The following is a 1,153,433-nucleotide window of genomic DNA, read 5'->3' on the forward strand; positions in this document are numbered from 1 at the left end:
CATATGAACTGGGCACGAATTCTAGGCAGTAATTTATTAGCTTGGAGAGAGGCTCGACAATTTTTTGAAAATTGTATAAATATGTCTGTGTTTAGATGTCCAGAACTCTCACCCCTCACTGTGTCTGCTGGTACACACTTATAATAATCAAAAAAATCAGGATGTGAGATCAGGAACCCACGGCTCTCCCAGTGCATTCCCTGCACCTACCATCCAACATTTACCCTTGGATTATTCTGTACAGCATCACCACAGCTCACACAGCAGCAGACAAAACGGACTACACCACTTTTGGTGCTCATCCTGAAGAAGGCCAACACCATCCAGGCAACAATTCTGCCTTCCTGGCTGAAACACATCCATGTCGATCCTCAGTGACACAACTGCAAATACCCTTTTTCGTGTATGTCTTGTAGATTATGTTGTGTACACCCCGTGTTTACGGTACCCTGGACCATCCTATGTCCTGGGTGCACTATTGTATAAGTACATGTTCCTCTAACTGTTGTATACAACTGTGTCTTTAGGTGGAACTCTGTAACTCAACAAAAAAGAGGTAAATACTCAATCTGTATTTCCACCACACTCAATCACTATTGTCCGTTCCTCTTGAGCCTTTCGTGCTTATCAAAAGCTATGTAAACTAATTGAACTATAACATTTGTGGTTTTCTGAAATAAACTTTTCTGTTCAGAACCATAGCCTATTGATTTGTAGGATCTCACATCCTGATATTTTTTATTATTATATATGTGCCCCCCTGGGTATATCAGGACTCCGCCAGGTGACCTTATTTTTACTTGCTGGTACACACTGCAAGGTGTTGGGAGCCAGATAGCTATCTGTGTTGCTTTGATACTGTACAGTAATAAAAGATACTTGTATCTTTTAAAACCGTGATTGACATATTTAATTTCTGGTACTAAGCCTCGATATGTCTTTGGTCCTTCAGATGGCGCCCGAATAGAGTCCCTCAAGATTGATGTCACTTCGCTGAAGGGAAGATGAGGCTATCACACCAGGATCGGAGAGTGAGAAAAAGAGGGCCTCTTTGTATGAGACGCGAGATCTCAACAGTACTGCACCTTCTGATCCCTGAACGGTGAGCACGCGGTTTGAGAGGGCATCTTGACGAGGGTCCCCATATCGAGGTGGGTCTGTTTTGCCGAAATCTCTAAGCACGAGGATCCTTTGTAATCCGATCGGACTTCCTTAGTCCTTTGTAATCAGGTTAGTCGTGACCCGATTCCTAAGTATCCTGATATTTGGTTGCAGATTGGTACTCGCGAGTTCCAACAACACCAGGTAACACCAGTGATCTGATATGCCTGGGAAATTGTCTACCTGTTTCAGGGGTTTGTTCCGCAGAGACAGACAATCTTTGGAATTTGGCCGACCAACGCCACCGGAGGGGTCGCCGGCATGTAGTATGTACTGTAAGTACAGCATTGGTAGTATAGTATTCAACAATATTTGGCACAGATAAACTAGACATGCTTCTGAATTTCAGTGGCCAGTTCATGGTAGTTTTGAGATTGCTCGTATAGAGTATTTGGAGTCTATTTTGTTAAAGAAAAAGGCTAGGCCTGCAGCATTTGATGTAATTCAGAATTGGAAAAAGGAAGCTATGCAGCAACTTAAGAGTAAAGAGAAACATGCACCTTGTCACATGTCTAACTCAGAGAAAGCATTATTGTATGATGAACAGAAACAGTCAGAGACTGTTAGAAATATGTATAGGGCTTTCCAACTTGGAGTACAGAAAATATATCCGTCTAAGGACTTCATGCCTCAGACGAACTAATTGCTAAGCTTTTAAATGACCGTAGGACTGTAGCTACTGTACCTCCTCCCTATGTGCCTCTTCCAGCTGTTTTACCTCTTCCCACTGCTGCACCTCATCCCGCTGTTATTCCTGTTCCTCCTGTTGTAGCTCCTCTTCCAGTTGTTGCTCCTCTTCCTGCTGTTGCTCCTCCTTCTGCATCTCTGCCCCTATTGCCAGTTGTTGTTCCCTTAACTCTGTCTTTACCTCCAGCGATAGTGTCTCCACTACCTGTTGAACAAGATTTGTCTGAACTCTCTTTTCCAAGTGGCTCTGCTCCACTTGTAGCAATTGAAGGGGTGAGGGCCTAGTCAAAAGTCATGCTCGAAGTAAAGTTTCAAAAGCTAGAAAAAGAGAATTGTATGCATGGGCTAAGACATGTATAGAAAGAGGTGAAAAATCAGCTGTCTTAACTGACATTTTTGACCAAGAAAGTATTCCCGAACAGAATATTTATAGAGGCGATGAGAATGCACTTGGCTGAAATGTGTGATAATTTCACGGACATGGATGTCCCACAAGGTTTTAGGGATTTGAATGTCTTAGCCTACTCAAGAGACACTAGGGGAAAGTACATGAGCATGTTGAGAGGGTTTTTGAGTTTAAGAGGGAGTTAGATCGGTGACAGAATGATGAAGCAGATAGTGATAGATTGGACGCTCTGTATGTGCAGAAACGGTTCTTCCTTCTTGTAAATCAACGAGTGAAAAGACGCGAATTTGCACAAGGGATGCACTTAGATGGATTTCAGATGTTTTGATATCTCCCATGGAAGTATATGATACGTTTAGTCAGTATACTCCAGAAATGCAAAAGAAAGTATTACAGGTAATGGTAGAGTACCTGCAGGATGAGTGTATGAAGAAAAGGATTTGTTGTCCCACAGATTTGATGATAAATTATAAGAGAGCATTTTCACCTCACACTGCTTTGACTACTTAAATTCCAGTTTATGCCGCAGCAGGCACACAAGCTGCCACTATTGACGCTCATTATGTTTCACAATTTGTTCATGTCCCGTTCTCTAGACAGGAAGTGAATACTATTAGACAGTCGATTCCAGATATTAGGATAATCCAACAGGGTTTTAAAAAGAAATAGAATCTGTCTTGCTTTCGTCAGTTTTTAATCTGGGTGATATAGACTTGTTGTTCCCTGTGATCCTACCTGCTGATTTATGGAAACAGATTAGAACTGTAGATGATCAGGCAGGGCTGGGTGACACATGGGTTAACTTGGTACGGATAGATGGGGAAAGGAAAGCTTGTGAGAGACCGCCACAGGTGATACTAACACTGCCAGACAGAATAGTAACTAAATTAAATAATCTAGCTCCAGAGAGAAGGATAGTTTGGGACAAGCTTACTGCTTGCACCCAGGGAAAATCTGAAGGTGCTACCAAATTTTTTAATCAGTTCAAACAAGTATTTTTGGATTTTAGCGGCCAGGATTTAAGTACTGAGTCAGGGAAGAGTTTGTTTGTGGAAAGATTTGTGCGTGGATTGTTGCCTGGTATCCAATCACAAATTATGTCTTCCGAAAGCGCTCGGCAAGCTAAATCACAGTCTGACGTATTGCATATGGCTCAGTATTACGAAAACAGAGTCAATAATGAAAAAGAGAGGATAGAAAAGAAGAAGGGACACTGAAAACTGAAGTATTGTTGCAACAGACAGTTAGAGGAACCAGAGGTGGGAGTACACAGTTTAGAGGTCAGTTTGCTCCAAAGAGTAATGCGCATATGGTTCCTGTACACATGAACCAATGTGCTTATTTTGGACAAGAAGATCATTGGCGAGCACAATGCCCGATCCTTCAGCAGAGATCGAATAACACATATGGGACCATGGGTAGACGATCCAGCGGCCTCCCTGGGATAGGGGTTCCTGGTAGAAGTCAGTTCATTCAGAATCCACAGTCATTTTCACAAGATAGTCAGCAACATAGTGTTGATAATAGGAATATTTTTGATAAACCTTCGACTGCCTATCTTTCTGAGGATCTCGTATTTGATGATATATTGTTCCGTTAGGACAGCCCAAAGCAGAGTCTGGAACCAGTGCCTATTCCCATCAATCAGAAAGGGCCCTATGTAGAAATGAAGGTGGGGAATAGGAAGCATCTATTTTTGATAGATACAGGAGCACAGAAGTGTTCCATAGATCATTCACAGGTTCCAGATATTACACTGTGAGGGCAGAATAATATTTCTGTAGGATTTTCTGGCACACCAGTGGTTAGTCCGGTCTCTCAGCCGGTACTGATTTCACTGCGGTCATTCACGGATCAATGTCCATTTCTTTTGATGGCAAATTGTGGTGAGAATTTGCTGGGGTTGAATTTGTTAAAAGAATTAAATGTGGTAATTCATTGTTCTCCGGATGGAGTACTTTTAACAATTTCACCTCAGCAATTTTCTGCTTCACAATTTCTGACTAAGCCTTTACCGATTGAATTGGATAAAGTTCCGGCATGGTTATGGGCAGTTGCTGATAATGATGTTGTCATTTTGCAAATTGAACCTGTTAAGATTGTCTTGAAACCAGGTGTTAAGTTGCCACGTATTGCACAATATAAGATTTCAGTTGACAGTGAGCAAGCTTTAAAAAGTATAGTCTCTGATTTTGTACATCGAGGAGTGATTGAGGAAATTGCAGGAAGTTTGTGCAATAGCCTGATTACACCGGTGTATAAGAAAGGGGATAATGCGATTCCTTTCCGTTTCATTGTTGATTTACGTGCCATCAATAAGATTGTTGGTCCACAATTTCCAATTGTGCCTGATGTGACTACAATATTAACGTTGATTCCAGCTTCTACTACTCACTTCTGTGTTGTGGATCTTAACAATGCCTTCTTTAGTATTCCTGTACACGTTGACAGTAGATACTTGTTTGGGTTCACCCTAAGGGAACACTCATTTACATTCACTCGTGTGCCCCAAGGGTACACTGAGAGTCAGCGTATTTACAGTAGAGATCTGAAGAAGCAGCTTGATACACTTGTGTTGCCTCCCACTTATACATTGTTGCAGTATGTTGATGATCTTCTTTTAGCTGCAGACTCAGAAGTTGCTTGCAAGGTGGGCACAGTGTTGCTGCTTATCCACCTAGCAGAGCATGGGCATAAGGCTTCATTGAAGAAGTTTCAATATTGTCAACAGGAGTTCGCCTATTTAGGCTATCTCTTGTCAAAGGAGCGAAGAAGATTGACACCTGAACGGATAAAAAGCACCTCTAGCATGTCTGCCCCAAATACACAGAAAGAGGCCAGAACCTTGATAGGCATGGCTTCATACTGTAGACAGTGTATCCCTAACTTCTCATTAATGATAAAAAACTAATGTTGGCATTGACAAAGAAGGGCATTTCTTTGCCATTACCATGGAACTTGGATTGCCAGATAGCTTTTGATCTGCTCAAGGCTGCGTTGTGTTCAGCACCGGTTTTGGGCATACCAAATTATGACAAAGCCTTTGTTTTATATGTGCATGAATGTGATGGATGTGCTTTGGTTGTGTTGAAGCAGGAACATGGGGGGAAGAATAGACCGTGCGGTTATTTTTCCTCCATGCTTGATCCTGTTGCATGCGCTTTGCCAAGATGTCTGAGAGCTGTTGCTGCTGCCGCTGCATCCATAAAGCAAAGTGAGGGTATGGCTTTAGGTCACTCTTTAACCATGATGCTACCCCACTCTGTAGACGTTCTATTTAACAGAACGCAAATGCTGCATCTTACCTCAGCACGATTAACAAGATACGAGCTGACTCTATTTGCACCACATATCCAAATTAAGAGATGTTGCGCATTAAATCCGGCCGAACTATTGCCTCTCCGCAAGACATTGCTTGCAGTGACAAGATGTCACATGACTGCCTCTATACCACAAAGCAAGAAACCAAAGGCAGAATCAATTTAAATGACCCACCATTGAAAAATCGACAAGGGGAGCTGTTTTGCGATGGCTCCTGCTTCAAACTCCCAGATGGTACTGCCACTGCTGCTTATGCCATCCCTACATTAAGAACTATTGTGGAAACCAAGAGAATTTCGCATAACTCTGCACAGGCCGCAGAGATTATCCCATTGACTCAAGCTTGTGAACGTTCCGAATGGCTTACTGTAAATATATTTACAGATAGCCACTATGCCTTTGGGGTGGTTCACAACTTAAGAAGATTATGGGCAGACAGAGGTTTCTTGACATCATATGGAACCTAGATTCAACACAGCACTTTGATAGTTCGGCTACTCTCAGCACTTGTGCTTACTACTCAACTAGCAATAATGAAGTGCGCCGCACACCAGAAAGTAACAGATGATGTGGGGAGAAGAAACATTTTTGCTGACAGGATAGCCAAACAGATAGCAACTAATTTGTATTCTGAAATGTATGTAACAAAAGAAGCCACCAATATTTGCATAATAGATGAAGGAATTGATTCTATAAAAAACATTCAAACTGATGCTACTCCAGAAGAGCTTAAGCAATGGGCTGAGGGTTTAGCAAGCTTAGATTATGAAGGTTGTTCGATAGAAAATTTCAAGAAAAGATGGATGCTACCCGATGCTTATGTCACTGCTATGGTTACAATGGCTCATGGTCCCACTCATATATGTGCTAGAAAAATGTGTAAACTGCTAGAACCTGACTGGGTAAATGTAAACTTCTCAAAGACTGTTGAGTGTTTGGTCCAAAATTGCATGGTATGCTACCGCATAATGTGAGCAAAGGTACATCGACATCGAGGGGTAGTTTTGGTCCCCCCCCCTGTGCCCTTTGAGGTAATACATTTCGACTTCATCAAAATGGAGCACTGCCGGAACCACAAATATGTTCTGGTAGTCATTGGTGCCTTTAGCAAATGGGTCGAAGCATTCCCTGCAAAAGATGCCACAGCAATAACGATGGCGAAAACCATGCTTAAGGAATATTTTCCTAGGTTTGGGTTGCCAAGGGTCATTTGGCCGGACAATGGTCAGAGTGCCAGACTTGTAGAATGTCACAATTGTATATTGAAGAACAAATTGGCTAAGGTTTGCACTAGTAGTAATTTGAAATGACCAGATGCCTTACCGATAGCTCTATTATCTATGCGGACGACCTGACAAACAAAAACTGGGCTCTCCCCCTACGAGATAGTGATGGGGAGGCCAGCCAATATTTGAAACATGCCCAAACCCAAGCTAATGAAAGATGTGGAGCATTTGCTCCTTTCTGAATACTGTGACCAGTTAACTCAAAACTTGTATTTGATTTATCAACAGGTGCGAGAAGGCCTCCCAGTAAAAGACGAGGGGCCAGGTCATTGACTTCGAGCCAGCAATTGGGTGCCCACCAAGGTTTTTGAAAGAGCATCCTGTCTCGCACCGCGTTGGAGAGGACCGTTCCAAATCCTGTTGACCACACAGACCACTGTATGAGTAGACGGAAAGAAACATTGGATACACGTGACACACGTTAAGAAGATACCCTTTCCTCTGCCGCACGACGAAGGAGAAGAGAAAGAAATTGTTCACTTTGTTCCTCATCACAAGCCCATTCTGACTGACACCAAGGGTGTCCCGGAAACCCTTCCTGAGCCCATGGGACATGGGGAGATTGCTGCTTTGCTTTTGAATTCTTCTTCGGATCTTTCTGCATCATTGAGCAATCTTGCTTCTGTTTCACCACTTCCATCAGGAAGCGACAACACTTTGTTCGCAGATCACGCCGTACCTGGAGTCTTGAGGTTTCTTGTGCCCACAAGAAACCACTGTTGAGCTAGTCCCTTGCCATGCTCTCACTGAAACAGAAATAAGTGGCAGGGACCAGCAAAGTTACCTTCAAGCAAGAAAAGCCACGTGAACTAAAAGAGCCTGGCAGAGAGGCTTCTGAACGGACTCTGAGAAACAATGCCCTTTTCTAACTCTACTCGTACAGAGAAAGCTATTGGTCTTGTGGCTGACAAATAATCTGATTTTCAAAGATAATGGTCCTTGAGGACTCATTGTTTTCTTATCACAATGTTAATCAGTCTGATAGTTGGATTCTCGCTTGGGTTTTGGTATTTAGAAAGGATGCGTCCAATTGAGACTTTGTTATCTACTGAAATTGTTCCCACTATGTCTTCACCTTTCGTGCATCTGCACACTCTACCTCCTAGGGATTCACAACACAGACAGAGTTATCACAGTAACACTCTCCTATTAATCATGAATGCCACCCATGCGATTCTAAAAAGAACAAATTGCTGGGTGTGTTCACATTTGCCACAACATAGGGAAAAAGGGTTGGGTTGTTATCTTCATCCTCTTCCTTTGACTACTGCATGTTACGCCTCACTGAGGGCACTATTCTTTGGTTGTTGGAATGACAGTATTTGTGGGAACTTCGATGGGACTAATCGGAATGAATTCGAAAAATGATTCATGACACCTTTGGGATGTTCTCTTTTTGCGAATCGGAGCAAGCTCAATGTTGCTTCTATTAGGCCTTCCGATAGACTTTTTAGACCTTTCCAATGGCTAATTTCTTTCAAGATGGCTCCCGTAGGCAACCGGGATGCCATGCCTCCTTCCTAAACTATCAATCATAGCCCAAATTCTGTTTCCTTCTGTATAAAAAGGGATGGTTCTCAGCCAATGGGTACATTCAGGGTTGTACCAACATTGCAAACCTAACTAGTGAGGACGGACCTTTGTATGTAGGTGATCCCATTTATTTGGTATGTGACAATGAAGCTTATCCTTGCCTACCCAGAGATTGGCAGGGTACTTGTTACTTGGTGGGACGAGAATGGTGATACTCCTTCGCAGGTTATAGGTGATGCAGCAAAATCCTTTGTACGATTTTGGGGACAGATAATGAACTGTGAGGATATTAGGAGACTAGCAAGAGCATTGGATAAAACCATCAACAGAACCACTGATATATTATACAACATGACGCTGGAACAAAAAGCAATCAGATTAGTGGCCCTTCAGAATAGGATGGTGTGTGATCCTAGTCGAGCGTGGTGGGGTGTGTAAATTGGTGGGATCTGCTTGCTGTGTTTTCATACCTGACTCCTCCCCTACTATATTCAAGGCAATGCAAAATCTGCATACCTTGAGTACGGAAGTACATGCCCCTGAGGGAAACTGGGATCTTATTGCTTGGTTTTGGGACTTTCTACATTCATAGGGCTGGAAGCTCTTTTCAGTCTTAGTGATAGTTCTTGGTGTTCTATTGTTCTGTTGTTGTTGTGTACAATGTCTTTCTGCCATATGTTCGATGTTAGGAGGTTGTGCGCAAACTATAGGTACATTAGGACCTAAGGTACATGTTCCCAAGGAAACTGCTAACGCTTTCATAATGAAAGATATCACTATCAAGGAACTCATGGCGATTGATATTTCTGAAGAATGTGATTCAGGATGTACGGACATTGAGGTGTGGGGTTTTGAGTAAAATGAATGTTTGAGTGATGCTCTTGGCTTAGGCCAAAATGAGGGTTTGTTAAACCATATTCACATATTACTGCCTTATTATGAATATTGGCCTTATTCGCGTTACACAGAAAACCGCATCAGGAATGTTCCACTTTTTCCGATCAATGTTGCCACCATTTTAAGAATCGTTCGCCATTTTAAGAATCATCCACCATTTTGATTTCAACTCTTGTTTCTGTGTTGTAAAATGGTGGACCGTGTTTTCAACTTGCAGCTGAGCCGAACGACCTTTGAGTTCTGTTAATGTTTAGGCTGACCGAGAGCAGACTGTTTGACCTATGTAAAGAAAGCTTGTGACTCAAATGAACTGCCATCCAAGTGTTGTCTGCGCTCACATACCTCATCCTCATGTAAACAATGAGACAATGGAAAACAAACTCAGATCGTGTGTTCTGGCTGAACTGCATTGTAGCGATTCTTGGAACAAGGCTTACCGGGGATCAGAGAACCAACAAGCATCATTGTAACTTCATTGACATGCAAACTTGTTTAATCCCTTTTACAATATTGTAATATTTGTCATATGAACTGGGAACTAGCCAGTAACTTATTAGCTTGGAGAGAGGTTGGACAATGTTTCAAAAATGGTATAAATATGCCTGTGTTTAGATGTCCAGCCTCTCACCCCTCACTGTGTCAGCTGGTACACACTGCGAGGTGTTGGGAGCCAGATAGCTATCTGTTTTGCTTTGACACTGTACAGTAATAAAAGATACTTGTATCTTTTCAACCCGTAATTGGCGTATTTCATTTGTGGTACTAAGCCTCGATATTTCTTTGGTCTTTCAACCTGGGGTACCAGCTTAATTGCTGCTAGAGCATCGGATGTTCCAAAAGGGTACACGCATGACAACCAATTATAGGGCACCATATAATGAATAGCCTTATGGTTTAAGAGCCAAAGATGTGTTGTGTTTCTAAGTCTTCCCATCCCCTCTCAAGCACTCCCTTGTGCACCCCCTTCTTAAGAAACCCTCTTCCGACCCGTCCTGCCCAGCTAATTATCGCCCTATCTCTATCACTCCTTTCCTGGGCAAGCACCTGGAGAAACTTGCCATCTCCCAGCTTAATCTACATGCTGAATCTGTCGGTAGCCTTCATGACCATCAGTCTGGCTTCAGAGCTGCCAGAAGCACGGAAACTGCTCTCCTGAACATCCGTGAGGACCTGCTCTCGAACCTTGACTCTAACATTCCATGTGTTCTCATTTTGCTTGATCTCTCTTCTGCCTTTGATACTGTCAACCATACCATCCTGCTTAACCGTCTCCGTGATAACCTCGGTATCACTGGTCAGGCTCTGGCTTGGCTGACCTCTTTCCTCTCAAATCGACCCTCTAAGGTCCAACTGGGGTCTTTCCTGTCTGACATCTTTTTCTCTACCTGTGGTGTCCCCCAGGGTTCTAACCTCTCTCCCTGGCTGTTCAACCAGTATCTGGCACTTCTCGCCCGCCGCATCGCTGCTCTCTGCCCCAACTTTCAGTGCTATGCGGATGATACCCAGCTCATTTTCAGGCTACCCTCGGCCTCCTCTTCTCCTTCCCTCATCTCTGACTGTCTTTCTGCTATCCAGGAATGGTGTGCCGCCAACGACCTCTGCCTTAATGCCAGTAAGACTGAGATTCTACTCATCGGCACACCCACTCCCTCCTTCCCTGCAGCTCTCTGGCCAGCCTCTCTTGGCCCTCTTCCTGCTCCTACCTGCAAGGCAAAAAACCTCGGGGTCATCTTCGACTCCACACTCTCCTTCTCTCCTCACATCTCTGACGTTTCTAAGAAGTCACACTACCAGCTGCACCTCCTCAGAGGTATCCTTCCTTTCCTCTCCTTCCCCCAGAAGCTCACTTTCTCCAGAGCCCTGGTTCTTTCAAAGCTGGACTACTGTAACAGCCTCTATCTAAATATGCCTGCCTCTACTCTCCGCCCTCTGCAACTCATCCAGAACAGGACTGCGAGACTTGTCCTTGGCCTCAAGCCCAGAGACTGTATCTCTCCAGGACTGAAATCGCTTCACTGGCTCCCTGTGTCTGCAAGGATTAAGTTCAAAACCCTCTGCATTGTCCACAAGGCCTTCTGGGGCCTGTGGCCGAATTACCTTCAACTCTCCCTTCCTAAATATCTTCCTTCTCGAGCACTTCGCTCTTCCGCCTCCAACTCCCTCACGGTCAGCCACTTCTCCAAGCAACGAGTTGGGGGGAGATCTCTCTCCGCGGCAGGGGCCTACCTCTGGAACAGCCTTCCTGCCTCCCTGAAACTTGAGGAGAACCATCTCTGGTTCCGGAAGCACCTCAAAACCTTCCTCTTTGCTTCTGCTTTCTCTCTCCCTCTCCCCTGCTAAATCACTGAAACTGTACTGAATCAGCAACTTGGCCACTCACCAATCTCGGTCCTTGGCCCAGCCACTCTTCCCTGCACTGCCTTCCTGGCAACCCCTGCACTGCAGGACTGTCTCTTTATCCCTACAGCCCCCCTTCCCAGCACTTGTCTGCACTTATCTTGCACTTGCCACCAGCTGGCCATCATTATTTATCTTGTTCATTACTAACCCTGTACTGCACTTTCCCCTCTCCCTTTCCCCCTTGCACTTTTCCCGTCCCCCCTACCCATGCACTTGCGCGATCTGAATGACACCTGGCCTAGTAGGATCGTTGTCTGTCTCCCCTTGTTCCCCCCTCCCTGCCTCGTCGCGCCTTGAAACACTTGTGTATAGGCGCGTTACAAATGCCATATCATATCATATCATATCAAGATGACTTGCACGAAGGGAGGGCGTGAAGAGCCCACCCAACTATAGAAGCCCAATCACAGTCCCAGCCCTTATAGAAGTATACTGAGATGTTTCCCTTGAGCCAACCAAAATCCCATGTAGGTTTTCTTAATTTGCCACGTAGTATGACATCATGAATTATGAGTTTTTGCTATAAAGGTGTGATTTTTTTCTAAGTTTTGTTGAGATCATGCTTTGTGACATCCATTGATGTCTGTACTCCCTGTTTTAGATAATTGTTAATAAAACAGTGTTATTTGCCAACTTCCTGATTCCGTCTTTTTGCATAGTTTGAGAAGTTATTCTCTGTCCCATCCATAGTACGACATATTACCTTGAGTAAAAGGGCCTAAGTGTTGTTACTGTGTAGCAATGTATGCATCTTTGGGTATTTTGCATAACTTTAGGGGGATTCCTGTTCCCTGGTAGAACCTCACACAATGTTGCAAAGTACAATTCAATACACATGACGTGTTTTAGGGGTGAGCACATGTTATCATGCGTGAGATGTGTGATGTTTTGGATCATTTGTTGGTTCTGTACAAACCTGTGGTGCAGGCATATTTAATACTGTTTTGTGATGGTGTGCATTCGTGAGCACAATGGGTGTGATGTTTTTAATGAGTGTTTTTTATGTGTGATAGTTTTAATGTGGTGAATGTGTGATGTAAGGTAGGCATAGTCCTGTATAGTTGTTACATTGTGCTTGTGTGCATGTATGGCGTGGAGCCTTCTCTTGCCTTCACCTGCTGTTAAGCAAATTCCCTCAATTGTCACTCTATAAATTGGTATGGTTATGCAGGGGTATGGTTACGCTGGGGCGTGTCTGTGTGATTAAGTGTTGTATGTTGTTTTATTTCTTCCTAGTGTAGTATTCTTTGTAAATATTTATATTCAGCAAATTATTCTTTTTCATATGGTAGTAGTGACATGGTCATGGGTTTCACCCCATTAGGGGGAAGAGGGACACCTCCCACCCTCAGGGTCTTTTCTAGAGCCAGTCCTGCCCCAGAGTTGGGTTGGCGGAGTTGGAAGGGCCCCAGTTGAATGGGGAATATCAAGATTTTTAATGTGAAAGACCACCTCATGGGGAAGTTACTACCGTAGATTGCTCTATAGGGTCAGGTGAGGCACTGGACAAATGAAGGGGAGATGAGAGAATATAAACAGGAAGGGAGGAGTATAAAATACCAGCCCACGTAAAGCAGAGTGAACTGTTTCCAGTTGTGGTCAGGAGTGGAGGAGGTCTACCAAGAGACCAGCTGGAGGACGGGTGGTGGCACAGACAGTTGAGAAGATTTAGGCAGAGATTGCTACAGATGAAGAGTTGATAGTAAGAGGGAGTGGTACCAGATAATGAGAGTGAGGCTCTGAGCAAGTGAGTGAATGTTTGGTTGGATGAGTGAGTAAGAGATGGTTGAATTTGAGGAGAGAAACGTGAGGGAGAGTGAAAGGGGGAGGAGAGAGGCGTCAAGTGAGAGGGGAGAGTAGAAAGGGGAGATGAGAGAGGAAAAAGCAGCAGGGGAGAGAGAAGAAGTGAGTGTAGAAGGGAGACATGGGGTAGGACGATAGTGTGCGAACATTATAGGGACAGACGAGGGGAGTGGGTGGAGACAGGAAAATGAGATGTGGAGAGAGGGAGGGAAACAGGCAAAGAGTAGAGCAGAGTAGAGAATAGGAATAGGAAAAACAGGTGAAGGAATGGGAGGGAGCATGTGAAGAGTGATAAAATATCTGGCTATCTGTTAAAGCACAATAATGAGAAAACATCACCCAATAATCTGGCTTGGGGAGTGTTGAAACAGGTAAGCCTCGAGAAGAACCCCAGAAAGAGCCAGCTAGATATGGCTGTGGCCTTCAGCCCCTCACTTTAGCTAGTTATTAGATAGTACGTGGGTTACCTATCACCAGTTACCACTCTGGGGTTAAGGGTCGCATGGGGTAGGTAGGTGGGCACCAACAGGAGATGAAAGAGGGGCGCCCACTAGTGTGCCCTGCCCCTGGCTCTATTTGTTACAAGTATGAACAACTTATTTATTTATTTATTTTTTTAAACACTTGAACCACTATTTGGAGTCTGAGAATTTGTAAGACCTTCTGTGACATAGCGTTGATCCCTTGGCATGTGAGGCCGGATGGGTGCGTGTGGATTTGTGTTGTTGTATGGTTCATAGTTGGGTGTGACATACTTTTTTGTGTCCTCCTAATGTTTTTACAATGATTGTCCATGTGTATTATATTGGTGCAGTGTATTTTTGAATGTGTTTTTATAATTTTTTGATAGGTCCCATAACCTGTGGATAGTTGGGGACTCTTGGATCCACTGGTTTCAATGCTTCCTGTTGAACATGGTATTGGTGAATCTTCTTAGCTGCAAAGTCATGTGGCATGTTGGAGCTAAATGGGCTGATGTAACAGCCTATTTGCAGTCCAGTAATGTTGAACATATTGGCGTGCCTGATGTTCTGCTACATGTAGGTGGGAATGGTCCGTGGCATTCCCAGGACACCAGCCTTCTCGCTGAAATCGGGGCTGACCTGGGGTTTTTCTTCAGCAAGTGTTCTACCTTGTCTTTTGTGCATGTTTTACATAATGTAGGGTGTGAAGCACAGTGGTGCATTGCAAGGTTTACAAAGCTTGGCGAAATGCATGTGTGCCTTTATGCATGATTGTGGGATGTCCCACATCTGTCACTTTGACATTCGCAGTAAAGCTCCCCATGTTTCGCATGGAACCAGTGTTCATTTATCCAAACATGGACACTTGATCTTTTACCGCAACCAATTTGATGTTCTGACAATTGTGCTGTTGTAAACCCTTGTTTCTGGTTCACTTTGGGCTCTTTTATGTTACTGTATCATGTATAATCCCTGTTCAGTGCCTTATAGAACATTCTGCCATGGTGCTCATTACGAGTTTGGACATACCGCAAAGAGCTAAACATAACACAATCATTTACAGTTTTTTCACTCCTCCAGATTATGTGTTGCAATCGCAACGGGAGTTAAACCTCCAACGTTTGCATGTTGGTATTGCCTCCATGTCCCACTGAAGTCCTAATGACGAGAGAGTGTGGACTGACCACAACTCATAATCAGCTGGAAATTCGACAGTTGCCCCAGGTGGTAACTGTATTTCCGAATGGATAAATTAGCCCTGTTAATACCACCAACATGATACTGAGGCTCAATGTATATTATTTACTCCCATTCTTTTTATCTGTTGCTTTTATCCATGGATGTGTGTGTGTGTGTGTTGTATTGCCTGTTGCAGATGCTGGTGTGTCTAGCACAGTATATCCTTTATTTTGTTTTGCCCCTCTGACTCTACTGCACATACCTATAATCTTGGTAGATATGCGTGTATGCTGGGTGTTGTATAAATTATATCGTCGGTCCGTCTGCACCTGCTGCAAATGTGAAGAAACGCAGATTACTTTTTTTTGGTTTAAAACGTGTATATCTGAAGTTTGGCCCATTGTATTTTCGAAATATGTTTGTTGTGCAATGATTCTTCCAATGGCCTAAGCCTATTTCAAAATTCACAAAAATCGAAATGCAAAAGGGGGTTGAAAGCATGAGTTTTTAGCGTCCTATGGGAAATTAAATGTGAAAACACTGTTTTTCCAGGAATCATTTTGGGCATGAAATCTTTGCAATGATTGCTCGGATGTTTCTCGATCAATTGCTACTCACATTTCAGAACTCGGGAAGAAGACAAGTGTTACTAAGAGACACATTTTTTCAATTTGCCTGCATACAGTGTGACTTAGCCCAGGGGTGAATCCCTAAAAATAAATTGGGGGGACACATTAATATACCAATTGAATCTGGCATCACTAGAAATTAGCATACCTAGGTGCCGCCTGAAAGAAGTCGGGGGACTGCGTCCACCCGCGTGTACCCTCGACTTGAACTCTGCCTTATTACAGAACATGACTCTAATATATGTTAAACCAAAATAATAGCAGTCTTTAGAGAATACATCAAAACTGCCCATTGGAGAAAAAAAGAAAGCATGTTTTTTGTTCGCACACATTAATTGGAAATATTGTTAAGCACATGTTAAAAATCTTTAGTGGGTAAATGGCTATTAAACCTGCTCTGTTAACGCCCAGAACATAATCTGAGTTTCTGATAAATTAGAAATGCAATCTGTGATGCCAAAATGAGAAGTAGTGCTCGGGCGCCAAGGGCTTTAAAACACGTTTACCCTGATGACACGTTTAATTACATGAGCTTTTATTGTTAGGAGAAAAACAAAATACAATACAACAATTAAATGGTATATACATTCAAGTATCTTCTTACATGCCCTAAGCCTTGATTACAAAAATAATAAAACATGTCTAGGCTGTGTGCCAGCTAATAGAGTGCTTGTGTGATGTATTTAAATACGGAAGTTGAGGCACCAACTCCCATAATGTGTAATCATTACTGGAGCTTGGGGCTTTTGGGGCCATGCCACCAATATACTTTGTTTACCTTTTAATGACCACAGAACTGGAGATCGGCGTCTCATATTCTCTGGGAACCCTACTCTGTGTGAACTTTTCTGCTGATATAGCAACACTTGATAAACGAAGAAATGACTGGAAGTGGCACCTGAAATGCCCAAAGAGAAACCATCAAGCATGGCAGCTGTGCAGTGACAAGTCTATTGTATGTGAGGGAAGCCACGAACTGCACTGATAAACGCATTAGATTAGTCAGCGAACTGTGCAAAACATCTAGGGTAAGCCGTGTTCCCAGTTGAAATGAAAACCCTGCGACGTGCGAACATGTCAGAAAGGGTTTCATTTAATTTGTGAGCACTGCTCAACGTGCAAGCATGGCCGGCGGCCCTCACAAACAAAAGAAAACGTTAGTTGGCATGTCGGCAGGCAGTATTTACTCACTTTGCACTGTGTAGTGCAAATTTGAAGGGCAAAAGGCAATGTGCACGCTTCTATGCCACCTTTGCCCTTTACATTTGCACCCCGCAGTGCAAATGATAAAAATGTGTAGATGGTCGCCATTTACGTTACAGTGTAAATGTAATGGCTCCCCATCATCAAATTACTCATTTATTGAAAATGACTCCCTCTTGTTGAAATATGTGACTTCCCTGCTGAGGAGGGACATGTGGCTCATGGCATGGATGGCCCAAGACTTTGTTGCGCTGGTTAAACCTCAGCAGTCTAATAGGGTGGTGTGAGAAGGAACATCATGGCTCTGAGGTAATGCCTTTTCACGTTGTCACTTTTACCTAGTTGGGGAACTGACCTTTCCCTGATGAGAGGACACCTGAGATGCAAATACTGATTTGCATCTTGAAAGTCCTTAAGGGTCAAAACACAACATCTAACATGTTTTTCCTGTGCGTGTAACTGACACTGAGCGCTCCAAGGGTGTCGGCAGGATTCTATCAATTTCCATGAGTTCAGCATTGATCTACTCCAGAGATGAGCATACAATACTAAGAGAGGCACAGCTTCACCTTAGTGATTATGCCCAACAGGGGTGAGACACGTGTACGGGGTTGCTGATGGTACTCTTGTTCAGAGGAGAATTGTCTAGCATTTCAGCACTGAACTGTCCTTGTGTGCAGGACCAAACCGATAAGCAAATGGACATTTCACCTCTGTTAAAGATAAAGTGAGCTAAAACATAGCTATAAACTCACCTGAGTGGAAACCAATCCATAGAACAGGACATTTGAACATATTAATTCTTAGTCGAAGGGCTGCCACATATTTATATATTTTCAAAAACTCCGGGTTTCACCATAGGTTATTGAAGGTAATCCAGACATGGTCCTCTTGCCCACTGTGCTTAGAGAGGTACAGCTTCATCTCACTGACGAGGTCCAGTAAGGCTGAAACACATCTCTGGGCTTACTGTTGGTACTCTTGTTCAGAGGAGACTAGCCCTGGATTTCAGTGCTGGACTATCCTTGTAGGCTGGACCAAATTGATATGTAAATGGAAATCTCTCTTCCGTGAAAAGTACACTATGTTACTAGGCCCTGCTGAGCGGGAACCAAACTATAGAACAGATTATTTGGCTGTGATTGTTTTCAGACGATAGGCACCCATATTTTTGTGCATAAAGCATAGTGAACTCAGCCCATCAACGTACAACCTTTGCACAACAGATGAGATGTGAGATGCAAACATTAAAAGTGCTTTGGCCCAGTGAAGGTCACAAAGTGAAGCGTACCAGATGTGAGTGCACAATATTCTGGACAGTGGGAAAACAGCATTGTTTTGTGGTGGTGCAAGTTCTGGCACAACACCTTTCACTGCGGAGTACAGTACATACTAGTTGAGGACACCGAAGCTGTTTGTTTTCCAATGTATTATTGCAAACTTGCACATGACATGAGTAAAATACTATAATTCTGGCCCAGATGATAACTTGTGGGGCCCAAATCAAAAGGGGATCTGGTTAAAACTCTCCTTTGTACATATGCGCCAGATTTTATCATTTGGTGAGTCCAAAACTATAGTTTATTTTCCCATATAGTTCTGAAATGATCTTTTCTGTTTGCTGCCCTTTTAGGTAACACGTGTTTTGGCAAAATAAAAATGCCTTTCTCAAACCAGGGCTATATATTACATAAATTAATAAAACACAAATTTATAATCACACATTGTGAAACAAACATCAAAGAAAAACATAATGAGGAAAACATGTAATTCATCGTTCAAAAATGACAAATATAATGAGTTAAATGTGAGACAGAGATGAGAAGGGATGGGTGAAGGGGAAGAAATTTGAGGGAAAAGAGACAAAATGAAAATAAACATAAATGAATACAAATGAGTTCAAATGTCTCGTGCCAAGAATTACAGTTTTAGTATCTGCACATTGTTATTCTCAGACTGGAAGTAACTAACATAAAAATGTTTGTTCAAAATTGCTCTTCCTTTTATATTCTGAACCATTTGTACTTTGATAGTGACTAATTCGAAATTACTTGTTTCAACATTGCCTACATATTTATTTTTAGAAAAAACCCAACACCCTTTGCCCATTGTTAATTACTATGATGCTTGCACATTTGAATTTAGTTGTGAAGTTACCTGTTTACTTGAAACAAATATATTTATATGCTGCGGTAATAACCGGGTTAGATCCCTAAAGTGAGAGATGACTCAAGTTAACTATTGTTGCTATGAGATTCGACCGTCCACATAAGTGTAATTACTGTTCAAAATGTGTTCCTTTTGAAACCTTTACAGCAGTACATGAAACGCACTTGGTAACTATGCGGATTGTGTTCCAATACGCGTATACGGACCTCTTCTTATGCGCAAGCTCATACGGCATTATGAAAGTGCACAATGGCACATTCCAATGTTATGTGCGCTGCCTTTTCTCAAAACAAAACTGAACGCATGCACATGTTTGTTTTCAATTCGCGGCTGCATTATTGTGAATGTATTGTCGGCTACCATGCATTTGATGATTTGGAAGTTAACGCAACACAGTTACATCTAAACTTTGGGTTGCTTACCATACGTGCTTGGTTCATGGGCAGCGTCTGTTAAACCGCATCCTCTGCAGATCGCTGCTATTAAGTGAGCATGGAGCTTGTGTTGTCGAGCAGTGCCATGACAACATGTAGTCCTTTCTTTGTTGCCATGCACCTGTCTGCCATCTCTTTGGAGGGATGACATACAAAGGAATGGTGGACCATATTATGGTCCTGTACTAATATTTTGTGAGTTCATGAAAACATAATATAACACATTATTTTGGCCATTTGAGATACTATATCTAACTTACCCTATTAATGGGTTATTTAAACCGGGTAAAACCAGCCGTTAAGGTCGGGTCCCGCAAAGGGACCTCGTAATCAGGCGTTAAGGGTTTAACGGCGCCAACACCTTTTACGGCGCCGTTAAACCCTTAACGCCAGGGTCGTAATGAGGCCCATTGACTCTTTAATAAATGAAGATTGCCAAGAGTTTTGCACCTGTCCGATCTAGGCGCAATCAAAGTAAACTGGTGAGGCTGACTCTGCTTTGATAAAACAATAGGCCTTCTCACTATACCAGATGCTGTGGTGCACACAAGCTGCCTCCCTGTCCTAAAACCACATTAATTGTCATCACCTCTGCCTGCTCCTCCTATCCCCAATCACAGAACATTCCTGACATGGCTACCCCCTTATCTCCTTCAACCCCAGGTGCACAGTAATGTTATTGACTGGTACACATTCTTTAGTCTGAATTTCAGGGATGTATCTGCTTCGGTTGTGTGTCTACTTGTAATTCCTATGGGATGATCACTCTTGGGTGAGGGCAGTAGTGTTCTAAATCTTCTCCTTGCCCATTGGCACCACAAGACCTTATGCCCTTTCTCATGAAATTGTTTTTCAAAGGGTGCATCCCTTCCTGCTTCTCCCTATCCTCACATTCCATTCCCACCACGTTCAGTCCTTGCAGCTGGATGCAATTAGCATTTATCTGTGCACCGCGGGTGCCTCTGACCTCGGCTTCTCTTGTGTGGAAAGGGAAAGGGGATTTGTTTTTGGAGCTAAGCTAAACAGAGCCGCAGCTCCACACATCAGGGCCTGTGTTCTATTCTGTTCCTGATATACTAGTCCTTAATATACAATATGGCAACGCTTCTGCCATGTTTACACACTGACCTCGCTTCTACCGCAGTACCTGTCTGACTCCATCTTCTACCTGTTTCAGCTCATCCTGCACACCTCACTACAAACCATAACTGGGAGGACGACAACTACACACAGGGCCTTTAATACTGCCCTATCTATAACCACTGCAACCGCAACATTAATATATCTGTTGTTCTTTCTGTGTTGCCAAATGTGAATATCCAATATGTGTCAAACCAAACTAAAACAGTCCATGCACCTTCTGCTGTGCAAACCTCTGTCTGTTCCCATGATGGTACGTGCTAATAGGTTTTCCTCACCCTGTAGCTTTTTGCCTTGCTGAGATGCTGTACGCGCATCCCAACAATGCATAGAACTCAATACATTAGAGGTTTACTATAGGAGTCTCTCATGTACAGTATCTGTCTGTGCCTCTGACTCTCTTCCATCTTCTGCCTTCTCACTCTATCTCTCCTTCCCTCATCTTCTCCTTCTCCTTCTTTGTCTCTCACACTGCCCTGGGAAATCTAACATGCTAAAGCCCCCCCTTAAATCTAAAAACCCTCGCAGGACAAGGCTGTGGTGTTGTGTGATGCAGGTGCGCAGGAGACGCTGCCCATTGGTATGCAACACCTTGTGCCTATGTCCACGTATCCAAACCTTTAAGAACCAAGGTTTGGACCCTCTGCGACAAAGCTCTTGCATGACAAGGCTGCAGTGTTGTGCAATGCAGTTGTGAAGGAAACGCTTCCCATCAGCACGTAATATGTTGCGCCTACGTCCACGCATCCAAACCTTTATGAACTGAGGATCAGACCCTTTGCGGCAAAGCCCTTGCAGGACAGGGCTGTGGTGTGTGTGATGCAGGTGTTTGCAGATGAAGGGGTAGTGGAGCAGAGTGGGAGCACACAGTGCAGCCATCGACCATCAGCAACTAAAGGTTAAGAAAGGTGCAGGAAGTGGAAGCAGCCGCTAATGCTCTCTATTAAACTTCCCTGCCTTTTCACATACTTCCACCTAACCACCTGACAAAATGTACTTTGTCCCTGTGTAACCCTCGGCTCTTCCCTCTAGCGGGTAGCTGGTACTGTGTTTTGTGTGCCTTCTCTAGGTTCCATACAATTGCGGATACTGTTGTTTTGTATACTGTATCACATTAGACTCTCCCCGCTCTCTAGGCTCCCTTCCAGTGTGATTGCTTTTGTTCTGCAAACTGTGTCCCATTAGGACCTCTCCCACTCTCTAGGTCCCCATTCATCTTTGGTTACTGTGGTGCTGTGAACTGTGTCCCATAAGGCTCTCTCCCACTCTCTAGGCCTCTATTCATCTGTGGTTACTGTTGTTCTGTGAACTGTGCCCCAATAAGCTCTCTCCCAACATCTAGGTCCCCGCCCCACTGGGGATAATGTTTTTCTGTTTTGTGTCTCCTGTCTACTCCTCCTATGTGTTCCCTACTGTGTGGTCCCTCCTCTGTGGATCCTACGTTGTGTGGCACTGGGCTGTGCATCTCTCCGTCCTCTCTCTTAGTCCCTCCTCCTCCTACTTTCCTCCTCGCACCCTCTATGGTGCTTTCCATCTCTCCCATATTCTCTAACTGCTACTCTATCTCCAATCCTATCCCTCTCACTAAGTCTGGAAGGAAGAAAATTCAAGAAGGACATCCTGGTCTCCAACCCAAGCCACCCTATCGCTGATACCTTCACCAGTGCTTCCTAGAGAGAGATATAGAGAGAGAGAGAGATTCTCACGAACATCCTCTTTGTAGTTTCCTCACCAGACCTATGGACCCCCCTTATCATCTTGGCTCGCTCTCCTATCTCTTCCTCTTCCATTGATGGTGGCACTTGGTGGGAGGTCCTCTTGGCCTCCTTCAAATCCTCCAAGACCATCATTAATGTCTATCTGAATGGCACCATCTTGGTCAAGGGCCCTCAATTCCTTCCTTCTCCTGCTACTCCTAACAGCACCTCTCGGGCACCTCTGGCACCTCCTTCTTCCACCACCTCCCTGGCACCTCGCTCCTCCTCTCTGGTGTCTATGCCACCTACTCCCTCCACCTGTGCCCACTCTCAGGCCTTCTTACCATATCCGATGGGTGCCTCAAGCCTGTAGTCCACCCTGGAAGTCTTTCAAATGTGGCAACCTGCTACACATCGCACTCTCAACTCTTGCTCTGCTGTCACACACTCCTCTGAGATCTGCTACCTCCTCAAAGAACTTGACCTGGATGTCCTCACTCTCACTGAGAATTGGTTCATGGCCAGCTCTGTCACAAGTTTTGACACTCTCCTCCCTGATGGATACAATATCCTCTCCAAACCCAGAACCAACCGTCCCAGAGGTGGAGTAGCTCTGATCTTTCCAGAGTGAGTCCCTGCTTCTGTCATCCCTACGCAGGCTTACTCCTCCTTTGAACGCATCTCTATCTCTCCCGGCCTCTCTCTGACTGTGGCCACATCTACAGGCCAACTGGGCAGGTTGCCCTCTTCCTCTCTGAGTGGTCTGACCTCTCCTCTTCTCTCTTTGCCTCTACCTCTCAATGTCTCCTCCTGGAAGACCTCAACATCCACCTGGATGCTTCTAGTCCTTCCTCTGGGATCTTCTGCAACCTCTACGACACTCTCTCTCTTTTTCCATTCTACCCTCTGGTCTGACACACTTTGCCCTTGGATGTTCTCATCTCCTCAGACATCACCCTCTGTAACCCTGTCACCACTCCTCTCTATTTTACGGACCATTTTCTGCTCTCATCTCACCTGAAACTCTCTGTCCCTCAGGATAAGCCCTTGCCAGCATTGCAACCTGCCTTCTCAGTTATTCGGCCCATGAAGCATGTGTCAGTGGATGCATTTGCTGCTACTCTCTCTCTACTCCTCCTACACCTGTGGCTGACTCACACTCTACACAGCCCTCTTTACCCTGCATCTTTCTGTCTCCAAAACTTTGGACGTCCTTGCCCGTGTGGGGAGAATCCACCTGAAGCCTACCTCCAAGTGCAACTCTAGGTATGACTCCGACCTCACTGCCCTGAAACATAAGTGTAGGGTGGCTGAGAGGAAGTGGAGGGCTTCGGGAGCATCCTATGCTCCAAAGGCAATACAGACTCTCTGTCCTGTCCAAGAAGAGAGTCCACATCCAAGCCTGTGTCTCTGCAACCTCTAAGAACTAAAATCTGCAAGAAGCTGGCAAATCCTTCTGCAGTCTCCACACTTGCTGTTCCCTCCCAGGCCCTATGTACAGCTCTGTCTTCTCACTTCACCACTAAATCACAGGACATCCGCCACCCCCCACATCACCCTATCTTATCCTATACCCCTACCGAACCCATCTATGTTTTAAAATTTAACCAACCAAATTTGAAGAAAACAACTTTGATGATTTCACATTCGGGGAAATGGTATTCTAAAAAACTTTGGTGTTTAGCAGAGACCTGCAAGGACTGCTTTTTTGTAAAATGAACGTTTGCCTACTTACAGCCTGTTCCACAGCACTGCGCGCCACAGGAGGCTCTTGCTGGGTCACGCTCGCCTCCAGGAGGAGGAGGAGCTCATTGGCGTCCACGTGACTGATCACATGATCCTTCCACGGCTTCTTAACTCAGCCCTAAGCGCCTGAGCTGCATGTTTAGCAGAGACCTGCAAGGACTGCTTTATTGTAAAACAAACGTTTGCCTACTTACAGCCTGTTCCACAGCACTGCGCGCCACAGGAGGCTCTTGCTGGGTCACGCTCGCCTCCAGGAGGAGGAGGAGCTCATTGGCGTCCACGTGACTGATCACAGCTTCTTAACTCAGCCCTTCTTAACTCAGCCCCAAGAACCCTCGCAGCGTTAAGCCCGGCGGGGTAAAGGGCTCTGGCTGTTGTGCGGCTGTTTGGCGCTGGTGGAGCTAACTCTGAAGCTAGCAGAACACAGGAGGCGCGACCTGATACTCGTAAGGACTGTTTGCTGAGAGCCTGTGATTCGGTATCATAGTGTCACCAGATGCATTTGTAAAGACAGTAATTGAGAACCTGTTCGTAAATTGAACTTCTTTGATATCCATAACACTTCTACTGGCGTTCTTGTTGTGCTTATAAATAAGAGCGGTGGGAGACTGTGGGGCTAGTCCCTTTGATCCCAGTCGCATATATATAAAAAAAAATTATTGTTCTTTTCTTTTTAAAAATAAATTCTGGTGGAATCATGACATCGAAGGGCATCTACCATCTGACAACAGCGATGCCTGTGAACATTCGGCACCGAATAATGTCAGAGTCTCAGCCAATACATGAAGATCAACCAGCAGTCAAGATGGCTGCTAAAACCTGCTCAACACCAATTTTGCGAACACCCCGATCTAAAACCAAAATGAGCAACAAGAAAAAAGGGGTAGCTCCAGACAACATAGACATTCGCACATATGGTTTCGGTGAGAGCGTGTCGGCCACTAAAAACTCTACAACAGCTCCTCCACCTTCGTCTATTAATGGCCCTGGCAACACAAACTCCAACGCAGGAACGTGTAGTCATGCGCCTTCATCCTCCCCGGACAGAACACATGTGGAAGTAGTCCCTAAATCTGATGGTATTAACAGCTCCGTCCCATGCAATCCTTAATATACCCAATCCTAGCCAAGAGGCTGTGATTGAACTGGACTCAACAGATTCCTGTTTCTCGGCTGGAGTGGAGGATTCTAATCTTTCACAATCCCCTGATATGTTTCGGCAATCTGGCTGTAACATCTCAGCCATAGATGTATCTTACATTGCTTCTACAACCCGTAGAGCAACTGAAGAAACACACATTTTGACCTGTCAAAAACCTCGCAATTGACTCTAGAAGTAATGAATATTGTTATTTGAATCTGTTGACAGTACTCTCAAAGATCTAACCGAAAATGTCAACACTATGAGATATAATCAATTAATTATGACTACAGCCTTTAATCACCTACAGAATAGTCTCAATGGGGAAACTTGATAATGTAATCAAATTATCTAAAGATTGTTCCCAAACTCTAGCTCAGACACAAAAGGACTCTTTGAAAAACATTAAAGCTTATGCTGATGTTGACACACAAACAATTAAAATCACTGAATGTCAAACTGTAGTAATTGTACCGGATTCCATTGCACGTGAAAATACTATGCCCACGGGTCAACCTGTGGTCATAAAAACATCTGTGCCTCTTGCCAAAGGAATAATTACGGAAAAACTTGTAGCATCAGTTTCGTTATCTCCTCCACATTTGAGTCACTCTGAAAAACCGACGAGTTGCCCTCATGATCTGAAGTCTATATACCCGTTTTTTGATGTAAGAGCTACCAACATACCGATCCCAAAGGAAATAAATCGTAAGAAAGCTCAAGCCCAAAAAAAAAAAAAATGTGAAGACTGCAAAACTAGTTGCAACCTCTGCAACAAAACAGTTTATTAACAACCTAACACGTGCAAATAGCAGAGCCCTGGCTGTATCCAGTAATATAACAAAAAAAATATGCAGCACTGGTGAATCTGAAGAAAACTAAGTATCTTGAGTCTAGTGAATCCCCTAGAGTAATTGTTGACCACCCCCCACTAGATGAACTGATCAAATTAGTAGCAAGCCAGCAGACACCTCAATCAATTTTCTTTGAGAACTACTCCCCTTCCCTCCAAACAGTTCATGCTGGTAATATTTCAAAGGAACAAATTGAGCCTTGCAAAAATTCTGCAGATGCTAGAACAGCACTGAAATTGACTTGTATTTAGAACAGCGCAAATTTGGACCTTCTTCCATGCCCATTATAACAAATGGGCCTGCAAAATGTACCTCAGTATCCTCAATACCAGTCACGTCGTTAGTGATCTCTAATGAGAAGAAGAGTCTTCCATCTAAAAAAGTATCATTTGTAGAATCGAAGCCTTTGTCGTCAGAGAGCGCCTCTTCCAAGAATGCTCACCATGACAACTACTCCCAATGTGATCTTCAAGAAATAAGAGACTCTATTGCTCGATTGTGGCAGATGAATGCGAGACAAGCTTTAACGTCTCAAGCTGTAATACTTACAGAAATTAAAACACAAAGCCCTCAAACCATGGATAGACAGGACTCTGTCTATATGCCTCTGATTCTTCCAAAGCGGTCTTCACTTTCTATTAAAAAGACAAGTCCCAAGCCAGAAACGAGATACTCTATGCTGCTCTCATGTCAATCTGAAATTACTCCTATGTATATCATGAATCGTCAGAGTATCTTAAAAATCTTTTCTGACACCTTTGAGCTGCAGGAAATTCGATCTGATGATTTAGATCAGATTGAATTCCCTAATCAAAATAATTTGGGCTCAGGTCGAATATGGACTCGTTCCCTAATAATACATAACATTATTTGCGCTGCAAGGGATGCCCTGTTCAACCTGGGATTCTTGATTGTATCTAATCTTGATAAGAAAAGTCCTCTAAAATGGGAGAGGAGCAGCGCCGCCAGGCAAAGACGCTTCATGGCGAAGGCCTGTGGAAAAGGCCTTCACCACTCTCTGCAGCTCTCCTCTGCTCAACGACGCTGGACGGAGCCCCCAGCCACCATCAACAAGGTAAGCCGTCGAGCTGGCTCCTGAAATACCCACTCTGCTCCGCCCGCAATACTCGCCTCAGCACACGCACTTTGCCATCCCAACGTACCTACTCCCTAAGCACAAACTTCCATAACAAGCGCTTAGGCAGTAGGTGCTGGACTGATACCGCCAATACTACCCGCTGCTCACCCGGAGTTGCCTACGACGATCCCAACCCTCTACCACCATTCACTCGAACGCCCACTGCTCAACACTGGCCTGGGTCTGTTGCCCCAACTATTCTGAAACTGCCTGTGTTGCCCATTCCACTGAACCTGCCTACTGAGCCAGGTGCTCCCATGCTATTGACTGCTGCACCCATTGTTTTGAATTTGCCTGTGGTGCCTGCTGCACCCATTGTTTTGAATTTGCCTGTGGTGCCTGCTGCACCCACTGTTTTCAATTTGCCTGTGGTGCTTGCTGCACCCACTGTTTTGAATTTGCCTGTGGTGCTTGCTGCACCCACTGTTTCGAATTTGCCTGTGGTGCCTGCTGCACCCATTTTACCGAATTTACCTGCGCTGCCTACTGCACCCACTGTTTTGAATTTGCCTGTGGTGCCTGCTGCACCCACTGTTTTAAATTTGCCTGTGCCGGATGCCCATGACAAAAGCATCATACCTATGCATGACCCCATGGCCTCCTCATCCACGGCCCAACTGACCTCCACCCTTAAATGTGCCCTAATAAACGCCCGCTCAGTTCCTGCTCATGCCCTAGACATTCACGACCTTATTCTTAAAAACAGCACTGACCTCCTCATTATCACTGAATCCTGGCTGAATGACTCATCGGGCCCTGCCCTCTCCCTGGCTATCCCAGATGAATACACCATATATAGGCAAGATCGACCCTTTCGCAGAGGCGGGGGAGTAGCCCTCATCGCCAAAGACAACCTCAACATTAGAAGGATTGAAGGTGAACTTGGCCACAACTGTGACTACCTTCCCCTCAGAATCTATCTCTCTCCTAACCTTACCTTGACCCTTCATATTGTTTACCGACCTCCGGGTCCTATTGCCGAATTCCAGGAATCCCTCATCCATGCACTCTCAGCGAACCTAAAGAGAAAATCCAAAGTCCTTCTCACAGGTGACCTCAACCTAGGCCTCAACGATCCCAATGACACCCACGCAATCGCTCTAAACAAAGCCCTCTCCACTCTCAGATTCGCACAAACCATTTCGAATCCTACCCACATCAAAGGACGTTCCTTAGACTGGGTTGCCCACCATAACTGCCCAGTCCTCATCACCAGAAACTCTCCTGTCCCATGGACAGACCACCACCACATGCAATTTGACCTGGACACATCTAAAGGGCCCCCTAAACCTACCATCCCTCTTCCCGCAGCTCTCGCCAGAAGCTCCAGCCGACTAACTGTAGATAAGATCACTCCCTTCCTTGAGATTCCGAATCTTCAAGCCCCCTTCTCAACAGACCCTGACACCCTTGCCAACGTTTTCAAACTGGCAATCACCAACGCAGTTGACGCCATCCCCCCTCTCACTCTCAGGAAAGCTAAGAAAGCCAAGCATACCAATGCATGGTTCTCCCAAGAGCTTCTTGAGCTTCGGTCTAAAAAGCAAGCTGCCCTCTCAGCCTCGATAAACAAACCTAATGACAATACTAAGTCCACCTTTAAGACTATCTCTAAGAACTACAAATCAGCTATTATCCTTGCTAAAGCGAACTCATTCAACAATAGGATTGCCAATGCTAAATCTAGCACCAAAGAAATCTTCACCATCTTTAGGGAACTTGAAACTCCATCCACCCCACCATCCACCATCTTGAAAGATCAAAACTGGTGCAATGACATCCAATCAGCCATGCTTAATAAACCAAAATTCAGGCGCACCAAAAAAGCTCTTACCTTTCTAATTGCTAACCAGAATATCAACACCAACAAAGAGACCAATACCCACTCCTGCCCGCCTTTCGACTTCAAGGACATCACCGAATCTGAAGTCATCACGCTCCTGAAAACCATCAAACCATCTAACTGTAAAGGTGACGTTTGCCCTGCACAGTTAGTCAAAGACTGTGGCCCTACCCTTGCCCCCTTCCTCGCAGCCTTCATAAATGCATCCTTTCACTCTGGACATGTTCCGTCTGATCTTAAGGAAGCTTGGGTCCGTCCGCTCCTCAAAAAACCTTCACTTGACCCATCAGTACCGGGGAACTACAGGCCCATCACCACCGTCCCCTTTCTACTGAAAATTCTGGACAAAGCAGCCTACCAGCAAGTCCAAAAATTCCTCGAAGAGCACCGCCTTCTGGGCCTTCGGCAGTCTGGTTTCAGACCTCGACATGGGACCGAAACCGCTCTACTTGACCTAAAAAATCAAATGGACAACATTTGTGACGCCGGCAAACCAGCGCTCCTGCTCCTCCTCGATCTATCGGCGGCATTCGACCTCGTCAACCACAACACTCTATGCCGCCATCTCTCTATAGCAGCTAACTTCTCCCCAAAAGCATGCGCACAGACCACCTCCTTCCTACAGGAAAGGGCCATGAAAGTTTTCTCGGACTCAGCATGCACCTCTCCTAGTCACATCAAATGTGGGGTGCCCCAGGGCTCCTGCATAGCGCCCACTCTTTACAACCTGTTTACCCGGCCTCTCTTCAACCTCCTCGATGCCATGGGCATCTCATACACCAACTATGCGGATGACACCCAAGTGCTCATCCCGCTCACAGGTGACTATGAGTTGGACAAGAACACCCTCAATTCCATCTATGCCACCATCCAAGCCTGGATGGCAGACAATTGGCTATGTCTTAACAGCGAGAAGACCAAGCTTCTACTCATCAGGTCACCAACAATTCTAGGCAACCTCGACAAGCAATACTCATCCTTTACCATCGACAACATCACGATTGCGGTATACCAAACAGTCAAGACTCTAGGAGTCTACCTTGACTCCAACCTCACCATGGACAGGCATGTCAATGCCATTGCCTCCTCATCTGCATACTACTCCAAACTCATCTACGCAGCAAGACCCTTCATCTCTTCTCAAAATGGCCTCACTATTGCCAGGGCCATGATAGGATCCAGGCTGGACTACTGCAATGCGCTCCTTGGTGGAACCTCCGGCAAAAACATTGCTAAGCTCCAACTTGCCCAGAACAACGCCCTCAGGGCCGCCACAGGTTTCTCCAGGAAAGACCACATCTCGGACTTCAGAAGGCAGGTCCACTGGCTACCCATTAGGCAGAGGATCACCTTTAAAATACTCTCCCTCACCCATAAATGCCTCCACGACCTTGCTCCCCCTTACCTTGCCCAGAGGATCTCACGACCCACCTCTGCCAGGCCCGCGCGATCTGCCTACACTAACCTGATCTCTACACCCAAGTCCTGCAGATTACGTGCAGGTGGCTCGAGCTTCCCAACCCTAGCAGCTTCACACTGGAACGCCCTACCTACGCACCTCAGGGGGATTGACTCTCACCTAGCCTTCCGAAAAGCCTTAAAAACCAGGCTGTTTGTCTAAACCCTCCTGCCATGATCGCTTCAGACACACGAATGTCATATGTAACCACCCTCCGCTTTCTATCCATGTAACTAAGTACCTATGTTTTCTATGTTTACATAATCTAGCTTGCATACACCTTCCTGTAACAGCGCCTCGATGTCTATGGGCTGCAGTGCGCTTTACAAATGTAAAAAAAAAAAAAAAAAACTTGTCTTAAGAATAATCAGAATCCCGTCTCTTACATTGCCAGACAAAATGCTCCTGAACACAAAGAATATAGTCACATCACTAGAGTGTAACTAGAACCTGTGAATGTTAAAGTGACTTTATCAGTAATCAGTTGGAACATCTGTGGCTTTAGCCATTTTATTAACAACCCTTGGAGTATCTTGGGAGATTATGATCTCATCTTTCTCCAAGAAACCTGGTTATCCAGCCCCCCAGTTTGGAATAACTTTGATATTTATCTGGAACCTGCAATACCAAGGGCAGACCAATGTCAGGCTCGTTAAACGCCACTAATATCACAACTATCATGCATTTGCATACTCTGCCTGCTGTTAATCCTTTTATACAATGTTCTTATTTTTCTGTTAACTCCATTAAAATAGCATGCATCAACATATACTGGAACCCTGTGGGCATTTCAACTCACCTGTTTTTCAAAAATTTGACAACTTCCATGGAGCATATCATCCTGGAAAATGGCATCAATTATGTCATCATTGCAGGTGATTTGAACGTACATTTGTAAATAAGAATCTATCTAGAAAGTAGGACTGAGCAAAATGGTGGTACAATTTTGCCAAAACATGGAATTTGGTGATGTTGAATGGAACAAGTATGGTTGATTCTCCCCATAATCCAACTTGGTCCAGACGCAACCAAAGCGCAATCATTGACTACATCTTTGTTACTAGAAATCTATTTGATCACATATCAGAATTTGCAGTGATAACATCTGAATATAGCGATCATAGACCGCTAACTTTCAAACTGACCATGTCATCCTCCCCTTGTCCACAGAGACAATGGTTGCAAGGCTCAGTGAAAACAAATAACTCCTTGAACTGATTAAAATGGTCAGAAAAATCACTTGTTAAATACATAAATCATATAAAAAGCTTTGATCAAACAGGTACGAGTCTCATAGCTGCAGACAATGTAGCGTCTTATGACCTAATGCAGCTGTATGCCACATGTCAGAATTCCAAACCAAGAATCCATCTTGATGCTGATAACACTGTTCGTCTTAAAAAAATATTGTTCAGGAAGCAGAAACGACAAGCTCGTACTGTACCATTGGCTTCCAGAGATGCAGCGTTGAAATCTATTAAAACAGCGTATAGAAATTGGATGAAGGAATATAGAATATTCGTTCAACAAAAAGAGATGGCGAGAGCATGCTAATGCATATTCAAAATAAGAACACCGCACAAATTTGGCAGCTGCTCAATAACACCAATAAGGTCCCTCAATTAACATCACAGCTAAAAGGTGTAAAGGAAAATGATTGGATAAATCATTTTGCGGCCATTTATGCTGCGCCTTCGCAACAAGATGCCCCATGTCTTGAGCAAATTACTTTTGATCTAAAATTTGACGAAGATGACATTCGTCACTATATTAACAAGGCTTGCATGTCTAGAGCCCCTGGTCCGGATGGGTTTTCGAATGCAACATTGAAAAACAATGTTGATCTATGGATCTCAATCTTGTATACTTTATTTAAATTGATCATCCGTAATCAAGAGTTGCCTAAATCCTGGACCCACTCAATCATTGTGTCGATCTACAAAAAAGGAGATCGACAAAACCCTTTCAGCTATCGGCCCATTGCACTTTTAGATGTGCCAGGGAAAGATTTTTGTAGATTGGTTCTTCGTGATTTGAATGCTTGGTCTCTGGCATCTCATTGTAGAGATCCTTTTCAAACGGGTTTTGTTTCTGGTTTGGGCACATCAATCAACTTAACTCTACTTAACACCATGAAATCATCATGCATTATATGGAAACAACCCATATATATGGCCTTTGTGGATTTCAGCACGGCATTTGATTCAGTTGACCGAAACCTTCTTATGAAAAAGCTGCTAAAATATAAATGTCCAGATTCATTGATAAAGATGGTGAGCCTTTTGCATACAAACACGTCTATACAAATAAAACTGAACATAGAAGGCCTCTTATCTAACATCATTGCCACCGCTAGAGGCCTGAAGCAAGGCTGTATCCTTGCTTCGACACTGTTCAATCTTTTTCTTTTGGATATTGCAGACGACCTGGCCTCAGCCCCATCAGACTCACTCAAGATAGAAAATCAAACTATATCTTGGCTGCAGATGATTTGGTTCTAATATCACAAACTCCAGCGGGGTTACAAACTCTTCTTGATGTACTTGATCGTTACGTATGTGCAAACAATTTAACGGTCAACGAAGACAAAACCCAAATAATGATATTGAATAAACCAAAATCTTCCTTCTCAAATAAGCACCAGTGGTCAATTACCGGTCATAATCTACAGATAGTTTCAGAATACAAATACCTGGGGATAATGTTTAATAATCTGAAATCGGACAAATCGGTTGAAATAGCTATTCTAACAAAACTTCCCATGTTAACATCTCAAGCAAAAATAATTTTGGCTAAATTTTGTAAGTTTTCATGCACCCCAATTATGTCCTTTTATCAACAAAATGTTCTACCCGTAATTACCTATGGCATGGAATCTGTGTTACCTAGAACCCAGTTATTCTGGAATCAAAATGAGGCAACATTTTGGAAATCCATACTCAATTTACCAAAAAGCACTCCTACTATGGAATTATGATTTGAATTTGGGCTTTTATCCATACGTTCCCAAGTTACTTGGAAAATGTGCACGTTGCTTAGAAAATGTCTGTTGGGTGTGTCTAGCCAAAATAGTTTAGCCATCCTAGCAAATCACCTCTTGACCTCAAACCAGATATTTCCATCTAACTGGTGAAATCATGTGATGAATGCTCTTATCAATGCAGAAATCTCAATTGAGCTATTACTCACAAATCCATCTAGAGCTAAGATCAAATTATACCAGCTTGATTTGATATCCACTCAAGAGAAATGCATGAAGTTAAAAGATTTTGATAGAAATCTCTTCGGTCATAAGAGATTCCGTACAATGGCTGATTACCTCGTGGAATGTCCATCTTCTGCTTTAAGACAGAAATTTCTGAGATTTCGGTTGAATTTATGGCCGGTAAATGAGATTTTGTTCAGAAGAGGTATAGTGAAAAAAGATTTAATGTATTGTCGATTGTGTAAGGATGTATCCCACATAGAAACTCTTTGCCATATTGTTACACAATGTGAGGCATTTGTGGCAAACCGCTCGAAACTGGCCAAATGCATGAAGTATAAGCTCAACACTAGATCTGCTAATGAAATTTGGGCTGAAATCTTCAGCACAAAAAAGATTTCAGTTAGAATTGCAACTATTAACATCCTTGATGCTGCATTTCCATATGAACGAAAAAGCAATATAACTGTCAAGTGGAAATGAAAATGTAATTATGTCGCTGTTACCCGACGATCTTTGCAAGATAACATGTTCTTTTTAAACTCCTTATTCAGACTTAAGTCTACTTATCATGTTTCTAGATGTAAAGAATGCAAAAAGATGGATTGTATTATAACAATGATGATTTGTCCTTTTTAATATTTGTAAAGTTGATTTTCAACTAAACCAAATAAAGGTATTTAATAATAGAAAAACTTTGATGATTTCACATTCGGGGAAATGGTATTCTGTGGAATGTAAGCATTTGTTCTGGGCCTGCACTACATCCAACTCTCTCTTCCAAAATTCCTTCTTCTCGAGGTCTCCGTTCAACTAACTCAAACTCTCTGAGGGTCATACGCTTCTCAAGGCAGAGAGTGGGGGTAGATCTCTCTCCCCTACAGGTGTCTCCCTCTGGAATGGCCTCCCTGCCCCTCTCAAACTTGAGCCGGACAACCTTAAGTTCCAGAAGCAGCTCAAGACCTTACTTTTCGCCTCTGCTTTCTCTCTCTCTTTCTCTCTCTCTCTCTCTCTCACACCCCTGCTGTCCTACCCTTCTGTTGCACCGACTGGTTGCTTGGCTACCCTCATAGTTTGACTGGTACCATGCTCCTCCATGATTAGTCTCCCCTGCACTGCCTCCTTGCCTACCACACACTTAAGGGCTGTAACTGTAAGCCTACAGTCCCCTGTCTCCTTAAACGTACCCAAAGCCAATTCTGCCATGATTGCACTTATCCCTTCCCTCTCCTTGGCACTTCCCCCTTTCACTTTCGCCTGCACTTTGCATCATCACACATGCACGATCTGAATGACTCAAGGTCTAGATTGTTTTTCTTGTCCTGCCTCTGCCTTCCCTCCCTGTCTTGTCACACCTAGAAACACTTGAGTACAGGCATGTTATAAATGACAAATACCATATTATATCATGCTTGTTATTTCATTTTGAAGAAACAACTGCTTACTTGCTGGTTTGGTCACCTGCACCATCAGAGAAGGAAGTACTTACGAGTTTGCCGGTCCGAAAACAAGGGTGCCAGTCAGCTCACCAGCACCCTTGTTTCTGGACCAGCGACCTGCGAGTTTGCGTGCCGGGGCCGCTGCGTCCTATAGGACTGAACCCTTCCAGGTGCATAGGCCATGCTAGGCAGACTCTTCTCAGAAGCGCCGTCAACGTTAGCAACAGTACCGGTGCACCCGAGTCCCCCCTCCTGTGGAGTCCTACGGGAATGGGGACTGACATTTTACCGGCACCTAACTTCCTGGGCCGCCGGACTTGTAATGTCCCATCGGGAAGTCAGGCACCAGTAAACTGTTACGAGTCTGGCTGCAACTCGCCGGAAGCACCGACAGGGATACCGACGGACTCGCAATGAGACCCCTTGGATTCAGCCCGTAAGTGGGATTTTGAGGTAATATGGTCATCCAGGCTATTGTGCAAAGGGGATTTGGAACCCTTCCCATGATGGGTGACCTGGGGGTGCTGATAATGTAGGTGCTGACACTGAGCTATCGTCTAAACTACTGTGCACCACAGTGAACACATATGCATTTCATGATTAATTGATGAGAATGGCATGAGAAAGCATGCTCAGAGCTTAAAGCCTCAGGTGCACAATATGCAATATGGTTACATTGTGTTAAGTTTAGTAAGAAACTGTCCCTGACTCGTTTGAATCAGGCTGCTGTGTTGCCGCCCCATAAAGTGGGGTCTCGGGATACATGCCCCTTTTGCCCTTCCAAAAAGACATCTCTGGTACCAGCAGTTGCACAAGCTATTGCACTTTCCTGTATAATGTGTTTCACTGTACCTTATCTTTCTTCTAGAACTCCTCAAGTTCCCCCAGACAGCACCATGCAATGGGAGTGCGCCAGATGCTGAATGAAGAAAGAGGGCTCACTCTGGGCATGGTGTGTAGGATGAACACATCAGGGATTCTCTAAAGGTACAGTGTAGTGCTGTTGGGTACTTCAAACCAGTTTTTCTGAGGCCACAAAGAGTGGTGAAAATGGGTCTCGTTTCCTGTGTGTGAGAATTGATGATGATGTACATGGAGTGATGTAAAAAGTGAAGGGCGGCAGAGGAAAACATACTATATCCAGATTGGTGATGAACATTTAAACAACTGGTAATGGCCAAAGGGTTAGTGATTTTATGAATAGGGGATTCAGTTGCAACTGGGTGAGGGCCATCTCGCACAAGGGCTACTGTATTTGCCATTTACAGTTTCTCTGAAATGTCTCAACACACTGTACATTAGGCTTACATTCTCCTTATCTTTGATTTCATTTAGAACATGGCAATAGACCAAAGCCCTTCCTTCGCTGACTCAGAAGCCTGCATGCCTGGGACCACCATCGGCAGCAGATGGCTTCAGAATTGGTGGAGCTCAGAAGGATGTTAGGAATTCTGAGACATTAAGGACACCCCATAAATAACCATCTAGTTTGTTAAGTGGAATTCTCATAAATGTACTAATTTCCCTTACCTTTTGAGACCGCCAGCCAATTTGCTGGATTTTTAGGACTTTAATTTTTACCTGGAAAGAGTGTGAGCCTTTTTTCCCCACTGTTTCGTGTATTTTGATGTGTGTTTTACTTTTGTGTTATTTGGATATGGAGTTTTAGACAACTCCATAGGCATCATCTTTTCTTGTGTGTCACACAGTACCCTCAGTGCAGAGGCACAGCGATGTCTTTCAGACTTCCCAAGGTTTAAATACCTTCTCTGGGACTGACTACTGTCTCCCAGTGAATGTAAAGTTAAATTGACTTTGCTAGTCTTTTTAAATTGCTAGACCAAGCGCTCACTGCCTTACAGCAGAGTGCTGGAGGGAATATCAAGTATTCCCTATGCCTAGAAAACTCATGTAGCACTCAAATGCTACTCTTTCCTCTCAGAATGGCTGGTGGCGGTGGTATTACCATGATTTTCCCGACCACAACCTATTTAAATGCTCCGGTAGCTAAAATCCACCGGAGCCATGTTTTTCAAGATGGCGTCTGAGCCCCCTTTGTTAAAATTTCTGGAAAGGTCCTTCTAGTGTTTGTCTCTACGTGACAAACCAGGTTTGGTCCCTTTGTTCATTTGCCTTTGGCGGGCTTCAGTACTGAAGACCGGCTCTGGTGCCTGAGTGTCTGGGGTGGACAGGAATTGAGGGAGGTGCCCAAAACTCCCTGTGCTTAGTCTTCTTGGAGATCTGAATGCACTTTGGCATGATTGGCTGGCTGACTGTTCGACAAGGTCAGCCACCCTGCTGGGTGAGTGGCAGCTAGGCGTATCCAGTCATTTTACCGAACGTAAAAGTTTCTAACGGCAAACTTTCAATTTATTTTGCCAAAATGCCATTCTTTCGAATGACAATTTTGTTGAAAAAAATTCCAAAGTTCCGTCGACATGGGTTAGGGTTGGGGCTTGGTTTAGGGTTGGGGGTGGGAGGGTGGCATGGGGTTTGGGGGCTAGGGGGAACCCCTCCAATATACACTAAAACTTTGAAACGTTACATGGAGCTGTCCTGTGCTGAAACTACAGCACTGGACAGCTCCATGTAACGTTTCAAAGTTACAAAAAAGCATTGCAATGCCAATATACACTAAAACCTTGAAACGTTACATGGAGCTGTCCAGTGCTGTAATTTCAGGAAGGAGTAGTAATCGGTGTAAAGCGACACCGCCAATGTTGTAGGCAGCTAAACCTGTGGGGGCAGTTACAACAGCTGACAGTTTGTTGTTCGTCAATTGTTGAAGGAACTTGCTGATGATTTTGATTAAAAATGTTTTGCCTGGACGGCCACCAGCGGGCGCAGGCAAGATGGCTGCCTGAACCTCAAGCTCCCCATAGAGCCCTGAGAAATAAGATTAAAATCATGCCTTAAATGCCTATTAACCTCATTTGCCAGCATAATCTATGAAGGGGAACCGATGAGGTACACTTGAGAGTTGAAGGGGAACCAATGAGGTACACTTGAGAGTTGGTCCGGACTTTGGGGACGCCTTAGTTCTGCAGACGGCCTGTGAACAGCGGCCCTCCCCCAAACATCCTTGCAGAAGCTGCGCGCTGGGAGCTCTGTGTCTCCAGACCGCGCGGAGGGAGGAGAGATCAGGCCCCCTGCCAGTGCCTGCCCGCATAACACACAGCACAGTGCACGCTACCAAGGAGGAGATGGGCGGTTACGGCCGCTGCCATCGGGGGCTCACAGCAGAGGGACCTTGCAGAGCACACCTCAGGGCACTCGGCGGCCCCGCTCTGCCGCCAGCGGTCTGGGATTCGCAGCCTTCCACCTCCCCCTGGTACCTCGGGGGAGGTTCTGAGCCAGGAGCTCTGCACCGCGTAGCCCCGCTGAAGGAGGAGAAGCCGGACCCCCTGCCCACGCCCGCCGGAGCACCAATCAGCGCCTGATGCACCATCGCGGGCTTGGGCGGGCCCCGGGCGGTACCCCCGGTCGCGGATGTCCTGCCTCCCCGCCACACGGAAGGAGCAGTGTGTGATCGCCATTGTGGGGAACACTGTGTAAGCAGTAGCGAGCGGGACGCAGCTCCGGGCTCCTGAGGTGTCGCGCCCCCCCCACCGGATCCCCCACTGAAGAAATGACCCGGTCTGGGCCGATGCGGGAGCGCGCCCGGGCCCTACTCCAGTGGCCCATACCCTTGCATCCCACCATTGCCACGAGGCCGCCGGGGGCACTTCCTGTGCAACCCCCCTGGGGGCGCCGGCACCCACCGGGTGCAGCCCACGAAAACATCGGAGGCCGACGCGGGAGCGCACCTGGGCCCCTCCATCTCCCAGCCCGCTCGCCTGCCATTGCTGAACCCTCGGGAAGGGGGTCCCCCAGCCTCAGACCTAAGCAGCGCAGCGTACAGGCCGCATCCTGACTCATACCGCGGGCGCAGCCCCATCCAGCTGTTGAGCAGAAACCGCCTCTGATGACCAACAGGTGAGAAAGGGCACCATCCCCCAGGTGGCTCCCTTTAGGCTCCCAGTATCTACCCACAATCAAGGCACAGACACTAAGGTCCCGCCACACCGAAAGGGCATAGGGCGCCACACCACGCCCGACCCACCCCTGGAAGCAAAATTGCCGTCCAAGGCCTCCCCGGATCACCCGGGAAGACTACCAGTGTGGGCCAGAGAACCTGGGTGGCCTAGGATCGAATAGAGGGAGACTGCATTCCTGGCAACACTAAAGGGGTGCCCCACAAACCGAACCCGGACACGCCTATACGGTCCCACCGCCTGGAAAAAGCCCCAAGGACTTGGCACATGCAGCGGGCCTAGCGACTCAAGACCCCAGGACCCTTCCAGAAGATACCCCATGAGGTCCCCGCAGCTTGAGGCGATCGACACCCCATGAGCTGGAGAGAAACTCTTGCAAAATATCAGTTTACCCCAGGACACCGCAAAATGGAGACTGGCCCTCCCACTGCACAGCCCCCGGACATGAACGCCATGCAGTGCAATATCCAAATGATTCTTGAGGAGATCAGAGGCATGAGGACGGACATGGGGGCTAAACTGGCTGACCTCATGCCCAAGGTCTCTATGCTAGAGGACAGAATGGAGGGGGTCGAGTGCAATCAGGCGTCAACGGAACTCCTGGAAGCTCAAATGGAAACCAGATTCCAGGAACTTCACTGCCGCGAAGAAGATCTCCATCTAAAGGTTGATGATATGGAAAATCGGGAGAGGAGGAACAACTTGCACATTTTTGGCCTTGAGGAGGCGGAGGGAGAGACCCCGGTGGGTTTGGAAAGTAAAGTTCAGGAAATCATCAGAATTGTCCTGGGGTCAGACTCAGTTAAAACCCTCCTGCTCGACAGGGTCTATCGGGCCGGTGGTGGGGCAGGGGCCCGCGCTCGGTCCTGGCGAGGTTTCACTATTACAAGGACAAAGCTAGGGTGCTGGAGAGGGCAAGAACCCTACATGACATTCAACATGGCAACTCCAGGGTGACGATATACCAGGACCTCTCTGCCCTCACACTCCAGATGAGGAAAAAGTGTGGTTCCATCACCAGATGGCTACAGGAGAAGGGGATACGTTACCGTTGGGGGCACCCATTCTACCTGGTGTTCGAATGGCAGAATCAGAGATACCAGCTGGTCATGGAGGCGGACATTCGCAGAGCCACGGAGGACCTCACGGGCAACATTGCGGGATCATTGGGAGATCAGACTGCAACCGGCGTAGACCACAGCCATGCCCCTCGAGGCCCGACCCTTTCCCAAGGGAAGTTAAAGGTCAAGGGCTCACGCATGTTCCGGAAAACCAGACACCCCTCCACAGACCGGGGGGACCCCACATAATCACATAAATGGCAATCAAGGCTTATTTTTCATGGCAAGGCCCAATTCACGTCCTTTTGGAGCCCGCAGCGTCCTGACGGACCCCGCTGAACGCTATGTGTTTTTCCCACACCCTATGGGGAGTTCATTGTTCAACTGGCTTAGGTCAGAGTTGAGATGTTGTTTATACAGAGGTTGTTTCTTTGGTTCCATGGAAGTGTTGTTTGACAACCCACTACCGTGAAGGTATAGGGGCCTATGGCCTCGCGCGATGGCATGCCCCGCGACGGGCAAAGGGTGCCGACCATGTGCTAAGGTTTGGGGGGACATTGAATGGGGGGCACCACCGTGGGCTTTCTGCCACTAATCAGAAAGGGCACTATTAAATGGAGAAAGGCATGACGGAAGGCGTCAAACCGAGAATACCTTTTTCCCGGGGCAGCGACCCTGGTAGTTCGTTGCCAGTTACAACCCCACCTGGGGAGTCGGCGGCAAACGCCCTACACAATGGGTAAGGGGGAGGGAGGGGGCAGGGGTGGAGGGGGGATGGAGTTCTTTACAGGTTTAAAGGGGTGGGGGAAAACCAGCTCAAGTCACGGACACTTGTTTTGCAGCGGGCTCTGAACAGTGGACACTCTGAGGTGTTTAAAGTGCACGAACTAGAAGACGATAATGATTGAGGGGAGGATAGGCACGCTGAATGTCAAGGGCCTCAACTCTCAAAATAAGAGGTCCCTTACGAGCAATATGTTCTGCAAGCAACGTCTAACGGTCCTTTTGCTACAGGAAACGCATTATAGGCAGGGCAGAGAATCGAGAATTAAGGGGAAAGAGATTGGTTGCAACTACTGGGCCTCACACAGGAGCTCCAAGAAGGAGGGGGTGGGTATTCTCCTGGGCAGGGCGTTCCATCTCACGTGAGTAGAAACCAAGAGGGGTTTTGGGGGTTGATTCTTAGGTGTCAAGGGATTCTGCGAGGGAGAGCGCGTCACCTTGGACACCCTATACGCACCCAACTCAGGTCAAGTGCAGTTTCCTACTCAGATCTTTAATGTCATGGACAAATGGGCAGAGGGGGCCATGATACTAGGCGGGGACTTCAACCTCATAATGGACCCCCGTCTAGACTGGTGGTCCACGAAAGGGGGGCACCCAGGGGAACTTCCAAAGACAATCTGGCCCTGCAGACCCTCCTGAGGGACCATTACTGGGTGGACGTCTGGCGCAAAGCGCATCCGGGCCAGGGCGGATACACCTTCTTCTCTCCCTCGCATTACACATACACCAGAATTGACCTCCTGCTAATCTCGGAAGAGGGGAATGGGGTGGTTCAACAGCCAAAGGTAGATGCCATAAAATGGTCGGACCATGAATTACTCGTAGCCAACTGGTCATTGCCTATCGCCCCAAGATCTCCACGATGGGGATGCAACGATACACTTCTCAGGGACCCCGTATTTCGGGATTTCATGAGGCAAGAAATGATGGCCTACTTTGAGACGAATGACAATGGTGAGACTGACATGTCCATGGTATGGGAGGCCGCAAAAGCTACTTTTAGGGGTCTCCTCATAGCAGAGGGCTCGAGACGTAAGCGGGAAAGGGGCCTGATTGAGGGCAAGCTCTGCACGGAATTGGGTGCTCTGCGAGCCAGACTGGGCCTCCCAGGGGTAGACCGAGGGGCTCTCCTGGAGGAGATGCAGGGCAAAAGACAAGAGCTCCACCCAGTCCTCATAGGAGAAGTCATTAAGAAAATGCGCTATACCAAGCAAAGATACTACGAATGGGGAGACAGGGTGGGGACTCTTCTGGCACAAAGATCCCGGGGTTGTAGGGTTGAAAGGGGGGTCGCCCAGCTCAGGGACGGGGAGGGCGGTGTACATGGGGGCCAGGAGGAAATAGCAGAGTGTTTTGCTGATTGTTACAGCAAACTCTATTCCAGACAGGCAGGCGAATCATTGGAAGATATTCACTCCTATCTGGCGGAACATCCTCTGCCTAAGCTGTCTGACGAGAAGCTAGGGGCTCTCGAGGGGGGGAGATATCAGAGGAGGAGGTGGAGGGCGCTATCAAGTTACTGAAGGCAGGAAAGGCACCTGGGGGGGACGGCTACACGGCTGACTTCTATAAACAGACCCAATCGGTCCTGCTGAAACCCCTGGCCAAATTGTTTAATCAGATAAGGAACCGAGATTCAATTCCACCGACGTGCCTGCAAGCCCTTATCACCGTCATGCCCAAACCCGGTAAAGACCAGACAGAATGCGGGTCCTATAGACCCATCTCTCTCCTAAACCTGGATGCCAAGATTTTCGCCAGAATCTTGGCCTCCAGACTCGAGGGCTGCTTTCCTCGCCTGATACACCCTGACCAGGCGGGATTCGTCCTAAACAGACAGGGGTCTGACAACTTGCGGAAGACACTTCATGTGCTTGCCTCAAGGGGGGTCCGTGACGAGGGCGCACTCCTACTGGCCCTCGATGCGGAGAAAGCCTTCGACAGGGTCAGTTGGGCTTTCATGGGGGAGGTTTTCACATCTCTGGGGATGGGTCCAAAATGGCTTGGGTGGATGTCCGCGCTCTACTCCTCCCCCTCTGCTAGAGTGGTGGCAAACGGGACAGAGTCGAGAGTGTTCCCCCTCGAGCGCGGCACACGACAGGTATGCCCTCTGTCCCCGCTAATTTATGCATTGGTGATGGAACCATGGGCGATCTCGGTCCGCAACGATGCGGCCATCAGGGGAGTACAGATGGGAGACATGCAATGCAAATTCTGCCTCTTCGCGGACGATGCACTACTCTATGTCACCAGACCGTCCCAAACAGTCCCCTGGTTGTTACAGGGCCTCTCGCGCTACAGAGAGCCATCAGGGTACAAAGTCAACCTTGATAAATCGGTGGCATTTATAGGGGGGAACCTGTCGGACCCGGAGATGACCTTGGTGAATGGGCTCCCCTTTAGGTGGGGGTAGGAGGGATTCCGGTACTTGGGTGTACAGGTCACACGTGACCTTGAGGGGCTATATGCGGCCAACTTCCCCACCTTTGGTCTGCAATTAGAAGAGACATAGGGAGGTGGGCGGGGTTGGGTCTCTCTTGGATGGCACGCCTCAATCTTATAAAAATGGTTCTCCTCCCCAAGTTCTTATTTCTCTTCCAAATGCTCCCGGTACTGATCCCCAACACATTCTTTGCAGAAACGAAGCAAGTCCTTCTCAACTTCCTCTGGTCGGGCAAAAAGCATGGGATCTCCTACGAGGTGTTGACCAGGCCGAAGGAGGATGGGGGGGTGGGATACCCCGACTTGGAGACATATCACAGAGCATCCCAGTTGAGGTTCTTGGTCAATCACTTCACCCCAGGTACGACAAAACAATGGGTGGCCATGGATAACGGGCCCCTTGCGCCTGTCACAATAGAGGAATGGCTCTGAGTCCCAAGAAAGAAGATCCCCAGAAGTGTCCTGAACCACCCAATCTTAAAAGTGCTGTTGTCCTTGTGGAGGGAAGGAGGTTACTACCGTTGGCTTACAACCTGGCCCTCTCCGCTGAGTTGTATCTGGGCCCTCCCTTTCCTTGCCAAAATAGCAGAGACAGCGGCATACCAGAAATGGTTTGAGGCAGGCCTTAGCAGGACGGGCCACCTCTAGGTGGGTGGTTCTTTTCTACCCTTGAAAGACCTGGAGGAGGCCCTGTGAATAGGTACCCTGTCCCCCTTTCGCTACTTCCAGCTTAAGGGAGTCCTTACCGAGCCATCTTGGGGTGACACCCTCAGGAGAGATCTCACAGATTTCGAAAGGCTCCTCCTTTCCGCGAGGGGCTCTAAGGGGGGATAATATCTCACCTTTATAAGCTTTTCCTGTTCTCTGTCCCCAGAGATCCTCCACCGGCACACACACAATGGGGAAGGGACCTAAGGGAGGTAATTGATGATGAAAGGTGGGTGGAAATGTGCAGGCGGGCCAATCGCTCCATGGCTTCCCTCCAATATCGCCATCAAGCCCTTAAGGTATTACATCGATGGCACTACCCACGCAGAGGATTGCTAGAATGAAGCCAGGATACCACCCACACTGCTGGAAGTGCAGGACTGAGAGGGGGGATTATATCCACATGTGTTGGGGGTGCCCAGTGGTCCAAAATTACTGGGAAAGGGTACTGGCCTGGATCAAGGGGGTGGAAGGCGTTGAGCGGTCTTCCTGCCCTTGGCTCCTCCTTTTTGGAATTGATATTGGGGATGGCCAGGAAAGCACTCAAGATCATATGCTGCAGGTCATGCTGGTGGCGGCCAGATGCTGCTTGGCGCAAAAATGGAAGAACCCCAGAATGCCGGGGGAAAAAGCGTGGGTGACCAAGGTGCGGGCCATCTACGACATGGAATTTCTCACACATCTACTTGACGAGTCCAAGTCCAATATCGAGGAAATATGGCTCCCCATATGGCCGACCAGTTTAATGTTTTGTACCTAAGCCGGGGGATTTCCCCCAAGGGCGCTTGGCCTTGCCCACTGACCCAATTGCGAATCTCTCCCAGTTTGACCCATGACTTTGGTGTGCCAAGTGCACTTCGTGAAGACACTGTTATGCTCTCTAAGAACCCATCAAACAAGCAACAAGCAACTAGTGAGAACTAGAACTAGAGGGGGTGGGGGAGTGATGGAAGGAGGGGGGTGTGGTGTGTTATGATTGGTTTTTCGTTAATCTATGTTTAAACATGCTCTGTACTGTTGTAATACATGCACGAAACTTAATAAAAGTTTATTTTCAAATAAAAAATGTTTTGCCTGAACCAGCTTGACCACTGACGTATAGTAGTATAGGTTTGTAATTTTGGCAGGTTGTACACCATGTGCAATATCTTTTATTACTTCTTGAAAAATGCTATGCTGCTCATTGTTCAGTTTTGATTGCAGTACATTTAAGTCTTCTGTATCTTCTTCATAGTGACACATGGTGTTTTCTACTTCTGTGATAGCTAATTCACCCTCATTTGCTATTGGTGGCTGTCCCAGTGGTTCATGGCTTCCTGTTACAGAAGGTTGATTACTGTCGGGAGTGTCCTTATCTAGTTGGGCCTGGAGTTCTTCTTCGTGTTGCTGTTCATTGTGCAACATTGTTTTGTACTGTGCACAGTTTACATCAGTTATAGTTCTTTCATTTGCTTTGAAAGCGTCTTCATAGGAGTCTTAAATATCTAGTAACTCTTCTTCTTTTCTCCATGTTTTAAAATGGTATAACAGGGACATGTAATATAACTGTTCATGTTGAGGAGTTTTTAATGACAATTTGATATGATTAATTAAGCTTTGTTTGGTAAGTTTCACTAAACTGCCTTCACAATTTATCACTGTGTATCTACCTTTGTTTTCATCTGGTTTTATATTATTTTTGTATGTGAAGTTTTGGGCTATGTGGTATAAACACATGCAGGGTAATTCATAGAAAATCGCACAAAAGTGGCGCACGCGACTGGCGCACAGCATGCCCGTGCGAATGTCTGCGCCAGCCGCGTTCGCTAAAATCGATTTCCGCGCACAGCATATTCATGGATTTTTCGCATCCAAAACCAGCCGTGGCGCAGCGTGGCGCAGCGACCCTGCAGCAGCGCCAGTTACGCCCTCAAGAACGCCCTCGCGCAAGGAAAAGCCCTCAAAATCCCCAAATAATCGCAAAGGGCTGCGCCAACCCTGGACCAGTTCACAGGGCTGGCAAACAGCAAACGCCAAGCGGGGACCATGTATTTTAGTGGTTCGCAGGAAGTTCTACACGCGATTGTCCTGTGTACGTGTGCATCAGGGTTGCGCGGGAAGTATCACACGCAAATTCAGCTGGGTACGTGTATTTCAGGGGTGCGCAGGAAGTTCTACACGCGATTGGCCCCGTGCGAGCAGGGTACGTGCATTCCAGGGGTGCGCGGGAAGTTCCACACGCGATTCCATCAGGGTATGTGTATTTCAGGGGTGCGCGGGAAGTTCCACACGTGATTTCAGCAGGGTACGTGTATTGCAGGGGTGCGCAGAAAGTTCCACACACGATTTCGGCAGGGTACGTGTATTGCAGGGGTGCGCGGGAAGTTCCACACGCGATTTCAGCAGGGTACGTGTATTTCAGGGGTTCTGGGGAGTACTACATGTGAATTGGCTGTGTGAGTCCTCCCAGGTGTACGCTCCACAACCTCCACGGCCCCTGCAGGCAGCCCATACCACGGGGGACTACCCTGCACCCCTGCCCATGTCCCGCAGGCAGCCCATCCACCATGGGCATGCCCCCCAGCCAACCCACATGTCACCTTGCACCACTGATCAACAATGCATGTCTCCCACCACCCCCACCCCCCAGCCACCAGGGGCAGCCTCCACCAGGCCCCCACCCATGTCCCCCTGCACCCCCAGCCCCCCAGCCACCAGGGGCAGCCTCCACCAAGCCCCCACTCATGTCCCCCTGCACCCCCACCCCCCAGTAGTGCAGGGGCAGCCTCCACCAGGCCCCCACTCATGTCTCCCACCACCCCCATCCCACAGCCACCAGGGGCACCCTCCACCAGGCCCCCACCCACATCTCCCACCACCCCCACCCCCCAGCAGTCAGGGGCAGCCTCCACCAAGCCCCCACTCATGTTCCCTATCACCCCCACCCCCCGCAGTGCAGGGGCAGCCTCCACCAGGCCCCCACTCATGTCTCCCACCACCCCCACCCCCCAGGGGCAGCCTCCACCAAGCCCCCACTCATGTCCCCTATTACCCCCACCCCCGCAGTGCAGGGGCACCCTCCACCAGGCCCCACTCATGTCTCCCACCACCCCCTACCCCCCAGCAGTCAGGGGCACCCTCCACCAGGCCCCCACCCATGTCTCCCACCACCCCCACCCCCCAGCAGTCAGGGGCAGCCTCCACCAGGCCCCCACTCATGTCCCCCTGCACCCCCACGCCCCAGCAGTCAGGGGCAGCCTCCACCAAGCCCCCACTCATGTCCCCTACCACCCCCACCCCCCAGCAGTGCAGGGGCAGCCTCTACCAGGCTCCCACTCATGTCTCCCACCACCCCCACCCCCCAGCCACCAGGGGCAGCCTCCACCAGGCCCCCACTCATGTCTCCTACCACCCCCATCCCACAGCCACCAGGGGCAGCCTCCACCAGGCCCCCACCCATGTCCCCCTGCACCCCCACCCCCCCAGCCACCAGGGGCAGCCTCCACCAAGCCCCCACCCATGTCCCCTATTACCCCCACCCCCCGCAGTGCAGGGGCACCCTCCACCAGGCCCCCACTCATGTCTCCCACCACCCCCTACCCCCTAGCAGTCAGGGGCACCCTCCACCAGGCCCCCACTCATGTCCCCCTGCACCCCCACCCCCCCAGCCACCAGGAGCAGCCTCCACCAGCCCTCCACTCATGTCCCCCTGCACCCCCACCCCCCAGCAGTGCAGGGGCAGCCTCCACCAGGCCCCCACTCATGTCTCCCACCACCCCCACCCCCCAGCAGTGCAGGGGCAGCCTCCACCAGGCCCCCACTCATGTCTCCCACCACCCCCCAGCCACCAGGGGCAGCCTCCACCAGGCCCCCACTCATGTCCCCTATCACCCCCACACCCCCGCAGTGCAGGGGCACCCTCCATCAGGCCCCCACTCATGTCCCCCTGCACCCCCACCCCCCAGCAGTGCAGGGGCAGCCTCCACCAGGCCCCCACTCATGTCCCCCTGCACCCCCACCCCCCAGCCACCAGGTGCAGCCTCCACCAGGCCCCCACACATGTCCCCCTGCACCCCCACCCCCCCAGCCACCAGGGGCAGCCTCCACCAAGCCCCCACCCATGTTCCCTATTACCCCCACCCCCCGCAGTGCAGGGGCACCCTCCACCAGGCCCCCACTCATGTCTCCCAACACCCCCTACCCCCCAGCAGTCAGGGGCAGCCTCCACCAAGCCCCCACCCATGTCCCCCTGCACCCCCACCCCCCAGCACTGCGGGGCACCTGCCAGCAGGCCCCCACCATGTCCAACTCATGTACCCCTGCATCCCCACCCCCCAGCTCTGTGGAGCACCTGCCAGCAGGCCCCCACCATGTCCAACTCATGTATCCCTGCACCCCCACCCCCAGCACTGTGGGGCACCTGCCATCAGGCCCCCACTCATGTCCAACTCATGTACCCCTGCACCCCCACCCCCCAGCACTGTGGGGCACCTGCCAGCAGGCCCCCACCATGTCCAACTCATGTACCCCTGCACCCCCACCCCCCAGCACTGTGGGGCACCTGCCAGCAGGCCCCCCACCATGTCCAACCCATGAACCCCTGCACCCCCACCCCCCAGCACTGTGGGACACCTGCCAGCAGGCCCCCACCATGTCCAACTCATGTACCCCTGCACCCCCACCCCCCAGCACTGTGGGGCACCTGCCAGCAGGCCCCCACCATGTCCAACTCATGTACCCCTGCACCCCCACCCCCCCAGCACTGTGGGGCACCTGCCAGCAGGCCCCCACTCATGTCCAACTCATGTTCCCCAGCCAACATGTCATCACAATCTAGATCCCTGGTCCCTATGGTCAGCCTCCAAATGCAAAACACCCACCCGAGTATTGCATCCACCCACTCATAATTGGCAATTACATGACAGAACACCAATTGCAAGTTCCGAAACAAACACATTTCCCTCACATACACCCAATGGGTGTCAGTGAATCTCAAAAGCCATATCATGATATGCATTAAACCAATGAGATGATACTACACATTGAAGTGTGATAAAAAAATATGTATTGAAGGAAACATAAATAGAATCAAAAATAAAGAAACAGAAATGTAAATGTACAAAAATGTAAAGAAGCATGTCCGTGAAAAAAAACAAAACCATAAATAAAAATCCAAAGTAATGGTTTCCAAAGTCACTGTCCAGAAAACAAAATCCAATGGGAAAAAAAATAGAAAGCCATTGCTCCATGGTGAAAATGCTAAAGAAAAATACAATCCAACAGTGAACTATGTACATATGAACAAGCCAGGGTCCATTATCCCAACAAAAGAAAGGAAACCTATCTAACTACACTGACTAATAAAATAAACTATATACAAAAATGTGGCCAATGTCCGAAAAGTCCAAAATAAATCCCAAAAAAAATGAAACCTAACACTACCTACATAATTATGTACAAGGGCAGCGGGCTAGTTCGACGGCTCACTTGTGGATGTCCCGGGCCAGGGCATCATCGAACTCCTGCTCAATGTCCCGGAGGCGGTCCTCCTCCATGGCCCAGATGGTCCGCAGGGCCGTCGACATGTCCACCTCCAAACCCCTGCAGATTGCCTCGAGGCACTCGGCCAGCCTCAGGGCCCTCCGCATGGAGTTCTCCGCCCTGACCATTGTGAGCCGTGCCTCTTCTGCCCGCTGCCGCTCCGCATCTATGGCGTGGCCCAACCGCTGCCACACGGAAGACACTCTCTGTCCTGGGTCCTCCTGCACTCCGGCCGATGCCTGCCCCTCCGATGTTGAAGGCCCCGAGCCTTCATGACTCCCACCACGTTGCTGCTGCTGCCGTACCTCTGCCTGTGCACTGCCTCCTGCTGCCTGCACATCCTCCGCCGGCTGGGGTGCAGTCGTTGACGTGGCCACCCCTGCTGGATGTCCGACTCCCGACTGTGGCAGGGATGCCTCCTCCACCAGCCTGGCCGCACCGTCAGAGGCAGCTCCACAGGGTACCCAGGTGACTGATGGGTGGGAAGATGGCACGGAGGACGACTGGCGCGTAGGGGGTTCAGTTGAGGAGGGGGTCGTAGCAAGCCCAATCATACTGAGGAATCCGGCCTGGGTGACCTGTCCCAGCAGGCTGACATGGTCAACGAGCCATTCGAGATGACGTGCAGTCTCCTCATGAAAAGACTCAGGTCACCTTGCATGGCCCGTTGACGCAACGCCACACCACTCAGAACAGGCTCAACCCGGACCCGGATAGCCACGTCCGCAGGCAGAGGAAGGCCAGTTGTCGTGAGCTCATCCCCTGCCTGAAAACGGGTCTGAACGTAGGCATCCCTGCTGGTGCAAGATGATGCAGGTGACAGGATCAGGGACAGGATTGCACACAGGCACCTCCGCGGCGGCCTGTGCTGCATCCTGTCCCTGGTCCTGCACTGCACCACTAGCACCAGTGGGATCCCCACCTCCAGACCACCTCTCTGTTGCTTGTACGGCCTCCTCCTCCACCAAACCCCCCACCAACCTGGATGACTCCGTGCCATCTTCCCCCGTTGGGCCCTGTGGGGTCCCAGCTGCCCCTTCTGCTGCCGAGGAGCCCAACTCCAACCTCCGCCTCTTGGACCTCCCCCCGGCAGCTGCGGCCTGGGACGCGGCACCGGACTCCTCACTCCCCGACGAGATGACAACATGGGAGGCGAGCCAGGTCTTGCGTCTCCGGCTGGCGGTGGGATCCCCGCCGCTGTGCTCCACAGCACCTTCTCCGCCCTCTTCATCAGTTGACGCTGCAGACAGGGAGAAATAAAACACAGGCATCAGGGCACTGTACAATGGACACATACACACATGACAGTTTTACATGAGTGGCATTGGCAAACCTCAGACATGTCATCACAATCCCCAACACACATGTCATTTCAACTCGCACACATGAGCCATACCACAGCCATATCGCAACTGCCAGCACCATCCATACACATACAACAGCATGAGCAGGCAAAGGTGAGCCAGACATCACATGCAACACAGGAAGTGCACCACACATGTACACACACCACCACACTTGCATGCATGTGTACACCTCTGCCAAGTGTCGCAGTGTTCAGATGGGCATCCATGTCACATCTGCCCATCAGGCTTCCACATACCGCTGTCACATGCATCCATGTTGCATCACTCTTGCACCCTTGTCAAATACACACACATGCACATGTACACAGTGCTGATACATGCAGCTGAAAACAACATACATGCGTGACATCACGGACATGTCTACTTACATACACATTCATCCAAACATGTGTGCCCACACAACTGCATTTGGCATGCAAGCCTACACACACAAGCACCATCCATGTCTCACACATTCCAGCCCTCGCGTGTGATATCCCCATGGCCCTGTACACCCCCACCCATACTCGACCCCATACAAACAGATGTGCAACCTGCACACTACTGAAAAATCACCACACGCACAGCTCACAATCAGGATGCATGTACACTTACCGCTCGACTCCAGACGGGTCAGCCTCTCAAGGACCTGGACGTGGAGCGCTGGGGATATGCGTTCCAGGACCCTCATCTGTTCTTCCGAAAAGTGGCCCCGGCGCCCCTTGGCATCCGCTGCCTTCAAGAGGCGCCGGGCCTTGTTCAGGTTCCTGGACCTGAAGTCCTCCCAGCGCTTCTTGACATGTTGGAAGTCGCGGACTGCCACCCCCTCCGCGTTGATGGCAGTCACGATGTCAGTCCAGATCCGAGTCCGTCCTTCCTTGTCGGCGTGGGAACTTCCAAAGAGGGCATCATACTGCCCCAGGACTTGCTACACCAGGACACCAACTTCGGTGGCACTGAAGCTGGTGCCCCTCTGCCTCTCTGGCCGGGGTCTCAGATAGTGTTTGCCCCGACATGACAACCCCAGAGGCAGGAGTGGGTGGGCAACTGGGTCCTGGGGCTGGGCTGTGGAGCGATGTAATCCCAGTCGGGAGTCTTCAGTTCCAGCAGGGGTGGTCACAGCAACAGCACCGCCTGCCGATGTGCAGGCAGCAAATGGCAGGGCACGTGGGCAGCAGGCAGTCAGGCAGCAGCAGATGGCAGGTGGGAGCGTGCTCGGGGCTCTGGGGGGCAGTAATTCAGCCTTCTGGGCAGGAGCGTGGTCTTCCGTGTGCTTACGCGTGGCCAGCTTGATACGGAGTGATTTGGCACGTGAAAATCCTGCACGTCTGCGTGTAAATCGAGGAAAGGCCCTAAGCGCGTATGCACATCAGCACGCATATGCGATTTCATTGGACCAAAGGCCCTTAGCGCGTGAGCGCGTCTGTGACGTGAGGTGCGGGGGTGTTCCCCTCATTACACGTGATGACAGAGCACACGTGGATTTCCACCAATCGCGTGTGGAACTTCCTGCGCACCCCCAGTAATACACGTACCCAGGCCAATCGCGTGTACGCTCACTTCCCTCCGAATACACGCGATGGCACTCGGACGTGCAGTTTTACCACGTGTGTTCGCATTTGCGATTTCATTGGCCTAAAGGCCACCATGCGCAGCTGTGACGTCACGCGCATGGCCGTAGAGAATGGCGCGTGTAAAAATGAAGAGATACACGTCTGAGTGTCAAAGCACGTAGTTGGTGGAAATGGCCTCATTGCGTATATGCGTCTGTGACGTGTGTATAAAAGGTACGTGTAGGACGCCATTTCCTTGTACGTGCTTTTCGTGGAGAGCGAGTGGGTGAAATCTGTACTTCTTGTCGGTTCACACGCGATTTACTTCCCGGCGTTTCCAGTTCGTACTCCCTGTTACCTCTGACAGTTTTTTCTCTTTTCCTCTTTTTTCTGGGCCTGTTTCCTCAAACAGCTTCCCTACCTCTGTTGTCCTGTCTCCTCAGACAGCGTACAATTCTTCTTTTGGCGGGGGTGTTGCCAACGCGCACACGCGCATATTTTTCACGCTTTTGTTCCTGGCAGACGGTGAGTCGCGCACGTATCGAACATCTGTGCTTGCCCCGTGTGTCGCGTACCCCTTCAGAGGTCATTCTAGGCTGCGTGTGACACGCATACGTTCATTCTTGTGTTCCTGGGTGCCACAGCGTAGTGCATGTTTTTTTTTCCACGCACGTGGTCTAGGAGGGGTTGCGTGCACCTTACTTCCCTTTTTTGGGGTGCCTGTGCATTGCGTGACCCCTCATCTTTCCCCAGGGGTGACATACAGCCTTGCTAGAGCACTAGGGTACGATTACCATCTGGTACCCAAGCCCTTTGACCCCCAATTGCCCAGGACAATAGTTCACATCAACTCCCATACGCACAATAACATCAGTGCCATGGCTGGGAGGCGAACAAGCCGTAAGGGTGGCAAAGGTGGCTGAGTCCCAAGTGGTGGCCGTGGTGGATCCGGTAGGGGACGTGGCCGTGACTTGCAGGGTGCCCCTAGCCCCCCATGTGTGGAGGAGCAGTCAGGGACACCCATGCCCCCACCCCCGGTTGAGGTTACCGTGGCTGACACCATCCATGCTCAGCCCTTGTTGGACCAGCCCACTGTGGAACCAGACCTGGCACAGGGTGACTCCATGGCTGACTTCCAGGTCAGCAGGTCTAGGCCATGTGCGCCGGTGAACGTTGGTGTCATCAGGCCACGTGGATCAGGGGCAGCTAGGTCATCTGCTGCCCTACGTAGGCAGGCTGGGGAGGCTGCAGGGGCAGCTGCGGCTCCATCCACCCCACCTCTCACACACCCAGCCAGGACAGTGTCGGTCCAAGTCCATCATGCTGACATTCCCCCTGACACCATCACACTTGAGATAATGCCTGCACCAACTCCCATGCTGAGTGTGCAATCCCACGCTCCTGCCCCTAGTGTCCAGAGCGGCACAGGACACTCCGGATCCCCACCACCTTCCAAGCGGAAGAGGAAGAGTGCTCGTCCAGTAGAGGCTGATGCCCCAGACACGGCTACACAGTCCGGCCCGTCAAGGAAGCCCAGCTTCAATGAGGCCAAACTGAATGCACTTGTAGAGTATGTGCCGCACATGACCGCGAAATGGTGATTGTTGCAGGATCCAAGACCACACCCGCACAACGTCAGGCACACTGGCAGACCATTGCGGACATCATAAGTGCCCTTGGAATTGTGAGGCGCACAGCTAATGATTGCTACGAGCGCTGGAATGACCTAAAGCGCAGGGCAAAGAATAAGCTGGCCTCAAGTCATGCCGCAACTCTAGTGACTGGAGGTGGGTCTCCAGCAGACGACATAGAACTCACTCCACATGAGCAGGTTGCTGGGACCTACGTCATGGAGAAACAGATCCAAGGCATGGGAGTAGTGGCAGATTATGAGGCATTGTCCAGTGAGTGCACATGCATGTGTGTGTCATCCATGTGCATGTTGTGTGTGGGAGGGCTTCTGTTTGTGTGCGAGGGGAGGGTGTGTGTGCCTGAGTAGTTCGGCTCATACATGTGCCTCTTCCTAAACATTCTTGGCACCAGCATTTGGGTATAGCAGCATCCCTTCGGCCAACATTAGACATCCAGCCCAACACCACGCCAGTTGCCCTTGGAGTGTCATCTTGCCACTACCCTGTTGCTTATTTACCTCTGTTTATTCAGGCAGATTGTTTGCATACCACCACTTTTACTCGGGATTTCTCAGTCCTATTGTCACATGTCTGACATGGCTATGGTACAGTGGACTGGCTCGGTTTCGTGGACATGATTAGTTTGGACATGTCCCTGTGCTAAAGGACCATTTTTGACTGGCAGCTGCATGTTAAACATTAGAACCATTACAATGAAAATAATCAATCATATGAACAAACTGGACTGAATCAACAATTGGTGACCTCCTCTCCCTCTTCACTTCATGGCTAGGGTACATGCCATCTGTGTGATGGCATGTGTATTTGACCTGCCAATCACTGGCCAATGTGTGATGGCACTGCTAGGCAGCATGCAGCAAATGTGTTCATCTTCCATCTTGATGTCATCAATGTGTGGCATCTGCCTCCCCATCACACACAGTGACGGTGCATGCATGGGAGTGTTTTAGTCATGTGGGACATGTGTCAATCAAGTACTGTTTCTGTAGCCTCTCAGCCCTCATTGTGTGCCATGGTGCTAATGCCTGTTTCCATTTGTTTTCTTTTATGTCTTTGCAGGGGAAGACGCACCTGATACTGCTGGGGTTGTGGAGATGGTGCAGACCCAGGAGGGGTCTGAGGGCCGACCGACCACCAGTGGGGGACGTGGTGTGGTGGTGGGTGAGAACCCACAACTGCTGCAGGTCGTGCTCTCAAGGGGTGTCTCTGGCTGCACCTCCCCCGAGCTGTACTCAGGTGTTGATTCGGATGATGAGACCTACGTGCCGTCGCAGGTGAGTGTTCCTGGGAGGGATTCTGTTCTGTCCGACCCACCTGCACCAGGGTTAGAACCCTCAATGGGGATGTCAGTGTTGACAGGTACGCCTTTGGTGGTTACGGATGCAAGGTCACACTCCGCGACATCTGATCTTGTTCCTGGGCCAGCAGATCAGAGGGGGAATGCAGTCCTGCAGCCTCAGGCAGTGCCGGCACAGCAAGGCGCAGTTCGCCTTGCCCCAGACAGGTGTGGTGCCCGCCGACATGGTGGCCGTACGCCACCTGGCAATACCGCATGGGAGCAATCCATTTAAGGTATGGCAACCCAACAGGCAGCATCATCAGAGATGATGGCTCAGGCCATGGATAGGGTGGCCACTTCCATTGTCCCCCCCCGAAAGGCTGATGGAGGGACTACAGCAGGCAACCGACTCCATCTGCCAGTCACACAGGGAGGACATGTTGGCATCCAACAGGGACAGGCGGGCGGCACTGGCGACTCTGCAGGAAGCCATCTCCATAGAGTCCCAGGGCCACAGGGAAGCCCTGAGGCTGGAATTCCTTCACCTCAGGACGACTCTTGTTGAGCTTGAGGCTTCAACAAACCAAAGGACAGAACAGCAGCTGGAGCGTCTCACCCGTACGCTCTCAGCTGAGATGCAGGCAACTAGGGCGGAGGTCCGGGCATCCCGTGAGTTGTTGCATGGGGACCTCCGCACACTCATCCTCCAGAACGAGACCTACCACACCCGCATGCTTGCAGCCATGGAGGAACAGACTAGGGCCTTGCGTGGGCTGCCTCCCATAGTGCCACCACCTCCGGATGCAGCGACACAGGGTGAGAATAGCGACAGCAGTGATACTCCCACGATAGGGTAGCCGTGTGGGCCATGAGCCCATGGAGGTGTTTTTTTTTTTGCAAGATCCACACAGGTGGGTTTTGGTGTGCACCCTGTCCTCGGACCTCCTGGGTGGCCTCCCCGACCCCCCCGGGCCCATTAATGGTCATTTTTGATTTTTTTTTTTTACATTTTTTTTTTGGGACAGTGTGTTGCCTTGTGTGGCTCCCGTGGGCATACGCTGCATTGTGGCTGGGCACATGCAGGCTTGTCATGGATTTGGTTCAGGTGCTTGGGTTTTTGTCACACACACCCCTCCTGCTTCCCGTTTCCATGGGCTTGCAAAGGGTGTGCCCAAGTGACATTGACGTACATGGTGACATTGGACTCCCATGAGCTGTGTGGGCAGTCTGTAGTCAATACTGTGTATACATTCATAGTGCATATTGTTGTTGTATTGTACACTGCGTGGTGTATTGATATGTGCCTCTGCATCCATCTCATCCTCCATATTTGCAGGTCCATTCCTCATGTCTTCACAATGCAGTCCACCTTGGAACTGGAGTCCATGTTGTAAGCAGTGCACCTACACTCTTGCGTGGCGGTAACACTGTATACTTGCAAGTGTTCGGAGGGCTGTCATCATCAGGTGGTGAGGCTAGCAAATTTTTAAGTCTGTAATGTCATGTTTAAGGTGGGTTGGAGGTTGTGTAGGTGATTGGTATTATTGGTAAGTATTTGGTAATGTGGGCTGTAGGTCCTGCATTACTGTGAGCATTTCACGTGTGGACAGGTTTCGATTAGGGACACTGTAGCTGCTGACACTTGGGGCATGTTGTGGGGATTCATTTCTTTCCTCTCACATTGCATGACATGCATGGTGTGTTGTGTGGCCGTGCCGTGGAGGGGGTTGGTGACATGGCACTGTTTTCATGTAGTATTTTGCAAGTGGGTATTCATTTCCGCAGCATGGAAGTGTCTTTTCATGACACTGCATTGGTGGTGTTTGTGTAGGTAGGGATGCACACATTGTGACACTTCCACATGAACAATCTCAGGCTGCTATGGTTCTGACAGTTGACAGTCCCTTTTTTCGTCTTAATTGTCAGGTCGAGTCATCATTGCTTATCAGATGGTATGTGCCAGGCCTGTGTGCACTCCACTGGGGTGTGATTTCTATGTGAAGTAATTAGCCACCAGCTGCGTACGGGCTGCCTCACCCCGTGCCCTCTCCCCTCCCATGCGCAGCGGGCGTGCATGTGGTTGAGGATGTGGGGGCACCACCATGTCCACGGCCAGGCCCCGGCATGTTGCAACATTGTGCAGGACACATGCTGCCACTATGATCCTGCACACTACTGGGGGCGCATATAACAGCTGCCCGCCAGACCGGTCAAGGGAGCGAAAGCGTGACTTGAGCATTCCGAATGTGCGCTCCACTATGCCACGGGTTGCAATATGGGCTGTGTTGTATCTTACCTCTGGAGGCGTGATGGGGTTCGGAATTGGCGTCATCATGTGGGTGCTCAGAGGGTAGGCACTGTCCCCTGGTGAGGAGTTGATGGGTATCATTAGTGGGGTAGTGACATAACTCTGCATCTGACATGCATGCATGTGCAGTGGCATTCAAACTCACCAAGCAGCCATGTATCACCATGCCGCCCAGCTTCTAGGTCCCGGCTTAGGGTAGACATTCGGTAAATGAAGCTGTCGTGGGTGGACCCTGTATAGTTGGCATATACTGAGGTGATGATTCCCTTAGCATTACATACTACCTGCACGTTGATGGAATGCCAGTGCTTGCGGTTCCTATAGATGTGCTCAGATGCCCTGGGGGGACGTAGTGCCACATGGGTGCAGTCAATGGCACCTAGCACTTTTGGAAATTGTGCCACACCATAGAAATTGAGGGTGGCAGCCTGCCTTTCTGCAGGTGTCCTGGGCAGGTATATGTGCCTACGGACTGATGGGCGTGCAGTGATGATGTTCAAGACCTGGTGTAGGCAGCGTGACTGGTGGCCTGTGACACCCCACCCACTATGGCACTTGTCCGCTGAAATGATCCTGTGGCCAAGAAGTGCAGTACATTGAGGACCTTCTCCAGGGGGCTGAGTGCTTGGGAGCACAGGGTGGGTGATGTGAGGTCATCCTCCCACACACTGACCAGGTCCAGTATTATGTGTGGGGGAAACCTGTACCTCCCATACACCTAGTCATCAGGCATCCCAAAAAGGCTGGTTCTGGGAGTGAAAATTCGGGCCCTCACTATCCTCCTCCTCCTCCTTTGGTAACCCACGGCCACTGCTGCTAGGAATGGTATATTCATCCTGGCGTATGAGCTTGTTTGTGGTTTGCGCGCACCTTTATGCTGCGCGGGTCGACGTACGCCAGCTTCATGCTGGCGTACGTGTGTCAGGATTGGGATTGGACCCTTTTTCGGCACGTCGTAGGCGAACGTGTGAATCTTCCTGCCCACACCAGGAATACACGTCGCACGCTCTCACAGGCACAGTCGCGGGTAAATATTCCCGCCCACCCCTGGAATACATGTGACCCACTCTCACAGGCCCAATCGCGTGTGGAAGTTCACGCGCACCCCGAAGTACACGTACCCAGGCAAATCGCGTGTGGAAGTTCGCGCGCACCCCCAGTAATACACGTACCCAGGCAAATCACGTGTGGAATTTCACGCGCACCCCGAAGTACACGTACATTCGCGTGTGGAACTTCACGCGCACCACGAAGTACACGTACCCAGGCAAATTGCACGGCTGGGGTGTGGGGGTGGTGGGAGACATGGGTGGGGGCCTGGTGGAGGGTGCCCCTGGTGGCTGGGGAGTGGGGGTGGTGGGAGACATGAGTGGGGGCCTGGTGGAGGCTGCCCCTGGTGGCTGGGGGGTGGGGGTGGTGGGAGACATGGGTGGGGACCTGGTGGAGGGTGCCCCGGGTGGCTGGGGGGTGGGGGTGGTGGGAGACATGAGTGGGGGCCTGGTGGAGGCTGCCCCTGACTGCTGGGGGCTAGGGGGTGGTGGGAGACATGGGTGGGGGCCTGGTGGAGGCTGCCCCTGGTGGCTGGGGGGTAGGGGGTGGTGGGAGACATGAGTGGGGCCCTGGTGGAGGGTGCCCCTGGTGGCTGGGGGGTGGGGGTGGTGGGAGACATGAGTGGAGGCCTGGTGGAGGCTGCCCCTGGTGGCGGGGGGTGGTGGGAGACATGAGTGGGGGCCTGGTGGAGGCTGCCCCTGGTGGCTGGGGGGTGGGGGTGGTCGGAGACATGAGTGGGGGCCAGGTGGAGGGTGCCCCTGCACTGCGGGGGGGTGGTGGTAATAGGGGACATGAGTGGGGGCCTGGTGGAGGCTGCCCCTGGTGGCTGGGGGGTGGGGGTGGTGGGAGACATGAGTGGGGGCCTGGTGGAGGGTGCCCCTGCACTGCAGGGGGGTGGGGGTAATAGGGGACATGAGTGGGGGCCTGGTGGAGGCTGCCCTGGTTGCTGGGGGGTGGGGGTGGTGGGAGACATGAGTGGGGGCCTGGTGGAGGCTGCCCCTGACTGCTGGGGGGTAGGGGGTGGTGGGAGACATGGGTGGGGGCCTGGTGGAGTGTGCCCCTGGTGGCTGGGGGGTGGGGTGGTGGGAAACATGAGTGGGGGCCTGGTGGAGGCTGCCCCTGGTGGCTGGGGGGTGGGGGTGGTGGGAGACATGAGTGGGGGCCTGGTGGACGGTGCCCCTGGTGGCTGGGGGGTGGGGGTGGTGGGAGACATGAGTGGGGGCCTGGTGGAGGCTGCCCCTGGTGGCTGGGGGGTGGGGGTGGTGGGAGACATGGGTGGGGGCCTGGTGGAGGGTGCCCTTGGTGGCGGGGGGTGGTGGGAGACATGGGTGGGGGCCTGGTGGAGGCTGCCCCTGGTGGCTGGGGGGTGGGGGTGGTGGGAGACGAGTGGGGGCCTGGTGGAGGCTGCCCCTGGTGGCTGGGGGGTGGGGGTGGTCGGAGACATGAGTGGGGGCCTGGTGGAGGGGGCCCCTGCACTGCGGGGGGGTGGGGGTAATAGGGGACATGAGTGGGGGCCTGGTGGAGGCTGCCCCTGGTGGCTGGGGGGTGGGGGTGGTGGGAGACATGAGTGGGGGCCTGGTGGAGGGTGCCCCTGCACTGCGGGGGGTGGGGGTAATAGGGGACATGAGTGGGGGCCTGGTGGAGGCTGCCCTGGTGGCTGGGGGGTGGGGTTGGTGGGAGACATGAGTGGGGGCCTGGTGGAGGCTGCCCCTGACTGCTGGGGGGTAGGGGGTGGTGGGAGACATGGGTGGGGGCCTGGTGGAGTGTGCCCCTGGTGGCTGGGGGGTGGGGTGGTGGGAGACATGAGTGGGGGCCTGGTGGAGGCAGCCCCTGGTGGCTGGGGGTGGGGGTGGTGGGAGACATGGGTGGGGGCCTGGTGGAGGGTGCCCCTGGTGGCTGGGGGGTGGGGGTGGTGGGAGACATGAGTGGGGGCCTGGTGGAGGCTGCCCCTGCACTGCGGGGGGTGGGGGTAATAGGGGACATGAGTAGGGGCCTGGTGGAGGCTGCCCCTGGTGGCTGGGGGGTAGGGGTGGTGGGAGACATGAGTGGGGGCCTGGTGGAGGGTGCCCCTGCACTGCGGGGGGTGGGGATAATCGCGGACATTAGTGGGGGCCTGGTGGAGGCTGCCCCTGGTGGCTGGGGAATGGGGGTGGTGGGAGACATGAGTGGGGGCCTGGTGGAGGCTGCCCCTGACTGCTGGGGGGTAGGGGGTGGTGGGAGACATGGGTGGGGGTCTGGTGGAGGCTGCCCCTGGTGGCTGGGGGGTGGGGGTGGTGGGAGACAAGAGTGGGAGCCTGGTGGAGGCTGTCCCTGGTAGCCTGGGGGGTAGGGGGTGGTGGGAGACATGAGTGGGGGCCTGGTGGAGGCTGCCCCTGACTGCTGGGGGGTAGGGGGTGGTGGGAGACATGGGTGGGGGCCTGGTGGAGGCTGCCCCTGGTGGCTGAGGGGTGGGGGTGGTGGGAGACATGAGTGGGGGCCTGGTGGAGGCTGCCCCTGGTGGCTGGGGGGTGGGGGTGGTGGGAGACATGGGTGGGGGCCTGGTGGAGGCTGCCCCTGACTGCTGGGGGCTAGGGGGTGGTCGGAGACATGGGTGGGGGCCTGGTGGAGGATGCCCCTGGTGGCTGGGGGGTAGGGGGTGGTGGGAGACATGAGAGGGGGCCTGGTGGAGGGTGCCCCTGATGGCTGGGGGTGGGGGTGGTGGGAGACATGGGTGGGGGCCTGGTGGAGGGTGCCCCTGGTGGCTGGGTTGTGGGGGCGGGGGGGTGGTGGGAGACATGAGTGGGGGCCTGGTGGAGGGTGCCCCTGCACTGAGTGGGGTTGGGGGTAATAGGGGACATGAGTGGGGGCCTGGTGGAGGCTGCCCCTGGAGGCTGGGGGGTGGGGGTGGTGGGAGACATGAGTGGGGGCCTGGTGGAGGCTGCCCCTGGTGGCTGGGGGGTGGGCGTGGTGGGAGACATGAGTGGGGGCCTGGTGGAGGCTGCCCCTCGTGGTTGGGGGGTGGGGTTGGTGGGAGACATGGGTGGGGGCCTGGTGGAGGGTGCCCCTTGTGGCTGTGGGGTGGGGGTGGTGGGAGACATGAGTGGGGGCCTGTTGGAGGGTGCCCCTGCACTGCGGGGGGCTAGGGGGTGGTGGGAGACATGAGTGGGGGCCTGGTGGAGGCTGCCCCTGGTGGCTGGGGGGTAGGGGGTGGTGGGAGACATGAGTGGGGGCCTGGTGGAGGGTGCCCCTGGTGGCTGGGGGGGTAGGCGGTGGTGGGAGACATGAGTGGGGGCCTGGTGGAGGGTGCCCCTGCACTGCGGGGGGTGGGGGTAATAGGGGACATGAGTGGGGGCCTGGTGGAGGCTGCCCCTGGTGGCTGGGGGGTGGGGGTGGTGGGAGACATGAGTGGGGGCCTGGTGGAGGCTGCCCCTGACTGCTGGGGGTAGGGGGTGATGGGAGACATGGGTGGGGGCCTGGTGGAGGCTGCCCCTGGTGTCTGGGGGGTGGGGGTGGTGGGAGACATGAGTGGGGGCCTGGTGGAGGCTGCCCCTGGTGGCTGGGGGGTAGGGGGTGGTGGGAGACATGAGTGGGGGCCTGGTGGAGGCTGCCCCTGACTGCTGGGGGCTAGGTGGTGGTGGGAGACATGGGTGGGGGCCTGGTGGAGGCTGCCCATGGTGGCTGGGGGGTGGAGGTGGTGGGAGACATGAGTGGGGGCCAAGTGGAGGGTGCCCCTGGTGGCTGGGGGGTGGGGTTGGTGGTAGACATGGGTGGGGGCCTGGTGGAGGGTGCCCCTGGTGGCTGGGGGGTGGGGGTGGTGGGAGACATGAGTGGGGGCCTGGTGGAGGGTGCCCCTGCACTGCGGGGGGTCAGGGTAATAGGGGACATGAGTGGGGGCCTGGTGGAGGCTGCCCCTGGAGGCTGGGGGGTGGGGGTGGTGGGAGACATGAGTGGGGGCCTGGTGGAGGCTGCCCCTGGTGGCTGGGGGGTGGGCGTGGTGGGAGACATGAGTGGGGGCCTGGTGGAGGCTGCCCCTCGTGGTTGGGGGGTGGGGTTGGTGGGAGACATGGGTGGGGGCCTGGTGGAGGGTGCCCCTTGTGGCTGTGGGGTGGGGGTGGTGGGAGACATGAGTGGGGGCCTGGTGGAGGGTGCCCCTGCACTGCGGGGGGTTGGGGGTAATAGGGGACATGAGTGGGGGCCTGGTGGAGGGTGCCCCTGCACTGAGTGGGGTTGGGGGTAATAGGGGACATGAGTGGGGGCCTGGTGGAGGCTGCCCCTGGAGGCTGGGGGGTGGGGGTGGTGGGAGACATGAGTGGGGGCCTGGTGGAGGCTGCCCCTGGTGGCTGGGGGGTGGGCGTGGTGGGAGACATGAGTGGGGGCCTGGTGGAGGCTGCCCCTCGTGGTTGGGGGGTGGGGTTGGTGGGAGACATGGGTGGGGGCCTGGTGGAGGGTGCCCCTTGTGGCTGTGGGGTGGGGGTGGTGGGAGACATGAGTGGGGGCCTGTTGGAGGGTGCCCCTGCACTGCGGGGGGCTAGGGGGTGGTGGGAGACATGAGTGGGGGCCTGGTGGAGGCTGCCCCTGGTGGCTGGGGGGTAGGGGGTGGTGGGAGACATGAGTGGGGGCCTGGTGGAGGGTGCCCCTGGTGGCTGGGGGGGTAGGCGGTGGTGGGAGACATGAGTGGGGGCCTGGTGGAGGGTGCCCCTGCACTGCGGGGGGTGGGGGTAATAGGGGACATGAGTGGGGGCCTGGTGGAGGCTGCCCCTGGTGGCTGGGGGGTGGGGGTGGTGGGAGACATGAGTGGGGGCCTGGTGGAGGCTGCCCCTGACTGCTGGGGGTAGGGGGTGATGGGAGACATGGGTGGGGGCCTGGTGGAGGCTGCCCCTGGTGTCTGGGGGGTGGGGGTGGTGGGAGACATGAGTGGGGGCCTGGTGGAGGCTGCCCCTGGTGGCTGGGGGGTAGGGGGTGGTGGGAGACATGAGTGGGGGCCTGGTGGAGGCTGCCCCTGACTGCTGGGGGCTAGGTGGTGGTGGGAGACATGGGTGGGGGCCTGGTGGAGGCTGCCCATGGTGGCTGGGGGGTGGAGGTGGTGGGAGACATGAGTGGGGGCCAAGTGGAGGGTGCCCCTGGTGGCTGGGGGGTGGGGTGGTGGGAAACATGAGTGGGGGCCTGGTGGAGGCTGCCCCTGGTGGCTGGGGGGTGGGGGTGGTGGGAGACATGAGTGGGGGCCTGGTGGACGGTGCCCCTGGTGGCTGGGGGGTGGGGGTGGTGGGAGACATGAGTGGGGGCCTGGTGGAGGCTGCCCCTGGTGGCTGGGGGGTGGGGGTGGTGGGAGACATGGGTGGGGGCCTGGTGGAGGGTGCCCTTGGTGGCGGGGGGTGGTGGGAGACATGGGTGGGGGCCTGGTGGAGGCTGCCCCTGGTGGCTGGGGGGTGGGGGTGGTGGGAGACGAGTGGGGGCCTGGTGGAGGCTGCCCCTGGTGGCTGGGGGGTGGGGGTGGTCGGAGACATGAGTGGGGGCCTGGTGGAGGGTGCCCCTGGTGGCTGGGGGGGTAGGCGGTGGTGGGAGACATGAGTGGGGGCCTGGTGGAGGGTGCCCCTGCACTGCGGGGGGTGGGGGTAATAGGGGACATGAGTGGGGGCCTGGTGGAGGCTGCCCCTGGTGGCTGGGGGGTGGGGGTGGTGGGAGACATGAGTGGGGGCCTGGTGGAGGCTGCCCCTGACTGCTGGGGGTAGGGGGTGATGGGAGACATGGGTGGGGGCCTGGTGGAGGCTGCCCCTGGTGTCTGGGGGGTGGGGGTGGTGGGAGACATGAGTGGGGGCCTGGTGGAGGCTGCCCCTGGTGGCTGGGGGGTAGGGGGTGGTGGGAGACATGAGTGGGGGCCTGGTGGAGGCTGCCCCTGACTGCTGGGGGCTAGGTGGTGGTGGGAGACATGGGTGGGGGCCTGGTGGAGGGTGGGGGTGGTGGGAGACATGTGTTGGTGATCAGTGGTGCAAGGTGACATGTGGGTTGGCTGGTGGGCATTGCCATGGTGGATGGGTTGCCTGTGGGACATGAGCAGGGGTGCAGGGTAGTACCCTGTGGTGTGGGCTGCCTGCAGGGGCCGTGGAGGGTGTAGAGGGAACACCTGGGGGCACCCACATGGCCATATTACGTGTAGCATTCCCCCGTAACACTGAAATACACGTACCCAGCCAAATCGCGTGTGAAACTTCCCGCGCACCCCTGGAATCCACGTAACCAGCCAAATCACGTGTGAAACTTCGTGCGCACCCCTGAAATCCACGTACCCAGCCAAATCGCGTGTTGAACTTCCCGCGCACCCCTGAAATCCACGTACCCGGCCAAATCGCGTGTGGAACTTCCCGCGCACCCCTGAAATCCACGTACCCAGCCAAATCGCGTGTTGAACTTCCCGCGCACCCCTGAAATCCACGTACCCGGCCAAATCGCATGTGGAACTTCCCGCGCACCCCTGAAATCCACGTACCCAGCCAAATCGCGTGTGGAACTTCCCGCGCACCCCTGAAATCCACGTACCCAGCCAATTCGCGTGTGAAACTTCCTGCGCACCCCGAAATACACACACACGTTATTTTTCAGTCAGCGGGTGTCCGTGTTTGTGGGTACCCCTTTGCACGTCATTTGTCCTGGAGGGCCACAGTATAGGACATTCATCATAGCTGTATATAGGTGCTATTTGTTGGCGCACCTTTTGGCGCACATTTTTTACAGGCGCAGTGACGCTACCGCCTGCTTTCTTGTGGCGGTCGTGTTTGTGCCTGTGCGCTGGTTTTACAGTGCGCTGTTTTGCCCTATTCGATTCCATGAATACGTGTTGTAGGCGAGCGTGTGGGCATTCCGCGCACTTGCACCCTGTACTTCCCCCGTGATGCCCACATTTTGGCAAGTTGTTCCCCATTCCGAGTGTTACGCCCCGTGTTCCGCCTACTTTTGTTGCGTGCACCGCGCTATGTGCGATTTTCGCTGTGGCCTGTGCGATTTTCGCTGTGACCTGGCGCATGGCGTTATATGGCCTGTGCGCCAACGTGCGCCATGCACTTTTTTAGCGCTTTTCGTCGATTTTCGCACTTGCACTGCGATTCGCACCTTTTTGCCCACTTGCGCCGCGCTAATTATTCCATGAATCGGCCTGATGGTTTCCAAAGTGGTTCTCCTGTTTGGCTAGTATGTGTCTAGTAAATTGTTTTTGAAATGTCTTGGCTGTTGGGATCATTTTTGGCTATTGTTTATTTGTTGTCGTATGATTTTAGAACTCTTTTTCTAGATTTAGCAGGACCAAGACTTAGCCATACTATATTTTCAGATTTTCCTTTCCATACAAAGCAGTCCTCGTTAAACGGTCTGCAGCTTCATAGGAGCCACATTCTCTAGGACAGAGCATTTTTATGCCTAAGCTGTTCAATTTCTGAGATAGTGTTTTGTCTGATGATAGGTCATCCCAGAGGTCTTGAAGCTCTGTTTTTTCTGCTTTGGTTAAGTAGGCTGTAACATATTGTGCAACTGCAGTGGAATTGTCTGAGATGTACTGCACATCTTTGTTTGCATTCCATAAGAAGGCAATGATTGCATTGTAATCATTGATATATTTTCCTTCTTCGGTTCTTTTTATGTAATATGTGTTCTTATGTGATTTACCTTTAACACTATGTCTAACTGAAGACATGAAGTTGTATACTTGACCTGTTGCTGTAACTGATCTTGGGAAACCAAAGTGGCATTTGGTGTAATATGTCCCTTTGTTTTTGTATTTGCAACAACAATATTTCCCACATTTGTGTCTTTGAAATTGTAAGATTTGTGCATGAAGATCACTATTTGTTGCTTCTGAAGAAATTTTACAAGTGACATATTTTTCGATAAAATGTAAAACAGTGGAATGGAATCACTGTCTTGACCAAATTTAGGAGCATCTTTAATCCATAAAAGCATGTGGATATGTGGTGCTCCTCTGGCTTGGCATTATTTTCTCCAAAAGAAGTGTTGCACATTTCCGAGGGGAGAAACAGTTTTATTACAAATAAAGTGTAGCATAGCAATGAAGCGATGATGGAAATATCTTGAAATATTAACAGGATCTAGAGAGCAAAGTTCTCCAGGTGTTAGTATATCTATGTTTGTTTTGTTTTTGTTTGATATGCGTAGGAAGTCATGTAATCTTCCCATGCATATTCTGCACAACTTAATGTAACAAACCAAGTGGGTGGGCCAAGGTTTCTTATCATACAACGTACATCTCTGTGACGTCAGAACCAGTACTCTTTAGTACCACGCACGTTTGCTAACAGATTTGTAATGCTTGCGTAGCTGACATATTTTGGAAATGGGTACGTGATTTCAATGTGTGTGCATCTCCGTAGCATAGATTTGCTAATTCACTTTCAAAGAGTAGATGGAATATGTATTCCACATTTTGTCTAAATCTGGGATCTTCAGAATACATTCATAATGAGCTGTATTCTGATGCTGATATCTGAGTGGGTCTATCATCATACCTTCCTCCTTTCCCAGTTGGAAAGAGTAGAACAAAAGCATGTGCTTCTATACTTTTTTCCCATATGCTGATTGGTGATCCTTTGATTTGTTGTATTTGGTACGTTTCAATTGCATCATCTATGGCGTCTTTAGAGTTTAATGGATGAATTGTATAATGGTGTAAAATATTGGATACTGTAGCAGGATCTAGAATTTCAAATTGACCAGTTTCTGGTGACTCTTGAGTTATTTCAGTGGTTTCCCTCAGGTTTTCTTCAATATTAATTTCTTTGTAGTATTCATTATTGTCTTTTAGATATTGTAAGGAGTTTGTTTGTTGTCAAGTTTTGCAGTGCAGTAACTGCAAAGTATTAAGGGGTCATTTATTTCGTATTTGTTTTCTGCTATAAGGTAGATAGCTAATTCAAACCATTTGGAATCTTCATTGTCTTCTATTTTGTATGTTATGTCTACAGTTTTTGTTTTTATAAAAAGTCCATTGCAACACGCACACACATTGTTTGGTACTTCAGCGGATGTACTTTTAAATTTTAGTATTTCTTTTTTGTATATGTGTAATTGAAGGTTGCCATTTGTAGAATTGTTCCTAGTCTGTTGTAAAGCTATTGCATTTTGTAAGTGGCTTTCACTTCCAAAATATTTTCTCTGGATATGCTCTATTTCTTCGACTAGGTCTTTGGCTGTACCATGTAGAAGATTGTTATTTAAATTGTCTAATGCTAAAGCTGGACTTTCAGCATACTACAGTTTATGGACTAGATTTCTTATAGTTGAATGATGTGTTGATATCATTTTGATCTGATGGAAGTTGCTTTTGCAATTAGGTCCTGAAATACAGGCTAATGAATGTCCTTGTCTTCCTGTGTGTTTACGCACTAGACAGGTCTCCATATTTTGTAGAAATTTCTTTTTGAATTTGTCTTTGCCTTTTACATATTGATTGAGGAACTGGCGTAAAGATTTGAAAGATTATTTGTCAATGTTACACATTGACGTGCACGGCCATTTGTACACTGGACGTTTTGGTTCAGTCTGATGGAGAGCTGATACTGATTTTTTTGGGGATATTTTTGTGAGCAGCGTTTCTTGTTCCATAATGCTATTATTAAGTTTTTCATACCTTTGTACGCTGCTATGTATGGAAATTGCATTTGTTTGCTTTTGTTTGTATGCTTCAGCATTGAAATAAGGTTCTGTGCTCGTGGTGTGACTCCATTCACCTCCACAGATATTTAAGAAGTTATTTTTGTTGACATCTTGTTTATTGTGTAATTCAGTAATTAGTTTTGTTAGTGGTTTCATTCTGTTTAACACTAAAATAAATAACTTCCTTTTGAGAAGGATTGCACTGTCTATGAGTCCTTCTAAGATACATTTTCTATTGTAGGTTTTAAGGGTTGTGCATGATTTCTCTCCTGTTTTTATAAGATTGTGAAGGACTCTGTGGCGGAACATTTTTTGTAAAATACTTTTTTTGGTATGGTTACTTGTCACTACATCAAGATTTATATGAGCAGTCTTAGAAGTAGTGGTAGCTGAATTCTTGTTAATCACTTTCTGTTTTGTTTTACATTTTGAAAGAGGAGGCAAAGTTTCTGTGCTGGAAGCTTATTTTGTTTCGCTTAATGACTCAATTAGATCTTTTGTTTGAACTTTTTGTACAAATTCTGCTTGAGATGTACGCTTATTTTGGACACTTTTATTTTTATTTGCTCTACTTCTGCATTGCTTTCTACGGACTTGCTTTTTGGTAGGCATTCTTTGGGGTGTGTTGAAAAAAAAAGAAGGTATGGGTTGGGCTGTTCTGCAATGTATGTGTGCTGTGTGCATGAGTGTCTGAGTATGATGGTAAGGATGTATGCGGTGGTGTGCAATTGTGCATTGGGCAGTTACAACTAGTTGGAAAGGCTACTCTTGTATTTGTGTGTTACTATACTGCAGTTCAGATGACAGTACAAAGTAAGCTAGTGGTGAGGAGAAGCACTAATACTAAATCTAATGGTATAGAATTAAAACAGTTCTTTGTTCTGCAATATTAACATTCTAGGGGCTGATGTATCGAATTTGTGTGCTGAAAAACACGGATTTGTGTGCCAATCTGCCTGCAAATCCTTGTTTAACAAATGGGGATTTGTGGGCAGAATGGTGCACAAATCCCCGTTTTTCTGTGCACAAATTCCATGAATCAACCCCATAATGTGTTTCAGTAACAGTAAGAATATTATGGTAGCATTGCACTTACTTTTTATGTTTGGAATGAGCAGGTTTCTTCTGAGTTGTTGTTTGTACTTCAGATGCTGTTGCTTTTCAGGAGAGTGGTGTTCACTGCAATTGTAAAAGAAAGAAGTTAGTAATTTTGTGTGTTTATAGCACTGATGTTAATTTAGACGTTGATTTTTATGTTTTTGTAGTAGTATTGTTGTTTGATAACTGAACATAGTGTGTGCATGCAGTTTCATTTGCCTATGTGCAGCCTTTATATTTTACTTAGAATATGTTAGTTCAACATGCTGTGAAAATGAGTAGAATACTAAGTATATAAAACTCACTTGGTCTCTTAGGGCTGCATTATTGCATGTTAGGAGACAGAAGAAATAATGATGTACTTGTTTTGCAATTTTTTTAAGGTAAATGGCAGAAACTGTATAGAAAAGCATAAAATGAATGCGTTTGTGAAGGTGTGGGTAATAATGCAGAAGGATGTGATGTACAGGCAGTGGTGTTATTTCAGCTGGAAGCTTTTCAGTGATAGTGTCTATCTGTGTGAGTGTATAAAGATGAATGAACTTATCCTGGTTGTGTGTAATTTTTTAATACACTACTAAGTGTTTTTCTAAGATTATACTGCTATTTCTCCCATCTTTTAATATTATATATTTTTAGATAGTTGTGTGTGTAAAAAAAAATATTCAGATAACAGACAGGTTTGGAAGTGACAGTTGATTATAGCAGATTGGAAAAATAATAGTAAGTTAATTTGATAGGTTGTACAGGTTAAGTGGCAGTTACTCTGTTTATAAGCATTTATAAGAGTTGTACATGTACTCTGCATAAAATATGCACACCTGTGGTTTGTATTCATGCATGTGGATATGCATGCAGCTGCAAGTAGAAATCTTGGAGACTTGTACTGTAGTTTTTGTAGTAGGTGCTTTCCAATGATATGAGACTTCTGTCAGAGTAATCAACAGTACATTGGAAGTGCTGTACTCTGATGATGGAGTTAGATGTAGGGGTCTTAGATGTGATTGGTGGATTGTTATAGAAGGGCTGTCTAAGAGTTACACAGTCCATGGACACCACGGCTGTCTGCGGACAGGGCGTGCCACAAGCTGGTTTTCCAGCAAATCCAGCATGGCAAGGGGACTGTAGGGAATACCCAATCAGGTGTTGAGGTTGTGGATTTGTGTTGAATGAGGCTGTGTGTTGTGAAGATGGCAGAGGTGGAGACATTCTGGGTGTTGGTGCTTGGAGATATGTTTGTGCATGGTTTACAGCAGTATGCTCAATGCAGCCATGTGGCAAACCCTTTTGTTGTTAGAGAAGTGGAGGTGGTGTGGAGCACTGTGCCTGATTGTAATGTACAGGGAATTGTACATGTTTGTGAAGATATGGGCCGGATGGACAGTCCCCATGTGGTAGTTTTGCACTGTGGTACTTTCCATTTGGGCTATGTCAGTACCCCTACTTTGTTGGCAGATTTGGAACACTTGGTTCAAGCAGTAATGAACATCTTTCCAAATACCAAACTTATTTTTTCTGGATTAGTACCTAGGGCAATATTGGACAATAGTTCTGTTTTTAGTCCTCAGCAAAAACATTGCTAGGTGTGCAATCAACCGAGGCATGTGTGCTTTCATGCTTAGAGCTGGTATGTTCTTCTTTAATAATGAGAATATTGATTCCAGTAATGCTGTTCATTTTAAAGAAGATGGCATTTCTTTATCGTTTATGGGAAATGCCATGCTTTTCTGAAATGTAAGGGTTGCTTTGGAGAAGGTTATGTGAAGATTTTAGGAGTAAAGTATGAAAAAAAAATACAAAATAACAGGTGTCTATCAAGCATCTGCAAAAAAAAAAGTCTCTTTTCTGAACCAACCTCAAAGGAGAAATGGGGCACACTATTTCAATTTAAATTCATCACGCTCAGATTTTCAATATGTCCGCGGACATGGCGGTTGTCCGCGGACACCGCGTATTACATACAGGGATTTTGGGGTGGAGTGGCAAGCAAATGAGAATGAGTAGAGCAAGGGATTGGTCAATAAATTTTACTGGGTGTATTGTGTAAGGAGAGAGCTTGTCAGAAAGTCTTTTTTCTGAGAGAAGAACAGATAGCTATGGCTGTGTGTTTCAGAAAACAGATTCTCTGGATTTTGGGAGACTCATGGATACATTGGTTGGAGGTGCATGCAGAACGCTGTGGAGTAGCTGCAGATCTTGGATTCCCTCATGTGGAAGTGCATTGGCATGCAGTGCGTGGAATGGAGTGGCTGGACTTGGTACCTCTCTGTGCTACTTTGGAGACACAGCATCATCCAGACATAATTATAACTCATTGTAGAGGGAACAGTTTAGGACATGTGTCTGGAATTTCTTTGCGATTTGCAATGAAATAAGGACTTGGAAAGGTCATGGACATGTTTCTAAATTCTCAAGTAATTTTTTCTCGTATTGCGCAGAGACAAATGTGGCTGTGTTCTTCTTCATTTGGTCCACATATGGAGATAGCGAGGCGCAATGTCAATAAGGCTGTTTGTGCCTTTTTAAGAGATGTTGGCATGTCCTGTTTTCACAATGAAAATATTGTTTTGTAGCACATACATTTTTCGCAGAGATGGAGTCCATCTTATTTATGCTGCCAATCAGATTTTTCTAGGAAATGTACAAAATGCATTGCGAAATTTTTTGGAATTACAGCAAACCATTTTGCAGTAGGTGTTCACCATTTGAAGTTTTTCAAACACAAAAAACCACCACCAAAAGCTCTTTTCATATCCACCACTTCCTCCCAGAGAAAAGTGCAATGATTATGATAGGGCAGCACCCCAAAAAATAAATGTCCGCGAACTGTCCGCAGACTTCTAAAAAATGCACAGGGCCCTGTACTATTTATTTGTCACTTCTATTTTTAAACTGTGAAAGGCGGATATGAAAAGAGCCTTTTTTTGGGGTTTTGGTTGTTTTATATTTTTTTGTTTTTTTTTCACACGACACACAAGGGAAGGAGGGGGAAGGAGGGTAAGGAAGGGGCACCAAGCACAGGGATAAGAAAGGGCAGGTGGAGAGAGGATGTTGTAGGGTGGGCCTTATTTAGGTAGGTAGCAGACCTGCTCATGCTCTGTGCCGCAGTCTCGAAAGCACTCAGAAGACTCTACCCCCTGCAGAGTACTGCGTCACAGTACATACACAATATTGTGACCCTTGAAAGGTAAGGGTCAACAGCATTATGGATGGCCTGTGAGGTAGCTGGAGGGATGCGCTGTCCCACAGGAGTGTCTCTTGTGGTGACAGGAGCAGAAATGGAGGATGTTTTAGAGGAACTCAACCTACTACGTTTATCACAAGGTACAACCTTGCGAATAGCCCCACCGTGGAACGACCTTAGGTGTTGCTTCATGCATGAATGTTGTACCAAAGCTGTATGAACCAGGCCTCCTACGACTCAGCACCATTTTGCACTGGTTGCAGTTGACCTTGTTCGCACGTGCTTTTGGTACTCCACCCTGAATGGTACACCGCCACACCCAAGACTCACGGCGAGTGCTGGTAGTAGGGACTTCCACTACCTCATCCTCTTCATCCTCTTCATCCTCTTCATCCTCCTCCTCTACATCCTCACACCTGTTCCCCTCTGCAGGCCCTTGGGGAGGTTGTGGTGGTGGAGGTGGTGGGGGTGGTGCTACGGCACAAGTAGCACCAGCTGGAGCAGAAGCAACCATAGATGCCATCAGGTTTGATGATGGGAAGCAGCAAGAGCAGCAAGATCAGCAAAAGCCAAAATAGACAATGCTCTGTCAGGTAGCCAGAAGCACAATGAGGATGAGCTCTGGGTTGTGGCCTTTTATAGGGGTGCATGTTCATGCTCCGCGGACAGCCACGCTGTCCGCAGACAGATCGAACACCCCAAAAAGGCTCAAAAAGTTCCAAAAAGTATGTAGAAAGCCAGGGTCATTGTCTGGCACATGTGCAATGGTGAATTTGTACTGTAAAATACTTTGGATTGTCCCAAAAAGTACTTTTAAAATGTTTGGGGGCCCGACAGTGTCCGCAAATCAGGACACATGCTCAGCGTGGGTGTGGTCACATGATAATGTCACAAACACGTCTGCGAATGGGATGGGTGTCCGCAGGACACCAAATGTGTGGGAACGGTCGTGCGCATGCGCATGGATGTTCTATGGACAGCGTTCGGGTCCTCAAACTAATTAAAAGTGCGACACACGTGAGACAGACAGTTACGGACAGGCGTGATGTTCGTAGGACTTATAGGTGTGGTGTGCATGTGCGTAGATGTTCTACGGAGAGTACAGACAGGTATGGTGTCCTTAGGACACCTACATTATGGTTAATTGCAGACATTCCAGACACCGAGTGTGTTCTAAGAACAGTTCCATCTTGCTTACGGTCAGTACGGAAGGTATTGTGTCCTTAGGACACCTCCATTTTGGTTAATTGCGGACATTCCGAGCACCGAGTGTGTTCTAAGAACAGTTCCATCTTGCTTGTGGACAGTACGGACAGGTATAGTGTCCTTAGGACACTGCCATTTTGGTTAATTGCAGACATTCTGGACACCAAGTGTGTTCTAAGAACAGTTCCACCTTGCTTGTGGACAGTACGGACAGGTATAGTGTCCTAGGACACCACCATTTTGGTTAATTGCGGGTTCTGCACATTGAGTGTGTTCTAAGAACAGTTCCATCTTGCTTGCGGACAGTACGGACAGGTATAGTGTCCTTAGGACACCGCCATTTTGGTTAATTGTGGACATTCTGGACACCGAATGTGTTCTAAAAACAGTTCCATCTTGCTTGCGGACAGTACAGACAGGTATAATGTCCTTGGGACACCTCCATTTTGGTTAGTTGTGGACATCCCGGACACCTGCGCTGTCCACGGACACCATAACTTCCTTTTTTAAAAAAAAGACACAAAGGACTGAATTAAAACACACATATTTTTTTTATTATATACAGATATAAAATTTATCAAAGAGACGGGGAAGCAGAAACTGACACAAATACAGGGGAATTAGGGTTTTGAAGAGGATGGATGAGAGGGGATGAAGGGATGGAAGTCTCATCATAACATTTTTTTTGATGGTGAGGGTTTGGGGTTAGTTGACTGGGACATGGAGAGGGGGAACAGATGCATGTGGGACAATGATATTTATTTTTTCTTTTATGTGGTCCTCCACAAAATGTTTTCAAAGATTGAAATTTTCCATAAGCATATCCATTTTTTGTTGAATGCGCTGCAGAGTATTTTATAATGTCTCTTTTGGTATATGATTTTCAATGTTTGTATGGTCTGTTAAAAAAATATGTATGTTAAGTACATATAAAGTAATGATTATTAATTTGCTTATATAAAGAAGTGTCTACGATTAGTATCACTGTCTTCACTCATTTCCTCACGTGCGAAATTTTCTTCAAGCCATTCCAAAGTACTGGACATTTCTGTGTAAAAAAAATATTACTTTTAGTGTACCTAATACAGAAAGATTAGAAATTTATAAGAACAATGAAGTTTACTTACTAGTTTCTGATAAGTTTTGTTGTTACTGTTGTGTAGGTCTGCTGTTGCTTCTTGCTGTGCAGTTTCTGTGAGGTAATTATGTTGGAGGCATATTTGTTTTGTTTTGGTATATTCCATTTTAGTACATATGCTATTTAAATGGATGGTTGATGTGTTACATATATAGGTTCCACTTCTTATTTATTATTACATATAATGTGTTTATGTGCTGCTTTTTTAACTTGTTCAGTGTTTATATGGCATCATTGAACAATTTAAGATACCCCCTGAGTTTTTGGGAGTGTTGATGTTGTCCACGTCCATCCGCGGACATATGCACAGTCCGTGGACATCAAAATCACTAGCTGGGGGTTCAGTATGTTCTATGTTACATGTATATAAAGTAAGGGAATCCTAGTAAACATGTATAAAATTCACACTATGAATATGTATAAATACAAGTATCACATATTGTGGCTGGACTCTAAGGAAAATAGTGTGAATACAATGTATACAAATATGAGCATATCCAGGAAAAGTACAGTAATAAAAAAAACAGCAGAACTATAAAAAAAAAGTGATGATAACCTTACTGATCATCTTCATACATACAAAGCATTTCTGTCTTCAAAGTCTGTGTTTTCCCCTAAGTATATGTTTCATATGATGTGAGTGAACCCCAAGTGAATTACTGTAAGAACATATTTGAAGTATAAGTATACAAATATAGTACTGTTTGAATTTTTAGTTTCTGACTGTTACTGACCTACATATGTCAGTAAAGGAAAAAAGAGGGAACCAGACAAGTGATGTCATCAGTGATGTCATTATTGACATTTGTGATGTCATCTTTTATGTCCTGGGTGTTAGTCTTAGCAATGCACGGTGGTGGCGCGAGTTATGGTTCCTTAGCTTACCATAACTTGCGAATTTCAGGGGTTTTTCGGTTTTACTTCGAACCATAATGTCCTTTTAACAACGTTTTTTTACTGAATTTCATAGGTTTTTAGTAGCGCAACTTAACCATAACGTCCCTTTAACAACGTTTTTTTTTTTTACTGAATATATATATATTTGAAATGCAATGGGGATGGGGGTGGGGGGCCATTAGGCACTAGGGATTTATTTTTCCCGCCGAAAGGGTGGTGGCCCTCACCCTCCCACACCAACTAGAAAGGAGGGCCACCCCTTGTAGCCCTCCCTGGGGGGAGATTTTTCCCTTTTATCCACCCCCAGGGGGGTCTGATTGAGATGCCCCCCTTTCATTTGGTGTGGGTGGGGGAGGGCCACCCCCTTTACATTAGAACATTTCCCGGAGTTTTAGGGTGCCCCTCGGCCTGCCCTAAAGTGTAGTGTACCATTTCCAATTTTTTTCTTTGTTTACCAAACTTTCCTTGGTGCAGATGGGCACATTAGTATGCCAATCTGCCCCCAGGGTGCCCAAACCTTACTGTCCCACCCACTGTGGGGCCTGTCCCACATTTTTTGGTGGCCTCCTCCCCCCACCCCAAATGGAGGGGGATGTACCTCACGCAGCCATTCGTAGGAGGCCCAGGGAGGCCTGCATGAGGTGCCCCCCCACCCATTTGGGGTGGGAGGGGAGAGGGCCAGCACAAAATATTTGACAGGACCCCAATGGGTGGGGCAGTATCTTTTGGGCACCCTGAGGACAGAATGGCACACTATTGTGCCCATTTGCGCCAAGGGGAATGGGGTAAACAAAGGAAAATAGTTAAAATGTTAGACAGAATTTTAGGGGAGGCTGGGGGGCACCCCAAACCGACAGGGAATTTTCTGATGGGAAGGGGTAGTGGCCCCCTCAACCCTAACCCACAATGAAGTGGGGGCCATGTCATGCAGCCCTCCCTGGGGGCAGATATCTTCTCCTAGGAAGCGACACCTGACCCCAGGGAGGAGTGCAAGACAGCCCCCCCTTAACTGCCCCCAGGGAGGGCTACATGAGATGCGCCACCCCTCCAATTGGGGTGGGGATGGAGAGGTGCACCCCCTTCACATAACAAAATTCCCCGGCGGTGTACGGTGCCCCTCAGCCCCCCTAAAGTACAGCCTGCCATTTTCAATTTTTTTCTTTGTTTACCAAACTTGCCTTGGAGCAGAGGGGCACATGGTGTGCCGATCTGGCCCCAGGGTGCCCAAACATTACTGCCCCACCCACTGGGGGGCCTGTCCCTCAATTTTTGGTGGCCCCCCTACCCCAAATGGAGGGGGGTGTACCTCACGCAGCCGTTTGTAGGAGGCCAAGGGAGGCCTGCATGAGGTGCCCCTGCCACCCATTTGGGGTGAGGGGGGAGATGGCCACCACAAAATGTCAGACAGGCCCCTCAATGGGTGGGGCAGTAGGTTTTGGGCACCCTGGGGCAGAATGGCACACTATTGGGCCCACCCCCCCCTTTTGACAAACCACAGCTCAGCCTTGTCCACCAAGATAACCTCCACTTGTATGAAATCAATCCACACATCAAGGTGGCCCGCTGCCATACCTTTTTAGGGACCCTTGTATTCAGTACCTGTGTAATGCCTACTCCTGATTGCCCCAGAACCCAAATGGTCTCAACGGAAGAAGGCTGTTGGTCCTGCATTGACAGATATCTCATTGAAAATCATTTCATCAAAGGATGAAAGCACACTTATTGATAGGTGCAACCACTGCACAGGTTGTATGGCTTGGATAGTGTTGAAACATTTGGTGACCTTTCAGCAGTATCATCAGTGGTACAAGTGGGTCAACTTTAATGATACTGATAACAATTCCGATTTACCTCTTCTACTGAGGATGACTATCCCCATCTTTGTGTATGCATGATTTGAAGTGATGATGTGCAGCTGTGTAAGAACTAAAGCACTGAACACTTGTGTATGCAAAGCCAAAATCGTTCACCCATACTCCTCCAAAATCAATGCACCCTTGCCCCTTTACACCGAGTGGTCCCCCCTTAACATCATTCCAGTTCTCCCTGCATTGACACCCAACCCCTCACTCACACCTGTCCCTCCATCATTACCTTCTTATACCCACAGTATCAGCCATGCACCTCTCCCACCTGCATACCATGCACAATGACTCCCAGTCCCTTCCTCCCCCCCAGCAGAATTGGCATAAACTCTAGTGAGCCATGGCCCTCTCCCTGCAAACCGTGAAATAAATAATGATTATATTGTATTACCACACTTCTTATACTATGCCCAACAAGGTTGCAACCCCAAATACAATTAAAAAAGTTCATGGCTCGTTAGGGCCTCCTCTTGATTTCTGATCCCACTTAAACCACTTTGTTGAATGTGTACAGTAACACTGATCTGCAATGTCTTCAGTGCTTCACGTTTGTTGATGCAAACACATTTTGGAAATAAAGTACCGGTGTCTGTTTTTTGTTACTTTACGCATTATTTTATTTGGGAGAGCAGCAGCAGAACATGAAATAAGTCAACACTACAGGTACATTTACAGTACTTCAGATTCACACCCGCATGGCACATCAACCAAAAACACTACTCCAGTTATATGTGTGTTGCTTTGTTGCTCCACCATTCCACTAAAGCACAACAGAGAGATCTTTCTTGATGTGGTGCATAGTCCACAGACAGGCGTCAGATGTCATTACCTTGAACCAAAAGTAATTGAACATATCAATCAGTTCTGCCTGGGTGGGCATATGGACACAACCATTCCTACTGTAATAGACCAGGCACAAAACAGAAAACACAAACATATCACCACATTAAAACACAAAACTCTGTTAAATGTCAATTGTCTTTTGCAATGCACTAAGAATCCATTTGTGTTAGAGCTCTAGACAGTGAGAAGATGGTAAAATATAGCAAAGTGGTGTATTGCAGTTTGTGCCATGAGTAAAACGCAGATAACAGCATAGCGAGGACTTTAAATGCTTTATAGAAAATGAATGAATCAGAATTAGAAGGATGAGGGTAGGCAAGTAACTACACGTCCCTGCACGTACTGTGTTAAGTGCACGAAACTCACTGTTGGTGCATATTTGACAGAGGCTACGTGTCCCAGCATAATATGTTATCTTATCTATACTTTCTACAGCACTAAGGATCCCCGAGTATTAGAGTGCTAGAGAGTGAGCAGATGTTACTGTAAAACATTGAGGAGTGTTACAGTACGTGCATGAGAAACTGCTTTGCCATAGGACCATGTGCACCATCTGAGGGTCCTGCATACAAAATGAAGCTCCCTGTGCCAGTAACACAGAGAACTCTGCCTGCAAATATGGAAGCCATCTGGTTCCCTGTGAATGGCTCCCAGAGAAACATATGACTGTCTGGAGATTTGTTTTTAACAATGTGGTTTTCTTCTTATTGCCCACATCCTGCTTTGCCAGAAGGCCCTCCCTGCGCAATGAACCTCTCTTGGCCTACAACATCTAGGACTCTGCCAGCAAGTGTGGATGTCATCTTACGTACTTTGATTGGCTCCCAGAGGGACATATTACACACTGCCTCCCTTATTAAGTCTCCCCTTGGCATACAGCGTGGGCATCTTCTACTGAGGAACAACAGCAGCAAATGGCAGCTCCCTGTTCTGGCTGGAAAGGTCCTAGAAAGGTCCTGTCACTTCATGGAGTCCACCCTTTAACCGACTTCTACTTCCACGCATAGAGATCCTTCCAACCAGTGACTATCTATTCACTCCAGAGCTTCTGTTATCTCACAGGAGCAGAATGACAATTGCAGGTTTGGGACTGTTAACTCTCTTTTGGTTTCCTATAGCCCCATTGTAGCCAAACTGAGAATTTACACCTGTTTCTTCTCCACAATCACCCAACACTTTCGTTTCCGCTTGCCCATCTACCCTCTCTTCCTTGGGCTGCACCCCCTTTTCATTGTCTTCACTTTCCTATTTCTTCTACCCTTCATTTTGCATCTTGACTTCACTTCATTCCTGTTCTACTCGTTCCCCTCCTTCCCTTATCTAGTCTTCAGCCTTTAGACTCAACTTGGTGTAGCTTCTGCCTCATTGTTTGTCCTCCTCATTTTCCTCTGTAACTCCTGCATGCATACCCCTGATCAAGGTTGCTCAGGTGCTACTATGCTCTCCAATCTCATGTGCCCCTTTGTCTACTGCACAACACATGCTCCCTATTCTTTCTCTCTGAAACCTTTAGCCTCTCTCCGTTTTAAAATGCGACCGAAACCCTGCAGTGGGTTCTTCATGTAGAGGTCGATGAGATGATGAGGAGGAGGAACAATAAAAGTTGAATATCTAGAAGTTCCCCACAAGGCATGATTCACCACCTCTTGGACTAAAGGGGTGCTGTTTCATCTGGAAGGTGAGGGGAGAAGCATGCTGACAGCGAAAGAAAGAGGGTTAAAGAGGGGGAGGCTAGAATGGGGAATACATCAGTAATGCAATGTTGCATTGTGAACGAGGAAGTTGGCGATGTGGGTAGGGGCAGCTTCATTGGAACAGACTGCTAAAAACCCTTATTTGAGTGGGTCAGAGAGATTGTTGAATTAGAGCTAGTGGTTAATTCTATTGCATACAATACATTATAGAGCTACATTGTTGAGAGAATGGAGAGGTTGATAGTTATCAGGACTATCTAGGTGAACATAGAACTTCTTAAGGTATGTAGGATAGTGGGGATTTTAAAGCAAGTAAGATTGATTTGAGAGGAGAGTGAAAGGTTGGAGGAGAGGTAGAATATGAGAGACGCTACTTTAATGACTTGTGCACTGAAGGGATCTACAAAATCACTAGCTAAATTAGCTTTGCAGAGAATATTTATAATTTCAGTGGGCGAAGTAGTGGAAAAGAAGGGAAAGGCAGATTGTGACGATGGCTGCCTAGGGGAGAGCTGCATATTGAGAGCGCTTTCACGCACCGGGGACTAATACAATAAAGAAACAATATTAGCCCCATCTCTGGGCAGGAATAATAAGCAGAGTGTGGTGAAGGTGCAGCAGAGCAAGCGGGACAGTTGAGTCGGATAGCGGGTGACCAATGGTGCCGGCTGAACTGGCCCCATATTGAGTGGAGAGGCGGTTAGCGCAGTACGGGTGGTGAAGTACATCCACCTGAAGTGGCACATTTGGGGCTTCTGGAGCAGTAGAGGGACCAGCAGTGGCGGAACAGGGGAAATCGGTTAGTGTCGGTCCATTGATCCCCGAGGCACAGCCCAGCGGCGGAAGGGGCTGGGGGCACTGATCACACTCATACAGAGGCAGATACATGGTGTGGCTGGGTTTGAAGAGTGAGACAGAGCAGAGGAAAGCCCTGAAAGCTCAATGAGGAGCTGCACCGGTGGAGCAGCAGTGCATCAGGTGATCTAGGCAGTGCCCCCATTGAGTGGAGACCGGGGAGATGGTGCTGTGGTGGTGCTGGGCCCCCTTCAGAGCATGATTCCCACATGAGGGGTGATGTCCCTGAGCCCACCCCCTTCCATTTCCCCAGTCCTGAGAACAGGAGCTCAAGGAGCAGAGGTGCCATCTGGAGCCCTTGGCCAAGGTGAGGAGCAGGGATGGTGAGCTGGGATGCCCATCCAACCACACCACATGGAGGGGCAAGCATGATGAAATAAAGAAAACCTGGGCCACAAAAGGAGGACAAAGGAGCACCACAGAATACGGCCCCCACCAGAAGAGAAGCTACAGGGGGAAACGGAAGTGGGTGAAGCCGAATCAGGCAAAGTGCTGGAGGTGAGGAGCAGAGGGTGATCTGGTCTGATGGATCCATGGGGCACCTAGAGGGTTGGAGGGAGACTCTGTGGGCCCATTCAAAAGCACAGGGGTGCTGTATAGTAGGAAGGCACCCCTCCCATAGTGCTAACATTAAAGTGGAGCACAAGCAGGAGTGGGGAATAGGAGGAGCAAGATCTGGGGACTAGAAGAGGAGCGCTCCAAGTGGACTGCAGGTCGAGAAGTGGAGAGAGCAATAAAGCGAGGCCCCCAGCGAATGTGGGACTATCTGTGAGGTGAGGCAAGGGGGGTCCCCATGGCCTTGGGTCAGTGGCTGGGAGAACCTAAGAGTAAGACAGAAAGGCTGGAAGAGAGGAGGGCCGAGTCTCACCCTCAGCCCGTCTAGACTGCACAAATGTCCAATAACAAGGGGAAGGACTCGCAGATAGCCCCCAATTGGTTAAAAAATGCATGAGGGCAATTTACAAAGACTATGGTAGGATACCCCGATGTGGGAGAGCCAGGGGACCTTCAGCCAGGGGGAGCCTGGTGAAGGCATGGGAAGAATGAAAGATCAAATGGTAACTCAGGAGGTCCTCGCCAGTACTTTGAGAACTTTGGAGACAAGATTTCCAAAACTATTCAATCCCAATTGAGCTTGAAGCGGGCAGACATTTCACACTCTCTGTAGGAAGTGAAAGGAGACATATCAAAATTGGAAGAAAGGGTGGATGCGGCGGAAAACGCAGTACAAGAAGTAGCAGAGGACACCGAAAGATCAATGAGTTTGTGGACCAGCTGGCAAGGGTCACGCACAATCTGGAGATACAGAGTGAAGACCTAGCAAACCGATCGAGGAGCTCCAGCATTAGAATCAAAGGCCTAAGTGAGGCAGTGACCGATAAGGACATGGAAGTAATGGCGCAACAGATGCTTCCAGGCATGCTGGAAGAGGAAGACTGGTCTACTATTGAGTGGGACCGTATACATAGAGTGGGGCCTAAAGGGGGAGAGCCAGGGGCCAGACCCAGAGATGTAGTGGTGGCCCTGCATCGATACGGGCAAAATGTGGGGGTGCTAGCGGCTGCCAAGAAGGCCTATCCAATCAAATACAATGGATCAGAGCTCCAACTATTCCAGGACTTAGCCCAAGTCACCATGGTGAAGTGGAGACAGATGGGGCCTGTGGTGCTAGCATTAACACGAATGAAAGTACGATATAAAGGGACTTTCCCCTTTGGATTACTGTTCCAATGGGATGGAAAACAACACTGAGTTACCAGATGCGAGGAAGGGCTGAGGGTCCTGCATATAGAGGAAGACGGGTACCCACAGCGCCTACAGAGATCATAGAGTGAAACACTCAAGAGGAAAAGCTAAGAGTGGTCAACGTTTTCTAAAAAAAGAACAAAAAAATGGCCCCCTAGTGACACGAGCAAACCCCTCGAGCAGGGAGAAGGAGGGGATAACTCTCATCAGGAGACGGTGGAGGCTGCACCTCGCTTAGGGACAAGGGGGTGACCGTATAACCTGTATGTACTGCCCAGGGAATGGGGATAAGGGGTGAACCAGGGGAGGGAGGATGTTTGCGTCTTGGTTCAACTATGGGGTTGGGGAGACACACACAAAATCACTCTTGGGTTTTAGGAGGGTTCAGCTCCTGGAATGGAAGACCCAGGGGGCTAGAGGCCAGCTGAGTCTGACCAGAGAAGGAGGGGACGAGGGGGGAGTGGGGCGGAGGGGAGGCAGATAGCTGAATGGAAAGTGGAACCAAATCCCAGAACCTCGCAGCTATCATGCCAAGCTTCAAGGTTATCACTCTCATTGTCAGGGGGCTTAATTCCCTGGTAAAGAGGAGGAAAGTGGAGCAATTTTTGGGAAGGGAAAGGCCGGACTGGGTTGCACTCTAGGATACACATATTCAGAAATCAGAAAGGCGCAAACTTCAGTTCCAAGGGTACGCTCAGCTGATTCAGGCTTATGACAAGGGTAAACATAGCGGAGTGATCCTGGCCTTCCAAAGGGGATTCAGGGGGCAGGTATGTCATGGTTAATGTTAAATCGGGTGGAGAGGGCTACACCCTGAAGATAATATATGCTCCCATCTCTGGACAGGACGGGTTCCTGAGGACTGTCTCAGCTTAATTAGAACAGTTTACAAAGGGTAAGATAGTGCTGATGGGGGATTTTAATATTGCGTGGGACCCAGACAAAGACTGAAGCATGAGGATATATCATAATCAGATCGCCCTGACAAAGAAATCGAAGGAGGGTATGGGGAGGCTGAGTCTAGTTGACGTCTAGAGAGAATTGAAAGGGGAGGACAGGGGATACACCTTCTGCTCCCAATTCCACAGGTCCTTTTCGAGGACTGATTACTTGTGGCTATATCATACCCTCTTGGTATAGGTGAGAGAGATAGATCTGGGGGCAATAGCGATATCAAACCATGTGCCCATTGATCTTCCTTTGCACAGGAGGAGGGGATGCCCGGGACTTTGGAAGTTGAGATGCCAAGAACATCTCTTTAAAGAACCAGTGATCTGAGAGGAACTAAGGGATTGGATTAAGGAATTCTTTGAGACAAATGGTTCAGAGGGAACAGAAGGGAATATGGTGTCCGATGCGTTTAACGTCACCATGAGATGGCAATAGACAGAGAGAAATTCAAAGAGAGATAGGCAGCGAGACCAGATGCAGAAGGAACTTGAGGACCAGCTTAAGCTATTAATGACGAAGATGGAGAAGGACGCATGTAAATTAGGAAAGAATATAGGATGATCAAGGGTCAATTGGAGGCCCTCCTGACTAGGAAGGCAGAGCATGCCCTCCTCTACCTGCAGCATAAATATAATATTAAAGCCAACATACGGATAGACTCCTGACTAGACAGGTGAGGAAGAAGGCGGCATCCAGGACCATATTAAAGATTAGAGCTGGAAATAAAGGAAAGTGCACATTGAATAAAGACATCATGGGCTTCTTTAGGGAATTCTATTCAAGCCTGTATGCAATGGAAATGCCGGAGCCAGGCGTCCAATGATAATATTTAATGAGATCTCTGTTACAGAAGATTACAATAGAGGAGAGGGAAGAGTTGGATATGCACATTACCCCTGAGGAAATGAGGGCCGCGAACCGGTCACTACCGGCCGGTAAATCCTAGGGGCTGGATGGCTATCTGTTTAGTTTCTCCAAAACACTCAGGGAAGTTCTGATTTTGATTCTGGTGCCCTTGTTTAACTCTTTTGGTAGGTCTGGAAAACTTGCCCCATTGACGGAGGAAGCTAAGGTGGTCTTGCTCCTGAAGCCTAATAAATACCCAGCGCTGTGTGGGTCTTCCCGTCCCATAGGTCTAATTAATTTAGATGCAAAATTATACACTAAGATCTTGGTGACATAGCGGGATAAGTTTCTCCCAAGCTGATTGGACTAGATCAGTCCGAGTTAATTAAAAATAGGCAGACCTCACATAACATGCCACCTCATAGAGAAAGCCATCTTGGCCAATACTACGGCAGCGGTCCTGGCCTTGGATGTGAAAATGTCCTTCGACCGGGTGGAGTGGATTTTCTTCTTCCGCATGATGGAGGCCATGGGCATGGGGGGGAAGTTCATGTGCATAGTGAGAGCTAACTATAAGCACCAGAACCATCGTCTGGCTATTAACGGCCAGCTTTCAGAGGTGATAAGGGTGTCCAGTGGGCACGAAACAAAGGTGCCCACTTTCGGCGCTTTTATATGTCATCCACTTAGAACCCTTTCTTTCCTGTATGAGAAAGGAACCAGACATTAAGGGGATGACATTTGGTTGTGAGAATCATAAGGTGATCACGTTTGCAGATGATTTGCTACTTGCGATTATTGCCCCAGAGAGTACACTGCTGGAGACAGGGAGGGAACTGGAGGAATTTGGCAGGGTGGCAGTCCCAAAGATCAATGAACACAAATCAGTGCTGCTCGATCTGACCATGTCAGAGGAAATTATGATGAAGTTGAAGAATGATTGTCCATATATGTGGGCCGATCTGAGCATCGCTACCTGGGGGTACAGCTCATAGGGTCGATGGGAGAGATGTACAGGGCCAACTATCGACCCCTCTTGGAGAGGGTTAAACAGCTGTTTAGAGAATGGGGGCATATACCGATATCATGGCTGGGAGGAATAAACACTCTGAAGATGATGATCCTTCCCAAGATCCTTTATTAATTTCAGGCACTCCTCGTGAAGGTTGCAACATGTCTTTTTATAGAACTTCAAAGACACGTGAGTAGGTTTACTTGGAACCATAAAAAAGCTTGACTATCTCTGAGGCTGCTAATGGCACTTACCTGCAAAGGTGGCTTGGGAGTCCCAAACCTTTTCTTTATTACTTTGCACCTCTGACTAGAGTGGTATGGGAATGGTTCAGAACAGATCAGGACAAGGTTTGGAAAAGCATGGACAGGCCAGTAGTGGGAAGACCCTTAAATTAAGTACTTTGGTGTTCTAAGACAGATGGGGCCGAGAATATGGATATGAGTCAGATCCCGGCTCTTTGGTTAGGCAGCTGGGATTGACGTTTTTCCATCCCCGTTGACGCCAATATTTAGAAACCCACAATTGACCCGAGGACAGGAGGTGGAAGCCTCTGGGAAGTGGGAAAAGGTGGGTTGCCTGGTATTGCGGGACATGATAGGGGGAAAAGAGGTTAAAACATATGATTAATGCAAACTGGACTTCAATTTGGGGAAAGCGAGAGATTCCGATACTCCCAAATCAGCCATTAGGTAAAGAACCGAGGGGTCTTGGGAGGGGCAACAAAGGATCTCACCCTGTAACAAGTAACTTAGGGAGGCGTATATAATTGCAGACGTCTACAAGATATTCTCTACCCTCGAGGAAACAATGGCAATATAGGAAATTATGGGTGGGCATTTGGGGGCGAGAAATAGAAAGAGAGCAGTGGGAGTACCTGTGGGAGGAAATTCCCTGATTAACAGGGGCGGTGCACATCATGGAATTGTGGATCAAGATCATGGTCCAATGGCACCTTACCCCGGTACAATTACATACATACCACCTAGTGATCACAGACAGATGTTGGCGAGGGTGTGATATCACAGGCACCTGGGAACAAATATGGTGGTCATGTGGGTGGATATGTCAATTTTGCGACTATGTCCGAATGGCTATGTCGAAGATCTTTGCAGTACAGGCTCACAATGATATTAATGAGGCTATGCTTGAAATGGGGGCATTTTAGAGACTCTGAAAGCAAGGGCCCTGAAGAAGGCCTTTATGATTCATAGCATAGCGGCTCTATTATTGGTGGCCCAAAAATGGAAGAACGCAACAGTACCCAATGTACAAGATTGATTGTCCGAAGTTTGGAACTTGAGCGAGTGACTTATTCTCTGTAGAGGGGTTGCACAAAGATTTGAATCAGACTGGGACGTTGTTTTATATTTTCTTCACAGTGACTCAAGGAAAGCTCTCTGTCCACGTAAATGGTGGGTGTTGGAGTTGGTGTGAAGTTGGGGGAGATGATGTGTCAAGGGGGAATTCAGCTGTCAATTGGGGGTTAAGGGGTTTGAGGAGGGGGAAGGAGAGGGGATTGTTACACATGTTTAGAAATGCCAATAAAAACACTATAACAAAGGCCAATAAAACGCTATAAAAAAGAAGGGAGGCGGGTGAGAGGAGGGCTAACAGGAGGTAAAGAGAAGTGGGAGTGCTGGGAGAGTGTGACATTACTAGAACTTTCTGAGGAAATAAAAAAAAAACAAAGTAAATGGCAAATGCATAGACTGAGATGGAGGACTAAATATAACGAGCATAGGTTTGGAGACTGGAGTAGAATTTCCTGTGGTGAGCATGGTGAAAATATGATGTTGGTAAAGAAGTGGGACTTGGCATAAGTGAGGTACAGGAGAGCAGTTTTATGGTTGGTGTAAAGGGAGGATTTGCATCCGAGACATACGTGGAAGCTCGTGTTAGTTTTAAGAAGCTGGATACCAGGTGTGATCGAGTGATCCATGATTTGGGGAGGGATCACTATAGTTGGAGTATTCGAAAGGGGAACTAACAGATAGATTGAAAGGGTTAAGTGCTTGACTTATGGATGATACTTGTGGAGGGGAGATAACACGTATTACTGATTGAAGTTCTGACAGGAAGGGGGCCATTAACTTTGACTTGAATTTGTATTTAGAGATGCATGAGGTGTAAGAAGTGAGTAATGTGGAGGCAAAGAAAAAGAAAAGACCCGGAAAGTTGCCTTGAGCGCGAACAGAGTAGAGAGAATGTGGTCAGAAAGGAAAGTGTCTAGATACAGTTGGGTGATTCTCGAATGACTGACATCACCCCTTAGAATTATTAGAGCACTGATTTGGAGACAGATAATCGGTCCTGGTCAGCAAAGAAGCTGGGGACCTGTCTGTCAAAAAGTAGAACAATGGTGATTGGAGAGGTTGGGAGGAGCTGAGTACTGGTATGTTAGAAGGAGGAAGGGAAAAACTCAGACGGGGTAGTGAGACAAGGGAGGTGGCTCTTTTCATTAGTCCAACCCATTCATCTTGTGCAGGGCGTGGGTAGGAAGGAAGCAGAGTATGCTATCAAGCTGCATGGAACCTTTCAAATGTCTTAGCTCTCATGCTGGAATTATTAGATACAATCTTGTGGTGAAATATGTATTACAGATAGGTTTCTATTTTATGAAGTACAAACTGAAATTCCAAATGCGTCATAGAATATGATTTGCATTGGACAGACTCTTGCTCTTCTGGGAGATCGGTGCGCGCCCTAAAAGGCCTATTTATGATGTGCGTCAGATATCTTGCATAACATTACTATTCATTTGGTGATATAGAATACCTATAGCTAAAGGTATGCAACTTCACCAGAAACGTCGACTCTAATAAGGTTACACTCTGATGAAATGCAAGCTGGAAAGAGTTTTAATGTGCCCTTTCCATTCTTTCAATTATATTGCTGCAGAAAAGCTCATAAAATGATAGCATTGTATCATTATTTTTTCTTCTTGAAAGCGTTGGCGAGCAAACACATCTTTTATACGCTCTTTTTATGTGCTCATTAAAACACGGCGCTGCCTCTGTACAGCGTGCCCATTTAAAATCAATGTTACGTATCCCCTTACCACAGAGGAGTACCTGGCAGGCGGCGACAGCAAAAGCTTTCAAACAGGAAGAACCGCAAAAAAGTTGCATTTTATGGCTCTTTCAAATTCATGGAATAACTTTTTGGTCTTTTTTAATTGCCTAGCATTAATCTAACACGGGTTTGACTTTTGACTTTATAAAAGGTCTTTCTCCCATTTGGTGTCATATAACTTTTTTTTCTAAATTGAAAACTATTTAACATTAATATATGCTTTTCGACGCTTCATTTTTAAGCAGCTTCGTTAGGTCAAGACTACAGCACCCCATTTTGAATGGCTAATAGATTAGTGGTCTCCATTGGTGCAAACTTCATTCAAACTCAAATAAAATGGTCCTTTTTTTAAACTGGAACTGGCGAATCCAGGTGGTAGAAAACAATAAGTAATGATCCATTGCCTGAACGCAAAGGGGCATATTCTCAAAAATGTTCTTTTTGGGGCAAATGATGAGAACTTGCACCAAAGAAGTGCACCCAAATTCACAAAGGGCATCTGAATGTGTGCTTCTTACATGTGCACATGTAAAGGGCTTCATACAGTGGTGGGGGACAAAATAGCGGGAAATGTAGTTGTAACTCTGTTACTACGGCATTACCCCCGTAATACCTCATTGCCATACTATAACTTTGGTGGTGAGGCGGAGAAAAAACCTCCAGCAGTGCTTCAGGTAATTCAGCTGCCTTACTGCCAAAAAAAGACCAAATTGCCAGAATTACCACCAGTGGAAAAATCCCCATGGAGTCCTGTGGGACTCATACCGGCTTACCATCACTTGCAATCCAGGGCTAATTCTGCCTGACCAATAGAAAATCGGTTTGGTGGTATTCCAGCAGATTTACCACCGGAATACTGGCAAACTTGTAATGAGTACCAATGTGCTTTTTAGCTCACTTTACACATTTGCACAAATAAGATGGCATTTTTGTGCATTTCAATATGCATCCCATTCGCATATGCAATGAACACTGAAGTGCATACAAATCAAATACCGAAACATGCAGCCTGTTTGTACTAATTGGACTAAGCGCAGGGGAAGGTGCAATGCATGAGGCATTCATTTCGGAACATTTCTTACATTATCTATGAAGTGGGAGAATCAGTGCTCTCCCTCTTGGAGTTCTTTCCTTCAAACAAGGATAGAAATGTTTTTTTTTCTCAATTTTATACCATTTTTGTACAGCCTGTAACCGTGAAATGTGCTCCCTTCACCCATATGGGTTCTGGGAGCATGTAATACTTTAGGGTCAGCAGTGTTCACCCCAGTCTAACATCATGCAGGGATGAACAGCAGGACACCTTTACAGGACAACTCACATATGCATCAACCCAAATTAGAAGAAAACAAAACTCCCTTCCTATAGCATCAATAAGGAAGTCAGACCTCAGAGGTCTGCAACATTTGGCTCTCCAAATGTTTTGGACTACAAATCCCATCAACCCTGGTCACCAAAGTTAATGGCAAAGGATCATGGTATTCAAAACATCTGTAGAGCCACGGGATTCAAACCCCTAACCTAAAGCACACACATAAAAAACCTCCCTACAGTACAGACAATTAAGAGCAATAGATGAGGGAATAGATAAGGTAGAGACAATTATGTGTACCATCACACACAGTCAATCACACCTGCAGTTACAAACACACCAGAGAGAGAGGCTTTGTGGGATGTATTAACCCACTTATGCTTTGCCCTGCGGCATCACTGTGTGCTGATGGTGCCAGAATGATCAAAATGGCCGCAAAACCCCTATGCACACCAAAACCTATGGAAATCGCACCTTACAACACAAAAAGATGGCTGCCAAATCTACCATGCATGTTGTCAGTGGTGGAACGGAGACCTCACTGCTGAAACATGTCACTGGGCTTCACAACAAGTACAAATGGAGACTTCATAAAAAGCAGTGTTTTGCTGAAAGGAATCCAGAATCTTGTTTTCAAATCTCTTCCTTGGTTGCTGAAAATACAAAATGCCGGTTCAAAACACCATCAAACATCCAAAAGTCTTGCTCGGTGTTACTGGTCACTTCATTCAAGAAATCATTATGAACATGCCATGTCATGAAAAGAGGAATTTGTCATCAAAACATTCACAGCAAATGTGCCTGCCTGTGAAATCTGTCAAAATCTGGGCGCAGTACCAGCGGCCGCCTGTATGACAGCTGTCAGTAGATCGCATCATAAGGATTTAAACTTGTACCATTGAAATCTAATGTCTGAAAACTAAGTGACCTGTTATTGAGAGTAACCTAGGTTGTAACTATTTAAATCCCAGGGTTTAGAAGCTGGAATAAGTGTTCTAGCTGCTTGTTTGAAAATTGCAAGTTTGTCTTAAACCAAGGAAAAAAAATGTAACAAAATGACATTGAATTTAAGCTTCCTCAAAGCCACCCAACCAGTATGATAGCTTCCCCCCATGAAGGCCAGGAGATCACACCTCTGTGAGGATCAGGGGAGGAGATCTTGGGCTGCAGGGGAAGATGACAATGGACTTCCTCTGGCTGAAAGGATATGCAGAGTGTGAAGAGTCATAAAAGGCCTCTCCCAGAAGGAAGGGGATGGAGATTGCTTCTGAGCTTCCAGAAGGAGAAGGAGGCGGGGACAAACCACCATTTGCTGTTTAACAAAGGCAAAAGTACATTTTTTAAAAGACTGATAAATTACTGTGTAAAATTGTGAAAAATATGTCAACAACAGATTTGTTAATGTGATTTCTGGATGCACGGTTTAAGAGATGCCAGAATTCTGTGAGATGTTCTGGGAGGTAGTGGCAGAAAATATCGTTTTACACCAATTGTATTTATGCCAAAAGCACGAAACTTCATACTCTTATGCCCATATGCAATGCGCGCAATTGTACACATTTTTGGATAAACTAGATGTTGTTTTCCGGCCAAAAAGCGCAGAATTCTGTCAAAAGCAAACACAAGGTCCGAGAGCGACGAGGTTTGGAAGAGTATCTGCCACACAAAATATGTGATTTATATATGTTATTGTTATAAAGATTGCACACATGTAAATATGTATTATACCAAAAGTAGATTTTATGTTCAAAGGGACAAGGGGAGGATTCTGTGGCTCACAAACTCACATCATGATGGTGACACCCTGGTTTCTCCTCCAATCAAGGGAGAGAAGAGAATCTAGCCACTCACCTGCCTAAGGGGCGCACTTAGGATAATCCAGCACACACCCCTTTATCACAAGCATAAAAAGAGACATCTGAGGACTTAGAAGGACACACAGATTCACCCACTAACCAATTGCTGGCGGAGCACCCTGCGAGAGAACCATCTATTTTCCTTGCTCCTGACTCCAGAAACCTGGCAAGCAAAAAGGCCCATTCCATTAGTTGAACCATTTTCAAGTAGGCCTTGAAATTCCAGAACCCCAGAAATCTAAGGGGAAAAAAAGAAACAGTCTAGCTGTGCTGTAACTGCTTTCCTGCTAAAAGAATTATTACCAGAACCAAAAGATCCCATTCAGTTGTGCTGTGCTGTGACCAGAGAACCATTGTAGACCCGATCCAGTCCTGTGCCGAGCTGTGACCAGAACCATTGAGAATCTATAGATAGGACTGTGTCACTAGCATATGTACTGTCCATAGTAATCCCGCTTCCAAATCCATCCTATCTTGTCTTCAGAACCTGCATTGTTAGAATTTTTTTTGAATTGCCTGAACTCTCTATCTTATCCATACTATATTCCTTCTGTACTAGTATTGTTAAAAATAGCTTTTCACTGATATATTTCATCTGAAGAAGGCAAGCTCCTTGGTAGGCAGTCGCCCTGATCCAGTGGCTGTGCTCCCATGTGGTATTTGCTTCTTCATAGTCATCCGCTAGTGCAAAGAAATCCCGTTTGTGTTTTAAAAGCGTTTCCCTGTTTTCCCTTTGTTGCGCCTATCTCCGAAAAACGGCCTCCACTAAAACGTTCATAACTTTCTCAATTTTCATGCTAGAAATGGAATATCAACTTCTGCTTATAGCTCACATCCACAGCTTTCAAGAGAACCAAGAACTCATCTCAAATCCATATAGTTTTCCCTAAATCACGATTATCGGGCACAGAAAAAATTTTGTTTTAGGAAATTATCATAACGTGTAAAACAGCTTTTGATTGCACCCGACCTCAATTTTAAGTTTTCACATTGCTTATTAGTGTCAAGTCATTGCTAGTATTTGTCTGCAACTATCTAAAGCGGCTCCCATTAGAATTTAAACAATTTCAGTCATTTAAACCATATTTAGGGTTTTACCCAATCCATTCCGAGATAACTTTAAAACCATTTTGACAGTTTGCCAATCAATTCTGTTTCTCTCTCTCGTGTTGCTGGGGGGAAATTGGGATTGATATTTTGTTGGAATTCTGCATTCCTGAATACCTGCTCTCTCTCCTTCTACCTCTTTATATTGCATATTGGGGGGTTGAGGGGTGCGCAGGGGGAAATAGTAACCACATTACCATTTGATTGAACACACACACGCAAAAGTATTAATTCTGTGCAGCATTGTTTTTGCGCATTATTACTCTTTGTGATTAAAGAGATTGCTTAGTGTGACCTCACCCCATTGGTGATTATTGTATAACCATTAAACATAGTGTGATTATATTGTGAACTACATAAATAAATATTTAACTTTGCAGACCAGCCTGATTCCTGGTTCAGTGTGACCGGGGGGGGTCCAAGAGAGGGGCTTGATATTAGTGGTACATCATTCAGAATAAAATAACTTTTAGACACACATAAATAAGGATTTCAGTTGTGCATTACACACTAGCCGTTGACTTAGGTGAAGTGCAGGATGAATAGAGAGCACACCACAATAATTGCTGATGTTCCATTGGTCAAAAACACAAGGCTGTGAACAAACCCACATACACAGGAACAACAGATGACAGATACTAGAAGATAACAAGTTAAGATGTGCAGCCAACAGCATAAAGAACAAAACACCTACATCCTGCAGAGGAATTTGCATTGGAGAAATAGGGACTTACTCAATCCTATTAAGAGAAACCTCCTGCAGTACTTGGTTGCTCAACAGAGGAAGCTGACATGTAGAAAGTGAAGGCCATACTTCTATAAATAAACCACTTTAGCCCCAAAAGAGCCACTGGAGAAAGTCATGCTTTGGAGAAGAGGCAGGCCAACATCTCAAACCAAACACAACCACAGCTATGTCCACAAATCATGTGCTACATGGAGGAAGATGTCTTGGAGAAGTGGATGCCTTCCAGACCAACACAAAGAGTGGAAAAACATACCCTAATATGTTGTCCATGAGTGGAGGCCACCTTTGACCAAGGCAGACCTTCAATTTCCATAAGCACAACACACAAAAAAGTTTCAGCAAGAGGCATGGACTGGAGAAAGTGCACCCTACAAATGCAGTAGGAAAGTCTTGTAAAACACGCAGACATAAGAAATTTCACTCAAGATCAGAATGCAATTCATTCAGAATGAGAAGGAAGGGACACTTTGGTTTTTGCATCCTTCACAAATAGACTCAGGACACAGCAATGATGTTAACGTATGTGTAAATATATGTTTCTATTAAAATGTGCAGACACACATGCTTTTCCTGTGAGCTTCTGTTGCAGCGTTCTTCTCCCAACACTGCGCTCTCTCCTCTGGTGCTCTCCCCAGATCAAGTGGCACAAATGCTGTGATGCGGCCTGCACTCAGATCACTACATTATCCCTTTTTGTAAACAAAATAAATCTTAGTCCATTATAAAGTCTTTGTATCTTTCAGGTGGTCTTCTTTCTCTGCATGTCCTCGGGGAGACCCTCTTTTCTACCTCTGTTCTTGCTCTCTCTGATGTCTTCAAGCCCTCTCTTTGTTCCAAGTCATCTGCTTCACGGTTCTCTTTCCTCTATTCTTGTGGTAGTGTGTTTTCCTGTTCTTGCATTTCCCTTATTCTCCTCTCTTTGTACCAGGTCCTCTGCTTCATGGTCTTCTTTCGTCTATTCTTGTGTTGGTATACGTTGTGTGTTTTCCTGTTCTTGCATTTCCCCTAGTCTCCTCTCTTTGTTCCTGGTCCTCTGCTTCACAATCATCTTTTCTCTATTCTTGTGGTGGTATAGGTTGTGTGCTTTCCTATTCTTATATTTCCCTTAGTCTCCTCTCTTTGTTCCAGGTCCTCTGCTTCATCATCCTGTTTCCTCTATTCCTGTGGTGGTATAGGTTGTGTGTTGTCCTGTTCTTGCATTCCCTTAGTCTCCTCTCTTTGTTCAAGGTCCACTGCTTCACAATTCTCATTCCTCTATTCTTGTGGTGGAATAGATTGTGTGTTTTCCTGTTCTTGCATTTCCCTTTGTCTCCTCTCTTTGTCCCAGCTCCTCTGCATAACAATCCTCTTTCCTCAATTCTTGTCGTGGTATAGGTTGTGTGTTTTCCTGTTCTTGCATTTCCCTTTGTCTCCTCTCTTTGTTCCTGGTCCTCTGCTTAACGATACTCTTTCCTTTCTTCTTGTCATGGTATAGGTTGTGTGTTTTCCTGTACTTGCATTCCCTTAGTCTCCCCTCTTTGTTCCAGGTCCTCTGCTTCACAGTTCTCTTTCTTCTATTCTTGTGGTGGAATAGATTGTGTGTTTTCCTGTTCTTGCATTTCCCTTCGTCTCCTCTCTTTGTTCCAGGTCCTCTGCTTAACGATCCTCTTTCCTCGATTCTTGTCGTGGTATAGGTTGTGGGTTTTCCTGTTCTTGAATTTCCCTTAGTCTGCTCTCTTTGTTCCAGGTCCTCTGCTTCATGATCAGTATTTTGTTGAAGAACACTGCTTACTTCATCCTTTAAAGTCTGGTTTCCGTCCATTACATGGGATAGAGACTGCACTAATGGCGGTCTGGGATGATATGTTGCAGGCGGGGGATGCAGGGAAACTTTCCCTGCTTGTAATGCTTGATCTTTCAGCCGCATTTGATACAGTGGACTACAGCATTTTGTTAGATCGCTTAAATAATTTGGTTAATGTGGGCCCTAGGGCACTTCAATGGTTTACATCTTTTCTCACTGATCGTCAGCAAAGTGTCTGAGCCGGTGGATTCCTTTCAGAAATTCTCTCTCAGTGTTGTGGTGTGCCAGAGGGATTGGCTGTCTCCCCACTTTTGTTTAATATTTATCTCTGTGCCCTGATGAATATCCTTGAAAAATATAATTTCAGGTTTCATTCTTATGCTGATGATACTCAACTGTACATCAGGCTTAATGATGTAGAGGATGCTCCTGCTCTGGTTACCAGATGTCTAGAGGAGATAGGTACATGGATGGAAGAAAATTGGCTGCAATTGAACCCAGAGAAAACGGAGGTGATTCTGTTTGGACCTAAACATCTTCTTGATGGAGGCAAATGTCCCCCTCCTCCTCAGTTTTTGAAAGCTAGTCTCAAATACTCCACCAAGGTTAAGAATTTGGGCTGTATTTGGCAGAGTGACCTGGGATGTAATGCCCAGGTCTGAGCCAAGGTGCAGTCCGTATTCTATAACATTCACCTTTATGCCTAATGCAGATCGGGCGGTAGTGGTGGGGGCACTGGTCAATTTAAATCTTGATTATTGTATCAGACTTCTGACTGGAGCACCGAGTAATCAAATCCGTCGTCTTCAGAAAGCACAAAATGCTGGAGTGAGATTGGTTTTTGACGTAGCCGAAAATACTCACATATCTGGTCTCCACCGATCACTACATTGGCTGACGGTCGAAGATCGGATTACATTTAAGACTGGTTGCCTGGCTTACAGACGCCTGCATGAGATGGCACTAGTATATTTAATAAACAAACTGAAACAATACCAACCCACCCGTACACTTATGTCGGAGTATTAACTGCTCCTTGTAAATCCTAGGGTGAAGTACAGTTCTAGAGGATACCGGTGTTTCTCAGTGACCGGACCCAGACTGTGGAATAGTCTCCCATTATACCTGAAACAAGCTAACTCCTTGATGAGTTTGAGAGCAGGTCTCAAAACCTATCTTTTTAAATAAATCTACGATCTTGGATTACTTTTTGTCTGTGTTGTATTCAATAGTTTAGTTGGTCCTTTTGGCCCTCTGTTTCTTACTGTTTTGTTCCATCTGCACCAGGATACAATTTAGTTCATTGTGTGCGCGTTTACAAGTCCTTCCAATTTCAAAATTCAAAATTCATCCTCTTTCCTCTATTCCTGTGGTGGTATAGGCTGTGTGTTGTCCTGTAATTGCATTCCCTTGGTCTCCTCTCTTTGTTCAGGTCCTCTGCTTCACAATTCTCTCTCCTCTATTCCTGTGGTGGTATAGGTTGTGTGTTGTCCTGTACTTGCATTGCCTTAGTCTCTTCTCTTTGTTCTAGGTCCTCTACTTCACAATTATTTTTCCTCTATTCTTGTGGTGGTATAGGTTGTGTGTTGTCCTGTCCTTGCATTGCCTTAGTCTCTTCCCTTTGTTCCAGGTGCTCTGCTTCACAATTATTTTTCCTCTATTCTTGAGGTGGTATAGGTTGTGTGTTTTCCTGTTCTTGCAGTTCTCATATTCTCCTCTCTTTTCTTGGTTCTTGTACTCCCTCATCTGCTCTGTCTTTTGCTTCTTTGCAACTGTACAGTGCTAGTCGGTCACAATCCCACTTTTTCCATCTGTTGTTTGAATGTAGTACAAGTGCGCTCTCATATTTGGATAGGCGTGTTGTATCTTGATATTGTACATCTGTCTTTGTGACCCATGTAGATGTTAACCCATTCTCCTTGACGTATATCTCCTCTTTTTACTGCTTTCCTCGCATCACATATTTCTTTTCTTTTCTTTTGTGTTTCTTTCACTCTTGCTTCAGCTTCCCTCTGTTTCCACTGGCCCTTCCTGTTTATTTATCAATGGTGGGGCATGTCATGTATTGGCTAGTCACTTTCTCATCTGTAACACTATTAGGAGTCATACCTGTGTGCTGCTATGCTCTTGCTCACTTCTTCATGGCAGTCTAACTCCTCCACGGAAGGCTGCTTTGATGATTCCCTTTATATATATATATATATATATATATATATATATATATATATATATATATATATATATATATATGAATTCTCTCCTCTTGTCCATTCCCTTTTGTGTGGCACAGCGTGGACTTCTAATGATGTACATTGTTTCTTGTTAGACATGCTCTAATTTCTTCAGACACAAATTGAATTCCCTTGTCAGTGCACTTTGGGTATCCTTCTCTTCCGAACACTTCCTCAAAGCACATTATGGCAGATCTCGTTGTGATCTCAAGCATGAAGTGTCCTTCCGATCATTTCAATGCATAATCTGCTATGACTGTGGCATACTGGTGTTCACCCAGGAGATGTTCCATCGTTCCTTTGCAATGTACTCCGAGTTGTTCCCAATATTTTCCGACCATTCTACATTTACTAGTGGTGCTGCTCGGGTCATCATTCGCTTGTCTCCTTCTTTGCATAAGGTGCAGTTTATCAGTGTCCTTTCTATCTCACTGTCCATTTGAGACCACCAGTATTGTTCTCTTATACTCCTTATTGTGAGTGTCATCCCTGTGTGCCCTTCCTGGCCTAAATATATCATTTGCTTTCTACAGCTTGTTGGGGGGTATTAGCATGTCTCCTCTCTCGTGAATGGCTTCATGTTTGCCTAATTATGTTTGAATTTTGACAGTGTTGTAAATGTTGTGCCTGCGTTCTCTCTCCTGGCCAGCCTTTCCTTGTATATTTCATAGCTCTCTGTATGGTTTCATCATCTTTTTCTATTCTGTCCAATATTATCGCTTGACTTCCTTGTTCCGTGTGTTACATTACAGATGCATCTATGGGTATCCTACCAAAACATTGAATCCATTTTTTTTTTTAAATCCCATAACATGGGATTTTTAAAAATGCATTTCACTGTAATATAGATGGGCGGGTTCGGTTAGGGTAATAATTAAGGTGCAGGTATGTGAGGGGGAGGGCTGCAGGGGCTGTCACCCTGCAGTAAATTGAAGTGAAATGTGTTACAAAGAATGTTTTGGGATTTGAAAAGAAATCACTGTAATCCCGTAGATCCCAACTATGACCTTTTCCTTGATGTATGTCTCTTCTTTATCTCTAGTTGGGGTAGTCTTGCTTGTCTGTTCTCCGATCCTGGTATATTACATTTTGAAATTGTGGTCCTGCATTTTCGATGCTAACCTTGCAAGACTCGGAGTCTCGTTCTCTGAATTTCAGGGTCCTAGTATGTTCACTAAAGACATATGGTCTGTCCATAACCTGAATCTTCTACCCAATAACTGCGTCTTAAAGTGATTTACTGCCCTGTAATTGGTAGTGCTTTCGAACCAAAAGCTATGTACTTTTCTTTTGGAGTATGTTGCATTACCATCGCCCCTAATTCATATGCGCTTGCATCCACTGCTATTATAGTTTTGTTCATAGTTCATAGTATTGAACGGTTTCAGGATTGGGGCTTCTGTTATATCTCTTTTTATCTCCTTAAATACTTTCTGACATGGATCTGTCCAATCTTATTTCTCACCTTTACTCAACAATATTGTTAAGTCTTGGGTTTTGTGGGAAAAGTCCCTCACAAACCTTGCATAGTATAGCACCATTACCATGAAGGATTTCAACTGTTCCTTATTCTGTGGTGCTGGTAGTTGAGTTATTTCTTGCAATATACTCTCCTTGGGTTCCATTCCTGCTGATGAGACAGTGAAGCCTAAAAAAAAACATTATATCTCTGCAGTTAGCATTGTCCTCTTTTTATCTGAACCTTTGTCTTTCAGCCTTCTCTAAGGCCCCGTCATATTCCTTTTTTGTGGTGCCAATGTCGTCTTGAAAGAATTTTGCATTTCCAATATTTTAGAGTGTTTCAGTCATGATTCTTTGAAACACTGACACCACTGAGCACAATCCAAAAAGCATGCATTTGTATTAATACGTGCCATATAGCATTAGGAAACAGCCAATTTGTTCGACCTCGGGTGTAATTTCACCTGATGGTATGCACTAATTTCTAATTTTGAGAATGCTGCTGCTACTTGTAGTGATTGTGTCATCTCTGATATATTCAGCAACAGAAAACTATCACTCACTACTTCTTGGTTCAGTGCTCTAAGATCTATGCACAATCTTAGATTGCCCGTTTTGCTTAGTGATTACTACAGGGGCTAAGCCATTCTATCGCTTCCACGAATTCTATTATATTTTCTTCTACTAGCAACTTTAGTAGTCCCTGTAGGTCTTTTCTTGCAGTGACTGGTATTGGCCTCACCTTTTGTTTGATTGCCATTGCTCCTTCTAGTGGTTTGAGTCTGTGCAGCTACCCTTTGAGCATTCTTATTGTCCTTTCAAATACTTCAGCATATTTGTCCATTATGTGTCGGTTCTTCATGCTCGATCCCGCCATGGCTTGGTCTGTTGCATTGGGATCTAATTTTATGTCTAGTTTGGCTTGGTGGGGTCAGCTTAATAGTGCATCCCCTATGTCAGTGACATATACCCTTCCTGTGTTTTTTCTGTCTTTGAAATTTATTTCAGCCTTGAAGTATCCTAATATCTTGATTTCTTTTCCCACATAGACTCCTCATCTTGACTTCGATTTTCTCAATTCTGCTACTTCTTTTTCCACTTCTGTACATACTTTTCTTTGGATATGATTTTGAGGTCTGACCCTAAGTCAGCCATCATTCGTGTGTGTTTACCTCCCAATCGTACTTCGCAGTGTCTTTTTTCTATCTTCCCTTTCTTTGTGAGAGCATTGATACTCATTGTCCTTACTGGTCTCTCTTTGTGTTCTTCCTCTGATTCTTCGCTGTTGCTGCCTTCTCTTCCCGCCTGCTTTACTGACTTGTTTTTGCAGACTCTTGCAAAGTGGCCTATTATTTTGGCATTTTGCACAATTTCTCCCTCTGGCGGGGCATTCGCTATCATGTGTTGCATGTCTGTGCATTCCACCCCTCTAGTATTCCTTTTTATACCTTGTCTCTTCCAGTTTGTGGTATTCATTTCTGGTCTTTTTGTTCTGTTAGTTTTCCACCATACTTCATTCACTTCTATGACTTTCATTTCTTGCTTCTGCTTGTGTTCCTTCTTTCGTGAATCATACTTTCCTCTACACTATCTGATGTATTTACTAAGAGTTTGAAAGTAATGCTGACCTTCTATTCCCAGCTCATTTGTCAATGTACCTGTTTTCCTTTTTTTCACTTAATTCCTGTACAGCTGACGCTTCCAAATAAACATACACATTCTGAAGCCATTGTTGCCAAGGTATTACTGGCCTAATTGGGTTTTGTTTTCCCAGCTTATCTTTTATTCTTTTTTCTTATGTCTCTGGTTTGCCGATTCCTCCTTTGGTCTTCACTGCACCAATGTGGTTTTCTTCATCCCACCTTCGTCGCCATTGTGGTGTTTATACCCTTCACAAAAAGACTCAGGCCACAGGAATGATGGTGACATATATTTATTTCACCATAACTATATGTTTCTATTATAAGGCCAGACACGCACGCTTTTTCTGAGTGCTCTAGTCGAAGCGTCTCTCTGCCCACTCTTTGCGCTCTGCTCTCGTGCTCTGCTCTCGTGCTCTTCACGCCTCCCCAGACCACGTGGTGCATGCGTGCCGCGGTGCACACTCACATCACTACAGACACATTGTCACAACCTTATGGCCTCTCATATCCAAATCTGCCACCACATACTGCACATACAACGCACAGGAATAGCCAAATATTCAGAGAACACATATCCGTGACTGTAAAGGGTGTGCAAAATAGGCAAACATTACAAGACACATCAGGTAATCAATTGCACACAGGACCAACTGCCTGTACACAAACAAGCATGAGTCACTCCCATGCTACATCCACTGAGTAAATAACCAAACATATGCCACACTTTCAGCAACAACAGAAACACATATATTACCCGACAATGTGGGACGAATGATGTTGACACAGAGTGCTTTTCCTGACCTTTGTGGCGTTTCCTCCTCATCTCTGCATATATATATATATATATATATATATATATATATATATATATATATATATATATATATATATATATATATATATATATATATTACACAGCCACGGCAGTGGTTGTGTAGTTATGGTTAAATTGCTAATCCCATAGGAAGAGCACTTTTTTGGCGGCTTATAACTTCGGTCCCCCTGGACGAATCCTCACCAAACTTTGCAAAACAAGTATATGGCCTACTCTGAATTGCAAAGGTTTGTGAGGTTTGGTCTGGGGGGGGGTGGTGAGTTATAGGGGGGGCTCCCAAAATTTATTTTTTTCCCATAGACTGAATGGGGAAAACACTTTGCTCATGCCTAGAGACCAAACCACTGGACGGATTTTCAACAAATTTGCAGCAGGAGCAGCGGCTTGGTCCAGAAAGCGTGCTTTTGTACATTTGGTGAAAATCCGTCCAGTAGTTTATCTTAACAAAATAGGTCACAAAAAATGTGTGATATCTATGTCCGCTCCGCGGGCGCACTTCCCTGTTCGCTCCGCGGATGGGATACCGATTGGCTAATCAGCTTGCGTCATGTCCGCGGACATGTGACGTGTCTACTGATTGGATGGTGAAGAGCGTGAAATGCGTCAGATTGTTAGATGCGCCCGCCATCTTGGATCTGTGTTTGGTGTCTGCGGACATCGCAGTAAAAACATATTAAAAAACACAACATTGCATTTGTCAAACTTATCAAATAATGTCTGGGGAGTTGAGGGGTAATGAGGATGGGATATGGCTGCAAGAAGCAAAAAACAGGTGTTTTTTGTCGCAAAAGTCACATGGTACATTTGGAGGTGTTCCACAATATGTGCGTAAAGTACAGGCGAAAGACATTGCGTTTTGGCATTCAAGGGATGGAGATGTATAATCATGGAATTGTGGACTTGTACATGTAGATTGTTGCTTCTGCAGTCTGCAATCCCAACCTTACCTTGTGGTTTTACAGAGTAATACTACATTCCGAACCCCCGTTCCTCTATATTGTTGATATTGGTTGCCCAATATTTATTAATATTAAACAGAAGCAATTTCGGGTTATTTTACACTCTTAAGTAAAACGCTTGATGTTTATAAATTGATGTGATGGTGGTACTCCCAGAGCACGGCAAATAAAGGGCTAATGTGTCTGTGTTAAAATGTAATTAAAATAATAATGGAGTCAGAGTGGTGCCCCTAGAGACTGGTACATCAGGCAGCCTCCTGCAGTGTCTGATTGACGCGGATGAGAATAACACTTCTCATGTATGCGGTGAGGCAAGTTGTTGTGAAGTAGGAATGTATTTTGATTCTGAGTCAAGGTCACCAGCTTTGAATTTTTGGTTGCGAGCTAAGGAAGCCCACGCATCGGACACATAGTATAAGGTTCAATTGTTTTTGACCTTGAGAGAAAGGGACTATTCCCACAGGAATTCAATGAAAGGAGGTTTGTAATTATGTGTAACGCTCACCTGATTCCCGTAGAGGCGCCGGTCTTGACTGGGCGTATACCGTATCTTCAAAGGTGATGTGTAACACACGGCTGGCTCTTTGGGCTGGACCTCTGTGCACTGTATGTCTGGCTCGAAGGGTAAGATGTCTGCAGATAGAAAATGTGGGATTAATGAACTGGGTTATTGAATGTCTCTCTCTTCTTCCCTTTCTCTTCTCCTGTAGAACCCCAAAGGTTAACGCTCTCACCTTAGGTAAGTGAACGCCGTGCTCTCCATCTGCCTCGAGGCAGGGTGCTGTAACCAGTTTCTTCACTGGATAAGGGGAGCAGGCCTCTTGACTTCAGAGGACTGCTGTCCGTCGTTTACTGCACGAACGGTAAGTTTCGAGTAATTCTAATGTCTTTAAAGTCTTTAGTAATGATGTCTCTTGTTTTGCAGGGTTCCGGCGATGGCGGATGGCGGGCTGAAGTGAGTTGAAGATGGAGCCCGTGTGATGAATAGAAGCGCCTGGAAGCACGTAAGTAAGCGCTTGTTGCCTGCTTCACAATGCGCTCTAACTGTCTTTTTATTTTGCAGGTACAAGTTCGGGGCGGCTGCAGGGTGCTGGAATACCCACTGGGTTAGATGTGGAAAGGAGTAATGGCACGTGAGTTTTAAAGTTCCCCAATGTCTTTAAACGCACCTTGTTTTGTCTTTCAGATGCGGGATGCAGCGCCGAAGGCCTCCGGAGCGTGCGAAGAGTTGGTAAGCTTTTGTCTTTCAGATGCCGGAATGCAGTGTGAAGACCTCCGGAGCGCACGAAGAGTAGGTAAGCCTTTGTCTTTCAGATGCCGGAATGCAGCGCAAGGCGTTGGTGACAGCCGATGGACCAGGTAAGTGAAGAGCTGTCACTGAAGACCGTAATGCTAACCTGTTCTTTCTTGTCTTTATAGGTGTTGCTGAAGACTGGATTCAGAATGGTAAGCCTTTTTCCTTAGGCCCAGGATCAGATGCAGAAGACACGATGAGCGTTCTGCTGCTGAGGATGCAGAATAACGCAAAGCAAGATTCATCCATCGGGTGTGGTTTAAATAGCCTCCTGTAGTGCTTAGGTATCTCCTTCCACAGCCACGCCTAGGTAAGAAAAGAGTTCCTGCTTTCCAGAAGAGTTCCAGTGTTCTGAATCTAGGGAGTGGCTCCTGCCCCACCCAACAGGAAAAGTAGTTCCAAACAGAAGAGGATCAGAGACTCAACTGGCAGGCAAGTAAGCAGCATGGTCTGCTGCAGGTAAGTCCACCCAAGCATTATGAGCCCGGCGCTTCCAGCGCCGGGACTGGGCATATTTATGAGCCTGGTGCCACTGGCGCCAGGACTGGGTCCAAAAGGTCCCAATTGGGACTGGTTGGCACTCGGAACCTGGGTTATGGATCTGCTTCCAAGGGAGTTGGGAAAACCCTGACCTTTTGGAAGCAGAGATCATGACAGTACCCCCCCTCAAGGCCCCTCCCAAACCGGGCTTCTCCAGGGGTTTTGGCTTGTCAGGAAATGTTCGGTGAAATCTTTTGATTAGGCGAGGAGCGTGGACATATTCAGCAGGTTCCCACGATCTCTCTTGGGGGCCGTAGCCTTTCCAGTCAATTAGGTAGAATAGTTTAGATTTGGAGATCTTGGAGTCCAGAATGCTTTTGACTTCAAACTCGAGTTCTCCATCAACTAGGATAGGTTTTGGAGATTTGGTTAGTCGGGTTTGAGGTTGCACGGGTTTTAATAGAGAGACGTGGAAGACCGGATGTATCTTCATGTGCGGGGGCAAGTCCAACTTGACCGCTACTGGGTTTACTATGGTAGTGATGGAATAGGGACCAAGGTATCTTGGGTTGAATGTGCGTGGCCCTTTTAGAGGTAGATATTTGGTGGATAACCAGACTTGATCCCCTACTTGATATTGAGGGGCTTCCTTCCGATGTTGATCTGCTCCTTTCTTGTATTGTTCTTTAGCCCTTTGAAGGTGAGAAACAGCTTCCTTAAAGGCTTGGGTGATTGTAGAATGCAGGTAGTCTACTGCTGGTGTTTCAAGATCTTGGAGGGGATCCAACTCCGAGGTTCGAGGGTGACTGCCGTACAAAAGAAAAAACGGGGTTTTCCCAGTTCCCGAATGGACAGAGTTATTGTAGGCATATTCGGCTATCCAAAGGATGTCTTTCCAAGTTTTTTCAGTTTGTTGCAGCATGCAGCGTAAATATTGTTCCAGAGTTTGATTGGTCCTCTCGGTTTGTCCGTCGGTCTGAGGGTGGTGACTGGTCGATAGTCTCACATCAATTTGAGCCGACCGACAGCAACTTTGCCAAAAATGAGAAATAAATTGACTACCCCGATCCGAAATTAGAACCGAAGGAAAACCGTGCAGTCGGACGATGTTTTCGAGAAATTCTCGGGCCAGAGTTGCTGCTGTTGGCAAGCCTTTGAGTGGAATGAAATGCGCCATCTTGGAGAATAAGTCCACGATTACTAGAATCGTATTGTATCCGGAGCATGGAGGTAGAGCGGTAATGAAGTCCATAGAAAGCGTATGCCAAGGGCGAGGTGGGATGTCAATAGGGCGTAAGAGGCCTGCTGGTCTTTCCTTTTGACTCTTGTTTTGGGCGCATACTCCACAGGACATTATAAAGTCTCTGATATCTTTTTTCCAAGACGGCCACCAGAAGTAGCGCTTGATCTTTTCTGAGGTCTTGGCCATACCGGGATGTCCTTCCATTAAAGAATCGTGATAACAAGAGATTACTTTTTTCTGTAAATCTGTGCTGGGTAGGTATAATCGTTCTTGGAAATACAATAAGTTGTCCTTTAGTGCAAAGTCCTTTCCCTGCAGATGCCAATTCTGTATGTCTGCTGGAGTTACAAGTTGCCTGGTTTTATCCTTAACTTCCTCTATGGATTCTGTGGCGATTACACCCAGCATTCTTTGTTCGGGAATGATTGGTACAGGTTTAGGGTTGATCAAGTGTTCTTCCACTCCCATCCGAGAAAGGGCATCAGCTTTACCGTTTTTTGTACCAGGTCGATAGGTAATTATGAAGTCAAACTCTGCAAAGAATAATGCCCAACGGAGTTGTCTAGAGGATTGGGCTTTTGCGGTTTTCAAATATTGCAGGTTTCGGTGATCCGTAATCACAGTAACGGTGTGTCGGGCCCCCAGCAGATAATGCCGCCAAGCCTTAAAGGCAGACTTGATAGCCAGAAGTTCCTCGTCAGTAATCGTGTAATTGATTTCAGGAGGCGAGAATTTGCGGGACCAAAATGCCACGGGATGCAACTGATTGGTTACCGGGTCCTTTTGTGATAGAACTGCCCCCATAGCAAGGCTTGAAGCATCAGTTTCCACGATGTAGGGGAGTTCGGGGCGAGGGTGTTTTAAGATTGGTGCAGAGATAAATTTAGTCTTCAAATCCTGGAAAGCTTGTTCCGCCTCGGTAGACCATTCAAAACGTTTGTTTTTCTTTAACAAGGCAGTGATGGGCTGGACTATTCGAGAGAATTCGGGGATAGACCTGCGGTAAAAGTTAGCGAAGCCTAACATGCTTTTCACACCTTTTACGGAGGATGGTGATGGCCATTTGAGAACTGCATCGACCTTCTTTGAATCCATTCGCACTCCGCCAGGTGATAATATGAATCCCAAGAATTCAACTTCAGTCACGTTGAAAACACATTTTTCCAACTTAGCGAAAAGTTTGTGTTGACGTAATCTTTCGAGGACCATTTTCACGTGTTTCCGATGTTCAGATTCCGATGAAGAATAAACGAGGATCTTGTCAATGTAAACAACAACACACACATCTATGAGCTCTCTGAGGACATCGTTCATAAAATATTGAAAGGCGGCCGGGGCATTACAAAGTCCGAAGGGCATGACCTGATATTCAAATAGCCCATACTTGGTGCGGAAGGCCGTCTTCCATTCATTGCCCTCTTTTACTCGTACCAAGTGGTAAGCTCCTCTAAGATCCAGTTTTGTATATATGCATGCTTTTCTGACTTGGTCCAGGAGTTCAGGGATCAAAGGTAATGGATATCTATTCTTAACGGTGATCTGGTTCAGGGAGCGATAATCTATACAAGTTCTAAGGTCTCCTTCCTTTTTTGGAACGAAGAACAAAGCTGAAGAAGCAGGGGACTTGGAAGGACGAATAAACCCATTTGCCAGGTATTGATCCAGGTATTGTCGAAGGTGAAGGTTCTCAGGCTCGGTGAGGGCATAAATTCTACTACAAAGAGGAGTAGATCCAGGTATCAGGTCGATCTGGCAGTCATAAGACCTATGAGGAGGTAGAGAGTTAGCCTGATCCTTCCGGAAAACATCTTGGTATTCTAGGTATTCGGGAGGTAACTGGGGAGTCTCTGAAGAAATTGCTGCCAGTGCAACACCAGGTGGAGGGTGACAAGTAGAGACACATTCTGGAAACTGGACCGTTCTTGCTCGCCAATCGATCAGAGGATTGTGTTTCTCTAACCAAGGTATTCCTAGAATAATCTGAAACTGAGGGGCCTTGATCACATCGAACACGATCTTCTCATGGTGTCCATCTTGACTTACTAGCGTCACTTCTTGAGTGGTATGCGTTACTGGCCCGGAGGCTATCTCCGTACCATCCACCGTAGTAATGACGTCCTTTACAGCCTTGGGACAAAGAGTTAGATTCATCCTCAAAACCATTTCATGATCCACATAATTGCCGATGGCACCGCTGTCGACGTAAGCTTCAATTGCATGTAATCGATCCGGATTATCAGGGCTAATGAGGACCATAGGTATCACGAAATGCGAGGTCACGGAACTGGTTTTCACGCTCGGCAAGAGGACCTCTATTCTTGTCGGGCGAGGTCGTTTCCCTGCTCAGAGTTTGTAACTTTGGTAACTGCAGCTCCTACTGCCTTCTTGGCAGGTTTCACTGGACAGTCTCGAAGAAAGTGCCCTGAGTTTCCGCAATAGAGGCATAATTGCAACTGTTTTCTCCTTTCCCGCTCCTTTTGTGTTAGAGGACCTTTCAGACCCCCTATTTGCATGGGTTCCCCGGAGTCTACTCCTTTGGAAGGAGTTGGCGGTTTGGAAAAATACTCGAGCATCAAATTTGGAACGATCGGCCTTCCTGTTCTGCAGTCTGTGATCTATTTGAACGACTAAGTCTATATAGTCCGAACAATCTTGTGGGGGATTCACTACTTGGGCTAACACATCTTCGAGCTCTCCGCGTAGACCTCTATAAAACAGCGTAATCCTTTTGTCCTCAGGCCAGTGAGTTTCCACTACCAGTCTGTTGAAAGACGCAATATAAGCCAAAAGGTCTTGATTACCTTGTCGCAACGAAAGAAGCTCATTGTCCAAGGCCTGCCCCTGTGAATGTTGTGCGAACAGTTTTTCCATACTGAGCTGAAAAGCTTGAAAATCATGGAGGACCGGATCATCTTGATTTACTAGAGGGATCGACCAGTCTGCCGCATTGCCACTAAGGTACGAAAGCACGAAAACTACTTTAGCTTGATCAGTTGGAAAGGCTGCTGGCCGGCATAAGAAATGCAACCGGCACTGATTGATAAATACTGCAAACCTCTTTGGGTCACCAGAAAATCGTTCGGGCGGAGCCAGAGGTACATTCCCAGGTAGGTTGATCTGCACTGGATTCATAGAGGATGTAGAAGGAAGGTTTCCCCCAGATGCGGGTAACGGGGTCTGTCCGGCTTGTGACTGTAGCAATTGTCTAGCGAGGTCATCTGTTCGCTCCTTGGAAATAATCAGTTCCCTTCTTAGAGCGTTCGTTTCCTGACGGGCTGCATGCACTTCTGCCCTTAGTTCCCCAAGTAACTGGGCTAGCTGGTCGGTATCCGAGGTTTCCATAGCGCCTGGACGGGAGTTTTGTGGTAGGCTTTGCGTTCTGTAACGCTCACCTGATTCCCGTAGAGGCGCCGGTCTTGACTGGGCGTATACCGTATCTTCAAAGGTGATGTGTAACACACGGCTGGCTCTTTGGGCTGGACCTCTGTGCACTGTATGTCTGGCTCGAAGGGTAAGATGTCTGCAGATAGAAAATGTGGGATTAATGAACTGGGTTATTGAATGTCTCTCTCTTCTTCCCTTTCTCTTCTCCTGTAGAACCCCAAAGGTTAATGCTCTCACCTTAGGTAAGTGAACGCCGTGCTCTCCATCTACCTCGAGGCAGGGTGCTGTAACCAGTTTCTTCACTGGATAAGGGGAGCAGGCCTCTTGACTTCAGAGGACTGCTGTCCGTCGTTTACTGCACGAACGGTAAGTTTCGAGTAATTCTAATGTCTTTAAAGTCTTTAGTAATGATGTCTCTTGTTTTGCAGGGTTCCGGCGATGGCGGATGGCGGGCTGAAGTGAGTTGAAGATGGAGCCCGTGTGATGAATAGAAGCGCCTGGAAGCACGTAAGTAAGCGCTTGTTGCCTGCTTCACGATGCGCTCTAACTGTCTTTTTATTTTGCAGGTACAAGTTCGGGGCGGCTGCAGGGTGCCGGAATACCCACTGGGTTAGATGTGGAAAGGAGTAATGGCACGTGAGTTTTAAAGTTCCCCAATGTCTTTAAACGCACCTTGTTTTGTCTTTCAGATGTGGGATGCAGCGCCGACGGCCTCCGGAGCGTGCGAAGAGTTGGTAAGCTTTTGTCTTTCAGATGCCGGAATGCAGTGTGAAGACCTCCGGAGCGCACGAAGAGTAGGTAAGCCTTTGTCTTTCAGATGCCGGAATGCAGCGCAAGGCGTTGGTGACAGCCGATGGACCAGGTAAATGAAGAGCTGTCACTGAAGACCGTAATGCTAACCTGTTCTTTCTTGTCTATATAGGTGTTGCTGAAGACTGGATTCAGAATGGTAAGCCTTTTTCCTTACGCCCAGGATCAGATGCAGAAGACACGATGAGCGTTCTGCTGCTGAGGATGCAGAATAACGCAAAGCAAGATTCATCCATCGGGTGTGGTTTAAATAGCCTCCTGTAGTGCTTAGGTGTCTCCTTCCACAGCCACGCCTAGGTAAGAAAAGAGTTCCTGCTTTCCAGAAGAGTTCCAGTGTTCTGAATCTAGGGAGTGGCTCCTGCCCCACCCAACAGGAAAAGTAGTTCCAAACAGAAGAGGATCAGAGACTCAACTGGCAGGCAAGTAAGCAGCATGGTCTGCTGCAGGTAAGTCCACCCAAGCATTATGAGCCCGGCGCTTCCAGCGCTGGGACTGGGCATATTTATGAGCCTGGTGCCACTGGCGCCAGGACTGGGTCCAAAAGGTCCCAATTGGGACTGGTTGGCACTCGGAACCTGGGTTATGGATCTGCTTCCAAGGGAGTTGGGAAAACCCTGACCTTTTGGAAGCAGAGATCATGACATTATGAAGATATGAGAAGGTTATGCATTCTAAAAGTGTGTAAGGAACATGTAAATTCAGTTTATGAAGAATCATTGGTGCGCACGCAGTGAGCGTTACGGTCTAAGTTACGCCAAGAGAATAGAAATGGTGAATATAATGTAAGTTTGATTTTTGACGATTCTATACCGGAACGAGCATTAACTTATTATTATCTGAAGATTATTTTTGGGTTACATTCTATTCGTCTGTTCTGTGTGGCTTATTGCAATTAAACGCAAGTACAATGTTTGTGTGCAGTTGTCTTTTTAGCATGGTTGTGGGGATTTCAGCATCGAGGTGCACGTAGACCACCACTCGGTTCCCCCAGGGTCAACGCTAATATTTAATTAAAATGTCATGTATGACCATGTCGAATCGTGTATCATTTTCCACGTTGTTTTCATTTTGTTGAGATTGTTTGAAGTCTGTGCTAATCGTTAGTTTAAACTCTATGCCGAATTAATAAGTCAATAGATAAATTGTAATGAAGTTCGGGGAGTGAGACACATTTTCTGTTATGTTTTCAAAACAGGTACATCTTGCCATTCTGTGATTGTCATCGATTCCAGATGCCAACTGATGGCTTTTTTAACAAGCAGCTGCAGATCATTGTAAATAACTGGATGACATTGACTATATTTTGGGATGACCGCCATGGGCCCATATGTCCGTACGCTCTACTAGCGATTAGGAGCAACATAACATCCTTTATGGTGGTCTAGGCCCAAATTGATGCAGAAGCACTGGAATTCACTGTGCGACCCAAGCGCTTCTTTTACCGAAAACGAACACCTTGTGTACTCAAAAAGAACAACGCGTGCCTCACGATAAACATTTTGGATTGCAAGCGAAGAAACAAGTTTGCAATTTGATTGAATATGGAAATAGTCAGATGTTCTCGGAGCGTTTATTGTGAAACTACAGGCGTCCAAGTTTAGGATGAAAAATCCTCTTATTTAGTTCCACGGGTTCCCGCTTTGGGAACCCAGGCTTCTAATGGACTTCATCCCCCATTTCAGGGGCTGGAATGGGGGAATAATGGTTTGGAGATCTCATTATCCACCCTCGCTTCGCTTGGGCTGATAACTTGGGTTGCTGGGCCGGTATCCACCATTCCAATCTCTGGAATGGAGAATGAATGCCCCAATATTGCCATTAGTATAACACAAAATGCAAATGGAAATGTTGGAAAATCTTATTGAGTCTATGTACTTTACTGAGAAATATAAAGTAGATGGAGTCTATACTTTTTTTTTTAGTTCTATTTTTCAACTGTGAAAGGTGGTTCCTAAAGGAACATTTCTTTTGTTGTTTTTGAATGTACACATTTTTATTTTGGGCAGGAGAGCTAAGAACTAAAGGTGGGGAGGGAAATGAGGGAAGAGGCACCAAACACTAATATGGAGGGGCAGGTGGACAGGGGAAAATGTTGCGCGTGTATTATTTCTAAGGTAGGGGGCAGTGTTTCTCATGCTCCTTGATTACAGCAGTGTTGGTGTCTCTTGGGGAGGAATGATGGCCTTAGCTGCTGCCATTTTAAGATAAGTAGAAGTTTTGCTAAAAGTATGTACTGTGTACTAGATTGTTAAAGGATGAGTAGGAATAGGTGTTGGAGCCGTGCAAGGGAAATTTTGAAGTTGAAAGTTCCTAGATCAGCAGAAAATGCAGTTCTGAACTGTCCGCAAAGCTCAGATCTTATTGTGAAGTGTGTACGGGTTCTCGGACACGTCAACATGCTGCGCGCTAGCATATGGTTATGTGGCACTCTCCAGAAGGTCTGCAATTAAGTCAGATGTTCATAGACATTATGGTTAAGTTGCACTACTAAAAACCTATGAAATTCTGTGAAAGAACTTTGTTAAAGGGACGTTATGGTTCCAAGTAAAACCAAAAACCCCCTGAAATTCCCCAGTTATGGTAAGCTAAGCAACCATATCTCGCGCCACCACCGTGCACTGCTTAACACCCAGGACATGAAAGATGACATCACAAATGTCATTGATGACATCACTGATGACGTCATATGTGCAATTACCCTTCATGAAAAATCTGTACAAGGGATTCTTATTGTAATGTTAATAAAAAAGTGTCAAGGATCATTGGAATAAATATCATGACGTGTGTAGTGCATTAAGTAATGCATTAATCCAAATAACATTGTATTATGAAGTTTTTTTCCAATATACTAAGGTACACATATAGTAACATAGGCATAGTGTGCAGCAGACATGATGGAGATGCAATATTAATAATCCTGCCATGTTAAATACTAAAATTATAAATGCTTTCTTATTAGAGTCTTGCACACGGTGAAACATTTAATAAGTACCTAATCAGACCCACTTACTACATTATTGCATTACTGCACACAAAAAACAGACAACAACACATACAAATGGAGCACATACAGGAAAGTGAAGTAAACAAATAAAACAGCAGTATTACCCGACAATCTTCATAACCTAATTGATTATCTTCATGCGCAGAAATGATTGCTCTGCTTCAAAGCTACTACTTCCCTATGTATAACTATTACATATTGTGACTAGACCCTAAGGAAAGTAGTGTAAGTGCAATGTGTACAAATATGAGCATATCCAGGTAAAGTACAGTTATAAAAAAAAACAGAACTATAAAACAGTGTTGATAACCTTACTAATCATCTTCATACATAGAAAGCATTGCTGTCTTCCAAGTCTGTGTTTTACCCTTTGTATATGTTTCATATGCTTTGAGTGGACCCTAAGTGAATTACTGTAAGAACATATTTGAAGTATAAGTCTACAAATATATTACTTTGTACTATAGTATAGTGAATTTTTAGTCCCTGACTGTTACTGGCCTAGATATATCAGTAAAGGAAAAAAGAGTGAGCCAGACATGTGATGTCATCAGTGATGTCATCAATGACATTTGTGATGTCATCTTTGATGTCCTGGGTGTTAGTCTTAGCAGTGCATGGTGGTGGCGTGAGTTATAGTTGCTTATCTTACCATAACTGGTGAATTTCAGGGGGTTTTCGTTTTTACTTGGAAACATAATGTCCCTTTAGCAAAGTTTTTTCACTGAATTTCATAGGTTTTAAGTAGCACAACTTAACCATATCGTCCCTTTAACAAAGTTTTTTCACTGAATATATATATATATATATATATATATATATATATATATATATACAAAAAGGAAGGTTGGCAGGGGTGCTACTCTGGATCCCAGTGGCAGTAAGCTCAAACAGTCCAAATATGTTCTCCTCCTAGCACGCTTTCATGCATCAGCAATCTTCAGGGAGGCTGATTGGGTTCAGATGTTCAGGGTTGACTCCCTCTGGTAAGTACCAGGATGCAGCAGCAGAGAATTCTAGCTGGAATTGTTTGGAAAGCATGGGTGTTGAACCAGGGTGCTGAGTGACGATGATCCACTTGTTCTTTTAACTAAAATATTGGGGGGAAAACATGTCCCCTCGGATCGGTGTAAACAGGGTAGCCTTTACTGCAAAGCTCTTCAATGGAAAAAATAATTGCTTGCACCTTTCTCTCATGTGGGAAGGAACGGAAATTGTGCCAGTAGATAAACATGGTAACGGAGGTCTTCTGGCCAATGAAAGGGCTATCTCCTTATTGAACATCCTTTTCAAGATTTATGGCAAAATACTGGTGACCTACTAGGCAACATGAGTTCAGCTTTATTTGAAGGGTATAGTCAATGTGGACCCGGTATTTCATTTAAACATGTGCACTTTCAGAAATAAATCATTTTAAAATGACTAGCATTATGGGCCTTATCATGAGTTTGGTGGTATCTTGGCACGGAATCCGGTAAAGGTATTCACCCATTACTGACACTTGGTTTGGCAGAGTTACCAATGAATAACAAGTGGTAGTATGGCAGTGTTAGGCCCCATTTCGGCGGTAATTCTGCCAGCAGTAATTCTGCCAAAATTGAAGTTTTTGGCATGAAGGTGAATGTATTACCATCAGCTTTTTGCTGGAGGATTTTCGTCCACCTCACCACCAACCCCATAGTTTGGCGGTGCGGTAATACAGCAGTAATGCACTGGTAACTGCATTACCACCGTTTTTTGGCCAAACCGCTAAACTCATAATGAGGCCCATATATATCTGGTCGTTGTAGACCTGAAATTTGACTTTGAACATGTGCCGAGATTTCAAAATTGGTCTAATTGCAGATATCATGGATCCCGGTGGTCTTGCTGGATGCCAACCGAGAGCTCTACACGGCAAGCATGCAAAGTATAGGAAGGGTCTTGCAGGTGAAAGAACGGATCAATTCTCAAGAGGTTCACCAGGTTTGTGTTCTTGCCCCCTTCTTTTCTCTTTATACCTTAATGATGCTGTTGATGCTATCACGGAGTTGGAGGCAGACACCCCACTCCTTTGTGGTGATATATTTGGCATAGCTTTCTTTGTGGATGATGCCTATTAATATCCACAAATGCTCAGGAACAGCTCAGCCGTTTTCATAACTTGTCACCACAAAAGTCTTGCCATTAAATTGTGTAAAAAAAAAATAATGTAAAAATAAGTGTATGATAAAGCAACAAAGGCACAAACTCAGTCTCACATTACCTTTAGAGAAAAAAACATAGTGGTGTGGGTGAGCATGTTTGACTATTTAGGTTTTGAGGTTAACAGGAATGTAAATTGGTGTGATTAGTTAAATAAAACTGCTCTAGTACTAGCAGACATGGAGTCAGAGTTAAGAATTGTAATACTTGCTATGGGGAAGATCTTATTAATGTGTTCAATATTACTGTGCCTCCAGAAAGGTAAAGTGACATCACAATCACTAATGGTCTGGAAGGTAAAATGTTCTATTTCATCAAAGCCTTGCAGGTCCTATCAGGGCCTGCCGCATAAGAGTTATTTAAGGATTTAATAATGGACACCAAGGTCTAAAATCTAAAATAGTCATTTTGCAAACATCTGTAGTGCTTTGTGCACTGGTGTAGAACGGCTCCTGGCCCTTAGATAGCCAGTTCACATCCCATGTTGGTGGTCAGGGGTTATTTACCGTTTTAGGGGCCGGCCAAATTGCCTGGCAGCCTTAACTCCTGAGTGTGATTGGTGGGCTCGCTCATTTTGTATTTGTATTTGTACTTGTATTTGTTTGAAGAACAGGGAGGTCCATTTAGAATAGAAACAACTCGCAATAATACATTTACAGATGGTGGAGACATTACTCTGAAGGGTTCCTGTACATTTGCACAAAGATGTGAACAGGTTGTGAGCCAGTTTATTAGGGTTGGAACGAAGTGGGACATAGACAAGGGACAAATAAAAAATAACAGAATCAGGTGACTTATAAAGGCTCAATTAAACTTAGGCGACAAACGTTTCAAACTAAATAGAATATTATACAAATATGTAAAATTACAATAATATACAGCAGTGGAAGAATTGGGCGGTCCACGCAGGGAGTATGGGGAAGAGGGTGCAGGGAGCTCCTCTATGGCTAGTTGCGATGTTTGAGGCAAGCTTTGGAGAGGTCCACATTCAAGCTTGTTGTGATTGTGTTGGACAGCAAACATTTATGCAGTAGGGTGAGTAGGGAGGAAGAGAAGTGAGACTTGGCAGAAGAGGGGCACTGGACAGTGAGTGTGAGTGCAGATGAGGAGAGGAGGGACCAATTTGATGAGTAGACAGAGATAAGGCCAGTCATGAACTGAGGAGCAAGACCATTGATAGCTTTGTAGCCTAGAAGAAGGAACATGAAAAGGGAGTGACTGTCTATGGAGAGCCAGCCAGCATGTTGTTAGTTGCTAGAAACTGTCGAGGACCCGAGTAGGATGTTGAGAGTGCAGGTAGCCAAATTGAGCACTTTGGGCCTCATCAAAAGTAAAAATGTGACAGTAATGCTATTACTGCCACATTAACGCTCCGCCCAACTATGAGTTGAGCAGAAAGTCAGCAAAGAGCTGGAGGTAAATCTGCTGACTTTCTGCCCATTTTTGGTGCAATTACTGCAGCTCTATTAGCGCTGCGGTAATTGCGCCAAAAATGCCCTATTGGGTCCAATGCACCCAATATAAATGGGGACTTACTGCCCCACCAAAACTTGAGATCCTGCACTAATAGCGACGGACCGAGTAGCGGTAACACAGTTTGCATTGGGTGGTATCCTGGCGGATTTACTGCCGGGATAGTGCCTAGCATGTAATGACCCCCTTTGTCTACAGGGAGGGAGGATTAGAGGGCAAAGCCAAGGAATGAGCAGTATTACAATTTGCTGAGGGCAAGGGTGGAGATTAAAGTGTTCGTAGAGTGATGACTAAGAAATGAATGCATTTTCCAATGTTATGAAGGTTAATAGGAGATGCAGATGCAGTGGTAACAATCAATTGTTGATGATAGAGGTCAATTTCAAAGAGATCACCAAGGTTGTGAACATTGGGCAAGACAGCAAAAGGGTCACAAAGGAAGGGTATTGGAGAAGGGAGGGGAACCGGGAGAACCAGGACTTCCTTTTTTGAAGAGTTCAGCATGAGGTGGTAGAGAACCATCTGGTGACTCATTGCATTGAGAGGGTTGGACATCTGTTCTGAGATGGCAAGGCTTTAGGCAGAGAAGGATACACATAATTCAGTGTCAGAGATGAAGAGCAAAGGTCCAAGGACTGATCCTTGGGTGAAGCTACCACAGAAACTGTGTGGGTCAGACGTTAGTGAGCTCCAGGAGATTTTAAAGGAGCAACCTTCTGGGTAGGAGGCAATCCAGGCTAGAGAAGATTAGCAAAACCTAGTGTCCTGGATATTAAAGAAGAGAGAAGTGTAGAGGGTATAAAAGAGAGTTTTGGAGTGGTGTGAATAGAGAGAAAGTTGGCGAAGGAATGTTTACTATGGATCGCAATCCAAGTGGATCTTCGAAACCATTATCCCTTGGGTACTTGGTGATCCGGTTGAAGACCACATGCTCAAGCATCTTTGAAAAAAAACATAGGAGAGAAACCGATTGATAGTTCATTGAGATATTTGGTTAAGCAGAGAGTTTCTTCAAAAATGGCTGAACAACTTCAGGTTTAAAGCGTTCTATGTGATTTTACCGAAGATGTTTTATTCAAGGCATTTTTTACCGAAACATTTTTACCAAAATAATACAAATGTTTTATTTATTTTTTATTTATTTTGTATTTCTGGGGCTCACCCCCTAAGACCACTGTTCCCCCATGCTTCTAACCCCCAAGCCCCCTCCTGTTGTAGCCCCTTGCCCCAATAAATATTTTTTGACAACAATTGGTATTTTTTCGGTAAACATTTTTGAATAAAAAATCCTCTGCAAAATCACTGAATACCATTTAAAGAAGGAATGGAAGAACCCAGTACACAGAGAGATTAAAGTGCCCAGATAGATATGGGCAGGTGATTGAGACTAAGGGTCTCATTATGAACATTGCGTTGTGGCCAAAAACAGTTGTAACAGAGTTACCACTGCATTACCACACCGCTGAACTATGGGTTTGGACGTACGGCAGAACTACCACCTGCTGAATTAACGCTGGTTGTAATTCTGCCGCAATCCCCTTGGAGTCCTGTGGGTGCGAACACTGCCATACTGCCAGTTGTAATCCGGCAGTAAATCCGCCAGACCAAGTGGTGGTAACAGTAAATCAATTTGGTGGAATTTCTGTGGATTTACTGCTGAGATACCACCAATCTCATGATGAGGCCCTAAGTCTTAGACCATTTGTGAAGCAAACCAGTCGATCAAAGCACACATATGTTGGAGCTACAAAGGTTGGGTGCAAGTTCAGTAGGAGTGGCGGGGAGAAATAGTGAAGAGTTGAAGGGATATGTGCAGATTATGAAAGATCGAGAGATGGGAGTGCTGTGAGAATCTTATGTCATCAATGTTTGTGATTTTAGAGTAAAGTAGTGAGCAAAGTCATTAGCAGGGAGGATGAAGGAAGTGGATATTGGCTTGACAGGTGTGAGCAAAACTTGAAGAGGACATGTAGGTTTGCAGGGATGATTGCAAAGGGAGGATATTAGGTTTGTTAAGTAGGAGGATTTGGCAGAGTCCAATGTGGAGTTGAGGGCAGCAAGGGAATTTTTCTATGACTAGGTTATGGGTCTGTGATTTGTGCCAGCACTGTAGGACCTGGCATATCTTTGTTTTGATGGTCTGGATCTTAGAGGTGATGCAGGGCTTAGGGTGTGGGCTAAAAGGCGTGAATGTGCATGCAGGATAGTGCTGGTGAAAGGTAGACATAGGTGCATAGTGAAAGTCAGAAAAAGCATGTCATTTGTAGAAGTCTGAAAAGGGGAGAAAGGCATAGAGGGTTCCTCACGTCATCAAGTGATGAAGCAGACGAAACTGATCTGTGAATTTCCCCTTGCTCATTGAAGAGGGCAGAGAGGAAGTAGAGGGTGGAGGGACTACAATGTTAAAGTGAACAATGACAATGGGTAGGTCAGAGGAGGAGAGTGAAGTGGGGAGCCAGAGAAGGTCAAGAGAGTTCCCACCAAAGTGGATAGGCTGGTCCTGGAGTTAATAGAGGGTGTGGTCAGATTGGAGAGAGTTACGTTCAGGGTGGTTTGCTGATGTTGCCTTGTGAATGTTAGAGTACCCCAGCATGATATTGGGGATGTCAGTGGGAAGTGTCTCAAGGGGAAGGTTCAGGTCAGGGAGGAGAATAGTGGAATATTCAAAAGAGGAAGAGGTGAACTCAGGGGGGGTAGGCGGGGTTCTGGTTAGGGCCATATTCATTAGAGGAGAGGTTTCTCTGATAGGAAGAAGTGAACCTTGAGGGAGATAAAAGTCAAAGTTGGCAGTGAAGAGGGATGTGAAAAAGTGATATGAGATGGTGAAGAGAAACAGGTGCGGTATGATAGACAAGGAGGATACATGAGGTTGGAGACCTTTGGAGAAGGGTTTCAGTTGTGTGGAACCAGGAGGAGAGAAGAGAAAAGGAGAGTGGAGAGAGCAAGGCAGACATTAAACTGAGTTGTTCCTGCAGGCTATGAGAGAAGTGGAAAGAAGATGAAGTACAAGAAGAAAGTGAGGGAAGTCAATATGCATGATAGAGGGTACAGCAAATAGACAGGGGGAGACATTGACAGAAGACAACATCCTAAGAGATACTGGGTATGTGAGTGAGCTGTAATGGAAGAGGAAAAGATTGAGTGGGAAGGAGCAGGTACAAGTTCTAAAAGTGAGGAATTGCCATTTATTTTTTATTAGTGCATAAGCATAGTGTACATGTGCCTTGCTGTCTCAGTAGCCTGATCTGCAGCACCTGCTCTGCTTTTGGCACAGAGCAAGTTCAATGGTCACAAGATATTCACTCGTCCACCGCACTCTTAAAATAAGCTATGCTTCAGTTTAGGCATAGTGCATGATGCTACTTATGATCATGACCACCACATCCCAATTGATATCGCACATGTCCTCTGCCTATTACAGCCTAGCACAGCCATCCGCTCCTACAGTGTTCCAAGAATTCCAGTGTAAGTGTTCCCCCCCTCAGCCCTTTCTGCTAATCTCTATTTCTCTGGTGCCTGCTACCCCCCTCTTTCTTCCTTTTTGCCTGCCCACACTTGAAAAGCATCACACTTAGATTAATTTCTGGGGGAAGGAAATGTATTGCACTTAGCTCTACTTTTGGGGGTAGGAAATGTATTGCACTTAGCTGTACTTTTGGGGAGTAGGAAAGGAGTCACACTTAAATGGATTTTTTGGGGTAGGAAATGTATTGCACTTAGCTGTATTTTTAGGGGTAGGAAATGTATTGCAATTAGCTGTATTTTTGGGGATTAGGAAAGGCGTCACACTTAGATGGATTTCTGGGGGTAGGAAATGTATTGCACTTAGCTGTTCTTTTGGGAGTAGTAAATGTGTCACACTCAGATGGATTTTGCGGATTAGGAAAGGCGCCACAGTTAGATGGATATTGGGAGTAGAAATTGTATTTTACCTAGCTGCCATTTGGAGGCAGGAAATGTGTTGCACTTAGTTGGATTTTGGGGACAGGAAATAGGTTGCATATAGCTATATTGTGGAGGCAGGAAAGTTGTGGCACTTAGCTTTAGTCTGGGCCAGGAAATATGTCACTCTTAGATGAATTTTGGGGGTAGAAGATATTTGGTAGGTTAACACATGTGTTGCGCTTAGACGAAATTGTGTAGCTTAGCACAGGCATTGCTTGCTAAATGAATCCAGTAACTTGCACTTGATGATAATTTCTGAGAGTGGATCAGGTATTGCACTCAAATGGGGTCTGAGGGTGGGCAATGTATCACCCTCAAAGGTATCTTTGGACAAGCAATTAGATCGATGTGGGGGAGGATACATTAATACATTCTGGAAATTCCACAATTTCAGGCGCCGGTAACGGTAGGTCCGTTTGCCAGGATACCAGCAGATCTGTAACGAGGGTGAAACACTTTTGCACAACACCCCTACCGTTAGAATGCAGCTACCTTTCACAACAAAATATTAGAGCTGCATACATATCTGTTTATCCTCTCACACACCCCCTTACGCTTAACTCCTAGTATACCTCCTTCCACCCATCCACATGCCATTCAGACATGGGTCATTATGAGGGTCTTGGCCACCGTCTCATAACTTTAATGGCCGAAATGCACACATGCATAATAGCTCCTCCACATTTTGGACCTTGGTCCGTCTAAGGATGTTCAACCATGAGGCATCGGGACCATCATGTGGTGTTTCCGCCTTGCGCTTTTCTTTACACAGAGCTCAAAGTTGTGGAGTGAACCACGAGTTCAGGTGAGCTCGTTGTTTAGCTTTCCTAAGTTTAAGAGGAGCTATGGTGTCAATAGCTTTAAGCAAAGTTTGGTTGAAAGTGTCCACTAGGACTGTAGGGTCGTTGTCAGATGCAGCAAAATTGTTCAGAATGGGTAGGATAAGCGGGAGAAGATTGTCCTTGGTGATATCCTTTTTATTCCTGGTGGGAATAGAGGGGGCTATTGTAGCTTTGGTACTGGGATAGGTGGCTTGTAAATGGAAGATAATGATGTGGTGATCAGACAAGGCGCAAGCTGAATTGGAACTGGCTATCCTCTTCATCCTACCTACTGCCATTTTAAGCCACCTGATCTTCTATACTACCCAGCCAGCTACCACCTTGCCTGACAACTTGGCTTGCCTGCACTTTACTGACTTGTGAATTTAATATGTTTTGCCTGTAACTGTATTTATGCCATTCATGTACCTATGTGCCTTAATATACTCGCCTGGTTGCCCTCGGGCCTTGTGCGCTATACAAATAAATAAAATACAAAATACAAATACAAATTATGGTGAAAGGCACTATACAAATGACAAAAATGAATGCATGACAATGAATGTGTCAGCTCCTGTTAGTCAGCTTTCCTGTAGAAGGAAATCTGTTTTTGGATCAGAGTGGCCGATACTGCCAACTGGCAGGACAGAAACCCCAAGGACCCGGCCTCTTTTTGATCCCATTTGGGAGGTTTGGTAACACCCTCCCCCAGAGACACCTGCACAGCAGGCTGCTGTCCTGGGCCCATGTATCAAAGGAGCACACCAATTGAAGAAGAGTAGCCTCACACCAGTTTGCTGCATGCCCAAAGGCTTTTGTTGTCAAAAGGTGGGCTAGGGGCAGGAGCAGAATAGGCAGGAGGGCTCTGAACACTGGAAGAAGCCTTACACCATCTTGTTTCTCGCTTTCTCTCTGATGCAACACACCTTGAGTGTGACATCAACAGGGTGAAGTCCATTGCAGCCAGGAGTAGGGATTGGTCCCCTAAAGCAGGATAGCTCTAGCACAATCACCAGAGGACTCTCGCCTTTAAAAGAAGGTGTCTCTCACTCCTTCAACAGAATTTCGTCAGTTCCTTAAGGATCCTTTAATGTTGAAGAAACATTCTGGATATTCTCATTGGACTTCCTTTGTGACAGTTGCAATGTCCAAAGCATTCAGCCTGAGGTGAAGAAGGAGCCGTACAAGACAGAAGTAAGATCTGTCTGCTAACCACTCCCGTGCCACATCGGGAGAGAACAGTGCTGTGGACCAGGATCAACCAATCTGCAATGGATCTCCTAAATTGGGATAGCAGACCCTGAATAGAAGCATCCTGTCCTCAAGTCCTTTGCAATGGCCTCAAAGCAGCTGGAAGGCCAGACCAGCCAAAGCTCCCTGTACTCTCTCACTGAACTGGTTGCTCTGTGTTCTCCACATCTTAAAACACTTAAAGCACTGGCACCTGTGTTCTTCCAACCAGCTGAACCTTTGCTTGCATCAAAACCAGCTGGACATGGTATTGTGTCCTAGTGAAGCATGTCACCCGCTAAGCTCAAAGCGACTGCTCAATGCCAAATCCCGAACCAAATCAACAGATGGTCACTCGCCACCTCTAACCAAGGGTTACAACCATGGCTTGGTCCAGCTAGCCTGTGAACTGCCACTTCATTGATTGTACATCGACGTACCCTCAATCACCACTTTGACGCACCGTTGATCACCACTTTGACGAACATTGACTGCCGACTCAAACCGCTAGAGCGTTACTCGCTGACCCCACCTAGTGGCTAAAGCTCGACTGGGCCTGGCCCACTGCAAAGCATTCTTGGAGCTGTCCAACCTCCATCTTTGAAGAGCCTTGGTTCTATCACACAGAGCATCAGCTTTCGCCCCTACTCAACGCCCACTTGCGACCAGAGCCTCCATGATTCTATGTACATAAACTGAGTCTGATCAGCTTGCATTATCATTCGACACTGGGTCTGATGCGTCAGCCCACCAAGAATTTAATCCAGCTACTGTTGACACTTAACTGCCCCCAAATCCATTGGGACCCTAGAGATTGTCAGGTCACGGTTGTTCCTGTTTTTAACACAGTATCCTTTTTTTCTGGAAGTATCTTACCTGCCACCCCTGGAACTACACTGAGAGTGCTACTGTCTCCAGTCTGTTCCTTCATCTCTGTTCTTTCCTTTGGGGTAGGTTTTTGTGTAGTAATCTCTTTTCATTCTACATGCAGATGGTAGGTTTTATTAAATTAAAGTGTTTATATTTGCATGTATATAACCTTGATTGGACCTTCCCTTTATTTTGGACTGAGATACTGTGTTTTTTGGGTTACTGCTAGTTCACTACCACACTCTTATTGGGAATATAGCCTTCCCTCGGCTCACATGCCACAAAAGGCAAAGAAGGTATATCTTGTGATTGTCCCTGTTAGACCTTTTGAATTTTGTGTTGTGTTTTGGTATGTAGAATTGTGAGGGCCTAGGGGGCCATTTCATCACTAGTCATCCTTGTCCTCCGGTGAGGGAAAAACCAATTCATCACACTATGTTTGTCAGAAATGGGAATATATGGGTACACCACAGGGATGCCCTTTAGTTCTTCATTTTAATAACAGCACTACTGTGAATGGAGAGCCCCTGGGACTAAGGATTTCTATGTGCGGAAGCAGAAGTCAGGTGAAGGACAATACAAGCAAAGATCTGACTTGAGCAGGGGTTCTGGGTCTAGGACCTTACTTTACCTAACTGTCTAATATAGGGAGTTGCACTTGGTTGTTTTTGACCCTTAACTGCAGATGTCTGGGATGGTAGCATGGGGGGACTGTAGGGGAGAATAGGAGAGATGCTTTAGAGGTAGGGATACTGTATATGAGGGACAGTAACTGAGCCATGACATTATATGCAGAGGAGGCAGTAAACAGAATACATTCAACAAATAGCTGGCCTACTCTAGTTGCTTACATTACAAATGGAAGTGCACATTTTAAAATAAGTCACTTCAAAGTGGATAGGTTATTGTTCAGTTTGCTCTATATATATTAACCTAAACTAACCAATGAACCCCTTTCCCATTAATTGATAATTTACTCTTAACAAAGCAGTGCAAACCAGGTTCAGATAACATGTCAAAAGTAAGCACTGTTTTTTCAGTAGAATTAAAACGTGCAGGCAGAGTGCATTAGCTATGATTTCATTAGACAAGCTGCGAAGGGAAATATGTACTCTGGAGACGGCGCTATTGTGTGCTGCAGGAAGCATTTCTTACAAACATCTTTGGGAGGTTGTTCTCTAAAAGGAAGACATGCCAAACAGCTTGGGGGATTGTGCACGTCAGGAAAGAGGCAGGTTTTAGTGATATTGACAGGGTTAGCATATAAATTCAGGGGACAGAAGGGGTATGGGAGTTCAGCTGATAGAATAGCAGAGCAGCAGATAGCCAGTTGGCCTGTTGTCATGTTTTTGTTTATTCTCTTACACCGTGTCTTCTGCCAATTGTGTCGGGACCCAAGGTCTGTGGTAAGACTAGAATTGTGAATGTTTAGTCATGAATACAGACTGGTCATGCAATCTAATGTAGAGGTGCTATGTTGTATTAATGTTTGTTCTGCATAACCTGTTCTCAAATAATAGTGCATATAAAAGAAAAGTATTTTAAAACTGAATCAGTGGGGTTGCATTTTCTGTGTCTAAGTGTATTCAGTGACAAAGAGGGTGTGAAGCTACAGGGAAGAGCCCCCATGTGTCAAAAGAGGTAACACATTTTACCATGGGTTGTAAAACAGGAGGTCAAGTTTGGTGCTCTTAGCAAGTAAGTTTAAAAGCGTATAATGCATGGGTGATTGGTGAATCATTTACAATGGAAAATCTTTTATGAACAAATCTGTCAAATACAGCAGTCCAGCCTCATAGATAAGTGGCTGTGGTGACAGGTAACACTGTCAAAAATAAGTTGACCCTAATTAGAATACAGGCAATGGAGGGGAGTCTTGTCACACCATATAAGGCATAACCATAACCATGCTGTGCCACCATTTTACCATGATAGTAAAATACCACCAAACTCAGTATAGCCCTCTGACAAAATCCCTAGCAGGACTCAATAACAATGGATCAGTGAGTCAAATTAATTTCTGGGAGATAGCGTGCTCATGATGGCTTGCACTTACCCCAGCCCTTGCATGTGTAGATACGTTGGGGGGAACCCCTGCGTCTACACTTGAGTCTGCTGCATTCTGACAAGTTTTTCTTGGAAGGCAGGTAGCTTATTATCCTGCTGAAGAGTTCCTCTGTTTTGTGGGCTATTGCTGCACATTAAGTATCAGATCTAGCATTACTGGCTGGACTCTATGCTCTGGGCTTACCTTTAGTTCACAATTTCAGATGCTTGATATATTTTCTGGGCCTCCTCCCAGTCCTCCTGCTAGGCTTGCTCATTGGCTGGGTCAGTATTTCCGTGCTGGAACATCTCTTAACCGTTTTACTGCTGACTCCCATTTCTCTGCATTAGTCATCCTGCTGTTGTGTTGGCAGCAGCTTTCACCTGCAAGAGTATTGAGACTCCAATAGCGCACCTAGTCTGCTCTTATAGACTGTCCTGGGTTACCACCAATATAGTGTTCCTCAGCAGACCGTCTTGTCTTCTGTGGAATGACTACCCTTCTTTTCTTGTCGAGTGGCAGAGACCTTTTTTGTCGGCTTCTACTGCATTTCTATAGTCATCGTTGCCAATGTATTTGCTTCCGGCTTGAGGGACCCACTCCTCGGAAGGGCAATTGTTCTTCCTTTCCATCATCTGGCCAGTAAGTGTTGTGTTTAGTTTCTGCTAATGTCAATGCATGACAACAATGTAACTATTTCTAGTGACACTGTATCTCTTTCACTCTCTCTAAATGTATATTGTCATTTGGAGGCCTTTGGGTCTGTGTTGGAATTGCTTCTCTTTTCATTGCCCTATATTGACTGTAAGGTGTTCATTTGTATTTTCCAAAAACGATGTCCTAAAGATTTAGAGTTACAATGTCTGTGTAATGTTTGGTATCTAGTTACTGTAATTACTGTGTGGCTTAAATTCTGGTTATCTTCTCTTCCCACCTCTTCTTTCTAAATATAAAAGGTCTAACACTAGACATTGGACCTACATTCACATGTAAGAGTGTGTTGTGTCTTTATGAAAATGTACTGGTTTTACAAATTCACACACTAGTTATTTTTATTGTGTGCCATCTCTACTTATTGTGCTTATTGAGCTAATAGTGAAATGTATGTGCAGCTTAGTAAATGTATATATTTGTGTCAGTACACCAGTGTGGTGTGTTCTCTATGAGTATAGGTGTGACTAAATTGAACCTTTGTGTTAACCTACATCCCTTCCCTGGAGTTAAGCTTAAGAGGTGTGGCTTCCATTTTTGGGTTGGATATAATGTCCCACTTAAAATTAGTGGCTGCACAGCTCTCATCAAAAGTCTGTACAAAACTTCCTTTACAAGAAGTCATACAAAGCTGACCCCTTACCAGATGGAAGGTCCTGCTTGTTACCCATGGGAACCTGCAGCTCAGCAGTAGTGCATTTCAATTGAATATGTGAACATTTATGTGATGAAATGACTCCTGCACTGCCCATATACAGGGATTAGTTGTGGTTTCTAAACTTCCAATCAGCCCCACACTACTACTAAATCAACAGTGATACCAATCATAAACGAGAAACTGGGGCACCAAGAATTCTTCCACCCAATGGCTAGGAACCTTAGGCAGACTTTAACCAACAAAACTGCAGTGAAATCCTCTTCAAGTCGGTTCAATATGAGTCTTGAAGATTATCCCCTTAAGAGGGAGGTCTCACCCCTATATATAATCAATTTTCCACCTTGGATTGGTATAATTCAAGCCTTCTGTAAGGGGCCAATTTATATTACTATAAAGCAAGTGTTACTTTCTGATGTCAGTTCCTAGAGTGTCTTGGCTGCAGGAAGGTCGGAGGGAGCGCAGGAAGGAGAGGGGACCAAATGTTTCCAGATGACAGGAACTTTCCTCTAGAGCAGATCCTCTCCTGAGCTCTACCATACGCCACAATCTCCTGCTTTCCTGATCAAGGAGACTCCAGTAATTACCCCTCTGATGTGGCTTCCCATGTTGCTTTAAGGGCTTCCTTTGAAGCACTGGATCCCAAGACAGATCTGGGAGTATGTCCTGGTCATCTGGGATGTTGTCAATCCTTCGTAGCAGCAAACAAAGGAGGCCTTTAGGATGGGACCCAGATGTTTGTTGTGGGTGAAACTTCCAGCCCCAGAGAGTATTAGATAAAAGCTCTGACAATTTCAGGATTCAATGAAATCAGTGGATTTTAGCAATTATAACTGTACCTTCTCATAGTCGACTATATCAAACTAGAGAAAGCATAGCTTTACATTTACACTTAACCAACTCTACCACTCTACCACTGTCCGATTGGAATACACATTTAAAACATTAATCATGTCTGTTTACCTTCAAAGAGATTCACATTTCTATTCCAAAAACGGGCAATGCAAACTTGACAGTAACTTCAGTTCAGGAACTCATTTGGAGGCCACCTTCCTGAGATGACCTGGAATGCACGTTTCAATTTGTAGACTACATTTGTGGCAGGTTTTCATGTTTTCCAACAAAAAACAGGTTTACACTTTGTAGGGAACAAATTGCTCTGGCAATTTCTAAAAGTGTAGCCCCTTTCTGCTAACGTGAACTTACTCTCAGCAGACTGCAGGTCCACACCATACTTTCCCTCACTCCATAACACTGAATTATCAGTAGACAGCTGTATGATATGGATGGGTTCTCTCAGGGCCAACTACAGTTTTAAAAGGGAACATTCATGAAATACCATTAGTCAGCTTCTGCTGCAGTCATTTGTTGATGAGCATAATTTATGTTGGGTGCTACTGCGCGGTACCAGCTACTGGAATGACAATTACTGATGCCCATCAGAACGGATACAGAGGGTGTTTTATATATGGATGCTGCCAAGTTCAATAACGCATCCACTGTATACACCCAATGAAGGCAGATTTAAAGCACAGAAGGCTGTCTAAAAGACTGTTTAGCAGATTTGACTTTCATGGCAGCATCCATTTATTGGAGTGCTGAAAATGTTAAAGGAAATCTGGGAGATTCCCCTTAGCAGATGGAAAACCATCACACTCTCCTTCTGAGCCCATCATCAGTCTTCCAGTACCCATATGTCTTACTAGACGGCAAAGAGGCTCTGTGTTTCTTTACCGCCATTAATAGAAGCATGAACATCAGCCATTCCGCTTTGGATTCATGTGGAGTGATATGCAGATTATGTCAGCTCACTAGAAACTAGCATACACTATTAATGATTCCATACTTGAGAGCTTATCCACGTGGCCTGCACCAACATCTTGTTTTAGTCCACCAACTCCCACCTCATCTGCTTGATTTTAAGGTTGTCCAAATAGGTCAAACGTCTGTGCACAGTTTACTGTATATATTTGTAATGCTACTGAAGAACTAAATGTTATTTGGACTGAACGTTCAATACACAAAGTTCAGCGTTTATATTTGCAGCGTGTTTATGTTGAATCCTGCTCTGTTTAGAAAAGGCCCTGAAATTAGATGCACACGAGTTTATAAGCTCACATAATTCAAACTGTCGATGTTAAGCATTGCTCTGTTTGAATATCTCAATGAAATTAAACTGAACGTAGCTTACTGTGAATACTGTTCTCTTAGCTTGACTGAAGTTTGGATAGTCAGTTGCAGAGAACAGTGGAAAAGCATAATATTATGATACGGGGCAAAGTTGAAGAACTTAACTTCCTAACTTGTTTTTTTAGTAACAGTGGTCACTGCAGAACTATTCACTGATAACATAATAGACATCCAGACCCCAGTTGATGCTATTGCAGGATCTGTTAATGTTTTTGGTCTACAGGAGTACTACGATGAGTAGTGGCTACACTCGCACACTGCAGAGTGGCAGGTCCTAGTCCTCAGCAAGCATCACCTTCAATTTTCCCTGGCAGTGGATGAGTGGATAGGGAGCAACGCTTTCCTCAGCCATAGAATGCCCATTGTTCACATCAATAGTTGAGGGCTTTGGGAAGATCAACTCCCCCAAAAGAAGCACACATTCATTCTTCCTTGGGTCCGTTATGTTCCAAAGGTGAATCCAAAAATGGAGAGGGAAACACCATTCTTTATAGGCAAATGTCCCCAGGTGATTGGGTCAAATAAATCCTGCTTTAAGGGTTCCAATGTCTGTACGTGTAAAAATGTGGCATTTGTCTTATTCTTGCATCATACTCAAAGTGCACTGTTCTAAAGGAATTGGAGGAGACAGGAGGGAAGGAGAGGTACAGAGAGGAACAAGATGGTGGAATAATTCCCTATCTGTGCTGAGCTCCCTCCGGCCACACTAACCCCACCCCCTCCTAAGTCCCAAAGACTCAAAAGCTCTATAGTATGCAGCACCCTGGTGTGTTGATATTTCTTTTGTAATGGGTGTGCCCTTTGATTCCTATTTCCCAGGAAGCTCATGTTGAGTGTCTGTCTCGCTGGAGAGCGGTGTTACCCTGAACTCACAAAGTATCAAAAGAGAGGCCTAATCTTACATTCTCGTGCCTGCTGTCTCACCTGAATACACACAGCCATTCAACAGATGGACTGCAACCAAAGTGCGTATATGTGTATGATTAAATGCAACTTCTGCAGTGACTTGGTTGTCACAACAACCGTCAAACCGGGCCCCTATGGCCTCTGACCCTTCCCTGTGGCCCTGCAGAGGATCAGCTGCTGATCAGGAGATTGGTGTAGCACCGCACAAGTGTATGTTATGCTTTCGGCATGGAGCTTACTGAAAGAGGGTCTGATTGACAGGCCACCCTTTCTGAGATGGAATTAACCTCATTTTATTTATTTATTTACATTTTAAAAAAATATAGGGCTTCTAAGCTTTTGCTAGAATGTCAATTCCTAACAATTGATGGACATTATATTAAAATATATATTTTTTGTTTTTGGTTTGCTGTTGGGCTGCTAATTTTGATCTATCCCGTTTGCCCAAAGACGCTAATGGGGGGGCATCTGTAGGTAATGTTTCTACTCCACACATTTTTCCCTTTACATGTCAACTACATCGTGTTAGTAGCAGAGACTGAAGTCACAGTGAATACTGTGGCAGATGCATTTCATCGTGCAAAGAAGTGAATAATCCGAACTCTTTGTGAACACTGACCTTTTTTATGTTCAGACATTTTTTAGGAGAATTTCTCACCCCAAATGGGGTTTACAAGCATAAAGTCTGGGGAGACCAAGTCAGATGAATGTCCCAAAAAATAAATAAGACACTCACCTACATTTAGAGGAATATCCATCTGCATATGCGTTCCTCATAGGACATTTGTTACGAATGTAACATCTTAAAAAGTGACTCGCCACCAGTGAAACTGCTTCACACTCCCACCGAAGATTTGCACAGATGAAGTTAATACAGCAATCGAAGAAAAAACTGAAGGTCCATCTTCTCTTAAGGAATTGATGGGGGACATCATAACCAGCGTATACCACTTGTCACTCATTTTGGAATCTGAGGAAATAAATGTCACTCTGGAAATTTGATGAAAAATAACTTCAAAATCATGATTGTATGTAGCTACATCTATGAATGTATGTTGCTAAATTAATTTCATAACAAAGGAAGTTATTCAAAGTCTGCCACACTCATAATTATTGATAGCTTCACAAAATAGGTTGTAGGTTAAAGGGTCGACTGCAATTGATTCAAATGCAATAGTTTCAAGTCAAAAGGATCGGAAAAAAGCAGTTTTTGGTGTAAAAGCAACTTTTCTTTCCTATACGGAAGCCAAAAAAAAGAAAATACATTTTAAAAAGGCATTCAACCTTTTTTTTGGTCCTTTTGACTCAAAACTATTGTAATTCGAATCAATGTATTCGACCCTTTGACTGGACACCCCAAAATATCAGTTTAAACATCACTATGCGGTTCACAAGCTCATGTAATAGTCCCAATTTGCATAACACTAAACACAATGTAAAAGGTCTGATGCACAATAAGAGCTATATAATGAGTGAAAAAAAATGAGAGAACAAGAAATGCAGCAATAGAAAGACCAAAAGATTGAACTAAGTGGCTATAGACAGAAAAGGGTAATAAGTGAGCGAAAAAGGAAAAGAGAATAATAATGAGCCACTGATAAATCCAAATAGTAATAATTCAGATCAAAAGAGCATGGGAAAGGGTTAAAGAGAAAAACAAATGCAAAAATATAGAAAGAAATAGAGAAATAGAGATATTCCTCTATTTTAAGTTTTTTGTTGTATAATTTTAAAAATATGCTTTTATAATGAATGGCTTTGCATGTGTTAATTAGTGGTATGCAAAATACTTGCTGTTGATAACAGATTGTACTTTTGTGTCTGTTTTCTGGGTATTGTTGCTTTCTTAAATTGTCTTTCTATCTCTTTGTCTGTCTAAAGAATGTATTTAGTTGTGTTTGTTTAAAGAATGTATTCAGTGCGGCTCATTTTTGTAAAAGGTTGATTCAAACAAACACAAATAAAAAAAAAGGGCAAAACCATGAACTAAAGTGTGATACAGCGAAAGAGAGAAAAAGCTAAAGTGCAAATAGCAAGAGCAAATGAACAAAAAATAATGGTTGAAAGAAAGGAGGAACACAATAAAGAGAAAATCAAAGTTAAAAAAGTAAGTGTGGAAATAAAAAGAAAGCACAACTACAGAATGCAAAACAATGGCAAGCCATTACAGAAAGGGGAAGTCAGGCTTGGTCCCACTCCCAAAGGGCACTCCAGCCCAACCTGCTAGGACACACCCCTTCTGCAGGGGACCACAAGCATCCTCAGACATGTTTCGGCCTCATTGGGTGACATCAGTGAGCAGTAGCTTGGGTCTCGAGGCCCAGCAGGCACAGGACTGATGTCTGGGCCTACCCATCCCACTCAGGGTGACATAGCAAAAACAAAGAGGTGATGGCTGGAAGGTTTAGAATTAATCAGAAACCTCTGTCAATTGCATTTGGCAACCATCAAGACCACCGTTCTTTGCCTGCCAAACCATTACAGACACATATTTGGGGATGCTTGTGGTCTCGTTCAGAAGGGATGTGACCAATCAGTTTGGGTTGGACTGCCCCTTTTGGGGTGTGGCCATGCGTGATTTGCATATGGTTGTTTCCCTTTTGTAATGGTTTGGCAGGCAAAGAAAAATAGTCTGGAGGATTGCCAGAGCAATGCCAGAGGTCAGGATTAATTCCAAACATTCCAGCCATCACCTCTTTTGTTTTGCATAAGTCAGCATGATTGGGGCGGGTATGCCCAGATGTGGGTTTGTGCACGCTGGACCTACAGACCCAAGCTAATCCTCACGGATGACTCCCAATGAGGCCAAAACATGCCTGATGATGCTTGTGGTCTCAGGCAGAAGGGGTTTGGGCTGGACTGCCCCTTTTGGGGTGGGACCAAGACTGATTTGCTTATAGTTGTTTCCCTTTTGTATTAGCTTGGCAGGTGAAGACCGATAGTCTGGAGGGTTGCCCAGGGCTATGCCAGAGGTCAGGATTAATTCCAAACTTTCCAGCCACGATGTGATATGGCATTTATAATGCGCCTGTACACACGTGTTTCTAGGTGTTACAAGACAGGGAAGGGGAAACAAAAGGGAGGACAAAACAACAATCTTAATAGATCTTGTGTCATTCAGATCATGCAACTGCAGGGAAGAGGAAGAGGAGAAGTGCCGAGGGGTGGGAGAAGTGCAGGTAACTCAAGTGCAGCCAGCGGGTGGCTAAGTGCAGGTAACTCATTACGCGCATCCAGTGGGTGGCTTATAAGTGCAGAGCGAGGGAACTGTATGGTTGCAGATACAGACCACAAGTGCTGGGGGAGCCAAGAGGCAGTGCGAAGGGCAACTAGACATGCAGGCACGTGGGCCCAAGTTCAGAGGGTAGCCAGGTGACCATTGCCTGGAGCAGTCAGGACATCAGCAGGGGAGAGGAAGAGAGAACGCAGAAGTGTAAAAGAAAGTCTTGAGTTGCTTCCGGAACCGGAGGTGGTTCTGCTCAAGTTTGAGAGAGGCGGGGAGGCTGTTCCAGAGGTATGCCCCAGCCGAAGAGAGAGATCTGCCCCCAACTCTCTGCTTGGAAAATCGACTGACCCTCAGAGAGTTGGAGGTGGATGAGCTCGAGAAGGGAGATGTTTGGGAAGAGAGAGTAAGGGGTAATGCGGTCCCAGGCTCCAGAGAGCCTTGTGGATGAGGCAAAGGGTCTTGAACTTCGTCCTTGCCCCCACAGGGAGCCAGTGAAGACATTTCAGAGCTGGTGAGATACTATCCCTTGGTTTGAGGCCAAAGACAAGTCTTGCAGTCCTGTTCTGGATAAGTTGTAGAGGTCAGAGAGTAGAAGGATGCAGATTTAGAAAGAGGCTGTTGCAGTAGTCCAGCTTAGAGAGCACTAGAGCTCATGGAGACAGTGAGCTTCTGGGGTTAAGTGAGGAAGGAAGGATACCTCTGAGGAGGTGCAGCTGATAGTTTGACTTCTTAGATGTGAGGAGAGAAGGAGAGGGTGGAGTCGAAGATGACCCCAGGGTTCTTTGCCTCCAAGGTAGGAACAGGAAGAGGGCCCAGGAAGAGGGCCCAGAGTGTGTGGCCAGTGAGATAGAGGAAAGAAGGGAGCTGGTGTTCCGAAGAGCAGGATCTCAGTCTTACTGGAATTAAGGCAGAGATCATTGGCAGGGCACCATTCTTGAAGCAGAAAGTAGCGATGCAGTGGGCAAGAGGTGCCAGTAGTGGTTGAAAAGCCAGGGAGAAATGTTCAACCACTGAGGAACGCCACAAGTAGAGAGAGAGATAGAAGAAAGGAAATACCCCAGTTGGACCTGAGAGGGTCGGACAGTGAGAAAGGAGGTCAGCCAGGCCAGGGTGATCAGTGACGCCCAAGTTATCACACAGGCGATTGAGCAGGATGGCATGGTTGACCATCTCAAAAGCAGTGGAAGGATTGAGTTGAATGAGGACAGAAGTAAGGTTAGAATCAAGGTTAGATAATAAGTCTTCACAGGTGTTCAAGAGAGTGGTTTCCGTGCTTCTGGCAGCTCTGAAGCCAGACTGGTGTTGTGTAGACAACCAACAGATTCACTGGGAGATGGCCAGCTTTTCCAAGAGTTTGCCCAGGAAAGGAGTGATGGAGATAGGGCGATAGTTAGAGAGGAAGGATCGGCAGAGGGCTTCTTAAGAATGAGGTGCACAAGGGATTGGTTAAGGGGGAAGGGGAAGGTTCCAGTGGCAAAGGGAAGATTTCAGAAATTGGCCGAGGCTGGAGCAAGGGTGTTGATGTGGTCCTTGATAGTTCTGGATGAACAGGGGAGAACCTGCTTTGACAATACTTTCATAGATTGGACTTGTCTAGAAACATGGTCTGAGGTGAACAAGGGAAAGGAAGAAAAAGACAGAGGAGAGATGGCCACAGGCGAGCCAGGAGTGGAGGAGGAGGAGCAGGAGGTAGAGGATGAGAGGGTGGACAGAATTCTCTGAGTTTTAGTGATGAAATGAGAAGCCAAGGCCGTGCAGGGGTCCTGAGAGTGAACATCAGAGGAAGAGACTGCAGCAGGATTGGCCCGCTCCTTGCAGATTTTGAAGAGTTCAGCCAAGTTGTTAGAAGCTGTAGAGATGGGGGCTTGAAAGTGCCTCTCTTCTTGGTGAGGACAAAGAGTCTGTATTTCCTTTGGAGCAGGCGGCAGGCAGTTTGTCTGAGGGTGCACCAGATGCACTCCACTTCTTCTCAGCCACCCTCCACTTGCATTTAAGATTGATGGGGTCAGAGTCGTACCAAGAGTTACACTTGCATTTGGGCTTCAAGCAGATCCTCGTGACAGGGGTACGGACATCAAGAGTGTTAGAGATAGAGAGATGAAGGTTAGATAAGGCTGTGTCAGGGTGTGATCAGCCAAAGTTTCAGAAAGAGGAGAGAAAGCGGCAAAAGTCTCTGCTGACACACGCTTCATGGGTTGTATGAACGAGAAGGTAAGTGGTAGTGCTGGAGTTGGCTTGGCCTGAGGGGTAGCGAGAGAGAGAGGTAGGAGGAAAGGAGAAAGTGAGCACTCCAGGAGAGAGCAGTGGTGAGAGGATTAGAGAGGGGGAGGTATGAGGAGATCAGAACATCCAGGGTGTTCCCTGCAGAGTGAACCGGGCCAGGGGAAGAATAGAGAGAGAGAGTCACAGAGGTTGCAAAAGAGTTACGTAGAAGGGCAAGTAGCATCCAGGTGGATGTTCAGTTCTCTGAGGAGGAGAAGTTGAGAAGTAGAGGTGAGGAGGGAGGAGGAGAGGTCAGCCCACTCAGAGAGGAAGAGGGTGACCTGGCCATGCAGCCTGTACATAGTGGTCACAGTGATAAAAAGGCCAGGAGAGATAGAGAGCCTGCAGACCAGGCATTCAAAGGAGGAGTACTCCTGCATAGGACAGATAGAAGCAGAGATCCACTCCTGGAAGATAAAGGTAACCCCCACTGTGATGGTTGGCTCTGGTTTCGGAGAGAGGATCCTGTAGCCATCAGGAAGGAGAGTGTCAAAGCATGTGCCAGAGCTGGCCGTGAGCCAAGTCTTGGTGAGCACAAATACATCCAAATCAAGTTCTTCCTGGAGACGGCAGATGCCAGAGGAGTGTTTGACAGATGAACGAGAGTTAAGAGTAGCAATGAGGAGAAGGTTGCCCAATTTGAAGGACTTTCTGGGAGGGGTACAGGTCAGAGGTACTCGCTGCAGAAGTGTTGTAGGTGCCAGATGATGGGTAGAGGAGAGAGGAGAAGAAGGCAATGTAACCGGGGAGGAGGAAGAGGGTGCCAGAGTGGTGGCGGAGGAAGGAGGCAACAGGGTGGCCAGAGAAGCAGCAGAGGGAGCGGTAGAGTTGGCAGAGGATGGAGGTGGCGGTGAAGCTAGAGTGGGGAAAAAGGGGATAGCAGGAGAGGAGAGGAAGTTTATAAGGTGCAGTACATGGCTATGAAAAAGGGGGAGCTTAGCCTGAGGGCCTTAGACCAAGATGGTGCCATTTAGATAGACATTAATGATGGTCTTGCAGGAGTGGCAGGGGGCCAGGAGGGCCTCCCACTGGGTGCCACCATCAGTGGGAGAAGAGAAAAAAGGAGAGAGAACAGAGACCATATGGGGCGTCCATAAGCTTGGAGAAGGATCGACAAAAAGGATGTTGGTAAGGGTTTGTCTGGAGGAAGCACTGGTGTAGGTATCAGCGATAGGGAGGACTGGGTTGGAGACCAAGATGTCCCTTTTGAGCTTCTTCCTTCCAAACCTAGTGAGAGGGACAGGATAGTCGATAGAAAAGCAGTTAGAGAAGATAGGTGAGACAGAGAGCACCATAGAGGGTACACAGAGAAAGAGGGGGTGAAGAGAAGGGGAATGGGGGAACCCAAGCAGGAGGGTCAGGTGGGGGAGCAGCACTGGGGAGCAGGCAGGGGGGAAAATAGAGGGGGCACAGATCGAGGGGGCACACAGTGGACAGGACAGCAGGCAGTCGGGAACCTAGAAGGCACCTAAAACAAGCCACAGGGTGCAGCAGGGGATGTAAGAGGGAATAAGAACAGCGCCAACAACAGAGCAAAGAGCAAAACAGGGGACCTAAACTGGAGGAAAAAGGCAGTATAGTTAAGAGCACAGCATCTGAGCAAAGAAGAACACACAAAAGTCAATCACTGAAGGAACCTAGAGGTAAAGAATGAACACAGCAGGAATGCAGGCAATGCAAAGTAAGCCAACGACAGTGGAGACAAAATGTCAAGAACAGTACGCAATAAATCAGGGGTGGGAGCAAAGGAAAAGAGGGGAGGGAAGGGAAGGGAGGGAATTTCGTGACCTAAAATGTGATGGAGCGCAGCGACTAAGAGAAAGGAAGGGTGCGCGCGGCCAAGTAGAGAGGGAGGAGCATGCGGCCTAAGTTGTGAGGTGGAGCATGTGGCCTAAAGGTCATGGTGAAAAATGCACGGCTTAAGATGCAAGGGAGAGCATGCGACCTAGGATGCTAGGGAATGCACCCAGCCCAAGTTGCGAGAGAGTGCACGCAGCCTAAGATGCAAGGGAGAGCACGTGGCCTAAAATGTGAGGGAGCGCAGGTGGCTTAAAGTAAGAGGGTGCGCACGTGGCCTAGAGTTGCAAGGGAGCACACGGGGTCTAGGTTGGGAAAGAACACACACAGCCTAAGATGCAAGGGAGAGCATGTGGACTAGAATGCGAGGGAGTGCACAAAGCCTAAGTTAAGAGGGAGTGCCCGCAGCCTAAGATGCAAGGGAGTGCACATAGTCAGGGGGGAGAGAGTGAGAAAGGGTATTGGGTCAGGAGGGGTTACAAGGAGTGTAGGAAGCCAACTCTCCCAGCACTGTCTTACCTTGCAGCGGCAGACAGGAGGGTGAGGTTCTCTGCACTCACTGTCAGTGCTGCTAGCCATTTCACCATCAAACACTTGCGTCGCTCAACACAGAAGCCTTGTCCTGCAAGGGTTTTGCCACAGAGGACCTGTACCTTGGTTCTGATAGGCACGGAGTGTGGACCTTGCAATGCATGCTACGTATTGTTGGGCCACGTCCCCTGTGCTCCTGCATCACTCAGCACTGTGGGCTTGCCCTGCAATAGCTTTGTTGCAGAGGGTCCGTACCTCAGTTCTTATAGGCACGGAAGCGTAGACTTAGTAATGCATGCTACGTATCGTCGTGTAGCATCTTCTGCGCACCAGTGTCGTTCGACACTGCTGCCTTGTCCTGTGAGGAATTTGCTGCAGAAGGTCCTTTCCTCGGTTCTTATAGTCATGGAAGCATGGACGTAGAGATGCCTGCTTCGTATTGTCGGGCAGTGTCTCCTTCGCACCTGCATCGCTTAACACTGTGGCCTTGTCCTGCGAAGGCTTTGCTATAGAGAGTCTGTACCTCGGTTATTATAGGCATGGAAGCATGGACATAGTGATGAGTGCTATGTATCGTCGGGCAGCATCTCCTGCACACCTGTATCGCTCAACACCACGGCCTTGTCCTGCTACAGCTTTTGGTATAATCCTTGTGTTTCTCATTATATCACTGTACAATAAGGATGAAAGGCCTTTATTTTGAGGAGGTTTGAGGTGCTGGAAAAGGAGTGTGTCTGCTGCTGCCCATCCTAGCACTCCCTGACCCGAGCCGAGGTCACTGAGGGGATTGATCCTTGAAAACAACAGCCAAACCACTCCACTGTTGCAAGTGTGTAGCCATTACCTCTTTTGATTTGATTTGTCGAGTGGGATGGGTATGCCCAGACATGGGTCCTGTGCCTGCAGGGGCTCGACACCGAAGCTACTCCTCACTGATGATGTCCAATGAAGCTGAAACATGTCTGGGTATGCTTGCGGTCTCTTACAGAAGGAATGTGACCTAGCAGTTTGGGCTGGACTACTCAAACGCTTGCTTGGACTTCTCGGGCGCGTAATACCCATTCAGCCTGTAGACCTGATACCTTGAAGCCTTTAGGATTCTTTTTCTGTAGGACAGACTGATAACAACAATAGATATGCTATAAAAACTATTAACTGAGACAACTACTAGATGAGGTCTGTATAAACACCTAAAAATGTACTACCCTCTAACTCTAGTGCTAAATTCCCTTCTCACCTGTGTTTTGTAATTGTGGAGCTCTCCATCCTGTTTTCAACATGGTCGAGTTGAGATGGTGAAACAATTGCCAATTTGGCATACTGAAGAACTTGATAATTCTTTAAGGAGAGTGTCTATTTTTTAAAGAGTGAGTCTTTAGGTAGGCAAGCAGATGAAAATACTGTAGTCCTAAAGAGTTCTAAATGATTCCTACTTTGGAGAGATCTCTCTTGCTAATTACTTTTGTCTTTTCCCCTTTTGCAGGTTGTAGGGTTTTGGAGCACTGACTACAAATGATGCACACTTTAAAAGATGAGTTTTCTTTCTGTAGAAGGAACTACGGATGCAGGAGGGCTGCAGCGGTATCTCAGGATGAGAAAACGTTAAAATGTAAGTTTGCCAATTCTCAGTAAAATGTGAAGCGCAGTAATAACTGTGAGGTGATAACTTGGTGAAACTTCTGGTACGTAGGCGCATTAGAAAACGTCTTCTCTTTTAGTCTGTAAAGTTAGTTTTTGTTAATACCTTTTGTGTTTTCTGCAGGGTTTCGGAACGCTGAGGGAAGACCTTCAGAGGATGCTGCGACTGCGAGTGAAAACTTCTGACTGAGGATACTGAGGCTGCGAGTGAAAACTTCTAACTGAGGAGATGCAGCGAACGAACAAATATTCTTCAACTAAAATGACAGCGTTGAAGGAAAACGTCTGTCAGGTAAGTATTATCTGTGGTATGTGATACTTTGTAATTTGTCACAAGAACTAATATTTCACTTATCTTTGGTTTCTTTAGATTCTGTGAGAAGAAACACTGGTAGCGTTACACCGCTCTGAGCAGAGCAGACACGAAGCGCGCCTTGCAGCGGAGGCGGGGCTTAAGTAGCTCCCTATGACAAATGAATAGTCCTGTGCTGCTGCTTGTAAATGGATCCCCTGGGCGGCCATCGTTAGAGTATGGAATTAATATTGAAACCCATGGAAGTCTATGGAATTGGATGCTATGAATGGTGTAAATGCCATAATGAGCCAGGCTAACACCCACCTTTGACAGAGGCTTTTGTTTGATGGCATTTGATCTGCCTAGCCTGAATGTCTGAGTGAAGACTATGTTTTCTGACTGGGATCATGACAACTGCCTTTTTTGGGGGTAGGATCAAGCCTGATTTGCATATGGTCTTTCCCCTTTCTGTAATGGCCTGGCAGTAAAGAACGATGGTATGGAGGGTTGCCCGGAGCAATTGGCAGAGGTTTAAAATGAATTCTAAACCTTCCAGCCATCACCTCTTTGTTTTTGCTCTGTCATCTCGAGTAGGACGATTATGCCCAGACGTGGGTACCGTGCCTATAGTACCTAGTGACCTAAGCTACTCCTAACTGATGATGTACCATGACCCAAAACATGTATGGGGGATGCGTATGGTCTCATGCAGAAGGGATTTGACCTAGCAGTTCGGGCTGGGCTGCCCCTTTGGTGGTGGGACCAAGCCTGATTTGCATATGGTCTTTCCCCTTTCTGTAATGGATTGGCAGGCGAAGAACGATGGTCTGGAGGGTTCTAAATTTTCCAGCCATCACCCCTTTGTGTTTACAACTACATAATGGACATGTAAAAGAAAGATACATTGATAAAGAGAACAAATGAAAGAGAAGATCAGCAGGCAAAAGAAAGAGAGAATGGTGAAATAAGGAGTGAAATAATAGAGAAAAAAGATTGAAAGAGAAAAGGGGTTATGAGCAAATACAAAAAATAGGAGCAATATTGCAATCAAAAGAGCAAGCAAAAGAAAGGGCAACTGAAGAAAAGACTGTATAAAAGAAAGAGCAGAACATATGAAAACGTGAAAGAACAAATCAAATTGTGCAAGAAAGTTCAAAAGGAACACCAAAATAAAAAGTACAATTGGGGAATGTTCTAAAAGTACAGCAAAAGAAAAGGCAATACAGTAAAGAAAAAATCAAAAGAAAGAAAAAAGATCAGTTCAAGTAACACTTTATACAAATACCACCATAAAACTGGGCATTTTTTAGTACTGTTGTTCAGATGAGACTGTTTAAGAATGTTTGTTACTTGAAACAATGTTTATCTTGAAAATATCATATGTTATGTTACTTGGCATTTATATAGTGCCTTATATATCATTGGTATGACCTCAAAGCGCTGGTAGGTTGAATTGCCCTCGGGAACCGTAGTTCAAGTCAGTAGAGAGAGTTAGTGTCGTATGGTGCATGGGTGCACCAGATATGTGTGCAGCTGGTGTAGTTGTTGGATGAAAGCTGCTTTCTAGCAATATGTGTGGTGATGAAGGTATCAGTGGATGTGTGCAGTCTGGTGGGTGGACACTCAGACTGGGTTCTGGTTGCGTTAGGCCTGAAGAACGCTGATGTGGACAGCTAGGCTGGAATATGGTTACCTAGCAGCGTTTTTTTAGGGTGATTAGGTGTTCACGGGGTCGTGTTCGTAAGTGAACAGCCAGGCCGAATTATCAGGGGTATAGCTGTGCTCTAGTTGAATGATGGTGTATAGTAGAGAGTAGGCGTGGTGATGTGATATGGTGGTTATCTGTAGAAGCGCCCCGAGACAAGGCACCTGGACAGGACGGTGGGGACATACATAGCACATACAGATGGATAGTGACACAGGTCGTGACAGGTAAATATGGGGATACAGATATATACAGGGATAAATATATATAGTGTATATAGGGGGATACAGATATATGGCAACAGTTCCATCCACTCTGTCCAGTTCCATCTGCTCTGGCTAATTACAGGATACTGCAAACAAAACTTGCATTGGGCAAGATGTCCCTCTTCTTAGTCAATGTCCACATTCTTTCTGCAGTTATTTTTTTTTTTTTAAATGTTGGCAACATTCCATGAGGTGGTAATCATAATTACATCCTTGTTTAAAAATGATTTGCATTTAACACCTATAAATCACACTGAATCAAATGAATGCAAGGGAGTATATCTTCAACCTCTCGACAACATGTTGTGACCCCAATTGGATAAGTACATGCTCCTGTATGTGAGCAGAAAACATTGCTTTGCTTATCTTGCCAGAATAAAACTACTGCTTTGAGAACAGAGTGTAAAGAGGTGACAGACAAAGGGCACACATGTTATTTACATGATTGGTGATCAAATTACAAAGATGAACACGGATGTCATCAATATTTCAGTGGCCGTGCTTTCATTGTAGGACGTGCTATTTGTTAGTGATTTCTGAACTTTCCTACCCTTGATATCTGGTATTCAGTTGCAGAGTCTGAATCTCTGAAGTGAACCTTGTGCCCATCGTCAAGGATCGTTAGGAGGGGGGTGATTCCTGATATCCATTCACTGGCTCCTCTGAACCACCTGCTGCAGTGGCCCCGGGATGTGTACAACAGTTTACACTCACCTCAGGCCCCTACCAGTGATGGCAATGGGACTGCAGTAGGGAGCGCCTAGGAGGACACAGGGGGACAGAAATGTCATTGTTCAGAAGTGCAGTCCATGAAGTGAGAAAGTCTGACGCGCACAGCAATATGTTGGCACCTACTCCCAAAAGAGAAAGGTCAATCCCAGATGCCATTTCACGGAATAAAGAAGAGAGGGTCAATGTCCTGAAGGCCATTTCCTTGGACAGCATTGCCCTCCAGATGGAAGCATTGTGGCCAGTGTGCGGGCACATCTTCAGCCTGGGGGAATTGGTGCATGAGATGGTAAAAGACAGTGCAGAGCTCAATTCTTGGAAGCCCCACACTGAGTGCAATTGGAATGTTGCTATGATGGTAAAATAAAAGGGAACTTTGTTAATAATTATTAAGTTGTTTCCTGAGGGGGGTATTTATGTTGTTTCATTTTTTCATCCCCTCCATTAAAAAAGTAACAACATTACAAAAGACCAAAATTTGATAAGAAAATCTAAAAACATGATAAATACATATGTTAAACTTTGTTCAATTTAGTTTGTGGCAATGTTTTGGTTGTTGAAGAATACACATTCAAATGAGAAATGTGAAAATCAGTTGTCCTACTTTAGGATTTATGATAGAGTTTTTGTTGGACTGGAATGGAATCATATGGCAAACACTGAGACTATAGTCTCTCCATCTTCTGTTAGATAGGAGATGCACATTTGCTTGTCTAGGGGAGAGTCTCTAAATAGCAACATTTATCTCTGCTAATATGACAGGAGGCTTGAGAATCGACCCTGTGGCAACAATGTAGTATGCCTTGCTGAGATTTGGTGATTATATTTTAGAATGGTTCCTGCCACGTCACGGTACTTAGCTTAAAATTGTGAGTGTTTCCTCAACCAACTTCTCTCTGTTTGGGGTTATGTCTTCTTGATAGAGACTTAGAAATTGAGTTCATGATCTGACCTCACTATTGTGAGATGGCGAGAAGATAACGTTTGTTTCACACTCATGTGAGATATATAAACATTGAGTATGTGTTCTCAGACCTGCAAGACAGGAGAGAAATCAGCCATTCATTGAATTCTCTCAGCACTGCAAAACAGGAGTAATGTTGAAATTGAGTCTGTGCCCTCAACTCTGCGAGACAAGAAAGATGTCAAGATTCAGGCTGTGACTGCACTCCCGTGAGAGAGGAGAGACATCCAATTTGAGTTATTTTCCATACCACTGCAAGAAAAGGAGAAATGTAAGAATGCAGATGTGCCCCCACTTTTGCAGAAGAAAAGAAGAATACACATTGTGTGTGTGTCGTCACCCCTGTGAGACAGGAGTGATGTAAACATGTATTGTGGGCCATCATCCCTTTGAGAGCAAGGAGATGAAAACATTTAGTGTGTACCATAACCCCTGCAAGATAGAGAGGCATACAAAACCAGTTTGACCCCTCTCATTTGCCAGAGGAGAGATATAATAAGTGGCTGTGTGCCCTCAGCGCTGCGAGACGTTACAGATGTACAAATTCAGTCTGTGCCCTCACTCCTGTGAGAAAGGAGAGACATACTAACTGAGCATGTGAGTTGTAAAAAATGAGTGCATGTCCTCACAACTAGAAGATAGGAGAGACAAGCAATTTCAATATGTGAGCCCCCTTCTGCAAGAGAGGATAGATGTAATTCGTGAGTGTGTGATCTAACCTCCCTGAGAAAGGAGATATGTAAAGATTCAACCTGTCCCTCATTCACCACTACAAGACATGAGAAACATAAACATTCAGGTTGTGCCTCCTCACCTGCAAGAGAAGAGAGATGCAAACATTGAGTGTATGCCCTAACCATTGTGAGAGAGGAGACAAGTAAACATCCTGCGAGAATGCAGAGACATACAATTAAATGTGTTCCCTCAACCATGTGATAAAGGAGAGATTTAAACAAACATTCTGTGTGTGAATGACTATGATCAATCATTCACAAATGTACAGTAAATTGATCATGCACACCTGTTACTTGCTCTGGTGGTTAACACAAAAAATGCAGAACACTTGTTACTTCACACTCATAGATGCATCATCAAAATTGTTGTTCATTATCACCTTGGTCACACAACCTTCCATCACCACCACAATACAAATTAATCTACAGTGCTTAAGCAAGTATTATCTGTAGAAACCATAGTAGCCGACAAAAGCTCCACGTCCCAGGCTGCCCTGTCCACCAGGGCACAGGTCATCCTCTGAGTACACTCTGATCTGCTGCTTACTTTGAGGATCCTTCCACTGTGCTTGTGAAAGCAACAGTATCTTGCGAGAGTCGACCAGCATGTGATGGTCATTCATTGTAATGAACATCAGTTGTTCTACATGAGCTGTAGAGAGACTTCTCTTGTGTTCAATGATAATAGCGGCAGACGCACTGAAAACACCTTTCTGATGTACACTAGTTGGGCAAACCTTAGAATGTCAAGGTGCCAAATGCTGCTGGCCACACAAACTGCTTTGAGAACCAATATTGCAATGGATCATTATCATTTCCAAGCTGGCATGTATTGCTCAAATACACATCTCCTAGTGTTTCTCCCAGACACATTGAATAATGTAGAATATGGAATTAAGTCTTACAGGGGTGTACATGTGAGAGTTGCATACCGTGCATGGGGTGCTTCTGTCCCCAACATATTTGCAGTGAAGAAGGTTATACCAGATGAGGACACACTTCTTAATGGTCGTTGTGGAGACATACGTATTCTTGTTGCAGCCTGTCAATAAGTATCTGCTTGGCAAGCTAGTGATTTCATAAATTCTTATTGAGTAAAGTCTTGCATATTTCAACAATGTCATCTGTGCATGCCGTACTAATGACAATAGTCTGGAATGCCGGAAGTTGCACTTCAATCGTGGGTTAAAAAGGAAGCCAAAAGTTAGTGTATCATTCTGAAAGACCACCAGCTGCACAATGCTTAACTCTCTCATGTGATCATGTTCTTCTGCTCTTTCATATAGGGTTAATTTCTAAAAGGTTGATCAATGTGACTACCTCACTCGGGGACACAGAGATTTGGCTCACATGATGTGGGCGTTCCACAAAGGGCTGTAGCAAACAACAGACATTCCATGTTAGTTGCCCCTGAGGTGGGATGAAGAAGGCCTTAGCCAGTGCTCAGTCGCTTACAATATTGCTTTGCTCACACAGCCACTCAAGCACATGCATTGTTGACTTCCAGCGGTTTGGAACAGAACATTTTATCTGGTATTATTGGAGTTTTTACTGCTTCTGAAATGTACTCTAAGCACTTTTTGTGATCTATGACCGGGTGAAAGGAGAGCACAGAAAGCATGCCATGGACCAGGGAACAATGGCTGAAGAAAATGTGTGGCCACAACATGGCAAACATTGTAAAGCATGTCACATGCATTGTGTTTCCCAGCCTTAGTGCAGCAAGGAGGAATTTTCTGATGCTGCAAAGCTCAAAGTTAGTAGCTGGGGAGTCAGCCACTCTGCCCTCTACTACTACTTTTTATCACTGATGTCTGTTCCTGTGTGGCTCCTACTATAATAAGCATGCTTAAATAAAGGGGCATGTTGGTGAATATCATGCAACTGCTCTGATGAACCCATCGCTCGCAACTAGAGGGGAAGGCAATCCAATGTGCTCTTACAGCCATGCAATTAGTGCTTTTTCAGCTTGTCCTGGTTGTCCATATGGGCACATTAAAGTTGACTTTCCAAACCTCTATACCTGTCCAAAGATTTTCTCACAGCAAGAACAATTGCATCAGGCAAACCTAGATAAAGATTTGGGGCCTCATCAGGGTTTGGGTGGAGCAGTAAAAATGCAGCGATGATGCTATTAGTGTCACATTACCACTCTGCCCAATCTCAAGTTGTGGGGAAGTTTGGGCACTCACCTCCAGCTTTGCAATTTCCACAGCAACTTCATCTCCCCCTCCCATCTTTGACCTTTGGCTCTATTACCTCTTAAGTGGTGTTGTTTTTTTGCCCCACACACCACAGTCACATACAGCTGCTTTTTCAAAATAATGTAATACTATTTGCTCATACACCTGCCCTCAACTGAACTACTGAAAGTAGTTTAAATGTTCACACAGACGATTACCCATGTTAAACCAAGTTCCTCTTGAATCTTGCTGCTCTCAAGCAGGTGGTGTGTTGAATAAGACAGCCAATAAACATGTCATTCATTTCCACTACCTGTGATCACCACCATCTCCAAACATTTCACAGCACCCTAAAACTATTAAAATGATTTCCTATTCCCTAAAACAATTCAACTTTTTTGTGCATGGTGTGCCTGTTTACAAAATACGCCCTGGCACACATTCATTCTCCTTCATTCTGCTCACTCAGTGTGCTCAGGCAGATGATGTGTTGTGTCACACAGCCAATCAACATGCCAATAGTGTCCACTGCATGTGATCACCACTACCTTCAACAATTTTCACAGCACTTCCAAATTATTTTCTGTTTCTCCAAAACAATTAAACTGCTTCCTTTGAGGCTCAGTTGGCTCATTCAAACTGTTTGGCCTAATGCAAATACCATCCTCGCCTTACTGCTCACGGAGTATGCTCAAGAAGGTAGTGTGTTGAGTCATACGGCCAATAAACCTGGCAACAACGTCCACCACCTGTGCTCACCACCGCCTCCACATTTTATTCTGTTCATCCAAAATAAGACACCTGCTTGATTTGTTTGAGGGCATCTGTTCAAACAAGCTGGCCCAGCGCAGACTCCTCCTCCATTGTAATGATTACTTACTGTGCTCAAGCAAGCAGTGCATTGCATCACACAATCAATCATCTTGCCGCTAATGCCCACGGTCTGTGATCACCAGCAGCTCCAATAAATTCCTCTTCCATTCCACCACTCACTTAATGTGCTGAAATATCTGTTATGTTGCATCACACAGCCACTAAACTTGTCACTAATGCCCACCACCTGACATCACTACCAGCTCCCGCAATTTTCAAGGCTTCCCACATTTCTTTCTGTCACCCAAAACAATTCAACTGCTTGATTTGTGGGTCAGTGCACATGTTTAAAGAAGCAGGTTCAGTGTACATCTCCCCACCATTCTACTTCTCACTCAGTATCATCAAGCAGATAGTGTGTTGTGTCACACAGGCAATCAACCTGCCAAAAGTGCCCACCATCTGAGATCACCTCCAACAGCTTTCAGTCCACCCCCTCATTTATTTTTACTCCATCAAAATTGTGGCAGATATATTACATTGTAATGCTGTATCTGAGTGCATGTACAATCAAGTAGCCCCAGATCAGATATACATAGTAAATTGATGCTGTCAGATTAAGTGGAAAATGTCAAAATCAGTTGGAAAATTCTGGCCTGCCGTTCAGTGGAATGCAAATTGCTTTTATATGGTGTTGAGCATTGCCCAAAGTCCTCAAATAATATTAAACACACACATGCATTCTTTTGTGTCGAAGTTAAAAAAGTCTTCTTAAAATAAAAGTAAAATGCTCCAGCTCTCAAACAGCAAGACACCTAAGGCTTAATTTCCTTTTTAATGTTCTTTCTTTCTGTCTCTCTCAGTACATTCGAGCAGAAGCTTGAAAAACCCTACCTAGAAAAGAAAGTTAAATGCTCCAATTCTGATACAGAAACCGACAACCGTGCCGACCACCGTCCTTCCCCTCTGAAAAATTCCCATGGACTGCTGACATAGGAAGCTTATCCTATGTAACTCTGGGCGAATCTGCCTCTTTTACCCGAATTTCTTAAAACGTCATCAAGTTAGGAGGATCTCGAATATGGTGAAAATTCGGGTGATTTGGAACTCTGACAAATATTTTGGGCTGGGCTTACTCTGTAAGAGAAGACTCAAGTGGCGAGTCTTTTACAGTGGGCGGGTGTGTATTTTTGAAGCACTCTCTCTAATATCTTGCTTGGGATAAGCTACCTTTGCAATGCAGTTTGCTGGGTTATATCATCATTTCTATTGTATGCTACACTGAGGCAGTCTTTTATGTTGCTGCACTATGCTAACCTAGGTTACCTTCCCTGGACTATGCCATGCTTTCCAATGCTATGCTCTCTTAGTATTGGCATGCTATGCAGTGGTATGTTTATGCAACAGTGTGTCATGTTCAAGCTGTGGGGACAATGTTGGTCTGTTAGGATCTCTGGGCCTCATTACGACCCAGGCGGTAAGTTACCGCCTGGGCTGTGACTTTACCACCATGGCGTAAACTACGTTTACGCCATGGTGGTAGGCAGACTTACCGCCCCATTCCAACCTTGGCGGGGCGGTAAATCCCCATTTTCCCATTTTCCCTTCCCCATTCCCATTTTGCCCCATAGGGCATAATGGGAGTGGGGAAGGCGTTAATTACGCCACCGTAAATTACGGTGGCGTAATTAACTCCATGGTCCCTTAGCGCCATGGATTTTAACACCTGCTAAAAGCAGGTGTTAAATCCGCCATGGCGCTAAGGGACCTCGTACTCAGGCGGTAAGGGTCGGCGCTGTTTACGCCGCCGTAAAACCCTTACCGCCTGAGTCGTAATGAGGCCCAGAAGTGTTTAGTTAAAAAATGCATTTTTATGCCATAATGTTTAACATAATGTTGTCCTTTTCCATTTAGGTGTCCTTCACACACATACCACTTCCTTCATCAATGTATCTAAACATAACCCTGTTCCACCTTTGTATTTTGACTTTTTTAATTTGCCCTTTCCAATTACGATCTTGTAATCTACTTTGAATTGTTCTGTTTTTAAGGGAGTTTGTTATTTATATTATTCATGTATTTAGTTATTCACCCCTTCATTTTGTTTTTTTGGGACATGATGTTTGTTATATTAGCAGGTTAGGTTGTGTCATGTGAGGCTATATTAAGTTTTACTTCGATTTGTTGTTTCATATAAATGTCAAGCAGCATAAGGTGGTAGGTAGCATTCCACAAAACACACGTATACATATAAATAAATAGTACACATGGGAAGCACCCATTTTAAAACATGTGCCGTAACAACTGATGCAGACCTGCATATATAGGCTGTCAAGCAGACTCAACACCCTTGTTGCTCCTCAGAGACCCATGCTGAACTTCTTTGACAAGACAAATTAACTGACGCACAGGTTGAGAAGGGTAGACACAGAAACACTATGCATCGCACTACACATAAACCGGACATGTTCGCAATTCCAGAAACATGGCTGCACGAAACCTCCCAGATATCTGCTGATAATATTACACCTCAAGGGTATAAAATGCATAGGTCTGACGGTATCAGTAGAAGAGGAGGCAGAGTTGCACTTGTTGTTAAAGAACACTTTGATTGCTATCCTATCCATACCCCATACCTAGATGGATGTGAACATTTGAGTATTAAACTAAAAGTTTACCATAATGTCTCTCTGGCCATACTGCTTCTCTATATACCTACACAGATCCTACCAATTTTAGAGGAACAATTCCTTGCTCTTCTAAACGACCTTACAAAAGCCAACTCTCCCAATATTGTGCTGAATGATTTCAATCTATGGGCTAATGAGCATTCTGACATTAAAGCCTTCTCTTTATTATCTGCACTCAAAATCATTTGCTTCTCCCAACTCGTTAAAACTCAAACTCACCAAAGCAGTCACACTCTTGACTGGATCCTGTATTGTAACTTACCTTATAGTCATACGCACACTCAGACATGCCCTTGGTCTGATCATCTGTTAGTTCATTTCAAGACTTCATTACTCGCGGCCCGACTCAGACTTAATAGCAACCCTCGGATTGAGGTAAAATGTAGGAACCTCAAAAAAAATGTGCCCGCTAGAATTCACTGTTCTTCTTATGACAAACCTTGACTCTATCGAAACACCTGCTAACTCCTCTGACTTAGCAGCCCATCTCTCTAAAGCCATCAAGATCACTATGGATACATTGGCTCCCAAAAAAAATAAAACAAATAAAAACAGAAATAATACAAAATCTTGGTTCACTGATAACATCATTGACTTAAGAAAAATGAAAAGAGCATTGGAATGTGAATGGAGAAAAAATCCAAGACCTCTTACATTAGGAAAATATACAAAGGCTGCTGTAGCCTCCAAGAATACCAACATTGAGGCTAAAGCTAAAAACTTAATTTGTGCATTAATAAAGCAAAATCATCTCCTAATGAATTATTCAATATTCTCAAGCAATACGAGAATGCAATCTTTCCTTTCCCATCTATTGTTGAAGATTCTATCTGTTGCCAAGCAATCCAAGATGAATTTATTGCTAAAACGTCTAGCCACCAACTGAATATTGCTAAGCAACTGAGCCGTCTTGCTACTAGAAGAAAACAGACCCCTTTGAAAACTAAGATTCCCGATGCCCTGGTCCTATTAATTCCTAAATTTGAATTTCAACTCTCTACTGAGGGAGAAATGTATGACATTATTATGCGCCTTAAGTCGACTACATGCTCAGGGGACCCTTGTCCTACTAACATCTTGAAAGACTCCCTGGATGCTGTCACTCCATGGATCACTAAGCTTATCAGCATGTCCTTCAGTGAAGACATAGTGCCTACTTCGTTGAAAAATGACTGGGTTATCCTGTTGCTTAAAAAGAACACATTAGATCCCTCCATAGCCAAAAACTATCATGCTATGACCAGTTTGCTATATCTATTGACAATTCACGATAGAGTTGCCTATTTACAACTCCAAAATTTTGTGGAAGAGAATAAACTCTTGGACACTCATCAGTCAGGTTTCAGGGCTCTCCATGGGACCGAAATAGCTTTGTTGGACCTTAGATCCAACATCTCAAAGGTCGTAGAAAAAGGTAATCCAGCTCTGCTGATGTTATTGGACCTTTTGGAGGCCTTTGATCTCATAGACCACAATCTCCTACATGAATTGATGGTTAACATCGCTAACCTCTCAGAAAAAGCAGCAGATTGGGTCTCATCCGTTTTGAGCTATAGAACATCAAGATTAGCCTTTAAGGATGCTGAAGTCACTCCCATCCTCTCAACGTGTGAAGTACCTCAGGAATCGTGTTTATCCCCACCTTGTTTAATATATACACCAGGCCATTGCTTGATCTTCTTGATGACTTGGGTGTCCAATACTCAAATTATGTGGATGGCACCCAGGTCCTCTTCAAGCTGTCGGGTAACTATGCCACTGACCTTAAAAATGTGACTCACATCTACAATGAAATTCAAACTTGGATGGCCTGTAACTCTCAAGAATATTGACCTTAGGTACTCCCATCTTTCTATCTTTGGCAACCGTATTCCGGTCGGCAAATCAGTCAAAACTCTGAGCGTTATATTGTAATCTGAACTTTCCATGAACCAGCATGTTTCAGCGTGCGTTCATCTTGTGGATATATCATTATGCTACTTTATTAAATCAAGCCATATTCCTGTATTTAAAACAGGTCTCTTCTGACCACATCCCTAATCAGTTTGCAGCTTGATTATTGTAATAGCCTGCTTATCGGTACCTCGGAGTTTAATCTGGCTCGTCTACAAACTACACAGAATGGGGCCGTGATCATATATCCAACTGCAGGAAAAAGTTACATTGGCTTACGGTCAAACAAAGAATTAGACATAATATACTCTCTCTGACTTACAAATGCCAGAATGTTGCTGCTCCTCCTTACCTCGAAAGAAGAATATCCCATGCTCAACCCATTAGAGCCTTGCACTCTAATAACTTTCGCATAAAAAGGCTTGGAGGTAACTGCTTCGAGGTTTGCACTCCACAGGAATGGACCACACTCCATTCTGCTTGCAAATGATCATCTTCCGGTTTTTAAAAGGCCATCAGAACACTGCCTTTTTACTCCTCTGATTAGGTCCTTATCTTTACATCCTGTCTGATATGCTCCTTTTAATCTCTCTCTGCTCCTTTCTGGCTTGGTTTGTGCTCTGAGGCCTATGGGCATGTAGCGAATTAAAGAATTATAAATAAATAAATAAATAAATAAATAAATAAATAAATATGAACTCTTAGAAGAGCCCAGACTCCGAGCAAAAGGAATGCTACCTCCCATACAACTCTGATTATCCCCATGACTTTCCTAGAAGACCCCAAGAACTCCCAGGAAGGCCTGTCGAGGGCTTTGATCCCAGAGGAGCCACTCTCATTGAAATGTGCCCATAGTTCCTCACTGCTATTCTGTCTGTAGAACCATGGATTTTGGATCCTTCTCAATCTGGCTTTAGCCCTGGTCGGGGGACAGAGAGTGTCCTGGTCTCAGTTTATCACAACATGACCAGGCTGGTTGATGCAGGAGGGGTTGGGATCCTGATTCTATTAGACCTGTTAGCAGCATTTGACACTTTGGATCACCCCATCCTGCTTGACCGCCTGGCTCAGGTCGGAATTTCGGTCCAGATGCACACCTGGTTTACCTCATTCCTGGCCGAGAGAACCCAGATTCCTTCACTTTCTCCATTTCATTCTGCTTCTTTTTCTCTTCTTTATGCTGTCTCTCAAGGCTCTGCCTTGTCTCCTATTCTCTTCAATATTTACATCTGGCCTCTTGCGTGTCTCATCCGCTCCTTCAGTGCCAGATGCAATTCATATGCCGACGACACTCAAATCCTGATCCATCTAGATCTTGATCAGGCTGAGTTGTTGCGGTGCCTGGCGTCTGTGGGAGATTGGATGAACCGCAACTGGTTGAAGTTGAATGGAGACAAGACAGAAGTGCTGGTGGTGGATTCTCCTCCTGATCCTTCACTCTGGGTGTCTTCCTTCTGGCCTTCTTCCTTGGGTCCTCGCCCTGTCCTGAGTGATAAGGTGAGGAATTTGGGTGTGATAGCGTCTGCCTAACTTTCCATGGAGTCACAAGTCGCCGCTGTCTGCAAAGTGGGGCACTGTCATCTGAGGAAGGTACTCCCGCTGATACCTTCTCATTTACACACTCCTGTAGTTGTTGCCTTTGTGCCCAGTCGCTTAGACTATTGCAACTCACATATCCGTCTCAACTAAAGGGCTTAATACAGCGACTTCAACACCCTCAAAATATGGCTGCCCGGGTTGCCACTGGCTCCCCTTATGGGGCCGATATATCAACTGTGCTGCGTTCTCTGCACTGGTTGCCGGTTACTAAGTGCAGTGCCTTTAAGGCCCTCTGCTTAGTACACTGTGCCCTGCATAACCAAGTTGCTAAATACCTCAGTGACAAGTTCACCCATTACCTTCCTATGCAGCCTTTGCATTCTGCTGCAGCAGGCTTTCTTGTTGTTCCCTCATTCCACTGCTCTCGCATTGGTGGGCGAGCTTTCTCTGTCCCCTCTGCTCGACTATGGAATAGTCTTCTGCTGATCCTGAAAAATTCCCTAAATAATTTTACTTTCAGGAAGGTGTTGAAAACTTTTCTGCTTTAGGATTGTGTTATTGTAGCTCATTCTGCTCTCTCTCCTTTCAGCGCCATGATGCCCTCGGGTGAACAAGTGCTTAATAAGCTAACATAACATGGCATTCATGGCTTAGGGAGCAATTAGAAATGCATGCACCTTCCTGTTTCCTATTTCCTGTTTTCTGTTTCCTGTTCCCTATTCCCTGTTCCTGTGCATGGTTCAAAGTGACACCCTGGCATTGTGGAATGCTCAAACGTCTGACCACCACTTAGCCAAAGGCATACTCACATCATCATTTAAAACAAAATGTTGTATTTGTATGTATTTTATTACATTTTAAAATTGCCTTATGCCAAAACACTTAACAAAAAAAGACAGTACAAGTGATTGATAAGATCAAAGTACCTGAATGAATATTAAGAGGAGATTAGATGGGTCTTAAGGTGATAACTGAACTGAGGAAAGGAGGAAATAGATTGGATATCACGAGGTTGGGCATAGAGGAAAGATAGAGAGGTGCAATACTGTTAAGGCTTTTGAAAACAAAACATAAAAATTGAAAAAACAGGTGAGCTACAAAGGATATCCATTGAATGGATTGAAGAGCATGAGCGATATAATCACGAGTGGAGAGTTGAAAGAGAAGTGTGGTAGAGGAGTTGTAAATTGATTGAAGCTGTGCAAATTGGTAAGCAGGAAGCCCAAGAAAAATTGATGAAAAGTAGAAAAGTCGGTAGAAAATTATCAATGAGAACAGGGTTTTAGTGCCATGGAAAGTGAGGGATGAATTGTCACACGCCTCACGTGCCTGCCGTCCTGGAGACTATGGAATACATGGCAGCTTCTCCGCCATTAGAATGTGCCATCTGTTTTCTTTTCATTTCCTGGTTACGCACTCTAGTCTTTCTGTCTGCCTCTGTGTTCTTTCCTTTTTAACCACGCCCCTTCCTTGGCGCGGCGTGTTGCAACCCTACTGCTTTCACTTCCTGGTTCACGCACTTGTTTGCTTGCTTTCTTTTCATGCTTCTGATTGTTTACTCTTCCTTTCTTGTTACCCCTTGTTATTTCATTTCTTATACAGGTCTCGCCCCGTTCAATTTTGTACCTATCTCTCTTTCTGTTTTCGCACAAGTTTTTCCCCATCTTCTCTCGCTGCCATGCTCTCTTGCGGTTCTTGCTCTGCTTTCTATACTTACTCCGGTTCCGCCTCTACCTTCCTTTCCTACCTTTATTTTTCCTCACGGGCGGTTCCTCTTTCCTTTCAGCGCTTGCCTTTTTTCCTCTTTTCTCGGTCTTACCTTTCTTCTGTTTGGTTCAACAGCATTCAGTATCATCCGCCTTGGCTTGTGATCAGTTGTATCCTGCTTTCCCATCCAGAAAGACTGATTCCCTAACTAAGTAGGTCATTCTCTGTTAATACCATCCAGCTCGAAAGACCCAGCCCATTTTCTTCAGGAGTATTGGACCCTTTTCGTCTCGGAATCCCACCGGTCCTTCGACCCCTGTGCAGACTTTCCTCTGGTATTCTCCATCCCAAGGATAGCCCGCTCCATGGTCTATGAGAGGTTTTCTCCACTATTTGGGCTTTTTCCTCTCTAAAGCTGTCTCGGAATGGGGTCCTCTGTCTACCTTATCTATTAAGGCGCCAGAGTGGCTTCAATCCGAGGGAGGCTGTATCTCTTCAGGAAAAAACTAAGAGACCCAAAAAAGAAGGGATGCCTGCAAGACAGCTCTTCTGAAGACGCAGGTGAGGAGGAGGGGGAGATTGAATTATTTGACACTCAAGGAGTGAAAGACATACTTGGCAGTTTGCAACGCCAAAAGAAATCCATTATGGCCACTGCTGAGCAATTGCAGGAAATGGCCAACGCTATTCAAGGCTTATCTCAGGAGGTCCAAACACTCAAGACCGAGAACACCAATCTCTGTCAATTGATAGCCAATAGAGATCAGCAACATACAGAACTACCTCCGATGCCTCTTGCCTCCAGAAAGTTTGATGGATCTCCACGCAGATTGAAGGACTTTATGGAAGCATGTATAATGCATTTCACTTTTGGGTCTCAAACATATGCCTCTGATCAGTCCCGTATTGAGTTTCTAATATCCAACTTGACCGGGAACACTCTGGCTTGGCAACCCCATTGGTGACCAGTGCCAGTACACTCCTACAGGACTACAGCGCATTCACTGCCCAGGTTAAGGAGGCTTTCGAATGGCAAGCTTCCACACAAGCCACCAGTGAAGAACTGTTGGACATACGTCAAGGATTTTATAATCCTTGCGGATTACAGTATGTAGGTAAAACCAACAGGAAATGTCGCACCCGCATGATAGAACATCGCAGTTGCATAAGAAATCAAGTACTGTTAGCACCTATGGTCAAACATTTTGTACAGATGAAACATTCTCACGAGGATTTCAGTTGGGTGATCTTAAAGAAAATCTGTGGCAAAAATAAATCAGAAATAGATGGTAAACTCATCTTATTCGAACAAAAAATGATTTATAGGTGCCAAAGTCACATCATTGGTCTTAATGAAGAAATCGATTGGCCACATACACAGAGATAAAGGGACATTTGATGGATATACATTCCTGTGGAGATATAGTTATATCTGATATGTCATTAATGAGAAATATGAAGACATGTTATGGTCTATTGTATATGAACAGAAATGGTGTCTTGAAAAACGATATTGGTCCGAAATTTGAAAATATTATGTGATGGGTCTGATATGGTTCAGATACTGAGAATGCTTTGTTTTATAAATCATCATTTGTTTTTTGGGTGACTCTAATTGTCTACAAAAAATTGTATTTAGAACATGGGTTAATAATGGTCTCCTGGTTGTGCTATATCCACAGGGTCTTTTTAACCTGCCTGGTGTATTTATGGATGTGGGTATTGAGTTTCTCCAACATGGAATCCAGTGTCAATTACATTCATGGTTACAATTCTGATTGCCGTGGTGTGTGTTTGCTAGTTGTTACATTTTTGTTTATGGGCTTGCTTCTTACATGGCAATCGTGTTTAGTCGTAGCCAGTGAGGGTCTAGTACACGGCGTGTAGAGTTCACGTCATCTTTGCACCTCCATTATTAATATGTTTAAGTTTTTTTCTTTTGAGTGGTAATTTTTGCCCTATTTAACGCATTTACTATCCTTATTCAATTTGGTAATAACTAGATTAGTGGTTACGCAGTGTCTTTGTAGCTTAGAGACATTGCAGACATACCGGGTTCCTTGCTACAATGGAGTGTAATCCGCGTTCTATTTTCATGAAACAAAGGGTGTTAGTCCTTTGTTTATGTCGCAGCAAAATTGCACGTTAACTTTTTTACACAACGCGAGCAGGGTGCCGGCAGCTGAACCGCCGTACTAACTGGAATTGAGTTCTGGATTTCCGGAACTAGATCGGGTGAAGTTCCACTCGCATTCAAGGCTTATATTGAGTATATTGCATTGTAGACGGCATAGCACGTTATGAAATCACTTGTTATATTCCTACATGAGAATCCATTTGTTTTTTTTTAAATAGCGGCTTATATTAAGTATACTACATTGTAGAGGGCATAGTACGTTATGGAAACACATGTGGTATTTTTTAGCAAGTGTATTGATCTGGTTTTCTCTGTTGTAGGATGGGTACTTGGATAACTTACCAGTGATGAGGAAAATGTAAAACAACTTTGTTTATATCGGCATCTACGCAGGAGTATTGGCGTTGCAGAGGAGGTATATATATATATCTTTTTGAATTAGTGACTTTACCATGGTGAAGGGAGCAGTTTCAGTAGCACGATAGTGGTGATATATGGCTGGTGTAATCATATTGAATGATATGGGTACACAATGGTGCACTACAGAGGTGGGCATTCTTGTGCACAACAGAGTGTCTGTGGTTGCATGATATTGGGATTAAGTGAGGGAGTAGTGGTTGTGTTTCTCACACCACTGTTTGTTTTATGTTCCTTTACAGCAGTGATCAGGTTCCTGGTTACTAAAGAACCACCAAGAAAATATTTACAGACTTAATTAAAGGGGTATGAGGTTATTCGGGTGCACTTTGGCACACCCACACTACAGAAATCCTACTTATGAGGTATGTAGTGGCTATCTTGTTTATTTAATTTATAATCTTACCAGTACATTGCATAAATTTCAATGTGACTGGAGTTTAGTTAGTAGTGTGGAGCTGACTTACATATTTGGATGATGTTGATGTGTAGTGATACCCCCTTGTTTTTTGTCTTTGTGTATTTAATAATTATAGGAGTACGATTTGAAGAGTATTTTTGTGGCCCTGGATTACATGGTGGAGAATAAAAACAAAAGGGTTCTTCCCCTGAAGAAGGTTCATGCATTGAGTGCAACGAGGAACTGAAACATGTCGGGACTGTTTAACCTGAGCTAATAATACTCAGCGATTGGAAGTGTTAAAATCACTACATAAATTTTATATGTTGATGTATTGTATTGTTATGTTATAGAAATGTATGTGTGTGAAACTAGTAATTTGTATTATATATGTATCCACCTTGTGTTGTTGGGTCTATTTTAAGTAAATTCTGTTTTTAGAGTTGGTTTTATAAATGAAAATTGGGTTGTGATTTAACCTATTAAAATAAACTGTTTTTTGATATTGTGAAAAAACAACTAGGTACTAAGTCTATTTTTTCAAGACTATTGGTACAAGGAGGGTACTTCTGCATCATACAATATGTATAGATCGGTATTTAGTGAAGGAATGTAATTTCTGTCTCTTTTATATGATAAAAATGTATGGTTATCCCGTGAGAGAGAGGGAGTTTTCGACAAGGGGAACGATATGCCTTTGTTAAGGTAGATGTAAAGTATAGCAAACAGCTATGGCAAAACAACCTGCAACCCTGTACCCCCACCACTGCCATCTTGCATACAGGTCCCATTCAACTAGCTCACGCCGCCTCCTCTCTCTCTCTCTCTCGCTCTCTCACTCTCTCTCTCTCTCTCTCTTGCTCTCTCATCAATACATTGTATCTCATGTTCAGCAAAACCAGATCATATGTACTTAAAAACAATTACACATGTATGTATACTTGCTTAGAAATGTATGCTTTAAATGAGCATTATCAACGATTAATATGTGCAACCTTGAACATGTATACAATTATTTGCATGTGGGAAGAAAATTGGGAACTTTTAAACATATTTTGTAGTTTAATTATAATTGTTGTTGTAGTTGTATAATTGTTTTTTTAATGTTTTTCATGTATGCAGTTAATGAAGTAAAACAAGTATAATGGAACATGAGCTATTTATTTGAAAAGTAAGACACATTAATATATAGAGTAAGTAGTTGTATTATACTTTGTAATAAAAGTAAAACTTATGATATTTAAACTTGTATTTACAAGTATGACATATTCACTTATATATGTACAGAGGCAAACAATTTTCATTTAACATAATTATAGTGGCTAATGTGGGCACAACAAAGTAAACAGTAAACAAATTTAGAGCAGATGACATCAATTAGAAACATGTACTTTTTTAATGATTTGTTATAACCATGTCTCAATTTGTGATACCTTAATTTTTGCAGGCATGTTTCTCCTGCCACAATAATTTTCTAACATATTTTGCAGCCTAAAAGGGAGTTTGCTTACACCCCATCAATAGTCGGTAAATATGGGCATGCTACAGAATCACCAACCTGATATATTTTATTTCTGACTTTAAAGGGAATTAGTTAATTTAGTTTTGTTAATGTTATAATTTCAATATGTTTCCTTTATTATGTGTGTTATTTAGTTATACTTAAAACAGAAGTACTGCATTTGCCTGGGCTGTTTTATCTTTATATACATTTTTAAAGAGTACCAACTCATCCTTGTTGTGCATATCTGATATCATCGCTGAAGTCCTGTGATGATTTTTGGGGATTATCTCTTTTCAGCTATGCCTTAAAGATGGTTCAAATTACTTGTGTAATGTTTTAAACATACTTTTGTTCAGAAATTTTGAAGTAGTCTCAAACCCAAGATCTTAGGTTGCCAAATGGAATGGTGTGGGTGTGTGGCATTTATTCTGTGGCATTTTAAAAAAATGTTTAGTATTAACATTAGTCAAAATAGTACTAGTAAGTGTTGAGTCTGTGTTTTCTTTGCTTTTTTTCAAATTCCAAATTATATTAATTCCTAGTAGTTTCTAGATGTTGTCCACTGGAAAATAATACTGCTGCAGGAAGTAATAACTGGCTATCATCACTTCAATTATATCATTGGTAGGGTGAACTTCCGTTGTGGGTAAAATAGTTTCAACAATGGAAGTACCATTGGGTAAAAATATTTTGAATTTCCATATGTTCAATTTCTCCTTCTAAAATAATATGTTTGCTTTTTCTGCTTTTTTCTTTTTTGTTTAAATGTTGGTGGTCTTTTTCCTTATGCTGTTATTTTCCTTAGGTTTCTTTTCATGTTGATGTTTTTTGGCTGAAATGAAATATAAAAATGCAATTATGTTTTGGATTTACTGTATTCAAATGTTTTACTTTTAATGTATTGTTTGTAATAATAGGCATTTTTATATACAGGATTTTTGGCGTTTTCTTGTTTCTCCTTCTTAATCCACACCATGTTAAGTTTGTACTTTCTTTGATTTACTGCAAACTGAATTTATTATCTATTGAGAAAGGCACATGTTTTTATGATATTAAAATATGTAAATATAATTATACGCATTATAACATTGGTATTTTATTTTTTATTGTGTAAATATATTTAATTGTACATTCATTTGTATTTATTATAAAGATATTTATAAAACCTTTAAAAAGTTAGATTTAGACTATTATTATTAAAAGTAATTTCTGTTTTGAGCTGCCCTTTTACTTCAATAAAGGCTATTGTTAAACTTATAGTAGTTGTCTTTTGCGTTTTTTTCTCAAAGTCTGTAATTTAAGCACATGAAAACTAGGTAATATTCATACAAAACAACGTCTGTATATATAACATGCATAAATATATAACATGCATAAAACACAGGAAAAGTAGTACATTAAATTAGTAATAAAGTGTCTGTATAAACGATTAATTTACATATATATGTGTAATATGTTTAACTGTGTTTTCTTTAGTTATGCACTTTTACAATTGTTTCCTGTTGTAAATGTGCATGTTAAATGTTTGGATTTTCTACAATAGCATAATGTTCACTATGTATATATATTCCAAGGTTGGTGATGGACCTTATGTAATGTCTCCTTAATAACAAAACTAGCATACATTATATTTAAATGCATTTGTTACAGATGCATTAATTACTATTTTATTTAAAAAATGACATCCACTTACTATAAGTAATTTTGTTTATTTGATCCCATGGGCACATACCATTACTTCTTTATTGTATTTTAGCACATTTTTAGTCATGCATACATACTTACTGTGAATTATTTTAATGGTATTTACATTATGCATACACACATTTACAAGTCCACTGTAAACCTTGGATTCTTATTAAAAATGTTGAATGCACTTGCATTTAAGAAACTTTAAGGTGAAAGTATGTTTCCTTAATTGTAATGTACACATAAATTCTCTGTACATTCTATTTTCATATGCTTTTTGGCTCATAGGTACATACTGTAAAGCACTTTTCCTTTTTAAAAATGTGTCTTCATACATTCACAAGTACATTAACACTGCACTGGCTATAACTTACAATTTGTCAGAATATTACAAATAAATGACTGCTTTTGGCAGAATTTGATGAACCCAGTCGAACCTCAAACTTGATTTCATACTTGAATCTGTAACCCATATCCCGGACCTACATTAACTGTATGTGAAAATGAGTTAAATTTGATAGGCTCAGTAAGAAACACACAATTGGCAATAACATGAATTCCCAATATAGAAATGCAGCATTCTGAACAACACTGAAATTATAATCAAATTAGCAGAAAGCAAGAGCACATTTGTGGTCATGGATGAATTGAAAAACAGAAATAAAACATGGAAACCGAAATTGATACAGATAACTACCTTCAACCATTCGGTAAGACTTCAAGTTCACAACAAGCAACACAAGCAACATATTGCAATACCCTCAATATCTCAAATGACACTGCATGGAGAATTGCATATTCTCGAAATGAATCAAAAAACTCAGGATCTTGACTGTTATATCTTGATACATCAAGCTCATCTTAAAATCTCAGAAAGGATGCAGTGCAAATTGACTTTACATTGCCAAAAAACACCTTGATTCACAGAGCAGTACAAAGTGTATTTTTGCAGTGCAAAATCAATTTGCAGTAGTGCAAAATCACTTTGCATCACACTAAAAGTTCCCTGAATTAGGCCCTAAATCTTAAAGCATTTTTAAACAGATTCTTTTCATGATTTTGTGGTTGCCTCCAGTTCAGCACTTCTTATGACAGCAGCTCTGTTTCACCTTTTCTAGGCCAAATCAGGACATTGGATGTGTCCACCTGATCAAGAGCCTTCAAGTTGCAGCTGACTGGCCCTGCACCCTCTGGCTCATGGAACTTCTCCAGCAGCCTTATGAAAGTGTCACAATCCCGTTACGGGCCCATAGGTGGTGGGTTAACAGGAGGAGGGTACCCCCCTCTCGTACAATAGGGAAAAGGTGGACAGGGATGGTGGCTGGCTGGCATGAGCGTGTGGGTGGGTGCAACCTAGTTATGGCCCGAGAGAGAAGGCTGAAAGCAGGGGCACCACCCATCACAAGCCAAGAAGCATTGAGCATGTGCAAGTCTGGCATGTGCAGCAAATTAACCGGCACATGCACAAAGCCAGCACCCTTACACATCTAGCTCCAGCATGGTGTGGCTCAGGACTATAAAGCCGTGCCCCGGACCGCACACTGTGCTTAGCATTTCTTCTGCTCCTGATAAGAGTAGTGTTTCGCTTACCGCGTTAAGCTCCTTGGTCAAGAGCATCTCTGTATCCAGTTGGGACCCTTCGGTATTTCAGCATCCTGCGATCCTTCAGCATCCTTCAATCCTTCAGCATCCTTCAGTCTTTCAGCATCCTTAGGCCCTTTTGGCATCCTTCAGGAAATCCTCAGTACCCTGTTCTTCAGACTTGGTCTACGGCCTTTAGCATCCAGTTCAACACCGCTCCACGGTCGACTCTTTTCTCCTCGCATCCTGCTCGGACTTGCTCCCGCCCTTGTCTTCTAGCCCTCTAGCTCCTGGTGTCAGACGCCCTGTTCTAAAGCAAGCAACAGGGTTAGCGTACCCCTCCCTTTCTCCTCCCATCAGAACCTACGCCCCATCTAAGAACTCGAGATGTTACCTGTATCCAGAAACGAGCAATCCTCCCTCAGGGTTCCGCTACCGATTTGGTGCTGAAGTTTCATCACCCAGAGGGGAGAAAGAACATAAGACAATTAGCAGAGACATCACAACCAGGGGAGAGACCAGCCCCCTCTACAAGATCCCATCTCCGAAGCATCGCTTGCAGACACAGAACCACAGGTAAGCCGCATCCACGCGCTCCAGCCAGCCTTGCTTTTTTAGGGGTCTAAGGGAGGGAAAGGGGTGGGGGAGACATTGTAGTTATCTTTCCATAGAAGACTTACCCTGTGTTTGCCTCTTAGGTTCCCATAACACCCCCAGAACACCAGTAACGCAAGTCCCGAATACACCCCGGCCCCTCCCAACCTCATGGCCCTCTGGAGGATTTTCCCCCGGGCGACTGGTGGGGAAAGGCGTGGCTGGGACATATGACCGGGTGAAGGGAACCAGTGCAGGGGCCACTATGCAGCACAGTCCGGACCAGGCACTCCTGCATGGCACCAGAAGTAAGCATGATAGAAAACTTTCCTGGCAAGGAGCCAGTCTCCAGTCAGTCAGTCTGTATCTCACCGATACCAGTGTGAGGCTAGTGGAAGTGGATGCTAGTGGAGGTGGATGCTTCAAACTCGGTTACCAGTCCAGTGGTAAAGCAGAGAGACAGTAATTTTCTGAGTCAATAGCTCAGATGAAAATCTCCTGCCAATTCAAGCAAGCAGTCTTTGAGGATCCGCTGATCAAGGCAAATACTTCCTTGTAGTCCAAATCCCAAGATGTAACACATGAGTGATTCACCATCATGCCTTCTTAACACCCTATACATTAATTCTAGGGGTTGGGGACAGTAACCAATCCTAACCCACATTTAATTAATGTTCACCAACTTGTAACCACACTGCAACCTTGTACACTCCTAGGCCACAGTAAGTGGCACATTCATAATATGATATAACCAAGGTATTTAGTTGCTTGAAAAATGTCTCGCTCTGAGGAATAGACAATCATAATTTCAGCACTTTCTGTGTAGAATTTGTTGCTCATAATAGGGGGTATTTGGTCAGCCTTGCCCAAAGCGAGGGCACAATTACAGGACAGGTTGCACTCTAGCAATATGTAGGCCTTTTTAAACACAGTGTTCCTCCAGAACCCTGGCAGATTGTTCATGGCCCATCCCACTTCCCCATCCAGCGATGTCTTACAAGAGAGACATCCTGTCAAGTCTGGTGCATCAAAAGGTTTTGAAAATATGCACAATTACTCTCTGTTATTGCCCCATGACAATCCAAGGTTGGCTGCTGTTTAAACTTCCTTAAAAGTAGAATTAATTTGACTCCACATTCTTTTATTACCAACACAAATTACATAACTATTCTGAAAACAGAATGTATAGCTCACTGCCATTAGTCGATTGAATTATTAAAAAATAACTGTACCACAATGTCAATTAGTGCTTCATAAAAAAAAGTCTTACTTGAACAGACATTATATAAATCAGATCAAGTACTTACTAAAGTTGTTATTGCACAATTCCCCAAACTGCACTCTAACCATACAGATACCCCAAATAATATAATTGTGTGCCTTAACCCCTTAAGTGCTAAGGGCCAGTATGTTGGTCCTGAATTCACAGAGGAAATCATTGTAGGCCCCACCCACTGTTAACGAGGCCCCAGATGTCTGACATATTGACCATGTGCTGATTATGTGACCGATTAGGTGCACTTTTTTTATTGTGATATATATAGTATGCTACTGCAATTCAAAACAAGCCTGGGTATTTAAACACTCTTTCATCAGACATACCTCTTATCCTGCCACCCTACTTTGCAGATTATACAGCAAATAAATCTACCATGTCCATAAAGAGAGGTCAAATGCTATTTGACCACCTCTGAAATATGCTATTGAAAGACATTTTAAATGTCTTCATTACATATGGTAATCCTCTTTGTACTGAGGCTGGTAGCCCTTGTCAGAGACGAGAGAGGAAGGCTTGGAGACATGAATTGGGTGGGATTTGGATGGAGCACCACCCCTACCAGGAAGAAATGTGGAGAAGGAAGCGGGAACCACATTGTTGATGGACAATGTGGTGTGAAGATTACCATGTCTGCACCCCACTGGTGTCCTGACGCTGTAAATTAATTACCCTTCGTGTCAGAGCTAATGGGGAAGGTAAATAGGAGACTCGTGAGCCATTTTCAAGTGCACCCCTAGGTCTGCCTGTCTGGTTCCTAAGAACAAAACTGAGGTAGCAGGGAATTCAGTCTTAAAGCAAAGGAGTCCATCAGGTGTGTCCCAAACCTCTAGCAGATCAGGCTGTAGGAGACCTGGAGAGGCAGAAATTCAGAGAGTTCATCTTAATTTGTCCACCCTCACAGTGTGGATAGAACAGATATAGGATGAGAACAGGTCTTGAAGGAGGTGCTCTGCACATTACAGAATTAGAATTGCCAGACAGAACAGAGATTTTGCTTTTGTACAACCTGCCAATTTATATATGACCTTCCTGTCATATTGTCTGTCCCTATTAGGACCCTATTGTTTTCCAGGGTCTGGTAGAAGGACACAAGTGCCCTCTGAATGGTCTTCAGTTCCTGCCAGTTGTATGATCTTGTGTTTTCCAGAGTGGCTCTTTTCTCCAGTTCTGATGGCTCCCCCATGGTACCTCCCCATCCTATGGCATTGGCATCTCTTTTTCCAAACAGTGGAGGAGTAGTAGTCGGATTAAGGGTGCCATGGAGGTGTTCTACAACAGGCACCATTAGAGCCCTGATTGAATCTGTCTGTTTACTGGCATCATGCTTTTGTAGAGCCTATTCTTTGGGTTGGAATGTATTTGACATTATGTGGTTGATCAGTGGTTGATCAGTTAGCTGATGCTTGTTGATGTAAGAATAGCTTTGATAGTCATTCCAGGTAACTTCTCAGCTCTTGTCTGAAGGAGAAAGGCCTTTCCTATATACACCTGGTTCTGGTAGGGATATTATTTGAGACTGTCTGGTAGATAATGACACCAAGGGATGAGAGTATGTCCAGCAAGATCAGTGTCAGATTCTGCCATAGTCCTGTAACTGACATTTCATCCAGTTAAATTGTACATGTATGTTGACAGGTTGATGCCTCTATGATGTAGTAGAGCCACTACTGTTGCCATCAAATTGGTGAACACACGGGTGACATTTCTAGGCCAAAGAGATGAATATGTATCTGTAGTAGAAAAAAAGGGGTTTGGGGGCTAACCCTAATTAGGTAAATGTGTGCTTGGTACTCTATTTATAGATTTGAAAATATGAGTTATGGAAAGCTGCAAACCAGGGTAAAGTGAGGCTTGTCCCTGCCTCATATGCATTAGAAAATAAAGAATATATACCCTAGTGGTTGCACTTATCCAATACAGACAACAGATGCTGATGATTCCTCACAGGACATCCCTGGATAGATCCATTCTATGAGACCCAGCAAGGAAATATAATCTTGAGAGCAATAACCTTATGATGGACGTGTACAAACGGGGCAATAATGCACTGTTACTGATATAGAACACGATAAGAAAGACGTTTGGAACAAATCTCAAGACCCTGAGAATAGCATTGCAATATAATGATAGGATGAGGGTACAACGCCATTTGTTAGCCTTGACAAGGACCAGTGGTTGAAACACGTGTCTGCTGTGGCTTAAAATATTGCCTGTCATTGGAGGATTTTTTTTTCATTTTGATTAATGTGGAATTAAATGACAGTGGATATGATTTTGTCTAAACTGTGGTCTAATTTTTGAGGATTATCTCTATTGGATAAGCACAACCACTAGGGTATAGATTCTTTATTTTCAATGTTTTTGTAGTGTAATCCTCCATTAACGAACCACATAAATGTCCAGCTGCTATGGTGCCCTGATATATGGTGACAGCCATCCATTAGGATGATTAAAGCCATCACAATTATAGGCATCTATAGGGAGATTGCTGATTGTACATTGTCCATTTTGATATCCAGTAAGAGTCTAGCTTTTTGCAAGGAACGCTATTAAATAGAAACTACTATCTTATTCTTGTGGTGGGACTGGAGCGATCACCTGTTTCTCAAGCAGTAATCCCCCCTGTGTCATAGCTGCATGTAGATAACTTTGGCTTTGAGCAGTCATCACAATTCCAAAGTTTCGGGGAGGTATGAATGAACTTGAACTTGTTGTCTTAAATGACTTGCTCCCACACACACCTATCCATTGATGAGGAGATCCCGCTGGATCATTAACTTCTGCTGTATCTCCCACAATTGAGCTCCTTCATGCATAGTCAGGACCACTGTGGTTTTCGGAGATGGCCTTTGTTGGAGTCTTCAGGAAAATGGAGGGCTGATTGGTGGACTGTGGCCTACTCTGTAGCCTGCAATCATTCCCTGATGCTGTGCACCTTTAATGAACATTGGCTTGGCTGTTAACTCTTAAATGGTTTTGGCATGCATCGGAGGGCGACCGAGACCTGGAATCCTAAAAGTCCTTTTGACCATGCTATCTAGTTGGGGACCAAACAACATCTGTCCTTAGAATGGGAGGAGCAGGAAAATGTTTGTCTGTGTAACGTCTATCATCCATTCCCTGATGGGAATGTGCTGCCTAGCTAGTACTATAGTGCTCTCAGGGTGGCCTGTGGTGTATGGCATGAGCTGTGATTGCTGTTCTAATTGCAGCAGGATGTCTGAACAAACATCTACCTGTTTCCAACTATGTGGTGTGTTAAACCTAGTGAGCAGAGATGAGCCGCCTATCTAGGTGAAAGATAACAACTACTTTGTATAGACTTTCTGCAAAAGACCATTAAAAAGATTTTGATGGACAAGTATTTGGAACAAACTTTATCACTTACTGCTCGCGCATCCTTTTAAAAACTGAGGATTCAATTAGATGAGCTAAACTAGGGGCAGGCTGCTGTTTACACCTGTTCCACATCGTCTTCTTATTCTGTGCCCGAGGTTTTGCTCATGATCTACAATCTGGCGAAAAAAAAGAATAAGTGTGGAAACAACTTCACATACAATAAATGTGAATGCACATTTTCCCTAATGGTGTACACCATTACCCAGTACATCCGTGTATGTCAACCGGTTTCAGTGGACAGAATTATTGTATACCACCTTCCTCAGGACGGTGAGTTCGGTGTAAGTTCAGAACCATCTTATTTCTCATTCTGTTGCCAAAATGATGCACAGCACTGACAATTTCATGCTGTCTTCAGCACCCAACATATAGGGGACACAATAGGGACACATAGCAGTGCTCTAGTAAAAGTACACATTCTTGAGGGAACACAGATAAAGTACTCCTTGTATTGGTTGCAATGGCTTCAGTTTTACTTTGTCAAAGAATGGAAAAGTATCCTGATGTATGGTTATTTTCTTTCACTGCTTGTCTCTTCATTCTGTCAAATACAAAGAAATCCACCACTATAATCTCCCACGTGCTAGTTACATACCAGGCTCCCTGTTGTGTGTGTGTGGAGGGGAGGAGGGGAATTATAGGCATTGTCTGATCCCATAAATACTCATGAAGGGACCAGACAAAACAAAATATACTTAGAGCGGCATACAAGTGTTTCTGTAGTTCGTCTTCAACAATTTGCACACATTTTTTTAAAAGTCTGTGTTATACATAAAATAATCATAATCATTCCAATCCGAAAAATCACATTCCGATGCATAGATGAATCGTATATACAAGCAACAACCTTCGCAACAATAAGATCCTTTTGATCTAATTCATACGCACCCTTTCCACACTCTTATCCAAATAAAATACAATTACTGTTTAATCCTGACAACATTCTGTGTTCTATCTTCATTTCTAATTCATTTTACATTCTTAATACATTGTGGAATCCAGTGAAGATCAGAAATGGGGTTATTTACAGATTCACTAAAATCATTCTGTATAGCGAGTCCTCATAAAGTGAAAGTGCTTTCTTCATTCCTGGATCATGTTACATTCTTAACTGTACTAAAGTCATGCTTCACTTCATGAGTACTCTCTAATAAAGACACACCCTTTCAACACTCCCGTATCTTAAACAAGAGAAAGTACAATCGTAATCATTAAAGCATCATACCTTCTATCATATAAAATCAAAGGCAATCCTACTAATGTTCAAGTGTTTTTACATCATTGTACATTCCACTTGTCATATTCATGAAAAACCAACCCTTCCCTGTCTCTTACATTTCTAAATGGCCAGTTATGAAGTACAGTATTCAACCATTATACTCACACTTCAGCATCTACATTTTGGCCAAGGCATTATTTGAGGCTATATCCTCTGCGGTCAATGATGGTTGGCTGGGAGGATGGGCTGGGTGAGTGAGTGGTTGGGCATTAATGAATCCATTTGGACGGTCTCTGTACGAGGTGCCTTCTGGAGAAAACTTAAGGAATCACTAGTTTCTTCAGGTCCTTCCATTCTCTGCTGAGCTATTTTCTGGTTATCTTAAGGTCAGGCACCTGTTCTGCTTAAGGGTGATCATACCTGCTGAGCTAATATTTAGAAGTGTCTTTACACAGCTACAGGGAATTTTAGGGTGTTCCATACATACTTTAATATTTTAGGACATTTCTCCTTGGTGACATAGCAACCCTTAGAAGGGCCCTTCTTCTGAACATTTTCCTTACTGTGCTTATCAGACCTGTTCTTGCAGCCCTCCACCCCAGGCCTGTGCCAGGACTGCGACAACAGAACATCTAACTCTTTTCTTGAACTTGGAAGTCAGGCGGTAGTTGATCACTGGTGTCTCATCCTACTTAAAGACCTGCAGGCCACTTGGTGTTTGTTGTATTTGGGAAAAGGGGAATGCGATGAAAAGTGGGACGTTACCTGTGTTCGCCTTCCCCTCCTTGACTAACTTGTGCAGGAGTTTCCTACTCTCTTCCATAGTTACTAAATGCTCTGCAGTGCTGTGGCTCAAAAGCAATCACACGCCGGTTATGTTAGTGTGTGCTGCTTTACTCATTCTTTGCCTGTATATCTCCCTCCACTTCAGTGTTGTCACCAGATGAAATGACCTTGGACTTGACTCCACCAGACTCAGCGACCCGATAAGCCTACGTTTCTTCCCTATTATGGTGCCAGAAAGGCCCTCCCTATCACCACTTTCTTTGTCCTCCAGGCTGGTCGCTTGCCCAGTACTAACAAGGGGTGGGCAAAAATGTTCCATTTCGTTGCATTGGAAAATTGGCCAATTCCAAGCTAAATTCGCCCAACCTGCAAATTTTACTTATGGGTGAAATTGGCAGTTTGGGTCCTTTTCTCATCCAAAGTTTAATTTTTCTAAATTGTGTTTTTGAAAAAATTAGATTTTGGTTTGGAAAAGTAAAATATTGCCCATTTAAATTTTGTTTTTTTGGTGTGTTTCGCACCACACAAAAACGAATTTTTTTTTTTCGCGGAGTTTCTGTGCCAAAAATGCCAAAAGTGTGGCAGAAAAGATGGAAAACAGCCCAGCTGGCAGAACAGAATATTTTGTGAATTTCGTCAATTCCGTTTCGTTCGTGGTAATTTCATCCAAAGTACCATGCCACTTTTTGGGTCTGCAAAAAAGTAAAAGAAAGAAGCTGCCCACATGACCACCTATGTGTCAGCAAGAGAAGTGGTAGAGCCACAGGACAAGTGTTGCAGATCCAAAGGGGAACTCTAGAAAAGACCTAGAACTAGTCAGAGACCCTCCAATGTGAGGAATATGACCAGGGTAATGCAAAATGCCCTGTTTAAAAGTTTTTAATTTTTTTTTTTTAAAACAGCACGTTCAGTATTGTGAAGATTTATTTAAAATGCCTGCGAAATACATTTAGATAACACTATGTATGAACTGTTTTTAACATGTGGTATTGCACTGAAGCGTACTGGCGGAGGGACACGAAGGCCAATGGAACTCTTCAGCAGACACGTGCATTTCCTAGATCTATTCACTCATATACTTAACTAAACATTCCAGTTCCTCGATACGTAAAACTTTCATGGCGAATTGGGCTGTGTCTTGCCAGGATTGAAAGCTTCACTGCGGATATAAATCAAGGCAACACTTAGACAGGAAGCATACAGACCTTAGACAAGCTCGAACAGGACCCACGCTGTACAGCTGTTCTCACACTCAGGCTTTTGCACCAGGCCGAGTGACGTCACCGGGTGACTCGTTGTGGCTTCTGGTTGCTTCGAGAAACTTTCAACAGGAGTAAAATGCCCTCGAGAGCGGGATGCATGCTCTAAACGTCGGTCTGCTAATATTTGACCCATTCAACGAAAATTGCCTTTTTTTTGCCACTTCTTAGCTATGGCCAACTAACATTTTTTTTATTTTTTTATCGATTAACTTTTAATGGTGGGTTAACACGTACCGATTATCAAAAGAGTAGAGAGAAATGTTTGGAACAAAGTCATTATACCTGGTGATTGAAATGTAATGCACATATTTGTAAAGCTCGTATAATTGTTTTAATTAGAGCTTGGTTAAACGTTAAATTGGTCTGGTTCTTTGAGAATCCTACAGGCTCCACATGGCACTTTGACTTTCATTTTCAATCTCTCACTTCTTGGCTGTCTTATTCTCTCTACTTCCACTTCCTCTCTCTCCCTCTCCTTGCACTGTCACTCTCCACTCTCTTCACTCACTGTCAACCTCTACTTCTCTCTCTCCTTGCACTGTCCCACTCTAATACACTCGCTCCTTGCACAGCCACACTCTACCACATTTTTCAACAGTTTCTCCTTATAATGTCACCCTTTCTCACTCTCTGTGCTGTCCCACTCTCCCACACACTCTCTCCGTGCAATTTCACACTCTCCCACACTATCTCTCTTCACGCACTGTGACACTCTCCCTCCGGAAGCTGTAACATTCTTTCTGTACGTTGTCATGCGCTCTCTCCGCGCACTGTCATCCTCTCTGTGCACTTTCTCAGTCTCTCCTTCTGTGTTTTTACATACCCTCTCTCTCTCTCTCTGCTTCCACACTCTCTCACTGTGTGCCTACAAACTCACTCTCTGGGCTGTTTCACACCCTCCATGCGCGGCCACCCTCTCTCTATCCGCGCGCCACCACACCCTCTTTTTCCGTGTGCTGCCACATTCTTTCTTTCGTTCTATGAACTGCCACACTCTCTGTGTGCACTGTAACTCTGTCTCTGTGCACCGTCACTCTCTCTTCGTACACTATCTCCCTCTGTTTTTCCATGCCCATCTCCATTTCTTGCATACCCACTTCCCTTTTCACATCGTCCCTTGAAACTTTGCACTCTTCTCCTTGTACACTGGTGCCTATAAATGCATTATGCAAAGAACAGCAGTACACTCCCAAAATATTGGATTTGCTTATGCTTGTTTTAAATGTCCTGCTGGGGAGTTGGTTTGTGGAGATAGGTACATGGGGGTAATCGGACAGGGGGCAAGAACATGCAATAGAATAAGATAGAAACTAAACAAAGAAATTGAAAATGTAGATCACCAAAGTGCTTTCCAGACCATCCCCTTTAATAAAACACTCCTGTAGTGCATTTACGATTCATCCCAATATTTCACACATTTCACCTTTGTTTCCAATAGTCTATAAATATATATTTGAGAACAGGCGGTCAAAATAATACTATAAAAATAGCATTACTGGCAATGAGAAAAGCGTGAAGCATTTAATCACACGCAAAGCTACATAATCCCTGGCACTGTACTTCCAAATACCTGGGCTAGGATTGTTGCCTTGGCTGGATGGAAAGCTCAGGTGACCATGCAAGGAATGGAATCTCGGAGCCCCGCGTCTCTGCAGATGTTACTGGCTAGTAAATCTCGCACACTTCATGGAATGCTTTCCTTTTGTGAAGGGTACATTCTTTTCAAAGTCTGCTTCACATCATGTGCTTCACTGCACCTGAACGAACAGTGAGGCAAAGCTCCATCGTTGGGCCACTCAACACGTTTCAATCACGAATCCTGCTTCACAAAGCGTTTTTCAACCCCATTGAAAAACTCTTTCCGGATCAGGCCACTAGTGGGGGTCATTACAAGTTTGGTGGTGCAGGAAAAAAGTTGTGGTACTTCCATGACCGCCACATTTCCCTCACCGCCAAACTACAAGTTTGCCGGTGGGGGCTCACTGACTTACCTCCAGCCAGGAGATGGAGTTAAATCTGGGCCCCTCCAGCAAACAACAGCCAGTGTTACCGGCAATTCCCCTCATGGATTCCTACGTGACTACATGGAATGGGGAATGACACTGTTGCCGGCACCTGTAATATCCAGGAAATTCCGGTATATCAGGCGCTGGTAACGGTAGGTCCGTTTGCCGGTTCTGGGAGGATACCGGTAAACCTATAATGACCCGTCTTGTTTCTGTGTCTTATACGGATGATCTGTATGGCAATGCATAGACTGGAAGGGCTCGCTTTAGTCTTTGGGAAGACAAAACAAGGTAATGAGACACCGCCGAGTATAACTAACAGTAAACACTTTCTGAGATCCACCCATCAGGAATCAGGCCAAGAGGAAAGCACACTGCAGGCATGGGTCTGCAGAGACCCCTTCCTACAGATCCAGGTCTGCACAGATCCCCACCTCCATTTCAAAGCCCCAAATAGAAACACCTATACTTTCAAGAGAGTTTCTATTTCATTTTCATGTTGCCACCTTTTAAACAGAGTTGAAAAGAGAGAAATAAATCTGCATTTGCAGGTGTGCAGATGTGCAGGTGGGTAGATGGAGTAATGTCACCAGTCCCTCTCCCACATGGTATGATGTCGAATGTATGTTAACATTTTTAGAATGTACCTGCCATTTAAATGTTCCCCTTGCACTCACACCTGTCCCACCTGCTCCTCACAATTCATGAATTAAGGAGAGAATTGCAACCGTAGATGTAAGGCGGCATGAGGACTATGGCAAATTAAGCCTCAACATTTTTCAGAAAATACTCCACTCCCCCCTGCCCACATGTTATGCCTTCAAGGGAATGTTCGGTAAAGCTTATGTCCCATTTTGTGAGAAGGTGATGTGCCCTGCCCATTGTAACATCTTAGCTAAGCGACAGGAGGCTTGACTGGCGGAAGAGAGACCTGACTGACTATACCATGGTTACCAGCTGTTCAGCTCATTGGTGGAGGAGTTTACACGAGCCCTTCGTCGTGTATAGAATGTGGAACACGGCTTGAAGACTAACAGGTTTCCAGCTTCGTGTGACTTGGGCAGTCTCCCTCCTTTCTTCCCCATATATTATTACTTAAATATATATATATATATAATATATATATATATATATATATATATATATATATATATATATATATATATATATATATATATATAATTATACCTATATATATATATATAATTATACCTATATTATATATACAATCAACATTATCTTATCTTACCGACTCACATAACAAGTGTCATCTCTGCTCTGAATCCCCATACTACACCCATACAATCTAAACAGTTTCAAACGTTGGATGATATGGTTTCCCTGACAAAGAGATGGTTGCCTAGAAAGTCTCATACCTCTAACAAACTTTACACATGGTTTTGAATATATGTCCGGGATTTATAAGAGCACAAACTTAAACAGATCACTGCATATATGGGCCCAGGCCAGGTAAATTTGTGTGGTTAGCAGGGGAGCTGGGACAGGAGGAGGAGCAGATAAGAGGGAGCTCCAGGGTAGAAAATTAGCATTGGGTTAAGAGATTAGCAATTGGCAAGATGTTCTATGAAGAGATGTGTCTTCTGTAAGGAACTCATGGTGGCAACAGTAAAGACAGACACAAGTGATCACAGTTCAAGGGTGTTTATGGAACTGTATAAATGGGTCAGAAAAATGTCTAAATTGACCCTAAATCTAAGATGGGAGCAAGCTACGACCATCAAATAATAATAAGGCTGTCCTGGTGGGGTCTTGTCAAATAAAAGGGCCTATACTAAAAAAAAAAAAAACTATTGCCAATCCTTACCGCTAAGTTTACAAAAATAGTGTGGGATAGTGTTCACAATAAAAAGAAAGAAGTGTTCCCAAAATTATAAGTCAGGATGCTATGGCCGGGGTCTCCCTTCCCCACGTTTTTAGCATGAGACAAGGTGGGACTCTTGAGCATAGAACACTCCAGGGCTTCTCCAGCATGAGGCTGCAGTTCCTCTAAGCCCGCAGTTAGGGTTTAGCTTAAGCCTCCAGTCAGGCTTCACACAGTTCGTTTGGCCTTCCACTGTTTGCTGGGTCAGAGACTTTCGAGTGGGCGAGGACTTGCACAGGCACCCCAGCCTGAACACTCTGATCATTGTTCCGCTCTCTCTGGATCTTTCCCTTTTCACACCAATGTCTCTTGGGACTTGTAGTTGCTTTATATTTATTCTGGGTTTCCCTTTCTCTCTTGTTTCTTTGCGATAGTCTTACTCGGGTTGGGCTCAGACCATCAACTCACTGCGGACATCCATCAGTCGGGTTCATGCTTGTCCTTGCAAAGTTCATGGGTCTTATTTATTCTCTTGGTTGTGGGTCAAAGACATTCAATTGCACAAAGGATTTTACTCGAACCTTGTATGACCACTTTGACCTCTTACGTCGGGCCCTGCCAGGACCTCCTGGGATCTGTCATTCAACGAAAGGGCACCAACCAGAGTCTTTCAAATAAGCACCTCCATGGCACTGGACTACTGCGCATCTGGTCTTCCCCTGGTTTCTCAAAGTTCATCAACACACACAAGTTTTTTGTTCACAAGTTCTTTCAATTCATATGATGTTGCCATTTGCAAGCTTTGCCCAACGCAGCCCGGTCAGCTATCAGTTCTCTCTCCAACTCACCAGCTGAGGTGAACTCCCTGGCGTTTCTTGTCTCTGGAGTCAAGGACGGTACCATGGAAATAAGCGCCTCTCTCCGTCTTGGTTATCAGGTGGGAGGCCGCCATGCACCGTTAACATCTGTTGCACCCCACGCAAGCTGTTTTTCCCGGTCTTACGATTCTTTCCACAGAGGTTTTATGGGTCTGGGTCAAAAGGGGCAAGGGCACTTCCCTCCTTGTTGTCCATTCTGGTTTCACCGCTTTTTTCCTCCTTTTGAATTGCCATCCTGGAACAGTCACCTCCTCCTGCATTTTTTCTTGCTCCCAGTGGGCTCTCATGCTCCACCTTTTATCTGGCTGGAGAAGGGAAAGGCCGTCAGGTGTGTGTAGTTATTGTCAATAGCCTGACTGTGCCTGACCCTTGTTTTGAGAAAAGTCAGTTAAATGGTCCTGGTTTTAGTCCTTTGTCTTTCTTGGTGTAAGAAAGTGTTTGTGTCAGAAAAGGAGATGGGTAGAATTTCTGAATATACCATGGGTAGGATGGGGAAAGGGTTTTATAAGGAAGGGTGTACCACATCTCACCCATCAGTGTCCCACTCCCACTCCCCAAGGACTCCCCATTCAGGTGATGCTCACGCACTGGTCCACCCCAGGAACTGGATCCAATAGCGGTAGCCATGTCGTGGCCACCTGGATGACAGATCCCCAGGGACTAGTCAGTGAGACACCTTCAGGTTTCTCACACTTCATGTCATCCCTGAAGTGTAGGATGATATGAAAGGATATGATATGATAGTTTATTTATAATGCTCTTAATACCCAGAGGTTTCTAAGCGCGGTACCGGGGATCAAACCTGTGTTGCTCCATTTCATCTTGCTTCCAAGGCAAGCACGTTGCCCCTGAGCTATCCTCCCGAGACATGGATGGAGGAAGCCAGTCTTATTGATATGAAATGGCTTCTGCTCTGCAGGACTGAAAGGATGAGATAGTTAGCCCACACACATCTACAAACCAACAGTCATCCCAATCATAAAGGTGAAACAGGGACAACCAAGCAATATACCTTCTTCAGCTTTTGTGGTAATGTGGGCTGAGGCAAAGGCTATTCTCTCAGAAGAGGTGTGAAGAATGTGAGCCACTAGGAAACCAGGCAGCAAAGTACAACCATCCACAATAAAAGGATTGTCCTATCAAGGTTCTATAAAAATATATATAAACTTTAATTAAACACACCAATGTATAAATAACTGTAAACATCACTATAAAAACCCACCACTATAAAGGAGAGACAACGACATGCAGAATATGAAGGTGAAACACTCTGGCTCTGTAGCAAGGAGGAAATACAGGCAAGAAATGCAATAGTAATCCAAAGGGATACGTTTTACAGTGGGAAGAAGTGCACAAGGGACTTTCCCAGGCTCTAGGGCCCCAAAAGGTGAATCAGTGGTAAAAGGTCTGTTTAAAGTAACTTAATGGAATGTGCGTTGGTTCAACAGCATCAAACTAGGCTTCAAGCTTAACTGGGGAGCGGGTTGAACCAGATTTGGATGATGCGAGTCATGGTCGGTCAAGAGGCAAGCTGGCGTCAAGTCAGTTTGAAGCAGTGCTCAGTGCGGCTTGAGTGTAGCGTTTGGTTCATGCAGTTCAGACGGGGTCACCAGGGTCGGATCGATGATTGAGTCTGGTCGAGATGTTGGGTAGATGAGTGATGTGATGCTCTAGTGGTTTGAGTCAAGGTCCGTCAGTGTGGTAAAGTGAGAATGGTGAGATGATGCAGGGTTTGAAGAGGAAGCGGTTCGAGATGGTTTGAAGTGGTGAGCAGGTTAAGAAAACAGGTGACGTTCTCTGCTTGGCACAATGCATCATTGAGTCTGTTCAGTTGATGCAAAATGGTGGGTGTTCGAAAGTACAATGAAGTGCCAAAAGTGTCACTGATGGGTCCTTTTGGTTTGAGTGCGGTAAACACGGCTCAAATGCAGTTTCATTTGTTCAATGCAGTAGAAAAGGGATCCTGGCTGGTCTGCCCCTCCAGATTCTGTGATGGCTCTGCTCACCCAGCCCAGGGAGGGTTGGTGTAGAGTGACAGGTCCAGGCCCTCAGCAAGAGTCAGCTCCAATGTGCCCTGGGAGTGGGTAAGGAGCTGAGCTTGCCTCTGCTTTGGCATTTTCCTTTGGCAATGGCTGAAGCCTTTGGAAAGACCAACTTTCCCAAAAGTGGTCCAAATTAATTCTTGCTTATGTCCTGGAGGGTCCAAAAGTGAATCCAAGAAGCAGTGGGAAACCCCCTATCTCATAAACAAAAGTGCACAGGTGTTTGGGCAAAAGCAAGCGTGCTTTATGGGCTCCAGTCCCTGTTCTTGTGACACATGGGCTTTGCCTGCTTGCATCATACCCAAAGTGCTGTCTGCTAAAGGAAGTGGAGGTACACAGAGAAACGAAATGCTGGTACTCTTCCCCTCATGTGGTGAGCTCCCTCTGGCTACATTAACCCACCCCCTTCTATGACCCACAGCCTCAAAGGCTCTGTGGTATGTAACACTCTGGTGTGAGGCTAGTCCTTTTGCATAGAGTGTGCCCTTTGATATTTGTTTCCCTGAACAGCTCCTGCTGAGGGGCTATCTTGCTCGCAAGAGGTGATAACCGACCTCACAAATGATCAAAGAGAGGCAAGTAAAAATTGTACCTGTACAAATGCTGTGATTCCCTCAGGTTTGGGATTTATCTAAATGTAATAAATATACAAATACATAAATACATTGGTACAGTCGTACTGGGTGCACATGAGATAGCCAGTCCGTAGGGATTACACACAGCATGTCTATATCTGGCCGGGGCTCACAGTGTTGACGCATGTACAATACTCATATTATACTTGTGTTTAAGAGATAATGACAGATTCTAAGGACGCAGCATGGGAAGCCCTTTCTTATATTATCTATTTTTTGTTGTTGTGCATGTCAAGTCTTGCCAGATATTCTTTCTTTTTTTAGTGTGGTATACACTGGACAGAGTGACATACATAGGAATATTTGTGATCATATCTTTATAGTTTATGTGATAGAGTTTCCACATTATATAGTCTTATCAGAGCAGCAATAAGGCAATATTTCAGACTGTCATTTACTGTTGACCTACTGCACGGAGAACTAACTTGAAGGGGTGATAAGAGGGTGCAAGAAAGAAAGTTAGACACTATCTTAATCTCCATGTGATAGGATGAGGGATCGTAATGTAGCTTAAAGACACACTTTGTCAGGGCTGGGCATGCTGCTAGTGCTGTGTGTTATGGTGAACTTGTTGACCTTAAGTATGGACCCACAACACATTACTCCAGGTGGATTCTCCATACCTTTTACAGGAAAAGGGCTCAGGGATGGAGAATCACCCAAAGACTACATTTCCAAGCAGGCCGTGTGACACACAAGCCTACTGGCTGGGAAAACACCACACCCAACCTTCTGCGCATGCTCGAGCGCTGCCTGCGCGGCTCAGCTCGCAATTCCAGCTCTCGGAGGGAGAGCATGTGTTCTGAAGAGCTCCGGCAGTCACAGCTCCGCGGGGCAAGCTCCCGCCTGATCACCACAGGCCCCGCTCCCACAAGCAAGATAAGTGGAATGTTCTGTGTGTGAATGTCGGCAAGCAGCTGAAGCCAAATGCATGTCTAATACGCGGCTACAACCGCAGATGTTGACATTGTGTTGTGACCAGGGGCGAAGACTAATATGCGTGAAACTGCGAATACTGGCATGCCTTTGAATACTTGCATGCTTTGATTTGGGCAATATATGAACGCTCTAGGTGATAGCAACCTCGGGCAGCGTGATCACCGAGATACGATCGAGTGATCACACATAAGCAGACGAAATCTGCATGTTTACTGAGAACTGCTAAACGCTTCCGCTGCACATACTCACAATTGTCTTGGTATTTTCCAGCAGAATCACAGAACATTCAGCACATTTCCCAAACTGCACAAATTCGCCGAGAGAGACTGTGGGAAAAGAAACCCACAGCTAAGTGCATTTCTTTTGTTTTCCTCAATGTGTTACTCACACAGTATAATCGTCATTGTTAATCCAGTACCAGTAAGCACGACCATATAATGTGAAGATTGGTTGTGGTGGGGAAACCTGCTGTCATGATCTCTGCTTCCAAAAGGTCAGGGTTTTCCCAACTCCCTTGGAAGCAGATCCATAACCCAGGTTCTGAGTGCCAACCAGTCCCAATTGGGACCTTTTGGACCCAGTCCTGGCGCCAGTGGCACCAGGCTCATAAATATGCCCAGTCCCAGCACTGGAAGCGCCGGGCTCATAATGCTTGGGTGGACTTACCTGCAGCAGACCATGCTGCTTACTTGCCTGCCAGTTGAGCCTCTGATCCTCTTCTGTTTGGAACTACTTTTCCTGTTGGGTGGGGCAGGAGCCACTCCCTAGGTTCAGAACACTGGAACTCTTCTGGAAAGCAGGAACTCTTTTCTTACCTAGGCGTGGCTGTGGAAGGAGACACCTAAGCACTACAGGAGGCTATTTAAACCACACCCGATGGATGAATCTTGCTTTGCGTTATTCTGCATCCTCTGCAGCAGAACGCTCATCGTGTCTTCTGCATCTGATCCTGGGCCTAAGGAAAAAGGCTTACCATCCTGAATCCAGTCTTCAGCAACACCTATAAAGACAAGAAAGAACAGGTTAGCATTACGGTCTTCAGTGACAGCGCTTCACTTACCTGGTCCATCGGCTGTCACCAACGCCTCGCGCTGCATTCCGGCCTGAAAGACAAAGGCTTACCTACTCTTCGTGCGCTCCGGAGGTCTTCGCACTGCATTCCGGCATCTGAAAGACAAAAGCTTACCAACTCTTCGCACGCTCCGGAGGTCTTCGGCGCTGTATCCCGCATCTGAAAGACAAAACAAGGTGCGTTTAAAGACATTGGGGAACTTTAATACTCACGTGCCATTACTCCTTTCCACATCTAACCCAGTGGGTATTCCGGCACCCTGCAGCCGCTCCGAACTTGTACCTGCAAAATAAAAAGACAGTTAGAGCGCATCGTGAAGCAGGCAACAAGCGCTTACTTACGTGCTTCCAGGCGCTTCTATTCATCACACGGGCTCCGTCTTCAACTCACTTCAGCCCGTCATCCACCATCGCCGGAACCCTGCAAAACAAGAGACGTCATTACTAAAGACTTTTAAAGACATTAGAATTACTCGAAACTTACCGTTCGTGCAGTAAACGACGGACAGCAGTCCTCTGAAGTCAAGAGGCCTGCTCCCCTTATCCAGTGAAGAAACTGGTTACAGCACCCTGCCCCGAGGCAGATGGAGAGCACAGCGTTCACTTACCTAAGGTGAGAGCGTTAACCTTTGGGGTTCTACAGGAGAAGAGAAAGGGAAGAAGAGAGAGACATTCAATAACCCAGTTCATTAATCCCATATTTTCTATCTGCAGACATCTTACCCTTCGAGTCAGACATACAGTGCACAGAGGTCTAGCCCAAAGAGCCAGCCGTGTGTTACACATCACCTTTGAAGGTACGGTATACGCCCAGTCAAGACCGGCGTCTCTACGGGAATCAGGTGAGCGTTACACCTGCATGGTGTTAGTGCAGGGTGAGAGTGTCCGTAGAGTCTGGTTGAGCTCCAGGCAAAAGTTCAACACAAATAGCACTCTTCAGGGATCAGTAGCCTCCAGTGTATTGGTTTAGAAGCTCCAGTAAAAGGCTTCCATACACAGTTGGGCAAACAGAGAGAATGTGGTGTGCATGAGTGAAAGGGCAGAGTAGAATCACAATACATCAGCAGCAGGAGCCGAGGAGCATGTTACCCTAAATCCCCCTTCCTATCCACTACCATCTCCTAACCCTCTATCCAGTTATGCTTGAAACCCTCTACACATCCAAACAACGGACCCTAACCCTCTTTCCCCGGTGGGTTGCGGTGGCCTGTGGTTTGTAATGTTCCCAGGTGCCAAGACCCAACGGGGAGGTAGGTGTTCGTGCTGCCTCTGCACCAGGCAAGATTGGGCTACAAACCTGACACACTTAGATTTGTTTTTGTGAGATGGGGTTGTTACCAAGTTGTGTGTGTATTTTTCGAGATGTGAGTTTTGAAAGCAGGATGGGTGTCTTTGTAGAAATTGAGGTATTTGTGCAGGGAGTCAGGGATCAGCATGAGACCTGTAGAGCCATAGCTGGCACTGAGGTTTGTACTTATGATTTGGCAGTTCTATTAGTGAAGATTCTGGATATGTAACTCATTGAGGTATGTACTTGCCTCTAACATCACAAAAACTGTCCTTCATCCCACTGTAGTTGATACATTGCATACAAATACATTGAATGATAATACAAGCTATAATCATAACACTTAGATGTGGGAGGAATGTGGCATGACACATTATGTTAACAAAAGATATTGCTCTCAATAATACAATCATTTTTCTTGCTGTGTTCGTTTGCTTTTTGTAGGTTATAATTGTAGATATGTAGATGACAATCATGTTTGAAGGAAGGAAAGGCATATCATATTTTAAGTGCTGACTGTCACTGGATCATTCCAATGTAAAATAGATGGCAAGGCCTATTGTTCCTTCTTGGTAAACCCTGGAATTTGGTTACTTCTATTGATGTGTGAAGGAAGCATCAGCAGGTCTAGGTCTTGATTAAGCCCCATTCTCTGAGGTTTTAATAATCTTGTATTTGAGCCAGGCTTGAAAAGGAAGATACCACCCACAAAAACATGAATAAGACAGGATGAGACCTGAATGAAAAGTGATTTTTCCTACTGTCAATTCTTTAAAGCAGGTTATCTAATTGAGAACAAAAGAGCATTTATACCAGGACTCACCTCATGAAGAATATTCTCTTTTTTAACATGTTAGTGGTCACAGCGCTCATACAAAACTGCTTGCTGCCTACAACAGAGGAATGTAAAGACAGTGAAGATGTATTTAGTGCATGCAAAATAAAGTGGAAAGAAGGAAAGAAGGAATGCAAGAACGAAAGAAATAAAGAAAGAAAGAGAGAAAGAAAGAAAAAGAGAGAGGGAGGGAGGAACATAGAGGCATCAAGGGAGAGACAGAGAGAAAGAGAGACTGGTGGAGGGCGATTCAGAGTAGAGAACAGAAATGAGGGAAGGTAAGTGATGGATAGACACAAAGAGAAAAAGGGAGAGAAAGAGAGAGAGAGAGGGATATTTTTAGAAGCAGTAAGAAACCTGGTAAAAGAAGTCAAGGCAGAAACAAAAGAAGGGGAAAATGTTGAAGCAAGAAACAGATGGGGTGGCTAAATGACAACAGTGCTTGAAAAGATGGAGCGAGACAACTGCAGAGATAGAAAATGAAATGAAAAATTCTCCAAGAAACTAAATGAAATGTATGGAATGCACATGATCCAAAATGGCCAGCAAAAATCTGCCTCCATGGCAGAACAAAAGAGAACAACTGAGACCCAAGTAATGAAAACACTATGTAAATCAGGCCCATACTCGCTAATAGACATGGGAAGGGATTGGAAATACAAATAATAGCATGAGGCAACTAAACCTATTTGGAGAAGAATACACATTTGCTAAATGGAATCTGAATCAAGGGGCACGGATAATGTAACTTTATTTGTGGAATGACACACACAACACTAGTTGGCTTGTGATGCATGCGTGGTGTTTTCCCCTGAAGTGGACTAATAGCTAAATATGAGTTTTCAGAAGGAATCCTTCATAGATCTTCATTAAAGAGCTTTACTAACTGGGCTACCAAAGACAAGATCATACACACATATTTGGCGAATTGCTTTGTTGCGCATTCTGCCATGATTAACACATGGTGATTAGACACGTTACATCATATTCCATGGTCTGCAGTAGTGCCCCTGTAGTTATGGTTAAGTTTCTCAACCCATAGGAACATCAGTTTTTGGGTTGCTTATATATTTGGAAAGTTTGTCGAATCCTCACAAAACTTTGTAAAGAATGTATACAGCCAACTCTGAATTGTTTTGCTAAGTTGCAAGTGGTTTCATCAAACAGGGGCAAAGTTATTGACGGGGATCCCAAAACATTTGAAAACCGGATAAACATTAATGTAAATTTGTGTTGCTCGCGGCTACAGCCCTAACCGCTGGACGGATTTGCACCAAACCTACATGAGGAGCAGCAGGCTGGCTACAAAACCAAATTTGGTGTTAATCTGTATAGTAGGTTTGTTTTACATGCCCAAAATGTACATCCCAATCAGGTCGGTTAAGTTCTGGTCTGGATCTAGATCTGGTTTGTGGACTCACTTCCTGGTTCGGTGTCCACAGAATTCTCGGAGTCAATCAGGGGTTTGCGTATCATTCGTGGACATAAAAGGCAGCCGTGGATTTCGTCAAATCCTTTGAAACTGACATGTTGTCGGGTTTGCAAACTGCGCCCACAGTCCTCGTTCATTGCAGTAAAAACATATTATAAAACACAACATTACACTTGTCAAACAGATTAAACAATCTCTGTATAGTTGAGGGGTAATAAGGATGGGATGGGGTATGTCCAGAAAAAAGCAAAAAAGCTGGTGTTTTTTCTACTCTAATGCCTTCAACTATCTCAGATGTTTGGAGACATTGGCCCTCATCAGGAGGTTGGAGGTACTCATGCCGCTTTTAGCGGCATGGTTGCCTCCTTACCTCAATCCGGGCCCAGGTTCCTCGAATGAGGAATTACCGGGCCATCGCAACCTTGGCGGACCCGGTAACTCCCCGTACGAGGAACCAGGACCCGGTCCATCCCCATTCCCATTCGAGCCCCCATAGGGCTCAATGGGAATGGGGATGAAGCTAACAATGGGCCTGTTAATGACGGGCCCATTGTTGGCTCCCTGGTGTCCTCGCGGGACCCGGTATGGACGCCTGGTTTTTCCAGGCGCCCATTACGGGTCCCGCAAGGAGACCTCGTGGTAGGGCGGAATGGGTTTACCGGCACCTTTACCGGTAAACCCATTCCGCCAACCTTCTGATGAGGGCCATTGATGTGATGTTCGCAAACTTGGCAATTCTTCGAAGCATCCATCCATATATGTGTGCATTTCATGGCCTGTGAAGAGCAGTTGTTAGACAGCTTATAACTTTGCTGCTGTTAAATGAAACTGCATGAAATAATGCAATAAAAATATAGACCAAACTTTGAATGGTGTTGTATAGTTTGGTGTAATTTCGTCAAGAAGGGGTAAAGTTCGAGATGTGTACCAATGGTTTTAGATGGCTTGTAACTTTGGTGCCATTTGACGAATCTGCAACGGTTATAGGCCCAACCTTGATTGCTTGCACAAAGTATGACAGGATTTTGTCAAGAGGGGGCTAAATTCTATGGGGGTCCCAACATTTGCAAAATCGGGATGGGTTTGAATGGGGAAACATATTCTACTTGTGGCTACAGCCCAAAGCGCTGGACTGCTTTGCAGCAGACTTGTGTGAAGAGCATCAGCAAGGACCTGAAAGCATGCTTTTGCAAATCTGTCTTGTGTTTTATTTTTTTCAAAAGTGTCAAAATGCATGTACAAAAAATAGTGATATAACTTTGGTGTCTGGGCATTGAGAGTCACCCTTGGCAAGGACAAATGTCTACTCTGATATGCTCATTGGATCCTGTGGCATGGCCAAGCCCTGTGCCCCATGGATTGTGGACACAGACCATGGCTGCAAGCGATGAACACTTAGCATTGGTCACATTATCGGGGTATAGTGGACACTGGGCACAGATGCAGGCTAGGTGCAGGGGATAACGGGGGTGGTTTGGTGGGGCTGGTGTCATGGTCGATGACTTGTATCCCCAGCATGTTCTGCTGAAAATTACACACATCAGTATGCGCTGCAAGAAATATGTTTGTTAAAGAAGGTTTATAGTCCTTTCATATATGTTAAAAGAGGAATTATTAATAAAGTTTATACAGTGCTGCAACATTGAGAAACGTTTTCACTTATAAAGACCATTGAAATTCAGTGCAAAATCTTTCTTAACGGGATGGTATGGTTAGGTTGCACTAATACAAACCTACGAAACTCACTGAAAAAAACCTTGTTAAAGGGACTTTATTGTTGTTAGTTAAAATTGAAAAAGTATTTCACCAGTTATGGTAAGCTATGCAACCATAAATCGTACCACCGCCCTGCACTGCTAAGAATAATACCCAGGACATCAAAGATGACATCTCAAATGGCATAACTGATGACATCACAACTGGCATAACTGAGGACATCAGTGATGATAATACATATGACATCAATTCTGATGGAAAGTCCCTACAAAGGGGATTTGTTTAGAGTGCTGCTCGCAATATACAAGGGGCAATTGGGAGACCTCTCATGAACTACTCCATGTATCACATCTTTAAAATCTGCAAGGAACTAGCCAACCCTTCTGCAGTTTCCACCTCACCTCTTCCCTCTCAGGCCCTCTGCAATGCATTGGCCAGACAGTTCACTGCAAAAACCCAGGAGATCCTGAGCACTCTCTCTTCTTTTTCCCCCTCGCCTCCCCCCATCTCCCTGACACCCATGGCCTCCCATCCTCCATCTGCCTTTCTCTCCTCTTTCTCTCCTATCACATCCAATGATATCACTAGAGTTGTCTGCTCTATGAAGGTCTACTCCAAACAGGTCTCCCCCTGTTCTTCCAGAACTAATAAGGACAATAGTTGCTCTCTTGCTACTGGGTCCTTCCCCTTTTCCCTCAAGCACTCTCTTGTGCGCCCCTCCTGAAAATCCCTTTCGCCAAACCCTTGTGTCCGGCAAACACCACCCCATCTATATCACCCTATCCTTGGGAAATTCTTGGAGAAGCTGGTCTTCCACCAAGTGACGCAGCATACTGAGTTTTGTCGCTTGCCTACTGTTAAGATGGATTTCTGAACTCTGACCTGGTGGGCAGATGTTCAGAAGGTCACCCTAGTTTCTTGGAACAGGGTAACCTCTGGACAAGCCAGACCAATCAAGGTAGCTATGGTCTGCAGTCAAGACTAAGTCTCAAGAGGGGTGAGGGTGACTGAGGGACCTCAATGAGCACACAGAGCAAGGACACTTACAAATTACTCCCAGACAGATGTATATATCAAAAATATAAACACATTTATTACAAGGCCTTTGTAACTCAACACACAGTAAAAGAATCACAGCAATACTATTAAAACAACAAAACACAATCAATACAAGATATATACATGATCATTGGGCTCTAAAGGGTTAAAGGCACAACATATGTTCACAACCTAGAGGGGAAGGAAAATAGGCAGTGCAGATAGTCTTTAGTCCCCTTCAACATCAAACACACACCTAACTAAGACACAGTCCAAACCCTAAGAAGAGAGGAGCCTTCTGCTCAATAGTACATGCAGTGCAGGCACACGCAGTTGTTCCAATGGGCAAAATGGATTTCTTCAGGGGTCTCTAGCAGCTCAGGAAGGTGGGTGAGGAGATGAAATATAGATTCCCACTATTCAAGGAGGGCCTCCACTTGAATGCAGAGGTGATTCCAAACTTCGGGATTAATTCGCTAGTTCGCATTAGCAGTGGAATGGAGAGGGGCCCCCAGAAGCCACTCGTGCGTGAAAATGGATGGAGGCGCTAGGGGCCACCTGCTAGGGTTATGATTAGTCACCAGCACCAGGCGCACTCTGGACCAGTCGAGTCCCCTTATGTGTGATTTTGGGCACCTGTGTGCTGCCCACAGAGCAGGGTATTGGCTGGTGGCAGCTACATGCTGACTTGACAGTGGCTCTGAGTATCGTCCATTTTGGGATACCCAGGCCCTGCCATAGGAATCAGTGGATTCCTGACAGAAGGAAATATGGCCTCTTGGTTTCTAATGCCTTTAACCTTGTTTCCCAAAGTCCTCTGAAGCACTAACTCTGTCCCTTTCTCCTGAATGGCTGTTGGATAGAAACACCATATATATCTCTGTTGTTCCATTTCCCCCCGACTTACAGTTGGGTGGAAATACAATATTTGGCTCTTGGGCTGCATCCTGTCAGACTGAGGTGCTGTGTGTTGTGGCAGACTGAGGTGCTGTGTGTTGTGGGTAACCGCTAGGGATGGGACCTGTGTGAATGGATTCTGAAGTGAACTCACATTCCCTGTTGTGGGTGTCTGGTTTCTGTGTGTGTGACACAATGAATGAGACAGCCCTGCCTGAAACTGATATGAATGCAGTGCAGTGTGCTGAAAGGCTGGGTACATCTTTTGTTATGGGTGTCTGGGTGGAGTGAATGGCCTGAATGCCTGGGAGACTGATTGGCTGCCTGCCTGCATGAAGGCCCTACTGTGTGATTGGCTGACTGAGCCTGGCTTAGGAAGTGTGAATGAGGGACAGATGTGTATATCTGGGGACCTCTCACTAACTAATTCGTTCAGTAGCTGAAGTCGAAGCTTAGCAAGAAGAAGCTGATCTATGAAGCCCAGCTGGAAGAGAAGTCTGCTGCTGCATTTCTTCAACAATCCGACAGCATCTCCCAAGCACTTATCCATAGAGGACCTGTGAAGGAGACCTCTGCCCGAGCTACAAGAGACCATTGTGCAAAGCTGCTACTCTTCATCAAAGTATCCTGGAAGCCAGTTCTGTGTGCCTGATGTCAGGAGAAGGGGCCTTCAAAGTCCAGAGGAGGAGTGCCAGACATCTCAAGCCAGAGAAGTGCATTTGTGTCATCCAGGGTCCAGAGGTGCGTTTCTTGGCCGATGGAAGCTGTTGCTGTCTACTGCCCAGAAGAAGGGGTACCCTGGTATAGTGCTCCTGGACACCTGGAGCTGCAAAAGTTCCAAACTGGCTAAGAACATTTGAAAGGACATCCTTGCAGTCACCACTGACTACTTTTTCTTGCCGGAGTGAGCCCACAGTCGCTGGGTGCCATTGAAGGTCTGCTGTGGGTTTCCCATCACCAAAAGCTATCAAAATTGTCCTGAGTGTCCAGACTTGGTGAGGGTCTGTGGTCCAGGTCACCAGAAGCCGTCCAGAAGTCTGTGCTGCGGCTGCAGCACCGAAGAATCAAAAGTTGGAAAACTGCGATATTCCGAAACCCAACAACAAAAGTGACCTTTGCACCCGTCGCTACCAGAAGTCATCAAAGGGTGCCAGGGGTCTAATCTTCATCCAACAAGCCTTTAAGGGACCAAAGCAAGTTTCTTTTTCACATAACTTCTACAGTCTGAGAAATCGTCGACCAAAGTAGAGCACCACCAAGAGCCAAACTGGTGCCATTCCGAAAGGCTTTGGTTCCTTTTTATTATTGGACTCAGCATCCCAGTAGCTCCTTCTTCAAAAGGGGCTCCATCCTCGGAGGGACACGCCGAGTAAAGCTGTGAAACTCTGCCACTTTGCCTTCCAAGGAAAGATAGGTAGTGTGACGAGGAAGAGCATCTTCTGGCTTCAGGATTCCCAGGTGGGGGGATCCTCACTGAAAATTACTTGTCTAGCCTAAAGAAAACAGTCTGCCACTGTTCATAACTAACCTGTCTTTGTTTCCTATTCTATGCTGGTTACACCTCATTTAATAATTCACCTGCCTGCAGTTAGTGCAGTTCTTTCTGAATTTAAGTAGTGTGTGGTACCACATAGAGTGTATATATTTACCATTCTTTGAATAAGTATTCCATGTACAAAATGTTTGTTGGTAGAGGTAGCAACCTTATTGTAGATAAAGAAGCTGTGTTTTCACCTAACATAGTATGTTGACATTCCTTTGGGGGGGCTTCGGGGAAACATTGTACTTAAGAACCTGCCTGCATCACCTCCTGAAAGCTTAATCCTGGCTGCTCGTCCACGTTTACCAAATTGAGAGCCCTGCTAGGGGTTGTTCTTTGCCTTTACCCGACCATATAGGGGCAGAAGTACAGATACTCCACTCCGGTCTTTACGTTCCCTCTGATCCTCTCCTTACTTCCTCTATCATTCCAAACTGCCTATCTGCTACCCAGTCCTGGTGTGTCTCCAATGATCGGTGCATCAATGCCAGCAAGATTGAGATCCTTCCCATTGGGACTCCTGCTCCCTCTTTATTCCCTTCACTCTAGCCACATTTGATGGGCTCTACACTTCTTCATTTGAAGCCAGAAACTTGGAGTCATCTTTGACTCCTTTATTTCCTTCCTCTCTCACATCGAGGACATTGCCAAGAAGGCCCATTTTCAACTCCACCTCCTCAAAGGAATCGTTCCTTTCCTCACTTTCCACCAGAAGTTCAATGTCTCTAGAGCTCTGATACTCTCAGCTGGACTATTGCAACAGCCTCTTCCTTAATCGACCCTCTTCCTCTCTATATCCCCTCCAGGTTATCCAGAATAGGGCTGCACGACTTATCCTTGGCCTCAAACCAGGCACTGCATCTCTCCAGCCCTAAAATCTCTCCACTGGCTACCAATTGCTGCACAGATCAAATTCAAATCCCTCTACATCATCCATAAGACTTTCTGGGTCCAGGGTCCAGGCTACAACTGGCTCTCACCGAATACTCTCCCTCCAGATTTTTATGCTCCTCCGGCACCAACTCTCAGCGTGTCAAGTCTTCTCTAAACACTCTGGAACAACCTCCACATTCCTCTCTGTCTTTTAGCTATGTGCACATCCTGCCTTTCATGAGTATGTGTTGACAAGTCCACCCCTCCTCTGTTCTGTGTCTAGTCTGCTACTTCTTCCCTCATCCTCGTCATCTACCATTTTGTTCACGTTGTTCATTGCTGGGATTCCGGTGATTGGTTAACCCCTCTGCCCTCTGCTCTAGCTTGTTTCCTGCTGTTTCATCTCCCCCAGCCCCCATTATCTCTCTGTGCTCTTATTCCCCTCAGCCCTACATCTGCTATCCGTTTTCCTCTGTGTGTTCACTGTTTTCTGTAAACATTATCCCCCCAGCTCCTAGTGTTTTTTCCAGTCCTGTGCCCTTAGTCCCCCACTCCTCTCACTACTGCTCTCCTGCGCCTCTGTGGCCTCAGCATGGCTAAGTGTACCTCACACTCTGCAGTTTGCTATGGTGCTTTCTATCTCTCCTAACTCATCAAACTGCTTTTCTATCTCTTATCCTTCACCTCTTACTAAGTAAGGCAGGAAGAAACTCAAAAAAGACATACTTGGCTCTAACCCAGGCCTTACTATTGCAGACACCTACGTCACTGCCTCTGCCAGAGAGACTCTGACCGACATCCTCTTTGTCGTTCCCTCACCCGACCTATGGACTTTCCATATGATCGCTCTTCTCTCTCCTTTCTCTTCTTCACACATTAATGGCGCCACCTGCTGGGAAGTCCTTTGTTCCCTCTTCTCCACCTCCAGGGTCATCATCAATGTCTAGCGCAATGGTAACATCATGGAACACTGACCTCAACCCTCCCTTCTTCTCTTTGATAGGCTCCTCCCTTCTTTATCAACCTTCCTTCTCCTTCTGCACCCTGGCTCCCTTGCCAGCTGTGCCCACCTTGGCTCGATTGCAACCTCCTAACCACCCTTCTGCCCTCACCACGGCCTCTATTCCACCACCCCTCACACTGACAACTTTGTCAGCTTCCTCTTTGGCGAACCTGCCACCCACTTACACTGTATCTTGGGCTCCCTTACCCCCTGCACGCCCTCCAGCACTGGCTCCCATCTCACCCACTGCGGCCCAGCTCCCTTGCCAGCCTTGGCTCCTCTGCCCCCTTCTACCTCTGTCACCCAGGCACTCTCACCACTTATGGGGGGACCACTGTCCCCTGCTCCCCCTGTAAGTATCTCACAGATCGCAATCTGCTCCACATTGCCACGCTCAACACTCGCTCAGCTGTCAAACACTCCTCTGACATCTGCAACCTCCTGGATCTTGATGTTCTTGTCCTCACTGAAACTTGGTTCAAGGATAACTCTGTCACAAGTTTTGACACACTTCTCCCAGAAGGCTACAAGATACTCTCTCTGCCTAGACCAAACAGACCAAGTGGGGGAGTAACAATGATCTTCCTTGAGTGGATCCCTGTGTCTGTCATTTCCACTCAAGCCTACTCAAACTTTGAGTGCCTGGTCTGAAGGCTCCCCCTCTCTCCTAGGTCTTCACTCCTGCTGGCCACCTTCTATCAGCCACCTGGTCATTCCTCCCTCTTCCTTTTGGAATGGGCTGACCTGACTTCTTTTCTCCTTTCCTCCTCTTCTCAACTCCTCCTACTGGGTGATCTCAATTTCCATCTTGACTCACCTGATTCCTCAGGTCCTTTCCGGAATCTTTGTGACTTTCTCTCTCTTACCATCCCACCCTCTGGCCCAACGCACACCGCTGTCCGAACCTTGGATGCTCTTATCTCAATGACATCCCTCTATCTTTCCCTCTCACTACTTCTCTCTTCTGGACTGATCACACTCTCCTCTCTTCTCACTTAAAGCTCTCCTCTCCTCTTGCATTGGTTAGCACAGCAGTGCCTCCCATTTACAAGGTCACCTGACCCATGAAAAGAGTGTCAGTGTCTGCCTTTACCTCTACCTACTCTGCTCCTACTCCTGCGGTCAACTCCCACCCTGACACATCCCTCTCTAAATTTAACCTCTCCATTTCCAACACTCCTGATATTCTTGCCCCTGTCATGAGGGTACACTGAAGCTGACCAAAAAGTGTAACTCTTGGTATGACTCCAAACTAGCTGCCCTTAAATACACGTGCAGGGCAGCAGAAAGGAAATGGGATTCCTAGGGTGCACCCTCTGACAAACTGGTCTGCCGCTTCCTTCAAAGCAGTATAGACTCTGCATCCTCTCCAAGAAAAGAATCTTTACCCAAGACCACATTTCCACGGCAACCAAAAACATGGCTGAACTTTCAAATTCTGCAATGAACTAGCCAATCCTACCACAGCCTCCTCCACCATTGCACCAACCCAGGCGCTTTGCTCGGCCCTGGATGCAAACATCACCTAAAAAAAAAGGATATCCTACCCTCTCTCTCTTCCTCACCACCTCATGCACCAATATCTCTTGCACCACCCTTGGCCACCCCCTCCGCTCCCCTTCTTCTTTCTTTTCTCTCCCCTGTCACACCTGAGGAGGTTACTAGACATCTACGGTCTATGAAAGCCTCCTCCAAACAGGTGGACCCCTGTCGCTCCAAAACCATCAAGCACAACATTGACTCTCTTGCCCCACCCTTGGTTGACCTCTGCGACCTCTCTGTTGGCACTGGAGTATTCCCCACTGCTCTTAAACACTCCCTTGTGAACCCTCTCCTCAAAAAACCTTCTGCTGACCCTTTCATTCCGGCAAACTATTGCCCGATCTCTATCACCTCTTTCCAGGGCAAACTCCTGGAGAATTTGGCTACTTCTCAGCGTACCCTCCACACTGAATCTGCTGGTTGCTTCCATGACCACAAGCCCGACTTTAGAGCACCCAGGCACGGAAACTGCTTTTCTGAACACCCATGAAGATCTGCTCTCAAATCTTGATTCTAACTCTCCCTCTGTCCTCATTCTACTCAACATGTCTTCTGCCTTCGATACAGTGAACCACAACACCCTGATTGCACGTCTCTGTGATAACCTGGACATCACTGATCAGGCCATTGCGTGGCTAAACTCCTTTCTCTCTGACCATCCTTCCAAGTTTTAATTGGGGTCCTTTCTCTCCACTATTACTCTCTCTACATGCGCTGTCCCCCAGGGATCTAACCTTTCCCCCTAGTTTTTCAATGGCTACATGGCCCCCCCGGCCTGTATGATAGTTACCTTCACCTCCAACTTTCAGTGTTACGGGGATGACACACAGCTTTCCTTCAGGATACCCTCAGTCTCCTCCTCTTCCCCACTCATACCTGATTGTCAGTAATTCAGTCGTGGTGTGCTGAAAACAACCTCTGCCTCAATGCCAGTAAGACAGAGATTGTCCCCATTGGGACCCCTGCTCCCGCCTTACCTCTTTCTCTGTGGCCAGCCTCCCTTGGCCCTGCATCTCCAGCTACCAATGAGGCAAAAAAATCTGGGGGTCATTTTCGACTCCACTCTCTCCTTCTCCTCTCACATCACAGATATCTCTAAAAAGTCCCACTACCAACTGCACCTTCTCAGAGGTATCCTACCTTTTCTCACTTTCCCCCAGAAACTTACCATTTCCAGAGCCCTGGTGCTCTCTAGGGTGGACTACTGCAACAGCCTCATTCTCAACCTTCTCTCTTCTACCCTCTGTCCTCTTCAACTCATCCAGAACAGAACTGCAAGACCTCAAGCCCAGGGACCCCATCTCTCCAGCGCTGAAAACCCTTTTCTGGCTCCCCTGTGGCTGCAAGCATAAAGTTCAAGACCCTTTGAATTTCCATAAGGCTTTCTGTGGCCTGGGCCGGTTTATAGTGATAAAGTCGAATTACAAAATGTCTAAAGTCAAAATGTCGAAAAAAATGTCAGAAAAAAAAAAAAATCAAATGGCCTTTTTTTAATTTTCTGTTCAAAATGGGGGGATTCCCCCCCAAACCCCTCTTTTTTTAAACCCTTTTTTTAAACGCACTAAAGCAAAAAAAAACATGTAAAATAACAAATGACATATTCGAGAAAAAAAATGTCAACATTTTTTTTTTCGACATTATGTCTTTCTACATAATGTTTTCGACTTTTTCAATGCCTACCGCCTGGGCCCACTCTATCTGCAACACTCTTTTCCAAAATACTACCATTCCCGAGCCCTCCGCTCGTCGGCCTCCAACTCTCTGCGGGTAAGCCGCATCGCCAAGCAGAGACTTGAGGGGGAGATCTTTATCCGCTGCAGGTGCTTCCCTCTGGAACAGCCTCCCAGCATCTCTTTGTCTTGAACCGGCTCTCCTTAAGTTCCGGAAACTCCACAAGACTTTCCTCTTTTCACCTCCTCCTTCTCTCTTCCTCCCTCCTGCTAACCACCTCTTTCTGCTCTCTTGCTCTCTCTCCTCTACTTCTGCTCAGTTTTGTTGACTGGCTGCCTGTTGTACCTTCAGAACCTCACAGGTTCCAAGCTTTCCTTGCCAGTCTCCTGCACTGTCTGTGGGCCTTGCGCTTGACGCAGCATTACTGCACTTTGGTTATGACCCTAGAAAGTGGTATCTCTCTACACTTAACCCATGTTCTGATGGGAATGGGCACACTTGGTCCCTATTGCCCCTGTCCCACTCACTTCCTGTTCTGTGCACCGCATGAACTGAATGTACCATGCCTCGTAAGATTTTTTATCTTGTCCTCCTTATGTCTTCCCCTCCCATGCATGGTTGCACTTTGAAACATTTGTGTATAAGCGCATAATAAACAATCAATCAATCAATCAATCACTGGCCTGTGCTGCCTCACATGCCTGCACTTATTGTATTGGCAGTTGACCACTCTTGCCAAGGGATCGCTGCAGGCATTTAACAGCTGCTTGCAAACTTACTTCCAAGAACTTCCCTCCATGGAACTCCTAGTACTTACCCCCCTCCCTCGTCCCTTCTCTCTCTCTGCACTTGCAAGTTCTGAATGTTTACAAGGCATAGTTGTACCATTTGTTTCTTTCTCTCCATTGTTATTATATATGCCTTTCATACTCTTGTTCCCTCCTTGTTGCTCTGTGGACGCTTTGAAACACAATTTACTTGATGTATACGTGCATTATAAATGCACAATAAATAAATAAATACATAAAATCACAAAATGTATCTATTGAAACAGAAACGTTCTACGGAAGCTTTGTTGCTAATACAGCAATCTAATAATAAATACACCTAGGCAATGGCTGCAGCATGGACCATAGAAGTAGAGTATTTTTAATCTGGTATGTTTGGCCAGTAGAATCATGAATGTAAGCCTATCAGAATCATGCAATATATCAGAACATAGCCCGTCAGATAGCACAGCGAGTAGAGCACTTGCTTTGACATCCATGCAGAACCTGCTGATGCAGGTTTGAATCCCTCCAGGGCCAAACTCACCCTTTCATCCTTCTGAGGTCAAAAAATGATCACCACACCGTGGGTAATAATAAGCAGCGCTCAGATACCTGAGGGCTCATAGCGCTAAATTATTATTATTGACTAATGATAAGCTTGGAATTAACAGCTAACAATATAAGAATTACTACACACGTGTTAGTATACACATTGCATATGGAGAGCATTGATGTAAACAAATCTTAGGCACACATGGGGAATCTGTAGTAAGGATGAAACTAATACCATGATCAGAAAATGACACTAAGATTTGAGTTCATCATTTATAAAAATAAATTGTCTGTCTTGGGGCCTGCTTATTGTTCCATGTATGTGTACCATGAGCTCAGGCCAAAATCTAAGGAAAATACCTTAAAGATATGGCACAAGGTTAAGGTCTAAATATAGAACCCCTTTAGAGTATGTGTACGAAGACCTCAGCTTAGAATTCTCACTGTCACTGAACAAAAGCAACCACCATATGTGATGCCATCAGTGATGCCATCAATTATGCCATTTGTGATGTCATCTTTGATGTCCAGAGTGTTAGTCTTAGCAGCGCATGGTGGGGGCACGAGTTATGGTTGCATAGCTTATCATAAATGGTGAATTTCTTTGTTTTTGTGATTTTACTTTACAACCATAATATACCTTTAAAAAGTTTGTGTTATATTTACCATCTTTTTTTGACTAAGAAAAAAGCTATTTCTTTGAAATGTCATTGACAATTAAGGGTGTGTTTTATAGAAGGAACATATAAACCCTTTTTTGTGTCTGACATATTTAGCTTACTACATACATTAGAACTCTTTTTAAATGTTGAAATAAAGCACACTTTTCCAGCTGCCTTTTTATGAACTGCACCGTTTTTCGCCCACTTGGCTGACTAGGAGCTTGTTAACCTTTTTTATTTTGTGTGTTATGATTCCAGTTGGCACAACTTCGGAAGGGACTGCTTAAAATCTTAGACCTGATTAAATGTGGGATGAAAGGCTGTGATACAGGTGGTCTTGACTCAAGTTGAAAGCAAAGGACACCACCTAGGAGCTGGCTGGCATTTCAGAATATATTTCAGATGCCTAGGGTAACACTACATTAATGGCTATTTTTAGATTTACACAAGGAAAGTATACCCTGCCCAGCTGAAAAAGATATTGCTTCAGTCTGTATCTGAAAGTGTTTTAAACGCTTTGACATAATAACTTCAGATGCTGATTTAAGTAAAATGCTGGCTGTTTATAAAGGAGTTGACCGTTTTGCCAGCATGAACCAGACAATTTTTAGTTTTGACTATAAGGTGGCACTTTAGCGCTACCTATAACCTGAAACTAATGATTTGGAGTACGGATATGGATAGATGGCATATGAGGAGGGACACATTGCTTGTTGTTGTTTGGTTATTTTCCCACATATTGACTGCCCTTGGCCATGCTAATCCCTATGGATATTTCCAACCACTTCCTTCCAAACCCCACCCAAACCACACTCTCTAGGGATCTCTTTGAGCTAACTTTGTCAAGCCTCAAAATTAAACTTTGCACTCCAAGTGGCTGGCATGGTTTTTTCACAGTATTCATCTGAGAGCTAAACGTGTAATTGGTGTTGTAAACGTGCTACTGATGTTATAAAAATATCTTAACCAGGTCTGCCCTTAGCCACTTGATTTATAAGCAGTATTCATGTCCAACACTGAAGTCTTGTTAGAAACAGGCATTAGCAAAGCCAACAGTTTTGGCTAGTGTATAAGTATTAGATAGGATTTTGCCAGGCACTGTGATCACATGCCCACCTACTCGCACCATTTTCAAGCTGCTATCATGAATGGCCATTTAGTACCATTACAGTAATGCCTGGCAAATACCTTTCAAAAAAGCAAAACTGTTGGCATTGCCAATACTTGTTTGAGTTACTGTCTGCATGGTCAGCTCAGTGAGCATTAGCTTAACCTACCATATGTTGACATTGGAAAAGCTCCAGGTATCTTTTTATGGAAATATTTGTTTTGATGGGTTTGATGGGTTGTAGTAGTGAATTCCCTATTCGTCTTACTAAAGGTTGTTTTGTGATGTAGTGGCCCTTTAAGCACATGCCCCATTATGCTTTATATATATATACCCAAAATATGTGTAGACTATATATTGGTTACTTAAAATGGAATTTGATTTCATACTTAAGCTGTCAAATCCTGGAAACCCCTTGACAACTGTAAAACATGCACATCTTACAGAGCCGGTAAGATAACTTGACCCTGTAAAATAGCTCAGCGGGTTGAGCCCGTACTCCTGAGCTCTGACACCAATCTGCTGGTTGCAGGTTTGAATTCTGGCAAGACCAACTCAGCATTTCATCCTACCAATGTTGATAAATGAGAACCAACTTCTGTTGGGTGATAAAATAATGTGAAAGTGTTCTCTGCACAGCAATTTGGCAAAAGCGCTATATAAGCTAAACTCACGAGACCAAAAGCATCCCAAAACATGTTTTGGCTTCATTGGGCGTCATCAATGAGGAGTAGCTTGGGTCTCTAGGCCCAGCAAGCTTCATAACTGTTTACCCATAAAATAAAAAATATGGGCTGCATCTGGCAGGAAAATATGGGGCGCGAAGCCCAGGTGAGCGCTAAGGTACAATCAGTGTTGGGTACCCTGCGCCTCCTACGTCAGGCTCTCCCGATGGTTCCGGATGCTGATCTTTCAGTAGTGGTTGGTGCTCTTGTGAACCCCAAACTCGATTATTGTAAGGGTCTTCTTGCGGCTATCCCACTCACACAAGTCCACCGTCTGCAATTAGCACAAAATGCGCCTATGAGACTGATATTTAGAGTAAGGAAGTCGTCTGCGGTCTCCAATTTATAGCGATCTTTACATTGGCGCGCACCATAAAGCATAGAATGGATTTTAAAATCCTGTGCTTAATTGTTTAATGTGTAAATAATCTGTCTCCATCATATTTATCCCAAAAAATCTCCAGTTATCAACCAACCCGTCGGCTTCGGTCAAGTAACAAATTGCTGATGGAAATTCCAACCTTCCACTAAGTGTCCAGTGGGGACCGCAGATTTGGAGTGTATCGCCCAAAATTGTGGAACAGTCTTCCTTTGAAGATTCGTGCCCTTGAATCTCTCCTTCAGTTTCGTAAGGCCTTAAAATATCACCTGCTCAAGTAATATATGGATGGGATTTCAATGTGGAGAAAGGTATTCTGATTCAATTAATTCCTTTGTAGCAAATGTTTTGCTGTTTCTTATATGTTTTCGATTCTTTCCAATATGTGCCTTGATATGATTTAGTTTGTTAAGTGTGCCATACAAATGTATCAAAATCAAAATCAAATCACCCCAAGTGGGACGGGTATGCTTTCCCCTTTTGTAATGGCTTGGCAGGTGAAGAACAATGGTCTGGAGCGTTGCCTAGAGCAATGTCAGAAGTTAAAACTAATTCTAAACCTTCTACCCATCAACTCTTTTGTTTCAGCTGTGGTCACCTCAAGTGTGATGGGTATGCCCAGATGTTGGTCCTGTGGCTGCTGGCCTACAGACCTAAGCTACTCCTCACTGATGAACCCAACTAGGACAAAAATTGCCTGGGTTTGCTTGTGGTTTCGTGCAGAAGGGATGACCAAGCAGTTTGGGCTGAACTGCCCCTTTTGGGGAGGGACGAAGCCTGATTGCATATGGTTGTTCCCCTTTTCTAATGGCTTGACAGGCAAAGAAAGAACAATGGTCTGCAGTGTTGACCACAGCAATGTCAGAGGTTAAGATTAATTCTAAACCTTCCATCAATCACCTCTTTTGTTTTAGCTGTGGTCACCCCAAGTGGGATGGGTATGCCCAGATGCGGTTCTTCTGCCTGCTGGCCTAGAGTCCTAAGCTACTCCTCACCGATGAGGTCCAACCAGGCTGAATCATATCTGGGGATGCTTGTGGTATCGTGCAGAAGGGATGTGGCCTAGTAGTTTGTGCTGTACTGCCCCTTTTGGGGTGGGACCAAGCTTGATTTGCATATGGTCTTTCCCTTTTGTAATGACTTGCCAGGCAAAGATCGATGGTCTGGAGGGTTGCCCAGAGCAATGGCAAACGTTAAGATTAATTCTAAACCTACCAACCGCCACCTCGTTTGTTTTGATAAGAACCATATAACGCAAGAAATGTTGTTAACTTTATTTATTTTTTTCCCAGTAAGTGACTGTAATGGTAGGGGTAAATTCGTGTAGGCTCCAAGAGTATGTCTATGCCAACATAGGAATACCCTTCTTGGCAGCCTCCTATGTAAACAGTATTAGGATCAGGCATACATTACAGTTTGAGGATTTTTTCTGTCTTTTGCATACTGGTCTCCTCTAGGTTCTCTAAACCACTATTCCATTTCAGGGAAATAATGTGCTTTTGCTTCTTTGCCACAACTCTTAGTCCCAGTGATATAGCCCCAGCCTCTTCTCGGCCTTGTCCTCTTCACAGGGTTTTAGTAGCAAGCACAAAATGAGTAATCCACAACAGGGGCTAGTATCTGGGACACTGCTTTATGATCCATGGTTATAGTGTCCAAGTTTACTATGAGCATTAGTCTGTCTTTTCTATCTAAAGGATGTTTCACAGCCCGATTTCATCTCTCTCTCTCTTTGACTTTCTATTTCTATATATGAGGAATTTAGTTTATTTGTCTCCACTAGGCGTATCTCCCCTTTACCCAGACTATGGCTTCCGGTGCCCTTTACACCTGGCAACTTCATCCTATATTTCTCTCTCTCTCTCTCTGCCTCTCTCTCTCTCTCTCTCTCTCTGTCTCTCTCTCTGTCTCTCTCTGTCTCTCTACTTCTTTCTTTGTTTTTTTCTTTCCTTTTTCTTTTTGATAATGCGGGATGAGACCTCCTGCCCCCTCCGCATGTCCCCCACCCTTTGTATACTCTTACCCCACCCACTACCTATTCTTTTGTAAAAAGGTAAGAAAATCCTGCACAAATTCGGCCCAAGAAAATGCAAAGTTTTCAGAGTCGTTTTTCTGAGTTTCCATTTTTAGACGCGATACTCCTTTGTTGCGCTCCCCAATATTGAGCTCTTTTGATCCCAGCACACTTCTTACATTTGGCTGTGGGCGTGTGAACTGTGTTATTGACTTTTGAAGTGTTAAAAGTCAAGTTCCTGCACAGGATAGAACTGAATGACTGATGACTGGTGTGCCCAGCGGAACAGGGATTGCATATTGGTTGGGTGTGGAGTCAGTACATTGCCTCTCTACTTAAAACAGTGTAAATACAAACCTTGGACTTGTAGTTTGAGCCACATTTATTCTTTGTAAATTTGTGGGTTGATGGGTCTAATCTGGTCCATTACATTGTGCCCTTTTGCTTCTGTTTTTTAACTGTTGGTGTTATGTATGGTTGTATTGTAAATCATGTTTTTTGTAGTGCTTTGAGGCCTATGGGCAAAAAGCGCTTTATAAGAACTTGAAATAAATAAATAAATAAATAAATAAATAAATACATAAATAAAGCAATTTAACATTGCAAACAAGACCTTTGACAATACAAGTAAGTGATAGAAAGCCTTGGGGTTATAGTGACACACTGGATGTTCCCTGCAAGCCTTAAGAGCTGCAGAGGAGGTAATCTTAGGTCTGGAGATTGTATTGTGCCCCACCAGAAGCGATCCAAACCCAGGTTCAACAATTATGGGTTCAGAGAAGCTAGCTGGCAGAGGTGGCGCATGAAACCCCATGACAACAAGTGTGTGGCAGTTGATATAATTCATCAAGGAAGCCAAGGAGTCACAAGTGGTGGAGCCATTTTAGATACTGAGTTTTAGTTTTGATTGTGAGACCTGCTCCTGGGGCCCTAGAGATGGCTTTGCAAATTTAATATTTCAGCCATTGTTGGATAACCCCACTGACGGTAACCCATGAGAGCCCAACAACACAGTTGAGGCATCAGCTAGGAAACACAATAGTGTTCCTTTAAAACTAGTCACGGGATTGACCTGCCAAGGATAAAAGGATGCAGAGCAGGAGGCAGGGTGGCCCCATTAGGAGGAGCAGCTCCAGAGGTGCCCGCCGGGATGTCCAACGATGCAGCAGGTCCCATGTTTTGTGCTTCAGGGTCACTCCACTCGGGTTCTGGCCAGGAAACAGGGACTCCCACTTCAGTTTGCTTCAGTATCAGGGGGCCAGTAAACTTTAGGGGAGCACCAAACACCTGCAGGCCGGATGTTGCTGTGACTCCCACCAGGTGTAATACAGAGAATAGCTTGATGCAGGATTCCAGCGTAAGAGAGGAGTTTCTCCTACAGGGGGAACAGGAGTCAGAGGTTCAGCAAACCTTGCGGATTTTCAGGAATGTCTCACCTCTGCAACTTCTCCAAGCAAGTTCCAATGTACAAATCTATATTATGGCCGTGGGTCTCCCTACACATGTAGGGGATGAGAGGTAGCACAGCTCACCAATCCATAACAGTGCACCTTTCAAAGTTTTGCAGCCATCAGAACAGGATTTGCAAGCCAAGCTCTAACTTCGTGGGCACCCACTTAAAGATGTGGATAGATGTGTCTGAGAGACCCACATCTAGTCTAACTCAGATACCAGTCATAAAGGAATGTTTTTGTGAACTCTGGGAGTATCCCACAATAGCAGAAGAACAATTTTGGCCATTCTTCATCACCCACACACACAAAGAAAGACTGTAAGCAACATGTCAGAGGCGGGGAGGTTTACCATGAACTGGCATGGAGTAAGTGGCTACCGACATGGTAAAAAGGCTACTGAGTGGTGTAGCCAGAGGTATAATACATAGCTGCTGACATAAACTGCTACTCCCTAATAAACATTTCTGGATAGGATAACTCACGCAGGGACAAAATAGGGTGATCTGGGAGCAACCCATCCCAGGTTATAATATGGGCTACTAAGGGCAGAATAATAAAAATTAATTTCAGCTGGCAGGTAGACTTATTTAGAAGTCTCTATATCAGCAAACAAAGTCTAGAACACAGTTTAGGGTATTAGGAACGTTAGAAAATTGAGAGCCAAATCCCAAAACAGGGTTTCTGGCAAAACAGTTAGGAAACATGCATGATATTCTGTAGTGCCAGGGGAGTGCTATTAATTCCTTGCTGAGCCCCGCCCCCCCCATGGAGTTGGGGACCAAGGGCTCCTACCGTTACTGGAGTCTCAGCCTGCAGAAACTGCCTTGATAGATTCCATCTGCGGCTACAATACACCCTGTTTAAGAATCGCTTGTATCCGCATTATACAAGGCCATGCTGATCCAAATAACCCTTCCTCCTGTCGACATATCAGTTACCTTGCCAGTGACTATACAACCGGCAGAAATTGGAATTGATCTTGCCGACATCAGATATAGAATATGGGGGAGAGCTATGTAAAGAGTCTCTACATATTGATGGGAACACACAACTGTAGGACAATGGGTATGTTCCCTTTGGTTTAAAGATAAATTAGTGGAATAGAGAAATTCAATATATTGATATTGATCTTGGTCTGACTTTTTGGAATCTCATAATTCCATAAAATTGGCTCATTGCACAATACACTTATTTCTAGGCAGACGCAATTGTGTCTGTTATTGAATTATCATTATTTTGTTACACTCCCATGGTCTGTTTGGCTTCTCACTCCCCTCTGTTGGGTATCTTGAAGACATCACTGTGTGCTTACTTCATACAATTCCCATAGAATTAAGATCTTCTGCTCATGCAGTCTCCAGAGGATTTGTGAGTTTGTTTTTCTTATATTGTAGTGGGTAAAATGTGATAGAATGAAAGTTGTAGCACCCTGCTTGACATTAGATATGGGCTAAAGTGTTCCCAATCATACTTTACACAGATATTCCAAGTCACCAGTGAGTTCAGAGACACTCTGACTGCAGCCGGACTGCCTTTGTAAGTCTACAGTATTCTGAGGTCACTTGCAATGTAATTTGTGTAGACCATTTGGGGAATTTTATTATATTATATAGGTGTCACCCCCCGCCCCCACCCACACTCCCACTCCCAGCCATTTATTATATGGTTGCCCATGTTTATAGGCCCAAGAGAAGCGAGAGTCTCCAAAAAGAGCTTAGAGCTGCTCACTGTGGCTGCCATTAGCACCTTTAACATTCGGACATAAAAGTATGTTTTTCACCAACCCCCAAAAAAACTATAAACAATATGGGCAACAAGCACATGGAAAAGGAGCTCACAGATGAGTCCCTTTTTAATGTTCCTCGTTACCTGCGGTTAAGGGTGCTGGTACAGATGGCAGCAGAGGGAAGGCGCCAGTAAAGTGTACGATTTTGTTTTGATTTTATTTGTGGATGGTGAGGAAAAGGACATGGCGGAGCAGCCATCAGCTTGCTTGGAATATTGAATACATTTTGTTTCCATGCTACAAACCCTGCCCTGCAGTCACCGCCTAAAATTATAAAATCATTGCAAAGTAATAAGTAGACAACATTGTAGACAACAACATTTATTTGCATTATGTTAGTTATCTAATTTCCGGAAGCACCTAAAGACCTTCCTCTTTGCTTGTGCCTTCTCTCTTCCTCTGCCCTGCTGATCTCTCTGCTTCGGCACCAGCACTTGGTTACCCTATGATTTTTCATGCCCAGGTCCCTGCCCACCCAGCCACACACCTGCCCTGCCACCTGGCAACCCTAGCACTTGGGTCTGTATCTGTAACCCTACAGTCCCCTTACTCGCAATTATCAGACACCCCTTGTCTGCGCTTTAGCCTTGAGCTTGCCACCTTGCTGGCTGCACTACCAGTTGTTGTTTAAATCCCTTGCTCAGAACTTTCCACTCCTCCCCTCTCCTTTGCACTTTCCCCCTTCCCTATCCCCTGCACTTGTGTGTTCTCAATTTCACTAGGCCTAGTAAGATCATTGTTTTTGTCCTCGCTTGTTCCCCTCCCTTGTCTCGTCGCGCTCTGACACACTTGTGTATCCGCGCGATACAAATTAAAAATCTTATCATATCAGTAATCTATTTACGGTTTCGCTCTTGATTGAAAGTTTTGAAAATGTTCTGGAGCCATGCAAGACAGTAAGTCTATTTCTTTGGGTTTAATTTCCTAAACCTCTGTGACAAAATGACTACTGCCCTGCAGGAGCACAGGGATGAGTAGTGGCCAAAACTGCCTACTCAACACGTACACTTCTACAACACAATGGTGATCCCAATTGTGAAACAGGCACAGTCGAGAGATATACCGCTGTTCCCTTTGTGGTAACGTGGGCTGAGGGAAGAGTTAAGAGGCGTGTGCATGTGATTACAGTTGCAACCGAAACAGCAATTTTAAAACTGCCCAAAATAAATGACGGCCCAATCAGGGCTCTATACAAATATTTGTATACTTTAATTACACACAATATTCAATATAACTGTCTATAAAACAACACAAAAACCCTGCCCACCTGGAAAGAACACCGAATATGCATTATTTAGATGATACAAGCACCCTGTGTAATGTTGCCTGGGTGAAAGGCAATACATCAGCAGTAATGTCACAAAGAAATGGTCATTTAAAAAGGTGCAAATAGGTGACTTAGTAGTTTCTATGTCCCCAAAAGTGGACCAGCAATGGTGGGCCTCTAAACAGCACCATTCTCAGTTGTTGACTTTTCGAACTGGGCTTTCCAATGGATGTTGCGTGTCATTATGATCCAGGTGGGGAGCTGGCATCGAGTCGGGGATCATATGAAGCTCTGTGCAGTGCAATTCAGCATTTTAACAAATCTGATTGATGGGGTAACCAAGGTCAGTTCGAAAGTTGAGCTTGGGTCAATTAAGTGCCAAGGACGAGGTATCTCGTCCTTGGGATTACCTCCCCAGTGCCAAGGACGAGATAGCTTGTCCTTGGCACTTAAGGGGTTAATGAAGGAGAAAATGTTAGAAAGCTTTGCATGGTGAAATACCGAAATCACCAAAAAAGGCCTTGGCACTGGGGGGGAAAACCAATGGCAGTTAAAAGAGGCTGGTAGTTAGAGGCACTGTTCGAGATGTAGCAGTTCAAAGATGTATGCTGCAGCTGACTTCTTGTTCGAGCCAGAACATACAATGCGCTCAGCTAGTGAGGTGCAACTACGAACTAGTTCAAGGAAAGCAGAAACAGCACCAAGGATCCTGGTGTTTCGGAGGGGTTTGAATGTGGTCAAGGGTGGTTTGATGGTGGTTCAACTCTTTAGAATGCAGGAAACTAGCTACTTTGCTTCTTCTGGTAATGTGAGCCCCAATTCAGTGGCTCAAGTACATGATTGATCCCTGTTTTCCTCACTCCCAATCCATAGGAGGCTCACTAACACCTTCAGGAGTCCTTCACTTCCAGTGGGGGGCTTGGGTACCACCAGTGCAGCTGGCAGAAAGAAGCATGTCTTGATTCAACTGCAATTCACCCCATAATCGTCCCTACGGACGGATAGGGAGATAGCATGCCTCTCTCTTGGATCACCTGCATTCACCTCTCACAGAGCACTTTGGAGGGGACTGCTCTCCCAAACTGTTCCAGATTAAATCTTCATGATGTCTTTGAATGTCAAAGAGTGAATCCAAGATGGAGTGGGAGACCCATTTCGTATAAAGGCCAAAGCGCACCCAGGATTAGACAACAGCAAACCTGCTGTAAGGAGCACAACCCCTGTTAAGGTAATACATGACTTTTGCCTTCTGGCACCATACTCAAAGTGTTAGGTACAGGAAAGAAAGAGAAGCCCATAGAACACCAAGATAGAAGAGTAATAACTCTGTTCTGTTGGGACTATCTAACCCACCCCCTCCACTAAGCCTGCACTTCAAAGATCCTTTGGTATGCAAAACCCTGGGGTGAGGATATCCCTGTTGTTTAGGGTGTGCCCTTTGGAAGTTATTTCCCTGGGAGGCCCTGCTGGTTAGAGGTGTTACCAAACCTCATAAAAGTATCAAGGAAAGTCATAGTCTTCATGTCAATGCTCTGATGACTTAGCAGGTTTAAGCAGTCTGACTAGAATGCACACAACACTTCCCTGTATGGTCTGGGCTCACAGTGTTGACCTACCTCCCATCTTTTCTGCTCTGATTGTCTAACCATGCCTCCTCCAGTAAACATGCACTTCAAAGGTCCTGCAACACCCTGGTATCAAAGTGGCCCTTTTTCTTTAGGGTTTGTCCTTTGAAACGTATTTCCCAGGGAGTCCCTATTTGGAGCGTCCCTGCTGGAGAGAGATGTTACCAAACCTCAAAAAGGATCAGAGATAGTCACACGCTTCATGCCCTTTTTTGTGATGGCTTAGTAGAGTCAGGCAGTCTGACTTGCATACACACAATCCTTCCCTGTATGGCGTGGGCATGTGTGCCTGCTACAGATCAGAGGTGGATTTAATCATTATGTGAATTACCAGCCACCATTAAAAACCTAGTTATGGCCAACAGGAAATAGGTTATCTTATGTTTTATGCTTTGGATCAGAAGTGCATATTTAAATGCAACCTAATGGCAGGGCTATGGGAATGTCACTCAGGATCATATATCCTGGCAGCATACAGTTAACATGTGAGTGAAATGTAACTTCACAACATTTCTACTTTGAGGATATACTGTGCCTTGATGTACTGCTATAAACTTATTGATTGAATGTGCAAATGGAGTGTCCCTTTGTCCTCTAGATAGAGCCAGGGCCATGAACACGCAGTCCAAAGGTTCCCGGCAGTACACCCCATGAGAGGCAACATCTTTGATTCATGGTTTTATGATTTCATGGAATTATGTGTGCCATATATAGCTTGATGTGTGCAGTCCCATTATACTGTCTAATTGGCCATTGTTTCCTTTCCCTGTCTGTAGGTATGCCATGCCACCGTGTGTGTTTTGGCATACATATGCCAAGGGATAGCTTCCTCCACTGGCCAACAGCATTGCAATTGCCCTTTGGACCCACTTTCCTGATCCTTTGCTGTGATTGTGATGATCAGATTCACCCTTGGGCTTGGATGGGCATCATCACAGGTGACACTGTTCTGAAAATGTAATGTCATTTCTAGCATGTGAATAAAATTGACCATAGCACGCCACAATCTTGCCAGGCCCTCTACTGTGGAAAATGCAGTGTACTGAATATCGGGGTTGTCACCTGAATCTTTGCATAGTAACGTGACCCCATGGCATACTTCTGTTGGTCATCTGTCCCTGATTGGTGGCTTTGAGTAGATATGATATGCACATTGGTAAATAGGGATTGAGGGTGAGGGTATATAGAGGCATATTGGGTAGACAGTTTACTAGATGTAGTGCTAAATATTGGCATACATTCTGATTGCCATTCAACAGCAGCAGATCCTTCTCAATACAGCAGCTTGCATCATAACCAGCACACCTCAAAGGGATCATATGCCTCCAATATTGTGAGGATTGCATTGGCCTCCAGTTAAAGGTCAAGTAAAATTCAAAACCATGACCCTGGTTCACAAACTCTTGTGTGGAAAAGCCCCCAAATACATGGCTGATCTGATCCAATGGCATTTCCCCTTCTGGAACCAAAGATCTACAACTCAGTTTCTGCCATTTGTACCATTTTGTAGGTGCTCAAGAGCCTTATTTTAGGTCCAGGAGGATTCCACCTGTAACTGTTTACCCATATAACTATGCCACACAACATCTTTGTGGGCCTTTGGAAATAAAATGAAATACTTTTCTTTTCTACTTCTCACTTCGTTTTTCTCACTCCTTTTTATTTCTGACTTACACTAGTACTCCTTCAATGATTAGATGACCCATGATCGTTAGGACGGATATAAATACCTCCAAATCAAATAAATACATTGCGATAGGCACTTTATATGATGTGGGTTTGCACTGGGTCACTGTATGCATGAGGGATACATTGGCTCAAATGCTACCATTTCATGTTTTTTGCAATGATGTAAGTCAGTTGTGTGCCTCCACATTGATTGGCTGTAAGGTTGGTCTCATTTAGCCTCTGCTTGTGTGCTGTTCACATTTTCCACATGGACTGACCCTCAGGCACGTGAATTTCAGTTCTAACTGTAGTACACTTGCATTGGATGTTGTTATATAAAGCTTGGTCCACTTGACATGTCTATGGATTAGATTTCATCCATGTGCTTTTGCGATCTTAATGTGCTGATAATTATGTTGTGCAGCAAACATCATGTGGGCCATTTGTGCTTCAAGTGTGTTTGTGTTGTGCCTCTCCATTGTGCTGTATACTGTTCCAGTGTGGTGTATCTCATCTGGTTGTCTTCTAGTGAGTTGGAAGGGTACCTTGCTGTGAATTTCCTTATGCCCACTTTGCAGACAGCCTTTTTGGATCAAGCAGTCTCGTATATGTTACTTTGAGGGACCATTCAATGGGCCTGTCATAGGAAGGGTGACATTAAATGGTCGTTAAGTAGGGACACAGCATGTTTTGGGTCATTATATATGGAATCATACAGGCTTGCAGTGGTCTATAGGGCAATAGGACAAAGCTAGTGCCAGCCTATGATTTTAGGTTGGGCCAGTTTTATTTGACAGAATGGACCACTTTTGGCCAGATTGGCCGCTTTGATAAGTCACTATGCTAGTTTTAATCAATGTATTCAAGCATATATGGTTGCAAATACATTATTTGGCATATATCTGACAAAAAACACACCCCATTGGATAGTGTTCAGTCTGTTCTCGATATTTATTTTAAAATATTATTTTTATTATGTTTATGCTTACAATATAACAAAACACACTAAAAACAACAATCCATCATAAGAAACAACAATTCTTTACATTCAATATGAACTTGCATATTGAAATGTAGCAACATACAAAAATAGTCAATTCAAGTATTAAATCAATTAAAAACACCTTTTAAAGCTCAATGGCTGTCGTTGTCAAAAATTGCCGCACATATTATGTACTAAAATTCTAAACCATATTTTTACCAGAATAGATATAAGCCCATGACTGATCACTTGGAAGATTTTCAATATCCATGTAACCTTTATAGCCTCTACTATAGACCTTGTTCAACTTATTACAATTGGTTAGCAAATGTGAATCCCTTGTTTATGTGATATTCCAGACCACAAAGTGCAGGAGAGATAATACTGTATCTACACACTTGCAAAAGACCTTCCATGGAATGGCCACCTCTATATGAGATCAATTTTTTTACAGCATTATATTTCTTTTGTACTTTTCCCATGGTGGCGGAAGCAAGAGAATTAGTACTTAAGAAATCAGCCATCAGAACACCCAAATATTAATATAAATTAATTTGTAGGGGCTCATTATAAGCTCTCATACAAAGTTATGACTCCTCTTTTTACATGGATTAATAATAATACCCTTCGTCTTTGTGTGATTTCGAGTGATATGGTTCTTATCAGCAAGATGACATAGCTCATTCAGTCTTTGTTGTAATCCAGTCTGGGGTTTGATCAAAAATAACAATTTCATCAGCATATGATGGCCAAATTGTAGATTGTAATGCCACAGGAGGACGAAAGTTATTACATTTGCTCAAAGCTTAATCGACATCTGCCACATATAAATTGAACAACACCAGTGTCATGGCACACCACTGCTTCAAACCATAATTTGTTTTGACAGTGGTACTGAGACTACCTTCTTCATTTCATCTATCTGAAATGAGGTATCTGTGTGCAAAGATTTAACAAAATACAAGATCAAGGGATGCAGATTCCACTTGTTCAACTTCCCCCAGAGAACATCGTGGTGTACAGTGTCAAAAACACGGCTTTAGTCCACAAAGCAAATGTACAGAGATATATCCTTAGAGAAAAGTGTTCTGCGGATCAAGAACATTAATATCCATACACTTACTGGAATGTCCATTCTCTTTCTAAAGCTCATTTGTGGAATGCTAAGGACTTTGGACTCATCTATCCATGCATTCATCTTCACCAACAATGAACATTTCTTGGCCATTGTATCAATCATGGCAAGTAGGGTATAGTTCCCCGGATCTTCCCGGGATCCTTTTTTTTAATATAGGGATGAGTATAGATTTCCTCCAACTCCAGGGTATATCCCCAGCAGAAAGAATAATTCAAAAGCTTTAAAAATTCCAATACTTTAAACATAATATTGACCCAACAAAGAGGGGTGTTCCTGATTATGATTTTAGCTAACCCATTGTTACCGGGTTTTCTAGAAGGTTTTATACCATTTATAACCACCACAATACTGATATGTCGAGAACATTTCTACCCATTATGTTGCCATATTCCATTGTGGGGTCATAATCTGAGGGACTTCTCAAATAAATGGTCTGAATTTGTTTAATCCAACACGTTTTTGTTATAGCATTTACTTTGTTTTTGATAACTCAAGGATTTGAGTGAAGCTTTTTTATGGACCAAAACCTTCTTGAGTCTGAAATTCACAGCGTTTTGTACATAATCTGCCACTGCGCTGTTGCGGTTCAGCCCTTATAAATTTGGACCCAGTTCTTATATTGCATCTTCAGGCAAGTAATGATACTTTTAACTTCAATACTGGATGAAGCAGAAGCATTAACTTTTTTACTCACCTGTTTAATTGTAATTTTCCTAGAGGCTATAGCTATGTCATTAACTCTATGCTCCTCCCATTTCTTATAATAGTATGTTTTCAGCTTTTTTTTCAAACTTCTCTAGTGCCATTTTCAATATCTCCTCATAGATCTCCATTTAAAATTTTCGCACAGTTACCCACCGGCTTTAACAATAATTTCCAGTAAGTCAACTTTGATTTCTACTCTTTTCACATTGGAAAGTGAATTGTAATAATACATGATCACCCAACTCAATGGGTGATAGCCTAAAGTGGGATATTAGCTCAAACATGTTTTAGTCAGCAACACGTAATCGATCCAAGAGTATCAGGAACCATTAGTCCATGTATAAGGTAATACAGCATCTTCATCAGTCAATTTTGTTAATTGTGCAAGATTAAATATAGATATGAGCGACAACCAACAATATTCTTTGTCATCCAATTCATGTTCACTCACCTCAACAGCTTGAATACCATACGTGTTGACTATCACTTTATGCTGAGATAGATTACCTAATTTGTAACTATTAACAGCACTCTGATAATTAAAATCCCCTACCAATATAAAATATCCACAAGAATTATTACTAACTCAATCCTCAAGGATTGGAGCTAAAGCAGTAGTTATCTCCATCATCAGCAAGTTACCTGGAGTATTATAGCCATTGAGTGCTAATATTTGGTGAAAGTAAGACCCTATTTTGATCTCTATAATCACTGCTAAAATAGCCTGATTTTGAGCTTTCAGTTCATATTCGTTCACAGATATGCGATTCTGGACACCATTTAAGAGGCTGTCTGATGGTCTTCCCATACTGTGGCCCTCATTATAAGTTTGCTGGTGTCCCACTGGTATTACCGTCAGGATACCCACAAACTATACCACTGTGTCTGCCACTTGGTCTCCTGAAATTACTGGTAAATTCCAAGTGGCGGAAATGTTGGTAAATCCCCATTCTGTGAAGTCCTATAGGACTCTATGGGGTGATTTACCTGTATTATCAGCACTGGTATTACCAGACTGGCAACACCAGCAGTTTTTTGCAAAAAGCTATGTTTTCTGACGGGAGAGCCAGTGGGTTGGAGGTTAGAATATGGGTTTACCAGTGGCAAGGTTGCAGGTTAACGTCTCCTCATTGGCATGAAAATATGCAAACTTGTAGTTTGACTTGTGTGCTGGTAGGAAAAAGGTATTTTTTTTTAATTTGTATTTGTTTACTGTTATAAAAATATTGTTGTATCTTTATTTTCATTACAAATGGCTCATAGTTGGAGACCAACACATGTGTTTACCACAACCAACATTGGAAGTCCCCAGATGCATCTTCATCCATTACAACTTTGACACACACCCCATGAAGTGAAATGCTTTGATTTCTTCACTGAGACCTACTGTCCTAGAAGTTAGAGAATGGGATTCCCAATGTCAACATTGAAGGTTCAAGTTCACTTGTTGCATGAATATACTCAGACTTGCAGGTTGACCTTTGTGTCAAGAGGAAACACCTTTTTTTCCTTTTTTACTGTTACAAACATATTGTTTTATCTTAATTTCCAGTACAATTTGGTCAGAGAGAGGTGGGCAAATGTGTTTACCTCTACATTGAAGTTCCCAGATTAATCTTAATCCATTACACCTTTGACACCCATGACAAAATGCAAAAAAACTATGCTTTCTGAGCGGAGTCCTGTTGTTCAGACGTTAAAGCAGGCAATTTTAGACTGGCCTATAGAGCAATAGGGCAATGCCCGAAGTTACAGCCCATGATTCTAGGATGGGCCCATTTATTTTTACAGTATGGGCCAGTTTCAAAAATGGTCACATTAGTTTCACATGTGTTATTAAGTAAATATGAATTTAAATGCATTAGTTTGCAAAATAGTTTACCAAAAACACCCTCTTGGATAGTACTCAAAAAGTCTGGTCTGGAAAGTAATGAATTGTATTGTGTGTTTGATGCCACTTTTAAATTGATGCCTGGACAGATTTTAAGCTCCAGTCTGATCCTGACAATTTCTACTGTCTTCTCAAAAGAATATCACGACATACTTAAGAATGGAGAGGGCAGTCACATGAATTGCCATAGTCAATGTATGTGAGAGAACGCGCCTCATGAGGCGCGTGTGGGGCATACTTCAAAGTGAGTAAAAACTGGTGTGCGTAGTGTCAGACCAGCATATTTCAAAAAAATGTGTGCTTTGAATCTCCTGTAGTTCATCCCACTTGTTGTGAAAAATTCTGTATTGGGGGCTGCAATTGCTTTGCAGACCCAGAACTAGATAGATCACATTCACAAGTAAGGAAGTTGACATGGGAAACACATGTTTCCTTAAGTCTAGAGGATGTGACATTTTTTGGATGTGTTTAGGAGTGGACGAAATTGTTAGATTTCGTTCCGTCATCCGCGAAAATGAAATATGTAAGATTTCCATCCGCTTTGCTCCGCCGTGTCCGATGATTTGCCTGAAATACCTAAGCCTTTCTGCCATGCCACAAAACGCAAAATAAATTATTTTGCACACGCGCTTCCCGCCTGACGAGAAGTGCAAGTTTCGTTGCAGCGGTTCACCCACAATCGCAAAGCATTACGTTGTTTGTTTTGGGCGAATTATTTCCCGAATGTGCTCATCCCGTATTTTGGACGTGGTGCATGCAGGCACACCTGTCCATTTCGGTTTCAGTTTCAGTTTTTGGACATCCATTCATCATTGCATGCATTCGCTTTGCATTGTGCTTTGTCCCTAATGACGAACCCCAGATTTCTGTTTCGTGCACATGCACATTACATCATGAGTAACACGATTCGTGCCAGCCTGAACACTTCATGTAAGCATTTTGCACTTTATTTCAAAGCAGGTCTCAGCGAGAATGCAAAATATATTTTTTGCACGTGCACGAAACCAGTATGCACGCAAACTGATGTCCTGCAAATGGCTACCTTGTTTGTGGCCGTGCCTATATAAATGCAGCCTTACCTTCATCCAAGTCTCCACCACAACTCTTCTGTTTGAGAGAGGATTAGAGCACTAGCAGCACCACCACCACCGCCAGAAGCAGCATCACCACCACCTTCTTCATGACCACCACAGTCTTCTTCTTGCAGCAGTAGCATCTTCTTGCAGCAGGACCACCACCAAAGAACAAGCCTCGTCTCTCAGCAGGACCAACACCAACAGCAGGAGCACCACCAGCAGTAGGAGGAGCAGCATCAGCGGGCACCAGCTCATGATGGGGACTGGAGGTGATTCCCCACTGTATGCAGCCAGAAGCAAACCACCACAGGAGGAGCAGGATCTGTTTCCAGCAGTTGACAACCTTGAATGTCTACTGTCCGATGTGGGCTTCAGTGAGAGCATGCTTGGTAGCCTAGAACATCTGCCTGCATTTCCGCCCACCACCGCCATAGAATCAGAGTCAGAGTATCCACCGTCATCAAAGAGCATGATGAAATGGAGGAGGAGACAACCAGGGCACCAATCCTCCAATGTCTACTTTGCAACAATCAAAAAACTGTTGCTTGTCAAGGGGCCTGATGAGAACTCACAGCAGAAACCACCAGTACAGAAGCGGAAGAGGGAAGCCACCTCTGCCACCACCATACCAGCAGAAAACACCACCATCACCTCTGGACCAGTAGCCGCCACCACCGCACCAGCAGATTATACCACCACTGAATCAAACTGTGAGGAAGTCACCATCATTTTCCTGGAGAAGGATGAGCAGGAGACATCCTTCACATGGCTTGACCTTCCTTCACCAGCCGAGGGACCTGTAAACAGTGTCTGCATCACTGACGGTAAGCAGGAGGAGGAAGGGGAGGACCCAGTGGCACCACCATCAAAGAAGCAGAGAGGGGCAGAAAACACCATCACCACTAGTCCAGAAACTAACACCAGGTCCACAGCATTAATATTTGCTAATCCAGTAGCCTCCCATACCACAGCACCAGCAGCCACCCAATGCGCCAAAGGACCAGCAGCCACCAGACCATCAGCACCACCACTACTACCGGACCATCAGCACCTACCACCACTGCCAGTCCATCATCTCCCAGCACCTCTGCCAGACCATCACCTACCACCACCTCCACTGCCAAACCATAAACCACCACCAGACCATCAGTCCCGGCACCACTTATGGAGGAAAGTCATGGATCTTGAACCACTGCGGCCAAGAAGTTTGAAGGAGGGTTGCTTTCAGGACAGTTTTTCTTGGCACATCGTCCATGTCCTTACACCTGCAAATATGACACAAGATGTCCAGAGATTGCAAGGGCCCAGAAGCACCACAGGTGACAACGACCACTGGTTTCACTGGAAGAATGACAACCTCCATCACAACAACTAGCACAGCAGCAAGAAGGGCCATCGTTTCTCAAAGGGCCTCAGCAAGGAGCCTACAACCTCCAGTTATGACTACAAGCAAACCACTGAAATGCAAATTTCTGATGTTCCTATTGGGTTGTGGGATCCCAGTAGTGCTGACAGAGGGCTGCAAGCCATTCCTTGGTGACTTTGTTCAATAATGCCGGTTGTGTGGGTTGCTTTCATGGTGTGGCGAGATGCTGCTTCAAAATGTGTTGATTATTTCCCTTGAACATATCAAGAAGCACTAACCTGATGACTATTGGTCTATGAAGAATGAGGAGTGACACATCAAGCAGAAAAGTACCCTACACCTGGCCGACACTCAGTAGAGCAGAAGAGAAGGACAGGACAAGTAGGAGCCAGATGATCGTGGAGCGATGTGGTAAGCAGATGAGTGTGACAACCCCGGCCAACACTCAACTTATCAGAGGAGAATGACACACCAATAGGAACCGGATGATTGAGGAGCGATGCAACAAGCAGATGAGTGCTCCACACAAAGCTGGCACTCAGCAGAGCAGAGGATAAGGACAGGACCAGTAGGAGCTAGATGATGCCTAGGCACATATAAACAGACATATACACACACATACACATGCTTTCCCAACTAACCACTAGTTTATCTTTTGGTTTCTCCTCACAACCGTGGGGGAGCAGTGATATTGGTGGGGAAAGGGGAGGTGATGGGGCCCCACCAGAAGACAATGAAGCAGGCAGAGCAGCACTCCAGGACCGGGTGAGTACCTAGGCTTGGCTGGTTTGGCTCTCTCACTTTGCATTTTACACACACAAACACACACACACACACACACACACACACACACACACACACACACACTCTCTGCATGCACACTTTCCCAATTACCACTGTTAGCAACTAGAAATTCACAGTGCTGCAGATACAAATGTGCTTTCCAAAATGACGGCAGATGCAAACACACGCGCAACACCGCTATTTTGAAAGAGGAGCAAGCCACACAAAGATCGCTGGTAGAAGGTTAGTATGCAATACATGTAACTTTGACCCGAGTTTAATCTAAGAGTGAAGCACTTGCTAGTTACCTTATGGGATCAATTCAGATGCATATACAACTCTCTTTTCTAGGACATTTGTTCAGGAGCATTGAAGGGTATGAACTAACTTCAAAATAAGAATGGATACTGATGAACTCTAACAATAAAGCCAGTTACAAAATCTTTGAAATTTACTTTCATTGTTAGGCAACAACAATTGAAGGGTTGTTGGACAGTAAATAACACTATTGAATATATTCACTCTTCAGATTCAATTGATTAGAAGTTATACTGACTAAGGGATACATATTCAAATGTTACCTCTCAAATTTTGAAGACCCATATAGTACCAATCCAGCTAATCATTACTGCACTTAATATTTATAGAAGGAAATATTCTGATTGCAAAACTCGTGGTAATGTCTGCTTCCTTTTTTCCTTTTGCTTTTTCCCAGCTTTTTCCCATGGACCCAATTATGGACAGTATTGATGTTGATACTTAGATATGTATGACATATGTAAAATTGAGTTATTTGAAATGATCATTGGATGTTAAACATGCTATTTGATGGTACGTATGAGCTTTTTGCCTTGACAACGCCCTCAATTGGGTGAAATATATGCACTTCCCCCAATCAGTTTATGTGACCATTTTGGGACAGTAACATATCACATGATGTCATCTTTTTGATGGTTATAGATTTACACTGAACTTGTATTAGTGGTTGGTGTCTATGGCAACTTGACATTTTTTGTTGATTTGCTGGAAATCTGATTATATGGCTGCTTGCCGCACACAAAAGGTTGCACTGTGGATTCCAGCACAAACATCTGCATCCTGCTGGTGCGACCTTTTGTGCGTGGTCCTCTCCCCTTCCTTGTCGGGCGGACGGGGGTGGTCCCCGGACACCTGCCCGCTATGAAGCATCCTCCACCCCCTTGCTCCCGCTCCTGCTCTTCCCCCCCCTTACCTGCTGCGGGCTCCAGTCACGGGCTCCCGGATTCCCTACTTGATCTGGGGTCTGCAGAGCGTGGTGCCAGGAGAGTGGGGCACAGCACAGCATGCTTTTGTGTGCAGCCTTTTGTGCCCCAGGCTTCCAATGCCGCGTTCTGCAGACTACAAGTGGGAAATCTATTATCAATGAAAGGCTTGAATGCACAGGTAACTTCATGCAACTTTTATTGATTTGATTCATGTGCAGCTCAGCCATTGCCAAACTCCTCTCTCCTTCAACGGTTCCTTTTTAATTTCAAAAGCCAACATTCTCATTACACACACACATTCCCTAGTATTTCTACCTCCCTACACTCCATTTCAGTTTTTGGCTGGATTAGATATTTGACTAGGCTGCATCCTTACGTTATTATTACTAATTAAAGATGCAACAAAATCCATTGTGAAGTTTCTGGGCACATACACAGATATTTCATTTGTTTGGTCAGCAGACAACCTGTAAATATTAAAAGAAATTGTGGAGCCAAGCGTGGATCCATCGATGCAGTGCTGGAAGAATCTTCTGGTGCATGCATTGCATTTACTTAAGGGAAGGCACATGTATCACACTTCCCCCCCCCCCCCCAAAAAAAGAAATGCTCCCAGTGTTTCTTGAATTGAGCAATCGTCAGTAATGCAAAAGGCGTGGTTATGCAAATGTTCACATGACAAAGTATCGGGCGAATGTGACTGCAAAAGAAAAAGCCAATTTTCAGTGGGCACTAGGTGTGGCCCGTAATGAGGGAGGGCCACTTTCTCACAAAGCATAGAAATCATACTCTGAACTTTTTAGGAGCCTTTCACGAATTACCATCTAAGAGGCAGGTGCTGATGGGAGTTCAGGGGGACCAGGTTCATGCCCCCCCATTGTACACTTAGTGAGAGGAAGGGGGGACTGGATTGGGAACCTCAGAGCTTCAGAGAAGGACCACAATCTGTCCCCTGCAGCAGATGTGCATAATTATTAGAAATGTCGACTTTTTGCCTAAAAGTCGCAAGGCCATGTTTTCACGGTGGTGTCCATGACTGCAGAGGGTCTGTGGTGACTCGTTTTTACGTCCCTGACTTTCACTTTCAGCAAGGACGAACATTCATTTTTGTTGTTGTTGGCCTTTACATGTTTGTATTGGGCAGTAACCCTGTTCCCGAATAAATGTGACGGACCACAAGAGTCTACCTTTTCTTTTCCTGGAGAATGTTTTAGTCAACCAGGGGCGGTTAAAGGAAACTTTGCACTGGTGCAAGTGCAAGTTACCACTGGGACAAAAATGGCCCTGCTGGAAATTGCACCTTTTCAAGACATGTTTGCACCAGAGCAATGGTTGCCATAGTCCTATTCCTTTGCCCTTTGCCCTAGTACCAAATGGATTGAAAAAAATAGTTTATATCCAATAGCTAACAGTAATTGCACATGTACCAATGCAAATTTACTGTACAATGCACCCATACATCATTCAATTTGGGCTGGTTTTACAGAAACTTTACACTGGTGCAAATCAATTAGTGCTAAGGTAAACATTGCTCTGGTGAAAGATACTTTGGGACTCATTATAACCCTGCCGGTATCATGGCGGTAAACCTTCCAGCATACCAGCGAAGGCTATTACCGTTTACCCCACTCGGTCTGGCGGCATTGCTGCTGGATTACGAGTGCCCCAAGTGCCAGTGTAACCCCCTATTCATGGAGTCCCATAGGACTCCATAAGGGGCTTTGCCGCCCTTACCGGCACTGGCAAGAGCAGTGCTTGTAATGATGTTTTTTTTTGCCAGTAGAGCACCTGCCTTACCTCCAGCTTTTAGCCATGCCCCTCCAGCAAACCTGTAGTCGGCCTGTCTGGTAAAGCGCTGTATACATGAATACTGGCACTTTAATGCTGGACCTGCTGACTCAGAATGAGGCCCTTTAAATGGTATTAAATAACCTTTGCACTGGTATTTTTCCAGCTATGTTTGCCCCAGTCCTAGTGATTTTTGCTGGTACAAAATCACTTAAAGTTTGCATTGGTGCACATGCTACGGCAAGCATTGCCTAGCCGCCAAAAAAATGGGGATGCTATTAGATTAACTTTTTACAAGTGTAAGTGTTATTAGCACTAGGACATATATTTACCACGCTTTAAAAAAGATACATATATTCTTCCAATGCATTGTTGTACCAGGGCAGTGATTGCCCCAATCCTAGCAGTAGTGCTTAGTATGGAAATGCATTGAACATGTATTTTTGCACAAATGCAAAGTTTCTGAAATATTGACATTGGCAGTATTAAAAGACTATTACAATGGCACAAAGGGAATGTACCACTGGGGCAAACAATGCCCTACTTAAACATATTCTTTCAATGCATTTTTTCAGCATGGCAATATTTGGCTTAATTGTAATCCTTTGCCCCGCAGGAACGTTTCTATAACAACGCCTCCATTGTTTGCGATCATTTAACTTTCAATTTTTGTTTGTAAACTATATTGCCACATTTGGCTTAATCTGCAGATTCTTACTTGATGGAAGGTTTGTTTGTTTGGTTAATCTACTGCACCGAATTTTGCACATCTAGAAAATGCATCAATGAAGTTGAGCGTGATGTACCATTCCACATTTGATGAATTTCTTAAAACACTTTTTACTCTTCCTGCATGGGAAACTCCCTATGAGACTTTCTTTTGTAAGCACTCTTTTGGAATCCACCCCTCTGTATTTGCTCTCTCCCGCCTACCCCGTCCTTTGCAATGACACAACCACACGTTTTGATTGGCTGCAGATTCCTCAATGCGTGCTTAAGAAGTTCAATGTGTGTGTGTGTGTGAGACCACTTGTGTGTGATCGTCAAAATGTCACAGAAGTGGCATGTGTGCAGAGTGGAAGAAGCCAGACTGTAGAGGATCAAGTAGCTCACACGAATTCAGCTATGTTGTAACTGAGAAACACCATGTTCCACTGTTTTGAAGTAGGTGGATATATTGGCGATAGGCTTAAGATAACCACAGACCACAGAGAAGGGACTATGTTTTGCCAAAGAGGCAATATTTTCTTTCTGAAAATATTCTGAAACCTGATTTTTCTCTGAGGTTCAGATTGGCTGCACATAAGCTATTTCGGCTGAACCTTTCAAGAAATAAACCTTCACCCAACATTCCTCATATCAAATCCCTTGCCAACTCATGCCATGTTACTGCTTGATTTCTAGAACATGTGCCGATTGCCAGCACCTCAGCATGAGCGGTGAGCGGTGAGCTTGTCAAGCCAAGCACTGAGAACTCCTTCATGCTGAACTCGTGCCCTTATCGCACGGATCTATGCAAGACTGTGCTGACAAACCACCTACTGAACTTGTCAGTGCTCTCACAGTATCAATGCAGTGCTCTTAAACTCAGCTAAATTCCCTGCCTTGATGCATGATATTTTTTTTCATCCAAAGTATAAATCTTCGTTCATGTATCTCCATCCAACAGCTACTCATTTGTTTACCATTCTCATAACTTTAAATGATATGAGCTCTCTCAACACGTTATAGTGTAGCAAACACCCCAGATCCGGGGGCGGGGGGCTAGCCTTGCTCTTTGCTCGTACATCAATGAGGGCTCAGGGGCATTACTGGCCCTGTACGCCCCGATCAGTGGAGGTGATTGCTATTCGCACCCTGTGGTGCATCATTCCTGCAAATGGATCCCCTGTCGAAAAAGCGTGCATGGGTTTTGGGTGAAAATAGGTTAATCTTCACACAGATGCACAACATTGCAAGAATATTGGCCCTGCAGGAGTTAGAGCCGATAGACTAATCACGAGTTTGCCAGTGCAGGACAAAGTGTAGGCAATTCCGTTTACCTTAATTTTTCCCACACCGCCAAACTACAAGTTTGCCGGTATTACCTGATTTTTGGAAGCAAAGTGGCGGAGTTACCACCAGCTTGAAGCTGAAGGTAACACCTCCACTTTACTGCCAAAAATCTGCAGTATTTCCATCCGGTAAATCCACCATAGGTAATACCGACAGAAATCCCAAATGGAGTCCAACAGACTCCATAAAATGGTGATTCACACACCAAATTGCCACCTGTAATCCAGTGGTATTAATGCCAGAGGTAATTTCGCCAGTGGTAATCCTGCTGATACCAAGTGGGGGTAACGGTAATACCACTTGGCGGTATCATAGTGGTATTGCTGTCAAGATACCACTTAACTTGTGATGAGCCCCAAATGTCTTCTAAGCATGCAACTGCAGGGATTGGCGGTTTTGGTCGTCCCATCTAATGGTCTCAGATTATTTATTAGGATTACCCATTATTGATTATAAGGATTCTTTGAGCAATATAAGCATTTTCTTAATTTTTAGCATGCTCCAATCACTTTAGGGAATTGTCCAGGACATTTCCTTTTCCAATACTTTTAGTAGTATTCTGGGATTTGTATTCTTGGGGATATCTGGAGAACTACAGTTTTGTTACTGGACAAGCATCTCCAGAATGGAATATGGGATGTTGGTGTGCAAGCTGAAAGGTGATAGAAGGTTGTTACTACTGGCTACCATATTATCCATCAGCCAATCTCTTAATTCTATATTGTGTCTTTTTCTTTGCCCCACCCTAATCTCTTCAGTTTCACCTCTCCATAAAGTTGTGTTTCTTGGCTGACTTTTACGCACAGAAACCATCAAGGATTGTTGCTGATTGTAAAGCTTCCCAAGTAGACATGACTGCTTGCGATGGAAGGTTATAATACATGCCTTCAAAGTGAACACAGTATGGACTTTTTGCAAAAACAAAAAAAAAGAATATGAATGTTAGAAATATTGTTTCAACGGTATTTCAGCGATTTAACAAGATATACAACCTGACCTTCAGAGTCTGAAAAAGTGAGTTGGCATTCTAAGGGAACTGACTGAGGCTGTTAAATTCCGTCAGGAAACACTTTTACATTTACCAAGTTCAATCCCCAGTAGGTGACCACAGTCTTTCCATCATTAACATGTCCCAGTATATCTCACAGCTGGCCAATGCTCTTTTCCTTTAATTTGAACACCCCAATGGCTGCTGATGTGAAGACTTATTCTTGAAGCAATTACACCGTAGACCTTCATTTTGTTAAATTATCTCCTACTACTTATGTTTAACTTTACCGTCACTACTGCAAAAGTCAAGCAGTAACACAATGAACATGTGTCTTCTGTGGCACAGATTCTCATTACAGCTGCCAAAGAGGACAGCAGTTTTGCACAATCCCTGCTTAACAGCACATTCAGTAAAAAATGCTGATTATCTTGAGATCATCTCCACTCCCTCACACAATAGGCACTCCCCACTTTTGAGCATAGCTATCATATTGTATGAGTTCCATCAAGGGTACTTTGCAGCTTCCCTGCCCAATGTTGCTACATGCCTTCAAAGGGAATCCCTTTATTATCATGGTGAAGATGCAAAAAGAGCAACATGTGCATGATAGTAGCCCAACTAATGTTTCAATGGTTTTTATTGGCCTAATAATGAGTGAGAGAACCCAAGTGGCACAATTACTCTGGGGCAGGACTGAAGACCGTTTTTGTCAAAAGCTGATCTGTTCACACCACTGAGTTCCAAGCAGAGGTGAATATGTTTTATGCTGGATGGAACATATTATATAAACAGGTGAGCTTCAATAGTAGAATGGTGTTGGTAAGAGACGCACATATGAACATTGAAATACCTGAGCGATTAATGTAAGGTAGGCCCAACAACCATCTAAGGGGTCAATAAGGACCACACTTCATGCAAGGAAAGCAGGATTATTACATGCAAACACGGCCAGGGAAGGGGGGGGGCAGTCATCTTACTCACTTGTTTCCAATACAGATTAACCCCACAGTTCCTATTCACTAACCCTTATACAAAAATCTAAACAACATCTACATTTGACTAAACCATTGGTCAATTAACGATCAATATGAGTACAGCCAGCAGAAAATACTTTGTTCTGATTGGTCCATTACATTGAGGTAACTTGTTGCAACAATGGACTTTCCCTATTGGTCAACACAACTTCAGCTAATTCATGAGGTGCATGCCCGTTGAAGAGACCCACCACTCATGAGCGAGTATGAACAATTAAGTCAATACCCTGTGGCAATAAAGTGGACACAATACTACTTTCTCATGAGACCAGAGAACTTAACAACTTGGAACAGATCTTCGACCTTGCAGGTGGACTCTCTGGCAACACCTCTTGTGACTCCCATCTTGAAACATGTTGCCTTTCTTGTAAACATCTTTGCCTATTTCACTTGGGAACCAGGTGCCTTTATCAAAAAGGCAGCTGAGACACTGCTCTTGGGGATTCATTTCAAAGATGTATTTGCTCTACTTAGCTTGACGCCTGTAGTTTTAATGGACATTGCCAATTCTCAAGGGGGGCACTATAACCACAACGTAGTTCAACACCTTGGCAACATCTAGACATCAGGCCTTGTTCTCAGTAAGATCTGTCCCTCACAGCTGCTACACTAATGAAATCTTCAGGAACAAAATGTATATTATGCACTCCATTCTCAGCTCCTGTGGACTGCTCTTCCTTGCACCATCAACTACTACTTATGCAGTACCACCCCTTTCCTCCAGGGACCTTGCATGACTAAACCCCCTTGGATGGAAAGGCGGAATAAAACCTAATTAAATTAACAGAAAAGAAGCTGCAAGATGTGGTCTATTTTTTTTACCTAACAGAAGCTGCAAACTCTAACAAGGCCTAACTCAAAATGGCAGAACACTTGCTGACGTGGCCGACAGCCCTTATGTTACTAAAAAATCAGCATCTGTTCTATTTCATGTTTGCACTACATGGCACTTTAGCCACCCTTTCACCAACTACCAAAGCCACATGATATATGATATGATATGCTATGATATAAGTAATTTATGATGCGTCTGTACACAAGTGTTTCTAGGCACGACAAGACAAGGGAGGGAAAACAGATAAAGGATAAGACAAATGATCTTACTAGGCCTTGTCTCATTCAGATCATACAAGTGCCAGAACGAGAAGTGCAAGGGGAAGTGACAGGGAGAGGCTAGGGGAAACAGAGCAGCAATGCTCTGAGTAAATACAGCACAGGGCAGCACGGCTCTGGGCAAGTTCAGCACAGGGCAGCACAGCTCTGGGTAAGTGCAAGGAGGCACAGGATGTAGAAGTTACAGTTACAGCCCCTAAGTGCGTGGAAGGCCCGGAGGCAGTGCAGGGATGACTGATCAAGAGAGAGCCTGGAACACAGTGAGATTCTGAGTGTTGCCAAACAGCCAGTCGGTGCGGCAGACAGGTAGGTCAGCAGGGGAGCGAGAGAGAGAAAGCAGATGAGAAGAGGAAAGTTTTTAGCTGCTCCCGGAACTTCAAATGGTGTGGGTCAAGTTTGAGAGGGGCAGGGAGGCCATTCAAGAGGGTGGCACCTGCAGAGGAGAGAGATCTACCCCCCACTCTCTGCCTGGAGAAGCGTCTGAACCTTAGAGAGTTGGAGGTAGCTGAGCGAAGGGCTTGAGAAGGAAGGTATTTTGGAAGAGAGCGTTGCATGTGGTGTGGGTCCTGGCCCCAGAAAGTATTATGGACAATGCAAAGGGTCTTGAACTTGATCCTTGCAGTCACTTGGAGCCAGTGGAGAGATTTTAGGGCTGGAGAGGTATGGTCCCTGGGCTTGAGGCCAAGGATAAATCTTGCAGTCCTGTTCTGGATTAGTTGCAGAGGGTGGAGTGTAGTGAAAGGCAGATTGAGAAAGAGGCTGGTGCAGTATTCCAGTCTAGAGAGAACCAGGGCTCTGGAGACAGTGAGCATCTGGGGGAAGGTGAGAAAGGAAAGTGTGCCTTTGAAGAGGTGCAGCTGGTAGTGGGAATTCCTAGCAATGTCCGAAATGTGAGGAGAGAATGAGAGAATGGAGTCGAAGATGACACCAAGGTTTTTTGTCTCATAGGAAGATGAAGGGAAAGGGCCCAAGGAGGGCAGCCACACTGTGAGAGGGAAAGCAGGAGAAGGAGTCCCAATGAGAAGGATCCCTGTCTTACTGGCATTAAGGCAGAGATTGTTGGAGGCACACCACATCTGAATCGCAGATAGACAGGAATGATTGAGAGAGGGGAGGAGACTGAGGGCAGCCTGAAAGAGAGCTGAGTGTCATCCACATAACACTGAAAGTTAGAGGATCAGGTAGAGATCAGGTGGGCCAAAGGGGCCAAGTAGAGGTTGGAAAACCAGGGTGAGAGGAGAGAGCCCTGGGGAATGCCACATGTGGAGGGAAAGGAACCAAGTTGGACCCGGAGGGGCGGTACAAGAGGAAGGAGGACAACCACTCCAGGGCCTGATTGGTGATGGCCAGGTTCTCAGAGAGTCAATTGATCAGGATGGTGTGGTTGACTGTATCAAAGACAGAGGAAAGATCCAGGAGCATGAGGACAGAAGGAGTGCTGGAATCAAGGTTAGAGAGCAGAACTTCACGGGTGTTCAGGAGAGCAGTTTCCGTGTCTCTGGCAGCTCTGATGCCAGACTGATGGTCATGGAGATAGCCAACAGATTCAGTGTGGAGAGTAAGATGGGAGATGACCAGCTTTTCTAGGAGTTTGTCCATGAAAGGCGTGATAGAAATCAGGTGATAGTTTGCCAGACTGGTAGAATTGGCAGATGGGTTTTTGAGCAGGGGGAAAGTTCCAGTGGCGAAAGAGTGATTACAAAAATCAGCAAAGGCTGGAGCGAGGGTGTCAATATGGTCCTTGATGGTTCTGGAAGAGCAGGGGAGCACCTGTTTGGACAATACTTCCGTAGATCTGGCTCGTCTAGAAACCTTGTCAGGTGTTGTCAGTGAGAAAGAGGAGAAAGGAGAAGGCGAGGGAGAGTTGGCCAAAGGGGGGACAAGAGAGGAAGAGGGAGAAGAGGAGGAAGAGTAGATAGAGGACAGGATGTCCCAAGTTGTAGTGGTGAAATGAGAGGCCAGAGCCATACAGAGGGCCTTTGAGGGAACAGGTGAAGTAGAGACTGCAGCAGAATTGGCCAGTTTCTTGCAGATTGAGTTCAGCCGTGTTGTTAGAAGCCACAGAGACGTGGGCTTGAATGTGGGGTTTCTTCTTGGACAGGGCAGAGAGTTTGTTTTGAATTTGGAGAAGGTGGTAGGTTGGAGTCACACCAAGAGTTGCACTCAGAGGCAGGCTTCAGCTGGATTCTCATAACAGGGGCAGGGATGTCCAGATTGTTGGAAATAGAACGATGAATATTAGAGTGGGCTGTGTCAGTGTGTGAATCAGCCACAGGAGTAAGAGGAGCAGAGAAAGTAGAGCCAAAGGCATCCACTGACACACGCTTCATGGGCCGAATGACTACAAAGGTAGGTGCCACTGCAGGGGAGGGCTTTGCCTGAGGGAAAGAGAGTTTCAGGTGAGAGGAAAGTAGAAAATGGTCGGTCCAAGAGAGAGGAGAGTTTAGAAGGTTAGAGAGGGAGATCTCTGAGGAGATGGGAACATCCCGCATAACACCAGATGGCATAACACTTGCAATATGTTTTATCCAAGCTATAAAATGTGTGAGCAAAATTAAATGAAATGTCTTAGTGGAGTGCACGTGTACGTGCGGATGACTATGTGTTTGGTTAAAATGAATGAAACTGAATAGAAATGCAATCATGTTTGATCATATTTCTTGATATAAATGAATAGACATGGACAAGATTTGATTTGAATTTATCACTAATAAAGATTTCTTTTTTTTTTAGATACAAGCTATAGAAGTTAACATAATATGACTTGGATTATTACATAGATGTATGTGAATTTACTGTATTATTAAAATTGACTATGCAAATAATGTTGCTTGGACTTTTGAAAGTGATATCTTTTAGAGTGTTCTAAATTTTAGTGTTTGGCTTCATTGTTTTTCTTAATAATTGTTATTGTTGTTAAACTTTAATTGCACAGCTTTATGTAAACCTGGCAACACGCTTAATAAAATAAACTTGAAACCTGAGTGTAGATAATGGGTATTTGAGCCTGGCAGTACAGATCAAGCAGCAGTGCTCACCACTAAGGAGCTTGCAGGGTAATTTCTTTTGACACCCACTGTATCGTCGAGAAAGCGGAGGAACAACACATGTCGTTGGCCCAAGTCTTACTTAACTTATTCTGCAGCTCCTTCAAAAATCACATCCAACGACGTTCCTTTGGATGTCAACCCCACAATTTTAAAAGTCTTCCCTACAGCCTCACCCATCTTCAAATAGTAATTTGCAGGCATTAACATATTTTTACAAAATGGACAGTAACATTAAAGTGTTAAGGCAATTTCGTCTCCTTATGCTCCTTCATGTTCCTGTCTACTTTGTAAAGAGAACCTCACAGCATATGCGTGCTAATGCCGGTGGTCCAAGCCATGCAATTTGCACTTTTAACGAAATGAGACTGCAATTGTTTAAGCACTGTCAGTTGAAATAGAGTGTCCTACAGGTAACATTAAGAATTACTTTGTAAGTCGTGAAAATGCCACAGCATAGGCAAAATGGCAGTGTATATCTGGTAAGTGCAAAAATACTGCTTTATGCATTTTCACAATTACTGCTTTATGCATTTGCATAATTACGGCTTTTTGCTTTATGAATATCGCATGGACGGGGAATTTGGCATATCGTGCAAAGCATACAATAGTATTTTTCTGTCGCGGGCATGCCATTACCCACTGTGTAATACAATTGAAACACTGTAAAAAGATATGATGCTAGAGTGCATTTGTGCAACAGTGCAGCATGCACATTAAAGCCGACCAAGGGTTGATCATGCAGACCATGTCCCTAAATAGCGCAGTACATACCTGAACCCAAAAGCAAGTAAGGGGACACTAGCTCATTTTTTTTTTATTGAGCCCATAATATTACTGTGCATCTTTTTAGTTTTGGCTCAGAACGGGTAGTTAAGTCCCAACTTGAAAAGCAGTACTATTGACATGAGTGTAATGTATATGGGGAGATGGCACATAATGATGTACACAAAGCATGCAGATGTGCGTTTTCTATCTGAACACCCACTACACTCTAAAAGCCATCTTTACTACCTGCATTTCCACCCACACCAGGCGTACACGCACACACTGGGTGTATCCTCTAAGTGCATTATGGTTTGTAGTAACAGCCTTGTTGGTATCAGGCACTGGTCTAGAAACCTGAGGGTTGGCCGAGCCCACATCTGTGTTCCGTCCTCTTCTGGAACACATACCCATGCCACTGCACAAGGTCAAGCTACTATGTCACTGTTGATTGCCAGAGACACACATGCTTAGCCAGACCCTACCAAGGTAACCTGCTGAATGCATACATGCTAAACTGACCTTCCTTCTGGAGCCCGTTTTCCACACCAGTCTCACCAGCATTTTGCTTGACCTGACACTGCCTGTAGCAGACCCCATCCAACATCCACCCTCCCATGTGATCTCTCTAATTGAAAGAACAATCTAGCACTGGAAAAGGTGTAGGCACAGAGAACCACGGTCTGTCCGTCAATGCAACATCTGTGTTCTCTCCCATCAATGTCTGGAACGTCATCCAAAAAATGTGCATCATGACAATCCCCTGATCTGTGCATAATGAAAGAGGAGTTTGCATTGCAGATGGATGCTGGTCCTATGCATATTGTGTGTGCCAGGGAAGCATGTACTCCAACACATTTGCTTGACCCAGATTATCACTGCAGCTGAGATAGGACTTGCTTGGTTTTACAGGTGGTTGGATTTAACCTACAGACTATCCAAGTAGTAAATCAAGCCCTGAAATGGACCATAATGTTCAGGGTGACACATCCCACCTCAAAGCGAGATGATTGCATTGCATAAAAAAGCGGGCACATCTAAAGTGCCACCTCTGCTCTCTTTTTGATCGGGAGTACAACAATGGAGTCTGGGACTCTGGGTATGCATAGCAAGTGGTCTTGTGATGCTGTGAGACATGAATACGTTGGTCCAGGGAACACTGTGCACTCCTGCCTGCACCACTTCTATGGATGGTTTTATTAATGACGTTTTGAGCTGAGCAATGAACAAATGTAAAAAGACAATCCTATGTCACGTGAGGTGTCTGCAAAGTGTTGAAGTGTCTGGCATTGGAGACGGGTGTGCTTTCCTGGCGCTGCAATCAATTGGATTTGCCTAGACTATCTGAATTCTACACTTTCACCTGGGAAGCTTAAAATTGGTCCCACCGCAGGTAGAGCGTTTGTGTCAGGCCAAGTGTCTGCAAAGTATTCCAGTCTGGCAGTCTGGAAGTCGTGAAGGCTGAAGACTGTTTCCACCCATACTGAAAGGGGCCCCTAGGGGTCCCTCGCATTATGGAAACAAGGCAAGTCACCACAAACGATAGATACGCCAGACATGAGGTTGTATTCCCAAAGCTAGGGTTTATTGCAAAGCAAATAGTCCCAGTTGGCCAACTCGGTCTCACGCCCCGTGACGTGTATCTCTAGATCTCGAGGGATGTAAGAGAGTGAATTACGTACATCAGTTACATATATACAAAATGCATATCATACAATCAGCTGTGACATGTTTAACACCCCCCTTTGTTGGGTTTCTTTGAACTTGGTTTGATGATGGACAATTTTGACGAATATGACACCTTCAAATATCTATTCTAGCAACAGTATGCAACCTTGCAAGTGTGGAGACATCTTTTCTTTGTTGAACAGAACACAGTGCTTCTGTTCTTGTAAGTGAGCTACATACGGGGGAAGAGTCACATTCCAGACCTTGCTATCTATGAGGTGCTATTCGTGTCCTGGGAGCCGACACGCTCTACAGGGCTCGGAAAAGGGGGGCCGTAAGAAGAGCATAATTCAAGCCTTTAGCTGCTTTATTCTAACATATTCTACCATATAACGAAACTGGCTGGCAGCTGTGAAATGATTAAATGCCCTGCGGCTCTGCTTCAAGGCTACATTCGGGAGGGAGCCGGGCATTCCTCTCTGGAGCTGCCTAAATTGTGTTTCAACGAACTCTTATTAGCCTCGCGGCCTTGCGGCCTTGTCCTTTCACGTTCAGACAACAATGTTTACAGTTGAGCAGTGTAAGCAGAAATGTGCTGCAAAGCAATTTGAACAGAAAGCAATGAGCAATCGTTAGAAAACAAAATGGCGATCCTTGTTACATCAAAATGGCCATTCATTGGTCAAACTCGAAAACCTGTTTTTCTATCGTTACGTACATGAGACGGTTGGCCTTCGGCCACCAAAATGCATTTGCCGTCCATCGTGAGAGGTGTCCATTTTTCCCAGACCGACAAACCCTCCTTTTGGCCGTATGCCAAACGTCTCATTCAGTCATTGTATCCTCCTCTGATGACGATAAGTCTGAAGTACTTATGTCTGAATTTTGCATGCTATTATAAGCATCATCATCATCATTAATATCTATAGCCATTAATTCTTTCACTGTTTTCATTTCATTTGTGTCTCTGTCATCCCAGCCGTAAGTTTGTTTTCTTTTTGTTATCATATGCATACATCCCTTAGTACATCCCTCAGTTATCTCAGTGCAAACTATCGGTAGGTAGTGTATGCAACAACAGCACGTTATGACTATTCTAAACACTACTACTAATATCGCAATCAACTTCCATCCCCAAGAACGCAGTATTCCCCAAAACCAGGACCCTATTCCCCAGCCCCCTTCTTCAGTAGGGAGTTCAGAGCTTAGACATGCATTTTTTTTATTGCTTCAAAAATCGTAGGGGAGCAGTCATCTATGAATACGCAGCACGCTGATCCCACAATCTTGCAAATTCCCCCACGATCAACCAGGATTACATCGAGAGCCATTCTATTTTGCAGCGTCATTAACCTAATTCCTTTTTCTTACAACGTCATGGTAAATAGTATATCTGTCGTTGTGTTTAAGGTATATTTTGGTATTCTGGACAGCTGCCTTATGTTATGGAAGTTCACTATCTGGGAAAAGAATGATATGAATGATTTTGCTACGTCCTTCGCTATCAAAAAACCTTCGCTACTCCTTTGGGTTCTAGATCTGGATAGCCTGGCCATGTCTGCTGTTTCTAAGAGGAACACTCCCGGGAACAGTAGACCTAGGTAACATGTACCTCCCCAGTTTCTGGGCAACCAAGGATATGCTTTTTCTCTACATGTAAAATATACAGGATCTCCCACATATACTGGTTCTATTTCCCATTTTAGTACCGCTGTATTCATGCATCCAGTAAATGTTCCTACTGAATAGGAGCCTTTCTTTTTTAGACAAAAAGTGACAGTTCTCGGGTTGTAATTCACCATGTAAGAAGGGGGAATTGCATCTTTGTTCCCGTCTGTTCTTACACGAAACGTCATCACAGATGTTTTAACTGGCGGGGACAATCTATCTTGTCTATTTTGTCGTGTCATTTTTCGCGCACTTCTAAATGTAGGTTCTGGGGTCATCACTTGCGCTTTATGGAATATGGAACAACCCACAGGCCTCATAATTATTTCCTCAAACTCATTCATGTTTGTTCTATCTAATTGACCCGTACTACTCTTATTCCACTTCCCATAAAACATTGCACTTAAAAATGCACTGCATGCAGAACTTAATGGTAATGGTTGTACATACCAGCCTATTCCTTTCCCCGCATGCTGCGGTAAATGGGCGCATACCCAACAATTATTTTTCTTTAGAATTGCATGCGTCATGTTCATGATGAGTAATAGCGTATTGTTCCCATACCCTTCTCTGTGTCTCTCTTCCATTGGGGACAAGGTATAAGTAATCACATGAACCGAGCTTTCAGTAGTGCATATATTAACTATTGGTAAAAACATTCCCAATGGGTGTATAGACTCCACATACCATAACACAAAGGCTGTTGTTATTGGTGCTACCACACTCATGAAGCACATGATTATTGTCAAAGCCAGCATACCATTTTTTTTACCATGCGTTTTCCCTAAGTTTACAGTCTTTATAACTAACTCATTCTCAGCAGTGGTGCAGGAGGAGGCTGAAACCGGTCCCGACATTTTTCTCACCGTCCTTCTTCTTCCTGACAAAGTTCGTCGTGGATATCTCTCTTCGTCGCACTTGTCCGGATGTCAATAAGTTCAAAGGAATTGTCAACAGTTTAGTCTGCCAGCCCTTTGCAGCCTGGTCTGCTTATTTGTCTGGGCAAGATCACTTATCCCATCTCATACTGCTCAGAGGACTTCTGAACAGTGCTCTATTGCCTTTGTACCATGTGCGCCCAGCTTGTCCGCTCTGGTTCAGGACACGTGTACTTTTTATGATCGCACCGAGGAGCCGCAAGTCTTGAATTGTCCGACTTGCACAATTCTCACGCTTCTCTCCTCTACGCCTCTAGTTCCTTCTCTGTCCATGAGCAGAACCAGAGGTTAGCATAAACACCAAAGAACTGTGGATCACTCTGTCTTTCGAGGCCGCAAATCATATCGCCTCACTCCTGGTATTGTGTGATCCGTGAACAGTGCCGGTGTACTTCCAGATCCAGGCTCAGAGTCAGCCTGTGGCCAATGGCAGATGCTGGTGTGCGCCGCGACAGTGATGCAGATTCGGTCTTTGGCTCTGACGCAATGGCAAGTGCTGGTGGGCGCCAAAGGGGTACACGTTTAGTATTTGTTGTTATTTGCAATGCAGATTTCGTGTCGGCCAACAGTGATGTAAGTTCTGCTGGGCAACGTTGGGGCACTCTTTGCCCTTCCCCCTTTTTGGCAATCTTTTCAGACTTTGTTTCGAGTTCCACTTCTCGCTCTGACAGATTTAGCGGCGGTGGACTGGCAGCAGTTTCTTTCGTTTCTGGGACCGCTGTCTCTTTCCGGTCGTCCGGACTGGGCAAGTCTTTCAGTGAAGATGGGATCTTTTTGGCATGGGTGGCATGGATCCACGACTTCCTCCCATCCACCCGTATTGCCGTCTGCATTGCCAGAAGCACTTGATAGGGGCCGTGCCACCTGGGTGCTAACGACGATTTTCTCTCAAAGTTCTTAAGCAGCACCCAGTCTCCTGGCTCCAGCACGTGCCCGGACCAGTATATCTTATGGGTAGAGCCTCCTGCACCTGTTGATGAATCAAACGCAATTTCTGCATTAAAAGGCCACAATAGGTGCTAAGTACAGGATGTTCCACTTCACTCAGTCATTTTGGCTGAGGTGCGCACCAAACATTCTCCGGCCTCTCCATCACAATTTCATACGGGGAGAGCCCAGTTCTAGCCTGTACAGATGTATGCATGCACAATAGCGCTATCAGTAATGCATCCACCCGACTCAACTTGCTTCCTGCACATATCTTGCTAATTTTTGACTTGAGGATTCTGTTGTGCCTCTCAACAAGACCAGCCGAACTCGGATGCCTCGAACTATGAAATCTCTTATCAATCTGAAGACCTGCACATATCTGTAATACCACTCCGCCCACAAAATGTGGACCATTATCTGACCATGTAACACGGGGCAAGCCAAAACGGGAAAAGTATTCTTTAAGCATTACTTTGGCCGTACTCATTGCTGTGCAGTCTTTTAAGGGATATGCCTCCACCCACTTGCTGAATGCACAGATCACCACTAAGACATATTTCAAGTTTTGGCACCTCTCCATATCTATGAAATCAAAATGGATTACCTCTAAAGGCATAGAGGGCAGGCCAAAACTGCCTATTGGAGTCACTGTTCCCTTTCCTACATTGTGTTGTAAACACATAATGCAATTCTGCACCAACCTCTCTGCATTCTTCTTTATGTTTACATTCTGCCATACCGTAGATAGGTGCTGTATTATTTTTTTTGCACAGATGTGGGTAGGGCTGTGAGCCATTGTGACCATTGCAATTTGGCAACATCCAGTTTTTAGTTCCCTTGTCCACCCAACAACCCTCTAAATCTAACTCAGCAGAGCCCTCTGCCCACCCTTGTATCTGTGGGATGTTTTTACCCATGCATCCGAGCCCTACCTCAAAAACTGTACAGTACTGACATGGAAAACATCATGATGGCCAGAGCTTCCCAGAAAATGCACAGGGAAATGCATGAAGAATAGGCTGCCACCCATTTTGCCGATGTTATGGGCACAGAAGGGCACTGCCTAAAACCACCATTGGACTACCCACACAGTAGCCTGAAACCATTGGGAATGGCGATGCTGATTGCCAAAAGCAACCTAGAATTGTGGGGAATTCATTTTCTTAAATCCCAAAAAGGGGTGCAGTACCAGTACTCACCACTATCAGAAAGCCGGCGTTTTAAAACCACCAGATTTTGTTTAAAACTGAATAAATGAACCCAAGGCAAGCCAAAGAAAGACTTACTGAGAGGTGGATACAATCTAAAGTTATATTCTGAAGTGACTTGAAGGTTTATAACAAGACTGGCTGAGCTGTGGATTTCAGCAGTTTAAGTAAATTTGGACTGAAAGACACTAAAAACCTAAATGTTTAAAACAAAGGAGTGACCTACTTTCGAGTGTCACATAGGTTGCAGTTGTTTAAATGTCATAGTTTTAAACTTAGAATCAGCATCCTAGCTGCATATGTAAAAAAATTGTCTTGACTTAAACTGGGGAACAACAGTGACATTAGCTGGGGCCTGGCTTAAGGAACTGAATTCTGCCCACCAGCTACCCCCGACAGGAGTTGAGACTTGCACAACAGCTGTGTTCCCAGGCCTATCTGCCTTTTGCTGCTCCCACCAAAAGGGATATGACACTTCCCTGATTGAATTACCTGGGCTCTGCAGGAAATTGAACAAAGCCCTGTCCTGACTCAGGCAAATGTTTTATTATGGGGGCCGTAAAAAGTGGCTTCCTCCTGGAAGTAAAGGGGAGGAGCACTGCCTGTGAGAGCAAGCTGGCTTGGCAGAACTGGAAAAACCAGAAATTCAACCTTGTGCTGGGGGGAAACCACACCCCTGTGGCCAGAATATGGTTTTAGAAAAAGATGAATAACTCATAGAGCGGACTTGTGAAAATTATTTAAATGATACCATAATTCTTGTGATTTTTCTGCCCACATTTTAAGAGGTTTTTAGAACCGGTGGCATGATCTGGGGGCAAACTAGCAGTTAAGAGGGTATTACTTAAAATGTATGCATGTTAAAAATCTGACACTTCATCAAGTAATGTCCATGCTCCTTGCGCACATGTGTATACATTTGGGGTAATGTCCGATATTGCGAAACCAGTTAAAAAGTGCAAATGTCGCCATTTCTGAATGCAAGCTCCCAGGAAGAGCAGATTTGGACAGGGTATACCTCCTGTGATATGTGATGGGTGCATGTAATTTTAAACAAATGTGTACCTGTGCAAATATGTCTTTTGGGTCAAAATATAGATTGTGTGTAATTTGACAGGGGTGGGTTCTCTGTACCATAAACAGACCTCATCATGATGACACTTCATTTCATTCCCCCAATCAAGGGGAAGCGGATGAAGTGGCCAATGACAAGTGGAGAGGGGTAGAGCTTAGTGATGCTGCACACACACCCATTTTCAAAACACATAAAAGCAGACAGACAGGACAGATAGGGACCTTCAATTCCATTTGCTGCAACGCGCTCTGCCGGACCATACCACATCCAGAGATCCAGACTTCAAATCCATCAATCTCCAGAATCCAGAGAGGCTAGAGAGAGAGAGAGCTGACCCAGATCACTGTGAAGTGCAGAGACCAGACCAGAGTCCAGTCTAAAACCTGACCAGATCCGTGGCGAGGCCCATTCTAATTCAAGAATATAGTGTGAGTACCTAGTAGAACTGTGCAGAACCAATCTCGTAGTTAAAATAATATAATTCAATCTATTTTAATCTAACCAGAACTGTCCCCTAACTGTCACCTGTCATTTGCAAAGCTGTCACCTGTCATTTTCTAGTTGCTAGCTGTCACTTGTCTTTTTGAACTTTAAAATTTTAAATCTGAAAAACGACCTTTACCATATCGCTCATATCTCTGTGACCGTTTGTCCTAGAGACTTGCAGTAACTTTCATCTGAAAGCTTAGAATCTCAGCTTTCCTACGAACCTAGAACCGCATTCATACCCCTGATACTTATGCCGCAATCGCGAAAAACGCACTCGCGAATTTGCCGCGATTTGCAAATTTCTCAACGTGTGAAAACAGCAGTTTTCTTGCTTTCAGTTGCCAAAAATTCGTTTAACCTGCTAGTTACTCCTAGATCCTTGCTAAAGTGAGCCTGGACTAATATTAACTTGATACCACTCACCCTGAACCTCTAGAGGGAATTAAAAGCATTTTAGCATATTTTTCACTTCATTGCCAGCACATATAAAAGCATTTTGGGCCTGTGTTTCCAACTTCTGTAGTCTAAGCTTGCTGGGGTGAACTGAATTACATTTGATTGCATTTCTGAGAACTGTGTGCTTTCCTTCCATTTCCTTGCATTGCATAAAGGGGGGAGTGGATTGCCAGAGAAAAGTGATTACATTGTTTTGTTGAAATCATATTGAGTATTTTCTGTATTGCATTTTCATTCAACATTGCATCCATTCGAACCCTATAAAGCATTCTCTACCACATTATTCTTCTGTCCCTATTTACCAGTGTTGCTATCTTATCCATCCTATAACCACTCATCATTGATTATAAAGAAGTGTGCTAGTGTCAGACCATCCATTATTGATTACTGCTCAGATTCAGTGTGATATTCAATTATTAAATTATTATAAAGTGTGATATATATATCTATTGTTTAAATTATCAAATAAACCTTTTAACTTGCAAAACAGAACTACTTCTTGGCTCAGTGGGGTCAGGGTTATTCAAAGAGAGGGGTGTTATATAGGGGTAGTCATCCAGAACGCATGAACTGGACATAAAGATATATTAATAAGGGTTTCCATTCAGAATCCCAGACTAGGCATTGACTTAGCTGTAGTGTTGAATTGAATCCTCTTACAAATTGGGGGCTCGTGCCTGACGTTTGGGTTAGATCTATCACTTGTGCAGATTAATACAGTGTGCCAGCTGACCAGATACACATATCCGGTCGGATCACCACGCTGTGTTACGCTGTGAAGCACTCCTCAAAGGAACGCTCTAAGGATAAGGTCTGTTTTGCAAAAATAAAATACAAACTTCTGTAAGTCAGGAAGGAACTCAAATTCCAGAATGACGACCTTAGTAGACATGAAAATAGCCAGAGAGCACTTCTTACATAAGTTATTTGTGAGAGGTGAGTGGACTCACCAGGACCGCATGGTCTGGTTGCAGGCCATCACGCAACAGGTCACGGAAACAGGGTCAGATATATGGAGAGATCAGGGTCCCTTACATGTGGCCCTGAGTGAACTATACATGGCTCCTAAAGCTAAGGATGAACAAGACAAGATGGTTAGGATAGCGGCATACCTGTACCTATATATGTGAGACATGCAGGATAAATGTACTGAAAGCCAAGATCTGGCGAATAAGCGACTGATGGCGTTAGAGAAGGTCCAATCTGACCTGGTCTCTTCTGAGCAGAGGCTGCAGGGGAGCCAGGAGTCAGAAAATGAGAGTAGACAGCACATCATTAAAATAAAGAGGGATATGGACATCCTGCAACAGGAAAAGGCTGACCAGGATACCAGATTTCTGGCCTTGCAGAAGGAGTACCAAGAAGGTTTGGACTCCCTACTGCAGAGCCAGAAAAAGCTGGAGCAGCAGTTAGACTTCAATAGGGCATGTGCTGAGCAGGTAGTCAACCTGCAAAGCCACCTAGATAGGGAGAAGGCAGAGAGCAATAAACTGATTTTGAAAGACCTGGATACCCAGGCAGAGTTTGACCAGGAGCGCCAGAAAGCTGGTGCCTTCCAAAGGCAAAGGGACGACCTGGCGGCACAGATGCAGGCTCTTAGTCAGGAAAGGGATACCTTAGGCCAGGAAGTCTGCCACTTAAAAGGAAAATGGAAGAAAATCACCTGGCCATCCAGGGACTGGGTGACCTCCAAAAAGAACACCAGAACTTGTTAGAGCACACCAGGAAGGTGGAGGATGCTCTGGCAAGAAAGGAGCAGGCCAATAGGGACACAGCTCAGGAGGTAACCCTCCTGCAGCAAAGACTGGCCCAGTGCTCCAGGACCAATCAGGAAACACAGAGAGAGAATGAGGCTCTCTGCCAGCACAATGATAGGCTCCAACAACAGGTAGCGATGCAGGAGAGACTGATAGAGTCTAGTAAGGCCTTAACTGAAGAACTGAAGGCGCAGGCTCTTGCATTGCAACAGGGAGCCAGGGCGGATACAGATGAGGTTTGCTGGGAAAGAGAAACTCCTGAGCATAACCCCAGGAGCCCTAGTACCAGAGGCCTTTATTTCTCTCAGTCCCTGGACTCTGCCACCCCCATGTCCCCTGGCGCACATGAGCACAGGGCCACAGGGATGGCAGATTACTATCCAGCCAGAAGCACGGGGCTCATAGGCCAGTACCACCCAGGAATGGAGGGGCGGGCATCCGGGTATGGGCACCCAAGCACCGTGCAATTTGATGGGGAACCCCAGGAGAGTAGGCCCATTAAGGGCATCCTGAAAACCTCTGCCCAGTTAGGTCAGTGGGGGGGGTACCCATCAAATCCTGGCAGCAAGGAGGGATCTGAAGACTCCTCTGAGCGGTACAGGACACAGGAGACCAGTTCCCCACATTCTGCCAGCCATTCCCAGGCTCGCAGAATCCGGGAAAACCTGGAAGAACAGACGGGAACCTCTGGGAGCAGTGCCTCTGAGTCAGAAGATGAATGGACCAGGGTTACCCGAACCAAAAAGGCCAATAAGGCAAAAAGGGCCTTGCTTAAGGACCCATTGAAACATATTAAGGCAATCAGGAGTGTCATCACGCCTTATCATAGGAACGCCAAGTACTCTGTTTGGGAACACTTGGAGCTCTATGAGCAAATGATGGAGACTTTCCATTTGAAGGACAGCCAAAGCTGTATTCAATATGTAAAGTGGACCTTCTCCCCGGAATACTCCAGTTTCTTTTCTACTCATAGAAATCCCCAAGAGGCTCGCAAGGCAGCCTACAATTTACAATGTGGGGAGGATCAGGCCCCACAAGAATTTGTGCAGGAGTTAAAGCGTGCTTTTGCACAGACCACCAGAAGGGTGCGCACGGATAGCAGAGAATTTATTAATACGTTTTTCCATGCCTTGCCCAAATAAATAATGACCCAGCTCGTGAGGGATTTTCATGAGAAAAGATCTTTAGAATGGGTCATTGAACAAGCCACCCGCATCTACGAGGTGCAGAAACCGGTGGAAAACAAAAACCAGCCCAAAAACCCCAAAACTAACAGCACCCCTGCTGCTGCCAAGGTGGCAGAGGTAAAGGTTGCCCCCGTTTTGGATTTGGAGATGGGGGGGCCTAAAAACCTACCTGCACCTAATAATGCTAGGCCCAGAAGGTCCTCGGGCCAGTCACAAACAGGGAGTCAAGGAGGTAGTCCCACAAATGGGGTCCCTCGCTCTCCTGACTATGTAAGTCCCCGTTACAAGGGAAGTCGACCCATCCTGGGTTATGTGTGGACTCCTCCAGCCCAAGGGGGGGGGATCCAGCCAAGCACCTAACCCAGGGAACTTCCCTCCTAACTTCCCACCGGAGGGCAGAAACTCACCAAACCCTGGGCAGAACTTCTTCCCCAGGTATCCACCCAATTTCCAGCCCCAAAATCATCCATCCTTCTTTCCCCAATTCCCTGAGCCCAGACAACCTAATCCGGGAGAGGGGAGGCCAAGGGTGGAGGGGTACCCAAATCTTCCCAACCCGGGGTACTACCAGAGAAGGGATAGCTACCCTTCCCGGGATCAGCCCAGGGGAGAAAACAGGGCCCCGTATCAGCCTGAGCGGGTTTCCCAGTTAGAGCGCCAGGTTCAGAACATGGCACAAGAGCTGGGTCGCGTGCTAAGGGCCCAGCAGAACCCTCAGATGAGCATGCCGGCACAGAATGCCCCAAACTCTGGACCTGGTGCTCCAGAACAATGACCGGGCAGCACCCCGATAACACACCGGTTCCCAGGGAGGAGGCACAAAGGGAAGGGGGGTGTAAAGCCTTGGAGGAAGCTTCCTTCCTCACTTGTAAACAGCCCCTGGAAACCCAGGAACCGGAAACAAAATCTCTTGCCCCTGAAAGCCTGCCTCCTAAGGAGCAGAGGGGGGGTAGGAGAAACAAAAGACCCAAACAGACTCAGTTTGAGGAGGAGGTACAGATCTTCCAATTTGAGGGAGAGGGATCCTCAGAGGATCCTGGGAAAAGGATCTTCTCCTTCAGAGAGGGGGGAACTCCTCCCAAAGAAAAATGGGTCCCTAGGGATGCAAATCCAGACTGGGGAGACGTGGAGACTGAGCTACCGCCGCCCACCATCTCATCCCAGAACCAACAGCAAGAAAATCCCCTGGTTCGAACCCATCCTGATGACTGCCTCCAAAAAGGGGGGGGCGGCCCGGAACCGGAGCCAGGGGAACCCACAATGGCTCTGATCTCCAGTTGCCAACTTTTTCTTTCAGATTCCCAAGGCTCTCCACAGAATTCTGCCCAAATCTCTTCGCTAGCGATGTCCAAAACCAGAAAGTTAGCCCACCAGTTGTCCAAAAATGTACATTATCTGTGCACCCTTGAGGAGAAGGAGGGAAGATACTATGCCCCGGTACAAGTACAGGGGCAGGGTACAATTTTGGCACTGGTGGACACTGGATCTCAAGCTACCCTTCTGTCCAGAAGGGCCTTTGATGAACTGAATGCAGGAAGGGGAGGGAATTACCAAATTCCTTTCACCTCACTTCCTGGACAACTCCAGAACTTTGACGGGAAGGAAATTCCCGTCGAGGGGACGGCAGATTTGGACATTAAAATTGGGCGACACAAGTTGAAACACCCGGTCATAGTTGTGACTCCAGAGGGCACCCCTTGTTTACTGGGGAATGACCTCCTGAGGAGGTTGTCACCCTTAATAGATTGCGTAAACAAGGTCCTCTGGACCCAGACTAGCCGACCAAGAAAATTAAAACAGAGTGTCAACCATGTTAGTTTAAACGGCACCTGCCACATGGTTGAACAAAAATCTGACCAAGTAGAATTTCACTTCCAGAATAACCAAATTCCAGACGTGACAGTAATAGCAGTAGGACAACAGACTGGTGATGGGGGGTCCTCTCTATTTCTGAAAATCAACCTTCCTTCCAGTCTAAAGTGGTACTCCACGCTGGAAGCAAACACTCTGAGATTCTATACTAATCCACAATCAGAAACTCCCACTCCTATAGTCCAGAAAGATGTGAAATCAGCTCAGAGCCTGGCTGATATTCAGCAAATTGGAGAGCAGTTGTTCATCCCTGTTCAGTTAAATGATGGGAAGGACTCTGTTCTCGCTCGAGTGTGTGTGAACAACGGTAAGAGCTTCATCAGCGAAGCCATGTTCCGCCAACTCCCAAAAGATCCAGCCATTCCCACATTCAAACTGATAGACAAATGGGGAATGGACCTGGAAGCACCTAATTCCAAACATCTCCTGCCAAGCAGGTGTATGCTCAAAATCTCCATTGGCAACAAGAGCATAGTCCACAATTGTTGGGTCGTGCGAGACGTCCCTGCCGCCTTTTAGTTAGGCAGTGACATTCTCAATCGCTTTGCCATTAGTTTGGACCTAATAAACTTCAAAGCTTGGTCCCGATTAGCGGATAATCCCATGGGCTTTGATGATCCAGAAAAAGCATTTAGGTCAGCTCAATTGCTACCTTATGCAGTTGAAATTCAGATTAGAGAGGAAGTCACCATCCCAGAAAGGACCCGACAATTCTCCCTGGAAGTGAAAGTTAAAAGAGGACAATATTTGCAAAACCCTGATGCTTACATACATCTAAATGCTTCTCTCCAACAGCAAGGGTTAGGGGTAAACCCAACACCATTAGTCAACATAGAGCATGTCACCATTCCAATAGAGGTGGATAACAGCGACTTAAAGAGTATTACTCTAGCCGCAGGCACCATTATTGGAATGGCGGTTGATGACCGACATTTTTCCATAGATTTAGGTAATGAACTGTTAGGGCCAATCCCCAAGGACTGCTTTGACAGTGACAGTGATGACAATACAACACCAGACAGGATTTTTACCCGGCATGGGGGGAACTTCCTGGTGTACACTTCTTGCCCTTATGGTAAGGAAGATGTGACTTGTGACTTCAGAGGGGATGAGGTGATTTTCCAGGTCCATGAGGGCTGCCTTTCCCACCTGAAGCCTCCAGTCCAAATCAGCACTCTGACCAGGGACTTCTCCACCCAGCTGGAGGAGGCCGCTGAAATAGCCAAACCAGAAGTCTTTCCAGGCTTCAGGCAGATGGTGGAAGAGAGAGTCAACCTAGCTGATGCCTGTGTGACTCTGGAACAAAAGCAAAAGTTGAAACAAGTTTTCTTGGATTTCCAAGATCTCTTTGCGGTAGACTCATATGACTGTGGTCGCACTGACATCCACACAACAACAATCCCCACGGGCCCTGGCATGACTCCTGTGTTTGTGAAGCAATATCGCTTGCCTCTCGCATCAATGGAGTCCCTTACTGAAATAATTAAGAACCTTGAGTCCCGGGGAATAATCCGTTGAGTCCACAGCACCTTCAATAATCCGGTGCTGGGAATATTAAAGCCAAACGGCCAGTGGAGACTCTGCGCTGACCTTAGGGAGCTCAACAAACGGGTCCATACTTCCCGATGGCCTCTGCCCTACATTGACCAAGGGCTGGCCCAGATTCAGGGGTCACAGGTATTCACTGCAATAGACCTGACCAATGGATACTTGACCGTGCCGGTCAGTAGGGAGGACCAATACAAGCTGGCTTTTACCTTTGGGGTCCAGCAGTATACATGGACCCGGACTCCCTTCGGATACCTTAACTCCGGTAATGAGTTCAATATTTTCCTACATAAGGCCATGCCCGACCTGGGTGCGAGGGGTAACCTGGCTTATGTAGATGATGTCCTCATCAAAAGTTCATCTGTGGAGGAACACATAGCGGAGATCCGTTATGTTCTGACGCAGTGGAGGGCCGCCAGAGCAAAACTTTCCTTTCAGAAAGCACAGTGGTGTAGAACCCGTGTTAATTTCTTGGGGCATGAGATTACTCCTCAGGGTCTCTGTCCCCAGGAAAAGAAAGTGGAAGCACTTCAGAAACTGAAAGACCCCACAACTCTGCGGGAACTAAGGAGCCTCCTTGGACTGACTAATTACAGCAGAAAGTTCATTGAGGGCTACGCAGAGATCACCAGACCCCTGATTCATCTCCTGAAGGGGGGGGGTCAAGTGGGAATGGGGTCCAGAACAAGCCGAGGCAGTAAGACAACTCAAAAGAAGCCTCTCACAAGCGCCTTGCCTAGCTTACCCTGTCAGAAACAAGGAGTTCTTCCTGGAGACGGGGTTCTCTAATACGTGCTTGACAGCAGTATTATACCAAAAGCATGACAAGGTCAATAAAGTAATCTCCTATGCGAGCAAAACTTTATCCTCTGTGGAGGAAAAATTCAACGATTGTGAGAAGGCACTCCTGGCAACGGTGTGGGCATTGAAGAATTACCGCCCGTTTATCCAGGGGGAACACATCATAGTGGAGACTCCACACCAGCCTCTGCAATATCTCCAAAGTGATAGCATCTGGGCCGGAAATGTGAGTAATTCCCGAATTACTTCCTGGATTCTGTCAATGCAAGGCTTTCCTGTGGAGGTCAGATATGGCCAAAACAAGAAGAGTCCCCTCGCGCAAGGTCTGGCTGACTTGCATGATTGTGCCAGAGAAAACTGTCTCGAGGACGAAAGTCTAAAAATAAAGGACAACATGGAGGCATACCTTAATTCCCCCCACAAAGTCTTTGAAGAGGACAAGTGTGAGGGAATGCCCACTGTCTATGTGGATGGATGCTCTTACCATGTTGAAAACGACGAGGAGAAAGAACTGGTGGCCGGCGTAGGGAATGCATGGGTGAATGAGTCCCCAGAACCCTCCGCTGGATACAAAATTGATCCCCGAAGTAGTCAGGTGGCAGAATTGATGGCTGTGCATCAGGCCATCCTCACTGCTGTCCAGCATCAACTCCATGAACTGGTCATAATCACAGATTCGGATTATGTACGGAACGGGTTCGTGGAGCACCTGGTTAATTGGAAAACTAGAGGCATGTTATGTGCTAACAACAAACCCTTGAAACATGGGAAGTTGATCCAAAACATTGATGATCTGGTCACCTCGAATGAGATGACCATCTATTGGAAAAAGATCAAGGGTCATTCCAAAGTAGAGGGACCAGACAAAGCTGGAAATGACTTAGCTGATCAGCTGGCCAAAACCGGGGCCATCCAAGGGGATCTAATTGAGATTGAGTCCCTGTTGGGGGAGATCCAGGTCACTGCTTTCACTAGGTCCCAGACAAATGCTCACAACGACCTTTCAATTGCACAATGGGATAAGGAGACCCCTGATGCTGATTTGATTACCGCTCAGAAGGGGGATCCAATTATTTGTAAGTTTTACCAACACCTTGAGGACCCTGAGAACTTTCCCCTGACGGATACCGATTATATTGGGAAAGAGGACCTAAGAGTGTTGAGGAAATATCCAAAGATGTTCCGAAACCAAGACGGTTTGCTGGTAAGGAAATCCAAAGCTGGCCACGATCAGTGGGTGGTTCCTACCTCATTCCGAAGCCTGATGTTAAGTCACGCCCATGATGCGGCCACCACCGGTCATAGGGGGTTTCACACAACATTGGAAATCTTAAGAGAGGTTGCATACTGGCCACACATGGGGCAGGACCTCGACCAATACTTGAAGGGGTGTCTTGTGTGTGCACAATTTCAGCCAACATCCCTCACACACCGTGCGCCTCTCCAAAAGAGGGGGATGACACTGCCATGGTCAGATTTACAAATCGACTTTGTAGGCCCCGTGATTCGCTCTGCTAGGGGGAATAAGTACATGTTGACTGTGACATGCTTGTTCACCAAGTGGGTGGAATGTCTCCCAGCCCCAAATTGCAAGGCAGAAACAGCAGCTGCCCTGATGATTAACCACATCTTTTCCCGTTTCGGTCTACCTCAAAGGATTGAGTCAGACAGAGGTAGCCACTTCACCAGTGAAGTGATGACAAAGATGTGGGAGATACTGGGGGTCAAAAGGAAGTTGCATATTGCTTACAGGCCAGCTTCTTCTGGGGCAGTAGAACCATTGTGAGCATATTAAAGAAGTTTGTGGCAGATTCTGGGCCAAGTTGGGATATCCGATTACCTCTGGTCCTAATGGCCATCAGATCTACCCCTTCATCTGCAACCAAAATGTCACCATTCGAGTTGATGACTGGACGCAAGATGGTGCTTCCTCAGCATTTGCTCTACAGGACCCAAGAGCAGACACTGATAAATGCCTCCACAACTCATGAGTATGTGGAGAATTTAAGGAAACACCTCCAACATGCTTTTGCTTATGCTCAGCGGAATCTAGAAAGATCAGCTGATAGCCTGAAGACCCACTATGACCTGAAGACTTCCAGGAAGGAATATCAGGTGGGGGACCGGGTCTATCTATACAATTTCCAAAGGAACCAGGCCAAACAGCGAAAATGTTTGCCTACATGGAAGGGACCCTTTGAGATTATAGAAAAAATCTCCCTTGTGGCCTACAAGATCCGCATCCCCAAAGGCGGTTTGGCAGAGGGGGAAGACAAGTGGGTCCACATTAACCAGTTGAAGTGTTGCCATCCCAGGCACACTCTGCAACAACTGGAGGAATCCTCTGGAATCCTAGAGGGTACTGTATCAGATTAATTCAGTTCTAACTTAAAATATCCCACATATCGCCTATCCAATTCTGAGTTTCTCAATGTGGGTGTTTTCGTTTTTGAATGCAAAAAGAAATGTGCATGTTCATATGTTGTGACTATAAATGTATATGCCACCCCACTATATCAATGGTGGGGGAAAAATGTCTATGAATAGGTATTGCCGCTCTTCCTTTGTCGTCCTAGGAGAAAGAAAACCTCGAGACTGGCCAAGGAGGACGATCCGGAGACCGGGAGCAGAGACGCAAGAGGGCCCAGTGTACCGCCCAATATTCCCATCAGGACCGGCGAGGAGAACCGATCGATCAGGACCGGATGGAGGAAAAGATGCTGAACTGTGCCATCTATTGGAAGAAGATGAGGAAACATCCCAGGTCTTGCGAGTCCCATCAGTGAAACAGAATGGCCATCGCAAGAGGGGGGCTTGTGGGATGTTTTTACCCATGCATCCGAGCCCTACCTCAAAAACTGTACAGTACTGACATGGAAAACATCATGATGGCCAGAGCTTCCCAGAAAATGCACAGGGAAATGCATGAAGAATAGGCTGCCACCCATTTTGCCGATGTTATGGGCACAGAAGGGCACTGCCTAAAACCACCATTGGACTACCCACACAGTAGCCTGAAACCATTGGGAATGGCGATGCTGATTGCCAAAAGCAACCTAGAATTGTGGGGAATTCATTTCCTTAAATCCCAAAAAGGGGTGCAGTACCAGTACTCACCACTATCAGAAAGCCGGCGTTTTAAACCACCAGATTTTGTTTAAAACTGAATAAATGAACCCAAGGCAAGCCAAAGAAAGACTTACTGAGAGGTGGATACAATCTAAAGTTATATTCTGAAGTGACTTGAAGGTTTATAACAAGACTGGCTGAGCTGTGGATTTCAGCAGTTTAAGTAAATTTGGACTGAAAGACACTAAAAACCTAAATGTTTAAAACAAATGAGTGACCTACTTTTGAGTGTCACATAGGTTGCAGTTGTTTGAATGTCATAGTTTTAAACTTAGAATCAGCATCCTAGCTGCATATGTAAAAAAATTGTCTTGACTTAAACTGGGGAACAAAAGTGACATTAGCTGGGGCCTGGCTTAAGGAACTGAATTCTGCCCACCAGCTACCCCCGACAGGAGTTGAGACTTGCACAACAGCTGTGTTCCCAGGCCTATCTTCCTTTTGCTGCTCCCACCAAAAGGGATATGACACTTCCCTGATTGAATTACCTGGGCTCTGCAGGAAATTGAACAAAGCCCTGTCCTGACTCAGGCAAATGTTTTATTATGGGGGCCGTAAAAAGTGGCTTCCTCCTGGAAGTAAAGGGGAGGAGCACTGCCTGTGAGAGCAAGCTGGCTTGGCAGAACTGGAAAAACCAGAAATTCAACCTTGTGCTGGGGGGAAACCACACCCCTGTAGCCAGAATATGGTTTTAGAAAAAGATGAATAACTCATAGAGCGGACTTGTGAAAATTATTTAAATGATACCATAATTCTTGTGATTTTTCTGCCCACATTTTAAGAGGTTTTTAGAACCGGTGGCATGATCTGGGGGCAAACTAGCAGTTAAGAGGGTATTACTTAAAATGTATGCATGTTAAAAATCTGACACTTCATCAAGTAATGTCCATGCTCCTTGCGCACATGTGTATAAATTTGGGGTAATGTCCGATATTGCGAAACCAGTTAAAAAGTGCAAATGTCGCAATTTCTGAATGCAAGCTCCCAGGAAGAGCAGATTTGGACAGGGTATACCTCCTGTGATATGTGATGGGTGCATGTAATTTTAAACAAATGTGTACCTGTGCAAATATGTCTTTTGGGTCAAAATATAGATTGTGTGTAATTTGACAGAGGTGGGTTCTCTGTACCATAAACAGACCTCATCATGATGACACTTCATTTCATTCCCCCAATCAAGGGGAAGCGGATGAAGTGGCCAATGACAAGTGGAGAGGGGTAGAGCTTAGTGATGCTGCACACACACCCATTTTCAAAACACATAAAAGCAGACAGACAGGACAGATAGGGACCTTCAATTCCATTTGCTGCAACGCGCTCTGCCGGACCATACCACATCCAGAGATCCAGACTTCAAATCCATCAATCTCCAGAATCCAGAGAGGCTAGAGAGAGAGAGAGAGCTGACCCAGATGACTGTGAAGTGCAGAGACCAGACCAGACCAGAGTCCAGTCTAAAACCTGACCAGATCTGTGGCGAGGCCCATTCTAATTCAAGAATATAGTGTGAGTACCTAGTAGATCTGTGCAGAACCAATCTCGTAGTTAAAATAATATAATTCAATCTATTTTAATCTAACCAGAACTGTCCCCTAACTGTCACCTGTCATTTGCAAAGCTGTCACCTGTCATTTTCTAGTTGCTAGCTGTCACTTGTCTTTTTGAACTTTAAAATTTTAAATCTGAAAAATGACCTTTACCATATCGCTCATATCTCCGTGACCGTTTGTCCTAGAGACTTGCAGTAACTTTCATCTGAAAGCTTAGAATCTCAGCTTTCCTACGAACCTAGAACCGCATTCCTGCCGCGATTTGCAAATTTCTCAACGTGTGAAAAAGCAGTTTTCTTGCTTTCAGTTGCCAAAAATTCGTTTAACCTGCTAGTTACTCCTAGATCCTTGCTAAAGTGAGCCTGGACTAATATTAACTTGATACCACTCACCCTGAACCTCTAGAGGGAATTAAAAGCATTTTAGCATATTTTTCACTTCATTGCCAGCACATATAAAAGCATTTTGGGCCTGTGTTTCCAACTTCTGTAGTCTAAGCTTGCTGGGGTGAACTGAATTACATTTGATTGCATTTCTGAGAACTGTGTGCTTTCCTTCCATTTCATTGCATTGCATAAAGGGGGGAGTGGATTGCCAGAGAAAAGTGATTACATTGTTTTGTTGAAATCATATTGAGTATTTTCTGTATTGCATTTTCATTCAACATTGCATCCATTCGAACCCTATAAAGCATTCTCTACCACATTATTCTTCTGTCCCTATTTACCAGTGTTGCTATCTTATCCATCCTATAACCACTCATCATTGATTATAAAGAAGTGTGCTAGTGCCAGACCATCCATTATTGATTACTGCTCAGATTCAGTGTGATATTCAATTATTAAATTATTATAAAGTGTGATATATATATCTATTGTTTAAATTATCAAATAAACCTTTTAACTTGCAAAACAGAACTACTTCTTGGCTCAGTGGGGTCAGGGTTATTCAAAGAGAGGGGTGTTATATAGGGGTAGTCATCCAGAACGCATGAACTGGACATAAAGATATATTAATAAGGGTTTCCATTCAGTATCCCAGACTAGGCATTGACTTAGCTGTAGTGTTGAATTGAATCCTCTTACAAATTGGGGGCTCGTGCCGGACGTTTGGGTTAGATCTATCACTTGTGCAGATTAATACAGTGTGCCAGCTGACCAGATACATATATCCGGTCGGATCACCACGCTGTGTTACGCTGTGAAGCACTCCTCAAAGGAACGCTCTAAGGATAAGGTCTGTTTTGCAAAAATAAAATACAAACTTCTGTAAGTCAGGAAGGAACTCAAATTCCAGAATGACGACCTTAGTAGACATGAAAATAGCCAGAGAGCACTTCTTACATAAGTTATTTGTGAGAGGTGAGTGGACTCACCAGGACCGCATGGTCTGGTTGCAGGCCATCACGCAACAGGTCACGGAAACAGGGTCAGATATATGGAGAGATCAGGGTCCCTTACATGTGGCCCTGAGTGAACTATACATGGCTCCTAAAGCTAAGGATGAACAAGACAAGATGGTTAGGATAGCGGCATACCTGTACCTATATATGGGAGACATGCAGGATAAATGTACTGAAAGCCAAGATCTGGCGAATAAGCGACTGATGGCGTTAGAGAAGGTCCAATCTGACCTGGTCTCTTCTGAGCAGAGGCTGCAGGGGAGCCAGGAGTCAGAAAATGAGAGTAGACAGCACGTCATTAAAATAAAGAGGGATATGGACATCCTGCAACAGGAAAAGGCTGACCAGGATACCAGATTTCTAGCCTTGCAGAAGGAGTACCAAGAAGGTTTGGACTCCCTACTGCAGAGCCAGAAAAAGCTGGAGCAACAGTTAGACTTCAATAGGGCATGTGCTGAGCAGGTAGTCACCCTGCAAAGCCACCTAGATAGGGAGAAGGCAGAGAGCAATAAACTGATTTTGAAAGACCTGGATACCCAGGCAGAGTTTGACCAGGAGCGCCAGAAAGCTGGTGCCTTCCAAAGGCAAAGGGACGACCTGGCGGCACAGATGCAGGCTCTTAGTCAGGAAAGGGATACCTTAGGCCAGGAAGTCTGCCACTTAAAAAGGAAAATGGAAGAAAATCACTTGGCCCTCCAGGGACTGGGTGACCTCCAAAAAGAACACCAGAACTTGTTAGAGCACACCAGGAAGGTGGAGGATGCTCTGGCAAGAAAGGAGCAGGCCAATAGGGACACAGCTCAGGAGGTAACCCTCCTGCAGCAAAGACTGGCCCAGTGCTCCAGGACCAATCAGGAAACGCAGAGAGAGAATGAGGCTCTCTGCCAGCACAATGATAGGCTCCAACAACAGGTAGCGATGCAGGAGAGACTGATAGAGTCTAGTAAGGCCTTAACTGAAGAACTGAAGGCGCAGGCTCTTGCATTGCAACAGGGAGCCGGGGCGGATAGAGATGAGGTTCGCTGGGAAAGAGAAACTCCTGAGCATAACCCCAGGAGCCCTAGTACCAGAGGCCTTTATTTCTCTCAGTCCCTGGACTCTGCCACCCCCATGTCCCCTGGCGCACATGAGCACAGGGCCACAGGGATGGCAGATTACTATCCAGCCAGAAGCACGGGCTCATAGGCCAGTACCACCCAGGAATGGAGGGGCGGGCATCCGGGTATGGGCACCCAAGCACAGTGCAATTTGATGGGGAACCCCAGGAGAGTAGGCCCATTAAGGGCATCCTGAAAACCTCTGCCCAGTTAGGTCAGTGGGGGGGGGTACCCATCAAATCCTGGCAGCAAGGAGGGATCTGAAGACTCCTCTGAGCGGTACAGGACACAGGAGGCCAGTTCCCCACATTCTGCCAGCCATTCCCAGGCTTGCAGAATCCGGGAAAACCTTGAAGAACAGACGGGAACCTCTGGGAGCAGTGCCTCTGAGTCAGAAGATGAATGGACCAGGGTTACCCGAACCAAAAAGGCCAATAAGGCAAAAAGGGCCTTGCTTAAGGACCCATTGAAACATATTAAGGCAATCAGGAGTGTCATCACGCCTTATCATAGGAACGCCAAGTACTCTGTTTGGGAACACTTGGAGCTCTATGAGCAAATGATGGAGACTTTCCATTTGAAGGACAGCCAAAGCTGTATTCAATATGTAAAGTGGACCTTCTCCCCGGAATACTCCAGTTTCTTTTCTACTCATAGAAATCCCCAAGAGGCTCGCAAGGCAGCCTACAATTTACAATGTGGGGAGGATCAGGCCCCACAAGAATTTGTGCAGGAGTTAAAGCGTGCTTTTGCACAGACCACCAGAAGGGTGCGCTCGGATAGCAGAGAATTTATTAATACGTTTTTCCATGCCTTGCCCAAATAAATAATGACCCAGCTCGTGAGGGATTTTCATGAGAAAAGATCTTTAGAATGGGTCATTGAACAAGCCACCCGCATCTACGAGGTGCAGAAACCGGTGGAAAACAAAAACCAGCCCAAAAACTCCAAAACTAACAGCACCCCTGCTGCTGCCAAGGTGGCAGAGGTAAAGGTTGCCCCCGTTTTGGATTTGGAGATGGGGGGGCCTAAAAACCTACCTGCACCTAATAATGCTAGGCCCAGAAGGTCCTCGGGCCAGTCACAAACAGGGAGTCAAGGAGGTAGTCCCACAAATGGGGTCCCTCGCTCTCCTGACTATGTAAGTCCCCGTTACAAGGGAAGTCGACCCATCCTGGGTTATGTGTGGACTCCTCCAGCCCAAGGGGGGGGATCCAGCCAAGCACCTAACCCAGGGAACTTCCCTCCTAACTTCCCACCGGAGGGCAGAAACTCACCAAACCCTGGGCAGAACTTCTTCCCCAGGTATCCACCCAATTTCCAGCCCCAAAATCATCCATCCTTCTTTCCCCAATTCCCTGAGCCCAGACAACCATATCCGGGAGAGGGGAGGCCAAGGGTGGAGGGATACCCAAATCTTCCCAACCCGGGGTACTACCAGAGAAGGGATAGCTACCCTTCCCGGGATCAGCCCAGGGGAGAAAACAGGGCCCCGTATCAGCCTGAGCGGGTTTCCCAGTTAGAGCGCCAGGTTCAGAACATGGCACAAGAGCTGGGTCGCGTGCTAAGGGCCCAGCAGCACCCTCAGATGGGCATGCCGGCACAGAATGCCCCAAACTCTGGACCTGGTGCTCCAGAACAATGACGGGGCAGCACCCCGATAACACACCGGTTCCCAGGGAGGAGGCACAAAGGGAAGGGGGGTGTAAAGCCTTGGAGGAAGCTTCCTTCCTCACTTGTAAAAAGCCCCTGGAAACCCAGGAACCGGAAACACAATCTCTTGCCCCTGAAAGTCTGCCTCCTAAGGAGCAGAGGGGGGGTAGGAGAAACAAAAGACCCAAACAGACTCAGTTTGAGGAGGAGGTACAGATCTTCCAATTTGAGGGAGAGGGATCCTCAGAGGATCCTGGGAAAAGGATCTTCTCCTTCAGAGAGGGGGGAACTCCTCCCAAAGAAAAATGGGTCCCTAGGGATGCAAATCCAGACTGGGGAGACGTGGAGACTGAGCTACCGCCGCCCACCATCTCATCCCAGAACCAACCGCAAGAAAATCCCCTGGTTCAAACCCATCCTGATGACTGCCTCCAAAAAGGGGGGGGCGGCCCGGAACCGGAGCCAGGGGAACCCACAATGGCTCTGATCTCCAGTTGCCAACTTTTTCTTTCAGATTCCCAAGGCTCTCCACAGAATTCTGCCCAAATCTCTTCGCTAGCGATGTCCAAAACCAGAAAGTTAGCCCACCAGTTGTCCAAAAATGTGCATTATCTGTGCCCCCTTGAGGAGAAGGAGGGAAGATACTATGCCCCGGTACAAGTACAGGGGCAGGGTACAATTTTGGCACTGGTGGACACTGGATCTCAAGCTACCCGACTGTCCAGAAGGGCCTTTGATGAACTGAATGCAGGAAGGGGAGGGAATTACCAAATTCCTCTCACCTCACTTCCTGGACAACTCCAGAACTTTGACGGGAAGGAAATTCCCGTCGAGGGGACGGCAGATTTGGACATTAAAATTGGGCGACACAAGTTGAAACACCCGGTCATAGTTGTGACTCCAGAGGGCACCCCTTGTTTACTGGGGAATGACCTCCTGAGGAGGTTGTCACCCTTAATAGATTGCGTAAACAAGGTCCTCTGGACCCAGACTAGCCGACCAATAAAATTAAAACAGAGTGTCAACCATGTTAGTTTAAACGGCACCTGCCACATGGTTGAACAAAAATCTGACCAAGTAGAATTTCACTTCCAGAATAACCAAATTCCAGACGTGACAGTAATAGCAGTAGGACAACAGACTGGTGATGGGGGGGTCCTCTCTATTTCTGAAAATCAACCTTCCTTCCAGTTTAAGGTGGTATTCCACACTGGAAGGAAACACTCTGAGATTCTATACTAATCCACAATCAGACACTCCCACTCCTATAGTCCAGAAAGATGTTAAATCAGCTCAGAGCCTGGCTGATATTCAGCAAATTGGAGAGCAGTTGTTCATCCCTGTTCAGTTAAATGATGGGAAGGACTCTGTTCTCGCTCGAGTGTGTGTGAACAACGGTAAGAGCTTCATCAGCGAAGCCATGTTCCGCCAACTCCCAAAAGATCCAGCCATTCCCACATTCAAACTGATAGACAAATGGGGAATGGACCTGGAAGCACCTAATTCCAAACATCTCCTGCCAAGCAGGTGTATGCTCAAAATCTCCATTGGCAACAAGAGCATAGTCCACAATTGGTGGGTTGTGCGAGACGTCCCTGCCGCCTTTTACTTAGGCAGTGACATTCTCAATCGCTTTGCCATTAGTTTGGACCTAATAAACTTCAAAGCTTGGTCCCGATTAGCGGATAATCCCATGGGCTTTGATGATCCAGAAAAAGCATTTAGGTCAGCTCAATTGCTACCTTATGCAGTTGAAATTCAGATTAGAGAGGAAGTCACCATCCCAGAAAGGACCCGACAATTCTCCCTGGAAGTGAAAGTTAAAAGAGGACAATATTTGCAAAACCCTGATGCTTACATACATCTAAATGCTTCTCTCCAACAGCAAGGGTTAGGGGTAAACCCAACACCATTAGTCAACATAGAACATGACACCATTCCAATAGAGGTGGATAACAGCGACTTAAAGAGTATTACTCTAGCCGCAGGCACCATTATTGGAATGGCGGTTGATGACCGACATTTTTCCATATGTTTAGGTAATGAACTGTTAGGGCCAATCCCCAAGGACTGCTTTGACAGTGACAGTGATGACAATACAACACCAGACAGGATTTTTACCCGGCATGGGGGGAACTTCCTGGTGTACACTTCTTGCCCTTATGGTAAGGAAGATGTGACTTGTGACTTCAGAGGGGATGAGGTGATTTTCCAGGTCCATGAGGGCTGCCTTTCCCACCTGAAGCCTCCAGTCCAAATCAGCACTCTGACCAGGGACTTCTCCACCCAGCTGGAGGAGGCCGCTGAAATAGCCAAACCAGAAGTCTTCCCAGGCTTCAGGCAGATGGTGGAAGAGAGAGTCAACCTAGCTGATGCCTGTGTGACTCTGGAACAAAAGCAAAAGTTGAAACAAGTTTTCTTGGATTTCCAAGATCTCTTTGCGGTAGACTCATATGACTGTGGTCGCACTGACATCCACACAACAACAATCCCCACGGACCCTGGCATGACTCCTGTGTTTGTGAAGCAATATCGCTTGCCTCTCGCATCAATGGAGTCCCTTACTGAAATAATTAAGAACCTTGAGTCCCGGGGAATAATCCGTCCAGTCCACAGCACCTTCAATAATCCGGTGCTGGGAATATTAAAGCCAAACGGCCAGTGGAGACTCTGCGCTGACCTTAGGGAGCTCAACAAACGGGTCCATACTTCCCGATGGCCTCTGCCCTACATTGACCAAGGGCTGGCCCAGATTCAGGGGTCACAGGTATTCACTGCAATAGACCTGACCAATGGATACTGGACCGTGCCGGTCAGTAGGGAGGACCAATACAAGCTGGCTTTTACCTTTGGGGTCCAGCAGTAAACATGGACCCGGACTCCCTTCGGATACCTTAACTCCGGTAATGAGTTCAATATTTTCCTACATAAGGCCATGCCCGACCTGGGTGCGAGGGGTAACCTGGCTTATGTAGATGATGTCCTCATCAAAAGTTCATCTGTGGAGGAACACATAGCGGAGATCCGTTATGTTCTGACGCAGTTGAGGGCCGCCGGAGCAAAACTTTCCTTTCAGAAAGCACAGTGGTGTAGAACCCGTGTTAATTTCTTGGGGCATGAGATTACTCCTCAGGGTCTCTGTCCCCAGGAAAAGAAAGTGGAAGCACTTCAGAAACTGAAAGACCCCACAACTCTGCGGGAACTAAGGAGCCTCCTTGGACTGACTAATTACAGCAGAAAGTTCATTGAGGGCTACGCAGAGATCACCAGACCCCTGATTCATCTCCTGAAGGGGGGGTCAAATGGGAATGGGGTCCAGAACAAGCCGAGGCAGTAAGACAACTCAAAAGAAGCCTCTCACAAGCGCCTTGCCTAGCTTACCCTGTCAGAAACAAGGAGTTATTCCTGGAGACGGGGTTCTCTAATACATGCTTGACAGCAGTATTATACCAAAAGCATGACAAGGTCAATAAAGTAATCTCCTAAGCGAGCAAAACTTTATCCTCTGTGGAGGAAAAATTCAACAATTGTGAGAAGGCACTCCTGGCAACGGTGTGGGCATTGAAGAATTACCGCCCGTTTATCCAGGGGGAACACATCATAGTGGAGACTCCACACCAGCCTCTGCAATATCTCCAAAGTGATAGAATCCGGGCCGGAAATGTGAGTAATTCCCGAATTACTTCCTGGATTCTGTCAATGCAAGGCTTTCCTGTGGAGGTCAGATATGGCCAAAACAAGAGGAGTCCCCTCGCGCAAGGTCTGGCTGACTTGCATGATTGTGCCAGAGAAAACTGTCTCGAGGACGAAAGTCTAAAAATAAAGGACAACATGGAGGCATACCTTAATTCCCCCCACAAAGTCTTTGAAGAGGACAAGTGTGAGGGAATGCCCACTGTCTATGTGGATGGATGCTCTTACCATGTTGAAAACGACGAGGAGAAAGAACTGGTGGCCGGCGTAGGGAATGCATGGGTGAATGAGTCCCCAGAACCCTCCGCTGGATACAAAATTGATCCCCGAAGTAGTCAGGTGGCAGAATTGATGGCTGTGCATCAGGCCATCCTCACTGCTGTCCAGCATCAACTCCACAAACTGGTCATAATCACAGATTCGGATTATGTACGGAACGGGTTCGTGGAGCACCTGGTTAATTGGAAAACTAGAGGCATGTTATGTGCTAACAACAAACCCTTGAAACATGGGAAGTTGATCCAAAACATTGATGATCTGGTCACCTCGAATGAGATGACCATCTATTGGAAAAAGATCAAGGGTCATTCTAAAGTAGAGGGACCAGACAAAGCTGGAAATGACTTAGCTGATCAGCTGGCCAAAACCGGGGCCATCCAAGGGGATCTAATTGAGATTGAGTCCATGTTGGGGGAGATCCAGGTCACTGCTATCACTAGGTCCCAGACAAATGCTCACAACGACCTTTCAATTGCACAATGGAGTAAGGAGACCCCTGATGCTGATTTGATTACCGCTCAGAAGGGGGATCCAATTATTTGTAAGTTTTACCAACACCTTGAGGACCCTGAGAACTTTCCCCTGACGGATACCGATTATATTGGGAAAGAGGACCTAAGAGTGTTGAGGAAATATCCAAAGATGTTCCGAATCCAAGACGGTTTGCTGGTAAGGAAATCCAAAGCTGGCCACGATCAGTGGGTGGTTCCTACCTCATTCCGAAGCCTGATGTTAAGTCACACCCATGATGCGGCCACCACCGGTCATAGGGGGTTTCACACAACATTGGAAATCTTAAGAGAGGTTGCATACTGGCCACACATGGGGCAGGACCTCGACCAATACTTGAAGGGGTGTCTTGTGTGTGCACAATTTCAGCCAACATCCCTCACGCACCGTGCGCCTCTCCAAAAGAGGGGGATGACACTGCCATGGTCAGATTTACAAATCGACTTTGTAGGCCCCGTGATTCGCTCTGCTAGGGGGAATAAGTACATGTTGACTGTGACATGCTTGTTTACCAAGTGGGTGGAATGTCTCCCAGCCCCAAATTGCAAGGCAGAAACAGCAGCTGCCCTGATGATTAACCACATCTTTTCCCGTTTCGGTCTACCTCAAAGGATTGAGTCAGACAGAGGTAGCCACTTCACCAGTGAAGTGATGACAAAGATGTGGGAGATACTGGGGGTCAAAAGGAAGTTGCATATTGCTTACAGGCCAGCTTCTTCTGGGGCAGTAGAGAGATATAACTGAACCATTGTGAGCATATTAAAGAAGTTTGTGGCAGATTCTGGGCCAAGTTGGGATATCCGATTACCTCTGGTCCTAATGGCCATCAGATCTACCCCTTCATCTGCAACCAAAATGTCACCATTCGAGTTGATGACTGGACGCAAGATGGTGCTTCCTCAGCATTTGCTCTACAGGACCCAAGAGCAGACACTGATAAATGCCTCCACAACTCATGAGTATGTGGAGAATTTAAGGAAACACCTCCAACATGCTTTTGCTTATGCTCAGCGGAATCTAGAAAGATCAGCTGATAGCATGAAGACCCACTATGACCTGAAGACTTCCAGGAAGGAATATCAGGTGGGGGACCGGGTCTATCTATACAATTTCCAAAGGAACCAGGCCAAACAGCGAAAATTTTTGCCTACATGGAAGGGACCCTTTGAGATTATAGAAAAAATCTCCCTTGTGGCCTACAAGATCCGCATCCCCAAAGGCGGTTTGGCAGAGGGGGAAGACAAGTGGGTCCACATTAACCAGTTGAAGTGTTGCCATCCCAGGCACACTCTGCAACAACTGGAGGAATCCTCTGGAATCCTAGAGGGTACTGTCTCAGATTAATTCAGTTCTAACTTAAAATATCCCACATATCGCCTATCCAATTCTGAGTTTCTCAATGTGGGTGTTTTCGTTTTTGAATGCAAAAAGAAATGTGCATGTTCATATGTTGTGACTATAAATTTATATGCCACCCCACTATATCAATGGTGGGGGAAAAATGTCTATGAATAGGTATTGCCGCTCTTCCTTTGTCGTCCTAGGAGAAAGAAAACCTCGAGACTGGCCAAGGAGGATGATCCGGAGACCGGGAGCAGAGACGCAAGAGGGCCCAGTGTACTGCCCAATATTCCCATCAGGACCGGCGAGGAGAACCGATCGATCAGGACCGGATGGAGGAAAAGATGCTGAACTGTGCCATCTATTGGAAGAAGATGAGGAAACATCCCAGGTCTTGCGAGTCCCATCAGTGAAACAGAATGGCCATCGCAAGAGGGGGGCTTGTGGGATGTTTTTACCCATGCATCCGAGCCCTACCTCAAAAACTGTACAGTACTGACATGGAAAACATCATGATGGCCAGAGCTTCCCAGAGAATGCACAGGGAAATGCATGAAGAATAGGCTGCCACCCATTTTGCCGATGTTATGGGCAATGAAGGGCACTGCCTAAAACCACCATTGGACTACCCACACAGTAGCCTGAAACCATTGGGAATGGCGATGCTGATTGCCAAAAGCAACCTAGAATTGTGGGGAATTCATTTTCTTAAATCCCAAAAAGGGGTGCAGTACCAGTACTCACCACTATCAGAAAGCCGGCGTTTTAAAACCACCAGATTTTGTTTAAAACTGAATAAATTAACCCAAGGCAAGCCAAAGAAAGACTTACTGAGAGGTGGATACAATCTAAAGTTATATTCTGAAGTGACTTGAAGGTTTATAACAAGACTGGCTGAGCTGTGGATTTCAGCAGTTTAAGTAAATTTGGACTGAAAGACACTAAAAACCTAAATGTTTAAAACAAATGAGTGACCTACTTTTGAGTGTCACATAGGTTGCAGTTGTTTAAATGTCATAGTTTTAAACTTAGAATCAGCATCCTAGCTGCATATGTAAAAAAATTGTCTTGACTTAAACTGGGGAACAAAAGTGACATTAGCTGGGGCCTGGCTTAAGGAACTGAATTCTGCCTACCAACTACCCCCGACAGGAGTTGAGACTTGCACAACAGCTGTGTTCCCAGGCCTATCTGCCTTTTGCTTCTCCCACCAAAAGGGATATGACACTTCCCTGATTGAATTACCTGGGCTCTGCAGGAAATTGAACAAAGCCCTGTCCTGACTCAGGCAAACGTTTTATTATGGGGGCCGTAAAAAGTGGCTTCCTCCTGGAAGTAAAGGGGAGGAGCACTGCCTGTGAGAGCAAGCTGGCTTGGCAGAACTGGAAAAACCAGAAATTCAACCTTGTGCTGGGGGGAAACCACACCCCTGTAGCCAGAATATGGTTTTAGAAAAAGATGAATAACTCATAGAGCGGACTTGTGAAAATTATTTAAATGATACCATAATTCTTGTGATTTTTCTGCCCACATTTTAAGAGGTTTTTAGAACCGGTGGCATGATCTGGGGGCAAACTAGCAGTTAAGAGGGTATTACTTAAAATGTATGCATGTTAAAAATCTGACACTTCATCAAGTGATGTCCATGCTCCTTGCGCACATGTGTATAAATTTGTGGTAATGTCCGATATTGCGAAACCAGTTAAAAAGTGCAAATGTCGCCATTTCTGAATGCAAGCTCCCAGGAGGAGCAGATTTGGACAGGGTATACCTCCTGTGATATGTGATGGGTGCATGTAATTTTAAACAAATGTGTACCTGTGCAAATATGTCTTTTGGGTCAAAATATAGATAGTGTGTAATTTGACAGGGGTGGGTTCTCTGTACCATAAACAGACCTCATCATGATGACACTTAATTTCATTCCCCCAATCAAGGGGAAGCGGATGAAGTGGCCAATGACAAGTGGAGAGGGGTAGAGCTTAGTGATGCTGCACACACACCCATTTTCAAAACACATAAAAGCAGACAGACAGGACAGATAGGGACCTTCAATTCCATTTGCTGCAACGCGCTCTGCCGGACCATACCACATCCAGAGATCCAGACTTCAAATCCATCAATCTCCAGAATCCAGAGAGGCTAGAGAGAGAGAGAGAGCTGACCCAGATCAGTGTGAAGTGCAGAGACCAGACCAGAGTCCAGTCTAAAACCTGACCAGATCCGTGGCGAGGCCCATTCTAATTCAAGAATATAGTGTGAGTACCTAGTAGAACTGTGCAGAACCAATCTTGTAGTTAAAATAATATAATTCAATCTATTTTAATCTAACCAGAACTGTCCCCTAACTGTCACCTGTCATTTGCAAAGCTGTCACCTGTCATTTTCTAGTTGCTAGCTGTCACTTGTCTTTTTGAACTTTAAAATTTTAAATCTGAAAAATGACCTTTACCATATCGCTCATATCTCCGTGACCGTTTGTCCAAGAGACTAGCAGTAACTTTCATCTGAAAGCTTAGAATCTCAGCTTTCCTACGAACCTAGAACCGCATTCCTACCACATCATATACAGAGATCCAGACTTCAAATCCATCAATCTCCAGAATCCAGAGAGGCTAGAGAGAGAGAGAGAGCTGACCCAGATCACTGTGAAGTGCAGAGACCAGACCAGAGTCCAGTCTAAAACCTGACCAGATCCGTGGCGAGGCCCATTCTAATTCAAGAATATAGTGTGAGTACCTAGTAGAACTGTGCAGAACCAATCTCGTAGTTAAAATAATATAATTCAATCTATTTTAATCTAACCAGAACTGTCCCCTAACTGTCACCTGTCATTTGCAAAGCTGTCACCTGTCATTTTCTAGTTGCTAGCTGTCACTTGTCTTTTTGAACTTTAAAATTTTAAATCTGAAAAACGACCTTTACCATATCGCTCATATCTCCGTGACCGTTTGTCCTAGAGACTAGCAGTAACTTTCATCTGAAAGCTTAGAATCTCAGCAGCTTTCCTACGAACCTAGAACCGCATTCCTACCCCTGATACTTTTGCCGCAATCGCGAAAAACGCACTCGCGAATTTGCCGCGATTTGCAAATTTCTCAACGTGTGAAAACAGCAGTTTTCTTGCTTTCAGTTGCCAAAAATTCGTTTAACCTACTAGTTACTCCTAGATCCTTGCTAAAGTGAGCCTGGACTAATATTAACTTGATACCACTCACCCTGAACCTCTAGAGGGAATTAAAAGCATTTTAGCATATTTTTCACTTCATTGCCAGCACATATAAAAGCATTTTGGGCCTGTGTTTCCAACTTCTGTAGTCTAAGTTTGCTGGGGTGAACTGAATTACATTTGATTGCATTTCTGAGAACTGTGTGCTTTCCTTCCATTTCCTTGCATTGCATAAAGGGGGGAGTGGATTGCCAGAGAAAAGTGATTACATTGTTTTGTTGAAATCATATTGAGTATTTTCTGTATTGCATTTTCATTCAACATTGCATCCATTCGAACCCTATAAAGCATTCTCTACCACATTATTCTTCTGTCCCTATTTACCAGTGTTGCTATCTTATCCATCCTATAACCACTCATCATTGATTATAAAGAAGTGTGCTAGTGCCAGACCATCCATTATTGATTACTGCTCAGATTCAGTGTGATATTCAATTATTAAATTATTATAAAGTGCGATATATATATCTATTGTTTAAATTATCAAATAAACCTTTTAACTTGCAAAACAGAACTACTTCTTGGCTCAGTGGGGTCAGGGTTATTCAAAGAGAGGGGTGTTATATAGGGGTAGTCATCCAGAACGCATGAACTGGACATAAAGATATATTAATAAGGGTTTCCATTCAGTATCCCAGACTAGGCATTGACTTAGCTGTAGTGTTGAATTGAATCCTCTTACAAATCTCATCGGCCGTGGCTTCGGCCTGCATCTCTTTGACAGTGACAATTCCATCTTCTATCATACAGGGTACTTACTCAGTCTGGACTGTCATCATTTTATTATTCAAAATAGTGGCAGTTTGTTTCTCAATTCTGTCTGCAAATGCGTTTCCCTTTCCCACTTTGCATGTTACCTTTTTATGTGCCTCGCATTTCACTATTGCTAGGCGCTTTGGAAACATGAATGTAGACAGCAATCGTACAATCAAAGGGCCATGTTGAATTCTGGCCCCATGCAATGTCAAGAAACCCCTCTCAGCCCAGAGTCGACCAAAGTTATGAACCACCCCAAAGGCATACTGACTATCAGTATAGATATTCACGTTCAAATTTTCAGAAATCTCACAGGCTCTGGTCAATGCTATTATTTCTGCGGCTTGTGCCGAGTTGTAGGGAATTCTTTTGTTTTCTACAGAGCTCTCTAGGGTAGTGATAACGTAAGCGGCAGTTGACGTGCCATCAGGTAGTTTAAAACAAGAGCCGTCACAAAATAACTCTCCATCTGGCTCCTTTTGTGGGATGTCACTTAAATCAACTCTCCCCTTCGTTTCTTCCTCAGTGGCCATTAAGCAATCATGGGGGGGTGATTCGTTGTCACCAATTTCTTTTATGGGCAGTGGCATTAATTCTGCAGGATTCAAAGCACTACACCTCATAATTTGGATATGGGGCCCGAATAAGATAATCTCATATCTTGTCAGTCTAGCAGAGTGTATTACTCTCCCCAGAGTGCACGGAAAAACATAAATCACTGATGCAATTATAGAGCAAATACATTGAACGCAGAAAGACTCAATAACTCGCAACTACACACTCTTAGAAGATAATCAGCACTTATACGGCTATTTATTCAAAGCTTAGAAGCAACCAGTGATAACATAGAAATAACTCACAGAAATAGCATAGACACAAATCACAAAAGAAGCAAAGAATTCAAAAGGAAATACATCACCGTGAGCGTAACTGGATTCCTCATCTTGCCCAGAAGCGGCTGGAAGACCCCGGGAACAGCCAGGCCGAGAGAACCACAGCTCACAGGAATGCCGGACGTAAGCGTCCTCCTCCGGCTGAAGTCTCACCTGACCACCTCCGGGTTTCTGCATATATACACACTCCGCAAAGGGATGGGAGTTCTCGAACCTTCTGGAAATGGCACTTGCACAGTTGATGAGCAGCCGTCGGTTGCCAGATGGGTCAATCGAGAGCTACCCTCAAGGAGCAGAGTGCCTCCCTTCTCTAAAAACACGCTCCGCAGAGAACAGTAACAAACCATAACAAAGTTCGCCTTCCCAGCAGAAATGTCCTTGACCGCATACCAGGTTTGGAAAGCATGTTTTCCTCAGCACCGTGAATCTAACACTCACCAAAATGTGTGCAGCTTTTCACTACGGCATGAAGTAAATATCCATCATGGCTCCGAGCGCTCCCAGAATACACACCGCACCAGAGCCATTTTGGTTCAAGCATAACACAGAGGTGAGGTGTTGCGTCTGTGTCCTATTTAATAGGACATCTATGGCATGTGGCACCATCAGAATGAAAGTATGCCCCAATACCATCCCTTCCATTTGTTTCACCGACGCAGCAGCCACCGCGACAGATTGCAAACATCGTGGTAGTGTGCACGCTACAGGGTCCAGCGCAGAAGAAAAATAGCCGCACAGCCTATTTCTTCCACCTTGTTCCTGTGTCAAAACAGCTAATTCACATCTTTCATTCTCGCAAACAAACAATCTAAACACTTTTTCATAATTCGGCATGCCCAAAACTGGAGCAGAACATAATGCAGTTTTCAATTGATCAAACGCTCTCTGATATTCTTCATTCCACTGCAAAGACATCACCGCATCCTTCTTAGTTAATAGCACCATTACCTTCACAATTAACGCAAAATTACCGATCCACTGCCGGCAATAAGAAGCCATGCCTATTATGGCTCTGACTCCTTTCTGTGTCTTTGGAATAGGCATACAAGAAACACTTTCTATGCGTTCTGGCGTTAGCCTTCTCCCTTCTTTTGAAAGTAGGTAGCCCAAATAAGCTACCTCCTTTTGATTATATTGAAACTTCTTCAAACTAGCTTTATGGCCATGTGCCGCTAGGTGTGACAGTAGTAATACGGTGCTCTTTTTACAAATCTCTCCTGTATCAGCAGCGATCAACAGATCATCTATGTATTGCAATAGTACACACCCCACTGGTAATTCTAGCATGTCTAGCTGCTCTTTTAACACTCTACTGTAAATACTCGGACTTTCCGTATATCCTTGGGGAATGCGAGTGAATGTAAATGATCGTCCCCCTAATGTGAACGCGAACACATATCTACTGTCCTTGTCCACCGGAATGCTAAAGAAAGCGTTTTTTAGATCAATTACGCTAACGTATTCTGCTGAGGCAGGTATCATTGTCAATATTGTAGTGACGTCTGGGACCAAAGGTAATTGTGGATCTACTACTTTGTTTAGCGCGCACAAATCAATTATGAAACAATATGGTACTTCATTGACTCCTTTCTTAAACACTGGAAGAATCGGGCTGTTACATGTACTGCCTGTAATTTCTTCAATTACCCCTAATTGCACCAAATCTGAAACAATACTTTTCAATCCTTTCTCTCCGTTTGCCGAAATGTTATACTGGGGAATTCCTGGCAGTGTAACTCCTTCTTTCAAAATGATCCTTACTAGCTCTATCTTCAAGCATCCTACATTGTTGTCATGCATCGCCCATATACAGGTTGGCACTTTTCTTAATTCTCCTGGCAAGGTTTCAGACATGAATTCTGACACAGGGGCATCTTGTGGCCAAATCGTCAGAAACACTCTGTCTGACGTACAATGTTTAATCACACCTAGTTTTTTCAACAAGTTCAATCCCAACAAGTTCTCCCCACAATTTTCTGTTAGGAGAAAGGGACAATGTTCAGTGAATGGTCCTATAGTAACTGGGACTGGTTGGGACACTGGGTTTATGACTGGTGTACCTGCGAACCCTACGGAAACATTCTTTTGCCCTGACCGTGGTATATCCGGAACCAAGTGATGGTCTATTGAACACTTTTCCGCTCCTGTATCTACAAGGAAGCGGTTCTCCTCATTCCCGACTCAAATTTCTACATACAGACCTCTCTGATTCATGGGAATAGACACTGGTTCCGACCCCTGCCCTGGGCTGTCCTATTGGGGAAATAACACATCATCCGATGTGTAGTCACTACTATTACTGTAATACGTATTTGGCTGCGTATTGAACATGTTCCCATTCTTTCCTCTATTTCCCCCACTCTGATTCCCATACTGTTGGTTTTGCTGACCCTGACTCTGGTTAGGAGCACTTTGGTTTTGGGCTTGGTTTTGATTACCTTCATTTTTGTGGTGCTGCTGCATACTATTCCTATTTGGTCCATACGCTCCTTGGTGCCCTCTGTGCTATCTTCTCTGACCAGGTCCATTTGTATTCTGTAAATGTGGACATTGCGCTCACGAGTGTCCTTCCTCCTTACTGTATGCACACTGATTTGGTCCCAATGGCCCCCCATGCATATTCAAATTACTCCTCCCTTGTGCTTTCCCTCTTCCTCTATTATGTCCTGCTACTTGCTGCAGTAACACCCTTGTTTTGAGTATGCATTCTTTCAAGTCTTCCCCCACCGGTTTTAATAACAATAATTCGTCCACCATCGCCTTTCGCCCCGGCGATGGTAACTGTTGCCGTTGATTGTGTGGCCCTAGCACTTCCTTCCTATCTCTCCCGATATCCTTACCCCTGTACCCAGGTGCAGTAAACATTTCAGCATAATCATTATCCAATTAATTTTTAAGCTCAAAAAGTCCATACACATATTCCCTCACTTCTTCATCTCTTTGTCTACAGCGTGCTAATGCATTCAAGTCTAATAATCGCTGCGGTGGTAATTTCCCAATTAACTGTTTCCATCTCTCCACCAAATATTCACCTATACATTCCAACACTCCCTGTCTTTCGTTGCTTCTTCGGAAGTCATACATCGAGCCAATGCTGCCATCCCATCATTCCCGTCTATATACATTTCTGCCTGTTGCTGCAATTCCACCTTCCTTTCTTTGCTGATTGCACTGCGAGTTACCCTCGTGCATCCACTTTGTTCAGTCCCGCCTCTTGCCCCCTTGGTTTCAACTTCAACCCCTGGAGGGACGGACGGTACCGAGTCTGTATCTAAGGCGGGAGGTGCGGATGGGACAATAGGAATGGGGAGTGTCTGCTGTGGGCCTGGTTGGCTAATAGGAAGTGTTACGTGCGCGGTCTGTGGCTGTGGGAGGGCTTGAGCTACGGGAGGGACTTGAGCAATAGTTACTGACGTGTTTGGCCTCGCTTCTGATCTTGGGCCTTGTTTTGTATGGATCAATATGTTTTCCATCACTTCATCTGCTATGTTCAATTCTCGTTGTGGGTATATTTTTTCTGTATTCAACTGGTCACGTCTACCGGACCTCCTTAGACTCTTAGTCCACTCCTCCTCTTCCTTTTCTTCCGCTACTTCACCTTTCGATTTATGCCTGTGCGCATGCTTCGCTCTACTTCTAAATCGGAGCATTGCTTCCCTTCTCCAGTCCTTAACGATATCAAATGCTGCGGGACGCGCTTTCGTTCTTATCAACACCCTTTCCAAATTATCTATTCTCGCTATCTCAAAACTACCATTTATCGGCCACTGATGGTCTTGTTGCTTTCTGGTTTGCCTATGCCAAGTCTCACAGAATATTATTGCTCCCACACCATACTTCACATACATCTCATACGCCGACGTTCCCCCAAGTGGTGCAATTTGGCCATCTTCCAAAGATTGTCTACTGCAGCGGAAAAACCCCGCTAGGGTGGACAATACCCCAGGCATGTTTCAACCTCCTCTTGGTTAATCAACCTTACCTAGGGCGTTTGATTTTGCAAAGTCAACTCTCAACCAATATCAGGATTATTTTGAATCGGGGTATGACTCACCTGATAAATCAATTTGTCCTCCAGGACACAATTCGTCTGTATACTGACGCAACCAATGACGTCGTGTCTGCGTTTCTTGGCTTCTGCCTCATTTCGGGACCCTTGCCTCCTTGTTCTCTGGCCAGATACGTTGATCAGGGATCAGATGTGTGCAGACCTGCAAAGGAATCTCTCATCACTTCTACAGGGCACCCCGAACACCTCTTGATCCTGGCTCGATCGTCCCGTCCCCATCGTTCTCCGCCTTTACTCAATTACAACGTACACGATGGAACAAGTTGGGAAGGGTCCCTCTTCGGGCGCCATCTTGAAATGGGCCCCTAGGGGTCCCTCGCGTTATGGAAACAAGGCAAGTCACCACACACGATAGATACGCCAGACACAAGGTTGTATTCCCAAAGCTAGGGTTTATAGCAAACCAAATAGTCTCAGTTGGCCAACTCGGTCTCACGCCCCGCGACGTGTATCTCTAGACCTCGAGGGGCGCAAGAGAGTGAATTACGTACATCAGTTACATATATACAAAATGCATATCATACAATCAGCTGTGACATGTTTAACACCCCCCTTTATTGGGTTTCTTTGAACTCGGTTTGATGATGGACAATTTTGACGAATATGACACCTTCAAATATCTATTCTAGCAACAGTATGCAACCTTGCAAGTGTGGACACATCTTTTCTTTGTTGAACAGAACACAGTGCTTCTGTTCTTGTAAGTGAGCTACATACGGGGGAAGAGTCACATTCCAGACCTTGCTATCTATGAGGTGCTATTCGTGTCCTGGGAGCCGACACGCTCTACAGGGCTCAGAAAAGGAGGGCCGTAAGAAGAGCATAATTCAAGCCTTTAGCTGCTTTATTCTAACATATTCTACCATATAACGAGACTGGCTGGCAGCTGTGAAATGATTAAATGCCCTGCGGCTCTGCTTCAAGGCTACATTCGGGAGGGAGCCGGGCATTCCTCTCCGGAGCTGCCTACGTTGTGTTTCAACGAACTCTTATTAGTCTCGCGGCCTTGCGGCCTTGTCCTTTCACGTTCAGACAACAATGTTAACAGTCGAGCAGTGTAAGCAGAAATGTGCTGCGAAGCAATTTGAACAGAAAACAATCAGCAATCGTTAGAAAACAAAATGGCGATCCTTGTTACATCAAAATGGCTGTTCATTGGTCAAACTCGAAAACCTGTATTTCTATTGTTACGTACATGAGACGGTTGGCCTTCGGCCACCAAAATGCGTTTGCCGTCCATCGTGAGAGATGTCCATTTTCCCAGACCGACAATACTGAAATGATTTAAAGGGGGTGGGGAAGTAATGTGTAGCAGGCTATCAATTATTATTGACTGCTATTGATTTTCGTCAGTGAACAGAACAGTAACTTGATTGTGGCTTCGCTCTGACTGACGTATACCCCTAGCATCCGGCACTGGGACTGTGTCCTTTTGATATGCTTTGGGCTAATCAACCACGTGTGACGACAAAGACTGGGAATGCACGAGTCTTTGAAACTTGCAGTGGGGATTGCTGGACACACGTCCTTTTGAGCTGCTCTGAGCACTGTTTGCAATGTGTTCGTGATTGTGGCTGGCAGAATTACTGTGATTCGACACAGACACAGTGGATAGTAGCTTAATGCAGTGACTGTGGGGCATTGGCCCTTTGAGCCGCTAGCTAAAAATGTTATTAATTCCTTGGCTGGCTGCATTTGTAACACACATATAGTGGAGTCTGTGAGATTGTAGCCTACAGTGGTGACTGTGGGGCATTGGTCTTTTGGGCCGCTAGTAGAAAACTGAATCTGTTTCCTTGACACGTAGCACAATTGTCTGGACTTCTACATGGTGGAGATTGTGAGGTTGTAGCTTTCATTGGTTACTGTGGGGCATTGACTACTTGAGCCGTTAGCAGGTATTTGCATGTGTCCCCTTTGAGTTGCTGAAGTTTTGAACGTTTTACTAAGTCATTGGTGGCCAAGTCATTAGACATTATGGGCCTCATTACGAGTCCGGCTGTAACCATGCCGGTGCTAATGGCTGGTTGCCATCAGACTCGTAATATTTTAACGGTTCTTGACTACCCGTGCCATCGGGAGAATACAACTCCAGTGGCTCGGGAAGTCAGGCGCCAGCAAAATGTAAAACCCCATGGGAGTGGGGACTCGGAAACGCAGGCACTTCCGTGGGGAGCCTGCTTACCTTGGCCACTGCGCCCGGCAGGGTCAGACCTGTCAGGCACATCGGCCATGGCAGGCAGACACATAAATTGCCGGTCCAGAAAAAAGAGTGCCGGTGATCTTACCGGCACCCTTGATTCCGGCCGGGCAAACTCATAATGAGGAAACAAAGGAGAAGTGGGGGCCCGAAAAATGACTGGAGAAATAGCCAACGAAGACATAATGAAAGTTGTGGCAAATGGGTAGAGCCTCAGTTGCATCTATCCTCTGCGTCACCCAAGAACCTGCCCTCCAAAAACTAAATTCACTCTGACTAGTAACAGTAAATTGTAGAAAGTGGCTCAAATTACGAGGTTTTTTTTGAAAAAGAGATGTAATGGATGTGATTGAGGAAGAAACCAATTTAAATGAACTCGCCTCTGAGTTTAATACCTTGTCGCAGTGTTTGGGATGTAAACTAATTGAGAGGGTCATGTCCCCAATACAAACGTGTTCACATGAGCATGAAATGTGGAAACAAAATAATGGTGTACAGGAACATGCCAAACTGTGTACGTAGAGGTAGATGGTATACATCTAGAAAGATGTGTGTGCCGGCGCGCTATTAATGACGTATCATATAATATCATACCATACATAGCAAGCACAGGGCAATCATTACTTGATATGGGTGAGGAAGGCTGTCTATTGATCATTGGGGAAGGGGGTGATGATAATATGATATCCAATGCTGATGTAAATATTCCACATAAAACAGTGGTTAATCCCACAGACTCACAACTCATACCTTTTCAGGCACATGACCTCACCTCGACGCCAATATTGAATCACAGTTGGTAGTGAGCGAGGTAAAAATGGATATTACACAGGATTTGGTATCAACATCATTTTGTCTGCACCGAACTGTGTATCACAGTTAGAGGAGAGATAGCTACATTTGGATAATTCCCACAACTCACATATTAGCATGACCAGCCTCTCTTCTATGTCTATGTTTGCTGTATTTGACAATCTTTTAACTACTCTGGTGCAAAATCGAGAACGTATGGAAAATAAGCTTGATCTCCAATCACTATTATTACATACATGTTTAAACAGGGGAACAACGACACTAAAAGATCAAGGAACCAACACCAAGGCTATGCAAGTGAGTGAGCTGAGTGACAGTGATGTTGTTGAGAGAGGGAGTAATCAGTATATACAACATGATACGAGTAAGGATGAAATGGGAGGCATACCCATTGAAGTGAATGGGGTTCAGGCCACAGAAGTAAATGCTAACCTAACGAGGCAAGAACAAAACTCAGACAAAACTGGACAGAGGGTGCAGAAGAAAAGACTAATCTCACAAGCAGCAAAGGATAGAAAGCAAACAAATCCAATAGCTAGCACTGCATGTGTTAGGTGTGAAGTAAACATAACACATTTAATTGAACAGGATTTGGAGGCGACTAGTGTAAAACAACATTGTGACAGGGCTGGGAAGTCAAAGAACTTACGTTATGTTAAGTTATGTTACTTGGCATTTATATAGCGCCTTATGTATCATTGATATGATCTCAAAGCGCTGGTAGGTTGAACACCCTCTGTGTGATGCTGGAAAAGCATCGGAGGGACAGGGCCTCCGTATCCTTGTCCTTTACTGCTTTTTATCATGTGTTCTGTCATGTTTTCCGCGAAGGAGTTCATGTGGGACTCCTGGCGGTGCAGCTCTCTCTCCTTTGGTTTGGTGAACGGGCATGTGGGATACCTTTATGGCACCCATGGGTAGGGGTGCAACTCTGTGCCCCTAGTGTATGTTTTTGGGCACCTGTGTGTGACCCACAGAGCAGGGTACGGGCTGGTGGCAGCTCCGTGCTGAAATGACTGGTGCCCTGAGCGTCCTCCATTTTGGGATGCCCAGGCCCTGTCATTGGAATCGGTAGATTCCGGATGGAGACAAAATGGCCCCCATGGCCTCTTGCCTTCCATCACCTGTTACCTTGATCTTCCTGGAGCCCCGGGAAGTCCTGTCTCTGTCCCTTCCCCCTGACTGGCTGTTGGGTGGCAGTTCTGTATATGGTAGTGTGGGGAAGTGCCGACCAGACTGGCTGGAGCCTTCTCAACGACCGTATGTTGTGGGTACGCCTGTGGGTGGGACCTGGGTGAATGGAGTGTGTGACGAATACACATTTATGTTGTGGCTGTCTAGTATCTGGTGGTTGACACAATGGTTGAGACAGCCCTGCCCGAAACCGGTATGAATGCAGCTTGGAGTGTTGAATGGCTTGGTACTTGTCCCAATACACATAACTTGTTGTGAGTGTCTGGAGAGAAGTGAATGGCCTGAATACCTTGTGTGCCTGATTGGTTGCCTGCCTGCATGAATGCCCGTAGTCGTGATTGGATGCTTGAGTGCGACCCAGCAGAATGAATGGGAGATCACCAGTATATCTGGGGACCTCTCACGGCTAGGAATCGTGTTCAGAAGCTGAAGTCCACTACGATGAGTAACTGGAGTGAAGCTTAACCTTGAGCCCTGCTGGACGAGAAGAATTGCTGTTGCTCTCCTTCGCAATCGGAAAGCTGCTGTACTTCAAGAACTGACCCAGAGAGGACCTGGTAAGGCACCCTCTTCCCGAGCTACGAGGGACCATCGTGCACAGCTGATCTTTGCCTAAGCTCCCTGGTAGACAGACCTTCGACAGGCTGCCGACCCAATACAGGGACTGATGCGGAACTCCAAGGAGAAGCGCCCGGACTGTTGTCCACCACTGTCGCCGACCGTCGTTGCTGACTGGAGCCACCGTGCTCCCGTTGCCTAAGAACTTAATTGATCCAAGGATGCTCTCGTCCGCATCGTCGCCGCTGTATCCCGCTGGAGAAGGCCTGACCGTCGACACTCCGAGGAGCATTCACCGGAGGGTTTCCCATCACCCAAAGACCACAGAGAAGCCGACGACTCGACGCCCTTGCTGGGCCACAGTTCTTCAACTGTTTGCGGTCCAGAACTATCGACACCTAGGTGCCCCGCACGCCTCTTCCTTGCAGGATGTTTTACGCTTCCCCATCAACGAGCACCGCTAGGAATGACGCGGCCACTTCACTGTCGTAGCTCGACCTGTTCTCCGTCGGACGTTCGACGACCCGTGACTCCTGCCTGAAAGGGAGGACACTCAAGAAGGGTTGTCGATTTCCCGACGCGGAACGCTACAACACCAAGGTACTTTGGTGTTGCCGAACTATTGGGAAGTCTAAGGGTGAACAATATATGGACTGGGCTTGTATCTTTCTTCTACAGGTTGCCCAGGTGGGGGGATCTCCACACAGAACTGTGTTTAACGGTAGTTACCTGTATTCTGCCAATTGCTCAACCATCCTGCTTTCCTTCCTCTACTGCTGGTTTTCCTCTTTATTTTGATCTGTGGATCATCCTGACCGTATGCACTTTAATAAGATCGAGTAACGTTAGTGGGACCACTTTAGAATTGTACATATTTACCATTGTTGATTTTCAGAGCACAAAGTGAGTTATTGTGATCATGTATATGCCTTTGAATATTAATTATATAAAGACTGTGTTGTAACCGATACAGTGTGTGGACATTCCTGTGTGGGTGCTCGGGACTACACTGTACTTAAGAACCAGCTCGCATCACCTCCTGAGAAGCTAGGCCTTGATTGCTCAACCATGTACCAATAATAGAGAATCTTGGCTGGGGTCCTCTGTGCCTCTCCTCTACCATATAGAGAGCAGAAGTACAGACACCCCCCTACGGTCTTTACACTCGGGAACCACAGTTCAGTCAGTAGAGAGAGTGTGGTATGGTGCGTGGGCACACCGGATAGGTGTTTAGATGGTGTGGTTGCTGCATGATAGCTGCTTCTTAGCGGTAGGTGTGGTGCTGAGGAAATCAGTTGGATGTGTTCAGTCTGGAGGGTGGACACCCAGACTGATTTATGGCTGCGTTAGGCCTGAGGAGACGCTTAATCTAGCCGGAATGTGCTTAGCTAGCTGTGTTTTATTAGGATGATGTGGAGTTCGTGGATTCATGCTATTATGAGAACAGCTAGACCGAATGTGTCATAGTACAGCTTTGTTCTAGTTGAATGATGGTGTATTGGGGAGAGTAAGCGCAGTAGTGTGATATGCTGGTTATCAGTAAAGTGCCTGCAATCAAGCATGAGAGCAGGACAGGGGGCGTACATTAGGCACAATTTCTAGACTCAGCATTTATCACAGCAATGATATTAGGCATACTTTCTAAAATCAGACTTTGGCAGAGAGATGCTATTAGGCACACATTCTGAATTCAACTATACCACAGTGATGCTATTAAGCACACTTTCTAAGTTCAGAATTTGGCAGAGTGACGCTATTGGGCATAATATTTAAGTTAAAACTTTAGCAGAGTGATGCTATTAGGCACATTTTCTTCTATAGTTCAACTATACCATATTTACACTATTAGGCACCATTTCTAAATTCAGCATTAAGCACAGTGATGATATTTGGCATACTTTCTAAATTCAACTATACCACAGTGATGCTATTAGGCACACTTTCTAAGTGCAAACTTGGCAGAGTGACGCTATTTGCACACTTTCTGAATTCAAGTATACCACAGTGACGCTATTAGGCACACTTTCTAGTTTTGACTTTAGCACAGAGATGTTAATTTGGGCACACTATCTAAAATCAACTATACCACTATTACGCTATTTCTAAGTTCAACTATACCACAGTTACGCTATTAAGCACACTTTCTAAGTTTAGCTTAACCACAATGACGCTAATAGGCACACTTTCTAAATTCAACTATACCATAGTGACGCTATTAGGCACACCTTCTAAGTTCAAACTTTGGCATAGAGACACAATTAGGCACACTTTCTAAGTTCAGCTTAACCGCAGTGACGCTAATAGGCACGCTTTCTAAATTCAACTCCATCCGCTCTATCCACTCCATCCACTCCATCCGCTCCATCCTTTCCATCCTTTATATCCACTCCATCCGCTCCATCCAGTAGAGACAAAACTATTAGGCACACTTTGGTCGGTTCAACTTTGATGTGATTAAGCACACTCAATAATGTTGAGAACACTTTCTAAATTCAACTCATCACTTTAGCACAGTGATGCTATTAGGCACACTTTTTAAATTCAACTTTTATGCTATTAGGCACACTCAATGATATTGGGAGGAGCACAGTCTACATGCAATGTTCAGTACAGTGATGCTGTAAGTGCACAAATAATCATTTAAACCTAATATGTGATAGTACAGTGTAACTTTAAAACATTTAAGGTTTATTAAGTGAAGGTGGTAGGGTTTTCTGGCATGAAGTAATTGCTTCAGTCCCCCCCCTTGTCACACTTACTTTTTGGTTGGTGCTGGTTGACGGCAGGCTACTGGCTTCCTTGCTTCTCCTGCAGATACCTGCATAAACGATCTGGAGCCGTCTCTGTAGAAGCTGTCCTTTGCCTCGGGGTCCTTAGCTGAAGTGTGCTGCCGGGCAGAGGACTGCCCTTGGAAGGTCAGTAATGGCTTGCTGACAAAGCCAAACTGGCCAATTGGGGCACAGTGGGTGGGTCGATGGGTGGGAGGTTGGGAGACCAGGAAGCAGGGATCGAGCGAGGGCTGTCGGAGGGGATTCAGGGGCAGGAAGCAGGGAAATTCTGTGCCAGTAGAGTTACGCAGCAAAATTACTCAAAGGGGAACACTCTCTGGATCGAGTTCAAGGTGAAATGGGGGGAACCAATCAGGGACCGGGGGCGGGTTGAGAGGCGGGCGCTCTGGGGAAACCAGGAAGGGGAGACAACGCGGATTGATGGGGGTAAAATAGGGGCCTGGGCAAACAAAAAACAATATTAAGCAGATTTTATTGCTCTAATTCAAACCACCATGATTGGGCAGCACTCACCTGCTCACGAGACAGAAAGAATGCAGGGAAGGCTAACAGCGGTCACTAGACCCAAGCAACAGGGGGAGGACAACCAATCAGGGACCAAGGGTGGGCTGAGAGGAGGGCGCTAAGGGAAAACCAGGAAGGGGAGACAACGAGGATCGATGCGGGTAAAACGGGGGCCTGGGCAACCAAAAAACAATATTAAGCAGATTTTTTGGGTCTTATTCAAATCACCATGATTGGGCAGTATTCAGCTGCTCATGAGACAGAAAAAATGCAGGGAAAGCTAACAGCAGTCAATAGACCCAAGCAACAGGGCGAGGACAACCAATCAGGGACCGGGGGAGGGCTGAGAGGCGGGCGCTCAGGGGAAACCAGGAAGGGGAGACAACAAGGATTAATGCGGGTAAAACGTGGGCCTGGGCAACCAAAAAACAATATTAAGCAGATTTTTTGGCCTAATTCAAATCACCACGATTGGGCAGCACTCACCTGCTCACGAGACAGAAAGAATCGAATTACGAGGACCAAGGGGCAAAAGGTATGTCCATAAGAATGAAGACACTGACACGGTTATTGAGATCAATAATCTAGAATCACCTGTAAATGACTCACAATCAGTGGGAGTGAAAAATTACATTTACCTACGTACATACATGCTACAACAGCAAAGTGATATAGATGCTTAAGGTTCAGAATTTGGTGGGGCTAAGCGAAGAGCATGCAAAAAGAAGAAACAGAGGGTATGAGCAGGCATTCAAGATGCAGTGTTAGAAGAACTTGGTTGCTTGTATCTAGGCTGTGAGGAGCCTGTTGACATGCAGTCAAAGGAGGCAATACCACACACCAGAAAGCATCTCTCACTACACTAGACGGTATTGTACGATTGGACAAAAAAAAAGGTCAGACCGTACAATCCGACCGAAAAATGCTAGCACCAAAGGTTCGAACACCAAAGGTTCGAACCTTTGGTGGTAGCAGTGCAGGTAAGTAAAAAAAAAAAAGACTGCGGGGGTTGTGGGGGTTTCCCCCGCAACACCCTGCTCACTATACTGTGTGCAATAGTGAGCAGGGATTGCAGGCGAAACCCCTGCAGTCCCCGTAGTATGTAAGTGTGTTCGCATTAGAAAGGTGCAAACGTTTTGGTAGTTCACCCCTTTCTCATGCGAACAAAATCAGCCGCGGTCGGATCACTTAGAATCCACTAGACTTGGTATTGATGGTTGTTGTCCTGCCTAAAGATACCACCTCCCAAACCCATGAAATTGTACCAACCCAATTCAAATCAACAATGCCTAGAGTGGGTGGTAATATGGTAAGGAGTAGATTGGGTAGAGCTGATGGTTATAATATGAAAGAGGCGGGAGCACTACAATTAAAGGTAGTCCCCTCCACTGACCAACATCCACCCCTTAATAGAGATGCTGTTTTGTATATTTTCTATAGTGTATTGATGCTATGAGTAATTTCCTCAGAAGACATTAGAATCATGGACCAATTAGAAGGCGTGGTATTGACCACTTCAAACCTTTGGTTCAGGTGTGAGGTAATAGTGGACTACATTCTGCAGTATGAAGACAATGGGCCTCATTACGAGGCTGGCAGTAGCCGGGTCATTACAGCCTTGCCGGACACGGTATTTGGCCATTTTTGGGGGCGCTGGGAAAAATTCTTCCCCATTCCTATTTGATCCCCAAAGGGATCAATGGGAATGTGGAAACCAGATGCACCGGCACTGTTACGAACGGTACCGGTGCATCTGACATACTGTGCTCATGGGTGCTGCTCTGCCCGCCAGGTCTGACCTGGTGAGCAGAAAGGCACCCGCGAGCACAACTCGTAGTTTGCCGGTCCGGTAACTACGGTACCGGCAGGTTTACCGGTACCCAGTTCCCGGACCGGCAAACTTGTAAGGAGGCCCAATATATTTAAATGCGTGTTTCTCTGCTCCCTGGTAGATCTTCTGGCAAAATACAATCTTCAAAACACATTTAACACAGTATCACAGTGATGTCCAAGAGATGCCTGCCACCCTAACAGGGAAGCTCATGGTCTATCAGATGGGAATAGTCCCCTACCAATTCGAGGTCAACAAAATATGGAAATAAAGTACATATTGCAAATGAAAGAGGTGGACGGTACTGGCAATGGCTCTCAAAGGTATTGCAGGCCCACTTTTCAAACATGACCCAATGACAACAGTTTGATATGCTCATGGAACACCAGGGGATTTGTACACCTCTCAGCCGATGATAGCTTACTGGAAAATATAGATCTGTTTAGCATAGTGTTGCTGCAAGAGACATGTTTGACTGAGACTCTTGAAAATTGATGAAAGGTGTACCATGCAGTCATAGGCAGTGAAAGCCCCCAAAGGGAGGTGAAAGGGGAGCCTTCTTGACTCAGTGCGTCATCCCTGGACCATTAAGGTAATTAAGAGGAATACTCCAAAGGTGTTAGCCAGTGGTAATAAGTGTAATTTAGAGGAATCCAAGGAGATAATACTTATAGACATATATGATCCCCTAAGCACTGTGATGTTTAAGCAACATATCACAACAGTTAAAGAAATTATGAGTAATATTGATCCATGTATTCCTTTATTCATAGCTAGGGATTGTGACGCTAAAATACGATTTCTCCTTGAAGGATTCTCGGACACCAAAATGTCTGTCCCTATTAATTCAAAGGACTCTAACCGACAGGGTAAAGCATGGGCTGAAATGATGTATTTATACAAACTAACTGTGCTAAATGGACAGTGCCTATGGGACGCTCATGAAGCATTTACACACATAAGTGGGAATAGTGGGAAGAGGGCCAGCACAATCGGCTCTGCCTTTGTAAATTATGCAGCTCTTGGTTTAGTGAAAGATATGGCCAAGTTAAATCTCAAAGCAAGTGATCATCCCCACGTTTGTGTCTTGTTAATTCTGAGGAGTGTTATGGTCACTATGACATCAATGGGGACATCTTCATTAACAAGGGAGCCAACCTCATTCAGTGGAACCCTAGTACCATAGATAAGGCACGGGTAGTGGCTGAAGAGAAATTCCCCATGTATATTGATAACTGGTTGACTGCTAAGGTTAAGGATGAAGTTACCCTTATCCATGACTTCGCCATTAGGGTTAATCATAATAAAAAACAAATTATGATGAAGAGAAACCATAAGAGTCCTAGCGAAAGATAGAATAGGGATGCAGAATACAAGCTGCCAAAAGGACATTGAATTATACACAATAATGCTGGCGCCCGGATGGGATTACAGAAGAAATCAAAACACTGAACGTCAACTATAGTAGATAGCTTCAGGATCACTTCATGGTTGTGCTATGGGAATTTGGATGCAGTTGGCCCACTATGCACGGGTGAATAACAACACCAGGATATGAGATTAAGGGGGAGGAGAAGAAGGCCTTTCTGGTTAATAGTGTATGTGATAAGGACTGCTGAACTCACAAAGGGAATACATTAGGGGCTGAGCTACCCGCAGATGTAGAAATGCTGAATATTGCAGCAACTTGGGCTTGAAAACTCTCAGTGGCAGATGTTGTTATTTTAATTGGGAAACTGAACTCATCGCACAGTGCCGACCTTGATGGGACCTACAATGTTTGATCAAACAGTCACAGTGGCCCTGGCATTTTTCACTACACATTCTCATTGTGGGTATTGGCAAGCAGGAGAGAGTTCCCCCCACTTAGGAGCAGAGTAATGCCTTGCCTATCTATAAAAAAGGATTTTGGAAAAAACCTGCTAATTACCTTCTCTTGGCGATTTTAGACATACCTGCCAAACTATTTGCAAGAGTTCTGTTGGACGAGTTCAATCAATTGATTGATCTTAGGAAAATCTTCCTGCCAAATCAGATGGAATTTAGAGGTCAATATAGTGCCATTCACAACTTGTTTACCTTGGTGTCAGTGGTGAACACAGCTGGCAAAGACGCCATCTGCCAGTGAATGCTGCTTTTATCGACTTCAGTGCAGCGTTCGACATTGTAATGAGAAATCGCCTATGGCAGAAACTGGTGTCATGGACCAGTCCTCATAGCCTGTTGTCGATGATAATGCAGCTGCACTTAGACGCAAGGGTTATAATTCAACTAGATGGGCAGAGTAGAGTGTCAGATTGGATACCTACTAAGCAGGGGGTTAATCAGGGCTGTATATTTGCCCTGATCCTCTTAAACTTATACCTCACGGATCAGGTCGATGTCTTAACCATACCGCCAACTTGTCTGGTTAAAGTTTGTGCTCTGAAAATGGGATGGCTGGGATACGCAGATGATCTGCTACTCCTGGCCAATACCCCGAGAGGACTCCAACTCTTAATAGATGCTCTGGTAAATATGCTATCGTAAAAATAGTCTGCACATTAACATTGAGAACACTACAATGATGGCATTCACTTGGCAAGGAACTCTGCTTCAAACATTGCTTGGATGCTTGATTCTAAGCCAAATATCTGGGTGTTATGATTGCCGATAAACTAAAATGGACCTTGCATTGGGACTACACATACACTATTTGCGTGATGCACACCAGTGTTGAGTCATTGACAAACAGGGAGGTTATTCTATTAAAACAGTATTGCTACTATACAGAGCTAAAATTGCATCTTGCATGTTATAAGTATGGTGACACAACTACAAGAACAAACTGGTAAAATAAGAGGGTCAAATCCTATGTCTCCTGCTAAGAATGCCTAAATCATTACCTTTAGAATATGTGCGATTAGAGTTAAATCTGATGAGCACTCATTCAGAGGTAAACTATGAATCGGCCATGTGCTATTAGAAGTTAATGAACTTGGACAATGATACAACAACGGTAAACACCTTTCAGGCCTTCCCCGGGATGCATGAATGTGAGCGGTTTGGTAGCTTAGGGAAACCTTCGGGAATATTTAAGAAATGGCTGCCTTGCCAGGTACTCCGTTCGACTGGGTCCACAAACCAATTTCTGAAGAGAGTTGTTCAGTATAGGTTAAAGGAGTATATCTATGATGCCGACATTGTGAAGCTGGCATCACATGTCAATAGTGGACCCTTTATTCACTAGGCTTGAGCGGACACAACTTCCAAAATATACGGAGGCGTTTCCTAACAGGGACATAGTAAGGCATCTATTGATTACGTTTAATAAAACATCTGCCTTGGAGATCGAAGGTGCACATGTAGGAATCCCAAGATCAGAACGTCTATGTAGGCTACGTGGGGAGCCTGATATTGAAACTACAAAACACATGTGCTAGCCTGGAAATTATTAGACATACATTTGTTAAATCTTACAATAATAGGATGAATTGTTATGAAGCAACGTTTTTATGGCAAGTTTTAATGGAAGGGAATTATGTGAATGTTATGTATTATATGGTAACATTGTGTAATGCATGTATGGAAATCTTATGCGATTTATCGCAGGTAATTTTACATTGTTGGAATGACGAATATCCCATTGTGAAATCATATGGATGTTATTTATAGGCTTGTATGTCTTGCTGCAAAAATGTGAATGTATTGTGTGATTAATTGATATGCGATGTGTAACTCCAAGACAATATCAGCTGTACGTATATTGTAATAAAATAAAAAAATAACAATGCCCCTCTGGATTTAATAGAAGAGAACTCAGTGTGGTACCCAGATTGGTAGGGAATATGACAACATTTCTTTCTTTTCTCTCCCTCTTTCAGTGCTCCGAAAATTGCTGCTTTCCACCTTGTAGAGGCTGCCGCAACCTCCTCAATCAGTCTCCTTCCTGCACTTGTGTATTTCCAGTTTGTGCAACAGGCATTTCCAAGATGCTCCCTGGATCTTACGTTTGTGATGTTCCTGAATTAAAGGTCATGGTCATAATGGTATGTTCATTAAAGTTTTTACAATGTCCCGTCCACCAGACCATGCTTGTAGGATCATTCAATATTTGAATTGGAATTTACTGCATCAAGTGCACACGAGAAAACACAATTCAAGATAGAATAGACATTTGCAGTGTTTTTTTTTAAAGAGATGGAGGTACCAAACATTTCTTAAACATATAATATGCAAGTTTGTAGTAATAGTTAATGCGCACAATATAATCTCTGACTGGGCACTACACAACACCAATACATGTTCATCAAGCGTTTGCTGTTATTTTTCATTGCTGTTTAAGTATCAAACACATAAACTGGATATGCACACATAATTTACATTGACCCTACAAATTGTGCAAGCACCAGTACCTTGTGCATGCAGCTACATCATTCCCATACATCCACTAAATTGACACTGGCACTCCATGTGCAATCACGTATTTCAACTACATATACATATCGGACATGCACCTTAGCACTGCGCATACAGCGTCGCGATAAACATACATCTCCACACAGCATGCACACACACACACACATACCCCACACACACGCACACACACACATACACACACATACACACTCTGCATACTATGGACACACCAATGATTCATACATCCATGCCACACCCTGCAGACATAAATGCACTCTGCAGACACCCATATATCACCTACACACACCCACACAAACACACACACGCATATTGCACAAGGGCACATACTCTGTATATCTACTCAAATTCACTCACTCTGAATATACATCAACACACACCCTCATGCTATACAAACAAAATGCAGATGCACCCTGCCATCTTTTGCACCCTTGTACTGCAACTGCACCCTATCACTGCACACCACACATAACTTCACATAGTACATACATATTCACACTGCACATACATGCTTGACCTGCATTTACATTATCAAACTGCACATGCACCTTTACAATTCACACGCACACTGTGCATATGCCCACACCCTTTCTCTGCAACTACAAACTGCACATGCATCTACACACTGCACAGAAACCCATTGCACATTCATGTGCACACTGTATGAACACAGACACAATGAAAATATACTGAAAGAAAAAAATCACACACTCGCACCATAAATATTCCTAATTCTGTCCATTGCCCACCGCACTGTCCATAAATTCACACATTGCAAAGTACCTACAATGCACATATGTTCACACTCTGAACATCCACCCACTCATGGCACACACCCATACATAACATACACACAATCAAACTGCATATTAACCAATATACGCACATGGAGCCACACACCCCATGCTTACCACAGTAAACATATACACATATACACTGTACATACACACACACCCTGTGCATATAACATGCGACTGTACCCTTACACTGCACAAACACACTCACACACCCTGACAATGCACATGCACATGCACCTTACAAACACCTACACAATGTACACACACATACACAGTATACAAAACTCTCATCATGCAGGTCACGTAGCCCAAACACTGTCCGAGTAGGGACACTGGGACACTCTGTCTATACACTCACACAATGCACAAATGCACACACACTGTATATTTATCCACAGACTTCACATATGCCTACTCATTATACTTGTGCCACCAAACCGCACATACGGTAACTCAATGAATTGCATATGCACAAACAGCTCAGAAGAATAAATAGATAGAAATAGTGGGACCTGAAAAAGATAAATGCACACTCATGTTTTCCTATAACTTCATTAACTGCAACAAAAATTTTATATATAGGTACTCACCCACGTTCAGGCACTATTTTAAAACCATTGAATGTAAGCAACACTTTCAGTGAATTAATTACTGATCCCTGAAAAAATCTAAAATATGCTGATATGGAGAGTTGGTTTTTAAATTGTCAATTTCCATTTGCGGGTAAAGTGCATAAAAGAGACAAATGCCTGATACAAAATTCATTATACAGTTAAAGAAGCATGGCATTAAAAACTGAAAGTAAAAAGAAAGCGTGCAAAATCGGATTATTGCCATCGTTCTCTGCATTGGTGCTGATTGGCCTTCCCATCTTGAGCTCTGTGATGTGTATGTTTGCTCTCATTGGCTTGCCCTGCACATATACACACAAGTGATTTGAATGTTATTTAAATACATCTTCTTTAATTTTATTTTCCTACTCCCTTGGTCCCTGCTAATTTCTGCCCCATTTCACTTTTGCCTTTTGGTATGAAATTACTTGAACCTTTGGTTTCTCCATTGTTGGTAAAGTTCTGTGAGTCCACATCTCTGCTTGACGATTTCCAGTCGGTTTTTAGACCTGGCCAGGGCACCAATACCGTTTTGGTCTTGGTGCTTGACGATCTCACACTTATCGCTGATCTGGGTCGAGTAGCGGCTCTGATTCGTTTAGATCTGTCGGCCATCTTTAACACCATTGATCAGTCCATCCTGATCAGTCATTTAGCAGCTTCTGGCATGACAAGCCCGGTCCTCGCTTGGTTTCACTCTTTTCTGTCTGACCGGTCACAGCATCTTTTGCTTCAACCTTTTCTTTCCGCAGTCTCGGCTCTGTTGTGTGGGGTTCCGCAGGGTTCTGCCCTGTCCCCCACCCTCTTCAATATCTATATATGGCCTCTCATATCTCTCTCCAATGCCCATGGCTTCAGATGTTCCTTGTATGCTGACGATACGCAGATCTTAGTTGGGCTGGTTCTTTGCTATCCAGCCCATGCCGCTCAGCTGCAAGACAGTCGTCTGGTGGCCGTGGGTTGCTGGATGGCAGAGAATTGACTAAAATTAAATGCAGATAAGACTGAGCTTCTGTTAGTGGGTTCCTCTTCTGCCTTTTGTCTGTGGGCGTCTTCCTTTTGGCCTTCTTCCTTTGGTCCTTTTCCTGCTGCTGTTCCAGTGGTCATAAACTTGGGTGTTAAATATGCTGCTTCTCTGTCTATGGCCCCTCAGGTTGGCGTGGTTTGTCAAGCAGGCCACTACCAACTGAAGATTCTTAGGAAGGTCTTTCAATTTATTCGATTACTGCAACTCTATCTATCTGGCTAAACCAGGTTAATTGAAACAGTGTCTGCAGGTTCTTCAGAACCCGGCCGCTCGCCTCGCCACCGGCACCTTTTTTTGGGAGCATATTTCTCCAGTTTTTAGATCTCTCAATTGGCTGCCAGTGACCAGGCATGTTCACTTTGCATCCCTATGCATAATGCATCAGGCATTTTATGGTATCGGCTCAGAGTACCTGCAGCAAAGGTTTCAGCCATATGTCCCCACCCGCGCCTTACGATCCAGTGACAGTTTTCTTTTGGCTATCCCCAGGGTCCATCGTGCGAGAACTGGTGGCTGCTCTTATTTAATCAGAGCTGCTTCCTTGTGGAATGCTCTTCCCATCACTTTGCGTATGGTTTCGGCAAATTTGCACTTTAGGAAGGCCTTAAAACTCTGTTGTTCTAGGTCCCCGTTGTTTCTTCCACTTGATTTGTTGGTTCAGCTCTAGCACCAAGTTGCCTTCAGGTATTGGTTGCGCTACACCTTTTGAGGTGTGAAAAACTGTAACATAACAACATAACATATCCTTAGCAAGTTGAAGCAGTGTGTGCCTATGTTAAAGTTGATATTGGCTGTCTCCTCAACATCATTGGTGTGTAGTAGAAGTCTTACACACATAGTAGCTAGCCATATTTGGTGTTTAGATATGTGTTTTCTCTTCATGCCAGTGGGCTGAGTGTTTGGTAATTTATGGTAAGGCTTGACAATGCTGTGTTTATCAGTAGAGCTTATTGGATTCCCTACTGTTGACGAATAGACATGGATATTTGATGCCAATCTCTGTTGCTGTTATAATTGCCAGTGCATTTCATATCAATGTATAACAATGTTTTGCATACTTAATAGTGTCATGATAACACATGCAAATGTCGTGAGTTCCTGGGAACTTCATCATAATCTATACAATTGTGCAGGCACCTGGGACTTTAAAGGCTGCACCTGGTCATGTGATGGCAACACTCACCAAAATGTGTGAATGTCTAATTACGTGATGATATTGCCTGACAACTGCTTATACACTGTTTATAAAAATCCCAACACATTGGCTTTTCAATGCTTATTTCATGTGAACATGCACAAGAAAAGCACATAAACACTACTTTCAAGTGGAGGTATGGATCCAGCATGGCTGTGTTGGATTTGGGAGAGCAGTAGGTGCAGTACTGTGATGGCCAATCTCACATAAGCACATAGTATTACACACTGCCAGCTTTAATTTCACTCTTATGTGAAGGGGTAACACAGATGAATTGTTTCACGAACGCCCCAAAATAAATGTAATTTTCATTCTTTTTCTGATGTTGGGTAATCATACCATATGAATGCACTCAGAAGTTGTATTCTACGCTAAATGTATTCTAGGTTCAATTAGAAAAACATGTATTAGAGTTACTGCCACTGGAACTGTAGGTGTGAGTATGTCAGAGTGTCCTGTGAGGGGTTTGGGTCTGTGCAATACATAATTACAGCAATGTCCCTCACATGGACACCTTACTTTACTTAAGAGTAATATTTTGATATATTGCTCCATTTTCATACCCAAAATGGTTCTTCGATTGACAAATTTCATCACCATTTCTGCTCCAATGACTCTCAACATGCATTATGTGCCTTTTGGTAGATACAAACTACTGTATATATTGGTGTGGAATGCATGAAGGACTCCCACTGCATCGGTGACCACATTGTGGAGGTCTGGTAGTGGTTAGGAAATGAGATTGCCTAAACTTTGTTTTCTTTGCATTGTGGCCCTTGTTTTTATGTTTACACTAGCTTAACTTCCCGGCATAGCTGAGGTTTTGAATTCTCAGAATTGTAAATCTCTGATCAGTAAGTCTCACTTCAGTTTCTTCAGCAGTTTCATTGCTTCATTTTTAGCAGCACGAATTCTCAGATCAGTAAGTCTTGCTTGAGTTTCTTCAGCAGTCTCATTCCTTCGTTGTTCAGTAGCACTAATTCTCTTAATAGCAAGTCATGTTTCAGTTTCTCCAGCAGTTTTGTTTCTTTGTTTTTTAGCAGCACAAATTCTCTGATTAGAAAGTCTTGCTTCAGGTTCTTGAGCACTTTCATTGTTCTGTCTGAAAGCATGTTGAATTCTATCAGCTTCATGGTCTTGAGAACTAGCTTCTTCAGAATGTTGATCATATTTCAGCTTTTGATGTTTTGTTGTGATTCAGGTAGGATTAAATACTGTTCTCTTTTTTCATGGCATATCTGTAAAAATATTTTTGTGTGATTAAGCTATGTTATCTTCAAATAGTAGACCCATTCCATTTGATGTCATGAGGGTGAAGTACATGTCCTTTACACATTTTATGATAGATATGAATCAAGTGTTGATCATGTTTCAGCTTCGATGTGTGATGATGAGCGCTTTCTACAAATGACCTGTAGATGGCGGTGTAACATCACAAAATGTAATGACGAAAAACAAAGCCAAAGAAAAAAAAACAATTTATTATTCTTGAGAACGGGATGATCTATCGAGCCAGAAATTGTTGCATTAATTCGGTAATGAAATAAAGAATATGCCATGCAAAATTCATGACACCAGACCTCACCGTTCATGAGGAGTTATCTCCCCGAGAACGCCACACAAAAAACCCCAAACCCACAAACAAACACAACTTTGTTTTATATATATATATATATATATATATTACACAGCCACACTAGTGGCTGTGTAGTTATGGTTAAGTTGCTGTTTCCATAGGAAGAGCCCTTTTTGGGTTGCTTATAACTTCGCTCCCCCTGGACGAATCCTCGCCAAACTTTGCAGAAAAAAAGTATATGGGTCACTCTGAATTTTTTTGCAAAGTTTGGTTAGGTTTGGTCCAGGGGGGGCAAAGTTATAGGGGGGGTCCCAAAACTTCTTTTTTTCCCATAGACTGAATGGGGAAAAAAATTGCTCACGCCTACAGCCCATACTGCTGGACGGATTTTCACCAAATTTGCACCAGGAGCAGCAGCTTGGCCCCGAAAGCGTGCTTTTGCAAATTTGATGAAAATCCGTCCAGTAGTTTTTTTTTAAATGACTAAAAAGTAGGTCACAAAAAATTAGTGATATCTATGTTTGGTCTGCCGACACACTTCCCTGTTTGGTCCGCGGACGGTATCCTGTTTGGCTAATCGGCTTGCGTCCTGTCCACGGACATGCAACGTGTTCGTTGATTGGACGGTGAAGAGCGTGAAATGCGTCAGATTTTCGGGAACGCCCGCCATCTTGGATTCGCAGACGTCCGCGGACAGCGCAGTGAAACTTTGTTGAAAAATACTATTTAGTGCAGTGTGTTGTTTTGTGAAAGTGTTTGGGGAGGGTGGGGGAGTAAGAAATGGGTTAAATGTTTTATTTATTTAGATGGTAGACCCCCCTGTTGTGTTCGCTTTGTCCGCGGACAACGCGGATGTTCTAAAATGTTCTAAATAAACGAAATGGGGGTGTTCTGAGGACACTACTATTGTCCAAATTGTTCGCAAGCAAGCTGAAAGTTTTCTAAGAACACATCATGTGTCCTGGGATGTTTGTCAATAAATAAAATGGGGGTTTCCTGAGGACGGTATGCCTGTCCGTTCTGTTCGCAAGCAATTTCAAATTGTTCTAAGAACACATGTTCGCAAGCATGTTCAAAGTGTTCTTATGTCAGTCTAGAAAAATGGATACCTCTACTTTGTGACCGCAAACATATTTTGGTGGCCGTGGTCGAACCGTCTCATGCACGATATGACAGAATATAGGTTTTCAAGTTTGCCAATGAACGGCCATTTTGATGAAACAAGAATCGCCATTTTGTTTTCTAACCATTGCTCATTGCTTTCTGTCCTATTGCTTTGCAGTATATTTTCCGCTTACACTGCTCGACTGTAAAACATTGTTGTCTGTATGTAAAGAGGACAAGGCCGCAGGGCCGGGAGGATAACAAGAGTTTGTTGAAACACAAACGTAGGCAGCGCCAGGAAGAATGCCCGGCTCCCTCCCGAATGTAGCCTTGAAGCACAGCTGCAGGCCATTTAATCATTTCACAGCTGCCAGCCAGGCTTGTTATATGGTAGAATATGTTAGAATAATACAGCTAAAGGCTTGAATTATGCTCTTCTTACGGCCCACCTTTGCTGAGCCCGCTAGAGCGTGTCGGCTCCCAGGACACGAATAGCACCTAATAGATAACAAGGTCCGGAATGCAACTAACCCCCCGTATGTAGCTCGCTTCCAAGAACAGAAGTGCTGTGTTCTATTCAACAACTGAAAGATGCCTTCGCACTCACAAATTGCAAAATGTTACTAGATGTTTGAAGGTGTCATAGTTGTCGGAGATGTCCATCATCACACCAAGTTCAAAGAAACCCAATAAATGGGGGGTGTTAAACATGTCATAGCTGATTGTTTGATATACATTTTGTATATATTTAACTGATGTATGTAATTCACTCTCTTGCGTCCCTCGAGGTCTAGAGATACACGTCACGGGGCGTGAGACCGAGTAGGCCAACTGAGACTTTTGCTTTGCAATAAACCCTAGCTTTGGGAATACAATCTCGTGTCTGGCGTATCTATCGTGTGTGGTGACTCGCCTTGTTTCCATAGATGTCAGGGCCCCCTAGGGGCCCCTTTCGTAAATAAAAAAAATGAGGGTGTCCTGAGGACGCTATGTCTGTCCGTACTGTTCGTAGGCAAGTTGAAACTGTTCTAAGGACACTCATGATGTCTGCGGACATTAAAAGGGTCCATATGGCATAGTTGAAATGTTTGATTCTATGGGTGCGATATGCTGCAATGGTGCATAGCCATATGGCCATGCACCCACGACTCTATGATAAGATACCTGTTGACATATTCTAACAGTCTATTTTTTGTTATAATTAAGTGGTATTGATTTATCTATTTGGATATTGTAATATTTTGGGTTAGTTAGATACCATTTGGTGTATTCTAACTGTCTATTTTTTGTTATAATGTAGTGGTATTGATTTATCTGTTTGGTTATTGAAAATCTTGGGGTAGTTAGATACCAGTTTGCGTATTCTAACTGTTTATTTTGTTGGTATTTATTCATCTGTTTAGTTGTTGTAGAATCTTGGGGCATCTATATAGCTGTTGGCATATTGTAACAGTTTATAGTTTTCTAATAAAGTTTAGTTAATGTTTAAGTACAGTTTAGTTAATAAATTTTGGTTTTAAGAAGATTAAATAAGCATTTGTAAGATTTGCAGGTAATCTCTGCTTTAGAGTAATGGTACTATCATTACATTCGAACCATCCACAATTCTTTTTTATATATGCAGTATAGTGACCGGCATTGGTTGTGGCTCCTGCGTGGTAGATTATACCTATTGTTGTGAAGGTTTTTTTACCAATTGATACTTGATCATGTGTGAATCCAGTCAGCTTGCAGTTTTTTTGGTACCATTTGAATTGTAACGTAGAATCATTAGTATTACGTATTTACTATGTGTTTGTATTAGTAAGGTGGAGCGATTATCTGAAATGCAGGTAGTACATAATCAACCATGGTTTGCATTTCGTACAAGTTGTTGAAATGGAACGGATTCACAATTAGGTATTGATACATACACAAAGCGCTCATTGGGGATTTGTTCTTGTGTCACATTGTTGCACAGAGTGCATGTATGTTTCCACATGTATGAATTCTGGAAGATTTCATGTGTAGGTATGTTTTTGTTTTCCAGTACTTTTAGTAAGAACATTAGAAATTCTTGTGGATCTTCCTGTGCGTTTATAGTGAATTTCACCATTCAAGCACAGTAGTCCAATTGTTGTCTTATTCCCTAAACAGTATAGGTGTTGTCAGGATTGTTTGTTGCATTTCAATGAAGTACTAACATTTGCAAACACAATCGGTCTGTACTGTGTAAGTAAATGTTGCCAACTATTGGCAGCAATTGAAATAGAATATGCATTGCTACATTTGCGTAGCAATTTACACCATTTACATTTGAAAGTTTAAATGGGCCAGATAGTTCTGTATCTGAGTGCTTTTTTTGGAGTTTGTCTTCCTTTTTTGAAGAAGTACCTGGTTTACTTTCCCTAATAGGTTCTTTTTTGATTGTGGGACGTGATGAACTATTAGTTTCTTTTAATCTCTTTGGAGGATTTGCAGTGACATCCTGTTGTATTTCTGTTTGATTTAGTTTTCTTTTCGAACATTTTACTTTTTGTGGAATAGGATATGTTTTTAGATGGGGGGTGTATAGTGAACGCAGTCTATTGTATTCTAAAATGCAAGGAATATCAGCGTTTACTTTACTTGCATCAAAGTTGATTAGAAATAGACCGTCAAGTGTACGTAAGCGTGATAGTGCTACGTAGCTCATGCCTTCTTTAAAGACTGTGTTACCAATGTCTATCAATGCTTTGTCTCGGGTAAGACCTTGTGATTTATGAATGGTGACTGCGTATGCAAGAGTTAGAGAAAATTGTTCTCTTCGTACATACATGTCTTTGAAGAGAAGGAATCGAGCTGTTGAGCGTCCTATCCTTTTCACTTCTGAAAGTTTGTCAAAGAGAATATTGACAAACTGAATGTTGTTGTCACGTGGGTATGTTTGAAAGCCAACAACTGTACCCAGTGCTCCATTAACTAGTCCTTGATCCACGTCAAGGTTACGTTTAAGCATTACTCTTGCAATTTAAGGATAATTTTAATATTTTTTCCAATCCAGCTGTGTTGGAGATTGAATTTTCTAAACTATTTAGTCTTGTTGTGGCTTGTTCACACATGGGTAGTGCCATACCATGTATGTCTTGTTTGTCTGTGGCGCTAATTTCAATTATTGGTTGCATTTCTTTTTTTAACATTGTTTCATTGAATTTGAAACAACTTGCAAGAGTTGGCATTAAGGCTATACAATTTACATTTTCGTGGGATAATTGTTCCATAACATCCGTAGCACATGCATTATGGCCATAAAGTGCATGAATATGCCGGGTTTTCAATATTGTTTGTGCTTCTTGAGATAATATACCAACTCTAACACTTTTTAAGATGTTGGCATACGGGAGATCTGCAGATTGCCGCATATTTTGTGTTAATTCTCTGTATTGGAAATGTTGCCAAAGGTTGACATTTCCAATGCTGCCAACAGATTTACGGCAGAGTTTGTGTCCTAAGGTTTTAAAAATAGGCTCACCTTTAACTGGTGTTAATTGAATAATATCTCCAAAAACAATAATGTGTTTTCCTCCAAAGAGCTCTTCGTAGTTTGTTTTGAGTACCTCTTGTAATCTGAGGTGAATCAAGGCAAACATTAGGTTGGAGACCATGCTCACCTCATCTATTAGTAGTATTTTCATTTGTTTTAATACTCTGCATAGTTCCATTGCAGCTTCTGTAGAAAGATTGCAATAGTCTAATTTGTTTTGGTGTTCTACTGGCAGGAGTAGTAATCGGTGTAAAGTGACACCACCTATGTTGTAGGCAGCTAAACCTGTGGGGGCAATGACAACAGCTGACAGTTTGTTGTTTGTCAATTGTTGAAGGAATTTACTGATGATTTTGATTAAGAATGTTTTGTCAGAACCAGCTTCACCACTGACGTATAGTAGTATAGGTTTGTAATTTTGGCAGGTGCATTCTTTGTTTTTATGTTGTACACCATGTGCAATTTCTTTTGTTACTTCTTCAAAAATGCTACGTTGTTCATTGTTTAGTTTTGATTGTAGTATAGTTAAGTCTTCTTTATCTTCATACTGACACATGGTGTTTTCTACTTCTGTCATAGCTAATTCTGCCTCATTTGTTATTAGTGGCTCTCCCAGTGGTTCTTGGCTTCCTGTTACAGAAGGTTGACTACTGTCAGGAGTGTCCTTATCTAGTTGGGCTTGCAGTTCTTCTTCGTGTTGCTGTTCATTGTGCAACACTGTTATGTACTGTGTAAAGTTTACATCAGTTATAGTGCTTTCATTTGCTTTGAAAGCGTCTTCATAGGAGTCATAGTTATCTAGTATTTCTTCTTCTTTTCTCCATGGTTTAAAGAGTTGTAGCAGGGGCATGTAATATAGTTCTTTATGTTGAGGAGTCTTTAATGACAATTTGATATGATTAATTAAGTTTGGTTTGGTGAGTTTTACTAAGCTGCCTTCACAATTTGACACTCTGTATTTACCTTTTTTTTAATCGGGTTTTATATGATTTTTGTATGTGAAGTTTTGGGCCATGTGGAATAGACACACGGTTTCCAAAGTGGTACTTCTGTTTGGGTAGTATGTGTCCAGCAAATTGTTTTTTTAAAATGTCTTGGCTGTTGAGATCATGTTTGGCTATTATTTCTATATCTTCGTATGATTTTATTTTAGAACTCTTTTTCTAGATTTAGCAGGACCAAGACTTAGCCATACTATATTTTCAGATTTTCCATACAAAGCAGTACCAGTTAAACGATCTGCTGCTTCATAGGAGTCACATTCTCTGTGGGAGAGCATTTTTATGCCCAAGCTGTATAATTTTTGAGACAGTGTTTTGTCTGTTGACAGGTCATTCCAGAGGTCTTGTAGCTCTGTTTTTTCTGATTTGGTTAAGTATGCTGTAACATATCGTGCAACTGCAGTGTCTGCAATGTACTGCACATCTATGTTTGCATTCCATAAGTGGGCAATGATTGCATTGTTATCATTGATATATTTTTGATATCATTGATATATTTTTTTGATATATTTTTCTTCTTCTGTTCTTTTTATGTAATATATATTTTTAGGTGATTTGCCTTTAACACTATGTCTAACTGAAGACATGAAGCTGTTCACTTGACCTGTTTTTGTAACCGGTCTAGGGAAACCAAAGCGGCATTTGGTGTAGTATTTCCCTTTGTTTTTGTATTTGCGACAGCAATATTTGCCACATTTGTGTCTTTGAAATAGTGACATTTGTGCTTGGAGATCACTATTTATTGATTCTGATGGAATTTGACAAGTTGCATAATTTTTAATAAACTGTAAAACAGTGGCGTCACTGTCTTGATCAAATTTAGGAGCATCTTTAATCCATAAAAGCATGTGGATATGTGGTGCTCCTCTGGCTTGATATTCTTTTCTCCTAAAGAAGTGTTGCACTTCTCCTAGGGGAGGAGCAGTTTTATTACAAATAAAGTGTAGCATAGAAATGAAGCGATGGTGAAAATATCTTGAAACATTAACAGGATCTAGAGAACAAAGTTCTCCAGGTGTTAGTATATCTGTTTGTTTTGTTTTTGTTTGATATGCGTAGGAAATCATGTACATCTTCCAATGCATATTCTGCACAACTTAATGTAACAAACCAAGTGGGTGGGCCAAGGTTTCTTATCATACAACGGACATCTCTGTGATGTCGAAACCAGTATTCTTTAGTACCATGAATATTTGCTAATAGATTTGTAATATTTGATTATAAAACCTCATCTTTTTGTTGCACTTTTTGTAATAATTGTGTAGCTGACATATTTTGAAAGTGGGATCCTGATTTTAATGTGTGTGCAACACCGTAACATAAAGTTGCTAGTTCACTTTCAAAGAGTAGGTGGAATATGTATTCCACATTTTGTCTAAATCTGGGATCTTCAGAATACATCCGTAATGAGCGATATTCTGATGCTGTTATTTGAATAGGTCTATCATCGTACCTTCCTCTTTTGCCAGTAGGAAAAAGTAGAGGAAAAGCACGTGCTTCTATACTTTTTTCCCATATGCTGATTGGTGATCCTTTTGTTTGACGCATTTGGTACGTTTCTAGTGCATCTTCTACAGTGTCATTAGAATGCAATGGGTGAATTGAATAATGGTCTAAAGTATTGGATATTGTAGCAGAATCTAGGAGCTAAGATTGACCAGCTTCTTGTGTCTCTTGAATTATTTCAGTGGTATCCTTCAAGTTTTCTTCAATATTAATTTCTTTGTAGTAATCATTATTGTCTTTTAGATATTGCAAATCTTGTCTAACTTTATGTAAATCTACCAGTTGTTGCCAAATTGTTTGGTCTTTTGTAGGTACACCATTTATTAAGATAATTAAAGATTGCTCCATTGGACGTTGCACTCCTAGAGTGTGCACATTTTCTTTTAGATCTAATGGTAAATACACAACTTTTTCACGAATACCTTTCACTAATTGAGAGGGAGGTAATTTTGCAGTTTTTGGTTGAAGGCGTATTATTGCTTGAAAGGGGTGCACTGTTTGAATTATGATCCTCTCATATAAATTGAGTTGTTGTAGGGGTTTTGGTAGTGGATATAATTCCAAATTATTTGTGATAGCACGTGAAGGAGTTTGGTTGTTGTCAAGTTTTGTAGTGCAGTAACTGCAAAGTATTAAGGGGTCAGTTATTTCATATTTGTTTTCTGCTTTAGAATCTTCATTGTTTTCTATTTTATATGTTAGGTCTACAGTTTTTCTGTTACTTTTATAGAAAGTTCTACGGCTACATACACACACATGGTTTGGTATTTCAGCAGATGTACTTTTACATTTCAGTATTTCTTTTTTGTATGTGTGTAGTAGAAGGTTGCCATGCATAGAATTGTTGCTAATTTGCTTTAAAGCTATTTCATTCTGTAAGTGGCTTTCACTTGCAAAATATATTTTCTGGATATGGTCGATTTCTTCAAGTAGGTCTTTTGCTGTACCATGTAGAAGAATGTTATTTAAATTGACTAGTGCTAAAGCAGGACTTTTAGCATAATACCGTTTATAGACTAGATTTCTTATAGTTGAATGATGTGTTGATATCATTTTGATATAATGGAAAGTGGTTTTGCAAGTAGGTCCTGAAATGCAGGCCAATGAATGTCCTTGTAGTCCTTTGTACTTGCGCACTAGAAAGGTCTCCATATTTTGCAGTAGTTTAATTTTCATTTTGTCTTTTACTTTCACATATTTATTGAGGAATTGGGGTAAAGACTTGAAACATTCTTTGTGAATGTTACACATTGACGTGCATGGCCATTTGTATACTAGACGTTCTGATTCACTTGAATGGAGAGGTAATTCTAAGTTTTCTGGGGATATTTTTGTAAGTAGTATTTCTTGTTCCATTATGGCATTATTAACTTTTTATAACTTTGTCCACTGCTATCTATGGCAATTGTATTTGTTTGCTTTTGTTTGTATGCTTCTTCATTAAAGTATGGTTCTGTGCTCGTAGTGTGACTTCATTCACCTCCACAGATACTTAAGGACTTATTTCTGTTGACATTTCGTTTATTAAGAAGTCTTTTTTGTAATTTAGTCATTAGTTTTGTTAGTGGTTTCATTTTGTTTAACAATAAAATAAATATGTTTCTTTTGAGAAGGATTGCACTGTCTATCAACGCTTCTAAGATTAATTTCCTACAATAGGTTTTAAGGGTTGAGTTTGATTTCTCTCCTGTTTTTAAAAGATTTTGCAGGACTCTGTGATGGAACATTTTTGCTAAAATACTTTTTTTGGTATGCTTAGTTTGCACTATATCAAGATTTATAGGAGCAGTTTCATCTGTAGTGGTTAATTTTTGTTAATTGTTTTGTGGTGTGTTTTACATTTTGATAGAGGAGGCAAAGTTTCTGTACTTGAAGCCTGTTTTGTTTCGCTAAATGACTGTATTAGCTGTTTTGTTTTAACTTTTTTTTACAAATTCTGCTAGAGATGGATGCTTGTTTTGGACACTTCTATTTTCATTTGCTCTGTTTCTGCGTTGCTTACTACGGACTTGATTTTTGGTAGGCATCCTTTAGGGTCTGTTGAAAAAAATAAATAAGGTATGAGTTGGGGTGTTCTTAATGTATGTGTGCTGTTTGCATGAGTGTGTGAGTAAGATAATAAAGATGTATGTAATGGTGTGTGATTGTGCATTGGGAAACTACAAATAGTTGGGATGGCTATTCTTGAATTTATGTGCTACTAAACTGGGGTTCAGATGATAGTAGAAAGTAAGCTGGTGGTGTGGAGAAGTAGAAATAGTAAATCTAATGGTATACAATTAAAACATTATTTTGTTCTATAATATGAAAATTCTAGGGGCTGAGTTGGGTTATTTGTGTGTCGAAAACTAAGAAATTGTGTGTCATTCTGCCTGTAAATCTCTGTTTAAGAAATGGAGATTTGTAGACAGAGTGGTGCACAATCTCTATTTTTAGACACAGAAATAGCATGAATTAACATTACAGTGTGTTTGAATAATAGTACAAATAATATGGTGGTATTCAACTTACTTTCTTTTTAAATGAGCAGGTTTCTTCTTAGTTGTTCTTTGTACTTCAAATTCGGCTGCTTCTTTTCGGGAGAATGGTCTTCACTGCAATTGTAAAGAAAGCAAATAAGGAATTTTGTTTGTATATAGCATTGTTTTTAATTTAGACATTGATTTTTTTAATTGACATTGACCCTCAGCGCCTTCCTCAAAGTCACATAAGATGCGTCGCACCGGTTGAATACATATCGGATGTTCTTAATGCATAAACTGCATTGTAATGACTAACTGTACCAACCAAAATATCATTTGTATGCCTTGTGGAATTCATAATGTACCACTGAATACCACTATTTCTGTAACTAAGCTCTTGTAAGTAACAGTGCCTCAATGCCATGGGCTGCTTGTGCAGTATATAAATATAAGCAAATAAATGTTTACATTTTTGTACAAGTATTGTTTTGTTGATTTTTGAACATACAGTGTGCATGCCATTTTGTTTGCGTATGTTAACTCTTCATATTGTACTTTAAATATGTTAGTTCAACATGCTTTGAAAATGTGTGTGTAAACATAAATTAAATAGCAGATAGGTTTGGAAGTGAGAGTTGATTTTAGGAGATGGAAAAATTGACAGTAAATTCATTTTATAGATTATACAAGCTAAAAGTCAGTTAATCCGTTTATATGAATTTATAAAAATTGTACATTAACTATATAGAAAATATACATACCTGTAGTTTGTTTTCATGCATATGGATATGCATGCAGCTGCAAGTAGAAATCTTGGAGACTTGTACAGTATTTCTTGTAGAAGGTGCTTTCCAATGATATGACACTTGTACTCAGAGAGATTAACAGTACATGTGGGGGGTAATTCATAGAATTTAGCACACAAGTGGCGCACGCGGCTGGCGCACAATGTGTGCGTGCGAATCTCTGCGCCAGCCGCGTGTGCTAAAATCCATTTCCGCGCACAGCGTATTCATGGATTTTAGCTACCAAAACCAGCCGTGGCGCATAGTTACGCAGCGACCCTGCAGCAGCGCCAGTTGTTCCCCCAAGAACGCCCCTCGCACAGGGAAAAGCCATCAAAATCCCCAGTCCAGCGCATAGGGCTGCGCTAACCCTGTACCAGCACGGCAAGCGGGGTACGTGTATTAGTGGGGTTCGCGGGAAGTTTCACACGCAATTGGCCCTGTGCAAGCGGGGTACATGTATTACTGGGGTTCGCGTGAAGTTTCACACGCGATTTCAGCAGGGTACGTGTATTTCAGGGGTGCGCAGGAAGTTTTACACGTGATTTCAGCAGGGTACATTTATTTCAGGGGTGCGCGGGAAGTTTTACACGTGATTTCAGCAGGGAACGTGTATTTCAGGGGTGTGCGGGAAGTTTTACACACGATTTCAGCAGGGTACGTGTATTTCAGGGGTGCGCGGGAAGTTTTACACGCAATTGGCCCTGTGCAAGCGGGGTACATGTATTACTGGGGTTCGCGTGAAGTTTCACACGCGATTTCAGCAGGGTACGTGTATTTCAGGGGTGCGCAGGAAGTTTTACACGTGATTTCAGCAGGGTACATTTATTTCAGGGGTGCGCGGGAAGTTTTACACGTGATTTCAGCAGGGAACGTGTATTTCAGGGGTGTGCGGGAAGTTTTACACACGATTTCAGCAGGGTACATGTATTTCAGGGGTGCGCGGGAAGTTTTACACGCAATTGACCTGGGTACGTGTATTTCAGTGGTGCGCGGGAAGTTTCACATGCGATTTCAGCAGGGTACGTGTATTTCAGGGGTGCTCGGGAAGTTTGACACGTGATTTCAGCAGGGTACGTGTATTTCAGGGGTGCGCAGGAAGTTTTGCATGCAATTTCAGCAGAGTGCGTGTATTTCAGGGGTGCGCAGGAAGTTTTACACGCGATTTCAGCAGGGTATGTGTATTTCAAGGGTGAGTGGGAAGTTTTACACGCAATTTCAGCAGGGTACATGTATTTCAGGGGTGCACGGGAAGTTTTACACGCGATTTCAGCAGGGTACGTGTATTTCAGGAGTGCGTGGGAAGTTTCACACGCGATTTCAGCAGGGTACGTGTATTTCAGGGGTGCGCGGGAAGTTTTACATGCAATTTCAGCAGGGTACGTGTATTTCAGGGGTGCGCAGGAAGTTTTACACGCGATTTTGCTGTCAGAGTGGGGAACGCATATTTCGGGGGTGCGCGGGGAGTCCTACACGTGAATTGGCAGTGTGGGTCCTCCCAGGTGTCCCCTCTACCCCCTCCACGACCCCTGCAGGCAGCCCACACCACAGGGGACTACCCTGCACCTCTGGTCATGTCCCCCAGCACCCCCACCCCCCCATCATTGACAGGCACCTGCCAGCAGGCCCTGACACATGTCCCCAGCACCCCCACCCCTCCAGCAGTGAGGGGCACCTGCCTGCAGGCCCCGACACATGTCCCCCAGCCCCCCACCCCCCCATCATTGACAGGCACCTGCCTGCGGGCCCCGACATATGTCCCCCAGCACCCCCAACCCCCCAGCAGTGAGGGGCACCTGCCAGCAGGCCCCGACACATGTCCCCCAGCACCCCCACCCCCCAGCAGTGAGGGGCACCTGCCAGCAGGCCCCGACACATATCCCCCAGCACCCCCACCCCCCAGCAGTGACGGGCACCTGCCAGAAGACCCCCACTCATGTCCCCCTGCACCCCCACCCCCCCAGCATTGACAGGCACCTGCCAGCAGGCCCTGACACATGTCCCCCAGCACCCCCACCCCCCAGCAGTGAGGGGCACCTGCCTGCAGGCCCCGACACATATCCCCCAGCACCCCCACCCCCCAGCAGTGAGGGGTACCTGCCAGAGGACCCCCACTCATGTCCCCCTGCACCCCCACCCCCCCAGCATTGACAGGCACCTGCCGGCAGGCCCTGACACATGTCCCCCAGCACCCCCACCCCCCCAGCAGTGAGGGGCACCTGCCGGCAGGCCCTGACACATGTCCCCCAGCACCCCCACCCCCCAGAAGTGAGGGGCACCTGCCAGCAGGCCCCCACTCATGACCCCCCTGCACCCCCACACCCGCAGCATTGACAGGCACCTGCCAGCAGGCCCCGACACATGTCCCCCAGCCAACACGTCATCACAATCTAGATCCCTGGCTCTTATGGCCACCCAAATCCCACCCCACGCCACCCCAGTCCAAACACCCAACCAAGCTTTACATCCACTCCAAATTGAAATCCCCATTACATGATAGATCATAAATAAGCAGTATGCCCATGAGTACGAGTCTGTCAGACCCACACAATGGCAACACATGACTGAGAAAACCCACATTGTGACATGCATGAAACCAATGACAGAAGACAACACATTGAAGTAAGAAACAAAAATGTAAAAAAGTCAAAATGAAGGGAATGAAATCAAAACACACAATAATGCCAATAATAATCAAAATGCAGCATGTCCCAAAAAATGATAAATAAATAAAATGAGAATCCAAATTAATCCAAATGAAAATGTGTCCAAAGTCACCGTCCAACAAAGCAAATCCAAAGGGAAAGAAAAGCGCAATATCCATTGCTCCATGTTGAAGAAAAAAAAAAGATGAAGGAGAAAAATCCACTGTAAAACTATGTACAAATAGCAAATCCAGGGTCCATGAGCCCAAAGACATAAATGAAACCTACAATGAAACCTACCTAATTACTAACTATATACAAAAATGTGGGGCATAGTCCATGCGCCCCAAATAAAATAAAAAAGAAATGAAACTTAACACTAATGAACTATATACAATGGCGGCGGGCAAGTCCAACGGCTCACTTGTTGATGTCATGGGCCAGGGCATCATCGAACTCCCGTTCAATGTCTTGGAGGCGGGCCTGTTCTCTGGCCCGAGGTCTCGCAGGGATAACGCCATGTGCACCTCCAACTCCCTGCGAATTCCCTCGAGGCAATTAGCCCGCCTCAGCTCCCTGCGCATGAAGTTCTCCGCCCTGACCATTGTGAGCCGTGCCTCCTCTGCCCACCGCCGCTCCGCACCTATCTGCTGGTCCAACCGCTGCCACTCCCATTCTAGGGTCCTCCTGTCCTCTGGCCGATGCCTGCCCCTCTGATGTAGATGGCCCCGAGCCATGATGCCTCCCACGTTGAGCCTGCCGCTGCCTCCGACGCAACTGCCTCTGCCAGCACGACGGAATCCAGGCTGATGGAATCCACCAACGCCGTTGTGCACGTGCCCTCCCTGATGATGCCGGCACATCCTCCATCTGCTGGGGTCCAGTTGCTGTGGTGTCCACCCCTGCTGGACCTCCGACTCCCGACTGTGGCAGGGATGGGATCCCCACCGAGCTGGCTGCGTTGGTCAGGGCAGGTCCACAGGGGGCCCTGGTGGCATCTGGGCCGGAAGACGGAATGGAGAATGACTGGCGCATAGACTCCACAGAAGGGGAGAGGGCCGCCAGAGTGGCCGACACATGTACAAAACCCCCAACCATGGACACTCCCAACTGGGCCACGTTGGCATGCTGCTCTTCGTGGAGACGTGCGTGCTCCCCCCGGGAAGCATGCACGTCATCACGAATGTCACGTGTGCGCAACGCGACACCAATCAGGACCTTCTCCATACGGCCAGGGGTCCCCTCGTCCGCAGGTAGAGGAGTGTCAGATGACATGGACATCCCCCCTACCTGCGGACAGGCCTGGGATGGGGTATCCCTGCTGGCGCATGGTGTTGCAGTCACAGTGTCAGGGACAGTGACATGCACAGGCCCCTCCACAGCAACCTGTGCTGCCTCCTGCCCCTGCCCCTGGACTGCACCACTTGCACCAGTGGTACCACCCCCACCAGGCCCCATGTGCGGCTCAGTAGAGGCCTCCTCCTCCTCTGTGGAAACCACCAACCTGGATGGCTCCACACCGTCTTCCGCCATTGCAAGCCCCTGTGGGGGCTCACCCAACCCTTCCGCTGCAGCCGTAGTGGCAGATGCAGCACCAGTCCCCTCACTCCCGGACTATGGTAAATTCTGGGAGGGTGACTGGGCCTTGCGTCGCCGGCCTGTGGGGGCCTCCCCGCCACTTTGCTCCACAGCGCCTTCTCCGCCCCTTCATCACTTGCTGCTGTGTAGAGGGAGACATAGAACACAAGCATCAGGGTACTGTACAATGGTCCCCTAGACAGGAAGCAATAGCAGATGAGTGGCACTGTCAAACATCACTTACATCATGTTCCTCCACAACACATGGGTCAGTGCAGGCAAAACACATGCAGTAACAAGCATGGCGCATGCAATGAACATTAGCATACATGTCCAAGGGACTCTTGAAACATACAATGCTGGTTTGAAACTCACATGCATCATGGGTCATGCCTATCACATGCACACACTTCACCCTAGTTTCATCCATCTGGCCTCGTACACCCCAGACACAGTGGATACAAGGATGAGTAGGCTGCATCAGTGAATCTGAACATTGTCACAGACATGTGTCATGCATCCATGGCAGTCACAGACATGCAAGTCAGACACACAGACATGGACACCATACATGTCCATGACCGCAGCACCCATCTCTCACACCCCATCCATATCCAATAACAGAGACAGGCATGCATTCATGTGTGCATTCCACATGCTGCTCTGCATGTTGCATTGTAACACATGAACCTACCATGTGGTTCACACATTACTGGTCTCAAATGCATGACCATGATGTCCCTGCACACACACATATGTACATGGCCTATGTCACACATACAGGCAAGTATCAGGCAACCAGCACCCTGCAACATGCCCTGTCTCACACAGCAATGCTTGGCCACTTACCGCTAAACTCCAGACGGATCTGCCTCTGAAGGATCTGGGCGTGGAGCGATTGGCCTACGCGTTCCAGGACCCTCATCTGGATGGTACTCATGCTACCCCGGCCCCCCTCCACGAGGCGCCGGGCCTTTATGAGGTTCCTGGACCTCAAGTCCTCCCAGCGCTTCTTGACTTGCTTGATGTTGCGGGTTGCCACCCCCTCCACGTTGATGGTAACCACAAAGTCGTCCCAGATCCTATCCCGTCCTTCCTTGTTGGCGCGTGATGTTCTGAAGAGGGCATCATAATGCCCCAGGACATGCTCCACCAGGACACCAACTTCCTTCTGAATGAAGCTGGTGGCCCTCTGCCCCTCTGGCTGGGGGTTGCCAGTGGTCTCAGATGGTGTTTGCCCCGACATGGCGACCCCCGAGGCAGGCGTGGGTGGGCAAATGGGTCCTGGGCTGTGGAGAGATGGTATCCCAGTCGGGAGTCTTCTGTTCCAGCAGGGGTGGACACAGCAACTGGACCCCTCCAGATGGCTGATGTGCAGGCACCAAATAGCAGGGCACGTGGGCAGCAGGCAGTCAGGCAGCAGCAGATGGCAGGTGGGAGCGTGCTTGGGCTCTGGGGGGCAGGAAAATGTCCTTCAAGGCAGGAGCGTGGTCTTCCATGTGTTTTCGCGTGGCCAGCTTGATACAGAGTGATTTGGCACGTGAAAAAATTGCACGTCAGCGTGTAATTCGAGGAAAGGCCCTTAGCGCGTAAGCGCATCAGCACACGTACGCAATTTCATTAGACCAAAGGCCCTTAGCGCGTAAGTGCGTCTGTGACATATCGCGCACGGGTGTTGCCCTTTCACATGTAAAACTTCCTGCGAACCCCAGGAATACACATACCCCACTCGCACAGGGCCCTTTCGCGTGCACCCCTGAAATACACGTACCCAGGCCAATCGCATGTGAAACTTCCCGCGCACCCCTGAAATACATGTACCCTGCTGAAATCGCGTGTAAAACTTCCTGCGCACCCCTGAAATACACGTACCCAGGCCAATCGCATGTGAAACTTCCCGCGCACCCCTGAAATACATGTACCCTGCTGAAATCGCGTGTAAAACTTCCTGCGCACCCCTGAAATACACGTACCCAGGCCAATCGCATGTGAAACTTCCCATGCACCTCTGAAATACACGTACCCTGCTGAAATCGCGTGTAAAACTTCCCACGCACCCCTGAAATACACGTACCCAGGCCAATCACGTGTAAAACTTCACGCGAATCCCAGGAATACACGTACCCCACTCAGTATATGCGTGCTTTTTATTTGTGCACACTTTTGTAATGCGCAGGGACGCTACTGCCTGCCTTCGTGTGGCAGACGTGTTTAGGCCTGTGCGTGTCTTTGCCCGTGTGCAGGTTTGCCCTATTCGATTCCATGAATACGTGTGGTTCACGTGCGTGTGGGCGTTCCGTGTACTTCCCAGCAGTACTTCCCCGTTATGCCTTCTTTTTCACGTGTTATTCCCCATTCCACGTGTTACGACCCCTGTTCCGCCTACTTTTGTTGTGTGCGCTGTGCTATGTGTGCTTTCGCTGTGCGCTTAGCGCACGCTGTTTGCAGACATGTGCGCCAGCGTGCGCCATGCACGGATTTGGCGCACAACCAGTGGGAAAGTAGCGCAGCGCCTTCCTTGAATCGCACGCGTGCATGTGCGCTTGCTTTCTCACGCTTGCGCCTCCTTGCGCCTGCTTGCGCTGGGATATTCGGCGGACGATTGTTCCATGAATCGGCCCCTTAAAGTGGTGATCTATGATGATGCAGTAAGATGTAGAGGTCTTGGATGTGATTGGTGGATGTTCATGTGACTTCTTAGCTATATCCAATGAGGGAATGGCACAGAAAGTGAAAAGGAAATGGTAGATGGACTGTTCATGTTACGATATGTCCGCGGACATGGCGGTAGTTCGCGGACATCGGGTGTTCCATCCGGGGATTTTTGAGTTGGGGAGCCATGCAAATGAGAATGAGCAGAGACAGGGATTGGTCAGGAAAGTTTAGTGGGTGTGTTGTGCCAGGAGAGTGTCTCAGATACTCTTTTTACTGAGGGAAGAGAGATAGGTATGGCTGTGTGTTTCAAAAAACAGATTGTTTGGATTTTGGGAGACTCGTGGATACATTGGTTGAAGGTGCATGCAGAAAGCTGTGGAGTAGCTGTAGATCTTGGATTCCCACATGAGGAAGTGCACTGGCATGGAGTACGAGGAATGAAGTGGTTGGACTTGCTACCTCTTTGTGCTACTTTGGAGACAGAGCAACATCCAGACATAATTGTAATTCATTGTGGAGGGAACAGTTTAGGACATGTGTCTGGAATTTCTTTGCAATTTGCAATGAAAGAAGTTCTTGGGAAGGTCACGGACATGTTTCCAAATTCTCAAGTCATTTTTTCACAGATTGCACAGAGACAAATGTGTCTTTGTTCTTCTCCATTTGGTCCACAAATGGAGAAAGCAAGGCACAATGTCAATAAGGCTGTGTGTGCCTTTCTAAGAGATTTTGGCATGTCCTCTTTTCACAATGAAAATATTGTGTTTCGTAGTACATTTTTCGCAGAGATGGAGTCCATCTTATTTATGCTGGCAATCAGATTTTTTTGAGAAATGTACAAAATGCATTGCAACCTTTTTTGGAACTACAGCATCCATTTTATAGTAGGTGTTGAGCATTTCAAATTTTTCAAACACAAATAAACACTGTCAAAAGGCTCTTTTCAGAGCCACCACCTTCTTCCAGATGAAAATGCAATGGTTGTGATAGGGTAGCACCACAAAATTTTAGATGTTCGCGGACTTTCTGCGGACTTCTAAGAAATACACAGAGTCCTGCCTCATTTATTTTCGCTTCTATTTTTTAACTGTAAAAGGCAGCTGTGAAAAGAGCCTTATTTTTTTTGATTTTTGTTGTTTTCAATTTTTTTTGTTTTTTTTATACAAGACACACTAGGAGAGGAGGGGAAAGGAGGGTAAAGGGGGGGACACCAACCACGGGGATAAGAAAGGGTGAGCTGAGAGAGGAATATGTAGAGTGGGTTTCACTTGGGTAGTGAGCAGACTTTTTCGTGCTCTGAAACGATAGCCTCAAAAGCACTACGAAGTCTCTCCCCCCTGCAGAGTACTGCGTCGCAGTACATACACACAACTGTGACCCTCGAAAGGTAAAGGTCATCAGCATTGCGTATGGCCTGTGAGGCAACTTGAGGAATACGCTGTCCCACAGGAGTGTTCCTTGTGGTGACAGGATCGGAAACAGAGGATGAAGTAGAGGAAGTCAACCTGCTAAGCTCCTCACAAGGTACAACTTTGCGAACGCCCCCCGAGTGGAATTACTTTAGGTGTCACTTGATGGTAGTTGTCCCAAAGTTGTATGAACCATGCCTCCCGCGACTGAGTACCATTTTGCACTCATTGCAGGTGACTTGGTTCGCACGCGCCTTAGGACCATTACCACGAATGGTAAATAACCGCCACACCCAAGACTCGAGTGCTGGTAGTAGGGACTTCCACTACCTCATTCTCATCATCCTCTTCTTCCTCCTGTCATCCTCACTCCTGTTCCCCTCTTCAGGCCCTTGGGGAGGTGGTGGTGGTGGAGGGGGTGGGGGTAGTGCTGATGCATATGCAGCACCAGGTGGCAGTATTAGAGCCACGGAAGCCATCAGCTTGGTGTTGAAAATCTGCAAATTGGCTGGAAAATTCGCTGTGCTCTGTAGGATAGCCAGAAACACAATGAGAATGAGCTCTAGGGCGTGGCCTTTTATAGGGGTGCTTGTGCGCGGTTCGCACGCTGTGATGTGATGTCATCAATGACATTTGTGATGTCATCTTTGATGTCGTGGGTGTTAGTCTTAGCAGTGCACGGTGGTGGCGCGAGTTATGGTTGCTTAGCTTACCATAACTGGCGAATTTCAGGGGTTTTTCGGTTTTACTTGGAACCATAACGTCCCTTTAACAAAGTTTTTTTCACTGAATTTCATATGTTTTTAGTAGAGCAACTTAACCATAACGACCCTTTAACAAAGTTTTTTCACTGAATATATATATATATATATATATATATCAGTAAAAAAACTTTGTTAAAGGGACGTTATGGTTAAGTTGCGTACTAAAAACCTATGAAATTCAGTAAAACAACTTTGTTAAAGGGACGTTATGGTTAAATTGCGCTACTAAAAACCTATGAAATTCAGTAAAAAAAACTTTGTTAAAGGGAAGTTATGGTTCCAAGTAAAACCGAAAAACCCCTGAAATTCGCCAGTTATGGTAAGCTAAGCAACCATAACTCACGCCACCACCGTGCACTGCTAAGACTTTTTTTTTTGTACAGACCATACAAAAATTGAAACTACTACAGAAAAAGAAGCGGTGGATTACACTCTGGTACACATAAACGAAAAAATGGACCAACTTATGGCAAATTTTACCAATTTAAAAAACTTTGTGGAAGATCACTTAAAACTAACAACAAGATACCATTGTCCCACCTGTACTTGTCGCCCTTCACCATATCCCACTCATTTAACCCCAAAACCTCTCCATCGACCAAAACGTTTTGATGACATTTCCATCCCTTCTTCACCTGATCCCAATTATGTTGAAATCCCTAATTCTCCTGTTTTTGTTTCCGTTTCTGCCCCACCTTCTCAGTCATAAATTGTTAATATATGTCAAATAAAGTTACTTTTTTATATTGTGTTGTAATTAGTTTCAGTTCTTTTTGTTAAAACCAATTTAGGTGTCCATGGACAGCACGGTTGTTTGGAAATGTTCGTAAATAGACGAAAATGTAAGTGTCCTGAGGACACTTTATCTGTCCGTAATGTTCTCATGCAAGTTGAAACTGTTCTAAGAACACTCGTAGTGTCCTGAAATGTTCGTAAATAAACGAAAATGGAGGTGTCCTTAAGAACACTATGCCTGTTCGTAGTGTTCGCTAGCAAGTTTAAACTGTTCTAAGAACACTCGTGGTGTCCTGAATTGTTCGTAAATAAACGAAAATGGAGGTGTGCTGGGGACGCTATGTCTGTCCGTATTGTTCGCAAGTAAGTTAAACTGTGCTAAGAACAAACGGCTGTCCGTAACTGTTCGTTTTACTTGTGACGCACTTTTAATTAGTTCAGGACCCAAACACTGTCCGTAGAGCATCAACGCGCATGCGCAAAAGCAATGTCCGTACATTGGGTGTCGTGTGGACGGCCGCTTCCTCACGAAGCAATCATGTGACCGTGCCCACGTTGATCGCGTGTTCTGAATGCGGACACTGTTCGTGTCCCCGAACAGTTTAAAAGTACATTTCCAAGTAATCCACAATATTTCTCATTAAAAACTCACCATACCACAAATCCCACATACTAATCCTAAGTTTCCACATAGTTTTTGTGACTTTTTGAACCTTTTTTGGTGTTCGATCTGTCTTGCGGACGGCGAGCATGTCTGCGAACCGCGTACAAGCACCCCTATAAAAGACCACTCCCTAGAGCTCATTCTCATTGTGTTTCTGGCTATTCCACAGAGCACACTGCATTTTGCTGCATACTTCGCAGATTTTGAGATTTCCATCTCAAAGCCGATGACATCCATGGCTCCACTATTGCCACCTGGTGCTACATCTGCCTCAGCACAACCCCCACCCCATCCACCACCACCATCTCCCCAAGGGCCTGAAGAGTGGAACAGGAGTGAGGATACAGAAGAGGAAGAAGAGGATGATGAGAATGAGGTAGAGGAAATCCCTACTACCCACCCTCGGCGTGATTCTTGGGTGTGGCAGTTGTTTACCGTTCATGGGAATGGTCCTAAGGCTCGTGCGAACCGTGTCACCTGCAATGAGTGCAAAATGGTACTCAGTCGCGGGAGGCATGGTTCGTACAGCTTTGGGACCACTACCATGAAGCGACACCTCAACTCATTCCACACTGGGGCCATTCGCCAGGTTGTACCTTGCGAAGAGCGTAGTAGGTTGATTGCCTCTACTTCATCCTCAGTTTCTGATCCGGTCACCACCGGAACACCTCTGTGGGACAGCGTCTTCCTCAAGCTGCCTCACAGGCCATACAGATTTCTGATGACCCTTACCTTTCGAGGGTCACAGTTGTATGTATGTACTGTGACACAGTACTCTGCAGGGGGGAGCGACTTCGGAGTGCTTTTGAGACTATCGTCTCACAGCACGAGAAGACCTGCTCACTACCCAAATAAAACCCACTCTACATCTTCCTCTCTCAGCTCGCCCTTTCTTATCCCTGTGGTTGGTGTCCCTCCCTTACACTCCTTTCCCCTCCTCTCCTAGTGTGTCAGTATAAAAAACCAAAAAAATACAAAATAACAAAAATCCAAAAAAATAAGGCTCTTTTCAGAGCCGCCTTTCACAGTTAAAAAATAGAAGTGAAGATAAATAAAGAAGTGCCCTTTGTATTTCTTGAAAGTCCGCGGACAGTTCGCTAACATAAAATAATTTGGGGTACTACCCTATTGTAACCATTGCATTTTTCTCTGGGAGGAAGTGGTGGCTCTGAAAAGAGCCTTTGGGAGGTGTTTGTATGTCAAAAATTATAAATACTTAACACCTACTTCAAAATGGATGCTGTATTTCTAATTTCTAAAAAAGGTCGCAATGCATTTTGTACATTTCTCAGAAAAATCTTATTGCCAGCATAAGTAAGATGGACTCCATCTCTGCGAAAAATGTATTTACTACGAAACATAATATTTTCATTGTGAAAAGAGGACATGCCAAAATCTCTTAGGAAGGCACAAACAGCCTTATTAACATTACGTCTTGCTTTCTCCATTTGTGGACCACATGAGAAAGAACGAAGCCACATTTGTCTCTGCGCAATCTGTGAAAAAATTACTTTGGAGTTTGTAAACATGTCCATGATCTTCTGAGGTCCTTCTTTCATTGCAAATTGCAAAGAAATTCCAGACACATGTCCTAAACTGTTCCCTCCACAATGAATTACAATTATGTCTGGATGTTCCTCTATCTTCAAAGTTGCACAGAGAGGTAGCAAGTCCAACCACTTCATTCAATGCACTCCATGCCAGTGCACTTCCACATGTGTGAATCTAAGATCTATAGATACTCCAAAGCTTTCTTCATGCACCTTCAACCAATGTATCCACGAGTCTCCCAAAATTCACACAATCTGTTTTTTGAAACACTCAGCCATAGCTATCTGTTCTTCTCTCAGCAAAAAGAATATCTGAAAAAACCTCTCCTAGCACAACACACTCACTAAACTTTACTGACCAATCCCTTGCTACATTCAATCACATTTGCATGCCTTCCCACCTCAAATTCCCCAGATGTAATACTCAGTGTCCTAGAACTACCGCCATGTCAGTGAACATATCGTAACATGGACAGCCCTTCTACCATTTCCACTTCACTCTCTGTGCCATTCCCTCATTGGATGTAGCTAAGAAATCACATGACCATCCACCAATCAAATCCAAGACCTCTACATGTAACTACATCATCATAGATCAGCACTGCAAATGTACGGTGAATCTCTCGGAGTACAAGTCTCATACCATTGGCAAGCACGATCTACGAGAAATACTATACAAGTCTCCAAGATTTCTACTTGCAGCTTCGTCCATATTCATATGCATGAACACATACTACAGGTATGCATATTTTCTATACAGTACATGAACACATTTTCTAACCGACTTTTACCTTATATAATCTGTAAAATGAATCTACGATCATTTTTTCATTGTCCTAAAATGAACTGTGACTTACAAACCTTTATACCGTTTAATTTCTTCATACACACACACACACACACACACACACGCAAATAATGTTAAACTAACATTTTTGAAATAAAATATATAGACTACATATAATCAAACAAAATTACATGCACACTCTATGATCAAATCTCAAACAATAATATTTGTACAAACACATAATTGGTTTTAATTTTTTTAATTTATATAATGACTTACATTTATATAGGACAAGCAGGCTATGACATTGACTCACTATTACGTGGAAAAGCAGGCTATGACATTGACTCATTATTACGTGGAAAAGCTTAGTTACAGGAATAGTGATATACAGTGGTACATTATGAATTTCACAAGCCATAGTAAAGATATTTTCTTTCATACAGTTAGTCATAAGATAGTTTTAATGGTTTTGAGGAAGGCGTTGAGCATTTCAATTTAAAAAATCTATGTCTAAATTAAAAACAGTGCTATATACAAACCAAATTACTAATTTCTTTCTTTTACAATTGCAGTGAAGACCATTCTCCTGAAAAGAAGCAGCCGAATTTGAAGCACAAAGAACAACTAAGAAGCAAACTGCTAATTTTAGAAAAAAAGTAAGTAGAATGTTACCATAATATTTGAATTATTACTCAAACACACTGTAAGGTTAATTCATGCTATTTCTGTACCTAAAAATAGAGATTCTGCACCATTCTGACCAAAAATCTCCCGTCTTAAACAGTGATTTACTGGCAGAATGGCCCACAAATTCCTATTTTTCGACACACAAATTACCCAACTCAGCGGCTAGAATTAAGATGTTGTAGAACAAACAACTGTTTTAATTGTATAGCTTTAGATATACTATTTATACTTCTCCACACCACTGGCTTACTTTTTTCTGTCATCTGAACCCCAGTTTAGTAACACATTAATTCAAGAATACCCATCCCTAGTAGTTGTACTTCCCAATGCACAATCACACACCATTACATACATCTATATCATCTTACTCAAACACTCATGAACACAACACACATGCTTTGCAGAACACCCCAACCGATACCTTCAGTATTTTTTTCAACAGACCCTAAAGAATGCCCACCAAAAAGCAACTCCGTAGAAAGGAACGCAGAAGTAGAGCAAATGAAAATAAAAGTCTCCAACATAAACATCCATCTATAGCAGAATTTGTAACAAAAATGTTGAAACACAACAGATAATACAGTCATGTAGTGAAACAGAAGAAGTTTCTAGTACAAAAACTTTGCCTCCTCTATCAAAAAGTAAAACAACCCAAAAAACAATTAACAGAAAATCAACTATCACTACAAATAAAACTTCTTCTATAAATCTTGATATAGTACAAAGTAAGCATACCAACAATAGTATTTTAGCCAAAATGTTCCATCACAAAGTCCTTCAAAATCTTATAAAAACAGGAGAGAAACCAGGTTCATCACTTCAAACCTATTGTAGGAAGGTAATCTTAGAAGCGTTGATAGACAGTGCAATTCTACTCAAAAGAAAGTTATTTATTTTAGTGTTAAACAGAATGAAACCACTGACAAAACTAATAACTACATTACAAAAAAGACTTCTCAATAAACGAAATGTCAACAGAAATAACTTTTTAAATATATGTGGAGGTGAATGGAGTCACACTACAAGCACAGAACCATACTTTAATGAAGAAGCGTCCAAAAAAAAGCAAACAAATACAATTGCCATACATAGCAGTGGTCGAGGTTATGAAAAAGTTAATAATACCATAATGGAACAAGAAGTACTCCTTACAAAAATATGCCCTGAAAATTACCCCTCCATTCAACTCAATCAGAACATCTAGTGTACAAATGGCCATGCACATCAATGTGTAACATTCCCAAACAAAATGTCAAGTCTTTACGCCAATTCCTCAATCAATATGTGAAAAGCAAAGACAAAATCAAAATTAAACTACTGCAAAATATGGATGCTTGTCCAGTACGCAAGTACACAGGACTACAAGGACATTCATTGGCCTGCATTACAGGACCTACTTGCAAAACAACCTTCCATGATATCAAAAGGATATCAACACATCATGCAAGTATAAGAAATCTAGTTTATAAACTGTACTATGCTAAAAGTCCTGCTTTAGCACTAGCCAATTTAAATAACATTCTTCTACATGTTACAGCAAAAGACCTACTAGAAGAAATCGACTATATTCAGACAAAATATTTTGGAAGCGAAACCCACTTACAAGTGGATTAGCTGTAAACCAACTTCGTAACAATTCTGCACATGGCAACCTTTCACTACACACATGCAAAAAAGAAATACTAACATTTGAAAGTACTTCAGCTGAAGTACCAAACCACGTGTGTGTATGTTGCCGCAGAACTTTTTATAAAAGTAACACAAAAACTGTAGACCTATCATACAAAATAGAAGACAATGAAGATTGTAAATGGTTTGAATAAGCTCTCTACCTTATAGCAGAAAACAAATATGAAATAACTGACCCCATAATACTTTGCAGTTACTGCACTACAAAACTTGACAACAACCAAACTCCTTCAGGTGCTATCACAAATAACTTGGAATTATATCCACTACCAAAACCCCTTCAACAACTTAATTTATATGTGAGCATCATAATTCAAACAGTGCACCCATTTCAAGCAATAATACGCCTTCAACCAAAAACTGCAAAATTACCTCCCTCTGAATTAGTGAAAGGTATTCGTGGAAAAGTAGTGTATTTACCATTAGATCTAAAAGAAAATGTGCACACTCTAGAAGTGCAACGTCCAATGCAACAATCTTTAATTATCTTGATAAATGGAGTACGTACAAAAGACAAAAGAATTTGGCAACAACTGGTAGATTTACATAAAGTTAGAGAAGCCCTGCAATATCTTAAAGAGAATAATGAATATTACAAAGAAATTAATATTGAAGAAAACTTGGAAGATACAACTGAAATAATTCAAGAGACACAAGAAGCTGGTCAATTTGAGCTCCTAGATCCTGCTACAATATCAAACACTTTAGACCATTATACAATTCATCCATTGCACTCTAATGACACCATAGAAGATGCACTGGAAACGTACCAAATGCGTCAAACAAAAAGATCACCAATCAGCATATGGGAAAAAGTATACTCTTTCCTACTGGCAAAGGAGGAAGATACGATGATAGACCTATTCAAATATCAGCATCAGAATATCGCTCATTAGGAATGTATTCTGAAGATCCCAGATTTCGACAAAATGTGGAATACATATTCCACCTACTCTTTGAAAGTGAACTAGCAACTTTATGTTACGGAGTTGCACACATATTAAAATCAGGATCACACTTTCAAAATATGACAGCTACACAATTATTACAAAAAGTTCAACAAAAAGATGTGGTTTTACAAGGAAATCTTACAAATCTATTAGCAAATATGCGTGGTACTAAAGAGTACTGCTTTCGACGTCATGGAGATGTACGTTGTATGATCAGAAACCTTGGCCCACCCACTTGGTTTGTCACACTAAGTTGCGCAGAATATGCATGGGAAGATTTACAAGCTTTCCTATGCATATCAAACGAAAACAAAACAAACATAGATATACTAACACCTGGAGAACTTTGTTCTCAGGATCCTGTTAATGTTTCATGATATTTTCACCATCACTTCATTGCTATGCTACATTTTATTTGTAATAAAACTGTTCCTCCCCTTGGAGAAGTGCAACACTTCTTTTGGACAAAAGAATACCAAGTCAGAGGAGCACCACATGTCCACACGCTTTTATGGATTAAAGATGCTCCTAAATTTGGTCAAGACAGTGATGCCACTGTTTTACAGTTTATTGGAAAATATGTCACTTGTGAAATTCCATCAGAATCCACAAATAGTGATCTTCATGCAAAAAGTTTACAATTCCAAAGACACAAATGTGGCAAATAATGTTGTTGCAAATACAAAAACAAAGGGAAATACTACACCAAATGCCGATTTGGTTTCCCTAGACCAGTTTCAAATACAGGTCAAGTGAACAACCTTATGTCTTCAGTTAGACATAGTGTTAAAGGTAAGTCACCTAAAAATACATATTGCATAAAAAGAAAATAAGAAGAAAAATATATCAATGATTACAATGCAATCATTGCCCACTTATGGAATGCAAACATAGATGTGCAGTACATTGCAGACAATTCTACTGCAGTTGCACGATATGTCACAGCATACTTAACCAAATCAGAAAAGACAGAGCTCCAAGACCTCTGGAATGACCTGTCATCAGATAAAACAGTGTCTCAGAAATTATACAGCTTGGGCATAAAAATGCTGCCCCATAGATAATGTGGATCCTATGAAGCAGCTGATTGATTAACTGGTACTGCATTGTATGGAAAATCTGAAAATATAGTATGGCTAAATCTTGGTCCAGGTAAATCTAGAAAAAGAGTTCTAAAATCATACGAAGATATCGAAACAATAGCCAAACATGATCCCAATAGCCACGACATTTTAAAAAACAATTTATTGGACACATACTACCCAAACAGGAGTACCACTTTGGAAACCATGTGTCTACACCACATAGCCCAAAACTACATATACAAAAATAATATAAGACCTGATGAACAAAACCGTAAATACAAAGTGACAAACTGTGAAGGCAGCTTAGTAAAACTCACCAAACCAAATTTAATTAATCATATCAAATTGTCATTAAAGACTCCTCCACATAAAGAAGTATATTACATGTCCCTGCTACAACTCTTTAAACCATGGAGAAAAGAAGAAGAAATAGTAGATAACTATGACTCATATGAAGACACTTTCAAAGCAAATGAAAGCAGTATAACTGATGTAAACTTTGCATAGTACAAAACAATGTTGCACAATGAACAGCAACACGAGGAAGAACTCCAGGCCCAACTAGATAAGGACACTCCTGACTGTAGTCACCCTTCTGTCACAGGAAGCCAAGAACCACTCGGAGACCCATTAATAACAAATGAGGCAGAATTAGCTATGATAGAAGTAGAAAACACCATGTGTCAGTATGAAGATAAAGAAGACTTAACTATACTACAATCAAAGCTAAACAATGAGCAACATAACATTTTTCAAGAAGTAACAAAAGAAATTGCACGTGGTGTACAACATGAAAACAAAGAATGCACCTGTCAAAATTACAAACCTATACTATTGTATGTCAGTGGTGAAGCTGGTTCTGGCAAAACATTCCTAATCAAAATCATCAGTAAGTTCCTTCAACATTTGACAAACAACAAACTGTCAGCTGTTGTCACTGCCCCCACAGGTTTAGCTGCCTACAACATATTTATTTATTTATTTATTCGCATTTGTTAAGCGCACAGAATCAGCCCTGAGGCATCGTGGCGCTGGTTACAGAATAGCGCTGGTTACAGGGAAAGCGCGTCTTAGTTACAGCATACAGAGGCATACATGCATACAGTTTGGGCAGTAGCAATAGTTAGCAGTGTGTGCCTGAATGGCAGTAGGTAGAGGAATTTTAGTTAAAGAGAGAGGTTTTGAGTTTTTTTCTAAACGCTGTGAGGGAGCCTTCTGCTCTTAGAGCGTGGGGGAGATTATTCCAAAGTTTTGGTGCTATGTAGGGGAAACCCAGCCCCCCGGCTGTAATCTTGTGGATGCGTGGTACAGTGAGTTGGTTAGTGTAGCAGAGTCTGGTAGGTCTGGATGAGGTCTGTCTGAGAATGGTGTCTGAGAGATATGATGGTGCAGTGTGGTGGATACATTTGTGGGTAGTAGTCAGTACCTTGAAGGTGATGCGTTCTTTGACAGGGAGCCAGTGAACTGATTGCCTTGCCAGTGAGATGTGGTCCCTTTTGGAGATGTTTAATGCTGCTCTTAGAGCGTTATTTTGGGTGACCTGGAGTTTGTTTAGGTTTTTTTCAGAGGTGCCGGCTAGAAGTGCATTGCAATAGTCAAGTTTAGCGCCTATGGTAGCTCTTGCTATTGAAAGGCAGTTTTCTTTGGAAAGGAATGGTTTAATGGCGTTGATGAGTTTAGTGCTTAGTGCAGATGCGGAGACAATGGCACTAACTTGTTTGTCCATGGACAGGGTTGCATCAATGTAGACCCCTAGCGTTTTCACAGAGGATAGGACTGGGATAGTGCAGTTGTCGATGTTGAAATTGGCATAGCAGCTGTCTAGCCTGGCCAGTGTGGATTTTTGGCCGAGGATAAGGATTTCAGTCTTATCCCCGTTAAGACATAGGCCGTTAGTGGCCATCCAGGCTTGAATGGTGGCATATATGAGTTTTAGAGCTAGGGCGTCTTTGTGGTATGAGCCTGATAGAGGGAGGAGCACTTGGGTGTCGTCGGCGTAGTTGGTGTAGGCAATCCCAAGTGCATCAAGTTTCTCGAATAGGGGCTTAGTGAATAGATTGTAAAGCGTAGGTGCTGTACAGGAGCCTTGAGGGACACCGCAGTGTATTATGGATGGTGTTGCGCTCGAAATGTTTGAAAAGACTTTCATGGCCCTCCCTTCAAGAAATGAGGTTATCCAGGAGGTGGCTTGGTCAGAGAAATGTGCGGAGTGGGAGAGGTGTGAGGTGAGGGTCTTGTGGTCCACTAGGTCGAATGCCGCAGAGAGGTCGAGGAGAAGTAAAAGGGCGGGTTTACCTTTGTCCAATATCTTGGTTATTTGGTTTTTTAGGTCCAGCAAAGCAGTCTCTGTTCCATGACCTTTGCGGAAGCCTGACTGTCTGGTGCCTAGGATGGAGTTAGATTCGAGGTATAGTTGGATTTGGCTGTGTGCCACTTTATCTAGAATCTTGAGAAGGAAGGGGACAGTTGTTATAGGTCTGTAATTGTTAGGCATCGTGAGGTCGAGAGTGGGCTTTTTTAGAAGTGGGCGCACCCAGGCTTCTTTAAGACTGTCTGGGACAGAGCAGGACTTGAATGAGGCATTAATGAATGCGGTAATGATTGGGGCAAGTGGTTCAGCGCAGTCCTTGATTAATTTAGGGGGGCATGTATCGGCTTTGCAAGTCGATGGTTTCAGATGTTTCAGTATGTCCAGGACTTCTAGTTCTGAAACTTCTTTAAAGGCAAATTTGGGAATGTTAGTGGTTTTGCTATGGGATTGGGAATCTAAGTGTCGACTCTGTTTTGGCAAGGTATTGTAGTGGTCGCGGATTTTGTTTTGTAAGAGGTCTATTTTGTTGAGCATGGCGGCTTGGATACTGTTGCACCAGCCTTCATCCTTGATGATCTCGTCAGAGGAAGTGGGAGGCACTGTGAGCTCTTTAAAGATAGAGAAGAGTTCTCTTGAGTGGCACTTTGAGTCTAGTATTCGACGGTTGTATGATTCAGATTTGGCATTGAAGATGGCGGTTTTGTATTTTTTTGCAGTGACTTTGAATAAGTCTTTGGTGATGTCGCATGGGTTGGCCTGCCAGTTTTTAAGTGCTTGGCGCTTTTTGTCACGCAGAGCTTGGAGGTCCTCTGTGAACCATGCGTTTGAGTGGAAGGATTTTTTTTCTTTTTTCTCTTCTAGAGGAGCGATGGAGTTTATAGGTGGTGTCACTTTACACCGATTACTACTCCTGCCAGTAGAACACCAAAACAAATTAGATTATTAAAAACGTTCTGCAGAAGCTGCAATGGAACTACGCAGAGTATTGAAACAAATGAAAATGCTACTAATAGATGAAGTGAGCATGGTGTCCAACCTAATGTTGGCTTTGATTCACCTCAGATTACAAGAAGTACTCAAAACAAACTATGAAGAGCTCTTTGCAGGAAAACACATTATTGTTTTCGGAGAACCTCTTCAATTGACACCAGTAAAAGGTGAGCCTATTTTTAAAACATTAGGATACAAACTCTGCTGTAAAACTGTTGGCAGCATTGGAAATGTCAACCTTTGTCAACATTTCCAATAAAGAGAATTAACAGAAAACATGCGCCAATCTGCAGATCTCACTTATGCCAACATCTTAAAAAGTATCAGCGTTGGTATACTTTCTAAAGAAGCAGAAGCAATATTGAAAACCCGGCCCATTCATGCACTTTATGGTGATAATGCATGTGCTACAGATGTTATGGAACAATTAGCCCACAACAATGTCAATTGTATGGCCTTAATGCCAACTCTTGCAAGCTGTTTCAAATTCAATGAAATAATGGAAATTAGCGCCACAGACAAACTAGATGTACATGGAATGACACTACCCATGTGTGACCAAGCCACAACAAGACTAAATAGTTTAGAAAAATCAATCTCAAACACAGCAGGCTTGGAAAAGATAATAAAATGATCCTTAAATTGCAGAGTAATGCTGAAACGTAACCTTGACTTGGACCAAGGACTAGTTAATGGAGCACTGGGTACAGTTGTTTGCTTTCAAACATACCCACGTGACAACAAAATTCAGTTTGTCAATATTCTCTTTGACAAACTTTCAGAAGTAAAAAGAATAGGACGCTCACCAGCTCGATTCCTTCTCTTCAAAGACATGTATGTACGCAGAGAACAATTTTCTCTAACTCTTGCATATGCAGTCACCATTCATAAATCACAAGGTCTTACCCTAGACAAAGCAATGATAGATATTGGTATCACAGTCTTTAAAGAAGGCATGAGCTACGTAGCACTATCACGCTTACGTACACTTGACGGTCTATTTCTAATCAACTTTGATGCAAGTAAAATAAACACTGATATCCCTTGCATTTTAGAATACAATAGAATTTGTTCACTATACACTCCCTATCTAAACACATATTCTGTTCCACAAAAAGTAAAACATTATAAAAGAAAAAATAAATCAAACAGAAAAGCAACAGGATTTCACTGCAAATCCTCCAAAGAGAGTAAAATAAAGTAATACTTCATCAAGTGCAACAAGCAAAAAAGAATCAATTAGGGAAAGTAAACCAGGTACTTCTTCAAAGAAGAAAGACAAACTCCAAAAAAAGCAGTCAGATACAGAACTACCTGGTCCATTTAAACTCCCAAATATAGTTGGTGTAAGTTGCTACGCAAATGTAGCAATGAATATTCTATTTCAATTACCACCAATTGTTGAGAACATTTACTTACACAGTACAGACCCATTGTGTTTGCAAATGTTAGTACTTCACAGAAATGCAGCAAACAATCCTGACAACACGTATAGTGTTTATGGAATAAGACAACAATTGGACTACTGTGCTGGAATGGTTAAGTTCACTATAAACTCACAGGAAGATCCACAAGAATTTCTAATGTACTTACTGTTAGTACTGGAAAACAAAAACATACCTATAAATTAAATCTTCCAGATTTCATACATGTGGAAACATACATGCACTCTCTGCAACAATGTGACACAAGAACAAATCCCCAATGAACGCTGTGTGTATATATCAATACCTAATTGTGAATCCGTTCCATTTCAGCAACTTGTACAAAATGCAAACCATGGTAGATTATGTTCGACCTGCAATTCAGATAATCGCTCCACGTTAGTAATACAAACACATAGTAAATACGTAATACTAATGCTTCTACGTTACAATGCAGATGGTACCAAAAACAACTACAAGCTGACTGGATTCACACATGGTCAAGTATCACTTGGTAGGAAAACCTTCACAACAATAAGTATAATCTACCACGCAGGAGCCACAACCAATTCAGGGCACTACACTGCACATATAAAAAAGAAATGTGGATGGTTTGAATGTAATGATAGTACCATTACTCTAAAGCATAGATTACCAGTAAATTTTACAAACGCTTATTTAATGTTCTTAAAACCAAAATTTGATAACTAAACTGTACTTAAACCTTAAGTACACTTGTAGTAAAAAAATATAAACTGTCACAATATTCAAAAAGTTATATAACTGCCCAACGATGCTACAACAACTAATCAGATAAATTAATACCACTCAAATAGAGAAAAAAAATAGACAGTTAGAATACACCAATTGGTATGTAACTGTCCCAAAATTTAGAAATATCCAAACAGATAAATCAATACCACGAAATTATATCAAAAAATAAACAGTTAGAATATGCCTACTGGTATCTAACTGCTCCAAAATTTTACAATATCCAAACAAATACCTAATATCTTACTGCTCCCAAAAACTAGAACAATCCAATGTATACAGCATTAGCCAGAAACAACAAGTAAACACTGAATACAAACAAACAAATAAACTGTAGCATAAAAAAAGGGTTTTTTTAAATCCACCATGGATTTTTTTTCTCCCACAGACCCAATGATTTTAGCAACAAACACAGAAACTGAGCAAATTGCAGAGTACTCTGGTTTGTCATCTGCTAAATTTGAAGGTAAAAAAAAGAAGAAAATGTTGATTGTACAATGTAATAAGTCTTTATAAAATACTAATACTAACATGCTATTTTCTTTTATCACAGAAATGAACAAGAAGAACATGGACTCCCGTTACTAAACCAAATAGTAAGTATAACATAATAAATACAACCATTGCAGCATATCACACCCATACTGGCTTATAACATTGTTCCTTATAGATTTGTTTTTGACCCAAAGTTATAAGCCACTATGAGTGTGATATGCTGCGGTGCTTGTGGCCAGGGCATAGACTCTTGGGTGCATGGCATATGAGTTTGATATGTTGCGGTGGTTGTGGCCAGGGCATAGAGTCTTCGATGCATGGCCAAATGGCCATGCACCCAACATTCTATACCCTTGCCACAACCACCGCAGCATGTCAAACCCATAGATTCATGAATTGCAACCATTTTAATGTCCGCGGACACAAGGAAGTTCCTAGAACACATTCAACTTGCCAGAGGACGATATGGACAGCGCCCTCAGGACACCCCCATTTTCTTTATGTAAGAACATTTCAGGACACCGCAAGTGTTCTTAGAACACTTTCATCTTGCCAACGAACAATACAGACAACGTCTTCAGGACACCCCCTGTGAACATTCTAGGACCCCACGAGTGTACTTAGAACACCTTCAACTTGACACTGAATCCATTCTGTTTATTTACGAACATTTCAGAACAGCCGTGTTGTCCGCAGACAAATCGAACACAACAAAAGCGTCTAGCACATAAAAAAATACAACATTGCACCTATCTCATACTCCCCCACCCTCCCCAAACACTCTTACACACCAACACACTCCACTAAATACAATGTTTAAACCAAGTTTCACCTCGCTGTCCGCGGTCGTCCGCGAATGCAAGATGTCGGGCGCCACCAAAAATCTGACGCGCTCCACGTCCCACGCCCCACGCCGTCCAATCAGCGAACACGTCGGATGTCCGCGGACATCGCGCAAGCTGCTCGGCCAATCAAGGCACTGTCCGCGGAGCGAACCGGGAAGTCCATCCGCGGAGCGAACGCAGATATCACTAATTTTTTTGCCTCACATTTTGGTCATTTTAAAAAACACTACTGGACGGATTTACACCAAATTTGCAAAATCACGCTTTCGGGGGCCAAGCCCCCGCTCATGCTGCAAATTTGGTGTAAATCCGTCCAGCGGTTTGGGCTGTAGGCGTGCGCAAAGTTTTTTCCCATTATGTCTATGGCCCAACACTAGACTGTTTGCACATGATGTCCAACCAACTCCTCCTAATGGTTTTCTTCTCCTTAATTGGATTCACTTTACGGGCAGTTTCTAATTTTATCATTCTGCTTTAAACATCGGACACAGCCATTTTGGGCATTGAATTGGTTTCATGGGCATTTATAGTTCCTATGTTGGTATTATCTCACAATTATGTTTAATACTTTAAATTGTCAGGTTTAAAATGGTACATAATGAATGAGTAAATCATAACGTAGGTAATGTAGGCCTATGCGTAATCTATCGGAGGAATTGCAACTTTTCCATAGGTTACATTCTGAAATGATACATTACTTGCTTTGCCCATGAAAATGTATGTGGTGCGCTGTGACGAAATGACTCTCCTACAGGAGTACAGGGATAAGTTGTGAATAAACCACCCACTCAGCCACACCCTAGTGCATAAAAAGAGTGATCCCAATCATAAAGGTGAAACAGGCACAGTCAGGTGATAGACCTCATTCGCCTTTTATGGTAATGCAGTACGAACGCAGCCTAAACTTTTAAGAGGGGTGGGAATATGATGACAATAGCAACCCAAAAGTCAATACTATAAGGACTCCAAAATAAAATATTGTCCATTCAGGGTTCAATGAAAATATGTACACCTAAATTAAACAATGAAACATGCAAATTACTTAACTAAGCATTCTAACAAAAACTCAACCCGTGGAAAGAACACAGAAAATACAGAACACATAAGTAATAGCACTCTGGGTACGGGGGCAGGGATTAATATCAGTGTAAAAGGATATGTCTATGCAGAACAGACAGGGGTAAAAAGGAGCTTTATCAACAACTGCAGTCCCAATAGTGGACCAGGGGGTCTGGTGCTCTCTAAAGTACCTGGTTATTGTTCCTGGGTGGTTCAACATTGTTAAACCAGGTTTCTAGGCAATGTCCTTGCAGGTCAAACTGGGACTGAGTATAGCAAGTCAGGTTGACCCCGGCGGCAAGTCAGGGACAACTCAGGTTTGAATCAGAGCTCTGTGCAGTTAGATGGGGCATTTGTGCTGTACAGTTTCATGAGTCCACAAGGGTCGGTTTGACGGTCTAACTGGTTCGAGGCAGTGGTTTTCGTGGGGTTAAGTCAGCACTTGACATGAAGCTTTCGGTTTTTCAAGTTGAGGTTTCTGTGAGGTTGATGTGGAGGACCTTGCGGTTTGATGTGTTGCCCAAAAATATGAAAGTACTAAGGCTCCGACAGTGACAAGCTGTTGTTCGAGCCAAAAAGGTGATGAGCACTGCTGGTGTGATGCAGCATCAAAACAGTTCAAAGGTTGCAAGCAGATGGTTGAAGTTCATTGAAAATGCCAAAGGCAGCACCACAGGTCCTGCTGGAAGACTCTGAAGATGGTCAAATCAGTTTGAGGATGGTTGGAAGCAGCAAACAGGGTGCTGTGAGTCACACTTGCAGGAATGTTGTATAAAGTAAATCCTTCTTACTCTTGTTTCCCTGTCCAGGGAGCTTGGCTGGCACTTACAGGGGTTCCTTCACCTCCCGTGGCGTGAGGAGCCTGGATCCCATGCAGCAAGCAGAATGTAGGCCTTGGTCTACATCAGTTCACTCACAATGCTCCCTGGGGATGGTCAGGGGGCAGAGCTCACCTCTCTCTTGGATACGCACAGCTCTCCCAATAGTAGTCCAATTAATTCTTCTAGTCTTCTTGTAAGTCCAAAATGAATCATGGAAAGAGTGGGAGACCCCCTTCCTGATAAAGGTAAAAGGCCACAGGGGATAGGACAAGAGAAGGTTTGCTTTAAGGGATCTATTGCGCTGTGACAAGTGACCTTTGTCTTCTTGCATAACACCCAGAAGGCTTTGTTCCATAGGAAGTGGAGGGGACAGACAGGAAAGAAAGCCCCACAGCAAAGCACAGAAAAACAAGATGTTGAAAGATGGGTAAACCCTTCTCAGTTCCCCTTTTGTCCTCTCTGGCTATTGTAGCTCCACCCACGTCTTAATTCTGCAGCTTCAAAGGTCATGCCGCCAACTTTACAACAAAAGGCAAAGGTGGTATGTCTCTTATCAATGCCCGTTTCACCTTTATGATTGTGATCACTCTTGATGTATATAAATGCAAGTGCTGAGTAGGAGGTTTAGGCACTACTCATTCTTTTACTCCTGTCTGTCAGGAGACATTATGTCACATTTGTGTACCTTTTTTTGCCTTTCAATCCATCTTTTTCCATTGTCATGTATCAGTCAATGCTTGACTATGGCCCTGTAGCAGCACAGTACCTGAGCAAGCAGCAACACACTAATTGGATAAAGCTATAAAAAGGCATATCAAAGGTAGATGCATGCTCTTCAGATTGCATGTTAGAGCATCAGCTAACATATGAGAGGAAATGTCATGTGGCTGTCTTGCTTATCTCCCAAACATCAAAAGTATGAAGACACCAGCGGCACCGCTCATGTTGCAGTTGGATGCATAATCTAGAATCACAATGGCCCTCATTACGACCCTGGCGGAAATCGTGGTGCAAAATGCACCATGGAGCACGGCGGAAAGCTGCCGATAGCGCCATGGGGGTTGGCGGATTTACTGCCCCATTCCGACCTTGGCGGGGCGGTAAATCCCCATTCCCCATTTTACCCTTCCCCATTCCCATTTTTGCCCCATAGGGTATAATGGGAGTGGGGAAGGCGTTAATTACGCCACCGTAAAATACGGTGGCGTAATTAACAACAAGGTCCCGTAGCGCAATGGATTTCTCCGCCCGGAAAAACCAGGCGGAAAGCGCTCCATGGCGCTACGGGAACTCGTAGTAGGGCGGACGGGTCCGCCGCGAATACCGCTGGCGTAAACCCACTCCGCCAGGGTCGTAATGAGGGCCAATATTCTTGTTGCACTTCTAATTTTGAGACGTCTCACTTAATAGTGCCTGTTGAATAATTCGACTGAAAATCAGATTAGAAATCTCCAAGCTATATTTTTGTCTTTTGCACTCTTCAGGATGAGAAGATTGCACTGGAATGACTGCTATTTTACACAAAACCTGAAGCCAGGTCTCCACTTTGATGTAGAGGATGTGCTCTTTCGGACTGAACTTTGGTTTCCTTGACCTCCCTTGAATTATGTCCTCCCCATTCACATGCTGCCCCCCACACTATGGACCTAAGTATCTTACCGGCACATGTTTAGCCAATTGTTGCTTTCGTGGCTGTTGACACCTTACTGCAGGACTGTGAGGATGCAGTTTGACCGCTTTGCACTGTTCAGCTCCAAGTGTACCCAGTTATAGTTCTTTCGTTTGTTCCATAGCAAAGTGATGAAGCTTTACTTGTTGATTTAGCACCATTCAAACACTGGGGGCCTGTTTCTGAGGTGCATGCAGAAAAAAGTGTTCTTCCATGAAGGATGAACACTTTCCTTAAAATAACCATATTCTGTTAAAGTGATAATGTGGTGGCCTGGCATCAAAGCCACGATATTTGCGTGTGCCTTATTTACAGCTTGACAACAACCTTAGCAACCATGAGGAATGCAGCACGGGCTCTGCGGGGGGATTCGCTTTTCAAAAGCACTGTATTAGCATGTCAGAAAAAGGAGTTAAAATACGGCACCAGTGAGGTGCCATTAGACTCTAATGCACACTTTTTCCCCTTACAAAAATAGCATCCTATACTGCAGCACTACTTTTTTAGTCTAATTAAATCTTACCAAATCTTTCCTAAATTAGAAAAGTGGAAGTCTTTTAAGAAATGCTTGCTGTGTCACTGGAACACGTTTCTATAAAAAGGATAGATTCAAGCAGCTTTTGCTGCTGGAAAAAAGGACAACCTACGTTCAATTCTTCTACCCACCTTAGAATGGTGGTGCTGTAAACTGGAGAGGAGAATGCCTGCTTTGTTCACTAATTTTAACATGAGCTCAGAAGTGGGGCCTATGTGAGTCAATTTAGCACTTCATCATTTGCCTGTGTGGTTTTCAACTACCAGTTCAGGTCTGTTCAGCCTTGCAGGCATTACTATTTCAGCCTTGTTTTGCTATGCAATGTAACATTTACACCATGAAAGACACACAGGGTAATTCATAGAATTTCGCAGAAAAGTGTCGCAAGCGGCTGGCGCAGAGTGTCCGCGTGCGATTGACTGCGCCAGGCACGTGCGCTAAAACCGATTTCCGCGCACAGCGTATTCATGGATTTCAGGCTTCCAAACCAGCCGTGGTGCAGAGAATCGCAGCGACCCTGCAGCAGCGCCAGTAACGCCCCCAAGAACGCCCTCGCGCAAGGAAAAGCCATCAAAATCGCTAAATCATCGCGAAGGGCTGCGCTAACCCTGGACCAGTTCACCGGGCTGGCAAACAGCAAACGCCAAGCGGGGAACGTGTATTGCAGGGGTGCGCGGGAAGTTCCACACGCGACTGGCCCCGTGCAAGCAGGGTACGTGAATTTCATGGGTGCGCAGGAAGTTGCACACGCGATTTCAGCAGGGTACGTGTATTTCAGGGGTGTGCGGCAAGTCCCACACGCGATTACTGCAGGGTACGTGCATTTCAGGGGTGCGCGGGAAGTTCCACACGCGAATGGGCCAGTGCGAGCAGGGTACGTGAATTTCAGGGGTGCGCGGGAAGTTGCACACGCGATTTCAGCAGGGTATGTGTATTTCAGGGGTGCGCGGCAAGTTCCACACGCGATTTCTGCAGGGTACGTGCATTTCAGGGGTGCGCGGGAAGTTCCACACGCGAATGGGCCAGTGCGAGCAGGGTACGTGTATTACATGGGTGCGCGGGAAGTTCCACACGCGATTTCATCAGGGTACGTGTATTTCAGGGGTGCGCGGGAAGTCACACACGCGAATGGGCCAGTGCGAGCAGGGTACGTGTATTCCATGGGTGCGCGGGAAGTTCCACACGCGATTTCATCAGGGTACGTGTATTTCAGGGGTGCGCGGGAATTTCCACAAGCGATTGGCCCAGTGCGAGCAGGGTACGTGAATTTCAGGGGTGCGCGGGAAGTTGCACACGCAATTTCAGCAGGGTACGTGTATTTCAGGGGTGCGCGGCAAGTTCCACACGCGATTTCTGCAGGGTATGTGCATTTCAGGGGTGCGCGGTAAGTTCCACACGCGAATGGGCCAGTGCGAGCATGGTACGTGTATTACATGGGTGCGCGGGAAGTTCCACACGCGATTTCATCAGGGTACGTGTATTTCAGGGGTGCGCGGGAAGTTACACACGCGAATGGGCCAGTGCGAGCAGGGTACGTGTATTTCAGGGGTGCACGGGAAGTTCCACACGCGATAGTCCCAGTGCGAGCAGGGTACGTGTATTTCAGGGGTGCGCGGGAAGTTCCACACGCGATAGTCCCAGTGCGAGCAGGGTACGTGTATTTCAGGGGTGCGCAGGAAGTTCCACACGCGATTTCAGCAGGGTATGTGTATTTCAGGGGTGCGCGGCAAGTTCCACACACGATTTCTGCAGGGTACGTGCATTTCAGGGGTGCGCGGGAAGTTACACACGCGAATGGGCCAGTGCGAGCATGGTACGTGTATTACATGGGTGAGCGGGAAGTTCCACACGCAATTTCATCAGGGTACGTGTATTTCAGGGGTGCGCGGGAAGTCACACACGCGAATGGGCCAGTGCAAGCAGGGTACGTGTATTCCATGGGTGCGCGGGAAGTTCCACACGCGATTTCATCAGGGTACGTGTATTTCAGGGGTGCGCGGGAAGTTCCACACGCGATTGGCCCAGTGCGAGCAGGGTACCTGTATTTCAGGGGTGCGCGGGAAGTTGCACACGCGATACCAGCAGGGAATGTGTATTTCAGGGGTTCTGGGGAGTACTACATGTGAATTGGCCGTGTGGGTCCTCCCAGGTGTACGCTCCACAACCTCCACGGCCCCTGCAGGCAGCCCACACCACGGGGGACTACCCTGCACCCCTGCTCATGTCCCGCAGGCAGCCCATCCACCATGGGCATGCCCCCCAACCAACCCACATGTCACCTTGCACTACTGATCAACAATGCATGTCTCCCACCACCCCCACCCCCCATCAGTGCAGGGGCAGCCTCCACCAGGCCCCCACTCATGTCTCCCACCACCCCCCAGCAGTGCAGGGGCAGCCTCCACCAGGCACCCACTCATGTCTCCCACCACCCCCACCCCCCAGCATCCAGGGTCACCCTCCACCAGGCCCCCACTCATGTCTCCCACCACCCCCACCCCCCAGCATCCAGGGTCACCCTCCACCAGGCCCCCACTTATGTCTCCCACCACCCCCACCCCCCAGCAGTGCAGGGGCAGCCTCCACCAGGCCCCCACCCATGTCTCCCACCACCCCCACCCCCCAGCAGTGCGGGGGCAGCCTCCACCAGGCCCCCACTCATGTCTCCCACCACCCCCACCCCCCAGCAGTGCAGGGGCAGCAGGCAGTCAGGCAGCAGCAGATGGCAGGTGGGAGCGTGCTCGGGGCTCTGGGGGGCAGTAGTTCGGCCTTCCGGGCAGGAGCGTGGTCTTCCGTGTGCTTACGCGTGGCCAGCTTGGTACGGAGTGATTTGGCACGTGAAAATCCTGCACGTCAGCGTGAAAACCGAGGAAAGGCCCTTAGCGCGTAAGCGCGTCAGCACGCATACGCGATTCTATTGGACCAAAGGCCCTCAGCGCGTAAGCGCGTCTGTGACGTGACCCGCACGGGTGTTTCCCACACAGCACGTGATGACAGAGCACACGTGGAAAGACTGCACGTCAGAGTGTAATCGCGTGTGATTGGTGGAAATGGCCCTACACGCAGAAGTGACAAAGCGTGTAATTGGTGGAAATGGCCCTACACGCAGAAGTGACAAAGCGTGTAATTGGTGGAAATGGCCCTACACGCAGAAGTGACAAAGCGTGTAATTGGTGGAAATGGCCCAGCGCGTACACGCCGCGTAAGTGACGCTGGACATGTGGGCCTGTATAAAAGGTACGCGTAGAACACCATTTCCTTGTACGTGCTTTTCGTGGAGAGCGAGTGGGTGAATTCTGTACTTCTTGTCGTTTCACACGCAATTTATTTCACGGCGTTTCAAGTTCGTATTCCCTGTTACCTCTGACAGCTTTTTCTCTTTTTTCTCTTTTACGGGTTTACCTGGGCCTGTTCCCTCAAACAGTGTTCCCTTCTACTGTTGTCCTGTCTCCTCAGACAGCGTACAAATCTTCTTTTGGCGGGGGTGTTGCCAACCAAACGCGCTCCTTTTTCACGCTCTTTTACCTGGCAGACGGTGAGTCACGCACGTATCTAACATCTGTGCTTGCCCCGTGTGTAGCCTACCCCTTCAGAGGTCATTCTAGGCTGCGTGTGACACGCATACGTTCATTCTTGTGTTACTGGGTGCCACAGCGTAGTGCAGGTTTTTCTTTCTGCACACGTGGTCTAGGAAGGGTTGCGTGCACGTCATCTCCCTTTTTTGGGGCTCCTGTGTGTAGCGTGACCCGTCATCTTTCCCCAGGGGTTACAATCAGCCTTGCAAGAGCACTAGGGTACAATTACCATCTGGTACCCAACCCCTTTGACCCCCAATTGACCAGGACAATATTTTACAGCCACTCCCATACTCACATTAACATCAGTGCCATGGCTGGGAGGCGAGGATTCCGTAAGGGTGGCAAAGGTGGAAGAGCCACAAGTGGTGGCCGTGGTGGATCCGGTAGGGGACGTGGTCGTTACTTGCAGGGTGAGCCTGTCCCCCCATGTGTGGAGGACCAGTCAAGGGCACCCATAATCCCCCCCCCTCCCGTTGAGGCTGATGTGGCTGACACCATCCATGCTCAGCCCTTGTTGGACCAGCCCATTGTGGCACTAGACCTGGCTGACTCCATGGCTGACTTCCAGGTCAGCAGGCCTATGACACGTGCGCTGGTGCACGTTGATGTCACCATGCCACGTGCATCTGGGGCAGCAAGGTCATCTGCTGCACCAAGTAGGCAGGGCGGAGAGGCTGCAGGGGCAGCTGAGGCTCCATCCACCCCAGCCCTCACACACCCAGCCAGGACAGTGTCGGTCCTAGTCCATGCTGCTGACATTCCCCCTGACACCATCACACTAGAGCCAATGCCTGCACCAACTCCCATGCTGAGTGTGCAATCCCACACTCCTGATACAGAGTCCACCAGGGCTCCTGCCCCTAGTGTCCAGAGCGGCGCAGGACACTCAGGATCACCACCACCTTCCAAGCAGAAGAGGAAGAGTGCTCGTCCGGCACAGGCTGATGCCCCAGACACGGCTACACAGTCCGGCCCATCCAGGAAGCCCAGCTTCACGGATGACGAACTGAATGCACTTGTCGAGTATGTGTCCGCACATGACAATGAGATGGTCATTGTTGCAGGATCCAAGACCACACCTGCACAACGCCAGGCACACTGGCAGACCTTTGCGGACATCGTAAGTGCCCTTGGAATCGTGAGGCGCACAGCCAATGATTGCTATAAGCGCTGGAATGACCTAAAGCGCAGGGCAAAAAGTAAGCTGGCCTCAAGTCATGCCGCAACTCTAGTGACTGGAGGTGGGTCTCCAGTAGTAGACATGGAACTCACTCCACATGAGTCAGTCGCTGGGACCTACGTCACGGAGGAACAGATCCAAGGCGTGGGAGATTTGGCTGATTACGAGGCATTGTCCGGTGAGTGCACATGCATGTGTGTGTCATCCATGTGCATGGTGTGTGTGAGGGCTTCTGTTTGTGTGACAGGTGAGAGTGTGTGCGCCTGAGTCGTATGGGTCAGCCATGTGCTTCATGCAATACATCTTGCGCAGCTGCATTTGGCCATAGCAGTATCCCTTCTGCCAACAGTAGACATCTAGCCCAACTGCACGCCAGTTGCCCTTGAAGTGTCACCTTGCCACAAGATTGTTGCTTGATTTTTCACTGTTCATTTAGTCAGATTGTTTGCATTCCACCACTATTACTAGGCATGTCGCAGTCCTCTAGTCACATGTCTGACATGGCTATGGTAAAGTGGAGTGACTTTGTTACCTGGATATCATTTGTTCAAACATGTCCCTGTGCAATTGCACCATTTCGGACTGGCAGCTCCAGGTGAAGAATCTGACCTGTTTGAATTAGAAAAGCTATTACATGCGGGAACTGGACTGAATGAATAGGTGCTGCCCTCCTCTCCATCTTCACTCAATAGCAATGGTACATGCCATCTGTGTGATGGCATGTGTGTTTCACCTGCCAATCACAGGCCAATGTGTGATGCCACTGCCAGGCAGCATGCAGAAAATGTGTTCATCTTCCATCTTGGTGTCATCAGTGTGTGCCATTTGCCTGCCCTTCATACGCAGTGAGGGTGCATGCATGGGAGGGTTTTAGTCATGTGGGACATGTGTCAAACAAGTACTGGTTCTCTTGCTTCTCAGCCCTCATTGTGTGCCATGGTGCTAATGCCTGTTTCCATTTCTTTGTTTTTATGTCTTTGCAGGGGAAGACGCACCTGATACTGCTGGGGTTGTGGAGATGGTGCAGACCCAGGAGGGGTCCGAGGGCCGACCAACCACCAGTGAGGGACGTGGTGTGGTGGTGGGTGAGAACCCACAAGTGCTGCAGGTCCTGCTCTCAAGGGGTGTCTCTGGCTGCACCTCCCCCGAGCTGTACTCAGGTGTTGATTCGGATGAGACCTACGTGCCGTCGCAGGTGAGTGTTCCAGGGAGGGATTCTGTTCTGTCTCACCCACCTGCACCAGGGTCAGAACCCTCAATGGGGATGTCAGTGTTGGCAGCTACGCCTTTGGTGGTTACGGATGCAGGGTCACACTCCGTGACATCTGATCCTGTTCCTGGGCCAGCAGATCAGAGGGGGAATGCAGTCCTGCAGCCTCAGGCAGTGCCGGCACAGCAAGGCGCAGTTCGCCTTGCCCCAGACAGGTGTGGTGCCCGCTGACGTGGTGGCCGTACGCCACCTGGCAATACCGCATGGGAGCAATCCATTTACGGTATGGCAACCCAACAGGCAGCATCATCCGAGATGATGGCTCAGGCCATGGCTAGGGTGGCCACTTCCATTGTCCCCCCTGAAAGGCTGATGGAGCGACTAGAGCAGGCAACCGACTCCATCTGCCAGTCACACAGGGAGGACATGTTGGGGTCCAACAGGGACAGGCGGGCGGCACTGGCGACTCTGCAGGAGGCCATCTCCATTGAGTCCCAGGGCCACAGGGAAGCCCTGAGGCAGGAGCTCCTTCACCTCAGGACGACTCTTGTTGAGCTTGAGGCTTCAACACACCAAAGGACAGAACAGCAGCTGGAGCGTCTCACCCGTACGCTCTCAGCTGAGATGCAGGCAACGAGGGCGGAGGTCCGGGCATCCGGTGAGTTGTTGCATGGGGACCTCTGCACACTCATCCTCCAGAACCAGACCTACCACACCCGCATGCTTGCAGCCATGGAGGAGCAAATTAGGGCCTTGCATGGGCTGCCTCCCATAGTGCAACCACCTCCGGATGCAGCTGCACAGGGTGATAATAGCGACAGCAGTGATACTCCCACAATAGGGTAGCCGTGTGGGCCATGAGCCCATGGAGGTGTTTTTTTTTTCCCAGGATCCACGCAGGTGGGTTCTGGTGTGCATCCTGTCCTCGGACCTCCTGGGTGGCCTCCCCTACCCCCCCGGGCCCTTCAATGGCCATTTTTTATTTTTTTTTATTTTTATTTTTATTTTCATTTTTATTTATTTTATTCCCAATTTTTTTGGGACGATTTGTTGGCTTCCGTGGTTCCTGTGGGCATACGCTGCATTGTGGCTGGGCACATGCAGGCTTGTAATGTATTTGGTTCAGATGCTTGGGTTTGAGTCACACACACCCCTCCTGCTTCCCGTTTCCATGGGCTTGCAAAGCGTGTGCCCAAGTGACAGTGAATTACACAGTGACGTTGGACTCCCATGAGCTGTGTGGGCAGTCTGTAGTCAATACTGTGTATACATTCCTAGTGCATATTGCTGTTGTGTTGTACACTGCATGTTGCATTGATGTGTAACTCATCTTCTGTGTCTACCTCCCAATTTGCAGGTCCCTTCCTCATGTCTACACAAGGACCTCTAGTCTGGAGATGTGGTCCATGTTGGCAGAAGTGCACCTACAACTCTACATGGCGCCAACACTGCACAGTTGGTAGTGGTGGGAGTGCAGGCATTTCCAGGTGGTGAGACTACTAATATTTAACATTAGTGATGTCATGTTAATGGTAGTACGTGCTCAAGTTTGTTGTTGGTCCGGCATTACTGTGAGCATTTCAGGTGTTGCAAGTTTCTAATAGGGACACTGTACATTGTGACACTAGTGTCATGTTGTGGGGATTACTTTGTTTACCTGCAAATAGCATGACATGGCACGGTGTGTGGTGTGGCGGTGCTGGGGTTGGGTTGGCTGACATGGCACTGTCCTCTTGTTGCATTTTGCAAGTGGGTATTCATTTTAGCTGCTTGAATGTGTAACTTCACAAAACTGCATTGGTGGTGTCTGTGTGGGTAGGGATGCACACATTGTGACACTTCCAGGTGAACAATCTCAGGCTGATATGGTTTTCACGGTTCTTTCTCCAGACATTCAGGGTCAGTGTCAGGTTGAGTCATCATTGATTGTCAGATGGAATGTGCCAGGGCAGTGTGCACTCCACAGGGGTGTGATTTCTATGTGAAGTAATTAGCCACTAGCTGTGTACGGGCTGCCTCCCCCGTGCCCTTTCCCCTCCCATGCGCAGCGGCTGTGCATGTGGTTGGGGATGGGGGGGCAACACCATGTCCACGGCCAGGCCCCGGCGTGTTGCAACGTTGTGCAGGACACATGCTGCCACTATGATCCTGCACACTACTGGGGGAGCGTACAACAGCTGCCCGCCAGAACGGTCAAGGGAGCGAAAGCGTGACTTCAGCACTCCGAATGTGCGCTCCACTATGCCCCGGGTTGTAATGTGGCCTGCGTTATATCTTACCTGGGGTGGCGTGGTGGGGTTCCGAATTGGCGTCATCATGTGGGGGCTGAGAGGGTAGGCACTGTCCCCTGTGGAGGTGGTGATTGGTATCATTGGTGGGGTTGTGACCTTGCTCAGTATCTGACATGCATGCATGTGCAGTGGCAGTCATACTCACCAAGCAGGCATGTATCGCCATGCCGCCCAGCTTTTAGGTCCCGGCTTAGGGTGGACATTCGGTAAATGAAGCTGTCGTGGGTGGACCCGGGATAGTTGGCATATACTGAGGTGATGATTCCCTTGGCATTACATACTACCTGCACGTTGATGGAATGCCAGTGCTTGCGGTTCCTATAGATGTGCTCAGATGCCCTGGGGGGACGTAGAGCCACATGGGTGCAGTCGATGGCACCTAGCACTTTGGGGAATCGTGCCACAGCGTAGAAATCCAGGGCGGCAGCATGCCTTTCTGCAGGGGTTCTGGGCAGGTATATGTGCCTGCGAACTGATGGGCGTGCAGTGATGATGTTCAAGACCTGGTGTAGGCAGCGTGACTGGGTGGCCTGTGATACACCACCCACAATGGCACTTGTCCGCTGAAATGATCCAGTGGCTAAGAAGTGCAGTACATTGAGGACCTTCTCCAGGGGGCTGAGTGCTTGGGAGCACAGGGTGGGTGATGTGAGGTCATCCTCCCACTCACTCACCAGGTCCAGTATGATGTGTGGTGGAAACCTGTACCTCCCATGCACCTGGTCATCAGGCATCCCGAAAAGGCTGGTTCTGGGTGTGAATATTCTGGCCCTGACTATCCTCCTCCTCCTCCTCCTTTGGTAGGCCACGCCCACTGCTGCTAGGAACGGTATGTTCATCCTGGGTCTGAGCTTGTTATTTTTTTAGCGCGCAAATTAATGCGTTGCGCGTGTTGTAGGCGAGCGTGTGACCCGCGCACCCCTGAAATCCAGTACCCAGTCCAATAGCGTGTGGAAATTCCCGCGCACACCGGGATAAAGGTGCGCTGACGTACTTGCGTGTGTAAGTGTCCGCGCACACCTGATATACACGTACATAGGCCAATCGCGTGTACGTGCACTTTTGTCCAATTACACGCGATGACACCCTGACGTGCTGTCCAATTACACGCAATGAGACTCTGCCGTGCTGTCCAATTACACGCGATGAGACTCTGACGTGCTGTCCAATTACACGCGATGACACTCTGACGTGCAGTCTTTCCACGTGTGCTCTGTCATCATGTGCTGTGTGGGAAACACCCGTGCGGGTCACGTCACAGACGCGCTTACGCGCTGAGGGCCTTTGGTCCAATAGATTCGCGTATGCGTGCTGACGCGCTTACGCGCTAAGGGCCTTTCCTCGGTTTTCACAGTGACGTGCAGGATTTTCACGTGCTAAATCACTCCGTACCAAGCTGGCCACGCGTAAGCACACGGAAGACCACCCTCCTGCCCAGAAGGCCGAACTACTGCCCCCCAGAGCCCCAAACACGCTCCCACCTGCCATCTGCTGCTGCCTGACTGCCTGCTGCCCCTGCACTGCTGGGGGGTGGGGGTGGTGGGAGACATGAGTGGGGGCTTGGTGGAGTCTGCCCCTGTACTGTCATGACAGCGCGCCCCTTAGTCCGCAGGCACATATACATGCCCAGAACACCCGCAGAAAGGCAGGCCGTTGTCCTGGATTTTTTCAGGGTGGCACACTTCCCCAAAGTGCTCGGTGCCATAGATTGCACCCATGTGGCCCTACGTCCACCTAGGGCCATTGAGCACATCTACCGAAACCGCAAGCACTGGCATTCCATCAATGTACAGGTGGTATGTGATGCAAAGAGAATCATCACCTCTGTCTATGCAAACTACCCTGGCTCCACCCATGACAGTTTCATATACAGAATGTCCACCCTGAGTTGGGCCCTGGAAGCTGGGCAGCATGGCGACACATGGCTCCTAGGTCAGTACAAATGCCCTTGCACATGCATGCAAGTCACACACAGACAAATATCCAAACCCTAATAATCTCAACTATTATCACCTCCCCAGGGGACAGTGCCTACCCTCTGAGCAACCACATGATGACGCCAATCCGGAACCCCACCACACCACCCCAGGTAAGATACAACGCCACCCATATTGCAACCAGGGGCATAGTGGAGCGCACATTCGGAGTGCTCAAGTCACGTTTCCGCTCCCTTGACCGCTCTGGTGGCCAACTACTCTATGCACCACCAGTAGTGTGCAGGATCATTGTGGCAGCATGTGTCCTGCACAATGTTGCAACACGGCAGGGCATCCCGGTGGACATGGTGGTGCCCCCACATCCCCAACCACAGGCACAGGCGCTGCCCATGGGAGGGGACAGGGCACGTGGCGGGGAAGCCCGGACCCAGCTTGTGGCCACATTTTTCATTTTTCACCTAAACTCCCACCCCTGCGGAGTGCACACAGGCCTGGCACATACCAGGTGACAATCGATGATGACAAAGAGACAGTTAACTGTCACAACCCTACCACCCTGAGAAAGTTGCCATGGAAGTGCCGCATCGTCTGCATCCCTAGCTATTTAAACACAAGCTATCCTGTGTGACCAAAAGGCAGACATATGACATATGACATGATATGGGCCATACACAAGTATTCCAAGGCGCAATGAGGCAGGGAGGGGGGAACAAGGCAACACAGGGAACGGTACTACTAGGCCAGGTGTCATTGGGATCGTGCAAGTGCAGGGGTAGGGGGAATGGGAAAAGTGCAAGGGGAAGGGTGGGGGGGAGTCCAGTACAGGGGAAGTAGCCCAAAAAAATAATACATAGGTCGCCTGGTGGCAACTACAAAGGTAAGTGCAGACAAGTGCTGGGAAGTGAGGGCTGTAGGGATAGAGAGACAGTACTGCAGTGCAGGGGTTGCCAGGGAGGCAGTGCAAGTGGAGAGTGGCTGGACCAGGGACCGAGGTCAGTGAGAGTGGGCCAGTTGCAGCTCCTGTGCAGTTCCAGTGGAGAATTCTGCAAGGCAGAGGCAGACAGTAAGCAGAAGCAAAGAGGAAGGTCTTGAGGTGCTTCCAGAACTGGAGATGATTTCCCTCAAGTTCAAGTCAGGCCGGAAGTCTGTTCCAGGGGGAGGGCCCTGCTGTGGAGAGAAATCTACCCCCAGCTAGTTGCTCTGAGAAGCGGATGACACAGACATGCAAGGTGTGCATCACACACACCTGCAAAACAGGCCATGGCCATCACTGTCATGTCACTCAAACCCTCCCAAACATCAACATGTCATGGCACGCAATACCCATACAGCAATGCAGTAACGATAAGGTACATATTGCCATGTCCTAAATGCACAGTGGCATCGGACACTGCTGCCTGACCCGGAATCAGATGAAATGACAGACCAACAACCTCCCACCCAAAATAAGTCATTTCCAAATGCATTACAACAGTCGTAGACGTAACATCACAATGAATGCATCACACTGCTCAGCGCACAGCACAGTGAACAGCCATTCTGTGTGATGCACACCCTGAGCATCACATCTAAGTGACAGACCACGTCAAACAGCAAATTAGCCATGTACTGGATCCATGATCGGTCACAGAACATGTGCTGCCGGGACACAGTGGGCACCAGAAGGCAAACAGTGTACACGTGGATATGCAAGGGTGGGAGTATATGTAGTGCATCAGAGTGCAAGTGTGTGGTTCTGCAAGGACATGCACTCCACATATGCATGTGCACTCAAGTGACCATCAGTGTTCCCTACACATCACATGTGAACATCCACCATGTGTACACCCCAGCATGTCAAACCACAACTATCCCCTCGCACCTGAAAGGAAACACAACACATGAACAGGCATTGATCAGCAGAACACAACATGTACATAGGATACCACCATTACTATGTCAGAGTTCCCATCACACTGCAGGGCAAGGCAACTATCAACAACAACCCCCCCTCCCTCACAAATGACCATGACCCACTGAACAACTGCACCTGGGTCATGGAGCCTCCAAACCTCAATTCCACCTGGCCACAGGATCACCTTTACCCTTTGTCACCATCTCCCACCTTGTGTGTAAAAAGATGCCTGAACCCTCAGAATCCACACTCATTTCCAAAATCACAAAATCCAAGGCATAAAAACGAACCCGAACACCCTCCAGTAGACGACTTGACGTAGCAGTACCTCACAAAGGCCAAGTACTACCACAATGATGCAACAACCAAGGTAGCACAGCAAAACAATGTCACGACAGGATGTGAGACATGTGTGGTACATGACATAGGACGATGCACCATGAATGGATGTCTACTGTCACAGGTCCCCTGTGCAGGCGCCGGAGTGTCACGAAACAACCACCCCCACCATGTCCCGGGTGCCTGCAAGGTCAGACTCACACAGGCCCCTGAGACCCTGGTGGGGAAGGAGGTTCAGGGATATGCAGTCGGGACAGGTTTTGACACACTGGATAACTGGAATGAGCGGCAGGAGAGGGGAGGAGGAATGACACATGAAACTAGGGAATGCACGAAAATGTACAACCTGCATGAACACATACACAATCCAAACAGACTTGGACATAATTATCATGGCCTTCTGTAGTCCAGGATCAGGAGTGGTACGAACCAACCACCCCCTCTAGGGTTTTGGCGCCTGCAAGTTCGGGGCTTACACAGGCATCCGCAACCCCAGTGGGGAAAGGGGGTCAGGGAACGTTGCTTGGATAGGCACGGGAAGCAGGAACACCGGGTAGAGGGTACAGGTTTCAAAATTGCATAGGATCACGGGTGATTAGGGAGAAAAAAACATACCAAATTGAACCACACATACATCCATGCATCAGTACACTCCCCAGCAAGCCTATGCAGAGCAGTTCGTAAGAAAAACAACAAGACACTTAGCTCTGGTTTTGAGTGCTGGCCTCCTGCCTGCGCACTCTCAGGTCCGGTTACAGGAGCACTGCAATGCTGCAAAGAGAGACACAGTCAACAACCTGTATGTGCCAATTGCACAAAAACACAACACCAAACATGCCCCATAGCAACAGACTACTCTACAAACAGACAATCTGTGTTTGATGCTTCGAACCCATATATAACATCACCCCTGTGACGGGTCATACACAGTCAATGCAGTAAGGCAGCCGCTGTTGGGTGCGTGGCAAATGGAACACCAATGTGTCACAATTCACACAACATGCAATGTTCCCTGGGTAAGCAGACAGACCCATATAGCAAGCCATGACTACAGAGCAAGTTGCGTACCACCATGACCGAAACAAAGTTGGCAGTGCATTTATCATGAAGTACGTGGAAAAGACATGCACTGCACCCGAGTATGTCCCTTACTGAATGTCCCTGCGAGCTGCCCCTTTCCATGTCTCGGAAGGCTACATGGTTGATACAAGTGCCTCAATGGACCTTGGTGTACCGGAGGGTATGTGCCACTGCCCCTGCATGTGTCCCAGACAACCCTACTATCAGCAGCCATCAGTCCACAAACACATCTGAACTGCATTGTGTGCTTCAACACCAATATTCGTCTAAGGTCACCCTCAGTGCTGTGACTAAGCCTGCATGTGCAACTCACCTGGTGCAAGCTTTGCTGTGTCGTGGCCCCCCTGTGATGCTCACCTTGCCTGGAGTTCCTTGGAACATGTCTGCAGTTCTAGGATGTGGGTCTGCAATCACTGTGCCTCTGCTTCTGCACACATGTGCATGTGGGCACCAACAAACGGGTCCAGAATTCCGTCGTCCAATGGGCCATGTCTGCTGGCAAAGGTGCTCTGGAGGCTCATCCCCCTGCAGAAAGGGCATGAAACACATGATTAATGCTTCAAAGTCATCTGTGTGTGTCTCATCAGGCATCTCATTACTTGACCATGTCAGAGAGTCACATCACAAATCACACCATCAGTCCGTCTTTCACCTCCAAAGTGTGGAACACAATATACAGCATGAATTGCAACAGGCACATGTACAGGAAAGATATGAAACATACTACACAATGCATAGCAATCAGTGTCCACATTAATCATGACACACCCCATCTAGCAAAAGCTGAACAGTGGACAATGACACCTAAATCATCCCCACTAGGGGTGTCAACACAAGTCACACAGCACCAGACATGCCACAGATATGACAGTCCAAGGCCCTTGTGTAAAATGCTGTAACACCGAACCATCCTTGCGAGCCCATGGATAAGGGAGGCAGGAGTGGCATATGTGAGTCAAGGAACCCAAGCAGCAAACACATACACAAAACAACCATGAAGGGCCCAGCTGGAACAGACAGTGGATGCCTTCAAAAGCCACAAAGCACCGCACTGTCACATGAAAGCACAATAGACTAGCAATTTTAAACTAAATCAACTATTAACTAATTACACTAACTATGGAAAACCTACATTACCTATTTAAACTAACTATCAAACAGAAACTTAACTAACTAAACTAAAAGAAAAATCAAAAATGGCCACATATGACCCGGGGGGGGAGGGGAGGCACCCAGGAGGGGGAGGTACAGGGTGCTGCTCAACATCCACATGCGATGATGCTGAGCCAAAAGAAAATCCTCCATGGGCTCAACGCCTGCACAGCACGACCTATGTGGGAGATAGATGGTCGTCCGAGTCTGGCTCATCCTGGAAAGGAGGACGTGGCACAGTAGCCTGGCCACGCCTAGCCGCAGCTTGCCCCTCGTCGGCAGCACGTCTGCCGGACGGGTGAGCCTGGTTCTGTGTGGCGATGCGACGTAGGTCTGCATGCAGAACCTCCCGTGATACAAGTGCTTCCTCTTGCAAGGTAGCACGTGTAACACGGAGTTCCTCCTGCAAGGCCTGGCTGGACAACCGCTGCACCTCCCGGCAAGCCTGTAGCTCAGCCGAGATGGTACGCTCAAGCTGTGCAAACCTCTCCTCTGCCTGCTGCCTCTGGGACATCATAAGGACACCCAGAGTGGATCTGAGGGAAGCATACTCCTCCCTCAGGGCATCCATGTGCGCCTCTGCGTGAGCAGCAATTGCTTGACGCAGAGACGACATTTCAGCCTGGCGTGCCCTGTTTGAGGCCGCCATGCCCAGCCTGAGCGAGCGGGCTGTGGACCGTGCCGCCTGCTGCTGGAGAAGCACCTGCCTAGCAGGGGGGAGCACAGATCGGGCCACACGCTCCATGCTCTCAGCGATGTTCTCCATTGCTGCCCCCTGCTGTTCGGAATTGGCAGTCATGTCTTGCTCCCACTCAGTATACAGCGGTTGCGCGCGGCGGCCGCGTTGCCGGGCTTGACCCCTGCGGGACCCAAGGACCGGGGATCCTCGCTGTGTTGGCACTGCCTGCGGCTGCACGACTACATGCCCCCCGTCGACCTGATGTCCCAGGCACATCAGTGACTGGTGTGGAGGGTGACTCTGCATCCCGATCCACCACGGGCGGAGGAACCAAGACTGTCTGATCCCTCAGTGCAGGTGTCGCAGACAGAGGAGTGTCCACATCAGAATCACTCACCCCTGACACATGGACTTGATGCTCATCCAACTCAACATGGACGTCAGAGTCGTCATCAAGGCTGGACTCATAGGCAGCCAGATACAAGATGGACTGCAGCACTTGGGGGTTTTCGTGGCCTACCACCCCACGACCCCCACTAGTGCCGGGTTGATGTGGCGTTACCAACCCTGTGTCTGGCATGACAACACCATCCTCTGCCTCCATTGCGTCATCACCTGAAAAATAGAGAGAAAAAGGTCAATACACATGTCAGAAGCACACGACACACACACACACCGACAGCAAAGGCATCCGGCAGACATGTGACACACAACATATGACCTGGCATGCATGCTGGGTCTACTTTGAATAGCTTCTGTGATCAGACCTGTTGAAAGGTGGCAGTTTCCATGGAAGTGGGTCTATGCAGTGCAGAAAATGTGTATGCCACTCACTACCTACATGTACAAGCACTACATGGTGTGTGCCAGGAAATGTGAAGGCAGTGCAATGTCAAATTCAGACATCACGTGCATTGTGCATTCAATGTGTACCATGTCTAGAAGCCAAGCACCCCTCCACCCCAGTACCAAAGCAGGGATGCCTAGCATGGAATCAAAAGGCTGACCATACACCTGTGTATTGACAGGCAGTGTTGACTGGCATCAACAGCTTGATGTGATTCAAATTACAACACTGCAAATGATGCTGGGACAGTGGGCAGGACACATGATGGAAACTCCGGTGGCCGCCCACATGTGAAGAAGACACAACAAGAGTTGGACAGAGTCATTGGCCATTGTACAGGCTGAGGCCTGTGAGCCACACAGATTGTCAGAGCCTAAACATGTGTGCAACGCAGGACTGAGCCACAGTTGACATGGGAAGGCTGATGAGATGGCAGGCAATGTATGTAACCAAGGACTTATATTACAGTGATCATCCAGTCAAGGACACATAGGGGCATGCGTGCAATGTACATGGAGCATGAATGGGCACTCATGTCCCTGCGGGACATCTGACCCATGCACAGTACAAGTGAGATACCCTGCATTGAATACTAAGGCTGTACCACACGGCATATGTCTGGCAGATTCTACGCTGGAAGTTTGCATCTACACAGGACACATGAACAAGAAAGTACACATTGGCAAGATTGAAGCAGACCAGTGCAAAGGTGGAACTGGGGTGCAGAGTGGCGGAGGAGGGGCAAGGGAGCATGCCTACATGGAGTCCCGCATGCAGGCAGAGGAGACATGCATGACGGTAGCATTGCATTACTTACACATCAGAACCATGTACACGTCACATGTAGCAGCAATCATGCACAACACATCCCACAAGTGAAACACACACGTCCTCAACAAACACGCGTCAACACTCACTGGACTGGGCATCAAAGTCCAGCTTCTCTCCCACTCCTTCGACCAATTCTGGTGGTATGAACTCCGCAAGGAGAGCCTCATGCGGAGTGAGTTCTTCCTCCTCTGGTGCAGGCCCACCGCCAGTCACCAGAGTCAAGTTGTAATTTGAGGCACGCTTGGCCTTAGTGCTGCGCTTGATGTCATTCCAACGCTTTTTGCACTCCTGCGCCGTGCGCACCTCATGGCCAAATGAACTGACATGTTCCGCAACATGCTTCCAGTGGGTGTCACGTTGGGCAGCCGTGGTCTGACTATTGGCACCCACTAGCATGTCACGGCTGTGGCCCCGCACGTAGTCCACGAGGAAGTCCAGTTCCTACTTACAGAAAGGCTTCTTCCTCGACGTGCAGGAGGTCGTGGCTGTGTGTGGGGTCCCAGCCTGTGCTGCAGGTGCAACCTTCCTCCTCTTGGACTGTGGCGCAGACCCTGGCTGGCTAATGCCGCCCTGACCAGTATGGCAGGTGGGTTTGGTGGATTGAGCCAAGGGAGTGGCAGGTGGAGGGATGACCAAAGGCCTGACTTGTGTCAGTGGCAGCTGGGTGCCCACTAATGGACCCTGCGCAGCAACATCAGCTGTGGCAGGGTCGTTGCCCGCAACGGTCCTGGTTGGCAGACTCACAACCGGGGTGCTGTTGGGTGCATCTGCCCCTGCACTTGCCAACACCCGGCTGTTCGGAGCAGCAGATGACATGACTGCCCCAGGGACACGTGTCTTGGTCTGAGCAGCCCGGCCTGCCCCTATGGTTTCCCCCCTGGCCTGTTGGAGATCTACCAAGGGCTCTTCAAGTGCCAACGCAGCCTGCGCTGGCAGACCCTGAGCCTGGGTGGCGGTGTCCACAGCTGCACCTGCAGCTACCACTACCCTTGGCCCGTGGCAGTCGATGGAACGGACTGCCGGGTCATATGGGTGCCAGTGCCAGATGCAGGAGCTGCATCCCCCGGTACCACAGGGGGTGGTGGCATGGCTGCACCGACACATGGCACAACATTGTGCTCAAGTGGCGCACCCCTGCCTCTTCCCCCTCTGTGGCTGCCCTGGACACCCTGGAGTCCCCCTTCTCCCTGGTCATCCCGACCACGCCCGCCATGAGGAGTACGCCCAGCTGAGGCGCCCCTCACCTTTGGTGGCCTCCCAACCATGGCACAGATGTGGTAGTGCTGGCACAGATGGAGTGGTGCCAATGGGAGGTGTACACCACAATTGACCTGGGCAATTGGGGTGAAGGGGGTGGGAAGCAAGATGTTGACAGCCCCCCTGCACCTGCAAGGCTGTATGTGACCCCGGTGATGTGGTGACGGGTCACGCAACGCTCAGGCACCCCAAAACTGCAGTAAAACCGTGCACGCAACCCTGCAGCCTACGTGCGTGGATTCAACCTCCCGCAGTACGCGGTGGCACCCAGTAACACGAATAACGCGTACGCGTGGGACACGCAGGCTACTATGACATCGAAAATGGGTGCGATACACAGTGGCACCCGCAGTGGGAAAAAGAGCGTGTGCGACTCACCGTCTGAATAGCGCGATGCAGAAAAACACGCGTAGCCAATACCCCCGCCAAAAGAAGAGATACGTCCTTGATAGCTGTGAAGTTATGATGGCGCGCGAAACAACAGGAAGCAGCAACACACGTCGGTCTCCACGAAAGGCACGTACAGCGAACTGCTGGGCCCGCTCACCTTTAATCCGTGCTGAGGGAAACGCACGCGCGCGTCACATCACTTACGCGCATGGGCCCTTTCCTTGATTACACGCGGACGTGCAGTTTCCACGCGCGCTTACACGCATGGCCCTTTCCTCGTATTACACGCGGATGTGCAGTTTCCACGCGCGCTTACGCGCATGGGCCCTTTCCTCATATTACACGCGGACGTGCAGTTTTTCACGGTCGCTGAAATGCGCATGCACGTCTGTACGCGTCACGTCACAGGGGCGCTTGCGCTTGAGGGGCCTTCTGTCCAATGAAAATGCGTATGCGTGCAGACGCGCTTACGCGCTAAGGGCCTTTCCTCGAATTACACGCTGACGTGCATATTTTTCACGTTCCAAATCACTCCGTATCAAGCTGGACACGCGTAAGCACACAGAAGACCATGCTCCTGCCCAGAAGGCCGAACTACTGCCCCCCAGAACCCCGAGTACGCTCCCACATGCCATCTGCTGCTGCCTGACTGCCTGCTGCCCACGTGCCCTGCCATTTGCTGCCTGCACATCAGCCAGGGGTGCTGTTGCTGTGACCACCCCTGCTGGAACTGAAGACTCCCGACTGGGATTCCATCGCTCCACAGCCCAGCCCCAGGACCCAGTTGCCCACCCACTCCTGCCTCTGGGGTTGTCATGTCGGGGCAAACACCATCTGTGACCACTGAAAACCCACGGCCAGAGAGGCAGAGGGGCACCAGCTTCAGTGCGACCGAAGTTGGTGTCCTGGTGGAGCAAGTCCTGGGGCAGTATGATGCCCTCTTCGGAAGTTCCCGCGCCGACAAGGAAGGACGGACTCGGATCTGGACTGACATCATGACTGCCATCAACGCGGAGGGGGTGGCAGTCCGGGACTTACAACATGTCAGGAAGCGCTGGGAGGACTTCAGGTCCAGGACCCTGAACAAGGCCCGGCGCCTCTTGAAGGCAGCGGATGCCAAGGGGCGCTGGGGCCACTTGTCGGAAGAACAGATGGGGGTCCTGGAACGCATATCCCCAGCGCTCCACGTCCAGGTCCTAGAGAAGCAGACCCGTCTGGAGTCGAGCGGTGAGTGTACATGCATCCTGATTGTGAGCAGTGCGTGTGGTGATTATTCGGCATTGTGCCGGTTGCACATCTGTTTGTATGGGGTCGAGTATGGGTGGGGGTGTACAGGGCCGTGGGTCTGACACATGCGAGGGCTGTAATGTGTGAGACATGGATGGTGCTTGTGTGTGTGGGCTTGCATGGCAAATGCAGTTGTGCGTGCACACATGTTTGGATGAATGTGTATGTAAGTAGACATGTCCGTGATGTCAGGCATGTATGTTGTTTTCGGCTGCATGTATGAGCACTGTGTACATGTGCATGTGTGTGTATTTGTCAAGGGTGCAACAGTGATGCAACATGGATGCATGTGACAGCGGTATGTGGAAGCCTGATTGGCAGATGTGACATGGATGCCCGTCTGAACAGTGCAACACTTGGCAGAGGTGTAGACATGCATGCAAGTGTGGTGCTGTGTGTACATGTGTGGTGCACTTCCTGTGTTGCATGTGATGTCTGTCTCCCCTTTGGCTGCTGATGCTGTTGTATGTGTAGGGATGGTGGTGGCAGTTGTGATATGGCTGTGGTATGGCTCATGTGTGTGAGTTGCAATGACATGTGTGTTGGGGATTGTGATGACATGTCTGAGGTTTGCCAATGCCACTCATGTGCAACTGTCATGCATGTATGTGTCCATTGTACAGTGCCCTGATGCCTGTGTTTTGTTTCTCCCTGTCTGCAGCGTCAACTGATGAAGAGGGCGGAGAAGGTGCTGTGGAGCACAGCGGCGGGGATCCGACCGCCAGCCGGAGACGCAAGGCCCGGCTCCCCTCCCGTGTTGTCATCTCGTCGGGGAGTGAGGAGTCCGGTGCCGCGTCCCAGGCCGCAGCTGCCGGGAGGAGGTCCAAGAGGCGGAGGTTGCAGTTGGACTCCTCGGCAGCAGAAGGGGCAGCTGGGACCCCACAGGGCCCAACAGGGGAAGATGGCACGGAGTCATCCAGGTTGGTGGGGGGTTTGGTGGAGGAGGGGGCCGTGCAAGCACCAGAGACGGGGTCTGGAGGTGGGGATCCCACTGGTGCTAGTGGTGCAGTGCAGGACCAGGGACAGGAGGCAGCACAGGCCGCCGCGGAGGTGCCTGTGTGCAATCCTGTCCCCGATCCTGTCCCTGCATCATCTTGCACCAGCAGGGATGCCTACGTCCAGACCCGTTTTCAGGCAGGGGATGAGCTGACGTCAACTGGCCTTCCTCTGCCTGCGGACGTGGCCATCCAGGTCTGGGTTGAGCCTGTCCTGGCTGGTGTGGCGTTGCGTCAACGGGCCATGCGAGGTGACCTGCAGTCTTTTCATGGAGAGACTGCACGTCATCTCGAATGGCTCGTTGACCACGTCAGCCTGCTGGGACAGGTCACCCAGGCCGGATTCCTCCGTCTGATGGGGCTTGCTCCGACCCCCTCCTCAACTGGACCCCCTACGCGCCAGTCGTCCTCTGTGCCATCTTCCCACCCATCAGTCACCTGGGTGCCCTGTGGAGCTGCCTCTGACGGTGCGGCCAGGCTGGTGGAGGAGGCATCCCTGCCACAGTCGGGAGTCGGAGGTCCAGCAGGGGTGGCCACATCAACAACTGCACCCCAGCCGGCGGAGGATGTGCAGGCAGCAGGAGGCAGTGCACGGGCAGAGGCAGAGCAGCAGCAGCAGCAACATGGTGGGAGACATGAAGGCTCGGGGCTTTCGACATCGGAGTGGCAGGCATCGGCCGGAGGGCAGGGGGACCCAGGACAGAGAGTGTCTTCCGTGTGGCAGCGGTTGGGCCACGCCTTAGGTGCGGAGCGGCGGCGGGTGGAAGAGGCGCGGCTCACAATGGTCAGGCCGGAGAACTCCATGCGGAGGGCCCTGAGGCGGGCCGAGTGCCTCGAGGCAATCCGCAGGGGGTTGGAGGAGGACACGGCGTCGTCCCTGCGGACCCTCGGGGCCATGGAACTGGACCGCCTCTGGGACATCGAACAGGAGTTCGATGATGCCCTGGCCTGGGACACCACGGAGTGAGCCGCTGGACTTGCCCGCCGCCTTTGTATATAGTTCTTTAGTTTTAGGTTTCCTTTCTTTCTTATTATGATTTGGAGTCGACGGACACTGCTCCACTTTTTGTATATAGTTGATTTTTAGGTAGGTTTTTTAGTAGGTTTCCTTTGTTCAGTTGGGCTCATGGACCCTTGGTAGTTTTTTACATAGTTCTTTATTGCATGGAGATTTTTTAACTTTTGACTTTGGGCAAATATTTTTTGGATTCTGATTTGCAGTTTTGTGTTTTTATACGGACATGCAGCTTTTTTTTTTCTCATTCACATTGTAGTTTGTTTTCTTTCTTTAGCATTCTTTATTTTTTTCAATACAATTTTGTTTCCATACTTCACTGTGTGGTATCATCTCATTGGTTTCATGCATGTCATGTTGTGTGTTTTCCCATTCAATTGCAACCATTGTGTGTGACGGACATGGGTTCATTAGCTTAATGAACATTGGGGGTGTAACATGTGATTTCCATTTCCATGTGGGTGAATGGGTTACTTGGTAGGGCTTTTTGGCTGTGGAGGCTGTCCATTACGCACATGATTGGGGATTGTGAGGACCTGGTGGGGGCTGCCCATGGTGGCTGGGGGGTGGGGGTGGTGGGAGACATGAGTGGGGGCCTGGTGGAGGCTGCCCCTGGTGGCTGGGGGGTGGGGGTGGTGGGAGACATGAGTGGGGGCCTGGTGGAGGCTGCCCATGGTGGCAGGGGGGTGGGGGTGGTGGGAGACATGAGTGGGGGCCTGGTGGAGGCTGCCCATGGTGGCAGGGGGGTGGGGGTGGTGGTAGACATGAGTGGGGGCCTGGTGGAGGGTGACCCTGGATGCTGGGGGGTGGGGGTGGTGGTAGACATGAGTGGGGGCCTGGTGGAGGCTGCCCCTGCACTGCTGGGGTGTGGGGGTGGTGGGGGACATGAGTGGGGGCCTGGTGGAGGCTGCCCATGGTGGCAGGGGGGTGGGGGTGGTGGGAGACATGAGTGGGGGCCTGGTGGAGGGTGACCCTGGATGCTGGGGGGTGGGGGTGGTGGGAGACATGAGTGGGGGCCTGGTGGAGGCTGCCCCTGCACTGCTGGGGGGTGGGGGTGGTGGTAGACATGAGTGGGGGCCTGGTGGAGGGTGACCCTGGATGCTGGGGGGTGGGGGTGGTGGGAGACATGAGTGGGGGCCTGGTGGAGGCTGCCCCTGCACTGCTGAGGGGTGGGGGTGGTGGTAGACATGAGTGGGGGCCTGGGGGAGGGTGGCCCTGGATGCTGGGGGGTGGGGGTGGTGGTAGACATGAGTTGGGGCCTGGTGGAGGCTGCCCCTGCACTGCTGGGGGGTGGGGGTGGTGGGAGACATGAGTGGGGGCCTGGTGGAGGCTGCCCATGGTGGCAGGGGGGTGGGGGTGGTGGGAGACATGAGTGGGGGCCTGGTGGAGGGTGACCCTGGATGCTGGGGTGTGGGGGTGGTGGTAGACATGAGCGGGGGCCTGGGGGAGGGTGACCCTGGATGCTGGGGTGTGGGGGTGGTGGGAGACATGAGTGGGGGCCTGGTGGAGGCTGCCCCTGCACTGCTGGGGGGTGGGGGTGGTGGTAGACATGAGTGGGGGCCTGGTGGAGGCTGCCCCTGCACTGCTGGGGTGTGGGGGTGGTGGGAGACATGAGTGGGGGCCTGGTGGAGGCTGCCCATGGTGGCAGGGGGGTGGGGGTGGTGGCAGACATGAGTGGGGGCCTGGTGGAGGGTGACCCTGGATGCTGGGGGGTGGGGGTGGTGGTAGACATGAGTGGGGGCCTGGTGGAGGCTGCCCCTGCACTGCTGGGGGGTGGGGGTGGTGGTAGACATGAGTTGGGGCCTGGTGGAGGCTGCCCCTGCACTGCTGGGCGGTGGGGGTGGTGTTAGACATGAGTGGGGGCCTGGTGGAGGCTGCCCCTGCACTGCTGGGGGGTGGGGGTGGTGGTAGACATGAGCGGGGGCCTGGGGGAGGGTGACCCTGGATGCTGGGGTGTGGGGGTGGTGGGAGACATGAGTGGGGGCCTGGTGGAGGCTGCCCCTGCACTGCTGGGGGGTGGGGGTGGTGGTAGACATGAGTGGGGGACTGGTGGAGGCTGCCCCTGCACTGCTGGGGTGTGGGGGTGGTGGGAGACATGAGTGGGGGCCTGGTGGAGGCTGCCCATGGTGGCAGGGGGGTGGGGGTGGTGGGAGACATGAGTGGGGGCCTGGTGGAGGGTGACCCTGGATGCTGGGGGGTGGGGGTGGTGGCAGACATGAGTGGGGGCCTGGTGGAGGCTGCCCCTGCACTGCTGGGGGGTGGGGGTGGTGGTAGACATGAGTGGGGGCCTGGGGGAGGGTGACCCTGGATGCTGGGGGGTGGGGGTGGTGGTAGACATGAGTGGGGGCCTGGTGGAGGCTGCCCCTGCACTGCTGGGGGGTGGGGGTGGTGGGAGACATGAGTGGGGGCCTGGTGGAGGCTGCCCCTGCACTGCTGGGGGTGGGGGTGGTGGGAGACATGAGTGGGGCCTGGTGGAGGCTGCCCCTGGTGGCTGGGGGGTGGGGGTGGTGGGAGACATGAGTGGGGGCCTGGTGGAGGGTGACCCTGGATGCTGGGGGGTGGGGGTGGTGGGAGACATGAGTGGGGGCCTGGTGGAGGCTGCCCCTGGTGGCTGGGGGGTGGGGGTGGTGGGAGACATGAGTGGGGGCCTGGTGGAGGCTGCCCATGGTGGCAGGGGGGTGGGGGTCATGGGAGACATGCATTGTTGATCAGTAGTGCAAGGTGACATGTGTGTTGGCTGGGGGGCATGCCCATGGTGGATGGGCTGCCTGCGGGACATGAGCATGGGTGCAGGGTAGTCCCCCATGGTGTGGGCTGCCTTTAGGGTCCGTGGAGGTTGTGGAGCGTACACCTGGGAGGGCCCACACGGCCAATTCACGTGTGGTACTCCCCAGAACCCCATAAATACATGTACCCTGATGAAATCGCATGTGGAACTTCCCACGCACCCCTGAAATACACGTACCCTGCTGAAATCGCGTGTGGAACTTCCCGCGCACCCCTGATATACACGTACCCTGCTGAAATCGCGTGTGGAAATTCCCGCGCACCCCTGAAATACACGTACCCTGCTCGCACTGGGCCAATCGCGTGTGGAACTTCCCGCGCACCCCTGAAATACACGTACCCTGATGAAATCGCGTGTGGGACTTCCCGCGCACCCCTGAAATACACGTACCCTGCTGAAATCGCGTGTGGAAATTCCCGCGCACCCCTGAAATACACGTACCCTGCTCGCACTGGGCCAATCGCATGAAGAACTTCCCGCGCACCCCTGAAATACACGTACCCTGCTGAAATCGCCTGTGGAACTTCCCGCGCACCCCTGAAATACACGTACCCTGCTGAAATCGCGTGTGGAACTTCCCGCGCACCCCTGAAATACACGTACCCTGCTTAAATCGCGTGTGGAAATTCCCGCGCACCCCTGAAATACACGTACCCTGCTCGCACTGGGCCAATCGCGTGTGGAACTTCCCGCGCACCCCTGAAATAGACGTACCCTGATGAAATTGCGTGTGGAACTTCCCGCGCACTCCTGAAATACACGTACCCTGCTGAAATCGCGTCGGAAATTCCCGCGCACCCCTGAAATACACGTACCCTGCTGAAATCGCGTGTGGAACTTCCCGCGCACCCCGGAAATACACATACCCTGCTGAAGTCGCGTGTGGAACTTCCCGCGCACCCCTGAAATACACGTACCCTGCTAAAATCGCGTGTGGAAATTCCCGCGCACCCCTGAAATACACGTACCCTGCTCGCACTGGGCCAATCGCGTGTGGAACTTCCCGCGCACCCCTGAAATACACGTACCCTGATGAAATCGCGTGTGGAACTTCCCGCGCACTCTGAAATACACGTACCCTGCTGAAATCGCGTGTGGAAATTCCCGTGCACCCCTGAAATACACGTACCCTGCTCGCACTGGGCCAATCGCATGTGGAACTTCCCGCGCACCCCTGAAATACACGTACCCTGCTGAAATCGCGTGTGGAACTTCCCGCGCACCCCTGAAATACACGTACCCTGCTGAAATCGCGTGTGGAACTTCCCGCGCACCCCTGAAATACACGTTCCCTGCTGAAATCGCGTGTGGAAATTCCCGCGCACCCCTGAAATACACGTACCCTGCTCGCACTGGGCCAATCGCGTGTGGAACTTCCCGCGCACCCCTGAAATACACGTACCCTGATGAAATCGCGTGTGGAACTTCCCGCGCACCCCTGAAATCCACGTACCCGGCCAAATCGCGTGTGAGACTTCCCGCGCACCCCGGTATACACGCACACGTATTTTTTGTCAGCGGGTGTCCATGTTTGTGGGTACCCCTTTGCACGTCATTTGTCCTGGAGGGCCACAGTATAGGACATTCATCATGGCACTATATAGGTGCTATTTGTTGGCGCACCTTTTGGCGCACATTTCTTACAGCCGCAGAGACGCTACCGCCTGCTTTCTTGTGGCGGTCGTGTTTGTGCCTGTGCGCTGGTTTGAGCGTGCGCTTTTTTGCCCTATTCTATTCCATGAATACGTGTTGTAGGCGAGCGTGTGGGCGTTCCGCGCACTTGTGCCCTGTACTTCCCCCGTGACGCCCACGTTTTGGCAAGTTGTTCCCTATTCCGAGTGTTACGCCCGTGTTCCGCCTACTTTTGTTGTGTGCGCCGCGCTATGTGCGAATTTCGCTGTGGCCTGTGCGATTTTCGCTGTGACCTGGCGCACGCTGTTAGATGGCCTGTGCGCCAACGTGCGCCGCGCACTTTTTTATCGCACATCCGCTGGTTTTCTCGCGCACGGACTTCCATGAATCGATGTGCGCTGCTTTTCGTGCGATTTTCGCACTTGCACTGCGATTTTCGCTATTCCACTGCGATTCGCACGTTTTTGCCCACTTGCGCCGTGCTAATTATTCCATGAATCGGCCTGACATTGTGCACAAAAATTCAACACATTTTTTTCCCATTGAAATTATTTTGTAAAGTGGCTTTAAAGAAGTCTAACAGGATGCAAATTAATGAACTGCCACCTATATGCTTTTTATATATGAGGGTAATTGTGGAAGACATCACCTAGATAGAAACTTACTGGGGTCTAAGAAGCTGAGCCCTAACATCTAAGGTCCTCCATTGGGTCTAGACTCTTTTTTTATGCAAATCCCATTTAGAGGCATTTTTAAGACACCTCAGACCCTGATTCTGAGGTGCATGGAAACACAGGAAAGTGTTCTTTCATGAAGGAAGAGCACTTTCCTTTAAAGCACCATATTCTGTTAAAGTAATAATATGGCGGCCTGGCATCAAAGCTACCACTTTTGTATGTGCCTGATTTACTGCTTGACAACAGCCCTAGCAACCATGCAGAATGCATGGCAGGCACTGGGAATGGATTCTCCTTTCAAAAGCACTGGTATTGCACATAAAAGGAGATAAAATACAACACCTCTGAGGTGTCCTTATTCTCTATGGCACACTTTTCCCTTTCTTAAAATAGCATTTGACAGATTGCAGCACCGCTTTTCTAAATTGCTGAAAGCTTAATGACACTTTCGCAAATTACAAAAGTGGCAGTCGGATTCCAGAATGTTGGCTTATCAGGCAGCAGCTTAATCCAGGAGCTCCTTCAACCTGCTTTACAAATATCCATAGACTAGTTTAACATGAGCACAGACACGAGGATTGATGTGACAGATAACCCTACCAACATGAATTCCAAAGCAGAAATAGAGACCCCTTGAACCAAAGACATGTATGCTCTCTTGCTGAAAGTAGCACAGGATGTTGGAGAAATTAACCCTACACTGGCAGGTCTTTCTTGGAAAGTATCTACCCTTGAGAGCAGAGTTGACAAGGTTGAGCAGGAGGCAAGGGTTCTGGTCTCTGAGATCTCGGGCAGTTACATTGCATACAACGCCATGAAGATGGAGCTGGGGAATCTGCAGGCCAAAAGCCTGGACTTGGATCTGAAGGCCAGCTCTTATATAATGTGTGGTCGGTGAGTCTGGGAGGAAAGGAAGGAGTAATTACAAATCCCTGCTGATTTATGTTATTAATGTTCTGCTGGAGGCATATGGCCCAGAGATATTGCATTCTGCTGATGTAGACTACGCCTTCCCTACGAGTTGGGAAGTATTCTCCTGCAAAACCCAGACAAATTCTGGTGGTTTCCCCCAGAGTGCACATCAAGGAGAGAGGCCTAAAGGCTGCTAGGGACAGGGGCCATTTGAAATACAAGCGGACACTCCTGTACCTATTCCCTGACTTTCCCAACAAGATGGTGATAATGAGGAAGACCTTTGGTGAGGCCAAGATGCTGGCAAGAGAGAAAAACATCAAGGTGATGCTTGTCAAGACAACCATTATGAAGGTGTTTCTGGTCAATGGAGTCAGGTCTACAGATGACCCCAAAAACACTAAAGTGGATTAAAGACTCTGCTCTCCCAGCAGTTTAGGACTGGGATAACATAATGTGGATTGCACCATAACTTTTAATTATTCTGGGTTTGTTGGTCTGAGGTAACTTTAGAGATGGCTGGCTGTGCTGGAGACATGTGGCCAGCTGATGACATTTGTGCTTTGGTGGCTGTGACAGGACTTTACGCTAGTATTACTATGATAAACAAACACCAACATTAACTTTAATGAGGCCAACATGGCGCTGATCAATTCATCAGTTAAACGGTTACTTTCTTTTTTCTTTGCCCATGCCCGTATGCATGGAATTAGTTGATCAGCCATCGTCACTGTTAAAGTATTTAGTGCAGCAGAGGGATATTTATGGAGAACACTCAGCCTTCACGCCAAGATGGACAACACTTTGGGTGAACCTCTGCTGAGTTACTGTCCTGCACTGAGATGTCTTCTGGCAGACAGGGAGCAAATCACATTCCCACTGCCCCTGAACGCACTAAGTGGGACAATGGAGTCGAGTCGCTTTTTTTGTTCTTGGCACTACCTGCGCTCTTTGCTCCTAGAGGAGGGGCCAGTCAGCATGTACCATGGGCTTCCCAAGTACACCTGCCCAAGTTGCAGATCTGACTCCTTACATTTTCGGTACTGCCGCATTAATGAATCCGCTTTTAGATGCCCCTTGATTTGCATGTGATGAGGTAATTGGCAGTGATGATGGGACATGTGAGATGAGCGCTACATGTCCTGAAACGTCATATTGGAAGGAGGGGCAGACTAAGGAATGCCCAGTTCAGTACAATACAGCCTGGCATCAACTTCTAGTATGTTTGGGAGTCGAGTTGGATTGATTGTTGACATTTCTTCCGCAAACTGCCTGATGTTCGGCGATTCCGGCAAGTCTGGGCCTTAGTCTCAGGTTTTCAACATTCTGCATGGCCTGGGTCTGTCTGGGATTCCGTTGACACTGGGTCAGTGTTATTGCCACGTTCCCCATTCACATGGATTTCTTTTTAATGCAGGGGGGCTTGGTGTGGAAGGGAGGGGGTTACCTGTCTTGGCTGATTGCTTTGTTGGTATATCATTATGGCATGAATTCGGGAAACTGTTCTTAACTGTCAGAGGAGAGGATGGCATTTATATTTTTTTGTATTTTATTTGTGATTCAAATAGCGCCTTAAGCCAAAGCACAGTACATAAGATCATAAAAACAGTATAATAAAAATGGAAAATGCAACTAACATCAAGCAATCAACATAGTCAATCAGAATGGAGAAAATAGGATGTCAGTGATGCACAAAATAAATAATATAAAGAAATGGAACGAAGAGAAAGTGGGAGGGAATTGCAGTGAAAGGGAGCCAGTGAAAGGGAGCCAGTAAAGAAAAGGAACAAAAATATGACTGAGCACAACGATGACAAGATACAACAAGAATAAATTGAGAACAGGAGTGTAGAAAATGGGAAGGGCTATAGAATGAAACAAGGGGGGAAAGAAAGACAGTCACAAGTCCGTAGAGAGATTTAAACACAAGACACAGAAAATTAAATTCAGGACTGAAATGGGAGCCATCTAAGAGTATGAGGAAATGAAGTCACGAGATGCAAGAAGATAGAGAAGATGAATGGAGGCATTGAAACATGATTTCAAAGAGGCAAGACAAGTATGCAGTAGACCAAAGATGGAGATATGATATGTGGGGTACATTTACCAACCCAGATGAATTCCCCTCCATCACCAAACTGCAATTCAGCAGTACCAACAGAATGGCTGAGTTGGCTCCTTTGAGCACCATTGTCTTGCATCAAAACTGCATTTTGCAGCTACAAAAATGATGGCTGCGCTGTCTTTGCCAAGCACCTATTTGGCGAGATGGAACATGGAACAAGCAAGAAAGGCTGCCAGTGTTTTCCTTATGTGCACCAAAGAAAATAATTGAAAAGCAGCGCTGCGTTGCTGCTAGCTCAAAATTTCCCACTGAAAAAGGAAATATTTTACATTTAAAGCAAGCGCGCCTAATGCTCTTTTTCATCTATTCAACAGTATACAGTTGTTTCCAGTGAGACCCAGCTATGCCCAGCCATATTCAGTTTGTGCTCCAGCAAAATAAAGCACTTCTCACTGAATGACAGGCTGTGTCAGGCATGATATGTGAAATAACAACGAAACTTCACTTTAAGCCGTGGACAAACGCTTTACTTTGCGACAAAATATCACAACTAAATTCTTTATAAAAAAGCTCCTTCTGTCTCTCCTAGCTCATGTCAGTTTCAAGGGACCTTTATTTGGACAGATGCCTGTGCATTGAAAACATTACTGGGGCTTTGGAAAGATTCAGAAAATGAATGGCAGAACCCCGCATTTGAAAGTGACAGCCCAGCAGAATTAACCCACGTGTAAAATGTGCTTTTAACAAACAAAGAAAATGCTGTTTAAAAGTGAAATGTTGAGTTAAGGCCTTTCTTTGCACAAAATGTGAGGGGGGGTTTGGTAAACATATATGGGATATTTAAACACATTTGCTTTCTGGTTCAGGAAAGAATAAATAAATAAATAAATAAATAAATAAATAAATAAATAAATAAATACATCTACTGTGAAACCAGCAGGACAGGTTTTTCCTGGCCTGGATTCAAAGGACAGTTTCTTCCTGGAAACATCATATTGCCTCCCCCCAAGGGGACCAGCATCTGGAAACGATGAATGGACCAAGAGGAAGAACGTCACACACTCCTCAGACGCTGTGGCAGTGCTTGAAACCTGACACAATAGATTCTGAGAAACATAGGTGTGAATTTGTTAGTAAAACCTCCCCTCAACTTAAACTGGGGAGCCTCAAAGGCCAGTCCAGAGCAACATTTGGAAGTATGCCCTTATATGGGAAACAAAAGCTAGCCTATAACTTTTCTGAATTAATAAACTTTGGACTTTTTTTTCTGCAACCGGACAATGCAGTAATGCGAAAGTTTAACAGTTTATATATGATTTTTGGGGCATTAAAAACGTGTAGCTTTCCTTGAGATCTAGGGGACACAAACAGCAGAAAAAGGTAAATCATATGAAAAGTATCCATGGTGGAATGTTAAAAATTAATCCAAACATGCTCTATGATAGTATGTACACATGTATAAAGCTATAGAATTGTACATGAAACATTTCCCACCAAAAATAGCGAAAGATTATTAGAAGGCCCAAACAATGTCGTACAGACCTGGGAGTTGGAATGTTATGCTCTGTGTGGAATATGTCATTTGCCTATGTAATGTGCAAAAGTGCCACAACTATAAAAATGTGCGATTTATGTCCTGGCTGATTATTGGCAAAAATGACTGTGGGATGGCTCTGTACCTCATAAAAACACAACACCATAAAACAAAGTCCCCTCCTTCAGTCCCATCTGCTTCTAAGGAGGAGGCAACATAACATAATCTAACCTATTTGATTCTAAGGGGTTGGTCTAACTTAGTTCTGCCCAACAATATATCCTGTGATGTCACCCACCTTATAAAAGGGGGAAGCTCACAGAGACAAAGGACACACTCTTCTGAATTTTCCAGCTCCTGCGTTTCCTGATATTCCATATTCATCCTGCCAGATTCCAGATCCCACTTCCAGGCCAGAGCACAGCTGCCCCTATCCAGGCAGGACTACTGATCCAAAAAGAAACCCCACTGAAAATCCCAATAACTCAGGGAAAAAGGGGAAAGGTGGCTGAACCCTCTTTGGGATTATCCAGTGCTGCCGGCTTGCCCTGCTACCCGATCCATCCAGCTGAGGTGCTGCTGTGCCGTGATCCAACCTTTGCCCAGCTGTTTCCTTCTAGGAGCACCCCGCCGCGGTGACCAGCGACCAGTGATCAGATATTGCCTTGGTGTCCAGAAACCCAGTTGGCTGTCTCAAATCTCAAACTCAAGTGCTGATGTGAGCATCACCCCATCCCATAGCAACATATAGCATGTCCCATCTTGATACCTTGTCTTTGTTCCACCCTCTAAGTAATCCCATCAATACCCTGATAACTTGTTTAAAACTGTCAGAATTCTCTGTGCATCCTGTCCTTGATTAAATAAATTAATTCTCCCTAAAAAGAGGGACACTGCGTAAAGGGTTACAACTGTAGCATAACTTTTCTATTCATGGGTGAAGTTTTTATTTTCTGTCCACTAAATCTAGTTTAAGTGAAACATGTCCTTTCCTTTCCAAACCAATTTTCTCTGTTAACTGCTTTTATTTTTAAAACCGAATTTACTTTCCCCTTGAGAATCTCATCCTGTTATTAGGTTAGTCACTCTTTCACTTGCATATTATCCCTGTGATGTGCCTCTGTCATTCAGCATAAAAACCACATTCCAATTCTGTCTATTTCACCCGTTTTTAAACCGTTTTGACATTTGAACCCGTGAAAGTAAGAAAGTGAAATTTCTATGCGTGCAATTTTGACTGCCCTGTGTTGTCACTTCAAAGTGGATTTTCTGAACTGTGTGCCCGTTGTTAATATATTGCCTTCTAGTTTGCTAGTTTTCTTACATCTCTGATACTGTTATAAGTCATATTTACCTCCTTTATTCAACCACACATGTAAATTAATTATTTACCAATTCTGAGTGTTATTTATGCAATTGCAAAGGATTTTGAATCCAATTGTGCCTCTCATTTCTGTTTGCTGTCTAGTATACCTGACTCCTTGCTGCTCCTTTCTACCCACTCAAAATTCGATTAATAGGGGTTTCAGGAAGCATTGCAGGGGGAAATCTTACCTCGGGTGCTATCGACCCGAACAGTAAAATTGCTCCTATTCATTTGTGCTTTGGATATGTTATAGTAGAAGGTCAAATTAAGTGTAGTCTATCATTGTACAGTGTAATTATCACCCCATTGGTGATTGCTGACAAATATTTAATTGTTGTGATTTTCTTTGAATTTAAAATAAATAAATATTGTATTAGCACCCACCGGCCTGGTTCATGGTCCATTGTGACCCAGGGTATTTGTAAAAGGGGGTGTGAGATGGGTTGAGTGCCAGCTCAATCCGAATTTTAGGAAATAAAGCAAAAGTATTCTAATTGTGCGCTGCATCTTAGGCTGGTGGAAAGAGTCCTGGTCTGGTGTGTGATGCCTGATTGGAATCCTTAACAGATATGATCTGATAAGGCATTTATAACACACCTATACACAAGTGTTTCAAGGCACGACGAGGCAAGGGAGGGGAACAGAGGGAAGACAGAGACAACAATCCTACTAGTGCAGGTGACATTGAGATCACACAAGTGCAGGGGGGAGGGAAACGGTAAAAGTGTGAGGGGTAAAGGGGAGGAGGTAGTGCAGTACATAGGATAACAGTAAAATAAATAAGGACAATAAATAAAAGTGCGGCCAGCTGGTGGCAAGTGCAGGGTAAGTGCAGACATCAGGTGTTGTCAAGTGCTAGTAGGGGGTGTAGGGATACAGAAACAGTCCCCAAGTGCATGGGTTGCCAGGGGGGCAGTAGGTGTGCAACTGGTGGGGAGGGGACCTGGGCTCGAGATCAGAGGGTAGCCAGGTAACCAGTGCAATTTCAGATTCAGCCTGGAGATCGGCAGCGGAGAGGGGGAGAGAAAGCAGAAGCAAAGAGGAAGGTGTTGAGGTGCTTCCAGAACCGGAGATGGTTCTGCTCAAGTTTCAGGGAGGCATGGAGGCTGTTGCCCCAGCAGAAGATCTACCACCAACTCGCTGCTTGGAGAAGCGACTAACTCTGAGGGAGTTGGAGGCGGATGAGCGAAGAGCTCGAGAAGGAAAATATTTAGGAAGAGAGAGTTTTAGGTAGTGAGGTACCAGGCTCCAAGAGGCCTTGTGGACAATGCAGAGGGTTTTGAACATAATCCTCACCGCCACTGGGAGCCAGTGCAGAGATGTCAGTCCTGGAGAGATACGATCCCCGGGCTTGAGGCCAAGGACACGTCTGACAGGCCTGTTTTGGATGCGTTGCAGAGGGCGGAGAGTAGAGGCAGGCAGATTTAGAAAGAGGCTGTTGCAATAGTCCAGCTTGGAGAGAACCAGAGCTCTGGAGACAGTGAGCTTCTGGGGGAAAGGGAGGAAAGGAAGAATACCTCTGAGGAGGGGCAGCTGGTAGTTTGATATCTTAGAGACATCAAGGATTTGGGGGGAGAAGGAGAGTGTGGAGTCGAAGATGACCCCGAGGTTTTTAGCCTCACAGGTGGGAGCAGGAAGAGGGCCAAGAGAGTCTGGCCAGAGAGTGACAGGAAAGGAGGGGTCACAGGTGTGCTGATGAGGAGAATCTCGGTCTTGCTGGCATTAAGGCAGAGATCATTGGCAGCACACCACTCCTGGATAGCAGACAAGCAGTCAGAGATGAGAGAAGGAGAAGAGGTGGCAGAGGGGAGCCTGAAAATGAGTTGAGTGTCATCCACATAGCACTGAAAGTTGGGGCCAAGAGCGGCAATGCAGTGAGCAAGAAGTGCCAGGTACTGGTTGAACAGCCAGGGAGAGAGGTTAGACCCCTGGGGAACCCCACAGGTAGAGATGGATATAGAAGAGAGGAAGGACCAAAGTTGGACCTTGGAGGGTCTATCGGAGAGGAAGTAGGTCAGCCATGCCAGGGCCAGATCGGTGATACCCAGGTTATCACAGAGACGGTTGAGCGGGATGGCATGATTCACCTTGTCAAAGGCAGAAGAGAGATCAAGTAAGATGAGGACACAGGGGGTATTGGAATCAAGGTTGGAGAGCAGGTCTTGGAGGTCATGGAGACAACCAACATATTCAGTGTGAAGATTAACCTGGGAGATGGCCAGCTTTTCCTGGAGTTTTCCCAGGAAAGGAGTGATGGAGATTGGAAAATAGTTAGCCGGAGAGGAAGGGTCGGCAGAGCGTTTCTTAAGAAGGGGGTGCACAAGGGAGTGCTTCAGCTGGGAATGGAAGACTCCAGTGGCAAATGAGTGGTTGCAGAAATCACCAGAGCAGGAGCCAGGGTGTCAATGTGGTCCTTGATGGTTCTGGAGGAACAGGTGTGAACATGTTTTGATGAGACTTTCATAGATCGGACTTGTCTAGAAACCTCGGCTGAGGAGAACAGGGGAAAGGCAGAGAAGGAGGGAGGAGAGATGGCCGAAGATCGGCCAGAGGAAGAGCAGGGAGTAGAGAGAGAAGGGGGAGAGGAAGAGAGAGGGGACATGATGTCCTAAGTTTTAGAGATGAAATGAGAAGCCAGGGCCATGCAGAGGGCCTGGGAGGGAACAGGGGAGGTAGAGACTGCAGCAGGAGTGGCCAGCTCCTTGCAGATTTTAAAGAGTTCAGCCGAGTTGTTAGATGCTGCAGGGCTTGGATGTGAGCTCTCTTCTTGGTGCGGACAGAGAGCCTATATTGCCTTTGGAGCAGGCGGCAAGCCAGTTTGTCAGAAGATCTATCGGAAGCACTCCATTTCCTCTCAGCCACCCTGCACTTGTGTTTAAGGGTGACGAAGTCTGAGTCGTTCCAAGAGTTGCACTTGGCTTTGGGCTTCAAGCAGATCCTCATGACAGGGACAAGAACATCAAGAGTATCAGATATAGCAGAGTGGAGCATGGAATGGGCTGTGTCAGGCTGGATAGGGGGAGGAGGGGGTGAGAAAAGTGACGGTGAAAGCCTCAACTCACAAACACTTCATGGTTCAGATAACCAAGAAGGTAGGTGTCAGTGCTGGATTTGGCTTGGCCTGAGGGGTAGAGAAAGTGAGATGAGAGGAAAGAAGAAAGTGATCACTCCAGGAGAGAGGAGTGGTGAGAGGGTTCGAAAGGGGAAGGTCTGAAGAGATCTGAACATCCAGAATGTCCCTGCACAGTGAGTTGGGCCAGAGTGGAGAATAGAGAGTGAGAGAGAATCGCAGAGGTCACTGAAAGTCCAGTGGAAGGACAGGAATCATCCAGGTGAATGTTGAAGTCTCCAAGAAGGAGGAGTTGAGTGGTTGAGACCAGGAGGGAAGAGGAGAGGTCCGCCCACTCAGAGAGAAAGGAGGAGATCTGGCCAGGTGGCCGATAGATGGTCGCCACAGTAAGGGAATGGTCAGGAGAGAGAGAGAGAGCCTGCAGACAAGGCATTCAAAAGAGGAGTAGGCCTGCGCAGGAATGACAGAGGCAAGAAATCCACTAAGGGAATATCAGGGCTACACCCCCTCGGGAACAGTTGGGTCTGGGCATGGAGTGGATCTTGTAGCCGTCAGGGAGGAGAGCGTCAAAGCATGTGACAGAGCTGGCCGTTAACCATGGCTCAGTGAGACTGAGGGCATTGAGATCAAGTTCCTCCAGGAGGTGGCAGATGTCGGAGGAGTGTTTGACAGCTGAGCGAGAGTTTAGAGTGGCAATATGGAGAAGGGTGACGTCCTTGAAAGACTTCCAGGGAGTGGTATAAATCAGAGGTACGCCCTGCAGAGGTGTAGAAGAAATCCAAGGGGGGGCAGGAGAAGAAGGAGGAGAGGGCAAGATAGCCAAAAGGGGACAGCGTGGGGAGGCAATGAAGACGTGGAAGGAAGAGAGGGGACAGCAGGAGAAGAGAGGAAATTGATGAGGTGCAGGAAGCGTCTATCAAAGAGGAGAAGGTTGGCTTGAGGGCCTTGGAACAAGACAATACCATTCAGGTAAACATTAATGATGACCTTATAGGAGTGGAATGAAGGCCTCCCACAGAGTGCCAACATTGATGGGAGAGCAAGAGAAGGGAGAGAGCACAGAGACCATATGTAGAGTCCATAGGTCCAGCGAGGGACCGACAAAGAGGATGTCAGTGAAAGTTTTCCTGAAGGAAGCACTGGTATAGGTGTCAGCGATAGGTATGCCTGGGTTCGAGGCCAGGATGTCCTTTTTAAACTTCTTCCTACCAGATTTGGTGAGGAGAGCAGGATAGTCGATAGAGAAGAAGTTAGAAAAGATAGGAGAGACAGAGAGCACCATAGAGTAGGTAGGGTGAGGAGAGAAGAGGATGGGAGTGTGAATGGGTAGGGGAGAACACCAGGGAATGACACAGGGCAGGGAGTAAGCAGTTGAAATAGAGAGAAACGAGACAAGTTGACAATTGGACAAGACGACAGACGCTAACATAGTGGTAGAAGCGTTAGCAAGATGAGTGTTGTGCTAGGAGGCAAGCCACAGAACAGCACTACTTTCACAATGCAATTTTAAAATAGGAGAAACAAAACACCTAAGTTTGAGAGTCCTGTATAGAGGGGAAAAGACCTAGGTTTCACAATGCAATTTTAAATACTTTCACAGAACAATAGAAGAATCATGATAAAATGTGTGAAGAAATCAGTTTTGTGGCATAAAAAGTCAAGAAAGGACGAGCTTTCCGAATGTTATATAAGTGAAAACGACAGGCATGTGAGGATACAGAAATGTGATATTTAAAAGATAGATCAGAGCCTATAGGCTCAGAGGGAGGAAAAGAAATAAAAGAAGGAGGAAGAGGTGATGGGATTGTATTAGCTGGAAAGAAAACTACCTTTCTTTTTCGCAGCATTGAGTACAAGCTAATGTTCTGACATCCAGGAGTTGATGGCCGATAGGTATTTCCAAAGTTCGTGATGGACTTCAGAAGTAAAAGATGAGAGCCAGGAAGAGCTGAGTGTCATCTGCATGGAAGTGGTGAGATAGACCGAAGGATGAGATCATTTCAGCCAGGGGAGAGGTATAGAGGGAGAAGAGAAAAAAAACAAGAACCGAGCCTTGAGGGACACTGTGGACAAGTGGGAGTGTGTCAGATGATGACTCTGCCCAGGATACAGACAATGTCCTTTGGCACAGGTATGACCTGAACCAGAAAAGAACTGACCCAGAGAATCCAAATGAGGAAAAGAGAAGTCAGTAATAGAGGGTTATAAACAGCGTCGAAATCTGCAGACAAGTCAAGAAGAATAAGAAGAGATTAATGTTTAGAGTAACATGCAGAAAATAAAAAATTAAGAACAGAATGAAGCTCAGTTTCAGTGGAGTGACAAGGCTGAAATACTGACTAAAAGTGAGGGAGAATAGAAATAGCATAAACAAAAGAAGATACGTGAGCATAAACAAGGTATTCAAGTAGTTTAGAGAGATATGGGAGAAGAGAGATAGGGCGATTATTAGAAGCAAGGAGGAATCAGCAGAGGATTTCTTTAGAATAGAATGATAGAGACATGCTTAAAGGAAGAAGGGAAAATAGAGGTTGAGAGACAGATATTGAAAAAGGAAGCAAGATAGGAAACTAGAGAGGGATAGATTTTGGGAATAAGTGACAAGGGAATAGGGTCAAGTGGATTAAGTATAAGGGGTTTAAGTATGAGTGCCTCCTCGACCATGGGTGATGCACTAACAGTGATCTCGTGGAATGTGAATGGTATAAAAAATCTGATCAAAAGGAAGAAAATGTTGTGTCACCTGAAACACCTTCATGCGGACATCGTTCTATTGCAGCAAACTCACGTGACAGGCAGTGAGGCCCTTAACATGTGTAGGGGCTGGGTGGAGCAGGTCTTCTATTCCTCCAATTCCGAGGGGTGATTATTTTATTGAGGAACAATATTCCAGTTACGGTTATCTTGACAAGAAAAATAATTGGATGGGAGACTTGTGTCTGTTGTGTTGAACTTACAGGGTTCAAACATTGCAGTGTGTAATGTGTACGCCCCCAAATGTGGAGATTTTGAGTGTTTCTGGAAGGTCGGCCAACACCTGCAGGATTTGGGGGTTCAGGATGTCATGTTGGATGGGGACTTCAATGAGGTCCTGGACCCTCCCTTGGACCGTCGCTGTGGTTGACATTGTGGAGAGAGATCTTTGATGGCAGAGTTTAATTTGTTGTATGCTTGGAGACAACTAGGGGGGAGTACAGTTTTTACTCTGGGGCGCACAAAGTATATTAATGGATTGACAATATTTTGACAGCCAGGTCTATTTACCTGGAGCTTCATTAAAACCGAGATTGAGAGCATTTTCCTATATGACCATGCTCCAGTCAAACTGCAGTTCGCCTTGGAGTTTGAGAGTATTTGATCATATATATTGAAAATAAATACATCGATTTTGGAGGATGAAAGTGTGACAGACATGTTGGTGCAGGAAGCTGAGAGTTTTAACAGGACCGGTGAGGTTAAATGTGTGATGCAAGGGGTGGTGATGAGCTTATCTAGTAAAAAGCAGAAAACACAAGCATCAGAGTTGGAGTCTTTGGGAGCTTTCATCAAGAGTCTGGAGAAAGACTTGATGGCAAAGCCAGGTGAGGCCAATAGAAGGGAACTTGTGAGGCATACATATGAATTTAACTAATGCTTGAGTGAAAGGGTCGAGCAAACTCTTTTTAAGACGAGGTGTGCACATTTTGGGAATGGAGAGAAACATAGTCGTCTACCTGCTAACCGATTGAGGACTATGAAGGGGAGGAGGACTATATTTGCTATTGAGAGATACTTGGGGGGTATGATATATGACCCTGCATTAATTAGAGCTTAGTTACTACTTTGAGAAGGTGTACTCTGAGGACCTTACTGATGTGTGGCATGAGGCCCTACGGTTTCTAGATGGCTTTCAAATACCGAAGTTGTCACAGATGGTTAAATTGTGTATAGACCCAGAATTTGGATTAGATGAAATTAAAAAAACAGTGTTCAGTCTAAATTTGGGGAAGTGTCCGGGACCGGATGTGCTCTAGCAGAGTTTTATCAGGTCATGCCAGACTATGCATTTGGTCTTCTAGAAGATGCGTTTAAAATGAGTAGGAATAAAGGGGTACTCTTTGATTCTGTCATCATCACCTCGGTTTTGCTTAAAAAAGATAGACCGCCAGATTTCCTTGAGCAGTTACAGGCCGATAAGACTAATTAATTATGATGGTAACATTTTATCAAATATTTTGTCTGTTAGGTGGGAGGCAGTGTTGCATGGCTTTGCTAAAGAGAATCAGGCTGGTTTCACTTGGCAATGATTATGAGGAAATTGATAACGACCCTGGTTGAGGTGGGCAAACTTGAATCTGGTGCTGCAGCTCTTTCACTGGCTAGAGAGAAGCCGTTTGATCGGGTGAATTCAGAATTCATGTTTTTAAACCTTGAAATAATGAATTTTGGGCTTGATTTATGAAGGTGGATTGGGCTGCTCTATTCTGCCTGAACAGCTGCTTATGTGACTAATGGTGTTTGTTTGAGGAATTTTGAATTGGGCAGAGGCACCCGACAAGGCTGTCCTTTGACGCTCTGTTGTTTGTTCTGGCACTAAAGCCACTGGCGGTTGCTATCAAGGAGCTCAAGAGAATAGTGGGTTTCCGGGTTCCCCGAGCATTGCACAAATGATGGCTGTATGCTGATGACCTCTTGCTTGTTTTGCAAGATCTTCTGACCTCAGTACAACAAATGGAGAGGTTTGAGTACTCCGCTTATAAAAGAAGTTGGCTCAAAATTGAGGCAATGCCTTCTTCTTGAACTTATCCAAAACCTGATTTGACATATTTTGGATTCAAGTGGCGCCCTAGCAGGATGTGGTACTTCGGTATTTGGTTAACACGTTAGGTGAATATGATGATGAGGGATATGAGGATGAGGGCAAACTTGGAATCCTCAGTGGATAGACTATTGGTAGATTTGATGAGATCAGATTTTTTAAAGCTTTCATTATGGGGTAAAGTTTATGTGTTGAAGATTACAGATGACACATGCAATAATTACATTCTTGGAATGATTCCCCTCCCAGCCGTGAAGTCCTCCATGAGGAAAATGGATAGGCTAGTTGAATAATCTTTGTGGGATCATAAGCCGCCACGAACAAAGCTATGTACATTGAAGTTACCATGTGAGGGGGGCGGTTTGGGTGTCTCTGATCTCTCGAGGTACCTGCTGGGATTTTCTGAGCCACATATGCTACCCTTCTTGGAGAATGATTTGGATATTTGTACGTTGGCTGAGGCCAGTACCTGTGGACTATTAGAGCCAGCCGCGATGTTGATGAATAGGAATAGCAAGGGATGTGCCACAAATACCCCTACGCAATTTTTGTGAAACTCTTGGTGTAACATTTGCAAACTATTAAATGGAGATGCTAATGCTGCGAAGGACGACTCTTTAATGTCTTAATTTGTCCATTAGGCTTAATAACAAAACTCTGTTCTGGCCCATTTGGCATGCCAAGGGCATACATTAGATCAATGATCTGTTTGAAGATGCAGGTTGCTTTCGTTCAAGAAGCTCAAGGAGATCCATGGTCTTCAGGGCAGCACATATCGGGAGAACAGGTATCTAACGTCTGCTTCTGGGCCAGTGGGTCAGGGCAATAACAACGCTGCGGTTAAGGAGGCCAGTATATAGGTGGGGAAGCAGGAGCATATTGCCTCTTTGGTTTACAAACTCCTGTGCAGTGAACAGTGAGGTAATGTTAGGCTGCTGGGGGTTTGCCAAATGTTCTTGATTTTGAGATGACTGAGGCGAGGTGGGTCTATATTTGCAGGAACATTACCAGAATGTCTTTTAGCCTAGGAGAGCGTGCACATATGCAAGTCCAACGTCCTAAACATGTGCACAAGTACAAGTACAACTCTTTTAGCCAAGCATCAGATTCCAAGGGATGTACGGGTCACATGGTTCCTTAGTGTGACATTGGGCCTCATTAGGACCCTGGCGCTAAGTGTTTATTGGCGCCGTAAAAGGCTGCGGCGCCGTTAAACACTTAGCGCCTTAATACGAGGTCCAAACGCAAAGGGACCTTGGTGCTAAGTACGGTACTGCAATTTGCGGTAACGTACTTAGCACCTTCCCCATTCCCATAGAGCCCTATGGGGCGAAAATAGGAATGGGGAAGGGCCATGGTTCAATGGGTAATTACCACCCCGCCAACCTTGGAATGGGGTTGTAATTCCCCATTGAACCATGGAGACCCGTTACAACACCGGCACCAACTATGGTGCCAATAGCGCCATGGTTTAGCGCCGGTGTTGTAATGAGGGCCATTGTATTTAGAGTAGGTGTAGGTTTGCCACACTTCAGGGAGTTTTCAGGCTGTGTGCTGCATAGAAAAACACACATGCAGCAAAGCATGTGTTTGCATTCTTGTTACCAAACTTATAATTTTTAGATAAAGGTAAAAGGTAAGTAGTTTAGCTGTATTTGAATTTAATTCAATTTTGTTTTGCTGGTGGGCATAAATCTCCAAGCAGCCAAGGACAGGATGGAAGGAGGTGCCAAAGAGTGGTCAGCTAATTGTTGCGAGGGAGAAAGTTCTCAGGGGCCTGAAATGGGTTCAAGACAGCAAGTGCCTTTCCAGATGATATATAAAATAATACATAATGGTTGTGAAGGACACAGTGAGATATGTGAACAGGCCCAGACAGCTGTATTGGCAAATGGAAGAACTAGAATGTGAACACAGCGTCACCACTGAGAGCAGAACATTTGCTATGGAGGTAAAAGTGCCCTGGTAACATGAATAAATAGAAGATATTAGTTTCCAGAAGCAGGAACGCACACACATTTTCATACAGCTATTCATTGTGAAAAGATAACTAGAATCTCACACCCAGAGTTGGCAGCATGTATCGAGACAGGAGTTGCAGGTTCAAGGGGCGAAAGGCCAAAGGACCAATCATGGGGAAGGGATTGTGGTGTTCCTTTTGACCTCACTGATTTCCTCTTACTGTAATATTGGCCCATCTCGGTGGGATACTACAGCCGACCTGTCTCAGGTGTCACTGCCCAATGAGGGCAGAGCTTTTTAAGCAATCTTACGATGAAGAGTGCCAACCAATGGGAACACAACATTTTGGGCTGACTATCAAATAATGTCATGTTTGAAGGGTGGTATTTTCAATGGTCATGAGAAGGGAAACTTCAAATCATAATGTTAAATGTATAGTATTCTTTCAGGACTTGAGGCCAGCCAGCCAATTGAAAGGTTACAATTAGAATTAATTTTGCATTTAGAGAATAATTTAATGTGTGTTTTTCCCCCTTAAATATTGTAGCCCAGAGTGGAAGTGGTGAGCTTGTTCTCAGTTCAGTTCCACAGAGATGCCTGACATTCTCTCGGGTGCATTTGCAAATCAAAGCAGTTTTTTCATGCAGGTTGTGCTCTCCATTTTTGATTACTTTGCTACACTTTTTGAGGATTTTCTTGGGGTACTGACCTTTACAAACAGGTGAGACAGGTGAAACTGCTGAACCAGGTCCATTGGACCCCTGATAGATTGAAGAAGTTTGGATTGATTAACTCAGACGCATGCTGGGGATGTAGGCATGTATGTGGCACCTTGGAACATATGTTTTGGACTGACAGAGGGTTCAGAACCTGTGGCATGAAATTGCAGATGTGTTGAACAGGGTGTTAGGTGTGGCTTTGCAATATGACTTTGCCACACTAGTTTTAAGTAAGAAGACCTCCCTGGAGGAGTTTTCTTATCCACAGAAGTGCCTGATTTTTAGGGCATCAATGACTTCTAAGAAGCTCATCAAACGTGAATGAAAGTCCCCCACTTGTCCAGATAAGTCGACTTGGCTTCAGGAGATGTAAGCTTTGTCCATCATTGAGAGGGTTTTAATGGGACAGAAAAAGAAAAGCAATGGTTTTGAAGAAATCTGGGGGAGATTTTTACATGTCGACTTGGGTTGACTGATATATGTAGTCTTGTGGTTCGTTAGTTGTGTTTCTTTTGAGCATCTGGTCATGGACTTGGGTGGGTGGTGCGGGTGGGAAAGGCTGTATTTCAGTTAGGGTTTTCCGATTGTGTTAATTCTTGTACATTTTGAAAAAAAAAAAAAAGAAAGAAAGAAAAGTGCCAGTCTTTAATGAAATGCTCGTACTTCCACTGATGCACACACCACAATAAGACATTTTAGCAGTTTTTGCTGCAGGAAACCACACCATCTCCTCCCCAATACTTCTGCCCACCTCAGAATAGTGGTGCTCCAACATGGAGGGGAGAATGACAGCTTTCCACACTAATTTTAGCACATAATTGGGTCCTCGATGGGTTATAAACACCGTTTCGGAAGACAATGTTCAATCTGCAATTACAGGTTCAAATTATCCAGGTTTTCATCGTGATGAGGTCGATGCGTACAATCCTTGTTTTTACAGCACTTAGAAGTGTGGATGAATCCAGATTTTATAATTTATCATTTACTCGGCTGTTTGAATGAGCACTGTATCTATTAGATCTGGCTTCTCCTGGCCAGGTTCTGTCCTCGTCTCTCAACTGTTGCCATTTCTGTGTGTCTATGTTTTTGCACCCTGATGGTTGCAGGCTTTGGCGCTATATAAACAAATGCATTTGTATAAAAAAAGTTGAGAACTATTAGCATCTTTGAGTGGTAGATGAATACACTCTGTCATATTAACTGATGGAGCAAAGATGTTATCAATTTTCCCAATAACCCCATCCAAGCAAAAACACAATTGATCTGGTTGTTTTGAAACCCAATATTTCTGGTGGATTGGTTACATTGTATTCTTGGTTATTAAATATGGATTATGGCATAAACCAGTTGGTAGGTTATGTAATGTTTGCACCTATGTTAATAATTGAGCAAATCCATATATCATCAATTTTGCTGCCTGTTTAAAATGGAATGGAGCAAACAGTTTTATCTGCAATACACAATTCATAAAGATTTTTACAAATGAGTCAATTGACTGTGTCAATTAACCTGTGTGATAGGGTATTGAGCAAATAGGACTTTCTCCAAATTGAGCTCGGACTTTGTTGCATAACATTTTGGAACATGGAAATAAAACTGAGCATACAAATAGATTTTTCATTTTTTTCTAGTCACAGAATACTCCAGTTGCGCAAAATGTAATGCAATTGAGGAAAAACCTGTTTCTTTTCATGTTACACAATAACATAGTACAAAATCAAACTGCTCCATGTTTGCCATAGTGTGAATATCTTTGTGTATTGTGGAGCTGTGCAGAACCTGTTTCTACTATTCAATATTACACAAGTTTCAAAATTGGTGCTAAATGTATCTAGCCGATTTTATGCACTGGTGGAAATGGTAAATAAACTGTCCGCTGGGATATCACACACAGATAAATGCCATGTACAGTTTTAATCATGTGTATAGTGACTTTGGATTAAAGATGGCTACTCTTTTACAGCGGCCAGGGAATAATTGTAAGCATTGTTGTAGCTGTAAATGCATTCATTCCACAAAATACACTGAGCCTGATTTACAAAAGCTTTTTCCAATAGGAATGTCCCTTTGGAAAATGCTTTGTAAATCAGGACAAATCAAAACAACTGGACCTCGAGCTCATTTGTATGGAACAGTGTTCATGATACAAGACTGTGACACTATTCCAATTAGGAAGGAAAACACGATTTCTAATTACAATTATATAATAAATATATACATTTTATTACCCACATCAGTGTTGTACATATACAATCTTATTTCTACAATACATATAAAAACATATCATTTTATTCAAAGCACCCAAAAGAATCAACCCTTCACATAGATAAAGTGACTTTTGCTTCGCAGCGCTAATTTTCATCTCACAGAGAAAAGATCTAGAATTAATTGACTCGAAAACAAAGGAAAAATATATAAACACACACAGAGAGCAATGTAAATATTCTAAACATGAAGTAGTGCTGAACAATAGTAATTGATTTTACACAATCTCTAATATACACAAAAACCCTATTATTACATTCAGTCATTAAAAACAGATCTAGGGACAACCCAACATGTTTATTTCCTTGCAAAAAATGTAAAAAGTCTCTGGAAATTCATCAGGGGTTAACAACTTCCTCTGTTGTCTGCATCAACACCTTTCCCAACAGTAACAGATATATTAATCTGAGTTACCGCGGTCACCAGTCCTGTATCATGAAAACACACAACAAAACAGCTTTTAATCACGCTGTTATTTTTGAAAAGACACCACTACATGTCCAGACCTCATTGTGGTCTGAGTACTTGGCTTACCTCAGGCTAATTAATGGGCTGTAAGGCGCCGTAAATTGGAAGAAATCAATGCTTCCTCATATCCTAGAAAAACACAAACCATAGTAACACTTAGTTGATTCATATAAGGGGCAATTGTGAGAATTAACACATTGGGCCTCATTATGAGTATGCCGGTCTGGTAACAACGGTGCCTGTAAGCTACCGGCACCATTGTTACCAGACCAGCATACTCTAAGATCTGCGGAAAGGCACCCGCTCGCAGACTTTGACAGATGCACCAGCCCTGTTGCACACAGTGCCGGTGCTGTGATGCTGGAAATACATTGGAGGGACAGGGCCTCCGTATCAATGTCCTTTATTGCTTTTTATCATGTGTTCTGTTGTGTTTTCCGCACAGGAGTTCATGTGGGACTCCTGGCGGTGCAGCTCTCTTTCTTTTGGTTTGGTGAATGACCCGTGGGATATCCTTATGGCACTCATGGGTGGGGGGTACAACCCTGTGCCCCTAGTGTATGTTTTTGGGCACCTGTGGGTGGCCCACAGAGCAGGGTATGGGCTGGTGGCAGCTCCATGCTGAATTTGGCAGGAGCGCGGAGTATCCTCCATTTTGGGATACCTCAGCCCTGCCATTGGGATCAGTGGATTCCTGATGGAAAACAAGATGGCCCCTGTGGCCTCTTGCTTTCTATTACCCATTACCTTGTTTTCCCAAAGTCCTGAGAAGCCCTGACTCTGTCCCTTCCCCCTGACTGGCTGTTGGATGGAAATGCCATATATGGTGTTGTTGTGAAGGCCCGGCCAGACTAGCTGGAGCCTTCCCGGTGATGTATGTTGTGGGTACCTCCTGTGGGTGGGACCTGGGTGAATAGAGTGTGCGACGAATATGCATTCTGTGTTGTGGGTGTCTAGTATCTGGTGGTTGACACAATGACCGAGACAACCCTGCCCAAAACCGGTATGAATGCAGCTTGGAGTGTTGAATGGCTCGGTACTTGTCCCAATACACATAACTTGTTGTGAGTGTCTGGAGAGAAGTGAATGGATTGAATACCTCGTGTGCCTGATTGGCTGCCTGCCTGCATGAATGCCCGTAGTCATGATTGGATGCTTGAGTGTGACCCAGCGGACTGAATGGGAGATCAACCGTATATCTGGGGACCTCTCACTGCTAGGAATCGTGTTCAGAAGCTGAAGTCCACTATGACGAGTAACTGGATTAACTGACGCTTGACCTTGAAGCCCTGCTGGACGAGAAGAGTTGCTGTTGCTCTCATTCACAATCTGAAAGCTGTTGTGCCTCCAAGGACTGACCCAGAGAGGACCTGGTAAGGCGCCCTCTTCCCGAGCTACGAGGGACCATCGTGAACAGCTGATCTTTGCCAACGCTCCCTGGTAGACAGACCTACGACAGGCTGCCGACCCAATACGGGGACTGCTGCGGAACTCCAAGGAGACGCACCCGGACTGTTGTCTGCCACTGTCAACGACCGCTGTCGCTGACCGGAGCTGCCGTGCTCCCGTTTTCCTAAGAACTTCCATTGATCATCGGACGCTCTCGTCTGCATCGTCACCCGCTTGTCTCCCGCTGGAGAAGGCCTGACCGTCGACGCGCCGAGGAGTATCCGCCGGTGGGTTTCCCGCCACCTACAGACCGCATAGACGCCGACGACTCGACGCCCATGCTGGGCCACCGTTCTTCATCATTTCTTTGCGGCCCAGAACTATTGTCATCGAGGTGCCCCGCACACCTCTTCCTTGCAGGATGCCAACGCTCTGTTGTCGACGAGCACCGCTAGGAACGAAGCGGCCACTTCCCTGCCATAGTTCACCCTGTTCACCGTCGGACGTTCGAAAACCCGTGACTCCTGCCTTGAAGGGAGGGCATTCAAGAAGGGCCGTCGATTCCCCGACACCGAACGCCAAGTTCCCCGACACCCCACGACGATCTGTGGCTCCCGCATGAAAGGGAGGCACTCAAGAAGGATCGGTCGGTGCATCGTCAGAGAACTCTACTCCAGCAGGTACATTGGGGGGGTAAAAACTTAATAGGAAGAAGTAAGACTATCGGACAATATATGGACTGGGCTTGTGCTACATATCTTTATTTACAGGTTGCCCAGGTGGGGGGAGCTCCACACAGAATTCTGCCTAGTGGTAGGGGTCAGCATTCTGCCTATTGTTTCAACCATCTTACGTTCCTGCCTCTCTCTATCGCTGGTTTACTCATTATTGATCTGGGTGAGATTTTAACCGTACAGTTAATGCACTTTAATGAGATTTGATAACATTAGTGGTACCACTCTAGACGTGTATATATTTATCATTATTGACTTCCAAGTACAAAGTGTGTTATTGTGATTGTGTACATACCTTTGAATATTAATTATATAAAGACTGTGTTTTCAGTAATACAGTGTGTGGACTTTCCTTTGTGGGGGTTCGGGGACTACACTGTACTTAAGAACCAGCCTGCATTACCTCCTGAGAAGCTAGGCCTTGATTGCTCGTCCATTGCTACCTAATAGAGAATCTTGGCTGGGGTCCTCTGTGCCTCTCCTCTACCATATAGAGAGCGGAAGTACAGACAGCCCCTACCGGTCTTTACAGGTGCATTCCTCCTCCCCATTCCCACTGAGTCCTATTTGACTCGAATGGGAATGGGGAGGTACTTTTTCCGGCGCCTGGCATCAGTGACCGCCGGGGCTCTAATGCCCTAGTGATTCCCCATTGCCAAGAGCCAGACAAAAAGCATAACTCTGACAGCAGCCTGCTGTTTTAACCAGCACGGCCGCTGCCAGAGTTATAATGAGGCCCATTGTATCTGCACTTGCGGGACAAATCCATACAATTCCCATGATTCTAAGCGACCTGTTTATAATAATATGGTACACATCATGATCCTTACCACAATAATTATCACACAGCTAGTACATAATTTTTTCCTCTCTCTAGTTGTAAAAAGTCATGAAAACCAAGACATTTTTGGTGACTTATGTTGAATTATCCAACATCTCTACTCAAGAGCATGCTTAACTGGTCTTTTGCATAATCAGTCTGGCATGCAAACGGCCAAAGTATTCGTTTGATGAAAAAAAAAGCATTCTGTTAGAAACAGCCATTTCCATCAGGCAAATCTACATGTGACTGTTTTCACGTTCTCATGAGCTTGTGCCGCAAGATTACAATAATTATTCAGGTGGCCTCCGCAAAGCTGTAGACAAAAACCCAGAGAACATCACGTTACTCATGGCTCACCTCTGTCCACAAAATACACACGCTATTTAAATAATGCCTAGTGCGCAAGTGAAATTATTTGCAGCATATCGACAATCTTACAAAGCTAGCATTCTATCGCAATTCAACTGAATTCCTATTAAATTTCATTTTGACACCCTGTCTGTGTTTCGGAAAATCTCTGTTACCTGTTAGTGCTCCTGTATCTGCAGGCAGTCTTTCATCAGTGTTCCCAGCAGAATCTCTACGTGCAGCCTGTCATGTGACCAATTATAACGGGCTGACATACTGCGTTTGGCATGAGAATGATTGTCCCAAACCGTTGGAAATATTGGACTGATATAGTCCCGTTCTCAATTGTAATCATCAGTAGATAGATTGCAATACTGAGACTGTCAAATGCCTCCTTTTTATAAATAAAGTGAATCGAGGTTGCGGCTGTGCAGGGACCTGTTTAACTAGGCAACAAGAATAACCTGGCAATATACAACATCAGTTTATACAGTTCCAACCAAAATGTTCATTTAATCCAATTGCGGAACTATTAGTAAGGTATATTAACCTAATTTCTAGTCTTGACAATGTCATTCTATTGTGTTCTGAGTTCAGCTTCTTCAAAACTATCCAGGTTATTTCTTCATACGTATGTCCTGTGTGTAGAAAGTGGCTGAACATCAGGGCTGTCATTGTCGAATTCCTAATGCAACTCTTGTTTTCTGTAATTCTGGTGTTCACCTTCCTTTCAATTTTGCCTATGTAGATCAAGTTACATGGACACCAAACAGCATAGATCACCCAGCAACTATTGGAATTAGTAAAGTTGTGTTGTTGTCAAGGTTTATGTAGGCCAATGTTCACTTAATTTGTTCTTTTAGTTTGTGCACAGCATTTGCACATCCCACATGGGCTATGTCCTTTAGGGCGTGGCATCCCCACGTCAATTGAGCTGCTGATCCTTCATATTCATCATTTCTTGATACCGTTTCTTTCAAATTCGTACATCTTTTGTATGCACACATTGGTTGAACTATTGTGCTATCTCCCTTGGTAAGTAGACGCCAGTTTTTCAGTATTATCTTCTGTATTTGATGTGACATTGTATTACAAGTACTGACATAAGTAATGTTGGTCTTCTCAGTCTGCTTTCTCTTGTTTTCTAATAGTGCTTCCAAATTATAGTTGGAATCTCTTTTCAAAGCTTTGTTGACTATTTTTTGGGGTAACCTCTCTTTAACAGATTCTGACTTAAGTTGGATGCTTCCCTTTTCAATTCTTCTTTAATGGTGCTATTTCAATTGAGCCGTAGAAATTGTCCAACTAGTAAATTATGCCTTGTGTGTAAATCAGGCCCACACATTAGTGCTGGCATACATTGTGTCTGATTCACAGTAATGTGAAACTGCCATTTGGGAACAGTCGAAGAAAACAAAATAGTTTCCTGCGACTAAATGAGCAGGGATGGAGTTTTTCACCAGGAGGCACACCCATTATGCATTTGAAAAATTAGAGTGTTTGGTTTAGTGGAAATTGCCTTGCAGCTTAAAGTAGGGGCACGGATATCCACAGAAATGGTATCACGTGAAAAAGTGCTACTTAACTAAGTAGTACTTTTTCCAATTTGACACAAGTCATATTTGGAACATGGGAAAATCTCCAAGAACAAGTTCCACTTTTTAAACATGTTTCTATGAAAGTGGTGGACTTTAACTAAGATTTGGCAGCATTGAAAAGAAAAAACATTATTTTTTTGTTTTCTCTTTTTTCTTTGCTATTCTTTTTATTTGCATCCTTGTTGATTTCTATGGACTTGCACCTGCTAATGCCCTTTTTTAGTTTTGGCTATTAGGTGGGGCTAAAAGCACTACCTTTAAGCGGAACCTATTCACATTAAAATAAGAGCTTAAACATTAGAGCTTCAAGTAGGGGCATTGAATGACAATCTCTAGTGCTTTTCAATGCATATGACATATGATGATGGATTTCTGTAGTTTGGCTATGTGTCCCACCCATTTAACGCCCATCTCTTAGTCAAATATATATGTGTTTCCTCCCATTCCCACCCACCTCCACCTTAACTACACCCCTTGTTGCACTCTTTAGCTGAATGTATATTGTGTGCTGCATTTGTCAGCCATTTTTACTTCCTAAAATGACGGCCGCCATTTGTTAATGTTAATAAAAAGTTATTTGACTTGATTGATGCTTGTAAAAATATTTACTACAGCTTTTAATTTATGTTAACTATTTTAATGTATGTTACTGTTAAAGTTACGTTTGGATCTAAAATGTCTGTGAAACTGACCATGCACTGATTTGTGAGGGTTGCTCTAGTGCTTTAAATGTAAGCAGTAGCTGATTGGGTGTGCAGTTTCTTAATGTTGTCACTATTATGTGATTGGCTCTTGGGTATGGACTTTTTTGCCACACAACAGCCATTTTCTTTCACTGAATCCTATTTTATAAAAATCTCTGATTCTTTTTTTGTATGTATCCAGCGTGGCTACATTTGTAAGGATGTCTATCGAAGAACTCCCAATTGCTGGATTTGGTGGTGCACTGACACCCCTTCATGGGGCCAGGGGTGGTCTGGAGGACAATAAGCAGTTGGTGCTGTGCATGGATGGGGTGGTGCAGTCAAGCGGCCGAGAGGGGAGCAGTCTGTGGTGTGAGATGAGCAGCTCAGAGTCATCGGACATGGAGAATAACCAGCCCAACAGACAAGGTGAGAGACCAGCTCTTTTGGGGTGGGCAAAGCCGGACATGGGGACACTGTTAAGCCATTGAGAGTGCAGGGCACCTGGCAGCATTTTACAGGGCATTGGGCTGTGTTGGTACTGACCCACAGTGCCACACGTGGGGCGCCCTGCACCTGGAATTGCACCTACAAAATCCACTGTCCAGACTCCGGAGGAAGCCGCATCCCCGCTTTCTCCAGCGGTTTTATACTAGCAATGACCCTGCTGATTCCCATCCAGGAAGTTACACAGGGATTCCTCAATGAGGACCCTGCGGGGCGTTGCACCTGTGGGGCTCTACCACCTGCACAGGGAATTGCATAGGTGATCCCCACTGGCTTTGAGCCACAGAAAGGGTGTTGCACCTGGCGAACACTGTTCAGGCCCTGGAATCAACCCTGCTTTACCACAGAGAGCATGGAAGAGCCCCCTGCAGGGCATTGCACCTGTAGATCTGCTCACTGAGCTCTGTGGATCCCCAGTTCATGGAGCTGGACAATGTATTCACTGCAGTACGTTGGTGGTCATTTGGGTCTCAGTAGCGGGACTTAGCACCTAAGGTACTCTCCACACAAAACACAATAAGAGTCTTATCAGAGGTGTGTGTTGATACTGCTTAACCATAGAGTCTTCAATGAGCACCGGTACAATTGTGGCCAAGTAGTTTGTGTGTGATTTTAAAGGATGCAGTTTTTACATTTCAAAAGAATTCCAAGCTGCAAAGTCTCCCTTTCACCCTCAAGTGTTGATTTGTGCTAACCCTTCTTCGACTTCTGTTGCGAGAATCTCGCCAAATGGACACTGTGTGGGTTGGTGTTCATGATCTAAACAGCTTTTTGCAGAGTCTGCATGTGTTTCATGATTAACAAGGATTAGAAAGGTTGTGTCTGTCACTTAAACGCTGCTGTTCCCGTAGATACAAAATACAGCTCGGCCTACAAGGGAAAGCTTCATTTTCAGGCCTTTCCAATGCACTGCTGATAGCAATTTAAAAGGACAAAAATAGCAGTAAAAATGTTACAGTACGAGACACAGTATTTTGCACCAGTGACCACCATTAAAAAAAGTCCATTATAAAACCTTTTTTCACATGCCTTATTCCATGGCTTTGAACAGTTCTGAAACCCTGCTTTGTAAAATCAATATTGGAATAGCATGAATGAAAGGCAGGTATTTTTCAAAGGTAATTCCCACACTGCCTAATTCTCAAAAGGTCACTGTAGGGCAAGTGTTAGATGAACCTACTCTACAGCAGTTGCAGACACCTTCGTGTCTAGTTGAGCATCCTTAATAGTTTTGAATTTTAAGTGGTGCTCAAGTGCCATATATAAGTCAAAGCTATTGCAATGGAGTACAGATAGGGGGGAGATGACATCTGAGGTACTCACAGCTTGTCGGGTTTGTTGGGTTATTTACCCACTCACTGATTGCCCATGGCAATGTTAATCCCTTTGGCCATTCCCACCCACTCCCTTCCCCTTTCCACCAAAAAACATCCTCCTGCGATCGCTTTGAGATAGCTCTATCAAGCACTAACATCAAAGGTCCTCATATAAATCCCTCAAAGTGTTATTTCTAAGCAGCCTTCTGAGTTGTAATGGTTTAATTGCAACTGTAAATGTGATACTGCATCTCCCTGAAAGAGAGCACAGAAATTGCACCTGCCAACGAACCCTCATAGACACCTCACACCCGGCACTGCACAGGCATGAAAGACACACTCTATTCACAGCGTGTGGAGACTGCCAGGCAGCCTTGCAGACAGCACACACCTAGCACACACTGTCTGCACCCAATAGAGGAAGACATCACCACAGTGCCCTGCTTCCAGACATTGAATATAGCACCAGAATCAGAACCCTGGGGAGGGAAATCTATGAGATGTTGGGCTGAGGAAGCCCGGCTGGTGAATATTTTTAGGGCCATAAGGTGCAGCGACAGTGCCGATATATGAGGGCCTCCGTGACCCGAATAGCTGCTATGTGTGAGGATAGGGAACACTTAAATGGTAAGGGAGATGGATCTGTAAATGTAAGGAGACTAAGGTAAAAGGGGAGTATTACACACCACAATAAATGAATGAGCAACATGCATACAGTGCAATATGATGAATCCAGTCTTGTTGGTGCAGTCACCAGGAAGCCTGTTCCACAGCCATTGAACTGCCAGTAAAATACAAACAGGCCTTTGGTGGCATTGGGAACCCTTGGGGCCATGTTGCATAACTTTGTAACCGTGCAAGTGCGATTATCACGAGAGCAAAAACTTCCTGAGTACAAAAATATTTTTCAGGGCATTTCATCACTAGAGCAAACATTACTGAGGTGCAAAAATGCATTGCAGTACTATTTTTTTAATTTTGCCAATGATTTCAGTAATGCTAATTGCACTTGCACCTGTGCAAATTTTCGTTAATACTGATCCTTGATTCTGTATCAGAATCCAATTTTGCAGAAATGTCTCTAAATGTACTTAGCGTCCAATTGCCTTTTCAACCCGTCTTACAAACTCATTAATATATAGTCGTTTCCTACGTCTAATTTAAAAGGATATGATGTGCATGGCCCGTCAGGCAAGAGTGGCATACAGCGTTTCATATGTATTCCCAATTCCCTGTTCTCAACCTGTTTGCCCACGTAAGGCAGCAAGGTTCATGATGATCACCACTGGGCTGCAATCATCCATTGACCAAGACTCCACCCCACTCACCCCCTCAGCCCCCACACTTCTTTCTAAATGTACCAACAAGGGTTTCATTTGCGTACTTTTTATAGTGCATTGAATCTGGCCTTCAAGGTGCTTGACAAGATAAAATGCAAATAACAACCAGAAGGGATTGGCACTAACCGTGAACTTTTTTTGTAAGCAAAACCCAGTATAGGGCATAGGTTGATGGCAAATGGAGAGCTAAAGCCCATCCTTCAACTTGCCCTACTACTTTCCAGCGTCACTGCAGAGCCAACTTCACCTTCTGCTCCAAAAATTACCATTAGTCTCTTATAACTGACATTTTTGAATGTGCCCCCATTTCTAGCGTGGAAATTCATTCCAGACCGTGTTTTCTCTTTCTGTGAAGAGCCTTGTGTGGCACCTTGCGAGCACCGCTCCAGCACTATTGGATTTTTGTGTATCAGCGCCCCTAGCCGTGTGTATGCATTGCAATAAAGACTCACTGAGCAATGCACACACTTGCTTTTTTAGCTACGTGGTGTACACATCAATATTATAAACACAAATTCATGTTCATGTCAGTGTCAAAATGACATGTTGCTGCCGCCAAGGCTTCTATTGCTACTGCAGCATCTATTTTTCCAACAATTGTGCACGCTGTCGCTCTCTCTCTCTCTCTCTCTCTCTCTCTGCACACTATCGCCCTTTCTCTCTCCACATTGTCGCACTCTCTCGCTCTGCACGCTGTCTCTCTCTCCCTCTTTCTCCACTTGTGCGCTGTCACTCTCTCTGCCCACACACGCTGTCGCTCTCTCTCTGGCACTCTTGAAGATATCCCCTTATTCCATTTTGTCCAACTCTCACCTTTACTCTCAACCTTTACTTTTTCTCTCATTCTTCCTTGAACACTCACGTTTTCATCTTACTCTCTCACCCTTTCTTGCTTTATTGTCTCTTGCTCACCATTGGCAGCCTCTTTCAATGGCTTCCTACATTGCTCTATTCCCCTTCTCATTCCATTGCACGCCTGCACCCCTTTTCGCATCCTCCTTTAAAGCTTTGCACTCTCCTCCTCGCACCCTGGTGCCTATAAATGCAAAATGCAAAGAACAGTAAACGCCCAAACTATTGGCATTGCCAATGCTTGTTATGAATCACAACTGCTCCCTCACGAAACGTATCAGGGCTGCATACGTGACTACGGGCCTGATTTACATAAGTGTTTTACAATGGCCCTCATCAGGAGGTTGGAGGTAACCATGTCGCTTTTAGCGGCATGGTTGCCTCTTTACCGCATTCCGCACCCAGGTTCCTCAAATGAGGACTTACTGGGCCATCGCAACCTTGGCGGATCCGGTAATTCCCCGTCCGAGGAACCCGGACCCGGTCCATCCCCATTCCCATTCAAGCCCCCATAGGACTCAATGGGAATGGGGATGGAGCTAACAACGGGCCCGTTAATAACAGGCCCGCTATTAGCTCCCTGGTGTCCTCGCGGGACCCGGAATGGATGCCTGGTTTTTCCAGGCGCCCATTGCAGGTCCCGCGAGGAGACCTCGTGGTAGGGCGGAATGGGTTTACCGGCACCGGCACCTTTACTGGTGCCGGTAAAGTCATTCCGCCAACCTTGTGATGAGGGCCAATGACTCAATCCTGTTGGAAAACGCTTTCTAAATCAGGCCCTATGCTTGCAAAATGTATGTCGTAATAGCCACAACTTAATTGTGTGGCAAGTCCCAGCCTGAATTCCTATTTTATGGGAACTGAGGTCACAGTATTACTGGTGCTTGACATGTACCCACCTTCTACTGGAAGGATATCGGTGGGCTGCAGGAGAGTTAAGTAGACAGAAGTGCATATGGATAGGAAAGACATTAAAATGCACATCATATGTACCTGTATACATTTACAATAAGACAAAGTTATTGGTAGGTCTACAACGAGGACATCTAACAGTATCACACGTTGATCCACTTGAAAACTGGGTTCCGTTTTCTTTTCAATTATGTTTTGTTCAAAAATATATTTAGCGTGCTCATTTAATTCTGCATCGAGCCAAAAGGACTATTTGAAAACCCCATCTTCAGAACGTTCTAAAATGGCTTCCTCTTGGGATATGAAGGCGTTCAGCCGTGAAGTGGCCTTCAATTAAAGGGGTTCCAATGTTGAATATAAAGGTAAAAGGAAAATGTTGTTCTTCCTGGCTAGAGAAGCAGGAGTTAAAAAAAAAAATATTAAAAAAAAAACGCAGGCTTTATAATCCCATGAAGTCAAAACACCTGCGAGCGAGAAAATGAGGGGGCACGAGTGTGAAGTATGCAATACCAAGAAAAAATCATGAATCAGCAGCAATAAACCTGACTCACTTCATTGAGACACTAAGAGGGTGGCCCATTTCCTCTCACCATCAGCCTGCTTATTGATGGCTCTGAAGCTATGAAAGTCTCCTTGTGTTCAAGGCCATGTCCAGTGCGCTCCATTTTTTTTTCTGAAATTCTTAGACCGAAGGAAATATATTTCCTGTTTGGTCTTGCTGGAATGTAACAAAAAAAAAGACCTGGCAAGCCCCTAAGTATGCCAGGAATTACATCTGCTTAACAGGAGTTTAAGAACTTGCAGATGCTCAAGTGTTGTGTTACTATATAGCAGGGCCTTGGCATGCGCGCAGAATTTAACAGCTAAATAAAGACGTCGGACATATAAACCAGCTCTTTCGTTTACCACTTCACATACACAACTTGATCTTACCACAAGAGGGTTGAACAAATGTTTACCTTCACTGATTGCTCCTGGAGTTATGTAGGAGTTATGTAATCTCTCTTTAGTTGCCCCTAGCGATGGTTTGCAATGCGCAATCACCCTGTACTAAGACCATTCGTGGCACCCGAAATGCATCTTTTGAGTAGTTTAATAATACACATTCATTATAGATGAGGACTTCTGATTTAAGAATGGAGGAGCACGTATCATCCCCTGCAACATGTGTCTGATTCTAACTGAAGGCATTGCACTGAGGCTCCTATTTATGCCTCAGTGCAATGCCTTCTTTATTTTTAAGCAGCAACAAAACAACAAAATCCGCGCTAATAGAACACCCTTCTTCTTTAGCCCTCTTTTTTTCGACCAATTAGCTATTGTTTCCACTTATATATCCTTTCACTCTTTCCTCTGTGCACATCCAGTAGTAATTGTTCTTTGCGTTCCTTTTTTTTTTCTTTATTGTTGTTACAAAAGGGTACTTTCAGGCAGGGGAGCCGACTTATGAATTTCCCGGGGGGGAGCCCAAATATAGGAAGTGACATCACTTGCATTTATAGGACCACAAATTTGCATGTAGTCGCCAACAGGGTGCAGCGGCGCGCGGGGGGGCGGAGGCGCGCGCAGCGCTGAACAGTGGAAACATTAGCTAGCATGTACTGCATATACTCAAGTCAAGTAAGAAGGAGAGTAGTTGCATTCCAGTAGGCCATCACTGCCCCTACTCCACCCCTCTATAATCATACAGGTTGTAGTAGCCCTCAAAAGGCAGAGCAACACAACTAGGATGGGAGAACGAAATGCCGTCCAATCCTGTGAGTGTGTCAAACGTCAGAGCAAAGACGTGCAGGTGCCTCCTACCTTGGAGCACAATCTCACTAATTTGGTGCAAATCTCGCAAGTGGGAGCATGGGAATCCCCTGCGTGTGTGTGGGCTGCAGACCCTGGATCACATGCTCACTTCTTCATTGTGAAACTCTGGCCATGGCTCTTTGGGCAAGCATTCAGGGTGGGTCTCACACCTATAAACAGTGTGATATATTGAGTGGGCACCTCACTCCTAGGAGCATAGTATCAACCACTGCTGGTAATCTCATAACTGAATGTACAGTTTCACTCTTGGTCATCTCAGTGACCCCATGTATATTAATGGAGTCAGTCTCCCATCTGGGAAGACAATTATATTTCTGTTAAAACACTCTGAATTGTCACTCGAGTTTTCTCGATCTATAGATCCATACCATATTCATTCAATGTGTGTGCAGGGGTGATAACTTGTGTCTGAGAGAGCTCATTCATTCATTCAGGAGATATAAAGGGGTAACAACCCTCTGTATGTGGGATCAGGCTCATTTTGCCCCATGGCCCTTCCAGAAGGAGTGAGCAGGTTTTGAGACTCTGCTGATTCTGCTATCCGACAGGCTCGAGCCTTCTATCCCTTGCCCCATCACGGCTCCCAACATCCTGAGCGGCAGCTTATGGACAGCAGGCAGCTCCGGACATGCCTGTTGTCAATTGAATGGAGACAGATCTACTATTTAGAAACTGGGAGAGAGCCATGAATCCCCATTGGTGGTGAAGAAGCACTCAACATACAGAACACAATGGTATAGTGTTGCAGTCCTGCTGAGAAATGACAATTCTGAGCATGTGAGCAGTAGGCTGGATCAGTGCTGCCCCATAAAAGGTGTAGAAGCCTCTGTGAGAAGTGCCAGTACTGTCCCAACGGTGAGAAGTGTAGTATTTTCACATTAACTATGCTTAAGAACTTTGGGTTATTGAATAGTGCTGCTGCATTCTGAGAAATTCCATCCCTTTAAATATATGAGCTCTTGTATAACCACGACAGTGTTGATTTATTCTGATGATGACAGACTTGCTCAATAGTTCTGGTTCTGCCTGGTTTTTCCAGGCGCCCATTGCAGGTCCCGCGAGGAGACCTGCAATGAGCGCCTGGCCATATTTATCCTGGGTCCAGTGGGCGGACACATTCAATATTTTCTAAAATGGTGGGAGACCATATCAAGGGATTGTTGGGCTCTGGAAGCGCTGCAGGGTTTCCACCTAGGTTTCTTCCCACTGTCAGTACAGAAATACAAGCCGCACCCATTCTATTTTATGATGGAACAAACATAGTACGACTGGAGATTCAACAGTTGTGGGACAAAAGAATGATCCAGCTGGGGCAGAATCACCCAGGAACTTTTACAGAAATATGTTTCTGGTTTGATATGAAATGATAGGTTATTTATAACACGCGCAGACCTGGGGATCGAACCTGTGTTGCTCCATGTCATCTTGCTTCCAAGGCAAGCACGTTGCCACTGAGCTATCCTCCAGAGGTTAAAACGCAGACAGGGCTTACAGACCCATCTTCAATTTCAATGTCAAGTTTCTAAAACAGTTTCTGAGGTACAGACCCTTCAAGACGGAGACGATTTTTGTGTTACAAAATGTATTGAGGCCAGGAGATTGGTTAATTCGGCTGGACCTCAAAGACAATTTTGTTTAATGATAGTTATAGCTTGGGAGCGCAGGCAATTTCTATGATTTCAATGGCACGAAAATGTCTTTCAGGTTAGCTCTTTACCTTTTGTTCATTCTTCAGCCCCTTGGTGCCTCACAAAGGTGTTAATGTTAAAGCTTTTAGTGGGTTTTCTGAGAAGCAAATGTATTCGGTTATTGATGTATTTGGACAAATGATGTATTAAGGCCAAGGAACTGGTTAAGGTTCACTTTTAGAGAGATGTCAATATCCAGTTGCTATTGGACGTTGGGTTTTTGGTGAATTGGGAAAGAAAGTCTGTCACTTGCCCTACCCAGCGTTTGCTTTTTCTGGGACTCAAGTGAAGTGCCACATGAAGTGATAAACCTATCTGGGGGGGGCGGAGTGGCTAAGGAGCGGCCAGGGAGGTGGTGGATAAGGAGCCACATCTTGCACTTGCTATGCAGAGGGGGCAAGCCATGCAAAATAGTAGGAGCCCCAGGGAGTGGCACTTCTACACCCTACACATCCATAGGGTGTGGGACTATTCTGCCTGGGTCAACGAGGAGGACACAGAGATCCTCTGCATTGTGAAGTGCTGTGGGAAGAGAATGAAGAATGGGCAGAAACAAAACGAGCAAGGACATTGCCCAAGAGAAGATCGCCGTGAGGGACCACCTCACATGTGGCACAAAAACAGTCACAAAGCAAACAAGCCCCTTGGCTCTACAGTGCCCTCTTGTTACTAAGTACCAAGTAGTGATGAGGACGGAGCAGGCCAGAGTAGTTTCAAGAGCTAGGGTGCAACGAAGCAGTGAATTTGGGCATGCTGTCCCAAAACCTGTGCACCTGCTAGTCTTCCCATTCAGTGACATTGGCACTGTCAACTGTGTCAAGCCACAGGCTTCTGTTTTACTGTCACTGCCCAAACAAGTGGTAGGGGGATGTGAGCCACTGGATTTCCCGTGTTTGGAAAGTACCCCTTGCACTATGTAATGAATCATACAGGGAGGTATTAGCTTGTTTGTTAAGCTGCAAGGTGCTAGGCAATATAGCGGTGGCAGTCAACATGGGGAGGCACATGGAGCTCCACCATCTTTCCATTTTTACCTCCTATGTAGCAGTGAAGGAATGAGTCATAGAACGTATGTGGGTGGCTGCGCCCTGTGAAGAGAATCCAAGAACCTTAAGGGATTGTGAAACATTGTGAAGCAAACAAAGAACTTTATTGAGGGGTATAGGCCCTCAGAGAGCACCTGATAACGTAGTGTGTAACTGTAGCCTGGATAAACCCAAGAACATTGATGGTTAGATGCACTCTGTGTGAGAACCTGCCAATTTTAGGGGAGGCTGAGTCATGTGGGAGAGCCTTACAACATTTGATAAGTGGTGCTTGTGGTCATGTGGCAATACAAGAAATCAAAGAGATTACCCACAAAATAGGCAACAGCATGTGCAAGTCAGCAACTGGTCCTGGCATCGCAGTCATTTGTACAGCTATCCAATTCCCAACCAAATGCACCACAAATAACCCTTCTCCACTTTTTGTATCATCCAACAGTCCTCTGCATTACTACTACAGCACCTGTATCTGTTGTCTAATTCCCCTACTCAATACCACTGTTCTCCAGTGGCAATGCACATTCCTGCCTGAACTCTAACGAATCGTAAACACTGTCCTAAATACCATTTTCATCTTCATCATCCTCGTTATTGTCTGATTTATTAGACTATGGGAGCAGTAGAGGCAGAGATCAAGTATTTTCAAACTCCTGTCATTGTTCAAATGCCCTGTATGATGTCCTGTTGTGGGGTATATCAAATGATCTTCTAGCATTCCTTCCTGCTGAAAGCGTGAGGGGGTTCTGGTAAAGCCAAGCCCACTCGTAGAAGTGTCTGAGCCAGGACCTAACTGTGGTCCAAATGTGGGATGTGGAGACATAAAGAGAATTTGACAAAAGGAACTCCCCTTGCCCGAGCACTAACAGAGTGGCATCTGTGGAGAAATGAGACTGATCATTCCCCTTGCAGGCAATTCATTAGCAAATAAGCCACTGAAATGCAGTGTGAGAGAATTATATTAGAGGTACATTTGTAACATAATGCATGGGCGACTCGTAAGCTGAAAGGAAACAGTCACATAAAGGACAGCACTCTAGGAGGGCAACAGTCCATTATTCAGACTTTATGTAGAAGCCATTACGCACTGCCAAATGTGTTCAAGTTATGCCCAATGGAACAGGAGTGCATTCACGCTTTACTTACTCCATTCTCCCATAATCCCTAGCCCCCAACCAGCCACACATAGCGAGGCTCCATAGACAGAATAGCTGGGAGGAAATGCAGGTACTCTTAAATGAGGATACTTATGATGTGTGGCTCTTCTCGGAGCAAGGTCCTTGACCAGGCTGCTTGGAAGGTCTTGAGGCTTGTTAGGAGATGTATTGTGATGGTAATGTTATGTTATTCTGATTTATACTATGCACTGCTGCCATGTTCATGATCTGCATATGCTCTGGTGGATCTGAAAAGGAAGGGGTTAGGCAGGGTTAGTGGGACTGAGAGGGAAAGTGCAAGAGAGATTTCATGTCCTGTTGGTAGCTTCAGTTCGAAAATAAAATGGGTCACTTTGTGTTGGTTTGTTTTTAATTGGTCAACACTGTGTGGTGTTTGGTGCAGTTTGTATGGGTGGTTTATGTGCATTTGGCTTAGTGTTCTATTAGGTGTTGTGGAGGGTCAGTAGAGTGTCTGCCGTTTCCAGTATTTTTTTGCAGTGGATGTATGTGTCTAGTTTGTTCAGTTTCGGAGGGTGGGTATGGAGAGTATTAAAGCGTTTTTAGTAGGGTTAGTTAGAAGAATGCAGTATACAGTGGCTGTACTCAATTAAGCGCCTACATTCAATACAGAGGCTATACTCAAATATGCACCTAAATTCAATGCAGTGGATATTGTTAAAATGCACCTATGTTCAATGCAGTGGTTATACTCCAATATGCACCTACGGTCAATAGAGTGGCCGTACTCAAAATGCATCTACGTTCAATACAGTGACTAAACTCAAATATGCACCTACGTTCAATGGAGTGGCTATTCTTAATAAATGCAGCTAAGTTCACAAACAGGTTATACGCAGAATGCAACTACATTCAATTCAGGGGTCACAAATACAGCCCCGGCTATGTGACCAAATGGGTGTCTCTTACCTGGAGGTTTTCATAGACAGCTTTTGAGGTCTGGCTGGGCGCCATAGTGGAGGTGCACTAGGGAGGTACATTTTACCATGGCCTTTGACTGACTGCACCTCTAAAGTAACTGGGTTATTTATCTCGCAATTAACACTCAGGTTTGTAAGCGCAGAGCCGGGGATCGAACGTGTGTTGTTCCGCATCCACTTGCTTCCAAGGCGAGCGCGTTTCCCATGAGCTATGCTCCTGAGGTATGTGGTTTAAACTGTCATAAGAAGGTGATAGTTATTGGACATTTTGATGTAGCATGCAATTGTTGGAAATTGCAATTAAATGGTAATTTAAGACGTGCAATAACACTTTTCTTTAAGGAAGAGGGATTCAAAGTTCACATCCACAGTGATGGTATGTTTCTTACAAGCACATTTGATGACAGACCCAACTTTAATGCGAGAACAGTTTAGGGTGTTTTTAATGGGCTCACATGATGTAGTGGTGGAGCAGAGTGCAACACATGTGGCAGTAGCTATCAACAGGTTAGCATGGATTAGGGTTAGGAGGTTGATGGAATAGTATGAACTGTGAGCCACAGTGAACAAGGTGTGTAGACTGACTTCAGCTAATTGCTTGTTTTGCAAGGAGGGCACTGTCATAGGTCTAATTTCTATTCTCTAATGCCAAAATAGCCCTCCTCTGTCACTAAAAGAATGCTTCTAAAATGATTATTAATGGCTGTGAGCAGCGGTTACACTCAGTGAGAAGTACAGAATAGGAGAAGAATAGGTTTGGGAAAAATAGCATCAAATGAGGAGGAATTAAACTTATCACGCACTAGTTAAAATACTCAACAATGAAGACGTGTCTCAACATGTAGAGAAAAACATTATGTAATTGTTTTCACAGGTGTCAAAACAGAAAAATAGGATCCTCACCAAACATGGGTGACAGAATAGTCAATACAGCCACCTGCATAGAGTTATAGAAAAGGAGGTGATAGACTAGTTGATGCAGCGTGATAGTTAAATCAAGATATATTTTTGCTTCCAGATTGAAACTAGCTTTAAGAGGTTAGGAGCTGGTAAGCAAACGGATGTCTGTTGGCAGTTTGACATTGATATGGTCAACATATTTGGTGTCTTCTGCCAAGTTGCAGTGTGGTGCACAGAGATGGTTGTGAGCGAGGGCAGCGGCAGCCTGAAATATGAGATCTGGTGCAAGGAGTAAAGTGGCACCACAGGATCAATGCTGGTCAGTACGGGAGGTCAGCAACACCTGCCCTCTCACTAGGCAGGGATGGGTATAATCCGAGTCTGGGTGGACAGCTCACAAATTCAATGCTTGCTAAGAGAACAGATGATAGGATCTGAGACAAGACCAGTGGCAGACTGGCCTGCAGGGAAGATTGGCCTCTGCACCATGAGCCTGTTTTTTTTTAGAGCACTCTGAATTTTTTCTATTTCTGATCGCAAAACACCCATTTAAGATGCAATTTTCGCTTGCAAGATGTAAAACGGGGCCACTTTGAAAACATAATTCAGGGCCTCTTTTTTTCCCAGTCCACTCATGAAAAAGACCCATAAAACGGTGGTCAGACAGAATTCCGAACACCCGGGGTAAGTCCGTCCAGGCTCCCCAAATTTAAATATAAATGTTCTATGGTGATGGTAAACATGTTGGAGTTGACACTGAGGGCCTGCAAGAAAGAAAGCCACACCATCCATGAGTCCTAAAGGACATTGTTTACGAGGAGGCTCAGTTGTAGATACAAGATATTCCTGCTGCCTCTCCACCAGACAATATTATAATTCAGGGCCGCCATCGTATTTGACAACATATCATAGGTGGAATGGATCAGAATATGGTTACATTTGATTGAAGGTTTCATCAGCATCACACCATGGTTCACAATCTGTTGTGGGCACACCAAACACACTTGTGTCCATAGATGTCAAAGAAAACTCATGTGCCTGAAGTTTTACGTCACATTCTCCTCCTCCTAACACCACCGCTCAGTGCATCTGTGTGTTGCACGCTGGTTATACAGGCACAGATGCTGAAACCACCGCTGAATGGCGAGGAGGCACCTTGTGGTAAAAACAGAAACATTGCCCCACAAGCTGTGTCCGGCATGTATAGCAGATAAATCAGTGCCAAATGTTCCCAAATCCAGTGTTGGTGAGATGGCTGATTAGACAGATAACACATGTCACTCTCAAGTACAGAACTCTGTAAAGGCACCCAGACATGGAGCTGCTTTTGCTGCATGTTATTTTTTACTCAAGAAACTTTCAGACAAATTCAAAATAGAAAATATCTTGAGGAGGTAGTAGTTTCAGGATTATGAATCTACATGTTTGGCAACTAGTGCATTATCGCCTATGGATCATCATGTTTCACCCATTCAGGAGTCACACGTTTTAGCGACTATGATCGTTCCCGCAAATATTTCTTGTGGTTTTTCATATTTATATTTATATTGTGGTTGCAATAAGAACATTCTTGTGAACTTTATTGCGCCTGTGTTACGTATGTCTGATGCCCAATTTCTGTTCAGGCTCCTATCATGTTGTAGGATTCCTATTTAAAAACTAAATCTCGTATTTCTATTCTTTCGTTCCTTAAAGTCTTAGGGGCCGATTCATGGAACAAACATGCGCCGAAAATCTTCGCGCAAGCAGGCGCAAGCGGAAAAAAACAGGCGCACGCGCACGCGTACGATTCATGGAAGTCCCTGCGCGTGTTCACCTCGGGATGTGCGCCAAACCCGTGCATGGCGCACAAGTCACTGCAACATCCCGAAAGGCGTGCGCGACGCTCACAGTGAAAGCGCACAACTTCGGCACATACGCCAGAAAGTGGGCGGGACACGGGGCGTAACGCGCGGAATGGGGAACAACGTGCGAAAATAAGGGCATAACTGGGGATGTACTGCAGGGAAGCAGACGGAACGCCCACACGCACTCGAACCACACGTATTCAAGGAATCGAATAGGGCAAAGCCACGCACAGCCAAAGACATGCACAAGCTGAAACACGTCCGCCACACGAAGGCAGGCGGTAGAGTCCCAGCGCATCACAAAAGTGGCAACATACAGCAATTGGGCCTGTGCGAGCGGGGCACGTGTATTGCGGGGGTGCGCGGGAAGCAACACACGCGATCGAGCGGGGTACGTGTATTTCGGGGGCGCGCGGGAAGTGACACACGCGATTGAGCGGGGTACGTGTATTTCGGGGGTGCGCGGGAAGTTACACACGCGATTGAGTGGGGTACGTGCATATCGGGGGTGCGCGGGTAGTTACACACACGATTGAGCGGGGTATGTGTATTTCGGGGGTGCGCGGGAAGTTACACACGCGATTGAGCAGGGTACATGTATTTCGGGGGAGCGCGGGAAGTTACACACGCGATTGAGCGGGGTACATGTATTTCGGGGGTGCGCAGGAAGTTATACACGCGATTGAGCGGGGGACGTGCATATCGGGGGTGCGCGGGAAGTTACACACGCGATTGAGCGGGGTACGTGCATATCGGGGGTGCGCGGGTAGTTACACACGCGATTGAGCGGGGTACGTGTATTTCGGGGGTGCACGGGAAGTTACACACGCGATTGAGCGGGGTATGTGTATTTCGGGGGAGCGCGGGAAGTTACACACGCGATTGAGCGGGGTACGTGTATATCGGGGGTGCGCGGGTAGTTACACACGCGATTGAGCGGGGTACGTGTATTTCGGGGGTGCGCGGGAAGTTACACACGCGATTGAGTGGGGTACGTGTATTTCTGGGGTGCGCGGGAAGTCACACACGCGATCTCATCAGGGTACGTGTATTTCAGGGTGCGGGGGAAGTATCCCACGCAACATCAGCAGGGTACGTGTATTCCAGGGGTGTGCAGGAAGTTCCACACGCAATTCCATCAGGGTACGTGTATTACAGGGGTGCGCGGGAAGTTCCACACGCGATATCATCAGGGTACGTGTATTACAGGGGTGCGCGGGGAGCAGCACACGTGAATTGCACGTGTGGGTCCTCCCAGGTGTTCCCTCTACACCCTCCACGGCCCCTGCAGGTGGCTCACATCACAGGGGCCTACCCAGCACATGTCATGCAGGCACCCCATCCACCATGGCCATGCCCACCAGCCAACCGACATGTCAACTTGCACTACTGCCCACCAACGCATGTCCCCCTGCACCCACAGCCACCAGGGGCACCCTCCACAGGCCCCCACCCATGTCTCCCACCACCCCCCAGCAGTGCAGGGGCAGCCTCCACCAGGCCCCCACTCATGTCCAACTCATGTCTCCCATCACCCCCACCCCCAGCAGGCAGGGGCAGCCTCCACCAGGCCCCCACTCATGTCTCCCTGCACCCCCACCCCCCAGCCACCAGGGGCAGCCTCCACCAGGCCCCCACTCATGTCTCCCTGCACCCCCACCCCCCAGCACCAGGGGCAGCCTCCACCAGGTCCCCACTCATGTCTCCCATCACCCCCACCCCCCAGCCACCAGGGGCAGCCTCCACCAGGCCCCCACCCATGTCTACCACCACCCCACCCCCCAGCAGTGCAGGGGCACCCACCACCAGGCCCCCACCCATGTCTCCCACCACCCCCACCCCCCAGCAGTGCAGGGGCAGCTTCCACCAGGCCCCCACCCATGTCTCCCACCACTCCCACCACCCAGCCACCAGGGGCAGCCTCCACCAGGCCCCCACTCATGTCTCCCTGCACCCCCACCCCCCAGCAGTGCAGGGGCAGCCTCCACCAGGCCCCCACTCATGTCCAACTCATGTCTCCCATCACCCCCACCCCCAGCAGTGCAGGGACTGTCTCCACCAGGTCCCCACCCATGTCTACCACCACACCCACACCCCAGCAGTGCAGGGGCAGCCTCCACCAGGTCCCCACCCATGTCTCCCACCACCCCCACCCCCCAGCAGTACAGGGGCACCCACCACCAGGCCCCCAGCCATGTCTCCCACCACCCCCACCCCCCAGCAGTGCAGGGGCAGCATCCACCAGGCCCCCACCCATGTCTCCCACCACCCCCACCCCCCAGCAGTGCAGGGGCAGCCTCCACCAGGCCCCCACCCATGTCTCCCACCACCCCCACCCCTCAGCACTGTGGGGCACCTGCCAGCATACCCCACCCATGTCTCCCACCACCTCCACCCTCCAGCCACCAGGGGCAGCCTCCACCAGGCCCCCACCCATGTCTCCCACCCCCCACCCCCCAGCAGTGCAGGGGCAGCCTCCACCAGGCCCCCACTCATGTCTCCCTGCACCCCCACCTCCCAGCAGTGCAGGGGCAGCCTCCACCAGGCCCCCACCCATGTCTCCCATCACCCCCACCCCCCAGCCACCAGGGGCATCGTCCACCAGGCCCTCACTCATTTCCCTTATCACCCCCACCCCCCAGCCACCAGGGGCAGCCTCCACCAGGCCCCCACTCATGTCTCCCTGCACCCCCACCCCCCAGCAGTGCAGGGGCAGCCTCCACCAGGCCCCCACTCATGTCCAACTCATGTCTCCCATCACCCCCACCCCAAGCAGTGCAGGGGCAGCCTCCACCAGGTCCCAACCCATGTCTACCACCACCCCAACACCCCAGCAGTGCAGGGGCAGCCTCCACCAGGTCCCCACCCATGTCTCCCACCACCCCCACCCCCCAGCAGTGCAGGGGCACCCACCACCAGGCCCCCACCCATGTCTACCACCACCCCCACACCCCAGCAGTGCAGGGGCAGCCTCCACCAGGTCCCCACCCATGTCTCCCACCACCCCCACCCCCCAGCAGTGCAGGGGCACCCACCACCAGGTCCCCATTCATGTCTTCCACCACCCCCACCCCCCAGCAGTGCAGGGGCAGCCTCCACCAGGCCCCCACTCATGTCTCCCTGCACCCCCACCCCCCAGCCACCAGGGGCAGCCTCCACCAGGCCCCCACTCATGTCTCCCTGCACCCCCACCCCCAGCCACCAGGGGCAGCCTCCACCAGGTCCCCACCCATGTCTCCCACCCCCCCACCCCCCAGCAGTGCAGGGGCAGCCTCCACCAGGCCCCCACTCATGTCTCCCTGCACCCCCACCCCCCAGCCAACAGGGGCAGCCTCCACCAGGCCCCCACTCATGTGTCCCTGCACCCCCACCCCCCAGCCACCAGGGGCAGCCTCCACCAGGCCCCCACCCATGTCTCCCACCACCCCCACCCCCCAGCAGTGCAGGGGCAGCCTCCACCAGGCCCCCACTCATGTCTCCCTGCACCCCCACCCCCGAGGAGTGCAGGGGCAGCCTCCACCAGGCCCCCACCCATGTCTCCCACCACCCCCACACCACAGCAGCGCAGGGGCACCCACCACCAGGCCCCCACCCATGTCTCCCACCACCCCCACCCCCCAGCCACCAGGGGCAGCCTCCACCAGGCCCCCACTCATGTCTCCCTGCACCCCCACCCCCCAGCAGTGCAGGGGCAGCCTCCACCAGGCCCCCACTCATGTCCAACTCATGTCTCCCATCACCCCCACCCCCAGCAGTGCAGGGGCAGCCTCCACCAGGTCCCCACCCATGTCTCCCACCACCCCCCAGCAGTGCAGGGGCAGCCTCCACCAGGCCCCCACCCATGTCTCCCATCACCCCCACCCCCCAGCCACCAGGGGCATCGTCCACCAGGCCCTCACTCATTTCCCTTATCACCCCCACCCCCCAGCCACCAGGGGCAGCCTCCACCAGGCCCCCACTCATGTCTCCCTGCACCCCCACCCCCCAGCAGTGCAGGGGCAGCCTCCACCAGGCCCCCACTCATGTCCAACTCATGTCTCCCATCACCCCCACCCCAAGCAGTGCAGGGGCAGCCTCCACCAGGTCCCAACCCATGTCTACCACCACCCCAACACCCCAGCAGTGCAGGGGCAGCCTCCACCAGGTCCCCACCCATGTCTCCCACCACCCCCACCCCCCAGCAGTGCAGGGGCACCCACCACCAGGCCCCCACCCATGTCTACCACCACCCCCACACCCCAGCAGTGCAGGGGCAGCCTCCACCAGGTCCCCACCCATGTCTCCCACCACCCCCACCCCCCAGCAGTGCAGGGGCACCCACCACCAGGTCCCCACCCATGTCTTCCACCACCCCCACCCCCCAGCAGTGCAGGGGCAGCCTCCACCAGGCCCCCACTCATGTCTCCCTGCACCCCCACCCCCCAGCCACCAGGGGCAGCCTCCACCAGGCCCCCACTCATGTCTCCCTGCACCCCCACCCCCAGCCACCAGGGGCAGCCTCCACCAGGTCCCCACCCATGTCTCCCACCCCCCCACCCCCCAGCAGTGCAGGGGCAGCCTCCACCAGGCCCCCACTCATGTCTCCCTGCACCCCCACCCCCCAGCCAACAGGGGCAGCCTCCACCAGGCCCCCACTCATGTGTCCCTGCACCCCCACCCCCCAGCCACCAGGGGCAGCCTCCACCAGGCCCCCACCCATGTCTCCCACCACCCCCACCCCCCAGCAGTGCAGGGGCAGCCTCCACCAGGCCCCCACTCATGTCTCCCTGCACCCCCACCCCCGAGGAGTGCAGGGGCAGCCTCCACCAGGCCCCCACCCATGTCTCCCACCACCCCCACACCACAGCAGCGCAGGGGCACCCACCACCAGGCCCCCACCCATGTCTCCCACCACCCCCACCCCCCAGCCACCAGGGGCAGCCTCCACCAGGCCCCCACTCATGTCTCCCTGCACCCCCACCCCCCAGCAGTGCAGGGGCAGCCTCCACCAGGCCCCCACTCATGTCCAACTCATGTCTCCCATCACCCCCACCCCCAGCAGTGCAGGGGCAGCCTCCACCAGGTCCCCACCCATGTCTCCCACCACCCCCACCCCCCAGCAGTGCAGAGGCAGCCTCCACCAGGCCCCCACTCATGTCTCCCTGCACCCCCACCCCCCAGCAGTGCAGGGGCAGCCTCCACCAGGCCCCCACTCATGTCTCCCTGCACCCCCACCCCCGAGGAGTGCAGGGGCAGCCTCCATCAGGCCCCCACCCATGTCTCCCACCAACCCCACCCCCCAGCCACCAGGGGCAGCCTCCACCAGGCCCCCACTCATGTCTCCCTGCACCCCCACCCCCCAGCAGTGCAGGGGCAGCCTCCACCAGGCCCCCACTCATGTCCAACTCATGTCTCCCATCACCCCCACACCCCAGCAGTGCAGGGGCAGCCTCCACCAGGTCCCCACCCATGTCTCCCACCACCCCCACCCCCCAGCAGTGCAGGGGCAGCCTCCACCAGGCCCCCACTCATGTCTCCCTGCACCCCCACACCCGAGGAGTGCAGGGGCAGCCTCCACCAGGCCCCCACTCATGTCTCCCTGCACCCCCACCCCCCAGCAGTGCAGGGGCAGCCTCCACCAGGCCCCCACCCATGTGCAACTCATGTTCCCCAGCCAACATGTCATCACAATCTAGATCCCTGGTCCCTATGGTCAGCCTCCAAATGCAAAACACCCACCCACTCATAATTTGCAATTACATCACAGAACACCAATTGCAAGTTCAGAAACAAACACATTTCCCTCACATACACCCAATGGGTGTCAGTGAATCTCAAAACACATATCATGAAATGCATGAAACCAATGAGATACCACACATTGAAGTTCACCAAAAATAATATGTATTAAAGGAAACATCAATAGAATAAAAAATGAAGAAACAGAAACGTGAATGTACAAAAATGAAAAGAAGCATGTCCGCCAAAAAAAGCAAAACCAAAAATAAAAATCCAAAGTAATGTCCAAAGTCAATGTCCACAAAACAAAATCCAATGGGAAATAAAAAAGAAAGCCATTGCTCCATGGTCAAAAATAGAAAAAAAAATACAATCCAACTGTCAACTATGTACATGGGAACAATCCAGGGTCCATTATCCCAACAAAATAAAGGAAACCTATCTAACTACACTAACTAATAAAATAAACTAAATACAAAAATGTGGCCAATGTCCTAAAGGTCCAAATAAAATAAAAACAAAAATGAAACCTAACACTACCTAGAAACTATGTGCAAGGGCAGCGGGCTAGTTTCACGGCTCACTTGTGGATGTTCCGGGCCAGGGCATCATCGAACTCCTCCTCAATGTCCCGGAGGCGGTCCTCCTCCATGGCCCGAGGGTCCGCAGGGCCACCGACGTCTCCACCTCCAACCCCCTGCGGATTGCCCTCCGCATGGAGTTCTCCGCCCTGACCATTGTGAGCCGTGCCTCTTCCGCCCGCTGCCGCTCCGCATCTATGGCGTGGCCCAACCGCTGCCACACGGAAGACACTCTCTGTCCTGGGTCCTCCTGCCCTCCGGCCGATGCCTGCCCCTCCGATGTCGAAGGCCCCGAGCCTTCATGGCTCCCACCACGTTGCTGCTGCTGCTGTGCCTCTGCCCGTGCACTGCCTCCTGCTGCCTGCACATCCTCCGCCGGCTGGGGTGCAGTTGTTGATGTGGCCACCCCTGCTGGACGTCCGACTCCCGACTGTGGCAGGGATGCCTCCTCCACCAGCCTGGCAGCACCGTCAGAGGCAGCTCCACAGGGCACCCAGGTGACTGATGGGTGGGAAGATGGCACAGAGGACGACTGGCGCGTAGGGGGTCCAGTTGAGGAGGGGGTCAGAGCAAGCCCCATCAGACGGAGGAATCCGGCCTGGGTGACCTGTCCCAGCAGGCTGACGTGGTCAACGAGCCATTCGAGATGACTCGCAGTCTCCTCATGAAAAGACTGCAGGTCACCTCGCATGGCCCGTTGACGCAACGCCACACCAGCCAGGACAGACTCAACCCGGACCTGGATAGCCACGTCCGCAGGCAGATGAAGGCCAGTTGACGTGAGCTCATCCCCTGCCTGAAAAAGGGTCTGGAAGTAGGCATCCCTGCTGGTGCAAGATGATGCAGGGACAGGATCGGGGACAGGATTGCACACAGGCACCTCCGCGGCGGCCTGTGCTGCCTCCTGTCCCTGGTCCTGCACTGCACCACTAGCACCAGTGGGATCCCCACCTCCAGACCCCGTCTCTGGTGCTTGCACGGCCTCCTCCTCCACCAAACCCCCCACCAACCTGGATGACTCTGTGCCATCTTCCCCTGTTGGGCCCTGTGCGGTCCCAGCTGCCCCTTCTGCTGCCGAGGAGTCCAACTCCAACCTCCGCCTCTTGGACCTCCCCCCGGCAGCTGCGGCCTGGGACGCGGCACCGGACTCCTCACTCCCTGACGAGATGACAACCTGGGAGGGGAGCCGGGCCTTGCGTCTCCGGCTGGCGGTCGGATCTCCGCCGCTGTGCTCCACAGCACCTTCTCTGCCCTCTTCATCAGTTGACGCTGCAGACAAGGAGAAACAAAACACAAGCATCAGGGCACTGTACAATGGACACATACACACATGACAGTTGTACATGAGTGGCATTGGCAAACCTCAGACATGTCATCACAATCCCCAACACACATGTCATTACAACTCGCACACATGAGCCATACCACAGCCATATCGCAACTGCCACCACCATCCATACACATACAACAGCATGAGCAGCCAAATGTGTCATGATCTCTGCTTCCAAAAGGTCAGGGTTTTCCCAACTCCCTTGGAAGCAGATCCATAACCCAGGTTCCGAGTGCCAACCAGTCCCAATTGGGACCTTTTGGACCTAGTCCTGGCGCCAGTGGCACCAGGCTCATAAATAAGCCCAGTCCCAGCGCTGGAAGCGCCGGGCTCATAATGCTTGGGTGGACTTACCTGCAGCAGACCATGCTGCTTACTTGCCTGCCAGTTGAGCCTCTGATCCTCTTCTGTTTGGAACTACTTTTCCTGTTGGGTGGGGCAGGAGCCACTCCCTAGATTCAGAACACTGGAACTCTTCTGGAAAGCAGGAACTCTTTTCTTACCTAGGCATGGCTTTGGAAGGAGACACCTAAGCACTACAGGAGGCTATTTAAACCACACCCGATGGATGAATCTTGCTTTGCGTTATTCTGCATCCTCTGCAGCAGAACGCTCATCGTGTCTTCTGCATCTGATCCTGGGCCTAAGGAAAAAGGCTTACCATCCTGAATCCAGTCTTCAGCAACACCTATAAAGACAAGAAAGAACAGGTTAGCATTACGGTCTTCAGTGACAGCTCTTCACTTACCTGGTCCATCGGCTGTCACAAACGCCTCGCGCTGCATTCCGGCATCTGAAAGACAAAGGCTTACCTACTCTTCGTGCGCTCCGGAGGTCTTCACACTGCATTCCGGCATCTGAAAGACAAAAGCTTACCAACTCTTCGCACGCTCCGGAGGCCTTCGGCGCTGCATCCCGCATCTGAAAGACAAAACAAGGTGTGTTTAAAGACATTGCGGAACTTTAATACTCACGTGCCATTACTCCTTTCCACATCTAACCCAGTGGGTATTCCGGCACCCTGCAGCCGCTCCGAACTTATACCTGCAAAATAAAAAGACAGTTAGAGCGCATCGTGAATCAGGCAACAAGCAGTTACTTACGTGCTTCCAGGCGCTTCTATTCATCACACGGGCTCCATCTTCAACTCACTTCAGCCCGTCATCCGCCATCGCCGGAACCCTGCAAAACAAGAAACATCATTACTAAAGACTTTAAAGACATTAGAATTACTCGAAACTTACCGTTCGTGCAGTAAACGACGGACAGCAGTCCTCTGAAGTCAAGAGGCCTGCTCCCCTTATCCAGTGAAGAAACTGGTTACAGCACCCTGCCCCGAGGCAGATGGAGAGCACGGCGTTCACTTACCTAAGGTGAGAGCGTTAACCTTTGGGGTTCTACAGGAGAAGAGAAAGGGAAGAAGAGAGAGACATTCAATAACCCAGTTCCTTAATCCCATATTTTCTATATGCAGACATCTTACCCTTCGAGTCAGACATACAGTGCACAGAGGTCCAGCCCAAAGAGCCAGCCGTGTGTTACACATCACCTTTGAAGATACGTTATATGCCCAGTCAAGACCGGCGCCTCTACGGGAATCAGGTGAGCGTTACAGAACGCAAAGCCTACCACAAAACTCTCGTCCAGGCGCTATGGAAACCTCGGATACCGACCAGCTAGCCCAGTTACTTGGGGAACTAAGGGCAGAAGTGCATGCAGCCCGTCAGGAAACGAACGCTCTAAGAAGGGAATTGATTATTTCCAAGGAGCGAACAGATGATCTCGCTAGACAATTGCTACAGTCACAAGCCGGACAGACCCCGTTACCCGCATCTGGGGGAAATCTTCCTCCTACATCCTCTATGAATCCAGTGCAGATCAACCTACCTGGGAATGTACCTCTGGCTCCGCCCGAACGATTTTCTGGTGACCCAAAGAGGTTTGCAGTATTAATCAATCAGTGCCGGTTGCATTTCTTATGCCGGCCAGCAGCCTTTCCAACTGATCAAGCTAAAGTAGCTTTCGTGCTTTCGTACCTTAGTGGCAATGCGGCAGACTGGTCGATCCCTCTAGTAAATCAAGATGATCCGGTCCTCCATGATTTTCAAGCTTTTCAGCTCAGTATGGAAAAACTGTTTGCAAGACATTCACAGGGGCAGGCCTTGGACAATGAGCTTCTTTCGTTGCGACAAGGTAATCAAGACCTTTTGGCTTATATTGCGTCTTTCAACAGACTGATAGTGGAAACTCAATGGCCTGAGGACAAAAGGATTACGCTGTTTTATAGAGGTCTACGTGGAGAGCTCAAAGATGTGTTAGCCCAAGTAGTGAATCCCCCACAAGATTGTTCGGACTATATAGACTTAGTCGTTCAAATAGATCACAGACTGCAGAACAGGAAGGCCGATTGTTCCAAGTTTGATGCTCGAGTATTTTCCAAACCGCCAACTCCTTCCAAAGGAGTAGACTCCGGGGAACCCATGCAAATAGGGGGTCTGAAAGGTCCTCTAACACAAAAGGAGCGGGAAAGGAGAAAACAGTTGCAATTATGCCTCTATTGCGGAAACTCAGGGCACTTTCTTCGAGACTGTCCGGTGAAACCTGCCAAGAAGGCAGTAGGAGCTGCAGTTACCAAAGTTACAAACTCTGAGCAGGGAAACGACCTCGCCCGACAAGAATAGAGGTCCTCTTGCTGAGCGTGAAAACCAGTTCCGTGACCTCGCATTTCGTGATACCTATGGTCCTCATTAGCCCTGATAATCCGGATCGATTACATGCAATTGAAGCTTACGTCGACAGCGGTGCCATCGGCAATTATGTGGATCATGAAATGGTTTTGAGGATGAATCTAACTCTTTGTCCCAAGGCTGTAAAGGACGTCATTACTACGGTGGATGGTACGGAGATAGCCTCCGGGCCAGTAACGCATACCACTCAAGAGGTGACGCTAGTAAGTCAAGATGGACACCATGAGAAGATCGTGTTCGATGTGATCAAGGCCCCTCAGTTTCAGATTATTCTAGAATACCTTGGTTAGAGAAACACAATCCTCTGATCGATTGGCGAGCAAGAACGGTCCAGTTTCCAGAATGTGTCTCTACTTGTCACCCTCCACCTGGTGTTGCACTGGCAGCAATTTCTTCAGAGACTCCCCAGTTACCTCCCGAATACCTAGAATACCAAGATGTTTTCCGGAAGGATCAGGCTAACTCTCTACCTCCTCATAGGTCTTATGACTGCCAGATAGACCTGATACCTGGATCTACTCCTCCTTGTAGTAGAATTTATGCCCTCACCGAGCCTGAGAACCTTCACCTTCGACAATACCTGGATCAATACCTGGCAAATGGGTTTATTCGTCCTTCCAAGTCCCCTGCTTCTTCAGCTTTGTTCTTCGTTCCAAAAAAGGAAGGAGACCTTAGAACTTGTATAGATTATCGCTCCCTGAACCAGATCACCGTTAAGAATAGATATCCGTTACCTTTGATCCCTGAACTCCTGGACCAAGTCAGAAAAGCATGCATATATACAAAGCTGGATCTTAGAGGAGCTTACCACTTGGTACGAGTAAAAGAGGGCGATGAATGGAAGACGGCCTTCCGCACCAAGTATGGGCTATTTGAATATCAGGTCATGCCCTTCGGACTTTGCAATGCCCCGGCCGCCTTTCAATATTTTATGAACGATGTCCTCAGAGAGCTCATAGATGTGTGTGTTGTTGTTTACATTGACGACATCCTCGTTTATTCTTCATCGGAATCTGAACATCGGAAACACGTGAAAATGGTCCTCGAAAGATTGCGTCAACACAAACTTTTCGCTAAGTTGGAAAAATGTGTTTTCAACGTGACTGAAGTTGAATTCTTGGGATTCATATTATCACCTGGCGGAGTGCGTATGGATTCAAAGAAGGTCGATGCAGTTCTCAAATGGCCATCACCATCCTCCGTAAAAGGTGTGCAAAGCATGTTACGCTTCGCTAACTTTTACCGCAGGTTTATCCCCGAATTCTCTCGAATAGTCCAGCCCATCACTGCCTTGTTAAAGAAAAACAAACGTTTTGAATGGTCTACCGAGGCGGAACAAGCTTTCCAGGATTTGAAAACTAAATTTATCTCTGCACCAATCTTAAAACACCCTCGCCCCGAACTCCCCTACATCGTGGAAACTGATGCTTCAAGCCTTGCCATGGGGGCAGTTCTATCACAAAAGGACCCGGTAACCAATCAGTTGCATCCCGTGGCATTTTGGTCCCGCAAATTCTCGCCTCCTGAAATCAATTACACGATTACTGACAAGGAACTTCTGGCTATCAAGTCTGCCTTTAAGGCTTGGCGGCATTATCTGCTGGGGGCCCGACACACCGTTACTGTGATTACGGATCACCGAAACCTGCAATATTTGAAAACCGCAAAAGCCCAATCCTCTAGACAACTCCGTTGGGCATTATTCTTTGCCGAGTTTGACTTCATAATTACCTATCGACCTGGTACAAAGAACGGTAAAGCTGATGCCCTTTCTCGGATGGGAGTAGAAGAACACTTGATCAACCCTAAACCTGTACCAATCATTCCCGAACAAAGAATTCTGGGTGTAATCGCCACAGAATCCTTAGAGGAAGTTAAGGATAAAGCCAGGCAACTTGTAACTCCAGCAGACATACAGAATTGGCATCTGCAGGGAAAGGACTTTGCAGTAAAGGACAACTTATTGTATTTCCAAGAACGATTATACCTACCCAGCACAGATTTACAGAAAAAAGTAATCTCTTGTTATCACGATTCTTTAATGGAAGGACATCCCGGTATGGCCAAGACCTCAGAAAAGATCAAGCGCTACTTCTGGTGGCCGTCTTGGAAAAAAGATATCAGAGACTTTATAATGTCCTGTGGAGTATGCGCCCAAAACAAGAGTCAAAAGGAAAGACCAGCAGGCCTCTTATGCCCTATTGACATCCCACCTCGCCCTTGGCATACCCTTTCTATGGACTTCATCACCGATCTACCTCCATACTCCGGATACAATACGATTCTAGTAATCGTGGACTTATTCTCCAAGATGGCGCATTTCCTTCCGCTCAAAGGCTTGACAACAGCAGCAACTCTGGCCCGAGAATTTCTCGAAAACATCGTCCGACTGCACGGTTTTCCTTCGGTTCTAATTTCGGATCGAGGTAGTCAATTTATTTCTCATTTTTGGCAAAGTTGCTGTCGGTCGGCTCAAATTGATGTGAGACTATCGACCAGTCACCACCCTCAGACCGACGGACAAACCGAGAGGACCAATCAAACTCTGGAACAGTATTTACGCTGCATGCTGCAACAATCTGAAAAAACTTGGAAAGACATCCTTTGGATAGCCGAATATGCCAACAATAACTCTGTCCATTCGGGAACTGGGAAAACCCCGTTTTTTCTTTTGTACGGCAGTCACCCTCGAACCTCGGAGTTGGATCCCCTCCAAGATCTTGAAAGACCAGCAGTAGACTACCTGCATTCTACAATCACCCAAGCCTTTAAGGAAGCTGTTTCTCACCTTCAAAGGGCTAAAGAACAATACAAGAAAGGAGCAGATCAACATCGGAAGGAAGCCCCTCAATATCAAGTAGGGGATCAAGTCTGGTTATCCACCAAATATCTACCTCTAAAAGGGCCACGCACATTCAACCCAAGATACCTTGGTCCCTATTCCATCACTACCATAGTAAACCCAGTAGCGGTCAAGTTGGACTTGCCCCCGCACATGAAGATACATCCGGTCTTCCACGTCTCTCTATTAAAACCCGTGCAACCTCAAACCCGACTAACTAAATCTCCAAAACCTATCCTAGTTGATGGAGAACTCGAGTTTGAAGTCAAAAGCATTCTGGACTCCAAGATCTCCAAATCTAAACTATTTTACCTAATTGACTGGAAAGGCTACGGCCCCCAAGAGAGATCCTGGGAACCTGCTGAATATGTCCACGCTCCTCGCCTAATCAAAAGATTTCACCGAACATTTCCTGACAAGCCAAAACCCCCGGAGAAGCCCGGTTTGGGAGGGGCCTTGAGGGGGGGGTACTGTCATGATCTCTGCTTCCAAAAGGTCAGGGTTTTCCCAACTCCCTTGGAAGCAGATCCATAACCCAGGTTCCGAGTGCCAACCAGTCCCAATTGGGACCTTTTGGACCCAGTCCTGGCGCCAGTTGCACCAGGCTCATAAATATGCCCAGTCCCAGCGCTGGAAGCGCCGGGCTCATAATGCTTGGGTGGACTTACCTGCAGCAGACCATGCTGCTTACTTGCCTGCCAGTTGAGCCTCTGATCCTCTTCTGTTTGGAACTACTTTTCCTGTTGGGTGGGGCAGGAGCCACTCCCTAGATTCAGAACACTGGAACTCTTCTGGAAAGCAGGAACTCTTTTCTTACCTAGGCGTGGCTGTGGAAGGAGACACCTAAGCACTACAGGAGGCTATTTAAACCACACCCGATGGATGAATCTTGCTTTGCGTTATTCTGCATCCTCTGCAGCAGAACGCTCATCGTGTCTTCTGCATCTGATCCTGGGCCTAAGGAAAAAGGCTTACCATCCTGAATCCAGTCTTCAGCAACACCTATAAAGACAAGAAAGAACAGGTTAGCATTACGGTCTTCAGTGACAGCTCTTCACTTACCTGGTCCATCGGCTGTCACCAACGCCTCGCGCTGCATTCCGGCATCTGAAAGACAAAGGCTTACCTACTCTTCGTGCGCTCCGGAGGTCTTCACACTGCATTCCGGCATCTGAAAGACAAAAGCTTACCAACTCTTCGCACGCTCCGGAGGCCTTCGGCGCTGCATCCCGCATCTGAAAGACAAAACAAGGTGCGTTTAAAGACATTGGGGAACTTTAATACTCACGTGCCATTACTCCTTTCCACATCTAAGCCAGTGGGTATTCCGGCACCCTGCAGCCGCTCCGAACTTATACCTGCAAAATAAAAAGACAGTTAGAGTGCATCGTGAAGCAGGCAACAAGTGCTTACTTACGTGCTTCCAGGCGCTTCTATTCATCACACGGGCTCCATCTTCAACTCACTTCAGCCCGTCATCCGCCATCGCCGGAACCCTGCAAAACAAGAAACATCATTACTAAAGACTTTAAAGACATTAGAATTACTCGAAACTTACCGTTCGTGCAGTAAACGACGGACAGCAGTCCTCTGAAGTCAAGAGGCCTGCTCCCCTTATCCATTGAAGAAACTGGTTACAGCACCCTGCCCCGAGGCAGATGGAGAGCACGGCGTTCACTTACCTAAGGTGAGAGCGTTAACCTTTGGGGTTCTACAGGAGAAGAGAAAGGGAAGAAGAGAGAGACATTCAATAACCCAGTTCCTTAATCCCATATTTTCTATCTGCAGACATTTTACCCTTCGAGTCAGACATACAGTGCACAGAGGTCCAGCCCAAAGAGCCAGCCGTGTGTTACACATCACCTTTGAAGATACGGTATACGTCCAGTCAAGACCGGCGCCTCTACGGTAATCAGGTGAGCGTTACAAAAGGTGAGCCAGACATCACATGCAACACAGGAAGTGCACCACACATGTACACACACCACCACACTTGCATGCATGTGTACACCTCTGCCAAGTGTCGCACTGTTCAGACGGGCATCCATGTCACATCTGCCAATCAGGCTTCCACATACCGCTGTCACATGCATCCATGTTGCATCACTGTTGCACCCTTGTCAAATACACACACATGCACATGTACACAGTGCTGATACATGCAGCCGAAAACAACATACATGCGTGACATCACGGACATGTCTACTTACATACACATTCATCCAAACATGTGTGCCCACACAACTGCATTTGGCATGCAAGCCTACACACACAAGCACCATCCATGTCTCACACATTACAGCCCTCGCATGTGTCAGCCCCATGGCCCTGTACACCCCCACCCATACTCGACCCCATACAAACAGATGTGCAACCTGCACACTACTGAATAATCACCACACGCACTGCTCACAATCAGGATGCATGTACACTCACCGCTCGACTCCAGACTGGTCTGCTTCTCAAGGACCTGGACGTGGAGTGCTGGGGATATGCGTTCCAGGACCCTCATCTGTTCTTCCGACAAGTGGCCCCGGCGCCTCTTGGCATCCGCTGCCTTCAAGAGGCGCCGGGCCTTGTTCAGGGTCCTGGACCTGAAGTCCTCCCAGCGCTTCTTGACATGTTGTAAGTCGCGGACTGCCACCCCCTCCGCGTTGATGGCAGTCATGATGTCAGTCCAGATCCGAGTCCGTCCTTCCTTGTCGGCGCGGGAACTTGCGAAGAGGGCATCATACTGCCCCAGGACTTGCTCCACCAGGACACCAACTTCGGTGGCACTGAAGCTGGTACCCCTCTGCCTCTCTGGCCGGGGGTTGTCAGTGGTCACAGATGGTGTTTGCCCCGACATGACAACCCCAGAGGCAGGAGTGGGTGGGCAACTGGGTCCTGGGGCTGGGCTGTGGAGCGATGGAATCCCAGTCGGGAGTCTTCGGTTCCAGCAGGGGTGGTCACAGCAACAGCACCCCTGGCTGATGTGCAGGCAGCAAATAGCAGGGCACGTGGGCAGCAGGCAGTCAGGCAGCAGCAGATGGCAGGTGGGAGCGTGCTCGGGGCTCTGGGGGGCAGTAGTTCGGCCTTCTGGGCAGGCGCGTGGTCTTCCGTGTGCTTACGCGTGGCCAGCTTGATACGGAGTGATTTGGCACGTGAAAAATCTGCACATCAGCGTGTAATTCGAGGAAAGGCCCTTAGCGCGTAAGCGCGTCTACACGCATACGCATTTTCATTGGACCGAAGGCCCCTCAAGCGCAAGCGCCCCTGTGACGTGATGCGTACAGACGTGCATGCGCATTTCAGTGCGCGTGAAAAACTGCACGTCCGCGTGTAATACGAGGAAAGGGCCCATGCACGTATGCACGGCAGCACGCATATGCGATTTCATTGGACCAAAGGCCCTTAGCGCATGAGTGCGTCTGTGACATGACGCGCGCAGGTGTTTCCCTCATTGCACGTGATGACAGAACACACGTGGATTTCCACCAATCACGTGTGAAAGTTCCCGGCACCCCGGAACACACGTACCCAGGATAATCGCGTGTGGAACTTCCCGCGCACCCCGAAACACACGTACCCAGGCCAGTTGCGTGTACGCTCACTCCCCTCCGATCACACGCGATGACACTCGGACCGTATCCGAATACGGGAGACCCGCGCACGGCAAAAGACGTGCACAGGCGTCAACGCGTCTGCCTCACGAAGGCAGGCGGAAGCGTCCCCGCGCACAGCATAAAAGTGCGCGCAAACAACAAACGCATATATACAGCTACGATGAATGCCCCATTTGTCACTGCACTGATTGTGGGACACCGCAGGAGGAGGAGAATAGCCAGGGCACGCATTTTCGCACCACGGACAAGCCTTTTTGCGATTCCTGACGACCAGGTCTATGGCAGGTATAGGTTTCCACCCCATATCATCCTAGACCTGGCCAGGGAGTGGGAAGATGACCTCACATCCCCCACCCTTTGCTCCCAAGCATTGAGCCCCTTGAAGCTGCTCAATGTCCTGCATTTTTTGGCCACTGGGTCATTTCAGCGGACTACTGCCATAGTGGGGGGGGTCTCACAGGCCACGCAGTCACGCTGCCTACACCAGGTACTGGCAATCATGACAGCGCGCCCCTCAGTCCGCAGGCACATATACATGCCCAGAACACCCGCAGAAAGGCAGGTCGTTGTCCTGGATTTTTGCAGGGTGGCACACTTCCCCAAAGTGCTCGGTGCCATAGATTGCACCCATGTGGCCCTACGTCCACCTAGGGCCATTGAGCACATCTACCGAAACCGCAAGCACTGGCATTCCATCAATGTACAGGTGGTATGTGATGCAAAGGGAATCATCACCTCTGTCTATGCAAACTACCCTGGCTCCACCCATGACAGTTTCATATACAGAATGTCCGCCCTGAGTCGGGCCCTGGAAGCTGGGCAGCATGGCGACACATGGCTCCTAGGTCAGTACAAACGCCCTTGCACATGCATGCAAGTCACACACAGACAAATATCCAAACCCTAATAATCTCAACTATTATCACCTCCCCAGGGGACAGTGCCTACCCTCTGAGCAACCACATGATGACGCCAATCCGGAACCCCACCACACCACCCCAGGTAAGATACAACGCCGCCCATGTTGCAACCAGGGGCATAGTGGAGCGCACATTCGGAGTGCTCAAGTCACGTTTCCGCTCCCTTGACCGCTCTGGTGGCCAACTACTCTATGCACCACCAGTAGTGTGCAGGATTATTGTGGCAGCATGTGTCCTGCACAATGTTGCAACACGGCAGGGCGTCCCGGTGGACATGGTGGTGCCCCCACATCCCCAACCACAGGCACAGGCGCTGCCCATGGGAGGGGACAGGGCACGTGGCGAGGAAGCCCGGACCCAGCTTGTGGCCACATTTTTCATTTTTCACCTAAACTCCCACCCCTGCGGAGTGCACACAGGCCTGGCACATACCAGGTGACAATCGATGATGACAAAGAGACAGTTAACTGTCACAACCCTACCACCCTGAGAAAGTTGCCATGGAAGTGCCGCATCGTCTGCATCCCTAGCTACTTAAACACAAGCTATCCTGTGTGACCAAAAGGCACACATATGACATATGACATGATATGGGCCATACACAAGTATTCCAAGGCGCAATGAGGCAGGGAGGGGGGAACAAGGGAACACAGGGAACGGTACTACTAGGCCAGGTGTCATTGGGATCGTGCAAGTGCAGGGGTAGGGGGAATGTGAAAAGTGCAAGGGGAAGGGTGGGGGGGAGTCCAGTACAGGGGAAGTAGCCCAAAAAAATAATACATAGGTCGCCTGGTGGCAACTACAAAAGTAAGTGCAGACAAGTGCTGGGAAGGGAGGGCTGTAGGGATAGAGAGACAGTACTGCAGTGCAGGGGTTGCCAGGGAGGCAGTGCAAGTGGAGAGTGGCTGGGCCAGGGACCGAGGTCGGTGAGAGTGGGCCAGTTGCAGCTCCTGTGCAGTTCCAGTGGAGAATTCTGCAAGGGAGAGGCAGACAGTAAGCAGAAGCAAAGAGGAAGGTCTTGAGGTGCTTCCAGAACTGGAGATGATTCCCCTCAAGTTCAAGTCAGGCCGGAAGTCTGTTCCAGGGGGAGGGCCCTGCTGTGGAGAGAAATCTACCCCCAGCTAGTTGCTCTGAGAAGCGGATGACACGGACATGCAAGGTGTGCATCACACACACCTGCAAAACAGGCCATGGCCATCACTGTCATGTCACTCAAACCCTCCCAAACATCAACATGACATGGCACGCAATACCCATACACCAATGCAGTAACGATAAGGTACACATTGCCATGTCCTCAATGCACAGTGGCATCGGACACTGCTGCCTGACCCGTAATCAGATGAAATGACAGACCAACAACCTCCCACCCAAAATAAGTCATTTCCAAATGCATTACAACAGTCGTAGACGTAACATCACAATTAATGCATCACACTTCTCAGCGCACAGCACAGTGAACAGCCATTGTGTGTGATGCACACCCTGAGCATCACATCTAAGTGACAGACCACGTCAAACATCAAATTAGGCATGTACTGGATCCATGATCGGTCACAGAACATGTGCTGCCGGGACAGTGGGCACCAGAAGGCAAACAGTGTACACGTGGATATGCAAGGGTGGGAGTACATGTAGTGCATCAGAGTGCAAGTGTGTGGTTCTGCAAGGACATGCACTCCACATATGCATGTGCACTCAAGTGACCATCAGTGTTCCCTACACATCACATGTGAACATCCACCATGTGTACACCCCAGCATGTCAAACCACAACTATCCCCTCGCACCTGAAAGGAAAACACAACACATGAACAGGCATTGATCAGCAGAACACAACATGTACATAGGATACCACCATTACTATGTCAGAGTTCCCATCACACTGCAGGGCAAGGCAACTATCAACAACAACCCCCCCCCTCCCTCACAAATGACCATGACCCACTGAACAACTGCACCTGGGTCATGGAGCCTCCAAACCTCAATTCCACCTGGCCACAGGATAACCTTTACCCTTCGTCACCATCTCCCACCTTGTGTGTAAAAAGATGCCCGAACCCTCAGAATCCATACTCATTTCCAAAATCACAAACTCCAAGGCATAAAAACGAACCCGAACACCCTCCAGTAGACGACTTGACGTAGCAGTACCTCACAAAGGCCAAGTACTACCACAATGATGCAACAACCAAGGTAGCACAGCAAAACAATGTCACGACAGGATGTGAGACATGTGTGGTACATGACATAGGACGATGCACCATGAATGGATGTCTACTGTCACAGGTCCCCTGTACAGGCGCGGGAGTGTCACAAAACAACCACCCCCACCATGTCCCGGGTGCCTGCAAGGTTAGACTCACACAGGCCCCTGAGACCCTGGTGGGGAAGGAGGTTCAGGGATATGCAGTCGGGACAGGTGTTGACACACTGGATGACTGGAATGAGCGGCAGGAGAGGGGAGGAGGAATGACACATGAAACTAGGGAATGCACGAAAATGTACAACCTGCATGAACACATACACAATCCAAACACACTTGGACATCATTGTCATGGCCTTCTGTAGTCCAGGCTCAGGAGTGGTACGAACCAACCACCCCCTCTAGGGTTTTGGCGCCTGCAAGTTCGGGGCTTACACAGGCATCCGCAACCCCAGTGGGGAAAGAGGGTCAGGGAACGTTGCTTGGATAGGCACGGGAAGCAGGAACACCGGGTAGAGGGTACAGGTTTCAAAATTGCATAGGATCACGGGTGATTAGGGAGAAAAAACATACCAAATTGAACCACACATACATCCATGCATCAGTACACTCCCCAGCAAGCCTATGCAGAGCAGTTCGTAAGAAAAACAACAAGACACTTAGCTCTGGTTTTGAGTGCTGGCCTCCTGCCTGTGCACTCTCAGGTCCGGTTACAGGAGCACTGCAATGCTGCAAAGAGAGACACAGTCAACAACCTGTACGTGCCAATTGCACAAAAACACAACACCAAACATGCCCCATAGCAACAGACTACTCTACAAACAGACAATCTGTGGTTGATGCTTCGTACCCATATATAACATCACCCCTGTGACGGGTCATACACAGTCAATGCAGTAAGGCAGCCGCTGCTGGGTGCGTGGCAAATGGAACACCAATGCGTCACAATTCACACAACATGCAATTTTCCCTGGGTAAGCAGACAGACCCATATAGCAAGCCATGACTACAGAGCAAGTTGTGTACCACCATGACTGAAACAAAGTTGGCAGTGCATTTATCATGAAGTACGTGGAAAAGATATGCACTGCACCCGAGTATGTCCCTTGCTGTATGTCCCTGTGAGCTGCCCCTTTCCATGTCTCAGAAGGCTACATGGTTGATACAAGTGCCTCAATGGACCTTGGTGTACCGGAGGGTATGTGCCACTGCCCCTGCATGTGTCCCAGACAACCCTACTATCAGCAGCCATCAGTCCACAAACACATCTGAACTGCATTGTGTGCTTCAACACCAATATTCGTCTAAGCTCACCCTCAGTGCTGTGACTAAGCCTGCATGTGCAACTCGCCTGGTGCAAGCTTTGCTGTGTCGTGGCCCCCCTGTGATGCTCACCTTACCTGGAGTTCCTTGGAACATGTCAGCAGTTCTAGGATGTGGGTCTGAAATCACTGTGCCTCTGCTTCTGCACACATGTGCATGTGGGCACCAACAAACGGGTCCAGAATTCCGTCGTCCAATGGGCCATGTCTGCTGGCAAAGGTGCTCTGGAGGCTCATCCCCCTGCAGAAAGGGCATGAAACACATGATTAATGCTTCAAAGTCATCTGTGTGTGTCTCATCAGGCATCTCATTACTTGACCATGTCAGAGAGTCACATCACAAATCACACCATCAGTCCGTCTTTCACCTCCAAAGTGTGGAACACAATCTACAGCATGAATTGCAACAGGCACATGTACAGGAAAGATATGAAACATACTACACAATGCATAGCAATCAATGTCCACATTAATCATGACACACCCCATCTAGCAAAAGCTGAACAGTGGACAATGACACCTAAATCATCCCCACTAGGGGTGTCAACACAAGTCACACAGCACCAGACATGCCACAGATATGACAGTCCAAGGCCCTTGTGTAAAATGCTGTAACACCGAACCATCCTTGCGAGCCCATGGATAAGGGAGGCAGGAGTGGCATATGTGAGTCAAGGAACCCAAGCAGCAAACACATACACAAAACAACCATGAAGGGCCCAGCTGGAACAGACAGTGGATGCCTTCAAAAGCCACAAAGCACCGCACCGTCACATGAAAGCACAATAGACTAGCAATTTTAAACTAAATCAACTTTTAACTAATTACACTAACTATGGAAAACCTACATTACCTATTTAAACTAACTATCAAACAGAAACTTAACTAACTAAACTAAAAGAAAAATCAAAAATGGCCACATATGACCCGGGGGGGAGGGGAGGCACCCAGGAGGGGGGAGGTACAGGGTGCTGCTCAACATCCACATGCGATGATGCTGAGCCAAAAAAAAATCCTCCATGGGCTCAACGCCTGCACAGAACGACCTATGTGGGAGATAGATGGTCGTCCGAGTCTGGCTCATCCTGGAAAGGAGGACGTGGCACAGTAGCCTGGCCACGCCTAGCCGCAGCTTGCCCCTCGTCGGCAGCACGTCTGCCGGACGGGTGAGCCTGGTTCTGTGTTGCGATGTGACGTAGGTCTGCATGCAGAACCTCCCGTGATACACGTGCTTCCTCTTGCAAGGTAGCACGTGTAACACGGAGTTCCTCCTGCAAGGCCTGGCTGGACAACCGCTGCACCTCCCGGCAAGCCTGTAGCTCAGCCGAGATGGTACGCTCAAGCTGTGCAAACCTCTCCTCTGCCTGCTGCCTCTGGGACATCATAAGGACACCCAGAGTGGATCTGAGGGAAGCATACTCCTCCCTCAGGGCATCCATGTGCGCCTCTGCGTGAGCAGCAATTGCTTGACGCAGAGACGACATTTCAGCCTGGCGTGCCCTCTTTGAGGCCGCCATGCCTAGCCTGTGCGAGTGGGCCGTGGACCGTGCCGCCTGCTGCTGGAGAAGCACCTGCCTAGCAGGGGGGAGCACAGATCGGGCCACACGCTCCATGCTCTCAGCGATGTTCTCCATTGCTGCCCCCTGCCGTTCGGAATTGGCAGTCATGTCTTGCTCCCACTCAGTATACAGCGGTTGCGCGCGGCGACCGCGTTGCCGGGCTTGACCCCTGCGGGACCCAAGGACCGGGGATCCTCGCTGTGTTGGCACCGCCTGTGGCTGCACGACTACATGCCCCCCGTCGACGTGATGTCCCAGGCACATCAGTGACTGGTGTGGAGGGTGACCCTGCGTCCCGATCCACCACGGGCGGAGGAACCAAGACTGTCTGATCCCTCAGTGCAGGTGTCGCAGACAGAGGAGTGTCCACATCAGAATCACTCACCCCTGACACATGGACTTGATGCTCATCCAACTCAACATGGACGTCAGAGTCGTCATCAAGGCTGGACTCATAGGCAGCCAGAGACAAGATGGACTGCAGCACTTGGGGGTTTTCGTGGCCTACCACCCCACGACCCCCACTAGTGCCGGGTTGATGTGGCGTTACCAACCCTGTGTCTGGCATGACAACACCATCCTCTGCCTCCATTGCGTCATCACCTGAAAAATAGAGAGAAAAAGGTCAATACACATGTCAGAAGCACACGACACACACACACACCGACAGCAAAGGCATCCGGCAGACATGTGACACACAACATATGACCTGGCATGCATGCTGGGTTTACTTTGAATAGCTTCTGTGATCAGGCCTGTTGAAAGGTGGCAGTTTCCATGGAAGTGGGTCTATGCAGTGCAGAAAATGTGTATGCCACTCACTACCTACATGAACAAGCACTACATGGTGTGTGCCAGGAAATGTGAAGGCAGTGCAATGTCAAATTCAGACATCACGTGCATTGTGCATTCAATGTGTACCATGTCTAGAAGCCAAGCACCCCTCCACCCCAGTACCAAAGCAGGGATGCCTGGCATGGAATTAAAAGGCTGACCATACACCTGTGTATTGACAGGCAGTGTTGACTGGCATCAACAGCTTGATGTGATTCAAATTACAACACTGCAAATGATGCTGGGACAGTGGGCAGGACACATGATGGAAACTCCGGAGGCCGCCCACGTGTGAAGAAGACACAACAAGAGTTGGACAGAGTCATTGGCCATTGAACAGGCTGAGGCCTGTGAGCCACACAGATTGTCAGAGCCTAAACATGTGTTCAACGCAGGACTGAGCCACAGTTGACATGGGAAGGCTGATGAGATGGCAGGCAATGTATGTAACCAAGGACGTATATTACAGTGATCATCCAGTCAAGGACACATAGGGGCATGCGTGCAATGCACATGGAGCATGAATGGGCACTCATGTCCCTGCGGGACATCTGACCCATGCACAGTACAAGTGAGATACCCTGCATCGAATACTAAGGCTGTACCACACGGCATATGTCTGGCAGATTCTACGCTGAAAGTTTGCATCTACACAGGACACATGAACAAGAAAGTACACATTGGCAAGATTGAAGCAGACCAGTGCAAAGGATGAACTGGGGTGCAGAGTGGCGGAGGAGGGGCAAGGGAGCATGCCTACATGGAGTCCCGCATGCAGGCAGAGGAGACATGCATGACGGTAGCATTGCATTACTTACACATCAGAACCATGTACACGTCACATGTAGCAGCAATCATGCACAACACATCCCACAAGTGAAACACACACGTCCTTAACAAACACGCATCAACACTCACTGGACTGGGCATCAAAGTCCAGCTTCTCTCCCACTCCTTCGACCAATTCTGGTGGTATGAACTCCGCAACGAGAGCCTCATGCGGAGTGAGTTCTTCCTCCTCTGGTGCAGGCCCACCGCCAGTCACCAGAGTCAAGTTGTAATTTGAGGCACGCTTGGCCTTAGTGCTGCGCTTGTTGTCTTTCCAACGCTTTTTGCACTCCTGCGCCGTGCGCACCTCATGGTCGAATGAACTGACATGTTCCGCAACATGCTTCCAGTGGGTGTCACGTTGGGCAGCCGTGGTCTGACTATTGGCACCCACTAGCATGTCACGGCTGTGGCCCCGCACGTAGTCAACGAGGAAGTCCAGTTCCTGCTTACAGAAAGGCTTCTTCCTCGACGTGCAGGAGGTCGTGGCTGTGTGTGGGGTCCAAGCCTGTGCTGCAGGTGCAACCTTCCTCCTCTTGGACTGTGGCGCAGACCCTGGCTGGCTAATGCCGCCCTGACCAGTATGGCCAGTGGGTTCGGTGGATTGAGCCAATGGAGTGGCAGGTGGAGGGATGACCAAAGGCCTGACTTGTGTCAGTGGCAGCTGGGTGCCCACTAATGGACCCTGCGCAGCAACATCAGCTGTGGCAGGGTCGTTGCCCGCAACGGTCCTGGTTGGCAGACTCACAACCGGGGTGCTGTTGGGTGCATCTGCCCCTGCACTTGCCAACACCCGGCTGTTCGGGGCAGCAGATTACATGACTGCCCCAGGGACACGTGTCTTGGTCTGAGCAGCCCGGCCTGCCCCTATGGTTTCCCCCCTGGTCTGTTGGAGATCTGCCAAGGGCTCTTCAAGTGCCAACGCAGCCTGCGCTGGCAGACCCTGAGCCTGGGTGGCGGTGTCCACAGCTGCACCTGCAGCTACCACTACCCTTGGGCCCGTGGCAGTCGATGAAACGGACTGCCGGGTCATATGGGTGCCAGTGCCAGATGCAGGAGCTGCATCCCCCGGAACCACAGGGGGTGGTGGCATGGCTGCACCGACACATGGCACAACATAGTGCTCAAGTGGCGCACCCCTGCCTCTTCCCCCTCTGTGGCTGCCCTGGACACCCTGGAGTCCCCCTACTCCCTGGTCACCACGGCCACGTCCCCGACCACGCCCGCCACGAGGAGTACGCCCAGCTGAGGCGCCCCTCACCTTTGGTGGCCTCCCAACCATGGCACAGATGTAGTAGTGCTGGCACAGATGGAGTGGTGCCAATTGGAGGTGTACACCACAATTGACCTGGGCAATTGGGGTGAAGGGGGTGGGAAGCAAGATGTTAACAGCCCCCCTGCACCTGCAAGGCTGTATGTGACCCCGGTGATGTGGTGACCACTGCAGTAAAACCGTGCACGCAACCCTGCAGCCTACGTGCGTGGATTCAACCTCCCGCAGTACGCGGTGGCACCCAGTAACACGAATAACGCGTACGCGTGGGACACGCAGGCTACTATGACATCGAAAATGGGTGCGATACACAGGGGCACCCGCAGTGGGAAAAAGAGCGTGTGCGACTCACCGTCTGACTAGCGCGATGCAGAAAAACACGCGTAGCCAATACCCCCGCCAAAAGAAGAGATACGTCCTTGATAGCTGTGAAGTTGTGATGGCGCGCGAAACAACAGGAAGCAGCAACACACGTCGGTCTCCACAAAAGGCACGTACAGCGAACTGCTGGGCCCGCTCACCTTTAACCCGTGCTGAGGGAAACACACACGCGTGTCATGTCACTTACACGCATGGGCCCTTTCCTCGTATTACACGCGGACGTGCAGTTTTCACGCGCGCTTACGCGCATGGGCCCTTTCCTCGTATTACACGCGGACGTGCAGTTTTTCACGCACGCTGAAATGCGCATGCACGTCTCTACGCGTCACGTCACAGGGGCGCTTGCCCTTGAGGGGCTTTCTGTCCAATGAAAATGCGTATGCGTGCAGACGCGCTTACGCGCTAAGGGCCTTTCCTCGAATTACACGCTGACGTGCAGATTTTTCACGTTCCAAATCACTCCGTATCAAGCTGGCCACGCGTAAGCACACGGAAGACCATGCTCCTGCCCAGAAGGCCGAACTACTGCCCCCCAGAGCCCCGAGCACGCTCCCACATGCCATCTGCTGCTGCCTGACTGCCTGCTGCCCATGTGCCCTGCCATTTGCTGCCTGCACATCAGCCAGGGGTGCTGTTGCTGTGACCACCCCTGCTGGAACCGAAGACTCCCGACTGGGATTCCATCGCTCCACAGCCCAGCCCCAGGACCCAGTTGCCCACCCACTCCTGCCTCTGGGGTTGTCATGTCGGGGCAAACACCATCTGTGACCACTGACAACCCCCGGCCAGAGAGGCAGAGGGGGACCAGCTTCAGTGCCACCGAAGTTGGTGTCCTGGTGGAGCAAGTCCTGGGGCAGTATGATGTCCTCTTCGGAAGTTCCTGCGCTGACAAGGAAGGACGGACTCGGATCTGGACTGACATCGTGACTGCCATCAACGCGGAGGGGGTGGCAGTCCGCGACTTACAACATGTCAAGAAGCGCTGGGAGGACTTCAGGTCCAGGACCCTGAACAAGGCCCGGCGTCTCTTGAAGGCAGCGGATGCCAAGGGGCGCCGGGGCCACTTGTCGGAAGAACAGATGAGGGTCCTGGAACGCATATCCCCAGCACTCCACGTCCAGGTCCTTGAGAAGCAGACCCGTCTGGAGTCGAGCGGTGAGTGTACATACATCCTGATTGTGAGCAGTGCGTGTGGTGATTATTCAGTAGTGTGCAGGTTGCACATCTGTTTGTATGGGGTCGAGTATGGGTGGGGGTGTACAGGGCCATGGGGCTGACACATGCGAGGGCTGTAATGTGTGAGACATGGATGGTGCTTGTGTGTGTAGGCTTCCATGCCAAATGCAGTTGTGTGGTCACACATGTTTGGATGAATGTGTATGTAAGTAGACATGTCCGTGATGTCACGCATGTATGTTGTTTTCGGCTGCATGTATCAGCACTGTGTACATGTGCATGTGTGTGTATTTGACAAGGGTGCAACAGTGATGCAACATGGATGCATGTGACAGCGGTATGTGGAAGCCTGATTGACAGATGTGACATGGATGCCCGTCTGAACAGTGGGACACTTGGCAGAGGTTTACACATGCATGCAAGTGTGGTGGTGTGTGTACATGTGTGGTGCACTTCCTGTGTTGCATGTGTTGTCTGGCTCACCTTTGGCTGCTCATGCTGTTGTATGTGTATGGATGGTGGTGGCAGTTGCGATATGGCTGTGGTATGGCTCATGTGTGCGAGTTGTAATGACATGTGTGTTGGGGATTGTGATGACATGTCTGAGGTTTGCCAATGCCACTCATGTACAACTGTCATGTGTGTATGTGTCCATTGTACAGTGCCCTGATGCCTGTTTTTTGTGTCTCCCTGTCTGCAGCGTCAACTGATGAAGAGGGCGGAGAAGGTGCCGTGGAGCACAGCGGCGGGGATCCGACCGCCAGCCGGAGACGCAAGGCCCGGCTCCCCTCCCAGGTTGTCATCTCGTCGGGGAGTGAGGAGTCCGGTGCTGCGTCCCAGGCCGCAGCTGCCGGGGGGAGTTCCAAGAGGCGGAGGTTGGAGTTGGACTCGTCGGCAGCAGAAGGGGCAGCTGGGACCCCAAAGGGCCCAACAGGGGAAGATGGCACGGAGTCATCCAGGTTGGTGGGGGGTTTGGTGGAGGAGGAGGCCGTGCAAGCACCAGAGATGGGGTCTGGAGGTGGGGATCCCACTGGTGCTAGTGGTGCAGTGCAGGACCAAGGACAGGAGGCAGCACAGGCCGCCGCGTAGGTGCCTGTGTGCAATCCTGTCCCCGATCCTGTCCCTGCATCATCTTGCACCAGCAGGGATGCCTATGTCCAGACCCGTTTTCAGGCAGGGGATGAGCTCACGTCAACTGGCCTTCCTCTGCCTGCGGACGTGGCTATCCAGGTCCGGGTTGAGCCTGTCCTGGCTGGTGTGGCGTTGCGTCAACGGGCCATGCGAGGTGACCTGCAGTCTTTTCATGACGAGACTGCGAGTCATCTGGAATGGCTCGTTGACCACGTCAGCCTGCTGGGACAGGTCACCCAGGCCGGATTCCTCCGTCTTGCTCCGACCCCCTCCTCAACTGGACCCCCTACACGCCAGTCGTCCTCTGTGCCCTCTTCCCACCCATCAGACACCTGGGTGCCCGGTGGAGCTGCCTCTGACAGTGCGGCCAGACTGGTGGAGGAGGCATCCCTGCCACAGTCGGGAGTCGGACGTCCACCAGGGGTGGCCACATCAACAACTGCACCCCAGCCGGCGGAGGATGTGCAGGCAGCAGGAGGCAGTGCACGGGCAGAGGCACAGCAGCAGCAGCAACGTGGTGGGAGCCATGAAGGCTCGGGGCCTTCGACATCGGAGGGGCAGGCATCGGCCGGAGGGCAGGAGGACCCAGGACAGAGAGTGTCTTCCGTGTGGCAGCGGTTGGGCCACGCCATAGATGCGGAGCGGCAGCGGGCGGAAGAGGCACGGCTCACAATGGTCAGGGCGGAGAACTCCATGCGGAGGGCCCTGAGGCGGGCCGAGTGCCTCGAGGCAATCCGCAGGGGTTTGGCGGTGGAGACGTCGGCGGCCCTGCAGACCCTCTGGGCCATGGAGGAAGACCGCCTCCGGGACATTGAGGAGGAGTTCGATGATGCCCTGGCCCGGAACATCCACAAGTGAGCCGTGAAACTAGCCCGCTGCCCTTGTACATAATTTCTAGGTAGTGTTAGGTTTCATTTTTGTTTTTATTTTATTTGGACTTTTCGGACATTGGCCACATTTTTGTATATAGTTTATTTTATTAGTTAGTGTAGTTAGATAGGTTTCCTTCATTTTGTTGGGATAATGGACCCTGGATTGTTCCCATGTACATAGTTGACAGTTGGATTGTATTTTTTTTTCTATTTTTGACCATGGAGCAATGGCTTTCTTTTTTATTTCCCATTGGATTTTGTTTTGTGGACATTGACTTTGGACATTACTTTGGATTTTCATTTTTGGTTTTGCTTTTTTTGACGGACATGCTTCTTTTCATTTTTGTACATTCACGTTTCTGTTTCTTCATTTTTTATTCTATTGATGTTTCCTTTAATACATATTATTTTTGGTGAACTTCAATGTGTGGTATCTCATTGCTTTCATGCATTTCATGATATGTGTTTTGAGATTCACTGACACCCATTGGGTGTATGTGAGGGAAATGTGTTTGTTTCTGAACTTGCAATTGGTGTTCTGTGATATAATTGCAAATTATGAGTGGGTGGATGCAATACTCGGGTGGGTGTTTTGCATTTGGAGGCTGACCATAGGGACCAGGGATCTAGATTGTGATGACATGTTGGCTGGGGAACATGAGTTGCACATGGGTGGGGGCCTGGTGGAGGCTGCCCCTGCACTGCTCGGGGTGGGGGTGATGGGAGACATGAGTTGGACATGAGTGGGGGCCTGGTGGAGGCTGCCCCTGCACTGCTGGGGGTGGGGGTGATGGGAGACATGAGTTGGACATGAGTGGGGGCCTGGTGGAGGCTGCCCCTGCACTGCTGGGGTGTGGGGGTGGTGGTAGACATGGGTGGGGGCCTGGTGGAGGCTGCCCCTGCACTGCTGGGGGGTGGGGTGGTGGGTGACATGGGTGGGGGCCTGGTGCAGGCTGCCCCTGGTGGCTGGGGGGTGGGGGTGGTGGGAGACATGGGTGGGGGCCTGGTGGAGGCTGCCCCTGCACTGCTGGGGGGTGGGGGTGGTGGGAGACATGAGTTGGACATGAGTGGGGGCCTGGTGGAGGCTGCCCCTGTACTGCTGGGGGGTGGGGGTGCAGGGAGACATGAGTGGGGGCCTGGTGGAGGCTGCCCCTGCACTGCTGGGGGGTGGGGGTGGTGGGAGACATGGGTGGGGGCCTGGTGGAGGCTGCCCCTGCACTCCTCGGGGGTGGGGGTGCAGGGAGACATGAGTGAGGGCCTGGTGGAGGCTGCCCCTGCACTGCTGGGGGGTGGGGGTGGTGGGAGACATGGGTGGGGGCCTGGTGGTGGGTGCCCCTGCACTGCTGGGGGGTGGGGGTGGTGGCAGACATGGGTGGGGACCTGGTGGAGGCTGCCCCTGCACTGCTGGGGTGTGGGGGTGGTGGTAGACATGGGTGGGGGCCTGGTGGAGGCTGCCCCTGCACTGCTGGGGGTGGGGGTGATGGGAGACATGAGTTGGACATGAGTGGGGGCCTGGTGGAGGCTGCCCCTGCACTGCTGGGGGTGGGGGTGATGGGAGACATGAGTTGGACATGAGTGGGGGCCTGGTGGAGGCTGCCCCTGCACTGCTGGGGGGTGGGGGTGGTGGGAGACATGGGTGGGGGCCTGGTGGAGGCTGCCCCTGGTGGCTGGGGGGTGGGGGTGGTGGGAGACATGGGTGGGGGCCTGGTGGAGGCTGCCCCTGCACTGCTGGGGGGTGGGGTGGTGGGAGACATGAGTTGGACATGAGTGGGGGCCTGGTGGAGGCTGTCCCTGCACTGCTGGGGGGTGGGGATGGTGGGAGACATGGGTGGGGGCCTGGTGGAGGCTGCCCCTGCACTCCTCGGGGGTGGGGGTGCAGGGAGACATGAGTGGGGGCCTGGTGGAGGCTGCCCCCGCACTGCTGGGTGGTGGGGGTGGTGGGAGACATGGGTGGGGGCCTGGTGGTGGGTGCCCCTGCACTGCTGGGGGATGGGGGTGGTGGGAGACATGGGTGTGGGGCTGGTGGAGGCTGCCCCTGGTGGCTGGGGGGTGGGGGTGGTGGGAGACATGAGTGGCGGCCTGGTGGAGGCTGCCCCTGCACTCCTCGGGGGTGGGGGTGCAGGGAGACATGAGTGGGGGCCTGGTGGAGGCTGCCCCTGCACTGCTGGGGGGTGGGGGTGGTGGGAGACATGGGTGGGGGCCTGGTGGAGGCTGCCCCTGCACTGCTGGGGGGTGGGGGTGGTGGGAGACATGGGTGGGGGCCTGGTGGAGGCTGCCCCTGCACTGCTGGGGTGTGGGGGTGGTGGTAGACATGGGTGGGGGCCTGGTGGAGGCTGCCCCCTGCACTGCTGGGGGTGGGGGTGATGGGAGACATGAGTTGGACATGAGTGGGGGCCTGATGGAGGCTACCCCTGCACTGCTGGGGGGTGGGGGTGCAGGGAGACATGGGTGGGGGCCTGGTGGAGGCTGCCCCTGGTGGCTGGGGGGTGGGGGTGGTGGGAGACATGGGTGGGGGCCTGGTGGTGGGTGCCCCTGCACTGCTGGGGGGTGGGGGTGCAGGGAGACATGAGTGGGGGCCTGGTGGAGGCTGCCCCTGCACTGCTGGGGGGTGGGGGTGGTGGGAGACATGAGTTGGACATGAGTGGGGGCCTGGTGGAGGCTGCCCCTGCACTGCTGGGGGGTGGGGGTAGTGGGAGACATGGGTGGGGGCCTGGTGGAGGCTGCCCCTGCACTCCTCGGGGGTGGGGGTGCAGGGAGACATGAGTGGGGGCCTGGTGGAGGCTGCCCCTGCACTGCTGGGTGGTGGGGGTGGTGGGAGACATGGGTGGGGGCCTGGTGGTGGGTGCCCCTGCACTGCTGGGGGGTGGGGTGGTGGGAGACATGGGTGGGGGCCTGGTGGTGGGTGCCCCTGCACTGCTGGGGGGTGGGGTGGTGGGAGACATGGGTGGGGACCTGGTGGAGGCTGCCCCTGCACTGCTGGGGTGTGGGGGTGGTGGTAGACATGGGTGGGGGCCTGGTGGAGGCTGCCCCTGCACTGCTGGGGGGTGGGGGTGGTGAGAGACATGGGTGGGGGCCTGGTGGAGGCTGCCCCTGGTGGCTGGGGGGTGGGGGTGGTGGGAGACATGAGTGGGGGCCTGGTGGAGGCTGTCCCTGCACTCCTCGGGGGTGGGGGTGCAGGGAGACATGAGTGGGGGCCTGGTGGAGGCTGCCCCTGCACTGCTGGGGGGTGGGGGTGGTGAGAGACATGGGTGGGGGCCTGGTGGAGGCTGCCCCTGGTGGCTGGGGGGTGGGGGTGGTGGGAGACATGAGTGGGGGCCTGGTGGAGGCTGTCCCTGCACTCCTCGGGGGTGGGGGTGCAGGGAGACATGAGTGGGGGCCTGGTGGAGGCTGCCCCTGCACTGCTGGGGGGTGGGGGTGGTGGGAGACATGGGTGGGGGCCTGGTGGAGGCTGCCCCTGCACTGCTGGGGGTGGGGGTGGTGGGAGACATGGGTGGGGGCCTGGTGGAGGCTGCCCCTGCACTGCTGGGGTGTGGGGGTGGTGGTAGACATGGGTGGGGGCCTGGTGGAGGCTGCCCCTGCACTGCTGGGGGTGGGGGTGATGGGAGACATGAGTTGGACATGAGTGGGGGCCTGGTGGAGGCTACCCCTGCACTGCTGGGGGGTGGGGGTGCAGGGAGACATGGGTGGGGGCCTGGTGGAGGCTGCCCCTGGTGGCTGGGGGGTGGTGGTGGTGGGAGACATGGGTGGGGGCCTGGTGGAGGCTGCCCCTGCACTGCTGGGGGGTGGTGGGAGACATGGGTGGGGGCCTGTGGAGGGTGCCCCTGGTGGCTGGGGGATGGGGGTGGTGGGAGACATGGGTGTGGGGCTGGTGGAGGCTGCCCCTGGTGGCTGGGGGGTGGGGGTGGTGGGAGACATGGGTGGGGGCATGGTGGAGGGTGCCCCTGCACTGCTGGGGGGTGGTGGGAGACATGGGTGGGGGCCTGTGGAGGGTGCCCCTGGTGGCTGGGGGGTGGGGGTGCTGGGAGACATGGGTGGGGGCCTGGTGGAGGCTGCCCCTGGTGGCTGGGGGGTGGGGGTGGTGGGAGACATGGGTGGGGGCCTGGTGGAGGGTGCCCCTGCACTGCTGGGGGGTGGTGGGAGACATGGGTGGGGGCCTGTGGAGGGTGCCCCTGGTGGCTGGGGGTGCAGGGGGACATGCGTTGGTGGGGAGTAGTGCAAGTTGATATGTGGGTTGGCTGGGGGGCATGGCCATGGTGGATGGAGTGCCTGCAGGACATGTGCAGGGTAGGCCCCTGTGGTGTGAGCCACCTGCAGGGGCCGTGGAGGGTGTAGAGGGAACACCTGGGAGGGCCCACACGTGCAATTCACGTGTGGTGCTCCCCGCGCACCCCTGAAATACACGTACCCTGCTGGAATCGCGTGTGTAACTTCCCCTGCACCCTGAAATACACGTACCCTGCTGATATCGCGTGTGGAACTTCACGTGCACCCATGAAATACACGTACCCTGCGGAAATCGCGTGTGTAACTTCCCCTGCACCCTGAAATACACGTACCCTGCTGATATCGCGTGTGGAACTTCACGCGCACCCCGAAATACACGTACCCTGATGGAATCGTGTGTGGCACTTCCCGCGCAACCCTTGAGATACGCGTACCCTGCTCGCACGGGCCCAATCGCGTGTGGAAATTCCCGCGCACCCCTGAAATACACGTACCCTGCTGGAATCGCGTGTGTAACTTCCCCTGCACCCTGAAATATACGTACCCTGCTGATATCGCGTGTGGAACTTCACGTGCACCCCTGAAATACACGTACCCTGCGGAAATCGCGTGTGTAACTTCCCCTGCACCCTGAAATACACGTACCCTGCTGATATCGCGTGTGGAACTTCACGCGCACCCCGAAATACACGTACCCTGATGGAATCGCGTGTGGAACTTCCCGCACACCCCTGAAATACGCGTAGCCTGCTCGCACGGGGCCAATCGCGTGAGGTACTTCCCGCGCACCCCAGTGATACACGTAGCCCGCTTGCTGCGCTGGTACAGGGTTAGCGCAGTCCTTTGCGCTGGATTGGGTATGTTGATGGCTTTCACCTGCGCGAGAGGCGTTCTTGGGGGCGTAACTGGCGCTGCTGCAGGGTCGCTGCGCCACTGTGTGCCACGGCTGGTTTTGGTGGCTGGAATCCATGAATACGCTGTGCGCGGAAATGGATTTTGGCGCACGCGGCTGGCGCAGGGATTCGCACGCGCACACTGTGCGCCAGCCGCGTGCGCCACTTGTGCGCTGAATTCTATGAATTACCCCCTTAAAGTCTTACAAAACACCTTTCATGTCTTTTCTGTGATGGGGGCTGACATTGTACAGTGTGCTTTTGTCTGCCTCTCCAGTGTCCGGTATGACAGTACATATTCCTTCTGTGGTGTTTTTATAAGTAGAGCGGTAGTCCAGACTAAATTTCCACATGCAGTGGCTAGCGTTGTCACAGGTTGAAATCTGGAGGCCCCTCATAAATATGTGTTTTACTGTGGCTGTGACAGTAAACGTATAACAAGCATGCAGAGGTTCCCCCTAAGGGCTGCCATTAGGAATACCACGTTTGTTTTTTAATCGAGCAGTGTGTGTTTTCTAAATAGTTTAAAAAAATACATTAACATCCCTGTTACTGCATTTGAAATGCATATGGGACAGTAGCAGCCCATGTCAATGTGGCTCTAGGAAGGATATTACACTGAATTATCCCTCTATATTTTATGCTGCAAATGGGTTGAGAATGCAGCATTCTGAGCTGATCAATTGATCGCTTCCTCCGGGATACACTACATTGTTGTCCCTTAAGATGAAAGGATGCTTAATTTCAAATATTCGCCGAAAGGACAAAAGACATGCACGCTTTAGTATATGAATAATTAAAACTGTCCTCATCTGCAGGGTCTCAAAATTAAATGTGCGGTGTGAAGTCAAAACTAAAATCTGTTTAACTCTTTAACTTTGGTTAGTTTCATTTCAAGGATCTGTTGCCTACAACCGAGATTCAGATACCTCCAACCATGAATTGTCGTCTCCAAACAGGAAAAGGATGAGTATGTTGATCGCTCCTTTAGTTGTAATCATCTAAGCTGCAAAACTGTAACTTGAGTTAGTCTTAACTCAGAACCCTCTCCAGTTGCTCATCTCATGAGCACATGCATGAGATCACATGAGGGATCAACAATAAAATCAAAAATGACATAATGCTGGGATATGTATGTATGGCACTCTGAGGAGTTAAGATGGTCGTCTCTTTACACACACTCGTCAAATTGTATGGGTTTTGTTGTGATAAATTGGATCTTCTTAACTCTGCTTGGCTAATGTTTTTCACAGAGAACACATGTATATAAATATATTAATGGCACCCAAAAACCAGGAGACCCATAAACTCTGGGGGGGGACAGGGGACACCTTGGGACTTTTCTTTTTAATTTATTTATTGTTTTTAGTCAAAGAACTCTAGTTTTCGCAAAATTAAAATAGCAGTATGTATTAAATCACATAATCATCACTGTATAAAACAAGAGAAAAGAAAAAAGAAAACAGAAGAAAATTAAGAAAAAGAAAAGCAGTTCAGTCAGAGTACAAAGTCCTTTTATTTGGCATCTCACTTCAGAAGGCTCAGCTCATGTGAAAATCTTACCACTTCCCAGGTCAAAAGGCTTTAATGGCCTGCGCATAGCCAGTCCCAAAAAGATTGGGTGTCCACCCAACATTCCTGGCCTGTCCACAAACCTCACAAACTGTACAAACCTCTTAACGTGGGCTTTGCTGCAGACACAAACTACAGAGTAAAATTATCTGCTGCAAGTAATTGAAAATCAGCGCCTGCACATGCGCTTCACTGCTTCAGGTCTCCAAAGTTCCTTTTTGAACCAAGGACATATGAAGCACAATGTTAGATGCGCACAGCACAACATATTTATTCATGAAGTTTTGGAAAATGCACATTGCTAGCTTTCCAACACCGGACACTTTCCTAAAACTGCACATCTCTCAGGTTTATCAAAAATCTGTTCCCTGACCCTCTCCATCCATTCTCTCCTCTTATTCTCTGTTCCAATAATCTGTAAACTGGAGAACTAGGCCACAGAAAACATATTACACACTTTGGACATGTGAAAGCACAGTATTCAGTTATATACTACAGAGGCAACTGCAGAGGCAACTGCTGTAGTATATAACTGACTAACAAATTACATTGACTCACCAAACCGATCACACATGGAAATTGAGTACCAGCTTGGTCTACCTTCCTGTTACACAGTATCAGAACACAACACTACTTCCACTTGCTTGTAAAACACAGCATAAGTCCACCAACCTCGTTCAGGCGAATCATAAAGCGTATCTCTCTATACTAATACATCAAGTATCCTTGACACAAAACACATACAAATATACTAGAGCCTGCATGCATCAATACAGCATCAAAGCAATCTTGCACTGTTTCATGCTGTGAGTACTAACAAAAGCCAACCATGTTCCCTTACATATCCCAGAACATCAGGGGACCATGCAAATAGCAGCAGTGCTCCTAATAAATCCAATAACATAGCCTAACTCACACGTCCATGTGTGCTAACTCAGCTATACTTGCACTCACAACTCCACCACACAGACCATGAGGTGAACACAGTTATGTTAGCAGTGCTGCACTCATGCAGCAACCACACACCTCTGCTGGTATGCACCATCCCACACGTGTTCCATGAAATTGTGTGCATGCAGGTGTTTCTGAAAGTCTAGGGGTGTGCATGCATACTGGGGCCATTCAGTAGTTGAGTGACAGCGTTTTGTCAGCCCATCCAGGTTGTTTCTTTCGTTGAAAGTCAGGATCAAAATGTATTCAGTTTCAACGGAAGTAAAAACCAGTTCGTGCTGAGAGGTTCAACGAGGAAAACCTAGCTCCAAAACAAACATAAATGCTCGAAATGCTTTGAAAATGTCATCATTCAAGATCCAGCCTCTAAACACGAGCATGATCAAAATGTATTGAAAGATTCAGTGGGGGAGGGGGGGAGAAACGGCTCCAGAGTAAGACCTTGTGCTCAAAATGCATTCGAAGAGTCATCAGTGAAAAACTAACCTTTAGACTCATTGGAGAGAGGGACAAACTAGCTCTGAAAAACACATACACGTGACGCTCAAAATGCATTGAAAATGTCATCATTCAAAATCCAGCCTGAAAACTACAAGGGAGTACACACACGTGTTGACTGGATGAAAGGATGGTAAATACAAGCTGCAAAATACTCAGAAAAGCTTAAAATGCATTGAAGATTTCATCAGTGTAAAAGCCTGTAAACAGCAGTACATTTTGATCCTGCCCGGTGTGTTTCAAACAGGTAGTGTTAGAAATACATCAGGATCCGAATTTCCAAAAAGTACAGAAACTAAATGCATAATGTGGCTGTAGAGTTGTTAGACACCTTCCAGAATTATTTACCAAAACGCGAGGTGAAAGGAAGGGAAAGGACGTAGGATAAGTCTAGCGTCTAAACCAGAGAGGAGGGAAGAGAGTGGTTGCAACAAGGTGGTTCAGTGAGCAGGGACAGAAGAAAGGAAGAATAGCAGAAAGCAGTCTTCTAGACTAGTCCCTGGGTTGGACTTTTAAATTGAATACATTGTCTGTATGGAAAATCTAACAGGAACAGTCATGTGTTCATCAGTTTACAGTCCTCAGTTCCTGTGACTCGAGGATACCCAATGTGTAGAGCTACTTTTATCTGGGAGCACAGAGCTAGCAGAATGCACAACGTAATTCTAGACTTCTGTTAGGGCAAACACCATACAATGGGTTAGTCACTCTGCTTTTGGTTGAAAAGAGTGGAGGCACAAACCTGTTGCCAACAATTCATGATGGTGCCGGCTTTTTCCTTTGCCCACAGCAACACATATTTCCACACACTCACAGTATGTTCACACTTTCCATCCCACTTTCGGTATTTTGTCCACCCCTCCATCCATCCACGTGCCCATCCATCTTTCTGTGGTGCCTATAAACCTCCTCATCGCTTCACCGCTCCAGATCTCTTCTATTGCCTCTAATCCTCTATGGGCCTCATTACGACCCTGGCGGAAATGGAAAAATGATGGCGGAAATGCAATACCGCCATCGAATACCGCTCGTTGCGATTATGACCCGTCACCGTAAAGTACGATGCCATTAGCGACACCGCAGTGAACGGCAACGCTAACTGCACCAAGTACGCGCACGCGCGCCTTGCAAAACCGGAATCACCGCCATGGCGCAACGGTACGCGAATTCTGACCCTAGCGGACATGTACTGAACGCCATCAAGCACGTCGTAAAGTACCATTCCGCCATGGCGAGAAATACGGCATCGTGAACCAACCGTAAATGGCCCACTGAGTGCCTGTACTCCACTCCCTGGCCACATTGCACAACTCCTGGCAGGCGCAATGTACTCACACTATGCAACCAGTGAAATCTACAATTCACCCATGCATGCCAACGTAGAAATGCATGCAGGGGCTCAAAGCGCCCCGTGAGTGGGCATCCATGTACGGCATGTCACCATAGCCGTACTGATGCAGCACAGGCATGTGAAGGTACAATACATCAAAATGAAAATCAAGAACACATGACACAAAACAACAGTAGTCCCCCATCGCTTGCCACCAGCGCAAGGCAACATCCAAAACAGCATCCTGAGGGGGATTGCACCAGCCCTGTACTCTTGCCAGTAAACAAACCAACCATCAGCAGAAGCATGTACCACACAAGTTGGCAGAGTGACTGAGCAGCCAGGCTCATCCCAAGAGGGGCCGATGGGAGCTGCAGGGCACAGATGGCATGAATACAGAAGCTATTCCAATGGACATGACCCCAGTCCCCCTCCAACAAACGCACGCAAACACAGGCACCTGTGACCAGCCACATTCTGAACATCCCATCATTCCACCAATCGACCTGGCTGACAGGCACCAGTCGGCCAAAAGCCAATCCCCCGCCCCTGAACAGCACATCATGTAAACAGTCACAATGGCAGCCCCTATCCGTGACCATACTGTGCTACGTAGGCAAACGCGGCCAGTACTGTACCACACAACTCAACTCAGAAGGCGGAACACAATGCAGATCATCTCGCAATACATACCGCCACAAATCGAAAATCGCCACATCACCTGCAAAGAATAACGCAACACGACAAATATCGGAATACAATTTAAATGCACATCCAAATGACAAAGGCCCCACAGCAATTTGCAAAATAACACCAAAACATCCATCATCACCGAGGGCTGCATCTGCAATAATTGACCAGCTTCCACTTGTGTGACGCCCTGTACCATCATGGCACACAGGGCCTACATCAACGTTCCAAAAGGCAACATGGAAGCGGCAAGAACCGCAGGTCCGTCCCATGAGGCAGGCACTAGTCGAGCTGAAAGGCCGAAATGTTGCACCTAGCCACCAGTACAGCGTAAGGGCATGTGGCCCATTGGCGATCGTCCCATAAGATCGAAATGGTGCTCCACTGATTCACCCGAAGCTGCAGGTGTCGAGAGTAAAACCCATCTGGAGGAGTGGCGTAGAGATGGCATCTGCAATAGGGCAGGAGATACCTGTCACCCAAATGAAACACAAATTAACCGATTGCATTACGGGACTCATGATGCATTACAATCTTCATTCAACACACCAAATCCACACCCATATGCATGCTAGCCCACTCCAAAGGAATATACAGACCCCTAAATCAGTATCGATTCATAACGAAATCAATCGAGGTAAATACACCATTGGCAACGTCGGTTACTGTGCATGCGTCCGTCAAGATAGAACCCATGACATGGGATTAGTAACGTGCCTAGACACAAGTGTATGAAGGCGCGTCGAGACAGGGAGGATCCGACAAGGGCAGATAGACGTAAGTCCCACTATGGCAGCCTTGCATCACATAGCGCAGGGGAAGGGGAGTGATTCAAAAAACCCATGTACATGGCAGACCCTAAACGGAATCATCTGTCCATGCATCCATTCATCATTCCCTCATCCCGCAATGAAAACGCATGAATATTCACTCACATAATATGTGAAACTTCCATCGCGTCTGTGCGTAATGCAGTCTGCATAAACCACTGTGCTCCTGGCCGGATCTGTAGTGTTGTGAAGCAAGATGGATTTGGGAACGTCCTGCCTTATCGTCCACTACGCTATTGCGCATCCCATTCAATTCATATCATTCATTGCTTGCTCGTTATGGGCCATGTCCCAAGGACATTCTACAATAGAACGTTACATTTCCAGCCAGACCTGTGGGCGTATCCTCGCCGCTACTTCAAAACCAAAAATGCTGGCCTTCGAATTCCTCACTTGCAACATTACGTCGAAAAGGCTTCTGTGAACGCTTGCATTCACAATTACATCAATGTAGTGCGGCTGTGTGTCATAATGCTAACTGGCTGCAATCACAAATGGGACGCCACGCCCGTCGGTGAAGTACGTTACTGTGCTGCATGAGGGTCGGCCATCGATCGAGCCCTACATACCACTGACTCTTCACAGGTATGTAAGCGGCTGCAATCATAGCATGTGTAACAATGGGAGCATAGCATGAAAATCAGTCAAAGTACATCACACTGCCATCGGGATTTGATACATGATTCCAATCCCAAGATGCCATGCGGCCAAATGCAGCCTTACGTGCGGGACGTGCTCGGCCAGAAGGGATTGCATCTGCCACAGATTCATTCAATCAGCACAGGTGGAGGCCATACAGGCCGACAGCACATATATAGCAGACCCAAACCCCTCCCACAACCACTCCCACTCCAAAATGCTACCGGCAGGACTAGCGATGTTGGGCCTGGGGGACCAGATAGCACTGCAAGTGCTACAACTACAAGAAGACGACGAACAACAACAGGTACAACAACCGGGCGCACAGGGGAGACGGAGGAGAAGGAGGAGGAGGAGGGCAAGGCAGGGTCAGCAAGGCCCACAAGCACTGCCACTACCACCACGCAGGCGGCCCGCAATCCCACGCCTCCGAGCTGATCCGTTCAACCTCACTGCTGAGCAGATCCACACCCTCTACCGTTTGGACCGGGACACCATAATCGCCATTGTGGACATGACACATGCTGACCTCGTGAGCATGATAGATAGCCCAACCGCCATCCCACCCCTACTGAAGGTGGTGTCTGTACTCCACTTCCTGGCCACAGGCACCTACCAGCACACAGTGGGACAGTTGCATGGCATTTCACAGCCACTGTTCTCACGGACACTCTTCCAAGTGCACGATGCCCTCCTGAAGCACGCCGACGACCACATCACACTACCACGCACGTACCAGGAGATTACCAACGCAAAAGTGGGATTCCATGCACTTGGCGGCATCCCGGGTTGCATTGGTGCCATCGACTGCACCCATGTTGAATTGGTTGTCCCACATGCCATGGAGGTCCAGTACCGCAACCGGAAACAATTTCATTCAATCAATGTGCAAATGGTGTGTGACTCCAACAAGATCTTTACGCATTGTTGTGCCAGATTTCCAGGATCTACCCATGATTCTATGGTCCTGAGGAACACAAGAATACCACGCTACATGGAGCGACACGCAGGGCACAGATCCTGGCTACTCGGTGAGTCTCATTCCATGCATGACATCGTGGCCCATTTGATGCGTCAATGACCTTGCAGGAGGGGGGGGGGCTACTTAGCACTATCATTCCACTGACACCCTTTATTCGTCTCATACAGGTGATGCCGGGTATCCACTGAAGAGATGGCTCCTTACACCAATCCGGAACCCACAGAACGAGCATGAGGAGGACTACAACCATGCCCACTCACGTACCCGTGTGGTCATTGAACAGGCATTCGGCCTACTGAAGGCTCGTTTCCGCAGCCTCAGCAGGTCTGGCGGGGCACTCATGTACAGCCATGAGAAGGTTTCTAAGATGGTCATGGCATGTGTCATGCTGCACAACATGTGCATACGTAGGAATGTGCCCATGCCCCCTGACGCTGTACTGCATGCACCTGAAGATGATGATGATGATGAGGGTGGGGATGTGGAGGCACCTCAAGGAGTCCATGAGGCACAGGATGCACGTGCAATCCGACAGAGCATCATAGATGCATGCTTCTAGCAACCACGCATGGTGCCTATTACACGGAAAGGGGACCTGTGGCACTGTGTGTGTGTAGTACAGGCACATTGTGGACTGTACGCCTATGAAGGCCTCGTACGCAAATATCAATGTCCACACATGTCATTGGATGATAATGAGGTGCTGTATTGTTAATGTGATTTGATTTATACACCCTATGGACCCGCCACCCAGTGAAGCCCAACACACCCCCTCCACCCTACTACCTCCCCCCCCAACACCAGTGTCCAAATATGCATGCTGTCCGTGGGTAGACGCTATTGCAAGCCCCCTCTACGGGTATCAGGGGCACCCCTGCCCGTGGAGCGCAGGTTCCTGCCAGATCTGCGTTGGGGGCTGCCCTGGACGGAACTTGCCACGGATGATGTCTCTGCCTGCTCGCATCCATGCATGTCTCTGAGGGTTTGTGAGAGCTCCGAGAGCACACGGCGCACAGCAGCAAGTTCAGCACAAACGTCTTTGGACGTCGCATGCAGTTCCCCCCTCAGGCTCTCGGTGCTTTTCTCCATTTGTGCTCTCAGGCTCTCGGTGCTTTTCTCCATTTGTGCTCTCAGGCTCTCGGTGCTTCTCTCCATTTCTCCCCTGAGGCTCTCACTACTTTTCTCTATTTGTGCCCTGAGTGTCTCGGTGGATGTTTCCATGGCTGCCCTGGAACCCCCGCATTCATTTGCATGGTCCTTGAGTAGCGTGGACACTTCCTGCTGTTGCTCGATCAGCAGGTCGAGGGACTGTTGCCTCTGCTGGGCCATGGACATTTGCGGTGGTGTGACAGGGGGGCTGCTCAACACATGTTGCCTTGGCACAGGACTTGTGGGGGTTGGCCAGTCGTCGTCTTCAGGGTGCCCCTGCGTGGTTTCGTCATGGTGTAGGGGATGGAACTTGCAGGGGGATTGGGAAAGGTCATGGATGGTACCTACGTCGCCAGCACTGTTTTCCGTGTCGGAGCATGCTGGCATGACAGCTGTGTCACCTATGGTGCTGCTACCACCAGAGGCAGTGCCATCAGATACGTTCTTTGGGGGGACCTGTGGTGCTGGGGTTGTGGACTTGCTGGCTGCTGGGGTGCCTGTTGCAGTCCCCTCCAGTGTGCTGCCACTTGATTCCTGCTGCTGCCGTGTCTTGATCCTTGCACCTGAGGTGGAGGCTCTTGGGACGTTGGTCCTGGCCCTCTTTGCAGGCGTGCTGGTAGGGGTGTCCTGCAGCTCGTCGTTGGTATCGGACCCTGTGGTGGAGTAAAGAGGGGCGAGCGTTAGTTATGGGTCTGTCGGATTTGGAATGGCAACGTATCAAATGCATTGGGGTGGTACATGAGGCTGATTTGGGACTGGGCCTTGGAGGTGGTCTCATTTTCGTGTGGATTGAGGATGCATTCATTTGGCTGCCTGCAGTTAGGGGGTGCATGCTGCACATGTAGGGGTTGTTTATGGCATCTTGATTGATTTGTTTATTCATTCTGACTTTTAGAGGGCGCTGTCAGGGCAAAGTATGTATTGCACTATGGGGTCACATGGTACTGCACATGTTCGTGTTTTGTGGATTTCGCATTGTTTCTCTTGGCCAACCTACCTGATTCTCCGGATGTCGGCACTCCTTTCTCCATCCCTCCGACTCCCTCTATGCTCTCCATTCCTATGGTGGAGGCGCAGATATCCTCCCAGGGGGTCAACTTGATGGGCGACTCTGAACCCCCCCCGGTAGCTGTGGCGATGTTCCTGTTCGCAGAAAGTATGCTGCGTACGCGGATCCGCAGGTCGTCCCACCGCTTGCGACATTGCTGTGGCGTGCGGGGTGTTGTCCCCACCGCACTTACGCGCTGTGCCACCAGGGCCCATATGGCCTTCTTGTTGGCAAGGGCCGTCCTGGTCATTTGACTGGAGAAGACGACGGCGGCATTTTCCTGGAGGGTCTCGGTGAGCACGGTCAGTTCCTCTCGGGAGAAGTGTACCTGCCGCTTGCGATCACACGCTTTCTTGGCTACCTTTCCCATATTTATTTTTTTAACTGGGGTTGCTAACGGGTTGGGATGTGTGTCAGGGTCGGATTTTTAATGGTTGTGTTGGGATTCGGATTTTATAGTTGTGCGGCGTGCTGTTTCCCGTTCCGGCCACATGCTTTTACTTCCGTTTCCGTATATTTACGGTGCCCGTAATTTGCGGTGCCCGCTCGTTACGGTGACCGCTCATTACGGTGACCGCTAAGATGGGTGGCGGTATTGCACCTGGTGCAGCGTACGGCGGCGGTAAGGGCCGTTTTGGGGTCATTTCCGCCATCGCAGCCTTTCGGATTCCGCCATGGCGTAATGCTCGTGCCCGATGGGTCGTAATTAGCCGCACTTTGCTCCTTCGTGCAATGGCGGAAACGCTATTTACGCTGTTGCGGTCCGGTCAGTCACTTTCCGCCAGGGTCGTAATGAGGCCCAATGTGTTTACTTCCCCAAGCTGGCATACCACCTACGGTGTCTGTCATGTTGCTGGCTCCCTCCTCCACGAACCCAGTCTCCACACTGCATGCCACATATCCTAAATGGCTGCTGTCCCAGGCAGTTTGGTGCCAAAAGTTGCGAAGACCAAGCCTGTACCGCAAAAGAAAAATGCATGGCACAAGTGCAATATTTGTAATCTGGCCTCATTGTTAAAGTAAAATGCAGTCAGTGAATATTTTCGGAGATGGTTGTGACGCACTGCACTCACTGGTAGAATAGATAGAAGAGCGGTCCTTCTCCCACGCCCTGCTGCAAATAGAACTTTAGGAATCATAACCGCACAGGTCTGGAGCACTGCTACTGTACAATGCCGACAAGAAAGCACCAGAAGCCCCTCACCGATGTCGCTCACTCCGCCGCGCACCTCCTCCCGCATTTCCCTCAGTGCCAAAAGGCATATCAAAGCCCAGTAGAAAACGTCTGTAGAGGCAGCGCTGCGGGGACAGCGGCAGCATCCGGGAAACGTCGCCACCATCTTCAGCTGTGGATGTTAGGAGATGTCACACCATCAGCCTGACCGTCTTAGAGCTGAGGTCATTAACATGCGGGGCGGCAGACGCTGTGACGAGGAGTGGCCGGTCATTCCGCTCTCAGGTCATGGAGCTCATGAAGTGTCTAAGAAGGAATGCCGAGGACACGGAAAAAACAGTACTATAGTGCGAGTGAATATATAGGACATGGAAAAAACACTAATATGGCCCCATATTGCACATTTTTAGCAAGCCAACCCTTTTTTATTTTATGTAGGAAAAGGGTTGGGCAGCCCAATCCTTTTCCTACATCAAATAAAAAAGGTTACCGCGCTAGGCCCAGGGTGCAGAGGCCTACCAGGAAGTCTCCAGAGTTGCCTAAACGCCAGTCCACCCTTGGATAGATGGTATGTCGTGTTAACCCTTATGGGAAAGCCAAAGCAACATACGTAAGCTGTAGATAGCATCTCAAGCGGTGCTCACACGCTTTCGAAGTGCCACCCATTTCTTCGACACAAACTAGTGGCACAGTGGAAAGAAGGGACATCGTGGGAAGAGAGCTAGCACGAGAGTGGAGGCAATGCAGAGGGAGTGATAGAAAGACAGTGAGAGAATAGCGAGAGAGAGAGAGGGGAAAGGAGGGTGGTAGAACATTATGAGAACAATATTGGGAGTAGATAGAGTGAGAGCGGAAGACAGAGAGATGAAATAACTGAGGTGCAAATGTCTGACCTAGGCAGAAAACAAACCGTTTTGAAAGTGACACTGGAACAGAGAAAGAGCAGGATTTCAAAATAAAGGGTGTCTCACCGTCATAACTGAGCCTCGGAAGCCTAACAGCACGTGTCACTGCCTGCTGGCTCCTGAAGGTGGAGGAGGCTGGCAAGCAGCGCAGCAGTGCACTGCGCACTCCAGCCCAGCCTGGCTGGCACGTGTCTTATTCCCTGGGGTGGGGGAGGAGGGGAATGCACGAGCAAGAGTTGTTAACAACTCTTGCTTGTGGTCCTGCGTCGTTCTCCTCCCCTTGATCCCCTCTCCCACTGTTGTGTGAATAAGAATCATCATGCCATGGGAATGAAAACCACAGCCCCTGCTGCCTGCAAACTTCAGACACAGTCTGAAGTTTGCACGCATCAGTGCACCACATGATAATGGCACACACAGGACACAAAAACTGGGGGGGATAAAGGCCATTGTATCCCCCCACTTAAGATTGTGGGGGGGATTTGTCCCCCTGTCCCCACCATGTCGTACGCCCATGCCAAAAACTGCTGTCCCAATGGAAGAGCCAACTTAACCATTACAACAGGATCGCTACCGCCCACCCTGTAATATTACAGTGCCTGTGATAGTGAGCCTGTAATTATGTTTAAATTGCTCAACCATAGCAAGAGCCGTTATTGGGTGGCTTATAACTTTGGCGCTGTTTGCCATATTTGCACAAATCTTTGGAAACTAATTATATGGCCACCTATGAACTACTTTGCAAAGTTGTGTCCTGTTTGATCAAGGGGGGGCAAAGGTATAGGGGTTCCCAAAACATTTGGATTCTGGATAGACATGAATGGGAAAACATTTTGCTGGCAACTATAGCCCAAAACGCTGGACGAATATGTACCAAACTTGTGTGAGGACTGGCGACCTGGTAACAAAAGCATGCTTTTGCAAATTTAGCGTTAATCTATCAATTTTTGAAAAATGCCCAAAATGTAAGTAAAAAAAATTGGTGATATCTGCGCCTGGTCCGTGGACTCACTTCCTGACCAATCAGAGAACTGCGTAACATTTGCAGACATCATACGCTCCCGCTGATTGGTCAATTAAAAACGTGAGGTGCCCCAAAACATTTGAAAGAGACACCATGTTGAATTTGCTAACTGCGCTCCTAGTCCGCAGACATTGCGGTAAAACATTAAAAAAACACAGCATTACACTTATCAAACCAATGAAAAAGTCTCTGGGGAGGTGAGAGTTAATGAGGATGGGATGGGATATGTCCAGAAAAAGACCAGAATCAGGTGCTTTGTCTCCTCCGATGTCCGTGAACATCCCAGAGGTTCGGGGACATTCCTGTGATGTTTGCGAACTTGACAAATGTTCTCGGACAACCATGCATATTTCGTCCTTACAGGGTTGGTGAAGAGAAGTTTTTGCATGGCTTATAACTTTGGCACCATTCCATAAAACTGCACAACATTTTGGGATATAATTCGAGACCCACCTTTAAAGGATTTTGCAATGTTTGGTGGCATTTCGCCAAAAGGGGGCAATATTAGAGAGGGGCCCAAAATGATTCAATGGCTTATAGATTTGGTTTCGTTTGATGAATCCACACAAAAGTTTGCAAAAAGATTTTAGACCCAACTTTTAAGATTTTTGCAAAGTTTGTTGGGATTTTGTCAAGAGGGGGGTCCCAACATTTTAGATGCCTTATAAATTAGGTGCCATTTGACAAATTTGGTGTCGTTTGATGAATCCGCACAAAAGTTTGCAAATAGATTATAGACCCAACTTTGTATGATTGTGCAAAGTGTTAATGGAGTTTGTCAATTGGGGGCTAAGTTATATCACTATTGTGTGTACCTACATTTTGACATTTGTTAAAAAAGAAAACACAGACCTAAAAGCACGCTTTTGCAAAAATGTCAGTCTTTTATTATTTTTTATGTATAATAATGCCCCGGACAAAATGGCCACTGTCCCTGGCCACATGGGAACGGCAATTGGCCAACGAGGACCTGCCATGTGGTAAGAATTGTACAATCGGGATAAGCTTGAATGGGAAAACTAATTCTGGGAGGAATGCAATGGGGTTAAAGTGGGCATGGCCAACAGGGACCGGATATGTGGTAACATATTTCCAAATTGGGATAGGTTTGAATGGGGAAAAACATTCAGGGAATGGCAATGGGGTGTCTAATCTGATTTGCTTATTGGGGCCAGTGGCATGGCTGAAGCCCATGGCCCTTGGATTGAGGAGACTGGCCATGGCTGCAAGCCATAAGCACTGGCCATTGGTCACATTATTGGGGTATAGCGGATACTGGACCAGGATGCATGCTATGTGCAGTGGACAACAGGTGTGAATTGGTGGGGCTTGAGTCGTGGTCGAGCCTCATAGCCTTGGCAATTCAACCATGACTTTCAGCCCCAGCATGCGCTGCTGAAAACAACACACATCAGTATGCATTGCAAAAAATATGTTTGTTACAGGAGGATTATAGTCCTTTCATTTATGCTAAGACTTACACCTACCAAGCCAAGAGTCTGTTTTGCTTGCTGATAAGTGCCACTGGGAGCTGGGGGGCTATTTGCTGATGTGTGACCACACACTCCATCAGTGGGCACATGATTGGCAGTGGGTGAACAGGGGATGGAGCCACAGAGCTGCTCACAGTTCACAGGACATTCCAGATAGAAACAGCTACAGACTCAGGTAGATTCACCAGATCTCCAAGCCAAGAGTCACTTCTCCTTGACACACAAAGCATTTCTGCCACCCCATGCAAAATGTCCTCATTCTACACAGCAGTCTTTACAAGTGGAAAATGAAATGACCAACCATATCACAAACACTTGCAACCACCACCTCCACATGAGGCACCCATCCTGCTGCTCAAACTCTGCCTCCTGGCCTCTTTTGCACTAGTCTTTCCCCTCTTCTCAACTCACTTCTAATAGGCTCTGTTCTCTTTCCCTTCTTCCCTCTTCATACAATGGAACATATGATCAATTTTTTTCGCTATAGTTATGACACAATCAAAGATGGAGGGTCCTCATTTGCTCCAAATCTCTTACCTGGTTTTAGTATAAACAGATCCCTATTATGTTCCTCAGAGCAATGTAAATGTTTCACTTGTTGGCTTGCTCCCTGAGTCCTGAAGCAAAGTCTTCAATGGATTCTCCAGTCCTTTTCGCCCTAATTCCAAAGTAATATCATTCAAGAATAGTGTCCCCCTTTTTGCACAATATAAGTTCACATTCTTGATAATGGTTTCATATGCATTCAAGGTTTCACCAATCCACTGCCTTGTAGTCCTCCACTTGTGACATGCCCCCATTGTATTTCAGGTAAACCTAAGAATGTGATGACCTTAAAATCCTAACCTATGCCTAAGTGAAAGCTCTCAGGTAAGGGTGTAGTAAAAATGTACTATAATCTCCCTCAATATGACTTCCAAAAAGAGTACAGTCAAAGAAATACCTATCCCTACTTCGAACAAAAGACCAAAAAGTGAGTCGCTGACACCTAAAGATTATGCAGCAGATGCTACGATGCAGGCTATACGCATGGAAATAAAGGCTCTGAAGCCTTTCATGGAGGCAACTAATGTTAAACTCCAGCAAATGGATAATAAATGGTCTACCTTTGAAGCAAGAATCTCTGAAGTAGAGCAAAGGGTTAGCACCACTGAAGATAGTCTTTACAGAAACACACAGAGAATTTAGAAAATTGCAACAGAAGAAGTAACCTGAGAATAGTTGGATTATTTGAAGGAGTTGAGGGAAATGATCCAATCTCGTTCACTAACACCCTCTTAATGAAACTTCTAGAAGTTCCGTCATCATTCAAACTGAACATCCAAAGAGCACATCGTATTGGACTTTATACATCTGTGCAACCCTCTAGCAGTACCAACAGCAACTCTTCAAGAACAATGATAATTGCCCTATTAGACTTCTCCCATGTGTTTATGGTCCTGGAGAAAGTTAAATTGATTAAACATCTAACTTGGAATGCCAGAAAACTTTTCATCATCCAAGATGTATCTAATGCCACAGCAGCCAGAAGGAAAAATATTCTTGCTCTCAGACCTGCTCTTAAGAAGCTCAATACAAAATACAGCATTATACATCCAGCCTTCCTCAAAGTGACCCTCAATGGTCATACATTTTCTTTTCAAAATCCGATTGCCTTCAGATATTTTATTCAAAACCAGAGGAAAGATGATATGGATACTTGGAAATCACCTACCTGAAACACATATATCAAATGTCCTAATTCACTAACTACCTTCGCCATATTTCTTTTTTCTTTTTCGGAGCGGGTGCAAGGTTAGACATTTCCTTCAAAGGTTCTTCCTCCCGCTATCTCTGTACTTTTTCTTACTCAGCATGGATATAAGTGGCAGTTTCCTGTTAGCCACTACTATCACATAAGTTGTCTGTTCCTCTAGTTTGTTATTCTCCATGCTGGTTTTGTTAGTCTGCCCATTTCCATTGTGTCTCTCCACCTATGTGTCTTTGTTGCGTACATACATGGAAATGATCACCTTTTGGAAGATCACTTACAATGTTTGGCTTAATCTACTTTGTGAAATATCGTGTATACTCCTCACACTATGCTTACTTCTAGGTTCTGTTTCAAGTTTCAGTGTACTGCTATACTTCTTTGAATTCAATGTAACAACATGGAATGTTAAAGGGTTAAATAAGCCTATTAAAAGGCAGAAAGTTCTATCTCACATTACCAGACCTAATCCCTCCATTGCACCTATTCCGGAGTCCCATCTTTCCAATGTAGAAGCTGCCAAACTCAAGCGCCATTGGGTCGGTCAAGTCTTCTGAAGTGCAGCCAACGGGAAGAAAAATGATGTCATTACCTTAAATAGTAAGAAATGTAATTGTCAAGTATTAGCAAACAAATTTGATGACATAGGTAGATGGATGATGGTCAAACCTTTGGTTGACTCCATTGAATTCACTATCCTTAATGTTTATGGAACTACATCATCAGACCCCTCTTTCTGGGTACAACTTAAAAACCACTTATTTCTTTCTAATCCCAATAATTTGATTTTTTGTGGTGACTACAATGAAATTATAGACCCTTACCTGCATAGAAAATTTGATGCACAATATAAACCTGCAAAATCACATATGCAATTTACCAAATGTATTTCCGAATTAGGTCTCATAAATACTTGGCGTACACCTCACCCCTCTGATTTGGATTTCACCTTCTTGTCTAGTCCTCACAAAACCTTATCTAAATTAGATAACATGTTTATTTCCATACCCCTTGTATGTTCTATTGTTGATGCCAAAAATGATTGCATAGCATTATCAGATCATGCCCCTGTCCATTTACAATTATCTTCTCCACAAAAGTCCTGGACTCCAAATAGTTGGAGATTTAGCCCAGCCCTGCTCAAGGATGATACAGCTACTTCTATTATATCATAACAACACAATCATTACTTTTCAGAAAATCTAAGCCAAGATACCGTAGTCTCTAATAATTGGGACTACTATAATGCGATCCTGCGAGGACGCATTATTTCCTTTGTAGCCAGTAAAAAGAAAGCGCTCAAGTTAGAGTCAGAAAATATTGTGAAAGAACTTAAAGTTCTTGAATCTCGTTATGCTCGCACTAGCACGGAAATACTCCTAAATTCCATCATCAAAGTTAGAGTTTAGTTTAATAAAGTAGTCACCCAATACTCCTGGGACAATTTCCTGAAATATAAAGCAAAATATCTACCAGCTATATAACCAATTAGGTACGTCATTAGCATCATATTTGAAAATTAAAAGAGGGAAAGCTAGGATTGCAGTTATAAAAGATAGCATTGGTGATAGAAAGTTTTCAGATAAGGAAATTGTTTTTTTCTGATTTCAATAAATAATAATCAGTTTACAAAAAGATTTCTGGAAACCACCCCTCGTTCTACATACTCATTGGTCAATCATGAATCGCTCAATGCCCTTATTTCCTCCAGTGAAATTCAGAAAGCCATCAAAGATCTTAAAAAAAGGTAAATCCCCTGGATCAGATGGATACTCTAGTGATTTCTACGCATCCTTTAAAGATATTGTTGTACCCAAACTCAAAGAACTGTTCTCTCAATTTACTCAAGATGGGAATGTTCAAGGATCAGTTCTAGAAACTAAGCTTATAGTATTTCCCAAGCCTGTTAAAGATCCTGAACGCCCTCAAAGCTATAAACCAATCTCCCTTATTAACATGGATTGCAAAATCTTTGCGAAAATTTTAGCCACCAGACTTTTACCGGTATTGCACAAGCTTGTTAAACAGGATCAAGTAGGTTACATTAAAGGGAGACTCTCCTCCTCCAATAAAAGATTCCATAGATAATATTAGCAACTCTAATGAATCATTTGCGGTGGTTGCCCTCGATGCTGAGAAAGCATTCGATAGAGTTAAATGGAATTTTGTGTTTGAAGCCTTTAAATGGCATGGCCTTGAAACCCCATTTTTGACAATGGTAAAAGTGCTCTATTCCAATCCAGTGACATCCATATTTATTAATGGTCACATATCCCCATATTTTCCCCTATTCAGAGGCACTCAACAAGGTTGTCCTCGTTCTCTACTCCTATTTATTTTACCCCTGGAACAATTTGTAGAAAAAATAGGACAAAACACAAATATTAAAGGCATTACTTGTGGTAATATTCAAATTAAACTAGCAGCATATGCTGATGACATCCTATTACTACTTAAAGATCCTAATGAATCTTTACTACATATCTTAGATCTGATTTCACAATTCTCAGCTATCTCAAGGTATAAACTAAACTCTGATAAGTCTGAAATTCTACCCCCCAATGTTCACTGTACCAAACATCACATGTTAACTACAGGTATGAAATGGTGCCCAACTGGTTTTAAATATATTTGCATTCATATCTCATCCTCTATTAAAGACATTGTTAAACGTAATACTACTACTTCCATTCGATCAAAAATTGAGGAAATTACTAGCTCCTGGACCTCTTTATACCTTTCATGGTGGGGTAAATTGGAATTGATTAAGATGATGATTACACCTATTATTCTATATCTATTATATATGCTACCTGTTCCTCTTCCATCCTCTTTTTTTAAGTCTATTGACTCAAAGCTAGCCACATTTATTTGGGGGAAAAAAGAAACATAGATTGTCTCTTAACAAACTTAAATTATCACGGGAAGCTGGAGGAGTTGGGTTCCCAGATTTTAGGAATGATCATATTGCTTTTGTTTTAAAGCAGGTTCAACTGTGGTTTACCCTTGAATAGTCAGAGGATGTACCACAGTGGATGTGTCTATAGAGAGTAATAGCATCCCCCCTAATTCTAGTTGACTGCTTCCTTATTAAAGCCAGAACAAGATTTATAAAGTGTACAACCACCCTTTTATTTTAGCTCTACTTAAGAAGATATGTGTTCCCCTCTAATACTGAGTAATTTCAATATATTTCTTCATATGTATGGTTTAACCCTCTAATCAGAATAAAAAAAGAAGTCACTTTTTTGGAGGCCATGGCTCTCTCTGGGCATTAAGTATCTTGATCAATTCATTGTCTTTAGTACCCCAATTGATTTTGATATGTTTGTGGACAAATTGAATGTACCCTTCTCTTTTTTACAGCAATTTCTATCCATTATTAATGCCATTGTGGAAAACTATGACTCTCTTATTAGCAAAATTACTCCTCCAAATGCTGAAAGATTACAATATCTCTATAAACCAATGATGTCAGCTGCTCTGTATTCTAAAACTCTTAGACAAAACTCTTCACCTAGAATGGCAACACAATTGTATATTGTCAGGTAATCAATTGGTATGGCCTAAAGTCTTGAATCATATATCTAGGATATCACCTGCAGCAATTATACTACAATGTTTTTCTTTCACCATAGAATGTTTATTACACCTCTACTTCTTTTCAAATGTGGTCTTCTATTAAACGACAATTGCTGGAGCTGTCTTCAATCCGTAGGATCCTTTAAACATATGATTCTTGTATGTACATTTGTTTCCTCCTTCTGGATTGATATTTGGAAAACCATTAAGACAATTTTTAATATTTCAATTGGTTTCTGTCCTCAAGTACTTTTTACAGGAACAGCTCTCATTCAAAATATAACCTGTACATATGAAACATGTCTATTTGATTTAATTATTATGTTAGCCATTAAGACAATCACATCCAATTGGAAACATATAGATTAATGTCACTACAAACATTGGTAGAATGTTTTATGTAATGCACACAGACTAGAAAGTTGTAATGCTTCTACTAAATCCCTGTTATATAAGCATGAACTTAAATGGAAGCTTTTTGTAGAATTTCTTGCACAATCTTCAGTGATGTAAATAATCAGTTATCCAGGCTTTGCTATGTACTCTCCCCCTTCCTTGAACTCATCATCCTTCATGTGTATGTCCAGTATATGTTTTGTCATGTCGTTGTCATTAAAAAATGTATGTTCCTATCCCCCTTCTCTTACCTAAAAATTACTACACCGGTTTATCAATGAAATTGTATTCTTACTAGGTTTCATTGTTTGTCTATAGGTTAAATATTATACTGTTACCTCATTATATTCTATGCAAACATGATAGGTTATATGTTCTTGCAATGCCTTGTAAGATGTGACATGAATAAAAACCTTCAAACACATTAAAAAAATGTGATGACCTTAAAATCCTAACATATGCCTAAGGATTGCTTTCATGTGTGCAATGCTGTGAGGTGATCTATGTACCATTGTACCAATTTACTAAAGGGGAATGCTAAAGTATTAATTTCGTTTTCTTTCATTTCTTTCCTTCTTTTACGAATATAAGAAGTGCATTTTGTGTTGCAAGTTTTATTAAAATTTGACACAACAGTACAGAATAAAACAGAGGCAACCAGTTGTGAACCAATATTGTTTTTAGAGGTAATTAGACAGGGATACCTTCTTCCTGTCCTTTAGCTAGATAAGCGGCTCCCCATCGCTGGCTACGGACAGTACACCCACACATGTAAGGGAAGTTCGAGTCTTTGCAGGGACAGAAAGCTATTTTTTATCTTCACTCCATTAAAGTATAGTTCCTCTCTTAACAGTGTTTTCGTTAATGTGAGTCTGACATATTTGTTACTAATGTATTTGATTTGAGACCCAAATTGTTCTGCTTTGGTTTTTAATCTTGCAACTATGTCACGTTTACACGGTCTGGATGTCAAGTAGGCACATATGTATTTGAGATCATGGACCATTTCCAGTTTCTCTCCTCCCAGCTTCCAGTCAAATCCTTGTTTCTTATTTGATCTAGACAATTGTTTTGTTTAGATAGATTTTTAGCTTGCTATCCATATTGAATAGGTGTAAATTATCAATGAGAGTGATAAATTATCAATTTGTGTGTGATACATAATAATCACATAATCTGCGTAGGTAAACCAGCAGATTTTACTCCATTCTAATTGTGCAGAGATAAAGGCAGATTTTTCTAAGTAGTCTCCGATTCTCCGATATCAGAAACATAAAGATTGAATAGGCACAGTGGTAATACACATCCCTTTCTGAGCCCTTTAGATGTTGGTATGTCTTTAGATCATACTCCCTGTGAATTATTTTGTACTCTTAGTATTGAATTTATATGTAGGTAGATAAGTGTGCAGTGTCATCTGAAGTGCAATATCAATTAAATCTGCACAAATGATCTTTGATCTGCGATCTAGGATGTGCAATAGATATATTACTGAGACATTAACTTTAAGAAGCAATCAAGGCACAAGGCTATAGCTCTAATGTGGGCAGAGCGGGACTACATCAAAGTGGAGAGATTCGAGTTTGGTACATGGTTGATGCACTTGAAAGCATTGGTCAATGCAAATTATAAACTGCTGAAGACTGCATATTGCACTGTCGAGTATGTCTGTGTTTGGACTGAGGGGAGTGCAAGAATACAGTAAAATGAGAAATCTTCACCACAGACACAATATTGAAACTCTCCTGGTAAGGAAGCTGGGCAGCCCTTATTATCTTTCTCCACTGGCTTGTGCAGCAATGGGAAGATTTGGATCACAGACCTTTCTGACCTTAGCATTCTTTAGTTTATTTGAACAATTTCCTCAACCCTGTGAGATCTACCAGGAAAGTATTGTTGTGTTTATTTTATACCTTGCACAATTGGAGTTAGATGTGCATAGGTTTGGTCATTAAGATTGTATGCTCAGACCGTGCCTCTGGTAGGCAGCTCCAGCAAAGGCCTTGCTGCCTAGTGCTTGCTTTCCTTCCTCATCCTTTGTGTGTGATCATTTTGTTCTTTGCTCGTTTATTTTGCTTTCCCTTTTTTTTCCAGTTTGGTTTGTTCCTCCTTTTCTCACTCCCTGACTTTTGTTCAAGTGCTGAACACATGACCAAGTAGTCCTTCTTTCCTGGCGTATTCAGGGCAGCGTTGCCCAGGCAGCCAGTCGGCTAAGGTCCAGAGTCAAAGGGCAGCTCCCCTCAGGGCAGCTCCACTACCTGTTTGCAACTGTTAGCCAGCGGACCCCTGTTGCAGATGATGTACAGCGACTGATAAGGTAAGTGTGGTGAGGGCGGGAAGTACAGCCATTAATGTACTCCAGTAACACCCCATTACTCAACTTACCCAATATCATATCCCTACTTGTATAGGTTAGCGTTATCTTGCATATAGTCTAACTGTGCATTTAGCTATGTTTGAAATTAGCCTTTTACCGTAGGGTAATCATATTCTGTATCTGTAATTGTAATGTAATGTAGTTGTTCATTTGTAATGCACCTATACACGTGTGTGTCTCAAGGCGCAACAAGGTGAGAGGGTGTGTGGAGGGGGGAATGACCCAACTAGGCCTTGTACATTTGGATCGTGCAAGTGCAGATATTGATAAAGTGATTAATTGTTTCTTTCTTTTTTCTTAAAGCGCGGATCTGAGATTCAAACCAGTGTTGCTCATTGTGGTCTTGCTTCCAAGACCCATGCGTTGCTACTGAGCTATCCTAGCTCCCCAACTGGTCTAATGGCATAGCTTAACCTTATGCTCCCTGCTGCACCCTGAGGTAGGCACTGTGTAATATCTGTATCGTGTTGGATTCTGCTCCCTGAAATGAATTCTTATGGGTAGGTAATCTGTTGGGGTGGGAGGTGTATCCACTTAGATAGATTGTTGAGAGTAGGAAATGTGTCGCACTTAGATGGATTGTTGACGGAAGGAAATGTGTCCCACCAAAATGGATCGTTGGGTGTAGGAAATGTATCTCACTTGGATGGATTGTTGGGGTGGGAGGTGTATCCCACTTAGATGGATTTTGGGGGTTGGAAATGTGCCATACCTAGAGGAATTGTTGGGGTTCAAAATGTATCATACTTAGATTGATTATTGGAGGTAGGAAATGTATTGCGCTTAAATTGATTGTTGGGGTGGGAAATGTATTGCTACTAACTAACCATAATTTGACCATGGGATTCTCTGTCAATGCTTGAGCGAAATTAGTAGTGGTGGTCTGGTCTTTGACTGGTTTCAATCTTTCTTGTCAGATAGGACACAGTCCCTCTCATTACCCAATTTTGCTTCATCCTCTTTTCCTCTTTTCTGTGGGGTCCCTCAGGGGTTCACATTTTCTCACTTTTTGTTCAATATCTATCTGCTTCCTCTGGCCAAACTAACTCATGCACATGGCTGCAGATTATGCTCTTATGCTGATGACACACAACTGGTTTTGTGTGTGGACTATGACCAGGAACACAATACTATGGGCCTCATTACACGGTAGGCGGAGGACCAAGGTGCTGTTAGCACCTTGTTCCATGCTGGTAAAATACCGGCACCGCCTTGGAGGAAAAGGGAATTACCGCCCTATTCCAAGGTTGGCGGGGCGGTAATTCCCCCTTCCCCCATTGCCCTTCCCCATTCCCATTTTTGCCCCATATGGCTCAATGGGAAGGAGGAAGGTGCTAATTACGTTGCCGCAAATTGCGGTACTGTAATTAACACCCTGGTACCTTTGCTGGTTGGTTTTTAATGCCTGCTAAACAGCAGGCATTAAAGTACCAACCCGCAAAGGGACCTCGTAGTAAGGCGGTAAGGGTTTACCGGTACCGGTGCCCTTACCGGTACCGGAAAACCCTTACCGCCGTCCGTGTAATGAGGCCCTATGTGTTTTAGGAATTGCCTGTCTGACATTAGGGGTTGAATCTGTGAAACTGGCTGAAGTTTAACAGTGAGAAAACTGAGGTCATGGTCCGGGGCACTGATGTTTGTGAGATCTCGCCTTCGTCGGCTGTTTTGTAGCCACCCTCTTTGGGCACTCTCCCTGTCCCAGTTCACACTGAACAATATTTGCATTAAGATTGTATCCTCTCTTTCTGTTGAACCTCATGTTATGGCCATATGTATTTTTGCCCACCTAAGCTTAAGACTCTCACAAAGATCACACAATTGATACGAGCCAAATTGCGGGGGCTGGTGGTTTCTACTGCGGTGACAGAAAGTCTGGACTACAACAAAGTTACTCTATTTGTGCAGTCTAAAACTATTCTTCAGCATTTGCAAGTCGTTCAAAACTCTGCTACCTGTTTAGCGGTGGGGTTGCCGAAGTTTGCAGAGACTTCGGCTGTCCTTCGGAAGATGCATTGGCTTCCGATTTACAGTTGCATTAAGTTTAAAGTCCTCTGCTTGGTGCATCGGGCCTTTCGTGAATGGAGAGACTCTTACTTTTGCCACAAAATTGAAAGTTATGTTCCTTCTCGTAATCTTCGATCGGCTAATTTGTACTTGCTTCATGTCCCCTGGTTCTGTAAAGTGGGTGGCGCAACCTTTTCTGCTGCTGCCCCAGCTCTGTGAGCTCTTCCTTTGTCCATTTAGAATGTTGCTTATCACCTCTGCTTTTGAAAAGCCTTAACAACTTTTTTGTTTAATCCTTGATTTGGGCTTGGATGTCTGTGCACGACTTTCCTGTTTTTGCTCTTCTAGTGAGCCCATAGCACCAGGATACCTTTTTGTAACAGTCGTGCTTTACACATTTCATAACATAACATAACATAACATAACATAAAATAACATAACATAACATAACATAGTAAAAACTCACCATTCTGCATACTCACCCTCAAACTCTGATCTAAACACAACCATACCTCTACCTCACCACAAACCGCATGCACTTCACAGCACCCAACATGAAACCAAATCATACACAATCATACCTCAGCTGCACATGACAGCTACCAACCAAAAATGCACCAATACTCAGTGACCGGTTTCTCTAAACTTAAGCTGACAACAGCATATCAAAGCTCTCTTGCTCTTCTCCCTCTCAATCCAATTAACAAACCCCCCAAACCCTCCTTCCATTGCGAAACCGCCAGAGCGCAAGGAGGCCACACAAGTGGCAAAAGTGCATGGTCCAGGAGACATTAACAACTCTACCTCTACCCCAAACAATGAGGTCTTGTCCTCATCTTTGCATTTTAATTATTAAAATGTATTGTAGATATCGTGGGTTTCCATTGGATACATGAAATTATGTTTGTTTTCTCAAATTTCTTTTGCATTGCAACCTGGTGAATGTAATGCTCCTGGAAACCTTTCAAATAAAACATTACTAAACGTTCTAAATCTTGGATCAAAGTTTAAACAGTTGCTCAATTCAGTGAGTAAAAAAATGTTTTGTTTTTAAAAATCCACTATCCCACTAACATAGTAAGGTCTGGTTATGATATAACAAGTTGGCACATAATTTCCAGAATTAATTATTCCATATTAGCCCAGGAATAGAACATTCCATTAGGCCCAGAAGACAGAAAGTGAGATACATGAGTCAAAATAAGCAGAGCAACAGGGCATACCTGCCGATTTAGCACTCATAATCTGATTCATTATGTTGTGTTAAAGGACCAACTATCAGTAAGCCCAATTGACATTAACTAATTAGCAGTACACGACCTGATTCTTTTATGCTTATCTGCATTTCAAGATCAGAAATGATCCAATTTAGCACTTCAAGGCCTTAATCAGTGATCAAGCCGTCACTTCTTCCATTATTCCCAGTAAGAATGCAAGCTTAGATTCTGTAATGAACTTGTGACGGGGTGACCCACCACAAAGAACCATGCTGACTCCGATGAAAATTCCAAGGGGGTTTAATTTGCTATACAGTCTGACTTTATGGTAAATTAGAGAGTTCTCTATGGTTCTCAGGACTTGGGGTCTTGGTGCTGGTGATGTCCAACTCTCTCTCTCTGACCTTTCTCCAGGTTTTTCCCTCCTCCCTAGCCCAGACATCCTTATCAGGGAAGTTAGTGCTGGCCAACGGTAACACCTACCCATCAGCTCTATTTCTAGTTCTGCTGGTGGTATTGCTAGTATGATGGCTGACTCTCTAGGGATCTTCTAGCTTTCCCTCCCTTCTTCCCGCGTAGTAGTCTCAGGGGTAAGAAATTGTGCCTTTTTTCACCCAGTGCTACACTCATTCCTTTCACACCCTTTCTATACTGTTCTCTCAGGCTGTTCTCCTCCCCCCACACGACTGTCCCTCCAATCTCTCACTCTGGTTTTCCACCTCCACCCTTCAATCTTACTTCTTCTTTTACTCCTACTTTACTATTGCTCATACCTCTACCTACCCCTTCTACCGTTGTTAGCATCTCTCCCTTCCTCTCCCTCAATGACATTAGCTGCTCGTATTCCCCATTCATTGTCACTCCCATCCCTCTCTCATCTGCCTCTATTCCACTACTACCAATCCCACCTCACCACTGTCTTTCTCTCTCTGCAGCTGCAGCTCCAGAGATATTGTGATCTGCTCACCTCTCTCGCTAGTCCCTGGTCAGACCCCCACAGACACCCAGGGATATGGTGCCCTGCACACCCTTCTATCTACCCACTACCACCTATCTCCTTCACACGCTACTGCCCCTCCAGAGACACCCTCCCTAACAATGGTCTCTGCACTCCAATCATGCTCGCCTCCACTGGTCTCTTGCACGTCCTCCACCACCTCCTATCCTCACCTAACTAACCTACACCTGTACATTCACACACACCTCCTTATGTGCCCCACCCCCTCCCAGGATTGGCTAATTACTGTAATCCAATCACTTACCTGGCTTCAGGGGGTGTGACATGGGAAGGCCATGGGAGGGCCTAAAAGGGCCGGAAACCCCCGCCCCTTTCCAACATGGAGCCTGTGCACTTAAGGAGCCTGTGGGGGACTGTTGTTCTTAGGCCTTCTGGAGGCCTTTTAATAATGATAAAAATAACACTGGTGGCCTAGTGGGCACCTAAATATGGCCTTTATAAATATTCCCTGGTGGGGTAGTGGACTTATCCCTGTGCAGACACGCTCCTTTGCTGCCAGATGTTGTGGATAGTGTGGCACCCCGTTGGTGCTGCGCATCTGATCTCCTGCATTCTCTGATGGTTTTGTGGTCTCTGGTGTTTTGCGCACTCAATGTCCTAAATAATGGGAATTGGGAGGAGTGCGCAGGAGCAAGATAGACCATCATCAATGGACTACCTGTGCTCCACGTGACCTCCTGGAGCTGCCATTGACAATGTTTGGGAACTGGGAAGGGCACTGGAAACACTACAGGGGATCGATGAATGCTTGCTCAATAAACGCACCCAAGTGCCTCTAGTTTGCAAACTGCAAACGCCAGAGATAACGTTTTGAGCTCGTAAAGTCAAAGTTCATAACATGGGCTTCTCTGAGGTGGACCAGGGGCTGTGAACCCTACCGTTCCTACATCACTCAATGGCAGTCTGATACCAAACTCAGATTTAATATCTTGCCATTAAAGAGCGAAATCAGCAAATGGAGCAAAAGCATTTACCTGTCTCGATACAAGTGTGACTCGAGAGTAGTGGAAGATATGGTTCATGTTATGTTCTTTTGGCCATTATACAAATCCATACGACGGAGGACAATCTGCCCGATTTTAAAAGGAATGCATTTTACGGGTCATCGAATAGCTCTCTTCTTTTTAATGTCGTGTACTAAGCCTATTGTTTGTTGCGCCCGTGGATCTGATTTATGTAAAGCATTGAAAATAAGGAGAGAGATTTTTTTCTGAAATTGGAATTTTAATGTTTGTTTGTTTTTCTGTATTGGATTCAGTCTGAGTCTGTTCTAATTTTTATGGGGGGCTCCGGACTCTGAAATAAATAAATAAACAAACTATAGGGGTTGGCTGGGCACAACATGGAAGAGCAGATAAGCTATGCTCTCCTATTGTTTTCATTGGCCGAGGGGAAGAGCTTCTTTTCTCTTCAACTGCATTTAACAGTCGTCCAGGCACAGAATGCTGTGGTATGCAGGACGTAGTCCATCTACTACTGATGACAATAGCTGTCTGTGACACATGCCACCAAACAAAAGTAAAAAGGGAGTTGAATATTCTCCATGAACGTGTGCTGTTTAGCCATACAATGTGAGTTGATGTAAAACACTCTGCTTTTGAGTGGTTACTATTCAAGCAGGACGTTTTATTGAGAAAAATGCTAGAATTAAATTAACTTTGTTGATTTTAGGTTATTTTATGTTCTGGCAGTTTTGTAATGAACCATGATTGTACTGAAATTACTTTCAGAGAATGTAGAGTTAAAGCGTCTCTTCTTTTATTTTCCATTTTATAAAACATTGTTGAAAATAAGGACTTCTTGGTGCAGATAAACTTTGTTTTTTGGAGACCAGTTCCTCATTTTGCATTTAATCATAAGTATAAAGAAAGCTGTGTTTAGTTTTAAGTTAGTGAACATGTAGACAAGATCCGTTGGGCAATTTGTATCAAGAACTACATGTTTCCTTGACTGTTTAGTTTGATGGAAAGATGTTTTGAACATTCTTTGTCTTTTTTTCTAGGAACTGTTTAGTCTTGCAGTTCTGAGTATGGGGAGAAGAAAATGGACTCGTTACAACAGTAAAGCACATCATAGACCCTGCCTTTGTTGACAGAAGCTTCCTCTTGAGGTTTAAGCAATAGTTCAGCTTGTATTATAGCCGGAGCTGATGAGAAGAATTCACTATTTAGGATGTGCTATTCTTTAAGCTTTTCCACGGCTGGACTGATGTTATATAATACATTTTACTTTTGTGCAGCATTGAACAATCTGTTGTTTCCAATAGAAAGTGGGGTTGTTTTAAACACTTTTACAACTGCTGCACAAAGTGCAGTGCTACCTTTAGCAAGAAAGCAAAAGCCCTACAATTAACTCCTATTTGCAGATGGAGATCGTTATTGTTTTAACCAATCAAAATGTTTGTAGTGCAGTCAATAACTACTGGTATTGACTACCGTATTGTACATCCTGGCTTCAAAAGCAGTCATGGAAACGACAATGCCAATGCAATTCCCAGGCAAGATTTCTTTCAACAAGACACGTCCTCCCTGGGGACCTTTTTTTTTGCTGCAACAGTCTATTTAACACATGAAAGAGAAAGCTAATATGTGGGAACATATTTGTACTTTCTTATAGAGGAAGCATTTACTTTTACGTGACACCTAATCTATGCTCCTGTTAATCCTGTTTCGATTCAATCAACTTTGCAATTAACATTTTTAATTTATGAATACAACCATGTCACATCAATACTATAAAAGAAAAGCACATTTAATGTATCAACTCAGATTGTCTATTTACTTCCCTCACTATTGAATCAACATGTTCTACTTCACAAGCAAAACTCCAAAACATGTATTGCTACTACCGTTATGTGCTAATAGCCTTATTAATCCCAGGAGGGGGGCATATTCTTTCTTGGGATAATTAGCCTTGGCAAATTTATGGCCAAGACATTTGGCAGTGGGTTATTATCTCTGGTGAGGGGACATTGTGAACACGCTGATCCAGCCTGAGTCAGGATGACAGTGAGAGGACTCCCAAATACAGATCACTGAGAGGGTGGAAGCCCAGGATCATCATTGAAAGTACTCCCAATGCCACAATATGCCATCCCCTGATTAACGTGGCATCAGGACAGTGCAGTAAACCCTGGCAGGCAGCCGATGTTGGAAATTAAAAGACAACACAATGCAAATATCTCATCAATTGCAGTGAATACACGATCTGGCAGAAGCCAGCTGGTCAAAGAGGCAGCCGTCATAGAGGAAGACAGGTTTATAAGGCTATATTAGCACATGGAGATTGTTATTGACCTTCTCTAGGCCAATCAGAATGTTTACGGTGCAGTCAATAGTCCTGATTTACAGTATTTTTTGCATGCTGAATAGTGACTTTGCGCACTGACCAGCATGCAAAACTCCTTTTGTCGATTCATGGAACCAACTTTGCGTGCCTTTCTGTGACTACACGCATGCCTGTCACGTTTCTGCATGAAGTCGAGTGCTCTGTGTGAGACTCCATGCAAAGTGTGAGATGGGCCTACACAAGGAAATAAATAGGGGGGCGGAACATGCATATTCCCCATTCCCTACACAGAATGAGGAAGAACAAGGAATAACATTGGCCTGTTGCAAAGAAACCACACACCGATTCAATGCAAACATAACTGAATGTATTGATTTCACAGTGCAACGTCACATTGGGAAAAGTCACACGCAAACCTCCTAAATTCACCACCACCAGATACTAGATGCAAAGTACAACGTGCGTACAATGTGCAAAGGAAACAATGTGTACAAAGCACACAATGCACACCATTCCAATGTCGGTCAGTGACAAATAATGAAGGAATACTGGGAGCCATTGTAGTTGGGCACAGAAGAAGGAGGAGGATGCAGAGACCCCGGATTTTCCCAAAATACACCATGCCAGATGTCCAATTGTATGCAAGGTACCGATCCCCACCCCATGTTATACTAGAACTGGTCATGGAGTGGAAAGAAGACCGTGCATCTCCCACCATCTGTTCCCATGCCCTCACCCCCCTGGAAAATGTGCTGGCAGCACTCCATTTCATGGCCACAGACTCCGTCCAGCGCAACACAGCTATTGTAGGTGGCATATCTCAAGCCACACAATCCCGCTGTTTTCACAAGGTGTGGACCTGCATAACATCATGTGCCAGTGTGTGTAGCAACATATACATGCCGCGCACATTGCTGGAAAGCCAGGGAGTGTGCCAGCAGCTCTATTCGGAAGCACACTTCCCATGTGTACGTGGAGCCATTGATTATACACGTGGAGCCATTGATTATACACATGTTGCACCCCCCAATTGATGGAGCACATTTACTGCAACTGAGGCACTGTCATTCCAACAATGTGCAGGTCAATGTGCAACGCCAATTTTCCAGTAAGCACACATGACAGTTACATCTACCGCGGTCACAATTCTACCGGGCCTTGGTATAGAAAAGGTTCGACAACAGCTGGTTCCTAGGTGAGTATCAACTGTCATACACTTTCATGCACTAATGTGACACAGTGAACAACTGATCATGACAATTAGGAATTGTGTCTCCCCTGCCCTGTACAACATCTTTACAAAGCCCCTTTTTGATGATCTAGATGGCCTGGGTATCACCTACACAAATTACGCTGATGATACCCAGATCCTCATCCCGTTGACGGGGGATTACAACAAGGATTTGGCCTTTGTAAATCGTGTGCACCTCATCATCCAGGCATGGATGGCCTCTCATGGTCTATGCCTGAATGATGACACGACAGAACTCCTTATTCTAGGCACCGTACCCAACCTCCACCTTTGTCATTGAAAATAATATCATCACGGTAGCTAAGGAGGTCAAAACCTTAGGATTCTAATTAGATTCAACGCTCACCTTCAAGAAACAAGTGAATGCCTTGGCGTCCGCTACATCTTATACATGTAAACTCATTAGGGCATCCAAATCATTCCTCTCACCTAACAACTGCATTACTCTAGCCAGAGCATTGATCCTATCCAAGTTAGATTATTGCAATGCGCTCTATGTAGACAGTAACAAATACATTACAAATAAAATTCAAACCCTGCAAAACAATGCCTTAAGAGCAGCCCTAAGCCTCCCGAGGAAAGCACATATCTCAGAGACTAGAAGGTTGAACAACTGGCTTTCTACAAAAGACAACATTTTCCTTAAATCGGTCTCTCTGACCCACAAATGCCTACATCAAGCGGCCCCCCAATATCCGATAACAAGATTCACCAGACCGACTTCCTGCTGCCCATCTAGAAAGGCCAATTCAAACCTCCTCCTTGTCCCAAGATTTAAACGCACGATGTCCGGAGGGAATAGCTTCCCTGTCAAAGCTGCACAATTTTGGAACTCCTTACCACCATCCCTTAGGGAAGACCTTCCCTACCCACAATTCAGATCCAATACCATCCGCTGGATCAAGGAACACGAAACCTAATGCTAGGACATCCAATCACTTCCACTGCTGCGCTGATTGTAAATTGTGTATAAACTGTAAACTGTATATTGTATATGCTTAGATACATCCTCAACTTTTGTAAACTATGTATACTCATCTATAACTTGTACTTTGACATATTGGACCAAATGCTGGATGCTCCAACATTGTAACCTAGTTGGACTCATTTGCTGCGTGCTTTGTTACTTAAGCTGTACACCCCTCTTGTTGCTTGCGCCCTGCTACCCATGGGTTAGGTGCGCTTTACAAATAATATAAACAAACAAACAAACAACAGCCATCAACAGATTTGCAGGGACAGTGCCTACCCGCTATCAAGATTCCTGCTCATGTCATTTAGGAATCCGGCAACACCACTGAGGTAAGATATAAGGCAGCACATATTATGAACAAAGGCATGGTGGAGCGCACATTCAGGATGATCGAATCAAGTTTCCGCTCCCTTGACCACTCTGGTGGGGTATTGGTATATGCCCCATCAGTAGTATGCAAAATAATCCTGGCAGCATGTGTCCTGTACAAAGATGCCACACACTGTGTCATACCAGTCGATAAGAAGGAGGGTCATCACCCTAGCCACAGGCACCACCCTTACCCTTGGCTGGCCAAAGGGCAAGGGCACATGGAGAGGCTGCACATAATCAATCAGCTTATGCAAACATACTTCTAATGAAAATCATCCCTGTGGCACACACAAAGTGAAGCCACATCCCTGGTGCCTGGGAGAGGAAAACTGTGCGTGGCCATAGCCATAAAATCAACTCCAACAAACACTGACGCAGACTTAGCAACTGTAATACACAGTGACCATGTTGCACACACCAAAGCACACAACAAAAGCAATGAAATCCCTGACCACAGTCACATGACCACCACCAACAGTCGTGCATGCAGACCCACAACAACATACAGGAGAACACAAGTAGGAAGGCACAGCACAAAATTAAATCTGCAACTAAGACTTGTGTGTACCACCCTGGCCACCTTATGCGTGACTCACAACAATATACAGCTTGAGTGGCCACCCTATTCCCTCACAACAATTATGCTCACAATACACATCTACATCAAAATATTCACACAGAATGCAAACATAACAGGTTCGCTACAAGAATGAACATCTCACCTCACAACTTTCCCCTTTTCCGCCTGCTGCAGCTTCACCCTGGAATGAATCCTTCCTCCCCTCGGTAGACTCACAAAACAGTCTATTCTGCTAACGTGTCACATGCAGGCACCCAACAGCACTGCACACTACAATACCAACAAACATATTCCTATGCAGAATTCCTCAGTATATAAAAACAACATAACGTCAGAGCAGGTAACACATGCATGCACCAAATTACGTTGCAACATGTGCCCACCCCCCCCTGAGTGCCATGCAACAAATGCAAGCAAGAACTTTCCAGCCACCCATCACCTTGTGTCCCTGCACCCATGCAGCCAGACCCGCCCACCTGGCCAGTGCAAGTAAAACACCCCAAACAGTGATATCTTTCCCACCCACAACACTTACACTGCTTACTCCCTAAGTGCCGTGCAGTGACGGACCAAGTACCACTTACCCCTTGTTCCTGTGAGGGGACATTGTGAACACGCTGATCCAGCCTGAGTCAGGATGACAGTGAGAAGACTCCCAAATACAGATCACTGAGAGGGTGGATGCCCAGGATCATAATTGGAAGTACCCCCAATGCCACAATATGCCATCTCAACATTAACGTGGCATCATGACAGTGCAGTAAACCCTGGGAGCCGATGATGGAACATAAAAGACAATGGAATGCAAATATCTCATCAATTGCAGTGAATACAGGATCTGGCAGAAGGCAGCTGGTCAAAGAGGCAGCAGTCATAGAGGAAGACAGGGCACATAGGCAACTGGCAACAAAAGACAAGCAGATAAGAGAAATTAATGAGAAATTAATGAGAAACACAGGCAAGGAGACTGCCACACAAAAGGGAGCAGGTAAGAGGAATGATATGATATGATAGGTTATTTATAACGCACTTAATACCCAGAGGTTTCTAAGTGTGGACCCGGGGATCTAACCTGTGGTGCTCCATGTCGTCTTGCTTCCAAGGCGTGCACGTTGCCCCTGAGCTATCCTTCAGAGAAAGGAATGGAAGGCAGAGTTCATAGGGACAGGGTTGAATGTGGACCAATATGGTGCAAACTGAAGGGTGTGTTGAGATGCAGTAGGCAGCTGTGAACATGCAGCAAAATATCCGCCGGTGTACCTTGCATGGTACATTTCCCCATGGCAAACAACTACACAAGGCCAATGGCATGTACCTGGTGTCTGTGGTGAACCTGGAATCTCCCATTGGCCTGCAATACTGTGCTGTGTGTGGATTTATCTCGGGACTGCACCCCCAGAAGGGAGTGGACTGCCAGCGTGGGTAGACATGCCATGAAAAGCTAAGTGAATGGGATGTCGCACAGCAGGCAAGACACATGTAAAAACTGCAAGCAATCTCTTGCCAGACTCTCAACACCATGTGCCCCTGCACCCAGACAGCTGGACCTGCTCACCTCAGGATAACTGAAGAATAAATGCCCTACAGTGGCGGCCTACCTCACAGAAATCACCCACAACCAGTGCCTGCCTCATTGCCATGCAAAAACAACAAGCATACACTCACCAGCCTACCATCACCATGTATCCCCACACCAAAGAAGCCGGGTCTGCTCACCTCAGTCCAAGGCAAAACGAAATCACCCCACACAGTGCCAGACTCCCTTCCACCAACAACACCACAACTTGTGCCCCCCTGAGTGCCTTCAACTTACCTGCACAAGGTACCCACCTGTCCCACATCCACAGAGACCCACCTGAAACAACATTTTAAGCTTGCAAAGACATGCATTGCATGAAAATAAAGAAACTAGACATCCTTGACAACTCCGTATGGAACAGGTAACTGGCATGGACCACCAAGTGTCAAGGTCTGGAAGTACAAATAACAGAGGCTGAGCAACCATCAACCTTACAACAGCAAAACTCACCAACAGAGAAATCACTGTATTTGAAGCAAAGATATTTCAAGCACAGCACAACATGGATTCTGGAAACAGGTGTCAGGCGGGCTCATGGACTTCACCACAGAGGTGATTGAGGAGGCGTGGGTGTGCTGGGACCACCATCGTGCAGTGGATCCTCAGGTGGTTGTGGTGGTGGCGGTGGATACAGTCCATGCAGTGCCAAGGCCTGGTCTTCATTGGCCAGGGCCAGCCATGGCACAGATGCATGCAACAGCGCCCCAAAGGTGGTGAGGTCATGATGCACTTCATCCCGAATGGCCACAGTCAGTATGTGTGCATGCTCATGGTGCATAAAGTTTCTGGGACAGTGTCTGCCTCAAGGCATCCATCTCCTCATGGAGCTCTGCCCTTGTGGCTGAGAGTTTATCATACAATGAAGCCCTCAAACTCTCCATCTCATGGCGATTGGATCTATGAGATACCAACATCTCATGCCTCAGGGCCTCTCTATGTGCCTTAGCGTCTGCATGTAGGGACTCCTACAGACACTTCAGTTCAGCCCGTCGCCCATGGATGTTGGCCTCCACACCTAGTCTGTGGGAGCATATTGCCATGCCGGATTGCGGTTGCTCACATACTGTCTCTGCAGCATGCACATTTTCACCATGTGTGCAGGGCCCAAGGTGGTGTGATGCAAGGGACAAGGCCTTTTGCAGCAGGGCCCCTGTTGCTGGGTGCAGGTCTGCAACCCACCATTGGACATCAGCCCAGAACCTGACACCAACTCATGGGAGGGAGGTCTTGCAGCCGTAGCCATTGTAGACGTGGGGCTCACCACTGACCGGCCAAGTGAAGCCTGCTGCAATCCGCAGATTCAACAGCCCATCTGATCTTCCCATTGGGGCACTCACCTTCTCCCTCAGAGAGTCATCCACTTTTGGCTTGGCAGCAGAATCAGCAGAATCAGGAGAGACCAAAGAGGCAGGAGCATGACTGATAATCACCTTTAGTACCCGTGGATTTTCATGGCAAAGGACACCACCGTCTCCACTGGTGGACTGACACACCAGCTCCTCTTCTTCCTTCTCCTCCTCCGTATCTGTTGCATCATCAAATGCACATGAATAGAGTATGACAGTTTGAGTCATGTGTTTCCTTACAAACATGCACTTGTACATCAAAGTCAGACAGACCCAAAATGGCTGGACACCCATACATTTGACACCGTGACTTGGCACACTGTGAGCAGTACATCATGGATGTATGGCATTTGCTGGCATGTGGCAATGCCCTACCGCCAGTCCTGTCCATTCCGTTAGTGAACACATAGACGTACAAAAGTGGCATACACAATGATTGATGGGCCATGCAACAAGCATTTCATCACACAACCCAGGGACAAGCACTGCACATGGGGCATTGTAATGCTGAAGACGAGCAGATGACATCAGTTAGCCGGCCAAATCCACAGATACAACTAAGATCGAAACATGACAGACAATACATGATTCCAATTTTGCACTAGATAACCATGTCATATCAAATTACACGTATATACTGCTCATTCATCAATCTCCATTGCTACACATGCTGCATGCCTGAGATGGCAAACAGTGATGTATGTGCCAATGCGCTCCCACGGATGCATTGGGTCATGGCCTACATGCATTCCCTAGCCATCAGCATCCTTACTATCCACCCAACATGCCAACCACTGCAACATTTAGCGTAAACGTGACTCTGCACCCTGATCAGAAAAGCACAGCCCACTGCGTCATTGTGCAGAGCGTAGTTCAAATACAATCAATGACGTGATATGTGTGCAGCAATGATGTGTGTGATGGGTAATTCACAACACTCTCAGTGAAGGCCTCCATGTGCTTTGCCAATATGTGACCACACATATGAAAGTTACCATCTACTGTGTCACATCTATTGAAGTGTCAGGTGATGACGGGCCATAAGGGAGTGACTGACAGCCATTGACTGTCTGTTTTTATGACACTGTCATTTAACGGGTGCTGTCATCTCTCCCAATGCGAAGTGGCACTGTACATTGTGTTAGTTTCCTGTGCACAGTATCCAATCTTGTTTGTTTGTTTGTTTATTATTAATAGGGCGCCGAAAGCCATTAGGTAGCTGGGCGCAGAGCATATCAAGAATACTTAAAGTGTGGTTAAAGTTTGCTTAGTTACAGTTTGCTTAGTTACGTACATTATATAGAGTATATACATTATATACATTTGTTACATACAGGTATAGACAGGTACATAGGATCTTTTCAGACGCAGTTACACAGTAACAAGAGTTAATAGATAAGATGAGGGCAAAGCATGAGGGGAAGCATCATGGGTTAGAGGTCATTGTGTCATAGCCAGGTGCGGGTATTACGCCCTGTGTGAGCACACAACCTGGTAGTCCCTTGCACCAGCTCTATGCCACTTGTACATTCAATAGTGTCCTGGCAACATTAGCATAAGCATCTACTATGAATGTGGTATACTGAACTCAAACTCAATCACATGGATCAATCACATAATTCTCCTCATATTCTATACTCCACTGTACAAAACTCGTTTGCCACATCGCCACAGCATGGTATTCACGTGCTGCCGGCAAGCACTGAGTGTGCCAGCACTGTCAGTCAAAACATGGCCCAGCTCTTAGGTGCACATTTTACCCATGAGGCATGCTAGATGGTGTGGAGGCTGTGACTTTGTGAATGCGGATCCCATACAACATATTGTGAGCTGCCTTTGTCATTCATACTGCTAAATGTAATTTCTAGTCTGGGAGTAGAACGTAGGTGCATCAATCAATCCCTACATTGATGCATCCTGTATAGGTGATTTTGTTGGGACATCAGTCCCTGTCCATGAGCATCATCCTACAATGATGTGTAAGTATTCTTGACTTCGGCATGCTCGGACTGAGAACCAGAACCTCCTCATTTACAGATCCCATGACACAAGGAGCAACATAGTCCTCATGCCACCTCTGAGTGGGAAATGTATCTGCTATGTCATTACATGGCAAACAGATTACACATATCTGGACAAGTATTCAAATCTCAAGTACACAGACAGGCCAATGTTCATGTGACTGTCATCCACAATGATGCCTATCTCTGTCATGCATTGACTGATGAACACATACAGACCTCTCATTTCAGACTGGTGATTATAATATGAACTGGATTTACATATTTGAAAATCGGCCATGCACATCCATGACATGCAATGCAGACAGGTACACTCAATGGCATTATTCATGCATGTAACCTTTCACATGGGCTGTGTACAGACATTTACATCAGAGAGTACAAGACTGGTCACCCTGGCATGATGACCCACCATCACCTGTTTTACGCTATGTTTCGTCTAACGTTGCCCCTTTCAATACACAAGTCAAGTTGCATCTACAGAATGCCTGTTACACAGGGCCATGGTCTGTGGGCACTGATTTCCCTGCAGGCTGGTCACACCACAGTGTTTCATGGCAGGCAGCTTGGATATGCATTCTGACAAGGCATCCCATAAGAGCAGGTGACAGTACAAACATGCAACTCAGCAGCAAAATGTGTGCGTGTATTCACCATAAATCACATGCACTTGATGTACAATGCAAAAAGACGGGCCACAACAATGTTGCAAAGATTGATACATGTGGATGTTTCTTTTTTTGTGTGACACAGAGGTGTGCCCTGTGGGTGATGTATGCCTGTCAAGAGGTGCACACTATGTGGTCTTGCAATTTGCACATAATTCGGACTTTGAAACCCTGTATGCAAGTACTGCAAGTACTGCAAGTACTGGTACAGCTGTGAAGGCCAGCAGACAGTGATGTGTACTGTCACACTGACAAGTACCACACACGTGAACCAACCTTCCAGCACACAGGCCATGTGATAAAAGTCGACACAGTGGCAAACATGCATTGTCCAAGGATGGCTGACAACTGTAGTCAGCTGTACTGCCACACATATATGCCCAGGTGAACTTCTCCCATCCAAAATCATTTTGGAGCACAAAGAGCAATTTACGCCTTTCTTATGTAGATTCACAAATGCCTCTTTTCGGTCAGGCAAAATCCCAAAGCCACTGAAAAATGTTGCAGTTTCACCACTACTAAAAAAAAGCTGGACTGGATCCCTCTGATGCTGCCAAGTTAAGGCCAATTACGAATACCCTGTTTCTACTCATACTTATAGACAAGGTTGCAACCACCCAATTGCAGGACAATGTATTGATGGCTGATATACTTCATACTAAACAGTCAGGCTTTAGAAGCCACCATGGCACTGAGACTGCCCTCCTGGACCTGCAGACATTTATGCTTTCTAAGCTGGAAGAAAGCAGGTCAGGGCTGCTAATGCTGTTGGACCTATCGGCAGCCTTCGACCTGCTTGATCATAACATACTTCTTGATAGAATGCAGTCAGTCGGGGGCCTCTCTGCTAATGCCTTAGACTGGCTGAGATCGTTTCTAGAGGGTTGTCGATCGCAGGTACACTGGGGGGACTGTGCCTCGGAACCTCAACTGTTGACCTGTGGAGTTCCACAGGGGGCCTGTCTCTCCCCTTTATTGTTTAATATTTACATCCTCCCTCTTTGTAATGAATTGGAATTCTTTCAGATTTTCAATTATGCGGATGACTTCCAATTAGTCCTTGACATTACTGGTAATCATGACACAGACCAAAAATTGGTAGATATGGTGTATCAACTGATAAAAAAGTGGATGTCTGCTAACTGGCTCTGCCTTAATGCCTCAGACAGACTGAGCTCATGCTATTCGGACCCCGTCAGGTATTAACTAATCTGGACCAGGTATACTCAGGTTTCAGGATTGATGGTAGTGATATAAAAGTTGTACAGAAAGTTAAAATGTTAGGTACCTTCATGGAGGGTAGCTTAGATTGTGACGCTCACGTCGCTGCGATCTCAAAGAGCACCAACTACCATCTTAAAGTGCTCAGACAGGTTGCCCCACTTGTTTACATCGAAAACCATACTAAACTGGTGAGAGCTGTTATTCTACCATGTGTGGATTAATGTAAAGCTCTCCGATGTGGGGCAAGTAAAGCCAACATCCTTGAACTCCAGAAAGTACAAGATAAAGCTATCCGCATCATCTTCCATATGAAATATTCAGAATCCATTACCGCTGCTAGGGAAAAACTACACTGGCTTCCTGTTGAGGCCCGAATTCGGTTTAAGCTACTTACCATCTGTCACAAATGCGTCTTTGGGACTGCACCAATCTATCTGAAGGATGTTATAAGTGTTTACCAACCCTTAAGAAGACTCAGATCAGCGGAAGACCTCTTACTAGTCCAACATCGTGCGAAACGATCCCGCGGGTTTGGCAGAGCGTTTCATATCCAAGGCGCCAAGGCCTGGAATGCGTGCCCGGCTACATTGCGTAAGACCAAGGATCTATTCGCTTTTAGGAAACAGTTGAAGACTTATCTCTTCCATTAGTACTTCTCTCTGCTTATAGGTAGCCTGCATGTTCTGTCTCTCGGCGCCTGGATGCCTACGGGCTTTGGCGCGGTATAAGATAAAATAACATAACATAACATAACACAGGCCAACACATGATCGTCCACACATATTATGCACACAAATGACACTCACCAGATGTGTCCTTATCGGTCTTCGCACCTCCACCACCTTGCATCTGCTAAATAGTGATGAATTACCTTGTGCTTTCTTCAAATGGAGTCAGCTATTCCTCCTCTGTTGGCCCCCCTCCAGTGGCCAGTGCAGAGGAAAGGTTGACACTGAGCTTATGCTTGGTCGCATATATGAGATCATTCATTTACTTCTGGACCTGTTCAGCAGTGCAATTCTGCACACCTAAGGTGTTGATGAGTCCTGTGACATGCTGCCAATGCACCATTCATGATGGTGATCCCAGACATAGTCAATGAGGACCTGGAGCTCCTCTTCACTGAAGCGCCTCTTCCTCTGGAGACCCTTCTCCAGTGCCGTGTCTTGGGGTGGAGCCTTCTTGGACCTAGTGGCACTAGGTGGTTCTTTTTCACCGGTCTGCCTCTGACCATGTCCACGTTGAGGTGCCAGGTCACCTGTGCGCTGAGGCACACCATGTCCTCCTGGGGCTGGAGCAGATGTGTCCTCACCACGACCCAGTCTACTCCCTTTCCATTTCCCTATACCTTTTGGGGCCTTTCCACTCATGTCGCAGATGTAATGGATGAATCTAATGCACACTAATATGTTCTTCTGTTAGAGATCTTTTTGGGCTATATTTATTATCTCGTGGTATTTTGTGGAATTTTGGTATTGTGGTATTTTGTTAGCTCTTGGTAATATATTATGGTAAACTTACTGGGGTATTTTTTAGTGGTGAGACTAACATCAGAACACTGCCTAATAATTATTTCACCAGGGTCACTAATGCTAAACAAGTACTGGACTTAGTACACTCTGAATAATTAACTCATGCCCTCCCGTGATATCTTATCTACAATACCACTCTTTTATGCCCTTGTGGCTTGCATGGCAGAATACATTAACCATGCACATGAAATAGAAAACATTAATTCAGCCTCTCAGAGTAAAACAATTTACTGTGACTAACTTTACTTTACTTTACTTTGAGATTTTTCTTAATGTACGTTTTGCATCGCTATGCATGCCAACCCAATGAGCCTGAAATCAAAATAAATACACAGAGACGAATCACCTTTTTAAATAGTTATTCTTTATCAGAAAAAAAATATGCAAGTTACACAAAATGGCATGTGCACCCGTGATGTAATTCAAACATAGGCAAAGTTTTTTCCTGAAATGCATTCCAATGTTCTATCTGCGATACTGTCCAGAGTGCTGCCTGTCATTGGCCTTGAACTTCGCAAGAAAACTGTCAGAACCTCTGTTACTCTGAATTTTATCGTAATACAACTTGGCGAAATATGAACACAGTTTTACATACATATTTCAAATGTTACTATGCAGTGCCTAAAAAATAAATGACTTATTTAACCTATGCTACTTAATTATCAATCATTCACTTTAACACGCTCCTCAATTACTGCATAATTACCTAGATTGAGCTGGCAATATTCCCTGACTCAGCTTGGAATTAACTCACAAAGTCCTGCCCCAGCTTTTATGCTTGCCACGCCACTCAGGGTCAACCACACATAAGGGTGCTCGAAACTGCAACTCTTCTAAGGACTGCCACCCAGGAGAGAGACAGACAACTTAGGAACCAGCTCTCGCTCTCTGCCAGTCCTTCTGCTTCCTGTGCCAGTGAGTGAGAGAATGACCCAGCCCTTTCTGACTCAATCTTTTTTCTAAAGCTCATGTTTCATTCAAAGAACCTCCCCTTGACAAATCATCACATTAAAATAGCACGTTATTTCATTTGTGCCTTTGACCAAGATTCAAACTGCAGCGCTGAAGAGAAAATGTTACATTCATCCAGCGTTCGTCCTCCTTTTTCATAAATGAAAAAATGTAGTCAGTTTGAATAAATCAACTTGCATCTCACCCCTGTCACTTATTCACTGCAAAAAAATATAATTTCAAATTTCCTACATTTCCAATTGGCATTGCGCAGTTCAAATATGTTTACATTTTTTTAAACGGGCTACTTTGCCCCTATGCACCAATATTTTGCACTCATAAGCAATGGTCTAAATTGCATTGAATATTAGTAGGGGAGTAGGTTATTGGGTCCGGGAATATTAGTAGAATTAGTATGTTAATTTTCTTTCATTGCATTCACTCCATTGCTGTGGTGTGACACACATGATAACACCTGTTGTGCAGGGTCAAATTCATATTGGCTGGCATGTGCTTTTTGCATTATAATACTGACATCTGTTAGGCACAGCTTGAGGTTCACCCACGAGTCCCACACCTTTGTCCCTAGTTAAAATTCAGACCATTACTGAAATGTGGATGATGAAATGTGTAGCTACCCTTGTTGAAATTAGGAATAGGGAAAAATATTTCCCTATACACCCTCCTTTTTTCTGCTGGGACACAACCAAAATCACTGCAGGAAAAACAAACATGCAATAATCCCAGCTTCACCACATAATCAACATGTGACTTTGGGCACAATTTTACCTTGATCTTAATAGTCAAAAAACAAATAACATGCAATTGTAATATCCATACACAAAAACATTATGCATATTGTCTACTTTTTTAAAAATCATTCTCTTTTCTTAACAATATTTTAGAATATTTCTATTCTATATTTTCATCTTTTGATCACCTTTATCTTTTATCTTCTTTGAATGGTGATCTCCAATTTGTTGTTGTTTTGTTGTGTTTTTTTTTAAAGATTTTTTTTAAAATATATTCAAGGAAAATATTGTCACTTTCAAAAACAACCATAAATCCATAAAACAGTGCCAGTGGCTTCAGTCTGATGTAAGAATCAGTAAAGACCAGTTTGCAAAAATAATGAAAAAAAAATACAAAATAATCTTTATAAGTGAATTCAGAAATTGTTCAGGAAACCTTTATTGGTGAAATGAACTTCCATCCTTTGAAGGTCAAACATTTTTCAGGAAACTCTTCTTGGTTAAGGGAACTTCCACCCTCTCTAGGTGTGACTTCTTTTGAGGTCATCATCTTCACCACATTTTTCAGTCCAGGAGACTCCATTCCAATGGCATCCTACAGAGATTGGCGCACTCCAAGGATCTGGCACACTACTGGGGAAAACATATATTTCTCTAGATTAAAGACAACTTAAGAAACAAGTACATCAATCCATTTATTTTTCCCTTCTCACTTGGGCATCTGAAATCAAATTATATAAGGCATACAATTGCAGATTATACTCCAAATAGCATATAATGCAGCCAGGACATCTTTTTAGGACCATCTGAAAATAACATAAATTAAACACACTAATTCACACAGCACATTTCCAGCCAACAGTCTCAAACACAACCAATCTTAACAACATCTAATAAAATAATGCAAATAACTGAGCCTTTACTCATTTACAATACCCCTTTCTCTTATTTCCTTATTTATATTTGTGTTTACTAGTCTGATATATCTTTCCCCTTTTATCTCTTCGAACCCCATTTTGATATCTTCCCACTGTTTGACCACCTATTGACCTGTTATGGTAATTCTATGTAATAGTTAAGCACTTTATTTTCATACCATCATATTTTGTACTGCCTGCTAGTCTCAATCCGCTCTTACCGTATCACCTCTTTGTGGAAGGGCTTAATTTGATTAACATGGACAAACTGTTCCACTGTTAATTCTCCCTCCTTTTTAGCAATTCTGTAGACCACAGTTGAAACCTTATCTACAATTCTATATGGCCCCTGCAATGCTGCAAGAAATGTATAGTTTGTATGCTTATCTTTCACAAATTGAAATAGAAATGTATACACCTGGTCTCCTATCTCATATTCTCTCACATATGTCTTCATATTGTAATAGAACTTTGCACTGTCAGCAGCATTTTCCATATTTCGCTGCTCAAATGCAAACACATATTGCAAGTGCTCTCTCAGTTCTTCCACATATTCATGGATTGTGGATGCATTTACAAGAACCTGTTCATTTGTTCAGTAGAGTAAGTGTTCTGGCAAAACTATTTTTCTACCTGTCGAAATTTCATAGGGGCTGAGATTTGTTGATTTAGAGGGCGTCAACCTGATAGCCATTAGTACCAATTGAAGCCACAAATCCAAACTAGATCCTGCTTCAGCTACAGCATTTTTCAACATGTCAAATATCGATCTGTTTCACAGTTCCACTCCCCCTGAAGAGGAGGGCCAGTAAGAAATGTGTAGCTTCCTCTTCACACTCAATACTTGCCACATTTTTGTTATTAATACAATAGTGAAATTACACCCATGGTCTGATTGTATTCTTTGAGGTAAAACAAATCTTGAAAAATATGATTTACAAGTAAAGTGACTGCCGTTTGCACACTGCAGTCTGGAGCTGGAATGCACTCCACCCATTTAGACATTAGACAAACGACTGTCAGTATGTACCTCTTTCCCCTCGCTGATCTCCTCACGGGACTACATAATCTATCTGTAAATCGCACCATGGTAGTATCAAACCCCTTTTCATTAATTGTGCTCTATGGACTGGTGACGCTGGCTGAAACTGTGCACAATCTAAACACCCTCTGGTGTAGAGCTCAACATCTTGGGACATGTGTGCCCAATAGGCATACTCTTTTAAAATGTCCAAAGTCTTCTGTGAACCTCTGTGGCCTGCAGTTATGGCCTTGTGGGCATGATGTAACATCAATCCCCAAAATGGAAAAGGCACTACCCATTGGATATGGCCTGTAAAGGATCCTCTAATCATCAATCCATATTGTTACCTAATTCTCTTTTGGTTTTTTAATAACTCCCTCAATTCGTCTTTCCCTTTGCAGTCCTCTTCAGTCAGTGGATTGTGTTCTACATCTAGCAAATGCTTGTAAATGGGCCTACAGTAAGATACTCCTTTTGTGCCTTAATCAAGTCTTGATCTGGAGTATCAAAACTCCATTGTGCCAAAGGCTCTTCAACTGCTGTTGGGGTTTTGGAGCATGTTATCGTATCCACCTGTATTTCACTGAGCAGGTGTTCAATAGAGAATAATTCCCCCATTACAGCTCCAATTTTGGCTAACTGATCTGCCTTATCATTTCCTTCCATATCCTCACTTGGTGTTTTCAAATGACCACATGTTTTCCTCCAAAGGATTACCAGGTCATTTTCTGACACAATTTTGTCTATAAAATAACATAACAAGATAATGCTGCAAAAGGAAAAAAGAGAGAGCACTCGACACCTAGCCTAATGTGCTAAATTAGTGGAGTGCCTTGCAATAACTGGGGTACTATGGTATCAAATCACACCCCTAGTTAAAACCATATTAATGCATGGTTCATGTAAGAATGACCACATATATCCCAACATTTTCAGTGTATAAATAATACTGTTTTAGTACTATAAAAATTGCAAATAAAGATTACAGTATGTTTAGTATCAAAATTGAATCAAACGAAATAAACCCAAATCGAAAATATGTAAAAAAGAAAGTATAATATTTTTATTACATCATTTGGCAATCATATGGTTTCACATAACCAATATGAAAAGACAGAAAAGGAAGTAATGATAAATAAAGATGTGATTAAACAGAAGAACCCAGTGCTCTAAATAGAGGAAAGGGACGAAAAGGAGGAAACATGTCTTCTAGTTAAAAAAAGAAAGAGAAAAGAAATACATAAAACAAATTTCAGAGTAGCAGTTGCATATATTCAAATTGTAGAAAAATATAAACAATTCAAATGCAGGTTGTAAGCCCCTGAATTCTTCGATGCCTTCTACTAGACATTTATATGCAGTTAATTTTGAAGAAATCCTAAAGTTTTATAATAGTTTTAGAGATCTTCTAATGCAGAAATCTTATGGGAAACCCCCACTGGGTTTGCCTACGCATGTAGGGGGAACCAAAAATACACACAGGTAGAGAAACCAAATTCGACAAAAAACTATTTCTGTCTGCTACCAGAATGTTTAATGCGTTCCATACGAGGCAACAGATGTCCAAATGTTCAAAGAAGGAAAATCTGAAAGGCAATCCCCCTTGACTTTTTATGCGTTTCGGTGGTTGTATGTTGCCACCTTCATCGGGGCAAATTCATAATACCCTATAGGGAGAGAGAAAACACAAAAAGAAAAGAAACTAAGTTTCAAAACTAAAAATGTTGGGCTATCATAGTCACAGTGCAGGCTTGGAAAAGCATATATGATTACAACACAAGCTTGCTTCAAAATTTTAGGAAAAAAACATGAGAGGTTCTGCTTAAAACACATATGTGTAACAAAGGGCCCCCATTGGGAGGAGTAAACAAAATGATTCATTCCTCACCTAGAGGGGTAGAATTGTACAGTCTCCAAAGATGTAGGACTGAAAAACTGACGTGCTGGTCTGAGCCCACTCAATATCCCTGCACCAGTGCTGCCAAAAAGACGCCAGGGTAGCCTGAATCAATAAAGCATAGATAATGCAGATGCTATGGTTCGGCATTCATGCTTGAAATCTGTCAAGAAATGAGTTATAAAAAACGTGCATTTAGTTATTTATGCATGCTCACAAAAGGAAACCTATTCCATTCAATGCTGTACTGAACCACCGAAGTGGACAATAGAGTAAGGCTTGACGGGTAATCAACCTACCGGGTCTGTTTCAAAAGAAGAGCACTAGAGAGATGACTCATTTAGTCGAGTAAGGATGAAGAAAACCTTAATAGAGCCCGTTGTGGCGTAAGTCACAGTGATAGGCAATGAGGAGCTAAGGAAGGAAGAAATGTGGAGCAGATTAGGCTCCAGACATATATAAAAAAAACTGCCTACTTATGCAGCATGATGTCTACAGAAAACTCCAAGAAACACGTATGGAGCAAAGTGTATATCACTTACCCTTGGTGATTGTAGTCCAAATTAACGGCTCACTAACGGCTGCAGCAGGACGCCGAGGCGTCCATCCATGTGCGCAGAAAAGAGAGAGAGATGCCGTCGGCTGGAAACTAGACTAGCCGGGGCTTGTTGCTAAGTGATAAAAGAGTCACGGAGCATCACATACCACGTGACACGGAAGTGTCAAATTTCTGACATGTCTATAGCTTGAATCATCTTGCCATGTTTAAGTGGCTTCTTGTTATATGTGAGCATGCCTTTCACTTTCTAGCCAGGTAAATACTCCACAAAACTATTTTGCGCATAATCAAAATCAGTAACTAAAACTATTTCTCTGAGTCTATGTTCTACTGCTGTAGATATTGCCTTATAAATAGCAGCCAGTTCTGCCACTTGACTGCTTTTGGGGCATATCCTCATGCTTACTTTTGGAATGCTGTGACATTTAACCCACACATTTCCTATTCCTTCTACAAATTATTTTTCAGTATCATTTTCTACATGGTATGTAGATCCATTTACATATACAGTTGGCAAATCCTTACATATTTTTCATTGAAGGCCTTCTGTGAGGATTGCTCAAATTCATTTAAACTTGTCTCTAGCTCTGTATTATCAGGTGCACAGTCAGCTGCACAATCATGCAACTCTGCCAGCAACTGGGCTGTTTTGCTTTTGTCCATTCCGAACTTCTACTGGAAGTCCCTGAAGTGCCAATGTCCATTAGGTGATTCCTGACTGGGCCCAATTACCTGATCTGATCCTCTTACTTTGCAAAAATTGCATAGGCTTGTGATTTGTTTCAACAATCACTCACTCTCCTTGAATTATGGGACGAAAATGTTTTAATGCCCAGACAGCGCCTTTTCACATTTACCAAATTTAGTTTTTACTTGTGACAATGCCTTGCTAGCATATGCAATGGTTTTGTTATTTGCATCATGTTTTTGATATAACACTGTTGACATACATTGGTCTGTGAATCCTATTTCTGCAAAAAAATCCTAGTTTTTCATTGGATATGCCAAACATGGTGCCTTCATCAGACACCCTTTTAGCATGGCCACTGCTTCACTCTGTTATTTTCTCCATTTCCAGGGTACACCTTGCTTCAGTAACCTCATCAAAGGTTGTGTAATTTCTTCATAACTTTCAAGAAATCTTCTGTTGTAACTTGTCATTCCTAACAAACTCTTTAAACTTTTCAAGTTAGTGGGATTTATTTTCTGAATTGCTTTCACTTTTCTCTTCTGTGGGTTTAATTCATGCTCTGTCACTTTATGCCCTATGAAGTTTACCTTTTTTCTGCACCACTGTCCTTTCTGTAAAGATACTTTTGCCCCAGCCTTCTGTAGCTGACTGAGTACATGTCTAATTTCATTCAAGTGACTTTTTAGATCATTATTTTAGATTAGCACATCATCCAAATAAACTATTTCAGCTGCACCCAGGAGTGGCTTGCTTAGGAATATCCCAAACTCACTCCCATTATTGACGTACCCAACAGGGGTCCGGGACAATGCATATTGGTTTCTGTCAAATAAAAATGCAAATATATTTTGAATGTCTGCAGTTAGTGGCACACACCAGTATCCAGGTGTATGATCTAAAATGGTAAATACCTTTGACCCGTGAAACTGTGCAAGACCGTGATAAATAAATGGAAGAGGCCACCTTGAAACAGGTACCTTTTTGTTCAATTCTCATAGATCTGCACACAAGCGCCATCCACCATTGGATTTTAGCACACCTAATATAAGAGTATTTAAAGTAATATAAATAGGCCTAATGATTCCTCTAGATTCTAAATGCTTGATTATTTCAGCTAGTGATTCCAAACATGCCAGGGATAAACTATATTGTCGCACATATACTTTCTCCCTACCATGTCCTTCTGGTAAAGTGGCCACATGCAACTCAGTCAGCGTGCAATCATATGCAACTTTGGCAAAAGCATGTTTGAACTATATAAATATTTTTCTCAATTGGTCTTTTTCATTTTCATTTGTGCACGCAACTGCAGCTTCAATCTGCTCCTCTACCATTTCAGAAAACTCAGTGAGGAACCTCTGTACTTTTCTGTAACTGTTTGGCACTGTCTCTTTTGATATATTTTGGAATATTGACCTCCACTTCAATATGCTGTTTTTCTCTTTTAGATTTGACTAATGTGAATAGAATACAATCATCCTGATGGCAGCATACTACTTAACTTGGCTCATAAAGGTACACAGACTGAAATTTAAAGATTCCTTTAGGCTTAGACTCCAAAGATTCTGGTAATTCACCCTGTGTCATCACATTGCTTTCAGGGATGTTCCCGATCATCAATCAATCTGAAAGCTACTGAAATCAGCAGCATAGTAAGATTTCTGTACTGCCGTTTCTAATGCTGAATTCCCTTCCAAATTAATGTCTTGACTCCCTTTATTGTCCATCAGGATCTGAATGGGCCCAACCCCAATCTCTATCAGTGGTGTATATTTGCATTCTAACCCTTGTTACTTTATGGATTCATTTAGACATACAAATGCATCAGAATCTTTTATCTGTTGTCGCTTTCTGTATTTTAATGTTACTGTAAATTGTCTAGTAAATGCACAAATGGTAATATCCGTTTTCACCTGAAGCTCAATTGCATATGGTGTCATTTGGGCACAATAGTAAGCTTGTCTTTTGTCTTCAAAGTCAGGTGCGGTTCCACCCAACCTGGACCAGACCTTTTGATTTAGACAGTCTAATACAATAAGCATTCTGTGCTTGATGCAATTTCCCAAATAAAATGTGCTTTGTGTCCCACTCACAATCCACACATTGTGGTGAATGCTCTTAGAGCCATTTGTATTCTTTAACATGCATCTTCCTACAATTCTTATTCCCACCTTGGGGTAATCTAGGCCAAAGATGTGTTGGTTCTTTAATTTAAACTTTTGGATCTCCTCTCTGTCAAGTATTTGTCAGAGTACCTTTTCATTAATGAAACTCCTTTCATGCTGAAGCACAAAATATTTTCAGAAGGCCCATTGACATCAATGACATCAATAGGGATCCATGGCTGCCCTTCTCCCATGTGTATTCCTGAGATTGTTGAAGTATGTTTTTCCTGATTTAACTCTGGAGTAATATTTGGTTTGCATTTTTCTTCATTTGGATAAAAACACAATGGCCCTCATTACGACCCTGGCGGATTTTTTCCGCCATCGACGGACTTTTCCGCCATGGCGTAAAGTCCGTTTACGCCATGGCGGATGGCGGACTTACCGCCCCATTCCGAGGTTGGCGGGGCGGTAAGTCCCCATTGACCCATTTACCCTTCCCCATTCCCATTTCGGCCCCATAGGGCTCAATGGGAGTGGGGAAGGCGTTAATTACGCCACCGTACATTACGGTGGCGTAATTAACACCAAGGTCCCATAGCGCCATGGATTTTTACGCCCGCAAAAAGCGGGCGTAAAAGTGACCATGGCGCTTTGGGAACTCGTAGTTGGCGGTAAGGGGTCGGCGCAGCTAACGCTGGCGTAAACCCCTTACCGCCAGGGTCCTAATGAGGGCCAATGTGTTTTCATCTATTTCTGTTTGCCAGTTATTCCTCGGGTCCAAATAAATCCCCAAAGACTGTTTCTCTTTTTCTCCTCACATTTCATCCTGACACATGGGAATGACTGTGACACTAGGCACACAGCCATTCTGAAGATATACTTCCACTGTACTTTCTGATTTAGCAATGGTGTGGCATTCTTTTACACTTTTGATTTGGGTCATTATTTTCTTAGTTGTCAATGGCTTTTTAACTAAGGACAACAATACTCCATTTACCCCATTAATGAGGGGTGATGATCTTCTCAGGCAATTTGTTCCAATGAGAAAGGGTATTTCATTAATGCGTGTGACCAACACCTCTTGTCTCATCTGATGCTTTCCTATCTTTATGTCAACCTCAGTGACACATTCAAGAGGTATCTCTTCCCCATTGAAATTGTGCACAGGGCCTTCATTTGCCTCACCTTTACATGATTTTGTGGGGATTTCCCTTCATTGATACTTTTCACCAGTTCTTTTGACTTTATTGTTGCTTGGACACCCATGTCAATCATTGCAAGTGCATTGCATTTTTATTCAATAGTGATAGTAATTTCAGGACTTAATTTTCTTAGCTTTCTTCACTTTGTGCTAGGCAAACGGGTATCTGAAATGACATGTTATGCTCCTTTTTGCCCACTTCATTTTGAATTTTTTGTCTACTCTCCTGGACTCAGAATGCATTTGGAGTGTAGCCACTGACTGCCCCTCTGACTTGGGACTAATACTTTACTTTACTGTGTTTTTATAAGGCTGCTAACACCATACCTGAGTTTGGTTTCTAAGCGTGTATCCAGGATTTGAACCTCTGTTGCTTTGCGTGGCCTTGATTCAAAGACCAGCGCGTTGCTCCTGTACTATCCCTTTGCTAGCCCCTGTTCACACTGCAATTTCTCATTGTGCCTTTCCCATTGTCTGGGTCCTCTCTACTTACTTCCACATGGCAACCTATTGGCTGTGTATTTTTATAAGTGTCAAGCGACAACATGTCATTTTGGTGTGTGACACTTGCCTGCATTTTGAACGGAGCCTGCCATTTCGGTCCCTTGGAATATCCGTGGCTCAAAATACTCTTCAGGTGACTGACCTGCACCCGCCTTTCGGGTAATTGTTGCCTCTGCGTGGGTATCAACAGTATTTTGATTATCAATTAAGGATAACCTATCTGTTGATCCTAATTCTTCATTTTGTGTTTCATTTTCATATTGGATATTCTTTTTAAATCTGCTTCCCTGTGCTTTCAGTTTTTCTTGTTCATTTTCTTTTTTAGCTCTTCATCTTAACATACCTGAATGGTCTGGTTCAACTCCAAATTGACACTACTAATTACGGACGAAAACCAGAGGATACAATTTTGGAGACAGAAGGAATCAAGAAATTTAATTGAACCTGATCCATTATTTAAATATCAAATTTTAATCGAGAATTAATCATAGCACTCAATAATTTTACATCGCAGGAAAGGAATTAAGAACACATAATTTCACATAGTTTCACATATAATCCATCTCATTCGTACACAGGCATCCAATAACCATTCATACATCCATCACAATAATACATGTACGGTAAAACTTTATCCTAAAAAAGTCATAACAATTGATTTACTTATTGTCTTCATAAAAAAGAGAGAGAAAGAGATATATAATAAATATATATGAAAAGCCACAACAACAGATAGTTCAAGTGGTCATCAGTTTAGGATGGGTCACATCGATGTCCAAAGTTGACCTCATCACTGGTTTCTCAACCGGTTTCGGCGTATTTAACTTTAATTGAGTTACGCCTTCGTCAGGAGAATAACAATTCAACTCTAAAAAGACAGGGAGATATACATATATGATAGACCTCATCATAGAACCACTAGAGAAAACAAAGGGAAACCCCCAATTATCAACCAATTCATATTCATTAAAAGTGATTTAAAATCAAACACAACCTGCCCGCTACCTTGTGCCATAACTCCAAGGGGGGTACTTTGCATGCTATAAACAGTGCTACCATGATCATTGATGCCCCAAAATGCAGAGAGAATCAACCCCTCGTGGCCATCAAGCGGACCCATTAAGTTAGTGAGAAGATGCAAATTCCCATGTATTAAACTTGCGTGATCTATTTATACAGGCAGCTTATAGGTCTAATTTTTTATAACTAACCTTCATGAATGAAGAGAGAGAAGGAGAGACAGCTGAAAATTCCTGATATGAAGAACAGGAGTACCAGCTATACCAATATGCGATGTCCCAACACGTCTGTACTGCGTAACCGTCAGCTGGAGATATGGGAATGGTTCAATCCTGCTGTGGCTGTTTTTCATGCAGGCAGCACCATTTCGGAGGAAAGGATCAATCCTCCAATATAAATTTTCATAGACTCAAGGGGTACTCCAAATTGAACCACACTCCCTTTTTGTGTGTGTTGAAATTCCATGTCTCACTTTCATTCGTTTGTTTTATTTTTAAATCAGTAAGCAATTCAGTATTTTTATTCAAAAACGATTCATGGGGATCTGTGTTTTCTTCAGTGCAGAGGTGATTAGCTAGCTTATGTATTTATTTACTTATGTATTTATTTATTTTGACATTTGGTAAGCTCACTTAGCCCAGGGGCATCTAGGCGCTGGTTACAGAAGCATGGTGGTTACAGATAATTTCTTGTGTTGCTTATGGTTACAGTGTTACAAGGATTTACAGTGGATATCTTATGGTACAAAGTTACATTGGTCATACGGAGGGTTACATGTGTTGCTTATGGTTACAGTCATACATGACCGCGGACATGTCAAACACATTAGGGGTGCCTGCTACCCAAACAAATACAGCATTTCATCCATCTCTTACTTCCCCAACCTCCCGAAGCACTCTTACACACCAACACACGCCACATTTGTATTTCTTCACCATTCGTCGCCGTCCTGTCTGCGGGTGTCCGTGGATCCAAGTTGGCGGGTGCATCAAAACAATGCAACGCACCTCACGCTTCATTCCAGCCAATCAGCGAACACGTCGCATGTCCGCAGACATGACCCAAGCCGATTTGTCAATAGGTGTCCTGTCCGCGGAGCGAATAGGGAAGTGTTTCCGCGGAACGGACTTAGATATCACACATTTTTTGTGACCTAATTTTTGGTCATTTTAAAAAAAAAGCTACAGGACGGATTTTCACCAAATTTACAAAAGCATACTTTCGGGACCAAGCCACTGCTTCTGCCACAAATTTGGTGAAAATCCGCCAAGTGGTTTGGGCTGTAGGCATGAGCAAAGTTTGTTCCCCATTCAGTCTATGGGAAAAAAAGACATTTTGGGATCCCCCCCTATTACTTTGCCCACCCTGGACCAAACCTCACCAAACTTTGCAATTCACAGTGGGCCATACTTTTTTTTGCAAAGTTTGGTGGGGATTCGTCCAGGGAGAGTAAAGTTATAAGCCCCCCAAAAAGTGCTCTTCCTGTGGGATCAGCAACTAAACCATAACATAACTACACAGCCACTACCGTGTTTCTTGATTCTTACCCTGTAATAAGCTTCTCAATAGGCATATTCTCTTTTTTAACAACTCCAGCAAAATCCATGCATTGCAGCATTCAGCATCTGCTCACATCAGGCAGCAAATACTTACAATGCTGTGCATTTGAAAATGTTTCTTTTTAGGATCGATTTGATCAAAGTTAAAACATCAATATGTCCATTTATAGCCGCACTGTGTGTAACTTCTTCTAACAGAAAGAAAAAGCAGATGTAAGATTTTTGTAAAATACTTTTAAGTGGCACTAGATGTTTGCAAGTTTAATATGTTGGCAAGACATGCATACCTGCCAACATGACCTGTTCCAATCTATAAATGCTTAACAAATCTTCATGTTTTTCTTTGAATTCTGTGACTGGTAATTCCATTTCTCTCATTATAAAACTCAGTCTAAAAGTCACACAAAGCAAAGAAAAAAACAGGACTGTAATGGAATATTCGAAAGTGTGACATTGATATCGAATGAAAATGCTGTGCGTTTAAACATGATTCTTTTTAAGAGCATTTTCATGTAACTTAAAACATGCATATGTGCATTTATAGCAGCACTGTGTGTAACCATTTCCTAAAAGAAAGAAAAAGCAGATGCAAAACATTTCTACAATATTTTTCAGTAGCACTTGATATGTGGAAGTGTAATATGTTTGCAGTACATGCATACTTGCTAACATAATCCATTCCAATCTGTAGGTGCTTATCCAGTCCTGATTTTTCTGTGCAATCTGGAACTTGTAGTCCACATTTTATAATGGGAAAGATTGAACTACAAGTCCCAAAATGCAAACAAAAAACTAGGACTACATAAGCACCTTGCAGATTGGAATAGATTATGTTGGCAAGTATGCATGTACTGACATTATATTAAACGTATACACACCAAGTGCTACAAATCTTTTCCATCTGCTTTTATTTTCTTTAATAAAAACGTTGCACCCAGAGCTCCTATAAATTGCAGATATGCATTTTTTAACATTCATGAAAATGCTCCTAAAAATAAACATTTGCAATTGCTCAGAATTTTCAATTTTCCATTCCATAAACATGTCACATTTTCCAACCTCACTCATTAAATCCCTTACACTGACACCATTGTCCGCCTGCTCACACCTATGTGTATACCGCCAAAGTATTTATATACAATACTCACTGTTCGATTACTACTAGGCCACACTTTCTCTATTTGTCAAAAACACTGCAACACATTACAAATACACTGGCCCACAAACACAGCACTTCTTTCATTAAAATCAGGAGCACTAAAGTAACCTCACATGCACCTTTTTCTTCAACCCATTTCTGCCATGTACTTTCTAATCCCCCAAACACCACTACTAATGTCCAATTGTTCTAACAACAGTTATTTTATTTATTTATTTCCATTTATAAAGCGCACAAACTGCCCTCGGGCATCGAGGCGCTGTTACAGCATATTCACTTAATACAATATTTTATGCGCAGGTTGGAAAGGTTAGGAATATACCGTACTCATGTTCCAAGGTTACAGGGGAACAGCAGAGCGAGTGGATCTACTTGAACAGTTTGGTTTTCAGAGCCTTTCTGAAAGCCATGAGATAAGTTTCTGATCTTAGTTCGAGAGCTAGTGAGTTCCAGGATACTTATCATACTTTAGTACACCATCCATAACACAACTTTATTAACTATTTTTCCCAACAACTACTCCTAACTTCTTTTCCAATTACAGGAAAGAAGAACATTACCGAAGACAGCTACTGAAAAAAGAACACTCTGCACATCCTACGAAGTAAGTACATTCATATATTATTCATCTCTCTATTATTGTAACAATGCAGTGTCACTATATCTTAGCCTAGAGTATTATTTTCAGATGAACAACTTTTATTTCTCTCTTACTCATTATATTGTAACATGTACTCTCTTTCTATTCCCATTTCAACACCACTGGTATAACACCCACTGATTTCCTCAAAACACCACAATGTCTCTACTTATTCATTCACACTACCACTCTCTTTTTTCACTAACCCAAAACCATCACACCTGTACACACTCTTACTCTTACAACCTTCCCAACCACAACTATCATCCCACTACATAATCACACAACACGCTATTCATGTCTCCAATCACACCTTCAAACCAGTTAAAAATACTTCCATATATATTCCACATCTTTCAAACCCAAACTTTTTGTTTTTCCAACAGACACAACAAAAGGTCTACTAAAAAGCAACTCTGAAGAAAAGAGAGAAAAAATAGAGAAGATGAGAATATAAGCAAGCCATATACTAATCCACCTCTAGAACAATGTATAGAAAAAATTCAAACACAAGAGCTAGTAACCTCACTCAAGACAAGTAAACCAGCCACGTCTAGAAAAGATAAAGCCCCTCTTGCAAAAACTAAAAGTAAAAAAAGATATGCAGAGAAATGCAAACCTACTAATGAACCTTAGACTGTATCTACCGGTGTTAACATAACCACTATAAAGCAATCCAAAAATGTATGATACACCATAGAGTTTTTCACAATCTTATAGCACAGCTGAGAAACGACTGCAGGAGATTAATCCTCGAAGTTCTAATTGACAGCACATTTCTACTAAAGAGAAAATGGTTTATATAATTTTTAAACAGAAAGAAACCACAACTAAATTTATCAATAAATTACAAAAAGTGTTTCTAAACATGAGCAATGTCAACATAGATACATTTTCAAACTTCTGTTAAGGTGAATGGATTCACACAAGCAGCGCACAATCGTATTTCAATGAAGAGGCTTATAAACAAGAACAAAAAAAAACAAATTGCCATAGACAGTAATGACAGAGGGTATGAAATGGTAGGTGACACCATTATGGCAAAAGAAACCCTTTTAGAAAAAACTTCCACAACAAACCAATGTTCCTTTCGCCCAAACAAACCATTGAGTGTACAAATGCACATGCAGCTCAATGAATAATGTACAGCAAAAATCCTTCAAATCTTTACGACAATTCCTCAATCACTATGTCAAACTAAAAGACAAAAGTAGAAAGAAAACTTTACAAACCATGGAGTCCTATCCAGTGCGCAGCCACACTGGTATGCAATGACATTCATTAGCCTGCATTTCCACAACTGCTTGCAAAAGTACCTTCGACCACATCAAAATGTTAACAACACACCATTCAGCTTTACAGAATCTTGTGACTAAACTGTGCAAAACATCAAGAACTGTAAAATGTAAATAGCATTCTCCTACATGGAACAGTCAAAGAACTCCTTAAACAAATAGAGCACATCCAAAGTTCGTACTTTGAAAGTGAAGTTGACTTAAACAATTCAGTAACTTCACAAAACATCCACCTACTAACAAACACAATAAAAAAACAAATCTGCTGAATGACCAAGTATGTCTTTGTTGTCTCTGTTGTCACAGAACATTTTATAAAAAGAACACAAAATCAGCAGATATGGACTTCAAAATAGAGGACAATGAAGAATACCAATAATTCCAATTATCTTTAGATCTAACAGCAGCAAACAAATACAAAATAACTGACCCCTCAATAATGTGCACGTACTGCAACTCAAAGGTGGACAATAACCAAATGCCATCACATGCTATCACTAATAACTTAGAAATATTCCCACTTCCAAAGGCTCTCCAACAACTTCACTTGTATTAGAGCATTATAATCCAAACTGTACACCCATTTCAAGCTACGATACGCCTTTAGCTGAAAACACCCAAATGACCTCCTTCTGAGTTACTAAAGGGCATCCATGGCAAAATAGTATATTTGCCATAAATCTCAAAGAAAATGTAGAAACTCTAGGAGTACAACAACCAATAGATCAATCTTTGATTGTAATAGTTAATGGTGTACCAACAAAAGACAAAAGAACTTGGCAAGAACTAGCTGACTTAAACAAAGTTAGACAAACCCTACAATATCTAAAAGAAAACAATGAATACTACAACGATATAAACATAGATGAAAACTTAAAAGAAACCAACCAAATTATTCAAGATTCATCAGCAACTGGCTAATTTGAACGTGTAGATCCTGTTAATGCAGCCAACATTTTAGACTAGTATACAATACACCCACTACACTCCATAAACACCATTGAAGATGCATTAGAAACATAATAAATGCATCAAGCCAAAGGATCCCCAATAAGCATATTGGAAAAAAGTGTAGAAGTGCCTTCTTTTCCTCTGCTCTTTCCTACAGGAAAAGGAGGAAGATATGATGAAAGGTCCACACAAATTAGTGCATCAGAATATCGCTCTCTATGAATGTATTCTGAAGACCCCAGATTCAGACAAAATGCAGAATACATTTTCCACCTCCTGTTCGAAAGTGAACTAGCAACTCTATGTTATAGATTGCACACACATTAAAAACAAGCTTTAATTTGTTTAATATATCCGCTACCCAACTGCTTAAAAATATAAAAGACATAGATGAAGTTTTGCAGTCAAGCATTACAAATCTGTTGGCAAACATGGATGGTACATAAGAGTACTGTTTTCAATGTCACGCTGATCTACATTGTATGCTAAGGATCCTTGGGCCACCCACATGGTTTGTTACTTTATGCTGTGCAGAATAGGTATGGGATGACTTGCACAACTTCTTACGCACTGCAAACCAAAATAAAGATGGAATATATATATAAAAACACCAGGATAAGTCTATTCTCTTGACCCTGTCAATTTATCAAGATACTTCAGCACAGCTTCATTGCCATGCTGCGCTTCATCTGCAATAAAACTACCCCTCCTCTTGGAAAAGTGCAACACTTCTTTTGGAGAAAAGAATATCAATCTAGAGGAGCACTAGCCATCCACATGCTTTTGTGGATAAAAAATGCTTGACCATGACAGTGACACCACTGTTTTACAGTTAATTGAAAAATATATAACATATGACATCCCTTCAGAAACCACACATAAGGACATATGTACACAAATCGTATGCTTCCAAAAACATAAGTGTGGCAAATACTGCTGATGTATATATAAAAACAAAGTTAAATAGTATACCAAATGTCGGTTTGGCTTCCCTAGAACAATTTCTAAAAGAGGACAAGGAAATAGCTTGATGTCTTCTGTTAGACACAATGCAAAAGACAAATCCCCTAAAAACACATACAACATTAAAAGGGATGAAACATCCATGTACATCAATGATTACAATACAATCATTGCCCTCTTGTGGAATGCAGACATAGACATACAATAATACATTGTAGACAATTCCACTGCAGTTGCAAGATATGTCAAAGCCTGTCTCACCAAATCTGAGAAACGGAGCTTAAAGACCTCTGGGATGACAAATCATCTGTCAAAACACTGTCACAAACATTGTACAGCTTCTATATAAAAACTCTCTCCCATAGAGAATGCAGGTGATATGAAGCTGCAGTCAGTTTAACAGGTACAGCCTTATATGGCATACCTGAACACATTGTTTTGCTAAACCTTGGTCCAGCTTCATCCCGAAAGAGTACTAAAATCCTACCAAGAGATAGAAAAAAACCACAAATGATTGCAACAGCCGGGACATTTTAAAAAACAATTTAATTGACACATACTACCCAAACAGAACTACTACTTTGGGAAACATGTGCTTGTATGACATAGCCCAAAACTTCTCCTACAAAAAACAATGTCACACACCAGATGAGACAACAGGCAAATATTCAGTCTCAACTCGTGAAGGACACTAAGTAAATCTTACCAAGCCCAGCCTAATTAATCATATAACGTTATAATTTAAATCTCTGAAAAATAGAGAACTGTATTACATGGTCCTACTGCAACTTTTAAAACCTTGGAGAAAAGAATTATTAGGTGACTATTACTCATTTGAAGCTGAATTCAAAGCCCATGAAAGCAGTATAACAAATGTCAATTTCACACAATACAAAGAAATGTTGGCCAATGAACACCAACAGGAAGAAATTGAAGCTCAGCTAGAAAAAAGACACTCCTGAGGACAGTCAACCTTCCCTTACAGGAAGCCAAGAACCACTCATTCTAAATGAAAACAGAAATAGCCATGACTGAGGTAGAAAATACCATGCATCAATGTAAACCATCTGAAGAAGACTTGTCAGTGCTCAGATCAGAACTAAATGATGAACAACATACCATTTATCTAGAAGTCACTAAAGAAGTTGAACATGGTTTTAATCATGAAACTAAAAATTGTAGCTGTAAAAATTAGGAAACGCTGCTCCTGTATGTAAGTGATGAAGCTGGTTCTGGTAAAATAATCTTAATTAAAGTAATCATAAATATTCGACAAATCTTAACCAACAGCAACCTTCCGGCTGATGTAACAGCCCCCAGAGGTTTAGCTGCCTACAGCGTAGGAGTAACATTACACTGACTACTGATCCTTCCGGTAGAACACCAAAACAAATTAGAGTACTACAAATTATTACCAGAAGCTGCTACTGAAGTAGCAGAATTCTGAAACAAATGAAAGTCCTCCTAATAGATGAAATAAGCATGGTTCCCAACCTCATGTTGGCTTTAATTCACCTCAGAATGCAAAAAGTCCTAAAAACCGACTACAATTAACTATTTGGAGGAAAACACGTTATTGTTTTCAGAGACCTCCTACAGTTACCACCATTAAAAGGTCAACCTATGTTCAAAACATTAGGACACAAACAATGCTGCAACACAGCCGGCAGCATTGGAAATGTAAGTCTCTGACAACATTTTCAGTACATAGAACTAACTCAAAACATGCAGCATTCTGCAGCCCTCACCTATGCTAACATTTTAAAAGCATTACAACTGGTCTGCTTACTAAAGATGCAAAATCCATCTTATGGAACAATGAACTCAACTAAATATAATATGCATGTCCGTAATGCTAACCCTTGCAAGCTGTAGTCAATTTAACGAGATCAGAAGATCTGTCATAAACTACTTAATGTATTAAAGAATGTTCACATCTAAAAAATATATATATATATATATATGACTGTTGTTGCTAATGCAGGATCCTAATCATACATATACATAGACAATAGATGCAGCATGTACCAAAAAAGTACAATACTTTTAATCTGGTAATTTCCGATTGTAAAATATTAAATGCTACCTTATCAAAGTTTTGCGTAATGTTAAACATGGAATAAATAGCTAAGAATTTCAGACTTATGACATACTTGTGTTAGTACAAAACATACATATAAAAAACCCAGAATGCATACAAATTAGATCCATATACAGGGAAACTAAAGTAAGGAAGAATGAAACAATAGCACCAAATAAGGAAAATAACAGTTGATTATCATGTGCACAAATTATTTTGGTGTTTGTGGCCTGCTTATTGCCCCATGTATGTGCACTATAAGGCCAAATCAAATTCTATGGAAATTGCTTTAAGAGGATATAAGAAGGTTAATGTATGCATATATAGCATCTTTTCAATTTTTTAAATTCTTTAAGTAAAAATCAAAATTAGCCTAGACATGTCAGTGAACAAAAACAAGTGGTACAAATATGTGATGTTATCAGTGATGTCATCAATGACATTTGTGATGTAATCTTTCATATACCAGGTGTTTGTCATAGCAGTGCACCATTATGGGACAAGATATGGTTGCTTAGTTTACAATAACTGGCACATTTCTGAGGGTTATTAGTTTAACTTATAACCATAACGTCCCTTTAATAAAGTTTTTTCATTGAATTTGCATAGCTTTTTATAAGTGCAACCTAACCATAATGTCCCTTTTACAAAGTGTTTTCATTGAATTTCATGGGCTTTTATTAGTGCAACTTAACCATATTGCCCCTTTAACAAAGTTTATTCAGTGAATTTCATGGGTTTTTACCAGTGCACACTAATATATTTCAACTTAGTAATATCATACTTACTCTAAAATAGCAAAATTCGTTTAACAATTTAGAAAGTTTCACCGTAAAAACTCTGCCATTCCCCACCTTCTAGCATCATATTTCTGGTCAATTTCTCAGCTGGATTTCCTCCTTCCTGTCTGATCGAACTCAAATTCTTTCACTTTCACCTTTCCTTTCAGGTGCTTCTGCTTTGGGTTTTGGGGTTCTGCCGGGCTTCGCCTTGTCTCCTATTCTTTTCATTATCTGTATTTGGCCTCTTTTGTGTCTCATCCTCTCCTTCGGCATCAGGTGCTATTCGTATGCCGACGACACTCAGATCCTCATCTGTTTAGATTATGATCAGGCTGAGTTGTCATTGTGCCTGCATCAGTGCCTGTCTGCCATGGGAGTTTGGCTGAACCACAAATGGCTGAAGCTTAATGGAGACAAGACAGTGGTGTTGGGCTCTCCGCCCGGCCCTTCACCTTGGGTTTCTTCTTTTTTCCCGTCCTCTCTTGGTCCTCTTCCGGTCCTGGTGGTCAAGCTAAAGAATTTGTGTGTGGTCATCTCTTCCTCCCTTTCTATGGAGGCACACGTGTCGGTGATCTGTCAAGCCGGTCATTTCCATCTCAAGCTACTAAGAAAGGTGCTTCCTTTTGTTCCTGTGAACATGCGACCACCAGTGGTGGCAGCCATGGTGATGAGTTGTCTGGACTATTGCAATGCATTCTACCTGGCTCAGGGCATAGTCCAGCGGCTTCAGCGCCTACAGAATCAGGCCACTAGGGTGGCCACGGGCTCTCCTTATGGGGCGAATATTTCACCTGTTTTGCAATCTTTGCACTGGCTGCCTGTTTCCCAGCATATTGGGTTTAAGGCACTTTGCATGGTGTATCGAGCTTTTCACAATAAAGGGGCTAAATACTTGTGCGTTAAATTCATCCGTTATCTCCTCTCTTGGTCTCTACGATCAGCCTCGGCTGGTCTGGTGTGCATTCCTTCATTCTGCCGTTCTCGTATTGGAGGCCAGGCTTTCTCACTGGCTCCTGACCAGTTATGGAATAATCTTCCTCCAACATGGAAAAACCTGTCAAACCATCTAACATTAAGAAAGGCATTAAAAACCCATCTGTTCTGATGTCCCAGCTACTTGGTTGATGGTCCACTGTCTCCCTCTCTCCAGTGCCATGATACCATTGGGTGATCGTGCACTCTAGAAATTTCAATAACATAACAAAATAACATAACATATTTAACACTTCTATACACTTTTTGGAACTTATTCCAGTGTTTTTGTCGATGTTTGCCAACTTATGACATCATTGCAGACTTTTTGGAAAGTGTCACATGACCACGCCCTTATGCGTGGCATGATGACATGTCTGCGAATGGGTCCATGCTTTTTGAACAGTTCAAAACTGCATTTTCTGCTGATCTAGAAACTTTGAAGCTCAAAATGTACCCGTGCACAGCTCCTATACCTATTCTTACTCATTATCCATTAACAATCTAGCACACAACACATACTAGGAAGAACATTAGGAGAACTGCTATTTATCTTAAAAATTGTATTAGCTATTGCCGTCCCTCCTGCCCAAGAGCAACCACCACCACCAGCTGCAGGACCTATGCAACCAAAGAAGCACAATACTTAAAAGACAATCAAGAAGACCGGTAAGATAAGGTAGAAGAAGTGACTACCTCTAACACACAGAGAGAATCATGGTTGTGGCAGTTCTTTCCACTGTTGGAAATGTACCAAAGGCAAAAGCTACCAAAGTGAAATGCACTGAGTGCAACATTGTACTGAGTCGTGGACAGCCTGGACAATACTCCTACGGGACCAACCCCATCCGGCGCCACACCAAATCCAACCACTCAGAAAGGCTGTTCCTTTTCTTAGGAAGTAGTAGGCTATCTTCCCCTCACTCATCTTCCTCAACCTATGCTGTAACCACACAGCCTACTTCTGTGGAACACAAAATCCCACCAGCTACCTTGCAAGCAATATAAGAGGCAGTTGATCCATATCTTTTGAAAACAACAGTACTATACATACTGCAATACATCAAAGTGCTTTTGAAGCTGCAATCAAGCAGCATGAGAAACACTGCCCTCTACTTTAGATTTAACAAATGCGCAACATCTTCCTCTATCAACCTGCCCCTCCATATGTGTGATTGGTGCCCCTTCCCTCATTTGCCTACCCACCTTACTTTCTGCCCTCTCCTGCAAAAAATAAATACAAATAAAATAAAAAATACATATAAAAAGCTTTCTTTAATAAACACCTTTCATAGAAAAACAATAGAACTAAAAAATAAGCTTATAGACTCCATCTACTTCACATTTTTCAGTAAAATAGTTAGATTCAATATGATTCTCCAACATTTCCATTAGCATTGTCTACTATGCTAATGGAACTAATAGACAATTGTATACTAGAGTAAAAGAAAAAAGCACAGAAACACATTTCTGTTCAAAATTCTTCTCTCTAGTATAGTATACAATAAACACCATAATCCATTGTATATTATAACTATCTACAGTCTCCGACTTCCCTTGTCTAGCCCCTGCCTTATTAGAAAACCCGGATTGGGGGGTGGCGCTGTTGTGCGCCGAGCAAGATGGCCGCCTGAAGCGTGAGCTCCGCAGCGGGCAGACTTCATAATCCTGTTTTCTGGCACTTTTTCCCATTGCAGCCGTGCACGGGGCACACGACTTCGTAGCTGCTGCCCCAGTGATCCTGTGGACCCGGCCCCGCCGTGAATCGGAGCCGGGAAGTGCTTCCCCGACTCTGCTGTGCCCATCCCCCCGCCTGCGACGCTCCTGCGCGCCTAAAATCCAGCCCCGGCGGAGAGTGGTTGAACCCGCCTGAGGTCTCTCTGCGCTCCTTCCCACATATGCTGGGCATCGGTGGGGGCCGGCGTGCCTTATCCTTCTCGGCGGCAGGGTCGACGGAGACCTGGGACCGTGAACCGCCAGCCGAGCTGTTGCTTCTGTTGAGGCGGGGCGGCCCGGGGCGCGCTGTCCCCGTGTCCCTGGAGGGGAGCCCGGCCTGCGGTGAGGCCGCTCCGCTCTCTCTCCCCGACTGCATGATCCACCGCGGGGCTTCCTCGCCTTCTATGTGAGGTCTTCATCGCCCGTAGGGAGGTTGCTGGGACCTCCCCCCCCGACGGCACACGCTGCGCTGCTGGAGCGGCGCGGCTCCCGGGTACGTGCCGCGGGGGGATTCACTATCTTCCTGAACGACTCTGCGGCCGCTGCCGCGGGGCTCCGGCAGACCCAGCCCCGGCGTGGATCGGGGGCCACGGGGAGCTTCCCTGGGCTCCGCTGGGCCCGCCCCCCCCTCCTGTGGTGATCCTGCGAAGCCTACACCCAACCCCGGCGGAGAGTGGATGGGTCCGCCTGGGGTCTTGCCGTGCTTCCCCCTGCATCTGCGGTGTGTTGGTTGGGGTTGGCCTGCCTTTACCTTCTCGGCGGCGGGCTCGACGGAGACCTGGGACCGTGACCCGCCGGCCGTGCTACTATCTTGGTTGGTGCTGGGTGGCCTGGGGCGCGCTGCCCCGGCGTTCCTGATCGGACGTCTGGCCCGCGGCTGGGCCGCCCCGCTCTTTCTCCCCAGGAGGGAACCATCGTGAGGTCTCCTCGCCTTCTCCCGGGAGGTCTTCACCGCCCGCAGGGGGGTCGCTGGGACCTTCCCCCCCCTGTCGGCACACGCTGCGCTGCTGGAGCGGCGCGGCCTCCAGGTACGTGCGGGGGGGGCCCCGCTGGCTTCCCGTGCCGGGGTTGCTGCTTTCCTGCCTTGGGTCTCTGGTGTCACCCCTCTCTGGGGGGCCGTCTCCTCTGCGGTGGGGGGCGTCGGAGGCCCACAAACAGCGACTACTTGCTCCGCCTGGTGTGCCCGGTCCTTCCTGGCTCCCCTGCTTGGCGGCCCTGCTCTTGACCCCTCCCCCCCCATTTGGGGGCTGCCCTGCCTTCACCAACCTCACATGTCTTCCACCCTGGCTGGAATCCCTCGCTCTTAGTGACCCTACTGTTTGCTGGGGGCCTGCTTCTCCCCGCTTCATCACGTTTGAGGCTGCTGCCTCTCCACCCACAGCGATACTCTGCAGAAGGGGTGCTGACAGTACCGCTGGTCCCCACTCTTCCATCTTTGGGATCTACCACCTTCGAGGCCCTCTGGTACTGCTTGCTACGCCTCCCTGAGCGGGCTGGAGCCCTGCGGTCTACACTTCACCTGCACGGTCTCGCGGCCACGGCATCCCCGGCTTCCCTCTCTTGTTACGCATCCTACCTGAGTTATTGGCTTGCACGGCCTGGGGCCCCCCGTCTGCCTCTGGGGGCGGATAGCGTTCCCCCCTTTACCCCACTCAACCACCATCCTCGTCAAAATGACCAAAGGGGGCGCGCGGAAACAGAGCTCCATCAACATGTTTGCGAAAGCGGCTGTGAGATCACCGGAGGAGTCCACTGAGCAGGCCCCTGTTGCGTCATCATCCGCCGAGGCACCTGAATCCCAAAACATGATGGACTTCATTAGGGAGGGCTTCACCGCTCTACACTCAAAACTGGATGATATGAACGGCACAATATCCTCGATCAAGGCCCACATTGAGAGGACCGATAGTCGCGTGTCTGAGGTCGAGACACGGGTCGGCTCCGCGGAGGATGCACTGGGTGCCTTGCGCTCTGAGGTTGTGGCTCTCTCTAGCAGAGTCCTCGAAGTGGAGAAGAGGAACGAGGACTTGGAATCCCGCTCAAGGCGTAATAACCTTCGTATTATCGGGGACCCTGAGAACGAAGTCCATGAGCCAATGGAGGACTTCGTTGAGCACACACTAATGTCACTCCTGGACTCACCCAAGCTCTCCCCTCACTTCGCCATTGAGCGGGCGCACCGTGCCCTTTCCGCTAAACCCAAACCCGGAGCTCCGCCTCGGCCCATCATCGCCCGAGTCCTGAACTACCGGGATCGTGATACCCTACTCAGAGCCGCGAGGATCAAGGGCGAGCTGCTATTGGGTGGTGCGAGGATTCATCTTTACCCCGACTTCTCGACGGCCGTCCAACGTGAGCGTAAGACTTTCCAAGCGGTGAAGCGGCGGCTGCGAGATCACTCCATTAAATATGCTATGCTCTACCCTGCCAAACTGCGCATAGAACATGCTAACCAGGTGTTCTTCTTCACGATCCCAGAGGAGGCCTCCAAGTTTATGGACGAACACTTCCCAGGTTGACTCCCTTCTCCTGTCCACTGCTTTGCAGCTACCCCCTTGGGCCCTGCAGGGGGAGGCCGGGCCCGGCCGTTCCCCGACACTGGTGCCGCATTGATACTCCTTCCCGGACTCGGCTTGTTCAAGTTTCTCCTTTTATTGCAAATATGTGCCATTCCGCTAAGTGCAAGACACCTTGTTTGAGATACACACAATGTTTGTAGTTGCACCTTAAGCTCTACTGGTTCTGCTGCATCCCGGAGCGCTGCGGCCAGCCGGCCTACAGGCCCCCAGGTGTTGATGCCTCTAGTTTGGTTTTGGTTGAGGGGGTTTGGGATTGTCATTCCTCTGTTTGGGAGGGGGATGTGGGTGGGACATGTTGGGGGTATTATTATCAGAAAATTGGCTCTGGCAGCGAAGGCGGACCGGGGTGCAGCTCTCACCCATTGGTCTTGGACACTTTTTTGACTCTAACACCATCGCATCTATGGCTGAGGGGGACCTGACCTTTATGAGTTGGAACGTACGGGGATTGGGTAATTATAAAAAGATGCGGCAGCTCCAGCTGCAGGCTGAGCGCCACAGGTCCAAGATTCTCTTTTTGCAGGAGACACACGCTCGCACGGAACAATGCGTGCGATTCGCCAAAACCTGGGGCCCCCATAGATTCTTTACCGACTTCTCTACTCAAAGTTGTGGGGTCATGACCCTCATTCACAAGAGTCTCCGGTTCACCCTCATCTCCTCGCACATTGACCCCCTGGGCAGGTATGCTCTGTTACATGCCACGCTTCAGGGGAAGGAAGTGGTTCTGCTGAACATTTATGGCCCCAACCTTGATGACCCGGAGTTCTACAGACAGGTCATGTCTCTTCTAGATGGCTTCCCCCTTGTTCCAATTCTCTGGGGGGGTGACTTTAACACTATTTTCGATGTAGCCCTTGATAGATCTGGGTCCAAGCCCCGTCATCTCTCCAGGGCAGCCTATGCTGCATTATCATCCTTACCTCGTTTGGCTATGGTGGACGCATGGAGGTTCTTTTACCCCGATTCCCGCATTTATTCGTTCTACTCTTCAGTCCATGACTCACACTCCCGAATTGACCGATGGGTGATCTCCAATGTCTTGGTTAAGGACGTGATACAGTTAATGATTCTACCCAGGACCTGGTCCGACCACTCTCCAGTGACCATCACCGTAAGTTGGAGCCCTGATCCTGGCCGGTCCCGTTGTTGGAGACTGAAACCCCTCGCCCTACTCGATCCAGAGTTCCGCTCCGAGCTCGGGGACTCTATTGAAGAGTTCTTTGAGTTCAATGCAGGCTCGGTACCATCCCTGGCCACACTATGGGAGTCTTTCAAGGCCTATATTAGAGGGATTGCACTTTCCAAGGAAAACGGGGTCCTCAAGTCGATCCGGAGAGATCTAGCCGAGAGTGAATCCAAGTTATCGACCCTGGAGGCAGCGTGTTCACTTCACTCTTCTCCGGGTAACCTAGCGGCCATTGGGGTGGAATTGGATACGTTTCGCTCTCTGGCTGATCGTGAACAGAGGTTTCTGGACAACCCAGGTATGGCGAGGAAATACGGGGAGGGCGAGCGCCCTGGTTGCTTCCTCGCAAGGTTGATCCGACATGAGACGGGTTCCCCACATATACTCGGGATCGAGAGACCGGACGGCTCTTTGGCTGTCTCCTCTCGGGACGTCAACACGGAATTCTTTAATTTTTACGAGTCCCTATACTCCAATTCAGACGAAGTATCAGTGGCAGAGATTGACTCCTTTCTTAACTCCCTTCCCTTGTCGGCTTTATCCCCTGAGGCCGCGGGCTCTCTTGATTCCCCACTCACACTGGAGGAGCTCTCCGACGCTATCGACTCCCTATCCTCGGGGAGAGCCCCCGGCTCGGATGGTATCCCAGTCGAATTCTACAAGTCCTATAAGTCACTCCTGCTTCCCCACTTGTTGGCTGTTTGGGAGGAGTCGGTTGAGGCAGGTGTGTTCCCCCCTTCACTACGTGAGGCCACGATTACAGTATTACTAAAGGCCGGCAAACCCCCCTCGCATTGTGGATCGTACCGTCCGCTTTCACTTATAAATTGTGATGCCAAAAAAAACGCAAAGGCCCTGGCGCTCAGGTTAGCCCCCCTCCTACCATCCATCATTCATCCCGATCAAGCCGGCTTTGTCCCGGGGCGTTCTACCTCCCTGAATCTAAGACGTATATTTAATATAATTGACAGGATTAGCCCAGAGACTCAGGCTGTGGCGGTCACGCTAGACATGCAAAAGGCCTTTGACTCGGTCTCATGGCAATTCCTTTGGCGGGTTCTCGAGAGCTGTAAATTTGGTCCCTCCTTTCTCTCTTGGGTCAAGCTACTTTATTCATCCCCCGTGGCTAGGGTCCGCACTGGTGACCACTGCTCCCCCTTCCTTGGGATCGCCAGGGGGACGAGGCAGGGGTGTCCATTTTCTCCCTTGGTTTTTGCAATTGCCATGGAACCCTTTGCAGACATGCTCCGTCACCGTCATGCCCACATAGGCCTCCGTGCTGCGGGGAGGGCGGACATAGTCTCCCTATATGCGGATGACGCGTTGTTGTTCATTCGCTCACCATCCATCAACCTGCCTCCAGTGCTTGAGGATATCATTTATTTTGGCCGGGTCTCGGGCCTTAGGGTGAACTGCTCAAAATCCACCCTGTTCCAACTCACGGAATGCACTTCCCCCCCCTGACACTCTGGGATTTACATGGGCTCAATCCACGTTCACCTACCTGGGAATAGAGGTAACGCGCCAGCAGGCGCTAACCTTCGAGGAGAACTTTCGGAAGTACCTCACACATCTGTCCATTAAAGTATTAGCCTGGGACAAGCTCCCCATTTCCCTTGCAGGCAGAATGGGATTATTGAAAATGGTGGTGTTACCTCAGCTGCTTTACAAATTTGCCAACATACCCTTGTGGCCAGGCGCGGACTTCTTTCGCGACTTGACTCGTACTGTTAACTCTTTCCTTTGGCACTCATGAGCGGTCCGGCTTAAGTATGAGACCTTGTCCACTCCCATGGCCAATGGGGGCTTTGGTGCTCCTGATTTTCTTAAATATTGGCTGGTATCCCAGATCCAATATATCTCCCATTGGTTCAACACAACTGACCCCCCCCCCCTCATGTCCGGCTCGAGAAACTCGCGGTCTGCGACCGCGAAATTCGCTCTTTGGTTATACAACCCGCTCCTCTGGTACTGAACTCACAGAGTCCGGTCGCTAGCACATCCCTTGCATTAGCCAAAACTTGGAAGCTGCTTGGAATTGCCCACGCCTTCCACGGCAACCTTCCTCTCTGGAACTTCCTCCCGGGGGTTCCCCAGGTTGCACCACTTACTGTTCGTCGCTGGGCCGAGGCAGGCTCTGAGTTGCTACGGGACGTGTTTGACCAGGGTATATTCATTGAGTGGCTTGACCTCCCCCTGCCCTTGAGGAGTGACCGGAGTGTCTGGCTTCAATACGCGTCTCTCCGTAAGACCCTCAAGCGTAAGTATCAAATGTTCCCTGCGCTACCACCAGACGACCCGGCCATTGAGGAACTTACCTCCCCCTCACCCATGAGAGGTAAAATCTCCAGGTTATACTCTATGCTGCAGTCCAGATCCTTCCCAGAATTCGCTAAACTTAGACGGTCTTGGGAGGTGGACTTGGGGGTGGAAATGTCAGATGATAGCTGGGCACGTTTATGTGAACGCACTCACCGGGTGTCCCTTAATTCCCGATTTAAACTCATTCAGTTTAAGGTGCTGCATAGGTTCCACTACACTCCGGTCAGATTGCATCGCATGTCCAGTGAACACTCATCTAGTTGCCCTCGATGCAGTCATGGTGATGCGGACTACATCCACATGATTTGGTCCTGCCCCCGCCTCTCACAGTTCTGGGGAGCGGTTTGCTCGACGGTATCCGCTATTCTCGATCACCCCATCGACCCTTCCCCAGCATTGTGCCTCTTCCACGACCTCCCTGGTCTTTCTCGAAACTCCAAAAAACTGGCCGGCCTCTGCATGCTCTTAGCGGTTCGATCTATCCTGCTTTGCTGGCTTCGCCCCTCTCCCCCCACACATGCCCAATGGTTGAGGGCGGTCACGTGGGCCTCTGACTCCGAGGAAACCTGGTCTCACATGCAACCCACCCACTCCAGGCCTAGGGACATCTGGCTTAGGTTCCGCTCCCACATGTCCGACCTCAACGCGACTCTGGTTGCTTCCCCTCCGCCCACTCTTTCTCATTAGTCCGAGAGCTCCCTCCATATCATTGTGTTCGGCCACCCCCCCTTCACATGTTGATTGTACTTATGTTTCTTAATCATTTTGTATGCAATCTCTGTATGCCTGTACCATGAATAATATTGACAGACTGTATTTGCTGGGCGCTGTTCGCCTGTTGGTTTGCTGCCACGCTGCCTAATAAAAAGAATTTATAAAAAAAAAAACCCGGATTGCACATGCACACCATCACACAAAACAGCCCTTCTATTCTTTTTACTGTTATGTTTGTAGCACTCCTTCATTACATGCTTTAAACCATTCACACATATATCAACCAATCACTTAAAAAAACTACATATAGCCTATTAACATGTTAAACTACCACCCACAAATCTTTTGCATCTACATTTCCCATACGTATACCAACAAATTGTAGACAGTGCTCCTATAAATAGACCTATGCATTTTGCAGTGACAGAAGTGCATAAATAAATGGGGGAGCACAGATAGACGAGTGCTCATGGGAGTCCAGGAATGAAGTGCAAAGGATCCCAAGATGGCAGTCCACTAACTAACTGCTCGAGCAGAGGAGTCTCAAGGGTGGGGTATATCTGAACTGTAAAGTCCCTTTAGCACATTATTTTCTGTCAATTGAATAGGTTTCTATAAGTGAAAATGTTTCATAATGTTACTTCACTTTATATAGGTTATTAAGAATTCCTCTAAGAACTATAAACCTCCTTTAACAAACATATTATTTGCAACATAGACGTATGTGAGTTATTCTCAGCAGTGCATACCACAACAGGCAAATCAGAGTAGACATTTGCCCTTGTCGAAGGCCAGGCCCTCTGCCCATTGCAGAAAAATTATATCACAATTTTTTGTACTTAACTTTTCAACACTTTCAAAAAAGTAAAATGCAGGACAGATCTCCAAATATATCCTTTCAGGCCATTGCTGATGCTCCGCACACAACTTTGCTGCAATCACGTCCAGCACCCCGGGCTGCAGCCGCAAGCAGATTTCTTTTTCTCATTTAAACCTACAGCTATGCCCATGCCGAATGCCCATAAATTTCCTGCAATCTGTGCAATACTCCGGGCTGCAGTTGCAAGTCGATTTCTTTTCATGATTTAAACCTACAGCTTTGGCCATGCCGCATGCACCAACAAAGCAGGCATAGGTCCTTGCCGAGGGCCAGGCCCATTGACCATGCACCAAACTTATATCACTATTTTGTTGCCACTAGAAAAGTTATATCACACATTTTTGTACTTGCGTTTCCACACTTTCAAAAAAAGAAAACACAGGACAGATTTGCAAAAGCATTCTTTTAGGTCGTTGTTGATGCTCCTCGCACAGGTTTGCTGCAATTCCATCCAGCACTCCAGACTGCAGCCGCAAGCACAATTTTATTTCCATTTCAACCCAGAGCTTGAGCCATGCTGCATGCCCAATAAGTAACTCTGAGTAGACATTTGTCCTTGCTGATGACAAGGACCATTGTCCATGCACCAAACTTGTATCACAATTTTTTGTGCTTACATTTGGACATTTCAGAAAAATAAAACACAAAACAGATTTGCAAAACCATGCTTTCTGGTCCTTGCTGATGCTCCTCGCGTAGGTTTGTTGTCATTCAGTACAACACTTCACACTGGAGCCGCAAGCAAAATATTTCTTCCCATTCAAACCTAGGGATCGGCCATGCTGCATGGCCCAATAATCAAATCAGATTACATGATTATGAAGTAATTGCAGGGTGGTAGAATGGGTAGATCACTGTGCTTCATCTAGTACTTTAAACAGATTACCCTGCTGCTGGTGATGGGGTTGTTTTGTGGAGGTGCCCTTCCTTCTTCAAGCGTTAGGTTTCAGATAGGAGAGTGAAACCTGTTCACCTCAGTACTGGGTTATCAATAAGTAATTGTTGTCATAATGAAGGAGTCTTCAAAGCCATGCTTGATTCTATATTTATTGTTAGAACTCAGCCGAAATGTAATTTGACTCTCTAGAGTCTTTCTCAAGACATATGGATTGTGGGCCATTCATTGCTGTGAGGTTGTGGAAATGAGTCCAGCATGCAATCCCAATATCTTTCCCCACTATGGTCACAATTAAGGGTGGGTAATGATTTCAAGGGGTGGCCTGGTGACAACGTGGGCACCTGGTTCGGCGTGCTTGGTAATTATCTGCTGATTACCATTGTCACAGAGTCTGTGCAGTGAAAGTCACAGTGATCTGTTGATGCAATCGTGTGCAGCCCTTCGGCAGTAGCCACGGACAGAATGTTAGCCACGTGCAAAATGTGTTTTTCCATTCAAACCTATCCCGATTTTCAAAAACGTCACCTCATATCCAGTCCCTGGTGACCATGCCCACTTTAACTGCATTGCCAGTCTCTCGTGGTCATGGCCAATAGCCAGATTATCCGAGTCATGGCTCGGACAATCTGGCCACAGGCCATGACTCAGATAATCTGGCCACTGCCCATGGACACCGGCTATACCTCAGTCACCAATGGTATATCCTTAATTTTTGTACCTACATTATGACACTTTTAAAAAAAATAAGACACAGACACATTTGTAAAACCATGCTTTCAAGTCCTTGCCAATGCTTCTTGCACAACTTTCCTACAAATCTATCCATGTTTTATTTTTTGAGAAGTGTCAAAATGTATGTACATAGATTAGTCATATAACATAGCTCCCAGTTGACAAAATCCATTCAGACTTTCCTGAAAAATTCAAGCTTAGGTCTATAATCTTTCTTAAATCTTTTGTGCACATTCGTCAAATGGCACTTCACAAAATCCCACCAACCTTTGCAAAAACATTCAAATATGGATCTTAAATCATTTTGCAAACTTTTGTGCAGATTTGTGAAACAGCAACAAATGTATAAGCCTTTCAAATGTTTTAGGACCCCCCCCTTTAATTTTGTTCCCTCTTGGCAAAACAGCACCAAACTTTGTAGAATCATTCAAGGTCAAGTCTAGAATAATATCGAACCATTTCACACTGTGTCATTGAGTGGCACCAAAGTTAAATGCCATCCAAAAACTGCTTTTTATCAACTATGTAATGCAAAAATAGGTCTGGATGCCCCCGAACATCTGTAATGTTTGCAGACATTACAGGGATGTCCCCAAACTGTTTTCAGACTTCGAAGGTGGAAAACCACCTGTTTCTAGTTTTTTTATGGCCATATCCCATCCCATCCGCATCCCCCCTCATCGTCCCACAGATTATTTCATTAGTTTGACAAGTGCAATGTTGTGTTTTTTTTAATGTTTTTACCTCTATGTTCGTGGACACCGGCACTGTCCACGAATCCAACATAGCAGGCATTTCTATGAATGTGTTGCACCTCATGCTTTTCACCATCCAATCAGCGGGCTCATCTGATGACCGCAGACATCACGCCACCCTCTGGACCAATCTGAGGCCCGCGGACCGAACAGGGAAATGAGTCCGCGTATCGAACCCAGATATCACACATTTTTTGGACCTACCTATTGGTCATTTAAAAAAAAAACAATCAGATGGATTTACACCAAATTTACAAAACCACTCTTTCGGGACCAAGGCGCCACTCCGGCCGCAAATTTGGTGAAAATCCATCCAGCAGTTTTCCATTGCTTCTATGGGAAAGACGACACCTTTTGGGACCCCCCTATAATTTTGCCCCCACAAAACAAAACCTCATCAATCTTTGCAGAATCCATCTGATGGGACCATATACTTGTTTTGCAAGGTTTTGTGAGGATTCGTCCCAGGTGGTGGGTTGAGCAACTTAACCATAACTACACGCCCGCTAACGCAGGCCGTGTAGTATATATTATATAGTATATATTATATTATTTATATACCTATATGTATTTATGTATGAGCATGTGGATATCCAATATGTGAACAAAAAATGCACTTTTTTGTCTAAACAGGAAATGAAGCTTTCTAGAGAAAAATGGGTGACAGTATATTTTGGAATGTCTAAATGAAATCCGTTAAGAGTGTAAAATTAGCACCAAAGGGTGTCTGACTCAAGAGATATCTGTCCAAAACATTGATGACAGTGAAACATCAACAATATCTCCCCTTTTTCTAACCCTATTTTGATGGTTTGTTTTATCCTTTGATTGTTTTTTCAATTATGATATATTTGTTTGTAAGTAAATGTTTTTAACAACTGTTAAGTTACATCACACTTGGTGTGCTGCTAAATAGCAATTTTTTATGTGCAAAAATTAAATGTAATTGTGTCAACATATAAAAATGTTCTCACTTTATGCTTCTAAGATAAACTTCTTTCTTTACCAGTGACCACAATTGGGACAGAGAGGGGGGTAATCAGTTTTTTGCTTCTTTTTGTTGATTTATAATTTTCCAGTTTAAAAACTAATTCCCTGATAACAAAAAAAATGGGATAATACCCAATTTGTAATCCTCCTATCCAATATGTGGACAGGACTCCTACTTCTCTTTGACCCTACAGGTACCTTTACAGTGTGATTGGCTTCGGTACTTAGGTACAAAGGTAAGATGTTCAGTCTCGGATAGAAAAATGTATGAGACAGACACGTTCTGGGGGAAGTGTAAATCATATCCCTTTGCTTATCGATATAAAATGCTCATTATCCAAGGCTTCTGCCAAACTTACTCGTCATCTCCATCTTTTTGACTCAAAAATACATCAGAAAAATGAAAACTTTAGGAAAGATCTCAGACAGATAATTCATCTGCCGATTTCCCAACCAGTCCTTCTGCGGAACAAAAGGAAATTAAAGTATTAGATCTCGTTGAAAAGCCACAGAGCAGAATTTGGCTAAAAAGAGGCAGAAGCCGTGCTCAAGGTTCTTGGCAGGAAAAAAGCTAGCAGTATTTGGCAACTCCTTAATGTTACAGGGATATACAATGCTATCCACTGCTGCATTAGCTAATGTGATTTCTGAGGCTGCTTGGGTGGCTTTTTACCAAGATCCCTGTTCACCAACTTTTGCCTAAAAGCCTAAGCGGATGGACTTTTCCCCTAGACATGCTAGACATAGAGATGCTTATTAAGAAGGCTAATCACTCTACAGCCCCGGGGTCAGATGGCATCTCAAATTCAATGATTAAGGAAGCCGCTGAGGAATGGACACCTTTCATGTTCGAATTATTTAATCAAATCATGAAGAATGCTGATATTCCTAGTTCTTGGAAAACCACAATAATCGTCCATATGCACAAGAGGGGAAACAGAAACTACACAACTAATTTAACCCCATTTCCCTGCTGGACTCAGTGGGCAAGCTATTCGTGCCTTACTCCTACGGCATCTACAGAAATGGATCTCCCTCTATGATCTAGAAGATCTTAGGCAAACAGGATTTGTCAAAGGGATGGGAACTTCCTTGAACCTCCTCCTCTTAAACCGACTCTAGGGCAAAGCTTACAAAGAAAACTCCAGGATCTAGTTGGCCTTTGTCGACCTAGGAAAGGCCTTTGACAGCGTGCATCACTGTCTACTTTGGTTGAAAATGGAAGGCCGAAACTGCCCAAGTGATCGGCTAGAGGCGATTCAATCGCTAGATCAATCCACAAATGTTCAGGTGTGGCTCAACGCGCAGGATCTCCTTACCTGTAAGATTGCAATGTTTACAGGTCGCGATCTTAGAGGTAATGGCCTGACTATGAATTTGATACAAACCAACATTCTGGTTTTGGGCCCCGGGGATTGGCCGAAAAAGCGAACGTTCAAATGGTATGTTGACAAAAAACATTGATCCCGACCAATGTGGTAACCTACCTTGGGGCTACAACCAACAACAGCAGGGTGGATCAACCCCGGCAGTCGGCACTTAGGTCTAAACTGCAAACTTTGCTGACACAAGCTTGCCTAAGTTTTCCATGCAACAATTTTGACTTTCTATAAATGCAATGTTTCACTGACCTTAACATATGGAGCAGAGGGCTTTTCGTTTATTCCGCGGGAGATTTGTCTTATAGTCGAAGGTCTTTTCTGGAGGAAACTGTTAGGTCCCCGAAATTCATTTTGATTTTTGTAATTCGATTTGAGCTGGGCTTAATTGCTCTTCTTGCAAGAGTCACATGGAAGACTTTAGCCCTGTACCAGAACTGTATTCTTCCTTGCTGTTCTTAATCTTTCATCATACTGGCTGACACAATCAAAAAGGGTACTAACGACCTTGTTGTTCAATGGTGCAATGGCTGCAACAATCAACTAATCCACCTTCAAAGTGACTTACCTTCAAAGTGACTTAGAAAAGTTAATTGAAAACCCAGCAAAAATCAAATGGAAACTGTTGCAGGGTGATCGGATAACAAGGCAAAATGCCTTCAAACATCCTACGGCAATGAAAATAGAAAAGAAGCCACGAGGTACCCTTCCAAAATATCTACAGAAGTTTCCTAACAACTTGTATAGGAATCCATTTTTGCGATTCAAGCTAAACCTTTTTCCTACTAGGCAGCTGATGCGGGTTTACAGACTAACGGACTCAGCTGAATGCAGATTCTGCAAAAAGGATGGAGAAAGAGAAACCCAAAACATATAACCTTGTTTTGCCCAGCACTAATCGTCCCACTTGCCAACTATCTGGGGGAATGGGTGGCAGCCTTACACTTAACCAATGCAGGATCTTTCTGGCTGCTGCTCCTCCAAGGCAAAAACATCCCACAAACCTTCAGGATTATACAATATCTCAAAGAGATATTTGACGGAAGCAAACTGGCTACCGCTTAAAAATAAAGCAAAAATCAAATCTTGAAGGTGCTGGATTGCTGACTTTCTCTAAGGAAGAAAACAGATGATCATGATGCTGAAGTACTTTTTTGACTTTCTTCTTTGTGTATTGACAAAAGTTTGTAATAAACCAAAAGTTTAATAAAATTAAAATAAAGAAAAAGGTATATGGATCAGAATGACTGTACATCTGGGTCTGGCTAGTGCATAGCTCCATCTCCCTCGACCCACCCAAAGGAATACATTCCATCTGAGCAAAGTTGGGTTACTGAGGAGATCCAAAGATCCCTTTGTTGCCAAAAGATCCTTCGAAACACCAGATGGCCTCGCCATTCCCCTTGCAATTCCTTCCCAATACTTTGAAATCAGTTGCAAAAACCAGGTGTGTTGTTTGGGAGTGGGTGTCGTAAGGACCCACCACCTATTTCCATCAACCTTTACAAATGCTAGTTTAAGGGTAGAAAAACTGGTAATCCTCTGTAAGGGTCTGTGGTGGGACTCCTATCCCAAAATCTTTCCAACAGTCTTGCTTAAATGTACAGAAGATTGACAGAGCATACCTCTGCTAAATACTCTACAGAAATGAATGAACTATTATTTAATAACATATGCATATTCCAGAATACTTGAAGCTTCTTTGACCATCATGAGCCATGCAAGGCATTCTGCCAGACCTGCTCCATGAACTGCTCCCATTAAATTCAATGTTATGGCCCACCGTGATTGTGTACAAGAGTGGCTACCATTCAAAATCCATTGGGACTCCTGGAGTAACTCGTGCTGGCTCTCCTGAGGTGTTCAATTAGCTGACCATATTTGATACAAAATGTTCCTTCGGTAATCATATCCTTTCCCATAAATCATTGGCATGAGTAGTCATACTGAAGGCGGTCATGATTCTGTCAAGTAGAAAACTGCCAATGACAAAGACTTATTGCTTAGAAGGCTGAGAACCAATGCCAAAAACTGTCCAGGAACAAACAGCAAGGTATTCTGGGTACAAGACCGACCACATGTTCCAGCTCTCTGGTGTCACAAATTCCTCTATCAATAAACAACCTGTAGCATCACCAGGTTTTAGACCATATGCATGCACCCCACAACACCTATGCTCAGACAGTGTAATTCAAACAGAAATTCTTAACTGGTCTATCCATTGATGCATTATGTCCCATGCTACATCACTGAATTATTCAGCCTTTTTGTATTTATATATGTAAGGTGTTTGCTGTAGGGAAAGTTATGATTGATGGACTAAGATGTGTTAACTTTGATTTTATGCTTTAGGTTTGCTCCCACACATAACGGCACGAGGCAAGGAAAGTGTAAAAGGCAGTGTGGAAGGCAGCACTAGGTCAGTGGGCAGTTCAGGAAAGCAGTGAGTGAAAGGGGATTGTATGGATAGCAGCCTGAGTTTAACTTTCATAGAGCTCTACAACATAAACCTTCCATGATGAGAAGTACACACCCACAATGACTTGTCTTAATATCTGACATGTGTTGGCCAGGCACACCTCAGCTTAATGCGCCTAAGCAACTCACTCCCTTTCCTATCCCAACGCACCTAACAAACACCAAGAATCAGCTCACCACTGTACACATGATATATATCACCAATAATTAATTAATGAAATAAAAAATAAATCATAGATGGCTGCCACAAAGGGTTTCATGTAACAAGGGGAAACTAATAGTGAGAGCACACCATTGCAGCATGCCACTCTCAATACCCAATATTTCTTTGCTGTTAATGAATAAAAAAAGGAAATATAAACACATTTCCACTTCAAGCCTAATAAGTATTTCCCACAAGAATTGCCAGGAAATGCAGTCAAAACCCTTCCGTTCATCTTTACTATTGCTAGTACCTAATAACTTACAGTTGAAAAGCTGGTATCCTTAGGGGGTATCTCTTTATTTGGGTACAATCTTGATCAGAATGCTCATCTTCACCTTCCGCGGGCATGGTTATGGTAACAGCAATATTAATGATGTCTTCATTTTTCCATTCCCTATGGTTTTGTAGTAGGAGCTGATGCAATTTCTGTTGGATTGCTCTATCAATAAACAACCTGTAGCATCACCAGGTTTTAGACCATATGCATGCACCCCACAACACCTATGCTCAGACAGTGTAATTCAAACAGAAATTCTTAACTGGTCTATCCATTGATGCATTATGTCCCATGCTACATCACTGAATTATTCAGCCTTTTTGTATTTATATATGTAAGGTGTTTGCTGTAGGGAAAGTTATGATTGATGGACTAAGATGTGTTAACTTTGATTTTATGCTTTAGGTTTGCTCCCACACATAACGGCACGAGGCAAGGAAAGTGTAAAAGGCAGTGTGGAAGGCAGCACTAGGTCAGTGGGCAGTTCAGGAAAGCAGTGAGTGAAAGGGGATTGTATGGATAGCAGCCTGAGTTTAACTTTCATAGAGCTCTACAACATAAACCTTCCATGATGAGAAGTACACACCCACAATGACTTGTCTTAATATCTGACATGTGTTGGCCAGGCACACCTCAGCTTAATGCGCCTAAGCAACTCACTCCCTTTCCTATCCCAACGCACCTAACAAACACCAAGAATCAGCTCACCACTGTACACATGATATATATCACCAATAATTAATTAATGAAATAAAAAATAAATCATAGATGGCTGCCACAAAGGGTTTCATGTAACAAGGGGAAACTAATAGTGAGAGCACACCATTGCAGCATGCCACTCTCAATACCCAATATTTCTTTGCTGTTAATGAATAAAAAAAGGAAATATAAACACATTTCCACTTCAAGCCTAATAAGTATTTCCCACAAGAATTGCCAGGAAATGCAGTCAAAACCCTTCCGTTCATCTTTACTATTGCTAGTACCTAATAACTTACAGTTGAAAAGCTGGTATCCTTAGGGGGTATCTCTTTATTTGGGTACAATCTTGATCAGAATGCTCATCTTCACCTTCCGCGGGCATGGTTATGGTAACAGCAATATTAATGATGTCTTCATTTTTCCATTCCCTATGGTTTTGTAGTAGGAGCTGATGCAATTTCTGTTGGATTGCTCTTTGATTTGAACGTAAAGTCAAAGAGTGGCTTGGATTTACTTTGATCTCACTAAGGCCCGAAATTCAGGGGATGCTATCTCATAGCCTGCACCCATAGCCTCTGTCTGATCACATTTATTTTTTATTGCAAGGTGTTATCTTTTGTCAAGAGTAAAAGGTCTTGGTAAGCGTTCAGATCTGTACCCCACAATGAATGGCCTACTCCATTTTCAGAGCTGTAGGGAAGAACAGAGCATTCATGCACAAAGAAAATGAGTTATTATCCGGTTTTCTGTGACTCCAAGTAATAAGGTGAGCATAATCGGAACTGGGATTTAACATTAATAGAACAGAACTAGTTTTGAACATTGACTACTATCTGTATTATAGACCGATCTGCCACTAGCAAGCCTCTCTGGAGGAATCTGGTGTATGAGAGTGTAGTCTAACTATCCAAAGTATGAGTAGTGTAGTTCTCCCGATGGGCTCTCCTCTGCCTTGGAATATTCAGGAATATCTGGCTTGAAGTTTACACAGACCTTCTATTCCCGACTCAAGAATCATAGGGTTAGGGAAGGGTGAGATATACTCATACAGGACATAAGGGAAACGCTAAACAAAGATATACTGTGGTTAACTAGGATAAAATGTCAGAATGAGAGATGTAACTGAGCCCCAGTGGAAGGCCTCATTATTTTTTAGTAAATAGTTACATATGTGTACTGTTCCTTTTTCATTGTGGCAAAAAGTTTATCTATTATTAGAGAGGCCCACATCTTGAACCACCAGAGACATATCTTCGGTTGCTTTGGTGACAGAAAGTTTACAATGATAAGAGTCATCAACATCACCTAGCAGAACAAACTTGTGATCCAGAGGCGAGTCCAAAGCAACTTCTGCAAGACCACTACAGATGAAAAAAGGTGAGGCTTTTCAGGTGTTAGGAACCATACATTAATATTTTGTGAGAATATTCTTTTGCGTACAGAGTGAGATTGTTGATGCTCTAAACCAAATGTTATAGCAATGCAAATCATATAACTCAGTCTGTAATACCTGTTCCTATTTTATCATGTATGATTGCTTACATTTCTGTTGTAAGCATCTATACAGGAGAGATACTTTATGGTTCCAAGTGCTGGTGAATGGTAGATGGTCCAAACATGTGAAAAACCCTTATAGCTTGCACAGCTGCATTTGGGTGTCCAGTCCAGTGACATAGCTGTAAAGCATTTAAAATTGCTTCCCTCTGGTAAAGAGAATTTAGCAGAGCACTCCAATATGGATATGGGCCTACCATTAGCATAAAGCTGCCGATTTGTGGAAGACCACCTGACTTCCAAGACATAAAAGTATCACCACGGAACCATGCTTGAAAGTGAGCATTTTCCTGAGAAGTCTCAACGGAGAAGGAGAGAGAGAGAGAGAGAGACTGGCGATCCTACCGTGTGCTTGGCTTCATCCCAGTACCGGCAGAGCAAGATGATAGCGGTAAGACCATCACTTGAGCATGCTGTCTTGGCCCTTCACAGGAGAGTGGCCAAAGGGACAAGTGAGATTGCTCCAGAATAAGCATTTATTTCAAAGAATTAGGATTCAACAATTCAAAATCAAAGCTAGCACGCCGATTCATGGAATAATTAGCGCGGCGCAAGTGGGCAAAAACGTGCGAATCGCAGTGGAATAGCGAAAATCGCAGTGCAAGTGCGAAAATCGCATGAAAAGCAGCGCACATCGATTCATGGAAGGCCGTGCGCGAGAAAACCAGCGGATGTGCGATAAAAAAGTGCGCGGCGCACGTTGGCGCACAGGCCATCTAACTGCGTGCGCCAGGTCACAGCGAAAATCGCACAGGCCACAGCGAAAATCGCACATAGCGCGGCGCACGCAACAAAAGTAGGCGGAACACGGGCGTAACACTTGGAATGGGGAACAACTTGCCAAAACGTGGGCGTCACAGGGGAAGTACAGGGCACAAGTGCTCGGAACGCCCAATGCTCGCCTACAACACGTATTCATGGAATAGAATAGGGCAAAAAAGCGCACGGTCAAACCAGCGCACAGGCACAAACACGACCGCCACAAGAAAGCAGGCGGTAGTGTCTCTGCGGCTGTAAGAAATGTGCGCCAAAAGGTGCGCCAACAAATAGCACCTATATACTGCCATGATGAATGTCCTATACTGTGGCCCTCCAGGACAAATGATGTGCAAAGGGGTACCCACAAACACGGACACCCGCTGACAAAAAATACGTGTTTGTGTATACCGGGGTGCGCGGGAAGTCTCACACGCGATTTGGCCGGGTACGTGGATTTCAGGGGTGCGCGGGAAGTTCCACACGCGATTACATCAGGGTACGTGTATTTCAGGGGTGCGCGGGAAGTTCCACACGCGATTTCAGCAGGGTACCTGTATTTCAGGGGTGCGTGGGAAGTTCCACATGCGATTTCATCAGGGTACGTGTATTTCAGGGGTGCGCGGGAAGTTCCACACGCGATTGGCCCAGTGCGAGCAGGGTACGTGTATTTCAGGGGTGCGCGGGAATTTCCACACGCGATTTCAACAGGGTACGTGTATTTCAGGGGTGCGCGGGAAGTTCCACACGCGATTTCATCAGGGTACGTGTATTTCAGGGGTGCGCGGGAAGTTCCACACGTGATTGGCCCAGTGCGAGCAGGGTACGTGTATTTCAGGGGTGCGCGGGAAGTTCCACACGCGATTTCATCAGGGTACGTGTATTGCAGGGGTGCGCGGGAAGTTCCACACGCGATTGGCCCAGTGCGAGCAGGGTACGTGTATTTCAGGGGTGCGCGGGAAGTTCCACACATGATTTCAGCAGGGTATGTGTATTTCAGGGGTTCTGGGGAGTACCACACGTGAATTGGCCGTGTGGGTCCTCCCAGGTGTACGCTCCACAACCTCCACGGACCCTGCAGGCAGCCCACACCACGGGGGACTACCCTGCACCCCTGCTCATGTCCTGCAGGCAGCCCATCCACCATGGGCATGCCCCCCAGCCAACCCACATGTCACCTTGCACTACTGATCAACAATGCATGTCTCCCACCACCCCCACCCCCAGCCACCAGGGGCACCCACCACCAGGCCCCCACTCATGTCTCCCACCACTCCCACCGCCCAGCAGTGCAGGGGCAGCCTCCACCAGGCCCCCACTCATGTCTCCCACCACCCCACCCCCCTGCCACCATGGGCAGCCTCCACCAGGCCCCCACTCATGTCTCCCACCACCCCCACCCCCCAGCAGTGCAGGGGCAGCCTCCACCAGGCCCCCACTCATGTCTCCCACCACCCCCACCCCCCAGCCAGGCCCCCACTCATGTCTCCCACCACCCCCACCCCTCTGCCACCATGGACAGCCCCCACCAGGCCCCCGCTCATGTCTCCCACCACCCCCACCCCCCAGCAGTGCAGGGGCAGCCTCCACCAGGCCCCCACTCATGTCTCCCACCACCCCCACCCCCAGCAGTGCAGGGGCACCTTCCACCAGGCCCCCACTCATGTCTCCCACCACCCCCACCCCCCAGCCACCAGGGGCAGCCTCCACCAGGCCACCACTCATGTCTCCCACCACCCCACCCCCCTGCCACCATGGGCAGCCTCCACCAGGCCCCCACTCATGTCTCCCACCACCCCCACCCCCCAGCCACCAGGGGCAGCCTCCACCAGGCCCCCACTCATGTCTCCCACCACCCCCACCCCCCAGCAGTGCAGGGGCAGCCTCCACCAGGCCCCCACTCATGTCTCCCACCACCCCACCCCCCTGCCACCATGGGCAGCCTCCACCAGGCCCCCACTCATGTCTCCCACCACCCCCACCCCCCTGCCACCATGGGCAGCCTCCACCAGGCCCCCACCCATGTCTCCCACCACCCCCACCCCCCTGCCACCATGGGCAGCCTCCACCAGGCCCCCACTCATGTCTCCCACAACCCCCACCCCCCAGCAGTGCAGGGGCAGCCTCCACCAGGCCCCCACTCATGTCTCCCACCACCCCCACCCCCCAGCCACCAGGGGCAGCCTCCACCAGGCCCCCACTCATGTCTCCAACCACCCCCACCCCCCTGCCACCATGGGCAGCCCCCACCAGGCCCCCACTCATGTCTCCAACCACCCCCACCCCCCAGCAGTGCAGGGGCAGCCTCCACCAGGCCCCCACTCATGTCTCCCACCACCCCCACCCCCCAGCAGTGCAGGGGCACCCTCCACCAGGCCCCCACTCATGTCTCCCACCACCCCCACCCCCTAGCCACCAGGGGCAGCCTCCACCAGGCCCCCACTCATGTCTCCCACCACCCCACCCCCCTGCCACCATGGGCAGCCTCCACCAGGCCCCCACTCATGTCTCCCACCACCCCCCAGCCACCAGGGGCAGCCTCCACCAGGCCCCCACTCATGTCTCCCACCACCCCCACCCCCCAGCCACCAGGGGCAGCCTCCACCAGGCCCCCACTCATGTCTCCCACCACCCCCACCCCCCTGCCACCATGGGCAGCCACCACCAGGCCCCCACTCATGTCTCCCACCACCCCCAACCCCCAGCAGTTCAGGGGCATCCTCCACCAGGCCCCCACTCATGTCTCCCACCACCCCCACCCCCTAGCAGTGCAGGGGCATCCTCCACCAGGCCCCCACTCATGTCTCCCACCACCCCCACCCCCCTGCCACCATGGCCACCCTCCACCAGGCCCCCACTCATGTCTCCCACCACCCCCACCCCCCTGCCACCATGGGCAGCCCCCACCAGGCCCCCACCCATGTCTCCCACCACCCCCACCCCCCAGCAGTGCAGGGGCAGCCTCCACCAGGCCCCCACTCATGTCTCCCACCACCCCCACCCCCCTGCCACCATGGCCACCCTCCACCAGGCCCCCACTCATGTCTCCCACCACCCCCACCCCCCTGCCACCATGGGCAGCCCCCACCAGGCCCCCACCCATGTCTCCCACCACCCCCACCCCCCTGCCACCATGGGCAGCCTCCACCAGGCCCCCACTCATGTCTACCACCACCCCCACCCCCCTGCCACCATGGGCAGCCTCCACCAGGCCCCCACCCATGTCTCCCACCACCCCCACCCCCACCCCCCTGCCACCATGGGCAGCCTCCACCAGGCCCCCACTCATGTCTCCCACCACCCCCACCCCCCAGCAGTGCAGGGGCAGCCTCCACCAGGCCCCCACTCATGTCTCCCACCACCCCACCCCCCAGCAGTGCAGGGGCACCCTCCACCAGCCCCCACTCATGTCTACCACCACCCCCACCCCCCAGCCACCAGGGGCACCCTCCACCAGGCCCCCACTCATGTCTCCCACCACCCCCACCCCCCAGCAGTGCAGGGGCAGCATCCACCAGGCCCCCACTCATGTCTCCCACCACCCCCACCCCCCAGCAGTGCAGGGGCAGCCTCCACCAGGCCCCCACTCATGTCTCCCACCACCCCCACCCCCCTGCCACCATGGGCAGCCTCCACCAGGCCCCCACCCATGTCTCCCACCACCCCCACCCCCCTGCCACCATGGGCAGCCTCCACCAGGCCCCCACTCATGTCTCCCACCACCCCCACCCCCCAGCAGTGCAGGGGCAGCCTCCACCAGGCCCCCACTCATGTCTCCCACCACCCCACCCCCCAGCAGTGCAGGGGCACCCTCCACCAGCCCCCACTCATGTCTACCACCACCCCCACCCCCCAGCCACCAGGGGCACCCTCCACCAGGCCCCCACTCATGTCTCCCACCACCCCCACCCCCCAGCAGTGCAGGGGCAGCATCCACCAGGCCCCCACTCATGTCTCCCACCACCCCCACCCCCCAGCAGTGCAGGGGCAGCCTCCACCAGGCCCCCACTCATGTCTCCCACCACCCCCACCCCCCAGCAGTGCAGGGGCAGCCTCCACCAGGCCCCCACTCATGTCTCCCACCACCCCACCCCCCAGCAGTGCAGGGGCAGCCTCCACCAGGCCCCCACTCATGTCTCCCACCACCCCCACACCCCAGCAGCGCAGGGGCAGCCTCCACCAGGCCCCCACTCATGTCTCCCACCACCCCACCCCCCTGCCACCATGGGCAGCCTCCACCAGGCCCCCACTCATGTCTCCCACCACCCCCACCCCCCAGCAGTGCAGGGGCAGCCTCCACCAGGCCCCCACTCATGTCTCCCACCAAACCCACCCCCCAGCCACCAGGGGCAGCCTCCACCAGGCCCGCACTCATGTCTCCCACCACCCCCACCCCCCAGCAGTGCAGGGGCAGCCTCCACCAGGCCCCCACTCATGTCTCCCACCACCCCCACCCCCCAGCCACCAGGGGCAGCCTCCACCAGGCCCCCACTCATGTCTCCCACCACCCCCACCCCCCAGCCACCAGGGGCAGCCTCCACCAGGCCCCCACTCATGTCTCCCACCACCCCCACCCCCCAGCAGTGCAGGGGCAGCCTCCACCAGGCCCCCACTCATGTCTCCCACCACCCCCACCCCCCTGCCACCATGGGCAGCCTCCACCAGGCCCCCACCCATGTCTCCCACCACCCCCACCCCCCTGCCACCATGGGCTGCCTCCACCAGGCCCCCACTCATGTCTCCCACCACCCCCACCCCCCAGCCACCAGGGGCAGCCTCCACCAGGCCCCCACTCATGTCTCCCACCACCCCCACCCCCCAGCCACCATGGGCAGCCTCCACCAGGCCCCCACTCATGTCTCCCACCACCCCCACCCCGCAGCAGTGCAGGGGCACCCTCCACCAGGCCCCCACTCATGTCTCCCACCACCCCCACCCCCCAGCAGTGCAGGGGCACCCTCCACCAGGCCCCCACTCATGTCTCCCACCACCCCCACCTCCCAGCAGTGCAGGGGCACCCTCCACCAGGCCCCCACTCATGTCTCCCACCACCCCCACCCCCCAGCAGTGCAGGGGCAGCCTCCACCAGGCCCCCACTCATGTTTCCCACCACCCCCACCCCCCTGCCACCATGGGCAGCCTCCACCAGGCCCCCACTCATGTCTCCCACCACCCCCACCCCCCAGCAGTGCAGGGGCAGCCTCCACCAGGCCCCCACTCATGTCTCCCACCACCCCACCCCCCAGCAGTGCAAGGGCAACCTCCACCAGGCCCCCACTCATGTCTCCCACCACCCCCACCCCCCAGCAGTGCAGGGGCACCCTCCACCAGGCCCCCACTCATGTCTCCCACCACCCCCACCCCCCAGCAGTGCAGGGGCACCCTCCACCAGGCCCCCACTCATGTCTCCCACCACCGCCACCCCCCAGCAGTGCAGGGCCAGCCTCCACCAGGCCCCCACTCATGTTTCCCACCACCCCCACCCCCCTGCCACCATGGGCAGCCCCCACAAGGTCCTCACAATCCCCAATCATGTGCGTAATGGTCAGCCTCCACAGCCAAAAAGCCCTACCAAGTAACCCATTCACCCACATGGAAATGTGCAGCAGTGCAGGGGCACCCTCCACCAGGCCCCCACTCATGTCTCCCACCACCGCCACCCCCCAGCAGTGCAGGGCCAGCCTCCACCAGGCCCCCACTCATGTTTCCCACCACCCCCACCCCCCTGCCACCATGGGCAGCCCCCACAAGGTCCTCACAATCCCCAATCATGTGCGTAATGGTCAGCCTCCACAGCCAAAAAGCCCTACCAAGTAACCCATTCACCCACATGGAAATGGAAATCACATGTTACACCCCCAATGTTCATGAAGCTAATGAACCCATGTCCGTCACACACAATGGTTGCAATTGGATGGGAAAACACCCAACATGACATGCATGAAACCAATGAGATGATACCACACAGTGAAGTATGGAAACAAAATTGTATTGAAAAAAATAAAGAATGCTAAAGAAAGGAAACAAACTACAATGTGAATGAGAAAAAATAAGCTTGCTGTCCGTATAAAAACAAAAAACTGCAAATCAGAATCCAAATAAATTTTGTCCAAAGTCAAATGTAAAAAAATCTCCATGCAATAAAGAACTATGTAAAAAACTACCAAGGGTCCATGAGCCCAACTGAACAAAGGAAACCTACTAAAAAACCTACCTAAAAATCAACTATATACAAAAAGTGGAGCAGTGTCCGTCGACTCCAAATCATAATAAGAAACAAAGGAAACCTAAAACTAAAGAACTATATACAAAGGCGGCAGGCAAGTCCAGCGGCTCACTCCGTGGTGTCCCGGGCCAGGGCATCATCGAACTCCTGTTCGATGTCCCGGAGGCGATCCAGTTCCATGGCCCGAGGGTCCGCAGGGACGACGCCGTGTCCTCCTCCAACCCCCTGCGGATTGCCTCGAGGCACTCGGCCCGCCTCAGGGCCCTCCGCATGGAGTTCTCCGCCCTGACCATTGTGAGCCGCGCCTCTTCCGCCCGCCGCCGCTCCGCACCTATGGCGTGGCCCAACCGCTGCCACACGGAAGACACTCTCTGTCCTGGGTCCCCCTGCCCTCCGGCCGATGCCTGCCCCTCCGTTGTCGAAAGCCCCGAGCCTTCATGTCTCCCACCATGTTGCTGCTGCTCTGCCTCTGCCCGTGCACTGCCTCCTGCTGCCTGCACATCCTCCGCCGGCTGGGGTGCAGTTGTTGATGTGGCCACCCCTGCTGGACCTCCGACTCCCGACTGTGGCAGGGATGCCTCCTCCACCAGCCTGGCCGCACCGTCAGAGGCAGCTCCACAGGGCACCCAGGTGACTGATGGGTGGGAAGATGGCACAGAGGACGACTGGCGCGTAGGGGGTCCAGTTGAGGAGGGGGTCGGAGCAAGCCCCATCAGACGGCGGAATCCGGCCTGGGTGACCTGTCCCAGCAGGCTGACGTGGTCAACGAGCCATTCGAGATGACGTGCAGTCTCTCCATGAAAAGACTGCAGGTCACCTCGCATGGCCCGTTGACGCAACGCCACACCAGCCAGGACAGGCTCAACCCGGACCTGGATGGCCTCGTCCGCAGGCAGAGGAAGGCCAGTTGACGTCAGCTCATCCCCTGCCTGAAAACGGGTCTGGACGTAGGCATCCCTGCTGGTGCAAGATGATGCAGGGACAGGATCGGGGACAGGATTGCACACAGGCACCTCCGCGGCGGCCTGTGCTGCCTCCTGTCCCTGGTCCTGCACTGCACCACTAGCACCAGTGGGATCCCCACCTCCAGACCCCGTCTCTGGTGCTTGCACGGCCTCCTCCTCCACCAAACCCCCCACCAACCTGGATGACTCCGTGCCATCTTCCTCTGTTGGGCCCTGTGGGGTCCCAGCTGCCCCTTCTGCTGCCGAGGAGTCCAACTGCAACCTCCGCCTCTTGGACCTCCCCCCGGCAGCTGCGGCCTGGGACGCGGCACCGGACTCCTCACTCCCCGACGAGATGACAACACGGGAGGGGAGCCGGGCCTTGCGTCTCCGGCTGGCGGTCGGATCCCCGCCGCTGTGCTCCACAGCACCTTCTCCGCCCTCTTCATCAGTTGACGCTGCAGACAGGGAGAAACAAAACACAGGCATCAGGGCACTGTACAATGGACACATACACACATGACAGTTGCACATGAGTGGCATTGGCAAACCTCAGACATGTCATCACAATCCCCAACACACATGTCATTGCAACTCGCACACATGAGCCATACCACAGCCATATCGCAACTGCCAGCACCATCCCTACACATACAACAGCATCAGCAGCCAAAGGGGAGCCAGACATCACATGCAACACAGGAAGTGCACCACACATGTACACACACCACCACACTTGCATGCATGTCTACACCTCTGCCAAGTGTCGCACTGTTCAGACGGGCATCCATGTCACATCTGCCAAACAGGCTTCCACATACCGCTGTCACATGCATCCATGTTGCATCACTGTTGCACCCTTGTCAAATACACACACATGCACATTTACACAGTGCTCATACATGCAGCCGAAAACAACATACATGCCTGACATGACGGACATGTCTACTTACATACACATTCATCCAAACATGTGTGCACGCACAACTGCATTTGCCATGCAAGCCTACACACACAAGCACCATCCATGTCTCACACATTACAGCCCTCGCATGTGTCAGCCCCACGGCCCTGTACTACCCCACCCATACTCGACCCCATACAAACAGATGTGCAACCTGCACAATACCGAATAATCACCACACGCACTGCTCACAATCAGGATGCATGTACACTCACCGCTCGACTCCAGACGGGTCTGCTTCTCTAGGACCTGGACGTGGAGCGCTGGGGATATGCGTTCCAGGACCCCCATCTGTTCTTCCGACAAGTGGCCCCGGCGCCCCTTGGCATCCGCTGCCTTCAAGAGGCGCCGGGCCTTGTTCAGGGTCCTGGACCTGAAGTCCTCCCAGCGCTTCCTGACATGTTGTAAGTCCCGGACTGCCACCCCCTCCGCGTTGATGGCAGTCACGATGTCAGTCCAGATCTGAGTCCGTCCTTCCTTGTCGGCGCGGGAACTTCCGAAGAGGGCATCATACTGCCCCAGGACTTGCTCCACCAGGACACCAACTTCGGTGGCACTGAAGCTGGTGCCCCTCTGCCTCTCTGGCCGGGGGTTGTCAGTGGTCACAGATGGTGTTTGCCCCGACATGACAACCCCAGAGGCAGGAGTGGGTGGGCAACTGGGTCCTGGGGCTGGGCTGTGGAGCGATGGAATTCCAGTCGGGAGTCTTCGGTTCCAGCAGGGGTGGTCACAGCAACAGCACCCCTGGCTGATGTGCAGGCAGCAAATGGCAATGCACGTGGGCAGCAGGCAGTCAGGCAGCAGCAGATGGCAGGTGGGAGCGTGCTCGGGGCTCTGGGGGGCAGTAGTCGGCCTTCTGGGCAGGAGCATGGTCTTCCGTGTGCTTACGCGTGGCCAGCTTGGTACGGAGTGATTTGGCACGTGAAAATCCTGCACGTCAGCGTGAAAATCGAGGAAAGGCCCTTAGCGCGTAAGCGCGTCAGCACGCATACGCGATTCTATTGGACCAAAGGCCCTCAGCGCGTAAGCGCGTCTGTGACGTGACCCGCACGGGTGTTTCCCACACAGCACGTGATGACAGAGCACACGTGGAAAGACTGCACGTCAGAGTCTCATCGCGTGTGATTGGTGGAAATGGCCCTACACGCAGAAGTGACAAAGCGTGTAATTGGTGGAAATGGCCCTACACGCATAAGTGACAAAGCGTGTAATTGGTGGAAATGGCCCTAGCGCGTACACGCCGCGTAAGTGACGCTGGACGTGTGGGCCTGTATAAAAGGTACGTGTAGAACACCATTTCCTTGTACGTGCTTTTCGTGGAGAGCGAGTGGGTGAATTCTGTACTTCTTGTCGTTTCACACGCGATTTACTTCACGGCGTTTCAAGTTCGTATTCCCTGTTACCTCTGACAGCTTTTTCTCTTTTTTCTCTTTTACTGGTTTACCTGGGCCTGTTCCCTCAAACAGTGTTCCCTTCTACTTTTGTCCTGTCTCCTCAGACAGCGTACAAATCTTCTTTTGGCGGGGGTGTTGCCAACCAAATGCGCTCCTTTTTCACGCTCTTTTACCTGGCAGACTGTGAGTCACGCACGTATCGAACATCTGTGCTTGCCACGTGTGTAGCCTACCCCTTCAGAGGTCATTCTAGGCTGCGTGTGACACGCATACGTTCATTCTTGTGTTACTGGGTGCCACAGCGTAGTGCAGGTTTTTCTTTCTGCACACGTGGTCTAGGAGGGGTTGCGTGCACGTCATCTGCCTTTTTTGGGGCTCCTGTGCGTAGCGTGACCCGTCATCTTTCCCCAGGGGTTACAATCAGCCTTGCAAGAGCACTAGGGTACAATTACCATCTGCTACCCAACCCCTTTGACCCCCAATTGCCCAGGACAATAGTTTACAGCCTCTCCCATGCGCACATTAACATCAGTGCCATGGCTGGGAGGCGAGGATTCCGTAAAGGTGGCAAAGGTGGAAGAGCCACAAGTGGTGGCCGTGGTGGATCCGGTAGGGGACGTGGTCGTTACTTGCAGGGTGAGCCTGTCCCCCCATGTGTGGAGGACCAGTCAAGGGCACCCATAATCCCCCCCCCTCCCCCCCTCCCGTTGAGGCTGATGTGGCTGACACCATCCATGCTCAGCCCTTGTTGGACCAGCCCATTGTGGCACCAGACCTGGCTGACTCCATGGCTGACTTCCAGGTCAGCAGGCCTATGACACGTGCGCTGGTGCACATTGATGTCACCATGCCACGTGCATCTGGGGCAGCAAGGTCATCTGCTGCACCAAGTAGGCAGGGCGGAGAGGCTGCAGGGGCAGCTGCGGCTCCATCCACCCCAGCCCTCACACACCCAGCCCGGACAGTGTCGGTCCTAGTCCATGCTGCTGACATTCCCCCTGACACCATCACACTAGAGCCAATGCCTGCACCAACTCCCATGCTGAGTGTGCAATCCCACACTCCTGATACAGAGTCCACCAGGGCTCCTGCCCCTAGTGTCCAGAGCGGCACAGGACACTCAGGATCACCACCACCTTCCAAGCGGAAGAGGAAGAGTGCTCGTCCGGCACAGGCTGATGCCCCAGACACGGCTACACAGTCCGGCCCATCCAGGAAGCCCAGCTTCACGGATGATGAACTGAATGCACTTGTCGAGTATGTGTCCACACAAGACAACGAGATGGTCATTGTTGCAGGATCCAAGACCACACCTGCACAACGCCAGGCACACTGGCAGACCGTTGCGGACATCGTAAGTGCCCTTGGAATCGTGAGGCACACAGCCAATGATTGCTATAAGCGCTGGAATGACCTAAAGCGCAGGGCAAAGAGTAAGCTGGCCTCAAGTCATGCCGCAACTCTAGTGACTGGAGGTGGGTCTCCAGTAGTAGACATGGAACTCACTCCACATGAGTCAGTCGCTGGGACCTACGTCACGGAGGAACAGATCCAAGGCGTGGGAGATCTGCCTGATTACGAGGCATTGTCCGGTGAGTGCACATGCATGTGTGTGTCATCCATGTGCATGGTGTGTGTGTGAGGGCTTCTGTTTGTGTGCCAGGTGAGAGTGTGTGCGCCTGAGTCGTATGGGTCAGCCATGTGCTTCATGCAATACATCCTGCACAGCTGCATTTGGCCATAGCAGTATCCCTTCTGCCAACAGTAGACATCTAGCCCAACTGCACGCCAGTTGCCCTTGAAGTGTCACCTTGCCACAACATTGTTGCTTATTTTTCACTGTTCATTCAGTCAGATTGTTTGCATTCCACCACTTTTACTAGGCATTTCGCAGTCCTCTAGTCACATGTCTGACATGGCTATGGTAAAGTGGAGTGACTTTGTTACCTGGATATCATTTGTTCACACATGTCCCTGTGCAATTGGACCATTTTGGACTGGCAGCTCCAGGTGAAAAATCTGACCTGTTTGAATTAGAAAAGCTATTACATGCGGGAACTGGACTGAATGAATAGGTGCTGCCCTCCTCTCCATCTTCACTCAATAGCAATGGTACATGCCATCTGTGTGATGGCATGTGTTTCACCTGGCAATCACAGGCCAATGTGTGATGCCACTGCCAGGCAGCATGCAGAAAATGTGTTCATCTTCCATATTGGTGTCATCAATGTGTGCCATTTGCCTCCCCTTCATACGCAGTGAGGGTGCATGCATGGGAGGGTTTTAGTCATGTGGGACATGTGTCAATCAAGTACTGGTTCTCTTGCTTCTCAGCCCTCATTGTGTGCCATGGTGCTAATGCCTGTTTCCATTTCTTTGTTTTCATGTCTTTGCAGGGGAAGACGCATCTGATACTGCTGGGGTTGTGGAGATGGTGCAGACCCAGGAGGGGTCCGAGGGCCGACCAACCACCAGTGAGGGACGTGGTGTGGTGGTGGGTGAGAAACCACAAGTGCTGCAGGTCGTGCTCTCAAGGGGTGTCTCTGGCTGCACCTCCCCCGAGCTGTACTCAGGTGTTGATTCGGATGATGAGACCTACGTGCCATCGCAGGTGAGTGTTCCAGGGAGGGATTCTGTTCTGTCCCACCCACCTGCACCAGGGTCAGAACCCTCAATGGGGATGTCAGTGTTGGCAGCTACGCCTTTGGTGGTTACGGATGCAGGGTCACACTCCGCGACATCTGATCCTGTTCCTGGGCCAGCAGATCAGAGGGGGAATGCAGTCCTGCAGCCTCAGGCAGTGCCGGCACAGCAAGGCGCAGTTCGCCTTGCCCCAGACAGGTGTGGTGCCCGCCGACGTGGTGGCCGTACGCCACCTGGCAATACCGCATGGGAGCAATCCATTTACGGTATGGCAACCCAACAGGCAGCATCATCCGAGATGATGGCTCAGGCCATGGATAGGGTGGCCACTTCCATTGTCCCCCCTGAAAGGCTGATGGAGCGACTAGAGCAGGCAACCGACTCCATCTGCCAGTCACACAGGGAGGACATGTTGGGGTCCAACAGGGACAGGCGGGCGGCACTGGCGACTCTGCAAGAGGCCATCTCCATTGAGTCCCAGGGCCACAGGGAAGCCCTGAGGCAGGAGCTCCTTCACCTCAGGACGACTCTTGTTGAGCTTGAGGCTTCAACACACCAAAGGACAGAACAGCAGCTGGAGCGTCTCACCCGTACGCTCTCAGCTGAGATGCAGGCAACGAGGGCGGAGGTCCGGGCATCCCGTGAGTTGTTGCATGGGGACCTCCGCACACTCATCCTCCAGAACCAGACCTACCACACCCGCATGCTTGCAGCCATGGAGGAGCAGACTAGGGCCTTGCATGGGCTGCCTCCCATAGTGCAACCACCTCCGGATGCAGCTGCACAGGGTGATAATAGCGACAGCAGTGATACTCCCACAATAGGGTAGCCGTGTGGGCATGAGCCCATGGAGGTGTTTTTTTTCCCCAGGATCCACGCAGGTGGGTTCTGGTGTGCATCCTGTCCTCGGACCTCCTGGGTGGCCTCCCCAACCCCCCCGGGCCCAGCAATGGCCATTTTTGATTTTTTTTTATTTTTATTTTTATTTTTATTTTTATTTTCATTTTTATTTATTTTATTCCCAATTTTTTTGGGACGATTTGTTGGCTTCCGTGGTTCCTGTTGGCATACGCTGCATTGTGGCTGGGCACATGCAGGCTTGTAATGTATTTGGTTCAGATGCTTGGGTTTGAGTCACACACACCCCTCCTGCTTCACGTTTCCATGGGCTTGCAAAGGGTGTGCCCAAGTGACATTGACGTACATGGTGACATTGGACTCCCACTACATGTGTGGGTAGTCTAGTCAATACTGTGTATACATTCCTAGTGCATATTGCTGTTGTGTTGTACACTGCATGTTGCATTGATGTGTAACTCATCTTCTGTGTCTACCTCCCAATTTGCAGGTCCCTTCCTCATGTCTACACAAGGCCCTCTAGTCTGGAGATGGGGTCCATGTTCGCAGCAGTGCACCTACAACTCTACATGGCGCCAACACTGCACAGTTGGTAGTGGTGGGAGTGCAGGCATTTCCAGGTGGTGAGACTACTAATATTTAACATTTGTGATGTCATGTTAATGGTAGTACCTGCTCAAGTTTGTTGTTGGTCCGGCATTACTGTGAGCATTTCAGGTGTTGCAAGTTTCTAATAGGGACACTGTACATTGTGACACTAGTGTCATGTTGTGGGGATTACTTTGTTTACCTGCAAATAGCATGACATGGCACGGTGTGTCGTGTGGCGGTGCTGGGGTTGGGTTGGCTGACATGGCACTGTCCTCTTGTTGCATTTTGCAAGTGGGTATTCATTTTAGCTGCTTGAATGTATTACTTCACAAAACTGCATTGGTGGTGTCTGTGTGGGTAGGGATGCACACATTGTGACACTTCCAGGTGAACAATCTCAGGCTGATATGGTTTTCACGGTTCATTCTCCAGACATTCAGGATCAGTGTCAGGTTGAGTCATCATTGATTGTCAGATGGAATGTGCCAGGGCAGTGTGCACTCCACAGGGGTGTGATTTCTATGTGAAGTAATTAGCCACTAGCTGTGTACGGACTGCCTCCCCCCGTGCCCTTTCCCCTCCCATGCGCAGCGGCTGTGCATGTGGTTGGGGATGTGGTGCCACCACCATGTCCACGGCCAGGCCCCGGCATGTTGCAACGTTGTGCAGGACACATGCTGCCACTATGATCCTGCACACTACTGTGGGAGCGTACAACAGCTGGCCGCCAGAACGGTCAAGGGAGCGAAAGCGTGACTTTAGCACTCCGAATGTGCGCTCCACTATGCCCCGGGTTGTAATGTGGGCTGTGTTATATCTTACCTCGGGTGGCGTGGTGGGGTTCCGAATTGGCGTCATCATGTGGGGGCTGAGAGGGTAGGCACTGTCCCCTGTGGAGGTGGTGATTGGTATCATTGGTGGGGTTGTGACCTTGCTCAGTATCTGACATGCATGCATGTGCAGTGGCATTCATACTCACCAAGCAGCCATGTATCGCCATGCCGCCCAGCTTCTAGGTCCCGGCTTAGGGTGGACATTCGGTAAATGAAGCTGTCGTGGGTTGACCCGGGATAGTTGGCATATACTGAGGTGATGATTCCCTTGGCATTACATACTACCTGAACGTTGATGGAATGCCAGTGCTTGCGGTTCCTATAGATGTGCTCTGATGCCCTGGGGGGACGTAGAGCCACATGGGTGCAGTCGATGGCACCTAGCACTTTGGGGAATCGTGCCACACCGTAAAAATCCAGGGCGGCAGCATGCCTTTCTGCAGGTGTTCTGGGCAGGTATATGTGCCTGCGGACTGATGGGCGTACAGTGATGATGTTCAAGACCTGGTGTAGGCAGCGTGACTGGGTGGCCTGTGATACACCACCCACAATGGCACTTGTCCGCTGAAATGATCCAGTGGCTAAGAAGTGCAGTACATTGAGGACCTTCTCCAGGGGGCTGAGTGCTTGGGAGCACCGGGTGGGTGATGTGAGGTCATCCTCCCACTCACTCACCAGGTCCAGTATAATGTGTGGTGGAAACCTGTACCTCCCATGCACCTGGTCATCAGGCATCCCGAAAAGGCTGGTTCTGGGTGTGAATATTCTGGCCCTGACTATCCTCCTCCTCCTCCTTTGGTAGCCCACGCCCACTGCTGCTAGGAACGGTATGTTCATCCTGGGTCTGAGCTTGTTATTTCGTTAGCGCGCAAATTTATGCGTTGCGCGTGTTGTAGGCGAGCGTGTGACCCGCGCACCCCTGAAATCCAGTACCCAGTCCAATAGCGTGTGGAAATTCCCACGCACCCCGGGATACAGTACTTACGTGTGTAAGTGGCCGCGCACCCCTGATATACACGTACATAGGCCAATCGCGTGTACGCGCACTTTTGTCCAATTACACGCGATGACACTCGGACGTGCAGTCTTTCCACGTGTGGTCTGTCATCACGTGCTGTGTGGGAAACACCCGTGCGGGTCACGTCACAGACGCGCTTACGCGCTGAGGGCCTTTGGTCCAATAGAATCGCGTATGCGTGCTGACGAGCTTACGCGCTAAGGGCCTTTCCTCGATTTTCACGCTGACGTGCAGGATTTTCACATGCCAAATCACTCCGTACCAAGCTGGCCACGCGTAAGCACACGGAAGACCGCGCTCCTGCCCAGAAGGCCGAACTACTGCCCCCCAGAGCCCCGAGCACGCTCCCACCTGCCATCTGCTGCTGCCTGACTGCCTGCTGCCCACGTGCACTGCCATTTGCTGCCTGCACATCAGCCAGGGGTGCTGTTGCTGTGACCACCCCTGCTGGAACCGAAGACTCCCGACTGGAATTCCATCGCTCCACAGCCCAGCCCCAGGACCCAGTTGCACACCCACTCCTGCCTCTGGGGTTGTCATGTCGGGGCAAACACCATCTGTGACCACTGACAACCCCCGGCCAGAGAGGCAGAGGGGCACCAGCTTCAGTGCCACCGAAGTTGGTGTCCTGGTGGAGCAAGTCCTGGGGCAGTATGATGCCCTCTTCGGAGGTTCCCGCGCCGACAAGGAAGGACGGACTCGGATCTGGACTGACATCGTGACTGCCATCAACGCGGAGGGGGTGGCAGTCCGGGACTTACAACATGTCAGGAAGCGCTGGGAGGACTTCAGGTCCAGGACCCTGAACAAGGCCCGGCGCCTCTTGAAGTCAGCGGATGCCAACGGGCGCCGGGGCCACTTGTCGGAAGAACAGATGGGGGTCCTGGAACGCATATCCCCAGCGCTCCACGTCCAGGTCCTAGAGAAGCAGACCCGCCTGGAGTCGAGCGGTGAGTGTACATGCATCCTGATTGTGAGCAGTGCGTGTGGTGATTATTCGGTATTGTGCAGGTTGCACATCTGTTTGTATGGGGTCGAGTATGGGTGGGGGTGTACAGGGCCGTGGGGCTGACACATGCGAGGGCTGTAATGTGTGAGACATGGATGGTGCTTGTGTGTGTAGGCTTGCATGGCAAATGCAGTTGTGCGTGCACACATGTTTGGATGAATGTGTATGTAAGTAGACATGTCCGTCATGTCAGGCATGTATGTTGTTTTCGGCTGCATGTATGAGCACTGTGTACATGTGCATGTGTGTGTATTTGACAAGGGTGCAACAGTGATGCAACATGGATGCATGTGACAGCGGTATGTGGAAGCCTGATTGGCAGATGTGACATGGATGCCCGTCTGAACAGTGCGACACTTGGCAGAGGTGTAGACATGCATGCAAGTGTGGTGGTGTGTGTACATGTGTGGTGCACTTCCTGTGTTGCATGTGATGTCTGGCTCCCCTTTGGCTGCTGATGCTGTTGTATGTGTAGAGATGGTGCTGGCAGTTGCGATATGGCTGTGGTATGGCTCATGTGTGCGAGTTGCAATAACATGTGTGTTGGGGATTGTGATGCCATGTCTGAGGTTTGCCAATGCCACTCATGTGCAACTGTCATGTGTGTATGTGTCCATTGTACAGTGCCCTGATGCCTGTGTTTTGTTTCTCCCTGTCTGCAGCGTCAACTGATGAAGAGGGTGGAGAAGGTGCTGTGGAGCACAGCGGCGGGGATCCGACCGCCAGCCGGAGACGCAAGGCCCGGCTCCCCTCCCGTGTTGTCATCTCGTCGGGGAGTGAGGAGTCCGGTGCCGCGTCCCAGGCCGCAGCTGCCGGGGGGAGGTCCAAGAGGTGGAGGTTGCAGTTGGACTCCTCGGCAGCAGAAGGGGCAGCTGGGACCCCACAGGGCCCAACAGGGGAAGATGGCACGGAGTCATCCAGGTTGGTGGGGAGTTTGGTGGAGGAGGAGGCCGTGCAAGCACCAGAGACGGGGTCTGGAGGTGGGGATCCCACTGGTGCTAGTGGTGCAGTGCAGGACCAGGGACAGGAGGCAGCACAGGCCGCCGCGGAGGTGCCTGTGTGCAATCCTGTCCCCGATCCTGTCCCTGCATCATCTTGCACCAGCAGGGATGCCTACGTCCAGACCCGTTTTCAGGCAGGGGATGAGCTGACGTCAACTGGCCTTCCTCTGCCTGCGGACGTGGCCATCCAGGTCCGGGTTGAGCCTGTCCTGGCTGGTGTGGTGTTGCATCAATGGGCCATGCGAGGTGACCTGCAGTCTTTTCATGGAGAGACTGCACGTCATCTCGAATGGCTCGTTGACCACCTCAGCCTGCTGGGACAGGTCACCCAGGCTGGATTCCTCCATCTGATGGGGCTTGCTCCGACCCCCTCCTCAACTGGACCCCCTACGCGCAAGTCGTCCTCTGTGCCATCTTCCCACCCATCAGTCACCTGGGTGCCCTGTGGAGCTGCCTCTGACGGTGCGGCCAGGCTGGTGGAGGAGGCATCCCTGCCACAGTCGGGAGTCGGAGGTCCAGCAGGGGTGGCCACATCAACAACTGCACCCCAGCAGGCGGAGGATGTGCAGGCAGCAGGAGGCAGTGCACGGGCAGAGGCAGAGCAGCAGCAGCAACATGGTGGGAGACATGAAGGCTCGGGGCCTTCCACATCGGAGGGGCAGGCATCGGCCGGAGGGCAGGAGGACCCAGGACAGAGAGTGTCTTCCGTGTGGCGGTTGGGCCACGCCATAGGTGCGGAGCGGCGGCGGGCGGAAGAGGCGCGGCTCACAATGGTCAGGGCGGAGAACTCCATGCGGAGGGCCCTGAGGCGGGCCGAGTGCCTCGAGGCAATCCGCAGGGGGTTGGAGGAGGACACGGCGTCGTCCCTGCGGACCCTCGGGGCCATGGAACTGGACCGCCTCCGGGACATCGAACAGGAGTTCGATGATGCCCTGGCCCGGGACACCACGGAGTGAGCCGCTGGACTTGCCCGCCGCCTTTGTATATAGTTCTTTAGTTTTAGGTTTCCTTTGTTTCTTATTATGATTTGGAGTCGACGGACACTGCTCCACTTTTTGTATATAGTTGATTTTTAGTTAGGTTTTTTAGTAGGTTTCCTTTGTTCAGTTGGGCTCATGGACCCTTGGTAGTTTTTTACATAGTTGTTTATTGCATAGAGATTTTTTTACATTTGACTTTGGACGACATTTTTTTGGATTCTGATTTGCAGTTATTTTTTTAAAATACGGACATGCAGCTTATTTTTTCTCATTCCCATTGTAGTTTGTTTCCTTTCTTTTGCATTCTTTATTTTTTTCAATACAATTTTGTTTTCATACTTCACTGTGTGGTATCATCTCATTGGTTTCATGCATGTCATGTTGGGTGTTTTCCCATTCAATTGCAACCATTGTGTGTGACGGACATGGGTTTATTAGCTTCATGAACATTGGGGGTGTAACATGTAATTTCCATTTCCATGTGGGTGAATGGGTTACTTGGTAGGGCTTTTTGGCTGTGGAGGCTGACCATTATGCACATGATTGGGGATTGTGAGGACCTGGTGGAGGGTGCCCCTGGTGGCTGGGGGGTGGGGGTGTTGGGAGACATGGGTGGGGGCCTGGTGGAGGCTGCCCATGGTGGCTGGGGGGTGGGGGTGGTGGGAGACATGAGTGGGGGCCTGGTGGAGGGTGCCCCTGCACTGCTGGGGGGTGGGGGTGGTGGGAGACATGGGTGGGGGCCTGGTGGAGGGTGCCCCTGCACTGCTGGGGGGTGGGGGTGGTGGGAGACATGAGTGGGGGCCTGGTGGAGGGTGCCCCTGGTGGCTGGAGGGTGGGGGGGTGGGAGACATGGGTGGGGTTCCTGGTGGAGGCTGCCCATGGTGGCAGGGGGGTTGGGGTGGTGGGAGACATGGGTGGGGGCCTGGTGGAGGGTGCCCCTGCACTGCTGGGGGGTGGTGGGAGACATGAGTGGGGGCCTGGTGGAGGGTGCCCCTGCACTGCTGGGGGGTGGGTGGGGTGGGAGACATGAGTGGGGGCCTGGTGGAGGGTGCCCCTGCACTGCTGGGTGGTGGGGGTGGTGGGAGGCATGAGTGGGGGCCTGGTGGAGGCTGCCCATGGTGGCATGGGGGTGGGGGTGGTGGGAGACATGAGTGGGGGCCTGGCGGGGGCTGCCCATGGTGGCAGGGGGGGTGGGGGTGGTGGGAGACATGAGTGGGGGCCTGGTGGAGGGTGCCCCTGCACTGCTGGGGGGTGGGGGTGGTGGGAGACATGGGTGGGGGCCTGGTGGAGGGTGCCCCTGCACTGCTGGGGGGTGGGGTGGTGGGAGACATGAGTGGGGGCCTGGTGGAGGGTGCCCCTGGTGGCTGGGGGGTGGGGGGGTGGGAGACATGGGTGGGGGCCTGGTGGAGGCTGCCCATGGTGGCAGTGGGGTTGGGGTGGTGGGAGACATGGGTGGGGGCCTGGTGGAGGGTGCCCCTGCACTGCTGGGGGGTGGGGGTGGTGGGAGACTTGAGTGGGGGCCTGGTGGGGGCTGCCCAAGGTGGCAGGGGGTGGGGGTGGTGGGAGACATGAGTGGGGGCCTGGTGGAGGGTGCCCCTGCACTGCTGGGGGGTGGTGGTGGTGGGAGACATGAGTGGGGGCCTGGTGGGGGCTGCCCATGGTGGCAGGTGGGTGGGGGTGGTGGGAGACATGAATGGGGGCTCGGTGGAGGGTGCCCCTGCACTGCTGGGGGGTGGGGGTGGTGGGAGACATGAGTGGGGGCCTGGTGGAGGCTGCCCATGGTGGCAGGGGGGTGAGGGTGGTGGGAGACATGAGTGGGGGCCTGGCGGGGGCTGCCTATGGTGGCAGGGGGTGGGGGTGGTGGGAGACATGAGTGGGGGCCTGGTGGAGGGTGCCCCTGCACTGCTGGGAGGTGGGGGTGGTGGGAGACATGGGTGGGGGCCTGGTGGAGGCTGCCCCTGCACTGCTGGGGGGTGGGGGTGGTGGGAGACATGAGTGGGGGCCTGGTGGGGGCTGCCCATGGTGGCAGGGGGGTGGGGGTGGTGGGAGACATTAGTGGGGGCCTGGTGGAGGGTGCCCCTGCACTGCTGGGGGGTGGGGGTGGTGGGAGACATGAGTGGGGGCCTGGTGGGGGCTGCCCATGGTGGCAGGGGGGTGGGGGTGGTGGGAGACATGAGTGGGGGTCTGGTGGAGGGTGCCCCTGCACTGCTGGGGGGTGGGGGTGGTGGGAGACATGAGTGGGGGCCTGGTGGAGGCTGCCCCTGGTGGCTGGGGGGTGGGGGGGTGGGAGACATGAGTGGGGGCCTGGTGGAGGGTGCCCCTGGTGGCTGGGGGGTGGGGGGGTGGGAGACATGGGTGGGGGCCTGGTGGAGGCTGCCCATGGTGGCAGGGGGGTTGGGGTGGTGGTAGACATGGGTGGGGGCCTGGTGGAGGGTGCCCCTGCACTGCTGGGGGGTGGGGGTGGTGGGAGACATGAGTGGGGGCCTGGTGGAGGGTGCCCCTGCACTGCTGGGGGGTGGGGGTGGTAGGAGACATGAGTGGGGGCCTGGTGGAGGCTGCCCCTGGTGGCTGGGGGCTGTGGGGGTGGGAGACATGGGTGGGGGCCTGGTGGAGGCTGCCCCTGCACTGCTGGGGGGTGGGGGTGGTGGGAGACATGAGTGGGGGCCTGGTGGGGGCTGCCCATGCTGGCAGGGGGGTGGTGGTGGGGGTAGACATGAGCGGGGGCCTGGTGGAGGGTGCCCCTGCACTGCTGGGGGGTGGGGGTGGTGGGAGACATGAGTGGGGGCCTGGTGGAGGCTGCCCATGGTGGCAGGGGGGTGGGGGTGGTGGGAGACATGAGTGGGGGCCTGGCGGGGGCTGCCTATGGTGGCAGGGGGGTGGGGGTGGTGGGAGACATGAGTGGGGGCCTGGCGGGGGCTGCCCATGGTGGCTGGGGGGTTGGGGTGGTGGGAGACATGGGTGGGGGCCTGGTGGAGGCTGCCCCTGCACTGCTGGGGGGTGGGGGTGGTGGGAGACATGAGTGGGGGCCTGGTGGAGGGTGCCCCTGGTGGCTGGGGGGTGGGGGGGGGTGGGAGACATGGGTGGGGGCCTGGTGGAGGCTGCCCCTGGTGACTGGCGGGTGGGGGTGGTGGGAGACATGGGTGGGGGCCTGGTGGAGGCTGCCCATGGTGGCAGGGGGGTTGGGGTGGTGGGAGACATGGGTGGGGGCCTGGTGGAGGGTGCCCCTGCACTGCTGGGGGGTGGGGGTGGTGGGAGACATGAGTGGGGGCCTGGTGGAGGGTGCCCCTGCACTGCTGGGGGGTGGGGGTGGTGGGAGATATGAGTGGGGGCCTGGTGGAGGCTGCCCCTGGTGGCTGGGGGGTGGGGGGGTGGGAGACATGGGTGGGGGCCTGGTGGAGGCTGCCCCTGCACTGCTGGGGGGTGGGGGTGGTGGGAGACATGAGTGGGGGCCTGGTGGGGGCTGCCCCTGGTGGCTGGGGGGTGGGGGGGTGGGAGACATGGGTGGGGGCCTGGTGGAGGCTGCCCCTGCACTGCTGGGGGGTGGGGGTGGTGGGAGACATGAGTGGGGGCCTGGTGGAGGGTGCCCCTGGTGGCTGGGGGGTGGGGGGGTGGGAGACATGGGTGGGGGCCTGGTGGAGGCTGCCCCTGCACTGCTGGGGGGTGGGGGTGGTGGGAGACATGAGTGGGGGCCTGGTGGAGGGTGCCCCTGGTGGCTGGGGGGTGGGGGGGTGGGAGACATGGGTGGGGGCCTGGTGGAGGCTGCCCATGGTGGCAGTGGGGTTGGGGTGGTGGGAGACATGGGTGGGGGCCTGGTGGAGGGTGCCCCTGCACTGCTGGGGGGTGGGGGTGGTGGGAGACTTGAGTGGGGGCCTGGTGGGGGCTGCCCAAGGTGGCAGGGGGTGGGGGTGGTGGGAGACATGAGTGGGGGCCTGGTGGAGGGTGCCCCTGCACTGCTGGGGGGTGGTGGTGGTGGGAGACATGAGTGGGGGCCTGGTGGGGGCTGCCCATGGTGGCAGGTGGGTGGGGGTGGTGGGAGACATGAATGGGGGCTCGGTGGAGGGTGCCCCTGCACTGCTGGGGGGTGGGGGTGGTGGGAGACATGAGTGGGGGCCTGGTGGAGGCTGCCCATGGTGGCAGGGGGGTGAGGGTGGTGGGAGACATGAGTGGGGGCCTGGCGGGGGCTGCCTATGGTGGCAGGGGGTGGGGGTGGTGGGAGACATGAGTGGGGGCCTGGTGGAGGGTGCCCCTGCACTGCTGGGAGGTGGGGGTGGTGGGAGACATGGGTGGGGGCCTGGTGGAGGCTGCCCCTGCACTGCTGGGGGGTGGGGGTGGTGGGAGACATGAGTGGGGGCCTGGTGGGGGCTGCCCATGGTGGCAGGGGGGTGGGGGTGGTGGGAGACATTAGTGGGGGCCTGGTGGAGGGTGCCCCTGCACTGCTGGGGGGTGGGGGTGGTGGGAGACATGAGTGGGGGCCTGGTGGGGGCTGCCCATGGTGGCAGGGGGGTGGGGGTGGTGGGAGACATGAGTGGGGGTCTGGTGGAGGGTGCCCCTGCACTGCTGGGGGGTGGGGGTGGTGGGAGACATGAGTGGGGGCCTGGTGGAGGCTGCCCCTGGTGGCTGGGGGGTGGGGGGGGTGGGAGACATGAGTGGGGGCCTGGTGGAGGGTGCCCCTGGTGGCTGGGGGGTGGGGGGGTGGGAGACATGGGTGGGGGCCTGGTGGAGGCTGCCCATGGTGGCAGGGGGGTTGGGGTGGTGGTAGACATGGGTGGGGGCCTGGTGGAGGGTGCCCCTGCACTGCTGGGGGGTGGGGGTGGTGGGAGACATGAGTGGGGGCCTGGTGGAGGGTGCCCCTGCACTGCTGGGGGGTGGGGGTGGTAGGAGACATGAGTGGGGGCCTGGTGGAGGCTGCCCCTGGTGGCTGGGGGCTGTGGGGGTGGGAGACATGGGTGGGGGCCTGGTGGAGGCTGCCCCTGCACTGCTGGGGGGTGGGGGTGGTGGGAGACATGAGTGGGGGCCTGGTGGGGGCTGCCCATGCTGGCAGGGGGGTGGGGGTGGGGGTAGACATGAGCGGGGGCCTGGTGGAGGGTGCCCCTGCACTGCTGGGGGGTGGGGGTGGTGGGAGACATGAGTGGGGGCCTGGTGGAGGCTGCCCATGGTGGCAGGGGGGTGGGGGTGGTGGGAGACATGAGTGGGGGCCTGGCGGGGGCTGCCTATGGTGGCAGGGGGGTGGGGGTGGTGGGAGACATGAGTGGGGGCCTGGCGGGGGCTGCCCATGGTGGCTGGGGGGTTGGGGTGGTGGGAGACATGGGTGGGGGCCTGGTGGAGGCTGCCCCTGCACTGCTGGGGGGTGGGGGTGGTGGGAGACATGAGTGGGGGCCTGGTGGAGGGTGCCCCTGGTGGCTGGGGGGTGGGGGGGGGGTGGGAGACATGGGTGGGGGCCTGGTGGAGGCTGCCCCTGGTGACTGGCGGGTGGGGGTGGTGGGAGACATGGGTGGGGGCCTGGTGGAGGCTGCCCATGGTGGCAGGGGGGTTGGGGTGGTGGGAGACATGGGTGGGGGCCTGGTGGAGGGTGCCCCTGCACTGCTGGGGGGTGGGGGTGGTGGGAGACATGAGTGGGGGCCTGGTGGAGGGTGCCCCTGCACTGCTGGGGGGTGGGGGTGGTGGGAGATATGAGTGGGGGCCTGGTGGAGGGTGCCCCTGCACTGCTGGGAGGTGGGGGTGGTGGGAGACATGGGTGGGGGCCTGGTGGAGGCTGCCCCTGCACTGCTGGGGGGTGGGGGTGGTGGGAGACATGAGTGGGGGCCTGGTGGGGGCTGCCCATGGTGGCAGGGGGGTGGGGGTGGTGGGAGACATGAGTGGGGGCCTGGTGGAGGGTGCCCCTGCACTGCTGGGGGGTGGGGGTGGTGGGAGACATGAGTGGGGGCCTGGTGGGGGCTGCCCATGGTGGCAGGGGGGTGGGGGTGGTGGGAGACATGAGTGGGGGTCTGGTGGAGGGTGCCCCTGCACTGCTGGGGGGTGGGGGTGGTGGGAGACATGAGTGGGGGCCTGGTGGAGGCTGCCCCTGGTGGCTGGGGGGTGGGGGGGGTGGGAGACATGAGTGGGGGCCTGGTGGAGGGTGCCCCTGGTGGCTGGGGGGTGGGGGGGTGGGAGACATGGGTGGGGGCCTGGTGGAGGCTGCCCATGGTGGCAGGGGGGTTGGGGTGGTGGTAGACATGGGTGGGGGCCTGGTGGAGGGTGCCCCTGCACTGCTGGGGGGTGGGGGTGGTGGGAGACATGAGTGGGGGCCTGGTGGAGGGTGCCCCTGCACTGCTGGGGGGTGGGGGTGGTAGGAGACATGAGTGGGGGCCTGGTGGAGGCTGCCCCTGGTGGCGGGGGCTGTGGGGGTGGGAGACATGGGTGGGGGCCTGGTGGAGGCTGCCCCTGCACTGCTGGGGGGTGGGGGTGGTGGGAGACATGAGTGGGGGCCTGGTGGGGGCTGCCCATGCTGGCAGGGGGGTGGGGGTGGGGGTAGACATGAGCGGGGGCCTGGTGGAGGGTGCCCCTGCACTGCTGGGGGGTGGGGGTGGTGGGAGACATGAGTGGGGGCCTGGTGGAGGCTGCCCATGGTGGCAGGGGGGTGGGGGTGGTGGGAGACATGAGTGGGGGCCTGGCGGGGGCTGCCTATGGTGGCAGGGGGGTGGGGGTGGTGGGAGACATGAGTGGGGGCCTGGCGGGGGCTGCCCATGGTGGCTGGGGGGTTGGGGTGGTGGGAGACATGGGTGGGGGCCTGGTGGAGGCTGCCCCTGCACTGCTGGGGGGTGGGGGTGGTGGGAGACATGAGTGGGGGCCTGGTGGAGGGTGCCCCTGGTGGCTGGGGGGTGGGGGGGGGGTGGGAGACATGGGTGGGGGCCTGGTGGAGGCTGCCCCTGGTGACTGGCGGGTGGGGGTGGTGGGAGACATGGGTGGGGGCCTGGTGGAGGCTGCCCATGGTGGCAGGGGGGTTGGGGTGGTGGGAGACATGGGTGGGGGCCTGGTGGAGGGTGCCCCTGCACTGCTGGGGGGTGGGGGTGGTGGGAGACATGAGTGGGGGCCTGGTGGAGGGTGCCCCTGCACTGCTGGGGGGTGGGGGTGGTGGGAGATATGAGTGGGGGCCTGGTGGAGGGTGCCCCTGGTGGCTGGGGGGTGGGGGGGTGGGAGACATGGGTGGGGGCCTGGTGGAGGCTGCCCCTGCACTGCTGGGGGGTGGGGGTGGTGGGAGACATGAGTGGGGGCCTGGTGGGGGCTGCCCATGCTGGCAGGGGGGTGGGGGTGGCGGTAGACATGAGTGGGGGCCTGGTGGAGGGTGCCCCTGCACTGCTGAGGGGTGGGGGTGGTGGGAGACATGAGTGGGGGCCTGGTGGAGGGTGCCCCTGGTGGATGGGGGGTGGGGGGGTGGGAGACATGGGTGGGGGCCTGGTGGAGGCTGCCCCTGGTGGCTGTGGGGTGGGGGTGGTGGGAGACATGGGTGGGGGCCCGGTGGAGGCTGCCCATGGTGGCAGAGGGTTGGGGTGGTGGGAGACATGGGTGGGGGCCTGGTGGAGGGTGCCCCTGCACTGCTGGGGGGTGGGGGTGGTGGGAGACATGAGTGGGGGCCTGGTGGAGGGTGCCCCTGCACTGCTGGGGGGTGGGGGTGGTGGGAGACATGAGTGGGGGCCTGGTGGAGGCTGCCCCTGGTGGCTGGGGGGTGGGGGGGTGGGAGACATGGGTGGGGGCCTGGTGGAGGCTGCCCCTGCACTGCTGGGGGGTGGGGGTGGTGGGAGACATGAGTGGGGGCCTGGTGGGGGCTGCCCATGCTGGCAGGGGAGTGGGGGTGGGGGTAGACATGAGTGGGGGCCTGGTGGAGGGTGCCCCTGCACTGCTGGGGGGTGGGGGTGGTGGGAGACATGAGTGGGGGCCTGGTGGAGGCTGCCCATGGTGGCAGGGGGGTGGGGGTGGTGGGAGACATGAGTGGGGGCCTGGTGGGGGCTGCCCATGGTGGCAGGGGGGTGGGGGTGGTGGGAGACATTAGTGGGGGCCTGGTGGAGGGTGCCCCTGCACTGCTGGGTGGTGGGGGTGGTGGGAGACATGAGTGGGGGCCTGGTGGGGGCTGCCCATGGTGGCAGGGGGGTGGGGGTGGTGGGAGACATGAGTGGGGGTCTGGTGGAGGGTGCCCCTGCACTGCTGGGGGGTGGTGGTGGTGGGAGACATGAGTGGGGGCCTGGTGGAGGCTGCCCCTGGTGGCTGGGGGGTGGGGGGGGTGGGAGACATGAGTGGGGGCCTGGTGGAGGGTGCCCCTGGTGGCTGGGGGGTGGGGGGGTGGGAGACATGGGTGGGGGCCTGGTGGAGGCTGCCCATGGTGGCAGGGGGGTTGGGGTGGTGGGAGACATGGGTGGGGGCCTGGTGGAGGGTGCCCCTGCACTGCTGGGGGGTGGGGGTGGTGGGAGACATGAGTGGGGGCCTGGTGGAGGGTGCCCCTGCACTGCTGGGGGGTGGGGGTGGTGGGAGACATGAGTGGGGGCCTGGTGGAGGCTGCCCCTGGTGGCTGGGGGCTGTGGGGGTGGGAGACATGGGTGGGGGCCTGGTGGAGGCTGCCCCTGCACTGCTGGGGGGTGGGGGTGGTGGGAGACATGAGTGGGGGCCTGGTGGGGGCTGCCCATGCTGGCAGGGGGGTGGGGGTGGGGGTAGACATGAGCGGGGGCCTGGTGGAGGGTGCCCCTGCACTGCTGGGGGGTGGGGGTGGTGGGAGACATGAGTGGGGGCCTGGCGGGGGCTGCCTATGGTGGCAGGGGGGTGGGGGTGGTGGGAGACATGAGTGGGGGCCTGGCGGGGGCTGCCCATGGTGGCTGGGGGGTTGGGGTGGTGGGAGACATGGGTGGGGGCCTGGTGGAGGCTGCCCCTGCACTGCTGGGGGGTGGGGGTGGTGGGAGACATGAGTGGGGGCCTGGTGGAGGGTGCCCCTGGTGGCTGGGGGGTGGGGGGGGTGGGAGACATGGGTGGGGGCCTGGTGGAGGCTGCCCCTGGTGGCTGGCGGGTGGGGGTGGTGGGAGACATGGGTGGGGGCCTGGTGGAGGCTGCCCATGGTGGCAGGGGGGTTGGGGTGGTGGGAGACATGGGTGGGGCCTGGTGGAGGGTGCCCCTGCACTGCTGGGGGGTGGGGGTGGTGGGAGACATGAGTGGGGGCCTGGTGGAGGGTGCCCCTGCACTGCTGGGGGGTGGGGGTGGTGGGAGATATGAGTGGGGGCCTGGTGGAGGCTGCCCCTGGTGGCTGGGGGGTGGGGGGGTGGGAGACATGGGTGGGGGCCTGGTGGAGGCTGCCCCTGCACTGCTGGGGGGTGGGGGTGGTGGGAGACATGAGTGGGGGCCTGGTGGGGGCTGCCCATGCTGGCAGGGGGGTGGGGGTGGCGGTAGACATGAGTGGGGGCCTGGTGGAGGGTGCCCCTGCACTGCTGAGGGGTGGGGGTGGTGGGAGACATGAGTGGGGGCCTGGTGGAGGGTGCCCCTGGTGGATGGGGGGTGGGGGGGTGGGAGACATGGGTGGGGGCCTGGTGGAGGCTGCCCCTGGTGGCTGGGGGGTGGGGGTGGTGGGAGACATGGGTGGGGGCCCGGTGGAGGCTGCCCATGGTGGCAGAGGGTTGGGGTGGTGGGAGACATGGGTGGGGGCCTGGTGGAGGGTGCCCCTGCACTGCTGGGGGGTGGGGGTGGTGGGAGACATGAGTGGGGGCCTGGTGGAGGGTGCCCCTGCACTGCTGGGGGGTGGGGGTGGTGGGAGACATGAGTGGGGGCCTGGTGGAGGCTGCCCCTGGTGGCTGGGGGGTGGGGGGGTGGGAGACATGGGTGGGGGCCTGGTGGAGGCTGCCCCTGCACTGCTGGGGGGTGGGGGTGGTGGGAGACATGAGTGGGGGCCTGGTGGGGGCTGCCCATGCTGGCAGGGGGGTGGGGGTGGGGGTAGACATGAGTGGGGGCCTGGTGGAGGGTGCCCCTGCACTGCTGGGGGGTGGGGGTGGTGGGAGACATGAGTGGGGGCCTGGTGGAGGCTGCCCATGGTGGCAGGGGGGTGGGGGTGGTGGGAGACATGAGTGGGGGCCTGGCGGGGGCTGCCCATGGTGGCAGGGGGGTGGGGGTGGTGGGAGACATGAGTGGGGGCCTGGTGGAGGGTGCCCCTGCCCTGCTGGGGGGTGGGGGTGGTGGGAGACATGGGTGGGGGCCTGGTGGAGGCTGCCCCTGCACTGCTGGGGGGTGGGGGTGGTGGGAGACATGAGTGGGGGCCTGGTGGGGGCTGCCCATGGTGGCAGGGGGGTGGGGGTGGTGGGAGACATGAGTGGGGGCCTGGTGGAGGGTGCCCCTGCACTGCTGGGGGGGGTGTGAGACATGAGTGGGGGCCTGGTGGGGGCTGCCCATGCTGGCAGGGGGGTGGGGGTAGACATGAGTGGGGGCCTGGTGGAGGGTGCCCCTGCACTGCTGGGGGGGGGGTGTGAGACATGAGTGGGGGCCTGGTGGGGGCTGCCCATGCTGGCAGGGGGGTGGGGGTAGACATGAGTGGGGGCCTGGTGGAGGGTGCCCCTGCACTGCTGGGGGTGGGGTGGTGGGAGACATGAGTGGGGGCCTGGTGGAGGCTGCCCATGGTGGCAGGGGGGTGGGGGTGGTGGGAGACATGAGTGGGGGCCTGGCGGGGGCTGCCCATGGTGGCAGGGGGGTGGGGGTGGTGGGAGACATGAGTGGGGGCCTGGTGGAGGGTGCCCCTGCACTGCTGGGGGGTGGGGGTGGTGGGAGACATGGGTGGGGGCCTGGTGGAGGCTGCCCCTGCACTGCTGGGGGGTGGGGGTGGTGGGAGACATGAGTGGGGGCCTGGTGGGGGCTGCCCATGGTGGCAGGGGGGTGGGGGTGGTGGGAGACATGAGTGGGGGCCTGGTGGAGGGTGCCCCTGCACTGCTGGGGGGTGGGGGTGGTGGGAGACATGAGTGGGGGCCTGGTGGGGGCTGCCCATGGTGGCAGGGGGGTGGGGTGGTGGGAGACATGAGTGGGGGCCTGGTGGAGGGTGCCCCTGCACTGCTGGGGGATGGGGGTGGTGGGAGACATGGGTGGGGGCCTGGTGGAGGCTGCCCCTGCACTTCTGGGGGGTGGGGGGGGTGGGAGACATGAGTGGGGGCCTGGTGGGGGCTGCCCATGGTGGCAGGGGGGTGGGGGTGGTGGGAGACATGAGTGGGGGCCTGGTGGAGGGTGCTCCTGCACTGCTGGGGGGTGGGGGTGATGGGAGACATGGGTGGGGGCCTGGTGGAGGCTGCCCCTGCACTGCTGGGGGGTGGGGGTGGTGGGAGACATGAGTGGGGGCCTGGTGGAGGGTGCCCCTGCACTGCTGGGGGGTGGGGGTGGTGGGAGACATGAGTGGGGGCCTGGTGGGGGCTGCCCATGGTGGCAGGGGGGTGGGGGTGGTGGGAGACATGAGTGGGGGCCTGGTGGAGGGTGCCCCTGGTGGCTGGGGGGTGGGGGTGGTGGGAGACATGAGTGGAGGCCTGGTGGGGGCTGCCCATGGTGGCAGGGGGGTGGGGGTGGGGGTAGACATGAGTGGGGGCCTGGTGGAGGCTGCCCCTGCACTGCTGGGGGGTGGGGGTGGTGGGAGACATGAGTGGGGGCATGGTGGAGGGTGGCCATGGTGGCTGGGGGGTGGGGGTGGTTGGAGACATGAGTGGGGGCCTGGTGGAGGGTGCCCCTGCACTGCTGGGGGGTGGAGGTGGTGGGAAACATGAGTTGGACATGAGTGGGGGCCTGCTGGCAGGTGCCCCACAGTGCTGGGGGGTGGGGGTGGTGGGAGACATGCATTGTTGATCAGTAGTGCAAGGTGACATGTGGGTTGGCTGGGGGGCATGCCCATGGTGGATGGGCTGCCTGCGGGACATGAGCAGGGATGCAGGGTAGTCCCCCGTGGTGTGGGCTGCCTGCAGGGGCCGTGGAGGTTGTGGAGCGTACACCTGGGAGGACCCACACGGCCAATTCACGTGTAGTACTCCCCAGAACCCCTGAAATACACATTCCCTGCTGAAATCGCGTGTGCAACTTCCCGCGCACCCCTGAAATACACGTACCCTGCTCGCACTGGGACAATCGCGTGTGGAACTTCCCGCGCACCCCTGAAATACACTTACCCTTCTCGCACTGGGACAATCGCGTGTGGAACTTCCCGTGCACCCCTGAAATACACGTACCCTGCTCGCACTGGGACTATCGCGTGTGGAACTTCCCGCGCACCCCTGAAATACACGTACCCTGCTCGCACTGGGACAATCGCGTGTGGAACTTCCCACGCACCCCTGAAATACACGTACCCTGATGAAATCGCGTGTGGAACTTCACGCGCACCCATGGAATACACGTACCCTGCTCGCACTGGCCCATTCGCGTGTGTAACTTCCCGCGCACCCCTGAAATACACTTACCCTGATGGAATAGCGTGTGGAACTTCCCGCGCACCCATGGAATACACGTACCCTGCTCGCACTGGCCCATTCGCGTGTGGAACTTCCCGCGCACCCCTGAAATGCACGTACCCTGCAGAAATCGCGTGTGGAACTTCCCGCGCACCCCTGAAATACACGTACCCTGCTGAAATCGCGTGTGGAACTTCCCGTGCACCCCTGAAATACACGTACCCTGCTGAAATCGCGTGTGGAACTTCCCGCGCACCCCTGAAATACACGTACCCTGCTTGCACGGGGCCAGTCGCGTGTGGAACTTCCCGCGCACCCCTGCAATACACGTTCCCCGCTTGGCGTTTGCTGTTGCCAGCCCAGTGAACTGGTCCAGGGTTAGCGCAGCCCTTTGCGATGATTTAGCGATTTTGATGGCTTTTCCTTGCGCAAGGGGGTTCTTGGGGGCGTTACTGGCGCTGCTGCAGGGTCGCTGCGATTCTCTGCGCCACGGCTGGTTTGGAAGCCTAAAATCCATGAATACGCTGAGCGCGGAAATCGGTTTTAGCGCACGTGCCTGGCGCAGTCAATCGCACGCGGACACTCTGCGCCAGCCGCTTGCGACACTTTTCTGCGAAATTCTATTAATTACCCTGTAGGTTGGGTGGCAAGTAGATAGCAAACTAGATCTAGCATTGCGAAAAACCTGTTGCAACTATCTGCCTTATGTTTTAGAAGCAATTCCAGGCATGCCGCTACCTCAGATAATTTGAAAATATTTGCACTGGACCAGTTGCAGCATGTGTTGCGGGAAGTGGACTTAAAGTGTATGTAAAATGGAAAACGTAGCATAATTAAGAGTGCGTGTTCAATTGTACTGCAGTGCTTTGACCTAACCAAGATATCTACATGGATTTTCATTTTGATAGGTTGCCAGTTAAGGTCAAGGATAAAGGTAGGACATTGTATGTATGTAAGGAAATGGCATCCTTGATACTTGTACTCCCAATTATTAAAAATGTTGTTTGACCTCAAAAAAGTTATATCTCTGCTCAAGAAAAAGGGAAAGCTGAGGGGTTTAATAAACTTGACATGTCATAATTCAGCCACCATTTCAAAGCAGTTAAATACCTTCATAATGTCTTGGAGGAAAGCCAAGTGGTCTTTCAGAGAGAAGATAATGTCGGCAAACAGTGACATTTTATGTCAGGTGCCTGAGATCATCAGCCTCTAATGTTGGGGAAGATGCATTATATTTTGAACAAGAGGCTCCATAGAAAGAGAACATCTCCATAGAAAGAGAAGGCCTCATCAGAGAAAGAGGGCATGCTTGCCCAGTGCCTCTGTAGATTTTGATTTATTGGGGCAGAAATCAGGTTATTCCTCTTAACCCTAATTCAAAGGCAGGCATAACTAGCTTCCAAAAATGTAATATAGTTGGGTCCAAAGCCACATTTCTGGAAAATCTAAGAAACTGCCAATCTGCTCAGTTGAATGTTCTTTCTCTGCTTTGATGAGAACATGGACAAAGGAACTCATTGATAGTGAACTATGTCCGTAATACCTATCACACATTAACTATTGCCTGGGGCAAGCCAACCTATAGTTAGCTTGATTGAAAAGAATCAAATGATTCAGGGAGTAAACTGCTAAGAGATTACCTGATGCGGCAGAATAAATCCTGCCATCATTATTTAGTATGAGGAACAGTAATAGGAGGTAGGGGAATGTGTGTCCTTTCCTACTTTCAATATGAGGCATTACAAAGATTCATTGATGGATTCGTTTGCCATATGTGAGTCCTGAAAACTATGTAATAATAGGATTATTTAGGGATTCATAAATAATCCCTAAATAAGATAAACTGCCATTTTTTATACACCAGAGCAAAGAAGGCTGTTCAGACAAGAAGCCTCGTTTGTCAGGAGGAAATTGATCATCTCAGATTCTGGGAATCTCAAATTGCATTCACATTTTATGAGAGGGAAAATTCAGCAAAAAATGTATCTTGAAGGAGATGACTTTCATGTTGGGCTTTAGACAGGAGATTGCAGCATTGGAGTACAGTAGACATTGCTTTTTACAGCAGTGCACACGGAACAAAATGGTCTCTTAAGGCACTGATCAATTTACAAGTGTGTAGTGCCTCTAATTGACTGTGGGTGGTGTCAATGTTGAATTTTAAGCAAAGACTACACCACTGCTGTAGTACCCAGGGCTGATAATTCTGTTCTTGCAACTTTTCATTGTTGAACAGTTTTCAGGGGCTCAATGTTTTGTAGTGTTTTTTAACGTTCACACAGTTTTAACTCAAGCATTTTCATAAAGGATATACTGGCTTTGAATGTGCAGAAACATTGATGATAACCTTGCCTTGAAACACTGGACAAGAGCTCGCAATACCTGGTCAACATGATTGTCAGAGAAGTACATTGAGATATGATATGGTAATGATTCCAAGATGTGAGGATGTGAAAATAATTGTTCAGTCACCAGTGTGTGAAACTGCCACCCAGGAGAAATTTCAAGCTCATAGAGCTACAAACCTGGCTGTGGTGCAAGACTGATGCCATGCATATATTAGCAGTCACCACTGTATCTAAAAGGGAATGTGAAAGTATGAAGTAATCAAGTCTCAAATGTATTTTGTGAACCTGGGAACAGTGTATATAATTACACGTCTAACCATATCCAAGACACAATATATCGACTAAGCAATGTCAGAGATAGCATCATTACGAGATGAAGAAGAGGGACCAGATGTGGTTGTGTTCTCATTAGACCTATACTGGTCCTGCCTAAAACAGCATTCAATCACCTCCTAGTGTTACATCATGTTCCAGGATGGAAGTACCATTTAAAGTATGCCCATGTAAATGGTGTTATATTAATAATAGAGTATATACCTTATTTCCCAATACAAATGTGCACACCCTGCAGTCACCCCAGTGGGTCGCTGACAGAAACCTGAGGGCTGTGTCTCATAACTCTATCTAATAAGTAGGCTGGACCGTTAACTATGGAACACGAGGATGCAATAAAAGTAGTTTAGACCTCAACACATACTGATCAGATACTAATAAATGGGTTCCTTGAAGAGGTTATATCTGTCTAGGCATCTGAAGATATTGAAAGACCCTTCCCTTGAATCGAGAGTTTAGACCCTTTACACTCTAGGATTCAATTTGTAAGGTTTATGCTAACCGGACCATGTGCACTATTCAAAAATGTAATTATGGCCAGGCAAACCTTGTCACCTTTGTTAACATTCCAAACATTTGTTTTGCAAGACAAAATAATGCATGTGAAATTAGCAGAACACGTATAAAAGGAGAAAACAATAAACGACAACCCCATAACCTAAGTCTCAAAAGAATCTACAATAATGAGGTGAAACCTCATCCAGTGCAGGCAATCAATAAAGAGAACATTCATTGATTCATACAAGTCAGTATGACCAAGCCCCCTTGAGGATCTCTCGGATGTGTCATCAATAAGAGAGGCTTGTCTGAGGACCAGGATAGGTTTTGCTTCAATATGATGATGCTTTGGCCCTTGTAAGTGAATGAGACACAGGAAGTTAATCCATTTAGGAAGCGTTTCGTCTTATCTTACTGTCACAATGTGATAGATCTCGTGCCTTTCCTTTTATGAATCATTGAAGGTGCTAAGTCTTGTAATAGCTGAAGCTTTGCTGGGCAGAAAGAGACATGTGCACCATGAACCTTGGCCATAATGAGTGCCGTAGACTAATACAAATGTAATCTGGTGAGAATATCAACTTTCTGTTTTTTTTGTATTTGAACATAATGGGCTCTGTCCAATGTGAAATCAAACACCTAGCCATTCTTTAAGATTTTTGAGCAGTGACCTTCCATGTATTTCATGATGTTGCCAATGCCTGTATTAATTAGAATCCCATGGATAATTATGTTATTCTTATCTGCTAGTTGTTTAAAGTTTTCTTCCAGCAGAAGTACTCTTTGTGATAAGTGTTCTTGGTCATTTGCATGGATGCATAAAGATGTCTCTGCCTGCCCCATGTACATTTTTGATAAGGTCCGCTATGGCTTGCGATAGAATTATAGTGCTGCCCTCCGTTTTGGTTTGGAATTAGCTTCAGCATGGACTTCACCCACCGTAACATTCTTTGAAGACTTTCATGGTATTTTCTCTGTTTCGTTAGTTGGATTTATTTATATTTTTTATTTTTGCATCTGTGACAGCACACTGAACCCACAGGTATATAGGTGCTAGTTATAATAGGGAAGGGAACAAGAAAGTTACAGGGGGGAAGAAAACAAGGTATCAAGTAATAAGCAGTATAGTGGAAGCGTTGTTCTGATGAATGGCGCCAGAGCATGGTGGCTTAGGTGAAGAGCAAGGTTTTCTAATTTTTCCTTAAAGCAGAGTAGGAGAGTTCTTTTCTATGCAATGGGGAGATTGTTCAAGAGCTTAGCGGCAATGATCGGGGAGTTCATGCCTCCTGCAGTTTTTCAGTTGAAGCTGAGTGCTCTGAAGTAATGGCAGTTTGTGGATCTAGGCTTGCAGGGGGGATGTATTTCTCCACGCGACAGGAGAGGTATGCCAGGGCAGTGTTAGAGAGGCACTGGTGTGCCAAGGATAGAGTCTTGAATTTGATTCGCCCACGTATTGGCAGTCAATTAGCATTTTTTCTGGCTTCTGCGACATGGTCGTGTCTGAACAGAGTTAAGGTGGCCCGGAGGGCATTATTTTCAATTGTTTGTAGTTTACACAGATTACGTTCGGAGGTACCTGTAAAGAGTGCATTGCAGTAGTCATGTTTGGCTCTGGTTATGGCTTGGGCTATGGGAAGGTGTTTGGTTGTGGTAAGGAAGGGTTTGCTGGCATTGAGTAGTTTGTCGTTCTAGGCAGCAGAGGAGGCAATGGCTTTTACTTGGCGCAATAGGTCGAGGGTAGCATCTAAGTATTTGTCCAGGGTTTTTTGCTGTGTGTGAAGTTTGGATTAGATTGTTGTCTATGTTGAAGACTTTGTAGGCTGGGTCCATTTTGTGGAGTGTGGCGTGTGAGCCTACAATGAGGATCCAGGTTTTGTCATCATTTAGACAGAGGAGGTGAGACTCCATCCAGTTTTCGATGATGTCGTAGACTGAGTTGATGGCTGCAACATCTTGGTGGTAGATGCCTGAGAGAGGGAAGAGGATTTGGGTGCCATCAGAATAATTTGTGTATGATATGCTGAGGACAGCCAGGTGGTCAAAACGGGGTTTTGTGTAAATGTTATATAGAAAAGGGAGATGCATGAGCCTTGTGGGATGCCACAGCTAACCGGTGTGGGTTGGGCTGCATAATTGTCCACAAAAACATGAGTAGATATGCCAGACATGAGGGATCTGAACCAGTTGGAGGCTACAGGGGAGAAGTCACTGTTGAGGTGAGGTAGTTGCATTGTGTCTGGTGGTCGATGAAGTTGAAGGCTGCCATAGGTCCAGCATAAGGAGCAGGGAAAGTTTGCCAGTGTCTTGCATGTTCTCCATTTGATTTGTAAGGTCCAGCAGCACAGTTTCGGTTTTTGTGTCTTGAATCAGAAGCCTGATTGTCGGATGCTGAGGATGTGGTTTTCTTCGAGGATCTGGATGTAAGCTGCTCAGTTGAGGATTTTCAGGATGAAGGAAATGGTAGTGATGGGGCAGTAGTTTGTAGGAATGTTAGAGTCAAGAGAGGGTTTTTTAAGCAGCAGGAGGATCCAGGCTTCTTTCAAGGGGACTGGAATGTTCTTTGTTGTAAGGGACAAATGGTTTTTTAAGCAGCAGGAGGATCCAGGCTTCTTTCAAGGGGACTGGAATGTTCTTCGTAGTAAGGGAAACATTGATTATTGCAGTGATGATAGGTGGAAGTGCCTCAGCGCAGTCTTTGGTAATGGGAGCAGGGCAAACATCCCCTTTGCAGCAGGAGTGCTTGAGGCTTTCAATAATGTTGGCTACATTCTGAACTGATACCGGGCGGAATTCAAATGGTGGGGAGGATCGACTTAGGGGGCCTTGGGAGGCATGGGGGTGGTGGATGGCAGTTTGGCACATATTTTCTCCTGGACAGAGAGGATCTTTTCAATAAGGGCTTCTTTAAACCTAGAGCACGAGGTGTGGTCTATAGTAAAGTGTTGAATTTTCCAGCGACTTTGGCAGTGTGTATCTCTTTTCTACAGTCTTTTGGCAAAGGTGGTGAACTGTGCTTTGTTAACTAAGAATGGGTCTTTTCTCCAGGCCGTTTCTTAAGCACGTTTCTTAGCACAGGTAGCAAGGATCTCGAGAGTGAACCAAGAGTTTTTCTTTAGTGCAGGATTCGCTTTGCACCGTTTAAATGGGGGCAAGTGAGTCAACAGCTTGCAGTATAATGTTGTTATCTAGCTTGCCAAGGACCCCATAGTTGGTTGCTATATTAGTAAGATCCTTGAGGTCTGCGAGGAGAGGTATGAGGCAGTCTTCATTGAGGATTTTTGAGCAGCAGGCTAGAGCTCCTTGTTTCGCTGAGTGGATGGGACTGGGCCATTGGCTAATAGGCATGTAAAAGGTGATGGCGTGATAGTAAGACCAAGGGCAGGTTGTGATGTTAGGGCTGGAGGTGTTGCAATTAAGATCAGCAGTCAAGGGTGTGTCTCTGAATGTGGGTAGGTTCAGAGGTCTGCTGTAAGAAGGTAATATGGTTGATGGCTTTAGCTAGGCGTTCAACATGTTTGTCCGCGGGATCATACTAAGTTGATAGTTTGCATGAGGTCCTCTTCAAAGGATTGAATGGGATTCTGAGGGGCAGCAGATGAGGTGGAGACTAATGATGTTGGTTGGCGAGAGCTTGGTGGAGATCATTTGGCAGTTAAACACTGGGCTTGCATTAATGGCTCTGATGGCAATGTCTTTTTTGTAGATTAGGGCAACACTGTCACCTCTGTTGTTGCTTCTATCATTGCAGAGTATCGCATATCCTGGGGGATGGAAATTGATAGAACGGGACCCACAGCTGGGTGAAGCCAGGTTTCAGAAATGGCGAGCAAGTCAAGTTCATTGGTAGTTAGAAGGTCGCAAACTTCTTGGCCGTGAGCTGGGACTGGTCTAGCTTTGATCAAGGCACATTTGAGGAGACCGTTGGAGGTGTCCACTGGTATGGTGAGAGCTACAGGTTTGGGGGGATGCAGGGAGAGGACGGAGGTCCAGGTGCACATGCAGAGGAACTTGTTTCTGGTGTGGAGTGGGGTGGTGCAGTGGTCATACATGTGGACACTGGTAAGGTAGAGCTCCTGGTGCGATGCTGGAGGCGCTTGTTTCAGATGGGGGGTGGGGAGGTATCAATGTCGGTAAAGAGTCACTTAAGGTGAGGTGAGAGTCTGGTTGGCTGAATTGTTGGTCCATCTGTGGGCTGATAGAGTGGAGAGGGGTGGGCTGTGAGCATTGAGCATTCAAAGCTGGTAGGAAGGAGGTAGGGGAAAGGGTGGAGTAGTGTGGGATGTGCCTGGCCAACGGATGGGCTGCTGGTCAGTGCAGTTGTTCAGTGAGTCTGAGGCTGTGGTTGTGAGTGAGGGTGGATGGGTTCAGACATAAGAACCTGGTGGGAGGTGGCATTGGCACCATTGTATTAACAGGCATACGTGGGGTGACTATGAAGAAAGTTGTGCCAGTGCGCATACCTAAGACATGGAGTTGCGGTGTGAGAAGATGCAGGGCAGAGTGTGGTTTTCTGTGTTCACAGTCGTAAGATTCCTAGGGACACCTCATCACAGCATCTACACCTGCATCACACAACACAGTGCCCTTTGCCTGTGCAGTGTTTCCCACAGTGGGCTTCAGTTTTGAGTCTGTATGTGAGTGGTGGTGAAACTTAGCGTGTGTTGCATCAGATGTAGTGAAGTTAGGCCCCACTGAAGGTCGGCCAGCATCTTGTGCACCTGCAGTGCTCAACACCATGCCCTTTGACTGCGTTGACTTTGCTGCAGTGGGCTTCGGATTTGAGTCCTTATGTGAGTGGCAGCAGAACTTAGCGTGCTTTGCGTTCTATATAGCAGAAGTTATAATATACTCCATCATTTTATACAGTGCCAAAATTAAGGAAATAGTAAGTCCCCACATGAGCCGACTCCAAAATAGATTAACTGACAAGGGCCCTCATTACGACCCTGGCGGAAAGTGACTGACCGGACCGCCACAGCGTAAATAGCGTTTCCGCCATTGCACGAAGGAGCAAAGTGCGGCCCATTCCGACCCATCGGGCACGAGCACCACGGCATGGCGGAAGTGCAAAGTCCGCGATGGCGGAAATGACCCCAAAACGGCCCACACCGCCGCCGTACGGCGCCCTAGGTGCAATACCGCCACCCATCACAGCGGACACCGCAGTGTGCGCCTACCGGAAAGTACGGTGACCGGAAATATACGGAAACGGAAGTTAAAACATGGGCCCGGAACGGGAAACATCCCGCCGTACACCTATAAAACCACTAAAACCACACAACCACTAAAATCACTACCCTGAGACACACCCCAACCCGTCATCCACGCTAGCGAAACCAAGAAAAATGGGAAAAGTAGCAAAGAAAGCGTGCGACCGCAAGCGGCAGGTCCACTTCTCCCGTGAGGAACTCACCGTGCTAACAGAGACCCTCCAGGAGAATGCTGCCGTCGTCTTCTGCACGCAAATGACCAGGACGGCACTTGCAAACAAGAAGGCCATATGGGCTCTGGTGGCACAGCGGGTAAGTGCGGTGGGGACCGCACCCCGCACCCCACAGCAATGCCGTAAGCGATGGGACGACCTGCGGATACGCGTCCGCAGCATACTCTCTGCCAACCGCAACATTGCCACAGCCACCGAGGGAGGTCCTGAATCACCCATCAAGTTGACCCCCTGGGAAGAAATCTGTGCCTCCACCATCGGAATGGAGAGCATAGAGGGAGTCGGAGGGATGGAGAAAGGAGTGCAGACATCCGAAGATTCAGGTAGGTGGCCCAAATAAAACAATGCCAAATCCACAAAGTCCATCCATGTGAAGTACCATGCGTCCACATAGTGCAACAGAAACACATGTCCAGGAGAACGTCCACACACATCGGCCTGATAGCGCACGTTAAAACCCACAATAAATACATAAATAATTAAAAACCCCTAAAACACGCACTACACGTGCAGCAGGCACACCCTAACTGCAGGCTGCCAAACAACTGCACCCTCACTCCACACACAAATGAAAGCACCTCCAAGGCCCCGACCCAAATCACCCTCAGGTACCACCCCAATGCATGTGATACAATGCCATTCCAATTCCCACAGACCCATCAATAACCCTCGCCCTCCTTTACTCCACCACAGGGTCCGATCCAAACGACGAGCTTCAGGACACCCCTACCAGCACACCTGCAAAGAGGGCCAAGACCAACGGCCAAAGACCCTCCACCTCAGCTGCACGCATCAAGACACGGCAGCAGCACAAATCAGGTGGCAGCACAGAGGAGGGAACATCAACAGGCACCCCAGCAGCCAGCATGCCCACAACACCACCACCACAGGTCCCCCCAACGGATGCCACAGAAGGCACTGCCTCCGGTGGCAGCAGCACCATAGGTGACACCCCATTGATGGCAGCATGCTCCGACACAGAAGACGGGGATGTCGAAGTCAGATCCATCCATGACCTGTCCCAATCCCCCTGTCTGTCCCATCCCGTACAACATGAGGATACCACGCAGGGGCACCCACAAGACGACGACTGGCCATCCCCCACAAGCCCTGTGGCAAGGCAACATGAGGACAACAGCCCCTCTGTGACACCCCCGCAAATGGCCATGGCCCAGCAGAGGCAACAGTCCCTCGACCAGTTAATCGTGCAACAGCAGCAACTGGCCACGCTCCTCAAGGACCATGCCGATGAATGTGGGGGCACTAAGGCAGACATAGAAACATCAACTGAGACACTTAGGGCAGAAATGGAGAGAGGTACAGAGACACTAAGGGCACAAATGGAGAGAAGCACCGAGAGCCTGAGGGGGGAACTGCATGCGACGTCCAAGGACGTATGTGCCGAACTTGCCGCAGTGCGCCGTGTGCTCACTGAGCTCTCGCAAACCCTTAGGGACATGCATGGACGTGAGCAGGCAGAGACATCATCCGTTGCAAGTTCCGTCCAGGGCAGCCCCCAACGTAGATCTGGGAGGAACCTGCGCTCCACAGGCAGGGGTGCCCCTGATACCCGCAGAGGGGGCTTGCAATAGCGACTGCCCACTGACAATGAGCATCTTTGGACACTGGTGTTCGGGGGGGAGGTAGGAGGGTGGAGGGGGTGTGTTGGGCTCACTTGGGTGGCGGGTCGATAGGGTGTACAACATGATATCACATATGCCATAAAAAGTGCACGATCAACCAATGAGATGTGTGGACATTGATCTTTGTGTACTAGGCCATCATAGGCGTACAGTCCATATTGTGCATGTCCCAGACACACACAGTGCCACGAGTCCCGTGTCCATGTATCAGCCACCAGGCGTGAGTGCTAGAAGCATACATCAATGAGATGCTGACGAATGTCACGGCCCTCCGGTGCCTCGCAGACTCCTTGAGGTGCTGCCACATCCCCACCCTCATCATGACCATCATCAGGTGCTTGCAGTTCTGCGTCAGGGGGCATGGGCACATTTCTACGTACGCACATGTTGTGGAGCATGACACATGCCATCACCATCTTTGCAACCTTCTCATGGCGGTACAGGAGTGCCCCGCCAGACCTGCTGAGGCAGCGGAAACGACCCTTCAGTAGGCCGAATGCCTGTTCAATGACTACACGGGTACGTGAGTGGGCATGGTTGTAGTCCTCCTCATGCTGGTCCCGTGGGTTCCGGACTGGTGTGAGGAGCCATCTCTTCAGTGGATATCCAGCATCACCTGTATGTGGACGAGAAACGTATGATGTGGAATGCCATTGCTACGTACGCACACCCCCCCCCCCCTTCCTGCCAGGTCATTGCCGAATCACATACCCCACATTATCATGCATGTAATGAGACTCACCGAGTAGCCAGGATCTGTTCCCTGCGTGTCGCTCCATGTAGCGTGGTATTGTAGAGTTCCTCAAGACCATAGAATCATGGGTTGATCCAGGGAATCGGGCACAACAATGTGTAATGATCCTGTTGGAGTCACACACCATTTGTACATTCAGAGAATGAAATTGTTTTCGGTTGCGGTACTGGGCCTCCATGGCATGTGGGATGACCAATTCCACATGGGTGCAGTCGATGGCACCAATGCAACCCGGTATGCCGGCAAGTGCATGGAATCCCACTTTTGTGTTGGTAATTTCCTGCTCCGAGCGTGGTAGGGAGATGTAGTCGTCTGCGTGCTGCAGGAGGGCATCGAGCACTTGCAATAGTGTCCGTGAGAACAGTGGCTGAGAAATGCCATGCAACTGTCCGACTGTGTGCTGGTAGGTGCCTGTGGCCAGGAAGTGGAGTACAGACACCACCTTCAGTAGGGGTGGGATGGCGGTTGGGCTATCTATCATGCTGACAAGGTCAGCCTGTGTCATGTCCACAATGGCGGCTATGGTGTCCCGGTCCAGACGGTAGAGGGTGTGGATCTGCTCATCAGTGAGGTTGAACGGATGTGCTCGGAGGCGTGGGATTGCGGGCTGCCTGCGTGGTGGTAGTGGCTGTGCTGGCGGCCCTTGCTGGCCCTGCCTTGGCCTCCTCATCCTCCTGCGTCTCCTCCGTGCAGCCGGTTGTAGTTGGTGTTCGTCTTCTTCTTGGAGTTGGAGTACTTGCAGTGCTATCAGGTCCCCCAGGGCCAACATCGCGAGTCCTGCCGGTAGCATTTCGGTGTGGTTGTGGGAGGAGACTGGCTGTGCAATTTATGTGTTTTCAGGCTGAATGGCCTCCACCTGTGGTGATTCATTCCACCTGTGCAAACTGCTCTCCCCTTTGGCCGAGCACGTCCCGCGCACAACGCTGCAATTCGTGGAATGGCATCTTGCTATTGCAATCATGTATTTGTACCCGATGGCCGTGTAACATTGGTTGATATGTTCATTCTGCTGTGGTCCCATTGGTTCACATACTATCTGTGCAGTCGTAGTACTCGAGTAACGGTGGGCCCTCATTCATCACTGTACCGAGTTGCAACGACGGGCGGGGCGTCCCATTCGTGGGTGAAGGCAGTTGCCATTTTCACACACAGCCGCACTCGATGGATTAATTAGTGTATTCAAACGGCCACAGATGCCTCTTCGACGTGATGTTGCAAATGAGGAATTCGAAGGGCGGCGCTTTCGGTTTTCAGCTAGCGGCGAGGAGATGCCCACAGGTCTGACTGCAAATATAACGTTCTATTGTTCAATGTCCTTGGGACAGGGGCCATGGCGAGAATGCAATGATTGATATGAATGGTTTGGGATGCGCAATAGCGACGTGGGCGATGAGGCCGGACGTTCCCAAATACATGTTACTTCACTACACTGGAATTACGGGCTGGGGCACTGTGGATTTTGCAGGCTGCATAACGCACAGACTCAATGGATATTTCTAATGTTATGTGAGTAAATATTCAGGCGTTTTAATCCCGGGATGAGGGAATGATGAATGGATGCATGGGCAGGTGATTTGATACAGAGTTTGCCATGTACAGGGCTTCTTGGGATCTATCCGCCTCCCCTACGCTATGTGATGCAGGGCTGCCATAGTGGGACCATCGTCTATCTGGCCTTGTTGAGCCCTCCCTGTCTCGACGCGCCCTCAGACACTTGTGTCCATGCACGTTACCAATCCCATCAGATGGATTCTGTTTTCACAGGCGCATGCACAGGTACACTCGTTTGTGATGGTGTTTACACCTCGATATAGATAGTTATGAGTCGCAAGTGGTTTTTGGGTGGTGATGGACCTTTGGAGTGGGCTAGCATGCATGTGGCTGTGGATTTAGTGTGATCATTGCAGTGAGTTGTTGGAATGTAGTACTGATGGCCATTCTGTTCTTTTTCTTTTCTTTTGGTTGACAGGTATCTCCTCCCCTTTTGCCACTGCCATCTGTATGCCACTCCTGCAGATGGGTTTTACTCCCGACACCTGCTGCTTCGTGTTAATCAGTGGAGCAGCATTACGATCTTATGGGACGATCGCCAATGGGCCACATGCCCTTACGCAGTACTGGTGGCTCGGAGCAACATTTCGGCCTTTCAGCTGGACTAGTGCCTCCCCATTGGGACGGCCCTGCGGTTCTGTGCGCTTCCATGTTGCCTTTTCGTACGTGAATGTGGCTCTGTGTACCATGAGGGAACAGGGCGTCACACAAGTAGTGGCTGGTCATTTCTTGCGGATGCAGCCCACAATGGTGAAATGTGTTTTGGAGTTCATGGCCTGATGGCTGTATGGGCTTGGTGATTTTGATGTGCATTAAATTTCTATTCTGATTTGGCCCGTGTAGCGTTCTTCTTTGCAAGTGATGTGGCATATGCCTATTTGGGGGGCGATGTATTGTGAGGAGATCTGCACTGGGTTCCAGCTTCGGAGTTTAGTTGCGTGGTACTGTACTGGGCGCGTTTGCCTACGAAGCCCGTGAGGTCAGGGATGGGGGCTGCCAATATGACAGTTTGAATGTTGTCATGCTCAGGGGCGGGGGATTGGGTTTTGTGTAACAGATGCCGGTCAGCCAGGTGGACTGGTGGAATGATGTGATTTTCGGAATATTGCTGGTCACAGGTGCCTGTGTTTGCGTGCGTTTCTTGGTGGGGGACTGTGGTCATGTCCATTGGGATGGCTTCTGTATTCGTGCCATCTGTGCCCTGCAGCTCCCATTGGCCCCTGTTGTGTTTCTTTTGTTCGTTGGCATGCATGGGTGACTTGTACATTTCAATGGTTGCATTGTGACTTCATTGCACCTACGGGGAGTTGTACTTTGTGGGCAGGGAGCGGTGTACGGGCACTCAGTGGGGCCGTTTACGGTTGATTCGCGATGCCGTACTTCTCACCATGGCGGAATGGTGCATTCCGCCATGCTTGATGGCGTTAGGTACATGTCCGCTAGGGTCGGAATTGGCGTACCCTTGCGCCATGGTGGTGTTTACGGTTTGGCATGGCGCGCGCGCGTGCTTGGTGCAGTTAGCGTTGGCGTTCACTACGGTGTCGCTAATGGCATCGTACTTTGCGGTGACGGGTCATAGTCGCACCGAGCGCTATTCGATGGCGGTATTGCATTTCCGCCATCGTTTTCCGAATTCCGCCAGGGTCGTAATGAGGGCCTAGGTGTTTGCATTACCTTGGAGCTTTGTTTTGCAGTTTGAACTCTACCCTGCTATTCACAGCATTGCGAGCTGCAGATAGCTCTTGCTGTGGCCCCTTCTGCTTCCTGGAGGAGGCGGAGCCACGCTGCATCAAGTGACGGATCACGTAACTTATCCGGACCTTTTATTCAGCCGCGAGTCACCCTCGCGGCGTTAAGCCCGGCGGGGAAAAGCCCATCAGCTGTTGTGCAGCTGTTAGGCGCTGGTGGTGCCAGATTCACTCGGGAAGTGCGCCTATGTGCAGACTGTGGCAGGGAGACAAGAAGGCAGCAAGGTAACTGCAAGATCTATTTATTCTGAAAAGACCTGTATATCAACCTGGTACTTCTGAAATCTTAGTAATTCGGCCTGGTCTTACTGACTAACTGTTCACAATGGCGAACTCACCGGTCTCAAAGCTCTCACCATATAGGACAGGGGTGGGCTGCTATTCCGAGGTAGCCATTACATGCAGCACTGCCTCATTCGAAAATATTTTACAAACAAATGTGGAAACGGCTGAGGAGGTGGTGAACGGATCAAGTATAGGAGAAAGGGAAGGCTCCCACACACAGCTTCACCTACAGCCCCAACAGTCTTCCAAGACCCCGGATACATCAGTGCCCCCCATAGAAATTGAAAATCGGGGACTTTTTAATAGCACGGTGGTCATTGACGATAGGGGCCAGAATGCGAAACCACAAACAGGACTGTTTATTTGGGACCCCCACAAGGATTCCATAAAGGAGTATTCCCCCAGCAAGCGCCGTTTCCAAGTAAACGGCAAAGAAGACAACCCTCTCCCACAGACGAGGATCTCTTGTCCATCTTGGAATCAACTCAAGGAGATGCTCCTTCTAAAAAGGATCCCCAAATCGATCCTGGAATGATCACAGCTTTTGCTCTTGTAATGGCCCCCTTTATGAAACTTATTGAATCGCAAAATGATCAGCTTCGGGACCATACGACAACAATCGCAATGATGTTTTCTAAAATGATCTTTATAAAAGGCTTTGTTTCGGCAATTCAGTCGAAACTCGAAAAAAATGAAGAACATACGACAAACATTTTGAAAAGTATCATCGAGCCAATCATAAAAGAAAAAGAAATAAGAAGATCGGAAAGGACAAGTCTCAGGTTAGGGAGTGTAGGTGGCCCAGAGAGTGGTCCGACTTCCCTGGAACAGACTCATAACCAGCAGGTGGTTCTGTCTACAAAGAGTACTTTTGAGGAACTTTCCACTACTAAATACAAGGACAGTTCTACCAACACAGACCCTGCTGTGTGGGCAATTAGCCCAGTAATGAAGGAGGGTAGGCTAGCACTGAAGGAAGGATGTTCAGCATCTTCCATTGCAACTAATAATCTGCCCCTGGTTACACGGGATCAGCTCGAGGCTCCAGTGCCAACTAGCAACATCAAATTATTTGACTTATTTAAGAAACCAAAATCAGGTTTATCCCCAATGAAGGAAGGTATACTTAAAGTAAACAAGAAAGGCGACAAAAACTATGGGAAAATAGTCATACCAACGGACAAACCTATAGGACAGAGACCTTTGCCTACAAGAAAACCCACATTGAGATCTAAAATTGCAACTGGTCTATCCCTTCCAAGGAACTTGGCTCTTCCCTGCAAACTGCCAACTCATGAGAGACCAGTAATAAAAAAAAACGAAATTGCTCCTGCTGCCCGCCTAAAAGTAACTCCTGATGAGTCCCCTCGCCCACTGGACATCATGTCGACAAATGACAACATGGACATCTCTCTCATGGACTTATCTGTTTATTCAGACATAAACACCACATTGGTTGGGGAATCAGGATCGAATACCTCCGGAACAGAAAGTGGTATCGGGGAAGAAGATCCAGAAATATACAGCAAGATAAAAGAAGTCGACCTTAAAGGGGAGACGAAGGCTCAGACGATTAAAGACAGGGCGGTGCGGCTAGTGTCCTTCAAAAAGCCCTCAATGCCCACGTTATCGATTCCGAACTCGGTCTTCGATAAAAAACTCAAGTGGAAAACTAGAGTGCACTCCGGTAGAGAAATATCGGCCAGCCCCACAGAAAAAGAGAGGGCAGACATACATCCATCTAACGCCTTGGTTTACACAACACTGGAAGACAGACGGAACTTTCTTGTCCAGAGATCCCTGGAAACTACCAGCAATAAAGGAGTCAGCCCTGACGCGTCAAAGGAAACAAAAAGAACAGTGTCATGGGCAGAAACGATTGAGAGAAAACCGACATGTGGGCCCAACAATCACAATGCCCACAATGGACCGGGGGCAAAAAATGCCAAGGAACACTACAGAATACTATTGGAAAGAACTCTAGGCTACGAAGACAACTTAATTATGAATCGGGCTAACGTTATGAGGCTCTTACAATCCCTGGATCTTCTGGAGAAATTAAAATCGAGGGATTTAGACTGGATCGAATTTCATAATGAACAGCGACACGACAGTGTGATTCTTCACACAAGTGATCAAAACACTAAAAATTTACTCTTAGAGTTGGGCCCAAAACTTAATTTATGTGGATTCGTGCTTAGGGAGTTGGAGGAGGAAAACAGATCCGACCGTGTAGCTACACGGAAACATCTACTACACAACCACTGAAGTACCACTACCAAACCATATAAGGATCATCCGATGAAAGCAGGAAATAGTGGTAGAGGGACCCGAGAGGTTGATAGTGGAGGAGACCAAGTGCATATTCAATCAGAAAAAGCAGAACTAAACTTGGTGAATAGTCAAGACGACTGGAGTTGGCTGGCTGGGGTCCTATCTGCTAAGTCATAATGCCAACACCCATCTACGAGTGCCCACTCCAACTCCAAACCAAAAGGGATAAAGATCATGAGTTGGAACACAAGGGGTTATGTGCATTTACTTGGCAATTCAGCAACACACCTGTCCTCTTACGACCTATTTTGCTTGCAAGAAACCTGGTTGTGTGATATACCTCTTCTGGACAGGTTTGAGCTATATCTAAACCCCGCAACAAAGGGCTCAAAAGGCAGACCGAGCTCGGGTTTACTGTTGGGGGTAAAGCGCACCAGTGGCATAAAAGTGCTCTCTTCTCTAAACAGAAACCCTTGGATCCAACTTACTAGGATTTCATCCACATCAGAACCAGCTTCACTTACTTCAGACTGGCAGTTGCTTATATGCAACGTATACTGGGGCCCGACAGCCCGAGATGAGGACAAACTTATGGAAGTCCTACTGGAAGCCATAGACGACGCCAGGATTGAATGCCCACTACTTGAAATTCTGCTATGTGGTGACTTCAACATGGAATGTTACGACAAGAAGAAAAGGAAAATAAAGTTCCTTCCTTTGAACGCCTCAAAAAAAATAACAAGAGGCGTGGTCATGGAGAAGGAAGTACTAGCCAGAAATATATACTTGGTAAACGGTAACTTGGCGGGTGACAAACCAGCCGCCCGCACATGGAAACGGGGTGGCCAAACAAGTACACTGGACTATATGTTTGCATCAGAAAATCTCTTTGGCAAATTAATATCGTTGGAAGTGATCCCCACGATCCAGAGTGATCACAACATCCTGGACCTCAAATCTGAGGCCTGGAACAAGCTCTCGTCTGTACCAGGCAAACATCTACCAAACCAGTTACTTGAGTCAACTCCTGGTGGCAATAGACCACGCATGGGAAGAAAAGAGATGGCCCTGGTGCTGGATTCCTTAATCAAGGACCAAGGTCCAAACCTGATAGAATATGCTGAAACACTGAAGATCTTTCGCCCAAAAGTAGTCACCAAGGAAATTCACCAATGCAAGCGGCACGACTATGATCACCAAGTAGTGACAAAAAAAAAACTGGTTAAAAAAGCCAGGAGATTATATGTTAAAACTAGAGCACCAGCTGACTTAGTCCTGTATACTAAAGCTAGAAACACCTACAGGAACTGGCTTAAGCAACACAAACATCAAATAATACAACAAGACAGTGAGAAGATGCTTCACCTACTATCTACTAAAAATATCACTGGTATTTGGAAGTTGATCAATGAAATAAACATCCCTTCCGACTCAAAAATGGTAAATCCAATAGCCTCAGAGGTTTGGGAAACTCACTTTCGGAACCTTTACTCTATGGGGAAAATCTGTGGTCCTGCCCCATTCTTACCATCGAATGAGTCCTGGGACTTTAAATTTGGAAAACAAGATATTCTAGACCTTATTAAACAGTCCAATTCTTCAAGGGCTGCAGGACCTGATGGTCTCACCAACGACATCCTCAAAAGGGACCCTGGGAAAAATGGGCTTCGTTCATGCTGGATTTGTATAACAACATAACAAGACTAAAACAGTTACCTAAATCTTGGACGACGTCCATAATTGTGCCGATCTTTAAGAAGGGAGAAAGGTCCGTGCCCACTAACTATAGACCGATTGCCCTTTTGGATGTCGTCGGCAAAATATTTGCAGCACTAATCTTGAAACATCTAAATGATTGGAGTCGGCTGGCAGACCATCTGGACCCTTGGCAATCAGGCTTTCGAAAGGGCATTGGAACATCCTTAAATGTGCTACTCATCAACATAATCAAATGCATGGTTAAGGCCAAGAAATATAAGAACATCTATATCGCATCAATAGACTTGGAACAGGCATTCGATTCTGTTGATCGCAGAATGCTATGGCACAAATTAAGGAAATGGGGATGTCCGACCAACCTGAGAGAACCTCTCGAAGCACTACACACGGGGACAGCCCTCAGAGTAAGGTTGGACAGACAGGGCAACCTCTCAAACAGTGTGGTGGCCATGCACAGACTGAAACATGGCTGTCGGTTTGCTCCCGCTGTTTTTTGCCTTTTTATATCCGATATGCAGGAAGCTTTCGAAGCAGTGAGGTGTTTCCCCCCAAAAATCGCAGAGACCGTTGTGGGAAGGCTGTTATTTGTGGACGATCTTCTGTTGCTAGACCAAACGGCCATCGGACTTCAGCGGCAACTAAAGGCACTGGAGTCATACAAACAAGGAAACGGCCTCCGTATAAATCCAAAAAAATCAAAGATCTTGAGGCTAGGACCTATCATCGCCATGAAAAATCTAAGGTGGTACCTTTCCGGGGAAGAAGTACCAGTGGTTTCGTCCATGATATACCTTGGAGTAACTTTAAACAACAGCATCCAAGATGGTCCAGGTATCTGCAGGCTTAGAAGTAAAGTTACGAACTTAGCTTCGCAAGCCTTGTTAATCAAGCCACGATACTGTTCTTTTTCCCTTCGTCCTCTGATAGATTTCTACAAACTGAAAGTTGTGCCAATTCTCACTTACGCAGCAGAGGCGAATTTCTTCATCAATTCAGATGTTTGGAAACTGTTGGAGGGCCTATTCTGGAAAAGAGTATTGGGCTTACCGACATCAACTCCAATGGAAAGTGTGCGTAAGGAACTAGGCCTATCGTCCCTTTACATATCTACGGTCTGGAAATCCCTGACACTCCTCTGCAAATGTCTGCACCCCCAGGAAAGAAGTGGATTTGTGGCAATTAACGAAGCAATCAAAAGACAATTTATTCCGGTCCTAACAAAGTGGCAATTAATTTGTTTAGAAATCCTGAATACCATAGCACTAAAACCAGACAATCTCATGTTAAATCCGCTCATTGTAAAGAGAAAACTCTTGGACTGGGACTGGATAGCCACCCTGGACAGGCTCAGTGCTTTGCCATCAATCACCCAAGGCATGGACGAGCACTATTGCAGAGGCACCGTCCACCCTTACTTGGATAAATTTCCCTCAAATACGGAAAGAAAGCGGTTCTTAAAATTCAGACTAAACCTCTTCCACACAAGAGAAGTCTTAGGGAGAAGAACCAAAAAAGAGGAAAAACCCAGTCTGCTGTGTTGAGGCTGTGGGCAAGAGGCTGAAACCTTACAGCATCTAGTGATGAATTGTGTTTCCTTAACTAAGTTCAGAGAGAAATGGTTGGGGACGCACCTTTCAAATTTAAGCACTTTAACCTTGCAGGACAGGTGGCTAATTCTGAGAAGGGGGTAAAAATTATCTACGACCCCGGCTCTGTTGAACTTTATGAGAGAAACCTTTACAATTTTGGACATTTAGTTATTTTTCTCGAGTTATACTGTTTCCCCCCCCTATATATATATATATAATTGATGTAACTGTGTTTTATTTTTTTCCTTCCTCCTTTTCTTCCTTTTTTTCAATTCTTTTCTTTTCTTTTTATCTCCACAATGCATTTAAAGTTTCCTTTGGTAACTAATTGATGCAATAAAATAAAAAAAAATTAACTGACAAATCGAGGTCTCTATCAAATCTACCTTCAAAGCAAATTGCAAGAGTAAACTCAAAATAATTGCAAAAAAGCACTAAATGATAGAGTTTCTCAGTAGCAGCAGAGTCTTTACAAAAGCGACACCGCGTTTCCAACATTCCCCCCTCTATTTCAGCTCTAGAAGACCAGTATCTAGTCCTCTCCAAAGTCGGTATTTGGTTCAGTCTAAAACACATGTATTCTGATCTTTGCCTCTCACATGGGAAACATCGGATTCATCAATCTTATTTGCAGCTTCCACCCAATCCGCGCTCAATAAGAGCCTCTTCACCAGCCCTGTACGTTGGATAAGATCCTCAGATTTTAGACCCAAAGAGTCCAAAATAGAATTCATTTTAGAGCTAAATTTCTTAATAGATGGAACCGTTTATGTTCTTACCAACTCAGATAGTATTTCGTATAATGAATTATTGGGCGGATCCAAGATTTTTCTATGTAACAACAACTGTTTCCAATTGTCTGGTTTCCAAGGAAATCAGACAGAACTCACTTTGAATAATTACATGAGGGATAGATCTTGATAAGCCTAGTAAGTCCTTCCACATTTTCCCTTGTAAAGTATTCAGGACAGTACCCATTTCGTGGGTACAAATGTCAAGGCCATACAGGAGTATTGGCTCACATTTGGCCATATAAAAATATCTATGGGGAATAAGTGAAAATGTACAAGTTCTTACTTTCAGGAATTTCATTTGTGACTTAAGATTTTTCACTTTATCCAAGTTTTAAGATTTACTTTGTTAGTTAGGTTATAACCTAAGTAAGTAATAGCCTGAACCTGCTCCACCGGTTGTTCTCCCATAAACCAAATATAATTTATTTTCTTATTTTTTTTTGTAAATACCAGTATTCGTGATTTCGAAGCATTTGGAGCCAAGTTGTTAAGCAGAGCATAATGGTGAAAGAGACCCATCTTCAATCTGAGTCCCCGAGGGATACGATCCAACAAAATAAAATCATCGGCAAATGCCACCCATTCAATAGCCAAGCTACCCAGTCTAGCAGGTGCAATGAGAGGACCACCCCAAATATCCTCTACATCACTGACGTACAAGTTAAAGATCAAAGGTGCCAGTGAGCAAACTTGCTTCACTCCTACGTAGGTGGGTATAATCCCTGACAGAGTACCCTCCTTAGATAGACGAACCGTAATTGAAGTATTAGTGTGAAGAAGTGCTACAAGCTGTGCAAGTTTGCGAGGGATGTTCATCTTCAGCATCTTTTCCCAGACTCTCGATCATATGACCCCGTCAAAAGCATTAGAGCGATCTAAAGATGCTAAAAATATATCCCCTATGTTAGATTGGTGAACATAGTCTCTTAAATGGGCCAGTATTGTGCCGTTCAAATTTGTGCCTAATTCCGCTCTAAAACCAACCTGAAATCTGCTTAGGCAAGAATTTACCCTCATTGCTTGATTAATAGAAGTAAGATACCAAAGACCTTACTTGCCGTGTCTTGGAGGGCTATTTGTCTATAATTGTTAGGATTGAGAATATCTCCCTTTTAAAAACGGGAACTATAATGCTTTGTGCCCATGATTTTTGTATAATATGGGTCTCGAAGATGGAATCAAAGATAGGTTTTAAAAATTTTGCCCATAATTCAGCAAAAGGAGGGATGCTGTCCGGGCCCGGTGCCCTCGACGGCTTAAATTTATTAATCGCCCAAATGATGTTGTCCCAATCCCAGGGGAAATCACCCTTTTCCGGGGTTCCCAAAATTGTATCTGAGCCTACCGCAAAGACAGACGGAAGGGAACATTTTTTAAGATAGTAAGCATACCAATCCTCCTCTGAAATGGGGCAATCTAATTTATTTCTAGCAGGTGTTAACATTGAGTTTACTGTCACCCAAAATGTAACCTCCTTTCCCTTACAGAGGTTTTCAATCATGAGTTGATGGACTTTTAAATGGTGATCCATTTTCAGGGATTTAATAAAATTCTTATGTCTCATGATAATCTTCTTTTTTTCAGTCTGAAAAGTTCATGCGGGAGGATGAGGCGGGTAAGTTTTGCCAATTCCCTTCGTTTAGTGCATTTGGAGCTGTATATCGCGGAATCCCAAAGAACACTTTTTTTTATTAAGCAGCGTATTCCTCGATATGTTGGTGATTTTATATGCACATGCCATGAGTATGTTATTATAAAAATAACTTCCTATTGGCAAAGTGCTACCCTTTTGTATCGAGTATAAGGCCTCAGTTAGTTTTTTTGCGATAAGAGCATTACATTTTTTAACAGTGTAGTAGTTCCAAGTAACTGTTCTACCCTGATTAGATAAGCCCAAGGCCATGTATTCATGTCTTACTTGTCTCACCTGCGTCTGCAACCAGAAAGGGAAGAAAATAGGGGTGTGATCACCCAAGCCTACGTCTAAGTGGAGCAAAGAGCCCTTAATTTGCTTCCAGGCGTTAGAGACATAAAAAAAAGTCTATCCTTGAGGTCATGTCTCCCCTCTTCCAGGTGTGTTTAGGCACGTAGTAGTTATCAGCCTGGTCCACCTATCCCAAATCCCATGTTTCAAGGAAGTGGTCCCATTGAATCCCCTTCCTAACAGTAGAACAAATCTAGTTAGGAGTATCTCCCCTTTCATTCCACCAACTACCTTGTGCACAAGAGGCATTGAAGTCCCCCCTATCACAATACGATTTCCCAACCCCTTCTCGTACCATTCCCCTAAAATCTCTCCCAATGTCTCTTCTACAATTTCAAACTGAACTTTTCGCTCATTCCAATAGAGGTTAAGGAGCAAGATCGAGTCTAATTCACAACCACGCGACAGAACAATACCCAATAACCATTCACTAGAATGAAACACACTACAGCGGAATCCCAGGTTACAATTCACTGCTACAATCAGCCCTCCACTAGGTCTCCCTGTTATTTATTTTAAAATGTGTTTATTGGCATCTAGTTATGTTTACAAAGCGACACCATTAATGGGTCTGTCTCCAATTGCCAAAATAACAGCTTTTTCTTTAATTATGCTCTACCACATTAAACAGTAACATTTCAAACAACAATTAACATTAAACTGTCTCCTTGTTTGACATGTAGAGTGTTCTACGAGCTTCCAGCAAGGGGGCCATCCGAATAGTGGGGGGGGTAAGGCCGCTTTGGGAGTTATCTGGGTCTTTGATAGTCTCGCGTCAAGAGACTTAGCTAGCCTTGTAGTTCTTAAGACCACCCAGGTGATTAGTTCAAGGGGGTTTATCGTCTGAGGAGTGAAACAATTTTGTCATGATGTCTTTCCATGCCACAAGTGCCATGCTCGAGTCTTCGGTGGATCTGGCTACACTATCCTCCCAGGCCCTTGTTTCAGCGTTCGCCCACTTTTCAAGCTCTTTGTGACACGCTTTGTAGTTCGGTCCTGCAGGCTTTTTCCATGACATTGCGATAGTTCTTTTAGCCATTATACACATTATGTCCATCAGTTTAACTGAATGCTTGAGTTTCGCTAGTTCGGGATAGGTTCCCAGAAGGCATTCGGCTGGGGTCCACTCATACCTGGTCACGCCCACTTCCTCACATGTTTGTTTTATTTTTGCCCAGAGGTTCTGTGTCTTGCTACATTCCCATAGCATGTGGATCAAGTTTGCGTCATCTGCCCCGCACCAGACACAGTTAGGTTGTGTGGGTTTGCTGAATGTAGCAATTTTTCTCAGGGTTTGGTAAGTGCGGCATAGTACATTTATCTGTATCAATCGGAATCTGTGGTTTCTAGATACTTCTTTGGGAAATGTCAGTGCTCTATCCCATTCTTTGTCTGTCATTTCCTGTCCCATATCCGTTTTCCACTTATTCTTTAGTTCAGTGCTCCGAGGGTTGGGAGTGTCAATTAGGTGGCTATATATTTGTGACACTGTTTTCCCTCCCTCTCCCAGATTATACAGCAGAGTTAGAAGGGGGTCTGTGTCTGGTTCTTCTGGCCAGGTGTCCCATTTTGTTCGTGCTATTTTGCAGATCCTCTGGTACCACAGGTATTGGCCGGTATAAATATCGTCTTCCGCCTGTAGCGTTGCAAACTCCCGGAAGGTTCCTTCGGCATATAGGTCGCCCCAAGTATAAACCCCTTTTTTCCCTAAGCCTGATATTATTCAGATCAGCATCAGTTTTACCCAGCTCCAAGATTATTGGCACTTCTGGGGAGTATGGTTGTTTTAAGTGCATGATCGTATAGGTCCTGTGCCATATTTTCTTACCCAAGGTCGCCAGAAAGGGTGCATTTTTCAACAAGTTTGGGGGACCCAAATTAGTTCCTTCAATTGTATTGGGGAGATCATGGTCTGTAGCAGAGGAGTCTCTGAAGTGGTCTTGTCTGCTAACCACTTAGATACAAAGACCAACTGGGCTGCCAGATAGTATTTCTCTAAATTCGGTAGTTGAATACCTCCCTGTTTGTATGGTAAGACTAATGTGGATTAAGCCACCCTTTGTCTGCCTCTTCCCCATAAGAATTCCCGGATTATTGTTTCGAGTAGTTGAAAGAAGGGTTTTGTGATGTAGAAGTGCACATTTTGGAACCCATATAGGAATCTACGGAGGATAATCATTTTAACTATTGAGGCTCTGCCCATCATAGATAGGGGTAGTTTTGCCCAAAATCCCATCGGTTTACGCAGTGCAGGTAATGCCGCCCTTGTGTTATGTTCATGCATTAGTTCCGGGGTGTGCATTATCTGAATTCTGAGGTATCGGAATGAGGTGGTCTGCCATTTTATGCCTACCGAGGGGAGTTCCTCTACGCTCCTATCTTTCAGGCCTGCTAGGGGGAACAGGCAGGATTTCGTCTTGCTGAATTGTATGCCTTAGCATAGTTGTCGAGGACTTTTAGCATTGTCGGCACATTAAGATGAGGGTTTCTGACATATATTAGTACATCATCGGCATAAAGTGAGATGATGTGATCGACTCCTCCTAGCCGTATTCCTGCGTCAAAAAATTGTTGTCTAAAGTAAATAGCGATGGGCTCCAAACCTAATGTATAAAGCATAGGTGAAAGTGGGCACCCCTGCCTGGTGCCTCTGCAAATGTCCCATGCCTCCGACACAAATTTCCCAGACTTCAGCCGTGCCCTCGGTTTATTGTAGAGAATTTTGATCCATCTAATGAACCCCTGGCCAAAGCCAAATCCCTCTAGAAATGCCACCAGCCACTCCCAATATATAGAATCAAATGCCTTGATGGCGTCTAAGGATAACAGTGCATACCATTCCTCTTTTGTGGCAGTGTGGGCTATTATGTGCTGAAGCCTGCGCAGGTTCATAGTTGTGTTACGACCAGGCACAAAACCATTTTGGTCCGTGTGCACTATGTCACCTATTATTTTGGACAGCCTCTTCGCTAGGATTGTTGTTAATATTTTCACATCATAGTTGAGCATGGCGAGCGAGCGATAAGAGTCGCACTTATCTGTAGGTTTATTGGGCTTGAGCATTGGGACCACAAGGGTATCTCTCGTGCTATCAGGTAGGATCCCTCTTTCGTAAGCCTCCTAGAAGACTTTGTGCAATAGAGGTGTCAGAGAGGATTCATATGCTTTGTAAAATTCCAGGGGCAGCCCATCACTGCCCGGAGCCTTAAACGTGGCCAGGGATCTGATTGCCTCTGTTATGTCCTCAGGTTTGATGTCCATGTCTAAGGTTTCAGATTGTGCAGGGGACAATTTGGGCAGGCCTATCTCTTCGAGCGTATCAACTATTTGATCTTGGAGAACTCGGTCTTCATAGGAGTATAATTGTGCATAAAAGCACTTAAAAGTGTCATTAATACTCTGTTGGGTTCGGTGCACCTCGCCACCCTCATCCTTCAATGTAGTGTTTGTGTGCCTGGGGTGTTCTTTTTTGCAGAGCCAGGCCATTAACCGGCCAGGTTTATCTGCCTGTGCGTGTGTTCTGTTTGTTCTGGTAACAAAGTCAAATTTAGCCATTCTGCTCCACGCCTCAGTGCAGTTCTCTCTAAGTGTTCTGAGTTCTTCCTCTCTTTTTGGGGTGTCTATGGGGGCGGCTTCTAGCCTCACAATTTCCTGCTCCCTCTGGTCTAATTCGCCTCGTAGTAGTTTCCTGATACCTCCAGCTTTTGCTATGATTTCTCCCCGTGTTACTACTTTTAGGGCATCCCACAGTATACTTGCATGCTCCACACTTCCAGTGTTTTCTGTTATAAAGTTATCTATGGAGTCCTGTAGCCCATCTTTGAATGCCGGATCTTTGAAGGCCTCTAAGGGCATTCTCCACATGGGGATGGGACGTTTGGGGCCAATATGTTTCCATTCTATCAGGAGTGGGGAATGGTCCAAAATAGTTCTTCCTAGGAATTGCGCACCTTCTATCTGGCGTAAATGTTCCATGCTTATGAAGAGATAATCTAGTCTTGTGTGGAGGTCATGTGGGGACGAGAAGTATGAATACCCTCTCTCCCCAGTGTGCAGTTCTCGCCATGCATCTGCTAGGTCCAGCCCATCCGTCATGGCATTCAGGGACGTGGTGGCCGCCAAAGGGCCATTTGGTGGGGGCAAGGACCTGTCCAGTTCTGGGTTGTGTACGCAATTGAAATCTCCTCCCCATACAAAAAATCTATTCTTGTATTGTAGCATTTTAGTACCCAAAACTTTTAAGTGAGCTGGGATGTTATTATCGGGGAAGTATGAGTTCACTATGCATATTTCCATTTGTTCGAAGCTCCACCATATTACCACATATCAGCCCTCTGGATCTTTTTCAATCTTAGTTAGGTGGAATGGTAATTGGGGATTGATCCAGCTGTAAACCCCTCTTGCGTATCTGGAGTAGGAGGCTCCGGAAACCGTGTCCCCCCAGTGTTCCCCAAGTTTTGCCTTCGATTCTGCAGTGCAGTGTGTCTCCTGCAGCAGAGCTATCCCCACTCTCTTCCTATGTAGGTAGGATTTGATTCTATTTCTACGGGGGTAAGTGCCCAGGCCCTGCACGTTCCATGTCATTATCCTCATTCGCGTTGCCATGGTAGTTCCGCTGGGAGTTCAAGGTCCACCTGCCCCTCACAAGGGTTATCTGCGATTATAGTTAAGCCCCCACAGACTAGTTGCAAGTCCTTACCCTTCAGGTTTGCTATTTCTGCCCATCCATCCCTTCCCCTCGTTCTGCCACTTGGAGATTTACCAACTTTTTTAACTTCCATTCCGATGAATGAATTAACCGAAGAAAACAACGAAGAACTGCCCCCAGCAGTTGCTTTAAACTCACAACGCTCGGGGGTTCCTGAGCCTTTTGGGCCTCTCCAGGCCTTTTGGTACGGGTGGTGTGTAGGCATTCTGCCTGCACTGTTCCAGGTGGGGTGGGTCGTCGCCAATCTTGTGTTTGGGCCTTCATGCTCCTGTCCAATTACTTCATCTGTTTGTTGCGGCGTTAAGTAAAGTTTTGAAGTCCATGCCGTGCTTTCATAGTGTAGCGGTCGTCATCTTGTGCAGTTCTGATCGTCCATTCATCTTTTATTCCCTTTTTTTGTTTCTTCAGCGTCCTCCGCGAGGTTATTGTGTTCAAGCCACATATTTGCTGCAGCTGGAGTCTCTAGGAAGTTTGCCTTTCCTTTGTAGAGTACTTTCTGGGTAAAGTAACATGTACTTAAGGTTAAGTTTCTGTAGTCTTCCTTTTATTGGTATGAAGGAGTTCCTCGCACGTTGCACCACGGGGGTGTAGTCTGGGTACATGACTATTGCGGAATCATTTCTTTTAATCACTCCACCTTCCCTTGAGAACCGTAGTATTATCTCTCTGTCGCAAAAGTTAAAATTTTTCGCTATTATTTGTCGTGGATATGATCCAGGTGGTGGCCGTTTCTGAAGAGATCTATGGGCCCGCTCCACAGAGAACCCTTGGGTGAGTTTACCTGCCCCAATTTCTTGAAGTAGCATTGTTTCTATGAATTCAGTGGGGTTCGAGCCTTCCGTGTCTTCCGGGATCCTGAGTATTCGGATATTATTTCGGCGGCCGCGACCTTCCGCATCTTCAGAGCACGATTCAAGTCGAGCCACTGTTGATTCCAGTTCTTGAACTCTCGCTTTCAGATCTTGTGTGGTCTTGCCGGTATCTTGTACGGAAGCTTCCGTTTTGGTCACTCTTTCCGTCAAGTTGCGGGCGTCCTGTCTCATTAGTTGTATGTCTGATTTTATTTCCCCTATCTTGTCTTCAATGGATGTGCGAAGCGCTGCAATGTCCTGTAGGATTTGAGTGTCTCTAGGGTCAGCCACCAGGACTGGTGGTTCCACTGTGGCAGTGACATACTGTAATGGTTGTTGCTTTGGTCTGACTGTCGTGAAAGAGTCCAATGTCGCTGTTTTTGATCTATTTTTTGGAGGTGACATTTCCTCGCTTGGGGGTTCCATTCTTATGTAGTGGGTCACGTGCTCTCGCCTTATGGCCAACTTGGTAGTTTAGTGGTCTGCTGTGGGTAGCCCTTGCTTGGGTGTTATGCCACTGTGGAATAGGTTCCTGCGCAGATCTGGATCCCCACTCTTCGAGCCTTGTATTTCGCCTTGGGCCTCTGACCTTCTAACGTGCGTTTCAGTGTTCACCACTCTGATTTAGGGTAGGTACGATGGAGGCTTCCCTTCTAGGTGTGCCTGTGCTTGTCCAGCTCTCCCCCAGCAGCACTCTTTTACTTCCACAGTTGATAGCCCCCCACAACCGGAGCGTTTCTCCACCTGCTGTGGGATACTGAAGTAATCTTTAATGCCCAGCACAGAGGAGTGTTATTTTAGAACAGTGAGGAGAGGTTGCTACCTGCACTTCAAATTGCTGGTGGCTTCAAGGTGGTGAGTGGTAGTGGTCCAGAATAGGCTATTCTGGTGTTGCCTGCCAGATTCTGCGACCCATGTGGCGCTGGTGCACTACGGTAACCGCCGGCCTTGTTTGTGGCTCTGTTTTCTGTGCCTCCCTTATGTTGCTGATGTACTGCGGAGTAAAGGCTTCACCACCAGCCTGCAGCTGATTGGGGCGTGCTGAGTGTGGTCCAGCTCCCCTGGTTGCACAGCTGTTTACCCTGTCCAAGCTCACCTCCTTTCCCTCCGACACTCAATGGATGCCGTCTTTTGGCTCGTGACTCGAGGAGGTGTTCGGGCCGCACGTCCGTAGCGATCCGCCTTCCGTGTCTGTGGTCGCTAGATCGGGTGTCACGGCCCCACTGCTCCAGTTCCAGGCAGCACCGTTCTCCGGCACCAGCGCTTCTCTACTGCTGCTCTGCGAGGGTTGATGGTAGGCGGCCCACTCCGTCACCGCTCTCTCGCACTGTCTGGAGCCCTCCATGTCTTCTAGTGCGAGTCTGCTAGCAGGGATTCTCCCTTCTAGTGCGGCTCCCCGTGTCCGCGTATCAGGGCTTTCAGCAGACCTCGAATCCCGCCTCCCGTCAGTGGAGTGCAGCGTTGTGTGTTCGTCTGGGAGTTCCGCCTTTAGTGGTGTTAAATGATAATCGCCACATCCGCTGTCAAGAGGGTTTCGGTCAGCGGTCTCGTCTTGCACTCCCGCCGGCTCTCAGTTCGGGCTCAATGTTGTAACGCTTCACTCGTTCCTGCGATGGAGGCCGCCATCTTGGGTGCCGCAGGGGAGCTTTTTCTAGCGTTCCGCTTTTCTCCGTTGTCAGTGCCGTTTTCTTTCAGCGTCTCGGTCGAGTTCAGCAAAAGGGTTCTTCTGTGCCTGCATGTAGTTTTTATCACTGCACGTTCAGTTTAATCGCTGTAATATTGTCTACTGTAGGATCATGGACAGGAGCTCCTCAGGTTGCCGACTTCACTCCATGCACGCTGGCCACGCCCCCCTAGGCCTCCCTGTTATTCCCCTAGTAGGCGAGAAGGTATGAAAACCTTCTATATGGCATTTTTCCATCAGCATGGTTTCCTGGAAAAAATAGATACGTGGAATCGTGTGAGACATTTGTTTTTCCAAAAATGTATCCAAATTAATAGAACCACAGGAATTCCATGAAACCATTTTAATGTGAATACTGTTAGGGTCAACCCGAAACCTGTTTGACCATTTCCAGAGATGTTTTTCAGAGCCGAATCCTGTCCATGGTTTAAAAGATTGGATATCAGGGACATAATGATTTCAGAATTCATATGTGGTTTTAACTCCGAAGGATTGATATTTTGCATAGCGATATTATCGGTCTTAGACAATTCCTTATATGCTAGGAATATATCTGCCTCATTTGAATTGGGTATATTTACTAATTGAAACCCCAGGTATTCCAAATATTTTTCCTGAGCCCAAAACATATCAGCCGCCATATCTGAATGGAAGGTGCTTACCATTCTATGGTTGTTATGTGCGGGAAGAGCTATAGCATCTATATCGTCAGTGGATATCGAGCGAAGTAGGGGTATCTTTTTAAATAGGTTTAGGAGATTAGTTCGATTTAATTTCGTGACTGAGTCCGCCTTATTGTTGTTAATCCAACCTATAGTTTTCCCAGATTTATTCGTTGAAACATGCTCTTTGGTCCCCATATAATCTTTTTCAGACACTACAGGAGTATTTCCACCAATTTTTTCGATTGGCATTCGGAATGTTAAGGGACAATAAAGTATTCAAAAGATTGGGGATATTATCAGATAATACGGGATTGGGTAGATTGGTGGAATTAAGTAGAGGCGGTATGTTTTCAGGGTGGAACCCTGTCTCAGAAGTACCCCTTAATTGGGTCTCTTTTGTAGGGGTAATAATGGACTGCCTCACCTGACATTCTCCACTAATATTCCCATTTTGTACCCCCAGAGACGTTCTAGCATGCTTGGTACTAACAATGTTCCCAAAAGCGGTAATTTTCATCTGTTTCGTTTGAACACGATCTAACCCTTCCCTAAAAGGGTTACTCTCCCTAATTTCTTCTCCATTCACTCTTACAACCTGATTGGGGACTGAGTCAATACCCGCTTTTCCGATGACAAGGGGATCTAAGACTTTGTTCTTAATGGCCCTCTCCTTACCCCCCAAATGCGTTTCATTGAGAGGAAGGTCTCTAATAGCTTTTAAATTAGAGTTCCTACCAGTGATTTTTATGTTAGGTATATTTTTAGATTTTTTTGTCCTCTTACCCACTTGTTTCATCCTTTTACGTCGTTTGACCGACGAGTTTGGATTTTCGTTGATATTATAGTTTGAATTATCGTGCGAGATTTCCCCCTCCATATGGGTTTTACATACCTCCACTATATCAGCCTCACTGTGTGGCAATGATTTTTGTGAATATTTAGTTTTTGTTTACATTTCCCTCCTCGTTTTTGTGGGGTCAATTGTATAACAATCGAGTCGTCACTACAGCTGTTCCTTTCAACTTCTACATGATTAGATTCCCCCATCCGCACTGGTTCCGTTTGCTCTCCCATATTCGTCATAACTTCTAACAGTACCGTAGGACTATCTGGGACACTTACTCTATTCTGGTGATCTTGGTTCACCAACATCTTTCCATTTTGACCCAGGGATTCCCTATCACTTATTACACCCCCAGAAAAGGAAGCACGTTCCCCATAGAGCACACATTCCAATAACGTAGTAATTTTTGCATCTATTGTTGACATCCTCAAGTTTTGTTCCTTTCTAAACTTCCCCCATCCCGACATCTCATTGTTAGGAAAATCCTGTTGTTTCCTCCCCTCGGTCAAGCCTTCTAAAAATGCTAATCGGATGGTTAGTGTATTGAAGGCTGATCGTTGCCCCACCATGGCTCCACCCAACGTTTCCTGTGTCTCTTCAAGGGTTTTAAGGGCTAAATTCAAGCTAACGTGCAAGTTAGATAAAAGGGGTGTAATATATTCTTCCTTATCCCCAGTACCAGTTGAAGTTTTTCCAAAGGGTCCACTAGTAATGGGATCATTATCGTTTTTATCCACCTGGGATTCTGCGGATTTGATATGTGACCTACCCACACAATCTTCCCTTTCCCCTCCCTCTGTTTGCGAAAAGGCTTCTATGTATAATAGATGGGCGGCATTTATCTCCTGCATTGATATTGTAGGTTCCACTGTATTGGAGGGAGCTCCGAGTCTAGGCTTGCTTACCATAGGTTTACCCTCAGAGATGCTTCTTCCTCCCCTAGGTTTTAATCCCCCTCTTTCTTGGGGCATATCTAGTTCTATAATTTCCTTTAAGAGAACACCCGTGGCATCTGCCATTTGAATAAAGGAATCGTCCGTAGCCTCCCCACCCATTTCTTGATAAGGGTTTTGCTGACTCAGCATAACCCTTTCTCTAGGAGGTGTGTTTAGGGGAAAACCCTTGGCTGCATCTAAAAAGGTCAACGTGCCTGCCTTGTTAGCCTGGTTATTCCCAAAGACTAACACAGAAGGGACATTGTATGTATTGGCTATTTGTTTCTTAGAAATCTTGTTGGTTCTGCCTACACATGTGTGGCCCGAAAAAGGAGTCTGAAAGAGTTATGCCCCTATATTTACTATTATCTCGGGTGGCCTCCTCCTGAAGAGGAGTAGAAGCATGAAAACGAACAACCCTTTTCAGACCATTCGTGCTCTCTTGTAAACATTCAGCATCTGTAAATTCATGTGTACTAACCGATAAAATATCCCTCCGAGGATCTCTTTCTACAAAAGAGGTTTTAACTTTTTCTAAGTGTGTACCATGTTCATTATATGTGGGTAAAGACTTCTCAAATACAGATGTCTCACCCTCCATCCTCTTACTAGGTTGAACTAACTCCGGATTCCCAATCACTTCCAATATGGGTCCATCATGTCCTAAACCAACTAGGTGTTCCCCATCATTTTCTCCCCTTATTTTTAAGTTAATATGGGATACGTCTGTCCCCTTAGACTCCCTGGTCTCTATCATACCAAGACCACTTCTCACTACTCTTCTCTCCATTTCAATGGAAAGAGAAGAAGGGGTCTACTAAGTGTGCACAGAAGATAACAGGCTAAAAAGAAGGCCCTGAATAAATTAAACATGAATACTAATATGAACCCTGGTGTCTCCTAAGCACATAAGCTAAAAGGGTACTACAAGCATTAACGCTCTACGCGAAGTTCATAAAATGCTACCAAACTACAATAATATGTCCCTTATAATACAGGAAGAAGATTTTCCAACTTCCACTGGGGGAGAGTTCCTGCTCACAACACCCTAAAAGTGAAATAAACAATCACTGGGGAGAGGCAACCTCGCAACCCCTTGGAGTAATACATTTCACTATTGAATCGTCTAAACAATTCATTAAAAAGAAACAACTGAGCAACTTCTTCGTACAGGCTGGAATTAATAGTCCAAAAATCCAAAACTTAGAAGAAGTATGTAATCCAACTAAAATTCGTCCTAAGTAGAGAAGGTACGCGTTAATAAAAAGCTAAATACTATATTCTTGTGACTCTGTCATTGCAAAAAAAAATAAAAAAATAGTTAATAAGTTGATTAAACAACCCCTGGGGAGAGGAATTCTCGCAGCCCCAGATCTAAAATGCAAAGCTCTGAAGTCAAAAGCAAAGTTAAAAAAAAGTACTCTTGATCAAAGAGGTTCGTCCTGGGCACACCCGACAGCTTGAGGAGCCGCCTTAGTCCATCTCTCCCCCCCAAGTACTGGCACCAAATTGATCGGTATTTGCCCATATGAAAATGTCGTTTAGACCATCAGTGTTGTAACAATAATTTTGTGCGATGCACACTCTCCAAGGAGTTCTCAATCTCACCAAGTTGGCAAATATCTGTATGAAGTCTGCCTCTAGATCTCTCAAGCTGACTTACACATACGACGGTTGCAAACTCTGTTGTGCAATAATAAATAATGTCAATAGTAACAGATAACTCACGAGAGGGCAGGATTCCCGAACTTCCCACACCGCCAAACACAAGCACTTTCGCCACACTACCACTATTCCCGGATGTTTTATAGCGTCAGCGGGTGTGCAAGTGCGTGGGCGTGTGCTTAGGTCACCAAGCAGGATGGGAGAGTAAGTTCGCTGGAAAACCTCTCCTGAATTGCGTAAACTCCTTCGAATTCTGATGCTGCTCTCACGAAGCAGAAGTCGGGTCAAGTCTCCCCTGAGCTCCTGAGCTCCTTCAATGCAATTCAATGCAATTCTATACAATAAACAGCAAGTTCAAACGCTGTTCAATCACGGCCAGCCGATGAACACATAATACACTGCCAAACACAAGCACTTTCGCCGCACTTCCACTCTGCTTTATGGAGACAAGACCATTAGCTTTCCCTCTTTCCCTAGGGTTCTGCCCTAGGATTCGGCAATGCTTTAAAAGGCAAGGCAAGGCTGGTAGCTTACCCTCTTGCCCTAGGTGTTACACTTCTGCCCAGGTATTTTTCAGGCTGCAGTAATTATCAGCCCCATCCAAGGGGTCAGAACTCATGCAACAATTTTTACTTTCAAGTTGCCAGCGATAATTGGGCTAGTGCCCTCAGTAAGTTATTCTCCAGCTTCTACTTTCAAGGCCAGCTCCATAAATCCCATGGGCCCAAGCTCCTATTTGGCTCTATAGTCAAGCTTGCTTTTAAGCCTCACCTTTCCTCTATTGCACTTTCTTTACTAAAGGTGCTATTTGTCTTGGCCAATGCATGTTCTGTCTCTCTAGCTCTCTTCCACCTTCACCTCTCACTGAAATACAACTAACACTTTGGAACACTGTCACAACACCTTTTAAGTCACAAGGCGTTTGCCTCTTATTATAGTTAGACTTGGGCAGTAATTGCCATAATGAGTGATGTCCCTGTTTCAATAAGTAAATCTTGCCCTTGTCATAGACCCTGTGACATGAGGTCACAAAATTCCCGTCCACCTTGTTATGATCAGGCAGATGAGTGTCCCAGCATCTGTACTTGGAATGGTGCAGGTAAGTTAATTTGCTTGTGGCCAGCCTGTGTTTGTGGAATGTGTGTGAGCACATATGTTCCTTCTAGTTGATTTTCTCTGTAGCCATGTGTTTTTTTGAGCTCCAGTTCAGATTTCATAGTGGGCTTCAGCACTCGGGGTGTGCTGTTTACAGAGTCCCACTCTGCACATAGAACTGCGACTGTGACCCAATATATTTGTGAACAAAACTGGCTTGTGTTCCCTCAAAGTCACATCTCTCCTCGTGCTGATAGCCTCAGGGTTCATTCTCCCAGGAAGTAGTTCTGACATATGGTTATAATTCACACCACTCTCATTCCCTAATCATAAGTTATAAGTTCCCCTGGCTGGCATGTGTGACTTCTTCTGAAATCGGCATCTGATGAACCTATGGTGTGGAGCCATAGTGAGGACTGGTGATCCAACATTGCACGCACCGCTTAGCTGATGACTTCCACTAGTGCCTAGAGTACCCCTAGTCTCCCCAATCAGCTACATAGCTGTGAATTCTCTTATCAACCTCACTCAGTCAGTGTGAAACTCATTGAGTGTGAATATTATTCATTGGAGCAACCTCATTCATTTAAGTCTCGCAACTTCATGCAGTGTCATTTATTGGAGGTAGTCCCAAGTCTAAGAGCTCAGTATCATTCACTGGGAGGTAGTCCACACATCATAGTAGAGCTTCACTATCAATCTCATTGAACCCCCAAAAATGAAGGCAATTAACTGTGTGTAACGTTGAGGCTTCACCAGAATAGTTGCATGATTATAATGTGCAAAGAAGTTAGATGACCCCACACAAGTAGGTTTTACCCCCCCCCCAGTCTCTGAAGTTAGCGGCCCCAACATTTGAATGGTTAGTGACCCCCCTCTAAAATTTCGTAAGCGCACCCCTGAAACCTGTAGATGTGCCTTGGCTGTTTGGGGGGCCTTTGCCCTTTTATGTTGAAAAGGGCCTCCGACTCCAAAGCAGAGACACATCCACAGCAGATGGCTCGGCTGAAAGTGAAACTGCAGTGCTTTCCCAAAGGCTTTTGGAAAGCATTGCAGTTTCATATTGGTGGCTTTAAAATTGTTGTACATATTGGAAATATCCCTTTCCCCCAGGAGAAGGAAATATTTCCAATATATATACAACAATTTAAAGCAACACAGTGACTCCACTGGTGAGGCACTGGGGTGCGGCAGTGCAGTACTGTGGGCAGGGTGAAGCAAGGGACGTACTTGTGCTTGAAAGAACACAAATCCCACGTTTCACCCTGACCTGCCCTGTACAACCCGAGCTCACATACTGAGGGCCCGATTCTCAAGTTGGCGCAGTGAGCGTGCTAAAGAGCACAAATCACTGTGCCAAATCAGCATGCCCAAGGCTCCACCACTATTTTCAAGTGGGCCTGGGCATCCTCGTAGTGCACTGTGGTCATTGCACCTGTTTTTGGGCACAACGGGTGCAATGCAGAGATCTCTGCAGCACTTTTGTAAAATAACGACATAATCGTTATTTTATGAAACTGCTGCCGAGAACACGGGTAAGATAAGTGATAATTTCCAATGTTATCCTTTTTTGAGAACCAATCTATGTTCCAAAGTTGCTTTCTTAACCTCCATAGAGGCAGATATCATTGTTTCTACAATCTTCCCCATTGTTTTTAACATTAAACAACTTGCTCACCCTAACAGCTGCTTCAACGTTGTATCCTGCCCTGACACAGGATACAACATTGAAGCTGCTTACTTTACTGGTTTGCCCACCCACCTGCACTGCGATTGGCTTCCTGTGGCACTCCTCCACAATATGGTACCATATATGTGCGCCATTTTAGCGAACATTTAAAAGTGGAGGAGTGCCCCAAGAATACATGTCTTAAGTGTCAGGTAACAAATGTGGCGGTTGATAGGTTGGTTTCCCACCCATCCTAGCACCCGCCACATATATTCCGAAAGTGGCACATTCATGCCAACTTTAGAAGAATGCTGCCACCTTCAGAATAGGTCTTAAGTACCGAAGAGGACGTTAACGCTTTTAACGACCTTTTCGGTACTTAACACCCAGTTGAGAATCGGGCACTGAGAGTGTGACTGGCAGGCTAATACACTAATGAAGTCCTTAATTAACCTGAGTTGCTCAGGCTGATTAAGAAAAAGGCATTGCCGAATCGCCAGTGAAGGCAGGCTAAGTAAGAAAGGCAGCTGCATTAGTGCTGATTCGGTAGTGGAGGCTAATTAACAAAAGCATTTCCCAATTTGGTATTGCCTTTCGTAATTAACCTGTAAGTGAATCGGGCTTATTAAGAAAGGCATTTCATAATCGGCAGTGCTTTTATAAATTAGCCTGTGTAGCGTGTGAGCTCCCTACCGCAGTCAGCAACAAAAAATAAGTTAATGACCTACCTCACCACAGACATTCGGACACTGCTGCTGCAGATGTGAACTCTGGAGCCACATGGCTGTTTTTTTCTCTCCTAGGCCCCTACACGTGGGTGGGGTTCCAGCAGCCTTGTCACCCACGCAGGGGAGCTTGAATTTAATTAATAATTTTTGAGTCTCAACCAGCAAAATCAGCAGAAACAGCATTGGTTGATTTACTTGCTGCTTGCTGGGAAATGTGATATTAATCCCCTGAGGAAAAAAACAAAAAAAAATTCACTGACTGTTCGATAGGACTTTGAGTCTTGGACCGCAGAGAAAATTGATAAATCATTCACTGAATGACATGTTGCTCACAGAGAAACTGTGAAGTAACATTCAGAATGAACTGTGATAGCAGTCTTGAATGTGTTATACTGGGAAATTCTCACATGCTTACTTACCTCTGACATCTTCCACCTCCTTGAAGAACTCGACCTTGATGTCATTGGTCTTACGGAGACATGGTTCACGACCAGCTCTGTCATGAGTTTTGACACTTTCCTCCCTGATGGCTACAAGATCCTCTGCGCACCCAGATCCAATCGTCCTGGAGGGGGAGTAGCCCAGATCTTTCCTGAATGGATTCCTGCCACTATCATTCCCACTCAGATCTACCCCTCTTTCGAATGCCGTGTCTGCAGACTCTCAATCTCCGCCAGTCACTCTCTTACTGTTGCTACTCTCTACCGGCCTCCTGGTCAAATCACCTCTTTTCTCTCTGAGTGGGCTGACCTCTCCTCCTCCTTCCTGACCTCAACCACTCAACTCCTCCTCCTTGGTGACCTCAACATCCACCTCGATTCTCCCTGTCCCTCATCTCTGCTCTTTCGAGACCTCTGCAATTCCCTCTCCCTCTCTATCCTCCCCTCTGGCCCGATGCACTCTGCAGGACACACACTTGATGTCTTGATCTCCTCAGGCCTCCCTCTCTCTATTGCTCTGACCACTCCTCTCTCCTGGAGTGACCATTGTCTTCTCTCCACTGATCTCTCACTCTCTTCCCCTTAGCCACGCCCACCCCAACACTGACACCTACCATCTCGAACATCCGGCCTATGAAGCGTGTGTCATTTGAGGCTTTCACTGCTACTTTCTCTGCCCTCTCCTCCTCTGGCTGACTCACACTCAGACACAGCCTTGTCCCTTCTCTTCTCTTCTATCTCTGATACTCTTGATGCTCTTGCCCCTGTCATGAGGATCCACTTGAAGTCCAAAGCCAGTTGTATGACTCCAACCTAGCTACACTTAAGGGTAAGTGTAGGGCAGCTGAGAGGAAATGGGGGGCTTATTGCTCATCCTCTGTCAAACTGGCCTGTCGCCTGCTCCAAAGGCAATACCGACTCTCTGTCTGCACCAAGAAGAGAGTCCACATTCAAGCCTGTGTATCTGCGGCATCTAACAACTCGGCCGAACTCTTTAAAATCTGCAAGGAGCTTGCCAACCCTGCTGCAGTCTCCACCCTTCCTCTTGCCTCCCAGGTTCTCTGCATTGCCCTTGCCTCTCACTTTATCTCAAAAACCCTGGACATCCTGTCCATAATCTCCTCCCCCCTCCTATTGCCTCTGAGTCTGTGCTTGCTGACCCCCGTTGAACACCTCCGCACCCTCCTTCTCGTCCTTTCCTCTTTTCTCCCCTGATGAGGTCGCTAGACAAGTCCGATCTATGAAAGCCTCAGCAAAACAGGTTCATCCCTGTTCCTCTAAAACCATCAAGGACCCCATTGAGACCCTCGCTCCGGCCCTTGCAGATTTTTGCAACCACTCCTTTGCCTCAGGATCTTTCACCTCCCCTCAGCCCCCTTCTGAAGGATTCCTTTGTGCATCCTCTTCTTAAGAAACCCACATGGAAACTGCTGTCCTGAACATCCGCGAAGACCTGCTCTCCAACCTTGACTCTAACATTCCCTCTGTCCTCATCCTACTTGATCTCTCTTCTGCCTTTGACACAGTCAATCATACGATCCTGCTCAACTGTCTCTGAGACAACCTGGGTATCACTGATCAGGCTCTGGCCTGGCTGACCTCTTTCCTCTCTGATCGACCCTCCAAGGTCCAACTTTGGTCCTTCCTATCATCTATCTTCCTCTCTACTTGTGGTGTACCCCAGGGGTCTAACCTCTCGCCCTGGCTCTTCAACCAATACCTGACAACTCTCCCCCACTGCATTGCCATTTTCTGCTCAAATTTCCAGTGCTACGTTGGCAACACTCAACCCATTTTCAGGCTTCCCTTTGCCACCTCCTCTCCCTCTCTCATCTCTCATTGCCTAAATGCCATTCAAGATTGGTGTGCCACCAATGATCTTTGTCTGAACACCAGCAAGACAGAGATCCTCCTCATCAGCACACCTTCACCATCCTTTCCCCTCACTCTCTGGCCGGCCTCCCTTGGCCCTCATCCTACCTCCACCTGCGAGGCTAACAACCTCGGGGTCATCTTTGACTCCACCCTTTCCTTCTCCACCCACATCTCTGAGGTCTTTAAAAAGGTCAAACGTCCTACTGCACCTCCTCAGAGGTACTCTGCCTTTCTTCTCCTTCTCCCAGAATCTCACTGTCTCCCAAGCCCTGGTTCTCTCTCGGTTGGACTATTGTAACAGCCTCTTTCTAAATCTACCTGCCTCTACTCTCCGCCCTCTGCAACTAATCCAGAAGAGGACTGCAACACTTGTCCTTGGCCTCAAGCCCTGGGATCATATCGCTCCAGCTCTGAAATCTCTCCATTGGCTCCCAGTGGATGCAAAGATTAAATTCAAAACCCTCTGCATTGTCCTCAAGGCTTTCTGGGGCCTGCGTCCTAAATACCTTCAGCTATCCCTCCACAAATACCTCCCCTCACGAGCTCTTCGCTCCTCTACCTCTAACTCTCTCATGGGCAGTCGTTTTTTAAAGAAACAAGCTGGGGGTAGATCTCTGTCTACGACTGGGGCCTCCCTCTGGAATAGTCTCCCTGCCACTCTAAAACTTGAGGAGAACCATCTCAGGTTTCGGAAGCACCTCAAGACCGTCCTCTTCTGCCCTCATTATCCCTCTCCCCTGCTGATCTGCTCTCTCTTGGTTCTGTGCACCTGGCCACCCCTGTCCTCCGGGCCCAGGTCCCTGCTCATCCTGCCACCCTCTTGCACTGCCTCCTGGCCACCCCTTGCACTGAGGACTGTATCTGTACCCATACAGTCCCCCACACCCCCATTTTCTTCTTTTTCTGCACTTATCAGACTTACCCAGTCTGCTGCCATAAACACAGCACTTGCCACTTACTGGCTGCACTACCACGATTTATTGCCTCTATTATCTATTTGTTTTATTTATTTATATTTATCTGTGTCTCCTTTGGTCCGCACTCTCCACTCAACCCCTTCCATGCACTATTCTTCTATCCATGTCCCGTGTACTTGAGCATTCTCAATGTCACTGGGCCTAGTAAGATAATTGTTGTGTTCGCCCCTGTTTCTCTCCCTTTTGCCTGGTCGCGCTCTGAAACACTTGTGTATGAGTGTGATACAAATAAAATATCATATCATATCATATCAAGGCTAACTTAGCAACACACATGTAGGTGAATGGACATTTACTTTACAAATTGTATTTACCTTCACATTTTTACACATTTCGTTATATACTTCATAAATAGTACAAACACATTGGTACAAAATCACAAACACTGAGATATGACAGGACAATTGAAGTATGGACACAGAGGCAGCTGGAGCGGTTTGCATATATTTATTAAGACGTCTTCATCAAGTCCATTAGCAGTACAGGTGGAGCAGCCATCTCACATCCATCCACTCCAACAGCCTCGCTCACCAGCTCTCCATTCCATTCCAGAACACACTCAAAGACATTTATTCCACTCCTACACTCAGATACCATCATACTCATGCATCATTCATGTTTTCAAATTCCGATGCACATATTATTGTTTTTCTGTATGAACTTGCATAGAATTCAGCCATTCCAAGAAACAAGCGTATTTGCTCCTACTACTTGGCTCTGCTACATTTCTCATGTTATCCACTAACTTCTTTTTGACATTCACTCCATTAGCTGATAAAGTGTGTACAAGGTATTCAATCATTTCTTGGTGAATTTGCATTTTTCTTCACTCAGTGTGAGACCTCTCTGAGTCAACATGGCCATTACACTTTCCAGTCTGCTATCATGTTTCCTCTGTTCGGGACCAAAGACCAACACATCAACTTGGAAGCAAATAATCAGTCCACATTGCATCCTTATAAGTTGAAAAGGCCTTCAAGAGTGATACAAGCAGTTCATTGTTTAGATGTGTTGTGTAACCTTATCTGGTGGTATGCATTTGTGAAGTCTATTGATAAAAACACATGTGCCTCTCCCAAGGTTTAGAGTGTTTCTACTATATTTGGGAGGGGATGACAATCTGGTATCAGACACCTATTCAGACACCTCAGATTGACACATTGCCTTATTTTTTGTCATTGGGTTTTGCTACTAGCACTAATGGTGACACCCACTCTGAAGATTTGATTCTTCAAATTATTCCCTCCTGCTCCAGTTTCATTAGATCACTTTTGACTTGTTCTCAAACAGTCATAGGGATAGCTCTCACTTTGTGTACTACCAGTTTTGATCCTTGTGTGAAATGTATCTTATGCACAAAGCCATTTAGACACTCAATTTTGTTACTAAAGAGCTGGGAGTGTAGCTTCTCTGCAACCGGATGCTCAAACGTTTTGTTGTAGCCAGCTCAATAGTGGAATGCTTCCTTTTTCAGCGACATACACTTTTCCAGATGCAGATCTCCCTTTAAATCGAAACTGTGCCATGAACCACCCTAGTACTTTTATGTTTGTGCCTCCATTTGCTCATGGCTTCATGTTGACCGTTAATGCAAGCTAAATCTTTAGGAGCCTCTAGGTCCTCTTCTGCTTCATCTCTTACAGCGAGCACAGCTTCTTCCATTTGATCATACCATTCTTATGTAATGTTGATGGTATGGGACCTACAACATATAGTGAGGTGACTCTTGCGTTTACATTTTGTGCACTTCACCTCCCTCTTTGGACACAGCATATTGTTCGGTAGATGTTTTACTGCATCGCATCTGTAGCAATGTTTCTGTGAAGGTGACTTCCTTTGTTTGGTCACATTGGTGATGGTCTTCGGTTTGACTGCAGATTGGTTGTTTGTAATGGATGAAACATTTTCATTAGAGGTTTCAGCTAGTTTATTCTGTTGAGCTTTCTTCTCAAGGGTCTTTAAACACTTGGTGGTGTTCTCAAAGTCATTAGGCACTCTGAGTACTTCATTTAAAGATGGGTCACTATTTTCCCATAATCTCTCTCTTATTTTTCCATCCCTCATTCGAACGTGAATTGGCTTCTTAAACATTCATCTGACTGCAGGCCATAATTGCAGCTGGAGCGGTTTACAGGTAGTTGTTAAGACGTCTTCATCAAGCCCATTAGCAATGCACCTGGAGCAGCCATCTCACATCCATCCACTCTAACTGTCACCCTCACCTGCTCTCCATTCCATTCCAGAACACACTCAAGCACATACATTCCACTCCTACACACACATACGATCATCCACATGCACTACTAAGCACGCTACACAATTGTAACATATACAAACACGTCTTGCTAGCAAGAACCAGCAAGCTACATTCGTTTCCTTACCTTGGCTTTCATTTGTCCACTATTGCTCCTGTGGTGTGGACTCAGCCTTGGCCAACTCCTTACAAAAGTAAAAAGCTAGCATCACCTTTGCTTTGGATTGCAGTGTCGGTGGAGTGATTTATTTCCCCTTCACATCACTGCACCTGGGATATTTTCTAGCCTGCCTTTTTATCTGTGTTGATCTGGCAATATTCTGGTACAGTTTTCTCCTGCGTTTAGGATTGTAGGAATTCTCACAACTACTAATTGTTTGCACTTTTTCATCACCTTGCCCACCTCTGCTGTGTCTTCTCTCCTGACCTCCCCACCCTGGCCCATTTCACTTTCATTTTGAGCACACCGCATACCCTAATTTGGATGCCAACCTTGCTTAATATAATAGCCTTACCCTCCTCATTTCACCCTGCGACCTGCACTGGCCCCACTCCATTTCCCATCATCATAAATTCTCTGCCAGCGTTCACATCTAATCACAGGAAGTCGCATACATTAGCTGCAACTGGTGTCAATATGTTGCCGGGTCTTTAATAGCTCAATGAACCTGTTGCTTACCATGGGCCCCACATGCCCCCATAAACATCCTACCTTTTCCACTTTTTCTAGAGTCCTGTAATCTATGGCTTCCCTAATCTGTGCCATGGTGTCCTCCCAGTTTTGTTTTTTTTATTGTATTTTTGTGTTTGCCTTGTTGGAGCTCAGGTGCATGAACTACGACATAGACTCCATCCAGAAGAAAGTGATATGCATTGATGTGCCATCACCTACCCAGTATGGAAACCCAGAACCAGACTGTGCACACCATTGCACCTCAGTATATTACAGGTATGTCCATCGGGCAATGGCAGCTGCCTTCTCTCTCCCACGATTCCTTGTGTCCAATACAGCGAATCTGAATCGATGATAAATTGCAAAGAATAACATCTGAAAAAGGATTTCTTTTTTAAAATTAAAATACATTTTATGTGTATTGTCATGCAAATAAATGCACCATTTTAATGACTTGCATTCCTTTTGCAAATTACCTCAAATTTGTTTTTTTACACCATTCCATAAACGCTTTGACATTTTCTGTGTAGTGTCATGTTAAACACATGCTCTGTTTTCATGACTTTCCATTCCTGTTGAATATTACCTCAAATTCGTTTTTGTACTCAGTTCCACGAATGCTTTTACTTGTTTTTGCGGGAATGCATGAATTACAAGAATGCAATATAGAGAACAGATTTGCCCTTCTTGGCTTTCTTTTCTTCCAGGAAACACATTAAAACTATGAAAAGTAAAACAAGTATTTGCTCTGTGAACCCGAGACAGATTCTGGAAGTGAAAATGTTTGGAAATGATCGTCTTCATTTTTTATGCGCGTGCTGGTCTCTGCAGGTCTGTAAACACGAGGCAGTGATTGTTGGATTTCAACGGACAGGTTCTGTCGATGCGTTGAATACTGAAATCGGTCGTGTCCTTACTCTAGGACTGGTGGAAGCAAAATGACGAGAGGAAAGGTAAGGTAAGGTTGAGAAGAAATGACACTATCAAGAGACCACACGGGACGTAAGGTGGGTTTTGGGTCTCCGTCCATAGTGTTACAAAACAAAGGTTTAAATGGAGACAAGAGCCAACTCCCATGACAATGCTGATATGTTAGCCCTCACATGCTGTCAGAGAGATGGAATGATAACATATTCTGTGGCTCACCTTCAACCAGCTCAAACGTATTGGAGACTTCTCTGATATTGCCTCCAAACCTGTGTGATTTGCAGACCTGAAAACTCATGCTGTGATTGTGCCAGGCATTGCAAAGGCCCAGTGTCTATTGCTCTATTCAGAGACATGTAGGAGCTCTTCACCTGGTGAGAAACCCAGAAGCCGCCCTCTTTCAGATATGATAACCTTGAAGAGATTCCTGGACACCACCATGGTGCTGATACACCTGCACCAGTGGTGAGCAGATGCTGACTATTCTGACTATTCTGTCTGCACTCTGTAGGATTAACCTGAGTCTACTATATGCCACCTATACTCCGTCCATACCACGGACCACTTGGATGACTATGGAAAGGTCAGGAGACATGTTTGCCTAGCCCTACACCCATCAACGTGGACATGCAAGCCCCAACTTCCTACAGAGGATGGAAACACATCTTGCAATGCCCAGAATCTAATACGGCCAGGGCCTAACGCAATACTACTACACAGAACCTTTCCCTTAACCTGTACACATAACCTATACCAGCGCCACAACTATATATTGTCACAAAATGTTTAACCTCAATGCTACACAATGCCAGTGGGTGCAGGAGCCCACAATCTCCTCCTAGGCAAGAGACACACCAAAATCTCTCACAAAATCATCAAACACATCTTGAAAGCCATGGGTGACAATAAAGTATCACAAAAGCCTGTTAAATTAAAATGTGTGCTCACATTCATCTTAGTGATATGGAAAAACATAATTTAGAAGAACCACAGACAAAAGCAGACAGGTATGGCCGATTATCAAGACAATGCAAAGAGTAAGGCTTTTAGTTTCCTCGTGAATCTTAGATGATTTTTTTCAGCTCTTAAGGGTGCAGGAAGTCTATTGCAAATATCAGGTGCCAAGACAAACACATTCTTCCTGTATATTTTCCACTCTTTAAACGCAGCACCACTATGGTGCAGGTGGACAGGGAGTGACATTTTGAATTAGGGATGCAATGCTCAACCATATGATCAAATTAGTTGGTCTAGGACCACAGTGTGTCTTATGGATCAGACACATTGAAATGAAGGTCACCCAGTGCCAAACGGCGAGCTGGTGAAGTGTTAAAAGCAGCAGCGAGATGTGATTTTATCTGCAAAGTTGTAACATGAATCTAACCACTGTATACGCTATTTTCTGTCTGGACATTAATTTGGTATGAAGATCCCAATAGATGCAATACTAATAGAAAATCCAGCCTTGATCAAAAAGAAAATATTAAAGGCCATAATTTAAGAGGACAGTAAAATAGTGGAAACATTCATTTCACTCACTTTCGATGGAATCATTTTTTTGGGTAAGTTAGGAAACGTGTTTAAGTGTTAATTTGGCACCCTTCATGATACCCAGATTTGTCACTGTGAGAACGGTTTCGGGAGAAGGTCTGAATGTCTCTGGCCAGAAGTAAGAACTCCATTGATTAATCTTTGCATTCACTGTCAGCACACGCATTTTGTTAGAGTTAATTTTAAGAGCGTTCTTGTCCAACTAGTTTTAATTAATAACAGACAATTCATTTTGAGGCTGGCGGCCACGGAATGAACAGTGCCGGTGTTCATTCCGGGCTGCCACATTACGAGGTCTGCAGCGGGTCCCGCTCTTCATGCCTGGTCAGACCAGATGTGCAGAGCAGGACCCACTAGCAGACCAGGATGCTAACAACCAGCCCGTCATTAACGGGCCCGTTGTTAGCATCCTCCCCATTCCCATTGAGCCCCATGGAGGCTCAAATGGGAATGGGGATGTACCGGGTCCCGGTACCCGAGAATGGGAATTACCGTACCCGCTAAAGTCGGCATGGTTTGGTAATTCCCTACTTTTTGGACCCAGACCCGGTACCCGGTTTGGGGGTAGCCATGCCGCTAAAAACGGCATGTCTACCTCCAAACTCCTAATGAGGCCCAATCTCTTACTGCTCTAAGTGTGGACTTTCTATTTCCTGTCCGCTTTATGAAAATTTGAGTGTCAACAGCATAGTTTAAAAACAAGGGACCACTATTATGGATAATCTTTGCCAGAGGACATCCATAAAGGTTAAAAAGCAGAGGTGACAATGTTCAACCCAGTGATGTAGTGGCAGATGTAAGGAATGCACAAGTGATCACAGTTCAAGGGTCTTTATTAAACTGTAAAAATGGGTGCGATAAATCTGAATCTAAGAAGGGAGATAGCTACGACCATCAAATAATAATAATACCGTCCTAATGGAGTCTAATCAAATAAAAGGGCCTGTACTAAGAAACATAGTGCCAATCCTTATCGCTATGTTACAAAATAGTGTGGGATAATGTTTGTGAAAAAAGATAGAAGTGTTCACATAATGATTTGTCAGGATGTTATGGCCGGGGTCTACCTGCCCCATGTTTTTAGTACGTGACAAGGCGGGACTCTCGAGCACAGCACACTCCTGGGCTTCTCCGGCACGAGTGTACAGTTCCTTTTCTCAGTATTAGGGCCTTCTGTGCCCAAGTCTCTTCTCATGCAAAGTCTCTTGCTTCAGAGGGCCTGACATGCCAAAAAAAACAAAACAAAGGTTCCTTCTGTTAACCTGTACGTCGGGTGATTACCCTTCCCCCTCAGTCGGGTTCTGATCCTTCTCTCAGTCATCAGCCTCCGTCAGTTGGGCTCAGACCAACCACTTACTATGGACATCCCTCAGTCGGGTTCATATTTGCCATCACAATGTTGCTCACTTAGCTTATTCACAGTTCAACAAAGAAATCGTTCTAGACCCTTAGGTTCTTCCCTTTACCTAAGTCCGGGTCTTAGCCCCCAGTCAGGCTTTCTCTAAAGCCCCGAATCAGGCTTTGCACAGTTATAATATTCAACAAAGTATTGATGTGTTTTAAACAACCCCTTCAGTCAAGTGAGGTCTCCCCCATCCGGACTCAGACCTCCCAAGGACTGGCCATTCTTTAAAGAGAGACGTCCGAAGGGCGATCTCATCTTGCTGGGTCACTCTTAGCCTACTGCAAGCGCATGCTTCATACTTTCACAGTTTGCACGGCATTCCCCTCAGTCGGGCGCAAACACCAGTTTCACAATATCAAAAGTTCTGTGTTAGGGAGAATTCTCATTTCTGTGCTAATTCCCTTCAACCTTAAAGACCCCCAGCTCTTTTGCTAGACTTTAGGACTTTTTCATTTTAACCCTGGAGTGAGTGAGCCCTTTTTCTCACTCTCACATATGTTTTGACCCAATTTGGATTATGTGTTTCCTTTGTTTTTGGAGTCTGACAAACTCCATAGGCATCTACCTTTTGTTTGGTGACACACAGCACCTTCAGTGCAGTGTCACAGAGAGATCCTTTAGATTTCTCCTAAGGTGTAAATATATTTTTTTGTGAGAACTACTGTACCCAAGAATAGTAAAGTGAAATAGACATTACTTACCTTTCTCTTTGTAGGTCCAGCACACCCCATTTTATGTGAAGTGCTGGGGGGTTACTTACTAGCCCCTTTTCCTACCTCCTCATATAACATGATTTATGTTACCCTTACTAATTTAAATGGCTGGTAGCAGTGGTTTAATTTTCCTACCATTGTGCTTTTCTACCACAAGCTGAATCCTGAGCTGCAGTATAGCACCCATGTGTGACCATTGTGTCAAAATGGCCCGGTCTTCTTTTTTCATACACATCCTGTCTGTGAGGTCTTTCTTGGGTTAAACTCTGCCCACCAGACCAGGTTTGAGCCCTTTGTTCATTTTGCCTTTGGCGGGCTTCAGTACTGACCCCGCCTCTGGCTCCAGTGTATCTGGAAGGGCAGGAAGTGAGGGAGGTGCCTGAAACTCCCCTGTTCTTTGTCTCCAGGGAAACATGAATGCACCTAGTCCTGATTGGCTGGCTGGCTGTCCTTGCAGGACAGCCACACTGCTGTGTGAGTGACAGCTAGGCTGTGCATGAATGAGTGAAACCTGCTTAAAAGGCTTGGGTTCTTGGACTGAAGATAGAGTCGAACAGTGGGAAGAACAACTCAATGAAGAAACTGTGAACAAAGCTTGCTGCATCCTCCGGGACCATTGAACTACCAGGTGAAGCCCTGCTGCTATGCTGAAACTCCCTTTTCTAATCAACAAGAGAACTCCGGAAGGGACAACATCTTCGATTGGGTTAGTGGGACCAACTAACCCCGAGACAAACTCCACTGGTAGACCTTCCCCGACTGACTGTACTTCTTCGCTGCTGCAGAAACCGAGTGCCAGGGGTCAAGAAATCCGTAGTCGAGTGCAACATCTGTAATCCAGCCAAAAACTCCAGGAGTCTCCTCAGGACCCTCCAGAAGCAGGGTGACTCAGTTGAGACTTGTAATTGCTGCATTTCTAGAGTTGATCTCAGCTCTAACTTTCCCAAGTGTTACAGCTTGTGACCCTACAGTGATTTTTTTTCTTCAACAAACTCTCTAACTTTGTGCAAGACTTTTACTATCTAAGAAGTACCATAGCTCCAAAGACTTTGCTCCAATTGGCATTGGCTATCCTGGCTCCCTGCAGACTCATATATTCCATTTGACTTTGATTCTCACTGTTCCTCATAGGTGATGCATTGGTTTTAAAACTAATATTGCTGGGAACGTTTTTTTATCTAGGCTTCATTGGAAGATTTAAAGTGCTCACATACTCTGAGAACCTGTTTAACCTTTTTTCCTTCCTCTAACCTTTCCTTTCTACAAAATGTAAGAATCCAAAAGTGTACAAATGATATATAAATGCCATTACTGTCCTAGTTAGTGAAGTCACGTCAGGGTGTAGGAAGTGTGGATGAAGCATCTCTAAAGAGTATCTACTTGGTGTTGATTCTGAGAAAGAAGTTTGAAGTGTATTTGATTGCTGCATATATTAAAGAATGCTTATAAAAATAAAAACTACTGTTAAATAAATAAATAATAATGTTAATAATGTTAACTACAAACCTTGAGTCTAAGTTTTATTTGGCTACTTGTATTGGTGGATTTCATTGCTGCAGCTCTAGAGCTCATATTTACCCCTCTTGGGATAAGCCTAGCTTCTCAGTCACACTACTAACCTATGTAGTACAGGCCTATACCAGTAGGTGAGTTACCTAATACCAAGAGAATACAGGTCGGACAGTCTCCCACAGGGTTACTACATCAATGTTTGCCTTACACTGGTGGCAGGCAGTGGGATAGACATAGAATGGTTACATTGATTATTTGCTGTGCTTGTGCCCAACTAAACCATCCACACGGCTAAGCTCCATCAAAAAGTGAAGCAATTGTAACATGCCAAATATGGATAACATCAATGAGGCAGCCCTGATTGTTATGACAGTAGATCAAATGACAGACATGTGTAACACCAGGGGTCTGACTCTTAAAGGAAAACAATGCAAATTAATTACAAGGTTGTTGAATAACCAAGGTTTGGGTAGTAAGCCTGTGACACCTACTCACCCAAGTAATGTGGAAAATGACGATGAGGATGTCAGTTTAGAGTCGAGCTCCAAACTGCAAGAGGAGACAGAGGAGGTAGAAGAGTCTCAGGAAGAGAGACCCTCTCTGCCGCAGCCTGCCCTTATTCCGCAACCAATTTCCATTGGGACCCCACAAGGTCCACAGTTAAGCCCAGAATATGTTTCTCTTGAAAGACTGGGATTAGAGTTGGAATTCAAGAAACTCAGTGCCCAAGCTGAAGCCAAACATCAAGATTTCAAACTCAGGGAGAGGGGATGCAACATGAAATGGATATGAAAAGAATGCCCCTTGATTCTGCTTGCCTTTGAGGGTACTCTAGGCCTGCCCAAAGAAGCACTGTGCATGTATGAAACTAAACTTGATATATTGGATTGGCTGGGTAAGTTTGAATACACCTATGGTCTTCAAGGAATCAGTAGGCATGATTTAAGTGCATCGCTCATGTCTAGGCACTCCCTGAATGGCTGTGATGCTGTAATGGAGTTGGCTGTCATTGAGAGAAAGGACTATGAATCAGTGAAATGGCATTAATATCCAGATTTGGGAAAACTCCTTTCCAGTACCTTAAGAGGTTTAGGACCCTAAAAAAAACTGATGGTACCCTTTGGGCTACCTGTTTATGTGAGTGTTAAAATTACTTAGATGGTTGGGTTAAGGGTTACAGGGAGAACACCTTTGAAGGAATGAGAAATCTTTTTTTGTTGGAAACTATTTTTGATGCCTGCTCTTCTGAGCTGAGACAGCACTTTCTGAATCAAATGAGATTGACCCAAAAATGCTAGCACAGGCTGCTGACTTGTGGGTAGCCAACAGGGCTATTCACAAGGATCATGGGGCAACTCACAAGAAGGAAGAGGGGAGGTAGCACAAGAAGGAGAGAAAAGAGGATTCTAATTCCAACCATCCAAAAGAGGACCACAAACATAGCAAGGGTACATTCCATGGGAAACCTGGTAAGTCTAGTGAAACCTCTGGTGCCAAACCAGATGGAGGTCAACAGAAACCCCCATATCCAGAGAGCATTTGGGAAATGCTTTGTATGGGGTCTCAAAACCATGTGAAAGGGGATCCCAGATGTAAGGGCAAACCTTCAGGGGTCCACACTGCCTCCTTAGCCTTCACTCCTGGGGGAGAAGTTCAAATGGCAAGTGGCAACCTTCAATTACTGGCTAGAGACCCCATTGGAGTTCAAGCCAGTGTTGCTTTAGTGTGCCTGTGTCTGTGGGAACAACAGAATGTGGATGTGTACAACTCCATACCAGATAACGCAAAGGGATAATACAAATTCCTGTTGGGTATTGATTTTCAGTTGTATCTAGTTCTACTAGGCCTCCAAGCTAAAGGAAGCAGGAACAAAAAACATTGGCCAAAGAGGCAACCTTGAGAGAGACTCTCAGTGGGAGGTTGAGGAGATTTCCAATACCCCCAGTCCACAGGAAGGCCACCCTTCTATTCCCAGGAAAAAGAAAGAGACAAAGGAAAAATCTAAGGTTTCTGGGAAAAAGAAAGGTCTCAAACCTAAACCTGTTCACAAGACAAGAACATCACCCGAGAGGACTGTCCCAGGTCACCCCAGTTAAGGCTGAGTGGGAGGACCAACCAAACTCTGAAGATCTGGAACCTAAAGACCACTATGAGCTGCAGACCTTACTTACAGAAGGTGCACCCTCTAGGGCAGACTTCAGCAGAGGTCAAAGAGAGTGTCCCTCTCTTGGGCAAGGGCAAGAACTAGGGAAGCATAGGCTTTACTTGGAGGATGGCGTCCACTACAATGAACCTACTGAGTATACCCCAGGGGATTACAGGAGACTGCTAGTACCCCGGGAGGTGAGACAGAAGTTCTTACAGTTAGCCCATGAGTTTCCTGTGGCTGGTCACTTGAGTTTTAAGAGGACCAAAGAGAGGCTATCTCTGTATTTCTACTTGCCCAAGATGGGGGCTGATGTAAAGACGTTCTGTAAGAGCTCCCACACTTGTCAGACTTCTGGCAAGAGTGGGTCCAATAATGTGGCACATTTAGTGCCCCTCCCTGTGGTGGGAGTCCCTTTTGAGAGGGTGGGAATTGAAATTGTCGGTCCCCTAGACCCTCCAACTTCTTCAGGCAACCAATTTATATTGGTTGTGGTGCGCATGCTGAAGCCTTACCTATGAGAAATGTTACTGCTCAGGCAGTGGGTAAGGCCCTTCTTGGTATCTTTACCAGGGAAGGTTTTCCTAAGGAGGTCATCTCTGACAGGTGGCCAAATTGTATGACCCGCTACAAGCAGACCATGTGGAAAAACTGTGGAGTGACCTACAATTTCTCAACAGCCTACCATTCCCAAACAAATGGGTTGGTGGAGAGGTTTAACAGAACTATGAAGAGCATGATAGGTGCTTTAGAGGAACCCCTTAGAAGAAAGTGGGACCTTCTACTGCCATGTCTTCCCTTTCTTATAGAGAAGTCCCTCAAGCAGAGGTTCGGTACAGCACCTTTCAACTTCTCTATGGTCATCCAGTCCGAGGCCCTTTGGCCCTGATCAAATAAGGGATGTAGTGTGCTCCTTCCCTACAGCCATTGAGAGTAACTGACTATGTGCTAGGCCTAGGAAGAGGGTGGCACTTATGATGACAGAAGCTTCAGTTAACCTGAAAGCAGGTCAGGCTCTGGTCAAACATTGGCATGACCAGGAGGCCAACGTGGTGGAGTTTACTCCAGAACAGCTTGTTTTGGTTATGGTACCTACAAGGCAGAGGGCCTTACAGGACAAATGGATTGGACCCTTCAAGGTTGTGGGTAAACTTGGAGAGGTCAATTATTTAGTGGACTTGGGCAATCCCAAGGAGGCACCTAGGGTCTATCACACTATGCGTCAGAAGGCTTATGTTTCAAGACCAGAGCTAGGAGCCTCTGATCAATAGGAGGAGGAGAGTGAGCCTCTCCCTGATCTCCTTAGGTGAAAACTCTCAGATGAGATAATTGAAGGAGTAACACTCTTTTCAGATTTGACTCTGCAACAACAGGAGGAGTGCAAGGCTCTGTTAAATCAATTTTCCTCCATGTTCTCACTGACACCAGGCTTGACCCCTTGGGGGGCAGCATGATATTCTCACTGGTAACAGTCTCCCTGTCAAAAGCAGGGGTTACAGGATGTCAGATCATGTAAGATCCCACATAAAGAAAGAGGTCAAGAAGATGCTTGATCCTGGGTTATTGAGCCATCTATAAATCCATGGGCTAGTACAGCTGTACTAGTGCCAAAAATAGGAATCAAAGAGTTGAGATTCTGTGGGGACTATAGAGCTCTTAATGCAGTTGAAGTGATGGCCCAGCTGGCCCATAAGACTGGGGGTCTCCAAACAGCACATTAAGATGAGCAGCAGCACCCTCGAGATAGATGGGGATGCAGATTCGTACTCTTGCATTAAATAGCTATGACAACTCAATAGTTTGGCAAAGGGAGTCCGTTTAATGACAAGTACAGAAAACGGCAAGTTCAAAGAACATCAGCAACCACTCGATCTTCCTTCTCGCTTAAACTCCGCTTAATTTCGGAAAAAACAACATAATTTATACCAAAAACACATCATCATAGACATGTATTCTTAAAAACCTAAGATTAAACTTGATTGGTTATAGGAAGGTAACTTTAATATAGGTACTATATCTGTATATGGTAACAGGGAGAGGGGATTGGATAATACTGTCAGGTGGGGCAACTAACCCCTTCCTTCGAACTGGCTACTGGAAACGTCACAAAAAGAATGACGTCCTATTGGCTCTACTCTCTATAGGACCCTAGATTACATGGTCCACTATGATTGGGTTGGCATTGATCCCACACATTCTTTTCCACTTGCGCTTATCAGCATGCAGAATACTTAGCCAGGTGCAGGGAGTAAGCTTGCACCCCAGCTTCCCCTCAATTTATGGTGCAACCATTCATCACCTCAGTGGCCGTGTGTCAATTACTGCTTTGTAATTTAGCCCTGAGGCTGCCTCTTGGTTTGTGAAAGTTTAAGGAGTTTTGGAATGACAAGGCTCCATGCGTAGGTGTGAAAGTCTCATCTCTTTCTGCCACCTTTCCACGTGACTAGGAATTTTATAGATTGCAAAAGTGTATCTGAGAGAGTAGAACCCCAAGCAGCGGCTATGGATGGCTCAGATGGCATGTCAGTGAGCAAGTCACCCTCTTACAGCAAACAAGCAGATTCTACCTGAAAATTGCCTTCAAACGAAGCCCTGTGGTAAGTGATCATGAATGTTACAGCTGCAGCATCCGTATGAAGGTATCAGGCAAACAATGAACAAGTGCAGTAGGGACAACCGTTTCTAAGCAGTGTGATGTGACGTATGGTGACTATGGGCCTCATTACACGGTAGGCGGTAGGGATTTAACGTTACCGGTAACGTAATACCGGTAACGTTAAATCCCCATGCCAATCACGACCTGGCTCACCGCTATTAGCGGCACCGCTAGGTACGGTGCAACTAATAGTGGGCAGGCCACGTGCGCGCGACCCTCCATCCCGTAAATAACGCCATGCCGCTAATAGCACACCATCACAAGGCGAGCGGACATGGTAATAGTGGCATGGTAAAGGCCCCCAAACCCCTTACCGCCATGATGCTAATAGCGGCATCGCGATCCACCCGTTAATAGAACTGAGCATTGTTCCCACCTGCCACAGGTGGACACAATCAGCACAGGTGGAGGCAATGGACACTGTGGCAGCTCAAAAGGAGCACACCACACCCCTTCCCACACCCCTTCCCACACCAAGATGGTTCCAATACTGGCAGCATTACATGGCCTAGAGGACCTCATTGCAGTTCTGCTGCTACAACAACAGCCTGCACAAAGGAGACGCAGGAGGAGGAGGAGGGCCAGACAGGCACAGCAAGCACCACCAGGCCACCTATTCATACCACAGAGGCACCCACCAATTCCCAGGATCAGAGCCAGTCCATTCAACCTAACACCTGAGCAGATACACACCCTGTACCGTCTGGAACGGGACACCATCACCAGCATCGTGGACATGATACACGACGACATTGTGAGCCTCATAGACATCAGAACTGCCATCCCCCCTCTACTGAAGGTGGTGTCAGTGCTCCACTTCCTGGCCACAGGAACCTACCAGCATACAGTGGGGCAGATGCATGGCATCTCCCAACCAGTATTCTCACGCACACTGAACCAGGTACTCGATGCCCTCCAGAAGCATGCACCCCAACACATATCCATGCCACGGACTGCCCAGGAGATTGCAAACACCAAAGTTGGCTTCTATACACTGGCAGGCATTCCAAGTTGCATTGGGGCCATCGACTGTACACATGTGGAATTGGTTGTACCACATCACAATGAAGTAGTGTACCGAAACAGGAAGCAATTACACTCAATCAATGTCCAAATGGTATGTGACGCAAACAATTTAATCGCACATTGCTGTGCCAGATTTCCCGGATCTAACCATGATTCCATGGTCCTGCGGAACTCAACTATCCCCCGCTACATGAAGCGACAAACGGCACAACGTTCGTGGCTACTTGGTGAGTAGCAGGGCAAGCACATGGCAGTGTGATTGGGGGGTTGAGAGATCCTCCAACTGGGTGTGCATGGGGGGGGATTGAGAGATCCTCCAACTGGGTTTGCATGGGGGGGTTGAGAGATCCTCCAACTGGGTGTGCATGGGGAGGGGGGGTTGAGAGATCCTCCAACTGGGTGTGCATGGGGGGTTGAGAGATCCTCCAACTGGGTGTGCATGGGGGGGTTGAGTGATCCTCCAACTGGGTGTGCATGGGGGGGTTGAGAGATCCTCCAACTGGGTGTGGCCTGTAGTCCGTTGCACAAATGCACATACAGATGTACACTAATGGGCATCTGTGAGGGCAGCAACGTACTTGGGATGAAAGGACATGCAAGTATATGGCACACGACACAGCTGCCAATTCAAACCCATTGACATTAAAGATCAATCCTCATCCACATTGCACGACACTCCACGCCATGGAATGCACATATGACATCCATGACATCAACATAGTCATGCAGCATTCCTACAGCACTACATCAACAATGCATTGTGCCCTTGGATACATGCATTGGGACCCCCCTAGCCATGGCAATGCACCACGAACACATGGCACCACTGAGGCGTTGCCTCTCACCATGGCAAGATCAATGTCGGAAGCACTGTACACCACCAGTGTGGTACCAAATCTGCCTGGCCACAGGGACGCCAATTACCTGGCCTCACCCAGGACATGGGAATTACTGTAGGAGGCATCAATGGGGCATGTCTACTTGCATGCTTGCGCTCACCTTTGCACAAAGCAGTCACACAGACCATATTCATGGATGCAGTTGAATGTGCACATAATTCTCAATGATAGGTCAAAGTATGTGAAGTGAACAGGCCACACATGTGCCGAAAAGTAACAGGAACCCATTCCTCCCCCCATATAGGTGATGTCTGCTATCCCCTGAAGAAGTGGCTCCTCACACCTGTGCGAAACCCACAGAACAGGCATGAAGAAGAATACAATCGTGCCCATACCCGTACCCGCCTTTGAGCAGACTTTTGGACTTCTGAAGTCACGGTTTAGGTGCATAAAGAGGTCTGGTGGCGCACTCCTATATGGCCATGAGAAGGTGGCAAAGATCACCACGGCATGTGTCATGCTGCACAATATGTGTATGAGCCGGAATGTGCCACTGCCCCCTGAGGTCGAAATGGAGGTACCTGATGAGGATGATGATGGGGATGAGTATGGAGGTGAAGGGGATGCAGGTCATGCAAGAGGGGATGGCCAGGAGGGACGCGCTGTGAGACAGCATTTGATCAACCAATCGTTCTGAGTTACATGTAGTCCTACTGTCACCTGTATATGGCTGGTGGGGCACTGGTGTCAGTTTGTTAGATCACAATGGACCTTGGCGTCAATAAATTGATCATACACAATGAAGGAGTCCAGGCCTGTGTTCTGCTCAAACAACTGTGTATTAATGAATGAAAACAGAAAAATGTGCAACTCCCCATCCATCCCGCCACCCTTACACTGTCCCATCACACCCTTCCCCCCACCCCCCACAACTGTCCCATCACACCCTTCCCCTCACCCCCCACAACTGTCCCATCACACCCTTCCCCCCAACCCCCACAACTGTCCCATCACACCCCCCCCCACAACTGTCCCTCATAAGTCTTCAACAATGCATGTGTTCTGGCATGCACCAAGGTCAATGGACGTTCACGCCCTATTGTTCATTACCAGGGCCAGCATTTGGGGGCTGGCTGGAGGTGCGCCTTGTGGTGCGTGAAGACCGTCTGAGTGGACTCGTCTGCCGCGAACTGCAGGTTGAAGAGGTGGCAGACTGTCCTTATGTAAATTGCCGCTCCATTGCATCTGCGATGAGGGTCAGCACCTCCCGGACGCGTGTTAGCTCGCCACACAGCCTGTCCGTGCAGGACTCCATCCCCTCCCTGGAGTGCCTGGATGTCTCAGCGAGGTCAGCCCTGAGACGGGCAACCTCCTCCACATGTTGATCGACAAGCACTGTTAGAGCCTGCTGGCGCTGGATGACGGTGGCCAGGTCAAGGGCAGTGGCGGCCTGTGGTGGTGTGTCTGGTGCGCATCAGGATGCCTGCCGGTCTGCAGATGCCGGCTCTGGGGGGCTACTGAAGGCCGCTAATGACTCGTCAGCAGTGACATGTGAGCCAGGTGTGGGGGCGGGGGATTGCTCTGGGGTTTACAGCAGGGCTTGGGGTGTGCATGGGCAGATCTAGATACGTGGGCTCATCCACGTCGGACAATGGCCCAATTGCTGCAGCCTCCCCTGCCGAACTGGCTGCAGCTGAGAGGGTGGACCCTCGGTGGCGGGGATTTGGGGGGGGAGTGGACCTCTGGAGCCGGGGCAGTAGGGTGTTGCTTGGCAATGGCAGTGGCGCGCAGGTCTTGTTGTGGAGGCTGCAATCGGGGCCTTGGCCCTTTTCCCCTGGATGTCATTGGGGCATCCTCGCTGGGCTGTGGCCTTCGCTTCTTTTGCACAGGGGGTGCCTGGGTAGCTTCCTCGCTGTCTGAATGCGACCCTGTCAGGGACAAGAAGGGGGATGTCATTGGTTATGGTCGCATTTACTCAATGCAGGCTACATCATGATTTCCTTTGGGCCCATTTCACAATCATTGTGGAGGATGCAGGTGAGGTGTCATTTCAGTGCCTCATCCATGCAGTGTTGTGTGTGGCACTTGGCTCTGTTGATGTATGCATGTGTGGGTGCTGGGCCAAACATGCAGTGATCCCGGGCTGACATTTGTGGGGACCTGTACATTCACATTGCATGCTTGCATCAGTGCACTTACCTCCATCAGATGTGTCTTGCACGCCGTGCTCCATCCTTCCGACACCCTCAATGCATTCTACTCCAATGAGGTTTGCACAAGTCTCTTCCCGCTCCTTCAACTTGATGGGAGACCCTCGTGAGGAAGCTGCTGAGATCCCCCTCGGGACGTTAGCTTTTTATTTTATATTCCAAAGATGATGATTAATATTATGTATTGCAGTGGCAATTTTGTGATTCTCGGACAGGATCATCCTGACCCGGAGGCTCAGGTTGTCCCATCTTTTTCGGCAGTCGCGTACGGTGCGCGTGCTGCTGCCAACGGCACTCACTCTGGTTGACACTTCCTCCCAGATGGCCTTCTTCTTTAGGAGGGTCTCCCTCCGCATGTCATTAGCAAAGACCACTCCTGCATTGTCTGCTAATGTCTGAGTTAGCATGACTAACTCCTCAGTGGAAAACTTCTCCTTTCGCTGCCTGTCTGTGGATTTCTTCAGTGCCTTGGGCATGGTAAGGGTGTGACGATGGTTTCCAGGCAGCAGGGTAAGACGTACAGGTCCAGGGGTCAGAGGATGGCAATGGATTGTGTTTTTAAAGATGGCCGCTGCGCTCTTTCCCATTCCTGTGCGATGACGCTATTTCCGGTTCCGCTTTTTAGCGGTCACCGCTAATAGCGGTCACTGATATTTGCATGCTGCGCGAGGTGCTATCTGCACCTTCGGGGAGGCCGGTAAGGGACTTTTTGGTCACTTTAGCGGCATGGCGGTAGGGTCATTAACGGCATGGCGCAATGCTCGTGTCCGCGTACTCGTAATGTTGCGCTATTAGCGCCCTCTTGCGAGGGCGGACACGTTAATTGCGCCATGCCGCTAATTTACGATTTTTACCGCACAACGTGCAATGAGGCCCAATCACAGTCAGAGCCTTATAAATCAACAATAACTTAAAAGATAAATATATAATGGTGGGGAAGTGTCTTGTCGGGCACATTATTTCTATTTGTATTTGTATTTGTATTTTATTCAATTTATATGGCCCTTTACTCCAAAGTGCTTTACATAAGAACAGTAAATATACAGCAAACATTACACGACAAATGAACCACAACCAGATAACAGCATAAAGAGGAAAAACTGAGAAATCAACAAGAGGTTCCAGAGCACACTGCCAGTGGCAAAGACACATAGATTGAAAAGCCACAGACTCCTGGATTCAAGCCTATTTGTATCACATATGGGGGCTATAGACAGATTATGTTCACCAAGCAACTCCTGATGGACCTTGTGTGGTTTTATAATATTGAGAAAGATGGAGGAGTAGGATGTCAATACATGTACCATGGGCCATTGCAGGTCTAAATATAAACCCCATTGTCATAAAAATTATGACAAAACTTAACATTGACTTCAATGGATTCCTTCAGTCGTGGAACTGCATTTTATTCACTTTGGTGAGTATTCATAAGGACAGTCTCATCTATGTCAAAAAGGGCAATGATCTCAGTGTTTGATGACATTGTCAGTGAATGGGTAATCCTTGAGATGGTCAAACCAGGCAATATACCGCCCATTCAATAGCTGCACATTTCAGCAGTTCAGCACCTATTGAAGATTCAGACCTCAGAAAGTGACCACTCTATGGTCACATAGAAATGGAACAGCCATTATCAAGAAGGCTATCGAGCTGGTAGAGGCATGTTACTCCAACCAGATACCTGGCCGATTTTAAACTCCAGCATTATCACAATACACCAAACAAGACCATCAACCCGGGCCCTTTAGAGTTCACGATGGACAGCTGAGTAAGAACAGAAATCACTGTTATTGTTAGATATTAAAGATGATTGGGGAGGTATCATAGGTGCAAGCAGAAAGCAAATAGCTACACTGACTAATGGAGCAGTGGTTGAGAACCTGAACATTGGGAGATAAATTGGTGATGAGGCAGCAACAATTCTGAATTGGGCTAGAAGGTTCAAACCACATTAAATGACACTGATTTAGACTATGATCACGAATGAGGAAAATGTTATGACTCGGAATGCCTTATACCTCTGAAACATCCTAAAATGGGAAGAGCCGGACTAAATGAAGGGTTGCTAGGACGAAAGCAAGATTGAAGCCAACCATGGGACTGCTAAAGCAGCTATCCAGGCGGAATAGTCTCTGTCATGGCAATATTTAATTTTTCGCAGACCGAGATACAACCCAAAATCATTTTGAGGAGAAGATAGTGGGAGAAGGAAACAGAAGAACAAAGAAGAAAGTGGCATGTGATGAAAGGATAAGCAACACATTCAAAATGTTACTCAAATAGAGAACTAAGTGAGAACTAAGAGGGAACTGGAGGGAAAGTGAGATTCGAATGTGCTAAACCTTCTTTACTTTTCATTTTTCTGTAATTTCTGCTCCCTCTCTACTCTTATTTTAAGTTCAAGGAGAAGGTGCTTCGAAACCTGGAGGTAAAAACCAATACATTTCCTGTTTCTCCTTTACTGACTATAACCCGGTGCTTTACTATCAGTGGCAACTGGGATGTCAGGTCGAAAGGGTGCAGTCCTCTTTTTTCCCCTGTGCTAAAATAAAATATGTAAATGTTTTAATTTATGTTCAAAACGTACATCTTTTTTTCACCTGGTGATCTTGTAGCACCTGCTGCAGACAGGCAGCCGGGGACTTGAAGTTATTACGTGGTGGCAGGCACCAGAGAGAGGATAATGAAGCACAGGCGCGTGTCCTTACTAAAGAACATTGATTTATTTTGCTTAGGGATCCACGTTGATTTCGTAAACATAACCAGTAGGAGGCCGTCGGGATGTCAGATCATGGGCCCCTGTTACAAATTGTCGTAAGATTTGGGCCAATGAAAAGCTTTGATGGACATCTGGGTCAATTTGCGCAGTATGGCGCAAACATCCGGAGCTGAGTCTGCACTTGCAATGAGGAGGTAAGAGTTGAAAGCGCTGTACACCTGTGTATGCATTGGAAGGGATGCTTAATCTTGAATGAATGTGTGCATACGAATGTGTGTAAATCCAAATGATAACAGCCTAGGAGTGCATCTGTCATTGTTATCACCGGTACGGTTTACTTGCCACACCTCTTTTCATGTTCATGTGGTTTGTACATGCAAAGCATGTGTGTGTTTGGAGGGCTGGTGATTACAGGGCTGGGGTGGAGACAAGGTGAAAGAAGAAGTGCATGGCTTGCTTTGAATAGGCTGGTTATGCACCACACAGTCCAAGTATCATTCTCTCCCCTAGTTGACACATTTCTGAGCACAAGGAGATTTTATATGCTCAATTCAAAGCCCCCATTCGCGCTAACACTCACTAAGAAGCCTGTTGTGTTCCTTATTCAAAGAATTCCTTGCTTTGTGCTAAAGGAAACTTTATTATAGATGTATTGTTGTACTCAAAGTTCACCCATGACATAATACATTCACAAAGTTGTCTGAAGTGGGGTCAGTATATTGCTCCATAAACAGCTTGGGTGGCATCTATCAGATATCTGCACAAGGGGATCCTAGACGTCCATACTCCTTCATACAACTGAAGTCACAACCACTAATCTACAGCAGAGACAGGGCACACTATGCTGTGCAGCCGAGAAAGGTCTGACATTTACAAACATAAAATACGTGTTAATCACCACTGTGTGTGGTTGGCCTAAGAGCCAGCTCACATTGTAGGCTTCCCAGCCAGTCATCATGTGAAGGCAATGTTATTAAAAAAATATAATTATTGAACATCAACCTAGCATTATTTTCAAATAATTTAGAGTACTGGTCACCCCCTAAGTGCTAGTGCATGCCTCCGATTTGCCTTCCTCTCGTCTTCTGCCTCATCACACATTGGCAAATCTTAGCCTATGGTGCTGCCTTTCCTTCCAGCCCAGGAAACCTGACTTCTGTTCTCTATCAATGTCCAGTTTTCAGTAAGAACTTAATCTTCAACTTAAGGAACACATTTGAATTCTTCATTTTTAAGGCAAATGCAATAATGGCTGGGAGATCAGCACGTCTCGTGAGATCGCAAAGACTGAAAACTCTCAACCTGCCCACATTGGGCAAGAGTAATTAAAGGCGAACACCACAAAATTACAATATAATAGAATACATTCTACACATTAGGTATAAGTACATTCTAACCCTCCTACTGACTCCTGCCTATAGAGATTATTTAAAACAGAAATTGGCTGATGCTGATTGGCTACTTCAACAATGTGTTACACTCTATGTGCATCCCACTGTAGATGACCTAATGCAAGCAGTCAGTGTGAAGAGCAAAATATTTCCCTCACAGCAACAAACTTCATCCAGTAGAAAACGCCCTACCTTGCACCCAGACATTTTGGCAACCCACGCTGTTCCCAAGCCTTGCTGCTCCTCCACGTTGGAGCATGTCCTTGCAGCTAAAGCATACCAATCTGCAAATATCAAGGACACAAACCATTATTTCTTACAATACTCAGCCTCTGGGAAAGGGTTTCTTTTGAAAAATACAATTGAGGCATAATTCTTGGACAATGACTCATATTTGCACTGCCAACCATCCCGCTGTATACCTGGAAACCTTAAAGGTTCTCTAGGATGCTGCAGAGATGAAATCCAATTCAGTAAATTGCAGAAACATTCAATTCAGCAATGTTCACGCGGCCTAAGATCAATTTAATAGTCACAAAGCTTAGGTCCCATTCAACAAAATGGCGGATTGCTCACTTCAATAATATTCACGCAGCCTATATTTCCTTTTAGGTTTAGGACATTGGACGTACATGTTTACAGAGAGTATTGAAGTGCTCGTGCTGGGTTTTTTATACCAGTTGCAGGTCAAAGATTTGGATGCCATAAGAGCAGACTCTGGCTTACATTCTTCTGAGGTGCAAGCTCTTTCAAACACTTTTAGTCACAAATTACTTTGATGTAAAGAATGCTCTAAAGAACAGTACAAATAAATCACTGGTCTCTGCTAAGGCAGGGAGGATACACGTTTCTGAAGTGTTGTGAGGTGGTGATAATTTTTAAGCATTTTCCAACACTAGTTGGACTGGGCGCCCATCATATGCCATGCATTTTATCCCCAGCAACCCACTAACGCTGCATGGAAATGGATTCCTATAGTGACAATGCATTATGGGTTAAGTAAATATGACTGTTTTCACATGTGAATACTTGAATATATTGGCACAGCCAGCAAGGACATGTCTTCTGACGGCATCACTGGTATTATCGTTATAATTATGTAGGGATACTTGCATATACTGGCCCATCAAACGCCACCTTTTCTTTCAGTAACAGTAATGCATTTTGGGTAAACTCAACCTGAGTGTTCTTACCTGGGAATGATGGCATTTATTGACAGAGCCAACATGGACATGTTTTGTTACATCAACATTACTGCCATTATTGTGCACATCCAGCATTGACATTACTTTCTATATGCGCATAGATTGTGGGCAACGGCATGACTGTATTTTGGGTACCTCCTTGCATTAAAGATGGCAGCACAATGAACTCCAAATGAGTCCCTCAAGCATAAAGGTGGAAGAAGAAGTTCACAGATATGTAAAGAAGCTGCAGACATCACCTCTTGTGCCTGCCCCCTCACCTCTTTCATACTGGAAGCAAAGCAGGAAGACTCTCTGCATGACACCAGGTATCATCCCAATACCGCACCAAAGATATTAGAGACGTTATGCACTTGGACATCGAATGTACCCTCGCACTGACGTAGTTGAAGGATGTCAGCAAACACCACTGGATATAGAAGAGCTGTAAGTATGAACCGATGAGAGTAAAGTGATTTCATAAAGGGAAGACACAATGACGCACAGAAATGTTGCAAAGAATACTTAGAGAATGATGGTGTAATCCAAGTAACAAGGTAATCAAGAATAAAGAGATGTATGCAGAGAAAACAAGTGAGATGAAGCTCAATGAATGTATATATGCAGAAACGGAAAGGTAGGTGAGTTACATAGCAGCTTGCTGCAGTAGAAACTATAACGTGAGTAAAGCTGCCATGATGAAAAGAGGAACGTTGTATCGTGTCAAAACGACCTCTGAAACAAAGCAGGGCCACAGATCAGAAACACTGCAGAAAACAGCTTCATGCAGGAACAAAGAATATCTGTTTTGCCGATATTAAGGATAAAACAGAAAGACATAATTGGAAAGTACAAAGGGCGTTAACCAGGATAAGCTATGAACGAAGGGCACATTTTTCTTAGATTAAGCAGAAACAAAAACACCTGCACGTGCCAGGCATTGTACAGTCAAGGAGTAAGGAAATACAAGTAAGACAGAGCAACCAAGTCTCCAGAGTACAAGAGGAGTAATAGCACCCAGTATAATTAATCAAATAGCTGTAAGTAACATGTCGAAATTGACCAATTCATTGTCTACCGACATGTGGTGTACGACTCGAAAAAAAACATCTATTCATTAAGCCTCAGACGAAGATAGTTGTGTAGCCTGATGCCCTTACAAATCCCAGAGAATGGAACAGCCAGCAAGGTCAACTACAAAGGAGAAGCCTTGGCTCATGGTCTAGTTGATTAGAGAAGGTAGGCTAAAGGTGGTCTGACATTGTTGCCCACCCTGGGTTTGATTCTGTTGACGTGCTGTTAGCAAGCAGAATGTCCATGGTTGGGAGAGTATGCCAACCAATCATGAGTGATTATGTAGCGGCATTCTATAGAGTGTTGCAGAGGCCAATCCGCTGTTCCACCAGAGTTCCCTATTTTATTTGAGCTGACAATAAAGTAGTACTTTGCCATTTTCCTTGAGTCTGTACATTTATTTTGGTCTGAGGTAATTTAATATGGTAATTCCATTCTGCACATGAGATACGATACAATGTGCTACTGCCCATGTTGGTAGCAGTGCGGATGGTTCAATATCCAGCTACCTAGGCCAAGGTCTAGACTCTCAGACTATAGATGACTTTTTCCATTAGCTAGACGATTGTGGATCTTCCGGTGGTGAGCAGTGTGCAATTCACGTCGGCAGGTGCCCCTTTAAAGAAATTCCTGTCCGGTCCATGCAGGTACCCTGCGGACAGAATGTGAACTGGTCGATTGGGGAAGAGTCGATGCTGAGGGACTTCAGAGGAGTAACATATGTAAGTAGAGCATTGAAAGTGGCAAGTAATTGGGAGGGGTAAATAAATGGTGACAGTATTTGAGTTTAAATATTTTTATTAGTTTTCCAAGTGAATAGTACAGTTAACATATCAACACACCCCCCCTCCACCACCATCCTGTACCCTCCCCCTGCCCTTGGATGGCGGACATATTCCATGCGTTCGTCCTCTATTGTTCTTTTGTTCAGACAACAGTAAGTTCAGGATTCAGATCTTGTGCGGACTCCATTGTAACATGTAATCGCTCTGCAGGTATGTCAGGATTGTGCCACAGTGTGACTGGAATTTTTCTGGAGTTTCCTGAATCTTATATGTCATCCACTCCAACGAGATAAAGTTCCAAACTTTCTGCAGCCATTGAAGTTGTGTTGGGGGATCTTTCTGTTTCCAGAGTTGCGCTATTGTTAGCCAGACCGCTATGATTAGTAACATAATGCCTTTCTGCTGCTTTTTAGTGTGTGTTCTCTCTGCCGTGTTCCAAAGGCCCGTCAACATACCCTTTAATGTAGGGCCCCTGCTCCCTGAACCATTTTCTCGACTTGATCCTTTATTTCTTTCCAGAAGGTAGTTAAGGCTGGGCAGCTCCACCAGATGTGTTTCCAATCCCCCCACTGTTGGCAGCCACACCAGCAGTTCTCGTTGGAGTTGGGATAAATGGCATGCAGTCTTTCGGGGGTAAAATGCCACTGAAGGAGTATTTTTTGTCAGTTTCTCTCAGTTGTATAGAACACGCAAGTTGTGGAATTTTATGCCATACCTCTTCCCATTGGTCTTTCGGTATCGGCTCTCCCAGTGTCTTTGTCCATTTTCTCATGTAGTTCCATTACACCTCTTCTCCCTGCTCATTTAGGATATTGTACAGATTTTATAATAACTTGCCGGGCCCTGTGTTCGTTGTCATGAAGGTCTCAAATTTCGTCAGCGGCCTTGTGGCAGCCTCACTGTTTGTCGGAGTTGCTAGCCAATGTGTACGCTGGAGGTAATTATATGTGTCTGAGGGTTTTAGACCTAGCTCCTGTAGGCATTCCTGGTAAGTCATGATTGCTGTCCCCTTGTACATATCTTGAAATGTGAGGCGTCCTACTTGTTTCCAGGTGGTGAAGGCATTGCGATCCATCGCTGATTGAAAGTCTGGATTTCCAAACATCGACGTGAAGGGTGATGGGAAAGTCGTCAATCTCCCCCACTTGACATCTGTGTCCCATGCACCCAGGCCTGCCCCCAAGATTTCGCTGATTTTGGTGTTGGGGTGCCTTTGTCTTTTGTCTCTCCAGAGTAGGTTCAAGAGAGGGGCTCCAGCCACTGCCTCGTCCTGTTTCGCCCAGATGTGCAGGGTGGTGTGCGCTACCCACTCTTTTATTACTCGTAGTTGTGCGGCTTCATAGTACTTCCTGAAGTGAGGGAACGCTAGTCCCCCTTCTTGTTTTTGTGCTGTCAGCGTTGTCATCGCTATTCTTGGCTTCTTATTTTGCCATATGTAGGTCGGTGCCAGCTTATTTAGTGACCTGAAGAATGTTTTCGGGAGCTTTATTGGAAGCGTTTGACCTCCGCGATCCTGCCCCACTATATTGAGGGGGATCCATTTCTCTAGATTCGCTTTCAGCTAAATTAGTAGGCTCGGGAAGTTTGCTGAATATAGTCGTGTCACCGATGATGTAAGTTTAATTCCCAGATAGGTAATGTTGTTTGTTGCTGTTTTCATACTAGCATTGCGGGATAGTTCTTCGAGTTCCTTAGGGTCCATGGTCAGGTTCAGGATCTCTGACTTGTATCTATTGATTTTGAGTCCAGAAATGGTGCCAAATTTGTCTAGTTCTCGAAGTAGTGCTGGGAGTGATTGGTTGGGCTTGTCAGGGTCACAAGTATATCATCTGCGAAGGCCATAATTTTATGCTCCTTCCCTCCCATCTGGATGCCCCGAATCTGACTTAGCATATGTGTTTTCACGAGGAAGGGTTCCAGATACAAGGCGTAGAGAAGGGGTGAGAGCGCGCACCCTTGTTTGGTATCTCTGGTTAGCTCCACACTGGGTGAAAGCAGGCCATATATTGATATTCTCATCGAGGGAGATTTATAGTTGGCCTTTATCAATGGCATATAGGATTGCCCGAAGCCCATGCGTTCCATTGCAGAGAAGAGTTGTGTCCATTCAACTCTGTCGAACGATTTTTCTGCATCCAACATTACTAGTGTTGCCTGTATGTTCGTGCGTTCTGCCTTTTATATAAGGTGGCATACCCTTCTCGTGTTATCCGCAGTCTGTCTCTTCGGGATGAATCCTGCTTGATCTGGGGGCCACCAGTGATGTTAAGTGAGCATTAAGTCTGTCCGCCAGTATCTTGGTGTAGAGTTTAGCATCCAAATTAATGAGCGCAATTGGGCGGTACGACCCCGGAAGGGTCGGATCCTTTCCTGGTTTGTGAAAAATCAGTAGTTTCACCTCATTCATCGAGAGTGTTATATTGCCCTGTGATTTGAAGCTGTTATATCGTTTTGTCAGTCTGGGGACCAGTGTTTCTTGGAATGTCCTATAAAAGACCTCCTTATAGATGTCTGGTCCTGGGGCTTTGTGCCTGGGCAGTTCTTAATTACCTGGATGATCTCCTCCGGCTGGATGTCTTCCTCTACTGCACGCTTGCTTTCTTCGGTTATTTGTGGTAGTATGGTGCCGTTGAGGTATTTCCTCTGTTCCTCCTCGTTCGGAATTTCTGATCGATATAGGGCCTCGTAGTACGTCTTCATAATTTTCCCCATCTCTTTGTGGTTGTTTTGGTTTAACCTTGTTTTTTTTTTAAATTTCATTATTGTCATTTTTCATCCCTTATCCTGGAGCTGCCATGCCAACAGTTGATCCGCTTTATTGGCTAACATATAGTACCTCTGCCTCGTTTTCAGTATGGTCAATTCTGCTTTTCTTGTCTGAAACAGCCTCAGTTGGCCTTGGATGTGTTTTAAGGCTAGTTTCACTTACTTGGTGGGTTTGTTCACGAGCTCCCTTCTTGTATCCGCCAGCTTCTCCGCCAGGTCTGTTTCCCATTGTGCGAGCTATTTGTCTTTTCTAGCCTTCATAGCTATTATTTCTCACCGAACGACTGCTTTGAATGCATCCCACACTGTCCCACTGGGAGGTTGCTCTTGTGTCGTTCTGGAAGTATGTGTCCATTTTCCCTTTAATCATGTCCACGATAGCAACATCATGTAGAATCTCTGCAGGGAATCTCCAAGACCAAATCCGCCCTTTCGTGCTTAGAGTGTTGATTGAGGTCATTATCGGGTCATGATCGGAGAGTGAGAGTGTGCCGACGTCAATCTCTGTGACCCTCCCCACCAGGGCCGTGGATGCCCACATGTAGTCAATTCTCGATTGTGAGTTATATATGTGGGAGTAATAAGTGAATCCGTGTTCCTGCCCTTTTGTCGCTCTCCACAGGTCATGGAGGGACAGTGTTTCAAACGTCGTCTTCAATGCCTTCAAAGGTGTATTTGCTTCCGAACGCTTCCCGGTGCCCCTGTCCACGTTGGGGTCCCATGCCAAATTTAGGTCCCCGCCCAAGATGAGGTCCCCGGTTGCGTTTTCTTCTAGAGCCTCTAGGGTGCTTTTTAGAAACCCCTCCTGACCGGTGTTGGAGGTGTAAACTGATGCTAGAGTCAGGCGTTTCACTTCCAGTGTCATATTGATGAAAATATACCTCCCCTCTTTGGGACTCTATTAGGACTCCTGTTCTCTTCCCCTCCGCATTGGATTGGTGGATTTGCATGGCCCCTCTTATTCTGGTTTTGGTTTTCTCTCTTGTTTTTATGTGCATTTCTTGATACATGATGATGTCCGCTTTCATTCTCTTGGCTTGTCTATCCAGTTTTGCTCTCTTTATCAGCGTGTTAATTCCCCTGATGTTTTGTGATAAGATATTTATCCGGTCCATATCTTGCTTATCCATGTCTGGTCCATTCCTTGGGTCCGTCCTGTTGCTTCCTGGTGATTCTTCCTGTTGCTTCGCCTTGATTATCTGTCGCCATCCCTACCCTCCCCCCTCCCATACCCCTTCCCCTTAATCCCTTACCCCTTGAGGGGGGGGGGCTGGGATCCTGGTTGCACTTGGACGTGTTGTCTCATGCTCCCGGCCCCCTGACCACCTCAATGCCCCATTGTGGGGGATCCTAAACCCCACTGTTGGTTCCAATCGCGCCCTTCCTCCTCCTTCCGGGCCTACAAAAGACTGTTCGGTCGAGTCGCAGTGCCGCCTTGCTTGCCGACTTGATGGAGCATGGTGGGACCTCCACATCTTGGGGAATAAGCATCCCTGTGCGCTCTATCTGTTCTTCCCTCCTTTGCCTCTTTTCGTAATGGTCGTCCATTCTGCTGATCTTTTGGGTTCCCTTATTTTCCTCTGTTGGGGGTCTTGAGTTTTTCCCCCTTCGTTCTGCAGCCCCAGGATTCGTTTGCCTTCCTCACAGCATGTCACCCTATGTTGGTTCCCATCCCAGGTGTAGAGGAGGCCGAACAGGAATGTCCATTTGTACTTAATTTGATTGGCTACTAGGTATTGAAAAACAGGGCCCATACGACTTTTCTGAAGGGTTAACTGTGCTAAGTCTTGATATAAATACACTTCCTGGCCATTAACTCTCGTAGGGGTTGCGAACCTTGCTTTGCAGAGAATCAATTCTTTTTGAGAGTATGACGTCAAGGCTGCCAGGACGTCCCTTGGTCTGGACCCCGGTTCTGTGGATCTTTTGGGGCCTACTCTGTGGAGTCTGTCGATTTTCACCTGTGGCTCTGTATCATCTGCTATGATGTCTGTGAATAGTTGGGTAACCGTTCACTGCAGGTCTCTGTCCTCTATGGATTCAGGTAGATTCTTTATCCTTATTTGGATCTTCATGACCTGTTCTCCAAATCCTTGCATTGGAGCCCCAGGTTGGTGGATACTCGAGCGAGGTGTTCCAGAGTCTCATCTTACTTTCGGGTATCTTCATCTACCCGTTGGACTTGCCTTTCGAGCATATCCGTCCTCTCCTACACTTACGCTATGTCCTGCTTGACTTCCTGGAGCAATTGTTACATGTCTTCTCTTAAAGTTTGGAATTGTTCTTGCACGGACAATAATTGCTGGGATTGTAGTTCTTTGAAGCAATTCTGCATGTCAGACTTGCTCTTCGCGCCCTCCTCCATGGTGCACTGGGGGGGTCGTGGGTGTCTTGTGACCACTCCTGTGCCTTTGTGTTTGGTGTGTCCTGTGGCTCCAAAACTGTCTCAGGCACCGGCTTTGCTTTCTTTGGGGGGTCAGGGACTGCATCAAGGTTTTAGTTCTCAATTTGGACATCAAAGCATATGTAGGTATTGCTTGTGGGCCTCGGCTTCTACTGGGCTGTGTCCCCTTCCTTTGGCATGGTGCTTGTGATCTTCTTCGGTGGGTGGTGGCCCTTCCTTCTGGCGTGTCCAAGGATATTGGTCAATAGTCCCGGGATCTTATCTGGGGTACCTTTGTAGGCCGCTGATTTCAATGCTGCTTACCCCTTAATCCTTTTACCCATGTTTCTGCAGCCTGCGTAGTACGTAGACCTGCTGTAAGTTTGGTTTGAAACAAATATGCCAGTCTATGAGGTACACCCTCTGTGTGCGTCCTCACCTTTCATACTCTTATCTTCCTCCTTCTCGTGATCTCTGGGCTTGGCAGAAGGCCTATATCATTGACCCCTGCCCTGGGGTTGTTTATGCAGGTAATGCTGCAGTCCCCCCATATTGAGCGTTATGCGCTGGTTCCTTACTTACTGCGCTCCCCTTCGGGTGGTCTCCTCGTCTACTCTCTTTGGTGGAGCGACTCTCCTGTGTGGCTTCTCAACGTGGATGCTGGCAATGTGTCTCTGGGACCTTTGTGGCTGCGTTTGTTTCCCCCTCGAACTTTGCCTCCATGCGCTGCGGCTCTCCTGCCTGCCATTATTCCCATATGGGGGATGTGTGCTTGTTGCGTTATGCCCTGGGGCTTGGGTGCATTGGATACTTTCACGCCGTGCCTGCGAGGCTGCTGCCATCCCCCATTCGTGTGGGGGTCACCGTTCCGTGGTCTTCCTCTCAGGGTTTCCCCCCACGCTGCTGTGACTTGCAAGCAGCAGTCCTCTCCCCCCGATGCACCCGTCTTGTGGGTGGCTGATGGTCTCCCTGCCCCTTCCAGCTCGTGAATGCTTGTTTGTCCTTAGCGGCACATTGGGGGGTGGTTCGCTCTGTGCACCTGATGGTAGTCGCAGATGCTGCATGGCGGGCCTCCTTCCGACCCCGACGTACGATGGCCTCCGAGGCGGTAGCAGGGTCCCCACGTCCTCCTGCCTTAAACTGCATGGCTTTTTTATTTTTTTTATTTTTTTTATTTACTTGATTTTAACCAAAAGAAATTGATTTTTACAAGGTGTAAAAGTTGAGAATAGCTGCTTCTTTGGTTGCATACCAGTTATCAAAGTCCGTTGATGTGATTTCACAGTTTTCCATCTCAGATAAGTTTGGTATCAGAGTCAGTGGCCTTTTTTAAGGCAGGTTCGAAGATCTTAACTGCCACTATAACCCATTTTGTTTTTTCGCCGGCGATCAATCTACACCACCAAGTGTGTTCTTCTCTAAGAGGGGTGTCGTGGAGTAGCGGTAGTAAGAATGCTTCATGCAGGTAGTCGGTTTTAGGGCAGTTCAAAATCAGATGCCTTGCTGTTTCTATGGTTTCCGAGTTTAAACATAGTCTGCAAGTTTTGTCTTTGGATTGAGTGCGAATAGCCCTAATTTCTTGTGTTGGCATCAGATTTAATCTTCTTCGTATGTACATTTTCTGGAAGATCTTGTTTGGGAATTTGATGCAGTAATTCAAATTTTTTCCGGGTTTTGGATTAAGTCCTCTTGAGTGCAGGCGAGATCTCTTAGTTTTGACGTTAGTGTATTTTCCCAAATGGCCAGCGCTTTACAGCGCCCCAGCCGGAGTTCTTCTCGAATCGTTTTATAGATAGGCAGTGAGTCTGGGTCGATGATTTTCATCAATGCTCTCATTTGGCTTTGTTCTATGGAGGCTGACAAAGATAGTAAGCCAAGTTTGTGTCGTATAGCTGCAATGGATGCAGATTTTGGCAGGCCCAGAACAGCTTTCCAGAGATATCCCTCCAGTTTCGGCCAAATTGAATCATGAATGTTGAGCACCACATCCATTCCATAGATTAGGGACGGTACCACCTTCTGTCTGTAAAACTGAATCACTGGTATTAGGGAAAGTTTTCCATATTTGTTGTCAATTAATCTTGTTTGAGTGGTGATTGTTTTGATTTTAGACCACAGAGCCACGATGGTTGAGTTCTCAGTTCTTAATTTGTCAATCATTACACCCAAGTACCTGATGTTTGTGACTGTCTCAATCTTTGCGTTGTTTAAGAACCAGGTACCGCCCGGTTTAGATTTTGAGCGCTTGTTCCCCAAGACCAAGATTTTCAATTTCTCTGTGTTTATTTCTAGGTCGTTTTCAGACATGAATCTGGCCAGGTTTGTCAACTGGCGCTGAAGACCGACTTGAGTTTGGTCCATCAGAATCCTGTCATCTTTGTAGAGTAACCTGGACACTGCAGTGTTTCCAACTTTCGGAGGGAATGCTCTCAATGAAGTTTGTGTGTATTGAAAGTCACCCAGAAATGCGATGAATAATGCAGGGGCTAGAGGACAGCCTTGTTTGACTCCTCTTTCAACCTTGACTGCTTCCGATAGCATGCCTTGCCGGTTTAGATGGACTCGCATAGTTGTGTCTGTATGTAATGTGATTATTGGGTCCAAGATTTCCTCTGGACAGTTCCAATTGGTCAATTTAGACCATAGTCTTTGCCGGCTTACTTTATCAAAGGCTTGGGATAAGTCAATGAATGCAAGGAAAACTTTCGGAGCCCCATTTTTTATGTTGTCCTTGATGATATTCAAAATCATGATGTTTATAATTGTCGAGGCCGTCTTCAGAAATCCCGTTTGGAAGTGGTCTGCTGAAGGAGAGGTTCTTGCCCAGTTTTGAAATTTTGAGAGGAGTAGAGTCGCAAATATTTTACCCATGATGTCCAGGAGGGATATTGGTCGATAGTTCACAGGGTTATCTCTACTTCCTTTTTTAAAAATGGGTACAATAACCGACTCTGTCCATGTTTTCGTGACTTGTCTAGATGCTATGCAATGGTTGAAAATTTTTGTTATCAAGAGGGACCATTCGATTTGGTTTTGCTTTAGGTCTATGTTGGTCAACCCATCCGGCCCCGGTGCTCTAGACGCTTTCAATTTTGAGATTGCTGACTTTATTTCATCTTGGACTGCTAGATTTATCCATGGTGTTTCCTTTTGGTTTACCGCCTCAGTGGCAGGTAAAGAGGTAGGGGCGAATTGGGCAGAATAGAAAGATGTCCAGGATGATTCTGATATTGAGTTGAAGAGTTTGTCATCACTTCGGATGCCCTTGTTCTTTATTAGAGCCCAGAAGTCTCCTACACTTTTTGAGGATAACGTTTTTAACATCTGTTCTGCATCTTTCTGATAAAGTTCAGCCCTCCGATGTCTTACCCAGGTTCTGTAAAATCTGGTCGCCGCAGTCAGCAATTGTTTGAGATTTTCATTGGTATTTCTTTTGTAATCGCGTTGTAGTTTTCTCAGTTCTCTTCGTTTTTGCACTAGTGCTTCATCATATTCGTGCTGACCAGTTGTTACTATAGGCTTGAAGCTCTTTTGCTTTTGCGTATGAGGTAGAACAAGAGGCAGGTAGTTCGGCCTTGCCAGAGCACCAGTGGTGTTTTTTTGAACTTCGTCATCATTTTTCTTTATTTCTTTAACGTTTAATGCTGTAAGCTGAAGCCGCCTTTGGTTCGCTGCCAATTCCACCTTGGCTGTGTAGGTCAACCTCAGCGCAGTTGTGGATTCCAACATCATGGCTAAAAGGTTGTGGTCGCTTTCTTTCGTTTTGTAGATCTCGAAAGCAGTCACATGAGGTAGTAGGGCGAAGGATGTGAAGATGTAATCAAGCGTGGCAGTTGAAAAGTCACATTCCCATGTCGAGAAAGCAGGAAGTTGGCCCCTCACCATTGCCACGTTGTGGAAATTTCTGGCGTCCATCAGGTCTGACCACAGGTCTCCTCTTACTTAGCGTTCAGATCGCCACAAATAATGATGTAATCAATACACAGTTCGGCAGTGATCTTATCTAATAGAGTGGTCATTTCTTCGCAGAAATCCTTGTTTGTAGATCTTTGTGGGTTCCAATAAGTGTTGATAATAGCAAGATTTGACTTTTGGTTTCCCTTAGCACTTGTGTTTGGATGGCACCACTCCGTCTGAAAAGCAAGGACTCCATAGGTTTCAGCTATCTTTGCCCTAAACGTCGATTCCGGATCCAATCCTGATTAAAGTCAGAAGGCCTGACGACGGTCTGCCTAAGATGCCTTTTATCGCTGGTGATATTTTGGTAGTATATCCGTCTAAAATTGTTTTTTCCCTCAGCCAAGTCTCTTGGAGGCAAATTATGTCAAATTTTGCTAGGTCTTGTGTTTCCGGATTTAGCAGATGATCGTGGCCTCTCTTGTTCCAGGGACACATAGAAATGGTTTGGGGGAAATCTTCAGTGATTAGTTGCGAAGGATTATCTGGAGGTCGCAGTTCTTTGTTGAGTCGTTGCTAATTTTGAGGATTAGGCTTTAACACTTTTCTTAGCCAAGACCAAGGACCTGATGGAGCTCATGGTTGCAATTGGTTCAGCGGTTCTTTATGGTCCGAAAGAACATCTTCCACGGAATTTCTGTCTGACCTAAGACAAGTTTTTTTCCTACTTTGGCCCCCTTCCGGTCTAAGGTGGTGGGCTCTGCTCGTCCAGACCTGTGGGGTGTATTTAGGTCTTTCGCGTTGATATTCTCGCGTTTCTGTATGGTAACTTCGATGCATGGTGTTTTGTTGTGCTTGAAGGGGTCGTTTGTGGTTTATGGTTGAAGAATTTGTCTTGTGTTGTGTTGATCCTGTTTGGGTCGCAGATTGAGAAAGTTGCATTTCTGATAGACCAAAGCCTAATTGATTCAGAGCTTCGAGCCTGTCTTTAGTTGGCTCATGGTGAGGTATGGTCTTTACATGTAGATATGCTTTGGCCTTTTTCTGCCTGTGGTAAGGCTCGATTAAGACAAAATTGGTTGTAGACAAGTGGGTCAAACTGGGCACTTTGGCCAGTATGGTAAGAACTGTTTTTCTGTTCAAGACTAGGAAATTCTTTCCTGACGCTAGTTGTTCCATTTTAAAAAGGCAAATTTATCTCGTAGTTTGGACGTGTATTAAAGGGTCCTTTGTTGTTTTATTTGCTTCTAGATTTGACTGAGGTACTGTTTCAGTGCACTCTTTGTTGGTTTCCTGCAAATTGTTTTCGTGGAGAGTCGTTTTGGCAGCAACTATAGACTGCTTGTTTCCAGCCCGTTCCTCAGGAGATGGTTCTTTAGTCACGTTAGGTACGGACGGTGTGGCTGGATTCGATGAAGTCAGGAACACTTTTATAAGGCCCAATGTGAGTGAGGAAGTAGAGGTGTTAGTTGATCCTGTAGATGATGGCTTAAGCGAAACAAGGTGTAAGTTTGAAGCAACTTCCTGTTCCAAGTGCTGTGTAAGGTTCATCAAGGAAGAATCTGGGGTGGATGAGTGTGAGTTATCCACCTCGATTATTGGTTGAATTAACTGAGGTACTGCTTCTTTCAATGAGTTCTGTGCCTCAGCTTGCAATGACATTCTTTTTGGTTGCGGCTCCCCACCTTGCTTGCAACAGCTAAAAATTTCTGCAACTTTGGAATCCGGTTTCTTTGTTCTGTTTTTTTCTATATCGATGGACAGTGTTGTTTTTCTGCTAGGTTCGGCCACACATCCTTTTAGGTCCCTGGGTTTCTGATAACCACCTGCTTTTAATACTTCAGTTACGGAGGTGGTTTGGGTTTCCCTGATGGATTGACCTTTCTTTCCTTTGTCCGATTTTTTCTGAGTGGTTAAGTGACCGTTTATGTTTGTTGGTGGACAGAGTGTCTGTGGAGGTCTGAGTCTTAATTGGGCTTCTAAGTGTGCCATTCTTTGCTCCCACTGATGTTCTCGCTCCATATTTTTCTGGTCAAGAGCCGTGATGAAGCCTTCCAAGAAGATCACTTTTGAGTTTGTGGTGGCTGTTATTGCAAACAGGTCTTTCATCGAGTCATTGAGCGATTCGTACAGCTTTACAAATGAGGACAAGCCCACCATGATAGCTGACATCACTGCAAACATATCTGTGGACTGGTTTTTTGACCCGTGGTCTAACTTTGGTGGAGATATCTCACAAATTTTATCTTTCCCCGGAGTGGAGGAGCTTCTATGATTGTCTTTTTGGTTAATTACCCACAGTGAGTCCTGGTTGGTGGGGATCGGTTTTCGACTGTCCTGTAAAGGCCGTATATTTGGAGTGAGTTGGTTCGTGATAGATCTTTGGGGTGAATCATCATTCCTAGCAATTATTGATAGGTTGCGTTTATCCAATTCCGGGACAATAGATCCCAACATTAGGTCTTCAGATGTCTCAACGGACGGCCTGAAAGCTGCTTCTGTGGTCCCATTTGATGAGTTTAACTGAAGGAGGTCCAGGTAACGTGGGGGGTCTAATACCCTTACTGGAGAAAGGCATAAATCGATTAGGGGTGAGGTCGGTGAGTGGGCCACACCCGATTTCGTTTGTTTGGGAGCCGGAGGAATTTCAGCAATTGCATCCAGTAATTCGGCGTCCAAAAGCTCAACTTCCCTCTCCAGTTTTCTCTTTGTCTGCCTGGCATAGAAGTCTTTTAGCACATGGTATGTTAGGGGTTTGGAAAGTAGTGTTTTCCCAATCTCAATTTTTTGGGCTGTTGCACGCTGTTTCCTTTGGTAGTGATTGGTGCTTACTTGAATACCGGGTTCACGTGGTTTCTTCTGATAAAGTGCTTTCCTTTTTAGTAATGCTATAGCAGTTTGTCTTTGTAAGGCATAGGGCCCTGTAGCCGGCGTGTTCACAGGGGCTGGTGTTATGTCCACTTCCGTAGGTAAGATGGAAGGGGGCACCGTTGGAAGAGGAGTTGGAGAGCCTAACGACCTCTCTATTATCGGTAAAGTTGATGGTTGATATGATGGTAAAGTGATAGGCGGTTCGGTATAATCTCCTTCACCAAGAGTTTTCAAGGAGCCAGGGTTTGCATGTAATTCCACTTGAATGGAGCTTCCAGAATTAGCACACACCACTAGATAATCTTGCTGATTTCCAGCTTGTAATGGAGGCGTGTAGATGTTTCGCTTTTCGTGAGTTTGTCGCGTAGTTGACTCGACTTCGAATTCAGAGGTCTGTAATTCGACCCAGACCGGACCGATAGGGTCAGACCGGTGGCGCCCTCCAGCGTCGTCAGGTGTGATCCCACTCGCCACTGCAGAAGCCACAGAGGAAGCGGGCCGGTCGGGAGATTTTTGTCGATTCGATCGGACCAGGCCGCTGGGGTCAAACCGACGGCGCCCTTCGGCGTCGTCAGGTGTGGTCCCACTCGCCGCAGTGGAGGCAAGCCGGTTACAGAAGGCGTGCGCTGGTTTCGTGTTAAAGAACACGGAGTGTTACCAGACACGTTCGTTGTCGTCCTTACTCCATTTTCTCTGGAGTCATCGGGTACGTTCGCACCAGAATTGAAATGCAAGAGAGCTTGGGTAGTAGCGAGGGGCTGATCAAGGGGTTGATCAAAGACTTCATCCCTCACTAAGTCCACTTTGACCGGCTCGGCGTTTCCTTCTTCATCGTCAGCCCGAGACCTTGCGTCCGACAGAAGCGGGGTGTCTGGCGAGCTTGACCTAGACAACGAAGAGGAGGAGGAGGAAGTTGAAATAGGTTTAGCCTCCCCCTTACCCTTCCTTGCTTTTAAGTGGAGTCGAGGGTTTCCTTTGCCTTTTTTGTTTCGTCGGTCAATTCGCTCCAGGCGGGTATACTGACTGCTTAGAACACGGCCAAGCAGGGTTGTCGGCACAAGTGCTTGGTTAAGTAGTTCCATTGGGGCCGGAGAGGCCATTTCAGCCGAGACAGCCGCGGACTGCCGTAGACTGCTCGCAACTCTGGCGAGCCAACTCTGCGTGCCGCTTCGCGCTGGGTCGAGGGTTTTAACTGCTCCTCCCTCGAAAAAGATGGCCACTGTAGAGAGACTGCATAGACTGCAAGGACTGCCGTAGACTGCTCGCAACTCTGGCAAGCCAACTCCGCCTGGCTTTTAGTTTATGCTTTGCCTGCCGCGGACCTTCTCCGTTGGCTGAGTGCTCCGACACCGTCTTATGCTCCGGAGCTTGTATTGATTCTCTGCCGGCAGACAACAGCGTTTGTGTTCACGCTGCTGTCCTCCTGTGTGGCGTTTGATGCTTATCAGCTTCCCTGGATCGGTGTTATCTTCCAGGGTTCTGTATACATTTTCAGTGGCGTGAGACTTGCCCAAACTGCTAATTTATATGCTTAGCTGTGCGGCCCGGCTAGGAGAGACCCTCGCACACATCCTCCACAACCGGTCGCCATCTTGGAATCCCAGTGTAAAACTTTTATTGTGTATTAACTAAGAAATATAAGATGATAGTAATTAAATTAGGTGAACATTAGACCTTAAAATCAAGCAATTCACATCAATCAGGTAAGGATAAAAGCTGAGAAAAATAGTAAAGTTAAATAAAGGTTCTTGCAGTGTCAATAATAGAACAACAGGACAGCAAGAATCGATAGAATTATCAACTAATACAGAGAAACGAAATCGATGAAATTTTAAAATGTGTTAAAAGAATTGTTTTTTTGTGGTAAAGGTGTTGATTGATGGTGTTTGTTCAAATCGATTTTTGTATTGTAAGTGACTTAGGAACCCGGTACTTATTGGCAGTTGAAATCAACTTGTCATCATGGGGGACACTCCTCTTTTACATCTATGCAGCAGATTACAAGGATACACACCTAAAATAAGGCAGTATCACACGGGTGGGTGAAGGATACGACTAATAAAACACTTGTGCCGTGGACTCAAGAAGGCTTGTTGTCAAAAACAGTATTGCGACACATGACAACATATTTGTATGCTACATACACGGGGAAGAAGCTACACAAAAGATTAGCAATTCTAGGACTATGGAAGATGTATCAAAACGAGAAAGAAGACCCAATTGTGAAGGAGTGGATGCTCAATCAGAATTAAGAGGAGGACGTAACGCCCTCAGCTCCTCTTACTCCTCCCAAAAAGGATTGCACAACAAAAAATAAAAAGGGAATTTGTCCTTTAAAGCAGTGGCGTAACACAAAAGGTGGGGGTCCCCCTGCAAGACTTCCCAATGGGGGCCCCTAAGCTCCGCCCCAACATCGGTATACCCTGCCCACCAAATTAGACCACGCCTACCATCATATGCTCCGGCCATAGGTACTGAGTACATGTAGGCAGAGGGCGTAGGTTCACCCGTTCTCCTTGCCATGCTCATCTAAATCACATGTTGTGGTAGGGTTTATTTCTACTTTCGTGTGGAAACTTTGCTCTATGGAGTATCACAGACTATTCAACCCAAAAGCTCTGTCAGACCAAAGGTGATAAGACTTTCATTCTTGGGACAAAGGGTTTGTAGTAAATTACCAAATTCTGTTAATGACAATGCAAGCTATTTCTATTTATATGGCCCTGTTAAAGTGGCATCTTTTCAGATAGATGTTAGGTAAAGGTTCACATGGAGAAACTTTCAGCGAGTCTAGGCAATATATAAATGATTCCACTGAATGTGACCGATGAAGAAAAGAAAATGAAAAACAATATAATACCGGGGCACCACCTTCTTTCGCCTGTTCCACCCACTTGGCCATCCAGCTGCCTGATCGCAATACCTTGTCACATGTTGCACTATGCTCCTGCCTACCCCGTCCTCCTCTAAGGTAAGAGTTGCACTACTTTGTTCTGTACACTTCTACCACTGATTAAAACCAGGACGTTTTCCCAAGCTTCAGTCTTGTTTTTCACAGGTGCTGGCCTTTCCATTTGAGACCATATCAAATCTGGGGAATACAGCATCATGCAGTGAAACCACTGTTCAAAAGCAGAGCAGACATAGTGCAACTGCCATTTCTCATTGTGCTGTAATGTGTCTAATCTTGGACTGAGCAGTGTGAGTATCTGTGGCAGGACATTAAGAAATAATCTGTCTAAGACATCTCCTTCAGACATGGCACCAGACCTGCTTGCATTTCAAAATCAAAAACCCAGAGATTCTGTCTGTTTGCATTAATTGGTGTAACAAAAAATGTGGGGAACTCCCTGCAGGAGGGGGGGTTAACCGCACTAAACCTCTCAGGAAGACCTGGGCAACAAGGCATGGTCAAAGCACCGATAATCATGCTACCAACTTTAGGAGCTGAGCAGTGCACAGAAGAAAGATGTAAATTTTCTATATTACATCTTTCACCTAGTGTAAGAACAAGTAGGTGGCAGCGTCCATCCCCTGGTCCCCAAAGGTACCAGCCTGCAACGTGTGCAAACCAGTAAAAATATTATGGACATGCTAACGGTTGAGGCAGCTTTTTGGCGCCAAGAGGGTGGGTGTATCCGGAGCGGTAACTGGCTTTGTAAAGAATTTTAGGTCAGTGGTAGCAGCTGAATAATTTTAAGCGGAGGAGCATTACCATCTCCCATGAATTAGTGTGAGAGATTGGGTGTAGTGAGGGAGCACTAGGAATGTAGGAAATACAGGTGCAGCTCTCTCCTGAGAAAAGGTTCAAAATAATATTTTTAAATGGACCATTTTACAGCAAAATTTGAGAAGAATGCGGTAAAATACCATCCAATTTTAAAATGGGTGACCTGGGATAACATTAAAAAAACAAAATCTGTTCCCTATATTTATTACACAAATTAAAATGCTACACAGAGTAAATAAAGGTGTGGCGCCAGTATTACAGATGCACTTTCCTTTTGTGTTATTATTTAGAGCATGCATCAGCTGCCGGCCCTGCTGGCACACAAGTACGCAGTTAGGGGTCTTCAACCCTTCCAGTTGAAATGGGTGCTGAGCAGCTGCCCGTATGTTGGCAGACGAAAGTCCTATGAAACTACAAGATATTTCTTTCATTGGGCACATTAAATGTGCGCCTTGAATGTACATGTTACAAGCTGCATTTGCTGTATGCCTTCAGGGACGTCACCACCCCACTGGCCTCTGTGGTATCCAGCAACACTCTTATCACATTGGTGCCTTTTTACGTTGGTTTGTTCTACATTAGCCCCTTGATGTCAAAGACTGGTTAATAGCTTTGAGTGGACATTTGGTGTTTCAGCTCTCTGCTGGCTGCCCGTGCTGTGATAATCTGTGGCTATTAACCAATAACCCCAGGCTGTATCTATTACAATGTATGCATGCCACCGGTGCCTTAGATGGCTTTTCCCCAATCTGGTCAAATACTCAAGTACCCCGAAACATCATGTTCAAATGGGGGCCACACAAGGGCTTAAAGAGGGTTGGGTCTAGGTGGGACACAGCCTGGCAGTCTCCAAAAGCCACCAATTCAGCAGGGCTACCCCAGCCCCTAGCTCTCCTGTGAAAAAGCACCCAGAACCTGAGCATGGGCACAGGTGATCCGAGTTATGAGTTGACAAACAGGTTGTGACAGAAATCCATGCCTAGAAGCCAGAACTTGACTCCAAAAAGGTTGTATGTCTAAATAGTTTTACATCACTCCAGAATTAGGGATGCTGTTAAAGATAAAATAAGCAGAAAGGCCAGTGTGTGTTATAAGCTCATAAGAGGGTTGCAGGTTTGAATACATGTCATGGTTATGTGATATTCAATGTGCTGTGCTTATTCTTGTGTTCTGAAAATGCCTTTTGATTTTGTGCAATACCCATTTATGATTCAAGAGCCAGTTGAAGACGCATGTGGGCTCCTTGTGGCCATGCCGAAGTTCCCACTCCCCTCATTTACCACGCTCAGTACAAAAAATTGTCACACCCCCTTTCCAGAGCCCTGCTCGATTTCATATCCCACTGAAAGCACTGGCCACAATGATCCATGACACATCTTCAGCTGGCCCACTGCACGCTTGCACACAAACACACATACCGGGGTGAGGGACTAACACATCAATTGAGGTCTGTGCCTCACTGTATTTGCAAACTTACTTAAATCCAAGTCTGCACAGTGCTTCAAGGCAGTTGAAACAGGCAGAGCCAGGTGGGCAGTGGTTGGGTGCACTGGGAGGTGGAAAAAGCCTCAGTAGATGATGAATTACCAATTTCTATAGGAGAACATACTGTGTATACGCCACTATTGTTTTCGCGACAGAAAACAGTTAACATATTAGGACGTGATTTGATGACAACATTAAACATGGCAATAACTTTTACTGACAAAGGAATTTTGTGTTCCACTCCAGGAATACATCTTCTAAATATACGAGAGTTAATAATGACATTGGCAGGCTGGAAAGTATTACAAGGGGTTCCTCTAGACCCAGAAGTATTTTTGTATGGAGTGTAGTAGGTAAGATATTGAGAATACCTGATGAATTTTTATTTAGACCAGAAATACCTATGGATGGTCAAGACGGACATAACATTCCCATAGAGTTAGAAGCAGCAGCAGTGAGAGAGGAAAGGGTTGTTGTACATGGAACAGATGTTGAGGGAAGAAAATGGAGAGCAGTGATAACCCTTGGTGACAGATTTGACAGATGAGGAGTTGTTTACAGATGACTATTCAGACGATGAATTAGTATTCGTCATAAGGCTTACTTACTAGATGAAAATAGAGAACAGAGATATACCACAGGGAATGGTGTTAGTGAGAAAGAAACTGTCATTTTTTTCAGGAAGATTTAGAAACAGTGCCAAGCATCTTGTGGACTAGTAGTCCTTATGATGTAGATCTACTGCGAGGAGCAGGAGCAGTTAAAATCAAGCTCAAGCCTGGAGCTATTCTGCCATGAGCAAAGCAGTTCCCCGTGTCCAGAGAAGTGGCTGAGGGCATATTTGAAACCATTTCCAATTTAATGCCGCAAGGTATATTAGTACCATCAGATTCCCCGTGAAAATATGGCTGTGTACGCCGTGAAGAAATTGAAGGGGGGGGTCATGGAGATTTATTCAGGATCTCCAGCCCTCTCAATAATATTGTTGAAATAGAGTTTCCTCTAGTTCCAAATACAGCTACAATATTGTTCAATATCCCATCCACAGCCAAAAATGTCACAGTAATAGATTTAAAAAATGTTTTCTTCTCAATTCCCCTTCATGCGGACTCACAAGATTTGACTTCATTTTATGTAGAAATACACGCCTTAAATATACTCTTTTGTCACAGGGGTACTGTGAGTCCTCCTCAATCTTTAATAGGGTCCTTCAGATGAAGCTAGGTACTGTACAGCTTGAGAGTGCAATAATGCAGCACGTAGATGATATATTAGTGTGCAGCGAAACAAAAGAAATATGCAGAGAAGACTCAGTTTGACTTATCACCATACTAGCAGAGAAAGATACAAGGTAGGCAAAGAGAAGCTACAAAATTGTCAACAAGAGGTCCTATATATAGGACAATTAATCTCTCAAGAAGGGAGAAAAGTAACACGGGAGAGAACAGAGGCAATTCAAAACACTCCTAAACCAGAGGCAGTATGGGAGATGTAATAATTTGTAGGCCTATGTATTTATTGTAGGGCCTGTGTTCTTTATTACAGCACATATAATATGCCACTTTTAAAAGGACTCAAGGAAGCACAGGTGACCAAGAATAAAATAACATGGACAGAGGAAATGATTGAGGGATTTGAAGAATTAAAACAAACAATTTGTACATCCCCTGTGTTAGGAATTCCAGATCACAATGAAGACTTTCATTTGTTTTCAAACTCTAGTGGAGAGGTAATGACAGCAGTTCTCACACAGACGACAACTTTAGGACATGGACATAAACCATTAACTTACTACAGTCAGATTTATGACCCAGTAATGAAAGGACATTATCCTTGCAAATAAGTGTTAACTGCTGTCACTTTTGCGATTGAAAACGCTGCAAGTATTACAATGGAGTGTTCAATTACGTTATTTGTTGAGCACGCCCTATTTGCCTTTCTAGAGAAACCTAGAAGTACATTGACTTCACAAAGAGCATCAGGATATGAGGTGATTATTTCAAATTCACTGATCGAAGTTGTTAGATGTAGAACAGTTAATCCAGTGACATTTCTAGCAGAATTAATAGAGAAAGAGGACTATGTACATGACTGAACCACGCATACCGAGTTCTATGATGATATTCCCCATGTTAGAGAAAATGCCCTCAGGGGTTGCTTTTTTTATTGATGGTTCTTTAGAAATTGACAAAACAACTGGCGAAAGGCATACTGGGATGGCAGTAGTGAAGTGAAAAAGAATGGTGAATTCGAGCTAGTTAGTGCCCGGCATAGCAAGGACACTCCAGTGCCACAGCCACAGCATTAGAGGAGATCTTTTTACAACAACAAAATGAACCAATCAGTGAGAACGACAAAGCAATCTCCTCCAAGTTGCACCCTACTTTTTCCCTAAATGGAAAACTAAATCAAATAATAAGAATCTGCAAGTAAATAGAGGGAAGTTACTTTACCCTCCAAATAAATGTGGGGGTTAAACCAAGTAGAGCCAACGTTTGAAACAATCACCTGTCCCTACACCATTTGCCTGAAACCACAGGACACACACAAGAAGGGGTTCCAACCTGATTCACTCTGAAACAAATTCATATGCATGTCATGAATATGACTAACAACTACGCGAGCACACCGGTACAAGTGCATCATGAATAGAAAGAGCCGAAACATGTGTCGATGATTGAAAAAAGGCCTACTACATGGGCTTTTTTGCTGTTCCCACAATAATGCGCACACAGGACATGAGCAATTGATTGTAATCCTGTAAATGAGCAACTTTGTGCGGAAATAACAACAATTCAAATTAGAGTATAAATGTTTTATGAACTATTTGTGTTTATGTTAGATTGTATGTTTCATTGTTTTGTGTAATATCACTATACACTAACCCCAAGTCACTTGGAGGTTTTGTGAAATATATATATTCTCTTAATATACATTTTCTGACAATGTTAAATATTAATTTATTTGATGCCTAAGCAAATCTTTGTTATCTTAAACAAAGGGATATAAGTGGAACCCATTTGGCTTTCGTCTCTTTCCTACTGCATGTATAAATAGCAACAAGCAGTGACACAAATGAAAACGGTAAGCACCCATTGGGGCACTACAAAAAAGAAAGGGAGGGGTAATCAGTTTCCTATCAGATATTACGAATGCAAGGTAGTTACAAGTGCGAGACTGCCTTTGCATTGTTCAGCACTGGGTGCAGAATTAATGGTGCTTATCGCTGCACTCCAGAGATACAGAGATGAGGAAGTGACTGTGTACTCTGACTCTGCTTTTGTGACGTCAACCATACTCACAGAATTGTCACGTTGGAAAAATAGTTGTTTCCTCCACTGAGGCGGCACACAGGTGAAACATGCACCACTATTGTACAAGCTTATTAAAGTATTGAAGCTTCCATTGGCTATCGCAGCCATGAAGTGTGCAGCCCATACTAAAAGGGTAGATTTGATTTCTCGCGGTTACAAACCCGCAGATGTATAAGCCAAAAGGGAAGCATATTTTCTAAACATTTCTGACTTGGATGTAGACAATGTTAAGCAATTGTCACGACGGTGCATGGTAATGATGGAAGGGTTTAATATGTTATCTATTGTACAATTTATTGAATTGCAAGGACGAGCTCCAAAAGAGAAACAAGAATTGTGGAAAATGTGGCAGTGTTCTTTATTAGCCACTGAAGATTCATGGTGACAAGACACCAGTGGAAAGCTAGTTATGCCTCTAGTATTACTTAAGGTGGCACTGGAGCAGCTTCACTACCCAGTGCACACAACAAGAGAGAGTCTTGCTGCTATGATCGCAGAAGACTGCTTCTCACCAAATTTGTTAGAACATGTACCACAGTTTATTGTGAACTGTATTGTATGCCACAAGTTCAGAGCAGCACATTCTTTAAGAACAGTGAGAGGAGCGATCGCAAGGCATAACGGTCCTTATCAGCATCTGCATATAGATTATGTGGATATGCTGAAAGTATGCAACGGATACATGTACATGTTAGTAGTAGTTTGTCCCCTTTCCAGATGGATTGAGGCAGGTCCATGCACACACCCCAATGCTGCATGTGCCAAGTTTTTCATGCATGAGGTATTTCCTAGATGGGGTGCGTGCAAAGTCCTGCGGTCTGATAATGGACCGCATTTTATATATGGGTTGTTCGAACAGATAGTGCTTCTATTAGCCATAAAACACATGTTTTCGTCTGCTTATCACCCACAGACCAATGGTATCTGTGAGATTATACTGATTTCTCAAAGGAAGGATAGCAAAATTGAAGATGACTTTGAAAAAGGGTGGCTGCCTTTTCTACACCTTGCATTGTTTTCACTAAGAAAACAGCCTAGTTCAGATCACCACCTAACTCCTCATGAATTGGTGACTGAACGTTGCATGAGCATACACCTTGATCCTTCCACTCGAACACAAATTGATGCCCACAGTGTAGCGAAGGCATTAGATGATGAGATGCTTGATTGACGAATATGACTGCAAGTGTTTCTTTTTTTTCTCAACAGATGAAGCAGCGCAGGGATGGGTCGAAGAAGATTGAGGAGGACAGCTAAACCAGTGATCCTAGCAAATTGTTAAAATAGCCATGTTTATTCCCTGGGGACCAGGTGCTACTGCAAAGCTGTGTGCACACTTGGAATACGCCCTGTTTTGAAGGACCATACCTAGCATAGGAGAGCACACCCACAGCTGTCAAATAAAAAAAAAACAGAAGAGCCTGGCTGCATCTGAATGCTGTAAATCTCTACAAAGGAGAGACCCCTTGCCCCTCTGACAACCAATGACAGTGAAGCAAGAGAAGAAATTCCACGGATGACAAAAAGATCGGCTTCCAAGGGCAAAACGAAAGACTTTTCAGAATAAAGAACATTTCACAACATTGAACATTGCAGCGATTACAGAAAAATGTTAGTTAAGAAAAGAAAAAGGAACAATATGCCAGAAACAAAGCAACAACGTATATACATATATCATTTCATGTTGCCTATAACTAACTTTGTGTACATTTTTCCATGCTCTTTTTGCCTATATGCTCCAGTCTTATCCAGCTTTAGTAAGACAAGACGTGGATGCGGTCACATTTTTTGGGGAGCCTAAAAACTGCCCTATCATTTTCAGAGTTATCATTGTAATTATCCTGCAATATTTTTTGTAAAAAGAGAAGAATTTGATGAAAGTGACCTAAACGCATATTAAATAAAAAAAAAGAAAATGAGAATGTTTCAGAGTACACGAGGTATCAGGCTAGTAAGAAGACCAATACGTTCATTTGGGTTGATGATTATATTGTCATTCTGTACAATGATGTGCTTTTTCTTCCTCATTATTATGGCTTTTTGACAATTGATTCTTAATAATGCAGATGAAAAATTGAGTGATGATGTTCCTATGATTATCCCTAGTGAAGGAACAAGCAATATGTTTTTGAACAAATTGTCTGAGCAAAGAGAGATGCTTCAGAAGATAATAAGAATATAATCCCATATGTTGATAATTCTGCCCATTTAAAGAATAATATGTGGTAACAGCACATGAAGGAGGTGGGAAGGAGAATGTCAGAGGAAAGCTGCTATGTGTGTTCGCTCAGCCCTTATGCCATGAGAACAGCCAAAACATTAATTGCAAGAGAAATACCTTTACATCATGCAAAGTGTCTCAACCATCTAGCAGCCTGGAGACCAGATAAGCATAGTGGAACAAAAACGATTGAATTGTACAGACAATTGGGAAACTCCAGGATTGACAGGATGTTGGGAAAGACCTTAGATGTTTGTATATAGACGAGTGGCAACCAGTACAGGATGGGAAGATGGAATGTTAGCTTGTATTGCACAGTTATTGATGACAGCACCCTTGAAGAGTGTGCAAATAGTGAATGACGAATGTTTGACATCATGGGCCAATTATGGAAAATTATTGACATTGGTTAAGGATGAAGCAGGGCCTGTGTCCATATTACCAATGAAGAATGCCACAATATGTTCCTGAAATAGAGGATTGATTAAAATTAGAGAAAATAAAAAATGTAACCAGATAATTGATGTCCTAGGAATCAATGGAGAAACTACTGTGGTGATAGACCATCATTCGACCTGTAGATCAAAAGCTTATATGCAACTGCCTAAGAATTGGGGAGGAATATGCTCTATAGTAATCATACATGTTCCTACGTTGGTAATTCCCCAAAGTGATATCCAGATTGAAAGCTGTCCAAAAATGGATGCACACCAGAGAAAGAAGAGGTCACTTACTCTCCTTCGGCTGAAAAGAGATAAATATTTCACAGCAAAATCAATAAAAGCTTGTGAAGTATTCCAGATGAGGATACACTATTTGGCAAAATGGCAATAATACTTATATCTATATTTATGCCTGGACTCCAGACTCCAGTAAATGTCAAGTGGTTACAAATCACCATATGGGAGCTGCTAGAGACAATCAACAAAAGTATAAAAGGTTTCAATGCGATTCAAGAAGAATTAAGGGCCAATCGATTAATGACCCTCCAGAACAGGTATGTCTTTGATTTGATTACAGCAATGGAAGGAGGCATTTGCACCAAGATCGGACCTTCTTGCTGTACTTGCAAACCTGCACATGATGGAGAAAATTGAACCCTGACAATGGCAATAACAACTTTGTCAAACTTACACATGAAGATAGAAGAAGAAGTAGATGAGACTGAAGAAGACAACTGGTTCTCATCACTGTTTTCATGGATTCTGACCCGGATGGCGAATGCTTTCAAAGTACCGGGAGCAGTACTATTGTTGGTAATGCTGGGATTCTGTATTGTGAGAATCATCATTGGACGGTGTCAAAAGACAACAAAGAAAGCTATTGGGATGAAGATAATGATTGACATAAATGATGAAACTGGCGAACACATGCAAAATGAGAGCTCCACCCATGGAAATATAAAGGGAACTCCCTTAACACCCCCAGTAACAAAGTTCTATTACTCTAAGGACCACAGAAAATATATAGGACATTGGGTATTCTGTCCACCATCTGGGGAGTGCTGCTATATTACTTGGAGTGTGGATGAACATATAAATTATGCCGGTTCCCTGAGGGGGTGACGAAGATATGGATCCCAAAGAAACCACAGTGTGAAGAGAAGGTGGAGAAGATTGAGGAGGTGGTTGGGGACTTGACCAGAGAGGAGAATGTAGAGAAGCAGCTGATGTCATCTCTAGTGCCCGCTCCCTCACCTCCATCATACTGGAAACAAAGCAGGAAGACTCTGTGCAAGGCACCAGGTATCATCCCAATACCACATTGAGGAGACGTTATGCACTCAGACAGCCATATCGAATATACCCTCACACTGATGTGGTTGAAGGATGTTGGCATACACCACTGGATATAGAAGAGCTGTAAGTGCGAACCGATGAGAATAAAGTGACGTCATAAAGGGAAGACACGATAACCTGCAGAAAAGATGCAAGAATACTTAGAGAATGAAGGTGTAATGCAAGCAACAAAGTAATCAAGAATAAAGAGATGAAGAAATCATGTATGTGCAGAAGAAGAGTGTGATGAAGGTCAATTGATGTATACATGCAGAAACGCAAGCTTGATGCAGTAGAAACTATAACGTAAGTAAAGCAGCCATGATAAAAAGATGAACGTCGAATTGTGTTAAAACTACCTCACAAACAAACCAGGGCTGCAGATCAGAAACGCTGTAGAAAACAGCTTCATGCAGGGAACAAAGTATATCTATTTTGCCGAGACTGAGGATGACACAACGAAACATAATTGGAAAGTACAAAGGGAATTAACCAGGATAAGCTATGAATGAAGGGTACATTGTTTTTAGATTAGGTATTGGACAATCAAGGATGAAGAAAATATATGTAAGACAGAGCAACCAAGTCTCCAGAGGCCAAATGGGGCAATAGCACCGAGCATATTTAAATCAAATAGCAGTAAATAACAGGTAGAAATTGACACATTTGTGGTCTGTTGACATATGGTGCAAGACTCGAAAACAAGGTCTGATCATGCAGCCTCAGATGAGGATAGTTGTGTACCCTGACTCCCTTAAGAATCCAAGAGAAGAAAACAGCCAGTAAGGTCAACTACAAAGGAGCAGTCTTAGCTCATGGTCTAACTGATGAGAGATGGTAGGCTAATTGACCAATGTGGACAGTGGTCTGATGTTGTTCCCAGCACCTGGGTTTTGATCTGTTCACATGCTGCTAGCGAGCCGAATGTTCAAGGTTGGGAGAGCATGCCAACCAATCATGAGTGGCTATGTAGCGGAATGCTATACAGTGTTGCAGAGGCCAATCCGCTGTTATTATTTTTCATAATCAGTATTATACGTATTTCGAGGTAGCTTTAGGCCATGCCACCAGATAAGGGGCAGCCAATAATGTTATTCACACTTATACATATGTATAGTTGTCAGAGTGCCGCTGCCCTGCTGCTGTCTGTACTATACCTGCAGTGAGGGATCCCTTACATTGCTGCTACCTGTGCTGCAATTTCTCTGTGGGTAAAAACCTTGCCCTTCTCTCTCTGTGATGGGTCAAAATGTGACTGGATCTTGTATTACCCCTATATGTTCTATATGCAATGCAGGAAGTGCGCTTTCACTGATGCAGTACCTAAGCATGTTAATCTGAACCGGGGCACATGGAGCCATTTCTGGCATCGCAATCAGTAAATTGGATACAGGTTGTACATACACAACTGAGTTTCTAGCTGTGCATGGTAAGTTAAAACTGAGCCAATGAAGCTCTTGCTGGTATATGAGGCAGTATGTGAGGATGTACAGGATGTACATGGGCATATGAAGTTGTGCTGCTGATACATGGGCATAAGAGGAATTACCTGGCTATGTAAGGGCTAAGCCTTCGTTTATTTTTCTTAGTAGGGACATTTGAGGCTGTAACTAGGCCTATGCATGTATTCTTGACTTACAGTGCCATTGCAGAGGCATGCAAGTCTGCATCTGGGTATATGAAGCTGTTACTCTCAAATGGTGGTTGCACATTGGAATGTAAGGTTCTGTGTGGCTACATGAATGTATTGCCGGCATAAGATGACAGGGTATGTGAGACTGTCCCAGGACATAGGAAGGGGCCTTTGGTGGTAGATGTGAATGAGGGGCATTTGTAAATGACACATCATGAGCATGTCCAGCTGATTTTCGTTGTCACGTCAAAGGGTAAAGACACCATTTTAAATTGTCATTACAGCCCTTCAGGACATTGGAAGCTGGTCTGCTCCCCTGCCCAGGGCATATTTCCAGGCAATAGTCACACTATTTTCCTTGTTAAAAAAATAAAAGCTATCCATACCTTTACTTTGCTGGTTCTCTCGTGCCAGCAGCATTTTATTGGGCATAGTACGACATGGTGACTTTGGCCTCCTTCCCCTTATCAGAATGATAAGTGCCAATATACACATCGTGTTGTTGTGCATTTGGGATGCAACAGCCAGCAAGCCAGGAACACCACGCCTTAAGTAGTAGAGCATGTGTAAAGTGTATTGTAACAGACTTGGTGGACCATATTGCACAAACTTGGCACTAGTACAGTGCCAGTCTGCCCTCACATATGCACCAGAATAATGTTGCCATCAGTACAGAAATGCATTTTTGCACAGGTGCGATTTTTGCTCCAGTGCAAACACCACGCAAAACTGCACTGAAAACCCCCTCTGCGGTGGTGCATAGTTTTTTCATGTTTTTTTTAATATTTAGGGTCGCCATGTCTACCAAGGAGCTGATGCTCTTGAGCTCAGCACCGGGTCAAACTAAAGCAGTAAATGGAACTAGCCCTGTAGAGAGAGCTTAGAATGCTATGACAAGTAATACACACCAGCTACCACCCGGAAACATTGCTGGTACGAAATAGAAAGGTCACGTTTCTAGACGTGAGACCCTTCCCCCTCCTTCTCATGCCTGCCAGGAGTTATTGAGAATGATTTGAGTGTAGGGTGTCTTTATGGGACCCGCCTCAGAGCTTTATAGGACGAGTGGGACCAAAATCTGTTTTTGCTGAACACTTGATGGCGACAGACATCTGTACATTTTTAACTTTGCGATGTGTTCCCCCATTTGTTTTTTTTTTCCACACACATATATGATAGCAAGCATCTCTCGAACCCATCCGCCGGCCTCAAAGCTTATTCATATTTATTTCTTCTGGCTAGACATGGTCACATCCTGTTTTTGTTTTAAATGAGCTTGCACATTCATTATGGCGCGCCAGAAGGATACCGTACCGTTGATTTACAAGCTGCAAGTGCACTGCTAATGGCTGCAATGTTATTTCGGAAGCTACACTATTTTTGTAAATACACGAATATTATCAAGCTGTCTCAGTCACGAAAAAGCAGAGGACAAGCATTTTGCTGGAGGCCAAGATTCCAAGTTTTGTTTAAAACATTCGACATTCTTGAATGCCACATCCTGAGGGCTGCTGCGTTTTCTCTAGATGATGCTTCACAGCACATCATTCTTATGTTAAAACGCTGCTGCATGTGTGGGTTAGCCAGTGTGTAGAAATAGGGCTATGCCGTGGGATTTGGGTGATTTTACAGTCGGGTTACAGTGGGAGAAGTTGGCATGCTGGAATAGGGATTATGTTTAGGCTCTCCGGTAGGGAGGCCAATTATTTTCAAGCCAGGATGTACAGGGCGGGCTTTCCCCAGTTGTTAAAGTATGACTCAGAACATTGTCTGAGAACCTTTCTCTATATTACAAAATGTATACCTGGCATGCTATCCCGTCTTTCTTTTATTCAACTGCAAAAAGTGTCATCTGTGTCTGCTTATGTCACCTTGCATTTAGTCACGGTTGGCACACACATGTCCCTCTCCTCTCATCTCTTCTCCTCTCTCCTCTCCTCTGCTCTCCTCTCCTCTCCTCCTCTCTCCTCTCCCCTCCTCTCCTCTCCTCTCCTCCTCCCCTCCTCTATCCTCGCCTCTCCTCTCCTCTCCCCTCCTCTCCACTCCTCTTCTCTCCTCTCCTGTCCTCTCCTCTCCGCTCTTCTCCTCTCCTCTCCTCTCCTCTCATCTCCTTTCCTCTCCTCCTCTCACCTTCTCTCCTCTCTTCTCCTCTCCTCTCCTCCCCTCCCCTCTCCTCTCCTCTCCTCTCCTCTCATCTCCTTTCTTCTCCTCCTCTCTCCTCTCGCCTCTCCCCTCCTCTTCTCTCCTCTCCTCCCCTCCTCTCTCCTCACCTCTCCCCTCCTCTCCTCTCCTCTCCTTTCCTCTCCTTTGTTCTCCTCTGCTCTCCTCCCCTCTCCTCTCCTCTCCCCGCCTCTCCTCTCCTCCTCTCTCCTCTCTCCTCTCTCCTCGCCTCTCCCCTCCTCTCCTCTCCTCTCCTCTCCTCCCCTCCCGTCCCTTCCCCTCCCCTCCCCTCCCCTCCCCTCCCTTCTCTTCTCCTCTCCTCTCCTTTCACCTCCTCTCCTCTCTTCTCTTCTCTTCTCCTCTCCTCTCCTCTCCTCTCCTTTCTTCTCCTCTCCTCTCCTCCCCTCCCCTCTCGTCTCCTCTCCTCTCACCTCCTCTCCTCTCCTCTCCTCTCCTCTCCTCCCCTCCCTCTCCTCTCCTCTCCTCTCCTGTCCTCTCCTCTCCTCTCCTCTCTTCTCCTCTCCTCTCCTCTCACCTTCTCTCCTCTCCGCTCGTTGCTTCTCCTCTCCTCCCCTCCCGTCTCCTCTCCTCTCACCTTCTCTCCTCTCCTCTCCTCTCCTCTCCTCTCCTCTCCTCTCCTCCCCTCCCCTCCTCTCCCCTCCGCTCCCCTCTCCTCTCCTCTCACCTTCTCTCCTCTCCGCTCTTCTCATCTCCTCTCCTCTCCTCTCCTCTGCTCTCCTCTCCACTCCTCTCCTCTCATCTCCTCCCCTCCCCTCCCCTCTCCCCTCCTCTCCTTTCCTCTCCTCCTCTCTCCTCTCTCCTCGCCTCTCCTCTCCTCTCCTCCCCTCCCCCCCTCTCTTCTCCTCTCCTCTCCTTTCACCTCCTCTCCTCTCCTCTCCTCTTCTCTTTCTCTATTCCAGTGGTGGAGGCAGCTTTTGGTGCCCAGAGGGGCCGTTGAGTGCCGGGCAGATAGCTCCAGAAGGGGAACCAAGACTCTCAATAATTCATGGGTGCGCCCTGACACTTATGGTGAATATTTTCAGTAAAGTGTCCTACATTTTTCCTAAAATTAGCAAGAGCGACCAAGCGTAGGGAAGACACCCTACACAATTTAACAGAGTTCGGGGGATTCTCCACGAGAATATTTTAAAAAATAACGTGCTGTAAAGATGGATTTTCCAGCATACATTTCAAGAAAAACGGGATAAAAAGCCATCACATTTGTAATTGTTTCTCCACGAATGCAACACAAATATCCAAACATATGGGCCTCATTACAAGTATGGCGGTAAGGCAACAATGGCGCCGGTTTCGCTACTGGCACCGTTGCTACCGTACCGCCATGCTAGGAGATCTGCTCGCGGGTGACCTTGCAGCCACCAGATCTGACCCAGTGGCCGTACCGATACCCACAAGCAGAACAAGATGGTAGCGCCGGTACCGTTGTTAACGGTACCAGTGCTAAAACCCTCCCCATTCCCATTGAGCCAAATGGGAATGGGGATGTACCAGGCCCGGCACCAGCGAAAGGGCAATTACTGGGTCCGGCTGGGCCAGAATAGCCCAGTAATTGCCCATTCGTGGGTGCCAGACCCGGACGCGAGTTTGGAGGTAGCCTTGCCGGTAAAACCGGCAAGGCTACCTCCAACCTCGTAATGAGGCCGTTTCATGGGCAGACATGCCTGGAAAATATTTGATTTGAGGGACCTAATCAATAATTAACAATTAATAATTTTCGCAAATTAGCGCAAGTGACCGAGTGTAGTGAGGGAGCACAGACTGATTGAGGAACCTCTTTTAAAATAATGTGCTGAATGCATATCCTTTAAAGGGACCATTAATGGCATAGGTTGGACAAACTATCCTGCTAATGGTTACTTTATAGAACTGGCAGAAATGCTTCATGCATATCATTCAAAGTGACCTTTACTGGCACAGATAGGACACATATATGCCAGTATTGTCACTGTTAGAATGGATTTCTAAACTCTAGTCTGGTGGTCAGCTGTTTAGGAGGCCAACCTTGTTTTAGTGAACAGGGAAAACTTCTGGGACCTTAGTCAAACCAATCAAGGTAGCATAGAGAGTGGACAAGGCTAGTTCTCATGAGATGTGTAAAGATAGCTTTAGAAGTACAACCCTAAATTGAATGGGGCCTTGTGCCCAAAAGTTCACAAAGTTTTCCAAGAGATTTATGAGTTGGGTAAAGTTTAGAGGAGGAGCCCTGGGGACATGAGGATGGGTCCAAAAGGCAGAGGAAGACGTATACTGGTGAGTAAGACTGTTCTTACCTTTTGGAGGGCTTTCAGCAACAAGTATTGCCAAAGCAAAAATGTTGTAGAATTTTCAAAAGTTCGTTAAACTTTCAATAGGGCAGAGATAGGGGAGCAGGTAAGCACAACTGTAACTTACTCCCCATATGCTGAACTTTATCCAGACTTGGCAGGTCAATGGAGGGTCACCAGAGGTCGGTTTTCCAGCTGTTGATTCTGGTCAAAGAAGCCCAGGAGCTGCGGGTGCAAGAATAATTCTGGTCAGGTCCAGGAGCTGGTGCAACCTGTTCTTGTGGATAAATACAGCACACACAAATGCAGACTTCCTCTAGGCACTTGACCAGATGCAGGAAGGCTGATTTCAGCGATGGTCACTAATGCACAGTGACATCATGCGACAAATATTTCACGGCCAAAGAAGTCCCCAACAGGCTCACCAAAAATACTGCAAAATACCTCCTTCAGGACCCGTGGCCGGCGTGATGCCAACATTTCCCAGGAGGGCTACTTGCTGGACAAGCTGAAGACCCCTGGAGTTCCAGGCCAAAACTCAGAACGATGGCGTCTCTACCGCGGTAGGCCAATCCAGAGCTGGGCAGTCCACTGGGCAGTCCAGGGACTTTTCCAAATGCTCGAACTTGCTACATTATCAGAAGGCACTTTGGAGATAAGCAGCAAGGCAGGGCTCCACTAGGAATGCAGCAAGAGTTAGTCACCAGGCATCTTCAGTATGCTTCCATGAATCCTCCTTCTCCTGCAGAGATAGTCTGGATATTTGGCTCCTCATTTGGCTCCTCTTAAGACATGCTCGAATGGCAACAGGACACCTCTTCTTATCCCAAAGGAAGGTGAGCAATCAGACTAAGCCTTCTAATTATAAAATCTGCCCCACACATGCACACCAGCACCAAGCATGCACACTAGACATTCAGGTGCCAGTATATGAATTGGGACCAAACAGTCCCAGATAATTTCCTGGGCACTGTCTGGCAAGGGTTTCCCAGGCAAGTTTCTTAACATAAACGCAAAGGCAAGGCAGGAAGAAGCCCAAAAGACAAAAAGGACAAGGAAAAAACAAAAACCTTGTGTCACTGCCATGAAAAAGTAACTGCTGCAACCAGTTTGTCATTAAGCACCTGTCAGATAACCAAAAAATCCCTTTCAGTGTAGTCTAGCGTCATACAAAAGAAACCCCTTTGCACTACATTGGAAGATGCATTGTGCAATTTTAAAAAGTTACCCAAAAAGGTAACAAAGTCAAAAGACAGCTCTGACAGCCTTAAGGACTAGTAAGTTTCCCCATAACAAGTGAGCAAAATCCCAGTGGACTGAAGCTGAAGGATTCACTTCACTGTAAAAAGTCAGGCCATGGTGAAAAAAAAAAAGCAAAAGGTTTGTCGGGGGGTCCATAGAATATGGAGGGAAATTTGCTCAAAGAGAAAACGCTCCTAACAGTCACTTTAAATCACATGCATGAAGATTGAAGCGCTTCATGTATATGATTTAAAGTAACAATTACTGGCCTACATGTGTAAAAGCAGCAACTTTGTGTATGTGATTTAAAGTGCCCATTACTGGCACAGATAGGACAATCTGTCTATGCCAGTAATGGTCACTTCAAATCACATTCTTGAAACTGCTGCTACAACCTATCTGTAGGGTCGCGCAACATCACCATGCGGGACGCGCCGAGCAGCATAGTGGTCACGTGATCACAGTTGATGTGCACGCACATCGTGCACAAATAAAGCAGCTCCTGTCTAGCATTCAAGGTGTCAGTCCCTCATTGCATTGCACGCTGTTGATGCATTGTCCCAGCATGCCCCTACCGAAGCAGGAAACTCACACTGGCGATGAGGTGGTTGGAACGCTCGCTCCGGGAACGGAACCAAGCCCACATGTGTTGCAACACATGTATTGCGGATGGCAATCGATTGTGCTGAAAGGAGGAAAAGGGGCCGGCAAAGCCTGCAGGCGCAAGGGTGAGTGCAGGAAGCACCCAGTCGCCCGGCCATGGACCAGAAGAGCCACTACACACCCAGAGTGCCTGTGAGGGGGGCACACAAAGGTCCCATTGAAAAAGAACATTTAAAAAAAAATCTCTTCTCCCAAAAAAAGACAAGGGAAATGATTTGGAAGGCACTGACACAGACATCCAGTCTGTAGGGCTGCAGCTACAAACCAGCAATGGTGTCCAAAGCAAGCACGACATACGTCACACCTGAGGGACCATGTCAGAACAGGGACCTAACACCAGCCCACGCACAGGGCCAGAAAGGGAGAGACCCATTCCCAATACCCTCAATCATGCCTTTTTTCACAATGGACACCACCAGTCTGGTTCCTTGATGGACCAGATGGATGAAAGAATTTGGTGCGTACCTTGACGCACTGGGCCTACAAGAGGAGAAGCGCATCATTGGCCTACTGAAGGTGACGGCTGGCCTGGAGCTACATGATATCATTTTCGAATTGCCCAATTATGTGGACTATAAGTATGGTGACCAAAAGAAGAATTTGAAGGAACATTTCCCAACACATCGTAATGTTGTCTATGAAAGGCATATTTTTCATACCACCACACAGCTCCAAGGGGAAAACATGGACACATTTGTCACATGCCTGAGAGTGCGGGTAAAGCACTGTGAATTCCACATGCATAAAAACAAAGAGGCCATCAAATTGCAGGTGATCGCAGGGTGTGAATCGCTAGTGCTCAAAAAGAAGCTACGGCAAGTGCTGCACTCCCTCACAGAGATACTGGTGCTGGCTACATTATCGTCCACACTGGATTTACAGATATCCACACTGAGCAAGATACAAATCACAGGGCCAGCCATCAAAGAGGAGTGCATGAACAAGATGGCGTCCCAAAATTTCCAACAAAATAAAGGCACTGACAGAGGCAGCGTGTCCCGAAACTGTGGCCCAAGTACGATCATTCCTGTGGCTGGAAAGTTATTGCACAAGATACCTTCCAGAATTCACTACCACGACCGCATCCCTACGTGCGCTCACAAAGCAAGATGCCAAATCCTAGTGGGTGCCAGTGCAACAAGGGAGTTTTGATGCAATCCAGAGAGACATGGCCGCAGCAGTATGCATATCCTACTTTGGCACCAACCTACAGACAGAACTGAATGTGGATACCAGTCCAATAGGTCTCGGATCAATCCTCACTCAACATTTGGGGCGTGAACACGCATAACAAAAATAGTCTCCTATGCCAGCAGGAGTCTCACAGAAACAGAGCAGAGTTATTCACAGGCTGAAAAGGAGACACTGGCAGTTGTCTGGGCAACAGAGCACTTTCCCTTATTTCTGTTAGGAAAACCGTTCACAATAATCACCATCAAGCACTTGTAACAATCTACGGCAAACCAATGGCACAAATGCTGACAAGAATTGCAAGATGGGGGCTACGCCTCCAAAAATTCAAATTTACCATACTGCACAGACCGGGAAAAGATGAAAACACAGCAGACTTCTTTTTGCGACATACGCTAGCAGGAAGGACAACCGCAAAAAGCTGAGCGGATGTATATATAAATTACATAATACACCAGGTGTGGAAAAATTGTGCCTCCCATGGCCATTCCCATGAAGGACATTGCTAGACATGTGGCTGAAGATGCCACCCTTGCCCTGGTAGCATCTTGCATCAACAATGGAAGATGGAAATCGGTGGAAGAGGCGATCCGAGGAAATCAGGCTTTGGATGAAAGACTATTCAAAACACTGTGAAGGTCAAAAGATGAACTATCCATCTCAGCATCTACCCTGCGACTGAAAGGAGACCGAAAAATCATGCCAGTCGCACTCCATCAACGAATAATAGAAATAGCAGATGAAAACCACTGTGGAATTGTGTCCACAAAACGCATGCTGAGAAGCAAGATATGGTACCCTGGCATGGACAAACTAACAGAAAAAACACTGAAATCTGGCCATATCTGCCTAAGCATACAGAGCACAGTGTTCCCAGAGCCACTACACATGTCCGGACTGTCAAAAGGAATTTGGGAGGAAGTAGCAATAGACTTTTTCGGGCCCCTCCGATCTGGAGAATATGTACTGGTAGCCCTAGATGAACACTCCTGCTACCCAGAGATAGAAATAGTACCCTCCATAGCAGCCACCGCACTCATACCAGCATTAGACAGCATCTTCTCTGTGTTCGGTATGCCAAAGGTGGTCAAATCTGGCAATGGCCCACCTTTTACCAGCAAGGATTTTTGTGCTTTTGCTGACTACCTTGGATTCCATCACTTTAAGGTCACACCACTCTGGCCTCAAGCAAACGGAATAGTAGAACGTTTCATGGTCAATGTCAAGAGGGCAGTTTGCATCGCAATGATCACACACATGCCCATTGAACAGGTGCTTTGCCAACTTCTAAGGGATTAGTGCAATACCCTGCAGGAGTCCACGGGAACATGCCCCAGCAGAACTCATGTTCGGATGCATGGTAAGGATGAGAATTCCCTTGGGGGGCCAGGAAATAGAAGAGAATGGGAGAATGGCGAAGGCCAGGGTAAGGGATCATCGAGTGAAAGAGTGAAAGAGAAGATGAAATAGTATGCGGACAAAAGGAAAAGAGCATGAGCTGCCGAGTTGACCATAGGAGAACAAGTAGTAGTATGACAAACACAAGTACACAAGGACATGCCACCGTTCGACCCACAACCCTTAAAGGTCTCACACGTAAACTGGTCCATGGTCTCCCATGTAAAGGAGCCCCTTACAGCTGGAGAAAGCTTCCACCATCTTGTTTCTCTCTGCCTCTCTCTTTCCTTCCTGTCACTCCCGCTTCTTGTATCACAAAGCACTTTGAGTGTAATATCAAAAGGCAAATTCCACTTGTTGCAAGGACAGGGTTTGGGCCCTTTAAGCAGGCGTCCTTTTATCCAATCACATAAACTGGGTTAACGATCTCATCCAGCATGACCCTCTAGGTTAGAACATTCTTTGTACGCATCTTACTGGCGTTCACAGACAATGGGGTAACAATCTCATCCAGGATGACACTCTAAGCTAGAATAGTCTTTGTATGTATTTATTGTCAGCTGCTTCGGCTGTTTTAATATTGAAAGTATTCTTAAATTGGGCCACAACTATGGAGTTTCCATTTTATTTTTCAACATGGAACGGGCTGCAAACTGTTCTAGTCTGTCATTAGTCTGGACATTTAATTTGTGACTGCAACTTCTATCCTTTTCAACGTATTTTCTACAATATTAAATTAAACATGTAAGTGCTCCAGGCATGCAATTAATACCCGTTCTCATATAAAATGGTGCCTGCTGTCAGGAGCCTCACAGTGCTGTTCTACTCCTGAGTGCAGAACAGAGAACAGTATAGCGGCACATTTTATGAGTATTACTCAGTTTGAAATATCAACGTTGGCGTAGCGGATTTAGAGCAAAAATAAGGCTGAGAATGCCAGCTTTCCTTCTGGGTTGCTCTATATTTTCCCTCTGGATTGTGTTCGCCCTTGTTTTCATTCTTAATAGAGCCTGTTGTGAAATTGTCAAGATCATTAATGTTGGGTCAAGTAGCTCTCACCAAGAGGTCTATTTAATGCTTTGCCTTCTAGGTCGGTTTTTCCTATCCACGATTACTGAGAAGCAGCAATTTGACATGCTTTAAGAGTCTGTAGGCTCATAATAACAGAGGCTTTAATACCTCTCTCGCTTCCATAGTCAATATGCAATATGATGTCATTTGTTGGAAATGTATAGATGTGTTGTATCTTGAATAATATTAATGCAACTATGTTTGCAATTGAAAATGTACTTGTCTGACGCACAGTGAATCGAGATCATCAATAAAAAGATTAAAATCTGAATACAATTCTAGTTTAAGATCTCAACGTTACAAAAATGCATCAATAAAACGTAAATTTAATCTTGCAAAGATCCTATGTTTAAAGAGAAAATGTGTTATTGTTTTATTTTTAACCAGAATGTATTCTATGCTCCTGGTGCCTTCCATATGTATGCATAACCTTTAATTAAAACAAGACTACATGCTGTTGTTCTGTCTTATGCACGTTACTGGAAGGACTGTAGTGACCCCTGGTAGGACAGTTTGAGCAAAACCCATATAATTTCTAATGGGTTCATCCAAGTTAAACTATATGGTTGTTTATGAGGTTTGAGATAGGTTCAACCTCGCATCTATATAAAGGCAGACAAGTAGAAACTCTATCGTTAGCATTTGAAGCGGCAGTAGTGACACAGGATTGTTAGGGAAGTAATGTGTGTGATAGTTAAGTTAGAGTAGACATAAATCAATACAAGGGCCTAGGTGGATTTAGTGAAGATGGTTGGAATGTGTTTGGAGGTATAGCGGCAACTGAGTTGTAGGTGGATGGGGGTGTGAATTGCAGGTGGAGGGGTACTTAAATCTGCAAACATTCTGTAGGAGAAGACCAAAGCAATGAGAATCCCACATGCATTTACTAGGCTTAACGAAAGGCTAAAGCACTGAGAATCCCACATGCATTTACTAGGCTTAAGGAAAGGCTAAAGCACTGAGAATCCCACATGCATTTACTAGGCTTAAGGAAAGGCTAAAGCACTGAGAACGCCACATGCATTTACTCGAGGGTAGACAAGGCCAAAGCACTGAAAAGAATATGTGCATTTAGTAGGCAGAGAAGTACACATTCCAGAGAAACCTCTGTTCATGTAGTAGGAGAAGGGGAAGTGCAACACACTGAAAACCCTGTGTGCATTTAGTAGGTGTAGGAAAAGGCCATAACACTAAGATTCTGCACTCTGGTGCATTGCTGTGAAGTATAATTGTGTATGAAGTGCTTTTATGCATTAGGTGCCAGAGGATGGAGTGCAGGAGTTTGAGGAGGCAATTCTGCTGTTACCACCGAAGCACAAGATATCAGCTCGGCTGAGGAAGAATAGGTGATACCTTAAAATTCCCAATCTCTGATTTCCTTGGAAATAGATGGCAATGAACACCAGGACAACGACTATGCTCCATCCGCTGTTTAAAGATAGAGGCTCATACACCTCTTCTTTGATGATATCGCAGACAGCAAGGGAGACCTGGCTGAAGTATAGAGTGCAGACAATGATGATCCCCTGCAATTGTCCAGTCACAACATTGTACATAGGAAGCGCCAGTGTACAGTCTTTTTCCAAGAAAAGGTCCTGGTAAAAACCTATGCTGGTGATAACACAATGTACAATCATTCAAATAAACAGCAGTAGCCCCTCTATTAACAGCACCCACCCAACATCTGCTGCAAAATACACAAAGCAGAACGAAAGGCAAGGCCCAGTCTCAGTCCTCAGAAATCAGGTGCGTAGCATTATCTTACTTTGGAAAAGCAACAGGCTCATATTGCCAACTTCCTTATCTGCAAGAAAAGTGTCTGGCGTGGGAAACCAAGTACCAATTTGGGTACCCTTTTGCTGTAGGCCCACATTAGACAACATCTTCTACGCACTTGGCACGCAAAAGGTGAACAGGGCAGCATCTCACTGCCCCTCAACTGCAGACAAAGGATATATTTGAACCAATATCCAACACCACTGCATCAATGGATCATGGCGATTTACAGATTTTGACAAGCCTGTCAGAACATGATATTTACCTGAAGACCCCACAGCATGCAGACAACGTATGTTCCCTTAAGCCTCCAGCACATGTTGGGGCTTTTGAAAAGCTACATCTTTGCCCTATTTCTTTGTAGAAAATTGTAGATCCACATGGCTCCATTGCCATGTTGATACACACTGGGACATTCTGGGTTATCACTCCTTCACCCAGGTCATGGAATCATGTGACTACTGTGAGGATAAGACAGTCCACCTAACAATCAACTTGAGAGCCAGTAATCAAGGCATAGATTTCATGACCATCACTGGGTACTGGTTCACCTTCCCCATACCATTCTTCAGCAACGCCCAGGACATCAACCAGCAAATATCATTTACCAGCAGGCCACTTTGTGTATGGAAACATTTTACAGCAGGTTTCACTCAGAAGTTGATCACTGGGAGAAAGCCAATGAAGTTGTGGAACAATGGCTCACTCCTTGTGGTTTAAAGGTGGGGCTTGTGACAACTGACAATGGATCTAATGTTATAACTGTCCTCGGGGTAGGCCTGTTTCCTTCATCTTGTGCAGCTGCTCTGACAGTACACAGAACAGTTAACATCAACTCTGATACAAGGAGAAAATGCCAAGGCTGACTCAGTGAGATTCAACGATCCATATTATAGAGCATGTGTGATAATAAAAAGCAACACAGTGGCAAATGTTGAATAGTCTTTGGGTCTTGTTGACATCTGGAGAGGCCAACCAGAGGGTTAGCCTGTACACCACATTACTCCGAAGGTGCTACCAAAGGTGTATCTGTTGGAATTAGAACTATCCAACACAATTCATGAATACAAACTGGTGATGCAGAAGCAAGGCAACTGGCTATGGCTATGATCTCATCCTTCTGACAGGATCCACTCATTGTTGGAATGAATGGGAATATGCAGTAACTACTAGCATTTATTCTTGCCATGCAGTTTAAATTCAGGGAAGATACTTTTAAACAGCATGAGTATGAGGAGGAGGAAAAGCTGTGGGCTTTCATTTACAAGAGGGCATTTTAAATATGTGTAAGCATGCACTAAACAGACATATAAAAGCCTAAGGCTTGAAAAAAGAGAGCAAGAGAGCGCCAAAGGTCACAGATCCATCACCCAGTGTGAGGCTCCTCAATTGCACTACTCCATACACTAGTCCAGGCATCACCAAGACAAGCTTTAAGAAATTGAAAAACAGTAAGAAGCTGTGGGAAAGATTCCTCCCCTACTCTGTCTTGGTACATCCATCAGACTCCCAATGAGAATTGAGAATTCAGTGGCTACACTGCAGACCAGATTGATGATATTTATGTTCTTGACACATGTCAATGTGTCATCTGTACTTATTCAATTAGCTGTGGAATGCTATGGTGCAGTGTGAACCAGTTTCTAGCACTGATGTGATTATTCTCTCAGACTGCAGGAGATGCTTTAATGATATACCCAGAGTGCTTACTTTCATAAAACTGAAAACACATCTGTGATGCTGGAAATGCCTTGTGGAGGGACAGGGAATCCTAGCCCTTGACCTACCACTTCTCTGTGTGTGTTTTCTCTATGTTTTCTGCCAACCTGGACCTCTGGCAGTGCAGCTCTTCCCCCTGAATGGGAATCACAATGGCAATGTGTATAACATGGGGCCTCTCACTCACCAATTTGCTCAGAAGCTGAAGTCGAACCTGAAGCAAGAGGAAGCTGTTCCTTGAAGCCCAGCTGAAGGAGAATGCTGCTGTTGCATTTCTTCATGTAATCCAAAAGCTGCTGTGTTCTTCCAAGGACTGATCCATAGAGGATCTGCAAAGGAGACCTAACCCCAAGCTATGATGGACCATCATGCAACCTGCTATTCTTCAACTGAAGTGCCCTGAAAGCCAGTCCCGTGTGCCTGCCATCCGGAGAAGGGGTTTTCATGAGTCCTGAAGAGGAGTGCCCAGATATCTCGAGTGGGAGAAGTCCATTGGTGTCACCCGGGTCTGGAGGAGAATTTTGTGACCGATGGTAGCCGTTGCAGTCTACAACCCAGAAGAGGTGGTACCCTGGTATAGTGCGGCTGGACACCCGGAGCTGCAAAAGTTGCAAAATGCCAAAAATACTTCAAGAAACATCCTTTCCATCATCACTGACCAATATTTCCCACCAGAGAAGATCCAGGGTCCCTGTATGTAGAGGAAGGTCTGCTGGTGGGTTTTCCACCACCTGAATCCAATAAAGACGTCCCAGAGTCCAGATGTGGTGAGGGTCTGAGGTCCACTTCAGTGGTTGAGTCCAGGTTGCCAGAAGGTGTCCAGATGTCCTTGCTGTGGCTGCAGCACCAAAGAACCAAAAGCCGGAAAACTGCGATACTCCTAAACCCAACATCAAAAGTGAAAAATGCACCTGTCACCTCTAGAATTCATCAAAGGTTCCCAGGCATCTTACTCTCATCTGCCAAGCCTTTAAGGAGCCCGCAGCAAGTTTCACCTTCCAAGGACTTCTACAGTTGGAGAAATCATCAACTGCTACACTTCAGAAAGACTTTGGTTCCATTTGTCTTCTTGGACTCAGCATCCCAGTGGCTCCTACTTCCGAGGGGGTCCATCCTTGAAGGGAAGTATTGGGTAAAATCGAGAAACGCTTCCACTTCGCTGCCAAGGCACCAAAGGAACTGTGATGAGGAAGAGCATCTTCTAGCCTCAGGAGTCGCCCAAGGGTCCCAGAAGCGTCTTGGATCCTGTTCTCCTGTGGCCTCTCAGGTATTTTGGGATGGTAGAACCTTTAAGAAGAAAGTAGAGTGTTATTGAAAATGTTTGGACTGGGCTGTAAAAGACAAGATACGTTACTCCCTAACCTTTCCATTACAAGTTTCCCAAGTGGGGGGATGGGGGGGGTCGATCCTAACACAGAAATGTGTATATAGTCTAAAGAAAGCATTCTGCCACTTTTCATAACTAATCTGCCTTTCTTCCCTCTTCTATGCTGCTACAACTTACTTAAGAATTCACATGCCTATTTAAATCTGTCTTCAGTTAGTGCATGTATTACTACGGGCAGGCGGATCCAGCTTCCCTTATCTCGCATCCACTCACTGGAACGCCCTAACTCCCACTATCCGAGGTGAGGCCTCCCTCACCACCTTCCGCAAAACTCTGAAAACTACCCTCTTCACATAAGGACCGACACACCAGCACGAATACTTATCATATAAATTGTAATATATGACCAAATGCAATATCTGTAACAACAGTATGAAGTTTTGTAGTATTCATAATGTGTCAACAACCGCTATCATGCCTGTACCCTGTAACTAAGTTATTGCAAGTAACAGCGCCTCAATGCCCCTGGGCTGCTTGCGCGCTATATAAATATAAATAAATAAATACATTACTGAATTTAAGTATTGTGTGGTACCGCATAGGGTGTATAGAATTGCCATTCTTTGAATAGCATTCTCCAGAGTACAAAGTGTTATTATTTATATGTTTATATTTTGGTAGCAACCTTATTTTATATAAAGAAGCAGTGTTATCACCTATTATTGTGTGTGGACATTCCTTTGTGGGGGCTTGAGGATTCACTGTACATAAGAACCAGCCCGCATCACCTCCTGAGAGCTTAAGTCTTGGTTGCTTATCCATTCTACCATATAGAGAACCTGGTGCTGGGGTTGTTCTGTGCCTTTGTCCCAACCATATAGAGGACCGTAGTACAAATACCCCCTCCAGACTTTACAACATCTTATTGTTGAAGACAACAGAATAAAATATGAGGCCTCTCACTTAGAAGACCACACAAAAGACTTCTAAAATGACAAAAAATAATTGTGTGAATCAGCTCTGTCTTGTCTATTCTTCCCAAATGGCAAGACTGCCTGAATTATACCACAGCCAACCAGAGACTGCGCTACTGGTGGTAGTAAATTGGCCCTGCTTGTCAATGGTGCTACTGGGTCAGGCTGTGCTAAGGCAGAAAAGTGAAGTGGGGAACTCAGTTGTGCTCATCCAGAGTCAGGGGAGAATGGGAGCTACTTTCTGGAACGAGGCGGGTGGCAGTCTGGAGTGTCATCTGATACGCCCTTGCAGCCATGCTCACCACTGCAGGAGGGTGCTCATAATGTGCTGTTTTTGTCATGGACATTGAAGATGTGCCCAAGGCCCTCTTATTTGGGTTACCTCAATGAACTTACTCTGCCAGAAGTTGCATATTACACTGTCTGCCTTCCCCTGAGAACCACACCCTCTGCTAAAATAAAGAAGGTCCACACCCATGGTCAGAAGAGTGGTGTTGTAATGGGCAGTGATGTCTTCTGACCCGACTTCACCCACTTGAGGAAAGCAGAGTGTGGCAGGACTGCAGTTGTTCCAGTCTCTGCCTCCAGTGCCATCTGCTGGGAGACAAACTCTGATTCTGCCACCATGTGCACTTTGGTCTCCTGCAGCACTACCACCCGTTCTTCCATCTGCTCCTCACCTATGCAGTACCTTTTCCTCCTTATCAAATCCAAGTTGACAATGCTCACCCACCTTCTGCAGGTACCTAGTCTCTAACACAGCCATCTCAAGATTGATAGCCACATCCTCCTCCTCCTCATGCTTCAAACCCCCTCCTCATGCTCTGTCTTCCCCACTTCATGCTCCCCCTTTTTTACGCTCTGTCCCCTGAAGTTCCCTCTACTCTGCATCAACTACTGCCTATCTCACCTCTTTTTGATCTCAACCTCAGTTGGACCCTCCTCCTCAGGGCCCCTACTGGCTAACTCCCTCAGTCTCTGACACAGAGGAGGAGCAGTCGACCTTCAAGCTCCTCATATTGTATCCCCAACCCTCCCTCCAAATAAAAGGACACATTGACTAAGGTCTCAATGTGCGAAACACAAATGTGCTTTAGGTGCCCAGTGTACCTAAGTTGCCAATGCACAAAACATAGAACAAGTGACAAAGACAAAGAAAGGGATTCTAAAAAGGCTCAAGCAATGGGAAAGGGTTCCAAAAACAGCACAGAAGGTCACTAAGCACATCAATGGAAGTGTCTTTGAGTACAAAAACAAAGGTTTCTCTTCAAACATTGGACAGGTGTTAGGTACATGGCACAAATCAAACAGGGAACAGTACAGCAGGTACTTTTTAAATGTATAAATGGGACTAGGATTAAAAAGGGAAGATTAGGGAGGGTGGCCTCTGTGAAAATAATCAGAACATCATTAACAGAGGGTATGGAACCCATTATGCTAACAATAGCAAAGTCAGACCACTAATTACGGACTCTATGGCCACACGCCACATCAAGGGTCTACCCAGCTACAACCACATCACCCCAGCCCTCATCGGCCATCACTGGCTCCCACTGCACATACAAATCACCTTTATGTCTTGCTGCATCCTCTATAAGGCAGTCAGTCTGAAGTCACTCAACTGCCTCGCAGAGAAATTCAGCATCTCCAATGGACAGTGGGCCACAAGAAGCCAGGACACATGAAGACTTGAAATCCACCGCTGCAAAAAGGAAAGGACCAGAAAACAAGCCTTCTCTGCCTACTGGCCAAGACTATGGGATCTCCTACCAGCCGGTATAAGGTTTGCTCCCATGCTCCTACAATTCAAAAAATAACTCAATACCTACACTTAGGCCATCACGTCGCCCCTCGCATCACCTGTCTTGCTAGACGCCGCCCGACCCTCTACTCTCCCCACCTGATACAGCTGTGCCCCTCCTCTGGGTACCTCTGTATCCTACCCATGCTGCATATCTGTTCTTTTGTTACCTCTGTTATGCATCTGTAATGTTGCAGACCTCTGTTAAATGCTCCATTATGTATCTGTTTTGGTGTATAACTCTGTAAAGCGCTCTATTGCTTCTCAAAGCCTGGTCCACGCTCAATATATGCCATTAAACAATAAAATAGTAGTTCCTGGTACTAAAGGCTCGGTAACCATTTACTGATACTCATGCTTCCATGAACAGAAAAAAACGGTTAGATAACACCAATCGTTCTATGAAACAATGAACCCACTCTAAATCCTCCAAGTAGGCTTCAGTCCTGATTGAGTCATTAAAACAGTGTTGCTTGCTGTATCGGTTGATTCTAAATTAGTTAATTTAGGACAGTGGGCCACATTACGAGGTTGGAGGTAGCCATGCACCATGGCTACCCCCTTACCGCATTCCGGTCCGGGTTCTCGGAATAGGGACTTACCGGGTCATTCCAGCCTTGGAGGACCCAGTAAGTCCCCATTCTGAGAACCATTCCCCATTCCCATTCGAGCCCCCATAGGGATCAATGGGAATGGGGATGGAGCTAATAACGGGCCCGCTAATAGCTCCCTGGTTCCTTAGCGGCTCCTGCTAAGGGACCTCGTAATGCTGCGGTAAGGCGTTAACGGTAACAGCACCCTTACCGTTGCCGTTCACCCCTTACCGCCGACCTCGTAATGAGGCCCAGTGTTTCAGTTCCAGTCTTATTGCACCTATTGTACTTGAAAACGACATTTGCTCTTTTTATCACTGAAAATGATCATATCTGGGAGATGAAAAAGCGAGAACAATACTAAAAAAAACATGATGAACTGTTGATATGCTGTTCCCAAATCTACATGGCAGCCATGCAAAAGCTGAGTTGAAGCAGTCAGAATATGAAAACAAAGACTCATCCATTTCTTAATGTATGCCTTTGTACATTCACAAATGTAAAGAAACATATTGTGAAAGGAACAGATTTCAGTTACATTTTAACTAACATGAAATTACCATGGCAGGTTGAACATATTTTTCAAATAATGCAGATACGGAAAGTACAGAGAATGGCTTAACAAAGAGAGTCAAGGCACATACGGGCACCACTAAAATAGATATAATTGAACATCGAGTTATGGAATTAAGGAATGCATATAGGAAATACGTCACCATACGTTGTACAAAACAGTACTTTAAATCGCCGTTCCAAAATGGTCACCACAGTCTGCAAGTCACTTTCCTTTTTGTTTTAGCAGAGCAGTGCGAAATACATCAAAGAAAGTGAGTGCGTTGTTAGAAGTGGTTGACAATATTAGAAAAAGAGGACATTGTGCCTCTGCTACGATTACACATATCGAGCACAAATACTGTATTGGAAGCATTGTGCAATGTCCATCATGACATGCTTTTACTCAAACATCAAGATTTAAAAACATAGGTCACCATATTAGCGGCATTATATCCTTTTGATTGCATCAACAAGTCACCATCACCTTACCAGCGTGCCTGGCAATGAGGATCAGACCTATTTACGGAGATCTCGATTTCCCAAAACTGACTCCCTATTCTGAAAGAGTCACTCATGAGGGACCAGGGAGGAGGACTGGGAGAATTTTGGGCTCTGGGACAGACAGCTGCTAAAAGATATGATCCCTGGAGGTGGAAAACAAGGGATCCCCAGGTGTGTACTGAGCCTACTCCACTCCACTCGACACAGAATCCCAAAATAAAATGTCCCTTCATCCCAGAGAGACACCCATTACATATGTGACTCGACACGTAACATGCAGACCACCATTCCGGAGTCCTTGTCCGAACTTTACAACATATGTGAGGCACACAGAAAACCTGAATGGCAGGATGAGAGCCTCAGAGGGTCAGAGCAGTCATTGCATTTTTTCATACTGTTGAAGGTGAGCACAGTCAGGAAATGAAAGATGCACTGACACTGTATTAGAGAGACAGGGAGGCCCACAGATTGCACAGGAGCAGGAAAGTTAAAAAAAATCAAGTCATCTGATAAAGTGGGAAGCAAGTGAATTGTCCAAACTCTAAAAACAAATAGCAGGAAAGGGCGGGATTAGGCGCATAGCCAATCAGTCTCTATGATGTTTATGCCTGATCCTAAAATAAGATGGGGGCTGTTCTAAATAAATCCTTGACCTACCCAGCCCAATCAATTAGCAAAAGCGGTATGCAAGTGATTGGCAAAACATGAGGGAAATAAACAGGCAAGAGGGAAAACATGAAGGGGAGTTAGGATCAAAATGCTTTCACAAATCAGGTCTCCTACATTCAATGGACATAGTGCTTCAGCTATCAAAGAACTGATTGAGACATTTATTGAGTTTGTGGAAACAATATAAAAGGTGGCAGAGGGATACTAGTGTTAAAGGAGTTTGGGCAGAATTACAGATAGTTGATGTGTTGCTGTGTTGGCAGAATGGGTGACTGAAGATGCAAGGAGAAGGTTGACAGTAAGAAGGATGTGGTTCAAAGAGTCTACTGAGTGATGTAACCCAGAAGCTGATAAGAATGAGATAGCATTGAGAAGACTAGCATTGTATTATTCTGCTGTGGTTTATTGTGCAGATCCTAATGGGAGTCATGAGAAAACCAAAGGTTAGAAAGGAGGATTGGTAGCCTACTGAGGCTTGGGATTTAAGGCCCTGGAGACCTTGAGAGATTGATTAGCACCTGTAGTAGGCTGAGACTCAGGTGGGTGACTCTTTGCTGATGGGTGAGAATATCTTCCAGTCTTCATGTACTAATTCTAAAAGGGCGTAACTTTTACTGGGAACAGTTGGAGGTATCCCCTAGGGCAAGGGCAGGGTCGGATTGGCCCATCTGCCACTCGGCCCGTGTGTACTCCCTAGGGGCCGGTTTCTGCCCATGCCTTGGCCGGTTTGAAAACACAAAACAAACAAAAAAAGGATGTCTTTTTAACAAACAAAAAGCACCTGCAATGGCATCATTCATCAAAGCAAGGTAACACGTGTTACCTTGCTTTGATGATTGATTTGCATGCATGATGTCTGCATCATAAATTATAATGCATGGATCATTCACATGCTGCTGCAGCATGCCACCAACTTTGCACCAGACCTGCAGATTAACTTAACTGGTCTGCTGTGAAATCTAAGTCCAATTTAATGGTATCTACTACAGAATAATTGCTCATATTGCTGTAGCAGACATGATAGCTCAGTGGGTTGAGGGCTCGCTACCGCGATGTGTGTGTGATCTGCAGGTTCGAATCCCAGCAAGGCCATCTCAGCCTTTCATCCTTCTGACGTCAATACATGAGTACCAGCACAGGTTGGGTGAAATTGTGTGCATATTTGTTCTATAAAAAAGAGCTTAAACGTAAGTGCTATACACTAACATATTATCATTTGGCCTTGGACGTCTGCTTGCATTCACAGTAATTTGACAGTATGGATCTATACAAACAGATATTAATGATACATATGGTGATCCATTCTTGTATGACATGTATATCACATCAGTGAAATCATAACCATCATTTTAGTAGTGTACTTAGGAACAATGCTATTTGATGCCACTTCCTGTTTTGTCAAGGGGTGAAAGGTCGTGTTTCATCACTTCCCAGGATGTCACTTTCGGGTGGGGCCAAATGGCATCCCTTCTGGTGATGTCATCAGAGGTCAAGGGTCGTGAGGCGAGGGGTGGGCCACTTTTTTGAGGTGAGGGGTGGGCCACTTTTCCTTGGGTGTCCGGGCCGATTTCTTGTCCCAAGAAAGAGGTGAAATACCTACTAAAAAGTGGCACATTCTCAACCCCACCAAAAAAGAGTTAAAACATGATAAAGCCTCTCAACATTTTAAACTTTTTGACCTGGGCATGTAAAGGATGTAGTAGCAATATCCTGAAGATATGCACTGAGGGACACATGTTTTTTTTTTAAAGTGTGCATCTCAGATGGACACGTTTTCACCCTCTTTCCAACGTAATGAAAAGAGGGTCCATTAGGGATGCATGTGTACATGAAAGCACATACTGTACCACATCCATTTCCATCAACAAAGCAGGAATGGAAAAGAATTACCATCAGTGAAATGCATTTTCTGAAACCCTGTACACAGTATGTCTGAGAATCTGCATCTGTTTGTGCTGGTTGAGCAGTTAAGTGATCACCACTAGAGGACATGGTAGTTACTGTTTGTGATAATTCAGGGCACAAATGCTCCAAATTGATAATGAAGTTCTTAGAATCGATTGGTGGGCAACCGTGGCCCTCCAGGTGGTGTGGTCTATATCTCCCACCAGGCCTATGATATGATATGATATGATATGATATGTTATGATATGGCATGTATAACCAGCTTGGCCAGCATAGTCAATAGAGAGCGATCAAGTGAGTTTTAGGCTAACATATCTGGAAGGCCGCAGGTTGCCCACAACTGGTCGAGAAGCTTCTTTACACACAGTAATGAAGAGGCATCATTTCATCACAGTTAGTGCAAGCTTGTAGTGAAGTATTCCCTTATTGAGCATAAGAAATTATGCATTAGCTTTGCTTTTACCGCACCTATATTGCACACTAATTTCACACTAAAATAACAGGAACCATTTTGACGTATCACTTGGCAGGGCCCAGTATTTGCTGATCTCCAAGTGGGTTTCGTGCTAGTTGGAAATTGTCCATGAGCCCTTCATGAAGCCTGAATCTGCCCCAGTCCCCCCCAGAGGAATATATCTCACAAACATGTTAAGAGAGTTTTGGGATAGTTCAGGGTTCAGGGCCAGAACTGTGTAGTAAACACATTGAAACAATAACGTCATAGGGAGACAATGGAAGAGGAAGAGAGAGGCGTGGGCCAATGCAGGTGTGAGTTGTGGCTGGGTAAACAGATGAAGGAATGATCGTGGGTTGCATCTCCCCACATTATCTAGATAGCACCACACATTAAACTGGGCAGTATGTTTTTCAGTTGGGTTAGGCACACTGTCCAGAGATCAGTAAAAAAAACAAACTGCAGATTCAAGTCTTTATAGAAATAACTGAAACATTAATCGTTATGAAGTTAATACAATAAGTACAAATGTCATGGTTAATTGTGAGATTTCATGACGGAACTGCATGACTGTAGATTTGCGGCTGGTTTTTTATATGCCATGCATGCCACAAATGCTTTCCACCCTTCAAGACAAGGGTAAAATGAGTGCGAATGAGGTGTATACTATTACAACGCAAGCTGCACCCAGGGTGTCATAGTGTGCTCGAGCATTAAATCTCCTTTTGGCGATGTTTCTCTCTGTTTAGCTGTCTCACTCTGTCCCGCTCCATCTCTCTCTGTCTTTCTATGTGGGTGAGTATTGCGCTGTCCGGTGCACGTTTGCTAAAGCCGCGCCAGCTGTTGCAGACAGTTGCGTGACCAGTGGAAACAAAAACAGGTATCTTGGCAGGGGTGCTGAGTGGGGCATTTCTTTTTGCAATATCAAATATAAAAAATATGAAAGCAAAAAGGAAATCATTTAAAAGTACTTACATTTTAAAATGTATCATTGTTAATTTCTAATGATCACTTCCTGTTATAAATGTAGTACAACTATAAATGTTACACTTGTTACAGCCTATTTCCAATACGTAGAGTAACCATACACATCATTTTCTGGTAGGTTATCATTCCATGGTGTGTGGTCAGTACACCCCTTCTATGCCCATTTGAAAAATGAGCAATGGATAAATAACACTAGTCATGGGTCCAATCTGCTTTGCAAACAACGAAAGCGCATTTTGGGAACATTGGAATAGCCTTAGGGCTTTATATTTGACAACTATGCCAATAATTAAATGATCGTTTGCTTGTATCACTAAGAACATAAAGCACAATGGGCTTAGTGATCATTGAATTTTTCACAGCACATTAAAATGTGTATACCATAAACAAATATAGATTGAATTAGGTAGGTTTTAGGTTTGAATGTGAGGATAGAATGACAGTGATATCAGCTACTCCATTGGGAGTGTAAGACCCCTCTGGAGATCAGGTTTCCTTTCCCTGGCCCAGATCTCGGCTGAGGATGGTTGTGCACTTACTCAGATCCTATGTGTAGAGAGAAGATTATTACATTTAGGGTGTAGTGCCATCTAATGTGGTCTTGGAGAGCTCAAATCTGCAGTTTTGGGAACTCATGGCATGTACTTCTTTAAAGAAACAGGGGGGTTGATGGGGCAGAAGGAGTGGCAGAACCGACACCTTTGATGTTGATGAGTGCAGACCGGAAATACCTGAGTCTTGATTGCTGATATGATTCTGCATGCGTTTGTGGCAGTGATGCGTGGGTATATATTTTATACAGAGTAGAAATGTCGAAATCTATTAGGTCTGGTGAGTGGCAGTTGTATGTGATGGGGTGAAAAATGTGGAGGCCATCCAGTGAGCTCAGAGCAGCTCTTCCAAGGTTAATGGGGTGAAGGTAGTGCTTCCGGGGGTACATCGTGTGTGTGTGTGTGTGTGCGTGTACAGATGCCAGTAGAGTTCATGGCAGACGGGCAGCGGCAGATAATCATTTGGGGTGTAAGGGTGGTACCATTATGCCATTACAGCCAGCGAGCCACTGCTCCAGCTTAGTTGTTTGCAGGCAGTCCTATTGATTGTTGCTATAATGTGTTAACTGTTCATGTGTGGCTTGAGGGGCACTTCCCACACATGCACAGTTTAGATTGGAGGGTGTGGATTCATCACTTTCCTGATGTGAGGAAATAAACCTTGGTGGGGTGACCCTGCCATTTGCCCCATGCATAAGAAACAGACTTGACCCTGCCCAAGCCTCCCATATTCTGGGTTGGGGTTATGGCCTGGGCTGGAGTCTATTTGAAGTGGCACACTTTGTTCTCATTTCAGTGCTACCAGTATGGTAGAGCACACTGGCTTTTCACATGCAACAGGAGAGAATATTGATCAGGACCGCATCGCTCACCCATTGAAGCTGAGAATGTATGTAAAGATGCAACCAACTCTTCTTTCCAAAGAGATTTTGGTTTAGGTTTACGTGTTTTTCATGTCCATTTTCCATGTCATGTGTCAAAACCAGCACATTTTTGGTGTTCAGGAGGCAAGATCGATAGGGCAATGCTATCCATTTGACAAATGCAGACTCTCTGTATTGAAAACAGGCTCTATTGAGCAAGGTTATCCTTTTGAGAAGCACAGCGCATTAGTACAGAAAACAAAGAGCATTGTTATCTATGCGATACCCTGAATATGTCTGTTCTGGCAACAGGATTCTTATGGTACTGTTACCTATGTGAACTAGTACATTAATGCAGGAGACAAGGTAAATAGAGTAATGTTATCCATGTGGCAACCTCAGCACTGGAAGCAGGCTTCTTATAATGATGAGAGTGTAGCGTGTATGTTGCGGCATATGTGTGCACATGTGAATGAGTTTGCAGTGTGTATATTGTAGAACATGGCAGGTGTGTGCATGCAGGTTGGGTGAGGAGAACAAATGATTGGAAGGAAGTGGGCTTTTGGAGGTCTCTAGAACCCAAACTAAAATCGTACTATTTTAACTGGCATGATGGGCAAAATCAACATGTTAAGTGTTCTTGCAAAACTGGTTTGTTTTCTCACAATGGCATACCATGTCTTCTAGCATTTTGGGGAAAACCAATACGATGATGGTTCTTATATGGGGATACTAGACTGCATTGGCACAGCCAGTATGGACATGTTTTCTTATGGTAGCATATCAGTTATACTGCAATTAAGGGCAAAGCCAACATGATGAGTCTGCACATGTGGGGATCCTGTCCCACATAGTGACAGCCAGTTTGAACATGCTTTCTAAGAGCGGCATAGCATTTTTATGCCGTTATGGGCAAAGCAAACATGGTGAGTGCTTTTGTGTGGGGAAACTGGCCCGCATTGGTTCTGCCAGTGCAGACATGTTTACTTACACTAGCATAGTGTTTTTTCTGCTATAATGGGCAAAGTCAATATGAGTTTTCTTACATGAGGACACTGGCTATTTCGGCATAGAAACATGTTTCTGTATAGACACGTGCAAAATGTGGCAATTCCAAGATGGCTTTAACCTTCTTCACCATGTTAGAAGGCCCTTTCAGAGTCCTCCTCACTCCCCTCCCCTTACCCTGATTGGCTGCTTCGTTCTACTTGTGGCCTGTTTAGGAACCGGCCGGCTTGAGTCGGCCCCCTATGCAAAGGCCCACATCTAAGGCCCTGTCTGTTCCTGACAGTGCCTGGCCATGCCCCGGCCCCAACTCTCTACAACTTCAGAAGAAATGCTCATTTATTCTGGAAATACAATCAAGGCTACTCTGGTCTGTGACACCCTCCCTCTTGCCATCCTGTGAGTACTGCTGATTTAGTGGCTGTTTTGGCTCCCCTTAACTCACTCCCTCTGTGACTCCAGTCATTCACCTTGCATAGGTCCCTTGCATTATGGTGAAACTTCACTCTGCTTACACTCTCCTGCACTTCAATTTCACTGACACCAACACTGTACAGCTGTGCTGCATTTCCTGTTTCATTCCTCCTTAGTCTATGACTTAAGTGTGAAAATCGTTGTTAACTGTGCCTCATCCCGCATTGAAATTGTCTTTAGTGTAACCATTGTTTTTAGCTGTGCCTCCATCCCGCATTGAAATGGTCTTTTTTATTTTTTTATTTAAGTTTATTGAGATTTTCATAAAAAGTCAGAATCAATACAATCAGTTATTAGGGACATAATAAGGGTATGTACATTCAACTAATACTTTCCCCCCAGCAATTTATACATAAAGGATTCAAGACAATGTTCCCCCCTCCACCCCGCTCCCCCCTATGAAACAGTGTTTCCTCTTGCTTTATATGTTTTGAATAAGTCTGATGGTTGTGATTAGTGCATAGTGTTTACATTTTACAAACAACAGTAAGCGCGGTTGCCTCCTTGTATCCTTTTTGAAACTAACATAGCAGTCTCTTCTGGTGGTACATTTGACAAGCTTTCAATAGTTGGGTGGGTTAAGATGTCCAATCTTCTTCCCCTTGAACATCATGAAGTCCCAGGCAGGTATTTATTCACAAAATCTCCAAACAATAGATCACATTGCGTGGATTTGGCATGTAGGCCAGCAATGATCTTTTCCATAACGCAGATATTGGTGGCCACATTGACCCATTCTACTTTGCTCAGAACACTCCCAGATTTCCACTTCTTTACCAGGGCAGCTCTCACCGCCAACAAAAGAGGGGCTGCCAGACCCGTAATCCATTCTTCCTCAAATCTTTCGAACCCAAATAGAATTAAGAGGGGGTCAGCTACCAGTTGGATCACATCGAGGTCTCTGATCCACCCTGAGATCTTGTCCCAAAAAACCCTAATATGGGGACTGATCCACCACATATGCCAGTAGTACACATTCTCTCCGCATTCGCGCCAACATAGCGGGATCATTGACTGAAACATCTGGGAGAGTCTGTGCAGGTCATATTGCCACTTGTGTAATAGTTTAATGGCATGGAGCTTATATTGACTGCCTATCAAGACCTGGGAGGCGGCTCTGCACATTTTCACCCACATGTCCAGGTCAATTTCCCAACCAAAGTCTCTCTCCCATCTATTTTTCAAGTGCAATGTGGATCCCTTCCCAGCCACAATCAGTTCCCTACATATGGCGAATATCAAGCCTTTCTTTTCCGTTCTGGAGTTTAACAATTTCTCGAATGGGGTGAGGTCTCTACTAATGGCATCTTTCCACTTGTCCCTTGTCAGAATGCCTTTAAACTTCAAAAATTGAAAAACAAAGAGGGGGCCCAACCCCAGAGCTTCCTCCAATTTTGAGATTGTGATTGTCCCGGGAAGTTAGCTCAGCCGCAACGTGCATTCCTTGGAAGCAAGACGACATGAAGCAACACAGGTTCGATCCCCGGGTCCGCACTTAGAAACCTCTGGGTGCTTAAGCGCATTATAAATATGCAACTAAGACACACACAAAAAAAACAATTACGCAACTAAAAAAACAAACTAATTCAGTAACACCGCGTCGATGACCGCGGGCTGTGTGAGCGCTTTAAAAATATAAAATTTAAAAAAAATGAAGGCACCACCTTTGGCCTACCCTCTCCAACCCTGCCTCATACCAAGACTGATATCTTTCCAGGTTGGGGATGTCCTCTCTGATGCGCGGGGCCCACAAGTGGCTCAGAGGGAACGGCCATTAAGTGATCTTATGCATGCCACTCCTTTCCCTCCATATTTCCCATATGGTCCCCAGATTCAGATGATCCCTTAGTCTCCCTTGCAATTTGTTCCTTGGTACCCAAAGCCATTCAGAGACTGTTGCTGGGGCTAGATAGTGGTTGTCTAGTGCAACCCATTGAAGTTCCTTGCGATTTTTCAAATGAGGAATTAGAATTCTTAATTGGGCAGCCTCGTAGTACTTCCTCAAGTCTGGCAAGCCCACTCCACCCTTACCTTTGGGTAGTGCTAAGGTCTCATAAGCCACTCTTGCCTTCTTCTCCTGCCACAAGAACCTTAACATTGCTCTTTTAACCTCCTCAAAGAAGTGCTTCGGCATACGGAATGGGTAAAGGAATCTGGGGAGACATACCATTTTAACTGCATTAAGCCTACCTAACCATTGTATTGTATTGTTTATTTATTTATAGAGCGCACCTGGCCGTTAAGCAACTGGGCACTTGCAGAAAATAAATCTTAGGTTACAGGTACATAAATAAGTTACATTTCTAATGTTACAGGATCATATATCAAGCATTTCTTATGTTACAATGTCAGAGGACTTACATGTGGGACATGTTACATATATCAAACATTTCTCATGTTACAATTTCGGCTGACTTACATGTGAGATATGTTACAGTTACATATGTTACAGTTACACGTATTTACAATAAATGTACAGCCTATTTGGTGCAGTTGGGGCATTTAGCAGTCGTTGGTGTTAAGCCAGAATTTGACGTTAGCTTTGAACACATGGAAGGAGGGGGTAAGTTCCTCCCATCTGGCCAGATCAGTGTGGAATCTCGATAGGAGGAGGGAGATGTTGGCCTCATATAGTTTGTTAAGGTCCTTCGAACATTTATTCCTAGGTATTTCAACATAACCCTCTCCACTGTAAGACCCAACAGGGGGAACCTCTCTATCTCCTCTTGTGTGAGTTCATGTAGGAGAAACAGAATGGACTTGGTTCTATTTATTTTCAAACCTGAGAGCTCACCATATTCTTCAATTAAATAGATTGCTCTGGGTATGGATCATGTGGGTTTCGTAATATGTAGTAGGTCGTCGGCATGTAGGGCCACCTTGTATTCTTTTCCACCCATCTGGAGTCCTTCCACCTGATGGTCCTTCCTCAATTTCTGGGCTAGGGGTTCCAAGGAGAGCACGAAGAGTATCGCTAAGAGGGGACATCCCTGTTGCGTTCCCCTACCCAATTCAAACCAGCTGGAGTATTCCCCGTTCACGAAAACCGAGGCTTTGGGGGATGTGTATATGTGTATACCGCTTGGATCCCCTTCCTAAATTTTGGGCCTATTCCTACCTTTCGCAGGACCAACATCAGGAAGCTCCAGGTGACCCTGTCGAAGGCCTTCTCTGCATCCACCGACAGGAGGGCAGGGTCATTGGTCATTTTTCGTGACTCGTTAATCAGGTGTAGGGTCTTCTGCATGGTGTCGGCTCCCTGTCTACCAATTATGAATCTGACTTGGTCAGCATTTATCAGGCGGGGCATAAGTGTCTATACCCTCGCAGCAAGGACTCTAGTTTAAATCTTAGCATCTATATTTAACAAGGATATGGGACAGTAGGAACTGCATTGTTTGGGGTCCCGGCCCTCTATAGGGATCACCGAAATGAGGGCTCGAACAATGGAGTCGGGGGCCTCCCAGTATCAAGGATCTCGTTAAAGAGTTCCATCAGGAAAGAGAGGAGGGAGGAGAGAAGGGATTTGTAAAACCCAGAGGTGTATCCGTCCTCGCCAGGAGCTTTTCCTACTGATAGCTTCTTAATTGCACTTTGATTTCCTCTGCCGTTATTGGGGCATCTAAATCGAGAAATTCATTGTGTGAGAGTTTCGGCATCTCAACCAAGGTCAGATAAAAATCCGTTGAACTTTGAGGACTCCCTCCTTCCTCTATTGCCACAACCCTTTGTTCCGCCCATTGTTCTCTCAGTCTGGCTGCCAACAACACATCTGCCTTGTCCCCTTTTCTCAGAAGTTGTAGTTTACAGACTATTTGCCCCTCCTCGAGGAGTCAGAGCTCTTCCCTTTTCCGTTGTGCCTCTAGGATCTTGCCTGCCCTTCCCTCTTCAATACCCCTTATCTCCTCATCCAAGTGACATATCTCTTTCCTAAGCTTGCCTTCAACCAGGGCCCTTTCCCTCTTCTTGTTGGCACCCTCTCTGATTAGAATGCCTCACCATGCTGCCTTCCCCGCTTCCCACACCGTCATTTTGGAGATCTCTCCTGTATTATTTGTCTTAAAGTATTCTTTGATCTCATTTTCCATCCCTGCCTTAAAGACAGGGCCTCATTACAAGTACACCGGTCCGGAATTAACGTCGCCGGTAAAACCATACCGGCACTGTTTCCACGTCCGCCCAATCACGACCCGCAGCCCTGGAAATAGCACCTCCCCCAACCGCCACCGCGGAGTTAAGGGTCCCGTAAAGTCCACCTGCACGGAAACCCCTCCGTTACCGGCAATACGAAACACCGCGAGCATCACAACTAGCGCGGACACGGAAACACCGCCAGAAAAATGGCATTAAAACCGTGATCACGGTGGCTGTACCGCCGCCACCTCGAACATGACGTTAAACAGTGCCTGCTGAACTGAATCAGGGCACAGGTGCACCAAATCATCCCAGATGGACCCAGCAGCACACTGGGAGCCTACAAAAGGGCCACACCCAGCCCAACACAACACAGAACCATGCAGGCAGCAGCTCTAATCGCACTTGGACTGGGCCTACTCACCCAACAGGCTGCACTGCACATGATGGCAGTAATGGTGCAGAGGAGTAGGCTAAGGCGGAGGAGGCGCAGGCGCCAACCAGCCAACCCCTCACCTATGGAAAACCCCATTGTCCAGCCGGCACAACCCCGCAGGCAGCCTGCAATACCACGCATCAGGGACTCACCCTGGAACCTTACCCCAGGACAGATCCACACACTATACCGGCTGGACCGTCCAACAATCCTGTACATCACTGCCATGATTGAGGACAACATCAGCAGCCACATAGACACCCCCACCACCATCCCCCCCTCCTGAAGGTTGTGTCTGTGCTGCATTTCCTTGGCACTGGCACCTATCAACACACGGGCGGTGAGCTGCACGTCATATCACAACCCTGTTTTTCAAAAATCCTGGTAAAGGTACTGGATGCCCTGTTGCGCCATGTGTCGGAACACATAGCCCTACCCCGTACCCTCCCCGAGGTCATTGCCACCAAGTTGGCCTTCCATGCCATAGCAGGCATACCAAATTGAATAGGTGCAGTTGACTGCACCCAAATTGAGCTGACAGTACCATGTGCAATTGAGATGGTGTTCCGCAGTAGGAAACAGTATCACTCGTTGAATGTACAGATGGTATGTGATGCCACGCTACTGATTACACACTGCTGCGCACGTTTCCAAAGCTCAACCCATGACTCAATGGTACTGCGGAATTCCACGTAGCCACGGTACATGGAACGCTATGCTGGACAAACAACATGGCTATTAGGTGAGTACAGCTGACAATGCTCTGACCCTGTTAAAGTGGTGTGTGTGTCTCCAGGCCAATGAGCAATGTGAGTGTGCCACTGTGACTGCACATGCATCACCCCCCCTGCCATCAACCAAATAGACAGCGGATCCCAAACATCACAAAGGAAGACATGACAGGTCAACACAGTGTGCCCGTACACACCCTGCCACATGACACACACAGCTGATACTGTCACTGTCCCATACACCTTGTGCCACTGCAAACACCCACCGACAAATGGAACACTGCCGTCCCAATGCACATGATGCCTGTAAATGAGACGTCCTGCATTAACTACTTCATTACAGTGGAGTGACTCTGCCATGTGTGCACATCACTGCACTATGCCATACTCACAATCAAATGTCACCCGCAGGGCAGAGTACACATGCACGTAAATGTGTAGGTCAATATCCATTTGGCTACATCCACTGTGATGGCCAATAAACACTTCCAACCAATGCATGGCACACATGCATCAATGAACAATGATACAAGATAGCACAGCATCAGATGAAGACATGATACCACAAACACTGACATGTCCCCCCATCTACATCCCATGTAGGTGATGCTGGATATGCACTCACACCATGGATGATGACACCTGTACAGAGACCAAGGAACAGGCATGAAGAGGCGTACAATAGGGCACATGTCCGCACACAGGGAATGATTGAGAGGACATTCGGACTGCTGAAGGCCCGGTTCTACTGTTTGAGCCGATCTGGCGGATCACTGCTGTACAGCCCATTGAAGACGGATAAAATCACGCTCGTATGTGCCATGATGCACAATCTCTGCCTGCGCAGGAACATCCCAATGCCCCCAGACACAGATGAAGAAGATGGGGATGGAGATGGGGATCGGGATGGAGATGGAGATGGGGATGGGGATGGGAATGGGATGGCACCACCTCCCCCTGGGGGTCCACTTGATGGCCAAAGAGCACGGGATGAACTGATTCGCATTTTCTTTTGAGACACAGCACATTCACAGCAATGCATGGACATGGTAATGACAATAAATGATTTGTTGTACTGCAAATGAAATGATAGATGTCCACACATGTATGTTTTGATTTCAAATGATGATATATTGATGAATCAACAACAGGGAAGGAGGTGCAATGGTTAGGGAAGCTGTACACCCGTGCCCACCCACTACCCAAATGTACCCACCCCCACCCAGGCCCCAATGTTCAAACACCCAAACCAACCTCCCCCACCACCCAAACGTACCCACCCCCACCCAGGCCCCAATATTCAAACACCCAAAACAACCTCCCCCACCACCCAAACGTACCCACCCCTCACACCCTTCAAGTCCACGTGTGTCCTGCAGTGCCCCACACACATGCCATCACTTCCGTGTGCGCTTCTGTGCCTGTGCATCCTTGCCCGAGAGCCCTGTTAGCCGACTCGAGCGCCTCCTTGGACTGGCAATAGTGGAGCTGGATGGGGTGGTGGTATTGGATGGCACAGAATCAGGTATAGAGGGCATACGTGCAATATTTGCCTGTTGCCCAATCAACATGGACTCTATGAGCCTGGAGGTGTTGTCATTACCCTCCCGCACATGGCGTGCCAGGGTGACAATAGTGCTGGTAAAGCGTCCAATGGACCTTGATAGGCGACGCACTGACGTGCTGTAGCACTTCCTCTGCAGCCTAGATTCCTCGACCTACCTCTCCACCAGCTGGGTGAGGGTAGCCTGCTGCTCCTCCATCCGCTGCAATTAAGCTCTGCCATAGATGGGGTGGGTGACCTCATGGGACTTCGGAGTGATGTGGGGCTAAACTCCAGCTGATGGAAGGATCCCAGGTCATCAAATGTGGGCATCTCCCCCTGTGGCCCAGTATCAGAGTGCTCTGCCGGGGCACTGTTGTCACTACAGGCCGCCTCCTCTGCAGTGCAGCTGCCTTCTGTGTTGGTTTGGGTGGGCATGATGGGTTCCTGTGGCACCTGTGTTGCCTCAGGCAGCGTGGAGACACTGGGGATGTTGGTGGCGGTGGCCGGCACATTTGTTGCAGTTGGTACTGGGGGCAGAGATGCCGAACTGCTGGCAGCATCCTCTCGTGCAGGGGCGGTGGCTTGGACACGTGCCGGTGCAGATTGCCTGGCCTGTTGTGCAGTATCACTGTCACTTGATACGGCTGTGGGGACACAGAGGACATGCAATTAGTGTTGTGGTGGTGGCTGATGGGTGCATCACATGCATTATAAAGGTTGATCATTCAATAGTGTTAGTTACATGCATCTGATTGTTGGGGGTATGCATTGTTGTGATATTGGTTGCCATACGGATCATGATGGGTCCTTTGGCCCAGTCATGCACTGCTTGGGGGGGGGGTGTTAATGGGTCCTTTGGCCCAGTCATGCACTGCTTTGGGGGTTGTTAATGGGTCCTTTGGCCCAGTCATGCACTGCTTGGGGGGGAGGTTGTTAATGGGTCCTTTGTCCCAGTCATGCACTGCTTGGGGGGGGGGTGTTAATGGGTCCTTTAGCCCAGTCATGCCATCAACATATTCTCATGTGGCATTCATGTTTCACCACTTACCAGCATCTGCAGGCGGGCTCGCTCCTGCCTCAGCCTCCCCGATCCCATGGATGCCCTCAAGGTGGAGGACACTGCTGCAACGCTCCTCCCATGCTTGCAGCCTCAGTGGGGAAGGGGGTCCTCCACCTGTCCCGCTGCTGCGTTGGTGGTGTGTGGAGATCAGGTTCCGAACCCTCAGCCTGAGGTCGTTCCACCGCTTGTGGCAGTCCTTGACGCTCCTCACAGTCACGCCCACAGCAGTGCACTTGCGTGCTGCTTCCGCCCACACTTCCTTCCTCTGCTGCTGTGTGGCACGCCGTTGATCGGCACTGAACAGCATCTGTGCATGCTCCACTATATGCTCCACCAGAACAGTTAGCTCCGCCTCACAAAAGCGCTGTTTGCGCTGCCTCTGAGCTGGGATCCTGGCAGACATGCTAGTGGTCCCTTTTGCCTTCTCACAGTGGATTCTGCTTGTGCTGACCCTGGATGGCAATGGATTGTGCTTTATATGATGGCCGCCTCTCTGTTTCCTGTTTTGGCGATCATGGTATTTCCGTGACGACGGAGGCAGACACGGTTTTTGCGCTACTTGTGGCAGCGTTATGTCCATTTCTGTGGCTTTTTCCCTGATGGCGCTAACAACGTTTCCGCATCTGTGTGGTGCGCGCGACCAACAGCACGTAATCGGACGGTCCTTCCGCAACCTTGCGGACACGGAAACTTTGTTACCGCCGTCATGGAATCACCGCGATCCAAAGCTAACAGGTTGTAATCTTTCCAGAGAGATTTGTTGCACCTCCATCATCCCCCTTTGCTAGGAAGGCTGTGCCAGTGCATGTCGACCGTGACCAGGTCATGTTCGGACCAAGTCACCGGGATAATTTCTGATCTCATTACTGCCTCATTTAATTACTCAGACAGGAATATGTAATCAATCCTACTGAACGTATTTTGGGTCGCAGAATAGAAGGTGTATCCCGTTTCCTCAGGGTGGAGCCCCCTCCATGCATCTCGCAGCCTGTATATATCCATCATGTCCATGACCCCTGTACGACCCCCATTGACCGGGTCCCTTGCGTTGGGATTACCTGCTCTCCTATCCAATCTAGGGTCATCCCATAAGTTGAAGTCTCCTCCAAGGAGGAAATGTCCCATTGTTTCTATCATAATTTTGTGAATCGTCTCGGTAAGGAATCGGGACTGATCCAAGTTGGGGGAGTACACTGTGGCAAACGTGATGGTTATCTTTTTTATGCAGGTTGCCATGAGCAGTGCTCACCACTCTACATCAGCCCATATCTTAGTGACCTTGAAGTCTAATCCCTTTCTAATAAGTATGCCAACACCCCCTGACACCCAATACTCTGTTCCTGTTCTCACGCTCAGAATCTTTCGCTCCTCCCCATGGGCGTATTTAGTTTCTTGGCAGAACATTGAGTCGCTCTCTGAAAAATTCCCTACATACCAGGGACCTTTTGGTCAGAGAGTTCAGACCTTTGGCATTTAGAGTTCCCACCCTGAGGAGACCTCTCCGCTGCGAGTCCGAATTATCCACCATTTCTTTTAATGTATATCAAGTGACTGCTCAATAGGGGTCGTCAACCTAGCACACAGTGAAACATCAGCACATTCACAATTCTGTAGCATTAAGAGGACCGTTTTCCCACCCCTGCCCCCTGCTGTCCCTTCCTTCCCTCTCCCTCTCTCCTTCCCCCTCCCACCCTGTCGGCGTCCAATCAGACCCAGTTTGATTCACTGAGTCAGTGCCGGACAACTAGCAGAGATCGTTATCTCACGGCCTCCTGCATGATACAATCGCAATAACATTTGAGCCCCCTCTTCCTACCCCCCCACCCCTCTCAGAACCAAAACATTAAAACCAAAGAAAGAACTTATATTTCCCATATGAATTCAGTCACAATAACCCACTCATTTTCCTAGCGGGGGTGTCTGAGTTGGCACAACCTTATCTGTGTCAGAGCCTGTTGCCATGGGGGCAGGAGAGGTCCCGACCAACAGCCTTCACTAGCACATCAGTCCCCTAGTATCCAAGGCATGTGATATTTCAGATTCCTGGAACCACGGGACAAATTTCCCCCAGGCGAGTACGTTTGAGGTAGTAGGGGAGAATTTCTGCAGAAGAACCGTCATGCCAATCATCACCCCATGGCATTGTGTATCTATGGGCACTGAGGCTCCTTCATACTTGAGTGATGTGTGAATTCTGGGAGACATAGTACATTATCAGGTGTGATCTCTCCTCTCCCTCTGGTGAGGCAGTCCCTCTTTGAGATTTCCTTGTGCCGGTAATACGCTTCGCCCTTGGGCCTTGGATGCGCTTCTGTCTTCCATTTTTTCCCTCCTCTACCTGGTCTATCCCCTCTTCTTGATTGTCCAATAATTCTGATACACAGTTCTTGATGTCTTTTTCGGACCACAGCCATTCGTTTTTGCCTTCAAGCTCGAACTAGAGGGAGAACGGGTAGCCCATCTGTAGCGTATCCCACGTTCTTTCAACCATTTAGTGAGGGGGTGCACAGTCGCCTAAGGGTGAGGGTCAGCAAAGATAAATCTTGAAAGATCATCATTCGTGCCTCGCCTAGGGCGACCGGCCCACTGCGTTTGGCCTTTTCCAAGATTCTGGACCTGTCCTGGTAGTTGTGGAAGCAGGTCAGGACCAATCTAGGTCCGCCTGCTGGTCCTCCCGCTCTGTGTACTCTTTCCATTTTTGGTTCATCCATGACTTTGTCCTCGAATAGGAGCTTCTTTATGTCAGGGAGCATTTTCTAGAGGTCTCTCTCTGCCTCTCCATCTTTCTCCGGGATGCAGAAGAAGCGTAAATTGTTTTGTCTCTCACGATTTTCAAAGTCATCCATTTTAAGACCAAACTCTTCCTCTCTTTGTTCTATTTCAGCAATCCTGTGGTCCATTTGCATCTCAAGGGTATTTAGAGAGGTTTGATTATTTTTGACTCCTTTGAGTCTCTCTTCCATCTTGTCCATCCGTTGTGAGATCTTGTCAATTTTCCCACCTATATTGGCCCTCATTTTCTTGATTTCGTTCAGTAAGGCCGCGACATCTCCTTTGGTGGCTGCTGCCTCGTATCCTGAGGTAGCCATCTTTGTATCTTGGGGGGCTTCAAGTACTGGAGGAAACGGGGAGTACACAAATTTGGCTAGTTTCAACTTTATGATTATGGGCTTAGTGACAGGCCACCCAGTTGAAGTTTGAGCTCACTAATGCGTGGCAGGGAGTACAGCCTCTCTCCTTTGTGTCGGGGATAGGGGCTCGTTATTTTGTCTATGAGGCGCCTCGCTTTTCAATAAAGAGTACTCACCACGGAATGCGACCTCTGCTCAGGATACTATCCATAAATCGTGGTCTGTGTTTGTAGGGCTCTTACCCCTCGAGATCTCTTCACTTCCTATTTCACAGTTCACTTGCGGGTGTAATTGTGGGTATTTGCTTCATCCAGTTCACTAGGTGTTGACGTAGGTCAGGGGTCTTCTCTCCTCCTGCTGGGCTGTCCATAGAGGAGGGCACACGCCCCAATGATGGGGGCCCAAACCTCTCGATGCCGAGTAGAGTTCAAGAATGGAGGGGACAGACATGCACCGTGGGGGTGCACCGTGAAAGGGGGAGCTTATCAATGCACGCTCCCAGATCGACTTTCGTTAGGCCTCACTGTCAGATAGAGTGCGTACTGTACGATTGACCATCCGATGGAGAGTTATCAATGTGCAGGAGAGGCCTCTAGTTTTCAACGGCCGTGGTAAGTGTTCCTGGAGGAGGGCACACAACCCGATATCGGGGGCCCAACCCTCGTACACCTTCTTATGGTTTTCCCAAAATTGGTCACCCTCTTATGCCCCCTTTACACTGCCTAAATTGTGTTGACAAGGTCAGATTTTACAGTTCTTCATTGTGGGTGTAATAATCCCCTTGGAGGTCTCCAGAACGGTTCCAGGTGTATGGCTTGGTTTGGGCCAAGTTCACACCCCTGTCGCAGGCTTAATTGGGCTAGTTCTTATAGTGAACCAGCATAGACTGTGCTGCAAGAGTTTTGTGCCGCTGACCACCTCAATATAGCAGATTTGCAACAGGCGTGTCGGCTCCCAAGCGGAAGTACAGTCCGTACTACATTAATACTCTTTAAGGCTCGGTGGGTCTATAGGATTAGACCGGCAATGTCTTTCAGAAATAAGGTAGGGACTGGAAGGGGGAGAAGCCCGAACACATCCTGGTTTTTGCAGCATGCGCAGCTTTGCATATTGTGCAGGGTGAAGGGGGTCGCATGCCGTGCTTCTTGTCCAACAGAAAGCCATACAGCACACTCACTTCCCGGACAGGCACCACCACACTCAGGGCGCCGGGTCAAGCCCTTAAGAAGGGCCACGGGAGAGAGCGGGAGGCCTCGGAGGATCCTTGGGTATTTGTCAACCTGCACCCTGCTACGCAGTACCTCAGAACCAGTGTAACTGAGGCGCAGTGGGGTTGTAGAGGGAACAGTGCAGTGATATATATGTATGGGACCAGGTCTATCGGGCGAGGGACCCCTGGGGCTGTGATTTGTGTCCAAGATATGCACTTCTCCCCACCGGATATCCTCACTTCAAACAAACCCCGGTTGCGCTTCGTAAACAGTACTCAGTTGGTAGATGTGAGCTGCCACGGTCTCCAGGCTTCTTCCGCCTCCACTCCGCGGACAGCGGAATGGTAGCGCCCTCTCTCTCTGGAGCGGGGCATTCGTGCTGCATGCCACCGGGGGTACTCATGGCGAGTGAGCCAGGTCTCACCATAGCCTGTTGGGAGAAGGTGGAACGTGAAGCGGTTCACCTTCAATGTCCTCCCTGGGACACTCCTTAGCGAAATAACTTTGCCGCCGCCACGCCGCATCCACCAGGGTATGATTCTAGGGTATGGGCAGCAACTGATTTACGTGTATTGGCCCAGGGAGTGAGGTTATGAACGGGAGCTATTCCGTGGATCTCGATTTATTCTCCACAGGTTATGGGAGCAGTAGGACGGCCCTCACCTGTGCAGGCGTGTTTACACAATGTTCCGCCTGAGAAGGCGTGGGGTTTAGGTCTTTGTGTGACGCCTTACGGATGTGGGATCAACAGGCTCACCTGTGGCTTTGGTTTCATGTATTCTTCCGCAGCTGGACTCTTTTCGGCCTGCATCAGCGAATGGGGTTCAACGGCGGTCGCCAGCATTTTCTTCTTTGGGTAGGTGTCTCCAGGGAGGATTGTCCCAGCACCGGGCCTCCTCCAGTCACAGCGGGTGTCTTCCATACGAGTCACTGGTGTGGAGGATCCACTTACCGTACCCGGAGCGTGCCAACTTCGGGGTACTTTCACTTTCAAAGCTGCAAGCCAGTTCGGGCCGGTGCTGCAGCGTTTGTGAATGACGATTCCAGGGCGAATCCTACTCCGATTGTTGTCAGATTTTCAGTCAGCTGCAGGGGGCCATGCTCCCACACATGATTCACCAAGTTTCTCCAGTGGGAGGGGGGGCGTTTAGTGGGGGCTCAGACCACTTTTAGGGCCATCGGACATGGAGCTGACATGGAGGCTTGACTCCACCATGTACCCCCTGGTGGCCAGTCAAAACTGTCTTTTAGGGTAAAAATCATTGTTACTTGTGCCGTCATGCTGCATTGAAATTGTCTTTTAGTGTAAAAATCGTTTTAGCTGTGCCGCCATCCTGCGTTGAAATTGTCTTTAGTGTAAACATCGTTTAACGCTGTGCCTCCATCCTGTGTTCAAATTGTCTTTAGTGTAAAAATCGTTGTTAGTTGTGCCTCCATCCTGTGTTGAAATTGTATTTTAGTGTAAAAATGGGTGTTAGCTGTGCCGTCATCATGCACTGAAATTGTCTTTAGTGTAAACATTGTTTTTAGCTGTGTCTCCATCCTGTATTGAAATTGTCTTTAGTGTAAAAATTGTTTTAAGCTGTGCCGCCATCCTGCGTTGAGATTGTCTTTAGTGTAAAAATCGCTTTTAGCTGTGCCTCCATCCTGCGTTGTAAATGTCTTTCATATAAAAATCGTTGTTAGCTGTGCCTTCATCCTGCGTTCAAATTGTCTTTTAGCGTAAAAATCGTGTTTACCTGTGCCTCCATCCTGCATTGAAATTGTCTTTAGTGTAAAAATTGTGTTTAGCTGTGCCTTCATCCTGCATTGAAATTGTCTTTAGTGTAGAAATCGCTGTTAGCGGTGCCTTCATCCCACATTGAAATTGTCTTTAGTGTAAAAATAGTTTTAAGCTGTGCCTTCATCCTACATTGTTGTGTTTTGTACTCCGAATTACCCACTTGGTCTACTGTGCCAAGTGGATCTGGTTCAGAGCTGTGCATTGCAGCACACTCACTCCACCTCACCTCTCGCTCTCTCTCTGCCTATCACTTCCTCCCTAGTTCCGATATGGCACTTTCACTTCCCCTATCTACTCCAACTGCTACACCATCACCTATCCTCCATACCACACAAAATCTGGGTGGAAAAAGCATAAAAAGACATCCTTGCTGCAAACCCAGACCTCCCAATTGCAGGCACCTATGTCAGTACATCCTCAAGAGAAATCTTCACTGACATATTCTTCTCTGTCCCTTCTCCTGACTTATGAACCTCTCTCCTCACTGCCACTCTCCCACCTTACTCTTCCACATCCATTAATGGTGGCACCAAGTAGGAAGTCTTCCTTGTGGGCTTCTTCTCATGTTGTTGCTGCATCATTGTCTGTTCAAGGCCCTTAGGCCATCCTCCTTCTCTTTGACCGGATCCTGCCTTCTCTCATCAAGCGGGCCCTCCCCTATAAGGCACCACATCAAAGGTGCCTGAGAGCCTGTCGGAACCTGGAGTAGCCTGGAGGAGTAGCGAACAGCGACCAATCACCACTATACTTCAAATAGCCCTTGCATGTCATTGAGCTCTTCGGTAAGATACTCGTGCAACACCCTAGCTCTAACCCACCCTACCATCAAGTGTACCATACCTAACGCTCTAACATACATGATTTACGTATACTGCACAGTCCACAGCATGACTTTCATCTGGCCCCCGGCCAACCAGCCTAATCTCACTTCTGCAAGCATGACATCATAACTATCATTATAGCTGTAGCCGCCAGAGGCACTTCCGCCCGGTTTACTACCTCTCAGCACAACATTCTCAGTCACACCCCACCGATCCTTACTCCGAAGTCACAATAAGGTACCATACCACACTTGAGTATGTACTGGTCCTCCCTGGCACACCCCACCGCCGAATTCACTAGCATTACTGTTGTGCCTATACATCGAGACAATACCATTCTAACTTGTCTCTTGCACATTACCTGCAGCTCAGACTATACTTAATGCCTGATACTACCGACTATTGCATTGATGTTGCCGCATGCTCGCAGTGGCTAAGTTAGCTCAGGCTATTCTCGTTACCAGCCCCGATACCTCAGAAAATGCTGCACCTCTCCCTCCTTTGTCTATTCAGCGCATGTTGTTTTATCTGACTACCGCAAGTATTTCAGATATTGTTGAAATCTGTGTTACACTGACATGTTAGTTCAGGTTATCCCCCCGGCTGCCCAATATATCCAGAACATGTTCACCGAACTGCCACTACTAATGTATTTACAAAATATGTAGGATCATATTTGCCACTGCTAATGCATTTAATATATGTTTCTCCTTAGCTGCCTTTTCTAATGCATTTAAGTAATGTTTCATTGCATCTACTACTGCTAATGCAGTTAATATATGTTGCCTTTTAGCTGCCATTGCTAATTCTTTTAAAATATGTTGCATTGTATCTACCACTGCTAATGCATTTAATATAAATTGCTTCTTAGCTGCCATTACTAATGCATTTAAAATATGTTGCATTGTATCTACCACTGCTAATGCATTTAATATAGGTTACTTCTTAGCTATCATTACTAATTCATTTTCAAATATGCTGCATCCCACCCGACAGTGCTAATTCAGTTCACAGTGTCTCCCACCGCTATCGCTGTTATCTCCAATTCTATTGAAATGTATACTCCATTGCTAACACAGTTCAGACTGCACTGTGCTCTCCCCTGATCAGCCATAGATGATCACACCCAGCCCTCCATGATGCTAAGTTTAAGACATTGCCCCGTCCTTGTCCCACAAGGTTAACTAGACCTGTCACCTCATAGAGGCAGCTAGTACACCCACGCCCTGTGACTAGAGGTAACAAACCGCGCAGCTACCTGTAGCGGATATCCCACCACCCTTTCCTGGGGAACAGTCCTTACATGCCTAAGAATAGAATTGCCCCGTACAGTGCAACCTTTTTTTGCCAACAAGTAGGCGAGCCCAACATAAATGCACATTAGGCACTGAAAGCATAACCACTCCGCAGATGCCCTACCCTAGACAGACCATGGACCACAACTTGCCTAGCCTTCTGCCTTGCGCAGCAGGCTCCTTCACTCAGTTGGGTAACGGCATTGCACAACTCTGGTGTCCATGCCGCCACACTCTCCCCTGCCCTACACCCTTCCTACCTAAAACATAGCCCCTTTCCTTCTCCAGCCACCGAGCTGCACAATAAAAAATCAATGATCTCCTTGCCCAGAGGAGGCACAGCTCCCAAATACTCAGCCAGGCTCCTAGGGACCACCCCTTCCACTAGTCTGAGAAACCTCCCAGATATCACCGTGCCATGCCTAGGATCAACACATCAGGAAAGCTTTAGTTCAAGGACCCCTGTCACCCTACACTCCACCACCCTCCCCAGGCTAGGGACTACAAGGTTAATGAGACTATCCTCTCTCACCCACCTACCCACCTCCACAAGCACACTTCGGGCCCATCCCTATCACCCACACTACTACACTGCAGTGGGATCAGAGTCCCACATGACCTAAAGTATATACCCTTTCCATCACCCCGCCTCTACCACAGATCCTCCTCTGCCCCTGCTAACCTACAAATCCAGCCTCAAAGGCGCCTTTACTAACACCCGATCTCTAGGAGCCCACATGATAAACATACATGATTTTGCTCCTGCACCAACAGTTGTACTTCTTAGTCATTATGGAAACATGGCTCCACAAAGCCTTAGGCCCCTACTTGCCTTGGCTATCCCTCCCAACAATACCATCCTTGGGGCCGATCGCCATGACACCGTAGGAGGAGGAGGAGCCATTATAGCCAAATCTACACTAGAGCTCAGATCCTGCCCACTAGACCTAATAACAGGATACAAACTATTCTTACTCAAACTCACAACCGACCCCATCGACATTCTTATCATTTACAGACCTTACGCCAACCACCCGGAATCAGACATTCCTCTACTTATCACTCCCCTCATCAAGCCTAACACCAAATTTATTGTCCTAGGTGACCTAAATCTCAGTTATAATTACATACTGGACCAAAAAGCCACCACCTTCACCATGTCCTTCAAAGAAATCCATTTAACTCAAATTGTTAACACCCCAAGCGCTCCAAAGGTAGAATCCTGGACTGGATCATGTCATGAAATGTAAACCTATCGATTGAATCCATCTCCAAAATTACTTTGTCAGATCGCCACCTCATATGTTTTAACATATTGACCACAATAGCCCAGGGTGCCCCCCCAACCCATTCCCTGCCCCATCTCGGTGAGAAACACACAAACTTACAGCAGAAAATATTGTTGCTAAACTGGTTGAGACACTTATATCTAACTGTAAAGGGGACAGCTTCCCTACCCATTTAGTCAAACTCTGTGCCCCCATCTTAGTACCCATCATTATCAACTTCATTAATGCCTCTTTCACCACCAATTCTGTACCAGCCAATAACAAAGAAGCATAGGTTACCCCTCTTCTCAAGAAACCCGCTCTGGACCCCGATATACCCACTATTTACAGACCCATATAAAAATAGTAAAAAAATAGCCTACGCCCAAGTCCAAGATTATCTAGAAAGAAACCACCTGCTAGGAGCCAGACAATCAGGTTTCCAACCTAAACACAGTACAGAAACAGCCCTCTTAGACCTTAAAATCCAGATGGACACCATAAGAGACTCCTTCTACTTGACCGCTCTGCCGCATTTGACTTAGTAGATCATGACTAACTGTGCAACGCTCTTGCAGAACACTTTAATTTCTTCATAGATGCCACCCTCTGAGTTAAGTCCTTCCTATCGGAAAGCACCTTGAGAGTGCCCATTGGTGATGAATCGGCTGATCCCAGAACAGTGCCCCTACAGGTTCCCCAAGGCTCCTGTCTTTCACCCACTTTATACAATGCTTATACTAAACTCCTATTCACTGCACTTGACGCCATGGGTGTCAACTACACTGACTTTGCAGATGATACTCAGATTTTCATCCCTTTAACGGGAGACTATGATCTAGACACCGCAAACCTCAACAAGGTTTATGCCATCATTCAAAACTGGATGGCCTCAAACAGCCTATGTTTCAACAACAACAAAACAGAGATCCTCATTGTAGGTCCCCCTCCCAACTAAAAACTCTTCATGCCGACTAGTCACCCATTAACATTGACGGAACTTCCATCCCAGTACTCAAACAGGTTAAAACACTGGGAGTCTATCTTGATACCAGCCTAACCATGACCAAACATATCTATGCCCTCTCCTCTGCTATGGCCCATACAGCTAAATATATTGCACTCAGCTGCCAATTTCTCACCCCAAAAAACTGCCTGACATCAGCTCGAGCCCTTATACTCTCCAAACTTGATTACTGTAATATACACTTACTAGGAACTTCTTGCACCAACTTTGCTAAACTGCAACTATTACAAAACAAAGCCTTACGGGCAGCCATTGGATTAAAAAGAAATTACCATATCTCTGCACTATTCATCTTTTGAGAGCCTAGTATGCAAACTGGTAATCTCTCCTTCCTCCACCTTGAAATTTGCTCCCATCAACCGGCCACCTGGCACTTCTTCTATGGTCCTCTCTGAGTAGGCAGATTTCTGCTCATCCCTACTTACCTCCACCTCCAAACTGCTATTACTAGGTTACTGCAACATCCACCTTGACTCCCCTTCCACCAAAACCACCCCTTCACTGACCTCTGCTCCTTCTTATCCCTCTCTATTTTTCCCTCTGGCCCTACCCATTCTGCTAGACACACGCTAGTCACCATCATCCACTCCAACCTTCTCTACTCCCCTGGACACCACTCTTTCCTAGTCTGACCACTCTCTCCTCACATCACACTTGGGTCCTTATGGCCCTGTGACAACTCCCCCTAAAGCTCTGCCAACCTCATTCTCGAACATCTGTCCAATGAAATGAGTGTCAGCTGCTGCCTTCTCTTCCACCTTCATTCCCTCTTGCCCTCCCAACACGCTAACACTGATTCTGCCATCAGCGACCTCTATCTGTCCATCACCAACACCATTGGCATCCTTGCCCCAGTCATGAAGATCCGCATGAAACCTGCCTCCAAGCGTAACACCTGGTATGACTCAGATCTTGCAGAGCAAAAACGTAAGTGCAGGGCTGTTGAACAGAAGTGGCATATTTTAGGTTCACTCTCCGACAAACTGGCCTGACGCCTGATCCAGAGACACTACAGACTCTCAATCCATGCCAAATAAAGAACCCATATTCAGGTATGAGAATCCAATGCGTCCAACAACCCGGCTGAACTCTTCAAAATCTGCAGTGAAGTTGCCAACCCATCCACAACAAGCTGTCCATACTCCTTCCCCTGCCCTCTGCAATACAGTCACCTCTCACTTCACTTCCAAAACCCAGGACATACTGAACAGCCTTGTCATGTACTCTTCCAAACCCTTTGCTCCCACATCTTCCCCCCTCTACCACTCACCCTCCTCCTTCCTCCGTCCCCTCCTTCACTCCTGTCTCCCCATCTACCACTCACCTTCCTTCTTCCTCCTTCCCCTCCTTCACTCCTGTCTCCCCTGAAGAAGTCACCAGAGTTGTCAAACTCCATTAAGGTCTCCACCAAACAGGTTGCTGCCTACTCCTCCAGAACCATGAAGGAAAATATTGCCTCTTTCGCCCCTGCTCTTGCTGATCTCTGCAACCACTTCTTTGCTACTGATTCTTTTCCATCTTCCCTCAAGCACTCCCTTGTGTGCCCCCTCCTTAAAAAAAGAAACGCTGCCGATCCTTGCTGCCCAGCCAACTACCACCCTATTTTGTCACCGCCTTCCTGGGAAAACTGCTTGAGAACCAGTCCCTCTCCCACCTCAACTCACATATGGAAATTGTTGGTGGCCTACACAACCACCAGTCTGGATTCCGAGCATCCAGATGCGCAGAAACTGCTCTTCTGAACACCTGTGAAGAACTGTTCACATCTCCTGACTCCAACTCCCCTGCTGTCCTCATCCTTCCTGATCTCTCTTCTGCATTTGACACAGTGAAACATTCCATCTTCACAAAAAGGCTCCATGACACCCTTGGTATTTCAGAGCGGGCACTGCACTGGCTTACTATCTTCCTAATTGACTGTTCCTCCTAAACCATTCTGGGCCCTTTCTCCTCCCCTACTTCCTCCTCCACCTCGGGGGTGTGCCAGGGCTCCATTCTTTCACCCTTTTTACCTTGGCTCTTTAACATATACCTTTCTCTGCTGGTACAACTCATTTCCTCCTTCTCCCCCAACTTCCAGTGATACACTGATGATACTCAACTTTTTTCAAACTTCCCACTGATGCCCTTGCACATCCCTTCATCCCTGACGGCTTTTCTGCCATCCAGGCCTGGGGCACTGCCAATGACCTCTGCAGCAAAGCCAGCAAAACTGATATTCTTCCTATTGAGTTCCCTGCACCCTACTTCTTCCCTGCACTCTGGCCTTCCTCCAACTGCTCACTTCTCCCTCCTCTAAAGCCAGAAATCTTAGAGTCATCTTCGGCTCTTCCCTTTCCATCATCCATTATATTCAAGACATTGTAAAGAGATCCCATTTTCAGCTCTTCCTTCTCAACGGAACACTACCCTTCCTCACCTTCCCCCAGATGCTCAATGTTACCCGTGCTCTGGTTGTCTCCAGGCTAGGCTTCTGCAATAGCCCCCTCCTTAACCTTCCTTCGCCCACCCTGCAACCCCTCCAGCTAACTCAGAATAGGGCAGCAAGACGTATCCTTGGCCTCAAGCCCAGAGACTGCATCTCTCCTGGACTACAAAGCCTTCACTGGCTCCCGGTCTCAGCATGGATCACATTCAAATCTCTCTGTATCATCCACAAGTCTATCTGGGGTACTAGTTGAATGAGGACAATGGATTTGTAGCAGACAATTACCTTGAATGGCCACTAGCGCTAGGACAGAGTCAGTTAAATATGTGTAAAGAGTTTATTATGGATCTGTTAGATTTTATTTCTCAAAATTTCTTTTTTAAGTTCAAATCTGATTGTTACCTCAAAACTAGCGGTACCCCAATGGGAGTCCCAGCGTATGCTAACACATTTATGCTTAAATTTGAATATGATTACAGTTTATTCCATTCTTTATCGCATACATTCTTATGGTATTGGAGTTGTTATATTGAGGAATTTTTATGAATTTGGTATGATACCCCAGAAGAATTTAATTAATTTCTAGAGTATTTTAATGTTATTTCCACCAGAATCCATTTAACACACGAGTTACAGAAACCAGAGTTATATTTGTGGGATCTTCTCATAACACCAGCAGCATCTGGGGTCATCACCACTTTGTGTCATAAACCAACAGAGTAACAATTTGTTACATAGTATGAATTTTCATCCACCATCAACTATAAAGTCTCTACCTTACAGCAGTTATTATGTTTTAAACATATTGTCAATGCAAATGAACAATATAACGAAGAAGCAGACAAAATGCTGGATAAATTGCGGGAGAGGGGATATAATAGTGATGAGTTGCACATAGCCAGAATTAAGGTCACGCTTTGAGACAGGTCATCTTTTCGAACACCAAAGGACAATACAACAAGAAACTAGCAAAACCTCACTGGTATTTATAAGTAAGTACAGAATCCAATCAACAAAGATCAACAAAACTATACTTAAACACTAACCACTTCTTGGTCGTGATAGTAAGCTTCAGAATGTGTTTAACGAGAAAACAATCTTTGCTTTTAAAAGAAGTAGCAACTTGAAGGTCCTACTGGTCAACACCAAACCGAAAATGAAAAGAAAAAAATGAATAAGGAGCATTTCCGTGCTTGTTTTGCAATAGCTGCAATAACATCATAAAGAGAGACTATGGGCCTCATTAGGGCCCTGGCGGCACCAGAATGAACAGTGCCGGTAAGGGACTGGCACCATTCATTCCGGGCCGTCCTATTACGAGGTATGCTGTGGGTTCCATTAAGGAACGCCTGGTCAGACCAGGCGTCCTTAGCGGGACCCGCTAGCAGATCAGGATGCTAACAACGGGCCTGTCATTAACAGGCCCGTTCTTAGCATCCCCCCATAAGGCTCAATGGGAATGGGGATTAATTTTTACTGGTGCCCAGAAAAGGGCAATTACCGGGTCTGCCAAGGTTGGCATGGGCACGGCTACCGCCAGGGTCGTAATGAGGCCCTATGCCCAGCATCCTAGAACATGCAACTCTTGCAATGTTGCATATTTAATCACATGTCCCTGTGGTCTCCTTTGTGTGGGCCATACATGTTGCAAAGCATATGTAATGTGGAATAAGCACAAGTCTAATATATGGCTACATAACAAGAGCACATCAGTGTCTAGACATTTTAAACAATACAGGCACCAATTATCCCAAATAAGATTTCATATTTTGGAAGTAGTAGATGACAGACACATACGAATGAGCATTAACAAGAAACTGGAAAAAACGAGAATCATTTTGGATTAATAGATTGGACACCGTTTTTTTACAATGGGATGAATGAAGAGTTTAATCTGCATTGTTATCTATCAAAATTGTGGTCCATAACACTGGCCTCAACAGGGAGGAATCACTAATTGTATTAGGACGATCAATGTTAAATGAGCAGGTAGTTATTATATGTGGATGATCAGTGACAGATATGTATTATTTTGATGTTGATATTGTATCTGTTCTATCACAATATGACAAAATAGTGATATATATATATTTTTTTTTTATTACGAGTATATAATCACCGAAGTGATTTTTACAAGAAGATGAACACAGAAAAGAAAAAAAAAACTTCAATTGTTTCTGAAGAGAAAACTTCACAAAAGTGTTTTGTCCAAAGTCAAAGCATAAAGTCAATACAGAAGTCAGAGCTTGAAGAAGGAGAAGTGCGAAGATTGAAGATTGAAAGTGAGGGCGAGGGTAGAGGCGCCAGATGAGATCGTTTCCTACCATCTTGGCAAAGTGGACCGACCCTCCCGCCACCAAGAGGTGTCACCCCTTGAGCCTGCCTTCACGTGGGACCACACTGCTGAGTCTCCGAAGCTGATTATACGAAGATTTGATCCAGAATTTTCGTGGCTGCTATAAAATAGTGATTATAATGTCTGTACATCTCACAGAAAGGGTATGAAAAGGATGATATAAAGTAACTTTGAACTATTGTTAATTATTGTAAGCTTCTATATTCATTCTCAACAGATGTACAATATTTGTAAAAATATTCATCTATGCAATTGCAAACTTAGCTCTGTTTACAAGCATCAATATTGTGTAATGAGTTTTGATGATGAGTGACATGTATTATGTAAGCTATATATTATACCACATGAAGATCATAGACACTATTGTAAGTACTATGCAACATGTTGTTAGAAACCTAAGGGTGTTCTGACAAGCAGTCCCAGTGGATCCATTGCTCAGGTGGCCAGGGAAGGGTCATGGCTTTTGGATCCCGACTGTGGGGGCAGACCAGCGAGGGAGGATCACCTGAGATGGGGGTCTTCGGGGACTGCGAGGAGGGTTATCCGACGGTGAGACATGGTATCCCCCGTTCCTTGCCCCAATCCATCCTACCCACCCTCGTTGTTCATGGGATATTGTCACCCGAGTCCCATCCTACCCCTTGACCTTCCCTCACAAAAAGGGAAGAAAAAATATCCTTGACTGCTAGGGAGAACAAACCCTTTTTATTATTCTTGACCCTAACAGTGGGCCTCATTACGAGTCCGGTGGTAACCATGCCGGAAAAACTGGCAGGTTACCGCCGGATCCATGATTCCCGAAATCACCGGGCATTACAACCCCCTGTGGGTGGGACCCGCGATTTCCGGATGCAGAATTCTGTAAATCCCCATTCCCATGGAGTCCCATACCTCCATGGGGATGGGCACAATGGAAAGACCAGTTCCGTCTATGACGGAGACAGTGTTTCCATGTCCGCCTGCAGGCGGGTGGTGCAAATCCCGCCAGGTCAGACCTGGCAGGAGTGACACCTCCTGCCTGCAGGACTCTTAATCAGCCGGTCCGGAAACAACAGTGGCGGCAGTTCTAACGCCATCGTTCTTTCCGGACTAGCAGGGTCATAATGAGACCCAGTGTCTTTCGTTCTTCAAAATCCATTGTTCATGGCACAAGTAAGAGGAGGAAAATAGTTAAGCACATGAGATTGGGTGAGAAGAAAGATCAAGCACAACAGAGACAGGACTGTGATAGTAACATCCATTCAGCTGTCACCCATCTTGACCACAGGGAATACTATTAACACCCATACCTGTATAATAAAACATCAGAGAGATGGAATACTCTGCAACAAGGGGAGCTAACTCATTAAATAAAAACAAGGCAAGAAGATATTTCTATTTAGGTTGTCGCTCTCCTAATAGTATTCTAGAAAATAGACTTAACCATCAATCTAATTTCTTTCAATCCCATTACACTTATAACCCTCTTCCTCAGCTCCCATGGGCTATTACCAAACTCATTACATCTCCCCCACCCCATTTCCAACAAATATTCGGACAATGAATAGGCAACCGAGAGTAATGAGGATTACCTATGAGAAACATCTTGAGAAACAAAGGAAAGACTGCTACCAACTACCATCAAGTTGTCCCATAAATAGTCACGCCTGACTCCACTTGACTCTCTTTTCAGGACTAAAGGACAGGCATGTCCTTTTAATTGGAATTTTGAAAGTAAAGCAAGCCCAACACTGACCACAGAGCTGAAGCACACTGATGCACCCCAGATCTATAAAAGAAAGCTGCTAAGAGATCAGAGGCAGAAGCAGTTGTTAGTGCAGGAGGGAGGCTGGATACCTGAGACCAACAGGGGATCCCTTCTCAATCCAAACCCAGCTTTTAAAGATAAAGCAGAGCAAGCATGAGAGCGTGGCAGGATGAGAGCCGTGACGCCAGAGTTGCCTATGATCACAGGCCAGGGTTTGGGATGCCAAGATGCTGAGGAACTGCTGTGTGAAAGGGCAGGTGAGTGGCGAGGGAGCGGTGTCTCCAGGGAGCCAAGAAGTGTCTGTGTGTGGGAACTGAGAGGTGCCCTGGTGTCCTGCAGAACCTGTGCATATGAGTGCTCATTCCCCTGGGCCAGTGAGATACCCCAAGAGTGTCAGAGGGGCAGGTGGTGAAACCGTGCCCTCGAAATAAAGAGCCGGTTTGAGGCAGCGGTGCGGAAGTCAGCCCAGTGAGTCTGAACGCATTTTAGAGCCGGGTTGTGAAAAGCATGATACAGATACAAGGTCACGCCAGAGACGCGTAAGAAAGAGGACCACGTTTGAAGTGAGCATTCGTTTAAAGCTGAACGGAAGTCTTCAAAGATGCAAGTAACAATGTAACATTGTAAGCGCAAAACGCACGTGTGTAGGAGCAGAAGACAATGCAGGTGCAAAAGGCACAGAAGAGAAAGGACAGTATAAAAGAGGGTGCGAGTGACCAGAGGAGGGCCAAAAGGCTGTTGAAAAGGTTCATGAAGCACAAAAGGAAAGGACAGTATAAAAAGGTTTGCTAGTGACCCAAAAAGAAAGAAACCAATGCTCGAGTGCACCAATGCCAGTGCAAGTGTCCATGGAAAAGAGGAAAGAATACAGAAAAATAGTTCATGAAGATAGAAAGTGCAAAAGGAAGTGAAAGTAAAGAATCAAGAGAGGGTAGAAGCGTCAGAGTGGTCACGCTGAGGAAAAGTAAAGAACATAGCGTTTTCGAAAGCCTCTGATTCTACCCCATAAGAGGATGATATGCAGGAAAAATTGATCATAAGAAAAGGCACATCCTGACTGTGATGCTGGAAATGCATCGGAGGGACAGGGTCTTCGTATCCTTGTCCTTTACTGCCATTTTATCGTGTGTTCTGTCGTGTTTTCCGCGCAGGAGTTCATGTGGGACTCTTGGCGGTGCAGCTCTCTCTCTTTTGGTTTGGTTAACAGACCCATGGGATACCCTTACGGCAACCATGGGTGGGGGTACAACCCTGTGCCCCTAGTGTATGTTTTTGGGCACCTGTGGGTGGCCCACAGAGCAGGGTATGGGCTGGTGGCAGCTCCATGCTGAATTTGGCAGGTGCTCTGAGTATCTCCATTTTGGGATACCCAGGCCCTACCATTGGAATCAGTTGATTCCTGATAGAAAACACGATGGCCCCTGTGGCCTCTTGCTTTCTATTGCCTGTTACCTTGTTTTCCCAAAGTCCTGGGAAGCCCTGACTCTGTCCCTTCTCCCTGACTGGCTGTTGGGTGGAAGTTCCATATATGGTGTTTTTTTGAAGTCCAGTCCAGACTGGCTGGAGCCTTCCCAGTGACTGCATGTTGTGGGTACACCCTGTGGGTGGGACCTGGGTGAATGGAGTGTGTGACCAATATGCACTTCTTGTTGTGGCTGTCTGGTTTCTGGTATGAAAGGCAAAGACTAAGACAGCCATGCCCGAAACTGGCCTGACTGCAGTGTGTAGTGTTGAATGGCTGGGTCTTGTCCCAATCCAGATTCCTTGTTGTGAGTGTCTGAGAGGGAGGAGGATGGCCTGAATGTACCGTGTGCCTGATTGGCTGACTGACTGCATGAATGCCCTTCTGTATGATTGTCTGCTGAGTGTAAGCCAGCAGTGTGGATGAGAGACAGGATAGTATATCTGGGGACCTCTCACCACTGGAAATTGTTCAGAAGCTGTGACTACACTTGAAGTGTAACTGGAACTGCTGATCCTCGATGCCCAGCTGGAAGAAGAAGACTTGCTGTTGCATTTGCTTCGACCTGATCTGAAAGCTGCCGAATTCGTCGAAGACTGATCCGAGAGAGGACCTGGTAAGGCGCCCTCTTCCCGTGCTCCGAGGGACCATCGAGCACTGCTAACCTTCGCCGAAGCACCCTGGAAGTCAGACCCTCGAAAGGCTGCCGACCCGAGACGGGACCGCCGAGGAGAACGAAGTGAAGCACTAGGACTTTGCCGCTATCGAAGTCCATTGCCGTCGACCAGGGTTCGCAGGTTTGTGTAACCGCTGGAAACCCGTTGAAGTTGTGTTGCCCCAGAAGAAGGGGCCACTTGATGCTTGACGCTTGACTACAGCACCCATTGGGATCCATGCTCCGGACGGGCTAGGTCCAGTGGTAAACCCCGTCTCAACTCCTGTGGGAGAAGAGCCAGAAGACTCTCCTGTGGGAGAGGTTCTCAACCCGGAGGATCATCCCGATCTTCAATGCTTGTTAGCTGAAGGGGGACCCTCCAGGCAGACTTCTGTAAGGGACAGAGAGAGGGCCACTCTCTCGAGGGTCTGAGGAAACAGGCCCTGTCCCAGGCACAAGGAGAAGTGCCTAGGACCTTCTGGATATATTGGGAGGGTGAGCTCCTTGTTAGTGAGCCCACTAAGCCTGAACCTGGTGCCCTCAAGAGGTTGGTGGTACCCCAGGTTTTCAGGCCTTTCCTACTGCAGTTGGTGCATGAGGTGCCCTTGGCTGGTCATCTTGGTACCAAAATAACTAAGCAGAGGCTCTCTGGTAATTTTTACTGGCCTCGGATGGGAGTGAAGTGCAGTCCCACTGCAGGACCTGCCCAACTTGACAGTTGTCTTGCAAGACTTGAGACAGTGTCATCGCCCCACTGCAGCCATTGCCAGTGGTTGGCACACCGTTTGAGAGGGTGGGCATCAACATTGTCGTTCCCCTGGACCCTCTCACTTCAGGTGGACATCGGTTCATCCTGGTCTTGGTAGATCATGCCACCAGGTACCCTGAGGCTATACCCCTTCGGACTGTAACTGCCAAGGTGGTTGCCAGGGCTCTCCTGGGCATTTTCACCTGTGTTGGATTCCCTAAGGAGGTTGTCTCTGACAGAGGATCCAACTTCATGTCTAGTTACATGAAAACCATGTGGAAAGAGTGCAGAGTAACCTACAAGTTCTCCACCTCTTACCATCCCAGACCAATGGTCTGGTTGAGAGATTTAATAAAACTCTTAAGGGTTTGATAGGTGCTTTGGAAGAGCCCCTACGGAGGAAATGGGATCTCCTCCTGCCATGCCTGCTGTTTGCTTACAGAGAGGTACCTCAGGAGGGTGTTGGTTTCAGCCCTTTTGAGTTACTCTTTGGACATCCCATGAGGGGGCCCCTTGTTGTGATCAGAGCAGGTTTGGAAGCAACCCCTCCAGGTCCCGCCAAGCAAGTGGGGGACTATGTGTTAGGCCTCAGACAGAGGATGACACTGATGGTCAAGCAACAGCGAATCTCAAGGCCAGCCAGGAATTGAACAAGTACTGGCATGACCTTAAAGCATCGCAAGTGGATTGGACTCCGGGACAGGAGGTCCTCGTGATGAAGCCCACCAAGCCTCGGACGTTGGCAGATAAATGGACTGGACCCTCCAGGATAATCTCCAAGATGGGCGAAGTCAATTATCTGGTTGACATGGGAATCCCAGGGGTAGCCCCTCAGGTATTCCATGTTAACAGGCTCAAGCCTTTCCACAGGCGAGCAGAAGTCTCATGTCTCTTGCTAGCTTCAGAGCAAGAAGAGGATGAGAGTGAGCCCCTTCCTGATTTGCTGTATAGCAACCCTCAGGATGGCTCAGTGGAGGGAGTGCATCTCTCTCGAGATTTGACAACAGAACAGCAGAGGGCCTGCAGGGCTTTGCTCCAGCAGTATGCCTCTCTGTTTTCACTGACTCCAGGCCTTACACTGTGGTGTAAGCACGAGATTGACACTGGTGACAGTGTGCCTGTCAAAAGCAGGAGCTACCGTATGTCACATACCGTTAAGAACCACATCCAGGATGAGGTCGCCAAGATGTTGGATCTGGGTGTTATTGAACCCTCAACCTCTCCCTGGTCCAGTCCCGTGGACCTTGTCCCCAAGGCAAGTTCCCAGGCAGGTACCAAGGATTGGAGGTTCTGTGTGGACTACAGAGGAGTCAATGCCATCACCAAAACTGACGCGCACCCATTGCCCCGGGCTGATGAGCTCGTGGACACCATAGGTGCTGCCAAATTTGTGAGCACCTTTGACCTCACCTCAGGCTATTGGCAAATAGCTCTGACGGACCATGCCAAGGAAAAGACGGCGTTCTCAACACCAGAGGGACTCTACCAGTTTAGGGTCATGCCTTTTTGAAGAATGCCCCTGCCACCTTCCAGAGATTGGTCAACCATGCGCTCAGTGGGCTGGAAGCCTTTTGTGTGGCTTACTTAGACGACATTGCCGTCTACAGTTCCACCTGGGAAGAGCATTTGACACATCTGGAAAAGGTGTTGCAGGCCTTGAAAAGGGCTAACCTCACTATTCAGGCCACCATGTGCCAGATAGCTCAGGGGAAAGTCACATATCTTGGTCATGAGGTAGGAGGGGTTCAAATCCAACCTCTCCGCAGTAAGGTAGAGGATGTACAGGACTGGGAGACTCCCACTACTCAAACCCAGGTGAGAGCCTTTTTGGGCCTCACTGGGTAGTATTGCAATTTCATGGCAGACTATGGAACCATAGCTGCACCCCTGACAGCTCTGACTTCACCCAAACAACCTTGGAAGGTTAATTGGACTGAAGACTGTCAGAGGGCCTTTGATGGCTTCAAAGAAAGTCTGTGTAGGGCACCCGTGTTGTGTGGGTCTGACTACAGCCAACCCTTTATCGTCCAGATGGATGCCTGTGACACCAGATTTGGAGCTCTCTTGTCCCAGTTAGATGACAAAGGGAGGGAACATCCTATCATCTTCATCAGTAGACAACTCAAGGATAGAGAACGTAGGTGGGCTACTGTTGAGAAGGAATGTTTCAGTATAGTTTGGAGCCTTAGGCGTTTTAGGCCCTACCTTATGGGGTCTACCTTCAAGGTCCAAACAGATCATAAGCCCCTGAAGTGGCTTATGCAGATGAAGGGTGAAAACCCGAAACTGCTCAGGTGGTCCATTAGCCTGCAAGGGCTAGACTGCACCATAGCGCACAGACCAGGGAAGAGTCACGATAATGCAGATGGCCTTTCCAGAAGGTATGTTGACTTTTTAGATGAGGGTGTCTATCCCGATGGAGATTAGGCACCCTCCACCTCAGTCTGGGGGGGCGACTGTGATGCTGGAAATGCATTGGAGGGACAGGGCCTCCGTATCCTTGTCCTTTACTGCCTTTTTATCGTGTTTTCTGTCGTGTTTTCCGCACAGGAATTCATGTGGGACTCCTGGCGGTGCAGCTCTCCCTCTTTTGGTTTGGTGAACAGACCCATGGGATACCCTTACGGCACCCATGGGTGGGGGTACAACCCTGTGCCCCTAGTGTATGTTTTTGGAAACCTGTGGGTGGCCCACAGAGCAGGGTATGGGCGGGTGGCAGCTCCATGCTGAATTTGACAGGTGCTCTGAGTATCTCCATTTTGGGATACCCAGGCCCCACCATTGGAATCAGTTGAGTCCTGATAGAAAACAAGATGGCCCCTGTGGCCTGTTGCTTTCTATTGCCTGTTACCTTGTTTTCCCAAGGTCCTGGGAAGCCCCGACTCTGTCCCTTCTCCCTGACTGGCTGTTGGGTGGAAGTTCCATATATGGTGTTGTTGTGAAATCCAGTCCAGACTGGCTGGAGCCTTCCCAGTGACTGTATGTTGTGGGTACACCCTGTGGGTGGGACCTGTGTGAATGGAGTGTGTGACCAATATGCACTTCTTGTTGTGGCTGTCTGGTTTCTGGTATGAAAGACAAAGACTGAGACAGTCCTGCCCGAAACTGGCCTGAATGCAGTGTGTAGTGTTGAATGGCTGGGTACTTGTCCCAATCCACATTGCTTGTTGTGAGTGTCTGAGAGGGAAGAGGATGGCCTGAATGCACTGTGTGCCTGATTGGCTGACTGACTGCATGAATGCCCTTCTGTATGATTGGCTGCTGAGTGTGAGCCAGCAGTGTGGATGAGAGACAGGATAGTATATCTGGGGACCTCTCACCACTGGAAATTGTTCAGAAGCTGTGTCTACACTTGAAGTGTAACTGGAACTGCTGATCCTCGACACCCAGCTGGAAGAAGAAGACTTGCTGTTGCATTTGCTTCAACCTGATCTGAAAGCTGCCGAATTCGTCGAAGACTGATCCGAGAGAGGACCTGGTAAGGCGCCCTCTTCCCGTGCTCCAAGGGACCATCGAGCACCGCTAACCTTCGCCGAAGCTCCCTGGAAGTCAGACCCTCGAAAGGCTGCCGATCCGAGAGGGGACCGCCGAGGAGAACGAAGTGAAGCACCAGGACTTTGTCGCTGTCCAAGTCCATTGCCGTCAACCAGAGTTCGCAGGTTTGTGTAACCGCTGAAGGCCCCTCGAAGTTGTGTTGCCCCAGAAGAGGGGACCGCTTGACGCCGTGCCGCTGGCGACCAGAGCCGCCCGCTCCTTTGCCTAAGAACATTTGAATCGAAGGACTCCCTTGTCCGCACCATCAACCGCTTTGTCCTGCCGGAGAAAGTCAAGGCCGCCGACGCGCCTAGGAGAATCCACAGGTGGGTTTGCCGCCACCTGAAGGCCACAAAGACTTTGACGACTCAACACCCTTGCTGGGCCACAGTTCTTCAGAAACTCTTTGCGGTCCTGATCAATCAATCACCGAGGTGCCTCTCCTCTACCATATAGAGAGCAGAAGTACAGGCACCCCCCTCCAGTCTTTACACTGACCAGCAGACTTTGGGGAAGGGAACCCTGACAGGCTATTGGAAGTAATTGACTTTATGTTTTGTTGTGAAAGCTGGAAGAGGCCTAAGCTTGGAGAGGGGAACCCTGAGAGGCTGATTGAGAAAAGTAGACTTTGGGTTTTTTTTTTTGTATTGAAAGCTGAAAGTGAACAAGTCAAAGCTTAGGGAACGGAACCCCGAGGAGCCAAAGAACATTGGAGGTGTCTGAATTCACTATAAGGGACTCGTGGAGAAGATCTTCTGAACAGCCATGGCGAGTGAACTCCTCTTTGTGACACTGGCCGAAATGCACCAGGTGAGAAGACCATCTGAAACCAACTTTGGTTTCTCCATTTTGGTTGACCCACTAGTTTTCGTTTTCAAAAGACTCCCTATCACATTTTTGTACAGCATGAGGGCAAGCATAGGTTTAGACACAGACTTTTATTTTGGACTATTAGACACAACGGCCATTAGAAACATCAGTTAAGGGAAACATCCTTTCAGAGTTAGGGTCAGTCACTACCACCCCAGGAATCCTAGTAAATAAAAGTTTTAAAACGAATGCTTTTGCGTCTGTGTCAATGTACAGTAACTCTTTAGCACTTTTGTTATGGATCGCATACAATGGCATCTAGAAGTAAGCTCCTATCCCTGAATTTGATTAATTCATAGGCTTAATTGTGCAGACACATGGCTACATCAATCTTGGCACGCCCTTTCCTCGTGTGTATGGTTTATGTATAGTTACATTTTTGGTTTACAACTTCCATATGCATACCCTGCATTTTTTGGATGAATCTTGTGGCCATTGCAATGCGCAGTGCACTCTGTTACGTCATCCGCATGGTCGCCCATACTTGTGTTGATGTGGCAATGATTCCTTTTTATTTAAAGAAGCAACAAGAACAGGTACGTTTTTTCACAACAGTGTGTCATTTCACACACATTTTAGACGTGGGTGTCTGCCACTAAGTATGGGCCTGTTTGGTTTGTCTTTTAAAAGATTTTCTCTGGTATCCCGTTTTGATAAAGTGGTATTTTAATGCAGTTTTCTGTTCTTTTTTTAGGCATCTATTTTCTACACCTATACAACTTGGAGTTTTGTTTCTGCACAAAGTAGGGTGGTACTTTATGTTACACAGAAAAATCCTTCTGAGTTCATTTGCTTGAGTTGCATTTTTCAAGCTGGTGGATTAATTCAAAACTATGTATGATATGATGTGGCATTTATAACGCACCTGTACACAAGTGTTTCTAGGTGCAACTAGACAAGGACGGGGAAACAAAGGGAGGACAAAATAACTATCTTACTAGGCCTTGTGTCTTTCAGATGGTGCAAGTGTGGGTAAGAGGGAAGGGGAGAAGGGCCAGGGGAGCAAGGGGGTAGTACAGTTAACTCACAACTGCAGCCAGTGGGTGGCTCATAAGTGCAGAGAGAAGGGATTTTAGGGTTGCAGATACAGACCGTTAAGTGCTGGGGAGCCCGGAGGCAGTGTGTGGGCAACTGGACATGCAGCAGCCTGGGCCCGAATTCAGTGGGTAACCAGGTGGCCAGTGCGTGGAACAGTCAGGTGCATATGCAGGGGAGAGGAAGAGAAAAAAAGAAAATGAAAAGGAAGGTCTTGAGTTGCTTCTGGAACCAGAGGTGGTTCTGCTCAAGTTTGAGAGAGGCAGGGAGGCTGTTCCAGAGGGAGGCCCCAACCGAGGAGATAGATCTGCCCCCAACTCTCCGCTTGGAGAAGCATCTGACCCACAGAGATTTGGAGGTGGATGAGCGGAGAACTCGAGAAGGAAGATGTACATATTTCTAGGTATTCAAAGGGCCCGATTCATGGAAAAGGGTGGATCGATCCCGCAGATCCTGTGTGTTGTGAAGGACTCTGCGTGAGCTTGTGCGCAGAAGTTTTTCTGCACACTCTGCATATTCATGGAATTGTTCATGCAAAGTAACTGTACATGCAAGTTGCAGCCGGAATGCCCACAACACGCCCCCACGCAAACCACACAACAACCTTTGCACCTACCTTTATCGGACCACCCAGCACTCCTGAGAACTGCGTGGGATCACCCATTAATTTGCGTGCACCCAATTTACGATCAGAACCACTCAATTTATGATCAGCATCAATCAATTTACAATCAGCATCACTCAACTTGCATGCCCTCTGAAAGTTACGATCAGCACCACTCAACTTGCGTGAACCCAAGTTATGAGGTGCTGATCGTAACCAGCAGATGGAATGCAAGTTGAGCGAAGCTTATCGTAAGTTGAGTGATGCTGAACATAACTTACAGAGGGTATGCAAGTTACGAGTGCTCGTAACTTACATGCACCCCTGCGATTGTACGTACCGTCACCCGTATGATTGGCGTTTTGTGCATTTGTTGTTTCATATGGCCTTTTGGACTTTATGACTGCTATCATGTGGCGTATGGGCTTTGGGGTTTACGTGCGATTTTTAACACTGCAACGTTCTAAGTTCAAACCATGAATATGGATGTATTTATATGGGCGTGCGATTGCTTTGCCGTGGACCGTTCCTCAACACACCCGCATTCCCGTGTTTTCCTCATTCTGAATGTTCCGCCTGCTATTTGGGTCGCTGCGTAGGCCCGCCCCAAACTGTGCTTGGAGTCCCACGCAAGGCGCTTGTCCACTCGCAGAGACATGCCGGGCCTGCATGGAATCCACGCACGTCCCGGAAAAGTCCCACACATACAGTTCCATGAATTAGTTAACAGGGATTTGCATGCAGATTGGCACGCAAATCATCAATTTTCTATGCAGATATGTCCATGAATCAAGCTTGTTTATCTTCATTGCATACACAAGCACTCTTGAGTGAGTAATCGAAGTACAGCTGCTAATCAGGAAGGATAGTGTGTAATAACTTCACTAACAATAGTGCCTATGATTGGAACTTAGAGACATGCACATCATTAACAATACTATATTGAATCTGTGTCATCTTCAAAATAAGTGTGTTATATGTGGTTTTCAGATTTGATCAGAGCTTTGACAGCTCTGTGGGTCATACATAAAAGACAGCTATGAGAAAGTCATCTTTTGTATTATAATTTTGCATATATTAATTGAATCATACCCTTTTAAGAATTGCATACAATTGAACGATGTTGATCAGTAGGTTTGACTCAATATTTGAGAATCTATTTTTTAAAATACCGTCCACATTATGTATTTCCATAGAGCCTGCCATGTAGATGGACATTTTAGTCCGAAATGCATCAACACTGGCCTCTGCTGATTTGTACTAAGAATGTCTGCACTGCACCAATAAAATAGATGAATATTCAGAAGGTTGTATAGTCATATTTAGATGAAAAGAATGTAATATATATCTACAGTACTGACCATGTTTTTGGCATCCCCAATTCTGGTGAATTTCTTCACCACATATTCCGTTTATGTACGAATGATGCAGCTAGTCATAAGTATCACTGTGGCTGGCAATATTACACGAAGGAGAGTTCATGTAAGCCATATACCTACTAAAAGCGGTCAGAGTTAGTCACATGAGGTTATTTAAATGAATATCACACAGATGAGTAATGTTGCAATGATATAAGCTATGGCAACCCTGCCCTGTGAACAACCAGTGCAACACCCAACTCTGAATCAATTTCTGAAGGATTACAATGTGTCCTAGCTGAAAAGCAAAACTTTTATTTTGCTTTCTATGTGCGATAATTTTCCACACCAGCTGCAAGCAATAATCTCTGCAAGAGACACTTTTCGTTTCCTTTGAATGGGTATTGACTGAAGAACCCAATGTTTCCAGAAAATGCAATACTGCCATAAACCTAACTCACATGTAACACCCATACTGTATAAGATTTTTCTGAACTCTAAATACTGCGCGGTACAGTGTTCGGATGAATATAATCTAACCCAGACCTATTTATAAATATGAAGCACTGATATTTTAAAAAATATTGTATAGTGAAGACGGTACAGAATGCCATCAAAGGGAACTGAAAAGTAAATATTTGGCAACAAGCTTTATAATTGCTGTGTATGTAACAAATCATGAATAATTAAGACTGTTTATAACACATTTCACATGTAATACTGACATGTAAAGTTACTAGTCTGAAAAGAAAAAGGAAATAAATTACTTTTACATCTGTCCTCACATGCTCGGGGTTCCTATCACACAAAATCCCTGTTAATCCCATGTAGCTACAAATCTTTCAAAACCAAGGACCAGTTGGCATTATCCGATCCCGCCTAAATCATACACACATTTTAAAGTTGTGAAACAGACATCTAAAGAAGCAATTCCAGACACACTGACATTCTGCTTCGTCTAAAGAAGTAGTTAAATAGAAGCAGGTGTTTCATTTATGTTGTTCAATTCCCATAGCTCGTAATAAATGGGAGTACTTAACCCATTACGTTGCAAATGGCTTTCTCTTTCAATTGTGCCATTAAAGGCTTACGGCTAAATGTCAGCAGAAGTATTGCAAGAAAATGAGCCAAAGCACATTCTAACCATTAAATAATAATGAAACGTCATTGGTCACCCCCTCAGAATTTCTGAAAAGATGTTAAAATTAACAACGACGATTAAGTCTTCTCAATTTGGTACTAAATATTTTCAGATTACAGTTCCAATCTCAGGTGGAAATCCATAGACCTTTCACTTTTTATGCACATACTTTAGTTATTGCAGGTTATGTTTTTTTCAGCTGTTTTATAACAATCCACTGAGTCCATCTGGAAAAGCAATTTGGCATGGATTGTGCAATACAGTAAAACGTGTTTGCAAACCAGTGTGTTGCTCTTAATATACATAGCAGGATTTAGAAAATGGGCCAGATTGTCAAAGCTTTGCACTTCTTCAATAAAGTGGAGTAAACGTATTTAGCACCAATTTGGTTGTTTAGATAATTCGGAATGGCACAAACAAGTTTAGCTCCAAACAGTATTATCTAGCAATGTTTTCACCAGAGCAAAATTGAAGCATGTTGTTTTATTAACTACGTTTGCTGGATAACATGAAAAGCAATACAGTAAACACTTTTTGTTTTCTGTTATGCAACAAACCTGGCACACAAAAACTGTCTGATTTATTTCTCATGCAAACGTTTTGTAGATACTATGGAATGTGGCAGGACCAGTTTCCTCCATTTTGTTTGTATTATCAGAGCACGTGCTCACTTTTTTGCACTGGTGCAAATGTTAGATAGTCTGACCCTTGATTGGAGGGGCCATATTATCAAAGATTTGCACTTGTGTAAAAAGACGGAGCAAATTAATTTAGTACCAATGTTGCTGCTTTGTAAATTGGGAATGGTGCGAAAAGCCTTAGCTGAAATCAGTAATATCTGAAATGTTTTCACCTAGGGAACATTCAAGCAGGCTGTTGTATTTTGTATGTGCGCGGCTTAACATCAAAATTAATGCAGTAGACACCTTTTGTCGCATGTTATGCAGCAAACATAGTATTCAAAAAAGCTTGTTTCATTTTTGCCCATTTCCTTACTTTTTAGCACCAGTGCAAATCTATGATAATCTGTCTGGCGGTGCCAGATCATCAAAACTTTGTACCCAGCAATAAATGTAGCAAATGTTTTGATAATACAAAATTGAACATACCGATTTTGTCATAATCCATATTATCTTAAAGCATTTGCACCAACGCAAGCATTAATCTGACTCTGTTTTGTAGTATGCTTACTGTATAACATAAAATAAAATGTGTTTACTACGTTGGTGTTCATGTTATTCAGCAAATGTAGTCAATAAAGCAGCCTGCTTCAATTTTGCCCTTGTGAAAACATTCTTTGATAATACCGATTGTAGCTAAACTTGTTTGCTCCATTCCGTTCCATCTAAACAGCAAAATGTGTGTTAAATGTGTTTGTTCTGCTTTTTATACAAGTGCAAAGATTTGATAACATGCCCACTGGAAGACATTGAATAAGTAGAGCTGCCAGCTTCACCCAAGAAGTAGCATCACAGGACCTTCACACGTTCCCTCTGCTGGCGGTACGTCAAGGTGCTTAAAGACAATCCCCTGCCAGATGTTGAGAATGGACATTGGACATTTTGTGCTGAGGAGCGAAGGAGAGGATTTAACAAAGTTACTGCACAAAGTATGCTCACCACAGCGTTTGTGTACCATCTGATATGTTAACATTTATGGCACGATTCAGGAGAAAGTTGTAGCAACAGGCAATCAATTTTTAGTTGTAATGCCCTGTAACACACCACTGGACCGGTAATGCAACAGGACGGAGAGGAAGCAGGACCACAGTCATCAGCTATGTCACCCTTTGCACCTCTCCCATCGACTTTATCTGGTGCCAATGAAGGGTGTGTCACATCAGCCGTCCGAGCATTGGACCCTCTATGGCAAGGCAGGTCTCCAGTAGGTGGTTTTTTCACCTGCAGGAAGTGCTATATGGCAATAGCAGTGAATGCAACTACTTTTGAGGCAATTGAGGATTCCTGGGTGGAGCATGGGTGAAATTGGCATTGTTTTTTTAGAGTTTTTTTAACTCCCTTTTTGGGTTTGTTTTTGACTGACAGTTAATAAAAAATAAAAAAAGGAGACACATAATTCCAAGACTCATGCACTCCTATTTTTAAATGTAAATTGTTTTAAAGTTCCTAATCTCTTAATTGTATATATACTAGTAAAGATAAAACAGTTGATATCTAATATCTGTACAACATTGGCAAAGAAAAGTATTCCTGTTCATCAAACATATTCTAAATCTGTTACAATACCTCATTAAGTAACCAAATCTTTTTTATCATGCTTGTGATGAAAAATGTGAAAATAAATACAATTAGTACCCGGCCAGGGATCAATCAGAATGAAACAAGCATTCTGATTGGAACTCGCCGGGGCATTAACCAGCCGGGAATCCCTCGGCTGGGATTCCACGGCCATTCCACGGCCATTGTTCCCACTCCGAGCCTCCACATGGCTGAGAAGTTGCCTTCGCCCCCCGCTGGAGGCGCAAGTATGTTTTTTTTTCCCCTTTCCTCCCACCTGTCCACCCTCCCACCCCACTTACCTTCTGCCACCTTTGTCCATGGCAGGCGGTGTGGCAGCCTCCAGCTGTATAGAGGCTCAGAGCGGGGCCTTCCCCCGCTGGGGATTCAGGTACATCTATTTTTTCTTTTTTCTTTTCCCTCCCTCCCACACTTACCTTCTTCTCTGTCGTCTTTCGGGAGCAAACGTGCTGGGAAGACTTCTGTTCCCATCGCATCTGCTCCCGATGGCCACGATGGAAAAGGAAAATGGGCTCAGTTTTTCCTTTCCCGTTGGCCATTTTCTTGGTCTTTTTCTTTTTTTACTGTTCCGAAATGCTGTAGAGTTTCGGGCCAGAAAAAACTGTTTTAAGTACCCCGATCACGCAGATCTTGCGTGCCGGGGTACTAATAGCAATATGCCCCTCGCGGCGGGGGCATTACCGAGTCAGGTCCAACCTGACTCGTAATGCGCCAGCCGCTCGAGGCATATTGCTTAATTAAAAACAGTCTTTCTTTAGGCAATCAATGTTGTGGCAATTATTGAGTATCCCCTTATGCAGGTCATGTGGAAAACCTTTTAGGGGCCGATTCATGGAACAAACGTGCACCGAAAATCTTCGCGCAAGCAGGCGCAAGCAGGCGCAAGCGGAAAAAAACAGGCGCACGCGCACGCGTGCGATTCATGGAAGTCCCTGCGCGTGTACACCTCGGGATGTGCGGCAAACCCATGCATGGCGCACAAGTCCCTGCAACATCCCGAAAGGCGTGCGCGACGCGCACAGTGAAAGCGCACAACCTCGGCGCATACACCAGAAAGTGGGCGGGACACGGGGCGTAACGCGCGGAATGGGGAACAACGCGCGAAAATAAGGGCATAACTGGGGATGCACTGCAGGGAAGCAGACGGAACGCCCACACGCACTCGAACCACACGTATTCATGGAATCGAATAGGGCAAAGCCACGCACAGCCAAAGACACGCACAAGCCGAAACACGTCCGCCACACCAAGGCAGTCGGTAGCATCCCTGCGCATTACAAAAGTGGCAACATACAGCAATTGGGCCTGTATTTCAGGGGTCTCACGTTATCGGGCCTGGGGGAGCGGGCTACGTGTATTTCAGGGGTTCGCGTGAAGTTTCTCACACGATCGGGCCTGGGGGAGCAGGCTACGTGTATTTCAGGGGTTCGCGTGAAGTTTTACACGCGATCGGGCCTGGGGGAGCGGGCTACGTGTATTTCAGGGGTTCGCGTGAAGTTTTTCACGCGATCGGGCCTGGGGGAGCGGGCTACGTGTATATCAGGGGTTCGCGTGAAGTTTCTCACGCGATCGGGCCTGGGGGAGCGGGCTACGTGTATTTCAGGGGTTCGCGTGAAGTTTTTCACGCGATCGGGCCTGGGGGAGCGGGCTACGTGTATTTCAGGGGTTCGTGTGAAGTTTTTCACGCGATCGGGTCTGGGGGAGCGGGCTACGTGTGTGAACTTTTTCACGCGATCGGGCCTGGGGGAGCGGGCTACGTGTATTTCAGGGGTTCGCGTGGATCGGGCCTGGGGGAGCGGGGTACCACTCACCGTCTGCCTTGCGTGTAGAAGAACGCGTAGCCAACACCCGCTGTGAAGTAATAGCGTGTGAACCCCAACGGATGGAAAACACACGCACCGCACGAAAAGCACGTACAGAGCAGTTCAAAGGCACGCGGGATCTCCAAGCCCTGCCAGGGCAACGCCCATGTGCGAAACGTCACAGACGCACGTACGCTGAAAGGGCCTTTGGTCCAATGAAATTGCGTACGCGTGCTGACGCGCTTACGCCTTAAGGGCCTTTCCTCGAATATCACGCTAACGTGCAGGAATTTCACGTGCCAAATCACTCTGTATCAAGCTGGCCATGCAAAAACACACGGAAGACCACGCTCCTGCCCAGAAGGCCGAATTACTGCCCCCCAGTGCCCCGAGCAGCCTCCCACGTGCCATCTGCTGCTGCCTGCCTGCCTGCCTGATGCCACCGTGCCCTGCCATTTGGTGCCTGCACATCAGCCATCTGCAGGGGTCCAGTTGCTGTGTCCATCCCTGATGGAACAGAAGACTCCCGACTCGGATAACATCGCTCCACAGCCCAGCCCCAGGAGCCAGTTGCCCACCCACTCCTGCCCCTGGGGTTGCCATGTCGGGCACATCAACATCTGGCACCAGTGGCAACCCCCGGCCAGAGGGGCAGAGGGGCACCAGCTTCACTGCCACCTAAGTTGGTGTCCTGGTGGAGCAAGTCCTGGGGCAGTATGATGCCCTCTTCGGATCGTCACGTGCCAACAAGGAAGGACGGGAGAGGATCTGGGCCGACTGTGTGGTTGCCATCAACGCGGAGGGGGGGGCAACCCGCACCATCCAGAAGGTCAAGAAGCGCTGGGAGGACTTGAGGTCCAGGACCCTCATAAAGGCCCGGCGCCTCGTGGAGGGGGGCCGGGGCCGCATGAGTTCCATCCAGATGAGGGTCCTGGAACGCGTACACCCAGCGCTCCACGCCCAGGTCCTTGAGAGGGAGACCCGTCTGGAGTTGAGCGGTAAGTGGCCAAGCATTGCTGTGTGAGACAGGGCATGTTGCAGTGTGCTGGTTGTCTGATACTTGCCTGTATGTGTGACATAGGCCATGTACGCATGTATGTGTGCAGGGACATCATGGTAATGTATGTGCGACCAGTAATGTGTGAACTGCACGGTTGTTGCATGTGTTTAAATGCGACATGGGGAGCCCTATGCAGATTGTACACATGAGAGCATGGCAGTCTCTGTTCCTGGACATGGGTGGGGGTGAGGGATGGGTGCTGATGCCAGGTACATATATGGTATGCATGTCTGTGTGCCTGACCTGCGTGTCTGTGACTTGTGAATGCCATGGATGCATGACACATGTCTGTGACAATGTACAGATTCACTGATGATGCCTAGTCATCCTTGTATCCACTGTGATTGGGGTGTACGGGGCCAGATGGATGTGACTGAGGTGAAGTGTGTGCATGTGATAGGCATGACCCATGATGCATGTGAGTTCCATTACATTGTATGTTTCGAGAGTCCATTGGACATGTATGGAAATGTCCACGGCATGCACCATGACTGTCACTGTGTGTGTTTTGCCTGGACTGAAACCTGTGTTGTGGAGGGACATGATGGAAGTGTACTTTGACAGTGGCACTCATCTGCTACTGCTTCCTGTCTAGGGGACCATTGTACAGTACCCTGATGCTTGTGTTCTATGTCTCCCTCTACACAGCGGCTAGTGAAGAAGAGGGCGGAGACGGCGCTGTGGAGCAAGGCGGCGGGGATGCCCCCACGGCTGCAGCGGAAAGGGTGGGTGAGCCCCCACAGGAGCCTGCTACGGCGGAAGACGGTGAGGAGCCATCCAGGTTGGTGGTTTCCACAGAGGAGGAGGAGGCCGCCACTGAGGCGCACATGGGGCCTGGTGGGGGCATCCCTGCTGGTGCAAGTGGTGCAGTCCAGGGGCAGGGGCAGGAGGCAGCACAGGTCACCGTGGAGGGGCCTGTGCATGTTGCTGTCCCTGGCCCTGTGGGTGCACCACCATGCACCAGCAGGGATGCCCCGTCCCAGGCCCGTCCGCAGGTAGAGGGGATGTCCATGTCATCTGACTCCCCTCCACCTGCGGGCGAGGGGACCCCTGACCGTATGGAGAAGGTCCTGATTGGGGTCGCGATGTGCACGGCTGTGATTCGTGATGCCGTGCGTGCTTCCCAGGAGGAGCACGCACGTCATCACGAAGAGCACCGTGCCGATGTGGCCCAATTGGGATCGTCCATGTTCGGGGGTTTCCTGCATGTGTCGGCCAATCTGGCGGCCCTCTCCTCCTCTGTGGAGACTATACACCAGTCATTCTCCTTGCCGTCTTCCGGCCCAGATGCCAGCTTGGTGGGGATCCCATCCCTGCCACAGTAGGGAGTCGGAGGTCCAGCAGGGGTGGACACCACAGCAACTGTACCCCAGCAGATGGAGGATGTGCCGGCATCATCAGGCAGGGCACGTGCACGACGGCGTCGGTGGATTCCATCAGCCTGGATGCCGTTGTGCTGGCAGAGGCAGTTGCGTCGGAGGCAGCAGCAGAGTCAACGTGGGAGGCATCATGGCTCGGGGCCATCAACATCGGAGGGGCAGGCATCGGCCGGAGGGCAGGAGGACCCAGGACAGGAAGTGTCTTCCGGGTGGCTGCGGTTGTGCCAGCAGATAGGTGCGGAGCGGCGGCGGGCGGAAGAGGCACGGCTCACGATGGTGAGGGCGGAGACCTCCATGCGGAGGGCCCTGAGGTGGGCCGAGTGCCTCGAGGCAATCCGCAGGGGGTTGGAGGAGCAGATGGCGTCATCCCTGCGGACCCTCGGGGCCATGGAACAGGACCGCCTCCGGGACATAGACGAGGAGTTTGATGATGACCTGGCCCGGAACACCACGGAGTGAGCCGCTGGACTTGCCCGCCGCCTTTGTATATAGTTCTTTAGTTTTAGGTTTCATTTGTTTCTTCTTATGATTTGGAGTCGAAGGACACAGCTCCACTTTTTGTATATAGTTGCATTTTAGTTAGGGTTTTTTGTAGGTTTCCTTTGTTCAGTTGGGCTCATGGACCCTTGGATGTTTTGTACATAGTTCTTCATTGGATTGTTTTTTTGTTTTCCCATTCATTTGCAACCATTGTGTGTGACGGACATGGGTTCATTTGCTTTATGAACATTGGGGGTGTAACATGTAATTTCCATTTCCATGTGGGTGAATGGGTTACTTGGTAGGGCCTTTTGGCTGTGGAGGCTGACCATAACGCACATGATTGGGTATTGTGAGGACCTGGGTGCAGGGGGACATGAGTGGGGGCCTGGTGGAGGGTGCCCCTGCACTGCTGGGGGGTGGGGGTGCTGGGCGACATGGGTGGGGGCCTGCTGGCAGGTGCCCCACAGTGCTGGGGGGTGGGGGTGCTGGGAGACATGGGTGGGGGCCTGCTGGCAAGTGCCCCACAGTGCTGGGGGGTGGGGGGGGTGGGGAACATGAGTTGGACATGGGTGGGGGCCTGCTGGCCGGTGCCCCACAGTGCTGGGGGGTGGGGGGTGGGGAACATTAGTTGGACATGGGTGGGGGCCTGCTGGCAGGTGCCCCACAGTGCTGGGGGGTGGGGGAGGTGGGGAACATGAGTTGGACATGGGTGGGGGCCTGCTGGCAGGTGCCCCACAGTGCTGGGGGGTGGGGGTGCTGAGAGACATGGGTGGGGGCCTGGTGGAGGCTGCCCCTGGTGGCTGGGGGGTGGGGGTGCTGGGAGACATGGGTGGGGGCCTGGTGGTGGGTGCCGCTGCACCGCTGGGGGGTGGGGGTGCTGGGAGACATGGGTGGGGGCCTGTGGAGGGTGCCCCTGGTGGCTGGGTGTGCAGGGGGACATGCGTTGGTGGGCAGTAGTGCAAGTTGACATGTGGGTTGGCTGGGGGGCATGGCCATGGTGGATGGGGTGCCTGCAGGACATGTGCAGGGTAGGCCCCTGTGGTGTGATCCACCTGCAGGGGCCGTGGAGGGTGTAGAGGGAACACCTGGGAGGACCCACACGTGCAATTCACGTGTGGTGCTCCCCGCGCACCCCTGAAATACACGTACCCTGCTGATTTCGCGTGTGAGACTTCCCCCGCACCCTGAAATACATGTACCCTGATGGAATCGCGTGTGGAACTTCCAGCGCACCCCTGGAATACACGTACCCTGCTGATTTCGTGTGTGAGACTTCCCCCACACCCTGAAATACACGTACCCTGCGGGAATCGCGTGTGTAACTTCCCCTGCACCCTGAAATACACGTACCCTGCTGATATCGCGTGTGGAACTTCACGCGCACCCCGAAATACATGTACCCTGATGGAATCGCGTGTGGAACTTCCCGCGCACCCCTGAGATACGTGTACCCTGGCGTACCCTGCTCGCACGGGCCCAATCGCGTGTGTAAATTCCCGCGCACCCCTGAAATACACATACCCTGATGGAATCGCGTGTGGAACTTCCCCTGCACCCTGAAATACACGTACCCTGCTGATATCGCGTGTGGAACTTCACGCGCACCCCTGAAATACACGTACCCTGCGGAAATCACGTGGGTAACTTCCCCTGCACCCTGAAATACACGTACCCTGCTGATATCGCGTGTGGAACTTCACGCGCACCCTGAAATACACGTACCTTGATGGAATCGCGTGTGGAACTTCCCGCGCGCCCCTGAGATACACGTACCCTGGCGTACCCTGCTTGCACGGGCCCAATCGTGTGTGGAACTTCCCGCGCACCCCTGAGATACGCGTACCCTGCTCGCACGGGCCCAATCGCGTGTGGAAATTCCCGTGCACCCCTGAAATACACATACCCTGATGGAATCGCGTGTGGAATTTCCCGCGCACCCCTGAAATACACGTACCCTGCGGAAATCGCGTGTGTAACTTCCCATGCATCCTGAAATACACGTACCCTGCTGATATCGCGTGTGGAACTTCACGCGCACCCCGAAATACACGTACCCTGATGGAATCGCATGAGGTACTTCCCGCGCACCTCTGAGATACGCGTACCCTGCTCGCACGGGCCCATTCGCGTGTGGTAATTCCCGCGCACCCCTGAAATACACGTACCATTATGAAATCGCGTGTGGAACTTCCCGCGCACCCCTGAAATACGCGTACCCTGCTCGCACGGGGCCAATCGCGTGAGGTACTTCCCGCGCACCCCAGTGATACACGTAGCCCGCTTGCTGTGCTGGTACAGGGTTAGCGCAGCCCTTTGCGCTGGATTGGGTATATTGATGGCTTTTCCCTGCGCGAGAGGCGTTCTTGGGGGCGTAACTGGCGCTGCTGCAGGGTCGCTGCGGCACTGTGCGCCACGGCTGGTTTTGGTGGCTGGAATCCATGAATACGCTGTGCGCGGAAATGGATTTCAGCGCACGCGGCTGGTGCAGGGATTCGCACGCGCACACTGTGCGCCAGCCGCGTGCGCCACTTGTGCGCTGGATTCTATGAATTACCCCCTAAATCTCTAGTGAGACCATGCTCTGTGTAAAAAAAAAAGACTCTTCAAATGACTCATAAAGCCAATACGTGGTTTGTGCTGCTGGGCTTTTTCAAGGCTGTAGTGATCAGAAATTCCCTTTATATCTCCATAGTTATATTCATCATAATTTCTGATTATTGCCAGAGATACTAATTATATAATGAGCGTCTTGTAATGCACAAAAAAAGATACCAAACAATATATATAATATTTAATTAGAATATTTGGCGCATTAACAGAACACAATCAAAGTGAGTTCTTAATGCATTTCTCATATAACTTCAAAATAAGGGGAACACTGTAGAATTCTTATTGTAAGTCTGAACCTTTGTTTGCTTCATTGATATTGCATTATGCGTTCTCCTATTCTTAAAATGTGTGATTTGATACCCCCAAAATCTATGAAAAAAACAGAACTCATAATTGTTGGACATAACGTACTCTAATTAGAAAACAGTGTTTAACTGTAGTCCTGAAAATCTCACCAGTTCATTAATTGTGGGATCAGGTGTTCATGTTCTGTAGAAGTATGGATATAGAGGTGTCCCTCATTATACTGATTGAGTGTCTAAAGGACAATAACATATAAAAAATGATGGCTCCTAGACTGAATACTGAGGTTAATAGAGTTTAGAAAGGGGCATGTTAAAAAGCAAACTCTACTTACAGTTTAACAACAGGTTTCCTTCCTCCCTGTTCTGCCATTGTCATCCATTTATGGTGACAGCACGTGGTCATGTATAATGGAGTTTGCTGTTAATAGCAACTTCGTTGGACAAATGACATCATCACATAAAACGCCATTAATGATGTATTAACATCATGGCGTAGATAAACACTGAATTTCACTTCATCATATACTTGCTAATAAATATGGCCGGTGACTAATTGTTGATGGGTTGTTTGAGAGAGAATTAAAAAATATATACTAGGGACAAAACATCTAGGGTCTCTGTATAATCCACAGATTAGTATGAACACTGCGGCTCTGATTCATGGAATTATTTCTGTGCAAAACCGGGGTTTGCATGCTATTCTGTGTCTGCATACCTCGTAACACACAAAGCATTTTGAAGAAAGTTCAAAAATACATATCTGCATTTACAGCAGCACTGTGGCACTTTTTCATAAAAGTAAGTAAGCACAGATAACATTGTAACTGGCACACAGTGTGTGCCAGTTTAATATATCGACAGTACATGTAAACTTCCTAACATAACCCATTCCAATCTTCAGCTGCTTATGCAGTCATATTTTTTTTCTTTACATTCTGTGACTTGTACTCCAACTTTAAAAATGGGAAAAGTGGAACTACACGTCTCAGAATGCAAACAAAAATTCTAGCACTACATAAACACCTACAGATTAGGATGCATCATGTTGGCAAGTATGCATACACCCCGAACATATTAAACTTCCAAACCCCAAATGCCATTTAAAAGTGCACTACAAATCTTTTTCAACAATGTTTCTTCTCTTTTACAAAACATCACAGAGCTTCTACAAATACATGTCCGTATTGTTTTTTAACTTTCATTTAAATGCTCCTAAAAGCAACCATTTTTAACTCTTCACCAATTTTATTAACTGTTTTTCCCCACCACTCCTCCTTCCTTCATAAATGTGAACCTTGCTTACTAAAATTACTTTGCCATTACCACATATCCCCACTAACTTTCTTTTACAGCTACAGGAAAGAAGCACATTACTGAAGACAACAACCGGAAAATGAATACCCTTCGCATCCAACAAAGTACATTTATGTACCATGTATACGTATGTAATTACAGCAGCACAGTTCCACTATATATTACCCCAGTCTACGCTTTTCAAATCAACATTTCTTTCACTCTAGACCATTAATTCTAGCATTCACACTCGTACTATTCCCATCTACAAACCACCATTGGCAACACCCACTTTGTTGCTCAAAACAGCACAATCACCCTACAGATTCCATCACACCACCACTCCCTTACTCACTAACCCAACACCATTAGACCTCTGAAGACTCTTACTCTCACAACTGTCCCAACCACACCTAATATACCACCTCACAATCAAACAGCACTCTATTCAGCTTTACAATCACACCCACAAATCCATGCACTATACGTGCATATATATTGCACAACTTTCCAAAGCAAACTTTCTCTTTTTCCAACAGACACAACAAAATGGTTACTAAAAAGCAACTTCGTAGAAAAGAAAGAGAAAACAGAGCAGATAAGAATAAAACTACATCATATAGTCATCCACCTCTAAAACAATGTATAGAAAACATTAAAACAAAAGAGCAAGTAATCTCATTCAAGAAAACTAAACCAGCCACGATGAAAAAAAGGTAAGCCCCCTCTTGCAAACACTAAAAGTGAAAAAATATGTATGAAGAAAAGCGGACCTACTAACAAACCTAACACTCTATCGACCAGTGTTAATGTAGTCATAGTAAAACAATCCAAAACATTTTCCACTGTAGAGGTATTCACAATCTTATAAAAACAGCTGCAAAGTCACGATCTACCCTTAAAAACTACCACAGGAGACTAATCCTTCAAGTTGTAATTGACCGTGATTTTCTACTAAAGATAAAGGGGGTAATTCATAGAATTCAGCACACAAGTGGCACATGCGGCTGACGCACAGTGTGCGCATGCGACTTTCTGCGCCAGCCGCGTGCGCTAAAATCCATTTCCGCGCACAGCGTATTCATGGATTTTAACAACCAAAACCAGCCGTGGCGCAGAGTGGCGCAGCGACCCTGCAGCAGCGCCAGTTAGGCTCCCAACCCCTCCCCGTGCGCCATGTACAGCGCACAAATCCCGTACATGGCGCACAGGCTCACAACCACGAAAACGCCTGTAAAACTCCCTGCGCACCCCTCCGAATACACGTACCCCACTGCGCGGGTAGTCTCACACGCAATTGGGCCTGTGGGAGCCGGGTACGTGGATTACTGGGGTTTGCGTGAAGTTTCACACGCGATTGGCCTAGTGCGAGCGGGGTATGTGGATTACTGGGGTGCGCGGGAAGTGTCACACGCAATTGGCCCTGTGCGTGCGGGGTACATGGATTTGGGGGGTGCACGGGAAGTTTCACACGTGATTGGGCTTGTGCAAGCTGGGTACTTGGATTACTTGGGTGCGCAGGAAGTTTCACACATGATTAGCCCTGTGCGTGTCGGGTACGTGGATTACTGGGGTGCGTGGAAAGTTTCACACGCAATTGGCCCTGTGCGTGCGGGGTACGTGGATTACTGGGGTTCGCGGGAAGTTTCACATGAGATTGGCCCTGTGCGTGCAGGGTATGTGGATTTGGGGGGTGCGTGGGAAGCTTCACACGCGATCGGGCCTGTACGAGCGGGGTACGTGGATTACTGGGGTGCGTGGGAAGTTTCACACGTGATTGGGCCTGTGCAAGCGGGGTACGTGGATTACTGGGGTGCGTGGGAAGTTTCACACACAATTGGCCCTGTGCGTGCGGGGTACGTGGATTTGGGGGGTGTGCGGGAAGTTTCACATGCGGCAGGCCCTGTGCGTGCGGGCTATGTGGATTACTGGGGTGCGCGGGAAGTTTCACACGCGATTGGGCCTGTGCGAACGGGGTACATGTATAATGCGGTACGGGGGATGTTCCACACGTGTTTCGCTGTCAGAGCGGGGTACATGTATTCAGGGGGTGCACGGGGAGTCCCTCACGTCAATTGGCAGAGTGGGTTCCCACAGGTGTGCCCTCTACCCCCTCCACAGACCCTGCAGGCAATCCACACCACAGGGGACTACCGAGCACCCCTGGTCATGTCCCGCAGGCAATCCATCCACCATGGGCATGCCCCCAGCCAGGCCACAAGTCACCTTGCACTAGTGATCACCAACTCATATCCCCCAGCACCCCCACCCCCCAGCAGTGAGGGGCACCTGCCAGCAGGCCCCCACTCATGTCCCCCAGCACTCCCACCCCCCAGCAGTGAGGTGCACCTGCCAGCCGACCCCCACTCATGTCCCACTCATGTCCCCCAGCACCCCCACCCTCCAGCAGTGAGGGGCACCTGCCAGCAGGCCCCCACTAATGTCCCACTCATGTCCCCCACCCACTCACCCACCCAGCAGTGACATGCCCATCTCATGACACAAACCAAAAGTCAACTATGCACATCAACACATGTCCGTCACACACACACACACACACACACACACACACACACACACACACACACACGTTGCCATTGATTGAGTAAACCCACATGTCCACATGCATGAACCCAATGAGTGAATCCCACACATTGAAGTAAAAGATCAAAATGTATTAACATGAAAACCAATTGAAAGTACTTAAAGCATAAAATAATGGCAAACATGAAATGAAATGCATGTCCAAATAAAAATAAAAAATCCTCAAAAAAACCCAAGTAATCCAAAAGAAAAATGGCCAAAACTCTCTGTCAACCAAACCAAATCCAAATGAAACGCAAAAAGGTAAATTCATTGATCCATGGTGAAATGAAATTAAAATGTCCAAATAAATCCAATGTCCAACTATGTACAATCCAATTTTCAAGGGTCCATGAGCCCAACGAAACAAATGAAACCTATCTAATAACCTACCTAACAAAAAAACTATATACAAAAGTGTGGGGCATAGTCCAAAAGCCCCAAAAAAAAAAAGAAAAGGAAACCTAACACTATAAACTATTTACAATGGTGACGGGCAGGGCATCATCGAACTCCATGTCTATTTGCTGGAGGCGGGCCTCTGCCCTGGCCCCGAGGTCTCGCAATGAGGCACTCATGGCCTGTTCCAACTCCCTGCGAGTCGCCTCGAGGCACTCTGCCCGCCTCAATGCCCGACGCATGGAGAACTCCGCCCTAAACATGGTGAGCCGCGCCTCTTCCGCCCGCCGCCGCTCCGCACCTATATGCTGGCCCAACCGCAGCCACACGGAAGACACACCCATTCCAGGGTCCTCCTCCCCTTTGACCGATGCCTGCCCCCCTGATGTCGATGGCCCCGAGCCATCATTGCTCCCACCTAGAGCCTGCTCCTGCTGCTGCTGCTGTCCATGTGTCCTGTCCGATGATGCCTGCACATCCTCCATCAGCTGGTCTCCAGTTGTGGTGTCTACCCCTGCTGGATCGCCGACTCCCGACTGTGGCAGGGATGAGATCTCCACCAAGCTGGCTGAGTTGGTCAGGCCAGGTCCACAGGGGGCCCTGGTGAAATCTGGGCCGGAAGACGGCAGGGAGAATGACTGGTGCATAGTCTCCACAGAGGAGGAGAGGTCCGCCAGAGTGTGCGTCACATGTAGGAACCCACCGACCAGGGCCCCTCCCAACAGTGCCATGTCGCGACGCTGCTGTTCGTGATGGCGTGCGTTCCCCACCCAGGAAGAACGCACGTCATCACGAATGTCACGAGTGCGCAACGCAACACCAATCAGGATGGAGCCCATACGTTCATGGGACCCCTCGTCCGCGGGTAGTGGAGAGGCAGATGACATGGCACTCTCCCCTACCTGCGGACGGTCCTGGGACGGGCATCCCTGCTGGTGCATGGTGGTGCAGTCACAGGGTCAAGGACAGCGACATGCACAGGCCCCTCTACGGTGACCTGTGCTGCCTCCTGACCCTGGCCCTGGACTGCACCACTTGCACCTGTGGTACTACCCGCAACAGGCCCCATGTGAGGCTCAGTAGCGGGCTCCTCCTCCTCTGTGGAGACCACCAACCTGGATGTCTCCACACCGTCTTCTGCCATTGCAAGCCCAAGTGGGGGCTCAACCAGTCCTTCCGCCACAGCGGTAGTGGCAGACGTGACACCAGCCCCCTCGCTCCCGGATGATGGCAAGTCCTGGGAGGGTGGCTGGGCCTTGCGTCGCCACCCGGTGGAGGCATCCCCGCCGCTTGGCTCCACAGCGCCGTCTCCGCCCTCTTCTTCACTTGACGCTGCGTAGAGGGAGACCTAGAAAACAAGCATCAGGGTACAGTACAATATTCCCCTAGACAGGAAGCAATAACACCTTAGTGGCAGTATCAAACGTCACTTCCATCCTGTCCCTCCACGACACATGGGTGAATGCACGCAACACATATGCAGAAACAGGCACGGCGCCTGCAATCAACATCAGCATCCATGTTGACCAAAATGTTGCCTTCAAACTCACATGCATCATGGCTCACACTGATCCCATGCACACACATCACCGGAGGGTAATGCATCATGGCTTGTACACCACAGACACAGTGGATAGACACAGTGCATACAACGGTGACCGCACTGCATGAGTGAATGTACACATCATCATGGACATGTGTCATGCATCCATGGCATTTCAAAGTCACACACACACTTCTCAGACACACACACGTGCACCATACATGTACATGACAACAGCACCCATCCCTCACACCCCCTCCATGTCCAAGAACAGAGACTGGCATGCTTTCATGTGTGCATTTGGCATACATCCCCCCATGTTGCATTGTAGCACATGCACCAACCATGTGATTCACACATTACTGGTCTCACATGCATGACCATGATCTCCCTGCACACACACATCCATACATGGCCTATGTCACACATACAGGCAAGTATCAGACCACCAGTACACTGCAACATGCCCTGTCTCTCACACCAATGCTTGGCCACTTACCGCTCAACTCCAGGCGGGTCTTCCTCCGAAGGATCTGGGCGGTGGAGCACTAGGCATACGCGTTCCAGGACCCTCATCTGGATGTCACTCATGCTGACCCGGCCCCCCTCTGCGAGGCGCCGGGCCTTGTAGAGGTTCCTGGACCTGAACTCCTCCCAGCGCTTCTTGACGTGCTTGATGTCGCAGGTTGCCACCCCCTCTGCATTGATAGCAACCACTACGTTGTCCCAGATCCTCTCCCGTCCTTCCTTGTTGGCGCATGACGTTCCGAAGAGGACATCAAAATGCCCCAGGACATGCTCCACCAGGACACCAACTTCCTTCACACTGAAGCTGGTGACCTTCTGCCTCTCTGGCTGGGGGTCGCCAGTGGTCTCAGATGGTGTTTGCCCCGACATGGCGACCCCCGAGGCAGGCGTGGGTGGGCAACTGGGTCCTGGGGCTGGACTGTGGAGCAATGGTATCCCAGTCGGGAGTCTTCTGTTCCAGCAGGGTGGACACAGCAACTGGAACCCTGGCTGACGTGCAGGCACCAAATAGCAGGGCACATGGGCAGCAGGCAGGCAGGCAGCAGCAGATGGCAGGTGGGAGCGTGCTCGGGGCTGTGGGGGGCAGTAATTCGCCTGTCTGGGCAGGAGCGTGGTCTTCCGTGTGTTGTTGCGTGGCCAGCTTGATACGGAGTGATTTGGCACGTGAAAATCTTGCACGTCTGCGTGTAATTCGAGGAAAGGACCTTAGCGCGTAAGCGCGTCTGTGACATTACGCCTATGGGCGTTTCACTCATGATGTGGGCATAGTGGTTCAGGGCACATGAAAAAACTGCACGTCCGCGTGTGAATGCGTGTAATCCGAGGAAATGGCCTACGTGTCTGTGACGTGATGCGCAAGGGCATTTACCTCAACACGGGTGCATGTTCATCGTACACGTGCAAAAACTGCACGTCCGAGTGTCAGCTCATGTAATTGGAGGAAAGGGCCTTAGCGCGTACACGCGTAAGTGACGTTGTACGTGTGGGCCGGTTTAAAAGGTACGTGTAGGTTGCCATTTCCTTGTACGTGCTTTTCGTGGAGAGCGAGTGGGTTAATTCTGTACTTCTTGACGGTTCACACACGATTACTTCACAGCGTTTCAAGTTTGTACTCCCTGTTACCTCTGACAGCGTTCCATTTTTTTGTTGGGCCTTTTTCCTCAGACAGCATTCACTTCTTCCTTTGTCCTGTCTCCTCAGAAAGCGTACAATTCTTCTTTTGGCGGGGGTGTTGCCAACGCGCACACGCGCGTCTTTTTCACGTTCTTTTTCCAGGGAGATGGTGAGTCGCGCACGTATTTACCCACTGTGCTTGCCCTGTGTGTCACATACCCCTTCAGAGGTCATTGTAGGCTGCGTGTATTACGCGTATGCTTAATTTTGTGTTTCTGGGTGCCACAGCGTAGTGCGGGTTCATTTTTCCACGCACTATGTCTATGAGGGATTGCATGCAGGTTATTTTTTGTTTTCGGGTTGCCTGTGCATTGCGTGACCCGTCATCTTCCCCCAGGGGTCACAGACAGCCTTGCTAGAGCACTAGGGTACAAATCCCTTCTAGCACCCTACCCCTTTCACCCCCAATTGCCCAGGACAATCGTTTACTGCTACTCCCATACGCACAAGAACATCAGTGCCATGGTTGGGAGGTGACCAAGCGGTAAGGGAGGCAAAGGTGGCTGACCTCCAAAAGGTGGGTGTGGTGGGCGCGGTAGGGGATGTGGCCAGGATTTGCAGGGTGCCCCTAGACCCCCATGTGTAGAGGAGCAATCAGGGACACCCATGCCCCCCCCATGGTTGTGGGAAATGTAGCTGACACCATCCCAGCTCAGCCCTTGTTGGACCAGCCCATTGTGGCACCTGCACCGGCACAGGATGACTCCCAGGCTGACTTCCAGGTCAGCAAGTCTAAGCCACGTGTGGCGGTGCAAGTTGCTGTCACCAGGCCACGTGGATCTGGGGCAGCTATGTTATCTGCAGCCCCAAGTAGGCAGGGTGGGGAGGCTGCAGGGGCAGCTGCAGCTCGATCCACCCCAGCTCTGAGTCTCCCAGCCAGGACAGTGTCGGTCCCGGTCCATCATCACCCTGCAGCCAATGCATGCACCAAGACCTACGGTCATTGTGCATTCGCACACTCCTAGTACCCAGTCCACCAGCGCTTCTGCCCCTACTGACCAGAGCGGCGTAAGCCACTCAGGATCCGCACCACCTTTGAAAAAGAGGAAGAAGGGTGCTCTGGCACTACAGGCTGAGACACGGCTACACACTCCGGCATGTCAAGGAATCCTAGCTTTAATGACGCCGAACTTGATGCACTTGTGGCCTATGTGTCAGCACACAGCCGCAAAATGGTGGTGACTGCAGGGTGCAAGACCACACCTGGTCAACGTAAGGCACACTGACAGACCATCGCGGACATCATTAATGCCCTTGGATTTGTGAGGTGCATAGCTGATGATTTCTACAAGCGGTGGAATGACCTGAAAGGCAGAGCAAAGAACAAGCTGGCCTCAAATCATGCTTCTACTCTGGTGACTGGCGGTGGCTCTCCACAAGAGGACAACCAACTCACTGAACATGAGTCTGTTGCTGGAACCTTCATCACAGAGGAACAGATCCAAGGCGTGGGAGACCTACCAGATTACGATGCATTGTACGGTGAGTGCCCATGCATGTGTGTGTAATCCATGTGTATGTTGTGTGGGTGACGGGTTCTGATTGAGTGCCGGGTGAGGGTGTGTGCACCTGAGTTGTATGGGTCACCCATGTGCTTCCTCCAAAACATTCACTGGCCTTGGATTTGGGTATGACAGTATCCCTTCTGCCAACAGTAGCCATTTAGCACCACATTTCTGCAGTTGCCCTTGAACTGACATCTTGCAACAAGATTGTTCAGAATTTTTCAGTGTTCATTCAGGCTGATTTTTTCAAATCTCCCACTATTGCAACGCATTGTTCAGCCCTATTGTCACTTATGTGGCATGCTTCTGTCATTGATTACACCCCACATTGACCCCACATTTGTTACCTTGTTATGTGAATGATTAAACCATTCAGGCTGATTGAGTATTGGCCTGCTCACATTGATTTTTGGTGCCTGTTTGTATGTGGTACATGATAGTTGTTTCCTGTCAAGTTTAAGTGACCAACCATTGATGTGTACATCTGCCTGCAATCACTGTATTCTTGTACACTGGATGTGTTGCAGTGAGTGACACATGCGTATTTTGTCACACTATGTAGCATTTTTCATCTCATCATGTCCATCTCACATGGATGGCTGACAGTACTCATTCACTGACATATGGCTTTACTTGTGGAATGTACCATGGCTATGTTACATGCCATCTGTGTTATGGCATGTGTCATGTATGTGTATTGAACATGCCACTCACAGGTTAATGTGTGATGCCAGTGCTACCCAGCATGCAGCAAATGTCTTGCTTTTCCATCTTGGTGTCACCAGTGTGTGCTTTTTGCCTCCCCTTCCAAATCATTGACAGTGCATGTATGCCAGGGTTATAGTCATGTGGGACATGTGTAATTCATGCACTGGATCTCTGCCTTGTCAGGCCTATGTGTGTGCTATGGTGCTCATGTCTGTTTCCATTTGTTGTCTTTCATGTTTTTGCAGGTGATGACGCACTTGATGCTTTTGAGGTGGAGGAGATGGTGCAGACCCAGGAGGAATCTCAGGCACAACCGGGCACCAGTGGGGGATGTGGTGTGGTGCTGGGTGAAAACCCTTTGTTACTGCAGACCATACTGTCCAGGGGTGTCTCTGGGTGCACCTCCACAGACCTCTATTCAGGTGCTGAATCGGATGATGAGACTTATGTGCCGTCGCAGGTGAGTGTTTCTGGCAGGGATTCCGTTCTGTCCAACCCACCATGCACTAGGGGTAGAACCCTCTATGGGGATGTCAGTGTTGGTTACTCCGCCTTTGGTAGTTACGGATGCATGGTCACACTCCACAACATCTGATCCTGTTCCTGGGCCAGCAGATCAGAGGGGGAATGCAGTCTTGCAGCCTCAGGCAGTGCTAGCACAGCAAGGTGCAGATCGCCTTGCCCCAAACAGGTGTGGTGCCCGCCGACGTGGTGGCCGTATGCCACCAGGCAATACTGTATGGGAGAACCCCATGTACGGTATGGCAAACCAACAGGCAGCATCAGTTGAAATGATGGCTCAGGCAATGGAGAGCGTGGCCACTTCCATTATCCCCCCTGAAAGGCAGATGGAGCAACAACAGCAGGCAACAGACTCCATTTGCCAATCACACAGGGAAGACATGTTGGCGTCCAACAGGGACCGACGGGCGGCACTGGAGACTCTGTGGGAAGCCATTTCTATAGAGTCACAGGGCCACAGGGAAGCCCTGAGGGTAGAACTCCATAACCTCAGGGAGACTCTTGTTGAACTTGAGGCTTCCACAAATTTGTGGACAGAACAGCAGCTGGAGCGGCTCACATGTTCGCTCTCAGCTGAGCTGCAGGCAACTCGGGAGGAGTTCCGGGCATCACGGGAGGCCATGCGTGCAGAAATGCAGGCAACCCATCAGGTGCTGCAAGGGGATCTCCGTACTATCATCCTCCAGAACGAGACCTTCCACACCTGCATGCTTGCTGCCATGGAGGACCATAACAGGGCTTTGCGTGGGCTGCCTCCCATAGCACCACCACCTCCTGATGCAGCAGCAGAGGGTGATGAGAGCGACAGCAGCACTTCTCCCACAGTAGCGTAGCCGTGCAGGCCATGAGCCCATGGAGGTGTTTTTTTTTCCCAACATCCACACATTGCCATTTTTTTATTTTTATTTTATTGTTATTTTTTTATACAGTGTGTTGCCTTGTGTGGCTCCCGTGGGCATCCACTGTGTATTCCTGCTGGGCAGATGCAGGCTTGTCCTGTGTTTGTGTTAGATGCTTGGGTTCCTGACACACACACCCCTCCTGCTTCCCATTTCCATGGGCTTGTAAAGGGTGCGACCAAGTGACAATGACTTACACAGTGACATTGGGCTCCCATGAGCTGTGTGGGCAGTCTGTAGACATAACTGTGTAGACATCCCTAGTGGGGTTTGTTTTTGTATTGAACACTGCATGGTGTATTGATATGTGCTTGTGCATCCATGTCTTCCTCCTTATTCGCAGGTACCTTCTTAATATCTTCACAAGGCCGTCTCCTTTGCAGATGCAGTTCATGTTGTATGCAGTACACTGACACATTTGCCTGACAGCAACACTCTGGAGTTGGAAGGGGTCGATGTGTTGGCTTATTGAGGTTGTATGACTTACATTACTTAGAGTTTGTACTGTCATATTTTGGGAATGTTTCATGCTGTGTTGCTGTATGTGTTGCTGGTAAGTATTTGGTCATGTGTGCTGTTTGTTATTGATTACTGGGAGCATATTGTCTGTGGCCTGTTTCCATTTGGGACAGTGCACTTTGTGACACTTGTGTCATGTGTTGTGCATTCCTTTGTTTGCTTTCACATTGCAGGACATGCCATGATGTGTTGGGTGGTGGAGATGGGGAGGGGTTGGGTGGCATGTTGTATTTTGCAAGGGGGTAGTCATTCATGCAGCATAAATGTGTGTCTTTTTGTGACACAGCATTGGTTGTCTTTGGGTAGGTAGGGATGCACACTATGTAACGCTTCCAGGTGACCAATCTCAGGCTGGTATGGTTGTGACAGTTGCTGTCCCTTATGTCATCATCATTGATTGTCAGCTGGTATGTGCCAGGGCTGTGTGCACTCCACAGACATGTGATTTTAGGTGAAGTAATAAGCCACCAGCTGCGTACAGGCTGCCTCACCACGTGCCCTTTCCCCTCCCATGTGCAGCGGCCGTGCTTGTGGTTGGGGATGTGGGGGCACCACCTTGTCCACCGGCAGGCCCCGGCGTGTCGCAATGTTGTGCAGGACACATGCTGCCACTATGATCCTGCACACTACTGGGGGCGCGTATAGCAGCTGCCCACCAGAACGGTCAAGGGAGTGAAAGCGTGACTTGAGCACTCCGAATGTGCGCTCCACTATGCCCTTGGTTGCAATATGGGCTGTGTTGTATCTTACCTCGGGTGGTGTGGTGGGGTTCTGAATTGGTGTCATCATGTGGGTGCTCAGAGGGTAGGCACTGTCCCCTGGGGAGGTGATGTTGGGTATCATTAGTGGGGTTGTGACATTACTCAGTATCTGACATGCATGCATGTGCAGTGGCATTTATACTCACCAAGCAGCCATGTATCGCCAGGCCACCCAGCTTCTAGGTCCCGGTTTAGGGTTGACATTCTGTAAATGAAACTGTCATGGGTGGACCCCGGATAGTTGGCATATACTGAGGTGATGATTCCCTTGGCATCACATACTACCTGCATGTTGATGGAATGCCAGTGTTTGCGGTTTCTGTTGATGTGCTCAGTTGCCGTGGGAGGACGTAGAGCCACATGGGTGCAGTCAATGGCACCTAGCACTTTGGGGAAGTGTGCCACCCTGTAGAAATCCTGGACGACAGCCTGCCTTTCTGCAGGTGTTCTGGGCAGGTATATGTGCCTGCGGACTGATGGGCGTGCAGTCATGATGGCCAACACCTGGTGCAGGCAGCGTGACTGTGTGGCCTGTGGCACCCCCCCCCCACTATGGCACTTATCCGCTGAAATGAACCAGTGGCCAAGAAGTGCAGTACATTGAGCACCTTTTCCAAGGGGCTCAGTGCTTGGGAGCCAGGGTGGGTGATGTGAGGTCATCGTCCCACTCACTCACCAGGTTGAATATTATGTGAGGTGGAAACCTGTACCTCCCATACACCTGGTCATCAGGCATCCCAAAAAGGCTGGTTCTGGGTGTTTAAATTCTGGCCGTGAATATCCTCCTCCTCCTCCTGCGGTATCCCACCACCACTGCTGCAAGGAACGGTATATTCATCTTAGCTTCTGAGCTTGTTTCTTGTTTGCGTGCACTTTTATGCTGCGCGGGTCCACGTACATCTTCTTCCTGCTGGCGCATGTGTTTCCGGATTAGTGCGTCTTTTTTGGCGCACGCGTTAGCCTCGTTCGATTCCATGAATATGTGTTGTAGGCGCGCGTGTGGGCGTTCCGCGCATTTGCCTCCTGTACTTCCTCCGTGACGCCCACATTTTCACGCGTTGTTCCCCATTCTGCGTGTTACACCCCGTTGTGTGCGCTGCGCTATGTGCACTTTCGCTGTGCGCGTAGCACACGCTGTTTATAAAAAAGGTGCATGCCAGCGTGCGCCACCCAGGATTTTAGCGAACATCCATGGATTTACACGCTCAAGGACTTCCATGAATCGCTGTGAGCGGGTTTCGCTGCGATTTTCACACTTGCGCTGTGATTCGCACGCTTTCGCACGCTTGCGCGGAAATTTTCAGCGCACATTAATTCCATGAATCGGCCTGAAAATTGTTTGCATTGATTTTAAACAGAATGAAACCACTGACTACATTAATAAATTACAAAAACGACTTCTAAACTTGTGCAGTGTCAATATACAAACCTTTTCTAACTAATGTAATGGTGAATGTATTCACACAAGCAGCACAGAACCATATTTCAATGAAGAAGCTTATAAACAAGTACAACAAAAAGCAATTGCTATAAACAATAATGGTTGAGGGTATGAAATGGTGGACCACACCATTATGACAAAAGAAACCCTTATACAAAAAAAAGTCCCCAAAAAACTTTTAACCAAATGCTCCTTTCACTCAAACAAATTGTCCAGTTTACAAACGGACATGCAGCTCAAAGTGTAATGTACGCCAATAGTCTTTTCAATATTTATGATTATTCCTTAATCACTATGTGAAACTAAAAGACAAAAGTAAAAATGTAAACATTACAAACCATAGACTCCAGTCCAGTGCACAGCCACACTGGTCTCCAAGTACATTCATTAGCCTGCATTTTAGGAACTGCTTGCAAAAGCACTTTCCACCACATCAAATTGTTTGTGACACACCATTCTACTATACGGAATCTTGTGCATCAACTAAACTATGAAAAAAGTCCTGCTCTAGAACTGCAAAATTGAAATAACATTCTCCTACATGGAACAGCCAAAGAACTGCTTTAAGAAATAGCGCACATCCAATGTAATTTGAAAATGAAGTTGACTTAGAAAATTCTGTACCTTCAGAAAACATTACCGAAAACCCATGAACTCCAACGTCCTTATAAAGACATACGAAATATGAAATATCTTATTTTGAAAACATATCTGCTGAAATGCCAGACCAAATATGTGTCAGTTGTCGCAGAACGTTTTTTATAAAAAGAGCACACAAACACTAGATCTAGACTACAAAATAGAAAACAATGAAGAATCTCAATTATTCCAATTAGCTTTATATCTAACAGCAGAAACTAAATACAAAATAACTGACCCCTCAACAGGGGCTGGGAGGATAGCTCAGGGGCAATGAGCTCGCCTTAGAAGCAAGATGATGCAGAGTAACACAGCTTCGATCCCTGGGTCTGCGGTTAGAAACCTCTGGGTATTAAGCGCGTTATAAATAACCAATAACAATTACAACAGTTTACAGGTATTGCAACACAAAGCTTGACAATAACCAAATGCCATCACATGCTATCACTAATAACATTATAAGAGTACAGGAAAAATATGAAGATATGATGAAATGTCCGTGCAAATTAGTGCATCAGAATATCTCTCTTTAAGAATGTATCCTGAAGACCCCAGATTCAGACAAAATGTTGAATACATTTTGCACCTCCTCTTTGAAAGTGAACTAGCAGCTCTATGTTAAGGAGTTGCACACGCATTAAAAACAGGCTCTATAAAAAAATTAAAAGACAAAGATGAAGTTTTGCAGTCAAGTATCACAAATCTCTTGGAAAACATGCGTGGTACAAAAGAATACTTGTTCTGACATCACGCTGATGTAAGTTGTATGCTAATAAACCTAGGCCCAACGACATGGTTTGTTGGTTTAAGTTGCGCAGAGTACGCATGGAATGACTTGCACGACTGCTTACGCACCGCAAACCAAAATAAAGATGAAATAGACATAAAAATACCAGGAGAACTCTGATCTCTTTACCCTGTCAATGTATCAAGGTATTTTCACCATTGGTTCATTGCCACGCTGCATTTTATCTGCCTTAAAACTACCCCTCCACTTGGAAAAGTTCAACACTTCTTTTGGAGAAAAGAATATCAATCGCGTGGAGCACCACTCATCCACATGTTTTTGTGGATAAAAGATGCTCCTAAATTTGGCCATGATAATGATGCCACTGTTTAACAATTTTTTGAAAAATACATTACCTGCGACATCCCTTCAGAAACCACAGATAGTGACCTACGCACACAAATGTTGCGCTTCTCAAAATATAAGTGTGGCAAATACTGCCTAGGTATATATAAAAACAAAGGCAAATACTATAGCAAATGTCACAGCCTATCTCATCAAAGCTGAGAAAACAGAGCTAACAGACCTCTGGGATGACATATCATCTGACAAAACATCACAGAAGTTGTACAGCTTCGGTATAAAAATACTCTCTCATAGAGAATGTGGGTGCTTCAAAGCTGCAGACCATTTAAAGGGTACAGCCTTATACGGGAAATCTGAAGTCATTGTCTGGCTCAACCTTGGACAAGCTTCATCCCAAGAAAGAGTACTAAAAATCTAAGAAATAGAAAAAATAGCGACAAATGATCCCAAAAGCCAGGACATTTTAAAAAACAATTTAATTGACACATACTTCCCAAACAGAAGTACTGCTTTGGAAACATGTGTTTGTGTCACATTGCCCAAAACTACACCTACACAAACAATGTCACACCAAAGGACACAACTGGCAAACATTCAGTCTCAACTTGTGAAGAAAGCCTAGTGAAACTCACCAAACCCAGTCTAATTAATCAGATGATGCTCTCATTTAAATATCCTCAACATAGAGAACTGTATTACATGGCCCTATCCCAACTTTTTAAACCTTGGAGAAAAGAAAAATAATTATCAGGTGCCTATGACTCATATGAAGCTGCATTCAAAGCAAATTAAAGCAGTATATCAAATGACAATTTTAAACAATACAAACAAATGTTGGACAATGAATGGCAACAAGAAGAAGAAATTGAAGATCAACTAGACAAAGGGGGTCATTACGAGTTTGGAGGTAGCCATGGTTCTATTAGCACCATGGCTACCTCCAAACCCGTGTCCGGGTCTGGTGTCTCTGAATGGGGACTTACCGGGTCATTCCAACCTTGGAGGACCCGGTAAGTCCCCTTTCAGAAAACCATTCCCCATTCCCATTCGAGCCCCCGTAGGGCTCAATGGGAATGGGGAAGGAGCTAATAACGGGCCCACAAATTGCGGGCCTGTTATTAGCTCCATGGTCCCTTAACGGGTCCCACTAAGAACGGCCGGTCAGGCCAGCTGTTCCTGGTGGGACCCGCTAAGGGACCTCGGAATATGGTGGTAGGGGGTTAACGGCACTGGCATCCTTACCGGTGCCGTTAACCCCCTACCGCCATACTTGGAAAGAGGCCCAAAGACTCTCTTGAGGGCAGTCAACCTTCCCTTACAGGATGCCAAGAACCACGCGGAGAACCTCTCATTCTAAATGAAGCAGAAATAGGCATGACTGAGGTAGAAAACACCATGTATCAATATAAAAAAAATCTGTCAGAGATGGAATCACAGCTAAATGATGAACAACTCACCATTTATCTAGAAGTCACTCAAGAAAAAGGTTTTAAACATGAAACTGAAACCTCTAGCTGTAAAAATGATAAACCTCTGCTCCTACATGTAAGTGGTGAAGCTGGTTCTGGTGAAACATTCTTAATTAAAATAATCATCACATTTTAACAAAACTTAACAAACAACAACCTGTTGTCTGTAGTAACAGCCCCACAGGTTTAGCTGCGTACAACGTAGGAGGTGTAACTTTACACTGAATACTTCCTCCCTGAAGAACACCAAACAAATTAGAATACTACAAATAATCAGCAGAAGCTCCTACTGATGTCGCAGAATTCTAAAACAAATTAAAGTGATCCATCTCAGAATGCAAGAAGTCCTAAAAAACAACTACAAAGAACTGTTTGGAGGAAAACATGTTTTTTTTTTTGGGATCCTCCTACAGTTAACATCAGTGAAAGGTCAACCTATTGTCAAAAAGTTAGGACACAATGCCGCAATACCCTCAGCAGCATTGGAAATATACATTTCTGGCAACATTTTCATTACAGAGAACAAACTCAAAACATACGCCAGTCTACAGACCTCACCTATGCTTACATTTTAAAAAGCATTAGAACTGGTCTGCTTACTAAAGATGCAAAACATATTTTAAATAGTAGACTAAGCCATGAGCTATATGGATGAAACTCTTTTGCTCCTGAAGTCATGGAACAATCAACTAAAAATCTAAAATGTATGTCCATAATGCCAACCTTTGCAAGCTGCAGTAAATTCAATGAGAATATTTTGAAAAAAGAAATGCCACCCGTACAGCACATCAGCTCCACAGACAAAGTAGAAGTGCACACCATTACACTTCTTATGTGTCAACAAGCAACAGCATGACTAAATAGCTTAGAAAAATGTATCTCCAACACAGCTGGAGTGGAGAAAATATGGACAGTGCGTCTAAACTGCAGAGTAATTCTAAAACATAACCTTGACGTAGAACAAGGTTTAGCCAATGGAGCAATTGGTACAATTATTGGCTTCCAAAGATATCTATATGACAACAGCATTCAGTTTGTCAACATCCACTATGACATACTTGCAGAACTTAAAAGAATTGACCGTACAATAGCACATTTCCTTCTTTTCAAAGACATGTCACTATTCACAAATTACAAGGTCTATCCCTAAATCAAGCATTGATTGGCATTGACTGCACAGTCTTTAAAGAAGGTATCAGTTACGTAGCACTTTCACGCCTGCATACACTCAATTATATATTTCTAGTTAAATTTGATGCAAACAAAGTCAATACTGACATTCCTTGCATCCTGGAATACAACAGGCTATGGGCACTATCCACACCCCATCTAGCGTTGTACCCTGTACCTAACAAAAAGAAACCTTTAAAAGGACAAGTAACATAAACAGAAGCTATAGTAGATCGTCCAACAATACTGCTAAAAAACGACCAACTCCTTCTGCATCAAACAGTGCAACCACAAAAGGTTACCGGTCATTTGGTCGAAAAAAAAAGGTTGACAGGACAAATGGTCGACGCAATTTGGTCGAAAGACAAATGGTCGAATTTTTTTTTTTGTAGTTTCACTTTTTTTTTTGGGGGGGGAGTCCCCCCAGCCCCCTTTTTTTGCTTAAACCCCCTTTTTTTTCCTAAACGAAAACCTGAAAAATATATATAAAAATAAAAAAAAAAAGTTGACCATTTGTCTTTCGACCAAATTGCATCAACCATTTATCTGTCGACCAATTTTCTGTCGACCAAATGACCGGACAGCACCACAAAACTGTCTAGTACAAAGTCAATCAGAAAAGAAAGACACACGTGTCTCTTCTCCCGAAAGATCTGCATGCCCATCAAAAGATCCACAAACAGAACTTGCTGGTCCATTTAAATTCAGTAACACTACTGGATTAAATTATTATGCTAATCTGACAGTGAATCTTCTCTTTCAATTGCCACCAATTGTTCAACACTTACATTGTCTCAGGTATAAGGCAAGGATTAGACTACTGTCCAGGAATGGTAAAATACACCATAAAAACACAGGAAGATCCACAAGAATTCCTTTGGTACTTTCTTCAAGTACTGGAAACCAAAAACATCCCTATAAACGAAATCTTCCAGATTTCATACATGTGGAAACATACATGCACTCTCTGCAACCATTTTTCCCAAGACCACATCCCTAATGAATGATTTGTATATTTTTCCATACCAAATTCTGAATCCATTCCATTTCACCAGCTTCTGCAGAATGCAAATCATGGCATAGTATACCCTTTTTGCAATTCAGACAATCGTTCCACCATAAACATAAACTCACATAGCCAATGGCCCTCATTACGACCTCGGCGGTAGCCATGCCGCTATTGGCAGCATGGCCGCCGCCGAAATCACATCCGGGTCCGGGTCCACGGAATGAGGAATTACCGGGCCATTCCGAGTTCAGAAGGCCCGGTAATTCCTCCCTCGAAGGACCCGGACCCGGTCTTTCCCCATTCCCATTTCAGCCTCCATAGGGCTGAATGGGAATGGGAGAGGGAGCAAACAACGGGCCATTACGAGTTGGCCCATTGTTTGCTCCCTCTTCCCCTCACGGGGCCCGGTAAGCATACCTGGTTTGACAAGGCATTACTTACCAGGTCCCGCGAGGGACCTCGTAATGAGGCGGTGCGGGGTTAACGGCACCGGCACCTTTTACGGTGCTGTTAACCCCGTACTGCCAGGGTCGTAATGAGACCCAATATGTCATACTAATGATTCTAAGGTACAATGCAGATGACCCATATTTAGTCACTGAAATATAGAACCGAAAGTTAGAATTCACCAGCATGTATCTAACTACATCCATAATCCTACAATAGTACTTTTGAAAGACAATCTAGTTAGAATACGCCAACAGGTATCTAACTACTTGAAAAATACCCTTCATTCCAAAACACTTCAAATACTCCATCTCAATTCTTATATGACAAAACATGTTCTAACCTCTAATGTAGTTAGAATACGCCAACAGGTATCTAACTACTTCAAGCATTCCCATAATCACAACATACTTCAAACATACTATCACCCTTAAATTCACGTATCTGTAATTGTTTTTTTAATCCAGTACACATTTTTTCCCAATGACCCAATGATTATTTAATGTCAAATCAGCAGAAGTGTGTCATACACAAATGTTGTACCAAATATAGTACTCAGAATGTACTGGTTATGAGGGTCTAACAAAATGTATATGTAAAATTGTGTACAACACTACAGCTTTTAAATTATCCTGCTTAACAAATTGTACTGTTTTTTTCCACAGAAAATAAACCAGAGATTCCAGCTTCATAACATTATAAAACTAAGTAACCATAGCAATTATAATCAAATACATATTCTATGAGAACTATCCTCAATTGTACTACAATCGTAAGTACCATATACAGTTCAATTACATCATTCCTCCATATTACAAACACTTTGTATTCCCACTACATTACTTATAATTACTATACATATATTACTACTGTGGTGGGTGTGGCCAGTGGACATATTCTTGGGGCCATGGCCTACGGCCATTCCCCCAGAATCTGGCTACTGGCCTCAACCACCACAATGCAATTAAATATGTAAGAAGTACATACCACACACCATCAAGTAATAAAACTTACCTTGCTCCCCTCCAATCGAAATGATGTCCGTGGACACCGTAATTGACTGCGGACTCAGGGGCATTTCTGAACCTTTTATTTCACCTATTAAAAGCAGCTCCACATTACCTTCATTCCACTTCCCTGCCATTTCTACACCTTCTTTCAGTCATCAAATAACACCGAATGTCTTTCCCAGGCTGTCCGTTCATTGCGCTCTCTGCACATTACTGCCCTGTCCAATGACAGCTATAACAACTGCCTGACCTTTTTCAACCTACAAAAATAGCAACAAATCATCTTTTTTCCATTCCTGCACCCTTCCCAACCCCTCTTTCCACCACCAAATAATCCAAAATGTGTTTTCCAGACTTTTCCTCCACTGCGTTCTCCGCGGATAGTGGCTGCTGTCCTCGGTTCCAACATGGCAAGTGTTTCCAAAAATATGATGCACCTCATACTTTTCACCATCCAAGCATTGGCCGCGTCTGATGTCCTCGAAAATCACATCATCCTCTTGACCAATGGGAGACCCGTCCGTGGACCAAACAGGGAAGTGAGTCCGCAGACCAAACCCAGATATAAAAAAAATATGTTTTACCTACTTTTTGATCATTTAAAAAAACTACTGGACGGATTTACACCAAATTTACAAAAGAACGCTTTCAGGACCTAGCCGCCACTCCTGCTGCAAAATTGGTGAAAATCCATCCTGCTGTTTGGGCTGTAGGTGTAAGCAAAATTATTTTTCCATTGCGTCTATGGGGAAAACTACTTATTTTGGGACCCCCCCCTATCATTTTGACCTTGATGAAACCTCACCAAACTTTGCAGAATCAATATGATGGGACCATATACTTGTTTTGCAATGTTACGTGAGGATTCGACTCGGAGGGAAGGCATAAGCCGACCAAAAAGTGCACTGCCTATGGATTGAGCAACTTAACCATAACTAAAAGGCTACTACAGCATATATTAAAATCCTTGTTAGACATCAGACCAGATGAAATTGACATAAGAAGAAGCAGGTGAGTGACCATGCAAAAATATATCATGTCACTTGTTCTTGAGGTGACTTTAAATACAAATGTTGCCCCTAATGTTTGTTTAAAATCAAAGTGTCTTTGCCACAGAACCTTGTATACTTCATTTTTTCAAGGTTGACTGATTTAAAGGTTGGCTCTTTTTTAGTGCGGTGATAAATATTTCCCCATTTTGCTGTTTGGACATGCCTTTTGTCCTCCTCTTCAGTGGCGCATACACTCCATGGTAAATTGATCCATACAGTTCTAACCTCCAACCCTCAATATTCCTTCAGACAGTGGTCGAAGTGCAAAGGATTGGTTGGGAACAGCACTGTTTTGCCACAGTTCCTACCCTTTTGTTTTAAAAAGAAACCGTTCTGGGACATATCTGGGCCGTGCAGGTGAGTGGCTGAGCCCCCCAGCCTCCTTAGGCCTTGAATCCACTGCCTGTTACCCCTTTAGAGCCCCCAGACCATCCATACCCCCCAGCGTAGGCCGCGTCTTTCCTGCCTCCCTTGCGCCCGCCCTCGCTCCCTCCCACCATCCCTGATAGGCTGCCTTGATTTCCGTGTGTTGCTCCCACCTCGACCTGCACGCCACTTGCATCCGGGGTGAGTGGGTGAGCCCCCCAGCCTCCTTAGGCCTTGAATCCACTGCCTGTTACCACTTTAGAGCCCCCAGCCCATCCATACCCCCCAGCGCAGGCCGCGTCTTTCCCCGCGTCTTTCCTGCCTCCCCTTGCGCCCGCCCTCGCTCCCTCCCACCATCCCTGATCGGCTGCCTTGATTTCCGTGTGTTGCTGCCACCTCGACCTGCACGCCACTTCCATCTGGGCTGTGCAGGTGAGTGGCTGAGCCCCCCAGCCTCCTTAGGCCTTGAATCCACTGCCTGTTACCCCTTTAGAGCCCCCAGCCCATCCATACCCCCCGCGCAGGCCGCGTCTTTCCCCGCGCCTTTCCTGCCTCCCTTGCGCCCGCCCTCGCTCCCTCCCACCATCCCTGATAGGCTGCCTTGATTTCCGTGTGTTGCTCCCACCTCGACCTGCACGCCACTTCCATCCGGGCCGTGCAGGTGAGTGGGTGAGCCCCCCAGCCTCCTTAGGCCTTGAATCCACTGCCTGTTACCACTTTAGAGCCCCCAGCCCCTCCATATCCCACAGTGCAGGCCGCGTCTTTCCCCGCGTCTTTCCTGCCTCCCCTTGTGCCCGCCCTCGCTCCCTCCCACCAGCCCTGATAGGCTGCCTTGATTTCCATGTGTTGCTCCCACCTCGACCTGCACGCCACTTACATCCGGGCCGTGCATGTGAATGGGTGAGCCCCCCAGCCTCCTTTGGCCTTGAATCCACTGTCTGTTACCCCTTTAGAGACCCCAGCCCCTCCATACCCCCCAGCGCAGGCCGCGTCTTTCCCCGTGTCTTTCCTGCCTCCCCTTGCGCCCGCCCTCGCTCCCTCCCACCATCCCTGATAGGCTGCCTTGATCCCGACCAGCTTTCCGATTGTTATTTTCCCACCCCCCACCGTGATTGGCCACTTGACAGACAAATCCGAAATCCCCAGGGCAGCCCTCTGCCCGGCAGCCCCCTGCGGCTAAGGGCCCGAAGGCCAAGGGCGGCTCCTACATTGGCGGCTCCAAGATGTGTCTGCAGGTGTCCGCAGGGGACGCCAAGGAAGCCAGACACCAACATAAACCGTGAGTGTGGCATGGGTGGGGAATAGAGCAATCACTCTACTCCAGAAAACCTCTGTCACTCTATCTTACCTACCAATAACATAGAGTGCCATAATACTAGCATGTCCACACTTAGATGGAAGTGTGAATGTTAGCATGTCCACTCTTTGATAGAATTGTGAATGTTAGCATGTCCACACTTAGATAGAATTGTGAATGTTAGCATGTCCACTCTTAGATGGAATTGTGAATGTTAGCATGTCCACTCCTAGATAGAATTGTGAATGTCAGCATGTCCGCTCTTAGATGGAATTGTGAATGTTATCATGTCCGCTCTTAGATGGAATTGTGAATGTTATCATGTCCACAATTAGATAGAATTGTGAATGTCAGCATGTCCGCTCTTAGATGGAATTGTGAATGTTATCATGTCCACACTTAGATGGAATTATGAATGTTAGCATGTCCACTCTTAGATGGAATTGTGAATGTTAGCATGTCCACTCTTAGATGGAATTGTGAATATTGGCCTGCGTCGCATCTAGATGGAACTGTGATTGTTAGCATGTCCACACTTAGATGGAATTGTGAATGTTAGCATGTCCACACTTAGATGGAATTGTGAATGTTAGCATGTCCACACTTAGATGGAATTGTGAATGTTAGCATGTCCACTCTTAGATGGAATTGTGAATATTGGCCTGCGTCGCATCTAGATGGAACTGTGATTGTTAGCATGTGAAAGTTGCATTTAGAAAGTGTGCCCTATAGCCTCTCCGTGAATTTAGAAATGTGCCCAACAGCCTCGCTGGTAAATCGAATTTAGAAGTGTGCCCAAGACCCTCTGTGAAAGTTGCATTTAGATTTGTGCCCAATAGACACTCTGGAAAGTTGCATTTAGAAGTGTGCCCAATAACCTCGCTGTGATTTCAGAAGTGTGCCCAATAGCCTCTGGTAAATTGAATTTAGAAGTCTTCTCAATAGCCCCTCTGGAAAACTGATTTTAATAGTGCGCCCAGTAGCCTGTCGGTGGAAAATTTGAATTTAGAAATGTGCCCAATAGCCTTGCTATGAAAGTGGCATTTAGAAGTGTGCCCAATGCCCTCTCTGAAAGTTGATTATAGAAGCGCATCCAATAGACGCTCTGTAAAAAAATGCATTTAGAAGTGTGCCCAATAGCCTCTGGAGAAAATTGAATTTAGAGCTGCTCCCAATAGCCTTTTGAAAATTGATTATACAAGTGCGCCCAGTAGCCTCTCTGTGGAAAATTGAATTTAAAAGTGTGCCCAATATCCTCTATGAAAGCTGCTTTAGAAGTGTGCCCAATAGCCACGCTGTGAAAGTTGCATTTAGAAGTGTTCCCAATAGCCTCTCTAGAAAATTGAATTTAGAAGTGTGCCCAATAGCCTCTCTGGAAAATTGAATTTAGAAGTATGCCCAGTAGACGCTCTGTGAAAATTGCATTTAGAAGTGTACCCAATAGCCCTCTGCCCAATAGCCTCTCTGGTAAATTGAATTTAGAAGTGTGCCCAATAAACCTCTCTGTGGAAAATTGTATTTAGAAGTTCGCCCAGTAGCCTTGCTATGAAAAATTGAATTTAGAAGTTCGCCCAGTACCCTCTCTGGGAAAGTTGCATTTAGAAGTGTGCTCATTGAAAGAGCATATAACCCATCATATCACACCACCACGCTTACTCTCTCCTTACATCACCACTCAACTAGAACACAGAGATACTATGACACCATTCGGTATAACTGTTCTCATACCAACATCCGCCGCTTACTCCACATCATTCTATGTAAACACTGCTGGTATCACACCCCCAGCCAGGCGTTTTCCTCAGGCCTAACGCAGCAACATCCGTTCCGGATAAATCCTGCCAGAACGAACACATTCTCCTGATCTCTAAACCACCACATCTACCGCTAAGAAGCAGCTATTACACGAGTACCGCACGAGCTGCACACATACCCGGTGCTCACACGCACCTTTTTGACTCTCCGTTTTCTCTCTACTGATCTGAACTTCGGTTCCCAAGGGCGTTCAACCTACCAGCGCCTTCAGACCATACCAATGGTATATAAGGCGCTATATAAGTGCAAAATAACATAACATAACATAACATATCACAGGGCTTGCGGTAGCGACCCTGTAGTTATGGTTAAGTTGCTCAACCCATAGGAAGAGCACTTTTTTAGTGGCTTATAGATTTGTCCCCCTGCACAAATCCTTTCCAAACTTTGCAAACAGAAGTAGATGGCCCATCAGATTGGTTCTGCAAACTTTAGTGAGGTTTCATCAAGGGAGGGCAAAGTTATAGGGGGGGTCCCAAAATGTCATTTTTCTTCCATAAACGCATTGGAAAAAAAAGGTTTGCTCACGCCTACAGCCCGACCCGCTTTATGGATTTTCAACAAATTTGTGGCAGGAGCGGCGGCTTGATCCCAAAAGCGTGCTTTTGTAAATTTGATGTAAATCCATCCAGTAGGTTTCTTTAAAACGGCCCAAAAGTATGTAAAAAACAATTAATGATATCTTTGTTAGGTCAGCGGACTAATTTCCCTGTTTGGTCCGTGGACAGGCCTCTGATTGGCCAAGGGGCAGTCGTAAGGTCCGCGGACATTGGACGGGCCAGCTGATTGGATGGTGAAAAGCGTGAGGTGCATCATATTTCCCAAAAGGCCCACCATGTTGGATCTGAGGACAGCCACAACTGGCCACAGATGGATCGGTGGGGAAAAAGTCTGGAAAACACATTTTGGGTCATTTAGTGTTTTGAAAGAGGGGCTGTGAAGGGTGCAGGAGTGGAAAAGAGATGATATGGGGCTCTTTGTCTAGGTGGAAAAAGAGCATACGAGTAGCGCAGCAGTCTGTGGACACTGAGGTAGTCCGCGGACACTGCAGTAGTCCACGGGTAGAGTCTTGGCCGGAAAGTTCTTGGCCGGACAGCTTGAGGGACACATTTGGGGTTATTTGGTGAGTGAAAGAGGGCTTGGGCAGACAGCTTGGGTTATTTGGTGACAACGAGGTCTTGGGCGGACAGCTTGACACACACATTTGGGGTTATTTTGTGACTGAAAGATGGCTTGGGCAGTGTAGGGGAGTGGAATTTAGATGATATGGGTATATTTTCATAGGTGAAAAATAGGGTTGGTGGTCCATTTCGATGTCTGCAGACATCATTTGATATGGGAGGTTCACAGCGAGTTGTGGTGTGGTGGTTGTGGCCAGTGGCCAGACTCTTGGGTGCATGGCCATATTATGCTGTGGTGGTTGTGGCCAGTACCCAAGAATCTGGCCACTGGCCCCAACCATTATGATCACATGTGTACAGAAATTGAATCTGGCCACTGGATACAACCATTATAATAATATGTTTATAGTAATTATAGATAGTGTACGGGCAGTATACAGTATTTGTATCATGGTAACATAATAACATTGAAGTGCATATAGTACTTATGATTGCTGTACTATTAGGGGTACAGGTTGAGTTTTTTGTACATGAAATGAAGGAGAAATATTTGCTTCTTTCTATGTGGAAAAAAGTAGTATAATATGTTAGGCAGGATAGTGTACAATGTCTTACTGCATACAATGTCACATATTCATGTACTTTGTACACCCTCATAATCAGTACGTTATAAGTACTATGTTTGAAAGAACATTACTGTGTTTTCTGCACAATTCTTTCTGTTTGCCTAATCATTGGGTCATTGGGAAAAGAAATCTACACAGCATTACAAAACATACTACATTTATGTGAGTGTAAATTTCACAGTATGTTTGAAGTGTGCAGTACTTAAGGGAATGCTCAAAATGCACTAACTATTGTTAGTTTCACAGGTCAGTGACTAAATTTATGTTTAAGAAATATTACGTAGGCATTTGTTAGATTTGCTAGCCATCTCTGTTTTACAGTCACGGAAGTGTTCTTACATTCAAACCAACAACATATTTTTTTTAATGTATGCAGTATAGTGACCTGCAGTGGTTGTGGTATCAGTGTGGTAGATTATGCCTACTGTTCTGAAGGTTTCCTTGCCAAGAGATACTCGCCTGTGTATGAAGCTAGTAAGCTTGCAGTTGTTTTGGTACCATCTGTGTTGTACCTTAAAAGCACTATTATCAGTTATTGGCTATGTGAGTTTATGTGCAAGGTGGAACGATTGTCTGAATTGTAAAAAGTGCATAATATGGCATGATTTGCATTTTGCACCAGCTGATGAAATGGAATGGATTCACAATTTGGTATAGATACACACACACATTGTTCATTAGGGGTGTGCTCTTGTGAAACATGGCTGCAGAGAGGGCATGTATGTTTCCACGTGTATGAAATCTGGATGATTTCATTTATAGGTATGTTTTTGGTTTCCAGTACTTGCAGTAAATACATTAGAAATTCATGTGGACCTTCCTGTGTGTTTATATAGAATATGACCATTACTGCACAGTAGTCCAATTGCCTTATTCCTGAGACACTGCAAGTGTTGTCAGGATTAGTTGTGGCTTTTCTATGAAGGACGAGCATTTGCAAACATAACTGGTATGAGCCGTTCAAGTAAATGTTTTGAACAATTGGTGGCAATTGGAACAGAAGAGTGATTGCTACATTTGCATAGCAACACCGGTTGTGTTGGAAACTTTTAATGGAGCAGAGAGTTTTCTATCTTTGTCATTTGCTGGACCTCTGTGTGTTTTTATTGGAAGAAATATTTCTCTTTATATCTTCTTATAGATGTGCTGTTCTGTTTGCACTAGATAGTTTTGTGGTTGTACTGCTTGATGGAGTAGCAGTTGTTTTTTGTTTCTGTGGTAATACTGTTGGGAGATCTCTTATAAATTCTGTTTGCATTCATTCATTTTAAAACGTTGCCTTTTTGAGAAACAGGGTACATATCTAGATGGGGGTGTGTAGAGTGCACACAGTCTGTTGTACTCTAGGATGCAAGGAATGTCAGCCTTAACTTTGTTTACATCAAAATTGACTAGAAATAGTCATTTGAGTGTATGTAGACATGAAAGTGCTGCATAACTCATATCTTCTTTAAAGACTATGCTGCCAATGTCAATCAATGCCTGATCTAGGGTTAGACTTTGAGATTTGTGATTAGTGACTGCATATGCAAGAGACAGAGAGAATTGTTCTCTGCGTACATACATGTCTTTGAAAAGAAGGAATCCTGCTGTTGAGCGTTCTGTCCTTTTAACTTCTGAAAGTGTGTCAAAGTGGATGTTGACAAGATGAATGGCGTTGTCATGTGGATACGTCTGAAAGCCAACAACAGTACCAGTTGCTCCATTGACTAAACCTGGCTCCACGTCAAGGTTACATTTTAGAATTACTCTGTAGTTTAAACACCCAATTAACATTTTCTCCAAAGCAGCTTTGTGTAGGGAAGATGGCTGTGGTTGTTGGTCTGAGAAGGCTTTCTGTCTGGATGGTGAGAGGTTCCTGGATGCTGAATCTGAAAAGATACAAAGAAATGTGTGGCATTTCTGCTAATATTGGATCGGAGGGAGTGGAGGCTTCTTGGTATGGTGTGCCTGGCTAAAACAGGGAGAGTTGATTGCATATTGCAAAAACCTGTCTCATTTCCAATGTCCAGATTTCGTTGTCGAGGACAAAGTTTGGCCTACATCAGTGCAATATCTTTGCAAATTGCATTGAAACATATGCTGCAGCACTAATGGAACTATTTGCACGTGGGAAGATAATCTTTTCACACATACCTCCTAGTGCAGCATGCAGATGCTCCAACGTGTTTTGTCCCCAACAAGAAGCAGCAAGGTGCCTTGTAAACAAAGGGCTATGTTAATTTTGTAATGGTGTTGGGATGACATCCTTCCCAAATGAGAACATTCTGTTGGATGGTGGACATAATTTGTTCAGTGATGGCATGACTTGGTAATGCAATATTTCTCCAAAACATCAAAATGCACTCAGAAAGTTCCTGTGATAATGATGTAGAGTGCATGTGAGTAGTTGTAGGAAAAAAAGCTAAAAAGCCCCAAAGATAATCCAAACTGAAAAAAAGTTATTTTCAGAGCAACTACTAAAGATAAAATAACTTACATTGTGTTTAATTTCTCTCCCCACACCCTTCAATTGGATGATCTGTCCATGGGCACAGTGGTAGTCCGCGGATGGCACGTGCTGCATGCAGGTCTTTTGAGGGTGCCAGGCATGCAAATGGGACTCTGCAGCCCAGGGGATTAGCCAATCAGGATTCCTAGGAGTGGTATACAATGAGAGAGTCTGACAGAAGCTTTGTTTGCTGAGAGTACTGCAGATGGCTATGGCTATGACTATGTGTTTCAGGAGGCAGAGTGCATGGATTTTGGGTGACTTGAGGATGCATTGGCTTAAAGTGTATGCTGAGCACTGTGGAGTTGCTGAAATGTTGCATTTGATGATGTCCATGTACATTGGTATGGAGTGCGCAGCATGAAGTGGGTGGACTTGCTCCCACTTTCTGTAAACATGGTCACATTGAAACATCCAGACATTATCATTGTTCCTTGTGGAGAGAACTGTTTTGGGTATGTCACTGGAATTTCACTGCAGTTTGCAATGAAAAAGACGATTGGCAAATTGAAGGAAATGTTATCCAATTCAAGACTGATTTTTTCTCGCATTGCCCAGAGACAGATGTGTATGCGCTCAAGTTCATTTGGTCCACAAACGGAGAAAGCGGGGTGCAATGTCAACAAGGCTGTGTGTGCATTTTTGGGAGATGTTTGCATGACGTCTTTCCATAATGAAAATATTAAATTTGATTAAATTTGACATTGCCAATATTTTCCGCAGTGAGGGAGTACATCTTAATGATTTGGGTAATCAGATTTTTCTGTAAAACATTCAAAATGCTTAGAAGCAGTTTTTTTTAAATATACAAAGCATTTCTCAGTAGGTGCAAAAAAAAAAATGGAAACACATGGGAAACAAAATCCTACTTATTTGCAAGTTTAAAGAAATGGTTCAATTTAGTAGCATGTTCTTCAGTTTAACTTTAAAAAAAATATATAAGCAAGGTGTTTTTCAGAGTCACCACTTTCGCACGCAAAAGAGTTAAATGTTTTTGATTCCAGCACGGCACACATTTTTGTGAAGTAGGCGGACCCCTACACTGTCCGCCGAATTCCACAGGCTGCGTAGGGGACTGTAACCTTTGTTGGTACTTTTTTTTCAACTGTGAAAGGTGGTTCCTAAAGGAACAGTTTTGTGTGTGCTTTCTGTGTTTTATATTTTTTTGGGCATTTTTTTCTGCAGGAGAGACAAGGGAGGGGAGGGAAGGGGCACTAGCCACAGGACAAGGGGCAGGTGGACAGAGGAAGATATTGTGTGGGCCTTAATCAGGTAGGGCACAGTGTATCTCCTGCTCCTTGACTGAGGCCTGGAAAGAACTCTGAAACAGCGCCCCCCTTCAGAGGGTTGTGTCACAGTACATACACAGCACTGTCACCCTCGAAGAGTAAGGGTCAAGCGTGTTATGTATGGCCTGTGAGGATTCCACTGGGATCCTCTGCCCTATAGAAGTTTCCCTTGTGGTGACAGGAGCAGATGATGAGGATGAGGTAGTGGGCATCAGCCTACTCATCCCTTCGAAAGGTACGACCTTTGGCACTGCTCTCTTGTAATTGGACTTGAGGTGGCGCGCCGCATGGAGGTGGTCCCGTAGGAGTACAGACCTGGTTTTCTATGACTGAGTACAACCTTGCACTCAGTGCATTGAACCTTGCCTGCCCGATCCTTTGGTACACCACCAACAGTGGGAAAATGCTGCCACAACCAGGACTCACATCGGGAGCTGAAGAGAGGGACTTCCAGTACCTCATCTTCATTTTTCTCTTGATCCACTTCTTTATCGCCATGCCTGTTTCCCTCTCCAGGCCCTCCAGATGGTGGTGGTGCTGGTGGAGCTGCAGTGTCCAGAGCAGATGCCATTGTGGTCTCCAACAAGCACAGAAGAAGCAGCAGGTGCTCTCTCCTGGACAGCCAGATTGAGAATTAGGAACAGTAATTGGTGGGTCCCTTTAGAGGGGCTGTCCGCGGACCGTGCGACTGTTCATCGACTATAGAGCCAGAAATGGCACTTAAAAAGTTATTAAAAAAGTTGCCAAATCAACCGAGATACGGTCTAGGAGGCGGGCAAAGGTAAAGATTCAGCTTTAAATACCCTAGATTGGCCAAGAATGCACTTCCCAACTTTCCAGGGGTACGCACACTGTCCATGGACACTACCATTGGGGACGTTTGGGTGTGGTCACATGATGATGTCCCTGGGTGTCTGGGGATATGACGTCTGTCCCACAGACACCTATTGGGCGGTAGAAGATGTACGCATGCGTGCTAGTGTCCGCAGGACAGTGGCAGAGTCCCCAAACTAATTAAAAGTGTGACACGTGCTTGCGGTTATGTCCAGACAGGCATGGTGTTTGGGGGCATAGTGAGATCAGGTGCGCATGCGTGCCAGTGTCCAAAAGACAGGGCGGAGTCTGTGAACTAATTGAAAGTGTGACATATGCGAGCGGACATGTCCAGAGGGGCGCAGTGTCTGGGGTCACAGTGAGATGAGGTGCGCATGCGTGCCAGTGTCCGCAGGACAGGTGCAGAATCCCCAAACTAATTATAAATGCACCATAAGAGAGCAGACATGCCCAGACATGCGCAGTGTCCAAGGGCACCTCCATTTTGCTTACAGATATCCGAAGAGTCGTGCAGTCTGCCGAATCATATTTGAGCTTTTTTTAAAAGAAATGGCAGCAAGACTTACTGCAAACAAAAATATACATTCAACTAGCAAAGCGATGGGAAATCAAAATAGGAAACATAAATGGGAGAACTGGGCTTTTGTATATAATGTTCATGAGGGGAAGAAGGGATTGAGGTTTCATCCTAGCGTCTTTCATTTAGGGAATTTGATGTGGATGATTGGTTGGGACAAGGTGAATGGGTACAGGTACAGGTCGGCCAGTGATATTGAACATTTTCCTTCACATGATTTTTCACAAATGTCATCAACTGCATAACATTATTATTTAGTTCACCCATTTTTGCTGATAACTTCATCAGTTCATTCGGTGCCTTTGGAGTTAGGGGCTGTCTGTGCACATCTTCAGGTTCCTTCAAATGTAATTCGCGCCTGGTTTCCTCATTCCCACTATGTACTGTTAAAAAGGAAAGCATTTTATAGTGATATTTGAACAAATTACATCACTTTCCTGTTTTAAAATATGTATTGTGCGCCATTGCAGCAGATTTCTTCACTCATTTCATCATTGGGGAAATGTTCCTCCAACCATTCTAGTGTGCTTGCCATTTCTGTTAAAAGGAAACAATTGTGCTATTTCTTATAAGTTATGCATACATACTAAATGGTAATAATACAGAAAGAAATACTGTGTACTTACTATTTTCTAAGAGCTTCTTCTGGACCAACTGCCAGGTGCTTGTCAGTGAGTAAGCAAGGTTCCAATGAGGTGATACTATTAGGTGTACAGTTAAGCTTTGTGCTTGGTGCATTCCATTATATTGTGCACCCCATAAAACATACTTGTGGTTTTTGAAGTCCAGATTTCCTATAACTATTTATTTTTGGATGTACTACATATATCTCCTATTGTTTCATGTATATGTCTTTGCCCGTTGCAGGATACAACTTTGTAAGATAACCCCTGTGCTTTTGGGCAGTGTGAATGCTGTTCGAAGTGTGTGGACATACGTGTGGTCTGCGGACCCCACAGCTATCACAATGGGGGTGGGAGGGGAGTATGATGTTAGGAACAAGTACAAAAATTAATGGTATCATGGTAAAAACCCATGTTTGTTGTTATAGTTACAAGTAAAATCGAAAACCCCCAGAAATTCGCCTTTAACAACGTTTCTCCACAGAATTTGATAGGTTTTTATTGGTGCAACTTAACGATAACGGCCCTTAAACAAAAAATATTCACTGAATATATATACATATATATATATTTTCAATGCAGCGCTCAGGAATTTCCTCGCACTGCTGCTCCTAGGAGTGCAATGCGTCTTTTGTACCATTATACAAAGGTTTTCAAGGAAATATATATAAATATATATATATTACACGGCACCCGGTAGCTAGCTTGTAGTTATGGTTAAGTTGCTAAACTCAAAGGAAGAGCACTTTTTCAGCGGCTTATAACTTTGCTCCCTCTGGACGAATCCTCACGAAACTTTGCACAATTGCCATGGCAGTGTGGGGATTAGTCAATCAGGTAGTGTGAGTGTGGTTAACAGGAAGGGGAGGTGAAACTGTTGTACATTATACTCTGCGTACTGAGGGTGGCTGACATGGCGAAAGGCATTGTGTTGAGTGTAGGAGATCGCTTTGTCATAGATCTGCACAACTATGACCTGCAAAGACACTTTGACAGCAATTTGGGTTTGGAAGGAGTGGACGCATTGTGGAACGCTGTGGATGAGTGAAATTTCGCTGATATGCATGCACTTTGCAAAGACCTCACCAGTTTTTCAGAAGTACATGTTATCGTCATCCGTTACAGCAGCATGCATATGTGTTACCTGGCTTGCTTACATTTGCTACATAGACTGAGGAGATGGCTGGATGTCGTGAGGATGCTTTTTCCCACTGCCACAGTGCTTTTCTCATCCATAATACCACGAAGAGTATGGCCCACTGCTCATGGATGTTGTTCAAAGCCAGACGCAGGAAGGTGTCTCATCAACACAAGCATGTCTATTTTTTAGTCCGCTCGTGGATTGTTCTTCTTCAACAATGAGCTCATTAGTTGTGGAAATGCAGATTTCTTCCGAGAAAATGGCCTTTTGTTGTCACCCATTGGCTATGCAGTTTTGTTTGCTCGTCTACAGAATGCGGTGAAGAGTTTACTGTACTAATGTGTGCACAAGAAAAAACAAAAGCTAATAAAAACCAAAAAAGTGTTTCTGTAGAAGCATCTAAAAAAAAACAAAAAACAAGAGTCGCTCATTACCACGAAGTCCCCCTACCCAGGTTACAAGTTATTCCCCCACGCCCGCACACAGCACAAAAGCCACATTCGGGGATTTTGCGGGTGGCGGCCATGAAAATGGAACTGTTGGGATTGTCCAATCAGATGCTTAGGGTGTGCGGCAATAGGAAGAGGGACTCCTGCTTCACTCGGGCCCTCAACGTACTTGGGGACTCGCACGTGCTACATTCAGTACATCTCACCATGCTGGCCTATAGAAATGGGACTGTAGCGATTGTCCTATCAGGTGGTGCTCAGGGTGTGCGTCACGGGAAAACGCGGCACTAGGAATAAGGTCTCCTCCAGCGTTACTGGGTTCCGGCCCTCGTGGTACTTGGAGAAAGGCACGTGCCACATTCTGCCGTTCTCAGCATGCTGGGCAATGGAAATGGGGCTATGGCCTTTGGCCAATTTGGTGATCAGGGTTTTTTTTTTCAGCCATTTTGCCAATATTCGCGGCTATATCCGAGACTACAAAGGACTACAGTTAGCCGAGTGTATGTGTAGTTTGGTATCTACGGCTATATAGTTTGGGGTGTCAGTGTTTTATATTTTTATGAAAGTATTTTGTTCAGGTATAGTGGCGTTGCGGTGAAAAATGACCTGGTAGATATTAGAGAGTCTTTTATTTTGGATGTGTGATTTCAGACTTTTTAGCAAGTGAGATTTAACAAAATTAATATAAAAATGAACAATTGTAGTCTAGTTTTAGATGCACCATACAATGTATTTTAGGTTGTGCTAAACTTATGGTATTATGGTATTATGGTGTGTGGGTGTGCAGTGTTTGCCTATCTAGTTTACTGTTATGTATTTTTCTATGGTTTCTTATATTTCAATTACTTTACATAAGTACATGAGTTGTGTTCTGCATTGATAATTTAAGTTGTATTTTAGTATAAAACTTGAAGTGAGTCCCTTGTCAACTGACTTTTTGTAATGATATGCATTTATGATAAAAGTCATTGAACTGTAGCTTCAGTTTAATAAAACATGTGTTTTGTTATTATTTATTGTATGTGTGTGTTTGTATATGATAAATAATCCTTAAAAGGACTGTTTTGGGGTACACTGATTTTAGAACTTTAGCACATTAGGAGTACTGTTTTGATGTTAAGAAGGAACACTGCATTTCATTCATCGGTTAGGTGTACTCTGTCATGTCTATAGAAATTTCCCATGTAGAACTGTATGTTGTTGTTTGCAATCCATAATTGATTGTGGTCTGTCATGAACGCGAAACCTGCTTTATTAACATTTCTCCTGGATTTCTCAATTTTACTATTAAATCTGTTGGTCCATCTCCATTTTTGCCTCAGAGTGAGATTGGAAAAAGATAAAGATGTTGTGAGGAAATAGTTCCATTAATTTTCCCATGTCTTGTTTCATCATTAAAGTAAGGGACACCACTCGTACATTCCCCAAATCATTGCCTCCACAAGGAAGTAGTATGACGTCTGGGTGCCCTTTACTTCTCAGATTTAGCAATTTTGGAAAAACCTGGAACCAACAAATTCCCCGCAATCCAAACCAGTTAATTGTAAAATCTCTCAAACCTAGGTCCATGATAATATTTTGTTTCTCACAAAAAGCCAGGAACCAAAACAGCCACCTGTTTCCAATCAGCCACACAGTTTTCAAACCAGCCATGATATCTGCAGTATTTGTCTGCTTCCTGGACTTCTAGATTGAATTTTGAGTAGTTTGTATGAACAGGGTAGGTATTATGTGTGTGTGTTGTACTTTATAATTGGTTGATGGTGCTGTTGTTATTATTCGCGGCTATCCCACTGCCACCCAGTGTGCAGCATTGCTATTCGCGGGTAGATATCACCCCAGCCCCCCACTCCTTTGCAGCCACAGTTATATTCGAGCAACACTTTGTGGACTTGTGGCTATCTGAAATTTTTGGTGGGGTGGCATCTTATATGCATTGAGTGTTTTGGGGGAATGCAGGAGACTAGGGGAGTGGAGGAGGATTATGAGGAGTGGAGAAGGGCTGGCAGGCATGTGGCGGACAATCTGTGTGAATAGCCATGGTTATCAGCAAACATCTAGGAGCAGATCTTGTATAGCCTCATCTGTAAAAAGCATGTGCATAGGCACGTCAGTACTATTCTGGGTTTCATTAGTTGCAGCTGGAACCACGGATATATTTAAAGTGGTGTCTATTAATATGCATTTTCTGTGCAACAATCATGTGTTCATGTGTATGATACAGTACAGAATTTTATTTGTGTGTGTTATTATATATACTTAGTTGTTCACTTATTTGATTTGAAGGTTTGAAGCCAATTTAGTTTGATTTTGGGCTTGCAGAAAAATGTGTGTGCAGCCGCGCATACAAATCAAGATAAAAAGTTCAATAAATATACAACTCATTGTTTGCAATAACGGGTTTATTTGGGGGCAATGTTGTTGTCCAATTGCTTTATATTTTACTTTCTAGACATGGTACAGTGTGTTGATCAGCTGAATTGGCTGTATTATTAATGTTAATTATGCATGGAATAACAAAACCCTTGAAATTCAACAAAAAAATTTCAGTTGCAGGGACGTTAAGGTGAGCAATACATTGGAGCAAAACCTTTGAAATTCAACAGAAACCACTTTAGTTGCCGGGATGTTAAGGTGAGAACGTAATGCAACAAAACCCTTTAAATTCAGGTAAAGCCACCTATGCACCCTTGGTTGCGCAGACTATGACCACAATAATGATATCACAGATCACATCACTGATGACATCACTAATTACATTACAACAGTAACTGCCATTAAACATGGGCTTCAGCCATGGTCAGTGTGCTTGGCCAAAGTTATTTTAACACATGAATGTGTACTAGTCATGGGCTTCAGTTATGGACAGTGGTCACAACCTTCATTCATGTGCACTGAATATTTTAAAACATTAACAAGCTACCAACCATAGATGTTGGCCTTTACCAGTGGATGCAGCTTTCAACAGTGTCCACTGTATATTGTGTACACTGAACAGGCACTAGCCATGGATTTTAACACAACACTGGCCAGTCTTCACAATGTTTGAATATGTCCACTATATATTCTAACATATCAATGGGCCACTAGCCATGGTGTTTGACCATGAGCAGTTTGTACATCTTTTGCCAGGCCATGTGTACTGTCTTTATTAAAAATACTAACAAGGCATAAGCAATGGATTTCGGACATGCGCACTGTGTATTATACAACATTAACCAGCCCCTATCTATCTATTGTCTTTGACCGTGGCCACTGTATATTATATACACGAATCAGGCACTGGCCATGGACTTTAGCACAATACTGGGCAGTGGCCACAATCTATGACTGTGCACACTAACAGGGTAATTCATGGAATAAATGTGCGCCGAAAAGGTGAGCGCATGCGTGCTAAAGCCGCGCACGCAGCTGTTCATCGATTCATGGAATGCGTTGCGCGTGTAAAACCTGGGATGTGTGCCAAATCCGTGGGTGGCGCACGCGGGCGCACACATCACTAAACGGCGTGAGCAACACAGATAGGGAAAGCGCACATTGTTTAGTGCACACAAGAAAAGTGTGTGGAACACGGGGCGTAACAGGCGGAATGGGGAACAGCATGTGAAAATGTGGGCGTTATGAGGGAAGTACGGGAGGTAAATGCTTGCAACGCCCACATGCACGCGAACAACACATATTCATGGAATCGAACAGGGGAAACCCGTGCACCAAAAAACACTTGCTAATCCGGAAACACATACGCCAGCAGGAAGCATGCGTAAGCGGCCCCACGCAGCATAAAAGTGCGTGCAAACAACAAACAAGCTCATACGCTACGATGAATATACCGTTCCTCGCAGCAGTGGTAGTGGGACACCGCAGGAGGAGGAGGATAGCCAGGCCCCGCATTTTTTTACCCAGGACCAGCCTTTTTGAGATGCCTGATTACCAGGTGTATGGGAGGTACAGGTTTCCACCACTAATAATCCTAGAACTGGTCAGGGAGTGGGAGGATGACCTCACATCACCCACCCTGTGCTCCCAAGCTCTGAGCCCCTTGGAAAAGGTGCTCAATGTACTGCACTTCTTGGCTACTGGGTCATTTAAGTGGACAAGTGCCATAGTTGGGGGTGTCCCACAGGCCACGCAGTCACGCTGCTTACACCAGGTGTTGGCCATCATGACTGCACGCCCCTCAGTCCGCAGGCACATATACATACCCAGAACACCTACAGAAAGGCAGGCTGTCGTCCAGGACTTTTACGGGGTGGCACACTTCCCCAAAGTGCTATGTGCCATTGATTGCACCCATATGGCTCTACGTCTTCCCAGGGCCGCTGAGTACATTTATCGAAACCGCAAGCACTGGCATTCCATCAACGTGCAGGTTGTATGTGATGCCAAGGGAATCATCACCTCAGTATATGCCAACTATCAGGGGTCCAGCCATGATAGTTTCATATTCCGAATGTCACCCCTAAACCGGGACCTGGAAGCTAGGCGGCATGGCGACACATGGCTAATTGCTGAGTATAAATGCCTCTGCACATACATGCATGTCAGACACTGAGAAATGGGAAAACCCCACTAATGACAACCATTATAACCTCCCCAGGGGACAGTGCCTATCCTCTGAGCACCTACATGATGACACCAATACGGAACCCCACCACACCACCCGAGGTAAGATACAACACAGCCCATATTGCAACCCGGGGCATAGTGGAGCGCACATTCAGAGTGCTGAAGTCACACTTTTGCTCCCTTGACCGCTCTAGTGGGCAGCTGCTATATGCACCGCAAGTAGTGTGCAGGATCATAGTGGCAGCATGTGTCCTGCACAATGTTGCAACCCGGCAGGGCGTGCCGGTGGACATGGTGGTGCCCCCACATCCCCAACCACATGCACGGCCACTGCGCATGGGAGGTGAAAGGGCACGTGGTGAGGCAGCCCGTAACCACTTGTGCAACATTTCTTCACCTAAAATCCCCCCCCTGCGGAGTGCACACAGGCCGGCACATACCAGCTGACAATTTATGATGATGACAAAAGGGACAGTCAACTGTCACAACCATACCACCCTGAGATTGTTTACCCGGAAGTGCTACATTGTGTGCATCCTAGCTACTTAAACACACCCAATGCTGTGTCAGTAAAAGGCACACATTCATACAGCATGAAGGACTACCCCCTTGCAAAACACTACAAACAAATAGTGGCATGTCACCCAACCCCTCCCTAACCCCATCTCAGCTACCCAACACACCATGGCATGGCATGTGATGTGAAAGCAACAAAATGAATGCACATCACATGACACAAGTGTCACAAAGTCCACCGTCCCAAATGGAAACAGGCCACAGACAATTGCCTCTCACCAATGAAAGAAAAACAGCACACATTAACAAATACTTAACAGCAAGACAAAACATCAGTACAGGATCCAACAGTGGCAACATATGACAGTAAAAAATTAAAGTAGTGCAAGTGTCACAACCTGACTAAGGCAGCACATCAACCCCTTCCAACTGCAGAGTGTTGCTGGTAGGCAAATGTGGCAGTGTAATGCATACACCATGAACTGCATCTGCAAAGGAGACAGGCTCGTTAAGACATTAAGAAGCTACATGTATATATGCAAAAAGTGCTGTATGTAAAACCATGTACAAATCTACCATGCAGTGGAGAAATTAACAGCAATACCCACTAGGGATGTATACACAGTTTGGACTACAGACTGCCCCCACAATTTATGGGAGCCCAAAGCCTCTGTGTAAGTTACTGTCACTTGGTCACACCCTTTGCGATCCCATGGAAAGGGGAAGCAGGAGGGGCGTGTGTGTCAGGAACCGAAGCTTGCATGTGCCCAGCTGGAATACACAGTGGATGCCTACGGGAGCCACACAAAGCAACACACTGTATCATTAATTCACAATCTGAAAGAAAATGGTTATGAACAGAAATGTAAATGCAAATCAAATATAGAAAAAGCAAAAGTAAATATAAAGTAAAAGAAACAAATAAAATAATAAAGTAAAAATCAGAAGCATAACCAAATAAAAAAAATGTATGAAAATCAAAATAACAAATCAAGAATTAAAATAAAATGAAAATAATAAATAGAAAAAAGAAGAACAAATAAAGATAACAAATGAATTAAATATTAATTTCATTTAACAAATTGGATTGAAATGTGAAAAAACCAAAAATAAAAAAAAATGCCCATGTGTGGACAGGGGAGGGGGAGCAGGCCACCCAGGAGGGATGAGGTACAGGATGCACCTCAACACCCACATGCATGGATGTTGAGAAAAAAAAATAACCTCCCTGGGCTCATGACCTGCATGGCTACCCTACAGTAGGAGAATGCCGTTGCTGTCATCACCCTCTGGTGGTACATCAGAAGGTGGGCGTGATATGGGAGGCAGACCACGCAAAGCCCTGGCATGCTCCTCCATGGCAGCACGCATGCAGGTCTTAAAGGTTTGGTTCTGCAGGATGATGGTATGGAGATCCCCATGCAGCACCTCACGGGTAGCATGCATTCCTGAAAGGCCCCGCGTGATGCCCGGATCTCCTCACGGGTTGCCTGGAGCTCAGCTGAGAGTGTGCGTGTTAGCTGCTCCAGCTGCCATTCTGACCTTGTACTCCAGGACACCTCAAGTTCACCCAGAGTATCTCTGAGGGACCTGTGTTCTAACCTCAGGGCATCGCTGTGGGCCTGTGACTCTGCAGATATGGCTGTGCGTAGAGTCTCCAGTCCAGCCTGTCGGTCCCTGTTGGACTCCAACATGTCCTCCCTGTGTGAGTGGCACATGGACTCTGTTGCCTGCTGCTGGAGCTCCACCTGCCTTTCAGGGGGGAGAATGGAAGTGGCCAGCCTATCCACAGCCTGAGCCATCGTCTCACACGATGCCCCCTGCTGTGCTGCTATAGAGTACATGGAGTTCTCCCACACAGTATTGCCTGGTGGCTCACGGCCACCGCGTTGGCGGGCACCACACCTGTTTGGGGCAAGGTGATGTGCCCCTTGCTTGTGCTGGCACTGCCTGAGGCTGCAGGACTGCATTCCTCCTTTGATCTGCTGGCCCAGGAACAGGAGTAAATATTGTGAAGTGTGACCCTGCATCCGTAATCGCCACAGGCAGACTTTCCAACACTGAATGCACCATAGAGGGGTCTACCCCCAGTGCAGGTGGGTTGGACCGAACAGCATCCCTGCCAGAAACACTCACCTGCGACGGGACATATGTCTCAATTTCAGATTCAGCACCTGATTCATAGAGGTCTCTAGAGGTATACCCAGAGACACCCGTGGACAGTATGGTCTGTAGGAGTAATGGGTTTTCACCCACCACCACCCTATGTCCTCCAATGGTTCCTGGTTGTGGCTGTGAGTACTCCTGCACCATCTCCTCCTCAACAGCATCTAGTGCCTCATCACCTGCAAAAACATAAAAGAAAGTAATGAAAACAGGCATGAGCACCATAGTCCACACACATAGGCATGACAAGGCAGACATCCAGTACATAAATGACACATGTCACACATGACAATAAATATGGCATGCATTCACTGGCAATGAGTTAGAAGGGGAGGCAAAAAGCAGACACTGAGGACTCCAGGATGGAAAAGCAACACATGTGCTGCATGCTGGATAGCACTGGCATCACACATTAGCCTGTGAGTGGCATGGACAATCCACATACATGACACATGCCAGCACACAGATGCCACGTAGCATAGCCATGGCAGATATGACAAGGACACCCAGATGGTAGCAAATCAGTGTGACTAAACACGCATGTGCCACACGCTGCAACAAAGCCAGTATTCACTAATGCAGTGATGGCAGGCATGTGGATACATCAATGGTTGGTCACTCCGACATGACAGAAGACAATTGTCATGTTCAACCTTCAAACAGGGCCCCAAAGTGATTGTGTGCAGGCCATGTGTAGGTGCACATTTCTCAGTCAGCCTGATTGATGAAATCATTCCCATAATAAGAAAACATATTTGGGACATTGTGGGGTGTAATCTATGTCTGAAGTATGTTACATTTGGGGCAGAAGGGCACAAAAATGTGTGGTAAACATGCAAAGGATTTCATCAATCAGGCAGAATGAACAGGAAAACAGTATGAACAATCTTGTGGCAAGATGGCAGTTGAAGGACAAGTGCAGTGATCAGGTGCAAATTGTCAACTGCAGTCAGGAGGGATACTTGAAAACGCAAACCCAAGGCTGAGCTATGGTTTGGAGGCACCACATGGGTGACCCATAGCAGTCATAACTACACAGCCTCACCTGGCACTCAATCAGAACACATCACCCAAGCAACATACACATGCATGGCCACTCACCGGACATTGCCTCAAGATCTGGTAGGTCTCCCACACCTTGGATCTGATCCTCTGTGATGAAGCCTCCAGCAATAGACTCATGTTCTGTGAGCACTTCCTCCTCTAGCGGAGACCCACTGCCAGTCACCAGAGTAGAGGCATGATTGGAAGCCAGCTTGTTCTTTGCTCTGCGTTTGAGTTCATTCCACCGCTTAGAGCAATCATCAGTTGTGTGCCTGACAAATCCAAGGGCACTAATCTGGTCCGCGATGCACTGCCAGTGGGTCCTACAGAGAGCAGTCGTAGTCTTGCACCCTGCAGTCACCAGCATTTTGCAGCCATTGGCCGACACGTAGGCCACATGTGCGTCTAGTTCCACATCATTGAAACTATGCTTACTTGATGTGCCAGAGGGGAGAGCCGTGTCTGGGGTCCCAGCCTGTACCGCAAGAGCACCCTTCTTCCTCTTGGGAGGTGGGGAAGACCCTGGGTGGCTTATGCCTCTCTCGTTGCTAGGGGCTGAAGCGCAGGTGGACTGGACTGGATTTATAATCTCAATACAGTCCAGTCCGGTCTAAATATTGCCGTAGAGTGGAGTCTGTTTATCCACTAATAGCTCAGACATCCAGTGGGGGGTTAATGAAATATAATCTCTTTGCCATTTATGTCTATCATGTCTGCTGGAGGGTGATCCCTTGTCTAAAATTGTCATATAATGCATAACCATTATATGACAAATTTGCTCTATAAGAAAAAATGTATTTGACACACTATACACACCCCCTTACTGAGAACTAGCAAGCAGATCATTATTTACTGCAGTGTTAAATATACCTTCATAGGATCCATATACACTCAAAAATGGCCGACCCCTTTCTAATACTGAGGAAAGTCCTTCCTCTATTACACACACGAATGGACTGGACTTGGCAGTCCTCTTTCGATGTCAACGAATGACATTTGGCTTACACCAGTATTCAACCAAGGAAAAAGCCACGGGTAAAGCGATTCTGTGAAGGCGAATGCACACACGACAGGTAAGCCTGCTTTGAAATCCATGCCACACTTGATTGTTGCTCAAAAACATACAGAGAGTCTAATTGTACTCTCTGGTGCCTTTGTCTCCCACACAGAGCCATTCACTTACACGCGAGCGGTTTAAAATATCTAACCCAATATATAACAATGCAAGACAGCCTTGGGGATCATTATGGCCAAGTAAGTGTTACTCCCTGCCACTTAAATGCTTGAAAGAAACGTAAATCAGGTGAAACCTGTGAAATTGAAAGGCTTTTCGCATTTCTTTTAGATTGCATGATGCATTATGGGACATGTAGTATCCGGAATACCATAGACACTCGGTACACCACTGAAATTTCTCTGCAGGACTTGAAACAAAAATCCCTGCCTTACACATAAAGTGGTAAATATGATTGATTCATATATCAAAATGTAACTATTGTTGGTTCAATATGTTACTTGTTTCAACAAAAATCTAAATAAATTTACGTATTGATTTACAGCTTGAATTCTTAAGACGGACTGGTCTGCCGCCTCAATTAAATTGATTCATGCAATCGCTTTGCCCATCACACCAAAAGAAATCACTTTTAAGGTTAGCATCCTGGCTACTTGTTTTGTATGCACACAAACACCACCATCACTGTTTTTATCATGTTTGAGTAAAACAATTTGTATTTATCTTTTTAGGTCACTACACTGACACATAGGCACCATGTTGCCAGTGTAACGTGTTTCTTTAACCTATCGCGTCCTGAAGACGGGGCGTTGGACTTTACTGATGAGCTTTAAACTGCAACAGTGTTGTCCTTCTCCCTAGAAACATATTCAAATGTTGACGCTATTATACCATGTTGTTGCATAATTGAAAATGCGATCAAAATACACCATTACTAACATCATGCAAATTGTACATTGCAAATGTTTTGGTGTCTGTTTCTTCCACCCATTTGTCTTTCTACAAATAACAAACGCTGGAAATAGGTTTTTTATGTTGTTTTACCATGTGACGCTATTATACCATGTTGTTGTATAATTGAAAATGCGATCAAAATACACTATTACTAACATCACGCAAATTGTACATTGCAAATGTTTTGGTGTCTGTTTCTTCCGCCCATTTGTGTTTCTACAAATAACGAACGCTGGAAATAGGTTTTTTATGTTGTTTTACCATGTTGTTTGATATAATAATTAAAATGTGCTAAACACATTTCTTTGTCTATGGTGGGAGATATAATCCTATGAAATTCCTACTGTGAGGTACATTTCTGACAAGTAGCCACCTTTCGGTGTGTTAGAGGTGAGTATACAAGGAGTACGAACTGGAACCATTGTGAAGTAATCGCGTGTGAACCGACAAGAAGTACAAGAATCACCCGGTCGCTCTCCACAAAAAGCACGTACAAGAAAATGGCCTCCTACGCGTACCTTTCAACCCAGCCCACATGTGCGACGTCACTTACGCATGTACGTGCTAACGGCCTTTCCTCCAATTACACGCAGTGACACCCAGACGTGCAGTTTTTGCACGTGTACAATCAGCATGCACCCATGTGGAGGGAAACACCTGCGTGCATTACATCACAGATGCACTTACGTGCTAAGGGCCTTTCCTCGAATTACACGCTGACGTGCAGTTTTTTCACGTGCCAAATCACTCTGTATCAAGCTGGCCACGCAACAACACACGGAAGACCATGCTCCTGCCCAGAAGGCCATTTTCCTGCTCCCGAGATCCCCGATCACACTCCCACCTGCCATCTGCTGCTGCCTGCCTGCTGACCACGTGCCCTGCTGTTTGCTGCCTGAACGTCAGCCATCTGCAGGGGTCCTGTTGCTGTGACAACCCCTGCTGGAACAGAAGACTCCCGACTGGCATTCCATCGTTCCACAACCCAGCCCCAGGACCCAGTTGCCCACCCACACCTGCCTCGGGGGTTGCCATGCCCGACACAACACCATCTGGCACCAGAGGCAACCCCCCAGCAGAGAGGCAGAGGGCTGCCAGCTTCAGTGCCAATGAAGTTGGCATCCTGGTGGAGCAAGTCCTGGGGCATTATGATGCCCTCTTTGGAAGTTCACACGCCGACAGTGAAGGATGGAAGAGGATCTGGATGGACACTGTGGCTGCCATCAACGTGGTAGGGGTGGCAGCCTGCAACATGCAACTCGTCCGGAAGCGCTGGGAGGACTTCAGGTCTAGGACCCTCAGCAAGGCCTGGCGCCTCTTGAAGGCAAAGCATGCAGAGGGGTGCGGGGTCCGCCTTACCAACATCCAGATGAGGGTCCTGGAACGCATACACCCAGCGCTCCACTTCCAGATCCTTCAGAGGCAGACCCGTCCGGAGTCGAGCGGTAAGTGTTCTTGCGTACTGATTGTACGCTGTGCATGTTGAGGTGTGGCAGGAGTGTGCAGGTTGCACATATGTCTTGGAAGGTTCGTGTATGGATGTGTATGTACAGGGACATGAGCCTGCCGCATGATAGGTGTGTTGGGGATTGTGATGACATGTGTGAAGTTTGACACATCCACTCATGTGCAACTGTCATGTGTGTATCAGACCATTGTACAGTGCCCTGATGGATGCGTTCTGTCTCTCCCTGTCTTCAGTGTCAACTGATGAAGAGGTAGGAGACGGTGCTGTGGAGCACAGCGGCAGGGATCCCACCACCAGCCGGAGATGCAAGGCCCAGCTCCCCTCTCAGGTTGTCATCTCGTCGTGGAGTGGGGGGTCTGGTGCTGCGTCCGCAGCTGTCGAGGGTAGGTCCAAGAGGCGGAGGTCGGAGGTGGACTCCTCGGCAGCAGAAGGGGCAGCTGAGACCCCACAGGGGCCTATGGAGGAAGATGGCACTGAGTCATCCATGTTGGTGGCGGGTTTGGTTGAGGAGGTTGCCGTGGAAGGGCCACACACGGGGTCTGGAGGGGGGATTCCAGTGGTGCTAGTGGTGCAGTCCAGTGGCAGGGACAGGAGGCAGCACAAGTGGCCGTGGAGGTGCCTGTGTGTAATCCTGTCCCCGATCCTGTGACTGCATCATCCCGCACCAGCAGGGATGCCTTCGTCCAGACCCGTTTTCAGGGAGGGGATCCGCTAACAACAACTGGCCTTCCTCTCCCCGCGGACGTGGCAATCTGGGACCGCGTTGAGCCTGTCCTGGCTGGGGTGGCGTTACATCAACTTGGCATCCGGGATAACGTGCAGGGTTCTTGTGAGGACGCTGTACATTACTTCAGATGCCTCGTTGACTGCGTCAACTGGCTAGGAGGGATCACCGGTGCTGAGTTCCTCCGTGTGCTGGGCTTTATGCCAACCCTCTCCTCAACTGAACCCCCTATGTGCCAGTCGTCCTGCGTGACATCTTCCGGGCCAAGTATCACCTGGCCACCCTGTGGAGCTAACTCTGACCCAGCGGCCAGGCTGGTGGAGGACACATCCTTGCCACAGTCAGGAGTCGGAGGACCAGCAGGGGTGGCCACACCAACACTGTACCCCAGCAGGAGGAGGATGTGCAGGCATCAACAGGCAGGGCACATGCACGACAGCAGCAGGCTCAAGGTGGGAGCGATGATGGCTCAGGCCATCAACATCAGAAGGGCAGGAATCGGCCGCAGGGCATGAGGACCCTGGATTGGGAATGTCTTCCGTGTGGCAGCGGTTGGGCCAGCAAATAGATGCGGCTGAGTATGGTCAGGGCGGACAACTCCATGTGCAGGGCGCTGAGGTGCTGAGGCGGGCTGAGTGTCTTGAGGAAATTTGCAGGGTGTTGGAGGTGGACGTGGCATTATCCCTGCGAGACCTCAGGGCCAGGGAACAGGCCCGTCTCCAGGACGTTGAACAGGAGTTCGATGATGCCCTGGCCCGGGAAATCAACAAGTGAGCCATAGGACTTGCCCGCCGCCATTGTATATAGTTCATTAGTGTTAGGTTTCCTTTCTATTTTCTTTCATTTGGGGTGCATGGACTATGCCCCACCTTTTTGTATATAGTTATTTATTAGGTAGGGTTTTTTGTAGGTTTCCTTTGGATTGTTGGGCTCATGGACCCTGGATTTTTACATTGTATATAGTTCAGGACTGGATTTGACTTCATTGATTTTTTTTTTCCATGGAGCAATGTTTTTCTATTTTTTTTTACCTTTCGATTTGGTTTGATGGATGAACCCTTTGGAGCCATTTTCATTTGGATTGATTTGGAATCAGCATTCATATATTTTTCATTAATTTTGGACATCCAGCCTTTTGTTTATTTTTTTTTCTTGTGTGATTTTCTTTCATTCCATTGATTTTGTATTTAATACATTTTCATTTCATACTTCATTTGTGTGGTATTCTCTCATTAGTTTTGTGCATGTCACAATGTGGGTTTTCTCATTCACTTGCCCCCATTGTGTGTGTCTGAAGGACATGTATTGATGTGCATACTTGTCATTTGGGATCTATCATGACATGGGTATTTCAATGTGGAGTGGGGTGGGATTTGGGTGCCCATAAGGGCCATGAGTGTCCGATTGTAATGACGTGTTGGGGGGACATGAGTCGGGGCCTGCTGGCAGGTACCCCTCACTGGGGGTGGGTGGATGGGTGGGGGGGACATGAGCCGGGCCTGTTGGCAGGTGCCCGTCACCCGGGGTGGGTGGGGGTACAGGGGGACAAGAGTTGGGCCTGATGGCAGTTGCCCCTCACTGGGGGTGGGTGGATTTGTGGGGGGACATGAGTCGGGGCCTTCTGGCAGGTGCCCATCACTGGGGGTGGAGGGTCATGAGTCGGGGCTCACAAGAGTGCTCACAAGTGCATGGTGTCATGTGGGCTGCCTGCAGGGCATGGTGAGGGTTGTAGGGTAGTCCCCTGTGGTGTGGGCTGCCTGCAGGGCATGGGGAGGGAGGAAACTGCACACCCAGGAGGGTCCACAATGCCAAATAGCATGTGAAACTCCCCGCGCTCTCGCCTGGAGTATCGCGTGTGAAACTTCCAGCGCAACCCCAAAATACACATACCCCGCTCGCACAAGGCCTATGGCATGTGAAACTTCCCGTGCACCCCCAAAATACACGAACCCCGCTTGCACAAGGCCTATCGCATGTGAAACTTCCAGCGTATCCCCCAAATACACGTACCCCGCTTGCACAAGACCTATCGCGTGTGATACTCCCTGCACAACCTGAAATACACGTACCCCGCTCTCGCCCAAGGCCTATCGCGTGTGAAACTCCCCGCGCACCCCCGAAATACACGTACCCCACTCGCAAAAGGCCTATCGCATGTGAAACTCCCTGAATACCACCCAAATACATGCAGACACCCCATCCACCCTGGCCATGCCACACAGGCAGCCCACTCACCCTCCCCATGCCCCGCAGGCAGCCCATCCACCCTGGGCACACCCCACAGGCAGCCCACGCCACAAGGGGGTGCTTTTTCTACACAATTTAACTGGCGATAGCGAGGTACCCGTATTCCGAGGGGTGCACCAATACATTTTCACGCTTTTGGGTGCCGTGGGTGGGGTGCGCATAGTCTTTTCACGCGATTACAGTGTACCGGCCCTGTAAGCTGGTGCAGGATTGGCGCGGCCCTTTGCGCTGCATTGAGGATTTCAATTCCTTTTCCTTGCACAAGGGGCATTCTTGGGGGCATAACTGGCACTGCGGGATGTTCTCTGCGCCAGCGCTCAAAATGGCTTGGTAATTCCATGAATACGCGGTGCGCCAGAATGCTGTTTAGTGCACACAGCTGGCGCACGCTGGCGCACGCTCCCTCTCTGCGCTGCTCGCGTGAGCTGCCTCTGCGCTGAAATCTATGAATTACCCCCTAAGTATTCTAACATATAAATGGTCAATTATCCATGGCCTTTGACCTTGAGCAGTTTGTACATCTTTTGACCATGTCCACTGTACATTTTAAAATAATAAAATGCAATAAGAGTTGGCCTGTGGCCTTGCCCACTGTGTATTACACAACACTAACCAGCAACTAGGCATGGTCTTCAACACAATACTAGCAAGTGGCTGCCTTTGGCTGTGCCAACTATATATTCTGACATATTAATGAGCACTATCTATGTCCTTTAGCCATGGCCACTGACTACAGATTTCAACATTGCCCACTGTATATTTTAAAACAATGACAGGCTACTAGCCATGGCAGTTCACCATGTACATTGGTATTTTTGAAAACTAACCAACGACTAGCTATGGCCTTTGGTGCTGTCCAGTGACCCCAGCCTTTGTCATTGCCAAGACCACAGCCAAAATGTTATTAAGGTATTCAAAGTTTTCATGAGCTAACTTATAAATTATGTTATGTCTAATTCCATTATTGATGCAATCGGGTATATACAATGCAATTACTGTTGTCACCAGTGATGGCATCAGTGATGTGATTTGTAATGTCATCAATGTTCTCATACAACATGTAATTAGTGATGTCATTAGTGATGTGATCTGGGTTGTCATTGTTGTCATAGTCTGTGCAACAGGGGGTGCGAAGTTAAGGCATCTCTAGGGTTTTGTTGTATTATGTTCTCACCTTAACATCCCTGTAACTAAAGTTTTTTCCTTGAATATAGTTATGGTTAAGTCGCTCATCTAAAAAAAAAAAACAGTTTTTGGGGCGCTTATGTCACAATGCATACCCCCGGGGACCCAGACCACGTCTAGCAACCCCGGAAGCAGGCATCAAGTTATCCTAAGCAAGCCCAACAACCCCTGCTACGGGCTATTTGGGTCCAGTCCTAGCGCCTATGGCGCCAGGCTCATATGGAGAGTCAGTCCTGGCGCCATAGGCGCCAGGCTCATAGATTAAAACTTACCTGATGCAGACCATGCTGCAAACATACCTGATGCAGACCCTGCTGCAAGAGCTCCAAGCCAAAAGAGGCTTGGAAGGGACTACTTTACTTAGGGACTATTTTTTACTCGGGCAGGGCTGGGGAGGAATACTTACCTGGGACTACTTTGGGGGCTATTTAAACCACGCCCGAAGAGCAGCACACAATTCACGTTATTCTGCATCCAGCAGCGTAACGCTCACCGTGCCTGCAAGTCTGCATCCATCCTTCTGCCACGCTCGCCTCGAGTTTGGAGCTCCTAGAAAAAGAGGGAGAAAGAAGGAGAAAAGGTTAGAACAAGAGCAATACCTTTAATCCTCACCTGAATTCCCGATCCATTGCGCCTTCGAGCTGAAAGAAAGAAGTTATTTTATGCATGTCGCCTCGCATGCTGCAGAGCCACGCTGAACTCACCGGCCTTCGCAGCATCTTCACATTTCACTGCATCCTCCTGCATGTTCCCGCCGCACTCCGGCACCTAAGGAGAAGACAAGAACAGCAAGGTGAGCTAAGGGAATACACAGAGGAATATTAGTTACCCTCCATAGACTTACCTGATTTTACCACCGGGGGTACTATTCCTCTTCACGGGTGGGCGCAGCTTCCACTGCATCTTTGCCGAACCCCAGCCCTTAAGGGGAAACAAAAGGACAGCAAGGTGAAACAAAGGGACTAACAAGGGGAACCCTCCTCACCACAATAGAATTACCTGATTTTACTGCCGGAGGTATTATTCCCCAAGACTTCATACTTTCTCTCAGCGCCTGAATAAGGGAGAAAGCAACAGGTTACATATTGACTTTATTTTATCGAACTGTGTTGGAAAATACAAATCCTCACCAGAATACTACTGGCTGCCACGAGGAACTCTTCATTAGGGTCAAGCTAGAACTTGCAAGGAATCGGACAAGAGTGAAAGTCAGGCATTTGAACTCTTACGAACTTTATACTTACAGCGTCTTGCCGGGAATCTCGGAGTCAATATTGTTCTGGAACTCACCAATTCCTTCGAGCCAATGAAGCAACTGGTTATCAACGCGCCCCTGCGCTCAATGCAGGATGGAGAGCTCATCTTTTCAAACCATCAGGTGAGACTATAAGAGGGAACATCAAAGGCGATCTGTGGGGAGAACAGCGGGGTGGGGGATTTACGCTCAACTCCACGGGCGGTTAATTCCCTTTCTCCATTTGCAGAAGAATATTCCTACGGGCCAAGCAAACGAAGCTAGGTGGGCCAGTCCAGTCCGTCATCTCGGCCCTACGTGTCACATTGGTGGAGACCGCAGCTGTCCAGTTCCGTTCGACGCCTCTGTGGGAGCCAGGTGAGCGTAACACTTATAACTTTGGCACCGTTTGACGAATCTTCACCAATCTTTGCAAAAAAAAGCTATAAGGGGGGTCCCAAAACTTTTGAAATCCTCATAGGCACAACTGGAAAAAGTAATGTGATAACGCATACAGCCCAAGCCACTTTCCAGATTGCCACCAAACTTACACAACGAGTGACGGCTTAGTCCTGAAAACAAGCTTTTGCAAATTGGGTGCAAATCTGTCCCGTAATTTCTTTTAAAAATTGTCAAAAAGTAGATAAAAATAAATGTGTGATATCTGAGTCTGGTCATCTGACTCATTTCCTGATTCAGAGTCTGCGGGTGCTTCCGGGCCAATCAAGGGTTTGCTTGTTGTCCACAGACATCAAACACGCTTGACTATTGGATGTTGAAAAATGTAAGGTGTGCCATTATTTTTTAAACAGTCGCTAGATTGGATCCATGGATGCCCGCCGACAGCGTGGCGAGAAAAAGGGTGTGGAAAATACATTTGGGGTTATTTTGTGGCTGAAAGAATGACTCAAAAGGGTGAGGGAGTGTAAAAAATTTGGTATGGAGATGTATTCAGGTGAAAACAAGCTGTGCAGGTGCCGCAATGTCTGCGATCAATTTCCCTGTTCGTGGACATGGACATATGTCCGCGGACGTCATTGAAATGGGGCGTTCTTGATGAGTCTTGTTATTTGAAGTTGTATTGTACATACTTTTTATATGGTTTAATTGTATTGTGGTGTTGTGACCAGTGGACAGATTCTTGGGAGCATGGCCATAGGACATGCCCCCAAGAATGTGGCACCTGGCCTCAAACAACACTACAGTAATATGTGTACAGTAATTATCTGTACTGTAGGGGGAGTGTGCAGTATTTGTAATGTGGTAGGATGATATAATTGAAGTGTATATGGTATTTACGATTGTAGTACAATTGCGGATAGTGCTTATGGAATCTGTAGGTGAAGAAACAAAAAGGATAATACTGTATATGGACACTTAGGTGCATTTGGTAATAATGCTGGATTCACTGTCTTTTTTTCTGGGACCAATACAGTATAATTTGTTAAACAACATAGTTTCAGACATTTGTACATATAGATTTACTTTACTAACCCTCATAAATAGTACAATGTATGTACTATCTTTCGCACAACATTAGTGCGTGGTACAGTTGTTGCATTAACATGAAATCATCATTGGGTATCATCATTGGGTCACTGGGAGAAAAAATCCATAGTGGACTAAAAAAACCTGACTGCATTTAAATACAGTTTTTGGTATTTACATGGTTTTAAAGAATATACATATTACAGCATACATATGTGTGGTAGCATGGATATATCATGTGTGTGTAAGTGTGATAGGACGTTTGTTTGAAGTGTGCCGCAATTAAGGGTTTGTTTAAAGTAGTTTGATACCTGTTGGCGAATTCTAACTATATTGTATTTTAGAAGAAGTATTGCAGTAAGAATATCAGGTTTGGTACTCAGATGACACACCTAAAACGAACTCTCGGACATACTACCACTCTTCCAAGCACGCACAGCAAGAAACATCCTGGGGTCAGACATTCATACCTCGTATCCCACGTTAGTTCTTTCTACTGGATTCCTACATCTCCGACTCAAGCACTTCCTCAGTCTCGGAAGCCTTACAACTGGAGATTGCCATGGCGATTGTGGTGTCCTTGGAACGCACGCTGCACATTCCGTACAGGGGGCAGACACGGCAAGGCTTACTTGAGTATGGATACTTAGTCTTCCGGTTTCCCACAACTCCCTGCTTCTGATTTTCAAAGAATCACGGCCTTTGTATCTTTTCGACTCCTTGTACTTACCTTGTTACCTGAACCGAACCTTGCATTTCCCTCTCGACACTGCCTTTGCCATATCCTATGAAAAAACAGTGAGCAAACTGCTACAACATGTGACCTCTTTTTTTTGTAGTAGGGGCTAGTTGGCGGAGGACTAAATACAGAGAATATAAACTAAGAGAGTGCCAACAAGCTACCTTTGAAATGTCCACACCAGAGGAACCAAGAATGGGTCTCAAACCATATGTGTATACAGGCACACCATCAGTCTTTTAGCAAATATAAAGAGATGGGAGGCTCCATTTAAAAAAAAATATCTCATATATTTATTATGTGTAACTCAGTCATAAAACAGACCATTAGGTCACATTTGCAAATCTCAGCAACATTTAAAACAAAAATCAAGTAAATAGAGAGACAATAAATCCACACTTTGGATCTTTGCATTCATTCACAAACAGTTTGTATCATAAGTGATATTAGTAGCACCTGGGTGACTTGAAACTAGCAGATATATATTTGCTTAGATTTCGAGCCCCCAATTTTGTTGTGCCATATCCTTGTGTATTTTGACATTTTCTGGTACGTGTAACGAACCTTGGACTGCCTACTTTCGGAACCTTGATACTGAATCTGCCTCTGTCTTTGCTTGCTCCCTCACGACTTGGACCGCCCACTCACCATTCTTCTGCAATTCAATTGGAACATTGTATCGGCATGCACAACTCCGAATCGGAGCGGATAAAAGGATTACCTGGATTACCTGGAACACAGAATCAACAACCAAATCAACCAAACGCTGCACCCAGACTAGAGACTTCCCTACTGTCGCAATTCATTAGGCATCCTCGTGCTGTCATGACAGGGGTAAACAAGAACTAGAGAATTACATTCTTGTATGGGTCCTGGTGCCATCATGGTTAGTACGCTTTGGTGGAGTACACGGGGTGCACTCTTGGAACTACTTCTACATCCTTAGGACCCATTGTCCAATACTCTATGGTAAGTCTTGTATATCCTCGTACCTTACAACTGTATAACTTTCTAGACACTCATCCTACAGTTGTTTGCTCTGTTTCATATGTATTTGTATTTGACCCCAGACCACTCTCTTTATTATCCACACTCAGGAGACAAGACTGCAATACACCATTCAGGTTAGATTAACTGATATATGTTCCATATTGCTGAGTGCCTGTACAAGATCAAGAACCCGACTCCTTGTTCTTGCTCATTACAGTTCCTGAGTTTCGTGTGGTGTTCCATCTTCCCATTACTAGACTCCTCTACATGTATATTTCAATTAGAGGGGCACATTGATAGGAAGAATTCTACGGCTACACTCTGAGATCAACAACCAGATTCTGAAAAAGAATAACTGTGATGGCATATTTGAAGTGTACTACACTGAAAGGTATTTTAAAGTAGTTAGATACGCGTTGGTACATTGTAACTGTCTTGGATTTTAAAAGTACTATTGTAGTATTATGGTTGTAGTTATAAACCTATTGGGGGTATTCTAACTGTTTATTCTACTATACTTTAGTGAGTACATTTGGGTTGAAGGAATATTAAGTAGGCATTTGTTAGATTTGCTTCTAACATTGGTCTAATGTAACTATATTGAATTGTACAAGAAGTATTGCAGTGGCTGCCATCTCCCCAGCCACACTCGACTCCTCAGAGCGTGGCGTAGAGCATGTGTCTGCCACCAGTGCAGGGTGGGGGTGGGGGTGGATGTGGTGCACCCTCCACGGGCCTTGCTGGAGCCGGTGATGTGCCTCCAGGTGTTCTATTCCTCGCAGGGAGACAGCGGCCCCTGCCTTGGCTCCTGGAGGTGCTTGGCCGGTTGCTCTCCTGCTCCTCGCTGTCATGCTCACTGCCTGTGGGGGTGGAAGAGAGGGACAGCATGAGTGTTGATTTGGGAGCCAGCATTTGGACATGGCTACAATAGCACATTCAGATATTTGTGGGTTATCAGCATTTGGGTGGAGAACAGCACATTATTCAATACTTGGGTGGTAAATGCATGCATATGTCTGTGTCACTCATGTTGGCCGGGTACTGTGCTGGCTCACATGCACACTGTTTACATCAACTGCCCTGTGTGCCTCACGGAATGGGCCACTTTATGTGGTATGTGTCATATAGGTTACGGCCTCGCACCTGGCACTAGCCTGGGTCTCACTTGCTTTGGCATGATTTAAAGGGGGGGGTGTGACCGATCATGCTGTGACTCCTTGGCCAGATCTTAGCAGTGACTTTCATAACATTGGCATTGGCAGTATTGACTTTGGACACTCCACCAGCGGATGCCCTTGCCCCGCACTCCATTTCTCCAACCCCTTTGATGGCTTCAAGGCCTATCATGGCCGCACATGTTTCTTCCCACGGCATTAATTTCATGGGCGGACCTGGGCCTCCTCCTGTCTCCAAGGCCTGGCTTCTATTAGCAGAGAGGATGCTCCGCACCTTCAGCCGCAGGTCGTCCCACCTTTTTCTGAAATCCTTTGTGGTGTGGGGGGTGTTGCCCAGGGCGCTCACCTTCTGCGCCACTAAAGCCCAGATCCCTTTTTTTTTATCACTGCCACCCTCAGCATGTCATTGATGAAAACAGTGTCAGCATGCTCGTGGAGGGTATCCACCAGCATTTGGAGTTCGTCAGGGCTGAACTGCTCCTTTCGGAGGCGGGCAGCTCCCTTTTTTGGAGCTTTGGGCATTCCTCCTTGATGATGGTATATTGATGGTATCTTTCGATATGTCGAAAGTGTGCCAGGGGTCCTGTCTGGTGACGATGGCAATGGATTGTGTTTTTAAAGATGGCCGCCGTGCTCTTTCCATTTCCTGTTCGATGACGCTGTTTCCGGTTCCGCATTATAACGGTGACCGTAAATAACGGTGACCAATATTTACGGTCAGCGCCAATGCCGTGTTACTCTAAGGAGTTAGTGTTCGCTACGGTGCGGTTCATGCCGGTAGGGGGATTTTCGGCCGATTTTGCAGAATGCTGCTACGTTCATTACCGGCATGACTCAAAGCTTGTGCCTGCAAACTCATAATAGTGTGCTTTTAGCAGTCTATTGCCAGCTCGGACACGCTATTTGCGCCATGCCGGTAATGGACGGAATTTACCTCCAATCTCCGAATGAGGGCCAAAGAGTCAAATGTCTCTTCTCAAAAATCAACTGCAGGCCCATCAAAAGATACAGAGGCACAACTATCTAGTCCATTTAAAGTCAGCAACATAACTGGAGTAAATTGCAAATGTAGCAATCAATCTTCTCTTCCAATTGCCACCAATTGTTTACAACATTTACTTAAACGGCTTAGACAAGTTGTGTTTGCAAATGTTCGTCCATCATAGAAATGCCACAAATAATCCTGACAGCACTTACAGTGCCTCAGGTATAAGGCAAGAATTGGACTACTGTACAGAAATTGTAAAATTCACCATAAACATACAGGAAGATCCCCAAGAATTACTAATGTACTTATTACAAGTACTAGAAACCAAAAACATCCCTATAAATGAAATGTTCAAGATTTCATATACATGGAAACACACATGTACTCTCTGCAACCATGTTTCACAAGAGCACATCCCTAATGAAAGATGTGTGTATGTAACTATACCAAATTGGGAATCCATTCCATTTCACCTGCTTCTGTAGAATGCAAATGATGGCATATTATGCACTTTTTTGCAATTTGGACAATCGTTCCACCATACAAATAAACTCACATGGCCAATATATGATACTAATACTTCTAAGGTACAATGAAGATGGTAAAAAAATACCAAAAATAGCTGTAAGCTTACTAGCTTTACACACGGCCAAGTATCTCTTGGCAAGAAAACCTTCACAGCACTGGGTATAATCTACCACACTGGTGCCACAACCTTTCAGGTCACTATTCTGCATATGTGAAAAAAATAAGTGGTTGGTTTGAATATAAGAACACTTCCGTTACTCAAATACAAAGGTCACCAACAAATCTAACACATTCCTATTTAATATTTCATCAAACCAAATTTACTCACTAAAACTAAAGTGTAGTACAATAAACAGTTAGCCAACTGGTATCTAACTACATCCATAATACTACATAGTACTTTTAAAATTCAATACAGTTAGACCTTCATTGTAATACACTTCAAATATGCCATCACAGTTATTGTTACTGCAATACTTCTTGTACAATTCAATATAGTTACATTACACCAATGTTAGAAGCAAATCTAACAAATGCCTACTTAATATTCCTTCAACCCAAATGTACTCACTAAAGTATAGTAGAATAAACAGTTAGAATACCCCAATAGGTTTATAACTACATCCATAATACTACAATAGTACTTTTAAAATCCAAGACAGTTACAATGTACCAACGCCTCCCTCGATGCTGCCGACAGCCCCATTTCCATCTGTGGTGCGACTGAGGAGGCCACATTTGAAGTCGTCCACACCCCTGATGCCCAAACCAACCCCCAGATCTCCTATAGTGACTCGGGTGAGACCGACACCCCTGAGCTTACTGGGCAAGGAGCAACACAGGGACATGCCAGTCCTGTGGCCATTTCCCTTGCGGAAGCTCCGGAAACACATGTGAGCCCGATCCCCAGCAGGGCCACAACATCAGCCATTGATGCACAGCGGGCTGAGCAGCTCATAGGCCTGATCACTGACTTCATGCAGGACAATCGGCAGGCCAGAGAGGAGTGGCGGGATGAACTGAGGGCACTGGGCAAGGTCATTACGGACAGCACCAACCGGCTCTGTGAGGTCCTTGGTAGGATAGCAGATGCTCTGGAGGCTGCAGATCCTGCACAACAGCCCCAGCATGAGGACACCCACTCAACGAGCAACTCAACACAGACCAGCCCGCTCCATCGGTCCCTCCATACGATGCGCCGCCAGGACATGCCTCCCCCTGGCTCTGGGAGTGCACAGTGACAATACTGCCATCCACATGTGGGCTGTATGGACCCTATGGGACTAGTGTGGGGTTGTTGTGGTGGGAGGGGGAGAGGGGTGAGGGTGTGTTTGGGAGTTTTGGTGGGAGGGGGAGGGGGTTGAGGGTGTGTTTGGGAGTTTTGGTGGGAGGGGGAGGGGGGTGAGGGTGTGTTTGGGAGTTTTGGTGGGAGGGCGAGGGGGGTGAGGGTGTGGTTGGGAGTTGTGGTTGGAGGGGAAGGGGGGAGGGTGGTGGAGGGTTTGTTTTTCACATTTAAATGTTCACTTTGAATACACTGGTTGTTCATCTAAAAAAAACAGTGGACATTCATAATTGAGTCATTTAATATTGCACAGTGCATAGTGTACATGTATCCCCACACATGGTGCCCGATGTCCTGACATCCTCACACCCTCTGCTGACTTGTGTGTCAGAAATATTGTCCAATCAATGATTGCCGCATGGCACGTCCCTCCTGTGCATCGGCACCGTGATGCTGTCCTGCCACTTCTCTCTCCTCCTCCACTTCATCATCATCAGGTGGTAGCAGTTCCATGTCAGGGGGCAGGGGCACGTTCCGACGGATGCACATATTGTGCAGCATTACACATGCCATGGTGATCTTGGACACCTTCTAATGGCTGTAGATGAGTGCCCCACCCGACTGGCTGAGGCAACAAAATCGTGCCTTCAACAGGCCAAAGGTCTGCTCAATCACCACACGTGTACAGGTATGGGACCGATTGTAGTTCTCCTTGTGCTTGTTCTGTGGTTTTGGACAGGGGTCATGAGCCACAGCTTTAAAGGATAGCCACCATCATCTGCATGAGATGCGAATGAAGGTAAGTGCTCGTACAATCATGATGGACAACTGTACTAGTCTTACATGGCAGCAGGTGATTTCTGCCCATACACACATGTCCCTGGATGCATTTACCCCATTTCTGGCCCTGCTATGTGTCCTATGCAATGGAATGATGGAGGGAGTCGCATCTTCAAGATGGGTTATGGTGTGCACTCACATCTTGTTGCACGTGCATCATATATGCATGCAGCAGTGTTGGCCTAAAATCATTGAAGTGTTGTGTTCGGTGAGATTTGGTAGCAGGGAGTGTTGGCTGTAATCAGTAGCATATTCGTCATTCTGCACTGATCAGTACCATGGTGACTTGCAGCACTCCTATGGGTGTGAGGAACCAGTGACACGCTATGGTATCCCTGCTAGGCTCACTTCAATGCACTCCCAGGGATGACTGTCCTGTGTGGTGATATGCTGGAGGCAGCGACATAGTGCATATGCAGTGCATAGTGCAGGATGCCCTTACGGTGTGTGAGGGCCACCGATGAGTGGTGCATGTGTTGTGGGATGTGGCCTGGTTACCTATTAGTCATGTAGTGTTAGGTGTCGGCCTTATTTCATCACTGTTTGATTTGGTAGTCATGTGGCGTATCTCTTTCTTTGGGGCACAGTGTTCGTTGAGGTGCACATCGTGCACTGGCGTCAACATTTCCACCCAGGTGGAGTATGCATCTCCCCCCTTCCTACCTAGGTAGAGTATGCATCTCCCCCCTTGCCACCCAGGTGGAGTATGCAGCCACCCACCTCACAACCCAAATGCACTGCCATGGCCCAGTCAGGCAACTCACCAAGCAGCCAGGTACGTCATCCAGCATGTCGCTCCATATAGCGTGGTAGTGTGGAGTTCCGCAGGACCAAGGAGTCATGATTTGATCCTGGATATCGGGCACAGCAATGTGTGATGATCTTGCTGGCATTACATACCATCTGCACGTTGATGGAGTGGTATTGCTTGCGGTTGTGATACACCACCTCCATGGCATTCGGGACCACCAACTCCACGTGGGTGCAGTCGAGGGCACCTATAGAATTTGGCATGGAAGGCAACTTTTGTATCGAATATCTCCTTCGGAGTCTGTGGTAGGGATATGTAGTCCCTTGTGTCCTTGAGGAGGGCATCCAGCACTTGGGTCAGTATCCGGGAAAATAAGGGTTGTGATATGCCATGCATGTGCCCCACTGTGTGCTGGTAGGTGCCTGTGGCAAGGAAGTGGAGCACAGACACTACCTTCAGTAGAGGGGGGATGGCGGTGCGTAATTCTATGAGGCTCACTATGTCGTCATGTATCAGGTCCACTATGGTGGTGATGGTTTCACGGTCAAGCCGGTACAGGGTGTGGATCTGCTCTGGTGTTAGGTTGAAGGGGTGGCTCTGATGCGAGGGACTGGGGGCTGCCGGCGTGGTAACGGTGGCTGCACTGGTGGGGCATGCTGGGCCTGTCTCACCCTCCTTCTCCTCCTGTGTATCCTCTGTGGTGGGGGCTGTGGTTGTTATTGCTGCCTTGCAAGCAGGGCCTCCAGCTCCAGTAATGCTACTACTATTGGTATCATCTTGGTGTAGGAGGGGGTGTGGTGTGTGGGTGTGCTCCTTCTGTCCTGTGCCAGACTCCATTGCCTCCACCTGTGCTGATTGTGTGCACCTGTGGTCGTGGAAACACTGCTCAGGGTTCTTAACACCTTCTCGGAGATGCCAGTATTTACTCCATGCCGGTAAGGTAATTTTTGGCCTTCAGTAGGCCATTATTTGCATGTCCGCATGGCTTGTGATCAGCTCCGGTTTACGGCATGCCGGTAATGACGGCATTTTGTGTGGCGCGCACGCGCCTGGACCACTATTTACGGCATTATAAAGTATGATGCTGTAAATAGCGGTCTGGTTGGTCAGAATAGCCTGTAGCGGTAAGCGATGCCGGTAATCCTTTACCGGCATCGTTTTTACCTTACCTCCAACCTCTGAATGACCCCTTTTGTCTTCTGATGGACATGCAGGGGTTTTTGGACTAGATGGTTTTGTGGCTGTATTATTTGATGGAGCAGAGTTCTTTGTTTTTTTGGTGGTATTGCACGGACATCTGGTATAGCTTCTGTTTATATTCCTTTTCTTTTTAAAGGTTTTCTTTTTTGAGGTATGGGGTGCATATCTAGATGGGGTGTACAGAGCATGGAGTCTGTTGTATTCTAGAATTCAAGGAATGTCTGCATTTACTTTGTTTGCATCAAAGTTAATTAGGAATAGACCATTGAGTGTACAGAGATATGAAAGTGCTACGAAACTCATACCCTCTTTGAAGACTGTGATGCCAATGTCAATCAACCCACGATGTAGAGTTAGTCCTTACGATTTGTGAATAGTTACCCCATATGCAAGAGATAGAGAGAATTGTTCTCTGCATTTTGTAAGGCAGGCATGGTATCAATGGAGATGACACAAACACCGGAATTGAAGTGTCCAAGAACATTATTAAAATGTCTGGATGGTGTAAGTCTAACTTGCCATATAACTAAGGTAGGGATTTCTCCTGCCTAACAAAAACAAAGGGAAGTCTGTTTCTGTAAGTCAAAATCAAAGGTCTGTCTGTGTCAAAACCTATGCTGGCCCTCAAATCCGGAAATAAACAGGGTGTGGAGTTTCTTCTTAACAAAAATAGTGTTTGAAAGTAAAGTTTCAGCTGCTCTCAGCTTAAGTCCTTCTTGGGATTTCTATCTCAGGCTGAATACAGTTCCAAAAGCTGTTTATCTGATCAATGTTCAACCAGGCCTTGGGGTCCACTTGACCAAGTTCAATATGGTTCAGTTCAGACAAAACAGAGATCTTGAGGTTCCCTTCCCCAAGACAACACTTCTCAGTTCCTTTGATTCACAGGATGCACTTCCCCAAGATTTCAATGTAGTATCACAGTGGCTTACTCACAATGTCCTTTTCTGGTCTTCATTTAGGGCTTTCTGGTCTAGGTGCAGTTATCAGACCACACAATCCACCCATCACTGGTCACGCAACCAGGAACCTTATACTTCTGCTTGGCATTGGGTTTTTCACACTTGGCTTTCTTTTTGGCTAGTGCAACCCTTTTCTGCATCAGTCTTTTGCTTTACCACAAGTTCATAATTCTTCCTCACATTTGTAGTTCTGATAATTGTCTGTTCAATGTTCCGCATGTTTTTGTTCTGTTCATAATGTTGCTAATGTACAGTTTGATATTCACTATGTCGGTTTAACTTACAAATGTTTGTTTGGTATTCAATATCACTTGTTTTTAATCAAATAGCAGTTTCCATTCAGTTTGTTATTGAATATGATGTGCTTTCAGTCAAATAGCAATTTACATTCAGGTCGGCATTCAATATTGTTTGCATTCTCTTGTGCTTATGGACCGACACTTGTCTGTGGTCTCATGCAAGTGCTTCTGTCTTCCTGTGTCCTCAGACACTCACCGGCTCTTCACATCTCCACAGCGGCGGTTCCTGCTGCTCCCACTTACTTCTTCTGAAGTCGGGAAGCTAAACGTATATGCTCTGCTTAATCGTCGGGTGACGTCCTCGCACAACCCGGCTTCCCAGTTCCTCACCAAGACTACGGACTACGGTCTCTCTGCTTTCAGTTACTTTCTGCAGCTCAGCTGTTTGGCAGGTCTGTCTGCCTGCCTTTCACACGGAAATGCATGGTCTTACACCTCTCTTCATTGTCTCAGTACTAGAGTGGTGTTTGTAGTAGGAAGTGTCCATTGCTCCTAGTTCCCTCTTTCTCTTCCCAGTACTTGGTGGGCATTTACAGGGAAAGATATGGCATGGGTGGGCATAGCCCATGAAGTCTGAGGGAACAAGGTGTGAGTCTATATTAGAAAAAGGGGCATACCATGTCTCGCCATCCAGCACTCTCTCCCCAATCCACAAGGATCCTCCACCCAGGTGATCCTCCCTCGCTTTTCCACCCCCAGTGTTGGGAGCCAAAAGCGATGTCCTTCCCTAGCCACCTGAGAAAAGATCCTCATAGAGTGGATATGAGAGAGCCTTCGGTTTCTCAAAGTGTGTGCATGTCTTTCAAATGAAGGAAACGTGTTATTGTGTGGCCTATTTTTTTTACTTCTGCAAGTTTGTCAAAGTGGATGTTGACAAACTGAATATTTTTGTATGTGGACATGTTTGGAATCCAACAACTATACCAGTTGGTCCATTGACTAAACTCTTTCCACGTTAGGTTATGTTTTAGAATTACTATGCAGTTTAGACAAAGTGTTAATCATGTTTCTAGTCCAGCTGTGTTGGAGATACATTTTTCTGAACTATTAGACATGCTTTTGCTTGTTGACACATAGGGAGTGTCATGCCGTGTACTTCTATTTTGTCTCTAGAGCTGATATGCACTAGGAGTTGCATTTCCTTTTTCAACATTGAATTATGGAATTGTTTACAGCTTGCAAGGATTGGCGTTAAGGACATGCATTTTATATTTTCTTGAATTCATAGTTCCCTGACATAAGGGAAAGATGTGTTTTGCCCATATAGCTCATGGAGTAGTTGAATTTTTAAGATGGATTTTGCATCTTTAGTAAGCAGACCAGTTCTAATGCTTTTTAAAATCTTAGCATAGGTGAGATCTGCAGACTGTGGCATGTTTGAAGTTAGCAAAAACTGTAGAAAAAACGTTGCCAGAGATTTACATTTCCAATGCTGCCGAGTGTGTTACGGCATTGTTTGTGGCCCAATGTTTTGATAATAGGTTGACCTTTTACTGGTGTTAACTGTAGGAGGTATATGAAAACAATAAGGTGTTTTCCTCCAAGCAGTTCTTTGTAGTTGGTTTTTAGGACTTCTTGCATTCTGAGATGAATAAAAACCAACTCGAGGTTAGAAACCATTCTTACTTCATCTATCAGGATCACTTTAATTTGTTTTAGAATTCTGCGTGCTTCAGTAGCAGATTCTGCTGATAATTTGTGCATTCTAATTGGTTTTGGTGTTCTGTTGTGAGCAGCAGTAGTCAGTATAATGTTACACCTACTATGCTGTAGGAAGCAAGACCTTTGGGGGCTGTTACAACAGCTGATAGGTTGTTGTTTGTTAAGTCTTGTAGAAATGTGCTGATTTTTTTAACAACATTTTGCCAGAACCAGCTTCATCACTTACATACAACAGCAGCGGTTCATATTTTTACAGCAACAAGATTTAGTTTCATGTTTAAAACCATGTTCAATTTCTTTAGTGACTTCTAGATAAATGGTGAGTTGCTCATCATTTAGCTGCGATTTGAGCACTGAAAAGTTTCTTCAGATTGTTTAGATTGATACATTGGGCCTCATTACAAGTGTGGCGGGCTGGAAATAAGGGTGCCGCTAGCTGCGTGCTGTCACCCTTTCCGGACAGCCACACTACAAGTCTGCATGCAGGGGCCATTGCACCTTCTAGGACTGACCTGCCGGGCGCAACGGACCCGGTAGGCAGACTTGTCACAGAAGTACCGGCACTGTTAGCGACGGTGCCGGTGCTTATTTCTTCCCACTATCATGGAGTCCTATGGGACTCCACAGGAATGGGAAACAACATTTTCTGGTGCCTGATTTCCCAATCTGCTGGGACTTGTCATGTCCTGGTGGCACCGGAAATACAAGTGCCAGAAAAGTGTTACGAGTGTTATAAACCAAAGGTAAAACTGGCAAGGCTACCTCCAAACTCGCATCCAGGTCTGGCAACCATGAAGGGGCAATTACCGGGCTATTCCGGTCCATCCGGACCCTGTAATTGCACTTTCACGGGTGCCAGGCCCGGTATATCCCCATTCCCATTCGAGCCCCTTAGGGCTCAATGGGAATGGTGGCGTTGGATGCACCGGTACCGTTTACACTGGTGCCGGTGCATCTGACATGCTGTGCTCGCGGGTGCCGCACTGCCCGCCAGGTCAGACCTGGAGGGCTGACAGGCACCCGCGGGCACAGCTCATAGTGTGGCATTACGGTAGCAACAGTGCCAGTAGCGCTACCGGCACCGTTGTTGCCTTACCACCATACTTATAATGAGGCCCAGTGTTTCACAGCGCCACAATGCAAAAGGGAAGAGAGCAAGGGAACAAATAAACAGTAGAAAAGGCAATGAATAAATAAAAAACAAACAGCGGTCCTATTAGGCCTTGTCACATTTGGAGGGTGTAAGTGCATAGAAAGCGAAAGGTTGGGAGGGCAAGTGTTAAAAGGGTCTCCAGGGAGGGAGTGCTAGAGGTGCCTGTTGGGGAGGCAACAGGTAAGTGCATGGGTGGAGATATCAAAAGCCAAAGAGTGAGGTCTAACACCCATCAGGTAAATGCAGGGCTGAGACAAACCACCTAATTGGCAGGTGTGGCCCCATAGGGCAGTGCAGGGGGGCAGATTCTGGAGGCATTTCGGCAGATGGCCAGGACCCCAATAAACTCTTGAGAGACCAGGCTGCCAATCTCAGCAGCTGTGGGGATGGTTAGCATGGGAGGGACAGAGGGGAGAAGGAGGAGAAGAGAAAGGTCTTAAGTTGTTTACTAAACTTGAGGTGAGCCGGTTCATGATGGAGCGAGAGAGGGAGATTGTTCCAGAGGAGGGAGCCAGCCGAGAAAAAAGATCTGCCCCCAGATTTCTCCTTTGAGAAGCTTTTGACAAGCAGAGAGTTGGAGCAAAAAGATTGAAGGGATCTTGTGGGAGAGAATTTGGAGAGAGAGTTGCAGGTAGCATGATCCCAGGCCCAAACAGCTTTATGGATATTGAAAAGGGTCTTGAATTTTTTTATTGCAATGTCCGGGAGCCAGTGGAGAGATTTTAGGGCTGGAGGGATATGGTCCCTTGGCTTGAGGCCAAGGATGATTCTCGCAGGGCTATTCTGGATTAGTTGAAGAGGGCGGAGCGAAAAAAGAGGTAGGTTGAGAAAGAGGCCTTTGCTTTAGTACAGCCGAGAGAGGACCAGAGCGGTAGAGACATTGAGCTTCTGGGGGAAGGTGAGGAAAGGGAGAGTGCCTCTAAGGAGGTGAAGATTAAAGTGGGCCTTCTTGGTTAGGTCAAAGATGTAAGGAAGGAAGGAAAGAGAGTCATCGAAGATGACCCCAAGGTTTCTGGCTTCAGTGGAAGGGGAAGGAGGAGAGCCCACGTGCAGGAGGGAAATGGGGAACAGGTGTCCCGATAGGAAGAATCTCAATCTTATTGGCATTAAGACATAGATAATTGAAGGTGCACCAGGACTGGATAGCAGACAGGCAGTCTGGGATGATAGAGGAGGAAAATAAGGAGGACCAGGGGAGCCTAAAGAAGTGTTGTGTGGTGCAAGGTAGATATTGAAAAGTGGGGGCGAGACGATAACGCCCTGTGGAACAACGCATGTAGAGAGAGTGGTGGGGGAGTGGATGGAGCCCATTAGCACCTGGGAGGGGCAGTTAGTGAGGAAGGTGGTCAACTAACCTAGTGCCTGGTCTGAGATACCAAGTATATCCTGGAGCCATTTTATGAGTATAGAATGGTTGACCGTGTCAAAGGTACAACAAAGGTGAAGGATAATGAGAACAGTGGGAGAGTTAGAGTCACGATTTGCAAGCAGTTTCTTCACATGTGTTCAGGAGAGCAGTTTCCATGCCTCTGGATGCTCAGAATCCAGATTGATGCTCATGTAAACAATTAATGAGCTCAGTGTGTTGGGTTAGTTGAGTAAACATCAACTTTTCCAGGAGTTTCCAAAGGAAGGGTGGTAGTTGGCTGGACATGAGGGGTAAGCAGAAGGCTTTTTTTGGATGGGGTGCACAAGCAAGTGCTTGAGAGAGGAAAGGAAAGAGCCAGAAGCTAAGGAGTGGTTGATGAAGTCAGCAAGAACCAGTGCAAGGGAGGAGATGTTGTCCTTAAAGGTTCTGGAAGAACAGGGAGACACCTGTTTCGAAGAGACCTTCATGGAGCAGACTACTCTATAGTCCTTTTCGTTGTGATAGGTGAGAAGGAAGAGCGAGTGGGTGGGGTAGGAGGAACCCAATGGAAGCAGGGGAACAGGGTGATCAGTAGAGGAGGATGAAGATGAGAGAGCGGTCAGAATATCCTGCGTTTTTGAGGAGAGATGTGTGGCAAGTGCAGTACAGAGGAGAAGTAGAGGCTGCAGATGGATTGTCTAGTTCCTTGCTGATCAGTGTTCAGCCATGTTGTTAGTGGCTCAAGAGATGTTGGCCTGTATGTGGGCCTGTGAGGAATTTCGACCATCTGCACAGGGAGTATGTGCTCAGCTGTGCTTTTTTGAAGTTTTGTAATGAAAATGAATGATGGGACATCAACCTCATAAAATGGGTGTGGCTAATCCACATACATTTCCTTCTGCTCTCTGCACAACAAGTACATAGTCAAGTGTACTCCGGGTGACACAGCCTACAGGCGCAGTCTTCCCTTTCACATTTATCTGGAATGTGACAGCCACAGTTACATCAAAGCATCTCAGGAAGGAGGAAGGCAACACCTTCAAACGGCCATGGCCAGCCTAAATAACATATCAAAGGCCCCATGGATCTGCCCTCTCTATTGTTTAAGTCTGCTGGCAGTAGTGCATACTGATGAGATTTAATTAACAGGCCTGCAATAGGCTTGATCGCAGAACTGAAAAAAGAGGACAGGACCTAACAACTCTTTGGTGTACAATGTGTCAGCTTGAAGCTAGCTCCCACTCCTATGTATGAAGGGCAGTGAGTGGCATGTCTGGGATGATTTTATACTGCAGTGAACCCCCTTTTAGAGGGAAGAAATATGTGATTTGATGGAGACAGAAGTCTGTTCTCGCTACAAACTTCAGGGGAGACCTGCGCTTTGATCAAGATTCACAGAGAGCTCAATTAACCAGTGAGACACTTTGATCCACAACAAACAGGAAAATGGGTGGGACTTAGTGGTACATGTTGTCACCCCTTACCTTTCGTGTTGCAAATCACTCTGGTTAAAACCTCACGCATAACAGAAAATTGTTGGTGGAGACCCATGATTGGTTCCTTAAGGTAAGCTTGGCCTACACCAATCGCTGGGGTCCATTTGACTTCAAAAGAGGGCTGAGCCCATCACTTAGCAGATCATCCGATGACTTCAAAAGGAGTAAGATGGACTCATTTGGACCCTGACTGAAGGTACAGTCTGCCTTAAAGCTTCTGCCAGTGAAGTAAGGTCAGAATTTCCAAGAGGGAAGCAAGATCCCTCCCCTAAACATCTCCCAGGGAACAGAGAGAGGTACCAGCTCAGAGGACCCATCCAGCAGCACCAGAACTGGTACCCAGTCAGCACACAGCATACCCTGCTAGGTTCTGCCAGCAAGATTCCTAGGTAGGAAGTGACAGAGAGTCTCTGAACAAAGGAAAAGGATGTTGCCTGCAAACACTCTCCTCAGTCTTGGGCCGTCCACCTTAAGGGTGACCCAAGCCCTGTGAAGAAACTAGGAGGAGTGCAACAGCAAGCATCAACCAGCATCCATCGTTTAAGGTCAATTTCCTGATAGTCGAGCCCTCGAACCGCAACTTGCTGCACCACTGACTGTTGTCATGCTGCAGTCAATAAAGCTGTTTGAGACGCCTTATCCAGCATACCAGATCTGCCAACCAGCACAGAGACAATGATTCATGACCCTGAGCCACTGTGTAAGCCATCCTGAAGCCAGCCTCGCTTGCCAAACTGCCTGCCACCTGATACCTGCAGCTGTCTCCCATCTTAAACTCTGTCGCAGGAGCTGCAAAGCGTCCTGGAACCGACGTGAGATTGCTTTACTGACTACCATCCTGTCAGTATCCGAGTGCATCCCTTTCTTTCATGAAACTGTCTGTCCTCTGTGTGCCATATTTTGTAGTGTGCTAGAACTGTCTGTTGTAATAACAATAAAGTTGATATTTTGATACAACCTTGACTTGACAGTCCCTTTTACCATTGGGTAATAATTGTATTTTTACTGTGTTGCAATAACCAATGATCCACGACCTTGCAGAGATAAACCTGCCGATCCGTCTACGTGACCAAAATTGGACAAGGATGTATATAATTTACTTGTGTTCCAAGCTGTTCAGATCCCTTCTGGTGGACTAGAGGTATGGGGCTGATTGAGGGTTTAGAAACCGATTTTCATCCCTGGACCACTGGTGGCCTGGAAGTTGATTCGTCACATGGTCTGCTTCTTGGAGCGCATGGAGGGATGGTATTGCCTTTGGAGCAGGCAGCAGGTCAGTTTGTCAGAGGATGAGCCCAAGGTCTGCCACTTCCCTTCAGTTGCTCTGCACTTGTGTTTCAGAGTGGATAGATCAGAGTCGTAAAAACTGTTACGCTTGGAGGCAGGTTTCAGGTGGATCCCCATGACAGGGGCAAGAATGTCAAGAGTGTCAGTAATAGAAAACTGAAGATTGGCAAGGACAGAGTCTGCAGAAGATTTGGTAGAGGGAAAAGAATGGGGTTGAAGGTGGAGGCAAACGCAGCAACTGACACTCATTTCCTCATTCGGATGATCACGAAGGAGGCTGGCAGTGTGGGGGTGAGGGCTCAGTCTGGGGGCCGATAGGTCCCAAGTGAGAAGAGAAGAGGGAGTAGTCATACCAGGAGAGAGGGGTAGTGAGTGGGTTAGAGAAAGGAAGATCAACAGGGATGAAGGCATCAAGAGTGTCCGGCAAAGTGGGTAGGCCTGGAAAGGAGAATAGTGAAGGAGAGAGAGGTACAGAGGTCATGGAAGAGTGTGGAGGCAGGGAAAGTGGTGTCAAGGTGGATATTGAAGTCACCAAAGAGGAGGAGCTTAGAGGAAGAAGTCAAAAAGAGAAGAAATGAAGTCGGCCCATTCCGAGAGGAAGAGAAAGCCAGTGCCAGGGGGGCCTGTAGATAGTGACAAGGGTGAGAGAGAGAGTAACAGAGACACCAAGCTTGAAGACAAGGCTTTGAAAGGAGGAATAGGGCTGAGTGGGTATGATGGAAGCATTGAACCAATTGGAGAAGATCACAGCTACTCCACCACCAGTTTGGTTTGCTGAGGCTTGGATAGGATTGTGTAGCTGTCAGGGAAATGGAGTCAAGAGCAGTGACAGAGCTGACATTGAACCACATCTCATTGAGAGTGATCATTGGGGATCCTTTGTCTTGACATATTTTATATGTTTCTAATGCATCTTCTATGGAGTCATTGGAGTGTAGTGGGTGAATTTTATATGGGTCTAAAATGTTACCTGTAGTAACAGGATATGCACGTTCAAATTGGCCAGTTTGTGGGGAACCTTGAATTATTTGGGTGATTTGTCTTACGTTTTCCTCTATGTTTATATCTTTGTAGTATTCATTGTTTTCATGGAGATATTGTAGGGCTTGTCTAAATATGTTTAAGTCGACTAGTTGTTGGCAACATTTTTTGTCTTTTGTTGGTACATCATTAAATAGTTGAATCAAAGTTTGATCTATTGGCCTTCATACTCCTAAGGTTTCTATACTTTCTTTAAGATCTAATGGTATGTATACTACTTTGCCACAAAATGCCCTTTAGTAATTCAGATGGAGGCAATTTGGCTGTTTTCGGTTGAAGGTGTTCTATAGCTTGAAATGGGTACACTGTTTGGATTGTAATGCTCTCTGACAAGTTAAGGTGTTGAGGAGCTTTTGAAGTGGGATGATTTCTAAGTTATTAGTGATAGCATGTGATGGCATTTGGTTTTCCCCAAGCGTAGTTTTGCACTACATGCAAACTATTGAGGGGTCCCTTATTTTGTATTTATTTTCTGTTGTTAGATATAAAGGAAATTGGAACCATTGGGATTCCTCATTCCTCATTGTGCTCTATTTTGTAGGCCATATCTGCTATTTTTGTGCTCTTTTTATAAATATTTCTACGACAACAGACACATACTTTGGGATTACATCAGATGTGTTTTGAAATGTAGCTATTTCTTTTTTGTATATGTTTGTAAGGAGGTTGGTGTTTGTGATGTTTTTCGCTAATGTTTCCTAAAGTCAACTTCAGTTCCAAAATATTTACCTTGGATGTGCTATATTTCTCGAAGGAGTTCTTTGGCTTTTCCATGTAGGAGAATGTTATTTAAATGTTGCAGTTCTAGAGCAGGACTTTTTGCATAGTACAGTCTATGTACACGATTTTGTATAGCACAATGGTGTGTTGTTACCATTTAGATGTGGTGGAAGTGGCATTTTGCAAGCAGTTCCTGAAATGCAGGCTAATGAATGTCCTTGCAGTCCAGTGTAGATTTGCACTGGGCAGGAGGCCAGGGTTTGTAATGTGTTAATTCTGCTTTTGTCTTTTACTTTCACATAGTTATTGAGGAATTGTCGTAAATATTTGAAGGATTGTTGGCATACATTACATATTAAGCTGCAAGTCCATTTGTACACTGGATGGTTTGTTTGGGCAAAAGGAAAATTTGGTTGAAAGTTTGCAGGGGAGGTTTTTTCTATAAGGGTTTCTTTTGCCATAATGGTGTCTCCTACCATTTCATAGCCTCGGCTATTGTTTTCTATGGCAATTGTTTTTTTGTTGTTCATGTTTATACGCCTCTACATTAAAATATGGTTTTGAGCTGGTTGTGTGAATCCATTCAACTTCACAGCAGTTTGAAAAGGTATCTATATTGACAAATAATATGAAAATTAATATAAACAGCTTATTCTTCAATAGAAATGCGCTGGCAATTAGAGCTTCAAGGATTCATTTTCTGCAGTTGTTTTTAAGGGTAGATCGTGACTTTTAAGCTGTTTTTATGAGATTTTTAAGAACTCTACCGTTGAATTTTCTTCCCTGATTGTGGCTGCGTTTCAGGACACAAGTAAAGGACACTTGTAGGTGAAGAGCAAAACTTGTTTTCAGATGGCAGGCGCAACCCCTTTTTTGAGGTTGGAACGATTGCTCAATTATTTGGCTACTAGGAATTTAAGCAGGTTGTCATGATCCCAGTGTAGATGCTTACCCACAAGACCACAAGCACTTGTTTCGTATTGGGATTTTGTTTACCAGGGAATATTGTTTGTGCGCTAATTTTCCCAAACATGGTGACGTGGCTGTTGATGGTGCAAATGTCATGAAGTGACACACCTGTGACTCGTGATGCAGGTGTAAAGAGAATGTGGACAGCACCTACAGGAGGAGAAACCCATTTCATCTTTTAAAAGTGTGTGTACAGGTAAGTGGAGGGCTTTGCAAAAGATCATCTTAATGAAATTGGAGGGTTCAGTGTCCGGAATCATGGTTGGATTTTAAACTTTTAAAAATAGAGGAAAAGTCCAGATATCATGATACTGCCTTGACACTGAATTATCTGGCTAAGCTGCACAGGCATGAGTCCTACACACATCAGGGTTTCTAATGAGACCAGCCAAGTCCAATTTCTTAAAGCTTCAGCTCCTGGCTTTGATTAGATTTATGTTATCAATGTGCCTTAAAATTCTCCCTGTTTTAGAAAACAGGGGGGCTTGGGAAGGTATTCTCTGGGGTGATTGTCTGTGTAGACTCTGCGGCAAACAAGTAGAGTCAACATGACATATTTTAACTAACTGTGAGACTCTCAGGGTGGAGTATGAGAAAGGTTACAATCAACTCCTCAGACCAATTCTGGAGCTCAGTCTATTGTGCAGAATGCCTGGTGATTACATCGATGGCGTTTCATATCTGGCAGCTGGTGGCTGGGAAACTGTCAATTTGATTTTTTTTTTAAATTGACAAGGGACATTTTGTCTATATTTTATATGGTTGTGTTCTTAGTTCGAAATCAAAGAATGGTATTTTAATTGGAAAAAATATACTCAAAGATTATTGTATATTGTATTTGCTATGTTTTTACAGTGTAAAAGGTGACAAAGTTCAACCAAATGCACTTAATAAAACAAAAAACAAAAAAAAAAGAAACACATTTTTCTATAGCAATTCTGAGTCTGGCTGAGAGAGGAGAGCTTAACTTTTGGGAGCTGAAGCAAACCTTCAATAAGGCATCAGTCATGGCCATCACTCCTCCTCTTCAGGGGCCTCAACTAACAGCTGGAGGACCTGAAGGAGGTACTTGGAGCACTGGAATAGATGAGTTGTAAGAGGAACAGGAGGATGATGTCAAGGTAGAAGAGATAGCTCAGATGTCCAAAGGATTCTTCTGTGTGGCAGTTTCACACCACTATTGGCAGCCAAAAGGGGCATCACTCCTTTGGCATCACATCCATGTGCCACCACACTTCAACATTCCATCCGGCTACCCTCAGAAAGGGCATTCCTTTCTTGGGGCATCCTAGTACATCTTCTATCTCTCCATCATCTGTCACGCCTGCCCACAGTCATATCACCTCAACTGGGAAGAGGATTCCTCCAGTTACATAACAACATAACAGACTTTACAGGAGGCAGTTGACCTGTGCTTTCAGGGTACAAGTGTGCTCTTCATATTCTGCAATGCTCTCATCTGCCAGAGGAAGCACTTCAGGAGCACATGTGAAGACACATGAAAAGGATTGCTCCCTCCCGTATTTTCATCACAGTGCTCAAAATCTTCCCTTCTACATCTCTTCTACATCTGTCCCTCCATTTTGGTGGTTGGTTCCCTGTCACCCACCCCTCCGATACCCACCCTCCCCGCCTCTCCTGCTCAAGAAAAAAATCAAAACAAATCATAAAAACAGAAGAATAAATAAGTTCCATGAGGAACCAGCTTTGAACCACATTTCACAGTCAAATAATAAAATGAAACAAACACCAGAACTTGCTGTGTATTCCCCTCATCATGTCCGCGGTCACGCAGTAATGTCCAAGCGCAACACAATCAAAAAAGCAGGGAATGGAAGCTGTATCAACTCTTTTTTTTCTACTTTTTTATGTTGTCTCTTAAAATAACCTTCTTGCTGTACTCAGCGTGTGATCGTAACATATACACTTACAATGTGTAGGTTTATACTTTTTGATTACTTTCTGCTGTTTTCAATGGAATTTCCTTGACAAACAGCATTCACTACATTCTAAATATTGGAAAGAAAATGCTAATTTCCAAGTTTGTAAGCTGTTCGCCATTTTTTCTAGTTTCTGTCAAACATTGTCAGTTTCAAAAGATGACATTTGAAAAATGTCAAAGAAATGCACAGTCAGCTTTATTCACATTCTTCATGGCTTTTTCAATTTGCGGACAAAACAGCTTAGACCTTTTCCACACTTGTCTTTGTGTAATTTGTGAAAAAATAAACATGGTTTGTGGAAAAAGATTAATCAGACTGGTTAATGTATCTTTCGTAGAAAACTGCAAAGATGCTCCTGTAACATACTCTAAACTGTGACCTCCACAATGCATTATAATCATTTGTGGATATTTCATATGCACCCTTCCATCATAGAGGGGTAACAGTTGATTCCACATCACACCACAAACTCCATACCAAAACATCTAAAAATTGTAGAAGTCAAGATTATGTGAGACACGAAACTGCTTTGCATAGATCTCCAACCAATAAACAGAGGAACCGTCTATTATCCAAACAGTCTTCTTGTTCAGCTCCATGCTTTCAGCAATACAAATAAGAAATTAAGCACTTGCTCCTCTGTTTTATGTAGTCAACAACTGAAGGACTGATTGTTTGAGCCTTCCAATGTCCGTGGATAGCCGCAATGTCCGTGGACACATGTGTCCACAGATATCAGGTCACAGGGTACCCCGTCTTCTCTGTTTACCCTTATCTCTGCAAGACAATCTGATTGGATGCATTCAAACTGTCATAGGTCCTTCCACAAATCACATCAACAGATCATCCAACATTCTTACCTCACTTCAACAGTTCAGATTCATCTTTCAACTTTTAGAGTGTATTTGTGCTGCAATTTAGAGCCTGCTGTATCACAACCTACTTTTCAGACTTTTACAGATTTCTTTCTCCAGGATCTACCACCATCAACATCTAAGAAGACATCCTACAGGTATGTTTTATTTTTCAAAAATAATATTATATACCACTGTCTCTATAATGTGACTTCAACTATAAACATGCTATGTGCTGTAAAACATTCTTACCTGCAGAAACATCCCACTTGTTCAGAAATGCTTTTAAAACTACTTGTGCTTACATTGTGACTGCTATATATCTAGCCTCCTCCACACTATAGACCATCATGCCCCGTCAAAACCAAAATACCCAAAACCACACTAGCCTCCAAACATTTGGTTCGCTGATGAGTTTATCACACTTCACAGAAGCAAAAGAGCCTTAGAACATCTATGCTGGAACCACCCCACTCCATTCAACAGTAAAAACCTCTCCAACGTGACCAAGACCTATAAAAAAAAGCTGTAATCATGCCAAAAGATCACTCCATTGGCTCCAGAATCTCAAATGTCAGTACTAACACCAAATAATTATTCTCTGTTCTGAGAGAGCTCGAAAACCCAGCCTCCTAGTAGCACCCTGACTCGCTCTGACAAGCCTGGTGCTCCACCATCCAAGCTGCCCCCGCCAACAAAACTGACGCTGTCTGCAATAAAATCAATGTCAAAAAAGCACAACTAGCTACCAAACTCCCAACACCGGATTCCATGATGAATCCAGGCATGTCCACATCTCCCCAGCCACCACCATTTATCTTCTCCCAAGTATCCCAAGAAAATTCACTGGAAACTATTCAAGCACTGAAACCCTCCAATTGTAAGGGAGATACATGCCTGCTCAAATTGTTAAGCTCTGTGCTTCCACTATGACTCACATTATTATGGAATTTTTTAATGCCTCCTTCCCATTCAATATGGTCCCTATCAGTATCAAAGCTGCTTGGGCCATCCCGCTTCTAAAGAAGCAATTGCTCGACCAGACTGTGCCCACTAACTACCGCCCCATCACCACAGTCCCTTTCCTGCTTAAAATACTGGACCGTATAGCCTACTCCCAAATCCAATGGTATCTCGAAAACCACCACCTTTTAGGAGCTGGACAATCTGACATCTGCCCAAAACACAGCACTGAGACAGCCCTGCCTGACCTCATAATCCAACTAGACAACATCCGGGATTCAGGTAACCTCACCATTCTCCTGCTTCTTGACCTTTGCGCAGCATTTGACCTTGTGGACCATGATACTGTATGTCAGCACCTCAGCTTGCACTTCCATTTCTCCTGAGGGGCAGTCACCTGGGTCACCTGTCCCACTAGGCATCCCCCAAGGCTCCTGTCTATCACCCACTCTCTACAATAGCTACACCAAGCTGTCCTGTATTGTAAATAGTAATATCAACCTTGTACTTTATTCAAAAACGGCATACTCTTGTTGAGCCCCGATACCTTCAGGTGAGGAGCGCATTATAAATAAATAAACAAACAAACAAACAAGCCTCTATTTGACCTTCTCGACTCCCTTGGTATCACCTACACCATCTTCGCATATGACATGCAGATCCTCATCCCTATTACAGGTAATCACAATGGTTATACTGTCACCATTAACAGGGTGTATAGCACTATCCAAAGTTGGATGGCTGCTCACAATCTTTGCCTTATTGATGACAAAATGGAACTGCTCGTCGTGGGCTCCCCCCAACATCTAAAAAACCTTGACATTGCTTTCTCTTCATTTCCCATAGACGGCGTTGTCATAGCCATCCTGAAGCATGTCAAAACTTTGAGTGTCTATCTGAATGCAGAATTGTCTATGACCAAATACACCAATGGCTTGGCCTCCTCCACAGTCTACACCTCCAAGCTGATCTACTTGAGCAGATAATTTCTCTCTCCGAGCAACTGCCTCACGCTCACAAGAGCCATCATCATTAGTAAACTGGACTACTGTAACATACTGCTCACGGGTTCTTCTGCAACAAATCTTGCCAAGCTCCAACTCATTGAAAATAAAGCCCTGCATGCGGCACTGGGCCTACACCACTCTGGCCATATCTCTGCAACTAGGTAAGAGGTCCAATGGCTACCCATCAACGCCAGCATTGACCTTAAAATGTTACCCATTGCACACCATTGTATTTACAAAGACATCCTGTCATAATTTGGTCATATGCACATAGGGTTAGGAGGATAGCTCAGGGACAATGCATTTGTCTTTGAAACAAGACAACACATAGCAACACAGGTTCAAATCTCGGTATCATGCCTAGAAACTAGTTTCTTATATTAACCATGTTATAAAATAACAATTATAAATATATTGTCCAAATTAGCAATATACTTTTATTTCCAAGCTACAGATAAGGATTATTTTGACTGTCAAAAGAAATAAGGTCCAATCAGATAATGACTACCTTTATCAAGTGCTGCACATTTCAAAATGGTAATGGAGCCTTATTAGTGTACCCCTTGAGCCTTGATTGGAGGAGGTGAGCAGGCCAAAACTGTTTGCTGGGTGTGGGAATAGCAAGGGATCATAAAGCAGAATGTTGCAAAGGCAACTCAGCAGGTTAGTAGACTGTTGCTGAGATGTTACATATGTATTCTTTCCTGTAAATAATATGGCTTTTTTCCTATTTGTGCTGCAACGTGTGCTGCAAAATGTACTGTTTTGACATGGGGATGAGTACCGCTTCATCACTTCACTTGTTGTGGGAACCTTTGCCCCCTGTAAGATAATTTAGCAATTGTTTTCATGCAGCACCACTGCATGGGTTGGTGCATTGCTATACTGCGGTACAGCAAGGCACGTGTTGCCAGTGTGACATGGACATGTAAATGAAAACAGGCTATTCAGTCAAAAACAATTTCTACATCTAAAATGCAAATAATTTTTTTCACAGTTAAAAGCATATATTTTTTTTTTCATCTGAAATTCCTCTGTTGCAGGAGACACATTTGAGGATTAATGAACTAACCTCATTAACAATACTAACGATTCTAACTCGTTAATAATATAATGTGTTCTCCAGTGCAAAATGAGATGGAAAATGAAAGGCTCTGAAAGTCATTTTAAACACGCATCCAGATTTTTTTCTCTTTGCTTCTATCTGTGCTCTGTCCACAGTATTTGCAGGAAGCAAAGACTCGAATAAGCAGGAAATCAGTTTTGTTACAGTTGCAACTGTATAAGCCAAGCCATTGTTCAAGAGAAGGAGGGTAGGACATGATAGAATTTCATTGGTTGAACTCGTTTGGTAGGCTGTAACAGAGCTTTGCTAATGAATCTCGGGGAAGAAGAGAGGGAGAAGACATTTTACACAGCTGGGAGAAAGACCTGGCTGGTGGCTGGGGAGTTTCCTGATTGAAAAAGCATATCCCAGTGCACTGCTGCAGAGACTGGGAATTCCAGTCAATAAGCCCGGTTTGAGTGACGGCAGATGCTCGTCCTTGCTGGGGTGATTTAAGAGGGACTTCCAGAAGGTGACCAGCCGAAGAATTTCACATGCTGGACAGGCTTGGTAATTATATTGCAGAGTGCGGGGGCAGTGTGTATGTGTGTGAAACTATTCAGTCAGAGTAGAAGAGGGAATTCCAGTGTTTTATCAACATGTTTAATGTTGCAAATTGAATATGTTCTCGCTGCTCTCTTCTCATTTTGTTACAGATAATGTTGTTACTGTGCAATTTCCATTTATTTCTGTAAAAAGAGTAAGATCGTGTTGAAATGCAATTTTTTATAATACACAAAAATATCTGAAAGCAGACGGATAGTGTGTTTTATTTTTCTCTTTTATTTGTGCATCTACCATTACAGTACTGATAATATGGGGAGAGGTTTAGACAGTGCAATTGTCATTTTTAAGGTAGCTAAAAATAAGACTTGGCGGTAGTTGTGTGCATGATTCCATTCAGTATATAAGTGTGTGTTTTCTGAACGGAACATAATAATAACATAATGAAATAGCCTGCTGCTGGAGGTACATGAGTCAGCAGAAAGAGAGGCCCTGGACATAGTTCACTGATGTAGCTCGCTGCCGTAGATAAGTCAGTGAGGACAGCCCATGGTGGCACTCCAATTGAAAATGTGGTGCTCCTGAAATGTAAGCCTGAGGCCTCTCTAGTGATCACACAAACAAACTAAGCAAAAATAAGGGGTTCTGGATATTGGGGCCACATATAAAACAAAGGAATTATGTTCACCAGAAATACCACCAATAACGCATACCAACATAATGTATACCACTAAATGTATCTGTGTGCTGAAATAATGTATGTATACTGTAGTACTATATACCACATCTAATCTGAATACAAAGAGTGATTATTACTGAATTATTTTCATTTTGGCTGTAAGAAAATACCGCTAGGCCCCAAATCTATACAAAATACCCAACATATTTATGGTGTGTTGGCCGGGAAAGTGATCATAGAGCACCTACTGGGCGTGGCAAGTGTGTCTCTCACTGCCATATGTACATTAAAGGGAACCCATTTCATAATAACAGTGTGTCACCAAAAACGAATTTCAGAATGTCACAAAGGGAAACCACATTCTCAGACCTAGTGCAATATTTAGAGGCAAAGTTGTTTGCACATGGGACGTGGTCATCAAACAGTACCTCAGAATGCCATGAACGCATTCAGGGTGAGGTGCAGAAAGAAAAACTAGACAATATTTTTGCAGAAGGCAGCATAATTCAGGTCTGCCTTACAAGGTTATTGAATGCAGCGATAAAAGTGCAGAGAAAGACTGTTAAATGCGGCTATGCGCCAAAATATGGTTTATTTTGAATAGGTCCCTGCGAATGCAAGAAAATAATACCCAGCTAATTAACAGGTTAAAAACTTACTTAGATGGGGCAAGTAAAAAAGAGGAGATGTTAAGAACAGAATTAGAAGGATGCCAAAAAGACATGCAATTAAAATGCAGAGATTTTGATATTCAGTTGTCCAAAAGCAAGAAACAGTTTGAAGACAGTGAGCAAGAATGGGTACACTTAAAAGCCTTAGTGGATCACATTAGACAGGATAAAGATGAGATTGTTTCAGAAATGCAGATTTTACAAAAAGAACATTTTGAAAAAGAAAGTGATCTCCAAGGTGCAGAGCAAGAAATGGTTAAAATGATTCAAGAAAGAGACAAGAGAAACAAAGAATTCAATGAATGCCAAATGCAAATGTGCGACATGCAGGAGGTAATAAATAAAATGAGTGATGAAAACAACTATCTGCAAAATGAAGCAGACAGGCTCCTTAAAAAGTGCAAGGACTTAGAACAGCAAATGTGCATTCCCAGGTCCCAGGAGAGGCGGCGGGGTACCACATTCAATGGAGTGAAGGTGAATTCTAGTTCTGCCCAAAGAGCTAGTGCTCCAGTGACTGGGCCGGTGACTGAACTTGGTTGCAGCGCCCTTGGGGGATTTGATACTCCCATTGGGGGCTGCCACCAATCCCATACACCTGGAATCAGGATTGAGTCACCAAGAAGTGCAATTACATGCATTGCAAGAAGTATCCACATAAAAATAATGAAATCTATTAAAGCTCTGATCAAACCATTTAAAAAATGAGGGGAATGCTGCATTGAGGATCACTTAGAAGCGGTTCATGACATTTTTAAAGCACCCCAGATACCTAAGGAACAGTACAGACAATATTTTCATTTAACTTTAGATGCTCCGACGGCCAGCATCATAAGGGGATTAAATGAACAGCAGGGTGGAGTTTGAAAAAGAAATTAGGCGTCATTTTTCTCCTTTCCAGTCATTACAGGAGGCAAAGAAAGTTGCTTACACACTTACTGCTGGGCCTAATACATCCCCTCGCCAGTTTTTACGAGACTTAAAAAGAGCATTTTCTCGCTTTGATGTATCTTTTGACCCCAATTCTAATGAATTTAAAACCGCCTACTTCTATGGGCTACAGAAAGACATCATATCCCAATTGGTTCGTGAATTTGATCATGACAAGTCCCTTGAGTGGATTGTGCATCAAAGCACAAAACTATATGAGGTACTCTATTGCCAGGGTAGAGAAAGTGATAAAATGAAAGATACTAGACCTAAATCTAAAGCACCCTCAGCAACAGTGATGGAAATCAGGTCAGCCAAGATGTCCCTTGAGTCTGCTCAAAGTCCAGGTAAGAATAATTCGGCACCTGAACAAAGGGTTAATCAACAAAGGTCATCACACTCTGTACCAATGTTTCAATCACATGATCCTAGTAAGAGGGAGAGCTACATCAGTCCTAGGTATTTAGGAGATAGGCCCCGGGCAGGCTATCGGCCTGATATGTCAGGTATGAACCATAATCATAGACAAAATCAAGATCAAAGAAATGATGGTCTCTACCAGACATTGGGGACACAGAGCAAACTTGATCCCAACACCATGATATATGGTAATCAGGATAGACCCCGATATGTGGATCGATTTGCTGATAATGGGAATCAACATAGGGGCCAGTACCCACAACATGAGAGACAGGACATGAGACAGAACATGAATTATACTCCACGTCAGTACAATGATTCCCCACCAGGGGACTACAACCAAAGGATGGGTGCACCCCGCACCCCTCCACAAAAGAATCAAGAGTTCAGAAACTATCCCAATAGAAATCACTCACCTGAGAGGTATCAGAATACATCCAATCAGGGAGAAAGCAACCAATATCGATATAGGCCACAGAGGGAGGATTCTAGAGAGATGGAAAGGTTCCAGTGCCTTGAGGCCCAAGTGAAAATGTTGGCTGAAAAAATAGGGAAGCTTTGTACAGCACAAAAACAGTCATCAAAGGAGGGGGCAGATGGCCATAGCAATAACCGGGGGGCTTCTTCTGAAAAGTGACTAAGTACTCATGATACCTGCAGTACCAAAAAGACAGATTGCTCTGATGTAATTTCGCATAATGACTCTGAGATGTCTAATGATTTAAAAGTGAAGATGCCAGTAAATGAACATGTAACAGAAAGTGCAAATACTTCTAAAAGAGAGGTACGATTTAACCTAGAACTAAATCAAACATTGAAGATTTGTACAAATGAAATAAGGAAACCTGAAAACCCAAAAGAACAAAGAGACAGATTTAAGAAACATGACTTATGCATGGGGAATACCAGTAAAGAGTAAATGGGGATGCTATAATTCCATCCCTGGGCAGTCAAAACAATGACCAAACACAGGCAGAAAAAGGAAATACTCAAAAGGAGGGTACAAGTCAATCACCTGAAGAATTCTTTGAGCCACATATTTTTGAAGAGGCTGAAAGGGCTGGTACCACAATAAATGATCACAAATGCACAGAATTAAACAATGACAGATTGCTGAATGATGTTGTTACACATGTTCAGTTGGAGGGTTGTAATGTGGCCCCTGATGATACTTGGATGGATAGGCGAACAGTGGCAACACTCCAAAAAACCTCTGAACATGGAGAAATGAATAAAGTCTCTCACGCACAAATGGGTAAAAAGGAGGGAAAAATGTCTTTCTATTTACCAATGTGCTCAGCCAAAAGTGAAAAAGGCCTGAGAAAGGTGAGTCCTGAAATCAGTAACAATTCACACTTCTTATGTGTATTAGAGGAAGTTGAGGACAGGTATTATGCTCCCATCACTGTAGAAGAAAAATGCCAAACATTTGCAATGATTGACACTGGCGCACAGGCCACAATTATGTCCAAGGAGCTGGTAAAGAGTATCAATGAAGGGAGATCCCCACAGAATCAAATCACAGTGAAGGAAAATCAAGGTCCAGTGCATAACTTTTATGGGGAGGAGGTGCCCATTATAGGTATAACTGAGGTTGATATAAAAATAGGAAAACACAGAATGAAACAAGAGGTATTGATCACATCTATTTGTGAAATTCCATTTCTGATGGGGACAGATTGCCTGAAAAGATTGTCTCCTCTCATAGATGGGGTGAATGGAGTGCTGTGGTCCTTAACCAAAAAACCATTGAGACCTAAGAAACTAAAATCACAAAACAGCAACATAAATGAATGTCACACCATTGCCAAAACAAATGATGCTGTGGAGGCATATCTCCAGAATAGTTGCATACCTAGTGTCACTGTTATATTAATGTGTCACGACAAAATGCAGAGTGACAATGAAGAACTACCTGTACAAATATACTTGGACCCAAGGAAAAATTGACAGACCGCCATAGATGAGCACACATTATGTTTTTATTCAAAAGAAAAGATATGCAAACAAAATATTACTCCTAAAGCAGATTCAGAAAAACACATTACCACTCTTGCTGAAATACACCTGGAAGATGAGCAACCATGGGTTCATGTTGGTATAAATGACTGTTTTAAAACAATAAAAGCCACTTTAGCGCTTGAACAGAAGAGGAGCTTCATTAATGAGAAATTGTTGCAAAAAATAATGGAGAGGGAGGAAATCCCGAAGTTTAGGATTAAAAACCAATATGTTTCTGGGTTGGATAGTCCAGATTTTGAAAACCGAATTGCAGGCAGATGCATGCTAAAAATTAGCATCGGGCAGAAAACAATTTACCATAATGTATGGATAGTGAGTGGAGCACAAAATGATTTTTACATGGGCAATGACATCATGCACAGAATGTGTATGGTGTTAGATTTTCTTAATCAAAAAATATGGTCACGGTGGGCCGGCACCTGAATTTGAAGACAAAAGAAGGGCTTATCATTGTGCACAACTGGTTCCTTATGAAATCGAACTACAAATGAGGAAAGATACTTTTATTCCTGCATTTACAAGACAGTTTGCAATAACACTGAAATGCAAAAATGTACAGCAGATGAAAGACTCTGATGCATGTGTGTGCCTGAATGAATCCATAAAACAGTAAGGCCTGGATTATGAATACATTCCATTGGTAGATATTGGTGAAGAGCCTGTAAGAATTATGGTAAATAATAAGGGTTGTCAAGATATTCACTTAGAGGAAAACTCCCCATTAGGAATGGCCATACGAAAATCACATTATACTGCAGATCTAAATAACATGGTGATTGGAAATATCCCTGAAAAGTATGTAGATGCCAAGGGTGAGTTGCCAGAATACCTGGACTCTCAGCCCAAAGGAATATTTAAAATTCATTCTGTGTACCCTTATGATTCAAGTGAGACAGTGTGCTGTTATCAAGAGAGTTGTATAACATTTGATTTAAGTGAAAATGAAATAAATGGAAAATCAGCCCATTGAAATGGAAGCTGACATGACAAAACATTTTAAAGTGGCAGCTTTACAAAGAGACACAGCCACACAGCTAGAGGAAAGCGCTGAGATTCCACTACCAGAACGTTTTCCAGAATTTTCCAAAACGGTAGAAGAGCAGATCTCCTTAGCGGATGCGTGTGACAACGATGAGGATAGAAACAAATTGAGGAAGATATTTATGGAATTTAAAGATGTATATGCAAAAGATGCCTATGATTGTGGGTTAACTAATTTACATGTGGCCACACTTCCGGAAGGGTGTAGCAGAAGTCCAGTATTTGTACACCAGTATAGACTACCGCTGGCATGTTTAGAATCATTGGCAGAGATTATTAAAAATGTAGAATCGCGAGGAATCATCAGGCCTATCCATAGCACATCCAACACGCCCATTTTAGGTGTGTTAAAGCCAAATGGTCATTGGCGGCTATGTGCAGATTTGAGGGAGTTAAATAAAAGAGTATCAGTGTCCAGATGGCCACTGCCATTTATTGATCAGGGCCTAGCTCAGGTACATGGTTCAAAAGTGTTTACCACATTAGATCTCACCTCTGGATATTGGTGCGTGCCATTGGCAGAGGAGATACAGAATTTATTTTCCTTTACATTTGACAGGACTCAATACGCATGGGTTAGAACTCCGTTCGGGTACGTTAATAGTGGGAGTGAATTTGGAATATTTTTGAGGAAGGCCATGCCTGATGCAGCGGAAAGAGGAACCATAGTTTATGGGGATGATGTCCTGATAAAAAATTAAAGCTTAAAAAATCATTTTGATGAAATAAGGCATGTGCTTGGCCAATTGCAGAAAGCAGGCACCAAAGTGTCTTTACAAAAAGCACAATGGTGCAAGAAAAAAGTGAATTTTCTAGGCCATGAAGTAACTGAACATGGACTAAATCCACAAAAGAAGAAAATAGAGGCCATACAAAAACTAAAAGACCCTAAAAATGTGAAAGGGGTGAAAAGTTTATTAGGAATGACAGGCTATAACAGAAAGTTCATTGAAAATTATGCTGAAATCACTCAACCATTGACTAAACTGCTAAAACTAAATACGCCCTGGAAATGGGAGAAAGAGCAGTGTGAGGCAGTAGCCAAATTGAAGGAATGTCTTGTAAAGGCACCATGTTTAGCATACCCCATAAAGGATAGGGTTTTCTTTATAGAAATAGGTTTCTCTGAACATTATATGTCAGCAGTGTTATCACAAAAACATGATGTGAATCACAAAACCATTGCCTATGCAAGTAAAGCATTTTCCCAAGTTGAAATGAAATTCAATGAATGTGAAAAGGCCCTATTAACCACTGTGTGGGCGCTACAACATTTCCGCGCCATTGTTCAGGGAGAAAAGGTGATTATTGAAACAAATCATCAACCTTTGCAATTCTTAGAGAGTAAAAGAATTAGGTCAGGTAATCTAGCGCAGTCCAGAATCACTTCATGGACGCTAGCATTACAAGGTTTTCCTGTAGAAGTGAGATATGGCCAAAATAAAAAGAGCCCAATTGCTCAAGGTTTAGCAGATTTACACGACTGTGCAGCTGAACAAGCATCAAACGAAATGGAAATAGAACCTAATTTACAGGAGTTTGAACAATCACCACACAAAGCTTTTGATGAAAAAACATGCAAGGACTTGCCAACTGTATATGTTGATGGTTGTGCTTTTCACATTGAAAATGACAGTAATAAACAATTAGTGTCAGGAATAGAAAATGTCTGGTTGAAATGTGAAGGTATCCCCAGCATAGGGATGAGAATTGGAGCTAGGAGCAGTCAAGTAGCGGAATTGGCAGCCATTTATAAAGCAGTTGCTACTGCAATTGTTAATAAATTCAGTGAAATTGTCCTGGTGACTGATTCTGACTATGCACGAAATAGCTTTGTGGAATATCTACCTGGCTGGAAAGCGAGAGGCATGATTACATACAACAAAAAGCCACTTAAGCATGGAAAAATGATACAAGCCATAGACAGATTGGTGTCAGAAAATACTTTGACAATATACTCGAGAAAAATGTGGGTGCATTTAAAAACTCCAGGAGAGGATAAGGAGGGGGATGATAAGGCAGACCACCTCGCTAAAATTGGGGCTGTGATGGGAGAATTGCTACCTATTGAACATTTACTGGGTGAAATACAGATTGATGCAGTAACACGTTCTAAAGCACCAAAGGAGACAGAACAATCAGTGGTACAATGGAGTTACAACACCCCAGACCAAGATTTGATTGAGGCACAAAAGAATGATCGAATTTTGGGAATCTATTATAACCATTTGATATATCCTGGACAAAACCCTTTAACAGAAGATGATTGTGTGGGAAAAGAGGAATTGAGGGTGCTATTAAAGAATAAAAAACGAATTAGACTACAGGATGGACTCATGGTTAGAGAGTCCATAATAGGACAGATACAATGGGTGGTACCCCTTTCATTTAGAGGGCTAATGCTACACCATGCACATGATGCCATAACTGCAGGCCACAGACGTTCACAAAAAACATTGGAAATACTAAAAGATTATGCTTATTGGCCACATATGTCCCAAGATGTGGAATTGTATACTAGAGGATGTCTAGTATGTGCCCAATTTAAACCTGCTTCACCAATGCACAGAGCTCCACTAATGAAAAGAGGCCTAACCCTTCCATGGTCAGATTTGCAAATAGACTATGTAGGGCCTTTAAAAAGGTTGAGCAGAGGAAACCGTTATATTTTGAGTGTGGTATGTTTGATGTCGAAGTGTATTGAATGTATTCCTGCACCAGATTGTAGTGCGCAAACAGCAGCCACATTGCTAGTGAATCATGTGTTCTCAAGGTATGGGTTGCCACAAAGAATTGAGTCAGACAGAGGAAGTAATTTCACAAGTGCTCTAATGAGAAAGGTATTGCAAATACTGGGTGTGAAAAGGAAACTACATATCGCATATCGGGCGGCTTCTTCAGGTGGAGTTGAACGGGTAATAGGTCTGTTGTGCACATTTTAAAGAAATTTGTAGCTGAAGCAGGCTCCAGCTGGGATTTACATTTGCCGTTAATTTTGATGGCAATCAGATCAACTCCTGCCAACGCAACAGGTATTAGCCCACATGAGGTCTTGACAGGTAGGAAAATGGTGTTGCCGCAACACCTGCTATACAGAACACATGAGCAAACACTTGTAAGCGCATCTACAGTTCATGAATCAGAAACAGAAACAGATACAGATAAAGTCCCTTGAACACAAAAAGGTCAAATAAATGGGTACAGTCAGGAGGCAGTGACAGAGAAGTTAAATAAAGATGGTTGATTATAATGGCACATAAACACTGTAATATATGTAAATATATATATAATATTTAAAAAAATAGAAGCTGAAGTTTATGGAGTTGGTGTGCAGAATGAAAATGTATTGAATATTGAATGCTGTTTTATGTATGATTGTTTTCTTTTTAACCTGTGCTTAATTTCAGAAGACGAAAGAAAAAGGGCGAAATGTTTTACAAAGCATATTTTATTTTTGGCAAAAGGGTGAAGTTAGTATTGTGCTATATACTTAGAGGGTAATTCATAGAATTTCGCAGAAAAGTGTCGCAAGCGGCTGGCGCAGAGTGTCCGCGTGCGATTGTGTGCGCCAGGAACGTGCGCTAAAACCCATTTCCGCGCACAGCGTATTCATGGATTTTAGGCTCCCAAACCAGCCGTGGCGCAGAGAATCGCAGCGACCCTGCAGCAGCGCCAGTAACGCCCCCAAGAATGGCCTCGCGCAAGGAAAAGCCATCAAAATCGCTAAATCATCGCAAAGGGCTGCGCTAACCCTGGACCAGTTCACCGGGCTGGCAAACAGCAAACGCCAAGCGGGGAACGTGTATTACAGGGGTGCGCGGGAAGTTCCACACGCGATTGGCCCAGTGCGAGCAGGGTACGTGTATTTCAGGGGTGCGCGGGAAGTTCCATACGCGAATTCATCAGGGTACGTGTATTCCAGGGGTGCGCGGGAAGTACCACACGCGATTGGCCCAGTGCGAGCAGGGTACGTGTATTACAGGGGTGCGCGGGAAGTTCCACACGCGATTTCAGCAGGGTACGTGTTTTCCAGGGGTGCGCGGGAAGTTCCACACGCGATTGGCCCAGTGCGAGCAGGGTACGTGTATTTCAGGGGTGTGCGGGAAGTTCCACACGCGATTTCAGCAGGGTACGTGTATTCCAGGGGTGCGCGGGAAGTTCCACACGCGATTGGCCCAGTGCGAGCAGGGTATGTGTATTTCAGGGGTGCGCGGGAAGTTCCACACGCGATTACAGCAGGGTACGTGTATCTCAGGGGTGCGCGGGAAGTTCCACACGCGATTGGCCCAGTGCAAGCAGGGTACGTGTATTCCAGGGGTGCGCGGGAAGTTCCACACGCGATTGGCCCAGTGCGAGCAGGGTACGTGTATTTCAGGGGTGCGCGGGAAGTTCCACACGCAATTTCAGCAGGGTACGTGTATTCCAGGGGTGCGCGGGAAGTTCCACACGCGATTGGCCCAGTGCGAGCAGGGTACGTGTATTTCAGGGGTGCGCGGGAAGTTCCACTCGCGATTACAGCAGGGTACGTGTATTTCAGGGGTGCGCGGGAAGTTCCACACGCGATTTCAGCAGGGTACGTGTATTTCAGGGGTGCGCGGGAAGTTCCACTCGCGATTGGCCCAGTGCGAGCACAGTACATGTATTCCATGGGTGCGCGGGAAGTTCCACACGCGATATCAGCAGGGTACGTGTATTTCAGGGGTGCGCGGGAAGTTCCACACGCGATTGGCCCAGTGCGAGCAGGGCACGTGTATTCCATGGGTGCGCGGGAAGTTCCATATGAGATTCCAGCAGGGTATGTGAATTCCAGGGGTTCTGGGGAGTACTACACGTGAATTGGCCGTGTGGGTCCTCCCAGGTGTACGCTCGACAACCTCCACGGCCCCTGCAGGCAGCCCACACCACGGGGGACTACCCTGCACCCCTGCTCATGTCCCGCAGGCAGCCCATCCACCATGGGCATGCCCCGCAGCCAACCCACATGTCACCTTGCACTACTGATCAACAATGCATGTCTCCCACCACCCCCACCCCCCAGCAGTGCAGGGGCAGCCTCCACCAGGCCCCCACTCATGTCTCCCACCACCCCCACCCCCCAGCAGTGCAGGGGCAGCACCACCAGGCCCCCACTCATGTCTCCCACCACCCCCACACCCCAGCAGTGCAGGGGCAGCCCCCACCAGGCCCCCACTCATGTCTCCCACCACCCCCACCACCCAGCCACCAGGGGCACCCTCCACCAGGCCCCCACTCATGTCTCCCACCACCCCCACCCCCCAGCCACAAGGGGCAGCCCCTACCAGGCCCCCACTCATGTCTCCCACCACCCCCACCACCCAGCCACCAGGGGCACCCTCCACCAGGTCCCCACTCATGTCTCCCACCACCCCCACCCCCCAGCCACCAGGGGCAGCGCCCACCAGGCCCCCACTCATGTCTCCCACCACCCCCACCCCCCAGCAGTGCAGGGGCAGCACCACCAGGCCCCCACTCATGTCCCCCTGCACCCCCACCCCCCAGCATCCAGGGGCACCCTCCACCAGGCCCCCACTCATGTCTCCCACCACCCCCACCCCCCAGCAGTGCAGGGGCAGCCTCCACCAGGCCCCCACTCATGTCTCCCACCACCCCCACCCCCCAGCCACCAGGGGCAGCCTCCACCAGGCCCCTACTCATGTCTCCCACAACCCTCACCCCCCAGCCACCAGGGGCACCCTCCACCAGGCCCCCACTCATCTCTCCCACCACCCCCACCCCCCAGCAGTGCAGGGGCAGCCACCACCAGGCCCCCACTCATGTCTCCCACCACCCCCACCCCCCAGCAGTGCAGGTGCAGCCCCCACCAGGCCCCCACTCATGTCTCCCACCACCCCCACCCCCCAGCAGTGCAGGGGCAGCACCACCAGGCCCCCACTCATGTCTCCCACCACCCCCACCCCCCAGCAGTGCAGGGGCAGCCCCACCAGGCCCCCACTCATGTCTCCCACCACCCCCACCCCCCAGCCACCAGGGGCACCCTCCACCAGGCCCCCACTCATGTCTCCCACCACCCCCACCCCCCAGCAGTGCAGGGGCACCCTCCACCAGGCCCCCACTCATGTCTCCCACCACCCCCACCCCCCAGCCACCAAGGGCAGCCCCCACCAGGCCCCCACTCATGTCTCCCACCACCCCCACCCCCCACCATCCAGGGGCACCCTCCACCAGGCCCCCACTCATGTCTCCCACCACCCCCACCCCCCAGCCACCAAGGGCAGCCCCCACCAGGCCCCCACTCATGTCTCCCACCACCCCCACCCCCCACCATCCAGGGGCACCCTCCACCAGGCCCCCACTCATGTCTCCCACCACACCCACCCCCCAGCAGTGCAGGGGCAGCCCCCACCAGGCCCCCACTCATGTCTCCCACCACCCCCACCCCCCAGCAGTGCAGGGGCAGCCCCCACCAGGCCCCCACTCATGTCTCCCACCACCCCCACCCCCCAGCAGTGCAGGGGCAGCACCACCAGGCCCCCACTCATGTCTCCCACCACCCCCACCCCCCAGCCACCAGGGGCACCCTCCACCAGGCCCCCACTCATGTCTCCCACCACCCCCACCCCCCACCATCCAGGGACACCCTCCACCAGGCCCCCACTCATGTCTCCCACCACCCCCACCCCCCAGCAGTGCAGGGGCACCCTCCACCAGGCCCCCACTCATGTCTCCCACCACCCCCACCCCCCAGCCACCAGGGGCAGCCCCCACCAGGACCCCACTCATGTCTCCCACCACCCCCACCCCCCACCATCCAGGGGCACCCTCCACCAGGCCCCCACTCATGTCTCCCACCACCCCCACCCCCCAGCAGTGCAGGGGCAGCCCCCACCAGGCCCCCACTCATGTCTCCCACCACCCCCACCCCCCAGCAGTGCAGGGGCAGCCCCCACCAGGCCCCCACTCATGTCTCCCACCACCCCCACCCCCCAGCAGTGCAGGGGCAGCACCACCAGGCCCCCACTCATGTCTCCCACCACCCCCACCCCTCAGCAGTGCAGGGGCAGCCTCCACCAGGCCCCCACTCATGTCTCCCACCACCCCCACCCCCCAGCCACAAGGGGCAGCCCCCACCAGGCCCCGACTCATGTCTCCCACCACCCCCACCCCCAGCAGTGCAGGGGCAGCCTCCACCAGGCCCCCACTCATGTCTCCCACCACCCCCACCCCCCAGCAGTGCAGGGGCAGCCTCCACCAGGCACCCACTCATGTCTACCACCACCCCCACCCCCCAGCAGTGCAGGGGCAGCCTCCACCAGGCCCCCACTCATGTCCCCCTGCACCCACACCCCCCAGCATCCAGGGGCACCCTCCACCAGGCCCCCACTCATGTCTCCCACCACCCCCACCCCCCAGCCACCAGGGGCAGCCTCCACCAGGCCCCCACTCATGTCTCCCACCACCCCCACCCCCCACCATCCAGGGGCACCTTCCACCAGGCCCCCACTCATGTCTCCCACCACCCCCACCCCCCAGCAGTGCAGGGCCAGCCCCCACCAGGCCCCCACTCATGTCTCCCACCACCCCCACCCCCCAGCCGTGCAGGGGCACCCTCCTCCAGGCCCCCACTCATGTCTCCCACCACCCCCACCCCCCAGCCACCAGGGGCACCCTCCACCAGGCCCCCACTCATGTCTCCCACCACCCCACCCCCCAGCCACCAGGGGCAGCCCCCACCAGGCCCCCACTCATATCTCCCACCACCCCCACCCCCCAGCAGTGCAGGGGCAGCACCACCAGGCCCCCACTCATGTCCCCCTGCACCCCCACCCCCCAGCATCCAGGGGCACGCTCCACCAGGCCCCCACTCATGTCTCCCACCACCCCCACCCCCCAGCAGTGCAGGGGCACCCTCCACCAGGCCCCCACTCATGTCTCCCACCACCCCCACCCCCCAGCCACCAGGGGCAGCCTCCACCAGGCCCCCACTCATGTCTCCCACCACCCTCACCCCCCAGCCACCAGGGGCAGCCTCCACCAGGGCCCCACTCATGTCTCCCACCACCCCCACCCCCCACCATCCAGGGGCACCCTCCACCAGGCCCCCACTCATGTCCCCCTGCACCCCCACCCCCCAGCATCCAGGGGCACCCTCCACCAGGCCCCCACTCATGTCTCCCACCACCCCCACCCCCCAGCAGTGCAGGGGCAGCCTCCACCAGGCCCCCACTCATGTCTCCCACCACCCCCACCCCCCAGCCACCAGGGGCAGCCTCCACCAGGCCCCCACTCATGTCTCCCACCACCCTCACCCCCCAGCCACCAGGGGCAGCCTCCACCAGGGCCCCACTCATGTCTCCAACCACCCCCACCCCCCACCATCCAGGGGCACCCTCCACCAGGCCCCCACTCATGTCTCCCACCACCCCCACCCCCCAGCAGTGCAGGGCCAGCCCCCACCAGGCCCCCACTCATGTCTCCCACCACCCCCACCCCCCAGCAGTGCAGGGGCAGCCCCCACCAGGCCCCCACTCATGTCTCCCACCACCCCCACCCCCCAGCAGTGCAGGGGCAGCCCCCACCAGGCCCCCACTCATGTCTCCCACCACCGCCACCCCCCAGCAGTGCAGGGGCAGCACCACCAGGCCCCCACTCATGTCCCCCTGCACCCCCACCCCCCAGCATCCAGGGGCACCCTCCACCAGGCCCCCACTCATGTCTCCCACTACCCCCACCCCCCAGCAGTGCAGGGGCAGCCTCCACCAGGCCCCCACTCATGTCTCCCACCACCCCCACCCCCCAGCCACCAGGGGCAGCCTCCACCAGGCCCCCACTCATGTCTCCCACCACCCCCATCCCCCCCATCCAGGGGCACCCTCCACCCCCCAGCAGTGCAGGGGCAGCCACCACCAGGCCCCCACTCATGTCTCCCACCACCCCCACCCCCCAGCAGTGCAGGTGCAGCCCCCACCAGGCCCCCACTCATGTCTCCCACCACCCCCACCCCCCAGCAGTCCTCACAATCCCCATTCATGTGCGTTATGGTCAGCCTCCACAGCCAAAAAGCCCTACCAAGTAACCCATTCACCCACATGGAAATGGAAATTACATGTCACACCCCCAATGTTCATGAAGCTAATGAACCCATGTCCGTCACACACAATGTTTGCAATTGAATGGTAAAACACCCAACATGACATGCATGAAACCAATAAGATGATACCACACAGTGAAGTATGAAAACAAAATTGTATTGAAAAAAAGAAAGAATGCTAAAGAAATGAAACAAACTACAATGGGAATTAAAAAAAAATCAATCTGCATGTCCGTATGAAAATAAAGAACTGCAAATCATAATCCAAAAAAATGTCGTCCAAAGTCAAATTTAAAATAAAATCTATCAAATCAAGAACTATGTACAAAACTCAAAAGGGTCCATGAGCCCAAATGAACAAAGGAAACCTAAAAAAAAGACCTAACTAAAAAGCAACTATATACAAAAAGTGGAGCAGTGTCCGTCGAAATCATAAGAAAAAACAAAGGAAACCTAAAACTAAAGAACTATATACAAAGGCGGCGGGCAAGTCCAGCGGCTCACTCCGTGGTGTTCCGGGCCAGGGCATCATCGAACTCCTGTTCGATGTCCCGGAGGCGGTCCAGTTCCATGGCCCCGAGGGTCCGCAGGGACGACGCCGTGTCCTCCTCCAACCCCCTGCGGATTGCCTCGAGGCACTCGGCCTGCCTCAGGGCCCTCCGCATGGAGTTCTCCGCCCTGACCATTGTGAGCCGCGCCTCTTCCGCCCGCCGCCGCTCCGCACCTATGGCCTGGCCCAACCGCTGCCAAACGGAAGACACTCTCTGTCCTGGGTCCTCCTGCCCTCCGGCCGATGCCTGCCCCTCCGATGTCGAAGGCCCCGAGCCTTCATGGCTCCCACCATGTTGCTGCTGCTGCTGCTCTGCCTCTGCCCGTGCACTGCCTCCTGCTGCCTGCACATCCTCCGCCGGCTGGGGTGCAGTTGTTGATGTGGCCACCCCTGCTGGACGTCCGACTCCCGACTGTGGCAGGGATGCCTCCTCCACCAGCCTGGCCGCACTGTCAGAGGCAGCTCCACAGGGCATCCAGGTGACTGATGGGTGGGAAGATGGCACAGAGGACGACTGGCGCGTAGGGGGTCCAGTTGAGGAGGGGGTCGGAGCAAGCCCCATCAGACGGAGGAATCCGGTCTGGGTGACCTGTCCCAGCAGGCTGACGTGGTCAACGAGCCATTCGAGATGACATGCAGTCTCTCCATGAAAAGACTGCAGGTCACCTCGCATGGCCCGTTGACGCAACGCCACACCAGCCAGGACAGGCTCAACCCGGACCTGGATAGCCACGTCCGCAGGCAGAGGAAGGCCAGTTGACGTCAGCTCATCCCCTGCCTGAAAACGGGTCTGGACGTAGGCATCCCTGCTGGTGCAAGATGATGCAGGGACAGGATCGGGGACAGGATTGCACACAGGCACCTCCGCGGCGGCCTGTGCTGCCTCCTGTCCCTGGTCCTGGACTGCACCACTAGCACCAGTGGGATCCCCACCTCCAGACCCCGTCTCTGGTGCTTGCACAGCCTCCTCCTCCACCAAACCCCCCACCAACCTGGATGACTCTGTGCCATCTTCCCCTGTTGGGCCCTGTGGGGTCCCAGCTGCCCCTTCTGCTGCCGAGGAGTCCAACTCCAACCTCCGCCTCTTGGACCTCCCCCTGGCAGCTGCGGCCTGGGACGCGGCACCGGACTTCTAACTCCCCGACGAGATGACAACACGGGAGGGGAGCCGGGCCTTGCGTCTCCGGCTGGCGGTGGGATCCCCGCCGCTGTGCTCCACAGCACCTTCTCCGCCCTCTTCATCAGTTGACGCTGCAGACAGGGAGAAACAAAACACAGGCATCAGGGCACTGTACAATGGACACATACACACATGACAGTTGCACATGAGTGGCATTGGCAAACCTCAGACATGTCATCACAATCCCCAACACACATGTCATTGCAACTCGCACACATGAGCCATACCACAGCCATATCGCAACTGCCACCACCATCCATACACATACAACAGCATGAGCAGCCAAAGGTGACCCAGACATCACATGCAACACAGGAAGTGCACCACACATGTACACACACCACCACACTTGCATGCATGTGTACACCTCTGCCAAGTGTCGCACTGTTCAGACGGGCATCCATGTCACATCTGCCAATCAGGCTTCCACATACCGCAGTCACATGCATCCATGTTGCATCACTGTTGCACCCTTGTCAAATACACACACATGCACATGTACACAGTGCTCAAACATGCAGCCGAAAACAACATACATGCGTGACATCACGGACATGTCTACTTAAATACACATTCATCCAAACATGTGTGCACACACAACTGCATTTGGCATGCAAGCCTACACACACAAGCACCATCCATGTCTCACACATTACAGCCCTCGCATGTGTCAGCCCCACGGCCCTGGACACCCCCACCCATACTCGACCCCATACAAACAGATGTGCAACCTGCACACTACCGAATAATCACCACACGCACTGCTCACAATCAGGATGCATGTTCACTCACCGCTCGACTCCAGACGGGTCTGCTTCTCCAGGACCTGGACGTGGAGCGCTGGGGATATGCGTTCCAGGACCCTCATCTGTTCTTCCGACAAGTGGCCCCGGCGCCCCTTGGCATCCGCTGCCTTCAAGAGGCGCCGGGCCTTGTTCAGGGTCCTGGACCTGAAGTCCTCCCAGCGCTTCCTGACATGTTGGAAGTCGCGGACTGCCACCCCCTCCGCGTTGATGGCAGTCACGATGTCAGTCCAGATCCGAGTCCGTCCTTCCTTGTCGGCGCGGGAACTTCCGAAGAGGGCATCATACTGCCCCAGGACTTGCTCCACCAGGACACCAACTTCGGTGGCACTGAAGCTGGTGCCCCTCTGCCTCGCTGGCCGGGGGTTGTCACTGGTCACAGATGGTGTTTGCCCCGACATGACAACCCCAGAGGCAGGAGTGGGTGGGCAACTGGGTCCTGGGGCTGGGCTGTGGAGCGATGGATTACCAGTTGGGAGTCTTCGGTTCCAGCAGGGGTGGTCACAGCAACAGCACCCCTGGCTGATGTGCAGGCAGCAAATGGCAGTGCACGTGGGCAGCAGGCAGTCAGACAGCAGGAGATGGCAGGTGGGAGCGTGCTCGGGGCTCTGGGGGGCAGTAGTTCGGCCTTCTGGGCAGGAGCGTGGTCTTCCGTGTGCATACGCGTGGCCAGCTTGATACGGAGTGATTTGGCACGTGAAAAGTCTGCACGTCAGCGTGAAATTCGAGGAAAGGCCCTTAGCGCGTAAGCGCGTCAGCACGCATACGTGATTCTATTGGACCAAAGGCCCTCAGCGCGTAAGCGCGTCTGTGACGTGACCCGCACGGGTGTTTCCCACACCGCACGTGATGACAGAGCACACGTGGAAAGACTGCACGTCAGAGTGTCATCGCCTGTTATTGGATAGCACGTCGGAGTGTCATTGCGTGTAATTGGTGGGAATGGGCCTAGCGCGTACACGCGGCAGTGACAAAGCGTGTAATTGGTGGAAATAGCCCTACACGCAGAAGTGACAAAGCGTGTAATTGGTGGAAATGGCCCTACACGCAGAAGTGACAAAGCGTGTAATTGGTGGAAATGGCCCTAGCGCGTACACGCCGCGTAAGTGACGCTGGACGTGTGGGCCTGTATAAAAGGTACGTGTAGAACACCATTTCCTTGTACGTGCTTTTCGTGGAGAGCGAGTGGGTGAATTCTGTACTTCTTGTCGTTTCACACGTGATTTACTTCACAGCGTTTCAAGTTCGTATTCCCTGTTAACTCTGACAGCTTTTTATCTTTTTTCTCTTTAACTGGTTTACCTGGGCCTGTTCCCTCAAACAGTGTTCCCTTCTACTGTTGTCCTGTCTCCTCAGACAGCGTACAAATCTTCTTTTGGCGGGGGTGTTGCCAACCAAACGCGCTCCTTTTTCACGCTCTTTTACCTGGCAGACGGTGAGTCACGCACGTATCTAACATCTGTGCTTGCCCCGTGTGTAGCCAACCCCTTCAGAGGTCATTCTAGGCTGCGTGTGACACGCATACGTTCATTCTTGTGTTACTGGGTGCCACAGCGTAGTGCAGGTTTTTCTTTCTGCACACGTGGTCTAGGAGGGGTTGCGTGCACGTCATCTCCCTTTTTTGGGGCTCCTGTGCGTAGCGTGACCCGTCATCTTTCCCCAGGGGTTACAATCAGCCTTGCAAGAGCACTAGGGTACAATTACCATCTGGTACCCAACCCCTTTGACCCCCAATTGCCCAGGACAATAGTTAACAGCCACTCCCATACGCACATTTACATCAGTGCCATGGCTGGGAGGCGAGGATTCCGTAAGGGTGGCAAAGGTGGAAGAGCCACAAGTGGTGGCCATGGTGGATCTGGTAGGGGACGTGGTCGTTACTTGCAGGGTGAGCCTGTCCCCCCATGTGTGGAGGACCAGTCAAGGGCACCCATAATCCCCCCCCTCCCATTGAGGCTGATGTGGCTGACACCATCCATGCTCAGCCCTTGTTGGACCAGCCCATTGTGGCACCAGACCTGGCTGACTCCATGGCTGACTTCCAGGTCAGCAGGCCTATGACACGTGCGCTGGTGCATGTTGATGTCACCATGCCACGTGCATCTGGGGCAGCAAGGTCATCTGCTGCACCAAGTAGGCAGGGCGGAGAGGGTGCAGGGGCAGCTGCGGCTCCATCCACCCCAGACCTCACACACCCAGCCAGGACAGTGTCGGTCCTAGTCCATGCTGCTGACATTCCCCCTGACACCATCACACTAGAGCCAATGCCTGCACCAACTCCCATGCTGAGTGTGCAATCCCACACTCCTCATACAGAGTCCACCAGGGCTCCTGCCCCTCGTGTCCAGAGCGGCGCAGGACACTCAGGATCACCACCACCTTCCAAGCGGAAGAGGAAGAGTGCTCGTCCGGCACAGGCTGATGCCCCAGACACGGCTACACAGTCCGGCCCGTCCAGGAAGCCCAGCTTCACGGATGACGAACTGAATGCACTTGTCGAGTATGTGTCCGCACATGACAACGAGATGGTCATTGTTGCAGGATCCAAGACCACACCTGCACAATGCCAGGCACACTGGCAGACCGTTGCGGACATCGTAAGTGCCCTTGGAATCGTGAGGCGCACAGCCAATGATTGCTATAAGCGCTGGAATGACCTAAAGCGCACGGCAAAGAGTAAACTGGCCTCAAGTCATGCCGCAACTCTAGTGACTGGAGGTGGGTCTCCAGTAGTAGACATGGAACTCACTCCACATGAGTCAGTCGCTGGGACCTACGTCACGGAGGAACAGATCCAAGGCGTGGGAGATCTGGCTGATTACGAGGCATTGTCCGGTGAGTGCACATGCATGTGTGTGTCATCCATGTGCATGGTGTGTGTGTGAGGGCTTCTGTTTGTGTGCCAGGTGACAGTGTGTGCGCCTGAGTCGTATGGGTCAGCCATGTGCTTCATGCAATACATCCTGCGCAGCTGCATTTGGCCATAGCAGTATCCCTTCTGCCAACAGTAGACATCTAGCCCAACTGCACGCCAGTTGCCCTTGAAGTGTCACCTTGCCACAACATTGTTGCTTATTTTTCACTGTTCATTCAGTCAGATTGTTTGCATTCCAACACCTTTACTAGGCATGTCGCAGTACACTAGTCACATGTCTGACATGGCTATGGTAAAGTGGAGTGACTTTGTTACCTGGATATCATTTGTTCACACATGTCCCTGTGCAATTGGACCATTTCAGACTGGCAGCTCCAGGTGAAAAATCTGACCTGTTTGAATTAGAAAAGCTATTACATGCGGGAACTGGACTGAATGAATAGGTGCTGCCTTCCTCTCCATCTTCACTCAATAGCAATGGTACATGCCATCTGTGTGATGGCATGTGTGTTTCACCTGGCAATCACAGGCCAATGTGTGATGCCACTGCCAGGCAGCATGCAGAAAATGTGTTCATCTTCCATCTTGGTGTCATCAGTGTGTGCCATTTGCCTGCCCTTCATATGCAGTGAGGGTGCATGCATGGGAGGGTTTTAGTCATGTGGGACATGTGTCAATCAAGTACTGGTTCTCTTGCTTCTCAGCCCTCATTGTGTGCCATGGTGCTAATGCCTGTTTCCATTTCTTTGTTTTTATGTCTTTGCAGGGGAAGACGCACCTGATACTGCTGGGGTTGTGGAGATGGTGCAGACCCAGGAGGGGTCTGAGGGCTGACCAACCACCAGTGAGGGACGTGGTGTGGTGGTGGGTGAGAACCCACAAGTGCTGCAGGTCGTGCTCTCAAGGGGTGTCTCTGGCTGCACCTCCCCCGAGCTGTACTCAGGTGTTGATTCGGATGAGACCTACGTGCCGTCGCAGGTGAGTGTTCCAGGGAGGGATTCTGTTCTGTCCCACCCACCTGCACCAGGGTCAGAACCCTCAATGGGGATGTCAGTGTTGTCAGCTACGCCTTTGGTGGTTACGGATGCAGGGTCACACTCCGCGACATCTGATCCTGTTCCTGGGCCAGCAGATCAGAGGGGGAATGCAGTCATGCAGCCTCAGGCAGTGCCGGCACAGCAAGGCGCAGTTCGCCTTACCCCAGACAGGTGTGGTGCCCGCCACCTGGCAATACCGCATGGGAGCAATCCATTTACGGTATGGCAACACAACAGGCAGCATCATCCGAGATGATGGCTCAGGCCATGGATAGGGTGGCCACTTCCATTGTCCCCCCTGAAAGGCTGATGGAGCGACTAGAGCAGGCAACCGACTCCATATGCCAGTCACACAGGGAGGACATGTTGGGGTCCAACAGGGACAGGCGGGCGGCACTGGCGACTCTGCAGGAGGCCATCTCCATTGAGTCCCAGGCCCACAGGGAAGCCCTGAGGCAGGAGCTCCTTCATCTCAGGACGACTCTTGTTGAGCTTGAGGCTTCAACACACCAAAGGACAGAACAGCAGCTGGAGCGTCTCACCCGTACGCTCTCAGCTGAGATGCAGGCAACAAGGGCGGAGGTCCGGGCATCCCGTGAGTTGTTGCATGGGGACCTCCGCACACTCATCCTCCAGAACCAGACCTACCACACCCGCATGCTTGCAGCCATGGAGGAGCAGACTAGGGCCTTGCGTGGGCTGCCTCCCATAGTGCAACCACCTCCGGATGCAGCTGCACAGGGTGATAATAGCGACAGCAGTGATACTCCCACAATAGGGTAGCCGTGTGGGCCATGAGCCCATGGAGGTGTTTTTTTTTCCCAGGACCCACACAGGTGGGTTTTGGTGTGCACCCTGTCCTCGGACCTCCTGGGTGGCCTCCCAAACCCCCCCGGGCCCATCAATGGCCATTTTTGATTTTTATTTTTATTTTTGATTTTTATTTTTATTTTTATTTTTATTTTTAATTTCTAAATAATTTTTCCCAATTTTTCTGGGACAATTTGTTGGCTTCCGTGGTTCCTGTGGGCATACGCAGCATTGTGGCTGGGCACATGCAGGCCTGTCATGTATTTGGTTCAGATGCTTGGGTTTGACTCACACACACCCCTCCTGCTTCCCGTTTCCATGGGCTTGCAAAGGGTGTGCCCAAGTGACATTGACGTACATGGTGACATTGGACTCCCACTACATGTGTGGGTAGTCTAGTCAATACTGTGTATACATTCCTAGTGCATATTGCTGTTGTGTTGTACACTGCATGTTGCATTGATGTGTAACTCATCATCTGTGTCTACCTCCCAATTTGCAGGTCCCTTCCTCATGTCTACACAAGGCCCTCTAGTCTGGAGATGGGGTCCATGTTGGCAGCAGTGCACCTACAACTCTACATGGCGCCAACACTGCACAGTTGGTAGTGGTGGGAGTGCAGGCATTTCCAGGTGGTGAGACTACTAATATATAACATTTGTGATGTCATGTTAATGGTAGTACCTGCTCAAGTTAGTTGTTGGTCCTGCATTACTGTGAGCATTTCAGGTGTTGCAAGTTTCAATTAGGGACACTCTACATTGTGACACTAGTGTCATGTTGTGGGGATTACTTTGTTTACCTGCAAATAGCATGACATGGCACGGTGTGTCGTGTGGCGGCGCTGGGGATGGGTTGGCTGACATGGCACTGTCCTCTTGTTGCATTTTGCAAGTGGGTATTCATTTTAGCTGCTTGAATGTGTTACTTCACAAAACTGCATTGGTGGTGTCTGTGTGGGTAGGGATGCACACATTGTGACACTTCCAGGTGAACAATCTCAGGCTGATATGGTTTTGATGGTTCATTCTCCAGACATTCAGGATCAGTGTCAGGTTGAGTCATCATTGATTGTCAGATGGAATGTGCCAGGGCAGTGTGCACTCCACAGGGGTGTGATTTCTATGTGAAGTAATTAGCCACTAGCTGTGTACGGGCTTCCTCCCCCGTGCCCTTTCCCCTCCCATGCGCAGCGGCTGTGCATGTGGTTGGGGATGTGGGGCCACCACCATGTCCACGGCCAGGCCCCGGCGTGTTGCAACGTTGTGCAGGACACATGCTGCCACTATGATCCTGCACACTACTGGGGGAGCGTACAACAGCTGCCCGCCAGAACGGTCAAGGGAGCGGAAGCGTGACTTTAGCACTCCGAATGTGCGCTCCACTATGACCCGGGTTGTAATGTGGGCTGTGTTATATCTTACCTGGGGTGGCGTGGTGGGGTTCCGAATTGGCGTCATCATGTGGGGGCTGAGAGGGTAGGCACTGTCCCCTGTGGAGGTGGTGATTGGTATCATTGGTGGGGTTGTGACCTTGCTCAGTATCTGACATGCATGCATGTGCAGTGGCATTCATACTCACCAAGCAGCCATGTATCGCCATGCCGCCCAGCTTCTAGGTCCCGGCTTAGGGTGGACATTCGGTAAATGAAGCTGTCGTGGGTTGACCCGGGATAGTTGGCATATACTGAGGTGATGATTCCCTTGGCATTACATACTACCTGCACGTTGATGGAATGCCAGTGCTTGCGGTTCCTATAGATGTGCTCAGATGCCCTGGGGGGACGTAGAGCCACATGGGTGCAGTCGATGGCACCTAGCACTTTGGGGAATCGTGCCACAGCGTAAAAATCCAGGGAGGCAGCATGCCTTTCTGCAGGTGTTCTGGGCAGGTATATGTGCCTGCGGACTGATGGGCGTGCAGTGATGATGTTCAAGACCTGGTGTAGGCAGCGTGACTGGGTGGCCTGTGATACACCACCCACAATGGCACTTGTCCGCTGAAATGATCCAGTGGCTAAGAAGTGCAGTACATTGAGGACCTTCTCCAGGGGGCTGAGTGCTTGGGAGCACAGGGTGGGTGATGTGAGGTCATCCTCCCACTCACTCACCAGGTCCAGTATAATGTGTGGTGGAAACCTGTACCTCCCATGCACCTGGTCATCAGGCATCCCGAAAAGGCTGGTTCTGGGTGTGAATATTCTGGCCCTGACTATCCTCCTCCTCCTCCTTTGGTAGGCCACGCCCACTGCTGCTAGGAACGGTATGTTCATCCTGGGTCTGAGCTTGTTATTTTGTTAGCGTGCAAATTAATGCGTTGCGCGTGTTGTAGGCGAGCGTGTTACCCGCGCACCCCTGAAATCCAGTACCCAGTCCAATAGCGTGTGGAAATTCCCGCGCACACCGGGATACAGGTGCGCTGACGTACTTGCGTGTGTAAGTGTCCGCGCACCCCTGATATACACGTACATAGGCCAATCGCGTGTACGCGCACTTTTGCCAATTACACGCGATGACACTCTGACGTGCTGTCCAATTACACGCGATGACACTCTGACGTGCAGTCTTTCCACGTGTGCTCTGTCATCACGTGCTGTGTGGGAAACACCCGTGCGGGTCACGTCACAGACGCGTTTACGCGCTGAGGGCCTTTGGTCCAATAGAATCACGTATGCGTGCTGACGCGTTTACGCGCTGAGGGCCTTTGGTCCAATAGAATCGCGTATGCGTGCTGACGCGTTTACGCGCTGAGGGCCTTTGGTCCAATAGAATTGCGTATGCGTGCTGACGCGCTTACGCGCTAAGGGCCTTTCCTCGATTTTCACGCTGACGTGCAGGATTTTCACATGCCAAATCACTCCGTACCAAGCTGGCCACGCGTAAGCACACGGAAGACCACGCTCCTGCCCAGAAGGCCGAACTACTGCCCCCCAGAGCCCCGAGCACGCTCCCACCTGCCATCTGCTGCTGCCTGACTGCCTGCTGCCCACGTGCACTGCCATTTACTGCCTGCACATCAGCCATGGGTGCTGTTGCTGTGACCACCCCTGCTGGAACCAAAGACTCCCGACTGGAATTCCATCGCTCCACAGCCCAGCCCCAGGACCCAGTTGCCCACCCACTCCTGCCTCTGGGGTTGTCATGTCGGGGCAAACACCATCTGTGACCACTGACAACCCCCGGCCAGAGAGGCAGAAGGGCACCAGCTTCAGTGCCACCGAAGTTGGTGTCCTGGTGGAGCAAGTCCTGGGGCAGTATGATGCCCTCTTCGGAAGTTCCCGCGCCGACAAGGAAGGACGGACTCGGATCTGGACTGACATTGTGGCTGCCATCAACGCGGAGGGGGTGGCAGTCCGGGACTTACAACATGTCAGGAAGCGCTGGGAGGACTTCAGGTCCAGGACCATGAACAAGGCCCGGCGCCTCTTGAAGGCAGCGGATGCCAAGGGGCGCCGGGGCCACTTGTCGGAAGAACAGATGGGGGTCCTGGAACGCATATCCCCAGCGCTCCACGTCCAGGTCCTAGAGAAGCAGACCCGTCTGGAGTCGAGCGGTGAGTGTACATGCATCCTGATTGTGAGCAGTGCGTGTGGTGGTTATTCGGTATTGTGCAGGTTGCACATCTGTTTGTATGGGGTCGAGTATGGGTGGGGGTGTACAGGGCCGTGGGGCTGACACATGCGAGGGCTGTAATGTGTGAGACATGGATGGTGCTTGTGTGTGTAGGCTTGCATGGCAAATGCAGTTGTGCGTGCACACATGTTTGGATGAATGTGTATGTAAGTAGACATGTCCGTGATGTCACGCATGTATGTTGTTTTCGGCTGCATGTATGAGCACTGTGTACATGTGCATGTGTGTGTATTTGACAAGGGTGCAACAGTGATGCAACATGGATGCATGTGACAGCGGTATGTGGAAGCCTGATTGGCAGATGTGACATGGATGCCCGTCTGAACAGTGTGACACTTGGCAGAGGTGTACACATGCATGCAAGTGTGGTGGTGTGTGTACATGTGTGGTGCACTTCCTGTGTTGCATGTGATGTCTGGCTCCCCTTTGGCTGCTGATGCTGTTGTATGTGTAGGGATGGTGCTGGCAGTTGCGATATGGCTGTGGTATGGCTCATGTGTGCGAGTTGCAATGACATGTGTGTTGGGGATTGTGATGACATGTCTGAGGTCTGCCAATGCCACTCATGTGCAACTGTCATGTGTGTATGTGTCCATTGTACAGTGCCCTGATGCCTGTGTTTTGTTTCTCCCTGTCTGCAGCGTCAACTGATGAAGAGGGCGGAGAAGGTGCTGTGGAGCACAGCGGCGGGGATCCGACCGCCAGCCGGAGACGCAAGGCCCGGCTCCCCTCCCGTGTTGTTATCTCATCGGGGAGTGAGGAGTCCGGTGCCGCGTCCCAGGCCGCAGCTGCCGGGGGGAGGTCCAAGAGGCGGAGGTTGGAGTTGGACTCCTCGGCAGCAGAAGGGGCAGCTGGGACCCCACAGGGCCCAACAGGGGAAGATGGCACGGAGTCATCCAGGTTGGTGGGGGGTTTGGTGGAGGAGGAGGCCGTGCAAGCACCAGAGACGGGGTCTGGAGGTGGGGATCCCACTGGTGCTAGTGGTGCAGTGCAGGACCAGGGACAGGAGGCAGCACAGGCCGCCGCGGAGGTGCCTGTGTGCAATCCTGTCCCCGATCCTGTCCCTGCATCATCTTGCACCAGCAGGGATGCCTACGTCCAGACCCGTTTTCAGGCAGGGGATGAGCTGACGTCAACTGGCCTTCCTCTGCCTACGGACGTGGCCATCCAGGTCCGGGTTGAGCCTCTCCTGGCTGGTGTGGCGTTGCGTCAACGGGCCATGCGAGGTGACCTGCAGTCTTTTCATGGAGAGACTGCACGTCATCTCGAATGGCTCGTTGACCACGTCAGCCTGCTGGGACAGGTCACCCAGGCCGGATTCCTCCGTCTGATGGGGCTTGCTCCGACCCCCTCCTCAACTGGACCCCCTACGCGCCAGTCGTCCTCTGTGCCATCTTCCCACCCATCAGTCACCTGGGTGCCCTGTGGAGCTGCCTCTGACGGTGCGGCCAGGCTGGTGGAGGAGGCATCCCTGCCACAGTCGGGAGTCGGAGGTCCAGCAGGGGTGGCCACATCAACAACTGCACCCCAGCCGGCGGAGGATGTGCAGGCAGCAGGAGGCAGTGCACGGGCAGAGGCAGAACAGCAGCAGCAGCAACATGGTGGGAGACATGAAGGCTCGGGGCTTTCGACATCGGAGGGGCAGGCATCGGCCGGAGGGCAGGGGGACCCAGGACAGAGAGTGTCTTCCGTGTGGCAGCGGTTGGGCCACGCCATAGGTGCGGAGCGGCGGCGGGCGGAAGAGGCGCGGCTCACAATGGTCAGGGCGGAGAACTCCATGCGGAGGGCCCTGAGGCAGGCTGAGTGCCTCGAGGCAATCCGCAGGGGGTTGGAGGAGGACACGGCGTCGTCCCTGCGGACCCTCAGGGCCATGGAACTGGACCGCCTCCGGGACATCGAACAGGAGTTCGATGATGCCCTGGCCCGGAACACCACGGAGTGAGCCGCTGGACTTGCCCGCCGCCTTTGTATATAGTTCTTTAGTTTTAGGTTTCCTTTGTTTCTTATTATGATTTGGAGTAGACGGACACTGCTCCACTTTTTGTATATAGTTGGTTTTTTAGTAGGTTTCCTTTGTTCAGTTGGGCTCATGGACCCTTGGTAGTTTTTTACATAGTTCTTTATTGCATTGAGATTTTTTAACATTAGACTTTGGACGACATTTTTTTGGATTCTGATTTGCAGTGTTTTTTTTTTTTACGGACATGCAGCTTATTTTTTCTCATTCCTATTGTAATTTGTTTCCTTTCTTTAGCATTCTTTAATTTTTTCCAATACAATTTCGTTTTCATACTTCACTGTGTGGTATCATCTCATTGGTTTCATGCATGTCATGTTGGGTGTTTTCCCATTCAATTGCAACCATTGTGTGTGACGGACATGGGTTCATTAGCTTCATGAACATTGGGGGTGTAACATGTAATTTCCATTTCCATGTGGGTGAATGGATTACTTGGTAGGGCTTTTTGGCTGTGGAGGCTGACCATTACACACATGATTGGGGATTGTGAGGACCTGGTGGAGGGTGCCCATGGTGGCTGGGGGGTGGGAGTGGTGGGAAACATGGTTGGGGGCCTGGTGGAGGGTGCCCCTGGATGCTGGGGGGGGTGCAGGGGGACATGAGTGGGGGCCTGGTGGAGGGTGGCCATGGTGGATGGGGGGTGGGGGTGGTGGGAGACATGATTGGGGGCCTGGTGGAGGGTGCCCCTGCACTGCTGGGGGGTGGGGGTGGTGGGAGACATGGGTGGGGGCCTGGTGGAGGCTGCCCCTGCACTGCTGGGGGGTGGGGATGGTGGGAGACATGAGTGGGGGCCTGGTGGAGGCTGCCCCTGCACTGCTGGGGGGTGGGGGTCGTGGGAGACATGAGTGGGGGCCTGGTGGAGGCTGCCCCTGGTGGCTGGGGGGTGGGGTTGCAGGGGACATGAGTGGGGGCCTGGTGGAGGGTGCCCCTGGATGCTGGGGGGTGGGGGTGCAGGGGGACATGAGTGGGGCCCTGGTGGAGGGTGCCCCTGGTGGCTGGGGGGTGGGGGTGGTGGGAGACATGAGTGGGGGCCTGGTGGAGGGTGCCCCTGGTGGCTGGGGGGTGGGGGTGCAGGGGGACATGAGTGGGGGCCTGGTAGAGGCTGCCCCTGCACTGCTGGGGGGTGGGGGTGGTGGGAGACATGAGTGGGGGCCTGGTGGGGGCTGCCCATGGTGGCAGGGGGGTGGGGGCGGATGGAGAAATGAGTGGGGGCCTGGTGGGGGCTGCCCATGGTGGCAGGGGGGTGGGGGTGGTGGGAGACATGAGTGGGGGCCTGGTGGGGGCTGCCCATGGTGGCAGGGGGGTGAGGGTGGTGGGAGACATGAGTGGGGGCCTGGTGGAGGGTGCCCCTGGTGGCTGGGGGGTGGGGTTGGTGGGAGACATGAGTGGGGGCCTGGTGGGGGCTGCCCCTGGTGGCTGGGGGGTGGGGGTGGTGGGAGACATGAGTGGGGGCCTGGTGGAGGGTGCCCCTGCACTGCTGGGGTGTGGGGGTGGTGGGAGACATGAGTGGGGGCCTGGTGGGGGCTGTCCCTGGTGGCTGGGGGTGGGGGTGGAGGGAGACATGAGTGGGGGCCTGGTGGAGGGTGCCCCTGCACTGCTGGGGGGTGGGGGTGGTGGGAGACATGGGTGGGGGCCTGGTGGAGGGTGCCCCTGGATGGTGGGGGGTGGGGGTGGTGGGAGACATGAGTGGGGGCCTGGTGGAGGGTGCCCCTGGTGGCTGGGGGGTGGGGGTGGTGGGAGCCATGAGTGGGGGCCTGGTGGAGGCTGCCCCTGCACTGCTGGGGGGTGGGGGTGGTGGGAGACATGAGTGGGGGCCTGGTGGAGGCTGCCCCTGGTGGCTGGGGGGTGGGGGTGCAGGGGGACATGAGTGGGGGCCTGGTGGAGGGTGCCCCTGGATGCTGGGGGGTGGGGGTGCAGGGGGACATGAGTGGGGGCCTGGTGGAGGGTGCCCCTGGTGGCTGGGGGGTGGGGGTGGTGGGAGACATGAGTGGGGGCCTGGTGGAGGGTGCCCCTGGTGGCTGGGGGGTGGGGGTGCAGGGGGACATGAGTGGGGGCCTGGTGGAGGCTGCCCCTGCACTGCTGGTGGGTGGGGGTGGTGGGAGACAGGAGTGGGGGCCTGGTGGGGGCTGCCCATGGTGGCAGGGGGGTGGGGGTGGTGGGAGACATGAGTGGGGGCCTGGTGGGTGCTGCCCATGGTGGCAGGGGGGTGGGGGTGGTGGGAGACATGAGTGGGGGCCTGGTGGGGGCTGCCCATGGTGGCAGGGGGTGGGGGTGGTGGGAGACATGAGTGGGGGCCTGGTGGGGGCTGCCCATGGTGGCAGGGGGTTGGGGGTGGTCGGAGACATGAGTGGGGGCCTGGTGGAGGGTGCCCCTGGTGGCTGGGGGGTGGGGGTGGTGGGAGACATGAGTGGGGGCCTGGTGGAGGCTGCCCCTGCACTGCTGGGGGGTGGGGGTGGTGGGAGACATGAGTGGGGGCCTGGTGGAGGGTGCCCCTGGTGGCAGGGGGGTGGGGGTGGTGGGAGACATGAGTGGGGGCCTGGTGGAGGCTGCCCCTGCACTGCTGGGGGGTGGGGGTGGTGGGAGACATGGGTGGGGGCCTGGTGGAGGCTGCCCATGGTGGCTGGGGGGTGGGGGTGGTGGTAGACATGAGTGGGCGCCTGGTGGAGGTTGCCCCTGCACTGCTGGGGGGTTGGGGTGGTGGTAGACATGAGTGGGGGCCTGGTGGAGGCTGCCCCTGCACTGCTGGGGGGTGGGGGTGGTGGGAGACATGAGTGGGGGCCTGGTGGAGGCTGCCCCTGCACTGCTGGGGGGTGGGGGTGGTGGGAGACATGAGTGGGGGCCTGGTGGGGGCTGCCCATGGTGGCAGGGGGGTGGGGGTGGTGGGAGACATGAGTGGGGGCCTGGTGGAGGGTGCCCCTGGTGGCTGGGTGGTGGGGGTGGTGGGAGACATGAGTGGGGGCCTGGTGGGGGCTGCCCCTGGTGGCTGGGGGTTGGGGGTGGTGGGAGACATGAGTGGGGGCCATGTGGAGGGTGCCCCTTGTGGCTGGGGGGTGGGGGTGGTGGGAGACATGAGTGGGGGCCTGGTGGAGGCTGCCCCTGCACTGCTGGGGGGTGGGGGTGGTGGGAGACATGAGTGGGGGCCTGGTGGTGCTGACCCTGCACTGCTGGGGGGTGGGGGTGGTGGGAGACATGAGTGGGGGCCTGGTGGGGGCTGCCCCTGCACTGCTGGGGGGTGGGGGTGGTGGGAGACATGAGTGGGCGCCTGGTGGGGGCTGCCCCTGCACTGCTGGGGGGTGGGGGTGGTGGGAGACATGAGTGGGGGGCTGGTGGGGGCTGCCCCTGCACTGCTGGGGGGTGGGGGTGGAGGGAGACATGAGTGGGGGCCTGGTGGAGGCTGCCCCTGCACTGCTGGGGGGTGGGGTGGTGGGAGACATGAGTGGGGGGCTGGTGGGGGCTGCCCCTGGTGGCTGGGGGGTGGGGGTGGTGGGAGACATGAGTGGGGGCCTGTTGGAGGGTGCCCCTGCACTGCTGGGGGGTGGGGGTGGTGGGAGACATGGGTGGGGGCCTGGTGGAGGGTGCCCCTGGATGGTGGGGGGTGGGGGTGGTGGGAGACATGAGTGGGGGCCTGGTGGAGGGTGCCCCTGGTGGCTGGGGGGTGGGGGTGGTGGGAGACATGAGTGGGGGCCTGGTGGAGGCTGCCTTGTACTGCTGGGGGGTGGGGGTGGTGGGAGACATGAGTGGGGGCCTGGTGGAGGCTGCCCCTGGTGGCTGGGGGGTGGGGGTGCAGGGGGACATGAGTGGGGGCCTGGTGGAGGGTGCCCCTGGATGCTGGGGGGTGGGGGTGCAGGGGGACATGAGTGGGGGCCTGGTGGAGGGTGCCCCTGGTGGCTGGGGGGTGGGGGTGGTGGGAGACATGAGTGGGGGCCTGGTGGAGGGTGCCCCTGGTGGCTGGGGGGTGGGGGTGCAGGGGGACATGAGTGGGGGCCTGGTGGAGGCTGCCCCTGCACTGCTGGTGGGTGGGGGTGGTGGGAGACAGGAGTGGGGGCCTGGTGGGGGCTGCCCATGGTGGCAGGGGGGTGGGGGTGGTGGGAGACATGAGTGGGGGCCTGGTGGGTGCTGCCCATGGTGGCAGGGGGGTGGGGGTGGTGGGAGACATGAGTGGGGGCCTGGTGGGGGCTGCCCATGGTGGCAGGGGGTGGGGGTGGTGGGAGACATGAGTGGGGGCCTGGTGGGGGCTGCCCATGGTGGCAGGGGGTTGGGGGTGGTCGGAGACATGAGTGGGGGCCTGGTGGAGGGTGCCCCTGGTGGCTGGGGGGTGGGGGTGGTGGGAGACATGAGGGGGGGCCTGGTGAAGGCTGCCCCTGCACTGCTGGGGGGTGGGGGTGGTGGGAGACATGAGTGGGGGCCTGGTGGAGGGTGCCCCTGGTGGCAGGGGGGTGGGGGTGGTGGGAGACATGAGTGGGGGCCTGGTGGAGGCTGCCCCTGCACTGCTGGGGGGTGGGGGTGGTGGGAGACATGGGTGGGGGCCTGGTGGAGGCTGCCCATGGTGGCAGGGGGGTGGGGGTGGTGGGAGACATGAGTGGGGACCTGGTGGAGGGTGCCCCTGGATGCTGGGGTTGGGGGTGCAGGGGGACATGAGTGGGGGCCTGCTGGAGGGTGCCCCTGGTGGCTGGGGGGTGGGGGTGGTGGTAGACATGAGTGGGGGCCTGGTGGAGGGTGCCCCTGGATGCTGGGGGGTGTGGGTGCAGGGGGACATGAGTGGGGGCCTGGTGGAGGCTGCCCCTGCACTGCTGGGGGGTGGGGGTGGTGGGAGACATGAGTGGGGGCCTGGTGGAGGCTGCCCCTGCACTTCTGGGGTGTGGGGGTGGTGGTAGACATGAGTGGGCGCCTGGTGGAGGTTGCCCCTGCACTGCTGGGGGGTTGGGGTGGTGGTAGACATGAGTGGGGGCCTGGTGGAGGCTGCCCCTGCACTGCTGGGGGGTGGGGGTGGTGGGAGACATGAGTGGGGGCCTGGTGGAGGCTGCCCCTGCACTGCTGGGGGGTGGGGGTGGTGGGAGACATGATTGGGGGCCTCGTGGGGGCTGCCCATGGTGGCAGGGGGGTGGGGGTGGTGGGAGACATGAGTGGGGGCCTGGTGGAGGGTGCCCCTGGTGGCTGGGTGGTGGGGGTGGTGGGAGACATGAGTGGGGGCCTGGTGGGGGCTGCCCCTGGTGGCTGGGGGTTGGGGGTTGTGGGAGACATGAGTGGGGGCCATGTGGAGGGTGCCCCTGGTGGCTGGGTGGTGGGGGTGGTGGGAGACATGAGTGGGGGCCTGGTGGGGGCTGCCCCTTGTGGCTGGGGGGTGGGGGTGGTGGGAGACATGAGTGGGGGCCTGGTGGAGGCTGCCCCTGCACTGCTGGGGGGTGGGGGTGGTGGGAGACATGAGTGGGGGCCTGGTGGTGCTGCCCCTGCACTGCTGGGGGGTGGGGGTGGTGGGAGACATGAGTGGGGGCCTGGTGGGGGCTGCCCCTGCACTGCTGGGGGGTGGGGGTGGTGGGAGACATGAGTGGGGGCCTGGTGGGGGCTGCCCCTGCACTGCTGGGGGGTGGGGGTGGTGGGAGACATGAGTGGGGGCCTGGTGGAGGCTGCCCCTGCACTGCTGGGGGGTGGGGGTGGAGGGAGACATGAGTGGGGGCCTGGTGGAGGCTGCCCCTGCACTGCTGGGGGGTGGGGGTGGTGGGAGACATGAGTGGGGGCCTGGTGGTGCTGCCCCTGCACTGATGGGGGGTGGGGTGGTGGGAGACATGAGTGGGGGCCTGGTGGGGGCTGCCCCTGCACTGCTGGGGGGTGGGGGTGGTGGGAGACATGAGTGGGGGCCTGGTGGCGGCTGCCCCTGCACTCCTGGGGGGTGGGGGTGGTGGGAGACATGAATGGGGGCCTGGTGGAGGGTGCCCCTGGATGGTGGGGGGTGAGGGTGGTGGGAGACATGAGTGGGGGCCTGGTGGGGGCTGCCCCTGGTGGCTGGGGGGTGGGGGTGTGAAAGACATGAGTGGGGGCTGGTGGAGGGTTCCCCTGCACTGCTGGGGGGTGGGGGTGGTGGGAGACATGAGTGGGGGCCTGGTGGAGGGTGCCCCTGGATGGTGGGGGTGGGGGTGGTGGGAGACATGAGTGGGGGCCTGGTGGAGGGTGCCCCTGGTGGCTGGGGGGTGGGGGTGGTGGGAGACATGAGTGGGGGCCTGGTGGGGGCTGCCCCTGCACTGCTGGCGGGTGGGGGCGGTGGGAGACATGAGTCGGGCCTATTGGTGCTGCCCCTGCACTGCTGGGGGGTGGGGGTGGTGGGAGACATGAGTGGGGGCCTGGTGGGGGCTGCCCCTGCACTGCTGGGGGGTGGGGGTGGTGGGAGACATGAGTGGGGGCCTGGTGGAGAGTGCCCCTGGATGGTGGGGGTGGGGGTGGTGGGAGACATGAGTGGGGGCCTGGTGGGGGCTTCCCTGGTGGCTGGGGGGTGGGGGTGGTGGGAGACATGAGTGGGGGCCTGGTGGAGGGTGCCCCTGCACTGCTGGGGGGTGGGGGTGGTGGGAGACATGAGTGGGGGCCTGGTGGAGGGTGCCCCTGCACTGCTGGGGGGTGGGGGTGGTGGTAGACATGAGTGGGCGCCTGGTGGAGGTTGCCCCTGCACTGCTGGGGGGTTGGGGTGGTGGTAGACATGAGTGGGGGCCTGGTGGAGGCTGCCCCTGCATTGCTGGGGGGTGGGGGTGGTGGGAGACATGAGTGGGGGCCTGGTGGAGGCTGCCCCTGCACTGCTGGGGGGTGGGGGTGGTGGGAGACATGAGTGGGGGCCTGGTGGGGGATGCCCATGGTGGCAGGGGGGTGGGGGTGGTGGGAGACATGAGTGGGGGCCTGGTGGAGGGTGCCCCTGGTGGCTGGGTGGTGGGGGTGGTGGGAGACATGAGTGGGGGCCTGGTGGGGGCTGCCCCTGGTGGCTGGGGGTTGGGGGTGGTGGGAGACATGAGTGGGGGCCATGTGGAGGGTGCCCCTGGTGGCTGGGTGGTGGGGGTTTAGTTTAGTTTAGTTTAGTTTAGTTTATTACTTGTATTGCGCACCAAACCCGCAGGTAGTCGGGCGCATCATAAAAGATAACTCACAGCTTAGTTGTACATGGTATACAATACAATACAATATGCACTATTACAATTTTTACAATTTACCTATATAGAGAGAATATTTATACATTATATACAAAAATGAGTATATACAAAATCTTTGCAAGCAACCATACTGAGTAGGATCTGGAATAATAGAGGGTAGGATCTAGGAGAGGAGGGCGAGCGCCAAATCACGCTTAGCCATCAGAGTCTTTGAACATTTTTATCAGGGTGTGGCGAAATTTTGTAAAGGATGGTTCTAGTCTGAGTAGGGTAGGGAATGAATTCCATAGTTGGGTGGCCTTGACCTGGAAGCTGTTGCCTCCCACTTTGGCCAATTTGAATCTGGGGGTCAGGAGGCAATTAGTATTTGACTGTCTGGTTAGTCTTGTCTCAGATTTAGTGATGATTCTGTCCATAAGATATCTAGGGGCCGCTTTGTTTACACATTTATGTGTAAGGGAGGCGACTTTAAGTTTTATTTTGTCCATTGTCGACAGCCAGTTGTAGGCTCTTCTGGTGTCCGAGATTTGGTTTCTCCTGGAAATTCCGAGCGCGGCTCTAAGGGCGTTGTTTTGCAGGAGTTGGATTTTATTAGTTATTTGCTTACTGGCCCCAATATACATGGCATTGCAGTAATCAAGTCTTGATAATATAAGAGCTCTAGCAAGGGTGATGCAGCTGTCATTAGATAGGAAAGCTCTGCCCGCTCTGATTAATTTACAAGTATAGGCAGTGGCCGAGGACAACGTATTTACCTGTTTGTTAAGCGTTAAGGCAGAATCCAGATAAAAACCTAATGTTTTTACTTCCTTAGCAGTTGGAATGATGTTATTGTCGACGCTAAAGGAGGAGTAGTTTGGGCTAAGTTTCTTTAACGATATTTGTGTACCCAGGATGAGGATCTCTGTCTTGTCATCATTCAGGCATAGTCCATGAGTGGCCATCCATGCCTGGATGATGAGGTAAACCTTGTTTACCAAGGCCAAATCCTTTTCATAATCACCAGTAATAGGTAGGAGGATCTGCGTATCATCTGCATAGTTAGTGTAGGTGATACCCAGATGATCCAAATCATCGAAAAGGGGCTTAGTGAAAATATTATACAAGGTAGGCGAGACGCATGAACCCTGGGGAACACCACACGAGATAGGGATAGGGTCAGCTGAGGCAATGGGAGAGAATACTCTCATGGTGCGATCACTGAGGAAGGATTGTATCCAAGCTGTAGCTTCTGGGGAGAAGTGTGCTGCCGAGTCCAAGTGGCTGCACAAGACCTGGTGATCGACCAGGTCGAACGCGGCTGATAAGTCCAGAAGCAGCAGGAGAGCTAGGTCGCCTCTGTCCCTGAGGTCATCAATCTGTGCCTTCAAGTCAATTAATGCAGTTTCAGTCCCGTGTTGGGGCCGGAAGCCTGATTGTCTAGATCCCAACAGGTGATTAGATTCTAAATGTTTTTGGATTTGTAGATAGGCTATTTTATCTATGATTTTCAAGAGGAATGGTACCGTGGTAATGGGTCGGTAATTTGTAGGAATTAGTGGGTCTAAAGTTTGTTTCTTTAGTAGGGGGAGCACCCAGGATTCCTTAAGGTTAGTGGGGATACTGTTGGACCTAAATGATGCGTTGATCAGTTTAGTGATAAAGGGTGATAGTTCTCTGGCTGCATCTTTTATGAGTTGGGCAGGGCACTGGTCACCTTGGCAGTTAGAGGGTTTGAGTGAGAGTATAGTCTTTTCTGTCTCGAGAATAGTAACTTTTGAAAATTTGAATCGTGTTAGTGTGTCGGAAATAATGGGCAGGGTTGAAGTGGTAATGTTGGGCGGGTTTATTGTTAGTGAAGCTTTTTTATTCTTAATTTTTGTTTGAAGAGTAGCAACTTTGCCTGTCAGTGCTTGTTGGATATTGGGTGGTGGGAGACATGAGTGGGGGCCTGGTGGGGGCTGCCCCTGCACTGCTGGGGGGTGGGGGTGGTGGGAGACATGAGTGGGGGCCTGGTGGGGGCTGCCCCTGCACTGCTGGGGGGGTGGGGGTGGTGGGAGACATGAGTGGGGGCCTGGTGGGGGCTTCCCCTGCACTGCTGGGGGGTGGGGGTGGAGGGAGACATGAGTGGGGGCCTGGTGGAGGCTGCCCCTGCACTGCTGAGGGGTGGGGGTGGTGGGAGACATGAGTGGGGGCCTGGCGGTGCTGCCCCTGCACTGCTGGGGGGTGGGGGTGGTGGGAGACATGAGTGGGGGCCTGGTGGGGGCTGCCCCTGCACTGCTGGGGGGTGGGGGTGGTGGGAGACATGAGTGGGGGCCTGGTGGGGGCTGCCCCTGCACTGCTGGGGGGTGGGGGTGGTGGGAGACATGAGTGGGGGCCTGGTGGAGGGTGCCCCTGGATGGTGGGGGTGGGGGTGGTGGGAGACATGAGTGGGGGCCTGGTGGGGGCTGCCCCTGGTGGCTGGGGGGTGGGGGTGGTGGGAGACATGAATGGGGGCTGGTGGAGGGTGCCCCTGCACTGCTGGGGGGTGGGGGTGGTGGGAGACATGCGTGGGGGCCTGGTGGAGGGTGCCCCTGGATGGTGGGGGGTGGGGGTGGTGGGAGACATGAGTGGGGGCCTGGTGGAGGGTGCCCCTGGTGGCTGGGGGGTGGGGGTGGTGGGAGACATGAGTGGGGGCCTGGTGGGGGCTGCCCCTGCACTGCTGGCGGGTGGGGGCGGTGGGAGACATGAGTGGGGGCCTGGTGGTGCTGCCCCTGCACTGCTGAGGGGTGGGGGTGGTGGGAGACATGAGTGGGGGCCTGGTGGGGGCTGCCCCTGCACTGCTGGGGGGTGGGGGTGGTGGGAGACATGAGTGGGGGCCTGGTGGAGGGTGCCCCTGGATGGTGGGGGTGGGGGTGGTGGGAGACATGAGTGGGGGCCTGGTGGAGGCTGCCCCTGGTGGCTGGGGGGTGGGGGTGGTGGGAGACATGAGTAGGGGCCTGGTGGAGGGTGCCCCTGCACTGCTGGGGGGTGGGGGTGGTGCTAGACATGAGTGGGGGCCTGGTGGAGGGTGCCCCTGGTGGCTGGGGGGTGGGGGTGGTGGGAGACATGAGTGGGGGCCTGGTGGGGGCTGCCCCTGCACTGCTGGGGGGTGGGGGTGGTGGGAGACATGAGTGGGGGCCTGGTGGGCGCTGCCCCTGCACTGCTGGGGGGTGGGGGTGGTGGGAGACATGAGTGGGGGCCTGGTGGGGGCTGCCCCTGCACTGCTGGGGGGTGGGGGTGGTGGGAGACATGAGTGGGGGCCTGGTGGGGGCTGCCCCTGCACTGCTGGGGGGTGGGGGTGGTGGGAGACATGAGTGGGGGCCTGGTGGAGGGTGCCCCTGGTGGCTGGGGGGTGGGGGTGGCGGGAGACATGAGTGGAGGCCTGGTGGAGGGTGCCCCTGGATGCTGGGGGGTGGGGGTGCAGGGGGACATGAGTGGGGGCCTGGTGGTGCTGCCCCTGCACTGCTGGGGGGTGGGGGTGGTGGGAGATATGAGTGGGGGCCTGGTGGGGCCTGCCCCTGGTGGCTGGGGGGTGGGGGTGGTGGGAGACATGAGTGGGGGCCTGGTGGAGGGTGCCCCTGGTGGCTGGGGGGTGGGGGTGGTGGGAGACATGAGTGGGGGCCTGGTGGAGGCTGCCCCTGCACTGCTGGGGGGTGGGGGTGGTGGGAGACATGAGTGGGGGCCTGGTGGGGGCTGCCCCTGCACTGCTGGGGGGTGGGGTGGTGGGAGACATGAGTGGGGGCCTGGTGGGGGCTGCCCCTGCACTGCTGGGGGGTGGGGGTGGTGGGAGACATGAGTGGGGGCCTGGTGGGGTCTGCCCCTGGTGGCTGGGGGGTGGGGGTGGTGGGAGACATGAGTGGGGGCCTGGTGGAGGGTGCCCCTGCACTGCTGGGGGGTGGGGTGCTGGGAGACATGAGTGGGGGCCTGGTGGAGGGTGCCCCTGGATGGTGGGGGGTGGGGGTGGTGGGAGACATGAGTGGGGGCCTGGTGGAGGGTGCCCCTGGTGGCTGGGGGGTGGGGGTGGTGGGAGACATGAGTGGGGGCCTGGTGGGGGCTGCCCCTGGTGGCTGGTGGGTGGGGGTGGTGGGAGACATGAGTGGGGGCCTGGTGGAGGGTGCCCCTGGTGGCTGGGGGGTGGGGGTGGTGGGAGACATGAGTGGGGGCCTGGTGGAGGGTGCCCCTGGATGGCGGGGGGTGGGGGTGGTGGGAGACATGAGTGGGGGCCTGGTGGGGGCTGCCCCTGGTGGCTGGGGGGTGGGGGTGGTGGGAGACATGAGTGGGGGCCTGGTGGAGGGTGCCCCTGCACTGCTGGGGGGTGGGGGTGGTGGGAGACATGAGTGGGGGCCTGGTGGAGGGTGCCCCTGGATAATGGGGGGTGGGGGTGGTGGGAGACATGAGTGGGGGCCTGGTGGAGGGTGCCCCTGGTGGCTGGGGGGTGGGGGTGGTGGGAGACATGAGTGGGGGCCTGGTGGGGGCTGCCCCTGCACTGCTGGGGGGGTGGGGGTGGTGGGAGACATGAGTGGGGGCCTGGTGGAGGGTGCCCCTGCACTGCTGGGGGGTGGGGGTGGTGGGAGACATGAGTGGGGGCCTGGTGGGGGGTGCCCCTGGATGGTGGGGGGTGGGGGTGGTGGGAGACATGAGTGGGGGCCTGGTGGAGGGTGCCCCTGGTGGCTGGGGGGTGCGGGTGGTGGGAGACATGAGTGGGGCCTGGTCGGGGCTGCCCCTGCACTGCTGGGGAGTGGGGGTGGTGGGAGACATGAGTGGGGGCCTTGTGGAGGGTGCCCCTGGTGGCTGGGGGGTGGGGGTGGTTGGAGACATGAGTGGGGGCCTGGTGGAGGGTGCCCCTGCACGGCTGGGGGGTGGGGGTGGTGGGAGACATGAGTGGGGGCCTGGTGGGGGCTGGTCCTGCACTGCTGGGGGGTGGGGGTGGTGGGAGACATGAGTGGGGGCCTGGTGGAGGGTGCCCCTGGATGGTGGGGGGTGGGGGTGGTGGGAGACATGAGTGGGGGCCTGGTGGAGGCTGCCCCTGGTGGCTGGGGGGTGGGGGTGGTGGGAGACATGAGTGGGGGCCTGGTGGAGGCTGCGCCTGCACTGCTGGGGGGTGGGGGTGGTGGGAGACATGAGTGGGGGCCTGGTGGAGGGTGCCCCTGGATGCTGGGGGGTGGGGGTGCAGGGGGACATGAGTGGGGGCCTGGTGGTGCTGCCCCTGCACTGCTGGGGGGTGGGGGTGGTGGGAGATATGAGTGGGGGCCTGGTGGGGGCTGCCCCTGGTGGCTGGGGGGTGGGGGTGGTGGGAGACATGAGTGGGGGCCTGGTGGAGGGTGCCCCTGGTGGCTGGGGGGTAGGGGTGGTGGGAGACATGAGTGGGGGCCTGGTGGAGGGTGCCCCTGCACGGCTGGGGGGTGGGGGTGGTGGGAGACATGAGTGGGGGCCTGGTGGAGACTGCCCCTGCACTGCTGGGGGGTGGGGGTGGTGGGAGACATGAGTGGGGGCCTGGTGGAGGGTGCCCCTGGATGCTGGGGGGTGGGGGTGCAGGGGGACATGAGTGGGGGCCTGGTGGTGCTGCCCCTGCACTGCTGCGGGGTGGGGGTGGTGGGAGACATGAGTGGGGGCCTGGTGGAGGGTGCCCCTGGATGGTGGGGGGTGGGGGTGGTGGGAGACATGAGTGGGGGTCTGGTGGAGGCTGCCCCTGGTGGCTGGGGGGTGTGGGTGGTGGGAGACATGAGTGGGGGCCTGGTGGAGGCTGCCCCTGCACTGCTGGGGGGTGGGGGTGGTGGGAGACATGAGTGGGGCCCTGGTGGAGGGTGCCCCTGGATGCTGGGGGGTGGGGGTGCAGGGGGACATGAGTGGGGGCCTGGTGGTGCTGCCCCTGCACTGCTGGGGGGTGGGGGTGGTGGGAGATATGAGTGGGGGCCTGGTGGGGGCTGCCCCTGGTGGCTGGGTGGTGGGGGTGGTGGGAGACATGAGTGGGGGCCTGGTGGAGGGTGCCCCTGGTGGCTGGGGGGTGGGGGTGGTGGGAGACATGAGTGGGGGCCTGGTGGAGGCTGCCGCTGCACTGCTGGGGGGTGGGGGTGGTGGGAGACATGAGTGGGGGCCTGGTGGGGGCTGCCCATGGTGGCAGGGGGGTGGGGGTGGTGGGAGACATGAGTGGGGGCCTGGTGGAGGTTGCCCCTGCACTGCTGGCGGGTTGGGGTGGTGGTAGACATGAGTGGGGGCCTGGTGGAGGCTGCCCCTGCATTGCTGGGGGGTGGGGGTGGTGGGAGACATGAGTGGGGGCCTGGTGGAGGCTGCCCCTGCACTGCTGGGGGGTGGGGGTGGTGGGAGACATGAGTGGGGGCCTGGTGGGGGCTGCCCATGGTGGCAGGGGGGTGGGGGTGGTGGGAGACATGAGTGGGGGCCTGGTGGAGGGTGCCCCTGGTGGCTGGGTGGTGGGGGTGGTGGGAGACATGAGTGGGGGCCTGGTGGGGGCTGCCCCTGGTGGCTGGGGGTTGGGGGTGGTGGGAGACAAGAGTGGGGGCCATGTGGAGGGTGCCCCTGGTGGCTGGGTGGTGGGGGTGGTGGGAGACATGAGTGGGGGCCTGGTGGGGGCTGCCCCTGCACTGCTGGGGGGTGGGGGTGGTGGGAGACATGAGTGGGGGCCTGGTGGGGGCTGCCCCTGCACTGCTGGGGGGGTGGGGGTGGTGGGAGACATGAGTGGGGGCCTGGTGGGGGCTTCCCCTGCACTGCTGGGGGGTGGGGGTGGAGGGAGACATGAGTGGGGGCCTGGTGGAGGCTGCCCCTGCACTGCTGAGGGGTGGGGGTGGTGGGAGACATGAGTGGGGGCCTGGCGGTGCTGCCCCTGCACTGCTGGGGGGTGGGGGTGGTGGGAGACATGAGTGGGGGCCTGGTGGGGGCTGCCCCTGCACTGCTGGGGGGTGGGGGTGGTGGGAGACATGAGTGGGGGCCTGGTGGGGGCTGCCCCTGCACTGCTGGGGGGTGGGGGTGGTGGGAGACATGAGTGGGGGCCTGGTGGAGGGTGCCCCTGGATGGTGGGGGTGGGGGTGGTGGGAGACATGAGTGGGGGCCTGGTGGGGGCTGCCCCTGGTGGCTGGGGGGTGGGGGTGGTGGGAGACATGAATGGGGGCTGGTGGAGGGTGCCCCTGCACTGCTGGGGGGTGGGGGTGGTGGGAGACATGAGTGGGGGCCTGGTGGAGGGTGCCCCTGGATGGTGGGGGGTGGGGGTGGTGGGAGACATGAGTGGGGGCCTGGTGGAGGGTGCCCCTGGTGGCTGGGTGGTGGGGGTGGTGGGAGACATGAGTGGGGGCCTGGTGGGGGCTGCCCCTGCACTGCTGGCGGGTGGGGGCGGTGGGAGACATGAGTGGGGGCCTGGTGGTGCTGCCCCTGCACTGCTGAGGGGTGGGGGTGGTGGGAGACATGAGTGGGGACCTGGTGGGGGCTGCCCCTGCACTGCTGGGGGGTGGGGGTGGTGGGAGACATGAGTGGGGGCCTGGTGGAGGGTGCCCCTGGATGGTGGGGGTGGGGGTGGTGGGAGACATGAGTGGGGGCCTGGTGGAGGCTGCCCCTGGTGGCTGGGGGGTGGGGGTGGTGGGAGACATGAGTTGGGGCCTGGTGGAGGGTGCCCCTGCACTGCTGGGGGGTGGGGGTGGTGCTAGACATGAGTGGGGGCCTGGTGGAGGGTGCCCCTGGTGGCTGGGGGGTGGGGGTGGTGGGAGACATGAGTGGGGGCCTGGTGGGGGCTGCCCCTGCACTGCTGGGGGTGGGGGTGGTGGGAGACATGAGTGGGGGCCTGGTGGGGGCTGCCCCTGCACTGCTGGGGGGTGGGGGTGGTGGGAGACATGAGTGGGGGCCTGGTGGGGGCTGCCCCTGCACTGCTGGGGGGTGGGGGTGGTGGGAGACATGAGTGGGGGCCTGGTGGGGGCTGCCCCTGCACTGCTGGGGGGTGGGGGTGGTGGGAGACATGAGTGGGGGCCTGGTGGAGGGTGCCCCTGGTGGCTGGGGGGTGGGGGTGGTGGGAGACATGAGTGGAGGCCTGGTGGAGGGTGCCCCTGGATGCTGGGGGGTGGGGGTGCAGGGGGACATGAGTGGGGGCCTGGTGGTGCTGCCCCTGCACTGCTGGGGGGTGGGGGTGGTGGGAGATATGAGTGGGGGCCTGGTGGGGGCTGCCCCTGGTGGCTGGGGGGTGGGGGTGGTGGGAGACATGAGTGGGGGCCTGGTGGAGGGTGCCCCTGGTGGCTGGGGGGTGGGGGTGGTGGGAGACATGAGTGGGGGCCTGGTGGAGGCTGCCCCTGCACTGCTGGGGGGTGGGGGTGGTGGGAGACATGAGTGGGGGCCTGGTGGGGGCTGCCCCTGCACTGCTGGGGGGTGGGGGTGGTGGGAGACATGAGTGGGGGCCTGGTGGGGGCTGCCCCTGCACTGCTGGGGGGTGGGGGTGGTGGGAGACATGAGTGGGGGCCTGGTGGGGGCTGCCCCTGGTGGCTGGGGGGTGGGGGTGGTGGGAGACATGAGTGGGGGCCTGGTGGAGGGTGCCCCTGCACTGCTGGGGGGTGGGGTGCTGGGAGACATGAGTGGGGGCCTGGTGGAGGGTGCCCCTGGATGGTGGGGGGTGGGGGTGGTGGGAGACATGAGTGGGGGCCTGGTGGAGGGTGCCCCTGGTGGCTGGGGGGTGGGGGTGGTGGGAGACATGAGTGGGGGCCTGGTGGGGGCTGCCCCTGGTGGCTGGTGGGTGGGGGTGGTGGGAGACATGAGTGGGGGCCTGGTGGAGGGTGCCCCTGGTGGCTGGGGGGTGGGGGTGGTGGGAGACATGAGTGGGGGCCTGGTGGAGGGTGCCCCTGGATGGCGGGGGGTGGGGGTGGTGGGAGACATGAGTGGGGGCCTGGTGGGGGCTGCCCCTGGTGGCTGGGGGGTGGGGGTGGTGGGAGACATGAGTGGGGGCCTGGTGGAGGGTGCCCCTGCACTGCTGGGGGGTGGGGGTGGTGGGAGACATGAGTGGGGGCCTGGTGGAGGGTGCCCCTGGATAATGGGGGGTGGGGGTTGTGGGAGACATGAGTGGGGGCCTGGTGGAGGGTGCCCCTGGTGGCTGGGGGGTGGGGGTGGAGGGAGACATGAGTGGGGGCCTGGTGGGGGCTGCCCCTGCACTGCTGGGGGGGTGGGGGTGGTGGGAGACATGAGTGGGGGCCTGGTGGAGGGTGCCCCTGCACTGCTGGGGGGTGGGGGTGGTGGGAGACATGAGTGGGGGCCTGGTGGAGGGTGCCCCTGGATGGTGGGGGGTGGGGGTGGTGGGAGACATGAGTGGGGGCCTGGTGGAGGGTGCCCCTGGTGGCTGGGGGGTGCGGGTGGTGGGAGACATGAGTGGGGCCTGGTGGGGGCTGCCCCTGCACTGCTGGGGAGTGGGGGTGGTGGGAGACATGAGTGGGGGCCTTGTGGAGGGTGCCCCTGGTGGCTGGGGGGTGGGGGTGGTTGGAGACATGAGTGGGGGCCTGGTGGAGGGTGCCCCTGCACGGCTGGGGGGTGGGGGTGGTGGGAGACATGAGTGGGGGCCTGGTGGGGGCTGGTCCTGCACTGCTGGGGGGTGGGGGTGGTGGGAGACATGAGTGGGGGCCTGGTGGAGGGTGCCCCTGGATGGTGGGGGGTGGGGGTGGTGGGAGACATGAGTGGGGGCCTGGTGGAGGCTGCCCCTGGTGGCTGGGGGGTGGGGGTGGTGGGAGACATGAGTGGGGGCCTGGTGGAGGCTGCCCCTGCACTGCTGGGGGGTGGGGGTGGTGGGAGACATGAGTGGGGGCCTGGTGGAGGGTGCCCCTGGATGCTGGGGGGTGGGGGTGCAGGGGGACATGAGTGGGGGCCTGGTGGTGCTGCCCCTGCACTGCTGGGGGGTGGGGGTGGTGGGAGATATGAGTGGGGGCCTGGTGGGGGCTGCCCCTGGTGGCTGGGGGGTGGGGGTGGTGGGAGACATTAATGGGGGCCTGGTGGAGGGTGCCCCTGGTGGCTGGGGGGTAGGGGTGGTGGGAGACATGAGTGGGGGCCTGGTGGAGGGTGCCCCTGCACGGCTGGGGGGTGGGGGTGGTGGGAGACATGAGTGGGGGCCTGGTGGAGACTGCCCCTGCACTGCTGGGGGGTGGGGGTGGTGGGAGACATGAGTGGGGGCCTGGTGGAGGGTGCCCCTGGATGCTGGGGGGTGGGGGTGCAGGGGGACATGAGTGGGGGCCTGGTGGTGCTGCCCCTGCACTGCTGGGGGGTGGGGGTGGTGGGAGACATGAGTGGGGGCCTGGTGGAGGGTGCCCCTGGATGGTGGGGGGTGGGGGTGGTGGGAGACATGAGTGGGGGTCTGGTGGAGGCTGCCCCTGGTGGCTGGGGGGTGTGGGTGGTGGGAGACATGAGTGGGGGCCTGGTGGAGGCTGCCCCTGCACTGCTGGGGGGTGGGGGTGGTGGGAGACATGAGTGGGGGCCTGGTGGAGGGTGCCCCTGGATGCTGGGGGGTGGGGGTGCAGGGGGACATGAGTGGGGGCCTGGTGGTGCTGCCCCTGCACTGCTGGGGGGTGGGGGTGGTGGGAGATATGAGTGGGGGTCTGGTGGGGGCTGCCCCTGGTGGCTGGGTGGTGGGGGTGGTGGGAGACATGAGTGGGGGCCTGGTGGAGGGTGCCCCTGGTGGCTGGGGGATGGGGGTGGTGGGAGACATGAGTGGGGGCCTGGTGGAGGGTGCCCCGGCACGGCTGGGGGGTGGGGGTGGTGGGAGACATGAGTGGGGGCCTGGTGGGGGCTGGCCCTGCACTGCTGGGGGGTGGGGGTGGTGGGAGACATGAGTGGGGGCCTGGTGGAGGGTGCCCCTGGATGGTGGGGGGTGGGGGTGGTGGGAGACATGAGTGGGGGCCTGGTGGAGGCTGCCCCTGGTGGCTGGGGGGTGGGGGTGGTGGGAGACATGAGTGGGGGCCTGGTGGAGGCTGCCCCTGCACTGCTGGGGAGTGGGGGTGGTGGGAGACATGAATGGGGGCCTGGTGGAGGGTGCCCCTGGATGCTGGGGGGTGGGGGTGCAGGGGGACATGAGTGGGGGCCTGGTGGTGCTGCCCCTGCACTGCTGGGGGGTGGGGGTGGTGGGAGATATGAGTGGGGGCCTGGTGGGGGCTGCCCCTGGTGGCTGGGGGGTGGGGGTGGTGGGAGACATGAGTGGGGGCCTGGTGGAGGGTGCCCCTGGTGGCTGGGGGGTGGGGGTGGTGGGAGACATGAGTGGGGGCCTGGTGGATGGTGCCCCTGCACGGCTGGGTGGTGGGGGTGGTGGGAGACATGAGTGGGGGCCTGGTGGGGGCTGGCCCTGCACTGCTGGGGGGTGGGGGTGGTGGGAGACATGAGTGGGGGCCTGGTGGAGGGTGCCCCTGGATGGTGGGGGGTGGGGGTGGTGGGAGACATGAGTGGGGGCCTGGTGGAGGCTGCCCCTGGTGGCTGGGGGGTGGGGGTGGTGGGAGACATGAGTGGGGGCCTGGTGGAGGCTGCCCCTCACTGCTGGGGGGTGGGGGTGGTGGGAGACATGAGTGGGGGCCTGGTGGAGGGTGCCCCTGGATGCTGCGGGGTGGGGGTGCAGGGGGACATGAGTGGGGGCCTGGTGGAGGGTGCCCCTGCACTGCTGGGGGGTGGGGGTGGTGGGAGACATGGGTGGGGGCCTGGTGGCTGGGGGGTGGGGGTGTTGGGAGACATGCATTGTTGATCAGTAGTGCAAGGTGACATGTGGGTTGGCTGGGGGGCATGCCCATGGTGGATGGGCTGCCTGCGGGACATGAGCAGGGGTGCAGGGTAGTCCCCCGTGGTGTGGGCTGCCTGCAGGGGCCGTGGAGGTTGTGGAGCGTACACCTGGGAGGACCCACACGGCCAATTCAGGTGTGGTACTCCCCAGAACCCCTGAAATACACATACCCTGCTGAAATCGCGTGTGGAACTTCCCGCGCACCCCTGAAATACACGTACCCTGCTCGCACTGGGCCAATCGCGTGTGGAACTTCCCGCGCACCCCTGCAATACACGTACCCTGATGAAATCGCGTGTGGAACTTCCCGCGCACCCCTGAAATACACGTACCCTGATGAAATTGCGTGTGGAACTTCCCACGCACCCCTGAAATACACATACCCTGTTGAAATCGCGTGTGGAAATTCCCGCGCACCCCTGAAATACACGTGCCCTGCTCGCACTGGGCCAATCGCGTGTGGAACTTCCCGCGCACCCCTGAAATACACGTACCCTGATGAAATCGCGTGTGGAACTTCCCGCGCACCCCTGAAATACACATACCCTGCTGAAATCGCGTGTGGAACTTCCCGCGCACCCCTGAAATACACGTACCCTGCTTGCACGGGGCCAATCGCATGTGGAACTTCCCGCGCACCCCTGAAATACACGTACCCTGCTTGCACGGGGCCATTCGCGTGTGGAACTTCCCGCGCACCCCTGAAATACACGTACCCTGCTCGCACTGGGCCAATCGCGTGTGGAACTTCCCGCGCACCCCTGAAATACACGTACCCTGATGAAATCGCTTGTGGAACTTCCCGCGCACCCATGAAATACACATACCCTGCTGAAATCGCGTGTGGAACTTCCAGCGCACACCAGAAATCCACGTACACGGCCAAATCGCGTGTGGAACTTCCCGCGCACCCCTGAAATCCACTTACCCGGCCAAATCGCGTGTGAGACTTCCCGCGCACCCCGGTATACACGCACACGTATTTTTTGTCAGCGGGTGTCCGTGTTTGTGGGTACCCCTTTGCACGTCATTTGTCCTGGAGGGCCACAGTATAGGACATTCATCATGGCAGTATATAGGTGCTATTTGTTGGCGCACCTTTTGGCGCACATTTCTTACAGCCGCAGAGACGCTACCGCCTGCTTTCTTGTGGCGGTCGTGTTTGTGCCTGTGCGCTGGTTTGAGCGTGCGCTTTTTTGCCCTATTCTATTCCATGAATACGTGTTGTAGGCGAGCGTGTGGGCGTTCCGCGCACTTGTGCCCTGTACTTCCCCCGTGACGCCCACGTTTTGGCAAGTTGTTCCCCATTCCGAGTGTTACACCCGTGTTCCGCCTACTTTTGTTGCGTGCGCCGCGCTATGTGCGATTTTCGCTGTGGCTTGTGCGATTTTCGCTGTGACCTGGCGCACGCAGTTAGATGGCCTGTGTGCCAATGTGCGCCGCGCACTTTTTTATCGCACATCCGCTGGTTTTCTCGCGCACGGCCTTCCATGAATCGATGTGCGCTGCTTTTCGTGCGATTTTCGCACTTGCACTGCGATTTTCGCTATTCCACTGCGATTCGCACGTTTTTGCCCACTTGCGCCGCGCTAATTATTCCATGAATCGGCCTGTTAATCTGTTTCTTTTCTATTTGATTTAGAATATTAACATATTTGTACCGGAGGTCACGGGAGATGATGGAGTCCTGGAGCCCACGTGGACGGATTCCAGAAAAACCCCGAAGGGGGGCGAAGACCAAGGTTGCAATGCGGTCAGCATTGAAGATGACACCAACAATATGGTTAATGATGATGCTATTCGGAGGGATCTTCAAAAATTCAGAAGCACAGGTTGTCATTGAACCTGGACCAGCATCTGGTATCGCGGTAGAAGAGGCACCAGGATTCATCATGAGTGATAGAAGGATGATTTTCCAGAATATCTACATACCATTGAATCCTGAGATTTTTATTGAAAAGCATTTGAACCATACCGGAATTAAGATTGAACAGACTAAAGAGTGGTTGGACACAAGGAAAGAGGACTCTAAGCAGTCAATAAGGGATATATTGATGCAATTGGAAAAAACATTTGTGAATTCAGCAGACATTAAGAAGAGGAGAGGAAAAAGAGGAGCGGTGATGCTCGCGATATCATTGGTAATGTCTATAGTTGGAGCCATAATAGGTACCACAATATCAACAGCCAATGCCATTTCGGTAGGAACGCTGAGTACTAAAGCGCAACAACTGAGTGTTGACCTAGAAATAATACAAAAAACATTAGATGGGATTAGAGGGGGATTGGATGAACAAGTAAGATTCATAAATTAAACTGCAATCATTCTAAATGAACAAGCGGACGTGATGCAACGGGCGACTAAGCTAATTATTAAGCATGACAGAACTTTAAACGAAATATTGAATATAATGAGTCCTGTTGATAGACTATTAACGAATTATATGAGAGAAGTTCAAACTGCAGTTTCACAATTGATTCAAGGACATATTCCCTTGTATTTTGTTTCGCAGGATATTAGTCATCAAATGATAGAAAGATTGACCAGGAGGGAAATTGATGTGGTACAGGTAAAAATTGCATTTGAAATGGGTAATGCAATGCCATTATATGTGGACCTGGAGAGGTTGGAAATTGGTTTGTTATTATGCATCCCATATGTAGCTCCTGAACTTATTTATCAAACCAAGTGGGTACACAACGTGGGGTTTTGGCAAGAGGACAAATTTATTAAGATTAAGACTCCAGAAGTGGTGGCATTTCAGTCATGGGAGCCTGAAATTTACTTAATACCAAACTTGGAAACGTGTGTCAAATTTAAAGAACAAAATTATATGTGTCCAGGTAAACCGTTTGTTCCTGATGCCACAGATGCTATTTGTGGTTTGAAATCTGACCCAAGTATATCAGAAGGATGTGAAGTGATCATTAGCAATATGGGGAGTGAAGAACTGGCACAGGCTAAAATGGTCAGAGGTAAATGGTTGGTCAGTACCTATTTAAAGAACATGACAATAGTACTTTTGAATCATGGAACATATGTGGTTAAACAGGTGAAATATAATGTTTTTTACTTACAGGTTCCGAAGGATACAATTGTATCAATTGGAGGGTTAACATTGTTTCACGTAACAAATGATATTTGGGAAAGCTAAATAGAAAATATTGATTTTTTTCAAAGGGACACATTTCCAATAGATCCGGATGTGGAGTTTTTATTGAATCATAAAGAAAGACATGTAATGAAAATGAATCTGAGAAAAAACAATATTACAGTTAGTAACCTGGGTATAATGGAGGTGGAAAGATTTAATTGGGGAACATGGGGGGAACGTTCAATAGTGGGTTTAGCTGTCCTGGTGCTAATCATGGGTGGATGGTTGATTGTGATATCAGTAAAAATGAAAATGTTGCTAATCTTAGTAACTACGTCAGGAAGAGAAAGATATCCCAATACGCATACATTTTAAAAGGAGAACGGGGAGCACATTTTTTTTTTCCAATTGGCTTGGATCGTAGCCAAATTCTAAAAAAAAAGGAGGGAATATGTAAGATTATTTAGCAATTTTTTTCATGCAGCACCACTGCATGGGTTGGTGCATTGTTATTAAGGCGATACAGCAAGGCATGTGTTGCCAGTGTGACATGGACATGTAAATGAAAACAGGCTATTCAGTCAAAAACGATTTCTACATCTAAAATGCAAATAACGTTTTTCACAGTTAAAAGCATATAGTTTTTTTCTCATCTGAAATTCCTCTGTTGCAGGAGACACATTTGAGGATTAATGAACTAACCTCATTAACAATACTAACGATTCTAACTCATTAATAATATAATGTGTTCTCCAGTGCAAAATGAGATGGAAAATGACAGGCTCTGAAAGTCATTTTAAACGTGCATCCAGATTTGTTTCTCTTTGTTTCTATCTGTGCTCTGTCCACAGTATTTGCAGGAAGCAAAGACTCGAATAAGCAGGAAATCAGTTTGGTTACAGTTGCAACTGTATAAGCCAAGCCATTGTTCAAGAGAAGGAGGGTAGGACATGATTGAATTTCATTGGTTGAACTCGTTTGGTGGGCTGTAACAGAGCTTTGCTAATGAATCTCGGGGAAGAAGAGAGGGAGAAGACATTTTACACAGCTGGAAGAAAGACCTGGCTGGTGGCTGGGGAGTTTCCTGATTGAAAAAGCAGATCCCAGTGCACTGCTGCAGAGACTGGGAATTCCAGTCAATAAGTCCGGTTTGAGTGACGGCAGATGCTCATCCTTGCTGGGGTGATTTAAGAGGGACTTCCAGAAGGCGACCAGCCGAAGAATTTCACATGCTGGACAGGCTTGGTAATTATATTGCAGAGTGCGGGGGCAGTGCGTATGTGTGCGAAACTATTCAGTCAGAGTAGAAGAGGGAATTCCAGTGTTTTATCAACATGTTTAATGTTGCAAATTGAATATGTTCTCGCCGCTCTCTTCTCATTTTGTTACAGATAATGTTGTTACTGTGCAATTTCCATTTATTTCTGTAAAAAGAGTAAGATCGTGTTGAAATGCAATTTTTTATAATACACAAAAATATCTGAAAGCAGACGGATAGTGTGTTTTATTTTTCTCTTTTATTCGTGCATCTACCATTACAGTACTGATAATATGGGGAGAGGTTTAGACAGTGCAATTGTCATTTTTAAGGTAGCTAAAAATAAGACTTGGCAGTAGCTGTGTGCATGATTCCATTCAGTATATAAGTGTTTGTTTTCTGAATGAAACATAATAATAACATAATGAAATAGCCTGCTGCTGGAGGTACATGTGTCAGCAGAAAGAGAGGCCCTAGATATAGTTCACCGATGTAGATAAGTTGGTGATGAATACCACATGTTAGCTCGCTGCCGTAGATAAGTCAGTGAGGACAGCCCATGGTGGCACTCCAATTGAAAATGTGGTGTTCCTGAAATGTAAGCCTGAGGCCTCTCTAGTGATCACACGAACATACTAAGCTAAAATAAGGGGTTCTGAATATTGGGGCCACATATAAAACAAAGGAATTATGCTCATCAGAAATACCACCAATAACGCATACCAACATAATGTATACCACTAAATGTATCTGTGTGCTGAAATAATGTATGTATACTGTAGTACTATATACCAAATCTAATCTGAATACAAAGAGTGATTATTACTGAATTATTTTCATTTTGGCGATAAGAAAATACTGCTAGGCCCCAAATCTATACAAAATACCCAACACCCCTTAGCAAAAATCAAAAGCTGGCACCCATGAATATATACAAAGTAAGTGAACATATGTGCGTAGCCATTAAGATGGCTCAGTGGGTTAAGAGCTTGTTGCTATGATCTGTTTTTGCTATGTTGATTCAAATCCTGGCAAGGTAGACTCAGTTTTCATACTTCCCAGGTCAATAAAGTGAGTACCAATTTTGACTGGGTAATTATAATAATGTATGTAAAGTGCTTTGGATAAAAGGGTTATGTAAATATCAAATTAATATTATTATATCTTAAAGTGAAATATACCAATTTGTTCAACTGATCTTTCCCATTTGAAGAAAGTGCACAAGACAAAAGAGCATTTCCCTTTCAAAAAAAGTATTAAAAACCAGAAAAATAACTTTACCACTGAATATGACGGAAAAGAATAAAAGATGCTCACCTTTTAAACCCATCAATCTGTAGTGAAATATTCCATGGGAAACAAAATCCCAATAAAAGCATGTGTTTTGACAAGAATTGTGTGTGGTCTTGTGGGTAAGTGCCTGCGCTGGGAACATGACAATCTGGGTGAAATCCTGGTAGCCAAATGTTTGAGCATGCTTGCCGACCTCAAAAACATCCAAATGGGTTGTGTCAGCCCTCTGAAAAAAGTTATGCTGTCCACCCACATGTGTACTTTACTTGTGCCCTGAAAAGCAGAACATGGCCACAATCAGGGAAACATACCTGCACCAGTCTCCAGGAATGCAACCTCTCTTTCCACATCCTGGGCAAATATTTATGACTCGCTTGCCCTCTCATCCATTTACCCGCCTCATCAAGCCCATGTCTGACTTTCAACAATACGCTTTATAAAGATGACTTGAAAGGTACACATACCATAAGATTGTCACTAACACATATACATGTGTTACCTACCCATTTTGACTAGGAGACTACAAATGCAAGAATGCAATTCAGCAAAAAGCAAAAAAAAAGTGGCAATTGGGTTCTGAAAATGTACTTTCAAGACTTATAATAACATGTAATGTGAGAAAAATTACCTGTTTGTGTTTCAGTGTATAACAAATGCAGGGTTCATATTTGATGTGATGAAAATATTACATACAATTAAAAACTAAACCCTTTTTGGTGTGTTAAATATGAACATCTGAAAATGTAATTAGTGTAAAGCTTTTCTGAGTGTTATCATTTAATTGGCCCTCGAGAAGGGTGGACCTTTAGGTAGCTAACGTGTGCTTTCTGTTTTCTTTCAGAATGAAAATTCCAATTTGCATTTCTTAATATTGAAATGTTAGAAACGTCTTGTTCAAAACAATGGTCTCTTAAATTGGCCATCACTTGTGAATCGCCCCCACTTTACAACATCTGCTTGATGAAAGAAAGAGAGGAGCAGTAATTACACGGCCGGTGGCATCTGATGAGCCGCTGGGATCAGATGTTTGTCTTTAGAAAACCACAGGAGGATGGGAGGTGATACTGTGGCCTCACGCGAGCCTCACACATGGACGGCGCATAGTATCTCTTTTTTTAAAGTTTTTTATTTTAACTTGCGCACGTATATCATCATATCCACAACTTCACTTCGGACAGTGGGACCCTGGGCCACAGCACAGACAGCCCATGCCTCCGGCAGTAACTGAATTTGTGAACGCTGCGTGCAAGTTATATGACACATTAATCAAAAAAACAAAGTAATCTGTTATTTCTCTGTAGCAGTGTTAAAATGAGCGCCATTATATTTAGATAAGGGTAGATTCGTTCTTCAATAATGAAATCAGAACTTTTTTTCAGTTAAATTCCCCTAAGAAATAGTGGTAATGTTTGAGCATTGAAGAACAATTGACTCAAGTTGTTTTCTGTTGCAGAAATAGAAATGTCTTATTGTTCATGTGAATGTTGTTTGTGTATCTGCGTTCATTAGAGGCCCGACTGGCATACCATTATATAGGCTTTGCTCGTTAGACAGTGATATCGTGAAGACCATTAAGGCCCATACAGATGTCCTAAAAGGACCAGGTGCCATTTATTTTACTTCCCTGAGGCCTTCTATTAGGCATGCAATTTCAACTTTGAATGGTCGTGTGGTCCTTTTGGGCTTCATGCTGCATTTAGTTAACAACAGCACCTGGGGATAAAAATTTGAACGAGCAACCATAATTGAATTAGACTTTCTGCATCAAAGGCAACTGGCGTCTTTGAAATAAGACTTTTGGGGAGGGGTAGGGATGCATCTATAATGACTGTACAGGGGGAGGCGGAAGGGGCGTGAGGGAGTCATACAGTGCCAATTTTGCGCTCAAAACGTGCCCGGATCAGGAATGACTTGGTTTGAGTTTAGGTTGACTAATAATCACAAACAGCTTGCAAATAACTAAAAAGCAAAAAGAAAATGGTCAATCTTATATTATACAATGCATATATTAAACATGCATAGGGGGCACTCCTCTACCCCTCACATTAATTCTGTACATACTTGGAATGTTCAAGAGACAAAGCTGTAAGAAATGCCTTCTATGGCGTGAGGAGTTAGCACTACATTCTACACTGGACAGAATAGAACCGTGCATGTTTCATTGAAGAAGTGGATTTTTATAGGTTATGATGTCTGTGCTTTTATAATACACACCTGTCATGTCAGTGGCCTCCTGGAGATTCAATTTATAAAACACTTTTGTGTGGAAAACTATTCAGCGAATATCTAGGTCTTGAGTGATTTTCTAACGTGGGGTGGACATCAAGAGATCCAGATTGTTAAGGGGAGTGAGTGGTGATAAGTGGAGTAGCTGATTCCATACAAGATCAGTGTTCGCCCACATACTTTTCTAGGAAATGTGGAATGTTCCAAGACCTGGCAGAGGTCGCCCAGTTGTTTTTGCTAAGGAAATGTGGCTGTCTATGTCACAAACTATAACACACCACGTAACAGTGACAAGTATAAATGTGAACTGAAGGTATAGACAGGCGCATATTCTGAAAACTAACAACATAACATACTGAGAGTGGACACCGAAGGGGTTAAACTCTTCCTCATGTTGTGCAAGGTAAAATAACATGGTCATGGTTACTGCTGAACTCTGGAGTTCTATCAGTGTTATTTTATGAAAACGTACAAATTGCATGGATGGGACCACTGACGTTAGCACTAACAACTGTTGGCTTCCTGCATGTAATTTGGAATGTTAAAAACCTGGAGAGGGAAGGAAAGACTAAAAGCGAGGCAAACTCACTTGTACTCTTCCATTTTTCTCTCAGTCTCTTGAAAAACGTAAACACCACATGCAGATTAGCTTTGCAAGTGTTGTTTACTAATGGATTCCTCTGGAATCTGCCTGATCTTGGAGCTAGATTACAAAAACATGTTGCCAGTTCAATTGCAAAGTTGCACGGTATTAGCACGAGGGCATATTTGCCCTATTTCTAAAAACACTGGGAGATATTAGAATACCTTGTTATGTAAATGGAAACATATTAGGGACATATCAGAGAACAATTGCACCATGACCAGTGGCATGGTATAAGCACCAGGGCAAACATTGCCCTAGTAGCAAAAAAAACATAGACTAATAGACTGAATTAAATGTTGGTTGGCCCTACACATCACACCAATAAGGTATTTTGTAATTTGCTCCCTGTAATGTGATTAATCCTCACACATGAATCAGAGTTTCTAAAAATGGGATTTGATGTTGGACCTAATCAAAGTTATAATCGCAGAATTCTAAGTACAATAGAGAATGTGAAAGTAGTTAAGTCAAGTGATGAACATTTGACAGGCCGATTCATGGAATGAATGTGCGCTGAAAAAATCGGCGCACGCGTGCGAAAACCTGCGATTAACAGTGCTACTTGAAAAATCGCAGTGCAAGTGCGAATATCACAGGGAAACCAGCGCACATCTATTCATGGAAGTCCGTTCGCGAGTAAAATGTGGGATGTGCGCTGGAAAAGTGCGTGGCGCACGCCGGCGCATAGGTCATCTAACGGCGTGCGCTAAGGCCACAGCGAAAGCGCACATAGCGCGGCGCACATAACAAAAGTAGGCGGAACACGGGGCGTGACACGCGGAATGGGGAACAACTCGTGAAAATGTGGGCATCACGGGGGAAGTACAGGAGGCAAGTGCGCGGAACGCCCACACGCTCACCTACAACACGTATTCATGGAATCGAATAGGGCAAACCAGCGCACCGGCAAAGACGTGCACAGGCCCATACACGTCCGCCACACGAAAGCAGGCGGTAGCGTCCCTGCGCATGAAAAAAATGTGCGCTAAAATGTGCGCTAACAAAAAGCACGTATACACAGCTCTGATGAATGTCCCATACTGTGGCCCTCTAGGACAAATGACATGCAAAGGGGTACGCGACAAACACGGACACCCGCTGTGTGAATAATAGCGTGTGCGTGTATTTCGGGGGCTCACGGGTGGTTTTACACGCGATCGGGTCTGGGGGAGCAGGGTACGTGTATTTCATCGGCTCGTGGGTGGTTTTACACGCGATCGTGGCTGCGGGAGCGGGGTACGTGTATTTCAGGGGCTTGCGGGTGGTTTCAGACGCGATTGGCCTGGGTACGTGTATTTCAGGGGCTCGCGGGTGGTTTCACACGCGATTGGCCTGGGGACGTGTATTTCAGGGGCTCGCGGGTGGTTTCACATGCGATTGGCCTGGGTACGTGTATTTCAGGGGCTCGCAGGTGGTGTTATACGCGATCGGGCCTGGGGGAGCGGGTACGTGTATTTCAGGGGCTCCCAGTGGTTTTACACGCGATCAGGCCTGGGGGAGCGGGGTACGTGTATTTCAGGGGTGCGCAGGTGTTTTCACATGCGATCGGGCCTGGGGGAGTGGGGTACATGTATTTCAGGGGCTCACGGGTGGTTTTACACGCGATCGGGCCTGGGGGAGCAGGGTACGTGTATATCAGGGGCTCGCGGGTGGTTTTACAGGCGATCGGGCCTGGGGGAACGGGGTACGTGTATTTCAGGGGCTCACGGGTGGTTTCACACGCGATTGGGCTGGGTACGTGTATTTCAGGAGCTCGCGGGTGGTTTCACACGCGATTGGCCTGGGTATGTGTATTTCAGGGGCTCGCGGGTGGTTTTACATGCGATCAGGCCTGGGGGAGCAGGGTACCACTCACCGTCTGCCTTGCGTGTAGAAGAACGCGTAGCCAACACCCACCCGCTGTGAAGTAATAGCGTGTGAACCCCAACGCCTGCAAAACACACCACCGCACCCCACGAAAAGCACGTACAGAGCAATGGAAATCCACGTGGGATCTTCAAGCCCTGCCAGGGCAACGCCCGTGCGCGATACGTCACAGACGCGCTTACGCGCTAAGGGCCTTTGGTCCAATGAAATCGCATATGCGTGCTGACGCGCTTACGCGCTAAGGGCCTTTCCTCGAATTACACGCTGACGTGCAGAATTTTCACGTGCCAAATCACTCCGTATCAAGCTGGCCACGCGTAAGCACACGGAAGACCACGCTCCTGCCCAAAAGGCCAAATTCCTGCCCCCCAGGGCCCCGAGCAGACTCCCACGAGCCATCTGCTGCTGCCTGCCTGCCTGCTGCCACCGCGCCCTGCCATTTGGTGCCTGCACATCAGACATCTGCAGGGGTCCAGCTGCTGTGTCCACCCCTGCTGGAACAGAAGACTCCCGACTGGGATACCATCGCTCCACAGCCCAGCCCCAGGACCCAGTTGCCCACCCACGCCTGCCTCGGGGGTCGCCATGTCGGGGCAAACACCATCCGAGACCACTGGCGACCCCCAGCCAGAGGGGCAGAGGGCCACGAGCTTCACTGCCACCGAAGTTGGTGTCCTGGTGCAGCAAGTCCTGGGGCATTATGATGCCCTATTCAGATCATCACGCGCCAACAAGGATGGACGGGACAGGATCTGGGACGACTTTGTGGTTGCCATCAACACGGAGGGGGTGGCAACCCGCACCATCAAGCAAGTGAAGAAGCGCTGGGAGGACTTGAGGTCCAGGACCCTCATGATGGCCCGGCGCCTCGTGGAGGGGGGCCGGGGCACCATGAGTACCATCCATCTGAGGGTCCTGGAACGCGTACGCCCAGCGCTCCACGCCCAGATCCTTGAGGGGCAGACCTGTCCGGAGTTGAGCGGTAAGTGGCCAAGCATTGCTGTGTGAGGCAGGGCATGTTGTAGTGTGCTGGTTGTCTGATACTTGCCTGTATGTGTGACATAGGCCATGTACGTATGTGTGTGTGCAGGGACATCATGGTCATGCATGTGAGGCCAGTAATGTGTGAACCACATGGTTGGTGCATGTGTTCAAATGCAACATGGGGAGATCTATGCGGAATGGACACATGAAATTATGCCAGTCTCTGTTCCTGGACATGGGTGGGGGTGAGGGATGGGTGCTGATGCCATGTACATGTATGGTGTCCATGTCTGTGTGTCAGACCTGCGTGTCTGTGACTTGTAAATGGCATGGATGCATGACAAATGTCTGTGACAATGTTCAGATTCACTGATGCAGCCTAGTCATCCTTGTATCCACTGTGTCTGGGGTGTACGAGTCCAGATGGATGAAACTACGGTGAAGTGTGTGCATGTGATAGGCATGACCCATGATGCATGTGAGTTTCAAACCAACATTGTATGTTTCAAGAGTCCCTTGGACATGTATGCTAATGTCCATAGCATGTGCCATGCCTGTTACTGCATGTGTTTTGCCTGCACTGACCCATGTGTTGTGGACGGACATGATGGAAGTGATGTTTGACAGTGCCACTCATCTGCTATTGCTTCCTGTCTAGGGGACCATTGTACAGTACCCTGATGCTTGTGTTCTATGTCTCCCTCTATACAGCGCAAAGTGAAGAAGAAGGCGGAGACGGCGCTGTGGAGCAAAGCTCACAATGGTCAGGGCGGAGAACTCCATGCGGAGGGCGCTGAGGCGTGCTGAGTGCCTCGAGGGTATTCGCAGGGAGTTGGAGCTGGACACTGCATTATCTCTGCGAGACCTCGGGGCCAGTGAACATGACCGCCTCCAAGCCATTGAACAGGAGTTCGATGATGCCCTGGCCCATGACATCAACCAGTGAGCTGTTGGACATGCCCGCCGCCATTGTATATAGTTCGTTAGTTAGTTAGTGTTAGGTTTCTTTTTGGTTTTCATTTATTTTTGGGTGCTTGGACAATGCCCCACATTTTTGTATATAGTTCTTCATTAGTTAGTGTATTTTGGTAGGTTTCATTTCAACTGTTGGGCTCATGGACCCAGGATTTCATCCTTGTAAAGAGTTGGACTGTGTATTTTTCGGTTACCAGACATTTGATCGAAAAAAATTGGTCAACTGGACAAATGGTCGAACCAATTTGGTTGAAAACCAAATGGTCGAATTTTCTTTTTTTTTTTTTTTACCCCTTTTTTTTGGGGGGGGGTCCCTCACCAACCCCCTTTTTTTCTAAAAAAACCCTTTTTTTCCCTAAACTACAACCTAAAAAATATATACATATAATTTTTAAAAAAATTTCGACCATTTGGTTTTCGACGAAATTACGTTGACCAAATGTCCTGTCGACACATTTTTTTCGATGAAATGTCCGGACACCGTATTTTTCGGCATTTGGAATTTTATTTGACCATAGAGCAATGGATTTTACTTTTTTCTTGCAGTTTGGATTTGCTTTGTTGCAGTGAGAGTTTGGAGTCATTTTGTTTTGTGTTCTTTTTTGGATTCAGATTTCATTTTTTAATGATTTTCTGTCATTTCATTCCTTATGTCCATTGTTTGCTGTTTTTATTTGTTTCACCGCATTTTTTGTTCAATACATATTTTTCCTTAGTTAAATGTGTGGTATTCTCTCATTGGTTTCATGCATGTCACAATGTGGCTTTTCACATTCACTGGCCCCCATTGTGTGTGTGTGACAGACATGTGTTGATGTACATACATGCCATTTGGGTTGTTTCATGTAATGGCCATTTCAATGTGGGGTGTATGTTAGACTTGGTTGGTTATTTGGCCAGGGGTGGCGTGCGGTTGGATTTGGGTGGACATGAGGGCCATGATTTTGGGTCATGTTGTCGTGTTGGGGGGTACATGAGTGGGGGCCTGCTGGCAGGTGCCCCACACTGCTGGGGGGTGGGGGTGCTGGGGGACATGTGTGGGACATGAGTGGGGGCCTGCTGGCAGGTGCCCCACACTGCTGGGGGGTGGGGGTGCTGGGGGACATGTGTGGGACATGAGTGGGGGCCTTCTGGCAGGTGCCCCGCACTGCTGAGGGGTGGGGGTGCTGGGGGACATGTGTGGGACATGAGTGGGGGCCTGCTGGCAGGTGCCGCGCACTGCTGGGGGGTGGGGGTGCTGGGAGACATGAGTTGGTGTTCATATTGCAAGGTGACATGTGGCTTGGCTGGGGGGCATGCCCATGGTGGATGGGCGGCCTGCGGGACATGACCAGGGGTGTAGGGTAGTCCCCTGTGGTGTGAGCTGCCTGCAGGGGCCCAGGAGGGGGTAGAGGGGACACCTGGGAGGACCCACACTGCCAATTCACGTGACAGAGTCCTCGCGCACCCCTGAAATACGCGTACCCAGGCCAATCGCGTGTGAAAACACCCGCGCACCCCTGAAATACACGTACCAAGGCCAATCGCATGTAAAACTTCCCGCGCACCCCTGGAATACACGTACACCGCTCCCCTAGGCCCGATCACGAGTAAAACTTCCTGCGCACCCCTGAAAAACACGTACCCAAGCCAATCGTGTGTGAAAACACCCACGCACCCCTGAAATACATGTACCCAAGCCAATCGCGTGTGAAAACACCCGTGCACCCCTGAAATACACGTACACCGCTCCCCCAGGCCCGATCGCGTGTAAAACTTCCCACGCACCCCTGAAATACACGTACCCAGCCCAATCGCGTGTAAAACTTCCGATGCACCCTTGGAATACACGTACACCGCTCCCCCAGGCCTGATCGCGTGTAAAACTTCCCGCGTACCCCTGAAATACACGTACCCAGCCCAATCGCGTGTAAAACTTCCCGCGCACCCGTGGAATACACGTACACCGCTCCCCCAGGCCCGATCACGTGTAAAGCTTCCCGCGCACCCCAGAAATACACGTACCCAGCCCAATCGCGTGTAGAACTTCCCCCGCACCCTTGAAATACACGTACCCAGGCCAATCGCGTGTAGAACTTCCCGCGCACCCCTGGAATACACGTACACCGCTCCCCCAGGCCCGATCGCATGTAATACTTCCTGCGCACCCCTGAAATACACGTACCCAGGCCAATCGTGTGTTACCGCGAAACCCGTAATACACGTTCCCCGCTTGGCGTTTGCTGTTTGGCAGTCCGGTAAACTGGTCCAGGGTTGGCGCAGCCCTTTGCGCTGGTTTGGGGATTTTGATGGCTTTTCCTTCGCAAGGGCGTTCTTGGGGGCATAACTGGCGCTGCTGCAGGGTCGCTGCGCCACTCTGCGCCACGGCTGGATTTGGATGCGAAAATCCATGAATACACTGTGCGCGGAAATCGATTTTAGCGCACGCGGCTGGCGCAGACATTCACACGGGCACACTGTGCGCCAGCCGCGTGCGACACTTTTGTGCGAAATTCCATGAATTACCCTGAAAGTGTTGCTTGATTAGTCAAGGGTGTCAATCAATGAGGATTGTGTTGGGGGAAAAGTGTTGGTCATGGTTACCTGGAATTCTACAAGCTAAACTTTGACCTGTCAAATTGTTGTCTGGGAACAGTAGGGGAAATAGCCAAATTACTAAGAATACAAGTCTAAAGCATTTGACTGAACATGATATATCCATGATTCAAGAAAGTTGGCATACTGATGAAATTAGTATTGATTGTTTCACGTTTATTTGGAAACTTAGCCATTAGAGGGAAATTGTGATGTCCTAAAGGGGACTTCATTATTGGGACGAAGTTAGTCAGTAATACTTTATTTCGGGCAATGCAATAAAAGTTCATAAAATATTAAAGGCAACGCATGCATAAAAGTTCATGAAATTAGGTAAAAAGCAGCACATACAAATTTGATTATGAACAAACAAGCAACGAATAACATTAGGCGTGTTGCTAGAGTTTCCAGATGAGATGATCATAAAACTCCATACAGAGAATTTGAAGAAATATAAAAGAGCTAGAGATCAATGTAAATAAAATTCTAGCAGCATCAGATTCTCAAAATAAGACTCAAAAAATCAAGTGGCGAGAGCATACTTGCAGTCCCTTTGAGTATCTTTGCCCATTAATCAGGTTCCCAGAAAGAAGGAATAACAATTCTTCATGTTGTTAAAATTAACTGATTATTGGGGCTAGGAATGCCATGCCAAAAAAATAAAAATCAACAAGGGAGGCAACTGTCCATCTATTTTATTTGTGGAAGGATAGTTCAAAAGAAACAATAGACTAATACAATTCAAACAAATTAACATCTGAGACCCCCTTGGTGGTTCCATGACAGTGCGTATTATGAATGATATTAATGAGCTCCTCACCCCAAGGCGGTCCCTGGAATTAAAGGAATACATCATTTTAGGTGGTTACCTAAATGCACATTGTGTTGGAACTATGATATGTGGACCCAAATATCTGCTGATTTCCTGCCCCCAGTGAAAATGAAACAACAAAGGGGAAATGGATGAAATGTGCCCATGAATGGTGCTTAATTGTGGCCAATGGTTGAACACTGGGGGATATGGATAATACATTTGCCACCTTAAATTATCTATGTTTGAAATTCAACCATTTCACTAAAGTAAATACCTTAAATGTAAGTCCCACTTCACTTAGTGACCACAGCATATTAATCTTAACTCTGGATTGGGATCCTGCATTTTAACATGGTCAAATCATTTGGAGAAACCTTTGTTAATATAGGCGGAAACAAGATATGCTGGACAAAGTAGAACACTGAAAAGTCATGTGAGCACATGTGTAAAGTTGATTGCTTAAATTGGAGGCATGAGCCAGTATATAGTCACGATATGTGGGCAGATAGACTTATGGAGGTGACTCAAACATTTGGCGCTGTGGATGATTATCTAGGTCGTGCAATAGCGACTGAAAAGCAGAACCTGAGATACAGAATTAGACATATTAATAAGCAATCTTATTTTAAATAACATTGAAAGGGGAGAACTAGGCAAGAGTTCAAACATGAAATATCAGAATTGGCAGAAAGTGGTTAAACTCAGTGAACAGAGTCAATTAATGATCAAAATATTTACAAATTCATTCGCACAACAGAACTATCAATAATATTTACAGTTCTAATCCTAAATACTAACAGGCCACATCTAAGCAGCACCTAATCCTATGTTGATAACACCACTTGTCAGACAGTATAAAAGCTAACTTCAGTTTGCCTTTACATCAGCTTCAGTCAATAGATAATCAGTCCGACACATTTTATTTTCTCCTGTATCAAAAACAAGCAATGATACCAGAGAAAGGTTGCATATATATTGACATTTTTTTACATATATATTAATTCTTATTCCCCCGGTGTGAAGGTGGGTTTTAAAATGTCTGATCTATGTGCATGCAATTTAAATGCAGGTTAAAATGAATGGCTTCATAATTCTGAAGTGTTGGGTCTGAAAAACACTGCTATCAATTTAAAATGCACTGGGTGTCAGTCCACTCACAGAGACTGGAAAATGGGTTTGTGTTTTTTAATACAAGGATGTGTACTCCCCGACCCACACACACACTTCACTTTGCAAACCAGATCACTGTGCAATGTCAAGAGTGAGTAGAGGGTATTTTCCATTGGAATGGCATTAGGGTGGCTAACTACCTTTCACCTACCCAGTCACTTCTTTATATGTATGGCTTTCAGAGATTAAAGACTATCAACACTCTTTTAATGAGGCTTTGACATGAGACCCTTAAGCTCAATATGGACTATATCTGTGAAAATGTATAGGGGCCTTTTTAATTTAACTTATAACATGCTACACCATCAGTGTTGTGAAGTGTTCCCTATTTCTCATAATGCTTGCAGAAACAGCATTTTGGCATTTATTTACATGTAGTCTCACTCAGCTTCAAGTACAATGAAAAATGATATAACTCACTCTAGCAATTACCATTCTCTACTCTCATTCTATACATACTATGTTATCAAACTCTTCACTCTAGGCTCAGGAATGCAACTTTTTCTGCACAAAGTCAAATTTCACTTGGCCTTCATGCAGCGAAAGGTACAGGGCAACTATAGTATCAGTGTATTATATCTGAAAAGAGCACCCACCAGTTGCAAACACCCCCCAAATCACTCACAGCCCAGGAATTCAGCAGGGTAATGAGTCTAGAGGAATTCTCAATTACATGTGGGGATTTTATAGACACTGTGAATATTCCATTAAAGGTGTGGAGCCAGCAGAGAATCCCTAGTGTTTTCCCAGTTAGCATGATTCCCCTGATCTCTTCTGCCCTTTTTTCAGGAAAACAGGCAGCCTCAGGCTCAGTGGGTTCCATATCCCACCAGGATTAGGGCTTGCCATCTCCAAATAATATCCATGAACAGTGCTCAACCCGCAGGAACAGTTGGTGTTCTTTCAGCTTTAAATTCCAGAGATCCCCTATTATATCTGCTCTTGATTTTTAAAAGGTGCCATATTCCCAGGCTATGTCACAATAATGTTACAGTTTTTGATTGGTCAAGTTCTTGCAATGACTTATTGCACAGTCAAACCTCCCATCCTAACACTTCAATCTGCATTGAATGCTAATATCTGACTTTGAAAAAGGTGGGGGCCTACTTACTCAGAGTAATATTTCATTTTAAATCAGTTTTTCTTTCATACTTTTTTGTGGCGACATTCCACATCAATAACATATAGATTCTTGTAATATTCCAGCTGAGACGCAATGGACTAGCGGGTTTAATTTGTGAAATACGTTTTCATGAAGTCATTATTATTTATCATTTTAATTTGTTTTTTATCAATCTAGGCAATTTAAAATTAGAATGCTTAGACAATGGTTTTATCGTTATCTTAATAATCGCTGTTAACTGCAAATGTCAGTAAAATGGAAATAGTGCATAATTTCCTATGGAGATCTAGCCTTCATTTTTGTTTCTGGAGCCATGAATCCAATGATAGCCTGTCTGCCATCCAATAATTGATTTGAGTCCTCTATGATATATCTTTTTGTTTACCTTGTATTCAGGTATCCATCTGGCTGTGCTTTATGTCTTAATCGTGTCTACTGACATTTTTATAGCCTCAAAGTGCCTTGGGGAGGAAGGCCCTTTGGAAGTTCAGAGTCTGTACAAACATGAAAATACAAGTGCTTTACATAGAGATGACTAGTTTATAAAATTACAAAATATGTGTAATGCGGTGTGTTCAGGCACAGGGATGACTGCTATGTCAGTTAGACCAAATGTTTCTTGGGACACATCTGTATTCTATGGGTTGCAGTGCAAAATGGGGGCTTGGGTATTATGAAATAGTCTATCAGCCCCCTGGGAAACTCTTTACAGTTGATGCCACAGATGTACATTACATGCAAAACCCATGCTGACTGAATAACATGCAATCATATGCAAGTTAAATGCACATTTCTCAACTGTGTCACAGAAACATTCAAAGCATGTCCATCGTGGCAATCAGGTTATTGCAGTACAACTAATTTATTTTGGTACAAACTTTCACAGAGTGGAATATAGTGAAAACAGCTAGCATTATTAATTACAGTAATGTATAGCCATCTGCAAAGAAACTACTGTCTGAGCTAGCTCTACAGGCCGAGTTTATAGACTATGCAAAATGTGGAGGTTTATTCTAAGATGTCTGAGGAAAATGTCTGAGAAAGAACAGAAGTACCTGATGCTCAACCCTAAACTGGGCAGCTGCTGTGTGTGCCCTCTTTGACCATAAAAGCAATGGTACAGTGCCCTCACCTTAGAGTAGTGCTATACCGACTGAGAAGTTTAAACAGGGGTTGTGCAACACAAAGTAGAAGCTTGCTGGTCACTGAAAACCGAGAAAAATCGCATTTGTGTGGATATGAGTTTGTGAATGCCTGGACGTGTCTGCAAACTGCATCTTGGTTTGTAGAATACAACCTGTAAGGCCTCCTTTATTTTACCATTCCCAGTGTACAGGCCTGTATATACATACATACATGCAACACAAAGATGAAACTTGTAGGCCGCTGAAAATTGAACAAAGTGGCTTTTGTATGGATAGGATTTGGCATTTTGTGAATGCCTAGCATACATACTGTGTAGGCTGGGCATAGGGTGGCAGAATGCTACTGTAAAAGTGTAAAAACACCTTTAGTCTACCCTGCTCTGTGTATAAACACACACACGCAGATGCATGCACGCATGCACACATGCATGCACATACACACACACACACACACAAATACACATAAAATGCACACACATACCTACATACACTCACACACACCTATATAGGGATGACTAGGTCCATTATGGCAGTGTTTTAGAAATGTCTATTATGGCGTGCTTGAGACGTGTCAAGTGTTTGATTTATAAGCACATGTATCATGTAGTAACACCCACATTTGTGCTGTATAGTTTATGTCAGTGTTATTTATTAGCTGTCTACTGAGATATATTTTGTACATGCAAATGAGTTTCTGTTGTAATTAAAATAAGACAGATGTTTGCTCTGACTTCGGTTCTTGCACTTATATCCTGTTAAAATTAGTACTAAGAAAGACTTTAGTTTAGGAGTTTGTATAGCAAATAGATAGGCTTTTGCGTGACACTAACATCTTTTGATTGGGCACTGCTCCCATTTTTCAACTGTTGCCATGTTGCCATGTTATGGCTAAGTCCATTATGGCAGTGCTTGTAAAATGTCTTTTTCTTGATTTGTAGCTACTTCAATCATGTAGTAACATCAAAGTTTGTGTTGTATAGGACCTGCCAGTGTTATTTTTTACAATTTTCTGAGATGGCTTAATTGTGCAGAACAAATTAAATAACATAACATGTAAATGAGTTTGTGATGTAATTGAAGTAAGATTAATGTATGCATCTGTTTCTTTCACCTAAATCCTGTTAAAAACGAATACTTACAAAGGCAAATGTGGTGAATTTTGCTGTTCATGGGTGCAGGTTGGAAATGCCTGATTCCTGGGTGCCAATCTGCTGTCTATAGGTGTGGCACAGAAACCTTTGAGCATGTTATCCATAAGGAAGAGCTCAGGATCTGATAGACTACAATGCTTTATGTCTGGTTACCCATTGATGTGAAATTGTGTGACAAGTCTAAAGAGAAGAGCTTAGTTGTTTCTCTGTGAGTGTTGGTGGGCTAACAACTGTGAGGTGCGTATGTGTGCAGTGCAAGTTTGTAGAAGTTCTTACAGTTACTTACAGGTGGTAGTAGGCCTTAAATGCAAAACAATCTGCAACCCTGAATTCTGATCCCGGGCCAACTGCAGACAGGTTCCATTGTTCTAGCTCCCAATTCTACCTCCCTCACTACCTCTCTCTGACTGTCTCTCTCTCTCTCTCTCTCTCGCTCCCCCTTTTCTCTCTCTTTATCTCTGTCTCAAATAGATACCTTGAAACCTCTGTGAATTGGCAGACGAGAGAAAGGGATGCTGTGAAAACTCAGACTTTACAATAACCTGCTAAGGCTTATGGGAGGCAAGAATGTAAAGTTTAGTGGAAGGGCTTGTGATTTAAGCTTGGCCCAAGGAAAGCAGACCTTATTATCATCATATAGCATTTTGGGGTATGTTAGCTTGCATATATTATTCATTATTTGTCCTTAGAACTACTTGCAGAGGGTGGGTGCTCATTAACTCAGCGGGCTTGCTAGCTGACAGGGGTTTTTGTTCTGTGACTGTAATGAATGGATTAAAGCATATTACAAATCTGTGTCAGTGGTACTGCCCGAGGTCAACTCAGAACACCTCATGTTTCTGTATTCCTGAAAGGCCTAAAGTTAAGAATCTGCATTTCTTCCACGTAAAACAGAAAGGTACTTCTTTGAAAAACACACCAACATCCTATAAAATCAAAGGAACAATTCAATTGACTTTTATAACTTTGAAAATGAGTAATTCTATATCACATTACATTTGTGGCACACATGGGCCTGTGCCCATTTTGACATATAGTTCCATGATTGGTAGGAAAAGAAGCAGGATCTGTTCGAATGTAATGTTGCTTTGTACTCACGAATACTTTATGTTTCTATATTACTGTTTATCATATAACTCTTTTGTAGCTAGCACACTTCTCAATGGATGCAAAGAGTGTTTTACACTGCAGCATGCTGCATTTCCCGCTGTCAAATTGAAGTTATTCAAAATGCAGTCTTTGGACCAGTTCATGTGAGTTCCTGGTATTTGTGAAACTCTACGCCATTTGTGAGCTGATGTCTCTTCGGAGAGCAAGTCACTACCTGCAGCCCACAAGTACAACTTTGTTGTGATAATTAACAAAAAACATATATTTAAACATGTGAATGAACCAAGTCATTATTCCTTTGCTTTCCACTTAATATTGAGGTATTCTCCATTTGTCTTTGACTCTCGACTATAGAGGGACAAGGGGAAGAGTGGAGGTGGCATAAGGATAGGGTGGAAAGGGGTAGATTGGATTGTGGTGGGTGTGGAGTTGGATGAAGTGGGGTTGGTTGGGGTGGGGTTGGGGAGAGGGAGTTACAAATAAAGGGAGGTGTCATGTAGAGGTAGGTGTAGGTGAGGCTGTGCACATGAGGGTGAGGAAGAATGGATGGGAGAATAGGGTGGTGGTACGGGATGAGAACAAGTGGAATAATTTCAGGTTGGGTGGATTTTAAAGAGGTGGGATGGGGTAGAGTGGATGGGAGTACACTACACCCTCCACCTCAACAACTACTCAATCCCATACCCCAACAAACCACACCCTACTCCATCCACTCTACCCTTACCAACTCTATCTGTACCCAAATATGTTCCAACCATCTAACTCAACCCACCTTTATTCTAACCCTACTGCACACCAGTCTCACTTGATCCACACAGTAACCCACTGTATCCAACTCACTATACCCCTACCTGTACACCAACTCTTCTCTACCCCACCCAAATCTACTCCAACTTTTCTTTACTCCACTTCATCCCACTATATCCTTCCCATCCTACCTACTCCCATCCATAATAATCATAGGGCAATAGGTGAGTAGCCCTTGCCAGTGCAGGGACATCCACCTGGTCCAAGGATCATGGGTCTGACTTCTTTGAAGGGGGACAAAGAAAGAAGCAAGTGTGATTCCGGTGCTTGACCCCTAACATGAAAGTCTGGGCATGAATCTTTTTGGGTATCAGCTCCAGATTCTGAGAAATATCGTTAAATAACTGGTTCACATTGTGGAAAGTAAAAAGAAATAATATTTAGCAGGTCAGCAAATTCATGACACATTATTGCCAGTTGCCATGCCAGCCATATATTCTTTTTCTTAACACCTCTTTCCTTTCCCATCTCTGTTTTTTATTATAATTCTTTTAGGTATTGATGGTGGCTCATGCCATTACAATGGACCAAAACCAAAAAAGGTGCTTCCTTTTATTCCCATGAAGTGGCAACACAGATGCCAGGTCTATAAAAGGTATGGGAATGCATATTCATGTACATGCGTTTATTAATCAGAGAATTTAAACTTTCTGGCACATCAATACACCTTAGCTATTGTGTGTGGATGATGATATCAATACATTAGAGTACCTTTTCAATATATCTTTGGACATATGTTATTTCCACATATACGTGCTGGCAAAGGATAATAATTGAGTGAGTTTTATATACTGGAATGTTGAAACTGTTATTTAATATGTCCATCAAGAAATTGGAACTGAACACTTGTGTTCAATAGGCTACCAAATTATTGTGCATTGATGATTTGATTTTAAGAAGCCATTTGTTTCTCTTAGTTTTTTTAATATAGATTAACGATTTTGAAGGGAATTTGTTTCAGAATCTATCTTTAGTCAACCTTCTATTACCAAAGGGTAAGAAAATTCACCGCAAACTGCAACAACACCATTGTCAGATTCATGGGAAACATTACCACAGAATAAAAAAAGGGCTTCCACTAAGAAGCTTTTCATAGCCACTGATGGCTTTATATGTTACAAATACAAAACCTGCCCCACAACCTTCGTTATTCTTTCCTCTCTGAGCAACTGGGTTCTTAATAAGACAAAACGTCCTTCCTCAAGGCAAAGTAATTGAAAGGTGTCCACTATTTATGATTTGTTTTGGTTAATTTGGGTAATGCAAGGACGTCATTTTACTGATTCTGAGTAGGGCAATAGTTGTGACAGAGTTGGAGTAGGAAAAGCTATTTGAAACATGCTCAAATTAAAGTTGTACATGGTTGCCGCTAGTCTACGATAAAATTGTCAAAGGTGGGTATGATTGCTCTGCAGAAGTACAGGGACGACCAGTGGCTAAACCATCTCACATCTTTTCTATACCAGTAGTGATCCCAACCATAAAGGTAAAACAGAAAAAGACCAACGGGTACACCTCCTTTAACTTTTCTGGTAATCTGTTCAGGCTATACGGTCAGGAAGGGTATGAACTGATAACAATGCAACACAAACATCATTAGTACAATGACTCCAAAATAAAAGAATGTCCAATGAAGGTTCACCCCTGTAAGAGAACACTGCTATAAAATAGCACTCTGTGGTGATCATGCAAGCAATTGCTATGATCCAAATGATAAATCCTTCAAGAGAAAGATTGAAATAGGGGTATTATAAGTCATTATGGTTGCATAATTGGAACAGGGCACAGAACCTATTGGCGGTACTCTGTTGTTGGTCTTAGGTGGTTTGACAACATCGAACTAGGCTTCTGTGTGCTTTCCTTTCATTTAAAATTGATAAATGATGCATCGAATCACGTTAATCTAGGTGTCAAGTCAGCTTCGAGACAATGCTCTGGCTGAGTGGCATTTAACCAGTTCAACGATGCAAGCAGCAATTCAAAGTCTTGAAGTGCCTATAGCTTTACCGCATACCTGTGATTTCTAAAAGTTTGTTGAATGCCTTTTGAATGTGGTTCAAACCTGTGCAAACAGGATTCAAGTTGATCTTGGGCTTACCGGTTGCTTGAAGCCCCAACCCATGTAATCCTGGACAAGGTAAGTCCGTTTGTACTGCACCCCGAATCTGGGGAGCTCAGCAAACACCTACAGCAGATCCTTCACCTGCAGTGAATAACCAGATTTCGGTGCAGCCGGCAGATGGGCAGGCCTTGGTGCAAACAGCAGTCAGACCCACTAATCCCTGTTGATGGTCAGGGACAAATCTCTATACCACACATGGGTGGATGGCCCTATGAATCACTCCCTAATAAATCGTACATTTGCTGTTACTCAGGAAGAACTAAACGATTCCCCCATTGTGGAGAGCTAGCACCAGGGTATCGGTGGTGAGTCATTTATCTAAAATAGATAGGATGGAAGATAGCACTCTACTGTTGTTAAAAATGTAGTGATATTGGTTTACCAAGATTGATTATACTCCCCAAAAGGTTTTTAAAATTTTAATAATAATGAGGCTCCCACCACATGGGAAGGAGTCACTCTCTACTCGATTTGCGACCCATAAGAAAGAGTGAAACCCTTTCAGGTTAAAATGACTGAGCACTTAAACAGTTGGTAGAGTACCAGAAAGCTACATGAGTAGGGATTTCCACATTTATTTGACCCTCCCAGGAGGGTGTCGATGAATTGAAAAAAAACTAAGAATTGAATGCTCTTTTCATATACATCTAAGTCTATATTCCTATTTCGTCAGGTATCGCAACACAACAATAAAGGATATCCTTAGATTTTATGTTTGACCGGTTTCAGTGACTTCGTTTTATTCATGCCACCTTCAGCAGAGAAGTATAATGCATGTCTTCTTGAGGGACAACAAATATACTATTTATTATGGAGTGATTCATAGGGCCCGTTCACCCATGTGTATTATAAATACAATATTTTTGATGGACGATGTCCACAGACTTGGATTGTCACTTGGAGATTCTAAGCCAGGCTAACAAAAGAAGATCTCCGAACCAGAATTGAACACACTTTTGAAGGTTTTTCAACTGCAAGGCAACTAAAAGATAAATATGGGGATGTAACACATGACATTCAGTGGCAGCTTGTGAATATTTCGATGTAAACATTTCCCACAACTATGCCAGAGCAACCGATCGTAGCGAGGGAGCCCAAACAAACCAAGAAGTGGTGGCGAATGGGGTTCCCTAGAAAAGAATTTCAATAATGCGTTAAAATGGTTCATTAGACAGCAAACCAAACCAGACAGTTTGCAGTTGGTTTTATAGAGTATCTCCAAACCGAAAATATAATAGATGCTAGTTACCAACAGTGCCCATTAGCATTTCACAATGCATTTTCATGATGCTTTTGTCCACAATATATGGCAGTATAAAATATGTTCACGCTGGCTGTCCCCATACAGTTCTGTGCTCGCTGCACCAATATATGCCAGTATTCCTATGGAAGAACATACTCATGTTTGCTTTGTGCATAATGCAAGTAATGCCACTATAAGAAAGCAAATCCGTGCTGATTATGACAATAGATGGCAGAATCCCCACATAAGAATACAGTTAGTTTTGCCTTTAATAAGTCCATGTCACAATAAGGAACCATGTCTAAAATGGCTGCACAATTTAAGCCAGTCTTTACACGTCATAACACTTATGATGTTTGCTTTACCATTAACGTCCAGTAAAAACCACCATGCCACAATAAGGAATGGCTAGACTGACTTCCCCAAAATGCTAGTCAAGCCATGTAATAACACATAAAATGTTTGCTGTACCATAGATGCCCAGAAAATAATGTCATGCCGCAGTAAGAAATGGCTAGACTGACTGCCCTAAAGTGACAATCTAACCACGTAATAGCACATACCATCCTGTTGTTTTTCAACCAAAAGCATTTTTTATTGGGAAAATCTTGATAGCTGCCCAATAAATATGCTGTTGTTACTATTCCCCCACTTCACCCTGTCCCCCACACACCAAACTCCGTGGCCCATAACAAACAGACATGCGCACACATTCATCCACCAACCTTCACTCACTCACACCCTCACCCATCAATGATACCCTCACTCATGCACACACATTACACATTCATAATTCTTTTAAAACAATCGTAAATACTTGCAGCCCCAGTCTGGATTCTGATGTGCTCCACTCCAACACCTTCACAAAAGTCCACTGGTTCCTGTGCAGCACAAACAGGGATCAGAAAGCAAAGAGCGCTTCCTGGATCCAGCAGATGCACGCAGGAGTCAGAGTTGGTCTGACACACTGCCCCGATATGTCTGTATGTGGGGGAGGTGCAGGAGCACCTCCTTGCACTTACACACATGCAATTCCCCAGTCTGCATTCCCAATGGGCCAAGGCTATGGAAGCACAACGCCCCCCTCTTTGCATGGTGCATTGGACTTGTGCACTGGGGAACTAAGTTGTCAAAAGAAATTACATTTCCGTTTGCAAGTTTAAACCAGCCAAGGAGCAGGCATGGCTCCTATCCTCCTTGATGGGCGAGGGTCCTGGTGGGTCAGTGTCCTCTAGCCCATTGTGGTCGAGCCACCCCAAACAACATCACATTCTAGTATGATTCTCACAGTATTTGTCTTTGAAGATGTTGCTATCTCATGAGGGTCCCATCTTCCTTGCACCTTTCTATCTAACATGGTCACGTGACCTTATTTCCATTTCCTTGGATCCCTGCATCCTTCATTCAGTGGAGCACTTGGCGTTTACTAAAAACGTCTACCTACGTGAATATTGCTATATCACGTGCTATACCTTTCGGATTTTTACAGGAAAACTTTGCTCTGAATTCCGGCTGCTCTCTATGTGCTAACCAATAAGAGAGTTTGGGCCTCATTACAACTCAGGCGGTAAGGGGTTTACGGCAGCGTTAACAGCGCCGACCCTTACCGCCTGATTACGAGGTCCCCTAGCGCCATGGTGCTTTTAACACCTGCTTTTAGCAGGTGTTAAAATCCATGGCGCTAAGGGACCATGGAGTTAATTACGCCACCGTAATTTACGGTGGCGTAATTAACGCCTTCCCCACTCCCATTATGCCCTATGGGGCAAAAATGGGAATGGGGAAGGGTAAATGGGGATTGGGGACTTACCGCCCCGCCTAGGTCGGAATGGGGCGGTAAGTCCGCCAACCACCATGGCGTAAACATAGTTTACGCCATGGTGGTAAAGTCACGGCCCAGGCGGTAACTTACCGCCTGGGTCGTAATGAGGTCCTTTGTATGGTTTATTGTGTTTACTTAATGTTATTTTACTGGAGTGATTTGCAGTTACATGAAATATAATGTAAAAATGACCATGCACACTGAAAACATGATAATAAAATAAGAAAATACAGTAATAGAGATTTGCAGTCTAACCACTTATGATGTTCCATTGAAACAGAACTATTAGTGTTCATTCTGCCAAAAGATAACATTGCATATAAACAAAACAGGATCTAATAAAAATCTGTTTCTGCACCCGTGTTCAAAAAGCATGGTATAAAATTGTGTTATTTTGCAATCCGATACCCTTAATCTCAGAACTGAGTAAGTTTCAAAACAGTCATCCACGCCTCGTTCATCTCCCAACTGAACGGTGGTAACATTCATCCCAGAGGTCACCTTGGCCCCTCTGAATGCCGTCCAGCATGATGAAGGATTTAGAAAATGTCACAATTTCGAAACAGTCCTCAAGGATCTGTATTTGCTACATCAGCAAACACTAACAGGCCGATTCATGGAATTAATGTGCGTTGAAAATTTCCGCGCAAGCGTGCGAACGCGTGCGAATCGCAGCGCAAGTGCGAAAATCGCAGCGAAACCCACGCATAGCGATTCATGGAAGTCCGCGCGCGTGTAAATCCATGGATGTGCGCTAAAATCCTTTGTGGCGCACGCTGGCGCACACGTCTTCAAACAGCGTGCGCTACATGCATAGCGAAAGCGCACATAGCACAGCACACACAACAAAAGTAGGCGTAACACGGGGCATAACAGGCGGAATGGGGAACAACGCGTGAAAATGTAGGCATCACTGGGGAAGTACAGGAGGCAAATGCGTGGAACGCCCACACGCGCGCCTACAACACGTATTCATGGAATCGAACGGGGCTAACGCGTGCGCCAAAAAAGACGCGCTAATCCGGAAACACGTACGCCAGCAGGAAGCAGGCATACGTGGACCCACGCAGCATTAAAGTGCGCGCAAACAACAAACTCTCAATCAGAACCCATCACCCACACAACATACACATGGATTACACACACATGCATGGGCACTCACCGGACAATGCGTTGTAATCAGGTAGGTCTCCCACGCCTTGGATCTGTTCCTCTGTGATGAAGGTTCCAGCAACAGACTCATGTTCAGTGAGTTGGTTGTCCTCTTGTGGAGACCCACCGTCAGTCACCAGAGTAGAAGCATGATTTGAGGCCAGCTTGTTCTTTGCTCTGCATTTCAGGTCATTCCACGGCTTGTAGCAATCATCAGCTGTGCACCTCACAAATCCAAGGGCACTAATGATGTCCACGACGGTCTGCCAGTGTGCCTTACGTTGACCAGGTGTGGTCTTGCACCCTAGAGTCACCACCATTTCGCGGCTATGTGCCGACACATAGGCCACAAGTGCATCAAGTTCGGCGTCATTAAAGCTAGGCTTCTTTAATGTGCTGGAGTGTGTAGCCGTGTCTGGGGTCTCAGCCTGTAGTGCCAGAGCAGCCTTCTTCCTCTTTTTTCAAAGGTGGTGCGGATCCTGAGTGGCTTACGGTGCTCTGGTCAGTAGGGGCAGAAGCGCCAGTGGACTGGGCACTAGGAGTGTGCAAATGTGCAATGACCATAGGTCTTGGTGCAGGCATTGGCTGCAGGGTGATGTTGGCAGGGACAACGTCGGATTGATGGACCGGGACCGACACTGTCCCGGCTGGGAGACTCAGAGCTGGGGTGGATCGAGCTGCAGCTGCCCCTGCAGCCTCCCCACCCTGCCTACTTGGGGCAGCAGATGACATAGCTACCCCAGATCCACGTTGCCTGGTGACACTAACTTGCACCGCCACACATGGCATAAACTTGCTGACCTGGAAGTCAGCCTGGGAGTCATCCTGTGCCGGTTCAGGTGCCACAATGGGCTGGTCCAACAAGGGCTGAGCTGGGATGGTGTCAGCTACGTTTCCCACAACCATGGGGGGGCATGGGTGTCCCTGATTGCTCCTCCACATATGGGGGTCTAGGGGCACCCTGCAAATCCTGGCCATGTCCCCTACCGCGCCCACCATGCCCACCTTTTGGAGGTAAGCCACCTTTGCCTCCCTTACCGCTTGGTCGCCTCCCAACCATGGCACTGATGTTGTTGTGCGTATGGGAGTAGCAGTAAACAATTGTCCTGGGCAATTGGGGGTGAAAGGGGTAAGGTACGAGATGGAATTCGTACCCTAGTGCTCTAGCAAGGCTGTCTGTGACCCCTGGGGGAAGATGACGGGTCACGCAACGCACAGGCACCCCGAAAACAAAAAATAACGTGTACGCAACCCCTCGTAGACCACCTGCGTGGAAAAATGAACCCGCACTACGCTGTGGCACCCAGAAACACAAAATTAAGCGTACACATAATACACGCAGCCTACAATGACCTCTGAAGGGGTGCGCGACACACGGGGCAAGCACAGTTGGTAAATACGTGCGCGGCTCACCGTCTGCCTGGAAAAAGAATGTGAAAAAGACGCACGTGTGCGCGTTGGCAACACCCCCACCAACAGAATTGTATGCTGTCTGAGGAGACAGGGCAAAAGAAGAAGTGAACGCTGTTTGAGGAAACAGGCCCAACAAAAAAATTGAACGCTGTCAGAGAGTACGAACTTGAACGCTGTGAAGTAATCGCGTGTTAACCGACAAGAAGTACAGAATTCACCCACTCACTCTCCACGAAAAGGACGTACAAGGAAATGGCGTCCTACACGTACCTTTTATACCAGCCCACACGTACAACGTCACTTACGCGTGTATGCGCTAAGGCCCTTTCCTCCAATTACATGAGCTGACACTCGGACGTGAAATTTTTGCACGTGTACGATGAACATGCACCCGTGTTGAGGGAAACGCCCTTGCGCGTCACGTCACAGATGCGTAGGCCCTTTCCTCGGATTACACGCATCCACACGCGGACGTGCAGTTTTTTTCAAGCACCCTGAACCACTATGCCCACGTCACGAGGCAAACACCTGCGCGCGTAATACCACAGACGCGCTTACGCGCTAAGGGCCTTTCCTCGAATTACACACAGACATGCAATTTTTTCACGTGCCAAATCACTCTGTATCAAGCTGGCCACGCAACAACACACGGAATACCATGCTCCTGCCAAGAAGGCCGAATTACTGCCCCTCAGAGCCCCGAGCACGCCCCCACCTGCCATCTGCTGCTGCCTGCCTGCCTGCTGCCCACGTGCCCTGCTATTTGCTGCCTGCACATCAGCCATCTGCAGGGGTGCACCCCTGCTTGAACAGAAGACTCCCAACTGGGATACCATCACTCCACAGCCCAGCCCCAGGACCCAGTTGCCCACCCACACCTGCCTCTGGGGTTGCCATGTTGGGCACACCACCATCTGGCACCACTGGCAACCCCCAGCTAGAGAGGCAGAGGGCCACCAGCTTCAGTGCCAGGGAAGTTGGTGTCCTGGTGGAGCAAGTCCTGGGGCAGTATGATGCCCTCTTTGGAAGTTCTCGCGCTGACTATGAAGGACGGGCCAGGATCTGGATGGACATCGTGACTGCCATTAACGAGGAGAGGGTGGCAGTCTGCAACATCAAACATGTCAAGAAGCACTGGGAGGACTTCAGGTCCAGGACCCTTGACAAGGCCTGGCGCCTCTTGAAGGCAGCGGATGCCAAGGGGCGCCGGGCCAACTGTCCGACCACCAAATGAGGGTCCTGGAACGAATATGCCCAGCGCTCCACGTCCAGGTCCTTGAGAGGCAGACCCGTCTGGAGTCGAACGGTAAGTGTACATGCATACTGATTGGACGCTGTGCGTGTCATGGTGTACCAGTAGTGAGCAGGTTGCACATGTGTTATTGTAGGACCATGTATGGATGTGTATGTACAGGGGCATGAGGCTGACACATGCACGTCCTCTCATGTGTGAGACACATGGATGGTGTATGTGTGGGTAAGCATGCAGGCCAAATGCAGATGGGAGCACACATGTTTGAATTACTGTGTATGTACGTTGGCATGGTTGTGGTGTCACACATGGATGTTGGTTCCAGCTCCATGTATCTGCATTGTGTACATGTGCATGTGTGTGTATTTGACAAGTGTGCAACTGTGATGCAACATGGATGCATGTGACAATGATATCTAGAAGGCTGAATGCCAGATGTGACATGGATGGTGATCTCATCACTGCAACAGTTGGTGGAGATGTACACATGCATGTAGGTGTGGTGGCGTGTGTGCATGTCTTGTGCACTCCCTGTGTTTCATGTGATGTCAGGCTCACCTTCGGCTCCTCATGTTGTTGTATGTGTATGGATGCTGCTGCCTGGTGCGATATTGCTGTGGAATTGCTCATGTGTGTAAATTGAAATGACATGTGTGTTGGGGATTGTGATGCCATGTCTGAAGTTTGACACCTCCACTCATGTGCAACTGTCATGTGTGTATCAGTCCATTGTACAGTGCCCTGATGCCTTTGTCCTATCTCTCCCTGTCTGCAGCGTCAATTGATGAAGAGGGCGGAGAGGGTGCTGTGGAGCAAGGCGGCAGGGATTGTACCGCCAGCCGGAGACGCGAGTTCCGGCTCCCCTCCCAGGTTGTCATCTCGTCAGGGAGTGAGGAGTCCGGTGCCGCATCCCAGGCCGCAGCTGCCGAGGGTAGGTCCAAGAGGCGGAGGTCGGAGTTGGACTCCTCGGCAGCAGAAGGGGCAGCTGAGACCCCACAGGGTCCGATGGAGGAAGATGGCATGGAGTCATCCAGGTTGGTGTGCGGTTTGGTGGAGGAGGAGGCCGTGGAAGGGACTGACACGGGGTCTGGAGGTGGGGATTCCACTGGTGCTAGTAGTGCAGTGCAGGGACAGGAGGCAGCACAGGCCACCGCAGAGGTGCCTGTGTGTAATCCTGTCCCCGATCCTGTGACGGCATCATCCCGCACCAGCAGGGATGCCTACGCCAGACCCATTTTCAGGGAGGGGATCCGCTTACAACCAGCCTTCCTCTCCCTGCGGACGTGGCTATCCGGGACCGGGTTGAGCCTGTCCTGAGTGGGATGGCGTTGCGTCAACGGGACATGCGAGGTGACCTGCAATGTTTTAGTGAGGACACTGTACGTCATCTCGAATGCCTCATTGACCGCGTTGACCTACTGGGATGGGTCACCAGGGCCAGATTCCTCCGTTAGCTTGTTCCGACCCCCTTCTCACCTGAACCCCCTATGCGCCAGTCGTCCTCCATGCCATCTTCCCACCCATGTATCACCTGGGTACCTGTGAGCTGCCTCTGACCCTGTGGCCAGGCTGGTGGAGGACACATCCCTGCCACAGTCGGGAGTTGGACATCCAGCAGGGGTGGCCACCTCAACAACTGCACCCCAGCCGGAGGAGGACGTGCAGGCAGCAAGAGCCAGGGCACAGGCACAGGCACAGCAGCAGCACCAACAAGGTGGGAGCCATGATGGCTCGGGGCCTTCAACATCCGAGGGGCAGGCATCGGCCAGAGGGCAGGAGGACCCAGGATTGGAAGTGTCTTCTGTGTGGCAGCGGTTGGGCCAGGCCATAGATGTGGAGCGGCAGCGGGCAGAAGAGGCACGGCTCACAATGGTAAGGGCGGAGAACTCCATGCGGAGGGCTCTGAGGCGGGCCGAGTGCCTCGAGGCAATTCGCAGGGAGTTGGAGGTCCACATGTCATCGTTCCTGCGAACCATCGGTGCCATGGAAGAGGACCGCCTCCGGGACATCAAGCAGGAGTTAGATGATGCCCTTGCCCGGGAAATCGGGAAGTGAGCCATCGAACAAGCCTGCTGCCATTGTAAATAGTTTTTAGAGTTAGGTTTCCTTTTCCTTTTCCTTTGATTTGTGGTGAATGGACTATGCCACACACATTTGTATATAGTTTTTTTATTAGGTAGTTTCTTAGGTAGGTTTAATTTCTTCCGTTGGGCTCATGGACCCTTGACAATGAATTGTACATAGTTGGACAATGGATTAATTTTAACTTTTTGATTTTGAACATGGATTAATGGATTTTTCTTTTGGACAATGGATTGTACATAGTTGGACAATGGATTATTTTGAACTTTTTCTTTTGATTTCACCATGGATAAATGGATTTTTCTTTTTACGTTTCCTTTGGATTTGCTTTGGTGGAGGGAGAGTGTGGACTATTTTTCTTTCGGATTTCTTTGGATTGGTTATACTTTTCATTTACTCATCTTTTGCACATGCTTTTCATTTCATGTTTGCTATTTTGTTATGCTTTCATTTCATTGCTTTATTTTTGTACATAATATATTTTCATATTTTAGTTCCATGTGTGGGATTCGCTCATTGGGTTAATGCATGTGAAAATGTGGGTTTACACAATCAATGCCAACCAGTGTGTGTGTGTGACGGACATGTATTGATGTACCTAGATGACTTTTTGTTTGTGTCTTGAGATAGGCATGTCAGTGTAGGGTGGATTGGGAAATCATTGCGTCTCAAGAATGGGATGGCGTGCTGTGGTATTTTGGTGTAGAAGTGGGCCATGATTGTGCATCTTTATTTCATGTAGAGGGGGCATGGGTGGGGGCCTGCTGGCAGGTGCCACTCACTGCTGGGGCGTGGGGGTGCTGGGGGACATGAGTGAGACATGAGTGGGGGCCTGCTGGCAGGTGCCCCTCACTGCTGGGGGTACAGGGGGACATGAGTGGGGGCCTGCTGGCAGGTGCCCCTCACTGCTGGGGGTTGGGGGTGCTGGGGGACATGAGTGGGACATGAGTGGGGGCCTGCTGGCAGGTGCCCCTCACTGCTGGGGGGTGGGGGTGCAGGGGGACATGAGTGGGACATGAGTGGGGGCCTGCTGGCAGGTGCCCCTCACTGCTGGGGGTTGGGGGTGCAGGGGGACATGAGTGGGGACCTGCTGGCAGGTGCCCCTCACTGCTGGGTGTGGGGGTGCAGGGGGACATGAGTTGGTGATTATATTACAACGTGACATGTGGCTTGGCTGGGGGGCATGCCCATGGTGGATGGTCTGCCTGTGGGACATGTCCAGGGGTGCAGGGTAGTCCCCTGTGTTGTGGGCTGCCTGCAGGGGCAATGGAGGGGGTAGAGGGGACACCTGGGAAGACCCACACTGCCAATTCACATGTAGGACTCCCCGCGCACCACACTGGATACACGTACCCCGCTCTGACAGCGAAATCACGTGTGAAACTTCACGCGCACCCCCGGAAAACACGAACCCCGCTCTGACAGCGAAATCGTGTGTGAAACTTCACGCGCACCCCCGAAATACACGTACCCCGCTCTGACAGCAAAATTGCGTGTGAAACTTCACGCGCACACCCGAAATACACGTACCCTGCACTGACAGCAAAATCGCGTATGACACTTCCCGCAAACCCCAATAATACACGTACCCCGCTCGCACAGGGCCAATCGCATGTGAAACTTCCTGCGAACCCCAGTAATACACGTACCCCACCTGCACAGGGCCAATCGCGTGTGAAACTTCCCGCAAACCCCAGTAATACACGTACCCCGCTTGCACAGGGCCAATCGCGTGTGAAACTTCCCACGAACCCCAGTAATACATGTACCCCGCTCGCACAGGGCCAATCGTGTGTGAAACTCCACACGCCAAGGTGTACATGTATTCGGAGCGGTGTGTGGGGAGTTTTACAGGCGATTTCGTGGTTGGTGGCCTGTGCGCAATGTACGGGAGGGGTTGGGGGCGTAACTGGCCCTGCTGCGGGGTCGATGCACCACTCTGCGCCACGGCTGGTTTTGGATGTTACAATCCATGAATACGCTTTGCGTGGAAATGGATTTTAGCGCACGTGGCTGGCACAGACTGTCGCACGCGCACACTGTGTGCCACTTGTGCGCTGGATTCTATGAATTACCCCCATAGTTTGTTAAAGACAGCCTGCATCACATAGAAAGCAGTAACAACCAGAACAGCACCTACATGACAGAGAAACTCACCATGTCTAGAGGCCAATGCACCACACGAAGCCACACCATTGACAGGCTGGAAACAAAGAATGACACAAGGAAAGAGCTAGAAAACGGACCTTTTCCTGCAATGCACCCTTTTCTCTGAAACGAGTTTCCAACGCAGGCCAGATTGGTCTCCTTCAAGCTACCCTTCAGGTAGGACATGAAGACCCTACTATTGCAAGAGTATCTCGCCCATCGCTGATTGCTTCACTCAACGTCAATTCTCCCCTCTGGAGTTCTATCTCCTTCCATCCTGCCCTTACCTATCCCAGCAGCCTCTGCTGCCCCACGCCCTGCCTGTAAACCCCTAGGTGCATCACGTATGCCCAGTGCAATGTTGCTTCCCAACTAAATGTGCACATTTTAAAACCCATACATAGGCAAACAAACTGCCACTTTCATGTATTATGACCATAACAGTTATTGTGAATAGTCGGTTATTTCCTTCTTTAAAAGTTTATTTAATCACCTTTACCTAATTTATCATCGTCAACTTGAAAAATGTTAAACTTGCGAAAGAGGGAGTTGTTGATGCTGAGACACAGCTTGAAATGCTTTCTTTCACTATACAGAGAGTGCAACTCTGAAAGAATTGAGGGGTCGATTCATGGAGCAAATGTGCACCAAAAATCAGAGCGCAAGCAGGCGCAAGGTGGCGCAAGCGTGAGAAACCCAGCGCACGTGTGCGATTCAAGGAAGACGCTGCGCGTGTTTCCCGCTGTCTGTGCGCCAAATCCTGCCATGGCGCACGCGGGCACACACGGCGTGCGCTACGCGCACAGCAAAAGCGCACATAGTGCGCAGCACACAACCAAAGTGGGCAGAACAGTGGGCGTAACACGCGGAATGGGGAATAATGTGTGAAAAAGAAGGCGTAACTGGGGAAGTACTGCAGGGAACTACACGGAACGCCCACACGCACGCGAACAACCCGTATTCATGGATTCGAATACGGGAAACCGGCGCACAGCAAAAGACGCACACAGGCGTCAACATGTCCGCCACACGAAGGCAGGCGGAAGCGTCCACGCGCACACTATAAAAGTGCGCGCAAACAACAAACACGTATATACAGCTACGATGAATGCCCCATTTGTCGCAGCACTGATCGTGGGACACCGCAGGAGGAGGAGAATAGCCAGGGCACGCATTTTCGCACCACGGACAAGCCTTTTTGGGTTGCCTGACGACCAGGTCTACGGCAGGTATAGGTTTCCACCCCATATCATCCTAGACCTGGTCAGGGAGTGGGAAGATGACCTTACATCCCCCACCCTTTGCTCCAAAGCATTGAGCCCCTTGGAGAAGGTGCTCAATGTCCTGCATTTCTTGGTCACTGGGTCATTTCAGTGGACTACTGCCATAGTGGGGGGGGGTCTCACAGGCCACACAGTCATGCTGCCTACACCAGGTACTGGCAATCATGACAGCGCGCCCCTCAGTCCGCAGGCACATATACATGCCCAGAACACACGCAGAAAGGCAGGCCGTTGTCCTGGATTTTTACAGGGTGGCACACTTCCCCAAAGTGCTCGGTGCCATAGATGGCACCCATGTGGCCCTACGTCCACCTAGGGCCACTGAGCACATCTATCCAAACCGCAAGCACTGGCATTCCACCAATGTACAGGGGGTATGCGATGCAAAGGGAATCATCACTTCTGTCTATGCAAACTACCTTGGCTCCACCCATGACAGTTTCATATACAGAATGTCCGCCCTGAGCTGGGCCCTGGAAGCTGGGCAGCATGGCGACACCTGGCTCCTAGGTGAGTACAAATGCCCTTGCACATGCATGCATGTCACACACACACACACAAATACACAAACTCCAATAATCACAACCATTTACACCTCCCCAGGGGACAGTGCCTACCCTCTCCGATCCGGAACCCCACCACACCACCCCAGGTAAAATACAAAGCCGCCCATATTGCAACCAGGGCCATAGTGGAGCGCACATTCGGAGTGCTCAAGTCACGTTTCCGCTCCCTTGACCGCTCTGGCGGGCAGCTACTCTATGCACCCCCAGTAGTGTGCAGGATCATTGTGGCAGCATGTGTCCTGCACAATGTTGCAACACGGCAGGGCATACCGGTGGACATGGTGGTGCCCCCACATCCCCACCCACAGGCACAGGCGCTGCCCATGGGAGGGGACAGGGCATGTGGCGAGGAAGCCCGGACCCAGCTTGTGGCCACATTTTTCACCTAAACTCCCACCCCTGCGGAGTGCACATAGGCCTGGGACATACCAGGTGACAATCGATGATGAAAAAGAGACAGTCAACTGTCACAACCTTACCACCCTGGGATAGTTGCCATGGAAGTGCCACATTGTCTGCATCCCTAGCTACTTAAACACAAGCTATCCTTTGTGACCAAAAGGCACACATATGACATATGACATGACATGAAATGGCATTTGTAACGTGCCTATACACAAGTGTTTCAAGGTGCGACGAGGCAGGGAGGGGGGATCAAGGGAAGACAGACAACAATACTACTAGGCCAGGTGTCATTTAGATTGCGCAAGTGCAGGGGTAGGGGGAAGGGAAAAGTGCAAGGGGAAGGGGAGGGGGGGATTGCAGTAAAGGGTAAGTAGAATAAAAAACAAATAAATAGGCCAGCTGGTGGCAACTGCAAAGGTAAGTGCAGACAAGTGCTGGGAAGGGGGGGCTGTAGGGATAGAGAGACAGTCCCACAGTGCAGGGGTTGCCAGGGAGGCAGTGCAAGTGGAGAGTGGCTGGGCCGGGGACCGAGGTCGGTGAGAGTGGCCGAGTTGCAGATCCAGTGCAGTTTCAGTGAAGAATTTAGCAAGGAAGAGGGAAAGAGAAAGCAGAAGCAAAGAGGAAGGTTTTGAGGTGCTTCCGGAACCGGAGATGGTTCTCCTCACGTTCCAGGGAGGCAGGAAGGCTGTTCCAGAGGGAGGCCCCTGCCGCGGAGAGAGATCTACCCCCAGCTAGTTGCTTTGAGAAGCGGATGACCCTGACATGCAAGGTGTAAATCACACACAGCTGCAAAACAGGCCATGGCCATCACTGTTATGTCACTCAAACCCTCCCAAACCACAACATGACATGGCAAGCAATAGCCATACACCAACACAGTACCAATAAGGTACACATTGCCATGTCCAAAATGTACAGTGGCATCAGACAATGATGCCTGACATGGAATCAGATGAAATGACTGACCAACAACCTCCCACCCAAAATAAGTAATTCCCAAATGCATTACAAAAGTTGTAGACGTAACATAACAATGAATGCCTGTCTACATGCACATTGTGTATTGCAAAATCAACACTGCAGCTTCTGTGTGCTGTGTCCAACTCCTGCAACACACTGCTCAGCTCACAGCACAGTGAACAGCTATTGTGTGTGATGCACACCCTGAGCATCACATCTAAGCGACGAACCACATCAAAAAGCAAATTAGGCATGTACAGGATCCATAATTGGTCACAGAACATGTGCTGCAGGGACACAGTGGGCACCAGAAGGCAAACAGAGTGTACACGTGGATATACAAGGGTGGTTGTACATGTAGTGCATCATAGTGCAAGTGTGTGGGTCAGTAAGGACATGCACTCAACATATGCATGTGCAATCAAGTGGCCATCAGTGTCCTCTACACATCACATGTGAACATTCACCATGTCTACACCCCAGCATGTCAAACCACAACTATCCCCTCACACCTGAAAGGTAAACACAACACATGAACAGGCATTGATCAGCAGAACACAACATGTACATAGGATACCACAATTACAATGTCAGGGTTCCCATCACACTGCAGGGCAAGGCAACTATCAACAACAAAACACCCCCCCTCCCTCACAAATGACCATGGCCCACTGAACAACTGCACCTGGGTTATGGAGCCTTCAACCCTCAATTTCACCTGGCCACAGGATCACCCTTCCCCTTCGTCACCATCTCCCACCTTGTGTGTAAAAAGGTGCCTGCACCCTCAGAGTCCACCCTCATTTGCAAATTCACAAAATCCAAGCCAGAAAAACGAACCTGAACACCCTCCAGTAGATGACTTGACGTAGCAGTACCTCACAAATGCCAAGTACTACCAAAATGATGTAACAACCAAGGTAGCACAGTAAAACAATGTCACAACAGGATGTGAACCATGTGTGGTACATAACATAGAATGATGCACCATGAACGAATGTGTACTGTCACAGGTCCCGTGTACAGGCGCAGTAGTGGCACGAAACAACCACCCCCACCGTGGCCCGGGTGCCTGCAAGGTCAAACTCACACAGGCCTCTGAGACCGTGGTGGGGAAGGAGGGTCAGGGATATGCAGTCGGGACAGGTGTTGGCACACTGGATAACTGGAATGAGTGACAGGAGAGGGGAGGAGGAATGACACATGAAAGTAGGAAATGCACGAAAATGTAGTACCTGCATGAACACATACACAATCCGAACAAACTTGGACATCATTGTCATGGCCTTCTGTAGTCCAGGCTTAGGAGTGGCACGAACCAACCACCCCCTCTAGGGTTTAGGGACCTGCAAGTTTGGGGCTTACACAGGCATCCACAACCCCAGCGGGGAAAGAGGGTTAGGGAACGTTGCTTGGATAGGTACGGGAAGCAGGAACACCGGGTAGAGGGTACAGGGTTTAAAATTGGATAAGACTCCGGGTGATTAGGGGATAAAAAACATACCAAATTGAATTACACATTCATCCATGCATTAGTGCACCCCCAGCAAGCCTATGCAGAGCAGTTTGAAAGAAAAACAACAAGACACTTAGCTCTGGTTTTGAGTGCTGGCCTCCTTCCTGCGCACTCTCAGGTCCGGTTACAGGAGCACTTCAATGCTGCAAAGAGAGCCACAGTTAATAATCTATCCATGCCCATAACACAAAAACACACCACCAAATATGCCCCAAAGCAACAAACTACTCTACAAACAGACAATCTGGTGTAGATGCTTCGTACCCATATGTAACATTACCCCTGTGATGGGTCATACACAGTCAATGCAGTAAGTCAGCCGCTGGTGGGTGCGTGGCAAATGGAACACCAATGTGACACAATTCACACAACATGCAATGTTCCCTGGGTAAGCAGACAGACCCATATAACAAGGCATGACTTCAGAACAAGTCGTGTTCCACCATGACCAAAACAAAGTAGGCAGTGCATGTTTCAAAATGTACATGGAAATGAAATGCACTGCACCCGAGTATGTCCCTTGCTGTATGTCCCTGTGAGCTGCCCCTTTCCATGTCTCGGAAGGCTACATGGTTGATACAAGTGCCTCAATGGACCTTGGTGTACCGGAGGGTATGCGCCACTGCCCCTGCAGGTGCCCCAGACAACCTTACAATCAACAGCCATCAGTCCACCAACACATCTGAGCTGTATTGTGTGCTTCAATACCAATATTCGTCCAAGCTCACCCTCGGTGCTGTTACTAAGCCTGCATGTGCAACTGGCCTGGTGCAAGCTTTGCTGTGTTGTGGCCCCCCTGTGCTGCTCACCTTGCCTGGAGTTCCTTGGAACACGTCAGCAGCTCTAGGATGTAGGTCTGCAATCCCTGTGCCTCTGCTTGTGCACACATGTGCATGTGGGCACCAACAAACGTGTCCAGAATTCAGACGTCCAATGGGCCATGTCTGCTGGCAAAGGTGGTCTGGAGGCTCATCCCCCTGCAGAAAGGGCATGAAACACATGATTAATGCTTTAAAGTCATCTGTGTGTGTCTCTTCAGGCATCTCATTACTGGACCATGTCAGAGACTTACATCAGAAATCACACCATCAGTCCGTCTTTCACATCCAAAGTGTGGAACACACTATCTACGGCATGAATTGCAACAAGCACGTGTACAGTAAAGATAAGAAACATACTAAACAATGCATAGCAATGAATGTACACATTAATCATGAAACACCCCATCTAGCAAAAGCTGAACAGTGGTCAATAACACTGCCATCATCCCCACTAGGGGTGTCAACACAAGTTACACAGCACCAGACATGCCACAGATATGACAGTCCAAAGCCCTTGTGTAATAGGCTGTCACACCGAACCATCCTTGCGAGCCCATGGATAAGGGAGGCAGGAGTGGCATATGTGAGTCAAGGACCCCAAGCAGCAAAAACATACACAAGACAAGCCTGAAGGGCCCAGCTGGAACAGACAGTGGATGCCTTCAAAAGCCACAAAGCACCGCACCGTCACATGAAAGCACAATAGTCAAGCATTTTTAAACTATATTAACTAATTACACTAACTATGAAAAACCTACATTACCTAATTAAACTAACTATCAAACAGAAACTTAACTAACTAAACTAAAAGAAAAATAAAAAAAATGGCCATGTACGACCCCGGGGGGGGGGGAGGCACCCAGAAGGGGGGAGGTACAGGGTGCTGCTCAACACCCACATGCAATGATGCTGAGCCAAAAAAAAAAACCTCCATGGGCTCAAAGCCTGCACAGCCCGACCTAAGTGAGAGATAGATTTTCGTCCGAGTCTGGCTCATCCTGGAAAGGAGGACGTGGCACAGTAGCCTGGCCACGCCTAGCCGCAGCTTGCCCCTCGTCGGCAGCAAGTCTGCCGGACGGGTGAGCCTGGTTCTGTGTGGCGATGTGACGTAGGTCTGCATGCAGAACCTCACGTGATACACATGCTTCCTCTTGCAAGGTAGCACGTGTAACACAGAGTTCCTCCTGCAAGGCCTGGCTGGACAACCGCTGCACCTCCCGGCAAGCCTGTAGCTCAGCCGAGATGGTACGCTCAATCTGTGCAAACCTTTCCTCTGCCTGCTGCCTCTGGGACATCATAAGGACACCCAGAGTGGATTTGAGGGACGCATAATCCTCCCTCAGGGCATCCATGTGCGCCTCTGCGTGAGCAGCAATTGCTTGACGCAGAGATGACATTTCAGCCTGGCATGCCCTGTGTGAGGCCGTCATGCCCAGCCTGAGCGAGCAGGCCATGGACCGTGCCGCCTGCTGCTGGAGAAGCACCTGCCTAGCAGGGGGGGAGCACAGATTGGGCCACACGCTCCATGCTCTCAGCGATGTTCTCCATTGCTGCCCCCTGCCGTTCTGAATTGGCAGTCATGTCTTGCTACCACTCAGTATACTGCGGTTGCGCGCGGTGACCGCGTTGCTGGGCTTAACCCCTGCGGGACCCAAGGACTGGGTGTCCTCGCTGAGTTGGCACCGCCCGCAGCTGCACGACTACATGCCCCCGTCGACATGATGTCCCAGGCACATCAGTGACTGGTGTGGAGGGTGACCCTGCGTCCCGATCCACCACGGACAGAGGAACCAAGACTGTCCGATCCCTCAGTGCAGGTGTCGCGGACAGAGGGGTGTCCACATCAGAATCACTGACCCCTGACACATGGACTTGATGCTCATCCAACTCGACATGGACGTCAGAGTCGTCATCAAGGCTGGACTCATAGGCAGCCAGAGACAAGATGGACTGTAGCACTTGGGGGTTTTCGTGGCCTATCACCCCAAAGACCCCCACTTGTGCCGGGTTGATGTAGTGGTAACAACCCTGTGTCTGGCATGACAACACCATCCTCCGCCTCCATTGCGTCATCACCTGAAAAATTGAGAGAAAAGAGGTCACTACACATGTTAGAAGCACACAACACACACACACACCGACAACAAACACATCAGGCAGACATGTGACACACAACATATAACCTTGCATGCATGCTGGGTCAACTTTGAATTTCTTCTGTGATCAGACCTGTTGAAAAGTGGCAGTTTCCATGGAAGTGGGTCTATGCAGTGCAGAAAATGTGTACGCCACTCACTACCTACATGTACAAGGACTCCATGGTGTGTGTCAGGAATTGTGAAGGCAGTGCAAGGTCACATTCAGGCATCACGTGCACTGTGCATTCAATGTGTAGCATATATACAAGCCAAGCACCCCTCCACCCAAGTACAAAAGCAGGGATGCCTAGCATGGTATCAAAAGGCTGACCATACACTTGTGTATTGACAGGCAGTGTTGACTGGCATCAACAGCTTAATGTGATTTAAGTGACAACACTGAAAATGATGATGGGACAGTAAGCAGGACACATGATGAAAACTCTGGAGGCCGCCCACGTGTGAAGAAGACACTACAACAGTTGGATAGAGTCATTGGCCATTAAACAGGCTGAGGCCTGTGAGCCACACAGATTGTCAGACCCTAAACATGTGTGCAACGCAGTACTGAGCCACAGTTGCCATGGCAAGGCTGATGAGATGCCATGCAATGTATGTCACCCAGGACTTGTATTACAGTGATCATCCAGTCAAGGACACATAGGGGCATGCATGCAATGCACATGGAGCATGAATGGACACTCATGTCCCTGCGGGACATCTGACCTATGCACACTACAAGTGAGATACCCTGCATCAAGTACTAAGGCTGTACCACACGGCATATGTCTGGCAGATTGTACGCTGGAAGTTAGCATCTACAGAGGACGCATGAACAGGAAAGTGCACATTGGCAAGATTGAAGCAGACCAGTGCAAAGGTGGAACTGGGGTGCAGAGTGGCAGAGGAGGGGCAAGGGAGCATGCCTACATGGAGCCCCCGCATGCAGGCAGAGGAGACATGCACGTCAGTCATGCAATGACATTGTGACTGGGCTGAGAGGAAGGTCACCCCACGCCACATGCAAAAGGGCCAGTGAGCTGGAACATGGACCGGAGGGGCATACTTGTAACCAGCATGTCAGTAGGGTGCAATAGTGGTGATGCGGACAGTCCCCGTCTGCTCCACATGTCCACCATCCAGGAGAGCAGACATGCATCATGGAAGCATTGCATTACTTACACATCAGAACCATGTACACGTCACATGTAGTGGCAATCATGCACAACACATCCCACAATTGAAACACACACGTCCTCAACAAACACGCATCAACACTCACTGGACTGGGCATCAAAGTCCAGCATCTCTCCCACTCCTTCGACCAATTCAGGTGGTATGAACTCCGCAACGAGTGACTCATGCGGAGTGAGCTCTTCCTCCTCTGGTGCAGGCCCACCGCCAGTCACCAGAGTCAAGTTGTTTTTAGAGGCACGCTTAGACTTAGTGCTGCGTTTGCGGTCATTCCAACGCTTTTTGCACTCTTGCGCCGTGCGCACCTCATGGCCGAATGAACTGACATGTTCCGCAACATGCTTCCAGTGGGTGTCACGGTGGGCAGCCGTAGTCTGACTATTGGCACCCACTAGCATGTCACGGCTGTGGCCCCGCACGTAGTCCACGAGGAAGTCCAGTTCCTGCTTGCAGAAAGGCTTCTTCCTCAACGTGCAGGAGGTCGTGGCTGTGTGTGGGATCCCAGCCTGTGCTGCAGTTGCAACCTTCCTCCTCTTGGACTGTGGCGCAGACCCTGGCTGGCTAATGCCGCCCTGACCAGTATGGCCAGTGGGTTTGGTGGATTGAGCCAAGGGAGTGGCAGGTGGAGGGACGACCAAAAGCCTGACTTGTGTCAGTGGCATCTGCGTGCCCTCTAATGGACCCTGCGCAGCAACATCCGCTGTGGCAGGGTCATTGACCGCAACGGTCCTGGTTGGCAGACTCACAACTGGGGTGTTGTTGGGTGCATCTGCCCCTGCACTTGCCAACACCCAGCTGTTCGGGGCAGCAGATGACATAACTGCCCCAGGGACACGTGTCTTGGTCTGAGCAGCCCTGACTGCCCCTATGGTTTCCCTGCTGGCCTGTTGGAAATCTACCAAGGGCTCCTCAAGTGCCAACGCAGCCTGCGCTGGCAGACCCTGAGCCTGGGTGGCGGTGTCCACAGCTGCACCTGCAGCTACCACTACCCTTGGGCCCGTGGCAGTCTATGGAACGGACTGCCGGGTCACACGGGCGCCAGTGCCAGATGCAGAAGCTGCATCCCCCGGAACCACAGGGGGTGGTGGCATGACTGCACCGATACATGGCACAACATTCTGCTCAAGTGGCGCACCCCTGCCTCTTCCCCCTCTATGGCCGCCCTGGACACCCTGGAGTCCCCCTACTCCCTGGTCACCACGGCCACGTCCCTGACCACGCCCGCCACGAGGAGTACACCCAGCTGAGGCGCCCCTCACCTTTGGTGTCCTCCCAACCATGGCACAGATGTAGTAGTGCCGGCACAGATGGAGTAGTGCCAATGGGAGGTGTACAGCACAATTGACCTGGGCAATTGGGGAGAAGGGGGTAGGAAGCAAGATGTTAACAGCCCCCCTGCACCTGCAAGGCTGTATGTGACCCCGGTGATGTAGTGACGGGTCACGCAATGCTCAGGCACCCCAAAACTGCAGTAAAACCGTGCACGCAACCCTGCAGCCTACATGCGTGGAATCAACCTCCCGCAGTACGCAGTGGCACCCAGTAACACGAATAACGCGTTCGCGTGGGACACGCAGGCTACTAAGACCTCGAAAATGGGTGCGATACACAGGGGCACCCTCAGTGGGAAAAATAGTGTGTGCGACTCACCGTCTGACTAGCGCGATGCAGAAAAACACGCATAGCCAATACCCCTCCAAAAGAAGAGATACGTCCTTGATAGCTGTGAAGTTGTGATGGCGCGCGAAACAACAGGAAGCAGCAACACACGTCGGTCTCCACGAAAGGCACGTACAGTGAACTGCTGCCCCCGCTCACCTTTAACCCGTGCTGAGGGAAACGCCCGCGCGCATCACGTCACTTAGACGCATGGGCCCTTTCCTCGGATTACATGCATTCCCACGCGGACGTGCAGTTTTTCACACACGCTGAAACGCCCATGCACGCCTGCGCGCGTCACGTCACAAAGGAGCTTGCGCTTGAAGGGCCTTCTGTCCAATGAAATTGTGTATGCGTGCAGACGCGCTTACGCGCTAAGGGCCTTTCCTCGAATTACATGCTGATGTGCAGAATTTTCACATGCCAAATCACTCCGTATCAAGCTGGCCACGCGTAAGCACACGGAAGACCACGCTTCTGCCCAAAAGGCCGAATTACTTCCCCCCAGAGCCCCGAGCAGCCTCCCACGAGCATCTGCTGCTGCCTGCCTGCCAGCCTGCCTGCTGCCACCGTGCCCTGCCATTTGGTGCCTGCACATCAGCCATCTGCAGGGGTCCAGTTGCTATGTCCACCCCTGCTGGAACAGAAGACTCACGACTGGGATACCATCGCTCCACAGCCCAGCCCTAGGACCCAGTTGCCCACCCACGCCTGCCTCAGGGGTCGCCATGTTGGGGCAAACACCATCCGAGACCACTGGCGACCCCCAGCCAGAGGGGTAGAGGGCCACCAGCTTCAGTCAGAAGGAAGTTGATGTCGTGGTGGAGCATGTCCTGGGGCATTATGATGCCCTCTTTGGATCATCACGCGCCGACAAGGATGGACAGGACAGGATCTGGACGGACATCGTGACTGCCATCAACGCGGAGGGGGTGGCAGTCCGACTATTACATCATGTCAAGAAGCGCTGGGAAGACTTCAGGTCCAGGACCTTCAACAAGGCCTGGCTCCTCTTGAAGGCAGCGGATGCTAAGGGGCGCCAGGACCACTTGTCGGAAGATCAGATGAGGGTCCTGGAACGCATATCCCCAGCGCTCCACATCCAGGTCCTTGAGAGGCAGACCCGTCTGGAGTCGAGCGGTAAGTGGACAGGCATTCCTGTGTGAGACAGGGCATGTTGCAGTGTGCTGGTTGTCTGATACTTGTCTGTATGTGTGACATAGGCCATGTACGCGTGTGTGTGTGCAGGGACATCATGGTCATGCATGTGAGACCAGTAATGTGTGAAGCACACGGTTGGTGTATGTGTTTAAATGCTACATGGGGAGCCCTATGCGGAATGGACACATGAGAGCATGCCAGTCTCTGTTCCTGGACATGGGTGGGGGTGAGGGATGGGTGATGATGCCATGTACATGTATGGTGTCCATGTCTGTGTGTCTGACCTGCGTGTCTGTGACTTGTGAATGCCATGGCTGCATGACACATGTCTGTGTCAATGTTCATATCCACTGATGCAGCCTAGCTATCCTTGCATCCACTGTGTCTGGGGTGTACGAGTCCAGATGGATGAAAGTACGGTGAAGTGTGTGAATGTGATAGGCATGACCCATGATGCATGTGAGTTCAAAAACAACATTGTATGTTTCAAGAGTCCCTTGCACATGTTTGCTTATGTCCATAGCATGCGCCATGCCTGTTACTGCATGTGTTTTGCCTGCACTGACCCATGTGTTGTGGAGGGACATGATGGAAGTGATCTTTGACAGTGCCACTCATCTGCTATTGCTTCCTGTCTAGGGGGCCATTGTACAGTACCCTGATGCTTGTGTTCTATGTCTCCCTCTATACAGCGCAAAGTGAAGAAGAGGGCGGAGACGGCGCTGTGGAGCAAAGCGGCGGGGATGCCCCCACGGCTGCAGCGGAAGGAGTGGGTGAGCCCCCACAGTGGCTTGCAATGGCAGAAGACGGTGTGGAGCCATCCAAGTTGGTGGTTTCCACAGAGGAGGAGGAGGCCGCTACTGAGCCGCACATGGGGCCTGGTGGGGCATCCCTGCTGGTGCAAGTGGTGCAGTCCAGGGGCAGGGGCAGGAGGCAGCACAGGTCGCCGTGGAGGTGCCTGTGCATGTCACTGTCCCTGACACTGTGACTGCACCACCATGCACCAGCAAGGATGCCCCATCCCAGGCCCGTCCGCAGGTAGGGGGGATGTCCATGTCATCTGACTCCCCTCCACCTGCGGATGAGGGGACCCCTGGCCATATGGAGAAGGTCCTGATTGGTGTCGCGTTGTGCACAGGTGTCATTCGTGATGAGGTGCGTGCTTCCCGGGGGGAGCACGCACGCCATCACGAAGAGCACCGTGCCAACGTGGCCCAGTTGGGAGCGGTTGTGGTCGGGGGTCTCGTACATGTGTCGGGCACTTTGGCGACCCTCTCCTCCTCTGTGGAGGCTTTGCGCCAGTCATTCTCCATGCCGTCTTCCGGCCCAGATGCCACCAGGGCCCCCTGTGGACCTGCCCCGACCAATGCAGCCAACTCGGTTGGGATCCCATCCCTGCCACAATCGGGAGTCGGAGGTCCAGCAGGGGTGGACACCCCAGCAACTGGACCCCAGCAGATGGAGGATGTGACGGCATCATCGGGCAGGGCACGTGCACGATGGCGTCGGTGGATTCCATCAGCCTGGATGCACAGGCAGTTGCGTCGGAGGCAGCGGCAGGCTCGACGTGGGAGGCATCATGGCTCGGGGCCATCAACATCAGGGGTGCAGGCATCGGCCGGAGGGCAGAAGAACCCTGGAATGGGAGTGGCTTCCGTGTGGGAGCGGTTGGGCCAGCAGATAGGTGCGGAGCAGCAGCGGGCAGAGGAGGAACGGCTCACAATGGTCAGGGCGGAGAACTCCATGCGGAGGGGGCTGAGGCGGGCTGAGTGCCTCGAGGGTCTTCGCAGGGAGTTGGAGCTGGACACTGCTTTATCCCTGCGAGATCTCGGGGCCAGGGAACATGCCCGCCTCCAAGCCATTGAACAGGAGTTCGATGATGACCTGGCCCATGACAACATCCAGTGAGCCGTTGGACTACCCGCTGCCCTTGTAAATAGTTATGTAGTTAGTGTTAGGTTTCCATTGCTTTTTTCTTGATTCTGGACCTTTTGGACAATGGCCAACATTTTTGTATATAGTTTTTTTATTAGGTAGTATTTTTAGACAGGTTTCGTTTCTTCAGTTGGGATCATGGACCCTGGATTGTTTATCTGTATAAAGTTGACTGTTGGATTATGTTTTTTTTTTTGAGCAATGGTTTTTGGTTTTGTTTTTCCCTTGGATGTACATTTTTGAACAGTGACTTTGGACACCTTTCCTTTGGATTATGATTTGTGGTTTTTCATTATTTTACGGATATGCTGATTTTTTGTTTTTAATTCCCATTGTCGTTTGTTTATTTTTAATCCCATATATGTTGCTTTTAATACATTTTTTTCATCAAACTTCAATGTGTAGTATCATATCATTGGTTTTATGCATGTCATGATATGGGTTTTGACATTCACTTACACCCATTGTGTGTATGTGTGGGACATGTGTTCATTTACATACTTGCCATTGGGTTTGTATCATGTAATTGGCAATTCTGAGTGGGTGGATGCAATACTTGGGTGGGTGTTTGGCATGTGGAGGCTGCCCATAAGGGCCAGGGATCTAGATTGTGATGACGTGTTGGCTGGGGGACATGTGACAGGGCCTGCTGGCAGGTGCCCCACAATGCTGGGGGGTGGGCGTGCAGGGGGACATGAGTGGGGCCTGCTGGCAGGTGCCTCGCAATGCTGGGTGTTGGGGGTGCAGGGGGACATGAGTGGGGGTCTGCTGGCAGGTGCCTCGCAATGCTGGGGGGTGGGAGTGCAGGGGGACATGAGTGGGACATGAGTGGGGGCCTGCTGGCAGGTGCCTCGCAATGCTGGGGGGTGGGGGTGCAGGGGGTCATGAGTGGGACATGAGTGGGGGCCTGCTGGCAGGTGCCTCGCAATGCTGGGGGGTGGGAGTACAGGGGGACATGAGTGGGACATGAGTGGGGCCTGCTGGCAGGTGCCTCGCAATGCTGGGGGGTGGGAGTGCAGGGGGACATGAGTGGGAGATGAGTGGGGGCCAGCTGGCAGGTGCCTCGCAATGCTGGGGGGTGGGGGTGCAGGGGGACATGAGTGGGACATGAGTGGGGGCCTGCTGGCAGGTGCCTCGCAATGCTGGGGGGTGGGGATGCAGGGGGAATGAGTGGGACATGAGTGGGGGCCTGCTGGCAGGTGCCTCACAATGCTGGGGGGTGGGGGTGCAGGGGGACATGAGTGGGACATGAGTGGGGGCCTGCTGGCAGGTGCCTCGCAATGCTGGGGGGTGGGAGTGCAGGGGGACATGAGTGGGGGCCTGCTGGCAGGTGCCTCGCAATGCTGGGGGGTGGGGGTCCAGGGGGACATGAGTGGGACATGAGTGGGGGCCTGCTGGCAGGTGCCTCGCAATGCTGGGAGGTGGGGGTGCAGGGGGACATGAGTGGGACATGAGTGGGGGCCTGCTGGCAGGTGCCTTGCAATGCTGGGGGGTGGGAGCGCAGGGGGACATGAGTGGGACATGAGTGGGGGCCTGCTGGCAGTTGCCTCGCAATGCTGGGGGGTGGGAGTGCAGGGGGACATGAGTCGGACATGAGTGGGGCCTGCTGGCAGGTGCCTCGCAATGCTGAGGGGTAGGGGCGCAGGGGGACATGAGTGGGACATGAGTGGGGGCCTGCTGGCAGGTGCCTCGCAATGCTGGGGGGTGGGTGTGCAGGGGACATGAGTGGGACATGAGTGGGGGCCTGCTGGCAGGTGCCTCACAATGCTGGGGGGTGGGGGTGCAAGGGGACATGAGTTGGTGTTCAGTAGTGCAAGGAGACATGTGCCTTTGCTGGGGGGCATGGCCATGTTGGGTGGGCTGCCTGCGGGGCATGACCAGGGATGCAGGGTGGTCCCCTGTGGTGTGGGCTGCCTGCAGGGGCCGTGGAGGGTGTACAGGGAACACCTGGGAGGACCCACACTGCCAAATCATGTGTTGGACTCCCCGGCACCCTAGTAATACACGTACCCAGCTGAAATTGCGTGTGAAACTTCCCGCGCACCCCAGTAATACACGTATCCAGCTGAAATCGCGTGTGAAACTTCCTGTGCACCCCAGTAATACACGTACCCCGCTCGCACAGGGCCAATTGCGTTTGGAACTTCCCGCGCACCCCAGTAATACACGTACCCAGCTGAAATCTCGTGTGAAACTTCCCGCGCACCCCAGTAATACACGTACCCCGCTCGCACAGGGCCAATCGCGTGTGGAACTTCCCGCGCACCCCAGTAATACACGTACCCAGCTGAAATTGCGTGTGAAACTTCTCGCGCACCCCAGTAATACACGTACCCTGCTGAAATCGCGTGTGAAACTTCCCGCGCACCCCAGTAATACATGTACCCCGCTCGCACAGGGCCAATCACGTGTGTAACTTCCCGCGATCCCCAGTGATACACGTACCCAGCTGAAATCGTGTGTGAAACTTCCTGTGCACCCCAGTAATACACATACCCTGCTGAAATCGCGTGTGAAACTTCCTGCGCACCCCAGTAATACACGTACCCCGCTCGCACAGGGCCAATCGCGTGTGAAACTTCCTGCGATCCCCAGTGATACGCGTTCCCCGCTTGCCGTGCTGGTACAGGGTTAGCACAGCCCTTTGCGCTGGATTGGGGATTTTGATGGCTTTTCCCTGCCCAAGGGGCGTTCTTGGGGGCGTAACTGGCGCTGCTGCAGGGTCGCTGCGCCACTGTGCGCCATGGCTGGTTTTCCATGAATACGCTGTGCGCGGAAATGTATTTTAGCGCATGCGGCTGGTGCAGGGATTCGCACGCGCACACTGTGAGCCAGCCGCGTGCGCCACTTGTGCGCTGAATTCTATGAATTACCCCCAATATCTCTACATGTTTATATCCCCAGATTTAGTCCGATTTCCCAGTTAATACCAATTTCTCATTTGCAATGAAAAGCCTGAAATGCCCGTCTTTTTATTAAATGAGAATGCAACATTGTCTGGCTTTATGAAAACTCTTGCGAAAATGGCAGTTTTCCCAAAAAAGGATGCTTTATATCAAGAAAACACAAAATGTGCATTTTTGCATTTTTAAACAAATTAAAACATAGTCACAATATGAGGGAGGGGGGGAATGAGGAGAAGTGGTTCAGAAGAAGAGCGATGGGCCAGATGGGAAGTGATGGGCAAAAAAGTAAAGGGGCACCATTGGGCCAAATAGGGGATTGGTTGGCAAGAAAGCAGAGAGGGAGCAGAGAGCCATAGGGAGAGTGGTGGTTCTGAAAGCTGCGAGGAAGTGGTAGCAAAGCAATTAGAAGGGGATTGGTGGGCCACAAAAGCAAAGAGAGAACGGTGGGCTGAAAAGAGGGAAAAAGCTGCAAATTGCAACAACAAAAAAGGATGGGGAAAGAGCGTGATAGACTGGGAGAAAGGATAAGAGATGCAGAAGAAGCAAGAAAGACTGAAGGACTGTAGACTGAAGGATGCACTGGAGAGTGGAAGAGGTGAGTTGGGAACACAGTTGGGAGTGTGGCCTGGACTGGAAGAGTGAGTTGTGCCTTTGCTGTGTGGCAGACCAAGTAGGTATGCACATGCCAGGCAGAGTGAGAGGTTTTGCAGTGTCATTTGTGATGGGGAATTGGTAGGTTATGAGGGGTTTTCGTGAGTGCAGAGTGTGTGGGTGCTTGCGGGGTTGGAACACTTACAATGGAATATTTTCCCCTTTACAACTCATAATAATCAATAAAGTTCATAATTAAAATAGAAACATTTAACCAGAAAAGAACAGCAAAACAGTCTTCTGTCAAGCTTCAGACATCTCACACTCTTTCTATTAATTGATAGAAGAGACTACATACAAAATGCACGAATAATTGAAACCTTTTTCTCTTGCAGTCCCACACACAATGCATGTATAATACTGCAATGTATACGATTTGAGCGGCTAATTTGGCCTTTTAAGCTGCAAAATGTTCTGTTTCATGCTGCTGCATCCTGGAGGGTCTGGTTAGTAATATTGGAAGGTACTAGTGATGTACTTCTCTAATTGAACACAGAGAAAATCTAAAAAAATAAATAGATACAAGCGATCTCTCATAATGAATATATTGTAGGGTTAGTGGGTTAGCCACTGTTTGATATTTCAATAATGTGGGTAATTGCTCAGTCAAATAACATACCCAAATGCTTTGCTCGTGTCAGCAGATATTTATGATCACATTGCATTTAGAAAAAAAAATGTTTTCATTTTTATCAAATTGAGTTGTTTACATCAGAAGTCATTTATTAGATGTTACGAGTTTTGAAATAAAGTCTGTCATGCACATACCGTTTATTTCTTTATTATCAAAGGGCCACCCCAATTATATGTCTATAGAAAAGACATAGGGCTTGATTCCCAGAGCATCTGAATTGTGTTATTTGCAAAAATGTGTGCATTCTCTCTTTGCTAATGTTAATATTAGAACATTGTAAAGTGTATTGAAGACAACATTATACCCTTCAGCAACCCATGTTGTTAACCCATTTTCAAAGTATATACATTTCGGTATCATTTACTTCTTCCCCTAAGAAAACGTGTTTCCTTTTAAATGTGACCACTACTCCGACACTTTTTTCCCTCAGTTTTAAAAAACTTAACAGGAAATAAAAGCTAACAGTGTGACTGATTATCTTTGAAGGATAACATTTGATTTTAATTTCACCTGCTGGACTGAACCTAGCTTTGATTTACTGGGCATTCCTGCATGTCATAAGAAGAAACCCTTAAGAAAAACATATGTCTATTTTGTTTTAAAACATATGTAGAAGAGGTTTTATGGATTCTTTACATTTCTTAGAAGGTCGGTTTAGATGAAAGATAGCTCTTCTATCATTAAAGTCCTTCCAAGTGTGTACCCTGCTGACTGAACCCGATCTCCTGATTGTATCTACTTCCAGTGTGGTGTCTTTTTTTTCTGCGCGTAATCTATAACATATTATGTATCATCAGCATAAGGAGCTAAGGCGTATGATGCAGTAGACGACTGGAAAAGGCTATGTATTTGAAAGGGAAATCGTAGAGATTAGTTGCTGATTAAATATATTATTAAGCCTTGAAAACGACTATGCCAGGTACTTCTAAAGAGTTTCCTGTGCTTTGACAGGGTATTTCGGAAGTAGGCATGCGTTGTATATATTGCATGTGCTAGCTGTTCATGCAATACCACATGCTTTAATCTCGAATTAGCACGCGGCACACACTCTATAGTTACGAGTCGGACTGCTTCAACAAAATAACAGTAAGCAGCGGAAACAAAATACATCCAAAGAAAAGGTAGTGGTAGTGAATGCAGTATTGCGGTTAATTTGATGAAAGAGCAAGGAGGCTTCAAAATCATTTTTTATTTTCTTATAGCAGTAACTTTTAGAACGAAATTGAGTCTTTCAGAAAGAAACATTAGTACGAGCTTGAAGACCCTGCATTCCTACAACCATAGAGTCCTAGGAGTGTCATTGGTGAGCCAAGAGCAAGGCCTCTTTTTTGCTGATGCCACTGTTGAAGATTGGTGTTCAGTCCACTGGGATTCAGTTATTACATGCTATAGGGGCTATCACGTCTATAGACAGGCTAAGATGATAAGGTGAATAACTCAGCAGTCATAACATTCTTGTTTTCAATTGTCAGGTTACTCGAGCAACTGGCAGAACAAGTATAAATCATTTTAGAACCTGGCCCTGGACGGTATATAAGTTATACAAATATTTCCTATGGGGCAGTTGACTCTCTCTAGAGCAGTGGCACTCAACAGCAACATAGATGGTAAGCTATACAGTTTCTCTGAAGAGGAATGCCTTGAATTATGTGATATAGCTTGCCCTCAGGCTGGCTGGTGGGAGGACCTTCCATTTTTCATTGAAACTTGTAATACTGAGACCTTCTCAGGAATGTGGCTTCCCTTTTCAAAGGGTTCTCTTCAGGACTGTGGACATTCATTTGCAATGTAGTAACTGAGACTCAACCCCATCCTCTTGCTGCTCTTTCTTCCTTAGTTTAAGCCCCACTCCTCCTTAAAGCTACTGGTGATGAATGGTGCACACCCAGGAGCTTCAATACAAATAGGAATCACCCTTCTAGCACCAGGGATGAGCGCAGTGTCCTTTCACCATCACCCTCACATTCAGACACCAGCAAGAGTGTGGACTCCAAAGCATTAGTTGGCCAAGAAATGGGTGTTCCATAGCAAAGAGAGCAGACAAACACCAGTCTCTTGCATCACCAAAGGATATGGAAGATCAGAATATGTATTACTGACTACTTGGAGGAGGTTTTGTTAATTGGTGACAATCCTGCCATGAAGAATTATTTGGAGCCAGGGCGTAGTAGGATGAAGGATCCTGATGGCCTCTTTATGTTTGAACTGACTTCTATTGCATCGTCTCTCGTGTATACCTCAATATGCTCTAAGGTATGCTAGTGGCAGACTTGTTCAGGTTTCCAGGATAGGATGATGTTGGAATGTCCTCTGTCCCCCTTTCCTGACAAATGCCTTTTCGTCTGTATGGTTGACCCTAGAATGAGGATGTCCTTGGCAAACTATGGGTAAGATATCACTAAGAACATTGGCCATGCTTATTTATCCGGCCAGGACAAATATTCAGAAAACGTTGGTGCCCTTGTAATGATTTTGGACATAGCAAAAAGTGCTCAAATGGTTGGCTCAATAATAGATCCAGAAGGATCTGCAGCTAGCTGGGTTAATTCTTTTCTGACCAATCATACAGCTATGGTGTTTAGCAGTGAAGCCTCTGCCGAAGAGTTCACAGGGCTGTGTGGGTTCCCTTAAGGGACATGTTCACCCCTACTTTGTATGCATTTTCACAAAACCACTTTTTGCATTCAATTCCACTCTCAGGCAACTCCGATTTGGATACTGAAAATAGTAATGTGGTCTATTCTCTTAACCAGCAGTGGATGTTGGAAAATTGTTTGTCCCTAAATGATACAAAAACTGACCTGTTGATAGTAGGTACATCAGATCAGCTATGAAAGCTTAATGTGGAACATAAGGACTTTGTGAGAACAGGCTGTTCTATAGTCACTGTACCTAAAGTAAAAATATTAAGGCTCTTCTTTGATCAAGCGATGACTATGAAGGTGCATGTCAACAATCTGGTTGCCTCCTCCTCCTCCTATCACATCACATTGTTAGGTCAATTGAGACCTTTTTGACAAAGAAAAGTTGTGCTACTATTGCTAGAGCCATCGTAGGAGCTAAACTCGACCACTGTGGAAGTTTGCTTCACGGAATTGGGAAAGGAGAATTATCTAAACTGCAAGTGATTAAAAAAGTGCATTGCATGCAGTTGAAGGCACCAGGAGAAGAGAACATATCTCTGAAGTCAGGTGAGCGTTCCACTGGTTGCCGGTGGGAGCAAGGATTTCCTTTCGCCTCCTCTTCTTGACACATAAATGCCTATTTGTTCAGAGCCCAATCTATCTATTTTGGTTGCCTTATCGAAGGATCTTAAATCGAAGGATCTTAAGATCAAACAACAGCCATCTTTTGCTGGTGCCAAGAACAACATTTCCTGTAGTCAGCCAGAGTGTGTTCCATTGCTCAGCAGCAAAACTCTAGAATGCATTGACTCCAGATTTGAGGGGTTGTGTCTTGGTGGATTGCTTTAAGCAGGCTCTAAAACCACACTCATTTGCCTGATCTCTTTCTTGATTTTCAGGGCCTTGCAGAATATCAGGTTCTTGTTTTTTGTGTGTTTTGTCATGTTAGCACCTTGATGCCTCCGGGTTTGATTGTCTTCGGTGCTATATAAATAATAAGTAAATAAATGAATACGTTTTAAGTAGTTGGACCTAGACGTCTATATGTTCTTAGCACAATTGTAATGGCACGCTGTCATTTGAAAAGTACAAAGGATTTCTTTCAAAGATTAATCCTAAATTGAAAGCCCATGTTACACTCTCCTTTATTACATTCAAGAGGTTTAATCTTCGGCGATCAGAGAAAGTGCTAAGTATCTCGGTACTTTCTCTTTACTGGATCGAGATCAGTCTACAATGAAAACAAGATTTAACCTTGATAGGGTACACAGAGCCAGTTAAACAGGAGCCCCTCCATTTACTTTTCTTCTAGACCACAAATGTACTCTAATATCTATAAGAGCAGCACATTTTCAGTGCCTATTCTGAACAACCATTTCCATAAAGATGACAATTCCACAAAGTAAGATCATCAGGATGCTTTAAGGACATTTTTCAGGTGTTTATCCCTATCAATTTTTCCAGCCATAATTTAGTGGGGGTTCAGGCAATACTTTCTGTCAATTGGCCAATGATAACAAAAGATGCTTGGGTTCTACAGGATGTGTGAGGGTTCCAAACAGAGTTAATTTCAATTCCCTTCTGGTGAAATACCTCCGACAAGAATTCATATCTCCCATTTGGCCCTCAGGGTGTTTTCTCCCCAATTCAATAATTGTTAAGGAAAAGAGCCACAGAGTTGAAAATACCCTCTCCTTTAAGCTTTCTTTGCAATGTTTTTATTGTCCAAAAGAAGGAATCACCAAATGTCTGGTTCACAGTCATCACTGCAAAATGGAGACTATTCAGATGTTACCGAATACTCTCCAACTAGGGAAATGGATGGTCCTTCTGGACCACTGAGGTGCCTACAGCCAGTCCCCATTTTTCCCCATCATTGAAAGCTCCTTTGGTTTATTTGCTGTGTTCGGGGCACAAAATGCTTACAGTTCACTTGCCTTCTGTTTGACCAAATAGACACAAGACCTATAACACAGACCTATCGTCTGCCCCAGGGTATTTTGCAAAGTTGCTGAAACCAGTGGCAGTCACCTTTACGAGTCACGAGATTTGCTCATTGATCTATCTGAACAACATCCTGATCATGGCCCAGTCCAAGGTTTTGATTTTGAGGCTCCTTCTAACATCCCTGAATCAACTTTAGGGTCAGGGATTTGTTCAAAATCATGAAAAATCAGACATGTCACTTTCCTGGCACATGTCCTTCCCAGGGTTTCACATCAGAGCAATGACAACTTCTCTGCATCTGTCCTGGTCAAAAGTAAAAGCAATGAAAAGAGAGTTACATTTTATCTTAAGCCTTATTCTGCTTTTCATTCAACATCTGGAGAGGATCATAGGTCTTCTCTCATCCTCCATCCAGGCAATCTTCCCATGGCCCCTATACTACAGAGGTCTTCGGAATTTGAAGATTTGAAGCCTTCAGCATGGCAGAAAATACACAGATTGGGTTCTTATGGATTTCGAGACAAAAAGGGAGTCATTTTTTGCTGAATCACACAGAAGCTTACAATGGCAGGTTCATTTACGGTTCTTCCTTTGAACTACGATTAGAATCAGATGTCATCCTGGTGGGCTGGAGAGCTAGGTGATATGTTATGTTGTTTGGATAAATTCCTTGCATCTCCTGACCTCCAGGTTCTCGACTGAATCTGAAAGGGAAAGCGGCCGGGTGATTTGGTTAAGGAGGTAAAGGGGAATGACAAGATGTGCTTAGCTTTTGGTGCATGTAAAACCATGAGAAACTGGTGTCTGTACTCTTTTGTTATCTAGGTGGGAATTGTTTGTATAGTTTAGGGGTATACTTTCCAGATGGAGAGCTCAAGTGATTGACTTCTCAAGGTGATTGGGTTGGTGGTGGGCTTTGTACGCTGACTCTAAAGATGCAGAATTTTGAAGATTCCTTTGTATACTTGAGGATTTCTTTCCCGATGGGGGCATCATGTGTTTGACCTGTCAAAGTGATTTGGTAGGTGATGGTCTTTGCAGGTTGACGCTAGAGATTCAGGCTTTTGATGTGTTTGTCTGGGTGAACAGGTTTTCTCAAGCATCTATCTTGGGGTGTTTGGTCATCCTGTTGAGAGTGTGGTTGTGTTTGAGGTTGTTAGTGGATTTCGTATGGATATTTAGATGTGAAAGAGCTTAGGGTACATTGTTGAATAAGAAAATGTGTTCTCCAATGGATGCACAGATCTGCCCAAAGCAGTGCATAAATATAGAGCAGTGTGCTTTCTTAGGGATCCCAAAGAACACATTGGGCTGCAGTAGGGCTGTTCCTGATGTTCTTCGCTGCTCCCTGCTGTTTTCCTGCTCTGTCCTGTTTACCCGGAATCTGTGCACTCACCAGGACTCGACCTGGACACTTGGACAGTGATAGAAACTGACTTCCAGGACCATTTAATGTTTTTACAAAAGGTTAGAAGGGGATGAGACCACATGCACCGGTTTCTAGCCAAGAAAGAGTGGATGTACAATTGTTGGCTGTTGACTGCCAGGTGCTGGTTTCCCTATTGTTTGCTATAGGTCAGTGGTCTGCAGCCCGCAGGAGAGTGGAGATCAATAGCCTTGCTACGATCTACCTCCGAATAGATGGTTTACTGGACACCAATACCATTCTTGGATTTGAGCCTGTGCTTACTTATCGCGTGTCCTGTACTGTGAAGGCCACAGTGACAAAGAGCTGCTGAATTACTTATCCATACCCTCAACTCCTGGATACAAGTTGGAGAGTACTAATAGCTGTTGTTTGTCTCTCTGTCCTATGGTGTGGCTTCAACATTCAGCAGCTAAAAATACAGGCATGTGTAGGGCATACACCTCCCCTGAAGTGATTTCCAGCTAGAGGTATACTGTAGCTGTATAGCCCCACTGTCTGGAGCGGTCTTCCTGCAGTCTCCCTGAGTCTGCGTCTGTCGCTGTCCCATCCTGTGGTTGAAGGGGCAGGAGATGGACTATGACAGCCCATTGAGCTGTCAGGGCTTTCCTCATCACAGAGATAGAAATTGCATTCCTCACCGCAGAGCCAATTGTGTTCCATATCTGTGGTGTTTAGCTTTGTTGTTTTTGTATTTGGTGGCAAGCTGCTAATTCTATTTTGCACAATTGCTCTTTCCACATGACAGCTTTGAACCATAGCACTTTTTGCACCTGCACTTTAGACAACTGGTCTATATGAAGCTTGGATGTGGTGCCGGTATCTTGGTCTGCCAATAATATTATTATATTCAGAATCTTTTTGTTTTTCTGTCTCTGGCTATTTTAACTAATAGTATTTAGGATTAATACTATTCCCAGGAATGTGTATTTCAGGACATTTTGAAGTGTTCTTAGAAACAGTGAGACACATGCACACAGCACTTTGTTAATGTTAATCAAACTCTATGCACTTGCCTATTTTGTAGATAAATGTGATCACCTAGTATGGTGTCTCTTTTGCAACAAAGATGGCCAAAAGGAAATCCCGATTTTCCCTTTCTTCTGCTCTGTTCCCCAGGAAATCAACAATAATTACTGCTTCAATACAAGAAGCTAATGTTTTAACATGGAGGGGCTACTAGAAGAGATGAATATCCCTAGGCCCACTATCCCAGGAAAGAACACAAGGGAAAACAAAAAGCCTGTATCTAACCCTGCTGTAATAGATGACCATATCACCTGCATTGGTATAATTGAGTTATCCAACAGATACAAATAAGAATACAACACATTTTAACCCACAAGAGTGTAAGTACAGTATAAAGTGTAGGAGGGCAAATGGTTAAGAAGATGCAAACCCTTTGCCTAGATTTGAAAACTGAGAACAGAATACCAAGTGGGGGAGGGGGATTACAAGATCCCTGCAGATGTTTATCACTACCTCCGATGTTTCAACTCTACTACCCTTGCTTTCAATGAGGACCCAGTGATAGAACCACCAAACTCAATCATATATGATAGTTCAATAACAGCAACAAATAAGTCTCAATTTTTGCCCCATTACCTGGTGATGAGGATGTACCTATAGAAGACAATGACAAACAAACCGCTCAATATAGATGTGTTCATATGAGTAGCCTAGTAGAAGTAGTCACACCTGGCTTCTATCACAAAGGGGCACAGGCAGAGAATAAACACACACTAACAAATCTCCAAACAGTGTCCAACCAAAGTATTGTTCTAACTAAAAAGTATAATGAGGTCATTGGCCTCTATATTGAATCTACTAGTAACATCAGCAGAATATATGATGAACTCTAAAACAATTACCCTTCATCTCTGACAGTCATAACAAGTGAGAAATAATTGCAAAGAGGGCAGGATGTTTTTATGACCAAGTTACCTAAGTTGCCAGCAGGTGTATATGAGAGTTGGGATGTGCTTATTTACAAAAGGATTAATTGGATATGACATGTATACAGATGACATTCAATCATAAGGGAAGAAATTAAATATGCATCATGACACCCCAACCCCACAATAAATCTAAGCCTTGAATTTACTATTTACCATTTAGCAAGGGTATTACTGTCAATTGATATGAGAACCTACCCACATAAAGGCATGGTAATTCAACTGAGATCTTACCCCAGGCATCACATGACTCATATAATACAACCCAGCATAATGTGAATAACAGTGAGGGCACAGATGAGCACCCACAAACGCAACCCATCAGAATCCTTATACCAGCTGCAATCCCCCAGACCATAGGCAAGACGTTCAATCAGGGACCAAAGCCAACTCTATCAGTTGAAGTAGATTGTCATAATCATAGTGCTCTAGATTAATATCCTAGGTCCCTCACAGGAGAGACCAATTACCCCTTTACTCTGAATCGATCCACAGTGATCACCTATATTGGAAATATAGAAATTATTTCATGGAATATAGCAGGTTTTACAAACAAAATTGAAGATGAGATTGGCTTGATTTGATTAAATCTTATGATATCCCTTGACTCCAGGAGTCATGGGCACTGGAGACGATTTTTATTGACGACTATGTCAATTTTACCTTTCCTGCAATAAAGGGAGTTATGGGTCAACCCAATGGGGGACTCCTAATTTGGGTTGAAGCGACTTTGCCTGTGAAAGTCAGAAAACTGGAAAGTGACAGAAAGGATGCCTTAGTAGTTGTTCTGGAGATATCAGCCAGACTCTATTTCTTAATTATTAACATTTATAATAGACCATGGACAGCACCTGGTATGACTTTTCTGGTAGGAGTAGAATTGAACTTAGAAAGTGGTCCCCAAGCAAAGGGGAGGTGACATGCCTTGTTATGGGAGATCTAAACATCCAGTACGAGCCTGTAAACAAAATTGGTGAATTCCTAGTAGAGGAGGACCTATCATGAAAATTTCAGATACAAAGATACCTAAAGCAAGAGGGAGGGAACATTGTTAAGCTTTGCTTGAGAAATGGGCTATGAGCACTGAATGGCAAGTATAATTATGATGATTCAGCCAGACCTAGGTGTGAAGTCCAGGAACACTCTTGCAATAGTATGTCTTGATGGGCATTTCATCCTGGAATTATATAAAAACCTTTTGAATCTTGTATCACCCATAAAGTGATCAGGGTCCATATGTGCATCTTTGAACATACCAAATATGGAAGTCAAAAAATCACAGTGCTCAACAAACAGTTTACATTTGGAGTATCCAAATGACTCCAAAAGTGATCAGATGGGCTAATTCAGATCTAGAATACATTTTACCAAGACTCTATGAGAAGATACTATTGATAATTGAATTAACATTGTGCTAAGAGAGGGAAGACATTCAGTTGATTCCATACTTATTACAGCTAATGTTGTCCAAAATGTCTTTTCCACCCCTTGCCAAGAGTTAATGAACGAGACAAACCACAGGGAAACATGGTATGATGAGGAATGTAGATTATCTAAACAGAAATTATTGGTGTCTGTAAAGAGCACTGAAAAAATATATAAACGTGGTCATACAGGTATGGTACGAATATAAAGAGTTGATGTCTAAGAAAAAAAAAGGCATTTGCTGAAGCAAACTGGGAAAAACTGAACATAACATTATCAAATAACGATGCAAAAGGTTTTTGGAAACGGGTAACTGGTGGGCTAAATTGAACATATAAACATGCGCAGGTCTGTATTAATGAATTAGCGTGGTACAACTATTTCACTAACCTGTATCAAAGATCGGAATTAAATGTAAACCCCAATGGAGGTCCATCTATGATATTTTTGTTGCCTTAGATTTATAGGGCTATAATGAACCCAAAAACTGTGAAAGCACCAGCTCCAGAGGCAATATCTATTGCCATTTCTACGAAGGAATGTGTGATCTGGGCCACATACCTTATGAAACTCTTCAATTAATTCCTCAACACCAATAATATTCCAGTTTCTTGTAGAAATGCTGCTGAAATAATTCCCTTGTATAAAAAGGGGGTGGCAGGGAAGACCCCAGAGACTATCGCCCAATCTCCCTTTTTGACAGATATTTGGAAAAGTCAAAACCAATTGGCTGGAGGGATGGATTGAGGCAAACAACATAATCTCACCCATACAGACTGGCTTCCAGTTGATAGACCCGTCATTTAGGCTATTCTTGTTTATTGTTACATTTGTTTTGCTCAAGAAAACAACCTCAGTTTTTCCTTTGCTGATCTGAAAATAAGCTTTCGACTCTGTCCCAAGAAATACATTTTGGTACCAGAAATAATAAGATCTGTATTGTTACTCGAAAAATAAAGCCACAATTCGCTATGGATTTGGAGTAGAAAAAAACAAAAGAATTCCCAGTAGAAAAAGGGGTAAATCAGGTGTGTGTTTTAGCCAGCTTTATTTAACCTGTTAATCGATGACATTGCTGTGGAAGTATCAAAATTGAGGGCTAATGTTCCTTTCCAAAATGGACAATCATTGGACATCTTGCTTTTCGTTGATGATGTCATCTTAATTTCAAAAAACTTAAGTGGGTTAGAGCATGCAAATTGAACTTTTTTCTGATCTATGCAACTCTAAAGGTTTGGTCGTAGACTATAAAAAGACTAACAGGCCGATTCATGGAATAATTTGCGCGGCGCAAGTGGGCAAAAACGTGCGATTCGCAGTGGAATAGCGAAAATCGCAGTGCAAGTGCGAAAATCGCACGAAAAGCAGCGCACATCGATTCATGGAAGTCCGTGCGCGAGAAAACCAACGGATGTGCAATAAAAAAGTGCGCGGCGCACGTTGGCGCACAGGCCATCAAACAGCGTGCGCCAGGTCACAGCGAAAATCGCACAGGCCAGAGCGAAAATCGCACATAGCGCAGCGCACGCAACAAAAGTAGGCGGAACACGGGGCGTACCACTCGGAATGGGGAACAACTTGCCAAAATGTGGGCGTCACGGGGGAAGCACAGGGTACAAGTGCGCGGAACGCCCACACGCTCGCCTACAACACGTATTCATGGAATAGAATAGGGCAAAAAAGCGCACGCTCAAACCAGCGCACAGGCACAAACACGACCGCCACAAGAAAGCAGGCGGTAGCGTCTCTGCGCCTGTAAGAAATGTGCGCCAAAAGGTGCGCCAACAAATAGCACCTATATACAGTCATGATGAATGCCCAATACTGTGGCCCTCCAGGACAAATGACGTGCAAAGGGGTACCCACAAACACAGACACGCGCTGACAGAAAAAAAACGTGTGCGTGTATACCGGGGTGCGCGGGAAGTCTCACACGCGAATTGGCCGGGTACGTGGATTACAGGGGTGCGTGGGAAGTACCACACGCGATTTGTCAGGGTACATGGATTTCAGGGGTGCGCAGGAAGTTCCACACGCGATATGGCCGGGTACGTGGATTTCAGGGGTGCGCGGGAAGTTCCACACGCGATTAGGCAGGGTACGTGGATTTCAGGGGTGCGCGGGAAGTTCCACACGCGATTTGGCCGGGTACGTGGATTTCAGGGGTGCGCGGGAAGTTCCACACGCGATTAGTCAGGGTACGTGGATTGCAGGGGTGCGCGGGAAGTTCCACACGCGATTTGGCCGTGTACGTGGATTTCAGGGGTGCGCGGGAAGTACCACACGCGATTTGTCAGGGTACGTGGATTTCAGGGGTGCGCGGGAAGTTCCACACGCGATTTGGCCAGGTACGTGGATTTCAGGGGTGCGCGGGAAGTTCCACACGCGATTTGGCCGGGTACGTGGATTTCAGGGGTGCGCGGGAAGTTCCACACGCGATTTGGCCGGGTACGTGGATTTCAGGGGTGCGCGGGAAGTTACACACGCGATTTGGCCGGGTACGTGGATTTCAGGGGTGCGTGGGAAGTTCCACACGCGATTTGGCTGTGTGCTCCCAGGTATTACCTGTACACCCTCCACGGCCCCTGCAGGCAGCACACACCACAGGGGACTACCCTGCACACCTGCTCATGTCACCCACCACCCCCACCCCCCAGCCACCAGGGGCACCCTCCACCAGGCCCCCACCCATTTCACCCACCACCCCCACCCCCCAGCCACCAGGGGCACCCTCCACCAGGCCCCCACCCATGTCACCCACCACCCCCACCCCCCAGCCACCAGGGGCACCCTCCACCAGGCCCCCACCCATGTCACCCACCACCCCCACCCCCCAGCAGTGCAGGGGTATCCTCCACCAGGCCCCCACCCATGTCTCCCAACACCCCCACCCCTCAGCACTGTGGGGCACCTGCCAGCAGGCCCCCACCCATGTCCAACCCATGTCTCCCACCACCCCCACCCCCCAGCACTGTGGGGCAACCTCCACCAGGCCCCCACCCATGTCACCCACCACCCCCACCCCCCAGCCACCAGGGGCACCCTCCACCAGGCCCCCACCCATGTCTCCCACCACCCCCACACCCCAGCACTGTGGGGCACCTGCCAGCAGGCCCCCACCCATGTCCAACCCATGTCTCCCACCACCCTCACCCACCAGCCACCAGGGGCACCCTCCACCAGGCCCCCACCCATGTCTCCCACCACCCCCACCCCCCAGCACTGTGGGGCACCTGCCAGCAGGCCCCCACCCATGTCCAACCCATGTCTCCCACCACCCCCACCCCCCAGCAGTGCAGGGGCACCCTCCACCAGGCCCCCACCCATGTCACCCACCACCCCCACCCCCCAGCCACCAGGGACACCCTCCACCAGGCCCCCACCCATGTCTCCCACCACCCCCACCCCCCAGCACTGTGGGGCACCTGCCAGCAGGCCCCCACCCATGTCCAACCCATGTCTCCCACCACCCCCACCCCCCAGCAGTGCAGGGGCATCCTCCACCAGGTCCCCACCCATGTCTCCCACCACCCCCACCCCCCAGCCACCAGGGGCACCCTCCACCAGGCCCCCACCCATGTCACCCATCACCCCCACCCCCCAGCCACCAGGGGCACCCTCCACCAGGCCCCCACCCATGTCTCCCACCACCCCCACCCCCCAGCACTGTGGGGCACCTGCCAGCAGGCCCCCACCCATGTCCAACCCATGTCTGCCACCACCCCCACCCCCCAGCCACCAGGGGCACCCTCCACCAGGCCCCACCCATGTCACCCACCACCCCCACCCCCCAGCCACCAGGGGCACCCTCCACCAGGCCCCCACCCATGTCTCCCACCACCCCCACCCCCCAGCACTGTGGGGCACCTGCCAGCAGGCCCCCACCCATGTCCAACCCATGTCACCCACCACCCCCACCCCCCAGCCACCAGGGGCACCCTCCACCAGGCCCCCACCCATGTCTCCCACCACCCCCACCCCCCAGCCACCAGGGGCACCCTCCACCAGGCCCCCACCCATGTCTCCCACCACCCCCACCCCCCAGCACTGTGGGGTACCTGCCAGCAGGCCCCCACCCATGTCACCCACCACCCCCACCCTCCAGCAGTGCAGAGGCATCCTCCACCAGGCCCCCACCCATGTCTCCCACCACCCCCACCTCCCAGCACTGTGGGGCACCTGCCAGCAGGCCCCCACCCATGTCTCCCACCACCCCCACCCCCCAGCACTGTGGGGCACCCTCCACCAGGCCCCTACCCATGTAACCCACCACCCCCACCCCCCAGCCACCAGGGGCACCCTCCACCAGGCCCCCACCCATGTCTCCCACCACCCCCACACCCCAGCACTGTGGGGCACCTGCCAGCAGGCCCCCACCCATGTCCAACCCATGTCTCCCACCACCCCCACCCCCCAGCCACCAGGGGCACCCTCCACCAGGCCCCCACCCATGTCTCCCACCACCCCCACCCCCCAGCACTGTGGGGCACCTGCCAGCAGGCCCCCACCCATGTCCAACCCATGTCTCCCACCACCCCCACCCCCCAGCACTGTGGGGCACCTGCCAGCAGGCCCCCACCCATGTCTCCCACCACCCCCACCCCCCAGCACTGTGGGGCAACCTCCACCAGGCCCCCACCCATGTCACCCACCACCCCCACCCCCCAGCCACCAGGGGCACCCTCCACCAGGCCCCCACCCATGTCTCCCACCACCCCCACACCCCAGCACTGTGGGGCACCTGCCAGCAGGCCCCCACCCATGTCCAACCCACGTCTCCCACCACCCCCACCCCCCAGCCACCAGGGGCACCCTCCACCAGGCCCCCACCCATGTCACCCACCACCCCCATCCCCCAGCCACCAGGGGAACCCTCCACCAGGCCCCCACCCATGTCTCCTACCACCCCCACCCCCCAGCACTGTGGGGCACCTGCCAGCAGGCCCCCACCCATGTCCCACCCATGTCACCCACCACCCCCACCCCCCAGCAGTGCAGAGGCATCCTCCACCAGGCCCCCACCCATGTCTCCCACCACCCCCACCTCCCAGCACTGTGGGGCACCTGCCAGCAGGCCCCCACCCATGTCTCCCACCACCCCCACCCCCCAGCACTGTGGGGCACCCTCCACCAGGCCCCTACCCATGTAACCCACCACCCCCACCCCCCAGCCACCAGGGGCACCCTCCACCAGGCCCCCACCAATGTCTCCCACCACCCCCACACCCCAGCACTGTGGGGCACCTGCCAGCAGGCCCCCACCCATGTCCAACCCATGTCTCCCACCACCCCCACCCCCCAGCCACCAGGGGCACCCTCCACCAGGCCCCCACCCATGTCTCCCACCACCCCCACCCCCCAGCACTGTGGGGCACCTGCCAGCAGGCCCCCACCCATGTCCAACCCATGTCTCCCACCACCCCCACCCCCCAGCACTGTGGGGCACCTGCCAGCAGGCCCCCACCCATGTCTCCCACCACCCCCACCCCCCAGCACTGTGGGGCAACCTCCACCAGGCCCCCACCCATGTCACCCACCACCCCCACCCCCCAGCCACCAGGGGCACCCTCCACCAGGCCCCCACCCATGTCTCCCACCACCCCCACACCCCAGCACTGTGGGGCACCTGCCAGCAGGCCCCCACCCATGTCCAACCCATGTCTCCCACCACCCCCACCCCCCAGCCACCAGGGGCACCCTCCACCAGGCCCCCACCCATGTCACCCACCACCCCCATCCCCCAGCCACCAGGGGAACCCTCCACCAGGCCCCCACCCATGTCTCCCACCACCCCCACCCCCCAGCACTGTGGGGCACCTGCCAGCAGGCCCCCACCCATGTCCAACCCATGTCTCCCACCACCCCCACCCCCCAGCAGTGCAGGGGCAGCCTCCACCAGGCCCCCACCCATGTCTCCCACCACCCCCACCCCCCAGCCACCAGGGGCACCCTCCACCAGGCCCCCACCCATGTCTCCCACCACCCCCACCCCCCAGCACTGTGGGGCACCTGCCAGCAGGCCCCCACCCATGTCCAACCCATGTCTCCCATCACCCCCACCCCCCAGCAGTGCAGGGGAATCCTCCACCAGGCCCCCACCCATGTCACCCACCACCCCCACCCCCCAGCCACCAGGGGCACCCTCCACCAGGCCCCCACCCATGTCTCCCACCACCCCCACCCCCCAGCACTGTGGGGCACCTGCCAGCAGGCCCCCACCCATGTCCAACCCATGTCTCCCACCACCCCCACCCCCCAGCCACCAGGGGCACCCTCCACCAGGCCCCCACCCATGTCACCCACCACCCCCACCCCCCAGCCACCAGGGCACCCTCCACCAGGCCCCCACCCATGTCTCCCACCACCCCCACCCCCCAGCACTGTGGGGCACCTGCCAGCAGGCCCCCACCCATGTCCAACCCATGTCTCCCACCACCCCCACCCCCCAGCCACCAGGGGCACCCTCCACCAGGCCCCCACCCATGTCTCCCACCACCCCCACCCCCCAGCCACCAGGGGCACCCTCCACCAGGCCCCCACCCATGTCACCCACCACCCCCACTCCCCAGCCACCAGGGGCACCCTCCACCAGGCCCCCACCCATGTCTCCCACCACCCCCACCCCCCAGCACTGTGGGGCACCTGCCAGCAGGCCCCCACCCATGTCTCCCACCACCCCCACCCCCCAGCACTGTGGGGCAACCTCCACCAGGCCCCCACCCATGTCACCCACCACCCCCACCCCCCAGCCACCAGGGGCACCCTCCACCAGGCCCCCACCCATGTCTCCCACCACCCCCACACCCCAGCACTGTGGGGCACCTGCCAGCAGGCCCCCACCCATGTCCAACCCATGTCTCCCACCACCCCCACCCCCCAGCCACCAGGGGCACCCTCCACCAGGCCCCCACCCATGTCACCCACCACCCCCATCCCCCAGCCACCAGGGGAACCCTCCACCAGGCCCCCACCCATGTCTCCCACCACCCCCACCCCCCAGCACTGTGGGGCACCTGCCAGCAGGCCCCCACCCATGTCCAACCCATGTCTCCCACCACCCCCACCCCCCAGCAGTGCAGGGGCAGCCTCCACCAGGCCCCCACCCATGTCTCCCACCACCCCCACCCCCCATCTACCAGGGGCACCCTCCACCAGGCCCCCACCCATGTCTCCCACCACCCCCACCCCCCAGCACTGTGGGGCACCTGCCAGCAGGCCCCCACCCATGTCCAACCCATGTCTCCCATCACCCCCACCCCCCAGCAGTGCAGGGGCATCCTCCACCAGGCCCCCACCCATGTCACCCACCACCCCCACCCCCCATCCACCAGGGGCACCCTCCACCAGGCACCCACCCATGTCTCCCACCACCCCCACCCCCCAGCACTGTGGGGCACCTGCCAGCAGGCCCCCACCCATATCCAACCCATGTCTCCCACCACCCCCACCCCCCAGCCACCAGGGGCACCCTCCACCAGGCCCCCACCCATGTCACCCACCACCCCCACCCCCCAGCCACCAGGGGCACCCTCCACCAGGCCCCCACCCATGTCTCCCACCACCCCCACCCCCCAGCACTGTGGGGCACCTGCCAGCAGGCCCCCACCCATGTCCAACCCATGTCTCCCACCACCCCCACCCCCCAGCCACCAGGGGCACCCTCCACCAGGCCCCCACCCATGTCTCCCACCACCCCCACCCCCCAGCCACCAGGGGCACCCTCCACCAGGCCCACACCCATGTCACCCACCACCCCCACTCCCCAGCCACCAGGGGCACCCTCCACCAGGCCCCCACCCATGTCTCCCACCACCCCCACCCCCCAGCACTGTGGGGCACCTGCCAGCAGGCCCCCACCCATGTCCAACCCATGTCTCCCACCACCCCCACCCCCCAGCAGTGCAGGGGCAGCCTCCACCAGGCACCCACACATGTCCCCCTGCCCCCAGGTCCTGACGATACTCAATCATGGCGGTAATGGCCAGCATACCCAGCACAAACACCCAGGCAAGGATTGCATCCACCCACATAGTGAATGCAATTACATGATACAACCCCAATGGCAAGTATGTAAATGAACACATGTCCGTCACACACACATACACAATGGGTGCAAGTGAATGTCGAAACCCATATCATGACATGTATGAAACCAAAGAGAAAATACCACAAGTGAAAGTTAAAAAAACATGAATTAAAGATGAAAAATAAGTAAACAAATCAAACATACAACAATGGGGATAACAAAATAAATGGTCCATGTCCGAGAACAAATGTAAAAATAAAAAAAACAAAGTAATCCAAAAACAAATGTTGTCCAAAGCAATATCATGTGGAAGGAAAATAATGAAAAACCATGTCCTCATGGTGAACACAATAATTAATAAAAAAAATGTTTCTTCAAAAAGCAAACTATATACACGAATATTCCAGGGTCCATGAGCCCAACACCATAAATGAAACCTACTACTACCTAATGAAAAAAATATATACAAAAAAGTGGCCATTGTCCGAGCGGTCCAAAAAAATAAAAATTAATAAAGGAAACCTAACACTAACTAACTAAATAACTATATACAAAGGCAGCAGGTAAGTCCTGTGGCTCACGCGGTGATGTTGCTGGCCAGGGCAACATCGAACTCCATGTCGATGTCCTGGAGGCGGGACTCTGTCCTGGCCCCGAGGTCTCGCAGGGATAACCCCATGTCCAGCTCAAACTCCCTGCGAGCTTCCTCGAGGCACTCAGCCCGCCTCAACGCCCGACGCATGGAGAACTCCGCCCTGACCATGGTGAGCCGCTCCTCTTCCGCCCGCTGCCGCTCCGCACCTCTCCTCTGGACCAACTGCTCCCACACGGGAGACACCACCATCCCAGGGTTGCCCTGCCCTCCGGCCGATGCCTGCCCCTCTGATCTTGATGGCCCCAAGCCATGATGCCTCCCACGTCGAGCCCGCTGCTGCCTCCAACGCCACTGCCTCTGCCAGCACGACGGCATCCAGGCTGATGGAAACCACCGACGCCGTCGTGCACGTGCCCTGCCCGATGATGCTGTCACATCTTCCATCTGCTGGGGTCCAGTTGCTGTGTTGTCCACCCCTGCTGGACCTCCGACTCCCAACTGTGGCAGGGATGGGATCCCCACCGAGCTGGCTGCATTGGTCGGGGCAGGTCCACAGGGGGCCCTGGTGGCATCTGGGCCGGAAGCCGGCAAGGAGAACGACTGGTGTATAGCCTGCACAGAGGAGGAGAGGACCGCCAGATTGGCCAACACATGCAGGAAACCCCCGAATATGGCCGATCCCAATTGGGCCACGTCGGCACGGTGCACTTCGTGATGACGTGCGTGCTCCTCCCGGGAAGCACGCACCGCATCACGAATCACAGCCGTGCGCATCACGACCCCAATCAGGACCTTCTCCACACGGCCAGGGGTTCCCACGTCCGCAGGTGGAGGGGAGTCAGGTGACATGGACATCCCCTCTACCTGCGGACGGGCCTGGGACGGGGCATCCCTGCTGGTGCATGGTGGTGCACTCACAGGGTCAGGGACAGCGACATGCACAGGCCCCTCCACGGTGACCTGTGCTGCCTCCTGCCCCTGGCCCTGGACTGCACCACTTGCACCAGCAGGGATGCCCCCACCAGGCCCCATGTGTGCCCCAGTGGCGGCCTCCTCCTCCTCTGTGCAAACCACCAACCTGGATGGCTCCTCACCGTCTCCCACCGTAGCAGGCCCCTGCGGGGGCTCACCCACCCCTTCCGCTGCAGCCGTGGGGGCATCCCCGCCGCCTTGCTCCACAGCGCCGTCTCCGCCCTCTTCTTCACTAGCCGCTGCGTAGAGGGAGACAAAGAACACAAGCATCAGGGCACTGTACAATGGTCCCCTAGACAGGAAGCAATAGCAGATGAGCACCACTGTCAAAGTACACTTCCATCATGTCCCTCCACAACACATGGGTCAGTCCAGGCAAAACACACACAGTAACAGGCATGGTGCATGCCATGGACATTTCCATGCATGTCCAATGGACTCTTGAAACATTCAATGATATGTAACTCACATGCATCATGGCTCATGCCTATCACATGCACACACTTCACCTCAGTCACATCCATCTGGCCCCAAACACACCAAACACAGCGGATACAAGGGTAATTTGGCTGCTTCACTGAATCTGTGCATTGTCACACACATGTGTCATGCATCCATGGCATGCACAAGTCACAGACACACAGGTCAGGCACACAGACATGGCTACCATATATGTACCTGGCATCAGCACCCATCCCTCACCCCCACCCATGTCCAGGTACAGAGACTGGCATGCTCTCATGTTCAAAATCTGCACAGGGCTCCCCATGCGGCATTTGAACACAGCAACAACCATGTGGGTCACACATCACTGGTCGCACATGCATTACCATGATGTCCCTGCACACATACATGCATACATGGCCTATGGCACACATACAGGCAAGTATCATAGAACCAGCACACCGCAACATGCCCTGTCTCACACAGTAATGCTTGGACACTTACCGCTCAACTCCAGACGGGCCTCCCTCTCAAGGATCTGGGCGTGGAGCGCTGGGCGTACGCGTTCCAGGACCCTCATCTGGATGGAACTCATGCGGCCCCGGCCCCCCTCCACGAGGCGCCGGGCCTTCACAAGGGTCCTGGACCTCAAGTCCTCCCAGCGCTTCTTGATCTTCTGGACGTTGCGGGTTGCCACCCCCTCCGCGTTGATGGCAACCACACAGTCGGCCCAGATCCTCTCCCGTCCTTCCTTGCTGGCGCGGGACGATCCAAAGAGGGCATCATACTGCCCCAGGACATGCTCCACCAGGACACCAACTTCGGTGGCAGTGAAGCTGGTGCCCCTCTGCCCCTCTGGCCTGGGGTTGTCACTGGTGCCAGATGTGGAAGTGCCTGACATGGCAACCCCAGAGGCAGGTGTGGGTGGGCAACTGGGTCCTGGGGCTGGGCTGTGGAGCGATGTAATCCCAGTCGGGAGTCTTCAGTTCCAGCAGGGGTGGACACAGCAACTGGACCCCTGCAGATGGCTGATGTGCACGCACCAAATGGCAGGGCACGGTGGCAGCAGGCAGGCAGGCAGGCAGGCAGCAGCAGATGGCACGTGGGAGGCTGCTCGGGGCACTGGGGGGCAGTAACTCGGCCTTCTGGGCAGGAGCGTGGTCTTCCGTGTGTTTTCGCGTGGCCAGCTTGATACGGAGTGATTTGGCACGTGAAAATCCTGCACGTCAGCGTGAAATCCGAGGAAAGGCCCTTAGCGCGTAAGCACGTCAGCACGCATACGCGATTCTATTGGACCAGAGTCCCTCAGCGCGTAAGCGCGTCTGTGACGTGACCCGCACGGGTGTTCCCCACTCAGCACGTGATGACGGAGCACACGTGGAAATACTGCACGTCAGAGTGTCATCGCGTGTAATTGGACAAAAGTGTGCGTACACGCGATTGTCCTATGTATTTCATGGGTGCGCGGGCACTTACACACGCAAGTACGTCAGAGCATCTGTATCCCGTGGTGCGTGGGAATTTCCACACGCTATTGGACTGGGAACTGGATTCGAGGGGTGCGCGGGTCACACGCTCGCCTAGAACACGCGCAAAGCATAAATTTGCGCACTTTAACAATAACAAGCTCAGACGCCAGGATGAACATACCGTTCCTAGCAGCAGTGGCAGTGGGCTACCAAAGGAGGAGGAGGAGGATAGTCAGGGCCAGAATATTCACACCCAGAACCAGCCTTTTCGGGATGCCTGATGACCAGGTGTATGGGAGGTACAGGTTTCCACCACACATAATACTGGACCTGGTGAGTAAGTGGGAGGATGACCTCACATCACCCACCCTGTGCTCCCAAGCACTCAGCCCCCTGGAGAAGGTCCTCAATGTACTGCACTTCTTAGCCACTGGATCATTTCAGCGGACAAGTGCCATAGTGGGTGGGGTGTCACAGGCCACCCAGTCACGCTGCCTACACCAGGTCTTGAACATCATCACTGCACGCCCATCAGTCCGCAGGCACATATACCTGCCCAGAACACCTGCAGAAAGGCATGCTGCCGCCCTGGATTTTTATGGTGTGGCACGATTCCCCAAAGTGCTAGGTGCCATCGACTGCACCCATGTGGCTCTACGTCCCCCCAGGGCATCTGAGCACATCTATAGGAACCGCAAGCACTGGCATTCCATCAACGTGCAGGTAGCATGTAATGCCAAGGGAATCATCACTTCAGTATATGCCAACTATCCCGGGTCCACCCACGACAGCTTAATTTACCGAATGTCCACCCTAAGCCGGGACCTAGAAGCTGGGCGGCATGGCAATACATGGCTGCTTGGTGAGTATGTATGCCACTGCACATGCATGCATGTTGGATACTGAGCAAGGTCACAACCCCACCAATGATACCAATCACCACCTCCACAGGGGACAGTGCCTACCCTCTCAGCCCCCACATGATGACGCCAATTCGGAACCCCACCACGCCACCCGAGGTAAGATATAACACAGCCCACATTACGACCCGGGGCATAGTGGAGCGCACATTCGGAGTGCTAAAGTCACGCTTTTGCTCCCTTGACCGTTCTGGTGGGCAGCTGTTATACGCTCCCCCAGTAGTGTGCAGGATCATAGTGGCAGCATGTGTCCTGCACAACGTTGCAACACGCCGGGGCCTGGCCGTGGACATGGTGGTGGCCACACATCCCCAACCACATTCACAGCCGCTGCGCATGGGAGGGAAAAGGGCACGGGGGGAGGCAGCCCGTACACAGCTAGTGGCTAATTACTTCACATAGTGATCACACCCCTGTGGAGTGCACACTGGCCTGCCACATTCCATCTGACAATCAATGATGACTCAACCTGACACTGATCCTGAATGTCTGGAGATTCAACCGTGAAAAGCATATCAGCCTGAGATTGTTCACCTGGAAGTGTTACAATGTGTGCATCCCTACCCACACACACCACCAATGCAGTTTTGTGAAGAAACACATTCAAGCAGCTAAAATGAATACCCACTTGCTAAATGCAACAAGAGGACAGTGTCATGTCACCCAACCCATCCCCAGCACCGCCACACAACACACCGTGCCATGTCATGCTATGTGCAGGTAAACAAAGTAATCCCCACAACATGACAAGTGTCACGATGTACAGTGTCCCCAATTGAAACTTGCTACACCTGAAATGCTCACTGTAATGCAGGACCAACAACAAACTTGAGCAGGTACTACCATTAACATGACTTCACTAATGTAATAAATCAGTAGTCTCACCACCTGGAAATACCTGCACTCCCACCACTTCCAACTGTACAGTGTTGGCGCCATGTAGAGTTGTAGGTGCACTGCTACCAACAAGGACCCCATCTCCAGACTAGAGGGCCTTGTGTAGACATGAGGAAGGGACCTGCAAATTGGGAGGCAGACACAGATGATGAGTTACACATCAATGCAACACGCAGTGTACAACAGAACAGCAATATGCACTAGGAATGTATACACAGTATTGACTAGACTACCCACACATGTAGTGGGAGTCCAATGTCACCATGTACTTCAATGTCACTTGGGCACACCCTTTGCAAGCCCATGGAAACGGGAAGCAGGAGGGGTGTGTGTGACTCAAACCCAGGCATCTGAACCAAATACATGACAAGCCTGCATGTGCCCAGCCACAATGCAGCGTATGCCCACAGGAACCACGGAAGCCAACAAATTGTCCCAAAAAAATTGGGAAAAATATAAAAATAAAAATAAAAATACAAATAAAAATAAAAAAAAATCAAAAATGGCCATTAATGGGCCCGGGGGGGTTGGGGAGGCCACCCAGGAGGTCCGAGGACAGGGTGCACACCAAAACCCACCTGTGTGGATCCTGGGAAAAAAAAAACACCTCCATGGGCTCATGGCCCACACGGCTACCCTATTGTGAGAGTATCACTGCTGTCGCTATTATCACCCTGTGCAGCTGCATCCGGAGGTGGTTGCACTATGGGAGGCAGCCCATGCAAAGCCCTACTCTGTTCCTCCATGGCTGCAAGCATGCGGGTGTGGTAGGTCTCGTTCTGGAGGATGAGGGTGCGGAGGTCCCCATGCAACAACTCACGGGATGCCCGGACCTCCGCCCTTGTTGCTTGCATCTCAGCTGAGAGCGTACGGGTGAGACGCTCCAGCTGGTGTTCTGTCCTTTGGTGTGTTGAAGCCTCAAGCTCAACAAGAGTCGTCCTGAGTTGATGGAGCTCCTGCCTCAGGGCTTCCCTGTGGCCCTGGGACTCTATGGAGATGGCCTCCTGCAGAGTCGCCAGTGCCGCCCGCCTGTCCCTGTTTGACGCCAACATGTCCTCCCTGTGTGACTGGCAGATGGAGTCGGTTGCCTGCTCTAGTCGCTCCATCAGCCTTTCAGGGGGGACAATGGAAGTGGCCACCCTATCCAGGGCCTGAGCCATCATCTCGGATGATGCTGCCTGTTGGGTAGCCATACCGTAAATGGATTGCTCCCATGCGGTATAGCCAGGTGGCGTACGGCCACCACGTCGGCGGGCACCACACCTGTCTGGGGCAAGGCGGACTGCGCCTTGCTGTGCCGGCACTGCCTGAGGCTGCAGGACTGCATTCCCCCTCTGATCTGCTGGCCCAGGAACAGGATCAGATGTCGCGGAGTGTGACCCTGCATCCGTAACCACCAAAGACCTAGCTGCCAACACTGACATCCCCATTGAGGGTTCTGACCCTGGTGCAGGTGGGTGGGACAGAACAGAATCCCTCCCTGGAACACTCACCTGCGACGGCACGTAGGTCTCATCATCCGAATCAACAGCTGAGTACAGCTCGGGGGAGGTGCAGCCATAGACACCCCTTGAGAGCACGACCTGCAGCACTTGTGGGTTCTCACCCACCAGCACACCACGTCCCTCACTGGTGGTTGGTCGGCCCTCGGACCCCTCCTGGCTCTGCACCATCTCCACAACCCCAGCAGTATCAGGTGCGTCTTCCCCTGCAAAGACATAATAACAAAGAAATGGAAACAGGCATTATCACCATGGCACACAATGAGGGCTGAGAAGCAAGAGAACCAGTACTTGATTGACACATGTCCCACATGACTAAGACCCTCCCATGCATGCACCCTCACTGCGTATGAAGGGCAGGCAAATGGCACACACTGATGACACAAAGATGGAAGATGAACACATTTCCTGCATGCTGCCTGGCAGTGGCATCACACATTGGCCTGTGATTGCCAGGTGACACACACATGCCATCACACAGATGGCATGTACCATTGCTATTGAGGCAAGATGGAGAGGAGGGCAGCACTTATTCATTCAGTCCAGTTCCCGCATGTAATAGCTTTTCTAATTCAAACAGGTCTGATTTTCACCTGGAGCTGCCAGTCCTAAATGGTCCAATTGCACAGGGACATGTGTGAGCATATGATATCCAGGTAACAAAGTCACTCCACCTTACCATAGCCATGCCAGACATGTGACTAGAGGACTGAGAAATGCCTAGTATAAGTGGTGGAATGCAAACAATCTGTCTGAATGAACAGAGAAAAATAAGCAACAATGTTGTGGCAAGGTGACACTTCAAGGGCAACTGGCGTGCTGTTGGGCTAGATGTCTACTGTTGGCAGAAGGGATACTGCAATGGCCAAATGCAGCTGCGCAGGATGTATTGCATGAAGCACATGGCTGACCCATACGACTCAGACGCACACACTCTCACCTGGCACACAAACAGAAGCCCTCCCACACACACCATGCACATGGATGACACACACATGCATGTGCACTCACCGGACAATGCCTCGTAATCAGGCAGATCTCCCACGCCTTGGATCTGTTCCTCCGTGACGTAGGTCCCAGCGACTGACTCATGTGGAGTGAGTTCCATGTCTACTACTGGAGACCCACCTCCAGTCACTAGAGTTGCGGCATGACTTGAGGCCAGCTTCTTCTTTGCCCTGCTCTTTAGGTCATTCCAGCGCTTATAGCAATCATTGGCTGTGCGCCTCACGATTCCAAGGGCACTTACGATGTCCGCAATGGTCTGCCAGTGTGCCTGGCGTTGTGCAGGTGTGGTCTTGGATCCTGCAACAATGACCATCTCGTTATCATGTCCGGACACATACTCGACAAGTGCATTCAGTTCGTCATCCGTGAAGCTGGGCTTCCTCGACGGGCCGGACTGTGTAGCCGTGTCTGGGGCATCAGCCTGTGCCGGACGAGCACTCTTCCTCTTCCGCTTGGAAGGTGGTGGTGATCCTGAGTGTCCTGTGCCGCTCTGGACACTAGGGGCAGGAGCCCTGGTGGGCTCTGTATCAGGTGTGTGGGATTGCACACTCAGCATGGGAGTTGGTGCAGGCATTGGCTCAAGTGTAATGGTGTCAGGGGGAATGTCAGCAGGATGGACTAGGACCGACACTGTCCTGGCTGGGTGTGTGAGAGCTGGGGTGGATGGAGCCGCAGCTGCCCCTGCAGCCTCTCTGCCCTGCATACTTGGGGCAGCAGATGACCTTGCTGCCCCAGATCCACGTGGCATGATGGCATCAACGTGCACCAGCGCACGTATCGTAGCCCTGCTGACCTGGAAGTCAGCCATGGAGTCAGCCAGGTCTGGTGCCACAATGGGCTGGTCCAACAAGGGCTGAGCATGGATGGTGTCAGCCACATCAGCCTCAACGGGAGGAGGGGAGGGGGGGGATTATGGGTGCCCTTGACTGGTCCTCCACACATGGGGGGACAGGCTCACCCTGCAAGTTACGACCACGTCCCCTACCGGATCCACCACGGCCACCACTTGTGGCTCTTCCACCTTTGCCACCCTTACGGAATCCTTGCCTCCCAGCCATGGCACTGATATTAATGTGCGTATGGGAGTTGCTGTAGACTATTGTCCTGAGCAATTGGGGGTCAAAGGGGTTGGGTACCAGATGGTAATTGTACCCTAGTGCTCTAGCAAGGCTGAATGTAACCCCTGGGGAAAGATGACGGGTCACGCAACGCACAGGAGGCCCAAAAAAGGGAGATGACGTGCACGCAACCCCTCCTAGACCACGTGTGCAGAAATAAAAACCTGCACTATGCTGTGGCACCCAGTAACACAAGAATGAACGTATGCGTGTCACACGCAGCCTAGAATGACCTCTGAAGGGGTAGGCTACACACGGGGCAAGCACAGATGTTAGATACGTGCGTGACTCACCGTCTGCCAGGTAAAAGAGCGTGAAAAATGAGCGCGTTTGGTTGGCAACACCCCCGCGAAAAGAAGATATGTACGCTGTCTGAGGAGACAGGACAACAGTAGAAGGGAACACTGTTTGAGGGAACAGGCCCAGGTAAACCAGTACAAGAGAAAAAATAGAAAAAGCTGTCAGAGGTAACAGGGAGTACGAACTTGAAACGCCGTGAAGTAAATCGCGTGTGAAACGACAAGAAGTACAGAATTCACCCACTCGCTCTCCACGAAAAGCACGTACAAGGAATTGGTGTTCTACACGTACCTTATATGCAGGCCCACACGTACAGCGTCACTTACGCGGCGTGTACGTGCTAGGCCCATTCCCACCAATTACACGCTTTGACACTTCTGCGTGTAGGTCCATTTGCACCAATTACACGCTTTGACACTTCTGCGTGTAGGTCCATTTGCACCAATTACACGCTTTGACACCTCTGCGTGTAGGTCCATTTTCACCAATTACACGCTTTGTAACTTCTGCGTGTAGGGCTATTTCCACCAATAACACGCTTTGACACTCGGACGTGTCACGCAACTTTTTCATACGCATGCATGTGACTTCATAGACGCGCATACGCTAGTGATGCGTTTACGCGCTAAGGGCCTTTCATCGATTTACACGCAGACGTGTGGGATTTTCACGTGCAAAATCACTCCGTATCAAGCTGTCCACGCGTTCACACACGAAAGACCACGCTCCTGCCCAGGAGGCCAAATTACTGCCCCCCAGAGCCCTGAGCACGCTCCCACCTGCCATCTGCTGCTGCCTGACTGCCTAGTGCCCACGTGCCCTGCCATTTGCTGCCTGCACATCAGCCAGGGGTGCTGTTGCTGTGACCACCCCTGCTGGAACCAAAGGCTCCCGACTGCTTTTCCGTCGCCCCACAGCCCAGCCCCAGGACCCAGTTGCCCACCCACTCCTGCCTCTGGGGTTGCCATGTCGGGCACTACAACATCTGGCACCAGTGGCAACCCCCGGCCAAGGAGGCAGAGGGGCACCAGCTTCAGTTCCAGGGAAGTTGGTGTCCTGGTGGAGCATGTCCTGGGGCAGTATGATGCCCTCTTCGGAAGGTTGCGTGCCGACAAGGAAGGACGGACTCGGATCTGGATGGACATCGTGACTGCCATCAACGCGGAGGAGGTGGCAGTCCGCGACTACGAACGTGTCAGGAAGCGCTGGGAGGACTTCAGGTCCAGGACCCTCAACAAGGCCCGGCGCCTCATGATGGCAGCAGATGCTAAGGGGCGGGCGGGGCCACTTGTCGGAAGATCAGATGAGTGTCCTGGAACGCATATCCCCAGCGCTCCACATCCAGGTCCTTGAGAAGCAGACTCGTCTGGAGTCGAGCGGTAAGTGTACATGATTACTGATTGTAAGCTGTGCGTGTGGTGGTGTGCCAGGAGTGTGCAGGTTGAACATGTATTTTTATGTGGCCAAGTAGGGGGGTTGTACAGGGCTGTGAGGGTGACACATGCGAGGGGTCTCATGTGTGACACATGGATGGTGCTTGTGTGTGTGGGCTTGCATGGCACAGGATATGGAGGAATGATTGTCAGGTGTGACATGGATGTCGATCGAGACACTGCGACAGTTGGCGGAGGTGTACACATGCATGCAGGTTTGGTGTTGTGTGTGCATGTGTAGTGTACTCCCTATGTTGCATGTGATGTGTGGATGACCTTTGGCTGCCCATGCTGCTGTATGTGAATGGATGGTGCTGGCTGTTGCATTATGGCTGTGGTATGGCTCATGTGTGCAAGTTGAAATGACATGTGTGTTGGGGATTGTGATGCCATGTGTGAGGTTTACCAATGCCACACATGTATAACTGTCATGTGTGTATGAGTCCATTTTACAGTGCCCTGATGCCTGTGTTTTCTTTCTCCCTGTCTGCAGCGTCAACTGATGAAGAGGGCGGAGAAGGTGCTGTGGAGCACAGCGGCAGGGGTCGCACCACCAGCTGGAGACGCAAGGCCCGGATCCCCTTCCAAGTTGTGATCTCGTCGGGGAGTGAGGAGTCTGGTGCGGCGTCCCAGCCCGCAGCTGGCGAGGGGAGGTCCAAGAGGCGGAGGTCGGAGTTGGACTCCTCGGCAGCAGAAGGGGCAGCTGGGACCCCACAGGGCCCAACGGGGGAAGATGGCACGGAGTCATTCAGGTTGGTGGGGTGTTTGGTGGAGGGTGCCCCTGCACTGCTGGGGGGTGGGGGTGGTGGGAGACATGGGTGGGGGCCTGGTGGAGGCTGCCCCTGCACTGCTGGTGGGTGGGGGTGGTGGGAGACATGGGTGGGGGCCTGGTGGAGGCTGCCCCTGGTGGCTGGGGGGTGGGGGTGGTGGGAGACATGAGTTGGGCATGAGTGGGGGCCTGGTGGAGGCTGCCCCTGGTGGCTGGGGGGTGGGGATGGTGGGAGACATGGGTGGGGGCCTGGTGGAGGCTGCCCCTGGTGGTTGGGGGGTGGGGGTGGTGGGAGACATGGGTGGGGGCCTGGTGGAGGGTGCCCCTGGTGGCTGGTGGGTTGGGGTGGTGGGAGACATGGGTGGGGGCCTGGTGGAGGCTGCCCCTGGTGGCTGGGGGGTGGGGGTGGTGGGAGACATGGGTGGGGGCCTGGTGGAGGGTGCCCCTGGTGGCTGGTGGGTGGAGGTGGTGGGAGACATGGGTGGGGGCCTGGTGGAGGCTGCCCCTGCACTGCTGGTGGGTGGGGGTGGTGGGAGACATGGGTGGGGGCCTGGTGGAGGCTGCCCCTGGTGGCTGGGGGGTGGGGGTGGTGGGAGACATGGGTGGGGGCCTGGTGGAGGCTGCCCCTGGTGGCTGGGGGGTGGGGGTGGTGGGAGACATGAGTTGGGCATGAGTGGGGGCCTGGTGGAGAGTGCCCCTGGGGGGTGGGGGTGGTGGGAGACATGGGTGGGGGCCTGGTGGAGGCTGCCCCTGCACTGCTGGTGGGTGGGGGTGGTGGGAGACATGGGTGGGGGCCTGGTGGAGGCTGCCCCTGGTGGCTGGGGGGTGGGGGTGGTGGGAGACATGAGTTGGGCATGAGTGGGGGCCTGGTGGAGGCTGCCCCTGGTGGCTGGGGGGTGGGGGTGGTGGGAGACATGGGTGGGGGCCTGGTGGAGGCTGCCCCTGGTGGCTGGGGGGTGGGGGTGGTGGGAGACATGGGTGGGGGCCTGGTGGAGGGTGCCCCTGGTGGCTGGTGGGTGGGGGTGGTGCGAGACATGGGTGGGGGCCTGGTGGAGGCTGCCCCTGGTGGCTGGGGGGTGGGGGTGGTGGGAGACATGGGTGGGGGCCTGGTGGAGGCTGCCCCTGGTGGCTGGGGGGTGGGGGTAGTGGGAGACATGGGTGGGGGCCTGGTGGAGGCTGCCCCTGCACTGCTGGTGGGTGGGGGTGGTGGGAGACATGGGTGGGGGCCTGGTGGAGGGTACCCCTGGTGGCTGGGGGGTGGGGGTGGTGGGAGACATGGGTGGGGCCTGGTGGAGGCTTCCCCTGGTGGCTGGGGGGTGGGGGTGGTGGGAGACATGAGTTGGGCATGAGTGGGGGCCTGGTGGAGGGTGCCCCTGGTGGCTGGGGGTGGTGGGAGACATGGGTGGGGGCCTGGTGGAGGCTGCCCCTGCACTGCTGGTGGGTGGGGGTGGTGGGAGACATGGGTGGGGGCCTGGTGGAGGCTGCCCCTGGTGGCTGGGGGGTGGGGGTGGTGGGAGACATGAGTTGGGCATGAGTGGGGGCCTGGTGGAGGCTGCCCCTGGTGGCTGGGGGGTGGGGGTGGTGGGAGACATGAGTGGGGGCCTGGTGGAGGCTGCCCCTGCACTGCTGGGGGGTGGGGGTGGTGGGAGACATGGGTGGGGCCTGGTGGAGGCTGCCCCTGGTGGCTGGGGGGTGGGGGTGGTGGGATACATGGGTGGGGGCCTGGTGGAGGCTGCCCCTGCACTGCTGGTGGGTGGGGGTGGTGGGAGACATGGGTGGGGGCCTGGTGGAGGCTGCCCCTGGTGGCTGGGGGGTGGGGGTGGTGGGAGACATGGGTGGGGGCCTGGTGGAGGCTGCCCCTGGTGGCTGGGGGTGGGGGTGGTGGGAGACATGAGTTGGGCATGAGTGGGGGCCTGGTGGAGGGTGCCCCTGGTGGCTGGGGGGTGGGGGTGGTGGGAGACATGGGTGGGGGCCTGGTGGAGGCTGCCCCTGCACTGCTGGTGGGTGGGGGTGGTGGGAGACATGGGTGGGGGCCTGGTGGAAGCTGCCCCTGGTGGCTGGGGGGTGGGGGTGGTGGGAGACATGAGTTGGGCAAGAGTGGGGGCCTGGTGGAGGCTGCCCCTGGTGGCTGGGGGGTGGGGGTGGTGGGAGACATGAGTGGGGGCCTGGTGGAGGCTGCCCCTGCACTGCTGGTGGGTGGGGGTGGTGGGAGACATGGGTGGGGGCCTGGTGGAGGCTGCCCCTGGTGGCTGGGGGGTGGGGGTGGTGGGAGACATGGGTGGGGGCCTGGTGGAGGCTGCCCCTGGTGGCTGGGGGCTGGGGGTGGTGGGAGGCATGGTTTGGGCATGAGTGGGGGCCTGGTGGAGGGTGCCCCTGGTGGCTGGGGGGTGGGGGTGGTGGGAGACATGGGTTGGACATGGGTGGGGGCCTGCTGGCAGGTGCCCCACAGCGCTGGGGGATGGGGGTGGTAGGAGACATGGGTGGGGGCCTGGTGGTGGGTGCCCCTGGTGGCTGGGGGGTGGGGGGGCTGGGAGACATGGGTGGGGGCCTGGTGGAGGATGCCCCTGGTGGCTGGGGGGTGGGGGTGGTGGGAGACATGAGTCGGGCATGAGTGGGGGCCTGGTGGAGGGTGCCCCTGGTGGCTGGGGGGTGGGGGTGCTGGGAGAAATGGGTGGGGGCCTGGTGGAGGCTGCCCCTGCACTGCTGGTGGGTGGGGGTGGTGGGAGACATGGGTGGGGGCCTGGTGGAGGCTGCCCCTGGTGGCTGGGGGGGTGGGGGTGGTGGGAGACATGAGTTGGGCATGAGTGGGGGCCTGGTGGAGGCTGCCCCTGGTGGCTGGGGGGTGGGGGTGCAGGGAGACATGATTGGGGGCCTGGTGGAGGCTGCCCCTGCACTGCTGGGGGGTGGGGGTGCAGGGGGACATGAGTGGGGGCCTGGTGGAGGCTGCCCCTGGTGGCTGGGGGGTGGGGCTGGTGGGAGACATGGGTTGGACATGGGTGGGGGCCTGCTGGCAGGTGCCCCTTAGCGCTGGGGGGTGGGGGTGGTAGGAGACATGGGTGGGGGCCTGGTGGTGGGTGCCCCTGGTGGCTGGGGGGTGGGGGTGGTGGGAGACATGGGTGGGGGCCTGGTGGAGGCTGCCCCTGGTGGCTGGGGGGTGGGGGTGGTGGGAGACATGAGTTGGGCATGAGTGGGGGCCTGGTGGAGGCTGCCCCTGGTGGCTGGGGGGTGGGGGTGGTGGGAGACATGGGTGGGGGCCTGGTGGAGGCTGCCCCTGGTGGCTGGGGGGTGGGGGTGGTGGGAGACATGGGTGGGGGCCTGGTGGAGGGTGCCCCTGGTGGCTGGTGGGTGGGGGTGGTGGGAGACATTGGTGGGGGCCTGGTGGAGGCTGCCCCTGGTGGCTGGGGGGTGGGGGTGGTGGGAGACATGGGTGGGGGCCTGGTGGAGGCTGCCCCTGGTGGCTGGGGGGTGGGGGTGGTGGGAGACATGAGTTGGGCATGAGTGGGGGCCTGGTGGAGGGTGCCCCTGGTGGCTGGGGGGTGGGGGTGGTGGGAGACATGGGTGGGGGCCTGGTGGAGGCTGCCCCTGCACTGCTGGTGGGTGGGGGTGGTGGGAGACATGGGTGGGGGCCTGGTGGAGGCTGCCTCTGGTGGCTGGGGGGTGGGGGTGGTGGGAGACATGAGTTGGGCATGAGTGGGGGCCTGGTGGAGGCTGCCCCTGGTGGCTGGGGGGTGGGGGTGGTGGGAGACATGAGTGGGGGCCTGGTGGAGGCTGCCCCTGCACTGCTGGTGGGTGGGGGTGGTGGGAGACATGGGTGGGGGCCTGGTGGAGGCTGCCCCTGGTGGCTGGGGGTGGGGGTGGTGGGAGACATGGGCGGGGGCCTGGTGGAGGCTGCCCCTGGTGGCTGGGGGGTGGGGGTGGTGGGAGACATGGATGGGGGCCTGGTGGAGGGTGCCCCTGGTGGCTGGTGGGTGGGGGTGGTGGGAGACATTGGTGGGGGCCTGGTGGAGGCTGCCCCTGGTGGCTGGGGGGTGGGGGTGGTGGGAGACATGGGTGGGGGCCTGGTGGAGGCTGCCCCTGGTGGCTGGGGGGTGGGGGTGGTGGGAGACATGAGTTGGGCATGAGTGGGGGCCTGGTGGAGGGTGCCCCTGGTGGCTGGGGGGTGGGGGTGGTGGGAGACATGGGTGGGGGCCTGGTGGAGGCTGCCCCTGCACTGCTGGTGGGTGGGGGTGGTGGGAGACATGGGTGGGGGCCTGGTGGAGGCTGCCTCTGGTGGCTGGGGGGTGGGGGTGGTGGGAGACATGAGTTGGGCATGAGTGGGGGCCTGGTGGAGGCTGCCCCTGGTGGCTGGGGTGTGGGGGTGGTGGGAGACATGAGTGGGGGCCTGGTGGAGGCTGCCCCTGCACTGCTGGTGGGTGGGGGTGGTGGGAGACATGGGTGGGGGCCTGGTGGTGGGTGCCCCTGGTGGCTGGGGGGTGGGGGTGGTGGGAGACATGGGTGGGGGCCTGGTGGAGGCTGCCCCTGGTGGCTGGGGTTGGGGGTGGTGGGAGACATGAGTTGGGCATGAGTGGGGGCCTGGTGGAGGCTGCCCCTGGTGGCTGGGGGGTGGGGGTGGTGGGAGACATGGGTGGGGGCCTGTTGGAGGCTGCCCCTGGTGGCTGGGGGGTGGGGGTGGTGGGAGACATGGGTGGGGGCCTGGTGGAGGGTGCCCCTGGTGGCTGGGGGGTGGGGGTGGTGGGAGACATGGGTGGGGGCCTGGTGGAGGCTGCCCCTGTACTGCTGGTGGGTGGGGGTGGTGGGAGACATGGGTGGGGGCCTGGTGGAGGCTGCCCCTGGTGGCTGGGGGGTGGGGGTGGTGGGAGACATGGGTGGGGGCCTGGTGGAGGCTGCCCCTGGTGGCTGGGGGGTGGGGGTGGTGGGAGACATGGATGGGGGCCTGGTGGAGGGTGCCCCTGGTGGCTGGTGGGTGGGGGTGGTGGGAGACATTGGTGGGGGCCTGGTGGAGGCTGCCCCTGGTGGCTGGGGGGTGGGGGTGGTGGGAGACATGGGTGGGGGCCTGGTGGAGGCTGCCCCTGGTGGCTGGGGGGTGGGGGTGGTGGGAGACATGAGTTGGGCATGAGTGGGGGCCTGGTGGAGGGTGCCCCTGGTGGCTGGGGGGTGGGGGTGGTGGGAGACATGGGTGGGGGCCTGGTGGAGGCTGCCCCTGCACTGCTGGTAGGTGGGGGTGGTGGGAGACATGGGTGGGGGCCTGGTGGAGGCTGCCTCTGGTGGCTGGGGCGTGGGGGTGGTGGGAGACATGAGTTGGGCATGAGTGGGGGCCTGGTGGAGGCTGCCCCTGGTGGCTGGGGGGTGGGGGTGGTGGGAGACATGAGTGGAGGCCTGGTGGAGGCTGCCCCTGCACTGCTGGTGGGTGGGGGTGGTGGGAGACATGGGTGGGGGCCTGGTGGTGGGTGCCCCTGGTGGCTGGGGGGTGGGGGTGGTGGGAGACATGGGTGGGGGCCTGGTGGAGGCTGCCCCTGGTGGCTGGGGGGTGGGGGTGGTGGGAGACATGAGTTGGGCATGAGTGGGGGCCTGGTGGAGGCTGCCCCTGGTGGCTGGGGGGTGGGGGTGGTGGGAGACATGGGTGGGGGCCTGGTGGAGGCTGCCCCTGGTGGCTGGGGGGTGGGGGTGGTGGGAGACATGGGTGGGGGCCTGGTGGAGGGTGCCCCTGGTGGCTGGTGGGTGGGGGTGGTGGGAGACATTGGTGGGGGCCTGGTGGAGGCTGCCCCTGGTGGCTGGGGGGTGGGGGTGGTGGGAGACATGGGTGGGGGCCTGGTGGAGGCTGCCCCTGGTGGCTGGGGGGTGGGGGTGGTGGGAGACATGAGTTGGGCATGAGTGGGGGCCTGGTGGAGGGTGCCCCTGGTGGCTGGGGGGTGGGGGTGGTGGGAGACATGGGTGGGGGCCTGGTGGAGGCTGCCCCTGCACTGCTGGTGGGTGGGGGTGGTGGGAGACATGGGTGGGGGCCTGGTGGAGGCTGCCTCTGGTGGCTGGGGGGTGGGGGTGGTGGGAGACATGAGTTGGGCATGTGTGGGGGCCTGGTGGAGGCTGCCCCTGGTGGCTGGGGGGTGGGGGTGGTGGGAGACATGAGTGGGGGCCTGGTGTAGGCTGCCCCTGCACTTCTGGTGGGTGGGGGTGGTGGGAGACATGGGTGGGGGCCTGGTGGAGGCTGCCCCTGGTGGCTGGGGGGTGGGGGTGGTGGGAGACATGGGCGGGGGCCTGGTGGAGGCTGCCCCTGGTGGCTGGGGGGTGGGGGTGGTGGGAGACATGGATGGGGGCCTGGTGGAGGCTGCCCCTGTACTGCTGGTGGGTGGGGGTGGTGGGAGACATGGGTGGGGGCCTGGTGGAGGCTGCCCCTGGTGGCTGGGGGGTGGGGGTGGTGGGAGACATGGGTGGGGGCCTGGTGGAGGCTGCCCCTGGTGGCTGGGGGGTGGGGGTGGTGGGAGACATGGATGGGGGCCTGGTGGAGGGTGCCCCTGGTGGCTGGTGGGTGGGGGTGGTGGGAGACATTGGTGGGGGCCTGGTGGAGGCTGCCCCTGGTGGCTGGGGGGTGGGGGTGGTGGGAGACATGGGTGGGGGCCTGGTGGAGGCTGCCCCTGGTGGCTGGGGGGTGGGGGTGGTGGGAGACATGGGTGGGGGCCTGGTGGAGGCTGCCCCTGAACTGCTGGTGGGTGGGGGTGGTGGGAGACATGGGTGGGGGCCTGGTGGAGGCTGCCTCTGGTGGCTGGGGGGTGGGGGTGGTGGGAGACATGAGTTGGGCATGAGTGGGGGCCTGGTGGAGGCTGCCCCTGGTGGCTGGGGGGTGGGGGTGGTGGGAGACATGAGTGGGGGCCTGGTGGAGGCTGCCCCTGCACTGCTGGTGGGTGGGGGTGGTGGGAGACATGGGTGGGGGCCTGGTGGAGGCTGCCCCTGGTGGCTGGGGGGTGGGGGTGGTGGGAGACATGGGCGGGGGCCTGGTGGAGGCTGGCCCTGGTGGCTGGGGGGTGGGGGTGGTGGGAGACATGGGTGGGGGCCTGGTGGAGGCTGCCCCTGCACTGCTGGTGGGTGGGGGTGGTGGGAGACATGGGTGGGGGCCTGGTGGAGGCTGCCCCTGGTGGCTGGGGGGTGGGGGTGGTGGGAGACATGGGTGGGGGCCTGGTGGAGGCTGCCCCTGGTATCTGGGGGGTGGGGGTGGTGGGAGACATGAGTTGGGCATGAGTGGGGGCCTGGTGGAGGGTGCCCCTGGTGGCTGGGGGGTGGGGGTGGTGGGAGACATGGGTGGGGGCCTGGTGGAGGCTGCCCCTGCACTGCTGGTGGGTGGGGGTGGTGGGAGACATGGGTGGGGGCCTGGTGGAGGCTGCCCCTGGTGGCTGGGGGGTGGGGGTGGTGGGAGACATGGGTGATGGCCTGGTGGAGGCTGCCCCTGGTGGCTGGGGGGTGGAGGTGGTGGGAGACATGGGTGGGGGCCTGGTGGAGGCTGCCCCTGCACTGCTGGTGGGTGAGGGTGGTGGGAGACATGGGTGGGGGCCTGGTGGAGGGTGCCCCTGGTGGCTGGGGGGTGGGGGCGGTGGGAGACATGGGTGGGGGCCTGGTGGAGGCTGCCCCTGGTGGCTGGGGGGTGGGGGTGGTGGGAGAGATGAGTTGGGCATGAGTGGGGGCCTGGTGGAGGGTGCCCCTGGTGGCTGGGGGGTGGGGGTGGTGGGAGACATGGGTGGGGGCCTGGTGGAGGCTGCCCCTGCACTGCTGGTGGGTGGGGGTGTTGGGAGACATGGGTGGGGGCCTGGTGGAGGCTGCCCCTGGTGGCTGGGGGGTGGGGGTGGTGGGAGACATGAGTGGGGGCCTGGTGGAGGCTGCCCCTGCACTGCTGGGGGGTGGGGGTGGTGGGAGACATGGGTGGGGCATGAGTGGGGGCCTGGTGGAGGCTGCCCCTGGTGGCTGGGGGGTGGGGGTGGTGGGAGACATGAGTGGGGGCCTGGTGGAGGCTGCCCCTGCACTGCTGGGGGGTGGGGGTGGTGGGAGACATGGGTGGGGGCCTGGTGGAGGCTGCCCCTGGTGGCTGGGGGGTGGGGGCGGTGGGAGACATGGGTGGGGGCCTGGTGGAGGCTGCCCCTGCACTGCTGGTGGGTGGGGGTGGTGGGAGACATGGGTGGGGGCCTGGTGGAGGCTGCCCCTGGTGGCTGGGGGGTGGGGGTGGTGGGAGACATGGGTGGGGGCCTGGTGGAGGCTGCCCCTGGTGGCTGGGGGGTGGGGGTGGTGGGAGACATGAGTTGGGCATGAGTGGGGGCCTGGTGGAGGGTGCCCCTGGTGGCTGGGGGGTGGGGTGGTGGGAGACATGGGTGGGGGCCTGGTGGAGGCTGCCCCTGCACTGCTGGTGGGTGGGGGTGGTGGGAGACATGGGTGGGGTCCTGGTGGAGGCTGCCCCTGGTGCCTGGGGGGTGGGGGTGGTGGGAGACATGAGTTGGGCATGAGTGGGGGCCTGGTGGAGGCTGCCCCTGGTGGCTGGGGGGTGGGGGTGGTGGGAGACATGAGTGGGGGCCTGGTGGAGGCTGCCCCTGCACTGCTGGTGGGTGGGGGTGTTGGGAGACATGGGTGGGGGCCTGGTGGAGGCTGCCTCTGGTGGCTGGGGGGTGGGGGTGGTGGGAGACATGGGTGGGGGCCTGGTAGAGGCTGCCCCTGGTGGCTGGGGGTGGGGGTGGTGGGAGACATGAGTTGGGCATGAGTGGGGGCCTGGTGGAGGGTGCCCCTGGTGGCTGGAGGGTGGGGGTGGTGGGAGACATGGGTTGGACATGGGTGGGGGCCTGCTGGCAGGTGCCCCACAGCGCTGGGGGGTGGGGGTGGTAGGAGACATGGGTGGGGGCCTGGTGGTGGGTGCCCCTGGTGGCTGGGGGGTGGGGGTGGTGGGAGACATGGGTGGGGGCCTGGTTGAGGCTGCCCCTGCACTGCTGGTGGGTGGGGGTGGTGGGAGACATGGGTGGGGGCCTGGTGGAGGGTGCCCCTGGTGGCTGGGGGGTGGGGGTGGTGGGAGACATGGGTGCGGGCCTGGTGGAGGCTGCCCCTGCACTGCTGGTGGGTGGGGGTGGTGGGAGACATGGGTGGGGGCCTGGTGGAGGCTGCCCCTGGTGGCTGGGGGTTGGGGGTGGTGGGAGACATGAGTTGGGCATGAGTGGGGGCCTGGTGGAGGCTGCCCCTGGTGGCTGGGGGGTGGGGGTGGTGGGAGACATGAGTGGGGGCCTGGTGGAGGCTGCCCCTGCACTGCTGGGGGGTGGGGGTGGTGGGAGACATGGGTTGGACATGGGTGGGGGCCTGCTGGCAGGTGCCCCACAGCGCTGGGGGGTGGGGGTGGTAGGAGACATGGGTGGGGGCCTGGTGGTGGGTGCCCCTGGTGGCTGGTGGGTGGGGGTGGTGGGAGACATGAGTTGGGCATGAGTGGGGGCCTGGTGGAGGGTGCCCCTGGTGGCTGGGGGGTGGGGGTGGTGGGAGACATGGGTTGGACATGGGTGGGGGCCTGCTGGCAGGTGCCCCACAGCGCTGGGGGGTGGGGGTGGTAGGAGACATGGGTGGGGGCCTGGTGGTGGGTGCCCCTGGTGGCTGGGGGGGTGGGGGTGCAGGGGGACATGAGCAGGTGTGCAGGGTAGTCCCCTGTTTTGTGGGTTACCTGCAGGGGCCGTGGAGGGTGTACAGGGAACACCTGTGAGGACCCACCCAGCCTAATCGCGTGTGATAATTCCCACGCACCCCTGTAATACACGTACCCAGCAAAATGGTGTGTGATAATTCCCACGCACCCCTGTAATTCACGTACCCTGCCAAATCGCGTGTGATAATTCCCGCGTACCCCTCTATTACACGTGCCCTGGCTAATCGCATGTAAGACTTCACGCGTACCCCTGTAATACACGTTCCCTGGACAATCGCGTGTTGAACTTCCCGCGTACCCCTGTAATACACGTACCCTGGCTAATTGCGTGTAAAACTTCCCGCGTACTCCTGATATGAAGGTTGCCCGCTTTGCGTTCCTTGTTTGGCAGCCCTGTGAACTGGTCCAGGGTTAGCGCAGCCCTTTGCGATGATTTAGCGATGTTGATGGCTTTTCCTTGCGCGAGGGCGTCCTTGGGGGCGTTACTGGCGCTGCTGCAGGCTCGCTGCGATACTCTGCGCCACGGCTTGTTTGGGAGCATGAAATCCATGAATACGCTGTGCGCGGAAATCGGTTTTAGCGCACGTGCCTGGCGCACACAATCGCACGCGGACACTCTGCGCCAGCCGCTTGCGACACTTTTCTGCGAAATTCTATGAATTACCCTGTAAGTCTATGGTCTGTTGTGGGGTCAGGAGATAAGTTAAAGTGCTCAATGTATGCATAAATGAAGTCACTTTGTTCAATTATCTGTGCCTGGGAATTAACAGGAAGAGAAAATGTCATGATCAATGTACGAAATAGAGCATAATGTTGGCCAAAACTACAGGAGCAATGCTGAGCTTCACAGGTTGAAAAGGTTGGCCGCCAAAGTGGTATACCTAATATCCCATGGTTCAAACATGTGAAGACCAGTCACTATGAAATTGGTAAAACAGAGTAGTGGAAAAGCCCTGACGCCATAAACAAAAGCTCAATACCCATGGTAAAATAAAAGCTCATTGATTGGCATCAGGAGAGGTTATTAGCTAACTGCCTTAATATCAACCAGTGTTTTAACTATGTATAATTGTACCAGTAGCAGAAGTACAGAAAACATTGAACTTTGGGTGCTCACAAATGCAATCAAGAATAGAAAGCACTCCACACTTTCTTTTCATATGCAGCATATTCAGACATTCAGAATCAGACACTTGAAACCCTGGTTGAGTGAAAGACTGGAGGGGGTTTCTGTACTCTGGCCCACTATATGGCAGAGTAGAAGAACAGAGCACCGCAGCCAAGAGTCTCTATATGGTAGAATGGACGAGCAATCAAGGCTTAACCTCTCAGGAGGTGATGCAGGCTGATTCTTAAGTACAATGTAGTCCCCAAGCCCCCACAAAGGAATGTCCACACGCTATATTATGTGAAAACATGGTTCTTTATATAAATAAGGTTCAATATGTATACGCAATCAATACTACACTTTGCAATGGCAAATCTTATATGGTAAATATGTACAATATCGATCTGGTACCACAGTTAAGTCTTGACTCCTTTAAAATGTGCCAACTGCTGACAGTTTCAATGGCATACAAGTCAAATAGCAATGTGAATCAACATCAGACCTAGGAAGGCAGACACGTTATTTTAAACAATGGCAGAATAGTACTTTAGCTACTAAATCACAGTTTTGTGTGAGGATCCCTCACACCTGGTCAACCTGTAAATAAAATGTATCAACAAGCCCAGTCCATATATGTTTAAAATAGTCTTGTTTCCTGCTAAAATGTTGTACTACCACAATGTACCTGGTTTAGCAGAGTTTCTTCGACGGTTCGTCGACGGATCCCTCGAGGGTGGACTGCCTTTAAAGCTGGAGCCACAGGGCATTGATAGTCCTTGAAGAAGGTGAACTCTGGCTTTGAGGGTCCTCGATGAATAGAGTTCGATGCTGCAAAGGAGACTCGATGAAGAACGTAGGCCCGGCAGAGGGCGTTGGGTGTCGGCGTTGGCAATCTAGACTCGACCACAGCTGCTTTTTGGATCTTCATCAGCGTCTTTGTGGACTTCAGGTGGTGGGAAACCCACCGGCGGATTGTCCTTGTTTTGTTGATGACCTCAACGTTCTCCGGCGGGACAAAGCAGTCGACGGTGATGGCAAGGGAGTCCTTTGTTTCAAAGTGTCTTAGGCGAAGTTGGAGCGGCATGGCTCTGGTCATCGAGTAGCATGGCGTCAAGCTGTCCCCACTTCTGGGCAACATGAATCGACTGGCTTCCAATGGTTATGGAAATCCTCCAAATGCTGGTCGAAGGCAATGTACTTTGATGGCCTCAATGTCCGGGGGGTTCACTTCGAGATTCCTCAGCAGACCCTGTTTCTGGTCAACAGCCTTTCGGAAATGGCTTTCAGGGTGCCTCTGCGAAGATCAGCTTTCTGCACAATGTTCCCTCATAGCACGGGGAGAGATCTCCTAACTAGGTACTCTCTTGGATCAGTGCTCGACAGACTCAACAGCTTTCAGATTGGGTCGAAGGAAAGCAGCAGCAATTCTTCTTCTTCTAGCTTCTGAACAATTCTGGTAAGTGCGAGGTCCCCAGATATACTGTTCTATCTCTCATTCACACCGCTGAGGCAAGCTCAGGCAGTCAATCATTCAAAAGGGCATTCATGCAGGCAGGCAGCCTATCAGTCTCACAGTGCATTCAGGTCATTCTCTTCCATTCAGACACCCATAAGAAGGAATGTGGATTGGGGCAAGCACCCAGCCTTTCAGCACACCACACTGCACTCATGTCAGTCAGTTCCAGGCAGGGCTGTCTCATTCTTTGTGTCACACACACAGATACCAAACACCCATAATATAAAGTGCATATTGGTCACACACTCCAGTCACCCGGGTCCCACCCCAAGGGTGTACCCAAAACATACAGTCACTGGGAAGGCTCCAGCCAGTCTAGTCTGCACTTCCCCACACTACCATATATGTTCTTACACTCAACAGCCAGTAAGGGGAAGGGACAGGGTCAGGGTTTCCCAGGACTTTGGGAAAACAATGTAAAAGGTAATAGAAACCAAGAGGCCACAGGGGCCATCTTGTCTCCTATCAGGAATCCACTGATTCCTATGGCAGGGTCTGGGTATACCAAAATGGAGGATACACAGAGTACCTGTCAAATTCAGCATTGAGCTGCCACCAGCCCATACCCAACTCTGTGGGCCACACACAGGTATCCAAAAACATACACTAGGGGTACAGCGTTGTACACCCACCCATGGGTGCCATAAGGGTATCCCAAGGGTCTGTTCACCACAACCAAAAAGAGGAAGAGCTGCTCTGCCAGGAATTCCACATGGATTCCTGGGCAGAAAACAACACAGAATACACATGATAAGGGAGGACAGGACAAGGACATGGAGCCCATGTCCCTCCAATGCATTTCCAGCATAACACAGAGGAAGAAGGGTGTTAAGTAGGATTTCGGAACTCTGTCCAGGAGGGGCAGAGGTTCAGAAGCCCAACCTAGTTTTTTGGAACAGGTTAACCTCTGGACAAGCCAGACCAATCAGGGTAGCTATGGCAGGCGGTCAAGACTAAGTCTCAGAAGCAGTGAGCGTGACTAAAGGACCTCAATGAGCACACAGAGCAAGGACACTTACAAATTACTCCAGGAAGGTGTTGTATTAAAAATATAGACACATTTATTACAAGGCCTTTGTAACATAGACTATACATCACACTCAATACAATAAATATACAAGACCAGGGGGGTTAAAAGGGATGCCTGCATGAAATATGTTAACAACCTAGAGGGGACAAAAACAGGCAGTGCAGTTAATCTTTAGGCCCAATTCAACATCAGTTATTCACCCAACTAAGAGGCAGTCCAAGCCCTAAGAAGAGTGGAGCCTTGCGCTCAAAAGTACATGTATGCCAATGTACGCTGTTGTTCCAATGGGCAAAACAGGGTCTCTTCAGGGGGCTCTAGCTGCTCGGGAAGGTGGATAAGGCGATGAAGAATACGTTCCCACTATTCAAGAAGGACCTCCATTTGAAGACGGAGGCAGTTCAAGAGTTTGGGAAGGAGTTGCTATTTTGCAATAGCAGTCGAAAGGAGAGGGGTCACCAGGGGCCACTCATGTGTAAATGTGGGCTATGGCGCTAGGGGCCACCGGTTGGGGAAAAGATTACTCACTGGTCCCTGAGGCAAGGAGACCCAAACTTCAGCAAGTTAGTCCAATTCGGTTGCAAGTTCGACAGCGGCAAAAAGGACGTCTCGGCACCTTTTAGTTCCTGAGATCCAGCGAGGATTCCCAAACGGGACAGTTGCAATTTCTCTGCTCCAGGGGGATGATTTGCCCCAGTTTCACTGCAGCAGGCTTCAGGGGCAAGAGGGTCAGAAATGCAGCAGACTTGCAAATGACATCGCCGCAGCAGGGCAACACGGTAACCGCGTTTACTCCGGTCCAGGTGCACTCCTCTCACTTCAGACCTGGGAATGCCAAGTGTGCGAAATTCAGTGTGAGGGTGCTGTGGACAGAGAGCTAGCAGTATACCAAATTTCGACGGCGGAGACAGAGCAAAGGTCCTGTGTAAGCTGGTCAGCCCACTGGTTGGCCCAGGGACACTTCCGAGAAAGCTTACTTGCAGGGTTTGGTGAAGGTGCCAAGAATAGTTGGTCCCACTATTCCAATGGGTCAAAGCGTCTTTGCAGACCTTCTAGGATGACTAGATCCAGAGGGGTCCCACGGGACGACAGCGGGCTCAGGGTGCCAAACCATCCATCGGGTCACCAGTGCTTCCTCGACTCAGCTTCGTAGTTGCCGGATACTTGGATCCTATCCCTTGTTCAGTGAGAACTCAGGAGATCGACCTGGAAGTGGTGTTTCCAGCCTCCTCTTACCCAAAGTTGCCTTTGTGCCAAAACGGAGAGGACCCAATGGGAGATCTGCTCACAAACACTCACTCCAAACATGGACCAATCACAGCCCACGATGGTCTCAGGTATTCAGGACACTCTAGACTCTCTGCCACCCAGGATGTGTATTGGGACCAGACATCCCAGCCCATATCCTGGAGGCGCACACACAAGACATGCAGAAGCCTGATAAAGCATTGGGATTCGCAGGAAAATGCTTGACCAAAAAAGGACTGGCCCGGGTCGACTCGACCTGGGGAAGGTGAAGGGGCAAGATGGCCAAAGGACAGGACAAAGAACCTCGTGGCATAGCCATTTCGGAGCCAGGCCACCTATTTGTGCCAAACGCGGTTAATGCGGTTAAAATGGCAGGAAAGGGTTAAAAATAAAGTGAAACAATAGCTGCCACCAGTCCTGTCCATGACACATCTGCATAGTTCATAAAAAGTCCAGCGGGAGTATCTAGGGCCTTTGGAAATGACTATAGACCCAAGTGTGCTGTATGGTAAGATACATTGCACACTGGTTACATGTTACACAAAAGTTGCAACATGAGCCCAGGACTGGCTGTCTTAAGGGCTTGTCAGTTTCCCCATAAAAAGTGAGCGAAAGCCCAGGGGAGAACAGCTGAAGGCTGTGCTTCTCTGGCAAAGTCAGTCAGTGGTGCCTAAACAGCAGCAACAAGTTTAGGGGTTGACACATGGAGGGAAAATTACATACACATATGAAATCTTTCCTAACAAAGGGTATACACACACTCTCTGCTACTTTGTATAATTTCAAGCAATTATCAACTTCGGACTGCATTTTTGCAGTATCTAATTACCTTACAAAATGCTGTATGAATATTTGTTTTAAATGTATCTCTTTTACATCCAAAATAATACATTTGATCACTTGCTGTAGGGAAAAATTGTGTCATTACATTCTTGACGACACAATTCCTGGGTTGTTTATCTAATTTTAAAATGCTGTGTATTTTAAAGGCAAACTTCTTTCTTGATAATTAGTACCCAGCGAGGGCGCAATCAGAATGAAAGAGCCATTCTGATTGGCCCTTGCCGAGTCATTACCAGGCTGGGAATCCCTCTGTCGGGATTCCACGGCCTTTGTCCCCGCCGGGGGGGCATGGCAGCCCCTCAGCCAATGAGGATGCTCGAAGTGGGGTCATCCCCGCTCTGAGCCTCCCCACGGCTGAAATCCTGCATTCGCCCCCCGCTGGGGACTCAGGTAAAGCTTTGGCTTTTTTATTTTCCTCCCACCCTCCTCCCTCCTCCCACCTCCCTGGCCTCCCCACCCCACTTACCTTCTATCCTTTGTCCCTGGTGGGGGACAATGGCAGCCTCCTGCCGTGTGGAGACTCGGAGCGGGGCCATCCCCGCTTCGAGCCTCCACATGGCTGGAGGCCTCTATCATCCGCCGCCGGGGACCCAGGTAAGTTTTTTGTTTTTTCTCCCTTCCCCTCCCTTCTGCCCTTCCAACTGCACTTACCTTCTTTTTTTTCGGGAGCAGACGCGCTGGAAATGCTTCTGTTTCCAGCACGTCCGCTCCCGATGGATGCCATGGAAAGGGAAAACGGACTCCGTTTTCCCTTCCCACTGTGGCCATTTTCTATAACAAGCTTTTAGTGCCCCGGCCACGCAGTTTTTGCGGGCCGGGGTACTAATAGCTATATGCCCCTTGCAGCCGTAGCATTACCTGAGTCGGTAATGCCCCCGCCGCTCGGGGCATATTGCTTAAATATTGTTAACTAATGATGAAACATGTTGTTTGTTTTTCTGTGTTCTGTTTTACTGTGCTTTGATTACAATTTTCAAAATAATGCAGATTTGACTGACATTGCTGCAACATGCAAAACACAATTGCATGTTGCAAACCCCAGCCTACATTTTATGTCACCCTCTGCCATGTGTTGGAGACCCTCTTGCCAAATAGCACTAGCTCCTTCTCAACTACCCAGACAGAAATCCATGCTGCCAGATGAATTTGTATGGAGATGGCTGACATCACCATGATTGTACAGGGCTTTAGACTGCACTCAAATTGCCCTCTTCCGCAAGAAAGGGATCACATATGGCACAATTGGAAGCAGCAATAGAGCGTAAAGGTCCATATGAAATGTGGTAACAGTTGCTGCATCTGCAAACGTTAATAACTTGTCTTAGTTCCCACACATTAATCCATGGTCCTGCAGAAACGCACACTTCCACTACATGGGTACATACATAGCAGCATTAATCTGCCTGTTAAATATGTGACATGAATACCTCCACTCACTCTACAGTCACCTCGTACTATCACTCCTCACTTCTACATCTACCCTCCCTACATATACACAATTCCTACCAACTTTTACACCCTCCCCCACACACCACCCATAGTAACCTCCAGTTACAGAATAGGGATGTATGTGCATAGGGATGAAGGGAAAGCAGTGAGGGAATCACAGTAAATTCATGCAAAATCCATAACATACTTATCTCCTCCCTGACATTAATTTTCTGGTGACAATATGCAGGTTTCTCTGGATATTCCCCTCATGTCATGGCTCATCACACCCATTCTAGACCCACAAAACACCCATAAAGGACAATATAGAGCTGCACACATGAGGCGCAATAGCACAATAAAGCAGCAATTTGGGCTTGTAAGGTCCATGTTTCACTGCCTGCACTTCACAGAAAAGTATTGCACTATATCCCAAAAAAAGGCTGAAGAGAGCACCATCAATTGAATGCAGAAAAACCTAGCAATCAGGCATTGGCTTCTGTTTTCCACGTCACGTGATCATAAAGAAAGTGGAAAATGACGACGTGGTGCAGTGAGAAAGCATGTCCAGAATGGCTGCAGCAATGCAGTCTATTCTAGCCACATAATAACACTTATCATGTTTTCTTTACACTGAGTGGAAAGTAGAAAATGCCATTCCATTTTAAGAAAACATGCCCAGACTGGCTGTCCCAATGTAGGCCAGTCTAGCCAAGTAAAGACAATAATCCTATTTGCTTGACCCTTGGTGCCAAGTAAAACTTGCCATGCAAAAGTAAGAAACTATATTAAGACTAGCTCCAACAATGTAGGCCAGTATACACACTTAATAACAGTTATCATGATTGCTGTACTCTCAATGCTCAGTACAATATGCAATGCATAGTATGAAATCATGTCTACACCTGCTGAACCAATGTGGGCCAGTTTAGTCCTGTAATAACGCTTATCATGATTTCTTTACCATTGATGCTGAATAAAAAATGCTATGCCACATTAAGAAAATGTATCTCGACTGGCAACAACAATGTAGGCCAGTTTCCCATGTCATAAAATCTATCATGGTTGCTTCACCCTTGATGCCCAGTAGGAAATGTCATGCCACAGTAACAAAACAGTCTAGTCAAGCGAAACGACTTAACACATTTGCTTTTAAATTTATGCCCAGTAAAGAATGGTTTGTCACGGTAAGAAAATATGGACTGAATGCATGCATCAATGTGGGACACCTTACTATAACACTCAAATTTCCATTACTCTTGAAGCCAAGCAAACAATGTCATGCCACAATAAGAACATATATCAAGACTGTGTTCACGAATGTAGGCTAGTATAGCCATGTCAAAACACATATCGAGATTGCTTTACCCAAGATATCCAGTGAGAAATGCTATGACATAATAAGCAAACATGCCCAGATGGGCTGCAGAAATGTTGGTAGTCTATCCACATAATTCCACTCATAATATTTGCTAAACCCTTGATTCCAAGTAAATAAAAAGCCATGTCAGATTAATAAAATAAGTTCAGGCTGCTGGCCAAAATCTAGCCATCTAATAGCACACATTTAGAAATTGCCATGCTACAGTAGGAATACATATATATATATATATATATATATATATATATATATATATATATATATATATATATATATATATGTATATATATATATATATATATATATATATATATATATATATATATTCAATGAAAAAACTTTGTTAAAGGGACTTTATGTACAAGTAACATAGAACATACCGAACCCCCTCTACTGAATTTGATGTCCGCGAACTCTTTTAATGTCTGCGGACAGATGCGGAAAACAGCACCACTACCCAAAAAGTCTGGGGGGTATGTTTAATTGTTATATCATAACATATGAACATTTTACAAATTCACAAACCAGCACACATACACATTATATGTAGTAATAAATAAGAATTGTAACCCATATATATATAACACGAATGTAGGCTAGTATAGCCATGTCAAAACACATACCGAGATTGCTTTACCCAAGATATCCAGTGAGAAATGCTATGACATAATAAGCAAACATGCCCAGATGGGCTGCAGAAATGTTGGTAGTCTATCCACATAATTCCACTCATAATATTTGCTAAACCCTTGATTCCAAGTAAATAAAAAGCCATGTCAGATTAATAAAATAAGTTCAGGCTGCTGGCCAAAATCTAGCCATCTAATAGCACACATTTAGAAATTGCCATGCTACAGTAGGAATACATATATATATATATATATATATATATATATATATATATATATATATATATATATATATATATGTATATATATATATATATATATATATATATATATATATATATATATATATTCAATGAAAAAACTTTGTTAAAGGGACTTTATGTACAAGTAACATAGAACATACCGAACCCCCTCTACTGAATTTGATGTCCGCGAACTCTTTTAATGTCTGCGGACAGATGCGGAAAACAGCACCACTACCCAAAAAGTCTGGGGGGTATGTTTAATTGTTATATCATAACATATGAACATTTTACAAATTCACAAACCAGCACACATACACATTATATCTAGTAATAAATAAGAATTGTAACCCATATATATATATAACACACTAAGCATTCATTTAAATACAATATGTTCTAAAATGGAATATACCAAAAGAAGAAAGATAGTCTTCCAACATGATTACCGCGAGCAACAGCAGATCTACAGACCACTCAGAACACACATTACCAGAAGCTAGTAAGTGTACTGCATTTTACTCATATATTTGTAAACTTTCTGTATTAGATACAAAAAAATGATGTTATGTTTTTTTCTCACAGAAATGTGTAGTACTCTGAAGTGGTTAGAGGAGCAGTTCCCACGTGAGGAAATGTCAGAAGATAGTGAATGAAATGGTAGACACTTTACTATATAAATCAATTAATACATTTTATTTTACATACATTTAACATATCTTTTCTTTTGTACATACCATACAAAAATTGAAAATACTAAATAAAAAGCAGTATTGGATAAGACTCTTCAGCACATAGAAGAAAAAATGGACCTACTCTTAGCAAATTTTAATAATTTAAAAAACTTTGTGGAGGATCACTTAAAACAAACAACTACATACCATTGTCCCACATGTACCTGTCCCCCCTCAACATATCCCACTCAATTATCCCCAAACCCTTTCCATGAACCAAAACTTTTGATGAGACTTCCAGCCCTTCTTCACCTCATATAAATCCTATTGAAACCCCCAATTCTCCTGTTTTTGTTTCAGTTTCTGCCTCACCTTCTCTGTCATAAATTTAACATACAAGTAAAATAAAGTAAAATTATTATATTGTGTCGTAATCAATTTCTTGTCTTTTTTTAAAAAGCAGTTCAGGTGTCCGCGGACAGTGCAGGTGTCCGGAATGTCCGTGAAGAAACGAAAATGGAGGTGTCCTAAGAACACTATATCTGTCCGTACTGTTCTCTAGCAAGGTGAAACTGTTCTAAGAACACACGCGGTGTCCTGAAATGTTCGTAAAAAAACAAAATGGGGGTGTCCTGAGGACACTATACCTGCCCTAACTGTTCGTAGACAGGTTGAAACTGTTCCAAGAACACATCAAGTGTCCTGGGATGTTCGTAAATAAACAAAATGGGGGTGTCCTGAGGACGCTATGCCTGTCCGTATTGTTCGCAGGCAAGTTGAAACTGTTCTAAGAACACAGGCTGTGTCCTAAAATGTTCGTAAATAAACGAAATGGGGGTGTCCTGAGGAAACTATACCTGTCCATACTGTTCGTAGGCAGGTTGAAACTGTTCAAAGAACACATCAAGTGTCGTGAGATGTTCGTAAATAAACAAAATGGGGGTGTCCTGAGGATGCTATGCCTGTCCGTATTGTTCGCAGGAAAGTTGAAACTGTTCTAAGAACAAACACCTATCCGTAACTGTTTGTTTCACTTGTGACGCACTTTTAATCACTTCAGGACCCGAACAGTGTCCGTAGAACACCAACGCGCAAGAGCAAAACAGTTTCAGTGCATTTGGTGTCCTGCGGACACCCACTGCCTTCGTGAACATGTTCGGGAACCTATCATGTGACCACGCCCATGATGAGTGTATGTTCTGATTGCGAACACTGTTCGTGTCCCAGAACAATTTAAAACTACAGTTTCAAGTAATCTAAAATATTTTTCAATAGAAACTCACCATAGAAAAAGTTCCACATACTAATACTGATTTTCTACATACTTTTTGTGACTTTTTGAACCCTTTTTTCTATTTGATCTGTCCGTAGACAGAGCGCATGTCCGCGAACCATGCACAAGCACCCCTATAAAAGACCACGCACTAGAGCTTATTCTCATTGTGTTTTTGGCTATTCTACAGAGCACAGAGATTTTTGCTGCAACCTGCATATTTCCATCGTCAACCTGATGGCTTCTGTGGCTCCACTGCTGCCACCTGGTGCTGTGTCTGCCTCAGCACCACCCCCATCCCCTCCACCACCACCACCTCCCCAAGGGCCTGAAGAGGGGAACAGGAGTGAGGATGCACAGGAGGATGAAGAGAATGAGGTAGTGGAAGTCCCTACTACCAGCACTCGGCGTGAGTTTTGGGTGTGGCGGTTATTTACCATTCGTGGTAATGGTCCTAAGGCGTGTGCGAACCAAGTCACCTGCAACGAGTGCAAAATGGTACTCAGTCGCGGGAGGCATGGTTCATACAGCTTTGGGACAACTACCATGAAGCGACACCTAAAGTCATTCCACACTGGGGCCATTCGCAAGGTTGTACCTTGTGAGGAGCGTAATAGGTTGACTTCCTCTACTTCATCCTCCGTTTCCAATCCTGTCACCACAAGGAACACTCGTGTGGGACAGCGTATTCCTCAAGCTGCCTCACAGGCCATACGCAATACTAATGACCCTTACCTTTCAAGGGTCACAGTTGTGTGTATGTACTGCGACGCAGTACAGTGCAGGAGGGAGAGAGGAGACTTCATAGTGCTTTTGAGGCTATCGTCTCAGAGCATGAGAAGATCTCTCACTACCCAAGTAAAACCCACTCTACATCTTCCTCTCTCAGCTCGCCCTTTCTTAACCCCGTGGTTGGTGTCCCCCCCTTACCCTCCTTTCCCCTTCTCTCCTAGTGTGTCTTGTATAAAAAAAACAAAAAAAAATAAAACAATAAAAATAAAAAAAGCTCTTTTCAGAGCTGCCTTTCACAGTTAAAAAATAGAAGTGAAAATAAATGAAGCAGGGCCCTGTGTATTTTGTAGAACTCTGCGGACAGTCCGCAGACATCTAAAATCTTGGGGTGCTGCCCTATCATAACCATTGCAGTTTTATCTGGGGAAGTGGTGGCTCTGAAAAGAGCCTTTTGGTGTTGTTTGTTTGTGTTTGAAAAATTTGAAATGCTCAACACCTACTACAAAATGGATGCTGTAATTCCAAAAAAGGTTGCAATGCATTTTGTACATTTCTCAGAAAATTCTGACTGCCAGCATAAGTAAAATGGATTCCATCTCTGCGAAAAATGTATGTACTATGAAACATAATATTTTCATTGTGAAAAGAGGACATGCCAAAATCTCTTAGAAAGGCACAAACACCCTTATTGACATTGTGCCTTGCTTTCTCCATTTATGGACCAAATGAAGAAGAACAAAGCCACATTTGTCTGTGCAATCTGTGAAAAAATTACTTGAGAATTTGGAAACATGTCCATGACCTTCCCAAGTCCTTCTTTCATTGCAAATTGCAAAGACGTTCCCGACACATGTCCTAAACTGTTCCCTCCACAATGAATTATAATTATGTCTGGATGTTGCTCTGTCTCCAAAGTAGCACAGAGAGGTAGCAAGTCCAACCACTTCATTCCACGTACTCCATGCCAGTGCACTTCCACATGTGGGAATACAAGATCTACAGCTACTCCAAAGCTTTCTGCATGCACCTTTAACAATGTATCCACGAGTCTCCCAAAATCCAAACAATCTGTTTTCTGAAACACACAGCCATAGCTATCTGTTCTTCTCTCAGCAAAAAGAGTATCTGAGAAACTCTCTCCTGGCACAACACACCCACTAAACTTTCCTGACCAATCCCTTTCTCTGCTCATTCTCATTTGCATGGCTCCCCAACCCAAAATCCCCAGATGTAACACCCGATGTCCGCGGACTACCGCCGTGTCCGCGGACATATCGTAACATGGACAGTCCTTCTACCATTTCCATTTCACTTTCTGTGCCATTCCCTCATTGGATATAGCTAAGAAGTCACATGAACATCCACCAATCACATCCAAGACCTCTACATCTAACTGCATCATCATAGATCAGCACTTCAAATGTACTGTTAATTTCTCTGAGTACAAGTGTCATATCATTGGAAAGCACCTACTACCAGAAATACTGTACAAGTCTCCAAGATTTTTACTTGCAGCTGCATGCATATCCATATGCATGAACACAAACTACAGGTATGCATATTTTCTGTATAGTACATGTACAATTCTTATAGGTTCATATAAACAGATTAACTGACTTTTAGTTTGTATAATCTATAAAATGAATTTACTGTCATTTTTCCATCTCCTAAAATCAACTGTCACTTCCAAACCTATCTGCTAATTATTTTCTTTTTACACACACATTTTCAAAGCATGTTGAACTAACATATTTAAAGTACAATATGAAGAGTTAACATACTCAAACAAAATTGCATGCACACAGTATGTTCAAATATCAAACAACAAAACAACAATACTTGTACAAAAACATAAACATTTATTTTCTTATATTTATATACTGCGCAAGCAGCCCATGGCATTGAGGCGCTGTTACTTACAAGAGCTTAGTTACAAAAATAGTGGTATTCAGTGGAACATTATGAATTGCACAAGGCATACAAATGATATTTTGGTTGGTACAGTTAGTCATTACAATACAGTTTATGCATTAAGAACATATGATATGTATTCAACTGGTGCGACGCATCTTATGTGAATAAGATAGTTTTCATGATTTTGAGGAAGACGCTGAGGGTCAATGTAAATTAAAAAAATCAATGTCTAAATCAAAAACAGTGCTATATACAAACAAAATTACTAATTTGTTTCCTTTACAATTGCAGTGAAGACCATTCTCCTGAAAATAAGCAGCCGAATTTGAAGTACAAAGAACAACTAAGGAGAAACCTGCTCATTTCAGAAAAAAAGTAAGTTGAATACCACCATATTAGTTGTACTATTATTAAAACACACTGTAAGGCTAATTCATGCTATTTCTGTGCCTAAAAATAGAGATTGTGCACCATTCTGTTTACAAATTCCCATTTCTTAAACAGAGATTTACAGGCAGAATGGCGCACAATTTCATATTTTTCGACACACAAATGACCCAACTCAGCCCCGTAGAATTTTGTTATTATAGAACAAACAACTGTTTTAATTGTATAGCATTAGATTTACTATTTCTACTTCTCCACACCACCAGCTTACTTTCTACTGTCATCGGAACCCCAGTTTAGTAGCACATAAATTCAAGCATACCCATCCCAACTAGTTGTAGTTGCCCAATGCATAATCACCCACCATTACATACATCTTAATCATCTTACTCAGACACTCATGCACACAGCACACATACATTAAGAACACCCCAACCAATACCTTCTTTATTTTTTTCAACAGACCCGAAAGAATGCCTACCAAAATTCAAGTGTCCAAAACAAGCATTCATCTCTAGCAGAATTTGTAAAAAAAGTTTTTAAAAAACAGCTTAAACAGTCATTTAGCGAAACAAAACAACTACAGAATCGTTGCCTCCTCTATCAAAATGTAAAACGAACCACAAAACAATTAACAAAAAATCAGCTAACACTACAGATAAAAGTGTTCCTATAAATCTTGATATAGTGCAAAGTAAGCATACCAAAAAAAGTATTTTAGCAAAAAAGTTCCGTCACAGAGTCCTTCAAAATCTTATAAAAACAGGAGAGAAATCAGGCTCAACTCTTAAAACCTATCGTAGGAAATTAATTTTAGAAGCGTTGATAGACAGTGCAATCCTTCTCAAAAGAAAGTTATTTATTTTAGTGTTAAACAAAATAAAACCACTAACAAAACTAATGACTAAATTACAAAAAAGACTTCTCAATAAACGAAATGTCAACAGAAATAACTTCTTAAGTATCTGTGGAGGTGCATGGAGTCACACTACGAGCACAGAACCATACTTTAATGAAGAAGCATACAAACAAAAGCAAACAAATACAATTGCCATACATAGCAGTGGACGAGGTTATGAAAAAGTTAATAATACCATAATGGAACAAGAAATACTGCCTACAAAAAAAACCCCAGAAAACTTAGAATTACCTCTCATTCAACGGAATCAGAACGTCTAGTATACAAATGGCCATGCACGTCAATGTGTAACATTCCCAAATCTTTCAAGTCTTTACGTCAACTCCTCAATCAATATGTGAAAGGCAAAGACAAAATCAAAATTAAACTACTGCAAAATATGGATACCTGTCCAGTGCGCAAGTACACAGGACTACAAGGATATTCATTGGCCTGCATTTCAGGACCTACTTGCAAAACCAACTTCCATTATATCAAAATGATATCAACACATCATTCAACTTTAAGAAATCTAGTCTATAAACTGTACTGTGCTAAAAGTCCTGCTTTAACACTAGCCAATTTAAATAACATTCTTCTACATGATACAGCAAAAGACCTACTTGAAGAAATCGACTATATCCAGAAAAAATATTTTGCAAGTGAAAGCCACTTACAGAATGAAATAGCTTTAAAGCAAATTAGCAACAATTCTATGCATGGCAACCTTCTACTACACACATACAAAAAAGAAATACTGAAATTTAAAAGTACATCTGCTGAAATACCAAACCATGTGTGTGAATGTTGCCGTAGAACTTTTTATAAAAATAACACAAAAACTGTAGACCTAACATACAAAATAGAAGACAATGAAGATTCTAAATGGTTTGAATTAGCTCTGTACTTTATAGCAGAAAACAAATACAAAATAACTGACCCCTTAATACTTTGCAGTTACTGCACTACAAAACTTTACAACAACAAAACTCCTTCACGTGCTATCACAAATTATTTGGAATTATTTCCAATACCAAAACCGCTACAACAACTCAATTTATATGAGAGCATCATAATTCAAACAGTGCACCCATTTCAAGCAATAATACGCCTTCAACCAAAAACAGCAAAATTACCTACATCTGAATTAGTGAAAGGTATTCGAGGAAAAGTAGTGTATGGACCATTAGATCTAAAAGAAAATGTGCACACTCTAAGAGTGCAACATCCAATGGAGAAATCTTTAATTACCTTAGTAAATGGTGTACCTACAAAAGACAAAAAAAATTGGCAACAACTGGTAGATTTACATAAAGTTAGACAAGCCTTGCAATATCTAAAAGACAATAATGAATACTACAAAGAAATTAATATTGAAGAAAACTTGAAGGATACAACTGAAATAGTTCAAGAGACACAAGAAGCTGATCAATTTGAGATCCTAGATCAAGCTACAATATCCAATACTTTAGACCATTATACAATTCACCCATTGCACTCTAATGACACCGTAGAAGATGCATTAGGAACGTACCAAATGCGTCTAACAAAAGGATCACCTATCATCATATGGGAAAAAAGTATAGAAGCATGTGCTTTTCCTCTACTCTTTCCTACTGGCAAAGGAGGAAGGTACGAGGATAGACCTATTCAAATAACAGCATCAGAATACCGCTCATTACGGATGTATTCTGAAGATCCCAGATTTTTACAAAATGTGGAATACATATTCCACCTACTCTTTGAAAGTGAACTAGCAACTTTATGTTACGGGGTTGCACACACATTAAAATCAGGATACCACTTTCAAAATATCTCAGCTACACAATTATTACAAAAAGTGCAACAAAAAGATAAGGTTTTACAATCAAATATTACAAATCTATTAGCAAATATGCGTGGTACTAAAGAGTACTGGTTTCGACGTCATGGAGATGTACGCTGTATGATAAGGAACCTTGGCCCACCCACTTGGTTTGTTACATTAAGTTGTGCAGAATATGCATGGGAAGATTTACATGATTTCCTATGCATATCTAACAAAAACAAAACACACACAGATATACTAACACCTGGAGAACTTTGTTCTCTAGATCCTGTTAATGTTTCAAGATATTTTCACCATCGCTTCATTGCTATGCTGCACTTTATTTGTAATAAAACTGCTCCTCCCCTCTGAGAAGTGCAAAACTTCTTTTGGAGAAAAGATTACCAAGCCAGAGGAGCACCACATATCCACATGCTTTTATGGATTAAAGATGCTCCTAAATTTGGTCAAGACAGTGATGCCACTGTTTTACAGTTTATTGAAAAATATATCACTTGTGAAATTCCATCAGAAGCAACAAATAGTGATCTTCATACACAAATTTTACAATTTCAAAGACACAAATGTGGAAAATATTGTCGTCGCAAATACAAAAACAAAGGGAAATACTACAACAAATGCCGATTTGGTTTCCCTAGACCAGTTACAAATACAGGTCAAGTGAACAACCTCGTGTCTTCAGTTAGACATAGTGTTAAAGGTAAGTCACATAAAAATACATATTACATAAAAAGAAACGAAGAAGAAAAATATATCAATGATTATAATGCAATCATTGCCCACTTATGGAATGCAAACATATATGTGCAGTACATTTTAGACAATTCTACTGCAGTTGCACGATGTGTCACAGCATACTTAACTAAAGCAGAAAAGACAGAGCTCCAAGACCTCTGGAATGACCTGTCATAAAACAATATCTCAGAAATTATACAGTTTGGGCATAAAAATGCTCACCCATAGAGAATGTGGATCATATGAAGCAGCTGATCGTTTAACTGGTACTGCATTGTATGGTAAATCTGAAAATATAGTATGGCTAAGTCTTGGTCCAGCTAAATCTAGTGTCATAAATCACCAATGTATCAATTGAAAAGGATACGGTAACCAAAAAAGGATACAATTGGTAGGGCTCTTCCGGATCCTTTTTCACACGACTTGATTGTAGGTAGGTCAAATTAGACCTTCCAAATAATACAACTCTCTGACTGATAAAACAGGCAGAGAGATGGATCACTGGAAAAGGCGTGGGTATTGTATCGTAAGATATGCCTAGGATAGATAAAGTATCATAAGAAACTGTCCCAAACTCAAATCACTATGATAGCACAGTATTAGCGACGAAAGTCTCTTGAAGAAAACCAGGAGTTGAAACAACGATAAAGGAGGGGAAGATTGGTAAGGGAGACTTATCCCGAATGGCACGAGGCTCACGCTAGATACCGGGTTGGTGCACCACAGGATAGCGTCCAAAGTACTGTGCACAATCACCTTCCAATAGTTCATGAAATACTTCCTTTCCCACGAAGAACAAAATTAGATTTTCACCTGTTAACTGTCACAGGCCCCAAAGGTTCAAAGAAGTTCAGAAAACCACGTGCAGGATTGCACGCGACAGTGTACATGCAGCCAGACCAGCCGCGCTTGGAGACAGCATTTCCGCGTGGAAATTTAGCAAGCGAACAGGATACACGCAGCCCAGGGCAGCCGCGCTTGAAAACAGCGTCCGCGTGTAGAGATTTGGTACGCGAACAGGATACACGCAGCTCAGGACAGTCACGCTTGCAGACAGCGTTCGCATAGAGATTTGGCATCCGAACAGGATACACGCAGCTCAGGACAGCTGCGCTTGCAGACAGCGTCCGCGTGGAGATTTTGTACGCAACCAGGATACAGACAGCTCAGGACAGCCGCTCTTGCAGACAGCGTCCGCGTGGAGATTTGGTACGCAACCAGGATACATGCAGCTCAGGACAGCCGCGCTTGCAGACAGCGTCCGCGTGGAGATTTGGTACGCAACCAGGATACACGCAGCTCAGGACAGCCACGCTTGCAGACAGCGTCCGCGTGGAGATTTGACACGCGAACAGGATACACGACTCCATGAATTAGCGTGTGAGGAAAACACGCTCAAAAAAGGCCAAAGAAGTTGCTGAAGGGAATGTGAGGACGCAGGTCCGGAGTTCAGCTACAAAATGCCAAAAATGAATTAATCAGAAGCAGCTATCAGCGTTTCCACGCTGCTTATGTACGCACTGCTGTGATACACGTGACGGAACTAAGTCACATGAATTTTAACGACGTGAAAAATGCAGACGTTGTTTTCCGGGCAATGCATCGAACAACCTCAATTTCGAGTACATTGGTCTAGTGGTTCTATGGGCGTAACTCACTTTGTATGGAGAGGTCGTTCCTGGTCCAGAGATATGTCCAGCAGGCATGACATCTAGAAAAAGAGTTCTAAAATCATATGAAGATATAGAAACAATAGCCAAACATGATCCCAACAGCCAAGACATTTTAAAAAACAATTTATTGGACACATACTACCCAAACAGAAGTAATACTTTGGAAAACATGTGTCTATACCACATAGCCCAAAACTAAACATACAAAAATAATATGAAACCTGATGAAAAAAAAGGTAAATATAGAGTGACAAACTGTGAAGGCAGCTTAGTTAAACTCACTAAACCAAATTTAATTAATTATATCAAATTTTCATTAAAGACTCCTCAACATAAAGAAGTATATTACATGTCCCTGCTACAACTCTTCAAACCATGGAGAAAAGAAGAACAATTACTAGATAACTATGACTCATATGATGATGCTTTCAAAGCAAATGAAAGCACTATAACTGATGTAAACTTTACACAGTACAAAAAAATGTTGCACAATGAACAGCAACACGAAGAAGAACTCCAAGCCCAACTAGATAAGGACACTCCTGACAGTAGTCAACCTTCTGTAACAGGAAGCCAAGAACCACTGGGAGAACCACTAATAATAAATGAGGCAGAATTAGCTATGATAGAAGTAGAAAACACCATGTGTCAGTATGAAGATAAGGAAGACTTAACTATGCTACAATCAAAACTAAACAATGAGCAAAGTAGCATTTTTCAAGAAGTAACAAAACAAATTGCACATGGTGTAAAACATGAAAATAAAGAACGTTCCTGCCATAATTATAAACCTATACTACTGTACGTCAGTGGTGAAGCTGGTTCTGGCAAAACATTCCTAATCAAAATCATTAGTAAGTTCCTTCAACAATTGACAAACAACAAACTGTCAGCTGTTATCACTGCCCCCATAGGATTAGCTGCCTACAACATAGGTGGTGTCACGTTACACCGATTACTACTATTGCCAGTAGAACACCAGAACAAATTTGACTATTACACACTTTCTGCAGAAGCTGCAATGGAACTACGCAGAGTATTGAAACAAATGAAAATGCTACTAATAGATGAAGTGAGCATGGTCTTCAACCTAATGTTGGCTTTGATTCACCTCAGATTACAAGAAGTACTCAAAACAGACTATGAAGAGCTCTATGCAGGAAAACACATTATTGTTTTTGGAGATCTTCTTCAATTGACACCAGTAAAAGGTGAGCATATTTTTAAAATATTAGGACACAAACTCTGCCGTTAAACTGTTGGCAGCATTGGAAATGTCATCCTTTGGCAACATTTCCAATACAGAGAATTAACAGAAAACATGCAGCAATCTGCAAATCTCACTTATGCTAACATTTTAAAAAGTATCAGAGTTGGTATACTTTCTAAAGAAGCAGAAGCAATATTGAAAACCCGGCACATTAATGCACTTTATGGCGATAATGCATGTGCTACAGATGTTAAGGAACAATTAGCCCACAAAAATGTCAATTGTATGGCCTTAATGCCAACTCTTGCAAGCTGTTTCAAATTCAATGAAATCATGCTAAGTAAAGAAATCCAACCAATCATGGAAATTAGCGCCACAGACAAACTAGATGTACATGGAATGACACTACCCATGTGTGACCAAGCCACAACAAGACTAAATAGTTTAGAAAAATCAATCTCAAACACAGCAGGCTTAGAAAAGATATTAAAATTATCCTTAAATTACAGAGTAATGCTTAAACGTAACCTTGACATGGACCAAGGACTAGTTAATGGAGCACTGGGTACAGTTGTTGGCTTTCAAACATACCCACGCGACAACAAAATTCAGTTTGTCAATATACTCTTTGACAAACTTTCAGAAGTAAAAAGGATAGGACGCTCAACAGCTAGATTCCTTCTCTTCAAAGATATGTATGTACGCAGAGAACAATTTTCTCTAACTCTTGCATACGCAGCCACAATTCATAAATCACAAGGTCTTACCCTAGACAAAGCAATGATAGATATTGGTAACACAGTCTTTAAAGAAGGCATGAGCTATGTAGCACTATCACGCTTACGTACACTTGACGGTCTATTTCTAATCAACTTTGATGCAAGTAAAATAAACGCTGATATTCCTTGCATTTTAGAATACAATAGACTTCGCTCACTATACACCCCCCATCTAAACACATAGGCCCTCATTACGACCCTTGCGGAAATCGAAAAACGATGGCGGAAATGCAATACCGCCATCGAATAGCGCTCGGTGCGACTATGACCCGTCACCGCAAAGTACGAAGCCATTAGCGACACCGTAGTGAACGCCAACGCTAACTGCACCAAGCACGCGCGCGCGCCATGCCAAACCGCAAACACCACCATGGTGCAACGGTACGCCAATTCCGACCCTAGCGGACATGTACCTAACGCCATCAGGCATGGCGGAATGTACCATTCCGCCATGGCGAGACGTACGGCATCGCGAATCAACCGTAAACGGCCCCACTGAGTGCCTGTACACCGCTCCCTGCCCACAAAGTACAACTCCCCGTAGGTGCAATGAAGCCACAATGCAACCATTGAAATGTACAAGTCACCCATGCATGCCAACGAACAAAAGAAACACAACAGGGGCCAATGGGAGCTGCAGGGCACAGATGGCACGAATACAGAAGCCATCCCAATGGACATGACCACAGTCCCCCACCAAGAAACGCACGCAAACACAGGCACCTGTGACCAGCAATATTCCGAAAACCACATCATTCAACCAGTCCACCTGGCTGACCGGCATCTGTTACACAAAACCCAATCCCCCGCCCCTGAGCATGACAACATTCAAACTGGCATATTGGCAGCCCCCATCCCTGACCTCACTGGGCTTCGTAGGCAAACGCGCACAGCACAGTACCACGCAACTAAACCCCGAAGCTGGAACCCAATGCAGATCTCCTCACAATACATCGCCCCCCAAATAGGCATATGCCACATCACTTGCAAAGAAAAACGCTACACGGGCCAAATCAGAATAGATATTTATGCACATCAAAATCACCAAGCACATACAGCCATCAGGCCATGAAATCCAAAACACCAATCACCATTGTGGGCTGCTTCCGCAAGAAATGACCAGCCACTACCTGTGTGTCGCCCTGTTCCCCCATGGTACACAGAGCCACATTCACGTCCGAAAAGGCAACATGGAAGCGCACAGAACCGCAGGGCCGTCCCAATGGGGAGGCACTAGTCCAGCTGAAAGGCCGAAATGTTGCTCCGAGCCACCAGTACTGCGTAAGGGCATGTGGCCCATTGGCGATCGTCCCATAAGATCGTAATGCTGCTCCACTGATTAACACGAAGCAGCAGGTGTCGGGAGTAAAATCCATCTGCAGGAGTGGCATACAGATGGCAGTGGCAAAAGGGGAGGAGATACCTGTCAACCAAAAGAAAAGAAAAAGAACAGAATGGCCATCAGAACTACATACCAACAACTCACTTCAATGATCACACGAAATCCACAGCCATATGCATGCTAGCCCACTCCAAAGGAACATCACCACCCCAAAACCACTTGCGACTCATAACCATCTATATCGAGGTGCAAACACCATCGCAAACGAGTGTCTGAGGGCGCCTCGAGACAGGGAGGGCTCAACAAGGCCAGATGGACGATGGTCCCACTATGGCAGCCCTGCATCACATAGCGTAGGGGAGGCGGATAGATCCCAAGAAGCCCTGTACATGGCAAACTCTGTATCAAATCACCTGCCCATGCATCCATCCATCATTCCCTCATCCCGGGATCAAAATGCCTGAATAATTACTCACATGACATTAGAAACATCCATTGAGTCTGTGCGTTATGCAGCCTGCTAAATCCACAGTGCCCCAGCCCGTAATTCCAGTGTTGTGAAGTAACATGTATTTGGGAACGGACGGCCTCATCGCCCACGTAGCTATTGCGCATCCCAAACTATTCATATCAATCATTGCTCCCTCGCCATGGGCCCTGTCTCAAGGACATAGAACAATAGAACGTTACATTTGCAGTCAGACCTGTGGGCATCTCCTCGCCGCTAGCTGGAAACCGAAAGCGCCGCCCTTCGAATTCCTCATTTGCAACATCACGTCGAAAAGGCATCTGTGGCCGTTTGAAATCACTAATCATCCCATCGAGTGCGGCTGTGTGTGAAAATGGCAACTGCCTTCACCCACGAATGGGACGCCCCGCCCGTCGTTGCAACTCGGTACAGTGATGCATGAGGGCCCACCGTTACTCGAGTACTACGTCCCACTGACCCCTCACAAGTCTGTTCGCGACTGCACAGATAGTATGTGAAACAATGGGACCACAGCAGAATGAACATATCAACCAATCTTACACGGCCATCGGGTACTAATACATGATTGCAATAGCAAGATACAATTCCCCGAATTGCAGCGTTGTGCGCGGGACGTGCTCGGCCAAAGGGGAGAGCAGTTTGCACAGGTGGAATCAATCACCACAGGTGGAGGCCATACAGCCTGAAAACACATAAATTGCACAGCCAGTCTCCTCCCACAACCACACCGAAATGCTACCGGCAGGACTCGCGATGTTGGCCCTGGGGGACCTGATAGCACTGCAAGTGCTCCGACTCCAAGAAGTAGACGAACACCAACTACAACCAGCCGCACGGAGGAGACGCAGGAGGAGGAGGAGGCCAAGGCAGGGCCAGCAAGGCCCACCAGCACAGCCACTACCACCACGCAGGCAGCCCGCAATTCAACGCCTCCGAGCACATCCGTTCAACCTCACTGATGAGCAGATCCACACCCTCTACCGTCTGGACCGGGACACCATAGCCGCCATTGTGGACATGACACAGGCTGACCTTGTCAGCATGATAGATAGCCCAACCGCCATCCCACCCCTACTGAAGGTGGTGTCTGTACTCCACTTCCTGGCCACAGGCACCTACCAGCACACAGTCGGACAGTTGCATGGCATTTCTCAGCCACTGTTCTCACGGACACTATTGCAAGTGCTCGATGCCCTCCTGAAGCACGCAGACGACTACATCTCTCTACCACGCTCGGAGCAGGAAATTACCAACACAAAAGTGGGATTCCATGCACTTGCCGGCATACCGGGTTGCATTGGTGCCATCGACTGCACCCATGTTGAATTGGTCGTCCCACATGCCATGGAGGCCCAGTACCGCAACCGAAAACAATTTCATTCCCTGAATGTACAGATGGTGTGTGACTCCAACAGGATCATTACACATTGTTGTGCCCGATTCCCTGGATCAACCCATGATTCTATGGTCTTGAGGAACTCTACAATACCACGCTACATGGAACGACACGCAGGGAACAGATCCTGGCTACTCGGTGAGTCTCATTACATGCATGATGATGTGGGGTATGTGAATTGTCAATGACCTGCCAGGAAGGGGGGGGGGGGGTGTGCGTACGTATCAATGGCATTCCACATCATACGTTTCTCGTCCACATACAGGTGATGCTGGATATCCACTGAAGAGATGGCTCCTCACACCAGTCCGGAACCCACGGGACCAGCATGAGGAGGACTACAACCATGCCTACTCACGTACCCGTGTAGTCATCGAACAGGCATTCGGCCTACTGAAGACCCGTTTCCGCTGCCTCAGCAGGTCTGGCGGGGCACTCCTGTACCGCCATGAGAAGGTTGCAAAGATGGTCATGGCATGTGTCATGCTCCACAACATGTGCGTACGTAGAAATGTGCCCATGCCCCCTGACGCAGAACTGCAAGCACCTGATGATGGTCATGATGAGGGTGGGGATGTGGCAGCACCTCATGGAGTCTGCGAGGCACCGGAGGGCCGTGACATTCGTCAGCATCTCATTGATGTATGCTTCTAGCACTCACGCCTGGTGGCTGATGCATGGACACGGGACTCGTGGCACTGCGTGTGTCTGGGACATGCACAATATGGACTGTACGCCTATGATGGCCTAGTACACAAAGATCAATGTCCACACTTCTCATTGGTTGATCGTGCACTTTTTATGGCATATGTGATATCATGTTGAACACCCTATCGACCCGCCACCCAAGTGAGCCCAACACACCCCCTCCACCCTCCTACCTCCCACCCGAACACCAGTGTCCAAAGATGCTCATTGTCAGTGGGCTGTCGCTATTGCATGCCCCCTCTGCGGGTATCAGGGGCACCCCTGCCTGTGGAGCGCAGGTTCCTTCCAGATCTACGTTGGGGGCTGCCCTGGACGGAACTTGCAACGGATGATGTGTCTGCCTGCTCACGTCCATGCATGTCCCTAAGGGTTTGCGAGAGCTCAGTGAGCACACGGCGCACTGCGGCAAGTTCGGCACATACGTCTTTGGACGTCGCATGCAGTTCCCCCCTCAGGCTCTCGGTGCTACTCTCCATTTGGACTCTCAGGCTCTCGGTGCTACTCTCAATTTGTGCCCTTAGCGTCTCTGTACCTCTCTCCATTTCTGCCCTAAGTGTCTCTGTTGATGTTTCTATGTCTGCCTTGGTGCCCCCACATTCATCGGCATGGCCCTTGAGGAGTGTGGCCATTTGCTGCTGTTGGACGATTAACTTGTCGAGGGACTGTTGCCTCTGCTGGGCCATGGCCATTTGCGGTGGTGTCACAGAGGGGCTGTTGTCCTCATGTTGCCTTGCCACAGGGCTTGTGGGGGATGGCCAGTCGTCGTCTTGTGGCTGCACCTGCGTGGTATCCTCATGTTGTACGGGAGGGGACAGACAGGGGGATTGGGACAGGTCATGGATGGATCTGACCTCGACATCCCCGTCTTCTGTGTCCGAGCATGCTGCCATCAATGGGGTGTCACCTATGGTGCTGCTGCCACCAGAGGCAGTGCCTTCTGTGGCATCCATTGGGGGGACCTGTGGTGGTGGTGTTGTGGCCATGCTGGCTGCTGGGGTGCCTGTTGATGTTCCCTCCTCTGTGCTGCCACCTGATTTGTGCTGCTGCCGTGTCTTGATGCGTGCAGCTGAGGTGGAGGGTCTCTGGCCGTTGGTCTTGGCCCTCTTTGCAGGTGTGCTGGTAGGGGTGTCCTGTAGCTCGTCGTTTGGATCGGACCCTGTGGTGGAGTAAAGGAGGGCGAGGGTTATTGATGGGTCAGTGGGAATTGGAATGGCATTGTATCACATGCATTGGGGTGGTACCTGAGGGTGATTTGGGTCGGGGTCTTGGAGGTGCTTTGATTTGTGTGTGGAGTGAGGGTGCAGTTGTTTGGCAGCCTGCAGTTAGGGTGTGCCTGCTGCACGTGTAGTGCGTGTATTACGGGTTTTTAATTATTTATGTATTTATTGTGGGTTTTGACGTGCGCTTTCAGGCCGATGTGTGTGGACGTTCTCCTGGACATGTGTTTCTGTTGCACTATGTGGACGCATGGTACTTCACATGGTTGGACTTTGTGGATTTGGCATTGTTTTATCTGGCCCACCTACCTGAATCTTCGGATGTCTGCACTCCTTTCTCCATCCCTCCGACTCCCTCTATGCTCTCCATTCCGATGGTGGAGGCACAGATTTCTTCCCAGGGGGTCAACTTGATGGGTGATTCAGGACCTCCCCCGGTGGCTGTGGCAATGTTGCGGTTGGCAGAGAGTATGCTGCGGACGCGTATCCGCAGGTCGTCCCATCGCTTGCGGCATTGCTGTGGGGTGCGGGGTGCGGTCCCCACCGCACTTACCCGCTGTGCCACCAGAGCCCATATGGCCTTCTTGTTTGCAAGTGCCGTCCTGGTCATTTGCGTGGAGAAGACGACGGCTGCATTCTCCTGGAGGGTCTCTGTTAGCACGGTGAGTTCCTCACGGGAGAAGTGGACCTGCCGCTTGCGGTCGCACGCTTTCTTCGCTACTTTTCCCATTTTTCGTGGTTTCGCTAGGGTGGTTGACGGGTTGGGGTGTGTTTCAGGGTAGTGATTTTAGTGGTTGTGTGGTTTTGGTGTTTTTATAGGTGTACGCCGGGATGTTTCCCGTTCCGGGCCCATGTTTTAACTTCCGTTTCCGTATATTTCCGGGCACCGTACTTTCCGGTAGGCGCACACTGCGGTGACCGCTAAGAGGGGTGGCGGTATTGCACCTAGGGCGCCGTACGGCGGCGGTGTGGGCCGTTTTGGGGTCATTTCCGCCATCGCGGACTTTGCACTTCCGCCGTGGCGTGGTGCTCGTGCCCGATGGGTCGGAATGGGCTGCACTTTGCTCCTTCGTACAATGGCGGAAACGCTATTTACGCTGTGGTGCTCCGGTCAGTCGCTTTCCGCAAGGGTCGTAATGAGGGCCATATTCTGTTCCACGAAAAGTAAAACGTTATAAAAGAAAAATAAATCAAACAGAAATGCAACAGGATGTCACTGCAAATCCTCCAAAGAGATTAAAAGAAACCAATACTTCATCAAGTACCACAAGCAAAAAAGAATCAATTAGGGAAAGTAAACCAAGTAGTTCTTTAAAGAAGGAAGACAAACTCCAAAAAAAGCAGTTAGATACAGAACTACCAGGACCATTTAAATTCTCAAATATAGTTGGTGTAAGTTGCTATGCAAATGTAGCAATGAATATTACATTTCAATTACCACCAATTGTTGACAACATTTACTTACACAGTACAGACACATTGTGTTTGAAAATGTAAGTACTTCACAGAAATGCCGCAAACAATCCTGACATGTACAGTGTTTTTGGAATAAGACAACAATTGGACTACTGTGCTGGAATGGTGAAATTCACTATAAATTCACAGGAAGATCCACAAGAATTTCTAATGTACTTACTACAAGTACTGGAAAACAAAAACATACCTTTACTTTATACTTTATTGTGATACAATCCAAAAATTGGATTTTACACAACTCATAAGTATATACATCCCAAAAACATATATATACATCTCAAAATACAAACATAACATAAGCAGAGCATAAACAAGACAGATCAACTCAATCATATGAAATATAAGATATAGAATAGAATATAAGATACAAATACATCACATAGCAGCCACGTAGAGGAGTTTGATAAGTTAAGGTAGGTGAGTTACTCTACCAGGTGAGCACCTATAGTTATTGGGAATTCCCCAACCCAATACAGCAATATATAAGAAGAGACCATTAAGTATCACTTTATTACTAAAGTGATAAGGTTTTCACTGAAGTAAAGGCTTCACATGGTTCCATACCCTAAAGAGAGCTAACTGAAGGCCTAACGTGACTGGATTCAAACATCCATACCAAAAGAACTCATCTTTTATTGCCTCAAGGTTGTGCACCTATTTTTCATATGAGTTCATGTATACCGGTCCCAATTTTGGGCAAAGTGTTAGTACGTGCCGTGCAGATTCCAGTGCTCCTATTTTCTTACATATTCTACATGTTCTAGATTCACGAGGGATTTTTAGCCTTGGTCCAATTATGGTAAGCACGGGGAGCTGGTTTGTTCTTAATTGTAGCAAATAGCGTCTAACGTCAGCTGCCGGGGTGAGCAAGAGATACACCTGGGGTCTAAGATATCTATGGGTGACATGAAGTACTGCCTCATACCCTTTTAGGGTAGCTAAATGCTCCACATTCAAACACCAATCCCACTTGTTCAGCTTATCTTGGAATGCTCTTTTCTGGTGAATAAACGGTAAATGTTTTAGCTTTTCGTAGGGCCAGTCAATCTCCATAAACAGTGATTCATTCAACTGTTTATAAGACCCACCCCTAGGATGTTTTTCCAGATCAAAGCTTTGCCCTGTCAGTTTGAGCAATTTACAACGTGGGTTGGCTAAGGCTTTCAAGTAAAAGGAACCTCTCGCGCGCAGTGCCATCCCTCTCAGGGAGACAAGACCCAGTTCCAATCTTAAATACTGTACTGAGCAAGAAGGTCCCAGGCCAAAAACAGAGCGCCAGTAGTGTCCCTCTAGAATATTTAGCCACATCAAGTCTTGCATTGCTAAGGCCTCCAGGCTATATAGCACAGCAGGGACAAAGCACTGCATATACAACTTCATGATACCAGCCATGCTAAAGCCAGCCGTCCCCTTAGCAAATCTACATGCCTGGAGGGTAAGCAATTTAGCTCGTCTTTTTTTGTTTCTGATAATGGCTTCATAGTCTGATAAGGCCATAAAATCCAGCCCCAGATATGGGTATTGCTTCACCACTGCAATAGTTCCCAAGTTAGTATCAATGACAGATCGTCTTGGCCCTTTTCTTGCAATAGCCATTATTTTTGTTTTTTCCAAGTTTATAACAAGACCCAGTTTAGCAGAGTATTCCTGTAGTTCATTAAGTAGAGTCTTGATACCGGATAATGTCCGGTCGAATAAAATTAGATCATCTGCATATAGCATTCCCGTAAGTGGGGTATCCTTCAATTTAGGAGGGCAGTTTGATTTTAATGCCATACGTGCCAACAGATCTGCTACATATAAATTATATAGCATAGGGGCCGTTACGCATCCCTGCTTTACTCCTATGTTGGTGCAGATCTCTTTGGATACCTCCCCCCGGTCATTAAAGCGGACCCTTGTTACGGTATTACTATGCAGGGCTATCAAAATATCTAAGATCCAATGTGGGCATTCCATATCTTTTAACTTGCACCACAGGGTATCCCGATCCACCAGATCAAAAGCACTTGTGAAGTCTACAAAAACAATGAAGAGTGTGGCATCCTTACAGCTCATGGTGTTATTTATTAGCATGTCTAGGACCCTGATGTTATGGGTAGGGCCTGCTCCGGGTCTAAAGCCAGTTTGGGCATAATGCAAAATCTGTCTTTCAGAAACCCAATTTTCAATCTCTTTAAGAACCAGCGTGTTAAAGATTTTGCTGCTCACATCCAGCATTGAAAGTAGGCGATAATTGGCCAGTAAAGTTCGCTCCCCCTTTTTATATATAGGTATCAATACAGACTTTTTCCAAGAAGAAGGAATTTGGCTACATCTACAGATCCTAGAATATAGTGTGAGTAGTATCTGTGCCCAATTATGTGGGTCCTGCTTCAATACCGCATTAGCCAGACCGTTAGGGTCTGGAGCATTGGATGATTTTAAATTCAATATAGCCTGTTTTATACAACTATAGCTCAGGGGGAGGGGCCAAGTTTGTACCCCCATAGTGCTTTGTGTGTTGGTCGTATTCTCTCTTAAGAATTTGTTTGAAATATAATCTACCCATTTTTCTCCCTGGATGGGGTTTAGAACCTTCAACTTCTGTTCTCCCCCCCCCTTTGCCAATATTTGCCAGATCTTGCGGCTATTTTTACTGCAAAGAGCTTCAGCACATTTTTGCCATTTACTTCTTTATTGAGTCTGGCGGTACCTTTTTAGCCAGTTGTGATAATTATGTTTTATCTTTAAGGTCTCCAAAGTAAATATGTCCACCTCAAAGATAGAAGTTTTGTGTGTTCTTAAGAATCTTAAAGCTCTTCGCATAAGGCGTTTCTGGTCTCTGATATTAGCGTCAAATGTTCGAGTGCCCCCACTCTTCCAACTTATCATCGGGGTAGGATTAGCTTTAAAGAGTGAGTGTGTTAAGTGGGTAATCCAAATTTCAATTTCCTCAGGACTCTTACCCCACATTAATTGCTTAATGGTCTTATCACTAGGGAAGGAGATAGAGGTCATTTTTTCAATATATCTATGTGTCCATCTAATCTTGTTACCCGCAAGGTTAGAAGCCAAATCTTTACAGGAATCCACCTTTATACTGTCCCCTCCACCCTCTACAGCCAATGTGAGGGATCCATGATCACTAAAGTCGTTCAACATGATGTCTAAGTGCATGACATATGAGAGGATACACTCCGATACGGCCACAAAGTCCAGAACAGAGCTCTTTTCCCCCACAGACCAGGAATCTTTCCCAGGTATATCTCCCCTACTACGACCATTTAAAATGGACAAGTTCCATTTTCTCATAATGTCCAACCAGAGGCTTCCTTTGTTGTTACTCTTCGATAGGGGCATATCACATATTTTCTGGACATAACGGTAGTTCCCACACCCTTCCAAGTCAAAGCATTTTGCGTTCAGATCTCCACAAAGTATCACTGCTGGCTTTTTATCCCCAGTGTACCAAGCAGACAATATGGTGTCCAATTTATCTCCTATGGATTCTGTATTCTGCTCACCCGGCGGGTCATAGATATTAATTATCAGGACCTCATTACAACCTGCCCAACCACCCGGCGGGTTTATTTCAATCGCCAAGGCATTGCCTCCTGGGCTGTCCTGGTAAATCAATTTCGGGTTGTATGAGGACTTTACACCAATTAGGAGACCCCCTTTCGGTCTCCCCCTGTCTCCCCTTACTGCCATACATTGAAATATAGTATAGCCATCGAACGCCAAATCGAAATTTACCCAAGTTTCTTGCAATAGGAATATATCCGCAGCTAAAAGGATATTACAAGAGGCTCCCGCATTTATCCAATGGCTATATCCCCTCGTATTCCAACTGGTGATGGTAAAAGTTCATTCCCTTTTCTTCTTGTCAAACATTCCTTGCAGCCATTCCCACCCTTGTTCATCGCTGAGTCTTTGAGCAGCCTTTGATGTTGTTGATCCAGCTGCACCAGGGGCACAAGCGCAAGAGCATTTCAAACATTTTTCCTCCATCGAAACAGTAGGTATAGGTACGTCTAATTTGTATCCCAGATATTCTAGGGACGACCAGTTTGCCCTTATCATGGCAGCTGTCTCTGGTAAGCAGCAGTGAAACATACCTATAAATGAAATCTTTCAGATTTCATACATGTGGAAACATACATGCACTCTCTGCAACAATGTGACACAAGAGGAAATCCCCAATGAACGCTTCACATATATATCAATACCAAATTGTGAATCCATTCCATTTCAGCGACTTGTACAAACTGCAAACCATGGTAGATGATGCTCTATCTGCAATTCAGATAATCGCTCCACGTTAGTAATACAAACACATAGTAAATACATAATACTAATGCTTCTACGTTACAATGCAGATGGTACCAAAAACAACTGCAAGCTGACTGGATTCACACATGGTCAAATATCACTTGGTAAGAAAACCTTCACAACAATAGGTATAATCTACCACGCAGGAGCCACAACCAATTCAGGGCACTACACTGCATATATAAAAAAGAAATGTGGATGGTTTGAATGTAATGATAGTACCATTACTCTAAAGCAGAGATTACCAGGAAATCTTACAAACGCTTATTTGATGTTCTTAAAACCAAAATTAGATAACTAAACTGTATTTAAACCCTAAGTAAACTTGTGTTAAAAAAATATAAACTGTTAGAATACTCCAAAAGCTATCTAACTGCTCAAAGATTCTGCAACAACTAATCAGATAAATGAATACTATTAAATTAGACCAAAAAATCCACAGTTAGAATACGCCAATTGGTATCTAACTGTCCCAAAATTTAACAATATCCAAATAGATAAATCAATACCACTAAAATATATAAAAAAATAGACAGTTAGAATACGCCAATTGGTATCTAACTGCTCCAAAACTTTATAATATCAAAACAAATAAATAATATGTTACTGCTCCAAAAAAATACAACAAGCCAAAGTATAAAGCATTAGCCAGAGACAACAAGTGAACACTGAAAACAAACAAACAAATAAACTGTAGCATAACAGAAAAAGGTTTTTTTTTAATCCAACATGGATTTTTTTTTCTCCCACAGATCCAATGATTTTAGCAACAGATACAGAAACTCAGCAAATTGCACAGTACTCTGATTTGTAATCTACTAAATATGAGGGTCCACAAAAAAAGTATATTGATTATACAATGTAATAAGTCATTACAAAATACTAATACTAACATGCTATTTTCTTTTATCACAGAAATGAACAAGAAAAACATGGACTCCCGTTACTAGACCAAACAGTAAGTATACAATAATAAGGAGAACCACAGCAGCATATCACATCCATAGTATCTAATACCTTTGTTCCTTATACATTTGTTTTTCACCCAAAGTTAAAAGCAAATATGAATGTGATATGCTGCGGTGGTTGTTGCCAGGTCATACAGTCTTGGGTGCATGGCCAAATCGCCATGCACCCAACACTGTATGCCCTGGCAACAACCACTGCACCATATCACATCCATAGAGTCACACATTTCAACTATGGTCTATGGAAACTTTTAATGTCCGCGGACATTATGAGTGTTCTTATAACACTTTCAACTTGTCAGCGAACAATACGGACAGCGTTTTCAGGTCACCTCCTATGAACATTTCAGAACAACGCGATAGTTCTTAGAACACTTTCAACTTGACAACGAACAATACGGACAGTGTCCTCAGGACACCCCCATTTTGTTTATTTACGAACATTTCAGGACACTGCGAGTGTTCTTAGAACACACTCAACTTGCCAGCGAACAATACGGACTACGCCTTCAGGACACCCCCTACGAACATTCCAGGACACCGCAAGTGTTCTTAGAAATGTCTTCAGAACACCCCCATTTTGTTTATTTGCGAACATTTCAGGACACCGCGAGTGTTCTTAGAACACATTCAACTTGACAGAGGACAATACAGACAGCGTCCTCAGGACAGCCCCTACGAACATTCCCCGGACACCGCGAGTGTTCTTAGAAGCGTCTTCAGAACACCTTCATCTTGTTTATTTGCGAACATTTCAGGACACCGCGAGTGTTCTTAGAACACATTCAACTTGACAACAAACAATACGGACAGTGTCCTCAGAACAGCGCCATTTTGTTTATTTGCGAACATTTCAGGACACCATGAGTGTTCTAAGAACACATTCAACTTGACAGAGAACAATACGGACAGTGTCCTCAGGACACCCCCTACGAATATTCCAGGACACCGGGAGTGTTCTTAGAAACGTCTTCAGAACACCCCCATTTTGTTTATTTGCGAACATTTCAGGACACCGTGAGTGTTCTTAGAACACATTCAACTTGACACAGAACAATACGGACAGCGTCTTCAGGACACCCCCTATAACATTCCCCGGACACCGCAAGTGTTCTTAGAAGCGTCTTCAGAACACAACCATCTTGTTTATTTGCGAACATTTCAGGACACCGCGAGTGTTCTTAGAACACATTCAACTTGACAGTGAACAATACGACAGCGTCCTCAGAACACCCCCATTTTGTTTATTTGCGAACATTTCAGGACACCGCGAGTGTTCTTAGAACACATTCAACTTGTCAGCCACAACCCCCATTCATTTTTGTAAACATTTCAGGACACAGCGAGTGTTCGACAACGTCTTCAGAACACCCCCATTTTGTGTATTTGTGAACAATTCAGGACACCGTGAGTGTTCTTAGAACATATTCAACTTGACAACGAACAATACGCACAGCATCCTCAGGACACCCCCATTTTGTTTATTTGCAAACATTTCAGGACACTGCGAGTGTTCTTAAAACAGTTTCAGTTTGCTTGCGAACAAAAAGGACACATATTGAGTCCTCAGAACACCCCCCGTTCAGTTTATTTACTCCTACACACCAACACACTCTATTACATACAAATTTTGAACAAAGTTTCACCACGCTGACCGCAGACGACCGCGAAACCAAGATGGCGGGCGCTACCGAAAATCTGATGCGCTTCACGCTCCACGCCGTCCAATCAGCGAATACGTTGCATGTCCGTGAACATCACGCAAGCCGATTGGCCAATCAGGACACTGTCCGCGGAGCGAACAGGGAAGTGTGTCCGCGGACCGAACACAGATATCACTAATTTTTTTTTACCTACTTTTTGGTCATTTTAAAATAAACTACTGGACGGATTTTCACCAAATTTGCAAAAGCACGCTTTCGGGACCAAGCCGCTGCTCCTGGTCCAAATTTGGTGAAAATCCGCCCAACAGTTTGGGCTGTAGACGCGAGCAAAACATTTTTCCCAGTCTATGGGAAAAAAAAGTTTTGGGACACCCCTATAACTTTGCCCCCCGCCCCCTGGAAGAATCCTCACCAAACTTTGCAAAAAAAAATCAGAGTGACCCAAATACTTTTTTTGCAAAGTTTGGTGAGGATCCGTCCAGGGAGAGCGAAGTTATAATCTGCCCAAATAGTGCTCTTCCTATGGAAATAGCAACTTAACCATAACTACATGGCCACTACCGTGGCCATGTAATATGTATTATATATATCTATATATAGTTATGGTTAAGTTGGTGTTTCCATAGGAAGAGCACTTTTTGGGTGGCTTATAACTTCGCTTCCCCGGGACGAATCCTCACCAAACTTTGCAAAAATAGTATATGGCCCACTCTGAATTTTTGTTGCAAAGTTTGGTGAGGATTCGTCCGGGGGGGCAAAGTTATAGGGGGTGTCCCAATACCTTTTTTTTTCCCATAGACTGAATGGGAAAAAATCTTTGATTGCGCCTACAGCCCACACTGCTGGACGGATTTTCACCAAATTTGGACCAGGAGCAGCGGCTTTGTCCCGAAAGCGTGCTTTTGCAAATTTGGTGAAAATCCGTCCAGTAGTTTTTTTTAAATGACCAAAAAGTAGGTCGGAAAAAATTAGTGATATCTGTGTTCGCTTCGCGGACACACTTCCCTGTTCGCTCCGGTGTGAAGCATGAAGCGCGTCAGATTTTCGGTACCGCCCGCCATCTTGGATTCGCGGGCGTCCGCGGACAGCGCGGTGAAAGTTTGTTCAAAATGTGTATTTAGCAGAGTGTGTTGTTGTGGAGTAGTGTTTGGGGAGGATGGGAGGGTTTGAGATAGGTTAAATGTTGTGCTTTTTTATGTGGTAGACGTTCTTTTTGTGTTCGATTTGTCTGCGGACATCACAGGTGTTGTGAAATGTTCTGAATAAACTGAATGGGTGGTGCTCTGAGGACTCAATATGTGTCCGTTTTGTTCGCAAGTAAGCTGGAACTGTTCTAAGAACACTCGCGGTGTCTTGAAATGTTCGCAAATAAACTAAATGGGGGTGTTCTGAGGACGCTGTCCGTATTGTTCGTTGTCAAGTTGAAAGTGTTCTAGGAACTCTCGTGGTGTCCTGAAATGTTTGCAAAAAACCAAAATGGGGGTGTTCTGAAGACGCTGTCCGTATTGTTCGTTGTCAAGCTGAATGTGTCTGAGAACACTCGCGGTGTCCTGAAATGTTCGCAAAAACAAAATGGGGGTGTTCTGAGGACACTGTCCATATTGTTCGTTGTCAAGTTGAAAGTGTTCTAGGAACTCTCGCGGTGTTCTGAAATGTTCGTAGGGGGTGTTCTGAAGACGCTGTCGTATTGTTCGATGGCAAGTTGAATGTGTTCTAAGAACTCTTGTGGTGTCCTGAAATGTTCGCAAATAAACAAAATGGGGTGTTCTGAGGACGCTGTGCGTATTGTTCGTTGTCAAGTTCAAAGTGTTCTAAGAACTCTCGCGGTGTCCTGAAATGTTCATAGAGGGTTTCCTGAAAACGCTGTCCGTATTGTTCTCTGGCAAGTTGAAAGTGTTCTAAGAACTCACGCGGTGTCCTGAAATGTTCGTAGGGGGTGTCCTGAAGACGCAGTTTGTATTGTTCTGTGGCAAGCTGAATGTGTTCTAAGAACTCTCGCAGTGTCCTGAAATGTTCGCAAATAAACAAAATGGGTGTGTGTTCTAAGAACTCACGCAGTGTCCTCAAATGTTCTTAGGGGGTGTCCTGAAGACGCTGTACGTATTGTTCTGTGGCAAGCTGAATGTGTTCTAAGAACTCTCGCGGTGTCCTCAAATGTTTGCAAATAAACAAAATGGGGGTGTGTTCTAAGAACTAACGCGGTGTCCTCAAATGTTCGTAGGGGGTGTCTGAAGACGCTGTCGGTATTGTTCTGTGGCAAGCTGAATGTGTTCTAAGAACACTTGCTGTGTCCTGAAATGTTCGCAAAACAAAAATGGGGGTGTTCTGAGGACGCTGTGCGTATTGTTCTTGTCAAGTTGAAAGTGTTCTAAGAACTATCGCAGTGTTCTGAAATGTTCCTAGAGAGTGTTCTGAAGATGCTGTTCGTATTGTTCTATGGCAAGTTGAATGTGTTCTAAGAACTCTCGCGGTGTCCTGAAATGTTCCCAAATAAACAAAATGGGGGTGTTCTGAGGACGGTGTCTGTATTGTTCGTTGTCAAGTTGAAAGTGTTCTATGAACTCTCGCAGTGTCCTGAAATGTTTGCAAATAAAGAAAATGGGAGTATTCTGAGAACACTGTCCGTATTGTTCATTGTCAAGTTGAAAGTGTTCTAAGAAATCTCGCGGTGTCCTGAAATGTTCGTAGGGGGTGTCCTGAAGACGCTGTCCGTATTGTTCTCTGGCAAGTTGAAAGTGTTCTAAGAACTTTTGCAGTGTCCTGAAATGTTTGCAAATAAACAAAATCTGGGTGTGTTCTAGGAACTCATGCGGTGTCCTGAAATGTTCATAGGGGGTGTCCTGAAGACGCTGTCCGTATTGTTCTCTGGTAAGTTGAAAGTGTTCTAAGAACTCTCGCGGTGTCCTGAAATGTTCGCAAATAAACAAAATGGGGGTGTATTGTAAGAACTCACGCGGTGTCCTGAAATGTTCGTAGGGGGTGTCCTGAAGACGCTGTCCGTATTGTTCTGAGGCAAGCTGATTGTGTTCTAAGAACACTTGCGGTATCCTGAAATGTTCGCAAAAACAAAATGGGGTGTTATGAGGACGCTGTCCGTATTGTTGTTGTCAAGTTGAACGTGTTCTAAGAACTCTCACGGTGTACTGAAAAGTTCGCAAATAAACAAAATGGGGGTGTCCTGAGGACGCTCTCCCTATTGTTCGTTGTCAAGTTGAAAGTGTTCTAAGAACTCTCCCGGTGTTCTGAAATGTTCGTAGGGGGTGTCCTGAAGACGCTGTCCGTATTATTAGATGGCAAGTTGAATGTGTTCTAAGAACTCTCGGGGTGTCCTGAAATGTTCGTAAAGGATGTCCTGAAGACGCTGTCCGTATTGTTCGCTGTAAATTGAAAGTGTTCTAAGAACACTGGTAATGTCCACGGACCTTAAAAATTTCCATAGGCCATAGTTGAAATGTTTGACTGTGTGGGTGTGATATGCTGTGGTGATTGTGGCCATTGCATAGAGTGTTGGGTGCATGGCCATTTGGTCATGCACCCAACAGTCTATGCCCTGGCCACAACCACTGCAGCATATCACAGTTATAGTTGCTTATAACTTTGGGTCAAAAACAAATTCATAAGGAACAAAGTTATAAGATATTATGGGTGTGATATACTGCAATGGTTGTGGCTATGGCATAGAGTGTATAACATACTTACTGTTTGGTTTAGTAACTGGAGTACATGTATTTCTTGTAAATTTCAGTGATAAAAGAAAATAGCATGTTAGTATTTTGTAATGACTTATTACATTGTATAATCAAAATGTTTTTTTTTTTGGACCCTCATATTTAGTAGATTACAAACCAGAGTACTGTGCAATTTGCTCAGTTTCTGTGTTCGTTGCTAAAATCATTGGGTCTGTGGGAGAAAAAAAAAATCCATGTTGGATTAAAAAAAAACCTTTTTCTGTTATGCTACAGTTTATTTGTTTGTTGGTTTTCAGTGTTGACTTGTTGCTTCTGGCTAATGGTTTATACATTGGGTTGTTGCATTTTTTGGAGCAGTTAGATACCAGTAGGCTTATTCCAACTGTCTATTTATTGATATATTTTAGTGGTATTGATTTATTTGTTTGGATATTGTTACATTTTTGGACAGTTAGATACCAATTGGCGTATTCTAACTGTCTATTTATTGATATATTTTAGTGGTATTGATTTATTTGTTTGGATATTGTTAAATTTTTGGACAGTTAGATATCAATTGGCGTATTCTAACTGTCTATTTTTTGCTCTAATTTAGTGGTATTCATTTATCTGATTAGTTGTTGTAGAATCTTTGGGCAGTTATATAGCTTTTGGAATATTCTAACAGTTTATATTTTTTTACTACAAGTTTAGTTAAAGGCATGGTCCAGTAAAAATGTTTATTGTCCCTACGGGTCGGCCATATTTTTTTAAGCCTAAGTGGCTCGATTTTAGAAAACTTTCCTATGGACCTTACCCGAGTTTTCATCCATTAAACGCACGCGAAAACAGGCACCAGGGAGCCGCCATTTTGTGATAATCCTATCACTTGCCGCATCGCCCTGGCTGACCTGCTTCTGCGGCACTAAATCAATTCCCCCTCCCCTGAGCCTGACATTATCAAAACATTCATATTCCCCACCTCTCTCTGTGACGTTACTGTGCTGCGTAGGCAAACGTGCCCAGTCGTCTTCTACGCGACTCCACACCGAACCCGGAAACCAACACACACCATCTTACAACACAGCGCGCCACGATTCAGAATATGAATCTGTACTTTAAAATCAAACAGCAACACGGTACATTTGGTAAAGTACATTTATTTGACATTAAATGTTTAGAGAATATTCAGCAATTGCTATATGAACTCCGAAAGCCATTTATTTTCTTTTATCTGTATCCTCAAATCCGTCTAAGTTTATATTGAGTCACGCGCTGTTCCTTTATGGTACACAGGGTGTTGGTTTTCGTTCAAAGAGGCACTTTTGTCGCACGTTGAACCGCAAGGCTGTTCCATCAAGTAGGCACTAGGCCAGCATAAAGGTTGATATGTTGCTTCTAGCCACTAGTACAGCGTAAGGGCATGTGGGTCCTTGGCGATCGTCCCATAATATGGCTAATGTGCTCCAGTTGTTCACACGAAGCTGCAGGTGTCTATTGAAGAATCCGTCTGCCGGTGTCTCAAACCGATGACAGTAGCAGAACGGGATCAAATACCTGTTATGAAAACAAAAAAAATATTTTATTTATTACGGCCGATCAGAAACTATTTGCTTGCAAGGATAGTTCAATGGAGTATGTTCGGCTCTAAAATCAATGCGAAAAGTAACGAAATAAATCGAGGCCAACACACAATGAGAAATGACAGTTAGTCTACATGCATGTGGAATGATATGATATATGATATGGCATTTGTAACACGCCTATACACAAGTGTTTCAAGGCGCGACGAGGCAGGGGGGAACAAGGGCAGACAGACAACGATCCTACTAGACCAGGCGTCTTTCAGATCACGCAAGGGGAAGGGGAGAGGGGGGTAAAAGTGCTGTACATGATTAGTAGAATAGAATACAAGATAAATAATAGGGCCAGCTGGTGGCAAGTGCAAGGTAAATGCCGGGAGAAGGGGCTGAAGGATACAGAGACAGTCCTGTAGTGCAGGTAGGCAGTGCAGGGAAAAGTGGCTGGGCCAAGGACCGAGATCGGTGAGACGTGTGGACCTGCATGCCCATGTGCCCACTACGAACACGTTTGCCTTGCTTTTCCTAGCTCTACATTCATTCATTTATTCATGCATCCATTCATTAATTCTTCATTCCGGTATAAAAGCGTCTAAAGATTTACTCACATTATATTTGAAATTTCCATTGTGTCTCTGCGTAATGCAGTCTGTAAATCCGACTGTACTCTTGACAACAATTTTTCGTATACTGAACTAAAATGAAACTCGGTCTAGTTTCTGAATTTTCTGCCTTATCGTCTCTTACGTTATTGCACACCCCCTTCAAATGAAGTTCTTTCGGCATGGTCCCTGTCTCAAGGTCAAAAAACAATAGACCCTTATACTTCCAGGCGACTTGTGGGCCTCTTCTGGGCGCGAGCTGAAAATCAAAGACGCTGTCCTTCGCATTCTTTATTTGCAACATCCCGTAGTAAAGGCATCTGTGAGAACTTGAAGTTTAGAATCCCTCTATGTAGTGCGCCACAATGTGCAAATGCGAACTGGCTTCTCTCCCAAATGCCACGGCCTGCTTGGCGCATTCTAAGGCTCCCAATTTTGTCCCCGTTGTCTGCGAGCTTTGAAGCCCCAAAGAATCATAACTATGGAGACATTTAATTTTTGGCGGAAGGTCAGGGAAAGTATAAAGTACCACAGGAGTTGAGTTAAAAGTGAGATTTATTGTTTGTTTGTTTGTTTTATTATTTGCAATACGCAAGCCTCCCCACCGTTAACAGTGCGCAACAGTGCGCAGCATTTACATTTACATGAGACATGAGAAAAATATATACTTACACATATATGAGGTGAATAGAGAGAATTCAAAGATGACACCCAGCTTGTTCGCCACCCATGATGGTGAAGGTAGGGGTTATGTTTACAGGTACACTGTACAATAACATTTATTTACAAAAAGACAATTGTATTGCAATTATTTAAACCGGGATTCGTACTTAACAACCAGCTGTGGTTCTGGTGGAAATGGCACAGTTGCAATGTTCTGTGGCAATGGATCACTGCTCTGCACAGAAACGTCCAAAATTCCATATCTGTGCTTCTCTAACACAGCAACAATAAGGCCTTTCACAAAGTCGAACTGCATTTCATCATAGACTGGTTTGATCACCCATTGCTTACTTCGTTTTGAAAACACCTTACTGTAGCGAGGCATCCTTACTTTACCCCTAGTCCTAGATTGTTCACGTTCGACATTGCTGTTATGGGCCAAGACAGCTAGTAGAGTGCGATGTTTCATGCCCCGAAAGCTAAAATGCAAGCACTTTGGCCTGTACTTTAGGCACATATTGTGGAACACCTCCAAATCTCCTGTGTTACAGAATTCTGTCAGTCCTCTCAAATCTCTTGATAGAGTTTTGTCGAAAAAAATCTTCAAATGGCTTTGTGTGTCGGTGAAGATGGAATCAACCACTTCTTCTTCCTTGCCTCCTCTGGGGACAAAGGGTCATGTTCACATTGGTGGAAATGTAGGTTTTCTGACCAGCGGTGAACGTTATTACAGTGGTGCATCAGTGACCGCCATTTTTCAACTAGTATTTCCACTGACCCTTCACAAGTTTTTGAGCTACACCAAAGATGGTTGGTGATAGACTGGGACCACTGCAAAATACTTTCAAAACCTTTTTTTTCCTGCAGCCGAGATTTTCTTACTGATTGATTTAGCAAGATGTCATACGTCAAATTGATGATTAAGAAGCAGGAACTGCTCTCTCATTGTCTTGGCAATTGAAACGTGTCTGTCCGTGGCTATGAGGTCGATGTGCATTCCCCTTGATTGTAGATATTCCACTGATTTTATAAATCTTAGTTTCTACATGGCCACTAAGGATGTACATTGTGTTACCTGCACGACCACCAAACTCACAATTTTCTTACTATCCATGTCCTGAAAGTGGAAGGTGCAGTACTTGGCAGAAAATCCAGGGCTGTCGCACTGCCCATCACCGGCTAGCCTGGTACTTGCTAGAGACAATTGTTCAATTTTCCAAGCATCACTAATGGCCGGAAACAGATAATCACGTTGGTATATGTAGTACAGCGATTTAGAAATGAAATGGAGTCCCACAAACTGAAAGAAAGCCTCTAACTTTCTAAAACTGGAGCCACTAAAAAGTGATGCAGCTGCACACAGTAGATTGCCTGCTGGCATTTTCCCCAGCATCGTTTGTGCAGACCATGAGAACCTATGATTTAATCGACAGGCGGCATTTATTTTGACGTTACTGCCTTTTATTTGACGAGTTACATTAATCAATGGCTTCCCACATACTTTCCCTCTAACTGAATGGCCACATTTCAGCATCCTTATAATTTCCATCAAACAACTGTCGAATACAATGTATTTGCTCTCTTTCATTAGACTGTCATCCTGCGTCAACGTTGTTTCGGCCTGTGACGTTGCAGAGATTTCAACACATTGGAAAGTAATATCGCTGCTATCAAGTTCTGATGCGTCTATGGATGCTGCGGCTGGTTCATTCTCTGTCATTTCGACATCTGCTACTTCAACATTGATGGGAGAACACAACAATGTCGACATGTTTTTGGGTGGCAATTTTTTGGCGGGTGTAGATTGTGTGAATTGATCTGCAACTACTTCAGAGCTATCTTCAATACATTCAATATCATCTTCTTTTGGTGGTGCGGTCGCACTGTAGCAATGGTCCAATTTAACTTTGCTGTATTCTCCAAACACAGTTAATTCATGTTCTGGCCATTGGACATGAGCATCTTGAGCCTGAACACGCCTCGCCTCGATTTATAGTTCCTCCATAGTGTACATGGTCTGGCAAGCAACATCTCTCATTTGCTTCACTGTCTGTGTATGTATAGTTCTGACACCCACGGGTAACTAGAGGAGAGATTGGAAAAGGGATGTTCAGTTTAAACACAAGATAAATTGTAGCCCAATTGACTGGAAAAAAACATAAAATAGTCCCCAGCACAAAACATTTTTTAAAGTTATGAACTGTTTGTAACTAACCTTTTTTGGTTTTTTTCACCATTCCAGCACAGTAGTCCAATTGTTGTCTTATTCCATAAACACTATGTTATCAGGATTGTTTGCTGCATTTCTGTGAAGTACTATCATTTGCATACACAATGGGTCTGTACTGTGTAAGTAAATGTTGTCAACAATTAGTGGTAATTGAAATAGAATATTAATTGCTACATTTGCGCAGCAACTTACACCAACTATATTTGAGAGTTTAAATGGACCAGGTAGTTCTGTATCTGACTGCTTTTTTTGGAGTTTGTCTTCCTTTTTTGAAGAAGCACCTGGTTTACTTTCCCCAATTGATTCTTTTTTGCTTGTGGTACTTGATGAAGTATTACTTTCTTTTACTCTCTTTGGAGGATGTGCAGTGACATCCTGTTGCATTTCTGTTTGATTTATTTTTCTTTTATAACGTTTTACTTTTCGTGGAACAGAATATGTGTTTAGATTGGGGGTGTATAGTGAGCGAAGTCTATTGCATTTAAAAAGCAAAGAATATCAGCGTTTATTTTACTTGCATCAAAGTTGATTAGAAATAGACCGTCAAGTGCACGTAAGCGTGATAGTGCTATGTAGCTCATGCCTTCTTTAAAGACTGTGTTACCAATACCTATCATTGCTTTGTCTAGGGTAAGAACTTGTGATTTATGAATCGCGACTGCGTATGCAAGAGTTCGAGAAAATTGTTCTCTGCGTACATACATGTCTTTGAAGAGAAGGAATCGAGCTGTTGAGCGTCCTATCCTTTTTACTTCTGAAAGTTTGTCAAAGAGTATATTGACAAACTGAATTTTTTTGTCACGTGGGTATGTTTGAAAGCCAACAACTGTACCCAGTGCTCCATTAACTAGTCATTGGTCCACTTAAAGGTTACGTTTAAGCATTACTCTGCAATTTAAGGATAACTTTAATATCTTTTCTAAGCCTGCTGTGTTTGAGATTGATTTTTCTAAACTATTTAGTCTTGTTGTGGCTTGGTCACACATAGGAAGTGTCATACCATGTACATCTAGTTTGTCTGTGGCACTAATTTCCATTATTGTTTGCATTTCTTTACTTAACATTATTTCATTGAATTTGAAACAGCTTGCAAGAGTTGGCATTAAGGCCATACAATTGACATTTTTGTGGGCTAATTGTTCCATAACATCTGTAGCACATGCATTATCACCATAAAGTGCATTAATTTGCTGGGTTTTCAATATTGCTTCTGCTTCTTTAGAAAGTATACCAACTCTGATACTTTTTAAGATGTTGGCATAAGTGAGATCTGCAGATTGCCGCATGTTTTCTGTTAATTCTCTGTATTGGAAATGTTGCCAAAGGTTGACATTTCCAATGCTGCCAACAGTTTAACGGCAGAGTTTGTGTCCTAATATTTTAAAAATATGCTCACCTTTTACTGGTGTCAATTGAAGAAGATCTCCAAAAACAATAATGTGTTTTCCTGCAAAGAGCTCTTCATAGTTTGTTTTGAGTTCTTCTTGTAATCTGGGGTGAATCAAAGCCAACATTAGGTTGGAGACCTTGCTCACTTCATCTATTAGTAGCATTTTCATTTGTTTCAATACTCTGCGTAGTTCCATTGCAGCTTCTGCAGAAAGTTTGTAATAGTCTAATTTGTTCTGGTATTCTACTGGCAAAAGTAGTAATCGGTGTAAAGTGACACCACCTATGTTGTGGGCAGCTAAACCTGTGGGGGCAGTGATAACAGCTGACAGTTTGTTGTTTGTCAATTGTTGAAGGAATTTACTGATGATTTTGATTAGGAATGTTTTGCCAGAACCAGCGTCACCACTGATGTACAGTAGTATAGGTTTATAATTATGGCAGGAATATTCTTGATTTTCATGTTGTACACCATGTGCAATTTGTTTTGTCACTTCTTCAAAAATGCTATGTTGTTCGTTGTTTAGTTTTGATTGTAGTATAGTTAAGTCTTCTAAATCTTCATACTGACACATGGTGTTTTCTACTTCTATCATAGCTAATTCAGCCTCATTTATTATTAGTGGTTCTCCCAGTGGTTCTTGGCTTCCTGTTACAGAAGGTTGACTACTGTCAGGAGTGTCTTTATCTAGTTGGGTCTGGAGTTCTTCTTCGTGTTGCTGTTCATTGTGCAACATTCTTTTGTATTGTGTAAAGTTTACATCAGTTATAGTGCTTTTATTTGCTTTGAAAGCATCTTCATATAAGTCATAGTTATCTAGTATTTCTTCTTCTTTTCTCCATGGTTTAAAGAGTTGTAGCAGGGACATCTAATATACTTCTTTATGTTGAGGAGTCTTCAATGACAATTTGATATGATTAATTAAATCTGGTTTAGTGAGTTTAGCTAAGCTGCCTTCACAGTTTGTCACTCTGTATTTACCTTTTTTTTCATCAGGTTTTATATTATTTTTGTATGTGTAGTATTGGGCTATGTGGTATAGACACATGTTTTCCAAAGTATTACTTCTGTTTGGGTAGTATGTGTCCAATATATTGTTTTTAAAATGTCTTGGCTGTTGTGATCATGTTTGGCTATTGTTCCTATATCTTCGTATGATTTTAGAACTCTTTTTCTATGTTTAGCTGGACCAAGACTTAGCCATACTATATTTTCAGATTTACCATACAATGCAGTACCAGTTAAACGATCAGCTGCTTCATATGATCCACATTCTCTATGGGAGAGCATTTTTATGCCTAAGCTGTATAATTTCTGAGAGACTGTTTTATCTGATGACAGGTCATTCCAGAGGTCTTGGAGCTCTGTCTTTTCTGCTTTGGTTAAGTATGCTGTGACATATCGTGCAACTGCAGTAGAATTGTCTGCAATGTACTGCACATCTATGTTTGCATTCCATAAGTGGGCAATTATAATCATTGATATATTTTTCTTCTTCTTTTCTTTTTATGTAATATGTATTTTTAGGTGACTTACCTTTAACACTATGTCTAACTGAAGACATGAGGTTGTTCACTTGACCTGTATTTGTAACTGGTCTATGGAAACCAAATCGGCATTTGGTGTAGTATTTCCCTTTGTTTTTGTATTTGCGACTACAATATTTGCCACATTTGTGTCTTTGAAATTGTAAAATTTGTGCATGAAGATCACTATTTGTGGATTCTGATGGAATTTCACAGGTGACATATTTTTCAATAAACTGTAAAACAGTGGCATCACTGTCTTGACCAAATTTAGGAGCATCTTTAATCCATAAAAGCATGTGGATATGTGGTGCTCCTCTGGCTTGGCATTCTTTTCTCCAAAAGAACTGTTTCACTTCTCCAAGGGGAGGAACAGTTTTATTACAAATAAAATGTAGCATTGCAATGAAGTGATGATGAAAATATCTTGAAACATTAACAGGATCCAAAGAACAAAGTTCTCCGGGTGTTAGTATATCTATGTTTGTTTTGTTTTTGTTTGCTATGCGTAGGAAATCATGTAAATCTTCCCATGCATATTCTGCACAACTTAATGTAACAAACCAAGTGGGTGGGCCAAGGTTTCTGATCATACAACGTACATCTCCATGACGTCGAAACCAGTACTCTTTAGTACCACGCATATTTGCAAATAGATTTGTAATATTTGATTGTAAAACCTCATCCTTTTGTTGCACTTTTTGTAATAATTGTGTAGCTGTCATATTGTCATAAGTGTGATCCTGATTTTAATATGTGTGCAACTCCGTAACATAAAGTTGCTAGTTGACTTTCAAAGAGAAGGTGGAATATGTATTCCACATTTTGTCTAAATCTAGGATCTTCAGAATACATCCGTAATGAGCGGTATTCTTATGCTGATATTTGAATAGGTCTATCATCGTACCTTCCTCCTTTGCCAGTAGGAAAGAGTAGAGGAAAATCATGTGCTTCTATACTTTTTTCCCATATGCTGTTTGGTGATCCTTTTGTTTGACGCATTTGGTAAGTTTCCAGAGTATCTTCTATGGCATTAGAGTGCAAAGGATGAATTGTATAATGGTTTAAAGTATTTGATATTGTAGCAGGATCTAGGAGCTCAAATTGACCAGTTTCTTGTGTTTCTTGAATTATTTCAGTTGTATCCTTCAAGTTTTCTTCAATATTAATTTCTTTGTAATATTCATTATTCTCTTTAAGATATTGCAAGGCTTGTCTAACTTTATGTAAATCTACCAGCTGTTGCCATATTTTTTTGTCTTTTGTAGGTACTCCATTTACTAAGATAATTAAAGATTGCTGCATTGGATGTTGCACTCCTATAGTATGCACATTTTCTTTTAGATCTAATGGTAAATAAACTACTTTTCCACGAATACCTTTTACCAATTCAGAGGGAGGTAATTTTGCTGTTTTTGGGTGAAGGTGTATTATGGCTTGAAATGGGTGCACTGTTTGAATTATGATGCTCTCATATAAATTAAGTTGTTGTAGGGGTTTTGGTAGTGGGTATAATTCCAATTTATTTGTGATAGCACGTGAAGGAGTTTGGTTGTTGTCAAGTTTTGTAGTGCAGTAACTGCAAAGTATTAAGGGCTCAGTTATTTCATATTTGTTTTCTGCTACAAGGTAGAGAGCTAATTCAAACCATTTAGAATCTTCATTGTCTTCTATTTTATATGATAGGTCTACAGTTTTTGTGTTACTTTTATAAAAAGTTCTGCGGCAACATACACATCCATGGTATGGTACTTCAGCTGATGTACTTTTAAATTTTAGTATTTCTTTTTTGTATGTGTTTAGCAAAATGTTGCCATGTGTAGAATTGTTGCTAATTTGGTTTAAAGCTATTTCATTCTGTAAATGGGTTTCACTTCCAAAATATTTCTTCTGGATATAGGGCCTCATTACGAGTCCGGCGGTAACCGCGGCAGTAAAACCACCTGATTACCGCCGGACTCGTATTACCATTCCGCCTCCGTGATTCCCAGAATTAGCGGGGGATTAAAACCCCGGTTTTCCAGGAATCACGGAGGCGGAATGGTGTTAATCGCCATTCCCATCGAGTCCTATGGGACTCGATGGGAATGAGGATCATCGAAACACCGGCAGCATCTTGTAATGCTGCCGGTGTTTCCACGTCCGCCTGCAGGCGGGTGGTGTTAAACCCGCCAGGTCAGACCTGGTGGGAACATCACCTCCCACCTGCAGGAGTTGTGATCGCCCGGCATGGAAACAACGGTGGCGGCGGGTTTACCGCCACCGTTGTTTCCATACCGGGCAATTTGTAATGAGGCCCATAGTCAATTTCTTGAAGTAGGTCTTTTGCTGTACCATGTAGAAGAATGTTATTTAAATTTGCTAGTGCTAAAGCAGGACTTTTAGCATAGTACAGTTTATAGACTAGATTTCTTATAGTTGAATGATGTGTTGATATTCTTTTGATATCATGGAAGGTGGTTTTACAAGTAGGTCCTGTAATGCAGGCCAATGAATGTCCTTGTGGTCCTGTGTATTTGCGCACTGGACAAGTATCCATATTTTGCAGTAGTTTAATTTTGATTTTGTCTTTGCTTTTTACATATTGATTGAGGAATTGGCGTAAAGACTTGAAAAATTGTTTGGGAATGTTACATATTGACGTGCATGGCCATTTGTACACTAGACGTTCTGATTCAGTTGAATGGAAAGTTAATTCTAAGTTTTTAGGGCATATTTTTGTAAGGAGTACTTCTTGTTCCATTATGGTATTATTAACTTTTTCATAGCCTCGACCACTGCTATGTATGGCTATTGAATTTGTTTGGTTTTGTTTGCACGCTTCTTTATTAAAGTATGGTTCTGTGCTCGTAGTGTGATTCCATTCACCTCCGCAGATACTTAAGAAGTTCTTTCTGTTGACATTAAATTTATTGCAAAGTCTTTTTTGTAATTTAGTTATTAGTTTTGTTAGTGGTTTCATTTTGTTTAACACTAAAATAAATAACTTTCTTTTGAGAATAATTGCACTGTCTATCAACGCTTCTAAGATCAATTTCCTACGATAGGTTTTAAGCATTGAACCTGATTTCTCTCCTGTTTTTATAAGATTTTGAAGGACTTTGTGACGGAACATTTTGGCTAAAATACTTTTCTTGGTATGCTTACTTTGCACTATATTAAAATTTAAAGTAGCAGTTTTATCTGTAGTGATAGCTGATTTTCTGTTAATTGTTTTTTGGTTTGTTTTACATTTTGATAGAGGAGGCAAAGTTTTTGTACTTGAAACTTCTTGTGTTTCAGTAAATGACTGTATTAGCTGTTTTGTTTCAACTTTTTTTACAAATTCTGCTAGAGATGGATGCTTATGTTGCACACTTTTATTTTCATTTGCTCTTCTTCTGCGTTGCTTTCTACGGACTTCACTTTTGGTAGGCATTCTTTAGGGTCTGTTGAAAAAAATAAAGATGGTGTGGGTTGGGGTATTCTACATTGTATGTGTGATGTGTGCATGAGTGTTTGAGTAAGATGATGTATGTAATGGTGTGTGATTGTGCATTGGGAAATACAACTAGTAGGGATGGGTATACTTCAATTAATATCTTCCTAAACTGAGGTTCAGATGACAGAAAAAAATAAGCTAGTGGTGTGCAGAAGTATAAATAGTAAATCTAATGTATACAATTAAAACAGTTGTTTGTTGTATAATATGAAAATTCTAGCGGTTGAGTTGGGTAATTTGTGTGTCCAAAAATAGGAATTTGTGCGGCATTCTGGCTGTAAATCGCTGTTTAAGACATGGGGATTTTTGGACAGAATGGTGCACAATGGGCCTCATTACGACCCAGGCGGTAAGTTACCGCCTGGGTCGTACCTTTACCACCATGGCGTAAACTACGTTTACGCCATGGTGGTTGGCGGACTTACCGCCCCATTCCGAGGTTGGCGGGGCGGTAAGTCCCCATTAACCCATTTACCCTTCCCCATTCCCATTTTTGCCCCATAGGGCATAATGGGAGTGGGGAAGGCGTAAATTACGGTGGCGTAATTAACAACAAGGTCCCTTAGCACCATGGATTTTAACACCTGCTAAAAGCAGGTGTTAAATCCTCCATGGCGCTAAGGGACCTCGGAATCAGGCGGTAAGGGTCGGCGCTGTTTACGCTGCCGTAAACCCCTTACCGCCTGGGTCGTAATGAGGCCCAATCTCTATTTTTTAGGCACAGAAATAGCATGTATTAAATTAACTTTACAGTATGTTTGAGTAATAATACAAATATTATGGTGATATTCTACTTACCTTTTTCCAAAATGAACAGGTTAATTCTTAGTTCTTCTTTGTTCTTCAGATTCGGCTGCTTCTTTTCACGAGAATGGTCTTCACTGCAATTGTAAAAGAAACAAATTAGTAATTTTGTTTGTATATAGCACTGTTTTTAATTTAGATATGGATTTTTTTAATTGAAATCCTCAGCACCTTCCTAAAAACCATTAAAACTATCTGATTTACATAAGATACGTCACACCAGTTCAATACATATGATATGTACTTAATGAACAAATTGTATTGCAATGACTAACTGTAACAAACAGAATATCTTTACTATGTCTTGTGAAATTCATAATGTACCACTGAATACCACTATTTCTGTAACTAAGCTGTTCTAGGTAATAGTGCCTCAATGTCATGCTTAAATAAAAATAATTAAATAAATAAATAAAATATGTATATAAGTATTATTTTTTGAGATTTGTACATAGAGTGTGCATGCATGCAATTTTGTTTGAATATATGTAGTCTATACATTTAATTTAAAAAATGTTAGTTTACCATCATGTGAGTGTTTATAAAGGTTTATAAGTGACAGTTGATTTTAGGAAATTGGAAAAAATACAGTAGATTAATTTTCCAGATTACACAAGCTAAAAGTCAGTTTGAAAATGTGTTCATGTACTTCACAGAAAATATGCATACCTGTAGTTTGTGTTCATGCATTTGGATATGCATGGAGTTGCAAGTAGAAATCTTGGAGACTTGTACAGTATTTCTTGTAGATGGTGCTTGCCAATGATATAACAAACCCAAGGTGGGAACCTCAACTTTCACTGGTACCTAGAGGTAGAAACATATAACAAAAATGGTACCAGGAGGACGAGAGAGACTAAAGAAGGTTGGCAGAAGAATGTGAAACTCAAATCATTATATTCATTTTATTTAGATTTGTCTAAAAAACATGTAGAAGCATTGAAATTTAATTAATTCTTAAAAACCTTTTACTAATCATGCATCCATACACTCATTCACTAATACAATATCTAAAAGATATATAAACATACTAAGAAGTTACAAAAGCTATTCATTTCATTAATCTACTTCTTTTCATTGTGTTGTTAGTGATTTACAACATCTTAACATTGTTGATAATAGTTCATTCCAGACAAAATATCAATATTTTGGGTGTTAGTCTTAGCAGTGCACGGTGGTGGCGCGAGTTATGGTTGCTAAGCTTACCATAACTGGCGAATTTCAAGGGCTTTTCGGTTTTACTTGGAACCATAACGTCCCTTTAACAAAGTTTTTTTCACTGAATTTCATAGGTTTTTAGTAGAGCAACTTAATCATAACGTCCCTTTAACAAAGTGCAACTTAACCATAACGTCTCTTTAACAATGTTTTTTCACTGAATTTCATAGGTTTTTAGTAGCGCAACTTAACCATAACGTCCCTTTAACAAATATATATATATATATATTCCTGCATGGCCTTTTGTGGAATGCACGCTGGATTTATATATATAGTCCTACTGTAGCATGGCGATTTCTACTTAGCATCAAAAGTAACAAGATTTGTGCTATTAGATGGCTAGATTTTGGCCAGCAGCCTGAACTTATTTTATTTATATATTTATAGACTGGCTGGACCGACATAGGCAAGTCTAGCCTCCTGATTGCACTTGTCATGGGTAATGTATCCTTGATTCCCATTAGGAAAGGTCATTCAACCCTTGATTGCCAGTAAGAAATGCCATGCAACAGTAAAACATATATCTGGAAATATGTTTGCTTTACATTTAAGGCCTGGTAGAAATGCAATGTAAAAATAGGAAACTATATCCAGGCTTACTCCCTTCCCCCAAGTAATATGCCCCCTACCGGCACATATGCAAGTACGCACATTCAAACAGCATACAGTTATTTATTTGCATGCTCACTCATACAGCAAACATACATTCACTCGTTTACCTGCACACTCAAACAGCATAGACCTGCTCATTCACATGTCCACCCATAAAGCTTATACATACACTCTATCATTCACAGGCACACCCAAACATCATTTGCATTATCTCTCTAACTCTCTATCTCTCTCTCTCTCTTTTACACAAACACGCACACAAACACACACACACTTACGCACACAAACCCACGTAAATACAAACACACACATAAACACATACATACATACCCTTTTCATGATATCCATTCCCAGTCCTGAATCTGCACGCTGTTACTGTCAGATTGTGCAGCCGTACCCACCGCAGAACGCAGGTGCAGGGAAGATACGGTTGTGAATGGAGGCTGCCGTGGCGCTTGCGACCATGATCCTCCGCATCCCTACGCTGTGCTCATGTCACATTCAATCCCCAGTGGCGTAGTCGGGTTTCAAGAGACTGGCAAATGCAGTGACTGGCGATCATCAAACTGTCTGATGAGTTGTGCATTATTTCTGTGTGCCTTCTTGATTTCCCTTGTCCCTGAGCCTGGTCCCACCTTGTTTCTGGTTCTCGGCTTCCCTCCTAGCTCTTTGTTTTGCCATCGGTTCCCTCCTTCACTTTCCTGTCTGTCTCCTGGGAACCCCTGTGCTTTTCCTTATCCAGATGCATACCTGATGTACTGACTCAGCATGCTTTAGGACCTGCTTCTGGAATTCCCCCGTGCCTTTACTTGTTCTGACGGATTCTGGTGTATCGAATCTGCCTGCTTCTGGACTTGCTGCTGGAACTACCCTGGTACTGTTATGTGTGTGGATGGATCCTGGTGTCTTGATTTTGCTTGCTTCATATCCCGCTGTAGGAAATCCTTATACTGTTCTGTTGTGTGGTCAAATGCCTACCTCTCTCTGCAGTTCCATGGTCCCCAGTAGGTAGTGCCCTTCTGTCACCCGGGAGGCCCCTATGCATTTTTGTAGATTGTTGTGTGTCCTCGTGCCATGCAGGGTGGTCTCCTCATCTTCCTTGTTCAATCCTTATGGTGTGCTTCAAGAGGACATAGGATCCTATCATCATGGGCTGTGCCCTTCTTATTCAAGATGCTGCCTGTTCATTCAGTATTACGTACCCGTGTTCTTGGTATAAGTGGGCCCCGTGAATACCTTTCTTTGTTGTCCACCATACAGCTCATAACAGTTGCGCTGCCTGCCACAAAAGCCCTATGGCTCCTGCGCAGCAAGAAACACGAACACGCTAGCAGTGGGAGCTTTATGTTTCGTGAACATGCACAATTGAACCAGAGCAACGCTATCATGATGCCCCAGGCACTACTCTAGCGTGCATTCCACAAAAGGCCATGCAGTGGGGAAGTAAAACACCCCAGCTTTGCATGGCCCATTGGACATGTGTGATGAGGTTCTAGAACTGTCAAAGGTAAACCATGTTTCCCTTTCAAGTTTAAAGCCGGCTCAGGAGTGTAAATTCACCTGCATACTGCATCTGAAGGCATGCTCAGTGTTTACACTGGGTTCACTACACTCATCCATAATGGATGGCAGGTCCACGCATTATGGACACGTGTCCCCTGAACTGAAGATCCTACTCTTAAAAGAACATCTTGTCAATCATTGATTATTTCACATAGGCCTAGTGCTCACATAACTGTGTGCTGTGTGCCCCACCCATTCTTACAACCTCTGCTACCCCTCCACCTTAACTGTAACACGCTGGGTGTGTCACTTATTTTCAGTTCTATGTGGCTTCACAGCTGCACACTGTATCAATGCCATTCATCAATGCATACATGCACACATGGTCTGAGTCCCTGGATACTTTTTATTCATGTGATTCTTAGCTGCTACCTACAACATTCGTAAGAGGTTCCACTGTTACCTTCTGGACCATTTCACCTTATTTCTGCGTTTTGGAGACACTACATGTGAATATATGTTCAAAGTCTAGTCCTTCGGAGTTGGCAGTGTTGTCCAGTGCAGCTGTGCCATCGTGAAAGAATGCCAGTGAAGATAGTGCAGCCGAGGCAAACCCTGCTTTACATTTGTCTGTTTATTTCTAAATTTAAGAGGTTTTAGTATTTCGAATTTCTCATTTCTAAAAAAGAAAAACCAATGCAGATCACTACTCAGTTATATCTTAAGCACTGTTTTGAAAGATATATAATTATATTGCTTTCTTAACCATTTGGATTTTACATGATGTACTTCTTAGCTCCAAGAGCATTTTATAAATCTAAATGACAGAAAAAAACAGAAGTTCACTCTTCCTGATTCCCTGGTTGTCATTATTTATTATTTGCTTAACTTACAACCATCATGAATAACAATACACTGTTAGGGTCTGCGAAAGAGATCCCAGGCCGTTGTCAGGCACTCCTGTTGGTTAAAGGTTTACTGAGGTTGAAGGGAGTGGAATGTTTCCTGGGATATGGACATGCTAAATATACAAAGAAAACAGCCCTGAAACGTGCGCCTTCGCAAAGGCTGGGAATTCAAAGCCAATATATGTGCAGGCAAGCTGACTCACAGGACACTATGTTCCTGGTGTAGAAGCCAATTTTCCAGGAACATGATAACAACTGTCAAGACTAATGTGGGGAGTTTGTCTCTAACCATAGCCAGAGATGAGTTCAAGCAGAGTGTCCCTGTTATAGCCATGGATGCGTTCGCCATGTCATTGTTGTTGTTATGGAATGATTTCCCCAGGTAGTTTGTTGCAAAAGGAAACGAATCATTTAGGAAATTGACCTTCATCAAAGCTGCCAGTCAGAATGGAACGAAGAACATTGGAACATTTTGCGTTATTATGAGCTGACCTGTATATTTCATTACCTGTTCAAATGAATAGTAAGCATTGCGTTAAACTTCAGATCGTAATTAAAGTCAACTGATTTTAACCCACTGAAGAGCATGATGGCCACCTGCTGGAGCTCCAATGTTTACATGTTGGACAGGCTACATGGGCAGCACAATGCCATCACATATTACTGACACACTTGCAGCAGAGACCTAGATGGGGCATGTATGACACTTCATCAGTAGCAGCTGCTGCCTATTGCTTGCTCTGTGCTAGGACCTTTTGCGGATGCCAACAATAGGGCTAGTCTTATTTAGTTTTTTTTTTTTTATTAATAATGTGCTATAGTAAAGATATGATTTTTCACATATATACAAGGAAGAAAAGAAGACACTTCTGACAAAAAATAACTATTATGAACAAATACAACCTTAACTATCCTAACCAGTCCATGAGGCATGTGATTTTATACAATTATTCAATGTAACAAAACCAAAAACAATCAACAGTTTCAAAACGTCCATACTTGAAAAGGTTTCATGACCTAAGTACAATCTTTGTCAGAAATCTTCAGTATTCAACAATTCTATCTTGTGTACGAACCATTCTAGGTGAAGATCCCTTAGTTCTTGTGTTGCCGGACATTGAATCAATGCATGCCGTATTGTCTGCGTAATCACATCCTTGCAAAAGGAGCATTCTTCTTTTAATGTACGGTATTTAGATCGAATCGCCAAGATTTTGCCTGACGGTATTACATTTAGACAGAATCTCAGGAACTCCCTTGTCCATCTGGAGTCTGGGAATGTATTCAAATATGAAGACACCACCCCCACAGATTTGTCTGGGAAGGAGAATAATTATGAAGTGTGTATCCCTGCACAGTATCTATTGTCATGATCCAGTCCGACTGCATAAGAAATCTCTTTACACCGCCAGAATTTTCGACTAGATCCTCAATTTATCTTTAGTTTCAACAGTTTTGTTATATATCAGTTACCTGACTCTATCATACGACTAGAATATTCTTGGTACATAGATTTTTATTATTCGTATAAAGCATTTTTTAAATTCATAACGGAATGCAGCTATTGGTATTGATTGGGGAAGAGCCAATACTTTCCTTCACAATTTACATTCATCTAGTCTTCACAATGCATCCTTGATTGAGGTTCTCCATCGGGTGTACTTGCTTCAGCTCAACCTGATAAACATGGCGAGGACCCACGCCTTGGCAGGTGATGCTGGTGCTGCACAGCTGGCGATGGACCTGCTTTCAACCTTGCATTTTAATGCACAGACAGCTGGATTTAAAGTTTGGATTGACTACCCGTTGTCTTCCTTTGTAGACCCATGTTTCAAAGAAGTGAAAATTGAGGTTTTTCCTCTGCATGACTTGGGGCGGAGGTCTTGCAGCAAGCATCACAAGAAAATGAGAATCTTCCAATGTGCAAGGATGCTTTGATACAGCACTTAAAAACATATATTCCCCAGTTCACCCCATTGTTCTCAGATTCTTCCACAGTTTGCAGCCTCACATTGAGGTGCTTGGGTTCTGACATAGTATAAAGAAACCTCTTCAGCTCTTTTGATTTTCCCACAGGGTGCAGCCACCCCTGACTGTTCTCAAGCTCACCCACAGGGCAGGATGAAGAATCCCCCACTACAGTTCTGGGGTTTTCCCAAACATGAAGTCACCCCTTAAGGTTCTTAGGTTCTCCCAAACACCACAGCCAAACAAGGGTTCTCAAATTGTCTCCACAGAATGCAGCCACTAAGGTGCTTGGGTTCTCCCACAGTCTTAAGCCACCCTCTGAGTTTCTTGGGTTCTCCCACAGAGCACATCCACACACTAAGGCTCTTAGATTCTCTCAAATGTCTTAGCCACCCATCAAGATTCTCATGTTCTCCCACAGGGCACAACTCCTCAGGATTCCCTTGGTCTCCTACAGGGCAAAGTCATCCACTAAGGTTCTCAGGTTCTCCGGGAGGCTTTAAGGTTTACAGGTCATCTTGCAGGGAACATCCACCACTTAAGATACTCAGTTCATCACTCAGGGTGCAGTCAAACTTAAAGGTCTCTAACATGGTGTAGCCACATGATACCTAACAGGAAAGAAGGTGCATGGACACCCATATACCTCCTTAGGTTGCCCACTACCATTATTCAATAGAACTTTCCTCAGCTATTGGACTGCCAACACTAAAGGCAGCAGATTCCACCTCGTTGCTGTTCCTCTCCCCCCCTGACTTCAGCCTGCCCCCCACCCTGATTGGCTGCATTGTCTCGTGTGAGTAAATTGGTAGTCCTGCAGCAACACCGCACTCGCCATTCTAGTCTGGCTGAGCAGGTGACTGCAGGTTACATCGCTGGTACGGGAGACCCTCTGTGGGTATTGACTTTTATTTTATTTTCCTGTTGCTTGTGTCCCCCTGACCCCTTCTTCCCTTCTCCCCTTCTGTGCCCTTTGCTGTTCCCCTCCCTGCCTCCTACCTTCCAGCCCACCCCCCACAGTGATTAGCCACATTGTCTTGTGTGAGGAAGTTGATAGTCCCGCAGCACACCATGCTCGCCATTCTAGTCTGGCTGAGTGGGTGACTGAAGGCTACTTCGCTGGTATGTGAGACCCTCTGTGGGCCTTGACTTTTAATTTATTTTCCTGTCACTTGTGTCCCCCTGCCCCCTTCTTCCCTTCTCCCCATCCGTGATCTTTGCTGTTCCCCTCCCTCCCTCCCACCTTCCAGCCCGCCCCCCACCCTGATTGGCCACATTGTCTCGTGTGAGGAAGTTGGCAGTCCCGCAGCACACCGCGCTCCCCATTCTACTCTGGCTGAGTGGGTGACTGAAGGCTACTTCGCTGGTATGTAAGACCCGCTGTGGGCCTTGACTTTTAATTTATTTCCCCCTTGCTTGTGTCCCCCTGCCCCCTTCTTCCCTTCTGTGCTCTTTGCTGTTCCCCTCCCTCCCTCCCACCTTCCAGCCTGCCCCCCACCCTGATTGCCACATTGTCTCGTGTGAGGAATTTGGTAGTCCCACAGCACACCGCGCTCGCCATTCTTGTCTGGCTGAGCGGGTGACTGTAGGCTACTTCGCTGGTACGTGAGACCCTCCGTGGGCATTGACTTTTATTTAATTTTCCTTACGTTGCTTGTGCCCACTGCCCCCTTCTTCCCTTCTCCCCATCCGGGCTCTTTGATGTTCCCCTCCCTCCCTCCTGCCTACAGCCCGCCCCCCACCCTGCTTGGACACATTTCGTGTGAGGAAGTTGGTAGTTCTGCAGCACACTGCGCTCGCCATTTTAGTCTGGCTGACTGGGTGACTGCAGGCTACTTCGCTGGTATGAGACCCTCCATGGGCCTTGACTTTTATTTTATTTTCCTGTTGCTTGTGTCCCCATGCCCCCTTCTTACCTTCTCCCCTTCTGTGCTCTTTGCTGTTCCCATCCCTGCCTCCCACCTTCCAGCCTGCCCCCCACCCTGATTGGCCGCATTGTCTCGTGTGAGGAAGTTGGTAGTGCCGCAGCACACTGTGCTCGCTATTCTAGTCTGGCTGAGCGGGTGACTGCAGGCTACTTCACTGGTAAGTGAGAGCCTTCGTGGGCCTTGACTTTTATTTTATTTTCCTGTTGCTTTTGTACCCCTGCCCCCCTTCTTCCCTTCTCCACTTCCGTGTTCTTTGCTGTTCCCCTCCCTCCCTCCTTCCAGCCCGCCCGCCACCCTGATTGGTTGACTCCCTCTTTGTTACCTGCATTACCAGGGCAGCCCCTGCCCGGCAGCCCCCATGGCTAGGGGCCCCTAGGCAAAGGGAGGCTCCCATAGAGGCGGCTCCTGGTTGTGTCTGCAGGTGTCCGCAGGGGATAGAGTTGCCAGTCATCATCCAGGTTAAACCTGCAGGCTTCCCTGCTTACCACTGTCCACCTAGCAGACTTTCAAACTTAGGTGTGTTTTTCTCCTGTTTTTAAAATTTGGATTGTGACAGTATTTAAAATTGCATCGTGTCAGTATTTAAAATTGCATTGTGAAACCTAGGCCTTTCTCCCTCTATTCAGGACTCCCAAACATAGGTGTGTTTTTCTCATGTTTTTAAAATATGCATTGTGACAGTATTTAAAATTGCATAGTATCAGTATTGTTGTACTGTGAAACCTAGGCCTTTCTCCCTCTGTTCAGGACTCTCAAATGTAGGGGTGTTTTTCTCCTGTTTTTAAAATTTGCTTTGTGATGGTCCTTTAAATCTGAGTGTCGTCATCTTGTCCAATTGCTCAACCGTCTCGCCTCTCGCTGTCTCGTCTGCTTGCCCTGTGTCCTTCCCTACTGTTCTCCCTTTCCCTCTACCTTCCCCCTCTCTCCTCTCCCCATCTACTATATGGTGCTCTCTGTCTCTCCTATTTTCTTAACTGCTTTCTATTGACTATCCTGCCTTTCTCAATAAATCTGGTAGCAAGAAGTTTACAAATGGCATCCTGGTCTCCAACCCAGGCTTCCCTATCACTGACACCTACACCAGTGCAACCAACAGGCAAAATTCCAACAACATCCTCTTTGTCGTTCCTTCACCAGACCTATGGACCCTACATATGGTCTCTATGCTCTTTCCTTTCGCTTCTTCTCCCATTAATGGTGGCACCCGGTGGGAGTCCCTCCTGCCCTCCTTCCACTCCTCTAAGGTCACCATTAATGTTTATGTGAATGTTACCGTCTTTGTCCAATGTGATATGATGTGATATGGCATTTATAACGTGTCTATACACAAGTGTTTCAAGGCCCAAGATCCTCAGGCCAACGTTCTCCTCTTCGAAAGACTCTTCCCGTGCCTCATTAATTTCCTTTTTTCTCCTGCTGTCCCCTCTCCCCCTCCACAGCTTCCTCACCTCCCCCTGCTGCCTCCTCCTTGGCTACCTTGCCCTCTCCTCCTTCCCTGTCTGCCCCCCCTCAGGCTTCTTCTACACCTCTGCAGGGCGTACCTCTGATTTGTACCCCTCCCTGGAAGTCCTTCAAGGACGGCAACCTTCTCCATATTGCCACTCTTAACTCTCGACCAGCTGTCAAACACTCCTCCGACATCTGCTGCATTCTGGAGGAACTTGACCTCGATGTCCTCGGTCTCACTGAGACATGGTTCATGGCCAGCTCTCTCACAATTTTTGACACTCTCCACCCTGATGGCTACAAGATCACCCACCGTTCCAGCGTGGGTGTAGCCCTGATCTTCCCTGAGTGGATTCCTGCCTCTGTCATTCCGACGCAGGCCTACTCCTCTTTTGAATGCCTCGTCTGCAGGCTCTCTCTCCTAGCCACTCCCTTACTGTGGCTACTATCTATTGGCCACCTGGTCAGATCTCCTCCTTCCTCTCTGAGTGGGCGGACCTCTCCTTTTCCCTCCTAGTCTTGACCACTCAACTCCTCCGCCTTGTAGTCTTCGACATCCAAATGGATGCTTCCTGTCCTTCTGCTGGACTCTTTCGCGACCTGTGCAACTCTCTCTCACTCTCTGTTCTCCCCTGTGTCCCAACTCACTCTGCAGGGCACACTCTGGATGTTCTTATCTCCTCAAACCTTCCCCTTTCTATCTCTCTCACCACTCCTCTCTCCTGGAGTGATCACTTTCTCCTTTCCTCCCAGATCACCCTCTCGACCCCTCAGGCCAAGCCAACTCCAGCACTGCCAACCACCTTCTCGGTCATCCGGCACATGAAGTGTGTGTCAGTTGAGGCTTTTGCCACCACTTTCTCCTTCCCCTCCCCCTTTGGCTGACTCACACCCTGACACAGCCCTTTCCATGCTCCACTCTGCTATATCTGATACTCTCGATGTTCTTGCCCCTATCATGCCCAAAGACAAATGCAACTCCTGGTACGACTCAGACTTCATCACCCTCAAACTCAAGTGCAGGGTGGCTGAGATGAAATGGCATGCACATAGTCTGACAGACTGGCCTGCTGCCTGCTCCAAAGGCAATACCGGCTCTCTGTCCTCACCAAGAAGAGAGCTCACATCCAAGCCCGCGTCTCTGCGGCACCCTACAACTTGGCTGAACTCTTTAAAATCGGCAAGGAACTGGCCAATCCTTCCACAGTCTCTACCTCTCCGATCCCTTCCCAGGCCCTCTGCACAGCACTGGCTTCTCATTTCATCTCTAAAATTCAGGACATCCTGTCCTCTCTCTCCTTCTCTCCCCTTCCTCCCTCTACTCCCTGCTCTTCCTCTGGCCCTTTTTCGGCCTCCTCTCCTCCCTCCTTCTCTGCCTTTCCCCTTTTCTCCCCAGACAAGGTTTCTAGACAAGTCCAATCTATGAAAGTCTCATCAAAACAGGTTCATCCCTGTTCCTCCAAAACCATCAAGGACCACATTGACTCCCTAGCTCCTGCCCTGGCTGAATTCTGCAACCAATCCTTCGCCACTGGAGTCTTCCCTTCCCACCAGGAAGCACTCTATTATGCAGCCTCTTCTTAAGAAACCCTCCGCGGACCCGTCCTGCCCAGCTAACAATTGCCCAATCTCCATCACCCCTTTCCTGGGCAAACTCTTGGAAAAGCTGCCCATCTCCCAGCTCAATCTCCACACTGAATCTGTAGGTTGTCTCCATGATCACCAGTCTGGCTTCAGAGCTGCCAGTAGCCTGGAAACTGTTCTCCTGACCTGCTCTCCTACCTTGATTCCAACACCCCTTGTGTCCTCATTTTACTTGATCTCCCTTTGCCATGGTTATGTAACGCTCACCTGATTCCCGCAGAGGCGCCAGTCTTGACTGGGTGAATGCCGTATCTTCAAAGGTGATGTGTAACACACGGTTGGCTCTTTGGGCTGGACCTCTGTGCACTGTATGTCTGACTCGAAGAGTAAGATGTCTGCAGATAGAAAATATGGGATTAATGAACTGGGGTTATTGGGTGCCTCTCTCCTCTTCCCTTTCTCTTCTCCTGTAGAACCCCAAAGGTTAACGCCCTCACCTTAGGTAAGTGAACGCCGAGCTCTCCATCTGCCTCGGGCAGGGTGCCGTAACCAGTTTCTTCACTGGATAAGGGTGCAGGCCTCTTTACCTCAGAGGACTGCTGTCCGTCGTTAACTGCACGAACGGTAAGTTCTGGGCACTTCAAATGTCTTAAAAGTCTTTTGTAATGATATCCCTTGTTTTGCAGGGTTCCGGCGATGGCGGATGGCGGGCTGATGAGAGTTGAGGATCGAACCCACGTGAGGAATAGAAGCGTCTGGAAGCACGTAAGTAAGCGCTTGTAGCCTGCTTCACAATGCGCACTAACTGTCCCTTTTATCTTGCAGGTACAAGTTCGGAGCTTTAGAGAAGCTGAAGGGTGCTGGAATACCCCCTGGATTCGGCGTGGGAAGGAGTAATGGCACGTGAGTAATAAAGTTGCCCAATGTCTTTAAACGCACCTTCTTTTGTCTTTCAGATGCGGGATGCAGCGCCAAAGGCCTCCTGAGCGTGCGAAGAGCTGGTAAGCTTTTGTCTTTCAGATGCCGGAATGCAGTGCGAAGACCTCCGGAGCATGCGAAGAGTAGGTAAGCCTTTGTCTTTCAGATGCCGGAATGCAGCGCGAGGCGTTGGTGACAGCCAATGGACCAGGTAAGAGATGCGCTGCCACTGAAGACCGTAGTGCTAACCTGTTCTTTCTTTGTCTTTACAGGTGCTGCTGAAGACTGGATTCCAGGATGGTAAGCCTTTGTTCCCTTAGGCCCAGGATCAGAAGCAGAAGACACGATGAGCGTTCTGCTGCAGAGAATGCAGAATAACGCAAAGCAAGATTCATCCATCGGGTGTGGTTTAAATAGCCTCCTGTAGTGCTTAGGTGTCTCCTTCCACAGCCACGCCTAGGTAAGAAAAGAGTTCCTGCTTTCCAGAAGAGTTCCAGTGTTCTGAACCTAGGGAGTGGCTCCTGCCCCACCCAACAGGAAAAGTAGTCCCAAACAGAAGAGGATCAGGGGTTCAACTGGCAGGTAAGTAGGCAGCATGGTCTGCTACAGGTAAGTCCACCCAAGCATTATGAGCCCGGCGCTTCCAGCGCTGGGACTGGGCATCTTTATGAGCCTGGTGCCACTGGCGCCAGGACAGGGTCCAAAAGGTCCCAATTGGGACTGGCTGGCACTCGGAACCGGGGTTATGGGTCTGCTTCCAAGGGAGTCGGGCAAGTCCTGATCTTTTGGAAGCAGAGATCATGACAGGTTAATCATGTCATCCTGCTAAACCGTATCCGTGATAACCTGGGGATCACCGGTCAGGCCCTGGAGTGACTGTCTTCTTTCCTCTCTGATCGACTCTCCCAGGTTCAACTCGGGTCCTTCCTCTCCTCTATCTCTATCTCTACCTGTGTTGTTCCCCAGGGGTCTAACCTCTCTCCCTGGCTGTTCAACCAATGCCTGGCACTTCTTTCCCACCGCATTGCAGCACTCTGCCCCAACTTCCAGTACTATGCGGATGACACTCAGCTCATTTTCAGGCTGCCCTCAGCCGCCTCTTCTCCCTCTCTCATCTCTGACTGTCTGTCCGCCATCCAGGAGTGTTGTGCCGCCAATGATCTCTGCCTTAATGTCAGTAAGACTGAGATTCTTCTCATCGGCACACCCGCTCCCTCCTTTCCTGTCACTCTCTGGCTGGCCTCTCTTGGCCCTCTTCCTGCTCCCACCTGGAGGCTAAAAACCTCAGGGTCATCTTTGACTCCACACTCTCCTTCTCCCCCCACATCTCTGATGTTTCTAAGAAGTCACACTACCAGCTGCACCTTTTCAGAGGTATTCTTCCTTTCCTCTCCTTCCCCCAGAAGCTCACTGTCTCCAGAGTTCTGGTTCTCTCTAGGCTTGACTTTTGCAACAGCCTCTTTCTAAATCTGCCTGCTTCTACTCTCCGCCCTCTGCAACTCATCCAGAACAGGACTGAGAGACTTGTCATTGGCCTCAAGCTCAGGGATCGTGTCTCTCCAGGACTGAAATCTCTGCCCTAACTCCCAGTGGCTGTGAGGATTAAGTTCATAACCCTCTGCATCGTCCACAAGACCTTCTGGGGCCTCTATACTGTCGACTCTCTCTTCTTAAATATCTTCCCTCTCGAGCTCTTCGCTCATCCCCCTCCAACTCCCTCAGGGTCAGTCGCTTTTCCAAGCAACAAGTTGATGGTAGATCTCTTTCTTCGGCTGAGGCCTCCCTCTGGAACAGTCTCCTTGCCTCCCTGAAACTTGAGGAGAATCATCTCCAGTTCTGGAAGCACCTCAAAACCTTTCTCTTTGTGTCTGCTTTTTCTCCTCCTCTCCCCTGCTGACTTCCTGGCTGAGACTGAAACTGCACTGGTGACCTGGCCACCCCCTGATCTTGGGATCAGGTCCCCTCCCTCCACCAGTCACACACTGTTACGCTCACCTGGCTCCCACAGAGGCGTCGATCGGAACTGGACAGCTGCGGTCTCCACCAATGTGACGCGTAGGGCCGAGATGATGGACTGGACTGGCCCTCCTAGCTTCGTTTGCTTGGCCCGAAGGAATATTCTTCTGCAAATGGAGAAAGGGAATTAACCACCCATGGAGTTGAGCGTAAATCTCCCCACCCCCGCTGTTCTCCCCACAGATCGCCTTTGATGTCCCCTCTTATAGTCTCACCTGATAGTTTGAAAAGATGAGCTCTCCATCCTGCATTGAGCGCAGGAGCGTGTTGATAACCAGTTGCTTCACTGGCTCGAAGGAATTGTTGAGTTCCAGAACAATATTGACTCCGAGATTCCCGGCAAGACGCCGTAAGTATAAAGTTCGTAAGAGTTCAAATGCCTGACTTTCACTCTTGTCCGATTCCTTGCAGGTTGCAGCTTGACCCTAATGAAGAGTTCCTTGTGGCAACCAATAGTATTCTGGTAAGGATTTGTATTTTCCAACACAGTTGGATAAAATAATGTCAATATGTAACCTGTTGCTTTCGCCCTTATTCAGGCACTGAGAGAAAGTATGAAGTCTTGGGGAATAATACCTCCGGCGGTAAAATCAGGTAAGTCTATTGTGGTGAGGAGGGTTCCCCTTGTTAGTCCCTTTGTTTCACCTTGCTATCCTTTTCTTTTCCCTTACGGGCTGGTGTTCGGCAAAGATGCAGTGGAAGCTGCGCCGAACCGTGAAGAGGAATAGTACCCCCGGTGGTAAAATCAGGTAAGTCTATGGGGGGTAACTAATATTCCTCTCTATATTCCCTTTTCTCACCTTGCTGTTCTTGTCTTCTCCTTAGGTGCCAGAGTGCGGCAGGAACATGCAGGAGGATGCGGTGGAATGTGAAGATGCTGCGAAGGCCGGTGAGTTCAGCGCGGCGCTGCAGCAGGCGAAGCGACGCGCATAAAAAAACTTCTTTCTTCCAGCTCGAAGGCGCAATGGATCGGGAATTCAGGTAAGGATTAAAGGTATTGCTCTTGTTCTAACCTTTTCTCCTTCTGTCTCCCTTTTTCTAGGAGCTCCAAACGGGGCGGGCGTGGCAGAAGGCTGGATGCAGACTTGCAGGCACGGTGAGCGTTACACTTCTGGATGCAGAATAACCGAAGCGTGTGCTGCTCTTCGGGCGTGGTTTAAATAGCCTCCAAAGTAGTCCCAAGTAAGTATTCCTCCCCAGCCCCGCCCGAGTAAAAGATAGTCCCTAAGTAAAGTAGTCCCTTCCAAGCCTCTTTTGGCTTGGAGCTCTTGCAGCATGGTCTGCATCAGGTAAGTTTGCAGCATGGTCTGCATCAGGTAAATTTTAATCTATGAGCCTGGCGCCTGTGGCGCCAGGACTGACTCTCCATGTGAGCCTGGCGCCATAGGCGCAAGGACTGGACCCAAATAGCCCCTAGCAGGGGTAGTTGGGCTTGCTTAGGATAACTTGATGCCTGCTTCCGGGGTTGCTGGAGGTGGTCTGGGTCCACGGGGGTAGGCGTCATGACACACACCTGCACCACCTTCCTCGCAACCCTGGCACTTGGGGACTGTTTCTGTACCCCCACAGTCCCACTACCAGCACTTGACACCTGATGTCTGCACTTTGTATTTGTATTTGTTTTATTTGTAAAGCGCAACCAGGCCCAGGGGCATACGGGCGCATCAACTTACATACAGGTTACAGTCGTTACGTTACAGTTACATACAAGTGATCACTATAAGTACAGTAGGGCAGACAGGAAAATTGCGTTCACATTTTTTACAAAAGATAATGGCGATGCAAATAAATAAATAAGACAGGTACGCAAAACAGTAAGGCAGAACGATAGGCAAGTGGACTGAGGAGGTTAGACTGTCATGGTGTCCATGTCCTGGAGCCAGTGTTTAGTATTGTGCTTGAATACATGGAAGGAGGGTTCTTATCTGAGAGAAGCAGGGAGTGTGTTCCATAACTTAGAAGCCAGTACGGGGAAGCTAGCACCTCCCGAGTTATGGAGTTTGAATCTCGGTATGTTCATTGTTTGTGCTTGTGCCGCTCTGAGTGGTCTTGAGGACATATGTGAGGTGAATTGATTCGTAATGTAGGCAGGAGCGAGGTTGGCCCTAGCTTTATCTGTTAGAGCAAGAGATTTTAGTGATATTCTGTGCTCTACCGGAAGCCAACGCAGGTAGCGTCTAGTCTCAGAAATATGCGACTTCTTAGGGATGCTGAGGGCTGCCCTGAGGGCATTATTCTGAATTACTTGAAGTTTGTTAATATTTTCATGGCTAGTACCTAAATAGAGAGCGTTACAGTAATCAATTTTGGACAGAACTAAAGTTCTGGCAAGTGTGATGCAATTAGGTGTGGTAATGAACGGCCTGCAGGCAGTGATTAGTTTACATGTGTATGCGGGTGATGCTGCTACCGCATTGGTTTGTCTGGAGAAGGATAATGTGGCATCAAGGCAAATGCCAAGAGTTTTAGTGTTGGTCAAGACTGTGATAGAGTTACCATCTATAGTGAATGATTTGAAGGCAGAGTTTAGTTTCTTCAATTTAGCATGTGTGTCTAGGATTAGTAACTCAGTTTTATCGTCGTTAAGACAGAGACTGTGTTGCGCCATCTATGCTTGTATCACTGAGTAGATGTCGTTAAGAGTTTTGCTGTCAGTTGCATAGTCTCCAGAGATAGGAATTAGTATCTGGGTGTCGTCCGCATAGTTAGTATACGTAACACCCAGATAGTCAAGGATGTCAAACAGGGGCTTAGTAAAGACATTGTAGAGCGTAGGGGACACACAAGAACCTTGCGGAACCCCACAGGGTACCAGGGATGGTTCAGCAGAATCAGTAGGGGAGAAAACCCTCATAGTTCTGTTCGCCAGGAAGGAGCTGATCCAGGAAGTGGCAGAGTCAGAAAAATGGGCTGCAGATTTCAAATGGTGGCAGAGTGTTTGGTGATCGACCAAATCAAAAGCTGCTTGATAGATCAAGCAATAGGAGGAGTGCTAGTTTACCATTATCTTTTAGCACTTGAATTTGTGTGGTGAGATCTATCAAGGCAGTTTTTGTGCTGTGTCTTGGGCGGAAACCAGATTGCCTCAGTCCCAACAGGTTGTTAGATTCTAAGTAAGCCTGTATTTGCAGGTAAGCTGCTCTATCCAGTATTTTTAATAAAAGGGTACCGTAGGAATAGGCCTATAGTTACCCTTGCAATTGCCACCTGCTGGCCGTACTTTTCCTATTGGTATTTATTCTATTATCCCATGTACCACACTGTTCCCCCTGCACGTTCCTCCTTCCCCCTTCCCATGCACTTGCACGATCTGAATGACACCTGGCCTAGTATGATCATTGTCTGTCTTCCCTCTGTTCCCCCTCCCTTGCCTCGTCGCACCTTGAAACACTTGTGTATAGGTGCATTATACATGCCATGCCATATCATATCATATCATATCATATCATATCATATCATATCATGCCATATAATGTAGTCAAGGGGTCCTGCACATTGTCCTCAACTGCTAGTTAGGGTGGCACCACAAAAACGGGCTTGCCACTAACCTCAGATTTCTGAGTAAGCTGGACTAGTACAGCTAGAATCCTCTCCCTCCTCCTCTCCATCAATAGCCTTTGACTGGCGGCATCTAGGCTGTTAGCAGTGTCAGAAACCTGAATGTGACTCCCTAGCTAGTCCCGGGGGATCTGTCATCCAAGTGGCCAGGACATGGCCATTGCTATTGGATCCAGTTCCTGGGGGTGGACCAGTGAGGGAGAATCACCTGGATGTGGGTCCTCAGGGAATGGGAATGGGACACTGAAGGGTGAGACACAGTATCCCCCTTCCTTTGACACATTTTCCCACTCCTCTCACATAGGACGTTCTAAACCACTGCCCCCCCTTTTCCAACACAAACACATTTGCACAACACAAAGGACAACACACTAACACCAGTGCTGTTTACCTGACATGTCCCACTACAAGGGTCAGGCAAAGTCAGTCAATTGATCAGAATTGCACACACCTGACAGCCCTTTCCCTTCGCCACAGGGATAAAAGGTGGAGCCAGAGAGCACAGTACGAGCATGGCAGAAAGCACCATGAGACAGCTAATCAGGAGCAGCAGTTCAAAGGAAGGAGAAAGGTGGAAGGAATCGTGAGGGTGGTGAGGAGACAAGTGACCTTGCCCTTTTCATCCCGGACCCGTGGAACCTTGTGGAAGAGCAATAGCACAAGTGTCTTTCAGCAGATGTCAACAGTACATGGGGCAAACCTACGCTGATAAGCAGGAGTGAGGGAAGCTCCCACGACCGTGGTACCGGCATTTACTCCAATGAAGAAGAAATGCCAAGCGGTTCATCACAGCCGGTGAGTCGAACGAGAAAACAATAAGCCGGGGTGTGTTGGTTGAGAATCGCAAAGGGGCATACTTGAACTATGTAAAGAATTGTAATAAATATTGAAGGGGAGACCAGCTGCAGAGGGAACCCAGCACCACATGGGTGCTAACTCGAGAGACTGTGGTCAAGCCCCATAAGAGAGAAACTACCGATAACAGAAGGCCATAGGAGATCCAGTCGAATGGGTAAAAGTGGTCATACTGAGGGTCATGCAAAATCCCTGTACAACGAAAGACTTTGATCTACAAACTAAGTGAAAGAAAGGGAAGTGAATCCCGCAGTGAGAAGAAACAAGGGAAGCAAATCACAAGAGGGGCAAAGTCTAAAGTCCCAAGAAACATTGTGGTTGGAACTGTTTCAAAAGGCATTGAGATTTGTGGAATACGATACAAGAAGGGTCAGCGCCCAGAAGAGTGGGTCCCAGTGGTGAGCCATCTCCCTACATGAACTGTGATAAACAATTGAGAATGGTCAGAGCCCAAAAGAGGGGGATCCAAGTGCAAACCCATCACCCAGCAAACATTGGAAACAAACTTTTCATTGGATAAATGAACTTTTGTTCTGTTCTTTGAACCCGTCAGGTACTCAAAGACAAGTGACTTTCAAGTGAAACAAGACTTGCCCATCAACGGCCCTGATAGCTGAAAGCTCGAGAGAGTATCTTGAGAGCTGCCATTAGAACTGTTGTCTCATTCTGGAGAAGCCTGAGACTGTACTGTGCTCCGAGCTCCCATCTTAACCTATGTCCAAAACGTGGGGAAGTGAGACCCAAGCTACCGCATCCTGACATATTTTTTGAGAACATTTCTTTCTTTTCTTGAGAACTATCCCACACCCCTTTTTTTATTAGTTGTTATGTTTGGCAATAGGTTTTTTAGTATAGGCCTTTTTATTCTGACACAACGCCACTAGGAATACCTTATTTTTCATTTGATGGTCGACGCTTACTCCCATCCGAGATTTAGGTTTAGACTAGGCGCTTTTCCAACCTGTATGCAGCATTCATTGTTCCATAAAGACCCTTGAACTGTGATCACTTGTGTCTGTCTTGTTGCCACCATGAGTTCCTCACAAAAGCCTGCCTGGAGGCAGAGGACCTATTCTGCAGGTTGACTTTCTTGTGCTACCAGCGGCTTCCAGGGAATTTGGCTCCTAATTGACATCATCCAAACACTTTTTTATGGGATTTTTCCATGTATGTCTCTGGTAACTTTTTTCTGTGCCATAATGACTTCAGTGACAGTGCACAATATGAGTATTTGATTGATTAATTGATTGATTGATTGATTGATTGATTAATTGGTTGAGAGGTTGGAGCCCTGGGGAACACCACATGTGGAAACAGAAGTGGTGGAGAGAAAGGACCCCAGTTGGACCTGAGAGGGACAGTCCAGGAGGAAGGAGGTCAACAAGGCAAGGGCCTAATCTGTAATACCCAGGTTATCACAGAGATGATTGATTAGAGTGGCATGGATGACCGTGTCAAAGGCAGAGGAAAGATCATGGAGGATGAGGACGAAAGGAAGGCTAGATTCAAGATTAGTGAGCAGGTCTTGATGGGCATTCAGGAGAGCAGTTTCCATGCTTCTGCCTGCTCTGAAGCCAGACTGATGGTCATGGAGACAACCAACAGATCCAGTGTAGAGAATGATCTGGGAGATGGCCAGCTTTTCCAAAGGTTTGCCCAAGAAAGGAGTGATAGAGATCAGGTGGTAGTTTGCTGGAGCGAAAGGATTAGCAGAAGGTTTCCTCAGGAGGGGATGCACAAGAGATTGTTTAAGGGGAGAGGAAAGTTCCACTGGCAAAAGAGTTATTGCAGAAATCTGCAAGGGATGGAGCAAAAGTGGCGATGTGGGCCTTGATGGTCCTGGATGAGCAAAGGAGCACCTGCTTGGATGACACTTTCATAGATCAGACTTCTTCTAGAAACGTCATTGGGAGTGATCAGAGAAAAAGAGGAGCAGGGAGGAGGAGAGGGAGATGCCACCAGAAGGGGTCCAGGGGAGGTAGAGTGAGAGGAAGAGGCAAAAGAGGTGAAGAGAGAGGACAGGATATTCTAAGTTTTTGTAGAGAAGTGAGATGCCAGAGCCATGCAGAGGGCCTGAGAGGGAGCAGGAGAGGCAGAGACTGCAGCAGGATTGTCCAAGTCCTTGCACATTTTGAATAGTTCAGCTGCCTTGTTAGAGGCAACAGAGATGCAGGCTTGGATGTGAGCTCTCTTCTTGGACAGGACATAGAGTCTGTATTGCCTTTTGCGAGCAGGCGGCAGGACAGTTTGTCAGAGGATGTACCAGATGCCCACCACTTCCTCTCAGCCACCCTACACTTGCATTTTAAAGTGGTGAGGTCAGAGGCAAATTGAGAGTTGCACTTGGGGGTAGGCGTCAGGCGGCTTCTCATGACAGGGGCAAGGAAGTCAAGATTGTTAGTAATAGAAAGGTGTAGGCTACAGAGGGCTGTTTCAGAGTGTGAGTCAGCCGCAGGAGTAGGAGGAGGAGAGAAAGTAGCAGAAAAACCCTCCACTGACACACGCATCATGGGCCGGATGACCGAGAGGTTTGGTGGCAGTGCTGGGGTAGGCTTCACCTGGGGGACAGAGAGCTTCAGGTGGGAAGAGAGAAAAAGTAGTCAGTCCAACAGAGAGGAGTGGTGATAGGATTAGAGAGGGGGATGTCAGAGGAGATGAGGATATCTAAGGAGTGCCCAGCAGAGTGTGTTGGGCCAGAGGGTAGAATAAAAAGAGAGAGAGTGTCAGAGAGATTGTTGAAGAGCCCTGAGGAGGGGTTGGAAGTATCCAGATGGATGTTGAGGTCTCCATGTAGAAGAAGTTGAGAGATAGAGGTAAGAAGAGAGGAGGAGGGGTCAGCCCATTCTGAGAGGAAGAGGGTGACCTGGCCAGGTGGCCTGCAGATGGTGCTCACAGTCAGTGAGAGGCCATAAGAGATAGATAACCTGCATAAAGGCAGGCAAAGGAGGATTAGGCCTGCGTAGGGATGAGAGAGGCAGGGATCCAATCCGGAAGATCATGGCTACTCCATCTCCAGGTTAGTTGTTTTTGGGTACAGAGAGGATCTTGTAGCAGTCTGGTAGGAGAGTGCCTAACTCGTGACACCGCTGGCCGTGAACCATGTCTTGGTGAGAGATAGGACATCCACGTCAAGTTCTTCAAGGAGGTGACAGATGTCAGAGGAGGGTTTGACAGCAGACCGAGAGTTGAGAGTAGCGATGTGGAGCAGGTTACCACATTTGAGGGACTTGCGTGGAGGGGTACAAGCTTGAAGTATGCCCTGCAGAGGTGGTAGAGGGGTCCGAGAGCAGACAGAGGAGGAAGAAGAAGTAGAGGAAGTGGAGGGTGTCAGAGAGGAGGCAGAGGGAGTAGCAGGAGAAGGGAGGAAGTTGATAAGACATGGGATGTGTCTATCGAAAAGGAGGAGAATGGGCTGTGGGCCCTGGACCAAGACGGTGCCATTCAAGTAAACATTTATGATGGTCTTGGAGGAGTGGAAGAAGACCAAGAGGAGACTATAGGCCTGATTATGAGTGCGAGGGAAAAACACGCAGAAAAATGACAATCTAGTAAATAATGTTGCTGCATGCTAAATTATATAGGTACAACATATGATGATGCCAATTCTGACATGAATGCTGTAACAGTATTTACTGGATGTGATAACAGTCTGACACCACTTCGATACTGGAACTGCATTCCCGGAAAAAATAACACACGTCTGTACAGCTAATACTGCTACTCAATGTACCTGAATCTGAGTTTGAGTATGCCTATTCTCAAAAATGATTAGCATAAAGGAATCTGGTGACCCTGCAGAACCAAAGGGAGGTGACGTGAGGCAAAGGAAGCCTATGTTTTCAGAGCAGGTGCTCACAGTGCTCGCGGAAGTGATAGCAAAGGAGGCACCCAGGATGGTGGCCATCTAAAGGACAAAACTGGCCTTGAAAAACAGACTTCACTTGGGATGGTGTGTGACAAGTCCAGGTCGTTTCTTCACACATTTTTACCACTACTGACATCAAGAAGAGGACATTTGAAAGCAACATATTTGTGAATTCTAATGCATTAAAGGAACCTGTTTCTTGTGATGCAATTCAGTGTTAGTGAAAACACAAAAATAAAGACATGGATGACAGTAAAAAAAGGAGAAAAGGGAAAGAAAGGGAATTGGAGGGAGGAAGGAAGATGGAGAAGGGGGTGGGGTCAAAGGAGAGAAAAAGACAACATTCCGTTAGACATTTTGTTAAATTTCTTTGTGATACGCTCTTAGTTTCATATATTCTGTCGTAACTTTAATGCACAGAAAATCCCCATTTACTGGAGTCAGTGCTAAGAAATTGTTACGTTGTCGAGGTAAAGCACCCATTATCAGAGTATTGACATATGCAAGTCTAGAGATCATTTTCTGAAAACTCATTGGTCTATACATTTCCTGGAAGTTTAACAAATTGGTATATATTGGTTCTCCTGATTTAGGACATGCAGACATTTTGCAGGAACAGTCTTCAAGCTTCATGTTGAATGATGGTGCTGATAAGGGCATGAGACTGATCATTTGTGACACAGGTTTAGGACCTAATTATTTTTGTGTGACTCAGGTCACAGGAAATTCGGGTATGATTTGAATTTAATTTCCTATTTATTAAATATCATAGTGGGAGCTGAAACGTTACCCGAGCGACCACATTTGTCTACCACAGCCATGAAAGCGTAGCAAGGGGAAAACCCATTCAATATGCCATTCGGTCAAATTTGTTCCAATTATAAAATATGTTTTGTGTTGCAAAGGAAAAATTAAAATAGCTTTTGTGAAGAGTGGAAGTTGAGTAAGCTTACCTATTCGTTCATGATGTCAGTCCCATTCATGCTAATGAAAGTGATGGATGAAAAGTTGGCCGGTGCATTAAATTATTACGAAATCTATTAGAAAGTGGGAAATAATGTGCCTATGTTATTTACTGGCTCTTAGGTGTAAGTGATTGGTCTGATTGGTGAAACTTAACAAACTGCCATTGCATCGTAAACACTTACCTCACTGGATCACAGGACCTGGCCGAGCAACGGTTTAACTGCTCTGAATGCAGCCTGTGGCGGTCAGCATGAAGGAAAATGTTGATGCATGTTTAAAGGTCTAGTTAGGATTGCCATCTGATGTATAGCCTGTAGGTAGTCTGTAGATAAATGTAATATAATAAGGATGTCTATATTTTTGTGAATTACGTGTAGAATCAAAGTCAATAGAGAGATGTTTCACAAATAGGATAGAAAACTCGGGCGTTGACCTTACTAAGCTGCTGCTGTCAAGCAAACAAAATAAACTGCTTAGAATGCAGGGAGCGGTCCACATGGCAGGAAAAGGAAAATGGATTCCTAGTGCATCCTGGTTTATTTTGATCATGTGGTGTTTTACGGTTACCACGGCAACTGAAAACTCCAGGAAGGAAAATACGATGTTGCGACGCATTAACTGACCGTGCATATTTATGAATAAAAATCAGTAAAGGACGTGTTGTCTAAAAGAAAAGGGAATATTTTGCGTGCAAAAAAAGGAATTATTTCAAAAAATAAACATGTTGGAATACTACCTATTTTGTTTGGATTCCATGAAGGAGCGCCTTCTTTTGATGCATTAATTAAAAGTAAAGGTAAGTAATGATTGGAAATGGTGATTGTCTTTAGAACGGCGTGATTATTTGTATTAGCCTGCTTTATATGGGCTGGAATAGAAGCTTCATTGTTGCTGTTGTTTCTGTATCTTTGTGGCAGCCTACATGTTTAAACTAAAGTGCTGATTAAATAAATAGCTTAGTTTGACTTATTGTGGTAGCAAGGAATCTAAGTATTGATGAAAACACATTAAAAAAACTTATTGAGAGCGATGATCAAAGATGACAGTCAGAGTGAGAGAACTGAAATCAAAAGGAGAGAGAGAACTGAATCACAATAGGACTCAATCACAAAAACTGGCAGTCTAAAAATACGGGAGTAAGGGTTGGCTTGGACTTTTTGGCTGAAAGAACAATTATTGTCCCAATCATAATTAAAGCATCAGTTAGTGAGTGTAATAAATCAACATTCGATAGGTAATGATAAGAATTTTACAGGAAGACATTTAACTCATGTTCTCTGTTGAGGCCGAGATTGAGGCAACAGAGTTTGCAAATCATCCGGGCCTCACATTGGCATAGTTGCAGTTGTCTCCTCCTCTGGCATGAGCTTTGATATGTTTTAGTCCAACAAAACGGATGTCCTTGCTGTGTTCTAGTTGATGTTGGGTCTGCCAATGCTGAGCAAAGGGGAGTCTTGGTCTTGACTGTGAAGATATGATAAGTTTTCTCAAATCTTATGCGTAGTTCACGGATAGTGCTACCCACATAGATTTGGTTGCATACACATTGTATACCATAGATCACATATTTGGTGTGACAATTTATGAAATCAATAATAGAAACTTCTAGCCCTCCATGGGAACAAAACACTTTGGTTGGTGATAAGGCGAATTGACAAAAATTGCACATTCCGCATTTGTAAAAACCTGCTGGTTTGGTCTGTGGGGCGAGCCAGGTAGTCTGTCTAATGGTGTCAGGTTTGAAGAAAGAGGAGCTTAAAGCATTTCGCAAAGTTGGTGATTTGGTGAATATAATCTTTGGTTGAGCTGCAATGTACTCTGACAGTTCTGGATACAATTTAAGTATGTGCCAGTGTTTTTGTAGTATTTGAAACACAAATTTGCAATCATTCGAATACTTAGTGATGAAGTTGACTTCATTTGGCAAATTGGTGTTTCCTCATTTGGTTGTAGTTAATAGCTGATTGCGATCCGCTTTGTGAGATAGTCTGGCCACTTTATCAATAATACCCTGACGATATCCTCTTTCCATGAACCTGGCACCGATTGACTTACATTCTCGTAAATATTGAAAATCAGTGCTACAGTTTCATCACAATCTTAGGAACTCCCCCCTGGGTATATTTTCTATCACACTTTTTCTATGGCTGCTGGAGGCATGCAAAATTGAGTTAACATCCATGAGTTTTCTGTTGGTTCGTGTTAAAATAGAGTTGTTCACAATGCTGATATCTAAGTCTAGGAACACCATCTGTGTTTCATGGGTGTTGCCAGTGAATTTGATGCCAAATTTATTGGCATTCAAGTATTGTATTAATTACAAATCTCTCTAAGGTACCAGTCCAACTCAAAAGCACATCATCTATGTACCTTTCCATATTTCAATGTAATTTTGAAACATGTTGTGAAAAATACATTAATCTTCAAAAAACGCCATGAAAGGATTGGCTAATGAAGGGCGTATTTTGCGCCCATAGCGATACCTTGAATTTGAGAACAGTACTCATGGTTAAATAAAAACTCGTTGTGTTTAAGCGTACAGTTGAGAAAACATTTGATCATTTCCACATGCATTGTGTGTGAAGCTGAGAATGTTCTGAAAGTGTGATCTATTTTGTTTAGTGCTGGCTGATGTTGAATTAAGTTGTATAAAGCCTTTACATCTAAGGTCACTAAAAAATAATGCTTCTGCCAGGTAAGTTGATTGAGAATTTGGAGTGTGTGTGTGTGGTGTCCTTTAGATATGGTGGTATCAGTGGCACTACGTGCTTGATGGCTGAGTCAATATATTCTGCCAAACCTTCTGTGGCACCTCCTTGTCCGCTCATTATGTGTCATACCAGTGGCAGATGCTGATATGGTTTGTGCACTTTGGGTAGAAAGTATATTGCCGGCATCTGTGGTTTGGGCCTTATAAGGAAAGCCTTTTCATCGTCTGCTAAAAGTCCCTTTGAGTACCAGTACTGATTCAGCATTTGTAGATCCATGACAGTGTGTGATGTTGGGTTGGAGTCCAATTTTTTGTAGCAAGGTGCTCCATGGCCATTGTTATATAATCTTGTTTGTTTAGCACCAGAATATTGCCACCTTCATCTGTTTCTTTTATAGTGATTTGAGAATCTTCTGCTAAATTATTTAAAGCCATTCTTTCTTGTTTTGTGAGGTTACTTTTAGTGCTGGTGAATCTTTTGAATTTGCATCAATATGGTAATGGATTTCGGTGGAAATGGCCCGATAAAAGATTTTGATCACATTCTTTCCAAAAAGGGGAGGCATGCATTACGATCGCTTCTTGTGTTCTTACATGTCAATGTTGCGTTGATGTATTCCCAACTCACTTTGTATTTGAGCAATTGATTGGTCTTCATCTAAATTAGTCAAAACATGAATATTTTCAATCTCTTGAATGCTCAAATGGCTCACCGGTATGGGTTATATGTCTTCGATTTATTGTGGAATTTCTTTTTAAGTTTAAGCCTTCTGGTAAACGTATATAAATTGATCTGTACTTCGGTCATGTCTGATGGCGCACTTGGGGCAAAGGAGAGTACATGGTTTAGTAATGATATGTGATGTGGCGTAACTTGTTTGTCCGATAGGTTAGTGACTAAACTTTGAGGATGGATTTACTCATGCGTTTTTTAGACTGGATCTTGTGAGTCTTTTATTGGTACTGCTGGTGTCTCCTCCGTCTAGCTCCTCTTCCTCTTCCTCCTCTGAGGTGGTTGGTGTTGTTATGGTACTGGGTCCTAAAGGGGGCCTTTTGTTGAAACCTGACTTGTTTGGTAGGCTGGTTGTAATTCGACTGGTTGGCCGTGTGGACCGCTCCCTGCATTCTAAGCAGTTTATTTTTTTTTGAGTGACAGCGGCAGTTCAGCAAGGTAAACGCCTGTGTTTTCTATCCTATTTGTGAACCATCACTCTATTGACTTTGAGACCACACGAAATTCACAAAAATATAGACATCCTTATTATATTATATTTATCTACAGACTATCTACAGCCTATAATATCAGATGGCAATCCTAACTAGGCCTATTGGAAATCTTTGGATGCTTTAAACATGCATCAACATTTTCCTTCATGGTGACCACCAGAGGCTGCATTCAGAGCAATTAAACTGTTGCTCGCCCAGGTCCTGTGATCCAGTGAGGTAAGTGTTAACGATGCAACCTGCAGTTTGTTAAGTTTTACCAATCAGACCAACTCACTAACACTTAGTCTCAAGTACCACTCTTTACAAAAGCTGTTTTAATTTTTCCTTTGCAACACAAAACATGTTTTATAATTGGAACAAATTTGACTGAATCGGTATATTGAATGGGTTTTCCCCTTGCTACGCTTTCATGGCTGTGGTAGACAAATGTGGTCGCTCAGGTAACGTTTCTGCTCCCACTGCGATAGTTAATAAATTGGAAATTAAATTCAAATCATACCTGAATTTCCTGTGACCTGAGTCGCACAAAAACAATTAGGTTCTAAACCTGTGTCACAAATTATCAGTCTCATGCCCTTATCAGCACCATGATTCAACATGAAGATGAAATCCTGTTCCTGAGAAATGTCTGCATACCCTATATCAGGAGAACCAATATCTACCAATCTTGTTAAACTTCCAGGAAATGTATAGATCAATGAGTTTTCAGAAAATGATCTCTAGACTTGCATATGCCAATACTCTGATAAGGGGTGATTTACCTCGACAATGTAACCATTTCTTAGCACTCACTCCAGTAAATGGGGATTTTCTGTGCATTAATGTTATGACAGAATATAAAAAACACAGAGTGTATCACAAAAAAATTAACAAAATGTCTAATGAAATGTTCTCTTTTTCTCTCCTTTGACCCCACATCCTCCTCCATCTTCCTTCCTCCCTCCCATTCCCCTTCTTTCCTTTTCTCCTTTTTCACTGTCATTCGTGGCTTTATATTTGTATTTTCACTTGCACTGTATTGCATCACAAGAAACAGGTTCCTTTAATGCATTAGAATCCAAAAATATCTTGCTTTCAAATGTGCAGCCCTGATGATGACCTTAGAGGGTTGAAACACGTTTCGGCATTTATCGGCATTTTGAAATGTGTCTTTTTGCAAATATGGTTGGAATATGGAAGATTTTTTTTAAAAGCCCCATTTGGAGTTTGCGGACAGCGCGACTGTCCGGCCTGTCCGTAATCAAAGTGGATGTACCCCTGAACAGTGTGCCTTTCCGGACATGTCCTCAAAATCATGACGCACCTTTATATGGTTTGGAGACCCAGACCCTGTCCTGCGGACACCTGGCACATGCACATCTGATCCCCTGTGCCCTCCGAACACTGCGCCTGTCAGCAGATGTCTGCAAAGTTGTGGCATACTTTTAATTAGTTTGGGGTCCTGCCCCTGTCCTACGAACACCTGGGCGCATGCGCATCTCATCCCCCTGAGCCCTCTGAGCACAGCGCCGTGTGAAGTTGTGACGTACTTTTAATTAGTTCAGGGGTCCAGCCACTGTCCTACGGACATCTGGGTGCATGCATATCTGATCCCTTGTGTCCTCCGAACACCACGCCTGTCTGCAGATCTCTGTAAACTTGTGGCATATGTTTTATTAGTTTGGGGGTCCTGCCCTTATCCTACGGACACCTGGGTGCATGCATAGCTAATTCCTTGTGCCCTCCGAACACCGTTCCTGTCTGGTACTGTCTGCTGCAAGTATCACACTTTTAGTTAGTTTGGGGATACACACCAGTCCTACAGACACCTAGGTGCATGCGCACATTGCATCCCACGCAATAGATGTTCTACGGACGGCCGTCCTATCCGAGGATGTCCGGGGACGTCACCATGTGAATGCACCCGTGCTGAGCATCAGGTCTATCTGCAGATACTATATTTACCACTGGACACTTAAAAAATGCATTTTGGCCCAATCCAGGGTGTTTTGAGCTGAAACTGAACTCTTGTAAAGGTCCTAGACCATACCTTGGTCAATCTAGAGACTTTTTTCAACTTTTTGAGCCCTGCCTGGGGCTTGAAGTGTCCGAGGAGCACGTAACTGTCCACAGAGCACACTCATATAAAAGACCACACCCCACTGCTGCTCCTCATTCTGGTTTTGGCTGACCAGGACAGAGCACTTGGTGAGATTGCAGTTGCTGTATTCCTGCTTTTGGTGTTCTGCTTTTCATCCTTCAATATGCAATGGCATCCATGGCTGTTGCTGCTGTCTCAGCACCACCACCACCATCTCCCCCACCACCACCATGATCAGCATCTGGATGGCCTGGAGATGAGAACATGCATGGTGATGCAGAGGGGGAGCAAGAAAACAAACAGGATGAGGTAGTGGAATTCCCTACTACCAGCTGCTTGCGTGAGTCTTGGGTTTGGAGGCTAGTAACCACAGTTGGGGGAACCCAAGACACGTGCGGCCAAGGTTCGATGCAAGTTGAGGAAAGCCCAGGCTGTACAGCTATGGGAACCACTTCCATGTGGCGAGACCTAAGGTTGAACCACAAGGAAGCAGTTCAGAGGGTTATCCGCCTCGAAGGCAGCAGTAGGTTGATTTCCTCTGTCGCATCCTTTACATCTGCTCCTGTCACCACACGAGACACTCCAGTGGGGCAGCAGATCCCTGAATATGCCTCACAGGCCATACATAACGTAGTGGACCCTTGCCTTTCGAGAGTCACTGTACTTTGTATGTACTATGATGTAGTACTGTGCAGGGGGGAACAGTTTCAAAGTGCTTTGGAGACTACGGGTCAGGAGCACGAGTAACACTGCCCCATACCTAAGTGAGGCCCACCCAACATCTTCCACTCTCCACGTGCCACTTTGTCCCTGTGGTTGGTGCCCCTTCCCTACTCTCCCTTCCCTTCCTTTCCCTTCACTTTGCTTCCTTTCCCTTCCCTTCCCTTCCCTTCCTTGTGTGTCCTGTATAAAAACACCAAAAAAATCCTAAAACAACAAAAATGAACAGTTCTTTTCAGATCTACCTTTCACAGTTGAAAAATAGAACAGCCTCTGAAGTCCACGGACAGTGCGGTAGTCTGCAGACATCCAAAAATATTTAGTTGGTGACATCATCTAAACCATTGCACTCTTTTGCAGGAGTAAGTGGCGGCTCTGAAAAGAGCCTTTTTGTTGTTTTTTTGTTTTTGCAAGGATTTATTCAAGGTTTAGGGTAAAGTCGGCAACACCTACTCTAAAATGCTTGCTATAGTTGCAAAAAGGGCTGCAAAGCATTTTGGATATTTCACAAAAAAATCAGAATGCCAGCATCAGTAAGATGGACTCCATCTCTGCAAAAAGTATTGATGCTGTGAAATGTAATGTTTTCATTGTGGAAGGATGACATGCCAACATCTCTCCAAAATGCGCAAATAGCCTTGGTGACATTGCGCCTCGCTTTCTCCGTTGGCGGACCAAATGAACTGGAGTTCATCTACATCTGTCTCTGGGCACCTTGTCCTTGACTTTCCCAAATGCCTCCTTCATCACAAACTGCAGTGAGATCCCAGTAACATGACCTAAAATGTTCCCTCGACAATTAACAATAAAAATGGCTGGATGATGGCATGTCACCAAAGTGGCACAAAGTGAAAGTAAGTCCACCCACTTCATGCTGCACATGCCATACCACTACACATCAACATGATCAAATCCAAGATGTGCCACCACTCCACAATGCTCGGCATACACCTGCAACCAATGTATCCACAAGTCCCCAAAAATCCACACACTCTGCCTTCTGAAAGACACAGCCATAGCCATAGCCATCTGCACTCCACTCAGCAGACATACCTTCTGCCACAGTCTCTCCTTGCATACCAGACACCCCAAACCTTATTGGCCAATCCTCTGGCCTCCACAGTCCCATTTCCAAGCCCGCCATCCTCAAAAGCCCTGAATGTGGCACGTGCCATTCGCGGACTGCTGGGGCATCAGCGGTCAAATCATCTAATTCGATGGGGTGGGGACAGAAATGTCACCTAGGGTAGGAGATTTCCTCTTTAGCAGTGGCTCTGAAAAGAGCCTTTTCATTTTATTTTAAGGTGCTTGTAAACAAACACCTTTTGTTTTGTATTATGTTTGGCCTTTTCTCTTCTTTTCTTCCTTACAGGTTTACCTGAACGTCGTCAAAGCCTCCCTTACATTGTAAAGGAAAATGGAATTTCCAATGCTGGACAAAGAAATGCCATGTGCAGTGAAAAAGTTCACACTCAGAGATTGTTCTCATTTTGGAAAGAGAACATCCCCCCACTACACAAAAATAAAAAACATGCCTCTGTTTTACAAGGCACCCTCCTCTATCTTGCAGAGGACAGAAGACATTGGGGTTGTTCCATACTGCTCTAGTTGGTTTGTGTGAGAAAACCACCTTTGCACTGGCAAAAAGCAGCATCAGTGCCTTCACCAAGACCTCCAGTGCACTGAGCATACTTGCAGCACTGATATAACCCAAATGCACTCCTCCACAGTGCACCACTAGAACATCAGGAGTACTAAAATTGGCTGTATCTCTGCAAAGTGCAAGCACTCCTTGCAAATTGCAGCCAGGCACACCACACCACAAAGCCTCCACTCCCTTAAATCCAAGATTGGCAGAAATGCCACTTCCCTCTGCATACCTCTGCAGATCACTCACAAAGGAATTTCCCAGCATCCACACACTAACTCTCTGCATCTCTCCAGCAACAGCCATCTTCACTACACACAGCAATGAAAAAAAGTATTGCCCTCTCTTCCTATAAAGCACAACCTGAACACCTGATTGGCCAATCCCCACAGTTCCATTTTCATGTCATGCTTGCTGAGAAGACCCGGATATGGCACGCCCTGTCTGTGGACTGCTGCATTTTTTACGCTGACCCCGTAACACAGGGGCAGCCCTTCTTCCCTTTCCACTTCACTCTTTGCAGCATTCCCTCATTGGCTACTGTTAAGCAGTCAGACACCCAGCCACAATTCACATCCAAGAACTCTACATCTAAATCTGTCATCACAGTTCAACACTTCAAATGTACTGTTCAACACTCAGTACAGGTCTCCTGTTATTCCAGGGCACCTTCATCAAAAACTACTGTAAAAATCTCCAAGATTTCTACTTCCAGATTCATCCACATCTGCATCCATCAACACCAACTGCAGGTATGCATATATTGTGTACTGTACATTTCCAACACTTTTACAAATTCATATGACAGGGTTCCTGCCACTTACCCTGCATAACCTACTCAATAAACATACTCTCATTTGTCCCATCTCCTGACATCAAGTGGCAGTTACTTACAATGCTATGTGCTTTCAAAGTGTTCTTTTATTGCCCACGTTCATAACAGTTTCAAACCACATACTTCAATTTATAGCAGCACTCTCTGTCATTTTGTTTAAAATAAAAAAAAAAAAAAGAAAACCACATTGGGAAAATGTCCACAGCAAGTTCAAGTGCCTGATCCTATGTGAAACTGCAATATATTACCACAACATGCATGCTTTACCATATCACCCATTCTAATGTGAAAACTCTTATTTTCTTCTTTCATTCGGTCACTTTTGAAACCACTTCTGCCACTAACACACCTGCAGTAAAACTCTCACAATGCACACAGAAAACAAAAAGTGCAGGTATGTTACCAAAGCATGCCAGGGACATGGATTGCACAATTAACAAAATACACTGCATTTACAACTACTAATTTCAGCACCATTTGAAAGAAACCAAATAATTTCATGTGCACATTTACAACAGTGCTGTCTGTACTTTTACTAAATTATTGAAAGGAACAGGAAAGTATTTCTCCAACATACTGCAATGGGACTTATAGGAAGCATCCATTTGTGGGAACGTTAATAAAATTGCACACTAAAAATGTTCTTTCTAATCTGTACATCTTTCTTGGTTTCTGCCTTTTTTTAAGCCTACTAGGACTTGCACTACTCCATTTCCAATACAAGACGTGCAGCAGCAACTCTCACAATTGGAAAACTGCAGCCCCTCAGGGCATACTTACTAAAGGACCACCGGCCCCACTACCAATGATGCATGTGCTCCCAAGTCCCCATTCCTATACAGTGCTGTACAATTGCACACACATAGAGACTACCATTTTCCAACACCTGACTGTCCAGGCCAACATGGCCTGTAATATCCAAGTGACACTGAGAAGCTTGCTGCCAAACAAGTATTAGGAATCTGCTGGCAACCCTGTCTTCATCAACAGCAGTGTTACAACCATACTCATAATCACGTGCAATGTTACTAACTCTTCTTCCCAACAAATCCTCCTACAGTGTAAAATAGAGTGTTCTCCTAGTATAATTATTTTGCCATTACCACACATACCCACTAATTTTCTTCATTCACAATTGCAGGGTAGAAAAGCCTCCTGAAAGATGGAATCATCTCTACTAGAAGATAAAACCCAGAAGAAAACTGCTCTTCACATCCAACAAAGTAAGTGTAGTAGTGTAGTAGTATTATTTCTGTTATTCATACAACGCATTGGTGTCATATAGTAGCCTACACAATTCCATCCAGTCAAACAGCATTTCTTTCACTCTTACTCATTGCACCTCAGCAGGTAGACTCGTTGTATTCTCATCTGAACACCAGTATCGTAACACCCACTAGTATTGTGAAAACATTGCAATGTCCTTAATTATTCATGCACAGGACCAAACCCTTCACACATCAACACTCAGGTACTATTACAACCACCCCAACCAGAACTAACAGCCCATTGCACAGTCACACACTCCTCTATTTCTGCCTGCCCTGATATTCAGACACACATGCACAGCATACACAAATACATTGCACAACTTTCAAACCCACACTTTCCTTTTTTCTCCAACAGACAGAAGAGAATGCCTACCAAAAAGCAACTCTGTATAAAACAACGCAAAAATAGAGCAGATAAAATTAAAACCATGCAAAATTGTCATCTACCACCAGCAGAGTTAGTAGCAAACGTTCAAACATAACAGCTAATACAGTCACTGAACAAAACCGAACCAGCTAGCAGGAAAAAAAGTATGGCCCCTCTTCCATAAAGTAAAAAATAAATAGAAATGCATAAAGAAAAATAAAATTACCAGTAGCATTAGCACTGCATCTAGCAATGTTATCGTAGCCACAGTTAAGCATTCCCAAAAATTAATTTTACAAAACATTTTCCACCGTAGAGTACTTAAACTGCAGAGAAATCATGCTCAATCCTTAAAACATACCACGGATGAATGAATCCTGGAAGCTCTCATCGACAGTGCAATGCTCCTCAAAAGAAAATTGTTAATATTAATTTTAAACAGAATGAAACCACTAACAAAATTAATCAGTAAACTACAAAAAGTACTTCGCAACATGCGCAATATCAGCATAGATACCTTTGCAAACTTCTGTGCAGGTGAGTGGATTCACAAAACCAGCACAGAGCCATAGGTCAATGAAGAGACATACAAACAAGAGCAGACAAAGCCAATTTCCATACATAGCAGTGGCCGAGGGTATGAAATGGTAGACAACACCATTATGGCTGAAGATACCCTCATTGAAAGAATGTCCCCAACAAACTTATAATCAACTCTCCATTCCACCGAACCAATCTGTCTCATCTACATATGGCCTTGCACCTCAATGTGTAACGTATGAAAACAATCCTTCAAATCTTTATGGCAATTCCTTAATCAATATGTGAACGTGAAAGAGAAAATAAGAATACAAACTTGCAAATCATGGACTGCTGTCCAGTGTGCAATTACGTAGGCCTGCAAGGACATTCATTAGCCTGCATTTCCGGACCTGCTTGCAAAAGCATCTTCCAACACATCAAAATGTTAGCGATATACCATTCCACTATACGGAATCTTGTCCACAGGCTGTACCATACAAAATGTCCTGCTTTAGAACTGGAACTTTCAATAACATTCTCCTACATGGCGCAGCCAAAGAACTCCTTGAAGAAATAGACCATATCCAAAGGAAATATTTTGGAGGCGAAGATCACTTAGAAAATCCAGTAACTTTAAAGAACAGTAGAAAAAACCTTACAAATCCCAAACTTCTAGTACACACATACAGAAACGAAATAGCAAAGTTTAAAAGTACATATACTGAAGTACCAAACCAATTATGTGTGTATTGTTGCTGACATTTTTGTACAAAGCGCACCAAAACTGTAGATATACTGTACAAAATAGAAGACAATGAGGAATCCCAATGGTTCCAATTAGCCTTCTATCTTATAACAGAAAACAAATATGAAATTACTAACCCCTCAATACTTTGCACATACTGCAATACAAAACTAGATAACAACCAAATCCCTTCACGTGCTATCACTAATAATTTGGAAATATTCCCACTTCTGAAACCTCTCCAACAGCTTAATTTATATGAGAGCTTTATAATCCAAACAGTGCACCCATTTCAAGCTATAATACGCTGTCAACCCGAAAACAGCCAAGCTACCTCTTTCTGAATTACTGAAAGGCATTCCTGGCAAAGTAGTTTATTTGCCATTAGATCTTAATGAAAATGTAGACAATCTAGGAGTGCAACTGCCAACAGATCAATCTTTGATTTATTTTTATTTATTTATTTATTCGCATTTGTATAGCGCACTTGCAGCCCATGGACATCGAGGTGCTGTTACAAGTAAGTGTTGGATTCTTAATTCAGCAGATATGCATGAGACCAGAGGTCTTATGGGTACACAATTACAAGCATAGTTGCAGGTGAGACATGATATTCGTAGTACAGTAACAGAATGCAGACAGGTACGTTTCATACAAAGAGCTTGGTTTTAACAGCTTTGCGGAAGGCTTGGTGGGATTCAATCATTCTTATGTGAGGTGGCAGTGCGTTCCAGTGGGTGGCGGCCCGTGTGGGAAAGCTGGCACCACCGGCGCACACCTTGCGTGATTTGGGCGTTACAATCGTGTTGGAATAGCACATTCTTAATGGTCTGGTGGCAGAGTGCTTGGTGATTCTTTGGGTCAAGTAGGGTGGAGCAAGTTCATGGAGGCATTTGTGGGTGAGGGCGAGTGTTTTGAAAACAATCCTCTCTTTCACTGGAAGCCAGTGTGCCTGTCTTCATACTTCGGAGATGTGGTCTTTTCTCGCGGTACCTGTGGCCGTCCTCAATGCATTATTTTGAACTAGCTGAAGTTTGGCCAGGTTCTTATTGGAGGTCCCAAAGAGTAGGGCATTACAGTAGTCCAGCCTAGATCCAATTATTGCCCTAGCAATGGTGAGGCAATTCTGGCGTGACAGGAAAGGTCTGGCAGCGTTGAGGACTTTAGAGTAATAGGCTGAGGAGGAGGCAATGGCATTGACCTGTCTATCCATTGACAGGTCGGAGTCTAGGTAGACTCCGAGTGTCTTCACGTGATTGGAGACCTTGATGGGAATGTTGTCAATAGTGAAGGAAGCGTACTGTTCACCGAGGTTCCCCAGCGTGGAAGGTGCTCCTATTAGGAGGAGTTCGGTTTTTTCACTATTGAGGAATATAGCCAGTTATCTGCCATCCATGATTCGATAGTGGAGTAGATGGTGGTAAGTGTTTTAGTATCCGCCAGGTAATCGCCTGTGAGTGCGATGAGGACCTGGGTTTCATCCGCATAGTTTGTATACGAGATGCCCAGGGAGTCAAGGATGCTGAACAGGGGCCTCGTGAAGAGGTTGTATAGCGTGGGCGAGATACATGAGCCCTGAGGCACACCACAGGTGATGTGGCTAGGGGTGGCACAGGCTGAGTCAGAGAAGACTTTCATGGCCCTTTCTTGGAGGAAGGAGGTAATCCATTCGCAAGCTTTGGAGGAAAAGTTAGCTTGGGTAGCTAGATGGTGGCACAAGGTGTTGTGGTCCACCAGGTCAAAGGCAGAGGATAGATCCAGGAGCAGAAGGAGAGCAGGTTTCCCTGCGTCTCTTAGATCATCCATTTGGTTCTTTAAGTCCAAGAGAGCCGTTTCGGTACCGTGTCGTGGGCGGAAGCCAGATTACCGCAGGCCGAGGAGACGGTTTTCTTCAAGGAAATTTTGGACTTGCAGGTAAGCTGCTTTGTCCAGAATTTTCAGCAGGAAGGGTACAGTGGTGATAGGTCGATAGTTTCCCGGGATTGTTGGGTCCAGCAAGGGTTTTTTGAGGAGTGGGCGTACCCAGGCCTCCTTAAGTCCAGTTGGAACGTGGCCAGACTGGAAGGATGAATTAATGAATGCTGTAAGGAATGGAGCTAGGATCTGTGCTGAGTATTTAATGAGACTAGCTGGACAAGCATCTCCCTTACAGTTGGAAGGTTTGATGGACTTGAGCAGGGCGATGACCTCGTGCTCAGTAATATCTTTGAAGTCAAAAGATGGAGAGGGATTAGTGGCGGAGGGTATGGTAGGTTGGCTATGCAGGTTAGCTATGAGGCGGGAAAGGGCTTTTTGGTGGCCACGAATTTTAGTTTGAAGAGTGTTAAGCTTGTCTAGCATTGCGGATTGAATGCTATTGCACCAGTTGTCATCTTTGATGAGAGCGGGAGGAGGAGAGGATGGTTTTTCCAGTTCCCTGAATATGATGAAGATTTCCTTTGACCCCGATTTGGCGTCATAGATCCTAGCGTTGAAGGAGGCAGCTTTAGCTAGGGTGATGTTGGTTTTTTAGGATTTAGAGATGGCTTCAAACGCATTTTTGGTGGTTTCAGATGGGTTAGCTTTCCAGGTGGAGAGGGCAGTCCTCTTCTGCGCACGTTGTTCAAGGAGTTCTTTGGAAAACCATGAATTAGCATGTTTGGTTTTCTTGGCTTTTTTGAGGGTCAGTGGCGCAACGGCGTCAACTGCTTGTGTGATGACTTCTTTGAATGTGTTAGCTAGGGTTTCTGGGTTGTTGGAGAATGGGGCCTGCAAGGCCGGGTTGCGGAGGTAGGGTGCTAAATTCTCGACTGTGAGCTGGCGGGAGCTCCTGGCGAGAGTAGCTGGGCACGGGGTGGGAGGTGAGTTGGTCCCTTTTTTGGTGCGAAGGTTGAATTGGATGTAATGGTGGTCAGACCATGGGATGGGCGTGTTTTCCATGACAAGTAGTGAGCAGCTATGTTGACTGATCCAGTCGAGGGTGCGCCCTTTGATGTGGCTGGAGTCAGAAATAGATTGCACAAAGCCCAGGGTGTATAGGGCGTTCTTGAGGGTTTTGGCATGGGGGTCCTTAGGGTCATTGAGCCCCAGGTTGAAGTCGCCCAAGAGTATGACCTGGTAAGTCCTTTTGATGTTATTGGACAGTGCGAAAATGAAGGTGTCATGGAAGTCAGTGCAAGGACCCGGAGGTCTGTAGACAATGTGCACGGTTATGGTGCAGTTAGGAGAAACATTAATTTTGATTGGGAGGTAGTCACTATTGTGGTCAAGTTGCCCTGCCACTTCCCTAATAGCAAAGGTTTCCCTAGCGATGAGGGCCACACCACCACCTCTCTGAGAGGTGCGGTCCTTCCTGAATATGGAGTACCCAGACGGAATAGCCAGAGATAGTGCCGGGCCTGAACTTTCATTGAGCCAGGTTTCTGTAATGAATAAGAGGTCAAGATTGTCCTTGATGATCAGGTCGTTGATGTCGAGGGCGTGGGCAGGTACAGAGCGAGCGTTGAGCAGGGCGCAACTAAGGGTGTGGACCATTGGAGGTGTGATGGAAGTGGGTTGTCCGGGGGGCATAGTGGGTGGGTCAGGGATAGGGGGTAATATGTATTTGGACTTGGTCGTGGTGTCAACACTAGGCATAACAGGCAATGCAGAAACAACATTGGGCATAAGGGCAGGAGTATCAACAGTGTCAACAATATCAGCATTTGGCACGGGGGCAGCACTAGGCATAGCAGGCGGTGCATAATCAACATTGGGCATAAGGGCAGCAGTATCAACAGTGTCAACAATAACAGCATTTGGCACGGGGGGAGCATGAGGCATAGCAGGCGGTGCATAATCAACATTAGGTATAAGTGCAGCAAAGACAGTAGTAGCAACATTGGGCTTGTAAGCATCACTTGGCCTAGGCGTGGACGGTAGTTCCGCGACAGTATTAGTATTGGGCATTTTGATTTGGGCGTCTGATGAGTTCGGGCAGAGATGAGGTGGAATGGCTTCAGTGTACAATGGTGCCATGGCGCAGGCAGGCCTGTGGGGCACAAGAGTGTCATCCGGGTAAGTCGAGTTAGAGTTGTGTCTGCGTGACAGTGGCAAACATCTGAGACCTACCTTTAGGTTACGGTCTACTATATTCGGGGTGTAGGTGATAGTGGGGCTGGTGCGCGACCAGAGTTGTGCGTTCCTGAAGCTGCACGGCGCTGTGCGTAAAGTAGTAGGGAGGGCCTTCCCCCATGATGGGTGGGACATGCAGATATTAAGGCAAGTGGCCTTACTTGTGTAGGAAAGCATAGTAGCGCCTTGCGCGCCGTCGAGCAGCGGAGAGCTGCAGAGAGCGGCGTCGGCCTTTTCCAACGGCCTTCGCCAGACTGCGGCTTCGTCTGCCGGTCTGCCTCCTCTCCCTTTAAAGCAGGAGAGGAGGGGCTGGCGGGCGCGGCAGGCAGATCAGCTGTGCTGGGATCAGCTGTGCGGAGTTGCACTGTGTGGGAGGGGCTCTGCTCCTCCATGTGCACCGCGGGCCGGGCCGCGTGCATCACAATGGCGGCGGGGTGGGGGCTGCAGCTGTGGTTCCTGGGGTGGTTCCTGGCGTGAGGCCCTCGCAGCGGAGGGCCTCACGCCTCCTGGTGAATGCTGTACCTACGAAAGACAAATCAATTTGGCAACAACTAGTAGACTCAAACAAAGTTAGAGAAGCCCGGCAATATCTTAAAGAAAAGAATGACTACTACCAAGAAATAAACATTGAACAAAACCAAAGGGAAACCACTGAAATAATAGAGAATGCCTCAGCAACTGGCCAATTTGAACTTGTAGATCCTATCACGGCATCCAATATTTTAGACCAGTATACAATTCACCCACTGCATTCCAAAGACACCATAGACAATGTACTGGAAACATATCAAATGCGGCAAGCCAATGCACGTTCTCTTTGTCTTTTGTCACTGGGCCTAGTAAGATTGTTGTTTTGTTCTCCCCTGTTCCCCTCCCTTGTCTTGTCGTTCTCTGAAACACTTGTGTATGAGTGCAATTGAAATAAAAAATCAATATCAATATCAAAAAGGATCTCCAATCAGTATATGGGAAAAAAGTGTAGAAACATGAGCTTCTCCTCTACTCTTTCCTACTGGAAAGGGGGAAGGTATGATGAAAGATGCAAACAAATAACAGCATCAGAATACAGCTCTTTACAAATGTATTCTGAAGACCCCAGATACAGACAAAACATTGAATACATATTCCACCTCCTGTTTGAAAGTGAATTAGCAACTCAATTTTATGGAGTTGCACACACATTGAAACCAGGTTACAAATTTTTAAACATGTCTGCTAGCAAAAAGGACATGTAAACAGCTTCACATCTTCTGTTAGACACAGGGCCTCATTACGACCCTGGCGGAAATCGGAAAACGATGGCGGAAATGCAATACCGCCATCGAATAGCGCTCGGTGCGACTATGACCCGTCACCGCAAAGTACGAAGCCATTAGCGACACCGTAGTGAACGCCAACGCTAACTGCACCAAGTACGCGCGCGCGCGCCATGCCAAACCGTAAATACCACCATGGCGCAAGGGTACGCGAATCCCGACCCTGGCGGACATGTACCTAACGCCATCAAGCATGGCGGAAAGCACCATTCCGCCATGGTGAGAAGTACGGCATCGCGAATCAACCGTAAACGGCCCCACTGAGTGCCTGTACACCGCTCCCTGCCCACAAAGTACAACTCCCCGTAGGTGCAATGAAGTCACAATGCAACCAGTGAAATGTACAAGTCACCCATGCATGCCAACGAACAAAAGAATCACAAGAGGGGCCAATGGGAGCTGCAGGGCACAGATGGCACGAATACAGAAGCCATTCCAATGGACATGACCACAGTCCCCCCCCCCAGAAACGCACGCAAACACAGGCACCTGTGACCAGCAATATTCCGAAAATCACAACATTCCACCAGTCCACCTGGCTGACCGGCATCTGTTACACAAAACCCAATCCCCCGCACCTGAGCATGACAACAATCAAACAGTCATATTGGCAGCCCCCATCCCTGACCTCACTGGGCTCCGTAGGCAAACGCGCCCAGCACAGTACCACGCAACTATACTCCGAAGCTGGAACCCAATGCAGATCTCCTCACAATACATCGCTCCCCAAATAGGAAAATGCCACATCACTCGCAAAGAAGAACGCTACACGGCCCATATCAGAATAGAAATTTAATGCACAACAAAATCACCAAGCCCATACAGCCATTAGTCCATGAACTCCAAAACACATATCACCATTGTGGGCTGCATCCGCAAGGAATGACCAGCTACTACTTGTGTGACGCCCTGTTCCATCATGGTACACAGAGCCACATTCACGTACGAAAAGGCAACATGGAAGCGCACAGAACCGCAGGGCCGTCCCAATGGGGAGGCACTAGTCCAGCTGAAAGGCCGAAATGTTGCTCCGAGCCACTAGTACTGCGTAAGGGCATGTGGCCCATTGGCGATCGTCCCATAAGATCGTAATGCTGCTCCACTGATTAACACGAAGCAGCAGGTGTCGGGAGTAAACGCCATCTGCAGGAGTGGCATACAGATGGCAGTGGCAAAAGGGGAGGAGATACCTGTCAACCAAAAGAAAAGAAAAAGAACAGAATGGCCATCAGAACTACATTCGAACAACTCACTTCAATGATCACACTAAATCCACAGTCATATGCATGCTAGCCCACTCGAAAGGATCATCACCACCCCAAAACCACTTGCGACTCATAACTATCTATATCGAGGTGTAAACACCATCACAAACGAGTGTACCTGTGCATGCGTCTGTCAAAACAGATTCCATCAGATGGGAATGTTAACGTGCATGGACACAAGTGTCTGAAGGCGCGTCGAGACAGGGAGGGCTCAACAAGGCCAGATAGACGATGGTCCCACTATGGCAGCCCTGCATCACATAGCGCAGGGGAGGCGGATAGATTCCAAGAAGCCCTGTACATGGCAAACCCTGTATCAAATCACCTGACCATGCATCCATTCATCATTCCCTCATCCTGTTATAAAAACGCCTGAATATTTACTCACAAAACATTCGAAATTTCCATTGAGTCTGTGCGTTATGCAGCCTGCAAAATCCACAGTGCCCCAGCCCGTAATTCCAGTGTTGTGAAGTTACATGTATTTGGGATCGTCCGGCCTCATCGCCCACGTCACTATTGCGCATCCCAAACTATTCATATCAATCATTGCTTCCTCGCCATGGCCCCTGTCTCAAGGACATTGAACAATAGAACGTTATATTTGCAGTCAGACCTGTGGGCATCTCCTCGCCGCTAGCTGAAAACCGAAAGCGCCGCCCTTCGAATTCCTCATTTGCAACATCACGTCGTCGAAAAGGCATCTGTGGCCGTTTGAAATCACAAATTAATCCATCTAGTGCGGCTGTGTGTGAAAATGGCAACTGCCATCACCCACTAATGGGACGCCCCGCCCGTCGTTGCAACTCGGTACAGTGATGCATGAGGGCCCACCGTTACTCGAGTACTACGTTCCACTGACCCATCACAGGTCTGTTCGCGACTGCAAAGATTGTATGTGAAACCATGGGACCATAGCCGAATGTACATATCAACAAATGTTACACGGCCATCGGGTACAAATACATGATTACAATAGCAAGATGCCATTCCTCGAATTGCAGCGTCGTGTGCGGGACGTGCTCGGCCAAAGGGGAGAGCAGCTTGCACAGGTGGAATGAATCACCACAGGTGGAGGCCATACAGCCTGAAAACACATAAATTGCACACCCAGTCTCCTCCCACAACCACACCCACTCCGAAATGCTAGCGGCAGGACTCGCGATGTTGGCCCTGGGGGACCTGATAGCACTGCAAGTACTCCAACTTCAAGAAGAAGACGAACACCAACTACAACCGGCCGCACGGAGGAGATGCAGGAGGAGGAGGAGGCCAAGGCAGGGCCAGCAAGGGCCGCCAGCACAGCCACTACCACCACGCAGGCAGCCCGCAATCCCACGCCTCCGAGCACATCCGTTCAACCTCACTGATGAGCGATCCACACCCTCTACCGTTTGGACCGGGACACCATAGCCGCCATTGTGGACATGACACAGGCTGACCTTATCAGCATGATAGATAGCCCAACCGCCATCCCACCCCTACTGAAGGTGGTGTCTGTACTACACCTCCTGGCCACAGGCACCTACCAGCACACAGTCGGACAGTTGCATGGCATTTCTCAGCCACTGTTCTCATGGACACTATTGCAAGTGCCCGATGCCCTCCTGCAGCACGCAGACGACTACATCTCTCTACCACGCTCGGAGCAGGAAATTACCAACACAAAAGTGGGATTCCATGCACTTGGCGGCATACCGGGTTGCATTGGTGCCATTGACTGCACCCATGTGGAATTGGTCGTCCCACATGCCATGGAGGCCCAGTACCGCAACCGAAAACAATTTCATTCCCTGAATGTACAAATGGTGTGTGACTCCAACAGGATCATTACACATTGTTGTGCCAGATTCCCTGGATCAACCCATGATTCTATGGTCTTGAGGAACTCTACTATACCACGCTACATGGAGCGACATGCAGGGAACAGATCCTGGCTACTCGGTGAGTCTCATTTCATGCATGATGATGTGGGGTATGTGATGCGGCAATGACCTGGCAGGAAAGGGGGGGGGGGGTGTGCGTACGTAGCAATGGCATTCCACATCATACGTTTATCGTCCACATACAGGTGATGCTGGGTATCCACTGAAGAGATGGCTCCTCACACCAGTCCGGAACCCACGGGACCAGCATGAGGAGGACTACAACCATGCCCACTCACGTACCCGTGTAGTCATTGAACAGGCATTCGGCCTACTGAAGACTCGTTTCCGCTGCCTCAGCAGGTCTGGCGGGGCACTCCTGTACCGCCATGAGAAGGTTGCTAAGATGGTCATGGCATGTGTCATGCTACACAACATGTGCGTACGTAGAAATGTGCCCATGCCCCCTGACGCAGAACTGCAAGCACCTGATGATGGTCATGATGAGGGTGGGGATGTGGCAGCACCTCAAGGAGTCTGCGAGGCACCGGAGGGCCGTGACATTCGTCAGCATCTCATTGATGCATGCTTCTAGCACTCACGCCTGGTGGCTGATACATGGACACGGGACTCGTGGCACTGTGTGTGTCTGGTACATGCACAATATGGACTGTACGCCTATGATGGCCTAGTACACAAAGATCATTGTCCACACATCTCATTGGTTGATCGTGCACTGTTTATGGCATATGTGATATCATGTTGAACACCCTATCGACCCGCCACCCAAGTGAGCCCAACACACCCCCTCCACCCTCCTACCTCCCCCCCGAACACCAGTGTCCAAAGATGCTCATTGTCAGTGGGCTGTCGCTATTGCAAGCCCCCTCTGCGGGTGTCAGGGGCACCCCTGCCTGTGGAGCGCAGGTTCCTCCCAGATCTACGTTGGGGGCTGCCCTGGACGGAACTTGCAACGGATGATGTCTCTGCCTGCTCACGTCCATGCATGTCCCTAAGGGTTTGTGAGAGCTCAGTGAGCACACGGCGCACTGCGGCAAGTTCGGCACATACGTCTTTGGACGTCGCATGCAGTTCCCCCCTCAGGCTCTCGGTGCTTCTCTCCATTTGTGCCCTTAGTGTCTCTGTACTTCTCGCCATTTCTGCCCTGAGTGTCTCAGTTGATGTTTCTATGTCTGCCTTAGTGCGCCCACATTCATCGGCATGGTCCTTGAGGAGCGTGGCCAGTTGCTGCTGTTGCACGATTAACTGGTCGAGGGACTGTTGCCTCTGCTGGGCCATGGCCATTTGCGGCGGTGTCACAGAGGGGCTGTTGACCTCATGTTGCCTTGCCACAGGGCTTGTGGGGGATGGCCAGTCGTCGTCTTGTGGGTGCCCCTGCGTGGTATCCTCATGTTGTATGGGATGGGACAGACAGGGGGAATGGAACAGGTCATGGATGGATCTGACTTCGACATCCCCGTCTTCTGTGTCGGAGCATGCTGCCATCAATGGGGTGTCACCTATGGTGCTGCTGCCACCAGAGGCAGTGCCTTCTGTGGCATCCGTTGGGGGGACCTGTGGTGGTGGTGTTGTGGGCATGCTGGCTGCTGGGGTGCCTGTTGATGTTCCCTCCTCTGTGCTGCCACCTGATGTGTGCAGCTGCCGTGTCTTGATGCGTGCAGCTGAGGTGGAGGGTCTTTGGCCGTTGGTCTTGGCCCTCTTTGCAGGTGTGCTGGTAGGGGTGTCCTGATGCTCGTCGTTTGGATCGGACCCTGTGGTGGAGTAAAGGAGGGCAAGGGTTATTAATGGGTCTGTGGGTATTGGAATGGCATTGTATCACATGCATTGGGGTGGTACCTGAGGGTGATTTGGTTCGGGGCCTTGGAGGTGCTTTCATTTGTGTGTGGAGTGAGGGTGCAGTTGTTTGGCAGCCTGCAGTTAGGGTGTGCCTGCTGCACGTGTAGTGGTTGTTTTAGGTGTTTTTAATTATTTATTTATTTATTGTGAGTTTTAAAGTGCGCTATCAGGGCGATGTGTGTGGACGTTCTCCTGGACATGTGTTTCTGTTGCACTATGTGGACACATGGTACTTCACATGATTGGACATTGTGGATTTAGCATTGTTTTATCTGGCCCACCTACCTGAATCTTCGGATGTCTGCACTCCTTTCTCCATCCCTCCGACTCCCTCTATGCTCTCCATTCCGATGGTGGAGGCACAGATTTCTTCCCAGGGGGTCAGCTTGATGGGTGATTCCGATCCTCCCCCGGTGGCTGTGGCAATGTTTCTGTTTGCAGAAAGTATGCTCCGGACGCGTATCCGCAGGTCGTCCCATCGCTTTCTGCATTGCTGTGGGTTGCGGGGTACGGTCCCCACCGCACTTACCCGCTGTGCCACCAGAGCCCATATGGCCTTCTTGTTTGCAAGTGCCGTCCTGGTCATTTGCGTGGAGAAGACGACGGCAGCATTCTCCTGGAGGGTCTCTGTTAGCACGGTGAGTTCCTCACGGGAGAAGTGGACCTGCCGCTTGCGGTCGCACGCTTTCTTCGCTACTTTTCCCATTTTTCTTGGTTTCGCTAGGGTGGATGACGGGTTGGGGTGTGTCTCGGGGTAGTGTTTTTAGTGGTTGTGTGGTTTTTGTGGTTTTATAGGTGTACGGCGGGATGTTTCCCGTTCCGGGCCCATGTTTTTACTTCCGTTTCCGTATATTTCCGGTCACCGTACTTTCCGGTAGGCGCACTCTGCGGTGTCCGCTGTGATGGGTGGCGGTATTGCACCTAGGGCGCCGTACGGCGGCGGTGTGGGCCGTTTTGGGGTCATTTCCGCCATCGCGGACTTTGCACTTCCGCCATGCCGTGGTGCTCGTGCCCGATGGGTCGGAATGGGCCGCACTTTGCTCCTTCGTGCAATGGCGGAAACGCTATTTACGCTGTTGCGGTCCGGTCAGTCACTTTCGGCCAGGGTCGTAATGAGGGCCATAGTGTATTAAAAAAACAAAGTTTCAAAGTACATCAATCATTACAATGCAATCATTTCCCTCTTGTGTAATGCAAACGTAGATATACAGTACATTGCAGACAATTCCACCGCTGTGTCACAGCCTACCTAACCAAAGCTGAGAAAAAAGAGCTAAAAGGCCTCTCAGATGACACATCATTTGACAAAACACTGTCACAAAAAGTATACAGCTTTGGCATCAAAATGTTCTCCCATAGAGAATGTGGATGCTACAGAGCCACAGACCATTTAACAGGCACAACCTTATTTGGCCAATCTGAAAACACAATCTGGCTAAGACTCGGTCCAGCTGCATCCAGAAAAAGAGTGCTGAAATCGTACCAAGACATAGAAACAATAGCCAAAAATGATCACAACTAAATGAAGACACTCCTGAGGGCAGTCAACCTTCTCTTACAGGAAGCCAAGAACCACTTGGACAGCCACTCATAGTAAATGAAGCAGAATTAGACATGACTGAAGTAGAAAACACCATGGGCCTCATTACAAGTGTGCCGGTCCAGAAACAATGGTGCTGGTAAGCCTACACTCCCATGGAATTACCAGCACCTGACTTCACGGCCATCGGGGTTGTAATACCCCTGTGTTACCAGGAAGCCAGGCACTGGTCATTCTTTACGGTTATCGCCGGACCCGTAATGAGGCCCCATGTGTCAATATGAGGAATCAGAAGAAAACTTTGCTCTGCTGAAATCACAACTCAATGATAAGCAACGTAGCATTTTCCTAGAAGTAACTGAAGAAATTGAACATGGTTTGCAGCATGAAACTGAAACCTCTAGCTGTCAAAATTATAAACCTGTACTCCTCTATGTAAGTGGTGAAGCTGGTTCAGGCAAACCATTCTTAATAAAAATTCATCAGCAAATTCCTCCAAAAATTAACAAACAACAAGCTTTCAGCTATTGTAACATCCCCCACAGGTTTAGCTGACTACAACATAGGATGGTGTTAGTTTACACCGACTTCTACTCCTTCCAGAGGAACAAGAGTATGCAAACTTTCAACAGAAGCTGCTATGGAGCTATCAAATTCTAAAACGCATTTCACCAGCCAATCAGCGGGTGCATTGGGTGTCCATGGACACCACGCAGCCCTCCGGACCAATCAGAGTACTGTCCGTGGAACAAACAGGGAAATGGGTCCACAGAGCGGACCCAGATATCCCTAAGTTTTCTAGTCCTACATTTTGCTTGTTTCAAAGAAAACTTCTGGATGTACACCAAATTTACAAACGCACGCTTTTGGGACCAAGCCACCGCTCCTTCTGCAAATTTGGTGAAAATCCATCCAGCGGTTTGGGCTTAACGCGTGATCAACATTTTTTTTGTATTGCTTGAATGGAGAAAAAGAATTTGGACCCCCCCTATAAATTTTCCCCCCTTGACAAAACCTCACCAAACTTGCCATACAAATTCAAAGCAGCCCATATATTTTTATTTGCAAAGTTTGGTAAGAATTCGTCCAGAGGGAGCAAAGTTATAAGCCACCCAAAAAGTGCTCTTCCTATGAGTTGAGCAAATTAACCATAACTACACAGCTGCTACTGCAAGGCCTTGTAAGGAGCAACATGACATTTTTTGACTTGTGGTTATTAAATACAACCAGTCTTCCCCAGGTTGCTAGAACAAATGACATGATCCTATCAGGTGTCTTCTTGATCCCATCAATGATTCATAACTAATCAAAAAAGCATGTTAGGCAAGATTGTATGCAGTACCCTGTGGGCGACTTCTCTAGCCTTGTCATCTTGGCAATAGTTAACCCAACCTTTGGTATAGCATGTACTACACAAGTTGGTAGAGTGACTGAGCAGCAAAGCTTATCTCAAGAGAGGGCAATGTGAACTGTAGGGTTGCAACATAGAGTTTCACAGTGACAATTATCCAAATAACACACTGAAGGTTTCTTGATTAAACAATTATTTATTATTTTACCAGTCCATTTGAATAAGCCTTATTTAGAAGGGAGAAAATATGTAACACTTAAATAAACTTCAAAAATACACACTGTCACTTTCAATAAATCAGTAGATACCTATTTAGGATGGCACAGAGACACTTCCTACACCCTGAGGGGACTTAAATAACTAGGACACTGTGGACATTAATACATCACTGGTACATTTAGAGCAATACTGGATTGGTGTCAAAAGGAAAAGGTTAGGGAATCAAACAATGGTTAACAGATACTCTTAAGCCAGTAAGCAGTTTTGAACCCCCAATGCAATGTAGATTAACCCTTTCCTAGCTTTATAAGTAAAGGATGTATGACATTTTGGAGGGATCATTAAAACACATAGTCAGAGTTTAGAAGAGTCTTTCAGGGAGCCAGGACAGCCAATGTCACTTGAGAAACATCTAGGGGAGCTGATGCACTTCTTGAAGGTAAGTAAAAAGTCTTGCACAATGCTTTAGAGATCTTTGTAGAAAATGAAATCACTGTTGGGCCACAAGCTGGGAGGCATGTGATGGGCAAAGCTGCAAGCAACTCTGCAAAAGGTAGCCAAGGCCAGACTTAACTGAGAGCTAGCAAGGCTACACAACAAGCAGTAAGTACCCCTTGGTTTACAGTACCTTAGGTCTGAAGAAATTGGTTCCAGCTGGCTTCTGTTCCTGTTGTAGTATGGCAGATCCTGTTGTTCCTGAGTGTCATGATCTCTGCTTCCAAAAGGTCAGGGTTTTCCCAACTCCCTTGGAAGCAGATCCATAACCCAGGTTCCGAGTGCCAACCAGTCCCAATTGGGACCTTTTGGACCCAGTCCTGGCGCCAGTGGCACCAGGCTCATAAATATGCCCAGTCCCAGCGCTGGAAGCGCCGGGCTCCTAATGCTTGGGTGGACTTACCTGCAGCAGACCATGCTGCTTACTTGCCTGCCAGTTGAGCCTCTGATCCCCTTCTGTTTGGAACTACTTTTCCTGTTGGGTGGGGCTGGAGCCACTCCCTAGATTCAGAACACTGGAACTCTTCTGGAAAGCAGGAACTCTTTTCTTACCTAGGCGTGGCTGTGGAAGGAGACACCGAAGCACTACAGGAGGCTATTTAAACCACACCCGGTGGATGAATCTTGCTTTGCGTTATTCTGCAACCTCTGCAGCAGAACGCTCATCGTGTCTTCTGCATCCGGTCCTGGGCCTAAGGAAAAAGGCTTACCATCCTGAATCCAGTCTTCAGCAACACCTATAAAGACAAGAAAGAACAGGTTAGCATTCCGGCATCTGAAAGGCAAAGGCTTACCATCCTGAATCCAGTCTTCAGCAACACCTATAAAGACAAGAAAGAACAGGTTAGCATTCCGGCATCTGAAAGGCAAAGGCTTACCTACTCTTCGTGCGCTCCGGAGGTCTTCACACTGCATTCCGGCATCTGAAAGACAAAAGCTTACCAACTCTTTGCACGCTCTGGAGGCCTTCGGCGCTGCATCCCGCATCTGAAAGACAAAACAAGGTGCGTTTAAAGACATTGGGGAACTTTAATACTCACGTGCCATTACTCCTTTCCACATCTAATCCAGTGGGTATTCCGGCACCCTGCAGCCGCTCCGAACTCGTACCTGCAAAATAAAAAGACAGTTAGAGCGCATCGTGAAGCAGGCAACAAGCGCTTACTTACGTGCTTCCAGGCGCTTCTATTCATCACACGGGCTCCATCTTCAACTCACTTCAGCCCGTCATCCGCCATCGCCGGAACCCTGCAAAACAAGAGACATCATTACTAAAGACTTTAAAGACATTTGAATGACTCGAAACTTACCGTTCGTGCAGTAAACGACGGACGGCAGTCCTCTGAAGTCAAGAGGCCTGCGCTACCTATCCAGTGAAGAAACTGGTTACAGCACCCTGCCCCGAGGCAGATGGAGAGCTCGGCATTCACTTACCTAAGGTGAGAGCGTTAACCTTTGGGGGTCTACAGGAGAGGAGAAGAGGAAAGAGATAGGGACACCCCAATAACCCCAGTTCATTAACCCCATATTTTCTATCTGCAGACATCTTACTCTACACGTCAGGCATACAGTGCACAGAGGTCCAGCCCAAGAGCCAACCGGGTGCTACACATCACCTTTGGAGATACGGTAGTCGCCCAGTCAAGACCGGCGCCTCTGCGAGAATCAGGTGAGCGTTACACTGAGCCTCAGTCATGGGGACAATAGGGGGGATGTCTGGGACTCCTCCACTATGATTCAAAGGAAGGCGGCAGCAATGGACAAACTTCAGATCAGCGGCATTTCGCAGTATCAGCTTTTCACGAATAGCACCACCGCGGTTATCGAATACCTTATGGGATTTCCTCACTCCTGGGATCCAGCACTCTGTTGACGTGGCTCAGGCTTGGTCTGCCCTGCTTCGAGGGAGTCTGGAGGATCTTCCTGAAGCTCAGGTCTAACTTAAAAATGATACACTTGATTCTGGTGTTCCCCTCCCTGCCACTCGGATCCTGCAGCAGCAAATGGAAGCACAGCCAGCTTTGAGAGGATTTCCAGATGAGTTTGTCTTGGGGTCGATTGGTCCCACCAACCTAAGGGGAGAAGCCGTCCTTTGCAGGGCTTCTCTAGTCCAGCTGAATTTGGAGCTTCAGCACTGCAGCAAAGCTTCACCGGGCAAACCAATGTTCCAGGAGTTGCAGCAAGCATCTCTTCCAAGATCTTCTTTGGATTCCTTCGTCCAGTGGTCGACTCTGCCTTCTGTCCAAAAGACTTCGCCTTTTATGAAGATTTCTGCCATTCATTCGCAGCCTAGCTGTCACTCGCACAGCAGGGTGGCTGTCCTCCAAGGACAGACAGCCGGCCAATCACCTTTGGGTGCCTATGGAGTTTGTCAGACTCCAAAACCAAAAGAAACACAGAGTTCAAATCACAGAAAAATACATGAGCGATTTGGAAAAAGGTCTCACTCTCTTCAGGATAAAAATTAATAGTCCTAAAGTCCAGCAAAAGTGCTAGGGGTCTCTAAGGTACAATGGAATTAGCACATTTTTGAGAATTCTCCCTAACAAAGCATAATACATGTGATTTAAGTGTAATATTTAATTTTATCAAAAACCAATTCAACCTAAATAGTACTTCCAGTTCCAACAGACTTAGAATTTTCTTTGGTGGGCATTGGGCCAGGAGCAGAAAGGCTCAGGATACCAAACATAGACCCTGTAGATGATACATTTAAATTCATCTATGGTTTGATATTCTTTAGGTATGCCAATTCATCTCATCAAAGAGAGCATGCCTGCTTTTCATGGTATGCATATTTAATAGCAATTGTAATCAGGATTCAAAATACCTTTTGTGTACTCTTTTTACTGCATCCTTACCAACCTGCACATCTATATGTGTAGCTGTTTATATGCATATGTAGAGTAGCAATGTGTAAAACCTCAGATATCCCACTTTCTTTAAATTCTTGTAATGCTCACATACTTGTTCTGCTCTATAATAGAGGAAGCTGTGTTTTATTCTGGCTTGTATATTTTCATGTTAAAATGAGGAATGCCTGATGCTTTAACTCTTCTGCTGCAGTGAATCTTGGGTGAATGCTGTGAGAGAGTGTTCTCAGAATGACTGCCTGGCGGCTGAATGGATAGACTGAGTGCTCTATATTTCTATAAAATAAGCAATGTATGTAACTATAAGAGTAAACTACAACCCTATATTTTCGAAAAGACAGTCTCTCCTTTTACTATCAGTAAATTTTGGAATTTGTGGACATGTTATGCACCTCGTTATCTGTTTTAATTACTTTGGGTATGCTGTGGACTGTCAAACTCTAGTAATTGGTGTGTTTTAATTACTTTGGGTATGCCGTGGACTCTCAAACTCTAGTAATTGGTGTGGTATTATGGTGTGGCAGAATGTCATCTGCAATGTGTTAAATGCTATTGCTTTTTTGATTTTTTCCAATCAAAATGATGGCGTTTTTCTCTCAGAAAGTGGACTCTGCTAAACAAGCCGACCTTTCAAAATGTTCCGTGCTGAAAAGTATTGTTCTCATGTGTGTGTGTTCTTTTTTATTTTGTATTTGTATTTTTGAGCATTTGTTAGGAGCCTACACTTCAGAAAAGTGTTTCCAAGCACCACAAGGCAAAATGGGGAGGTAATAAGGGGAGTAAATAACATTGGCAAGAACAGTAAATATGCAATCGTGGTCCTACTAGGCTTTGTGGCATTCAGACGTGCAAGTGCAGTGAAGAGAAGTGCAGGGGATAGGGATGAGTGGGAAGAGAGGGGAAGTAACAGGCAAGTGTTGGTGGGCCCAGGGGAGGGAAGTGCCATAGGAAGCCAGGGAGGAGGCCTCAGTCTACGTGCTAGGGTGGGTGAACCCCAGGGAGGGATGCACAGCCGCCAGACATGAAGCATGCTGTGGGTAGTGCTGTTGTGGTGGTGGGATCTAGTGTCGACTGGGTATAGGGCCTGGAATCCTGACCGATTCATAAACACCAGGCCATCAGTCTCAGCACACTGGGGTGGCTAGCAAGGAAAGGAAGAAGGGAAAGAGGTAGTGAGAAGTTTCCCAGAACTCAAGGAGGTCCAGCTCAAGTGAGAGGGGCAGGAAAGCTGTCCCAAATGCAGGCACGCGCTGATGTTAGAGATCTGCCCCCCACTCTCTGCTTGAAGAAGCATTTGACCCGCAGAGAGTTGGAATTAGAGGAGCTGAGGGCTCTAGCAGTGGAGTATTTATGGAGGGAAATTTGGAGAAATCATGGCCCCCCGCCCATTTTCCATAAATGGGTAATTTGAAATGGATTCATTATGCCAATGGAGCACCTTCGAAATGAACATTTCTTTGAGTAATCGTTTTTAAACTCAGACTTGTTTCAACATGTCATGCTCTTGAAGCTTTAGTTGGAGCTTTGCTTCTGAGGCAACAATGTTTTTGGTCAGGTGTTATGCTGGAAAAACCTCAACTGACAATTGTTTGTGCGTTCATACTTTTAATCGTTACTGTGCTCTGATGTTGGTGTGTTATGACCACAACTTCTAATGTGCAATTTTCTTGGTTCACTTTAGCTTGTCAGCACCACCTGCACTCTGCTTTTGGATTGTTCGGAACACATCAGAACCGGAAATGCTTCTTGGTTAACTTTTGATGGTTGGCACAATCTGAACTATACTTTTGGAGTGTCAGAAAAACAACTCCTAACAAACAATGCATCTCCGGCTCTTACTCTCTTGTCAAAGCTGATTATCCTCTGAGAGTGTTGAGAAGCACAACTCCCAATATGTCAACATTCAACATTCTAGCTTCTCTCCAACTTGCCAGCGATGCCATCACGCTACTTTAGAGTGTTGTAACCACAACTCTGTGCATGCACCAATTCTCTTTCTTGGTGTAGTCCTTCACCCCCTCAGCTATTTTCAAACTACTGACTATCCTTTTGGTACCTATTGCTTTTCTAGAGTTTCTCACTCCCTTTTGATGTCGCCTCTTTTGGGCCTCTGTGCAAAAGTCATCCAACCATGTCTGAGGTGCTTTGGGAGCAGTGTCTTCTCCCTGTTTCTGGGGGCTGTTTCAACTTTCATTCTCCATGATTGTTCAGCAGCAACAGTCTTAGACAGACTCCAAAACCATATTCCCACATTACCTCCTATTGGACTGGTTGGTACTTTCTCCATTGGGATATGAACTCTCCCTATTGGCCATCTCTGCTCAACTCTTTTGGCATTTCACTTTCATGTGGTTCTTTCAACCATTTACTATCAATTTACTTCACAACTATCGGTTTTCTCTTCCATTTCTATTCCCCATTGCTCCATTAGCTGGGATGTTCACATGTACAACAAATATTTCTCTCCTCACACAGGGGAGTGCTATTTTGCACAATAATGCACGTTTTTTCAAAACAGTGTACTGCCTAATGAAAATGAAAACATAGTAAAAGGCATATATTAGACATAAGAGGAACAGGCACACAGTTATGAGGCTGAGAAAGGTAAGATAACTTAAAAGGTATTGTTGAGTGGAGATTGGGTGGATGAGTGATGGCAGAGGGTGGCACAGATTGTTATGTTCTGGAAAGTGCTATGAAAAACATGGGATGCGATAAGGTGAGTACAATAGAAAAAAAGTAAAAATGGGAGAGAAAAGGTTGGTAGAACCAAGAAAAGCAATCTTATGTTATGTTATGTCATGTCTTATCATGTTACGTCATCCTGTCATATCATGACATATCATGTTATGTTATGTTGTGCTATGTAAGGTTGTATAATGTTATCTTTTTTTATAAAGCACACCACCGCCATGGAGATGGCTTACTGGCACTGACCAGACAAATCACAAAACAAAGGTCACAGGATATCCTTCTCAGTAGGTGAGTTGAAAAGGTGAGTACTGAGGAGTCATCTAAAACTTGGATGATCCTTATTAAATCTGAGCTCTAAGGGAAGTGCATTCCACATCTCAGCAGCATACACTGAGGATGCTTGGTCCCACATAGTCAGGATGAAGGAACAAATATTACTAACTTTCACACATTTGTCACTATTGTTTAAATCAGCAAAAGTGGAGAACAAGTAATGCTGTTAGTTAAAAAACGTTAGGAGCCATGTGCTGTTATTATTTTAGAAGGTGTATTTGTTCATACAAATTTTTTTTAAAGTACCTAAGTCAATGTATTGCTGACACCAATACACCGGTCAGGATGATCATTTAATTTGATCTTCATTTCAGGCAATGATATACAGGATTTGCAGGGAACAGAACAATTGACCTGACATTTTGTTGGCAGCAAATCACATTTTCCACTTATGACATAAGTCTTCTATAACTACTGCAACTAAACCAGAACTGCAGTACCATTCGCCCCACAAACAAGTGTTTACTGAAGCAAGTGGAGATATATGCTCATTCATCCAATGTTCAGCAACTACAAAACAACAACAGATATTTTCTTACATGAATTCCATCCTGAAATCAAAAGAAGTGGGCTCACTCAAAAGAAAGATTCACAAATTGGAGCAGAAGACAGAATCATAATTTAAAAGAGCACAAAAAATCCTCAAAACATCTGGAATTGAAATAAAATATAAATTACAAAGGTAAAAACTCCCAAAAAGTCCCTACATAATACACAGAGAGCACTAAAAAAAATAGAGAGAAGTTAGCAAAATTTACCATGTGATTGCATTACAGAATCCCAGGATAGGGATCCCTATGCAGCTATAATTTTATCAGCCTGTCAGCCGCCTTTGCCATGATTGACCAATCCACCTTATTATAAAGATGTCAATGCTGTAATGGATGTGTGATCTTCACTGTATACTTCCACAAATCATTCCCTCTCACTTCCACTCCCCTCCATCCTCTCTCCTCATCCTAATCTTCTCTGCTCATTCCTATCCCACCACCATATCCACTCAAATCTCACTACTCTGCTCAAGTCACTAGCTATTGCCGGGTGACATCAACCTGACCAATTTGACCAAAGCTGATATATTAAATCTGGACTCCTGTTCAGTTTACAAAACCCTTCTATGCACACCGCCGTCAACTTGTATTGACTGCTTTACTCTCTCTTTTCACTGCTCATCTTCAGTCCATACACTCATCCACTAAAACATATCTATTCTAACCCTTCACTCTTGCTCTCTGCTCCCTCATTTAGCAACAAAGTAACATTCAAACGTGACTTAATTGTCTCATATCTTGTTCAAGTAAGGACCTCCATCCATGTGACCCTGAAAAATTTCACATTATATTGAATTTTTGACTGAATTAAACACTGAACTGACAACCCCTGACAATCACTATCAAGCCCACACCTTCACTTGCTAACTTCCCTATCCCAACCATGGATCTTCCCAGGAACCCATCAATTTAGGACCACCATGTCCCACTTCTTACCAAGCTAGAACAAAGCTTGCTCCCCAGGTCTCTTAACTGAATACAATCACTTTCCTTACTCTTAGCACTGTTCTTGACTCTGTCAATCAGTCCTACTAAATGTATCTTATATCCTGCCTCTGCAAACAACATCACAAGCTGTCATTTACCCTTCAGGACATTTCTTGCACTTAATTATCACCCAATTACCTCATTTCTCTCTGCTCAGGACTTTGCCTCCTACCTTGTTAAAATCATCAAAATACTTATCAACTGGTCTACCCTTCTATTCTTCCTTCCTTCTCTCATAAAACATTGACTGCCACCCTCTATCCTGAATCTCCCCTACTTACGAGCCTGCGGTGGCACCCATCTTCAACTGAGCTAACTCATTTTATGCTCCTATTGATCCACGTTCATCCCAAAAAGATCAAAAGAGCTTGCTCCTGTCACCTGCTCTCACCTTTCTTCCCTCTTCAATTCTCTTTATCAACTGGCATCCTCCCCTGTTGCTCAAGTTGTCCATGACCAAATACATCTTAAAAAACCTACTGCTGACCATAACAAGCCATCCTTCTACCAATGTCTGCTCCACCACTCCAAAATCTGAAGGAGAGTTATGTATGACTACATGATCAACCACCATGAGGTAAACATGCTTTGCAACCCTCTCCAATCTGGATTTATGTGATTATTTAAAATACAAAAATGTTTGAAGACAAAAACCTAGCATTCTAAATGTTTGTATTCAAAATAAGTACCCCACTACTAAATGCCCTTTCTACACCCCGCTCCCCCGACTCCCTTACTTATATTGTGGCAGCACACCACGCTGTGTGCCGCCGAGTCCCTGCAGCACCAGTTCCCTTCCCTTCCGTGGATGGGAACCGGAGCTGCACAGTCCATTTCTTTTATTTTCAAACCCTTTTTCCGTCACCACCACTGATTCCATTATAGGAGACATGGATGCGGGAGACACTCCTGCAACCCCTCCTTCCCTTGTTCACTATAATGAAACTGAATGGTTCAAATGTTTGGCATTTTCAGCTGTATGTCATTTTTGTACAGCCAAAATCCAAACATATTAACCATTCGATTTTTTATTTACGAACTCTTCGGTGGATATCCTCCAATCTGAGTTTTACAATAGACGGTTTGGAGAAACAGATGTCATCCTTGGCTGCAACTTTCCTACTACTACTACTCATAAAACCTACCTCTCCACCATTCTCAGTTAACTAGATCTCTCTGCCACCTTTGACCCTAAGGATCATCACTCCCTCCTGCAAACGCTCTACTGATGAACGTTCACCATACATGACTGGATGGCGTCCTACCTCCCAGTCCACTCCTTGTGATATTATATGATATTTTATTTGTGACACGCTCATACACAAGTGTTTCAGAGAATGACAAGGCAAGGGAGGGTAATAAAGGAGGACAAAACAACGATTTTACTAGGCCCATTGACATTGAGAACTTGCATGTGCAGGGGAGAGGGAAGGGGGAGAGTGCACGGAGAGTGGAGACATGGAAAGTGCTGGGCATGGGATAAAAACAATACAAAAAGTTAGTGCAGCCAACAGGGTGGCAAGGGCAGGTTTTTGAGCACAGACAGGGGTGTCTGGTAAGTGCAAGTAGGGGGTCTGTAGGGTAAAAGATACAGACCCAAGTTCAAGAGTTGCCATGGGCAGTGCAGGTGATTAGCTGAGTGGGCATGGACCTGGGCCAGAAATCAGAGGGTAACCAGGTGCACTGTGCCAAAGCAGAACAGTTCAGCAGAGTTGAGGGAGAGCGAAGACAGAAGCAAAGAGGAAGGTATTGAGGTGCTTCAGGAACCAGAGATGGTTCTGCTCAACTTTCAGAGTGGCAGGGAGGCTGTTCCAAAGGGAGACTCATGCCGAGGAAAGAGATCTACCACCAACATCTTGCTTGGAGAAGCGACTGACCCTGAGGGAGTTGGAGGTGGAGGAGTGAAGAGCTTGAGTGGGAAGGTATTTAAGCAGGGGAAGTTGAAGGTATTTTGGACCCAGGCCCCAGACGGACTTGTGGACAATGCAGAGGTCTTGCATTTAATCTGTGTCGCCTCTGGGAGCCAATGGCGAGATTGCAGGGCTGGAGAGATACGAATCCAGGGCTTGAGCCCAAGGACAAGTCTCGCAGTCCCGTTCTGGATGAGCTGCAGAGGGCGGAGAGTGGAAGCAGGCAGATTTAGAAAGAGGGTGTTGTAGTAGTCCAGCCTGGAGAGAACCAGAGCTCTAGAGACAGTACGCTTCTGGGGGAAGGAGAGGAAAGGAAGAATACCTCTGAGGAGGTGCAGTTGGTAGTTTGACTTCTTAGAGATGTCAGAGAAGTGAGGAGAAAAGGAGAGGGTGCAATCAAAGATGACACCAAGGTTCTTAGCCACACAAATGGCAGCAGGAACAAAGCCAAGGGAGGCCGGCCAGAGAGTGACAGGAAAGGAGGGTACAGGTGTGCGAATGAGGAGAATCTCCAATTTACTGGCAGTAAGAGAGAGATCATTGGCGGCACACCACTCCTGGATAGCAGACAGACAGTCGGAGAAGAGAGAAGGAGAAGAGGTTGCAGAGGGAAGCCTGAAAACGTGCTGAGTGTCATCCATATAGCACTGGAAGTTGGAGCAGATAACAGCAATGCAGTGGGCAAGGAAGGCACAGTATTGGTTGAACAGCCAGGGAGAGAGGTTAGACCCCTAGTTAACACCACAGGTAGAAAGTGAGATAGAGGAAAGGAATGACCCCAGTTAGACCTGGGAGGGTCGATTAGAGAGGAAAGATGTCAGTGAGGACAAGGCTTGACCGGTGATACCCAGGCTATCATGGAGACAGTTGAGCAGGGTGCCATGGTAGACCATGTCAAAGGCAGAAGAGAGATCGAGTAAGATGAGGACAGAAGGAATGTTAGAATCAAGGTTGGAGAGCAGGTCTTCACAGATATTCAGGAGAACAGTTTATGTGCTTCTGTTAGCTCGAAAGCCAGACTGGGGGTCAAGGAGACAACCAACATAGTCAGTGTGAAGATTAAGCTGCGAGATGGCCAGTTTTTCCAGGAGTTTGCGCAGGAGGGGAGTGATGGAGATTGGGCAATAGTTAGTTGGGCATAAGGGGTCGGCTGTGGGTTTCTTCAGAAGAGGGTGCACAAGTCCTTCAGAGGAAAGGAGAAGGCTCCGGAAGCAAAGGAATGGAATCCCGGAACTCCCAAACCTCCTCCTCTTCCCTTTCCCACAGATAATCTAAATAGGTAAGTCATTTACCCACTCCCCTTTTCGCAAATCTGTCCTCTCTTTGTAAAATCTTCTTCCTCTTGGCCTCCAATGCCAACCATGCTGCCACACACTCAGGGCTTTCACCCATTTATTTTTTTATTATGATCTTTTCGGTGGATATCCAACAATCTGAGTTTTACAATAGAAGGTCCAGAGAAACGGATGTCACCCTTGGCTGCAACTTTCTTACTACTTCTCATTAAGCCTACCTTTCCACCATCCTCACTTTACTTGATCTCTATGCCACCTTTGACCCTGAGGATGACCCCTCCCTCCTGCAGACTCTCTACTGATGAACGTTCACCTTACACATCTGGATGGCTTCCTACCTCCCAGTCCACTCATTATGGCATCCTGGAACCCCCAAACCTCCTCCTCTTCCCTTCCCAATGGATGCTCTAAATATGTAAGTCATTTGCCCACTCCCCTTTTCCCAATATATCTCCTCCCTTGGTAAGATCTTCTTCCTCTTGGCCTCCAATGCCAACCATGCTCCCACACACTCAGGGCTTTCAAACGTCGGGTCCTCTTTGACAGAAAACCTAAACTCAATCAATATTTATTGCCACTACCACTGCAACCATGATCAACCTTTTTACATAAAATGAAAAACCACCTACACATTGACAAATCTCTACATCCTGGTGCTCAGCAAGCCGGACTACTGTTAGAGCCTGCAAATGGGACCCACCTCTCCTCTTTTGATGCTCTCAAGAAAGTACTCACTTTTGCCAGATGAACCCTCTACCACATACCAAGATCATCCCAGACCTAGGCTTATCATTACATTGCAGATTATCAATCATTGAAAAAGTGCAAATGTTCTCCCTCTTCACGATTCTATTTCATGTCTTTAAATCTATCCATAGCCTTGACCACCAATGTTTACCAGACTGCATCTCCCTCTACTCGTTGACTCTGCAACTTTAAATAACTTCTTTGTCCTCTACCAGACTTGATCCACCTCGCACTGTTACATGGCTGAGGGAACACACAACTGCAGACACCAAAATAGTTAGAAGGTTTTCTTAAGCAAAAGTAATACATAAGACTATCACATTAAAATTGTTTCAGGATGGATGTAACACAAAATGTTTTGGGAAACGTCATCCTTGAATGCAGGATTAAATATGAAGGAGGGCAAACAAAAAATATAGATAGACCGTTCTTATCCTCGCTTCTGTGGACCACAATGCATCTCTGACCCTCTCAGGATTTTAATTTTTCCTCCCTTTGCCTAGTGTCCTAAAATGTGTTCCCTACTTGGGGTTCTCCTTCTCTCCATTACTTACTGCCCTCTTCTCAGGACAAGGGGCTCTCCACCGCTGTTACCCTGCCCTTTGCTGATGATCAATGTCACTCTCTCTTTCTCATTCTCTTCACTGTAGCACTACCCTCTTTGGGGTTCACAAGGATCTCTTCTCCCTCATGGGAGTACACCATTCCTCTGGGTTTAAAGAGCTGTCCTCTTCTTTTACTCACACCCTCTTCTATGGATCAAAGTCTCTCTCTCGCTTACTACTTTTCACCCCCCCTTCTCTTGGTTCAGGGGTCTGTTTCTTCTGATTTCAAGGGGCTCTCTTTCCCCTCACTGGAGCACATGCTAACATGCCTAACATAGCCTAACATAGCCCTTATCCGCATTACTGGAACACACCTCTCTTCTGTGCTTCCAGTGGTTAGCCTCTTCCTGATAGGAGCACACCTCTCATCTGCGGTTCGTTCAAGCCCCTGCCACGCCCACACTGGAGCCTTCCTCTTTTCTGGTGTTCAGGGGCTCTTCACCTCCTCATTAGAGCAGACCCATCTTCTGGAGTTCAAGGGGCTCTTCTCCCACTCTTTCAAAATCACACCCCGTCTAGGCTCAAGGGGTTCACCTTCTCTTGTGCTCTCCAGTTTTCTCAACAAAACCCCTTGCATCAGATCTCAGCTGAACGATGCTGTCTATGGATATTGGTCTCAGTTTTAAAGTCCTCACTGTTCCTTGATTGATTGAGGCAGACTTTAAATTGGATTGGTTAATTAGCTTGCTATTTTAAGCCAGTGGAGGAAAATCTTTAAACAGGTTGCTACTATGTGTTCGTTTTGTTTCCTCTGTAGGAGCTTTTGTTTGCCAGTTGCTCTGCTCAAGCATTGCCTTCTGGCTGTCAGACTGCACAGACGTTTATTTTGTGGATTTCTGGTGTATAAAAGATCATCAATAAAAGATAATCAATATCCAGAGGAAGCACCTGTGACCAATAATGTTTTTCCCTTTGGGAAGGGGGAAGGGGATATTTCTCTCCTTAAATGCTGCTGCGGCAGGGGAAGGATACACCCATTTACCTTAATAGGCACTGCTGCTGGGAGTGGGGTGGTTAGTGTAGGTTAGTTTTTTCTTCGACGATCCACAGTTGTTGGCTAAGAGATCTCACTGGATGTGCTAGTGATTCCATCTAGCATTTCATTTTCTGAATACCTGAAATAAATTCTTGAGTCTGCTACATGTTTTGGATTTCTAAACCTGGTGCATCTTGGAAGATGCAGTCCTGAATACAATGTGTTCTTTGGGACCTGATAGTCCCTAACTAATTGCTATCTTAGGGGGTTTGGGAATAGTTCAGGGCAGTTCCTCTCACAGGCAGACAGTGTCCTGGGTGCAATGTTTGCACTGTGACTTTGTCATATATTCCCACAATTTCTCTCTGGCTCCCGTCGCTTTTCCTACCCTAGGGATTGACAATGAAATTGTATTGGATATATGAGGTGTAACTTTCCTTAATTTTCCCTTAGGTTGACTAGATACCTATTCTACCTGCATGTGAGGTTTCTACTGTTAGCCTGGGTTTGTTTTTAGTCAGGGTCTTCCCATCTTCCAAGGATTTCTCTCGCACCCATTACAAAATGAATGGCTGAATTCAGGGAAGTCTGTTCCCAATAGCACGTCTTTTGGGAACCTCAGAATTACTCTAGCCTCTACCTTTCATAATTGTATTGCCTTCTCCACTAACACCCTGGGTGTGCAATAATAGTCCCAAAAAGCATAAATGAGAGTGGTTTATACTTTGGTTTTTCCATCATAGCACTCGGAGGTAGGATTTCTGGGTGAAAAGCATTTTCGTGGTTTCCCGAGTCTAACCTGGCAATTAAATTCTTCCTGTTTTGTTTGCATTTGCTGGTAATTTAATTCTTCTTTGCGTCTTCTCACAGGGCCTATATAAATACCTGGAGGTTTTCTTAATGGAAGCCTTCCTTTCCTTCTGTGTTTTCCTGAGGTATTGTATCATTTTGTTAAGGTTATGGGTTCAGCTTTCCTGATGTCTCTAGTGGTGTTGAAAGATTTCCCACTGATATATGGGAGCGTCTCCTCGTAATCTTCCCTCCTCATCTGACCATTATCTCCTGCTCACGTAATCCAAGAGGTGATGTGGAGCAGACTCCCCTGTTTTCTCATGTATTTACACCAGTTCTTCTGAGCTTGGATCTCTTTCATAGTCAGAATCAGTTTTGTCATCAGTAGGCCAATGTTTTGTATGTTCGTTGGGAACCTGTTTGGTCCGCATTATGAGAAAAGGAAATTCATAGGGTAAGTGATTAGTGCCATAAGCCCCTGTTCTTTGTCCATCACCTTTGACTTTGGGCAGCGCTCAATCCAGCACCTCCCCAGTGTCACAAGAGGCTGATCCTTTAGAGTGATAACTATCAAAAGCTTTTCCTTAAGAAATTTAATTTGCTCTGGAAAATCCAGTTCCATTACTTCTTCATACAAGTGCATGGACCTTACAATATCCTTTTCCAATGCCTGACACCATAGGGCTTGCTTACTGGGTATATGACTTCCTCTTACCATGGTGGATATTTCAAACCTTTTTGATTTCCTAGCACCTCTTCTGTGGCAAATTGCCCCAAATCTTTCTTTTCCTTTGCCATCAGTTTAAAATGGAGGTCCCACTGACTCACTAGTGGTTTGATGTCCTTCTGATGGGAAGTATTTTTCCTTTCACTTCTTCTCTTCTGTGCCCTTAGTTCAACTCGTGGGATGTCTCTGTATACCAGACTGTGTCATAGTGGAATTGGGCAACAATATCTCCTTTCTTAATCTTCAGGTGGAAACATTTGCAGTCAGAACAGTGAGATTGCTTGAATGGTTTGTAGACACCAATGTAGTTGACACCTTACAATGTCTATCAACAATGGCAGCATCTAAAGGCATAAGGTATCTACAGCAGTTCAGGTCAGTTCCCACTAATATCTTGTCTCTCACTGCTGTCCAGTATTCATAAGCACTGTGTTGTCACAAAGGTTCTTCCAGGGTGAACTCTGGGTTGGGATGTGGGACTTAGGGATCAGGAGGTGAAAAATCAATCCAGGTATTGCTGGTTTCTAACCTAACATAGTTGTCTTAATGTCTTTCCAGTGTTGGCCCAGGGAACCCTCACTTAAACATTCATTGGGAGGAATAATAAAAGTGTTTGGACCTAATCTGATCTCTTGTTTTAGAGGAAGAAAAAAAAACATTTGGGGGAATGGACCCAACTTTGAATCAGGGTTTAGGATCTAACCGATGACACCACATGTTCCATGAGTGAGGCAACACGCATCTACTGACAGCAAAATAATGTTAAACATTTTATTAAGCAAAAGTAAAACATAGAACGAGTGCATAGAAATTGGTTCAGGATGGCTGTAACATAAATGTTCATGGAAAATGTAGTCCTTGAAAGCAGGATTATGTCTAAAGAACAACGAATAAAACAGCAGACATAAAAGTCCGGACAAGAAGGTCTTCTGCTTAGTAATTTTTAGAGCTAAATTCTTATCCTTTCTTCAGTGGACCACAATACCTCTCAACCTCTCTCAGGATTTTAGTGCTTCCTCCTGTTGCCTAGTGTCCCAAAAGACCACCATTTCTTGGGCATCTCCTTCTGTATGTTGTTTATTACCCTCTTCTGGGGCAAAAGGTTTCCTTCTCTCTGTTATACTTCACCTCTCCTAGGATTAAAGTAATTTTCTCTATCTCGCTCTCTTTACTGTAGCACACCCCTATTCATTGCTCATGGGGCTTCATCTCTCCTCTGAGTTCAAGGGACTCTCCTCTTTTATGACACATCCTCTCTTCCTGGGACCAAAGCCAGGATTTATTACAACCTTTCACCCGCCCCCTTCTCTTAGCTGTGGGCCCTCTTTCTTCTGATCTCAAGGGGCTCTCTTCCCCCTCACTGGACACTCCACCCCTTTGGGCTCATGGGGCTCTACTCCCCTGTACTTGATCCCACCCCTCTGGGGTCCCAGAAGCTTACCTTTTCCTCACAAGAGAACACCCCTCTTCTATGGTTCAGGGTATGTTCTCCCCCTAATGAAGCTAATCAAGTGTCTGTGGTTCAGGGGATCTACTCAGCCTCACTGCCGCACATACATCTTATAAGGTTCAAGGGGCACCTCTCCCCCTCAATGGAGCACATCCCTCTTCTGTGGGTCAAGGAACTATTTTCCTCCTTACTAGAGAACACCCCTTTTCTGGGGTGAAAGGGCCCATCATGTCCATGTTTTGGGGTGCAAGGGGCTCTTTTCCCCCTCACTGGAGCACATTCCTTTTCTGGGATCAAGCCTCCTCCCCATCTCTGGTACTCTCTAGTTTTCTCAACAATATTTATCTCTGCGGCTCCCAGCACAGAGACACATTGTGTGTATCATAGCCTCAGTTGTAAAGCCCTCACTGTTCTCCCATTGGCTGAGGCAAATGTTCAAATTGATTAGTTATCTGGCTTTCTATTTCAAGCCATGGAAAGGATGTCTTTACAAGGCCTACTGCCATTTTTTGATTTATTTCCGTTTGTTGCCAGTGTGGGAACTGTTGTCTGCCTGCTGCTGTGCTCCTGCCTTGCCTCCTGACTGTCCACCTGCACAGAAGTTTGTTTTGTGGGTTCCTGGTGTTTAAAAAGTAATCACAAAGGACATTAAAAACCTCTAGTAAGTTCCCACCTATGCAAAATTGTGTTTCCTTTGGAATGAGGGATGGAAGTCACTCTCTCCTTAAATGCTGCAGGTGCAGTGAGGGAGAACATTGTTCTCCTTCACAAGCACTGTGCTGGTGGAGCAGGTGGTTGGGATAAGTTCGTTTCTTTCCTTTGAGGTTCTGCACCTGTTGACTAAGGGGTCTCTCTGTAAGTGCTGGTGATTCCCCATAGCATATCTTTTTTCAGAAACCCTGACAGACATTCCTGATTCCTCTCCGGGTTTTGGATTTCTAAAACTGAAGCATCTAGGGAGATACAGCCTTCAATACCCCATTTCTTTAGGACCTGATAGTTTCTAACTACTTGTTGTTTCAGAATATTTGGGAATAGTTCAGAAATTGTCCTGTCAGACCTACTCGCAATTGGGTAGTGGGCTAAATGTGATGTTGACGCAGTGCATTTATCACATGACTATACTCTTTCTCTTTTCTGGTCCCTGACACTTAAGGTTATCCCCCCATCAAAGCAATTAAATTAGTCTATAAACATGTACCGCCAGTTTAAGGTCACCAAGATGGCCAGTGATGAGGCAACCTCTCACACTGCTACCCTACCACCACCCTGCAACCCTTACCCCGATGCAAACCAACTGCACATATGTAAATTGCATTCATTTAAATACTATCCTATAGCAAAATGTAAACTATATCAATGTTATTAATATGTGACTGACTGTCATAAAATGTCCTCTTTCTCAAGATACAACATATCCATTTCAATAAACAGTCCCTTCTGCTACAAGGTAATAATTGAAGCTTTGCAAAGCTGCCTTGACAATGCACTGCCTCTGATTTCTGTATCTGTGTTCTTTGTAAAATACACAGATGATTCTGACCAACCAACCAAATAAATACTAACAAATTCAAATACATGTTTGCAATACTTGATACTCAAAAAATACCCTTAGACCCACGATTTCTGTTCAGAGCCCTATAGCTTTACCTAGACCGTCCATAAGTCACAACCTGCTTTGACAGGTTCCAGAATGAAGGAGGCTAAGCTGTTTATGCCTCAACAGCTCTAAAAATAAAATATTGCTATTTGGCCCATTCAATGTGAACCAATTCTTTTTCATCAGTTCATGCTCTTCATGTATCCCTCAAACTCATATGACCAAAGCAGGATCTTGGGTATTATATGAGACACCAAAGTGACCTTCATCTAATTAGTGAATGCTGATGTAGAAAAGATCTATCGCTCCTTCAGTTACATAGTATGGGCTGAAGAAAACTGTGCCTTTGCTTTAGCAACTGGGTCAATGTGCCCCCCACGATTTCATACCTAGGCTGACAAAAGCTTGTATTTCTTAGGCAAGCAGAAGAGCATTTAAAACAACTGTAACTGTTCCAAAGTCAGGCGCTCAGCTTTCAACTAAAGGTTGAGACAACTCCTGTTCTGAAATCACTGAATTAATTTGCAATGGAACAAAATCTGTTTTCCGGGCATATTGTTCTATCAGGCCCAGGTATATGTGTAGGCGGATCCAAAATTATATACTTTCATGTAACTTGGTATCAAGTGGAACAAAAACGACACTGCTCCTTTCAAACGGGCATAATATCTTGTCAAAATAGTGCTACATAAGTTATACTCTGGGAGAACACTGTTCCTGATAAGGGACTGTTTCAAGACCCCTTACAATTCCTGAAGATTCCAAAGACCTTAACTCCTTAAAGACTTCAAGTTATAATGACAGTGTACCTTCCAGGGGCCCACAGATCACCTGTAAACTGTTCCTCAATTAGGGCACAGATTTCAAATCTGTTTTTCTCTAGCCTGTTCATATCGCTGAGGCCTCCCTCCAACCTTGTAAGTTAAGGGTCTTCAACGCAGTCTATGGAAATGATGATGAGTTTAGCTGTGTATGTGTCTGGCTCTAATGTATCCATTTATTTTTGTCTTCCATACTCCAAACTCCTCCTCCTTAATGTGAAGAGGTTCTGAAGCAATTGAACATGGTTTGCGGTGTGGTGCAAAACATGAATATATAAATAAATAACAGCAGTATGTTGTCCCTAAACCAAGTAGCCGAGTTAACCATCAAGCAGCAGACTAACAAGTAATAAGCAGTTCAATTCACTGAATTATTAACTGTTATGGAGATTGTTCTTAGGTCTCATTTCAATGGCCCTGCTCTATCCACCTGTATTGTTTCATGGTGCGTTTTCTCTTAGTTATCCTGACTCTAAGAGGTGGTATAACTGAGCAGTCATGCCAACACTTTGGAAGGTAAAGTATGGTTTGGAGGTACAGTAAACACGTATTGTCTGCTCCGAAATGTACCACTCTGTTTTGTTTGCAATAAAATTACTGGATACCGATCTTTCCGCTCGTAGAATGGAAAAATGATTTAGGAAAGGACCAAACCGATTATGAGAATATGTAAAAAGTGTATCAGAGATTTTCTGTTGAAGAGCCTGCACAGCGGTGTACCAGAAAAGGAGCTGGAGAGGTTGCCATTGTCCCCTGAATGGGAGAGATGATCAAAACAAGACGAAAGCCTCCAAAGTACCAGACACAGAGCCCAGATGAAGTCAGGGCATCACAAAGATGAAGGGGAGGTGAAGGATCGATGTTGCAGTAGTTGCAGGATAAACAATGAGCAATGGTGACCTTATCAGGCATCAAAGTCTTAAGAAAGAGCAACAGCAGATGCACTGGAACTCTATACACCAGGAGAATGGTACCAGGGTGCTGGTTTATGGTTTAGGCATTCATTAAGGTTTCCAGCAGCAGCAACACTAACAATGGGTATCTTGAAGGATTCAGTACTTGGATATCTAGGTAAAACAGCACAGATGCACCTTTGAAGTCAAAGGAGCAAATATATGGCTTTAATGAAGCATATCCAGCTGTAATCCACTGGACCAAAAAAAAGGGAAACCATGCAAGGTTCCTCTGACCACAGGAGAGGCAGTGCTTCGCCATTCAGTATCCAAGCGAGGCTGGGCCAGTGCATCTTCCAATGTCATCAAGCAAGTTAGACTTCCTGGTACTTCAGGAATAATCCCAGTATGTGAGAAGAGTGAAAGCCGATATCCTTAAACCCGGGGATAGTCCTTATCCTAACCTCCAATTACACATTCATGTACCTGTAAAGGTTTTGGAAGCCAGACTCTTACTGCTGGTGACCACACACAAACCTTCCCAGGCAAACAGAAGAAATGTGTATTTCAAGAGAATCACAGACCTTCCCACCCCATGGCCCCTGGCCTGAGCCCACATCAGAAATGTCCCTACATGTTTACCAATCTCTACCCAATCCCACATGGGCAACAAAGTACCTCTGCCTATACTGGATTTCTAAATAACTATAGGCTACACTTTAGACCCCCCAGGAAGGAAAAAACCTTCATGTGTGTCTGAATGGCCACAACTCACACATCCACTATTCTAAGGTACACTGCTTCCAACTAGAACCAAAATAACGATCTGGGCAATGTTACTCTCCCAGGGTTACTTAAGTGGCATCTTGGCTGTATCTCACACCTTTGGACATCATAAGAATCTCTGACGGGTTTCAGGCATCAAAAAGGGGATGTGTCCAGTGAAGTTTGGATTAAACACACCGCTGAAAGTAGCAAGGGAAATCAGTAGTTTCGAACAAAAAGTAAGGTGGATTCACAAGTTGATCAAAAAAATACTTTCTTCACGAGTACACTTAATGCAGTATATCACAACTGCAAAATATGTCTCCAACGCAAGAGCCATGTTTTTCCATGCAGCCTCTTCTTGTTGCAAAAAGAAGAAAACATAAGTAACATGATTACTAAGCAAAGATAACAGTTCACACATGTTGTTTCATTTAGCCGATGTACAGAAGTTGTATTACGATGTCTCCACGCCTTCAACTCTTGTTAATCATCTGATTTTCAAAACACCGTCCACCCCATGTCTTACGTTTAGTTCTTTCCAACCCATTCACTCTCGGTAGCCATCCATAAGAGTACAAACATACACTTGCAAGCCAACTGTTTGACACAAAAAGTGTTCCAATCACTCCCCAGTGTCTATGCCCATGGATCACATCTTTTCTTTCAGCAATATGTCATTCTTTGTTTGCACCACATTTACAAGTGAATGGCATTTACTATGTTTCTATACCCATAGTCTGTTCTTACTAAAGGATTGCACACTCATTAATGATTCAGTTCAAATAAAAGTATCAGAAATTAAAGGATGGAAGCTAAAAAGGTAGCATCTTTTTTGCGTCACCAGAGGAATTCCCATCTAGCTCTCCTCCCATGAGTTGGATTACTGTTACAGTCTCTATAAGAGATTTGTTTGCTCCTTTCCTCCCCCATCCTGAGGCAATTAACTTTATGAACCAGCTGCACTGTTCAGTCCGATGGTTTGACATGTAATGGGAATAATATACTAACTTGAATGTTCCTGAAATATATGTACTGGCATTGAATGAAAGTGAAATTAATACAAATCACAGACAACTCTAAAATGAACACCTGACTCCCTTAAAATTGTTAGATATCTGCAAAAGGAACTATTCTTCATAGTGTAGAGAAGTAGCCAAGCACCTCTACCAGAAGACCCGCCCACATTCTGCCTATATATTGGCAGCCGGAAATTGCGACATGCATAAAGCCAGTAATGGTACCTTTACCACAAAGAGTCCTTGAAACAAGGTATCCATTGAGAAAACCCTATATTTATCCATGAGGAAAGAAGGTCTTCTGAAGGAAGTTCCGGAAGAAGTGTGAAGATGACTGAAAGATGAGAATGGTGGCATCACACGAAGGAGAGATGATGCACTCAGAAGATATACCAATGAAGATTGAAGGTGGGGAGAAGCACTGAAGAAAAAGCAAAAACAATTCATAAATGTACAGATGCAGTAACGCAAGTAGACAAAGTAATCATAAGGCTGGCTATACATAGTGAATAGACCGCAGGGGGTGCCGCCAATACATAAATATGTGTGTATAGAATCTGGATGTTCCATGACATATTTTAGCAAACATGGACCCTGTGAATGAAACGGATGAAAGTGTGGTGCAGCAGAATACATCTGACAGCAGAGAAGGATTCAAGAAGGCTTGCCTGGCCCAGTGTCAAGAGTCAGGCCGCCAAGAGCCTGGTTATCCACTCGAGACAGTACAATGACTGTGAGAAGCGACATGAGCTCCAGTTTGAGGTGTAACGGAAAAACACTGAAGTGCCAGGTTTTCTTCATTTAATAATATTAAATGCAACAAAGGAGCTCAAAACGTGGTCGCCAGTCACATGGTCAGATAAAAATAGACTTTGGGGAGAGCTACACCGAGACCTAAAGATAAGGCCATGCCTTCACTCCCATTTATTCTCAGGCGCAGTGAGCCTTTGCAAGGCCGAGTTCAAAGACTAATTGACTGGCAGACAGCAGGAGTGATTATGGATGTTGCGCTAATTGGGTGAGGAGGCATGACCAGGCCAACCCTCCAGCACCTGGGGTACCAGCTTGCGTGCGGCTAGAGAGTGTTCTATTCCAGAAGGGTACAAGCATGCCAGCCAATTGTAGAGGGCCATGTAGCAAAGCGCACTATAGTTTGAGAAGCCAATAGAACATTGTGTATTAGTCTAACATGGAAGATGACTTGCACTTGGGTTGGGCTTAGTTGTCCACCTGACCTTAGAGATCCAATCACAATCCCATACCCTGTATAAAGTATACTTTCATGTTCCCCTTAAGCCTATCACATCCCCTGGTAGGTTTTCTTATTTTGCCACGTAGTATGATGTCAGCGATGACACATATTTAGTATAAAGTTGTGTTTTTTCATGTAATGCTTTGAGAGAGACTCTTGCGAGACTCATGACTGTGTGCCGTCCATTGATGCCCATTGTACTCCCTGTTTTAACAAGTGTAATTTAAACAGTCATATTTTTGCCAAACGTCCTGAGTCGATCTGATTATTGATGTATGAGTAAGATCTGCATCCCCATCCATCTCAGAAACTGTAACCTCGTCTTAAAAGACCTGCGGGTTCACTTGTTAGCAGAAAGAGGATGGTTAAAGACCAATCGACAAGTAGGCTTTTAGAATTTCTGGAACATCGGGCGTCCTCCGCCATTTAGCTGGAGGATCATGAGGCTTCCTGTGGAGAGCGGCCGATATAGAACTCTTGCAAGAAAAGACGATACATGTGGGACAGGTCCCTCTTTTACGAAATACTTCCTGGTTCCACAGGCACTGAGCGGACCGAAGCCGAAGGTGGCTGATTGGAGGAGGAGATGATCCCGAGGGTCAGGAGCTGAAAGGCGAATGGTGAGTAAATTAAGGGACTGGCAAAATAGGGGAATTGGGATTGTGGTAATAGAATAAAGTAACTGGGGGTTGATTAATATATGACGAGGAGCATCAGAGATATATGATGAGGAGAGTTAAAAAGAGCCCAGAGTCCTAGGTCAAGGAGCTTTTAGAAGGAGTCATTTCAAAACCCAAGGGAGTACTTAGGTGGCACATAGACATCCAGTGGGAGTATTTTAGGGGCTAAGAGAAAAGGAGTGTCATGACAAGATATGTGCAAAGTCAACTAGTCTGTTTGTTTGTGTATTTGTAACATTGAGAGGTTAAGGGAGAAGAAAAAGTTGTTATCCATCCTTTTAGTCATTGTCAGCGCCGACTGAACAGGTAGATTGAAATTAATTGAGAAAGTAGAGGCTTTGAGTGGCGAAGGTAGTGCGTGCTCATATTTGTTATTTATCTGAAAAGTATTTTGTGTAAACCAACAGTAAGTATCGACCGTCAATTGAGACTTGTTGCAATGGGGGATGTTACTCCACTCATCCGCTTGTGTATATGGAAGGAAGGGTCTTCAAGGCCCCCTTCCCTTAATTCTCACTAACGTACAGACTATGACTCCTCCAGCAGCCACCAATGAGCCTGTGGCCAGGGATGCGGGATGGCTGCGGGTCGACAAATGTGGCTGCAACACTCAGCCAGCAGCATGGTACCAGACTCCATTTTGTGGCACGCTCAGACTCCATTTTGTACATAATAACTTAGGCCTCACAAACACAAGCTGTCTGCAGGGCTGCAGCTCTCCCCTCCTAATCGCGCACAGCGGGCCCAGCACTTCCCTCGCCATCCACCCCTCGCCGTCCCTGCTGCAGGCCTGTTCTCACGGGAGACTAGGCGCTAACAAGTTACATGACAAACACTGTGGGCCTCATTACGACCCTGGTGTTTGACCATGGTGCTAATAGCACCATGGTCCATGCCGGTAACTTACCGACTCCGCCATTGGCGGAATGGGGAATTACTGCCCCATTCCGAGGTTGGCGGGGCAGTAATTCCCCCCATGCCGCCATGGCCCTTCCCCATTCCCATTTTTGCCCCATAGGGCTCAATGGGAATGGGGAAGGCGCTAAGTACAGCGCCGCAAATTGCGGCACCGTACTTAGCACCAAGGTCCCTTTGCGGGTTGGTTTTTAACGCCTGCAAAAAGCAGGCAGTAAAGTCTCCAACCCGCAAAGGGACCTCGTAATCAGGTGCTAAGGGATTACCGGTACGGGTACCCTTACCGGTACCGGTAATCCCTTAGCACCAGGGTCGTAATGAGGCCCTGTATCTTTCATCTTCCGCAGTCCATCATTGACCTGCAGATGACCGGGCCGAAGCTGGGGTTTGAGAAAGACAAGCTATCTCCATAAAACTTGTCCTGTCCTCTCAAAGAACCCACATTTATGACATATGCTGTGGATAACCCCCCCATCACGCATACATAGCCCGTGTGCCACCCTGTTTCACCCATACAGCTAATCCCTCTGAAGGGACTATAAATTCACTCCTGTTGTTGTATGCCACAAGATTGATTATATATATTTTGAAATAAGGTGATCCTCACCCATTCCAGATTGCACGCAGAGCCATGAATTGTATGTTCAAGCCCCTCATCACCAGGCAGGGATTATTGGTTGCTACAGAATACACTAAGCAATGTATGATGTCTATATATATTCAATGATTTTCTAAAAATGTCTGATTTTGAATGCATTCAATTAGTATCACAATATATATGGTTTATTATGTTGTGTGTCAACTGTATAATAGAGTGTCCTTTGAAGCAAATGTATAATCCATGAGCATTGAATCATGCACCCCATATTGTAAGCAGAATTTCACACACCTTTTTAATATACCAATACACACACTAACCTAGTTCTACCTCGTTTGTATGCTCCATGTATGCCCCCTCAACATAAACAATATACGGCCCAACAGGCTACAGAGCCTTTTCTCGCCTCTCATGTCACACCGTGTGTTCAGCCCCCACCTTCTCTCCCCCTCTGGCTAGGCTGAGATGTAAAGCCCTGGCCCTACGGATGATGTGATGCTATAATTGTAACCCCCTCACCCTTCCCCTGTGCTTGCACCTAGCAAGCACCCTCCTAAGCCTCCAGACTTGGATTGAAAAAAATATGGGCGACAAGCATCTCATCCCACCACCTCTTGATGTACCGGCTAAGTGCCATCTGACCCGATAGTATCCCAGTTCACCCTAACCCTGACGGACCATTGAAGCCATATATTCTTTCTTGTACTAACATACTACAAAGGTGTCCCCACTAGATCTAACAAAGAGGAATGATAGATGCATCCCTGCCTGTCCCCTCTGATAAGCCACTTAAACCCATGAAAGCTGCTCACCTATTGCTCAGCCCGTGTATAGTATTATTTTTAGAATGATGAAATACACACACCTAGAGTTATGTGTTATATGTCTTGTGATGTTAGAATAACGATTTGTAGGATTTACAGGGCATCATGAATTACACTTAACACTGAATGAGTATGTGTGGCCAGAAGGGCAAATGTTAGTGTAGTCAAGATGTATCAATCAATCATCGTCTGTCCAGAGCTCCACCCTGATAAGTCCAGCTGACCTGCAAGCATCACCATGACACCTCAACGAGCCTTGCCAATCCTGATGCTTCGCCCCTATATATCCATATGTGCCCTTCCCCACTGCCCAATCTCATCGATTCATGTATACCTTAGCTCCCACGTCATAGGTGACGTGGTTTTCTAACAAAATGTAAATGTTTGCTGATGTTTGGCAGAGTGTTTCTGGAGTTTGCACAGTCCTCTGCTTGCCCTAAATTGGTTTGGATAAACTTTTACTTTTTGACTTCACCCGCACTTGGTCTTGGTCTTATTCCCATCTGGGGTGTGTCCATTATTGACTCTCGCTGGGGAGCTATAAATGCCTTTTTGGGGGATGCTCACTTTCAAGTGGTGACCCCGACATGATTTGTCCCTTTGTTCCTTTTGGCACGAGACATCCCTGGCCACAGTGGAGAACCATGGCGCGCCCCCTCAAGAGAGCAGCCCGCCTACGGCAACCGGTACACCTAGACATGCGCAAGTAGTAAGGTGAGAGGGTACATGTTCTGTAAGGATATTTGGCGTGTTACAGCACAGAGTACAGCACTACTGCACAGGTAGCATTTTTTTTGATGCAGCACCACCACATGGGTGTGGTGCATTTCTATATGTGTCGCCAGAGTAACATGGACATATAAGTAAAGACAGGCTATTCAGTCAAAAACGATTTTTACATATAAAATGCAAATATATTTTTACAGTTAAAAGCACACATGTGCACATTCAAAATGCACACTATTTTTCACCTGAAATGCCTATGTTGCAAGAGACACATTTGAAAATTAATAACTAACCTTATTAATAACTAACCTGACTAATAAAACTTCATTTAACATAACCCACTAATAAAAATGTGTCTCCACTGCAGAATTAGGTCTACTCTGAAAGTGAACTTTTAAACGCACATTCATTTTTTTTCTCTGCTTCTCTGTCCACATAACTACAGGAAGCAAAGAGCTCAAAGGAACAGGAAATCAGTTTTTTACAATTTTTACTGTAGAAATGAGCCATTGGCCCTCATTAGGACCCTGGCGGAGTGGGTTTCCGCCAGCGTTATTCGCGGCGGACCCGTCCGCCCTACTACGAGTTCCCGTAGCGCCATGGAGCCTTTCTCCGCCTGGTTTTACCGGGCGGAGAAATCCATGGCGCTAAGGGACCTCGTTGTTAATTACGCCACCGTACTTTACGGTGGCGTAATTAACGCCTTCCCCACTCCCATTATACCCTATGGGGCAAGAATGGGAATGGGGAAGGGCAAAATGGGGATTGGGGATTTACCGCTCCGCCAAGGTCGGCATGGGGTGGTAAATCCGCCAACCCCCATGGCGCTATCGGCGGCTTTCCGCCGTGCTCCGCGGTGCATTTAGCACCGCGAATTCCGCCAGGGTCGTAATGAGGGCCATTGTGTAGTGAGGGAGGAGATGGCATGATTGATTCTGATTGGAGCAGCGTCATAGCAAGTATCATGCTAGAGGCTGTGATTAGTTTTGCTGGGGAAGCTTGAGGAGAGAGGGAGAACAATCGAGATCTTGCCGAGCTGGGGGAAGGACCTGTTTCCTGGCTGAGGCATTCCTGCTGCAAAAGCTCAGAGTTCCAGGCACTTACAATAACCCCGGTTTGAGAACGGCAGACGCTTGTTTTCACTGGGGTTAATCTTCAAGGGAGCCAAATTCAGAAAGAGAATAGCCGGAGAAAACTCATGCTGAACAGATAAGGTAATTACAGAAGCATGTGGGAGCTGTGCGAAAGTGTGCGAAACTGTTCAGTCAGTGTATTCGAGGGAGTCCCAGTCACTTATCAGCATATTTAATGTTACCAATTGAATATATTCTCGCAGCTCTCTGTTTATTTTATCACAAATAATGTTGTACCATTTCATTTATTTCTGTAAAAAAAAGTTAAACTGTGTTTAAAAAATGTTTCTATAATACAAAAATGTTAAGAGCAGAATTGGATGTATGCCAAAAAGACATTCAATTAAAATGCAGAGCCTTTGATGCTCAGTTATCCAAAAGCAAGAAACAATTTGAGTATAGTGAGCAAGAATTGGTACACTTTAAAGCCTTAGTGGACCACATTAGACAGGATAAAGGCGAGGTTGTTTCAGAAATGCAGATTTTACGAAAAGAACATTGTGAAAAAGAATGTGATCTCCAGAGTACAGAACAAGAATTGATTAAATTGATTCAAGAAAGAGACAAGAGAAATAAAGAGTTCAATGAATGCCAAATGCAAATGTGCGACATGCAGGAGGTGATTAATAAAATGAGTGATGAAAACAACTATTTGCAAAATGAAGCAAAAAGACTCCTTAAAAAGTGTAAGGACTTAGAACAGCAAATGTGCATTCCCAGGTCCCAGGAGAGGCGGCAGGGTACCACATTCAATGGAGTGGAGGTGAATTCTAGCTCTGCCCAAAGAGCTAGTGCTCCAGTGACTGGGCCGGTGACTGAACTTGGTTGCAGTGCCATTGGGGGATTTGATACTCCCATTGGGGGCAGCCACCAATCTCATACACCTGAAAACAGGATTGAATCACAAAATAGTGCAATTCCATGCATTGCAACAAGTAGCCCCAAAAAAATAATGAAATCCATTAAAGCCCTGATCAAACCATTTAAAAAGGGAGGTGGATGCTGCATTGAGGATCACTTAGAAGCGGTGCATGACATTTTTAAAGCACTCCAGATACCTAAGGAACAGTACAGACAATATTTTCATTTAACTTTAGATGCCCCGACGGCCAGCATCATAAGGGGATTAAATGAACAGCAGAATATAACCTGGTTGGAGTTTGAAAAAGAAATTAGGCGTCATTTTTCTCCTTTTCAGTCATTGCAGGAGGCAAAGAAAGTCGCTTACACAATTACTGCTGGACCTAATACATCCCCTCGCCAATTTTTACAAGACTTAAAAAGAGCATTTTCTCGCTTTGATGTATCTTTTGACCCAAATTCCAATGAGTTTAAAACTGCATACTTCTATGGGCTACAGAAAGACATCATATCCCAATTGGCCCGTGAATTTGACCGTGACAAGTCCCTTGAATGGATTGTACATCAAAGCACAAAACTATATGAGGTACTCTATTGTCAGGGTAGAGAAAGTGATAAAATGAAAGATACTAGACCTACATCTAAATAACCCTCAGCCACAGTAATGGAAATCAGGTCAGCCAAAATGTCCCTTGATTCTGCTCAAAGCCAAGGTAAAAATAATGTGACACCTGAACAAAGGGGTAATCAACAAAGATCGCCATTTCCTGTACCAATGTTCCAATCACATGATCCTAGTAATAGAGAGAGCTACATCAGCCCTAGGTATTTAGGGGACAGACCCCGGGTAGGATATCGGCCTGATATGGCAGGTATGAACAATAACCAGAGACAAAATCAAGATCAAAGAATTGATGGTCCCTACCAGTCATTGGGGACACAGAGCAGATTTGTTCCCAACACCATGATATATGGTAATCAGGATAGACCCCGATATGTGGATCGATTTACTGATAATGGAAATCAACATAGGGGCCAGTACCCACAATCTGAGAGCCAGGACATGAGGCAAAACGTGAACTACAATCCACGTCAGTACAATGATTCCCCACCAGGGGACTATAATCAAAGGATGCGTGCAACCCGCTCCCCTCCACAAATGAATCAAGAGTTCAGAAACCATCCCAACCGACATCAATCACCTGAGAGGTATCAGAATAGATCCAATCAGGGGGAAAACAACCAATATCGACCTAGGCCACAGAAAGAGGATTCTAGAGAGATGAAAAGGTTCCAGTGCCTTGAGGCCCAAGTGAAAATGTTAGCTGAGCAAATAGGAAAGCTCTATACAGCGCAAAAACAACCTTCCAAAGAGGGGGCTGATGGCCATAGCATTGACCGGGGGGCTTCCGAAAAGTGACTAAGTACTCATGATAACTGCAGTGCCAAAATGACAGATTGCTTTGATGTAATTTTGCATAACGACTCTGAGATGCCTAATAGATTAAAAATGAAAGTGCCAGTAAATTAACTTGTGACAGAAAGTGCAAATACTTTTAAAAAAGAGGTACGGTTTAACCTAGAGCTAAATAAAACAGTAAAGATTTGCACAAATGAAAAAGAAACATTAGGAATTCCAAAAGAACAAAGGGACAGATTTAAGAAAAATGAATCATGCATGGGGAATACCAGAGAAGAGGGAGTAAGTGGGGATGCTATAGCTCCTTCCCTGGGCAAGCAAAACAATGACCAAACACAGGCAGAAAAAGGAAATACTCAAAAGGAGTCAATCACCTGAAGAATTCTTTGAGCCACATATTTTTGAAGAGGCTGAAAAGGCTGGTATCACACTAAATGATCACAAATGCACAGAATTAAAAAATGACAAATTGCTGAATGATGTTGTTACACATGTTCAGTTGGAAGGTTGTAATGTGGTCTCTGATGTTACCCAGATGGATGGGCGAACAGTGGCTACACTCCAAAAAAACCTCTGATCATGGAGAAATGAATAAAGTCTCTCGCGCAGAAATGGGTAAAAGGAGGGAAAAATGTCTTTCCATTTACCAATGTGCTTAGCCAAAAGTGAAAAAGACCTGAGAAAGGTGAGCCCTGAAATCAGTAAGAATTCACACTTCTTATGTGTATTAGAGGACGTTGAGGACAGATATTATGCACCCATCACTGTAGAAGAAAAATGCCACACCTTTGCTATGATTGACACTAGCGCACAGGCCACAATTATGTCCAAGGAGCTGGTAAAGAGTATCAATGAAGGGAGACCCCCACAGAGTCAGATCACAGTGAAGGAAAATCAAGATCCAGTGCATAACTTTAATGGGGAGGAGGTGCCCATCATAGGTGTAACTGAGGTTGACATAAAAATAGGAAAGCACAGAATGAAACAAGAGGTATTGATCACATCTATTTGTGAAATTCCATTTCTGATGGGGACAGATTGCCTGAAAAGATTGTCTCCTCTCATAGATGGGGTGAATGGAGTGCTGTGGTCCTTAACCAAAAAACCATTCAGGCCTAAGAAACTAAAATCACAAAACAGCAATATAAATGAATGTCACACCGTTGCCAAAACAAATGATGCTGTGGAGGTATATCTCCAGAATAGCTGCATACCTAGTGTCACTGTTATATTAATGTGTCAAGACAAAATGCAGAGCGACAATGAAAAACTACCTGTACAAAGATACTTGACTGCCATAGATGAGCACACATTACGTTTTTATTTAAAAGAGAAAACATGCAAACAGAATATTGCTCCTAAAACAGATTCAGAAAAACACATTACCACTCTGGCAGAAATACACATGGAAGATGAGCAACCATGGGTTCATGTTGGTATAAATGACTATTTTAAAACAATAAAAGCCACTTTAGCGCTTGGACATGAAAGGAGTTTCATTAATGAGAAATTGTTGCAAAAAATAATGGAGAGGGAAGAAATCCCAAAATTTAGGATTAAAAACCAATATGTTTCTGGGTTGGACAGTCCAGACTTTGAAAACCGAATTGCAGGCAGATGCATGGTTAAAATTAGCATTGGGCAGAAAACAATTTACCATAATGTATGGATAGTGAGTGGAGCACAAAATGAATTTTACATGGGCAATGACATCATGCACAGAATGTGTATGGTGTTAGATTTCCTTAATCAAAAAATATGGTCATGCCTAGGTGGTCCGGGACCTGAATTTGAAATCAAAAGAAGGGCTTATCATTGTGCACAACTGAGTCTTTATGCAAACAAATTACAAATAAGGAAAGATACTATTATTCCTGCATTTACAAAACAGTTTGCAATAACACTGAAATGCAAAAATGGACAGCAGATGAAAGGCGCTGATGCATTTGTATGCCTGAATGAATCCATAAAACAGCAAGGCCTGTATTATGAATACATTCCATTGGTAGACATTGGTGAAGGATCTGTAAAAATTATGGTAAATAATAAAGGTTGTCAGGATATTCATTTAGAGGAAAACTCCCCATTAGGAATGGCCATACAAAAATCACATTATACGGCAGATTTAAATAACATGGTGATTGGAAATATCTCTGAAAAGTATGTAGATGCCAAGGGTGAGTTGCCAGAACACCTGGACTCTCAGCCCAAAGGAATATTTAAAATTCATTCTGTGTATCCTTATGATTCAAATGAGACAGTGTGCTGCCATCAAGAGGATTGCATAATATTTAATTTAAATGAAAATGAAACAGAAAATCAGCCCATTGAAGTGGAAGCTGATATGCCAAAATATTTAAAAGTGGCAGCTTTACAAAAAGACACAGCCACACAGTCAGAGGAAAGCGCCGAGATTCCCTTACCAGAAGATTTTCCAGAATTTTCCAAAATGGTAGAAGAGCAGATCTCCTTAGCGGATGCGTGTGAAAGCAATGAGGATAGGGACAATCTGAGGGAGATATTTATGGAGTTTAAGGATGTATTTGCAAAAGATGCTTATGATTGTGGTTTAACTGATGTACATGTGGCCACACTACCAGAAGGGTGTAGCAGAAATCTAGTGTTTGTACGCCAGTATAGACTAGCGCTGGCATGTTTAGAATCATTGGCAGAGATTATTAAAAATGTGGAATTGCGGGAAATCATCAGGCCCATTCATAGCACATCCAATACACCTATTTTAGGTGTGTTAAAGCCAAATGGTCAATGGTGGCTATGTGCAGACTTGAGAGAGTTAAATAAAAGAGTAACAGTATCTAGATGGCCACTGCCATTCATTGATCAGGGCCTAGCTCAGGTACATGGTTCAAAAGTATTTACCACATTAGATCTCACCTCTGGATATTGGCGCGTGCCATTGGGAGAGGAGATACAGAATTTATTTTCCTTTACATTTGACAGGACTCAATACGCCTGGCTTAGAGCTCCGTTCGGGTACATCAATAGTGGGAGTGAATTTGGCATATTTTTGAGAAAGGCCATGCCGGATGCAGCGGAAAGAGGAACAATAGTTTACGTGGACGATGTCCTGATAAAAAATGAAAGCCTGAAAAGCCATTTTGATGAAATAAGACATGTGCTTGGCCAATTGCAGAAAGCAGGCGGCAAAGTATCTTTGCAAAAAGCACAATGGTGCAAGAACAAAGTGAACTTTCTAGGGCATGAAGTGACTGAACATGGGCTAAATCCACAAAAGAAGAAAATAGAGGCCATACAAAGATTAAAAGATCCTAAAAATGTGAAAGGAGTAAAAAGTTTATTAGGGATGACAGGCTATAACAGAAAGTTCATTGAAAATTATGCAGAAATCACTCAACCATTGACTAAACTGCTTAAACTGAATACTCCCTGGAAATGGGAAAAAAGGGCAGTCTGATGCAGTGGCTAAATTAAAGGAATGTCTTGTAAAGGCACCATGTTTAGCATATCCCATAAAGGACAGGGATTTCTTTATAGAAATAGGTTTTTCTGAACATTGTATGTCAGCAGTGTTATCACAAAAACACGATTTGAATCCCAAAACCATTGCCTATGCAAGTAAGGCATTTTCCCAAGTTGAAATGAAATTTAATGAATGTGAAAAGGCCCTATTAACCACTGTGTGGGCGCTACAACATTTCCGCCCCATTGTTCAGGGAGAAAAGGTGATTATTGAAACAAATCATCAACCTTTGCAATTTTTAGAGAGTAAAAGAATTAGATCAGGTAATCTAGCGCAGTCCAGAATCACTTCGTGGATGCTGGCATTACAAGGTTTTCCCGTAGAAGTGAGATATGGACAAAATAAAAAGAACCCAATTGCTCAAGGGTTAGCTGACTTACATGACTGCGCAGCTGAACAAATACCAAATGAAATGGAAGTGGAAACTAGTTTGCAGGAATTTGAACAATCACCACACAAAGCTTTCAATGAAAAAACATGCAAGGATTTGCCAACTGTATATGTGGATGGTTGTGCTTTTCACATTGAAAATGACAGTAATAAACAATTAGTGGCAGGAATAGGAAATGTCTGGTTGAAATGTGAAGGCGTCCCCAGTATAGGGATGAGGATTGGAGATAGGAGCAGTCAGGTGGCGGAATTGGCAGCCATTTATAAAGCAATTGCTATTGCAGTTGATAAAAAGTTCAGTGAAATTGTCCTGGTGACTGATTCTGACTATGCACGGAATAGCTTTGTGGAGTATTTGCCTGGTTGGAAAGCAAGAGGCATGGTTACATACAACAAAAAGCCACTTAAACATGGAAAAATGATACAAGCCAGAGACAAATTGGTGTCAGAGATTAATTTAACAATATACTGGAGAAAAATTTGTGGGCATTTAAAAACACCAGGAGAGGATAAGGAGGGAAATGATAAGGCAGACCACCTGGCTAAGATTGGGGCTGTGATGGGAGAATTGCTACCTATTGATTATTTAATGGGTGAAATACAAATTGATGCAGTGACATGTTCTAAGGCACCAAAGGAGGTAGATCAACCAGTGGTACAGTGGAGTCATGACACGCCAGACCAAGATTTGATTGAGGCACAAAAGAATGATCGAATTTTGGGAATCTATTATAATCATTTGATAGATCCTGAACAAAATCCTTTAACAGAAAATGATTGTATGGGAAAAGAAGAGTTGAGGGTGCTATTAAAGAACAAAACACGAATTAGATTACAGGATGGACTCATGATTAGAGAGTCCATAACAGGACAAATACAGTGGGTGGTACCCCTTTCATTCAGAGGGCTAATGCTACACCATGCACATGATGCCATAACTGCAGGCCATAGAGGTTCACAAAAAACATTAGAAATACTAAAAGATTATGCTTACTGGCCACATATGTCCCAAGATGTGGAATTATATACTAGAGGATGTCTAGTATGCGCCCAATTTAAACCTGCTTCACCAATTCATAGAGCACCATTGATGAAAAGAGGCCTAACTCTCCCATGGTCAGATTTGCAAATAGACTATATAGGTCCTTTAAAAAGGTCGAGCAGGGGAAACCGTTATATTTTAAGTGTGGTATGTTTGATGTCAAAGTGGATTGAATGCATTCCTGCACCAGATTGTAGTGCGCAAACAGCAGCCACATTGCTGGTGAACCATGTGTTCTCAAGGTTTGGGCTGCCACAAAGAATTGAGTCAGACAGAGGAAGTCATTTCACAAGTACTCTAATGAGTAAGGTATGGCAAATACTAGGTGTGAAAAGGAAACTACATATCGCATATCGGGCAGCATCTTCAGGTACAGTGGAAAGGAGCAATAGGTCTGTTGTGGATATTTTAAAGAAATTCGTGGCAGAAACAGGTTCCAGCTGGGATTTACGTTTACCGTTGGTTTTGGTGGCAATCAGATCAACTCCTGCCAAAGCAACTGGTGTTAGCCCCATGAGGTCTTGACAGGTAGGAAAATGGTGTTACCACAACACCTACTATACAGAACACATGAGCAAACACTTGTGAGTGCATCCACAGTTCATGAATATATTGATGAACTGAGGAGGCATTTGCAACATGCATTTGCTTTTGTGCAGAGAAATCTGGAAAGAGCTGCTGACAGTGCAAAGTCTTATTATGACAAAAAGACATCAGTAAAGGAATACAGTGTAGGGGATCAGGTGTACAAGTTTCATTTTGGAAAAAGTAAACAGAAAAATTCTAAATTTCTAGCAGCCTGGCAGGGGCCATTTCGAATTATAGATAAGGTCTCTCCTGTAGTTTATAACATTTTGAAAAATGAAGGTGAAACGGCAATAGAGCAGTTCCTCCATGTAAATCAAATCAAACCATGCCATCCCAGACATGAGATCAGGCAGCTTGAGCATGTAGAAACAGATAAAGTCCCTTGAACACAAAAAGAGAAAATAAATGGGTGCAATCAGGAGGCAGTGACAGAGAAGTTAAAAAGTTGATTGTTATAATGGCACATAAACACTGTAATATATGTAAAAATATATAATATAAAATAAGTAAATAAATAAATAAATAAATATATATAATGGAAGCTCAAAATGTATTAAATATTGAATGCTGTTTTATATGTGCTTGTTTTCTTTTTAACTTGTGTTTAATTTCAGGAAAAAAAAAAAGAAAAAAAAAAACGAAATGTTTTTACCAAGCATATTTTATTTTTGGCAAAAGGGTGAAGTTAGTTTTGTGCTATGTACTTAATTTGTTTCTTTTCTATTTGATTTAGAAAATTAACATTATTTGGTCGGAGGTTCCGGGATCAGAGGCCACGGGAGACGATGGAGTCCTGGAGTCCCCTGGATGAAGACCAAAAGATGCCTGCCTCCAGGTGGAGGTGAAGACAAGATAACCAGAATGCCAGAAAAGATTACTCCTATGGATCCAAGATTGCCAAGATGAAACTGTACTGGAATGAACCAAATGACATCGCTGGTCGGGACATATCAGAGGCAGACAAGAGTCCTGACATATGGGGTTCCACGTATTCATCATTTTAATTATTTATTTTAATTTGTTATATTAATTATTTGTTTTAGTTAGTTGTTTTATTTTATTGTTTTTAATTGACTTGTAAAATCGAAACTTAGAGTAATGCCACTCCCACTGAGAAGGCAAATGTAAAACATTTTGTAAACTAATGAACTCAGATGAATACTGTGTTGATTGCAACTTTTCCATTGATGCACATGAATATTCATTTTGTTGGATTGCTATATTGTGAAAAGAAGAAAAAGAACAAGTTGTTTTTAGGAATTGGCTTGGATCGTAGCCAAGTTCTAAAAACAAAAGGAGGGTATGTAAGGATATTTGGCGTGTTACAGCACAGAGTACAGCACTACTGCACAGGTAGCATTTTTTTTTGATGCAGCACCACCACATGGCTGTGGTGCATTGCTATATGTGTTGCCAGAGTAACATGGACATATAAGTAAAGACAGGCTATTCAGTCAAAAACGATTTTTACATATAAGATGCAAATATATTTTTACAGTTAAAAGCACACATGTGCACATTCAAAATGCACACTATTTTTTACCTGAAATGCCTATGTTGCAAGAGACACATTTGAAAATTAATAACTAACCTTATTAATAACTAACCTGACTAATAAAACTTCATTTAACATAACCCACTAAGAAAAATGTGTCTCCACTGCAGAATTAGGTCTACTCTGAAAGTGAACTTTTAAACGCACATTCATTTTTTTTCTCTGCTGCTCTGTCCACATAACTACAGGAAGCAAAGAGCTCGAAGGAACAGGAAATCAGTTTGTTACAATTTTTACTGTAGAAATGAGCCATTGTGTAGTGATGGAGGAGATGACATGATTGATTCTGATTGGAGCAGCGTCATAGCAAGTATCATGCTAGAGGCTGTGATTAGTTTTGCTGGGGAAGCTTGAGGAGAGGGGGAGAACAATCGAGATCTTGCAGAGCTGGGAGAAGGACCTGTTTCCTGGCTGAGGCATTCCTGCTGCAAAAGCTGAGAGTTCCAGGCACTTACAATAACCCCGGTTTGAGAACGGCAGACGCTTGTTTTCACTGGGGTTAATCTTCAAGGGAGCCAAATTCAGAAAGAGAATAGCAGGAGAAAACTCATGCTGAACAGATAAGGTAATTACAGAAGCATGTGGGAGCTGTAGGAAAGTGTGCGAAACTGTTCAGTCAGTGTATTCGCGGGAGTCCCAGTCACTTATCAACATATTTAATGTTACCAATTGAATATATTCTCACAGCTCTCTGTTCATTTTATCACAAATAATGTTGTACCATTTCATTTATTTCTGTAAAAAAAAGTTAAACTGTGTTTAAAAAAAATTTCTATAATACAAAAATATCTGAAAACAGATAGCTAGTGTGTATTATTTCTCTCTTTCATTTTGCATGGAAAAAGGTTTAAACGTGGGTAGATTTTTAAACAGTGCTATTGTCATTTTAAAACAGATGTGTGCATGATTATATTCAGTATGGACAGTTGTGAGTGACTGTTTGTAGCATAGCCTGTTGGAGGTACATGAGCCAACGGAAGAGAGACTCTCTGGACATAGTTCCATACCGTATATAATGTAGTGGAAATTACCACAAAAATACCACAATAGCCCATGGTGGCACACAACACTAACACTGAAAATGTGGTATCCCTAAAATGTAGGCCTGAGGTCTCTCTAGTGATCAAGAACAATCTAGATAAAAAACAAGGGATGTTGGATATTGGGGCCACAAATAAACCAACCACGCAAATTACCGTGCACATAATCTAAATAGGTCTGAATTCTGAAATAATACAATCTATTATTGTTATGTGTGACCCAATATGAATACAGAGAGTGATTATTGCTAAAGGTATTTTGGCGGTAAGAAAATACCGCAAAGCCCCAAATATCGACAAAATACCCAACAGTTCCCCCTTTGCAAAATCCACCATACCGCTCGCCGGAGCCGGGGCAGCCATTGAGTGTGGGCAGCGCCTGGATGGACCAGGTCCGGAGGGTCTCGGATCAAGGCAGACACGTGAGTACCAAGTGCGAGCGACATTAAAAAGATGTGGATATAGAATATAGTACATGGGGTCAGATCGAGTTGAGGGGGGAAAACAAAAAGGGGGCTCTTGTGGGTATAATAGATATTATCTTATTCTTTTTTCTATCTCTGCATATGGCCATTAGGATGAGTTAAGGAGATTACAAGGTGAAAAGGGAGTACGGGAACCTAGCTCTTCGAGGCGGTAGAAGGCAGCCCTGCATAGTGCTATCTTGACAAGTACTGGGAATAAGAAGAAAATAAAAGGAATGAGTGGGAGTCTCACATAAGGACACTGAGAGGAGGTAGGGAGGGTATATGTTACCTGTTGTATGTGAACTGTCTATTGCTCAATGTTATGTATTGGGCTCGTTATGACTTTTTGTGATCGCTGCATTTTGGTAATGAGTAAAATTGTTGTATTATTGTCCATTGAATAGTGGTCATTGTAAGTGTGACCAGTTGAAGAGTAAGCATATAGTGTCATGCAAAAGCGGTATACAACCGACAAATAACACTGGTATAGCTAGAATTGTGAATGTATAATATATACCAGCAAAGGGAACACAGGGGATGAGAGGTTGGAATCGGTGCGGAAACACCAATGGCCCGCATCTGTCAGAGTCTACCAGGCTGCACAGAGAGAATTACAAAGTACCATGATCAATGGATCACGGAATTAAAAGGGGAAGGGCTACCACAGGTGTGGCCCCATGGAGGATAATTTGACAAAAATGTATTAGACATGGTAGCCACATGCCTATTTGTAAAGTATTGTCGGGGGGGAAATTCTGCCGGGGTCGGCCGGACCGTCCGCAGACCTCCAGGCAGGGAGGCCCCAACTCCTCCCGTGTGTATCCCAGATAAGATGAGATAGAGTATGAGACGCACACAAGGAGCAAGGTGACTCTGCTGTTTATTAGACAAAACGGCAGGGATGGGTCAAGGAGCGCACGCGTTCGTCCTGACACACACTCAATCGTGGGGCTCGCAGGCCCTTTTTACTGTATTATGACGCGCTACTTGCGTCACTTCAGAAAGTTAACAAAAAACCTATCGCCACTCTTAATTGGGTGTTCGAGTGGTAGGGTTAGTATAGCACACATATAGAGAAAGATATTAGTGGACAAGGTGTAGTCAGGTGGTATATCTGGGTTGTCCCTACAATTAGATACATGAGAATTGTTACATGAAGACTCCTGAGGATTGGCTAAATGTGCTGGCGTCAGTGATAAGAGCCCCATGTTCTGATTGGTGCGCCCGTGAGCTTCCCAGCCTGGGACCACCGTCGTTCCCAGCTCTCAGTGTACCTGTAAGTTGCAACAATGTTTCACTATGGGTACATGCAGACAATGTGAGGACTTATTCATTGCTAGACGGGGTACCGTTCCCACTGTTGCAGATGTCCATTGAGCCTTTCAAGTGTATCTGCCAGTGTCTCGTAGCGAGGGATCCAGACGCCTCTGTTCTCCCGGGTTTGGCATCTCGTCAGGTTCGGCTTGGTCACGTGGGGAGGGACCGTGAAAGAGGCATAATTCTGCACAATTAATATTGTTTTTCTACTGTGCGTCTGGTTTAATTTGTCGGTGTGACTTTAACGTTGGTGCGCGGAGTGCGAGGTTGCAACATCGTGCCTTTGATGATTTGCTCTTGGAACGTGGGTTTGCAACATTGCGACCTTGGCTGGTTGCTTCGCCAAGCTCATTCTGCAGGATCAGCAACTGACTCTTGTCTTGTTGATGTCCACGGGAGCTCTTGTTTGAGGCCTACTTGGGCCTGGTGCATAAGTTGTCCGTTTGGTGCACAGGTGCTTTAGGTTATAGGAGCATATAATTCCATAACCAGTATTGTCTTTATTATATTTCTCATGGTGGTAACTGGTTTCAAAGAGAAGCGTGAGCAAGCTAGTAAAAAGTTCATGACGCGTCTTGCGTTTCTGCATTCTGAAAGCCTATATAAAAATAATAAAGATGCACGTCCGTGAATATGCCTGTCGCCTACGTCATAGCACTGAGTATATTCTTCGTGTAGGTTGGTGTGGGAATGTCCAGTGTGTATATTTGTACAGATGTGCTTCCCGTTGTCTAGGTCGTCATGGCATCTCTAACGACGTGTAGATTTTAGTCTAGTTGATCCGTGCCGCAGGTGTCGGCATGGCCAGTGCGGGCTGCTGGGCAAGCAGATGGACACATCCGTATGTTCCTGTACCAGGGTATCTGGTCGTCTGGTAAATGGACAAACTCTTCTCGTGGCGGGTGTTTGGGTCGTGACCCTCTAGGCCAAGCGCGAGAGGCGAAGGACGGGAGCCTGGTTTTCCATTCTCCCACTTCAGTATAAAGGAAAACAATTGCAGAATAGAATGGAAATATTAGATCTATGGCGGTTATTTGAAGATTTGCTGCCAATAAAAAGAAAAGAGCAAATAAAAGAACAGGTTCTATCTCCCCTGGCAATAGAGAACAATGGGAAGGAGGGTAGAGAAAAGGAGGGGCCAGTAGTTGTACGAATATACCCCCTCTTACAAAATTCAGTACCAGCTGAGGGATACAGTGACTCGGTATATGTGTCAAAATCCACTTCCCCAACCACACCACAACCCACAGCACCCCCGCCATGTGAGTGCCCGACAGCGGGTGGACAGGTGAGTACCCCGTCAATAGATATTGAAAAGTTTACAGAAGATTTAGACTCGAGGTTATCAATGGCCGAAGTGAACTGTCAAGACTAAGAGATATGTGCCAACAAAGTGGATCACGTACTTCCAGGGTCGAGCAGACACAGAGGTCACAGACACCCAACAGGTCAATAGAAGAAGGGTGGAGAAGGGGGAAATACTATTTCGAATAAACAATGAGCCAACAAGAATAATAGAGTTAGAGCAACACACACCTGTGGGGGAATCGATGAGAGAGAGCATGGCATTGGGAGGAGCGGAAGAACTCTGGTGCGACATAGAGGAGGAGGAGTTAGAAGGAAGGAGAATAGGGATTGCAGCAGGAGGAGCACCAGTAAGGTTAGTCGAAACACCTCTAGGGTGGGCAATGGAAGAAGAATGGAATGGAAGGTTAAGAAACAGAATGGGGAGCATGGCAGTACTGGGAAAAAGAGGGACGAGGGTGAATACGGGGAAAGGGACAAAAGGCAAGTTGCAGCTTCCACTGATGCACAGGGGAGGAGGGAGGCCAAATTGCATACCCTGGGCACAGATGGATAAAGCAAATTTATTAAAGTTAACACCCCCACTGTCAGGAGGCACAAGTAAATGGATATATGCACTTGCGAAGAACACTGCAGGGGTCCCTTTGGCAGTAGGTGATGTTAAAAGCTTGCTGGTGTCTGCGGTAGGTGATCAAGCTGACCTGGTTTGGGTGAAAGCAGGCTTACCGGGGATAACATTGTATTGTGACCACAATGACGGTGCTTCCTTTAACACAGTAAGAGCAAGAATATGGGACGCATTAAGAGACACATTCCCAGACACGCATGATTTACAGTCAGTAATGCAATGCACAATGGGTGATGAGGAAGATACGATGGCCTTCCTTTTACGGGTGCAGGAGATGTGGAGAGCAGAGACGGGCACGGCCTGGGATCAATTAACCTCCCTGTTCTTCTTTATAATAAAGAGAGGGCTCCCGAAAGAAGTTCAGAAAGCGCTCGATAAAATAGCTGGGATTGAAGCCAAAGGCTGGCCCGAAATACAGAGCATTATAGTACACCATTGCTAAAGGACAAAGAAAGGGAGAAAGAGATAACACAGAGAAGGCTGGCAGACGAGACAAAATTAATTCAGATGAAACTAGTGAAGGTCACAGCAGCTGCAGCTGCACTCCCCACAGAAAGGGAATGAGAGGAGGAGGAAGGGTCAACAGTAATACAAGCTAGAATAGCAGCTAATTGGGCAGGAAACGGACAGGAACAGTGGAAGGGTGAGGAACAATACAGAAGGCCACAGTGGCAAGCAAGAAGTGCCTACGGAGGACTAGGTGGTTACAGAGGACAAAAGGGGGGGTTGTCAAGGGTGTGGAGGGTATGGTTGGTATGGAGGTTCAGGTCCATGGGGAGGACAAGGGAATTGTTGGAATTGCAGAAGGAGGGGACACTTTTCAAGGGAGTGTAGAAGCAGACCCATGAATAATTATCAAAATGAACAACAGTACCGCCACCGCCACCCAGGAATCCCGCGAGGGAGAGAAGAACAGCGGGATCAGAGGTATACAGATGAGCTCAGAGTGCCGCTGCGTAATGTTCAACAGCACCCACAATCCCGCGAACACATGACACATGTACAAGGCTACTCTTTTGTTACAACGGCAAATGGTGCCCATGCACCATTTGGTGGAGTGGCAGTGGTGTCAGGGAATGTTTTCGACAATGGGGGAAACACAAGATACTCAGCATAGGACAGCCCACAGAGAGCACTTGCATTTCCAATACTATCAACGACCCTCGATGCAGCTGAGGAACCACTGGTGAGGATGGAGATAGGAAACAAACAATTCATTTTTATGGTAGACTCTGGAGCCAAAAGGGTGTGCCTACAAGAAGGCAGGTTTCTGTTACCTAATCGTAAATTGGAAACTTATAGGGTTATCTGGGGCGGTGGTCGAGGTTCCTTACACAGATGATTTGGATGTAACAGTGGACAGGAAGACAGTACGGGCAGCTTTATTGTACTATGAAGAATCACTGATTAACTTATTGGGGAGGGACCTCCTCAGTAAACTCAATGTGGCAATATCATTCACTGAAAGAGGGATAGTTTGCTCAACCCCAGGGATCTGCCAAATGCGAGTGATGCTGGTAGTGCACACACGAGCCACAGAAACAGAGGTGTGGGGAATACCAGTTGATCCAGACATGTTCATCCTGGGGCTGAAGACGCTACCACGAGTGGTACGAGAATTAAAGCGCCAAGAGTGGAGAATGCCAGCGGAATTTGTTTTCCGCCCCGTAGCGCTCCCAGAAATAATGCCAGTAACAGTAATGTCCCTAGATTTATGAGGAATACAGGTGTCCGCACAATGAATATCAGTCAGAGGAATAGACATACATGGTGTCAATGGCAAACAATATTGTGTATAAATGCTAACAAAGCGCTGCGAGACCTGTTCGGTGAGGACCTCTTTACTGATTCAGACAGCGACGGCGAGATAGTATTGGAGATTGCAATCCCATGTGATATCATGATGCAGACAAGACAGGTGCTAGTACAGTTGATGGCAGTGGTAGGGGTGCCACCTCCCTTTTTCGATGATGACATGCAACTGATGCCACAGGAATTGTGGACAACAGGCCCACATGATGTAGGATTGTTGCGCGAGGTAACACCAGTAAAAATAAAGCTCAAGCCTGGGGCATTGCTGCCCAGGGTAAAGCAATACCCATTGTCCCGAGAAGCAGAAGAAGGGATAAAAGAGGCAATACATGCCTTGTTAGCACAGGGGATAACAGTACCATCGAAGTTGCCATGTAATACTTGCATCTACACCATCAAAAAAGCAAAGAGCGGGGCATGGAGAATGATCCAGGACCTACGCCGTCTTAATGATGTCGTACAAAAAGAATTTCCTTTGGTTCCAAATCCTGCATCAATTTTGTGTAGCATACCAAAAGATGCATCATGTTTTACAGTAGTGGACTTGAAGAATGCATTCTTCTCAGTCCCGCTAGACCCTGAGTCACAATATTTGACAGCATTCATCCTGGGAAGGAAAATATATGAGCATTGCAGATTACCTAGAGATACTGTGAGAGCCCAAGCATATTCAACAGGATTTTACATGAAGATCTAGGAAATATCCACACAAAGAGCACAATCATTCAATACGTGGATGATCTTCTGATCTGTGGAAAGAATGAAGATGGGTGCACAAAATAATCTATTACACTTTCAACATTGTTGGCCCACAAATGTTACAAGGTGGACAAGGGGAAGTTACAGTACTGCCAGGAAGAAGTGTTGTATCTGGGTCAATTGATATCACAAGATGGTAAACGAATCATACCAGACAGAGCAGCTGCATTACACGCGGTAAATGAGCCTAAAACAGTGAAAGAAATGCAAACATTTCTTGGCATGTGTAACTACTGCCATGCCTGGATATCAGAATATGCAGGGTACACGAAACCATTACTGCAGGGACTCAAAGAAGCACAAAGAGAACATACAGAAATACAATGGACAGCAGAAATGCATGATGCCTTCAGTACCCGGAAGGAACTGATCTCAACAGCACCAGTACTCGCAAACCCAGATTATGAACACACATTTTATTTATTTTCACATTGCAATGGGACACTCATGACAGCAGTACTAACACAAAAAAAATCTTTGGGTCATAAGCCTCTGTGTACTACAGTGGTACACTAGATGCAGTCATGCAAGGGCATTTCACTTGCGAGCAATCTCTCGCAGCTGCAGCGTTCACAATAGAGAAAAGTGCAACGATTGTAATGGATGCTCTGTAACATTATTTGTGGAACATTCACTATTCACAATATTAGAGAGATCAAAGAGCAAACTAACAACACAGAGAGCAACATCATGCGAGATCATCTTATCCAGTGCCAACATACACATAGTAAGATGTAAAACAGTGAACCCTGCAACATTTCTCACAGAAGAATGCACAGTGGAAGACATGCAAACACACGATTGTGCTACATACAGAGGACAGGATGGAGACACACCCACAGTGAGCGAAGATGCCTTATCGGAAGGAGAGGTATACTTTATAGATGGATCAGCATCAATTAATTCAGAGACAGGAGAGAAGCATGTGGGGGTGGCTGTTGTGAGACTAGAGGAAGGTGAATATGAAGTACTCCTTCAGCAAAGGGTACCTGCCCATTACTCAGCACAGGCAGCAGAGTTAGTAGCACTCATTGAAGCACTGCATCCAGCAAAGGGATGCGCAGTAGCGATCTACACAGACTCCGCATTCGTGACCACAACAGTACATGGGGCATTGGCTAGATGGGGGTGGAGAGGATTCCATAGAGCAGACGGATCCCCAGTACAGCATGCTGAGTTACTAAAAGAGTTGATAGAGGCACTAAAGGAACCGACAGGTGTGGCCATAGTGAAATGCCAGGCACATACAAACAACAATTACATCATCTCTTTAGGAAACGCAGCAGCCAATTCTGCCGCGAAAGAAGCATCATATTTAGCTAAGGAAACAGCAGGTGGGTACACATCACAGAAACATGTGGAAGAGGACCGCCCTGATGGATATAATTCCATGCCCATTTTCCAGATAGTAGAATTACAACAAGGAGCGACTGCGGAGGAGAAGGAGTTGTGGGGAAAAAGAGGGTGTAGCCAGTCATCCACTGACATCCTTTGGCATCAAAACAATACAGGTAAAGTAGTAATGCCCTACAAGCTATTAAAAATAGCATTCCAACAGCTTCACTTCCCAGCTCATAATGCCAAACAACACATTGCAGCAGAGATACAAGAAAATTGGTTTGCACCAGGGTTGCAGGAGCACATATCAAAAATGGCCATGGAATGTACAACATGTCAGATATATAATTCTGGGATGACACTAAGAACACTATGAGGAACCCTGTCAAAACCAATTGGCCCATTCAGAGAGTTACACATAAATTAAGCCGATATGGGCGAAAGATGCAATAGATCACGCTACATGATAGTGGTGGTTTGCCCATTCTCAAGATGGGTGGAAGCAGGCCCATGCGCCCACCCAGATGCAAGGTGCGCAGCAAGGTTCCTGGGGCGGGAAGTGTTCCCCGCTGGGGAATCTGCAACATAATACGCTCAGATAACGGGACACATTTTGTCAATGATCTGTTCAAAGAAGTAACAGCAATGCTGGGAATAACACACACATTGTGCATGATTTATCATCCACAATCGAACGGCATGGTGAGAAAATAAACAGCCTCCTGAAGGGGAGACTCTCGAAATTTTGTTACCCGATAAAGAAAAATTGGGTATAGTGTTTACCCCTGGCCTTGTTTGAACTGAGAAATCAACCCAGCAAGGACCACCATTTGTCCCCCATGAGATTGTGACAGAAAGATGCATGCATACAGCACACTCCCCACTCTGCAGACACTCAGATGCTCACAGAAGTGCAACAGTACTAGGGGAAGAATTCAAAGAGTACCTAACAAAGCTCACTAAAGCAGCCTGTATGATTGCCAGGCAGCTTAGATCCCGTTCACACAAGAAGCAACAAGTAACATAATAACACCAGCAACAGACAGTCGACAGGTCAGCTCATGCCAAGGAAGATGGTATATGTAAGAAGTTTTGTACGTCGGTGGAACTCTCCAAGGTTTCATGGCCCATATGAAGTGGTGTATTGCACAACCACTGCTGTAAAAGTGAAAATCCTGAGACACTGGATACATTTGATGGATGTACAAAAAGCTTATGAAAGTGTACCACAGGAAACAGAAATGGGAATGGCTGAAGAGTTAACGCAAACATAGAAGGGGAAAAATGGAGGCTAAGAGGTACAAATTGTGACAGGAAGAAGAAACACTAAAAGAAAAAAGTATAATGATGTTTCTGACAAGGTTAATGTGACAAACTTGCTCTCTCTGTCTTAAAAATAATTAGAAAAATGTCATAATATGCTAACAAAAATTGAGTTAAAAAATGGTAATTATATATGCACCATGAGAAGAAGAATGTAAATAAGAACAAATGTTATGTGTATGAGTTGCTTAATACACTGTTATGTCTCATCATGTAGGAAAAACCATGGCAATGGAGGGGCCCCTGATGTAAATAGCATTGGAATAGATAGGAATGGCAATAGAAATGTTGACTTGCGTAGATATAGTTATGAATGCGGTTTGTTTATGTGTGCCATGATATTCTTTTCAATGATGTTTGGACTGGTAATATATTCAGCAATAGCATTCATATCAATAGATATAAATGAGGGGGGAGGAATTGGGACAAGCATGATAACACAATGTACCCACTTCATATGGGATGGGTTCAAACTAATCTGGGGACACGGGACACACAGCAGTGGCACATGGCATACAAACAGTATAAGTGATATACGTGAAACAGCATGCCCCCACCCTATACAATGCCTCTGAATATAACATGTATAAATTAAATTATCACAATGTTTCTGAATTACCCTGGTTATATGATGACACCACTCCAACTGCGACACAACTATCTGAAACCACTATAGGGAAACCATCCCCCATAGGTGTGGAACAAAAAGATGTAAAGACAGCTGAAAGGTTTATTGCACTGTACAATGAGTGGGAAAAGGGGGAGGGGGAATACCCTTATTGCAACATGAAGCAGGGAAAGATAGAGAACATCCTAAAGGCAATACAAGACAGAGAATAGGGCGGGGAGGAGGAAGTATGATGAATATTCCGGGTTAGGGCTAGACACAATAGAAGATCCACAACATCCGCACCAGTCCAATAAATGGTATGCAGACATGAGCTCCACTGCAAAGCAAACAACTAATGAGAGCTGTTATGTGTGCTCCCTAATACCCCATGCCTCGGGTACCCCCAAGGTACTCCTGCCACAAGAATCACTTACTGCAAATGCCCAATGTCTCCTTCATCTCGCATTATACAGAATAAAGAACACCTTCCAGACACACGTCTCTTTTGAAATGCTACAGAAAGAAAAAACATGCCACTCAAGACCCAAAGAAGTGGTGTGCTTGAAGGAACCGTTCTTAGTGATTAAAGGAACATTGTATTCGGACAATAAATGGCAAGATGAGCAAATCACATGCAAGACAGAGGCACTATGAGGATTGGCAGTCGAAAAGTTGCAGTGGATCGAGAAACCATGCGCTCCGATATGGGCTCAACACATCACAAAGCTCACTTGGTTAACAGCCCTGCAAAAGCCCTTCAAACTGCAAGAAGAAATTACGTACAAGCTGTGTTTTCTCGGAGAAGGAAAAATAAACATGGGCACAAACAAGAACTGTAACAAAACGCTCATCATCCCAGACATGAAGAAAGGTACAGCTGCATTAATGGATACATACTGGGTTTGCAGTATGTCATTACGACCTGGGCGGTAAGGGATATTGGGCACCGGTAAGGAGACCGGTGCCGGTAATCCCTTACCGCCCTATTCCAAGGTCCCTTGGCGGGGACCGTAATGAACGTGTGGTCTGACCACACGTCCCTTATCGGTCCCGCTAAGGGACAAGGGCGCTAATAACAGGCTTGCAAGTCCCGAGCCCGTTATTAGCGCACCTCCCACAGTCATGGAGGGTCACGTGCTCCCTGGCAACGCTGCATTCCACCGTGATGGTGGTCCCTGAAAGTCATATTCAAGATGGGAAGGGGCTGTCAGCCGTCCAAGAACCAGAGGCTCCAACCAACCGATGAGGCCTCAGTGTATGCCCTATCCACGGAGAACAGGCAAAGCTCAGTATCCAGAAAAAGAAGGTCACCCATTTACATATCCAAGGCATCCACAGAACTTTTGGGGCAAATTCCAGACAGGTTCTGGTTGATCAATTCCGCTGAAACATTTTTCGCCTCCCTCATCCCAAGTATCCAAGCGTGAGCCAATGCAAATTGGCTCCAAATTAAGCGCTGGGAGTTGATCCAACTGGCCAATGACACAGAAGAAGGATTCAACATAATAAAGGTGGAGCTAGGGGCCCTACGACTAATGATGATGCAGAACAGGTACGTCCTAGACCTGTTCACGCCCATGGATGGAGGTGTTTGCCGAAAAATTGGGAGCGGATGTTGCACTTTCGCACCTTTTGCAGACACAGGCAATGGAACTTCGTCGCATGTTATTGCATCCATGCACAACCTTGGCAAACAGATGAAGGAAGAAGGAGGGCTGCAGCCCAGCTTGTGGTTCGATAAACTTTTTTTCGTGGGTACTTTCCTGGGTCACAATGGCCATCAAACTATTGGTGCCCACCATGGTCTTTTTGATCCTGATTTTTTGTGTGTGACAGCTGGGTCTTCGGTGCTGCGCAGACGCAGTACCCAACAGTGCCATGATGATGCTGACAATGGGCAACGCGATGGGAGTAATGCAGATGACACACGAAGCACAGATACAAACAGGAGAGGACCCGGGGCCTAAATATAGAATGGTACCACTGTACTATGGCAGGTACATAGTAGACAGATTATATCACACTACAATAAAGGATCCCCGCGCACTAGAGTGGTATAAGGAAGTATGGGTGGACTTGAAGGGAGATGGGGGGTGTATATATATGACCTGCACTCCTGATGAATATGCTAGAGCTGGACAGAGCCTCTGGGGAGTGTGCAGGGCCTGGATGCCACGAAAGGGAACACTTGCATGGGACGAAGCGGTGGCTGAGGAGGAAGAATGAAAGAGGTTGGGAGAACTGCAGTATTCGTCACTTAAGTAATGAACGGGGGGAATGTATGGAAGGAAGGGTCTTCAAGGCCCCCCTCCCGTTCATTCTCACCAACGTACAGACTATGACTCATCCAGCAGCCACCCATCCACCTTTGGCCAGGGATGCGGGATGGCTGCGGGTCGACACATGTGGCTGCAACACTTAGCCAGCAGCATGGTACCAGACTCCATTTTGTGGCACGCTCATACTCCATTTTGAACATTATAACTTAGGCCTCACAAACACAAGTTGTCTGCAGGGCTGCAGCTCTCCCTGCCTGATCGTGCACAGTGAGCCCGGCACTTTCCTCGCCCTCCTCCCTTCTGCATCCCTGCTCCCTTCGGCGTCCCTGCTGCAGGCCTGTTCTCACGGGAGACTATGCACGAACAAGTTACATGACAAACATTGTATCTTTCACCTTCCGCAGTCCATCATTGACCTGCAGATGACTGGGCCGAAGCTGGGGTTTGAGAAAAACAAGCTATATCAATAAAACTTGTCCTCTCACAGACCCCACATTTATGACATATGCTATGGATAACCTCCCAACCCTGTTCCCCGTTTGAAGTGCCAGATATGCATACATAGCCCGTGTGCCACCCTGTGTCACCCATACAGCTAATCCCAATGAAGGAACTATAACTTCACTTTGGTTGTTGTATGCCACGAGATTGATTGTATATATTTTGAAATAAGGTGACCCTCACCCATTCAAGATTGCATGCAGAGCCATGAATTTTATGTTCAAGCCCCTCATCACCGGGCAGGGATTAGTGGTTGGATTAGTGGTTGCTACAGAATACACTAAGCAATGTATGATGTCTATATTTATTCAATGATTTTCTAAAAATGTACGATTTCGAATGCATTCAATTAGTATCACAATATGTAAGGTTTATTATGATGTTTGTCGACTGTATAATAGAGTGTCCCTTGAAGCACATGTATAACCCCTGTATAACTCCTGAGCATTGAATCATGCACCCCATATTGTAAGCAGAATTTCACACACCTTTTTAATGTACCAATACACACACTAACCTAGTTCTACCTCGTTTGTATGCTCCATGTGTGCCCCGCCGCAACATAAACAATATACGGCCCAACAGGCTACAGAGCCTTTTCTCCCCTCTCATGTAGTACCGCGTGTTCAGCCCACACCTTCTCTCCCCCTCTGGCCATACTGAGATGTAAAGCCTTGGCCCGAAGGATGATGTGATGCTATAATTGTAACCCCCTCACCCTTCCCCTGTGCTTGCACCTAGCAAGCACCCTCCTAAGCCCCCAGAGTTGGATTGAAAAAAATATGGGCGACAAGCCTCTCATCCCACCACCTCTTGATGTACCGGCTAAGTGCCCTCTGACCCGATAGCATCCCAGTTCACCCTAACCCTGACGGACCATTAAAGCCATATATTTTTTCTTGTACTAACATACTACAAAGGTGTCCCCCACTAGATCTAACAAAGAGGAATGATAGATGTATCCCTGCCTGTACCCTCTGATAAGCCACCTAAACCCTTGAAAGCTGCTCACCTATTGCTCACCCCATGTATATTATTTTCTTAGAATGATGAAATACCCACACCTAGAGTTATTTGTTATATGTCTTGTGATGTTAGAATAACGATTTGTAGGATTTACAGGGCATCATGAATTACAATTAACACTGAATGAGAATGTGTGGCCACAAGGGCAAATGTTAGTGTAGTCAAGATGTATCAATCAATCATCATCTGACCAGAGCTCCACCCTGATCAGTCCAGCTGACCTGCAAGCATCACCCTGATACCTCAAGGAGCCTCACCAATCCTGAAGCTTCGCCCCTATACATCCATATGTGCCCTTCCCCACTGCCCAATCTCATCAATTCATGTATCCCTTAGCTCCCACATCATAGGTGATGTGGTTTTGTAACAAAATGTGAATGTTTGCTGATGTTTGGCAGAGCGCTCTTGGAGTTTGCAGAGTTCTCTGCTTGCCCTAAATTGGTTTGGATAAACATTTACTTTTTGACTTCACTTGGTCTTGGTCTCATTCCCATCTGGGGTGTGTCCATTATTGATACTCACTGGGGAGTTATAAATGCCTTTTTGGGGGATGCTCACTCATGCAAGACACTGCCAAAACATTTACCAAGCTCAGACAGTATAGTGCAGAATGGTTAAAGGGTACAGCAGATTTTCTTCATACCATGGCCACAAGGGGGATCAGTGTCAAAAGCGGTTTTGCAACACATGACCACATACTTGCACGCTGCATACAAAGGGAAGAAATTGGAGAAAAGACTAGCTAGTTTAGAGCTCTGGAAAATGTACCAGGAGGACCGGGAAGATCCGCCTCTTGAGGACTGGATGCTTAATCAGTGTAGGGAGGAAGGCGTTGAGCCTTCTGCTCCCCTTACCTCACCCAAAATAAATGACAATAATACAAAAGATAAAGCATTGTTTCCATTAAAGGAATTAAAGGAGGCAACAGGATATAGTAATCCTATACATGAACCGCCTGCTAACTGTAATAATGATAGCCCAGCAAAGATTAAAGGAAAAGAGGAGACCTTTAAGGGTAACAAGACAAAGGGGGTCATTACGACCTGGGTGGTAAGGGATATTGGGCACCGGTAAGGAGACCAGTGCCGGTAATCCCTTACCACCCTATTCCAAGGTCCCTTGGCGGGGACCGTAATGAACGTGTGGTTTTACCACACGTCCCTTATCGGTCCCGCTGAGGGACCAGGGCGCTAATAACAGGCTTGCAAGTCGCGAGCCTGTTATTAGCGCCCTCCCCATTCCCATTGAGCCCTACGGGGGCTCAAATGGGAATGGGGAATGGCATGTTCAATGGGGACTTACCGGTCCCGCCAGGGTCGGACTACACCGGTAAGTCCCCATTAAAGTACACCGGTGCCAGACCCGTTATTGGTGGCTATCATGGCACAAATAGCGCCATGACTACCACCAATCTCGGAATGAGGCCCAAAGAGGAGAAAACTGAATGACCATATGTGACCTTAGATATAGAACAGGATATTAAGAGATGGAAAGGAGAAAAGGATAAAGCTGACAAGGTTACAGTCATACAGAACAAATGGATGGGCCGACAGATACTGACTATGCTCGATGGGAAAAGTATCAAGGAAGTAAGGCAAAAGGAAGATCAAGATGAGCAGGATAGAAAAGACAGGAAACAAGAGAAACAATTGAAAGAAGATGAGTATAAAAGGAAGAGTAGACAAAGAGGAGACCAGATGTATCAGGAGGAGCAGCTAAGAAAGGAAAAAAGGGCAGAGAGCAATCAAAGAACGGGATAGGCTAGAAAAGAAGAGAGAAGAGGAAGAAGCTCAGAAATTACGGGATAAAAGAATGCACAGATGATGGCAAGAGGAATTATGTAGAGCAAATGAAAGAAGGAAAGAGAAAAGACAAGAAGAGGAAACGGTTAGATGGGAAGCAAAGAAGTGAAGTGAATTAGACAAAGAAATGGAGCGAAAAAGCAGACAGAAGGAACGCGATATTGATCGCATTGAGAAAGAGATGATGGAATATAGTCCAGCACTATCGTGGGGCAGCATAGAGGAGTTTCTCCCATCACAAGGAGTAATACCAGGACCACCTAGGGTAAACCTAGATGGGAATTGCAACATAGAAAGCAGCAGAGATAGGATTGATATAGCTTATTAGGAGATGAGGGCAAAAGGTCAATCGGGAAGCAGAGGAAAAGAAGACCAGTCTATAGTTGTCCAGTTACAAAGCATGGAAGGAAGGCTGTTTAGTCTCAAGCACAGAGCCTTCTCTTTAAACAGGCTGACCTTAAATAGGGATGAAAGAGACAAGATTCATACTAGCTGGGGACTAGATATGTCAGACGAAGACATAGAAACCTTCTGTGGGGAGGAGGGAGAAAGTGCACAGATGTAAGATAGGACGCCAGATACCAAGGTGTACCCAGAGCTAACTAAAGGACGATTGCATAGTGAGAGTGGGGAATTGCCATCATATGTGAATAGGTTGAGGTCATTCCCAGGTAAAAGGCAATCAGGAACCATTGTCCCCACTATGGATAGGTAGACAATGGGAGCCAATTGCAGATTTAAGTTCACATAATTCCCCTTATTGGAGAAAGGAGGGGCAAGACCTCAGTATATTCCCTGGCCCCATATGGACAAAGTTAATTTAAGATGTAAACTTCCTAGTTTAACAGCGGGTGCGGGAACATTTATTTATGAGCTAGAACAGATGACAGGAGGAAATACTTTAGCAATAGGGGACATTAAAGGTCTCCTAGCAGCCATTCTTGATGAAAGGGGTGAGACATTTGGGCGAGAGCAGGTTACTCAAGTGTCATAGCACAGAACACAGATAATGATGGAGTGCCATTTAATAATTGTATAGTGGACATCTGGCGGGCACTCAGGGTACAGTATCCTGATACGTCAGATATGGGTGTAATTATGGCACATAAAATGAAAGATGACGAAGATCTGCTTGCTTACATTCAAAGTATTCACAAATGGTGGACTTTGGAAATGAAGGAGACGTGGGGGAAATCGGTGCCAGTATTTTAACAGATTCTGTTTCAGGTTGCCAGAGCAGGTACAGAGACAGCTCAAGAAATTAGTGGGAATGGAAATGAAGGCATGGGTAGAGATACAGTTGTCTATCACGCATCATTGACCAAGGGTTGATGTTACTATAGGAGCCAAATCTTTTTCTTTTTAGTAGACACTGGGGCAACTCACTCATGTGTACAAGAGGGAAAATATCTTTTATCGTAAAATGCCATGAATGCTCAGGGCTTCTCTGGAGCTAAAAGTAGAGTTCCTTTGGCTAATGAATTACCAGTTTCTATAAGAGAGTGTGACATGTCTGTACCGCTATTGTACTCAAGGCAGACACCTGTTAATATTTTGGGCCGAGTCTTAATGATGAAACTGAATATGACGATTTCCTTTATGGATGAAGGCATGGTGTGTTCCACTCCAGGGATACATTATCTAAATGCGGGCAAATTTATAATGGAATTTACAGGGCAAATGGCTCTGCGAGGAATGCCATTAGATCCAGAAGCTTTTCTTTATAGGGTACACATTTTGTTGACATGGCTACCCGGTGTAGTGGGAATGATTATGAGGATACCTGATGAGTTCTTGTTTAGGCCACAGGTACCTATGAACGAAGAGGGGGGACAGACTATTCCTCTAGAGTTACATGCAGCCATAGTGTGAGGGGAATTGGTCATGCTTGAAGGAACCGATAATGAGGGCACGCCATGGAGAATGGTAATTGTTATTGGGGAACGGTATAGAATGACTGATGTCACAGACAAAGGTATTTTTAGAGATGATCCATCAGATGATGAAGTAGTATTTGAGATGAGTATTACATATTGGATCAGAATAGAGAGAAGGGAGATCCTACTGCGAATGATGATAGTACGGCAGCGCCCAGCATTTTCTGATGAGGACATAGAAAAAATGACAACCTCTTCATGGACTACCGGCCCCTAGGACGTCGGCCAATTGAGAGGGGTTGGAAAAAGTTAAGATTAAGATGAAACCAGGAGCAATTTTATCTTGAGTAGAACAATACCCATTGTCTTGAGAGGCGGATGAGGGTATTTTTAAGACTATATCAGCCATGATGGAACAGGGTACCTTAGTGACGTCAGTCACGGTGTAATACCGTGGTGTATCCTGTGAAGAAATCGAAAGGGGGGTTGTGGAGATTAATTCAGGACATGAGGCCAATTAACCAGATTGTAGAGGCAGAGTTTCCTTTAGCTCTGAATCCTGTGACAATTTTATGTAGTAACCCCATAAAGGCATGATATTTCACGTTGCTTGACTTGATAAATGCATTTTTCTCACTCCTGTTGCATAAGGACTCCCAAGACCTTACATCATTTACATTTCATCAGACTAAGGTGAAGAGTACTCATTTGTGCGAAGGGTACTGTGAGTCTCCATCAATCTTTAATAGGGTCTTACAGATGGACCTAAGCCATATCGATTTACAAAGTGGTGTGCTGCAGTACATAGATGACATTTTATTTTGTAGCACATCAGAAGGTGAGTGCAGAGAAGATTCGGTTCAGTTAATAACTATCCTAGCAGACAAGGATATAAGGTAGACAAGGAGAAATTGCAATATTGCCAGGAGGATGTGTTGTACATAGGCCAGTTAATCTCGCATGAGGGAAAGAAAGTCACACATGAAAGAACTGAGGAGATTATGAAAACACCAAACTCGCACACGATAAAGCAAATGGGGCAGTTTTTGGGATTATGGAACTATGTTAGAGCATGGGTATTTGATTATAGTTCATACATAAGACCTCTTTTGCAGGCTTTGAAGAAAGCCCAACTGAAAAAGGAAAAATAGAATGGATTGAGGAAATGGAGGGAGGGTTTGAGGAATTGAAAAAAGCAATTTGTTCAGCTCCAGTTTTAGGAATACCTAATTACTCTGGGGAGTTCTTCCTGTTTTCATACACCAATGGAACAGTTATGACAGTGGTGCTTACACAGAGGACTACACTAGGGTACAAACCTCTGGCATATTATAGTGGGATTTTAGATCCAGTTATGAGAGGACAATTTCCTTGTGAACAATCGCTGGCAGCAGCCGCGTTCGCCATTGAGAAGTCTACAAGCATTGTGATGGGGTGTTCCTTGACGTTATTTTTTGAGCATGCTTTGTTTTCTGTTTTGGAGAAACATAAGGGTACATTGACATCTCAGAGAGCTTCTGCATATGAGGTAGTTATATCATATCCGGAGATTAAAATAGTCAGGTTTACCAGGTTTAAAATAGTGAACCTGTGACAGAGGATCAGCAAGTGCTTGATTGCTCCAACTACGAGGAGTTCTATGAGGAGATTCCAGAGGTAAAGGAGAATGATTTAGTGGGGCAGAGGTTCTCTTTATTGATGGGTCTTCAAAAATTGATCAAACTCGGAGACGCGCATGCGCAAAGTTGAATGAGGAACTAGGAGTGTTAGCTCCTCGTGGCCGCCAACATCATGGGCACATATCCTGGTCCCCCTGCACCACCTCGAGGGGTAAAGCCCACCTTGCGCTGGAGGAAGCCGTGCCCCACACACCGATGCCCTCACCGACTCGAATCAGAGCGGGGGAAGGACACAAAGTACAGAGCAACCTTGTGTGGAGAGAGCTTGGCACCATCTTGCTCTTGAAGCTTCATGAGCCGCAGAGGCAGCTGAAAAACCATGGGATGGATATGCTGAAACTACCGCCCCTCCCGCCTTGCATCCGCAGTGGAAGCAGAGATGGCCCGGCCACACTGATTTGATCATCTGCGGGGAGGGACATTGGCAAAGCACTGCAGCGCTGGTTGAGAGACCCCCCATAGCACAGGCACCCGAGTGCGTGCACCCGGAATGCGAGGGCCGTGATCCCCTGCTCGGTGCAGCCCTGCAAACAGACTGAGAAGTGCAGCCCGCAGCGAGGCCTGAGTTTGAGGTCCACCCTGGAGTGGAAGAGACCCTGCCACACTCCTATACTGACTGATGTTGCACTGGTGACGGCCCCGGCTTTGAGACTCCTGACACCTTCACTGTGAGTGCCCCCCTGCATGCATTATTTGGCAACATGAGGGAATCCGAAGACTGGTGTAACAGGGCGGCACCCGGCGACCAGTGCCACTAAGGACATCATATGACCTGGGGTCTTGGACCAGACCCTGGCCTGCCTGCCAGAGGCGCGCCCTCCAGCCCTGACTAAATGTACAAGTGGTAAGGCCTGGACCAGCCACACAGACCACAACAGGTAGGGCCTGTGCGCAGACAGTGCTTGACCCCGCACAGTGTGGGTAAACTATAGGCACAAGGCCTGTCACACACACTAGGGTGCAGATCACATAAGTGATTGGCCCCCAGCCCCAGGTAGGGCCACCCCAGGTGGAGGATAAGGTCCTGAAACAAGTAAGACCCGCATCTGGTGATGGGACACACCCTCCACGCCCCATGTGAACTACCAGGCCCGGGTGGGACACAACTCTGCTGGAAGGTTCAGGGCCGGCCCAAAGAAACTCTCGCCCCGCAATTGAACTGACTGGTCCACCAGTACCTTGCACCTCGCTCCTGGACCCCGCTGCAGGACTGCCCACCAGCGCAATACCAGTAGAGGCGAGGCAACGACCTGTCAGTAAGGATATAGGCCAAGAAGGAGACCTTGCCCACTTACACAGGGCAGCTGACACCCACCACACAAAGTTACAACCAAAGGGCCCCCTCTCCCAATGAAATTCGGAATAGCAAGGGTGGTGGCCAAAGAGGCACGCCCAACATGAAACAGTGGAACTAAGGGGTGGTCAGGCATGACCTGGTAGGGGACAGCACCTGGCCCTCTGGACACACAAAGCTGACCCCATGCAAAGCCGACACTGACAACACAACAGCATACCAGGGCAAGCCATAGCCTTAAGGAACAGGGGTATATGAGGCAAGCATCATCACTCTGCAGTAGCCGAAGATAGTACAACAGAACAGGGGATAGGTCTTGGACGACTCTGGTAACGGATCCCCCCCGTTGGTCACACTACTTCCCAGGGCCTCAGGTGACCTATGTCCTGCACGTCCAGCTCTGTGTGGCAGTGCTGGCCTCCTCGTGTGCTCCCGCACCCATGCCGTGCTCCCGCAGACAGAGGCAACTCAGACCCTGAATAGCATGCCATTGACACACTAAATATACTTGTGGAAGGACACCAGCCCCAGTATTAGGAGCCTCCACCACCGGATTATGCAGTCAATCACGATGGTCAAGGACAAGGCCAAACGGCAGGCCATCCAAAGTAGAATAGACCTCTTCACAGTTGCTGCTTCTCCCAGACCCTCAACACAAATCCTGGGAGGTGAAGAACCAAACAAACCAACCCTGGACCTGGCTATCTCTCTCACAGACATTATGAAGGTGATCAGGGACTCGAGGACATCACTGGAAATGAAGATTGGAGGCTTATCTGCAGAAGTGTCTTTTCTCTGCCAAGACCTCCACAACTTGGCATCTAGAGTGGGGGACCCTGAGCAAAGAATCGTCCCAAATCGAATACCGCACTGAATTTAGTGAGGGAAGGATGTGAAGGAACAACTTAAGGATCCTTTGGATCCCGGAAAAGGAAGAGGGCCCCACTGTTGAACTTTTCCTTGAGGACTGGCTCGCACATCTCTTCGCCCCTAAAAAATTCTCTAAGTTATTTTCCATAGAACGTGCACACAGGATCCATACAGGACACACGGTCCCTGGGGCGCCACCATGGACGATCATCACACGTCTCCTAAACTTCCAGGACAGGTATGCCATCCTCCAAATGGCCCGTGCCACCAGCCCCATCACTTGTAATGGCTACCGCATTGGCTTTTACCCGGATTACACTAAAGAGGTACAGAAGGCCCGACAATCATTTGACTTTGTAAAGAAAATCTGCAGTCGTTGTCGATCAACTCTGCGCTCTTCTTCTGGCCACTGCTAAAAGTCCACCATGATGGGGCCACACATCTGTTTTATACACCAAAAGAAGCTTGGGAGTGGCTCGAGACACAGATCCTCAATGAAACTGGGTCTCGTCGATCTCCACAGGGGCCAACTGAACAGAGGCAAAGGCATGGACGGTCCCGACTGCACTCAACTCCTGCGGACCATGACCGGGAGGCAGCACTACATCCAGGGGAGAGTACCACCAAAAATGGGTGAACACAACCATACCACAACCTGTGCTCTGTGGTGCTCTTGCTAACCAAGTGGGACTGACATAGGCGGCCGCCGTCCACATGAGGTGAACTCCACCGCTACACTCGGGGCGACCACCCCATGATGGTTTATGTTTTGTGTTACAGGCCCAATTGGCGCTTGGTTCGCGTTCCAGGTACTTCTGGTTGGGGGGAAGTACGGGGTGGGGGCATTGGGAAGATGTTCATTCGAAGCTATCAAAGCAATCACTCTCACTACTCAGGAAGCATGGCCTAAGGCATGGTATCCCAGGATATGGCTGGGAATGGAATGGGATCAAGGCGGGTGAACACGGCCTACCGGGGCCCCCAAGGTTGCAGATTGGGACAAAGGATAGACCACCACCCCCCCTGACAAATGCAACCACTACACATATACCGATGGCGCTCGATAGCCATTTAACACTACTCACGTGGAACGTAAATGGGCTGGGCTCCGAGGTGAAGAGATGGCTAGTCCTCCAACAATTGAACAGATACTCACCTGACATTGCTCTCTTGACTAAGATGCGCCTTATGGGCATGGAGTGTAAATTATTCAAAAGGTCCAATTACGCAACTACCATTCATGCAGGCTTTTCCAGCGGGTCTAGGGGCACCATGATCCTTATGCACAAACGGGTCCCATTCCAACTGAAAGGGCACCACACGGACTGGAGGGGGTGCTTTGTGGAGATCACTGGGGATATTGGGAGGGTCTCCTTGGGTATCTTGGTTGCTTATGCCCCCCCCCACTAACCCACAAACTCCTTAACGACCTCCAGGAGGTGATAATGGGGAAACATGCAGATAATTGGGTACTGGGAGGGGACTTTAATGATGTGATGGATGTGTGTAAGGATAGAACGCATGTGTGTAATGGGAACCCCAGAACACAAACCAAGCTCCACTCCTTTGCATATGCACTTGGGTGGGTGAATGCATGGCACACTCTTCACCCCACTAAGGCCGGATTCTCCTTTTTCTCCAACAGCTACAACTCCATGTCTCGATGGACTGTTTCTTTGTCCCACAAGATATGTCACACATGCTGAAAACCGCCACCTATCTAGCCAGGGGTATCTCAGACCAGTGCCCCATTCTACTCACTATAAAACAGACCTGAAACAAACCCCGGCCGTCCTGTCAACTCAATGCATACTATCTGGGTGTCCCTGAGGTGTGTGAGGGCCTTGTGAAGAAGACAACCACATACTTTTCACTGAACAAAGGCTCTGTAGCCAGCCCCATAAGGGGAGGATTACAAGGCAGTGCTCCAGAGGGAGGCCCTTTCTCTGGTCACACCGCACCGTCGGTAACAAGCCCTAGAGATCACTGAAAAGGAGGAGGCTGCAGCTAGGGCAGAGGAAGATTTTCTTACCTCCGGGACACCAGAGTCCAAATAGGTGATGATTACGGCCCAAGAAATATTTGAGAACCTGGAGCTAGACAATGCCAGGACTGCTCAATGGACTATGTGCAGTCAGATCTACGCCACCGAGGACAAAGCCAGCAAGGTCCTTGCCTGGCTGGAGAGGAGGAGAAACAGTCAAGGACATGTCAGGGTCGTCCTGACGGGCTGAGGGACATCTGCTCCAAGAGGATGCAGACATAGTGAATGCCTTTGTTGCCTTCTATGAAGGTCTCTATGCCGCCAGAGAGGCCACACATCGAAAGACGACCCACAATACCTGGACTTCGTAGAGTTCCCCAGGCTTTCCGAGGCCCAAACCAAAAAACTGGAAGTGAAGGTCACGGAGAAAGAGGTGGCTGTGGCTCTGTCCCAGTTCCAGTCTGGCAAAACCCCAGATCCCAATGGCTTCCCGGTGGAAACCTGCAGATGGATGGGTGACTCAGTGATCGGACATAAGCACAGCATGCTGCTGCAGACCCGGACAGATGGAATGCTCTCACATGACCTTAGGCAGGCCACCATAGTCGTAATTCCCAAACCTGCGAAGCCCCCAGACCTATGTGTCTCGTACAGGCCTATCTCACTCATCAACAGGGAGGTCAAAATCCTAGCCCGTGTCCTAGCCAACAAAATGCTGGGGGTCATCATTCTTTAGTCCACCCGGACCAATGTGGATTCATGCCCGCGAAGTCTACCAGGATGAACATGCGGAGGGTCCACTTTGCAATTAGCCAAGCTTCAATTATCAAAGTGCCACTTGCCCTACTTGCCGTGGACTTCGAAAAAGCTTTTGACTCTTGCGGGTGGGCTGCCCTGTGGAACATCATGGACCATATGGGGTTCGGGCCCAACTTTATGTCATGGGTTAAGATACTATACACCCCCATCGAAGTGGTGGTCTGGGTGAATAGAATCTCCTCCAGACCCTTCCCACTGGGTAGGAGAACCAGGCAGGGATGCCCCTTCTCCCCCCTCCTATTCATACTGCCCATTGGGCCCCTTTTGCAATCGGGCTCAGGGCATCTCGCAGGTGGTCCAGGTTCATGTGACATTTGGGGGGAGGGGCGGGTCTCACTATACGCAGACAACCTGCTCATTTACATGAGTAACCCTAGAATCTTGTGCCCCGAAATCACTGGAATCCTCACCAAATACCAGGAGTTCTGTGGGCTCAAGGTCAACATGCAAAAGAAAATGTTCTTCCCACTCCAGGGTGGGGCCGATGCGATCTCGCAGCACTGTCCTTACCCTGTCTCTATCCCGAGTTTTGTCTACCTTGTAATCTGGGTGGCCCCCAATTCTGACGATTTTCTCCGGCTTAACCTCCAACCAGTGGTGAGTAGATTTGAGGCAGATGTTATCCACTGGCAGTCCCTCCCGCTAGGCTTGCTTGGGTGGACTGCCCTCTTCAAAATGCTCTGCCTCCCGAGATTCCTTTACGTCCTGCAGAAGGCACCTATCCATGTCCCCTGCACAACCTTTCTGACGATAGACTCCGTCCCCCAGAAATTTCTATGGGATGGGATGCAACCCCGCATCACCCTGACCACACTATAGCAGTCCGTTTGAGAGGGAGGGTTGGGCGTACCCTGTCTTAGGGCTTACTACTGGGTGGCCCAGCTGGGGGTCTTGAACAACTGGCTCCAAGCATATCCGAAGCTCCCACATATCGGGAATGAGATCTGATGCATGGAGAGAGATCGCCGTTTCGGGTATTGTATGGACTGGACACTCCTGTCGCTGACCTCCCCGGGATGATACAGCAAATACTCACAGTGTGGGAGGAGGCACACCAACTCATTGGGTGAGGGTGGCGTCGACAATGGGTCAACCTATGCGGGATAATGGGTATTTTCTAGACGTCCTGACAATGGGTCGCTTTCCTAGCTGGGAAGACCGGAGGTTACGGACCTTGATGGAGGTCTTACAGTACGGACGCCCGAAGCCGTTTGAGGCACTACGAGCAGAGTTTGGTCTACCCCCTGGACATATATACAGATATATTCAACTGACACATGCCCCACATGCCCAATTCCGCATGCTTGCTGACATCCTGACTAGCTCCCCCTTGAGATGAACGTCCTTCACACGAGGATTCTGGTAAAACACACATCAACCCTCTATCAAGTGATCACCACATTTGGGGCTCGAGACTAAGGCCTCCTGAGGGGGAGGTGGGAGAGATTGGTAGGCCACTTGGAGTCAGAGGAGTGGGTGGAGGCACTAATGTTCCCAAGCGAAATAGGCATAGATGATAAATTTAGGCTTATTCAATATAAAATACTTCACAAGGGATATCATCCCTGGGCCACGATGGCTAAATGGGGGTTGGTGGAGAATGACCACTGTTTAAAATGCAGAAGGGTACCAGGCACCTTTTATCATATGCTGTGGGAGTGTGAGGTCATGCAGGAGTTCCGGCATAAGTGTATTCACAAAATTAATGCGGTCCTGGACACTCTGGTTCTGCAAGAACCTACGGTTGCACTACTCGGGATCTGGGGGATGGGGACCATATGCGTGCTGAAAAAACTTTCCTTGCAGTTGCAATGGGTCTAACTAAAAGACTCGTAGCCACCACTTGGGGGTGCCAGAAGGTCCTGCCCTGAGTAGATGGACTAACGAGATGGACAGATGTGCGTCCCTGGAAAAATGCATATGCGCCACCTGGGGGTGCCCCCAAAAAATGTTGAAGGTATGGAGAAAATGGAGAGGTACCGCATAGCAGCACATGGGTACCAGCATGCAAGTCGATACCCTGCGACATCCAAGGAACACATCCATACACTGGGGACCCTGCCAACAATCATATTGTGCCCATGTGACGGGTGTGAAGACGTTGAGGGACACGTGCATGGCATCAGCAATCATCCATAAGCATGATAGACTAAACAAGCTGTATCACGTTGGGCATGTGCTTAATGCATCAAACATTGCCCAACATGCATTTGGTCTCATCCCCTGCCAGCCAAACCATCACATGTGAATACATCATGGACCTTGTCACTCTATCTGGGTGGTTGGTGCATCCAATGACAAGGCCCCTAAGTCGTGTACATCACCCAAGACCAGCACCATGGAGTGCTAAGTTGTGTACAGAGCAGATAGTTGGGCAGATGTGAAATGAATAGCTGCCATTCGTGATGTACTGAATTTGAGCACGAACGATGTACAGGCTGAGCACAAATGGAACAGAAGAAATACACTTACACATACCTTGTTGTGCTCCCAAGCAGTTGATGCTGGCTATCTCCTGAAGCCGTGGCTCCTCACACCTGTCAGGAATCCACAGAACAGGCACGAAGAGGACTAAAATCGTGCCCTTACACGCACTCGTGTGGTCATAGAGCAGACCTTTGGCCTGCTGAAGGCACAGTTTCGCTGCCTCAGCAGATCGGGTGGTGCACTCATTTAAGAACCTGAGAAGGTGGGCAAGATCATCATGGTATGTGCCATGCTGCACAACATGTGCATCCAGCGGAACGTTCCTCTGCCACGTGACAAGGAGCAGCCACCACAAGATGAAGATGAGGAAGGAGAAGATGTACATGAGGGACTTGCTGTGCACCAATCATTGATAAACCATAGTTTCTAAAGCACTGGTATGCAGAGGGTGACATGAATGTGGGACCCTGGGCACTGTGACAGGGGGAATATGGGCACTGGGTTTGGGGATGAATTTGCACTGTACACTGTCATTCAATAAATTGACATATGCTGAAGAAGCAATGTCCAGTCATGTGATTTTTTTAACACAACCGGTGTATTGTGCAGATGGTATTTACAACATGAATGAAGCCTCCACTCTCCTCCCCTCCAATAACCCACACCCCTCTACACCCTGCCCTCTCCCCCTCCCCCAATGCCCCCACACACCCCTTACACCCTCCCCCCAACACCCCCACACACACCCTACAACCTACCCCTTCCCCCAACACCCCAACACACCCCCTACACCCTCTCCGCTCCCCCCAACACACCCAAACTCCCCCTCCCCGACCCCTCTACACCCTCCCCCAACACGCCCACACATCAAGTGCACAACATGTGTCCAGATGCACTGCCAGTGAACACGTGCAGGGCTCCTCTGCTACTGCCGGCTCCTCTTTGGAGGAGTGGGTTGCATATCAGTACGCTGCATGCTGCGCAGGGACCTGCGCACAGGGCTGGTCTGCGTGGAACTGGCAGGAGAGGCAGATGACGAAGTTGATGGCTGTGGCTCAGATGCCACTGGACGCCGCAGCTCCATGGTGTTGGCCATTCTCGAAAGGATCTGGGCCACAGTGGCAAAGCCCTCATTGACCTGCCTGAAATTCCTGTTAACAGCCTTGATCATAGCCACAGTGTTGTCCCTCATTGCATGGTGCGTTTCCTCACGATCAGCAACATATTGCTTAAGGAGTTTGTGCATTTCCTATTGCCGGCCCGCCATCCTTGACAAACGTCCCTCGAGGTCCCATATTGCGGTGGAGGTGGATGGTTCTTTGGCTGGTGTTGATGTGGGCAATACATGGCTGTCCTCTGATGTAGGCCACTCTTCATGTTTGCCTTCTCCTTCAGGCTCATGCTGAGGGGTGCCCTGTGGAGTGGCCTGTGGGCTGGGCATTCTTACAACATTCCCCGACAAGTTACTTCCCTCATGGGTGTAGTCTTTATTGCCCTCTTCCTCATTGGCACTTTGTGGTGTGCATGCAGCTGCCTCCCCAACAGAACTATTGGCTGCTAACTGTGAGCCCTCATGCTCGGCATCCACAGATGTGGGCTCGTCCTGTGACACGTGTGTCTCCAGGGGTGCAGGGGCTGGTGTTTGGTGGTCATGTGTTGGGGGCTGTGCAGCTGATTGGGCACTGGTGGGTGCCTTGTGTGGCACTTGGACCAACCTTGAGCCCCTGGTTGTGGATGGCCTGGTGCCATCGTCCCAACCACTGAAAGTTTTGGCTGGTGTCCTGGGCTGTGCACCAGCATCATGCCCGTCGCTGTCTGCATCCGTGCCTGCGGGGGACAGAGAGAGGCAGGTCATTAGTGATGGAAGCACTTGCATCATGCATACATTGGTGTTTGTGCAGTTTGTGCTATGTGCATCATTTCATGCTTGTTGTTGTGACAGACACGGTGCGTGCAAGATAGGTGGGGGGTAGTATTGGCTTCCCTCGATGTTGACATGTTTAGCATGGTGTCTGCTGTGTGCCCTACAGGTGTGCAGTGGCTTGCGTACTGTGTGACATGTGCTGTTGTTCTGTGTATCAGGTGTGTATTAGGTACAGGTGTGGCATGCAGCATGCAATTTGATGTGACAGTGGCGGGGCCAGCATTTAGACAGGGATGTGTGATTGTGTGTATGATGGGCCATGTAGTGGCTCTCATCAGATTCACATTTTCTGTATAACATTGTACTTTGGATGTCAGGTGTTTGTGGGGACATGAGTTGTGCGCAAAGGGTCACTCACCTTCATCAGCCGATGATGGGACTCCATACTCTGCTCCGCCTACTCCTTCAATGCCCTCCATATCGATTGTGGAGCTGCATGTCTCTTCCCACCTTGTTAACTTTATGGGCGAGTGTGCACTGCCGCCTGTTGCCAGCCCCTGGCTGCGATTGGCTGACAGAATATTGTGTACTCTCAGGTGCAGGTCGTCCCACTGCTTTTTGCAGTCCTTAACGGTGCATGCGGTGGTGCCAACCGCACTGACCTTTCTCGCTACATCCTCCCATATCTGTTTTTTCCTTAGCTGTGCTGGATGCCTCAGGTCAGCACAAAATACAACATCGGCCTGCTCCACTAGTGTGTCGGCTAACATATTTAGCTCCTCATCGCTAAATCTCAGTTTACGCTCGCGAGCTGCGGATTTCTTGATTGCTTTGGACATCCTCTTCCAGTAGTGTTTGTGATTTTGCCTGTACAGGTCCTGCCTGCAGAGGATTGCAATGGATTGTGTTTTTGAAGATAGCCGCCGGACCATTTCCCGTTCTTGCGCGATGACGTTACTTCCGGTTCCGATAATTACGACCCGGTAATAACGCTAATGGTATTAGCGGTACCGTTATTTAGGGGATGTCGATGGAGGAGGATGTATCAGCCCATTTCATGATGCCGCTATCAGCGGGTTTGTGGGTCGTTATCGGCATGGCGGTACATCCGTTACTGGAATGCCGGTACATGCGTGCATGTGGACTCATAATCATTCGCTGTTTGCGGCATCAAGAGTACCTGGACACTTTCATACCGGCATGCCGGTAATGACATATTTTTAACTCCAAACTCGTAATGAGGCCCATTGCTTTTTATGTAGTAAATTGCTTTGTATGTCAAAAGTTTACCACTGGGCACACACTGCAAACAATTAGAGGAGTGATTCCTTGAACGAACAGTCCTTTTACGTATTTACATATCAACTCTGTTGGCATGCTGCAAGTATGTAGTGGATATAGGTATATGATAGTTGTGGTGTGCCCCTTTTTGAGTTGGATCGAATCTGGTCCATGTACACACCCTGATGCCACTTGTGCCACAAAGTTTTTAGTCCAAGACGTCTTCCCTAGATGGGGAGTATGTGAGGTGCTGAGATCCGACAATGGGCCCCATTTTGGTAATTAAGTATTAGAACAGATCAGCCTATTGCTTAGTATAAAACACAAGTTTTCTCCTGCTTATTACCTGCAAGCAAACGGGATATGTGAGCGACTGACGGTCTTCTCAAAGAAAGAATATGTATACTAAAATTGACATTGAAGAAGGGATGGTTGTACTGCCTGCCCCTTGCATATTATGCATTAAGGAATCAGCCCGGGTCAGATCACCATCTCACACCCCATGAGTTAGTAATAGGAAGGTGAATGAGAACATCCCTGTCTCCTCCATTGAGGAGTAGAAGTGATGCCCAGACGATTGCAGGAAATGAGCTATGTGCGTATTTGACATGTATGACCGATAGTATCTCTGTCATTTCAGATCAACTCAAGTGTAAGGGTTGTCAGTCTCAGGACACAGATGAAGACCATTCAGCTACCGGATGTGAAAAATTACCATCCGTACACAAGTTGTTTATTGAGGACCCTGTTTTAGTGCGCAACTTCACACGAAAGTGGCATGAGCCCCGTATTAGTGGACCATTCATTGTTGAAAATATCACTTCCTCAGCAGTAAAGGTCCATGAAAGGCGTGCCTGGATTCACTTGGCCGATGTAAAACCGTATGCTGGTGAGACAGATACACCCCCACCAGTTGATTCAGAAGCAAGCCAAGAAGAAGCACTTCAGCATGTGCAGACTCAATCAATGACGAGGAAGAAGGAGGCTAAGAGTGCTGATTAAATAAAAGCAAATGTGCATTTGGACTGTTGCTCACCCCGAACACTCTTTATAGATATTTTAGCAGGAGTGCAAAATCAACGCTCTCGAGCCACTAAAATCTTTTCAATTGGACTTTAGAAAGTGCTGATGTGCAAAAAAGATGCCAGATATTGATTTCACATATGACGACTGGAAAAGGGAGCAGTTCCCTGATTCATTCCTCACTGACTTTCTCTTTGGATATATTCAAGGTTCTATCTGATATTGATGTTCATAGGCTCCTTCTCGCTTTCTTCATTTTTATACTCCAAGCTTACCCTGCTCTTGTTTGGTGTAGCTCTGACATACATACATTTGTGCAGGATCCTAAGAATAGTCCTGCAATTAGAAGATTGCTTGCAGCGATAATTGAGCAAATTTGGCAGCTACCTGAGCATCTAACAAGGCTGCCTGATTAAAAAGGTTTTTTCCGTCCTTAAAAGTAGTAAACAGGCACAATGTGGACCATTGGGAATAATGCAGTTCCAGAAAGTGAGCAGACTCGACAACGTGTGGAGAGACACCAGTGGTAGGGTCTCATATATTTGTTCATAATATATGCGTGCTCAGCCTTTATTATTGTTTTTCTGTTGTTGCTAATCCATACTTCTTACCTTGTTGGTTCCAAAAAGGTAGGAGTCGCCTAGATTCTTACTACACCAGTGACCTATGCAGAATTATCTGTTGCAAAGAGACCAGGGCCATGTGTGATTATCCCTACACCAGAGACACATGTGAAGTCACCCATTTCTCTGACAAGTGTTCCTATGATTCCCCCGTAGGAAGGTCCATTTTTTATGTACTCCATGGCCATTATGTACAAGCTCATTTGTGAAGCATGAGACCCAAGAGAAGTGCAAGAGAAGATGATTATGAGTTAAATAATTATCTACACTGTACAGCACATTTGGGGAACAACATGTGGTATCAATACATGAAAGAGGTGGGAAAAAGGACCTCTGAGGAGGATTGCTATGTTTGTGCCCTCCTACCTTATGCTATGGGGAGGTCCAAGATATTCATAGCTATAGAAATAGACGCCCAGACAGTTAATTGCCTGACTCACCTTGCACTGTGCCATAGAAGAGGTCAATTCCAGGATCAAACAGCATCCTTGGTATGGGTGACAGAATGGTCAGCTCCAGAAGAAGATGATTATGTTGAAATTTAAAGGCAAAAGCACACATGAGAGATCATGTGATAAGACATGAATAGCCTGGAATGAAGGGTACAGGAATCAAATGGGAGATAAATAAGAAGCTTAATTGCCAGGGAAAGATTGATGAAGAAATACGAAGATGCAAGGAGAGAGGCCAGATACAGATCTCGGGGACCCTACTTTATCCAGATGGCTGGGAAGAAGGCATAGTCGTATGCAGAGCTGTGGCATTAAAAGTAAATAACAAACCAGTTATAGATTGTGTGGAAAAAGGATGCAAACCTCTATTGCCGAAGCTTGCAAAATTGCTGACATGGGTCAAGTACAAAGGAGGCCTGTTGCAGACAGTGCTTCTGGCTAGTGCAGAGCTATGTTTCAGAAGCAATGGTACAAGAAAAGTTGGAGAGAATCAGCGGTACGGTTGAAACGTCAATGTACCAGGAATGAAGAATGGAACAGTAGTGATAATGTACCACTACTGGGCCTGTGGACACAGAACATCCATGAAGCTGCCCAGGGAAAAGGGAGGACTGTGTTTCATAGCATTTTTTTCATGTTCCAGCATTGATGTTACGGAAGAGTGACCTGAACTTTGGAGAATTTCCAAAAGCAGATGCTCAGCTGAGAAAAAGGAGATCAGTTGTATTTCTCAATCAAACAAAAAGAGAGAAATACTTCTCAGCTAAATCGGTAGAAGCTTTTAATGACATTCCATATGAACACATGTTGTTCAGCCAGACTTCGGCAAAATTCACAACAATCTTCATACCAGGGATCCAGACGATGGCAAATGCCAGATGGTTACAGATAACCAGATGGGATCTCTTGCAGACGATCAACACTACCATTAAAGGATTCAATGCTATCAAGGAAGAGCTGAGAGCCATAATACTGATGACTCTTCAGAATAGATATGTCCTGGATATGATTACAATTATGGATGGAGGTGTTTGTGCTAAAATCGGAGAATTATGTTGCACATTCATACTTGCTCACGATGATGAAAATGGAACCTTGACAGAGGCCATAACAATGCTCACAAACTTACATGTCAAGATGGAAGATGAAGTAGACGACATTGCTGATGACAGCTGGTTCGCATTAATCTTCTCATGGGTTCCACAATGGATCATGAATATCTTAACATTTCTTGGAGCCTTGTTGGTGATGATAATGTTTGGATTCTGTGTGATCAGTATAATAATCAAACAGTGCAAGAAGACAGCAAAGTAAGCAACAGGAATGAAGATTATGATTGATGTCGAGTCAGGGATTGGACCCAAAGAGCTGACAGATGAAGAAATCAGAGATTGTGTAAAGACCAGAATTCATGCACTTGAGGGAACAAAGTTCCTGTACCCGAGAAACCACAAGAAGTATGTGGGAAGATGGAACTACTGCAGCCTAAATGGACAATGTGGTCTCATGACCTGGAGTGTTGATGAACGTGTGACTTCAGCAGGATGTCTGAAAGGAGTAATAAAGATATGGGGCCTCATTCCGAGTTTGGAGGTAGCCATGGTGCTATTACCAACATGGCTGCCTCCAAACCCGGGTCCGAGTCCGGTCTGGCTGAATGGAGACTTACCGGGTCATTCCAACCTTGGAGGACCCGGTAAATCCCCATTCAGTAAACCATTCCCCATTCCCATTTGAGCCCCCATAGGGCTCAATGGGAATGGGGAAGGCGCTAATTACGGGCCCTCAAATAGCCGGCCCCTTATTAGCGCCCTGGTCCCTTAGCGGGACCCGCAAAGGACGTGTGGTCAGACGATACGTCCTTTGCAGGTCCCACTAAGGGACCTCGGAATAGGGCGGTAAGGGTTTACCGGCACCGGCATCCTTACCGGTGCCAGTAAACACTTACAGCCCAACTCGGAATGAGGCCCATGGACTCCAAAGAAGCACTTCTTCAAACAAGGATGTCTAGATGTGAAGACTGATGGGAGACTGATGGGAGAGTGGTCGATAAATCAACCAGAGGGGGGAGCATGGAGGAGGAGCCAAGTACGTCTACCATTCTGCCTATATGTTGGCAGCCAGAAATTGAACCATGCGCAAAGCCAATAATGGTACCTATACCGTGAGGAGTGCTTTAAACAAGGTGTCCACTGAGAAAAGCCTACATCTATACACAAAGAAATGTCTCCTGAAAGGAAGTTCCGGAAGAAGTGTGAAGTTGAATGAAAGAGGAGACTGGTGACGTCACATAAAGTAAAGATGACGCACCCAGAAGAGAAAAGTTTACCTGGTGATTTGGCGAGCATACAAACAAAAAATTAGCCTATTTACATGTGATAGTTTGTAAGACAATTCCTAAAAACAATGGCAATCTAAAGAAATACATATAATGAGATGTGATGGCACAAATGACAATAAAAGATGAAAAAAGCCAAAGTTAGAAACCAAACCAAACTTGTAACAATCATACATTGGTTAATAACAGTTTATTTTGCAATATACTACAAGGTGTAATAGCTAATACCCTGGAAAGTGAATGTTTATAATCTCGTGTTTTAGCAGTGCCCCTTCTTTGACGGCTGAAGAAAGAGACATCAGAGATGGGACTTCCACTGCCCCCCAACCCAGAAGACCCTCTCACCATTAAGGGTAAGTGGCTGTCAAGACCTCTGTGGCTACAAGGGGCAATGTTGGGGGCGTGAGGCAGTCGATTGGCAGTGGAGTCAGCCATCGCTGCGAGGGGCAGTCAAGCCAATTCTGTGAGGGGCAGACAAGTCATACTGCAAGGGGCAGTTGAGTGACAGCCAAGCCAGAGTGATGGGCCAGCCTCCAAGTGGTCTGTCACTGCGAGGGACAGCCAGTGCAGAGAACAGCGATCAGCGAGCTTTGGTCAGCAAGAGTGCGTATGGTGTACTATGAAGGCGGAGAACAGAACCCCCTGGTCATGCTGGATTAATTAGCAATTGGAGTTATCTTCAGCAAACAGTCCCGAACAGAACAATTCCCACTCCTAGTTCGATCAGAATCAATGAATCGATTTCACATGTATAAATGATTGACTCTTATTAGTGCACAAACTATGAATCTAATGACAGGTTATACATTATTTATTTACAGCACATGTGGCAGGTTGAGATAGCTGCTTACTTGTGAAGTAACCTTATTCGTGATACTAGGCAAAGGGAGATAAGAGACGTTAGCCCAGTTCTGGTACAAACCTGAGCATTCATCTACTCAGGTGGTGAGGTGAATTCTCTCAAAGACAAAATAGGACTGGGCAATACTTTATTCTCGAATAATCATACAGTCAAAATGTGACATGTTGGCCACCGTTTATTTCCTTCATACATGAACTAAAGTTCAATTAATTCCAGCATAAGAAATGGGCAATTGGAGTCCACCTCTGAGGCCAGGTCAGACTTATTTGAGAGTGCAGAAAAGGAATCAACATGGTGAGTTTGCAGCGCAGAGTCATAGACATTGAGAAAGGACTGACCATGCTGGTGTGGGCTTTTATAACTGTGCAAGTGCACAGTTAAGGCAGGTGTCCAGTAGTTAACATCATAGTTATGATTCTTGGCTGTCAGTGCAGGTTCTGTTTTTCCAGATGGCAGAGTATATCGCCCACGACTTCCACCGTGTCCTCTCTCTGGCTAAATTAACCACAACATATATCAAGACTATGTATTATCCGTATGCAAACCTTATATAATTTTCTAATTACTGTCTAGACGTTTAATAAGAACATGACAACATCAGTCAATTAGAATTGAGCTGTGACATTGCAGTGTCTGCTGCCAGAGTCACCGCAAAGTGGGAAAGGCAGCTCGCTTAGCAAAATTCTTGCTGCCACTAAATAACTTGTTTAAAACGGTGGGCCTCATTATGAGTTTGGCTCAAAAAGTCCGCATACAGTAACAGGAAGCAACCACATGAATTAGAGTCTTGTGTACCCTTTATTTATACTACATTTGGGAGTCCTGTAGAACTACATTGGGAGCATGCGGTATAAGACATGGATAATGCCACACCCGGTAATGTTTTGTGTGGAGGTAAATACCTTAAAACAAAAACAGGCAGATATTTCAAAAATGAGTTTCTTAATCCATTATAGTGTTGAGTGGTAACACATGTTGATTTTGGAAATAATGCATGTTTTAACTGTACCCCCAAACCTTCAAGGGGGCCCCGCGACTTACCTTTAAGATTTATAACTTTTAAATAATATTCTTTTGACATTTGCAGTCATTCGATGGTAAGTAAGGAGACATTTATAGTCGCATGCATATTTAGTGCACTGCTGTAGTAGTTTAGGTATTGCTTTTTCCATTACAAATATAGGAGAGCTGCAAGTCCAACAATGCAAATAAAACAAGCATTGGCTTTTGGGTAGGCTTGGAAAATACATTTGCGGAGCACTGCCGTAGTGGTATCAGCTGCCTATCAATGGTAGCAGCTGCTAAATGGTGTGAGTACCTGGACATACAATAGTAGTGCCCGGAAACATATGTATGCACACGCCAAACCTATTGGCTTTGCCAATGCCTGTTTTAACAGGACCTTGCTGAAGAACACAGGTAAAGCTTATAAATAAAGTGACTGAATGCAGACTTGGTTAAGACATTTTTATTATAGTAGAATGCTTATGGCTCCAATTAAGTCATTAACTTTCAGAACAATGCTATGAAAAAACACTGGCAGGCACTTCAATCACAAAGTTTAATTGTGAGGATTGAAAAAGCTACCTCAAAGAGTTCCCAGGAGGGTGTGTTTTGGGCAGGGAAGTGCAGGAATAGGATGGGAATGTCTATATGGATTAGCATGGCCATGGGCAGTCAATGGGTTGGTAAATAACCACACAACACCTACAAGCGTTGTGTCACTCCTCATATGACATTTCTCCGTAGCTGTACTCTAATGCAATAGTTTCGCTTATAGGTGGCACTTTAGCGCCACCTACTAGTCAAAACTAAAAAGGACTGGATGGGCTACAGCCACCCTACTTGGGGCTAGTTGAGTGCTATGGTACCAGAGAACAGGAGTATAGTTGCATGTCACAATTAATTTAGCTGAAGTGTGGAGTACACGTTTAATCGAAACACACAACGATATACATACTTGTCCTACGCCCTAGTCTCTCATCATAGTCTTTCACTGAAGTCCATTGTCCTAGCCCTGAGTCCCTTTTCTAGTTCTTTGGTTGAGTCCCTCCTCCTAATCCTAATGCCACATCTAGCCCCCCATAAATGTCTCTTCTCATTGTCCTTCTCTCTCAATTTTCGACTCTCATGCTTCTCCCTCATGTTGTTCTGTCATTCTCTTTTTGGTCTCATATTCGTCCCTTGTTGTATTTTGTTGTTCTAGTCCAAGTCAAGCATTCTAATTCTTCATTCTAGTCTCTCATTCTACGTACTTATGTTGGTCCGTCCTTGTAGTTCCTCATTGAGCTCTGAGTTCTTCATCCCAATCTCTAGTCGCTCATCCTTCTTCTTAGTTTTTCACCCTGTTCCTAACTTAGTCCTAGTCTCTCATCCTAATCATAGGGCATCATTACGAGTGAGCCGATCTGCAAATAAAGGTGCCGGTCCGGCACCCATTTCGGACCGACTCCCTTCGAGTATGCCGGTAGGGGATGTGAACTACTGGCAGGCCTGACCTGCCGGTAGTTCAGACGCCTACAGGCATGTTTTTCACTGAAGCACCGGCACTGTTTCTACAGGTGCCGGTGCTCTCAGGGTTCCCATTCCTGTGGAATCCTATGGGACTCCATGGGAATGGGAATTTACTGTTCCTCCACCGCCTGTGATATCCTGGTAGCACCGGGATGTCAGGTGGCGGAAATGGTAATGCGAGGTTGCCGCAACCTCGTAATGAGGCCCTGTAGTCTCTGATTCTAGTCCTACTCTACTGTCCTGATCCTAGTCTCTCATCCTGGTACTAATCCTAGTCTCTCATCCTAATCCCATTCCCATTTGCCATCCTAGTCCATATTACAGTCATAGTTCCTCAGTCTCTCAGATACAACTTAACGACCAGTCACTGTTAAAGTCCCCCCCTTATATTGCATCATCTATCGTTTCTTCTTTTTTTCCTCAATTTGTCTCTCTTCAACTCTCTTTCTCTTCTACTTTCTTTCAGTTTCTCGATCTTTCCCTCCCTCTCACTGGAAGGGGAGTGTGCTGACTGTCTGGGTGGAAATGGTGCAAGGAAAGCAAAGAACAAATGAATGGCTGTATGGAGAGTTTGTAAGTTAACTGGACACTGCATTTCACTCTTTTTTGCTGAAACTACTACCCCCTCAGTCAACATGTTGTTCCCATCTGGTGTACCTAACTTTTTCAATTGTGGGAATTGGCTGGCTGCAACCCTATAGGCATGGAAGGAATGAAATGCTGTCATTAACCATGAAACCTGCAGACAAGCACTCAGAAGAGCATTTTCTTGAGGTGTCCTGGATATAAATGTCAAGTGTTCAGTTGTTCCTGATCCAGAAATGGTTTGGCCTTCCTGCTATCAGATCTTCCTTGCATCCTTTATAACTAGCATGTGTATATAAATGTTGATGCTGGCCTTGCATAGGCATGACATATAAACTGTGTCTGGGTCTCCATACAGAACAATCCTTACATCTGCCAACAATAGCATCAAACAGTCCATAGCTTCTCACATATGGTCTCCAACGTACGCCTGCATTCTATTTCAGAATGGAATGGTCCCGCTGTTTGATTCTGGCTTACAATTGTTTCTGGCTCGGCGTAATTGGAGCTTGAATGATATGATATTATAGGTTATTTATAACGCACTTAATACCCAGAGGATTGCAAGCGCGGACCCCGGCCTTGCTCCGTGTCGTCTTGCTTCCAAGGTTGTTGCCCCATTTTATCTTGCTGAGACCGATTGTATGTTACAACAAGCAGAATGGATGCAGGCGATGGGGAGGATAAAGATCATTGAAAAACTCCTTTAGGGATCCATGAATAAGGAAAAACTATTTCAGTAAATCTGGATATTGTGATTTGTCACGATACAATGCTTGATCTTGCATGTACATGACGCTAATGTATTCACTCATATGTTGCTCTTCTCGTTGTATGGGCTTCAGGAGCAGTCTTTCTTTACTGCCTCAGCTGCTCACGTAAAATGTTACAGCTATTTAATCAGCCAGAAGAACCCCGAGCTCACACAACAATAGCCGCCTGATGCCCTGCCCTTCAGCTTGCATGATCGCCGAGCCACTCCCACTCTTTATGAGGCCCTCAGAATTGCATGCCTGCAAATACAAAATGCAATGAACAAATGCAAAAACCAAAATGAGTGGCATTACTGACGCATGACGGTTCAATGGATCTTAATCTTAATTAAGCGTGGCTCAGGAAAATAAATTACACAACAATCGCTCTGCCCTTTTCATTGTCTGTAGCTGAACGCTAGCCTAGGTGAAGCGAATGAAACTGTGGGTGGTGAGGTCTGGTCTCCAGACATCACTTTCCACGCTGGACCATGCAAGACAATTTAGGATTTCCAGACTCCCCATGGAAAGGTTTCCCCCTTAGTTCATACATTCTGCTTCATTAGTACCTATTGCAAAACATCTACTGTAGTAGCGAGACAGGAAAATACGGGCTGGGACTGGAATGCTGTCACGCTTTCAGGGTCTTCAGTAATAATAAATCTATTTTGGTGCATTTGTACTTCCAGGTAGCAGCAGGGCGGCGAATTCGGACTCCCCGTCTGTTTCAGCTTTTCCATGCAGACGTTTCCTTCCAGGAGAATGAATTAGCAAATATTATGCAAATATCACATGTCAGGGCTTCGGTCTTGGCCACGTTTGACACGGATATAAAACTTTAAAAGATTCAAACCAGAGGGGCATTGGTAACCAGCGGTTTATTTCATCTTTTGAAAAAATGGACTTGAAGTACCAGCATTGTATTTGTTTTTCCATGTTTTAAAAGGTTTTATAGTTAAGTGAACTTAATATTTTCAAGGGCTTCATTTTATGATGCGGTTGTTTTGGCACGTGCGCCTGGAGCTCTCCATAGACATCCGGCTGCTTTAGTCAAATCCCTGAATTGCTTTCTTCCTCCAGAAGTTTTGAGAATATTCTGCGTTTCAGGAATGAAATCTACGCAACGGAAAAGGTACTTTGTGTCCGATTAGAGGGTCTGGGTTTTTCTCGACGCTTCCTTTGGGGATTATTGGGTTTTATCTTGGGAAATTTAGTCAGGAAGAATTTGTGGTACGAGTACGAATTGCAAGGTTTGTGTAAACAACTTGTCAACGTATTTATGCTGTGAAATATTTAGCAGGAACCATCTGACTTTCAAAGGGGGTGAAGAGAAATATACAACTTTATGTTTCTCTCCATTTACTAAGAGGTATACAGGCTGCCTTTCTCACTTTGTAACGGTTCATGTTGGTAAATGACATGTCATTTCACTAAGCAGTGTCCATCAATTGTTTGTAAACACTTGCGGCCAGGCTAAATTGAATACCCATTCTCCTGAAAGGACATCAGATTGCCGAGGGTCCTTTATGGGAACACTAGTTCAGTGTAAATTCATATCACACTCAAAAGTTTTTGGAATGCCAAATCTTTAGACCTTTTGTTACAAAAACTTCAAAGAATTCTGCCAAGAATATGTTTGCGGGATGTGTTGTGCTCATTCATCAAGTGTGGTAACACTATAGAAGGGGGGCACCGGGGGGAACGCGAAGCGTTTCCCCCCGGGGAGGTTTTTGGCGCTGCACACGGCCAGCGAGTGGCCGTGGGGGGCAGAGCGCCTCCCGAGGATATTTAAGGGGCCAGGGAAGGTTCGGGAGGCAGGCGACGGTTGAACGTGATGATTGTCTGTCGCCTGCTCCCGAGCCTTCCCTGAGGTAGCTGGGCCTTCAGTGCTGCAGTGTAGTGTAGGTGAGAGGGCTAGGTTGTGGGTTTTGGGGGAGGTTAGGCATAGTTAGCGCAGGAATATTTAAAAAAAAAAAAAAAAAAAAAAAAAGAATTCTTTATAGTCGGGGGTACCGTAGATAAGGTACCCCCCCTTTACTGTAGCAGGCTCCGGCCTCCGTTAGGGTCCGTGGGTTGCGGGGTTCTTGTCTGTCTCGGCATTGCGGGTTGTGTTAGCTGGGCAGGAGTACAGACGTGCTGGGGTACGTGGTTCGGGTGTAGGAGCGTTTCGTTTTAGGTGGCATTTCAGGGCAAGTGCCTTGCTGCCACGGGTCCTCTGGGTTAGTGGGTGGCAGTTTTTATTTTCATCGGTCGCGCGTCGGGTCCTGTGGGTGCGCGTATTGAAGGGGAAGTGGTGTGCGGTAGCCGTCGAGTGACAGAGGGGGCAGTGCGCGCGTCTTAAAGGGACCGCGCCAATTTCTCTTTTCAGTGCGGTGTGGATTACATGCCGTAGGAGGCAGTGTGCTACGCAGGTCTTAGCGGCCCCAGTGTTAGTGGGCTGCTGGTGTTTTATTTCATTTCAATTAAGGAGCCAGGGTAGGGGGTTTTTGAGGGCGAGGGCAGTTGTTAGGTGGGGGTAGAAGCAAAAAAAATAATAATAATAATAAAGAAAAGGGGATTTTAGTTAAATAATTTTATTATTTATTCCCAATAAGGATTTAGAGGTGTTTAATTACCTCTTTACAAAAAGTTAGTAAATTTTCCGCCCAGTTTCCTTTTTCTGGGTTTTTTCCCATCCTAGGTTAGGGATCCACGGGTAGGTTCTGGCTCGGGGGCTTAGGTTTGCTCGGTTAATTTTTCAAGGGGAATATATATTGTAGTGCACATTCAGATTAGTAGGGCATGATGGTGGGCCAGTGAGCCAGCAAGAAGGGTTTGGTTGATGCTAAGGCTCTGAGGGAGGCCTTAGAAATAATTAGTAGGGCATCCAGGGCCCAGTTGGAGGGGGCAGTGGGGGAGGTCACTGGTGGAGAGGTCACGGGGAGGGGGAGATAAGTGGTGGTAGGCCGCAGCGTAGAGCAGCGGCAGATGGGGCTCTCGCGGCAGAGGTGGCTTGCACCCCCGCGGTGGGGAGAGGGGAGGTTTGGGAAGCTAGGGGCAGGAAGTTGAGGAGAGAGATAGACAGGAGGGCGCCCGGGGGAGAAATGATTTCGGGTGGGCAGCCATTGAGGGAGGGAGTGAGTAATAGCCCTAGGGAAGATAGGAGTGCTCAGATGGAGATGTATCAAAGGACCGAGAGTGGGGCCTGTGAGGGGGTACAGAGGGGGGTGACAGGGCAGAGGGGAAGAGGGGGTAAATACCTGCAGAAAAGTGCAGGTGGGAGAAGGAGGGACAGATCCCCATCAATTGAGGAGGTTAGAGTGGGGCGCGGAACGGCCCCCCCGGGTAGGAGGAGTGAGGGCGGAGGGCGCTGCGCAGCCCCCGCTGGTCAGGTGGAGGTAGGGGGTTTTAGTACGGCCCCTCCTCGGTCAGCGCAAGGAGAGCCTAGAGGGTGCAGCACGGCCCCTAGCAATGAGGATTCCAGGGTGGAGGACGGAACGCCTCACCCGAGAGAAGAGGACCAGGCAGCGGTTTCCGCAACCCCGCCAAGAAGACGTCAAAGGAGTGGCGGGGCGGACGCCCCGGGCTCGCAAGAAGAAGATCAACTCAACTCGGGCATGAGCTCGCATCCGCAATGGTATTTAAGGGGTGATGAAGTTGGTTTGGAGGAATATGTGGGGCAATGGGAAGTAGAAGGTTATAGGGCTGCAAGGGAAAGGGGGGAGGAGAGAAGAAGTTTGAGGTGGGATCGGGAAAGGCAGGTGCAGGGTGGTCGGGGGGCAAGAGGTCGGGGGAACTATTGGCTTGGTGAGTCTGCTGATATGTTTTGTTCCCGCAGTAGGAGCCCTCTAAGAAAAGAGATGAGGTGCATCGGTGTGGATGCCAGACCACAGACGGGCTGTGTGGAAAGAGGTGAGCGGGAAAGGGAATGGGCATCTGCATGGCATCAGGGGGACACGAGAAGGGGGACGGGAAATGAAGGGTCTGGACTGCAAGGTGTAAGGAAAGAAATTGGTGTACAGGCTATTGGAGCCTTGGGGGATGGGAAGAGCATTTGCTCAGTGGAGGTCCAAACGGACAAGGTAGGGGAGCCATTGGTGCTCGAGGTGCAAGTGGGAAAAGAAAAGGAGGTTGAAGTGAAAGGCAAGGGGAAAAAACTGCAATACATGGGTATAACAAAACCGTTGGGGGCGCACTTGATGGCAGCGACAAGGGAGAAGATTCAGGCGGGGGAATTTGTAGATGTTTTTAAGTTGCTCCATGGGGAAGTGAGAGCAAAGGAGGGGTCTAAAGAAGAAGAGAGGGAACTGGCTTCGCGCCCAAGGGTCCCGGTGACTATTGAGAATTGGACGTCAGCATTTAGCATTTATGCCAGTGTATATTGTGAAAAATTCCCGGAGCGTTGCGTGGCCCTGCTTAAATATATGGACGTAATTAGGAAGGCGTTCACGAGTTTTGGGGGTTTTGCCTGAGTACGTTATGATGAGGAATTCAGAGCGAGAATGGCGGAGGACAGTCAGGCGTCTGGGGGGAGATAGACATGGATCTTTGGCTGCAATGGATGGCTCCAACGAGGCCTGCCCCGACATTGCACACAGCAAGTGGGCTGCCTGTGCCTTACTGGCCCTTTCTTGGTCGCCCCGCCCATGAGGGGGTAGGGGGAGGAGGCGGAGGACAGCCCTCGACAGCATGTTGGGCGTTCAATAAAGAGGGCTGCACGAGGTTGATGTGCAAATTTAAACACGAGTGCAGCAGGTGTGCGGGTTGGCATCCGGTTACGGATTGTTTTCAGGCAGGGGACAGTGGGTCAGGGCGAGGAGCAGGGCAAGGAGGTGGGGGGGAAGGACCGCATGTCAGGTGAATTGGGGTGTGCTGGTAGGTCGGGCTCAGTTTATCGTGAAAGGAGGGGTGGCACAAGGTTTGTTGAAAGGTTGTGGGGGCAATTTAAAGGGGATAGGGAGGGGTGAGGAGGAAGAATCTTAGGTAGAGGAGGGCCGCAGGTGGTTGTGACTGGAAATTGTTAAGGGGTGGTGGCCGTCGTTTGGAGGGCAAGGTCGACAGTGGCGAAGCCCTCACGCTTGCCGCACGACAAGGTGAGTAAGCTTCAGGCTGCATGGACGGAGGTGCGGGAGCGCCTCTGGTGCAGCAGGGGGAAGTGAGGAGAGGGGTCTGCATGGACGGGGTGCAGTAGGGCCCCTGGTGAAGCTGGAGGGAAAAAGTGGAGCAACGAAGCAAGGTGCTGGAAGAGGAATTTATGTGGAATGTCTGCATGGACGGGGGCGCAGTTTTGGCCCCTGGTGCAGCGGTGGAGAGGAGCAAGGAAGAAAAGGGGCCTGCATGGACGGGGGTGCACTAGGGCCCCGGGTGCAGGTGGGAAACAGGGGTAACGGAAGCAAGGAGCTTGAGGATTGGTTATATGGAAGGGACTGCATGGACGGGGGTGCAGGTTGGCCCCTGGTGCAGTGGCGAGAGGAGTAATAAAGGAAAGGGCCTTCATGGACGGGGGTGCACGTGGGCCCCGGTGCAGGGGGGGCAACGCAGGGCCAAATTAATAAGGTGATGGAAGGTGGGGGGGCAAGGGTGAGCAGGAGGGTAATAGTTTAGGGGAAAAAGGGGGGATAAGTGGGTTTAGATGTATTGTTTAAAGGCTAGGTGAAAGGGGCGAAATATAGAGGGACAGGTAGGAGAGGACCTTGGGTGTTTCCGGAGAGGGTTAAGGAGATGGCCAGAAAGGATAGGGTACTGAGGAAGGTGTTACTAGGGGTGTGGGAAAGGTTAGGCGGTTGGAACTCAGTCATTTAGGAGGGGTGCAGCATCTGAAGGTAGCAGGATGTTGTTGATTTGTAAGTGATTTTTGTAATTTCTTTTTCAGATGCTGCTAGGAGGTACGGTCAGATGTCAACGATCTGGTTTTTGGGTCATTCTAAGGTAAAGGGGGCGGGGAAAGAAGCTGAGAAGAGGGTTGGTGGCAGGCAACTGGGGTGCAACTATAAAGATGTTGTGGTAAGATGGTCCGGGTTTGGGGGGCTGGGCTGGGATCAGTTGCTTCCTATTTTGTCTGGGCTGGGGGAAAACTATGGGCCTCCAGATGGGGGGGATTAGTCTTGTTGGGGAAAATGATTTGGTAAGGGATACGGGGGTGGCTCTTCTTAGGTAAATAAAAAGGGTTTTTTGTTATGGGTCTGACAAGTGTGGCATCAAGCAATCTGTAGGGGGGACTAAGGGTTTTCCACAGAGAGCTGGCAGGGGAGCGAGAAATGAGGGTCCGTAGAGCGGGCAAGGAAGGGGATAAACAGAGAGATGGTAGAATTTCGTACATCGGTGTCAGTACAGGTTTTGGACCGTAAGGAGATGGTTTAGGAAGGATTGATGAGATTTAGAGAGGATGGGTAAACTTTCCAGTTTTGGGGAACAATCATTATATGGCGGACTTGAGCCCTTGGCTGGGAGATTGGTTGAGGAGTTGGAGGTAGGAAAATAGGTGGGGGGGTGGGGCAGAAAGAACACCTCGGGGGAGGGTTTTTCTGGTGCCGGGGGCATGGCCCCTTTTGATGTGGGGGGAGGGAAGCACAATGGGGGAATGACACGGGAAAGGATGGGGTGGCGCTGTTTGCACAAGCGGGCCACCACGGGGGAACAAGTATTGAGCCTGGAGGGGCATGGCCCCGGGGAGAATGCAGGATGCCTGGAAAAGGGGTAAGGAGACGGTAGGGTCCAAGGGGATAGTTATGGAGGAAATGGCTTTATTTAATTATTTAATTGTTGGGTAAAAAATGAGAATGTTTAATTATTTAATTGGTTGTTTAAAATATGTCTTTAGTTTGTAAGGCCATGGAGCCAGGTAAGCGTTTAATTGTAAGCTTTGGCCTGTCACATTAAAGCGACCTTTTCCACTTTCAAATGAGTCTGGGTTTTTGTGCAGTAAGCCAAAAAGAGCCAAAAAAGTTGCAATTACCAACCAAGCTTTGATAGCGTATGTTTGCACTCCAAACAATCAAAACCACTGGATGTATGTCTGATACATGTGAGTTATTATTTACATCATACTTCATCATGAAATTCATTTTGGTTAAGTATGTGTTTGCATTTTTCATGTGGTTTCAGATAACAATGGTGTCTGATAACAATGGAGAAATAACGCTGAATTTATTGCCAGTAGGGTCATGCAAACATCTCTGATTTCTGAAGGCTAAACTGAAAATGTAATCTGACCTTCATCCATGGGCAGTGAAGAACAACACACCTGCATCATGGTGGCAGACAATGCCCATGTGTCGGTCTAAGAGAGCACAACCTAAGTCATGTCTGTGACCACTGTAAGTGGAAGCAGTGTGCTTGGGCACAGCTGGTTTGCCCACCAGGTACAATTGTGGAGCAGATCCTGTGTTCAGTACTGCTACCAACTCCTCCCACCCACCCTCTCACCATGCTTCTGGTCTATCAGCCCATGGTTCTCTGAACTGCTTCTCTGACCTGCGCTCCCCCATAGACACCACTCCCACCAAAGCTCCCACTGTACTCATGGGTGATTTAAAACTCACAAATAATTCTGTCCCTACAAAAACCCAAAATCTCTGAACACTGCTATATCTCACTTTAAAATCTATACACTCACAATGAAAATTCCTTACAATGTTCTTCATCGTCTCATCACTCCTCTCATCTAGACTTACCATTGACCCCTCCCCTTTTGGCCACTCTATCTAACACTTCACGGTCGCTGTTCCTCACCCCCTCTCTTCCTTTCCAGTCTCTCACTTCCCTCAATTCAATTCAAATTCAAACGCAAATATTGTAATCTTATTTAGCTAAATTAAGGTCCGGCCTTCTCTCTCTCTCCTGCTCCTCCCCAGGCCTCCTCTGTTGCGTAAGCATTTTCATAATTTAACATACATGGCACTACACTTCACCTTTGACCAAAATTCTCTGACTCCCAACAGCACCCTTTCTACTCCCTCAGATTTGTCTGCGAAAAACCAACATACAGCACCAACTGTCAATGTGGCACAAGAACCATACCCCCTGCCTCTTTCTCACATTTAAAAATGCTCTCCTCTCTTTCGCCAAAGCTCTAAACTCTGCATGTTTTTCTTCTTCACAATATAATCTCAGCCATTTGTTCCCACCTCTGTAAACTTTACACCACACTACATCACACTACAAGATATGCAAGCCCCTGCCTGCCTTTATGCTTGCTCTTCTCTGCAACCCTCTCACCATCCTTTCTATTCCTGCTTCCCTGGTTCTTTCTTCCCATCCTCCTTTCTCCACTACATCACTACCTCCTCTCTTTCCCCACTGCTTCTCCCTTATAATTATACACATCCATGGGACTACTTATTGTTCCTGCCCCCCTGCCAACCTGTTTACTCTGCAGACATGTAAGGTGTATGCATTGATGAACTGATTACTTTTTCCTAGTTCTAATCCCACCCCCTCCTCTCTCTCTCTCTCGCTGTCTCTCTCTCTCGCTCACCCCCCCCCTATCTCTTTCCAGCTTGCTTGAATGTAGGAATTGGCCTACCAATCCTGAGGAGGGCCTCCGCCAACAATAAGCTCCCTGCATATTGTTAACCTATTTCTCTCCTTCCCCACTATTCTAAATTCCTTGAATTTAACATATTCAATAGGGATTCCTCATACCTGGATTCTAATATCCTACATGATCCCTTCCAATCTGGATTTCGCAGCTGTCATTCTACGAACGCTGCTATACTCCATGGGTCTCATTACGAGTAGGGCGGTAAGGGATACCGGGCACCGTTAAGGAGACCGGTGCCGGTCTCCGGCCGCCCTACTACGAGTTCCCTTAGCGTGTCCCTCCTACAATGCATGGTTTTACCAGGCGTTATGGACGGGACCCGCTAAGGGACTTCAGAGCTAATAACGGTACCACAAATTGCGGTACCGTTATTAGCTACTTCCCCATTCCCATTGAGCCCTATGGGGGCTCAAATGGGAATGGGGAATGGTTTTTTCAATGGGGACTTACCGGTCCCGCAAAGGACGGACTACACCGGTAAGTCCCCATTGAACAAGACCGGTGCCGGTACCATTATTGGAGGCAGTCATGGCGCAAATAGAGCCATGACTACTTCCAATCTCGGAATGAGGCCCCATGTCTTGAACTTTCTCCTCTGTACACTGGCCGCAAAACCACTAAAACCACTAAAACTTTCAGAATCGTATTTCTTTGTTTTAAAAAGGTTTGGGGGAGGTGGAGGATGGGCAGTTGGGGGGAATCTTTTCGTTTGTTGTTGTATATGAAATCAATAAAATATAATTACTTTTTTTTATAAAAGTGTGCAAAGTATCACGATTGATCAGAAAAGGGCACAATTGTTATATCCTAATTAATGGATGGAAAGATCTTCTCAGATACATGGGAAATGAAATGCAAGATGCTTATTGAAAACAACTACCTATGAACATCCTATATTTTTTTAAAATACATCCAAACACTCCAAACAGATCTACATTAAAACATCACATTTTTGACTGCAAGGTTGAAAACCTTGAATGTAAAACAATGAGCTGAATCTATTTAAAATGCAGGGGATAAGCCCCAACTGCCCCCCAATATCTCCCCGTTTTAATAAATACACCAACCCAACCCCCATCTATTTATTTGTTTATAATCGTTGTTTTCCATGAAAGGTTTTTGACCTTGCAGTAATGGCGTGGGATATATTAGAGTGATACCACTTCAAACCATCTAGTTTCATTAATGGACTCTGTTGCCGGCCATTCCAAAACAGTGGCCACCTTCATTGGGTCCATACACAGTCCTTTACAAGATAATAGAAATCCCAAATACGTCTTAACCTCACAATTCCTTCACTTAGCAAATATGCACATTCGCTGACATGTCCCACACCTTTAGTTACATGACTATAATGCCCCAATCTGCAAGGTAAATTGCTCATTGATCAAAATGTCACCGTCTTAAGTAATCATGAGTTCATACAAAATACCATAAAACAAGGAATCCATACATTTTTCAAGAACTTCTTAGGCATTGCATAGTGGCTGCAAAGGTCATTATCAAAGGGCATACAGAAGGCAGTCATTTACTTACATATAGTACTGGGCCTCATTACGAGTTGGACGGTAAGGGTTTACCGGCACCGGTAAGGATGCCGGTGCCGGTAAACCTTTACCGCCCTATTCCGAGGTCCCTTAGCGGGACCCGCAAAGGACGTGTGGTCTGACCACACGTCCTTTGCGGGTCCTGCTGAGGGACCAGGGTGCTATTAACAGGCCTGCTATTTTCGGGCCCGTAATTAGCGCCTTCCCCATTCCCATTTAGCCCTATGGGGGCTCAAATGGGAATGGGCAATGATTTACTGAATGGGGACTTACCGCGTCCTCCAAGGTCGGAATGACCCAGTAAGTCCCCATTCAGCCATACTGGACCCGGACCCGGGTTTGGAGGCAGCCATCGTGCTAATGGCACCATGGCTGCCTCCAAACTCAGAATGACCCCCTATGTATATAGCCTGTACTTTGAAGCGAAGCCCTAGGTTGTCATATGCAACATTGTTTAGACCCCTGGTGTATTACTGTATTCTAAGCAGACCATCCGGCACTTGCTATGCCTGCAAAGTTCCCTTTCTCTGGTTTGGTAGATTACAGAGCCACTCAGGCATGAAACCTGTCTGAGAGTAGAGTGCTTCATGCGGGATGGCTTTTCGGCCACAATTTGAGGATTAGAAAGTGCATCAAGTGGCAGAGAAGGAGATTGAATGAAGGAGTGAGAAGGAGGAGGTTGATCAAGCGCAGAAAAAGGAGGCTGACAGAAGGAATGAGGAGGAGGTGGATGAAAGTATGAAGAAGAAATTTGGTGGACAAAGTGACGAGAAGGAGATTAATAGATGCAGGGAGGAGAAGATGGAGGCTGGTCAACTTGGTGAAAGGATGCTGGCAGAAGCCCAGGCAAGAATATCAGGAGGAATCAAAAGGAAGATGGCGGAACGGATATCAGAAAAGAGATTGATAAAGATGGCAAGGAGAACATTTACAGGTATTTAGGAGTGAACACTAAGGAGGAGGTGATGTGGCATGGGAAATGTACAGTAGATGGTGCTGCAAGAGACAGGATCAGAGAGTACCCCTTATGTATGAGACAATTGTGGATCATCAAGGGGGAAGACAGAGTTAGGAGTTCCAGGAACCAAGTCAAATCCGGGGCTCGATAGGGAAGTGAACAAAAGTTGATAGAAAACCTCAAATCTGGAGGCAGAGAACCATAAGAGAAGTGACTGAAGAAAAGGTAAGTGATAGTTGGAGGAAGTGGAGATACCACATAAGGGTCAAGATCATTGTTCACACCAAGAAGGAAGTGGAGGTTGAGGTTTCATGAATAAGAGTCAGAACACTGGGCAAAAGGGAAGTGAACAAGCAAAGGAAGGAAAGTCTAGGAAATCCATTCTGTGGTGGCACTTTTAGGAATTCTTCAGGCGGCTTAAGCTACAGCACCAGACTGTTGAAGCCCTAGTGTACAATGATCATAGGCCTGATGGACCCTACCGATGTCTTCTATGACCACCAGAAAGAAACAGGGTGATCAGATTTCACAGAAGCAGAAGTCAAGTGTGAAGTGTCAGGTACACTTAAAATCCTCAAGACTGTGAGGGATATGAAACTACAGCCCATTACATGAAAAGGTCAGGTAAAACAAAGACTGTGGCACAAAAGCAGAGACTCCCTGGAAAAGAGGGGATTTTGGATCTCTAACAAGTTGAGCTTAGAGGAGAACTTGGCCGGACTATGGAGTATCTAATCTAGCTCATAGATAGTCGTATCTCATGCAGAGCTGTTGTGTCCTATGAGACCTTACTTATGGAGGAGTTATCTTGTCTATTGGGAAAGGGTAGGATAAATCTCCACAGGATAAGAATAGGGGAAGATATCATGCCTCCTTTTGGGTCCTTGTTGTTAAACAATTTTGATATTTTTTGTTATGTTCAAGCTTATAAAACCCAAATAAACCACACTTAAGACACCCCTCTTTGTGTTGTCCTGTTGTTGAGCATGCTTGGCTTTATGGCAGGTGCCCAGCGAATCTAACATTCTAAAATGTTCTTACCATGAATTGTCTGTACAATAAGCCTGATGAAGTGCACTTTATGTCTCGGGAGAATAGCTCAGGGCCAAAGTGTTCGCGTTGGAAGCAAGATGACACAGAGCAACACAGGTTCGATCCCCGGGTCCGCGCTTAGAAACCTCTGGGTATTAAGCACATTATAAATAACCTATCATATAATCTCATGAAAGTCCTTTATTGTAGAGCTGTTCCACCCCTTATATTCTTTTAAGACACACAATTGTGCTTTTACTATTAATGGGAACACAAAACAGTGATGCAGCAGATGTTAATGTAGACAATAATAAGCACATTTTATATCCTGTCAATACTCCTTAAGAAGCTCCTTTTCCTTCTCTGGCAAGTACATATACAGTCCACAATTGTTCAATGCCTTTAGCACAATCATCCCAAAAATTATGAGGCAGTGCATTATGTTTTTGTTTTTGAATGTTATCCTTCTTATTGTTTCCTATTCCTCTGTGTGTATAGTCAATAATTAAGCACAGAGCAGTGAGACTCTCATTCATCTGTTGATTGTCTTTTAACCTCTTCTGTGTCAAATACCTAAGCTTACCTCTAAGGTTACCTCTTTCACATTCATGGTTATTGCACAGGTGTGAGGCCATATGTATATGTTTTGATTCTGTTCAGTATGTGTAACCCTTGGGGTATAGTTTCTCACCTACAATACATCTTAAAGAAGTACATAGGTGACTTTTCCATTCCATACAATCATTGAGGCTGCTGATGCTGTTAATAGTTAGAAAACCCAACCCTTGTTCAAGCCTAGATAGAATTGTATCCACTACTTCCATATTCTCTTGTGTGATCTTTTTTTAGGACACACTAGTGTTAATCATTTGATAGGTGTTGTTTCAAAATAGTTCTGAACTGGGAGTGCTGTAGTTTTCTGATTTTGTATGCAACACCTTTGTACACATAGCTGTGTCTTGACTTTTCTCTTGGTTTTATTACGTATAGTAAACCACAGGGACACCAAATAGAGCACACAACCACGGGCTTGTTAAAGTTTCTGAAATCTTTCTGGCTCCACAAATGTTTGTTACGCCTATATCCACCTCTCGTGATTGCTTTGTGAGTCTGCACTCAGAACAAGAACCACAAAGAAAAAGTCCTGTGATAGGCGAGAGACCCCAGGATTCAGTAATGGCAGTATCCCTACTTATTAAATGGATTTTTCTTCTCAAGTCACTTTTGATTACTCAATCACTAATGGAAGTACCTGATTCAAAGGCAAATATTGGGCGATTCAAGTCACTATTCCCACTATTTCAAATGTTTTAAACGTTTGTTAATAATTGATTTGGCATGCAATAATTTGGTGCTGTACTTGCTCACAAATGGCAAATGTTCGTCTTTTTCTCTAATTTCCTTTTCTTCCAACTGTCTTTCCCTGTTGTTTTTTGCTCCCTTTATTTATGTTTTATAGGAAAGCCATGTTGTTGTAGTCTCACAGAAAGTGATTTAAATTCCTCATTGACGTCACTTTTCTTAGTGCTACTTCTAAAGATACATAGGAATTTGACATAAGGGAGGTTACTATCATTATATTTAGCATATGTATTAAGCACAGACCTAGCTTCAGGAAGCAATGGAATGCTTTACAATCATAGGAGAAGAACATGGTAAGGAAATCAAAGAAACAGGGAGGAGGTTCTTCTAGTTCTTTCCTTCTTGCACCGGTGGAGCTCAACTCTGCACATGTCCTTACTTCTGTGTTTCTCAGTGAGGTAGCTTGTGGGCTTTAGGGTGACAGCCTTGTAGATGATGCAGCAGCATTTGAAGATGATATGTATTTTGCTTTGGGAACCACTGCAGTTCGATGAGGTTTTGGGTGATGTGGACAAACTTGGGGAGTCCTTTGATGAGATGTGCTGCAGCATGCATTACACACCTCGTGGGAGCCATGGTAGTGCAGGGACTACCTAAAAAGGCATTGCAACCATCGATGTGGATGAGGGACACAGCTTGGATAGTGGATTTGAAGTTGTTTTCTGGGTTGGTTTTCCATAGGAGAGACAGTTGATACCTAGCCATTTGTATTTTCTTACCATGTGCTGCAAGAAGGAGAGGTGGCTATTGATGTCGAACCCAAGGGACTTTGCACAGGTGGCCAGCTGGGGTGTGCAGCCCTCAAGGTTTATAACAGGGAGACCACTCTGGATGTCAGGGTGTTCGGTGTTGTTGGTCAGCAGTAGGTATTCAGTCTTAAGGGGGTTGAGCTTCAGGTAAGCACTTGACCTCCATGACTGGATAAATGTGAGGCACTCCCTGAGGCTGTAGATGTCTTCAATGAAGGATATCTTGAGGAAGAGCTGTGTGTCATCTACATATTGGTGGATGTGGATGATGTGTTTAACGTGGTGGGTTTCAAGAGATTCCATGTAGTTTGAAGATCATGAGTGAGAGGATGGATCTTTGTGGGACTCCAAAGGTGAGGGGTGGAGTTGGTGATCCGGAGGAATTCATTTGTACGAAGTGGTGGCAATGAGCAAGGTATGATTTGAACTAGCTGGGGATGATCTCGCTGATCCCCATGCAGCAATATAGATTGTCAGTGAGTGTTGGGTAGTCTACTGTGTTGAATGCTGCTGAGAGGTCAAGGAGAACCAGGACGCAAGGATTACTGTCATGGAGAATTTTTAGGGGAATCATCGAACACCTTGATGGAAGCTGTTTCTGTGCTGCATCTGGGTCTAAAGCCATATTGCTAGTACTTAAGGAGGTTGTTTGCTTCAATGTGTTGGAGGAGTTGCATGGTTACTGCTTTTGCAAAGATCTTAACTAGCCAGCGAAGATGGGGGCGGTATTTGTGAGGTCACCAGCGTCCAGTATTGGTTTCTAGAGATGCGGGAGGATTTGTCAAGTCTTGAGGGTTGAAGAGAAGGTGCCTTGAGTTAGGGAGCAGTTGATGACTGTCAGGTAAGGCAGGAGTGCTTCACTCGGATTGGTCTTGAGTATGGAGGCAGGGAGGATGTCATCCATATATGATGTGGCCTTGAGGAATTTTAAGGTGGCAGTGCATTTTATCTTCCATACTGAGTTTCTCAAAAGTTATCCAGGTGGTTGTGGTTTTGCAATATGGGATGTGTAATGTGCTATCTATGTGTTGGTGGATAATGCTGAACTTGTTCTTTTTTTGCATTTTAGTTTATTAAAGCGTTTAGCGAAGTTGTCCACACATTTCATTTGTACTATCCAGTTCTTTAAATCAAATCCAAATGTGTCATTAAAAAACACTCGGACCTAATTTTCCAGGCATTCTTTTAAATATTTAATCAAAGTAATCACCAGGGAGGATTTATCCCCCCTTCATCAGTTGCTTCCAACCAAAAAGGTCCTCTAGTGTAGTGTTAACCTATTCTAATAAGACTCTGGAGCCCGTTGCCCTTCTTTGCACTGCTTTTTCAGGTCCCCATTCCAGTTCTGTTTGTATTATTGTTTTCGAATGACACACCACAATTTGCGCCAGTTTGAGCCTCGGCCGGACATATATTCCAAATTGATGATTAATGTTCGTCTCTCTCCATATTTCTTAAGTGAACCAATCCATGGATGCATTCCCCCGAACCTCGTCCTTAGAGTTGCAAACTCACTAATTAATTCAATCCCCCTTACAACAATCCCATGACATTAGAACACCTGTTTTTATTTTTGCCAGAATTGGGGCCCCATCGTCTTTCATACATTTCTCATAAAACCTCAAGGTCCTCCAATTGGCCATTGCTTTTAGCGAGGTGAGTCCCAGCTCTCTTCAAATTATTTGAATAGGAGTCTATTTTGGCAGACCCAGAACCCTTTTCGAGAACATGCCCCCTGGGACCTCTGATTCTTTGGGAACTGTATCAGAGTGTCTGCACTGTATGTCATGATTGCCACTACCTTGCCTTTCTAGAATGTCAACAATGGGAGTAACAAGTAACAGCAGTATTTCCATTTCAACACCAGGGCTTGGTTTGCCAACTTTTTCATTTTAGATCTTAAAAACTAGGATGTTCCGTGTTTCCACAAAGCTTTTGCTGATAGCCATCCCAAGGTATTTAAATGATTCTATCTTTTCCAGCGGAAGGCCACTCAGTTACCATTTCAAGGTATTTGTTCTCTTGTCCCTTCCACTATTCAGGCATAACACTTTAGTTTTGCTCAAGTTAATTAATACGTCGTTCTCTGCAGCATATTCCTCTAGTCTAATCAGTTGTCTTTGCAATCCGATTTCTGTGTGGTCCAATAACACCAAATCGTCTGCATAAAGTAAACGACTCACATGGACCCCATCCACTTTCAGTGGAAAGCTTTTACAGTTCTCCATGTAAGGACTTTTCTTCTAGTTTGTTCCTTTACAACTGACAGCAAGAAGATCGGTAGAGTAGTGCTCGGTCCGTTGACAAATACACACTGAAAAGTGTCCTGTTGCCACGGTAGTTCAGAGCTAGATGAGGGAGGGTCCTTTGAAGCCGGTGCTGCATATAAGGTCTTAAAATGGTTTCTCCATAATACCTCTCAGACACTGTTTATCTGGGATGCCTTGGAGTGGTCTCCCTACGATTTTATATAACCCCAAATTTCTGATTTGTTTTTGTTAGCGAGAGCCCTTGTCATTTTTTCAGTGTCCTGTTGGTAAGGTACTTTTGTACCACTTGAGCCAGTTTTTATATTGGGTGTGTAAATACCTAATAGTCGTTTCTGCGGTTACATGGGTGTCGTGGTTAGCTTGCTTGATCGTGCGTGTCAATTCCTGCTTTTTTAAAGTCAAGTGCATGCTGGTGAATTAGCTTTCTCCTACCTCTTATGTTGTTTTTAATCACAAACATTGCGAGAATTGGGGTGTAGTCCGCTGCCCTCATTGCGCCCTCTCACCCCTCTTTCTGACAAGGATTCCATGTACTGGGCACTTATGGACTCCAGGTTTTTTTTCTTCACTTTTAGCCGGCAGCCATTATTTACACATTTGTACGGGTATCGTCATTTTTTCAGATGGGGTCTACACTTCCTCTTGCCAGGTCACTTTCAAGCTATTTTGGTCACTTGCTTTAACTGGGAGAATTTCAAAAGATGTAAGATCGTCCATTAGGTATCACGCAACAAATATATAATTTATCACTGAAGATTGCTTCCCTCTTTCTCAAGTTCATTGATTGAGTTTATCTACTTCAAATGACCATTTAGGACGTGGTGGAGATCTCTACTTTTCATTAACTCCATCCACATCAGACCTCTCAGTTTTTTGTGTATTCAGTCCTGGGTTGCACTCTCTCACTGTGTCAGACTTATTGTTTGCACATTTCGAGTTTAGATCTCCACATACAATGAGCGATGCATCTTCTATACTGTATTGCAGCAGAGATAATCTCCAACATGACCTTGTTCTTGATTACTGTTGGGTTCCAGTATACATTACTTATGGAGAGAAGTTTTCAATTTCCTTTAGGCATTTTCAGCCCTACCCTTCTTTTCTGAGAAGTTTTTGATGGATGTATGAGCTGATGTTCTCCAACCCTATTGCTTCGTAGGCGCTTCCATTTTTAATTAAGGTAAGCAGACCAGCCGAGGGTCAGCCTCATTCTCCTCTCACGGCTGTATTCAAGAAAGTGGCACATTCATCTAGTGTGGGCATTGTGGTCAGCCAGGTTTCCTGTAGGCATGTAAGGTCCTGCAAGTTCCAATTTAGCTCCCCTTCCTTTAATAGATGCGCACGCCCTCTGGTGTTCCATGAGGATAGGGAGAGCATTGATCTTCTAGATTCTTTTGGGTCTAGTTAATGGTTAGCACCCTTCCACAATGCTGCCGGAACCGAGGTGTCTTCTACTTCTGCTTCTTCACAGCCTTGCTTTTGTTTTGCAGAGTTTGATTGAGGTGCTCTCCATCCTATAGAGCTTATTGTTAGGGACGTGTTTCTCAAGGGTTTCCCCAAAACTTCTCCTCCCTTAACAATGGCTTGCTGGACCCACCTTTTTGGGGTTCTGTCATGCCACCTATTCTCTGTGACTCCCAGTGGAACCCTCCATGGGAGGGTGCTGTTAGCTCCCGCTGGTTTACGCTATCTGTGGTTTATTCACCGGGGTAGCTCACAGAACTTTTGGTATTGAGTCGGACAACTCTTCGGGAGCCACTGTGTTTTTTCCTTTCCTGGTTTGCCCTGTTCAGTTCCAATTCCTTGTTTCCTTGTTCACGCACTCCAGGCACAGTAATCACCTTCTCGGGCTTCTTTTCCATCTGCACCGAGATATCTCCATTTCCTTTACCATTGGGCGACTCCATATTGTCCAGGCACTCCTCTCCGGTGTTAACATCCTTGAGCAATCTCGCCTCAACTTGCTCAATAATTTCCCTTACTCTTGAAATATAATTTTGTAGATCTAGAGCTACTTTGCTCTTGTTGAATGGCTTTGTAATCTTCAGGAGATGGAGACTTTCAGAATGGATTTGTCCAAGGTTTATCAATTGCATTTCCCAGCCAATGGTACGGGACAGCAATGTCTATCCCTTACCCCTGTTGTGCCGGGGGTTGAGTTTGAATCCGAAGACAACGTCCAGTGCCTTTTTTGGGATAATGGTCGACCCAGGGTGTGTTATGTTCATTCGCATTAATTAACATACAAGATGCGTCATTTGTTAAAACTTTCTCTTCCAGTGTTACTTTCAATAGTTTAATATATGTAAGTTCTTTAATGTGGTCCAGAAAATGGGTTCTTTCAGGTCTAGATGTTCTCTCCCATTCAACAATATGATATTGGGCTCCCAGGGTCTGGGGGCGCGCAGTTTTTTCTCTTCTCTGTGTCCATGAGCCCCTCCATTTCTACCTCAGCTCAGGAATTGGTTTGGGATAATATTCAATATTTACAGATGATGCAAGGGGGTTATGATTCATTTTGCAGTCTGTAAAAGTGTAGCTTTCTAGTGGCTGACACAGAATCCGATTGAGGGTGAGCTTATACAGTCAAGCTTTCCAGCCCCAGCGTTCACTGTCAACTTTATGTATTGGACTCCGTCCTCCATGCCAATAAGTATTTTGATCTTGTTTTTCTCATGGCTTGCATAATCAAAATGTATTTGGATCCTCGAGACAAAAGAGGCCTCCCCCTGTTCCCTCTCTTGCACTTCACCATTTGAGTATGTTGGCCATTGTACAGGGTCGCTTATAGGTTCTGGGTTAGTCAGGGCCTTATGTACAGATTCTTGTGATGGTTCCAGTTTGGTAATTCAAACACTGGGAGTATCGTTGGGAGTATTGTTAACACAAAAACCTCTCCCAGAGCCTCCCCCTCCATGAAAACATTGGTTCATACTGTTTCAGCTTCAAATCGGCCCAGACTACTGACATGGGTGCAGTGACTGAGCTTGTTGGACATGCTGGGCTTGCTGTAAATGTGTGTTGAGATAAAGGCAACTCACCAAAAAGTCTCCAACAGGCACCATAGCTTCATTAGTTTTACCCGTGTATATGTAGCTCGGGGCAGGTGTTCCAGAGTCTGCTGTGTCTGTCGGGCTCTAGAGGGACTCTGATAAGGCCTCCAGGATTAAATGTAAGCTCCTCAGGCTTCTGCTCCCTCCATCCCTCCCATTGCAGTAGGTTTATTTAACATATTTTCCCTGGGTTTCTTTCCAGACTCCATTTTTGACGTCGTGCAGTCTCACGTCACTAGCCTCTCGACCTCCAATGACTGACAGGAGAGTGAATGGACTTGATGTCGGACTCTGCGCCGGATTACATCTGATATAATTCTCTTAAAAACACAGGCACAGTACGGGCTTCTTATCACTTTCTCACTTTCTTGGTAACTGCAAGAAAACAACAACCAGTCTCTCGACCTCCTTATCAGGAGTGAATGTACTCAGTGCCAGACTCTCCGCGCTGGTGCTCCACACCAGATTACAGCTGATATAGTTTTCTTAAAGGCACAGGCACAGTGCAGGCTTAATATCACTTCCTCACTTTCCTGGGAACTGCTGGTAACTGCTGAACTTGTTGAGGAAGAAAGAGTTGATGGCTGTGGATTTTTCAATGGAGAGTGGTACTTTTGGTGGGTTGGGCAGAGGACTGATTCAGTGTTTGATGGCTTTGAAGAGAGCTCTGTTTTAGTTGTTAGCCTGGGTTATGGTGTTTTGGTAGTAGGTGGCTTTCACAGTGGTGATAGTAATCTGCGTGTAGCATGGAATTCCTTGAGCAGGGCAAGGTCGGATGTGCTGCTGCAATTTTACCAAGTCTATTCTTGTTTTCTGATGGTTTGTTTGTTGAAGTTGTGTTCTTGAGTGTGCCAGTATGTGGAAGGTTTAGGATCGAGGGTGTGTTATTTCACATGTGCATGGTGGTTGTTCTTGGTTGTGAGGGTGGTGTTGAGTTCTTGAGTAAGCATGTCACAGTCCTGGTTTGTCAAAGGTAGATCAGCCCATGTGAGGTGGAGTTAGGTGAGGTCTTCCACACTGACATTCTTTAATGATCTGAAGGCATGCTTTCTGGGTTTTTGATGGGTTTTCGATTACTGGTGTGGCGTGACAAATTTCAAAGGGGGTTGTCACATGGTCTGACCAACCAAGTGGGATTGGAGAGCTGTGATTCAGGGTAGGCAGGGTGGTGAGAATGAGGTTGAAGATAGTGAGTTCCATCATTAACTTGGTTGCCAGGGATGTTGAAGTCACAGAGGAAGATTTTGTGGGCATGCGTGAGAGACATTGTGATGATCAAGTCTGTGAAATCTTCGATGAAGGAGGCTTTGGGCTTGGGTGGTCTGCAGATGAGATTAAAAGGGATTGTGCCCATTGGGGAGAGCAGGAAGTGGCAGGAAAGGTTTATAAAACAGCCAATGGTGGCAACATACAGTTGGGTTCATCGCCATGATGCCTTGTGAATGATTGTGAGGCCACTGCTGATCTTGTTTAGATGGTCTAAATGTAGAATTCTGTATTCATTGGGGTTGAGGACATCTAGCATGTTGGTGGAAGTGGATGTCATTCAGTTCTCTGAAATGAAGATGTCATCCAATTCATGTGTGGTGACGAGGTCAGAGATGGCTGCTACATTGTTGATTGCTGAGCGGACATTGTGGATGTAGTGATTGATGATGGAGTGCTGATGGGTTCTATGGTGATGCAGTGAGGTTGCTGCCAGGCAGCATCATGGTTGGTGATGATTGATGATGGAGGGGATGGCTGTTGGTAGAAATGGGTGAAATACATTTTTGAGGGAGCATACCTGATGTTTGATGAGCAGGGTTTCTGGTCCTGGGACCTTCAGGTCCAACAGGTCCAAACAGGAATTTCCCTTTTCTTGGTATGCCATTAGCTTTGAACGTGGTGACAAACACACTTGATCTAGTATTTATGAATGGAATGGAAGGGATAGGGCTAAACAGGTGGGTAGGGCTTAGGTCGTGTGAACAAGATCCACTTCATCTGCACACCAACTACAAAGGAAAAGAGGCTGGAGGTCTGCTTAACTAGAGAAAACGGGCAGCAAATCAAGAAAGCACCAACAAATTAGCAGTGATTGACAGGTGGGTGAGGCTTAGGTTACATGACCAAGATCCACTTGCACCTGCTCACCAACTGCAAAGGGGAAGAGGCTGGAGGCCTGCTTAAGTAGGGAAAAACAGTGGCCAACCAAGAAGGTGCCAGAAGATTAGTAGTGATTGACAGGTGGGCAGGGCTTACATTACGTGTCAAAGATACACTTGCACCTGTTTACCAACTGCAAAGGAAAAGATGCTGGCTCCATAAGATTAGCAGTGATTGACAGGTGGGTGGGGCTTAGGTGACATGGCCAAGATATACTTCCATCTGCTCACCAGCTGCAGAGGAAAAGAGGCTGGGTGCTGCTTAACTATGGAAAGAGGGTGGCAGACCAAGAATGCACCCTTCAAGCTGTGAGGACAGAATGACTCATATCTGGGTAAAGTTCATAACTTCATTGTTTTCCGATAAATCAGAAGAACATTGATTAGTGTGCATTTTGTCAAGTGGTTTTCTAAAGAATGAGAAACCTAATGGTGCATATGTGTAGAAGCTCCAAAAGCTCAAGAGTTGATTTCTTTAAAAATTAAACGCCTGGCCTTTTTTAAAGACTGTTGTAAAATAGGAGCATCACCATTGTCAATCCAGTAGAAGGAGCTGTCTGAACAAGTTGATATCGCAGGGAGGATAGTAACAGATCATCTTTATAGGATGCAGTCCTTATGGAATTCCAAATATCTGGATAATCATGAACAGATACTCGGAGAAAGAAGTTCCAGGGTAAAACAGATGTAAATTGCATGTCAGAAAGGGAAGTGACAGAAATGTATATTTTCTCAGTAAAATTACATTGACTCATAATATTTCTTTGCAATAGGCTGTTTCATATGGCCAATCACTTGTTCAGGAGAATAAATAGACATAGGATCAAGATATGCATGTGTGTGTTACTTAATAATGTAATTCAATAGTCTAGAATGATTAAACACATTAGAGACCCTGTTCTGCAAGTAAGCATATTTGGATTTAAGAATAGGTTTTTGAATTATGTTCTCAGAGCTGTTCGCTAACCCAAATGAAATGTATTTCTTCAAGCAGTTCTCAGAGATCCACAGATTGCCTTTTTCAAGTTCAAATTTAAGATAATAACAGTAGGCTATGCAATCTTTTTAATTTTGGTCAAGATGAAAAGGAAGAACCTCATTCAAACTTGTTCGGGCAGTACCGAATATTGACTTGCCAAGGGATTAACAACAAAAGATGGAATGGAAAGGTTGACTACAGGGTGCCAGACACATTCACAGGACACATTTTAAAATAACAAAAGGTGCAATAATTGCCACTGCAGTTTGCAAAGAAATTGAAAACCGTTATTAGCAGATAGTCAACAACTAAGTTGTGGCATCAAGTACAGGTGCATTTTGAGATAATTCCCAGAATGCATTACATCTAAGTCAGGGGGCTTTTAGCTCTGTCTTCAGGAGCTAAATACATTGCACATTTTCAGCAGAGGTGCAAAAATACATTTTAATACAGTGTATCAAAATTGGAGTTAATTTCAAAGCTTGTGATTATCTTGAAAACTTGATGTTATTGGGGCTATCAACAATAAGACTTGGAGGATCTAGGATGTATTAAATAATAACTGATGTAGAACAAGGTGCTAGTGACTTAAAGTGTTCTGGTGAACTTATCATTCAACCATGTTCCAATGAACATTGAAAGGGAAAAGGAGCTTAAGAGTCTGATATCGTAGTGCCGTAATTTGGCGGGCTCATTATCAATGGTTAATAAAGTAATTAGCAATCATAATGCCAACATTTTTTCTGGAAATAGTCCAGTGCAGGAATACAACAGGCCAATAAATCAAGAAGGTGGGGTGAGGAGAGATAGAATGGATATACATCAACACAGAAGAATGGCTATTGATTCAAGTATGCATGTTAATCCAGGTGGACCAGTTTGCCTACATGATAAATGTATCGATATTAAGAGAGGGTATTAGAAAAAGCAAGGATTCCCTGGTTAATAAGTCAATACACTGGATTAAATCTAAAAAGAATGCTGTTCTAATTGTAGGCATGGACCTTTAGCTATGCCCCTTTACCGAAATTAGGCCCATCTCTAAAATTAGTAAGTGAACCTTTTGTCCATAGAGCAAGTTTATTGTTCAATGGCCGGGAGGGAGCTTAGATGACATCTAATTGTCAAACTAACCCTGGTCTCCCTGAACCACACAAATAACACACATTATTTGTATTTGTATTTATTTTATTTGTAAAGCGCTCCTGGCCCTGGGGCATCTGGGCGCATGTCTTACAGATATAGGTAGCAATACAAGGCAAAACAGGCTATGTTTGTGTTACAACATAATGAAATGACAGTGCATCATATTAAGCTGAGGCTAGGTAAAAACAGAATACAGAGGAATATTCAACTGGTACACAGCATAGTACAAACATGTACATTACATAGGTAAAGGCAAATGAATATAACAATGAGGTTACCCAGTAGGAACAGTGGAATGGAGAGCCCTCCAGATCAACGGGTCAAGAAGTAGCTAGGCTGAAGAGTGCTGCCCATCATGGTCCAGCCCCTGAAGCCAACATTTGGTTTTACTTTTAAATAGTTGGAAGGAGGGTTCAGCTCTGAGGGAAGGAGGTAGAGTGTTCCATAGCTTGGCTGTTAGGACGGGGAAACTAGATCATCCAGCTTTTTGGAGCTTAAATCTAGGAATGGAGAGGGTGTGCGCTTGAGCTGACCTAAGGGGTCTAGTAAATGTGTCGGCAGAGATCTGGTTGGTAAGATATGCTGGGGCCAGATTGGCCCAGGCTTTGTGCATCAGTGCTAGGATTTTAAGGGAGATTCTGTGCTCAACAGGTAGCCACTGAAGGTTTGTCTTGTGTCAGAAATGTGAAGTTTACTCGGGATGTTGAGGGCAGCCCTAATGGAATTATTCTGGGTTACTTGGAGCTTGTTGATATTTCTTTGACTGGTCGCTAGGTAGAGGGCATTGCAATAGTCAATTTAGGCCATGACTAGGGTTCTAGCAAGGGTAATACTGTTAGTTGCCGTGAGGATGGGTCTGCACGCAGTAATTAGTTTGCATGTGTATGCTGATGCTGCGACCACGGCGTTAGTTTGTCTGGTGAGTGATAGTGTAGGATCCAGGTAAATACCTAGGGTTTTAGGGTTATTGGAGACATTAATAGTGTTGGCATCGATAATGAAGGATTTGAAGGCATGGTCCAGTTTATTAAATCTAATATGAGAACCGAGGATTGGTAGCTCAGTTTTCTCATCATTTAGACAGAGACCATGATGCGCCATCCAGGCTTGGATGACTGAGTAGACTTCATTCAGCGCTTTTCTGTCCATTGCATTGTTGCCAGTAACAGGGATGAGTATCTAGGTGTCATCCGCGTAGTTTGTGTACGTAACACCAAGATAATTAAGAATGTTGAAGAGAGGCTTTGTGAACACATTATAGAGAGTAGGGGAGACACAGGACCCTTGCGGTACCCCACAGAGGACTGGTGAGGGTTCAGAGGAGGCAGATGGTGAGAAAACCCTCATGGTTCTATTTGCAAGGAAGGATTTTATCCAAGACGTAGCTTCATCTGAGAAGTGGGCAGCTGTTTTTAGGCGGTGGCAGAGAGTTTGGTGGTTGACCAAGTCAAAAGCTGCCAATAGATCAAGTAGGAGTGTAATTTACCCTTGTCTTTTATATCTTTTATTTGCGCGATTGCCTTAGACCTAGGAGATTGCTAGATTCTAAGTAATTCTGTATTTGCAGATAGGCTGCACGGTCCAAAATTCTTAGTAGAAAGGGTACCGTTGTGATTGGTCTATAGTTGGATGGGTTACTAGGGTCAAGAGTGGGTTTTTTGATTAGAGGGATGACCCAAGCATTTTTAAGGTTGTCCGGCACAATTCCTGTTTTGAAGGATGCATTAATGAGAGTGTTAATGAAATCGGCCAGTTCATGATAGGCCGCTTTAATGATTGGAGCAGGGCATGGATCGCCTTGACAGTTGGAAGGCTTGAGCTTTCTAATAATGTTTTCCACTTCCTATATGGACAGAGGTGAGAAACTGAATGGTTTGAGAGAGAGTTCCGTGGTAGTGATATTGTATGTAGCTAGTTTGGAATCTGGGTCAGCGAGTAAGCTACATTTTTTAGAATTGATTTTAGTTTGTAGCATAGATATTTTATCAAAGAGTGCCTTTTGAATGTTAGTGCACCACGAGGCGTCTGTGATGCATTTGTCAATGGGGGCAATAGGTGATTCAAGCTCTTTGATGATCTTGAACAGTTCTTTTGTATTAGATTCAGCTTGCATGATTCGTTTATTGTAAATGTCCTTTTTTGCTAAACAGATTGTTTCTTTGTAGTTAGAGGAAGCTGTGGTCAGGAAGCTTTTGTTGACTTCCGAGGTGCAGCTTTTCCAGTGTGCCTCAGCATTTCTCTTGGCTTTGCGCAGATCTCGTAGGTGCGGTGTAAACCAAGTGTTAAGGTGAGATCAAGGTTTGGGCTTACGCAGTTTTTAAGGAGCTATAGTGTTTAGTGCTTTTAGAATGGCGTGATTGTAGGTATCTACTAGGACTGTTGGGTCTACGTGGGAAGCTAACGTGTTATTGAGGAGGGGAAGAATAAGCGGGAGGAGTTTTTCTGTTGTAATGTCTTTCTTATTACGGGTATGGATAGCTGGGGCAATATTCTTTTTAGGGTTGTGTGGTGTAGCTTTAATGGAGAAGGTTATTTTGCGGTGATCAGACCAGATACATGGAGTGATGGACGTTAGGGCAGTTGTACAGTTGAGGTCCGCAAGCCATCAAGGGTTCTACCTTTAATATGCATGGGCTCGTGAATGTGATGTGTGTATCCGAGGTCCGATAATTTGCTGGTTAAATCAAGAGCATTAGTGCCCTTGGGGTCTTTGAAGCCAAGATTAAAGTCTCCTAGTATAATATTTTGCGAGTTGGGTTTAGTGTTGGTAGCAAGGAATTTCACAATGTCCTCAGAGAATGGAGAGATCAGTCCAGGTGGCCGGGAAATGAGATGCACTGTGGCAATGTGGTTGGGTGACTGAGGCAGTATGATAGACAGTGATTCGGCAGATGGGATCTGGAGGTTGGGAATAGCTCTGATATCAATAGAGTTCTTGAAGATAAAGGCAGTACCGTCTCCTTTCGCTTGGTTAGTGTCTCTATCGCATCTAATGATGGCATAGTTGTCTGGTATGGCAAGGGACAAATATGGGCCGGCTGCTGCAGGTAGCCATGTTTCTGTAACGCAAGGAGGTTGAGGTCTTCAGTAGTGATGAAGTCCGCAATATCCAGTGCATGGGCTGGGAGGGATTTTGCGTTAATAAGGGCTGCTTTGATCGTGGTGACTTTAGTACTAGTTTCATAGTTAGTTGGATGGGTCATGCTCATATTATCAGTGACAGAGGTAGTGTCTACGTCATTGGTCGTGTTTGTTGATTTAGTATGGGGCAGGGAGAGTTTGCTGTTAGTGAGTCGGTATGGTCCAGGAGTTTTTAAGCAGGGTCGAGGTCCTAGTCTTGAGTTTGTATAGTCGGTGTTTCTGTGGAGATTGGGTGACGGTTTGGACTGGATAATAACACAATCGCTGTTGGGTTTTCTATTATTAGTTCCAGGATGTGGGTGCAATTTCGTTAGGGTGAATCTGGAACTCAGCCTAAGATTTCTGAGCGATGTAGGGCAAGGTTGATTAGGTTTTGGTTTGGTGCCAAAGTGTTGGAGCCAAAGGGCAGGGTCATTGAGATAAGGCTTAATGCAGGGCATGATGGCTGTGGTGTAAAGCCTATGGATGTGGGAAGTGGCTAATGCACAAGTAGGCAGAGAAAGCGGTGTGCTGATAGAGTTGTGGAGTGTGTTTTGCTGGTAGGTCCTGATGCTAGCAGTGGGGCTGGGGATGAGCCAAGTACTGAAGTGCAGTGTGTGAATGAGGTGTGTCTGGAACCAATGCATAGTGGTTGGTAGAGGGTGTAAGTAGGTGGCAGCTGGGACACTTCCTAAGCTTGGCCTGGGTAGGGTGGTGGCAACTAGGAGGTGGCACAATGAGTCATAGATAAGGTATTAGAGTACTGGTGTCATGTATGAAAAACCAGTAATTTGAGGGGCCGCGTGGTTAACTAAACAGGAACCGAGGGTGGTACTCTAAAGCTAGGGCAATGAGCATAGGCTAGTGTGATAGCAATGAAGTGGATAAGTAGGTGAGCATTAATAATGGGCAACATAAAAATTGGGCAGCAATTAATAACAAGAATAGCTGTGGGCCCATAGGAAACTGGGCAGTAGACACGTGGGCAGTAGTCAGAACACTGTGGAACACAGTAGGTATGTTTACAAATGGGCAGCTATGCATTCATGAACAGCAATGGGCACATCTGAACTAGGCAGTAGGCAAGAGTGCAGCAGTCAGAGCACCAAAAACACAGTGGGCAAGTTTAAGAATGGGCAGCAAATAATGCATTCATGAACAGCAATGGTTACATCTGAACTAGGCAGTAGGCAAGTGTGCAGCAGTCAGAGCACTAAAAACACAGTGGCCACGTTTAAGAATGGGCAGCAAAAAATGCATTCATGAACAGCAATGTGCACATCTGAACTAGGCAGTAGGCAAGAGTGCAGCAGTCAGAGCACCATGAGTAGCACGTAGGAGACTGGACAGCAGACGTGGCCGTGGGCCACAATGCATGCAACATTGAGAGTGTGCAGCAGACCGGCAGCAGTCAATACAACATGTGAGGCGGTTTTAGGAGGGTTCGCAGAGGAGTCTAATGTAAGGTGGCATCCGTGCAGAAAATGTGTCACTAGGCAAGACAGCAAGCATATCAGGTGGGTAGTTGTTCGTGACCACAAAACAATGGATGTATGCAGAGCCACCTAGTTACACAGGTGGTGGTGATTGGCGACTGCAATTACTAGGACCGCAGTGAGTTAGTCGTTCTGCATTACGAGCCAGCTAAGCAGGGGGAAACATGTTATTAAGTGTTACCAAGCTCTTATATTTAGCGATAGTAGCGTGGGTTAGTGGACAGAATGTCTGACAATGCATATTTCTGCATTCCGGCTAAGATTCAGATGCAGACAAGGATGATTGTAACGTTTTGCAAATGAGAAGTATGTTTACAATGTAGACAGTGTTGCATGTCAACGGTTCCAACCTTAGCTGAATATCCAGATCAAAGGGCAGAGTCACTGGCTGACAGCCTGTAAGGCTGTGGACAGGAAGCAGCCTTGTTTCCTGGGCCTTGGTGAGGTGGGCCGTCTTACGCCTGCCGGCGCCGGTTCGGTGGAAATAAAGCACACAGTAACCAATCTGAGCCTGGCAGTAGAGCTTGGGCCTAATTAGGCAGAGGGTGCTGAGGCAGCATACCCCTGGGTGGCCATCTTGGAAGGTGCACACCTTGTGGTGCACAACGGAGAATGGGGGTTACGAGTGGCAGTAGTAAGATTAAGATGAAGGATTCCAGGTAAAATGGTAGCAATAATGCTATTTTCAGTGGCATCTTTAAATAGATGTACTCTGATGAATGTTCGCACAGCAATCAGTATTCAAGCATTATTTAACTATGCGCTTACTGCGTGTGTGCTGCAGATGAGGCTCTCTTCTCCTGGGCTAACCATTTCTCCTGCAGTGGTCAGATGGAGCTCCTGCTCCTCCGAAGGTGGATGGTCAAATGAATCTCAGGCTAGGGACAGGAAGCAGCCTTGTTATCCAATTTGCAACAGTTAATAGACTCCCCCAGATAGCGTTACAAAGTCATCCCCCTAAACATTATTGATCGTCCTGTATGGAGAAAATGTAAAACCCACACAGTTCATTGGACATAGTCCTTATAACACAATCCCCTAAAACAGTAAAATTACAAGGTTTAAATTTCCAACACACCCCTTCCGAAAGATCGCTCCATGTTAAGTGCCAGCCTTGCCTCTCAGCAACACAACAACAGAATTCATATCAATGACGCACACAGACCTACTCCAAAAATACCTAAGCATATGAAGACGAAAGACACGTAGATTCCCTTTTGACCTATTCATGTTTGCTAATCACATTGCCCAGACCTGTCCGGTGTCTGATTTTTATGACTTCTATGTGGCTGACCTTTTTCTATTCACCTGAGTTCCACCCACTCTCTGACAACACAAACAACCCCATCAATTCACAAGATGCCTATCTCTTACAACAATGAGCTCTCTAGGTCACCAGAGATCATATCTTCCCTTGCCCACCAGCACTTGAGCCATCTGCAAACTGACCGCAACCACCCCATTGATCAACTTGAAAATCCTGTACCCCAACTGGTGACAAAGCCTTTGCAAACCTTTGCCATGTTGGCGAAAACAACCTTGTGATTAATCCACAATGCAGAGACCCATGATACACAGAGCAATCCCACCACATATATTTCATCACTTTTACTAAATTCGAAAAACACTTCCCATACATTTATGCCATTATGTGTGCATTTTAAACCTATTATGATCTCCTATCATGAGCACCATTCATACAGCTAAACTCCATCTGCACATATTGATCGCCTGTTTTACCTGAGTGTGGAAAGGTGACGGGTCCACCCTCCTCAGTGGTATGGCGCGCAAAGTTCGAACTTTGCCAATTTCCCAACATTTATAAGAGAGGACATTGTGGGCTGTAGTCACTTTATAACCCCTAGTAAAGACATAATTTGGCTCAAAGTTTGGAACAGATACCTGACAGAACGGAATATAGGTCATATATCTCAAAGGGTGGGTATAAACATCAAATTGAGAGGAAAGCCTTCAGGTGATGCGCAGGGAATGCAAATTATGAATATTAGTAAGGGACAGTCAATGTCCTCTTCCCCAACCACAAACATTATACATACAAGTACAGCCAATGGGGAAGAACTGGATGAGACAGTCCCATGGATAGGGAAAAGGAAGAGGGACTAATCGATTGGCTTGGAGTGCGCACTGAACATAGAGATACTAGGAATCCGATCTTCAGACCAATGTCAATTAAGACATCTGAAATGTTGGCTCTATCTTGGAACATTGCTGGCTTGACCAAAAACATCAGTGACAAACCCTGCTGTGAATGTATAAGAGCACATCAAATTATATGTTTCCAGGAAAAATGGGCTACATCTTCAGTCTGCTCCTAGGGCTATGTGAATTAAAGTATTCCTGCTGATAAGGAGGCAGGGGGAAGACCTTGTGGGGCTATGTTATCTTATGTTATCTTATGTTATTTGGCATTTATATAGCGCTGTATATATCATTGGTATGAACTCAAAGGGCTGGTAGGTTGAACGCCCTCGGGGACCATAGTCTAGGTCATTTTAGAGAGCAAGGTGTCATAGGGTGCTTGGGTACACCAGTTATGTATGCACCTGATGCAATGCCTGATGGTAGCTGTATTCTAGCATTAGGTGTGTGATATTGTTATCAATTGAATGTGTGCAGTCAGGCGGGTGGACACCAAGATTGGTTTCAGGCTGTGTAGGATGCTTATGTGTGCAGCTAGGCTGGTTTGTCCTGGGATGTAGCTGCGTTTTATTAGATTGATGAGGTCTTCATGGGGTAAGGTTTGTTTGTCAGCAGCTAGGCTGAAATTGATTGAGGGGTGTAGCTGCACTCTAAGTGTGTGTTGGTGTAGAGTAGAGAGTATGCATAGTGATATGGGAGGTGAGTGTTTGGCTGGAGTTATGGTCAAAGGAGTCACCTAGCCACCAGGGGAGCACAGATGATTCTCACCTCTGTGTGAGCTCTGCCCTCACAGGTCCTTGAGGTGGCTTGAACCCCCACTTCTGGACCCCCCCATTGGCAAAAAGAGGTGTCAAGCTATATAAGTATACCCCCTCCTGCAGGACGAAACCCGGTGAGAAACAGAGATTTCACCAAGAAAAGTCTGAGTGAAAGCTGTGACCTATCACGCTGTGAGCCACTGAAAGCAAAACCAGATTCGGCATGCGTGACTCGGAAGAGAAACCCTGCTGGACCTGCGGCGAGACCAGAGGAACAACCGCAATGCACAGAGGGAGTCTGTGGCGTACCAGTCGATATTGGCCGGGGCAAAGATCACAGTGCCTGGACTTGCTGCCACTCCGAACAACTGTGGGGGTTTGCACAGGAAACCTAGCAGTACTGACATCTCGCCGGCGCAGCGGTGCATAGAAGGTGAGCCCTTGTCAGTCTAGAAAAGTAGACAACCCTCCAACAGAAGGTTTATGCAGGATAATTGGTTGGCCGAAGACCAACCGCCTTGTTTGAAGTATAAAGAATATATGCTCATTACTCATTACGTAGCTATTAGTTTAACTAGAGTGTGGCCATTTTAAGGTAACCAGAATCGCCATTTTGTTTTCTCTATGTTTTTCTTTAGCCACTTTTGCCTCATGTAAAACTGCTTTGCTGTAGATATTATTTTGCTTCAATGGTCCAAGGTTATTAAAGACATGTTGAAACATTGCGCGAGGAGCCAGACAGAAAAGCCAGTTTCCCTCCTTCACATATCCCTGGAAGCGGGGAGCAAGGCATTCTTATCAGTACACGGATGCCAGTGAGTCTCCTTAAAAGAATAGCAATGCATGAAACTAATATTAAAGGGTTTGAATTATGTTCTGCTTTACGGCCCCCCTTCTGAGCACTGTGAACCCTGGAGAGCAAGCTGACCTCTAGAGCGTGAATCGAAAACAGGAGATAGTAAGGCCTAGAATGTGCCAGTCCCCCTACGTGCATCTTGTCCATGAAAACAGAAGCGCTGTGTTCTCGCAAATAAAGAATAGTGTCTGTAAATTCGAGATTGCAAACTGTTACTAAATATGGTGATCTAAAATGTCATATTCGTCACCATTGTCAATCATCGCCTCCACTTCAAAGGGAATGAATTAGGGGCGGAATCGAATGTGTCAAATGTGTCATTACTGATTGTGAGATGCTCATTTTGTATATATGTAACTGAGGTACAACTCTTGCTTGCTTGCGCCTCCCGAGGTCTGTTAGACACAGGTGGTGGGGCGTGGGACCATTTTGCCAACCGGGAATATCTGTTTTTTGCAATAAACCCTAGATTTTGGCAATACAACATTGTGTCTGATGTACCAGTTTGTGTGTGGTGATTGTGCCTTGTTTCCACATCCGAGGGTCCCTCAGGGGCCCCTTCAAGATGGCACCGAATAGGGACCCTCCCCCACTTGTTCCATCATGTACGTTGCAAACTTATGAAGGCGACAAGAACAGCGAGGACGGGAGCGATCGAGCCGGGATCAAGAGGTGTCCGGGGCGCCCTGCGAAAGTCAAGAGACTCCTTTGCAGATCTGCACAGCTGATCCCTGATCGACGTGCCTGGCCAGCGAACAAGGGGGCGAGGGTTCCGAAACGAGGCAGTGCCGAGATACGCAGACACGACGTCATTGGTTGCGTCAGTATACGGACGAATTATGTCTTGAAAAGACAAATTGACTAATCAGATTCGTAAGTGATCCTGATATTGGTTGAGAGTTGATTTTGCAAAATCAAACCCCCAGAGTAAGTTTGATTAGCCAAGGGTAAGGTTAAAACATGCCTGGGATATTGTCCACCTAAGCAGGTTTTTTCCGCTGCAGTGAACAATCTTTGGAAACTGGCCAGGTTGCGCCTCCAGGGGGAACGCCGCCTTATGATATGTATGTGAAGTATGGTGTGGGAGCGATAATGTTTTGGGAAATTTGGCATAAGCAAACCAGAAAGCAGGAAGACCTTCAATGGCTGAGGAATGGTAGTTTTGAGATGGATCGGATAGATAACCTGGAAAAGGTTTTGATAAGTAAGAAAGCGCGTCCTGCGGCACTTGATATCCTTAGGGATTGGAGGAGGGAAGCAATGCTCCGATTTAGAAGTAGAGAGAAACATGCGCGCAGGCATAAGCCAAAAGCAGAGAGAGCGGAGGAAAAAGAGGAGGAGGAGTGGAGCAATAGTTTGAGAAAGGGAAATAGACACGACCAGTTGAATATTGAAAAAATATATCCACAGAGAGAGTTACATGCATCAGACGGATTAATAAACAAAATACTAACCGAGACAAAACAAGGTCCGAGAAGTTGAACTAAGAAGATTACGTCAGTAGCCGTCATCCAACCCCCCTCCTATTGCTCAACCTGTCCCAACTCCAATACAGATGCAGGCAGCGTTAGTAATGGTACCGCCCTCTAGTCAGCCAGCCCCAAGTGTTTCACAACCATCACAGCCCCAGCAGATTTCTCCCGTGCCCACTGCCCCTTCCACACCTTCCACTCAAGGGGGTATTTCTGTTCCGACTGCGCCCCCATAAGCGAATTAGAACAAAGCGGGTGTATGAGAGTGACCCGCAGCGCGATTTGCAAGGAGAGAAAGCGTGAGCTGCAAGAACAGGCGGAAATGTATATAGACGAGAACGATGGGACAGCCACGTTAGCGTCAATGCATGACTTCAGGAAGAGCAACGAAAAAGAGGTATTGTTGGAATGCATGGGGGAATATTTGTCGGCGCAATGGAAAAAGTTAGTTGGGAAGTTACCACCTCAGCGATTGTTGGATTTGAATGCATTGGCCTGTTGTAGAGGGAGAGATGAGGAAATAGAAGAGCATGTGAAGCGACTGTTTGAATTAAAGAATGAACTTGATGAAGAATATTCTGAAATACTTGCCATACCGGGGTACAGGAGAAAAGACATTGAGAGGGGCAGACAGCAGCGATTCTTGTCACCAGCAGCGCAAATTAGTGCGGAACTAAAAGTATGTATACGAGAGGCACTAAAATGGATTTCAGATCCTAGTATTCCCACAATGGAAATACATGGAATATTTGATGAATACACTCTTTCAATGAAAAGAAGAGCGTTACAGACAATGGTTGAATATTTGATAAACAAAGATATAAGCGAGAGAAAGGTCAGCCCTCCTGAGCTGTTGGCGGGATATACGAGGGCAATGGAACGGGGAACATGAGAGACAGCTTTATCCCTCGATTTGGGAATATTGTTGCACATGAGAGAGGGGGGAGGAACAGTGAGTATGGCATTCCCCATGAGAGAAGTGCCCCCTACCTTGGTACCGAAGGTAGAGACTCCAGGGGTAGGCAATGCACCACCTCAGGTAATTCCAGCACATTACACAGCCCAATATGTGCACGTACCCTTCTCTACACAGGAAGTGAATAATATAAAACAAACGATCCCAGACATACGGAAAAATCCATCGGGTTTTTATAAAGAAGTAGAGTCTTTATTGCAATCCTCGGTGTTCACTATGAGTGATATAGATTTAATATTCCCTGTGATTCTGCCAGCGGATATATGGAAACGAATAAGGAAAGTAGATGATGAGACGGCCTATGGTGCCACTTGGGCAAATTTAATACTGGAGGATAGAAATAAGGAGGTGGGTGCACAGCCAGGGGCGAATATGTTAGCATTACCGGCACGAATAGTACAAAAGTTAAAAGAATATGTCCCAGAGAAAAGAATTCAGTGGGATAAAATGACTGCGTGCGTTCAAGGTAAAGACGAGCTGGTCACAGATTATTTTAACAGATTTGAAGAAGTATTTACAGATTTCAGTGGGCAGGATGTGAGCACGGAAGCAGGAAAAAGGTTGTTTGTTGATAAATATGTGAGGGCATTAATACTCCCGATTCAAAATTTGATAATCACATCAGAAAGTGCATGGCAAGCAAAAACGTTAGGAGAAGTATTACACATGGCCCAATATTATGAGAACGGGGTAAATACTGAGAAAGAAAGAGAAGCGAAGGATAGAACGAACCTGAAAACAAGAGTGTTACTTCAGCAGGTAGCAGGACATAACAGGGGAAGGGGAAATGGATATGCATGGAGGGCCTCTGGGGTCAAACCAATGTGCATATTGTAGAGAGGAAGGACACTGGCGGGCGCAATGCCCACACTTGCAAAATACAGGTGGATATGGTCAGAGGAGACAGCACAGAGGGCATCCAGGAACAAATGGCCATAATAGTAACCATATGCAGCAGCACCAGAATAGTCAAGCGAATGGTGCACAAAATCAAGGCCAGGTGCCGAATCAAAATGCTTTTACTCAGAGTCAAAATCATCAGGCCAATCAAAGTGAAAACAGAGGAAGAGGTGGAAATATTTTTGATACTCAGACAGGTGCATACTATAGTAATAGTAGTGATTACACCTCGGATGATGTGTTGTTACCCCAATAGGACAGCCCAGGACAGGGGTCGGAACCAGTATCCATTCCCGTGAATCAGAAAGGACCCTACGTAGAAATGAAAGTTGGGAATGAAGAGCATAGATTCCTCATAGACATGGGGGGCACAGAGGTGCTCGATAGATCATCACTTGGTTCCAGATATACCTCTGTCAGGGCAACAAAATATCTCAGTAGGGTTCGTAGGCACCCAAGTAATAAATCCTGAGTCCAAACCAGTAGGAGTGACAATAGGGCCTTTTACTGAACATTGTCCATTTCTTTTGACAGAGAATTGTGGGTAAAACCTCCTAGGATTGAATCTATTGAAAAAGTTAAGCACAGTTATCCACTTCACACTAGATAGGGTATTGTTGACTATTTCTCCTCAGAGTGGGCCGACTTCTGAATTTGTGATGACATCTTTAACAGGGGAATTGAGTGAGGTGCCAACTTGTATTTGGGCTGTGAATGACAATGATGTGGGATGCTTGAAAATAGCGCCAGTGAAAATTGTTTTGAAAGAAGGAATGAGGTTACCATGTATTCCACAGTATAAAATTTCAGCAGAAGGGGAGAAAGTATTGAAAAGTATTGTTTCTGATTTGGTGAAATTGGGAGTGATTGAAGAAATTACAGGCAGTGTATGCAACAGCCCCATTCTTCCAGTGTATAAGAAAGGGGGTAATGAGGTACCGTAGCGTTTCATAATTGATCTCCGTGCACTAAACAAAGTAGTAGATCCCTAATTTCCGTTACTGCCAGATGTCACTACGATATTGACAATGATCCCTGCATCGGCAGATTATTTTAGTGTTATCGATTTGAAGAACGCTTTCAAAGCAGAGCATTCAAAGAACAGCTAGACATGTTAGAATTACCGGCAGACTGTGTGTTGTTGCAATACATTGACGATTTGTTAATCACTGCTGATACAGAAGAAATTTGTAAAAAAGGTACTGTCTTATTATTGACCCATCTAGCTATGCATGGCCATAAAGCGAGCTTAAAGAAATTCCAGTACTGTTAGAAAGAAGTGGCTTATTTAGGTTACTTACTTTCAAAGGAAGGGAGAAGATTAACGCCAGAAAGGATAGAGAGCATTTCTGGGATCCCTATTTCAAAGACGCAGAAGGAAGTAAGAGCTATAATTGGCATGGCTTTATATTGCCATCAGTGGATTGTGAACTTCGCCTTAATTGTAAAACCAATGGTGGAATTGACAAAGAAGGATGCTGTGATGCCTTTGCAGTGGAGTGAAGAATGTCAGAAAGCATTTGACTGGCTAAAAACCATTTTGAGTTCTGCTCCAGTTTTGGGCACACGGAATTATGAAAAGGTTTTTAGGCTGTTTGTGCATGAGAGCGAAGGATGTGCGTTGTCTGTCCTAACACAGGAACAAGGTGGAAGAAATAGGCCGTGCGGTTATTTTTCTTCCGCACTGGACCCTGTAGCGCGCGCTACCACGATGTTTGCGAACTGTTGCAGCGGCTGCTGCGTCAGTGAAACAAACAGAAGGGATGGTATTGGGGCACACTTTAATTCTAATGGTGCCACATGCCGTAGATGTTCTACTTAATAGAACAGAGACGCAACACCTCACCTCTGCTAGATTGACTAGATATGAAATTGTATTGTTCGCCCCCACATCCAAATCATGAGGTGTAGCGCTTTGAATCCAGCAGAATTAATGCCAATGCCCGGGGAAAACATTGATGAGACTGAATCACCTCCCCATGATTGCTTAATGCTTACTGAGGAAGAAACAAAAGGGAGAATTGATCTACATGAAACGCCACTAAAAGAACCAGATGGAGAACTGTTTTGTGGTGGTTCTTGCTTTAAATTACCTAACGGCACTTCAACCGCCGCATACGCTATCACCACGTTAAAAAGCATTGTGGAGAGTAAAAGAATCCCATACAACTCTGCCCAAGCAGCAGAGATAATTGCCTTAACAAGGGCTTGTGAAATTTCAGAGAACTTGAGTGTAAATATCTACAATGATAGCCAGTACGCCTTTGGCGTGGTTCATAACTTCGGCCGACTGTGGGCCGGGAGAGGGTTCCTAAAATCACTTGGGGCTAGAATTCACCATGGCCCTTTGATTGTACGCTTACTGTCTGCACTTAGGTGTCCAAAGCACCTGGCGATAGTGAAATGCGATGCGCATAAAAAGGTGACATGCAAAGTGGGTGAAGGAAACGCATTTGCAGACAGAATTGCGAAACAAAATGTTAACAGTACAATCGAAGGAAGTACCCTGTATGATAGAAGATGGAATTGTAACTATTAGAGAGATGCAGGCAGAAGCTACCGCCGACGAAATACAGGGATGGGCCAAGGGCTCTGCAGAACTAGACTTGGAGGGTTGTTGGGTGTACAAGAAGAGTGGGAATTGGATGTTGCCGAATGCTTATGTAAATGCGATGGTAACAATGGCTCACAGTCCCACCCACATCTGTGCGAAGAAAATAGTCCAACATTTGGCCACTGTCTGGGAAAATCCTCTCATAAAAAAGAATTCCGAAAATCTAGTACAGAACTGCATAACGTGCCTACAGCACAATGTGGGGAAGGGAACATTGACTCCAACAGGAAGTTTCAGACCTCCCTCTATGCCATTCGAAGTGATTCACTTTGACTTCATAGAAATGGAGAGATGCCAAAACTTGAAGTATGTTCTGGTGATCATATGTGCATTCAGTAAATGGGTGGAAGCGTATCCGTTGAAATACTGCACAGCCATGAGCACTGCGAAAATATTGCTAAAAGAGTATTTCTCTCCCTTCGGTCTGCCCTGTGTCATATGGTCGGACAATGGTCTGCATTTTGTAGGTGCAGTAATATTACAGATTTGTGCAGGTCTCCAAATCGATAAGCGATTGCATTGCTCCAGGCATCCCATGAGTGCCGGACTTATTGAACGTCCTAACGGCATCCTGAAATCCAAAATAAGTAAGATTTGTGCAGGCAGCAAGCTAAGTTGGGTAGATGCATTGCCAATAGCGTTACTGTGTATGCGAACATCAGTGCAAGCCAGAACTGGTCTCTCCCCATATGAAATCATAATGGGAAGACCGGCGAATGTGTGGTGTGCACCCCAGCCGAAAAGAATGAGAGAGGTACAATACCCTGTACTCAGCATTTATTGTAATTTGTTAGTAGAAAAACTGCGTTTGATTCATCAGCAGGTGCAGGAGGCATTACCAGTGAGGTACACTGGTCCAGGACATGCATTGGAGCCAGGAACCTGGGTGCTGATTAGAAACTATGAGCGGAAAACATCGCTGGCACCCAGGTGGCGTGGGCCATACCAAATCCTTTTGACCATGCAGACAGCGATACTCGTGGATGTGCGGAAAGCGTGGATTCACGCCACGCACGCCAAGAAAGTCCCACCACCATTTGACACTTCGACTGATCGGGACAAAGACCGGAAAGAGACAGCAGCGGCTCCAGAAACGAAAAATGCAATTGCCAGTTCTTTGCCACAGAAACTGCCTGATCCTGAAACAAAGCCTGATGAGATTGCCATAAAAGAAGAAGGGTAAAGGGCGCCCCAACGTTGTCCAGCAGATTCTGCATCACTGCTGGCCAATATCAAGCGTATACCTCTGTGGCGCCCACCATCTTCTGTTGCACTGCAGCCTGCATCGTCGCCTGGGCACTCATCATCATCTGCCATTGTGCCCCAGGCTGACTCCAAGCTTGCACCGGAAGTGCACCCGCACTATTTGTCGACCACACGATACCGGGAGCAAATCGGTATAACTTGCGGAGTGATCACATCTTCAGCTTTTTGTGATTTTATTGCCTCTGTTTCCTATCCTCAGATGAAGTAGGAACCAGAGGCCTAGAGGAGAGTGGCATGAGAGTTGTGCAAGCTAGACAGCTCAACAAACGCAACTCCTCGGTGCTAAATCCATGTGTCCGGAACCCGAGCGGAAAGCGGGGCGCACATGGTACAAAGGCAGCTGCTCTGAAACTCTAGAGCAATGTGCAAATGCACGGGAATCTTACCAAAGAGATAAGCAATCCAGGCTGAACGAGAACTGGCATGGAAGTACTGTAGACATTTATCGAACTCTCTGACATCCCAACAAGTGCATCGGCAGGAGATATTCACGACAAACACGGCGAGAGCAGAACAACGAGGGAAGAAGCCGGAGCCAGCCAACGTCTCCTTCTGCACCAATGCTGATAGCGAGTTAAACGCAGTACATCGAAAGGTGAAAAAGGGACATGGTCGAAAGAATTGTATGTTGGGTTTAATGATAATAATGTGTATAATGAGTATATTAGCCCCAATATTGACCATATCAGTATTATGGTACCTAGAAGAAATGCACCCCCTTGAAGTACTGTTGCCTACTGTGAACATTTCCACGACGGAAAGTCCAGTCCATGTGATTTCCTATACCTTGTCCCCAATGGAAGAGAGACATAGGGAAGGATATGGGAACAACACATTACTATTGATGATGAACATGATACACTCAATACTAAGAAAGAACAACTGTTGGGTCTGTGCCCACCTGCCGCAGCATTGTGGTCAAGGAATAGGATGGTATGTACAGCCCCTGCCCTTAACTTCTGCATGTTATGCCTCTCTAAGTGCCTTATATTATGGGAAATGGAACAAAACTGAAACTGGTCAATTAGACAAAACAAACATGAATGAATTCGAAGAAGTGATTATGAAACCGGTGGGTTGCTCCATATTCCATAAAAGACGATTAATTATACCAGCAATAATGCCACAGGATAGATTGTCTGTACCTTATAAAAACTTCTGTGATCACGTTCCACATGAACCCAGAGGGGAATAAGGATGCAGAACCCCCTTCATATACAGTGAATTATAACCCTCATTCTGTCCCATTCTGTTTAAAGAAAAAGGGTTCTTTACCAGATGCAGGAATATAGCATTTCTTGATAAAGAATTGGAACCAATATATGTGGGAGATCCTGTGTATTTTATATGTGGAGAAAAAGCATATACATGGTTACCTAGGAATTGGGGAGGCACATGTTATTTAGGCTTTATGTTTCCTAATTGACCAGGTCACGACCTCACCGGAAAATTGAAGACGGGTTGATTGTAGAGGACATAGCGAAATCATTCATACCATTTTGGGGCCAGGCGATAAACTCCTATAACATAAGACGACTGTCTACAATATTGGAAGAGACAATAAATGGAACCACCGATATATTATATAATATGACTCTTGAGGAAAAAGGAATTAGATTGATATCACTGCAGAACAGAATGGCCCTTCATATAATCTTAGTTGATCGCGGTGGTGTTTGCAAAATCGTGGGATCAGCGTGTTACGTATTTGTAAGTGACTCCTCCCCCACGATTTTCGAAGCGATAAGAAAATTGCATGTGTTAAGCTCTGACCTTCACCCTCCTGAGAGTGGTTGGGAGTTAAATATAGGCTCCTGGTTCTGGGAAGTGTTACGGTCCAGGGGATGGAAGCTATTTGCAATCTTAGTAGCAATTTTAGGGATATTCATAACATGTTGTTGTTGCATACATTGCCTCCCCATAGTATGCACAGAAATTAGTGAGAAATGTGTTCAAATGGTAGAACGAAAACACATTACTAGACCAAATACCCACAATAATAATGAATCCAAAACAATTAAAGAATTCATGGCAATTAATATCGATGATGAAAAGGAGGAATCTGAGAGCGTATATGAGTCAGAGTGTGAATCAGATTCCGAGCCTGATCTAAACACTTAGTCAGAGGAAGATGCAATGTATGGATGAGGCGTTTGGCACACGGCCAAGAGGAGGGTTTGTCAGTCTAGAAAAGTAGACAACCCTCCAACAGAAGGTTTATGCAGGATAATTGGTTGGCTGAAGACCAACCGCCTCATTTGAAGTATAAAGAATATATGCTCATTACTCATTACGTAGCTATTAGTTTAACTAGAGTGCGGCCATTTTAAGGTAACCAGAATCGCCATTTTGTTTTCTCTATGTTTTTTTAACATCGCCACTTTTGCCTCATGTAAAACTGCTTTGCTGTAGATATTATTTTCGCTTCAATGGTCCAAGGTTATTAAAGACATGTTGAAACACTGCGCGAGGAGCCAGACAGAAAAGCCTGTTTCCCTCCTTCACATATCCTTGGAAGCGGGGAGCAAGGCATTCTTATCAGTACACAGATGCCAGTGAGTCTCCTTAAAAGAATAGCAATACATGAAACTAATATTAAAGGGTTTGAATTATGTTCTTCTTTACGTCCCCCCTTCTGAGCGCTGTGAGCCCTGGAGAGCAAGCTGACCTCTAGAGCGTGAATCGAAACCAGGAGATAGTAAGGCCTGGAATGTGCCAGTCCCCCTACGCAGAGCTTTTCTATGAAAAAAGAAGTGCTGTGTTCTCGCAAATAGAGAATAGTGTCTGTAAATTCGAGATTGCAAACTGTTACTAAATATGGTGATCTAAAATGTCATATTCTTCACCATTGTCAATCATCGCCTCCACTTCAAAGGGAATGAATTAGGGGCGGCATCAAATGTGTCAAATGTGTCATTACTGATTGTGAGATGCTCATTTTGTTTATATGTAACTAAGGTACAACTTGCTGCGTCCCCCGAAGTCTGTTAGACACACGTCGCGGGGCGTGGGACCATTTGGCCAACTGGGACTATCTGTTTTTTGCAATAAACCCTAGATTTTGGGAATACAACCTTGTGTCTGACGTATCAGTTAGTGTGTGGTGATTGTGCCTTGTTTCCACATCCGAGGGTCCCTCAGGGGCCCCTTCACCCTGTAGACCCCTCACCCTAGCACCACCCGTCGATCTTCCCTTGGGCGGGCCGCCCCAGGCATTCCCCAGTGGAGGCTAATCCGCCATGAACGTTCGTGGATCGGTGTTGGGCACTGGTTGTGTGCACGGGGGAGATAGCGGGCCCATGGAGACTAAAATATAGGAACGAATATGTGAGGAGGGACCCCCCCGCGACAGCTGCAAAGACGCTATTTGTGCCCAACACACCCGTGGTTTGCCACGCAGAGCCTCTCGAATTGGTCTGAGGCCTCCCAACACGGTCAGCTCATAAAGAACAGTGTGCCCATAAATCCTGCAGCATGACGGACATTAAAAGAACCTTGACCACATTGTGACACAGCTACAACTTCCTCCATACGTTGCAGTGCCTGAGAAAACGATAGGAACAACGTATTCAAAGAGCAAGTGAGGTCATCCCAGTACTTGAAGCCCGACAAAATACATGGGCAACACGGACCAATGAAAGGATCTGAAGTGACTCAAGCGGTATATACAGACTCCCCATGATAAACCTCCATGGTAGGAAGTTGAGCTCCCCAACACGGTTGTGACCCGCAGCAGAGCCCACCAGGACCACTAAGAGACTGTACTATGATGAGATCATAACACATGCTGTAGGGGCTCAGGACTCAGCAGGTGGTGAATCAAACAAGAGCTTCTCCCCATGCATGTCACACATATTTTGACTTATTCCCCACCCCTGTAATTATTCTGAAAGGCATCTGAATTCTTGGCAGATGAAAGGGACCCGAGACAACAAGCCTGGTGTAACGCTCACCTGATTCTCGCAGAGGCGCCGGTCTTGACTGGGCGACTACCGTATCTTCAAAGGTGATGTGTAGCACCCGGTTGGCTCTTTGGGCTGGACCTCTGTGCACTGTATGCCTGACGTGTAGAGTAAGATGTCTGCAGATAGAAAATATGGGGTTAATGAACTGGGGTTATTGGGGTGTCCCTATCTCTTTCCTCTTCTCCTCTCCTGTAGACCCCCAAAGGTTAACGCTCTCACCTTAGGTAAGTGAATGCCGAGCTCTCCAACTGCCTCGGGGCAGGGTGCTGTAACCAGTTTCTTCACTGGATAGGTAGCGCAGGCCTCTTGACTTCAGAGGACTGCTGTCCGTCGTTTACTGCACGAACGGTAAGTTTCGAGTCATTTAAATGTCTTTAAAGTCTTTAGTAATGATGTCTCTTGTTTTGCAGGGTTCCGGCGATGGCGGATGACGGGCTGAAGTGAGTTGAAGATGGAGCCCGTGTGATGAATAGAAGCGCCTGGAAGCACGTAAGTAAGCGCTTGTTGCCTGCTTCACTATGCGCTCTAACTGTCTTTTTATTTTGCAGGTACGAGTTTGGAGCGGCTGCAGGGTGCCGGAATACCCACTGGATTAGATGTGGAAAGGAGTAATGGCACGTGAGTATTAAAGTTCCCCAATGTCTTTAAACGCACCTTGTTTTGTCTTTCAGATGCGGGATGCAGCGCCGAAGGCCTCCGGAGCGTGCGAAGAGTTGGTAAACTTTTGTCTTTCAGATGCAGGAATGCAGTGTGAAGACCTCCGGAGCGCACAAAGAGTAGGTAAGCCTTTGCCTTTCAGATGCCGGAATGCTAACCTGTTCTTTCTTGTCTTTAGAGGTGTTGCTGAAGACTGGATTCAGGATGGTAAGCCTTTGCCTTTCAGATGCCGGAATGCTAACCTGTTCTTTCTTGTCTTTATAGGTGTTGCTGAAGACTGGATTCAGGATGGTAAGCCTTTTTCCTTAGGCCCAGGACCGGATGCAGAAGACACAATGAGCGTTCTGCTGCAGAGGTTGCAGAATAATGCAAAGCAAGATTCATCCACCGGGTGTGGTTTAAATAGCCTCCTGTAGTGCCTAGGTGTCTCCTTCCACAGCCACGCCTAAGTAAGAAAAGAGTTCCTGGTAAGAAAAGAGTTCCTGCCTTCCAGAAGAGTTCCAGTGTTCTGAATCTAGGGAGTGGCTCCAGCCCCACCCAACAGGAAAAGTAGTTCCAAACAGAAGAGGATCAGAGGCTCAACTGGCAGGCAAGTAAGCAGCATGGTCTGCTGAAGGTAAGTCCACCCAAGCATTATGAGCCCGGCGCTTCCAGCGCTGGGACTGGGCATATTTATGAGCCTGGTGCCACTGGCACCAGGACTGGGTCCAAAAGGTCCCAATTGGGACTGGTTGGCACTCGGAACCTGGGTTATGGATCTGCTTCCAAGGGAGTTGGGAAAACCCTGACCTTTTGGAAGCAGAGATCATGACAGTACCCCCCCTCAAGGCCCCTCCCAAACCGGGCTTCTCCGGGGGTTTTGGCTTGTCAGGAAATGTTCGGTGAAATCTTTTGATTAGGCGAGGAGCGTGGACATATTCAGCAGGTTCCCAGGATCTCTCTTGGGGGCCGTAGCCTTTCCAGTCAATTAGGTAGAATAGTTTAGATTTGGAGATCTTGGAGTCCAGAATGCTTTTGACTTCAAACTCGAGTTCTCTATCCACTAGGATAGGTTTAGGAGATTTGGTTAGTCGGGTTTGAGGTTGCACGGGTTTTAATAGAGAGACGTGGAAGACCGGATGTATCTTCATGTGCGGGGGCAAGTCCAACTTGACCGCTACTGGGTTTACTATGGTAGTGATGGAATAGGGACCAAGGTATCTTGCGTTGAATGTGTGTGGCCCTTTTAGAGATAGATATTTGGTGGATAACCAGACTTGATCCCCTACTTGATAGTGAGGGGCTTCCTTCCGATGTTGATCTGCTCCTTTCTTGTATTGTTCTTTAGCCCTTTGAAGGTGAGAAACAGCTTCCTTAAAGGCTTGGGTGATTGTAGAATGCAGGTAGTCTACTGCTGGTGTTTCAAGATCTTGGAGGGGATCCAACTCCGAGGTTCGAGGGTGACTGCCGTACAAAAGAAAAAATGGGGTTTTCCCAGTTCCCGAATGGACAGAGTTATTGTAGGCATACTCGGCTCTCCAAAGGATATCTTTCCAAGTTTTTTCAGTTTGTTGCAGCATGCAGCGTAAATACTGTTCCAGAGTTTGATTGGTCCTCTCGGTTTGTCCGTCGGTCTGAGGGTGGTGACTGGTCGATAGTCTCACATCAATTTGAGCCGACCGACAGCAACTTCGCCAAAAATGAGAAATAAATTGACTACCTCGATCCGAAATTAGAACCGAAGGAAAACCGTGCAGTCGGACGATGTTTTCGAGAAATTCTCGGGCCAGAGTTGCTGCTGTTGGCAAGCCTTTGAGCGGAATGAAATGCGCCATCTTGGAGAATAAGTCCACGATTACTAGAATCGTATTGTATCCGGAGCATGGAGGTAGATCGGTGATGAAGTCCATAGAAAGCGTATGCCAAGGGCGAGGTGGGATGTCAATAGGGCGCAAGAGGCCTGCTGGTCTTTCCTTTTGACTCTTGTTTTGGGCGCATACTCCACAGGACATTATAAAGTCTCTGATATCTTTTTTCCAAGACGGCCACCAGAAGTAGCGCTTGATCTTTTCTGAGGTCTTGGCTATACCGGGACGACCTTCCATTAAAGAGTCGTGATAACAAGAGATTACTTTTTTCTGTAAATCTGTGCTGGGTAGGTATAATCGTTCTTGGAAATACAATAAGTTGTCCTTTACTGCAAAGTCCTTTCCCTGCAGATGCCAATTCTGTATGTCTGCTGGAGTTACAAGTTGCCTGGCTTTATCCTTAACTTCCTCTATGGATTCTGTGGCGATTACACCCAGAATTCTTTGTTCGGGAATGATTGGTACAGGTTTAGGGTTGACCAAGTGTTCTTCCACTCCCATCCGAGAAAGGGCATCGGCTTTACCGTTCTTTGTACCAGGTCGATAGGTAATTATGAAGTCAAACTCGGCAAAGAATAATGCCCAACGGAGTTGTCTAGAGGATTGGGCTTTTGCGGTCTTCAAATATTGCAGGTTTCGGTGATCCGTAATCACAGTAACGGTGTGTCGGGCCCCCAGCAGATAATGCCGCCAAGCCTTAAAGGCAGACTTGATAGCCAGAAGTTCCTTGTCAGTAATCGTGTAATTGATTTCAGGAGGCGAGAATTTGCGGGACCAAAATGCCACGTTATGCAACTGATTGGTTACCGGGTCCTTTTGTGATAGAACTGCCCCCATGGCAAGGCTTGAAGCATCAGTTTCCACGATGTAGGGGAGTTCAGGGCGAGGGTGTTTTAAGATTGGTGCAGAGATAAATTTAGTCTTCAAATCCTGGAAAGCTTGTTCCGCCTCGGTAGACCATTCAAAACGTTTGTTTTTCTTTAACAAAGCAGTGATGGGCTGGACTATTCGAGAGAATTCGGGGATAAACCTGCGGTAAAAGTTAGCGAAGCCTAACATGCTTTGCACACCTTTTACGGAGGATGGTGATGGCCATTTGAGAACTGCATTGACCTTCTTTGAATCCATACGCACTCCGCCAGGTGATAATATGAATCCCAAGAATTCAACTTCAGTCACGTTGAAAACACATTTTTCCAACTTAGCGAAAAGTTTGTGTTGACGCAATCTTTCGAGGACCATTTTCACGTGTTTCCGATGTTCAGATTCCGATGAAGAATAAACGAGGATGTCGTCAATGTAAACAACAACACATACATCTATGAGCTCTCTGAGGACATCGTTCATAAAATATTGAAAGGCGGCCGGGGCATTGCAAAGTCCGAAGGGCATGACCTGATATTCAAATAGCCCATACTTGGTGCGGAAGGCCGTCTTCCATTCAGCGCCCTCTTTTACTCGTACCAAGTGGTAAGCTCCTCTAAGATCCAGCTTTGTATATATGCATGCTTTTCTGACTTGGTCCAGGAGTTCAGGGATCAAAGGTAACGGATATCTATTCTTAACGGTGATCTGGTTCAGGGAGCGATAATCGATACAAGTTCTAAGGTCTCCTTCCTTTTTTGGAACGAAGAACAAAGCTGAAGAAGCAGGGGACTTGGAAGGACGAATAAACCCATTTGCCAGGTATTGATCCAGGTATTGTCGAAGGTGAAGGTTCTCAGGCTCGGTGAGGGCATAAATTCTACTACAAGGAGGAGTAGATCCAGGTATCAGGTCTATATGGCAGTCATAAGACCTATGAGGAGGTAGAGAGTTAGCCTGATCCTTCCGGAAAACATCTTGGTATTCTAGGTATTCGGGAGGTAACTGGGGAGTCTCTGAAGAAATTGCGGCCAGTGCAACACCAGGTGGAGGGTGACAAGTAGAGACACATTCTGGAAACTGGACCGTTCTTGCTCGCCAATCGATCAGAGGATTGTGTTTCTCTAACCAAGGTATTCCTAGAATAATCTGAAACTGAGGGGCCTTGATCACATCGAACACAATCTTCTCATGGTGTCCATCTTGACTTACTAGCGTCACCTCTTGAGTGGTATGCGTTACTGGCCCGGAGGCTATCTCCGTACCATCCACCGTAGTAATGACGTCCTTTACAGCCTTGGGACAAAGAGGTAGATTCATCCTCAAAACCATTTCATGATCCACATAATTGCCGATGGCACCGCTGTCGACGTAAGCTTCAATTGCATGTAATTGATCCGGATTATCAGGGCTAATGAGGACCATAGGTATCACGAAATGCGAGGTCACGGAACTGGTTTTCAGGCTCGGCAAGAGGACCTCTATTCTTGTCGGGCGAGGTCGTTTCCCTGCTCAGAGTTTGTAACTTTGGTAACTGCAGCTCCTACTGCCTTTTTGGCAGGTTTCACCGGACAGTCTCGAAGAAAGTGCCCTGAGTTTCCGCAATATAGGCATAATTGCAACTGTTTCCTCCTTTCCCGCTCCCTTTGTGTTAGAGGACCTTTCAGACCCCCTATTTGCATGGGTTCCCCGGAGTCTACTCCTTTGGAAGGAGTTGGCGGTTTGGAAAATACTCGAGCATCAAACTTGGAACGATCGGCCTTCCTGTTCTGCAGCCTGTGATCTATTTGAACGACCAAGTCTATATAATCCGAACAGTCTTGTGGGGGATTCACTACTTGGGCTAAAACGTCTTTGAGCTCTCCACGTAGACCTCTATAAAACAGCGTAATCCTTTTGTCCTCAGGCCATTGAGTTTCCACTATTAGTCTATTGAAAAATGCAATATAAGCCAAAAGGTCTTGATTACCCTGTCGCAACGAAAGAAGCTCATTGTCCAAGGCCTGCCCCTGTGAATGTCTTGCGAACAGTTTTTCCATACTAAGCTGAAAGGCTTGAAAATCATGGAGAACCGGATCATCTTGATTAACTAGAGGGATCGACCAGTCTGCCGCATTGCCACTAAGGTACGAAAGTACAAAAGCTACTTTTGCTTGATCAGTTGGAAAGGCTGCTGGCCGGCATAAGAAGTGCAACCGGCACTGATTGATAAATACTGCAAACCTCTTTGGGTCACCAGAAAATCGTTCGGGCGGAGCCAGAGGTACATTCCCAGGTAGGTTGATCTGCACTGGATTCATAGAGGATGTTGAAGGAAGATTTGCCCCTGATGCGGGTAACGGGGTCTGTCCGGCTTGTGACTGTAGCACTTGTCTAGCAAGATTGTCTGTTCTCTCCTTGGAAATAATTAGTTCCCTTCTTAGAGCATTCGTTTCCTGATGAGCTGCATGCACTTCTGCCCTTAGTTCCCCAAGTAACCGGGCTAGGGGGTCAGTATCCGAGGTTTCCATAGCGCCTGGGCGAGAGTTTTGCGGTAGGCTTTGCGTTCTGTAACGCTCACCTGATTCTCGCAGAGGCGCCGGTCTTGACTGGGCGACTACCGTATCTTCAAAGGTGATGTGTAGCACCCGGTTGGCTCTTTGGGCTGGACCTCTGTGCACTGTATGCCTGACGTGTAGAGTAAGATGTCTGCAGATAGAAAATATGGGGTTAATGAACTGGGGTTATTGGGGTGTCCCTATCTCTTTCCTCTTCTCCTCTCCTGTAGACCCCCAAAGGTTAACGCTCTCACCTTAGGTAAGTGAATGCCGAGCTCTCCATCTGCCTCGGGGCAGGGTGCTGTAACCAGTTTCTTCACTGGATAGGTAGCGCAGGCCTCTTGACTTCAGAGGACTGCTGTCCGTCGTTTACTGCACGAACGGTAAGTTTCGAGTCATTCAAATGTCTTTAAAGTCTTTAGTAATGATGTCTCTTGTTTTGCAGGGTTCCGGCGATGGCGGATGACGGGCTGAAGTGAGTTGAAGATGGAGCCCGTGTGATGAATAGAAGCGCCTGGAAGCACGTAAGTAAGCGCTTGTTGCCTGCTTCACTATGCGCTCTAACTGTCTTTTTATTTTGCAGGTACGAGTTCGGAGCGGCTGCAGGGTGCCGGAATACCCACTGGATTAGATGTGGAAAGGAGTAATGGCACGTGAGTATTAAAGTTCCCCAATGTCTTTAAACGCACCTTGTTTTGTCTTTCAGATGCGGGATTCAGCGCCGAAGGCCTCCGGAGCGTGCGAAGAGTTGGTAAACTTTTGTCTTTCAGATGCCGGAATGCAGTGTGAAGACCTCCGGAGCGCACGAAGAGTAGGTAAGCCTTTGCCTTTCAGATGCCGGAATGCTAACCTGTTCTTTCTTGTCTTTATAGGTGTTGCTGAAGACTGGATTCAGGATGGTAAGCCTTTGCCTTTCAGATGCCGGAATGCTAACCTGTTCTTTCTTGTCTTTATAGGTGTTGCTGAAGACTGGATTCAGGATGGTAAGCCTTTTTCCTTAGGCCCAGGACCGGATGCAGAAGACACGATGAGCGTTCTGCTGCAGAGGTTGCAGAATAACGCAAAGCAAGATTCATCCACCGGGTGTGGTTTAAATAGCCTCCTGTAGTGCTTAGGTGTCTCCTTCCACAGCCACGCCTAAGTAAGAAAAGAGTTCCTGGTAAGAAAAGAGTTCCTGCCTTCCAGAAGAGTTCCAGTGTTCTGAATCTAGGGAGTGGCTCCAGCCCCACCCAACAGGAAAAGTAGTTCCAAACAGAAGAGGATCAGAGGCTCAACTGGCAGGCAAGTAAGCAGCATGGTCTGCTGAATGTAAGTCCACCCAAGCATTATGAGCCCGGCGCTTCCAGCGCTGGGACTGGGCATATTTATGAGCCTGGTGCCACTGGCGCCAGGACTGGGTCCAAAAGGTCCCAATTGGGACTGGTTGGCACTCGGAACCTGGGTTATGGATCTGCTTCCAAGGGAGTTGGGAAAACCCTGACCTCTTGGAAGCAGAGATCATGACACCTGGACCTCCTCCTGTGCCATATTAGAGCGCGTCCTAACAGCTACTTGGCCTTGAGACAATTGAAGAGCCAAACGAAGTGAGCCCCCCATAAAAGACTCCCTATGGAGCGCAGGATCCTAGAACATGAGTTGCCTAACCTGTACTGAATAGAGTTTGCATCCCAGGATCGAATAGTAAGAAACAGAGTGAACCGGATGAAAGGAGTAGTGATACGAACGATAAATATGTATTGAAATAGACTCCTGGAACCATTCTAAAACCACCTCACTCAGATCCTTTGGATTTTCAATGAACGGCAACTACTAAACAAAAGATCCGCCCCTCAAGCCGTGATATGCAAACAGAAATCTGCATAAAGAACTGTAACTAGAGAATAAGGCCCCCGGAAAGCCCATCCTTCCCAGAACGGGAATCACCTCGGAGTGTTCTTACCAAACACGGGCTGAGTAGACATATCCATAAATCGCATGAAACAAGTACATGGCAGACACTTGCTCCCTTCGATAATGGGATCACATTAAAGGCCCCACTGCATCCAAAACTGCCATCCACATGTGATGAGAGCAGCCCTCCTCTCTCCTGAAGGGTTGGGCCCCTGGAAATGGTGCGTGTGCCCTCCTTTGACTGACAGGATGAATTGAAACCCACTCGTCCTCCCCTCGCCACCGAACAGTCTACCTAAGAAGGTGGGGAAGAGCCGCCTCTGTGTATATGGACATTAAATTGAAACTAGACAAATTTGCCAACTCTCTGCTCCCTCCTGTTGTTAAGAGCACTGATATCAAGATCATGGTGGCCTTTGGGACCGAAGCGGCGGCCACCAAAGGGGACATTGCTGTTCTCCTGGGCGAAATAAAGAACATGGGTGCCAATATAGGTGGGAAGATCAATAAGATTACACAGCGAATGGATAAGATTGAAGAGAGATTTGAAGGTGTTGAGAATAACCAAGCCTCCATAGACACCCTCGAAACTGAGATGGACTTTCGAATAGCTGAAATAGAGTGGAGGGAGGAAGAGTTTTCTCTCAAAATGGACGATTTGGAAAATCGCAAGAGGTGGAATAACTTGCACTTCCTTGGCATCCCGGAACACGAACTGAAACAGAAGGAGACCTCAGGAAGAGGATCCATTATATAATTAAGCTATTGTTCGCTACTGATTAATGAAACAAAAATAGAGAGGATACACAGAGCCGGCGGCACAACAGGTGGACCGAGATCGGTCCTTGCCTGCTTCCATAGTTACCAAGATAAGGCTAGAATCCTGGAAAAGGCGAAGGCTGGAGGATCAATTACCCGTGGAAGAGCACGAATCACTATCTTTCAAGATCTATCTTCCTTGACCCTGGCCTTGAGGTGAATGTGCGACCCCCTCACGAAATGGCTCAAGGATCGTGGGACCCGACATAGATGGGGTAACCCCTTCTCCCTCTCTTTCGAACATGAAGGCAAGAATGTGCGGCTGAGATAGAGATCCGGATCTCTTTTTTGGATCTCAGCCGCACCTTCAGTACTTTTGGAGATGGTGGGGATAAAGACGAAGCAGGACAAAGTGGAAAACAATGGCAACTCCAAGGGCCAAGAAGGAGACGGGTGAAGGGATCAAGGAAATTCAGGAGATCCCTGAAGGGGATACCTGAATCTGATAGATGTCTGAGTGGATCTCCTAAAGAATACCACTGCTTGTCATCAGGTCGCCCAAGATGCTTGTGAATCTGATATCCCGGTGGTATACTGCTAGGGGGGTTCTGCAAAGGTAGGATTCTTCCCCCTGCCTGAACTGCTGTGAGGAAGAAACATCCCCATGATGGAGACACCAGGAATGTGCGGTGCAACTGCAGACTGTCTGATGGATCCTTTGCGGTCTGGACCATGCCCGGCTTGGGCGCAGGAGAGACTTGACTTGCCCGGATGCTCCTTGCTGAAGAAAAGATAAGTGCACTACTGGGGGCGAACTTATTTGAGAGACGAATTTTGAAATTTCTTCGAAGAGTTTATGTTTTGATCTAGGACGGGGAAAGTGGAATAAGGCTCAAACTTTATTGAGAATGTTTTGTGAAATGGGACCGTGAGGTAATGGTCTCCACTGGTGGTCCCATACCGGATCAACATTCTCAACTGATCTCGTTCAGACAACACCAACTGGGAATGGAGAATGAAGGTGGGTGGGTGGAGGAGGGAAGGGATGGGTCAGGAACAGAATCCTCATTAAGACACAAACTGGTGCATGTACGATTGACTAACAGCTCACTAGGTTGCCAATCTCTGCTAAGAGGTCACTTAACATCACTTAACACGTGTGATTACAAATGGTGGTTAACACGGACCAACAGTTGAGAGGCCTCCTCAGGGTGGGAACGGTGAATGTCAAAAATTTCAATTCCCCAACCAAGAGATCTTTAGTATACCGGGAATTCCGCAGGGCAAAACTGGATGTCCTCCTCTTACAAGAAACAAAATACACCAGAGGGGAAGAACGGAGACTCCTAGGGGTACGAACAGGGTCAGAATTTTGGAGATCAGGGCCCCTAGGGAAAGGGGGAGTGGGGAAACTCATTAGAAAAGGGCTGGACTTCACGACCACCAAGACATGGGCAGACGTAGAAGGACATGCTTTGCTGGTGGCAGGCTCTATAGGAAAAGTGAACATTACAATCGCCATGATATACTCCCCCAATTCAGGACAATCTAGATTCCTTGCTAATGCAGTCCCCAAAATCATGCTATAAGCCACCGGTCATGTCCTCCTGGGTGGGGATTTTAATTTATGGGCAGATCCCAGCCTGAATAGGAAAGCGGGCAACCCTGACACGAGAGAACCAGCAGAGGGAGGCCTCACTGAAGTCGCAAACATGTTCAGTATATATAGATTATGGGTCATATGACTGCAACTCCACCCTGATGAGCAGGGGTACACCTTTTACTCTGCCCCCCATAATACGTTCAGTAGGATTGATTATATATATCTATCGGAGGAGTTATATAACACTGCGATGAGATCGGAGATCGTTCCTGTCACCTGGTCTGACAATGATATGGTCACAACTGACATTAACTGGGACAACTTACCTACGAAAGGGGCCCAATGGCGATGCAACAAAACTCTCTGGAAAGATCCTCTTTTTAAGACAGAGATGGAAAGTGAAATTGCCAAATATTTTAAGATAAAAAATATTGGGGAGGTCTCCAAATTAACATTGTGTGAAGCTGGGAAGGCGACTTGGCGCAGAACCCTTATTAGAGAAGGCTCGAGTAAGAAGAGAGAAAGTGATCTGGTTGAGAATAAACTCAGGAATGAGATTTGTCTTTTCGATGAGGCGGCGAGGAGGTCAACAGTGGGAGAGCAGACAAGATCTTGGAGGCAAAAAGAAAGAGGGAAGAGCTCAGTTTCTTGGAACACAGACTGATAGTCCGTAAGTTACAGCTTCTG

Source organism: Ambystoma mexicanum, chromosome 5p, assembly GCF_040938575.1.
Source record: "Ambystoma mexicanum isolate Mex_15411 chromosome 5p, UKY_AmexF1_1, whole genome shotgun sequence".
Lineage (NCBI taxonomy): Eukaryota > Metazoa > Chordata > Amphibia > Caudata > Ambystomatidae > Ambystoma > Ambystoma mexicanum.